General features: G+C 33.6%; 2 protein-coding genes and 4 pseudogenes across 6 annotated transcripts; 3 read left to right on the forward strand and 3 right to left on the reverse strand.

The window, feature by feature from the left end:
• Positions 1-461: 461 nt before the first annotated feature.
• Positions 462-147,304, reverse strand: Rap1gds1 (Rap1 GTPase-GDP dissociation stimulator 1). Of its 5 annotated transcripts, none has more exons than XM_076863795.2 (15): positions 147,143-147,304; positions 118,968-119,075; positions 95,197-95,319; positions 90,106-90,231; positions 56,580-56,726; positions 41,611-41,739; positions 36,590-36,715; positions 28,324-28,467; positions 27,725-27,856; positions 25,150-25,284; positions 24,185-24,310; positions 23,199-23,335; positions 9,607-9,733; positions 6,397-6,525; positions 462-2,245 (listed from the first exon to the last, which is right to left on the reverse strand). In XM_076863795.2, the coding sequence occupies exons 1-15, from the start codon at positions 147,144-147,146 to the stop codon at positions 2,118-2,120; spliced, it is 1,821 nt and encodes a 606-aa protein (XP_076719910.1). In that variant the 5' UTR covers positions 147,147-147,304; the 3' UTR covers positions 462-2,117. The 5 variants fall into 5 exon arrangements, with proteins under 5 accessions (XP_076719910.1, XP_076719909.1, XP_076719912.1 ...); XM_076863794.2 differs by having other exon boundaries at positions 23,199-23,338; XM_076863797.2 differs by lacking the exon at positions 56,580-56,726.
• On the forward strand, positions 13,085-14,069 carry LOC143406397 (ferrochelatase, mitochondrial pseudogene; annotated as a pseudogene).
• LOC143406605 (small nucleolar RNA U13) lies at positions 133,126-133,221 on the forward strand (annotated as a pseudogene).
• Positions 147,305-242,519: 95,215 nt separating the features above from the next.
• LOC143405756 (ADP-ribosylation factor-like protein 2-binding protein pseudogene) lies at positions 242,520-255,784 on the reverse strand (annotated as a pseudogene).
• A 35,850-nt stretch (positions 255,785-291,634) lies between these two features.
• On the forward strand, positions 291,635-813,262 carry Stpg2 (sperm tail PG-rich repeat containing 2). Its single transcript, XM_076864073.1, has 13 exons — positions 291,635-291,743; positions 301,117-301,229; positions 302,587-302,730; positions 314,612-314,776; positions 323,099-323,211; positions 328,403-328,514; positions 416,069-416,176; positions 420,613-420,772; positions 429,560-429,711; positions 440,099-440,191; positions 527,534-527,693; positions 607,017-607,132; positions 813,092-813,262. Exons 1-13 carry the CDS (start codon positions 291,635-291,637, stop codon positions 813,260-813,262), a joined length of 1,716 nt encoding a protein of 571 aa, XP_076720188.1.
• Positions 813,263-1,037,619: 224,357 nt separating this feature from the next.
• Positions 1,037,620-1,038,796, reverse strand: LOC143405758 (poly(rC)-binding protein 2 pseudogene; annotated as a pseudogene).
• Between the last annotated feature and the right edge of the window lie 114,637 nt (positions 1,038,797-1,153,433).

The following is a 1,153,433-nucleotide window of genomic DNA, read 5'->3' on the forward strand; positions in this document are numbered from 1 at the left end:
GTAATAGCAGATGAGGAATGGAACAGTCTGTGTTCTCCCAGAAACTGCTGTGGTTTAGTGTACTAACTGCTGACCCTGTCATCCTATGGCACAGCCTTCTGGTCCTCCTGTAGAATTGGTGATTTGACCTGCACTTGGTTTTGCTGGAGCTGGGGCACTAGAGTTATTAGTGAATTGATTGGCAGCTAGCCCAAATGGTGACTTCTCTCAATTCTATGATTTTAGGATGTTTCTGTTTTGAGGCTTGCCTTATAATGCTTTTCAATAAGGACAGATCACTTATCAATCAAGTCTATCTGGAATGAGTTCAGGCATTCTGGAAACTTCATAAGTAGGAATTCATTCATTTCACCAATACTTATTGAGTACCCACAATGAGCAAATACATGTAAAATACACAAATAAACCAAATGATACTATTATAGTTTGATACACTATTTATTAAGTTATTAATATGGATAGTCTATTATGTAACATTACAGATGTCTTTCAAAACCTAACAAAATAGAGTCCACTATCCAGCCCAGGAGAACAACAATAAATACAAGATCATTCTTACAGAAAGTGTAGCATAAGCACTCACAATAGTCCCTTAGTTAGATATCAAAGGGAACAATCAAAAGGTTCTTCATTTGGGTTTTAACTTTCTTGAATTACAGCTGTATGAGTCAAAAGTCCAACTTAGATCACACAGAGATGGGCATCTCAGGTAGACAGGAAGGAACTCCTGTCCCCTCCTTGGCAGCCCTTTTCTGCTGCCTTGCAATCCTGGAGTGAAGCCCAGCCTCCCTTGTAGGCCAGTAGTGGTCAAACCTGGGTATGGGGAGAAGGCAGATGGGTCACAGGGACATTCTGATTAATTTACAAAGATCGTGTGTCAAAGCTCTAAAAACCCATAGTGTATTGGCAGTGAAGAGTACACTATATTTTGCCAAGGGGTTCTTCTCAAGTCTTGGCTTTCTTACAGCCTATAAGATTACTGTAGTTCTCAGTGGGAAAGTGGAGTGGGAAACCCGAATAGTGATTGGTATGAGGCCACCTGCAGGATGTACTGGACTGACTACTATGGCTTTTATAACCTGCCTTCCTTTCTTTAGTCTAGACAAGCTTATTTCTTCATCTTTCCTCCTATGTCTCACTATAAGGCTTAAAAAGGACTATGAAAGATGAACTTCTTGCTTTCAACCTGAATGATGAGACAGAAAAAATACATTCTTAAATGTGCTATACTCAATTTTCCTCAGTTGAAAACAAATGCCAATGGCTTTTAAAGACAAATGTTAACAATGCCGATTAAGTGATGGAAGGAGTTCTGAGATGAAACTACACATATATCAGAATCTAAGGTACCACAGGCAAAACTCAAAAAAGTTTAATAGGGATTCTTTAACCTCTTAGTGCTAACCACACTGAAAACTACAACTGTTTTCAATATTAGGCTATTGATGACCGTCAATTAAATATGGAATCAATCAGAAACCTCAAAAGTCTTGCCAAGGTTATGGCAGTTTTCAGTAGTCTACACAATTAGGAACAGGAAAAATCATAGGGTAAAGAGTGAGCACTGGAATTTGATTTAACTCTAGGTACCATGGAATTGACATTAGTAGGTAGGACTAATGAAGGAGTAGCCATACAGTTTGTTTTGGTCATTGTGCTTTCCAATCACCCCCCCCCCCAAAAAAAAAGAGAAATGGAGCTACTTTTTTTACTATTCAATTTCATCTTCAAGCTAGACAGATCCTGCTGCATTCTTTGTTTCTAATTTACCAGTACGTTATTATGTGGTTTACTGCATGTGAGGAGCAAGTCATTATGTTGTACCAAGTTTACATCATCATAGGACTACAACATGCACATTCTACTTAATGTAGCTCAAGCAACAGGAATACAAGAGAACAGTTATGGGTGGAGACTTGTTTTGACAGTCATGTTCACACTAACTATGGGTTTAGAAATCTTATTAGGCAGGTACCTACAGCAGTTCTTCAATTGATATTGGAACATTACACGCATGCACAAGTGACGTGGTAGAGAATGAAGTGGAAGAGGCAGCTGGATGGAGGACAAAGGGGAAATTAGATGGGATGGTGCCGTGTGTCAGGGAGAGGCAGTTCTCAGCTTTCCACTGTGAGTCTCTGCTCTGTTAAGGAGGCCTGTTGGGCAACACTTTTGTTCTCATGACTGCGAAGTTTGGATACAACATCTAGAAAGGCCAAATCCTGCACTTCCTTGTGTAGAGATTCTGGAAGGCAAAAACAAGATGGCAGATGTACTTCTGTTAGGTAGTTCTAATATCACTATATAAACTAGGAACAATTCTAGGCATAGAAATGTAATAAATCAGAAACTATATTTGAAACATTTTTATAAAGAAATCATGCCAAGGTCTATAGTCTAAGGTCAATTAGGATAATGAGTTATAATTAAATACAGTTCATTGTATGATCTCAAAGTTTAGTTACAACTGAACCCTATCACCAGTTCAAACATGAAGTCCAATGATTTAATAATGAAACCCTTAGAATCTGTTTCAAATTAATCTGGTGGCAAATGAAGTTTATACTTCACATTATTCCAACAAATTTCTGTGACACTGGGCTCCCTTTCAGATTTCCTATTCTCCTGTTTCTGGCTCTGTTTAACCTTAATTATAGGAAAATATCAGATTCCTTTTAAGACTGTGAGAGTCTACTATGGAAGGGGGAAACCTGATAAATTAAATCAACACTCCTAAAGTTCATATATTTATTTTGATAGGACTGACATCTAATACTAGAATCAGTATTTTTAGTAAAAATGGAAACGATTCAAGGAAAAAATCTACAAAACAATCCTGAAAAAGAACAAAATTGGAGGTCACCACTTCAAAACTTGATATAAAGCCACAATAATCAAAACATCATGGTGCTGGTACACAGACACACATAACAGACTAATAGAAAGGAGCTCAGAAATAAACCTTCACATGTGTGGTCAAATGATTTTTGGCAAAGGTGCTAAGACAATTTAATGAGAAAAGGACAGTCTTCTCAATGAATGGTGCTGAAGAAACTGAATACCACATACCAAAAAATGAAGTTGAATCTTTATCATATACAAAAATAAGCTCAAAATAGAGCAAAGAGCTAAAAGTTAGTGTTTAGAAGAAAACAATGAAAAAACTTCATGACCTTGGATTTAGCAATGAGTATTGGACATGACATCAAAAATACAGGCAACAAAAGAAAAAAATAGATGAACTGGATTTCATCAAAATAAACCCTTTGCGCAACAAAGGACATTATCATGAAGTAAAAAAGCAAGCCACAGAATGGGAGAACATTTGTAAATCATATCTAATAAGAGATTAATATCCAGAACATAAAGAACTCTTACAACTCAACCCACAAAACAATTTTAAAAATAGACAAGGGACTTGAATAGACATTTTTCAAAGAAGATTTATAAAAGAGCACATGAAAAGATCTCCAATATCCCTACTCATTAGGAAATGCAAATCAAAATCACAAAAAAAGATAGCACCACACACTCATTAAAATGGCTATTACAGAAACAAGAGAAAATAAATATTGGTGAGGATGTTGGGAAACTGGAGTCCATATGTTTTACCTGTGGAAAAGTTAAATGGCCCAACCACTATGGAAAACAGTTATGGCAGCTTCTTAAAAAATTAAACAGAATTATCAGCAATTCCACCTCTGCATATACACCAAAAAAGAACTGAAAATAAGGATTCATAGAGATAATTTTATATTTATCTTCCCAGCAGCATTATTCACAAGAGCCAAAGATGGAAATAATCTAAATGTCCATTAATAGAGGGATAGACAAAAAAATTTCAACCTTAAAAAGGAATGAAATTCTGATACAACATTGATGAGCCTTAAAGATGTATGCTAAGTTAAATAAAATATCTGTCATTTTGCGTTTTATCTTTTCACTTATATGAGGTGCTAAGAGCAGTGAAATTCATAAACGCAGACGGTAGGAGTACATGGGGAGTTGTGGTTTAATGTGTACAGAGTTTCACTTTGGGAGGATGGAAGATGGTATGGAGATGAATGGTACACAGCTGTAACTATATTTAATGTATTTAATGCCACTGTGTACTTAGAAATGGTTAAGATAGAATTTTGTCTTGTATATTTTACTGCAATTAAAAGTAGCTCAATAATTATGAACATGCTTAAAACAAATTTTTTAAAAAGTCTTATCAAGGAAATAGAAGATATAAAGAAGAAGCAAATGGTATGATTTTAGTATGATTTTTAGAACCATAACTAAAAAAAAAAAAAACCTGACAGGATTAACACTGGAATGTAGGGAACAGAAAAAATAATCAGTGAACTTTAAGACAGAACAGAAGCTGGGCACAGTGGCACACACCTATAATTCCAGGAGAGGCTGAGGCAGGAGGAGGTAGGTTTGGGCCCAGCCTCAGCAATTTACTAGGGATGTAGCTCAGTGGTAAAGCATTCCAGGTTTCAATCCCCAGTACCACTAAACAAAACAAAACAAAAATTGCTCACTTTAAACACCAGAAGAAAAAAAAGAAAAAAACTAAATTCTCAGGAGCTTTAACACTATAACTAAATCTGTCATCAGATACCTGGAATGAGACAACAGGTCAGAGCTGCATAGTACTTGAATAAATAGTGGTAAAAGACATGACCTATAGATGCAAAAAGATGAGCAAACTTCACATATGATAAACCCATGTCATAAATGATATGTCTAAAATGAAAAAAAATTTGGGAGACAGAAATGACATTTTACTTGGGCAGGGGGAAATGAAGTACAATGGCTGTCTCATCAGAAGCCATGGATACCAGAAGAGTCTAGAAGAAAGTGGCATAGCATTTGTTCAAGTACAAAAAACAAAACTAGAAACCCAGAATAGTCTATCCAGAGAAGATATTTTTTAGGAATGAAGGAGAAATAAGGAAGGAAAAACTATAAGAAGCTGTTAGTAGATTACTTAACCTAAAAAAAATGGTTAAGGGAGTTTTCTGATTCAAAGGAAATGATTAAGAAAAGGTGAGGGCGGGGGTTAAATACAAGGGTAAATACAGTAGATTTTCCCTAAGAATTTTTTTGTATTACATTCAATTAGTGAAGCAAAAATTACGAGAGTCTAGTTTTAAATGTATATAGAGAAAATATTAATGACAAATTATAAATACGAAGAGTACAGGAACTAGAACTTGTTCAAGCAACCTACAGAAGGTCTTAAAAAAAAAAAAAGAAAAATGGAATGGCACACCATAGGAGATTGGTCGTGGGCTGGGGATATAGCTCAGGTGGTGCTTGCCTCACATGCACAAGGCCCTGCATTCAATCCCCAGCACCACACACAATAAAAGATATCAGTCATTACATTAAATGTAAATATTCATACCAATCAAAAGGCATTGGCAGAGTGGATTATAAAGCATGACTCCACTAAATTATCTACAAGACACTTCAAATATTGACGATACAGATGGAAACTGGAAAAGTGGAGGGAGATAATATGAATATAATTCAAAAGAAAGCAGGAGCAGGGCTGAGGCTATGGCTCAGTGGCAGAGCGCTTGCCTAGCATGTATGAGGCACTGGGTTTGATTCTCAGTACCACATAGCAATAAATAAAATAAAGGTCCATTGACAACTAAAATTATATATATATAAATAATTCTTTTTTTAAGAAAAAAAGAAAGTAGGAGCAGCTATGTTACTGTCAGATAAAGTAGAATTCAGTGCAAGAAAAAATGGAGAGGTATATTACATAGTTACAAAAAAGTCAATCTATAAAGCACAGCAATCTTAAATCCACACAAATAGAGTTAAAAAATATAGGAAGAAAAAACTGACAGAACTTTGGGGTTGGGCATATAGCTCAGGTGGTAGAGTGCTTGCCTCACATGGACAAGGCCATGGGTTCAATTCCCAGCACCAAAAAAAAAAAAAAAAAAAAAAAAAAAAAAATCAAGGAAACAATTACATTTGAAGATTTCAACACTCTTCTCTCAACAATTGATAGAATAATTAGTCAGAAACCCAAATCTAGAGTAGAACACTCTATCCAACAACAGTAGAATACACATTCTTTTCAAGTGTCTATGGTACAAATACCAAAGATTTCTTGAACAATTCCTTAGGGAGTAGCTTAGCATACGAAATCAGAACTTCTTTTTTTATAAGTTTCATTAACCCTAAAATGTTGTTTTATATAATTAACTTGTTTTTTGCTTTTATTTATTATATGATACTTTTCATTATAAAAAATCTTTTGGGAGAATTTTCAGTGTAAAAGCAACCTATAATCTCCATAAACTAATTTCTAATGCTATTTACACACAAAGTCAGCATATATACTTTATATTTGATGTCAACCCTAGAAGAAATATTTACCAGATCCCATGAGAGCACAGATCAAGACCATTGAATTATATTTGATTTCAGGAGCACTTCTCTCATCTGCTAGCAGTCTGTGTAAAATCTGTACAAGCTTAGCACTTTCTAGATCTTTTTCAGCAGTTCCTAGAATAGCAAACAATTAAAATGTAAGTTATATCCACTGTGTATGAACCAAGTACCCTTAGCTAACCACTGCTTCTTCTTCTAGAAACTAACCATGTGAACCTTTCCAAAAGGTAAAATATTAAATTCAGACCTTGTGAAAATAGTAAACAATACTAGATTTCAGGAGTTTCGGCTTATGATTCATCATTAAAACATTCCTCTTAATAAAAGGCAATTTAGAAAATAAGACAGACATGCTTATACTAAAAGTTACATGGAAAAACCATAGGCCCTAGAATAACTAAAACTACTTGATGTTGAAGAATTTCTCCTATATTATTATTATTTATGATATTAAGGCATATAGTGTAGCTACAGTATCAAAACAGGTGGAGTGATTGGTGAAGGGATAGACAGATACACAGATCAAAGGAACTGAATAGAGGACACTCTGGGTTCCCACACATATATTATCAACTGGTACTTGACAGTGGTACAAAATCAATTCAGTGGAGGAAAGTTTTCTCAATGGTGGGAGAGCAATTTGAGGTACAACAAAAAACAACTCTGAACTAAACCTCTTACCTTATACATATATTAACTCAACATGGAGCACAGGCTTACATGTAAAACGAAAACCATGAATCTTTTAGAATAAAGAACTTCCAAACTTCCATAGGTGAAAAATATTAGAAATGGGCAAAAGAAATAAAATACGGATTTCACCGAAGAATATATAAAGATGGCAAATAAGGATATGAAAAGATGTTCAGTATTGTTAATTAAGGAAATAGTAATTAAAACTAGAGATATCACAATATAGCTGTCAGCATGGCTAAAATAAAAAAAATAGTGATGAGATCAAATGCTGGTGAAGATTCAGAGAGAATTAGATCACTTATGTAGTGCTATTGAGAACGTAAGGTGGGACAGTCACTTTAGAAAAGAGTTTCAAAGTTTCTTTAAAAACTAAACATGAAGCTATCATATAACCCAACAGTGTACTCAGAGACATTTATCTGGAAAAATGAAAACTTACATTCATACAAAAATCTGTATGTAAACATATTTATAGCAGCTTTATTTTTTAAAGCCACAAGCTGGAATCAGCCTAAATATCCTTAACAGAGAACTGGGTAAACAAGCTGGTACATACATACCATGGAATTCTATTCAGCAGTACAAAAGCATGAACATGAACATGTACCATTGATAACAGATGAGTCTTAGGAATTATGCTAAGCAAACAAACAGACAAAAGAAGCCAAGCCCCCAGAATGACATACTTCATGATCTAATTTATGTAACATTTTGAAATGATAGGTATAGAAATGAAAGACAGTTTTCAAGGGGTTAGGGACAAGGTGGATGATAAGGAAATAGGTACTGTTATAAATGATTCACTCTATATTACTACTTGTGATATATGTGAATATAATTAATTATCTTTATAGGTACTGTTATAAATGATTCACTCTATTACTATTTGCGATGTATGTGAATATAATTATCTTTAAAAAAGAGACGAAGATTCTTAAAATTCTATTATTCCTATTATATAAAAATTTATAGTGATAATTCCTTAACATAGATATTCTATAAGGACACAAGACTGGAGAAATATGCTTTTCAAAGCATGTTATACATCAAAAAGGTAGAATGACCTTATTTTTGTATTTTAGGCTTAAGAAGCCTAGGAAACACTAGGTTTCAATAAAAATATGCATTTGTATTGTCATTTTATATAGTTCTATGTAAGGTGACCAGACTCAAAAACAAATTATCAGCTATCAAGAAGTTCATGAAACTACCTTGTTTGGAAGATACAATATATGTAGGACATAAAACCAGCTTCACCTTAGGCTGGGAGATCAAAATATTCTTTAATTGCTCCCTCCCTGAGCCATTTAAAATTAGACCAGCAAAGATGGTTTGATACCACATGTCTTGATTCTCAAGGCCTCCGCACTTAGAGTGTGTGGACTTCTAGAGAGACTCTTATAATCTACTTAAACAGTGGGAGACTAAGCAAGGACCTCCAAAGCATCTCTAACCATCCGCCAAAGTCATTCTCAGTCTTTTTATCTTTCAAATTGAAGCATTTTTACATTCTACTTATAGTATAAGTTTTATAATTATTTAAATTAAGATGACAAAAATTCACATCTTATTTATAAATCTGGTAAATCTTACTCTAGAGGAAGATATGCCATATTTCTCTTTTGCCTTCTCAAGTTGATGGGTCTACTTGCCTCTGTGTGAGAATTATGGATGTACTTTATCAGTAGGAATGAGAGATGCGTTAATAGTGTTTACAAATATGGCTTAGAACTGGACAGGACATGCCTACCAGTGTATAGTTCTTCATGTAAAGCAGCCTTAGGCCTTAATCACAGGCTGTATGACATTGATACACAGTTCATGAATGATTGTATCAGTCCATTGGTTCCTGAGCCAAAGGTTGCTTCCCATATGGTAGGTGTGCATGAGTTAGCTTGGGTGGAATACTGCCCACAGGGATGATGGGGAAACTAATGGAATAATTTGGACTGCTTTTTGGAAGTTTTGAACACAAAATATGCAGAAGAGTGACAGAAGATAAGAATTTAGAGAAGGCAATGCTACAAAGCAATGGAAACCATGGTGATAGAGAAGATGAGCAAGAGAGAACTCTAATAGAATTAGAAGGGATGGAAGAGAATCTCTGGGTCACAAGAAGAATGACAGATTCTTCACTTGCTGTGGCATTCTAAGCATTATTTCATTTTTATGTAAAGCCTACCAAAAATGTTTTCTATATTCTCTAAGTGGCTATAAACTGAGATATTACCTAAAAAGTTAAACTTAAAGCATTTCCCTAAAAATGTTACCAAAAACACAACCAAAGGAAACAGCTATGGAAACAAACTATGTAATATGATTTCATTTACTCAGATACAAGGACACATACACACACTGGCAAAATGCTTCCAATTAAGGTTTTATATGACTTTTTAAAAAATCTGTTTTAAGGTTTTATCTGACTTTTATTCCACTCCTGTACTTCCTTTTATCCAAGATAAAAATAGGAGAAAATAAGTTTGTCACTGAAGTACTTACCCAATTCTAAAGCTGCTATTAATGCCAAAGCAACAAGGGCTTCATTCTGCATTATTACATGTTCACTAGTTGCCATGGTAACTAGATGCTTGATGCCACCACTCTGTACAATGGCTTTAATTACATCCTAAAATAAATAAATAGAATTATAAACTTTAATTCTAAACATAAAAAACAATCATGTTACAATCAGTTAATTCAGATTCATTGTTGAGTGTTTTTTGGACAGAGTCCTGTATGAATCATTACATTTTAACCATAATTTTTTTTCTTCATGGAAGAAAAGGAAAAAGCTTTTAGCTTTAAATAAATTCATCAAAAGATGACAAATTGCTTGAGAGAAAAAGACCACTGCACTTCATATGATAGAATAGAGGCCTAGAAGCCATCAAAGTAAAAGAAATAAAAGCTCTAATGTCCCCAAATGTTGAACTACCTTAGGATCAACAAAAGAGAAATAAAACTTGGAATTAAAAAACAAAATAAAACTTCTCCTTTTTAAATTTTTATGATAGTGCCAGGTAGTGGCTCTCTTGGCTCTAGGTAAAGCTTTTATATGAAAACATTTTTTTTTTAAAGTACCTTTTACCCCTTGACTCAATCTGATGGAATATGAGAACTGAATGACATGCCAAAGGACTGAACAGAATTTTAATCAAAATTCTTTCTGCCCTCATTTCTCATGGGGCCTAGAGCTCTGCCCTTCTACAAGGGAGACGAAGCAGTGAGCTCTGGATTTAATAAATCCCAGTGCCAACACTGAGTCTGAGCCAACTACCAAGCCTCTCCCATCCCAGAGACTTCATCTTATGATGCTGGGATGATAAGTGTATCTCTCACACAATTTTGTAATAATTACAAAGTTATAACATGAAAACACATATAAGGATATCTGGCAAAAATCAGATGGAAAAAAATAATCACACTTATTTCTAGTAACCATTTAGTCTTCATTCCAGTGAGGGTTTTGTTTTAGAATTCTTAGACTAAATATGATTTAGTGGGAAGTCTCAATTTTAGAATATTTCAAAAGTTGCTTTCTTTGCTAGTTTTCACTATTTTTAGTAATATGAAGTAATCTTTGTATTTTTTTAAAAAGTAAACTGTCAAAGTTAGCTTCAGTGTTATAAAACTAACTTTAATTACAGATATTTTTTCAAATTGCTGAAATAAGGTTTCCTTTATCCTTCCATCTTATTTTAAAATTGTAAGACAACTATTTATCAAAAATATCTTTGTTCTGTGCCTAAACTTATTTAGTGATAAAACATTCTACCATCAATGAAGTCTAAGAAATGAATTTTTATGGTAGCTATTTATATTCTGGCATCCTGTAAGTCTTATCCTATTAACTTCTTTTAGAAAAGCAAGAAACTACCCTTTAAAATCTTTTCTAACCTTCCAATTTACTGCTTACTAGGTGACAGTTTATTTGAATCTGATACATAATTATTAAAATTAGCATTTTACAAAAATGTTTATGAATTTTAAAAAATTTTATAAGTTTCACACAGAAGCTGACTGATTAAAGATCACAAAACATTCATAGATACATATGCAGTCACCTCAGGAAGGTCCTTGGACTGTCATTTCATTCTCTATCTTTCGAATCACCCTGAAAAGTCTGCAGTGGTAGAACAGCAGGGATTAAACAAGGGAAGTTTATGCATCAGAAATGAATAGTCCTCCCTTAAGTCCAAATACAGCTGCTGCTTCATCTTTTCTACAAGGAAAAGCTATTTCCTTTTAAAATACCTCCTTATCTCTAACTACTTTAACAAATGTTTATTGACTAGCTACTCCGTGGGGTTGCTTTGCCTGATAGAATGTGGGATAAAAGAAATAAGGCATTGTACTTGAGTTGTATGACAGAAAAGACAGTAAAATTGATGGCTAATCTTTAGGAGCAATGATTTTATGCTGGACACTTAAGTGAGTAGCTTATGGATAATAGTTCCTTTCTATCCTGCAGAAAATTCCATGAATTACATATTATCTCCAGCTTACACATGAAGAAATTGAAGCTCAGATTAAGTTATAATGTTTGCCCAAGGTTAGACAGTGATTTCTGATACAGCCCAGGCTTGAATCCAGAGTTTGGTTGGCAGATTCTCGTTCTTAACCACTCATGGCCAAAAATGTATAAATATATGTAGTAAATTCATAGTGCCACACAGAGGTGGTCACTTAATGTGATTTGAAAAGGCTCTATGAAGGTATTTCAAAGTTACATTTTAATTTCAAGATATTTTTCCAAAAGGGAAGATTAGCAAACTTCCCTTAGAGCAAGAAGGTTTATCTGGAGAATGACCAATATTTTAAACGACAAACCTCAAAAATGAATCCAGAAATTATCAAACTGTTTCATTTGTAACAAATAAATTATATACATAATGAAACAGTTCCCTAGGGAGTCCTTCTGAGTAAGCTCTAGATGTCTCTGAAAAAAGTCTCTAGAAATTCTGGAAGGGTTTTGTGGAGTTTGAAACAAAGTTTTATTTTATCGTTTGATTTCTCAAGATTTCTTATTGAAAACTAAACCATATGGGTTACACTAACATTTTCACCTTCATATTAGCATTTATAGTCTCTTTTCTTTATTATTTTTTTGCTAGGGGATACCAGGAATTGAATTCAGGGGTACTTGGCCACTGAGCCACATCCCCAGCCCTGTCTTGTATTTTATTTAGATAGGGTATCACTGAGTTGCTTAGCACCTTGCTTTTGCTGAGGCTGGCTTTGAACTCAAGATTGTTCTACCTCAGCATCCCGAGCTGCTGAGATTATAGGCATGCGCCACTGCATCCGACTGCCTTTGATTATTGAAACAAACTTAAATTCAAGACTTTGGGGAAAACTGTATAAAAAATTGATTCTAACAGAGTGTTGTTAGATAAGTTTAGATTTCAGATCATCATTTAATAAGATTGCAGGTTGGTGTAACCACTGAGTCACTTAACAACAATTTTCTTTTTCTACATCATACTGTCAAAGCCTTCTCAGTATGGGATTTAAATAAGTATTTTTTTGGATGAATGACCAAATGACTAAATACATTTATTTAAACAGGTTTATAGCTTAATAACTGATGAATGTTAGGCTCTCAAAGGGTAAAAAAAAAAAGTGCCTACTTCAATAGGCTTTTAAAAAATAGATTTTATAGGATTGCGAGTTCAAAGCCAGCCTCAGCAAGTGTAAAGGCCAACTGTATTTCTTTTCCTGTTTTAAAATATCTGCAGTTGGAAGGTCTAGCTAGTTGGTTAGGAGCTCTAGTATAAGACACTCTTTCAAGTGAAGGTGTGAACTTACCTATGGGCATAAGCACAAAAATACATTGCATATGGCTCAGATGAGTTAGTACAGACTTTTGGAAGACTAAATTTTTAAGAATTCAGGGTTATTTGAAAGAAAGTATAATCTTCAAAGTTTAGAATTAAACACACAGGTCAGCACACACATGGCTGATGTCTTGTGAGACATGGTGTCCTGCTTTGCAGTGGGTTAGTACTTGGCAATTCAAAGGCCTCTCAGTCATGGAAATGCAAGTTGAACATAACAGCAGTGGCAGTTCACACAGGAAAAGTCTAATTTGTCAAAAATAAAAATCCACAAGTTCAACTGGAAAAGAAGAACCCCAGAATTGGAATATTAATGCTAAACACAGGAATTTAAAATCCTTAGAGAAATTCATAACTTCCCAAGATTCCTTTTGGACTCATAATATCATGATATTTCCTATTTAGAATAAACTAGCAACATTCATCACCAAATGCCAAAACCCTCAAGTTCAAGGGCAGTACTACAGGATTAGAGGTGGATTCCTTAAGATTTGGACTCCCAGGCAAGTTCTTGAAGGCATAGTGAAGTTGCTGGAATAGTTGTTTCCCCACATAGTCCCTTCACAAATACTAAACTGGATTCTGATAGGCTCATCCTTTAACAGAAGAGACATCTGAAGAAATGAAGAGAGATGGACTAGAAAGGGATATTCCTTTTATGCAATACCCACAGTACAGTGATTCTACCACAGTTTAAATGCCATTAGATACTACAAAGAGGTGGGGAAAAAGCAGATGTTGAAGTGGAACTCTAGACAGGTTACTCATCCAGTACTTTGTAGACCACCTTCAAAAAGAACTGCACCATTTTCCACTTGAGAATGAGGTGGTCAACAAAGGGGACTCCTATTCTCAGTGTCCACAATCATGAAAGATTGAATTATTCCAATGCTCACCAACTGGTTTGGCAGTCCACAGTTGGTCTGATGAACTGGCTAGGCCCCCAAATAGATGAGACTACAAAGGACTTTGGAGAGGGGGAGAAGGAATATCCTTTTTGTCCAAATGGTACTGGTATGTACCAGTGATTGCAACGAAACACTTCTTGAATTGCACATCAAGTATTCTCAAGTTTTAGCTAATAGGTATGAAGTTGAAAACAACAAAAGAGGGGAGTCTCACTAGGTATGGTGGCCTACACCTGGAATTCCAGTTGTTTAGAAGGCTGATTCAGGAGGATTGCGAGTTTAAAGCCAGCCTCAGCAATCTAGTAAGGCCCTAAGCAACTTAGTGAGACCCTGTCTCAAAATAAAATATAAAAAAAGGGATAGGGATGTAGTTTAGTGGTTAAGGCATGCCCCAGGGTACAAGACCCAGTACAAACAAACAAGAAAGAGTCTTTTAATGGAAATCCATTGTTCTTTAAGGCCTTGGCCAATTAAATTCTGTCAGTAGGAAGACTAAATCCTTGTCACAAGTCAGTAGCAGTCACCCATCCAATAAAATAACTATTCCAAGCAGTACTGGTTTGTCCAATCTATGAAAATTCTCTCAGTAGGAAGACTAAATCCTGGTTACAAATCAGTAGCAGTGAGCCCCACCCAAGGAACTCATGTAATTAGATACATGCTCAATACTTCTGATGTGGAGGAGGACAGTAGAGACCAAGGAACTCAGCCACATTATTATAGACATAGCCTTTGAGCAGAGACTGGTTTCTTCACAGAACTAGAAATTAATATGGAAGCACAGGAGACCCCAAAGCAATGTCGAGCAAAAAAGAAAAGAGCTGGAAGTGCCACACTACCCTCATTAAAAATACACTTGAGGGCTGGGGATGTGGCTCAAGTGGTAGCGCGCTCGCCTGGCATGCGTGCGGCCCAGGTTCGATTCTCAGCACCACGTACAAACAAAGATGTTGTGTCCGCCGATAACTAAAAAATAAATATTAAAAAATTCTCTCTCTCTCTCTCCTCTCTCACTCTCTCTTTAAAAAAAAAAAATACACTTGACAAAGGTGCCAAAAACATACACTAGAGAAAGGACAGTCTCTTCAATAAACAGTGTTGGGAAGACCAGATATCCACATGTAGAAGACTGACCTTGACCCCCATCTTTCCCTATACAGAAATCAAATTAAAATGGATTCAAACATAAATATAACAAATTATGAACTATTAGAAGAAAATATGGGGAAACACTTTTAAAACGCTGGGATAGACAATATTTTCCCCGTCAAGACCCTAAAAAGCATAAGAAACAAGCAAAAATAGACAAAAGAGACTATATTGCATCTGCACAACAAAGGGAAAAGAGTAGAGAATCTACGGAATGGAAAAAATTGTCAAAAAAGATTATTATTCAGAATATATATGGAACTTAAACAAAACCCAAAATAATCTAATTTAAAAATGGAAAAAAGATATAAAAATAGACACATTTCAAAAGAAATTCAAATGTCCAATACATTTGTGGGTAAAAAAAAGTTTAATTTCATTAGCCACAGGGACATGCATGTCAAAACTACAATAAGGTATCACCTCACCCCAGTTTGAATGGCTAATATTAAAGAGACAAAAATAATAAATGCTGGCAAGAATATAGAAAAAAGGGAACTCTAAATATATCACTTATAGAAATATAAATTCATGCAGTCATATATGAAGAACAGTATGGGGGTTTCTTAAAAAACAGATCTACCAAATGATCCAGACATCTCACTTCTGGATATATACATATACAAAGGAAATAATAACAGCATATCAAAGAGACCCCTATATACCCTTGTTTGTTGCTGCACTACCGACAAAAGCAAGATATGAAATAGACCTTAGATGATAAAGAATATGTGGTGGCTGGGTGTGGTAGCACATGCTTGTAATCCCAGCTACTCAGAAGGCTGAAACAGGAGGATCCCTAGTTTGAGACCAGCCTAGGCAACTTAATAAGACACTATCTGAAAAAAGAAAAAGGGGGTTGGGGCTGTAGCTCAGAGGCAGAGCACTTGCCTAGCATTTGTGAGGCACTGGGTTCGATCCTCAGCACCACATAAAAATAAACAAATAAAGGCATTTTGTTCATTTATAACTATAAAAAAATTTTTTTAAATGATAAAAAAAAGAAAGAAAAAGGACTGGGGATGCTGCTCAGTGATAATCAAGTGCCCCTGTGTTTAATTACTAGTATGAAAAAAATGTGTGTATATGTATGTATAATTACAATAGAATAAATTATTGTTCTATCATGAAAATAATGATATCCTGTTATTTGTAGCAAAATGGATGGAACTGAAGATCATTATGTTAGTGAAATAAGTCAGACATAGAAAGACAAATACTGCAATGTCTTCTACCATGTGAGGATGACAAAAAGGTCAATCAGAATGTTACTAGAGACTGGGAAGAGAGAGGTGGGGGCATAGGAAGAACTTGGGGAGGTTGGAAAATAAGGTACCCAAACACAGAGATAGAAATACCAAGTCCTGGTGTTCTTATGGCACAGTGGGGGGAATTATAGCTTATAATAACCTATTATATATAAGTGAGGAGGTTGAAGGCTCCAAACACAAAGTAATGATAAGATGAAAACACTAATTACCCTTGTTTGAACAGTACATATTGTACACATGTATTGAAATATCACACTGTACCCCATAAATATGTGTGATTATTAATAAAATATTTTAAATGTTTAAAAGAGATGGAAATGTTTTGTTTATCCTGATTTGATCATTATGTACTCTACATGTATTGAATTATCACGCTATACTTCATAAAAATTTGAATAACTAAAATAACACAAAAGGTTCAAAATGCACATCACATTGCTGTTAAGTAGTGATGCAAGGATTCAAAGTAGTATTCTGACAAAGTCATAATGTTATGTAAAAAAAAATCTGGCCAGGTGCCTGGCTTGTGAGGTGGAAGCTTCTTGCAGATGGAAGCTGCCATAGGACAACATGATTCCATTATGTCAGTTAGCTTGTAACCTGACATCCAGACTGACTATGGGCCTTTGTATGAGACACTTTACCCTTCCATTTCCTTATCTGTGTAATAATTTGGATGAGAACGTTATAATACCTTCCAGGTCTGAACTGTGACTTTAAATCCATTCCCACTAATGGAATGGTTAAATGGATGGTTAAATTATTGTATTATGTTGGTTGGTCAATGACCCAAAGGGGGCTGGGGAAAGTGAGAGGTCAGATGAGGGAAAGGGAAATCTGTGATAAATGTAATTCAGAGAAGTACTTTAAAATTCTCAAATTTCAACTTAGTATTATAAGCATTTGAATCATTTAGGCTCCTAAATATGGCTGTTTAAGAGTTGAGATAAATTTTTTGTCCACCCATGTTCTGGTTGTATTAATACTATTGCTTAATACTGAACTGATGCTTCATTATGAATTAATAGTGGCTTTGTTGGCCTTTCTACTTCACGTAACAGGAATTTATCTAAGAGTTTATTTATTTATTTTTTCTTTGGTATTCTGATACTTTTTGTCATGAGGCTTAGTGAGGTTGCTTAGTTCAGCAGTTTGTGGACAGGCTGGGCAACACAATGAGACCCATTAAACATTAAAAATACTTTCTATGTAGGGCTGGGGTGGCTCAGTGGTAGAGCACTTGCGAGGCACTGGGTTTGATCCTCAGCACCACTTAAAAGTAGATAAATAAAGGCATTGTGTTCATTTGGGAAAAAAAAAATCTTCTATGTACCTGAAGTGACCCTGATTTCAGTGAGTCATCCAAGTGCAGATCCAGATATAGGTGAGGAGTCACAGGCCTCAGGTCACTAACAGTCTCACAGTGGATGCAACCAGGGCATTCTAAGTCAACTTTGGCTGTTACCAACATGAATGGGCTTATAAACACAAAATGCCATAAGGATGACAATCACCAGCAGAGTGCTGAAAATGTTCCTCTTAACACCAGGTTCTGCCTGCATAGTACTGCATATTGGGCTCTGCTTCCATGTCTCCACCAGCATGGAGCCTCCACCTGCCCCACCAGGAGGTTACCCAGGTCCAGTTATAGTCAAAGGCACACTGTGCAGCTCTTTCTCAGGTCACTACTGGAAAGAGGCAACCAAAACACCTGTCTCAGTGTTCTAAATTCAGATACAGGAAACATGTCTCTGTTGCTTAATCTACTTAAGAGAATGGTAGTTTGACTTACTCTAAACTATTAGTAAGAATTCTCATGGAATGAAGCAGAGGATAAATGGTAAATAAACTCTCAAAGTACTGGAAAGTGGGTTGGGAATAAGCAAGTGAGGGAGTGTTATCTGAACCTCTTCTTTTTGTGACTTTTGATGAATAGCACAACCTAGCTGGTACCAAACCCCAAATTTGGAAGTACCTTTAAAACCACCTTTTCCAAACTGAAGACCTAAAAAATGGAAAGATCTCCCATGCTCTTGGATAGGCAGAATTAATATTGTCAAAATGGCCATACTACCAAAAGCACTATGCAGATTTAATGCAATTCCCATTAAAATTCCAATGACATTGTTCATAGAAATAGAAAAGTCAGTCATGGAATTCACTTGGAAAAATAAGAGACCCAGAATAAACAAAACAATCCTTAGCAAGAAAAGTAATGTAGGAGGTATCACAATACCAGACCTTAAATTATACTACACAGCAACAAAAACAACATGGTATTAATTCCAAGACAGATATGAAGACCAATGATACAGAATAGAAGACACAGAGACAAACCCCAAATAAATACAGTTATCTCATACTAGGCAAAGACACCATAAACATACATTGGAGAAAAGATAGCCTCCTCAACAAATGGTGCTGGGAAACCTGGAAATCATATGTAGCTGAATGAAATTAAACCCTTATCAGAACTAACATCATCAAAATGGCGATATTACCCAAAGTTCTCCTGAATCCCTTTCTCTCGCCATGCACAAAAGTTAACTCAAAATGGATCAAGGAGCTTGATATCAAATCAGAGACACGGCGTCTGATAGAAGAAAAAGTTGGCTACGATCTACATACGGTGGGGTCAGGCTCCAAATTCCTCAATAGGACACCCATAGCACAAGAGTTAATAACTAGAATCAACAAATGGGACTTACTCAAACTAAAAAGTCTTTTCTCAGCAAAAGAAACAATAAGAGAGGTAAATAGGGAGCCTACATCCTGGGAATAAATCTTTACTCCTCACACTTCAGATAGAGCCCTAATATCCAGAGTATACAAAGAACTCAAAAAATTAGACAACAAGATAACAAATAACCCAATCAACAAATGGGCCAAGGACCTGAACAGACACTTCTCAGAGGAGGACATAAAACCAATCAACAAGTACATGAAAAAATGCTCACCATCTCTAGCAGTCAGAGAAATGCAAATCAAAACCACCCTAAGATACCATCTCACTCCAGTAAGACTGGCAGCCATTAGGAAGTCAAACAACAACAAGTGCTGGTGAGGACGTGGGGAAAAGGGTACACTTGTTCATTGTTGGTGGGACTGCAAATTGGTGCAGCCAATCTGGAAAGCAGTATGGAGATTTCTTGGAAAGCTGGGAATGGAACCACCATTTGACCCAGCTATTCCCCTTCTCGGTCTATTCCCTAAAGACCTAAAAAGAGCATGCTACAGGGACACTGCTACATCGATGTTCATAGCAGCACAATTCACAACAGCAAGACTGTGGAACCAACCCAGATGCCCTTCAATAGACGAATGGATAAAAGAAATGTGGCATTTATACACAATGGAGTATTACTCTGCATTAAAAAATGACAAAATCATAGAATTTGGAGGGAAATGGATGGCATTAGAGCAGATTATGCTAAGTGAAGCCAGCCAATCCCTAAAAAACAAATGCCAAATGTCTTCTTTGATATAAGGAGAGTAACTAAGAACAGAGTAGGGACGAAGAGCATGAGAAGAAGATTAACATTAAACAGGGATGAGAGGTGGGAGGGAAAAGGAGGGAGAAGGGAAATTGCATGGAAATGGAAGGAGACCCTCAGGGTTATACAAAATTACATACAAGAGGAAGCGAGGGGAAAGGGAAAAATAATACAAGGGGGAGATATGAACTGCAGTAGAGTGGGTAGAGAGAGAAGAGGGGAGGGGAGGGGAGGGGAGGGGAGGGGAGGGGAGGGGGGATAGTAAAGGATAGGAAAGGCAGCAGAATACAACAGACACTAGTATGGCAATATATAAATCAATGGAAGTGTAACTGATGTGATTCTGCAATCTGTATACGGGGTAAAAATGGGAGTTCATTACCCACTTGAATCAAAGTGTGAAATATGATATATCAAGAACTATGTAATGTTTTGAACAACCAACAATAATAAAAAAAAAAAACCCTTATCTCTCACCCTATGCAAAACTCAACTCAAAGTTGATTAAGGACCTGGGCATTAGACCAGAGACCCTGTGCCTACTAGAAGAAAAAAAACAGGCCCAACTCTCCACCACGTTAGCTCAGAAATAGACTTCCTCAATAATACTTCTAAAGTGCAAGAAAAAAAAATCAAGGATCAATAAGTAGGACAGCATCAAACTAAAAAGCTTCTTCACAGCAATGTATGAGAGCGCCTACAGAATGGGAGAAAATCTTTGCCACCTGCACCTCTGATAGAGTGTTAATATCCAGGATATACAAAGAACTCAAAAAACAACCCAATCAACAAATGGGCAAAGGAACTGAACAGGAACAGAAGAAGAAATATGATTGGTCAACAAATATGTAAAAACAAATGTTCAACATCTCTAGCAATTATAGAAATGCAAATTAAAACTACACTAAGATTTCATCTCACTCCAGTCAGAATGGCAATTATCAAGAATACAACTAACACTAAATGTTGGTGAGGATGTGGGGAAAAGGTACATTACTGGTGGGACTGCAAATTGGTGCAACCACTCTGGAAAGAAGTATGGAGATTCCTAGAAAACTTGGAATGGAACCACCATATGACACAGCTATTTCACTCCTTGGTTTATACCCAAAGGACTTAAAATCAGCATATTACAGTGAAGCAGCCACATCAATATTTTTAGCAGCTGAATTCACAATAGCCAAGCTATGGAACCAACCTAGGTGCCCTTCAACAGATGAATGAATAAAGAAAATATGGTATATATATACAATGGAATATCATTAAGCCATAAAGAACAATGAAATAATGGCATTTGCCATTAAATGGATGGAACTGGAGAATACCCTGCTAAGTGAAATAAGCCAGTCCCCAAAGATCAAAGGCTGAATGTTCTCTCTGATATGTGGATGTTAACTCATTACAAGGGAGGTGGGAAGTACAGAAGTTCATTGGATTAGACAAAGGGGAATGAAGGGAATCCAGGGGGCATGAGAATAAGAGACAGTAGAATGAATTGGACATAGCTTCCCTATGCTCATATATGAATACACAACTGGTGAAATTCCACATCATGTTCAACCATAAGAATGGAATCCTAATTGGAATTGGCTGCAATCCATGTATGTATAATATGTCAAAATATACCCTACTGTCATGTATATCTAAAAACAACAAATTAAAAAAAAACCCTCTTCCTGTAACCACTTTTACTTCTCAAATTTTCTCAAGTCCTTTTCTTTTCCACCTTTACTACTACTAGTCAGATGAACCATTAAATGAAACAATTACATTTTTTTCTTTGTGACAAAAATGATTCATTAGCAATTTCAAACTGTTCAACCCCAAACCTTCACTCAGGTCTTCATAATCTCTCATATATATTTTTGTAGTAACTTTTAAACTGTTCTTCCTGCCTCCATTAAATCTTACACTCATCTTTCTAAAGGAAAACCAAATAATGGCACTTTTGGTTAAGAGCTCCCTAATGCTCTAGGGAAATCAAACTCATATACTTTAATTTGGCCTATAATTCATATTAATTCCTAATTCTCATCCTTTCTAGCCACTTTCTCTATACAGTCCATACTCCAGCAATACTGCATTTGCAGTTTTCCTCTAAAACTATGCCATTTTACAACACCCCTTTTGTACTATATTCTATGCCTGAAAAGTCACTCCCTTACCTTCTTTTTCCTTTCTCCTGAGAGACTCCCAGTAAACTGTAAAACACCATTCCTTCTGTGATACCACCCTAGACCAGACACCTGTGGCTGTTCTTTCCTCACTGAATGGAGTGTGCAGCTTTATGATGTACTCAGTTGTTTTCAGATCTGTACCTCACTAGACAGTTTACTCCCTTAAAGTAACAATTACATTTTACAACAATGCAAGCATTCAAATATTATCTGTTCAACAGGTCTAAGAGACAGTATGACAGAGCAGGATGAAGCGGGTATCAAAGGAGGCCATTTTCCCATTAGTTCTTTACGTTTTCCATCTACTTAGTTCTGTGTTGGTAGCAATGACAATGAACGAACTCCTGGCTTGTCTGGGAGGAGGTAACAGGAAGGCCCTGTTACTGAGCTCTTTCCTTTAGCTTTAAGGCCCCAGGTTGTAATGTGTCTTTCCCTAGGCTGTCTCCATATGTCACACCTGATGGGAAACACTCCTGTGTGAAAGAGATTTATGTGAAAGAGATTTCCAAAAATGAAAGGATGTATTTATTTTTTTTCTCTTGTAGTCTTCTGTGTGTACTATAAATAAATGGAAATGGCTAGTGAATTTGAATTCTAAACTACCTTTCTTCTCATACATAGCCACTATTGCAGTTGTATCATGAAAAAAAGGGCTCACCTTAGAAAAGAATATTTAAAAAGATATTAAAGCAGCCACTACATTGCTAGACTGGGTTCCCATCATTGTGACCTTTAAATTAGTTCATTTTTTCAGTCATATAGCTACTAGGTTGGACACTGCCATAAGTATAGACTGGGCATCATATACCATCTAGATATCCATTAATTTCTCAGTAATAGTACCTGGCTTAGGCCAGTGCCCACTACACAGAAGATATTCAACACCAATGCTGGTGATGGTAAAAATAATAGTAACAATAGCAGAAGCAACAGCAACCTCCATTTACCGGGTGCTTCCTATGTCCCAGGTATAAGTTGGGTTCTTTGTATGCATAATCCTTACAACAGTTTTAGATAGGTGTTATCTCAGTTTTTATGAAATACCTACATGTGAAGAAACTTGATTATTTAAATGAAAGACTCCTTCTATTTGGATAGATAAAAAAACTCAATCTTCATTTTTCTCTAGTATACTCATGTAAATGTATACGTAAAATGCATAAAAATACAAGCTCATGATATAGGATCTACAATGGTGGTTTCCTAAAAGGCCACTCTGACATTTTTTAGGTGAAATGTATTCTCTGGAACTTACTTTTGATTTACTGTGGCGTATGAGGGCAGAGAGCAGTCTGTTCGACTCTCCCATCACACCAGCATGATCTTTGGCTTCACACCATTCTACCAAACGTTCCACTAGCTTAACATTTCTTCCCAGTTGTTCAGCAGCTTCTGCTATAGGAAAGAAGACAAACCCAAAAGGAAAGAATCACTGAAGGGCAATCAGCTGAAATAACTGGAAAAGATATGAGTGTGGGCTGGGGTTGTAACTCAGTGGTAGAGTGCTTGCGTAGCACATATGACAAACTGGGTTAGATTCTCAGTACTACAGATAAATAAATAGAATAAAGGTATTGTGTCCATCTTCAACTAAAAAAATATTTCTTTTTTTAAAAAAGATGTGAGTTTGAAGGAAAATTATATGTCTAAAAACACAGCTCAATAAACTTTAAGAACTACAAATACTCCTCACCTGATGGGTTTTTTCTATAAATTTCTATAAATTGTGAACTTTTATAACAAAACACAAAAATAAATGACTTCACACCTTTTTGGTTAAGCTTGGTTGTGTGGTAGACTGTAATAAAGGGTTTTCTCTATGCAATTAATATAGAGAAGGGCTTAAATTGAAAAATAAATAAATAAACATAATTCATTTTTAGGAGTGGTTTTCATTACTGTTTTTGCAAATAGAAAAATTCTCTCCATGTTTGCAAAAGAAAAATTTAAAAAGTTTGATTTTGAAGACAAAGTAAAACATATGAAATGTCAAAACACCTCAGGAACTGATAACCAACATAAAACCAGGATTATATAAATAAAGAAAAATAATGTAATTTCCATCTAAAGTCAGCTATAATAAGCATGAAAATTAATAAATGAGATTCCTAAACCAATCTCTTCTTAACTTTTATTTGCTATTTGCTTTTATGATAATATAATAGTGAAAGCTAAAAAAAAAGTCATTTTTCAATGAGGGGCACACTAAAAATGTAACGCTTGGGATAGCATTTCTCTTACCTTGTGCATCTATTAACATTCTTAATGTTCCCAGAAGTTTGAACTGAACTGGGGGCATTTCAGATTTAAGGAATTTCAAAACTGTCTCTGTGACTCCAGCTGATAACATCTTTGCTTTATTTACCACTGAAAAACAGAGAGTATGGTTAAAATGGAGTAGCATTCTTAATAATAAATATTCAATTCAATAACATTTACTGAGCTCTTTCCTTTAGCTTTAAGGCCCCAGGTTGTATTTTGCTATTTAGAAACAATCCTGTCCATAAATTTTAAGAATGGTGTGTGTAAGTATCCTGTTTATAGGAACAAAACAATACAAAACATACTGGTTTTTTAAGTCCAATCTCTAGTGTTTATCTTTGTCTTTGACCCAATTATTAATAAGTGATCAACATTTCAATATATTAAAATAAACTAGTAATGTACATGTGAACAAAACCAAATGCATATGGATTAGATCTTCAAAGAACCACACAACTTTACCTTACCAGAAATTTACTTTTGAAAAATAGAATAAAATAATAATTTTAATTATTTTCTGTATTATTTCATGGCCCAACAGTTCCTAATCCAAAGACACAGTAAGGCTATTTTTAAAAAATTACATGTCTGCTTGTAGGAAAAGACAAAAACCTGACTAAGTCTTTCTTCAGGAGACTTTGTTAATTGATGTCATTATCTTAACTTCAACAGAAGATACTTTAAAAAGCTTAACTGTACAAATATAATGAAAATGTAAGAGTTTTCAAAAGGTAATAGAATCTCTGATCTTAAAAGCAAATATTTTTGTTTTGTTTCAGAAAACTCATTTAACATGATTTTCATTTATTAGTAACAAAAATGTCAACAATTTGAAGACTATTTTTCTTTTCTCAGGGAAGATCCACAAATCACATACAGTAAAAGTCTTTCAAAAATGATGTATTTTATTTTCTACATAGCTGTCTCCTATTTTTAAGTCTTACCTGGAATAGCCAGATTTCTGAGGGCACTTAGTGCTGCATGCTGTACAGTGACATTTCCATCTTCTACATGTCTGTCCAGTAAATCCATAAGTTTTTCTACAATTCCATTGTCTACCATATGAATACAATTTCCATCTGGTAAAAATGAAAGCAATTTTCTTCCTTTAAAAAATGTTTATGAGGGCTGGGGACATAGCTCAGTTAGGTAGAGTGCTTGCCTTGCATGCACAAGGCTCTGGGTTTAATCCCCAGCACCATTAAAAAAAAAAGTTTATGAATATTTTGAGATGCTGTTGCCTGCTTATTACCTACTTTAGAGAAAATGAAGCTACAACAAAATGAATTCCTAATTTTTTCCCCATCAGATTTATAGATTTTTCTATTTCTAGAATGAGATGTCTGATTATAAAGATGCTTAATTTTTTTTAAATCAGAAAAATCGCTATTTTAGAATCTTATAATTTATCAATATATGCTCAAATCATCCCATCCACCAATAATTTTTGTGTTAGTTTTAGCAGTCAACTTTTATCATGGCTGATATTTACATTATTTTTTAGTGAATTTTTCAAATTTTCCACATTTAGCTTTAATACTTATCAATATTTTTGCCAATCTTCTTAACTCCATCATTAAAGAGTTATTCTCAAAAACAAGAATAAATAGTAAGATGTCTGCCACTATACTAACATGGTATTCCCCCATCCAAAAATTCAAAATCGGAACTGCTCCAAAAACCAAGTTTGGGGGTACTATCATAACATTATTTGTAGAATGCAAAATTCTACATAGACCTCAGGTGATAGATCACAGTCAAAACACAAATGCATTAAAAATATTGTTATGAAATTTCTTTTAGGCTATGTGTATAAGGTCTGTAGGAAATATAAATAAATTTCATGTGTAGACTTGAGCCCTGTCATCAAGATATGTCATTACATATGCAATATTCAAAAATCTGAAAAAATCCAAAATAGGAAACACTTTGGATACCGGATACTCAACCTGTATTGTATAATAATAGTTCACACTGGAATAAAATCAAACTAAAAATCAGCATTTCCTAGACAAAGTACAAGTTTCTAGAATGAATGAACAGTAAAATAAATATTCTACACTAAATCAGGATAATTCATACTAAAGTTTTATGGGCCTAAGAGTATAAATTAGGGCCCAATAACCCTAGGATGAATACTCAGTCCAAAATAAAATCACCAAGCACAAAAGCATATCAGATGTACACCAGAATGGGACTCAAGTTTACTAATCTCTGACAAAGTATTCAAAAGAAGCACTGCATGATTATTGTTTGTGATATTTTAACTATTAGAAATTAGTTGAATTACATAAAATATGTAATTTGTTATGAAAGTCACTATAAGTATTTGACTTCTGAAGAATTAAGAAAGCAACACACAAATTTCTGAGCTGTTAGTTTTAGTGCATGTGACAGTTCAGCAAAAATTTTAAAAATGTAGAACATCTCAACATCTCTAGCAATTATAGAAATGCAAATTAAAACTACACTAAGATTTCATCTCACTCTAGTCAGAATGGCAATTATCAAGAATTCAACTAACACTAAACGTTGGCAAGGATGTGGGGAAAAAGGTACATTGCTGGTGGGACTGCAAATTGGTGCAACCACTCTGGAAAAAAGTATGGAGATTCCTCAGAAAACGTGGAATGGAACCACTATATGACACAGCTATCTCACTCCTTGGTTTATACCCAAAGGACTTAAAACTAGCATATTACAGTGATGCAGCCATATCAATGTTTATAGCACAGCAGCTCAATTCACAAAGCCAAGCTATGGAACCAACCTAAGTGCCCTTCAACAGATGAATGAATACAGAAAATATGGTATATATACATAATGGAATATCATTCATCCATAAAGACCAATGAAATGATGGCATTTGCCAGTAAGTGGATGGAACTGAACAATACCATGCTAGGTGAAATAAGCCAGTCCTAAAAGAACAAAGGCTGAATAGTCTCTCTGATACGTGTATGCTAACTCACAATAAGTAGAGGGTGGGGAATAGGAAAGACAGTAAAATGAATTGGAGATAACTTTCCTATGTTCTTATATGAATACATGACATGTAACTCCATATCATATACAACCACAAAAATGGCAAGTTATATTCCATGTATGTATGTCAAAATACATTGTACTGTCATTTTTTATTAGTTGCTCAAGACAATACAATGATCTTGACATATCATACATTTGATTCAAATAGGGTATGAATTCTCATTTTTCCACGTGTTCAGATTGCAGGATCACAGTGGTTATACATCCATGTGTATACATACAGCAATCCTAGTGTCAGTTGTATTCTGCTGCCCTCCCTATCCCTCCTCCCCTCCCATCACTATTCTCTACCCATTCTACTGTGACATTTCTCTCTCTCTCTTTTTTTCTTCCCTTCCCCCTCACACCATTGTACATATATTTTTTAACTAAAAAGAATAAAAAATTTAAATGAATAAAAATAAACATTTTTTTCATAACTAAAAAAAATGTAGAACATCTGATTTACAAAGGAAGAACTAGTATGTTTACCATTTCTGGCAAAATTTGCAATTGCCAATGCTCCAGCAAGCTGTAGCTGGTGGTTATTCGATGGAATCCAAGAAAGCACCCTTTGGAACACATTGCCTTTTCCTCCTTCAAATAGTTTCTGCATGGATTCATCTGGGCATAAGTAAAATAAATAATTAAAAAAAGAGAAATATAATTAGGAGTAACAAATCCATATCCCTAAGTAAATATCTAATTGCGACATTACATACCTCATGAACTATTAAATTCATAATGGAAAAAGCAGTGTCTATTTTTAATAAGCTTTTAGTAGGGGTTAGACCATAAGAGTTTAGAATTTTCCTGGAGTAAGTTTTGTAGCCATAAACTTTCATTTCTTTGGTGCCACAGCTATCTCTTCCTTATGACAGCTTTTCATATACTGGAACACGACAAAGATTCCTCTTTTTCTGGTCCATCATCTCTAGTACTTTCCATGAGGTATTAGGTTTCAAAATCATCACTTCAACAGGAAGTGAGATAAGAAAATGAGGAAATACCTAATAATTATATCTACAGAAAAAACTTAATATATTTAAAAATTCTGACAACCATATTCTTTGACATAAATTATAACTCACCTCCAAGAAGTAATAACACCATTAGATCTGAAGCAGTCTTGAGCTCAGCAATGTCATCCTCCTTGTCACTATCCACCTTCTGCTGCACAATCTCTAGGAGGCACTCAACAAGGCCTGCTTCGACCAGTTGTAGTTTAATAGCATCTAAAGAACAATGAAAACAAAGCCACCACAATTTCAGAAGAAACAGAGGTCTAGTACAGGTGATCCATTATAAAGAACTGTAGCAACCCAGGGAAATGCAGAATTTAGATAAAACACCTTTCCAGATTTGAGTTTCACAATGAAACATTTGAAAACACAGTTTAATTACACAAAAACTTTACCTCATTTTTCTATTTGAAATTGTTTATCCTTTCACAATGTCTCCCAGAACCTAAATGAATCAATTCTCAGCTCTGAAGGCAATATCATTCTACTATTATTTTAGATATTATATTTTAAAAGGCGACACTATAAGTTACATATTTCATATGCCTATATACACACACCTGTTATATAAACTTAAAATTCCTTCCCCGACGGAATGTTAAAACAAAGCTATTGAAAAATAAAGAAATATTAATAAATTTTAACCTATGTAACAAGTATATTTCCTGTTTGTATATTTCTAGGGCAATCAATCTATATTTTAATGACTTTTAAAGTCATATTTTTAAAAGGACTTAAGATTTTCATTACTTTAAAACTTTTTTGGGTCATGAATATATGGTGACTCATTATACTAAATTTTATTTCAGAATGTATTTTAAAATGTTCATAATAAAAGTTAAAAGAAAATATAACTTTAAGCTCTCTAATGGTTAACCAAAAAAATATTTTAGAACTATACACTAATTACACTAAAAAATTCTTCATAGAAAAATCAAAATTTTTACATTCCTGTTATTTTTTTTCTTTTCTTTAGATCTTATAATCACACACAGAAGTTGGGTTTGTCCTGACAAATTCATACATACATGGAGAAAGATTTCAGTTCATGTTCCCCACTTTTTTCTCCCTTCTTCCATTCTCCCTCCTCTCCTTGATTTCCTTTTTCTCTTCTTTTATATTTGACTGGTTCTTCATAATATCCTGCCCTTCTCTCCCCATTTCCTTTATTTTATTATATATTCTGCATTTTCTTTATTTTATTATATATTCTGCATAAGAGAAAAAAATTTGACCTTTGAGTTTCTGAGTTTGAATAATTTCACGTAGCACAACGTTCTCCATTTCCATCCATTTACCAGCAAATGCCATAATTTCATTCTTTTTTATGGCTGAGTAGAACTCCATTGTATACCACAATTTCTTAATCTGAATGGATTTCTTAATGCCATCTATTGATGAGCATAGGGGTTGATTCATAATTCAGCTCTTGTGAATTGTGCTGCTATAAACACTGAGATGGCTCTATCGCTATAGTATGTAAACTTTTTACATCCCTAATGCTTTAAATATCCTTTCCTTATAGCATTTTTACTTCATTAAAGATTTTGTATTTGGATCCATATCCATCTCCTGTTAAGAACAGATACAGCTTATTAATCTTTATTTTTAACCTAAACTGGCTTATCTAAATGCTTTGAATTTGACACTTTAACCCATCAAATCCCAAGTTTTAAATTCTGCAAATATAATAAAATTTCAAATATTAAAGTTATCACTAGTTGGTATATTTCTTGTCCAATTTAAGTTTTAGCTGGGCCTGTTAGTGCATGCCTGTAATAATCCCAGCTACTTGGGAGGCTGAGGCAGGATGATCGCAAGTTTGAGGCTAGCTTGGTCAGCTGAGCAAGAACCTGTCTCAAAAAAATATAAAGGGTTGAGGATGAAGCCCAGTGGTACAGAGCCCCTAGGTTCAATCCCCAGTAACAAAAAACAAAACAAAACAACAACAACAACAAAAAACCCCACCAATAAAAAACCCCAATCCAAAAAACAACCAACCACACCCCCAAACCCTCAGAAACTCTCAAACAATATCAATTTAAGTTTTTATAGGTGTTGCACATCTAGGACAATGGGACAAAATGAATTAAAAAATACATTTATAAAGATTCTTAAATTTAAATTTTATTTTTTGATCATTTATTTCCCTAAGCTGTATATGCACACATATATAGCAATCATAGTTTCAGATTCTCATTTGGAAGAAACAAAGACATAAACATATATTAGATACTTAAGACACATATACTTAAGACTTTGATTGCTAGGCAATTTTAAAGTATAAAAATATAGCTTTTTACTATTACCAGGAAGATAATTCTCTCTTGAATATTGTCTCAGAATACACAGAATATGCATCTTGGAATACTTTTATAAAGGTATGCTTGTACTGTGCCTTGGAAAAAGTAGGGCGTTTCCTTGGTTACACAATGCTAGGGCTAGAAATGTGTAGCAAACAGAATTGAAAACCATCATAGAAAAAAAAAAAGATTTAAAAATACTACATACCTTGAACTATATAAATTCCGACATAAAATTACTCTTCTTTTTATACCAAGAAAACCACAATGATATGCAAAGGTTTATCCAGAAACGAGTTTTCAAAGCTATCCCTTCACCCACTGGAGTGGAGGTAGAGGTAGAGAAGAAAACAAACAAACAAAACCCTCTGATTCCTATGCATGTCCAAGTTTGTCAGGATGAAACCAACTACTATGTAAAACCATAAAAATCTAATAAAAAAATAAAAACATTGTCATTCTCAAATACTGCAAGGAAAATAACAGGTAATTCTCTGGTATAAAATTCTCAGTTTTATGCCAGAGAATTACCTGTAGTTTTCTGTAATCCCAGCAATTTAGAAGGATTTCAAGTTCAGGAAGATTTCAAGTTCAAGACTAGCTTCAGCAACCAAGCGAGGCCTTAAGCAATTCAGGAACCCTGTCTCAAAATAAAAAAATGAAAAGGACTGGGAATGTGGCTCCCTGGTGCCAGCAAACAAACAAAAAGATCATGATTAAGTTTTCACTTTCTAGAACCATCAAATGAGATGAAAAACAAATTTATTCCTAAAGAAAAAGATCTAAGGCAATTAGAAAATGTAAAATTTGTCAAGATTAAAGATCATAGATCTTTATTCTTACAGTTTGACTGTAATCACAAATATATTTAGGAGGCTTAAACTAAATTAATTAGGACTAGCAGGGCATTCTGGCAAAGTAAAAAGCCAGCATATTTATCATTACCATTCTGTCCAAGAATACCTGTTTGCTTATATATGTAAAAAATGCATACATACATATATGTATCATATGTATGTATGTGTATTAAATGACTTTTTAAATTGTGAAAAAAACCATAAATACATAAGAGTGCATAAAATGTAAATGTTAAGCATAATAAATCATTAGAAAGAGAATTACCATGCATCTATCATCTAAATCAAGAAATTAATTGCCAACAATCCAGGAAGCCCCTCTGCGCTTTTCCCTTTCTGATCATGAGCACCTCTCTTCATTCTTCTCAAAGCACTACCTGGGTTGATATCGTAATCACTTCTATATTTTTACTGGTTTATCAAATAAAGAATCATTTCTGAAAACTGGTTTTGTTGCACCTTATGTTGAATTTCACATAAGCCAAATAGTACTTTTTCAGCATTGGTTTTCGCCTTTCAGTATTATGAGATTCACATACATTAATGGTTCTAGCTATCTTCATTCCTTTTCATAATGATTTTTTCCATTATTTGAATATACCATATTTTACCGATCATTCTCCCTTTAATGGATATGTGTTGGTTCCAATTATTTTGTTATTATAAATAATGCTGCCTTGAACATCCTGGTGCGTATATACACAGGTTTCTTGGTGTATTTCTTTTTTGGCGGGGGTATACTGAGGATTGAACTCAGGGGCACTCCACTACTGAGCCACATCCCCAAGCCTATTTTGTATTTTATTTAGAGACAGAGTTTCACTGAGTTGCTTAGCACCTCACTTTTGCTGAGGATGGCTTTGAACACGTGATCCTCCTGTCTCAGCCTCCTGAGTCGCAGGGATTACAGGCGTGCACCACCTACCTGGCTTAGAGGTCTATTTCTAAGAGTGGAATTGCTGGGTCATAGGTCATTCAACTTCAGTAGGTATGAATTTCTGAACTGCACTATTTATACTCTCTCTGGCACTTACTGGTTGATCCCACTGCTCCACACCCTCACCAATACCTAGAATACCAAACTTCCCAGTAGCTAGATAGTGGTATTTTACAGTGGTTTGGTTTTACATTTTCTGATTGTTGTGAGATTTGGGCATATTTTCCCTCAGTTTTCTATATCTTTCTTAATGATCTGTGGGAATTTTTAATACAGTTAAAATAAAATTTTGCTATTGTTATCTAGTAAAACCACTTCTGCCAACACATTCTCTTCCAGTAATCTTGGCTATTCCTGACCTTTGGAAAATTTTAATTACAACCGCACTGAGTTCACAAATTGACAGAGAGATATGATATCATTAGAACAATGAGGCTTCCAATCTATGAAAGTGTTACAATTTTCCACTCATTTAGCTCTTTAATTTATCTCAATGTTTTCTTACAGTTTCCTCCCAGAGATATTGGCAAGTCTTTGATCAATTCATTCTTAAGTGCTTTATTTTTCATACTATGATAAACAGTTCATTTTAAACATTCTATTTTCTGGGTTTTTCTGGCATATAGAAATACACTTTATTTTTGCTTCTCCTTTTTAGATAAGAAAATTTATCTAAATTCTGATTTACAGAATTGACCAATATATTCTTTTGAATTGAACACTCATAATATTATCTTTGAATAATGACAGTTTTATTTCGCTCTCTTCCTTCATTGGGTAGTTCTTCAACACAAGATTGAATAGAAGAAGTGGGGCTGGTCCTCCTTACTTCCAATCTCAAAGGGAATGTTTTTTATTTAATTATTGAGTGTTATATTTTCCGTAAGTTTCTTGTAGAGATTCTTTTTAGATTGAAGAAGTCCTTTGCTAGTACTGGTTTGTTAAGAGTTTTTAAAAATTGTGAAGAGATAATGTTAGCAAATTTTTCTTTTGAATCGGAGATAATATAATTTCTCCACTATAATTAAGCTGAATTATACTGACTGAATTTTGAATATCAAATTGCTTTACATTTTCAGAACCAATGCAATTTGGCATGATTAACTTTTAAATATATTCTGATTTGCTACAGTTTCAAAAAGAATTTTGGATGTCTATTTAGGATGAGACTGGCCTTTAATTTTCCTTCTTACATTATCTTTATTGGGATTTGGCGAAAGGACTCACTAGCCTCACTAAAGTAAACTTGGTAAGTATAGTTGCTTTGTTCACTGTCTGGTAGAATTTAAAATAAAATTATTCAGTTTTTCTATTTTGTATTTGTGTTATCCAAACTTTAAAATGTACTGGATCAAATTTTTCACAATACCCATTTAATATCTGCAAAATCTGGGGCCTGGGGTTGTGGGTCAGCGGTAGAACACTTGCCTAGCATGTGTGATAACCTGGGTTCGATTCTCAGCACCATATAAAAATAAATAAACATAACAAAGGTACTGTGTTCAACTACAACTAAAAAATAAATATTAAAAAAATCTGGGGCTGGGGATGTGGCTCAAGCGGTAATATGCTCGCCTGGCATGCGCAGGGTGCTGGGTTCAATCCTCAGCTCCATATGAAATAAAAAATAAAGATGTTGTGTCCACCGAAAACTGAAAAATAAATATTAAAAAATTCTCTCCCTCTTTCTCCCCTTCCTTCTCAAAAAAAAAAAAAATCTGCAAAATCTGTATCCTTTTTAATTCTTGATTTTGGTTATTTGTGATTTCTCTTTATTTCCTCACTGCTTGTATTGTAGGGCTTTACCAATTTATTAAGTCTTTCTAGACTCAACTTTTGGCAATTTGATGCTTGTGGTACATTGCATGTTTTCTTATTTATTAAATTTAGCTCTTTATATTCCCTTCCTTTTGCTATCTTGGGTTTATTTTCCTTTAAAAGCATAAAATGGATAGTAAGCTCACTGATTTTAGTTTTCCTCCTTTTCTAACATGCATTTGTTTATTTATTTTAATTATTTTTTTAGTTTTATATGGACACAATACCTTTATTTATTATTTTTATGTAGTGCTGAGATTCAAATGCAGTGCCTCACCTGTGCTAGGCAAGCGCTCTACCATTGAGCTCAACCCCAGCTTTATCTAATATGCAAAACATTTCTAACTTAAATTTCCAAGAATAGCTTTATGGGCATCACATCAGATTTGAGACACATGGTATTTTAATTTTCATTATTAGAAAAATTTTTGATTTCTATTATGATTCTTCTTTGACCTCTGAAGTAATGAAAGTATACTTCTTAATATTAGTGCAGATACTTCCTACACACTTAGGTCACAGAACTTCCATGCATCCTTTTATTAGATAAGTAGTTACATATTATTTTTAAAAACTATTTTGGTAGTTACCTTAAAAACTGAAATCATGGAATAATGAAAGTCATAACAGTATCTTCTGGACAATGCATGGGTCTTAGATTCTAATTCCTTTTACTTCTCACCTGATTTATATGCTTATTCTGTGGTATATTTTAAATTAAGTACTATCCATTTTAAACCTCACAATTAAATTAGTTGCTTTTTTTCCCCTTTTACTTTTGGTCTTCATTCTCCTGCATCTATATCATTTTCCTTTTATCTAATGGATCAGCTTTATAATTTTCTTCAATGAGGGTACATTGGTAAACTGAATCTTTAAATTTGAACACCTTTATATTGCCTTCATTTTTGGAGAGTACTTTCATTTAGAATTCTAGGTTGGTTCTTTTGCTACATAGAACATGGTGTCCCAATGTCATCTTGCACAGCTGTTGTTGAGAAGTTAACTGTCAAACTGTTGTTTCTTTTAAGGTAAACTGTTTACTTTTTTTTCCTGGTTTAAGATTTTGTCCTTTTTTTTTTTTTTTCCTGCATTTTCAGTTTGATATAACCTAGACATGAATTCTTTTTTGTTTCTTGCTTTGGTTTGAATGTCCCCACCAAAACTCCTTTTGAAATTTAATCCCTATTGTGAGGTATTAAGAGAGCAGAGACTTAAACTGACTGTGGCATTTGAAGGTAGAATCCTTAGGCGGTAATTAAGGTTAAATAAAGCCATAAGGATGGGGACATAATCAAACAGGACTGTGGTTTTATAAGAACAAGAGTGTTTTTCCTTGCCATGTGTTGATGCCCTACAGAAAATTCTCACTAGCAACAACTTCTCCAGATACATCTGCCCAATCTTCAACTTTCCAGCCTTCAGAACTGTGAGCTGAATAAACTTTTATTCTTTATAAATTACAGTTTGTTTTCTGTTGCTATGATTAAGTACCACAGACTAAGATTATTTTCATGTCTTAGTTTCATTGGGCTTTTTGAGTCTTTGATATCTTTCATAATTTCTGATTAAGCTTCTGCCAAAATTTCTTTAAATGTTGCCTCTCTCTGCACACCTCACCCTCAAATTCTACACTCCTTCTGAGACTCTATCTCTTCTTTTATGTAAATTGGATCTGCTTTTCTTTACATTTCATTCTGAATTCCTTTCTAATCTACCTTAATTCGATGATTCTCTATCAACTGTATCTAATCTGCTGGTAAAACCACCAATTAGGTTCTTAATTTTGGTAGGATTTTTCAATTCAGCAATTTTTATTTGTTTTTAAAATCTACCATGTCATGTTTTTAATTTTCCAGTTTCCTTCTTTTAAACTTTTAAGCTTGTTTTCAGTTCCTTGTGTTAGCTCTTGTGTATAGTGCTATCTCCTTACGTGCCTGGTCCTCTTTGATTTTGTGTTAGACATTGTATTTGAAAAGTTATTAAAGGCATGGTTTCCTTCCTCTGATTCACTTTTCCTTCTATAGTGCATTACAAAAGATATTTTGTGCTCAAAAAAGGGAGTGGTTTACTAATATTCTCATTGTTGGCCAGCCTGGGACTTTAACTTTTATCCTCTTTGCCATACAAGGGTACAGATATGGAGTTTGGCTTTTCAGCTGCCTTTTCCAAATTGGAACAAGAAAGTGTTAGCTACAAAAGCCTCTTTACTCTTTAAAAATCAAAGGATCTTGGAAAATAGCTTTCATCATATAGATATAGTTACGGAGTAGAAAATGTAGCTGAAGTTAGAGATACCAAAATAAAACTTAATATTTATCAATAATAATATAGGGAAGGGTTTTGAGTTAAAGAACTAGCAACTAAAACCTGAAAAATTTTACATGATCAAAAGTCAAGAGGTACATCTATTTTCTTACCATTTTCTGCCAATGGAGCAAGAACTTCAAAAATCATTTCTCTCTTATCATGTTCTATTTGTTTCTTGAAGAGTTTTACTAGCTCTTCAGCAATATTGGTACTAGCAAACTGTTCTTTACTTGACTCTGAAAAATAAAGAAAAAAAATTTCTAAATTTTTTTAAAGAAAGTAAAACCCAGAAATTTGTTTCCTGTTAATACTTAGTCATTTTGTACTAATACTAAATATAAGCACACTTCAAATACAGGAACAATCAAACTAAGGCCCTTGAAAAAGAAAAATGTCTAAGGCTCTAGAGAAAATATTCTGGCTCAATTATATTTGAGGTTGTAAGAAATGTTCGCTAGCATGATACATAAGTCATACAACAACAATAAAAATTAATAGGTCATAAAATTCACAGTATCAAGTCTTTTAGTTGAAGAAAAACTGTTTAAAACAGATTATATGTCATAGAATAAAGGATGACACCATCTTATCTTTAATGTTATTAAAGTGGTATGTTTCTGTACTGGTCCTGACATAAGTATAACTTTTTGTTGTTTTCTTTTGGCGGTGCAGGAAGGTTTGCAGTGCTGAGAATGGGCCTTGCAATGCCATGTAAGGCATTCGATGACTACTTCTTAAAGGCCAATTCTTCACAAGTACTGGGGAAGGGGGATCTCATTCCTCATTCCCTCTCTGGTATGTCTAACCTAGAGCCCTTACTCTGGAGCTTCGCCATCAATCAGTATTTAAATATGTAAATTCCTCACATAGAAAAATTAAAAACACCTTCCTTTCCTCTACCCTCACTTTATTCATCAACTATATCCAATAAGAAATATTTTAAAAGTAAATCTCATTCACTTTTGCAAACAAGTTTGATACCATTGTCTACATATATTGCTTCTAATTTCTTAACTCACATGCATTCCTAAGTGCTAGAGTCACTTTTTGTCAAAAACATTTCTAATAAAAATGATAAACCACAGAAACTTGTATGGTTTTGCTCACTAATAATATATAGTAGCTTAAAGATAAAACAAAAAATAACTGACAAGTGAAATTTTTTCACAACTGAAGGGAGAAAAGAAAAATGCAACTCTGCCTTATTAAGCCTCATAAATTTTGTGGGATTAAAGATGTTTCCATTTGGGGACCTACAAAAAAGAATGCATCATCAGAGATTGCGTCTGATGCTACAGAAGGAAAGTAGATTGTATCGGGTCAGTGAGAACCAGGAATGTAAGAAAGCAAAGAACCAAGTCTCAAGGAACAGGAACTTATAGAGGTTTGGTGGAAAAGAAGGAGCAAGCATAAGAGACTGCAAAGTGCTGAGTGGGCCACAACCCGCTTACATGGATTTAGATATATCTGCCCAGTATAGTAGGGACAACAGCAAGGCAGGCAAAGTTGTCTTTACAAATGTATACTTACCTGTTACTTCCCCTGCCAGGGCAGCCCAATGGATGCTGGGCAAGCACACTATCATTAAGCTATATTGCCAGCTCCTGTGCTGTTTTGGGGAGCCCAGATTATTTTTTCCTTAATAATTTGTTCAATCAAAACTTCCATTCCCCTGTTGCTTCTAACATTATTATAATGTATTTATGTACTCATTCATGTTATCATTTGGTTAATAAATAATACATGCTAAGCACTATCCAGTAAGGTATACAAAATAAGACTGGAGAATAATTTATAAGAGGTGGATAGAAAATTAAAAATACAATAAATTTGGCTACCTCAAACAGTATTAATATCTAAAAACGTTGGTAAACAAATGAAATACGGGGCAAATATTTTTCCTGTTTCTGGGCTTTTTGCTTTTGGCAAATCTTTTACACTTTTCTAAAAAATAAGATGACTGGATTCAATACTGAGTCATTCCCCTCCTTTTAGTCTTCTAATACCATTTTTGTAGCAATCTCTGAAATTCACAGAGCTCAGTAAAAACACTGCTTACAAAACACAGGCTGCTGGCATAATACAGATTACAGAACTTTAAACTATCAATTTGCAAGTATGTATTAACAAAATTTTCATAAATTCTTAAACTTGATAAAAATCTTTTTACATATCAATAAAATTCTAAATAACTAATTATTTTCAGCCTAAATAAAGCAAATGTTTTAGTAAAATCTTAACAGATAAGCTATACATATTATACATACAGTAAAAATAATTATAAATATTCAAAGGAGAAGAGAGTATTTGAAGTGTCACTTAAAGATATCTTGTGTGAGAATTCAAGTTTTTTTATTTTTTTATTTTTTTTATTTTTTATTTTTTTTACATTAATTTTTATTGTTGGTTGTTCAAAACATTACATAGTTCTTGATATATCATATTTCACACTTTGATTCAAGTGGGATATGAACTCCCATTTTCACCCCGTATACAGATTGCAGAATCACATCAGTTGCACAACCATTGATTTACATATTGCCATTCTGGTGTCTGTTGTATTCTGCTGCCTTTCCTATCCTCTACTATCCCCCCTCCCCTCCCCTCTTCTCTCTCTACCCGCTCTACTGTAATTCATTTCTCCCCCTTATATTTTTCCCCCTTTCCCCTCACTTCCTCTTGTATGTAATTTTGTATACCCCTGAGGGTCTCCTTCCATTTACATGCAATTTCCCTTCTCTCTCCCTTTCCCTCCCACCTCTCATCCCTGTTTAATGTTAATCTTCTTCTCATGCTCTTCGTCCCTACTCTTTTCTTAGTTACTCTCCTTATATCAAAGAAGACATTTGGCATTTGTTTATAAAAGACCATACATCTAGAGTACCAGAGTTAAAAAAAAAAAACTGTTGTTCAAATGATTTCACATAATAGGAATGCTATATTTTTCAATTGCCAAATTGTAATCCACTAAGTTATAATAATCAATTTAGGTTTGTGAACCAATACACTAAAAAACAGAAAATAAACTATCAAAATGCACCGAATATGGTGAAGATAAGTAATATTTAGTTTCAGGTGTGTTTATGTAACAAGTGGTGATACAAAATGCATTTCTTATTGTGGGCCACAATCCAAAAACTAAAAAATATTGCCCTAATATAAGCAATTTACAATATGGGTTTCTGTGATGTGCTTTTGGAGAAATGTTAATATTTTATATTTGTATTATAATGTCTTAACACAGTAAGAGCTATATCAATATTTCTATATTGAATGATTAAGGTTCAAATATGCAAGAGATTTGTGTAATTTCAATAAATTAAAAACACTAATTGCCTTTTATAAAATTTCTCTCCCAGAAGGAAGTTCTCTACTATATAAGCATGAATTCATAGTACTAATCAGTATGACTAATTACTAGTAAGTCACATATTAAATACATCATTGGGTTGAATTAACTGTAAAAATTAGGCCCTATTTATTTCACAGGGCCACTATAAAGGAGAAAGAGGTTTAATACAGATTCAGGACCCTCCTTTATATAAAGTGCAGGACTCTTACAATGAATTTTCTCAAGTCCCACCCTCTTCCATGGTAATATATTCATTTCGCTAGAGGAGATATAGTAATCAGTAAATGCTTCTTCTTGGCTCTTACAGGAATAAAACAGTTACTGGAATATAGTGAACCAACAACCTAACTCCCTTCGATGAGATTAAGCTGGAGGTCTGCATAGTTCCTGAAGTTAAAACTTTTACAAAATTCAGACACATGACCGTAAAAAGAATAAAATAATCCTCAGTGAGCAACTAGAATTATATAAGCTCTAATATAATTTATCCAAGGATTGCAATCATTTCCTTAATTGGTACTAACTTTTTCCTAAGGTTAGGAGAGATAAATTCATCAGTCTTTGCTTTCCTCCATGTATTCCTAAAACCTTAAAAGGAAAGGGAACTTCACAGGGTGAAGGATGACTTTGTTGTATTTTCTAGAGCATCACTGTCCAAAAGACATATAATCCATTTTTAAAATGTAACCACAAATGGCTGGGCACAGTGGCGCATACCTGTAATCCTAGTGGCTTGGGAAGGCTGAGACAGGAGAATCTCGAGTTCAAAGCCAGCCCCGGCAACCACTAAGTAACTTAAGTGAGACCCTGTCTCTAAATAAAATACAAAATAGGGCTGGGGATGTGGCTCAGTGGCTGACTACCCCTGAGTTCAAACCCCAGTGCCCCAGTGTAACCACATATGCTAATTAAAATTTCCTTATAGATACAGTAAAAAAGTACATGAATATAGGCAAGATTAGTGGCTATTATGCAGGTCAATGCCATTCTAGAAACTACTCATCCTGAAATATAAAAGTAAAGGACCTCCAGTCTTTGAATATGATGAAACTGAAGGTAAATTAAGAGAGATACTTATATTTCTGGTACAAAGATTGACAGACACTATTGGTATGGGATTACAGCATGATTTCTGATTTATTTCTACCAACTACATTGGACACACCCTACAATCCATTTAAATGATGCAAATTAAGTGTGAAACACTGAATGAATGTTCTTTCCTTTTTTGGTCTTATTTGAATGGTAGGGGGAAAAGTGTTAATCAGGCTAATATGAGAAAGAAGAAAAAAACAGAGAAGAAAAAATATTCATAAATATTCAGATATGACCACTGAATAAAAATGATTTAAAAAAATCTGATAAATAATTCCTATTTTTTAAAGTTTGACACCAAAGCAAACATATAGTACTAAAATGGAGATTTCAATGTGTAGTGTCATGAGTTTTGAGTTAGAAAAATTAACAGAGTGTTGCTACTAATTCAAACTAAGATTTGTCTTTTTTTTTTTTTTTTTTTTTGGCCAAGTTGTGGGAAGGAAGGAGAAACGGAAGGGAGAGGAAGCAAACAAAGAAGGAGGGAAAAAAATACATAAACAATACCATCCATCATAAGATCTAATTGGATCTTTTAAAAAAAATTTAAACAAGTATTTCTAAATGGAAATACTTGTTTAAAACAATATAATCTAAATGGATTTGTGGCTTTTCACATTTAAATAAACATGTATAACTGCATTAATAAGTTCATGACATTTGTGGTTCATGACTTGGACTTACCAAGTTCTGCTAAATTACCAAATGCAACAAGACACATTTCTGTAAGAGCCGCATTGTGGCAGTGGATGCCCAGTAATTTCACTAAGGTAGGGATAACACCCATATTGATAAGCTGAGCTTGAAGGGAATCTGTAAAAAAGAAAAAAGAAAGAAAAAAAAGGAAGAAAACTGTTCACATATCAATGAAGATTAGTAAGAAGAAAATATCTGTTATTCTCCCTAAACTCAATGCAATTGCAATTACAGTAAAGGAAAATGAAGTCCATTCATATGGTTGACTAGAACATTTAAAAGCCAGTTCAGAACAGAAGGGTTGAATTTTTAATCTTTTCAATGACCAAAAGAAATTTAGAAATGAAAATAATTTAAAGAATATGTAATTCACTTTTTAAAAAAAGAGGGTCTTATACCTTTAATGATCAGGATTTTATGAAGTATAAGTAAACATTACCATTGACTTTTAAATGAAAAGGTTAGACAAAGTAGCATTACAGGAAATCACAGAATATATGAAAATCCTAAGGAAAATAGTAAGTTTAGTAAAGACCAAGAAAGGAGATAAAAAATCTTTAGCATCCTTTAACTGTATTTCTTTATAGTAAAAAAAGAAAATTATATAATACATAAATGATTAAGTATATGCAAGCAGAATGTTCCTTGATGACTGCTAGGAAGAAATGTAGTTTTAACAAGGCAAAAATGTTTTTCTTTTCAAAGCTTTATCTAATTATAATAACAGATCATCTCAGTCAAAGAGATGGTTTGAGAAGTGATGAGAAACAGGTCAACACGACCTTGTCATTAATTTGCCTGCATTTTCTAAGCAGCAAATTGGTTTTAAGGTACTAAACATGCCCTGGATTTCCACAATAGTTCTTCGTGGACTTACAGAATACCTGCAGCAAGCTTGAAGGTACATTAGCCAAAATGAAAAGCAAAAGTACTGCCTCTTAGGATAAGCTAAGAAAGATATGCAAACATTTGTGTTTTTATGCAAAACACTATATTAACATCAATAACTGGTTCATCCAAAGATACAGTAATACTCTTTCAAAGTTTTCTTTTTCTTTCTAAAATAACATGCCATTTTCATTCTAATAATTTTCTCCAATTTTTTTAAGTTACCTATTTGGAATCTAAAGATAACACTGTTTTCTACAAAACACATTTTCCTCATAGTACAAATCCTTGACTGGGTATGCTTGCTAATCTCTATTATTTTCTATAGTTCTTGACCTGTAGATAAGGAAGGGGGTAGATGATTATCAGAACACAAAGGCCAGTTTGAGCTGTCTCACATGCCAGTTGATTACTTGTCTGGTGGACTTTGTTGTTAATTCTTCCTGGCTTTTAGACTGAGGTATGAAGAGATAGCCAATAGAAGCTTGCTGCCCCTGAAAACTGATGAGTGGGTAGTAATCACAGATAATTATCTGGTTTGGTTATGGGGACCCATCTATACTATAAAGGAGCTTATTACCAAAGCAAGAATAGAAGATAAAACTGAGAAAAAGGGAAGGTTACATTTAAAGTTCAAATAATGTAATAAAATAATTCTAAATTTTGTAATGAAATTATGAATTTTATTCTAAATGGAGATTGAAAAAGGCTATCTACTTAACTAAATGATTTATTTTTATACTTTTGATATAATTTTTTCCTTAAATATACAATACAGAAATCAATAGATGGTTCACAACACTTACAGACAAAATACTTATGTTATAAGTTATAGTGTTATACCTCCATGTCATATGGGGAGAATACTTGGCATTATGATTATAATTTTATAATGGTCATGCAGCAAGGAGCTTTCCAAGTTAGAAATTATTTTGATTACTTACCAGTAGAGTTCTTTATTAGAGGATCACCTCTGCATATCCTTGTTCTTTAGCAGTGTATTTATTTTTTATTTCATTTTGACTAGCTTTTCAAATACTGCAGAGCTGCTGAATTATTAAAATTTCAGGTATGTAAGCGTGAGCACTAGCGCATGCATTGAGTGTGAGTCAAACTCTGCTCTATGTCTGCATATATGTAAGCATCACACACCCCCTCAGTACTGTTGGTACAATCTATAAAAATCCAACAGTCCAGGGACATCAGAGGAGTAACACGTTTTCTGAAGGAGATAAGAGGAGAATGCCACTTAGAAGATGATGTTCTTCATGTTTTCCTAACTTGGCATCTCTATAACTTTCTTGGACTGCTTTTAAAATGCTGTAAATTTTGGTTCCAGGAAAAAGGGGGGCAAAATTTACGAAATGTTGCAGAGCTTAACAAAGTCTTTAGCATACAAATTGCACCAGTAATATCTGAAATTATAGATCAGGAGAAGTAGCACAGTCAAATGGCAAATGACGTGAATTGCCATAATTCATGAAAATCACATTACTTCTTGAAAAGAAATTTTAAAATTAATCAGGAGCTAAATTAAGTATATGCTCACATACAACACACATACCACACACAAGGGAAAAATATATATAGTCATCCAATTGGACAGACTCTTTTTGGACCAACTGGGTGCTTTCTTTTATATCTATTTCCATAATGATAACTAAAACAATAATTCTACTCAAATAACTCTAAAATTTGTCCAAACTGCACTCAAGAAATTCTTCTTGGATAATGAAGACCCACAGGAGAGGGAGAAAAAGACCTTTACTCAAACAGGTTTATATAAATTTTCATTTTATGTTAAAAAAAAGCATCCTAAAACATGGTTCTCAAAGCAGGACTCCTGAAACCTCTTAAAGGATCACAAAGTCCAAATTTTTTAAATAAAATTACCAGGACATTGCCTTTTTCACTATGTTGACATATGCATTGACAGGGTAAAAAGAATGGGTAGATAAAACTGCTTGCACTTTAGCCTGAACCCAGGCAGTGACACCTCATTGTGTAAATAGCTATCAGATTCTTCACCATGACACACTGTAGAAAAAGATGCTTTTCTCAGAAATTTTGTTTTTGAAAATGTTTTTAATAAAACATTATGTATGTTAATATAATGAGCTTACTGTTATTTAAAAATATAATACAAGTACTTTAAATTTTCTCTATTCTAATTTCTACTGCAGTAAATGTTGTTAGATATTACCCATATAAATTTCTTTGAAAGCTTCAAAAATTTTTAGGTGTTTAAAAGGATCCAGAGACCAACCGTTTAAGAACCACTGTAAAAGGATTAGCTAATTTTTACGAGAAATAGAAGAAGGGAAGAAAACATGGAAAAGACATTCTTAAGTTCAAAGATGTGCCTGGCAGATGTGAGAAAAGAAAAAAAAAAAGGAATAAAAGTTTAAAGCATGTAGAATCCCAAATTTTGGTGCTTAGGTATTTTGAGAGAAATTACTTTAATAAAGCACCTGAATTTCTCATTTGAATTTCTCTTGTTTATTTGAACAGGAGGTCTACCTAAGTGTAGGAGAATATTCCAGATTTAGTCTGTTTACTTATTTCAGTTATAACAATGTTACCATGAAGTAGGTTTTGTTTTGAATTACGTAGGCGGGCTGGGGTCCTATTGGTGTGGACAAGTTAATTATTAATTCTTATCAACAGAAGCAAATGACTAGTTGATCACTTTTTAAAAACTTGTCCAATGAAAGCTTATGAATGTTCTTCAAAGAATAACTGCTGACACCCATACTAACATGAATAAAATCAGGAATATGACTTCTAGTTGAAAAACCAACAGAAGAAATTCTTAGAACCAGAAATAATTCACATTCTCTAGATATAATGGAGGGAGTATGTGAAACAATTGCAAGACTAAAACTTTTGCATCCCTCAAGAAACACCAGCAACTCCAGGAAAATGTTTATCAGAGCTCAAAAAACACAGCAATTCACAAAAATGCAACCCAGGCCCATACATAGCAAACACTTATGTGTGAAAGACAGTCTTTAGACAACACAATGTCATAAACGTCTGAAGGCTTTTAAAAAAATTGCTCCTGACAAACATCACACACAAATATTGACCAAAATACAGATTTACAAAACTACATAATATCAAGATGACACAGGCCCTACATGATCTATGGGGAGGAAGAGGAAGAAAGGCACTGAGGGGGTGCAATACAGATGCATATACAAAGAGATATAAGGCAATCAACGCATGCGCTGGTGTGAACACTTACCTACCTACATTTGAATTTCAATGGTTCCAAGTTCTTCAGGTCACACTCATGGAAACTCCAAAGAATGGAGATCTGGAGAGAAGATCTTAAGTTGAAGAACCTTTATCCCCCTGAGTTTTAAGTTTAATGTTTAAAACATTGGTATAGACTAGGTTATAGATCCAGAAAAGTATGCTGTGAATTCCAGCAACTCAACTGTAAGTTATGTTGACCAATTACTAAAAATAAGTTTCTTAAAAAGATTATAACACGTTTACCTTATTCCTAAGGCCCTTATAAACAATGTCATAATATTATTTTTAACTTATTGGTAAATAGGACTTAAGAAATTGTGTCAAAATAAAATACAATTCAAAATATAGTCTCTACATCAGTATGTACATTATTCATAGTATAAAGTTATGATATTGTTATCTATAAAGTCTTTAAAAAAACTCATTCTATAGTCAATGAATTATACATAACAGTTGAGACAGTAAAAACAAGAAAATATGTCTTGGTGAAAAATTCCAATATAATTGGCTTTAAAAAAAAAAAAAAAAGCCTGCCTTTGACTAAATCGAACATCTGTATTTCCAAAACCAAAATATAAAAATTGAAGATAAAAACTGATGTAAGAGTGAAGTGACACACTGGATGTTAAGCAGGTTTCAGTTCTGTAACAATAAAAAGGAAACTGACATACAGCCACCAACAGAATGAGTAGTGTTAAAAACTTCACACACAAATGTTCAGGTACAAGTACAGACTTCGTTGTCAGTTTCATATTCTGTATCCTTTAGCTGATTGATCAGGAATGTGGAGTTTTATTCTAATCTAGTGTTGAGGATGTAAGACTCATTAGATTATTTACATGTGTTCAAAATCAACTTCAAATCAAATAAAGCCTTTTTTACACAAAACATGCACGTGTGTTTTGCACAAAGATTACCCTTTAATTCTCACACAGAAACAGAGATTTCAAAAAGAAAGAAAAAAAAGGAATAATAAAGATCTTTTAGTATTTAGAACATTGGAGGTTCAAAACAACACATTTATTCAAAAAGTTCATTAAAAAAAGAATTCAGGGGCTGGGGCTGTAGCTCAGTGGTAGAGGGCTCACCTAGCACATGCGATGCCCTGGGTTTGATCCTCAGCACCATATAAATATAAATAAATAAAATAAACGCATTTTGTCCAACTACACCTAAAAAATAATTTAAAAAAAATTCAAAAACGTTTTCTGGATTCTGAAAATAAACTCTCTGCACTGCAAAACTTCCAATTGGTAACAGTTCTAAAGACTGATGACAAAATTACATGCATGAGAATAATGAAAAATAGCAGCAACAACCAAAACCTCCAAAGCACAAGATGTAAAAAATGCTTTTTTATTTTTCTTAGGAGATCTAACACAATACACTTTCTGTTCTCAATCCAAAATGATACCTAGTGAGTATGTCTTAATTTAGTAGGTAATTTTCCCCTACTTACTAAAGGTTAAATTATTTACTGCAGATCAACTCTTGTTATAATGAATAATGCTGCAAATGACATTTCTTCACACACATCTACTCTGATTTTAAACTCAATGCTTTCGCCTCAGGAAGAAAATGGTCTTTATAGTACTAGTCCTTTTTTCCATTCTCCCAAAAGGGCTACTAATAGTTGTTGCTTAAATAAATACCTTTTATTAGGAATACCAGTTTGCTCTAATAGGGCACGAATAAAATAATGTACACAAGTTTAAGTATACACCTGAATTTTTGTATAGTGAACTAAGCTAAATGCCAGGTTAATTTATATCCCAACACGCATTCTATAAACATGTATTTTAAAACATAAATAGTCCTTAATTTTAAAATGATTATTGGCTTCTAAAATAAAAAATTCTAGTGACTCTGGACCATTTTATGATTTGGTTTTTACATTTTTAAAATCACATTGTTATTTACAATATATGAATTACGTTAAGAAGACACATGTGCATAGCCAAAAAACTTTAAATTTCCTGTCAATATCCTTGTTTTTCAAATAGTATTTGACTTTTTTTTCCCCAGTAAATGAAACAATATAGGAAGTTCAGTGTTAGACTTTATTTGTTGTTAAAAATCAGGATTGCTGATTTTTTATAAAGTTCATTTACACAATGATAACTTTCTGGCTTCAGTTTCTCTCTGAATGGACTTTTAAAGTGTACTAATTAGAGATGCATTGGTATTTGATCAAAATCTATTATTCACCTTTGGCTTTTAGCCTCAGCACTTGAAAGGCCAAATGGCGGAACACTTATTTCACTGCCATTCCTGAAACCTAGAGATTTGTGTATAATCAATGGTCATGTGCTTGATAATAATCATATTTCAACTAGTATAGCAACATAAATAATAAAAATAAGACCTAGTCTTTAAGATTTATTGTTATATTAATATTCATTTCCAAACAAAAGTAAGCATTCCATGTACAGAAAAAATTTTCCCTATGTGCTTTATATATTGAAAATTATTAAATCAAATAAAATATAAAGGTATATTATTTGAATATTAAAATGCTGCAATAATTAATGATAGATAAACTATAAAATATAAAAACCAAATCAAGCAGAATAGAATATTGTCTTCAGAATTTACAACATAAATTGTTAGGAACTGGTTTTGATTTTAAATAAATTCCATCCAAACAATAAGTCTTTTTTTTTTTTTTTAATTTTTTTAATTAATTTTTATTGTAGGTTGTTCAAAACATTACATAGTTCTTGATATATCATATTTCACACTTTGATTCAAGTGGGATATGAGCTCCCATTTTTACCCCATATACAGATTGCAGAATCACTTCAGTTGCACAACCATTGATTTACATATTGCCATTCTGGAGTCTGTTGTATTCTGCTGCCTTTCCTATCCTCTACTATCCCCCCTCCCCCCTCCCCTCCCCTCTTCTCTCTCTACCCCCTCTACTGTAATTCATTTCTCCCCCTTATATTTTCCCTCCTTTCCCCTCACTTCCTCTTGTATGTAATTTTGTATACCCCTGAGGGTCTCCTTCCATTTACATGCAATTTCCCTTCTCTCTCCCTTTCCCTCCCACCTCTCATCCCTGTTTAATGTTAATCTTCTTCTCATGCTCTTCTTCCCTACTCTGTTCTTAGTTACTCTCCTTATATCAAAGAAGACATTTGGCATTTGTTTTTAAGGGATTGGCTAGCTTCACTTAGCATAATCTGCTCTAATGCCATCCATTTCCCTCCAAATTCTATGATTTTGTCATTTCTTAATGCAGAGTAATACTCCATTGTGTATAAATGCCACATTTTTTTTATCCATTCGTCTATTGAAGGGCATCTAGGTTGGTTCCACAGTCTTGCTATTGTGAATTGTGCTGCTATGAACATGGATGTAGCAGTGTCCCTATAGTGTGCTCTTTTTAGGTCTTTAGGGAATAGACCGAGTAGTGGAATAGCTGGATCAAATGGTGGTTCCATTCCGAACTTTCCAAGAAATCTCCATACTGCTTTCCAAATTGGCCGCACCAATTTGCAGTCCCACCAGCAATGTACAAGAGTACCCTTTTCCCCACATCCTCGCCAGCACTTGTTGCTGTTTGACTTCCTAATGGCTGCCAATCTTACTGGAGTGAGATGGTATCTTAGGGTGGTTTTGATTTGCATTTCTCTGACTGCTAGAGATGGTGAGCATTTTTTCATATACTTGTTGAATGATTGTATGTCCTCCTCTGAGAAATTTCTGTTCAGGTCCTTGGCCCATTTGTTGATTGGGTTATTCGTTATCTCATTGTTTAATTTTTTTAGTTCTTTGTATATTCTGGATATTAGGGCTCTGTCTGAAGTGTGAGGAGTAAAGATTTGTTCCCAGGACGTAGGCTCCCTATTTACCTCTCTTATTGTTTCTTTTGCTGAGAAAAAACTTTTTAGTTTGAGTAAGTCCCATTTGTTGATTCTAGTTATTAACTGTTGTGCTATGGGTGTCCTATTGAGGAATTTGGAGCCCAACCCCACAGTATGTAGATCATAGGCAACTTTTTCTTCTATCAGACGCCATGTCTCTGATTTGATATCAAGTTCCTTGATCCACTTTGAGTTAACTTTTGTGCATGGCGAGAGAAAGGGATTCAGTTTCATTTTGTTGCATATGGATTTCCAGTTTTCCCAACACCATTTGTTGAAGATGCTATCCTTCTTCCATTGCATGCTTTTAGCCCCTTTATCAAATATAAGATAGTTGTAGTTTTGTGGATTGGTTTCTGTGTCCTCTATTCTGTACCATTGGTCCACCTGCCTGTTTTGGTACCAGTACCATGCTGTTTTTGTTACTATTGCTCTGTAGTATAGTTTGAGGTCTGGTATAGCTATACCGCCTGATTCACATTTCCTGCTTAGAATTGTTTTTGCTATTCTGGGTCTTTTATTTTTCCATATGAATTTCATGATTGCTTTCTCTATTTCTACAAGAAATGCCGTTGGGATTTTGATTGGCATTGCATTAAACCTATAGAGAACTTTTGGTAATATCGCCATTTTGATGATGTTACTTCTACCTATCCATGAACAGGGTATATTTTTCCATCTTCTTTAATTAAAATGTCCAATTTGGAAACTCTTTATATTTTGTCAAGTAAAAAAATAAAAATCAGAAAACCAACTTTGTACCTCAAATTTTCACAATGAGGAAAATCTTTAAAATAATAACATCTATGATTAATCATCATCAATCCAGACATAAATCAAGTACAGGAAAGAAAACCATGTTAGAGAATGAGGAACCCCAACTATAGTTTGCTCCTCCACTTCCCTGGGTTAAAGATGCCATCTATGTAGTACTACAATGCCAAATGTGCTACCACTGCAGGAGCAATCTAGAGGATGACAATGCCAAGAAAGTACTGCTCCTGTGATTATGTAAGGCCAAACTTAAGTAGTAGGCTACGAAAAGTACTGACAAAATAACTACAATAACCATTTCATTTTTATGAGATAAAATTTTAGATTTCTGCATTTAGAAGTTTATTCTATAACAGCTAAAGCTGAATATTAAAGCCAATATTTGAACATGTAGAATTATACCAAAATGTGCATTTGATACACTTCTGCTAATAAACATGTTCTCAAGCTGTCCCTTAAAAGTATTGTTGTAGCAATAGTTTAGAAGCGTTGTGACTAAAAGCTAACCTAGTCTGACTGGTTAAACTTAGTAGGCAAAATTACCAAGAGGCACCAGAGTAACTGCTTTCAGTGAAACTACTTTTTAACTATAACAGAACTTTAAGAACGCAACCTGCTTCAGTCAACTGATTAGAAAGCTTTGTTGGAGACAAAGTGAAAATTAAGAAATTTATTGACTAGCTTGTCTTTTTTTGTACAAAAGTAAATAAAGAACAAAAGTAAATAAAAAATAAAAAAAGTCTAACTTAAGTGCACAGTAAAATATTTAATGCACTTAAGTAAATTAACATACTAGAGTATTTTAATTTGATAAGCTGGGCTCTAAAAGATGTGAACTTAATATTAAGTACACCCCCCATGACTGTATAATCAGAAAAAAGACAGAAAATCCATTAAAAATAGTATCCTAGAAAATATCATTTAAAAAAGATGATTGCAAAGATACAATGTTACATTTTTAATTTTTCCCCCTTAGAGTATGACAAAAAATTCTAATATTTATGAAATCCATGAAGTATCAGTTGGCTTGTACTCACAGTAAGTAAATTTTGGAAATAGTTCCTCACTCATGCAAATCAAATCATCTTTCTAAACATCTAACATTAGAGATGTTCCTGCTTACTTGCAATAAAGCTATATCAAAAATATAAAGAGAAATGTGTAGTTCAGGTCAAAGTGCTTTTTAGTTTTAAATCAATATAATTTCTTATTCATTTCTACTCCTTCAATTTTTCAAGTATGAAGAAAGTTAAATTAACCCAAGTTACTGTACTGGGTTCACTAGGAACATTAATAGTATGATTAAACATGTAAAATTATTGAAACAGCTGTCAAAATCAACTATGCATTAAATGATCTTCAAATTGGATACTTCACAGACCTAAATAACTGAATTTAAGTACTAAGTTTAATACTAAATATAAGTTGTTATCCTTCAATAACATACCCCATGAGTTACATTTCCTACATCACATAGATGGCTTCCCTTCAACTACATTTTTGTTACCATAAGTCCATGCAGTTAATAAATGTGAAAACTACCATGAACTACCATGAAGATATCTTAGAGAAATTTCAGGAAACCATAAAAACAACAACAAAAAAAGGGGAAAAAAATAGAAATTAGTTTTTTAAACACAGGGTGTTAAGATAGTAGAGAAAAATTAGTTCAATTTGTAGAAACCATATATATGTATAAAATATAAATATATTATATATATATATATCATATACCCATATATAAAAATACAAGTCAGACGAAGAAGCCATAGAGTATGAATATTATGTTAATATAGAAGGGATTCACTCTTCTTTTGAGATATCACATTTACTACTTCTACTTTTTTCTTATTGTACAGCTTATGTAAAACAATTAAGTTCAGTATTTATTGTTTATCATCATTTAAAACTTCCTTTAGATTCATAAAATCCTTTCTTCCTATTTTGTGTCTCTAGCATAACTGTTATTAACAAAAAATTACACTATCAATTACAGAGTTTTCCATTATTATTAATCATGGCCACCTGTAATATAACAATGCTTGACCATGAACAGAGGAAACCAGAACAAGGTATTATTCTGGTCTCCATGTGCTCTGCTTAAGATTACATGCTTGTTTCTACTCAAACTTGTTAACACATTTCAAGTGTACATATGTAGACTTATCAAGTTTGTGAATCACCTATATAAAATTTTTAACTGCAGTTTTGGAACTTGCTACCTGTTTTCAATGTTCCTTTCTGCTACTGGCATGAATCTGGATAGGAAATATAACTCTAATATACTGGGAAAGAATTTATAAAGCTTCTAACTTATTTAATGAAGAAAATGCTTTCCAATAACATATTTCTCTTCCAAGCCCTGATTTTGTTAATCAAAGTTTTAGACAACACTAAGTATTCAGAAAATTCAACCAAGAAATATTTTCCAAACTATGTTCTAAAAGAATATATAGATAAGTCCCTAACTTATGAAGGCTGGACTTGAGGTATTTTTGTTTTTGTTTTTTTTTTTGCTTTATGATGGTGTAAATATAGCACAGTGAATCCCAACATCAGGAGTATGTATGTGTACACACACACACACACACACACACACGACACTAATAAGAAAAACTATAAATAAGTAGCAGAAAGGTCAGTAGAATAAAAGGGAGCAGGGATAATAGGAGAAGGAGGGAAGTGCTGGGGACTGAATTAGAGCAAATTATATTCCATACTTTTGTGATTCTGACAAAATGTATCCTAATGTTTTATATAACTAAAAAGAATCAATTAAAAAAAAAAAGAAGTACATTGTTGGAAGAAAGGAGCTTGAAAGTTTTCATCATAAAGAAATGATAAACAAGGGGATAGATATGTTTAACCTGATTTAAATACTGCACAATGTACATATGTATGAAAACATCACATCATACTCATAAATATGTACAATTTTAATGTTTTTATGCACCAGTTATTTTTTTTAAAAAAGGTTAAAATCATTAAAAAAATACACGAATTCAGTGTGAGGCTATGAGAAAATATAAATTTTCATAGAACAGTTCTGGATAAGTAGTGGGTAGAAGCGAAGGAAAAAAATCACTGTTGGGTGTGGACAAAATGGAAAAGGAAACTTAAGTATAAAATAATTTGGTGCTCTGCCAAAGTGCTACTTTTCAGGAGGAAAAATTCTTCATGAAACATTCTTTTTGAGGTGTGATTAGTAAAGATTACTTATTTGGCACAAAGTGGACACTGAATAATATCTGTTTAATCATAAAACATCAAAATAAAAATAGTTCAAACTTTTGAATATCTCCTGGGGGCAGTGGCTAATCCCTGTAATCCCAGGGACCAAGGGAATCTGAGGCAGGAAGTTCAAAGGTTTGAGGTTCACCTCAGCAACTTAGTGACATACTGTCTCCAAATAAAATAAAAAGGGCTGGGGATATAGCTCAGTTGTGAAGTGCCCCTGTGAAATGACAATTCACACTAGTGCAAAAAAAAAAAAAAAATCAAATAGTACAAAAATGAATAGTGTTTTCATAATATACCTGCCTTATCTGTGTTCAGTAAATTTGTTTTACTCTCTATTCAAAGGATTTAAAAAGTGGATGTGTTCAGAGTTTCATTGTAAATATTCTAAGTATCTGTCTACTTGAGGACTAATCAACTATCTGAAAATGTTTTCTTCAGGGAAAATGTTAGTGGAACTTTGTGAGTAGTTTCAGTACTATCTTATCTTTATGTTTAACCAATTTTATCCATGGAGCTAGAAACTCCCTAACTATGGACAAGGGTTAGGTTATTGGGCCCAAAGACACAGTTAATTTTTCTGTGGTAGTAGAAAGGAGGTATTTAACACTCATATAATATACAGATGAATAGCAGTGGCTGTGTACTGAAATTTAATGGTAAATCACATAAAAAGGAACTTCATGTGCCAGTGCTAATAAAAGTCCTCCTGAGATTCATAAAGCTCCATTTTTTGGAGGGGTATGTCAGTGACTCACCTAGGTGAACAGGATTAATATCAGATGTTTAAGGAAGGCCTAAAAGTTAAGTCTTTAAAAACAAATTTTGGTGAAAAAAGTAAGTAAATAATAAATACAACAATAAAGGTGTTTAGCAGTCATGTAAAGTAAACTAAACAAGACATAAGTTAAAGCATTAAAAAGAAAATGATTCAGTTCACAAACTAAGAAGCTCATGACAAAACAGAAAAAGGAGACAGGGAAGACAACAGTTAAAAGTTTGGTGTTTGTTTCTTAAAAATACTAAAAATAATTTCTGTTTTATCTACTAAATTTTAAAAGGTAAATTCAATGTGCAATGCTTGTAACAAAAACACCACTTGCCCCATAATAATATGAGGAAAGTTAATATACCTTTCCAAAACATCCAGGTTATTTCTTGGGAATACCTGAACACTAGAACAAAGGCAACTCTTAAAAAAAATTATACACACACACACACACACACACACACACACACACTATTCAAAGTCTGCATACTTTACATGTTGTTAATCATCACCTTCTCAGTACACTTTCCTATACACTGAAATTCTATTACAGGACATTCTACCACTTAGCACTTTTTCTACTTTTTCAAGTATCTAAGCTCAAATGAAGTTAAAAGGTAAGAAAGCAAGGTGAATGACTGTCCAATGATTTCTTAATGCAATTCAGGTAGCTGTATACTAGGGTCAAATTTCATTTACCTAGGAGCTAGCTATTCATTTTGTAGATTACCTGAACTTTGTCCTTTCAGTTTCTCCTGTTCACAGTTAAGGTATTTTCTCTTCAAAAAGGATTCACCAGAGAGGAAGAAAAATAGAAGTAATTGACCATATAAAGTTCACCAAATGTTATTAGTTCAAGTTTAATATGGTGGCCATTTCATTAACAAAAACTATTTTGTATTTTAGAATGGATAATTTTAAAATTTAGAGGTTTAAAACTGGTTGCCTTGAGCAGGATGAGACTTAAATATAATTTCTATTTAGCCTGTACAATTAAAAAAAAAAAAGAAAACCAACATTTGAAATTCATCTGTTGTATAAGAAATCCAGATTTTTCAGCTTCCTTCCTCCCCAAATAAAAATATTTGACATTATTTGGCTAAACTGCAACACATTAACAGCTAACTAAATAGTAGTAGCTTTTCCCTTTAAATAAGACAAGGGCTCTTCCATCTGCCACAGTCCCCACAGCTCACTGTCAATAACAACTAATGTTATATGTCAGTAGTCATTTCTCAAAGTTTAACTTTTTTCTTTTTAGTTATTGAGAATACTTCTTTAGAGCCAAAAGTACCAAAAGTTAAAAAAAAAAAAGAAAAGAAAAATATGCTGAGGGCCATGTACTTGTAGAACACATGAAAGTATAGTATCACACATTCATTAGGCAAACAAAATGTCTCTATAGAAGGACAACAATGTAAAATGCCATTATGAAACCAACCACAGAAAGACCTTATTTGGCTTACATGCCAAGAACATACTAGAATTTGAGTGTTTGATCCACACAGTATTTCATATAAGACGATAAAAAATGAATGATATTTTTGACATAAAAATGTTATTAATTTTTAATATCATTTTAATATTCATCTAATTAATCAAATAGGCCATCTTAAAATGGGTAAAAAGCTTTTAAAACTTGTTTACAAAGAAGAAACTGCTGTTTAAAAATACTTTATCCAATTTCTAAAATGAGCTAGCTGTAATTACTTTGAACTTTATTTTTCTAAAGCCAGATTTTATTAAAGATTCTTTTTTCTTTGAAATAATTATCTAGAATAAAATAATTTTACTTATAAAGACAATTTTATGTCTTAAAGCTACTTCTGGCAGTAATAAAAGTAATAAACTTTTTAATATTGCTTATTTTAAAAACGTTCGTAGCAAGAAAGCTTAAACCAACCACAGCATTTTTTTTTTTTTTTAAAGGTTTGGGACTGATTAATAGCAGCCACCATTCAAATACTAGTCCCATTTGGTGAATGAGACCATTTTGTAATTTTCAAACAATTTAACTTAATGTGAATTAATTATTAATTTTATATGCCCTTATGAATTCTTTGTTCATCATTTTTCAAAAATATTTGTTGTGATTATAATAAAAATGATTTTGAATTTTTCCCCCAGAGATAAAGCAAGTTTTCAGTTTTGTTTACCATTCTCATTGCTATAGTTCATCAGCATGCCACAAAAGACAGTCAAGAGCTTCTCATTGGCGGGATCTGTTATACTGCACAGTGACCTTAAATGGTCAATTACAATCTGTGCACCACCTGCTTGGTCAACTGCACTTCTGCCCTCATCTGTAAAACAAAGAGTTAAATTAAAAATAAAACAAAAAAAGAAATGTACCTTATAATTTCAAATACAAATCATAACAGTGTTTGTTATTCCTTATTTAGTGAGTAAGGAGAAAATAAACATAGGTGGGACACTAAATATGTCTTTTTTTGGGGAAAAAAAAGAACAAATATACATGGAAATGGGTGTGGGATGGGAAAAAGAGACAATTACTTTTTATTCCAAGAGAAAAAGATTATCCTTATTGTCATCATAAAGGAGCTTAAGGCATCTGTCCTGAAGTTTATGCTGTGAAACTTATCACCCCCACCATCATTACAAAAGACAATTCTGTGTAAGAAAAAAAAAAGGAACTAAGTGATGTTCTTTGGTAGAAGTTTTTGTTCTCAGCTTGGAAATCATTAACTAAATCTTCTTATAAGTGGTGTTATATAGGACACAGTATAATTCAAGATCACAACATGTAATTTCTAAGTATTAGTACCAGGGTCTTTTAAATGGCATTTTCTATTGTCCAGAAGCATATTCTCTCTCTTTGTTTTTCATTCTTGGTTTGTATTTCAATATTATTTATTTCCCCTATTCCAGCTCATACCAAATATATTTCAGTATCACAATTAATGTTCAAGCAATGGTCAAATATTCTCCATTATGTATACATCTACATTTCATAGAACAAATGTCATTTAACTGTTAGAACATATGAATAGCTTTGGAATATCTTCTAACCACTGAACGCTGAAATGGAAAGAGATAAAAGAAAGATGTCATCTTTCTAAATCTGACCTCCTTATATAAAATATGATAGTCTCTAGAACAGTGCTGTCCAACAGAAATAAGTGAGCTAAATGTGTAATCTAAACTTATCAGTAGCCAAATTAAGAGTAAAAGAAAAAGGTTAGAAATTAATTTTTAATAAAATTCTATTCAATTTGATATATCTAAAATATCAACATGCAATGAATATATACATTATTAATAAAATATTTTATATTCTCTTCTTTGTAACAAATCTTCAATATCCATGTGTATTTTACTCTGATCTCAATTTAGACTAACTACTTCAGTTGCTCAATAGCCAAATTTTATGACTGGCTACCATAATGGACAGTTCAGCTATAGAAAGGTAACAAAAGAATTAGTACAATAGCTCACAAGGTAGTTATAACTATGAAGTCAGTAAACAAAAGATTTTCATTTTCCTAATAAAAGGAATAATATTAAGATCATATCTTTATAAGTCATGCTGAATATCACTGAATTAGACAACAAAATTATAAATGATTTGTTATGGTATACACATGCTAATATTTCTCAGGGAAGTAATTTTGCAAAGTTTTAAGGAAATTATCCTAAAATAATAAACAAAATAGTTTTGTCTATTCAATTTCATACCATGTCTACTTAGTTTTATTGTACTGCTATAGATGCAGAACAGGACCCTATGCTCATTAGCTAATTAGATTACAGAAAATTCTTATATTACCAAGGTAACTAGTTAATGAACCAGCCCAAATGTCATTTAAATCTCACTTAGAAATCAGATTTTCAAAGTTTAATTTTCCAATAAAATAAATAAAATTATCTAAGTTATTAGGCAATTTGGACATAGATGATGTCTCAGGAATGGGATTACCAATCTACACCCTTGACATTTAATAATATGAATGTATACAATCTCCCAATCTTAAACTGCAAGCTCCAATAGTGTTTGATTCTAATTGCTAAGGAATATGGGCTTTCAAAATATAAACTGCATATGCTTAGGAAGAAATTTCAGAAAATAGCTAATTATTTTGTGAACCTAAAACAAAGTTTAGAAACAAAGTGGAGCCTATTTGATGTAAAATTTAAAAGCTAAACTAACTTCCTATCAACACTAAGGCAGTCAATACTCCAAAATTCAATAATTTAATCAATTTTAAAACAAATTTACTCAACAAATTTGTAACGCAATAAATATGATCCTAACTACAATCAGAAGGTAAATTGCTTATTTGTGTTTCAGAGTCACAATGCTTTTCCTCTCCCCTTCTCCTTCCATTATAAAGTACTATAATATAGTACTTTATTCATGAGTCACTGAGAGTTGGTTGCACAATATAAGTCTAACCTCTACATTAGGGAAATTATTACCAAATTGGAAAAGAAAAAGAAAACAAAGTACATATTACAATAGTTATCTGAGTTCATGAAATATTAACCACCACTGCAGGAATGTTTACACAGTTTCTTGGTTATTATCTTTTTTGACAAAACAGGGAAATAAAGTGAAAGAGGATTTTAGTAAAATAATTAATACACTCTAAGGATTCAAAGGAATTTATAAATAATGCTGTGTTCTTTTACCAAAATCATGACAGAATTTTAAATACATACCAGAACAACTGTCATTACACAGGTCCATATTACACTGTCATTACACTGGTTATCTATAGTCAAGGTAACTCCATATACCATAGTTATACTACCATATTATTACTGATTACTTAAAAATAATTTCTGAAAAGTTCGTTATCATAAACTTTCATATTCCTGAATGAAGGTTCACTTTTGGGTTTTTTATAAGTAACATCAAACTTGTGAAGCATCCTGAGCCTACTATATGGTATAGATTGATCTTAATATTGGATATCCTAAACAGAATTTTTTGAGAAAGATACCAAAGAATTTTTCAGAAATGAGTCTTTAAAAGTAGATTCTCAGTTAAGGCTCAGAAAGTGTTATTATCATGCTAACTAAATGGAAAAAGCAATAGACCTTTTAAAAAGAATTTTTAAAATTTTGTTGTTGATGGACCTTTATTTTATTTATTTATTTATATGTGGTGCTGGCTATTAACAATACATTTTCCACCTTAATTTTCCATAATTATGAGGTACTGAAGAACAGCCTGCTACAGGTCATGCTATATTCTTTAAGAGGGAGGACCTGTCAGAGAAAGAAGTTTCCAGCATAAGTATGCTCTTTTTTCAAACCAGATAACAGCAGAACTCCACACTTCCATTATCTTTCTGTAACCAAAAGCGAGAAACAATAAAATTTAAGTATTAAGGTTATGTCTTATGAATGAAGGGGAAAAGTATTACTAGTTGGTATTCTATTATCAGGTACTAACTATACAATAAGGGTGAGGAAAAGTCCTAAAAAGCAACCACTGGGTATAACTTTTATGTTATAGTGTATCCTGCTTTGGATTTACTTCCCTGAATATGCTGTCCTTATTCATGGACAGCAAATGCCTAATATGTAGTGGGCATTAGATATTATTTGAATGAATGGGATTATTTGGCTAGATTTTGGTTAATTTACCACTGATCTTGAGGGCATGTGTATATGTTAGTGTGTAGGAGAAAACAGAGGGGTGAAGAAGAAGAATAAAAATCATTTACTTGTTTTACTCTGCTTTAAGTACCACTTGTTCTCTATATATTTAACTCTGCTTGTTTCCTGAACTCTATGGATGGAATTAAATATGGAATGAAATAAAATAGATTCATGTATTTACTGTTTTGTACCTAGCTTTTTCACTCAATATTATGTTTGTGAAATCCATCTGCTTTTTAAATGTTTCCTTGTTGAATAAAATTCACTATATAAATATAGCACAATATTTGTCAATTCTTTAGATTTTTATTTGGGTTGTTCCTAGATTGGAGCCATTACTTGCAATGCATAGACAGTAATGTTGGATCACAGTCTGTATGTCTTCCATGATGTGAATAATGACAAGTGAGTTTCCAAAGACAAGTGTACTCCTCCTTCAGCAATGTAAGAGTTCTAGTAGCTCCACCCATTCACTACCCCTTAGTGTTCATTATTGAATTTTTAAAGCTTAGGCAATTTGATGGGTAAGGTTTAACCAAGCCCAGAACATACAGGTGCAAAGACTGGATGTCAGTTCCTTATTCTTTATTTTTAATAGGGCAGTAAATTTAATGTCAAGAGTAAACAATATGCATATATATTTTAAAAAGCAGTTTAAAAGTTGAGGAGGAAGAAGGCAGAGAGATAAACAGAAACACAGATACATAGGTATTAAAATCAAAAGAAAAAAAAATGAAAAGGAAGCCAAGTAGCTGGAGGAAACTGACTAACAAGTCTTTGTATCATTAGACAGAAATAACTGTGGAACTTTCAATACCCATGCTTATAGAAAAGTATTTATTACATCAGCAAATATTCTGTGTGTTTTATAATTTCTATCAATATTGTTTTCTAAAAAGAGACATTAGAAGGCTCTAATCTTTGAAAGACTGAGGAGGAAAACTGAGGAGGAAGCACTCTTTGAAAATCTTAGCTCTACCACTTCCCAGCTGGGTGACTTTGGACAATTAGCTACTGAAAGTCTCTGACTTTCTATTTTCTCAGTTATAAATGAGGTGTAGTAAGACTTATATGAGATAAAACATAAAGGCCCTAATACAGTGTTTGGCATTTAGAAAGAACCAGATTATCAGTTCCCTTCCACCTCTCAGTCTAAGTCAGTCACTTTTGCCTCAATTGTCTACCAATAAGATGAGAGTAAGTTCCAGAAGAATGTTTTTGATATAAAACAAATCTGTAACCTGAAATAGCATATTTTCATCTGAAATTAATTTTTCAGAATATTAATGTTTTTATAATTTAAAAATCTATATAATTTTCAGGCTGGCATCAAATACAAACAATGCATTATACCTATACACAACTGATATTAGTTTTCCTTCCCTTTAATTATTTGTATAATAAATGGGGATGGATGTGTTGGGGCACTCCTATAATCCCTGCAACACAGGAAAATGATGAAGGAGATCACAAAGTCTGAGGGCAGCCCAGCAACTTAGCGAAACTCTGTCTCAAAATAAAACAAAAAGGGCTGAGGATATATCTCAGTCATAGAGCTATAATAATGAGTTCAATCTCCAGTAACAAAAAATAAAACAAAAACAAAACTGTAATAGGATCCTGGTTTCTTAAATGACTTACTTCCAACCAGAAGTTAAGATCCTTCCTGACACCAGGAAAAGTTACTGGAGTGATGATTATGATGGACAACCACAGAAAATCACAAGTGCATGAGATTAGGAAACAGCAACAGCTGATCACACTGAAAAAAATTTTTATCTAAATTTTGTTAAAAATTAAAATGAAGAAAGGTGAGAAAATTTTGTATGGATGAAGATACTACTGAATAAATTACCTTTTGTTTTTAAACAAGTTTTAGCTTTTACTTCTAACATTCTAGAGTGTCCTTGTTTTTGTGCACTGGATCCTTCTCTCTGGATTTTATAAAAGTATTCTGCATATAATACTCTCCAAATGTTAACAAAACTCCCTGTGCATATACACACACACACACTACAGTAAGCACTTGGTGTCCTACACAATTAAAGGCAATACATAGCTACAAATGCTTTTTAAAGTTATTGACGGCCAGAAGAATGAAAGTTAAGGTACTGAGGAGCTAGACTGTTAATTATTATTATTTTTTTGCAGGACTAGGGTCTGAACCCAGATCCTGCACCTGCTAATCAAGTGCTTTACAGTGAGCCACATCCCCAGTCCTACAAATAACTTTTATTGGAAATATAGTGTAGGGGTAACCACATGGTGATTGGGGAGTTAAGAAGATAAATTAGAAATTACGCTTTTTTTCTTATATTTTAACTTGGATTTTGCTTAAAGAAATCATAGTCAAGTATCAGCACTATGAAGTGGAGAGCCTGAACTCTAACTCAATGCTCCCTCAATGAACACTTTAAAAAAAAAAAAATCTTTATTTTTTTAAATTGGCGATTGTAACTATACCTAATAGTGGGATTCACTGTGCCATATCTGTACATGCACATAATCTTCTCAATCTAAACACTATTTTAAAAAGGTCTATTGCCAGGCTGGGGTTGTGGCTCAGTGGTACAGCACTTGCCTAGCATGTGTGATGCACTGGGTTCGATTCTCAGAAGCACATATAAATAAATAAAACAAAAGTCTATCAACAACAACAACAAAATTTTTTTTTAAAACATTCTTTTTAAAAGGTCTATTGCCTTTTCCATTTAGTTAGCATGATAATAACACTTTCTGAGCCTTAACTGAGAATCTACTTTTAAAGACTCATTTCTGAAAAATTCTTTGGTACCTTTCTCAAAAAATTCTGTTTAGGATACTCAATATTAAGACCAATTTATACCATACAATAGCTCTCTAAAATGCATACTCAACAGAAGGAAGTTGTCTGACAGAATGCATTTCACATCTAAACATTTCAGAGTTTGATGAAGTAAAATACAACACAATTTTCATATCCATATGTCAATAGCCAGGCCTAGTGGTGTGTGCATATAGTCTCAGTTACTCAGGAAGTTAAGATAGGAAGATTAAAAATTGTGCCCTATAAGTGTAATAAGAATTGTAATGCTTTCCACTGCTGTTGTGTATTAAAAAAAAAAAAAATAGAGAGAAAGATCACTTGAACTCAGGAGCTGAGACCAGCCTATATAAAACAGTGAAACCCTATCTCAAAACAAAATACAAACAAACATATCAAAACTCACAGAAAGTCATAAATCCATTCATTGAGATCTGTAAAACTCCTAGAGAATATGCTTTAGTGACAACATTTAGAAATGTAGCAAAATATGAACCAATTATATAATCTTTAACTTTTTAAACTTAAATGCTTAAAAACATGAATAACCCCTTAACTGCTCTATACAGTCAATTCACACGTCCCTGTCACATTAGTCATCGTCTATCCAAACTCACAGGTTTCTAAAGCTCCCTACCTTTCCCAATTTCTGTATTCTTAATAGAAATCATGTTTTCTACTTCATGGAAAAATCAGAAAATATCAGGTTTAATCTTCTTCACTTTTTCACTCTCTTTACTATTAGACATGGAATCACATGCATTTTCCCCAATTTCTTTAGTTCAGTTATTGTTAATTAACAGTAAAGAAATTAACGTTATTCACAATAGCCTAAAAAAATTGTTAATGAATCTAACAAAAGAGGTGAAAGGCCGCTACAATGAAAACTACAGAGCACTAAAGAAAGAAATTGAATGAGACCTTAGAAGATGAAAAGATCTCCCATGCTCATGGATAGGCAAAATTAATATTGTCAGAATAGCCATATTATCAAAAGCACTATACAGATTCAATGCAATTCCTATTAAAATCCCAATGACATTCTTCATAGAAATAGAAAAAGCAGTGGTGAAATTCATTTGGAAAAATAAAGACTCAGAATAGCCAAAATAATCCTTAGCAAGAAAAGTAAACCAGGAGGCGTCACAATACCAACCTTAAATTATACTACAGAGCTATAGTAACAAAAATAGCATGGTATTGGCACCAAAACAGACACATAGACCAATGGTACAGGACAAAAAACAGAGACACACATAAATACAGTTATACTAGACAAAGGTGTCAAAAACATACACTGGAGAAAAGATAGCCTCTTCAACAAATGGTGCTGGGCAAACTGGAAATTCATATGTAGTTGAATGAAATTAAACCCCTCTCACCTGTGCAAACTCAACTCAAAGCCAATCAAGGATGTAGGCATTAGAGTAGAGACCCTGTGCCTAAAACAAGAAAAAGTAGGCCTAAATCTACATCCTGTCAGCTTAGGAATTAACTTCCTTAACAAGATTCCTAAAGTGCAACAAATGGGATGGAATCAAACTAAAACCTTCTTCACAGCAAAGGAAACAATCAAAAATGTGAACAGGGAGCCTTCAGAATAGGAGAAAAATCTTTACCACATTCACCTCAGATAGAGCATTAATCTCCAGGATACACAAAGAACTCAAAAAACTCACCACCAAAAGCAAATAATCCAATCAATAAATGGATAAAAGAAACAAACTAAAGAAGAAAAATCAAATGATCAACAAATAAATGAAAAAAATGTTCAACATCTCTAGCAATTAGAGAAATGGAAATCAAAACTACACGAAGATTGCATCTCACTTCAGTCAGAATGGAAATTATGAAGAATACAATCAACAAGAAGTGTTAGACAAAATGTGGGGGAGAAGGTACACTCATACACTGCTGATATGACTGCAAACTGGTGCAACCACTCTGGAAAGCAGTATGAAGATTCCTCAGAAAACTTGGAATGGAACCTCCATTCGACCCAGTTATTCCACTCCTCAGTTTATACCCAAAGGACTTAAAATCAGCATACTACTATGATGCAGTCACATCAATGTTTACAGCAGCTCAATTCACAACAGCTAAACTATAGAGCCAACCTAGATGCTTTTCAACAGATGAATGGATAAATAAAATGTGGTATATATACATATGATGGAATATTACTCAGCCATAAAGAAGAATGAATATGGCATTTGTTGGTAAATGGATGGAACTGGAGACTATCATGCTAAATGAAATAAGCCAATCCCCAAAATACCAAAAGCTGAATGTTTTCTCTGATATGCGGATGCTAACTCACAATGGGTTGCGGTTGGGGGTGTGGAAAAAATAGAAGTGTTTGGGCTTAAACAAAGGGAAATGAAGGGAAGGAAGGGGGAATAAGAATAGGCAAGATAGTAGAATGAACCAGACATTACTATCCTGTGTGCATATATGATTACATGACCAATGTAATCTATATCTTGTATAACTGGAAGAATGAGAAGTTATACTCCATGTATGTATAATATGTCAAAATACATTCTACTATCATGCCCAACTAATTAAAACAAATAAAAAATATTTTAACAAAATTGGCAAGAAGGAATAACCCATGGTTTTATTCTGGGTCAAGGCACCCTCAACATCATTCCATTTATTTTCTTCTTTAAAATGAGTGTGATTTTTATTGTTCTTTTTTTTAAATTAGTTAAAAATATCTGTTTTCAAAAAAATGCACATACCTGTATTCATTATTTTTAAAAAATCAAATGACAGAAGTTCAAAGAACAAAATATATGCTAGTTGAAATAAACAATTTAGAGATACCACTTTTAAAAAAAAGAACAGAAAGTGAACTGATTTACTTTAAAGAAAAGGCAAAACTTTCAACTTAGATTTTTTTTTCTTAATATGCGGGATTGAACTCAGTGGTAATTTACTACTGAGCGACATCCCCAGTCTTTTCTTTGAGGCAGGGTCTCACTAAATTGCTGAAGCTGGCCTTAAACTTGTGATCCTCCTGTCTTAGTTCCCAAGTCACTGAGATTATAGGCATGTGTCACTGTGATTGGCAAGACTTTTCAAGTAAAGAAAACTGTACACATTCATAGGCTAAGGTTTGTAAGAAACTGAGTGGAAAGAGTACTTGATGAAATTCTGGGATGAGTCCTGGATGTCCAAAGGAATTTTAATTTCTTTGCTATCTAAGATTTGAAATATTAACTAAAAAATATCAGTAAGGTAGAAATATTAGTAATATTTTATTTAATATTAGTAAAGTTGTTTTGCCATTGAAGTAATGACTTAAAAAATAATGATAAGGTCTCTAACTTCTGGATTTTGACAAGTTAGACTATAAAAAACCTTTTAATATTTTTCAATTTCCTGATCTTGGAAAGGGGGAAGCAGAAGCAGTTGACTGATGAGTTCTTTTTAGCTCTACGGCTCTCATATCTGTCTTCTGTCTGATACCATTTTGTGCATACAGAAAATATTTACTATATATAGCCAGTGGTTTGCTTTAGTGGAAACCTTCAAATATTGGTATTTAAGCTTCCCAATTATTAATCATTATAATTCATACTTATTTTTATGTTTTCCAATTATTACTAGAAACCATAAGGTCTTGTGGCAAAGTAAGCAGAAATTCTTTCTTCAAGGTAAGCTAGTAAGCTGGATTTAAAAATTTTCCCTGGCGAGTCATGAAAAATTATACTGTCCAGAATAATTTTTATGTGTTCTTTGTTATCTTTAAAAAAAACCTGACATTTAATTTTTAATTTTTTTATGGTGCTAGGAATGGAACCCAGGGCCTTGTGCATTCCAGTGGACAAATATTTTACCACTGAGCCACGTCCCAAGCCCTGAAGTATTCTTTCTTAGTAAGAATACATGCTTAAAGTCAAAGTGTTACAATTTATGTCCTAATCATCTACTAGCATTAGATTTTAAAAGTGATAGACACTATAAAGATGCCATAAAATTTATTTTGAGTTCCTCATGCTTTGCCTTCAGACTCCATTGTTGTGCCACCTTTTAACCTCTAAGAATAGTTTATTTTGACAGATTTTAAACATGTATAATATATATTCTATATAAGAACTTCAAAACAATAGACACAAATTATACTTATTTTCAATAGAAGGACACAAATACTACTTAGTTTTTCAAAGTCAATACCAGTCAATTTTTAAAACTGAGATTGGAATCCTAGATTTTTAACTTCAAAGAGTCTATTAGTTCTTAGCGCACAGAAGCCACGTTACAAAATTCAGAGGTCTTAAAAAGCTAAATAAAAAATATTATTAAAAATCCCCAAACTATGTCATCATGATTTAAGAGAATGGTTAAATTATTTAATTTCACCAAAATTCTGTGTGCCAAATATTACAAATAAGAGGCAAATGAGATGGGATTGGTAAATGTTTTCCTTAAAATGTGATTTTAAATTTAGACTATTAGTTGCTATCTTTAAATTTACCTGAATTAAAAAGGAATCAATTATCAAAATTCTTCCTAAAACATTAAAATAAAAATGTACAACACAGAGATTTATTCATGAGTATATCTTCTTAACATGACTTTTTAGATTTGGTACTTTAATATTTTTATCTGTATAACATATTGCTACTAAAATGAGACAGACATCATTCCTACTCCTTATAGATCAAACTGTGTTGCTCAAGAATATATTTTTAAGTCCTACCTGCTAGTACCTCCTTAGAATGTGATATAATTTGGACACAAGGTTACTACAGATGTAATAATTTAAGATGAGGTCATACTCGAGTAGGGTAGGTCCTTAATCCAATATGATTGATGTCCTTGTAACAAGAGGAGAGAGATGCAAAAGGAAGCCCATGTGACAGAGGCAGAGATTAGGCAGAGACTAGGGTCATGCTTCCATAAGCCAAGGAACACCTGTGGCCATCAGAAACTAAGACCAGGGAAAAAAGCCTCTTCTACAGGTTTCAGAGGGAGCAAGATTCTGAAAACATCTTGATTTTGGACTTATTGCCTCTGGTGCTTGTAAAACAATACATTTCTCCCCTTTTAAGCCAATCAATTTGTAGTACTTGGTTAAATACAGGAGCCCTAGGAAACTAATATAGTGCTCTATATAAACAACATGAAATATTCAAACTTCACATTTTTTAAATGCGTATTGTTTAGAAATCTTTTTTTTTACTCTGCAGGTTCACAGGAATAGTGATGGATGCTCTGTATAGAAATAAAAAATAAGATGGCTGCAGTTTAGTCAAGAGACAGAGAGCAAAACCACTTCTCCAAGCCTCAGAAATCACATTTGACAGGGTACAGTTTACTTCATAGATTCAAATTCCTCAATCTAACTTCAGATAAAGAATGTTGTTTGGGAAAAAAAAAAAAAAAAAAAAAACTGTGCTTACAAGACCTCAGATTGTGACAGCTGTCTATCCTGGGCTGTCTATTTGCTTACTTTCGATTTCTAAAGACTCACTGCTTATTGACAACCCCCTGGGGACAGCCTCCTACAATCAATGATGTGTAGTTTAAAGTATGAACAGACCTTCAGCACCAAACTACATCCATTCCAAACTCTGTGATAAACAGAACCAACCAAAAATTATTTAAAACAAGTTACTTCACCTCACTCCATTGTCTCTTTTTTTCCCCTTGAAAAACACAGTCCTTTTGACCCTTGATGGAACATTTGTTTCTTTTCCATCTGAATCTGTCTTCAGATTTGAAACTACATTCAATGTATCCTGTGTTTGTTTTTATTTTAACACCATTTATGATGTCTTGATTATATTTGCCTGGTTCTTGTAAAGAGCAGTCCACCAAGGGGAAAGGAGCAAAAACAAAGGAGCACCTGTGGTTGCAGGCGTACATGAATGGCTAACTGCTGAAGGGAAAGCAGGAACTAAGAAAGAGGACCTAAGTACAAGGTAAGAGTGGCCCTGTAGCAAAGGAATTTGAAGAAGATACCACACTGACGTAGAGTTAATTACAACAAAATGTGGATTAAATATTTTTATTCTTAAACCAGTGCTCAAGTTTGAAACCTGGGGTGTTTTACCACTGAGCTGCATACCTACCCCTATTTAATTTTTTATTTTGAGACAGGGTCTTGCTAAATTGCTGAGGTTGGCCACAAATTTGTGATCCTCTTGCCTCAGCCTCCCAAATTGCTGGGATTAAGGTATGTGCCACTATGGCTGTCTCTAACTCAACTCTTGACTAGACTGGCTTGACCTTTACCCCACATAAAGAGCCAAACATCAAAGAAATGGTGATCATTTCCAGAGATTATATACAGTTAATCTCAATCTATATTGCTTTTCTACATAGAATATTCAGCATCCAATAAGAAGTTGAGATTTGTTTTTAAAAGAGAAGGTAAAATCCCACAGTCAAAAGATGAAACAACTAACAAAACCAAATTCAAAGGTGAGCCATATGTTAAAATTATCAGACAGGGCCTTATAATCAATATATTTAAGAATCTACTAGGAGAAGTGAATAACATCCACAAATAGATGTTGGATGCTAGAGAAAAATGGAGATTCTGTCAGAGTTAAATGGAAATATTTGCAAAAAACACAATATCAAAGATAAAGAATTACTCCAATGGGCTGAATGGGAGGGTCAGAAAAAGGAAAGAATCAATGAATTTGTAGAATAAGAGAAATAATTCACTGGGCACAGTGGTACAGGCCTGTAATCCCAGCTACTTGGGAGTGTAAGGCAGGAGAATCACAAGTTCAAGTCCACACTCAGCAACTCAGTGAGACTCTGTCTTAAGATAAAATAAAATGGGCTGGGGATATAGCTCAGTGTATAGGACTTGCCTAGCATGTGCAAGGCACTAAATTTAATCTCTGAGAGTAGGGATTGGAGGGGGAGAGAGAGATTGATTATACAAGCTAAAACATGAAGACACAAAAACAATGGGGCAAGGGGACCTAGAGCACCCATGAGATGAAGGAACATAGTGAATAATGTAGACATAAATTAGACTGCAGAAGTGATTGGGGATAGAAGAAATATATGCAGATTTAACCACTGAAAATTTTCAAATATAGTGAAAGACATCATCCAGAGAACCCCAAGCAAAGCCAATAAGACAATTAGACATATCTACACATATCACAGCCAAGGTGCTAAAAACCAAAAGGAGAATTTCTTGAAGGCAAACCACAGGAAAAAAGAAACATTTATTATAGAAGAACAAAAACAAGAAATACAGTAGATTTCTCATATGGAATTATGCAAGATTGAAATTAATGGAATAGCATGTAACTTACAACCCAGAATTATATACCCAGTGGGGGAAAAAATCTTTAAATAATAAGATGAAGTAAAACTTTCTTTCTCTTTCACCTACCCCACTTTCATCTTCATTTTTAGGGCCTTGCTAACTTGCTGAGGATGACTTTGAACTTGTGATCCTCCTACCTCACCCTCCAGAGTCACTGGGATTACAGGTGTACACAACTATGCCTGGCTTGAAGTAAAAACTTTTCAATTACAAAAAAGCTGAGAGAAGTCACTGCTGATAAACTTATTATGCATAATTTATTAATGTAAGATTTTCAGGCAAAAGACTTACAATATTAGACAAAAAATGTGGATCTACCCAAAGACTAAAAATACACTGAAAATAATTAAAATGAAAATAACTATAAAGAGAGTTTTCCTCTTAAAGACTATACAAAGTAAAAATATCAATGTATTAGGTTTCTAATATATATGAAAATAACAACACAAAGCATGGGACAGTAGAACTGGAATTACAATTATAAGGTTTTTAAACTACATGTGATGTGACAATATTTGATGATAAGCTGAAATAATTTAAAGATATATTTTGCAAACCACACGGAAACTAGTACAAAATTAGAAGGAGTTTAATAAGCCAATAATGGAGATAAATAGGGAAAAAAATCCAAAAGAAGACAGAAAAAGAGGGGGAAAGGAACAAAGAGTAGTTTTGACTATCAGGAAACAACTAGAAGGTAGTAGATTTCAAATCTAAACCTCTCTCTTAAGAGGTAGAGATAGAAAAACAAAGAAAGGGGGGCGAAAGGGTAGCAATATTCAGATAGGATTTTACAAAAAAAGGATCCAATCATGCTGTCCACATTAAAAATAAAAGGACATATCACGCAAAAGTAAAAAGATGTATCACGCAAACTCAAATCAAAGGAAAACTGGTATATCTGTGTTGTCAGATGTAGTAGTTATCAGAACCGGCAATATTACTAGGGATAAGAGTGACTTTATACATGATATGTGGTTAATTTAGAAAAAAAAGAATATGACAATTCTAAATATATATTCATCCATAAATACAAAATATATGAAACAGATCCTAGGCTGACATGGTGAAGATTTGGTCCTATTTTTTTCTTCAAATGGATTTCTAGATTTGCCAGCATCATTTGTTGAATAGGCTATCTTTTCTCCAGTGAATGTTTTTGGCACCCTTGTCTGGTAAGAGATAACTGTATTTATGTGGGTTTATCTCTGTCTGTGTCCTCTTTCTGTACCATTGGCCCACAAGTCTATTTTGGTGCCAATTTTGGTGCCATTTTTGTTACTATAGCTCTATAGTATAGTTTAAGGTCTGGTATTGTGATGCCTCCTGCTTCACTTTTTCTTGTTAAGGATTGCTTTAGCTATTCTGGTCTCTTATTTTTCCAAATAAATTTCATGATTGCTTTTTCTATTTCTGTTTAGAATGTCATTGGGATTTTAATAGAAATTGCATTAAATCTATATAGTGCTTTTGGTAGTGTGGCCATTTTGACAATATTAATTCTGCCTGTCTAGGAGCATAGGAGCATGAGAGATCTTTCTATCTTCTGAGGTTTTTTTCAATTTCTTTCTTTAGCGTTCTATAGTTTTCATCATAGAGGTCTTTCACCTCCTTTGTTAGATTGATTCCCTGGTATTTTATGTTTTTTGAGGCTATTGTGAATGGAGCATTTTTCCTAATTTCTCTTTCAGTGGATTCACTGCTTATGTATAGAAATGTGTTTGATTTATGGGTGTTGATCTTATATCCTGCTACTTGCTGAATTCACTTATTAGTTTTAGAAGTTTTCTGGTGGAATTTTTGGGGTCTTCTAGATATAGAATCATGTCATCAGAAAATAGTGATAGTTTGAGTTCTTTACCTATTTGTATCCCTTTAATTTCTTTCTTTTGTCTAATTGCTTTGGCTAGAGTTTCAAGGATGATGTTGAATAGAAGTGGTAAAAGAGGACATCCTTTTCTTGTTCCAGTTTTAAGCCAGAATGCTATCAATTTTTCTCCATTTAGAATGATGCTGGTCTTGGGTTTAGCATATATAACTTTTAGAATGTTGAGGTATGTTCCTACTATTCCTAGTTTTTCTAGTGTTTTGAACATGAAGGTGTGCTATATTTTGTCAAATGCTTTATCTGCATCTATTGAGATGATCATATGAATCTTGTTTTTAAGTCTATTAATACAATGAATTATGTTTATGGATTTCCGTATGTTGAACCAACCCTGCATCCCTGGAATAAATCCACTTGATTGTGGGGCACTATCTTTTTAATACGTTTTTATAGGCGATTTGCCAGAATTTTATTGAGAATTTTTGCATCTATGTTCATTAGAGATATTGGTCTGAAGTTTTCTTTCCTTGATGTGTCTTTGTCTGGTTTTGATATTAGGGTGATATTAGCCTCATAGAATGAGTTTAGAAGGGTTCCCTCCTTTTCTATTTCATGAAATACTTTGAAGACTTCCTTAACAAGACTCCTAAAGCACAAGAAGTAAAATCAAGAATCAATAAATGGGATGGATTCAAATTAAAAAGCTTCTTCTCAGCAAAGGAAACAATAATGTGAGGAGAAAAATCTTTACCACATGCACTTCTGATAAAGCATTAATCTCTAGAATACATAAAGAACTCTAAAAACTTAACACCAAAAAACAAATAACCCAATCAATAAATGAACTAAGGAACTGAACAGACACTTCACAGAAGAAGAAATACAATTGATCAACAAATATATGAAAAAATGTTCGCCATCTCTAGCAATTAGAGAAATGCAAATCAAAACTACTCTAAGAGGGCTGGGGTTGTAGCTCATTGGTAGACCGTTAGCCTGGCACGTGCAAGGCCCCGGGGTTCAATCTTCAGCACCACATAAAAATAAATAAACAAAATAAAGGTTAAAAACAAAACAAAACAACTACTCTAAGAGTTTATCTCACTCCTGTCAGAATAGCAATCATCAAGAATACAGGCACCGATAAATGTTGGCGAGGATGTAGTGAAAAATGTACACTCATACACTGCTGTGGGACTGCAAATTGGTGCAACCATTATGGAAAGCAGTATGGCGATTCCTCGGAAAATTGGGAATGAAACCACCATTTGACCTAGCTGTCCCACTCTAGGTTTTACCCAAAGGACTTAAAATCAGCATACTATAGTGACACAGCCACATCAATGTTTACAGCAGCTCAATTCACAATAGCTAGACTATGGAACCAACCTAGGTGTCCCTCAATAGATGAATGGATAAAGAATATGTGGTATATATACTCAATGGACTATTACTCAGTTTAAAGAAGAGTGAAATTATGGCATTTGCCAGTAAATGGTTGGAGTTGGAGAATATCATGCTAAGCAAAATAAGACAATCCATAAACCAAAGGCCAAATGTTTTCTCTTACTATGTGGATGCTAATTCACAATAAGGAGTGGGGCACTAGGGAAGAATAGTATTAGCTTAGATTAGGTAGAGGGAAATGATGGGAGGGGAGGGGATGTGAGGATAGGAAAGACATTATTACTGTATATATATATATGTGTGTGTGACTACATGACCAATATGATTCTGTAACACGGATACTCACAAAAATGAGAAATTATATCCCAATTATGTATATCAAAGTGCATAAATTGAATCAAATTTAAAAAATTAAAAAATATATATGAAACAAAACCTGACAAAATTCAGAAGAAATGGATATATCAACAATTATAGAATAGGTCCTTATTAAATATTAACCCTTGAGTCAGGTACAACAGACATAAACAAGAACATAAAAAGGCTTTACTTTCTATTCTAACAAGGAAGACAATAGTAAACAATAAAAGCTTCAAGACATTTTTTTTATGCAGTGTCATAGAAGCAGAGAAAAAAAATACAAACCTTTTCCGGATTTAAAAAAAAAAAAAGGAAAAAGGAGTTTTACATAAAATTTCACAGAAGTAAAATGTTCATAACAACATAAATATATTGCCTAATATTTATAAATAGCGAATACTAATAACAAGTTAAATTAAAGTGTTTCCTCAAGCTCACCTATAATCTAAGTTAAATACTACTTAATAGGAGTATTATTTCCTTGTTTAAAGTACTGACTGCCAATATATATTGCATAGTCAGTTTATTAAAGGTATCCCCAAATCTGTGACCAAATTAATATTCATTCTCCTTCATTTACTAAATATTTTTTGGAAAATGTGCTATGTTTCATACACTAAATAAGATGGGAATACAAGTATAACTAATTTTCAGTATTATTTGAGTAAGGGGAAGAAGTAGGAAGCAAAAAAGGGAGCATAAAACTGACGCCATGAACACAAAAAAGGGTTCATAGTATAATGGAAGCACAAATAAGGAAATGAATTGGAGGGGTCAGAGAGATTCATGGTCATGTTTCTCAAAATGTCATTAAAGTCTTTAATGTAATTTATTAAATTGTTATATTGTGTTTTTTAAAAATTCTCATAGGACTCCTTCCCTTTTTTTATTAACTCTGCTGAATAAAATAACAGGATAAATTATGTAGAGGCAACATATAAAACTGATGGGTTTTAATAGTTGCAAATACCCTAGAAACCAAAGGTCACAATCAAGATATTGAACATTTTTATCACAACCAAAAATTCCCGCATGTTCCTTTGCAGGTCATCTTCTCTGACTCTGGGCTTGGTTAACCACAGTTTTCTGTCACTATAGATGTTTGCCTTTTATATAAATGAATTATGTATGTCCAGTTTCTTTCAGTCTAATGATTTCAAGATTTTTCCATAATGTCACTGCCTTAGTTTATTTTCTACTGCTGTAAGAGAATTCCTGAGACTGGGTAATCTATAAGGAGCTGATTTTAGCTCATGGTTCTGGAAGTCCAAAGAGCATGGTACCAACATCTGCTTGGGGTCTGGTGAAGGATGCATGCAGCTCTGTGCATGGTGGAAAGCAGAAAAGCAAGTAGACACATGCAAAGAGATCCATAACAACAGAGGAAAAGTGCCGAGTGGATGCAAGTAGGGGAACAAGATGCTTTGTAACAACTTGCCCTTGATGAATCACTCTGGATTTCTCTTTCCCTTACTTTTCAAATTCTTCTGATTCTCTCTATTCCTCACTACCATAAACTTAATCGAAGCCACCACTTTGTCTTGCCTGGACTATGAAAGGTCTTCCCATTGGTCTTCCATAATTCTGTCCTGAACTCTTAATTTCCATTCTTCTCAACCTAACTTCCAGGCAGCTGCAAGGGTGATGTTTTAAAATCAGATCATGTCACTCCCTTGCATCCCCTAACTTATTATTTCAGGATTATTTACCAGGCTTCCCGTGACCCTAAGTCTTCTTTATTTATTGAATATTACAGCACAATATTCTCCCTGTTCACTGCATACCAGATAACCTGGTCTCTTTTTTGTTTTCTTCTTTCAGCTTTGCAATGGCGACATTTTTATATGCAATATTCTTCCCCTTCTCTATCAATAACTCAGTTATTTTAATTTTTCAAATCTCAGCTTAATATAATCCTCAGAACTTTCTTCACTCTCAGATGCTCTCAATTATCTCACCTTATTAATTACCTTGATATCAACAATCACAATCTGTAAGTGCCCTCTTTTTGTAATTTTTAGTTTTATTATCTATCTTCTATGTAAGACTCACAAGAATACAGATTTCTTGCTTGTATTTTCTCCTGTAATCCTGATAACCTGGCACAGTGCCTTGAATACAGTGGGTTCAATCAACATTTGTGGGCTAAACAATTTGGTATATACATCAAAGGACAAAAAGGTATAAAGTAAGAGTTTCCTGGCATTTATTCATCATTATATGACCCATGGTCCAGATCACAAGATGTTCTATAGGCAGGAACACAAAGAGATATCTTCAATAATAAAAGGTGTGTTTTTAATTTTAATCTCAATTTAGTCACATAATACTATATTCAGATTTAAATGTTGCTTTTATATAGGAAATTTTTAAGAATTTATATATTTATATATGTAATACCAAATCAAGAGAAGAAGAGAAGAAACAAACTCATTTCCCAAAGCACTAGTACCATAAATGCAGTTTAAAATTAGGTCATGGCACAGCACTTGATGGATATATCTAGTGATGCATTTTTTTTTCCTATGTCATACAGAAGGCTTCCTAAAAAGAGAAAGATTTAAAAGTTTAAATCTTTGTTTATTTTTCTACTATGGTAGCATCTCTCTTCTGATCTTGAGTTGCATTCCTCAGCATAATTCTATGGTTAGACTTAAGTTAAATATTTTACAAACAACAAAGGACTATCTTCCAATAGAGAAATTCTAGACTCTGAATCTACACAGTATTAATGAATTTTCTCAATACATAAATTTTATAAGTACAATCATTGTTATGTGACCAATATCCTCAAAGAGGGAAAGAGAACAAAAATTTGATGTCAAAAAGGGGGCTTTCGTATCCAGAGGTTGGCAGCCAATGACCTAAATATAAGAGTAATTCCATATTTTGTAATTCAGATATATTGGCTAATTTGACCTGTATGATTGCTTATATAGGATTTTTTTTTGTTACTCTCAAATATACTACAATTTAATTTTGTCAACTACAAAAACAAATACTATTTTTCTGGAGCAGAGTAATGGTAACACACCTATAACATTTTTAAAGATAAAATCAAAAGATATTTATAAATTCTACTAGGGAAGAAAATTAATTTCTGATGCTTATATTTCCTCCTATCATTTAGCCAAAACAGTGAATTTTTACTGTGTGCTTAAAGACATATTCAAATATATTTTAAGCATTCAAATGAAAAACCTAAACCCATCAACATCTTTTGGAATTTTTTTTATGTTCCAAGTGCAGGTAAAACACACACACACACACACACACACACACACACACACAAAACTAGATACAAATCAGAAGCTATAAATATTACATCAGTGAAATTACCCAAATGAGTCATGAGGAAAAAGTCACTATAATTATTAAATACTCATGTATCAAAAAAAGCACAATATTTGCAATTTCGTGACATAATACTATATTCAGATTTAAATGTTGCTTCTATAAGGGGACATTTTTAAGTATTTATGTATTTACTTGTGTAAGACCAGACCAAGAGGAGAAGAAAAGAAACAATCTCATTTCCCAAAGCATCAGTGTCACAGATGCAGTTTAAAATTAGGTCATGGCAAAGCAATTGGTGGACCCACGTAAGCTGTGCTTGCTGAAATTAGTATTAATTTCTGTTCTCCAATAGATTTCTCAGATCAGTTAAAACTGTTTTGATAATTCTATTTTTTTCAGAAATCTCTTATATAATAGAAGGTCCATTAATAGTACAACATTTGCTAAAGAAATTACTCGTGTTTCTTTGCTCCCTGTATTTTCATGTCTATGTTATTTTATTGGCAAGTCACTATCTATTCATAGTCATTTTGTTAAACTCAAGAATTTAACCTGAGTTGATCATAGTTCTGTTTCTCAAAAGTGACAAATATCTATTCTACTCAGTGGGGAAAATGTAAATTATTCACCTTTACATAGTATTATTTTTTTTATTCCCTCTTAGCCAAGGGACATGCTTGTAACTTGAGGAAGAGACAACTCTGATCAAAAGCAGAGAATGTTTTCAGTAGTTCAGTTTGGTTAAAAAGAAAAACAGAAGAGAAAAAATAAAACATTATTTAAAAAACAGAGGACAATATGTACCATTAGAGTTTCAACAGGCAGACTAGAAATTTTCTGTTTTCTAACTCCAAACTTCACCTTTAACAGGTGAAATAGGGTAGTAAAAGAAAACAGATTTAAACCACACTCACAACAAAAACAAACACCTTTTCTTGCAGAGCTTTATGAATTAGACTTTTCCTACCTAGCTAAGACTTGTTAATCAGGAAGGAAAATTACAACAGTCATTCAGGAGGTAACTGGGTATCTCAGATATCAAAATAATTAATGTAGTGAACATACATGATTTCTTATTGAACTCAAGTAATACCATCTATTTTTGTCCTGTACAACATTCTCACGCTACTTACACTCTCATAGCTATAAAATTAATAACAATTACTAAAAGAGCAATACTCTATGTATGTTTTCCCTACAGTGTTACCTTTCTAATAATATAGCACTACTTAGAAACTAATCAATCATTGGAGAAAAAGTGATATAATTTATTCTTTGTCTACAATTATTTAATATAAAAATTTATAAAATCTTAAATTTCTTAAATCCACTTTAATAATAAACAAACTTGATATCAAACACAAAAATGGAAAGATCATAGTTCATCAAAATGTAAACTATCCTAAGGGTTACCTAAGTATTTAACATTGCTTAAAGCTGGTGCAGGACTAAACAAGAACCAACTAAACTGGTAATAAACAACTCAATCTGAGGACTATCTCTCACTTCAGATTTCAATTTCATTTTCTTGCCTCATTATATCTGGCCCACTATAGTATTTACTACATCACACCTGGCCTACTATAAAAACTTCCTGCTATCTCTGCCTCACATCTCTTCCCATTTCAATGTAAACTACATGATGGCACAAAACTGAAACTATCAATTTCTGTTACTTTTAGTAGCTCTTTCCTGTCCACACATCAAAATACAAAATAGTTCCTTAGCTTATACTACACACATTTTAAATTGGCAACACACATTAGTAAGTGGACGTAAAATCAACATCTAACCACGGAAGGCCCACACATTACCATTTGTTTGTTTTTCTATTCTATATTTAAAAGACGAAAAAATCATATGTTCATGACTGTTTATAACATGTCCCACACATCCCAAATTCTGAACTCTCCCCACCCTGCCATACACCCAAATTTCAAACTATCACCTTGATACTATTATGAGCTTAATTTCTCATTTACGGGGAGGGTAAAGGTCATGCCAGGAACACTATAATCACTGCCCTCTTTACTAGTTTAATTTGTAAAAATATCCTCACATATCTTCTCTCATTTTTCTCTAAGGCAGAAATGTCCTTTCTAGATGGGAAAAAACATCGCTCATATGGAGCTCCAAACAGGCAGGGGTTTCTACTCTCAAATCAGATAAAGTGGACTTCAAACCAAAGTTAATCACAAGAGACAATGAAGGCCATTTCATACTGCTTAAGGGAATCAAACAACAAGAAATAACTGTCATAAATATTTATGCTGTAAATACTGGAGCACCCATGTACATCACACAAACCCTCCTCCAAAATCAAGAATCAAATAGATCACAATACAGTAGGTGACTTTAAAACACCTCCCTCAAAACTAGATAGATCATTCAAATAAAAACTAAGTAAAGAAGCTACAGAACTAAAAAAATACAATTAATAATCTAGACTTAACAGCATATAGAATGTTCCATCAATCAACGCCTGAACACACTTTCTTCTTAGCAGTACATGGGATCCTTCTCTAAAATAGACGAAAAACCAAGTCTTAGCAAATACAAACAAAGAGAGATAACACCCTGTATTCTATCAGACCATAATGGATTGAAATTAGAAATCAATGATAAGACAAAAAGTACAAACTACTCTAACACTTGGAGACTAATTAATTAACTACTGAATGATGAATGGAAAGCAGAAGAAATCAGGGGTGAAATAAAAAAAAATACTTAGAAGTAAATGAGAATACAACATCAAAATCTCTGGGACACTGTGAAGGCAGTCCTAGGAGGAAAGTTCATAGCATTGAGCTCATTCATTTAAAGAGTAGAAAGATATCAAACAAATAATCGAACATGGTCTCTCAAGACACTGGAAAATCAATCAATCAATCAACACAAAAATCAACAGAAGACAGGAATTAATTAAAATCAGAGCAAAACTCAATGAAATTGAGATTAAAAAAAATTTTTAAATCAATGAAACAGAAATTGGTGTTTTGAAAGAATAAACAAGATTGATAAACCCTTAGACAAGCTAACCAAAAGAAAGAGAGAAAAGCCTCAAATAGTTAAAATCCATGATGGAAATGGCAATGTAGTGGCAGCACTACTGAAATACAGAAGATAATCAGAAACTACTCTGAAGATTTACACTTCAATAAACAAGAAAATCTTGAAGATATCAACAAATTTTTAGGTACATATGACCCACCCAATTTGAAACCGGATATAGAAAATTTAAACAGATCAATTTCAAAAAATGAAATTAAAGAAGAATCAAAAGCATACCAACAAAGAAAAATCCAGGGCCAGAGGGATTCTCAGCCAAATTCTACTAGGCCTTTAAAGAAGAACGAATACCAATCATCCTCAAATTAGCCCACAAAATAGAAGGAGGGAACTCTTCCAAACACATTCTATGAAGCTAGTATCACCTTGATACCAAAACCATACAAAGATACATCAAAGAAAGAAAACTTCAGACCAATCTTAAACAACATGTGTGCAAAAATTCTTTTTTTAAAAAATTATTTTTCAGTTGTTGATGGACCTTTACTTTATTTATTTACCCATTCATTTATCTATCTATCTATTTATTTATATGTGGTGTGTGAATTGAACCCAGTGACTCACAAATGCTAGGCAAGAGCTCTTCCACTGAGCTACAACCCAAAAATTCTTAATAAAATACTAGCAAATTACATATTAAAACATGATAAAAAGATATAGTGTACCATGATCAAGTGGGGTTCATCCCAGGGATGCAAGGTTGGTTCAACATACAGAAGTCAATAAATATATCACATAAATAAACTTAAAGACTAGAATCACATGATTATCTTGATAGATGGAGAAAAAACATTTGACAAAACACAGCATTCATTCATGTTCAGAACACTGGAAAAACTAAGAATAGATGGAATATACCTCAACATTCTAAGAGCTACATACAATAAAACCAAAGCCAACATTATTCTAAACAGAGAAAAATTAAACTATTCCCTCTAAAAACAGAAACAAAACAGGAATGCCCACTTTCACCACTTTCATTCAATAGTCTTTGAAACTCTAGTCAGAGCAATTAGGCAAAAGAAAGAAATGAAAGGGATACGAACAGGAAAAGAAGAGCTCAAACTATCTATTTTTGCCAATGACATGATTCTATATTTAAAAGACCCCAAAACTCCAAGCTTCTAGAACTCATCAACAAATTCATCAAGTAGCAGAATACAAAATCAACACCCATAATTCAATTGTATTCCTACAATCCAATAATGAGTCAGCTAAAAGAGAAATTAGGAAAACCATCCCATTCACAATAGCCTCAAAAATAAAATAAAATACTTAGAAATCAATCTAACAAAAGAGGTAAAGGACCTCTACAATGAAAACTACAGAACACTAAAGAAACTGAGGAAGACCTAAGAAAATGCAAAGACCTCTCATGTTCTTTGATATTGATATTATACAAGTGATATTGTCAATGGCCAGAGTACCAAAATCACTATGCAGATTTCATCTCACTCCAGTCAGAATGGCAACTATCAAGAGTATAATTAACAACAAATGTTGTCGAGGATGTGGGGGGAAAGAGTATGCTCATATATTGCTGGTGAAACTGCAAATTGGTGCAACCACTCTAGAAAGCAGTATGGAGATTCCTCAAAAACCTAGGAATGAAACTATTCTTTGACCCAGTTATCCTACTTCTCAGCACCTATCCAAAGGACTTAGAATCAGCATACTACAGTAATGCAGTCACATCAATGTTTACAGCAGCACAATTCACAATAGCTAAGCTACTGAGCCAACCTAAGTGCCCACCAACAGTTGAATGGATGAAGAAATTGTGGTACATATATACAATGGAATATTATTCAGCCATAAAGAAGAATAACTTGATGGTATTTGCCAGTAAATGGATGGAACCAGAGAATACCATGCTAAGTGAAATAAACCAATTCCAAAAAATCAAAGGTCGAATGTTTTCTCTGATCTGTGAAAGCTAAGCCACAATAGGGAGAGAAGGGGAGAAGTTCAGTGGATTAGTCAAAGGAGAGTAAAGGGAAGTGAGGAGGGATATGAATACAACAGCAGAATGAACTCAATATACACACACACACACACACACACACACACACATACATACATATATAAAAATAGCTAAGTGAATCCCACTATCATATACAACCACAAGAAGGGGGTTCTAATTAGAATAAGATAAAATTCCATGTCTGTATAATTATATCATAATGAATTCTACTGTGATATATAAATTTTGTAAAAATTTAAAAAAAAAATTCACAAGACAAAGAGTCAATTTTTGGAATGGAGAAAATACTTGCAAATCATGGATCCAAGAAGGGTTAATATTCCAAATATATAAAATATGCATGTAAGATAAGAGCAAAGAAGCTCTTTAGCCCTGTTAAAAATGAATAAAATATGAATAGATTTTTTCCTAAAATATAAAAATAGCAACAGGCCCATAAAAAGTTAATTAATATCATTAATCATCAGAAAAATGCAAATCAAAACCACAAAGAGATATCACTTTATATCCATCATGATGGCTATCAAAAACACAAGTATTGGCAAAGGTATATAAAAAAAGAGCCCTTGTACAGTTTGTATAAATGTAAACTGGATAGCCATTGAGAAAAACAGTCAGAAGTTACCAGTGAATTAAAATACAGAACTATAATATGATCCATAATCCCACTTCTCTGTAGAGGAAACGAAATCAGGATATCCAAGAAATATTTCCAAACCCAGATTCGGTGGAATATTATTTACAATTGTCAAGAAATGAAAACAACCTAAGTGTCCACTGATGGGCAAGAAGACCAAGATACCATGACCATTTATACACCCATACATACACATACTGAAATAGCATTCAGTCATGATAAAGGAAATTCTGCCATTTGCAATAATACTGATGAGTTTGAAGGACATTATGCTAAATGAAACAAGCCAGATACAGAAAGAAAAATACTCTTACATGTGGACTCTTAACTAGTCAGACTGATTGAAAAACAGAGTAGAATTGTGGTTGTCAGGGGTTGGTAGGTGGTGAATGGGGGAAATGTAGAGATATTAGTCAAAGGGTATAAACTTTCAATTATAATATGAATACATTCTGGGGATTTATGTACAGCATGGAGGTTACATTTAATGACAATGCAATGCATATTTAAAATTTACAAAAAGGATCGCTCTTATGTGTTCTTACTACATGCATATATACACATTGGTAACTATGTGAAATGAAAATGTTTTAACTTGATTGTGGCGATTATTTCACAATGTATGTGTACCACATTATCAATTGTACGCCTTAAATATATACAATTTTGTTTGTCAAGTATACATCAATAAAGGTGGAGAACAAATAAAAATGTTTTTAAATACCACAGTATCTTTAATTAAGCAATATTTTCTGTCTTCATGTTAATCTTAACTGATAAAACACCTAAAGAGCTAAAATTCATCTACCTTCACTTTCCATTCAGGAAGAAAAAAAAAGGCACTTTCTTGTTCTCATTCCAATTATACCTTCTGTCAGAAATTCACTTTGTCCTTATCCAATGGATCCTATCCCAATAATATGAATTTTCTCTACCTACATCTTATTTTGGGATTGACTTTTTAAATAATTTTTTTTCCTAATTTTTGGAGGGGAGGAAATAATAGTACAGGCAACTTTACACTTTACTTTAACTGTAAAATTAAAAAATTTTAATTTTAGTAAAAACAAAAGAAAGCATATTTTGGATTATGCTTTAAAATTATGGGTTTTTTGGGGGGAGGAGGGGAGGTACACACCATTCCCCTCCCCAAGAAAGGATAATAGAAACAAGTTGATTTTATATGTATAAATCCTGGATATAGGGAGTTTTGGAAATTTTTATTTTGAAATAATTAGTGGCTCAGAGAAGTTACCAAAGAAGAAAAAACAAACCAAAAACGATCCAAAAAGCACAAGACGGACATGTGTAGTTGTGCATGGTAGAGTAGGCCTTTATTTCTATGAGTAGGGAGGATGAGACAAGAGAATTTCAAGTTCCAGGCCAGTCTGGAAACTTGGTGAGACACTATCAAAATACAAAAGGGCTGGGGATATAGCTCAATGGTGAGAGCCCTGGGTTCAACCCCTCAGTACCACAAAGGAAAAGAAAGAGATAGAGGAAAGAAAGAAAGAAAAGATCTTGTATGTATTTCATTCAGATTCCTACAATGGTAACATCAAACAAACTCAAGGACAATAGCCCAACCAGGAAACTGGTTGGTATCATCTACAGACCCTATTCAGATTTCATCAATGTTTAAAGGCACTAGTGTATGTGTGTGAACATGTATGGTTCTAAGCAATCTTATTATAGATATAGGTTGATATAATGTTAGCAGTGTGGTATTTTAAACACTTTCATGAAAACTGGACTTTCATCAAACTGACAATAAACTTAACAACAAAGATAAACACATTTTTTCATCTTAGATAATACAACTTGTATATGTTTTATGAAAGGAAGAAAATGACCAGAGATAACAAATGAAAAGTAGAATTCTATTTTTACTTCACACTCAACTATGCAACACATTATTATCAAAACTTCTTCAAATTTTAAGGTTGTATGCCTGAACCAAGTTCAAACCATCCAAAGCTAACATGTTTGGGCTATGTTTCACAAATAAAACTGTTCTCACTAACAAATCATTATTTCTTAGATTCTATTGAAGATTAATACAAGAAACAATCACTTGGAGAACACCTGGGCAAGATTTGCAGAACTATTTTTGAACACTCTATACGAGTCAATATCCTTTACAAGTTTTAACTACGTACATACAAAGAATCACTGGTGAACGAAGGATATCCTATGGATAAATTCCTTCTAGCATTTTGTCTGTTTATTTAAGAAATGGAATATTTCTTTTCAGCATGAGATAAAAATTACACAGGAAATCAAATTTTCACTTTGGCTACCAAGAAGCTCAAGCTTTCTCTGTAATTACATATCTTACATGTAATTACGTATATTATCCCTATTCCTCCCAGCTTTATCTTTGCCTCCTTTTCTGGCTTTCATGTCTTCATTGTAAATATTTTTGAGTGTGTATTTGTGTACAAATTACATTAGGCTACAGCACATTTTTTAGAAACAATCATCACAGTATTTGCTTTCATAGTAATTCATGATCTGTATGATACTTTTATATATAAACCTTATTTAATCCACATAATAAACCCAGTTTACCAATGAGAAAACTAAAATCAGAAAGAGTAAATAAAAAATTTAGTAAGTGCAGAGCTGGAAATCATATCCATTTATGTCTGCCTTCTGAGGGCATAGTAAGATTTTAAACATTTATATTTATATTAATTTTTATACCATAATTATATTAATTTCCTAAGCAATAGACGATTTGATCAGTTTCTTAAAAAAACAGCTGCAATTAGTACTCTCATCATCTGTTTATTTTATTCTGCCAAGCCCACGTATTTAATGTGTACTCTAACTACCCTCAAACTATGTTCCTTTGTTCACATTATTTTTTCTACCACATTAAAAGCTTTTGTGCATGAACCTTTTAGAGTTTCAGATAGGGTTACAAAATAGTATCTACTTTATATACTTATGGCATCTTTACAATGAAGCATTTTCATGTGATTATAATTACAAATTATAATTTCTCTAAAAATAACAGCACCATATAGTTGTTTATTCTTGAATATATAATGCACTTTGATAACAGACTCAAAATATAAACTGGTCAGTTAAGAATCTGATTTTTATGTTACGTACTGGTTGACAATTTCTACTTTATTCTAAAACTAAATAATGGAAAAATTGGCAATAGACCTACAAAAACTTTTACTAACATATCAAATAATCTAATGAATATCATTGAAATAAATATTTATTTTTAAATGCCAGTCAAAAATAGTTCCCTGTTAACTACAACAGTTGCAAATATACTTCGATTACATGGGCAATTTCAAAGCATGTCTGTACTATACTAATACATAGTTATCTGATCAACTTATTTTACAAAATAGTGTAGAAACACTATTAATTGTTTTCATCATTTGCAGTCATAACCATACATTCTCTCTTCTTCCTTTACATAAAAATAGTGTAGCACAGTAAGAATCACTAATATACAAATGGGTACATGCATATATTTGAGCATCATTTTTACTTATATTTGAAGTCAATTAAATAATATTTATTTTATTTAATAAACACTGTTTTTGGCAAGTCTGATTACTAACTCCTTCTGAATATTTACTCTTCAGTAATTAAGAATATAATTTTGTCTCTTCTACCATGTGAAACAGCCTACCATATAACCTTTCTTCTTTAAGTGTACATATGTTTCCAATCATGGAACTAATTATATAATATTAATTTTATTTCTGTAAAGAGGAATATTTAATTTTAAAATGTTCATGTGATTTTTCCCTTTGAATAAAAAAGACAAATATTTAATTTTATGTAAGCATTTTCTCCTGCCTCTATTAATATTTTTTTAACTAATGCATCAAACACTCAGTTATTTCCTGACCTCAGGCAAAAATATTCACAAACATGGAAAACTCAATCTCCAGACACCAAATTATTCCCTGAAATTATAAATACAGGATGGGAACTTGAGGCTTTTCAAAATTACAAGACCATTTAACTATTTCAATTTAAAATGTGCACAGCTGTATAAAATAAACCAATGAAAGAATTGAATGCCACAAAGATGGCCATATAGGAAGAAAGCAACACTCATTTTTTTTATATCACCTTTGAGAAGAATGTGTGATTAATAGGCCAAACAATGTATTTCTGAAATATGATACTGTTTCTCTTTATTTAAAACCACATTCCTGAGCATTTCCTTCTAAATTGAAATACAATTTTTCTCTCTTCTTTCATATAAAAGATGTCAAACCTCTCATAAAAAGAGTTATTTTGACAAAGTTAAAGAGCAAAAGTTTTAAAATGTTGTTTATATCAAAGTCTATTTGGATACTTCAAAACAGAAACTCATAAATGAAGATTCTTAGAAGCTATTTGGGAGAAAAAAAAATTGAGCAGGCATTTTAAATGAAAAATGTTCCCAATCACTGATTCTTTCATCTCTATATGTAAGAGGGGGATTGGGATTCAAAAAGTTCATCAGCAACAAAGCCTTACTCTGTCCCATTTAGTAGTTATGTCAGCCTGTTACTTGCTGTTAAGATTATATAAGACCGTTTTCTTCCATTAGGAAGAGTTCCTAAAATGGGAGCTGTCAAAGCTGTTAAAACTGAAATCTGACCTACTTCTTTTCTAAAGATTTCCATGAATTTTATGATATTTCTTTCTACAGAGGGAGCTTTTCCTCCTTTCAGATAAACTATATTAACTGTAATATGTCAGCATATGCTTTATTTTGTAGGTGTCAAAATAAAAACCTATAACACACAAGCAAATTTCTTGATTTTTTTTCCTCCAATAGTGAATTGCTTAGAGTACTTTCTGTATACATCAGTTCTAGTATCTTCTGCAACCTACTATCATTCTGAATAAAATCACACTAAAAAGTTGTTCATTTGGAGTAAATAAGTAAAATGTTAAGTCAACCACTTAACTTGACAAGTAAGTTTGATGAAATGTCAATGTGAATTTTAAAACATACTATATTTGGAAGAAAAAACTTCCATGTATTTACAAGGCTCTCACATATAGTTTTCAATTTTTCTTCAAAAATGAAGCATTACCTTTTTGAGAGGGAAGAAGGTTGATGAATTAATAAGAATGAAAGCCATTAAAAACTTAAAAAAGAGAAACTTATCTTTTAGGTTTCTTAAAAGAAAATAAATAAGAAACACATTTCAGGTAAATTCATAAGTAACCATACAAGCATCACATTTACAGACTTTTATATTATTCTTGAAATTTGAATACAGACTCTTATGTTACTATAATAATTCTGAAGAAATCATTAAGTCCACAAAACCTTAATTTAAAATTAAAAGGTAATAAGAAAGCATGCAGTCTTATAGAAATTATATGCATAAGACAGCACAGCATGATGAACACATTCTCATCATATGACTTACAGCAATAAATCAGTTCTTATATATACTCATTTTTAAGAAAGCCAACTTCATTTTCCTTAACCAAGGCCTAAAAGCATAAAACTATGGCTTGTATTCACTATTCTTAATTACTCATTTAAGCAGAATTTCCATTGAACTAAATGAGGATGAAGTAGTTATAAATAAGTGAAACAAAAAAATTAACTTCATAACTTAAAGAATATCCACTAAGCTTTACACTGTGTTTCTCATAAGATATAAAAAATGGATTTGGTAAGCACGATAATAATAAGACTTCAGCTTCACCAAAATGTTAGTCTTATTAACTGGAAACTTATTACTCTAAATTCAAGGATTCTTAGAGTACACAGGAAATAAATTACTCTGTGTCCACAAAATATACTGCAGTTTTAGATGAAAGATCACTCACTGGTTTTCTATTTTGCCGATACTAAGTAAAATTCCAGGACAAATGTCCTCAAAACAGATAATACTCCCTATGTTTAAACAATGTACAATTCAAGAATAACTATGCTGAACAAGGCTTAAAGAATTCTTCAGGTAGCCTTAACTTCTAGGAAAAAATAGGATAAGAATAAAAACAGTAATAGTTAGTACTCTCCAACTACATATCATTAATCCTTGCTTATTATTGTGTAGAGGTCTTTTTAACATTATATTGCTAAAAATAAATCAGAAATGTATAATGGTTCATTCTTGAAAGTTGTGATTATAAGGTAGAGTGTTTAATAAAATTCACAAACATGAAAATACAAAATTATAAACATAAAGCACTAGCATTTTGTGAATAAAGCTAATGCTCTAAGATAAAACAAACAGGAGCAAAGAAGCAGATAGGTAAATTTATAGGCAGCACTGGAGACTAGAAACTGTAAGTTAAAATTGATGTAAAGACCTTCACATCCTTAGACATGTTACTGATATTTCAAACTTAAGGCTCATAACACAATACAGAAAACAGAAGGAGAGGAGAACAAATGAGGCTAGCCTTACCAGTCTATTATAACAACTACAGTTTCATTTTTTCCTCTCTTTCTTTTATCATAAATTAATGTTCATACTCTTACTTTCCACCTGGCTCTTAAGCATGAATCACAATTTTTTAAGCACTGATAAAAGGGTCACACATTTTGTGCTTATAATAAAAACTCACTTAAGATATTAACAAGGAATTTAAGCATTAAAAGTTATACTAGTTACATAAATAAGACTATATTTTCCAGGAGGCTTTAAAAGTGAATGATAAATATGTGATTTGGGCTTAGAAAAGTCTAAGGAAAATCAGGTTAAGTCTAATTAAATTGGTTACAACTGAGGGTTTTCTGTACTTTGTTTATATATAGGAAGGAACAATAGAAATCATAACACTTTTGCAATACACACATACCCAAATTCTTGTTTCTCTTTGTCCAGAACAATGTGTTATAGAAGGTGTTGAAGATGACAATGGCATAATGACAAGTAGCAATGGAGTCAATGTGAATGCCAATCTAGCTTTTGAGAAGATAATGGGTTTTCTGAATATTTTCAGGGTTTTCTGAATATTTTCACTAAATAGAAAGCAATTAAAATTTTATTTGGACAGACTCAGAAACTTTAAAAACTGTCCATAAGCATTCTCATTTGACATACATCTTCAATAAACCGTAAGGTTAATGTATGTAATCTTGCTTAATTTAAAAGCCCTAATTTTAGAAACATGCTTATTTTTGTCAGAAAATATCTCTTGTGGTAACAGAGGAAGATAATTAATTTCCTGTCACTTCTTAGTTATGAGCATGATGGCTTGCAGGCCACAGTTGTTCTGCTACATGAGCAGAGATAAATCATGCTAGCCCATGTTAATGTATTGGTCAGCCTAGAAAAGCCAGTCCTAACACGAAAATGCAATTAATCTGAAAATCACAATTCTTAAACATTTACAAATGTATTACTGACAACTCAACACTTACGGCTATCGTAACATATGTTTCCTAGAGCCCTGCCAGTTTGCAGCAGTACTTCCTGGTCTTTGCTATTTAGCAGCTGTACCAATGGTGAAATCAATCCAGCATCCACACATGGAATTCGCATGAATTCTGAAAATAAAAGGCATATTTAATTAAAATTCTACAATTTACATAAACAATTCCCATAGTAAAATAAGTATCTACTATTAATTTTTTTAAGGGGACTTACTATTTGAAAAGTACATTTCTGTTCTGTTATGACCCTACTAAACAGTTCATGAAATAAGTAACAAAAATGAGAGGGTCATAGTTTTCTTTGTTGATAATTTCTGCCATAAACCAAAAGGATTTTTAATTAACTTCCATTACAACTAATTTATCACTATCTTCTTAGAATAGCTGGATGTGCTTTGGAAGCAGCATGTAATGATGGCAATGTTCTTTCTATGAGCCTGGTAATTAAAGTACCACAGTTATAAACTAATCTATCACATGGCCTAATTCTTCACTATATGATCTCTAACCAGCCAAAATAACAAATTTATTTAAAAAGCACTCCAGTGAATCATTATAAATAATAGTCCTTTTCAATTGGTAAGTCCTCGTGAAATCATGTACTCCATTTCTGCATTCCTATTCTTTATTAAAAATCCATTTTTATGGATCACTTATAACTGCTGCTGTACCCAAGCACTTATAGGTCTAAAGCAGCAAATGTTAAGTTTTCTTATACTGCAAAATCATTTTCCCCTTATCTTTATAGTATATCATTTTCTACTAATTGGCTCCCAATCGTACCACCATGGTCATGATTGGAAATAACTATTTTATAGTGCTTCATGATGGGCCACAACAAAATTTAAGGATAATGAAGATATGCAATTGAAAAAAGTTCTCCAATAACCATATTAGAAAAGTCATTTTGGACATCGAAACTTACCAACAGGATGTTCTGGTCAATAAAGTTCATCAACACAGAGCTAATTTCTTAACCTAGAATTTTTACTACTAAAAAAATAACTATCTTCTCACTCTCACTTTCAAGGAGATCCACTCCTTTGTTTTTGTTTCACCTGTATTCTTCTAAGCGATAATCCCCCTCTTCCTTCATTTTCAAATTAGAGCATAACACAGTGAGCTGTGATGTGAACTGTCACCTCTAAAACATCTTCTTATTGGGGGTAGTGGGGATGTGGCTCAGCAGTACAGTGTTTGCCTAGCATGCCTGAGGCTATGGGTTCAATCCCAGTACTGAAAACCTAACCTAAAAATCTTCCTGTCCCCCTAAAATAGCTAGTCACAGGATATTCCACTCTCTCAAAAAGCAATGGATTTCATTCCTATCCTTTCTTTTATCACTGAAAACTTTCTGTGATTTAAAATTCCAATATTAAAATTAATTCCTATTTTAAAAATAACCTTAAGTTAAACCTTTAAGTTTACCACTAATATTAAAACATCAATAATAAGAAAGCTTAACAATTGTTATCTATCAAGTGAGATGTTAAAAACCTTGCAGTAGTAGGAGGTACTCTACCACTTGTCAGAAAAACAAATTATGCTACACATGGCCATACATTCTGTGATCATCTATAGGAAATGACACATTAATTTACTTATCTACCTCTTACATTAACTGTTACTTTAGAAATTTTTATAGATTTCAAATGTAAATTAATGTGTCACCAACTCAAATTAAAGACTGATGTTCATTATCCTCTTCACCAAGCTATATCTAGCTCCAACAGTTAAGATCATCTCATTTCATTGACAACTCTTAAGAAATTTAGCAATAATATGATTTGCACTCATTTCATAAACAGAACCTATTGTTACACATTATTTTATTTGTTTTATTGTTACTATTCCCCAAGCAAAGGAAACATAGAGGTATTACTATCCTTTGCTATTATGTTCTAATTACCTATATACCAATTTCTCAAAACTGATTCCACAAACAAAAGCTTCAGGTGTTCTTAAAATTATTTAAGTTAAATAATATAGGAAAACGATGGCATCAAATAAAACTGCACGACTGAATTTTATTCAGAAACATAAAAAGATAGAACAAGGCTATGACAGTCCTCAGCCTTACAGTCAATGTAAAGGCAACACTACCAGCCTCTGAAGAAAGTAACATCCTTTAAAAACAATTTTTAACTAAGAGCAGCAGCCCTCCTTAGCTAGTTTAAAAACCATGCTTCAGATAGATATATTTTAAAAATATATTAGATTATCAGAATACGTTTAAAATACTATATCATATTGAGAGGCTTCAGAATGGCTGTGACAGTCATCCTTACTCAAAGGGGTTATTGTTGTATACGTGCCTGTGTTCCCAACAATGAGTCTGCTCCCTCATCACAGCTGGCTGGATTCTAACTCACATCAGCCTATGTAGGGCTGGTCAATAGCCTAAAAAGATGGTTTACGCTTCAAGATCTGCTAAACAGAGCAATGGTGATGAACTGAAGAAAAATCAAATTCTCACTCTTGGCAATTTGAACTCCAGAGAACTGAAAAAAAACTTCTTGGGAAGGGAAAGGCTGGGGAGTACTCTAAGGGGAGGCTAAAATAAAAATGCATACAGATTAATAATGAATAGATATCAAAGTCAGTGAAGCCATTAGGCTACAGAAAGCAGAAATCCTTAAATTTTTGTATGTATGTATATCTATGTGACACAGAATTCTTTTTTATTTTTTGCATAATGTGTGAACTTCAATGCAGAAATCGAATTCATAGGTTTTAAGGAATAGGCATCATACTACCATAATGACAATAAAGTTTAATAACAAAGTTGATTCCTATCTAAGAAAACAGATTATTAAAGAATTTGAAATTATGTACATAATACTTGGCACAATGAAGGCACATAATAGTAGTATTAAAAATTATTATTAGTTACTTTCAGAATCCAATTATGAAAAGGAAGAAGTATTCATAGAGTCTTCCTATCTTGTTTATTATTCCACTGCCCCATATCAGTCTTAAGTTTTTTATAAAAGGGAATAATTTATTTTAAAAGGTCTAAAAATCTTTTACTATGATTTATGGTCATAGCTATCCTCCCACATTAAACTTGTGCATGTAATATCTTATTACTCCTCTGAAGTGTTAATGTCAGCACAGTCAGCTTTGTTAATTTTTAGAGCTTCTTTTTGTATGCAAACATTCAAACAGACTTTGTTTATTCTGAAACTATGAAGTATATGCTAATTTTCTCCTGTGTATTACATAATAATAAGTACTGTAAGATAAACAAATAAACTTCCAACCTCATTTTTCTCTGGTTCATATAATGTTTGTTCATTGTAAAGTTTCTAACAAGAATAAATACAAGTATAATTAATATACTCTGTTGTATCACGTTGCATTTCTGAAGATATGTATTTGTGTTAAAAAAAAAAAAAGATTCTGGTCTACTTTCTCAGTTGGTCACTTCAAAAAAAGCGTCATGGTCATTAAGCAATAAACATCCAAATGTATACCCTTTATTTTTAACTAGTAGAGGCTAACAATACGCCCTTTTCATTAGTCTTTGATTTAAACTATACATGCTAAAAATTGTATTGTCTTTAGAACACACTCATGTCTTTTAGAGCATTACTAAAAGAATCTCTAGTAACAGAGTTGTCATGAAACCGTGACAAAGCATTATGAGCAATGATATTAAGAGCATATAATTTCGGAATTTATACAACAGTATTTGTGCCCATTTTTAAGAAAGAGTGTTTTAACATAAAAATTGTACCTCTACCTCAATTCCTGGAAATCCACAGTATGATTCTAATAAGGCTAAAATTTAACTACCTATCTTAAAAAACAAGATGCTTTGTATCTAAGAAGATTTTGATAGGGTTGGTCTAGGCTATAAACAATGCCTAGAGAGGTTCCATCTAGGCAAATCACATCTAGATTTGACTCTTAGATGTGACATTCAAGTAACAACAACAAAATATACAGTGTAACTGAAGCCTAAAGGCATGGTGATAACCTTTAAATAAAAAAGTTATGTGGCTATTTTCTTTCCAAGAACTCACATAAGAACATGCTTTTACAGTCACAAGCAATACATAGTAGTACTTTACAAAGCCACCTGGCATAATGATTAAACAAATGAATCCAGCATTTAAAATTTTTTTCTTTAAAGCATAAAATGCAACATAATAAAGTGTGCAACAAACTAAAATAAAAGGCCTAAAAATAATATCAAACTTTGACAAATTGAGGCACACAACAGTATTATTACATATACTATGGCTTTCCCTCATGCTTAAAAAAGTACTTTAAGAATTCAGTGTTTTCTGGGGCTAAGGCTGGGGTTGTGACTCAGTGGTAGAGCACTTGCCTTGCAGATCTGAGGCACTGATTTCAATTCTCAGCACACCATAAAAATAAATAAAGGTATTGTGCCCATCTACAACTAAAAAAACGTTTTAAAAAAATTAAATTTCCTCAAACTGACTGAATTAAAACCATGTGCAAACATTTCTGCTGTAATTCTTCTAAAAATCTCTCACTGGAGGTTCCATAAACAATGAATTAAGTATTATATAATCTAACTTTGCTGTTGTTGCTTTTTCAAGGTATTCTTACAGGACATTTTTTTAAAAAAGCAGATGTTTTCCAGGAAGTCAAGTGAAGAAAACAGAACATACATTTCAACTGCATTATTGATGTCAAATGCCAATGTCAGAAGGATAGGCAAGACTGGGGAAGAAAAAAAAAAGCAAGCCAATCTGGCTATAACACAAATCAACAGAAAAGGTAACCTCTCCTATGACAATGAAGATGAATGACTTACTGACAAGCTCAAGAATCATATATGCAAAGTAATAAATGATGCAAATATAGGTAAGACTAGCAGTTCTTTCCCTTAGTTCGTCTCTGAAAGAATGAAACAGCAAATGAGAAATGTATGAATTAAATGACTAGAACCGTAGTCATTTCAAACAATTAGATGAAAAAATGTCAAAGAAAGGAGAATAGAAAAAAATCTAATCTATAAAATTAAAACATATAAACATACTGACAAGTAAGGTGTAAAACTGAAGATGTTCCCAGCAGAAAAGTTCTTGAGGAAAACCTCACCATTTTTGGCTACTTCTGCTATGATGTTAGCTACTTTGGCTGTGCAGGAAGACTGTGGAGTCAAAAGACTTGCAAATACTTGAAGTATTCCACTTCCTTGCATTTTTTCACTTGTTTCCATATCTGAAAGAAATAATACAAAGAAAATCGTTAATACAAACACTGACAACTTAATCTATAATAAATTCTTCAAGAATCTTCCTATTCATAATATAGTTTCAACATATATTCAAATGTTTATTTATATAAATTTTCTTCTATGCCATGAACTGCCTTGATCTTAAGTTTTAATCACACAAAACACTTTACAATATTTTGTCTATCCACAATCAGACTATTAAAAGAATTCTTTCTGAAAATATCATGTGCATAGAAAACTTACTTTTAATGTTGGTTTCAAGCCTGTCTATTTAGAACAGGAATGCTTTCTCTGTGTCTCTTTTGAATTTTTACTGCTATAACAGTATATTATTTTATATAAACTCTATGGTTCCTTATAATGATATTGCAACTTAAAAAACTGCAATTACAGGACTGGAGATGTAACTCGGTGAGAGAGCAATTGCTTAGCATGTGCAAGGCCCTAGGTTTAATCTTTAGCACTGCAATAAATTTTAAAAAGTTGGAAATAATAATGAACAAACTCCCGACTTCATATCATTTTATATAGAATGAATGATAGTGGACATAGTTCCATATGACTACTATGTTTTTTCATATAACTCATTCTAACCACCACTAATAAAGAAAGGAAATAGTAAACAGTAAAATCCATAACATAGAGAATTCTATTTGGTGATACAGAAAGTCAGGAGGTTTCCAACTTCTTTCCTTAAAGAGCCTATGAAACCAAGCTATTTCATGTATCTGTCTTTGAAAAAAGGGTCTATTAAAATAAAAGATAACAGGAATGATGATGGAAATAAAAGTTCAAGGAAATAAATTTACTCTTTATAAACAATAAAGAGAAATGGTATGTGTTTAAAGATAATATTCATTAGAGCATTCAATTTAAATTTGTTTCATTAAAATAACTATCTTCAGTTAAATACCAACAGGAAGTGTAGCTTTAGATCTTTGGATATACATACAAATAATGGAAAACACTATAAAATTCTTGTTAAGTAAATGGAGGCTAATATGATTCAAAAGAGCAGGAAAACCATTTTTAATAGGATAATTTGAGAAAGCCCATAAAAATATATTTTTATAGTAAGTGCCAACTTTTTGTACAGCGTTTTTCAAACTGTGGATCCCAATTCATTAGTGAGCTCTGAAATTTTATTTGGTGAATGCTTACCAGCAATTTCTTAAAAAGAGAGAATTAATACCACCAACAAGAAAAAAGTTGGAAAATAACTGCATACTGTAAGTTTAAACAATGAAATTTTGGGTTGTTATGTATACACACATACAAATGTGACTGTATGTATGTGTGTGTGTGTATAAATATATATATACACACACACATATATATTTAAATATATAATATAAAATGTATTTCTAATTGTGAGTTCTGATAAATTAAAAGCTGCTATCTCATGCACCTCTCTGGTGCCCGAGATCTGTGTGAAAATAACATATCACTACCAGTATATGCTTTTATATCTTAGACTAATAAGTTTTTAAGTTACCACTTGAAAACTCTAACACCTATCATTCAGTAATTAATTTTTTTTAAAGCAAGAAGTCAAAAATAACTGAACTCAATTTTCCATGTTTAAAAAATCCTTCCTTTTCTGACCACTACTACCAGAGAATGTATCACCTGCAACACTGGGTCAAGCTGCCCCAGGGGTCTAGCCCCACCATCTGCTGATGCTGGGATGGCTGCAAGAGTCTGGCATAAGGCATGAATCATGATTAGATGTGGAGCTGAGGCATTTGTACGTGTGAAGGCAAGCTAATTACACCCATGCATTCCTCATTTTAACTGAAAGAATGGCTGAATATCAGAGCTGAATGTCAGGGGCAAGGGGAAAATAATGCAGACAACTAGCCCTCTGGTAAGACTTTCCACAAATTACAATCAAAGCAATTTCAGCTATGCTAAAACAGAAATCAAAAATTTGAAAATAGTATTACCTGCCAGCATATGAATTTCTGTAAAGGTTTACAATCTAAGCATCAGGAATTACCCTTTTCTCTTTGTTGTAAAAACATAAAAAGCAAAATACTACTCTATCACTAAAACATCACTGTTCAATAAATAACTAAAAAGTTTTAACCTTATTTTAGAATACTTTCTGCACTGACATTCTACTGTATCTCAAACTGTATATTTACATTCAAACTCATAGATGTTCTCAGATATTTGTGAGCACCCTTGAAATGATTATAAAAGGCACTGAGGTTGATATTTGCAGGTCCCAATGAATAGCTACCTGTTGAAAAAAATAAAAATTTTAACAAGGCACTGTGATCAAGTGTTCTTTTAAAGAAAGGCAGATTTTTCATTATCTTTAGCCAGATTACTATTGGCATTTTTAACTACACTCCTTTGACATGTTTCTAAGAATCAATTCAATATCTTTCTCCTCCTTCATTCATACTTAGGTGCAGTCATAAAAAATGTGTGAGTATGTCTACAAATTACAAGCACCTAGAGCACCCTTTGAATTATGCAGGACCCATATATGAAGGGCAATTACTATTCTAATAGAAGATATGTAGAAGCTAATGTAGGAGTCATGCCCAGTAGCCCTTGCAGTCCTTGAAAGCTCTACCTCCACACCCTACCTGGCCTCCTGAAGACAAGAGGCAGCCCAGTTATGACACTTAAAACTGGATGTTTAAGCCAGAAAAACTGAAGAAGCCAGGTTACACTGCTGTATGGAGAAAAGTTAAAGCACAATGCTTACAACTCCTCAAGGACAATAACTGGGCAGGACAAAGGATGGAGAAGGTGGAATAGGCAGGAACTATGTAATTTAAGATTATGGTTTGAGAAAAGGTAAAGTTCCTAATAATGCTAACCAAGTAAATACATTAAACTAATTATCTTCAGTTAAATACCAACAGGAAGTTTTCAAGTACGCTACCACAATAAGCTGAAATTATTACATTATCATATAGTCTTCATGAACACAAATAAATAGCATTTGATAACTAAATAGCAACTCCACGTTAGAAAAACAAAAATACTGACTGCTACTACTATGATTCTATTTGGTTAAAAACGTATTTAAATTAGATTGGTAATATAGCTTTAACATAAGAAAAGATATTTTAAGTTTTGCTTAGTTTAGAGAATAATATTTTGATATTACATGTCCTATGGATCTTAAAGGCAGACTTTGTGGAGAAGACATATTTTCAGTGAGGACTCAGGTTTGGAATTGACTAAAAGGACCAGTAATATGACTCAAAGGACCATGGATATCCTGGTTTCTGAGGAAATGTACATTCCGCAAGGGGGAGATTTTAAAAATAGGGGTAACAAAGAAATCTGAATGCCTAGGCATTCTGATTCAAATCCAATACTTCATTTACTACCAAGTCCCAAATCCTCTCTTATCAAATAGAAAACAAAATATTTGCACTGGGAGATATTATAAATATCTCACATTTAACATCCCAAATCCAATTTACTTTTTGCTTTAAATTCATTCTGATTTTCATCTCAGTAAATAGTAGGGAATCTAAGCCAGAAACCTTAGATCAATTATAAATTTCTCTTTTAGTAAATGGCTTCCTACCACCCACATTTAATAAGAACATAGGTTCCAAAGATTTCCATCTCACTACTATCTTTTGTACCTATTGTTTCCTTTATACATTCCTGCCATTTCAAGTTCTCAGTTCTGACCTTATTCAATCCAACAGCTTTAAAAGTCTCCCTAACTCCATTTTGGCTTCTTCCACCCAATCTGTCATCTATGATAATACAGAATAAACTTCTAGAAATGCAAATTTTGCCACTTCCCTAAATCTTAATGATCCTCCACAACTTTTAGATAAACATTCAAAGGCATTCATATTTTCCGATTGTATCTCTTATCTCCAACCACACTAAATGACTGAAGAGTAACCCAAACCAATCCTTCTATTTCATAACTCCTCTCAGCAAGTGATGTTCCCTCTCTAAAATGCTATTCCCAAGCCAGGAATGGTGGTGCCTTGCTACAATCCCTTGGGAGGCTGAGGCAGGAGGATCACAGGTTTGAAACCAGCCTTAGCCACTTGGTGAGGCCTTATGCAACTTAATGAGATCCTGTCTCAAAATAAGTAAGTAAGTAAAAATAAATAAATACACTAGGGATGTGGCTCAGTGGTTAAGTGCCCTTGGGTTCAATTCCTGGTATCAAAAATAATACTAGTAGTACATAAAATAAAATGCCAGCCCCACTCACCCTACCATTTTAGATAATTCTTACTCAGACTTACATTGCCCTCATTCAAAGTTACCTATCAAAAGCCATTCATTCTTATGGGCCCAGCTTTATCTCTTTGTTTTTAAAACAGTCATGTGAGATAGGCATGAATTGTCGTGTTTTTTATATTAAATAAGTAAGACCATATGGTACAATTATATTGGAAAAAAACAAGAAACCAGTATTTCTGATTCCTAGCTGGTACTCTGTCCACCCCAACTGTCATCTGGAATATACATATTGTTGACAATACCTTGACTAGACTTGCCAAATTATGAAAAATATTTCTTTCTTAACATATTTTACAGGAATAGGAACTAAAGTAAGATAACTAAATAAGAAAGGAATGTATAGTATTTTGGAATAGCTAAACTGAGGCTGTGATAAGAAAAGAAAGGTAACTAGTCTATAAAGAATAAAGTGGGTTTAAAACACATAAGAGGAATATGCTGACTATAAGTAAACTCATGGACCAACAAATGAGAAATTAAAGTTTTCAAAAGAAAATGGAAGCACATGAAGTGTGTGGGGGTGTATGTGTGAATAAAATGACATTTCTCTCATGACGAAAACCTTTTTTTCCCCAGAGAGATCTTAACCACACAAAAGGAACAGAGATGCAAAAAAAGAAAAGAATGTATGCAGTCGTGAAAAGAAGGAACGGAACAAACCCCATTTATACAATGACTCATCATCAGAAATAGGTCTTACTAAAAGATTAAGTTGTGAGACTCATTTTGTAAAATTACAATAAATGATTTTGATAGTCTTACAGTCATTTAAATTCCAGGGATAATGTAAGTTGTGGGAGTAGAAGTTGTGTTTAGAAATCATCAACAGAACAAGCAGGAAGACGTGCTAGTTTGACTTTTTCTTTAAAATTACCACTAACTAGGTCATAAAGCAGTTGCTAAAAAACTAAAAATTGTACTATTAAAAAATAAAAGAGATTTACTGAGAAAGTAAACACCAAAAGGACTGTGTTAATGACTAAGGTAGAAGCAGAGAATGCAACTAGAATTATTCACCTAGAAGATGAAAATCATTCCTGAAGATTCATTTCCTGTGGAAGTGTGGACTTTCACTTTTCAGACCAAGAGAATGGGTGTGTAACAAAACACAGTGAACAAATATTTTCAATTAAGGATCCATTTTCATTCTATTGTCAAATACCCTGGAGGAATATATCAAGTAAATAAAGCTGAACAGATCTGGCATCTGCAGAATTTTATGAAGTCCTTAATTTCCTAATGTTTACTGTGAGCCTACGGGATTACATACCGCTTTTCAAATAAATCATTTCTTAATGAGACATCTAAAAGAATGAGTGATTTGATGGGTTCCTTTAATGCTAACTATAAATTATACTAACTACAAGTCAATGTGAAATAAAATTTACTCTACTTTTCCAAGAAAACAAAACAAACAAGAAGGGACACAGAAAAGTAAAAAAAAAAAAAGTTAAGAAGTCACTTAAAATTGACATTATAGTAACCACAGTGTAAGGAAAAAAACACCTGAATGGATCATTATGTCATCTTAAAATGTACCTGAGAGATGTTCAATAGATAACTACTACTGTTGTCTAGCCATCTAAAAAGCACATTCTATAATCATTTTCAACATTTGAAAAGAATATTTAATATCATGACTGATCAAAGATATGCTGTTTTTAAAAAAGAAAGTTATTTATAAGGTATGATTCAAATTTTGAAAAAATAAAAAAAATTATTTTTCTATATTTCCTAAATTCTATATAATATAGTCATCCACATATTTTATAAACAAAAAATATTTTAAACTTTGTGTATTAAGAATACTGCAAGTAACAAAGTACTGTATAATACATCAATGAGGAATTTACTAGCTCATAGATGACACAGTCTAGAAGATTCTAGAGGTGAAAGTCATCTCACTCAAATCCCATGAGCCTCCCCAAAGGAGGACAGTTGTGAAATAGAAAAGGGGAGAAGAGAGTTGGGATAGGGAGAGGGAAAGAATCTCAAGTGACAGTAAAGAAAAAGAAAAATGTAGAACTATAAGACATAAAAGAGGCAAAGAAGAGATATAGTGATTTATTTTTACTTTATTAAAAAAACTCAATGAAAGGGAAAACAAACCCAAATTGAATCATGTTGGCTTAAGTAGAACTGAAATGTTTTTAAAGCTTTATGGAAATAAATTATAATTTCAACTAAAATTGTAGAGAGAATAAAAATTCAGTTAGCAAAATGAAGCTCAAGGAAAGGGCTAAGAATAAAAGGAAAAAAGAAAGAAAATAAAGCAAAAATGAAGGTATCGTTGGCCAAGCATGAATTTGATGTTAATTTCCAAAGGTTAAATAAATTTTCAGAACAGATGACCCAATGCTGACATAATAAACAATCAAAAATTTTATGTAACCTTTTGGTAGAGGATTTTAAGTTTTTAGGGAGAATGGCTAAGATATAGGCTGTGACAGCAGAGTCTTTGACTACAGGATATTTTGAATAAATTCAGTATTTTTAAAAGTGCATGTCTGAAAGAAGGAAGAAGAATGAAGTCTTATTCTGAGAAGTAAATGGAAGGAATATCAAATCTCAAGAAAATTAACATATAAGACTATCAGATGAAATTGTGACAGTCACTGATAAATCAATGTGAGACCTTAAGGGAGGATAATCGATTAAAAGAGTATTGCTAATATTGAATAATAAAATATTTGTCACAGAAAAAGACATGAAGAATATGGCTAAAGAGAGCTGCGGTTGTGGCTCAGTGGTGGAGCACTTGCCTCACATTTATGAGGCACTGGGTTCAATCCTCAACACCACATAAAAACAAATAAAGGTACTATGTCCATCTACAACTAAAAATACTTTAAAAATGGCACTATGGCTAAAGAACCAGTTGGGAAAATGCCAACAAGTCTATGTAAAATATATTAGCACTACAACTGCACTGAGTCATTCTGAAAAGAGAATGAAATTAAGTAAATTTTTCTTTTTCAGTGCTGGGAATTGAACTCAAGGCCTTGAGGATGGTAGGTAAGAACCCTACCACTGAGATGCAGCCCCAGTACAAAAGATACTTTTTTCAAGTATCTCTTCTTAATATAGTTTGGCTACAACAACAAAATCCATCAACGTTAAACTGAAAACAAAAACATACTTTAGGTCACCATATCTACCAAGGAAAGAGAATAAATGCATTTATCAGGTTTAAATATCCCTTCAAACCTAGTTTTGAAAACGTTTTATTGTTCCCTCTTGGACTCCTTAAGGACTATAAGTGGAATCCAAATACTCCTCAAACTCTCCCTCCTCCCTTTCACTTTAGAGCTCTCTCTGGAAATTTCCTTTGAAGTATTCCCTAGGAGATTCCTTAACTGCGGTTTACTCAACTTCCTAGCTCAAAAGAATTTGAGGTAGTTGTCTTCTGGCGTCATTAAAAAACAATTTTCTCTCTTTTCAGCTACTACCATCTGTTACGGTTATACTATTCTTGTTATTAGTATTCTAACCATCAGGTTCACTATAGTTTACTTTCATTTTTCTCCCCCCTCCTCCAATTTTTGCAACCATCTCAAACTCTAAGATGGTTAATAACTTTGCCTCACTTTCCCTGACTTTAACAAATGACCCAATTCCCATTGCTCTTTAACAATCAACAGCAGAATCATACTCAGGGTCTCATGATCATGTAGAACTGCTCCATGTTTGAAAGCTTAAATTTGGAAATCAATTTCTGATACCATGTCTTTTATTTCCTTGTTAATTTTTTAACCTTATTTCTGTAATTCTAGTATTAACTAAATTCCCTAAAAACCCACATCACCTTACTTCTAAATCTTCTGATACTAAATGATTCTAACTATGTACTATTTCATGTTCCCCACTTTAAAAATAGTTGCTATATTATTAAATATGTAAACTGGTGTCACTACAAATCCAAATTTCATAATCTTATTGGACTTTCAACATTGCTCAATAATCATTTTATTCTGTAGTCATTTCCCTTCATATTTCTTAAGCCAGTAAATCAAAACATTTAGTATCTCCCCATCACTATCAAAGATAATCTTTCTTGGTAATTCAGAGTGTAAATATTTTGTTCCTTCACACCTAAACCAGCCTATGATATTAACTGATATTAGTCTATGATCCTTAACTCTTGTCTCAGAAAAACATGTCCTCCTCTTCATGGATATTCTCTAGTCTATCTTTCAGACAACCACCACAATTTTTAGTGTTTTTCACTTGCTTTTCTATGATATTAGGATAGCATAAAAAGTCCTTTCATAATTTGATCTCTAATGCTTTCAAGTTTTCATCTCTTGACCCGCTCCTGCTAGCAACATCAAAGTTTTGAGTTACTTACTGGAATACGTTTTTTTCCTACCTCAGGAATTTTCCACACAAGTCCTCACATTTATGTAGTTCAAGTACACTGTACTTTCAAAATTCAGCACTCCTTGTTTAGGCTTATCCAAATACACACCTCAATGTAACTGTCTCCCAATTGTCAGAACATACTTAGTAGTGAAGGACACAGGAGTGGATGAGATCACCTAAGGAAAGTGTGTTTTTACTGAGTCCCTATAGAAACTGTAAGATACAGGATGCAAATCATCTTCAGTAAACTATCTATTAAGAAAAAGAGTGAGATTAATAAATTATCACAATTAAATGTTATTGATACAGTTGTATAAACATGGAAATACAAATAAGGTAACATGAGCTGAGCTTTTAAGGACAATAAAATATACTCTCAGCAAAAAAGGAAAAAGATACATTTCACAAAGAAGGAATATGTAAAAGCATTAAAGAAATACCAGCTGAAGCTAGAGGCCTTAAATTTGTAATAGCAACATTCTATATAACAGGGCAATTCTGGGGAGGTGGGCAGCAGCCAAATGCTACCAGTGTTAGGAAGCTGTAAACTGTCTCAGATTTGAAGAAAAGCCAGGTAGAAGGAGAAAGACAAGAGTATGCTATACAATACATATCTAGTGATTAAGACTCAGAAGACAGGTCATTCTCTGTGATATTCTGAATCTTATAACCATGAATGGATCCAGTTCTCTATTGCTACAACACTTTGTAATTGGCTCCATTATACAACATATTATACTGTATTAAAACTTACCTATTATTTATCTATGTAAACCACTAAAATCTCTAGGGCAATTAGCAACTAATGCACAGTGGTACCCAATTAATGGTAGGCGAAGAGTGCATCTCTGCCCTTTCAAAATTTATAACTGAAGAAATGAAAAAGGCATACACAAACAATAAACATATATTGATATAAGCTTAAATAGAAGAATATACAAACTGCTATGGGAATATTAAAGATAAAGAAACTGAATTATATTTATTGATGTTGTTGTAACTGTAATTGCTTTTAAAATAAAAGAGGATCAAGGTTATGAAGAGATTGCCTTATATTTTAGGAATTCTCATCAAAAATTTTAAAGTCAAGAATATATTTTTGTAGAATTACAATCAGGAGTTCATGCAAGGACTAAACTTTTCACTTTGCATTAAGCTAATCAGGTTTTAGATTATATTTTTTAAAAGCAAACATATGCAAAAATGTTCTTTAAGCCTTCAAAAATCATTGTAGAAAATTACCTTGCTTTTATATTATCACTCCCACATGCACATCAGAAAGAAAAGATGATCAATCCATAACTAAGTTATTATGAGCCAAATGAAAACATTCTGTTTGCTCCTTTAGTACAATAAAAAGATATGTAACAACACTTAACTAGGGGAAGAGAAAATTATAAGGATCTAAAATGAAAATTTGCCTCAAAGAACATTGTGTGCTAAAATCTTGGACTTTGAATCCATATGCCCCTATCAAAAAAAATTTTAAAAAGATTCTGCTTTTTATAGCCTCATTTTGGCATTTATTACAATAAATATTAAAAAGTAGGTCATGAAAAAAATCTCAATAAAACCAATTATAGACTTTTGTGCAGAAAATTCTAATTCCAATGGCCCTTTTCACTAGCAGTTATCCTAACATCTAACTACTGTACCATACTATTCATTTTGATATTTCAATAGGAATGTATATTCTATTTGCCATAGTCAAATCTGTGTCAATTTGGCTGGGCTGTGGTATCCAGGTATTTGGTCAAACATTTGTTCTGGATGTTTCTATGACAGGGTTTTTGGATGAGATTCACATTTCAGTCAGTGTTTTGTCGTTGTTTTTTATTTTATTTTTGTTTCTGTAGTCGTAGATGGACAGCATGCCTTTATTTTATTTTTATGTGGTGCTAAGGATCAAACCCAGAGTCTCACACATGCTAGGCAAGCCCTGTGCCACTGAGCTACAAACCCAGCCCTCAGTCAATGCATTTTGAGTAAAGCAGATTTGCCCTCTACAGGTGAGTGGGCTTCATCCAATCAGCTAAAGACCTAGTAGAATAAAAGACTGGCAAGTTAAGAGGGAACTCTTGAACTGCAACACTGCTTCCTCCCTGAGTCTCTAACCTGTTGGTCCACTCTGCAGATCTGGGCTTCCAGCCCCCATAATTGCATGAGCCAGATCCTTAAAATAAATATTTATCCAATAAAAACAAAACTGGTAAATTAAAAAAAAAAATTTATTACACACAACCTACTGGTTATGCTTCTCTTGTGAACCTGACCAATACACCACGGTTCCTACAGGGGAGAATCATCTTAGCCCTTCCAGCAGATTAATATTCCAGTAAGAACACAAACATGCCACAAAGATTTTAGGAAAGCATACTATCATACTTTGCTCTACCATCTTATAACAGCACTCAAATGTCTCTTTGTCATGATATGAGGGTCAATGAAGGAAATAAGAGAGCCATAATTCCAATAAGATTTTTCAGGAATGTGACAAAGTGTTACTAGAAGTTTTGATGTAATAAATCCACGAGAATTAAACAAAAAATTTTCAAGACAGATAAATAATGGGAAACTTACACCACAAGTGACCATAACTGAAACAGCATGGTGATAGCACAATAAATAATAGATTAATGGGACAGAATAAAACCCAGATACTGATGCAATTATATGAAACTATGTTAGCCTCACTAACTAACAAAGAATACATTTTAAAACACATGATACTGGGGCTGGGGTTATGGCTCAGCGGTAGAGCGCTTGCCTAGCATGTGTGAGGCCCTGGGTTCGATCCTCAACAACACATAAAATAAAGTAAATGTATTAAAAAAAACACATGATATTAAGAAAATTGAATGTCTAGGGGAAAAAATAGATCCTTAACTCATACCATATCAAAATAAACTTTTTGAACATAAGTAAATAAATAACAAGAACATGTATACTTTATAAGGAAGCTTCCATTAAGAAAATTTATTCAATAAATTTTATTATTTCCCCAAATAGCTCATTTGTAAATTCCAAAGTCTACTTAATGATAAAACTTTGTTTTACAATGACAAAAGGGTACTCAGGAAATCTGAAATTTAAAAGGTAAAGAGGAAGGTATTAGACTATGTAAGAAAAGCATTCTGGAGAAAATACAACTCATTTGGACTTTCAAGTACAATACTAAGTAAAAAGTAGCCTAATACTACTCTTACCTTCAGGTTCAAACACCAATAATCATTAGAGAAATGTAAATTAAAACTACACTGAGATTGCATCTCACTCTAGTCAGAATGGCAATTATCAAGAATACAAGCAAAAACAAATGTCAGCAACAATGTGGGGAAAAAAGTATACTCATACATTGCTGGTGGGACTGCAAACTGGTACAATTACTCTGGAAAGCACTATGGACATTCCTCAGAAAACTTGGAATGGAACCACCATTTGCCCCAGCTATCCCACTCCTTGGCATATACCCAGAGGACTTAAAATCAGCATACTATAGTGTACAGCCACATCAATTGTTCATAGCAGTTCAATTCACAAGAGCTGAGCTATGGAACCAACCTAGGTGCCCTTCAACAGATGAATGGATAAAGAAAATATGGTTTATATACACAATGAATTATTACTCAGTCATAAAGAAGAATGAAATTATGGCACTTGCTGGTAAATGGATGGAACTGGAGACTATCATGCTAGGTGAAATAAGCCAATTCCAAAAAATCAAAGGCCGAATGTTCTCTCTGGTGTGGATGCTAACTCACAATGGGGGGGTTCACTGGATTGGACAGGGTGGAGTGGGGGGGAAGGGAGGGAGGATGAGAATAGGCAAGACAGTAGAATGTATCAGACATAATTTTCCTATGTTCATATATGAATACATGACCACTGTAGCTCCACATCATGTACAACCCAAAAATGGGAAGTCATTTTTCATATATGCACGATATATCAAAATACACTCTACTGTCATGTGTAACTAAAAAGAACAAATAAAAAGGAGTAAAAGAAAACAAAGAATTACAATAAAGACACTGAAAACAGTTCAACTTAATCTACATATTACTTCACTATCTTAAAGCATCAAATTATAAGTTTCTGTTGAGAAATTTATTATTCAAATATTAACTCATTTCTCATTCATCATACCAAAAGGTCAATTTACATATTTCATATTCTTTAACACATTCCAATACATACTGGGTGCTGTAATTTGAATACTGTGTTTCATGATTTAAGTGTATCCCCCAAAGGTTCATGTGTTCAAATATAGTCCTCATGATGAGGTATTAAGAAAGAGGAAACTTAATCCACCTATAGTGTGTAGAATTAAGGCCTTTGGGAAGTAATTAGAACTGGATAAAGTTATTAGGGTGGAGCCCCAATAGTTGAATCCTAGTGGCTTTATAAGGAGGAGAGACATGAAAAGATACACATAAACATATGCATGCTCCCTGACTCTTGGCCACGTGGTACCAAACCACCTTAGGACTCTGTCACCAAAGCTATCCCCAGATGCAGCCTCTTGGCCTTGGTCCTCTAACAGCCAAAATAAACCTCTTTGTTTTCATAAAGTAGCCTGCCTCAGGTATTTTATTAATGAAAAATGAACTAACATATTATATCCTACCCAAAATCCAAGTGCTGAAACTTAATCCCCCAAATGATAGTTTTAAGAGATAGGGATTTTGGGGAAGTGAGTAGATTCATGCCATTATAAAAGAGACTTCTTAGTCTGTTTCTGTACCTTTATTTTTCTGTTCTACCTCCCATCATGTGAGGATACCACAATCCGAGACCATCAATGAAACATGTACCTCACCAGACTTTATACCTGATAGTGCCTTGATCCTAGACTTCTCAGCCTCCAGAATAAGGAGTAAATTTCTATTATTTATAAATTACTTAATCTGTAGTATTCTGCTATAACAAAATGAATTGGGTTAGTATTTATATTAGTTTCCCCTTACCAAGAGGGGATATGTTCTAACATCCCTACTGGATGCGTAAATTATGAATACTAGCAATCCCAACATATATGCACATATGCCTCCCCAAAACATAGGGATCTAGGATGAAGTTTAAGCTATAAATTTGGTACAGTAAGAGACTGACAATAAAATAATAAAATAGAATAATTATAACAATATGCTATAATAAATTATGTAAATGTGGTCTGTCTCTCAAAGCATCTTATTGTTTTAGACTAACTCTTCTTCTTATAATGAAGTGACATGACATGTAGTATATAGTTAGATGAGTTTCTGCTCATGTTTTCCACTCATAAAACTAATGCCTTTGCCATCTTAATTAAGCACTTATGCACAGTGGCCAAAACTTAGTGTGTCCAGTACAACAGCAAAACTAGCACAAATTTCTTTTTCCATCTGCACAATTTTATGGACAGATTTGTTCTTACCATGAACACTAGCAATCTCAGCATGTTTTTTTTTCCTTGAGAATTTTTGCCTTTTCACTTAAATGAAGCATTTGTACCTTCTACTTTGCATATTCAAATTGCCCAAAATCACTAGTTTTGCACTTTGGGGCCATTAAGTAAAATAAGGGTTATGTGAACAATAAGTACTGCAGTGCCACAACAGTCAATGTGATAGACAGTTGATCTGATAACAGAGACAGCTAGCAGGTGGCTATCAGGTGGGTACATGTACATCATAGATATGCTGGACAAAGGAATGACTCCATCTGTGGCAGGATGCTGTAAGACTTCATGCTTTTCTAAGTGTTGTAAAATATGAAACTTATTTCTGAAATTTTTCATTTAAGATATTTGTATTGCAGTTAACCACTGGTAAAGATGGGAGGGGGACTGCTGTACTTAATTAGAGAAGTCAGTTAACTTCAATCAGTAAATCAATATGTAGCCACACTTTATTATAATAAGATGCACCAATGAAATAATACATACGTAAATGAAAGGAAGATAAGATATGAAGAGAAAGGCGCATAGAGGGAGGAAGGTAGGGAGGAGAAGAGGAACTATTAGGAAATGAAATCAGAGTCAACCATGTTATGTGCCCCTATGAATGTCACATGAACCCCACTATTACATATAATTATAATACATTAATAAAAAACATTAAAAATAAAAGGAGAGGGCTGGGGTTGTGGCTCAGTGGCAGAGCTCTTGGCTTGCACATGTGAAATACTGGGTTCTAGCCTCAGCACCACATAAAAACAAACAAACAAAATAAAGGTATGATATTCATCTGTAACTAAAAAATTTAAAATAAAATGGAAAAGAGGTTTGAAGCCATAGCTATCTGTAGATGCAGAGTTATAAGGAACTCTAATGACACAATGTTAGGAAGACACAGCAGCACAAACCCATCATTTCTTCCCTAGAATAGTTTAAAATGTACTCCTTAGAGATAGTAAATGAAAGCTGGAATTATAAATACTGAGAATGACAATTTTTTTCAGTGTATATGTGGTGTATAACATCATTTCAAATCACAATTTTTCTCTTATACATTTAATCTGTGTTGAGAACCATCTTCCATTTTACACTGCTACAACAGAAGATCTGAGACTGGATAATTTACAAAGAATTCTGGAGCCTGAGAAGGATGTAGGACCCTCATATGTCAGAAGTTTTCTTGCTACATCATCCCAGAGCAAAACACAAAAGCGCAACAGAACACATACAAGAGAAAAAAAGGGGCCAAACTCATCCTTTTATCAGGAAACCATCTCATGATGAACTTCGGGAAACATGTTCAAATTATAGCAGGAACACAAGCAGTTTTGCAAATTTAGTAATTTAGACAGCAAAAATTACACTCATTAGCTAAAATTAGCAAATTTAGATCCTCTATCAAGTCTACAATCACTAACCATGAACACCAGTGGAGGCTTGCCTATTAGAGACTGCACATAATAAGATCCTTTTTTCCTCTCATGAAGTATATGCTTTCAAAGCATTATCAGCACGTAGTATCTCAGTTATTTCTTGCTTTTACTATTAATCTCATAACCTGTAAGAATTTCAAGATGGTCTTCCTCATTATCCCAATCAGATTCAAGCCTTTCCCTGCTACCTTTTCAACAAATTCCCAGATATATATTTGGATATACAGTCTTCTCTTTTCTGCTTCAGACTAAGCATACAAAACATAACTTGGATGCTCTATACTGCCTCTTCCTTAAAATCTAACCCTAGAATAATGAATTTAAGGTTCTTTCAAAAATATTCTCTTTTGATGAACAAGCCAATTATATTGTATATAAATACAATTATTATAATTATTTTGCTTGTAAGTTGCATTTTTTAACACATCATTCTGGCTGGGTCTACTTTTAAACCACTCTGTTCAGCCACTACCTATAATCTAGAAAATGCTGTCCTTTAAAGTGTCAATTAGAAACAAAGCATTTACTGAATTTCACTGAATTTTAAACAAGAGATTCAACATAGAAGCAATATTACAAAAAACTATTAATGAGATCATTTACATTTTTTTTATACTTTTTGAAATGTGGCACCTAGTTTAAACTTACATCTCTCCAAATTCACACTAACCTTACTTCAAATGTTCAATAGTCATGTTGGAGCATGCCTACTATAGTAGACAGAATAAGCATGGATAATTCTTCTGGAAGACTACAGTATTCCCTGGGTTCTTCTATGTTTAATAGTGTTTTTCTATAGCCTTAATATTTATTGAGTTGCTTGGTTCATTATAAAATTCCTGTTCCTTGAGTTACCTGAAAATTCTGCTAACACATCACTATGAAGAAGTCTGATGCCAATCTAATTTTCTTTTCTCATTTAAATAATTTGACCTTTTTGCATAGAGGCCCTGAGGGTTTTTTTCCCATTAAATTATTGTTATTTTTAAAGTCAGCTTTCACAAGTATCCTTTCAATACATAGATTCAGATCTCCATTTACTTCCAAGAAATTTAATTTGGGGATTTGTTTTGTTTTGTTTTGTTTTGTTTTTCAGGTAAAGGGATGGAGCTGGAGAATATTATGCTAAGTGAAGTAAGCCAATCCCAAAAAACTAAAGGCCAAATGTTTTCTCTGATTTGTGGATGCTGATCTGTGATGGGGGTTGGGGGGGCATGGGAAGAATGGAGGAACTTTGGTTGGGCAAAGGGGAGGGTGGGTTGGTTTATGAGGATAGATAGGCAAGCTGGTGGAATGAGATGGACATTATTATCCTAGGTACATGTATGATTGCCAAATGGGGCATCTCTATGCCATGCACAATCAGATAATTGAAATGTTGCACTCTATTTGTGTACAATAAATTGAAATACATTCTGCTGTTATGTGCAATTAAGTAGAACAAATAAAAATTTTTGAAAAAGTTAGTTTTAAATATTACCTATATGTCATTGTTTTATCTGTCTTCTTAAGGACTCCAATTGCAAGTATGTTACATCTTTTTGACTGTCTTCTATATTGATCATCTCTTATCTTTTTTTTCATTTATCTACAAGGTTCTGATTTTTTAGTTTCTGATTTAAGGGTTTTTATTTTTCATATCTGTGAAGACTTGTTTAAGGATGATGTTTAAAAGAGGTCATGATGTTCTGTTATTGATAACTGCTTCACAGATGATTCACCTTAGAAGTAAAATTTTAATGGCTAAAATGTTTTGATTCTTTTCCTTCTTTTATTCTCCATTTTTCCTCAGAACATCTTTGATGTATCTCATCTCAAATTTTCCATTCAGTATATAATTTTAATTTTCCTTAACTGTAAAACAAGTTATATGCAGTAAGAATAAAGATTTGAGATGAATATCTAGGGTTTTTGTTTGTTTCAGTTCAAAAGCTCCCATTTCTAAACTGAAACCCAATGGAGTAATGAGTGTCTTCTGATTTAATGGTTCTTAATTCTTCAGAACATGTAACCTCCCCTTCTTGCTTTTTGTCACCAAGTACACAATAAGGAATGACTCCTATCCCCCAATCTGATATTCTCCTGACCTGGCATATGGGGTCCTATGTACCTTAGGTAGCTAATACCCTAAACTGGCATTTGGGGTCGTATGTACTTTCGGTGGCTAATACCTTAAACTAATCTAAGGCTAGATCTTAGAATTTCTCTACCAGGGTAGAAGCTTATCTGTCTAAAGGCAATTTTAATTTTTCCTGAACTTCTGAATCTCCATTCCTCCTCCTTTTTTTCCATGTTGTCATTGTAGTTTTGACAGAATTTTTCTGGAATGATTTTTAAAGCTGAGTAAGCTAGATTTGAATATTTTTTTAATTCTGACTTCATCATCTGAGGCTTGTTTATTAGTTATAGTGAAGGCATAGACTATGCTTACTTGGGTTTATTTGGCTGCTTTGTTGATCTGTTTGTATTTTGAGAGAACGTGGAAAAATTCAGATTTAGGGGGCTATCACTATTACCTGGCAAACCAGGAGTCTCAATTTATCAAGAACTGTCAATGTATTTTAGTTAATGGCTTTAGTTGAGAGTCTTATATATTCTTACAACATTATTTTTGTTTGGTAAAAACTGAATCCTTGGTAATGTATCACCAGCACTAGTGATTAGCCTTCATGAACAATGAACACAAAGACTAAAAGAGGCCTACAATACCAGAAAAATGTAAAGCAGGTAAACAACATAATGAATTTGGCCTGCAAAGGAAATACAGCACTTCTTGTGATGCATTTGATAACTTTAGGAAAGAAAAATCCATTCCATATATCACTATGAAAAAACAAAGTGAAATATAATATTTCATTTCTCCAAACAGCAGCAATATTCCACAATCAGTAACTGCAAATTTAGCATGGCTATTGAAAAACAGTTCACAAATTTCAAAGTTCCTTACTTAGGAAGAAATAGCAGCTACCTGGAGATAAATCTTCCAAAGATATTAAAGGCATAAAGCAGACTAAAAGAAAATGATGATGGTTAGAAAAGATACATGGAGTAGTCCACAGGAGCAGCCCATGTAAACAGTTATGATGCTTAGGGCTGCAACCTAGGTGGGAGCAAAAGTCAATACAACAAATAAAATAAAGACTAAAGACTAGGAAACAACTTAAGGGCTAGAAAGTAAATTAAGAATTCTACAGCTATGTAAATACTATAAAGTGAGGAATGTGAACTAGAAATTAAGCTCTTTTTTCTTTAAAGAGAAGTAAAATTATAAAGAGAAGTAACACTGTATCACAAAGTTGTTCTACAAAAAATAAACAATTACATGATTCTTGAATGAACTAGGAATTGTCATCAGGTGAGACCTAAAAAAAGTTAAGAAGTTGTATGTTAACTTGTTAACTATGTTAACAGGAAAATATGACTAAGGAAGACAATCTATTCTTCAGGAAGAATTTAAAGCTGTCCATGATCATGATGTCACTGCTTTATAGTTCCCCCAGCAAAGGGAATTTGGTCTCCATGCTTTAAAATGGAGTAAAATTAACAGAATTTTCCTTATGAATAGAGCATTAACTTTTCTTGCCTTTGGGACTTTAATGTAAGCTACTAATTTGCTCACAGGGTGACTAAGATTCCTACTTCTAAGGCTAACCCCTTTCTAAATGCTTAGGGAAGACAATAGGTGGCCTATTGTTTAAATTTTCTAAGCATGAGATAGTGTAACCATGCTACCATTTAACAAGCATTTACTGGGAATCTTCTAACTATAATCTGAATCAAGAGAGACTAGAATAATTTCTTTCTTATTCTGTATGTTGGAAATTGCATGTAAATGGAAGGAGACCCTCAGGGGTATACAAAATTACATACAAGAGGAAGTGAGGGGAAAGGAGGGAAAATATAAGGGGGAGAAATGAATTACTGTAGAGGGGGTAGAGAGAGAAGAGGGGAGGGGAGGGGGGAGGGGGGATAGTAGAGGATAGGAAAGGCAGCAGAATACAACAGACTCCAGAATGGCAATATGTAAATCAATGGTTGTGCAACTGAAGTGATTCTGCAATCTGTATATGGGGTAAAAATGGGAGTTCATATCCCACTTGAATCAAAGTGTGAAATATGATATATCAAGAACTATGTAATGTTTTGAACAACCTACAATAAAAATTAATTAAAAAAAAAAAAAGAGACTAGAATAAACAGGCTGATTTCTTGGCTGATGGCCCTCATATATTTACTAAAAACATGTTCAAAGTGAGATGTGAAGTATTTATATGAGTGAATGTATGCCTCATATTAATTTAGATCAGAGATTTATACAAAATGCTTGCTTAAATAAATATTGTCCACAAAATCTAGTAAGTATTCAAATCTTCTAACTTTTGTGTCTTATGATATAGATACTATATTTAATGAGAAGGAGGGAAAGCAAGGAGGAGGGAGAGAAGAAAATCACTGTGAAATCATATATCAAAGTGAAATTTATAATTTCAGACTATGTTCATTTATAATACACAATTCAAACACACTAAATTCACATGTAGATACTTGAAAATTGTTTTTCTTTCAGAATTATCCTTTCCAATGACAAGTTAGATTATTAAATAAAATAAAATTTGAAGTTTAGATTTATATTACACATATATTACCATTTTATATTTGTACAAAATGGAGAAATTTTTTGATCAGGTGCAATTCTGATGCAAACAGTGATATTTTTAGTCAAAACACCTGGCACTAGGAAGAAATATGAAACTAGATCACTGTAAAAAGGCAATATAGCTTCATCTAAGTTAAATCTGAATGTTTTATAATTTTACATTTAAGAAGATTGAGTGGCAATGGACCAATCATTTTACTAAAGAACAACTGCAGAGAAAGAAACACCTTACTAGTAAAGCCTTACCTTTTATGGTTTAAAAGCCAGATGCTAATTTTATAAAATATATCAAATAAATATATCAGTCTATATGTCAAGGGAAGAAAAGGCTTATCGTTTTCTATTTTTAAATTTTTTTTTTAGTTGTAGAGGGACACCATATCTTTATTTTCATTTATTTATCAAACTACAGGGCCTCGTGCATGTGAGGTGAGCGCTCTACCACTGAGCTACAACCTCAGTCCTCATACTCTTCTTTAATAACAAAACTCTGAAACCATGTTAAAGAAAAAGCAAAATTTAAGACATAATAACACTGAGCTCCTTAGAGTAACTTCTTATTCTATAAATTCAGAAAAAAAGCCTCACTTTACTCAGTATAATTTTTGTTAACTAAGAGTTTAAATTCAAACTATGGATTCTGCCACAGCAAGCCAAATAACTTTAAATCTGTTTCTTCTTAAACTATGACAATAGCACCTACCTCTTGAGACTACAGGAAAGATTAGATAACAGAGACCCTATCCCAGGGCCACACACAGTAGGTGCTTTAGTGACAGATTCAACTCTTGTCAAAGATTGAAGATCTGCACAAACTTCCTCCTCTATCTCATTCTTCTGCAACAGTAGTCTCAGACATAAGAACATTTATAAATTTTGTTTCCTATTAAGAAGATGTTTCTTTTGCTCTCTCTCTGGGAAGTCATTAGTTGAACCAGTAGTTTTGTTTTTATTAACACCTTATGGTTAGATGGCCTTAATATTTGTGATATACCGTTTTAGGATCATTTTCAAAAATGGAGGTTCAATGCATAAGCCTACAGTAAGCCTGAAATTCAATCAAACACTTACACACTTCTCAATTGTTCTTGAATCTGTTCTTTAAAAAGCTATAAACTTTTCCTTCCTTTTTTTCCTTCATTTTCCTTTTCATCTCTCTGCCTTCTGATCTCCTCAAAGGAGAAACAGCAACCTTCCATATATGACCAAGATCACTTAATTTCCTTCAGCTTCTAAAGCAAATGATCCATTTATAATCTTCTTTTTCCCTAACATACAGAAAAAAAAATAGGCACTGAAAACATGAAGTTATTAAAAAAAAAATCCTCTTCAAAAGAAAAAATTTGAATTACTTAATTTTCTTAGGCTCGTTGTTACTATGTAAAGTTGCCTACATAGGCACGTGTAAAACTTGTTATGTGATATATCATATCTACATCAAGACTATTCAAAGGAACTTTCTATGAAAAATAATGTTTGTTTGTTTTTGTGGTATTATAGATTGAATACAGGGGTGCTTCAACCCTGAGCTATTTCCTTAGCCCTCTTTATTCTTTATTTTGAGACAGGGTCTTGCTAAGTTGTCCAGGCTGGCCTTAAGTTTGCGAGCCTCCTGCCTCAGCCTCCTGAGTAGCTGGGATTAAAAGTATGCACTACTACACATGGCAAAGGAACCTCATTTTTAATTTTATTAGACATAAATAGTCACATTTTTACTATAATGGACAACCAGCCTTAAGACACTCCTTTCCTTTTTTCTTAACTTTCTCCAACCTTATCTACATGCTGTTATTGCACTTGATCTTAGCCAAAAGGCCGAGAAGCGATCTACATGCTGTATTGAACTGTTTCAAACTCTTTATCTAAGATTAAATAGCTTGACAGTTACAATCTCAAAATCAAAGAGAATTACTAAAAAGCAGTTTTCAAAGTTAGTTTTAAAGTATATTTCTTTATAAAGAGTACTATAATCAATCAATTTAGATTTTCTAGTCATAGTTTACTAAAAAATAAAAAAAAAAAAAAAGAAATAACACACATGTCTGAGTCCCTGAAATTGAAACCTAACAATATATACTCTCCCCTGGATTCTTTTTCAGCTACATATTAGTGCCAGAATAACAGAATGGCATAATTAAATACCAGTACAACTAAGCAGAATTAAGGGAACAAATGTTTCATTTTATACCTATCCTATTCACTGTGAAACAAAAATTAGTGAACAAAAATATAAGTCAAAAGTAATAATTCGGGCTGGGGATGTGGCTCAAGCGGTAGCGCACTCGCCTGGCATGCATGCGGCCCAGGTTCGATCCTCAGCACCACATACAAACAAAGATGTTGTGTCCACCGAGAACTAAAAAATAAATATTAAAAAATTCTCTCTCTCTTTCTCCCTCCCCCACTCTCTCTCTCTCCCACTCTCTCTTTAAAAAAAAAAAAAAAAAAAAGTAATAATTCAATATGTTAGTCAATGAAGAATTATGTGATTTCTATCTCTAGTATTATTTACCTCAACACCAAACACCAAGCCTTACTTTAAAAGTTTTAAGGGTTGGTTGGTTGGTTGGTCTGCTTATTTCGTACTGAGTATTGAAACCAGGAATACTTTACCTCTGAGCTACATTCCCAGTCTCTGTCTTTCTTTAAAATTTTTTTATTTTGAGACATGGTCTTTTTAAGTTGCTTAGGGTGTCACTGAGTTGCTGAGGGTTGCCTTCCAGATCATCACTAGGATTATAGACATGTGCCACCACATCTGGCTCAAGGGATTTTTGGATGACTGCTGGTGGTTCTTTCCAATTAAATCTATGCATACCTATTGTTGTTGTTATTGTTAGGTACCAAGGATTGAACCCAAGCATGCTCAAACACTGAGCCACATTCCCAGCCCTTTTTAATTTTTATTTTAAGACGGGGTCTCACTAAGTGGCTTAGGGCCTTGCTAAGTGCTCAGGCTGGCCTTGAAATTATGATCCTCTTGAACCACTGAGATTACAGACAAGGGCCACCATGCCTGGCTACATACATGTTATTTTAAAATAAAATTATTCTAAAAGGTAGACTATAAGATCTCAGGAAAAAAACTGTTAAGTGTTTTAAGTTCTCCTTTCTGATTCTCCTTTCTCTCCCTACATATAACAAAGTCTTTTTTAAAAAGCGCAAATGCAGGTGTTAAAAAAAAGAAAACAAAAACAATTATGATGCTTATCTGTTGGGAATAAAATAATAGCCTCACTCTGAGACTGGCATAAATGTCATTACTACCAAATCAATTCCTCTTTCTCTGCCTATCAGTTTGGCTTTGAGCAAACTGGGGGTGGGGGGTAGGTAGGAGGAGGAAATATTTAAAACAATCTCAGTATTCAGGGATAGAATTCAAAAGAATTCAAGTTATGTGAAAACAAGTTATGTGCTTAACTACATACCAATTTTTGAACCAATGCTGATGTGATTTTTGTTGTTGTTTGAAACTTGAGTAAGCATAATGAAACTTACTGTTTTGAGCCAGGGCTTGAAGCAGACAATCCAAGCATCCTTCCAAACTATCTTCAGTCCTGTCAACAGCTGTTATCTTCAATTTCTTTAAGGTATCACTGAGATTATCTGTTTATAGAAAAAAAATACAAGTACATTTCACTAACCTTATGACCACCATGCTACCTAAGATTCCTATTTGAACAAATATATCAAATTATGGATTGACGCCAAAACATGTGCATTTTGCATTATAAAGTTGCATTCTTCTTCTAAATTATATGTTGGTTCCTCTAACCAGATTCTCAAAACCCCTTTACATTATTAAAAATTACTGAGGATCCCAACAATATTTCATTTACATTATTTCTATTGATGTTTAAATTATTTTAAAAAATCAAAACTTTCAAAGATTTACAAACTAATCCATTTAAATATAAAATTATAAACCTTATTTCATGCTAACACAATTAGCATTTTAAATGAAAAACAACTGTATTTCCAAAACAAAAAAGAATTTAGTAAGAGCGATAATGTTTTAAAAGTTTACAAATTTCTCACATGTGGTTCAATAGAAAATAACTGAATTCTCCTATCTGCTTCTATATTCAATCTTTTATAATGTGTTATTTTGATTGAATAGATGAAAAAATTCCCTTAGTTTCACAAACATGCACAGTTGGAAAACAGGACATTATTTGATAGCCCTTTCAGGTAATTATGGATATTCTTTGATATTATACCAAAACTTGATAGGTGCTAGTTTTTTAAAAGTTAGTTGCCATGTGAAATCACAAACAATATCCACAAACATTTTCAACTGTTAGAATAAAATCCATTGTCTCTTACGTTTAGAATCTTTTATACGTAAAAGACAATATATTATCATGCATTAGTCCTTTAGAAAATTGAGTTACACATCTTCTAAATACTGACATGTTTGTCTCATTGTACTATCTCAAAATCTCACACTTGTTGATATTAACACTACTCTATTTCTAAAACAACCTTAAGTATTGAAAAGATGTCAAGCTTAAGGTGATGCAAGTTTTCCAAAATTCTAGTTTTCTCCTGAAAACTTCAGTTTAACACCAGCAACAAATACTATCAAGGTTTTCTTCCTTAAATGACAAACTGAATTTATTTATTTGTGAAAAAAATGTCTGCCAAGCCAAAAACCAATTTGTCAATTCTCTCACATAAAAAATGATATTCTATGGGGAAAAAAGTACTTCAATCAGTTCACAATTCAAAAACAGCACAAGTGATTTTCTTCACAACTGTCAGTTTTCACAATGCAAAGATTATGCACCCTTCCAATTTTATCCCACAGAATATTTTTAAAATGCATCCTCAAAAGGTTTTGAGGTTTTAAAATATATTTTTTCCTACCCTATCAGGGATATTCTTCAAGTAAAACTAGTATTTTTCTTTTAATTTTAAGTTTATAATAGAAAAGAATATAGTAACTACCAGTACAATCTGGTGTTGCTACCCTGATTGATGCATACTAAAGCATCAGCAATTTTTTAAATCCATAATTGTTTTTGTACCATTGTCAGTGCAAATATCAACACAGTGAAAAAGACAAATAATGTTCTAAGCAAATAGTTCTGACCTCAAGGGTCTCAAAATAGGATACCCAAGAACCCCGGGTTTGCTGTTTTCACACATCTCTAAGTAAGGTACACATTTTATTTATTTATTTATTTATTTATTTATTTGTATTTTTTTATTGTTTGTTCAAAATACTACAAAGCTCTTGACATATCATATTTCACACAGTAGAGTCAAGTGGATTATGAACTCCCATTTTTACCCCAAATATAGATTGCAGAATCACATCGGTTACATTTTAATAGATTTCTGTAAATTGATAGCTCATGACAATTTTAAAAATTTCATGACAATTTTAAAAATTTGATGGAATTCTATTATAAAGGAAGAGATAATTTTTGAATCTGCTTTTTGCCCCTGGGAAAAAAACAGATTTAAAAATTCACATCAAATAATACTAACATCCTCTAGTTATGTCTAGTAAAGTCTCTAATGTAGCAATCCTAAACTGACTCTTACTTAAAAACCTCATGCTATCATTCACAACCAAGATTAGTATGTTATTTCCTTAAAAGGACCAGACAGTTTTGAGAAACTGATCTTTTTCTAAAGAAAAAGAAAATTATATCCACATATATCTCTTATCGCTTATAAGCTAAAAGAAGTTGAAGGACATCATATTTCAAGTATACTTGTTCACTAGTATTAAGTAGATATAAAGTTGATTTTTAAATGTATAATACATAAGTTCATATTTTAAAAATCAAAAAAGTAATTATCACAACACCGATGAAAACTAAGACAATGTAGCCAAATGATAGCAATTTATCAAAACTATCAGTCAAGAAGTTATAAAATCAAGACTTATTGATGGGCTACAGATTAGCTGATTGGTAGTGTGCTTGCCTTCACGCATGAGGTCCTAGTTTCATTCCTGAGCAGTACAAAATGAACCAAACAAACAAATACACAAAAAGTCTATTGAATATTTTTCTATGCTTTAAATGTACTGTTTTACCTGGTTTGCACCATAAGCCTAAAGTAGAATATAAGTGTATCCTTATACTCATTTTACTTGTCTAAGCACTGCTTATTTGATCTGTACAAAACCCTAAGGTAGACTGTACTAGTATTTGACTCCTTTTACTCTTATACAGTTTATAAAGGGAGACATAGGAAGAGAGATAATTTCTCCCCCAAATCACACAGTTAGTAGAAAGCGAAGATTCAAGGCAAATCAAAGCACTGACTGCAGGGTACATTCTCTTAACCCATATGCCCTACTGTTTCCCTTATGTACTTACCAAGTACCAATTTGTAAATTACCATATTAGATTCTACCAGAGAATATTTTGAAAATAAATATCTAAATGTAACATGTTACATTTATGAAGAAAAATCAATAAGAACAGTTTTAAAGAAACAATTTAAATTTGCAAAATACCGAGTAATGTAATATGTTAGAGTCATTCAATAAACATGAATTCACTGATTTAAAATGCTCAGTTTCCATGGGAAAAAGATTACCTTTAGATAGAGAAGAGAGGTGGGCAGGAAAAAGGAGACCCTCATCATTATACAAAATACATGTATGAAGATGTGAATTTGGTGTCAACATATCTTGTATACAGAGATATGATAAATTGTGGTATAAAGGTGTATTAAGAATTGTAAGGCAATAATAATAATAATAATAATAGAGCTCATGTAAAAAAATGAAAAAAGAAAATGCTCAGTTTCGAACATAACCTTTGATCCTGTTTTCTCTCTGATATCTCCTACTAAGTAAAAATGTCTCCTTAGATATTTCATCACCATGACAAACTGAGAAGGTCCCATATTAAATTTATCATCTTATAATTTCTTCTCCCAAGTTGCTTTCTAATTTATCATAAGTACCTCCATGCCCCACCTTGCAGACAACCTATATGTTGGCACCTGGTGTCTTTAATTCATCCCATCCCCAATGCTCTGAGCTTGATATCCCTATCATCAAGTTTCAGTCTACCTGTCATCAACTCAGAGACTACCCAAGCACATTCCACCTGTAGTCTTCTCCCTTTTTGTTAACCCTTCAGGGTCACTCCTAACATATGCACCTAACCTTCACAATACTATTCACGACTTGTAATTTTTAAATATTAATTGTTAATATATATTCCCCTACTATAATGTATGGGCAGTTCTTTATCATAGTCACTGCACTACACCTATCACTGAGCACACCTAAGGTGTCCACTAAACATTCATTACATGAATTGAGTGACTAAGGAGATAAACTCATTTTCAGAAAGGGTCTAGTTACTATCCTCTGTATCACATTCTCAAGAGCCAAAGTATTCCAATAGGGCAAGAATGGCAAATGTTACTTGTTAGTACTTACTGTGCACTCCATGGTATTAAAAATAGTCTTAGATTTTAGGATAGGAAGAGATCACTAAAGTCAATTTGGGCATTTAGGAATATAAAATATTATAATTAAAATCTACATAAAAATATTCATTTAAAAAAAATTCCTAATCAGTAAAAATGTAATCTAAGGAAATAATTATTCACGTATTAGTCATATGGAAACTTTTTAGGGATAGTTCATTAAATTCCTCATTAGACAACCAAAGCCATCAACAGAACAAATTTAATATAGTATTCTGCTGCCTTCAGTCACCAGAATGGCAATATGTAAATCAATGGTTGTGCAACTGATGTGATTCTGCAATCTGTATATGGGGTAAAAATGGGAGCTCATATCCCACTTGAATCAAAGTGTGAAATATGATATATCAAGAACTATGTAATGTTTTGAACAACCTACAATAAAAATTAATTTAAAAAAAATTTAATATAGTAGTTTAAATGAACTAACAGGTCAGTACCTAAAAGAAATTTTACCATGAATCTATTTATTAAATAGTGTTAGAATGTTCCATATCTTGATTACAAGAGTAAATTTGTCAAAAGTCATCCAGTAGTACATTTAAAATCTATGCATTTTAGTATATGTGACTTATATCTCAATTTTAAAATAGCATATTAGAAAATAAAATGAATAGGGGACAAATTATTTCTCACTGGCCTTAAGCTTCCCCATGGAGAAATTTCTGTCAGTGACATTCCCAGCCTTTTCTTCCTCCTTACTTGACAAATTGCTCCTCCTGCCCCCTTCCTCAGAAGAGGAATAACTTATGGGATTAAAAAATTAAGAAGAAGGTCGATGATGTAATATGCACCTGTAGTCTCTGCTACTCAGGAGCTTGAGGCAGGAGGATCACTTGAGCCCAGGAGTTTCAGACCAGTCTGGGCAACACAGTAAGATCCCATCTCAAAAAGTAAATAGATGGATAGACAGATGAAGGATGAAGAGACGACATGAAAAGCTCAGTTCCTTCTGGATTGTATTCTTTCAAAAGGAGCAAGAATTTCTGTTCCTCCCTACCTTTGGCTGTCCAGATGTGCCAGTGACAAAACTGGTAAATATGTAATTCAGCAGTGATCAGCAATTCTATATGACATACTAATATATGATATGTATCCATTTTAAAGCAGATATTCTAAATTCTAGCAAATGATTCCTTTGCTTATAATTCCAGTGTTCTGAACTTGGGTAAGGAAAAAAAGGCATTTCCCCCCCTTTTTATGGAATAACTTTAGAACTCCTCCAAACCATGACAGTAAATTTGTCATGAATCCGTACCATTCAAATTATTTTTCACCTAAATCTGTATTTTGCATTTGCTTAATTTAAGATACTAGAACTGTTCTAATGAAAATTTCTCCAGCCTCTAGCTATCAGTGAGGCAGTAAGTAGAGAAAGAAAAGGATAATGTCCATGGAAGGTTTCAACATAAAGTGCTTTCCCCCTCTTTTAATTTTTGTAGGGCTTTTCGTTTGCATTTGCAATGCTGGGGCCTTGTGCATGCTAGGCAAGTGTAGCTCAATCACTGAGCTACACCCCCAGTTAAAGAAGTATTAATAACAAAAACATATTATGTTTTCTTAAAGTATCTCTTTCCAGGACAACATAAGACTTGATTTCAAGCAAAGCTGACTTGGTCATTAATTCCAAGTCCCCTACTTCTTAATTGATTAATTGCTTCTAAAGTCACAATCTAATCAAGTCCTCTGAAACTCTCACGATTTCTCTAGTCAAAGTCTAAAATGATCTACACACAAAAACCAATAGATTTTCCTCAATCATTTTATTTGGTATTTTTACAGCAATTGTGATCCTCCTTTCCATTTTTGAAGCACTTTTAACTTCACAAATGCCAGTCTCTGAACACTTTTGTTCTTGGACATCTTCACCAGCTTCCCTTCTCTTTCTTTCCCTTTAATGTTAGGCAGAACTGAGCGTACATCAGAGCGATGATATATTTCCTTCTGTCCCTCCTTCCTATATCCAGCTGGACAGACTACTTGCTTTTATCTACTCATTAATATAACGAATAGCCACAGTTTAGGCCTTGTTACATTTGGCTAAAATCTGACTGCTGGTAACTTCTAATAAACCTGGTTAAGTGTTTTCCAGAAATCCCTGTTAAAGTCACAGCTATACTTTTCTACTAGAAATTTCAAAGAACCCTTCCCAAGCCTTCTTCCCTTTCATAATACTGTATGACATTAAGCACCAGAGTCTTTTTATCTTCCAAACTCTCTTGTCTCTAAACCAGAAACTGAAAATTATTCATTAGTCAGTGTGTGTTTATTACCATCAAAGGGTTTTAATAAGACCTAAATTTCTACAGTTATCAATTCCTCTCTTAATATCAATCTAAAAAAAACTGATTGAAAAATCAGGCTATTTTAATATTTAATAACTTAACTGTAAGTAAGAGCATCAAATGAACTTGATCATCACCATCATCAAATGAACTTGATTATAAGCAAAAGACTGTTCTAAAGGACCAGTTTCAATATAAGGTAGTGTCATGGTAAGTTAATAAATCTTTTAATTCTTTATGTTATCTGTGTATTTTCTACTTTATCTTCTTGACATCAACCAGAAATGATAGCTGTATTTTCAAAGTTGTTCGATCTACAATATAATGTTTTAAAATGTTAATAAACTCTTATCATTTTATTACATGCTAGGTGAATGGATGGATGGAAAGGTGTGTGTCATCTTTGGACAACTACTTTATATTTAATGATTAAAAACGCACAGGAGCTGGGCTCAGTGGCACATGCCTGTAAATCCCAGTGGTTTGGGAAGCTAAGGCAGGAGAGCCACAAGTTCAAGGGCAGCCTCAGCAACTTAGTGAGATCCTGTCTCAAAATAAAAAATAAAAAGGGCTAGGGGATATGGTTTTGTGGCTTAAGGGTTAAGTGCCCCAGGTTCAATCCCCAGTACAAAACAAAAACAAAAACAAACAAACAAACAAAAAAACTACCAAAGCTAGCAAATACAGGACAAGAACTGCAAACTGAGCTTGTGAAAGTTCAAGGCCTATTTAATTCCCTCTTCAAATATCACCATTCCCCACCTAAATCTATAGCCATTCACTAATAGCAATATACTTTAAAAAGAGATTAAAGATTTCTTACTGTTGAAGCTAATATAATTTTTATGTAACTATCTAGTAACAAACCTTTCCTGACATCATTATCCACATCAAATGTAAAATAAAAATTATTGCTGTACTAATGTGGTTTTCAAACACCTAGAATGTAATCAATACATTAATGAAGTAATTTCAAAGTGAATGACATTAAGTCAATTTGGGGCACCTGGCTTAAGGAGATAGAAATAATAACAACTTCCCATGAATATTATATTTCACTTATCTAAAGGGTTTGATATCTGACAGAGTGAAGCTATTTTAAAAACCTTGTCTTGTGATGTAGGAAAAAATAATTGTTTTTGTAAGCAAGACAAGTAGAAAACACTGTATTTAAATATTGTGAAATATTCAGTTTAATTATGCTATAATTCAGTTTCTATTTATTTTTGTTTAATATATGTTTACAGAGATGGTCCTAAATCAGTCTGAGCCAAAAATCTTTTAATAAATTAACCTAACTTCTCTTCCATTAAACTGTACTACATGTAAGGGAAAACAACTTTTATTTCTTTCCTTTAGGGAACTTCTCCTAGCTGAGGAAGTTAAAGACCAAGAATGGATTTAAGTCTTCCCTGATTATTACATCCTCCCCCCGTTTTAATATAAATTTTAAATTCTCTAAGTTACCTTTTAAAGTTAGAATGAGTACATGAATAAAGAATAACTCAGAACCTTTGTCTACCTTCCCAACTTCTTCTACCCATCCAGGCTAGAACTTCAGAAACATGTCCTTGCCAGAACATATCACTACTCTTTCAAAATCTACAGTGGTTTACTACTGCTTAATGCAAACTGTGTTTGCATAAAAACCAAGAGCCTCAACTAATATTATACCCTCATCTCTCTTTGTCACACATTATGCACATCAGTACCACTAGGTGTTTTCCCAGGCACCCCTCCATTTTTACAAATGTGCAAATTAATTTCTTTCTGTTTAAAAAGTCTTTCTATGCATTCTCCTCCTAATAGAATAACTATTACTCTGCAAAGTCAGCCAATAAACACAAATTCTTACATGAAACCCTCTGTTATTCTTGCAGTCTGATCATACCCTTTCTTTTCCCATATTTTGTTTATATCTCAATTATAACACTGATTTCACTGTTTTCTACATTACTGCAAGCATTCAAGTCAGGGTTCACTATAACCAAACAACTCACAGACAGAAAATGTAGCAAATTTTAGAGGTTAAAAATGCAGTCCCCGATAGTCCATCTGGGCTTAAGTTCTGGCTCCACATTTAACCTGTATAAGTTTAGGCCGGTTTATTTTGTCTCCCCACAGGTAAAATGCAGACGACAATTCCATGTATTACATATAGTACATTCTATAAATATAAATTTAAGGCTTATTAACAAAAGTGGAATTCATGGTACGCTGTCCCAACAAATGTTAATGATTATAATCAGTAAGAACTTGAACTGGATTTGTATCTGATTTTCATGTGTGAATGAGGCCTATGATATAAAGAAATACAATCAAGAAGATAACTTTGTGTTGCCCCCTTTGTCCCACTAAGCAGTAATAAAATTTGTTCTGAAGTTCAAAACAAAATAAACAATGCAGATAATATCTACCTTGTCAAGTTGTTGTGAGGATTAACTGGGCTTATACATATAATGTTCTCAGAACAGACTCTAGTGCATACAGTAAGCTATTAACCAATGCTGATGACTATTGATATAATATTAATAACTGCATCACTGTATTACTCACTACCTCCCTATTGTGTTGTCTTCTAAACAGCAGGCATTCAATAAATGATTATTGAATTAAATGGTGACCCAAATTGTACATTTAAATGAGAAAAATTTAACAAGATGTCTATTACCAATTTTCTTTTTTTTAATGTTATTTAATTTCTTTTATACATATACATGAAACAAAATTAAAATGCATTAATGTGATATTTTTTCCCCTTTTTGTCTGGTCTTCTTTCCTGCTTTCTCCTTTTTACCTTCACTAACTTCTCCACTCACATGTCAATGAACTAATGTTTTCAAGCCTTGATGCTTTTTTTCTTCTTCTGATAATCATGTGTAGATATACAGGACTTTGGGGGAGTTTTGGATCCTATTATACATCTTTTCTATATCTTCATTTTTTCCCTCAATAATAACTCTTGTAAATTACTCCAATGTAATCTATACAGCTCTAACTCATTCTTTTCAGTTATTTGAACCATATTCCATGGTTGTAGGTAGCACAGTTTATTCAGCCCTTTACATATGTAGTTTTTCACTTTCTTTTGTGGCATTTTGTTTTGATCATTGATCTGGGTCTAAATATTTTTAATTTTGCCTGATCACTTTCCCAAAAGGCTGAATATTTAATTTTCCTTTCAGCTACGCATTAAAAGTATTTTTTTCTAAATCTTGAGTATCAATGAATATTACAGATTTCCACTTCTTGACAGTCTGATGGGTTTAGACTGCTATGTAATTTTTATTTTAACTTCTACTTCTTTAACCATTATAAATGTCAGTATCATCTCGTATTCATTAGCTTTTTGAATTAGCTTTATTTAAAAGTGTTCATTCACACCCTTTGCCTAGTGCTCAGATAGGTTTGTCTGTTTCGTTCTTATTGTACAGTATAGTTATCAACCTTGTCTGTTATCTATGTAACTTTTTTTTTCTAAGATCTATCATTAATCTATTAGTTTCATTATTCCTCTTTCCCTGCAATTTTCTTTTATAGCATCTGGGTTTCCAGCTACAGTTAAGAAAAGTCTTTTGGATTCCCAGCAAATTGCTTGATTATCTTTCAATATTATGATTCTTTTACTTTTTATGTCTTTGATTCACTGGAATTCATTTTTACATATGGCCTAAGACTGGGGTATAATTTTATTTTCTGTGTCAAGAGGTTTTAATACTCCATCCTTTTCTTACTAAATTAAACTACTACCTTTGCCTCTTATATATAGAAAAATATTTCTGAAGTCTCTTCATTCCAATGATCTATACCCATTCTTATGCTAATATCATATTGACATAATTACACTGGCCCTATTTCATGTTCTAGTATCTGATAAAACTAGTCCTGACACCACTTTCTCAGCTTTCTTTGCTATTCAGATTTTTTTCTCCAAAATCTTGCTGATGAATCACTTTAGATCATTTAGATCATTTCATCTTGGCACTCCAGAGTGAACAGTAAATGAATGACTAAAATACCAAATGAACAAATAAATACTCTCTTGGATTACATTAATTTTGTATTTTAAGTTTGAGATCATTTGGATTTTTCACTGTTAATCTTCCTCTCTTCCACATGGATGCATTTAATTTTGTTCAGATCTTGTTTGGGATCTCTTAATAATCGGAGTCTTTCAGTAAAATTGTCTTCTTGCATACAGTTCCTGTAACTTCACTGTTTATTCCAACATATTTTAGAATTTTGCTATGGTGAGAATTATGAAATTTTCCCATTATGCTGGGCATGGTATCATACCCCTATAATCCCAGCAACTCAGGAGGCTGGAACAGGAGGATTGCAAGTTCAAAGCCAGACTCAGCAACTTAGCAAAAACCTAAGCAATTTAGAAAGACGGTGTCTCAAAATTAGATAAAAATAAAAAGGGCTGGGGATGTGGCTTAGTGGTTAAGCATCCCTGGCTTCAATTCCCAGTACCAAAAAAAAAGAAAGAAAGAAAGAAAAAATTTTCCCATTTCTTTGTGTAGGTAGACATGCCTAGAATAAAAAAGAGCAACTGTGTACAATGATGACATATTCAACCAATAACCAAATTATCTTATAAATATGAATCGGTTTGTTTTAAAGTCTGCTAAATTTCCTGTGCATACAATTATCTGATCAACAAATACAGATCACACTATCACTTATATTAGATATATGCTTATATTAAATAGGACTATATTTAATAAAGAAAACCTTCACTTCTGTTCTTAATACCACTGCAACTCTCCATGCATTTCTGAGGATTAGGTAAAATAATCAAATGCACACAACAAAATTGGAAGAAATGAGTTTTTCTTAGCAGCTAAAAAAGGTAGAAAAATCATGTCTCTTTTATTTGCTACTGCACTGTAGATGCTTGCTGTCAAAATATCAACCAGGAAAAAAAAAAAAAAAAAAACACGAAAGCTCAGAAACAGTACTTAGAATTTAATAATTTATTACTACCTTCAAAAACTGTGGCTTGTCACTGAATAAAACCTTGACTATTAAAGATTGAGTATGAAGCTAATGTGGATGGGCCATTTTCTTTCATTAGTTGCCATAATTAAATTTCACAGAAGCACAACCTAACATAAATACTAAATATGTTCAGTGAACACACACACACACTTTGGCAAAAATGTATTATTCAAAGTAGTAAATGCAATGTTTATTTTGTAAGACAATTCAAGCAGTTCTTGATGAATTAGGAACTATTAGTAATATTTGAAGAGAAAATTCAGGGCTAGAAATTGTTCTATTTCATGAAAACTCCAACTTATAAAATTTCATTAATCTAACATTCTTCACTTTTATCTCAAAGTGTTTAGTTATCAATGACTTTAACATGATGTAGTGATACTTATGTAGAAGCCTTGCTTTTGATGACATTTTAACTCCGTGGCCATTCCTGTTATGCACTGGGTACTTCTTTTTCATTCCACAAGCTAATTATAAATGAACATACCACATTACTTACTTCTCTTCAGACAAGAAGACTAACAAGACTTCATAAAATATAAGGGCTTAGATGAATTTAATTGACCTCTCCTAATAAGCAAAGCAGTATGAATTCTATGTCAAGTGACTGTATTCCAAAACTTAACTTCATAAATAAGTCCATAAATTTAACTTAGAAATGATTTTTAGTCTGAATTTTCTATACTTTTCATTTTGGTGGTTTTATAGTTCTAGGCATATACAGTAATACTGTTAGTATATTATAACTATTAGATGGGAAATTCTTCCAGGATACCCACACAATTCTCTATAGTAAAGCAAAATAAATCCTTATGGCCTTACATCAATTTCTCAGTTACCATTCTTGCATATTCTATTAAAAATTATGATACAAATTGCTGTGATTGAGAAATATTTTAGGGGTGGAGATGTAAGTCAGTGTTAGAACACCTGCCCTGTATGTACAAAGCTCTGAGTTCAATCCACAGCACTACAATAATAATAATAAAAAAGAAAAGAAACATTTTATTAATATGGCCTATACTAAAAATAATGACTTATTTCATTATAAAGTTTCTTCTCTAATTATTTCAGAAGTCTGATAAAAACTTTCTTAGCAGTAATTTTTCATTTATTCTTAAATGGAGTTAAAACTATTTTGGTTTAAATCAGAAACACTGTATGGTATTACTTGTCATGTTTGATTAGAGGGTCAAAAGTCTGATAGAAGATCTTCACAACTACAGTACTAAACCGTAATTCCATAAGAGCAAGATACAGTTTGTTAAATTTTATTCTACATAGTACCAAAAGATCTTTTCATTTGGAGCTCAAGAATTATTTCACTGTTTTATAGCTGTTATAGTTCTAGCATTCAACATAACACAAATTACTAAGAAATTAATACACTATCATATTTCTTAATCACACAGTGATTCACAATGAAATTCAGGTTTAATTAACTATTTGTCTGAAAAATGACCGAGAAAAATATTTAGATGATTTCTTTTCCTCAACAGTATCCTAAATGGAAAGATTTAGTATACACTCACATCAAACAGTGGTCAACACCTAGGATTTTATAAGCCAACTTAGAAAATCAATATAGAAAAATCTACAAAGCTCGATATAATATTGAATGATTTTAAAGGAGACTAAGAAATATACTGGAACAATGTTGGTAAAAATGTAACCTGACGATTACTAACAATTTTTGTGTTGAAGAATTGTTGAAATGACCTATATATAGAAGACTAATTTTAGAAGAAGCTGGAAAATGGAAAGCATATACTTTCAAACTTCACTTATTTGCCTGCCTCCTTTATTGTATACTCAAAAAAGGAGAAATTCTTTAAACAAAAAATGAAAATAACTGCTTGAAATATATTTGCCCTGCTCTAGCTCCTTAAACCTATAATGTGCCTATAAGCCAACCTAAATAAAATCTTGCCACTATCAGTACTCTATTATCAGAATTATTTCAGAAAAATGGCTTTTTTGCTTATTTGATTATCCTTGTTTCTGAATCCCCCAGGCCCATTTTATTTATTTCTTAGCTTCACTTAGTTCCTTAGATTAGTATATTGTTCTTGGACTATCTTAGCTGTGAGCTTCTACTCCTTCACGATACTACTTAAGCATTTACCATGCAATGGTTCCTGACACTTGGATTCAAGGATAAAAGATATCCTATCTCCAAGTTCTACCCCGAACTCTAGGATATGCCTGGCAGCATAGGAAAACCAGACAAGTGACAGATAAAACAATTTCAGTAAGAGGAAATTTTGCCTGAAAATGTTATAGGAATATTTACAGGCTAGATAAGTTAGTTAAACTAAAGTGGGATTATCCATTTTGACTTCCAAACAGTCTTGAGTAAGAGTCTTTCCAAAACATATTCAAAGTTGTGACTAACTATATATAGTAATGAGGAAAGAAAGTAAAGACCCTACTTTATAATATTTTGCTGGAGAGAAAATTTAATACTGACATACAAAGCCAAGATAAAGCGACTTTCTTTAGCTGGAAAAATACAGAAAAGTATTTCATTAAGATTGGTAAGAAAGTCTCACTTGGTAATCTAATAAATAACAGAGAAGAGATAATATACACTAAAATTTAGAGTTTAGGAAACACCAACTTTTCTGAGTAATCAAATGTTACTGAAGAAAAATGATATGCACAAGCAGTTCTAAATTACATGCAAAAATAGTTAAATATATTCCTTAATACAGGTGAATCTGTAAGTTTTTTTAATATATTACTTAATATAAGCATATATTAATACTAAGCAATGCATTAAGAACTTTTATAAATCTAATAAAATAATAACTCTCTGAACTATATCATTTATGAATTCAGGAAGGAAATATAATACTAAAATATTGCTACAGAAAGTAAAAAGAAATGTTAGGGTCAAGATCCTTTTTTGTTCATCAGCATGATGACTGGGTGTTCACACTGCTGTATGAGAGGTGTCTCCCTTGTTATAGCACTGGCATATGACTTGTCTGATGTGAAAAGAAGAATGAATAATATTTTAGGGTAGAAATAAAAAAGAATTCACACAAAAATAAATATAACAAAGGATAATTAACATCCTTACTTAAAGCTATCATGTACCAGATTAAGTTTAAAAAGAATAAAATTCAATCAATAGATTCAACCAATGTCAGTTATCAATTTCTTTCTTTCTCAGATCCAAATTCACCCTTCAAGCCTGTTCTATAAAAACAATGCTGGGCCCTTAATGTATTTTAACTTTGCCAGATGGCATGATAATAAGCTTTGTCTACAGTGGACAATAGATAGGAAGGCTCTCTCCTTCTTGTTCAGGCTACATGGTTTTCTTCAGGGCCAAATGCCTACAAGCCATGGCTGTCAACACCTATTTTTTCCACTTTTCAACGCAGGTAGTGGTTCTGAATAAGAGAGCTCCAGACAGCTCAGGTCTGCACCTCAGCCCAGGTCACTGCTTCCTGTACCATCTCTACATCCTTATAAGTACACATGCTGTAAGACCTGTGGACCAGGTCACCCGGAGTTGCTCTGACCCAAACCTGTTCATAGAAGTATGCTGGGTTCCTGGTGCCTTAACTTCTGCATGTCCAACTCTCAGTGTGCTACTCATCAACTTTAGTATACTTATTCTCCAAAGAGATGTTTCTGTAGGTCAGATGCCTGTGGACCAGCTTTGGCCTAGTAACCTAATGGACTTCTATGCCATCTAGAGGGTTGGAACTGTATCTTTTAATGAAAAATCTGCCCTTCCAAGAAAAAGTTAGTTTCCCCTTCCTTAGATAAAACTCTCTCAGGCTTAGATTACCTTTAGAGTTTGCTGTCTTTTATAGTTACTCTTATTATTGCATAATAAGTTTATAAATATACCCTGTTTAAATGATTGTGTATTGGGAAACAATTTTTCTCTGGATTTCTTGGCATGCCTGCATGGTTGGGGCTTTCTGAGCAAAGGAAAATGATAAGCTATACTAATGATAAGTCTACCTCTCTGGAGATATTCCAAAATAACTTAAAAAAAAAAGCCTCTGTTCTTCCTAGAAACTTGCTTTTAGTTTACTTTTAGGGTAATAAATTTAAAGATGCCATTTTCCTCCCCAGGGAGGATTTGTTAATCACCGAATAAGACAAGGATTGTGTTGTTTTTTTCTTGGCTGGGCAGAAGTGCCAGCAACCCAACATAAGCTTCCAATGTCATAAATTTAGGGTCCTTCTCCTGTTACCCTGGTACATATACAGGGTAACTCCAGGTTCTTAACACACTGCCAAATATTGAGATTGAATGTTGGGGAAATAGCATTAAAATGCTCTGTTCTCTGACATGTAAACCTTGTGTTTCCTGTCAGATTATTTTTATATATATATATATACATACACACACACACACACACATAAATCTAACACTGTGTATTTTGCCTTCTAATTGGACCTAGACAGATAGAGATCTATAAAAAGCCATCCTAGAAAAATGAATTATGTGAGAAAGACTAAGAATGTTATGAATAAAGTGATTAATAAATTGAAAAGATAATCCCAAACTTCTACTCATCTAACAGTATGAGCTATATGCCTACCAAGCATCAAATATTGCCCTCAGTGTTAAGATGCAAAGGTAAATGAGAATTACTTTCACATATCCCTGATCATTCCCAGAAATAAAGAGCATTGAGTTTTTCCTGCATCCTTCCAGAGGCATGCTGTGTGTATGTGATGTTTATATTTATAGACTTATACAAAAACCTCAACACATGAACAATCCCAATGTTATTACAACCCTACTACCTTTTTCTCATGGTGATGATCTTCATTTAGATCACCTATCATTAGATTTATTATTTGAGAAATCATAATATAACTGAAATCCCTTTGTAATTTTATGACAAAGCATTATTTCACTCGGTGGTAATCAACACAGAAAACCCACTGTCTTCCAAGAAAGTGATAGGAAAGCTACGATTTAAAACAATTTTGCCAAAATGCTATTATTCTAAGATGTAAACATTAAAATCAACTCAAGGATAACTAAATTTTCAGTCAGAGAGATCAGCATAGATATTCCCTTGTTCCTAAGAAGATTTATTGGGCTCTTGTATTTCAATAAAAAGTATATAAATTTAATGATAACTATTTTTATTAATTTAAAATTGCAAATGAAACTTTTCTTCATTAGAAAAACTGGTAAAATTTATCAGAAAGCTATGGTGAAACCTACAGTGATGTTCAAACAGTTCATTCCCTGGCTGCTAACTGAGTCAAATACTCCTTAATGGGAATTATTGTCACACTAAAGAACAAGTAAAGAAACCATAGGGAAATACTTACTAGGCAAACTTCTCTATTAGGCTATTTTCCTTTGAAACCAAAGAAAAACTCAACATTTATTCAGCAGGTAGTTCTCACTTTGATGAATTTAATAGCAATCTGTTTCTTACTGAGAAAATGTTATCTTTTAGGTTTTATAACTGTTCCAACTATTCTTACGTAACAAATCACCCCAAACTTATGGGCATAAAACAGAAGCCAAATTATTATGCTCGCAGGCTCTATGAACCAGGAATTCACAGGGAGCACATTGAGGATAGCTTATTTCTAATCTTCAAGGTCTGGGTCCTCAAAGCAAGAGTCTCTAAGGATGACTCTGGGAGCTGGGGTTGAGGCATCACCTGAATCATCCCACAGTTCATTCACTCAGATGTCTGGTGACTGACCTTGGAAGGATTTGAAGACTAGGATTGCTAATCTGACACTTGACACTTATCTACAAGGCTTGGCTTCCTAACAATAAGGCATCCTCAGAATACTGAGACTGCTCAGGGCTCTAAGCAGGCCAGTGTTCAATAAACAAGGCAGAAGTAAGCATTGCCTTTTATGACCTATATTAGGAGAAAGTCACATAGCATCACACTGAGGCATTCTGCTGAATAGAAGTAAGTAAAAAGTGTGTTCACATTCAATAGGAGAGTTTGAACCTAACTCTCAATGGGAGGGTGGCAAGCTCCAGATTATGTGGAACAAGAGATTGCTGTGGCCACCTTTGGAAAATCTAATCTGCTATAATAACTTAATATTCACTAAATGATTTGTTTAAAACAGTACAATAAAACCAGCTGTGGTGGCATACACACCCAGCAACTTGGGAGAGCAAGGTAGGAAGACAGCAAGTTCAATACCAGCCTCAGTAACTTAGCAAGACCCTCAGCAACTAAGCTAGACCTTGTCTCAAAATGAAAAATTAAAGAACTGGGGATGTAATACAGTGACAAAGAACCCCTGCATTTAATCCCTAGTATTGAAAAAAATAGTACAATAAACAGCATTATATTATTTAATTGGATTTATTTCTGGACACTAGTTTTCCAAAATTGATTATATTACAGCTTCAGAAACAGAAATGAAAACTCAGTAGATATTATTTTATGCAATATCTACTACTTTCCTGTGAAAATAGGTGTTACTATTATTATCATCATCTGCATTTTAACTGATGAGAGTTGAATTCAGAAGCTGAATAATTTGCCCAGAATAAGTGCTAAAATTGTGATAAATCCAGACATGTGTTTTCAAAGTCCTGGCTCTTTCCACTGTACAGGCAGTCAGCACTTCACATTAAATGAAGCTCATACAGATCTTGTATAGATCAGAACTGTGCACTGCAAGGACTGCCTGTATCTTGCTTTATATAGATATAAGCTTTTCAAGAATGAATTTGTTAGCTGTCCTAGGTAAGAACTGTCTATATATCTGAATATGTGACCTAAATATATAACAAATATATTTGAGAGCAATCTCTGCATAAAAGTAATACAATGCTGGATATCTATATTCTTGCTTTCAGTAAGTGTTTAACTTAAGAATAAAATCTACGGGAAAAAATTCCAGATCATTGTAAATAATGAGCACTTGTATATACTGGAGGAGTTTTGTTAGTTGCTTAAAAAAAAAAAAAAAAAAGTAAATATGATCCTCTTATTTAAATTCTTAAGGGTCTGTATTTTCTCTTTTGTGAATAGAAATGATATTTATCTTTTTCTGGTATTCATTTCTTTTATATTACTCTTCATATTATGATATAATATTTATATAATTACATATTACATACTTTATATCATTTCTTTTATACTACTTTACAGTTCTTCAAAATTGGAAAATGTGACTTCTTGTACTACATTTATTTTGTCACCTTCTGCAATGACTAATATGTTAGAGTCTTGTGTTTCTGATTTAAATGACAGCTAACATGAACTAGATAGAAGCCACAATGGACAGTTATACCTTCTTTGGAGCTTAACACCGTACCATGCTTCCCCTAAACTCATTTTTGTAATTAAAAGGAAATCAATCAACTCATATGTTTTTTTAAAAAAACCTAATGTTATAATTTTAAAGAAAAAAATCAATGTTTCAATGAAGCATATGATACATGTGTGTATATACAGATATAGATCAACATAAATTTTGCTCTTTTATAATGATCAGTTCCAGCTCTGATATTGGGATTATCTGAGAAATCTTCAAACAGGAATATTTTCAAAAGGGTGAAAGAAAACAGTTTCTAAAACATAACAAATTTGTTTAAAAATAATACTTTAAGAGGATATGGGTTGGCAGGGGACAGTGGCCCATGCCTGTAATGCCAGTGGCTCAAGAGGCTGAGGCAAGAGGATCTTGAGTTCAAAGCCAGCCAGCAAAAGCGAGGCACTAAGCAACTAAGTGAGACCCTGTCTCTAAATAAAATACAAAATAGAACTGGGGATATGGCTCAGTGGTTGAGTGCCCCTGAGTTCAATCCCAAGTATACCATGCCCACCCCACAAAAAAGATGGTATGGGTTTTCCACAGCTTTAAAAGCAATTTTTTTGTGTGTGAAAGTACACTGATTCCTGGGATTTTTTTCCCCTCTTATGAAAGATATCACAAATTAAGGGAATCTTCTAGTTATCTGAAATTATTTTAGATAATTTTATATAATTCTTATGTAATTCTTACAGGTTAGTAAATTCTTTCTAATTTAAAAGAAAATAATCCTCCTTAGAAACAATCCAGCAGTTCTACTGTACTCTCATGATCTTTTAAAATGCCATGCCATTACTTCTCCTAGGAAAATGTTTATGCTCAAGAGCCAAAACTAAGAAAAGAAAAAATACAACAGATCTTAATTTGAAGTGGTGAAGTTCTTATTAGATAATGGAGCTTGAAGTTTTCCATATTATAATTTATATTATTTTCCTATGAGATTAGCTCCCCCATCCTTTCCTTTTTATTTGGAATATGTTCTTTGGTTCTTATTCAATAAGATAATATTTTAAGGATACATATGAAATGAGGATATAAAGAGCTTAAGTAACATGCCAAACTACACAGTTTATGGAAAGAGCAGATACTCTTTTATCTCTCTGAACTTCTAGATAATTCTTGAACCATTCTGGTCATCTAAAAATAAAGTTTAACCATGACTGATGAATGAATGAATAAATGAGTGTATATGTGTGTGTGTACATATACATATAAAATAGGTAGTTGTGATGACTAGTTATACAATTTTTCACAACCTCTTAATTTTAAAATAAATTTATTTTCTAACACAGTGCTGAATAAAAGTGGTTCAAGAGCAGACATCTGCCTTGTTTTCAATGTGTAGGGAAGCAGTCAGCTTTTTACCCTATGGATGATGTGAATTTTGCAGCTACCCTTTCTCAGTCTGAAAAAGTGCTCTTCTGATCCCACTTAGCTGTGAATTTTTGCCATAAATCTTGAATTCTGTCAAATAAAAAAGTAATTTTCAAAAAGTGATAAGTTCCAACTTTACCACAATTTTTTAATTGGTTTTTTAAAAAATAAATGACAGCAGAATGCATTACAATTATTATTACACATATATAGCACAATTTTTAATATAATTAAATCTTTGGCAATTCAGAAACAATAACAGAAATCTCATATTTCTGTATATTCAAATACTTCCATGAATCAGAGAAACAGTATTAATGAGTTGATTTTGCAGGTTATAGGAAGTATTAGTGTGGGCTGAGGTTGTACTCAGTGGTAAAGCACTTGCTTCACATATGTGAAACACTGGGTTCAATCCTCAACACCACATAAAAATAAATAAATGAAAATAAAGATATTGTGTCCATCTACAACTCAAATTAAAAAAATGTTAGTGTACAGAGTTTTCTATTAACCCACTTACTGGAATGAATCCTTGGTATTAGTGAGTTCTTGTTTGTGATTGTGTGTGTGCATGCACTTGCCCAGGGATTCCCTACTCAACTCCAATCAGCTTTGCCACACAGGAATAAATCCTAGGAAGCCATATTTGGAGCTATTCAAAAAAGTCAGAAACTAGATTTTTTCCCAAAATCTTCAGATCACTGCTTTTTTGGACTTTAAAGACAGTGAATGAGTCAGGGCCTCAAATAATGACATCATGACTCTGTTTTTGTCTAGATTAGGGAACTGGGGGCCAGTGAGTTTAAGAGACATCCCTGAGTTCACACATTTAGTTAGAGGCAGTATCAGGCCCAGAATCTTAATCTTTATCTCTCAACTGCTATACTAGTGTTCTTTTTATTATACTAGGTTAGTTCAAATTTGTTAATTTTAAAAAAGCAAGTGTCATTTTTCAGAACATTCATTTACATAAAAACAGGGTAAAAAAATCTTAGAGAAAGGGAAGCAGCATAGCATTACTTTATAACGGGCTGGCAAACTACATAACCTGTTTTTATAAACTGGTGGATAAAAATGTCTTTTACATTAATAAATGGTTGAATAAAATTAAAAGGTGGCATCATTATGTGCAATTATATGAAATTCCAATTTCAGTGTCTTAACAGTTTTATTAGAATACAGATTATTCCTTTGTGCATTATTGATAGTATTCAACTTATAAATGGCAGGGTAGACTAGTTGTGCCAGAAAAATAATTTTACATACTTTTTGATGCACTACAAATTGCAGTGACATAGCTAGAATTTGCCAAAATTTCAAGTACCATCTATATTGTCATACCACACATTCATTTTGACCATCATATCAAAACTAAAAGACTTCAGATCGTCTCCAATTTAAATCTTCAACTTTATAATTGTGCAAAAACAATATGCACTTAATAGAAACCATACTTTGAATTTTAATCTTTTCCCAGGCTAGTTAACACTGTCTCAATGCTGGGCAGTAGCAGTGAGCAGTAGTTTTAGTCAGTTACTCTATCGTAAGGATAAAGAGAGATTTTAAGTGTGTTGCTATGATATTCAGTAGGTTAGTTAAACCTATTTTCAATTTACTATGGGGTTACCTCTCAGTAAACCATTGTAACCCCATCATAAGGTAAGGAATATCTTTACTTCAAATATCAAGCTTCAAAGACATTTAAAATGGTGTCTGGATTATTTTGCTATTGGGTTGGATGGCAAGCCAATCTATTATGCAACGACACTGTAGTTACTGTAGCTATACTGGGAAAATGCAATATACATCATTTTTAACTAGATTAAGTATTGATCACATTCCCTACACACAGGAAAGCAGTCATAAGAGAAATGAGGAAATACAAAACAAAGTATCTCATCACAGCAAAATTTCTTTACAAAACTGAATAATGAACAAGTATGGTGGCACATGCTTTTAATCCCAGCAACTGGAGAAGCTGAGGCAGGAGGATTACAAAATCAGGAACTTAGTGAGACCCTAAGCAACTTAGTGAGACCTTGTTTCAAAAAATAAAAAGGGTTGGGAATGTGACTCAGTGGTAAAGCACCCCTGGATTAAATCCCCAGTACAAAAACAAAACAAAACAAAACTGAAAAATGAAAATGAAGCTATGAAGTTTCAGAGTGTCTCATTTATTATCCTAGCAATGGAACTTTTCATTATGATGAGTTAATTAAATTATACTTGACTACAGCAAACAAATATTTCTAGAGAAAATAAACTTTTTAAAGAATGCTTTTCAGGAAGACTAACTACCTAAGGTGAGGACACCAGAAACAATATCAACATGTAACTATAAAAACAAGGCAAAATATTTCAAGAGGTTTTCCCTGACTCCTTGTGAGTTGACAGATACTAGTGATATTAGCTATATTTTCAAGAAGTCAATTCCAAGCAACTGAAGAAATTGGCTCCATGGAGAGTATACACAGAATATTAACAGGAAAAAATATTTCAAAGTTCAGCAAATACTAATTCAGTTTAACCTGAAGTGGAATCCACTAAGATGTGTTACAACTGATAACGGCAAAAATATGTGAGAAACAGAGAGAGGCTAGCTAAATAAATTTACAGTTGGTGAAAATGTTAGGTGTTTAAAATCTATGGTTCTTCATTCAATAACTCATCAATATACTTGTTATTGGGAAAATATTTTAATCTATCACGTATCATTGAACTAGTACTATCACCAATGAACTTTACTTGTCCACACAGACTTAACTGCAGTCAGTTCTATGCATAATTATCAGAAATAGAAACTGAATATCCTGACCTGCTTTATCATGTAATGGCCTAACACTTAGTAGTTATAGAGCTTTACTGTGATTTTCTGAGCTTATATACAAACAAAATTTTCTGAACAAAAAGAAATGCCTTCAACCACTAGTATCAAACAATAAATATATTTGAAGATTAGATATTGCTACAGATTTGATAATGTTTCCTAATGAACTGGACCTAAGGTCAAGGAGAAATCCTGCTTATATATAAGAACTATATACCCTGATAGTCATTTTGATAACACTGTTCAAACTGTAAGTAACAATTTGTCTGTTTTGTCATGCATACACAAAGTTTCAATGGATATACTTAGCAAGCTTAAATTACAGTTCCAGGATTCCTTTTCAAACCTCACTACAAGTACAAAGGAAATATACATATTTCAAAATCCATTTAACATTCCAATTGAGGAGCTCCCACCTAGTCTTCAATTAGAAGTGGTTAATCGGCATATTATATAGCAAATATCAAGAATCTAAAAGAATTCGATAAATGCCTTCTATGGAATGAATATGCTCATGAATATGTAGGTCTGGTGATGTAGCTCAGTAGTAAAGCTTACCTAGCAGGTTCAAGCCCTCAGCTCACCACACATACACAATAAATAAATAAATTAGTTAATTAATTAAATGTAATTGCAGTATCAGTGAAAAAATGCTTCAAAGACAAAATTCATAAAATTGAATTATAAACCTTCATTAACAAATGACTACCTTCTGATGATATCTTTGAATCACAATAAGTGAAATGTTATCCTCCCCCAAAGGCATTCTAGTCTTTTCATTTTATATTATAATAAACTAAACTTTGTTCAATTAATACTATCATTTTTGTATTTGGTCAAATATTTGTGGATATTTGTTTTCTCTCACCATATATTTTCTCTCTTTTTGTATAATACCCTTGATTTTTGCTTCTTGGCCTACAAAGCCTAAAAACTTACCATCTGGCCCTCTGTGGAAAAAGTGTGACAGCAGTTGCCTGGTAGGTTACTATTATTCCTGGTGCAACACCACCTGAGAACCTCCTAATAATGCAAATTCTTAGCCTATCCCACACATATTGAATCCAAGTTTTTGAGGATAGACCCCATAATTTTTTTTTAATAAGCTTTCCAGGTGATTTTTATATAAGCTAAAACTTGAAAAAGAGTATTAGGTTTTTGAGGATTTATCCCCTTGGAAAAATATTTGCCTTCTTTGAATCAGTAAAGTAGGGAGAGTCACTCAATTCATAAAACTGTTAAAAAGATTAAAATTAAATTTGGAGCATGATAACTGATATTAATAATTCTTAATAAATGGTAATTACTAACTCAATGGTGTACTGGCACCTCCTGCACTAGCCCATGAGATAATGATTACTAAATTTTTAGGAATTTTATGAGATAGTTATTAAAAGTTATTATTAAAAATTGTATACTTTAAATGAGTTACATTAAAACAGGTTATATTCAAAACCATCATTACTTAATTACTTTACATTTTGCTATTATCTACTCTCATTAGATTATATCTATACAGAAGACATACTACATAATGATGTGCTGCATCTGATCTCTTCCCAATTCTATACTTGTTGACACCATTTTGGTAGCTTGAAATCTGCAATGGTGGGAATATTTACAACACAGGAAATTCACAGCCACCATAAATTTGGTGTTTCTGGAGAAGGGCTTTTGGTTAAACATTTACCAGCACACCTCTGGTTATCATTATTTAAAATTATACAATTAATACATGCAGAGATGTCTAATAATTTGCTAAGTAAAACGAATAGCCCAGATACATACATACATACATTCCATTCCCTATAATCACTCTGTGAAAAACTGAAAAAAATCATCAGAAGGACTTTGGAATTTACAAGTACAGCTAATCATAGCTACCAGCTCAATTTAACCACCTCCTTTTATCACTACAGTCCTTGGTTTTAACTCCTGGAATGCTTGTAGTAACAACTGTATAAATAGATGCACTGGAAGAAATTGTATTACACTGCAGTTTGAATCCAGCATCTGTATCTTAACCAGCAGAGTAAATGACTTTTTGGGCATTTATTTAGACAAAGCTAACAAATTATCTTAAACCCTTACACTGCAGCATCAAGTAAATTAGCATTTGAACAATAAAGAGAAAAAAAAAACAAGTTATATTGAGATGGATATAAGACATCAATGATACTAAGTATATTTCAAACTTTAGTTTCAAACAGTCATAGAATTTTAGAATCAAAATAATACTTTGTAATTGCAATGGTTTGAATGTTTTTTGCTCCCTCCAAAACTTAAACTGGAAAATAATTCCCAATGACATATATTATTAAAAAGAGAAAAAAAATGTACTATGCTAAGTTATAAAGACCTAAGTAGAATGTCAAAGAATTAAGTGTACAGCACTACAGTGAAATTACAAAGTATTCTCAGGCAAGAAAAAAGTATATACTACTCCCTATAAAGTGCAACATTTTACTGCATAAAAATGTTTTAAGTCCAAACTCTTCTTCAGTTTGGCCTTTAAGATCTCATATTATCTGGCTGTTATATATTAATATTTTTCCATCTCTGTTAACCATTATTTCCTTATATTTTCTTCTAGCCAAACATAGCTATTTAATAATATCCCAGAAATTCCTCAAATGTTTCCTTATGTTCATGTTATTTCTCTCCCCTCTCCATCCCAATTAACAGACTCGTATCTACTTTTCAGAAATGTAACTGATCTTTGGTTAAAATAATATTTCTCTAAGACCTCTTCTCTATCCCTCAAATCTGTAATTTATGCGAAGGCCTTTTATATCACTCATACCTTTATTCGTTATTATAATTATTTGTGTATTTGTCATATTGTTCCTGTTAGGATTATAAGAAACCTGAAACATGAATGTCCTTTTCATTTTTGTCCTCTTACAAAACACTGCATACAATTTATATTTAATAAATAATATGTTAAACTTATAATAAAATGTATACAAAAAATAGCTGTGGTCCACAAGTTTATACAGAAATTTTCCTTTACTTTCCTGTGGAGAAAATCACTGCCATAAGAATCTTTTTTAAAAAACTTCACTTTCTTTGAGAAGATGACTAAAAAGCAATTTTCCCCCTATCATTAACCAGTTATCTTATGGATTATTTTAACAACTTCCTTGGCTCAGATATAAAATTGCTTTCCAAGATTCCAATTTTATTATATTGTATGTGCCACTGATCATACACCAAACCACATTACCACTGAAAATGGTAGTTTAGAAGGAGATGGTTGCCTGAGGTTAATCCAAAGCCTGTAATACAACCCAACCTTTTTATCTGGAGAGGCCACACTACAATGATATTTCTAAATACCTGTTTCTTCTATACCTTCATAATATCTACCAACCCAAATGTTTGTTGCCAGCCTATACTTTCAGGTTTAAAAGTTAGAAATAATAGGTGGTTTTAAGAACTAATTTGCCAAAGATTTACTGAATACCTACTAAGTGAAAAGCACTGTAGGAGACACAAAAATTAAAAAGATATTATTTTCATATTCTGGAACTCAAGACTAAATGCATAACACACACACCCATAACTCCATTTCCAGGTAGATTATGTAAGTACTAAAAATTTTCTAACAAGGTACAGATACTATGAGGAATGAGATTAATCTAACCAATGCTTCAAAATAAGAGATGGATTTCTATTTGGCCCTTTATTATTTTAAAATAAACAACAGTATTCAACAATTTCAAGATTACTTTAAAGTAGATAATTTCATTTGTTTCATGTATTTTTATCCACCAGTTCTGCAACAAAATCAGATATTTTTCCCACCAAAAAGTAATGTTCCAACATTTATCTTTTAATTAAATGGATTTTTAAAGCTCACTTTAGAATATGGAAAAATTTTACAGGCAAAACTTGTGTCCTGTATGTTTAAAAGAAAAACATAGTATGTTCAATAATCTGATTTGATATTCATTAAAAATTCTGCTCCTGGAAAAAAGACAGGCATGTATAAATGGGCCATCACATTTTTACTGAAATCTGTTCAGCATATTAATAATACATTAAAAGGAAAACTGAAAATAAAACTCAGGGTTTTAGAGCATTTTTCATTCATACCCCCTCCTGCAACACTGTCTCCTTCCCACTCTATGGCCAAAGGTCTGAATCAGAGCTTGGACCACTTGCTTTTCCAGGAAGCTCCAGGACACCATTTCTAGATTTTTAGAGACTTCCTTGAAGGTTCTGAGTTGTCATGACTTAACTCTGGACATGTTGAGCACTGTATTGACAGGTGAAAGGGCCACACTCATCTCAAACCTAAAATATAAGGAAGGAGTGGGAAAAGTCCAAGTGGATTGATGCCATTGGAGCAAATTTTAAAAAGAGGAAATTATGATAGACAGGAGTGGAAGCAAGCTGGAGAACACGTAGAAGCAAGGTATTCCAAGTTCCTACTATTAAAAGAAACTTTCAGCTCTTAATTACATTGCAGAATGCATCAGACGTTTCTGTAATTACCGAACAGTCAAGCAATACATGATGAAAATTTTTTGTGTTAAATTATGTATACTTTTATAAAACATATTTGCTTTGAAATATCTCGTCCAAACCAATCTCTTTGAGATTAACTATAAATATAAAGGAACTAAAATCAGATTATGCAGATTTGGGCAGGGGAAGCTGGGAACGAATAACTAGCATGTAAATTCGGTAACAATATGTTACAGGGCGCAGTTTCCTGCTACAGTAGACAGACTAAGAAACCAAGAAAACGGCTCCAGGAGAGAAAGATTGAACATTGTAGTCATCTAACACTAATTCAACAGCTAGCGCCTCTACCCTGCCTCACCTTCCTCATGGCCTCTGACAAGTCATCATTTCAAACTATGAAGCTGTCCGCTCTCCCCCAAGGAAAATATTTTCTGAGCAGGTTGTAAATTCATCCCTAAACTACTTGCTTCCACTTCCCCGCCCCGGGAGGAGCACTTCCCAAGATGGGGAGAGGTCGCACTGACAGGAAAGGAAGTTACACCAAGTGGTCTTTTCTCGCGGTCCGACAGGAGCCTCGAGCCGGGCCGACGCGGGAGCAAGGAAGCGGGCGGCCTCCGGAGCAACCGGGCTGGGGCAGAGGATGTGAGCCCGTTAAGCAGCTCCTTCGTGCCGGCACCGGCAGGAAGAATGGAGGAGGGGAGGCAAGGAGCGAGTGCCGGGAGCCGGGCGGCGGTCCGGCCCCGCAGCCGACCCCACCCCGGCTCGGGACCCTCCCTGTCCAGCAGCCGGCGTGCGTTCCGCGTGCGCCGACTCTCCCCAGGGGAAGAGCCACCGCCTCGCAACCGTGGAATTGAGAAATTCGGCAACTTTGCGCGAGAAATGCTTCCCACCCTGCAGCATACTGAGAAAGAGAAAAATGTCAGGCGATGACGGGGGAAAGGATGACTTACCCATGTTCCTACCAGAGGGTGAGGACCGACAGGGCGAGGCGAAGGTCTCTGGTGCGGGCGGCACGGCAGTGTCCTCCCTCTATCTCCGAGTCTCCCGCAGCCAGGGAGGGACCCGCGGGGGGCAGCCGCCAGGGAGGAGCAGCTGCTGCTGCTGCTGCAGGCGGCGCGGCCGCGGCGGGGACGAGCGGCGGGGGGCGGGGCGGGGCGGGGCAGCAGGGCGCAGCCTGCGGCGGGCGCGGCTCCGAGCGGGCGGGCGGGCGGCGGAGGCGCCGAGCCGTCCTGAGGAGCGCCGGCCCAGACGCGCGGCCCGGAGAGCCCCGCCCTCCCCACTGAGCATGCTCAGTGCCGCTTTTTCCCCCCTCCTTCGCGCCGCTAGTGAGCCCGAGCGCGCGGGTGGGCGTGTTTGCGCACCGGCTACAGCCGCAGCGAAGCTTGATGGCGGCCGTCTGAGGGGCTGAAGCTGGTAGGCCCGCAGAAGGCAGGGCATGGGGATACTGAGTTCGAACTGCTACTAGCTGATTTACCCCAGGCTGGCGTTCTCACCTATACCTCACACTCGGAATTCGGGGGGGCCGCATTCGTTATAGGACGACAGGCTGTTCTAGCCAGAGTTCCCCTGAGAAGAGGCTGAGCCAGCCGCCTCAGACTCGGGAGGGGTAGTGGAAAGCAAAGCGGACGCTGAAAGGGAGCTGGAACGCACGTGTAGGCGGATGAGGCCGTCTCTTATAGGGATACCCCAGGACGCCCGTGGGCACGCAGCGGGGGCGGGCGCTGGGCAGGTACTTAATATCAGCTGGCATGGCACTGGGACAGTTGAGATTGCCCTAGCTGTGGCTAGCCAAAAAAACGGGTTCTGGCAGCTGAGTACGCTGACCAGAGAGCATATCGCTCTCCCTCTCCGAACATCGCGGCCTCCACTCCCCGAAAGGCTCTTGTAGGGCCCTCAAACCGGGGTGCCGTCGGGCTCCACCCCTCCGGGAAGTGCCAGCTCCGCCCCGCTCGTTTTGAGCGGGAGGAAGAACATTCTCAGGCCTGAAAATAAGCTAAGCTAACCCACGGATGCTCAGTTGTCCTGGACGCCGCCGCCGCCGGTTCCTGATATCCCCTGGGTGCGGGGAGGCCTTGAGCAGGAACGCTCCCCTTGGAGGGCGCCCTCGAGACCAGGCATGCGCACAGTTTTTGGGTCTGCTGCCCTGGAAGGTGGAGGCCAAAAGAAACCTTTGATTTCTTTTCCCCGTGGTCTTGCTCTGATCTCCCCGGGTGACTGGGAAGACGAATCTGGACGCTATCCCTAGGCTGTAGCGACCGCAGTCTTGCAGGGCAAAGGGACAGTCAGCTCTACAACCTGTGGGAGAACAACTGAGTCTAGATTTCTTTCTCCTTTCAACTTTTACCCCTTCAATCAGATGTTGAAAAGGGTTTTTCGTCGTTATCGGCTCACCCTTGTATGTTATTGCTTGTATGACTTATATTACAAGCTTACAAATCAGAGGGGGCCCTTTATCTGCTAAGTAGGGAGATTTTATGTGATTTTTCTAAAGCAAAAAATTGCAACATGATAATTATAGAGAAATATTGGTAAAACTGCGAAATACAATTTGCAGAAGTCAAAGAATTGGATTTTTCTGATGTGTAAGTCAGGCACTTCACTCTTAGGATTCGAGAATGCTCTTCCTGTTTGCCTCAAAATCATCTTACACGCTTAATTAGTTTCCTGGGACTGCTGTAACAACCACAGTAGTGGTTTAAAACAACGGAAATTATTGTCTGAAGTTCTGGATGCAAGAAGTCAAAGTGTGAGTAGGGGGTGCTCCCTCTGAAGGCATTTGGGAAGGTTCTCTTCCAGGGCTCTTCTAGCTTGTGGTAGTTCTTTGACTTCTGGCAGCATAACCACAAGTTTCACAGGATGTTCTCCCTGTTTGTGTTCAAATTTCTCTTTCTTATAAGAACACTACTTATTGAAGGGGGGGCACCCTACTCTAGTATGACCTCGTTGTTCTTAATTGTACCTGCAGTGACCCTATTTGCACTGGCCACCTTCTGAGATAGTGCTAGTGCTGAGATGGGAAGAGTGCAGGACACAATTCAATATGTAGGGCACCAAGGCAAGTACCTTACCACGCTTGCATGCTTGCACACATACCTGCCTAGTTCCACAATCATTATTTTATGTCCAAAAGACAACTCTGGGCCTTTGTATTGTTGCTTTTTTTTTTCTTTCACTAATCGCTTTCTAATTTTCAAGTTCATTTGCTTTATTTTTTTTCTGCCGCATCCTTTTCTAATTATATTTTATACTAATTTTATAAAGCATCTTCTATCATTTGGACAAATCAGAAGGGGCCCTTCATCTGCTAAGTAGGGAGATTTTATGTGATTTTTCTAAAACAAAAAATTGCAATGAGTTGAAATTAGAAAAAGTGGCTTTGTGACCTCCCACTAACATTAGTTCAAGCACCTTTTTGTTTTGGCTTGAATCCACAGCCATCCTTTCAACCTTCTTACGATTAAAAACGGCTGCTGCGGTGGGGCACAGTGACCGATGAGTGTGATCCCAGCTATTGGAAAGGTTGAGACAGGAGGAGTGCAAGTTTGAGGCCAATCAAGACAGCTTAGTGAGGCCCTGTCTCAAAAAATATAAAGTGGTAGACATGTAGCTCAGTAGTAGAGGGCCCCTGGGTTCAATTCCCAGTCCTGCAAGCACACAAAAACCAGGGGGCTATTCAGACATGATTCAGAACCCCAGGGACTGGAGCATAATCATAGAGAGACCCAATAGTGATTGCTATGTGCAGAAGTGGATCACTGCTTCCACATACAACACTACCTGCCTCTCCTGTCATATTCATTACCTCTATGAGACCTTTCCTGTTTGTCTTACCTAAAATGTCAATACTTTCCCACTTTATATCCCTATCTATACTTATTTCATTAACACCAGTATGATGATTATATATTATATCTATATGTGTGATATAGCTCCTTTTGTCTATCCCATTTAAATGTAAGTTCCCTAAGGGCAGGAGTTTCTGTTTTTGCCTTATTTGCCATTATATGCTGAGACCAGTACTACTACAAAGCAATGTTTAATAAAAATTTGCTGTATGAATAAATCTCTTTTTTTCCTTTTTAAATGATATTTTATCCAGAAAGAGCAAGAATGGTATTGATTCTCTTTATAATATTTCGCCAAGTAAAATTAGTTATTCAATAAATAATTATAATGTTGATAATAACTACTGTCTCTGCTGTTTCTATCTTAAACTGTGAGGTACCCTACTGTGCAGACTCCTTATACTAATTAATTCACTCATTCTGTTCATAGAGATTTGTGAATATCTACTATGTACCAGATACTATGATAAGCACTTAGGATGTAAAATCAGATAAATTATGGTCCCTGCCCTCAAACAGGTCATATGCTAGAAAAATTGTTTTGATAATACTTCCGGTTATTGATTACAGAAATAGCTAGAAAATATTCTCCTGATACCCTGCGACTTTTCCAGGAATCTTTCTACTAGTGCCCATGCTGCAGGTTAGGCAATGGCCAGAATTTGATTAGGCTGCTACAAAATAAAAGAGGAAATTCTGGCCTCATTTAGTGGTTTTCAACTTTTAGCCATGAAGTATGATATTCATAAAATACAATGTATTTATTTGAAAAACAAGTTCTTTTAAAAAATAGTCTTATGTTTTGCTAACTAACTCTTATTTTGGGGGGAAAGTATCAAAGAAAATGTCTATTAGAAAAGATCAGAAATAGTACATTTTGGCAATCCTTGTAATATACCTCATTGATACATGTAACTAATCTTAAAGAAGTTAAAAGGTGATATAAATTCTTTAAAGGAAATATGCTGGGAGGGACAGTGGGAAAAGAAGTAGAGGAAAGAATGTCTTTAAAAGAATAATAGAGAACTGATTGCCTCTTCTTTGCCATCGTGTTCTGAATATCATTTAAAGGAATCTCACTGGAGTAGGTTAACTGAACTTTGCAGTAATACAAAATAATTTGGGAGTGAACAGTCTTTGTACCTAAACTGTTTTAAAAAGCCCTCATTGGTTAAGTTAGATAAATTCAGGTTGAACAACTGAGATGTCTTAACCTTGTTGTAACACCACCTCATTTACTTAATATATTAACCATTTTCTAAATCTTATGAAATTTGAATTTTCTTTTTTTCCTATTCTGTCATCTCAAACTAATGTCTACATATTTCTAACAACTACAGTTCTTTATTTTTTACATATATGTATTTATATTAGATGGGACATAATATTTCAAAATCAATTGACTAGTTGTTGAGCATCTCTTCTAAACTTGGTACTGTGCTAGAAATAACTACAAGTACATATCATGCAAAACAAGAGAGTAAGACCAGTCTATTTTAAAGTCTCTTCTTATTTGAAAAATCTAAATTTGTGAAGGCAAAACATGTAAAGAAATGTAGCAAAGAAGTCAAAGATGGTTTCATAAGAAGATATTTAAAGGATGGTTAAGTATTTTTTAGAAATCATAAGGGGAAAGGAATCTATGCCAAGAGAAGGAAACACAATGAGCCAAGGCACAGGTGTATTTATCAGACCATTAAAAAAGGGCATATACTGGGGAATATTTGGGTAATAAGACTGAGGGACAGATTGTGAGAGACTGAAAAAGCCAGGCAGAGGAATTTAAACTTTATAAAGTAGGAAATAGGGAACCATTGAAAGTTTCAGAGAAATGGAATAGCATAGTTAAAACTATTGAGGGAGAAAGAGTGCATTAAAGAAAGTAATATGTATTGTCATTTAAGTAATATTGTAATTTAAATAACATTAAGAATATGTGTCATTCTTTCTAGGAATAAGGTACACAGGGTGAACAAGACAGTTTTGTCTCAAGGATTATAGTGATAGAGACAGACAAGTATGTGGTTAAAATAGAGTGCCATTACAACCACAGTGGGGTAGTGAGGAAAAATTGGTTAGAATATTTAATCCTATCAGAGAAAGCATGCTGGAGAAGATGCTACTTAAGCAGAGATCTGAAGGATGAATAGAAGTCAAGGAGGCAGAAAACTATATGGGCACAGGCCTAGAAGCAAGAGTGAATTTTTGAAGAATCTGCATGCAGTTCCTCATGGCTAGAGTGGGGCATGCAGAGATGTGGGGAAAGGGAGAGCAGGGACAAGAGTGGACAGGTAAGAGGGATCAAATCTTGTAGGGATTTGATGGCTGAGATTGGTATTGGATACTAACCTGAGGGTAGCCAAGAGACACTAGAGGGCTTTAAGTTTGAAAATGACAACATTAAGGTTATATTTTAGTAGTTGCAAAGTAGAAAATGACTAAGAATGGGTTATATACCGGAAGCTAGGGGACTGTTGGAAAACTCTCGGAACATTGTGAGCTGAAAGAAAAGTGGGGTTAAAGAATAATGGACAGTCTTGAGAAATACTAAGTATGATGTGATTGATTAGAGGTTGTATGGTATTTATTTTTAATAATACTGCATGGGAAGTATTATCTCAGCTTTACAAATGATAAGACATGTTCAGAAGTTAAATCACTTAGCTTAGAATTTATAACTTATAAGTAAGGGACGTCAAAATGTCATCTAAGCAGTTCTGACTTAAATCCTCACTGCAATTATATGTGTTGAGGGAAAATGCCCTATATTTTTTGTGACCTCAACTGGTTTTAAAAATACAATGTTATAAAACATTTCTATTAGAAGCAAAAGTTTCATATCTTCAAAATATTGTTTTTTGCTCCTGTTTCTCTGAAATTTACAAATAGGTGAAATCTCTGCATTACTATCATAATTTATTTATGCCGTTTAACAGAGCTTCTCTTGATTAAGACATAGGTTCAGTTATTGTGGAAATAACAGAAAAGGCTTACAAAATTATGTTACCTCATTTTATCTTCTGAATTTCATTGTAACAAGAAAGTTCTGCCAAAGTAAAATAAATAAGTAGCTTGAGAACATTACCATAGAGGGAAAGAGTTCAAGAGACAGGAATGGTGAGTCTCGTTCCACTACCAACCACTTCCGTGGCTATTAGTTTTGTCTTTCTGAGCAGTTTATCTCTGACTTTAAAATTTCCTCGTAAAAATTTTGAATTATCTCTCTTTCAAGGAGACAACCCATGAACTGTCTTTTAAATGTAAGGAGTATTTTTTCTCATGGAGTTTGGTTCTGCTAGAGGCATTTAGCTCTACCACCTAAAATTATCTTCATTCCCCACCCCACCCACCCACAAGTATACATCCTCACAGACTCACACTAAAGAAATCTTCCAAGTCTTAAAAAAATTTCTTCCCAAGGCAAAATTGGGAAGTAATTAAAATTACTCTTTGATGCTTTGGGATTATTTATGTGTCAAAAATCTCGTGTAATGCTTGCCATATAAATTAGATATTTTACAAATAAGGAAGTGAAGAACAAACATTTTTGTTGTCACATGATCAATAAATGTAAAGTTGGAATTTAAACTGGACCTGTTTCATGTCAAAATTTGTTCCTTCCCTTTCAACACACTGCTTCATATAAATTATTTTCCTCACCACTAATCTCACCTCCACTATTACATTCCAGGAGAAAGAGACACTTATATTTTATTGTACTTACTTCTCTACATTGGTTTGGTTTCAATCTAGGAATCCTCTCCTTTCCAAAGAAATAGGAAGCTAATCAATAATCAGTTCCAATAGACTCATATAAACATATTTTCCAAAATCTTGTGGATTATTCTATTTTTCCAGAGTCTTTAGATAAAAATAAAATAATTCAAAACATTGTTCTGATAATGCTTGCTTCCTTTATAAACATATGTAGTTCTAGTCACCAGTAGTTGCCCATTCTCCCTACTCTTATATTTATAGTTCTTCTTCTTGAAGTCTCTTCTGTTTCCTTTGTAAGAGTTCTCTGCTATCTTTGAAAGTTCAGCTAACAACTCACTTCCTTTAGGAAACATTTCCTAATTTAATCTTATTTTGTCCTGATTAGTACTTATGCAGCTTCTGTAATAACAATTCAGCCTTCTGAATAACCTCATTAACCAGCATGTCTGTTTACTTACAGTTCACTAATAATCATGATGACCCTGAGGGGTTTCAAGATTCTGAAGTACTAAATGCCAAATAAAGCTTGCTTAAAGTAATCGTATTAGTTTCCAATGGCTGCTATAACAATTTACCCCAAAGTTAGTCTTAAAATGACACATATTTATTGTCTTAACAGTTGTGGAGGTCAGAAGTCCAAAATAGTCTCATTGGGTTAAAAGCAAAAAGTGGTGTGGATAGGGCTGAATTCCTTTCTGAAGGTTCTTAGGGATAGTCTGTTTTCTCCTCTTTTCCAGCTTATAGTAGGTATCCACATTCTTTGGCTATGTCTGCCCTCTAGCCAGAGATCATATCACTCACTGTCATTACATCTCCTCTCATTCTCCTGCCTCCTTCTTTCACTTTGTGAGAATATTGAGTCCACCCAAATAATCCAGAATAATCTTCCCATCTCATGATATTTAATTTAGTCATATCTACAAAATCCATTTTACTATGTAAGTTACCACATTTACAAATTCTAGGGCTTAGGATATGGATAGGGATATTTTTAAAAAAATTTTTTCTTTTAGTTGTAGTTGGACACAATACGTTTATTTTATCTATTTATTAATGTGGTGCTGAGGATTGAACTCGGCGCCCCGCACATGCTAGGTGTGCGCTCAACCACTGAGCCACACCTGGTGTCCTGGATAGGGACATCTTATGGGACATACCTCCCTCCGTAGCTTATGTTAGGTTTATTTTGTTCCATTAAATTTTTTTTTTTAACCTAGGGAATGAATGCAGGGGTATTTAACCACTAAGCCACAACCCTATTCCTTTTTAATTTTAAATTTTGAAACAGGTCTCGCTAAGCTGCTTAGGGCCTCACTAAATTGCTGAGGCTGGCTTTGAACTTGTGATCCTCCTGCCTCAGGCTCCCAAGTTTTGGGGATTTCAGGTGGGTGCCACTGCACCTGGATAGTTTCATTAAATTTTTGAAAATTAGTAAGAACCTACATGTATGTGCACATGCAAGTATGATGATGCTTATGTGATATGTGTATGTAAATTTACTTGATAAACTGATTAGTTCTCTAATGCTGGAAAACAAACTTACTTTTAGTTTTATATATGTGCTTTGGTTATTTCATCGGTATACATTTTCATCTTTTCAGATCCACCATAAATTCCTTTTTCATGTTCTTTTTTCCTCTATGAAAGTTATAATAAAAAGTTCTAAATGTAAACATTTTCAACAAGTATCATTAAATATTCTTTTTTTTTTTTTTTTTTTTTTGGTACTGAGGATTGAACTCAGGGGCATTCAACCACTGAGCCCCATCCCCAGCCCTATTTTGTATTTTATTTAGAAACAGGGTCTTAATGAGTTGCTTAGTGCCTCGCCATTGCTGAGGCTGACTTTGAATTTGTAATCCTCCTGCCTCAGCCTCCCAAGCCGCTGGGATTACAGGCATGCGCCATGGCACCCCATTTCATTAAGTATTCTTGAATATCTCTTTGAGATATTTGCATTTTTGGAACTTGGTTTTATGGCAAAAAAAAAAATCTGCTTTTGTGGTAACAGATCAATTATAGGAATGTCAAAATTTCATGTGGAAATTAATTGAAATAAAAACTTTGTAATTATCAAGCTGGCAAAACAGATATTAATTATGTTTTAAGTTGCTAGTTCCAAGTAATCACTTATTCAATGACTATTACTTGCCTACTATGACTTAAGCATTGAGGATACAATGGTAAACAAGAAAGACACATGTCTTTATTAGGTACATTCAACTGAGGATGACAAACAATGAGTAAATAAATAACACATGAAGAAGTGATGTTTACTTTGAGAGATGCAGATAAGGAGCTGTGACAGAACAAAATTGCAGTGGACACTCTTTTTTTTTTTTTGCAGTGCTGGGAATCAAACCTAGGACCTCCCACATGCTAGGCAAGTACTGTACCACTGAGCAACATCCCCAGCCCTAGGGAAGCAATTTTATGTAACATTGTGTGGGAAGGCTACTCTTAGAATGTGATAATTAATCTAAATCCTGAAGATAAGAAAGAGCCAATCATGTAAAAAGCCCGAGGAGCAAATTTTCAGACAGAGATGCAAGTATGAAGTGCAGCAAGAAAATTATGGCTCTTTTAGGAAATGGAAGAAGGCCAGAGTGATTGAAGCCTCCTCAACAGGGAATAGTAGCAAAAATGAAGTTGCAGAATTAGTGAGAGTTTAATAATGTAGAAGTTGGGACTTTAGTGAGTGCCAATAAATAAAAGCCCTCTACGTTACTTCAGAATTTAGAACCAAGTGGGTGATGGGATTCAGGAGTCAGTAGACAGAGATCAAAATAGCAGCTTCGTTACTGATTCTGCTGACTGGAGAACTGCAGCCAAATGGCCTTCCCAGTACCTCCCCCCACTTGCATAACCCTGATACATTTACTTCCTCTAGTGTCCCAGGCAGAAATGAACTTCAGGCTTTCACCCCAGGGACAGGCGAGTTACTGAGTAGCCTAGGAGAATTAAGTCTTTTGAAAGAACCCACAAATCCTGTGAGCCACACATGCTCAGTTTCTCTTCCTGTTTCTCCAATGAGAGAATTCTCTCTCCCCTCCTCAGGGGAAGAGAGGAGTACTGAGGAATGAGAGTAGAGGAGGCAGATGCTGAGAGAGGAGAATTTCTATGATTTTCTTCCTGTGGAGAGAATGTTCTCTCCTCTCTATGACGTGTGGAGTGGGGGGATAAATATTACCCTGACACTCCCATCAGATGGATCTTATAGGCTCTGAGACACAGTTTGAATTTCATTCTAAGTACAAACAGGAAGCACTGAGAGATTCTCAGCAGTGGAGCTTCATAGGCTGATTGATGATTTGGAAAGATCACTCTGGCTGCTTCAGAAACAAGTGGGGAAAAGTGACTTCTAGGAGTCTGTTGCAGTGGCTAGGATGAGATATGCTGCAGGGAGATGTGGTGTTATGGTTTGGATGTAAACCCCCTCACCCCTACCCAGAAGCTTCTGTGTTAAGGTAGAAATGTTCAGAGGTGAAATGATTGGATTGTGAAAGCTGTAACCCAATTAATCCATTTTAGTTTGAACAGACTATCTGGGTAGTAATGGTAGGCAGGTGGGGTGTGGTTAGAAGGGGTGGGTCAGTGGGGGCATGCCCTGGAAGAGTGCATCTTCCCTGTAGCACTGTGGAGAGGAGAGCAGGTTGTACCTTGCTCAGAGTTACAGCATGATGTATAGAACAGCAATCTTCAGGTTATGCCAGTACCTGTATTACGCCATTTTGTAAAGCAGTAATTTGCCATAGGCTACTCCATTTTGAGTTTAAGCACTGAAGTGGGGTGACTCTATCTAGTTTGTACAAGTAAACAAACACCATCTGCCTGGCACAACCATAAGGCACAAATTGATAAATAAATTAATATGCTAATAAAAATGACCACCTGTGGACTTATTGAATCAATCAGAAGTATGTGAATGCATGGCAAATCAACTCATATTAGAAAAGCCAGGCCCATAAGCTTATTGAACACACTAAACCACTGGATGAATCAACCCCTTTAAAAAAAGAAGCACCAAAAGACTGGACTTGGTAGTACCCTGATCCTTTCACCTGGTCACTCCTTATGAGCCTTCCCCAGGAAAATTGCCAAAGCAATGAACTTCTGATTTTCTTTCCCACTGGACTTTAGCAGAGTGCAGTTTCTCCTGTCTATAATGACTAGTCATGGCCCACTCCAACTGACATCTCAAGGTGATACTCCAAGCTAATGCTCTGAAACTGTCAGCACCTTTGGCAACTCTATGCCTCTTTGGTTGGTTTATAATCTTATCTGACTCCCACAGTGACTCTTTGCCTTTGTTCTCAGTTCAGCCTTCTGAACCCCTGGGGCTTCCCTTAGCCTCTCTGTTACATGTATATGTATGCGTACACATACACACACACACAGAAAGAGAGAGAGAGAGAGAGAGGTGTAAAGTGTGATGTGTGACTTGAGTGTTACAGGCATCAGAAATTAAGATTAGAATAAAAGAACTTGAGTTTGCCTGGCTTGTTACTACCAGGTGGCCCACAAGTATTTGGTGAACTGCCAGTGATAAAAGTGGTGTAGCATGTGAATTTATTGTTATTCAGTAAGTTCTAAAATTGTGGAAAGATACACACATGTTTGGTCCATGTTAATGGTATAGATCATTTATGACAGGCTCTTTTCCTTCTCTGTCTCTCTCTTCCTCTCTCCATCTCCCTCTCCCTCTCTCTCTGCACCTCTCCCTCTCCCTCTCTTTGCTTCCTGGCTGCCATAAATTGAGTATCACTCCTCCACTGATGTTCTGCTTCACCTTAGGCTCACAGCAATGGAGCCAGCACATTGTGGACTAAATCTTTGAAACCATGAGTCAAAATAAACCTTTCCTTCTGTAAGTTGTTCTTTTTGAGTATTTTAGTCACAGTGACAAAAAACTAACACATTATGGAAATGAAGAAAAGCAAAAGGTGGAGAGGCCTAGAGGAGATGGCTGGGATTTGCTGACAAATTGGATTTAGGGAAGCACATCAAGGAGGAATTCAGAATTAGGAATATGGGACTTCTGGTGGCCTAATGCCATGTATTGAAATGAAGAGAACTGAGAGAAAAATAAAATGGTAACACTCCTTAGATTTGGGGACATGAAGATTGTTGGTGATTCAGCAAGAAGAGTTTTGGGGAAGGGAAGGGAAGCCACATTTAGAATTTGAAGAAGGACCAATAGGTGATTGCTTTTTTTTTTTTTTTTTTGGTGTTGGGGATTGAACCCACGGCCTTGTACATGCAAGGCAAGTACTCTACCAAATGAACTATATCCCCAGCCCCAGGTGTTTGCTTCTATTCATATTTAAAAGAAATTTTTCTGTGGAAATAAGCAAAGAAATGGCATGATAAACCACTTTAAATCTTTAAATGTTTGTTTTGTTTTTCCATTGAATGGAGAAAAGAAAGTGATACATTGATTAAAACAAAACAAAACAAAAAAAAGGTAGACAAAATAACTGGAGGTACAAAACTTTTGGACAGGCCAGAAGGGATGTGACCTAAGCTCCTAGTGTGAAGGGCCTGAGAGAAGGAATCTTGATGTGAGTTTTTGTCACAGGAGAGAAGGTTAAACAGCTACAAATGGGCTGGTAGATTTGATGATAAGAGAGAATTGAAAGTCCCCACTGAATAGCATCTTCTTTATTTCTGAAGCTTGAGGGACTATCATTCATGGAAGTAAAAAAAAAAAAAAAAAAAGGTGAGGGAGAAAGGAGATTTGAAGAGAGAAGAGAGCATGAAGTAGTCATGTTTAAAAATATGAAGGTAAAACTAAAGTAGAAATTAAGTACTATCACTGGGCTGCGTTTGAGATTTGTATCTCTTTCTCTTTTTCTTTCTTTTTTTAGTACAGAGGATTGAACTCAGGGGTACTCTGCCCCTGAATTACACTCCAGCCTTTTTTACTTTTTTATTTTTTAAATTTTTTTTAATATTCATTTTTTTGTTGTTTTAGGTGGACACAATATCTTTATTTATTTTTATGTGGTGCTGAGTATCAAACCCAGTGCCTCGAGCATGCCAAGCCAGTGCGCTACCACTATGCCACATCCCCAGCCCCTTTATTTTTTATTTTGAGACAGGACTCACTATGTTGCTTAGGGCCTTGCAAAGCTTCCAAGGCTGGCCTAGAACTTGAGATCCTCCTGCCTCAGGCTCCCAATTCACTGAGATTACAGGCATATGCCACTGTGCCCAGCTGAGGTTTGTAATTATTGATGAGAAAAGTGTAATGTATCAGTCTGATTGTGTTTTCTTCAAAGATATTTTATTGCTTGTTGGAAATCCTGATGGGATCCAAGAATTTTGGCAATGCAGGTAATAGCAATATGTCAAGAAAGGATGAAAGGTTTAACATTTGTATTTTGGAGGTGGATCAATGTATACTTTCTAGGGTATGACTGCAAAAGCAGGTGGCTTAAGAGAGCAGAGCAGCACTTAAGAAGTCAAGGAACCCAAAGAAAGGGTATAGGCTGAGTCATCCACATGAAATGTTGAAATCACAGAGTGTGATGAAAAAGGTAGGAATGGAACATGAGCCAGGACTAGGCTATCTGTGAGCAAAGTGGAGTGGCCAAGAGATCAACTGATGGCAGCAACAAGAGTTAGAGAAAGAGGTAGTCAGATGGTGTGAATTTCAAAAATGCAGAGGTCTCTGCAAGAAGACAATGGGGAACAAGGAGGAAACCTACTCTCTTCACTGTAATAGGTGGTCTGTGAGGGAGAAAAGGAGATAGATATTACTTAAGAGAGCTATAAAATATTGTTCTCCAGTGAAAGTTACTTTACAGTCAAAAGCTGGGAGGGCAACTTCCAAAAGGTTTTGTTATTTATTGATTTTCAAAACTCGATGTCTTAACAATTTTTATTATCTTTCAAAATACCATAGATTGACTGGGTCCAACTGGGTGATTCTTCTGATTCACAGGATACCAGATGGGACTGACATCATCTGGGGCTTTGAATGGGTTGGAACATTCAAGGTGACTCATTTCCATATCTGGTGTCCTTGTGGAGGTGGCTGGAAAGCTGGGTTCAGCCAGCAGGGCTAGGTCAGTCTGTCTGTCTGTCTGTCTGTCTGTCTCTCTCTCTCTCTCTCTCTCTCACACACACACACACACACACACACCCTGTTTTTCCCTCCTTTCTCAGGGTTTCTCCCTCTCCACATGAACTTTCCTGAACTGTAGCTGGAATTTTCATATGGCAGTTCAGGATTCCTAAAAGTGCAAAAGTGGAAGCTGCCAGGACTTCTTGAGGCTTAGACCTAGAATTGGCACAGTATGGCTTTTGCTGCATTCTCTTTATTAAAGTAGGTTACAGGGCCAGTCCAGATGCAAGGGAGGGGACTCACAATGATCTCCATGCCTGTAGGTGTGAATCATGGGAAACATCTAAGGAGATCAAAACAAACAAAAGTTTATTGATACCAGATTCAGAACTTTTTGAGGATAGAGAAGAAAGGTTGACTTGGGAGTGGAGATTCAGTCAGTTTAAATTACAGAGCATATGGAAATGGAAGAGCAGGTGAAATAGATAACAAGAGGGACTTGTACTTCCAAAGATGACTTCAGTAAGCAAGAATATGAGGCAAGTTTGGACTGGTTCTACTAAAACATCAATCTTCGAATTTCTTTGTGATCATGCACCCCTAACTAAAAACTTGTGAACATTCCTCAAGTTTAATAACTACATAATTATTAATTCTATATTTAATAATGCTCCACTATAATACATACCCTGTAAAACAAATATAAAAATAAAGGCTAAAGAGGATGAGATAAAATTTAAATAATGATCTTTAAATTGTTTTATTTTATCAATAGTTTAATGATCTTTTTGTTCTGATTAGAACAATTTGGTTAAAAATGACTCACCAGTTTAAAAATCTTGGTTTAAAACCTTGTGATATAAGGCACAGAGGTCTGGTTCTAAGTTCAGTGTATTCCCATGTCTGTTTTAAGGGCTGTTTCAGCTCAAAGAAAGATCTCACAAAAATAAGTACAGCCAGATGGAAGAAGTGCACCATTGATTGTGCTTGCTAAATCATAACACTCCATTTTCAATCCCATCCCCAATTATGCAAAGGACTTCATTGAAATTCTGCTGGCAAATATAAACCACTCCCAATATCAGTTGTACTTGCAAACTTTCAGAAATTTTTGCATTTTAAAGAAATGTCTTCAAAGCACACTGAAATTACTTCCTTGAAAGATTTCTTGAAACATTTTTAAAACTCTATTTCCATGTTTTTAAGTGGGCAGATATTAAGAGTTTTTACTTTTAAATTGTTTTCAGTAACAAAATTACATAATAATGGAACATTTCCAAGTATCTATTTTTAATATGCTCTTTATGTAGCACAAATGTCCCGAAGAATAGTCAATTTCTTCTTCATTATTAGAAATATTACTTTTACCTTGAAGGAAAGATAACAGTATTATTTTTTCTTAATCTGATAATCACTTGTATTCATAGAAATGGTCAGCACATTGGAAACATCTGTCAATTTATTAAAAAGATAAGTGTTACCCAGCTTTTAGTTTGCAAATTCTTTCCATAAGACCAACAGTGAATGGGTCAATATAGACCTCCATGGACAGCCCTTGTCTTATTGCAAAGACTCTGTTATTATTTTGAAAATCTTGTTTTAAAAAACCAACTACATGGACAACATCCTACAGCACATAAACTATGGTACAATGGAGTACAGAAAAAAGGACTGAATTTAGGAGGGTCTCACTGCCAAGCCCTACTGGGGCTTGTTTACAAGTTTGAATGTGGGAGCAAGTAAAGACAGCAGTGTTAGCACATCAAATAGTATTAGAACCACATCACTGTATTTATTTATTTACTTCTAGTGCCAGGGATCGAACCCAACAACACTTAACCCCTGAAACATATCCCCAGTCCTGTTTTTTGTTTTTTCTTTTTCTTTTTTTTAGACAGTGTCTCATTAAGTTGCTTAAGGCCTTACTAAGTTGCTGAGGCTGCCTCAAACTTGTGATCATCCTGCCTCAGCCTCTCAAATGGCGGGGATTAAAGGTGTGCACTACCATGCCCAGCTCTTTTCATATTTTTAAACACAAAATGGATATAAGTGTGAAATCTATTACTTTTCTCTGATTGCTGTTGTTTTGTTTTGCACACTGCCCTTTGGAGCCATCCATGTTCCTGGAGGAGGATGAGGAAGGAGTGGGACACTTTGCTCCAGGAACATGTCTCTGAGTAAAACAGCAAAACAGAAACTTCAGGGTACCCTCTGGAAATATCTAGAGTAAAGGATTCATGCCAAAAAGTGTCATTGCAGCACAATTATTAGGTTCCAACTATATGCAGACAAAGGTTTTAGCAGTGTGTTACATTGAGAGAAAGGACTCGGGAGGAGTAAGAAGGATGAATAGATTAATACTAGTAGCTTCTTTTTTTCACACAAAATTCTTAACTACCAAATCAGAGAGAAGAAAACCCAATAATGTTGGACCAGACTCCAGATGATAAAGAGATCTGATACAACCTATAGCCTTTGGGAACATATCAAATACATTTATGAATGCACTCATGCACTTAACAATTTTTTTGGAACTTTTGACATACATTTTAGATGCAAGGAAAATGGGTTCCACACATTATTGGCTAGTAGTAAACACTGAGCTAAGTGCCCAGGTTTTCTATCTAAAACATTCTTCTCAACACTTCAGTTACTGAGATAGAATTTAATCAGGCATGAAATGCTAAAAACAAAAAGAAAAAACATACATCTCTCCCGAAACAAAGGGCACAGCAGGACTTATGCCATCAGAGAAAAGCATGAACATCCAGATGCTGACGTCAGATAACAGTATGCTGAGTTCAGAAATGACTGGTGGGTGGTTCACTGGACAAGAAGTACCAGTCAAAGAAGGAAGTGGTTAGAAACATTTGTCTTTTTAAGACAAATAAGCACATTGGACCAGTGGCTCTCAGGCAAATCCTGAGTAATATAGGAAAAGAAGATTTTTGCTGGCTGTTTCAGAAGGATCATGAAGTGGGCAATGGATGCAGCAGTCCAGCTCAGTGGAGAAGAATTTGTACTTGGCATCTCCTCATAGCTCAGAGGCTTCTCCTCTGCTGACCTCTAAATAACTGTTTTAGATGCTCCCCCACACTTTTTTTTTTCCTTTTCTCTCCTCTACACTCTCTCCCTGAGTGTCTTTATTTACTCCCAAGACTATAAGTCATGTTTGGTCCAGATGTGTGTATCAGCTACTATAACTACAACTACTAATATAACTCAGGGGCACTCAACCACTGAGCCACATCCCCAGTGCTTTTTTCTATTTTATTTATAGACAGGGTTTCACTGAGTTGCTTAGTGTCTTGCTTTTGCTGAAGCTGGCTTTGAACTTATGATCTTCCTGCTTCAGCCTCCCAGCTGATGGGATTACAGTCATGTACCACCACGCCTGACACAAAATGAATTCTGATTGTGTTTCCATCCCCAGGCTCCTTTCCCAGTCTTTACTATCTCTTCATTTTGTTTAAACCAAACATCTGGAAGTCATGTTGGTTCTTTTCTTTGCCTGTCACCTCCATCCTACCCCTGCATCCTGTCCATCTATGTCTTCCTTCTTTCAACACATTTTTTACACCTGTCCACTTCTATAGCTATACCACCCTTGTCCAAGCCACCATCATCTCATTCTAGACTTCTTCAAGATTGTCCTAGCTGTTAGGCCCTAATTTCTCACTTGCTCCTTTATAATTTAATCTCCACACAACATCCAGAATCATTACAAAATGTAAATCAGACACACCACTCTTGTGCTTAAAAACTTCCAGATATTTCCTGCTTCACTTAGAAGGAAACCAAAACTCCTTACCCTGCTTATAAGCCCTCAAGTGATCTATCCCCCTTGCATTTACTCCATCTTTTTAAACCTTTTCTCTCTTATATTGCTTTTCTTTCTGTTTCCTGCACATGTCAAATTCATTCCTGCTTTACAGCCACTAAAATCGTTGTTCCTTCAGCTGGGAATGCTCTTTCCTCAGATATTTCCATAACAACCTCCTTGTCATTCAGGTCACAGATGGAGTATCTCAGAAGAACTAAGTTGCCTCACTTTTGTAATGTACACAAATAAATCTAAAATACTCACTCTACCACAGCACTCTGTTTTATTATTTTTTCCCCATAGCTTCACTGTTACCTGATATTTTCTTGTTCTATTTATTTGTTTTCTCCCTGTACTGGATGTAACAACAATGAGAACAAGGATTTTTTGTCTTTCTTGTTAACTAGTCTTGTAAGGACAGTCTCTGGCATGATTTTCTTTTAAAAAGCCATTGCATATCCAAATTGACTGCTGTGGAGGAGAGAGCTTTAAAGATAGAATAGCATGAGCCTCATTAAAATGTGTCATATCTAATACTATTTAATGGGTGAAGGGGTCATGTCCAACAACGGTTTTGTTTTGTTTTTGTTGACACAAGAGATGTCTAACAGAATAACCATTTCCTAGAGAGTCTTAATTAGCTTTAGACTTCTGATCAGGGAATGAATGAATAGGTTCAAGGAGCTCTTCTGAACATGTGCTATGCTGGTGACAGTGATAGAATTATATAGGAGATAAGATTGGGGAAGGGTGCCAACTCATTTGTTCAGCTGGTTGTACTGTGAGGGGTTGGGAGAATAGAATGAGAGAGAGCAATAATAGGAGAAGTGGAGGATAAAGCTGGGTAGAATTAAAATCATTTGCATAAACAGAGATCAGTTACTGGAATATGATCATGCTTTCAAGGAAATTTGCAATATAAAGGTGGAGGCAAACATATACATAGTTAAATGGAATCCAATTCTTAAATTCACTTCATATACACCTTTGGGCCAGATCATTCAATTTTATCCCTTACATAAATCTAACTCTGAGAGTATTGCTGAGAAATATAGACTTATAAAGGTTTAAGTGGAAAACAGAGGAAGGAGTCATTTTAAAAAATAGCCTAGAACTCTGTTCTGTCTGCGAAGTTTCTCCTCACATAAATTGTTTTATTCCTTCTGGTTCTTGCTCAGAATATCCTCAGAAGGTTTTCTAACTATGCTGTTTAGGTCCCCTTTTCAAAAGCCAGTCACCTTGCATGAGTTTCTCTGCAAAGCCAGGTCTCATCTTCTGCCAAACTGTGACCATTTATTGTCCCTCCAGTGCATCATAGGATGGACAGCATAGTGGTGTGGGTGGGGAAAATAACTCAACTATTCTGCCACAAATGTGTTGGAAAATAGAAAACAATCCAATTTATTAGAGTTTCAGTTTCATGATGGGGTTTTAGTTGAGAAAAATCTGAACAGGTAGCTCAGGCATAATTAAATTTGAATGCTACTCCTAACATTTTTGTTTTGCAGGTCTTGAAGATTTTCGAGGATTAATGTTTAATGATCAGATTTGTGTTATAGGAAGATAACTCTGAGGACAACATGAGAGCTAAATTAGAGAAATAACCAATTAAGATCAGAACACAGATGCCAGGCATTTTAAAGGTATTCAGTGATAAGGATTTAAAATAGTGTATTGGAAATGAAATGGCAGAGGTAATTTCTAAATATAGTGCAAACTCAACTCAAGCATATTCAGAATTTTAAGTTTGGTTGAATGTAGATGGTGAGAGTTTCCCTCGTTTCTGGCTTTAGCAACCAGTGGGGGAGTAATACAATTAACAGAGTTAGGAATGTAAACAATGAATAGCTGAGCTATTTTAGTGCACATTTTATGATTTGGTTTTGTGGGCAGAAAAAACGATTTAGATGTCAAACCAGACAAGTGTGAGTAGGAATATAACAAGCCCACATGAAGACGTACAGTATTTGGAAATGCAGGTATGGGGTTTTAAAAAGGTTAAAGCAAAAGGGAATTAGTTGCACAGAATGATGGTGAAAATTTTGGAAGCAGATAAATGATGCATGAATAAGTTTGAGCCATAAGAAAATATTGCTTATATCAGGTACACTTTTTTATTTAAGAAAATTGTGGGAAAAAAAAGAGCAGAGAAGCAGATCAACCATGCGTTGTCAGAAGAAGGGTTATCAAGAAAAAAGAGACCATTATTTTTGAAAAAGTGAGAACTATGTGAGAATTTAGGAAAAATAATTGGGATAAGTTACAAGTGGATATGGAATTTCAACATGCTATAGGTTGTCAATCACAAAGTTTAATTACCATAAACTGTTCATCATAAGTCCTGATTACAGTGAAATTGTGGGAGGGCAGGAAGATAAGGGAGACTTTTTAGCTCTGAGAGTGGGAAAGAAAGAACAAAATAATTCCTATTTTGGAACCTTTTTGTACAAGTCTAGCCATCTAAATTAGACCTTTCTGCTTTCTCTGTATCTGCTTGGCTAGGAGTCAGCAAACTCTTTATGTGAAGAGTCATACTAAATATTTTCGGCTCTTTGTGTCTGTGTCTCTGCTATTCAACTCTGCCTTTGTAGAGCAAAAGCAGCCATAGATGTTACAGATGGGCACAGCTGTGTTCCAATAATACTGTATTTATAAAAACAGATGATGGGCTGGGGTGGTGGCTCAGAGGTAGAGTGCTCACCTGACATGCGTGGGGCACTGGGTTCGATCCTCAGCACCACATAAAAATAAAATAAAGGTATTGTGTCCACCTACAATTAAAAGAAAATGCTTTTAAAAAAAGATGATGGGCTAGATTTGGTCCACTGGCTGAAGATCTGTGACCCTGTTCTGTGAGACAGCTATCTGACCAGGTAGAAGCATATTTGATCTTGATATAAATATTATTTAACTATAAATCTCCTGCAGAGCTGAGTCAGTTTTGTCCAGGTGAAACTCACTTTTATAATTTCAGATTCTGATCTAGGTATGGTAAACATTAAGCTGGTGAACCTTGATGGTACAAAAAAGTGAGACGATACTGTTAAACCAACAAGGGGACTTTTAATGTTGTTGAGGTAAAGACTGGTACAGTTAACTGAATATACACAGGACTTTCAGTGTTATTTGGGCTGTTGACAGCTACATGCAGTTTCTAGCTCCTTCATTATCTTTTTATCCTCTAATTTAATAGATAAATCAAAATGTTAACAAACAGGTCAATCCCATTGATGTGTTTAAGTTATAAAACAATTAGTTGTCTTATTTGTATGCAGTAATCAATATGATTTGCTTATATGCATGCCATTATTAATTATTATAATTAAAATAGGCTCATAACACTCAACTGGATTATTGTCACTTTTTCATTATTCAACTAATATTTCCTGTGTGCTTTATTCAATTAAGCTTTCTTCTTTAGTCATAATTAAAAATACAAATGTATTAATTCATTTATTCATTGAAATCTCATTGAGTGCCATGTCTTAGGCAAAATGCAATGTAATAATAAAAAGACAACCTGCTCAATTTTTGCCCTTAAGATGTTCTCCAATGTCATATATGGCAGAAAGTTTAACCTTGGGAAGTGGACAGAGGTCATTAGATTTAGCAGGAAGAAAATCAGGAGGGGAACTCAGAGAGAGCAGTTTCAGTATAAGTGGGCATAACTCTTTGATTTTTCACACTTTCCATAATGGCACCCTGTTGAGATTCCCAACAGTACATACAGCACAAGGGCATAGTCTTTGTTTCTTCACAGAGCTTCTATGTTGAACTCTTTCTTTACTTTCCTGGTGGGTTGGACCTCAGAGCTTTCTCAGTTAAAGACTTTTATTTGTAACCAATAGAAACCAGCTCTGCTAAGCATAAGCTGAAACAGAATTTAGTAAAGGATATTGGCTAGTTCTCAGAATCTCAAGAAGGACATTGGACCTTAGCTTGGAAGCTACATGGATAACTGAATTTGAACTTGGAAGCCAACCTAGACCCATGATGTCACCATTGCCCACACATTGCATCTTGAATAGCTGTCAACACTGATAAGAAATGTTAGATATGGTAACAGGACTACTATCACTAAGGCTTCTGGGTTATACGCTACACAGTCCCTGCTTCCTTATGTTACTAACTCCTGAATCAAGTGAAGCCTGGTACATTTTATCCTACCTGTAAAGGAGACTAGAAAGGAGAGCACCCAGCTTCTACATTGGGCAGGGAGGCGTGTTCTCCCTATCAAGATTTATAAAGAGTAGAATTCCCCAAATCCAGGAAAGGGCTCAAATGCTGAGCAGACAAAAGAAGTACCTACAAAAATTTAGAGAGGCACATCCTGGTATCCTTACTTCTTTGATTTAAACCTAAATTAAGTCTAAGTTTCAGAATCAATCCTGAACAATTAGTTCTCTACTTTTTCCATCCTTGCATCTTTAAGAAAACAGAATTCTTCAGTTCAAAAGATACAAAATAGCCACCAAGTCTCAAAGGTCCAAAAAGACTCAAAAGTCCAAAGGATAAAACCCTAAAAGCACACAGATTAAATGATTAAAAGATACAAAAGTGAAAAGATTAAAAAAAAATCCCTTGCTTCTTCAGTCTCCTTTAATTCTCCTATAAATGTGTTATTGTTTGGATCTTGAATGTCCCCCAAAGTCCCTTGTGTTGAAGATTTGGTTTCCAGCCCATGGTGCCATTAAGAGATTAGAACCTTTAGGAGGTGGGGTCTAATAGAAAGGAGTTAGGTCACTGGGGGCATCCCCTTGGAGAGGATATTAAGACCTTGGCCCCTTCCTGTCTTCTGTTTTTGCTTCCCAACTGCTTTGAGGTCAACAGACCTCATCAGTCACATACTGCCCATCATGATATACTGTGCTGCCACAGGCCCAAAGCAACAGGGCCAACCAACCAAGAACTGAAACTTCTAAAGCCATGAGCCAAAATAAACCTTTTATCTTTTAAACTTGATTTTCTCAAGTATTTTGTCATAGTAAAAGAGCTGATTAACATAAAAGTTTTAATATAGTCATATATTTTATTTATGTTCCAGAGATATAAAGGGAGAGGAAAAAAAAATCTTCTTTTCTCTCGTTCTCTTCCTTCTTCCTGTACCCTGAAAGAAGAGTAGCTTGCATATGGGTCAAGGATAAAAACAGCACTGGATTGAAGCCTATCTCTCAGCTCTCTCCTGCATCTTCTACCCCCCTGGCTCCTCCTTTGTGCCTACCTTTCTTCCTGTCATATCATTGGAATGTATTCACCCCCATCTTTTTAGAATATTTCCCTGTTTTTAAAACTTCACTTTTAGCATTGTTCCAGGTTTGGAATATTTTTATGATAGCTCCATGTTCTTCTCTTCATACCTTCTCCTACTGTGTATTTGTAATACCTCTTTTCTTCATCTTTCTCTGAAGTTAATGCAAGAGGGTCAGGATGTGGAATGAATAGCAACCATGATTTTTTTTTTTAAATATTTTTATTATTTTTTTTTTAGTTCTCGGCGGACACAACATCTTTGTTTGTATGTGGTGCTGAGGATCGAACCCGGGCCGCACACATGCCAGACGAGCGTGCTACCGCTTGAGCCACATCCCCAGCCCGCAACCATGATTTTTAACAACACCAATATTTATGTTTTTTGAAAAAGGTAGATAGCATTTATTTTCCCCAATCCTCATCCACTTGTGGTACCAAGTGAATTAGATTGGGTTGATAGGATCTTTTCCTTTGTTTCATGTTGTACATAGCTAATCTGTAGATAGGAGTTCGTCATTGCTTTGTATAAATAGGTTCCAAAATTACATTCCTTGGGTCAAATTCTGCCTGCAGATTTGTTTTGCACAGCACACATGGTTTTTAACATTTTAAAATTTGAATACTCTCATTCTCTGCAGGCTGCACCATTCTCTACTATTTATATGCTTATATTTTCTGACTTGATCTTTGAAAACATTTGCATTGAGTCCCTTGCTAATGCTAATCTACACTGATCAGATCTTACTTCCACATTTTTGCAGTTAGATTCAATTGCCTTTAGATGTTAGTCTATAGCCAACTTAATTTTTTTCATTACCCTTCTCCTCCTTGGAATAATTTGGCAATGAGTATATATAGCTGTTATTTTTTTTTTTAACTAACAGTTGATTAACTTTGGATTTTTTATTCCCTTTACATTGAATCCCAACAGTGCCAACTCTGAATTGTATAAAAATTCTTTTTATTTGTTCTAATTGCTTATCTCTTCCTTTCTGTCTGGTAGCTATTTCTATCCCTAGATGAATTGCAGATAATGTGATGTATCAGTTGCTATCAATTCCTCCTGTAGAACAGGGAGAGGCCCAGACCCATCCGAACAGAGGATCCACCTGTTTCTAGAGCCTGTGCTTCTTCCACACCTCTGCTTCCTGCAGGCATCTTGTGAGCACTTGTGATCACATCTGCCAGCTTTGCCACCTATCTTTAGATTTCCAATGAATTCTTCCTGTTGGCAAGAATCAAATAAGCTGTTCAGAAAGCCTTCTTAAAATGTAGATAATCTATGGTTATTTTAATTGATTTCAGAGAAGATATTTTGGGAGTAAATATATTTTGTCTTTACTAATGATTCAAACAAATCGTATTCTTCTTTTTTCCTTGTCTCCTCGATGGGGAGGAGCTTGCGTACAGGTAAAGGATATAAACAAGCCTGGATTGGAGCCCCTCTTGTCCCGTCTATTTTCTGCATCTTCTACCCTCCGGCTCTCCTTTGTGCCTACCTTTATTACTGTCAAGTCACTGGAGTAGTAAGGTGGAGGCTGGAGGAATTTTCAGACCTCCCTTACCTTGGGAAGCTATGTGGACCAGATGGTGGCCTAACACTGATATAGGCCTTAAGATAAAGGGGTCAAAAAGTCCTTGAGGCTTTTGTGTGTGTCCAGACAGATTCACAGTTTTATCAGAGTGAGAAACAAAATAGTAAACACAGCAGAGAGTGCTTTTGCCTGAAATACACCTTGTGATTTGAACATGGCAGCTGGCTAGGAAACAGGGCTCAGAATGCTGACCATATGTCTTTCTTCAGAGACGCATTAAAAACATACTCTACTTTCTGGACTTTAAGTCACGGTTGATTTGCTTGCTATAAAAGACTCATTTTGTCCTATTATTTTAGATTTTCTACTCTGCATTTCTAATTTCTATTATCAAATGATAAGTTAACTTCACTTTAATTCTCATAGCGTCCTATGTTATTCAGCATAATTTTCAGATCTGCTATGCTGGCCTTGCTCCAAGCTCCCAGAGAGGTATAGAATATTACTTTTATTTTCCCTTTGTTGCCATTGCCTACATTTTTTTTTCTTTTTTAAAATTGTAAAAGTAAAACATGCTATTAACATTTTTTTAAGCATATTACTATAATTTCTCTCTCAATATTAGACTTTGAATTTCCTTCCAATGCATGTTTTATGATAATCCGTCTCTATGAAATCTAGGATAGAGTTCTTTTCACTTCCTTATTTGACTAGCAATTGTATATGAAGCAATTTGGTTTTGGAAATAATTATTAGATACATATAACTAGATTTTTCTTATTGTAGAAGACTCCTGGTTTTCTTTACTTTCTTTTTTCACTTTAAATTCTTCAAAGATAAGAGTCCCCATGGGACTGGGGAAACTATAATAGCACCATCTAATAGAAGTTTTTACAGCGATCAAAATGTTCTATGGTTATGTTGTCAAACGTAATAAACACCAGCCACCAGGCTATTGAGCATTAAGATGTGGTCAGTGCAACTAAATAACTAAAAATTTAATTTAATTTGAATTTCAATAGTCATATCTAGCTAGTGGCTTATTACTGGATAGCACTAACTAGAATATATTTTCTAAAATTAGTTTGTTTAGTATATGCCATCTCTTTCACTCCTTAACATTTCAGACTTGATGTATCAACAACATATTAACATTTTATTACCCTTGAGTCTGTGTAGACAATGAAAGCAAAGCTCTAAGATACTTTGAGATTAAAGACTATAGTGTAAAAGAAAAAGTTCAAGTCTGAATAGATTCTTCTGTTTCTCTGTATCCTCGGGAACATTCAGCTCCAATTGAATTCAAAAGCATGAATAACCTCATTTCAAAGTTGAGTGATACAATCATGGTTTCAATTTTCCTATCAAACCAGCATATATTTCACTCTTGTGCATGAGGTAGTGGAAAGAATACTGGTTTAGCATTATAAAATTCATGTTCTACTTAAAGCTCTGCTATCTAGTAAATGAAAGGCTTTGGCCAGATCACTCACTCAACTGAGTTTCAGTTTTCTTATCTGTAGCATGAGGATAATGATCCTTTTCTGCCACAATTAGAAGCTTGGTGAACTATTAAATGCTAAATAAATATAAAATATTATAAACACTCTTTATCATTACTTTTCTAGTTATCATTAAATAAATAAGTCTAGGAATTTGGGGGCTCTTAATTCATAGTTACTGGATTTTTTTGGCTATTAACTGTGGGGAAACCAGGTTTTTGTTGTTGTTGTTTGCATGGGGGATTGAACCCACGGGCCTTTTACCACTGCGCTATATTCTCAGTTGTTTTTATTTTTTCATTTTATATTGAGACAGGGTTTTGCTGAATTGCTGAGGCTGACCTGTAATGTGTGATCCTCCTGCATAGTCTCCCGAGTTGCTGGGATTATAGTTATGCATTACCTCTCCTAGCAACAACCAGGATTTTCAAGCAGTTGTGGACCAGTTGAAACACAACAGAAATGGACTGCCAGAGAAGATAATAAACATGATGTTTCTTTTTAAATTCTGTAGACAAAAAATTATGGTCAAATGCTATAAAAGATTCCTAAGGTATATTCTTGATTCCTGAACTTAAGAAACCACAGATCACAAACAGTTTTTGAATTAGTCCCAGTCTTTAGAAATTTGAGCAGAACTGTCCTAAGCAATCCAGAGCTACATAACTAATAAGATATTTAATATAATATTTGCATTAAATAACCCACTACACTTAAGATACCATATTAATAACTTAGTAAAACAAGTAAATAAGTGAATTAAGAATTTTCAACATTTTCCTATAAAAATCAACTTCTTTTTCTTTTTTTCTTTTCAGTGTTGGGAATTGAATCCACGGCCTTGTGCATGCTAAACACATGTTGGCCCAGAGTCTTAATGATTTATTTGTATGGAATTTGTCATTGAAATAGGACCATATGCATTCTTATGTAAAATGAAGAAAAATGAAATCAATAGAACTATTGAAGCATATAGATACTAAATATATGGTCTACCTGTCAACTATTTATTTAAAATCACACAATTAATCATACTATATTCAATACTATGCTTAGTTACACAGATCTTTATATGCTCAATTCATAAGTATGGGCAATTGTTTGTGGAATAGTGCTTAACACAGATTCTGTTGGTTTATTAAACAGGTTTAGGAAATTCTAACAATTTAGCAGATATGTATTCATTATTTTTTAAACATTACATTTAAAGCTTCCTGTGTATCCTTCTTCATCTCTTTTCCTTCTCTTTTTTCCTAGAGATAAACACTTTATTTTTCCATTATAGCTCTATTTTGGCAGAGATAGCTTATGGGGTCCCAGTACATTATTTACTCTAACAGTTCATCCTATCTGGGCATGTGGCCACATAAATGAACCACATTTCCAAGCCTCTCATGCAGTAAGGCATGACTGAATTAGGGACAGTTGCAACTTTCAGGTAAATTCCTTAAAGACGCTTGCCCTCTAACTTTTCCTCCTTCCCACTGGCTGGAAATGTGGTAACTGAAACAACTTTGGCGCACACAATCTAAGAAGCCAGAGCTACCCTGCTTATTGGCATTCTTGGAGGAACCTCATGAAGCAAAGCATCTACCTATCCTTGAAGGTTGTGTAGACAGAAATAATCCTTAGTTGTCTTCTTGAGGACACTCAGTTTCTAAAATGTTTATTATCTGCAAACTGATATATTTATATGGATTTATGTAACACAGCCAATGCATCACATTTATAATGGTGGTCCCATAAAATTACAATGGTACTGAACAATCCCTATTGCCTGTGAACACATAGCTGAAAAAGAGGAAAGAGAAAAGGAAACTGCAGGAGAAGAAAAAGAAGAACCCTAAGAAAATACACAAGGGAAGGTTTAACAGTACGTTTTGCTGATCTCAATGACCTGCACCTAATGCCAAAAGGTTCTCATTAATAGAGAGACACGTTTATGGTACATTATCTTCTCATAAGCAAATTTATGATAAAAAAGAAGAAAGAAATCAAGGAGAGAATCATGGATATATTTCTACAAAGAGCAATACTTCCTCCGGAAGATCCTTAGGAGGTATTACAGATGAGACACTGTTCTCATGGGAGACAACAGTTCTTCAATAACAGTGTGTTATTGAAGAACTTCCAGTGGGACAAGATGTGGAGATGGAAGACATTGATATACTGATGATCCTGACCCTGGGTAGACCTAGGCTAATGTGTGCTTATTTGTTTTTTTTTTTTTTTTTTTTTTAGCAAAAAAGCTTAAAAATAAATTTTAAAAATAGGAAAAACAGAATAAGGATGTAAAGATTTTTCTTTAGTGGAGCTGTGCAATATATTTGTGATTTAACCTAAATATTACAAAAGAGTAAAAAAGTTAAAATTTTTTAAAGTTTATAAAGTAAAAAAAAAAGATATAGTAAGGTGAATTTATTATTGATGGAAGAAATTTTTAGAATAAATTTAATGTAGCCTAAATGTACAATGTTTAGAAGGTTTATAGTAGTGGATGGTAATATTCTAAGCTTTACATTAACTCACCATTCACTGAGTCACCCCAAACAACTTGCATTCCTACATGGTAAGTGCCTTCTATGGAATGCCAATTTTTAAAAGCTTTTAGACCATATTTTTACTGTACCTTTCTATGTTTATATACTCAGATATTTACCAGTGTGTAACAACTGTATGCAGTATTCAGCATGGGAATATGCTAAACAGGACCGTAGACTAAGAGCAGTGGGCTACACCCTATTGCCTGGGTGTGCAGTAGACTACACCATCTAGGTTTATATAAGCACAATCTATGATGTTAGCACAGTGAATGAAATTGTTTAACAATGCAGCTGTCAGAATGTATTCTGTTGTTAACCATTATATGACTTTATACGTATGATTATATATATGTGTCCATAAGCAATGTTATATAAATATTTTTCATATTTAAAACTTTATGTAAATTGTTTCTTTAGTGCTATTCTGAATTTTTCACCCCACAATAGATTTTTAAAAATATTTATTTACAATTTTTTTACATGTCAGTAGAGTATATTTTGAGATATTATACATACATAGAATAAGTATAACTTATTCGAATTAGGTTCCCATTATTGTGGTTATACATGATGTGGAATTACATTGGTGTGTAATCATATATGTGGATAGCTATTTCCAGTTCATTCTACTGTCTTTTCTATTCCCAACCCTGCTCCCTTTCCTAGTTCAATGAATTCCTAATCTTCTCCTACCTTGTTGTGGGTTAGCCTCCACATATCAGAGCAAACATTCTGCCTTTGGTTTTTGGGGACTGTCTTATTTAATTTAGTATAATTTCTACAGTTCCATACATTTACTGGCAAATGCCATACTTTCATTCTTCCTTAAGACTGAGTATTCCCCTCTCTCTATTTATACCAGAGTTTCTTTATCCATTCACCTGTTGAAAGGCATCTAGGTTGGTTCCATAGCTTGGCTCTTGTGAATTGAGCTGCTATAAACATGGAAGTGGCTGTGTGATAGTATGCTGATTGTAAGTCCTTTGGATATAAACCAAGGAGTGGGATAAGTGGGTCAAATGGTGGTTCTATACTGCTTCCCATAGTGGTTACACCAACTTGCAATCCCACCAACAATGTATGAGGGAATCTTTTCCCCCACATCCTTGTCAGCATTTATTATTGCTCATATTCTTGATAATTGCCATACTTCTAACTGCAGTGAGATGGAATCTCAGTGTAATTTTAATTTGCATTTCTCTAATTGCTAGAGATGTTGAACATTTTTTTCATGTATTTGTTGACCGATCTCATTTCTTCTTTTGTAAAGTGCCTGTTCAGTTCCTTAGCCCATTTATTGACTATGTTATTTGTTTTTGTTTGTTTGGTGTTAAGTTTTTTGAGTTCTTTATAACTTCTGGAGATTAATGCTCTGTTTGAGGTGCCGGTAGTAAAGATTTTCTCCCATGCTGTAGGCTCTCTCTTCACATTCTTGATTGTTTCTTTGCTGTTAAGAAGCTTTTTAGTTTGATGCCACCCCATTTGATTCTTGGTTTTACTTCTTGAGCTTTAGGAGTCTTGTTGAGGAAGTCAGTTCCTCAGCTGACACAGTGGAAAGTTGGGCCTACTTTTTCTTCTAGTAGGTGCACTATCTGTTCTAATGCCTAAATCCTTGATCCACTTTAAGTTGAATTTTGTGCAGAGTGAGAGTTAAAAAGGTTTAGATTTTTAAAAGTTACCTATGTTAACTTATGTAACTTTAGTCATTCAACTTGACATGGTATTACATTATTAAGATATGCATTTGATGTTTTTATTTTGCTTTTCTGGCTATACTTCTGTGCTCATCCCTGTGTATCTGATGGTTTTGTGGTTGTCTCAGCCCAAATTCCCTGGATCCAAGGGAAAAATCAGGTTTTATCATATTATTTGGAATCCTTGCTAAATGCTGAATTAACAATAGTGCAGATCAAGCCAACTGGTACTTCATAGTCAAAGACTTGTACCTATTTTCTTCCTGTCTAAGCCTGAAGCTTCATGTGCACTGGGGCCAGAGCAGCAGATATAATAATTTTTGTTGTTTGTTTTATTTTAGGAGGTGAGTTCCCCCTCAGGCCCTAGCTCTGCATGGTGGTTGTCGTTTCAGTCCTCCACCTTGAGTGGTATGTTTTCTGTCCCAGTTAGTCTTTAGAAAATGAATTTCAGCCGTCAGTATTTATTTTTGGATTTAAAGTCCAGCAAAGCTTGTGGCATTTCTCATCTTCTTCCTATCCCTGGGTATGTACCTCTTTGAGTCTGACTAGGTCTTTTTGGTTTTCTTTCTTAATGTTTTTATCTATTACTGTTACATCTTTGGTTCTGTGTGAATACATGAAAGTCTAAATTTACAGTGCCATCTTCACTATAAATCTCTCAACAGTCTTCTCAGGGCTAATACTTCATATTTCCTCTGTACCAGATGAGATGAGAAAGACAGAACATTTAGAAAGAATCTCTTTGCTTACACTACAGAAACTACAAAAACTATGCTTTTTGTTGGTATGTGAGCTTACTTTGCCCAACCTTCATGTGGAAGGGAAATTATACTTTCGTTAAAAGATAAAATTATATAATCTACTCTCATAGCTTCTCATGAGTAAAAGTTTATTTTAGTGTAATATTTTTGTGACCACTCATTTGTGTGGCCCCAGAAATTCTAAAAATGTCAGATACACCCATATGCCACTATATTCTGACTATCTAATCTTTAAAATAATCTACTATAACTCTCCAAAATACTGTGGGATTCCATAGTAGTTGCCTCCTATCTTTTAATAATTATTTATAGTTTAATTATTTATGTTATTTTTTGAAGTTTACCTTTGTACCCATTCCTTTATTGTATTTTGTCATTTATAAATTAAGAGGCTTAACTATATATAAATACATAAATTTAAGGGTAAAGTTCTCTTCAGATTAGCCAAAATTTGCCATTAATCAGGAAATTGATGTCACTTTAACTTGATATTTCTTTGTATATGAAAGAAGGCTTTCAATTGCTCCCATAACAAACTATCACAAACTTTCTGGCTTACGCCAATACAAACCTGTTATCTTACAGTTCTGGAGGACAGAAGACCAAAACAGTTCTCAGCCAAAATTGAGATATTGGCAATAGTGTGTTCCTTCTGGAAGTCTAGGGGAGAACCTCTCCTTTTCCAGCTTCTTGAGGCTTCTGGGGGTTGTAGCCCCTCCTCTGCCTTCAAAACCAGGTGCAGAGCATCTTCAAATTTCTCACTGGCTCTGATTTTTTTTCCTCTTCTGCTTATAAGCACACTTGTGATTTTACTGGGCCCACCTGGATAATCCAGGGTCCGCTTCACATCACAAGTCCATTTGATAAGGAGGTTGTAATTTCATCTACAACCTCAATTTGCTTTTGTTATGTCACCCAACGTATTCACACATCCTGGGAATCAGGACATGGACATCTGTGAAGGAATCCTAATTCTATCTACCATAGAGATATTAGCATCTTATGTCAGAGGGGAAAAAATAAATATAAATGATAGTGAAAAAAGCAGCTAGCCACTTGGAAAATTAAAAATAGAAGTATCTACCTTAATCTCAATAACATAGCCAAAATAGTTGAATTAAACAAAATCATAAATATATAAGAAGGAAAATTCAAAGATGGCCAAAGAGAGGTGTCCAGCACTCATCTCCTCCTCCACAAGGAAGAGTGAGAGCAACAGGTAAATAGCTGTATTTTGAGGTAAAGGACCATGATAGAACACTGGAATTTATCAAGGGAGAGACTGGAACCAAGACTTGGAGACTTGAAATGGCAGCATAGAAAGAGGAATAAGATACAAAGGCAACTATTATCTCAGTTCTCCAGCTACAAAGGAGAGACTTTTCTTTGCAGGGGAAAGGGTAAGAGGAGGCGTCCCAGCAAACCTTATCAGTACAGATGCTGGCAATTCTAGCTACTGGAAAGTTTCATAATCATCACAGGCTTGCAGCCCAGGTAGGGGAGCAACTTGGAGTCTGCGTACCAGCCTTGCTTTGGAGAAGGAATTACCTTATTCCCCCATCAACCTCAGATGCCAGGCTGCTGTAGCTTGATGCCTTCTTGAGAAAGGAGCTATTGACTGAATTCATACTCTCTCAAGGGTCAGAAAGGTCCATATATCCCAATCCCTGGGACCCCACAGATATTTCACCACACTAACACAGAGGACTGTGCCTCACAAGCCCAACTTGATCCAGCAAAGTAACTGTGACCCCAATGCCCAAGCCTGTGCAATGCCCTACAAGAGATATGTGTTTTATCACAGAAGGGGATGACAGTGCCACTCTCAAGAAGTGAGAAATGAAATGCTTGTCCTCTGGGACCTAAGGTGTGGCAGCCCATGGACTGAAAGCGAGCATGATCAATGTTCCTTGCTGCTGTCTACCCCTGGAGTTGGCTGGATGGGGCCTGTTCCACTACCAGGTCTGGGACTGAGACAGTGTTTAGTGCCAAGGACGTCTGATAATGCCTCCCTTCACACACATGTAAAGAAAGAAAGTAAGACAGAAGTCAGCCTCTGGGACTGTTGGCACATGATTAAAAAAACAATTACTCTTGTTTTGGGAGTACCTGAAGGGGAAGGAAAGGGAAGACAGAGAAAACCTATTCAATGACATGTTATCTGCAAACTTACCCAACCTTAAGAAAGATATGGACATCCAGGTACAGGAGGCTCATAGGCCTCAAATAAATATGACTAAAGTAAGAGTGGTAAGGGTGGACATACTTTATCATATCATGCTCTAGATCTTAGAAGGAAAGTGAAACCTTTAGCTTTATGATATGATGCTGGCTGTGAGTTTGAAATATATGTATATAATGTTGAGGTATGTTCCTTCTAAATTTCATTTGTTCAGATTTTTTTTGGGGGGGTGGGGTTACTGGGGATTGAATTCAGGAATGCTTTACCACTGAGATACCTTTTTATTTTGAGACAAGGTCTTCCTAAGTTTCGAAGCCTGGCCTCCAACTTGCTATCCTACTGCCTCAGCCTCCCAAGTCACTGTGATTATTGCCATGTGCTACTGCCTGACCAGAATTTGTATCAAAAAGGGATGTTGGATTTTTTTTAACCAAATGCTTTATTCTGCACCCATTTCTAAAATTTCTTTTGTTGTTTATTTCTAATTTTATTCTATTATGGTCAGAAAAGCACAATTAGGCAAGAAAAATAAAAGGCATGCAAATAGTAAAGGGAGGAGTCAAATTATCCCTGTTTGCAGTGATATGATTCTATACACAGAAAGTCTAAAGACATCTTCAAAAGTCTATTAGAACTGATAATGAATTCAGTAAATTTGCACAAAATCAACATAAAAATGAGTAGAAATTTTGTACATTAATTATGTGACTTCTGAGATAGAAATCATGAAAGGAATTCTATTCAAAATAACTAACAAAAATAAAATAAAATCCCTAGAATAAATTTAACCAGGAATATGAAAGAAAAATCTCTAAAACAACAACAAAAACTATAAATATCTCCCATGTTCATGGAGTAGAAGAATTAATATTATTAAAATGTCCATAATAACCAGAACAATCTACAGGTTTAATTCAATCCTCATAAAAATATCAATGACCTTCTTTAGATAACTAGGGAAAAAATCCTAAAATTCACACGGAAGCACAAAAGACCCCAAAATAGCCAAAGTGATCTTCAGCAGAAAGAGCAAAGCTAAAAATACCAATCTCTTCACTTCAAAACATACTACAAAGCAAGAGTCACAAAAAAAAAAAAAAAAACAGCACTGGATTGGCATAAAACAGACACAAAGACCCGTGGAATAAAATAATTCCTAGTGGCTTTGAACGTAGGTCAACAGTAGAGTACTTACTTAGCAATATACAAGGCTAATGGGTTCAATTCCAGTCACTAATGCACAAACTCACACACACACACACACACACACAGAAAATAGAATGCTAGAAAATAACCCCATACATCACAGTCAAAATTATACATAGGAGAATAGTTGCTTCAATAAATGGTGCTGGGAAAACTGGTTATCCCACATTCAGAAGACTGAACTTGACTCCTCTCTCTCACCCTGTACAAAAATCAACTCAAAATGATCAAAGACCTAAATGTAAGACCTGAACTACTAAAATAAAATACAGGGGAAACACTTGAAAATATCAGCATTTGCAATCAATTTTTTTTTGGATAAGATCCCAAAGCACAGAAACAAAAGCTAAAATAGACAAATAGGATTATATCAAATTAAGAACAATTAATAGAGTGAAGATACAACCTAAAAAATTGCAAATGATTCATCTGATAAAAAAATAATATCCACAATACACAAGGAATGTAAAAAATTCAATAACAAAACCCAAATAATCCAGTGTAAAATGGTCCAAGCGCAGTGGCATACACCTGTAATCCCAGTGGCTTGGGAGGCTGAGGCAGGAGGATCATGAGTTCAAAGCCAGTATCAGCAAAAATGAGGTGCTAAGCAACTCAGTGAGACCCTGTTTCTAAATAAAATACAAAAAAGGACTGGGGGTGTGGCTCAGTGATAGAGTGCTCCTGAGTTAAATCCCCTGTTCCCCCACTCCAAAAAAGAAGAAATTCAAATGGCCAAACATTTTTGAAAAAAATGCTCAACTTTGGTTAAAGTCACAATGAGTTATCACTTCATCCTAGTTAGAATGGCTATTATTGAAAAATGAAAAAATAAATGCTACCAAGGGTGTGGAGAAAAGGCAACCCTTCTACACTGTTGATGAGAATGCAAATTAGTATACCTATTATAGAGAACACTATGGAGATTCTTCAAAAAAATGAAAAATAGAACTATCACATGATCTAGCTATTCCTATGGATACATATCCACAGGAAAAGAAATCAACATATGAAAGAAACTTGTACACCATGATTTTTATAGCACTATTAACAAAAGTTAATAGATGTCCATCATTGGGTGCATGGATAAAGACAATGTAGCATATTACACAATGGAATACTATTCAGCCATAGAAAAGAATAATATCCTATCATTTGCCACAAAACAAATGGAACTAGAGGTCATTATGTTTAGTGAAATAAATTAGATAGTTGTTGCAAAGATAACTATTGCAATTTCTCTCTCTTATGTGGATGTTTAAAAATTGATTAGAATATATACCATAGTAATTACTAGGGGTTAAGAAGTGTGAGGGGGTGAGGAGACAGGGAGATTAGATAATAGGTACCAAGACAGAGAAATAATAAGTTCTACAGCAGAGTAGGGTGTCTATAGTTCACAATATTATATATTTTATTAATAACTAGAAGAGAGAGCCTTGAAGACTCCAAATATAAAGTAATGATAAGGAGACAAAACTATTAATTGCTTGGATTTGAAATATTAATTATCAGATTACAGTACATATTCTATACACGTATTGAAATATCACAGTATACTTCATAAATATGTATAGTTATTATATATTAATCAAAAATTTAAAAAATGTTTTCAAAGATGAAAAATGTTAACTACTTTAATTTGTTTTATTATACACTATATAAACATATCAAATGGACAGTGTACCCAAACATTTGTACAATTAAAATTTTAAAATTCAATGTATGAGACGAAAATGTCAGTAAATAAAGTTGATATTTAAAAGAATATCATGAAAATTAGAAGTCATTAAATAATTCTGAAGTCAGTATAAAAAAAGTTATATGTAAAAATCAGCTGAAGTATAGCAAACAGGAATCAACAAACCACAAACTAGAAAAAAATTTGCCACACAGTTGTTAAACAAATGACTTATATCTATAATAAACAAAGAGCTCTTAAAATCAATAGGAAATGAAATTATGGTATTTGCCTGTAAATGGATGGAACTGGGGACTATAATTCTAAGTGAAATAAGCAATCCCCCAAAACCAAAGGCCAAATAGACTCCTCGATATATGGATGTGCTAACACACAATAAGGGGAGGAGATGGATAGAAGTTCATTGGATTAGACAAAGGGAAATGAAGGGAAGGGAGGAGGGAGGTGAATAGGAAAGACAGTGGAATGAATCAGACATAACTTTCCTATGTTCGCATATGAATACACGACCAATGTAACGCCACATCATGTACAACCATAAGAATGGGAAGTTAGGGGCTGGGGTTGTGGCTCAGTGGTAGAAGGCTTGCCTAGCAAGTGTGAGGCACTGGGTTCGATTCTCAGCACCACATATGAATAAATAAAATAAAGGTCCATTGACAACTAAAAAATATTTTTAAGAAGAATGGAAAGTTATATGTATAATATACCAAAATACATTTTACTTTCATGTATAAAAAGAACAAAAAAATCAGTAGGAAAGAGGCAAATAACTCAATAGAAAAATAAAGGTGTACAAAGACTATCAAAGAAGTCTGAATGGGCACCAACCATATAATACTTTTACTTTTAGCATGGTAGATTTCATATTTCAGAACAAATGTAGATTTAATGGGAAGTATCTTAAGAGTCCTTCCTGTTGTGGCAAGGCTTCTAAATTTTTTAAGTACTCTGTGAGATTGCTATTTGTATCAATGTAAGAAGACAGTATATTAGTACTGAATTATGCATAAGGTTTTAACTACAGAAATCATCACAAGTTTTTACATCTTGCTAAATTCATAGAGCTAAATTTTTTATTTGGTACTTTAAAATTAAAAAACAAATATCAGAGAGATTATTTGTACTCATAATTCAGAAGATAATCTAATTATTGCATATTAACATTTTAAACTGTAAACTAAAGTTAAGGGTATAATTCTTTATACTTCTGGAAAACTACTTAAATTTAAAAATTAAAAACATTTTTTTTCCATGTTAACTAGTCAATGAGAACATTATCATAATGGTTTGGTTGGTATTCAAGAATTACAATTTGGTGAAATGTTTTAAATTATCTCTACCTTATTTACAATTTTGAGTTGTGTTTTATGCAGTGACAAAATGTAAATGTGTTATAAAAACTTAATATTCAAACTCATAAAAATATTCTCACATCCTGTGGGATTTATTATGAACATTAATCTTGCCTTAATCTTTTTAGATGTCTGCATCCAAAATGGGAGTTATTTAAATAGTATCAAAGTTTTTGGTGATTTTTTCATTTTACTGCTTTTATTATGCCAAAAGCTATCATAAAAACAGTACTATTTTTTTAAACTAAGGTAGACAAAAAAAAAAATATACTACAGCTTTCAAGTTTCAGATAAGAGTTGTATTCTTGTAATTACTCTAAACAGAGAGGATGATTTAACGTGATAATGTGAAATAATTTTACTTTTATAATCTAGTATTGCTTTTAGCTTTAACATTTTGGTTTAAATTCTTGAACACAATTCATTTGATATGCTTGTTTTGTAGATGTTCTTTTCCCTAGAGGATTTTTCAGAATATTGCATCAGCTTATGCTGCCCAATTCCTCTATCTGAGAATTTGAATAAAACCTTCCAAAGAGATTATAGCTAAGGGGGACCTCATTATCTAAGTACATTTGGTTTGAATATAGGCCCTAGGTTTGAATCAATTTATTGTCATCCCTTTTCTGACCCCAATTATCAAGGTAGTTTTATACTTTTCACAGTCACCATTTTTGTAATAGAAATAATATTTTTTAAAACAACACACCTATCATACCAGAAATGCAATTAATTCTAATTTCATTGTAATTGTAATTGAAATAGAATAATGGCAACTTGTGCTTATTTATTTGTACAATCAAATATACATTATACTATTAACTAAAAACACTTGCACTTTGGTGGGTACAGTTGCACACAACTGTAATCCCAGTGATTTGGGAGGCAAAAGCAGGAGGATTGAAAACTCAAGGCCAGCCTCAGCAACTTAGTGAGATCCTGCCTCAAAATTAAAAATAAAAGCTGGGGATGTAGCTTAGTGGTAAAACACCCCTGGGTTTGATTCATAATATCACTGCTTATAAGAAATGCTCAGAATTGGATGTGGTGGCAAATGCCTGTGATCTTAGCAATTTGGGAAGCTAAGGCGTGAAGCATGCAAGTTTCAGGCCAGTTTGAGCAATTTAGTGAGACCCCGTCTCAAAATAAAACAACAACAAAAACAAAAAAGGTGTGTGTGTGGCGGGGCCACTGGGGATGTACCTCAGGGGTAAAGCAATTTCCTACCATGTGTGAAGCTCTGGGTTCAATTCCCAGTACCACTAAAACCAAAACAAACAAAAAATGTTTTGGAGTATTTTAATATATAATTTCCACTATTTTCTAATTAGACATCAAAACAAATTAAGTACTCCAATTCTTTAGGTATTTGATAGGTACATCGGCTGTAGGAAGAGATGCAGGTATCTTTAGTTTTCAAATGGTCAATGATGATAGGAAAATATTACAAATGCAAAACAGTTCTCTTATTCTCTGGGAGGATCCTTATTCAAGATTCCAAAACCTTTTAATCACTTAGGTTTTCTTAACAGAACTACCATATGTTTATAGGATGGTTGTTGGCTTTATTAATTTATGATCTTTTAGCTCTAAAAAGATGTTTTTAAAAGGTGATAGATGTTAACCTTTTAATTTCTACTTTAGCTTAAATTAAATTTTATATATATTTTTTCTATTAAGTAAAATATGGTGTATGTGTTAGCTACAGTCTGGGTCTATGGGAAACATTCAGAAGTTCATACAAATGTTGTTTGTTTCAAACTGAGAAAGCAGTAGTAACCTATTTATTAAATTATGTTTAAAGTACAGTTTTGCAGTGAAAATCACATTTCTCCTTATGTCGATACTATGATTCTTGTCCAGTTCAATATTGAATGATTTAAAAATAGATAATGTTAACATTAGTTTGCCAGATTATAAGAAGAGAAACTTCGTTTATCCACAGAGTCTTCTAACTCCTTAAAGTCCACTTTATGCAGTGCTCTCCCTTTTGTTCCAAAAATATTTGACTTTATTTTTGAGAAATTGCTACACCAGCTTTTCTTCACAAGGTTTAAGTGAGGAGGGAGGAATTCCCTTGGGATACAACCTCCTTTGGGGCCTTGGGGAGTATTAGGTAATCGAAAGAATTCTAGCTAAGGACCTGCTAATTTTACTGGAAATGTTTTGCAATTTTATTATACTGGCCTGTCTGGTTTTCCAATCTTATAAATATTGCTGTTCTCATACAATTTCTGAAAGAACCAGTTTCTCATTGGCTGCCTATATTAATCAGGAAAATAGAGTTTACGGGGATAGTGGGAGATGTGTCATTCAGATGCAGGTCCTAACAATTCTCTGGCATAGGGAAACAGGTATGTGGAGCCGGTTCCAGGGTTGGACCTGAAACTTAAAAAGGTCACTTTCCTTCATGACCCCCATAAAGAGTTAGGGGTGTTTTGTAATAAAACATTTGAATTTCAAGAGGAAAAAAATATTGTTTTACTCCCCCAACCCCCATAGTGAGTTTAAGTTGTGTCTACTATGCAGTTATAGAATAGGTAGCAACTTCCTTCTCACATGAAAGAACTAATGGATCATAATGTTACGGGCCTGGGTCAGAGGCCACAAGACAATAGCTGAGGATATATCATGTTTTTTCAACCAGTGTCATACCATACCAGTAAAGTGGGACATAAAGAAATGTGGTTGAGAGATTGGAAAGCATAAAAGTTGCTGGCACCTGCCAGGCAGAGATCATTTCTTTACTGCCCACACTCATTAGTTCAGCCTTCCAATGGACGTCTATCTCTTTATTGCACCCATCACAAGTCCACTGTAAGTATGTGCACAATTAGTTGGAAATCTTTCTCTCTCATTAGAGAGAAAGGTAGGGAGCATGACTCTCCTATGCTCTGCTACAGTGTTGGTACCAGGGAAATAGCTAGTAATAAATAGTTTTTGAATGAATTAATGGTAGTAAATTGGGTAAATGCAAAATTAACCTGTAATTCTTTCAAGCTATATATGCATGAGATTGAATTTAACTTATCTTCTACCTCCTTGTCTTTCAAATCTGCTTTTCTTCCTCTAGTCATTAATATTATTAATTTATCATTGGCATTATCATTTATCTGGTCTCCCAAATTAGAAAGCTCAGAGCCATCCTGAATTCCTGTCTCCTCTCCAATCTATGTCTAATGGTCTGGAAATTTTTTCATTTTGCTTCACATTGTCTCTAGGTTTTGATTCTTCTCTCTCTTTATAATGACATGATTTTAATCTAGCTATTATTATCTATCATCTGAAACATTGCAACAGCCACTGAATGGGATTGTAATTTCTACTCATTTCAATCTATGTGCACAATTGGTTACACATTCCAAAGCGATGATATATTGGCAACTTTCTGCTTATCATTTTATTCCATTGACTTCCTGTTAACTAAAAAAGAGTCTTACATCACTTAAAGAGTGGGCCTCAACAGAATTGGTGCTGTTCCTTAGGGAACATATGCAAATTTGTGGATGCACTTTATCACAGAGATGGACAGTATTACTGGCTCTTATTGGGCAGGGTACTGGGGAATTAGAAGTCCTACAATATGTGGGCAGTCTGTCTCAATGAAAAATTGATTCATATCATGCACAACTTTCAAATATCTCCTCATAAATTAATGTAAGTGATAAACTTGTTTGAGCACTTAAATACAGTTTTCCAGGAATGGAAGTATTGTGTAAATTGAGGGGAGCTGTACCTCATTTTTTTTTTCAGAATGGTACAAAAGTTGTTTGCCATTTTGGGAAACCATGTCACTGATGGTATATCCTACTTGGGGTATTTGAGTTGCCAAAAATATATCTACATTTGTGGCTGACACATTCTGGTGAGTTTATATATAGATGCAGGCATCTGACTACTTCATATTTCCCAGTGTAGTTGTACTCAAGCAGTGATATATTGAAATGTACATTATTTTATTGTAAATTACTTTTCTTTCTTATATATGACATTAAGTATTACATTGATTGTTTTTAAAACCACATTAGGTCATTATTATCTATAAATTTCATTTCAGGAGAGTAATAGAAGCAAATATTTAATAACAGTAAGGATTGCTGGGCTTAAAATAATATATATAAGACCGGCATATATTCAGGTAAGCAAAGAAAATGAAATTCTTTTATTTTCTCTAGGGCTGACTTGGTATTTCCCATAAGTCCTCATTTATTATGTAGTGAATAAAATAAAACCTAATTTTTATCCATATCTGAAGACATAGTCCAATAAGATAATTTAAAATATCCCTTTGGCTATATGTGTAGTCACTTGAGGTATAGGGTTCAGTTCCTCAGGTTTCTTTTCCCCCCACTATTCCCAAAAGTCTCTGAAGTGGGAGGAGAAGGTTGTGCTGCTCACACAATCTCATTCCCCCATCAAGATTATCAAAATTATCTCGTCAGAAGTGACATTTGGCATTAAGTAAGATCTTTATTCTACAGATGACCTAAAACTAATTTCATATCTCCAACACTCAGTTCTCCTTCTCTGAACTTGTACATCTATGTCCAACTTGATATATCTACTTGGATATCTAATTCGTACTTCAAACTTGATATGATCAAAACAGAACACTTGATTCTACTTCTTCCCCAATCCATTCGTCTCCCACCAAACCTTCCCCATGTCAGGAAAGTCACTATACCCCATTGTTCATACCAACACCTAAATTCAACATTATCTATTCCTCTTTTACCTCACACCCCAATCAGATCCATCAGTAAGAACTACTGGCTGTCTTTGAGAATATATATGCAATTCCAACAGCATTCACTATCTCCACTGTTACAACTTGTTCTAAGCCTCCATTATCCCTCATTTAGAGCACTACAGTAGCTTCCTAATTGGCCTCCCTCTTTTCACATTTGTCTCTTACAATCTATCCTTCACACAGCACCCAAAATTATCTTGACTATGTCATTCCCCTTCAGAAAACTCCTCATTGACTCCTATTGTAATCAGAATAAAATACAAACCCTTTACCATGGTTCACAAGGCCTTATGTCTTCCAGGCACTGCCTACCTCTCTCACTTCATCGTGGGTCACTATCCTCATGCACAATGCTCTATTCCACTCCAGATCTTTCCCCAGTTCTTCACGTGTTGACTGTTTATGGGACGCAACTAAATAATCACTTCATCAGAAAGCTCTGCCTGTTTTGTTCATCTCTAATATTTCCGTATCACATTATCTGGTCTCAGCTGGCCAGATCTTCTGTTGTAAAAATGATGGATGAATGTGTACACTCCTCAGATTGGTGACCATCAGCAATTTTGGTGGTGATACAGTGATGCCTTTTGCTTAAGCCTGGCCATTTGCTGTGAACCTTACAGTACTCTCATAGACTGTCCTTTTGAGTAACCCCAGGCTATCCTGGCCTGCTAGCACTCTCAGACAGGTTCCCTTCCTAAAGCATTCGGGAGCTTCTGGGATCCCTATAGGATGTTCATTAGCCATGAAGGGCCAGGAGCTATGCCTCAGGTAGCCTCCATACCTTGATTCCCAAGCCACTTTGGACACTGCACTGAGAAAACAGGTATCTTTTGGCCTGAGGCCTCTCCAAAACTGCTCCTAAGGAGTGAGTCCCTATATTCATAGTCCTTGGTCTTTGTCATTTTTGTTTTGATTTTTCCAAGTCCCCTTTTCTTTCACACTTAACCCTCCACTTCCAGTCCTTCTCTGTCTCAAAGCACAAACTGGGAGGAAAGAGGAGACAGGTTCCTGATGTTTGCCCTCTTCTCTCTTCCTGTTTCTTTTCCTTCTACTTCAACCCACAAAGATCAAAAGAGGAAGTTTTCTCCAATTTAACTTTCCTGCCTAGATCTCCCTTACAAAAACTATATAGGCTAGCTTTTGAAATATTAAGGGGAGAGATCAAGGAATTTCATAAATCCTTTAATCTCTCTTATGGAACTTGGATGTCTCAACTACTATCTTCCTAATGAGGTAGAAAAGTCTGCTTTGAGATTCAAAGCTACTCAAAAGTTGCTCTATATCTTATAGTATTTTACCTTCCCTGGGAAGATAAACCCGATAGCTTGACTTTGGAAGTGGAAGAATGCAAAGAAACACATTTAAACAGAGACTTACAAAGCATTAGTTTAGTGTTTGAAAAGTATTATCCTGCTATTTATACAAAGCACATCATAACCTGATTTCAATCTACCTTACCATCTTATACTCAGTTCATACTATGTTCCATCTGTGGTACAAGCCCTATTCTTTAGGTACAATAAATTTCTTACATTTTCTGAACAGAGCATGAGTCCATGAATTAACACAGCTGTTTGTTTTGCCTAGAATATCCTTTTCCCACTTATCCTTTGCTTGGCGAAGCCTGTCTTATCCTTTCAGATTTAGCTCAAATGTCACTTCCCAGTGAAGCCTTCCTCAACCAACTTGTCTCCTATAATGTCATAGCAATATATAAATAGAACCATCGTGGCATGGATCACATTATGCTCTTTGTAATTATTTGTTTATCACTAGTTTGTTCAGCACTTTAACAGCAGGGACCAAGTTTTACCCATCTTTTTACCATTAGACCCAGAATTCTAGATAAACATGTCTTCTCTGTTCTTATTATTTAACTCTGACAGTGGAACAAATTTGATCTTACTTAAGAAAAGTTTACTGAATTTCTACGATGATGTAATTCTTCTTTTTATTTGCTACATAAAAATGTGAAAGCAACAAAGAGTAAGAAGGTAGGTTTATAAATCTAAAATCCTTTCTCCTATTAACTCTGTTCTTATGCAAAGGATAAAGAATTCATGTTAGGAAAATATTGTGATGAATTTTTTAAAACCCACCATTTTATATAAACTTCAAAAAGAATTATAAACTAATATTTTAAAAGTCCCACACATTCCAGTCTACATTAATAAACAATCAGAATGTTTCAGATAAAATAAAATATTTCAATCAAGCCTGAATATGCTAAACTAGAAAAAGAAGATCAAGATAATAACTAATTGTACAATTTTAAACATCAATTAACAACAAAATAAAAGGTTTTTGTTTTATGAAAAGAGTTAACATGCTTGTGGAATTGTAGCCTATCTTTTTTCTTTTTATTCTTTCATAATGAAATAAAAGCAGAACTCGTCTATCACAAGTAGGCAAAGGCATGTAAGAAGAATGCGTGTACCAGGTATTACTCAAGGGAAGACGGCGTTCTCAAGAGGTTAAAGGAGGAGAAATCGAAGACCTTGATTGTTCTTTAATGCCCTGTGCTGCTCTGCCCCTGTTTTGGCCTTGTGGCTGTTATTTTCCTATTTGAGCTTCAGAATCAGAACACATTGCTTCTTTACCTTTGCAAGACTCAGCCACTATAAATTTATAGCATTTGCTTTGAGAGACATGACAGCCTGGATGTGAAATCTTGAGGTTTTTCACATAGATATACATAATGGATTGGGTGGTGTTCCCAACATAAACCCATGCCCACCTGGAATATCCTAATGTAGTCTCATTGGAAATAGTCTTTGCAGATGCAATTAGTAAAGGAGGTTGAGATAGATTCATTCTGGATTCTGGTAGGCCCTGTGTACAATGACAGGTTTTTCACAAGAAGAGGAGATACGCAGAGAGACACAGAGAAGAAGACTATGTAAAGATGGAGTCAGAGACTGGAACAGTACAGGACAAGCCAAGGAATATCATGGATTGCTGAAAAGCATCAAAACTGGGAGAGGAGAGCAGTGATTATTTGTTTCTATATTTTTTCTTGTACATAATGGTGGGATTTGTTGCTACATATTCACACATGTACACGATATAACAATATAATTTGGTCAATGTCACTCCCCAGTATTTCCTGTTTCCCTCTTCTTCTTCCTCTCCCTAGTTACTTTCCTGTACTTACTGATCTCTCTTGGATTTTCATGAGATCCTCCTCCCACATCTTCCCCCATCTTTTACTTTTTCCTCTCCAGCTTCTACATGAGAGTAAACATATGACCCTTGACTTTCCTAACTTGGCTTATTTTTGTTTAATGTAAAGTTCTCAAGTTCTATTCATTTTTCTGCAAATGACATACTATCATTCTTTGTGGTTGAATAAAACTCCACCGTGTCTATATATTACATTTTCTTTATCTGTTCATCCATTCTAGGCTGATTCTATAGTTGAACTATTGTGAACTATATGGCTATAAATATGGGTATGCATGTATCACTGTAGTATGAGGACTTTAATCTTTAAGATAAATAGATTAAAGAAATGGTACATCTAGGTCACATGGTTGTTCCATGCCTAGTCCTTTGAGGAATGTCTATATTGATTTCCATAGTGGTTGCAATAATCTACAACCCCACCAACAAATGGAAAATTATTTCTTTTTCTCCACATCTTCTTCAGAATTTATTGTTTTCTTTATGACTGCCATTCTGACTTAAGTGAGATAATATCTTAATATAGTATTAATTTGCATTTCCCTAGTTGCTAAAGTTGTTGGATTTTTTAAAATATATTTTTTGGCCATTTGTATTTCTACTTTTGAGAATTGTCATATTAGCTTATTTTCCCATTATTAATTGTGTTATTTGGTCTTTGTAGGTGTTAAGTTTTTGAGTTCTTTATATATTCTGGATATTAATCTTTTGTCAGAAGAATAACTAGCAAATATTTTCTTCTATTCTGTAGTTCTTTCTTTATATTCCTTGCTATGCAGAAGCTTTTTAACTTGGCACCATCCCATTTGTTAATTCTTGGCATTATTTCCTGATTTTTAGGGGTCCTATTGAGAAAGTTGTTGCCTCTACTTATATGTTGGAATGTTGACCCTATGTTTTCTTCTAGAAGTTGCATAGTTTCTGGTCTAATTCCTAGGTCTTTGATCCATTGGGGGTTGACTTTTGTGAAGGGTGTGAGATAGGAATTTAGTCTCACTCTTCCACCTATGGACAACCAGTTTCCCCAGCACTGCTTGTTAAAAAGACTATCTTTCCTCCAAGGTATGCTTTGACATCTTTGTTAAGAATCAGATAACTGTATCTGTGTGGGTTTATCTCTGTATATTCTATTCTGTACCATTGGTCTATGTGTTAGTTTTTATGCCTGAACCAAGTAATTTTTGTTACTATAAGTTTGTAGTATAAGTTGAAGTCAGTCAGGTATTATGATACCTCCAACAATGCTTTTTTGGCTTAGAATTGCTTTGACTATTCTGAGTCTTTTGTTTTTTCAAATGAATTTTAGGATTCTTTTTAAAAAGTGCTAAGAATGTCACTGGTATTTTGATGGGAGAGTGCATTTAATCTGTATATTACTTTTGATAGTTTACCATTTTAACAATATGAACTCTGCCTATTCATGAGCATCTAAGTTCATCAGAGATATTGATTTGTCGTTCTTTTGATGTGTCCTTACCTGGTTTGGGTATGAATGTGATATTGGTTCATAGAATGAATTTGGAAGTAATTCATCCCTTTTTATTTCATGGAATAATTTGAGTAGCATTGACATTAGTTTTTCTTTAAAGATATGGCAAAATTAAGCTGAAAATCAATCTGGTCCTAAGCTTTTCTTTCTTGGAAGCCTTTTTTTTTTTAAATTAGTGCTTATATCTCATTACTAGTTATTGGTCTGTTTGTGTTTTCTATGTCCTCTTGATTCAACTTTGGGGGGTTGTATGTATCTAGAAATATATCTATTTCTTCTAGATTTTCCAATTTATTGGAGTGTAAGTTTTCAAAATAGTCCCTAATGATCCTCTGGGTTTGTGATAACTGTGATGATTTCTCCTTTTTCATTTCTAATTTTATTAATTTGGGTCTTCTCTCTTCTTCTTTTGGTTAGTGATACTAAGGGCTTATTAATGTCATTATCTTTTCAAAGAACCAGCTCTTCATTTCATTGATCCTCTGTATTTTTTTTAATCTTCAATTTCATTGATTTTGGCTCTGATCTTAATTATTTTCTTCTTTCTACTAGTTTTTAAATTGGTTTTTCCTTCTTTTTCAAAGGCCTTGAGATACATCATTAAGTTGTTTATTTAGGATCTTTCTGATATTCTTATGTAGGCACTTACAGCTGCAAATTTAGAACTGCCTTCATTGTTGTCCCACACATTCTGGCGTGGTGTCTCATTATTCTTGTTTGATTCTAAGAATTTTTAAATTTCTCTCCTGATTTCTTCTACCACCCATTTGTCATTCTAAAGTGTATTGTTAAAACTCCATATATTTATATATTGTCTGTAGGGTTTTTGTCCTTGCCTTCTAATTTCATTCCCTTATAACCTGATAAGACATAAGAAATTATGCCTTTTTTTCGCATTTGCTAAGAGTTACTTTGTTTCATAAAATGTGGTCTATTTTTGAGAAGGTTCTATGAGCCCCCAAGAAGACAGTATATTTAGATGTTGTTAGATGAAATATTTATAGATGACTGTTAAGTTCATTTGATATAGTATTTTTCAAGTGCAAATATTCTTCACTGAGTTTATGTCTGGATGGCCTATCTATTGGTGAGAGAGGCATGTTGAAATCACCAGTATTATTGTACTGAGGTCAATCTGAGGTTTTAATTAAAGTAGTGTCTTTTTCATGTAATTGGATGCATCAATATTTGAGGTATGAATATTTACTATTGTTATAGCTTCTTGTTGGGTTGTTCTGTTTTTTTTATGAAGTGAATTTCTTTGTCTCTTCTGATTAATTTTGGTTTGAAATGTGCTTTGTTGAATATGAGAGTAGCTATCCTTGCTTCTTTGGGGGTTCATTTGCAGGATATATAAATTTCCATCTTTTTACTTTCAGTCTGTGGCCATCTGTGACTATAGGGTGAATCTTTTGCAAACAATATAGTTTTTTTTTAATCTATTCTGTCAGCCTATGGCTTTTAACTGGAGAGGTGAGGCTATTTACATTCAATGTTATTATGGAGAGATGTTTACAAATTCCTGCCATTTTGATTTATATCTAATGTTTAATTTGGTCCTATTTCTCATTTGCTTAGATACTCTTTAAATGAGATTTGTTCGTTAGTGAGCTTTGGAGTTTGTTTTTTATTTCTTCTGTGTGAAGTATTTCTTTGAGTAAATTCTGTAGTGCTAACTAAGTAGTCTTATCTGAAGGTTTTTAAAATTTCTTATTGATTTTGAAGGATAGCTTTTCTGAATATAACAGTCTTGGTTGACAGTCATTTTCTTTCAGGATTTGGAACACATCATTCCAAGTCATCCTGGCTTGTAGAATTTGTGCTAAGAAATCATAAAGTGATTCTGATAGGCTTGCCTCTAAATGTGATCTGATGTTTTTCCTCTTGAGTTTTTTAATTTGATTTTTTTTTAGTTGTAGATGGACACAATACCTTTGTTTTATTTATTTGTTTTTATGTGGTGCTGAGGATCGAACCCAGTTCCTTATACATGCTAAGCAAGTGCTCTACCTCTGAGCTACAATCGCAGTCCTTCTCTTGAAGTTTTAAAAAGTCTATCTTTGTTCTGTATGTTAGGCATTTTAATTATAATGTGTTCTGGAGTGTTTTTCTTTTGATCTTGTGTATTTGGATTCTGAATGTCTCCTGTGTCTGGATGTCCATCTTATTCCCAATGTTTGGAATTTTTTTCCTGTTTTTATTTCCCTGAAGAGATTATCCATTCCATTAACCTCCATCTCACAACCCTCCTTAATTACAATAATTCTTAATATTTGGTCTCAAAATATCTCAGAGTTCTTATATATTCTGATCATGAATATTTCTTTTCTTTTCTTTAATATTGTTGAATATTTAATGCTGACCACTTTTGTCTTCCAACTTTGAGATTCTGTCTTCAGTATGGTCTACCACATTAAAGAGACTTTCATTAAAGAGAAAGAGGATTTTATTTGATTGTTGTGTCTTTCATTTCCAAAATTTCTATTTGGTTATTTTTCAATATCTTTATCTCCTTATTGAAGTTCTTATTTGTATCCTATACTCACTTCCTTATTGGAATTCATCGATTTATATAATCATCCTTTTGAATTCTTTATCTGGCATTTCATCCATTTCAATATCTTTGAAATCAGTTGCTGGTGAAATATGAACTTTTTAAAATATATTTTTAAACATTTATTTTTTAGAAGTAGTTGGACACAATATTTTATTTTATTTATTTATTTTTATTTGGTGATGAGGATTGAAACTAGGACCTCACACGTGTTAGACAAGTGCTCTACCACTGAGCCACAATCCCAGCCCTGGTGAAATATGAACTTTAAGAGGCATTGTGTTAACTTGGTTTTTCATATTTCGTGTATTCATGTGTTCGGTTTTAGGAATTTATTGAGATGGATTTATCTTCTACTCTTGTATATGGGCCATTTTAGGGCATAACATTCGCTTGCGAAAGTATCTTTGAATGACCTAGATTGAGATACTCTTGTAGGTGTAGTATCCATAGGCATTGTTTTAATTCTTTCTATTTTTATTGTAGGAGTGGATATCTGTGAATGGGACCTGAGAGCCCATACCTAGTCATTCCTATTTGGGACCTGGTCATTAATTTGAGTTTGTGTCTCTTCTATACTTTCTATTAAAGTATAGCTGAAGTTTGAGTGTCATTAACTTGTACATGGAGCAAGGTGTACTGTCTTTTGGCTGGATTTAATTCAGTAGCAGAATCGCTACCCTTTGAACTTGTAGTGTACCTGTTTATCCAGCATCTCACAGAAAATGGGGAAATAAACAATTGCAACAACTGAAGCAAACAATATATAGCATTAAAATAAATACCTGCTCCCTAATATTACATCTACAACACTAATTACCACAAAAACAGGGATGGTAGGGTCAGCAATTGGCAACAACAACAAAAAAATAAATAACTGTGAGGTGGATTTGGTGTTAAAGTAAACAGTAGGTATCAACTATGTCACCCACAGCACTAATAACTGCAACACTATGAATGGGGGGGCGGGAGTTATATAAACTAAATAGTTGTACAAGATGGTAAAAATACACTTCATTAAGAGAACAGAAAATGGAAGGTAGAAGAAAGTTTAGAATGTTCAAAATGTGAACAGAGAAAGCAGAAGAGATGTAGCAAGTGATGGTTATAAAGAAGGAGGATTAAAAGTAGGAAAACCAAAGTAAAGGGAAAGAGAGAGAACAAGAGAATTTGATTGTTAGGAGAAGAAAGCAGAGAAAGAGAAACAAACAAAACCAAAATAAACAAACCCCAAACCCTATCCCTCAAAAGATGAGACAAGGTAAAATAATGATAAAAATGCTAAAATGAGGGAGAATATCTATATATGTTCATGAACCAATCAGCACAGCAAGAAGCTATCCCTCTCCACCCTCCCCCCAAAAAGAGAAAAAAATAGATTATTAATGAAAATGAATGAATTGTTTTCACCGAGGTGGTCAGAACAGTTGACAAGAATGAATGGTCATTGCCTCTGCCCAACTGTCCTTCCTTCTGTTTCAGAGAGAGAGAGAGAGACGTGCCACATGCGCAAGGACTGGAGATTGTGAACTCCTTCTCCTTTTGTTTTGCTCACCAAGCTGCCAGTTAGTTGGTGGTCTAAAACTAAAATTAGTTGAAATTGCTCTTAGCTTCCCTTTTCACCAGCATAAGGTGGGATAAAATGGGAAGTACAGCCAAAATGGAGTTTTATCTGCACAATTTTGATCAATCCTCTACCAGAGTGGGGCTGCTGCAGAGTTCTAGGAGCATTCTAGTGGCTGGGGCTTATGTCTAATAAGGCCATAGGGACTTTGCTCAGTGGTTTCTGCTCTGAAGAGGTTAGATCAGCACACCATAAGACCAGGCAGATGCTAGTCTCTGCTGGGAGTCTGGATCTCAGGAGCCTCCAAAGAATTCTGAGTAGGAAAGGGAAGCCAATCCTTCACACACTCTGCTGCCTAAAAATACAGCCTTTCCAGGCTTAGTCCCTGAGTGTATTCACACCTGCCTGTATGTCAGATTCCTTACCCTCTTCAGTGGTTGTATGAGCTGCTAGACTCAAAGGGAAAACAGTTGGACTCCTCTTCATTTTTCTGTCTTGAATTCCCCTGGATAAAATCTCTGTGCTTATTTCACTCACGTTCTGTAAAGTACACCCTAGGCCACATGTTAGGTGCTTTCCATGGCAGTAGGACAATGTATGCTAGGATCTCCTGGGCTCCCACAGCAGCAAGAGGCAGCCTGGAATCTTCAAGATGGCTACTGCCTCAGATCTCCACTTGACAGTTGAGAAATACTGAACACTTTCAACCACCAGTTTGCTATGCAGTCTCTGGATTCGCTAAATTCAGGCTGCTTTTCTGATGTACAAGTTTTTCCATGCCAAATATGTCCATTGTGTTTCTCTGTGTTATCCTTCCACTCTGTGGTGAACCAACACCACAGTTTCTGCCACAACTGGCTTGGCTCCAATGTACTCTTTCTTGTTCTTTATTAAATGCACCCAAATTTCTGGATCTCCAAGACACACTGACTGATCAATATTGAATTTTAGTTAAATCCCTCTTTGACACTGAGAAACAGTACTCCTGCTGCTTGAATACTGAGCCATGAAGTAACTAGAAATGTAGCCTTCCTTTAATACACCATCTTCTACCTCTCAGGTTAGTAATGATCCTTCTTAAAGCCATCAGAGAAGCCATGGCCTTATTGACATCTTAAATTTGGACTGTAGACTTCAAAATTGTGAGTAAATAAATTTCTGTTGTTTTAACAGACCAGGTTTTTGATAATTTGTTATAGCAGCCCTAGGAAACTAACAGTAAAATTATTCCTTCTATAATCATTCTCATCACTGTTCACAGCAATATCATATTTTTCCTCCTCTTATTGGTATGGATGACTATTCCCTGGGAAATGAGAGTCCTTGCATATCATCCCTGGAGGCATTTTGAATGTGATAGTATTTGAGAACTGAATAAATGGAGTTTCCTTAACTGTTTCCAAAGGTATGTAGAAGCTATAGTCATGGCCACTTTGTACAGTTGGATATGTTATGCACTGTAGAACTCCAAGGGTAGCTTTAATATGAATGTCAATATGTAGAAGAGTCAATGCCCAATGTAAACAGACCTATAGTTGTGGTACATAAAATAGAATTTCACTTAAAGGCATTATTGAATTAAAGACAGTCATTTGTTTTGTATTTGTCTCCATTATTGGATTTTTAAATTACAAATGCTATTTTCAAGGAAACTATGACTTTCTTCAAAACATGTCTTTACACACACACACACACACACACAAAATATTGTTAACTTTGCTGTACTAATAATGCCAGAGACTAGAAGTCTCTTATTTTTCCTTCTTATTTGTGACCCATACCAATCAGTCCCAAAGCATGGTCCATTCCTCCTCCTCCTCCTTCTCTTCTTTTTTTTTCTTTTAGAGGAGGAAAAGCCTATTTTGGCTCACAGTTTCAGATGTTCAGTCTATGGTCAGATGTTTCCATAGCTCCAGGTTCAAAGCAAGGCAGACCATCTGCTAGAAGGGCATGGTGGAAGAAAGTTGCTCAGTTCATAATATCCAGGAAGCAAAGAGAAATGAGGGGGGGTAGTGCTTGAAAGTGTTCTACTCATTAGGAATAAAGCCATAATTACCTGCCTACAATTACCACCCAGTTAGTCCATATCAGTGGATCAATTCACCAATTAGGTTTATGACTCTTATAATTTAATCATCTCACCTCTGAACAATCTTGCACTGTCTCACACATGAGCTTTTGGGGGACATCTTATTTCTATACCACAATAGTCTTCCTCTGGACCCCCAAAGCCATGCCCATCTCATAATGCAAAATATATTTAATCAATTTCCAAAAGTTCCCATAGTCATAATAGTTCCAGCATTGCCCAAAAATCAAGTCCAAAATCTCATCTGAGACTCAAAGCAAACTCTGGGATGTTTTCCCCTGTAAAGATCAAAACCAAGTTACATATATCCAATATATAAGAACACAGAGCAAACATATCCATTCCAAAAAGGGGCATAGAAAGACAGCATGGAACCAAAGCAAGACTAAAATCCTGCTGGTCAAACAAGTTCTATAGCTTTAAATCCAGCATCTGGGGCACATGGCATTGTGATGTCCTCTCCAAAAGGTTCATGTAATTCTACCCCTAATGTCCTTGCTAGTATCAGTCTATATTGCCTGTCTCTTGGCTTGTTCCTGCTCAATTTATGCACCTTTCCTCAGCAGATGTCCCACAGTACTGGCATCTCTTAATTTTAGGGGTCTGTACTACAGCTTTTGCTTCCTTCTCATTTCTTCATATATTACCTTCTCAGGGTCTGCCTGCCAGAACTCTGACCCTGAACATTTTGCCTGGCCCCTTCCCCCAGGCCTTCCTTTGAAATCTCAATGGAAGCCTACATGATCTCCTAACTCTAGGATCCTACAATCCTGTAGAATGAACACCACATCATCTCAAGCAGTACCCAGTCCTCCTGCAGCAGCCTCTGAGTTCCAGTCAGCTGAGCACAGCAAAATAACTTTCTAGGCTCCCCCCTGTGCAAGCAGAGTGCCCCATTATCTTTTTTCAAAGAAACTTTTACCTTGACACTTTTGATCTTGAGATGGATGTGGTCTTGCTAATTCCTAAAATGACCTCTAGCCAACTTTCCTACTGCTCCTGGCTAAGTATTTAGCATCTCTTTAGTGGTTATACTCTGTTATACTACAACTTTCTTAGCCTCTATTTTACTTGCAGTTTTCTGGCCCTACTGCTCCTGGCTAAGTATTTAGCATCTCTTTAGTGGTTATACTCTGTTATACTACAACTTTCTTAGCCTCTATTTTACTTGCAGTTTTCTGGCCCAAGTGCAAGTTTTACAAATATTTCTACTCTGCTTTTTTGCTCCCGATTATCACAGTAACTTGGTTTAAAGCTGCCAGTAATATTCATGTCACTTACTGACTGCTTTGCTGCCTTGAAATGTTATCTACCAGATTAATTAGTCCATCACCTTTAAATTCAGTCTCACACAAAGTCTTAGGACATGAGCACAATGTAGACAACTTCTTTGACAGAATGTAACATGAAAGGCCTCTGAAACCTTATAAGCCAGTCTTTACTGTGCATAGCCCTATTGACATTCTGATCTTCTGAACTCCCCCCAGAATCACCCATTAGCCTCTGTTATAACATTCAAAAGCTTTTCCAGCTTGCTTTTCTTTTCTTCTTTTTTTTTTTTTTAAATTTTATAACCAATATGATCCTGCAATCTGTACACGTGGTAAAAATAAGAATTCATAACCCACTTGAATCAAATGTATGAAATATGATATGTCAAGATCATTGTAATATTTTGAGCATCCAGCTTGCTTTTCTAATCTTCAAAACTTCTTCAGAAACTACTCCAAAGACTTTAGAACTACATGGTCAGTTTAATCTCAGCAATGGCTCTACTTCTCAGTACCAAATTCTGTTTTAGTCAGTTTTTGTGCCACTGGGACAAAACAAACAAACAAAAACCAAAAAAAAAAAAAAAACAAACAAAAACAAAAACAAAACCAAAAAACACCTGTTAAGAACAACTTAGAGGAGGAAAAATTTATTTTGGCTCCTGGTTTCAGAGGTTCAGTCAATGGTTGGCCAACTAACAGTTCCAGACTCAAGGTGAAGCAAAATATCATGGCAGGCAGAGGAACATCATTTCTTGTGGTGGGGGAAAGCTGCTCAGTTCATGACAGCCAGAAAGCAGAGCCCATTTCTTAAATACTATTTGCCTTGTTTATTATAACCACTTTAGTCCCAGCATTCAGGACTTGTGGCTACAGTGATTTTAACCAGATTCCTATACATTTGGTTTCCTATCTCCTGACTTCTATGTGTGACAGAGTTGCAGATTAATTTTTGCAAAACAAACTTCTTATTATGTCAATTCCCTGATGAGGAACTTATTTACTTTCTTTCACATGTAAAATTCAATCCAAGTTCCTCAATCTTTCATTCAAACCTGTTTACTTATTCTATCCAATCTTTTTTCCTCACTACTTCCTATGACTATCCTTTTGAAGTTGGTGAATTCACTTTACAACACCAAAGTTGCAGCAGCAAAATTTTGATTCCCCCTCCTATTGCTTATCATTTCTATCTTTTGGCCTGTCACCACTTCAAAGGGATTTCTAGAAAGATACATGAAGCATATAGAGGAAGAAGATCTGGTTTAAATTATTTATTCACTGATAAGCTTTAGATATTCTTCTTTATAAAGGCATTTGAAAAGAAAAGCCAAATGTAACTGGTTGTTCTTAGAAATGTTAAGGTCATATAGCTAGTAAAGAAGCAAAAAGTTGACATTTATTAGTAATTATCAATTATTATATTTGATCATAAAAATACAGCTAACAAATCAGTTAATTAAAAATGAATTTCAAAGGGGCAGAGCCGCCGGGCGCCTGCAAGTTAGGCAGACCTGCGACTCACCAGCAGATCAGGCCCAGCAACCGCGGAGCGGCAGAGCCACCCCCGGGCCTGCAAGGTAGGCACATTTGCCACCCACCGGCAGGTCAGGCCCAACAAACTGCGGAGGGGCACAGCTGCCACACGAGCCTGGTAGGTAGGCAGAACCCTGACCACCGACAAAACAGGCCCAGAGGCCCACCAAACACATCGCCCCGGTTGGGGAAGGGGCAGAGCCGCCGGGCGCCTGCAAGGTATGCGGACCCGCGACCCACCAGCAGAACAGGCACAGCAATCCACAGAGCGGCAGAGCCACCCCCCGAGCCTGCAAGGTAGGCAGACCTGCGACCCACCGGCAGGTCAGGCCCAACAACCTGTGGAGGGGCAAAGCTGCCCCACGCGCCTGCTAGGTAGGCAGAACCGTGACCACCAACAGAACAGGCCCAGCGGCCGGCCAGACACATCGCCCCGCCCTGGTTGGGGGAGGGGCAGAGCCGCCAGGCGCCTGCAAGGTAGGCGGACCCGCGATCCACCAGCAGAACAGGCACAGCAATCCGCAGAGCGGCAGAGCCACCCCCCGAGCCTGCAAGGTAGGCAGACCTGCGACCCACCGGCAGGTCAGGCCCAACAACCTGTGGAGGGGCACAGCTGCCCCACGAGCCTGCTAGGTAGGCAGAACCCTGACCACCGACAGAACAGGCCCAGCGGCCGGCCAGACACATCGCCCTGCCCCGGTTGGGGGAGGGGCAGAGCCGCCGGGCGCCTGCAAGGTAGGCAGACCTGCGACTCACCAGCATATCAGGCCCACCAACCCGCGGAGTGGCAGAGCCACCCCCGGGCCTGCAAGGTAGGTGCACTTGCCACCCACCGGCAGGTCAGGCCCAGCAACTCTCGGAGGGACACAGCTGCTCCACGCACGTGCAAGGTAGGCGGAACCGTGACCACCCACAAAACAGGCCCAGTGGCCCGCCAGACACATCGCCCCGGTTGGGGGAGGGGCAGAGCCGCCACCAGCGCTTTTTAGGTAGACAGACCTGCAACCGACAGACAGAACAGGCCTAGCGGCCAGTGGAGGGGCAGAGCCACTGCTCACGCCTGCAAGGTAGGCGGACCTGTGACCACCGAAAGAACAGGCCCACCGAAAGTACAGGCACAGCGGCCTCCCAGCGTGGTAGGCACATTGCCTCAATTGGAGGAGGGGAAGAACCACCGCCAAAGCCTGCGAGGGAGACTTTGCAACTATACAAGAGCAATATAAATATATAGGGGGAAAAATCAATAACACAACAGTTTCACCAAGCAGAAAGAAACACGATCAGTATGAAAAGACAAGGAAAGAAAGGACCACAAGCAATGCAGGTCAACTCAACTTTAGAAGAGGTAATATCTGCAGCAGATGGAATGTCAGATAAAGAATTCAGGATATACATGCTTCAGATGATCTGGAGTCTCAAGGAAGACATTAGACAGCAAAATCGGACAATGAAAGACCCCTTCGACCACTTCGACAATGAATTACATAAACAAATCCAAGAAGCAAAAATTCAATTATACAGGGAGATAGAGGTTATAAAAAACAAACAAACAGAAATCCTGGAAAAGCAGGAAACAATAAACCAACTTAAAAACTCAATTGAGAATACTACCAGCAGAGTAGAACACTTAGAAGATAGAACATCAGACAATGAAGACAAAGTATTTCAACTGGAGAAGAATATACACAGCTCAGCAAAGCTGTTAAGAAACCATGAGGAGAACATTCAAGAAATATGGGATAACATAAAGAGACCAAACTTAAGAGTCATTGGGATACAGGAAGGTATTGAGGTCCAAACCAAAGGAATGAGCAATCTATTCAACAAAATAATACGAGAAAACTTCCCAGACTTGAAGAATGAGACAGAATCCCAAATCCTAGAAGCCTACAGGACGCCGAATGTGCAAAATCATAAGAGATCCACACCTAGACACATTATAACAAAGATGCCCAACATACAGAATAAGGAGAGAATTTTAAAAGCTACAAGAGAAAGGAAGCAGATTACATTTAGGGGTAAACGAATCAGGATAACAGCTGATCTTTCAACACAGACTCTGAAAGCTAGAAGATCCTGGAATAACGTATTTCAAACACTGAAAGAAAATGGGTTCCAACCAAGAATTGTGTATCCCGCGAAATTAAGCTTCAGGATGGAAGATGAAATTAAAACCTTCCATGATAAACAAAAGTTAAAAGAATTTGCAGCTAGAAAACCATCTCTTCAAAACATCCTCGGCAAAATATTACAGGAAGAGGAAATGGAAAATATCAATGAAAACCAACAGCGGGAGGTAGTACAGTAAAGGGGGGGGATAATCAAAGAGGAAAACAAACCATGTTTAGTAACATAAATAAACAAATATGGCTGGAAGAACAACCCATATCTCAATAATAACCCTAAATGTTAATGGCTTAAACTCACCAATTAAGAGACACAGACTAGTAGAATGGATCACAAAACAAGACCCAACAATATGCTGCCTTCAGGAGACGCATTTGATAGGAAAAGACATACATAGACTGAAGGTGAAAGGTTGGGAAAAATCATATCACTCATATGGACTTCGGAAACAAGCAGGAGTGTCCATACTCATATCAAATAAAATAGATTTCAAGCCAAAGTTAATCAAAAGGGATGAAGAGGGACACTACATACTTCTCAAGGGAACCATACACCAACAAGACATAACAATCATAAATATATATGCCCCAAACAATGGTGCAGCTATGTTCATCAAACAAACTCTTCTCAAGTTCAAGAGTCTAATAGACCACCATACAATAATCATGGGAAACTTCAACACACCTCTCTCACCACTGGACAGATCTTCCAAACAAAAGTTGAATAAGGAAACTATAGAGCTCAATAACACAATTAATAACCTAGACTTAATTGACATATGTAGAATATACCACCCAACATCAAGCAGTTACACTTTTTTCTCAGCAGCACATGGATCCTTCTCAAAAATAGATCATATATTATGTCACAGGGCAACTATTAGACAATATAAACGAGTAGAGATAATACCATGCATCTTATCTGATCATAATGGAATGAAATTGAAAATTAATGATAAAAGAAGTAAGGAAAAATCATGCATCACTTGGAGAATGAACAATAGGTTACTGAATGATCAATGGGTTATAGAAGACATCAAGGAGGAAATTAAAAAATTCTTAGAGATAAATGAAAACACAAACACAACATATCGGAATCTATGGGACACATTGAAAGCAGTTCTAAGAGGAAAATTTATTGCTTGGAGTTCATTCCTTAAAAAAAGAAAAAAACCAACAAATAAATGATCTAATACTTCAACTCAAAATCCTAGAAAAAGAAGAGCAAAACAACAGCAAAAGAAGTAGAAGACAAGAAATAATTAAAATCAGAGCTGAAATTAATGAAATCGAAATGAAAGAAACAATTGAAAAAATTGACAAAACTAAAAGTTGGTTCTTGAAAAAATAAATAAAATCGACAGACCCTTAGCCACGCTAACGAAGAGAAGAAGAGAGAGAACTCAAATTACCAGCATACGGGATGAAAAAGGCAATATCACAAAAGACACTTCAGAAATACAGAAGATTATCAGAAATTATTTTGAATCCTTATACTCCAATAAAATAGAAGATAGTGAAGGCATCGATTAATTTCTTAAGTCATATGATTTGCCCAGATTGAGTCAGGAGGATATTGACAACTTAAACAGACCAATATCAATTGAGGAAATAGAAGAAACCATCAAAAGACTACCAACTAAGAAAAGCCCAGGACCGGATGGGTATACAGCAGAGTTTTACAAAACCTTTAAAGTGGAACTAATACCAATACTTTTCAAGCTATTTCAGGAAATAGACAAAGACGGAGAACTTCCAAATTCATTCTATGAGGCCAACATCACCCTGATTCCTAAACCAGACAAAGACACTTCAAAGAAAGAAAACTACAGACCAATATCTCTAATGAACCTAGATGCAAAAATCCTCAATAAACTTCTGGCGAACCGGATACAAAAACATATCAAAAAAATTGTGCACCATGATCAGGTAGGATTTATCCCTGGGATGCAAGGTTGGTTCAATATACGGAAATCAATAAATGTTATTCACCACATCAATAGGCTTAAAAATAAGAACCATATGATCATCTCGATAGATGCGGAAAAAGCATTCGACAAAGTACAGCATCCCTTTATGTTCAAAACTCTAGAAAAACTAGGGATAACAGGAACATACCTCAATATTGTAAAAGCAATCTATGCTAAGCCTCAGGCTAGCATCATTCTGAATGGAGATAAACTGAAGGCATTCCCTCTAAAATCTGGAACAAGACAGGGATGCCCTCTCTCACCACTTCTGTTCAACATAGTTCTCGAATCACTGGCCAGAGCAATTAGACAGATGAAAGAAATTAAAGGCATAAAAATAGGAAAAGAAGAACTCAAATTATCACTATTTGCAGATGACATGATTCTATACCTAGCAGACCCAAAAGGGTCTACAAAGAAACTATTAGAGCTAATAAATGAATTCAGCAAAGTGGCAGGCTATAAAATCAACATGCATAAATCAAAGGCATTCCTGTATATCAGCGACAAATCCTCTGAAATGGAAATGAGGACAACCACCCCATTCACAATATCCTCAAAAAGAATAAAATACTTGGGAAGCAACCTAACAAAAGAGGTGAAAGACTTATACAATGAAAACTACAGAACCCTAAAGAGAGAAATAGAAGAAGATCTTAGAAGATGGAAAAATATACCCTGTTCATGGATAGGTAGAACTAACATCATCAAAATGGTGATATTACCAAAAGTTCTCTATAGGTTTAATGCAATGCCAATCAAAATCCCAACGGCATTTCTTGTAGAAATAGAGAAAGCAATCATGAAATTCATATGGAAAAATAAAAGACCCAGAATAGCAAAAACAATGCTAAGCAGGAAGTGTGAATCAGGCGGTATAGCTATACCAGACTTCAAACTATACTACAGAGCAATAGTAACAAAAACAGCATGGTACTGGTACCAAAACAGGCGGGTGGACCAATGGTACAGAATAGAGGACACAGAAACCAATCCACAAAACTACAACTATCTTATATTTGATAAAGGGGCTAAAAGCATGCAATGGAAGAAGGATAGCATCTTCATCAAATGGTGTTGGGAAAACTGGAAATCCATATGCAACAAAATGAAACTGAATCCCTTTCTCTCGCCATGCACAAAAGTTAACTCAAAGTGGATCAAGGAACTTGATATCAAATCAGAGACATGGCGTCTGATAGAAGAAAAAGTTGGCTATGATCTACATACTGTGGGGTCGGGCTCCAAATTCCTCAATAGGACACCCATAGCACAACAGTTAATAACTAGAATCAACAAATGGGACTTACTCAAACTAAAAAGTTTTTTCTCAGCAAAAGAAACAATAAGAGAGGTAAATAGGGAGCCTACATCCTGGGAACAAATCTTTACTCCTCACACTTCAGACAGAGCCCTAATATCCAGAATATACAAAGAACTAAAAAAATTAGACAATGAGATAACAAATAACCCAATCAACAAATGGGCCAAGGACCTGAACAGAAATTTCTCAGAGGAGGACATACAATCAATCAACAAGTATATGAAAAAATGCTCACTATCTCTAGCAGTCAGAGAAGGTCAAATCAAAACCACCCTAAGATACCATCTCACTCCAGTAAGATTGGCAGCCATTAGGAAGTCAAACAACAACAAGTGCTGGCGAGGATGTGGGGAAAAGGGTACTTTTGTACATTGCTGGTGGGACTGCAAATTGGTGCGGCCAATTTGGAAAGCAGTATGGAGATTTCTTGGAACACTTGGAATGGAACCACCATTTGATCCAGCTATTCCACTACTTGGTCTATTCCCTAAAGACCTAAAAAGAGCACACTATAGGGACACTGCTACATCCATGTTCATAGCAGCACAATTCACAATAGCAAGACTGTGGAAACAACCTAGATGCCCTTCAATAGACGAATGGATAAAAAAAATGTGGCATTTATACACAATGGAGTATTACTCTGCATTAAGAAATGACAAAATCATAGAATTTGGAGGGAAATGGATGGCATTAGAGCAGATTATGCTAAGTGAAGCTAGCCAATCCCTTAAGAACAAATGCCAAATGTCTTCTTTGATATAAGGAGAGTAACTAAGAACAGAGTAGGGACAAAGAGCATGAGAAGAAGATTAACATTAAACAGGGATGAGAGGTGGGAGGGAAAGGGAGAGAGAAGGGAAATTGCATGTAAATGGAAGGAGACCCTCAGGGGTATACAAAATTACATACAAGAGGAAGTGAGGGGAAAGGAGGAAAAATATAAGGGGGAGAAATGAATTACAGTAGAGGGGGTAGAGAGAGAAGAGGGGAGGGGAGGGGAAAGGGGGGATAGTAGAGGATAGGAAAGGCAGCAGAATACAACAGACACCAGAATGGCAATATGTAAATCAATGGATGTGCAACTGATGTGATTCTGCAATCTGTATGTGGGGTAAAAATGGGAGCTCATATCCCACTTGAATCAAAGTGTGAAATATGATATATCAAGAACTATGTAATGTTTTGAACAACCTACAATAAAAATTATTTAAAAAAAAATTAAAAAAAATGAATTTCAAGAAACTGTCTATCTATATTGAGATGCATTTTTCTCAACTTTAAGTACCTATTTTTTAAAATAATATAAGCATTTTAATTTGTTATTCGATCATATTTTAAAAAAACTTTAGAAAGACAACGGCATTGTTATCACTTCCCAATATTATACTAATGTGAAATTGTCAATCTTTTCCTTTTATATCTCAGATAAAATAGATCTTCACATCAAAATTAATAGTAAAAAAGAATAAAAGCCATCATCCTATACTGATACATGCATACCTATGTTTATCACAGTATAATTCACAGTAGCCAAGTTATAAAATCAGCCTAGGTACCCATCATCAGATGAATGGATAAAGATAATAACCTGGTGTGTGTGTGTGTGTGTGTGTGTGTGTGTGTGTGTATTAGAGAACTGAAGACTATAATTTTAAGCAAAATAGATCAGAATCAGAGAGAAAAATTTTGTGATGTGTTCTCTCTAATATGTGGAAGCTAAGGGGTGGGGGAAACAATAACAGAAAAAAAAAACGGACTCCATGAAAGTAGGGAGACCATTAGGGTAGAGAGGAAAGAAGTTTAGGGGATGGGGCGGGTAGAAGGGTGCAACTGATCAGATTATGTTTTTATGTATATGCAACAATTAAACCTAACATTCTGTATAAATAATATGTACCAAAAAATAAGTAAAATGGCTTTAAAACAGAAACACATTAAAAATAAACAAACAATGATAGCATCCCTTCTAACACTAGGTTGAATGTTAAAGTTCTCTTGCTAATATTTCATACTTTACATATTAATAGGTTTGTCATATGTGAAATGTTATTTATAGTAGATGTCATTCATTTCTTAATATATAAAACTCCAAATTTGCAAAGTTGATAAAATAGGGAACTAACAGATTGTAGGAGGGTAAGAAATTTTCCAATACAATCACCTTTCTATTCATGCCTATTAGTATATTTTGAAAGTGTAGGAGATAGAAGGAGAATTTTATGTAGAATCTGAATGTACTCAGGCAACACAGAGATTCCTAGGGTTTTTTCAATGAAAGATAATAATGAAAAGGTAGATCATGAAGTAGGGAAGGCATTGCTAAGATCTTTCCAAATGTTCAAAAACTGAAGGCAAAATTGCTGATCCCTAGGTGTAATGGCGATCTGGAAAGCTTTTATCTGACAACACCCAACAAATCACAATAATGATCACTATAGCAATAGTTTCTTTCTGAAAGGTGTTGACTCAACCAATTGCAAAATTTGTTTGCCATGGCAATATCTTGCCTATTCTATAATTAAGATATGAAATAGGATTTCATCAAATTAACTTTTCAGACAGTTTCATAGGATCCCATTAGTCCTTAAATAATAGGGTACCGAGTGCTATTTTTGATACTCTCTTAATATAATTAGCAAAACAATAACTGTGTTTTGGCAGCAGCAATCCACATTTATTAATTGGAGCTTCAATTCTACTACTGACATTGGCAGAATAGATGAAAAAATATGCTATTTAGATTGGTTCTGAGTATCTGGTTTTTCCTCTTTAGTGTTTATTCACTTTGAGCTGAAGAAACTATAAAGGCCAAATGGTAATCTGACAGTTACTCTGCCAGGAGATGCCAACAAATCAGTTTTTTTTTTTTAAATCTAGAAAATTACTCAGAAAAGGATGTTAGAAATAAAGGCAAAAAATAAAGGTTAGAAAAACATGAAGCGTGGTTGAACATCAAAAAATTGACAGGTACACCTATGTACATTGTTTTATTCCTTGTGAAAATGTCAGGAATGCCATCATTTATTATTGGCTACATGTTAACAACTCAGGGTGACCTATCACAGTAGCAGAGATGAAAAATACTCAGCTGAGACTTGGGAGGTGGGTGTATTGGACAGGAAAGTGGTATTTAAGAAGAAGCCAACCAGTGGGTAGCTTAGAATAGGAAATTCTTCCTTGAAAACTATATATGGCCAGAGATCAATTTGAAACAATATTCTAATAGATTCTCTGACCCACGTGGCACAAAAATGGGCCCATTGAAGGCCAGTAACAAAAATATTACCAACTTCATCTACTATTTTTCAGTTATGTTTGTTGTATGTCATGAGTGAAGATGAAAGACTTAAGCATGCATCTTCTTGCACAGATCTCAACCATTATAAAATCCACAATAAATATATAATTTTACAATTAAAACATGAGGGTTACCACCAGTTTTTATCTTTAACTCTAAATAGGATGCAATACAATTATTGAACATCTTAATGAAGTCTATTTCTATTAAACACTACAATAACATTGCCTACATGATAGCATTACTTACCTATAATTGTCAATTTTATGAACTTTCCCCTTTACCCCTCTTGTAGAAGACCAGATTGGGGGTTAGGTAGGAGATGGACCATAGGTTGATTACATGAGGTGGTTACCTGGAATACTAAGAAGAATAGGGGCCTATGTGAATGCAGATGGAGTTTTAGAAAATTAAGAATAAAAATTGAGAAAACCAAATGTCTTCCCAAGAAGTAATCCTGCCAGGAATAGGAAACAGGCCAAGAGGATAGGAATTTAGAACAATTGGTTTAGGTACTGCTTATGGAATGGCACTGGATATTTAAAAAGATTCTCATTTTAACTTAAATTACTAATATAATGAAAAGTAGACACATGATAAAAAAATCAAACAATAACATAAAGGTATAAAATGAAATGTAAAATCTCATAGCACCCCTTGCTTCTAATTCCACTCTCCAGAGAAAACCATTCTTAACAGTTTCTTATACATATTTCCAAGAATTTTCTATCCATATAGAAACATAGAATTTTTACTTTAAAATTATCTTTATTTAAAATTATACTAAAATATGAGGTATTTTGTAATACCTCACAAAAGCAGAATTTTCAGATGTAAATCCACAAAATAAGCAAAGTTCTAAAAATCAAACATCTAAGCAAAAGAAACCATTCATTAGTAAGCACATTTTAAAATTATATTCAATGAAAATTATAGGGAACAACCAGTTAATTGGAACCAGATACAAAGAAAATGAATATCCTGAAGGCAATGTGCCTTTCAAATTCTTTTTAAAATGATGGAATTATATGAAGAGTTTTTTTTGTTATTGTTTGTTTGTACTTAGATTTATTTTTCTTAGACAATATTTTTGGAGATATTGCCATATTGATCTACCTTAATTTTTTTTATTACTGTGCAGTTACTATTATTGGATTTGCTGTAATTTTTATAACTAGCCCAATATTAGTGAACCTATAAGTGTCAGTTTTATGAACTTTTCCCTTTACCCCTCTTGTAGAAGACCAGGTTGGGGGTTAGGTAGGCAGATGGACTATAGGTTGATTACATGAGGTGGTTACCTGGAATACTAAGAAGAATAGGAGCCTATGTGAATGCAAATGGAGTTTTAGAGAATTAAGAATAAAAATTGAGAAAACCAAATGTCTTCCCAAGAAATAATCCTGCAAAATAGTGTTTTTCTTATTTCAAACAATACTGCAATAATAATTTTCATATGTTTTTACACATATGTGTGTAGATCTATATGTTAAGTTCCTTTCAACCATAATTACTACATCAATTTTTAAATTTTAATAGATGTTGACAAATTGTCCTCCAAAGAAGTTGTGCCATTTTACATCCATTAAAAGCAGAGGAATGTGCCTATCTCTCCAGAGATTCACTATCACTGTATATTTCAATTTTCTAATCTTTGCTAAAGTCCCAAGTGAAAAAAGAGGTATATCAATTTTTTAAAGTCTTTTGAATTAATTACAACTGAAGTTGATTATTTTTTCATAAGAATCTTAACTATTTTTGTTCCTTTTCTTTATTCTGTTAACATCAGTCTTTTCTCAAAAACCTCCTAAGGGTTTTTAATTTTATCTAAAATAATACTCAAAAGTTCTTACTGTGGTGTGTAAGACTCAAAAAGATCTAGCTCCTGGTTTCCTCTCTGACCTTATTTATAATCCTTTTCTTTCTCTCTCTGCTCCAAAATACTGGTTTTCTCACTAATCCTCGAGCTTGCCAGATATACTCATTTTTCAGGGTCTTTGTTCTTGTGTTTTCTTTATATAGAATTCTGTGTCCTTCAAAGCAGCATTACTCATACATTTGCCTTTGCAGAGAGCTGTTACCTTACCACTGAACTGAAGGTAGTACATGCCTCCCTCCATTCTCCCTCTCCTCATCCAATTTTATTTTTCCTTTTACACTCCATAACATTCCACCACAAGTATATAAATAAATAAATATCTCAGTAATTGTCAACAGAGGGGCAGATATTTGGCAAGGTCTAGAAACATTTTTGATTGTCATGATTCGGGAGGGAGGATTGCTTCTAGTGGGTAGAGGTCAGACATTCTGTTAATCATTCTACAGTATTCCAGGAAGCTCCCCACAAAAATAATTATCTGGTCCAGAATGTCAATTCTGCAGAGATGATAAACTATAATGCCATTCAGTCAATCTTGTGACTGAATGGCATCATAGTTAGCCAAGTCCCTAGTATTCAGCTGAACACTTTAATATTTTTTAAAAAGCTATTTTTATTAAAAATATCATTTTCTTTTTAAATTTGGTAATACTTAAACATTTTGAGTGATGCAATTTAAAAATAATTTTATCAACTATATTTTTCTGCTTAATTTTTACATTCCCATTAGAACTGTGGCCTAAGTTTTACAATCTGTGCCTTATACTCACGGACGTAATCTATGTAGCTTATACACAGAGACATGGGAGAAGAGGGGAGCTGCCAAAACACTAAAAGTGAGCAGAGTTGGAAACCACAATTTACTTTATTGGCTTGGCATGTGTCTATAAGCAACCTCCTTCTCATATTTGCAGCAATGCTAATATCTGTCTTTTGTGGTCTCCCCACATGTATAGTCTACAATGGTCAGTTCAGCTTCCAAAAAGAAGGGAGGAGAGAGAGTTAGTATGTCTGTAGAACCCTTTGGCATGAGAGATGTTCTGCCGTTGCCCTTGATGTCTCTATTGGACAGTCATTCTACCTAAGGAACAACTATTTAATATTGCTGCAAATATCCTTTATTGTACAGATGTCTCTAGCACTAGAGAGTTATACCACAGTTAGGCTTCAAGTTTATGCTTATACAAACACCCAGATATTGGCTCCCCAGCTGACAAGATGCTTGGTGGTTAGGAGCTGAAGTAGCATCCTATTTCTCACATGTACTTTCACCAAAGTTGTTTCTGGAGGCTAGATTCTTGAATTGGCTACATCTGAAGCCTACATCCCTAAGGAAGAAGTCTACTTCATAACTCTTGGTTCTATTTTCTAATTAAAAATCTTGGCAAGGGGCTGGGGTTGTGGCTCAGTGGTAGAGCACTTGCCTAGCACATGCGAGGCCCTGGGTTTGATCCTGAGCACCACATAAAAATAAATAAAATAAAGATATTGTGTCCAACTACAACTAAAAAATGAATATTTAAAAAACAAATGTTGGGCAAAACCATTTCAAATCATTAGATTTTCTTTTTTTAAACAATGTTAAACCTCAAGAAGTTGTTTAGGTCCTGATTCATTTTTTCCCTAAGAGACTGCTTCATTAGTATGCAAATTTCCCCTCACCTTACCCCAGAGGCAAGCTCTGTGTACAAAGACTTGAGGAAAAACATCAGGCTATGAGACTTTTGCCCCAAGAGAACAGGTGCCTGAAAATCTTACACAACCAAGAGCAAAACAGAGATCTTCAAGAGAACCAAAATGGGGAGACCGGTACCTAAACCAAGAAGTACTGCCAGCTTATCACTCATGTTCTAAATTCAGCTTCACCAGGAACTCTGTTACACATGCATGCATCAAAAATGAAAGCAGGGCAGAAGGGGGTGTGAGAGTTAAGGGAAAAAGAAGTGTGAAGGTAGGAGGTAATTGTCTAAAACTTGAAAACTTCTCTTGGTGCTTTCAGTGTGACTTCATGGTATGTGGGTGGATTAGCCAGGTGTTAAAGACTATAGACAGAAGAGACACTATATAAATCTGAGTGTAGTATGGAAGTTGTTAAAACAGTCCACACGAGCTCTGTTATGATTAGAATACAAATATCATCTCTCTTAAACATTAACAAAATTATATTCTATCCCCATACATAGCTTTAGGCTTCTCATTTACCAATACACTTGGACATCAGACAGGCATAAATTCAAGTAAATAATTTATAGTGCATAAAAATCACAGAAATGCTTATTGATTCCTAAATTAGGATAATATATTTTAGCTGGTGCAGTCTTTTATCAATAAATCTTAATTGAATTTTCAGTTAGAGCCTGCAGGGAAAATGTACTCTAGTTTTTTGGTTTTTTTTTTTTAAGTTTCCCAAATGCTGTGAATATTCCCTGACTAAATGTAACTAGATCACTTTGCAACAAAGATGAGTCAATTCTCTTAATTTTCTCAAATGAAAATCATTCACATATTCTAGGCATAAGGTTTTCATCTACTCTGTAAAAGTAATTAGGTTTTCTTGTAAACTACATTCCAAGCACTAGAATATTATTAAATCTTCTTCCTTTAAAAGCATTCTGAAATTTCACCACTATTTTCAGTGCAGTCACACATTAAAACTTTACCTCTGGGATAAACAAAAAAAGATGAATTGATATATTAAAAAGACAATTTCCTTTAGGGAATTTTGCCAACTTTTTTTGGAAATAAATAATGTATGTCAAATACATTAATGGCATAGGAAATCATGGGAATAATTCCACAATTTAAAATATAATATTTAGTATTTTAGCACTTTGACTTTAAGAAAGCAATGGTTGAAACATTGCTTTGGAATTTTAGTTTTAAATGGGTCTTCTTGTGGGAAATGTTCAAAGTTAATGTGTACTATTGTCTTAAAATTGAGCTTCCATCAATATGGTATGTCTTTACCAGGCTCCCTTAGGAGCAGATGTAGTTAGTGTATTTAGAAGAAGATCCTATGTAGCAGGCAAGTAGAGGAAGCCAAATTGAGATAGGAAAAGAAGAAAGTCAATAAAGATAGCATTAATGAGCAAAGTGTAGCAGCAGGCTACTGGGAATTAATTATATTGGGACTCCCAGAGACATTGTGTCTGCCATGTTTGGAAATAAATGAAGACAAACCAAAGGAGAGCAGACAAAGGTTACATTCAGAGCTTACCATAGCAACAGACTCAGGCATCCTCACTTGGTTTTGGTAGACTCATCACTTATAGCTGGAAAAGGCAGGCAGAGGAGTGGGAAAACTTTATACTGGGAAAAAGGGGGAAGTTTCAGATATGCTCTGATTGGGGGTTGTTGGTAAGTGGAGGCTGTAGGATGTAGCTGAGGCATCTGTGTGATTGGTTAGTGGTGTACATTTGGCTATCTCTGGTTGGAAGCGGGGAATAAAACTTAAGAAATTTGTCAATTATTATCCTGGTCATTTTGGGCTAATTGTTATAGGAATTATTGTTTGACTTTGTGGATTGTTTGATAGGGCTAGTAGTCTGACTTCTTACAAGTCTGACTTACAGAGAGTAGTCCAGCTTTCCATAGGCAATGGGTTGGTTTCCTGGGCTGTTTGCTGCATATTGTAGGTCAGAGTTCTATTTTTATATATGTTCTAGTCACTGTCTATATGTTCAGTGTCTTACATGCTATAGAATTATCTTGCTGGGGGCTAGGAAGCTTGGGAGCACTTATCTACCTATTTCTAGCAGTCATTGGTATTGCTTTAAATGATTTAAGTAGAAAGAACCCTCAGTCTAAGAGAAAATACTCAGGCAAGGAAGAGATACATGTGCTTGAGGTGGGACACTGTCAGGGTGTTGGAACTGTCTTCTGCAGTTGGCCTCATTATAACATGATTACATCCAACCCTATTTTCAAGTAAGAAAATATTCTGAAATCCCAGGTAGAAATGGATTTGGGGGAGACACTATTCAATCCATTCTAAGAGGTAAGGACGAGCTTGCCTAAAATGGATTCTCTGCAGACAAGTTACAAGAAAAAGGAGTTGGCTTTCTGCAGAACTCCATAGAAACAGGCCACAACCAAATCCTAAGATAGTCAATCCTGGTCAACTATAAGGTCTTCACTTGAGCTCCTGATCATATCAGGTCAAAGGCTCATGGTATCTATAAATATAAAACCTGGGCTCAGAGAATAGGGCTGGAGTCAATAATTTGCTTTGCCATCTTGTTACAGCATTCTGTTCCCTGACCACCTGCTTCCTTGATAATGGATTTTAAAAATCCATAAATAAAGGGTAGGGTGTCCCCCTCCTAGCACTCTTTCCTTATTTACAATGCAACAGGTTTCTTGCATGCCTGTTACTGCTCCTGTCTCTACAAATTTTCCCCAACAAACTTCACTTTAGCAGATCTTGAATGTATGCTGATTGGCCATTAGCCCTTTTTTGAGGGGGGCAGGTAGTAGGGATTGAACTCAAGTGTCGATAACCACTAAGCAATAACCCCAACCCTTTTTTTTTATTTTTTATTTTGAGATAGGGTCTCCCTAAGTTGCTTAGGGATTCACTAGATTGCTGAGACTGACATTGTGATCTCCTGCCTCAGTCTCCTGGAATTACAGGTGTACACCACTATGCTCAGTTCCATTAATACTTTTTTTCAGGACAATATAACATTTTATTGAATTCTAACACCAACTCTCTAAGGTAGATATGTAGTCATTGCCTGTCATTTCAAGCAACTGAACATAACTCTCTTTAGCGAATTAAGCAGAAAAGGGATTTTTTTTTTTAAGCACATTGATTAGCTCACAGGAATGTTTGGAATCCTGGACAAACAGACTTGAAATTAAGCTCCTGGGAATAACCCTGAAACCATATGGCAGAGTTGCCCAAAGGGGAAATTGTCCTACAGAGCACTAGGGTAGGCAGTGCCAACTCCCAGCTCCCTACCTTGGCCACTTCTGTGCCAGGAACTTGGCCTTGAAACCACTGAGAAAATGCATACCCCATCGCAGCTCCTACTAAAGGAAGCAGTATTGCTGCCCAGCCCCCATCATGCCAGAAAATGGATTCTGAGTGGGGCCTCCTTTCTCTTGTTGCCCATTTACTGCTCAAACTTTCATGCTTAAGAGTCTGATTGGAAAAGCCAAAGCCTGGTTGCAAGAGAGACTGCAAACTTGGTTTCTCTGCATTGTCCTCTGTGGAAGCAAGACTCTCAAGGCTGGGAATTTTCCAACAGAGTAACAATGTTTTGAAACATGCTGGGTAGTAACCAGCATGACAAATATCCACCACGGCTACTGTGGTAAACAACCTTATCCTATCAATGAGGAAACTGAAAATCAGGAAATTTCAATAATACGAGATTTTTGTATTCTGGCTATTCTGACTGTCACTGTACTGTCAGAAGGGGTAGAATCATTCCATAAAATGCAAGTCTGTCTGATTTTACATCTTACACCCTATTCATTGCTTATTTTTTTTTTGTCAAAAATAAAAAAACAGAAACAAGTACATACTATAATGGGGAGTTCTTAAAGAAGAACAGTCCTGTTTATGATCACTGAAGAATGTCAACAGCACAATTCAAATGGGCATCTCTCCTGTTTTCGCATTTTGTTGTTGTTGTTGCTGCTGTTTTCTTCTGCTCCTATAGTAACAACTCTTCCTCTGGATACCTATCCCTCTCCACACAAATATGGACCTGTTGGGAACATTGTCATAATTTTCTTTTCCATCTCTGAGGAGTGGGCATGAAGATTTGTCTGATGAATCCTTGACCTCATGCCTTTGGCCATAGTGGTTGGATTGGGGATATGTCTGTTACCCAAGCTGGATGTTTAAGAGATTTTCCCAGGAGACCTATGCTGGAGCTCAGGCCCTGGGCCCAGGACTGCCCCTGCCACCTCTGGGGAGCCCAGGCCCAAGGTAGGCCCAGGTCAGTGCCCCATCCACTCCTCTTGGAGTCCAGGCCTCCATAATGGGACACCCACCTCCATAATGAGATACTTCAGCCATCACCATAGCCCTCCCCATGCAGTAGCTTTCACCTTGCACCCAAAGACAGGGCCTGGAAGCAGTTGCATCTTGTTACAGGCATCCCACAGCCAGTGTAAGGCCTACCCTTTCAGCTCCATCTCTGAAAGAGGTTGCATCCATCTTGGGTAACTCCCACTGCTATTTCGAGTCACCTCCACTATTGCCGCTGCCACCTATAGTTGCACTAGCATCCATCACAGGACACTGGCAGGGTTTGGAAGCCCAACACTAAGGTGAGGCACAGATAATCTGTACAGGTACTATAAGATTTTGGGGTAGAAACTGAAATACCTCAGATCCACACTGCAAGAAAGAAAGACACATAGACAACATGAAAAAACAACAGAAGAAAGTGCCTCAAACAAACCAGGATACTATAGTAACAGAACCCATGAACAGCACATTCGATGAAATGTCAGAGAAAGAGTTCAGAATGTACATAATTAAAATGATTTGTGAATTGAAGAATGACCTAAATGATCAAATACATGTAACCATTGATCACATCAATCAAGAAATAGAGAGCAAATATAGGTAGCTAAAGATTACTTAAAGAAAGAGATAGAGATTCTGAAAAAAAATCAGAAATCCTTGAAATAAAGGAAATAATAAACCAAATAAAAAACTCAGTAGAAAGCATCACCAACAGACTAGATCACTTGGAAGACAGAACGTCAGATAATGAAGAAAAAGTATAATATCTGGAAAATAAAGCTGACTACACAGTGATGATAGTAAGAAACCAGGAACAGAACATCCAAGAATTATGGGATAGCATCAAAAGACCAAATCTAAGAGTTATTGGGATAGAGGAAGGCATAGAGACTCAAACCAAAGGAATGCACAATCTCTTCAATGAAATAATTTCAGAAAATTTCCCAAACATGAAGAATGAATTGGAAAATCAAATACAAGAGGCTTACAGGACACCAAATATAGAAAATACAACAAATCTACCCAAGGTACATTATAATGAAAATACTTAGCATATAAAATAAGGATAGAATCTTAAAGGCCACAAGAGAGAGGAATCAAATAACATATAGGGGGAGACCAATTCATATCTCAGCAGATATTTCAACCCAGACCCTCAAAGCCAGGAGATCATGGAACAACATATACCAAGCTCTGAAAGAAAATAGATGACAACCAAGAATCTTATACAAACAAAATTAAGCTTCAGAATTGATGATGATAAGCAAAAGTTAAAATAATTTACAGTAAGAAAACCCCCATTACAGAGCATTCTCAGCAAATTATTTCAGGAGGAGGAAATGAAAAACAACAATGAAAATTAGCAAAGGTAAGAACTACACCAAAGAAAAGGCCAATCAAAGGAGAAACCAAGTCACATTAAAAACCAAAAGTAAACGAAAATGTCCAGGAATATAAATCACATTTCAACAATAACCCTGAATGTGACTGGCCTAAATTCGTCAATTAAAAGACATAGACTGACAGATTGGCTTTAAAAAAAAAAAAAGACCCAAAAGGGTCAATAATTTGGACTTAATACACATATATAGAATATTCCATCCATCAATGAGCAAATATACTTTCTTATCAGCAGCACATGTGTACTTCTCCAAAATAGATTATATGTTATGCCACAAAGCAAGTCATAGCAAATACCAATAAATAGATAAATAAATAAAATAAAGAGATATACTACCATGCATTCTTTTTTTTTAATCTGACCTTAATGGAATGAAATTAGAATTCAATGATAAAATTAAAAAGAGACGTTACTGCAACAACTGGAGACAAAACAATATGCTATTGAATGATGCATGGATAACAGAAGACAGCAGGGAGGAGACAAAAAAAATCTTAGAGGTAAATGAGAACTCAGATACAGCTTATCAAAATCTCTGGGACACTATGAAGGCAGTGCTAAGAGGAAAGTTCATGGCACGGAGTTCATTCCTTAAAAGAAGAAAAAGTCAACAAATAAATGACCTGACATTACAGCTTAAAGCCCTAGATAAAGAAGAACTGACATTACAGCTCAAAGCCCTAGAAAAAGAAGAACAAATCAACACCCAAAGCAGCAGAAGACAGGAAATAATTAAAATCAGAGCTGAAATCAATGAAGTTGAAACTAAAGAAACAATTGAAAAACTTGACAAAACACAAAGCTGGTTCTTTGAAAAACTAAATAAAATTGACAAATCCACTCAAATTACTAAAGTTTGTGATAAAAAAGGAAATATCACAACAGACACTATTGAAATACAGAAGACAATTAGAAACTATTTTGAAATTTATACTCCAGTAAAATAGAAAACCTCAAAGACACCGACAAATTTCTAGAGGCATTTAATCAACCCAAACTGAGTCAAGAGGACATTCACAATTTAAACAGATCAGTTTCAAGCAAGGAAATAGAAGACACCATCAAAAGACTGCCAACAAAGAAAAGCCCTGGACCAGACAGATTCACAGCTGAATTCTACAAGACCTACAAAGAAGAGTTAATACCAATACTCCTCAAATTATTCCATGAAATAGAAAAGGAAGGAAGCCTTCCAAACTCATTATATGAAGCTAGTATCATCCTAATACCCAAACCAGGCACAGACCCATTAAAGAAAGGAAATTTCAGACCAATATCCCTGATGAACATTGATGCAAAAATTCTCAATAAAATTCTGGCAAATTGCATACAAAAACATATTTAAAAAATGTTAAACCATGATCAAGTGGGGTTCATTCCAGGGATGCAAGGTTGGTTCAACATACAGAAATTAATAAATATAATTCATCACATCAGTAGACTTAAAGATAAGAATCATACTATTATATCAACTGATGCAGAGAAATCATTTGACAAAATACAGCACACTTTCATGTTCAAAACACTAGAAAAACTGGGAATAGTAGGAATATACCCCAACATCGTAAAACCTATCTATGCTAAACCCAAAGCCAACATCATTCTAAATGGAGAAAAATTGGAAGCATTCCCTCTAAAACCAGAAAAAGACAAGGATGCTCTCTTTCTCCACTTCTAGTCAACATAGTCCTTGAAACTCTAGCCAAAGCAATTAGACAAACAAAAGAAATGAAAGGGATTCAGATATGAAAAGAAGAACTCAAACTATCATTATTTGCTGACAACATGATTCTATACTTACAGGATCCAAAAAACTCCATCAGAAAACTTCTAGAATTAAATAATGAATTCAGCAAAGTAGCAGGATATAAAATCAATACCCATAAATCAAATGCATTTCTATACATTAGTGATGAATCTTCTGAAAGTGAAATTAGGAAAACTACTCCATTCACAGTAGCCTCGATCAATCAATCAATCAATCAATCAATCAATCAAACACTTGGGAATCAACTTAACAAAAGAGTTGAAAGATCTCTACAATGAAAACTACAGAACACTAAAGAAAGAAATTGAAGAAGACCTTAGAAGATGGAAAGATCTCCCATGCTCTTGGATAAGCAAAATTAATATTGTCAAAATGGCCATACTACCCAAAGAGCTAAGCAGATTAAAATCCCAACATTATTCCTTATAGAAACAGAAAAAGCAATCATGAAATTCATTTGGAAAAATAAGAGATCCAAAATAGCCAAAGTAGGGACTGGGGATGTGGCTCAAGCGGTAGCACGCTTGCCTGGCATGCGTGCGGCCCAGGTTTGATCCTCAGCACCACATGCAAACAAAGATGTTGTGTCTGCCGAAAACTAAAAAAATAAATATTAAAAAATTCTCTCTCTCTCTCAAAAAAAAAAAAAAAAAAAGCCAAAGCAATTCTTGGCAAGAAGAGTGAAGCAAAAGACCTTAAACTATACTACAAAGCTATACTCACAAAACAGCATGGTATTGGCACCAAAATAGACATGTAGACCAATGCTACAGAATAGAAGACACAGAGATAAACCCACATAAATACAGTTACCTCATACTAGACAAAGATGCCAAAAACATACATTGGAGAAAAGATGGCCTCTTCAACAAATGGTGCAGGAAAACAGGAAATCCATATGCAACAAAATGAAATTAAACCCCTATCTCTCACCATGCACAAAACTCAACTCAAAGTGGATCAAGGAATTAGGAATTAAACCAGAGACCCTGTGCCAAATAGAGAAAAAATTAGGCCCAAACCTTCATCACATTGGACTAGGCCCTGACTTCCTTAACCAGACTCCTAAAGCACAAGAAATAAAACCAAGAATTAATAAGTGGGATGTACTCAAACTAAAAAGCTTCTTTTCAGCAAAAGAAACAATCAATTAGGTGAACAGACAGCTTACATTTTGAGAGCAAATTTTTACTCCTCACACATCAGATAGAGCACTAATTTCCAGGATATATAAAGAACTCAAAAAACTTAATACCAAAAACAAAACAAACAAACAAAAAAACCCAAAAAACCCAAACAACTCAATCAATAAATGGGCTAAGGAGCTGAACAGACACATCTCAGAAGATATACATTTAATCAACAAATACATGGAAAAAATGTTCAACATCACTAGCAATTAGAGACATGCAAATCAAAACTACTCTAAGATTTCATCTAACACCAGTCAGAATGGCAGTTATCAAGAATAGACAACAATAAGTGTTGGCAAGGATGTGGTGGAAAAGGCACACTCATACATTGCTGGCAGGACTGCAAATTGGTGCAACCAATCCGGAAAGCAGTGTGGAGATTCCTTAGAAAACTTGGAATGGAATCACCATTTGACCCAGCTATCTCAGTCCTTGGTCTATACCCAAAGGACTTAAAATCAGTATACTCTAGTAATGCAGCCACATCAATGTTCATAGCAGCTCAATTACAATAGCTAAACTGTGTAAGCAAGCTAGATACCCTTCAACAGATGAATGGATAAAGAAATGTGGTATATATACAAATGGAATATTACTTAGCATTAAAAGAGACTAAAATTATGGCATTTGCAGGTAAGTGGATGGAGTTGGAGAGTATCATACTAAGTGAAATAAGCCAGTTCCAAAATACCAAAGGCCGATTGTTCTCTCTGATAAGTTGATGTTTATCCATAATAGGGATGCGGGAATCATGAGGAAAATGGAGGAACTGTGATTGGGCAAAGGGGAGGGAGGGAAGGTGGGGAGGTGCATGGGGGCAGGAAAGATGGTGGAATGAGATGAATATCATTACCCTAGGTACATGTATAACTGCACATATGGTGTGATTCTATGTCATGCAAACTAGAGAAATGAAAAGTTGTGCTGCAATTGTGTACAATGAATCAAAATGTATTCTGGTGTCTTATATTCCTAATTAAAATAAATAAATTAATAAAATTTTGCCTAATACATTTTTCTATAGTTAGAGTAAGAGACACCATCTGTGCTTGACTGATAATGGAACCCCAAAGATGTTGACATCAGAATCTCTAGAATGGTGAATGAATGGTACCTTATACCATAGAAGAGATTTGGTAGAAAGGATCAAATTGAGGATCTTGAGATGAAAAGCCTATCCTGGATTATCTAGCAATTTCATTTTAGGAGAACTTGATGTAATCTTAAGACTTACTTGAAGAGGTATTCAAGAAAACAGAAAGAGTATAAGGCAATGTGACTGTGGAAGCAGAGATTGTAATCATGTATCCACAAGCCAAGGAATTCTGGTAGCTTCTAGAAGCTGGAATAGACATGGAACAAACTCTCCCCTGAAAACTTTAGAAGAAAGCTTTGCCCCCATCTTCAGTGTTAGCCCTAGAAGATGCATTTTGAACTTCTGACTTACAGAACTTCAAAAGAATAAATTTGTATTGTTTTAAGCCGCTAAAGTTGTGTGCCGCAGTCTGGCTGGGCACAATTCAGGAGCCACTTGTCAAAAGAAACTAACTTTATTTTTAGAACCACACACGATAAACAAAACAGCTCCTCAGGAAAAAACCCTCAGAGCCCAACTGCCACCACCGGCTTCCCACAAGCCACACACCTGAATTGTGCCCAGCCAGACTGCAGCATTTGGTGGCTCGCACGGGGAGCGACTGAGGGTAAGTAAACCGCTCGCCCCTGAGGGCAGGGTGAGAGGATGGGGAGCCATTTTAAGATTCCTCTTTTGTTTTGCTTCATTTTTGTTTTAAGTTGCCTGTCCCTGGAGATAAGTGAGACGGAAGAAAAACCGCTCACTTCTGAGGAAAAACTATTTACGTCTGAGGAACAGATAGGGAGAAAGGACGGATGCACATGTAAGGAGGATAGAAAGGCTATAATGAATTTTTGTTGTTCCATTTTTATTTCATTCTGTCTCGGTTTTGTTTGGTGATATCTTGTTGGGTTGTATTATAGTAGAAATATGGGATCAGAAACTAGTAAAAAACAAACTGAAAGAGTGTTAAGTAAATTGTTAGAGGAAGAAGGCATCTCAGTAAAATCAAGAACAGTCAGGGCATATGTTGATACAATGCAAAAATGTAGCCCATGGCTTTTTAAGGAGGAGTTGTTAAATATATCACAATGGAACTATCATGGTGAAGATTTAAAAAGAATAGAAAAGAACAGCCCAGGAACTCTGCCAGCTGGCACATTGGCATTGTGGGCATTGGTATCTGGTTTTCTTAGTCCAAATCCTTCAATTCAGACAAAGGTAGAGGAAGGAGAAGACATATTGATTCAAGTAAAAGAGGAGGTCTCTCAAGTTAGTCAGAAAGAGGAAAAGATTCAAGTAAAGGAGAAGGTCTTTCGAGCTAATCAGACAGAGAAAGAAAGTTTAGAGCAGAAAAAGCCATCAGGGGGAAAGTTACAAAAGGAGACTGCTACTAAAACCTTTCTATCACCAGAGGGCTTAAATGTCCAACCAACAGCACCACCTCTACAGGAGACTGCTACTAACACCTTTCTATCACCAGAGGACGTAAGTGTCCAACTGACAAGGCCACTTCCATATGCTGAGAGGCCCCCAACCCCCGCAGTGGATAGTTCAGATCCTGAGACAGGATCTCAAGTATTAACATGCCCTGTATTTGAGGTAGGAGGGCAGCGAATTTACCATACTTTAAATTTCAAAACAGTGAAGCAGCTAAAAGAGGCTGTAACAACCTATGGTCCTCAAGCACCCTTCACTGTAAGCTTGGTCGAATCCATTACCAACTTGAACATGACGCCAGCAGATTGATCTAATATGTGTAAAACTGTGCTAAATGGAGGACAATACCTGTTATGGAAGGTTGCCAATGAGGAATTTTGCAAGGAGACGGCTAGGCGAAATGCAGCAGCTGGTTATCCTCAGAGAAATCTAGATATGTTGTTAGGAAAGGGACCTTATGAGGATCAGCAGCAACAAATTGCATATGATCCTGGTGTATATTTACAAATTGCTGTAGATGCAGTTAAGGCATGGAAGACTTTACAAGGACATGGAGGTTTACAAGGTCAATTATCTAAGATAATACAAGGAACTAATGAATCTTATGCTGAATTTGTAGATAGGCTTATTCAAACAGCTACCAGAGTTTTTGGGAATACAGAACAAGCAATGCCATTAATAAAACAACTAGCTTATGACCAAGCGAATCGTTGGTGCAGAGATATCATTAGACCATGGAAACATGAAGATTTAAACACATATATTAAATTATGTAGAGACATTAATGAACAAGAGCAAGTCATGGCAGCTGCAGTAAAACAGGCTTTAGATGCCAGAGACATTAATGAACAAGGGAAAATTGTGGCAGCTGCAGTAAAACAGGCTTTAGATGCCAGAGACATTAATGAACAAGGGCAAATTGTGGCAGCTGCAGTAAAACAGGCTTTAGATTCCAGGCCAAGAACATGCTACAATTGTGAACCAACAGGACATTTTAAAAGGAATTGCCCCATAGGAGGAGGGTTTAACAAAACTTGGTATCAAAGGAGTAGAATACCGGGTATTTGCCCACGATGCCGTAGAGGGAGACATTGGGCTAATGAATGCCGTTCTCAAACCACCATAGAGGGTACTCCATTATCAAAAAACGAACAAGGACCAAGTGTTTATCCACGATATCGTGGAGAAAGGCATTGGGCTCCATTGCCAAAAAATGGACAGGGGGGCCCAATGCTCCGGGGCCCAAAACCACAAATATACGGAGCACTGGAGGAACCCAGCAACCCCATCAGGGTAGTGCCCAGGACACATTGTCCATCAGATCCCTCATCAGACAAACCAGAGGGAGCGCAGGGTTGGACATCTGCGCCTCTGCCAGATCAGTACTAACTCCAGAGATGGGAGTTCAAATCATTCCCACAGGGGTGAAAGGACCTCTTCCCAAAGGAACAGTAGGCTTATTATTGGGACGCAGCTCTTCTACTCTAAAAGGACTTATGGTAAGTCCTGGGGTAATTGATCCCGATTATGAAGGTGAAATAAAAATTATAGCCAGTTCTCCAAATGGTATATCAGTAATTTCACCAGGAGATAGAATAGCACAGTTACTAATAATACCAAGCCTACATGATAAATTTTCCAGTCGTGCTATAGAAAGAGGTTCCAAGGGATTAGGCTCCACAGGTGTAGATTGGGCTATGCTGTCTTTAAATTTAGCTTCTCGCCCCATGCTAAAACTAAATATTCAAGGACATGAATTTAATGGGCTACTGGATACAGGTGCAGACCTTAGCATCATCTCTCGTCAAGAATGGCCAAAACATTGGCCATTACAACAAGCCACTCAAACGCTTCGAGGCCTAGGAGTGGCGACTAATCCCCATAGAAGTGCAATGGTATTAGATTGGAAGGATCCTGAAGGATGTGAAGGAACTATACAGCCATATGTATTGGATTATCTTCCTATAAATTTATGGGGACGAGATGTCCTAGATCAATTAGGTTTGACATTAACAAATAACATCAACCAAAATGCACCCACTATTATGACTAGACAAGATTTTAGGAAAGGAAAAAGATTAGGAAAACAAGAACAAGATATAGCAGCACCAATACAAATAGATCAAGGAACAGACAGACATGGGTTGGATTTTCAGAAAGGGCCACTGAGACAATAAAAATTACTTGGAAATCAGAAAGACCAGTATGGGTTCCTCAGTGGCCCCTGACTAAAGAAAAGATACTAGCAGCCCATGATCTGGTCAAACAACAATTAGCAGAAGGACATATACAACCTTCTGTATCTCCCCGTACGGGCCACCAAATGCTGCAGTCTGGCTGGGCACAATTCAGGAGCCACTTGTCAAAAGAAACTAACTTTATTTTTAGAACCACACACGATAAACAAAACAGCTCCTCAGGAAAAAACCCTCAGAGCCCAACTGCCACCACCGGCTTCCCACAAGCCACACACCCCAACAACCTCTTCCTCCCACAATCCTCCTGCTCTTGAGGCCGATTGGCTGGGTCGCATGGGCGGAGCCAAAAAAGTCCCCCAATGAGCAGCTCCGTGGTCTGAAAGGGCAGGGAAACAGCCCAATGAGCATCACCGCAGAGGAGCCAATCAGCTAGATGTTGCTGGGGCCGCTGTGAGCCAATCATCAGCTGGCAGTCTGAAAGTTTGCTGGGGCCCCTTCAGCTCATCAGCTGGCAGTCTGAAAGTTTGCTGGGGCCCCTTCGGCTGTGGCTCTCAACAGTTGTGGCCATTTGTTAAAGCAACAAGAAGGGAACCAATGGCTCCTCTTTCCAGAGAAATAAAAGAGAAGAATGAGAGACACAGAAAGAACTATGAAGTAAAGATGGTAGTGATTAGGTAGTTTGGTTCAGCTGTGTCTAAGCACCATCTCTGCACATTGCAATTACTTGGCAATTCAAGATTTTGAGGCCCAGATAATTTATATTGCATTTTTACTACCTCTAACTGAAAGATACTTTAATGACACAGGATAGTTGTCTCATTTTAAAATTTTCCAATTTGTAAAAGATAAGGAAAGTGAGAGTATAAAGCAAAAAAATTCCTTTTTTCTCATGCACATTGGTAAAATGGGTTAGCTGAACAAAGAAGAATGTTTTTAGAACAACCAGTAATAGAATTGCTCCCGTGAGCAAGTGAAAACACATGTCTTAGAATTCCAACTAACAAAAGGATCCTTAAAAGTGAAAATAAAGTAAATCATAAACTTAATTGTGAAAGTTAAAATGATAAAATTTCTGGACTAAGTAATAATAAGAAACTTTTGTAATGGTCTCAGGGTAAACAATTATTTTTTAAACAAAACATTATAACAATAACAGATAATATTGAAAATTTAGACTTGATTAAATTAAGAATGTATGTTCATCAAAAGACACATTAGGGGCTGGGGTTATAGCTCAGTTCATAGAGTGCTTGCGTTGAATGCACAATGCCCTGGGTTCAATCCCCAGCTCACAAGAAAAAAAAAAAAAAAGACAGTATTAAGGAGAAAAAAGGAAATCAAAGATCAGAAGAATGAAATTGCTGGTTTACATAGTAAACTCTTTGATATATAGGGCCACACAAATATCCAAATTGGTTGTACCCGCTAATATAAACATTAACAAAACTACTTTAATATATTTCACAAGATGTAGATCCCCCAAAAGACTGTTATCCACCAGACAGGCTAAGAGTAAAAGACCCACTATAGCAAAGTTAGAATGTGGAGAAACTGAAACTCTCATACATTGATAATGAGAATGTTAATTTGTATAACCACTTTGAAAATTTATTTGGCAGTATATATTTAAAGGATTTACCATAATGAATGCTAATTTTACCATATGTATTTAAAAGAATGTCCATAGCAAGTTTATTCATAATTTCAAACATTTGGAAACAACCCAAACTTATGTCAACATAATAATGGAGAAACTAACTGTAGTAAATTGATACCATGTAATATTCAGAAAAGTGCTCTGAGCAACAAAGTGAATTACTCTCACAAACACAATGTTGCACAAAATAAACTAGGGACAAACAGAATCAATTTATATGAAGAACAAGAGGAGGCAAATCTAATTTATGGTTATAGAGTAAGAATAGTTTTAAGTTTGATGAGGAGAGGCAAAACGGAGTGCTAGAAATGTTTGGAGTGCTAGAAATGTTTCATCACTCGATCCGGTTGTGATTACAAGTATATTTACAAATACAAGTATTTGTGTTAGTCAGCTTTCCATTTCTGTGACAAAATACCTGAGATAAATGACTTAAAAGAAGAAAGGTTTATTTTGCCTAATGGTTTAAGAGGTTTCAGCCCAAGGTCAAATGGCTCTGATACTTTTGGGTCTGTGGCAAGGCAGTGCATCATGGCAGGTAGTGCATGGTGGCCAAAGCTGCTAACCTCATGGTGGCTGGGAAACAAACAGAGAGAGGAAGGGGCTGAGGTTCCAATATCACATTCCAGGGCATGCCTCCATGACATAACTTCCTTCCACTAGACCCCACTTCCTAAAGATTGCACAGCCTCCTAATAGTGTCATCAGCTGGGGACTGAATCTTTAACACACACGCCTTTGAGGGAGACTTAAAATCCAAACCTTACCAGTATTTGTATGTAAAAATATATTCAATTATAGAAGAAAGTCTTTCAGAAGAGCAAAAATTAATCTTTTAGTAGACATGCACTAAAAGAAATAACAGAATAAGTTATTTAGTGAGAAATAAAATGATTCCATGGAAATGCAGGAGCAACAGAAAAGGTCAAATGTGGGCAAAATTAGCTGTATAAAATAACAATAGTAATCTCAAGTAATGTTTATTAAAATACTTGGCAACAGCAACACAATAATGGAAAGAGTAATTAATAGTAGTTAAAGTGTTCTGAAGATCTGTTTATTTTTTTAAAAATTATATCCAGTCTTTACAATCTGGCAACTATTTACCCTTTATAGCATAAATCCATTTACACTAGCTACATTTCAAGTGCTCACAAGTGGCTACTATCTAATAATGCACTGGATATCCCAGCTCTTGAGTAGGGTTCTCATGAAGGAGGATTTTTGCCTTAAGGGAATATTTGGCAATATATGAGGACATTTTGATTGTCACAACTCAGGAAGCAAGGATGGTGCTAGTGGTATCTGACAAGTAGAGATATTACTATCTCTGTTGTAGGTGCTGCTGAATATCCATATATATATATATATATATATATATATATATATATATATATATATATATACACATACATATACATATATATACACACACACGCACACACATATGTATGTGTGTATATATATATATATATATATACACATAAATATACACACATATCAATAATTGCCTTCCTCAATTCCAATAAAGCATTACTAAATCCAAAATATCAATTGTAACACATTTGAGAGAGTTTGCTATAGAGTAATCCCTAAAATAATAGTTAAAATTACATACATAATAAGCAAATGGTTGGAAAGGGAAGTATAAATAGTAAAAATAATTTGACTAACAAAAAAGAGCAAAATCATGGAAAGAAAACAACATAGGATAGATGGGACAAATAAAACAAAAAGTAATCTAGTGAAATTACATTAAATATTAGTGGATAAATATTCCAATTAAAAAACAAAGTTGTCAGAGAAAAAGTCTCCAACTGTATGTTGCAAAGGAAACATTTTAAATATAAGGCTACTGAAAAGTTGAAAGTAAATGATTAAAAAGTCCAGAACATATAAACTCTAACCAAAATAAGACTGGTATAGCTATCTTAATATCAAAATGGATTTTAATGCAAGCTGTATTACTACCAGGGAGATATTTTATATCAATACAAGGGTCTTTCATCAATGTGATAAAAGTGGTTGACTTAAAATGCCAGATGACCATATTACTTTGCTGATGTAAATCTTTCAGTGTCTTCTGTTGACCTTGGATAAAGCTCAAATTGCAATTATGGCAGACAAGATTCTTCATGAATTACTTTCTTTACTTCTAACATCTCGTGGCTTTTCTTTCCTCAAAATTCGAGTGCTGAAGAATATGCAATTACTCAAAATCATCCAATTGTTTTATACTCTGTGATTTTGTTCCCATTAGCCCCTCTGCCTGGAATGCTTTTCTTTGTAGAAATCATTTATCTTTTAAAGTTGTATTCTACTATATCCTACTTAAAGTTTTTTTTTATTTACCTCCACAGATAATCCTTCACTCCTCTGTATATCTCAACCCTCATAAACACTTTCAAAGAATCACTTTTTGTACCAAATTTATTTCTAAATTCTGTCTTTTCAGCTAACCAGTTGGTAGATGTCAGGCATTCTTTAGCTTTTACTGAAATTCATTTATTTGTGTTGGTAAATGCAAATGGTTAGAGAGATACTTGCTATAAAGTAGCCTAAATTTTTTGCTAGTATATTTTCCCAATATATTCCTTTTATGTTCAATTAACTTATAAATTATTTATATGATTTTAATTACCATTTTCAAAACTAAAATCTTATTATTATCTCCTCATTTTATTAACTGTATACTTGTGAATGGATTCATGGGAACAATTACATCATTGGTTAGGCTAGTACAATATCTGAGAAAGAGTACCTACTTATATTGCTTTCAAGCTACAGGTTACTTGATTTTTTTCATAGCATTGTTAGTTTTCTAGGCTAACCTAAGCAAATTATAATCAATCATAAATTAACTTGAAAACACTTCATTTTTATAAAATTATCAATCCATATTTTTTGAAAATTTAGAGTAGAATTTCCAGAAATTGTTCAACACAGGGTGCTGTTATTAGGGAAATCTGCAATAACAATATTTGAATTTCTGGATGTGATTCAAAAGGTATTCAGCTCATTCTATAGTTCTTTTTTCTAGACTTGCAAATAATCAAAAGTAATTTACATTGAACCTATTTGCAACTGGGTTTATGATGCTTTCATAATTTCAATAAAGGCATTTCATGTTTGGGCTATAATATACTGGCTAAAAATTAAAAACTTTAGGTCAAATTGCCTGTATCAGAATTCAAGCTTTGTTGCACATTACTATATAATTTTGGACAATTTTCCTAATTTCCCTAAGCCTCCATTTTTTTCATCTGTAAAATCCAGATAGTAATATAATCTATTTCATAGATTATTTTAAGCTTTAAATGACTTATTATAGATTAGATACCCAGTATAGTTCTGTTATGTAGCAAATGCTCAATAAAAGTGAGCCAAAATAAGAAACAGTGTTAGGTAAAATTCATAAATCATATAGTTAATTAAAAGGACTATTTCATTGGGTGCAGTGGTGCACACCTGTAATCCCAGTGGCTCTGGAGGCTGAGGCAGGAGGATCACAAATTCAAGGCCGCCTCAGCAAAAAAATGAGGCGCTAAGCAACTCAGTGAGATCCTGTCTCTAAATAAAATACAGAATAGGGCTGGGGATGTGGCTCAGTGGTGTAGTGCCCCTGAGTTCAATCCCGGGTATGCCCACCCCAAATTAAAGGTCTATTTCACATGTTCCATGTATCTATGTACTACTAATAACAGTTCCCATTTAGTGAGCAGTGTGCTAAATATTTTTTTATACATTGTTTTATTTAAGGTAACCTCATTTTTAATACCTTTGGGAGTTAGGTATAATGTCCTTATTTTGCATATACAAGTTAACTGAGGCTCAGAGAGTTTGCACCCGAAGTTATATATTCATAAGAATATTTGACATGATCATTTGAAGCAGACTTTTAATGTCAATAATATTTTGGTGAAACCTATAAAAGCAAATCTGCAAACTTTCTGTTTTCCTCTGCAAAGTAAAAATAGTTTTATTATGCTCTTTTCAACTTAAAAAAAGGGTTAAAAACAATTCAAGAAGACATAAGAATCATTCAATTTCACCACTCAAAGGCAGCCAATGTTAATGTATTTGGTAAACCTAAGCAGCAGACCTTGCTAATTGTCTAACAAATAGCCATTGTCACCCTTTTTCTTATTAGCAGATTCAAAGTTTTGTTGGGATCAAGTTAAAGTACTCAATTCCCTAGATAAACAGTAGCCCTCTTCACTAGCTCCAGTCAAAGATTTGTCAGCATAGATAGGTAATCAGGCATTGTTGGAGAGGTGGCAGTCTTGTTTGGTAATCGCCTTCTGCCTTTCCCGGTTTCCTTCTGTTACCTACATGGAGTACAAATGTGCTAGGTGTGAAGCAGCCACTGTGTGGCTCAAAGGAAGAAAACTGCACAGAGTCTGGCATAAAGAACCCTGGGTCCCTGGTGGCTTCATGGGTCATTTGGTTGGTTCTGAACTGCCTACTTTTGTGCATTTTTGTCATAAGGGGGAAACTAAAAACTCTGTGATCAATCATAGATTAAAATGCCTTATTTCTGTTATATATAACTAAATGCAACCTTAATTGATGTACTATTTTTTTCTGAAATAAAAGTAACCTTATTGTAACCTTATTATAGTGCTTACTGTAAAATGGTAACCTTATCATATAATTATAATTTTGTAGTAAACTATTTAATTAACTATATGTCATCCAGGTGGGCATGATTAGCTCCATACCCAACCATTTCTTCTAATTCTTTAACAGAGTTCCGATTTTGTTTAGATGGCACTTTGTCCAGTCCCTAGGATGAATCTTGATTGGTGGATATGTTAATGTTAGCTATCTATTCTCTTTGTCCATAACTTGCCTAGAAATGAAAATGCAATGCCATTCTGGCTATTTTAGTCAGATTTTTTTGCTACTCTGATCAAAAGAACTGACAAGCACAATTAGGGGAGGAAAGGTTAATTAGGAGAGGAAAGGTTTATTTGGGGGCTCATGGTTTCAGAGGTCTCAGTGCACAGACAGCCAGCTCCATTTCTTGGGACTTGAGGTGAGGCAGAACATCATGAAGAAAAGTGTGACCGAGGGAAGCAGCTCAAGACATTACACCAGGAAGCAGAGAGAGAACTTTTCTTAACAAGGATAAAATATATACCCCAAAGGCAGCCCCCTGGGGGCCCACCTCCTCCAGCCACAGTTACCACCCAGTCAATCCCTATCGGGGGATTAATTCACTGGTTGGGTTAAGGATCTCATGACCCAACCATTTTACCCAACCATTGTCTCACACATGAGCTTTTGGGAACCATAATACTGACCAATGAGACCTAAGACTAGGTCTACTCTAACATCCTGAAAAGAGACATGTGAGAAGACACTTTTCCTCTACTTCACAGTTTCTTCTATTGCAGATTCTATTGTATGAAAGCAACGTGTCTGGCACTGTAACAGCCACTTGCAAAACTAAGGGGATATATCCCTGGAACTCCCATGAAGAAACAATGCAGAACATCTTTGATACTAACCAGGTTTTCTTACAACAAACCATAAGTGTATATGTTTTAAGGTTATTTTTTTATTCATAGATTCAAGCATTCCTAATGATGTATCTATTTAAAAACATTATTATGCTCCTTCTGTATGTTAGGTGCTGCACTGGGAAAGTACTGGCAAACAAAACAGATTCTTTTCCCTTCAGAGCTTACCTTTGGAAATAAATATATGAAAATAAATAAATTATACCATAAGTAATTAAGTTATATTGTATATTAGAAAGCAATCCAGGCTAAGGAAAATGATAAAACAGGAAAGGTACTAAGGAGTGTGAGAATATTGGGTAGTCAGGGAAGGTTCATTGAGAAAGACACATCTGAGCAAATACCCAGAGTTAAAAAGAGAATGAGCTTTGTGGATTTCAAGAGAGTTTCATGCATAGAGAATGGCAAATGCAAAGTCCTTATGGTAGGGCAGTGCCTGGGATAGTCAAAGAGTGCCAAACAGGCCCCTCTGGATAGAAGAGAGTGAATGGGAAGAGAGATTGGGTTAAAGAGATAAGGGAGGACAAGGTTGTATAGATCCATGTTAAGATCTGAGCTTTTGCTCTGAATGAGTTGAATTCATTTGAGGATTTTGTAGAAAGAAATAACATGATCCAACTGACATCTTTTCAGGAGGCTGAGAGGATAGTTCAGTGGTGAAGCACATGCTTAGTATGCGTGAGGTCCTGGGTTCAATCCCTAGCACCACTAAAGGGAAGAAAAAAGAAAGAATTTTGTGGTCTGCTGTTTTGATTTCTCCATGAAGGAGAATGTAGTAGTTATGGTAAAGGATTAGCTGCTCAAAGACAAATATAGAATATTAAATGAGGTTTATGGAGGTAGTTGTACATGGCTGTGTTCCATGTGCTCAATCAGAAAACACAGTCCATTTATTTTGTTTACCCTCATAGTTAGACATTGTCCAAATCTTGCTTGTGTTTACAGGATCATGATATCTTACAGAATGGGAAAAGAGAGTTTCTAGGGCAAATTTCTTGCTGTTTAATAGATGAACCCAAGATCAACACAATGTCTAATTACTTCCTTAAGCTACAGTCTCAATACAAAAATTGCTGCCCAATTTCAGTCTGATATATAATACTGATCTACTACCCACAATATTGCAATATTTAGCCTTTAAAATTTTTACCTAGTGGGTAAAAAATGGAATATTTTTGTTGTTTTAATTCCTAGTTTAAAATTTTTATTTGAAATCTTTTTCTTATGTTTATTAATCATTTATTTATTTTTAGCAAAGAAACATACTTTTTTCGTTTATGTTGTATTCAAAACTATAATTAAAAACTTTAATCCTTCTATGTAGTCTAATTTTTTTCCTTAAATCTATTTAAGGGCCCCAAAACAAAGTCAGAAGTCATTGAATTCTTTAAAATATGCCCCCCCCCCTTTTTGTCTATGTCTTTTTCATTTAAGAAGTGAATGGTAGAGATTCAAGATAAGGGAGAAATTTAGAATCTTCTTGTTAACTTTGTGTTGAAGAGAGAAAAGCTACACATTGATTTCTCTTGCTACTGTGCAGAGACCCACCATGAAACTGAGGCAGTGTGGAGACCCTCTCTTCAGACTTTGATTCTTTCTATCATGCCAGAGATTTCAGGTCTCACTTAGAGCAACAGGCATAAGTTTATTAGAAGGGTAGGAAAAGTAGAAGGGGGTACTCTCAAGGGAGAGAGTGGGTCTTCTCAGATAAGAGAGGGGCAATGCCTCTCTCCTGCTTCTGCCCCCAGAAGTTCCCAGAAATGTTTTCAGAAAGTCCCACCCAGGTTCATATCTTGACTTTTAACTGACAGCAGAATGACATCAGACTTTGAAGTCCCCACTGCCACAACTCTAGGTCACTTGGGCCCTTGCTGAGCAGTTCTAATTGGAACCTATTCTTAAGAGATTTTATGGTTAGGGGAAATTATCCTTACAAACTGCATTCTGGGATCTGGTCTGTGTAAAGGTCACAAAGTCCTCTCCTCCTTCAGAGTAATTTGTTCGGTTTTTATTAGCGTTTTGGATCTGTATTTCTCTGCATATAATAGGCAGTTTGCTGAGGAATTTAACATACCCTGTTGACTTAAGCCAGGCAGGGCTGCAGGTAAACTGATTTTTTAAAAAAGAAAACATGGGGTTCAGCGCAATGGGCCCAGTTTATGGAATTATTCTCTTAACCTCATGTACCCACCACTCTGTTCCCTATCAGACTTGAACAATTTTCTGTGCATCTGGACAGTTGAAAAGGCTTGGGCATGTTTTTTCAAAATTCCAAGTGAAAGAGGCAATGGAAATGCTTCATCTTGGGGCAGTTTCCTAAAATTTTATTGCTCCAATAGTTGCAAAGTGGAAAGTAATATACAGAAGTTTGAATTATTTGTTCCAGTTTTTAAAGTCCTTGCTCATGGTGAGAGGATTAGTCTGATCTATTGAGAATCCTCAGTTCTTCAACATGTTTTCCCTTCCTCAATTCTCCCAAATAAAAATGGAGAACATAACAACAACAATAAATGGGCAGGACTCAGAGTGAGCGGGCTCAAATCCTTTCTCGGGAATCTCTTTCTGAGTCCTTTTTCTGATTTGGCTTGCTTTATTGAGGCGGAAGTTTGTTCTCTGCCTAGCCTTTGCTTGCTCTTGTTTTACCTGGACAGTTTATTTCTCAGTGACAACCTCCTACCCATCCCCAAAGTCCAGACTCCTAACTGTTCCTGGCTGTAAAAGAAAAAAACTTTTTTTCCACCTCTTCTAAGAACTGCCTTTTAAGCCTTTTGTTTGTTTGTTTGTTTGTCATGAAGTTCTGTTTCTAGGAAAATTAACACTGGCAACATGATGCAGTCTCATCAAAGTAAACCCCATCCTCTAAGATGTGGTCTTATCCTTTGGTTCTCCCAAATAGGAATGCTCTGTGGTACACAAGGCAGTGCATGTCCTAAATTTGGCTTATTCAGTCTTTACAAATGCCAGGTGTGGGTTGCAAAATACATGACACTGATAGAGGTCAAGCCCAATCTGGCTGCCTTACAACCACTTGGTGTAAACCTACCTGCACAAATGGCCAATTCTTGCTTTGTCTTCCTGCTTTATTTGAGCAACATAAGCTCACACACACATGCACACACACACACACACACACACACACCACTAGCAATAATATCCTGTGTATAACTTTATCTCATTGGAAACTTAATTTGTGGTAGACATAGATTTGGTAAAATATATACCTCGGTTACATTTTAAACAGAACTTCTAATATCTCAGTATGAGGAGTTTAACTATCTACCTTTTAGTAGGTGGAAACTTGTAAGTTTAAGAGTAAGAGAGAAATACTGGAGAATAATGTTGAAAATTTTATATTGTTAAATCATGTGAGTATATGAATATGTAACAACAAACCCCACAGTTATGTATAATTATAAGGCACCAATAAAAATATGGAAAATACAATAAAATTCAAACCATTCAGATATTAAGAAGAGAAAGAAACTTGTAAGTTGCAATGCAGCAGTTCTCAAAGGGGACTCTCCTAGAAAGGGTTTGGAATTTGTGAGGTGCTTTTTTGTCACAGTGATTGGGTTGCACTATTGGAATTCAGTGATTGGGAGCAAGGCATGTTGGATATGCTGAACTATGAAAGACAGTCTCATATAACAAAGAACTGCCCTGTCTTTTGCATCACTTTTAAATGTTCCACTGCATATTCATGAGTTGGAAAGCCTGCTTATAATTTTCTGAGCCTGAAATCCAATACCTTTTTACATATAAACAAAAGTCTTTTCAGAGGTTTTTATACTTGGATTTTTTTTCAGGAATGCAACTACTGGGCAAATTGAGGGAAAACTACATTTTTTCTCCCTTGTAAACCTCACCCAGAATTGTTTATTATTGTGGAAAATCATGTCACTGACATCCCATACTCTTCATGCATTTAAATTGCTAGTATAACTTACTCTGATAGGTTTGCATTTGTTCTTTCCATGGTGATTTCAAATGTCAAGCAAAAATAAAGAAAGGCGTCAACAGTATTCTTCTGAATATTTCTTTTTGTCTTTTAATGGTAAATTATTCAGTGTAAGTAGGTACAAGCATTTACCTACATTCCATGTATTCTTGTCTAGTTGCGTTCATACATTTATAACAGTAAAGCATGCATTATTTTTAATTAAATTCCTTTTACTGCTTTCTTGGTGAAATGATATATTTGTTGGTTATGCAACCAATGGATTGCATTTCAGATGATGATAAAGTGTTTATTTCAAAGTATTTTTTCATAAGAAAGTCTGTTTGTTCTGACAGGCCTAATGAGTTCTGAATCACTGACTTGAGGTTTTAGCTGAATGGTACAGTGCTAATCTAGCATGCATGAGGACCCTGGGTTCCATGCATAGCATTGCAAAAAAAAAAAAAAAAAAAAACTTCTAAATAGTCTAGATATCCATTCTCAGTTTAGGATTACTTCATCACAATGTATATAAAGCATCTTAAGAAACTTGCAATCTAGTTGGGTGATAAAATAAATACATAGGAATATCGGAGAACAATGAAGTACTCATTGATACTGACCAATGCTTTCTCCAGATTTTTATTTCAGAACTACAGGAGATGACTATGCAATATGACCAAAAAGAATTCTTGACAACTAAGTTTTCTGAACTAAGCCCCCATGGAATTTACAAAGGTAAATTTGGCTCAGACTTCATCATAATGTATAATTGTTATTGCCCGAGAATGATAATTAGGAATCATGGTAAGCAATTTTTAAAAAGCTGACTGTAATTATATTACTGTTACAGAGTCAAACTATTTTTTCCCTCTCTCCATTTTTTTTCATGGTACAAATTATTTAAAGACCCACATCTGTACATAAAAACACATAGCTTGTAGCTTATGCTTTATAACCAGAATAGCCAAGTGAAAGTCAATACAGATTATTTTTACTTAAGAAAAAGAAAACATATACATTGGAATTGAAAAACTGTGCTATGCTTTTTTCCTTCTTTTTAGAAATGTGACTTATACATGTTTTCTGGTCAGTAATATTTTACCAAACATTGATCCTAAACCATGAAACAGACAAATGACCAATAAAACTTTTCACTAGCTTCTACTCATGCTGAGCTACCCCAGGGGAATTCCATTTTGGCAGAGATTTTTTGTAGGAAAAAGAAATTATAGACTCCTTACCTATCCTAATGGAAAATCAAATAAACTGTTTCATACAAAGTGGATCTTAAGCAAATGTGCACAAACACACTTAATATGCTATGAGAGCTGGACAGCTTTCAGTCTGTGTCTAGGCCATAATATAGCATAGCACTAATAACTAAAAAGCACACAACATATAATACTTTTATTTTTAAGTGGCATGTTCATTTTCCATATTTAGTAGAACTAATACCTGAGATAACAAACTTATAAAAAGAAAAGATTTGTTTTGGCTCACATTTTTGCAGATTTCAGCCCATAATCAGTTGTTGCTGTTGCTTTTGGGACCTGTGCTGAGGAACATCATGATGGGGAGCTCATGGCAGAGCAAAACCACTCACCTCATGACTGGGAAGCAAAGAAAGGAAGAGAAATGGACTGAGGTGCCACAATTTTCTTCACAGGGTGCCCACAGTGACTTCAACACCTCCTACTAGACTCCACTTCTTAAAGGTTCCACTGTTTCCCTACAGTATCACCTTAGGGTCAAGCCTTTAGCAAAGGCTTTGGGGGCACATTTAAGTTCTGACTATAGCAAATGGGTGATCATGAAAGTTCTAAGATCATATTACCAAGTTAGCCTGAGTATCATATAATATAAACATATATATGTACATGTATATACATATTTTAATAAGGCTTAAAGCTGAGCACAGTGGCACATGTCTGCAATCCCAGCTAATAGAGATTCTGAGGCAGGAGGATGACAAAATCAAGGCCAGCCTTAACAACTTAATGAGACCCAGTCTCTAAATAAAATAAAAAGGCCTGGTGATGTAGCTCAGTGGTAGAGTGCTTGCCTAACGTTGAGATCCTGGGTTCAATCCCTAGTAACACACACACACACACACACACACACACACACGATTAAAGAGATTTCTAGAAATAGTAGGACTACATCAAGACCAGCAGAAGATACAGTGATATAAGAACTGTGGTTGTAAGACTAAGAGATAATTTTCAAATTTAGCTTTTAGGTAATAGACATCTCTCTCTTTCAGTTGATTCCTACAGCTAAGAGAAGCTATGATTATAGGAGATTCAGAAATCTTAGGATAAGCATCCACTTTGAGTGAGTGACTCCCTAGATAAATACTCACAACACAAACCCCATTGAGGTTGATAAAATAAAACTCTAACCCAGATATAAAAGGAGCTGTGAATTTCAAAAGATTCATACAGAGCCAATGGGAAAAAGAGGGATTATGGTGGTGGGTTATTCTATATTGTTGATGCTCTAATGTGTACACTGGGGGAAAGGAACCCAGGTAGAATGCTTGACCCGGTTTTCTCCAGAGGAGTCTGCCTCAGAGTCCCTATTTAGGGAGGAGAGGAACACTGGGATTACTTATACAAGAAGGTGTTTCAGGAAAAACAGTTCTAGGGAATCCAGGTCATTTTGGTTCAGGCCTATCAATATTTAACATGAAGGGCTGATGATGTAATTCGGTGACAGAGCACTTGCCTACCATGTGCAAGGTCTTGGGTTCAATCTCCAGCACTACAAAGTTAAAATCAAACTTCATGTGAATGAAGAGTTGTAGAACAGAGTCAGTCTTTTCAAGATGTGTTCTCTCATTAGCTGAAGCCTCTCTGAGCCTACTTGGATGGTAACATTCAAAATGATTCTATTCATTGCTTGGAGGTGGGACCTAGTGTCACAGATAGTTCTGGGAAGCTGGTATAAAAGATGATTTGCACAATGAGATCACTAGTAAACCACCGCTAAAGCCCAGTCCCCAGTCTTATTTTTCTGCCCTGAAGTCCAGAAACTTTTCTTTAAAAGCCAGAAAATCTATAGATGTGAGCAGCTTGTCAAATATGTCTTCAGCTATCTACCTCATCTTTCTGGTGTTGTAATGTTGCTGTGAAAGCCACCATGTTAAATCTGGAAATCCACTCAAGGTTTCCAATGTACTTTTCTACCAAAAATACATATCGGTTAAAAATAGGCTTGTAGGGGTGGGGGTAGGGGGTCTGGCCTAGCATACATGAGCTCCCGGGTTTCCACTCCAAGCACCAGATTTAAAAAAAAAAAAAAAAAAAATTGGGTGGGGCGGGGGGCATGTAGGTGACTTTATTAAATTCTGTGTCTTCAAAATCCTGAGAATACTTGTCCATTAAATTTATTTTTTATACCTAGAATTTGTTATGCACGACAAGGTCTCCTATATATCTAACCAAATTCTGCATCAGAGGCGGAGGACAGACAGAAGCTCTCTCCCTCGGAGTCTTCTAATGCAGCCTGCCACTTCCACAGAGCGGGCTAGCTGGTGAGGGGACCTTCTACCCTGCCGGTAGCCCCTCCCAGTTAGCTATGGTCAGCAAGCCCCCATCCTCATGCAGGCAACCAAGGTCGATTGACTGACGTTCAGGCTTGGAGGTGACCTCGCCACGCAGCTGTGTCAGCGAATATGAAATCTGGCTCAGGCTGAGGCCTCCAGGTGCTGCCCAGCTGCCTCGTGTCAGTGGCTGCAGCCCCTGCCATTACCATCAGGGATCCAAACGTTGGTTTCCCTCTCTTTTAAAATCAATTCTCCTGAGATTTTTGAATAAAAATGATAAGTATTAAAAGTTTACCTGGCCCTATAAGTGATTTAAACTTGATCACACTCACACTAATATTTCAAAATCTAAGATCTTGGATTCCTAATTTACAGACTATGAGCATTAAATGGGCCAACATCTCATCAGTTTTAGAGTCATGTCTCAGGGCAGGCAAAATGACATTGCTCTTACGTGTATCTGCCGATATAGGTGACCTCTTCACATAAAGAAGAGGAATGGATGAAAAGAATAGCTCCCAGGGAAAGACCAGGGTTGGGATACAAAGCATCAGGATTTTCATTCATCCTTTCATTCACAAATATTTGTGGGCCCTTCTTAGTGCTAGTGTTCAAGCATTTGGACATGTATATTCTTTCTTTCCTACAAAGCAGCACAGATGGGTAGCGGAAGCTGTGGATATACACCCAGAGTTAAAATATAGGTCTTACTCAACTTTTCAAAAATACAAGTGCCAGCTATTTTTTTTTTTTTTTTTGGCTGCCAAGTACATTGACCAAACCACTGGCCAACTCCAGATCTTTCTCTGGGGATTTGGCTTGGACTAGATTAATGAGGATACTTTTTCCTCTGGTGAGGTAGGTCATGTGCCCCTATTCACATTATTTCATCAGGATTGTTATAGAGGGAGCTAGCAAGGAGGGCCTTGCTTCGAATACCAGAATTAGAAGTTTATGATAAATAGATGCTGGTGGTCCTATGGAGAATGCTTGTTTGCAGTAGGAGATAATAAAGCTACCAGAGATGGCAGAGATTAGAGAAGAGAGGTGTTAGAGGCTGTTTCCAGGTCTCAGGTTCTAAAAGCTAACAACATTCCTCAGGAGTGTTAGTTGATGAAAGATTCTGGGCAGAGGAAGCTGCCTCCTCAACTCTGCATGACACTTCACCATCTGGAGCTCAAAGCAGCATTGTTCCTGCCCAGGGCTCAGAATGTGTCTTATATAAAAGTTCCTTCAACCTCAGGTCCCAGGTCCTTATCTTCTACCAGCCATGTCCTTAACACACCTCCTGAGAAAAGCAACTATATTCAGGCATAGAGAGTCTTAATCTCTGGGGAGATGTTCCCTCAAAGGAACCAAATCTGTGGAAATGTGACTCTTGCTTACAAAGTAAATAACCTTTTATATCATTAAACAAAACCATTGTTCTTTTTCTAACTATAATTTTTCTGTATGTTTACATAACAACAACATAAGAGGTTTAATCAGAACAAGGAGTCATTTGTCCCAAATCTGTTTCCATGTTTTTGTGGGGAAAAAAAAGAAAAGAAAACCAAAACTGTTGACAGCTTTGCCACTTGACTGAATTTTTTCAGCTCCCACTCTTCTAAACCTGGGTGCAAGGATTCAGTGCAAGCTCAAGCTCAAGGTACCCTGTACCTTCCTTCCTCCTACTACTCTGTGTGAAAAGCTCTTCACAGTTAATTCCCCACAAATGGGAACTGAGCCCACAGGGATGGCAGTGCAGGTGACTTTCTTTTCCATTTTGATCCAGATATCACCATAGTATTTCTGGGAGGATCATAAATATCTGAGTGGAGTTATTGTGTGAGTAATTAGAAATGTAAGACTGAAACTAGTGAAATGCCAAGGAAAGAAACAGAAATTTAGGAGCACCTCCAGTGGAGTTAAGAGTTGAGTTAATCTTTCATGTGGTAGGTTCAGAATACTCTGACTTCAAGTACAATTGTGGCATGTTCTTGAGGGTAGGGCCAGAAGCCTTCAAAAGGGACCAAGTTAGAGTCTACTGCAGTCAAAATAGCTCTATTTGATTATACCTCAAATTCCTTGCCCACCTCTTCACTTCATTGCTAAATAACAGCTGCAATGTCCATCAGCCCCCTTCAACTTGAGTTTTCATTATAGCCCTCTCCTTAGTGACAGTGTTTTTGCCACTTGACGGGATTCCTGAACTGACCTTACTCTTTGTTCTGCTTTTGGTATCAATAGAATAAAGGGACTTTGACTTAATATATGACAAGATAAATGACTTGAGACAGTTTAAATTTGTTTCTGTGGTAAAAGTGGCTGGGCATTTTAAAAGAAAGTTCCATAATAACTACAATTAAGATTGGATTGGAAAGTTACTTAGTTACTTAATGGGAAGCTTGGCTGCAATTGGAGAGTGAGAATGGTCAGATTGGCTTCAGTCTTCCTCGGTATGGTGGTGGTGTTCAGTAAAAGGCTAGAAACTCACACTCGGGAAGTCTCAGAGTTGGGTGGATAGCAGAGGTGCCTTGCGTGGTTAGTAGAATCTAGGGTGTTGAACTGTTAGAGATGGCTATATTCAGTATTGTCATTTGGGATTCTAGCTGTATCAGATAATATTTTCGGCTCACATAATACCCATTCTATTCTCTCCACTCACCATCTGCATTTGTTCTTTACCTATTATTGTGGCTGGAAACCTAAAAACCTTTTTCCTAGCCTCTTAAAGTTAAGGTAGCCATGTGATATGATCCAGGGCAAGAAAGTATGAGCAGATGTGATTTGGTGCCACTTCTTCCTCTTCTTTTTGCCTGGTTTGTGGTTTTGAGTACTAGAGACATTGATGCCATTTGATTCCATATTAGTTGGTACCAGGTAAGAAAACAAGTGAGAGTAGGATAAAGATGGCAGACCAAAAAGGTAGAAAGTGTCCAGGTGCCCAGTGGCATTTTAAGGGCCAACTCAGGACGGCCTTAACGTGGACCTATGAAAGATGAGGACCTCAAGTCCTTTAAGCCAGTGCTTCTGGTCCTTTTCCAAGTTCCAGCACATGTATTCACATGTTGTACTGCAGATAATCTCCCACAACTCAAGTGGTTTCCCCCAGGACTACATGATCAATGTCTAAGCTTTTAATCACTTGCAGCACTCAGATAATTCTGACTTAAGCTACTTTAAAAAATTATTTGTTCTTTTTTAGTTATACATGACAGTAGAATGTATTTTGACATACATGGAGTATAACTTCCTGTTTTTGTGGTTGTTCATGATGTGGAGTTAACGCTGGTCATGTATTCATATAAAAACCTATGAAAGTTATGTTCAATTTATTCTACAGACTTTTCTATTTTCATTCCTCCTTTTCCTCCCTTTATTCTCCTTTCTCTAATCCAGTGAACTGCTACTCTATCTTCCCCCAACCCCCAAATGCCTTATTGTGAGTTAGCATCCACTTATCAGAGAAAACATTCAGCATTTGGTTCTTCAGGTTTCAGTTTATTTCACTTAGCATGATAGTCTCCAGGTATATCCACTTACCAGCAAATTGCATAATTTCATTCTTCTTTATGGCTGAGTAATATTCCACTGTGCATATAAACCACATTTTCTTTATCCACTCATCTGTTGAAGGACATCTAGGTTGCTTCCACAGTTTAGCTATTGTGAATTGAGCTGCTATAAACATTAATGTGGCTGTATCATTATAGTATGCTGATTTTAAGTCCTCTGGGTATATACCGAGGAGTGGCATAATTGGGTCAAATGGTGGTTCCATTCCAAGTTTTATGAGGACTTTCCATACTGCTTTCCAGAGTGATTGCACCAACTTGCAGTCAAACCCACCAGGAATGTATGAATGTATCTTTTACCACATGTCCTTGCCAACATTTATTGTGACTTATATTCTTGTTAATAGCCATCTGACTGGGGTGAGATGAAACCTCGGTGTAGTTTTAATTTGCATTTCTCTAATTGCTAGAAATATTGACATTTTTTTATATATATATTTGTTGACCGATCGTGTTTCTTTTTCTGTGAAGTGTCCATTCAGTTCCTTTGCACATTTGTTGATTGGATTATTTGTTTTTTGGTGTTATGTTTTTGGGTTGATTTTATAACCTGGAGATTAATGCTGGGAGTGCAGTTGGCAAAGATATTCTCCCATTCTGTAGGATCTCTCTTCAAATTCTTTTTTTCACTTCTTAAAATTTATTTTATATGATAGCAGAATGAATTACAATTCATATTACACACATAGAGCACATTTTTTATATCTGTGGTTGTACACAAAGTGGAGTCACACCATTTGTGTCTTAATACATATACTCAGGGTAATGATGTCCATCTCATTCCACCATTGTTACTAACCCGTGCCCCCTCCCTTCTCCTTCCTCCCATTTTCCCCTTTGCCCATCTAATTCATTAGATGAATTAGAGTTCATCTAATCTTTCCTTGCCTCTCCCTACCACATTATGAATCAGCAGCCTTAAATCAGAGAAATTTGGCATTTGGTTTTGTGTATGTGTGTGTGTGCTTTTATTTTTTAAATTTTTTATTTATATATGACAACAGAATGCATTACAATTCTTATTACACACATAGAGCACAATTTTTCATATCTCTGGTTGTACACATAGTATATTCACACCAACTCATGTCTTCATACATGTACTTTGGATAGTAATGATCATCACATTCCACCATCAATAATTACCCCATGCTCCCTCCCTTCCCCTCTCACCCCTCTGACCTATGTAGAGTTAGTCTATTCCTCCCATGCTCCTGCTCCCTATCCCACTCTGAATCAGTCTCCTTATATAAAAGAAAACATTCGGCATTTGTTTTTTGGGGATTGGCTAACTTCACTTAACATTATCTTCTCTAACTCCTCCATTTACCTGCAAATGCCATGATTTTTTCTCTTTTAATGCTAATAAAAAAATTCCATTGTGTGTGTGTGTGTGTGTGTGTGTGTGTGTGTGTATATATATATATATATATATATATATATATATATATATCACATTTTCTTTATTCATTCATCTACTGAAGGGCATCTAGGTTGGCTCCACAGTTTAGCTATTGTGAATTGTGCTGCTGTAAACATTGATGTGGCTGTGTAATATACTATTTTTAAGTCCTTTGGGCATAGACTGAAGAGTGGGATAGCTGGGTCAAATGGCAGTTCCACCCCCAGTTTTCCAAGGATTCTCCATACTGCTTTCTATTTTGGCTGCACCAATTTACAGTCCTACCAGCAATGTATGAGTGTGCCTTTTCTCCACATTCTTGCCAACATTTATTGTTGTTTGTATTCATAATAGCTGCCATTCTGACTGGAGTGAGATGAAATCTGAGAGTAGTTTTGATTTGCATTTCTCTAACTGCTAGCAATGATGAACATTTTTTCATATATCTGTTGATTGAGTGTATATCCTGTTCTGAGAAGTGTCTGTTCAGTTCCTTGGCCCATTTATTGATTAGTTTTTTTTTGGGGGGGTGTTAAGATTTTTGAGTTCTCTATATGTCCTAGAGATTAGTGCTTTATCTGTTGTGCATGTGGTAAAAATTTGTTCCCAAATTATAGGCTTTCTCTTCACCTATCTGATTGTTTCTTTTGCTGAAAAGAAGCTTTTTAGTTTGAATTCATCCCATTTATTGATTCTTGATATTAATTATTGCACTATAGGAGTCTTATTAAGGAAGTTGGGGCATAATCTGACATGATAGAGATTTGGGCCTACTTTTTCTTCTAGTAGACACAGGTTTAATTCCTAGGTCCTTGATCCACTTTGAGTTTTGTGCATGGTGAGGGAGATGGGTTTAATTTTATTTTGTTGCATATGGATTTCCAGTTTTCCCAGCATCATTTGTTGAAGTGGTTATCTTTTCTCCAATATATGTTTTTGGTGCCTTTGTCTAATATAACTGTAATGATGTAGGTTATTCTCTGTGTCCTCTATTCTGTACCATTGGTCTACCAGTCTATTTCAGTGCCAATACCATGCTGTTATTGTTACTATTGCTCTGTAGTACAGTTTAAGGTCTGGTACAGTGATGCCAGTTACTTCTCTCTTCCTGCTAAGGATTGCTTTAGGTATTTTTGGCTCTCTTATGTTCTCAGATGAATTTAACTTCATACCTGCTTTTTCTATTTGTATAAGGAATATCACTGGGATTTTGATTGGAATTGCATTAAATCTGTATAGTGCTTTTGGTAGTATGGTTATTTTGACAATATTAATTCTGCCTATCAAAGAACAAGGGAGATCTTTCCATCTTCTAAGGTCTTCTTTGATTTCTTTCTTTAGGGTTCTGTAGATTTCATTGTATAGATCTTTCATCTCTTTCATTGATTCCCAAGTATTTTATTTTTTTGAGGCTATTTTAAATGAGTTAGTTTTCCTCATTTCCCTTTCTGAGGATTTTTCACTGATTTACAGAAATGCTTTTGATTTATGGGTGTTGATTTTGTATCCTGCTACTTTGCTGAATTCATTTACTAGTTCTAGAAGTTGTCTGGTAGAACTTTTTGGGTCTTTTAGGTTTAGAATCATATCATCAACAAATAGTGCTAATTTGAGTTCTTCTTTTCCTATCTGTGTATCTTTAATTTCTTTCCTCTAATTTTCTGGCTAGTATTTAAGAACTATGTTAAATAGAAGTGGTGAAAGAGGGCATCCCTATCTTGTTCCAGTTTTTAGAGGGAATGTCTTCAATTTTTCTCCATTTAGAATGATGTTGGCCTGGGGCTTAGCATAGATAGCCTTAACAATGTTGAGATATGTTCCTGTTATCCCTAATGTCTCTAATGTTTTGAACATGAAGAGGTGCTGTATTTTGTCAAATGCTTTTTCTGCATCTATTGAGATGATCATGGGATTCTTATCTTTCAGTCTATTGATGTGATGAATTACATTTATTGATTTCTGTATGTTGAACCAAACTTGCATCCCTGGGATTAATCTCACTTGATCATGTTGCACTCTCTTTTTGATATGTTTGTATTGGATTTGCCAGAATTTTATTGAGAATTTTTGCATCTATGTTCATTAGAGATATTGGTCTGAAGCTCTCTTTCTTTGATATGTCTTTGCATGGTTTTGAAATCAGGTGATATTAGCCTCATAGAATGAGTTTGGAAGTGCTCCCTCTTTTTCTATTTCCTGAAATAAATTGAACAGTATTAGTATTAGTTCTTCTTTAAAGGTCTTGTAGAACTTGGCTGTGTATCCCTCTGGTCCAGGGCTTTTTATGGTTCCTATGCTTCTGATAGCATCTTCTATTTCATCACTTGATATTGGTCTATTTAAATTGTGTATATCATCCTGATTCAATTTGGGCAAATCATATAATTTAAGAAATTTGTCAATGCCTTCAATATTTTCTACTTTATTGGAGTACAAGTTTTCAAAATAATTTCTAATTATCTTCTGCATTTCTGTAGTGTTCATTGTGATAGTTCCTTTTTCATCACGTATGTTAGTAAATTGAATTTTCTCTCCTTCTCTTTGTTATCATGACTAAGGATTTGTCAGTTTTATTTATTTGTTCAAAGAACCAAATTTTTGTTTTGTTAATTTTTTGAATTGTTTCTTTTGTTTTGATTCCATTGATTTCAGCTCTGATTTAAATTATTTTCTGTCTTCTACTGCTTTTGTTGTTGATTTGTTCTTCCTTTTCTTGGCCTTTGAGATGTAATGTTAAGTCATTTATTTGTTGACTTTTTCTTCTTTTAAGGAATGAAGTCCATGCAATGAACTTTCCTCATAGTACTGCCTTCATAGTGTCCCAGAGATTTCTATATGTTGTATCTGTGTTCTCATTCACCTCTCAGAATTTTTTAATCTCTTCCTTGATGTCTTTTGCAACCCATTGTTCATTAATTAGCCTATTGTTTAGTGTCCAGGTGTTGGAGTAGTTTTATTTCTAATTTTATCATTGATTTGTAATTTTATTCCATTATGATCTGATAGAATGCAGGGTAGTATCTCCACTTTTGTGAATTTGCTAAGAGTTGCTTTGGGAGACCAACCTCACAAGTGACTGATTTAACTCCCCTGCTGGGCCATGGGGCGTCAGGCACCCATGCTGCTAGACTGCCCCGCTCTTCTAGGGTTCAAGTGACTGTGTCTTTGTGCCCAGGCGTGTCTTGCTACAGCCCCATGGGTGGAGCTACGCTCACCTGTAGAGAAGGGGACACACACAAGGAAGTGCCTTGTGTGTGTCCCCTTCTCTTACTGTGACCTTGGGTGTGGCCTACCTAGATATCAGTCAACCTTTTGACAGTGGACATCATGAAGATAGACTTAGCCCCTTGAAATCTGACCCCTTGCCTCATTTGAGTAGCTTCTCCTCAGTAAAAGGGGTCAGGGCATGCTTTCTCTCTCTCTCTCTCTTCCTTCGGACCCTTAAGGTCAGAGTGACCCCAAAGAAAAAGGTATTTGTGTATCTTCTGTGGTTATTTTGCACAGCCCAGTTAGCCCAGTTCAACTGGAGTGACTCCTGAGCATTTTAGTTGTGAACAGAAACCCAGCAAGTTGCTTTGTGGCATAATATATGGTCTATTTTAGAGAAGGATCCATGTGCTGCTGAGAAGAAAGTGTATTCATTCATTGAAGGATGAAATATCCTATATATGTCAGTTAAGTCTAAGTATTATTGAGTTCTATAGTTTCTTTGTTCAGCTTTTGTTTGGAAGATCTATCCAATGGTGAAAGAGGTGTGTTAACGTCATCTAGCATTATTGTGTTGTGTCTATTTGACTCTTGAACTTGAGAAGAGTTTGTTTGATGAATGTAGATGCTCCATTGTTTGGGGCATATCAATTTATTATTGTTATGTCTTGTTGATGAATGGTTCCCTTAAGCAGTATGAAGTGTCCTTCTTTATCCTTTTTGTTTAACTTTGGCTTGGAGTCTACTTTATTTGATATGAAGATGGAAACCCCTGCTTGCTTTCACAGTCCATGGGAATGGTGCGATTTTTCCCAACCTTTCTCCCTTAGTCTGTGAATGTCTTTTCATTTGAGACGAGTCTCTTGGAGGCAGCATATTGTTGCATCTTTTTTTAAATGCAATCTGCCAGTCCATGTCTTTTGATTGGTGAGTTTAGGCCATTAACATTCGGGGTTATTAATGAGACATGATTTGTATTCCCAGTCATATTTATTTATTTTTGGTATTTAACTTGATTTGGCTTATTCTTTGGGTTTTCCTTTAGTGTAATATCTTCCTTTGCTGATCTTCATTGTTGTTTTTTTGTTTTCTCCTCATGGAATATTTGGCCAAGGATGTTCTGTAGTGCAGGCTTTCTAGTTGTAAATTCTTTTAACTTTTGTCTATCCTGGAAGTTTTTTATTTCATCATCAAATTTAAAGTTTAATTTGGCTGCATATAAGGTTCTTTGTTGGCATCCATTTTCTTTCAGAGCTTGGTATATGTTATTCTAGGATCTTCTAACTTTCATGGTCTGGGTTGAAAAATATGCAGATATCCTAATTGGTTCCCCCCTTTATGTAATCTGATTTCTTTCTCTTGTGGCTTTTAAAATTCTCTCCTAATTCTGTATGCTAGACATTTTCATTATAATGTTCTTTGGTGTGGAGCTGTTATGATTTTGTACATTTGGTGTCCTGTAAGCCTCTTGTGTTTAATTTTCTAATTCATTTTTCATTTTTGGGAAATTTTCTGATATTATCTCATTGAACAGATTGTGCATTCCTTTGGCTTGAAACTCTGTGCCTTCCTCTATTGCAATAACTCTTATATTTGGTCTTTTGATGTTATCCCATAATTCTTGGATGTTCTGCTCATGGTTTCTTACAATCTTTACCGTGTGGTCTACTTTATTTTTCAGATTGTACACTTTGGCTTCATTATCTGATGTTCTGTCTTCCAAGGGATCCAATCTGTTGGTGATGCTTTCTACTGAGTTTTTTTTTTTATTTGGTTTTTTGTTTCCTTCATTTCAAGGATTTCTGATTGTTTTTTAGTTTTTCCCCAGAATCTCTATCTCTTTCTCGAAGTAATTCTTTGCTACCTGTATTTGCTCTCTTAATTCTTGGTTAATGTGATCAATGGTTGCATGTATTTGCTCATATAGGTCATTCTTTAATTCACAGATCATTGAAATTATGTACATTCTGAACTACTTCTCTGACATTTCATCAACTGTGCTGTCCATGAGTTCTGTTATTATGGTATCCTGGTTTGTTTGGGGCACTTTCATCCCTTGTGTTTTCATGTTGTCTATGTGATTTTCTTTTTTGCAGTGTGGATCTGCAGTATTACAGTTTCTACCCTATAATCTTGTAGTATCTGTGTAGATTATCTGTATGTCACCTTAGTGTTGGGCTTGCAGACCCTTCTGTGTCTCATGATGGATGCTCCTGCAACTATAGGATGTCATGGCAATAGCAGAAGATAATTCCAGTTAACAGTGGAGATGCCCCAAAATGGACGCAACGTCTTTCAGAGATGGGGCTGAATGTGTAGGCCTTACACTGTTTGGGGTGCCTGCTCCAAGATGCAGCTGATTCTAGGTTGTGTCTGTTGGTGCAAGGTGGAGGCTACTGCATGGGGAGGGCTATGGAGATGGCTGTAATGTCTCAAGATGGAAGCAGGTTAGACCTGGGCTCCCAGATGGTGGGGGGAAGGGGCAGACCCAAGCTTAAGCTGGGCCCTGGCTCTTGCACAGTTCAGTGAGGCAGGTCTGGGCAGGGCCTGAGCTCTGCTAGGTGTCTGCAGGTGGCTGGATGGACTTGGGCCTACCTTGGGTGCTGACTTCCACACAGGTCAGCAAGGCAGGTCTGGGCCAACCCTGACTCTGCTGGGTGTCTGCCGGTGGGCAGAGGCCATCCTAGGCAGAGCCTGAGCTCCAGTCTCTTCCTCCACATTCTTGATTGCTTCCTTTGCTGTGAAGAAGACTTTAAGTTTGATGTCTTTCCATTTATTGATTCTTGATTTCACTTCTTGTGCTGTAGGGGGTCTTCTTGAGGTATTTAGTTCCTAAGCTGTCATGATGGAGATTTGGGCCTACTTTTTCGAATAGGAGGTGCAGGGACTCTCGTCTAATTTAAGCCATCTTTAGTTATGGTTTCTCTTCTGTGAGGTTGAACATCTCATGAACCCTTTGGAGTTTGAACAGAGTCTTGGGAGGCAAGGAAGTAACAACCTGAAAAAGAGAAAATGATCTGGAAACTGAAAGTCACAATAAAAGCACAAAGCAAGTCAGTCTTTGTGAGATTAAAGTGGGAAATGTGGCAATTAAAAAAGAAATTTTGTTAAAGCAGGGGTTTCCAAGTTAAAAAAATCTGAGAATTGAGCATTATGATGAGAAGATCTAAAGGCTCTGCAGGGACCTAGCTAATGGAATGGATAGGGAGGCCTACAGTCAAGGAAGGAAAGCAACATGAACTAAAGGACGTGGAGCTGTGAAATTCTCTAAGCATGTAGATGGTGTGTCAGCTTTTGTCACTTGTGACAAATGCCTGAGAAGAATAACTTAGAGAAGGAAAGATGTATTTTGGTTTACTCTTTAGGAGGTTTCAGGGCATGGTGTAGGAAAGCTGCTCCCTTCGTGGCAGATGGAAGGATGAGGAGAAAGAATAAGAAATACCTTTCCAAGTCATGCCCACAGTGACCTACTTCTTCCAACCAGGCTCTAGCTCCAAAAGTTTTCACCACCTCCCACTAATTTCATCCAACTATTAATCCACTTATGGACTTATATATTCATGAGGTCAGAGCCCCCAGGGTCCAATTATTTTCCAAAAGCCCGTTTCTGAACATTGCTGTATCGAGGACCAACGCTTCAACACATGTACCTTTGGAGGATAATCCAGATTCAAAAAATAAGAGGCATTGGTGTACAGAAAAAATGTTCTATTGTAATTTGAAGGTATTAAGGGAGAAGAAATTGGCTTCTACTAGATGAGAACTACAACACTGTGAAGTGGAGGAAAGGATTTAGACTAAGGATGTACAGTTCAAATGATGAGACTTGAAGGGAGGTTGCTAGCTGTATTCTCTATAAGCAGCATTGCACGTCTAGAATAAAACAGTTTTGAGGAATGGATCAGATTTTTTTGCCTTTTCTCACCCTTATTATATCTCTAGTTCTTCTCTCATCCTTGTTATGTCCCTAGTCCTTCCCACTTGTCATTTTCTGGCTCCTTCTTCTCTGATCAGATTATAGCACTACAAACAAAATTGAATACAGCTAAAATAAAATACTCTATAAAATATATAGAATATCCCACATCTCTGAAACATTTTCCCTGATTACAAATTAATAAAAATTTAAAATAAGAATTATTGCTTTAAAGTATAATATAGATATATTATATAAGTATTATATATAATATATTATGCAATACACAGATAATATAGGTCTCTTCCAGAGGCGAGGGGTCCACTTTCTTTCCATTCTTATTTGGGGCTGATTTCAAATGGGGTCAGTAATGGACTGGATCAAGATAGTATTGGCAGGCCAGAATTTTAATAGGGCCATAGATTACCGGAAGATGGTATTGAGTCTGGGATGAATAGCAAGTCCACATAGGATCCTTTATGGCTGAAATTGGTTTTTTCAGGGTCCATTCTGCATCTGGTTTCACGAACACCTCAGAGGTCCCAGATCTCTGCATGACTAGCTAGATGGGGGTCTAGTATGGAACAGAACATTGCTTGGCAGAAAGGATTGTTTTTCAGGATTTGAGAGTGCATTTGCCTGGTGACACAGATAATTACATTGTTGAATACATAATAGGTTTCTGACACCATCCAAAGTGTTAAACGTGTATTAACTCATTTAATCCTCACAAAAACCCAATCAATTTTGCATTAAAGAGGCATCAAGTATTATAATTTGTTGTGTGAAGGACAAAATGCTCTGGACAATTGAAATGATTGTATTTGGGCATTTGCAATGGGAAAAATTATTAATGAGGAATGTCAAACAGCTCAAAGAATAGAGAGGAGCTGTGGGCTTATAGTGGCAGATAAAGAAAAGAGCCATGGGGGGCGGTGGGCGGTGGGAAATATGGAGCCACCTTGGAACATTGGAGGTCAGATGGTGCTTTGCAATTAGCCATTTCCCTGAACACAAAAGATTACAGGAATTTCTTAACAATTGGTTCTCAGAACACAGGGATAAGATAAAAGTTTAACACTGTCAGGCCACAGAGGACTGAGAGGAGCATGACAACTTTCAAAATATGTACCCCTAATTCAAACCTTTGACATGAATGAAGTGCAAGGTCTATTATTCTACAAGTCATCTAAAGTTTTCTACTATTAAATTTCTGGGAACTGAAAACTTAAGATCATCCTCAGTGCTCTTTCTCTTTCTTTCTTTCTTCCCTTTTGCAGTACTGGGGATCGAACCCAGAGCCTCCAACCACGCTAAGCACTCACTGTACCACTGGGTTACATATGCCCAGCCTTTCGTGCTACCTTTGAAGAAATGTCAAGTATTTGATAGATAATTGAAAAGTGATTATTTATGATACAAAGTGATTGAAGTTATGAGAAAGCCTCCCACTGATATATTTTTTGTGTCAACAGTGAGAGGCCACCAAGAACTTAACAACAAGAAAATAAACATTGTACCAGGTGCAGTGGCACACGCCTGTAATCCCAGTGGCTCAGGACGCTGAGGCAGGAGGATCACGAATTCAAAGCCAGCCTCAGCAAAAAGGCAAGACACTAAGCAACTCAGTGAGACCCTGTCTCTAAATAAAATACAGACTAGGACTGGGGATGTGGCTCAGTGGTTGAGAGGCCCTGAGTTCAATCCCTGGTAAGCCCCACCCCACTCCCAAGTCCCCCCAAAAGAAAAGAAACGTTGCCCTCAGGGAAAGCTACTCTCTCTTTCTGATTTTATGGTACTGCGGATTCTGGGGTACTTTTACTAAGACACCCAGGCTTCCCCCAGACTTGTCATCCTCTTGCCTCAGCCTCCCAAATTGCTGGAAATACAAGCATGTGTCAGAGTGCTAGTTAAAAACCATTCTTAATAGCTTAAAACAACAACAATGAGAGACAAGAACTGTGCCTGCCTAGGTCATAGGTTATATCCTGAGCAACAAATCATGCTTCATATAGAATAGGTAATCAACTATTTGTTTAAATTAGTGACTTTGCTGAAACTTGGAGACTGCATAGAACAGCAGGACGAAAGTAATTCAGAATATCCTGAATTTCATTCAAAATAACTTGAGTGTAGGCAGGTCTGAAATGTGATCACAATTTAATAAGTAAAGCTCCATGCAGTGGTTTTGTGCCTTAGTTAGAAAGACTATGTAAACAAAAAGGTAAGTTCTATTCAGAGTACAGAAAATGGAAACCCAAAATGAACAGTTGTTAACAGCCCTCCAAGGATTGTCAAGGTAAGAATATTCAGACAGATGAAAATGGCCTGGGGAGGTGAAAGCTCCCAGCCTTAACCTGATTCCATTAACCATTTGAATTGTATAACTAATGTTCCTATTCTAATTCCATGCTTATTAAGCATTATTGTAATTCTAATTCAGCTTCCTGTGGATGTCAGAGGAACAAATCTTGGACGTAGTGAGATTTGTATTGTCTGTACTAACCATAGCAGAATTGAGCTGCAACCATGCATTTAGCTATTTCTTTACAGATATATCATTAACTACTCTACCTTGGAAACTGAGCAGGTGAGAAACCCAAGTGGTAATTTGACTAGAATTGTATTTTAGAAATATATCACAGGCTTTAGTGTGAAGACAGGATTTAAGAAATACAGGACTGGAATCAGGCAAACAAGGTAGAAGTGAATTGCTGAGATTGTCCAGGCAGGAGATAATGAGGACCTGAATTAGGGGTGTATAGGGCTGTAAGAATGTGGAATAGAAATAGGAAACATTTCTCTGCACCCTTACCAGAACTGGGTATTGTTTTTTAAATCTTCATCTTATAGGTGAACAATGTAATATCATTGAGATCTTAATATCTCTCATTACTAAAAGATGATGAAAATGTATTATTTCATTAATTCTTTGTTTAACTATTATTTATATTATTATTATTTCTGTGTGTGTGTGTGTGTGTGAGAGAGAGAGAGAGAGAGAGAGAGAGAGAGAGACACTAGGGATTGAACCCTGAGCTTCACATGTTAAGCACATGTTCTTTCACTGAATTATATCCCCAGGCCCCTGTTTAATTTTTTGAATTTAAATTTTATTTCATTAACTTTTTAGACCTTAAATTTATAAGAGGTTGAAAGTACCAAGAATAATCAGTACTGGCAATAGCAGCATTTAAACATGCAAAAACAAATAGAGCAAATTGAAATTCAAAACAATTCTATTTTACTATAATATAATGCATTAACTTTGGTGTGACCTTCAGCTTTGATTTACACAAAGTTGCCAGGGAGACAGAATTTACTAACTCAGCATACAGTAAAGGACTTGTGTTGTAAGAGTCCAAAAAAAAAAAAATAATAATTCTAAGGAATGGAGTATGTTCTTCCATACAGTTTTAAAGCCCAGGGGAAAAAATTATCCAATGAGACTAGAAGAGCAATCCATAAGCGAATTCCAATGTAATATTATTCTTCCTGGTATTTATTTATTGCAAACATATTAGCAATACTCAAAGCAAAGATAATAGCAATAAAGGGCTTTTTTTGACAAAAAAGTTAAATCATCCACAATCCCATAACCATAATGCATTGTTCATTTTAACTTTCTTATATTGTAGCTTTTGTGTTTGTGTAGTTGGTGTGAGTTTGAGACCTTTAACAGTGTTTGAGAGTTCCCTCAAATGGATTTCTTCCCTCTTAAATGCCTCCTAAATGCCTACCTCTACAGAAGCTGCTGAGTTTTCTGGAGCAATTATACCCCCTATTCCATTATAACTATAATGGTATGCTGAACAATTTCTTTCCATGGACCAAAGATTTTTACAACCCGAATTTAAATTTGAAAGATGTGCAAATAACATCTTTTAATCACATTACAAATCGTTTTGCCCTTAGTCATTTCCTTTTCTTCTGTAGCTCTCAATACTTGTTATCATGAAAGTAATGGAGTAAGCACTATAACACTATAGCACTGTGAAAGTGTTGCAGAGGAGACCTGTCTGCAGAGGCAAAGCAACCATGGGGATCCACAGTCACCGGTCCTCAGGATCCTTCCTGCAGGAAGAATCCCAAACAAGTCACAGAGTATATATAGGAAGAAGAGTTTCCGACAAATGAGAAATGAGGATAACATACAGTATAGGCACTGCACAGACTGCTGATGGAAATATTGGTAAGGCTCTTACAGAGTCTGGGGTTTTATAAGGATTTTGGGTCCCTTGGTTCTTGTCATATTGTCTCATACACCCTTAAGTTTCTTACCCCTTTATTTAGAGGGTCATGGTAACCTAGTCACAAGGGATGGATGTGAATGGTTTCAATGACCACCCTTTACAAGAGAGAGACTGTGAAAACATGGTCACAAGGGATGGGAATGACATGAATTCCCTTAAGGGTTATAATTAACTATGGCTGGGAAAGGTTTAACACATCAGTTCCCATTTTCCAGATGTTCTTCTGTTTCAATGAGGTTCCCTATGACTCCCAGTCCTGTGACCTGTGGGCACTCTTTGATGAATATGTCTGATGTTCTTTGATGAATATGTCCAGTAAGTTACTGCCTTCATTGTCCTTCCTCCACCCATTTGCTCATGGCTGGCTTACCTAACAAAATGTACTCTGGTATCAGATCTTAACCACAGGATTTATAAAGCACACACTTGGAGCAATATTTTTAACTTGTTTTCTCTTCAATTAATAAAAAATTTTGCAAGATTTTTCTGAGGATTAGATACTGCCAAAGGATAGATTATATACTTAGTGAGCTTTAATTTACTTTTAATTATGAGTTATTTTAAAATATGATGCTCTTTGATACTGTATTATGAATAGACTTTATGGGTGTAGTCAAAAAAGATCAATGAAGAAAAATCCATGCATATTTTGGCTTTCCTGATTACATGTAAGAGTGGTCTTTGATTAATGGCTATATTGATATCTGAAATACTTTTACCTAATTTTTCAGTACTGCCTCCAATTCTTAAGATTCCTTGATCAACTGCAAATACAAAAAAAAAAATACAAAACAAATTTAAGGCCTATAACAAAAAGAAATTTATGAAATTATAAAAATTCTTGAAAATTATGAATACAATATTGATTATATTTAAAATTTCTTAAAGTCTTCTCATTTATGTCATATTTGTTGTAAATATTACTCCTCCACCCTGCTTTGGTACTAGGGATTAATCCCAGGGGCACTTTACCACTGAGCTACATCCCCAGTTCTTCATTTTATTTTATTTTTAAGATAGGATCTTGCTAAGTATAGGGTATTGATTTAACATCTGAGAAACCATCTTAAATGTTAGCTGCCATCTTATGAGATAAGTTTCACTTTCCTGTACTGCCTCTTACTTGCACTTCCCCCACCCCTATTAATGACCTACTTCATGGTACCATACCCTAAGCCAATCCCATGAGGATAGGACCCCTTGACTCTGGAAAGCCCCATGGTGCCATAGACCTAAGCCAATCCCTTGCTATTCCTACCCGCCTAGCTCTGATGAAAGCACCCTGAGCCTATCCCACAACTCCACAGCTTCAACTCCAAACCCCTACCCTACAAAAGCTCAACACCCCAGTATCTCGGGGCCACTCTACACTCTATAGAGAGATGGCCTTTATTTGTCAACTTTGACAAATAAACCTTTGTGTGGGTCTTTGCCTGGTCTCCGCCCTTCATTTCTCGCTTGCCCATCTCTCTCTTTCTCAATTTCCTTTCACTATGTTGCTTAGGGTCTTGCTAAATTGCTGAGACTGGCCTCAAACTTGTGATCTTCCTGCCTCAGTCTCCTGAGTTGCTGGAATTACAGGCATGTGCCACTGTGTCCAGTCATAGTGGATATAGCTTGAAGGAGCCCCATATATATGCTGTATGCTGCCCATCTTATGGAGGGAAAGGGAAATAAACATCAAGCATTATCTGTAAAACTAGATTCTGGTAAGCTGAGATGGATTTTGGTTCTTATGCCTTGTCCCTTGCAAACATTCTCTTTTCTTTTCTTTTCTTCATTTTTGTAAATTTTAATTTGTTATATATGAAAGCAGAATGCATTATAATTCATATTACACATATAGGACACAATTTTTCATATCTCTGGTTGTATACAAGGTAAAGTCACACCATTTGTGTCTTCATACATGTACTTAGGGTAATGATGTCCATCTCATTCCACCATCTTTCCTATCCTCACGTCCCCTTCTTCTCCTCTCCCCCCATCCTACAAAAATATCAGTGTCATGAAAGGTTAATGAATTTTTCTAGATTAAAGATGGAAAAAGAGACATAAAAATCAAACATAGAGTATAACCTAGGGCTGAACATATGTCTCAGTGGTGTTCTTGCCTAGCATGTAGAAGGCCCTGGATGTAGATCCCCATCCCAGAAAAAAAAAAAATTAGACACAATAAAATAAACATGCACACATACACATGTGGAAAAGCATTTAGCAGTAAAGGGACATGCTGTCTACACCCTTCTCTCAGGAAGACGGGTGTATATATGTATATATGTTTATATATATATATGTTGAGAAAGCAAATATGTCAAAATATTAAAAATTATATATCTGAGTAAAGATTATATGTGAGATTTTTGTAGTGCTAATAACTTTTCTTTATATTTAATATTTTCTAAAAACTTAAAAATATTTTACTAATGCTTAATAATATTAATATTTTAAAAAATAAAATAACAAATAATTTCCATTATGTAAGCATGGAAGGTATTAAACCAGGAATGAGCAGCTTTGTGTGTGTGTGTGTGTGTGTGTGTGTGTGTGTGTGTGTGAAAAGCTAAATAGTATATTTTAGACTTTGCAGGCACTGTCATCAAATGGATTTGTCCCAATGTCTGCTATTTGCCTACCCCTGTACTATACTATAATATCTTTGACACTATCATTGCTTCTTCAGTGCCCTACTAAGACCTAGCACTCAGGAAGTCCTCAATAAGTTTGTCAGTTAAATGAAGATTGTCCCTCTCTATCTTAGTTCCAGGTCTTTGATTCTCACAGATAGTAAGACCTTATTCAAATTGCTTTCTTTTTATGACTGAAAGATCTTACCCTTAAGTATGACAGAAATGAAGTAGGATAGAAGAAATATAAGATAGGTAGAAAAAAGATATACAGGAACTGGGGATATAGCTCAGTTGGTAGAATGCTTACCTTACATGTCCAAGGTCCTGGGTTCACTCCCCAGCACCATCACCAAAAAAAAAAAAAAAAAAAGACAGGAAAATAGGATTTTTTTTTGTTGTCGTTGGGGGGGTACTCAGAAGCATTTGACCACTGAGCCACATCACCAGCCTTATTTTGTATTTTATTTACAGACAGGGTCTCACAGAGTTGCTTAGGACCTCACTTTTGCTGAAGCTGGTTTTGAACTCACAATTCTCCTGCCTCAGGCCCCCATGCTGCTGTGATTATAGGCGTGTGCCACTGTGCCTGGCAAGAAAATAGGATTTTGTTTTGTTCTGTTTTTAGGTGGACACAATATCTTTATTATTATTATTTTTTAATGTGATGCCTGAGGATAGAACCCAGTGCCCTATGCATGCTAGGTGAGGGCTCTACCTCTGAGCCACAACCTCAGCCCGAAAATAGGATTTTTTAATTCTGAAGTTCCACACACTTTTCCAGGCTTCTCACTCTCTGTCTGTTTGCTTTCTGGGCCTTCTATTTCCAAATTTGAGGTAAATCTATAAATCTACCTATGCACTGTTTACTAAACCCCCAATAAATTAAGTAAAGAAATTTGCAATATTTTTGAGAAACTTATAATCTAGGAGATGTTTCAGTGTGATATATTGATCAGAAAATGAAGATCCCATCAGCCTGAGGATCCAGAGATTATCCAAACCACCAGAAACCATCTTGAGAACACAAGATTTCTATTCTTACATACCTTCCCACATCTACCTCTCACCAAGTTTCCTTTAAAAGAAAAGCAGAGAATCCCCCAAAACACATCTCTCACTCTGGAGATGACTAGGATTCCCCCTTGAATGCATATCCCTTGCTTTACCCTCATAGGCATATCTCTCTCTCTCTCTCTCTCTCTCTCTCTCTCTCTCTCTCTCTCTCCCTCTCTCTCTCTCTCTCTCTCACCAGTATTCTCCCTTCACTAAATAAACATCTCAATTGTTGCCTGCTGAGATTCTTTTTCATCACTTAGCAAAGGACCCTGCTGGTCCTGGGTTGAGTTTCCCCTTTTCTCCAGAAACTCCTTGGACCTTTCTCTGAAGACACTTCTCTCATGACTATAATATGGTATCAACTGTGTCTACCTTTAAGGCTGCTGGAAGAAAACAGTATACTATTCTTGTGAAGGAACAAATTGATCATGGGAACGGGTATATTCCACCTATTTGCTGGTAAACCTCTTGGAGTTGAGTTGTAATCCCACTTCAGAGCAAGTGATGTTGAGATTTTCTTTTTCTTTATAATGTTACTATGGGTTCCTTACCAGAAAGAATTTGGTAATCTTGTTGGAGAACAAAATACAGATAGAGATGAAAACATTATGGAGCAGTAGGAAATTCTTCCAAATACCTGATTTTAATATTCTTCCTTCTTGCCGCAAGGTTAATATGTTATTGACTATTTAGAAGTCATTTCCATTTTATCTTAATAGTACTCATTTTCTATGGATTGAATTGTGTTTTTTCAAAATTCATAAATTAAAATCCTAATTTCTAATGTGCTTGTGTTTGGAGACAGGACTTTTAGGTAGTAATAAATGTTAAATGAGGCCTTAAGTAATTCAGTGAGACCCTGTCTCTAAATAAAATATAAAAAGGGCTGGGATGTTTTCCTCCTTGACCTTCAATTTATAAGGATGCAGTGAAAAGGTGACTGTCTACAAGATGAAACAAGAGCCTTCCTCACCAAGAACAGGATCAGCTGGCACATTTTTTGTTTTTGTTTTCCCTTTTTGCAGTACTAGGGTTGAACCTAGGGGTGCTCTTCCACTGAACTACATCCTCAGACCTTCTTATTTTTTATTTTAAGATAGTCTCATTAAGTTGTCTAGTCAGACCTTGAACTTGTGATTCTCTTGCTTCAGCCTCTTGAGTTGCTGGGATTAAAGGTGTGTGCCCAGTTGGCACCTTGTTCTAGACTTTCCAGTGTTTAGAACAGTGAAAAAATTTCCCACTGAGTTTAAGATATTTTGTTATGGCATTCTGAGCAGAATAATACATCTGTCTATACCTTGAGTTATATAGTTGTCCTCCTTTATCCAGAGGAATTAGTTCTAAGACCCTCAGTAGATACCTGAAACTGCAGATTGTACTATACTCTATACATACTGTTTTTTCCCCTATACATACATACTTATAATAAAGTTTAACTTATAAATTAGACACAATAAGAGATTAACAACTAATAATTTGAACAATTATTACAATGTTCTGTAATAAAATATATGTGAATGTGGGCACTCTGTCTCTCTCTGTAATTTTCCATTTAATAATTTTAGATTATAGTTGACCTCAGGTAACTGAAACAGAAGGAAGTATAACCTTGGGGATTACTCTAATAATTTTTGTGCACATATGTTCTCTGTTGATTCTTGTGATAATTTTATGTGTCAGCTTACTTATGCCATGGTAACCAGATATTTGATCCAATATTATTCTAGATGCTTCTAAAAAGATTAGACTAACATTAAATCAGTAGACTTTGAGTTAAGCAGATTACCGCATAATGTGAATGGGCCTCATTCAATCCATTTCAGGCTTTAAGAGAAAAATTCTATGGTCCCCTGAAGAGGGAATTTTGCCAGCAGATTCAAACCTTTTTCCCACGGTCTGTGTTTTAGTCAGCTTTTTCGCTGCTCTGGCTAAAAGACTTGACAACAACAACTTTAGAGGAGGAAAAATTTATCAGAGGTCTCAGTACATAGACCGCTGGCTCCATTCCTCAGCCTTGAATGAGGCAGAACATCATGGTGGAAGAGTGTGGTGGAAGGAAGCAGCTCACATGTTGATCAGGAAACAGGGAGAGACTCCACTATCCAGATACAAAATATATACCCCAAAGGCACAGCCCCAATGCCCACCTTCTTCACCCTACCAGCCTTCAGTCACCACTCAGTTAATCCCATCAAAGGATTAATTCACTAATTGGGTTAAGATTCTCATAACCCAATAACTTCTCTAAACTTTCTTGTATTGTCTCACACATGAGGTTTTGGGGGACATCTCACATCTAAACCATAACCATCTGTGATCTCTCTGGCAGATGTTGGACATGCCTGACCACACAATTTCTTAAAACAAATCTCTATGTACAGATCTTGTTGGTTTTCTTTCTCTGGAGACACTAATATAGTTCTTTTAACTAGCAGAACAGGTATACTTACCCTTGTGTGTGGGTGGGCTTTCCCAAGTGATTTTTTTTTCACTCTACCTCTATAGCAAATCAACACCTTTTTCTTCTTTTTATGGATACATTTGATCATTGCTTATGCTAATATATACAATAATGTACAGTAAGATCTTGCTGACCTGACTTGGCAAGAACTCTGTTTTTCAAGCAACTTTGCCAATAAATCAATCACATATATGAAAGTACACAGTTTAAATTTTGGAGGACAATCTTATTTACCCAATATTCACATTCTTGTGAAACCACCCACTGCATCTCTCTGTACTGACAAATGTATAAAGTAAATTAATGTTTACTTATAGCAGCACTTGAAGTTTGGGAATCAGCCATTTCCTGGACATCAACAGCTATTCTGATTGTGTAAGATAGTGTTTTAGGAAATCTCTTATGCATTGTTCTTCCTTATAATTATTTCACTTGAGCTTAGGTACCCTGCTGTTGTATTATTTCCATGTGCCCACATTTGCATATTTCCATTGTGATAAACATCTGCATGCATCCTTACTTCCTTCTTTCCTGTCTCATAAGATGAAGTGTCCCTCCTACTGCTCAACCCACTGCAATCTGGCTTTTGCCTATTCCCCACCTGCTTCACCCTAAGACTGAAATTATCTTTACTGAAATAAAATAATACATTATGCTGGCCAAATTCAGTACAGCCATTTAAAAGCTTTGTCTTACCGAATCACTCTTCTGCTTCTGATTGTTGGATAAGCATTTCTCAAAATTCTATCTTCTCTACTCTTGGCTTCCCTGATATTATTTATTTTAATTCTAATCACATATGTCCATATCCTAACCAATTTTATTTTTTCCTACATAGGCTCCTCCTCTTTTGCCTACAAATATTTAATCTTGGTTTGTTTTTGTCTTCAGGCTTTGCTTTTTCTTTCATTATCTCCTCATGTTGAGTGATCACTGAAATGGTTTTACTACCTTTTGTATGCTGAATTCCAATATTTCCTGTACTCTGCCTTAGATTCCTAACCAGAGTCAAATTCCTAGTATGGATAATAGAAATGAGGTCATTGTGTTGCATTTTCTCCTTGTGTCCCAGGTTTTATTGGGGTAGGAGGAAGAGTTTTAGAAGATCCAATCCAAGTATCATCTCTTGGTTCTATATTGACAGACTACAAAAGCTAATAATCTAAGCACAACTTTTGGTTATCTTGGCTTGGTTGACAGGTCCTAATTGGAATTGGTTTTATAGAATTTATGATCAGTCATCTCCAGTCTAAATCATCCTGCTTTACTAGTCTGGGAATCTGATCCGTATTATTTGTGAGGGTTTTGTTTAAGACATCTTAGCATATTAGCCAGGTATGGTAGTCAGGCTTCTAATCCTAGCAATTTGGGAGGCTGAGGTAGGAAGATTACGAATTTGAGACAAGTCTTAGCAATTTAGTGAGGCCCTAAGTAACTTAATGAGATCCTTTGTCAAAAAAAAAAAAAAAAAAAAAGATTAAAGAGGGTAGTAGGCAATGCATTTTAGTTGTAAAGCGTCCCTGGGTTCAAACCTCAGTACAAACAAACAAACAAACAAACAAAAAAGGTGTTTTTGCAATTAGGCCCTTCAGAGTACCTTAGTACTCCCTTAAACTTGCATATCTTTCTCCTATTGTGGAGAGGACTAGTTTATAGGACTGAGATCAGGCAAGGGTCCTGAAATAGCTATCTTGTCAGACCTGGATATACTACTGAGGCAGGGCTGTTCATTACTGATTTACTCTGTATTAAGGATTTTCTCCTGACCCATTGCTCATGTCTAATGGCTACATAACAATATTGGCAATATTTTGATATTTCATACTATAATAATAACATATCACTTAAAAATATTTTTGTAGTTGTAGATGGACACAATGCCTTTATTTTATTTATTTATTTTTATGTGGTGCTGAGGATCAAACCCAGTGCCTCACATGCATGAGGCAGGCGCTCTGCCACCGAGACACAATCCCAGCCCCAACATACCACTTTTGTTGAAAAAAATTTTAAATTTTCAACCATATGCATTGACAATAGGTAGAAATTTTTCATGTCATCATAGAGCTATCTTCTATATAACTTATTTTGATTTTGTTCAATTTATTTAGGTATGTGGATTGAAAAGGAAAGAAAAAGAGATACTTTCTTTTTTTTCAGTACTGGGGATTAAATCCAGTGGTGCTCTGAGCTACATCCCCAATCCTTTCTAATTTTATTTTTTAGGAAGGGTCTCACTATGTTATTGCAACTTCCCAAGTAACTGGGATTGTAGTGTGCACCACCATGCCTCGTCTAGATGTTTTCTTAAATTTGTGAGAAATAAAATATATAACCATGGTTGGATGTATTTAGATTAAAAACAATTACCAAGATAAAATGAATAATAATTTAATTCAAGCATATACTGAGACTTATGTTTAAGTTTATTATTTTTGGAAAGTATCAATCTGATAGTGTACCAAACACACCAGAGAATATAATTGATGAAATGTGATTACTTAACATTGTCATTATTACAAAAGCAACTTTTTGTTTTCTCTTAAATGGAATGTTTATTAAATATAAGAAATAGAATAAATTTATATAACTTTTTTTATAATTTTATAATAATTTATATTCTCTGCTTAAGGGCAGAGTATGTGTCTTCAAAAGTGTTACGTGTTGAGTTGTGTACTTCTCAATTTTGTACATTGAATTCTTCACCTTCAGTACTTCAAAATGTGACTTTATTTGGAGAAAGGACCATTATAGAGGTAAATAAGTTATAATAAGGTCATTAGGGTGATCCCTAATTCAATAATTGTGGTAGTTATAAGAAAAGTAACTTTGGATACACAGAAGAAAGATGATGTGAAGAACCCTATGAAGAAGATGACCATTCCTAAATGAAGGACAGAGGACTGGACAATGGCCTTTCCTCATAGACCTCAGAAGGAATCAACCTTTCTGGGTCCTTGATTTTGGACTTTAAGCCTCCAGAACTGTGAAACAATACATTTCTGTTGCCTAAGTCACCCAGTTGTGGTAATTTGTTATAGTATTCCTAGGAAAGTAAACAGTTGGGGTATCTACTGACTGGATTTGGTTCTTGAAGCATAATTGCTCCAAAACTGGTTATTTTAAAGTTGAAACATCTCATTTTGGTCTCCAAACAACCAATGGCTTCTTTAAAAATTTAAGTAAAGCGGGCTGGGGATGTGGCTCAAGTGGTAGCGCGCGCGCATGCGTGCGGCCCGGGTTCGTACAAACAACCACATACAAACAAAGATGTTGTGTCCGCTGAAAACTAAAAAATAAATATTAAAATTCTCTCTCTCTCTCTTTAAATAAAATAAAAATTTAAGTAAAGCAATCAGACAAGATAATGAAGAAAAATAATCTGTCAGTATAATTTTTTTGATACTATATATTTAAGCTGGGGTCAGGGGGCTTTACCACTGAGCTACATTCCCAGCCCTTTAAATTTTTTTTTTTAATTTCCATATAGAGTCTTACAAGGTTGCTTAGGGCATCATTATGTTTCTGAGGCTGGCCTGAAACTTGTGATCCTCCTGCCTTAGCCCACCGAGTAACTGGGATGACAGACATGCACCACTATGCCCAGCTGAATATATTCTATCAGTTGCTTTGATCGCAAGCTCAATTTTTGACTTAGGAAATTATTTTATCTTTCTCTTAACATTGAAATTTGGTTCCTAACATAGCTAAGGCATAATACTTAAAACAATTCTCTTTTTGACAGTTTTGTGTACTTTAAAGTTGAACCATTTTCGCTAGTAATGTAACAATACAATTCTATTATTTGGTTCTAATATTCAACATTTTCAACACTTATTCTTTACTATACCTTTAAAAAAAGCTTTCCATTTTTCTTGATTAACAATTTTCTTCCTGAACTTTGCTTCTTTGCTTTTTATTTTATTTGAGGGTAATGTTCTCTTATTGAATAATTATTATATCTCATATACTATGTAATTTGTAGTATAATTTCACATTTTGCATCATATTTAGTCTTTACAATAATCCAGTATTATTATGGTTATTAGTACTTATAACATTTAATTGAGGAATTAGAGGCAATGCTCAAATATTGAGCTATATACACGATTGTTATTTCTAATCTCTCATTCACTATCTAGTGTTCTTTCAACTAAAATGTGTATCTAGATATAATTTACTAGTTTTATATAAAAAGGTCCATAAGTTAAAACATTTTACCTATAAATAACAGCAACTCTAACTCAAACCGGTTTAGAAATAAAGACAGTTATCATCTCACTTATCAGTAATTCTACAGGTAGGCTGGACTTCAGAATTAATTTCTTCATTGACTTATGAGCATGTGTATTTGCTCTAATGTTTAATAGCTCCAACTTTTTTTTAAGAGAGAGAGTTTTTAAAATATTTATTTATTTATTTTTTTAGTTTTTTGGTGGACGCAACATCTTTATTTTATTTTTATGTGGTGCTGAGGATTGAACCCAGCGCCCTGCGCATGCTAGGCGAGCGCGCTACCGCTTGAACCACATCCCCAGCCCAAAGCTCCAACTTTTAATTTATATATATCCCAAACATTATTACCATGTAGGTTTTATTTTATGATTTGTAAAGGTGATCTAGTTTCCAAAAATTCATCAACATAATCCCTTACATTATAAGTCAGCTCTAGCCATAAAATCCAAACACAGCAACACCAAAGAGAGAAGAGATACCATTTTATGCTGGGGCTCTTTCTCATAATTAAGAAAAATTTCCCCATAATCTCTAGCAGATTACATATTGTATTTTATTTTATTTTTAAGTCGTTCTGATTAATTTATCTATGACAGTAGAATGCATTTTAACACATTGTACACAAATTCAGCACAACTTCTCCTTCCTCTAGCTGAACATGGTGTAGAATTGCACCAGTTGTGTAATCATACATGTATATAGGGTAATAATGTATTTAGTTCCACTGTCCTTCTCATCCCCACAACCCCTCTCCTCCCTTCACTCCTCTCTGCACAATCCAAAGTTCCTTCATTATCCCTCTCCCTCATTATGAATCAGCTTCCACTTATCAGAGAAAACATTTGGCCTTTGTTATTTTGGGTTGGGCCTATTTCATTTAGCATGATATTCTCCAGCTCCATCCATTTTCCTGCAAATGCAATCATTTCATTTTTCTTTATGTCTGAGTAATATTCTGTTGTGTGTGTGTGTGTGTGTGTGTGTGTGTGTGTATCAGATTTTCTTTATCCATTCATCTGTTGAAGGGCACTTAGATTAGTTCCATAGTTTAGCTATTGTGAATTGAGGTAGCAGATTATATTTTGCAACTTTTTGGTCACTGTATTAGTATCAGTTTCCTATTGCTGACATAACAAATTGTCACAGGTTTAGTAATTTAAAATAATACATATCTTATTTCACAGTTACTGTAGGTTGGAAGTGCATAAGGCTCCCTTGGGTTCTTTTCACAAGGCTGAAGTCAAAGTAGAAGTGAGACTGGCCTGGATTTCTATTTGCAGGATTTGAGGAAGAATCTACTTCCTAGTTCAATCAGGTCATTGACAAAATCAAGTTCCGGGTGTTTTTAAGACCAATAGTGTCCCTGTTTTCTTGTTGACTATCAGTCCGGTGTTACTGGAGGTAACTGCACAGGGCTGCCTACATTCCTCATCAAATGGTCCCCTTGAATCCTTCTTGTGCTCACATCTCTCTGGATTTACCTTACTTCTGCGTTTAGTTAAAGAAATCTCTGCTTTCTAGTGCATGTGTGATCAGATTAACCCACTCAGACATTCTCCCTGTTTTAAGATAAACTGTTCCTTTTAACATAATCTAATTATGGGAATGACATCTCTTTGATGACAGTTTTCAAGGATTAGTGTGTGATGGGGGGGGCATGACATGCATTGTAGAATTATCCCTACCACAGCTGCAGTTGGATTACATGTCCTTTTCTGAACTAATCGCTGGCAAGGGGAATGAATTATTGTAATTTGCTCAGATAGTCTTCTGGAATGGAATGGAAACACTGAGGAATAAGCCACAATGTTCATTATGTATCCACATTAAAATGCTTCTCTTAAAGAATTCTGGCTTCTGGATATAGAATACTATTTTCCCATTATGTTTATAATGCATAGTACATGTTGCTTAGGGTATTGGTTAACCATTATTCTAGGGGAGACATTAAAGACTTTTGATGTTAAACCTAGTGTTTTAGAATTAAAAGTATTTTTTTCTATCCTATCCTGGTCAATTATCTTACAAAGAGGGAGAGTTGATTAATTGTTGTGGCTACAATTTAAGTTTTCTTACAGGTCTTAAAACTTGTAGTAGAATTATGGCAGATATAGAGCATATTGGTCCAGATGTTATATGGGTCAGATACATGGTAAGGAGATATATAGTAAGGAGATGTCTGGAAACCACTTCCAATAAGAAACCACTGTCTACTTAGCATTTCTAGAGAAGCATTTACAGACTGATTAACCTTCCATGGTCTCCAGTACTGATTTCAGAGTTCCTCTGTCATTCACCACCCTGCTATGTCTAGCTTGTTGAAGTGTAAGGAAAATAAGGCTGTATCATGTCACTCTCAGTGTGGCTTGGGAAGTATAGCTACCAAGGAAGATGTCATTTTTCCTATTCCTCTCTTCATATGTTCCTTTGCCTGAGATGATGACTTTCTTCATCAGCCCAGAGTTATCAGGCAAGACTCTCTAAGCTTGGGCATTTCCCTCTAGAATATAGTTCTACCACTGTTTTTTTCCCCTTACCACTGTTAATTGTACCAACTGACAGAAGAGTCCACCAAAAATGGTTAGGCAGGACAGCTTTGAGATTCTGAACCAAGGGCAGAATTTAGTACAGGTGAAGTGTACATTCTGCTTGTTGTGTTGATGTGGTATGACTTATGCCAAAAGGTTGCTCAAGGGCTGATAAACATTTTTTGTTTGTTTGGTTCAGGGATTGAACTCAGGGGTACTTGACCACTGAGCCATATCCACAGCCCTGTTTTTTTTATTTAGAGACAGGGTCTCACTGAGTTGCTTAGTGCCTTGCTGAGGCTGGCTTTGAACTCTGGGTCCTCCTGCCTCAGCCTCCCGAGCCCCTGGGATTAAAGGTGTGTGCCACTATGCCAGCATAAACTTTTTGAAGTATGAGTAATTCCAGGATATTATGTGAAAATGAAAAAATTAGAAAGATCTGGAACTTTGGCTATAATCATGGGACTTTTAACAAATAAAAAGGGTTAACTGAATGCTAAATCTGGTAGATCATCATCATTTCCTATTGTTTTTAGATTTTTTCATTTAAGTTTTTGATTTGGGTTATTTAAATTATTCACCCAGTGTTGGAACTGTCATTACTCTATTTGCAAATAAGGACATAAAAGATAGTATATTAGAAATATTACATTCTAGCTGGGTGCTGTCGTGCACCTGTAATCCCAGTGACTCAGGAAGCTGAGGCAGGGTGATGGCAAGTTAGAGACCAGCTTCAGCAATTTAGAGAGAATCTCAGCAACTTAGTGAGACCCTGTGTTAAAATAAATAGTCAGCTGGGCGTGGTGGTGCACATATGTAATCCCAGTGGCACAGGAGGGTGAGGCAGGAGGATTTTGTGTTCAAAGCCAGCATTTGCAAATGTGAGGTGCTAAGCAACTCAGTGAGACCCTGTCTCTAAATAAAATACAAAATAGGGTTGGGGATGTGTCTCAATTGTTGAGTGCCCCTGAGTTTAATTCCCAGTACAATAAATAAATAAATAAATAAAATTTAAAAATGATTGTGGATGTAGCTCAGTGATAAAGTACCCTGGGTTCAATCCCTAGTACTAAACAAACACACACAAGAAAAGGGAGAGGAGAGAGAGAGAGAGAGAGAGAGAGAGAGAGAGAGAGAGAGAGAGAGAATATATTCTAAAGAATGCTTCTATTTATTGTTATGTAGGATTACTGTTGAATTTTTTAGCTGTAAGTATAAGGCTAAATTATTTTTTATGTGAAGTAATAGGAGGATGAATATACTTTATTAGCATAAATTGGTGAAATTGTGCCATCTAGTGCCCTTACTAAAACAAGTATTTTCTTAAGATTTGTTTTTCCGTTGCTAGAATCTTAAACATAACAGATTAAAATGTGTCTAGAAATCTATTTGTTTGATACCTAATGTTATAGATAAAGAATATGAGTACAAAAATGAAAATAAAATTAGGTCATACATTTCTGGAAGAGTATATTCCAGGGACAGGAGAAAATCCAGCCAATCCCTGAGAATTAATGTGGTCATTCTAAAGCACTTACCAAGATTTGTTTACCATCGAGTATAACATTCTCTGTGGATTGTTTGTGTTAGGAGTGAGAAGATGTGATGAGACTGGATAATGAGATTCACCGTGGTTGGTGGTAGAAAGGAAGGAAGATCTCCTGGAGGCTGAGGTTTCTTCTCCCTTCCTCACCTTTCCTCTGACAAGTGTGTTGCCACTCAAGCTCTATCCTGAGATCTAGGGAAAATAGAGTTGTGCTGGGTTTTGATAGGAGGAGAAAGAGAGGAGTTACAGGCTGCATTAGTATAAATGGGGGAATGTGAGGAAGAGTGTGGATAAAAATGCTTTTTTTTTTTTTTTTTTTTTTTTGCGCTGGTAGCTGCAGTTGCTTGATACAACTTTATTCATTTATCCAGGTTTGGCTTTGTGTGAATTTGAAATTACCTAATTACTTTTGGAGACCTATTTTAATTTATGTGTTAACAAAAAATCTATGTGGAAGATAAAAGGGTAAATCTGGTACCTTATGAAATAATTATGCATAGGGCTGGGGTTGTGGCTCATAGGTAGAGTGTTTGCCTAGCATGCATGAGGCACTGACTTCGATCCTCAGCACCACATAAAAATGAAGATATTGTGTCTAATTATAACTAAAAATTAATATTTAAAAAATAGTTGTATATAAACAGAATGAATTCTTTGTAACCATAAATGTGTTAAAAATTCCTGGAGCTAACTACCTTTCTATATAGGATATATGAACATCATTTCTGTTAGCCATTGTGCCTGTTCAGTTAGGCTGATTAGGTTATTGAGTAATCTTCACTTAAAAATTAATCATATATTGTGACTTGCTATTTTTTAACATTGAATTATATAACATGTTTTGGGGATTTGCATCAAAAATTATATATTCATATCTCCAGATCTAGAAAAATGTTTTCAATGTCTTGTTGATAGTAGGTAAGTGATAAATACCTGCTATTTACTGGATTTCAGTAGAATTTGCCTTTATCTATCTGTGATAGATTGTCAACAAATGCTTTACATTATAATCATGAAAAGAAAGTATGCTTTGTGTCAAACACCTCTGAGATTTCACATAGCACTCATGTGATTTAAAGTAATTTTTAATTGTAATAGAAAACACAACACAAAATTTAATGTGTTAATCTTTTTAAGTATACAGCCCAGTGGTTCAGCATATTTACATGGCAGTGACTCTCCAGAACCTTTTCATCTTGCAAAACTGAAACTCTATTCTCCTCAAACAGCTAGTCTCCATTTTCTTCTCCTCAGTCCTTGGCAACCACAATTCTACTTTCTGTTTTTATGAATTTGACTCCATTGGATACCTCATATAATACAGTCCTTGTCTTTTTGTGACTTATTTAATTTAGTTTGATTTTCTTAGGATTTGTTCATGTTATATTTTGTGACAAGATTTCCTTCCCTTGTAAAGCTGAATAATACTCAGGCAATTCTTTTTAAGGTACTGAAGTTGCAGTTGGAAGACTTATTTAATCAATGAGAACTATAAATCAATTTAACATTGTGCACATACATAACAGAAAAATACAGCTACCTTTATTTACTAGAACTTAGCACAAAGCTGAGATAGAATTCCAAAAACTGATAATCTAAAACTGTAATAAGCTCCTTTGGGACCATTATGCAAGACAATCATTTTTTAAATGCTGTGAAAATATGTTGTTAAAATTTTTATTAACACTTTTTAATCTATAAAATTGGAGTCACATGAGATTTGTTCTCAATACCCATGTAGTATCCAATTCACCAATTTTTTAAGTTTTTAAAAGTACATGACATATTTTCAAAAGTGCTTTCTTTGTATAACACCTTAGAAGGAAAATTAAAATGATGTACACTTTCAAAAAGAATTTTACTTTACCAATATATTGCATTTTATAATGTAATACCAATACATTTTGTATTGCAATACCAATACTTTTGATATTGCTTCCCTTATATTCATATCATAAAAAGTAAATTACTAGTAAACTATGAATTAGAATTACCCATCTTAGGAAGACCTAATCCATGAGAAGGACAGAAAGTGCAACCAGTGGATAAAGCTGTGCATTTGCCTTGATTTCAAACCCAGTTTCCACAGGGCACCAGAAGAACAGCAGTTGCCATTTCTCTCAGGTAGATGATTTACTATCTGCATTGATTTTGATGAGTTAGTAAAAGAAACATTAGATCTGGCCTTTTCTGAGGTCCTCCTAAGTGTATAAATTTCAGTAAACTTACTGTTTCATAACTTCTGTTATTCACTTCTTGACCCTACACTTTGTAGCAAAAGCTCTCCCAACTGCCTCTCCACATCTTCTGCCATGATGGATTACGTGTGGTTTTGCCTACAATTACTGTTTTTTTTTTTTTATTTGACATTGATTTTTTTTTCTCACTGTAGTGTCACTTGACTCAGTGTGAGACCTTATTTCCCAAATCAACCCATATGTGTTTATATGGTACAACATTTATTGCAAACTCTACCTGATTTAACTCTTGCTGTGTTCTTGCTTTATCTCACTCATGGCAAGGAATTAACATTTCATAGCTATACCTGCTTTCTTTTCCTGTATTGTCCCTTTAAACCAAGGTTACACACATTATATTTTATTAATCATAAAAGATTTTTATAAACAGCATGTAAATGTGATTATTTATTCTTTCCTCAGTGTGTCTTCCCCACCTCTACCCACTGTTTATGCATGCATTCTGTACTTTTTTCCATTCTTCCTATTAATAACTATATATGTATAATACATTTGACATGTGGGGTTTGCTTTCTTTGTAATTCCTTGATTCTAAAATACTGTATCATATACACTTTTCTGAATCTTGCTTTTCTCAACCATACCTCATAGAAATCATGCTCATTAACTGGAATGATGAATCTTTAAAATGTCTAGGACTACCTAGACATTTTTGTGTTGAGTCATTCCCCTTATAGGCAATTCATTTGTTTCTCTCTCTTTTTTTTCTGGGTAATTTTATTTTATTTTAATTTTTTAATTCTAATTTGTTATATATGACAGCAGAATGCATTACAATTAATATTACACATATAGAGCACATTTTTCATATTTCTGGTTGTACACAAACTAGAGTCACACCATTCATGTCTTCATACATGTACTTAGGGTAATGATGTCCATCTCATTCCATCATCTTTACTACTTCCATGCCCCCTCCATTCCCCTTTCTCCCATTGTTTTCTTTGCCCTCTCTAGAGTTTATCTAATCCTCCCATGCACTCCCACTACCACATTATGAATCAGCAAACTTAAATCAGAGAAAACATTTGGCATTTGGTTTTTTGGGGATTGGCTAATTTCACTTAGCATTATATTTTCCAGCTTCTTCTATTTACCTGCAAATGCCAAGATTTTATTCTCTTTTAAAGCTGAATAAATTTCATTGTGTATATAAGCCACATTTTCTTCATCCATTCATCCATTGAAGGGCATCAAGTTTGGTTCCACAGATTAGCTATTGTGAATTATGCTGCTATAAACATTGATGTGGCTGTGTCCCAGTAATATGCCATTTTTAAGTCCTTTGAGCATAGACCAGGGAGTAAGATAGCTGGGTCAAATGGCAGTTCCAGTCCCAGTTTTGCAAGGATTCTCTATATTGCTTTCCATATTGGCTGCACCAATTTATAGTCCCACCAGCAATGTATGAGTATGCCTTTTCCCCCATATTCTTGCCAACACTTATTGTTGTTTTTATTCTTAATAGGTGCCATTCTGACTGGAGTGAGATAAAATTTTAGAGTAGTTTTGATTTGCATTTCTCTAATTGCTAGCAATGATGACATTTTTTCATATATTTGTTGATTGATTGTTTATGCTCTTCTAAGAAGTGTCTTTTAAGGTCCTTGGCCCATTTATTGATTGGATTATTTGTTCTTTTGGTGTTAAGATTTTTGAGTTCTTTATATGTCCTAGAGATTACTGTTGTATCTGTTATGCATGTGGTAAAAATTTGTTCCCAAATTGTAGAATTTCTCTTCACCTTGCTGATTGTTTCTTTTGCTGAAAAGAAGCTTTTTAGTTTGAATCCATCCCATTTATTGATTCTTGATATTAATTCTTGCACTACAGGAGTCTCAAAGGAAGTTGGGGCGTAATCTGAACATGATGGAGATTTGGGCCTATTTTTTCTTCTAGTAGACACAGGGTCTCTGGTTTAATTCCTAGGCCCTTGATCCACTTTGAATTGATTTTTGTGTGCATGGTGAGAGAAAAGGGTTTAATTTTATTTTGTTGCATATGGATTTCCAGTTCTCCCAGCACCATTTGTTGAAGAGGCTATCTTTTCTTCAATGTATATATTTCTGGTGCCTTTGTCTAATATAAGATAACTGTAATGATGTAGGTTATTCTCTGTCATCTATTCTGTACCATTGGTCTACATGACTATTTTGGTGCCAATACCATGCTGTTTTTGTTACTATTGCTCTGTAGTAAAGTTTAAGGTGTGGTACAGTGATGCCATTTGCTTCACTCTTTCTGCTAAGGATTGTTTTAGCTATTTTGGCTCTCTTATTTTTCAAGATGAATTTCATTTTATGACTGCCTTTTCTATTTCTATAAGGAATGTCATTGGGATTTTGATTGGAATTGCATTAATTCTGTATAGTGCTTTTGATATTTTGACAATATTAATTCTGCCTATCCAAGAACAAGGGAGATCTTTCCATCTTCTAAGGTCTTCTTTGATTTCTTTCTTTAGGGTTCTGTAGTTTTCACTGTATAGATCTTTCACCTCTTTCATTGATTCCCAAGTATTTTATTTTATTTTCTGAGGCTATTTTAAATGGGTTAGTTTTCCTCATTTCCCTTTCTGATATACAGAAATGCTTTTGATTTATGGGTGTTGATTTTGTATCCTACTACTTTTCTGAATTCATTTACTAGTTCTAGAAGTTTTCTGGTGGAACTTTTGGATCTTCTAGGTATAGAATCATGTCATCAGCAAATAGTGCTAATTTGAGTTCTTCTTTTCCTATCTCTGTCCCTTTAATTTCTTTAGTCTAATTGCTTTGGCCAGTGTTTCAAGAACTGTGTTAAATAGAAGTGGTGAAAGAGGGCATCCCTGTATTATCCCAGTTTTTAGAGGGAATACTTTCAATTTTTCTCCATTTAGAATGATGTTAGTTTGGGCATAGCATAGATAGCCTTTACAATGTTGAGATATGTTCCTGTTATCCCTAATTTTTCTAGTGATTTGAACATGAAGGAGTGCTGTATTTTGTCAAACGCTTTTTCTGTGTCTATTAAGATGATCATATAGTTCTTAGCTTTAAGTCTATTGATGTCATGATTTACATTTGTTGATTTCTGTATGTTGAACCAACTTTGCATTCCTTGGATGAACCCCACTTGATTGTGGTGCATGATCTTTTTGATATGTGTTTGTACTAGATTGGCCAGAATTTTATTGAGGATTTTTAATCTATGTTTATTAGGGATATTGATGTAAAGTTTTCTTTCTTTGATGTGTCTTTGCCTGGTTTTTGTATCAGAGTGATATTGACCTCATAGAATGAGTTTGGAAGTGCTGTCTCTTTTTCTATTTTCTGAAATATATTGAAGAGTATTGGTATTAATTCTTCTTTAAAGGTCTTGTAGAACTTGGCTGTGTATCCATCTGGTCCTGGGCTTTTCTTGGTTGGTAGGCTTCTGATGGCATCTTCTATTTCACTGCTTGATATTGATCTGTTTAACTTGTGTGATCATGCTGATTCAATTTGGGCAAATCATATGACTTAAGAAATTTGTCAATGCCTTCAACATTTTTTATTTTATTGGAGTAAAAGTTTTCAAAATAATTTCTAATTATCTTCTGTATTTCTGTAGTGTCTGTTTTGATATTTCCTTTTAATCACGTATGTTAGTAATATGAATTTTCTCTCTCCTTTTCTTCATTAGCATGGTTAAGGGTCTGTCAATTTTATTTATTTTTTTCAAAGAATCAACTTTTTGTTCTGTCAATTTTTTCAATTGTTTCTTTTGTTTTGATTTCATGGATTTCAGCTCTGATTTTAATTATTTCCTGTCTTCTACTGCTTTTGGTGTTGATTTGTTCTTCCTTTTCTAGGACTTTGAGATGTTATGTTAAGTCATTTATTTGTTGACGTTTTCTTCTTTTAAGGAATGAAGTCCATGCAATGAACTTTCCTCCTAGTACTGCCTTCATAGTGTCCCAGAGATTTTGATATGTTGTATCTGTGTTCTCATTCACCTCTCAGAATTTTTTAATCTCCCCTGTCTTTTGCACTCATTGATCATTCATTAGCCTATTATTTAGTGTCCAGGTGTTGTAGTAGCTTTTATTTTTTATTTTATCATTGATTTGAAATTTCATTTCATTATGATCTGATAGAATGCACAGTAGTATCTCTACTTTTGTGTATCTGCTAAGAGTTGCTTTGTGGCATAATATATGGTCTATTTTAGAGAAGGATCCATGTGCTGCGTATTCATTCACTGAAGGATAAAATATTCTTTATATTTCAGTTAAGTCTAAGTTACTGATTGCATTATTGAGTTTTATAGTTTCTTTGTTCAGCTTTTGTTTGGATGATCCATCCAATGGTGTAAGAAGTGTGGTTAAAGCCACCCAGAATTATTATGGTGTGGTCTATTTGACTCTTGTACTTGAGAAGTTTGTTTGATGAATGTAGACGCTCCATGTTTGGGGCATATAAATTTATTATTGTTATGCCTTGTTGATGAATGGTTCCCTTAAGCAGTATGAAATGTCCTTCTTTATCCTTTTGTTTGACTTTGGCTTGAAGTCTATTTTATTTAATATGAGGATGGAAACTCCTGCTTGCTTCCACTGTCCATGGGAGTGGTATGATTTTTCCCAAACTTTCACCTTCATTCTGTGGATGTGTTTTCATATGAGATGAGTCTCTTGGAGGCAGCATATTGTTGGATCTTTTTTTTTTTTAACCCAATATACCAGTCTATGTCTTTTGACTGGTAAGTTTAGGCCATTAACATTCATGGTTATTATTGAGCCATTTTTGTTTATTTTTGGTATTTAACTTGACTTTTTTTCTCCTTTGATTAGTCTTTTGTTTAGTGTCATACCTCCCTTTGCTGATTTTCATTGTTATTTTTTAATTTTTATTCATATAATATTTTGCCAAGGATGTTATGTAGTGCAGGCTTTTGAGTTGTACATTCTTTTAACTTTTGTTTATCATGAAAAATTTTTATTTCATCACCAATCTAAAGCTTTATTTTGCTTGATATAATATTATTGGTTGGCATACATTTTCTTTCAGAGCTTGGTGTATGTCATTTCTAGGATCTTCTAGCTTTCAGGGTCTGGGATAAAAAATATGCACATAATCTAATTGGTTTCCCCTAATGGTAATCTGATTCCTTTCTCTCATGGATTTTAATATTCTCTCCTTATTCTGTATGTTAGGCATTTTCAGTACAATGTGCCTTGGTGTAGATCTGTTGTGATTTTGTACATTTGGTGTCCTATAAGCCTCTTGAATTTGTTTTTCCAATTCATTCTTCATGTTTGGAAAATTTTCTGATATTATTTCATTGAATAGATTGCTCATTCCTTTTGTTTCAAATTCTATTCCTTACTCTATCCTAATAACTCTTAAATTTGGTCTTTTTATGCTCTCTCATATTTCTTGAATGTTCTGTTCATGGTTTTTTTTTTTTTTACCATTTTCACTGTGTTGTCTATATACTCTTTAAGATTATATATTTTGTCTTCATTGTCTGCTGTTTTCCAAGTAATTAGTCTAATCTGTTGGTGATGCTTTCAATTGAACTTTTAATTTGGTTTATTGTTTCTTTCATTTCAAGGATTTCTGTTTTTTTTTTAGAACCTCTATCTCCCTATTGAAATAATCTATTATTTCCTGTGTTTGTTTTTGTAGTTCTTTGTCAAAATGATCTTTTGCTGTCTCTTTTGTCACTTATATTTTCCTTTAATTCATAGAACATTTTAATCACGTACATCCTGAACTCCTTCTCTGTAATTGCTTCTGCTGTTGTGGCCATGGATTCTAATAATGTTCTATCTTGATATGTTTGCGGAACTTTCTTCCCTTGACTTTTCATATTGCCTTTTTGTCTTCCCTTATAGCACTGTGGATCCAAGGTACTGCCGTTTTTACCTTATAGGCTTATAGTGCCCCTGTTCGGATCCAATACTACTCCTTTGAAGTGAAGGACAATGTTATCAGATCCCATTATAAACAGTATACACCCTAATATACTATTCAGATGTCCCAGTCCTCAAAATCCTAATTCATGCAAAGTACTTGGTTTCACATATGTTGGGAATGTGAGGGTGGGAGAATGGAGAGTGAGAGGGAAAGAAAAAATCTTGAAGGAAGAAACAGGATTGTTTTTGATGGAGATCAGTATTGTTCCTGCTTTCCTTCTCATCCAATAGGTGGGGTTATCTTGTTAGCTGGTATCTCCACCCTGAAGATGGTGAAGGTAACCAGGGTGTCACTGTGCCAGGGTAGCGGCTACTTCGAAGAGGGGGGAGTTAGAAACTGGGTAACAGGCCAGATGGAGTTCCAAACTGGGTGTTGCCCCCCACTGAAGATGGTGATGAAGGTGACCCAAGATGGATGTGCCCTCTTTCAGTGGTGGCCTGTCCGATTGTGTGGGGGGAGCCAAGTGATGGCATTGGATGATGAGTTCAGAGATGGGCTCTGTGACATGCAGTGTGTGGCTATTGGCTGGCCTCAGAGCCTGTGTAAAGTTCTCAGGTGCAGACAGGCCACTGAGCACAGTATCTCTGCTGCTGCTGAGTCCCAAGATGGTGCCAATGGGGGAGCCCCAAGTTGGGAGCTGGAGGTCAACATGGGAATGGAGGCTGGAATTCTGCATGTTGGGAAACTGCTAGGTGTCCTTCATGGGAGCGGTGTTGGTGATTTCTGCTCAAGTGGGTGGCCAAAATTTCCGTGCGGGTGCTCCTGGTTCTGCTCAGATACCTGATAGTCCTGCATGAGCACCTGATAGTCCTATGTGGGTGAGTAGTTGGGAGACCTATTCTGATGCTGAGGCCTGAAGCCTTGGATAGTCACGGGACTATGATTCCTGTGTGGGAGCAGGAATATCATTGGCAGAGAATCAGAATTCTCACTACTTGAGCCCCAGGTCATGAACAGAATGCTGCCTCACTCTGGCCCACCATCTTGGATTCATCTCTCATTTATTTCTCTTTTTGACATTTGACATGAGAAGAAATTAAAAATTATGTTTAAATATATGTGTATTTATACCACTGTATGATAGAGCCCTATTAATATGTGTGTGTGTGTGTGTGTGTGTGTGTGTGTATGTGGGTGTACACACACACACACACATATATACTTTAAGAGTATCTCTATTAATCTATATATCTATATAGATATATATCACATATAACTTTCAAAACTGAAAGCAAATAAAAGGGAAAATAAAAGAAATGGAGACAAATCTCAATGGATCAGCGATGCTTTATTAAGCAGCAGAGGGGCACATTTTCAAGAGGAAAATGGCAACTCGTTACAGTAGGGGCCTGAGTTTTATAGGGTTCAGTGAAACTGGGTCATAGCAGAATGCATTGGTTGGGCAGATAGGGGGAATGATTGTAGAAACAGGAAATTGTTAAAGTTCAGAGCCAATTGTTTTTCTTTTCTCCTTGGGGGTTGTTGTTTTTCATATCATTCAAAAACAGTAATAATTCATGTTTCTGTCATGTATAACTATGAAATTATAATTTCCTGTGTTCTCCCCAGAAAACAGATTTTATTGGTATTTTAAATCTTTGCAATTTTGTTGGATAAAAAAGTGATATTTCATTGTGACCCAGATAGAAATTTCCTCACTACTAGTGGGTCAAATATATATTTTAGGTTATTTCACTTAGATCCTCTGTAAATACCTCTGTATATCCTTTTCCATTTCTCTACTGGGTTTTCTTTCTTTTTCTCATACTTTGTGAGAACTGTGTGATTACCATGGCTTGTATGTGATTTGAGTTCATGCTCAAAGATACATGTACTGAAAGATTGGCCCCCAGTATGGCAGTGTTGAGGTGGCAGAACCTTTAAGAAGGTGGGGCTGAGTGGGAGGTCTAACCAGACCACTGGGGACTAGCCTTGAAAGGAATTAATAGTTAATAGTTAATAATTAATAGTTCTAATAGGATCCTAGCTAGTTTCTGCAAGTGTGGATTGTTATAAAAAGAGCAAGTCCAGCCCCTGTTTCCTTTTTGCTTTCTGTCTTTGCATGTGACTGCTTTATTCTTGCATGCATTCTCACTATGGTGTCATATACCATGTTGTGACAGTCAAGAAGATGTATGATTGGGAACCTGCTTTTAAATATCTAGAATTGAGAGCTAATGAAATATCTTATCTTTATAAAGTACTGACCTTTATAAAGTATTTTGCTCTAACAATAGAAAACAGATTAAGACAATGATAGTACAAATATTAAACCTCTTTCTGCACACTGCATTGTACATAATTTTTCCAAACTTGCTGTTTATCTATTGATGTTCATTTATAGCATTTACATAATGTAAGATTTAAAATTTTTGATATCGTCATACCTTTTTTTCTTGAAGCTTCTAAGTTTTAAGAGTTAAGAAGCCCTTCCTTGCCCATACATATGATTTTCTAGATTTATTTTTGTGTGTGTTGTTGAGAGCCATAGCCGAGTTGGGATGGCACCTGGCATTACCAGGAGTGGTTGAGAGGTGACACCAGTGAGCCACTAAGATGATGATAATTAAGTGAAGCTGTGTATAATTGCTGTGACTGGATGATGCTGGATTGAAACAGACTGTGTATTCAGTTGTATAAGGACCCCTGCTGTCCGGCAATAGGGTGGCTCCTGCTGCCTTGGGCACCTGGCTACTTTTGAGTTCTCACAGAGTTTCCCCATTGAGTTCCCATTGAGTTCTCATGGGGTTCCTGTAGAGTTCTCACAGAGCCCTGTGGAGAGCTGAAGAAGATTATGCTAATAGTCTTCTAAAATGTAGTCCTTCTAATTAAAGAATATGACTGTTTAATTTTAATGTATTATACTATAAAAGCATTGTTGGATTGTTTGCTATTATTTCATTAGAATTTTTCCATATGTACTTATGATAGTTTTTCATACTTTGCATGTTTTAGATGATCTTGACAGTTTTGAGGAATACTGCTCAGATATTTTGTAGGATGCCCTTCAATTTACAAATATCTAATGAGTTCTTCGTGATCAGATGTGTTAATAGATTCTGGGGAAGAAGATCTAGGGGTAAAGTGCCATTTTCCATCATTTCATGTGAATGGCACATTCTATCAAAATAACTTATCACTTTGATGTTAATCTTGATCAACCACAGTTGTACCAGGCTTATCAAGTTTTCTACTATAAAGTTACTTTTTTCCTATTTCAAAAATGTATTCTTTGGGAGTAAGTCACTTTGTACAACTGAACTTATGCAAAGGAGAACTATTCTTTCTTCCTTTATGGAGTGTGACTACCTAAATTATTTGGTGTTTGTAATAATTTTATGTTTTAAAATTTCTTAAAGTTTCTTTATGATCAATGAAAAATTTTAAGTATAAAGTTTAATAATTTTATTATTTAATAGTTATTTTCATTCTATCTGATCTATCAGTTCTGGCAGAAGTACACTGAAATATCCAGAAATATCTATTATATTTGCCTTTTAATCAAGTTTTTGTATTTGTATTAGACTTTGCTTTATGTATTCATTTGTTTTGTCATTTGATGCATAAAATTTTATCATTGTTTTATCATCTTTATAAACTTGACTTGTATACGACTAGGTATCTCTCTTACTCTTGCTTACTTCTTTTTCCTTAAATTCCCTATTGTCTTCTATCTTGTTTCAATTTTGTTGGCATTTTCCTGATATAATTTGGTCTGATCCTTTATTTTCAACTGTCATCACATTATTTTAGTGACTGTTGTGAAGAGCATCTAAGATTTTAAAAAGAACTCAGTCCGGTAATCTTAGGCTTTACTAGTAATTATTATTAATTCTATTTTTTCTCCTTGTCAATGTAGAAGTTTTACTCTAAGGTTTTTATTCTATGGGTTACTTCTTTTCCTGTGCTTAAAATCAGAAACATATTTCTTTACTATTACTTGAAACTAAGACATTATTTCTCTTAATAAGAATTTTATTTCCTACTTAATCTTCTAAGCGTCTTTAGAATATTTTCATTTTCTGCATTCTTATCTCTTCCTTATCAGCCATTATGTTTGGGACATGCTGTGTCATATCTTTCTGCAACTCCTCAATTCCTAGTTTTTATCCAATATTATTTATTATATTATTATTAATTTTTTAATTAGTTCTTTATAGACTATAATTTTTTCACGTCTTTTAAGTTTTTTGAATCCTTACTTAGACATATTTATATAGTTTTGGTCCATCTGTTATCATATATTTGTATTTAAATATTTAGTAATCTGTAATCTGTAGATGTCATTCCTTTGCCTACTATAGGGTTGAAGTTGAGAACTCTGATTTCATTCTGATCTTTTCACTTTATAGGTAACTTATTCTGTCAGCTTCTATATAAATTTTTCAGATATGTTCAATGTATGTCACCTCTCAATAATCTCAACTCAATCTTGGTCACTTTAGCCTGAAGTTATAGATTTTGCTCTCCAAGGCGATTTTTTTCCTTCCTTCCTTCCTTCCTTCCTTCCTTCTTTCCTTCATTCCTTCCTTCTTTCCTTCATTCTTTCCTTCCTTCCTTCCTTCCCTCCTTCCCTCCTTTCCCTCTGCCTGTTTATATTTTCTGCTTTTATCTTGCCTATTATTTGCATATTACTTCTTCTGGACCCATCTGCCAAGTCTGCTATTTCGTCCTTTAGATTTCTGTGTTTTTATATTTATTGCTCTCCATTTTGACATATTCCTTTTATTTGGTCTTCCAACATAATGTGGGTCACAACAATAACTAATCTTCCTTCTTGACTAACTTGCCTTCACTTAATCTACATAGTTGTTTATCTGGGGAATCATGTTTAGCTCTAGAATCTCTTTCCTGTATTGCACTAAATTTCTTTTTCTTTTCTTTCTACCAGTGATTGAACCTTGGGGCACTTAACCACTGAGCCACATCCCCACCCTTTTTTATTTTATATTTTGAGACAGGGTCTCACTAAATTACTTCAGACTTTACTAAGTTTCTGAGGCTGACTTTGAACTTGTGATCCTCCTGCCTCAGCCTTCCAAGTTGCTAGAATTACAGGAGTGTGCCACTGTGCCTGGCCAGCTGCACTGAAATTTCTTAAGTGCTCTTCTTATTTTGCTAGTTGCCATCTATCTCCTCTAGCAACTTAATTTCATGTTCTGAATTTTATTTGACAAAAATCTTCCTCTCTTTGGAAATGACTTTTATTTATTAGCAATGGAGTCAGACATGCTTGTTGACACTCTCAGTGGCAATAGTTTTGAAAATGGTGGAAAGTAAGTATCCCATGTGAAAGGGAGCCTTTCTTTCATTGCATCTATTGGAACATTTTGAGAACTTAAGGCTTCATGGCTTCAAAAGGCCTTAGAAACAGTTTCAGATACATTAAAGTTGGTAGTGGAGGGGAGAGAAGGCACATTTAGATTATTATATTCCCAGATTCCCTGTGTAAAACTCACTTTTTCAATTACTTTTTAAACCATAGGATTTCAGAAATTCAATTTAATAAACATTTATTAAGCTTTCTATTACACTTGTAAGACTCATAATGATAGCATGATAAGGTAAATTGGTATCATTATCTGATTCTCTAATACATTTTTACTTAGACTTATGACCTTATATATCTTCTTATTAATAATCAGTAGTTAACTGGTACATATGTACTTATTAGTATAGACATATTTGATGTGGCTGGACAAGTAGAAAACTGATTCTTCATGCTATTTATAAAAATCTGGCTTCCTAAATTCCCAAACTTTTCTTCTTGGCCTCTTTGTTTTTTTTCATCTAACAGAACAGTATTTTTAAAAAAGCTATCAGAAAACATGGATGATTATGAAGACTTTCGGGAGATGAATTAATTAATGTAATTATAATTTATTTTATTTTTGAAGGAATAGCTACTTATTTGATTGTTCTATAACATTTTCCCTTTTATTCTGCAGTGCTGGAGCAATAGAACCCAGGCCATGGCCTTGTGCATAAAACACAAACACTCTACCATCGAATTACATTTCCAGGTCTGTTTCATACTATTTTAAAGAATTTTCTACTCTCATAACATTTAAACTACTAAACTGGCATCAAAAGTAATATTATTTGGCTTATATTTCATTATATATTTTGCTGTGCTTCTAATCATAAGTTCAATAAACATAACAATATACTCTTTAAAATGTGCTATGCTAAATGCTGTAAGGAATCCAAAAAATAAATATTCTACACAGTTTAGCATTAATAGCTGAAGAAGAAAAAACCAGTATTTTCAAGCAGAGATAAGCCTTGGACAAAAGTACCTGTATGGGAAATGCAAGGTTTACTTGACCAATATGTAACTTGTGAGACAGTGGTATAGTGAAAAATACAGAACAGAATGTATATTGGCTTACTTGATAAACTTACTTAGTGAGCAACAGGAGATTTGGTTGACCCTAGTACCTCCTTTTCCTCAACAAATGTTCATTCTGAAGAGAACCAGCAGGTAGAAATGAAAATAACTCCAATTTTGAAGTCAAATAAAATCTTAGTTCAAATTTAAGTTACATCTCTTATTAATACTGTAGAAATGGTCAGCTAATGTGTGGCTAATTAGCATTAAACATGTTTTGCAGGAATTATGAAGTAGTGAGCCAAAATCTTTGTGTTTGTAGATAATCATAATTTTGTGCTAATGTATTTATTTTGTTTTTTAGCATACTCATTCCAGACTATCCAAGAGATGTTTACCACAATGTAAGACAATGGACATTATTTACTTTTCTCATTTAAAAATATTTGCCAAACCTGAAACATGTGTATCATTCTGGTTGCTGAGCCATAAGAAAGAAATAACAACTGGGAAATATGAAGAAGAGCAACCACAGTAATAAGTAAGTAGTTGTTTTCATACTATAAAATATATATGTATTTCATACTAAATATATATAAATATATATTATATATACATATTTTATATCTACCAATCTATCTATCGATATATATATATATCAATAGATAGATTGGGGATTGAAACCAGGTCTTGCTAAATTGTTAAAATGTGGAGGCTGGCTTTGAACTTGTAATCCTCTGCTTTGGCCTCCCAAGTCACTCAGATTATAGGCATGTGCCACCATGCCTGGCTTTCAATTTTTTTAAAAGACTTTTTGTTAAAATTCTTAGAATTCTATACTCTTAAGAGACTCTGATTGATCAAGTATTACAAATTAGATGTGTCTGCAGGTGGTATAATACTTCAGTGGTGTGATATTCAGATAGAATTTGCCTTGGGAATCCAAAATCACTGAAGTTCTGCCATTGGTAAATTACGCATTCCTGTGAAGTCCTTGAGGAAAGAACATTGACCCAGGAGGCAGTAAGATGTAAAGAATCACTGTATTTCCAGTTGGCACGTCAGACACAATTTCCTTTTAGAGGTCTATGAATGAGCTAGGAGAGACTCTATAAAGAACTTCCTTTGTCTAAGTTAGTTTAGACTCAATGGCCCAAAAAAACCAAATTAGACAGAAAGCAGATAACGTATTACAACTACCATTTCAAATTTTAAACCTAAATATATCAAAGGGAAGAGTAGTCTAGGTTGCTGAGCAGCCAGAGAAGGGTATGAGTCTGCACCAGTGTTTATAGCAATTGTCTTGACATGCATTTGCTCTCTGAGTTAACAGTCTGGTTTGAGTCATCAAGGGTAAATGAGGTCCTAAGGAATGTCTGATAGTATTAAAACAAGCACCAGTGGATCATCCTCTGAAGCATATGGATTTTTCTCCTTTAACCTCTGTGACATTTTTCCTCATATATCATAGTAAATACTAGATTTTCTCAGTGGGAATCTGGGGCAGCTTGGGAAAATAAGTTTAAAATAACATGCAGAGAACTATGAGGGTTTCTGTAAGAATGAAAGAAGAACCAAAGTCAGTCACAAAGGATTACTGATCATTACCTATTCTTTAATAGGAAGAGGTTTCTAAAATACTGCAATACTGGATCTCTTACTATTTTATATACCTCGCTTGTTACCTGGTCTTTAGGATTATTTCATGGGGTTTTCCTCATATGAGAACGTCTGAGGACAAGGACTTTCCTATGTCTTTGTGACCCTATAACTTAGCAGGGTATTGAACTTATGGAATACACCAAGCATTTTAAAATGAGTAAATAAATTACTCAGGTAGCTACTGATTAGGAAAAAAAGGGAGTAAGAGACACATCATTTAGAAGCACATAGCCTTATATATATTCTAATATAGAAAGAATATTCTATATAATTGTGGCACAATAAAGCTAAAGTAAATAGTGCACAGAATTGAGAAGTGAATTAGGTATCACTGAGTATAAATGCATTAAAATTTGTAGTAGGGACAAATTCAAATACTATAGCTCTTTAGTTGGCATGGCATGGTCAAGGCAGGATTTGTCTAAACCTTTAAGGATCTTTAGAATCTAAATAAGATTATTTATTTTTTTTTTTTTTTGACGGGCAAACTGTTTGAGACAAGCAGAACTGGATTCTGACATTGACTTCTTAAGGCCTTTGCAGAAACCAGATTAGTTTTGCTTATGGTTGGGTGATTCATCAGTTTAGTGCGGGTGGACTGGGATTTTTCTCATGGCTTCGCTTTCCTTTACAAACAGAGATAAATCAATGTTGCTGTTGCCTGGCATTTGACAGTAGAAACAACTTTCAGTCACTTGCACTTGCCTTGGTTCAGTTGGTGAACTTTTCTTCTGGTTCCTGATTTCTTGTCATCTCACTTCCCCGCTCGACCCCCGATGGGTTTCTCTTAGCAGTTTGAATTACCTAAGGGTCAAGATCAGAGGTGATCTTTCTCGGTGGATGCGAGTTAGCTATGGTAAGAGTGGAGGGCAAGCTTGGGGAACCCAGACTCTGCTCTGCGCTACTCTTTTTTCTATCATAATTTTTGCTGAGTCTCTTCCCAGCCAACCTGATTTATAGGAGAAACAGATGAGGGGCAACTCAACTCCCTTCTAACGTGTTTTCCAGGGCTTTTCTGTACATTGAGAACACCGGGACACACAGCACTAACGGTTGCGAGAAAAGCTCCAAAGCTACATTTCCACATCCTCGCAGAAACAGAAGGTGGAGGCAGGGCGTGAGGGAACATTCAATGCGCATGCTCCGAGGGAAAGTAGTGCCACAGGGTCCGCCCCTAAACTTCCGGGCCAGAGAGAAGTGGGCGAGGCCAAGTCCGGAAGCTCCTGGGAGCTGTTCCTCGGAGGAGTGTCTGAGTTCTTAGCTGGTTAACATGATGGTGTGGGAAGTGTAATCTGTGGTTGCTCTCCCTTCAACTTGACCATGGAGCTAGAAATCCACTTTGGGGAAATCTGACACCAATAAGCGGGTCTGGAGATAGTTCCTTTGCTAGCTTCTGGGTTTGAGTGATTTCTCCGCGGGCTTCAGATTAGTGTTTGCCTCCATTTGCTCCACACACCTTTAGCCAACTTGTTTTCACCTTCCACGGTCCTGTCCACCCTCGTTATGTATGACCGGGCTCCCCGTTTGCTCAGATTGGCTGAAGGTGGCAGCACTGAGGAGCATGTGGGTCCTGGATCCTACCAGGTACTTTCTTTGAAGCGGCAGGCAACAGGTAAGATATAGGAAAGGCCAGTTTTCCTGCGTCAAACAACTAACAGCCTGCTCGGCTTCTGTGTGCTTGGGGAGTTAAATAAAGTGAAATGATGCTACTTAATAAATGGAAGAAAACTTAAAGTAATTAGGGAAAATACTACATCTAGAAGATTAGTTTCCTGTCTCTGTTGACTATATAATCCAAATCCTGTGTACTCTTGTCTCTCTGTCTCTCTCAGTCTGTCTCTTGTTTTTTGTAGTCCTGTGTGCCTCACACTTTCTCTTCAATTAATCAGATATTTATTTATAAAGATGTAACTTTTATATTCTTATTTCACAGTATCACTTAAAGATAGTCCTATCAATTTTTTTTTTTCAGACAAATTATCTGACCATCCTCTCTTGAAACACGTTTCACTAGAGGGTCTTTTCCTGCATTCTGTAAAGAAGTTACATCCTCTAGAGTGGAATGGGGCTGGATAATTTAAATAGCTACTTGTTTGCAGTTAGTGACTTAGGCCAAACTTTTAACAAATATTTCCAACTTGCTTTCTACTTTTTCTATTCTGATGATTTTCGGGAGCCTAATACCATCCAAATAATTTTTTCCTTGGTTGACCGACATTTTCCCCTAGAAATTCACTACATCTGTATTCTTAAACAGATGTCAGAATCATTTTTTCTGTTAACATGAGTTGATCAGCTTTGGGTTGGTTTAGGTTTCTTTGGGTGCAGTAAAACTTGTCGGCTGTCGATATTTTAAATCTTGAAATTTTCTGCTTCTTACTACCCAATTTCAGTATTTTGGAAGTTTGTTATGCATATATTTTAATGCAGTTGAAGTATTAGAAACATTTACTCCCCAACAACCTACTGGTAACTAATAACTGCCCCAAATGCTCACAGCTATGATACTTTGTGATCCTAATTGATACAATTGACCATTTTCTTCCTAGAAACACTTCTTCCCAGGTATCTTTTAACAGCATCATTTCTCTTGCTCTCCGTGCCCCACATTTTTTTTTTTTTTTTTTTTTACTGTGCCAATAATTAACTTACTGTCCCTTGGCTTTAAATCTGTGATTCATTACTTTGCTTGTAATAATGATGCTGGACCCTGTAAACATTTCTCCTTTGCCAGTTGTAGGAGGTTCCACTTAGTAGAAGTTCCTGGAGGAAGGGTCTTTTCCTCCTGGTTCCAGTGTGCTTTCTATTTTCTTGCTTCCAAGGTGCTCTTATGCAAAGAACACCCAACAATGCTCACCCCAACAAGTTTTAGTGGATACTCCACTGGGCACCTTCCCAGACAAGGTCTTGCTGTGCCCCCACATGGATTGCTGGTAACTTAGTAGCATCTCTATACATGGCTTCCTGTTTGTGTACCTCGACCTGCAGCGACTTGCCAAACATCTTCAGCATTCAGTGGAGACCTCTGTGTCATTCCCTTTTATTTTATGGTCACCATTGGCTAGCACAGTCAGTTTAGAAGATGGAGTACCTTCAACCTGGGTGGTATCTGAGCACAGTTTCTTTTTTGACTCAGAATTCCCAGTTTTATCATCCACATCTAGGAGAAAAATATAGTCTGTTTTTCTAACAGTTTTCTCCACACCATTATCAAAGTCCTTTGCCTCCAGTATGGTAATGAAGTCTCACATTATTTCTTCCTTAATTTCTGGAATTGGCTCTTATTGCAAGACTGAGGTGAGCCATTCTATACTGTTGCAACTGCCCAAGATAAGTTACTACTGTTCACTTTTTTTTTCTTCACATTTCTGGGAAGGATTTGTCCTTTGTATTAATAAGTAAGATTAAGTATAGAAAATTATCGTCTTATTCAAAGTTACAGCTGATAAGATTCAAATTGAGATTTTTTGATTTCAAGCCATACACTCTTTTAACTATCCCATACATTTTAATTTTCAGATCATGTCCCAGAATAATTTTTGAAAGAATATATTAAAAGAGGTCAGAATAATTCCCATAAAAGATATTATTATCAGGTAAATGAAATCACCTGACTGAAGATTGAGTACTGCTTCCATCAATCACTTAGAAATAGCTCTGTCAACCAAACTACAACATTTAGCACTGCTGGCATGAAAAATACAGACATATTCCCTGAATTAGGTAGGGAAGGTGGCCACATGGATTCCCATATTTACAGAATACCACACTCTTAATTTTAAACATAATCTGAAGTTAAGAAGTGTAACTGACTATAGGCAAAACTACTGGTGACTAGCCTAGAAAATATAAAAATCATGTGAAAGGAGCCAACAGGCCCACAATAAACTAAATGTCTACTACTTGGAGAATCTAAAAGTGTTCAGAGTACTAACCCTGCTTTCAAAGAGTTTAATAGAAACTCCAAGACACTCATAAGAATAAGTTGACATATGAGCTACTCTGTTGGCTAGGTAAATGTAAGTCAAACATCAATCCTTTGTTGCATTGTGTAGCTTCCTTTATTGTTTTGGAAAAGTATCTAACACATGGTTAAACAGTGAATCAGGAAATCTTTTTCCCGCTCTTGTACCAATCCTTCACAGTCTTCTTTAAAGATTTTATTTTTTCTAAATACCTTTAAAATATTTATATACTGGGCATTCCATCTTTTGCTTGTTGCTTTTCTCATATCTAGAAACTCAACTGCTTCTAGAAACTCAACTGCTGAATGATTCTGATCATTCAGGTGAAAATTGAAATTTAGATCTCCAAGATGAGCTTTCTTTTGATATTAAGGCCTTTAGCATTGTTAGTTACTTTTTAGGACATATAAATCTGGATGGTCTCTGGCACCTGAAATTCCAAGTGTTTGAAATCATTGTTTTCCCCACCAATAGTGGCCCCTTTAAAAAAGTTCCCTATCTATTCATCTGTTGTACACTTCAAGCTTTGGAACCATTCCAGCCTCCTTCTCTGCCTAATCATTCCTGTTGATCATTAAGACCTATCCATTCTATTTTCACAGTCTTTCTGAAATTGGTTCCCTCTTTCCATTTAACTGACTCTTAGTTCAAGTCCTCATTATTTTATTTTGAACCAAACCAATAAAATATTACGTATTTTCTTTTATTTCAGTCTCCAGTCCATCTTCTTGTTGTGGCTAGAATGATCTTTCTATGATATACTTATTTATTTGTTAAAAAGAAAACAACTTTTGAAACACCAAGTTTAAAAATATAAACTCTTTAATATGATAAATAATGTTCTTCATGTTCTTATTCCTAAATTGGTCTCCCACTTAACCTGATATTTCCAGGCATCCACAATTCCTCCTACACTTGAATTACATTTCAGCAGTTCCAACTTTGCAATTTTCATAAGTTCATGCATGCTCACTTTTGTGTTTTTGTACCTGTTAATACATATTCTCAGTATACTCTGTCTTCTTCACCTGGCTAATTCCTATTATTATCATTGTAAACATTTCAATATTCTTTTATTTTACTTGTGCTCAGTATTTCATATGTACTTTCAGTTTATTGACAGAAGTCTATGTAATTAATTTTGTAATACTTGAATGAGAGTGTTATGAATGTTGGCTTTATTGATTCTTTGTTTCCCACTTATGTATATAGAGTATATTTATTTTGCCATCGACATAATATATTGGATACATGAGGTTGTGTGCTTGCTTTTTACATTTTTAAATGAATTTTAGTACTTTCCCATTATTTTTACAATTATTGGGTAGATTCAGTTAGGTGCTCTGCCATGTTCTGATGACAACTGCCTCAGAAGTAGCCTTGAATTTAGCTTTCTTAGTTTTCATATTTGTTTATCTTATACTACAATACTGAATGTATGAACTTAAAAATACACCTTTGTGAGGTATAATAATGTTTGTATAGAAATTTGCACAAAATATAAATATAGAGGATTTTTTGGTGAAAGGTCAACTCAAGAAATGGAACATTGCCAAACTTTCCTTTTTAGTCATAATCCTTTTACCTGCAGGTAAGCACTATTCCACAGATAAGCACTTCAGGTAAGCACTATCTTGATTTTTATAGTATTGCTTCCTTGCTTTTCTTTACAAATTATTAAACCCTTTTATTATTATTAATCATTTTTCTTTTTCCTGATACTCCTTGTTCTAAAATCTGCTTTGTTGAGTTTTAATATAGTCACTCTAGCTTTCATTGAGTGTTGATTGCATGATGCATCTTTCCCATTATTTTATTATTTAATTTTAATTTTATTTTTGAAGTACTGGTTATTGAGCATAGGGCCTTGTACATGCTAGGTAAGTGCTCTTCCACCAAGCTACATTCTACTCCCCATGTCTAAATTTTATTTTGAGATGAGAGCTTGCTAAGTAGGCAGGCTGGCCTTGAATTTGATATTCTTCTGCTTTAGCCTCTTGAATAGCTGAGATCACAGGTGTGTGCCACCACACCTGGCTTTCATCCTTTTATATTTTAAGAAACTCTGTGTCTTTATGTTTTGAAAGGGTTTCTTAATTAACATTATCTAGCAGATAATGTTAGGTCTTGGTTATCCTATGTGATAATCTCTGCCTCTCAATTTAAGTGTTTAGAACTTTTACCTTTAATTTCATTATCAATATCACTGGGTTTACATTAACTCTTTTGCTATTTGTTTTCTTATTTATTTCATTTGTTCTTTTTCTACCTTTGTTCTATGAATTGAGTTTTTAAACAAGTGATTCTCTTCTTACTCCATTATTGGCTTATTTGCTACCTTTTTCTTTCTTTATTTGTTTTAAAGTGGATAATATATTTCAATTCACCCATTTCAATCAAAGGAAGGAAACATCCATAATTGAATTAATGATCAATGAACATATAGTAACCAAGTTTTATTTGTAGAAAAAATTTCATTCAGTTTATGTGCACACAACACAAACATATTTTTAGAGATATTTTTGAGGTGCCTTTCCCCCATTAGTTCACTTTGCTTTATATTTAAGTGGTTGCCTAGGGTTTACAATATATGTTTTTTATTCCATCTTCAAATAATGTTTCACTGCTTTGCACACAGCACATGAGCTTTTCAACAATACACTTCCCTTTTCTCCATCTCATCCTTTGGACTATTGTGATTGTACATTTTACTTTTACATACACTATAATATATATGTAATAATATGTGTATGTGAAATTCAGATTATTTTAGTTTTAAACATTTATTTTCAAAGTGATTAAAGGACCGAGAAAAACATTGCTAACCTACCTAAAATTTTTTGTTAATCTCCAGTGTATGTTTCACTTCAGAAGTGTGATGAGTCCTTTTTATATCTTTTCATTGTGTTTCTCTTTCCTCTGCCTTGTTGAATATATGAAGCGTATTTATAATAGAAACTTTTTTGTCTTCTAATTCCACCTTCAATTTTTGAATCTATTTTATTAACTTTTCTTGTGTATGGGTCATATTTTCTTGGAAGCTGATAGTTTGTATGATTCACTTTATATAATCTGTTTTGGTTTGTGGGTACATAAGTGTGTATTTATGTGTGCATATTGGAATGAAATCTGTATCTTGACCTCTGATTATTTACCCTGACTTGGAATGTTCCACTAGTATGCTGGGGTTCTCAGCTCTACCAGAAATTGGTGGCCTTTTCAAAATGAACCTTGGCTTACTTTAAATAATTTTTGTTCTTGTGGTCTTTGTTACTTAAGTATCTTTTTGCCTCCACTCTCTTATTCTTTCTTTCATCTTCTTCCTTTTCTGCTGCTTTGGGACAGTCAACACCCAGAGGGTTTTATGTACATGTGTGTGTGCTTGTGTGCTTGTGCTGAGATTTGAAACTAAAGGCCTTACATACCCTTAGTACATGCTGTACTACTGAGCTACACATTTGGCCTTAAATTAACACTTGAATTTTTTTCCCTCTTCCCTTCAATATTGAGGATTAAACCCAGACCCTGTGCAGGCTAAGCAACCTCTCTATCATTGTGGTATATCCCCAGCCCTGTTTATTTTGTTTTATTTTATTTTATTTTGTTTTGAGACAGTATCTAACTGAGTTGCTTAGGCTGTATGCTAACTTGTGATCTTCCTGCCTCAGTCTCCTCAATATCTGGGTTTACAGGCGTGTACCACTGACCCAGGCAACACCCACTATCATTGTTCATGAAACTTTCTTAATCACCTCAATGTGGACAAAGAATTCCCTTCTTTTTAAGTTTCTGGGAATATGTTTTGTGATGCTTATCTTTGTTTTAAGTTATTTTAATATTTTTTTAATGCTTGCAAGAAATTATTATTTTTTTTAAAGTAATGATGTCTGTAGAGTAGAGGAAGGGGACTAGTGAAAAGGAGGAAGTGAGGGATTTAGGGGAAGTAGTAGGAATTAAAATGGAGCAAATTATGTTAGATGCATTTATAAATATGTCAAAATGATTTCCACTATTATGTATAGCTGTATTACACTAATTAAAACATAAAAAAGATAAAAAGAAGACATCTGTACTTTTCTTTCATCTTTTATACTGTAACAATATGATCTTTTATGCCAACAGTATGATTCTATACCTAGAAAACCCAAAAAATTCCACCAGAAAACTTCTAGAACTAGTAAATTAATTAAGAAAATTAGCACAATACAAAATCAACACCCATAAATCAAAAGCATTTCCGTATACCGGTGACAAATCCTCTGAAAGGGAAATGAGGAAAACAAACTACCGCATTTACAATAGCCTCAAAAAAAAAAAATCAATGAAAGAGGTGAAAGACCTCTACAATGAAAACTACAGAATGCTAAAGAAAGAAATTAAAGAAGACCTCAGAAGATGGAAAGATCTCCATTGTTCTTAGATAGGCAGAACTAATATTGTCAAAATGACCATACTACCAAAAGCACTATGTAGATTTAATGCCAATCAAAATCCCAATGACATTCCTCATAGAAATAGAAAAAGCAGTCATAAAATGAAATTCATTTGGGAAAATAAGAGACCCAGAATAGCTAAAGCAATTCTTAGTAGGAAGAGTGAAGCAGGTAGCATCACTATTTCAGATCTTAAACTATACTATAGAGCAATAGTAACAAAAACAGCATGGTATTGGCACCAAAATAGACTGGTAGACCAATGGTACAGAATAGAGGACACAGAGAATTATCTACATCATTACAGTTATCTTATATTAGATAAAGGTACCAAAAACATGCATTGGAGAAAAGATAGCCTCTTCAACAAGTGGTGCTGGGAAAACTGAAAATCCATATACAACAAAATGAAATTAAACCCTATCTCTCACCATGCACAAAACTCAACTCAAAGTGGATCAAGGACCTAGGAATTAAACCAGAGACTCTGCATCTACTAGAAGACAAAGTAGGGCCAAATCTCCATCATGTTGGAATAGGCTCCTACTTCCTTAATAATACTCCTATAGTGCCAGAATTAATATCAAGAATCAATAAATGGGATGGTTTCAAACTAAAAAGTTTCTTAGCAAAAGAAACAATCAGTGAGGTGAATAGAGACCCTACAATTTGGGAACAAATTTTTACCACATGTGTGTAAGAGCACTAATCTCTAGGATATATAAAGAACTCAAAATTCTTAACACCAAAAAACCAAACAACCCAATCAATAAATGGGTCAAGAAACTGAACTCTTCTTAGAAGTTATACAATTAATCGATCAAATATATGAAAAAAATGTTCTACATCTCTAGCAATTAGAGAAATGCAAATCAAAACTACTCTAAGATTTCATCTCACTCCAGTCAGAATGGCAGCTATTAAGAATACAAACAACAATAAGTGTTGGTGAGAATGTGGGAAAAAAGGCACACTCATACAGTGCTGGTGGGATTAAAAATGGTGTAGCCAATATGGGAAGCAGTATGGAGAATCCTTGGAAAATAGGGAATGGAACCACCATTTGACCTAGCTATCCTACTCCTCGGTCTATATTCAAAGGGCTTTAAATAGCATACTACAGGGACATAGCCACATCAATGTTTATAGCAGCACAATTCACCATAGCTAAACTGTGAAACGAACCTAGATGCCCTTCAATAGATGAATGGATAAAGAAAATGTGGTGTATATATACACATGGAATATTACTCAACTTTAAAAGAGACTAAAATGATAGCATTTGCAGGCAAATGGATAGAGATGGAGAATATAATGCTAAATGAAATTACCCCATCCCAAAAAACCAAATGCTAAATGTTTTCTCTGATTTAAGGCTGCTGATTCATAATGTGGTGGTGGAGGTGCATGGGAGCATTAGATGAACTTTAGATATGGCAAAGGGGAAAATGGGAGGGGGGTTCATGGGGGTAGGAAAGACAGTGGAATGAGATAGACATCATTACCCTAAGTACATGTATGAATGGTGTGACTCTAGTTTGTGTACAATTGGAGATATGAAAAATTGTGCTGTATATGTGTAATATGAATTGTAATACATTTTGCTGTCACATATAACAAATTAAAATTAAAAATGAAAAAAGCAAACAAACCCCCTAAAATTAACAAATAATTCTTGATTCATTTGCATCTCAATACATGTGGGCCTCAAAAAATGTATAAAATAAGGTATCATCTACTATTAATTGAGAGTAGTAAGATTTTATATAACTAATTATCATGATAAATTCTTACTGTAGCACACATGTTTCTTTAGGGTACCAGATTTCGTGTTCAAGTTATGAGTGCTCACTGTTAAATATAGCTGTTCTATTCTTTCCCATCTGTTTCAATGTACATATTGCTTAAGTGATATTAGTTCTCTATATAGTTTATAAATTTTTTATAAATTAGTTTTTCAGTAGACTACACAAATTTGTCTGATTTTATGATTCTTTGTTCCAATGATTTTTGCATCTTGGGTTTGTAAATCTTTGTTTAAAGTCCAGTAATCAAGAAATATTTACTGAGTACCAACTAGGTGCTAAGGCAAGGAGACAATATCAGTGCATGTGTTGAAATTCTGCTGTACATCTACTTGAAATTCTCTTTGCATAGGCTGTTTATATATGTTTATGAATATATAAGTTTATATATGCTATATATATGTTTATATATGCTATTTTATATGAATAATATATTCTATTTCAAATAGTAAAGCAATGGTCTTCTGAGGGTAAAAATGTTTTATCAGTTAAATATAAATACCACTTTCATGCCAAACAAATATGATTAGATGACAAAAGTCTTTTGTATTTTATTTTCTTTAGGCATTTTTTTCTGTTGTCCAGTAATTCCACTGTTTTAGGTTTTTATTTTAATATATTAATAAAATCTGATATTATAATAATAACTTCTGTGGTAGCCATTAATTCTAAAAATATAGTCTTAATGTTAAGAGTACTAAATGATTATATGCTTTTGTTTTTTTCTCCAAAATCTTTGGAATCCTATTGAATCGGCCAGTGATGCAATTTTTTTTTAATAGGTGGCTGTGCACCATTTCTTTCTTCAAGTACCAGAGAAAGTACTTTTACTATTGCTTCTGACACTGAAAAAGCTGTTCCAGGTCCAGGGCACTATAATGTTTCAGAAGCTCAGGTACATTTATATTGTTATTGTCTTGGTTAATAAAGGCTCATGATTTTTTCCTCTGGTAGTCTAAAATATCATTGACATATTTTATCCTTATAATAATCTTATTTTTCTTTTCAATCTATATTTTATAATTAAGAGAAAATAAAATAAATGCATTTGATGTTGATTGCCTGATTGGGTAGTATTCATTGTTCCATGTCTTCTATAAGACACAAAACATTATATGCTATGTGGTCCATGAGATTAGGAGATTAAGAGTCTTGAGTGGATTATGGTTCCTTGACAATATCCTGGTCAGGCTCTTGAGATTTTACAGAAACAAGAGACAGATGAGACAATGGCAATGACTTTAGCTTTGGAGTATGATACAAAAATCAATTTTTGGTCAAGTCACGTAGAAGAGGGATGGCAGTAGAGTGAAGAGGTTAGTTTTAGTGCCATATTCTAAAGCTATAGTCATTGCCATTGTCTCATCTGTCTTCTGTTTTTTACAGTCTTGAGTCTATGATCAGAATATCTTCAAGGGTCTCCATTCATGTTCATAAGTGGTGGCTATAACTCCAGTATCCTCATAATCATGAATATCAACTTTTACCCTTTTGAAATTTTATTTGAATTAGATGGCTATTAGTTGATAATTTTCTAATTCTGGAGAATGCACATATGCTCCATAATGAACTATGTAAGATTCCTTCAGTGTTCTATGCATTAAACAATGTAATAATTACAATTTAATTACATTAAACAATGTAATAAAACTAATGTAAGCATAAAATAAAACTTTGCCAATAAGTGACATAAATCTTGCTGGAAATTATCAATATGTTATTTATGAAAATAACTGATCCTAAGCAAACTTGAAAGGTTTGCTTTTTCACTGCAATATGAATGCCAACATTTAAAAAGCTCATTTCAGAAAAATGTTTTCCAATAGCCTGGAAAGCATATACTCTATTCCTTCTTCACAACTTTGGAAATTCCTCTTTGATTTCTGTTTTTAAACTGCATTTTCTTGTATTGTCTTAGAGTGCTCTAAGTGCAGTATATTTTAGTTTGAGATCAAAGTTAAAACTTGACAACTCATTGTCCTCTTTTACTAGAACTGTGTTTTTAATCAAAGGTCTTAACTTTCTGAGGTTGGGTTTTTTTTTTTTTTTTTTTTGTGCTACTAGGGATTGAACTCAGGGCTTTGCACATGCTAGGTAAGCACTCTACCTCTGACCTATATCCCCAGGCTCTCCCCTTTTTTTCAGATTGTGTTTAAAGCTGTTTGTTTATAATATTTAATACTTGTCAAATAGAAATTAATTATAAAACACTTTTTTAAATTATTCAATAAATAATTTTCTTTCCAAATTAGTATAATATAAAAGGAGGCCGTAGTCTACAAAACCGAGAGAAACGTTTTAAGAAGTTTATTTCAGACAATCCGGGACCTGCAAGCTATGATCAGTCTTATCCTAGAATGTTAAAGATCCTGAACAGAAAAGGACTAGAAACTAAAGTGAGTCTTCAATCAGTATGTTGCTGTTTTATATTATGCTTCTAATGACATTTCTTTTATTTAAAATGAAATAGAAAAGGTTTAAGTGATGTTAAGTACACTTAACATGACATAATATAACCAGGGGCAGTAACTCACGCTTGTATCCCAGTGGCTTAGGAGGCTGAGACAGGAGGATCCTGAGTTCAAAAAGAGCCTCAGCAAAAGCAAGGCACTAAGAAACTCAGTGAGACCCTGTCTGTAAAATATAAAATACGGCTGGGGATGTGGCTCAGTGGTCGAGTGCCTCTGAGTTCAATCCCCTGTAACAAAAACAAAAAAGACATTATAAAAATTAGTAAATTTGCTAATATCCATATTATAGTTTATAATTTAATGTTCAATGATGTTTATAAAGTTCAGTTTTTAAGAGTTTTATCATCTGACTTCATTTTTGCTCTTGATAAATCTGTAATCACTTCCAATGTCTTTGTTGAATTAGTAAGGTAATATTAAATACCATCTGTTTAACTATATATAGAGTATTTATATAGAAAGTATTTACCTGTATATAAGGAGACTGTGTTCAAAGTACTGTTAATAATACAGAGAAATTAAGAACATCATTTCTGAATTAAAAAACCTTCAGGTTTAGATGGGTAGCTTTTAATTCAAGGCTAAATGAATGATCATGTCAGTAAATGTCATAGGAATTTAGAGAAGGGAGGGAATAGGAAAAGAATGGAAACTGACTTTAAAGAATGATTCACTAAGGGACATAAGACCTGCCCAAATTGAACCAGGATGATGTAGAAAATTTAAACAGATGAATTTTCTGTAATTAAATTGAAGATGCCATCAAAAGCCTTCCAACAAAGAAAAGCCCAGGATCAGATGGATTCTCAGCCAAGTTCTACCAGACCTATAGAGAAGAACTAACACCACTAATACCATTCTTCTTCAAATTATTCCATTAAATAGAAAAGGAGGGAACCATTCCAAACTCATTCTATGAAGCTAGTATTACCCTGGTACCAACACCAGACAAAGATACATCAAGCAAAAAACTTCAGACCAATATTCTTGATAAACATAGATACAAAATTCTTAATAAAATATTAGCAATACCAAAACACATTAAAAAGATAGTGCACCATGATCAAGTGGGTTTTATCACAGGAATGCAAGTTTGGTTCAACATATGGAAATCAACAAATGTAATTCACCACACAAATAGATTTGAAGACAAAAATTCATGGTTATCCCAATAGATGCAGAAAAAGCATTTGACAAAATATAGCATCCATTTATGTTTAAGACACAAGAAAAACTAGGGATGGTAAGAACATACCTCAATATTGTAAAAGTTGCATATGACAAACCAAAGGCCAACATCATTTAAAAGGAAAAAAAATGAAAGCATTCCGTCTAAAAACTGGAATAAGACAGGGATACCCACTTTCACCACTTCTATTCAACATAGTCCTTGAAAATCTAGCCAAAACAATTAAAATGAAAGAAATTAAAGGGATACAAATAGGAAAAGAAGAGCTCAAACTATCTGTTTGCTAATGACATGATCCTATATTTAGAAGACCAACAACAACAACAACAACAAACTTCACTATAAAATTTCTAGAACTCATAAATGAATTTAGCAAATTAGGATACAAAATTAACACCCATAAATCATTGATGATGAATACCAATGATGAATCAGCTGAAAGAGAAATTAGTAAAACTATCCCATTCACAATAGCCTCAACAAAACAAAACAAAACTTGGGAATCAATTTAACAAACGAGGTAAAAGACCACTACAATGAAAACTACAGGCCACTAAAGAAACAAATTGAAGAAGACCTTAGAAGAAGGAAAGATCTCCCATGTTCTTGGATAGGCTGAGTTAATATTGTCAAAATGGCCATACTAACTAACAAAAGTGTTATACAGATTTAATGCAATTCCTATTAAAATTCCAATGACATTCTTTATAGAAATAGAAAAAGCAGTCATAAAATTTATTTGGAAAAAATAAGAGGCCCAGAATAGGCAAAAAAATGAAGCAAGAGGCATCACAATACTAGACCTTAAATTATGCTACAGAGCTATAGTATTTGCACCAAAACAGGCATGAAGACCAATGCAATAGAACAGCCACAAAAATACAGTTATCTCATACTAGACAAAAGTGCCAAAAACATACACTGGATAAAAAATAGCCTTTTTAATAAATGGTGCTGGGAAAACTGAGATTCCATATGTAGTAGAATGAAATTTAATCCCTATTTCTCACCCTGCACAAAACTCAAAGTGGATCAAAGACTTTGGTATTAGATCAGAAACCCTGCACCTACAGATTATATATACCTAACACTCCAATATGTTGGCTTAGGAACTGACTTCCTTAATTGGATTCCTAAAGCATGAGAAGTAAAATAAAAAAATCAGTAATTGGAATGGCATCAAACTAAAAAGCTTCTTTCTAGCAAAGGATACAAGAGCAGGAAGAAAGAGCCTACAGAATGGGGGAAAACCTTTGCTACTTGCACCACAGATAGAGCATTAATATCCAGGATATATAAAGAACTCAAAAAACTTAACACCAAAAATAAATAAAACAATAAATGAGCAAAGGAACTAAACAGACACTTCTCAAAAGAAGAAATATGAATGGTCAACAAATATATAAAAAAGTTAAACATCTCTAGCAATTAGAGAAATGTAAATTAAAACTACACTGAGATTTCATGTCACTCCAACCAGAATGGCAGTTATCAAGAATACAAGTTATAATATATGTTGGTGAGGATGTAGGGAAAATTGCTGGTGGGGCTGCAAATTGGTGCAACTCTGGAAACAATATGGAGATTTCTCAAAAAAACCAAAAAACAAAAAAACTAGGAATGAAACCACCATTTGACTCAGTTATCCCATTACTTGGTGTATATCCAAAGGAGTTAAAATGTGCATACTACAGTGACAGAGCCACATCAGTGTTTATAGCAGCATAGTTCACAATAGGTAATATATGGAACCATCCTAGATGCCCATCAACAGATGAATGGATAAAGAAATTGTGGTATATATACACAATGAATATTACTATTTTGCCGCAGTCTCTCGGCTGGGCACAAATCACGAGTCTCCACACCGCTTGTAGATTCAAACAGCAATTCTTTATTCCCGAACTCACACCGGCCGTCTACAAACACGCTCTGGGGGAATCCACGTTCTCTGCCCAAATCCAATCCGCCCAAATCCACTCCTGCCTAAATCCACACCGCATGGGCTTCTGTCTCTCAAAAAAATACTGTCTGACCCTAAGCACTCAAGAGGAACTCAGCAGCAGGATACGCCCTATTCCAAAAGAGGAACACCCTAATCTCCTATTACTAAACCACCCTATTCTAAAGGGGAAACACCCTACTCTCCTATTATGCTAAACTGCCCTATTCTAAAGGGGGAACACCCTAAACACGGATCCTGCCCTGGTCCTTGAGCAAGGTCACCTTTCAGAAGTCCTTCCACTAGACAGCATGGGAGTAAGCTGGCAAGGAATTTGTCATACCTACTTGGCTGATGGCTCCCAGCATCTCCCCCCTTCTGATTAATTAAACAACAAGTAATGTGGCTTAAGGACCGTGCCTGGTAGGTTGTCCAGTTCAACATATGGCTCTTACCCGTCATTGGAAAACTGACCTTTAGGCGTCAGCCTCCTGTCTTAGGTTGATACCAATGCAACTGGATCATACCCGTCACTGACTACCGGTCCAGCATACAGCCATACTTGTGGATAGGTCTATGCACCAGTGGGGGGGTGAGGTTCTTTGCCTCACCTCTGTTGGCCCCCAAATTTGGCCTTGGTGCCAGTGGGGGAGTGAGGTTAATGTGGCTTAAGGACCGCGCCTGGTAGGTTGTCCAATTCAACATATGGTTCTTACCCGTCATGGGAAAACTGACCTTTAGGCAACTGACCTTTAGGCGTCAGCCTCCTGTCTTAGGTTGATACCATTGCAATTGGATCATACCCGTCACTGACTGCCGGTCCAGCATATAGCCATTGGCCCCCAAATTTAGACCATCACTAGCAGAAGGGAGGAGGATACAGAAATGCCACGACACCAAGCCAATTGACAGTTCCTTTGGAAAAATTGCATCATTGGTGACACCATCAGCAAAGATCACTGGTGACACCATCAGCAAAGATATGCCAGCATTACCACAATTTGCTGCACTAAACGTAGTTACATAGTCCAGGCAAGTTCTGTAAGCAGTTCAAAGGGGAGGAATCTATCAATCTGTCCGTCTCCTCCCAAAGTCCGTTGCCTCCCAAAGTAAATTGGCTCCTTGATTGAGCATACTTGTTGAGTTATATTCATTGGGATGAAGATAGGAATTCTGGCAATGATGCTAAAAAGACATTAACCTGAAAAGAATTATTAAATATAATGAAAAGGAAAGGTGAAAGTAAACAAACAGATCTGTTAACCTCCTTAAAAAACAATCCTTAACAGCTGTTTACCTGATTTAAATTAGTAAACAAGCAGATATGTTAAGCACCTTTAAAAACAATCTTTAACAGCTGTTTACCTAATTTAAATTAAGCCATTTAAATCACGTGAATAAAAAAAAAATTCGGATCCATTTTCTCATGAGCGCTCCTCATATATAAAATACGCACACACAGACATACAACACAAAACACAAATGTGCAAACAAACGTACAACATATAAGATAATAATAAAGGCCTTGTAGCTTTACCTAGGTGAAATCTCCATTGCAATGTTTAAAAACTCTATAGTCAAAAAAAAATAAAACTGATCAGAAAAACATTAACCTAGGTTTGTGTGAGCTCAAAAAATAAAAATAGAACCTTATGATGTGGGAAAAATGCAATAATAAAATAGATATTGAAAAAAGCATCCTTGTTAATCACTGTTGCAGATGTAAGAATGGCCAAGCTGGAGTTCTGGATATCAGCTGTTATGGATTTGAGTCAAATCATCTTCTTTTCGATCTGTAGAAATTGTTTTAGTTAGTCTTTCTGGAATCCAAATCGGTTGCTGTTCTCCCTGTGGAAAAACAAAAAGAACCCCAACTCCAGAAAATCACTGGGTCAGGATCTTTCCATTGTCCTGTTAGAATATTTTTCCAAAGTACTTTAGTCTTATGTACATTTTTTGGATACATACGTCTTTCCGCAGCACTAAGTCCTGATGAATCCAAATTTAAAAAGTTTAGAGTAAAAAGTGTTATTTTAAGTTTATCTTTGGGGGATATATACCCCTTTCCAATTCCCTCTTTTTGTTTTAGTAAGTACGTTTTAATAGTTTGATGAGCTCTTTCAACTATGCCTTGTCCCTGTGGATTGTATGGAATTCCTGTTATATGAGTAATACCAAATGATGAGCAAAATTGTTTAAAAGAGGTAGAGGTATAGCCAGGACCGTTATCAGTTTTTAACTGTTTAGGAACACCCACAGTGGCAAAATTTTGTAAGCAATGAGCTATAACATCTTTAGTTTTTTCTCCGGCATGAAGGGAGCCCATCAAAAATCCGGAAGAAGTATCAATTGTAACATGTAAATATTTTAATTTTCCAAATTCTGGCAAGTGTGTGACGTCCATCTGCCAAATATGGTTAGGTATCAGTCCTCTAGGATTGACTCCAAGATTAACTTGTGGTAAAAAGGTCACACAATTTTGACATTGTTTTATTATATGTCTGGCTTGTTCCTTAGTTATTTTAAAACGCTTTTGTAAAGTATTAGCATTAACATGGAATTTTTTATGAAAATTCGTAGCTTCTTCTAGTGTAGAGAAAATATGTATGTCATGTGTAGTTTTATCTGCTAAATCATTGCCCAAACTAAGGGCTCCAGGCAATCCTGTATGTGCTCTAATATGTCCTATAAAGAATGGATCTTTTCTGTCCCAGATTAGACTTTGTATAGTGGAAAACAAAGAGAAAACAGTAGAAGAAGGGGAAATCCTACCAGCATCTTCAAGAGATACTATAGCATTAACTACATACTGACTATCAGAAAATAAATTAAATACAGAATCTTTAAACATTAAAAAGGCTTGTAATACTGCATTAAGCTCTACCTTTTGAGCTGATTGTTTGGGTACTAAAAATGTAAAAGTTTGATCAGGGGTAACTACTGCTGCTGTACCATTATTTGACCCATCAGTGAATATATTTGGAGCATTCATGATAGGGGTTTTTCTTGTCATTTTTGGAAAAACTACAGGATGCTTAGACCAAAAAGACAACAAAGGATTAGATGGTAAGTGATTATCAAATGAAACATTAGATTTACACATGATTATTGCCCAAGTATTTAACTCATTAGCTAACTCATCAATTTGATCCATAGTATATGGAGTAATAATTTTATTGGGAGAAATTCCAAACACTCCCTTCGCTGCTTTTATTCCTTTGAGTATTAATTGTCCTACAGCCTCAGGATACCTAGTAAGAATAGTGTTAGGAGAATAAGATAAATGTATCCACAATAATGGACCTTCTTGCCAAAATACTCCTGTAGGAATATTTTTTGTTGGTAGTACAATAAATAATAAAGGCAAACTTATATCAATTCTATCCAAATGTATATTTTCCATATATGTTTCAATAATTTTCAATGCCTTTCTTGCTTCAGGAGTTAACATGCGAGGTGAGTTTGGATCTGATGGACCTTTTAGAATATCAAATAAAGGTCCCAACTCTCCTGTTGGTATGCCTAGATAAGGCCTTATCCAATTTATGTCTCCCAATAACTTTTGAAAGTCGTTAAGTGACTTGAGTTGATCTACTCGTATTTGAATTTTTGGTGGACGGACCATGGTTGAGGATAATAGAACTCCTAAATAATTAATTGGAAAATTTAATTGTACTTTATCTATTGCTATCTCTAGATTATAATTTTTTAATAAGTTTGTAAGTGTGGCATAACATTCCAGCAATATGTTTTTATCTTTATGTGCCAATAATACATCATCCATATAGTGAAATATTTGTAGTTCAGGATTTTGATTTCTAAGTGGCTGGATTGCTTTATTAACATATATTTGACACATAGTTGGACTGTTAGCCATCCCTTGAGGGAGTACTTTCCATTCATATCTCTGATCAGGACCTTCATGATTTAATGCAGGGATAGTAAATGCAAAACGTGGACTATCCTCGGGATGAATTGGAATTGAAAAAAAACAATCTTTAATATCTATGGCTAAAACATGCCAGGTTTTTGGCAAAGCAGACAATTGAGGAATCCCTGATTGAGCAGGTCCCATAATAACCATCTCATTATTAATGGCTCTTAAATCTTGCAATAATCTCCATTTACCAGATTTCTTTTTAATGACAAAAATGGGAGTATTATGGGGAGATATGGAAGGTTGTATATGTCCTTCCGCTAATTGTTGTTTGACCAGATCATGGGCTACTTGTATCTTTTCTTTAGTCAGGGGCCACTGAGGAACCCACACTGGTCTTTCTGATTTCCAAGTAATTTTGATTGTCTCAGTGGCCCTTTCTGAAAATCCAACCCATGTCTGTCTGTTCCTTGATCTATTTGAATTGGTGCTGCTATACCTTGTCCTTGTTTTCCTAATCTTTTTTCTTTCCTAAAACCTTGTCTAGCCCTAGTAGTGGGCGCATTAGGATTGATGTTATTTGTTAATGTCAAACCTAATTGATCTAGGACATCTCGTCCCCATAAATTTATAGGAAGATGATCCAATACATAGGGCTGTATAGTTCCCTCACAACCTTCAGGATCCTTCCAATCTAATATCATTGCACTTCTATGGGGATTAGTAGCCACTCCTAGGCCTCGAAGCGTTTGAGTGGCTTGTTGTAATGGCCAATGTTTTGGCCATTCCTTACTAGATATGATGCTAAGGTCTGCACCTGTGTCCAGTAGCCCATTAAAGTCGTGTCCTTGAATATTTAGTTTTAACATTGGGCGAGAATCTAAATTTAAAGACAACATAGCCCAATCTACACCTGTGGAGCCTAATCCCCTGGAACCTCTTTTTACACTATGACTAGGAAATTTATTATGTAGGCTGGGTATTATTAACAACTGTGCTATTCTGTCTCCAGGTGAAATTACTGATATACCTCTTGGAGAACTAGCTATAATTTTTATTTCACCTACATAATCGGGATCAATTACCCCGGGACTTATCATAAGTCCTTTTAATGTAGATGAACTACGTCCCAATAATAAGCCTACTGTCCCTTGGGGAAGAGGTCCTTTTATTCCTGTGGGAATGATTTGAATTCCCATCTCTGGAGTTAGTACTTCTCTGGCAGAGGCGCAGATGTCCAACCCTGCGCTCCCTCGGGTTTGTCTGATGAGGGATTTAATGGACAATGTGTCCTGGGCACTACTCTGATGGTGTTGCTGGGTTCCTCCACTGCCCCGTATATTTGTGGTTGTGGGCCCCGGAGCATTGGGCCCGGCTGTCCGTTTTTTGGCAACGGAGCCTGATGCCTTTCTCCACGGTATCGTGGGTAAATACCTGGTCCTTTTCCGTTTTTTGGTAAGGGAGTACCCTCTATGGTAGTTTGAGAACGGCATTCATTAGCCCAATGTCTCCCTCTACGGCATCGTGGGCAAATACCCGGTATTCTATTTCTTTGATACCTAGTTTTGTTAAATCCTCCTCCTATGGGGCAACTCCTTTTAAAATGTCCTGTTTGTTCACAATCATAGCATGTTTTTGGCCTGGTATCTAAAGCCTGTTGTACTGCAGCTGCCAAGACTTGCCCTTGTTCATTAATATCTCTACATAATTTAATATATGTGTTTAAATCTTCATGTCTCCATGGTCTAATAACCTCTCTGCAGCAACGATTTGCTTGGTCATAAGCCAGTTGTTTTATTAATGGCATTGCTTGTTCCGTATCCCCAAAAATTTTGGCAGCCGTTTGAATTAGCCTATCTACAAAGTCAGCGTAAGGTTCATTAGCTCTCTGTATTACCTTAGATAGCTGACCTTGTAAATCTCCATGTCCTTGTAAAGTCTTCCATGCCCTAACTGCGTCTGCAGCAATTTGTGCATATATAGCAGGATCATATTCAATTTGTTGCCGCTGACCCTCATAAGGTCCTTTTCCTAGCAACATTTCTAAATTTCTTTGAGGGTAACCGGCTGCTGCATTTCTCCTAGCTGTCTCTGCACAAAATTCCTCATTGGCAACCTTCCATAACAAATATTGTCCTCCATTTAGCACAGATTTACACATGCTAGCCCAATCTGCTGGCGTCATGTCCAAGTTAGTAATGGACTCGACCATGCTCACCGTGAAGGGAGCTTGGGGACCATAGGTTGTTACAGCCTCCTTTAACTGCTTCACTGTTTTAAAATCTAAAGCACGGTGAATTCGCTGCCCTCCTGCCTGCTCAAGTACAGGGCATGCTAATCTTCGAGGTCCTGTCTCAGGATCCCAATTATCAACTACGGGGTTTGAGGGCCACTCAGCTGTCTCTATCGGTGGGGCTGTTGGTTGAATTAAAGCCTCTTGTGATAAAACGGAGTTAGTAACAGCCTCCTGTTGTGGCCTTTTTTCTAACAACCCCTTTTCCTTTAAATTTTCTTCCTCTGTCTGACTAGCTGGAGAGACCTTCTCTTTTGCTTGATCTAAAATGTCTTTCACCATATTCTGAACCTCTAACAATTTACTTAACATCTTTTCAGTTTGTTTTAATCTACTATAAAGATAACGCAACCCAATAAGATAACACAAAACAAAACCGAAACTGAATGAAGCAAAAACAGAATAAAAAATCGTTGTATCAATTTTCTCTTCCTCAGGGCCGACAAACTTCAAACCTTTAGTCAACCATTTTTTCCAGTTTGCCTGAGAAATTTCTAGGGATAGGCAGCTTGAAAGAAAAACAAAATAAATCAAAAGAAGAACACATTGTTTTCTGAAATGGTCACCCATTCTCTCGCCTTCCCTCAGGGGCGAGCAATTTCACTTACCTTCAAGTTTCAGACGTTCCCCGTACGGGCCACCAGATGCCGCAGTCTCTCGGCTGGGCACAAATCACGAGTCTCCACACCGCTTGTAGATTCAAACAGCAATTCTTTATTCCCGAACTCACACCGGCCGTCTACAAACACGCTCTGGGGGAATCCACGTTCTCTGCCCAAATCCAATCCGCCCAAATCCACTCCTGCCTAAATCCACACCGCATGGGCTTCTGTCTCTCAAAAAAATACTGTCTGACCCTAAGCACTCAAGAGGAACTCAGCAGCAGGATACGCCCTATTCCAAAAGAGGAACACCCTAATCTCCTATTACTAAACCACCCTATTCTAAAGGGGAAACACCCTACTCTCCTATTATGCTAAACTGCCCTATTCTAAAGGGGGAACACCCTAAACACGGATCCTGCCCTGGTCCTTGAGCAAGGTCACCTTTCAGAAGTCCTTCCACTAGACAGCATGGGAGTAAGCTGGCAAGGAATTTGTCATACCTACTTGGCTGATGGCTCCCAGCACTATTTCATAAAGAAGAATGAGCTCATGCAGTGGTGCACACTTTTAATCCCAGTGGCTTAGGACACTGAGGCAGGAGGATTGCGAGTTTAAAGCCAGCCTCAGCAACTTAGTCCCTAAGCAACTTACCAAGACCCTCTTTAAATAAAATGTAAAAATGGCTGGGGATGTGGCCCAATGGTTAAGTGTACCTGAGTTCAATCCCTGGTGTTAAAATAAATAAATAAATAAAAGAAGGAAATTTTATGACATTTTCTGGTAAATGGAAGGATTTGGAAACTACTGTGCTAAGTGAAATAAGCTAATCCAAAACAAACAAACAAACAAATAAATAAATAGCAAATATTTTCTCTGATAGAGCAACTAAACCAAAGGGGAAGAATAGAAGTTCATTAGATTAGACCAAGGGGAATGAATGGAAGAGAGGGGGGATAGGAATAAAATATTCAATGAAAAGAATCTGACCTAATTTTCCTATGTACATATATGAATATACCACAATCAATCTTACCATTGTGTGCATCCACAGGAATAGGGCCCTAATTAGAATAAGATATATTGCATGCATTTATAATTTTATCAAAATGGATTCTACTGTCATGTATAACTAAAAAGAACCAGTAAAAGAAAAAAGGAAAAGGAAGAAAGCATGATTCACCAAGTAGTTAACATTAAGATTGATAAATCCACATGAATGAAGATATTGAGGTGTTTAGTAGCATGATATGTTCAGAGCAGTACAGAGTTCTTTGGAATATTTGTAGTACAGGATTTAAGGGAAAGCAGCAGGAGGATGGGATGAGGAAGGAGATAAGGGCTGTACTTTGGAAAGCCTTGACATGTCAAAAACACCATTTGAAAGTACAACTTGGTAATTAATCTCAAACTATCATTAAAATCATTTTTTGTTTCTATTTCCATGCAACATTATATTGTAGACATTTTCCTGCTATGTAGCCTTCATAATTAGTGTATTTGTACAAGACAATAGTAATATGGAGATAAATCAGGAGTTTCAAGGAATGAAGTCAGGAAATATTATTGAAAAATAAAAAGTTTGTTTTTCTATGGCAGGTACTATAATAGTGTTTGTGTGGCATTTTTTTCTTTTTGAATTAATAATTTTTGCTTTACTAAGCAAGTTGCAAATGAGAGAGAATCCTCTTATGACAGCTTCAATAATAATAGTATATATTCTCATTGTTTATAATGGAGACTTGAATTCACTCCTTTAAGTTACTTTTACTAAGCAAACATTTTTGGATTTATTTATTTATTAGGTCAATATTTAATAGTTGCCTTTTTAGAAATTTAATATATTTTTTATTCCCTTTGTGCTTGCCTTTGAATGAAAAATCATAAAATGTTTTCCTTAAAGAAAATTTCAAGAGCACCTACAATTAACAGAAGTGTTGATGTTCCTTCAATTCCTTCTTGTGGACAGTCATATGGTTATAATATTAATGAGGATGGAAGTATTATAAAACGTTTTCCACCTGCTAGTGACCCCACACTTGGGCCAGCGTACTACAAACCTCAATTTGTAAGTATAATGCATTTCAGAATGAAAGTTTGGAAATTAGTTTATAATTGTATATGTTTCAATTCATGTAACACTAACTCCAGTAGAAATAGACTTCAAATTTCAGTGGCTTCATACAGTTGAATTTCTTTTTCTCATGCATATGGGAATCTACATTCATCTGGCAGAAGTGAATGAAGGATTATGAGTGAGAGGTTTCTGTAAGCAAGGCTAAAGCTCAGTCACATGGCTTTATTTTACTAACAAAGAGACTAACATAATCTCACTGTGGCAGAACACTTGCCTAGCATGTGTAAGGCACTGGGTTCGATCCTCAGCACCACATAAAAATAAACAGATAAGTTTTGGGGTATGATATCCTTCAAATTGTTAGCAGCTTTTTTCTTAAAATATTTTTATTGTAATTTATGTAATATATGAAAAACAGATGATGCAACAAAAAATGGCATCAATGGGTACATGTAGCAGAGAATACAGAATTTAGAGAAGGAGTACAGGCAAAACATTAAAACAAGCAACAAACTCTCAGGAAGGATGGATTTCTGATTTTCATAGTTGACACATTATATTATAAAACATGACTGTTTTCAACAAAAATTTTTGAAACACTGAGATTTAAAACATGGCTTATATACCGTAAGAGAAACTGTAATTGAGGAGGCCAGGACATTGGACTTACTAAACCAAGTCTTTAAATCAGCTATTTAAAATATGTTCAAAGAACTAAAAGAAGCTATGTCTAAAGAACTAAACAAAAGTGTAAAAACAGTATATACCAAATAGTATCATTAAAGAAGAGATTGACATTATAGAGAAAGAAAACAAGTAGAAATTTTAGAATTGAAAAGATCATAATGGAAATGAAAAATTTGATACAGGAATCCAACAGCAGATTTGAACTAGTAGAGGAAATAATCAATCAACTTGAAGACAAGTAAGTTGATATTATGCAATTTGATGAACAGAAAGAAAATAGGATGAAGAAGAATATACATAGTTTTAGAGACCTGTGGTTGACGTCGAACATATCAACATAGGCAATAATGGGAATTTTAAGGAGAGGAGAAAGAGAGGAAAGGGAATAAAGAATATTGAAAAAATAATGCTTGAAAGCATTTCCAATATGATGAAAAACATTAATCTACTCATACAAGAAACTCAATAAACTCCTACTAAGATAAATACAAAGAGATGTGATTAGTGATTAACATTGGGAGCTACTGATGGCTGTAGTGTGTTATCTTTTTGTGACTGTGAATAAAATACTTGACAAAGAACAACTTAGAGGTGAAAAATTTTATTTTGAGTTCTCTGTTTCAGTGGTTCAATCCATGGTCAGTCATCTCCATTATGCTGGGCTTGAGGTGGTGCAGAACATCCTGGCAGAAGGGAAATGCTGGAGGAAAACTATTCACCCCATGGTAGCCAGGAAGCAGAGAAAAGGAGGAGCTGGGGATAAGAAATAATCCTCAAGGGATTATTGACCCTCATTGACCCACTTCCTTCAGGCATGCCCCACCTGCATGCAGTTACCACACAGTAAAGTAGTCCTTTCAAATGTTTAATCAACCAAATGGTTTAATCCACTGATTAGGTTATAGCTCTCATAATCTAATCATTTCTTGCTGAACATTCTTGCATTAACACAGGAGCTTTTGGGGACACCTCATATCCAGACTACAACATGTGGGATGATATAATCAAAGTGAGGGAAAATATTGTCAATCATGAATTTTATTATAAGTAAAACTATTCTATGAAAATTAATGAAAACTAAGACATTCCCAAATAAGTGGAAATGGAAAGAATTTTTTATTTATAAGAAATACTAAAAAGTTTAGGCTGAATGAAATGTTATTAGCTAGTAACTCAAATTCACACAAAGAATTAAAGAATGGTAAGATAAATACATAAGACAATATTATTTAACTTTTGTAATGCTTTGATTCCTATTATGTAAAAAATTAGAAATGATATATTTTTTGTTCAAATATAGGTAGTAGGAGAATATTTTAAGACCTAGTGAACTTTCTACACTATGAAACTTTTGAAGAAACGGGTTACTTCTGGTAAAATAAAGTAAGGGACCTTATAAATTGTATAATAATTTTTTTTCTTCCACCTGAGAGTTTCTACTCCTTTCTGATAATGAGACTTTAGTCTCAAGAATATTTCACATTCCCTTTCTATGTCAGGCATGTTCTTTCAGGCCTTGATAAGCCTATCACCTGTTAATAATAACTAATTATTAGTTCTCATCAATAGACAGTGGCAAGTATCTTAGATGTTTGATTAAGATATGCCTAAGAGAACAACAGAGATCATTTTTGTAAAAATAACAGTGAACTCAATAAAAGTGCAGTGGTCCTGATATCAGGATATTCTCTACAAGGTAAAAGACAAGTTATGAGCAGCAGTGTAATGGAGCCAGGCTGCCTATGTTTGTTTCTTGATTCCATTACCTAATAGTTAATGGCTCATTGTCAAATTATTTAGTCTCTTTTTGCTTAATTGCCTTATCAGAAATATTCTTGAGAAAAACTGTAGTCTGATATACTCAAATTAGTATTTAGTTTTCACAATAGCCATAAATATTTGGCTTTAACTTAAGTAATTCCCTGATTCCTCTTAACTTAAATATCAAAATATAGTTCTTGCTCTAAAATTATATTTTCTATATAAGTGATTTCTTTGATTTGGAATAATGTATCATTAATTAGAAGGCCTAAATAGTGCCTCCAAGCTTCTTTAGATATATAAAAACTTTTCCCCGTATGACTAAGCATTACTTTGATATATAAACTTGATTTCTTTCTGGACGAATTATTCAGACAGAAAGAAGAAGAAAATTTATTACATAACATTAATATTAATAGGGCCAATTTATTAGATAACCTGTTTTAGTAATTTTGCGTCAATCTAGCTTATACTTCCTAGAATAAGAATCCAAATTTAATTTAAAAAAAACACATAAAACATAGATTAACATAGGAATTAAAGGCAGTTTTTAATATTCAGGAAGATTCAGTAAAGTTTAATTGGAATTGAACTTTGATGTTTTGTGAAATCCCCATCTTGAACTTGAGAGAGAAATAAGAGGGTGGGTGGTGAAACTTAGTGGCTAACAGCTTTATTTTCTTCTGTTTCTCCTGCAGAATAACAGTTTTTCACAGACTACTGCAAAAGTAATACTTTAGTAATGTTAAATCAAATCTTATTCACATTTCTGATAATTCTGTGGAGCCCTTTATGTGCATTTTGAGGTAATACTATATGTGGGCTCGGTTTCCAGATGTAAATTATTAGTAGAAAATAAAGAAAATAATCTAAAAGATGAGTATTTATTGTGGTTCTTCTTTAACTGGTGAGTAACATCTACTGAAGGAGTCTGATGAATCTTAAATATAGAATCAAGTGTTTTACAAAAACTTTAGCAAAATTTAATTTGTAAAGATACATTGTCTTGTATAATATTTTAAGTGATAAAATCTAGTTTTTATCATTTTTCAGAAAAACTCAGGAAACTGTTAGATGTAAATTTTTTCAGGGGTGGATTTCACAAGCAAGGTTGGCAGTTAGAATTATGATACTGACATTTAGTAATGATAGCATGCTGTGAGCTACCTGTGCACAGCCTAACTGAAAAGCAGTCCATTAGTGTTTAAATTGATGCTCTTTGGGAATTCTAATTTTTCACAAATCCTACTTTCATATTTAATTATGAAAGGATTGGGGGTAAAAGTTACAAAGTCCCTTCTTTATTCATTTAATTGTCAATGAGAGTGGCAGTTAGTAATTCTTCTTCAAATTTTATTATAGCGTTCGTTTAAAATAATGCAACTCCATGCTGAGTTTGCTTCAATTAAGTCATATTTTATTTGCTAATGACTTTCCAAGTTGACAGTGACCTTGAAGTGAGCACTGTCAACACTTCTTGACGTAATAGAGGGTGTGATTTAGAATTGAGTGTATCAATTTGTTCTGCAGTTTTGTCTATATTTTTAAGAAGTTTTTAAATTAAATTTCATTTACTTGAGTACTATAGAGGTTAGTGAGTTAAGTAGTCATCAGCTCACATGGTTTAAATGAGATTAATTTTATTGTATGCAAAGAAAGGATTTTGCTAAAGTCTTGAGTTTTTATGTGTTTATTTATGCACATATGCATATATGCGTACATATGTGATCTTTCCTTTGACTCTAATGTAAATTTAACTGTAAAAAAGCTTCTCTGACACAATTCTCCTCAAGGTCCTGAATTGCTGTGTTAAAATAGTTACTATAAAAGCTTACCATGGGCCTGGGGGTATAGTTCAGTGTTAGAGTACTTGCTTAGCATGAAGAAAGCCTTTGATTTGATCCTTAGCACTGGGGGAAAATAGGCTTAACTTGATGTTTTAGGCTAAAAAAAAAAAAAGATAGAAAAGGTGACTTAACACAATGCTCTTTTAAAATACTGACTTTTTTGACAAATCTGTAGACTACAGTAAATATATTAGGTATGTAGAACAATTAATGAAATTCTGCTTTATTTCTAAGTAAAAATAAAGTACAATATAAATGGCAAAAATTTTCTTTCTATCATCAAAATATCCTGTGTAGTTTTAGCAAAAAGAAAGGGTTGTGTGGTGAGGTACTGTGTCTTCAAGTTCTATTGAATGTAATAGTCTGAACGCACCTCTGACCTTATAGCAATAAGCTGCTTTTCAGCTGCTCCAGTGGATGCCCTGGTTTGTGTTACTATATGTCTACTAGTATCTGCTTCTGTGCTGAATATGTCAGGCTCTGCCACTTTTGTGTGCCATTCAGCTATGTGTTACAGCATTTGCGTCTGCAACCCTAGACCTTTTGGATGTTCATCTAATTTCATTCATCATGGTTATTATTAGGATTCCCAAAACTGTGGTGTGTGTGTGTGTGTGTGTGTGTGTGTGGGTGTGTGTGTGTGTTTATAAATGTCTTACAGAGTTTGGTGGGATAGTTCTTTGAATTATTCAAGTTTTTATTCATAGCCATGGTCTTTCAAGGATCTGACAGGGAAGGGGTTAAGCTTCAGAATCATGTATTAATTAGAATCCCTACTTACAATAATAATAACAACAGCAATATCTTACTTTGATATAGTGATTTATAGGACTAAATAATCCATCACTCATGGTATTAAAACTAAATGTCTGTAGTAAGGAGGGAAAAATACCTCTCTGTTCTTTATGTTATAATGCAGTAGAAGAAATCTGTAGGTAATAATCTAAGCACACTGAGCCATGTACAATGCTGGAAATATTTCTAAAAGAAATAAGGATTCATCCTTTTTATTTATATAAAACATCTTTCATGCTTCATTGGATTACAAGTAATGAAGAAAATAATAACAACAAACAATAATGTTTGTTTATTGGTCAAGCATCAGGTTTTTAATTTTTTTTTGTATCTACTTACCAATGTAGAGGACCTCAAGCCTTCCACACAGTTCCCTTTCCCAAGTATTTCTAGAAGTCCTCAGGGGCTGTCCCAGCCATGCTCTTGAATAAGTCTGTTTGCACTGAGTACAGCGGTAGCTCCACCAGGCTTTTCAGTCTCTTGCTAGATGGTGCTCTCTGCTGGGCATTTCCATCAGTGTTCTCTAGTACAGCTAAAACTGCAGGATGAGCTGGGGTGAAGTAAGGAGGATAATACCCTTTTTTCCTTATACTCTAATAGAAGGGTTTAAAAGTAGCAATGCTTTTAATGAAACAGTTCTTTTAGATTTTTCTTCATAGCATAATTGCATACTGCAAAAATACAGGCATAAATCCAGTCTGTGTGAGGAGGTAAATTCAGTCAACAGAAAATTCTTAGTGTTTGGTGTTGCCACTCTTTTGACACAAATATTTTCTCACTGGGTGAAAGTCATCATGATTAACAGTGGATTAGTTTTCACATTCACCTTCTGATTGGTTTGCTTTTAGTTCCAAAACATCCCAATATATGTCTGAATCCTACCTGGACATAGCTGGTGACTCTGTGTTTCTTTACCTTTAGCTCTAACATCCAGCTATGCCAGCTTCTGTTTGTATTTTGTTGTTGAATCCCATAGCCTTTACAGTGGTGTCTCTCTAACTAGAGATTGCTACCTACTCATAGTCCAGGAGTCTGTCATTTTCTCCAGTTTCTGTCTTTCTGGGGATGTTAATAAGAGTTCCACTGAAGTTCGTTTCACATGTAGTAGATTCCTTTTCTGGTTCCAGTCTCTATTGTTCTGCATCTTATAGAAATTCCTCAAAGTGTCTCTCATGTGAATGATATTTTCTATTTTTTAATTGATTTTATTTTTTTAAATACATGACAGCAGAATGTATTACAATTTTTATTACATATGTAGAGCACAGTTTTTCATATCTTTGTATAAAGTATGTTCATGCCAATTCATGTATTTATATATGTACTTGTTTTTTTGCATTACAATTCTTATTACACATATATACCACAATTTTTTATATCTCTGTTTGTATATAAAGTAGCTTGACACCCAATTATTGTCTTCATACATGTACTTTGGATAATGATGTCCATCACATTCTACCATCCTTGCTAATCCCCTGCCTTCTTCCTTTCCTTCCCTCCCCTCTTCCCTATCTAGAATTCATCTTTTCCTCCCATGTTCCCCCTCCCTACCCCACTATGAGTCAGTTTCCTTATATCAGAGAACACATTCAGCATTTTTTTTTTGGATTGGCTATCTTCACTTTCCATTATCTTCTCCAATGCCATCCATTAAACTGCAGATACCATGATTTTATTCTCTTTTATTGCTGAGTAAAATTTCATTGTGTATATATGCCACATTTTTTTAATCCATTCATCCGCTGAAGGGCATCTAGGTTGGCTCCACAGTTTAGCTATTGTGAATTGTGCTGCTATAAGCATTGATGTGGCTGTGTCCCTGTAGTATGCTGTTTTTAAGCCCTTTGGGTATAGTTCGAAGAGATGGATAGCTGGGTCAAATGGTGGTTTTATTCCCCGATTTCCAAGGAATCTCCGTAGTGCTTCCATATTGGCTGCACCAATTTGCAGTCCCACCAGCAATGTATGAGTGTACCTTTTTTCCCACATCCTCACCAACACTTATTGTTGTTTGTCTTCATAATAGCTGCCATTCTGAACAACTGTATGAAAAAAAATGTTCATCATCTCTAGCAATAAGAGAAATGCAAATCAATACTACTCTATGATATTTTCTATTTTTAAGCCTGATAATTTGTGCTTACTTTATGTACTTTTGAAATTTTGGGTTTAGGTGAAGGGGTATGAGTTTGAACTGAATTTATGCTTTTTATCACTAATATTTGCCATTTACTTCATTAATATTATTTATATTGATAATTGACAGAAGTTGATTCTACTGCATTAAAATAATCAACCAGAATACTTGACACTATACATTATGTTAATTTTATGCAATATATACTGTTTTACTAATCCAAGCTTGTTTTAATGCTGTATTTTTATAAACATAGTTTTTTAAATGCATTGAAAAAAATAAACTAGAGTTTCTTCTACTATTAGTTAAAAATTAGTTTTTTTTTTAAAATTCTTATGGTTGCTTAATGAAGTATTAGTTCAAGAGAAAATTCCTTCAAGAGATGCTACTATTATTACATTGTGATTCATTATTTTAGTTTCTGTAGAAACCAGGTACTTTAATTTTTATGGTTCATGCATAATTTTGGCATTTATTATAGTGGAAGTAAAGGAAAAATAATGGTTGATTTCTCATGTTACAAATTATTTGGTATTAAAAAGACGGATTCTGTCCTCAAACATTAGTATAAAATGAACTAGTTATTATTTTAACTTATTGTTTACTATTTGTTACTCTTTGAAAAGTTTACTTGAACATATTTTAAAATACCAGGTAGTCAGAAATTGTCAAATATCTGTTGGTAATGTTTGCATTTTCTCAGTTTAATTAAAGTAATTTTCAATAGGCTTTTTCTTTCTCTAAATAATACAATTCTTTCCCTTCCTTTTATTAAAGATGGGAAGCTAATTTCATTGACCTCTATTATTTAGAGAATTGACTCTACTGCCAAGAGCACAGCTATTCAAATTGGTTGAGGATATATGTTTGAGGTATTTCTCTGAGAATTCTGGCTGATGCAGGAATAGAATGGGGCACCTTAGTGACAACTTAGCTTGGGATCTGTCAAAGAACATAGCATTTACCAATGGAACCCTTTTGACCAAGGCTACCCTTGCTTTAGATTTGGACTTAAGTAAAATTTGAACCTTGTTTGAGAACATATTTAAACTATGTCTCATCTTTACTTTTGTTTTTTTTTAGGGTGTTTCCAATGCAACTTTGAAATACAAAGGCATACATTTTGGCAACTCTACAGGAAGACTAGAGTTACCTAAAGTGTCTGGTCCTGGCCCTGGAGAGTATGATATAATCCAGTAAGTATATGTGTGAAAAAAGTGTGTCTTTAATGTAGTTCTTGAGTATAAATTGATCTAATTTAGACTAGGCTATTTGGTTTAGAAAGGTAAATTAATATGAAGAACTCAAAGAAATATTATATTTTGGAATAACCTATTTAAAACTATTGATTTGTTTTAATGAGTCAGATCCTGTGCCACTTATTTTATGTGTGTTACCTCATTTAATCTTAACAAGTCTCTGTGGTTACTATTGTTATATGTATATTTTGTCAGTGAAAAATCCAGGGATCAGAGAGGATAAATAACATATTCAAGATCATGTGGCCATTTACATGATAGAGCTGGACTTAAGTGAGGCCAGTTTGATTACACAGCTCATGTCATATCTAAGTACTAACATATACTGTGCTTAATTTTAAATTAGATGAAAAGTCAGATGATGACCCAGGGATTCCCCAGGTTATCCCTGGCTCTGATCTTCATTCTTTTGACTATTATATGGTTTTAAAAAGCATTTTCATTCACTGTGAATCAGATCTATAACATTAAGTTCAGGGTTTACAAAGATTAATTACTAAATTTCTGGTAAAATAACTTTATCTTTGTTTTATACTACTATGGAAGGCAAAATGATCAACCATCATGTTGTTCTCATATTCTGTTATTTCTTCCTGTGATTAATTTTTAAAACAGATTCCAACTTAATTTTTCCTTACTTCTTTTTCTGAGAGCACAAGTTTTCTCCTGAAAAGACCCATATTGATTACCTATTCAATTGCTTTGCTTGAAACAGTCAGACATCTCTGTGTCCCAGCAATGGACATAGCTATTTCTTTAGACTTTCCTACTATAGTTCATTCACTGAACAAACATAGTTTGAATATTTATTGTGCATCATACTGAACCTAATAATTAAGAATAAAAGGAATAAAACAACGCCTTTGTTTTTGGGAATTTATACTCTAGCCCATTGTCCTTTTGAGTTTTTTACTTTCCTAACATAAATGGTACGTGTGTATTTTTTATTTATTTATTTTTTAGTAATAACACTGGAAACTGCTTCATCCTTTTTGCTAAGGATTGCTTTAGCTATTCTGGGTCTCTTATTTTTTCAGATGAATTTCATGATTGCTTTTTCTATTTCTTTGAAGAATGCCATTGGTATTTTGATTGGAATTGCATTAAATCTGTATAATGCTTTAGGAAGTATGGTCATTTTGATAATATTAATTCTGCCTATCCAAGAGCAACATAGATCTTTCCATCTTCTAAGGTCTTCTTTGACTTCTTTCTTTAGAGTTCTGTAATTTTCATTATATAGATATTTCACTTCTTTTGTTAAGTTGATTCCAAAGTATTTTTTGAGGCTATTTTAAATATTTTAAATGGGGTAGTTTTCCTTTCTGAGGATTTATCACTGATATACAGAAATGCTTTTGATTTATAGGTGTTGATCTTATATCCTGCTACTTTGCTGTATTCATTTACTAGTTCTAGAAGTTTTCTGGTGGAACTTTTAGGGTCTTCTAGGTATAGAATCATATTATCAGCAAATAGTACCAATTTGATTTCCTCTTTTTCTATGTGTATCTCTTTCATTTCTTTCATCTGTCTAATTGCTCTGGCCAGTGTTTTAAGAACTATGTTAAATAGAAGTGGTGAAAGAGGGCATCCCTGTATTATTCCAGTTTTTAACAGGAATACTTTAAATTTTTCTCCATTTAGAATGATGTTGGCCTGGGGCTTAGCATAGATAGCCTTTATGATGTTGAGATATGTTCCTGTTATCCCTATTTTTTCTAGTGCTTTGAACATAATGGGATACTGTATTTTGTCAAATGCTTTTTCTGCATCTATTGATATGATCATATGATTCTTATCTTTAAGTTTATTGATACTACAGAGCAATAGTAACAAAAACAGCATGGTATTGGTACCAAAACAAACTGGTAAACCAATGGTACAGAATAGAGGACACAAAGAATAACCCACAAAATTACAATTATCTTATATTAGACAAATGTGCCAAAAACATACATTGGAGAAAAGATAAGCCTCTCAACAAATGGTGCTGGGAAACCTGGAAATCCATATGCAACAAAATGAAATTAAACCCCTATCTCTCACAATGCACAAAACTCAAAATGGATCAAGGACTTAGGAATAAAACTAGAGACCCTGTGTCTAATAGAAGAAAAAGTAGACCCTAATCTTCATCATGTGGGATCAGGCCCCAACTTCCTTAATAAGACTCCTTTGATGCAAGAATTAAAATGAAGAATTAATAAATGGAATGGACTCAAACTAAAAAGTTTCTTCTCAGCAAAAGAAACAATATGTGAGGTGAATAGAGAGCCTACATCTTGGGAGCAAATTTTTACACCTCACACATCAGATAGAGCACTAATCTCTAGGGTATATAAAGAACTCAAAAAGCTAAGCACCACAAAAACAAATAACTCAATGAATAAATGGGCCAAGGACCTGAACAGACACTTCTCAGAAGATGATATACAATCAATCAACAAACATATGAAAACATGTTCCTCATCACTAGCAATTAGAGAAATGAAAATCAAAACCACTCAAAGATTTCATTTCACTCCAATCAGAATGGTAGCTATTATGAAGACAAACAACAATAAGTGTTAGTGAGGATGTGGGGAAAAAGGTACACTTATACACTGCTGATGGGACTGCAAATTGGTGCAGCCAATATGGAAATCAGTATGGAGATTTCTTGGAAAATTGGGAATGGAACCACCATTTGACCCAGCTATCCCTTTCCTTGGTCTATACCCAAAGGACTTAAAAACCGCATACTACAGGGAGACAGTTACATCCATGTTTATAGCAGCACAATTCACAATAGCTAAACTTTGGAACCAACCTAGATGCTTTTATCCTTAGATATATGGATAAAAAGTGGCATATATATATAGAATGGAATATTACTCAGAAATAAAAGAGAATAAAATCATGGCATTTGCAGGTAAATGGATGGAGTTAGAGAAGATAATGCTAAGTTAGCCAATCCCAAAAAACCAAATGCCCAATGTTTATTTTTTTTTTAATATAAGGAGGTTTATTCATAGTGGGATAGGGAGTGGGAGCATGGGAAGAATAGAGAAACACTACCCAGGGCAGAGGGGTTGGAGAGGAAGTTAGGGGGCATGGGGTTAGAAATGATGGTGGCGTGTGATGATTATTATTATCCAAAGTACATGTATGAAGACAGGAATTGGTGTGAATATACTTTGTATACAACCAGAGATATGAAATATTGTGCCCTATATGTGTAATAAGAATTGTAACACATTCTGCTGCCATATATAAATTAAAAAAATAAAAATTAAAAAAAACCCACTGGAAACTAAGCATGCATATTTGGCCTACTGTAGTTTAACTTTATTTTCATTCTTCTAAACAAGATTAGGTCTACAGACTATTCTAACTCTGATCATTCCATTTTTAACATAAACTTTTGTTGTTGGATATTTTCATCATATCCTTTTCTTCTCCCAGATTGGCTGGTTTGCCCTTTCTTCCTTCCCTGCTCTCTCATTGAGGTTTAAAGCAACACTAAAAACTGTATTAAATATTTCTGCTTGAACACTTCTTGTTATAAGGAACTCAACTACTTCTAAGTTTTTTTTTGTTGTTGTTGTTTCAGTAGTAGACAACTCTTTTTTCTTAAAATGTCCTTCTTAAATGGACCTTTGCTTAAAAGTTTTCCCTGCCCGTTCTTTTCCCCAAACTTGTCCCATTTCTGTTCTCCCTGTTTTGTGATATTTCTTTCTTTGATATTTTTTTCTCTATTTCTCCTCTTCTTTCATTTGTGTTTTTTTTACTTTTGCTTACATGCATGAATTCTTGTACATTGCATTCCTACTGCTTCAGTTATTTCATTATTTTCATAATTTGCTTGCCTTCACTGTATCTTTTTATTTGGAGTTGTCTTTGTTCCATTCTGGCAATTGACATTTTCTACTTTTTTTTTTTACTTTTTGTTTTTTTTGGTTGAGTCAGAATTATTATGAAATTCTTGATAGAGAACCAAAGAGGAAATAATAAGGAGATAATAAGGAGTCACCTAAATGGAAAGATAAGCCTATAGGTTTCATTTTGGGAAACACACAGACCTAAATGGTATCTGACAATTCTGATATCTCAAGTTTATATTTGTGATTGATAAACACACTTGAGGTTTTGAAAACAAGTTCATTTGTTGAATTTTGAGCAAATAAATTCATTGAAAAAGTGAGTATTTAATAGTGAGCTGGGTTGGTAAATGAACATTTAAATTAACACTACTGAACAAAGAAAATAATGACAAATATTATGAAATTTTAACTTTTTTATGTTTTTCTGTTATCTAATTTCAATCTTTATATGTTTAGTATAGTTTGTTAGAAATTTTGGATATCATATTCTTTTAAAATTCTATTTAAGAAATAGAAAAACCAGTATAGTCAGTATAGCCTGTTTTAATATAACTTTTGAAACAATTATAGCTGGCAGTTATTGTGGGCTTATTATGGACAATGTGTGGCACTAAGCATTTTACATATATTTTCTATTTTAATCCTTTCATTCATGAGAATTGGCTATTAGTATTTCAAATTAAAGATGAAGAATATGAAGCTTAGAAAAGTTAGGTGATTTACATAGGTAATACAGCTAATAGGTGGCAATGCTAGGATTTCTATCAGGCTGTCAGTCTCCAAGGCTTGAACTATTATTAATCACTCCTTAGTCCATTCTTGAGGTTGTTTAATTTTCAATGAAAATAAACTTCCATTTCATTCTCAAAGGTCTTTAAGTCACTTTCTAGATTGTTGTATGATATAAATATTATTTTATAAGTAATTGAAATCCCTAGGAATTTGGAATTTTAAAGACTTTTTATGATAAATAGAATATAGGCAACTTTTGTTGATAGCTTTGTATTTTAAGTCATGATGCAACTCACATCTCATTTTGTTTTTGGAATCATTGAAACAGGTTTATAATAATGTTTTGAATTGGAAAAAGCAGAACAAATAAAAAAAATTTTTACAAAATTTCAAATATGTTAGTCTAATTTAACCTATTGGTCTTATCACATACTTCTAACCTAGGAAATGTTACTGTATTCTTTTTGCTTATATAAATGTTTATATGTTTAAAACTGAGAATTATAATTTGCTATCTGAATTTTCCAAAGGGAAAAGACATTATATTGTGAAAATATTAATATCAAGAAAGATCAACAGGAAAATTATTGTTCATTTATCCCAAGATTTTATGAAATAATAATGTTGCAGGAGGAAAAAAAGGTAAGTTGAAAAGTGGCTATTTTATCTCTTTTCCAGGTTTTAATGTCACTGAACCCATTGTTGTAAGGTTAAAGTTCTCTTAGATCTACTGTGTCCTATAGCTTTATTGCTGAGTGAATATTGTAGAAAAAAGTGCATTAGATATTTCTGCTTGAACACTTCTTGTTATGAGGAACTCAACTACTGCTAAGTTTTTTTTTGTTTGTTTCAGTAGTAGACAACTCTTTTTTCTTAAAATGTCCTTCTTAAATGAACCTAAAATGTCCTACCTTCTGCCTACTTACTATTTTCCCTTTTACTATGATTTCTTTTTATTTTTTCTTTCTTTTCTTGTAAGGATGAATGTTCTAGGTGTGTTTGAATTTTATTTACCTTCATGGTTACTACTGTCCTTTGAAGTTACATAGGAACTACCTTCTATTTGTGAATTTATTTCATAGTATTTGTTTTTGTATCCAAAGCTAAACATACTATTCTGCTTGTAGACTTTATAGTATATAGTTAAATTTTTATCTTCTTTGTTCTGGATAGTGTGTACTTATTAACACAAGCCCATTTAGATGTACATTCCATTTTTATAGCTATAATTCAGTTTATTAATTTGAAACTTGTAGTAAAATAAATCTCTGGATTTTTTCAATTTACAATTAAAGTTTAAAGATTATAGTATAAAATATTAAAAATGGATACATTTAGACTAAAGATAAATGACTCTCTTGAAAAATCAGTAATTATTTTTATAAGAAATTTCTTCAAAATTTCCTTGGTCTTCTCTTGAATTTTAATCAGTAATGAGAAATATTGTGTATCAGAAACGAGACATAATACTAGAAAAAATTTATCAACAAAGTAGCAATGTAATCATTTTTATAAAATCATTTTTATAAAATAACAATTGTAAATTTCAAAGCAGATAAAATATCAGTTTTAACTCAGTAGAATTCAATGATCATAATAAAAAAGGAAAAGGTGAAAAAGGTTTTGGTTTCACATTAGGATTTTATTCCTAAATAGAACTTATGTGTAATAAGCTTTGAATATCAGTAAAATGTCAGTAAAAATACACAAAAATTAAAGTAAAAAAATTGTTTTCTGTTATAAATTGATGTTTAATGGAAACCTTATTTATTTAGATATCTTACTGTTATATTTTTTAAGAGCCTTCTTTCATAGTGGTACCCTGCATTTTTTGTAAGGAGGAGTTTTTATTAGATTTCAAATTAATATTAGTATGCTCATACCATTGTAACCATTGCATTGTTTACTGTATTGTTAGATTTCTATAGTCTGAGATAATTTTCTTTTGAAATTGTAGAATGGTAATTTTAAACATGAAGAATTATAATTGGTAAAAATGAAGTAAACTGGACTTATTTTTAAATATTAGCATCTCTGTGTTTTTTCTCATTCTTTTTATATTAACTGTAAAATCTCTACTTCATTACATTTCCTGAGCAGGGAGATTTTGCTTTTATTGTTTAGCATAGTACCTAGAACATGAAAAGGGCTTAATCAGTATTTAATAAATGCATCATTTTTCAAACACTAACATTGTTTTATATTTAATAGTAACAAATGTTTTTAAAACATAAATATTATTTTCTGTAATTGTATAAAGATTTTTAATGTCTTAATCTTTTAGTTCATTTTCAAAAAAGGAATCTCTGAATTTGATAGTCCTTTCTCATATTCAGGGACTACTCCCACTACCATTTTACTTTCCTTTTGAATTCTTTTCCATTTATAATTATTGTTAAGTCAGGTCAAATATTATCTCATTATTATCCTAGTGTATATCATTGTTATTTGCTACACATGGTAAAATGCTAGAAGATAGGGATGGTAATACTTGGTTTGTTGGGTGAATGGGTGTGAGAAGATGTGAATATTCTAAAATTAAGATTTTATTGCTTCTTGTTGTGTTCTTTTCTATTGAGATCTAACATACAGCTAGATTTGACTATATTTAAGGGTAATTTACCTCCAATTATTTGTATTGAAATACATTTTTTTAAAAATGTGACTTTTCCCAGGGGTTTATGTATCTTTTTTAATTATATGTAATGTGTCTCTTATTCTAAAGAATCAAATCTGTGGAAATAATTCTGACAAAATCAGAATGTTGAGGTACTAAAAGGTGTTTGCAATTAAAACAGACATATAAAGTATTATTATTTTCTGCATATTTGATATAAAACTAATAAATGTTTTATTCAAGATGATTTGTACAACCACTTTTTTTTTTAAAAAAAGAACGTCCTGAAACTAAGAAAATAAAATAGAAAGAATCACTTTTTCTATAATTCCAGCTAGTCAGGATGTTGAGGCAGGATGATTACAAGTTAGAGGCTAGCCAGGGCAACTTAGTGAGACCCTGGCTCAAACTAAAAATAAAAAAAATAAATAGACATAGGGTCTCTGGTTTAATTCCTAGGTCCTTGATCCACTTTAAGTTAAGTTTTGTGCATGATGAGAGATAGGGGTTTAATTTCATTTTGTTGCATATGGATTTCTAGTTCTCCCAGAACCATTTGTTGAAGAGGCTGTCTTTTTTCCCAATGTATGTTTTTGGCGCCTTTGTCTAATATAAGATTACTGAAATTATGTGGGTTAGTCTCTGAGTCCTCTGTTCTGTACCATTGTCCTACCAGTTTATTTTGGTGCCAATACCGTGCTGTTTTGTTACTATTGCTATGTAATATAGTTTAAAGTCTGGTATAGTAATGCCACCTACTTCACTCTTCTTGCTAAGAATTGCTTTAGCTATTCCTGGTCTCTTATTTTTCCAGATGAATTTCATTTCATGACTGCTTTTTCTATTTCTGTGAGGAATGCCATCGGGATTTTGATTGGCATTGCATTAAATCTGTATAGTGCTTTTGGTAGTGCATTTTGGCACTATTAATTCTGCCTATCCAAGACCAATGGATATATTTCCATCTTCTAAGATCTTCTTTAATTTATTTCTCTAGTGTTCTTTAGTTTTTGCTACAAAGATCTTTCACCTTCATTGTATCAGATTAGGCCACTACTTCCTTAATAAGACTCCTATAGTGCAAGATTTAAAATAAAGAATTAATAAATGGGATGGATTCAAACTAAAAAGCTTCTTTTCAGCAAAATAAATAGTCAGTGAGGTGAATAGAGAGCCTACAAATTTTTGCCACTTGCACATCAGATAGAGAACTAATCTCTAGGGTATATAAAGAACTAAAAAAGCTAAACACCAAAATAACAAATAACCCAATCAATAAATGGGTTAAGGAACTGAACAGACACTTCTAAGAAGAGGATACACAATCAATCGACAAATATATGAAAAAATGCTCATCATCTCTAGCAATCAGAGAAATGCAAATCAAAACCACTCTCAGATACCATCTCACTCCAGTTAGAATGGCAGCTATTAGGAAGACAAACCACAAGTGTTGGCGAGGATGTGGGGAAAAAGGCACACTCATACAATGCTTGTGGGACTGCAAAATGGTGCAGCCAATATGGAAAGCAGTATGGAGATTCCTTGGAAAACTGGAAATGGAACCACCATTTGACCTAGGTACCCCACCCCTTGGTCTATACCCAATGGACTTAAAAACAGCATATTATGGGAGCACAGCCACATCAATGTTTATAGCAACACAATTCACCATAGCTAAACTGTGGAACCAACCTAGATGCCCTTCAATAGATGAATGGATAAAAAATGTTGCATATTTACACAATGGAATATTGCTCAGCAATAAAAGATAATAAAATCATGGCATTTTCAGGTAAATGGATGGAGTTGGAGAAGATAATTCTAAATGTAGTTAGCCAATCCCCAAAATACAAATGCTGAATATTTTCTCTGATATAAGGAGACTGACTCACAGTGGGGTAGGGAGGTGGAGCATGGGAGGAATAGACAAACTCTAGATAGGGCAGAGGGGTGGGAGGGAAGAGAAGGGGAACGTGTGGTTAGAAATGATGGTGGAATATGATGGACATCATTATCCAAAGTACCTGTGTGAAGACATGAATTGGTATGAATATACTTTATATACAACCAGAGATATGAAAAAATGAGCTCTATATGTGTAATATGAATAGTAATGCATTTTGCTGTCATATATTAAAAAATCAATAATTAAAATAAAGAAAAAAAGATGGTGGAATGAGATGGACGTCATTATCCTAAGTACATGTATGAAGACATGAATGATGTGAATATACTTTGTATACAACCAGAGATATGAAAAATTGTGCTCTTTCTATATAATATGAATTGTAATGCCTTCTGCTGTCTTATATAACAAATTAGAATAAATAAGCAAATAAATAAGTAAATAAATAAATAAATAAAAATTAATGAATTAAAAGAGCTGGGCATCTAGCTCAGTGGTACAGTTCTTGCCTAGCAGGTCCAATGGCCTGGATTCAATCCATAGTACATGAAAAAAAAAGCAAATACCCTTTTATTTCTTTGCCCTATAAGTATTAAAAAGAACAAGAATTTGAGTGAGGTACTTGAAATAATAGGGATTTTAATGTATGTGTCATTTCTGAATGTTTTATTGTCATTCAGAAATCACAATCTGTAAATTTGGATTTGAATTTTAAGGTAATGAGGGAACATGAACTCTGCTTTTTCATAAACTACAGATTTCTTGGCTCATATAATGCAAAATGAATGGTGTTTTTTTTTCTCCCAATGATTATTAATGACATGGGATTACTAAACTTTCTGTTATTTTGTTATGTTCACAACCAAATTCTGACTCTGTATTTTTAAGTGTAAGTAAGCAAGTAGGAAAAATCTGCTTACTAGAGATGACTTACAAGTGTTGAGTTTGAATGACTGTTGTCATTATCGGAAGTGGTTATCACAGACGCTGCTCACTCTGATGAGCAGATGATGAGTTCAGTTTTAGACAGTTGAATTTGGAGAAAAATTACTAATAGTGTCAATTTTAAAATAGAATTTATAATACAAATTAGGAATAGAGATACACATTTTTCAGTCTGTCCCATGAAGGTGATAATTGAAGTGATGAAATGGCTACAGATGAGAATGCATAGATGAGAGGAAATTTCAGAACGAACCTTTGAGGAACAATCACATAAGGGAGTGAGTGAGGCATGATAGATGTGCCAGAGGAGAAATAATTATTGAAGTAGGAAGTGAGTTGGGGAATTTAGATACAAAATGATAGAGTTTCAAAAAAGAGAGGGTATAGAAATATATTTATTTTTATAGGACAATGATCCTGGTAAATCATTAAACAAAAAAGCAGATTATAAAATGGTATACATATTGTCATTTTTAAAATTTTATGAATATATTTCCTTGCATTCATAGTCAAATATTTGTATTGATTAACTCAGAGTGCTGAGGTTATGATTGATTTTTTTGGTCAACTTTTATTTTCCTCTATTATTTAGTTTTGTTTTTGGTGCTGGTAGTGATCAAAATCAGGGCCTTGTGCCTACAAGTGCTATACCAATAAACTATACCCCTAGCTTTATGATTGATTTTAATTTACCCTCCTTGCATGGTTGAATTTTCTATTGTTCTAAAGGCACATGTAATATAATTTAAAAGAGATAATGAAGCTGCAAGAAAGGTTTTAAGAGGAAGAAATAGATGCTGGAGAAGGTGCAGGTCAAGAACAGGCTTTGTTAATAAAAGGAATTTGGAGAGTAAATATTTTAAGGATTGTTGAGTATTGAGAGAGAAGTTCTGATGGCAGATGCAAGTTAGATTCTGTGCAATGAGTTAAATGGGGTCAGGCATTAGAAGCACTGAATATATATTAATACTATACTTTCCAGAATTTTGTTGTTAAAGAGAAGAAGAAAAACTGGAGTAGATTAAGAAGATAGCACAATAGGGGACAATTTATTTTTAGATGGATGTATATTCTTATAATAGTTGAAGGATACTGTAGAAATAGAGGAGTGGCAAAAATACATAGATGAGATAATTAGTATAGTAAGGTTCTATACAGAAACAGATAATAAGCAAAGGAATTCAATGCATAAACAGTTGGTTTACATTAGAGAGGAAGAGAAACCTCTTTATGAAAAAGGAGAAAGAAAGAATGATGAAATAAGTAAGGGGTCAGGCATCTTTTTCTATAAAGGGCCAGATAGTAAATATTTAGTTAGGACTATATAGTCTCTTTCACGCATATTCAACTCTGTTGTTGTAGTATGAAAGGAGCCATAGACAATGTATAAATCAATTATGTCCCAGTAAAATTTTCACTTATAAAAGCAGACAGTAGATTAGATTTGACTCATAGGATATAGTTTGCTGACCCCTGAAAGAGACATATTGATGTGTATAGGAGATACATTGGCTTATGTTATTTTGTTGACATAGACATCAAGGTCTTCTTGAGGGCACCTGGAGATCCAGGTCCATTAAGAGGAGCAGAATTAGTTACTGCTTAGGAAGTATGAGCTGGTAAATTTGGTGTGGGGAGGCTGAATATCTTTGCTTTTGTTCTTGGTTTTTAAGATTCAGGTGATGCACTGACTTCTACAATAGATGACATATAAAAATTAGTTATAGGCAGTGATTTCTTGAAATTGTCTTATATCAAGCCTGTTGCTTTTTCCTTATTTTCCAGAATCTCAGATTTCCGACTTGTATTTGCCCTTTTATTCCTCCTTTGGGGCTTAGAAAGTTTCTCTTTCTCTTGGTAACTCAGAACTTTCTGGGCTTGGCAAATCCAGGGTATTTGTGTCTTACTGTCTGTAAATGGGAAATAACTACATGGTAGAAGAGGGAATTTAGTTTTTTCAAATTCTTTTCTTAACATGTTTATCTTTGTTTCCTATATCTTTACAAGTTTTCCTTAAAATTAATTTCTTTTTAAATTTAGAAATTTGTTTTACTTTTTAAAAAATAGCTTTATTGACATCTACTTCACATATCATACAGTTTATTCAATTAAAGTATACAATTCAATGGTTTAATATATTTATAAAATTGTGTAGCCATCATCATAATCAATTGCACAATGTTTAATTTACTCTAATTGCAAGTCATTCCTTGTTCTCCTCAACCTTGCTAACTATAAGCAATCACCAGTTTACTTTCTATCTTTGTAGATTTTCCTATTCTAGACGTTTCAAAAACAGAATTGTGCTATATTTGTGCTTTTTGACTGGCTTCTTTCACTTGTCATAATGTTTTCTATGTTTTACCGTGTATAAGTTAATAATTCATTTCTTTATATGACTGACTAGTATTCATTCTGTGGCTATGCTGTATCTTGTTTATCCATTCATCAGGTGATGAACATTTGGGCTATTTCTACTTTATGAGCAAGAACAAAAATAGTAAGTGTAATTACTAAATGAAAGTATAATAATAATACACATAAAACTAAAGCTGCTGTAAACATTTGTGTACAAGTCTTTGGCTGTAGGTTTTAATTTACCTCGAATCTGTACCTATAGATGGAATTGTTAGATAATACGTGTTTCTAGGGCTGGGGTTGTGGCTCAGTCGTAGAGTGCTTAGCCTAGCACTTGTGAGGCCCTGGGTTGGACCTTCAGCAGCACATAAAAATAAATAAATAAAATAAAGTTATTGTGTCCAACTACAACTAAAAAATAAATATTTAAAAAATATTGTGGTTCTATGTTTATCTTTTTGTGGAACTGTCTTATAAATCGGTAGCATTTGCATCATGTTCAGCAAAGTATGAAAGTTACAATTTCTTTAATACTTGCTATTATTGTTTTGTATTTTTATTATAGCCATCCAAGGGTACATGAATAGTGTCTCATTGTGGTTTCAATTTTCATTTTCCTAAGGACTGATGATATTAAATATCTTCCATGTATTTGCTTGACATATTTATATCTTCTTAAGAAAAATATATAGTTAGATCTTTGCCCATTTTTACATTGAATTATTGTCCTTTTATTATTAATTTAAGAGTTCTATTGGTTTGCTTTTGTCTGAATTTACAATTAATAATATTGAATAACATTTCTTGTAAATGTAATCTTTTATATATGTTTATGTTCCCAATTCAAACATAGTTGTTAGAGTGCAAAATTCTTGCATTATATTTGTATACCTATAGTTAGCAAAATACATACATTTAATAATCCTTTCTTGAATGAATTTATTGCAGTTCTGAAAAATGGGCATATTTATTTTCAAGTTAGAATTAGGGAAAGAATTCTTAGGATTTCTCTTTCCTCCCATTTATACTATTTACTTAGCAATGTAGGTGTTAAATCAATAAGATGATTTTAAAAGTTCTGTTTTATCTTTGGATTTAAACATTTTTCTGATTTTACAACATAAAATAATAAGAATATAATTTAATGAATGTGTTTTTTTAATCATCATAACTATCTTTAAGATCTATTTTACTCTGTTACATACACAATGTTTTTTCAACACATATTTTGAAAATATATGGTATTCTGATCCTCCAAGAATTTCTGTTAAAAACACAAATATTAACTTTCATTCAACCTGAATATTTTCTTTAGGAGTTTGTTTTGCCTTTGGTAATAAAAAAATCATCTTAATATTTTAATTAATATAAATCTCTAAGAAAATTCTCTACTTTGCAAAATACTTAACAGTTGCATCTATTGAAGTGCTTTGATTTGGTAATACAAAGTGCATGAAGTTGTATTGACTTTTAATGAAAAAATTTCAAAAAACAGTAAAATTTCACTAGGTGGCGCCAATACTTTGGATCTTTACTAATATAAAACCTTATTTATTCATTAATTTCTCATATTTATTAAAACAAACATTTAAAAATGACATGGCAAGGGCTGGGGTTGTGGTTCAGTGGTAGAGCGCTCGCCTAGCACTACAGTGTGTTGGCACTGGGTTCAATCCTCAGAACCACGTAAAAATGAAATAAAGATATTGTATGTCCACCTACAGCTAAAAAATATTAAAATAAATAGATAAAATGATATGGAAAGATATAAAACTTTCCCTTGTAATTCATTTGAGCAAATTTATATTGGAAATTTTAGCTATTTTGTTAATTCTGTCTCATGGAAATAACCCAGATTATTCATTTAAAATTTTTATTAATATTCCATGTTACAGTTTAGATGTGAGGTAACCCCCAAAAGCTCATGTTGATATAATTCAAGAAAATTTAAAGATGAAATGATTGAGTTATGAGAACCTTACCTATCAGTGCATTAATCCATGGATATGGATTACTGTAGTGGTTACTGTATATAGGTAGGTTGTAATTGGAGGTGGTGGGTCATTGGGACTGTGACTTTGGGGTATATATTTTGTCCTTGATGAGGGAGTGTCTCTCTCTGTTTCCTGGTTCCATGTTCTGGGCTGCTTTCTTTCACAGCGCTCTTCCAGCATGATGTGGTGCCTTATCTTGGGCCCAGAGCAAAGGAGCTGGACATCTATGGACTGAGACCTCTGAAATTATGATCTCCCCCAAAAACTTTTTTTCCTCTAGTGTTCTTGTCAGGTCTTTTGGTCACAGCAGCAAGAAAGCTTACTAAAATATTCTACTTGCAAATAAACTTTTTCCTACTTATATTTTGTAAAAATTTATAAAAATTGTTAGAGTTTTAAAAGCTTTATTTTAAGATGTAATTAATAACCTAGTGTTTTCCTAGGATTAGTATAAGATAACCTAAAAATAATTTATTAATAGTAAGTAGATCTTAGGAAGTTGTAATTCTAAATGATTTTAAATTATGATTTTTTTAAAAAAACTTTAGTCATAAGGACATAAAAGGCAGAGTAGCCTTTTTGATATTTTTGGTTTATATTATAAGTGGATTATGCCATTATTAATGATGTGAAATTTTTACTTTTTTGGTTATCATTATTAGTCTTTAATACTTATTGAATTACCTGATTGCTTGGCTTTATAATAGGCACTTAGCAATTTATTGCAGTTAGAAGTAGTGATGGCCTTGATAGAGCTTGTTTTGAGAATGAACAGAGATTTAAGAAGACTTGCACACAATTAACTATATTTTCCTCCCAACACATATTAGTTGTTCATGTTAGAGTTACTGCCTCCAAAAGCTTTGAGTGTTTACTTTTCTCATTATCTAAGAAAACTTTTATAGTGTATAAGTTGGATTTCAAAAAGGAAAAAAGAGATGGGACTAAAGATTCGAATCATTGAAAGAAAAAGGGACAAAATTATGAGTGGGCAAAAGAATGAAGAAAAGATTAAAAATATTTAGTTATTGATTAAACAGATATTCAATACCCTTTGTAAGAATACCTGATGTCTTTTAAGTCTAACTGTAAAATAGTTTGTATTGTCACTGATGAATTTAACACACTGAGGTCATATTCATTCATGGTAAAATGTTAGGCGCTATATAAAATAAGTAAAGCTTTGGACTTATGTTTTAGTGGTGAACAGTTCAGGTTTTAGAATCACATAACATTCAATTACTTCCTCTGTTACACACTAGCTGGGTAACTAGCCATTCCTGCCATTCTGAGCCTCAATATTTTCCTTTCAAATCTCTACATGTAAGTAATAATATATATGAAGAAGTTATTGTGAGAATTCACTGAACTGTGATTACATACAAACACACACATAGGCACATATACTCATACTGCCTAATAGTATCTGAGTTATTAAAGCTAAGTAAATGATATAAATTTCCATTTAATGAACAATGGATTAAGCATTTACTGTGTACTGTAGATAGGAAGATGATGAATAGGGCAAAGTTTCTTTTTTTCTTTTTTTGATGGGCAAAGCTTCTTGAATTGAAGAATTCATATTCTTTGTTGGAAGATAGAATTTTGTAAACAATTAGCAATGAAATCCAAATAAGTTTCAGTGGGACTTTTAGGGTAGAACCAGTTTGATCCTGCTTGAGGGATGACAGAAGTCAACAAAGAATTCCAAAGTATGTTTGGGTTATATTTTGAAGGACAAGTAGGGATTTATCATATGGTGTGTAACTTTCCAGGCAATGAGGATGTGTAAAGCCATGAAAGTGTGAGAAGGCAATTTTAAGTTTTACTTATAGATGGTGATGATCCAGTAAATGTTTTAAGCAGGTGATTCATGAACAGATTTGTAATTTCAGAAAGAGGACAATCAACTGGATGGGATTTTGGGAAATGGGACAGAGAGCTCATGACATGAAGAACAGAGGTTCACATTGTGGATGGCTGTACTAACAGTGAAATGAGGGAGAAGTGACACAAATTTTGTTGTTAGTATTGATTTTATCTAATGATTAATCTATGTCTGAGGATGAATGAAAAGGAAGTATTAATGATTTCTTATGGATTTTTCACTTAGAATACTGGGTGAGTGGTGTTGTGAAGAATTGGAGAGAGAGAATATAGAAAGTATATCATATTGTGTGCATATGTGTGTGTACACTACTGGGGAATCAATATTTTAAGCATCTTTTTGTTATATAGGCAGAAATGTCAGGAAGGCAATTAGAAAACTGGAAAAATCTGGACAAGAGGTTTATGAAATCAGTCTTTGCAATAAATTATATAATCCATAGGGAGTGAGTATTCAATATAGGTGAAAGAAGGTTAAGCTAAGAAAGAAGTGAAGGATAATATTATGGCAGGATTAGAATGAGGAGGTATAATCTCACAGGAGCCAGAGGAGGACTGAATTTTAAGAAAGTCGTTGCCACCTGTATTATATACTTTGGGTTGGTTAATAAGAATGAGAGTTGAAAATTATCCAATGAGTTTTGAAGAATTAAAAATTTTTCTTAGTTATAGATGGATACAATATCCTTATTTATTTATTTTTTTATGGTGCTGAGGATAGAACCTAGTGCCTCACGCATGTGAGGCAAGCATTCTACCACTGAGCTACAGCTCCAGCCCCAATTTTGAAGAATTTTGGGATCATTGGTTACTTTAGCAAAGTACATCTGATGGCCAGATGGAAGTAGACTGAAGAAAGAATGAATGATAACAAAGATAATTCTAGGAATATAGATGTATATTCATATATTTCAGAGATCTCTCCTGGAATGAAAGCAGGGAATAAGCTCTTAAATGTCTAGTCATCAGTCCTTCTCCTGGAACACCCATTTCCGATCATGTGGCTGACTCCCATTCATCCTTTGAGATTCCATTTTCTGGTGATCAATGTATACTTCAGTTGTGGCATTTATAATGTTGTAATATTATCATCTATTTCTTTGTTCCTGCCAACAGACCATTGCCATTCTTGAGGTCAGAGATTGTGTTTTAACTGATTATTAATCCTTAACATATGGTGGATTAAAAGAATTTTTGAATGAAGGAGTAAAATTATATTGAGCTGATTTTTAAGGGAAGTATCGGATTGGTGGAAAGTAGATAAGGAAATTTTGAGTAGAAGTTGAAAACAAAAGATATGTATAGCTAGCAGACTAATGACTTGGTGAGTGTGAATAATGTAAGCTGGAGAGGTCCAGAGTACATATAAATTATATTAGTCATTCTTAAGCAGAAAGATATGAAGAAGTTATTCATGTTGTTTATTGTGATAAGGTTTGCTTTAAAAAACTTCTTTATATCTAACTCATTCCTGAAGATATGTTGGAAAGCAAATATTGGGGTAGCAGGACCCTGTATTATATTGAAAAAACAATAATATATCTGGCCCATGCAAAATTCTAGATGAATTTCTCAAATAAAATATCTATGCTCATCTATATTACAGTTGCCCAAAGATTTCTTCTAAGTATATAAAATATTATTTACTTAATTTTTAAGGAAACCTCTAGAGCTCACTTGTATGTGTGTAGAACTGTGATATTGTTCTAAATCAGATATTACTTTTTAATTTGCAAAAAACATGTCCTGTAATATAAATAAACAACGAAATAGAATGCTATAGATTCTAAAAGTATGCAAAGTGTCCCAGTTGCTTCTTTCCTCAGCCACCTGGAAGAAGCAAAAACTGAGACCAGTGAAGTGCTAAATCTGGAGCAGATGAGAATGGGAGGAGTTGGGAGATGATAATTGCAGCAATGTGTACTGTACTTTAAACAAAACCATACAGTAGTGCTTTTATCAGGAAAAAGGCCAAGATGAGGCTTCAAACCACTCTATATCCCTTGTAAACCACATATATCCTTATTTATGTAAGGTCAGTGTTTTTCTGGCATGAGTCTATAGATTCATTATAGTATATTGAATTTTGGGTAAGTTTGGCAAGTTATTATTTAAATATTTGGATTCAGGTAGTGATAGTTTGAGTAATGATGGAAATCTATATTTAACTATGTTATTTTAAAAATAAAATGAAATGCTTTTTTTTTGGTGAAATTGTGTTTTTTTTAAATTGCCAAATCTTATTATTCTGAAAATATAAAAAGGCAGAGTTATTTCTTACTATTGTGTATTTTTAAAAATTATTTTTATGCCTCTTTTTGATATAAAGTCATAAATAATGAAAAATTATAGCATGAACTTTTTGGAAGTTAGATTTCAGTGTGAGTTTTACTCTAATGTTTGGTAGTCACGGGCCCCTGTACAAATTACTTAATTTTTTTTTTTTTAAATCAGGGAATGAATCCAGGGGCCCTTAACCACTGAGCCACTTTCCCATATCTTTTTATTTTGAGAGAGAGTCTCAATGAGAGTCTCCATAAGTTGCTTAGGGTCTCACTAAATTGTGGGGGTGGCGTTGAACTTGAGATCATTCTACCTCAGCCTTCTGAGCTACTGGGCTACTGGTATTACAGGTTTGTGCCATCATGTCTACCAAATTACTTCACTTTTTTTTTTTTTTTAGAGAGAGAGAGAGAGAGAGAGAGAGAGAGAAGAGGAGAGAGAGAGAGAATTTTAAAAAATATTTATTTTTCAGTTTTTGGTGGACACAAAATCTTTTTTTTAATTTTATGTGGTGCTGAGGATCAAACCCAGCGCCCTGCGCATGCCAGGCAAGCGCGTTACCACTTAAGCTACATTCCTAGCCCCAAATTGCTTCACTTTTGTAAGGCTTTCCTGTAACATGTAGAATAGCTTATAACTTGTTAAGAGAATTTAAGAATGCAGGGAGATGTACATACAGTAGTGCTTATTTTAGTGATAAATATGCTGCTAAAATTTTATTGTTTTCTATAATACCAAAATATAGTGAGTTTAAAGACAGAATGTGTCAAATTTTATTTTGGATTGTACCTACTGATATGCATTCATTTAATTTAATTGAATCAAGGTAGTATACTTGTTTTTTTTTGTTTTCAGTTTTTAATTTTTTTTTCTGTGTTCATCTGGTCTATTGCCTAATCCTGACATAAATCTGTTATATTTTTATGCTGGAACAAAACATTTATAAAAGGAAGATAAGAACTGTGATGCCCCTGATCATTCCACACACAACAATTATTTGTAAATTAATCATAGACCAAAATGTAAAAACTAAATTATAGAACTTCTGGAAGGAAAAATATGGGAATAATCTTTATAGCTTTTGAGAAGAAATATATTTTTAGACCACACAGAAAGCATAAAAGGAAAAACTGATAAATGGACTTCAAAATTAAATACTTTCGCTCATTGAGTCACTGTCAGAATAATGGAAAGACTGGTTGAGAGTGGGAGAAAGTATTTGAAAAACATCTATCTGACAAAATAATTGTACCTAGAATAAAAAAGAACTCTTACAACTCAATAGTACTAAGACCAAAGACTCATTAAAATATCAGCAAAAGATTTGCACAGAAGAATGTCAAATAAGCACAAGAAAAGTTGCTCTGAATTATTAGTTACTAGGGAAATGCAAATTAAAACCACAATGACATGCCAAATGCCCCCTTATTTGAATGGCTATAATTAAAAACACTGGCAATGTCAAGTGCTTATGCCTAATATGCAACTGGAAATCTTCATACATTGCTGTGGGAATATAGAATAATAAGCCTACTTTGGACAATATTTGACAGTTTCTTAAAAGTTAAAATATACATACTCTTATGGTGTAGCTACTCCATTCCTAAATATTTATGTAACAAATGAAAACAAAAATTCACCAAATACTTGTATAGGTATTTTTATGGCAACCTTTATTTGTTAATATGGATGTTTTAGAAAACTGGAAACAACTCAAATGTCATCACTAGGTGAATGGATAAATAATTTGTGTGATATTCATACAATGTAATGCTATTAGGCACCGGAAAGAACTAGCCATAGAGTCACTCATTCACAAAACCATATGGTCAATCTCAAGAACATCCTCCCAAGGAAAAGAAACCAGATATATAAAAAAACCACTTTATATCCATTTATGTAAAACTCTAGAAAAAAAAATCTATAGGGCTGGGGATGTGGCTCAAGTGGCATGCGCGGGGCGCTGGGTTTGATCCTCAGCATCACATAAAAATAAAATAAAGATGTTGTGTCCACTGAAAACTAAAATAAGTAAGTAAATAAATAAATAGACATTAAAAAATTTTCTCTCTCTCTCCCTCTCTCTTTAAAAGAAAAACATAACTAATCTATAATAACAGAAAACAATTTAACTGTTGCCTGTGGTTTATGTGAAAGAATTATTTGAAAAGTAGCACAAGCAAACTTTTTGGGGTAGTGGAAACTTTCTATGTCTTGGTTTTGATGGTGGTTACCAAAGCTATGGATTTGTCAAAATTCTATATATTGTTTTTAGTTACATCATTGGGTATGCAAATTGTATGATATATACGGTTTACTAGAATGTAAGCTGTGAGAGGGCATAGATTTCTATATTTTTAATTCACTGTTGTATCCTTACTTCCCAGACTAGTCATTCTGTGCTTACCATAGTTTATATATGAAGAATGAATTGGTAAAATCGATAGTATTTGACTTGATTAACCTATAAACACTTATTTTTCAGTACTATTTTTGTATGATCTTTTTAACTTGTCAATCTTGCATATTTTTCCCATTAGGAAAAGCTATTATTATTTATATACTAAAAATTATTTTTGATGTGGTAGTTAATACTTTATAAGAATTCCTATGAATAAAAGAGTTAAACTTCCCTAATGATTTGCTTGGCCTATTCACACTAAAAGGAAATTGGTATCATTGTGATATTTATATCAATTTTTTGGAAAGGAATAATTCTGATATTCTTAAATACTTATTTAATAGTGAATTATAAAGTTATCTTTTCACCATAATTTAAATTCACAGGAGATTTACTATTTATTTTTCAGAATTTTAGCTTAAGGACCATTATTGAATGTGTGGGTTTCTGAGATGGGGATGTGAAGGATTAAAAGACCAGTGGGACTGGTGTTCAGTGAGGAAGTGGAATGGTATAGGATGACACAGGTAGGGAGAGGCCAAATTAGGCAGGTTTTATTGGCCTTGGTAAGAAGTTTTAATTTTATTCTTAGGGTAATAAAATGTTTTGCATAGGGGAATAACATGACCTTTCTGCTATAGGGATACTAGAATGGAAGGGATAGAAGTAGAAAGAAAATTATGGCAATAGTGGCACTAGAGGTGAATAGATTTATTCAGGGTACAATGTGAATTGTGATAAGGGCTTTGTATGCCAATGTAAGGACTTTGCAATTTATTGTATTGTCAAAAGGGAGTCAGTGAAGAGTTTATCAAGGGAGTGACATGATTAGATTTGTCTAAAGTGAACTTGCATAGGGATGAGATGGGGAGAAGGAAGGCCAGGTACAAATTTCTTTTAGTCCATATAAGAAATATTGTACCTCTGAAGTCTTAGGTATGAAAGTAGTTCTGATCTTTTCATAAGAATAAATCAGGTCTGAAGGCATTTATCTGTGCAGTGGTTACAAAGTGGGTAGGACCTAACTGAGACTAACCCTGTTTCTAATGCTATGATGGGAGTAGGTATCCCTTATATATTAAGTAGATTCAAAATAAATGATAGAAAGTAGAAGCTGGAGGAATTCCCTGAGGCACTAGAGTAGGATATAGTTATATACTTGCATTGTGTTCAGTGGCCTCATTGGTAAGTGAGAAGTGTGCTGGTAAGGATAGCTCAACTGTCTTCATAAATTTTTCATAATCTTACTTCCTCCTACTTGATAGAGCTTCACAGTTCTTAATGCTTGACTATGTCTCTCAGTAATGGCTTATAGTACTTAGTATACTTAAACTTTTATCATAGCCTCTATTGAACTAAACTATTTAGGATGAATCTTGTTTTAGCTTTCTGTGCTGTTTCTATAAAGATCAAGTTTTGATTTTGGCCTCCTATATTTTTATTCTGCATTGGAAGATTTGGCAGCATGCTAGCTATTCTCAAGATTGAAATATTTTCAAGGATTGGAAATAGTGACTTCAGGACAGAGAATCTAGACTTTCTGGCAAAGATACAGGGGAACTTGACCTATGAATATAAGCCATGCCTCTAGAAAAAATTGCTTAACCAAATCTCTAACTTTTAATAAAATTTGATGCTTTATCAGAATAGTAGAATCAAGGGGATCCAGAAATTCTTATTATTTTGAGATTCTTGGAATGATGGTCCTTTTTTAGTTTTTTTTTTTTTAGACTTTAATTTTGAAGAAAAATTGATCATGATCTGTTTTAGTTAGCTTTTTTTTTTTTTTCTGCTAAGACCTGACCAGAATAATTATAGAGGATGAAAAGTTTATTTGGAGGTTCTTGGGTCTCAATTCAGCTGGCTCCATTCCCTGGGGCTCAGGGTGAGGCAGAACTTCTCAGAGAAGACATGGCAGAGGGAAATAGTTCACATAATTATCAGGAAGCAGAGAGAGACTCCACTCCCCACATACCAAATATATACTCCAAAGGCATTGCCCCCTAGGGACTTACCTGCTCCAGCCACACCCTACCTGCCTTCAGTTAGCACTCAGAATTCATCCACTGATTGGGTAAAGCTCTTAGGACCCAATCATTTCTCCTCTGAACCTTCTTGCATTGTCTCACACAGGAGATTTTGGGGAACATCTCACATCCAAATCATAACATGATCTCATAAATTACTTGATTACTTTGTAACTCTTGTTTTACCTTGCCCCAGGTATCCAGGAAGGGGAAGGTCAATGGACAATGACTACCTTGTGTTGGGGAAAAAAAAATAAAGGCACATTTTCTGACTTTGAAGAAACTGTAGTTTCATGAGGTGGTTCAGTACCCATTGATATTCAAATCTGATGTCACAGATAAAAGGATTGACAAGAGAATTAGACTTTGAGCAGTATGGTAGTTCCTTTTTTAAAACTTTGATGCTTTCAGCTTTTATTGTAGAACCCCTAATTCCAAGCTGTCTCAGCTTATAGAGTACTCTGACTTTCACAGAACACCACTCCTTTCAATGGATACTCTGATCTGAGAACTTGGCTTATTTGGTATAGCTCTCAGAGCTAAAGGGATATGGCAGAGGGCAGCATTTCTTTGAAAGCCAGGGCAAAGGCATTAACATAGCAAAGGTAGCATCTAAAATATAGATATGGAGGGAACGGAAAGTCCAAAGTATACTACTGGTTCTGACAAATGAAATTAGATTAGAAGTAGATAGGTAAGTATCTAGTAATTTAGTATCTTTTGAAGATCAATAATTAGTTGGTAAACATAGTATTTTATGATAAATTAGGTGGTAAACATAGAGATGTTTTAGGTAGAGTCAGAATAGAGAACATAAATAATATAAATGTTACCACTGTTTACTGGTGACAAGTTCTTGCTTCCTCAAATGCTGAATTATAACACCAGAGAAGCACACTGAGGCAAGTGTAGAGTGGAAAGTGGAAGGCTTCATTAAAGGATCACAGAAAAGATACCCCCACCCAGGAAGGAAAAGGTGGAATCAGTAGAAAGGGAAGGTGTTCCCTTTTTTATCTCTAAGGTCTTCTTTTAGTTCTCCCACATTCCTTGTCCTTTGTTTTCCTCTATCCAGCAGTGATAAAATGCGGGGTGGGGTGGTGGTGGGGGGGTGGTGGTGTGTGGAGACCAAAAGGTGGGAAATAGGTAGACCTATGGGGCAGGGAGGAGTAATCTGGGCAGGAAGGGCCTGGGGTGGTTTGATTAGCACCTCCCTGTTTGCTGAGAACTATTTCATTAATAATTCTTTGGGATGGGCCTTGGGAGCATTAACATTTAATTTCCCCAGGTATTGTTCTGATTTCCCAGGCTCAGATCAGACTCCATCTTCTTTATGGACTCCATTCTCTATATTGTCTCCATTTTCTTTATCATACTGGATATTAGACCTGATTTACCTAACTACACTAACTACCTGTCTTTAAATCTGGTTTCATAAACATTGTGAGGTGCATTTTAGTGCAGTACTGGCTCTATGTTTTGAAGATTGGGAAATTGCCTTAAAGGCTACAATAGAAATCATTCCATTGAGCTTGTACTATACCTTCTCCTTTCCAAAAGCATGAACACACCAATCTGTTTTCCAGTGTTTTCACCTTAGTTTATTATTTGTAATGGGTCTTCTTTGTTGATAGCCTGCTATATGTACATGAACCCCAGTACTTATAATTGATCTATGCCATGCTATATACTTTTTACTAGAAGATATTGAACACTTTCAAGGTGTCTTGAACTTTAATAGTCTCCAATTTTCAGTAAAAAATTATCTTTAAATAATTATTTTGACTTGAGCCTAGGAAGAATGCTGGTTTCAATTGTCTTGACATTATAAAAGCTAAATGAAAATTTCTGCAACTCTTCTGTGTTCTAAAACTAATGGCTTTCTTTCACCAGTGTCAAGAAAGTATACTTTCTTGGCCAGAGAATTCATCAAGGAGTCTATAACCTTAAGTCAACTACAGAAGTAATAAAACAGAATATTTAATCTTTTGTTTCTCTACCCTTAGGACCTTGCTCCTTCTCCATATTAATTTAATGAGATCTTTAGAAAGGACCTGTTGAACAATTTGGTTCCTGTTGATGCTTATCTCAAGGAATGTCATTTATTACTAAGACAAAATTCATGAATTTAACTTCATTAGCTGTCCTTCCTTCCTTTCTCCCCTTTCTTTTTTTCTCCTTCTATCCTTCTTCAAATTGACAAATAATGATATCTATAATGATATCTATCTCTCTATATATAAAATATATGTGGAACACCATATATATTTTATATGTATATACACATACATACAAATATCAATTAAGAAATGTTTTATCTCATATACCTTTTTTATTGGTATATTTAGCAATTTCAAGTACATAATGTATTGTTATTAACCAAAGTCACCATGCTCTACAATTCAGCTTATGAACTATTTCTTTTGTCCAGCTAAAATGTTTTATCCTTTGACCAACATTGTTTCCCAACTCCATATTACCTCTAGTAACCAATGTTCTATTTTCTGCTTCTGTGAATTTCATTTTTAGATTACACATAAAAGTAAGGCCATGTGCTATTTGTCTCTCTGTACCTGACTAGTTTCACTTAACATAATATCTTCCAAGTTTATCCATGTTGTTGTGAATGACACGGTTTCCTCCTTTTTTATCTCATCTTAATTAAATGGGAATTCCACATACATTAGGAGGGACCTTTATTACTTGAAAGTCTCTGACATTGTAGGCACATTCTCTGAAAGTCCAAGAAATTCAAACCTAGTTAGAGAAGAGGGCAGGGGTTGTGGCACAGGGGGCATAGTCAAATACTAGGAGGCACAGTCAAATATTAGGAAGCACCATAAAGAAACTACAGAACAAAAGCCATGTCAAGCCTAGGTGGACAATTTAAAGCAGCTTTGAACCAGAAAGAGATTCTTAGAAGAATTAGATTGCTCTTAGAAGAATTAGATTGCTCTGAGATCTGTTCTTTTGTAATTATCTCCCATTGCTTTGACTGACAGTTTCTGGTACCATGCTCTCTCTATACTTTCTTTACCTGCCCACATCATAACCTTGTCTATATATTACACACTGAATCTGCTATTAAAATTTTAATCTTTAGTAGAGACCCTACAGTCTCTTTTTTTCATTTTTGGAAGAATTATATGTGGGCTTGGAATACTAAAACTTTGTGAGATTTGGAAATACAATATAAGCAAATATGATTTGAATGAAAATTGTTGGTATTTAACTGAAAAATAAATAAAACCTTATTTTTTTGCCTATCAGATATTTCTTATACTTACTCAGAGTTGTTTTGCTCTTTGTCTGATATTTGGACTGTTTCATGTATAAAAATAACAGAATAAATGGCCATTAAGTAAGTAAAGTGTTGCTGTAAAACAAGGCACAATTATGGTATAAATCAAATGGATCTCACATGGTGATTATAAATTAGAAAAAAATTTGCTTCATTTCTGATTTATAGGTATGAATGTTGAAAAGTAACTTATTTTCTCTGAGTTTCTTAAATTTATAAAATGGGAGTTATGATACTTTTTTTCTTTTTAAAAATCTTTTAATTGACTTTTTAAAAATAAATGACAGCAGAATGCATTATAATTCTTATTACACATATACAGCACAGTTTTTCATATCTCTGGTTGTATATAAAGTAAGTTGCTTCCTACTTCACAGGATTATGAAAAATGAGATAAAGCATATGAAATCACTCATTGTAGTTAAGGCATTATGTGGATCTTAATTTTTGCTATTTGGAAAAAATCCATGTCTACTATTCTAACTGTAATATCCTAGTGTTATTTGAGTGACATGAGTAGTCTTGTATAATTTATCTTTGTTCATTATTTTTAAAGATAGAAGTTGTGAGAGCAACATAATTGCCTTTATACGAATAATGATGTTACTACTGCATTTCATAATGTTATTATTTTGTTGCTGTGTTTAGGATGATACTTCGAATTTGCCAGACTTTAAATTGAGTGGTCTAATTCTTTTTTCCTCTTCAGAATATTTACATTCAGTTTCTTTATTGAGTAGTTTAGATTTATTAGCCTAAAGGATACCTTTCTCTCTAAAAATAATTTGTGTCTATGTGTGTCTCTCTGTGTGTGCATCTTTTCATATGAATTGTTACTGTTAAGGATTGTAAAATAATCTCAGTGTAGTTTAGTAAGTTACCCACTCTAGTAAACTGATTTGCTATAAGAATAAATCACCTGTTTGTGACAAGCAAAAGTTAACCTTAAATCTCTGTATAGAAAGTTAAATTTGTAGCAATATAGTTTAGAAACTCCTTCAAACTTAAAAACCATTAAGCAATATTTCTCATAGTTTTATTTATACATAAAATATGCATATATTTTAAAATATACATTTTCTTTTTTTGATAATATATTTTTACTTTTCATATATAGTAATTTTTCTAAGAACTAGTTTTAATAGGGTCATATTTTCTTTAAGAACTTTGGTATAATGTAATACAGATTTTATTCTGAAAAATAACTGCATAGTTTTTATAACTATGAAAATATTTCATAAATTGGTTCCTGTAAGTGAATTTTCTTTTTGGAATCTGGAATGAATTGATAACTATTTCAAAGAAGCTAGTGACATTTAATAATATTTCAATAGTAACACTTTAGAGAAATTGATATTATAAAATGACATGTAAGTGTACCTAAGAGTTTTATGACAAGAAAATATTACCTTTTGTGTTTCATATATATAGTACTGCTGTATCATAATATGTAATTCATAGTTTGTGAGTTAGTCCATGGAGAAATTTAGGAGAAATTAGTTTCTCAAAAGTGCTAGCAAGGTTATTTTAAAATACTTAGTCTAATAATATTTTTCTAAGGATTGATAAAGACAGGTAGTGTAGAGTGAGTATGCAAGAGAAAGTGAGAACAGTGTCATGGTAAGACTAATGAGTGCCTGAAATACTCGTCTTTGCTTTTCAAACTAAACCTTTTAGGCCATCAATCAGTCAAGAGTGGCAGATAGTGACCATTAGGTGGATTCATTAACACCCTGCAGTCTGTTTGTATGGGGTGACCCACATCTGTCTTCATTAGAAGTTTTCTAGTTGCCAGCAGTGAACAGATGGGTCATTATTGCCAACACTGCCCTCTGGGCCTACCTGGAGGACATGCAAAGTCATCCCATCCAGAACACATATCCACATTTACCTACTCTGATGTGAGAACAATATTTTGAGTACTGGTGATTAAGATATTTTAGTTCTTAGGCTGCTTATGTAGATTCATATTTGTAAATAGTTTGTAAAAATATTATTTTGGAGGAGAGGGAAATTATTTGATGTATATTATATATTATAGATATTCAGAAAAGCTAGGCTGTACTTGAATTGTAAATTGGGAGTACTTTGATTATATATTTTTATTTATATTTCTTGAATTTAATAATAAAATTGAAAGACTTTAGTAGAGACCAAATATATAATGAATATGCTTTTTGTTGGTGACATGTCTACATCAAAAATACCTTGTATTTCATGATTTCCTTCAATGATCTAATGGACTTTAAGTAGGACTATACCATTTAATGTGATAAAAATTTAAAATTCACGCTCTTAAAAGCATATATATATATATATATATATATATATATATATATATATATAACTAGTCGGTTTTAAATAAAAGGCAAATCATGCTTATAGCCTTAAAACATGCACTTTTAGCATTGAATTATATCTTCTTTTTAAGAAAGAGAGAGAATTTTTTAATATTTGTATTTTTTTTTTTTTTTTTAGTTTTTATTTTACCTTTATGTGGTGCTGAGGATCAAACCCAGCACCCCGCGCATGCCAGGAGAGCACACTACCGCTTGAGCCACTTCCCCAGCCCTTGAATTATATCTTTAAAAAGACTCTCAGTGATAGCAAGCACTTTTGTAAGAATAGATTAAGTATAGTCATTGTAACATCCTGAGTGTAAATGATGAGAAGATATTGACTGTGCACATTTATCATTGGACTCCTGCTTCTCTCTCTCTCTCTCTTTTAATCTGATGGATTTTGTTCTTTAATCCTCAGGGTCACCACAAGTGCAGTATATACTTAGAACACTGAACAATGAAATGGTGTCACTCTTCTCAGTACTGTAGAGCAGTGTTTTAAATCTAGTATTCTTTATTTAGAAATTTGGAGGCTAGGGTTCTGGGAAATTGTGGTATTAAGAAATATTAGAAATTTTTAGAAAAGATATGACTAGTGATTTTATTTTCTTTCATGTAGATTCTGAGAGAAATATATCATGTCTCTCAAATAATAATAATAATACCAAAAGGCTAGATTAGCCTTTCTATTTTCTTAGGTGCAGGTATTCTTTGCCCAAGGAGTGTAATAAAGAAAATTATGTCCCCTTTTTGTTAAAATGTATTTTTTGTAGTGATGAACTCATGTTAGAATAGGAAGAGAAACGAAGATTTTTAAGAATCATAACATTCAAATTCTGTGGTGATTTCATGCATTGATTTTCAAGTTATGGAAAAAAGCAAAGAAAATAAAAGAATAGGAACGTGTATGGGGCACTTGCACAATACTTTACTTATACCATCAGGATTCTCACTGAAGCAACTGAAAATGACAAAAGATCATATCAATCACATGAAAATATTTCATTCTGAGAGTAGGAATTTCAATATTGGTGAACTTTGCTTTTTGATTTACCTTATTATATTTTATTGGTATTTGATTTTTAGGATTTATCATTACATGTGACATATGACAGTCTTTTACTGTTTTTTATCTTGTGTGATATTTAAAATAGTACCATACATAGTAACATTTCTTTGTTTTATCATTTTATCTCTTAATTTATCTTACATTTTGGCCTCAAGATCTCTTTATACTCTTAAAAACATTAAGAACACAAAATAACTTTTATGTTAGTTATATCTATTGATACTCATTATTAGAAATTAAAACTGAAAAAAACTTAAAACACAAGAAGAGTACTCAAGTATCTCTAAGAGGACAAAATTCAAATAGATAAATAGTCTTAATATTATGAAAATAATCTTGGTCTTGAGAGTTCTCTGAAGGGATAGCAGAAACTCCCCAGGGGCCACTGTAGCAAACTTTGATAATCATGACTGTAATATGTTTGAAGTTGGAGGTAGCATCATTTTTTTTGTTTATTGACTAAATGCCTATACTACAGGAGAGTCCTCAATGTGTATATTAGCTAATAGAAGCACAGATTATATTACCACATATATATTAAATTGTGTTTTAATATATATAGTTTTTAATAGAACTATTTTTTAGTTTAAAAGTAAAATTGTATCTTTTCCCCAAATATACAGTGAAAGTGTAATTTAGAATGAGTATGTTTCCTAACTATACCTGTTGGAATTATAGTGACCTTTAGATATATTGCTGACATTTGCAACTCTTATATCAAATGTCTTCTAACATTATATTGTCAGCAGGTAATATGAGAATTGATAGTTTGAAATGGCAGACTTAGGGAAAGTCATAAACTTTGAAACACCCATAACTACTTTTAATGTCAAAAATCACATATGGTCAACTTCAATATTTATTTTAGTTCTTCTAATATCTCTACAAAATTTCAAAATTATTACTTTAAAGAGTAATGTCTTTTTTTCTGTTAATTTATTTAAAATTGGCATATAAAATTGTACCTATTTAAAAAACAATATCCTGAAGAGAGAGAGAGAGAGAGAGAGAGAGAGAGAGAGAGTGTGTGTGTGTGTGTGTGTGCGCGCATATATATACATATACACATATATATTTATATTTATATCTTGTACAGTGGTTAAATATAAATAATTAATAATTACATCACCTTGTAGTTATTATTTTGAGGACAAAAACTTAATATCCACTCTCTTGGCATTTTTCAAGAATATATTGTTATTAACTATAGTCACTACACTTTACAAAAGATTTCTTGAAGGCACTCATCCTATCTAATTGAAAACACATCTTTTGACTAATATCCTCCCACCCTGAACACCTTTGATAACTACTGTTATGCACTCTTTTATTTGTCATCTTTTTAGATTCTCACATGAGTGAGATCATCCAGTATTTGTCCTTTGTGTCTGGCTTATTTCACTTAACAATGTTGTCCAGGTTCATCTATTATTGTAAACAACAGCATTTCATTCTTTTTAATGGCTAAATAACATTCCATTTACTTACACAATTCTTCTTTAGAAGAATCCTTGTGCAAAGTGCCTATTAATGTCTGCATGTATTTGGAAATGTGAGAGATTTGTGGAGAATTGCTTTGTTCTCCAAATACCAAATTTTTTTAGCCACCAAATTTCATTCTAGAAAACATGACAAGTTATTCTTCTTCTTTAGACATCTGTTAACAAACTTTCTATTATGAAAGCCCACAGAAAATTGAGAGCTGACTAGGGGCACACTGACCACTACAGGTTGTGATTATGGATAGGGAGAAGGTAAAACTTTATAAATGACATGCAAGAATTAAAAATAACTTATCAAAAGAGTGTCTCTTTAACAATTGGTGCTGGATAAACTGGAAATCCATATGTAGGCAAAATGAAATTAATCCCCTACCTCTCACTCTGCATAAACCTCAACTCAAAGTGTGGGTCAAGGACTTAGACACTAGAACAGAGACTGTGTGCCTAATTTAAGAAAAAGTGGGCCCAAATATTTAGCATGCCAGCTTGGGAAATGACTTTCTTAACAAGATCCCTAAAGCACAAAAAGTAAAACCAAGAATTGATAAATGGGATGGTATCAAATTAAAAAGGTTCTTCAGAGAAAGGAAACAATAACGGGAAGAGAAAGACTATAGAATGGGAGAAAATCTTTACCACCTGCACCTCAGAGCATTAATCTCCAGGATATATAAAGAACTCTAAAAACTTAACACCAACAAATAACCTAATCAATAAATGGGCTAAGGAACTGGACTCTTCAGAGATGAAGAAATACAAATATATGAAAAAAATGTTCATCTCTAGTAATCAGAGGAATGCAAATTAAAACTACACTGAGATTTCATCTCACTCCAGTCAGAATGGCAATTACCATGAATATAAGTAACAATAAATGTGGGTGAGGATGTGGGAAAAAATACATTGAAAGCAGTATGGAGATTATTCAGAAAACTTGGGATGGAGCTACCATTTTACTCAGTTATCTCACTTCTCAGTTTATACCCAAAGGACTAAAAATCAGCATACTACAGAGACAAAGCCACATCAATGTTTATAGCAGCTCAATTCACCATAGGTAAGTAATGGAACCAACCTACGTGCCCTTCAACAGATGAATGGATAAAGAAAATATGATACATATACACAATGAAATAGTACTCAGCCTTAAAGAAGATTGAAATCATGACATTGGCTGGAATATCATACTAAGCAAAATAAACCAATTCAAAGAACCAGAAGTCAAATGTTTTCTTTGATAGGTGGATTCTAATTCACAATAAAGGAGGTGGCTAGGGATGAATAGAGGTACTTTGGATTAGACAGAGAGGAGTGAGGGAAGAGGAGGAAGTATGGGAGTAGGAAGGCTAGGTTAATGAATTGGACATTATTAACCTATGTGCATATATGAATTCATGACTGGTGTAACTACAAGGAGAAGAATGAGAAGCTATACTGCATTTAGGTATGATGTATCAAAATACATTGTACTGTCATGTATAACTATTTAGAACAAATAAAAAATAATATAAAAATAAATAAAAAATAACTTTTCAGAGCTATTTATTGTGGTGTTGGGCTCATATACCAGTCATTTATATGATATTTACTGACCAATATTTATAACTACTTAAGTAAAAATGTCAATTATTTTAAGATTACTTTTTAATTATCTAGAAAATATAAGTGAGTGGAATACCAAATTATCCAGTGATGAAAAGTAAAGTATATGTTACAGTGCAAATGTTTTCAAAAAATGGTGATAAATACACTTACAAATGTTCAATTAGAGTAAAATGAACAAACATTCATATCTTTGAACATAATTTCAAAAAAATTCAAAGATGTTTGGTGCTCATCCATATTCAGAAAAACAGTAGTATATAGTGGTTGTCACTTAACACAATTTTTGGAACTAATTGTGAGTCCAGACTCAGAAAGCCTATAAACTTAGATAGTTTTTTTTTTAACCTTGATTTTGGTTCATTTTAATATTTTCATGAAACTTGGAAGCCATTTAGATTGGTGGCCACTTTCAAATATTTGTGCTTCATTCACAGATTTATTAAACAGATATTGAATAAGTTTTTACTAAATTCCAGGTACTGAGCTAACCTGCATAGATACAATGGTGAGCAAAAAAGCATGTGTAGTCTCTGTCCTCCAAGATTTTATAGTCAGTTTAGCAAAAAAGCAAGTTTTTGTGGAAACAAATCTAAGGAGAAAAGGTACCTAGCATTTTGAGAGTTTAGCTAAAGAAATTTGGTCTAGTCATGGATATGAGCATACAAATTGCTGTCCATTAGAAGTGAGGTTTAGAGCTTTGATTTGGGAGAACATAAAATGAAGAAGAGGTAAGGAAAGTATATTTCAGGCAGAGGAAACATCAAAGTCCCCAAGGTGGCAAAAAAGCATAGGATAGTTAAAGGAACACAGTCTCTGTGTTTCTTGGTATACATAATAAGATATTCAATATCAATAAGATATCCTGCATGGATAGGGGGTAGGTAACCCTTGGAGTTGTGGGCAGGCTAGAAATAAAAGCTAGAAAAGCAGTATTAAGAAATAAACACAAAAGATGAGAAATATATTATTCAAAGGGGGGTGGGGAGTGCATTTACCTATGGAAGAGACCTGATGGGTCTGGTCCTATCAAAGGGAAAAGCCTGAGAATTCTTTATTTATATGAAACACATCAAAGCAATTCCATGAGGAGCTTCTTCAGGAAAACAGGGTGAAAATGAGGAAAACAAGTTGTTTGGGGCTTCTCAGGTTATGCCATCTCTGGGCAGATGCATTTGAACCTAGGACTGTGAGCTAAGGCAGGGCACCAGCATCATCTGGGCTTTCTCAGACTAGGGAATTTCACCCAGGAGTTCCTAGAAAAGCAACCTCCCTGCCTTATGATGGCTCAAACAAACCCATAATTCAAACATGACTTCCAACAATGCATTACTTGTGAAAGCAACACTTTGCAAAATAACAGGGTTAGGCAATATGGATCTTCTTGAGCACATCTTGGATAAAACTTATCAGAGAAGTGAACAGAACAAAACAAAACAAAAACCCTGTCTTTGTTTTCTTCTAACAAATGACTGATGAGATTCTGGATGATGATAGGGAAAAAATATGGGTTTAAGAAGAAAAAGATTCTTATACATAATAACCAACAAACTGTAATAATAGCAAAGGTTTAAGTATCAAAACTAAGTTGAATGTGCTCATTGTTAAAAACCTTTCTAAAATGCATTAGCCTTACTCTCCATCTGTTTTTAAGTATATATCTAATAATTTAGTAAAAATAATTATTTGAGTGTGGATTCTTTATATAAAATGAGATATCAGACATACTCTACTCTACTCATATTTATCTTCTTTTCTGCTCCAAAAACTTTGCGAAGGTGAAATCTTTTTGATATTATTGGCTTGAATACTATAAAGACAACCTATTTTAATATCAGAAGCATAGGCTTTCTGGCTTCTCGATGTATAATAATAAGCAATAGCATTAAAAATGATGGATCAAATGTTTATTTTTAATAGCTAGATAACCCTAATTGGCTCATTGGATTTATTTTTTTAATTGCATATTATAGGATCTATATTAATAATTCTTTCAGGCTCATGTAATTTCTGTGGTTGTATGGTTGTATGCATTGTAGAATTTCAACCTTTTATCAAGCACTTATTTCAAAGAACAGTTTCAGAATTGCTTTCTGTTAAAAGCACCTTCCCCTGATAATCAAATGTATAATTTTGTCTCCCATTGTATAATTATTTTCACCTGAGGAGAATGATCACCTCTTTGTGAACTAGACTGATTGCTTAGATTCCTTAAAAGGAGAGAGGTGAGGAGGAAACATTTCATTAATGCCTTATTAATATATTGTTATAATTAATGAGGCTATGTTTGAATATTGAATCTTTTGACATCCATAAATGCTAACCTTTTAGAAAATGTAGTGGATCTCTTCATGTTTCTGAATGTATATTACATTTAATAAAAAAGAACTATACTCATATTGATTGTCAGAAATAATAAACTTGTGAATAAATAAAGAAGTCATTTATGCTTACAGGTATAGAGAATGAGTTAGGTGATTTGAGAACATGGGATACACTTAATGCTGAAAGTGATTTATGGATATTACATCTTCCTGACTCATGGATGGAAACATTAATAGTTGGTCTGGTAGAAAAAAGTGTATATTTGCTGCCATTTCTGCTGTCTCTTATCAGTATTCCTACAGATGAAGATATATTTTTCTTGTTAGATATGGGTAAGTGAATGTGATATCACATTTTCCCCAAATGGAGTAAATATTAAATCATAATTTTCTCTATAGATTTTTGACAAGTAACTTCTACATTAATGCATACTGTATGCCATACTAGATTTGCCCTTTCTCAAGAGTCATATTGGGTTGTATTTTCCACCAAATGTGCAATTTTGTAAAATCTTTACCCAGTAAAGTAATTTACATATTTAAGTTTACATATTTAGGTAGATTACATATTTAAATATAAACATTGTACTTTTGACATGTGAAATAAACTTCTCACTGCTTTGATGTGTTCTGATTCATATTTTTTTGCTTCAAAAAATCTGAACTCTGATGCATCAGATTTTTTTTTTTTTTATTGAGCGACATCTCTAGCCCTTTTTAATATTTATTTAGAGATAGAGTCTCACTGAGTTACTTAGGGCATTGCTAAATTACTGAGGCTGCCTTTGAACTTGTGGTCCTCCTGCCTCAGCCTCTCAAGTTTTGGGGATTACAGGTGGGTGCAACTGCACCCAAATCTAATGCATCAGATTATTGAGTTATGTTCAAGTCAGCACAATCCAATAAAAGACATTAAATAAAATTTAAAAATATTAATTTCTAGTCTTTGCTCATTACTGAACTGCAGAGAGATATACAGATTGAATATTGGTACATACATTAGCAAAGTTATTTCTACCAAGTAAGTCGTAGTCATAAAAACATGCAATTTAAAACACTGTCATCATCATAATTAAAAGTGACCTTCTCAATGCATTCCTTGCCTTAGTTGTTATGATTAAATACCAGAAACAGGCTAGAGATGGGGGCAGTTATTTAAGCAAAGTAGCTCTGTGTTTTTGAAATTAAGTATTGGTGGTAAGAGAATTCCTAATTTATCTATATTATTGGATAGAATTACTCAAATATGTAATTTCTACTTTACATCTTCCTATAAATATATACTTTTCTTGGTAGGTATATTAAGTGACAGTAACTCACTTACTGACCGAGTGAACTCAGTTTCTTAAATAGAAAGGGAATTTATTGGTAAGGTTTAGAATTGGGTTGGCTGTGGCGTTGTTTCAGCCCCCAGTGATGTCATCAGGATCTGGTTTCTTATTTTCACTTCTGGAAATCACTTCTATGGTTTTATTCACAGATAGGATTTCCCTTTATAGTTGCATATTTTTATAGCCTCGTTTTCCCTTTATAGTGGGAAAATAGTGACTTTAACTTCTGGGTAAATAAAACAAAAGTTCATTTTGAATAATCTCATATCCCATGGGTTTATGATATTGATTTTTCATATGTTAGATTCTTATATAAATAGGAACCATTTTCCATGCTATTTAGATTATTCACATAGGAAAAAATATTTTTTAATTTTTTTAACTGTTAGAATTTCTAGCTGGAATAAATGGTATAGAAAAAATATTTATTTTATATAGTTATCCAGTAATTAGACTGTGCACAACTCTTAATTTTGAGAGATTTTCAAGTTAGATTTTCTATATATGTTGCCCCTATTTGAGTTAGTATTATTTTTGGTTTTCTAGGGAAGAAGTTGTAAGACAATGTTAAATTATGGTAATGTCTAATATTTATTCTGTGTTTAATTAGAATTCCTTTAGTTTCCTGCATTAAGCATAAGATAGACTTCTAGTTTAAGATGAATATCATGTATCAATTGGAAATATCTTTTATTCTTGGTTTTATAAGATTTTTCAATTTGGAGCATGTTTGTGGTGCTTTTTTCCCCCTTTTAAGTCTAAAAATGTTGTCATGTGGTGAATCTCACTAAACCTACTAATATAATAGATATGTTTAGAGATTTTCTGATATTGAGCCATTCTTGAATTCCTGAAATAAGATAGACAATTCTCTAAATATACTTCTTGCTGAATAAGTTTTGCATGCATGCAGCTGCCTCTAAGAAGATCTTCTAGGTAAACATTTTCACAGTAGAAAAAGCCTATTTCTTATGAATATACTAATGTCATAGAATATATAGCCTTCAAATCCAATTGAGTAGTTTAAGCAAGAAATATACAAAGAAAGTCTGGAAGTACATTCTAAATATAATTTTGGTAGAAAAGCAAATTCATCTATAGTGATTTCGAAAAGTGAGCTGAGTTATTGGAGCAGTTGTGACAGAAAAGAAGCCTGTATTATATGAAATGGTTTGATATTTCTCATCACTTGAATTCTATATACACATTACTTTTCTATATCCAGGAGTGTAAGAATCCTCATTATTTGTTCTCCAAGGTCATTTCCTTATGGGATTTCTTTTTGGAAAACGTTGTGACCCCATGATCTACCATTCCTCTTTAGCAAGCAAAGGAGTGAGGGAAGACTGGTGGTGATGGTATTTACTGCTTAATGTAGCCACTTGTAATTCTCAGCCACTTGACATCTGAGCCAGTGTTTTCTGACCTATATCATGATACTGTCATAGAAAACAATCTGATCTATTTCAAAATACCTACTGTGAGAAGCTAAGGTGTTTCATTATTTTCTCTAAGTACAGATGATGCATTTTACTCATCAGAGTTCATTTTACTTTAATTAATCTTGCCCAATAAACTACTAAGCATTTTCTCTTTTCAGATTATCATGGAAATAAAGCTAGCAAAGGTGAAAAGGTATTTTTAATTTTTTTTTTTGCCCACAGTTTGTTCCCTATCCTTTAGTGAACAATTTTCACAAAGAAGAAGAAAATCAGCAATTTTATGATCAGCAGTATTTCTTTTTTTATTTTATTATTTATTTATTTTTATGTGGTGCTGAGGATTGAACCCAGTGCCTCACATGTATGAGGCAAGTGCTCTATCACTGAGCTATAGCCCCAGCCCCACCAGTATTTCTTTCTTTATAATCACCTCATTTCTTTATTCAATGAGGCATTAGTGTTAGCTCTCTACCCTAATCAATTGAATTAGTCTTTTGGCCAATTGATTTTATGGATCCCAACATATATTTTTATTTTGTGGATCATAGGTAAATTTATAATAGGAAACAATACATAATAAGGTTTAGTAAAACAAAGTGGCATAATGATTTAAAAATATTATTTTTTCAAAAATTTCTATTTCAATGTTTATGCCATTTTTGGTAAAGTATTTCAAAAAGATCAGTACATCTGAGAGTCTAGGTAGTCTGAGATAATAGTCAAAGTTTTACTTAATTTTTCTTTGCCTGGGCTTTTAAAACACTGTACAAGTTACTTTATGAAATTTCTTTATTTTTATTGATATCACAGCAAGCAGCACTGGATATTGATCAACTAAGTGTGCCTTGTGTTCCTGTCTGGCTTTGTTGGCTGATATACATGGAGGCATAAGGGGTCACCAACTAGTGACCCACACCCCTAGTGGGTTACAAATATGGATTCTACAGACTTGTGTGCTTACTTTTACTCTTAAGCCAGGTGTCATTAAACCCAGCTAGAGTTTAATTTGGTCATTAGTCATCATTCCTACCACTGAACCTATGTCTGGATTCTTGACTAGATACATCTCACAGATCTCTGTAGGAGGGAGGAGGGAGTTTTTCTTTTTGGCACAAGTTCAGACTCCAACCTTTAATTGTTCCTACAAGCAGATAAATTATCTTCTATTATGTGTCATAGAACTTTTGTTATCACTAAGAATAAATGAGATTCTCCCACCCAGACACCAATATTAGCATCTCCTTCCTTATTTACAAAAACAAAAACAAAAACAACTCTTCTCCTTCCCAATCTTTTTTTCTCTCATATTTGCCTTGGACATTTGGATCCAAGGTCTGAAAGTCTACTCCATATTGTCATGCCTTAAACTAGTCTACTCAGAAGAATGTAGCACAGAAACCTTAGCTTGGCAGCAGGGCATCATGAGACCTTTGTCTTCTTAGAGAATTACAGTCTCACGGCAATACAATGCAGGTGCAAGAAAAACAAATCTACATTGCATGGGTATAGGAGTTCTGACTTAAAGGGCTTATGTCCAGTTGAAGCCAGTATCTCTTGAACAACTTCATAGGCATGGCTTCTGAGATCATCATAAGGGACATATCACTCATAAGAATTATCATACTCTGGGAAGACCAAAACAATGGAATCCCCATTAAGTATTTGTAATTCTCATTCCAGATACAATGTATATCAGGTATCATTTTTACTCCAGGTATTATTGCCTGAAACACAGTTGACTAATTATTCTTATTACATTACCCATGCATCAGAGCCTGACTTCTGCCATATTTGCACTTACCAATAATCCTATGGGATATTTCGTTTATCCTAAAATTCCAGAATTCATTATACTACTTGTCATGAAATAAGTACCTATATTAATTTAAGTATAATTAAATTTTAAAGAGGATTTCCTGGACCTTCTCAATCACAGTAATAATTATGCATTATATTACCATTTCTTTTGTCTCTTCAGTCATTCATTTCACTCTTTATTTTTGTGTTCAGCTTGTTTTGAAATGCCTTTTCTATACACTAGAACATTTCATAGTAAAGATCTTATTCATTTTCATGGATTTAGATATTTATATATATATAAATGTTTAATCTGCAATTATATATATATATATATATATAATTGCAGATTAAACATCTCTGCTTGGATAGACATACCATATCATCCATGTCCAAAGTAGAATTCTTTTCCTTGTATCTGTCTTTCTTACCCAATTCTGCAAGTCTGTCATTAAATAATACTAATATATTTTTCTAAAACACTTAAGAGTTTTAATTGGTCTCTCGCTATAGAATCTGTTACTGTATTCTTTCAACCTCTTTGTTTTTTTAATATACCTTTAACATGCTCTTATCAATTTTATAACTGTTATCCTGGTTGAAATCATATAATCATTTCTTTTTCAGATAGGCTTATAAATTGCCCCCACTTCCACACTATACCCTCTTATGTATTCTACATAGAGCATTTAGAGATCTTTTAAAAAACATCACATCATGTGTTTTCCTTACTCTATAACCTCTTAATTCTTAAGATAAAGTCCATATATTTTATTATGTTTATTAGGTTTTCAGTTTCATTATTTGCTACTTTTCTCCTACTTCTTATGTATTCCACTGAGCTTTTTTTCATTTTCTTTGAATATGGCAAGCTGATTCCTGTTTCCAGCTATTTTGAATTTATTATTTCTTCTGATGGAGTGCCTTTGCGTTGAAAGGTTTACCCCTGATTTTATTCAGATTTATGCTGAAATATTATTCCTTTTGACAGGCCTTCTCTGACCATTCACTCTAGTCACCCATCACTATGTAACATTTTCCATTATTCAACATTATATGTACTATTATGCATTATATATTCATATGTTTGTTTAAAATTCCAGTTCCAAGAAAGAAGATAGTTTACTTTGTTAATTTTATTTAGAGACCTTAGGAAAGAGCTTGGCCTATAGTAGATTTTTAAGTAAGATTTGTTAAATGAATCAAACAATGATCAAGGATAGGGGTTGAGTTATACTGTAAGATGCCTGGAGTCCTTGTGGCACTGAAACCAATTTTACTGGATAACATAGTAAGGGGAGAGGAGTGGAGTATGGTAGTATTAGGTATTTCATAAGGTAAGGGTATGGTAGGTGATCTTTGCTGTATATCTAGTAATTTTTTAAATGCAGGGTTTTAATACTCTCTAGCTCTACAGATTTAGTTTTGAGCTACTTAATGAGCCCTGCTGCGCTGTTATGGTTTTCATTTGGAATGTCTTCCAAAGTTTCATGTGTTGAAAGCTTGGTCCCCAATACAGCAGTATTTAGAGGTGGGACTTTTGGGAAGTGATTGGATCCTGAGGACTCTGATCTGATCAGTGGATTATTCTGTTGATAGCTGAGTGGACTACAGGGAGGTGGTGGAAACTGTATGTGGTTGGGCATGATTGGAACAAGTAGGTTACAGGGGATGTGTCCTGGAAAGGGATTTCTTTTCTCTGGCTCCTTCCTTTCTCTGTCTCTGCTTCCTAGCTCATGAGCTAATCAGGTTTCTCTGCCTTGATATTTCTTTGTTGGAACCAGTCTACTATGGATTGAAACCTGTGAAGCTATGAGCCCAAATAAAATCTTCATCCTTTAAATTATCTATGCCAGGTATTTTGGTCCTAGTGATGAAAAGCTAATACATATGTATAATAAACTCTTCATTCTCCTATTCATAGGCTTAGCATGTCTCTTTTTTAAAAATTTTTTTTTAGTTGTAAAAAAAAATTATTTATTTATATGCGGTGCTGATATTTGAACCCAGTGCCTCACACGTGCTGGGCAAGTGCTCTACCACTGAGCTACCACCCAACCCCTACCATGTCTCTTTATGCTCAGAAAAAACTTCATGAGTGTCAACCAGTGTGGTTGCACAGAGCCCCATATTGAGAAGGGTACCATATGTGGTTTAATTCTCTACTAGTGCTGCCTTGAAATGATTTTTGAACAAAAATCTCACATTTTCATTTTTCAACTTATTAAGATTGGTTAAAAATTTAATGTTACATTAAGACTTTTTTAGGGAAATAAAATAGATCATTTGCCAAGGAATTCTGAACTTCAGATATCTAGAGAGGACACATTAAATACCCCTTAACAAAAGACACCTTTTCTGTAAGATTTCTTTTGCTCATAGTAATACAAAGATTATTTTCCCTCACATTCATAATTGTTTAAGGTATTTCTTTTAAATAAAAACTTTTCTCATTTATATTTTGGTTCTTTGGAGTAAATTATAAAAAAACATGGAGTATGAAATTAAATATTATATGGAGTAACATCTGTGCTTTTTGTACCCTATTCCATGGGGTTATGCATTTTAATTTGATTTCTTGCTAAATATCAGCTGTTTTACATGAAAGTTATGAAAATATAATGATCATGAAAGGATGGTGAAAAGCAATAATTAGGACACAGTCTAATCTGTATCTTTAAAGATTTATGTTCTGGAACTATAATATTTCTCCCCTATATTATACAATTTTAGTTTGTTTATAAGGAATATATCTTACAGAGATCAGAGAAAGAATTTGGCTACATTTTAGAGGCTTTAGGATAAACTAAACAAGTAGATAATAAATTTGATGTGAATCATGATCAAAGCCCCAAATTGAAGACTAATTAAAAAATCATTAATACTTCATATATTGGAAGCATATCATCCAACAAATGAATTTTCAGATTAAAGAATCTGAAAAATCAGATATATATATCTATCCTTTCTTATTTTTAAAAATAAGATATATGTGTAGGTTTTATAGATCTTTAGCACTCATGGAAATGCACAAAATATTTCTCTCATAATGATGTCAAAAGAAGCTAATCAATACCTTTATAATTATGTCTCAAGATAATTTATATGTTTTGTGAAGGACAGACAAAAGTATTTATTTGCCATCTAAGGTGATATAAGAATAAAATTGGAGAATGAAGTTCATTATGACACTGGTACTTAAATTCTAAAGTCAGGAACTATATTTACTTTTACTACAATTTTTATTTTTTTATTATATGCTTATACAGGTATTTGGGGATTGATTTTTAAAGATTTTATATGTTTAATTTGTGGCTCTTTCACAATTGGTACCTGCTAAATGTTTCTACAGAAACCAGAATGTTAAAAAGATATGAGATGCTGTGTACCTGTACTTTAAGCAAGGGTTTACCAAAGTATGATCAACAAGAGATGGGTTCTTATAAAGTTGATCTCCAATTACCTGTTCTCTTTTTGGTTCTTATCAAAATCAATGATGTTCTAGAGAGCCATATGATATTGTAGGGAAGGAGGTTAATTGAAAATACATCCTATTCTATGGTCAACAAATATATGAAAAAAAAAGTTCAACATCAGTAATAAGTAGAAATACAAATTAAAACTACACTGAGATTCCATCTTGTTCCAACCAGAATGGCAATTATCAAGAATACAAGTAATAATAAATATTGGTGAGGGTGTGGGGAAAAAGGTACACTCAAACATTACTAGTGGGACTACAAATTGGGGCAACCACTCTGGAAAGCAGTATGGAGATTCCTTGGAAAACTAGGAATGGAGCCACCATTTGACCCAGTTATCCTACTTCTTTGCATATATCCAAAGGACTTAAAATCAGCATTTTATAGTGATGTGGCTGCATCAAAGTAGCTAAACCATGGAACTAACCTAGGTTTCCTTCCATAGATGAATGGATAAAGAAAATATATACACAGTGGAATATTAGTCATAAAGAAGAATGAAATTATTTTTTGGTAGATGGGTGGAACTGGAGACTATCATGCTAAGTGAAATATACCAATCCCCCCAAATCAAAGGCCAGATATTCTCTCTGATAGGCAGATGTTGACTCACAATAGGCTGTGGAGAAGTAGGTTTGTAGGTTCACTGGATTGTACAGGGGGCAAAGGGGGAAATGGAAGGGGGAGGGGAATGAGAAAGACAGTAGAATGAATTGGACTTAACTTTCCTATGTTCATATATGACTATATGACCAGTGTGACTCCATATCATGTTCAACCACAAGAATGAGAAGTTTTACTGCATGTATGTATGATTTGTCAATACATTCTATTGTCATGTATAACTAAAAAGAACAAATAAATTAAAAGAAGAATCTATTTTGCATAAATTTGGTGATTTTTCTCTTTATATAAAAATTTAGAGTAAGGTGAATAATGAGGACAATGTATTTTCATTTTCTTTTTAGTTACACACATCATTAGGATTCATTTTGACAAAATTATAAAAGCAAGTAATATAATTTGTTCTAATTCAAAAAGTACTTCCTGTTTGCCTCCCCTACTACCTCCCCCTGTTTCCTTCCCTCTACTCTACTAATCTTAGTTTTTTTAAATATCCATTTATTTTTGTCTTCACAGATTTATCTCTACTGGTACTTTCTTCTCATCATAATAAATATTTAATACTCTTCCTTTTAACACACAACCAACCCCAAACCTTTTGACCCTTTAACAGTCCAATGTTTCTGCTTTCCTTTTCTACATTTTGCATACCAAAGATATACCTGTATGAAAGTATCTTTCTGAATGTCCTGTGATCATTGATTTTTCCCTTATTAGACTCTTAGCTTCATTAAATCTTAGTTACCATAGAATAATGTTTGGAATATGGTAGATAGCCATTAAAAGTTATTAAGTTGAATTAATGAATGAATGGATGTTTTGTATTAGAGTCAATAAAATTCTAGGTTAAAGAAGATAAATAAACATGCCACTACTAAATTAAAAAATTGTATTCTGATATTCTTAGATTTTTCTATTACTTATTTTTTCCAGTTATTTGTAATCACTTTGTTATAAGAAATTGGGAATGTTTAGTTTAAGTGGGCCTTAGATCTTTTATCGAGCTTAACAAACTGTTAAGGAAACTAATCAACCAAAAAAAAAAAAAAAAAAAAGAAAAGAAAAAAACCTTTGAAAACTGCTGTCTTTGATGTTGCATTAGTCCTTATGTTTTCCCAAAACTGAGGAGGTAAAGTATACCTTGAAATATTTTCTTTCTGAGAAAAACATTATGTTATCCCTTCTTCATTGAGGATATGAATGGAAAGGATTGGATTTAGTTCCTGAATTTACTAGCTACCTCTTAGTAGGTGATGCCTTTAAATGAATGTATAGCTCTTCTTGATTCTTTTCCAGAATGAGTCATTAGTTCAATGTCTACTAAGTGATAACCTCTGTGTTACGCATTTAAAATATGTGATCTTATTTAATTATTTGAGATATCACCTCTATTAATTATCTTAATTACAATGTAAGGTATTTATTGTTAGCCTTTCTTATTTCCACTATCCATATATCTTTTTATTAAATGAAGTCAAGAACATAGTATTAAATTTTTAAATGGGCAAAGAAACTAAACAGACATTTCTCAAAAGAAGACATATGAATGGTCAACAAATATATAAAAAAAGTTTAACATCTCTACCAGTAAGAGAAATGCAAATTAAAACTACAATGAGATTCCATCTCACTTCAACCAGAATGGCAATTATGAAGAACACAAGTTACAATAAATGTTGGTGAGGATGTGGGGAAAAAGGTATACTCATACATTACTGGTGGGGCTGTAAATTGCTGCAACCACTCCTCATAAAACTAGGAATGGACTCACCATTTGACCCAGTTATCCCACAACTTGGTATATATCCAAAGGAGTTAAAATATGCATACTATAGTGATGTAGCCACATCAATGTTTATAGTGGCATAATTCACAATAGTTAAGCTATGGAACCAACCTAGATACCCATCAACGCATGGATGGATAAAGAAAATGTGGACTATATACATAATAGAATATTATTCAGCCATATAAATGGATAGATTTGTGGACAGTCACACAAAGTAAAATAGACCAATTCCTAAAACCACTGTCAAATTTTTTAATATGTGGATGCTAATCCACAATAAGGATTGGGGAGAGGAAGAACAGAATTTCAGTGGATTAGCCAAAGGGGAATGAAGGGAAGGGAGGGGGGATAGAAATAGGAAAGACAGTGTAATGAATTTGATGTAACTTTCCTATATACATATATGAATACATCACAGTGAATCTAACCATTGTGTACATCCATGAGAGTTAGAATAAGATATTCCAAGCTTCTATAAATATATCAAAACAGATTCTACTGTCATGTGTAACTAAGAAGAACCAATAAAAAAGAACATAGTATTGAGTTTTAAAAAAGTTATAATAGAGCAAAACTATTTGATTAAAAACTCATTTATATTTATATGTATGTATATGCCTATATAAACACACACATACAAACACATATGTGTTTAGATAGAGGTCTGGAAGGATATTTACTAAAATGCTAACTGTTAACAATGGTAAGTTATTTGTGATGGGGTGGTGGAAGGTATGGGAATTCAATGAACTGTTAATATTAAGAAAAAACTAATAAGCAATTTTAATTTTAATACAAAAGATTATGGCCAGTGAACCCAAGTTTTATTTGAGAAGTTCAAGGATATTTAAATTCTTTCTCATATCAAGAGATAAATAATAGGAGCAAAAGGAAAATTTTCTCCAAAAAATACATCAAGCATAAGTTACATGTACATCCAAAAAGAAGAGCTGCCAGAGAAGAGAGGATCTTTATCAGTTTATTCTCTTTTACCCAAGGAATTTTAGGAAGAGGGTAGATTTTATACACCATTTTATAGTTAATTGTGAATTTGTTTCTCTTTTATATATAACAAAGAGCTCCTGTACCTCTATGATGGTATAAAGCCATTTCTTCTCTATTCTACTCCTTAATATCTTCACAATCTCCAAAACCATTGTCTTGCATTTACTTTTCTTACATTATAAATTTTTTTTCTAAAGAAAGATAAAGTGACATCTATATAGAAGGTCATTTAGACTACAGTTTTGAAAGAATCATCTTTAAATTTGATAGAATGCCTTTTAACTTTGTCAGGTTAGAGAACTTTCTCAACATCTTAGCCATCTAACTATGGTTGGATATGTCATATTAGTAAATGATAGACTTGAACAGAATTCAGTAGTTGTTTGAATCTTTTAAGAATCTTCACAATCAATATCTATTCTTTTGCATTGTCTAAAGAAAGACCTGAAGGAGGTTTGTATAAGAAGGAGGACATGGGACCAACATTTTGCATGGGCCAAATGGTCAGTAATTATTACTGGTTAGTAATAATTCATGTTCCATTGCCTTGCAGTATAGTACATTGTAAACTTGGCACTAACAGAGATGTTTTTTTTTTCAGCCCTGGTAAGTCTTAACTAAACTATATTCATCTTTGATGAAATCCTTTCTAACTAGTTGCCTGTATTGTATATTACAGTTATTGGTTAATGTTTGCAGGCTTTACACTTGCGAATTTTATAGGCCATCTTTAGCAGGTGGCAAACTATTGCCCATGGACCAAACCATGGCCCATGGGTCTGCTCTTTGTTCAAGTCTGTAAACTAACAATTAATTTTATTATTTATCTAGGGTTGTAAAATAATACAGAAGACTATTCAACAGAGGCATTCAAAGCCTTAAATACTTTTTGGTCATTTACAGAAAAGTTTTTCCCATTTCTGATCCATGTAGTAGGACCCTGGTTATACATCTCTGAGAATGATACATATGGTTCTCAGGACACTTAAAATGTTTCCTGTTCTGAATGGTCTTGAATGTTTCAGTCCAATCTTTTCTTCTTTTTCTTCTCCCTTTTCTCCTCCTCCTCCTTCTTCAACAGTATATAAGATGAGCTTCTTACACGGAATGATGGCCACAAAATGTTGATACTAGATTTATTTTCTGTCAGCTCCACCTTGTCAAATATTTTTGTCTGTTATTTTAGCATAGTAAACTCATTGTCAATGCTAAATTGTCTTTCTACTTGTCTTAGTCTGTATTCTCTGCTATAGCAGGATGTCACATACTAGATAAGTTATAAATAATAGTAGTTTGTTTGGCTCACAGTTTCTGGAGGCTGGGAAGTTGGGGTGGTACCTTCCTGCTGATGGTGACAGAACTTGTAAGAGCAAGAAAATGAGGGCTAAGTTTATTGTTTTATCACAAACTCATTCCTATGATAACTAATCTACTCTTATCAAAACAGCTCTGGGGTGTGTGTGGAGAAGATGGCAGAATGGAGGGAGGCAGTGATTCCCAACCTTCTCACAACATAGAAAGGAGGCAATGAAGGAAAAGAATTGAGAGATGGGTGACAAAACAAATGCTCTAAGACTCAATATTATAAAGTTTGATATCTAGAGAGACTTGAAGATTGGTTATCATAGTAGAAAATAAGTGTTGAGTTCCCTAACCCTGAATTCAAGCCAGGGTGGGGGAAGTGGGGAGGAGAAACAGAGAGAGAGAAAGAGGAGTGGAAAAACTCTAAAGTTCACCTACTTAAAAACATTTGGTTTTATTTCTTGTGCTTTAGTAGTCTTGTTAAGGAAGTCAGGGTCTAATCTGGCATGATGAGGATTTGGGCCTACTTTTTCTTCTATTAGGTGCAGGGTCTCTAGTCTAATTCCTAGGTCCTTGATCCACTTTGAATTGAGTCTTGTACATGATGAGAGATATGGGTTTAGTTTTCTTTTGCTGCATATGGATTTCCAGTTTTCCCAGCACAATTTGTTGAAGAGGCCATATTTGCTCCAATATATGTTTTTGGTACCTTTGTCTAGTATGAGATAACTGTATTTATGTGGGTTTGTCTCTGTGTCTTCTATTCTGTACCATTAATCTACATGAGTATTTTGGTATTAGTACTATGCTGTTTTTGATACTATAGTTTTGTAGTAATAGTTTAAGTTCTGATATTTTGATGCCTCCTGTTTCACTCTTCTTGCTAAGGATTGTTTTGGCTATTCTGGGTTTCTTATTTTTCCAGATGAATTTCATGATTGCTTTTTCTATTTCTATAAGGAATGATGTTGAGATTTTAATTGGAATCACATTGAATCTGTAAATTGCTTTGGGTAGTATGGCCATTTTGAAAATATTAATTTTGCCTTTCCAAGAGCATGGGAGATATTTCCATTTTCTACTTCACAATAGTTAGACTGTGGAATTAACCTAGATGCCCTTCAATAGATGAATGGATAAAGAAACTGGTATATAGATACAAAAGAGTATTACTCAGCATTAAAAGAGAATAAAATTATGGCATTAGCAGGAAAATGGATGGAATTGGAGGATATCATGCTAAGTGAAGTAAACCAATCCCCTAAACCAAAGGCTAAATGTTCTCTCTGATAAGTGGATGGTGATCCATATGGAGAAGCATGGGAAAAATGGAGAAAGTTTGATTGGGCAAAGGGGAGGGAGTGGAAAGGAGGAGCATGGGGACAGGAAAGATGGTGGAGTGAGATGGACATGATTACCCTAGGTACATGTATGACTGCACACATGGTGTGACTGTACATCATGTATAACCAGAGAAATGAAAAGTTGTACTGCAGCTGTGTACAATAAATCAAAATGCATTCTGTCATCATATATACCTAATTAAAATAAATAAATTAATTTAAAAATAAAAAATTAAAAAAAAGAAAATTAAAAAAGAAAGGCATTTGGGAAGGCAGACAGAAGTAAAGTGTGAATTGAACAGCACTTGCTTTGAGGCAGAGCAGTTTAAAACCAAATCATGAATAGAAAGCTGTGCTGGGGACTACAGCCATTTTCTGGAATCCTCTGCCAATTAGTCACCCCTTATATCAACATGGCATCTTCCCATGCTCACAAAGTGCAAATTAAACCAGAGGAATGTTCCCTGCAGTGAGATCTCTTAAGAATCTGGCTAGAAAGAACTTCTAGAGGGATTAGTTAGCTGGAAATTGCTGAAACCCCTTCCCCTGAATAAGGGGAGTGGATGGAGCAGACCTATGCAGGTAAGTATAGCAACCCAGGCAGAGGCACAGTGTTCAGTGCAGCCACCCTGGACCCATGCAGAGGTGGAGTGGCAAGGCAGCTTTAGCTCTGAGCAGAGGAAAGCAGGACCACACTAGCCCTGACCACTGACATTGGGGGAAGACACCATGCAAAATAAGTCCTAATTCTGAATCCTAAGAAGCCTAGAGGGACTGTCCTCTTGATCGTGGGGCCCATACCATAGGGAAGCTGCCTGAATATACAGTGACATAGAGGTCCAGTTCCCAGATGGTGGCAGCCAGCAGAAGATGGCTAGGACAAGTTGCTGGAGTACCCAAGGAAGTTTAAGGGAAAGGCACCTAGATTGCTACTATAGCCAGAGGAAGGTCTGTCAAGGTGGAAAGTTACCTCGTCCAAGGTAGCAGTGAGTGACTGCTCCCAGCCTGATGCATGGTCACAACTGGTGAGTGAAAGGTCTTGAATGACATCAGTCAAAACCAACAGAGGAAATTGGCACATGCCATTCACAACCTGATCTTGTCAGTAGAAATTAGAACTCAAGTGAACCACCTGAGTTCATATACTAAGTAGTCTAGAGAGTGGCATTGGCTAGGGAAACACTTCTGCACTATAGAACACCTGTGGAAAATTCACAACCAGAGGATCTGTGCTTATAGACCCCACCAGACTCTACATCACCATGGAAAGAGTCCTGTAGAGCACAACAGATAAATGGTGACTCACATCAATTGTAGGGACACTCCAGAACCCTGCATCCTGAACTCCTATACACAATAGAAATAATCAAGACACAACACTGCCCACTTGGAGCAGTCAGCCACAGGCTCCTGAGCTGACATGCCAGAACTGACAAGTGGATCATCCTTAGCAGCTAGGGAAAGTGGCTCCTGTGTTCTAGTAACTCTGGAGAGATCCATAGCCAAAGAAGATGAACTTCTGCTAAATATCCCAAACACTAATGAAATCCAAACCAAGATTAAACAAGAATTTTCTTCACCCTGGCATGATTTACTATAAATAACTCTAACATCAATGTTGATCATAAAAATCACTCTTTGACTTGATTGATAGTTGTTACCCTAATAGCCAATATTAGTGTATCTTCAATATTCCAAGGGTTTAAAACATTAATTGGAATAATTTTTTCCTACTACTTTTACCCCTTGTTTACCATCTTACATTATCTGCTACTACCCAAAATATCCACCATCCTTTTCTTATTTCTTGGTGCATATTATTCTTTTCTCTCTCTCTTTTACCCAATATTTCTTCTTCTCCCCTTTAGCTCTTTTTTAATATTATAGCAAGTTTACTAATTTTTTGACATATTCTAAAATGTTGCTACAAGCTTATACCTGGATTTAAAGAACTGTGTAGAACAATATCAGCAGGTTTTTTTGTTTTTCATAAGGTCGAATAGTTGAGGTTTGGCTCTGAAGTAATTCTAGTGAACAAGGTTGGAACTCTCAAAGTGGTGCTGTTACAGGGATTAGCAGAGGACACACATTAAGTTAGAGTATCAGTATCTGGATATTTGCCCAACACATAGGGCTCTTAGGAGAAAGCAATTTGCAAAATACTCCCTTCCATAAAAGAAGAAGTGATACTTATCCTAATAGATGGGTAGACACATAAATAATGAAAAATCAAGGGAACAAAGAACCCTAAACAGCTTATAATACTTTAATAACTGACTTCATTGACACTACAGTTGAAGAAGTGTCAGAAAATTTAGAAAGTTGAAAGTTACAATATTCTAAGAACAAAACAGATGCAAGGAGTGAAATTACAGAGAAAGTACAGGAGGTGAAATATAACTTTAATAAAGAGATTGAGATTCTGAAAAAGAACAAAGCAGAAATTTTCAAAATGAAAGTCTCAGTAAACCAAATTAAAAATTCAATGGGAAGCGTCACCAATAGATTAGACTATGTTGAAGGTAGATATTCATGCCTTCATGAAATAGTATATAATCTTGAAAATAAAGTTGACCATAAAGAAAAGATGTTAAAAACACCACAAACAGAATATTCAAGAAATCTGAGATAACTTCAAGAGACAAAATCTAGAAATCATTGGGGTAGGTGAAGAAACTGACATAAAAACTAAATGGATGAACAGTATTTTCAATGAAATAACATTAGAAAAATGTTCATATCTTAGAAATGAGGTGGAAATTCAAATATTAGAGGTCTATAGGACCCTAAATAGAATAAAAGCAGATCTATTCCAAGACCCATTATAATGAAAATGCCTAACATACAGAATAAGGATAGAATTTAAAAAACTGCAAGGGGAAAATAACTGGTCACATTTAGAGGCAAACCAATCTGGATTTCAACTGATTTCTCAACCCAGATACTAAAATACAGGAGGACTTGGAATAATATATACCAAGCACTGAAAGAAAATGGATACCAACTAAGATTACTGTACCCAGCAAGATGAAGCTTTAAAATTGAAAACAAAATAAAAAATTTCCAGGATAAACAGAAGCTAAAAAGAAATTCATAACCAGAAAGCTTGCACTACAAACATACTTAAAAATATTTAATGCAAAGGAAATGAAAAATAAAAATGAAAACCAGCATAGGAATGAATTTTTCTAGCACTCTACCAACTGAGCTATATCCCCAGCCCAAGGAGAAGCAAGTCTGATTTACACATTAGGCATACATCAAAATGGCACAACATAAGGAGCGTCTCTCTATAATAAGATTCAATGGAAATCATCTAAACACTTTAATAAAAAGACATATGTTGATAGGTTGGAAGATTGGATTATAAAAACCTAATAATATATGGTCTGCAAGAGACTTACCTCACAGGTGAAAATATCCACAGACTGAAGATGAAAGGATGGGGATGCCATACAATGCAAATGTTACTGGTAAGAAGCAGGGAAAGCTATTTTTGTATCAGGTAAAGTGGAGTTCAAACCAAAATTAATCAGAAGAGAAAAGGAGGTCACTTCATACTGATTAAGGGAACCATGCAATGAGAAGATATAAATATTATAAATATTTATGCCCCAAACAGTGGGTCACCTATGTACATAAAAAAACCCTTCTCAATATTAAGAATCAAATAGACCACAGTGCAATAATACTGGGTGACTTTAATATACCACTCACAACTAGATAGTTTATCCAGACATAAACTAAGTGAAGCTTCTACAGAACTAAAAAATACAATTAATACTATGGACCTAACAGATGTTATAAAGTATTCATCCATTAATGGCTGAATTTACTTTCTTGTCAGTAGCACATGGAACATTTTCAAAAACAGACCATATATTATGTCTCAAAGGAAATATTAGCAAACACAAAAAATAGAGATAACAGCTTGCATTCTATCAGTTCACAATAAAATAGAATTAGAAATCAACAATAAGAAAAAAACAGAAACCAACACCTGAAGATTAAATAATAACACTTTTTATTGATGAGTGGATATCAGAAGAAAACAGGGGACAAATTTAAAAAAAACTACTTAAAGATAAATGAGAATAATGATACAATATACTAAAATCTCTGGGACAGTATGAAGACGTTCTGAGAGGAAACTTTATACCACTAAATTCATACATTAAAGAAAAGATTCAAAATAAATAATCTATTCAAATTATAACTCAAGACCCTATAAAAAGAACAACAAATGAATACTGAAATCAGTGAAATTCAGGAAATAATTAAAATTGAGTCAAAGTCAATGAAATTGAGATAAAAAATACCAAAGATCAACAAAACAAAGATTTTGGTTTTTGAAAGGATAAAGGAGATTGAGAACCTGTTAGCCAAATTAAGCAAATGAAAGAGTACACTCAAATAAACAAAATTAGAGATGCAAAAGGAAATATCAATAAGGATAGAATTTTAAAAGCTGCAAGATAGAGAAATCAGATTACATACAGGGGGAAACCAATTTGTATCTCAGCAGATTTTTCAACCCAGACCCTCAAAGCCAGGAGATTGTAGAACAACATATACCAAACTCTGAAACAAAATGGATGCCAACCAAGAATCTTATATTCACTAAAACTCAGCTTTAGATTTGAGATAAAATAAAAACCTTCCAATATAAATAAAAGTCAAAAGAATTTACAACTAGAAATCCTGCACTACAGAACATCTTCAGCAAACTATGCCAAGAAGAGAAAATGAAAAACAATGATGAAAATCAGCAGAGGGAGGTATTATACTAAAGGAAAATCTAGTCAGAGGAGAAACCAAGTCACATTAAAATACCAAAAATAAACAAAAATGGTTGGGAATACAAATTATGTCTCAATAATCCTGAATGTTAATGGCCTAAAACTCACCACTCAAAAAACATAGAGTAGCAGATTGGATTAAAAAAAAAAAAAACAATATGCTGCCTCCAAGAGACTCATCTCATAGGAAAAGACATCCACACTGAAGGTGAAATATTGGGAAAAAACATACCACTCACATGGACTGCAGAAGCAAGCAGGGGTTTCCATACTCATATCAAATAAAGTAGACTTCAAACTAAAGTCAATCAAAAAGGATAAAGAAGGACACTACATACTGCTCAAGGGAAACATACACCAACAAGACTTAAAAATTATAAATATATGTGCCCCAAACAATGAAGCATCTACATACATCAAACAAACTCTTCTCAAGTTCAAGAGTCAAATAGAGCACAAAACAATAATTTGGGGTGACTCTACCATACCTCTTTCATCACTAGATCGATCTTCCATACAAAAGCTGAACAAAAGAACTATACAAATCAATAATACAATCAATAACTTAGACATAACTGACATATATAGAATATTTTATTCTTCAATGAGAGAACACATTTTCTTCTCATCAGCACATGGATTCTTCTCTAAAATAGACCATATACTATGCCACAAAGCAACTCAGCAAATATAAAAAAATAGAGATACTACCCTGCATTCTATCAGATCATAATGGAATGAAATTACAAATCAATGATAAAATAAGAAATAAAGTTCATTCCAACACTTGAAGACTACATAATATGCTACTGAATGAACAATGGGTTGCAGAAGACATCAAGGAGGAGATTAAAAAATTTTTAGACGTGAATGAGAACACAGATAAATCATATCAAAACTCTGGGACACTATGAAGGCAGTGCTAAGAGGAAAGTTCATTGAATGGAGTTTATTCCTTAAAATAAGACAAAGTCAACAAATAAATGACTTAACATTACAGAAAAAGAACAAATCAATGCCAAAAGCAGCAAAGACAGGAAATAATTAAAATCAGAGCTGAAATCAATAAAATTGAAACAAAATAAACAAGTGAAAAAATAGAACAAAAAGTTGGTTCTTTGAAAAAATAAATAAAATTGATAGACCCTAAGCCATGCTAACAAAGAGAAGAAGAAATAAAACTTGAATCATTAACATATGTGATGAAAAGGAAATATCAAAACAGACACTACAGATATACAGAAGATAATTAGAAATTATTTTGAAAACTTGTACTTCAATAAAATAGAAAATATTGAAGGCATTGACAAATTTCTAGAGTTATATAATTTGCCCCAATTGAATCAGGATGCTATACACAATTTAAACAGATCAATTTCAAGTGACAAAATAGCAGATGCCAGATAGATAAACAACTGAGTTCTACAATACCTTTAAAGATGAACTAATACCAATACTCTTCAATTTATTTCATGAAATAAAAAAGAGGCAACAGTTCCAAACTCATTCTTTGAGGCCAATATCATTCTGCTCCCAAAACCAGGCAAAGACACATAAAAAAAAAAGAAAAGAAAACTTCAGACCAATATCTTTAATGAACATAGATGCAGAAATTCTCAATAAAATTCTGGCAAATCAAATACAAAAACATATCAAAAAGATCATGCACCTTGATCAAGTAGGATTCATCCCAGGGATGCAAGGTTGGTTCAACCTACAGAAATCAATAAATGTAATTCATCATATCAATAGACTGAAAGATAAGAATCATATGATCATTTCAATAGATGCAAAAAAAGCATTTGACAAAATACAGCACCCCTTTATGTTCAAAACACTAGAAAAACTATGAATAACAGGAACATATCTCAACATCATAAAGGCTATCTATGCTAAGCCCCAGGCCAACATCATTCTAAATGGAGAAAAATTGAAGACATTTCCTCTAAAAACTGGAATAAGACAGGAATGTTCTCTTTTACCATTTCTATTTAACATAATTTTTGAAACACTGGCTGAGCAATTAGATGAAAGAAATGAAAGGGATACATATAGGAAAAGAAGAACTCAAATTTGCACTATTTACTGATGGTATGATTCTATACCTAGAAGACCCTAAAAGTTCCACCAGAAAACTTCTAGAACTAGTAAATGAATTTATCAAAGTAGCAGGATATAAAATCAATGCCCATAAATCAAAGACATTTCTGTAAATCAGTGACAAATCCTCAGAAGGGGAAACAAGGAAAACTACCCCATTTACAATAGCCTCAAAAAAAAAAATACTTGGGAATCAACTTAATGAAAGAGGTGAAAGATCTATATAATGAAAATTACAGAAACCTAAAGAAAGAAGTCAAAGAAGACCTTAGAAGATGGAAAGATATACCTTGCTCTTGGAAAGGCAGAGGTAATATTTTCAAAATGAACACACTTCCAAAAGTACTATACAGATTTAATACAATTCCAATCAAAATTCCAATGTCATTCCTCATGGAAATAGAAAAAGTAGTCATGAAATTCATCTGGAAAAATAAGAGACCCAGAATAGCTAAATGAATCCTTAGCAGGAAGACTGAAGCAGACCTTAAACTATGTTACAGAGCAATAGTAACAAAACCAGCATGGTTTGGCACCAAAACAGACTGGTAGACCAATGGTACAGAATAGAGGACACAGAGACTAACCCACAAAATTACAATTATCTTATATTAGACAAAGTAGCCAAAAATATGTATTGGAGAAAAGATAGCCTCTTCAACAAATGGTGCTGGGAAAACTAGAAATCCATATGCAACAAAATAAAATTAAACCCCTATCTCTTACCATGCACAAATCTCAACTCAAAATGGACCAAGAGCTAGGAATAAAACCAGAGACCATGTGTATAATAGAAGAAAAGTAGGCCCTAATCTCCATCATGTGGGATGAGGCCCCAACTTTCTTAATAAGACTCCTGTGGTGCAATAATTAAAATCAAGAATGAATAATTGGGATGGGCTCAAACTAAAAAGTTTCTTCTCAGCAAAAGAAACAATCTGTGAGGTAAATAGAGAGCCTACATCTCAGAAGCATATCTTTATCCCTCATACATCAGATAGAGCACTAATCTCTAGGGTATATGAAGAACACAAAAAGCTAAGCACCACAAAAATGAATAAATGAATAAATGGGCGAAGGACCTGAACAGACACTCCTCAGAATATGATATTGTATTCACTCAATCAACAAATATATGAAAAAATGTTCATCATCACTAGCAATTAGAAAAATGTAAATCAAAATCACTCTAAGATTTCATTTCACTCCAGTCAGAATGGCAGCTATTATGAAGACAAACAACAATAAATGTTGGCGAGGATGTGGAGAAAACGGTATACTCATACACTGGTAGTGGTACTGCAAATTGGTGCAGCCAATATGGAAAGCAGTATGAAGATATCTTGGAAAATTGGGAATGAAACCACCATTAGACCCAGCTATCCCTCTCCTCAGTCTATACCCAAAGGATTTAAAAACAGCATACTACAAGGACACAACCACAACTATGTTTATAGAAGCACAATTCACAATAGCTAAACTGTGGAACCAACCTACATGCCCTTCAATAGATGAATGGATCTAAAATATGTGGCATTTATCATAATGGAATGTTACTGGGCAATAAAAGAGAATAAAATCATGGCATTTGCAGGTAAATGGATGGAGTTAGAGAAGATAATGCTAAGTGAAGTTAGCCAATCCCCAAAAACCAAATGCTGAATGTTTTCTTTGGTATAAGGAGGTTGATTCATAGTGGGATAGGGAGAGGAAGCATGGGAGGAATAGATGAACTCTAGAAGGTCACAGGGGTTGGAGGGGAAGGGAGGGAACATGGTGTTATAAATCATAGTGGAATGTGATGATCATTTATTGTCTAAAGTACATGTATGAAGACATGAATTGGTGTGAATATACTTTGCATACAACCAGAGATATGAAAAATTTTGCTGTACATGTATCACAAGAATTTTAATGCAAAAAAAATTTAAAAAGGAAATATTTCCACAGGTACTATTGAAATCCATAGGGTCATCAGAAAGTATTTTGAAAATTTATACTCCAAATAAGGTAGAAAATCTTAAAGATATTGATAAATTCCTAGAGATATATGCCTACCCAAATTGAACCATGAGAATATATAACATGTATACAAATCAATATCAATATCATTAAATAAATTTCAGCACCTATCAAAAAACTTCTAACACTGAAAATCCCAGGACTGGAAAGATTCTCAGCAAAGTTCTCCCGACCTTTAAAGAAGAACTGATAACAATCTCTTCAAATTATTCTACGAAATAGAAAAGGAGGGAACACTGCCAAACTCATTCTACTAAGCCAGGATTCCCTGATACCAATGCAGACAAAGGCGTATCAAGGAAAGAAAATTTCAGTCCAGTATTTTTGATGAACAAAGAAAAGTCTGAATAAAATATTTGCAAACCACATACTAAAACACATTAAAAAGATTGCACATCATGAATGAGTAGATTTTAATTTATTTATTTATTCTAATTTGTTATACATGATAGCAGAATGCATTTCAATTTATAGTGTACATATAGACACAATTCTCTATATCTCTGGTTATTCACAAACTAGAGTCACATTATTTGTTTCTTCATACATTTACTAAGGGTAATGATAGCCATCTCATTCCACCATCTTAAGTAAATGAATGTCATGATTTTATTCCCTTTTAACGCTGAGTAATATTCAATTGTGTATATATACCACAGTGTCTTTATCCATTTATCTACTGAAGGGCATGCAGTTTGGTTTCACAATTTAGCTATTGTGAATTGTGCTGCTATAAACATTGATGTGGCTGTGTCCCTGTAGTATAGTGTTATGACTTAACATTACATCTCAAAGCCCTAGAAAAAGAAGAACAAATCCACACCAACTATTTAATAAAATTATTTCAGAAGTATTGGTATTAGTTCTTCTTTGAAGGTGTTTTAGAACTCAGCTGTGTATCCATCTCTGATGCTGGGCTTTTCTTCGTAGGCTTCTGATGGCATCTTCTATTTCATTGCTTGAAATTGTTCTGTTTAACTTGTAAATATCATCCTTATTCAGTTTGGGAAAATCATTGACTCTAGAAATTTGTCAATGCCATTGATATTTTCTATTTTATTGGAATACAAATTTTCAAAATAATTTCTATTTCTCTTCTGTATTTCTGTAGTGTCCATTGTGATATTGTCTTTTTCATCATGTATGTTAGTTATTTGAGTTTCTTTCTTGTTCTTTTTGTTAATATGGCTAAAGGTTTATCAATTTTATTTATTTTTCAAAGAAATAATTTTTTGTTTTGTCAATCTTTTCAATTGTTTCTTTTGTTTCAATTTCATTGATTTCAGCCCTGATTTTAGTTATTTCTTGTTTTCTACTGCTTTTGGTGTTGATTTGTTCTTCTTTTTCTAGCGCTTTGAGATGTAATGTTTAGCCATTTATTTGTTGACTCTTTTTTTATTTCTTTTTTTTCTTTTTTTTATTGGTTGTTCAAAACATTACAAAGCTCATGATATATCATCTTTCATACATTTGACTCAATTGGGTTATGAACTCCCATTTTTACCCCAAATACATGTTGCAGAATCACATCGGTTACACACTCACCTTTTTACATAATGGCATATTAGTGACTGTTGTATTCTGCTACCTTTCCTATCCCTTACTATCCCCCTCCCCCCGCATCTTCCCTCTCTACCTCTTGTGCTGTTGTTCAATTCTCTCCCTTGTTTCCCCCCCTTTCCCCTCACAACCTCTTCTATGTATTTTGTGTAACATTGAGGGTCTCCTACTATTTCCATATGTTTTCCCTTCTCTCTCCCTTTCTCTCCCCACAATCGTCTTTGTTTAATGTTAATCTTTTCCTCATGCTCTTCCTCCCTGTTTTGTTCTTAGCTGCTCTCTTTATATCAAAGAAGACATTTGGCATTTGTTTTTTAAGAATTGGCTAGCTTTGCTTAGCATAATCTGCTCTAATGCCATCCATTTCCCTGCAAATTCTATGATTTTATCATTTTTTAGTGCTGTGTAGTACTCCATTGTGTATAGATGCCACATTTTTTTTATCCACTCATCTATTGAAGGGCATCTAGGCTGGTTCCACAGTCTAGCTATTGTGAATTGTGCTGCTATGATCATTGATGTGGCAGTATCCCTATAGTACGTTCTTTTAAGATCCTCAGGGAATAGTCCGAGGAGGGCGATAGCTGGGTCAAATGGTGGATCCATTCCCAGCTTTCCCAGGTATCTCCATACTGCTTTCCATATTGGCCTTACCAATTATGATAGAAGAAAAAGTTGGCTACGATCTACATACTGTGGGGTCGGGCCCCAAATTCCTTAATAGGACGCCCATAGCCCAAGAGTTAATAACAAGAATAAATAAATGGGACTTACTTAAATTAAAAAGTTTTTTCTCTGCAAGAGAAACAATAAGAGAGGTAAATAGAGAGCCTACATCCTGGGAACAAATTTTTACCCCTCACACTTCAGATAGAGCCCTAATATCCAGAATATACAAAGAGCTCAAAAAATTAAACAATAAGATAACAAATAACCCAATCAACAAATGGGCCAAGGACCTGAACAGACAATTCACAGAGGAGGACATACAATCAATCAACAAGTACATGAAAAAATGCTCACCATCTCTAGCAGTCAGAGAAATGCAAATCAAAACCACCCTAAGATACCGTCTCACTCCAGTAAGAGTGGCAGCCATTATGAAGTCAAACAACAATAAGTGCTGGCAAGGATGTGGGGAAAAGGGTACACTTGTACACTGCTGGTTGACTCTTTTTTTAACGAATGAATTTTTGCATGCAATGAACTTTTCTCTTTGTACTGCTTTCATAGTTTCTGAGAGATTTTGATATGTTGTATCATTGTACCATTTGTTGAAGAGGCTTTTTAAAAATATCCTTTTTGATGTGTTTTGCAACACATTGTTCATTTAATAGCATATTATTTAGTCTTCAGATGTTGGTGTAGCTTCTATTTATTATTTTCTCATTTTTAATTTTATCCCATTACGATCTGATAGAATGCAGAGTAGTATCTATATTTTTTTTTTGTATTTGCTAAAAGTTGCTTTGTAGCATAATATGGTCTATTTTATTTTTTAAAAATATCAGCACCACATGGAAGTGAAATAAAGATATTGTGTCCACTTACAACTAAAAATAAATAAATAAATAAAAATAAATTATCTTAGATTCTACCGCAAAAACAAAAAAGAAGAGCAAATTCCAAGTAGAAGAAAGGAAATGATAAAAATCAGAGTAGAAATCAATGAAATAAGAAACAGAGAAACAATAGAGATGTTCATTAAAACCAAAACCTGGTTTGTTAAAAAAGATAAAATTGAAAAACAAAACAAAACAAACAAACAAAAAACAACTCAGCTTGGTACAGTGGCACATACCTTTAATTCCAGTGACTTTGGAGGCTGAGGAAGGAGGATTTCAAGTTTGAGGCCAGCCTCCCAACTTAGTGTGACTCTGTTTCAAAATTTAAAAAAATAATAAAAGGGCTGGGGGTGTAGCTCAGTAGTAAAGTCCTCCTGGGTTCAAGCTCCCATATCAAAAAAAAAATAAAAATAAAAATTGAAAAATCTCTAGACAGAATAATCAGGAAAAAGAAGACAGTGTTAATATTAGCAATGAAAGAGGTAATACCACTACAGATTATGGTTACTAAAAGCATAAAGAGAAAATGTTATGAACAGCCTTAATTTATTCTTTAAATCTTTGAACATAGTTATAATAGCTGATTAAAAATATTTGCATTTTTTATTTCCATAATCTTAGTCATTTCTGTTGAATTTGTTTTTTCTTGTTCTGGGTCACACTATCTTGTTCTCATTCTCCTGCTTCTTTTTGAATGTTACATCATTCAATATCTAGACAAGGATGATCTCCTTTAAAGAGTACAACATCTCTAGCAATTAGAGAAATGCAAATTAAAACAACTCTAAGATTAGTTTAGAATGACTGTTCTATTAAGAATACAAACAACAATAAGTGTTGGGAGGATGTGGGGAAAAGGGTACACTCATACATTGCTGGTGGGACTGCAAATTGGTGTAGTCAATCTGGAAGGCAGTATGGAGATTCCTTAGAAAACTTGCAATGGAACCACCATTTGACCCAGCTATCCCTCTCCTTGGTCTATACCCAAAGGAATTAAAAACAGTGTACTACAGGGTCACAACCACATCAATGTTTATGGCAGCACAATTCACAATAGCTAAATTGTGGAACCAACCTAGATGCCCTTCAGTAGACGAATGGATAAAGAAACTGTGGTACATATACACAATGGAACATTACCCAGCATTAAAAGAGAATAAAATCATGGCATTTGCAGGTAAATGGATGAAGTTGGAGAATATAATGCTAAGTGAAGTTAGCCAATCCCAAAAAACCAAAGGTCAAATGTTTTCTTTGATATGAGGATGCTGACTCATAATGGTGATGGGAGGGAGCATGGGAGGAATGGAGGAACTTTAGATAGGGCAAAGGGGAGGGAGGGGAAGGAAGCGGGTAAGGGGGTAGGAAAGATTGTGGAATGAGTTAGACATCATTACCCTGAGTACATGTATGAAGACAAGAATTGTGTGAAAATACTTTTTGTACAGTGACTTGAAAAATTGTATGTGTAACATGAAATGAATTGCATTCTGCCATTATGTAAATTAGAATAATTAAATTAAATAATTTAATTTTTTTTTAAAAAATATTTTTTTTAAAGATAGAGTGAGAGAGAGAGAGGGGGAGAGAGAGAGAGAGAGAGAGAGAGAGAGAGAGAGAGAGAGAGAGAATTTTAATATTTATTTTTTAGTTTTTGGTGGACACAACATCTTTGTTTGTATGTGGTGCTGAGGATCGAACCCGGGCCACACACATGCCAGGCGAGCGCGCTACCGCTTGAGCCATGTCCCCAGCCCCAAATATGGTCTATTTTAGAGAAGTGTTCATGTGCTGCTGAAAAGAAAGTGTATTCATTTATTGATGGATGAAATATTCTATCTATGTCTGTTAAGTCTAATTATTGATTGTATTTTTAAGTGCTGTAGTTTCTTTGTTTAGCTTTTATTTGGAAGATTTATCCAGTAGTGAAAGAGGTATGTTAAGCTCACCTAGAATTATTGTGTTGTGGTCTGTTTGACTCTTGAACTTGAGAAGAGATTGTTTGATGAATGTATATGCATCCAAGTGGGGCATATATATTTATAATTGTTATGTCTTGTTGATGTGTATTTTCCATAAGCAGAATGAAGTGTTCTTCTTTATCCCTTTTGATTAACTTTTGCTTGAGTATGGAAACCCCTGCTTGCTTCTGCAGTCCATGTGAGTGGTGTGTTTTTTCCCAACCTTTCACCTTCAGTCTGTGGATATCTGTTCCTATGAGATGAGTCTCTCGAAGGCAGCATATTGTTGCATCTTTTTTTTTTTAACCCAATCTGCCAGTCTATGTCTTTTGATTTTGAGTTTACGCTAGTAACATTCAGGGTTATTATTGAGACATGATTTGTATTCCCAGTCATATTTGTTTATTTTTGATAGTTAACTTGACTTGGTTTCTTCTTTGGTTTTTCCTTTAGTGTAGTACCTCTCTTTGCTGATTTTTATTGTTTTTTTCTCCTCATGGAGTATTTTGCAAAGGATGTTCTGTAGTGCAGGCTTTCTAGTTGTAAATTCTTTTAATGTTTATTTATCATGTAAGGTTTTTATTTCATCATCAAATCTGAAGCTTAATTTTGCTGTATATAGGATTCTTGGTTGGAATCCATTTGTTTTCAGAGCATGGTATATGTTGTTCTAGGATCTTCTAGCTTTTAGGGTCTGGGTTGAAAAACCTGCAGATATAGTAATTTGTTTCCCCCTATATGTAATCTGATTCCTTTTCTTCTGGCTTTTAAAATTCTGTCCTTATCCTGTATGGTAGGCATTTTCATTATAATGTTTCTTGGTTTGAATCTGTTGTGATTTTGTATATTTGGTATCCCGTGGGCCTCTTTTATTTATTTGATTTTCCGATTCATTCTTCATATTTGGAAATTTTTCTGTTATTATGTCATTGAATAGATTGTTTATTTCTTTGGTTTGGAACTCCATGCCTTCCTCTAATCCAATGATTCTTATATTTGGTCTTTTTACAGTATCACATAATTCTTGAATGTTTGCTCTTGGTTTCTTACAATCTTCACTGTGTGGGCAACATCCTTTTCAAGATTATATATTTTGTCTTAATTGTCTGAGGTCATGTCTTCCAAGTGATCTAATTTGTTGGTGACACTTTCTAATGAGTTTTTAATTTGGTTTATTGTTTCCTTCATTTCAATGATTTCTATTTGTTTATTTTCTTTTTTATTCAGAATCTCTATCTCTTTATTGAAGTAATCTTTTGCTTCCTATATTTGCTTATGTAGCTCTTTATCAAAATGATCTTTTGCTACCACGATTTGCTCTCTTATATCATTCTTTAATTCACGTAACATTTTAATTATGTCCATCCTGAACTCCTTCTCTGTCATTTCTTCTATTATGCTAGCCATGGATTCTAATAATGTAGTATCCTGGTTTGTTTGGGGTACTTTCTCACCTTGTTTTTTGTTGTTCTTGATATTGCTTCTAAGCCCCAGCTGGTGTTCCAAGCTGAGGGTTGCCCCCACTAGAAATGGATATGAAGGTGTCCCAAGATGGAGGCAGATGCTTTCAGTGATGGGGTGTTGGGTCGGGTGGGGTTGGGTGGTGTCCCAGATGGTGGACATTGTGTTTCAGAGATATAGCTCTGTGGTGTGTTGTGTGTTGCTGGTGGCTGTCTCCAGACCCTGTGTGGTGTCCCCAGGTACAGGTTACCATGTATAGTGGATAATGGAAGTGGTTGCAGTGTCCAAAGATGGAAGCAACCTGGGAAGTCCCACATTGGTAGATGGGGGTCCACATGGGTGTGGTGGCTGGAGATCTTGTGCATGGGTAGCAGCCAGGAATACTGCATGTGTGCTGATGCTGGTGGTCCTGCGAAGGGACCCAGAGGCCCTGTGTGTGTGAGTGCCCTGAGTTTTGTGCTTAAGCTGAGGTCTGGAGACCTGTGTGGGCATTGTGGTCCTGATTCCTGCATGGCAGCAGCTGTCAGGGGTCCTCTGATAACTCACAGAGAAACAGTGTTTACTACTTGAATCCCAGGTCATGGAGCAACACGGAATGCAGCCTCCCTCTAGCCTATCATCTTGGATCTCTCTAGAGTGGGTTTCATCCTAGGGATGCAAGGTTGGTTCAATATACAAAAAACAATAAATGTAATTCACTACTTTAAACAGACTTAAGGACAAGAACATCTCAATAGATGCAGAAAAAAGCATTTGATGAAATGCAACACATTTATATTTAAAACAGTTGAGAAATTAGTATATATAGTTTAAAAAATCAATAAAAACAAACAGCTGTACCCTCATAACCTAATCACCTTTTAAAAGCCCCACCTCCTCAGACTGTTACAATGGCAGTTATATTTTGAAATGAATTTTGGAGGGGACACTCAAAGTATAATGATATTTCCCTGAAACCCTACCCCCCATTTTTTAAAAATAAAATCTTTGGTATGGATTTTTTTTTGTTTCATTAGCATCATGTTGTGATGATTATCTTTTATCTGTGCTGTCTCAAGGTGTAAACCTTATAGATGGACTTCTACAGGAACCTAGACTCATCCTTGAGTTGGTCATCTGTCAACTGCCCTGAGAATGGTAGAGGATGCAAGGAGTCCTCTGATGGGTGCTTTTTCATTGGCAAGACTTGCTGGGGGGTGGGTGTGGGGATCAGGTCTAGATCCCTATTTCTAAAAATGTAATTTTTTAAAATTATATGTATTGAATGTACATAGTAATAGGATTCAAGGTGATATTTTAAAACATGAATACAGCATGCATTGATCAAACCAGTGTAATTAGCATTTGTCTCTTCTTTTCATTTTTTTTATGTTTGTAGCCTTCCAGCTGCTGTTTTCCAGATCTTTAATTAATATCTATATATATGTATACATATTATATATGTTGCATTATTAATCATATACATATTATACATATATATATTATGTATAATTTATATATGTGTGTGTGTACAGTTATTTTTTTAATCATATTTATATATAACAGGTGAACTATGGTCATCTTATTGTGCTGTGGAACACAAGAAGTTGTTCCTTTTATCTCACTGTGTTTTAGAATCTGTTAAATGATGTCCCTGTTTTAGTCAAACTCTTCTTTGATGTGACCAAAAATATGACAAGAAAAATGTAGAGAAGAAAAAGCTTATTTTGGCTCATGTTTCAAAGGTTTAGTGCATGGTTGACTGACTCTGTGTCTCTGTCCCCAAGATGAGGCAGAATATCATGGCAGAAGTGTATGGTGGGATCAATGCTAATAGTAGTTCAATTCATCACAGCTAAACTATGCAACCAACCTAGGTGCCTTTCAACAAATCACTGGATAAAGGAAGTGTGGTGTATATGCATAATAGAATATTAGTCTTAAAGAATGTAGCTGGCATTTGCTTGTAAATGAATGGAACTGGTGAATATTATGCTAAGTGAAATAAGCCAATCCCAAAGAAGCTAAGGCTGAATGTTTTCTTCATAATGTGAATTACGCAGATGTTAATTCACAATAAAGGGTGGAGGAGAATAGAAGTACTTTGGATTAGACAGAGGGGAGTGAAGGGAGGAGAGGGAGTAAGGGGATAGGACTAATAATAGGATGCATCAGACATTAATACCCTATGTGCATATATGATTGCATGACCAGTGTAATTCTACATCATGTACAACCAGAAGAATGAGAAGTTATACTCCATTTATGTATGATGTGTCAAAATACATTCTACTATCATGTATTAGAACAAATAAAATTAGAACAAATTTAAAAAAAAGATTGCATGGTGGAGGAAAGCAAGTAGCTCAGGATATGGCAACCAGCAAGGAGAGAGAGAGGGAGAGGGCTCCACTCACCAGTGAAAAATTGTAACTCACAAAAGTATACCCCCAGTGACTTACCTCCTTCAGCCCCTCACACATGTCAACAGTTACCACTCAATTAATCCATATGAGTGGATTTATCCATTGATTATGTTGCAGCTCTCACAATCCAACCATTTGACCTCTAAACATTTCTACATTGTCTCACAGGTGAGCTTTTGGGGACATATCATTCCAACTCATAACACCTCTTAACCTGATCCTTATTTTTTATTAAAAATCTTAATGTGAATGATACAAGTATACAAAAGTGTGGAGACAAAAATAATGAATATTTCATGTATCCATTACTGAGAAAATTTCAAATTATGGTTAATCATATTTTATTTATTCTCCCTTCTGAATTATTTTGATGTAGATACTAGATATCATATTATCAATATGTAAACATTTCAATATGTATATCTGAAATATTGCAATTCCACTATCACAGCTACAAAATGAAAATAATATTCTCAGCTAGGCATTGGTGTTTACATTTTCCAAATTGTCTCATATTTTTAAAAAGTTTGTTTCAATCATAATTCAAATAATATCTATGCATTGTAATTGGTTGATATGTTTCTTTCATTTCTTTTAATATATAGGGTTCCTATCCATCTTAATATATTTATAGAAAAAAACCAAGTTGTTCTTTTTTTTGAATTTCCCACAATCTGGCTTTGATGAGTTTAAATACTCATCAAAATGATGGGTCTGATATTTTGATCCATACCCAATGTATTCCCAAACTTTATGTATTCATTACAGACTTTTGTAGCTCCCACATCAATTTATTCTTGTTTAACTAATTTAAGTTTTGAAAAATTGCACTTTAACATAGAAAGTAAGTTGAAACTTTTTACATGTACTTTCTTTTGCTTTATATACCAAAAGCTTACATACAAATTGCCTGCTCTTTCAATTTTTAGTTTAATATAAACTTTGTTATTCAGGCAGGATAAATTGCTTTGCTGCTATCTCTAATTACACCAACTCTTATCCAGGATAGTGTCTTTTTATTTTTGAGAATCTAGAGTTTCTCTGTACACTCTTGTACCTATTTTATCTTGTGGGTTAAAATAGAAAGCCAAGAGAAATGGGGCCAGAATATAATATATTGTTTCATCCTTTCTAGCCTTGAAAATTATTCCTTCTGCCTCCTTGCTCTGTACATTCTTATGTGCCCTTGTTGTTTTATACAGGGGAAGTGCGTTAGAATAATACTTTTCAACAACTATATATGCTTTTGTCACTAGCTTCTGGATCGGTAGGATTGGTAGATGGACTTGTGTAATTTTAGAGAATTTTTCTGGTGACACTGATAACCATATTTAATTGAGAACTAATGTTGAAGGGGCTTTGTAATATTTATGAGAGTTTCTTCCTCACCAGGAATAATTTTTAAGCTACAATTATATATCACATATCCATTCACCTTTGAGATCATGCTTAAAACATACTTCATTAATATTTTAAATTCTCAGAATAATTTTTTTGAAATACTTTTATAATGCAGAAAAATATAAAGAATAATGTAACAAAATCTATGTAGTCAAAATACAGAATTTTTCTTTGGTTATTTTTCAAAAAACAAGTAATAACTTCTATCCCTGGCTGGTTTCAGTAATAAAACTGGGATTCCAGTTTCTCCCTGAAAGGAGTTTGTTTCCATATCAAATACTGCCACTTTTATAGCCCCTACCTGAATGACTGGCTCCTAAATCATGTAGATTTGGAATCTGAAAAGATGCAGAGAACAATTAGGTGTGTTTAAACAGGGTTATGAGCACTTTCAGCAGCTATTCCCCAGGTACACAGCACATACAGTGAACAAACATAAACTCCCAGATCCTGATTTCTCTCTGGAAAGGATTTGTCTGCACACTTCCCTAGTTGCTGCCCAAGGGTTGGACTTCTTAACTAGCCTACATCTGGGAGGTGATGGAGGTAATGAGTAGAGCACTAGGATGCATAAATTGATGTGTAGGTACTTCTTATTTCATCTACTCCCAGTTTCCTCCAGTGATAAAATCAGGCCTACAGTTTCTCCCTGGAAAGAGTTTATTCATACAAGAGTACTCTGGCTAGTACTTTTAGATCTCCTGAGTACTTTCAGACCTCCCGTGTAAGGTCTGGCTCCTGAAGAAGCTAGCCTGATGAACAAAATGAGGCTTGGCATTCATGAATCCCGTGTAACCAAGGAGAACGAGGAGGAAGGTTTAAACTGGTATATGATCACTTCCAGTAGCTATTTCCCTAGCTTAGCACAGAAAAACAAACAAAACAACAAGCAAACAAAAAACAGGAAAACTCCTTGGAGGGGGCTTGACTACACATCTAATGTTCTGATAACCCCAGCTGCTTCTGTTGATTCAGCATTTAATTTGGCAGCTGGCAGGGCAGTCAATCAATACTTCTTTCAGAGCCCAGATGTGTGTGTGGGTATTACCTATAGCTTTATCCCTGGCTTACTCCAGATATAGAAACAAACCTTTTAGTTAACCCATCTGTCTCCCAAGTGCTGATGCAATCTGAGTGGTGATAAGAGAATAGAAGCTTGGCTGTGGCAAAGAAAAAAGCAACAGATTGAAAGAATGTGAGTTCTGAATCAGATTGCAGGGTCTTTCACAGATTCCTTCTCCAGTATAGTGCAGAATGACTGGAAGATAAACCAGCTACTGCTTTTCCCTGAGAAGAGAAGGAACTGAGGTACAAATCTAATACCTTTTCCAGCTGCATCTTGAGGACCTGGCTTCTATCTTGCCTGTTTTGGGCAGTGATAGTATTCATCACACCCTACTCTCCTGGGTCCACTAAGAATAGACTCAACAGTTTAGACAAACACTAAGATTTGAGAGGCACTCAGAATCTCTGGTCAGGCTAATTGGTGATGTTCATCTCCTACACACTTCCAGTAAGATAAAACTGAGATTGTGGCTATCTAATCTGATAGGTAGAAATCAACAAAAAGAGACAAAGAGGATGAAGAAAAAGGGAAATATGTTTCTGGTAAAAGAACAGGACAAGTCTCCAGAAACTGGCCCTAATGAAATTGAGATAAGTGATTTACTTGACAAAGAATTTATTAGTCATCAAGATACTCAGGTCAGGAGGGCATTGCAAAGTTAAAATTTCAGCAGAGATAGAAAAAATAAAGAACCAAAGAGAAACCACAGAGCTGAGGAATATAATAATTAAACTGAAAAATTCAATAAAGGGGTTCAGCAGCAGGCTAACCCAAGCAGAAGAAATGATCAGCAAACTCAAAGACATATCATTGGAAAGTGTCCAGTCAAGGAAGCAAAGAAAATAATGAATGAAAAAAGAGTGAAGATTGCTTCAAGGACTGTGATACCATAAAGAGAATCCATATACACGGTGGAACTTTAGAAGAAGAAGGATTAAGGGACAAAAACTTACCCAAAGAAATAATGGCTGAAAACTTTTCAAAGCTGAGGAAGGAAATGGAAATCTAGATCCAGGAAGACCAAATTACAACAATTAAAATGAATTTAAGGAGACCCACACTGTAAAACATTTTCATAAAATGGACAAAAGTTAAAAACAATTCTGAAAGCAGTAAGAGAAAAGCAACTTGTTTAAAAGGTTATTTATCTGAATACAGATGACTCTCAGTGGGTTTTTCAGCAGAAAAATTTTGCCTAAGTAATATTCAGAAAGAAGAACAAAGTCATAGGTTTCACATTTTTCTGATTTCAAATTATACTACAAAGATGTGATAGTTCAAAATGGTATGGTACTGGCATAAAAATGGAAATATAGTCCAGTGGAACAGAATGGAGAGTCTAGAAATCAACTGAAGCATATAGTCAGCTAATTTTCAACAAAGGAACTAAGAGGTCTTGATGGTGCTGGGAAATCATGAATCTACTTGCAGAAGAATAATATTGGATGCTCATTTTACATAGTATACAAGCATTAATCCCCTAAGTAAGTTAAAGGCTTACACAGGCCCCAAACTCTCAAACCCTTAAAAGAAAACATAGGGGTAAATCTCCTTGACATTGACTTTGGCAATAATGTTTTGGATATGATCCCCAAAGATGGGGCAACAAAAGCTAAAGTAAACAAATCAGACTGTAACACATTAAAAAAGTTCTTTCACAGCAAAGGAAACAACAGGAAGACAAAGCAAACTATGGATGGGGATAAAATATTTACAAGCCATATATCTGATAAGACAATAATGTTCAAGTATATAAAAAGCTCATAAAATTCAATAGTAAAAAGCAACTTGATTAAAAAATGGACAAAGGATCTGACTGGACATTTTTCTAAAGAAGACATGCAAATATCAATGGGTATGTGAGATGATGCACAACATCATTAGTAATTAGGGGAATACAAATTTTAAAAAATGAACTATCTGTTATAATGGTAGTTATTAAAAAGATAATAGATAAGTGTTGGCAAGTATGCAGAGAAAAGAGAAAACTTGAATACTATTGGTTGGATTGTAAATTCATGCAACCATATAGAAAACAGTTTTGAAGGTCTTAAAAATTAAAAATGCAACATTCTGAAAGGATCAAATAGCATGATCATGTGGGACTTATCTTGGAATGTAACAATACTTCAGTATATCAAATCAATAAATGTGGTACTATATTACCAGAACAAAAGATTAAAACCACCTCAAAAGATGCAGAAAAAGCATTTTTTTTACAAAATTCAACATCAATTGATTAAAAACCCTAAATTAAGTATGGAAGAAGTGAACCTCAGCTTAATAAAAACCATGAATGGCAAGTGTATAGCTAACATCAAAGTTAGTGGTGAATATTGCTAAAACTTTTTCTTTTAAGATCAGGAGCAAGGCAAAGATGCCCACTCTCCTACTTCTGTTCAATATAAGCATTTAAAGAGTATGGAAAAAGAATAAATGAGTAATTGACAACATAGTTTGACCACATTAATAAAAGAAATTTTGATGAAGAGCAGATGATCAGATGAGCTATTGGAATTACGCATAAAGCCAATGCCAATAAAGGTCATTACAATTTCTTGTGGTCTTTTCATATGATGTATTAGTGTCTTTAGTGGCCTGAACTAATTGCCTGGGTTTTAATATTGAAGATATTAAACAACTGGGTTTTAATATTGAAGATATTTTCTCAACATTTTTGAAGATAATCAAACGGCACTCCAACTAGCTTGCATCTGAAATTTGGATTTTTTCTTACTTCAATGTCTTCTTGGGTCTTTGAAAAAAGAAACTGATGATGTATTATTTAATTAACATATTCGTGACTTCCAAATGTTGCAACAGAGCATGAGGAAATAATTTCCATTACTGAAAGCCATTTAAGAGTGGATTAGAAATCCACTCAATTGTTGTTTTACAAGTTGAAATACCCACCCTTCCAACTTTTGCTTATAAAATGTTATGACTTATTATCTGTTAGAGTGCTGACAGTAGTCTTCAGTGAGCCATCTCTCCATAATTTCTGGCCTATTTGTGTTTAATATGAATATTGAGACATATCTGACAGCCACTAAACTCTTTGTACAATTTATAATGATATATAATTGTGAATCTAAAATTTCAGATTTAATAGAAGCTAGAATAATAAATCAACTGAAAATATAATCTAAATTATGAATTAGGCTATCCATCATCGTGTTGCATACAGCCTTGAAGAAAGAGTGCAAATAATATTATCCCTCACATTGAAATAAAACATTTCATTACTAATTTTAAAAATGTATGCTTGATTTTTACAATCAAGAAAATTAAAAATATATTTTAAAAACATTACCTAAAATTGATGACATTAATGTGCACTGATTGATCATTAAGGAATGTGAAGGTTCGAAACTTCAAGAAGCATTATTACTGAAGGTATAGACAAGGAATTTCCACATCTTAAATATTAAATGCCATCTTAGTTCATTTTCTTTTGCATAAATAGTACATAAGTTTGGATAATTTATAAAGAAAGGAGGTTTTTTGTTTTGGCACATAGTTAAAGAGACTGGAGAGTCCAAGACTCAGCAACCACATCTGGTAAGGACTTCAGAGTGCTTCAACTCATAGCAGAAAGTGAAAGGGCAAGTGTCCATGTGCAGAAGAGAGAAACAGGGCCAAATTCCCATGATAGCTAACTCCTTCCAGTGAGAAAGACATCCTGAAGGGATCCTCACCCAGGATCTCCACCCTCCAACCCAGTAGACACTACCTCCTAACATTGCTGCATTGAGGAATTTAAATTCTAATACATGAACTTTTGGGGTACACTCTCAAATCATAGCAAATAGCTTATTTGTTTCAATGATCTTAAATAATTATATGTAGCCTCAGTTTAGGAAATGAGAATTTTCTTAACATCTTTTTGATTCTACATTCAGAGGAAATTGATGTGGAGATTTCACCAGAGTCAGAAAGTTCTTATTCTGGTGTGTTCATGACTTTATGACTTGATCTGCTATCTTATTCATCTAGTAAATAAATCTGGTCATCTGAGCCTACATTCATACTACATTTTTTGATTGACACCAACCATTCCTTCATAATTTCTGAGGACTGGAGCACAGGAAATTCTAATTTACTGATTCACTAACTTGTGCATATAATAGGAAGTTCTATATTCTGTCTCATAATGATGAGAATTATGAAGACAAAATCATTCCTTTTATACAACCAGGAAATGTTTGATGTGACTCAGTAGTCTTATCACTGCACAATAATCTAGTGAAAGTAAACATTAGTAATTGGATCCCTTTCTTTCACAGTTTCAGAGATTATTTCAGCCCTAGACAATCCTAGTTATAATAACTATCAGTATCTATAAAGATCATGAGTCCTTGCTGACCACTTATAATTATAAACATTATAATTTCACTGATAATACTACAGGCATAAAAATTGAAATTCATTTGTCAAACCTCTTTTAGATTTTGATTTTGCAAAATCTAGAGCTATATGAAGGAACTTATATTTAATTTAGACATATTTAGAGATATATTTTTGAAGTATTTTACTTAAATATTAAAAAGAAGAATGTGGTGGAACTTTTACAGTCTTCTAGGTAGAGAATCATATTATCAGCAAATAGTGCCAATTTGAGTTCTTCTTTTTCTATGTATATCCCTTTCATTTCTTTCATCTATCTGATTGCTTAGCCAGTGTTTCAAGAACTATGTTAAATAAAAGTGGTGAAAGAGGGCATCCCTGTTTTGTTCCAGTTTTTAGGGGGAATGCCTTCATTATTTCTACATCTAGAATAATGTTGGCCTGGGACATAGCATAGATACCCTTTATGATGTTGGGATATGTTCCTGTTATCCCTAATTTTTCTAGTGTTTTGAACATAAAGGGTGCTGTATTTGTCAAATGCTTTTTCTGCATCTATTGAGATGATCATATGATTCTTATCTTTCAGTATATTGATGTAATTAATTACATTTATTGATTTCTGTGTGTTGAACCAACCTTGAATCCCTGGGATGAATCCCACTTGATTAAGGTCCTTGATCTTTTTGATATGTTTTTGTATTTGATTTACTAGAATTTTATTGAGAATTTTTGCATCTACGTTCATTAAAGATATTGGTTTGAAGTCTTCTTTTTCTTTTTTTTTTTTTTGATGTGTCTTTGCCTGGTTTTGGGATCAGGGTGATATTAGCCTCATAGAATGAGTTTGGAAGTGTTCCCTCTTTTTTATTTCATGAAATAAATTGAAGAGTATTGGTATTAGTTTTTCTTTAAAGGTCTTGTAGAACTTGGCTGTGTATCCATCTGGTCCTGGGCTTTTCTTGGTTGCTAAACTTTTGATGGCTTCTGCTATCTCATCACTTGAAATTGATCTGTTTATGAATTAAGCAAAGTAGCAGGATATAAAATAAACACCATAAATCAAAGGCATTTCTGTATATCAGTGATAAATCCTCAGAAATGGAAATGAGGAAAAATACCCCATTTACAATAGCCTCAAAAAATTAAAATACTCAGGAATCAACTTAACAAAAAGGTGAAAGATCTATATAATGAAAATTACAGAATCCTAAAGAAAGAAGTCAAAGAAGATCTTAGAAGATGGAAAGATATACCTTGTTCTTGGAGAGGCAGAAGTAATATTCTCAAAATGAACATGCCAAAAGCACTATACAGATTCAATGAAATTCTGATCAAAATTCCAATGGCATTCCTCATAGAAATAGAAAAAGCAATCATGAAATTCATCTGGAAAAATAAGAGACCCAGAATACCTAAATGAATCCTTAGCAGGAAGATTGAAGCAGGTGGCATCACTATACCAGACCTCAAACTATACTACAGAGGAATAGTAACAAAAACAGCATGGTATTGGCACCAAAACAGACTGGTAGACCAATGATATAGAATAGAGGATACAGAGACTAACCCACAAAATTATACTTATCTTATATTAGACAAAGGGGAGCCAAAAACGTGCAATAGAGAAAAGATAGAGTCTTCAACAAATGGTGCTGGGAAAACTGGAAATCCATATGCAACAAAATAAAATTAAACCCCTATCTCTTACCATGCACAAATCTCAACTCAAAATGGACGAGAGCTAGGAATAAAACCGAGACCCTGTGTATAATAGAAGAAAAGTAGGCCCTAATCTCCATCATGTGGGATGAGGCCCCAACTTTTTTAATAAGACTCCTGTGGTGCAATAATTAAAATCAAGAATGAATAAATGGAATGGGATCAAACTAAAAAGTTTCTTCTCAGCAAAAGAAACAATCTGTGAGGTAAATAGAGAGCCTACATCTCAGAAGCAAATTTTTACCCCTCACACATCAGATAGAGCACTAATCTCTAGGGTATATAAAGAACTCAAAAAAGCTAAGCACCACAAAAACAAATAACCCAATGAATAAATGGGTGAAGGACCTGAACAGACACTTCTCAGAAGATGATATACATTCAATCAACAAATATATGAAAAATGTTCATCATCACTAGCAATTAGAGAAATGCAAATCAAAACTACTCTAAGATTTCATTTCACTCCAATCAGAATGGCAGCTATTATGAAGACAAACAACAATAAATGTTGGTGAGGATGTGGGGAAAATAGTACACTCATACACTGGTTGTGGGACTGCAAATTGGTGCAGCCAATATGGAAAGCAGTATGGAGATTCCTTGGAAATCTGGAATAGAATCCCCATTTGACCCAGCTATTCCTCTCCTCGTTCTGTACCCAAAGGACTTAAAAACAGCATGCTACAGGGACACAGCCACATCCATGTTTATAGCAGCACAATTAACAATAGCTAAACTGTGAAACCAACCTATATGCCCTTCAATAGATGGATGGATAAAAAAATATCGCATATATACATAATGGAATATTACTTAGCACTAAAAGACAATAAAATCATGGAATTTGTAAGTAAACGGATGGAGTTAGAGAAGACAATTCTAAATAAAGTTAGCCAATCCCCCCAAACCAAATGCTGAATGTTTTCTTTGATATAAGGAGGCTGATTCATAGTGGGATAGGGAGAGGGAGCATGGAAGGAATAGATGAACTCTAGATAGGGCAGAGGGGTTGAAAGGGAAGGGAGAGAGCATGGTGTTATAAATGATGGCAGAATGTGATGATCATTGCCATATATTTTGTTTAAAGTACAGGTATGAAGACACGAATTGGTGTGAATATACTTTGTATACAACCGGAGATATGAAAATTGTGCTCTATATGTGTAATAAGAATTTTAATGCATCCTGCTATCATATATAAATAAAAAAAGAGAGAAGAATGTGGAATCCATTGGCCTACGAACTGAATTTAATTCATAGGTGTATTTTATGGACAATTTATAATTTTTAAAAATTGAGTGAAGTTGGCAACACTTGTGGCTTCTGGTATTTCCTATACAAATCCAGATTTTCACTTTTTTTTTCCATGAAAAAAATTAACAACATTCAATTGGGGTTGATTAAATGCTGCCCTTGGGGATAAAGATGAATGGTATGATTTTCACTATACCATTTTCCATTCAATACTTGTTTACCATCCTGGCCCTAGTAGGCATTTGAATTCTCTTTGTGACTATAATATTAATTAATCTTATATTGCTTCTCCAATTTCAAGACTTATAACACTTAATTATTTCATTTAGATGTATTCACTTGTCTGCACATATTAATTAAATGTTAGCATTACTCTCCCCTTAAAAAGAAGAATTTGGGTTATTTATCTTTGTGGTATAAGGGATTGAAATCAGGGGAATCGACCACTGAGGTACTCCCAGTCCTTTTTTGTTTATTTTGAGACAGGTTCTTGATAAGTTGCTGAGGGTCTCACTGAGTTTTTGAGGGTCTCACTGAGTTTCTGAGGCTGGCCTTATTCTCATGCCTTAGCCTCCTGAATTGCCTGGATTATAGTCATGCGCTTACTATGCCTGGTAGAATTCAGGTTTTGAAAAGCAGATTATGCTCACACATGGATGTTCTTGTTTCACTGTATAGTAATAAATGTTAATGAACTGTAAATATTTACTTAGCACTAATTTACCAAAATAGATGTTATAAATATTGACCACTACTAGAAAACCCACCACATTTGTGATATAATAATTACAGCAAAAATATTTGTATATGGTTTTTCTTGGTAAAAAAAAGATAGCACAAAAAACTTCTGTAATTTTTTAATGTTATAATGAGATATCCAGGATGGCCACATCTACTCATATTTACTTCATCTTAGAACTTGGTAGTATGGCTTCAGACTTGCTGTATTAAATATTTCACTCAGTCAAATTGCTAATATGGCTGTTGACATGGCTGTTATTATGTAATCTAAATAACTTTTCATCAGCATTATTTGATTTCTTTTTTATTTGGTTGTTACTTCCTATTACAGCTCTCTATTCCAAACAATAATACATAGTCAAACTTACATAGTAAGCTTACATTTGAATTTTGACTCTTCTAATTTACTTGCCTAGATTTACATAGAAAAGCTACTTCCTGCAATCTGTACACATGGAAAAATAAGATTACGTACCCCATTTGAATCAAATGTATGATATGTCAAGATCATTGTAATGTTTTGAGCAACTAATAAAAAAATTTTAAAAAAGCTACTTTTGTTTTCTATTTCTGTTGCTGAACATATGTTCAGATAACTAGTATGTTAGCTGAACAAAGCACTTCCTGTCACCAATTTTTTGATTTGAATGATATATACTTGTTTTAGTGAATTTATGCGAACACATGTAGTAGACACATGTTCTTTTCTTTAGTCTCAGATCAAAGTTATTTATTACTGTTTAATAATGACGAGGGTTGGGGTCACTTAAAATTGTCAACTATACATGGGGCATATTTTTAAAATATATTTCATTTACAATTACAAGGCTGTTTTTTATGAATGTAATATTGAGAATCATATAAATATGACATAATATTCTTAGCCTTTTTCTCTTTATGTTGTTTCCACAGAAACCATATTTAGTTTCATGGTTTCACATGCTATTTATATATACTTACCACTTCCAAACACAAAGATCACTTCCAATGTGTATTTTACAGCCCTGACTGTCCACTGAGACTTAGTCCTCTATGAATTATTGTCTGTATGATATTTCCACTTTGATGTTTTACAGGAACTACAAAACTGACATTTTGAAATTGAACTAATCTTCCATCAGCTTTTCTCATGCCTCTAGTTTCTCCACCTGAAATTAGCTTACGATTGTTAGGGCGTTTTCACACAGTCACCCCTACTGGAAGTTGCCCAGGAAAAGGAAAATGGGGAATTGGGATGGTGCTGGTAACTAGTAATATCTGGCTCAACCACTTAAAAGCTATGATACTTTTGGAAAAATTTAATGTCTTTGTGTCATGTTTTTCTTATCTGTGAATCAAAATAGTGCCTACAAATAGTAGGTGCTTAGTAAATATTAGTGATTGTTTTTTTGCTACATAGCCAGAAACTCCAAAACATAGTGCCTTAAAATAACAATCTGTCATTTTTCAGGATTACACTAGTATTGGCAGACAAGGTTTTGTTACTAAAGCAAAATGACAATCTGAATATCTGTAGTTCATTGCAGAAAAAATAATCAAATAGCAACAGCATTAATTAAATTAATTAATTAAAAGCTATTCTTTATAGTCAAAGGCTGCAAAGGTTCCAGAGAGGACAGGAGTGATTTCTAGTTGTCTTCCCTTTTCTGAGTATACCAGGACTTTCTTTTGCATCAGAAATGACAGATATGTGCATAGAACACCTTAGAACTAAGAAGTACAAAGTGGAGTCTTGCCAAAATTTCTTATATTGTAGGCATATCGTTAGAAAACCGGCACCAACAGTAAAAACCTTCTTGAGTCTTACTAACAGCTTATATAAATCATCCATTTCACTGTTGTCAATTAACAATGCTTATAAATGGATACAAACCACTCCAAAACTTACTGGACTCACAATTACAAAACAAGGCTGTTAATAATTTCATGCCTTAACCAGGGATCAATATTTTGTAGATAGTTTTACTAATTCCAAGCCAACTGGACTTTCACAATAAACTGATTCTCTGGGTCCACTGGGCTCAGTTAGGTAGTTTTGTAATCATGTGGTATCAGCTGGAGCGACTCATTTGACATTCATTTGGGGTTAAAGTGGAATATCCAAGATATTTACATGTATAGCACCTCAGATGGGTTTACTGTAGCGACTGGGAGCTGACTGGGCTTTTGTTTCCTTCCAGGTAGTTGGACTTACTAGATGGAGGCTCAGGGCTCTGAGAATATGAATGTGGAATATATAATGCCTATTAAGCCCTAAGCTCAAAAGAGGGACTGTAATTTCCAATGTATTGTCCATTATGTCAAGTCATAAACCTGCTTCAATTCAAAGCGAAATGGACACCATCTTTTTATGGGATATGTCATGGGGATATGTCATGAAATTACAAGGTTATAAGGAATTTTGGGTGGCCATCTTTGTAGACAATCTATCATGACTTCTTGTTGTTATAATTATTGTTTTATCCTCACTACAACTACTCTATAGTCAAATAATTTAGTGCCCCTTTCCTGGATTTTTGAAGTATCCTTTTAATTGGTATCTCTACTTCCAATCTTACTCCATTATTCTTCATAGGTATTAAGATTTATCTTCTTAAAATGAAGCCTGACCACTCCTCCCACAAATAGGCAAAGAATGTGAATCAGTATTCTTTAAGGAAGTATGCAAATGGCCAATAAACACATGAAAATATTCCTCAAATCATTTATCATTGGGGAAATGAAAATAAAACTCATGGTGAGATATTATCTTACATCTACTAAGATGGTATTGTTGGTCAGCTTTTCAGAGCTCTGACAAAAAAAAAAAAAAACCCTGAGATAATCAACTTATATGGACAAAAGGTTTATTTTGGTTCATGATCTCAGAGGTTCTCATGGTTCTTTGCCCTATTGCTTTGGACCTGTGGTAGCCTTGTACATCATGGGTAGGAATATGTGGTCAAGGAGGCCTGTTACCTCATGGTAGAAGGGAAGCAAAGAGAGAAGAGACAGAAAGGGTCAGGGTCCTACTATCCCCTTTAGAGTTATATCTCCCATGACCTTTTCCCACTAGGCTCTATATCCTAAAGGTTCCAACAACCCCCAATAGTGTCCCAGGGTGGCAAAAAAGCCATTGACATGTGGGTCTTTAAGGGACATATAAAATCTGACTTATAGCAAATGGCTTTAACAAAAAAATTTTTAAAATGGAAAATAGCAAGTGTTGGTGAGGATGTGGAGAAACTGGAATCTTCATTCCATTGGAATTTATATTGCTGGTGGGAATGTAAAATGGTGTAATCTGTATGGAAAACAAAAGGTTACTTTAAAAAAATTTTTTTTGATGGTTCTTCAGGTAGCTAAGTGTAGAATTATTATATGACTCGGTAATTTTACTCCTAGGCATAAACCTCTTCTTCAGGGCCTTTGTACATTCTTTTTATTTTTGGCACTAGGGATTGAACCCATGGGGGCTTTGCTAGTAAGCTATATCCCCAGGCTTTTTTATTTTTTAAATTTTGAGATAAAACGTCACTAAGTTGCTGAGGCTGGCCTGGAACTTGCGATACATTTGCTTCAACTTCCCAAGTGACTGAGATTATAAGTGCATGCCACCATGCCTGGCTGCACATGCACATGCTTTTTATTCTACCAGGAATGTGATTCTGACCAATTTTCCCATGGCCTTTGCATATACTTCCATAATTTTTTTTTTTGCATAATTTTTTTGCATAATCCTTCCATTCATTTTTAGAGAATCTCCTCGTGTTTTGGTTTCAGCATAAATCATCTTTCCTGTCCATCTTCTAGTATTATTTTCTATTTCAGCAATTTATATCCTTTGTGGCACTAATTACAGTTTGTAATTTGTTATTTATGTGATTAGTTATTATTTGTCTGTCTTTTTACCTGGAATTTTCATTTTGTGAAGGCAGATATCTATCTTGTTACCCATCTAAAGCTAGCTTGTGCCTGACATATTAGAGAGTTCAATAAATACCTTAAAAAGAATAAATATACAACCAAAGAAATTTTGCTCTGAAATATAAAGCAGGATGTATTTTTATTAATAGGCCAATGAACATTTAATATATTTTTTAGTTAGTCTTTTCATAATTTCTGTAGTATTGCACTTTTGTAATACTCATTGAAAAAGAGGAGGGGCTTGATAATTAGTCAGATCTTAGTTTGATTTCTGTCCCTACTGATTGTGTATAAGTTACTTAATTTCTAGTAATCTTATTTTTTCCACTGGGAAAAGTTATGACTAGTATTGTCTACCTTGCACGATTTTTAAGGATAAAATATCACATAAGAATTGTATCAAGTATAGTGCAGGCCACAGGGTGGTGCTCAGTAACTACAGGGAATAATGTTTCTACATCTCATTTGACAGAAGGATCATCAATAGGAAGAACTAAAAACATTATCTAAGTGTTGATTGCAGAGAATTTTATAGACCAATAGAAAACTCTAAGCTAAAACAAAACCTTTTTTTGGTAACACCTAGATTGATAAAAATAAAACTTGATTTTCCTTTTCTGTGCCCTTTCTGTAACATTATTCCATTATACTTTGGATATCAGTTAAATTATACTTGAGACATCCACAAATTAGATACAAAACTATAACATGTAGAAATAAATGAAAATCTTAAAATTAGAATTCCTTCTGTATCTTTCTGCACCAAATCACATTTGGCAATTATTATAGTTTCCTTAGTTTTAATATTTTTTATTTAGTTCAGTATTTGAATAATCATAGGTAAAGTTTACTGCATAGTTTTAGGTGCTATATAATTTTATGATGTTCCTGTGCAAATATCAAATCTTGAAAAGTATCTTCTGTATTTGAAATAGAGAAGCAGAAAAGTCAAGAGTTATGGAGCTAGAGAGCCATGGTATAGGTTCAGTCTGAGTCGGAAGACCTGAGAACTTGGAGTATAAGGACAAAAGATTGATGTTCCAGCTTTAGCAGTCCAAAGGGAGACAGAGATAATGCACAAGCACCTTTCTTTATTCCACCTTTGCCTTTTAAATGACTATCTTGAAATCTCTAACTCTACTCGAAAACAAAAAAGTATGAAAGACTACTGAGATCATTTGAAAAGAATTGAGACATATTAAAATATTTATTCACTGGTCAAAATGGGATAATGTTAGCATCAATGAGCAACACAACTCCAATAGATTAATTAAAATATTGAAATCCATGAGTTTAAAATTTAAAAATTTAAAATACTCACTTATGAGTATTGGAGAATGCAAATGAGAAAAAGCATTTATTTTACTTTTTCTATATGAACTGCTCCTTGAGGTAAATAGAATTGATGAAGTAAGTCAATCTTTATAAAAGTATTTCACCCAACAGATGAGAAGTTATAATGGAATTATAAGTTCTCCATTTTGTAACCCAAAAGTGATTGTACTGAGTGAGGACAGCAGTTTTAAGTCTCAATCCTGGTTGTGCATTAGAATCAACTGGGGAGCGCTTTCCCCCAGATAACTCTTGTGCAAAGGGTGGATTGAAAACCAGTAATTTAGTGTAAGCTTTTTAAAAGCATAGCTCATGCTTTATTTATTAATTTATACCAGTGCTTTACACAAAGTAAGGTTTTTAGTATTTTAAAGGCTGAAAATCATAATCATCACTGATGATGGTTCCATGTTAGAGGAATAAAGGTAAAGCCATATGGGGCTTTCCCTACTCCCAGATTGCCAGCACAACATCTGATCCAATGGACAATTATGCTTCAGATTTTAAAGAAAGAAGGCCATTCTTATTTTATTGCAGATGAAAAATGTCATAAACTTGTTTCCATAATTTTAACCCTGTGTTTCCATGGCAAATACTCTTAAGATCTGGGCCTTCTTTGGAAATGATGCTGTGGTATCAACTCCTTTTGGGCTTGGCTATGATTCTTTATTGTGCACAAGAATCAACTGTGGGGCTTATTTAAAGTAGATTCATAGGCATAATAAAATTCTGATTCACCAGGTCTCAGGGTGATGGGGGCCAATGTCCTAAATAGGTCAATTTCAATTCAGGTGATTTATTGATCACAGTTTGAAAAAGCAGGGTAAGCTCCCCAGCATTTTCAGCCTGTGCCAAGGGCTTCGTCTTCTCAAGGTCTTGATGCCTTCTTTATAATGGTGTACAGAGACCTACCCTTCAGTGGTCAGTTTTCACAAAGCCTATTTTGGAGCTTGTGTCAGATTTTCTTATTAAATTCTAAAGTCAAACTGTTTTGAAGAAAATACCTAATTATATTGTTCTATCTTATTTTAACAAAGCAAAGTTCAGTAACTTCAGCAACTTCATGAAAAAGCAGAAGACAAGGAAAAGGAAATATTTGTTGAAGGATTCATGATTTCATTTGTTCAATCCCCAGGACCACCAAAAAAGAAAAAAGCTGGGGGCAGGCGGTGGGGGCCTGGCTTAGTTGGTAGAGTACTTGCGTCTCATTTTTACTTTTATGTGAAATATTTTCCCTAAGACTAACTATAGTCACTTATCCTAATATTAAATTTTAATATTTTCTTTATGATTCATAGTAATGACCACTTACACAACTGTTGAAGACAGTGGGAACATAATCTTTGTTTATTTGTTTCTGATTATTTGTAACCATACCTGTCTGCATAGGTAAAAGACAGCTATTCCATATGTGTAGTATTCCACAAAAATAAGTTAACAGTGTATATTTTAAGTTATGCTCTTTATATTTCTATTTTTGATGCATATTTAATAGGTTTATATATAATAAAATTATTTTTCTACATAGAATTATGTAGAATTTTCTTCCAAACTTACTTTATTAAAAGTTGATAGGTAAAACTATACAAATTTGTTTAACCAAGGCAAGGCAAAGAAGCCTGTCACTATACCAACTGTTATCAAAGCAAAAACCTCCCCCTTCAACCTTGGTAAAGGGCCAGTATAGCCAACCTGCCATTGTGTTAAGTGGATGCGTGTACTCATTACCTGGCCATCTGTGGATCCAAGGCATTGGGGGTGTGGATACTCCAGAGTACAAGCCACACATGCCTAGTAGGCCTCTCCCGGGGCCTCTATGTTAAAGGTATACCCCATTGTTTGACTATATTCCACATAGGTTTCACATATGCATGCTATAGGCAATGGTGCAACCAAGTCACCAGGTCAGTGGGAGATGTCTGCTTTAACCACCCCTTTCTAGCCAAACATCTGCTTTGTCATTCACTGGGGTAGTCATCTGGCCCCTGCCAACTTCTAGCACATTTTTTTTTTTTCTTTCTAGTCATGGCCAGTAACATGCCCTATAGTTGTCACTCGTTGCTGGTGGCCTAGCACCCAGAACTCTTACTAAAGAACTTGCCCCGAATACATCACAAACTGTTGTACATATCACTGTGGGGGTTACTTAATTTGATTTCATTTCCAGACAATGTATAGCTCAGCAATTTTGTCTTGTAAAAATACCAAACCAGACAGTGTCTAACTGTGACTCCACAGTTACCCCTGTCTACATATGTGGTTGTTCATGGCTGGAGACTTTAGTGTACCAAACACTAAACAGAATAGGTGTCTTACCTTCAAGGTATAGGCTTGTTTCTGGTTTTCCTACATAGGTAACAAGTCCTACAACCTCCTGAAGTGTCTTGTACCTGTTGACTTGGCCCTTGCCAATTCCTAGCACATTTGGGCGTTCCTTTGGCCTTTGCCCAGATCCTGGAACACTTGGGCTCTCTCTGTTGGCTTGTGCTGGCTTCTAGCATATCTGAGTTTTCTTGGCTCTTGTTGATTCCTAGTACATCTAAGTCACATGGTTGTACAGGACCAATAACATAAAGCACATGGGGCTCCCAGAAGCCTTGACTTTTACAGGCATAATAAGAAAGCAGTTGGGAGCTTTGTTGGCCTCTGTCCAAATTATTTTCCCAAGTCTACTAACTCTGCTTGACAGGTAGAAAGTGATGAACTTGATTACCTGGGCTGGCCCTGTCAGTAGCTGCCTATTGGAGCCATAAGTTGCTGCTCTTTCATTTTATGTATTACCATTGGCCAGGATTGTAGGTGTTATTCTTCCTTGTCCTTTTCAGATTCCATAAGCACTATGAGGGAGGCCAAGGGACATTTTCAAGGCATAAAGATCCTCCTCTAGCAACCATATGCTGCCTTCCAAGGTCTCTTTTTTATCTTGCCACTCCTTCATCTTGGCAGTCTCTGGTTAAGCTACATCAGTTTTTGCTCTCAAAACTGAAAGAATCATTTAAGTCAGGCCCCAATGGCCATGCATGCTGCACATCAGTCCATCTCCATCTTGTCTGCACTGCTGTTGTGAAGTGTCTATCTGTGACACAGATGTGTGGAGAGCTGTGACAGAGAATGGGAGAGCAGTGTCTGAGATTGGGGTCTCTGATGATCTCATGGATATGGCATGCTTGGTGCCTGGGGATATTTCTGTGCAAAGGTGCAGGCTGCCTAGCTGCTGTGGTAATGCCCAGCATGAGGAGACTCTGTGCTAGAGTCCTATTAGCCTGGATCTTGATCTTAGGCACATAGCTCCTGGGAATAGAGAAACTCTCCTGCTAGACAACCACAATGTTTCACAAGTTCTGCTATTCCTGAAACTGCTCCCCTAACAGTAACTTTAAACAATGGACTTTCTTTAGAACTACACAAAACTTCTAACATTGCACAACACAACTGTAGAATATAACTGCAGAATAAGCTGCATAATGGTGCTAGCCCTGAAACTTTTCCTGAATACAAAGAATAATGCATAGTCTTTAATCTGTTAATGAGACATATATAAATAAAGATTGCTGGCATAACTCTTTCCACATGCTTCTCCATCAGCTCCACCTGACCACAGCTGTATCTTCAAAAGCATCTATACGTGTGTGAGTCTTTATTTTTCTTATCCCCCTTCGCCTCTTGCTGGAACCTGCTTGATTGACTACGCTGGTCACCGCACTCATCTTTCTCCTTCACTCCAGGCCACTGCTTGGGATCTGCCACTCTATTTACAGTCTGATTTGTTGATTCCTTGTTCACTTTCAGGGCAATCAGAGGTCCTCTCTATGCTCACAGGGAATCCATCCATTATATCCCAACTCTCCAGAGGAGTATATGCTAATAGGACCTCCATAGCGAAGTGTTTATGTTGGTTGGTGGCCATAGGTCTCTCCTGTCTGCCAGGGTTGAGGTATTGCTCACCCTTATGGGATTCAGCCAACTACAACAATTGTCAGGGAACAGATTCAGGATCCCAGGAGGTGGAAGAAGATGCAAGGTGCAGTTGAGAGAGTAGATGTTCTTTATTTAAAGGTGGCAGCGACCCCTAGTCTCCAGCTCTATCTTTATTTAGCCCCAGCCAGTTTCATTTAACCCCCTGAACCATTTAATAGTTTTTTAATATGCAAGCCATATGAAGAAGGCATATTGCCAACAGCTGCATGCTCAAAAGCAAATGTTTATGACGTTGAGTACATATACTGAATCAGGGTGTTCATGACCTTGGCTGTAGACTAAAAACATAACCTGTTGGAAACCTTAGGGATCCTAAATATAGCCATTTTGGGATGCCCTACACTGCACTTTCCAATTGCTCTATGGTTTGGATTCAAGCAGTCAGAGTACTGCTTCTTAGTGAGGTGGTGACAGAGTAACTTCACTGCAATTCAATATTGGACAATTAGAGAATCATAAAGACACAGAAATCTGGGTTCTTTGAACATAGGACTCTGGAACCAAGCTGGTGGTAGCAGTAGTGTAACACAAACTGAAATAGAAAAACAGTGGACAAATTTGGTATGGGGAAAACCTATAGAACACAAGAATAATTGGAACTTAGTTTAACTAGAGGCTGCATAGAGAACTGATATTCAAAAATTGCTCTGTGTTTCTGAATTGGCAAGCAGAGAGCTAAAGTTTGGAACTATTTTGAGTCCACACTACAGCTTGCTACTGCAGGAGCCCAGAAGATTATGGCAAATACTGCTATACTTTCCAGGCAGTTGCATATCAGGTGGCCTACTGCTTACCTAGCAGAACATGGTGGAAACAGGTACTAAGAAAATTGTACCCAGAGGGATTCAGGTCAGAGATATGTAGGGGAGTGCCACTCTCTTTCCCTCTGCAATTTGCAGCTCACATGACCAGCTGAAGAAGGTCCAGAAACTGAAAAGGTGGTTGCGATTACACTTAGAGTCTATTCCTGGGAAAACTAGATTTATGGTGGATTGTACATGAATGGTGGAGGGTTAATTTTGCCCTATAACTAGAGTTCTTGCAGTGAGGTGAGGCACTGAGGTCCACCAGAGATTGGAATCTGTGCAGCCCTACGGATATGTTGATCTATTCTCTCTGTAGCAGATACAACCCAACAAAGTTCCAAAGGTCTGACCAGAGCCAAATCCTAGCTGCCAGAGGTTCTCATTTAGAATTCTGTAACAGAGATCATCAATTTAGTCTCTGGTCAAAACTCCAAATGTCAATTCTTCCCATTATATCATACCTGTTCTGCTGAAGAGAGAAACTGAGAGCTATCTCAACCAGCTTCTGTTCCAGGGCACTCCAGGTGGCAGCTCAATGAGCAACACAAAAAGCAGAAGAGTTTCTCATCCCCAGTCCTTGCTCTTTCTAAGGAGTAAATAGCCCAAGAAGAAATGAAAAGAAGAGCAGTCTGTCAAAGGCAATGAATATCCAAAGGTTTTGACTACCTCAGTAGAGACGATCCTTAATTTTGCATTAAGAATCGCCTCTTTTTTTTTTTTTTTTTTTGGTGTTCTTGTACTGATTGTTTTATAGTTATACATGCATAGAACTTGTTTCCTTTTCATTACCTTTATTTATTTTGCTTTTTTTAAACTATTTTTCTCCTCCTTTATAGCTGTCACCTGCTACCTATACTCTTCTATTTGTATTTTGAATATTCCAAACTTTCTTTTGTCTTCCAACTCCTTTTCTTTTCCCTTAGTGAACTATAATTTTATAATCTTTCAGAACTATTCCTGTCCTCACCATTTATGTTGTTGTAGTTATTAGTACTATGGAAGGCATAGTTGATACCTGCTGTATTAGTATTGTGGGTGTAGTAATTAACACGTGATGTTCACTTCAGTGGATCTAATTCATAGCTATTTATTGTTGCTACTGTTAATTTCTGACACTTTCATTTCACTTTTTTTATGGTAACTAGTGTTGTAGATCTGATAGTAGGCACTGGTATTTACTTTACTGTTTTATATTATTCATTTATCTTGTTTGTTACCTGTTTTCCTGAGAGGTGCTAGGGATGTACTGGGTTATATTAGTCAGCTTTTTATTGCTGTGACCAAAATACTTTAAGAAATTCAGAAATTTAAGACCTCGAAAAACATGAGAAAACAGGCAAACAAGCCTCCACCCCAATCCAAATTTACAGTACTACAAAAAGAATCCACAGATATTGAAGGGAATGAAATTCCTGAGAAAGACTACAAAAATTGATTATTAAAATAATTAACTAAAAGGTTATCTGAGCAATGAATTAAGGGTGAAAATATAGGAGGTGAAAGACTATTTCAACATAGATATTCTGAATAGAAATTAGAACTCTTGGATATGAAAGACACAATAAATAAAGTTAAAAAATTAGTTGAAAGCATTAACAAGAGATTAGATTTTTCCGAAAAGAGAACTGCAGTCCTCAAAGGGTCTATGAACTTGAGCACTCTGTAAACGGTAAAGAAAAACTAATAAAAGACTATGATAAGAATATACAAGAACCATGGGAAAACATTAAGAGACCAACTTTAAGAGTCATTAGGATTGAAGAGGGCATGGAGATACACAGTCATGAAATTAAGAATCTTTTCAGTGATGTAAAAGGCAAATTTCCAAAGCTTAGGAATGAGATGGACATCCACCTACAGGAATGGAATAGAACCCCACATAGATAAGATTAAAAAACCTCTCTAAGACACATTATAATCAAAATGTCTAAAAGAGAATAAGGATAGAATATTAAAAGCTGCAAGAGAAAAATATCAGGTCACATTTAGAGGTAACCAATCAGGTTATATTTAGAATTTCAGTTCTGACTCTGAAATCCAGGAGGGTTTTCAGTGAGATAATCCAAACTCTGAAAGAAAACAATTGCCAGCCAAGGTTGCTGTATTCCAAAAGCTATCATTTAGAATCAAAGAAGAAATAAATATTTTCCAAGATAAAGATGAATAAAAAGAATTTCTAACCAATAAGCCAGCACTACAGAAAATTCTTAAAAGAAACCCCAAAGCTTCAGAAATAATGAAGCTTACTAGAACAATTTAAAAAATGAAAATTGAGATCACATTAAATATATGAAGGAAGTAAAAATGGCCAGTAATAAAATATCTCTTCATAATAACTCTGAATGAAAATGATTTCAACTCTCCAATTAAAAGACATAGAGTGGCAGAGTGATTAAAAACATGACTTGGCTGTGTGTGGTGATACATACTTGAAATCCCAGATACTTAAGAGACTAAGTCATGAGTATTTCAAGTTTGAGGTCAGCTGGTACAACTTAGGAAGACTGTCTTGTAAAATAAGGGCTGAGGATGTAGCTCAGTGGTAGAGCACCCCTGGGTTCAATCCATAGTACCACAAATAAAATAAAACACACATCAAAAACAACAAAAAACAATGACCCAACCCTATGCTGTTTGCAAGAGATTGATAGGCAAATAAATTTACAGACTGAAAGTAAACAGGTAGAAAAATATATTTTATGCAAATAGAGTCAGAAAATAAGCAGGAATAGCTATTGTTATACCAGACAATGCATGCAGATTTCAAGCAAAAAACAATCAGAAGAGACAAGAAATGTCATAATACTGGTAAAGGGAACAATTCAACAAGAAGATGTAATGATAGTAAATATTTATTTCCCAAGTATTGGTTCACCTCACTACATAAGACAATACTTCCTAATACATACCCTTTTCTCATCCTGCACAAAAATCAATTCAAAGTGTTTCAAGGACCTAGAAGTTAGAGCAAAAACACTGCAACTGCCCATAGAAAATGCAGAGTTAACACTTTAACATATTTCTGCAAGCTGACTTTCTTAATAAGATTCTCAAAGCTCAAGAAGTAAAGTCAAGAATCTATGAGTGGGACAGAATCAAATTAAAAAATGTCTGAGCAGCAAAAGGAACAAGTACAAGCATTAAAAGAATGCCTGCATTCTTTAATGGAATAAATCTTTGCTAGATACTCCTTTACAGGGTATTAATATCCAGAACTCAAAAAACTTGACATGTGCATGCGCGCGCACACACACACACACACACACAAAACAAAACAACAAAAAATGAAACCAAAACAATGACCTATTTAATAAATGGACAAATTAAACACTTATTTTTCAAAAGAAGAAATACAATTGGCCAATAAATATATGAAAAATTCAACATCCTTAGCAATCAGGGAAATGTAAATCAAAACTATAGAGATTTAATTTCACTCCAGTTACATGGCAAACATCAAGAATACAGATAACAATAATTGCTGGCAAGATATGCGCAAAAGAGTACACTAATACTTAGTGGTGGGACTGCAAATTAGTACAAGCATTTTGGAAAGCAGTATGGAGATTCCTCCAAAGACTAGGAATGGAATCACCATATGATCTATCTATCTCACTTCTTGGTATTTATCCAGAAGTACTAAAGTCAGAATACTTTAATGATACATGCCTACCAGTATTTATAGCAGTTCAATTTACAATAGCCAAGTTATGCAACCACTCTAGGTTCCTGTCAACAGAAGAATGAAAAAAGAATGTGGAATATATAAACAATGGAGTTTTACCCAAACATGAAGAAGAATGAATTCTGTCATTTGTTGTTGATTATTGAAACCCAAGAAAATCATGCTAAGTAAAATAAGCCAAATCAAAAAATTCAAGGATTGAATGTGCTCTTTGGTGGAAGCTAGTGAAAGAAAAAATAAATAAAAAGGAATTAAAAAAGGGGATCTCATGAAAATAGAAAGGAGATATCAAAGGGAAGAGGGCAGGTCATAGGGAATATTAGGGAAAAAAATTTACTAAATTTTGTTACGTTTTGTTATGTTCATTTAAGAATATGCCCCAATGAATCTCATATATATATATATACATATATATATATATATATATATATATATATATATCATACACATATATATATACACACACACATGTATATATACATATATATACATATACATATACACACATGTATATATATATATACATATACACACATATATACATATATATACATATACATACATATATATACACACGTATACATGTATATATATATATATATATATATATATAGTATAATAATAATAAAAGGGAGATCTGTAGAGTTGAGTAAGTGGGCCAGGAAGAAGATAGGGATTGGAAGGGAAAGAATGGTACTGGGGATTGAGATTGATCAAATTATGTGTATGTATGAATATGGCATAGCGAATTCTATAATTATAATGCACCAATAAAAAAATAAGAAATAATAAAGAACTTAGTCTCAGGATTTACAGAATTAATTGTTCATCTATTTTAGCTAAAAGCTTAATGTGGTACATCAAACATTTGTGCTTAAAATGTTTCATAAAGCTAATGTGTTGGAAAAAACTGCAGGCTATAGATTAATGGAAATTGAAAAGAGCAAAATTTTTGTTGTTGTTGAGGATTGAACCCAGGGCCTTGGACATGCTGAGCAGGAACTCTACACTTAGCCCTAACCAGACAGTAAATTTTTTATGAGAAATCTAATTGTGTACTTTTACGTGGAAGAATTATAGAAGTCATGTAAAAATATTTCTTCATTTTAATATTTAATCATGTAAAGAGGTGAATGATTTTTTCTGAGATTTATCAGTAGAGGGCAGCAAAGTTTCAGGTAGTGTTTCAGATTTAAGGGTAGCTTTGCTAAGAAAAATTTTCTTTTTTGTTGCTCTTAAGAAGTTTGTTCTGGCTTAGCTTTTAATGAAGTGCTTTGGTAATATCATATAGGAATTTGCTTAAAAACTCTGTTGCTTTGGTTCAGATATTTATTCAACTCTTCCCTTAGGTTCTATATAGATCCTTTCTTAATGAGAACATGTATTTCTTTCTTTCTGTAATTTAGGGAGTACCAGGGCCTGGAAGATATGACATTAAAAGTCAATTTGAGAAGACTGAAAGTGTGACACCGAATGTAAATGATACATCCCCTGCTTTTCTTTCTCAATCTCAGGTAATGGTCTGTAGCCATTTTCATATATAGAGTCTAATAGGCATAATGTGAGGCAAGCAACAAATTCAGTGGTGTTTAAGAAGATTATGAAAGTAAAAGTGGTCTTTAAGCAAATTGGAAGTGGACATGGTCTGGGCAAAACATAATGCCTAAAAACATGGGTAAAATGAAGTAAAATAAGATTAGAAGGTGAATATTTGAATTAAGCAAATTTGCATATGTAAGCATTCAATTCAGATTATAAGAAAGGTCTATTTTACTCTGAATTTTAAAATGTACTTTGCTGATGAATATGTAACCTATGAGGTCATGCATATTTTTCAGAGTAAGTTCTGTGGAGCCTGGCCATAGGTCATATCTACAACTGCCTCTGGGACCTCCTTAATGATGCTGCAGTTATATCATATATTCTGCAGTAACCATTTTATATTCTCCAAGGAATATACTAAGGGATCTTGAAGGTTGATAAGATATTTCTTAGGCAAGACTGTTAAAATACTGGCAACATTTTAAATGTAGCAGCCTTTAGACCAAGGTAATTGTGATACTTATATCTGTATAGAGTTCTGATTATGTTATTTAACTTGAGAAGGTTATTAACCTTCAGCTGAGTATAGATGACTGCTTTGGTTTTATTTTACTTAAGAGACATCTCCTGGGAGACAAGTATATGGATTGCAGGTATATTTTGTAGATATAATTAAGATGTCTTTTTAATGGGTTAGATGTTATAGTGAGGGACAGGGAAGAATCAAGAATGAACATTAGGTTTCTGCCTTGAGCAACTTAATGGTACTTAAGGCATTACACACGATGGGTCTGTGGGGGACAGGGTTTTTTTTTGTTGTTGTTATTGTTGTTTCTGTGTGTATATGTGTTCTTGATTTTTTTAAAATAAATATAGTTTTGTAGCTAGCACTCTCTATTTAAGTTATTTTTGTTTATTACATATATCCCTAATTTTTTATCAATTGGCAACTATCATATTTTAAATATATTTTCAGAAATGGAAAAGAAAAAAATGATATCAGTATTGTTTAAGAAGATATGTAGAAACAAATAATGGTTAGGTGAAAGATGTGGAGAAGTTAATACCAATCATGACTATCTGATAGAGATAACCTTAGTGTTTAATTGAACATGAGCAGCTAAATAATGCCATTAACAATGTAGACTTAGGACACAGAATTTCTGATTATAGGAATAAAGACAGATATGTTTCTGGGACAATTTAATAATTGATTAAGGAATTTGTTCAGTATTTTACATGAATGTACTAGATTACATTACTTCTTCAAGTATTAATTTTTCAAACATACTTTTATAACACTGGTTCTCAGCTCTGGATGTGCATTAGAAATACCTGGGGAGATTTTAATACATTCACATGCCCAGGTGCTAACCTGCCTTTCTACTCTTTCTCACAAAGAATGATTCAGTTGGTCTAGGATAGGGCCCAGGTACCAATATTTAATACCTCAAGTGATTCTAGTATGCATCTGGGGTTTGGGATGATTATTTTTAAACATTATATTTGACATATGAATAATAAGATGGTATTTAGAAAAAATTTAAATAGCTCTTTTTGATACTTACAGTAATAAATTATTTTTGATAATGTTAATATTTACTTGCTTTACAAAGTAAAAAAGAGCACATTTGAAATACTTACCTTGTGTAAGTAAGAAGGAAGAATAGGAAGGCATACAAATAACCGATTTTCTTTATATATATACAATAATAATAAATCAGAAAGCATTGACAATGATTACTTATAAGGGGTGGTAAGGAGATATAGTGGAAACACTGGTGTACTGTAGCTTACTTGTACTGTTTCAGAAGCCAATGGTTAATTTTCTATGATTTTGTAAATTGATTGCTTTTATGTTGGTAGTATGAAATTAGCCATTGCTTTGGGCATATTTACTTCATGGAAATCAGAAAATGTTACAAATTGAGGCACTTTTTTTTTGTCAGTAGTTCAGCATCCCATGGGACAGAATATAAATGGAAGAAAGCAATACTTCTTTTTCATATTTTTATTTTTTATGAATATATATTTTGTCTTTTGGAGGCATGTCAATGTTTCATACATTAAAAAATGAAAATGAATCAGTAAGAATAGACAAGGATAAAAAAACACCTCTGGAACTGAAAGAAAATGGAAGTAAATGAGTGATTGTATTCCAAATGAATTCCTTTAACCAGATTGAAAAAGGGGAGGGTTGGGGGAAGAAGGAATAATCCAGCTATCCACAGTATGTGACTATATCAGTCTTGGATGGGATTGGAGGAATGGGTAGTTAGTTTAGCATTGAAGACAAATTCTGAACTATTTTCAGTAGGTTGGTATATTGGAATGGTATGGATAAAACAATCATTATAGAGGTAGCACAGTTTTAAGCAAAATAATTGTTATTGTGAACTTTTAATGCAGAAAAGGTGTGTACAAATATGGATTGGGGGATGTGGAAAAAGAACCTGTGGGATAGATATGAATGGAAGATTTTGATGTGAATTTATGATTTCTAATATATATGTACATATATATATGCATGCACTTATATGTGTATGTATGTATCTATGTGTACGTGTATATATAGGTATCTATATTTTTGTAGCTTGGTCTGATAAATGAATCAAGGAACAGAGACACCCCAGTATCAAGGAGAATTTCTAATACCTGGATCTTGGTCACTAATTTTATTCCCCATTAAACAGAATAGGATTCTTCTGAAAAATGACTGATTTTAATGTAGAAAGAAGGTGAATCTGTAATATCTTATTGTATCAGAAAGTGAGTTTTAAGAAACAAATAAAAAATGAGAGTATATCATAGGTACAAAGGAACTAACTTGAAACCTTCCTCATCCCCACCACTGTTCCAAAGTTCAGCAATGAGTTATAAATCATTAGAATGGCATCCTTGAGACGATTTGGACAATAAAAAGATAAGTAAATAGATTAAATAATGAAAAAATAATTGGAGAAGAAGGCAGATCTCTTGCTTACAGTAGACTACTGAGTGCTTGCTGATAAATGTAGAGGGAGTATTGGATTTGATCAAAACTAAAATCAATGGTGAGGATAAGAGACTATCATGTATCTCCAAATAAGATAGCCTTAGAAAGCAATATCATCTATTTCCTGTTCTTCTCAATAATACATAATATGGATATAATCATGGGGAACCCTAGGATAAATTCCAAATAAGAAAGGTTTATTGTACCAAAGGGGGGAACACAATGTTCTCCCAAGATGTTAAAAGTCTCAAAACACAAAGAAAAGCTTTGGAAATATCTTTGCATTAAAGGAGGCTAAAAAGACATGATGTCTAAGAGCAATATCTGATCCCATATGAGATCATGTATATCATGGTTAAAATCAGTATAGGCATTTTGGACCAGTTTGGATTATGAATGGTAGATCAGATGTATTATATCATTGATATGTTTATTGAATTTAATAACTGTACTATAATATATAAGGAAACATTCCTATTTTTCATATATATATGTGTGTGTGTGTGTGTGTGTGTGTGTGTGTGTGTGTGTGTGTTTAGAGGTGAAGGATCAATGCATATATATTTTTTCATGTATGTGAATATACACACATACGTGTGTGTATGTGTATATATATGTATATATATATGTGTGTGTGCATATATATATATATAGAGAGAGAGAGAGAGAGAGAGGGGGGGGAAGCTGGTAGACAAAAAGAGAGAGGATACATAAATAAAAAAACCAAATGGTGTAACAAGTTAGAATTAGGTGAAACAAGGTAAACTTCCTATAGTTATTTTCTGTATTTTTAAATTTTTAAAACCTTTTTGTGAAACTCAAAGTTATTTTAAAATAAAAAGTTAAAAAGTAATATACTTTTTATGAGTATTTTATGAGTTCATAGTTACACACATATGTATATATTTAATGTTAGTAAATTTATTAGTTAAGCTGAATTTATAAGCCACTTGAATATAAGATTTTATTTTTCTTAAGATGCTTAATAATATTGTTGTATTAATTGAATATGTGTGTTGAGAAACATTGATAATATAGTGTAATTTGTTCACTTAAAGCAATCATATTAGATCATATAGTTTTTATTTATGATCTTAATTTTCAGAATTTTTAAATGTTGAAATTGTTCATATACTATCATTTAGAATATCATATTGAGATTATTCCTTTCTAGAAGTTTATATGCCTTGGTAAGGCATTTAATATATTACTATATTAGTATATAGGAATTTGATTAAAAGCTATATATTTTGTTTTGATGTGTGTAAGATCTTAATTCATCTACATTTTCTTCACTCCATTAATAAATAAATTAAACTCTGATGTTATATACTCAGTAGCTTAGCTTTTAACTTGTGAAGTATCAAAATGTTCTATAGTTTCTCAATGGCATATTTTCCTGTTCTTCACTAGAGATTTGTACCTATTAAATCAATCACCCCAGCTCCTGGCACATATAATGAAATTAGAACAGCTCTCAAGTACTCAAAGAAAACATCAGGACAGAAAAATACCCCATTTGGTCAAAGAGCCGCCCGATTCATAGAGGACTGCAAGGCAGCGGAAATGCCAGGTTAGTAATTAATCCATATATTTCTACTCTTTACTTTTATGTAGCTCAATATTCTTAACAAGATGGAAGCACCAGAGAGTACAATTGGTGATTATCATTTTAAGTTAACATTTTTTTAAGCATCAACTATGCACTAAACACATATAAGTCAAAATAAAGTACAGTTTTATTTAGATTTCACTTTTAATATGTCACACACCTTAATTGTAATTTGAAACTGTTTTTCTTTACTCAGTAAATCTCCTAATTTCATCTTGGTGGATTAATAGATATAGATATAAATATAATTCATAATATTCATTTTTGTTAAAACATTTATTTATATCAAATCACATTTTCTGATATTTTCTTTTTTATTGATTTTTTAAAAAATAAATGACAGTGGAATGCATTACAATTCTTGTTACACATAATGAGCACAATTTTTCATATCTCTGGTTGTATATAAAGTATGTTCACCAATACATGTACTTTGGATAATGATGTTCATCACATTCCACCATCCTTGCTAACCCCCAGCCCCCTCCCCTCCCCTTCCAACCCTTTACCCTATGTAGAGTTCATCTATTCCTCCCGTGCTCACCCTCCCTACTCCACTATAAGTCAGTCACCTTATATAAGATAAAACATTCAGCATTTGTTTTTTTGGGGGGGATTGGCTAACTTCACATAGCATTATCTTCTCCAATGCCAACCTTTACCTGAAAATGCCATGATTTTATTCTCTTTTATTGCTGAGTAATATTTTATTGTGTATATATGCCACATTTTTTTAATCCATTCATCTACTGAAGGGCATCTAGGTTGGTTCCACAGTTTAGCTGTTGTGAATTGTGCTGCTATAAACATTGATGTGGCTGTGTCCCTGTAGTATGCTGTTTTTAAGTTCTTTGGGTATAGACCAAGGAGACGGATAGCTGGGTCAAATGGTGGTTTTATTACCAGATTTCCAAGGAATCTCCATACTGCTTTCCATATTGGCCGCACCAATTTGCAGTCCCACCAGCACTGTATGAATGTACCTTATTCCCCACATCCTCTCCAACACTTATTGTTGTTTGTCTTCATAATAGCTGCCATTCTGACTGGAGTGAGATGATATCTTAGAGTAGTTTTGATTCACATTTCTTTAATTGCTAGAGATGATGAACATTTTTTCATATATTTGTTGATTGAATGTATATCATCTTCTGGGAAGTCTCTGTTCAGGTCTTGTCTCATTTATTGATTCTATTATTTGTTTTGTTGGTATTTGGCTTTAAATTCATATGGAAAAATAAGAGACCCAGAATAGCTAAAGCAATCCTTAGCAGGAAGAGTGAAGCAGGTGGCATCACTATACCAGATCTTAAACTATACTTAAAAGCAATAGTAACAAAAACAGCATGGTATTGGCACCAAAACAGACTAGTAGACCAATGGTACAGAATAGAGGACACCAGAGACTAACCCACAAAATTCAATTATCTTATGTTAGACAAAGGAGCCAAAAACATGCATTGGAGAAAAGATAGCCTCTTCAACAAATGGTGCTGGGAAAACTGAAAATCCATATGCCACAAAATGAAATTAAATCCCTATCTCTCACCATGCACAAAACTCAACTCAAAGTAGATCAATGACTTAGGAATTAAACCAGAGACTCTGCGTCTAATAGAAGAAAAAGTAGGCCCTAATCTTCATCATCCACATGATCAGGCCCTAACTTCTTAAATAAGACACCTCTAGTGCAAGAATTAAAACCAAGAATCAATAAATGGGTGGGATCAAACTAAAAAGTTTCTTCTCAGCAAAAGAAACAATCAATGAGGCGAATAGAGAGCCTACATTTTGGGAGCAAATTTTTACCCCTCACACACATCAGATAGAGCACATTTTCTGATATTTTCAATGGTTATTCTAGTATATAGAGCTAAGAATATAGAACTAACATAATATGTACAATTTTTATCCTATAGTTCTAATTATCTACTGCTGTATTAAAGAATAGCTTAAAAATAAAACATTTGTATTATATCTCATTTTTTGAGAAGACGAGAATGCAGGTCTCCAGTGGGACTGTCATAGCTTCATCATGTCTGACTTTTCAATGGTGTCATGGCCCCACAATACATGGCTAGAGCCAGGCATTGTGGCACATGCCTGTAATCCCAGTGATTCAGGAGTATGAGGCTGGAGGATGACAATTTTGGGGCTAGCCGTAGCAACTTGGTCAATAAGTAGCTTAGTAAGATCCTGTCTCAAAATTAAAATTATATATATATATATATATATATATATATATATATATATATATATATATATATATATATATATATAAAGGCCTGAGGATGTAGCTCAGTGATAAAGTACCCCCTAAGTTCACCTGAGTGAATCCTCCTCCCCCCAAAATGCCTTGGCTAGATGCTGCAAGGCTTTTATTGACTCAACCATAGCACACCCATGATATCCCCTCTTCTGCATTCTATCAGTCAATCATATCACTCAGTGCAGCACATACTAAAGGCAAAGATGTGAAACTTTATCTCTCAGTGATAGGAGTAGCAAACAATTTATAGCTATATTTAATCTACTATATAGTCTACTCTCTGACCACAAAGTATGTGAATTCTTCCTATATGCGTCCATCCCTTCTTCTCAAGGACTCTAAAGCCCTATGCGATTATGGCCTGATCTTGGATTCTGGGATCTTGTCATCTAAATCAGGTGTAGGTGAGGATCTTGATTATAGCTTAATATGCCTCATTTTGAGGATGACTCCTCTCTGTCAGAAGAGTTATAAAACAAGAAATGTGTTGTTTCATCTAACATACAAGGGTGAGGGGGAGAGAGAGAGAGAGAGAGAGAGAGAGAGAGAGAAATTGTTCTAGATACACCTATGTAAAAAGGAGAAAACTGTAAGTCCACAGCAGTCACATCATAATTCTGAAATATAACCAGATACAGATTGCTATTTTCTTCATTTGAGCTGAGTTAGACCAGAGAGGAATGGTTTTCCATGGTTTCTAGTTTTACCTTTTGGGCTCTTGTTTGTATCCCCTAATTCATCCTTCCTTTCTATGAGAAATAGGCTGTATTCACAGCTAGAACTTTCTCAGTCTTCTTCCTACCTGTAGATGAATAAGCTACTTTTCATTTTGTCCAGTTAATATATCTTTCTTAACCTTGGTTAAATTGCTTATAAAAATTTTGTGAGTTTTTTATTGTATTAAATTATAATAAAATCTATTAGACAAAGTCACATATATTTTATGGTAAAAGTCTTTTTCTACTTTGAGGCAGCTTGTTTGAACATCCTTAAATTCTTAGAAGCTCTATTGTCATAGTCAAGTGGATCTAAGATTCTCATAAACTCTTTTATTTAGTTGAATGATTCTATAAAGCACCACCCTAAATCTTTCTGAAACTTTAACAAAGAGTTTTACAGACTGCTGAGAGCCATAGCCAAGTAAGAATAATGCATGGCATTTTTTATTTGAAAGGTGTCCCTGCTCAGGGATTAGGGTGTCTCCAGGTTTAGGGTGGATCCTGCTGGATTAGGGTGGCTCCAGGTTTAGGGTGGATCCTGATGGGTTAGGGCGGTTCCAGGATTAGGGTGGATCCTGCTGGGAATAGGGCGTATTCTGCTGCCTCAGGCGCCCACTCCTTGAGTTCCCATTGAGTTCTCCTGGGGTTCTGAGAGTATTGGTACGGAGAGCCCGGTGGAGGGAGTGTATTTTCCCAGAACATGCATGGGAATAAAGAGTTGCTGTTGGAATCTACAAGTTTTTGTGGTGGCTCAGTTATTTTGTGCCTAGCCAGACTGGGGCAACAGACAAATCTTGCTTTTGGTCTTTTCCCTCAAGCCACTTGTTCCTTTAAGAGATTTTTGTTGTCTAGAGAGGCTAGGAATGAAAAACATTATTTTAAAATTCAGAAAATCCTTATTCCTTTTTATTTTCTATAAATTCTGCTTGAAAAGTAAAAAGTTAAAGTGTTTAACTTTAAATTCAATTTGTTCTATCCATGTCTTCTCATATGTGGATAAAAGCAACTACTAACATATTGACATTCAGCCTGGAAATTTTTTTAGTTAGAATTTACTTGTTCTTTGGTATTTTCTTTATTAAATCAAATATGAGTTTTGCTAAATTTCTACTGTTATATGAGCAATTTTTTCTTCAGCCTCCCATAACATTTTTGTCAAGTCATCAACATCAGTATCCTCAAGTCCATTTTGAGAAGTCTTGAGGTTGCTCTGGCTTTGCATCCATTGTCAGGTTGTAAAGTCATTGCTACTATTATTTTTGGCTTTGTTATGGCATTACTCTATTTCTTGTTTAACTATTATTCATTTCATTGAGAAGTTGAATCTCACTCTTCACCCTTTCAATCCTGGCTAGCCTTGGTGACTTTCTTGACCAGTGCAAAGTGATATATAATATATATATATCAGTGGAAGTGATATTCTAAATTTCCTGCAATTCTGATCAAAATCCCAATGGAATTCCTCATAGAAATAGAAAAAGCAATCATGAAATTTATCTGGAAAAATAAGACACCCAGAATAGCCAAAGCAATGCTTAGCAAGAAGAGTGAAATAGGAGGCATCACAATACCAGACCTTAAACTATACTACAGAGCAATAGTAATAAAAATGTCATGATATTGACACCAAAATAGAAATGTAGACCAGTGATACAGAATTGAAGACACAGAGATAAACCCACATAAATAGAGTTATCTCACACTAGACAAAGGCGCCAAAAACACATATTGGAGGAAATTGGAGAAAAGATAGCCTCTTCACCGAATGGTGCTGGGAAAACTGGAAATCCATATGCAACAAAATGAAATTAAACTCCTGTCTCTGACCATGCACAGAACTCAACTCAAAGTGGATCAAGGATCTAGGAATTAGAAGAAACCCTGCACCTAATATAAGAAAAAGTAGGCCCAAATCTATATCATGGTGGATTAGGTCCTGACTTCCTCAACCAAACTCTTAAAGCTAGTGAAATAAAATCAAGAATTAACAAATGGGATGGATTCAAACTAAAAAGCTTCTTCTCAGCAAAGGAAACAATCAATAATGTGAAGAGAGAGCCCACAAGTGGGAGAACATCTTCATTTCATGCACATCAGATAGAGCACTAATTTCCAGGATATATAAAGAACTCAAAAAGCTAACAGCAAAAAAAAAATAATAATAATCCAATCAATAAATGAGCTAGGGAACTGAACAGACACTTCTCAGAAGAAGATATACAATTCAATCAACAAATATATGAAAAAATGTTCAACATCTCTAGCAATTAGAGAAATGCAAATCAAAACTAAGATTTCACCTCACTCTAGTCAGAATAGCAGTTATCAAGAATACTAGCAATAATAAGTATTGGCAATGATGTGTGGAAAAGGGTAAACTCATGCATTGCTGGTGGGATTATAAATTGGTGCAACCACTATGGAAAGCAGTATGGAGATTCCTTAGAAAACTTGGAATGGAACCAGTATTTGAACAGCTATCCCACTTCTCCATCTATACCCAAAGGAGTTAAAATCAGCATAGTATAGTTAGTTACTCAGCCACATCAGTGTTCATAGCAGCTCAATTCACAATAGCTAAATTGTGGCACCAACCTAGATGCCCTTAAACAGATGAATGGATAAAGAAACTGTGGTATATGTACACAATAGAATATCATTCAGCATTAAAAGAGAATAAAATTATGGCATTTGCAGGTAAAGGGATAGAGTTGGAGAATATTGTGCTAAGTGAAGTTACTCAATGCCAAAATACAAAGGCTGAATATTCTCTCTGATAAGTGGATGCTGATCCATAATGATGGGGTATTGTGGGGAGATTGAAGGAACTTTGATTGCAAAGGGGAGGGAACATAGGTGAGTAGGAAAAATGATGAAATGAGATGGGCATCATTACCCTAGGAACAGATCGTGCGATTCTACATCATGTACAATCAGAGAATGAAAAGTTGTGCTCGATTTGTGTATAATGAATCAAAATGCATTCTGCAGTCATGTATAACTAATTAAAACAAATAAAAAATGAGCATATGGAAATTTGGTTTCTTTCAATGTAGCTATTAGAGTACAGTAATGCATTGGACCTGTCAAGAAGTTATGGGGCAGATTTGACTACTTATTGGATAGCTGCAATTTACTGCTAGAAGTCCTCCCCTAAACTTTCTAACTCTCCATTAGCAGATATGATCAAGGATTCCTGGGCATTTCCTTACTTAATGATTAGAAAATGAATATGTAAAACTTTGATATGAGTGAATCATATAATCATAATGACTTTTTATGCCAGAAGCTTAAAAATATAGTACCTGTGATGTATAGGCCATGGATATCCTGAGTCCTGAGGTCAGGCTATGGTAAATTACTTAAGCTTACCTACAGAATGTTATGTTGTGCTTTTGCACCAGAGTGATTATAGATCTGACATACTTTTCTTTTATGTACCTTAAATGGTTTTACAAATAATTTTTATTATACTTTGTTTTTATCTTCCTAAATATTACTAGTAGAAGAAATATTGGAAGACACCAAGAATAATATAATTGGCACTTAGGTTTTCTAAGAATTAATACAACAGAATTTTGGTAGGGGCATTTGGTGTATAGATTTTGAAATTAGAATATTTTAAAAATTGGGGAGTTTGCTGCTTCAGACAAACTTGAATGTATCAAGAATATGAAATATTTGCTTATATGGGATGATTTGATCACTTTAACATCTAGAATTAACCAAAGGATCATTTAGCAACTCAGAGACTCCTTTGTCTATTGTTTGTTTCTTGCCCATGATAAGAAAGGAGATTACACAAGAGTATATAGCAATGCAATGATTTCTTCATCAAGGAGTTGTTGCAGAGTGCTTGGTGAAATGGTAAATTTGCAATTAGTTGTAAACTCTTTATCTTGTAGATTCATTTTGGAGAGTCAGTAGTCCACAGATCAGATTTTGAATAGTTTGATTTAGTCAATCCCTATTATTTCTAGATAATGAACTTGAAGCCCAGAAAAGTAAGATTTAAGTGTGGTCTCATACCTGTCAATTTGCAGAGCTAATTTAGTAAAATCAACATGAGTACAACCAAGTTTAGTGTTGACTTTCAAGTATATCATATTGTATATAGCAGATATTACTGTTCACTGCAATAACTTTTTTTAAGGGGAGGAAGGGGCAAGGGAGGGGGGCATAGGGTTAGTGAGAAATGATGGTGGAATGTGATGGATATTATTATCCAAAGTGCATGTATAAAGACATGAATGGTGTGACTGTACTTTGTGAAGACAAGAGACATGAAAAAAATGTGCTCTATATGTGTGCTATGAATTGAAATGCATTCTGCTGTCATGTATAATAAATTAGAATAAATAAAATAAAAACAAGAAAAATTGAATTATAAAGAACAAACTCAAATATTTGCTTAAAATATTTGTATTAATAAAATTCTTTGATAGCAAAGAATGTTGTTTGTATTTTTTGAATGAAAAATATTATGAAGCTTTATTCATACTGTCACTGTAGAAAATATTACAGTTTATAATTATGTGCTCTAAGGTAAAGGGCAAAAATTAAAATAACTGCCATGATAAGGAGATCAGACGATAATGATTTTAATTTTTATTGTTTTCATGAAATTCACTTTACTTGCTATGTCAACCTTTGAACACTTTTCAGCTTTGAGATTTTTTTCCTTTTTTTCTGTTCTATTAAAATATAATTTACACACAATAAAGACTATTCATTTTGAGAGTACAGTTTGATGATTTTTTAGTAAATGTTTGTAGTCAACTATCATCCAAAGAGACTCAAATGCTATGTTAAGCAAAAAGACATTTATATGAAATCTTAAATAGAAATTCAGGGAATACAGATTCTAGTAAAGACCAGGGTGTGTTTCATTAGGTATAGTGTTAGAGGATTCTTTTGACGATAAAGAGATATTTTAAGTGGGTGACTTAAGTTGCTTGTCAGGAATTTATGACTGGGATAAATTTACTTCTATTGCTCATTGTTCTAGCACAGAGCAGCTCAGAGGATATCATTGTTATTGGGGAAGAGTTCATTTTATACAATTATTAGGATCTTCCTTTTCAGCAAATAATTTTATTTTGGCATATTCAACAAGTTGACAGAGTAGTTGGCATAGCATTATGGGTGTATGGTCACAAAAATGGAGTCATAGGTGTCAACTTTCTTTTAGACAGGCAGCCACCATTACAGTCAAGTTTTTAGAACATTTACATAATTTCTAAAAAGTTCCCTCATGCCTCTTTGTATGATTTCTACCCTTACTCCTGACCTCAGGCAACTGTTTCTGATTCTGTGAATTTTGTCTTTATAAAATTTTATATAAGTGGAATAATGTATTATCCAGGAGTTTGTGACTGCCTTCTTTTACTTGGACATCAAATGTTTTTGAGATTCATTCCCATCATTGCATTTATCTTTTATTTTTTATTGCTGAGCAATATTTCATTATTTGAGTATAGTATTCCTATTCCATTGTTTTCTTTACCTATTCATCAGCTGATGGACATTAGGTTGTTTTATTTTTTGGAAATGCCTAGGAGTAAAATTTCTGGGTCATATGGTAAGGATATTTTTAACTGTATATGAACTTGACAAATATTTTAAAAGGGTTTATACCATTTTTTCATACCAATCAAAATATGAGAGCTTTTTCTAAAAAAAAGTTTCTATATTTATTCAATTTGAAAAAGTAATTACCTGTATACTTATTCTTATGTATAATATTCTTTATAATTTTAGGTCCTGGGTTTTATAATATCCTAAACAAAACTGTCATCACCAATGTCAGCTTAGAGAAAAAAAAGAAAATTGCATTTGGTTCTTCTGTCCCTAGAACCTCGTTCCTGGTTCAGGAAGATGCTTGCACTACTCCTGGGCCTTCTCATTACCAGGTAACATGTTAATAAAAAAATAATATTTTTATATCTAATGTCAAGCCCTTAGTGGTCTCTTAAAATTATGTCTGATAATAGAACTTGTAGATAGGACATTAATTATTATGACTATATTCCATATGTTAAGTAAAGATTGAGCATATTTTAGGAAAATGGCAGAAATAAGAAGATACAAATTTAGATGTATCTAGAGATGACAAATATAACATTTGAAAAAATGTGCACTGGGGATGTGTTCAAGTAAGAATGAGCAGAATGGTGAAGACCTACAAATTCAAACCAAGAAGTGAAGATATTTAATATAAACTGGTGAAAGTGAAGACCTAGGAGCTGCATTTTTTTTTTTTTTTTTGCATTACTAGAGGTTGGACTCAGGAATGCTTTATCATTGAGCTACAACTCTAGTCCTTTTTATTTTGAGACAGGGTCTAAGTTGTCAAGGCTGGCCTCCAGTTGATCTTCCTGCCTCAGCCTCCTGTGTAGTTGGAATTACAAGCATGTGCCAACATGTCTGGCCAGATAGCTGGTTTTAAAATGTTAGATTTTCTAATATGGAAAAGGTTCTGTGTGATATACACCAGTAGATGAGAGTGAAGAGTGATTGTTTCAGATTTCAATGCAGTGGAAGTAATGACTGGATTTTGATTTAGTACAGTTTTAAGATGTATGATATGATTTTTAGATGAGACCACCAGAAACAATAATGAAAACAAAAGAAAACAAACTAGAAAATAGGAATTTTTATGTAGTAGTTTGAAATATGATGTCCCAAATTACTGATACATGAACTATTTTATGTTTTATTATAAAAAAGTTATTTTGTGAGTTTAAATTTTATATTTTTAGATCTTTTTCAGGTTTCTAGCTTTTATTGAAGTTTATTTTTCAGAGATTTATTTTCTATATAAACATCACACCCAAAAATTTGTTTTCTTTTTTTTATTGGTTGTTCAAAACATTACAATGCTCTTGACATATCATATTTCATACATTTGATTCAAGTGGGTTATGAACTCCCATTTTTACCCCAAATACAGATTGCAGAATCACATTGGTTACACATCCACATTTTTACATACTGCCATACTAGTGACTGTTGTATTCTGCTACCTTTCCTATCCTCTACTATCCCCCCTCCCCTCCCCTCCCATCTTCTCTCTCTACCCCATCTGCTGTAATTCAATTCTCTTCCTTGTTCTTTTTTATTTTAGAGAGAGAGAGAGAGAGAGAGAGAGAGAGAGAGAGAGAGAGAGAGAGAGAGAATTTTAATATTTATTTTTTAGTTATCCGCGGACACAACATCTTTGTTTGTATGTGGTGCTGAGGATCGAACCCGGCCCGCACGCATGCCAGGCGAGTGTGCTACCACTTGAGCCACATCCCCAGCCCTCCCTTGTTTTTTTCCCCTTTCCCTTCACAACCTCTTATATATGATTTTGTGTAACAATGAGGGTCTCCTTCCATTTCCATGCAATTGCCCTTCTGTCTCCCTTTCCCTCCCACCTCTCGTCTCTGTTTAATGTTAATCTTTTCCTCATGCTCTTCCTCCCTGCTCTGTTCTTAGTTGATCTCCTTATATCAAAGAAGACATTTGGCGTTTGTTTTTTAGGGATTGGCTAGCTTCACTTAGCATAATCTGCTCTAATGCCATCCATTTCCCTGCAAATTCCATGATTTTGTCATTTTTAGTGCTGCGTAATACTCCATTGAGTATAAATGCCACATTTTTTTTTTTATCCATTCATCTATTGAAGGGCATCTAGGTTGGTTCCACAGTCTAGCTATTGTGAATTGTGCTGCTATGAACATCGATGTAGCAGTATCCCTATAGTACGCTCTTTTAAGGTCTTCAGGGAATAGTCCGAGAAGGGCAATAGCTGGGTCAAATGGTGGTTCCATTCCCAGCTTTCCCAGGAATCTCCATACTGCTTTACAAATTGGCCACACCAGTTTGCAGTCCCACCAGCAATGTACAAGAGTACCCTTTTCCCCACATCCTCGCCAGCACTTGTTGTTGTTTGACTTCATAATGGCTGCCAATCTTACTGGAGTGAGATGGTATCTTAGGGTGGTTTTGATTTGCATTTCTCTGACTGCTAGAGATGGTGAGCATTTTTTCATGTACTTGTTGATTGATTGTATGTCCTCCTCTGAGAAGTGTCTGTTCAGATCCTTGTCCCATTTGTTGATTGGGTAATTTGTTATCTTATTGTTTAGTTTTTTGAGTTCTTTGTATACTCTGGATATTAGGGCTCTATCTGAAGTGTGAGGAGTAAATATTTGTTCCCAGGATGTAGGCTTCCTATTTACCTCTCTTATTGTTTCTCTTGCTGAGAAAAAACTTTTTAGTTTAAGTAAGTCCCATTTGTTTATTCTTATTATTAACTCTTGTGCTATGGGTGTCCTATTAAGGAATTTGGAGCCTGACCCCACAATATGTAGATCGGAGCCAACTTTTTCTTCTATCAGATGCAGAGTCTCTGATTTGATATCAAGCTCTTTGATCCATTTTGAGTTAACTTTTGTGCATGGCGAGAGAAAGGGATTTAGTTTCATTTTGTTGCATATGGATTTCCAGTTTTCCCAGCACCATTTGTTAAAGATGCTACCCTTCCTCCATTGCATGCTTTTAGCCCCTTTATCAAATATAAGAAAGTTGTAATTTTGTGGATTGGTCTCTGTGTCCTCTATTCTGTACCATTGGTCCACCCGCCTGTTTTGGTACCAGTACCATGCTGTTTTTGTTACTATTGCTCTGTAGTATAGTTTGAAATCTGGTATCGCTATACTGCCTGATTCACACTTCCTGCTTAGAATTGCTTTTGCTATTCTGGGTCTTTTGTTTTTCCATATGAATTTCATGATTGCTTTATCTATTTCAACAAGAAATGCCCTTGGGATTTTGATTGGCATTGCATTAAACCTATAGAGAACTTTGTGTAATATCGCCATTTTGATGATGTTAGTTCTGCCTATCCATGAACAGGGTATATTTTTCCATCTTCTAAGATCTTCTTCTATTTCTCTCTTTAGGGTTTTCCATAAAAATATCTATTTTTATTGTTTTTATAAGACACAATTCTCTGTATTTTGTTTTCTGCACAATTTTTTTTTGTTGTTGTTCAGAACTACCTTTTCAAGGATGATTATATACCAAATATCTTTCAAGGATTTAGTATCTCTCTCCCAAGCAAAGAATATTGTTCTTACCCATTATAAAAGATATTTTTTTGTAATGCTGGGTGGGGATTGAACTGAGGGCCTTGTTCATGTGAGGCAAGCACTCTACCAACTGAGTCATATCCCTAGTCCCATAGGTATCCATTTTTACCATCTATCTTGCCTTCATTAGGGTTTGAGGGTAAGGAGGACTGTCTAAGTATGCTGATGGTCATGCAGTTTGTCATGCTATGAGTGAAAGTGAAGACCTAGGAGCTGCCTTTGTCTTTGACTAAACAGTTTGGTATCTTCTGCCAGCACCCATAAAACTGGAAGTATTTTATAATTTGAGGTAGGGTGAAAATTTCTTGACATCTGTAGACATTAATCTTTTCATTTTTAACTTAATTTCATTAATTTATTTATATGTGGTGCTGAGAATCAAACCTAGGGCCTCACACATGTTAGGCAAGTGCTCTACCACTGAGCCACAACCCCATCCCCTAGACAGTAATCTTTAGACATTTTTCTTTTATTATTTTTTGTCCTATAGGACCAGTAATATATCTGACAGCTTCTTCAAAACAACTCTTTGGTTTCTGAGTGTTTAATTTATTTTCTATGAAACTTTCCAGTTTATTATTGAGATGATAAAATAAGAACAATTTTAACATGCCTACATATAATCAAAGTATTTATTCAGATTGCTAGATTTTGTAGATTCTTGACTCTTAATTTTGAACTTCTTTTTTTATCAATCTTTGATGTCTTTTATTTAACATTTATAGTTCAGTTTGACATATATACACATACATATGTCAAACTGAACTATAAATTCATATATATAAATGTACATATAAATGAATACATATACAGTAGATATATAAATTGTGATAGAAAACACATAATATTAAATTTACCATATTAACAATTTTAAATGCTTGTATAGGTGAATTTTAAATACATAATGTTAGTCATTTTGGGGACATTTTTTGCCATGTTTTGTGTAAAATGTACTAATTATTCATTATTTTTAGTAATTGGACATAAAAATAATTATTAAATTATAAGCTGAAACAAATGAAAAAAGAACCCTTTATTTATAGTAAAATAGAGATCATAATAGTATATACCTCAAAATTTTATTGTGAATACTAAATAAACCATATAAAACACTTCACATATAAAACACTTTGAATAACTTTTAGTGCATAGTAAGGACTCAAGTTCTTCTGGTTTTTACATGTTTAAATAATTTTTAGCAATAGTATTCACTACATGGATGTACCACTTTTTCTTTATCTAGTCACACTGAGCAGTATTTGAACTGTTTCCAGCTTTTGACTACTATGAATAAAGCTCCTATGAACACTCACATACATGTTAATATAGGAAAACAGGGTTCATTTCTCTGGGATAAGTATATAGGAGTGGGACTGCTGGGATATATCATAAGTGTATGTTTAATTTTATAAGAAACTGTCAAACCTAAGAAGCAACTAAACTGTTTTGGAGGCAGTAACATTTTACATTCCCACCAACTATGTTAAAGTGATCCACTTTTTGTGCATCCTTAGCATTTTAATTACTGCAATGTTTCACTTATTGTTTTCCATTTTTTAACTTGTAAATGGATACAATGTCTTTATTTTTATTTATTTATTTATTTATTTATTTAATATGGTGCTGAGTATCGAGCCCAGGGCCTAATGCATGTGAGGCAAGTGCTCTACCACTGAGCTACAACCCCAGCCCTCATTTATTCTTTTTTTTAATTTATTTTTTTAGTTGTAGTTGTACACAATACCTTTATTCCATTCATTTATTTTTATGTGGTGCTGAGGATCGAACTCAGGGTCCCATGCATGCTAGGCAAGCCCTCTACTGCTGAGCCACAATCCCAGCCCACATTTATTGTTTTTTTAATATTATGTTTTAAATGTCTGTATTAGTGCTTTATAATTGTACATAATCATGAGGTTCTTTGTGATATAATCATATGTGCATACAACATAATTTGTTCTATTTTAGTCCCTAGTACTACTTCTTTTCCTTTCTTCTTCCCTCCTCCCATTCCTAGTATTCTACTGATATTCCTTCTATTGGTTATTTTTTAAATTGGTGCTTTATAGATATACATATAGGTGAAATTCACCATGGTACATTCAAATATTTATCTAGCATAATTTGCTCAAATTCATTCTGCATTTCCTTCCTTTTCCTCTCTCTCCTCACTCTTCTCAATCCCCTTATATTTCACTAATCTTCCTTCTATTTTCATAAGTTCATCCCCTTTTCTCCCCCCCCCTTATTTTGCTGTAGCTTCTGCATATGAGAGAAGACATTCAACTCTTGACAAAACTGAGTCTGTCTTATTTCACTTGACATGATGTTCTCCAGTTCCATCAATTTATCAGCAAATGCAATAATTTTATTCTTCTTTATGGCTGAGTGAAACTCCTTTGAATATACATACCACATTTTCTTTATCTGTTCATCTGTTTACAGGCACCTAAATTGATTCCATATTGTGGCTACTGTGAATTGTGCTGCTACAAAAATTGATGTACTTATATCACTATAATTTTCTGACTTTAGGAACTAAATACCAAGGAGTGGGATAACTGGGTCATATTGGAATTCTCTTCCTTGTCTTTTGAGGAATTTTAGTACTGCTTTCCAAAGTTGTTGTACTAATTTTCAGTCCCACCACCAATGTGTGAGTGGACCCTTTCCTCCATTTCCTCACCCATTTATTATTATTTGTATTCCTGATAATTGCCATTCTGAGTGGAGTAAGATGAAATTTCAGTATAGTTTTGATTTGTAGTTCCCTGATTTCTAGGGATATTAAACATTTTTTCATATATTTATTGGCCATTGTATTTCATCTTTTGAGAAATGACTATTTAGTTCTTTTGCCCATTTATTGATTGGGTTATTTGAATTTTTGATGTTAAGTTGTTTGAATTCTTTGTATATTCTAGCCATCAATCCAGTGTCAGAGGGCAGCTGGCAAAGATTTTCTTTCATTCTGTAGGCTCTCTTTATGTTTCCTTTGCTGTGCAGAAGTTTTTAATTTGATGCTGTGCCATTCATTGATTCTTGGTTTCATTTTTTTAGCACTAGGGATCTGGTTAAGAAAGTCAGTTCCAATGCCAATATGTTGTAATGTTGAGCCTATGTTTTCTTCCAACATATGCTAAGTTTCTGGTCTAAATAAGAGGTTTTTGATCCACTTTGACTTGATTTTTGTGCAAGGCCAAAGACAGGGATGTAGCTTCATTCTTCTACTTATGGATATGTACTTTCCTAATACCATTTGTTAAAAAGTATATCTTCTGTAATGTATGTTTTTGCACCCTTTTCAAGTATCAGATGACTGCCTGTATATAAACGGGTTTCTTTCTGTGTCTTTTGTTCTAATTCACTGGTCTTTATGTCTATTTCGGTGCTATTATCATGCTGCTTTTTGTTACTGTAGCTTTGTAGTATTTGGCATCCAGTATTGTGATGCCTATTTTTATTGAAGTACCTATAGTTGTAACTCAGACTCTGGTAGATTACAGAAAATTTGACAAACTTTATAGTCAAGAGTGAAAGATCATAAACATGTCTAAATTTAAAAAATTCAGTCTGATATCTTTGTGTTTAGTTGTAATATTAATCCATTTATGCTTAATTTGATTATTTTTTATTAGTATTGTATATACACAGACACCTCCCCTCACCCCATATTAAGGAGATACCATATAGGCCAGTTTATTTTGACATACTGCTCTAGAAATTTATTTTGTTCTATTATGGCTACCTCTATTACATTTTTAGTTATGCATTGTTTTACTATTTTTAATGCTTGTCATTAAACTATGAGGCATCCTTTAATTACTGCAGTTCGATGAAAAGGATAAGTTTTACCACTTCCTCAATAATGCTTAGAACATTTTAACTCCATTTTCCTATATCCTGTTTTTGTTTAATTATTGTCATACATTTTAAATTTATATTTTAAAAGCCATTTGAATATTATTGTTTTGTTTTCATTTATATGTATCCACATGTTTACACTTTGTGTTGTGCTTCATTGTTTTCTGCATTTCCATGTTTTAATGTGGAATCATTGATCTTCTGTCTGAAAACTCCCTATACTGTTGGTTCAGGTCTGCTGTTGCTGAATTATTGTTAAGTTTGGTTTGTATGACAATGTCATTATTTTGCAATTTTTGAATGATTTTCTTTGATATAGACTTTTTAGGTAATTTCTTCCAGCCCTTTAATGGTGTCATTCCATTTTTTTTTTGGCTTTTATTTCCATTGAGAAGTAAATTATTGGGTATAATTTTCTTCTCTGAAAGAAATTGACTTTTGTTTTTGATCTTTGTCTTTGATATGTTTTATTTTTAATACATTTACCTGATGTTTACAGACACTTTAAGTCTCTGGGTTGATGTCTTTTATCAGTTTGGAAGAATTCTTGACTGTTACTTCATACTTTTTTGTCTTATTCTTTGTTACTGTCTTTCTGTATATGTTAGACCTACACAGCATGCCCCAAACATATCTTAGAATGACTCTGTATTAAGCCTTCTTTTTCCTCTTCATGCTTTGGTTTAGATATTTTCTACAGGATTAGCTTTCAATTTACTAATCTTTTATTCAACTGTGTTTCAGCTGCTGTTTAGTCACTCTATTGAATTTTAATCTCAGATAGTCTATTTTTTAGTTCTAGCATTATTTATTAATGGGTTCAATTCTCAGGTAAAATTCTCCATGTTTTTAACAAGTCTTTTTATCTATTTTCCCTTTGTTTTGTTGAACACAGATTAATCATAGTTATTTAAAAATTATATATATATACACATATATATGTGTGTGTGTGTGTGTGTGTGTGTGTGTGTGTGTATATATATATATATATATATATATATATATATATATATACCAGGATTGAACCCAGAGGTGCTTAATTACTGAGCCACATCCCAAACACTTTTTATTTTATGTTTTTTATTTTGAGACAGGATCTCCTTGCTTCGTGTCTTGCTAAGTTGCTGAGGTTGGCTTTGATCTTGTGATCCTCCTGCCTCAGGCTCCCAAACTGATGGGATTATAGGCATGTGCCTCCATGCCTGCGCAATCATAGTTATTTTAAAGTCCTTGTTTAGTATTATAGCTGTGTCACCTTATTGGTTTATTGTTGTATTCTGTTAATTGTTTTCTGTTGATATTTAATCATACATTATAACTTTTGGAATGCCCTGTACTTTTTAATATAATGACATGTATTATGTATAAAACATAGTCCAGATTCTAAATTGTGTTTTTATCTATTCAATAGGCTTTATGCTTTCCTCTGTAAGGCATATAAGGGTGAGAGATCAGCTTAATACATGTGTAGTATTGATTACATTTTTGCAAGTGCTTTGTTTACCTCTGGTTGTTTCATTTTCTTAAGTATAATCCCTCTGGGACCTCCAAGGTGAACCTGATGTATTTAGGACCCTTCTTTCTGGCAGGTCCTGAACTACATCTTGGATGCTTTTGTGTTTCAGTATTTTGGCTTACATTTTTAACTTTGCCCTGCTTTTACCTCTCACAGATATTCTGATGAGAAAACAGACCAGGTGTTTTTAGGTACTTCAAGTCTGCAATTTTGTCATTTTGTCCCAATAAAAGACAATAAGATAATTTCTCAGTTCCTTAGCAGCAGTAGCCTTGTGCTAGGCCTAAGCCCAGATTCCTATTGTATTATCTAGTATATTATCAGCAAATGCTCCAGTGAGAAAGCACCTGCTGGTTGACGGTTCACCACTCAGAGGCTCTACCCTTTTTAGAATTTTAGCCCTCTGATCTGTGTTACTTCTATAACTCTATGAGGCCTTTCAAAATAAGACTTTGTTATATTTTATCTGGATTAATTTTAAATTGTTCATGGTTGGAAATGTGGTGTGCTACAAACTACTTATTCCCTTTAAAATCAAAATCATCCAAAGAGGAATTCACTTATTATTATTTAAGCTTGGATACTTCTACTCCTTAAATAGTAAAAATTGCAGAATGCTTTAGAAATTTCTTATAGCATAACTTCTAGTATCACATACATGACATTGATAAAAAATTATTTTTCAATTGAAAAAATTTAAAAGCTACACAATAATGATACTAGCTTATATATTCTTTATTTGAAGGCGTTTGCATTTTTAAAAGATGTGACTGTGATTGTTCTGTTTTCTTTTGAGTGACTACATAGAAATACCATGAAAAAACGAGTGGAAAATTTACATTTTAGCATTTACGCTAAAGAACTGATAGTGTCACAGTTATAGTATATGGGGATGGACTTTTTTCCCCCCCTGTATTAATGTTAAAAATGTGAAAAGTGGAAGAGAGAAACCTCTAACTATTTTCTACTATGTGTCAAAATCTGAAATATTAAAGATGAATAAAAAAGTATGAATACACAAAAACATTGTGAATATACAAAAACAAATATGAGAATGGAAAATAAATCCTATCCCTTTTGTATAAACAAATAATGTTGTTACTATTATACAGTTTAAATTATTAAATGAATGCAAATGAATAAATTATGGTAAGTCAGAGAAAGTATAAGATCACAAAGGTTAATTAATTGCTAATTAAAGTTTTAGATTACCAGCTTCCTCTAGCCTATTAATTTATATCTTCAATGCCTATGAGGGATTATGATATTTAAGAGCATTGATTACTTTGCATAGGAAATGTATTAATACATTACCACATAATTTAGTTGTAGCTAATACATTTTATTTTACGTATTAATAATAAATCATTAACAGATAATACTACATGATTGTATAAATACATTATACTCATATATTATTGAGATTAAAACCCTCTGGTTGTAAAATGGAACAAGAATTGATGTCTGAATTAGATATCAGAATATATCTAGAAATTCACCCCTAATATTTTTAAATAATGTATACACATCCATCATACTTACCTACAGGTTCATATAATCAACTGTTTCCATTGTAATATTTCACTGAATTAAATCTTTTTAAATTCTATATCCTCTTTAAAATTATAGTTTTTTATGAGTATATGTCTATTTCTATTTAGTCACAAAGCATTATTGATGATCTTCTTTGCAAACAATTTTTAGAGTGCTACATATATTGATAAAAATAAATGGTATACTAGTTTTAACCACTTCTTTCAACATGTCTTTTTGAATTCATAGGTTTGTGGACTTTTTGATGCATTACCTAACTTGACTAGCCAATATGCTGCCTTCTTATCAAGAACAGAAAGAACTACTAAAGTATTAGATATGGTAAGCAGACTTTTATAATTAAACTTATTTGTAATATAATAAACAAGGAGGAGACTGCATAACATAAATATTATATTATGAATTGATAGAGGTACCTGATCACCTGTTGTGAAATCTTTGCTAACCTGATAATTCCATATTTTTAAAATTGAACAAAATTCTTGAAACTCAGTCAGAGTACATTGTTTTTCTATGAGGGAATCACTTGTAGTTGAGGTCTTACCAGAAATGTCTTCTTTGATATAGTGAGAGCAACTAAGAACAGAGCAGGGAGGAAGAGCAGGAAGAAAAGATTAACATTAATCAGAGACATGAGGTGGGAGGGAAAGGGAGAGAAAAGGGAAATTGCATGGAAATAGAGGGAGACCCTCAATGTTATACAAAATTACATATAAGAAGTTGTGAGGGGAATGGGAATATAAACAAGGAGGGAAATGAATTACAGTAGATGGGGGTAGAGAGAGAAGATAGGAGAGGAGGGGAGGGGAGGGGGGATAGTAGAGGATAGGAAAGGTAGCAGAATACAACAGTTACTAATAGGGCATTATGTAAAAATGTGGATGTGTAACCGATGTGATTCTGCAATCTGTATTTGGGGTAAAAATGGGAGTTCATAATCCACTTGAATCTAATATATGTAATATAAGATGTCAAGAGCTTTGTAATATTTTGAACAACCAATAAAAAAAAGAAATTTTATTCTTAGAATAGATGTGAAAGTTGAACTTAAGTGTGTTGAATATGGAATAGAAAGTTTCGCTTTAGGTTCTACTCAGTTTACCCATAGTATAATTTATTTCCCTCTTCAGTTTAAATTCATCTTGAACCCTAAACCTCTTCAGTTATTTTTCACTCCTGTTAACTACATTATAAACTCTGTTTATATGATTTTTTAAACTGAAGTATCATTATTTTACAAATAGTTAAAATTGAGTAGATTGAAAATTATAAAGCAGACTAAATTTAAAAATGAATAATGACTATTTCAGATTGAATTTGCAAGAAGATCAAGGTAAAATTTATAGTTAAAAAGTTATATCCACAGATAATGCTACTATAGTTTGAATGTTTACCTCATTATCCCTAATTCATATGTTGAAATTAATACCCAAGGTGATAGTATTAGGAGGTAAGACCTTCTGGGAAGTAATTAGATCATGAGGACAGATCTCTTTCAAATAGGATTAGTGGCCTTCTGAAATAGGCCCAAGGGAGCTGCTCCGTGTGAGGTCATAGGGAAAAGGAAGGAGACACTGAATCTGCTTGTTCTTTGATCTTAAACTTTCTAGCCTCCAGAACTATGAGAAATAAATTTTTGTCATTAATAAGCTACCTAGTTTATGTTATTTCATTATAGTGGCCAAAACAAATTAAGACAAATGTCACAGTTTAGTCCTGTATTTATAAAGTACCAGACTATCTTTACAAGATATTATTAATAACAAATGATCAAGACAGGATCATTAAACAGAGTTTAAAATGCAGCTAAACATCTATATCAGAGCATTGCTTAGTAAAATAAATACTGCTAAATGAGACAATGCCAAGAATTTATTTATAATGTTTTTAATAGTAAAATCAGCAGTATGAAATCAGGGTGCACTGATTTAAGAAAATGATAAATGTACTGCTAATTAATATAACTATATGAAATGTAAGGGATTAGATTAATTTAGTGAGGCATTCAGGAATGGATTTGTTTTTTTATGAGGCACTAACTAACTGAATTTGAGATAGGGTCAAAATTAGTATCAGATTCTATGAGTCTTTTTTTTTTTTTTTGCTTTGTTTATTTTGTAGCTCTTAATTCAAAAGACAGATTAAAATCATCTAGCAGTCTTTCTTTCTTTCCTTCCTTCCTTCCTTTCCCCTTCCTTCCTTCCTTCCTTCCTTCCTTCCTTCCTTCCTTCCTTCCTTCCTTCCTTCCTTTTTTTCCTTGGGATTGAATCCAGGGGCACTTAACTGAGCCACATCCCCAGTCCTTCTTTTTTTTGTTTGTTTAATTTTAGCCTGGTGCAGTGGTACATGCCTTTAATTCCAGTGGCTTGGGCTGAGAAAGGAGGATCACAAGTTCAAAGCCAGCCTCAGCAATAGCAAGGCACGAAGCAACTCAGGGAAACCTTGTTTCTAAATAAAAATACAAAATAGGGCTGAGACCAGTGGCTGAGTGCCCCCAAGTTCAATCCCCAGCAGCCACCTCTAAATAAAAATAAAATAAATTTTTATTTAGAGACAGGGTCTTGCTATGTTGCTTAGGGCCTTCTAAATTGCTAAGGCTGGCTTTGTATTTGTGATCCTCCTACTTAGCCTCTCCCGCTGCTGGATTACAGGCATGTGCCACTGCTCTTGGCATCTAGCAATATTCTTGACATATAATATTGTTAAATAAGTGTGCTATTTCAGTAAATTATTTTTTCATGCCAGGGAATTTTGGATTTGGTTGTATGTCTGATTTACATATCTCAGGGTCTGTGACATAAATCATTAAGTGCTTTAATACTAATAAAATTATTTTAAATTTGTGAATATTTAGATTACATTCAAAGTCTTTTTTTTAAAAGAGAGAGAGAGAGAAAGAGAGAGAAAATTTTTTTAATATCTATTTTTTAGTTTCGGTGGACACAACATCTTTATTTTATTTGTATGTGGTGCTGAGGATCAAACCCAGCACCCTGCGCATGCCAGGCAAGTGTGCTACTGCATGAGCCAAATCCCCAGCCCTCAAAGTCATTTTTATCATAAAATTATGGGTACTAGGAAAGAAAAATGGAAATCTCTGATGGCATCTAGAGGAGTACATATGTATATTATACTTTATATTTATAGTAGAAAAAGATAGTATAGATTTATTTAAAAGGAAGAGTTGTTCCACCAATTTCTTTGACCTAATTTAAATTTTTTATCTTGCAACTTAATCTGTCTTTGGATATGCAATCTACTTTTTGGTGATCTCTCTCTTTTCACAAAAACATTTGCAATTAAAACTATTGGGTAGGAATCTGATTTCCCAAGAAGCAAAATAGTTTAATCATATAGAAAACCTGGGTTTTTGAATCCCTTCTGCAAATGAAAATGCTATTTGAGTAGGTAAGTGTACATGTAGATGATGAAAAATCCAAATGATGACCTCAAAACAAAATTGAAATAATGTTTCAAATAATGGAATTTTATAAGTTTCATTTAACATGAAACTACTATAAAATTTATGTCCTAGATATTTTAGGTATTCCATATATGTGGATATGTATACTGCAACCTTAAAGGTGGTTATACTATTCAAATTATTAAGTTGTATTTTTATATAAAAACATAAAAATCTCTTTGACCTCTGGTTTAATATGAGCCAATTGGTATACCCCTCTTCCTTTTTAAGGTCCCAATATAATATTTTTTATTTCAAAGAAACTAAAACATAAGCATTAGTTGAATAAAAATCGAAAATATAAAAAATGGAGGATGGATACAAAACAATTATCTATTTATTAGGTGCTCTAGAAGCAGAATGTTGAGAAAATCGTTGGGAGTATTGGATATAAAAACCAATCATCCTAAGTTGAGCAAAGACATTAGTTTGATTTAAGGAGCTCCACAAAATACCAAGGAGAATGAATTTTAAGAGTTATACATTTTTTTCACATTCTTTTACATTTTCAGAAGACCATAAATAAGGAGAATATTCTTGAAGCTTCCACAGAGAAATGTAAATAGGTATCCTACAAATGGAGGACAAATATAAGTAATATCAGCCACTTGCTTAGCAGCATTACCAATAGTTAAGAGCTAGGAGGTAATGGAATATTATTTTCTCAAATTTCTCAGAGGAAATAATTTTTGATGTAGAATTCTCTCTGTGTCCCAAAATGAATCAAGAAATTTTTGACATGCAAGAGCTCAGAATGTTTCATAAGTTTACATCCCCATGTAAAGAATTGCTTTAGCAAAGTAAATAAATACAAATAACAAGAGGACACTGAAGAATGCTGACATAAATACAGAGAATAGAAACTTAGTATTTCCTGTTTGAAATAACAAAAAGTAAAAAAATTAATAAGGAAGGTAGTTCAGCTCATGCTTGAAGTATGCAAGAGGCAGGGATTTGGTAACAGAATATCATTTATTTTTCTCTGTGTTTGGTTATATTATGTGGTTATATAGTGAATAATAATGATAATTTAAATATCTTTTATAATTAAAACAACATAAAATAATCTTGTTTATAATTAAAACAACATATAAAAATCCTAAGAGGTCTTATTATAAAAAAGACTTTAATTATTAGTAATAATAAAAAATAAAATCAAGAGGTTAAGAGGTGGTATGTGTGCCAAATTTCACATTTCATAGTTAACAGATATAAATAAAACCCTGAAAGATCAGTATTACTCCTTATATTAAATTTGTGATGGTAAATACAACAAACACACAAAAAGAAAGGTGGGACATGTCTGTAATCTCAGCTATTCGGGAGGCTAAGGCAGGAGGATTGCAAGTTGGATCCACCCTGAGCAACTTAGTAAGACCTTGTCTCAAAATTAAAACAAGCAAACAAACAAAATAGGCTGGGGATGTGGTTCAGTGTTAGAACACTTGCCTAGTATGCATGGAAGCCCTGGGTTTAATCTCTGATACTGAAAAAGAAAAAGAAACAAAAAGATTCTGTCATTTGTTTAAAGGAATTATTTCCTAGAATGGAACCAGGGAAAGGTTAAAGGTAGATAATTGTTCTGTTTATTTTAAAACACTGAATATGATTTGATTTTTATTTGTGAAGTGAAGATATTTTAAAAGTAAAAAATAGTACTTAAATTATTTAATATGCATTATGATAAACCTATGCTTGTACTGACCAACTCTCTGAAAATAATAAAAATTTCAGATAAAATAAAACAAATTTTTTAAAAAACATATTCATGAATATTTTTGAGTATAGATTTCCACAGTACACAGACTAAAGGCTGAAGGAAGGAGAGTTCCACTAGAGTGGCAAGTAGAATGCTGAAGCGAATTTTCTCCTTAAGGGTGTTTGCCAACCATTTGAGTTTGAGTTAATTTTTATACCTTCAGAAACCTCCTGGAGGTGAGATAAAGCCTAAGATTTTCTCACAGTAGGTAGTCCTAAAGAAAAAATGTTAAAACTAAAGAAAAAAATGTTAAAACTCTAATGGACAAACTACACAGATTAAGAGTAAAATGCAAAAAAAAAAAAAAAAATTACCTTCCCTATATCACCAGAGGATTTAATGGAATATTGCCTGTGAATTTTGGTTTTGAACCTGTGAGAAGGAAATTACCCCTGAGTATATGTCATATTTCACCTTCATTTAATGAGATGAATTATTAGAAACCACAAAACACTTCTATAGACATTAATGAAATTAATTTTATTAATATACATAAGAGCCAGTGCTTTTATAGCGCTTATTCTATGCCAGGTACTATTTCAAATGCATATTAACTCATTTGAGTACCATAATTATGATTATTTTTAAATTTTTTAAAAATACACAACAATAGTGGAATGCATTACACTCATTATTATACATAAACAGCACAATTTTTCATAACTCTGTATATAAAGTATGTTCACACCAAATTATGCCATTATACATATACTCTTTTTTTGCATTACAATTCTTAATACACATATATACCACAATTTTTCCATATCTCTGTATATAAGGTATGTTGACAGCAAATTCAAATCTTCATACATGTATTTTGTATAATGATGACCATCACATTCCATCATCCGTGCTAATCCTCTTCCCCCTCTCTTTCCCTCCCACCCCTCTTCCCTATCTAGAAATAATCTTCCTCCCATGCTCTCCCTCTCTACCCTACTTTGAGTCACCCCCCCTTATATCAGAGAAAACATTCGGCATTTTTTTTTTCAGATTGGAAAACTTCACTTAGCGTTATCTTTTCTAACGCCATCCATTTACCTGCAAATGCCATGATTTTGTTCTTTTTTTAGCGCTGAGTAATATTCCAATGTGTATAAATGCCACATTTTTTTTTTTTTATCCACTGAAGGATATCTAGGTTGGCTCCACAATTTATCTATTGAGGAAATTAAAGCATAGAATTTGAGGCTTAAAGGGCAGAGCCAGCATTCAACTGAGGCAGTGCAGCAATAGAAGCTACTCTTAAGCATATTTTTATGGCATTCCTCTCTGGCTTGAAAAATTTGGCTCAACTAAAATAAATATTATAGTATAATCACTGATTTTTTTTGTAATTTAAAATAAAAAATAAATGAATGTAAAGGTCTTAGACATTTTATAAGTTACAGAACTTTTTTTTTTTTTTCTAAATTGCTGTCATTTAGCAGAAACAGAGAGGATTCAGTATTAGGAATAACATTGTTGAAAGTTAATTTTCTTCCAGTTATTGAGAGATTAAAATTAAGTAATGGCTATGACTTTAAAGGGGAAGTCATTGGAAGACTTTGATATACTTTCTTAGGTTAATTAAGGGTTCATAAAAGGCCATCATTTGGCTAGTGCCAACTGGTATCTAAACATATTACAAAAAATTGTGCTTTCTATTGAGTTTTTTATTTGGTTTATTGTTTCCTTCATTTCAAGGATTTCTGACTGGATTTTTTTTGGAGTCTCTCTTTCTTGAAGTAATCTTTTGGTACCTGTATTTGCTGTCTTATCTCTTTGTTGGAGTGATCAATTTTTGCCTGTATTCGCTCTTTTAGGTCATTCTTTAATTTGCAGATCATTTTGATTATGAATCTTCTGAACTCCTTTTCTGACATTTCATCAACTTTACTGTCCATGGGTTCTATTATTGTAGTATCCTTGTTGGTTTGGGGCACTTTCCTCCCTTGTTTTTTTCATGTTGTCTATGTGTCTTCCTTTCTTGCAGTGTTGATCTTTGGTATTACACTTTCTTATAATATCTGTGTAGATTGTCTGTATCTCACCTTGATGTTGGGCTTCCAGACTCTGCTGATGTTCCTCCATCTATGCTACTGCAACTAAAGGTGGTGGCAGCAATAGCCAAGGTAACTCTAGATATTAGTGGATGTGCTCCAAGATGAATGCAATATCTTACAGGATAGGGCTGAAAGGGTGGACCTTACACTGTTCTGGGGATGCCTGCTCTGAGATGCAGCTGCTTCTAGGCCATGTCTGTTGTCAAAAGGTAGGGGCTACTGCATGGGGAAGGCTATGGCGATGTCTGCAGTGTCCCAAGATGGAAGCGGGTTAGGCTTGGGCTCCCAGGTGGTGGGGGAGTGGCGGACTTGAGCATACCCTGAGCCTGTATCCTGCTTATGTCAGTGTGGGCTGGGCCTGAGCTCCCAAGGTGGTCTGTTGATCAGAAGAGGCAGTCCTGTGCCTGAGCATGAGCTCTGGTGGGTGTCTGCCGGTTGTAGGATGGACCCGGGCCTACTGTTGAGGCTCCTGTCTTATAGATTGGGATAGTAATGTCAGAAATGCAAAGGAATGGAAAGAAAACATTTTCAGTTTTGATTTTGGAAATCTTGATGCCATTGCAGAGATGGGAGTTTTGGGTGTGTGTGTGTGTGTGAGATATTGGACCTTTATGTAAAGAGTAGAAAGGGTTTTCTAATTTCCAAAAGTTTTCTTTCATATTCTCAAACTAGAGTTTGTCTAAAAATTCCAACTTCTGTGTTAAATTATCTATTTCTGAAAAGTGAACAAACTCAAACACTTAGTGTCACACAACAAAAAGATATTTACTATTTACTCAAGTTTGCAGATCAACAGGAGACTCTCATTATATTAGGTTGCAGCTTTGCTATGGAAGTTCTGCTTCATATTGCTCTTTGACTGGGTGGGCTCTTGAGACTAGCAGGATAACTGAGACATGTTCTTCTCACGGTAATGGCAGAAAACAACAGCTTTACTATAAGAAAGAAAGTAGGGAAATTTCACAATAGAGGAAGTCTCCTGTCACACTGAAAGAAAGTCATTCCTGAACTGAAAAGACAGTGATGGAGGGGGCAGAAGAATAAGGGCTTTTGAGATCTAAGTATGAGGACTGGTGCATTTTCTCCTACCTTGTGGGCAACTCTGGTTAAGATTGAGGCTTTGGTGGTAGTGGTAGCTATAATCAGAGACTCTGGTGTAGAAATCCTAAGAATTTCTATAGTATCCCTCCATTTCATATGATGTATGAACTCCATTTCATATTTGACAGTCTAGGAGAATATTAGAGTAATATCCTCCTTCCCTCATAATGATGACTCCTACAGATAGAAATGCTATAATGGTAATTTTAGGCAGAGAGGGCCTGTATCAGTCAGGGAATAGTTATAAGACAGAACTTTAGAAGTTATTTGAGATAAAGTAATATAGGGAGTGATAGATAGAGAACTGAAAAGGCAAAGAGGAACCACTAAGATATCAAGGAGACAGTAACCAGAAGATAGTGCCATTGCTAGGCTTTGGGGGAGCCAAAGGAATAGGTTAGAATTATGAAAGCTTGGAGAGAATTTATGGAGGTGAGATTTGCAGTTAAGGCTTCTGAAGAGGGGTCACAGCTTGTAATAGTGTCTCAGGAGCTCAAAATAAAGACCCCCTGGGCAGATTGTTAGGATCTTGAGGACAGTGCAAATATATTAGGAATGATTTCAGTTGAATTGTAAGAATCCAAGTTACTCTGTTTAAAAACTACATTCTATTGCTCTCTTTCTTCCATTATACCTTCTTGCTAGTATGTTTACGTATAATTATTTGATTTTGGCATAGTTTTTAAAGTTTCCTTTACTGCTTGGTTAGTTTGTTGGTATCTTATATATCTATTCTTTGGTGGAGAACATATTACAAAAAGTTTTGTTACTGTCTGATTGTTAATGCAAGTAAAGGATTTTAGGTAAACAATTTTTTACATTGAAGAGTAAATTGGCCTGCATTTCCATTATACTTTAAAGCCTATAAATTTTTCATTTAATTATCTAACTTTATTAGTTCAGAAAATAACTTTGATGAGCAAACAACAAGAAAAATTGTTGGTGGTTGGTCTGTTCATCAAGGAGAAATAGTATGAAGACAATTGAGGGGCAGGATACACTGGGATAAATCAGATTCTAACAGCATAATATTCAAATGGGCATTATTGGCCATTCAGTAGATAAATAGATTGTGAAAAGAATGAAATTCTTTCCTAGGTTAGTGATCTGAACTGTATTTTTAGTTATTTTTATCCTACGTGAATTTCAGAAATAAATAATTTTCATAAAGAAATGGTTATATTCTTAGCCCTTGGTTGATAAAAACCTTTATAGTTTCATGTTTTTTTTGTTGTTGTTGTTATTGTTTGTTTCATGCCAGGGATTGAATCCAGGGTTGCTTAATCACTGAGCCACATCCCCAGCCTTTTTTATTTTTATTTTGAGACAGGGTCTCAGTAAGTTGGTTGGGGGCCTTACTAAGTTGCTGAGCCTGGCTTTGAATTTGTGATCCTCCTTCTTCAGCTTCCCTAGTTGCTGGAATTGTAGGCATGTATCACCATTCTCAGCCACTTTAACGTGTTTTTAGAATGAAATCTGTTCTCATTTTGAAGGTGACATACTAATTCAAAATGAACAAAAGCAAAAGGATTTATTCTCCACATGCTATCTGAGGCTTAAATTATGCTGCATTTATGGCATCCATCCCAATCTGGCTCCTACATCTTATACTAACCATCTGTTGTTTTGTAGAACATGTGGAAGTTAAAAGAAGAACAGTATGTTAAAAATGATTTGGAGATGATTAGTTAAGACCTTTGACTTAATCATTTAAGTTCCTTGATGCCAACATGTTTATATTTGTCACCCTTCCATATTATATAAGATGGTATTAATACTATTAAAACCTCTTTATAAAAAATTCATGACTGATGAAATATGACATTTAAAAATTGACTTAAAATGCTTAATTACTTAAGATGAACACATTTATGAGGAGTGAACTTTGTTTCAGTATATTTAAATATTTGGGATTTCATATATCTTTCTGAAATTACCTCTACTGTGGAACAAAGCTGTTGTCTGCAATGCTGGATGTGTGTACAGCAACCTGGCCCCTGAAATGGTTAACACTACCATTTTTTTTTAAAACAATTCAGGCCATAAAACTTTGGACATTATATATAAAGTATGTGCTAATAACCTTTCTGTTTAGAGTTTTTAAGAGCAATACATTGTATTGTTACAACATGTCTAGGGGAAGAGACATTTTTTTTCCATTAAATATTTTGAAATGTTTGTACTAAGTAGCATTGTATTAGTATTACTAACACAAGTATACAGGAAACAAATGTGAAAACTAACAGTTTAAAATGATACTGGCAGAAAAAGAAAATGACATAGGTAGAGAAAAGAGAGGAAGGTTAAAGGCCAGGAATGTGACAAGGAGTATAAAGAAGGGAAATAATAAGTCTTATTAGAAAGTTTGAGAGGGAAAATAATGATGTAAGAAAACATGCAGAAGAATTTTGGAAAAACTTCATATGGATTGGGAAAAATTACAACTATGGGAAGGAAATACTGCTTCTGGAATAAAGAAGTTGGAAAGAGGGAAGCCCCTTTTTTCTCTAGCCTTGCATATATACTCTCTAGCACCTCCTACTGGCAGGGCTCAACAAGGATCCCTCTGGCAAAGTGGAAATTTGTTTGGAGCTGAGAAATAGTAGTTTAAAATCTAGCATATTTCCTTCTTTCTATATATATATTTGGATTTCCACGTAGCATTGTAAGCAATTTGGTGTATGCCTAACAAATGTAACCTTCCTTTTTACAATAAAAGTACTCTCATTCTCTAAAATGAAGAGAGACATGTTTTCACCAATTATTTTGTTTATCTCTTGAATAAATTATAAATTATAAAATTTAATTGTTGCCTAAATACTAAATTAGTTTGTTCTGTGCTATTATATAAGAATACTAATACTGGGTAATTTAAAAAGAACAAGGGATTTATTTATTATGGTTCTTGGAGACTCAGAATTTCAAGATTGAGAATATCACATCTGGCAAGAATTTTTCTGCAGTGCCATCATGTGCTAAAGGCAGAAAGGCAAGAGGACATGCACATGAGAGAGTGGGAAGGGGTCCAAATTAATCAGAAATCTACTCCAGAGAACTAATGCATTCTTGTGATAACAGAATTAATTCATTCTTAAATTAAAAGGTTTTTACCTCTCAAATGGTTGCATGAGGGATTAACTTTTTAACACATGAATTTTGGGGGATATGCAAATTGTACCATGTACATTATTAATATATTTCCCTCAGCTTCATTAAGGTATAATTTATAAAGTACTATATATTTACAGTTATAATATGTTTTGATAAATATAAATATTGTGAAACCATTACATCAAGCTAATTGACATTTATCATTTCACATTTTTTGGTGTTGAGAATATTTAAGATCTACTCTCTTAGCAAATATAGTATATAATATATTATTGTAAAGTATAGTCACATGCTGAACAATAAATCTCTAGAAGCCATTCATCTTGTCTAACACAAATTTTGTACACTTTCCCTCACATTTCTTCATTTCATTTCTGCCCCACATCTGCTATTTTCCTGCAACTACTAGTTTCTTCTTTGAATTTTATGAGTTCAGCTTCTACATATGAGACTATGTAGTAATTGCCTGTCTGTGACTTGTTTATTTTTATATATTTATTTAATTTTATTGGTTCTCTTATTTATATATGACAGTAGAATGCATTTTGATATAATTATAGAAGCAAGGACTACATCTTATTCTAATTAGGTTCCCATGCTTGTGGATATATATGATGGTGGGATTCACTCTGCTGTATTCATATATGTACATAAGAAGGTTATTTCAGATTAATTCCACTATTTTTGCTTTTTCTATCTCCCCTCCTTTCCTTTCAGTCCCCTTTGTCTACTCTATTGAATTTCTATTCTTTCCCTCTCCTTATTTATTGTGGCTTAGCTTCCACATATTAGCAAAATCATTTGACCTTTGGCTTTTGGGACTGGCTTCTTTTACTTAGCATAATAGTCTCAAGATCCATTCCTTTACTGGAAAATTGTTCTAAAGTCATTATTTTTTAGTGGTTGACTAATATTCAATTTATTTAACATAATATTCTGCAGTTTTTTCCATCTTTTTGCAAATGACAATTTCCTTGTTTTTATTTTAAGGTTGAATAGTATTCCATGGTATGTACATATACTGTATTTTCTTTATTAAATAATTTGTCATTAGATAGGTTGTTTATATACCTTAGCTATTGTAAATAATGTGCATGAACATGAGAGATTAGATTTTTCTTTGATATGCTGATTTTATTATATAAATTATATATTTTAATTTAATTATATATAGTTATATATTTAATTATAAATTATAAATTTTTGATTTATAATTGTTGCTTAAATACTAAATTAGTTTGTTCTGTGCTACTATAGCAGAATACCTAATCCTGGGTAATTTATAAAGAACAAGAGAAGAGATATATAAAGAGAAGACATATACATACATACACACTCAGGAGTGGGATTGCTAGATCCCATAGTAGTTCTAGTTTTAAGTTTTAAAAACTTTTAAAATTTTTATTTATTAATTTTTATTGGTGCTTATTAATTCTACAGAATGGCAGATTTTATCATAGCATATTCCTACATGCATAACAGATTGATTAAATGCATTTCCTATATCCTCCCCTTCCTCTATACTAATAGTCTCCCTTTTATATTCATGATGCTCTCCACTTTTCTTTCTCTAGATTTCTCATGAGAAAAACATGATACTTGTTTGAGATTGATTTATTTTGCTTAACATGATATGGTGTTCTCATGTTCCATGCATTTTCCTCTGAATGACATGGTTTTATTCTTAGCTGAATAAAGCTAAATATGTATATATGTGTATATGTACCACATTTTTTATACATTCATCTGTAGGGGAGCACCTAAGGTGACTATATAACAAGGCTGTTGCAAATTGTGCTGGGATAAATGTGGTGATACATGTATCACTAAAAAATGCTCACTTTAATTCTTCTGGGTGAATACCAAGGAGTGCAGTTGCTCAAATATATTTTAGTTCTACTTTTTTTTTTAAGGATCTCCATTTACTTATTTCCAAAGTGACTGTACTAATTTACATTCCAATCAATGTATAAGAGTTCCTTTCTCTCTGCATCCTTTTAAGAATTGGTTGTTATTTGTGTTCCTGATAATTATGATGATTATCATTCTGATTGGAATGAGATAGAACCTTGGATTTCCCTGGTGGCTACATGTTGAACATTGGTACTTCTTTTTAGAAGTGTCTTTTCATTTCATCTGCCCATTTTATTGAATGTATTATTTTTTAAATTGGTGTTGAGTTTTTTGAGTTCTTTATATATTCTGGATAATAGTTCTCTGTCAAAGAGTAGCTGGCAACTACTTTTTTCCCCATTATGTAGTGTACTGTTAATTATTTCCTTGACAGTGTGGAAGATTTTAAATTTGATGTCATCTCATTTATTGAGTTTTGCTATTCATCCCTAGGAGACCTATTTAGGAAATTGTTTTCTCTGCCTGTACATTGAAGTGTTTTCCCTATGTAGTCTTCTAGCAATTGCAAAGTTTTCAGTCTTACACCTTTGTCTTTGTGACCCAAAGATGCATGAAATTATGTCTTTTTTTTCTTTCTTTTATATTTTGCCAAGATACACTTCATGTCCTAATATATGATTAATTTTGGAAAAAGCACCATGAGTGGCTAAGAAGAAACTGAACTTAGCTTCTGTTAGATGAATACTCTGTAGATGTCTGTTAAGTCCAGTTGATCTATAGTATAGATTAAATTGTTTTTGCTGAATTTTTTTTTTGCCTGATTATTTGTCTGTTAATTAGAGTGGCATATTGAAATTCTTTACTCTTACTGTGTTGATGCCTATTTCTCCCTTTAGGTCAAGTAATATTTGTCTTATGAAATCGGATATATCAATATTTGTGGCATACATGTTTATAATTGTTATATTTTTTTGTTAGATTATTCCATTACCTCTATGTAACTATCTTTTTTTTTGTCTGTTCTGGATGATTTTGGCTTGAATTGTGTTTTGTAAGATATGAGAGTAGCTACTTCTATTTGCTGTTGGATTCCATTTGCATGGAAAATAATTTTCCTTCCTTTTGTTTTTAGTCTGTGAACGTCTCCCTGTGTGGTATGTTTCCTAGTGGCAATACACAGCATCATCTTGTGTTCAATCCAATCTGCCAGTTTGTATCTTTTAACTGGAAAATGAAGACCTTTTAAATTCATTGTTTTTATAGAGAAGTATGCATTACTTCCTATTATTTTGTTTTATTTCTAATATTTGACTTGTTGCTATTTCTCATATGCTTATGCATTCTTCTAATGAGATTCTAATACTTTCTTGATGATTTTTATCTTCTGTTTTTGGAATTTCTTTAAGTATCTTATGCAGTGGTAGATTTGTGTTCATGAATTTGTTTAGTTTACCTTTGGAGATTTTTATTTATTTTTGATTCTGAAGGATAGCTTTTTTGGATATAGTAGACTAGGTTTACTATGAGTGTCTTTCAGGGCTTCAAATATATCATTCCATGCCTTCCTGGCTTTTAGAGGTTCTGTGGAAAACTCTACTGTTATTCTGATAGGTGTGCCTTTATATGTGACCCGGAATCTAATTTATGACTCATAAAATTTCTTATTTGTTTTGAAATTTTGGCATTTTAAATATAATATGTTATTGAGGGATTTCTTTTCTGATCCTGTCTTCAGAGTTTGAAATGCTTCCAGTACCTGCATATGTGTCTCTTTCTTAAGAATGGGATTTTTTTTTTTTGCTATTATTTCCTTTAATGAATTTTCTCTTCCATTTTTTTTTGTATCTCTTCTTCTTTAAGACCTATGAATTAATCCCCCCACCCCTCTCTTTTGTACTGCAGTTTGGATCCAGGGGAACATAATCACTAAGTCACATCCTCAACCCTTTTATTTTTATTTTGAGGCAAGGGGCAGGGCCTTGTTGAGTTTTTTAGGGCCTCACTAAGTTGCTGAGGCTGGCTTCAAACTTGTAATCTTCCTGCCTCAGCTTCAAGAGTTCCTGGGATTCCAGGTATGTGCCACCACACCTTCTGAGACAAATTAAGTTTGTTCTCTTAATGTCATCCTGGAGCTCTTATATGTTCTGTTCATAGTTTTGTTATTTTTTCTTTACTATTGTCTGGATGTTCCATTACCCACCTTGTCTTTGAACCCTGATATTCTTTCTTCTGCTTTATCTAGTTTATTGCTGAGACTCTTGATTTTAAAATAGTTTCCTGATTGTTTTCCTGATTTCCTTCTCAGAAGATTTATTACTGAAATATAGGAAAAGTTTTGGCTTTTGTATGTTGATCTTTTGTCCTGATGCTTTGTTGAATTTGCTTGTCTGCTTTAGAACTCTTCTGATGGAGTTTTTTGGGGATTCTAGGATCATGTCAATAGCAAACAGAGATAAGATGACTTCTTTTCCTATTTGTATCCCTTTAATTTCCTTTTCTTGCCTGCTTGCTCTGCCTAGTTTCAATAACTTTGCTGAATTGAAGTGGTGAAATTGGACATCTTGTCTTGTTCCTGATTTTAGAGGATATGCTTACAGTCTTTCTCTGTTTAGTATGATATTGGGTTTGGGTTTGTCATATATAGCCTTTATAATGTTGAAGTAATTTCCTTCTAGTACTAGTTTCTCTAGCATTTTTAACATGAATGTGTGCTCTTTCATTAAAGTTTTTTTTTTAAATTTTTTTCTACATCTATTGAGATGATCATGTGATTCTTGTCCTTAATTCTATTTATGTGGTAAATTGTATTGATTTGTAAATGTGGAACCAACCCTGCATTACTGGGATGAAACCTGCTCGATCATGGCGTATTGTCTTCTTAATGTGTTTTCAAATGTGTTTTTACGATATTTTACTAAAATTTTTGCATATGTGTTTATCAGGGACATTGATATGTAGGTTTCTTTCCTTAATGTATCTTTATCTGGTTTAGATATCAAGGTAAAACTGGCTTTATAGAGTGAATTTGGGAGTGTTTTATTTCTTTCTATTTTATGGGAAAATTTGAGTAGGATTGGCATTATTTCATTGAAAGTCCAACCTCTATAGAATATTTTACCCATCAATAACTGAATTATTTTCTTATTAGTGGCACATGGGACCTACTTTAAAATAGACCAAGTCTGACACAAAACAAGTATTACTAAATACAAAATAGATATAATATCTTGCATCCTATCAGATAATAGTGGGATGAAACTAGAAATCAAGATTAAAAAAATAAATAATTTTAACATCTGGAAATCAAATAATATAGTTTCAACAAGGATTGGATCATGGGAGAAAAGGGGAGAAATAAATTCAGAAACAAATGAGAACAGAGAATAAAATCTCTGGGACAATATGGACACATTTCTAAGAGGAAAGTTTACAGTATTGATTGCCTCCCATGAGAAAAATAGAAAGATCTCAAATAAATAATCTGATGTTAACCTCAATGCCCTAGACAAAGAAGAACAAACTAATTCCAAATTCAGAAGAAGACAGGAAATAAATTGAATTAGAGTCAAAATAAATGAAATCGAGAATAAAAAATATAAAGAGTCAAAGGAACAAAGAATTCTTAGAAAAGACAGACAAGATTGATAAACTCTTAGCCAAAGTAACCAAAAAAAAAACAAAAAACAAAAAAACAAAAAACAAAATCAAACCCAAAAAATTAGAGATGAAAAAGGAGATATCATCGCAGACACTTCTGAAATCCAGAGGATCATTAGAAACTACTTTGGTAATTTATACTCCAGTAAACTGGAACATCTAGAACACACTGACAAATTTCTAGATACATGTGACCTTCCCCAATTGAACCTTGAGGATATAAAAAATATAAATAGAGCAATATTAAGCAAGAAGAATGAAGTAATAATTAAAAGTCTTAAAATAAAGAAAAATTCAGAATGGATTCTCAGCTGAGTTATTTTGCAAAATTTTGTAGTGAGGGAAGGCCATTATTACAGTTTTTCTAATTAGGCTTTATAGATTAGTTGTTAGCTTTCAAAGGAATTTCCAGGAATTTATACTTAGTATCAGTTTAATTGAGATAAGAATTTGCTCTCAATGATTAGCCTTTATAGAGGAAAGCTTTAAAGAAAGAGGTATGTTTTATTTTGGTTTTTGTTTTTGTCAGTAGCAAACATTATGTATATCCAGTTCAGATAATTCATTTCAAAGATTTGATTATCTTGCATGTGTCATGTGTATGTCTGTATTTCATAACATTTATTTTAGAAATTTTATGCTAGTATCTTGTTTTAAAAGTACAGCTTTGATTTGAACTTGGATGTTCTCAGGATTTGCAATTATAATTTTGTTATTTCTGATTAAAATAAACACTCAAAATCTGGAAATAACCTAAAAATCATATCATTGTAAATGTTAAAATTTTTCTTTAACTAACTCATTTTAATTTCCTTATTAAATTTAAAATATTCACACTTCAGTTTTAAATTTAGCATCAAAGTTTATAGAACATTTTAGGGTTTATGTATGTAATAGGAAATTTTGATTTTGAAACCCTTTGATTCTGTATGTCACTTGTTATATTTAGCAAGGTGATGAAACACTTATGTAGAATAAGGTATTATTTATTACATCATATTTAGGTGGAAGTTGCAATATTAATGACTTTTGGCAATATTGCAAAATTTGGAATTATTTATCACCATGTTATATTAGTTGAAAATTCAAAACTATACTTTCATCATTACATCCAGAAGAATTAGGAGATTTTTCTATACAAGAACTCATTAGATCAACCCTTGACTTTATATACATATGTCCAACTGCCTATTTGACATTTGTACCTGGATTTCTAATTTGTTATGTCTAATTTTAATGCATCTCAAACCAGGAGTTACATATTTTAGCTCTTGTAACTTCTGAATTTTTTCTAATTCCAGAAAAGTAGCATATAATTATTGTAAAACACAACTCAAATTATAGGTTTATGCAGAGGAAGTTTTTGAATGAAGTGAACTTTAAGATGATTCTTAGAGTTAATACAGGTTGATCATCCTAATCTGAAAATCTGAAATCTGAAATGCTCCCAAATTATAACTCTTTGAATGTTAACACATTTTCCCAAGTGGGAAATTCAACACCTGATCTCATGTGGTGGGTTTTGGTCAAAATACAGGTGTGGTAAAAATATCATATGAAATTACCTTCAGGCTATGTAAGTAGATTGTAAATGAAACATAAATATTTATTTTTGTATAAACTTGAGTCTCATCCTCAGTATAGCTTATCATATATACCTAAATAATCTGAAACCTCAAAAACTTCTGTTCCCAATCATTTTACATAATGGATACTCCACTTTTATAATCATTGATAGAGATGAAGAAAACTAGAATCATTTGTTTACTTACAAGGGCAGGTATTTATTCTCCCTTTCTTGTTCCTGTTTCTTTCAAGACTGTCTAGGTTTTCCTTGAATCTTAAATTGTAAAAATTTCCTTCAAGATGAAGCCATTTTAGCAAAATTATAACACATGTGTTGTAATTTCAGTATTCCTAGAATACTAATACCAGTATTAATTTATTTTGCTAATTTGCAGGTAAATAGATGCAGTTGGAGAAGATAATGCTAAGTGAAGTTAGCCAGTCCCCCCCCCCCCAAAAAAAAACAAATGGTGAATGTTTTCTCTGATATAAGGTGACTGACTCATATTGGGGTAGGGAGATGGAACATGGGAGGAATAGACAAACTCTAGATAGGGAAGAAGGGTAGGAGGGGATGGGAGAGGTCAGGGGGTTAGTAATGATGGTGGAATGTGATGAACATCATTATCCAAAGTACGTGTATGAAGGCATGAATTGGTATGAACATACTTTATATACAAACAGAGATGAAAAATTGTGCTCTATATGTGTAATAAGAATTGTGATGCATTCCACTGTCATGTGTTTAAAAAATAAAAACAATTAAAAAGCAAAACAAAAAAAGTTTATTTTTTAAAAGAGATTTTTACCAGGTATTATCAACTCATTCCAAACTTCATAATAAAGGCACCCCTGTTCTCATTAGAATTGTATTATTAGATCACTATTAGAACTAGTTTCTCCATTTGATGGTAGAGAAAACAGTGTTTCTCACTACTGCCTTAAAATGTTTCTTAGAACCTTTTATGGAGTTCTGTATCATACCAGTGCCAAGTGTCTCACTCTAGATATTGTGAATTAATTGTTGTGGGATATGGATCTAAATATTTATATTTTTAAAGCTCTCAGAATTGCCTCTAAGGCAGGTACATATTGAAAATTACTGTCAGAATATGCTATAATTTACAGTAAATTTCATTGAATGTTAGCCATCTCCTCTATTAGCCTCTGATTAATTTTAAATATTGCTCCATTTATTCATTTTATTAATTCATCATTCAGTAGGTACCTGTTGAAAGTTAACTATGAGTAATTCTAAGTATTAGGAAAGTGAAAGTGAATAAAACATATATTTGCCCTCATAGAACTATCTTTTTAATGGAGAGGGGAAAGGAGACCACAAATGAAAAACAAAATAAAATAGGGAATTTAAAAATTTTTTTGGTGTTAAAAGTCAGGAAAAAAATTAAGGAGTTCTGAAAGCAATGGGTGACAGATATATGGATTGGATTGATAGTTTTGAAGGGAAATTCAGTAAGTTTTCTCAAAGAAATAATGTTTGAGTTAAAATCTGAAGAAACAGCACCAACGATGAGAAGAAAATATGAAAATTGATCCAGCTGTGAAGAGCATGTACCATCAGAGCCCTGAAGAGGAAAAAACATATTAGAAACCAAATGAAAAATTTAAGTTGAGAAAAAAAAAAATCAGTTCTCATTTGAAATGCTGTTTCCCTAAATGTAATGTGTTATTTTTTTCTGGTTGTTTTGAAGATTATTTTGGGACTTTAGCTTTCATAAAATTTCTTTTGAAATATGGATTTATTAGGTTTTAATTTTTAAAATGTATTCTAATTTGTTCTATATGAGAGCAGAATGCATTTCAACTCATAGTAGACTTATAGAGCACAATTTTTCATATCTCTGGTTGTACACAATCTAGTGTTACACCATTTGTGTCTTCATACATGTACTTAGGGTAATGCTGTCCATCTCATTCCACCATCTTTCCTACTCCACCCCATCCCTTCCCCTTCCTCCCCTTTGCCCTATCCAAATTTTGTCCATTCCTCCAGTGCTTCCCCCCATCACCATTATGGATCAGCATCCTCATGTTAGAGAAAACATTTGGCATTTGGTTTTGGGGATTGGCTTACTTCACTTAGCATAATATTTTCTAACTCCATGCACTTACCTGCAAATGCCATGATTTTATTATATTTTAATGCTGAGTGATATTCCATTGTACATATATACCACAGTTTCTTTATCCATTCATCTATTTCAGGGCATCTAGGTTGGTTCTACAGTTTAGCTATTGTGAATTGTTCTTCTAAAAACATTCATGTGGCTGTGTCCCTATAGAATGATGTTTTTTGTCCTTTGGGTATAGACCGAGGAGTGGGATAGTTGGGGCAAATCATGGTTCCATTTCCAGTTTTCCAAGGATTCTCCATACCATTTTCCATATTGGCTGTACCAATTTGCAGTCCCACCAGAAATATATGAATGTGCCTTTTCCCCCACATCCTCCCCAATACTTATTGTTGTTTGTATTCTTAATAGCTGCCATTCTGACTGGAATGATATGAAATCTTAGAGTAGTTTTGATTTGCATTTCTCTAATTACTAGAGATATTGAACTTTTTAATATATTTATTTATTGATGTGTCTCATCTTCTGAGAAGTGTCTGTTCATTTCCTTGGCCTATTTATTGATTGGGTCATTTTTTTGGTGTTAAGATTTTTGAATTCTTTATATAACCTATAGATTAGTGCTCTATCTGTTGTGCACGTGATAAAAATTTGCTCCCATTCTGTAGGCTCTCTATTCACCTCACTGATTGTTTCCTTTGTTGAGAAGAAACTTTTTAGTTTGAATCCATCCCATTTATTCATTCTTAATTTTATTTCTTGTGCTATAGGAGTCTTATTAAGGAGGTGGGGGCCTAATTCAACATGATGAAGATTGGGACCTACTTTTTATTTTATTAGGTACAGGGTCTCTGGTATAATTCTTAGGTCCTTGATTCACTTTGAGTTGAGTTTTGTGCATGGTGAGAGATAGGAGCTTAATTTCATTTTGTTGTATATGGATTTCCAGTTTTCCCAGCACCATTTGTTGAAGAGGCTATCTTTTCTCCACTATATGTTTTTGGCCCTTTTGTCTAATATAAGATAACTGTATTTATGTAGGTTAGTCTCTTGTGTCCTCTATTCTGTACCATTGGTCTGCATCTCTATTTTGGTGCCAATACCATACTATTTTGTTACTATTGCTCTGTAATATAGTTTAAAATCTGGTGTTGTGATGCCACCTGCTTCACTCTTCTTTTTAAGGATCACTTAACTATTCTGGTTCTCTTATTTTTCCAGATGAATTTCATGACTGCTTTGTCTATTTCTATGAGGAGTGTCATTGGGATTTTGATTGGAATTGCATTAAATTTGTGTAATGGCCATTTTGACTATATTAATCCTGCTTACCCAAGAACAAAATAGATCTTTCCATCTTCGAAGGTTGTCTTTAATTTCTTTATTTAGTGTTGTGTAATTTTCATTGTAGAGGTCTTTCACCTCTTTCGTTAAGTTTATTTCCAAGGATTTTTTTTTTTTTTTTTGGCTATTGTAAATGGGGTAGTGGGGTAGTTTTTCTAGTTTCTCCTTCAGAGGATTTGTCATTGATGTACAGAAATGTCTTTGATTTATAGGTGTTGAATTTATAACCAGCTACTTTGCTGAATTTATTAGTTTTAGAAGTTTTCTGGTAGAATTTTTTGGATCTTCTAGGTATAGAATCATATTGTTGGCACATAGTGATCATTTGAGTTCTTTCTTTTTTTGTCTAATTGTTCTGGCTAGAATTTCAAGAACTATGTTAAATAGCAGTGGTGAAAGAGGGCATCCTTGTCTTGATGCAGTTTTTAGAGGGAATGCTTTCAGTTTTTCTCCATTCAGAATGTTGGCCTTGTGTCTAGCATAGATAGCTTTTACAATGTTAAGATGTTCCTGTTATCCCTAGTTTTTCTAGTGTTTTGAACATAAAGGGTTGCTGTATTTTGTTGAGAGCTTTTAACCCATCTATTGAGATGATTATACTATTCTTATCTTTAAGTCTATTTATGTAATGTATTACATTTATTGATTTCTGTATGTTGAACCAAATTTGCATTTGAGATAAACCTCACTTGATCATGGTACACTATCTTTTTGATATGTTTTTGTATTTGATTTATCAGAATTTTATTGAGAATTTTTGCATATTTGTTCATTAGAGATATTGGTCTGAGGTTTTCTTCTTTGATGTGTCTTTGTCTGGTTTTGGAATCAGGGTGATATTGGCCTCATAGAATGAGTTTGGAAGTGTTCCCTCTTTTTATATTTTATGAAATAATTTGAGGAGTACTGGTATTAGTTCTTCTTTGAAAGTCTTGTAGAACTCAGTTGTGTATCCATCTGGTCCTGTGCTTTTCTTGGTTGGTAGGATTCTGATGGTTTCTTCTATTTCTTGCTTGACATTGATCTGTTTAACTTGTGTATATCATCTTGATTCAATTTTGTCAAATATATGACTCTAGAAATTTGTTGATGCCTTCAATATTTTCTATTTTATTGGAGTAAAAATTTTCAAAATAATTTCTAATTTTCTTCTGTATTTCTGCAGTGTCCATCAGATTTATCCAGTGGCGAAAGAGGTATGCTAAAGTCACCCAGAATTATTGTGCTGTGGTCTATTTGACTCTTGAACTTGCGAAGAGTTTGTTTGATGACATATATGCTCCATTGTTTGGGGCACATATATTTATAATTATGTCTTGTTGATGTATGGTTCCCTTAATCAGTATGAAATGTCCTTTTTCATCCCTTTTGATTAACTTTGATTTGAAGTCTACTTTATTTGATATGAAGATGGAAGCCCCTGGTCTTTTCCACAGTACACATGAGTAGTATGTTTTTTCTCAAACTTTTATCTTCCGTCTGTGGATATCTTTTCCTAGGAGATGAGTCTCTTGAAAGCAGCATATTGCTGGGTCTCCTCTTCCTCCTCCTCCTCCTCCTCATCCTCCTCCTTCTTCTCCCTCCTCCTCCTCTTTCCCCCTCCCCCTCCTCCTCCTCCTCTTCTCCTTCACCCTCCTCCTCCCCCTCCTCCTCCTCCTCCTCCTTTTCTCCTTCTCTTCCTCCTCCTCCTCCTCCTCCTTCTCCTTCATCAAATCTACCAGTCTATGTTTTTTGATTTTAAGTTTAGGCCATTATATTCAGGATTATTATTGAGACATGATTTGTATTTCCAGTCATGTTTGTTTATTTTTGGTATTTAACTTGACTTGGTTTTTCCTTTGGTTTGTCTTTTAGTGTAATACCTCCTTTTGTTGATTTTCATTGTTGTTTTTCATTTTCTCCTCCCTGGAATATTTTACCAAGGATGTTCTGTAGTGCAGACTTTCTAGTTGTAAATTCTTTTAGTGTTTGTTTGTCATGGAAGGCTTTTACTTTGTCGTCAAATATAAAGTTTAATTTTGCTGGATATAAGATTCTTGGTCAGCATCCATTTTCTTTCAGAGCTTCGTATATGTTGTTCCAGGATTTTCTAGCTTTCAACGTCTGGGTTGAAAAGTCTGCAGATATCCTAATTGGTTTCCCCCTATATGTGGTTTCCTTTCTTTGTGGGTTTCAAAATATCGCTCCTTAAAATGCTAGGCATTTTTATTATAAAGAGCCTTTGTGTGGTTTCTGTTGTGATTTTGTACATTTGGTGTCCTATAAGCCTCTTGTGTTTGATTTTCCAATTCATTCTTCATGTTTGGAAAATTTTCTTATATCATTGAATAGATTGTTCATTCCTTTGATTTGGAATTCTGTTTTCCTCTATCCTCATAATTCTTAAATTTGGTCTTTTTATGGTATCCCATCATTCTTGAATGTTCTGCTCATGGTTGTTTACCATCTATACTGTGTGGTCAACATTCTTTTCAAGATTATATATTTTGTGTTTATTGTCTGAGATCATGTCTTTTAAGTGATATAATCTTTTGTTGATGCTTTCTATTGAGCTTTTAATTTGTTTTTTTGTTTCTTTCATTTCAAAGTTTTCTGTTTTTTTTTCCAGAACCTCCATCTCCTTATTGAAGTAATCTTTTGTTTCCTGTATTTGCTTATGTAGCTATTTATTGAAATGATCTTTTTCTGCCTGTATTTACTCTCTTATATCATCCTTTAATTCACAGAAGAATATTTTAATTATGTACACACTGAACTCCTTCTCTGTCATTTCTTCTGTTGTGCTGGTAATGGATTTTAATAATGTAATATACTTGTTTGTTGGGGGCACTTTTTTCCCTTGTTTTTTCATGTTGTTCTTGTGTCTTCCTTTCTAGCACTGTGGATTTAAGGTGTTATAGTTTTTACCCTATAGGCTTATAGTGTCCTTGTAGTTTTCCAATATCTCTCTTTTAAGGGGAAAATAATGTGAACAGATCCCAATACAAACAACATACAAACTTAAATGAAATAGTTACTAATAAGATATTTATGGTTTTGTCAGAATATATAGACATGGTAATTTCAATTATTATCTACAATATAAACAGTAGATTTGCTAAAGGGCCTACAGTTTCTGATGGTGGACAAAGAATAAGGGGCGAGGTATAGGATGACATGTTAAGGTGGTAGGAGGTGAGGATATAGAGTTATTAATTCTTAGAAAGTGTAAAAGAGGAAACTAAAGAGGTTGGTTAGTAGCAGGAGAAGAGAGAGAAAGTGATATGGGGGTGACAAGTAAGTGGGAAGACAGTAGAGTATAAAGAACAAACATAAATATTAAGAAAAAGAAAAACTGGGCCAAGGATCTGAACAGACACTTCTCAGAGGAGGATATACAATCAGTCAACAATTACACAAAATAGATGAATTAAGGGGAAGATGGCCGCTGCGTACAGAGGTTGCTGAAGTGCTGAGCGTGGTGATCAGAGCAGCGGCTTTAATGGAGATTTCGCGCAGCTTGTTAGATCTCCTTTCACCGTTAATCTGTAGTGGACCACTTTGCTAAGCAGCAAGAAGAACAAAGAGATCGAAAAAGAGCCGCTTGGCTCCCGGACACTTGGCTGCTCAGAGCTGCAGGCGCTTTCGCTTTGCCCCGGGCAGAGAAGCTGAATGTGTAATCAGCAGTGGATTGTAAGTACCCGAGGCAAAGAAAGCTTAGTGCGACCCGCCCTTTTTTTTTTTTTTTTGAATAATTTTTATACAGGGAGAGTTTGTGGATTGGGATTGTGGGCTGGGCTGTGGTTTCAGTGCTGAAAATCCACTCCGCGGGAGCCGCCATTTGCTTTCGGATCGCGGTCTGATGGCTCTGTATACATTGTCTGGCAGCCGCATCTAGAGGTTGGAGCTGGGCTGCCTGCCGAGTCCTGTTCTCCGTGTGCGCCTCGGTCGCCTGTTCGCCGCTGCACCTTTGGGCAGAGCCTGCACTGGTGTCGTTCTGCACCCCCCTGCGAGGGGCCCAGTGCTCCGGATAACATAAAAAAACCAAACATAAGAGTCATTGGGATAGAAGAAGGTACAGAGATTCACACCAAGGGAATGAGTAACCTGCTGAATGAAATAATTACAGAAAACTTTCCAGAAATAAAAAAGGAAACGGATATACAAATTGTAGATGCATACAGGACACCGAGCACACAAAATCACAGTAGATCAACGCCAAGACACATTGTTATGAAGATATCCAATATACAGAACAAGGAGAAAATATTAAAAGCTTCAAGAGAAAGGAGGCAGATTACATTCAGGGGTAAACCAATAAGGTTAACAATGGATTTTTCATCACAGACACTGAAAGCAAGAAGATCCTGGAACAACGTATTTCAAACACTGAAAGACAATGGATGCCAACCAAGAATTCTGTATCCAGCAAAATTAAGCTTCAGGTATGACAACGGAATAAAAATCTTTCATGATAAACAAAAGCTAAAAGAATTTGCAGCCAGAAAACCAGCATTGCAAAGCATCTTGAGCAAAACACTACACAAGGAAGAAATGAAAAACAATAACCAAAACCATCAGTGGGAAGTGCCTCTATAAAGACAGAGGGCAGGAGGAAAGCTAACCATGGAGAAACAAACTAAATTAAAAAAAAAGATGATAAATAAACAAACATGGCTGGTAGTACAAACCATATATCAATAGTAACTCTAAACGTTAATGGCTTAAACTCTCCAATAAAGTGACATAGGCTGGTAACATGGATTAAAAAAACAAATCCAACAATATGCTGCCTCCGGGAGACACATCTGATTGGAAAAGACATACACAGGCTGAAGGTGAAAGGTTGGGAAAAAATATACCACACACACGGTCCTCGTAAGCAAACAGGGGTGGCCATCCTCATATCGAATAAAATTCACTTCAAGACTAAGTTAATCCAAAGGGATAAGGAAGGAAATTATATACTGTTAAAAGGAACCATTCACCAACAAGACATAACAATTATCAATATCTATGCACCAAATAATGGTGCTGCGACATTCATAAAACAAATTCTCCTCAAGTTCAAGAATCAAATAGACCACAACACAATAATTATGGGTGACTTCAACACACCTCTCTCACCATTGGACAGATCCTCCAAACAAAAGTTGAATAAAGAAACTATAGAACTCAATATCACAATCAACAACCTAGACCTAACTGACATATATAGAATATATTAACCATCATCAAGTGGATATACTTTTTTCTCAGGAGCACATGGATCCTTCTCAAAAATAGACCATATATTATGCCATAGGGAAACCCTCAGTAAATATACAGGGGTGGAGATAATACCATGCAGTTTATCTGATCATAATGGAATGAAACTGGAAATCAATGATAAAAGAAGGAAGGAAAAATCCTACATCACATGGAAAATGAACAATATGTTACTGAATGATCAATGGGTTACAGAAGACATAAAGGAGGAAATCAAAAAATTCTTAGAGATAAATGAAAATACAGACACAACATATCGGAATTTATGGGACACAATGAAAGCAGTTTTAAGAGGGAAATTCATCGCATGAAGGCCATTCCTCAAAAAAAAGAAAAACCAACAAATAAATGAGCTCACACTTCATCTCAAATCCCTAGAAAGGAAAGAACAAAACAACAGCAAAAGTAGCAGAAGGCAAGAAATAATTAAAATCAGAGCGGAAATCAATGAAATTGAAACATAAGAGACTATTGAAAAAATTAACAAAACTAAAAGTTGGTTCTTTGAAAAAATAAATAAGATCAACAGACCCTTAGCCATGCTAATGAAGAGAAGAAGAGAGAGAACTCAAATTACTAACTTATGGGATGAAAAAGGCAATATCACAACAGAGGCTACAGAAATACAGAAGACAATTAGAAATTATTTTGAAAACCTATATTCCAATAAAATAGAAGATAGTGAAGACATCGATAAATTCCTTAAATCATATGATTTGCCCAGACTGAGTCAGGAGGATATTCACAACTTAAACAGACCAATATCAATAGATGAAATAGAAGAAGCAATCAAATGACTTCCAACCAAGAAAAGCCCAGGACCGGATGGGTATACAGCGGAGTTTTACAAAACCTTTAAGGAAGAATTAATACCAATACTTTTCAAGTTATTTCAGGAAATAGAAAAAGAGGGAGCTCTTCCAAATTCATACTATGAGGCCAACATCACCCTGATTCTGAAACCAGACAAAGACACCTCAAAGAAAGAAAACTACAGACCAATATCTCTGACGAACCTAGATGCAAAAATCCTCAATAAAATTCTGGCGAATCGGATACAAAGGCACATCAAAAAAATTGTGCACCATGATCAAGTAGGATTCATCCCTGGGATGCAAGGATGGTTCAATATACGGAAATCTATAAATGTTATTCACCACATCAATAGACTTAAAGATAAGAATCATATGATCATTTCAATAGATGCAGAAAAAGCATTCGACAAAGTACAGCATCCCTTTATGTTCAAAACATTAGAAAAATTAGGGATAACAGGAACTTTCCTCGACATTGTAAAAGCTATCTATGCTAAGCCTCAGGCTAGCATCATTCTCAATGGAGAAAAATTGAAGGCATTCCCCCTAAAATCTGGAACAAGACAGGGATGCCTCTATCACCACTTCTATTCAATATAGTTCTCGAAATACTGGCCAAAGCAATTAGACAGATGAAAGAAATTAAAGGCATAAAAATAGGAAAGGAAGAACTTAAATTATCACTATTTGCAGATGACATGATTCTATACCTAGAAGACCCAAAAGTATCTACAAAAAAACTACTAGAACTAATAAATGAATTCAGCAAAGTGGCAGGATATAAAATCAACACGCATAAATCAAAGGCATTTCTGTATATCAGCGACAAAACTTCTGAAACAGAAATGAGGAAAAACACTCCATTCACAATATCCTCAAAAAAAATAAAATACTTGGGAATCAACCTAACAAAAGAGGTGAAAGATTTATACAATGAAAACTACAAAACCCTAAAAAGAGAAGTAGAAGAAGATCTTAGAAGATGGAAAAATATACCCTGTTCATGGATAGGCAGAACTAACATCATCAAAATGGCGATATTACCAAAAGTTCTCTATAGGTTTAATGCAATGCCAATCAAAATCCCAACGGCATTTCTTGTAGAAATAGATAAAGCAATCATGAAATTCATATGGAAAAATAAAAGACCCAGAATAGCAAAAGCAATTCTAAGCAGGAAGTGTGAATCAGGCAGTATAGCGATCCCAGACTTCAAACTATACTACAGAGCAATAGTAACAAAAACAGCATGGTACTGGTACCAAAACAGGCGGGTGGACCAATGGTACAGAATAGAGGACACAGAGACTAATCCACAAAGCTACAACTATCTTATATTTGATAAAGGATCTAAAAGCATGCAATGGAGGGAGGATAGCATCTTCAACAAATGGTGTTGGGAAAACTGGAGATCCATATGCAACAAAATGAAACTGAATCCCCTCCTCTCGCCATGCACAAAAGTTAACTTAAAGTGGATCAAGGAGCTAGATATCAAATCAGAGACTCTGCGTCTGATAGAAGAAAAAGTTGGCTCTGATCTACATATTGTGGGGTTGGGCTCCAAATTCCTTAATAGGACACCCATAGCACAAAAGTTAATAACAAGAATCAACAAATGGGACTTACTTAAACTGAAAAGTTTTCTCTCAGCAAGAGAAACAATAAGAGAGGTAAATAGGGAGCCTACAACATGGGAACAAATATTTACTCCTCACACTTCAGATAGAGCCCTAATATCCAGAGTATACAAAGAACTCAGAAAATTAAACAATAAGAAAACAAATAACCCAATCAACAAATGGGCCAAAGACCTGAACAGACACTTCTCAGAGGAGGACATACAATCAATCAACAAGTACATGAAAAAATGCTCACCATCTCTGGCAGTCAGAGAAATGCAAATCAAAACCACCCTAAGATACCATCTCACTCCAGTAAGATTGGCAGCCATTCTGAAGTCAAACAACAACAAGTGCTGGCAAGGATGTGGGGAAAAGGGTACTCTTGTACATTGCTGGTGGGACTGCAAACTGGTACGGCCAATCTGGAAAGCAGTATGGAGATTCCTGGGAAAGCTGGGAATGAAACCACCATTTGACCCAGCTATTGCCCTTCTCGAACTATTCCCTGAAGACCTTAAAAGAGCGTGCTACAGGGATACTGCTACATCGATGTTCATAGCAGCACAATTCACAATTGCTAGACTGTGGAACCAACCTAGTTGCCCTTCAATAGATGAATGGATAAAAAAAATGTGGCATTTATACACCATGGAGTATTACGCAGCACTAAAAAATGACAAAATCATGGAATTTGCAGGGAAATGGATGGCACTAGAGCAGATTATGCTTAGTGAAGCTAGCCAATCCCTAAAAAACAAATACCAAATGTCTTCTTTGATATAATGAGAACAACTAAGAACAGAGCAGGGAGGAAGAGCAGGAAGGAAAGATTACCACTAAACAGATACATGAGGTGGGAGGGAAAGGGAGAAGAAAAGGAAATTGCATGGTAATGGAGGGAGACCCTCATTGTTATACAAAATTACATGTAAGAGGTTGTAGGGGAATGGGAAAATTAACAAGGAGAGAAATGAATTATAGTAGATGGGGTTGGGAGAGAAGATGGGAGTGGAGGGGAGGGGGGATAGTAGAGGATAGGAAAGGTAGCAGAATACAACAATCACTAATAGGGCATTATGTAAAAATGTGGATGTGTAACCTATGTGATTCTGCAATCTGTATTTGGGGTAAAATTGGGAGTTCATAACCATCTTGAATCTAATGTATGAAATATGATATGTCAAGAGCTTTATAATATTTTGAACAACCAATAAAAAATAATAGTATTAAATATTTAAAAAGAACAACAATTACACAAAAAAATGCTCACCATCCCTAGCAGTCAGAGAAATGCAAATTAAAACCACTTCAAGATACCATCTCACTCCAGTAAGAGTGGCAGCCATTATGAAGTCAAACAATAACAAGTGCTGGTGAGGATGTGGGGAAAAAGGTACACTTGTACATTGCTGGTGGGACTGCAAATTGATGCAGCCAATTTTGAGGGCAGTAAGGAGATTCCTTGGAAAGCTGGGAATGGAACCACCATTTGACCCAGCTATTCCCCTTCTTAGAATATATCCAAAATACCTAAAAAGAGAATACTACAGGGACACAGCTCCATCAATGTTTATAGCAGCACAATTCACGATAACTAGACTGTGGAACCAACCTAGATTCCCTTCAATAGATAAATGGATTAAAAAAATGTGGCATTTATACACAATGGAATATTATGCAGCACTAAAAATAACAAGATCATGGCATTTGCAGGGAAATGGATGGCATTAGATTGTGGATTGGCAGATTATGCTAAGCGAAGTTAGCTAATCCCTAAAAGACAAATGCCGAATGTCTTCTCTGATATAAGGGAGGTGACTCAAAACAGAGTAGGGAGGAAGAGCATGAGAAAAAGATTACCACTAAACTAGGAAGAGAGGTGGGAGGGAATGGGAGGGAAAAGGGGAATTGCACGGAAGATGGAAGGAGACCCTAATTGTTACACAGAATACATACATGACGGTGTGAGGGGGAAGGGAAAAAGAGAGAGAGAGAGAAAAGAGTCACAGTAGATTAAGTTATGGGAGGGGAGGGGAGGTGATAGGAGGGGAGGGGAGTATAGGGAGGGCAGCAGAATACAACTGACACTAGTATTGCCGTATGTATATACATGACTGTATAACCAATGTGATCCTGCAATCTGTACATGTGGAAAAATGAGAATTCATACCCTATTTGAATCAAATGTTTGATATGTCAAGATCATTGTATTGTCTTGAGCAACTAATTAAAAAAATAAATATTTTTCTTTATAAATTACTCAATCTCTGTTATCCTGTTATAGAAACACAAAATAGACTTAGGCACATTCTAACAGGTGTGAAGTGATGTGTCATTGTGGTTTTAATCTTCATTTTTCTGATGATTAGAGATATTGAATATTTTTTTATGTATCCATTGACCATTTGCTCATTTTTCAATCAAGTTATTCATATTCTTGTCATTAAGAACTTTGTTTCTGATAGTGATTTCTTAGGGAAGATGGGTAGGAGAAAGGGGTAGGAATGGAGAAAGGGAAGCTATTGATCAAATAATATAAATTTTCAGTTAGACTAAAGAAACAAGTTTTAATGATCTAAACTGCATCTTGTTGATTATAGTTCATAGTAATGCGTTGTATGTTACAAAATTTCTAAAAAATAGACTTTTAACATTCTCACCACAAAATTAGGTTGGTAAAGTGATAGATATGTTTATTAGTTTGTTTGAAACTTTTTATGTACACATGTTGATCAAAACATTACCTCTTTCTCCAATAATATGCATAATTGTTACTTGTCAATTAGAAACAAATAAAAAGATCTTTCATGAAACATTTTATTGTTTTATTATTTACTTTTTATCTGTTCTTTTTACATGTATATACATGATAGTAGAGTGTATCTTAATGTATTATACATTAATAGAATATAACTATTCTAAGTAGGATCACATTTTTGTGATTGTATATTATGTGAATTTCACTGGCGTCATATTAATATATGAACATAGGAACGTTATGTCCAATCCATTGTATTGTCTTTCCCATTCCTATCTCTCCTCCCTTCCTTTAATTCCCCTTTGTCTAATCCACTAAACTTTTATTCTTTCCTTCTCCCCCATTGTGTGTTAGCATCATCATATTAGAGAAAATATTCAACCTTTGGTTTTGGGGATTGGCTTATTTCACTTAGCATGACTATCTCTGGATCCATCCATTTACCGGCAGAAGTAAAAAATAATTTTTTTTGATGGCTAATACTCCATTGTGTACATATACACATTTTATTTATTGATCTGTTGAGAGACCCTAAGTTGCTTCCATACCTTAGCTATTGTGAATTGAGGGGCTATAAACATTAATGTGGCTGCATCATGGTATTATGCTGATTTTAAGTCCTTTGGGTATATACTGAGGAATGGGATTGCTGGGTATAATGGTGGTTCCTTTCCTAGTTTTCTGAGGATCTCCATACTGCCTTCCAGAGTGGTGCACCAATTTTCAGTGCCCTTAGCAATGTACACTTCTCCCACATCCTTGCCAACATTTATTGTTACTTGTATTCTTGATAATTGCCATTCTGGCTGGAGTGAGGTAGAATCTTGGTGTAGGGTTTTTTAAAATAGTTTTTAGTTGTTGATGGACATTTATTTAATTAATTGGTTGATACATATGCGGTGCTGAAACTTGAACCCAGTGCTTCACACATGCTAGGCAAGTGCTCTGCCACTGAGCCACAACCTCAGCCCTAGGTATAGTTTTCATTTGCATTTCCCTAATTGCTAGAGTTCTTGAACGTTTTTTCATATGCTTTTTGGTCATTTATATTTCTTCTCCTGTGAAGTGCCTGTTTATTTACTTTGCCCATTTATTTATTGGCTTTTTTTTTTTGGTGTTTTTTGAGTTCTCTATATATCCTAGAGATGAATGCTCTATCTTATGTGCACATTTTCTCTCATTCTATAGATGAACATTTTCTCTTATTCTATAGGCTCTCTTCTCATGTTCTTGATTGTTTCCTTTGCTATGAAGAAAATTTTTACTTTTATACCACCCCATTTATTGAGTCATGAAATATTTTATACCTATTTTAAATTCTGGTGTGTCTTAGTCCAAAATTTTCTGTTCTTTTTTTCTTGCTTATTTCTAGACTAAGAACAGTTATTTTTTTTACAAAAAATAATTTGGAATTCTTGTTTATATAAAATGCAAACTTTTATGAAATCTTGTTTATATAGTAATAATAAAAGGAAAAATATATTTTATGATTTTTATTCTATTTTATGTTTCCTTAAATACTTTCAAAAATACTTTTAAAACAGCATTTTAAAATTTATATATTAAACTATTCTCAACTTACTAATTTATATTATGATTATTATGGAAAGATGTTCAAATAAAAGTAAAGCAGGTCCCTAACCACTAGAAAACAAAGGAAACATCATGTAGATAGATAGATCTCTCAGAAGGCTTTCTAATTACCTTCTAATACAGCATTTATATTTAGAAAATTAATTTATCCATTTTTATGGTCCCACATTCAATTCCAGAAATATGATTTTAAGACACTATTGCTTAGTTGTAAAAGAAACATTAACAGAATAGATTTTGAAAACCTGAATTTGCATATTTGAGCCTTTCCAGTAGGGTTTAAGACATTTTCTAGACTTTGATTTGCTGTATATAAAAAAATTATATATACATATTTCTCAAATATTATGCATTTGCCAACAATTTGCTAATGTGCATTGTAAGTGACATGATTACATCTGTTTCTTCATATGAGTCTCATAGTGCACACTTAGGGGGCTTTTCTTCTACTGATATTCAGTTAATTTAATTAAGCAAGTCCTACTAATGTGCTAATTGGAAGACAGACTTTTTAGCATTCACTTGAGATTAGATCCCACTCATGGAATCATAATTATTTTGATGGCTTGCCACAGTGAAATAGATGAACTGTGTACCAGCTAAATTTTAATGAAGTTAACCTTTCAATTTCATTCCTATGTAATTTCTCTTTCTATCTTGCATTCAGGGTTGTTTTTCAAAGTGTCCTTTGTTTTTAATTTTCATTCAGTTATTGGTGTTCTAATATTTCATTTCTCAAATAGTTAATAATAAGAATAAGAAATGAATAAAGACAATGTTGATGCAAAGACTGAACATTGAGAAATTGCAGTATAAAACTATATTGGAACCTGATTATGGAATAAAATATTTCACCTTAAAATTTTATGTACATACTGATTTTATAATTTATGTTTACTTAACCTTTATATTAGTATATTTAATATTATGTATATTTAATATTCCACAAAAACACTGTTATGACCTTTCTATGTTCTAATCACTGTGATAACATTTGGGATACAGAGGTAACTGTAATCTATTCTCTGGAAGAACTTCAGACAAAAATGAAGTTAGTATCTTAAACGAAAGATTCTTTGTAACATTAAAATTTTTTTTACAGTATCTAGGATTATTATTTTTTCAATTATATGTAGATTCTACTTATAAAGTCACAATGAATTAACAATGACTTTCATCTATTTTTTTCTTAAAAGTCATTAAATTCTAATTTTTTTCTCATCTGAACATTGGACCTCTAGAGAAAAATACATAAAAATATTGATGTAATTAAATAAAAATATAATCCTGTACAACCATATTGGAAAAATTTTTCCCCCAAATCTAATAGTTAATTCACCTATTATAGACCTAGATATTCTAGTCCTAGGACATTACTCAAGAGACATAAAAGTAAGTATTCATTCAAAGAGATGGATATAAATGTTTATGGCATCATTATTAACTTAAACCTTTCCTATTTTTTGTGGGGTGTGTGTGTACTGGGGATTGAGCTCAGGTACACTTGAACACCGATTCACATCCCCAGATCTATTTTGTTTTTTATTTAGAGACAGGGTCTCACTGAATTGCTTAGCACATATCTGTTGCTGAGACTGGTTTGAACTCTTGCCTCTGACTCTGGAGCTGCTGGGATTACAAGAGTGTACCATGACACCCAGCAACTCAAACCATTATTAAATTCAAACTAGAAACAACCCAAATGTTCCTTAGCTAGTGAATGAACAACAAACTAGTTTATTAACATTATGGAATATTTCTCAATAATTAAAACCAATGAAATGCAGTGCCTTAAATCAGGCCACTATAACAAATTGTCATAGATTATGTGGCTTAATCATTAGGCATTTATTTCTCAATAGGTTTAGAGGATGAGAAGTCCAATGTTAAGGTGTCTTCTTGATATATCCATACGTAAGATCTCTCTCAGTTTACTTCTTTTAAGGTGTCACTAATCCTGTTGTGAGAGGCCCAACTTTGTGACATAATTATCTCCTAAAATCCCAACTTCAAGAACCATCACATCAAGAATTAAGTCTAAATAGAATAAGATATATTCCATGCTTGTATAATTATATCAAAATGGATTCTACTATCCTGTGTACTAAAAAGAATCAATAAAATACAAAAAAGAATTATGGCTACAACATATGAATTTGGGGGGGCACATTGCTCTAGCATGTGGATATACATAAAGACATAGATGAATCTGAAAATCAAGTGAAGGAATCTAGAAACAGAATATTACTTTAATATATGATTCCATTTATATAAAACTCCATAAAATTGAAACTATGTAGAATTTGGGAGATCAGATCAGTTTTACATCTGATAATCTGTGGTGGGTAGAATGGCTTATAAAGGAATTCAAAAACTAAAATTATATAAAAATGTTTATTATCTTGATTATTGTGAATGTTTTTTGCATATGACATTTCAAAACTAAACAAATTATACACTTTAAATATGTGATGTTTATTACCAGTCAATTATACATGAACAAAGTTTCAAAATCTTCTTAGTGTGATAAGACAAATTGGTATGTCATAAAAGGGAAAACTTCATCAATGGCAAACAAAAAACAAGTCATTAAGACGATCATGGACATGAATTGGCAACTGCAGGAAATAATGGATTCCATAAAGTGCTTCCAGCAGAGTTTTAAATGACTAATTTCCCTTTCAAAATTTCAAAGTTATAAAATTACCCTTCATTTTGATTTATAAGAAAATAGAATTTACTTTTGTTATTCTGCTCTTATTCTTTTTTGTTCTGATGTAAAGTTGTACACAAGAGATGGATTAAGCTCGTTTTTATTATTTCAATTTCTGCTTATCCATTATTTCAACTACATAATTTGATGAAAATATAAGAAATACTCCCCTCACTTTTAAATTTTTTTTTCACAATTTTATGAGTATGCTATAGAACAAAAATTTTCAAAGGCACTTTTAATTTAATAGAACCCAATCAATTCTAAGGGTAAATATGTGTAATAGAATTAATATATTAAGCTACTATCTTAATTATTTTATTTTAAAAGAAATGAAACATCTCTAATTCAAGCATGGTAATGGTACTCAAGTAGAATGATTTAACTTTTTTGTTCTCTCCTTGGCAAAATAAGTTGAATATAAGGATCTTGGTAATAGGATACTTTTGAATAGTTTGAAATGAAATTATATGACATATTGTGCCTTTTGTATGGCATGAAATTTCTGTAGTGCTGTGTAACACCACTCCTTAAAATTAGAAGATACGGATGAGAAATCTTTTAAGAGTGCTATTGTAATTACCTGCGATTTAACACATATTATAAATAAGAATCTGTGTAAGGTTTAAATACAATGCTTTGACTATAGACAAAAGGAACTGTAAAAAATATTCAATTGTATTTAGTAGGTCTGGTTTCACAGTGTCTTAAGTTAACAAATTTTTAACTACATTTTTTTGTGGGAGCATATTGAAAATAATGGAAACTAACATTCTTACTGTTGGAGAAGGAATTTATAAACATGGAAAGTAGAAAGTCCAAAATTAATGCTGTGGAATTAATTTGAAGTTGGTGGCTTCATGTATATATGAATGTGTATATTCTTTTCCTCATTATCTTAGCTAACAGGGCCCTGGTAGAAATGAGCATCCTAGTTTTCTAAAAACTATGTATCACTGAAAGGTTTCAGAAGTCTATAAAGAAATCACAACTTCCAGGGCACAGACATGGATATTTTGCTGAATTAATAATTAACACACACTGCCAGAGTCTGGCTGGGCACAAAATCACAAGCCACTCACAGCTTTGTAGATTCAAACAGCAATTCTTTACTCCCGATCTCACACCGGCCCTCTACAAACACGTTCTGGGGAAATCCACGTTCTCTATCCCAAATACTCTCTGAATCCTGGGAGAACTCAACAGGAACTACAGGAGCGGGCACCGCCCTAAACCCAAGGACAGCCCCAAACCCTGATCTGCCCTAAACCTGGATCCGCCCTGGTCCTTGAGCAAGGTCACCTTACATGCAATGTCACTGCAGATGTCCAAGGCAAGTCCATTTCCACGAGTCCTTCCTCTAAGCAACATGGGGTACGCTGGCAAGGAAATTCTCATACCTACTTGGCTAATGGCTCTCAGCAACACACTATAAAACAAATGGAACATGACAGAATAGGAACTAGCTTGAAGGTTTTCTCACTGGCTAAATCTAGAATAATTTGAGCATCAAAATTAAGTAATTATAGTAATGCTTTATAATACTTAGAATAAAAAGAGAATATAGAGTCAGCCTATCTAAATTCATAAAAATTTTTGTGGTTTTTTCATTACATTCACAAATTAACTTAAGGATATCTGTGATCTTTACAGTGTTGATCATTTTATATAGATGAGAGATATCTTTTCATATTTTGAAATTTGATTTTATAACATCCAGAGTGTTTTAAGTGTTTTTTCATGTTTTGCATATTTTTGTTGAGTTTATTTTTAACATTTTTTCCTTTTTACTATTGTAAATAGGGGTTTTCTCTACATACTATGTCTTCTAAATGGTAATTGCTTGGATATTTGAGCCATATTGATTTCTGTTTTTGTATCCTCTACCTTACTACCATGTTTTATTCCTGTTGAGTCTCTGGGATTTTCTATTTTATTCTAATACTTGAAAATAGAGATAATTTTGCTTCTTAAACATTTTTATTTCTCTAGTTGTTTCTCTTGTTGTTATCGAATAGCCTGGTATTTTTAGTACAATATTTAATATTAGTGGAGATGATTCTTGCCTTTCCCCCATGATGTTAGTAGAAATACCATTAATGTTTCCTGAGAAAGTGGAATGGGTAATGTAAAATTAAAAAAAAAATTATTATTGCTGCAACCTGCATGCAAGTGAATAATTCTTTGAACACAGGCAGTTGGTGGATTGGGAAAATAAAATGTTATTTGAAATAATGGCAAAGACTCAATTATAGGGAAAATGTGGGACTTGATGGGTGAATCAGCCCTGGTGGGATCTGATCCAACAATGAGTGAGACTCCCCCTGTGTATTATATAGGTTTTAAACATCAAAGAGCTTCACTGTAAAAAAGTCTTCTTGAAATAAACAAAAGGAAGTTAGCAAAACAGCTTAGTTGGGGGTTATCAGTTTAGGCCCTTCTCTTCTTCTCTTCTACCTTAGGGAATTGGGATTTGAATTCAAGGCCTTTGAACTAGTATATTTGATGACAGGCATGGAATTTTCTCTATCAATAGGAGTCACCTGCAAATGGGTGTTTTCCTTAGGTGCCCTCTTGGGAAGTATTCTCAGGAGAAGTATATCACTGTCTAGTGTTACATAGTTCAAAGCAATGATTCATTTGCAGCTGCTGGTATTTATAATATAAAAAAGTACCTATTAATTTTTATTTATTGGGTGCCTTAAAAAGTGTGAGATCTTCTTGTTCTCTTAGATATATTAATATTATTTTATTTTATTTTAATTTGTTATATATGACAGCAGAATGCATTACAATTCATATTACATATATAGAGCACAATATTTCATATCTCTTGTATACAAAGTAGAGTCACACCATTCGTGTCTTCATACATGTACTTAGGGTAATGATGTCCATCTCATTCCACTGTCTTTCCTACCCCCATTCCCCCTCTCTTTTCCTGCCTCCCCTTTGTCCTATCTAAACTTCATCTAATCCTGCTCCCCCCACTCCCAACCACATTATGAATCAGGATCCTTAAATCAGAAAACATTTGCCTTTGGTCTTTTGGGATTGTCTAACTTTACTAGCATTATATTCTCCAACTCCATTAATTAACCTGCAAATACAATGATTTATTCTCTTTTAATGCTGGATAATATTCCTTTGTGCATATATGCCACATTTATGTATCACAATTAACTTCCTAATCAGGAACAAATATTACATTCCTAGAATACATCCTATTTCTTCATGATGTAATATTTCATTAATATGATTTGGGATTCTGTTCACCATTATTTTATTTAGTATTTTTGCAAAATTTTCTCAAGAATGATTGATCCATAATTTTCTTTTTAATAGTATCCTCATCAGATTTAAGAATGTTATACTTTTGTGAAAATAATTTGAAAGTTTGTTCTTCATTTTTATGTTCTAAAACAATTTTGAAACTAGGTTGAACAACTTTGTAGTTAGAATTCCTCTATGAAATCTGGGCATGATTTTGATTATTATGTTAGCTTTTAATTTTCTACAAAAATTACCATATTTAGTTTTGCATTTCTAACACCATTGATTTCAGTAAAGTATTTTTAAAAGAGCTTACCCATTTTATTGAAATTTTCAGATTTGAATAGAGGTCTGAAAGTAGACTAGTATTATTTCTTCTGATTTAATGATTGTTTCTCTTATCGGTTTCCTATTTTTTTAAAAACAATTTTCTAGTTGTTGATGTACCTTTATTATTTATTTATTTATATGTGGTGCTGAGGATTGAACCTGGTGCCTCACACATATTAGGCAAGTGCTTTGCCACTGAGCCATAACACCAGCCCTAGTTTTCAATTTTTAGTTAAAAAAGTTTGTTTCACTTATTTTGTTGATATATTAATTACTGGGTGCAAGTATTTTGTTAGTTCTTTCAAAGAATCAAAAGTATGATAGTTTTAAAATTAGATTTATTATTTTCCTATTCTCTACCTTCTAAGTTCCTGATTTTTCATTGATGTTTTCTTTATTGTTTGCTCTTTCTTTCTTTGGTGGTTGTTTTCCTAGGTCCTTTATGTGGGAATTTAGCTTATTTTTATGATTTCACATTCACATTGGGTGATTAAGATACAATCATTTCTTTTAGCATACTTGTCCTTATTATTTTCAGAAACTCTGTAATTCAAGATATTTTTTGGTCTGGGGACTAAAACTAGGGTCTTGCCCACACTAAGGACATTCTCTACCCACTGAGCTTTTCTTCTGCCTATTTTGCACTTAAGAAATGTTCACTAGGAAGTTCTTTACATTTTGTATAGAAAGGTTTTATTTTATTTTTTCTATTTTGCAACTTCTTCTTTTATTTGGTTGTGATTAGGGAGTATTTCCAGTAATATTTATATTTCATGAACTTTATTGTCACATTCTTTATGACATAAAATATTATGATTTTGGGTGGAATGAATTTTCCATGTGGTATTTGAGAAGTTGTATTTGTCATTATTAGTTTGTAAAAATCAATGTATATCTTAAGATTCATATTACTAAGATTTATATTATTAATTATATTGTTTAGGTCTCCTACATTTTTCTTTGTTTTCTATTTATATGAACTATCTTGAACTGACATTGATATTTTAATGTTTGTTATTAGTGTGCTTCCACTTATTTATTTTCATGTTTCTTGTAGTTTTTGCTTCATAATTATTATTATTTTGTTATTTATTGCACAGATAGTCATGACTTTTATATCTTCAAATAAATCTTGTCCTTTGCCACTAAAAGTGATCTTCATTATAATTAATACTGTTTGGCTTCAATTATAATTTTTCTGGTATTGTGATCAGAACTTTATAATTTTGTTTAATTTGTGTGGTATATCTCCATCTTTCCAATCCTTTTATTTTTTTGCCTTTTGAATAACTTTATTTCATATTTGATTCTTATAGTTTCTTCCATATAGTTGTTTGTTGGTCATTTTTTAACCCAGTTTAAAAATCATTTTATTTTACTAAGTACATTAATATTTGTTACTACGAACAACATATATAGATTCGATTTTGTTCTAATATATAATTATTTATATATTATATACAATATATTATATATTATGTGTATATATATTGTGCATATATATTATATATAATATATTATATATTATGTATTATGTGTGTGTGTGTGTGTGTATATATATATATATATATATATATATATATATTTTTTTTTTTTTTTTTTTTTTTTTTTTTTTTTTTTGTACTGGGGATTGATCTCAGGGGGAATGGACCACTGAACCACATCCCCAGACCTATTTGGTATTTTGTTTAGAGACAGGGTCTTGCTGAGTTGCTTAGCGATGTGCTGAGTTGCTTAGCGACCTGCTAAGTTGCTGAGGTTTGCTTTGAACTTGCCATATCCTGCCTCAGCTGCCTGAGCCGCTGGGTGTTATAATATTTTTTATAATTAGTACATATTACATTTATTGAAGTTTTTTTTATCAATATTACATTTTTTCTTATGGTTTTTAATGATTTTGTTTATTGAAAAATATTTCTTTTTTGCATTTGTTACTTTTGTACTTAGACCTTTTGAATTCTTAGTTCCACTATTTTATTAATTTTTTTAGGATCTAGTTTGTCATTTTTAACAGTATCCATTGACTACCTACCATCTATAGCCTGTATAGCAATCAAGTGATTCTTCTGTTTTATCCCTGTCACTTTTTATTATTTTTCATTTTGCAATATTTCTACATTTTGTCAACTATTGCTAATATTAAATATGCTTTTAAGTCATTTTTCCAATGTTTTGCCTGTTGTTTCTGGAATGACTGAAATTATTATCTTGCAGATTTCTCAACAATGCAATATTACTTGAGTTCTCATGTTTAGTATTGGTTTTCTATGATATTGATACTTTAAGGACAGCTTGGTTTGATATGTTGATAAATTCTCTCTCTCTCTGTGTGTGTGTGTGTGTGTGTGTGTGTGTGTTTATGGAACATACTACTCAGTATTACATTGATACATTATTCTTGAGAAATCTGCAGCCAGCCTAATTTTATTATCTTTGTAAGTTTTAGGTCCTTGGTACTTTGCTTAAAGATCTTAAGAGATTTTTCTTTAAATAATTAAAGTGTAGTAGATTTATTTGTATGTTTCCAGTATGTAATTTGGTTCCCTTTCAATGAGTATATTCAAACAATTTTTTAATCTTGAGAGATTTCCCCCTTCATTATAGTTTTAAACATTAGGTTCTTAAATTTATTTTTAATTTTCAGGGACTATTTACACTTACATTGGATCTTCTCTGCCTATCTTCTATTTCAAACTACTTTCTTCTGTCTTTATCCTAAATCTTGTTCTTGATTTCCTAATATACTTCAATACTTCTTATGAAATTTGTATGTGAACCCATTTTTATTTCCTGAGAATTAGATTGTATAACTAATTTAGTTCGTCATTAGCTTGTCTTTTGAAAACCATTTTCTCTTCTATACTTAGTTATATAGATGAAGAATGATCTTATGTTTTAATTTTGTGGTTAAATCTATCTCAGAAGGAATAAAAATGGTTTATGCTGTACACATTAGTCTTTTTTTCTTCATTTAATGCATATGAGTCTCATTTTTTTAAAAAAAATGAGTAGGAAAGAATTTATTGTTTTCTTGTCAATGTCAATTGATTTAGTTACACAGTGAGCTATAAGCATTTAAACAATGATATACACATTAAGCTTTCTGGAGGAATTCATTCTAATCTTTTGGGATATGAAATAATGATCTTAAAAGAGAGCATTTTGCAGAAGATATTGTGCACAGTGATCAGAAATTATTGCATGCTGGTTGAATAAAATACCTGAACAGTGTTTCAAATGATTGAGAAAGATGTAATTTATCGGGCACTGAATTACAAATGGAAGACTTGAGTTGTTGTCTTGACTTTGCCAAGCAGTGATATGAAACAAAGTCATATTATTGGTAGACAGAATGGTCTACAACTTGGAGATAAATATTTAAGGCCTTTATCCATTCATAGACATGAAAATAAATTCTCTGAAATTCTTTTAGGAAATTACGGAAATACTACTTGATTAGCTTCTGGAATTAGATGGCAGGGCAATACTTTTAAGGGTTGTGTTTGAGTAATAATAGAAAGTAAGTGATAGAACTGCATTCTAAAGTGGCAGCATATGCTTAATGATAGGAGTTTGGCTGCTGAGTGGATTTGTGCAAATTTAGGACCACAGATATGTTATTCTGTATGAAAAGGAATGACTGAATAGCACTAATACAGTGCTATCTAATCCTTGCATACCGTGTTCAATCCCTCATATAAATAAATATTTTTAAAGTATCCAAATGATTTAAAAATATCAAAAGCTTATCTGTTTAGAAGTGTATTCAGGGGTTACTAAATAGTCTATGTGGGCTTTGTGCAATTCTCAGACTAGTTATGATCTGGAACAAATAATTTAACCTTTTACTCTTAGTTTTAATGCTAGGCAAATTAGAGCTAATTTTAGTTTTAAGATCCTACACTAATTTAATAAGAGAATTTGATTGTTCAGCCTATCCTAATTTACTACCCATCAAAATTTTGAAAATAGTACCAAGGTGTTTTTATTTATAAACTGAGAGTATCTAGGACTCAGCAATTTAACTAAACAAATAATTAAACAGAACTCTTTATGCTGTTTTGTTTCCTATTCATTAGATTTTTCTCATCATAGTCATATTTTTCAAAATAATCATGTGGTTAAGAAAAAAAATCCCAAAGCTAACATTGTAAACTTTATCAAAGTACTTCTAGTTCTGTAATAATATTAGATTCTGTAACTCAAAAATGCTCTTACCACAAATGTTTTGAAATGCTAGGTAAATTATAAGAAACAACTTAGGTATGATCTTTTAAGAAAATGAGGGTGCTTACAGGGATCAGAAAGAATAGGTAACTAAAATCTGATTGATAAACATATAATTTTATAGTTTGTATATTCTGGTCTTTGGAGAGGGTAGGAGAGTTATTCAGTACATATCTCATATGCATTTCAATATCTGTATGGGGGGAAATAATGTGGACTAAGAGCTGTATGAGATGGGAAATTTTAAGTGTCATAGAACCAAATCAGATAATTTAAAGGAAAACACTCTATGTGAAAGTGGATCCAGAGAATTTACTAGCGTACACCAAAATTTGACAAGAAAGGTTTTTCCTGGCATTTAAGCTCTAAGAATTAAAAAATTAAAATTACATAAACTTCCTTGAGAATTCTAATAATTGTGGGTCTATGTATAACACAGGTTTGTGGTCCTAATTTCTACTATTACCAATGTCTGGGAATTTCTATTCAAAGAAATTGACATAAAAATTCCCCTGTAATGGAGTTTTTTGAGAAAAATATAAATTATTCTGAAAGGATATGACCGCAGGACTGGATGTCCAAAATATCCACAAATAAACCTTTGACAAAAATGAACTACAAGCCAAAATTACAGTGTCAGTTAGGGAATAATCCAGGATGAATGTGATTCAGACAGTACAACAAATTTCAGGCACAGGCACCAGTGAACTTCGATAGTAGAAGAATCGGATAAAAACTGTAGAAAACTTTTGAATGGGTAATAACATAAATGAAGAAATTAAAACATAAGGTAATAGACTGAAAAAATGGGTATATGAAAAGTAATCAAATAGAATTTGAGAACTAAATTATATAGAAATTAGAATAATATTTTTTAAAAGTTAGAAGCTCAAGGGATGTGTGTGGCAGGAACGTAAGTTACTTTCTCAATATCCATTTCACCCTTTCTTCTTTATTTATTGAGAATAATTTACATTTAATAAGATATACAAATCCTTAGTGTACTGCTATAGAACTTTGGCCTATGTCTGTAACCTGGTAACTATTACCCATTCGGAGATACAGAATGTTTCAGCAATCTTGAAGGTTACCTCAGGCCCCTTGTCAGTTGATACCCCCATGAATATTCTTCAACTTTTCATTTCTTTTTCAAACTATTTGTAATAAAATACATAAAAAATAAAAAAATAAACAAAAGAATACCCACGTAATTTGCTTTTTTGAAAAAAAAAATTGACAACTGTACATAATATGGGGCACAGTGTGATAATTAGACAATGTATACATTATATAATGATCAAATCAGAATAATTATAATTTTTGTTGCCTCAAACTTTAAAAATTTCTTTGAGTTGAGAAGTTTTGAACACGTCTTTTCTAGTTATTTTTAAAATAAAATACATAATAAACTAGTATAAACTATAGTCACCCCCCTATTCCTGGCTATAGAATACTAGAACTTATTCCTCCTACATGAGTATAATTTAGTGTTCATTATCTAACCTCACTCTGTACCTCATTCCTAACTTTTAGCTAGCACTGTAATACTATCTACTTCTACAAAATCAACTTTTTTAGGCTTCACATGAGTGAGAACATGTGGCGTATGTCTTTCTGTATTATTTCACTTAGCATAATGTCCTCTTGTTCCATCCAGTTGCTGACAATGACAGGATTTCATGTTTTTTTTTAATGGCTGATTAATATTTTATTCTTTCTCTCCCCCCATATATTTCTACCTATATTTCTCTATCTATTTATCTATCTAATAATGCTGCAAGAAACATAGGTGTGCAGTTCTCTTTGATATAATTCTTTGATTTTCTTTGGATATAATTCAGTAGTGGGATAACTGTATCAGGAAATAGTTTCAGTTTTAATTTTCTAAGCAACCACTATACTTTTTTTTTCTTTCTCAACCTCCTTGCCAGCATTTGTCATTTTTATTATTATCATTTTAACTGGGGTGAGTGATATCTCATATGGTTTTGGTTTGTATTTCCCTGAAGTTTACTAATTTTAAGCATTTTTTCATATAAATATTGTTCTTTTGTATACCTTCTTTTGTGAAATATTTATCCAAATAATTTATTTATTTTAAAATTGGATTAATTGGATGTTCACTTTTTTATTTGAATTCGCTTTTCATTCTAAATATTAATCACTTGTTGAACGAATAGTTTGCAAATATTTTCTTTAAATATTTAGATTGTTTCTTTGTTGATTGTTTCATTTACTCTGCAGAAGCTCCTTAGTTTAACCCTATTCGTTTGTTTTTGGTTTTGTTGTCTTTACTTGTGGGTTTTATCAAAAATAGCATTGTCTGTACAGATGTCTTTAAGTATTTCCTTGTGTTTTATTTTAGTACTTTAATAAGAGTTTCAGGGCTTACATTTAGGTTTTTGCTCCATTTTAAGTTAGGATTTTTTTTTTTTTGTGTGTGTGTGTGTGTGATAACAGCTAGGGATTAGTTTCTTTCTTCTGCATATGGATATCCAGTTTCCTAAGAACCACTTATTAAAAGACTTTCCTTTCTCCAATGTAGGTTTTTCACATCTTTTTTGAAGATTAATTGACTCTAGAAGAATGGATTTATAGATCTCTATTCTCTTCCACTGTACTTTGGGTCACTTTTAAATCCCAGTATCACGCTGTTTTAGAGACTACAGTTTTGTAGTCAGATATTGTGATGCCTTCAACTCTATTATTGTTGGTTAAGAATTCTTTGGCTATTTGGGGGCCTTTTGTGGTTCCAAATGAATTTCAATTTTTTTTCAACTTTTACAAAGAATGCCATTTGTATTTTGATGGGAATTGTATTGAATCTATAGTGCTTTTCTCTTCCAGATGATACCTTTGTTCTTATTGATGTCTGTGTAAGAGAATCCAATGCTGACTTGATAGTTGAAGTTTTGTCAATTTTATTTGTCTTTCCAAATCAATCAATCATCTCCATTTTGTTGATCTTTTGCATTTTTTTAGTTTCTCTTTTGTCTATGTCTGCTCTGTTCTGTGTTGCCTCTTTTTGTTCTACTAATTTTGGTTTCCTTTTGATTTTTCTTTTACTTGACTTGTGTCTTTGGATTATTTAAATGAAATTTTTCTTTCTTTCTTTCTTTTTGATGTAGGAACTTATTGTGATAATCTTCCCCGTTAATTATGCTTTTGTATTTGTATGTTGTATTTCCATTTTCAGTTGTTTCAATACATTTAAAAATTTCTCTTTTGATTTCTTCACTGACTGAAGGATATTGGATAGGGCTATCTGTGTGCTTCTGAGACTACAGGTGTGTAGGTAGCTCTTCCCAGATGCATCCCAGTGCCTGGGCAGGCTGATCTGATCTGGGTACCCTGTAGAGTTGCTTCTTCAAGTGAAGGGTGAGTTGATAGGTCCACCCAGCTATTTCTAATGGCTTTGGCCTGCCAAAGCACTGAGGGTGAGATACTTAGTACTCTGTGGGGCCTTGCTGGTTGGGCCTGAGTAGATTCCTACCTGTTTCTCAGAGCTAAGAGTAGGTTGTCAATGACATCTGGCAGCCTCCTATAGTCTCACTGGGATAATCTACTCTTCACAGACTCCTGGCTGCTTCCAAGGGCTGTAAGAGGGTAGATGAGACCACCAGGCATTGCATGGGGCTATGGGAGAGTGAGCAGGACCACCTAATAGTTTTGCATGGTGATGAAACAAATTGGCTTGTTCTGAAAGTCTAATGGCTAAGCTGCTGGAGGTAGCCACTTGGATGCTTCCCAGGAATGTAGATGGGCAGGTCTTAAGATGGCTCTGTGAAGCAGAAGCCTGGGTGAGGGTAGCAGATAAGTAGGGTTATTTTTCTAGGGTAATACAGCAATGTAGATTACTCAGCTGTTCTTCAAACTGGACTATTAAGGTCTGTCAAGCAGACTTCTCCAGCAACAAATAATTCAGTGTCCATTTTAGTATGGTCTCCTGGATGTTTTTGCTTATTCTTTCCCTGCTATACTCAGAGTCCCTCTTGGTTTAGGTTTGATCTTGATTGAAGAGGTGGGTTAGTAGAAGCTTTGTATTTAGTAGCCCTCTTTTTCTTTTTATGGTGTCAGGGCTGCTTTATCCCTGAGATTCATCCTAAGTACATTTTTTTTTTTTAATCCTTAGACAGGGTCTCACCAAGTTGTCAAGGCTGGTCACAAAGTTGCAGAGGCTGGCCTCAAACTATTGATTCTCTTGCCTCTGCCTCCTGAGTCACTGGGATTATAGGCACTGTGCCCAGCAAGTTTCCTTTTTTATGACTGTTCTGTCTCCATGGTATGCAACATCTCTGTCATATCCTCACTGTATGCACTCTGGTGTTCTACCTCAAACACTCCACTGGAATAGTAATTCCTTTTCTTTGTTTTTGGGGAGGGAAGTGTGTCATAAACTTCTAGTCAGCCATCTTGTTGACATTACTCCCTTTCTTCTTAGTAAAATGCCTCATTTTGCTTGAGTTGGCAATGTAATCCTTATTAAAAAATACTACATTTCTCAGCATTCTTGTAGTCATGGATAAATCATGTGATATTGTTCTGGCCAAAGAGCTATTGGTGATTCTTTGCCTCTTTGTCATTTTCTTCTTTTTTCCTGAAAAGCAAAGAGAATGAATGAAATGAAGTTTTCCTTTTTCCATTATGAGGCAATTATAACGATAAATCACATGTTAGGGTTCGAAGAATAGAAAATAGTAAATGTTGTACCAAGATCCTCAAATAACTCTTAGACCACACAGTCTCATTCCAATTAAGCCTTTATTGCTGCCCAGCGGCAGACACTTTGCTCTCTAAAGAACAAGATGGTCAGAGTAGCGCACCCGCCTTTATTTGACCCCATATTTAAGCCCCCAAAAACCACAAAAGGGACATTTAGGGGTTCAGCCAATGCAAGCAAGGCAGGTTACAGAAGCAGGATTTGTGGTGAGATAGTTCCATGTTCTTGGGGGATTTCCATGAACAAAAGAAGAAAAACTTGCCCCAGCCATGATCTTTCTGTCTGTCATGGTGGAGTTCATAAAATGGAGTCACTGTACAAATTGGAGTTACTATAGTTAAGATTTCTGTCATATCACAGAAGAGCTTGGGCATTGATGTTATAGTGGAGCTGCTGCATCAATCCTGAGCCCAATTTTCAGAAGTAATGTTATATGTTAAACATGTTCAGATGTCACATTACATGTTAATAGCTAAACTGGTAAAGTAAAGAGTTTAGGAGAAAATTATTATACTGGAACATAAGTCTGAAAAAATTTCTCAAAATGTGTTAAGTTGTTGATTGGGTTATTTGTGGTTTTGTGCTTAGCTTTTTGAGTTCTTTAACCTAGAGTTAGTTAGTACTATATTTGATGTGTGAGGGGTAAAACTTTGCGCCCAGGATGTAGTCTCTCTGTTCACCTCACAGATTGTTTCTTTTGCTGAGAAGAAATTTTTTAGTTTGATTTCATTTCATTTATTGATTCTTGGTTTTAATTCTTGTGCTATAGGTGTCTTATTAAAGAAGCTTGGGCCTAATCCCACATGATAGAGATTAGGGCCTACTTTTTCTTCTATTAGACGCAGAGTCTCTGGTTTAATTCCTAGGTCCTTGATCCACTTTGAGTTGAGTTTTGTGCATGGTGAGAGATAGGGACTTTTTTTTTTTTCATTTTGTTGCATATGGATTTCCAGTTTTCTTAGCACCATTTGTTGAAGATGCTATCCACTATTATGAAGACAAACAACAATAAGTGTTGGTGAGGATGTGGGGTAAAAGATACACTCATACATTGCTGGTGGGAGTGGAAATTGGTGCAGCGGATATGGAAAGCAGTATGGAGATTCCTTGGAAATCTGGGAATGGAATCACCATTTGACCCAGATATCCCTGTCCTCGGTTTATACCCAAAGGACTTAAAAACAGCATACTACAGGGACACAGCCACATCAATATTTATAGCAGCAAAATTCACAATAGCTAAACTGTAGAGCCAACCTAGATGCCCTTCAGTGGATGAATGAATAAACAAAATATGGTATATATACACAATGGAATATTAATGAGCAATAAAAGAGAATAAAATCATGGCACTTGCAGGTAAAGGATGGCATTGGAGTAGATAATGCTAAATGAAATTAGCCAATTCCCCAAAAAACAAATGCCAAATGTTTTCTCTGATAGAAAGAGGCTGACTCATAGTAGGGTAAGGAGGGGGAGCATGGGAGGAATAGATGAATGCTAAATAGGGCAGAGGGCTAAGAGGGAAGAGAAAGGGAGGGGACAGGGGATTAGCAAGAATGGTGGAATGTGATAGACATCATTTTCCAAAGTACATGTATGAAGACATGAATTGGTGTCAACATATTTTATATGCAACCAGATATGAAAAATTGTGGTGTATATGTGTAACAAGAATTGTAATGCATACCGCTGTCATTTATTTTTTTAAAAAATCAGTAAAAAAAGAAATAAACACACACACACACACATACATACACACACACACACACACACAGATAACCAGTTAGAAAATTCAATACAGATACTAGGAGAAAAGAATGGGAATTGCTAGAATGTATCTGATAGTAATTCTACAAGTAGTTCATTGAGAGAATTTGGTAGGTAGAAAAAAAAGAGAGGTCATGACTGAGAATTTTTTTAATATAATTGAAAATTTGAATCCACAGATTTATGCAACTTTTCAGTTCTAAGGTTAGATGAAAAATAAGTACATATCTAGATGTATCATAGCAGGATACCAAAAGTAAAGAAGATTGTCAAAAAATAAAAAAGCAGTTTAGATAAAAGGTAATAAATAATTTTAGATTTAATATTAAATTCTAGAAGGTTTAAACAAAAATTGTTTTATTACAGCATGTTAGTAGCATATTTCAAAAGTAAACAGAACTTGGACTAACTTGTAGGATTGTACCCAAAGTTATAACTGAGCACAGCTACCATGGAAACTATTTGTTGCTCTTGTGCATTAGGAACTTACCTGTCTAAATGTGAAGTTGCCACTGTAGCTGCTGGCTCCAGAATTTTTCCACTGCTACTTGATTAGAAAGAAAGCTGCATGAAAAAGTTATTTTATCTTGTCAGTTTGAGTCCCATTGTATTTTCCTCAGAAAGGATTTACTCATGGCTTTCCTCCTCTTTCATAACTCAGTTCTAAATTTAAACTTACACAAATATATTTGAGAAAATACAGTTATCAGTTTTATAGTTTCTAAAATACAGCAAGATAGAGTAGAAGGAAGTTGAAAAAGATGCTAACAAGCCAATCCATAGTTAATGTTATTTATATGAAAGAAAGATAGCCAGTCAACAGCATAATTATTAGTATCAAAATCAAGCCAGAAAACAATGGGATAATACCCTCAAAGTGCTGAATAACACAAGTAGATTTTTTAAAAATAAGGAATTTAACTAAAGAGTTTCTTTCTGGAAGAGCTATGAAACAGTGTCTTTTACTAAGTTAAGAATATATTAATCCTAGAGGAAAGGAATAATATGCAAGGATAAATGATTTTCTTTGATAAGTTCATTTCACTTTTTAGTATTTATTTTTTAGTTGTAGTTGGACACAATACCTTTATTTATTTATTTTTATGTGATGCTGAGGATTGAACCCAGGGCCTCACACATGCTAGTCAAGTGCTCTGCTGATGAGCCATAACCCCAGCCCTCATTTTACTTTTATCATAAGAAAATATTACCCTTAAAATAAACATCAAAGTAGGAAATTCATTTCATTTAGTAGTTGAAGGAAATAATGCCGATATTCAAAAAGAACCATACATGAGGTCTCCTTTTAATTTTAATGTAATTGTAACTTGGTAGATTTTGTAAACCTATTTCCCCAGGTCCCAGAACAAACAGATCTACCATCATTGCATATATACTTAGGAAAAATGGAAAGTAGGCTTGTAGATGCTCTACATTTTTACCCAAGAACTGATGGTAAACAATATTTTTATAATTTCAAATCTCTTCATGCCCATGAATATAAGAATGACAATAGCATAATTTTACATGATAATAGGTTTTCAATGAATACTTTGTTAAACTACTAGAAACATAAAATACTATCTGCATGTTAATAAGCCCATTATTAAGTGGCAGACTTAACATAGTTTTAGCTCAATTTTTCAACATTTAATTTTTCTAGCTCTAGGGCTCAAGATATATTGACTATTAACAGTGGTTGTTGTGGGTTGTTCTCATTTTGTAAGCAATCCTTTATTTGTGAAATAATAAAACTTTATTTGTTAGTGATGGCAGGCAGAATTTCTAAAATGTCTCCCAAAGATAATGCATCCTAATTCCTAGAATATGAATATGGTGAGTTGTTCTTCTATGATTAAATCATGATACATGATTATTTTGAATTATCTGGATAAGCCCATTATAATCTCATAACTCATTAGAAACAGGTCTTTCTCCAGTGGGGGCAGTAGACAGATATATTAGGATTATGAGAACTCAAGAAGTTGTATATATATTTAATATGACATTTATTCTAAGAAGAATAAGTAAATTACTACAAGGCAGATCCAGTAAGTGCATTGTAAAGTCTAGAATGTCCCAGGATAAAACACCTGGATGCAGTTCAGTGAAGCTTTACTTTCCCATCCTAGATCCAATTACTATTATTTATTTATTTAATTTAAATTTTTTTTTATTAGCTACACATGACATTACAATGATCTTGGCAATTCATACATTTGAATCAATTGGGGTATAATTTCTCATTTTTCTGATTGTATAAGTTGCAGAATCACACTGGTCATACAATCACCTATATACATACAGCAGTCATAATGTCTATTCTATTCTGCTGCTCTTCCTATCCCCCCTTCCCCTCCCCTCCCCTCCCATCACTTCTCTCTATCCAATCCAATGTGATACTTTTTTTTCTTTTTCTCCTCACAACATCATACATGTATTCTGTATAACCATGAGTGTCTCCTTCCATCTTCCGTGCAACTCCCCTTCTTCCTCCTTTTCCCTCCCACCTCTCTTCCCTATTTAGTGGTAATCTTCTTATGCTCTTCCTCCCTATCCCATTTTGAGTCAACCCCTTATATCAGAGAAGACATTCGGCATTTGTTTTTTAGGGACTGACTAACTTCACTTAGCATAATTTGCTCTAATATGCCATCCATTTCCCTGCAAATGCCATGATCTTATTATTTTTTAGTGCTGAGTAATATACCATTGTGTATAAATGCCACATTTTTTTTTAAATCCATTCATCTATTGAAGGGCATCTAGGTTGGTTCCACAGTCTAGTTATTGTGAATTGTGCTGCTATAAACATTGATGTGGCTGTGTCCCTGTAGTATGCTGTTTTCAGGTCTTTTGGGTATAATCCAAGAAGGGGAATAGCTGGGTCAAATGGTGGTTCCATTCCCAGCTTTCAAAGGAATCTCCATACTGCTTTCCAAATTGGCTGCACCAATTTGCATTCCCACCAGCAATGTATGAGTGTACCTTTTTCCCGGAGAATCCTTGCCAGCACTTATTGTTGTTTGACTTCATAATGGCTGCCATTCTTATTGGAGGGAAATGGTATCCTAGAGTAGTTTTAATTTGCATTTCTCTGATTGCTAGAGATGGTGAGCATTTTTTCATGTATTTGTTGATTGATTGTATATCCTCTTCTGAGAAGTGTCTGTTTAGGTCCTTGGCCCATTTGTTGATTGGGTTATTTTGTTGTTGTTGTTGTTTGAATTCTTTGTATACTCTAGAGATTAGAGCTCTATCTGATATTTGAGGGGTAAAAAATTGTTCCCAGGATGTAGGCTCCCTATTCACCTCACATATTATTTCTCTTGCTGAGAAAAAACATTTTAGTTTGAATTTGTCCAATTTGTTGATTCTTGGTTTTAACTCTTGTGCTATAGGTGTCTTATTAAGGAATTTGGGGCCTACCCGCAAGTGATGAAGATTAGGGCCAACTTTATCTTCTATTAGCTGCAGAGTCTCTGGTTTGATTCCTAGCTCCTTTATCCATTTTGAGTTGATTTTTGTGCATGGTGAGAGAAAGGGATTCAATTTCATTTTGTTGCATATGGATTTCCAGTTTTCCCAACACTATTTGTTGAAGATGCTATCCTTTCTCCATTGCATGTTTTTAGCACCTTTGTCTAATATAAGGTAATTGTAATTTTGTGGATTTGTCTCTGTGTCCTCTATTCTGTACCATTGGTCTACCAGTCTGTTTTGGTGCCAGTACCATGCTGTTTTTGTTACTGTTGCTTTATAGTATAGTTTAAAATCTGGAATTGTGATAACACCCGTTTCACTCTTCCTGTTTAGAATTACTTTAGCTATTCTGGGTCTCTTATTTTTCCAGATGAATTTCATGATAGATTTTTCTATTTCTATGAGGAATGCCATTGGGATTTTGATGGGGATTGCATTGAATCTGCAAAGTGCTTTTGGTAATATGGCCATTTTAATAATATTAATTCTATCTACCCGTGAGCAAAGTATATCCTTCCATCTTCTAAGGTCTTCCTCTATTTCTGTCTTTAGGGTTCTGTAGTTTTCATTGTATAGATCTTTCACCTCTTTTGTTAGGTTGATTCCCAGGTATTTTTTTTTTTGAGGATATTGTGAATGGGGTAGTTGTCCTCATTTCCATTTCAGAGAATTTGTCACTGATATACAGGAATGCCTTTGATTTATGGCATTCCTGTATATTGCTTCCAAGGTCCATTTTATATCCTGCCATCTTGCTGAATTCATTTACTAGTTCTAGAAGTTTCTTGGTTGAAATTTTGGGGTCTGCTAGAAATAGGATCATGTCATCAGCAAATAGTGCTAATTTAAATTCTTCTTTTCCTATATTTATGCCTTTAATTTCTTTTGTCTGTCTAATTGCTCTGGCTAGTGTTTCAAGAACTATGTTGAATAGAAGTGGTGAGAGAGAGCATCCCTGTCTTGTTCCAGATTTTAGAGGGAATGCCGTCGATTTTTCTCCATTTAGAATGATGCTGGCCTGAGGCTTAGCATATATAGCTTTTACCACGTTGAGGTAATTTCCTGTTATCCCTAATTTTTCTAGTGTTTTGAACATAAAGAGATGCAGTATTTTGTTGAATGCTTTTTCAGCATCTATCGAGATGATCATATGTTTCTTATCTTTAAGTCTATTGATGTGGTGAATTACATTTATTGATTTCCATATATTGAATCAGCCTTGCATCCTGGGGATGAATCCCACTTGGTCATGGTGCACGATCTTTTTGATATGTTTTTGTATCCGATTTGCCAGAATTTTATTGAGGATTTTTGCATCTATATTCATTAGGGATATTGGTCTGAAGTTTTCTTTCTTTGAAGTGTCTTTGTCTGGTTTTGGAATCAGGGTGATGTTGGCCTCGTAGAATTAATTTGGAAGTACTCCCTCTTTTTCTATTTCCTGAAATAGGTTGAAGAATATTGGTATTAGTTCTTCTTTAAAGTTTTTGTAAAACTCTGCTGTATATCTGTCTAGTCCTGGTCTTTTCTTGATTGGTAATCTTTTGATGGCTTCTTCTATTTCCTCAGTTGATATTGGCCTGTTTAGGTTGTTTATATCATTCTGACTCAATCTGGGTGGCTCATATGCCTTAAGGAATTTATTGATGCCTTCACTATCCTCTATTTTATTAGAGTATAGGGTTTCAAAATTATTTCTAATTATCTTCTGTATTTCTGAAGTGTCTGTTGTGATGTTGCCTTTTTCATCCCATAAGCTAGTAATTTGAGTTCTCTCTCTTCTTCTCTTTGTTAGAATGGCTAATGGTCTAACCAATCTTGTTTATTTTTTCAAAGAAACAACTTTTAATTTTGTCAATTTTTTTGATTGTTTCTTTTGTTTCAATTTCATTGATTTCAGCTCCAATTTTAATTATTTCTTGCCTTCTACTGTATTTGCTGCTGATTTGTTGTTCTTTTTCTAGGGCTTCGAGATATAGTGTGAGGTCATTTATTTGTTGGCTTTTCCTTCTTTTAAGGAATGAACTCCATGAAATGAATTTTCCTCTTAGTACTGCTTTCATAGTGTCCCAGAGATTTCAATATGTTGTGTCTGAGTTTTCATTTACCTCTAAGAATTTTTAAATTTCCTCCCTTTGTTCATTCAGCAGCATATCGTTTATTCTCCATGTAATGTAGGATTTTTTCGTCCTTATTTTATCATTGATTTCCAATTTCATTGCATTATGATCAGATAAAATGCATGGTAGTATCTCTACTCCTTTGTATTTGCTAAGATTTGCCCTGTGACATAATATATGGTCTATTTTTAAGAAGGATCCATGTGCTGCTGATGTTGGGTGGTATATTCTGTAAATACCAATTAAGTCTAAGTTATTAATTGTATTATTGAGCTCTATAGTTTCTTTATTCCTCTTTTGTTTGGAAGATCCCTCCAGTGGTGAGAGAAGTGTGTTAAAATCTCCCATAATTATTGTGTTGTGGTCTATTTGACTCTTGAACTTGAGAAGAGTTTGTTTGATGAATGTAGCTGCACCATTGTTTGGGGCATATATATTAATGATCATTAAGTCTTGTTGGTGTATGATTCTCTTGAGATGTATGTAGTATCCTTCTTTATCCCTTTTGATTAACTTTGGCTTGAAGTCTATTTTATTTGATATGAGTATGGACACCCCTGCTTGCTTCCAAGGTCCATATGCGTGGTATGATTTTTTCCAACCTTTCACCTTCAGTCTGTGTATGTATTTTCCTATCAGATGAGTCTCCTGTAGGTAGCATATTGTTGGATCTTTTTTTTTAATCCAGTCTACTAGCCTATGTCTTTTGATTGGTGCTTTTAAGCCATTAACATTTAGGGTTACTATTGAGATATTGTTTGTACTTCCAGCCATATTTGTTTATTTATGTTACTTAACATGATTTGTTTTTCCTGTTTGATTAGTTTTTCCTTTACTGTACTACTTTCCACTGTTGGTTTTCATTGTTATTTTTCATTTCCTCTTCCTGTAATGTTTTGCCAAGGATGTTTTGAAGTGCTGGTTTTCTAGTTGCAAATTCCTTTAACTTTTGTTTATCATGGAAGATTTTTATTTCATCTTCAATCCTGAAGCTTAATTTCACTGGGCACCCGATTCTTGGTTGGAACCTATTTTCTTTCAGCGTTTGAAATATGTTGTTCTAGGATCTTCTAGCTTTCAGAGTCTGTGTTGAAAGATCAGCCATTATCCTGATTGGTTTACCCCTAAATATAATATTTTTCCTTTCTCTTGTGGATTTTAAGAGTCTCTCCTTATTCTGTATGTAGGGCATCTTCATTATAATGTGTCTTGGAGTGTATCTCTTATGATTTTGACATTCAGCGTCCTGTAGGCTTCTAGGATTTGGATTTCTGTTTCATTCTTCAAGTCTGGGAAGTTTTCTAGTATTATTTCATTGAACAGCATGCTCATTCCTTTGGTTTGGACCTCTATACCCTCCTGTATCCCAATAACTCTTAAGTTTGGTCTCTTTATGTTATCCCACATTTCTTGGATGTTCTGCTTATGGTTTCTTAACATTCTTGCTGAGCTGTATACGTTCTTTTCAAGTTGAAATACTTTGTCTTCATTGTCTGATATTCTATTCTCTAAGTGTTCTTCCTCCTCTGGTAATACTCTCATTTGAGTTTTTAATTTGGTTTATTGTTTCCTTCATTTCCAGGATTTCTGTTTGTTTTTTTATAACCTCTATCTCCCTGTAGAGTTGATCTTTTGCTTCTTGGATTTGTTTATGTAATTCATTGTCAAAGTGATCTTTCATTGTCTGATTTTGCTGTCTAATGTCTTCCTTGAGACTCCAGATCATCTGAAGCATGTATATCCTGAACTCTTTATCTGACATTCCATCTGCTGCAGATATTACCCTCTTCTAATATTGAATTGACCTGTATTATTTATGGTCCTTTCTTTCCTTGTCTTTTCATACTGCTCATGTTTCTTTCCAGCTTTGTGAAACTGTTGTTTTTTTTTTTTAAAGAGAGAGTGAGAGAGGGAGGGAGAGAGAGAGAGAGAGAGAGAGAGAGAGAGAGAGAGAAGTTTAATATTTATTTTTTAGTTATTGGCGGACACAACATATTTGTTTGTATGTGGTGCTGAGGATCAAACCCGGGCCGCACGCATGCCAGGCGAGCGTGCTACCGCTTGAGCCACATCCCCAGCCCCCAAAACTGTTGTGTTAATGATTTTCCCCTTATATATTTATATTGCTCTTGTATAGCTCCAAAATCTCTCTTTTGTGGAGAAAGAAATGTTAACAGTTCCCAATATCAATAGTAGATCATCTAAACACAAATTTTCATTATTAATACATTTATAGTTAGACTCTAAGTCTGCAAATATTGGCTTCAATTATTATTTAAAAATATAGTCATTAGTTTCATAAAAGGCATACCATTTCTGGTGGCATATAGAAAACTGAATTTCAGACAAAGGATGTTATGATTAGGGGGAAAGGAGTGAGGGTATGAGATTAATCTAATTTAGCATCTATGGAGAACTCTAACCAATAGACTGGTAATTTATGGAAGAATGTATAGATTCAACCTCCTATCTGTATTTAGACAGTTACCCTACATATAGATAGTAAAAGTTAGGGGGTTGAAAGTGGGATAGAGGAAGTAAGAATGAAGAAAAAAATAACAAGGAAAAAAAGAGAAAAAAGAGAGAGGGAAAAAGTAAATAAGGAAGAAAAAAAGGGGGGGAGGTGGGGTATATGCAATTCCTCTATATTATATTATTTTGGTGATTCAGTTGTTAAAGTCCTATTTCATGCACAGTTCTTTGTTTCAAATATGTTGAGGTTGTGAAAGGGAGAGAAGAAAAGATAGCAAAAAAAAAAAAAAGTCTCTTAGAACTCTGTTTTCCTTTCTCCAGTAGGTGGCGTTGTGTATTCCTAGCTTGAGCCCACAGGGTGGTGGATGTAGTCAGAGTGAAAGGACATGAGCTTCCACCTGTATCCTCCCTACTCTAGTCTCTGAGGTGGAAACCAGGTGCCTGTACAGTTGTTGTTTTGCATTGATAGCTACACCCCCCAAAAGCTTGTGTGAAAAATTTTGAGTTATTGCAGCTAAGGGTGGGGGAGTTGGTAGCCACACCCCGGTTAATGGGTTTTAAAGGTTGATGGGCTTCCTCCCGTCTGGCTCGAGGGGGCCGGGCTTCCTCCCCAAGTCTGGCACAGTGGGGGCCGGGCCAGGCTTCCTCCTCTGGTCTGGCCAAGAAGTTGCTTCTTTAAAGATGAAGAGAATTATGTGAAAAGAAACATGAGCTTCTAGGAATAGAGAGCAGTCTCAGCGAATAGAATGGAAATATAGACTTTGGACCTATAACCCAAATATTCCTGTATGAAGAATTTCCCCTGAGTTTCCAGGTTAAGAGTAAGCTTAGCTGACAACTTGATTTTGTGCTTAGAGTAGAACCCATATATGCCTACCCAGATTTCTGTCTATAGGACTGTGATCTAAAAATAAACAGACATCATTTTAAGGCACAAAGTTTGTTGGTATTTTGTTATAAAGCACCAGTCCACTAAATGAAACATATAACCCTTATTTTTTTCATATTAAATTATTTTAATGTACTTAAAAAATAAATTGACTTGATCTGTTCAAATATGTTTGAAATCTAATAAGAGAACAGGAGCATGTGTTTTGATTCTAATTCAGACTTATAATTCCCTACTCATCTAAAATATCCTTTAATTTTTTTTTATATTTTATATGTTGAAAAATATCACTGCATAATTGTATCTTGGATATTTTTGATACTTAGGAACATCATTAAAAGATGATGTAATCACTGATTAATATGACAATACCATTTGAACTAGATGAGTGCTAAAAGTGCAGAAATTATAAGGAAATGCAGATACTGAGATATAGATGTCTCTATTAACCTTATTCATTGTATACCAGAAGCATTTTTAATAATATTTTTGAAATCTAATTAGAGAACAGGAGCATGTGTTAAAAAATAGCACGTGTTCCAAATGTATTCAAAAACTCAGGGGAAATTCTTCATATTGGCATATTTCAGATATAGTCCAAAGTCCATGTTTCTATTCTATTAGTTGGGACTGCTTTCTATTCCTAGAAGCTCATGTTTCTTTTGAAAATAATAAAACATATTCACCAAATCAAGGATAGGGAATATAATGTATTATTAGCTTTTCATCATTTACAAGTAATATATAAGAATGCCACATTGTGCTATTGTTTGCTTAGAACTTTTCTACATTTTCAAGTGGCACTGTATACTAATTTATATAGTATAGGTTTTAATGTTATACTTTGAAAATAATTGGTATGAAAATATTATTTGTCTTCAAATAATCAAATTTTCAGAGATCCTAGGTAATATATAGTTTGGCTTAAAACCTTTTGAGTGTAATGTTTTATTATTAGATAAAATTTTTTCTTGGAAAAAGGGAGAGGTATACACAGTTATTTTGCTACCTTTTGGAAGGGAGTCAAGATGAATGAAGGAATAATGGAATACTAAGAATATTAAAAATTGGGCTGGGGATGTGGCTCAAGCGGTAGCATGCTCGCCTGGCATGCGTGTGGCCTGGGTTCGATCCTCAGCACCACATACAAACAAAGATGTTGTATGTGCCAAATACTAAAAAATAAATATTAAAATTCTCTCTCTCCCTCTCTCTTTAAAAATATTTATAAAAAATAATATTAAAAATTATGCCACTTCTTTTTATTTTGAAAAACATAATCATTTTGGTTTGCTAAAATTAAGCCTTTAGAAATGTTTTGAAAACCTAATCCTGAAATCCAGTGTCTAATTTGTAAATATATTAGGAATAATCAAGTACTGAATGGAATCAGAATTATACTTGAAGATTTTAAAATTCCATATATGTTTTTTAATTAATTATTTTATATTTTCTAATTAGGTATATGTGACAACAGAATAAATTTTGATTCATTGTAAACAATTGCAGCACAACTTTTCATTTCTCTGGTTGTACATAATGTAATGTTGCACCATATGTGCAGTCATATATGTACTAGAGTGATGATGTGGATCTAATTCTACCATCTTTCCTGCCCCTATGTCCCCTCCCCTCCCATTTCCCCCTTTGCCAAGTCACAGTTCATTAGTTTTTTTAGTAATGCATTCTGACAATAGATTGACCAGGAATTTTAGAGTATATAATTTTTATTTTGAAGTGATAATAATTTCTAAAAAGAATGAATCAGTTTTTTCTTATTTAATGAAATAAGAGAGGCAAAACAATGCTTTGTTTATTCATACCTCAGGAATATATTTTAACTAGAATTCTTTGCTTTTAGAATTTATATTTATCTAATAATCAGAAACATGTCAAATGTAGATTATTATGATAATCTGTTTATCCACCAAACCTCTGAAATGGCAGTAAATTTTTTTTTAAGGAAAACTTTGGAAGAATTTAAAGGACTCAAAGGAAATGAAGAAATGAAAAAGTGTTTATGAATATGTGTGTGTGTGTATGTGTGTGTGTGTGTGTATCTATCTGCCTCCTTGGAAATTATAAACTGAAAACATTGTGCAAATACACTCTATGCATAGAATATATCTTTTTCATTGTTTGGTATTGTCAGAAATTCTGATGATATATAATAACTTGCTAACTATTTGTGGGCTGTTTTCATAAACTAAAGATCACCACTCTCCAGCCTCCCTGACTAACCCTACCCCCACCCCCACTAAGCTTCTATAGTCATTCTCTTTTTAATCTGTGATCCTCCTCTTCTCACAGTTTTATTTTGGGGATCTTATTACAACCTTTGGATTTTTTTACTGTTTACTTTAGTTGTATTATTTGAAGGAGAGAGCATATCCAGATAGCACGAATCTTACTGCTCTGATAGTAACATACTAATTTTCTTCATGAGTTTATATTATTATAAATATCTAGTACATATTATTATTTTTGGTACAAAGTTGATTTTATTAGAGCATTACAATTACATATAGTATTTGTATTCATTTTGAAAAACTTATACATAAAAGGAACTTAATTTTGGTCCCCATTTACCCCATTTCCTCTGCTTCTCCCTCCTGTATTCTACTGATCTTCCGTTTTCTTCTATTTACCTTTAACTGGTACTTCCTACATAAACATAAAGGTGAAATACCCTTTGGTACATTTAAATACATATATATAACATGATCTTGTAAAATTCATTCCTTATTTTTTTCCCTTTCCCTTCCTTCTGCCCTCCCTCTCCTTCACCTATTTCTTCTTCACCAATCTTCCCTATATCTTTATGATATCTAATCTCCTCCCCCATCATCTTCTCTAGCATCCACATACACATAACAGAGAACATTTGAAACTTCTCTTTCTGTCTGGCTTAACATGTTTTTTTCATTTCTATTGATTTACAAGTAAACACCACTTTACAAGCAAACATTTCTTTATGGCTTTATTTCTTTATGGCTAAGTAAAACTCCATTGTATATATATATATATATATATATATATATATATATATATATATATACTACATTTTCCCACTGTCTTTTCTATTCCATTCTCCCTCCCTTCCCTTTGTCTAATCCGCTGCTGAACTTCTATTCTCCCCCACTCCTTGTTGGGTGTTAGCATCCAAATAGAACATTTGACCTTTGTTTTTCTTTCTTTGGAAGTGGCTTATTATACTTAGTCTGATAGTCTCCAGATCCATCCATTTACTCGCAAATGTCACCAGGTTTTTTTTTTTTTTTTTAGGAATCTTTATTCTACTTTCCAGAGTAGTTGCACCAATTTGCAGTCCCACTAGCAATGTTTGTGTTTTTTTTCCCCATATCCTCACCAACATTTATTATTACTAGTATTCTTGATAATTCCCATTCAGACTGGAGTGAAGTGAAATCTCAGTGTAGTTTTAGTTTGCATTTCTGTAATTGATAGAGATGTTGAACATTTTTTAAATATATTTGTTGACTATTTGCATTTCTCCTTCTGTGAAGTGCCTGTTCGGTTTCTTTACCAATTTATTGATTTTTTTTTTTTTTTTTGTGATTTTGGTGTTTTTTGAGTTCTTCTAGATCTCTTCATCTGTTGACGGACATCTGGGTTGATTCCATAATTTTACTATTGTGAATTGAGCTACTATAAACATTTTAGTGGCTGTATTAGTATAGTAGGATAATTTTAGATCATTGGATAAATACCAAGTCATGAGATAGGAGAGTCATATGGTGGTTCCATTACCAGTTTTTTGAGGAATCTCCACACTGCTTTCCAAAGTGATTGTACTAATTTGCAGTTCTACCAACAATGTGTGAGTATTTGGTTCAAAGTTTTGAATACTCCTAAATACAATGTTGAATACATACATACCCCTAAATTCAGGGAAAAGGTTGAATCTAGGGGCAAAGAGTTTAAAAAAATGGTCATGGAAAGAGGTTTTGGAGGCAAAAATAATGAGGGCCAAAGGAAAGGAGAGATCTGTGGTCTTTTTTGGTATCAATGTTAGTCAGTTCTTATTTAACCTCAAAATAGGGGAGTGGGAGAATGATGAAGAATTAAGAACCACTAAAATAATTTTTAACATCTTATTCTCCTCCTGTTAAATCATTTTTAGATTGAGTAAGTAGATTGACACATTGAAATATTATTTTGCTTTGTGTCTCTGGTAGAATGTGTAGAAGATGTTAAGATTTTCTCCATTTTCTTTTCATTAGATTATACTAAATAAAAACATAAACCTTGTAGTCTAATAGCAAAGGGAGTCTAATGAACCCAGTAAATGTAATATGTGTGTGTGTGTGTGATGTGATATAATATATACCTTGTGTTAATTTATGTTGAAATTTAGCAAAAGGGAAAGATTAATATATTTGCTTCATCTACAATACTTCATTGAGGAATAAGCATTAAATAAACTGTAAAGTGTAAGATTGAATGGTACAAGAGGGGTTAGGGGGTTGTTCTGTAGATGAAGAGAAATATCACTGTGCTTAAAAGTACAGGAATGAACTTGACATGGATGAGAGAAAGACTAGAGTCCAACCTAATTAGATAAGGAGACCATAGAGAATGGGGCAAGTTTATAGAAGTCCTTCAACTTCAAACTGACCCTTTTAGATGTTATTTCTTCTGAATGATATTTTAGCCTGACGAAATAAAGTGGAAAGTGTAACATTTTGAAATAAGAATATGTTTATCTAAAAATAGGACTGGCTAAAATGGGCTAAACACCCTCTTAGAAAAGCTCCACATTCCTGTGTTACTAATGAAGTCATTAAGATGCAGACTGTGGAATAGGCAGTCTGGTTCTTAACACTTGTTGTGACAGGTACTCCCTAGGTGACTTTAAACAACATAGTTAATCTCTCTATGCTTCTGTTCCTTTTATTTTTGTAAAAAAGGTATAATGATTTTATTTAGAGCTGATAGAATTAAATGACTTTACAGTTGCAAATATTTAGAAAAACCCCAAAGAGAATAAGCACTCATAAATACTAACCATTATTATTGTATATATAAAAACATGCATTTGCACCCATATAAACTTATGTGCACAGACATCTAAAAAACTGAATTTTCTATTTTTAATTTTTTGGCTTGTGACAGTAAATACATGAAGAAAATTTTTATAATTCAGCAATTCTTAATATTGCTTCTGAATGATGACTTGATATAGAAATTTAGGATATGAAAATTTGAACTTTTAAGATATAGTACTTATTACTAAAGGGTCTATAGTTCTCTATGAAAGTATAAGTGTAATAATATTGTTTCAACTTTTATTATTTTTATTCTTAATTGTTTTAAGTAAACAATTTTATTTGTTTTGAAAATTACTCATTCATGTCATCTTCCATTAATCTATTGCAAAGCATAGGTTTCCTTGAGGTTTTCATTTATTACAGAGAAAAAAAAACATTAACCACAACTATAACTAATAATAATAGCTATTAATTGACATTTTTTGTCTTCAATTTATTTTTTAATGTTGTTGGCATGTAAAAGAAAGTCTTATGTTTTTATTTAGACATTCATTGATTTTTTTCCCTTTAGGTTTATTCTATTTGTTTTGCATTTACAGGGAGCTTTTTGTCTTGAAATTAGCTAAGTAAATGTTTGCATTAGTTTTTATTTTGTCCCCTTTTCACCACCTTTTTAAATATGGGTTAGGAAATATTCCAGACATATGAAAAAATACAGAATAACTTAATAAAGACTTTCACAGTCAGCCTCCTGCTTCATCTAACTTTTGTACATTGCCATGCATTTTAATCACCCTCAGCCAGTAATGGTGGCATACTCATGTAATCCTAGTAACTTTGGAGGCTGTGGCAGGAGGATCACAACTTTGAGGCCAGCTTCAGCAATTTAGTGAGACCCTTAGCAATTAGCAAGGTCCTGTCTCAAAATTAAAAAAAAAAATTAAAAAAATGGCTGGCGATATAGTTTGGTGGTAAAGTATCCCTGGGTTTAATAACCAGCACCAAATTGGGGGAAAAATCATCATCAGCAACAACAACTGTCCACTGAGTATAAAGCAATCTAAACCCATTATCTGTCCACCTTTCTTTTCTAACCCTTCTTACTATGGGCATAACTACGAAATATTATGGGTTCAGCTCCAGAGTAAATGCCAAAATAAAGTTATGAATATTAACTTTTTGGTTTTCTAGTTCATATAAAAATTATATTTATACTATACTGTAGTCTGTTAAGCGTGTAATAGGATTATGTAAAAAAACAATATATATACCTTAACTAAAAATTGCTTATTGCTCAAAAATGCTAACAATCATCTGAATCATTAGTGAATTGTAATATTTGATGGTATAGAGTCTTGTCTAGACATTAATAGTTGAGCTGATTAGGGCACGGGTTGCTGAAAGTTGGGGTGGCTCTGGCAATTTTGATGAATAAGACAACAGTGGAGTTTTCCATGGCCACTGGATTGCCTCTTCCTTTTGTGAAATTTTTCTATGTAGCATGCATTTTTGTTTGATAGCATTTTACCCACAGTAGAATACTTTCAAAATTGAAGTCAATTTGAACTGTATTCACAGTATCCTGACCAGGATTAGGTCACATCTCAAATAATGATGTTCATTGCTCATCCAGAAGAAATAATTTCACATCTGTTAGTGTTTACCATGAGATTTCAGAAATTCAGCCCCATCTTTAGGCTTCACTTTTAATTCTAGTTCTCTTGCAATTCCCACCAGATTTGCAATTACTTCACCCACTCAAGTCTTAAACCTCTTTAAGTCATCCATTGAGGTCTGAATCAACTTCTTTCAAACTCCTGTCAGGGTTAATATTTTTACTTTTCATGAACTACAAACATTCTTAATGTCATTATCATGGGAATGTTAGGAATAGTGAGAATGGATATATTATAAAAGTGTGTTGGGTCCTCTCTTGCTTGCTAACTCTTGCCTTTTCTTTCCCTTCTGCCTTTCACCATGGGTTAATGCAGAAAAAGTCTCTCTCCAGAAGCAGACCCTTGATTTTGAACTTCCTAGATAGCAGAAGCACAAGCCAAATAAATTTATGTCCACAATAAAATATTTAAGTATTCTATTATAGCAGCAGAAAATAGAGTAAAACAATAATATAGTGATATCAGCAAGATGATGGGCTAGGAAAACCTCCCATCATATCCTCCCACAGCAACAATAATTTGGCAGCTTTCCATAGGCTTGCTTTAAGTCTTGTTCATCCAAGGACCCAGAAATGACCATCCATGCTCCTGTTGCCCAGCCTACTGACTGTAGTCCTGGCTGTGGACTCTCAAATCTATGCCAGTTTTGTACCCAATAGACTGTAGCGACCCTGAGACTCAATGTTTTAGCTATAAACCAAATACATTCTTGCTGTCCAGTGGGGAATATGCACATCTGAACTCAGTGATAAGCTTGTTCTTTCCAAGGTGTAGACACCAAAGTAACCATATAATCCATTCCAGCACTTCTCTTCTATGGTTCTAGAAATAATCCTGCCCATTTGGTGACCTGCACAGTGATATAAAAATGAACCCATTCAGGCATCTGACAAAGATATATTCTCTGTTCTTGATAATAGACCTCTTGTATGCTAATTTATTGTCTGTGGACCTATAAGCAGACATATGACCTGACTCTGGTCCTCTTTGACCATAGTCCAGGAGCCAATCCCATATGCCTGAAGAGTTCAGCAGGAATCACACCTGCCCATGTTCTCAATAAAAAGCCTTCCAACTATGCACCCAGTTGTGCAGTTGGCAATAATCACATGACTAGGCTTCAGCTCTGTTTGACTTCATAAGAGAGAAAGTTCTATTGGTGTAGGAACACAGCAGGGAAAGATCTTAGTTTGATGAAATCAATTTATAAAGATCAGAAGGGATATTTGCTCCTGTCAAATATTTAGACATTAACCAAGGTAAGATAGATCAGAAGGAATCAAGCAAACCTGAGACAATCAAATAAAACTAGTAAAGCTCTAATAACTGATGCCAAAGAAATGGACATCTAGAAATAGTCTGACAAATGATTCAAAGTAATTTTAAGGATGCCCAGAAGGCTATCAGAGAACACAGAAAAACAACTCAATGAAATCAGGTAATAATATAGGAACAAAATAAAAAGGTCATTAAGAAGATAAAAATTATAATAATAAAGGAACCAAACAAAAATTTTGGAGCTGAAGAATATAGTGAAAGATATGAAAAATGAAATAGAGAATGGACAGCAGACTTGACCAAGAAGAAGGAAGAATCTGTGAACTCAAATACAGGTAATTGGAAATTATACAATCTGTTTTAGTCAGCTATTTTGCTGCTGTGACTAAAGGATCTGACCATAACAACTATAGAGGAGAAAGAGTTTATTAAGTCATCCATTAAGATCTGAATCAACTTTTTCAAACTCCTGTCAGGGTTAATATTTTTATCTTTCATGAACTACAATGTCATTATCATGGGAATGGTTAGGAATAGTGAGAATGGATATATTATAAAATTGTGTTGGGTCCTCTCTTGCTTGCTTACTTTTGCCTTTTCTTGCCCTTCTGCCTTTCACGGTTTTAGATGTCTTAGTCCATAGAAGGAAGCTTCTTTTCTCAGGGCTCAAGATGAGGCTGAACATTATGGTAAAGTTTGTGGCAGAGGGAAGCAGCTCACATCATGGTATCAAGAAGCAGAGAGAGAGACTCTAATCTCCAGAAACAAAATATATACACCAAAGCCACACCCCAATTCCCACCTTTTCCAGCCATACCCTACCACTTTATTAATCCCAGCAGGGATTAACTCACTGATTAGGCTAAGGCCTAATCAATAATTTCTCCTCCAAACCTTCTTGCATCGTCTCACATGTGAGCTTTCGGGGGACAACACTGTAGGAATTCTGTGTTTGGGATTGGGTTCTACAAACTTCGTGATTGTGACATGCTTGGTGACTAGGAAATTTCTGTGCAAAGATACAGAATATCTGGATGCTAGGTAATACCTGGCCACTCAGAAACTCCTGTGCAAAAGCACAAAATGCCTGGATATCATAGCATTGTCCTTCACAAGTTTACCCTGCTTCCCAGACCTTGGATGCCCATCCTCTTCCCTCTGAGCTAATAAGACAACTATGCAGACACTATCCAGTCTCCATGGTAATGTCCCAGAGAATAGGGGCCCCATGTTTATTCTAACCTGAACCTTATCTCAGTTAGCTAGCACTCAGTTACAGAAATATTAATTAGAATATAGTCATGGTAATGGGAGGTATATGTTCTTTGAGTTAATAAACTCCCAGGCAGGGAGGAGTGCACACTCTACTTTCTGCACTTCTTCTTCACCACTTTACTTCATTCCTCTCCTCTCCATCCTGTCTGTCTGCTTTGTACTTTGTGTCTGTTCTTTGTGTGCCTCCTCACAGGTATTCCTCCACAGATATTCCTTTACACATTGCATCTAAACCATAACACAGTCAGAAGAGAAAAAAGGACAGACAAATGAAAAGAAATTAAGAAAACCCATGGAAATTTATGAAATACTAGGAAGAGAATAAATATGTTCATTATGGAAATAAAAAAAGAAGAAAGAAAAGAATAGAAAGCTTATTTATAGAAATATTGGTTGAAAAAAAAACCCTCAAATCTTGGGAAAGAAAGAGAAATCTAGGTAAACAAACTCAGTGGCTCCAAAAAATATTCAACTCAAAGAGAACTTTTTGAATACAAAGATAATTTTGAAAACAATAATATGAATATTCATACACAAGGGAACTTTGCAGACCCGGAGAGTGGGATATATATTTATATTAAAATGCTTTAAAAAATGACTCCGTCAAACAAGAATACTTTATCCAGCAAATCTACATCAGAAATGAAGAAGAGATGAAGAGCTTTCAGATAAACAAAACTGAGGAATTTCATTACAAAATATGTTAAAGGAAATTCTTCAAGCTGGAACAGAAGAAATATAATAATATGAAAACATGTGAGCATATAAAACTCACTGGTAAATATGTAGCGAAATGTGAAGTACATTAATAGTGGAAGGGTGATATATAAATTCCTTTTGACTCTTTACAAAGTTCAAAATATAAAAACATTAAAAATGATGATAGCTCTTGACATATCATATTACATACGTTAGATTCAAGTAGGTTATGAACTCCCATTTTTGTAATGTTTTGAACAACCAATAAAAAAATAAATAAGTAAAAAATAAAAAGTGAAAAATAAATAAATAAATAAATAAAATAAACAAATGATGATAGCTGAAATAATTTTACACAATATTACACACTATTTGAAGATAAAATTTTTAAATAAACAATATAGAAGAAGGAATGAAAGTGTACAGTTTTTGTATATATGATATGTGGAAGCTAATCCAAAATAAGGGATGGTTAAAAAAAGATAATAGAATAGAAGAAAGATCATGTACCACAGTGAATCTCATCATTATGTACATTCAGAAGACACTAATTTAAACAATCAAACTATAAGTAAATAGCAGAAAGATCAGTAGAGTAGAAGGAAGGGAACAGGGATAGAGAGAAGAGAAATTACTGGGGACTGAAGTAGAACAAATTATATTCTATGTTTTCATAATTATGTCCAAATGAATTCTATTGTAATGGATGACTAAAAAGAACCAATAAAAATAAAAATATTAAATATGTGGGAATAAATTTAACCAAGGAAGGGAAATATTTGTGTACTGTAAAATGTGAATTATAGATAAAAGAAATTGAAGAAGACAAAAATAAGTGGAAAATTATTTCTTGTTGTAGATTTAAAGAATTTTTTTATTGTTAAAATGTCTATATTACTCAACCTCCAGATTCAATATCATACCTATCAAATGTCCATTAACAGTTTTTCATCAAAATAGAGAAGAAAAATTCTAATATTTGTATTAAATGACAAAAATCCTGGAAGAGCAAGATCCATTTTGAGCCACATGAACAAATATGGAGGTCACATAATTCTTGTTTTCAAATTTTATTGCAAATTGATAGTAATTAAAACAGTATAAAACTGTCATACAAATAGACATGTGATAAATGGAACCAAGTAAAAAGTCCAGAAATTAATTTCAGTCTACTAATATTTGAAAAAGTTTGCAAATTGTGTCGAGAATATAAACTTGGGAAAGGAAAGTATTTTTAATAAATGTTGGGAAAAACGAATATCCACATACAAAAAAACAAAAACAAAAACACAGAAAATAGGACCCTTATTTAACACCATACGCAAAAATAAAATTAAATGGGTTAAAATTTAAATGAAATTCTGGAATTCATAGAATTACTAGAAGAAAGCATGGGGGAAAATCTCTATGATGTTAATTTTAGCAATGAGTTTTTGGATATGAAACCCCAAATACCGGTATCAAAAGCAAAATAAACACATGTGACTACCCAAATCTGTTTTTCAAAGCACTTAATCAACAAAAGAAAAGGTAATCATATGGAATGGAAGAAAATATATACAAACCATATATCTCATATGGGGTTAATATAAAAATGTGAGTCAATACAAGTCAATAGTGAAACAAAACACCCAAATCCACCACCAACAAGTCAAGACACCCGAAAAACAAAGATAATCTGATTGAGAAATGGGCAAAGGAGCTGATCAAGCATTTTTTTTTTCCAAAAGGGGCATACAAATGACCAACAGATAGATGAACAGGTACTCAAAATCACTAATTATCAGGAAAATGCAGATCATAAGATGTTGCCTCAGACCTGTTAGAATAGGCTATTATTTAAAAAAGAAGATAACAGGATCTTGAGAAAAAAAGATCCTTATACATAGTTAGCTGAAATGTAAATTGATACAGCCATAATGGAAAACAGTATGAAGTTTTCTTAAAAAAATTAAAAATAGTTTTCTCAGGTGTTGGGGTTCGAGTGTGCAGAGTTAGCTCCCTCAGGCCTGACAGTGTGCAAGAGCTGTGGCTGTGATTTAGGTCAGCTGAGGCAAACCTCAGTTAGGAGGAGGAAACGTTCTCTTCCCCTTATCGCAAGTCACAAGTTCTGCATGGTTTGGCCAAGAGGAAGAAGCTTCCTGCATACTTGTCCTAGGAACAGTACATTCTAAAGAAACAAATGCATCCTCAGGGGAGTAGATAATGTCTACAAAGAACTTTAGGAGGGTACTTATCAAATAAGCAGGAACGATCTGAAGTTAGCTCTGTGTATCCGCTGAGGCATGTTATCTGGGCAATGTGGGCAAAGTGTTATTGAAGAATTGCTTGCTTTGTTAGAAGAAGAATATAAAAGGAACTTGCAAATAAACCTCAGCATGCAGTTGCAGTTGCTGCCTTTGCTCTGCATCCCCTGTGTCCCGGTTATTTCGTGACCCTTACCCAGGGACCCAAACGCACTAGATGTTCACACTCAGGGACTGGGGCTGTATAGCTCAGTGGCACAGTACTTGTCTAGGATGCATGAGACACTGGGTTCGATTCTCAGCACCACATAACAATAAACACATAAAATAAAGGCATTCTGTCCATCTATACCTTCAAAAAAATACAAGTATCATATTATCATGCAATCCTACTTCTGGGTATATATCCAAAGTAACTAAAATAACTATTTAGAAGAGATATCTTCACTTTCAGGCTCAATGAAATATAATAGCCAAGATATGAAAACAACCTACATGTCTCACAGGATGAGTGAATAAAGACAATATAGGGTGTGTGTGTTGTGGGGGTTGGGTATATGCATACAACATTTTTAGTCTTAAAAAATAAGGAAATTCTGTCATCTGTGACATCATGAATGACTCTGGAGGATATAGTGCTAAGTATAATAAGTAAGCCAGTAACAGAAAGATAAATACTGGCCTTATTTATATGTGAAATCTAAAAACGTTGAACTCAGAAACAGAATGTAGAATAATGGTTACCTGGTACTGGGGAATGGTGGAAATGACAAGATGTTGGTCAAAAGTTATATAGTTTTAGTTATAAGACACATAAGATGCATAAGTTCTGAATACCTAATTTATAGCATGTGACTATAGTTAATAGTTTATATATTGTAGTTTTGAAATTTGCTAGGGGAATAACTTTGAAGTGTTTCTACTACATACCTCATAAAATAATTATGTGAGGTAATGGAAGTAAGGCTAATAATGGTAATTTTTTTTCACAATGTTTATAAATATCAATACATTAAATTGTATGCCTTAACTATGTACAGTTTATATCAATCATAGTACAAAAAGGTAGAAAAGAAAGAATGATTTGGCAACTAATAATGTGAATTTATTTTTCAAATTCTGAGAATATTATTTAAAATGCAGTAGTATAGTGATGGGAAGAAAAAATATAACAATTCTTGATTTTATCAATAATCATCTGTATAATGACAGCATCTAATAATTTGTGTGATATATATCTTGATTCTTTGAGACAGAACATCTAATAATTTGTATCATTAAGAAAGTGCTGGTAAATTTGACTCTCATTATATAAGCTAATTTGCATGATTTTTAAATATCCACAAGCATTATAAATCTAATGGAACATGGGAGTGTATAAATATATTTAATTCACCAGTAAAGATTTTTATAGGAACATTAAAGGAAAATAAGTTCCCTACACTTCAAAAGTACTTTTTTCTATTGAGATCTGCAATCTATGTAGATCTAATAACATGGAAAACAGTCATTTTGGGTTGTGGTTAATGTTTTCAGAGTTCTCTCTCTGGATAATATTCCATTTCTGTTATTTCATACCTCTTTTTTGTCTTAATCACTTTTCTTTCTCTCTCTCTTTTTGATTAGTCATATATTCTTCCCTGTCACCATCTTTACTTTCATAGTTATTTTTAAGTAGGTAATGGGATTATAAATTATTTATGGCTCACAAAGAGCAATACTCAATTATCCTGCCCACTTTTAGCCTTACTGTGGTGGAGGTAGCTTCCAAATATGAATTGTTCTACAACTGCTACCACTGACAGTCTCTTAGGAAGAATATAGAGAAATATCTCCTGCATATTGACCTTTAGCATCCATCAATAGCCAGAAGAGGAAAGATAAGTAAATGGGTGACATTTCTGATGGCCTTTTAAAGGCTTAATTAATAAGATTGTGAATAAATCACAGAGATTTTTACTTCAAGTTCTGTGGTATGTTAGTAAAATTACTTTGAAATGATCTTTCTCTATATATAATGGGTAGCTTTGACATGTTGAACATAAGTAGATAACAATAGGATTCATTTGAGTTTTAGAAAATTTGAACATAACAGACTCCTTAGAATCTTACTTTTAAATATTTCTCTAGGGTTATTGAACAGTTTTCCCAACTCTAGTATTTAAATTCACATGTCCCTTACAGCTCACATTCAAGATTTACCTCTTCTAAATGTATCAAGATGATTTTTAATGCCTTATCCAAATCTGTTCAAGTGGTTCTGAGAGCAGTTATGTCATTTTTTAAGAGTAATTTTATTCTGTTCATACTCAGTACTACAAAAGAGGTAACTTTTGGCTTAAAATTAAAACTGAAAAAATTATGTCAATTGCAGCTATTGTTAATTGGTGATAATCTATGTTATTTTTTCTTGCCTTAGTAGCATTAGCTTTTGCTGGAAGACAAAAGTTATATACACCATTTCTGTTTACATGTTTTACTTTAATCTCAGATACACCCTTTTTCTATAAAACCAGTGTCATTGGTAGTCATGAAAATTCAAACATCAAAAATAAAAGTCTACTTTTTGATAGCAAAGAGAAGGAAATGCATCTCACATCAAATGTTAATCAAATTACAATGATTTTACAAAAGTTAGTCATTGATCAAAATTTGAATGGATATATTCATATTTCTGCATCATTGCTGAGATTATAAATTATTTCCATCTTTATTGGAAATATTTATAGGTGCATCTTTAGGGAAAGAGTATTTGAACAATTTTTGCCCAACACACATTTATTATAGAACTGTTTATAGGCAAATTTAAGCATGTATGGATTGAAAACACTTTCAAGGCATGCAGACAAACCTACTGTTATGGTGCAACTCAATGAGAAGGCTAACCATGGAAAGAAAGGCCAGATGATTCGTTTATTTACTCACCTATATATATACTCGTTGGTTAAAAAATATTCATTGATCACTTACTGTGTGCCATCACTGAAGATATAGTAATGAGCAAAACAGGCTTTCAGGACACTCAAAAGAATTTACACATTTCTATGGAGATGTATGATATTTAATAAATAATTTAAGAGTTGTTAATTCCAAGTGTAACAATTGATGCAAAGGTAAAGAAATTCTGAGAACATATCATAGGAAATCTTACAGAACTAATAGATTTGAAGATTTGATACCTGAAGGATGAGCAAAAGTTGAAGAATAAATTTAAGCCTTGAATCAAAAGCTTTTATAGAGATGATTGTATATCCTGTATGGTATCTGAATTGGGTTAATTTTATAGTTATAATGTCTGCAATAGAGCTATTATGATGAACATTATCAGTCACCTACCCCATATTTATTCTGTTTTCCATGCTAACAGAACCTGATTTTCTTAGGATAATAATGTACCCAGGTAAAACAACTGCTCTTTTTCATGTTCCTTTGTACAATGATTATTTGACATAGTTTTAACCAAGAAAGCAGTCGTTACTAAATTAGAATCAATACAAATAAAGCAGAAATTACTAGACTAGATTTCCAGAAAAGTTCCACAGAAAAGGTTGTTTCAGGCATTAAAGGAATTTTTTTAATATTTATTTTTTTAGGTGTAGATGAACACAACACAATGCCTTTATTTTTATGTGGTGCTGAGGATTGAACCCAGGTCCCGCCTGTGCTAGTTGAGCGCTCTACCACTGAGCCACAGACCCAGCCCCATAGGCAATTTTTGGTTTTTGCTATTTATTTTCTTCATTTACAAAATGAGAATATTAGCACAGGAAATATGGTAAAATATATGATGAAATATATATCTTAAGAATATAATCATGAGAAACACAACTAAATATGGTTTATCAAAAAACACTGGAAAGCCTAAAGTCCTAATGATATTATGGAGCCCCTAACCTCTTTGATTCCTACTGTCAATTTTTATTAATTTGAGAGAATAAGAGAAAAATTAATCTGTAAATTAATCTGTGGTGTTGAGAATTGAATCCAATACGTCACACATGCTAGGCGAGCACTCTACCACTGAGCCCCAGCCCCAGCCCTAATCTGCAAATTTATAAGATAAACATAATCCCCTCTGAGAAAACTTTGTATTCTTATCAGACAGCTTATCTTCTTCCTGCCTTTAGGTTAGAAATAAAGTAATAAATTTTTGAAGAATTAAATGTAGTATTTATATATGTGTGTTTATATAAACAATAATTAAAGAATAAAAAAGTGAGAGACATCACTTTCAGCTAGTGATCAAGAATGCTTCATGCAAGAGGTTCTATTTGGTCTGGGTTTTACAATTGTAAATTTCCCTTTAAATTGAAGAAAGCACTGAGTGAGAGTTTTCTGAAAATTTTCCCATAGTAACTGGAGAATCATTGAGGATTCCAGCTCAGCTGATTTTGTGTCCTGTTTTTAGTATAATACCATATTGTCTACTGGCATGCATATGTTTGGGGACTAAAAGACCTAAAAGTGAAATATGTAGTTGTCAAGTATAAGTATTTTAGATGCCAATCCTAGAATATCTTGATAGAAAGAAAGGTTTAAGGTAAGAGAGTTACAATGGATATAATCTTGGTAATTTGAGAAGTTGAAGAAAAGTAAAAGCCAGTTTTTTGTTGTTAATCCTGGGTAAATAAGGAATTATTGTAAGCAACTGGGAAAGGATAGATGGTTGGGTGGTTGGGGATAACAGAAGATAATGAGCTTGATTTTGAGGTTGTTAGGATAATGAAATTGAAATGTCTAGTAAACAACTGGAAATTTGTGACTTGAATGTGACATGTAAAATGTTATATGGGAGAAATTAGGTGAATTTGGTGGTTTTGTTGCTCAACATGATTTTGTCCATAAGCTCCTTTTGTTATTGTTTACTGAGTCTTGAAGCATCAAGATGTAGATAATTCTAGTTCCTTTTATGAAACAGCATTAATATAAAATGTATTTTCTATTGTGCCAGCAGTGTGCAAAATAAAATCAATATTTTCTTTATTTTGCTTGTCACTTATAATTAACTATATAATTTTATATCTGAATTAATGTATTTTTTCTTATAAAATATGACTTCTTATTTTCTAAGTCATATATTTTAAGAGGCATGTGTTTATAATGATGAATATTAGGGATGCTGAAAAATGGCAAGGACAACATGTTCCTAATTATACTTTGCAGTATGCAAAACAAAGATAATTTGATTATCATCTAAAATGTCTTTCTTATTTATTAAGACAAAATTAAACAACTTGGATAAGCATATTGGAAAATTGCTTTAATCAAAGTTTTCTGTACTTTCAGAAAAACTTCACCATATACATGGCTTATAATTTTTATTTTACCATATATATTTCATGAAAGATTTTGACTTAAAGCTTTAACTAAAAGTTTAATTGAAGTCTTAAGTTGCTTCACTGATACAAGAAGTTTCATTATAAAAGAAATTCTAAGTGATTTTTGTAATTACATATTTGCGATATTAAGATGAAATTTTAGACCTGAATACCTTAGCTATGAAATAACAGCTAAAACATGTTACAAGTTACCCCAAAGCACAATTAACATTAGTTTAAATGCAAATCATTTAGTGAGTGATTTTATTATAAAGCATATATGTAATATACATCAGAAGAAATATAAATGGAGAAAGATTATTTCAGAACTTGAAAGAGGAAGTAGTTCTTAAAGTCCAGGATTTTAACTCTCTTGCATCATATGAATTCTGTCACTTAGTGCTATTAAACCTGTTGTGTACTGTTGCAGGCTGTTTCTCTAGTGAGAGGTTTGTTCCTAGGCACAGGATTGAGAGATTCTACTGTGTCTTTGTGACCCTACACTCTCTCTCTCCCTTTCATGACCTTGTTTTCTGTTCAAGACCAAGATGTCTCTCTCTTCTCTGCAAATCCTACTCTTCAGATGTTTTTAACTTCACTTATCTTCCCACTTCATTCATGTTAAAAATATGACAACTATCTTGAGGAAGAAGCTTATATTTATGCCAGTCCTTGTTCTGGTGTTCTTAGGTAGTGGTAATGAGCAGTGAAATGTGAACCACTAACATAGCAGGATCATAAGGTTTCTTTGAATTGTTTTTCATAAGTAATTAAGTAATTTGTAGAACCACAGGTGTACTAACCCTGAGATTAAACAGAAGGAAACAAAGTGATTCAATTAAGAAATACATCAAGAAGGAAAGATCAATGATGACAATTCCTGGCAGAATTTGGGAGGTAAATTCCTCATTTCCATTAAGAATTTGGTACGTAAAATCCTCTTGCTTCTACATGTCTTTGATATTTTTGAAACTATTATTTAAAAATTTATAAATTTTTAAAGATGATGCTTATGTAATAATTTTAAGACAAAAATAATTTTAAGAGATAAATAGTCTCTGTCAGTATTTTTCTTTGGAGGTCATTATAAAGTAAGGATTTATGGCCATAGGTTTCTCAGTGTATTTCAGAAAGGAAATTTTATTAATAGTGCAGTCCCACTAAAATAAAGTCTTCCTGTTCATTTACTCCAGCACCTGCTTTAACAAGATTGACATACAGGTGAAGCCCCAGTGGGATAGACACCATGCCAGTTTTGGAGAGGATCAATTAGGGTCAAAAACTCCCTTCCCTAAGTGAAGCAGGAGATAAACATCTGAAAGACTGTAGAAGGTGAAACCCAGTTCTTCTGGCAAACATTGAACAGCAATAAATTTGGGAGTAGCATTATTTCCTTTGTCATTCTGTTCTGAGAGATGGCCCACTCTCTTGAGAGTGTTCTTTGCTTGAGTCTTACTTTACTTTCACACATAATAAAATTCTCTTGGTTGGATCTTAATATCTGAATTTAAATTTTCTTTTCTTGGAACACAAGAACTGAGATTTGAAGCTTTAGATCCCTACTCTCCTATGCTAGTGGGGTTCCTAAACATCACTAGACTATGCAAGAATATATTCCCTCTTTCCATCCCAGACTCATATAATTTTGCTTACTCTAGCATTCATGAAATACTCTGTAATAAGGAATAGATGATGAGTTTTGTATCCCCTTAGTTTTTGATCTCTCATGCTAGATTATGTGACTTTAAAAATCTCTATTAATTATTTTTTCCCCTTAGAATAATTTCTGACAAGCCCATTCAGAATTTTGTACATATACTTCTCTTACTTCCACAGATCTCTGATATTCTTAAAAGTATAATTTAAACCAGTTTTGAAAGTTGATGCTTAGGCAATAATGTTAAGACAAAAAATAGTTAAGAAATAAACAGTCACTGTAAATATTTTTCAAAGGATAAATTTATCAGAATAATATAATTTTAAATTTATATACCCAGCTCTCAATTATTTAAAGTGAACGTTATATTAATAATAGTAATTATAGTTTAGGAATACAGGCAGTTTCATGTATCTGAGGTCAGAGTATACATGAAATTTTACATGTCAGTGGGGAGGGAACATTGGAATTGAAAAAAATATCTGAATTTGGATGAAATGAATTTCTGATCTCTGGGGCTACATACAAGTCAGCCAGGCTTGGGTTGTAAGTGTGTTAATGCAGTGGTACTAAGCATGGGGAATTTTTCAGAAATTTGACTTGACAGGTTAAATAAAATGAAGTATATCACATGGTTGTGGCAAAATGCAAATAGGCTCAACTAACTCCTGGGTAGTTCATTGGAACCAGTGAATTTATTTTTGAACTGCCTGGGACACAATCTTTGTTTTTTATTTAATTGATTTTTTATTTTTTAAAATAAAAATCAACTGAGGAATGCATTACAATTCTTATTACACATATAAAGTATGATTTTTCATATCTTTGTATATAAAATATCTTCACACCAATTCATGTCTTTATACATGACTTTGGGTTTTTTTGCATTACAATTCTTATTATACATATAAACCACAAATTTTCATATCTCTGTATATAAAGTATGTTGACACCCAATTTGTGTCTTCATACATGTACTTTGGATAATGATGTCCATCACATTCCACCACTCTTGCTAATCCCCTGCCCCACTTCCCTCCAACTCGTCTTCCCTACCTAGAATTCATCTATTCCTCCCATGTTCCCCCTTCCACTCCACTATGAGTCAGCCTCCTTATATTCTGAGAAAACATTCAGCATTTTTTTTTGGAGGGGGGATTGGCTAACTTCACTTAGCATTATCTTCTCCAGTGCCATCCATTTATCTCAAATGCCATGATTTTATTATTTTTTATTTCTGAGTAAATTTCCATTGTGTATATATGCCACATTTTTTTATCCATTCATCCACTGAAGGGCATCTAGGTTGGCTCCACAGTTTAGCTATTGTGAATTGTGCTGCTATAAACATTGATATGGCTGTGTGGGACAATCTTTATGTGAGCCATGTCAACTATTTAAAAAATTTTTTTTTCTGTTTGCTTTGGGCTTAAGAATACAATAGTACTAGAGGCTTTTCCTTTAAAAGTCCAGTTACCATCTCTGTTCAGGCAAGGCAGAAAACATTGAGGATAGCATACAGTTCCATCCACATTAATGATAATAATTCTAACGACAAAGATGGTATCAATGAAAGCAAACAGTAGGGTGTCTTATGTGTTCAGAACACCATTCTAAGAATTTTACAAATATTAATTATTTAAAATATGTGATTCTTATGTCATTTTGGGGTAGGGCCTCACTTTTCCATATGAGGAATTCTGGACACCTTCAACTTACCTTCAATTTGCACTGAGGCATATATTTTATTTGTCATATATTTTATGACTTTTTTACTTTCATGTTTGCCTCTTTCAGTTTTTCCTCCCATTGTTGTCTCTGGGAAGATAATGGCTGGTAGCACTGCCAGTCTCCTCACTAGAATGAATATTTTATTGTCCTGTTTCTTTGAATAACTGGCTGCCAATTCAAAGGCTAGTGCTTAAGCTCATGACCTAGATTCATGTCCTAGCTGGGAAAAAATGAGGCCATGAAGATGAGTATCATATTTTTTTTTAAAAAATAATTTTTTCTTTTTTCTTTTTAGATATACATGACAGTAGAGTGTATTTTGACATATTATACACACATGGAATATAACTTATTTTAATTAGGATCCCATTCTTGTGGTTATACATGACATTGGGTTTCACTTCTGGTGTATTCATCTATGAACACAGAAAAGTTACATCCTGAGAATCAGATACTCTAAGCTTTTGTGTCAGGACCCAGATTCTGCTGCTTAATATGTGAAATTTTCTAAACATAGGAACAGAATTCAAATATTGAGCACAAGGGGAAATATAGACATGAGAAATGTCTAAATTGTGTGTTTCCTATCTTCTGTGATACATGATTAACAACAGAGATTTGATGATCTTATTTATACCTACTATTTTTTCCTGACATGATGTCCATATCTTTTAGGGTACTATCTATATATATTGCTTAAGTTATTGCTACTAGACAAAGTTTCATATTATTCTTACTAATCATGAATCTAGGATATTTACTTAAAATATTAAACTTTTGGTCAGATAAAAGGCAAAGTAAAGATAAGTAAGAAGAAGAGTAGCATAAATAAATAGAAAAACAGGAAATAAGTTTTCAGGGAAATATAAATTTATTATAGAGAGAGGTGATCATGAAAAGGGTAGTGTACACTTAATAGATAGAGCCATGGATCTATTAGAATTTAAGGTAACTAGATTGATAACTCTTCTAGATAGAGCAAATTATTGTTGAAGAAAACTGATCACTGATGTAGCTTCTTGCTTTTGCTTCAAAACATTAAAAAAAGGTTCTTGTGTAGCAGAGCATCAGTCATATCTTGTCTGAAAGAAGGAATAGATAGTGACACCAGAGTGTTAAGTGAAGCCAAAAAAAATGAAACCTTAAAAAATATGAAGGCTTTATAAGAATCTGAAAATATATAGTAAGCACAACCAATATCCCCCAGAACTTGCCTTAATACTCGGGGTATATTGTATACTCCTGCTTTCTTTGTACTTTTGCACTCTTCTTCCTCTTTTCATATAACACAGAAGCAATACAAAAAGATAAAAAGTCATTTATGGAATATTCTTATGATTGCTTATTCTTAGCAATATTTATTATATATGCTGTTGAGTCAGGCAAGAAGAAATAGTGCTGACATTTCTTACATTCCTTGCTTTTTATGACATCAGATTTTGACACTGGACTCAATAAAGAAATGTAAATTTTCATATATGAATCTTGTCATGGTCAGTATTCTTACCTTATCTAGTGATTTTTCTTATTTTTTAAATAATTTACTTATTTATTCTAATTTGTTGTATAGGACAACAAATTCAATTCACAGTACACATATAGAGCAAAATTTTTGATATCTCTGATTGTATACAAAGTAGAGTCACACAATTCGGGTTTTCATACATGTCTTTATTGTAATGATGACCATTGCATTCCACCTTCTTTCCATCCCCTCATGCCCCCTCCTTTCCCCTCCATCCCCTTTGCCCTATCTAAAGTTCCTGCATTCCTCCCATGCTGCCCTCAAAACCCCCATTATGGATCAGCAGCCACATATCAGAGAAAACATTCAGCCTTTGGTTTTCTGGGATTGGCTTACTTAATGTAGTATGATGTGCTCCAATTCAATGCATTTACCTGCAAATGACATGATTTTATTCCTTTTAATGCCGAGTAATATTCCATTGTGTATATATACCACAGTTTCTTTATCCATTCATCTATTGAGGGCATTAAGTTGATCCCACAATTTAGCTATTGTGAATTGTGCTGCTATAAACATTGATGTGGCTGTCTCCCTATAGTATGCTGTTTCTAAGTCTTTTGGGTATAGAGACTGAGGAGTGGGATAGATGGGTCAAATTGTTGTTCCATCCCCAGTTTTCCAAGGAATCTCCATACTGCTTTCCATATTGCCTGCACCAATTTGTAGTCTCACTAGCAATGAGCATGCCTTTCCCCCCACATCCTCAGCAACACTTATTGTTGTTTGTTTGCTAAATAGCTGCCATTCTATCTGGAATGAGATGAATCTTAGAGTAGTTTTGATTTGCATTTCTCTAATTGCTAGCGATGTTGAACTTTTAAAAATATATTCTGAGAAGTGTCTATTCAGTTCCTTGGTCCATTTATTGATTGGGTTATTTTTTTTTTGATACTTACCTTTTTGAGTTTTCTATATATCCTAGAGATTAGTGCTCTATCTGATGTGTGAGGGGTAAAGATTTGCTCCCAAGATGTAGGCTCTCTACTCACATCACAGATTATTTTTCTGAGAAGAAACTTTTTAGTTTGAGTCCATCCCATTTATTGATTCTTGACTTTAATTCTTATACCAGAAGAGTCTTATGAAGGAAATTGGGGACTAATCTGACATGATGAAGATTGGAGCCTACATTTTATTTTATTAGGTACAGAAACTCTGGTTAAATTCCTAGGCCCTTGATCCACTTTGAATTGAATTTTGTGCATGGTGAGAGATAGGGACTTAATTTCATTTTGTTGCATATGAATTTCTAGTTTTCCCAGCACCATTTGTTGAAGAGGTTATTCTTTCTCCAATTTATATTTTTGTTGCCTTTGTCTAATATGAGATAACTGTATATAATTGTTTGTCTGTGTGTCTTCTGTTCTGTACCATTGGTTTACATGTCTATTTTGGTGCCAATACCATGCTCTTTTTGTTACTATTGCTCTATAGTATAGTTTAAGGTCTGATATAGTGAGGCCAGTTGCTTCATTCCTATTTCTAAGGATTTCTTAAGCAATTCTGGTTCTCTTATTTTTCCAGATTAATTTCATGACAGCTTTTTCTATTTCTATGATGAGTGTCATTGGAATTTTGATTGGAATTGAATTACATCTGTATAATGATTTTGGTAGTATGGTCATTTCAAGAATATTATTTCTGTCTCTCCAAGAGCGAGGTAGATCCTTCTACCATCTTCTTGGGTATTCTTTAATTTCTTTTCTTTAGTGTTCTGTACTTTTCATTGTAGAGGTCATTCACCTCTTTCATTTAGTTGATTCCCTAGTATGTTATTTATTTATTTATTTATTTTAAGGCTATCGTAAAGGGGGTAGTTTTCCTCATTTCCCTTTTAGTGGATTTGCCACTGATGTATGGAATACCTTTGATTTATGGGTGTTGATTTTATATTCTGCTACTTTCCTAAATTCATTTATTAGTTTTAGAAGTTTTCTGGTGGAATTTTTTGGATCATCTATGTATAGAATCATGTTGTCAGCAAAGAGTGATAATTTGAGTTCTTTTGTCTGTCTAATTGCTCTGGCTAGAGTTTCAAGAACTGTGTTAAATAATAGTGGTGAAAGAGGGCATCCCTGTGTAGACCCAGTTTTTAGAGGGGATGCTTTCCATTTTTTTCCATTTAGACTGATGTTCTCCTGGGGCTTAGCATAGATAGCTTTTACAATATTGAGGTATGTTCCTGTTATCCCTAATTTTTCTAGTGTTTTGAACATAAAGGGGTGCTGTATTTTTAAATGCTTTTTCTCATCTATTGAGATTATTATATGATTCTTATCTTTAAGTCTATTGATGTGATAAATTATATTTATTGATTTCTTTATGTTGAACCAACCTTCCATCCTGGGGATGAGCCCCATTTGATCATGGTGCACTATCTTTTTGATGTTTTTGTATTTGATTTGCCAGAATTTTATTGAGAATTTTTGTATCTATGTTCATTAAATATATTGATCTGAAGTTTTCTTTCTTTGATGTGTCTTTGCCTGGTTTTGGAATCAAGGTGATATGGGCCTCATAGAATTAGTTTGGAAGTGCTCGTTTCTTTTCTATTTCATGAAATAATTTGAGGAGTGGTATTAGTTCTTCTTTGAAAGTCTTGTAGAACTCAGCTGTGTATCCATCTGGTCCTGGGCTTTTCTTGATTGTTAGGCTTCTGATGGAGTCTTCTGTTTCAGTTCTTGACATTGATCTGTTTAACTTGTGTATATCATCTTGATTCATTTTGGGGCAAATCATATGACTATAGAAATTTGTTGATGCCTTCAATATTTTCTATTTTATTGGAGTACAAATTTTCAAAATAATTTCTAATTATCTTCTGTATTTCTGTAGTGAATGTTGTGATATTTCCTTTTTCATCAAGGATGTTAGTAATCTTTTTTAAATATTTATTTTTTAGTTTTAGGTGGACACAATATCTTTATTTTATTTTTATATGGTGCTGAGGATCAAACCCAGTGCCTCACACATGCCAGGCGAGTGCACTACTACTTGAGCCATATCCCCAGCCCCAAGGATGTTAGTAATTTAAGTTTTTTCTTTCCTTCTCTTTGTTAGCATGGCTAAGGATATAGCCAACTTTTGTTTTGTCAATTTTTTCAATTGTTTCTTTTTTTCAGTTTCATTGATTTCAGCCCCTGTTTTATTTATTTTGTGTCTTCTACTGCTTTTGATATTGATTTGTTCTTCTTTTTCTAGGCCTTTGAGATATAATGTTGGGTCATTTATTTGTTGACTTTTAAGGAATGAACTCCATGCAATGAACTTTCCTCTTAGTACTGCCTTATAATTTCTCACAAATTTTGATATGTTGTATCAGTGTTCTCATTTAACTCTAAGAATTTTTTAAAAAATACTTTTTTAGTTGTCAGTGGACCTTTGTTTAATTAATGTATTTATATATAGTGTTGAGAATTGAACCCAGTGCCTCACACATGCTACGCAAGTGCTCTACCACTGAGCTAAAACACCAGCCTTAAGAATGTTTAATCTCTTTTTAAATGTTTTCTATAATTCATTGTTCATTGAATAGCATATTATTTAGTCTCCAGGTGTTGGAGTAGCTTCTATTTTTTATTTTATCATTGATTTCTAATTTCATTCCATTATTATCTGATAGAATGCAGGGCAGTATCTCTACTTTTTTTATTTGCTAAGAGTTGCTTTGTACATGATATATGGTATATTTTAGAGAAGGATTCATGTGCTGCTGAGAAGAAACTGTATTTTTTTTATTCACTCATTGATGGATGAGATATTCAGTATATTCTGTTAAGTCTAATTACTGATTGTATTATTGCATTCTATTGTTTCTTTGTTTAGCTTTTGTTTGGAAGATTTATCCAGTGGTTAAAGAGTTGTGGTAAAGTCACCCAGAATTATTGTGTTGTGGCCATTTTGACAGTTGAACTTGAGAAGGATTATTTTGAGGAACGTAGATGTTCTTATGTAATAATTCTATGCAAATGAAAGACAATGTTGGTTTGTGCTTGAGGTTGATAATATGGATGTAAGAAGACATAGTATGTTTTATAAAGTATGCCTTCCAAAATACTTTATGAAGAGAGACTTCAACAGTATGCTTTCTCAGTACCCAAATTTGTTTGACTTGAAACTTTAAAACACTTCTCTATTTGCCTAAACTCTGTTTAACCTTTTTTTTTTACATTGAAATTAGCTTTTCTAGAGTAACAAGATTAGCTTAACATTTATATTGATCAGGTATCAATCTAAGTGTTTTACATTTTAATTCATTTAATCCTCACAGTAACCTTGTAACACAAATATTGTTTTTCCTTCTAGATGAGGAAACTGAGGATTACAAAAGTTAAGTGGTTTGCCTCAGGTCTTGAACATAGTTAGTAATTAGTGAATATTTGGTAACCTGGAAATATAATGGTAGGGTCCTTAGACTCAGCCACAATATTTTCCTGTCTGCCAAGGAAATCATGAAAACTTAAAAAATGTTGACTTTTATACATAATATAGGTGAACAGATTTTAAAATAATATTCTATTTTAAAATAATTTGAGGAAAAATTAGTTTTAAAAAGTTTTCATTGAAATAATTAGCTAATGGTTTAAGGTATTAAATGTTCAACAAATATATAACATATGTATATATTTGCTAATTTATTTTAATATTATAATTAATATCTATGTTGGTTTACATTGATTAAAATATTAATGTAACTGCAGATCATATGAAGAAGAATAAGTGATAAAATGGGAAGCCTTTTAATTTGAAATACATTAAAAATAAAATAAGTTTTCTCATTGTTTAGAATATGTTCACATAGAACAGTAAAGCAGAAATAGTTTTGCTGGTTATGAAAACATATAATCAATGTTCTTATTTTTGTCTGAAATTTTATTTTTTTTATTAAATTTGAATGAGAGTTTGATCAATATCACTTTGGTTATTTTTATAAAAGAATTTGTCCCTAAATTTCACAATTATTTTTATTTTACCATAATTACTGACAAGTGAGTTTACACATTTTATTATGAGATTTGGGAATCCTCTTTAGCATTTTTATTTTAATGATTAATTAAAGAAATTAATACCATTGCTTGAATATCTATTTGGATATATTTATATAAAGTATATATCAAATAAATGATATACCTTATTAATGGATTATATGAAGTAAATATAAAGAATGGTTATTTATATTTCATGTCAAGTACATAAAGTATTAATATTTTTCTAGGTTATTCCAGCACCAGGCAGCTATGATGTTCAAAAATCATATGAGATGTCTCAACTTAAGCATAAATACATGCCACCTCGTAATTTGGTGGCTAAAAGAAAACATGCCTCATTTCTTAGTGCAACTCCTCGGTGCCTGGATAAAACAATTGATGGTCCAGGTAAGTCTAGATTATTCTTTTAAGGTTTTGGGGATAATTCTAAGGCTTCCACTAGAATAGATGATTGTAAACCCACATTTATATCTATCATGCCTCTTTTAAGCTTGTAAAGAAATTAAATACCAAAAGCCAAAATACTTAATGAAAGATTTAAGCCTTTTTTCTCAAATATAAGAAGACTAATCTGGGGCTTTATATTTATTAATTTTATCAAGAATAATTTTACTAACTAAAGCTGGTAAAATCATGTAGCATTTTATTACATGAAAAGTGTGAAACTTCTATGAGAAAGGTGTTAAAAGAGAAAGACATGTTACCCAGGTTTGGAAAATCAGTACTATATGAGAAACACATTAACAGTTAACAGAATTAAGTTGATGTTTGTCAAATATCACTAAAGAAGATAATATAAAAAGATAAATATTTGAGAGTTTAAAATTCCAAAAATAATTTTAATTTTAAAATTGGAATTGATTCAGCTATTAGTAATAGTATTCTTATTCTGAAAGTTAATGTAATAACTTTCTCTGTTAATAGAGATAAATCACTATGATATTTTATATAAGAAAACTAGATAGAAAATAGGAACAATAGGTTTCAATAATAATTTACTAAGGTATTATCACTAAACAAGCAAATTGTTGTAATGAATTATTATGAGAATATGAAGAAATGAAGTAAAAAGGATGAATAAAACATTTTCCCCCCAGAAGTTTAAATGAAAATCTAAAGCAGGAATATAACTTGCTAGGTAAATAAGAATCTTTGGAGAGCCTGAGATCCATGCAGACTTCCTTTGCATTTTATTGTCTTAAGAATCAGTCATATTGCCAGCTTGAAGATCCATTTTAAGTTGAAATTAAACTATGTTTGTTTTCTCTTTCTTCTCTTGAGTTATTTATTGCACCACTATTGATTTATCAAGTTTTGGCTTTGATAGAGAGAAGAATTCAAAGTCTTTTAGTGTATTATTGACTACACTTAATATGTGGTCACCAAGAAATGATGCAGAGAAATGAGTTCTTTGAAGTTCTAGTACTGTCACTATCATCAAGCACAATCAAATAACAAATACATATCCATATCAAGGTCTCTTGAAGAAGTCTTTTAATCTTCATAGTTCTTAAAGTTTTTTCTTTATGCTTTTATTCTTTTTCACATAAAAAATTTGTGTAGATATAATACATAATAAAAGTTTAAGTGCCAGAGTTGGTGCTACTTTTCATTGCTTCAGTATTTAGCTTATGGTAAGTAAATTTGCTAATGCTTTCAAGAGTTTGTGTTTTCCAAAGTTGAGATAATATTTTGTGTCTACTTACTTATCATAAGAATACAAAAAATTAATAACTGTATGTCAAAATTACTTTCAGAACCTCTGAAACTCTTTAGTAATATAAAATCTTATAATATAAAACATGTTTTTTCTTCATGTTAAGACAATACTAGCTTTAAAAGACTTTGATGTATTGGGGGAATGTTTTTATTGAAGACAGTATTGTTGAAAGTCAAAGACCTAATGACTGTCAAAGTCACTATGCAACTGCAGAGTATCCAGCCTTCTAAATGAAGAGATAATAATATTGATTATTAACAGTAATTCATCAAATTTGCCAGCATATGAACAAATCTCAAAATTGAAATATAGGAAACACGGGAACACAATGTAATAAGATACCTTCAATAGTTCATAAATTTTGAATAACTGAACCCATAGATATAAATGTGGCAGAAATGTGAACAAAACATTCACAAGTTGATTGTTGATTAATGAATTAAAAGAAGATCTAAGGAGTGAACTGAGGAAGAAAATACAGGATATGCAAGAACATTTCAATGCAGAAATAATGATTCTGAAAGAACCAAACAGAAATCTTGGAAAGGAAAAACTCAGTCAAATAAAAAGCTCAATGGAAAGTTGCATTAATGAGATAAATATACGGAAGGCTAGCAGAGTTCAAAGTCAAGATGGACAAATTAGGATATTCTGACAGTAATAAAGGGAAAAAACGTTATGAACAGCATATACAAGTGTTTTGGGAGAAAATTAAAAGACCAAAGTTAAGACTCATAAGTCTTGAAGAAGGAGGGGAAATGCAGACTAACAGCATAGAAGACATTAAATGAAAGAGTAGCAGAAAAATTTCTTTAATTTTGGGAATGAGGTGGACATATAGGTATTGGTTGCTTTTAGTACTCCAGATAGATTTGACCAACAAAGAAATTCTTCATGTTATAATTCAAATGCAAATATTTAAAATATGGAAATAATATTAAAATCTGCAAAAGAGAAGCTTCAAGTCAATTATAAAGGGAAACCTATCAGAATAAAAGCAGAATTCTCAGCAGAAACTCTAAAGGACAGGATGGCATGGAATAATGTATTTTAAGCTCAAAATACAGTAACTGCCAACCTAGATTACCACATGCAGAACTATTATAATTAAAGATCAAAGGAGAAATTAAACTTCCCAAGAAAAGCATAAACCAAAGGAATATATGGGCATTAAGACAAGATTGTATAAAATGCAAGATTGTATAAAATCCGAAACACAGGAGGAAAGTAAAAGAGTATGAGAAAGAGTAAAACATAAAATATTAGAAGAATAGATTAGCAAATGTGAATTAGAGTGACTAAAACTTTAGAAGTAAAACAAAATGGTATACTTCTCTATAATAACATTGAGTATAAATGGTCTTAATTTTCTAATTAAAAGATACAGTGGCTGATTGAAGTGAAAAAGAAGAGCCAACTCTATGTTGTTTCCAAGAAACATACCCATAGGCAAAGTTGTTCACAGATTGAAAGTAAAAGGGTGGAAAATAATTTTTCTTGCAAATAGAATATGAAAGTGAGCAAGGGTAGAATTTCTCATAACAGATAAAGTAGACTTCAAGCCAAAATTAGAACTGACAAAGGAAATTGCATATTAGTAAGTGGAATAATCAAACAGAAGATATAATAATTGTAAATATGCCTCAAATATGTGAACCATTTTCATAAAACAAACTTTATTCAACGTAAGTGGACTGACAGGATCCAATGTAGTAATAGTAGAGGACTTCAAATATTACTCTCACTAGCAGACAGGTCATCAAGACAGAAAATCAAAAACACACAAGATATAAACAGTATAGTGGACACCTACAGATTATTATTGTCCAATAACAGCTGAATATACTTAACTTTTCAGTCAAACTTAATCATATATTAGGTCACAAAGCCAGTCTTAGCTAATTCAAAATAATTGATAAGATCTCATGCATCTTTTCACATCATAATGGAATGAAACTATCTCTGAAGAACGAGAAAAACTATGGAAACTCTACAAACACATGGGGAATAAATAATATACTTTTGAATGATGATCATTTCATTGAAGAAATCAGGAAGGAAATAAAAATTTCTTAGAAGAATTGAAAATGAAATAGTACAACAAACCTGGGATGCTGTAAAAGAGCTATGAGTGATACATAAAACAAACAAAACAGAGGTCTCAAAAACAAACCAATTTTAAAACTAGTAGTATCAAAGAAATTATAAAGATCAGAGGCAAAATTAATGAAATAGAAACTAAAGAAGTCATAAAATTTATCAGTGAAACAAAGAGTTTTTTCTTTGAAAAAAGAAATGAGACTGATTAACTCTAGAATAAACCAATCAAAGCAGAGAGAATACTCAGATTAATAAAAGTAAAAACAAAAAATGGGAATATTACAAGAGGCACAACTCCAATCCATAGAATCATTAGGAGCTATTTCACAAACTTAAATTCCAATATATTGGGAAATTGAAAAATCAATGTAAAGTCTCACCAACAAGTCAAATTAAGCAGAAGTAAAAATTTTAAGAGAAATTCTCAATAGAATGGATGAATTTGTAGACACAAGTGTCCTACCAACATTGAACCAAGAAAACCTAAACAGATCAATAGCAACCAATGAGATTGAAGTAGTAATTGAAAATCTCCCAAAAACAACAATAATAACAACAAAAATATCCCAGAATCAGGTGAATTCACAGCTGAATTTTATCGATCTTTAAAGAAGAACTAATCCCTATGCTCCTCAAATTAGGAATGGAGGAAACAATATTGAACTTATTCTACAAAGTATTATCATGATACCAAAACTGGATTAGGAACTTCAAGGAAAGAAAACTAAAGATCAATAGCTTTGTTGAATAGATGTAAAATCCTTAATAAAATCAGAGCAAATCTATTCAACAACACATTCAAAATATCATACACTAAATTCAATTTTGTTTCATTCTAAGGATTCAAAGATGATTCTATATATGCAAATTAGCTAATGCATATAAGTAGTACCAAGGACAAATATCAAATGATCATCTCAATATACATGGAGAAAACATTTGAACAAATTCAACACAGCTTCATGATAGCAACTCTGAAGACAGTCAATATAGAAGGAACTTATCTCAACATCATAAAGATTGTATATGACAAAGTCTATGTCAACCTCATATTTAATGGAGAAAGAAGAGAATGATGTCCACTCTCACCACTCCTATTCAGTATACTCCTGAAAACGTAGCCAGAGCAATTAGGCAAGGGAAGGAAATTAAAGGGGGATAAAGAAAAAGCCAAATTATTACTATTTTCAGGTAATATGATCTTATACTTAGAAACCAGTAAAAGTTCCAGAAGATGGATTCTAGAACTGATAAATTCAGCAGAGTTGCAGAGTAGAAAATCAACATATAAAAATCAGTAATTTTCTATACACAAATGAAAGAAATAAGGACAACAATTTCATTCACGATAGCATGTGCCACCATGCCATATTAAAATTTATCATTCTGCAAAATTAGTATGAATACATAAATAAACAAATAACATTTATAGAGTGTGATGTGCCTATTTGTTACTTGGGTTATGGCATTACTAAGAAATGAGTATTTTGCCTTAGAAATTAAAGAAAATTCATGTTATTATTTTTCTATATATAAATAAATGAATAGCCCAATTAAAATTAATTACTGGATATCTTAAATTTATAGATAAAATTGTTAAGAACAGAAGTTGGTATATGAGTAACCTTCTCAAGGAATTTACAAACTTATAGGAAATTTATTTAGTCAATCAACATTTTTAGTCAAGTATTTATTTTAAATTACTTTAGAACTTTTATTAACAAATTTGGAAGTGGTTTTGTTTTATTTATAAATGAAGACTTTTCTTTGCAAATATTGAAGAAAGATAAAACTAATTTTCATTAGTCAAAATTAAAGAGGGAAACAGCATATTTGCCATCAGCATGCTATATAATATTCAATGTTGTGTAACCAATAAAAACACATTAGAATCATTTAATGAAAAAATTATTAAATGAGGTGTATCACATTATAAAGCAATCTCCTGTTATTATACTAAGTTTTAATTCTTGGTTACATAAATGATTTTGTGATTAATCCAACTCAGGTAAAGTACTTAAATATTACTTTATCTCTTATATTGACCTATTAGGGGGCATTTAAAGAGAGAAAATTTAAAAAGAAAATAGGTGAAATAATTATTGAGATTATGGAAAACTGGGAACAATTGTAAACTGAGCTTTAACTGTAAATTTCTTTTTTTAAAGAGAGAGAGAGGAGAGAGAGAGAGAGAGAGAGAGAGAGAGAGAGAGAGAGAGAGAGAGAATTTTTTAACATTTATTTTTCAGTTTTTGGTGGACACAACTTCTTTATTTTATTTTATGTGGTGCTGAGGATCGAACCCAGTTCCCCTCACATGTCAGGCGAGCGCGTTACTGCTTGAGCCACATCCTCAGCCCTGGAACTGTAAATTTCTATCAATGTTTTTCAGGGGCATGTTTGCAGAATATTTCAAATATCATGCCAGTTCACCCCAAAATTCTATTTATGGGATTACTCTAAGGAATTACTTAATGATCTGCTCAAAATTTAAGCATCAATGATATTCATAATAAAAGAGTAATAATGAAAGTCTAAGATATCCTCAGTGATAATAAAAAATGGGCTTAGTTAATTTTTACACATCAGCTTCAATAGGGTCCTAGGAAAATTTTAGCCATGGTATATATTTTATAAACCTGGACAATCTTGGTGAAAAGACAGGATTTATTCATTCAATCATTTCACAGATATGTACTAAGATTCTCTTATGTATCAAGTTCTTCTCTAGGGATTTTTTTACAGTAGTGAACAAAATTTATTCCTGTTCTTCAGAGCTTAATTTCAGGTGTAAGAGACACTTAATAAATGGAAGAAGAACTAGATGGGAATATTGCGAGATGAAAAACAGGGAAAAAAGGAACCAAGGCAGGAAATCAGATGTTTATAAATGCTGTAGGAAGAAATTAGAGAAGGAAGGGTGGATCTTTAGAATAAGTTGTGCATCAATTTCAAATGATATTATTAATGAAGGACTACTAAATATTTTTGTGTAACAAACTTTGGCTTATTAAAGAGTTCATTTTTGTTTTACTTTTCAACTTTAAATTGTTTTATCTATGTGAACATATGCTGGTTTTTAGTAAATAAAAATGCATTTTAAAATAAACACTTTTATTTTTAAATAGAATTTTAAAAATATAAATTATTTTAATTTCAAAGTAAAATATTAAAATTTAAAAGTTCTAATTATTTTAAAATTTTTAAATGAAGAAAAACAATGAAAGTTTACAGCACAATTTTTATTAGAAACCAAATGCTTAAATGATGATAGATTCAGCAATGTAACATATTAATATAACATTGATAGACTGAATTTCCCAGGTACTGAGACTTACTTCACTCAGCAAGTATAGCTCATGTCTTATGAAATTAACATTGTGATTTCTGCATCACATTCCCATAGGAAATTATTTTAGGAAACAAATATAATTTATCTTAGAAGTTAATTGAACATATCCCATGAAGGTAGTTTTGTTCACTTTTTTAATAAACATAAGTAATACCTTAGATATAAAAATCACTGTAGTGTGAAAACTAATTATTTCTTCTATTTTCTCAGTGACTTGTAATATTCTAGCTTCAGAAGTACTATAAAGCTTATCAAAATGCAGTTCATCTCTCTTGTTGAGTGCTGTTAACTGATTGCAATAAATGTGTATTTTTTTTCTTTATCTTCCAGAAATGTTTCTGAACTATTAAAATGCAAGATAACTTTGAAAGGCAAAATTGATCAGATCAGTTGGGGATTTGTTGATTCTATATCTTTATTCAACATAATTGAAATTTTTATCATTGAAAATGAGTTAATTTTATTAGTTTTTGGTTTCAAGTTGTTTGTTTCTTTGGATGCCTCTGAATATTTTTCAGTAAAAGCTAATTTTTTATATCTATTCTAAGAATGATCATATTTGTTAATTAATGTGTATCATAGATAAAATTTATTCTGTATAGTAATACAGATTGCTTGTTTTCTGTATTATAATAAAATAATTCACTTTTTGAATACTAAAGAATCTTGGAAGATTTTGAGAAAAACTTCATTGAGAAGGAGAGATTGAATATTCATGGGGTGGAAGAGAGAACTGAGGTAGCAATATTTTAGAACATAAAGGGTAATAGAATCTGTCTAAAGTAGAATGGTTAGCTGTAAAGCAGAAAGCTGACTTTATTTATTGAAAACATAGATTTTATATATATAAATAGATTATATATATATAAACATAGATTTATATATATATATATATATATATATATATATAGAGAGAGAGAGAGAGAGAGAGAGAGAGAGAGAGAGGAGGGAACACCTTAAATATTTTGTGTGTATGAGCCTTTGAATAATTGAGAGATGTAAAAGTTGATGCCACAAAGCTTTTATAGTTTCCATAATGATTATTTTAGCTTGACCAAAAGGAAAAGACATCTAAAGTGAAAAGAGGCCTTTAGACTCTCCAATTTATACACACTGGAAGTTGAGTAAAAAAAGTTTTTAACTGCTAACATGAGTTTCTTTTTATGGAAAAGAAAGAGTGTCTTTAGAGGTCAGAACAATAGGGTGGACTCATAAAACATCTTGAAAAAGTACCAGGAAGTACAACTGAACCTTACCTATGAATTGGCAACATGTGCCTAGCTGGATTTGAGTTGCTATGACCCTGTGACTGCTATATCTTTCTTGCTTTTCTCCTTTTGGACATTGGTTATGTTAGTCATCTCTGCCTAACCATGACCAAAACACTTAGAGTCAACAACTTAGATGAGGGAAAGTATATTTTGGCTCATGGTTTCAAAAATATAGTCCATGGTCAACTGACTCCATTCCTCTGGGACCAAGGTGAGACAGAACACCATGGCAGAAGGGTGGTGGAGGAAAACTACTCAACTCACAGCAGCCTGGAAGTATAGAGAGAGAAGGGAAGAGGCTGCGTGGGAAGATAAATTCTTCCAGAGCATGACCCCAGTGACCCAGATCCTCCAGCCTGCTTTTGGTAACCACCCAGTTAGTTCATTGAAGCTAGGATCTGCAGATTAGGTTACAGCTCTCATAATCCAATAATTTCATTTTTGAAAATTCCTGCCTTACTACAGGAGATTTGTGGTGGGGGAGACACCTCATATCCAAACCATAATATAGATATTCATAGCATTTTTACTATGTGCCTATCATTATGTTTTTAAAAATATTTATGGGGTAGATAATATGTATATCTTTAGTTAAGGTTTTAGATGGAGAGGAATGTTAGTAAAGAGCTGTGATAGAAGAACCACAACAGGGGAGTCTCATTCACATATGAACCTGATTTAGATGACAAAATCCTGGACTTTTAGTTAATGACATAATTGGGTAAAACTTGGGGATCCTTATAGTGGAGGTGCTTGTATTTTTGCAGTAGGAAGAAATGTGAAATATTGTAGCCAGAGAATGGACTGTAGTATATTGTATTTTTTTAAAATAATGTATGTTCTTCACACAATGCAATGTTGACAATATTATCATCAAGGAGCAAAATATGTTTATAGTTCCCTGTTTGGACCTATGGTATTGCCTCTACCAACAGAAAACATGGCAAAAGAGTTGCTATATGACTTTAAAAACTAGATCATAAAAAAAGTCTACTCTTTAATTGGACCATCATGTTGTGCAAAAGACAAGCAGTCTTGGCAAGGACTATGTGAGGAAGAATTGAGGTCCTAGGCCTCAGACTTGGCTGAAATTCCAGCCAACAGCTGGTATGTACTTGCCAGCCATGTGAGTGAGGTACTTGGAAAAGTAACTTCCACCATCCAGTTAAGGTGTCTTAGCTTATGCCATGTAGAGCAGGTCTGTGCCTTCCTCCCAGTGATTCATGATTAAAAATGCAGATTTATGAACACAATAAATGATTATTGTTGAAAGCCATTAGTTATTTTGTTTGGGAAGTTAGTTCTTTATATGGTAATAAATGAATAGAACAAATTCTGAGCAGAGAAAGGAGAAAAGTAAAGGTTAATGAGCTCATATTAAAAATATGGAATAACTGTGTGGGTAAAACAAAGCTGAAATATATATCTTTAGAAGTAATGTGGTCAAGGAACCTGAAGTTAATATACTATGTAATGAATAAATTGAAGGCACAGTTTATGCCTATAATTTCAAGGGAATCATTGTTAAGGTCAAACACAGGCTTAGAAGGGCTATTAACAATAATAGTGAACTATCCACGAATAATGTTTGATAGAGGGGTGTAATAAAATTATTAATATATTGTTTTTCTTTTTGAACAGATAATATGAACCAGGCATTATGCTATGAATATATTTAAAACAACTCAGTCCTTTTCTTGAGTATCTTATATATGGGCAAGAGATAATTATGAATATGCACAAATAATTTTAAAATATAATTAATAGCTTTTCCTTTATCATGTTAATTTAAAAATCTTGCATATTGTCTTGGGGCAAGAATTCTTTAAAATATGTACCTATTCATTATTGAACTTTATTTTTTGAAATATTTTTATACCTTTATTTTATTTATTTATTTTTATGTGGTGCTAAGGATTGAACCCAGTACCTCACACATGCTAGGGAGTGCTCTACCACTATGTCACAATCCCAGCCCCTCATTATTCAACTTTTAATTTTGTTTTTCTTCATTTGTTTTTAGTGAACTATATTTTTGGTGAAAAATACAAACAAAAATTATATACACATTTAGTGGCAAATGGAGCAGTTGTTAACATAAACTTCTTCAACACAGAAAATAAGGTCACAAAACTTTATGTAACTTATAGTATTTTAACAATCTAGGAAGATAGATAGTAACAAATCCTCATAGAATTCTAATGTAATTATAACAAATATGAATTTCCATTATTTTATTTGTATATAATTATTTAGTAGTAAAAAATATATTATTTAAAATTTAGATTTTATTTATATCATAAAGATAATGTATTTTGCTTATTATAGTTTATGGCATCTCAAAAAGAAAATAACTGTCTTATGAAAATATATGTATATAAAATAATCCTTGGTAGAGCTAATGAATAAGTAGACTTTTAGCTCTTAGTTTTGGTACTGATTTTCAAATCTAAATGAAGCTGATTGAGTTCTAGGGAAAATGAGGGAAATTTTTAGGGAAATACAAGTAAATTTTAAATAGGCTTGTCTTTCTATGGAAGAAATTGCCTCAATGGTTTGGAGGTTTCTGATCAGTGTAGCAAGTTGTGTCACTCCCATTTCCACCCCTTGATTCTTGAACCTGTGAAAACTGCTATGGTTGAAACAGTAACCTGTATTTGACACTGGTTAAGCGTATATACAATCTTATAGAGAACCTTTTCCCAAACGTACAAGGTAATATCACATAGCTGGTTTTGTAATTGGGCTTTGAAAGGACATTTCACTATTCTGTCAAACAAACTGCTTCAGGATGTTGGGAAACATGAGAAGGAAGGATAGATAATTCCATGTGAGGGCCCATTGCCATCCTTATTCACTGTGAATGGAATTTCTTTATCAGAAACAATGCTGCATGGAATAATTTCATCACAGATATTATATTTTACAAGTCCATGGATGGTAGTTTTGACAGTAGCATTACATACCTGGAAGATAAATCCCTATCCCTGGTAAGCATCTATTCCAGTAGAAACAAAATTTCACTCTTTCAATGGCAGAAGCAGTCCAAAGTTGACAACATTACATGAGACATTGGCCAATAATCCAGGGAATGTTGCTATATTGGGGACTCTGCCAGTATCCGTATGTTGGACATGGGTGCATATCAGATACCAGGAGATGTGACAGTTTGCTTAAGCCAGATGAAATCACATCTGATATAGCAGTTATATTGAACTCACTCCCTTGTTAGGCTTAAGAAAACCCATCATTTTCCCCAAATCCACCTGTCTATTGCATAGGCCAGGTAGGCAAGTTGAATGTATATGTGACTATCACCACTCTGTATAATTTAAGTCATTGATGGTGGCACTGGATTTTACAATTCCTCTTTAATATAGTATGCTTTTGATTTAATTTTTCCCCAGGTATAGGAAGTTCTCATGACTCACCCTTGATCTTTGCCACAATAACTCTTATTCCATAAGCCAGGGAACAAACATGAGAATTCTGTAAGCCATTATTTCTATTCCAATAATGCATTTCAGAATTAAACACCATAATCAATTAGCACCATAGCCAATTCACCCAAGTTAGGTATTCCGATTACTGCTTTGGACAGTAGTTCAGTATGAAAACTATGTTTATGTTGCCTTTAGTGGTTAAATGCTGTCACTTAGCCCCTGCCATCAAAGAATCCATGTACTCCCATTGCATTTAGATTTCCAATTCAATGGTTGAAGTGTGTATTGTGAAATCTGACATAGAGAGAAGAGCAATCATTTTGCTCTTCAAGTCAGCTTAGGGTTCCTTTCACAGGTTTATTTCTCATAGTATTGATGAAATATTTTGGAACCTCTCATTGTGGGTGAGAAGGTATTAAATTACATATACACTATAATATTCTAGTTTCTTTAAACCTTTGAATGCCTTCCTCTACAATAAACCAATGCAGGATCAGAAATTTCTAATTTTCTCACCATGGGAAATATTTTGGTCAATATTTCATCCATACAACCACAGAACCTTATCCTTTTCTAACTCTCCAAAGTGCTACATTGATGAAGAATGCCATCTTAGCTCATATCAATAAATTTGTCATGATCCAACTTTATGGTTTTCAATCATTTTCCCATACCCTTAATATCTACTCCCATCCCTATTCCTTGCATTTCTGTCTGTATCAATTAGAAAACTCAGTTCTTTTGCAGTGAAAATGAGCCCACTCATGGTTATACTTTGTACCTCACCTTTTGACATAGAAAAAATGTTAACATACTCCCTACTTTTAATTAAATAGGCATTTAATTAATAAATTCTTTCATAACGAGTTTGTTAGCATAAATCTTTTCTTGTTCCTTGGAATGTCTATATTAATAAGTAAATGATACAATTGATGTTATTTCAGAGCCTGTATAGCTGGATTAGTCACAAGATAGAGACTTCATCTAGAATAATTGTTGGGTCAACTCAAAGACAAAATTTTAACTTTACCTTGTATAGAAGGAGAAAGTCAATGAAGCAGTTATCAACATAGACCTTTTCATAATTTCCTGGCATTTTTTTCGTATTATTTTGTGTGCAGGGGTAATTTGTTTGTAACTGAAGGATAGAGGAAGAATTGAGGGCTCTTTTTATCAGAAGAGTAGAAGAGAATGGAATGAATGACAGACCTTTTATTTAATCTCAGATGTGCTTCTTGTGTAAGGTTGAAGCTACAATGGTTAAATGAGCAATAACTAGAAAGGTATTAAATTACATATACACTATAATATTCTAGTTTAAGACAGAAATGCAAGGAATAGGTATGGGAGTAGATACTAAGGGTGTGGGATAATGATTGAAAAGCATTGAAAGATTTGATAAATTGGATAAATGGTGAAAGCCAGAAGTTTCAGACTATTTAAAAGCAACTCTGTGAGACTGGATTCAAATAGTATTTCTTCAGGGTTCAAATGTGATGCAATGCTGTAGACACTGTTCTACAGGGAATAATTTATTAGGATGGAAATTGAGGCAGTATCTACATTTTTTAAAAAATCCTCAGTTGTTTCAGACACAAATGAAACCGAATCTACTTTCACAATGTGGTCACAGAGGTCATCTGATAGGGAATTACCTCTCATGGTCTTTAAAGCTCTTCATGATTTTGAGTTATTCTGTAATTAATGAATATGGAATTCTGACTAGTGTAGGTTCCAGCACAAGCTAACAAAATGAGAGCTTGTATTTATTCCATTTATGTTTCTATACCCTGCTCTCTCTTGAGCCTTGAGAAAAATTAAAGAAACACCAAAAAGCTTAGTGTTAAGTTAGGTTCCCCAGAAGCAGACCCTGGGTAAAGAATCCATGTGCAAATGATTATTAGGAAAGTATTTCTATGGAAAACTTGTATCAAATTTGGAAAAAACAGCAACAGGAAGGACAGGAAGCCCAGCAAAAGTATAGTTTGAGGCATAATACTGCAGAGGTTAGCTTAGCTTCAGCCTGATCTTATAGGATATCTCTCTAGTATAAGTAATATGTTGAAGTTATTCTGTTGTCCCATCACCAGGTAATATATCTGTAGCTTTTATACTCCTATTTCCATCAATTATGGATTAAAGATTGTTCTTGGGGGCAAAAGAATTCTCACACACATATTGATTTATGTGTTTGTAGGCATGCTAGTTTCTTTAAAAGAGGTGGATACTGATGGGAGAAGCATACATAGCTGTATGTAAGTAATTGTGTAAAAGGGATATCAGAAACCTGGGGGGAGCCCTGACATTACCAATTAACTTAAACTTAAAATAAACAAATATTAAGATTCTACTATGTCTCTATAATATGCAGGGTACAATATTTTAGGAAATTCCAAAGGAAATTCAATTCAATTTAGTTAAACATCTGTAAGATTAATCAATCTATCTACCTATCTACCTATTTTGTAGTGAATCTTGAAAGAAATTTTACAAAATACACCTTAGAAAGACCTAAATTTGATAACAGCCAGAATAATTCATAAGTTAGTATTTAAGATAAATTCACCCAAAAAAGAATTATTTTTGATTCTATCTCATCATACCAATGTAAGGAATGAAAATTATAACAGCCAGAATAATTCATAAGTTAACATTGAAGATAAATGTACTCAAAAAAGGATTTTTTGATGATTCTATCTCATCATATCAATGTAATAAATGAAAATAAAATACTAAAATATATCTAAAAAATACAAGACTAAACATATGGGTTGTAAATATTGATAATGTTTGTTTAGAGTAGCTGTTAGGTCTAGTTACTTTTTGAATCCTGTGTGCTTTCCTATTTGTATGTTAAAATATCTTAATGTTATGAATATATGCAGTTTTTCTAGAACAGATAATATTAAAAGCAACTTGGTGTACTTGACTAAAATAGGCTCTGGCTTCCTATAAATACATTGCAATTGTGGTTACTGGGCAAGTATCTCAATTTACATAGATATTGTTTATCATAAAAGACTATATAGATTAATATAAATTTCATAAAATTGTAAAGTTTAAAGTATACTTATTTTTTAAAATATTGACAAAATCATATGTACTTATTGTGTACAAGTTGTTTTGAAATCTGAGCTAATTATCCTATGCATTACTTGTATACTTACTTTTTGTGGTAAGGATAAAATGTATTAAAATTTTCTCATGTAAGAGAAAGAAAAGAAACGAGTACCAAAAGCAGTAGAAGATGGGAAATAATAAAAATCAGAAGTGAAATTAAGGAAATTGAAACCAAAAAAATCAAAAAATCAATGAAACAAAAAGTTGATTTTTTTGAAAAAAATGTACAAAATTTATATACTTTTAGCCGAGCTAACAAAAAAAAAGAGAAAGAGAATACCCAAATTACTAAAATTTGTGATAAAAAGGAAATATCACTACAGATATCATTGAAATACAGATGATAATCAGAAGTTTCTTTGAAAATCTATACTTCAATAAGTAAGAAAAATCTGAAGACATCAACAAATTTCTAGAGACATTGACCTATACAAATTCAATCAAGGGGTCATAGAAAATATAAACAGATCAAGTTCAAGCAATGATTGAAGACACCATCAGAAGCCTACCAACAAAGAAAAGCCCAGGACCAGATGAAGTCTCAAAGGAGTTCTACAAGAAGAACTTACACCAATACTCCTCAAATTATTCCATGAAGTAGAAAAGGAAGAACTCTTTAAAACTCATTTTTTTGAAGCTAGTAACATCCTGATGCCAAAACATTACAAAGACACATCAAGGAAAAAAATCAAAACAATATCCCTTATGAACATTTATGCAAAAATTCTCAAAATAGCAATAAGATACATACAGAAACATGAAAAGTGCACCATGATCAAGTGGGTTCCTCCCGAATGCAAAGTTGATTCAACATATGGAAATCAATAAGTGTAATTTACCCCAGCAATAGACTAGAATTACATGATTATGTCAATAAATTCAGAAACAGTGTTTGATAAAATTTAGCATCCATTCATACTCCAAACACTAGAAAATCTAGGGATAGTAGGAACATAGCTCAATGTTGTAAATGCTAGCTATGTTAAACCCAAAGCCACCATCATTCTAAATGGAGAAAAATTGAAAGCATTCCCTCTAAAAACTGGAACATGACAGGGATGCCCTCTTCCACCACTTCTATGCAACATAGTCCTGGAAACTCTAGCCAATCAATTAAACAGATGAAAGAAAATAAAGGGATACAAATTGGAAAAGAAGAACTAAAACTATTCTTATTTGCATGATTCTATATTTGGAAGACCCACAAAACTCCATCAGAGAACTTCTAGAACTCATAAATGAATTCAGAAAAGTAGCAGGATATAAAATCAACATAAAAATTGCATTTGTATACAGTAATCATATATAAGCTAAAAGAGAAGTCAGGAAAACTATCTCTTTTAAAATACCCTCAAAGAATATAAGATATTTGGGGATCAACCAAACAAAGAGGTAAAATAACTCTATAATGGAAACTATAGAACACTCAAGAAGACCTCAGAAAATTGAAAGACCTCCTATGTTCCTGGATAGGCAGAATTAATATTGTCAAAATGTCTATATTACCAAAAGCGTTACACAGATTTTATGTAATTCTTATTAAGATCCCAGTGATGTTCTTCATAGAAATAGAAAAAGCAATCATGAAATTCATTGGGAAAAATAAGAGGCCCAGAATAGACAAAGCAATCCTTAGCATGAAAGTGATGCAGGAGGCATCACAATACCAGACCTTAAATTGTACTACAGAGCTATAACAAAAACAGCATGGTATTGGCACCAACACAAACATGAAGACAAGTGGTACAGAATAGAACAGATAGAAACCGTCATACATACAGTTATTGCATCCTAGACAAAGGTACCATAAACATACATTGGAGAAAAGATAGCCTCTTCAACAAATGGTGCTGGGAATAGAATGAAATTGAACCCCTGTCTCTCATCCTGCACAAAACTCAACTCTCGGCCTTAGACCAGAGACCCTGATCTTACTAGAAGAAAAAGTAGGCTCAACTTTTTTATAATGTTGGCTTAGGAACCAATTTCCTCAAGAAGACTATGAAAGCACAAGAAATAAAATCAAGAATCAATAAATGGGATGGTAAGACCCAGAAAGCACAACAAATAAAATCAAGAGTCAATCAATAGGATGGTATCAAACTAAAAAGTTTCTTCACAGCAAAGGAAACAATCAAGATTGTGAACAGAGATCCTAGAGTATGGGAGAAAATTTTCACCATATGAACCTCAGATAAGGCATTAATTTCTATGATATACAAAGGATTAAAAAAACTTAACACCAGAAAAATAAATAACCCAATCAGTAAGTGGGCAAAGGAACTGAATAGACACTTTACAGAAAAAGAAATATGAATGGTCAAAAATGTATGAAAAAAATTTCAACATCTCTAGCAATTAGAGAAATGTGAATTAAAATTACACTGAGAGATTCCATGGCAAAGATAAAGAATATAAGTAACAATAAAGGTTGGTGAGGATATGGGGAGAAATGTACTCTCATGCATCGTTGGTGGGACTGCCAATTGGTACAACATCTATGGAAATCAGTATGGAGGTTCCTTAGAAAACTTCAAATGTAATCACATTTGACCTAGTTATCCCACTCTTTGGTCTAAACCCAATAGACATAAAATCAGCATATTACAGAGAAGTAGCCACATCAGTTAGCAGTTCAGCTCACAATGGATGAATGGATAAAGAAAGTGTGATTTATATACAAAATAGAATATTATTAAGCTATAAAGATGAATGAAATTATGGAATTTGCTGGTAAATGGATGGAACTGGAGAATAGCCTGCTAAATGAAATAAGACAGTTTCCCCCAAAGAAACAAAGGCTCAATATTCTCTCTAATTTGTGGATGCTAACCCAAAACAAATGTGGTTTGGGAGTGGAATATTAGAAATTCATTGAATTAGACAATGGGAAATAAATGGATGAGAGGGAGAAGCAGAATAAGAAAGACTGTTGATTTAATCAGACATAACTTTCCTAGCCTTTTATTTGAATTCTCGACCAGGGTAACTCCACATCATGTACAACCACAAGAGTGGGAGCCTACATAGAAGAAATTATACTCTATGTATGTATAATCTTCCAAAATATATTCTACTGTCATGTATAATTAAAATGAACAAATAAAAAATGGAAAGAAAAAAAGTAAAAATACAAAAACTGGGGATGTTGCTCTGTGGTTAAGCACCTCTGGGTTCAATCCCTGGTTAGACTGATCTATGATTTGAGGATTCAGGTTAGTAATTACCTTTATGGGAATAAGACTGAAAAGAAGTACAAGAGAGGCTTCTTTGTTGATAGGAATGCTCTGTTTCTTGATCTGGTTACTGGTTACATGTCCACTTTGTAAAAATTAATTTAGGCTGTACACTTATAATGTGACCTCTTCCATATGCATACTTTCAATAAAATTTACATTAAAATTAAGGAAAAATTTCTAGGATAGTATTTATAATTCAGTAATTGCTTAATTAATGCTAATTTCTCCTCAACTTTAAAAAATTTTCCTTCAACCCTGTCATTATATAGCATGTTATTCAAGAAAAGATGTTAGAATTGAGACATAGAGGATTAAATGCAAGCAGTAGGATAGAGACTAGTGCAGGAGAGCAGAGAACTTGGAAATAATGGTGAAATCATTAATATTGGGATGCACTTGACAGTAGAGATAACAGAAGTTTCAAAAAGATTGTATATGGTGATGAAGAAAAGATGACTCCAAGGTTTTATACTTGAACAACTGATATTACTATTTTAAATAGTGACAGTTATGGGAGGATGCTTTAAGAGTGAAGTAGGGTAAGAAATATATTCTGTTTTGGACATGTTATATGTGAGATTCTATGAGGTGAATAGAGAGCCTACATCTTGGGAGCAAATCTTTAGCCCTCACACATAAGATAGAGCTTTAATCTCTAGGGTATATAAAGAACTCAAAAAGTTAAGTAAATAACCTAATCAATAAATGGGTCAAGGACCTGAACAGACCCGTCTCAGAAGAAGATGCACAATCAACAAATATATAAAAAAAATGTTTATCATCTTTAGCAATTAGAGAAATGCAAATCAAAACTACTCCAAGATTTCATCTTGCTCCAGTCAGAATGGCAACTATTATGAAAACAAACAACAATAAGTGTTGGCGAGGATGAGGGGAAAAAGGTACACTCATACACTGCTGGTGGGACTGCAAATTGGTGCAGCCATTATGGAAAGCAGTATGGAGATTTCTTGGAAAATTGGAAATGGACCCACCATTTGACCCAGCTATCCCTCTCCTCAGTCTATACCCAAAGAACTTAAAAACAACATACTACAGGTTCACAACCACATCAATGTTTATAGCAGCACAATTCACAATAGCTAAATTGTGGAACCAACCTAGATGTTCTTCAGTAGATGAATGGTTAAAAAGAAAACCTGGCATATATACACAATGGGATATTATTCAGCAATAAAAGAGAGTAAAATTATGGCATTTGCAGGTAGAGAAGATAATGCTAAGTGAAGTTTCCAATCTCCAAAAACCAAATGCTGACTGTTTTATTTGATAAGGAGGCAGATTCATAGTGGGGTAGGGAGAAGGAGCATGGGAGGAATAGACAAACTCTAGATAGGGCAGAGGGGGTGGAGGGCATGGGAGGGGCATGGGGTTACTTAAAAATGATGGTGGAACATGATGGACATCATTATCCAAAGTACGTGTATGAAGACACGAATTGGTGTGAATATACTATGTATACGACCAGAGATATAAACAATTGTGCTCCCTCTATACAATATGAATTGTTATATTATATCTGCTGTCATGTATAAATAAAAAAAAGAAAGAAGTTAGTTTTTAAATCTTTTCACACTACATTCAACTATTTAGGACTGTGATATTTCTTGGTTGTGTTTTTAAATTTTTTATTAATTTTCCATATTACTAAATTATATTTACATTTGTTACTCCTTAAAAAAGGTATGGTTTTAAAGAAGGGAACAAATGAATATATAAACTGATATTTTCCCTCATAACCCTTGTACTTAGAAAAAAATTAGCATTTTATACCACCCTTTAATAAAATTTGGAAAATTTGTTGGTGATGCATAGTCTTTTATAATGATTTTATTTTTTAATTTTTTAAAATATTTTTAGTTGTCAATGGAACTTTATTTATTTATTTATATGCAATGATGAGAATCGAACCCAGTGCCTCACACATGCTAGGCAAGCGCTCTACCACTAAGCTGCCCCCCCCAGCCCCTTGAAATGATTTTAAATATTTTTAAGCAATTAAATTATTTTCTTTTCCTACAATAATTTTTATAAATAATACCTTTTTGTCACATTTTATTTAAATATAAAATAATAGCATAACATTCAAAGTATTGTATTTCTCAGAGTTTATTTTTATTATGAGATATATGCCTGCTTTCCAGTTATACTTTACTTAAAATTCATTAGCTTAACACAGAGTTATTGAATAACTGACAGTGTATAAACACTGTGAGCTTCTTGAAGGTAGGGTCTGTGTCTGTTCCTCTTTGTATCCAAAAGTCCAGCATATGGAGTAGGAGGGCTTTAAGAAATATTAAATGTGTATAAAAGTGAATATTCAAAATTTTTCCTATTCATTTAATATTAATTGAACTTATTATTCTTGTAACTATATTTTTGTACATAGTAGTGGGATTCCTTATGTCATAATTGTTCATGCATCTAATTTGATCATTCTCATTTTCCAATACCTTTTCCTTCCTCCTCATTCCATTTGCTTGCTCTACTTTAGTGATCTTTCTTTTATTATTATTATTTAAACTAGACTGACTTTTTAAAAGCCATTTTTTAATGGAATGGAGCAGTATTGGTTAAGGCTATGGTTATTAAATCTTTTAATTTTAGAAATGTCTATTTCAATTCAATATTTCTCATAAACATCTTTATTTTTACTGGAAGAATTTGAAAAACAGATTTTCAGGAACACACTTGTGTGGTTATAGCAAAATCACCTTACCTTAATAAAACCAATGAAGTATATGTATGTTGAGGATAGCATATTAGATAAAGAAAGCAGGTATAAAATTATTTTTACATCATGATGATAATAACCTGTCCAATTTATATTTTAGTCATATAGACAAGGAACCGAAAATAAAGGCAAAAATAAAAATGCTAACATTATTGATTTTTAATACTGTCATTATTGTTATTGTGTTAGAGCTAAGCATTACAGGTTGGAGACTCTTTTCTATAGTATAGAGTTTTTTCTAGAAAGCATCATTTCACCAGTGACCACATTTTTAAAAACTCCTTGCTTAGGTTGCATATTGTGATTCATTCTTTTCCACAGAGAAATAATGTGATAAGTGACTTTTGAGCTGAGGTGATTAAGAAGTGGGTATTCTTCCTCCAGTCTTTCTCCATCTGTCAGTTTGATCCAGGAAAACTTGGAAAATCTCTTGTAAAATGTGGCAGGTCTGGAGCTGGGGTTATAGCTAAGCAGTAGAACACTTGCCTCACACATGTGAGACACTGGGTTCTATCCTCAGCACCATATAAAAATAAATACAGTAAATATGTTAAAATAAAAAGGTGGCAGGACCACTGACAGCCTGGGTTCTTGAATACCTGGTGATAAACCTTTCCCACCTCTATCTCTGCCCTCACTGACATGTAGTCATGTATATGAGAAACATTTATTGGATTTTTTCTCTCTCTTTCTTTCATTCTTTTTTCCTTAGATCTCACATGTACAATTATCTTATTTCTAAAAGCATGAACTTTTATTTATTATTTGCAATACATGATTCTAATATTTGGATATGGTTTGAGTATATCCCTCAAGGATTCATGTATAGGAAGCTTGATCAACAGTATGTCAATGCTAAAAGATAGTAGGACCTTTAAGAGGTGAGTCTAGGGAGAGGGAACTACTGGTGATGTGACCTCTCCCTCTTATTCCAGGCACAATTTGAAAACAGAGACAAGAGCAGCAGTATTATTATTATTATTATTATTATTCTCCTCCTCATTATCATTGGATGGGGGAGCAAATTAGGTGGTTAATTGAAAAGTGTGAGTGAAACTCATTGTAACATGTGGCATTGCAAATTATGAGGGAATTCACAATAACTGGTTTAATCTTTTTTAGTTTGAACATATTGCTGTTATTTATAATATATGTTGATGGTAAAAGCATACAGATATGGTATTGTGTGTGTGAACATGTACATGTGGTTCAATATTTTCTAGATAAAACTAGAAAAAAAGGAATGTTTATAACTCATGTTATCAGTATGGAATAAACACTGAAGGTGAACTATAATAGAACCCTAGTCAGAACCTTGGTGTCATCCGCAGTCATCAAGAATATTATTGAAAACTTAAGAAATTATTTTACATCAATTAATTTAAATATGCAGAAATGAACCTGAGGCAAAACCATACCGTTTAAAGCCTTTCTGAAATTATAGTGGCTTGTCTATCTAAAATTTGAGAAGAGTGTGCTCTTACAGAGAGATGGGTCCAAGGATAGGGCACAAGAAGAAAGCATACCTGGAATTTCGTTCATGATGGCACTTTTCCCTTGAAATAAAACAGTGTTTCTCTCATTGTGGTTCTTGGATTAACACTATCAGCATCACCTCAATTTAATTAGAAGCGCAAATTCTCAGACTCTAACCAGTAGGCCAATTCAAGTATTTCAAATTCAAATTCAATGATCTTTTTTTTTTTTTTGAACAAGCCCTCTGGTGGATCTGATGCATGCTAATATTGAGAATCACTGACTAAAGTTTAATTTTTTATATATATTTAAATAAAGTTAAAATGTTTCTTTTCCTGTATTGCAATTCCTGTTTGTTATGCTAATTCTTTATTAAAGTTTGAAATGCCTGTTCAATCCACATTGATAGCATTGCAGAGAATAAATAGGACAGGAAAGAGGATCATTGTAAAAGAGAGAGTGGATGAGGGACCCTTGAAAAAGAGAATGGATGATTGACTCCCATATTTTGGAGAAAGTAAAGAAAAGGATGAGGCAACTTCAATACTTCCCTCTCCAATACATATTATGAGGAAGAAGAAAGAAAAAGAAACAAAATTGTTATCGGGTTTGAATATGATTTACTTTCTGTTATTTTAATTTTAATTCTGAATGGCACCCACCTATGTCACTGGCCAAATGCTACAGTAGATTTGTGTTTGGCTTGAATATTTACCATAGCTTCTATACTGTTGGTCAAAGGGAATCAAGTCATGCTAGTCTTTGAAATACCACTCCAGAATGAAAGGTTGTTTTTGTTTTTATTTTTAAATAGAGTGGCATTAGCATTAGGAAGCAAGGATAAGAAAGAAAGAAGGAAGGAGATAAATTATCTTGAGTTAGCTGAATAATAAAGACAGTGTATTAATGTGTGCATTTGGAGAGGGAAGCCCATGGAATACAATTGTAGAAATTAGGAGAATCAAAGGAGGACGTGTTATTAACTAAATGTCAAAAATGTTTAAGGAAATAGAGAAGAGGAAAACTGAAGAATGTGATATTCTTGAAGTGGTTTTACTTTTTATGCATAATTAGTACAATTTTTGCAGTCAGAAATTATCATTTTTGAAACTGTTAATTTTACACTCCAGGAATTAGAAAACCTGGATTCTAATTTAAGTTTATAATTTTCATGTAATGTACTGTTATAGTTGGATATATAAAAATATATTTTAGTCAGATAAAATATTCTTTTCAAGCAAACCCTGTCTAATTTTGTTAGAGCAGGTCCTCTTTGGAAATGCTATATTCTTGTTCTAAAATGAAATTAAAGATCATACTGTTGGAACACAGAAAAACAACTACTTTTATATTTGAAGACATAAAAAGGTTTTAACATAGTGCAGGACAATTGTTATATACAATGCTGCAAATGTATTGAAACTGAACACTACATGTTATGATAGTTATGTATGGTAACTTTATAGGAAGCTCATATCATTCAATTTGTTAGACTTATTGGAGTAGCATTTCAATTAAAACACTCTGAAATTTCCTTATTCTTTTTGAAACATTTTGAAACCCATTAGTGTGTCAGTGACTTGGCATTACTCTCTAATTGCAATAGATTTCAAGTGATAAAAATTGATTTTAGTAGCCTACTTTGTAGAGTCAGCATTGGTTACCTGAATACATTACAGTACCCTGTAACTTAAGACATCATTCTATGTTAGAAGCTTTCATTGTCTGAACTTGAGATTGTGTGGACAGTTTATTCTTCATTAAGATAGATATTTGCATTTAGAGGAAGTGTAATGAAATGTGAAATTCTAAGAAATGTTAAGATATTAAAGATACATTTTAAAGGCCTTCTTTTTATACATAAAGCTAAATTATGTTAACATAGTTTTTAATGTCTCCATCTTTTAAAAACTGTAGCATTCTGGGAAACATATATATAGCTTTTTAATATAAGTATATTACCAAGCAGTAGCAGAAATGATAAAATTTTATATTTCTATACAACCATGTAGCTCTACCTCTTAATTATAATCAACAACCTCCAAACCATACATGTTTTAAAATAAAAGTATCACATTCAAATATGTATGGAGAAGTAGATATATCATTGGTGTACATCTCAATGCATTTCTTTTGGTGAACCATCCATGTAACCACATCAAGACAAGGAAACAGACAATTATAAATATCCCCAGTCCCAGATCCTCCCCTAACTCTCTTCAAGTTAATTGCCACAGTTCCAAACTAGGTATAATTCTAGCTTCTGTCACCATTGGTTACTTTTGGCTGTTTTCAATTTATGTATAAATCAAATAACATGGAGTGCACAGTTTTCTGAAATTTCTTGTGTCCCACTCCAGCTTGTAATTTGTGGGCTATAATTCATATTATTGCAGGAAACAATAATAGTTGGTTCTCAATATAATAATATATTGTAATTTCCTTATCCATTTTACTTCGGATGGAATTTGGTTCATTTCCAGTTTGTTACTTTTACTAATACTGTCACAGTGAACATTCTTGTATGTATTTCTTGGTACACTTAAGTATACTTTACTTTTCATTGTATACCCTGGAATGGATTTCTGTGTCATGGGGTTCGTAAATGTTTCATCTTAATGACTCTCAGTTTTTCCAAGGGAAGATAGTGATTTATATTTCCACACTTTATGTATGAGATTTCCAGATGCTCCAAAATTTCATCAAGTGATATTGATATTCTCTTTAATTTTGTCCATTTAGATCTAGGAGTATTTCATCAAGGCTCAAATACACATTTTCTTATGACTAACAAAATCTAATTTTTCTTTTCTTTCTTTCTTTTTTGTCATTTGGATATCCTCTTGTGAAGTGCCTCTTCTAGTCTCCTGCCTTCTAATTAGACCACTTTCGTTATTGATCTGTAATAGTTCTTTATATGTTATGATTATACTTGACAGTTGTACATATTGTAAGTATTGTATTCTCTGTAATATGTCTTTTACTTTCTTAATAATTTATATTGATGACCATAACTTCTTAATTTTAATATGATCTAATTTCTTTGTCTTTCTCTTATAGTTATAGCTTTTAGCACCTTGTTTAGGAAGACTTTGCTTATCAAAGTTCATAAGCATTTTTAATATAAACTTTCTTGTTTTGCTTTTCACAACTAGACACAATATTATCTCAAGGAATATTGCACATGTACATGAATGATACTAGCATGTAATATTTCTCTGTTGAATTTTCCTTGTCAGTCTTAGTTATCGAATTTTGTTTGTTCCTTTCTAGCTTTAAGAAAAAAAAAACTTGGGACGTTTTTAACCACCTCTTGCTCTGTTTTCAATAAACAATTACAAACCCTTCATGATGAAAAATATGGCATTTATTTTTTAATTTTAACTACTTCTATGTTTCTCTTATAGTGTTTACAGTATCATTGACCTATACATCATTTAAAATTGTGTTTAAAATTTGTATGTTTTCAGCTTTATTTTTAAAAGGATAGTATTTTGATAACTGATTATTAACTAAAAAGAATAAATTTCTTTATTTATTATATTATGAATATAATAATTTATTATATTATAAATATATAAAATATTTATTATATTATAAATAATATAATAATATTTATTATATTATTAATATATATAAAAAGTATATATATTATAAAGAAATAAATAAATTTCTTTATTTATTAAATAAAGAAATGTGATCTAGTCACTGTCCAGTATCTGAAATTTTTTAATATTTGATTTATACCATAATTCTTAATATTTTTGTAAATTCTTTATTTGTTTGTTAAAATAATGTATATTGGGCAGCAGTAAGATATAATGTTCTATAGATATCACCTAAATCAAGCTTATCAATCAAAATTTTCATATCTTATTTATCTGCTTAATGTGTTACTTTCAGTAGTATGTTTTAAATTCCTGCTATGACATATTTTAGCATTACTCCTTTTGCTTAATAGTTTTGAATCAATATTATTATTTGCCTATAAATTATAGCTTCCAGGTACTTTTTATCATGTTAAAATGATTCTTTTTATCTCTGCTTATATTTTTTTTTCTGTATTTGCTTTTTTCTTGTATTGTTTTTATATGGATTTTTGTCTGATTTAAGAGTTTTCATCCTTTCATTTTTAACTATGCTCTGACCATATGTTTTGAATTGGGTTCTTTCTGTTTCTAACACATTAAAAAAATGGTGGATTTTTTTTAACCAGGTTACAAAATCTGCTTTCTATTTTTTCACGTATTCTCTCTCTTCCTTCCTCTCTTTTCTTTCCTTTCTCCCTCTCTCCCTTCTTCCCTCCTCTTTTTTTTTTGTCCTCACTCTCATATACTCCTGCCCCTATTTCTTCTTTATTAGTTTAGAACACATATACTTATGCTTTAGGTTTACTCTTTTAGCAAATACCCTTGATGTTGCTGTATGCAGGTGTAATAAAATTTATATTTCATCAATATCCTTGCTCTCCTCCTTAATAATGCTTTAACTTTACTTTTTTAAAAATTACATTGTCTTATATAATAATTTTTGTATTCACCTGCATTTATTATTCTTCATTTATCAGATAATTATTACTTTTTTGTATTTTAGATCTTTTTTAGGATCCTTTTCCTTCTTGAATAGATAATAAATTTATTGCTTATAAATTCTTAGGTATCTTTTAGAAATCCCTTTGGTAATGGACTTTTAGTAATAAGTACTCTCAGTCGTTCATTCAAATCAGTATGTATTGTGCATTGGATATTAATTAATATATGTATAAAATCAGTATTTTATATAACTAAAATATGAGATAGGTAACAAACAGAATAAAATTAACATATATAGTCTGTACTATGTTATATACTTGTAGTAGAAAAAAATAAAGTTTGAAGATGTGATATGAGATTTTAGATAAGCTATTCAAAGTAGGCCTTATATGAGAGGGTGACTTCTTGATACAGTCCAGAAAGTCTAGTGGGATTGAGGGAATTTATCACAGATAAAGAGAACAGATACTACAAGAAAACCTGGAAACTTCGATATAAAGATAGGAAGCCAATAAGTCTACTGCAAAAAGAAAATTTGGAGATTACTCCATGTATCCAGAGATGTAATGTTCACCTAGATGATACATGGCTTGGTAGGTCATGCTTCATAGTGAGATGGAACGCCATTAGAGGGTTTTGAATAGATAATTGATATAACCTGACATGTTTCCAGTCCCTTCTATAGAAACTTCACTCTAATTCTATCTGGAAGGGATCAAGTGTGGAAACAACCAATAGTCTATTGTCACAATATGATTCAGTGAGAGATGACAGTGGCTTGGAGTGGATGTAAGCAGTGAGGGAAGTGTTATAGTCTAGATATATTTGGAAGGCAAAGCTGATAGTATATGCCTGTGGTTCTGATCTAGTTTGTGAGTAAAAGGAGACGTCGAAAGGAAGAAGTCAAAGATGACTTTAAGGTATTAGTGCTGAATAGCAGTGGGGATTTTCCATTAACAGAGATGAAGATGAATTTAAAAAGTGCTGATTTTGAAAGGAGTACCAGAAGTTCAGTTTTGGACAATTTTAAATTTGAGATGCATAAAATTATATAGTATATACTACATATATAGTTGTTTTTTAAACATAAAAGTCTTAAGTTATAAGTTATTCATTTGCAAATCTATATTCATTTTGCTATTTGAACCAGAATTAAGTCATATTTCTATTCTTGCAGTTTATTTTTGCTGGCTTATATCACTGTATTTTTTTGGGGAGAATATGTTCCAGCTTCAGTATTTTGTATGTGGACATCCAGTTTTACAGACATTATTTGTAAATAATATTCATTTTTTCCCTATGATGGTCTTGATGCAAAACAAGCCTCAGCAACTTAGTGAGACATTAAGCAACTCAGTGAGACCCTGTCTCTAAATAAAACACAAAATAGAGCTGCCAATGTCGCTCAGTGGTTGTGTGACCCTGAGTTCAATCTCTGGTACCCACCTCCCCGCAAAAAAGAATAGCTATCCAGTACATATAGTAGAGCTTATACCTTAAACCTGATAGTCACTAAATTCATGTTACTATTGTTTAGGAGATATTTCCAGCTATTTAGTACCCTATTGATTTTGGAGTAGATATCATGTTCTTATTTACTATGGTAAAACTGGGAGCTATGCATTCTTGATTATGACATTAAATATTGTGGACTAGTTGAATTTTATGATATATATACTTTACTCAGCAAAGTGAGATAGTGATCTGTTGGCTGGGGATGTGCCTTAGTGGTATAATGCTTGCCTAGCATGCATGATGCCCTGAATTTGATCCTCAGCACCACATATACACACACAAAATATTGATCTGCAATATGAAAGTTTTATTTTTAAGGATTAGTGCTGGTAAACAAATTATGCAGGTCTATTTATTTTAAAAAATCATAAATCTCAGCTTTAACTTGCAATAAGATATATCAATACATAAATATATACATTTTTATATAAATATATATGTAGTATTTTGTATATATATTTGCAGGAAAAATGGACTGTTGTAAATTGAAGTTACCTTGCAAAATAGGTTCTTATATGATCGCTATCTCTATAAATTTGCAACAGTTTTATTTATGTGATTCATAATTATGATCAAAGTCAAGGTTTTGAAGTTTGCCTAATCTTTGTTAATTGAAATTGAACATAGCAAGATAAATAAGATTGTTATATTTCCAAAACTTTGAAAGAAAAGCTATCAGCTTGAGACTTAATGTGATATACACTATGTTTCACAGAGATTATTTGTATTCTAAACTTTTTTTGACATTGACAACTTTAAAATTGCATTTCATGCTAGTCAGAAAAATGGTATTACATAAAATCATAACACCAGTGTAGTATATGAAGAAGAGATTACAGTTTTTCTCTTAGCCATTTTATTTTGCCATAAATGAAATTCATTGTTCAGCATGGCCTCCTGAACTGTGTTTTCCAGTCAAGTTATTTTGTAAAGATTAAATTTAATTCATTGCAGGGTACATGTTTTCAGGACTATAACAGTTCCTATCTGTTTGAACTATACAATGAACTTTTTTTTTAGTGTGGGAAAGACAGTTTGCCATCTCATTGCACCTTTTCAAAACAGTTCTCATACCTCAACCATAAGGTTTTATTAAATATAAATTGAAGTGAACCTATGTCAGCAAGAATTCATGAAAACCTACCTTCAAACATCTGCTTTGCTTTTTCAGAGTAGGAGCATAAAGTATACCTCCAGGTTTGAGGAATATGTGAAAGTTTGGTAGAATTTGAGTAACTGGTATATTTAGAATATTCTGAATGTTAACTAACTGTTGTAAATCATTTGTTTTATAGAGGGAATTATGACCTCTCACCAGATCTACTCCTTAAGCTCTGGAACCCTTTAATGTGTTGTGACCTGGCAAAGGGATTTTTGAAGATGGAATTAAAGCCTGCTAATTTAGGGGCCATTAAAATAAGGGTATTAACCTGGATTATTCAGGTGGGCCTGGTCTAATCACATGGACCCTTAAAATAGAAAGAAGAAGGCAGCAGACTCAGTGGGAGAGGTGCAGCAGAACGTCAACTTTCTTTTACTGGTCTTAGTGTCTTAGTGTATCTAAGTTCAGTATCTTAGCATGATGAGTGTATGTCTAAGCTGGTTTGGTTCAGATAGCCAGATTGGCTAGTGTTTTTGATATTAATCTTCATTAGTAGGAGTTTAAATAAGAAACACATTAGGAAATTATGAAATTTAAGTCTTTCTGAAAATTTCTGTAAAAATTTTAATTCAGTCACCAGAAAACTATGAGACTTAACTTTAGTCATTACATAAGTAGTTCTAATTTAATCATTCATATTTCAGAATTTGAAAGTTAATTATTTTGACTATATTTATTTGAATCTCATAATGCAAATAACAAGCTATCTATACCTGTTTTTTTTAAAATCCTTTAGTTAAATTAATTTATGTGAAAGGTATTATCTTCTCTATTTTATTGATGAAGAAAGGAATAAAATAGTAACATATCTAGAAATAAGCAATATCAAAATTGGAGCACAGATAAATCTCAATGTAAACATTGATGATTTTTCCCATATACTATATTGTAAATCAAGAGTCTTAATATTTATATTAGAAAAGAAAAATTATTTGAAAGTCAGTTGAACAAAAAATGAAACCTGAAAAGTAAAACCAACTTTTTATTTTAAAGAGTGAGATTAATAACCATATCAGTAGACTCATTAAGGTAAGGAAGATATACTAAAAAGATAATGGGATATATAAATTAAAATTCAACAATATTTCTGTATACTAACAATAAGTATTTTTTAATTGAATTAACAAGAAAATATATAATATCAGAAATTAAAGAGTGGATATAGTGAATAGCTTTCATATTCTCTACATACAATAATAATGAAATATTAGGAATAATTATATGCCAATAACTACTTGACAAAGAATTTGACAACTTAGATGAAATGGACAAATTTTAAAAGTTTGTTCATTATAGTTAAATGTAATATTGGTGTTCATTTTGACACAATTACACAAAGGTTTTAGTCAGCTTTTTTGCTGCTGTGACCAAAAGATCTGAAAAACAATTACAAAAGGAAAAAATTATTTTGGAGTTTATGGTTTCAGAGGTCTCTATACATAGATGGCCAGTTCCATTGCTCTGGGCACATCATGGCAGAATGATGTGATAGAGGAAAGTAACTCAGGATATGAGATCAGGATGCCGAAAGAGCTCCTGCTAACCAAGGACAAAGTGTAGCCCATCACCCAATTACCCACTACCTTCATCCATACCCTACTTACTTACCGTTACCATCCTATTGGTGCATTAATACGCTGATTAGGTTAAAGCTCTCACAAACCAATCATTTCTTCTCTAAACTTTCGTGCATTATCTCACACATGAGCTTTTGGGGAACATCTAATATTTGAATTATAATAACAAGCATCAAATATAATTTGCTCCAATTCAGTCCCCAGTATTTTCATTTTCTGCTCTTCCTCCTACCACTTGTTCCATTTCATCTACTCTACTGAGATTTCTCCCATTTATTTAGATTTTTTTTTTACTTAGTACATCATGGATTTACATAAAAGTGAAATTTACTGTGGTATATTCACATATGTACATAAGAAGGTTCAATCACATTCATTCCATTGTTCTTTCCTTTTCCTGTCCCTCCTTTCAGTCATTAATCCTCTTTCTCTACTCCACTGATCTGTCTTCTATTTTCATGGAATTTTTCTCTTACCCCTTTTCTCCCACTCCCCCTTATTTTGGTCTAGTTTCCATTTGTGAGAGAAAACATTGGATCTCTGGGTTTCTGGGTCTGAATTACTTCACTTAGATAATAGATACATCCATTTACCAGAAAATGCCACAATTTCATTTTTCCTTATGACTTAGAAAATGCTTTTGTGTGTGTGTGTGTATTTTATATATATGTATATATAAAATATTTTCTTTATTCATTCGTCTATTGATGGGCACCTAGGCTAGTTTCATAGAGTAGCTGTTGTGAATTTCACTGCTCTAAAATTTAATGTGGCTGCATCCCTATAGTGTGCTCATTTTAGATCGTTTGTACATATATGAAGGAGTGGGTCATATGTGCTTTCATTCCTAGTTTTTTGAAGAATCTTCATACCGCTTTCCAGAGTGGTTGCACAAATCTGTAGATCCATCAACAGTGTGAGTGTACATTTTCCCCCACATCCTCACCAGCATTTATTATTATTTATGTTTTTGGTAATTGCCATTCTGACCAGAGTGAGATGATATTTGAATGTAGTTTTGATTTGCACATCCCTGATTAGAGAGGTTAATATTTTTTCATATATTTACTGGCCATTTTTATTCTTTTGAGAAATGTCTATTTTTAGTTATTTTTCCAAAATGGACAAAATTTTCAAAGACATAAATTACTAAATTGTCTCAAGAAGAAATACAAAATATCCATAGTTCAATTTTATATTTTTTAAAGAAATTTAATTCTTTAGGTATTTAGATCTTGGGTTCCTTTAAACAAGAAAATATTAGGTTCAAATATTTAAGCAACAAAGGATAGTGATCTTACTCAAACTTTTCTAGAAAATTGAAAAGGTGTGAATATTACCTACCCTTTCTGGGTCTGACTTACTTCACTTAGCATAATGTTTCTTGAATAACAAACCATATATATTGATTACAATATTAAAAAAACTTAAAAATTAGTGTTTTTCATGAACACAACACAAAATCCATAAATTAAACATTATTAAATAGAATTCGACCAATTATAAAAAGAATAATAGAACTTCACCAAAATCATAGATTCCTGAAATGTAAGCTTGGAAAAAAATGAATGCAATTTGCCATGTTGGTAAAATAAATAGAAAACAAAACAAAACACTATAATCTCAATATGTACTCCAAAAGCATCTGACAAAATTAAATCCCCATTTATGTTAAAAATTCTCAGAAAACTAGGAATATAAGTGGCCTTCCTCAATATGATAGAGGGCATCTTTGGAAAACCTATAGCTATTGCCATGCTTAGTGGTTAAAAACTGAATATTTTACCCCTAAAATTGGGACCGTTACAAGAATGCCCACTGTCAACATTTTTATCTACAGTTTTATGTAAGATATATTTATTTATCCTTTTTTTCTAGCTTCAGCATTCAAGCAAAAATAAATTAAAATTTCATAGGATGAGTATACTATTTGCAGCTGACATCTCATTTGTATATCATCATAAATGATCTACAAAAAAGTTTCTATAAATAATAAGTAAATGTAGTAAGGTCATAGAACAAAAGGTCAGTATAAAATGAATGATATTTAAATTCACTAGCAATGCAACAGCTGAAAGTTGAAGTAAAAATATTTATAATTGCATAAAAATGTAAAATATTTAGAGAATTTTACAAAAATGCACAAAACCTGAGCCCTAAAACTAAAAAATATTGAGAAAAAATATTTAAAAAATAAATAGGTATACTGTGTTCATACATCAGAAAATATATTTCTATGATGTAAATTGTTTCACATATTCAAAGCAACTTGAATCAAAAATCCCTATAATATTAATTTTGATTATTGACAAACTTGTGTATGTGAGAAACAGGTGTTTGGCCAGAGAGTAATATAAAGAAAATTCTGAGATGATACAAATATTCTATATGTTGATTATAATATATAAGTTTGTCAAAGTTGTTTAAGCTATCCTAGTCCCTTTTCCTTTCCATGTAAAATTTAGAATAATCTTCTCTGTATCTACAAAAAGTATCTCTGGGAGTTTGGTAGGAACAGGATTAAACCTATGTGTCAATTTAGCCCAGAACTGACATCTTTACTATGTTGAATATGGTTTGTCTGAATCATGAACATGGAATGTTTCTTTAGGTATTTAGATCTTGATTCCTTTTACAAATATTTTGTAGTTTTCAGCATTTTACAAAGATCTGTGGATAGTTTCATAGTTTACACCTAAGTATTTTATCTTTTAGTGAGCAATTGCAAGGTCATTTTTTAAGTTTTGGTGTTCATGTATTCACTGCTTGAATACAGAAATATAATTTTTTGTGTAAAAGAATTTATTGAAATTTCATAATTAGTTATATTTAGCTTATGCCCCAAAGTTAATTTTTAAATATTAAATATTAGATGCCTGAATTTCTAAATGTTCTTTTGTTCTTTTGCCACATCCACTGTAGCAGCTCCCACTGTACACCATGTTGAGTAGCTCCTTTCTTGGTCCTTCCCTTCTTCCTGATTATTATCAAAAGATATGCCCATTGAAATTTCTGTTCTCAACTCTCACAGTTAATCAAGGCAGTTCTCTAAACTACAATGTCTTCTTAAGAGAAAGTCTGAAAAAATGTTCAATATCACTAGCAATTAGAGAGAATGCAGATTAAAACTACACTGAGTCAGAATGGCAAGTAACATTAAGAATTAAGAATACATGTAACAGTAAATGTTGTGAAGGATGTGGGGAAAATGTTGCATTCATACCTTGTGTGTGTGTGGGGGGGGTGGGACTGCAAATTGGTGCAACCACTCTGGAAAGCAGTATGTTGATTCATCAGAAAACTAGAAATGGAACCTCAATATGACCCAGCTATTCCACTGGATATATATCCAAAGAATTTTAACTCAGCATACTACAGTGACACAGGCACATCAGTGTTTATAGCAGCACAATTCACAATAGCCAAGCTATGAAAAGAAGCTAGGTGCCCTTCAACAGATAAGGATTAAGAAAATGAATAAAGAAAATGTGGTTTATATACACAAAGAAATATTACTCAGCCAAAAACAAGAATTACTTCATGGCATTTGCAGGTAAATGGATAGTACTAGACACGATATTTCTAAGTGAAATAAGCAAGTTGCTAAAAGTAAAAGGTAGAATGTTTGCTCTGATATGTGGAAGCTAATCCAAATAAGGGATGAGGAAAGAATAGAAGAAGGACCAGTGTATTAGACAAAGGGCAATGAAGGGCAGGGTGGGAGGGATGGAAAAAGAAAAATGAATCTGACCAAGCTTTCCCATATACATATGTGAATATACCACAGTATATCTCAATATCATGTATATCCAGAAGATACTAATTAAAAAAAAACTATGAGTAAATAGAAAAAAAATCAGTAGAGTAGAGGGAAGGGAAGAGGGTTTGGAAGAAGGGAGGAGAAAGAGAAGTACTAAATTAGAACAAATTACATTACATGCTTTTAGAATTATGTCAAAATGAATTACATTCCATTACTAAAAAGAATCAATTAAAAAAGAGAGGAAGAAAGTGTTGTGCCATATGGTGAAAATAAATATTTTTTTGTTTTTGCTTTCTTCTTTAATTAAAAAAACAAGGGGGTACATATTTTGGTTCTGCCCTCCTGGCTTTTTTTTTTCTTCACATTTATTTTTGTCTTAACCATTATAACATTTGAACACAAATTTTAATCATTCTTATATCAGTCATCAACTTCCTCACTTGTATGAATACAAATGTGAAAAAATTATATCTTATTACAAATTTTAATCTAACTTGAAGTAGAAAATGCTTAGGAAACTCCTAAATGGCTTAAAATTATTCTTTTCATGGTGAGGGGAAACTATTGTAGAATAGGTAATAACATAGTTTTATGATATACCTCACCTTTTAATTATAATAAATAAGTCATCTGGAAGTATTATTAACTTTCATAATACATTCTGCCAAGGTTCTCTGTACTTCTTAATGAGAAATTTTAAAATTTATGCCAAATTTTGTTTCCATCTAATTTCCATTAATTAAATGATTCTTTTATAGAAAAATATTATATGATTTAAGTACTAGTAAAATTATACTGCTTGCATTTATATTTTTTGTAAAAGAAAGTTACAGAAAATTATAAGAACTTTGTAGTGCTTTTAATTTTTTTCTCATGCAGAATATTTTCTTTGATCATAAAACTCAAAAGCATCTCTGGCAGAATTCTTTTAAAACATTTTATAACTGATCTTTCTTTTGAAGAAGTACAGGAAGATTGAATTAGAATAAATTTTGTGAGTAATTATGGATGCAATTAGCATTAGACTTCTCATGCATTTTGTTGTTTAGCAATGCTAAATAAATTTTGAAATATAACATCCTCTATAATAATGTCATCTTATGCTTTAGTAGTTCTTTTAAACTATTGAATGAAATGACACAATAAAGGGTGAAATTTCCAATCTTTCTTTTTCTCTCTGTTTTCTGTTTATTAAGCCTAATACTATGAATATCATCACTGTGCTATCCCAATTGTTTTCTGTGTTACAGAGCAAAGTTCAACCATAAGAATCTAGGGAGAAAATGTTACTCATTCACATTTGGAAAATGGTTTTCAAATAAGCTAATGATGAAAATTTGATTGTATACATTCCTTCAAATGTGTTATTCAAAATATTAGCAAAATTAATTCACACCTTATAGGACAGTCTTGCCAAGGCAATATGTTATTGAGATTAAAGTTGTAAGCAGAAATGAGGTGGAATAAACACTAATAAAATTTTTATTCACCAGTACTTTATGGTCGTTAAGAATGTGAATGGTGCACTTTTAAATCAGAAATTATATTTGATAGGCATTAAGGTTAGAGTTGATAGAATGCTTTGTCACAATGAAGAATTTAACAAATTGTTTTTATCAGTTTTACTCATCTTTGATCAAAATGAGAAAAAGATGACTCTGAAGTTTTTCTAAGTAGCATAAAGGATTTGGACACGTCTTAAATTATAGTTGATGGAATTGCAAGTTTCTTAAGGTAGACAAAATTGTATATATGTCTTGATCCATTCTCTGATTATCATTCAGGAATACAGAGCACAGCAGTTAAGGGATATGCAAACCATCACATAGCATTTGAGGAACAGGGTTAAGAATGAAATCTAGGTTTCTTAATATTTAGTATAATAACTGTTCCCCCACTATAGATATTCTCAGAGAAATTATGCAAACCTACATATATTATACATATATGTGTTTATGCAAATTATTTGTGATTAAATAAATATGCCAATAAAACAAGTAACAAGGGATCATTCAATATCACAACATTATGTTAGTAAGATAAACGTCAGTATTTATATCTCTTTTGGTGAAACATTATTATCATACGTGATTTGCAAAGGCAATTTAAAAGAATATTTAGTTCAGAAAAAAAGTAGCAAATAGTCCTTTAGTTAAAAAGAAATTTCTGAGATTTGGAAAATTGTGTACACTGTGGTGCCATTTTTACCAGTTAGACCTAATTTTATGCATTAAATCTAATTCTACAGGCAAGAAATTGGCCATAGATGGAACAGATAGATATACCAATCAGCTTTCTGTCATTGTAACCAAAATATGTGACAAGACTGTTTAGAAAGGAAAAATGTCCTTATGTTTTCATAGGTTCAGCCCATTGTTAGCCAACTCCATTCCTCTGGGCCCGAGGTAAGGCAGACAGCATTATGGCAGAAGGGCCTAGCAGGGAAAAGGTTTCTGAGCTCATGGCAACAAGGAAGCAAAGAGAGTGATCAAGGATCCAGGGACAAAATATAATCTCGAAAGGCATGTGACCAGTAACCTACTTCCTCCTTCCACACCCTACCTGCCTACAGTCACTATCCATAGAGTAATTTTTTCAAGTTATTAATTCATCAAGTAGATCAGTCCACTGACTAAGTTATAGCTCTCACAGTCTAATAATTTCACCTCTTCATATTTGAGCATTGTCTTTCACATGAGTTTTCAGGGGACATCTCATATCCAAACCATAATAGCATATAATTTTCATCTTGGCCTGATGGTCTGTAAAAGCAGAAATTTGATAGGTTGTAAATATATATTCTATGTTGAGACTCTACCAGAGATAATAATATGAGGAATAAAGAAGAATGGTTAATTCTTTATGAAATGAACAACTGAGAGATAATTTTTATTCCACTTAAAGGAAGTATTATAGCTCAGAGTTTTTAATCTAAAATAGTGAAATGTAGAGTACAGAAGTTAGCTAATTTTATCTTTTCATTTAGCAAAAAGAAGGGGTTAAAAATAGTTTTTACATTTAACTGTAAAATCAAATAATAGACAGCTTTTAAATGCAAAATGAAAAAAACTGAAATCTTTATATTCATTTTTTAATCCTGTATTTTTAAAATTCTTATCATTTATTACACCAGCTATAGCAACATGGCTGAGAAAATCTTAAGCTGGACCAGGAAACTGTATTATTTTTCTTACAGCACAGAGTTCATATGGGATATCTCAGGTAGAATTTGGAATTTTTGGCACATTATTATTATTATTTTGCTGCCTGGGAATAATGAATCAATTACCCTTTTACTCAATTCCAAATAAAAATTCATAAGGGAAAAAGTGACAAAGCCATATAAGCTATTGTTGGTATAATTCAAGTATAAGCTATAATCTGAAGGATTGTATTATTTCACCTAAATAGAAACATTGGTTACTGCATTTTTATAGAGTTACTCTTGAATTCACTGGTCTAGTGTGAAGTACATTGTGACCATTCTCATGTATAATGATGGTGATTAATCATTATGACCTAATCTTTTATTTGTACTACAATTAATAATTTTCAAAGTGTTTAAATTTTTTCTTTCAATTTTTAATACAGATTTATGATGTTGGCAGCATGGATTGACATAATTACTCTCCTGTTACTCCTAAAATTAGTGAACAAGATTACCTGCATAAAATTCTAAGATTTTTGGCATGGACTACAGTGTTCTTTTAGTATCATGGTGTTGTTTCCACAAATCCCACTATAGTGAAAATGGCAACAATGATAATAAAGAATATTATCTTTAGGATGTAGTTCAGAGATTATTTTTCTATGATTGATCATTTAATTTTGTTAAAATGATAGATATTAATGATCTAAATGATATTAAAATAGCCTTCTTTCCTCTAGGTCTCATTTCCTATTGAAATCTTACCAATCATTCCAGAACATAATAAATGTCACTTCCTCCAAACACTTGACAGATTTCAACAAAATGAAATTTGTTTACCTTATTATTTCTCTATCTAAACCATTCAGTTGTCTTCAATTTTTTATTTTTAGAATGCTACTTTACAGTTTCTGAGGTTAAAAAAATTTAATAGTATCAAAATTAAAATTAATTAGAGTGGAAAATAACATTAAGGAGACTGAATAAACAAAACAGGGAAAGTTTAATGGATTGGATAAGAGTATAGACTTTGGAATCAGACTCTCAGAATTGAACTTCAGCTATGCCCTTTATGAATCTATACATACATACACATGTATAAAATGAAAATTCTTGGTTTTTGCTAAATTAAAGTAATAAAAAAATTCTAAAAATTAAAACATCAATGATGTTTTGCATATTTTAAAATAGTAATAATCAATAATGAGTTCTTTATTTTATTGCATTTGTTAGTAATTTTAAAGAGTCTTTTCTTGTTAATATTTTAGTATGATTTTGAGTGTTTCTTTTGTTCTTGGAGATATTAAAATATTAAGGGACATTTTACTCTGTGGCTGGTTCTTCAAACAATTATTTATAATCACTGTGTTTTTATCACTCTCTAAGTATTAGAATATGAATTCCATGAAGACAAGGGTTGTATCTCTTGTTTCCCATGGTATATTCAGTAAACTAGTTTCATGCTTAGTAAATAGTAGGTGAATAAATAAATGATTGCTTTTTGTTTTTATCTTATCCTCTTCACCTTTATTCCTTAGTCAATTTCTCTTTTCATTGAATTGCTGTTCCTCTCTCCAAGGACACTATTTACTTACATTTATCTCTTTTTATTGTTCCCAATAATCTTCTACTATTTCTCTTTCATAATGTTTTGCATCCATTATCTACTTATTAGCCTTGTACCATAAGAGGATGGTAGATAGAATGGACTAATTACATTTCAGTTTTCCTTAGTCAGAATCTAATTCTATTCAGAGCATTGTATATCCAGCTAAAAGACTGTAAGTCTAGTAGGTCATCACAGCTGGATGTAACCATGGTTGATGTCTGGATATCATTGTATGGGACATATGAGAAGACTCCTTAAATGTGAAGACAAACATCTGGTTGATGACATTCTTCATCCCTTCTACCTCATCTTCTTTTTATTCTCCCTGGAGCTCCAGTAGTGATTTTTGGAGTTTGATGTGATTTTGAGTTTAAAAGGAATGTTCCAATAAATATGTTAGGAGAGGAAAATATGAAAGAGTTGGTTTCTTCACTTGTGTGGAATTAACACTCTGATCCCCCTATTTTTGGTGAGAAAGAGATAAAACTCTAATCATAAGTGCTAGAGTAAGCAAAGAAACTGAAAGAGAAAGTCAATGGGAAGAATAAGATGGTGGACAATATCAGACACCCTGATTTCAAACTTATCTCTCATTATAAATGTAATTTTTTTCACCAAGAATAGAATGATGCTATGTGTGATGTGAGTGAATTCTAAAGTATTTGTTGGTGTGGTTTGATGAAGTCTAGTAGTGAGGATGGGGGAATTAAATGGTTCTCTAGGCCATACATACAGAGTAAGAGAATCATAAGGAAGTTCAGAGATATATTTTCTGAAGTGGTAGAAAGGTCCTATACCCCAGTGGTTGCACCATATGATTTTGTGCCAAATTTACTTGAAACTCAAAAGGATTGGTGGACTACAAAGAGATATGAAAGTAACAAATTATTGTCAGAATAATTTAAAGTAAGTGTTTCATACACTTACTGTTTCATAGATAATAAAAAAAATTTGAGTACTGCTGAAAAGTGCTACATAATTAAAATTTTATTTTGATAGAGATTTGTATAAATAAAACATGAACTTGTTTAAAGGGGAAGAATATGATCACTGAAACTCAAGTTATTATATTTACAATATACCTTGAATTTTTAAAAGAAAATGTCAATTTAAAAATAATTATCTAATAAAATATGGATTTTATGTTAATATTTATGGATGTTATGATATCAAATTCTGGTAGTTAATTATATTCATTAATTTTCTTGAGTGTTGAGATCTTAAAGACACAGTTAAAGGATGATTTGATTTCTTTTTTTTATTGATGTTTTTTAAAAAAATGAAAGCAGAATGCATTATAATTCTTATTACACATATACAGCATAATTTTTCATATCTCTGGTTGCATATAAAGTATGTTGACACCCAATTCATGTCTTCATACATGTATTTGGATAATGATGTCTATCATATTCCACCATCCTACTAATCCCCTGCAGCCCCCTTCCCTCCCATCTCTCTGCCTTATCTAGAATTCATGTATTTCTCCCATGCTCCCCCTCCCTACCCCACTATGAGTCAGCCTCCTTATGTCAGAAAAAATATCTGGCATTTGTTTTTTTGGGATTGGCTAACTTCACTTAACATTATCATCTCCAACGCCATCCATTTACCTGCAAATGCCATTGATTTTATTCTCTTTTATTGCTGAGTAATATTCCATTGGGTATATATGCCACATTTTTTTATCCATTCACCTACTGAAGGGCATAAAGGTTGGCTCCACAGTTTAGCTATTGTGAATTTTGCTGCTATAAACATTGATGTGGCTGTGTCCCTGTAGTATTCTGTTTTTAAGTCTTTGGGGCATAGACCCAGGAGAGGGATAGCTAGGTCAAATGGTGGTTTCATTCCAAGATTTCCAAGGAATCTTCATTTCTTTTCATATTGGCTGCACCAATCTGCAGTCCTACCAGAAATGTATGAGTGTACCTTTTACCCACATCTTCCCCAACACTTATTGTTGTTGGTCTTCATAATAGGTGCCATTCTCTTTGGAGTGAGATGGTATCTTAGAGTAGTTTTGATTTGCATTTATTAGATTGCTAGATATGGTGAGCATTTTTTCATATATTTGTTGATTGATTGTATATCCTCTTCTGAGAAGTGTCTTTTCAGGTCCTTGGCCCATTTATTGATTGGGTTATTTATTTTTTCAGTGCTTAGCTTTTTGAGTTCTTTATATGCCCTAGAGATTAGTGCTTTACCTGATGTGTGAGGAGTAAAAATTTGCTCCCAGGATGTAGGCTCTCAATTCACCTCACAGATTGTTTCTTTTGTTGAGAAGAAACTTTTTAGTTTGAGACCATGCCATTTATTGATTCTTGACTTTAATTCTTGTGCTATACGAGTCTTATTAAAAAAGTTGGAGTCTAATCCCACATGATGGAGATTAGACCTACTTTTTCTTCTATTAGACACAGAGTTTCTGGTTGTATTCCGAGGTCCTTGATCCACTTTGAGTTGAGTTTTGTGCATGGTGAGAGATAGGGTTTCAATTTCATTTTGTTGTATATGGATTTCCAGTTTACCCAGCACCATTTGTTGAAAAGGCTATCTTTTCTCCAATGCATGTTTTTGGCACCTTTTTAAATATAGGATAATTGTGATTTTGTGGGTTAGTCTCTGTGTCCTCTATTCTGTACCATTGATCTACCAGTCTATTTTGGTTCCAATACCATGCTGTTTTTGTTAGTATTACTCTGTAGTATAGTTTAAGGTCTGGTATAGTGATGCCACCTGCTTCACTCTTCTTGCTAAGGATTGCGTTAGCTATTCTGGGTCTCTTATTTTTCCAGATGAAATTCATGATTGCTTTTTCTATTTCTATGAGGAATGCCATTGGAATTTTGTGGTCTATATGTGTAATAAGAATTGTAATTCATTCTGCTGTCGTGTATTTAAAAATATAAAATCAATTAATTAAAAAAAATTAAAAAAACTTTTCACCTGTTTCATTAGCATATAAAACTTAAAAAAAAGAATTTCTTCCTTACAGTGCATTTGATGCTTAGGTTTTGTAGTAGAGGATGCTGAAGGAACACTGCAGGAGGAAGGGGCTCTCCTGTTTCTGCTTTAGTGCTATGGTTGGAAAGACATCTGGTAATGCCATCCACCCACAATGTACAGGTTCTCAGCAACTGAGAAGCCCTTGACTCTCCTGGTAATAACTTTCCTCTTCATCTTTCAAAAAGACACCACATGGTCAACCCTCCTGCCCAAACTCTCAGCCCTATCCATTCATTCTCTTGCCCCTACCCTAAGTTTGTTTTCTATGGTCCTTCTTATGCCATGGACCTCGCCAATGTTAACATTCTTTGCTCCAAGTTTCCTGCCATGCCAAGGCTCCTGTTCCCTCTGAAAATCTACATTTGCATCCTACCTGCTGTGTGGTTAGGTTAGTCTGTGCCTTAACTCTCTATTCTCTCTGAATTGACCCTGTGTACTGAAAGTTCTTTGCTACCTCAGAACCCCCATTGCCTCTGCATGCTCAAATGCCTGACTATCCTCATGTACATCTAACCTGTGTCTCCCTTTTGTCCTTTCTGTACTTCAGAAGGATTCTTCCTATTTGTCTATCAACTACAGACCAGCCCTGGACTAAGAAATTCAGAAAACCTCTTTGTCTCCATTAAGCTAAACTTCTCTAAATAGTATAAACTCCAACTTTAGGAAGAAGGGTTGCCTTCCAACTTTGCCCTTACTTATGTACTCTCCCTTTTCTCTAGGGCATGATGTATAGTATTTTTATATCCTAGAGTTAGTCTTTTATCAAAATGATTTTTTATGTTAAATTTTCCCTTGTTTCCAATCATTCCTGATTGGTCCAACATCGATATAGTTAATGTGCCTTGTTTTTATTATAGTTGTTAGGCTGATAGAATCTGATAGCATTCATGATCATAAGCACCAGTAATAATGCCAGCATTCATTGTATTCACTTTTTTTGTAGTTAAATTACAGAATTTTCCTTAAAATGAAAGCTGAAACTAAATCAGGGTTCTCCTGCTATTAGCTTTCAACTTCGAAATTTATATATACAGCCTATGTTTCTTTCTTGAACTCCAGACTTAAATATCCATGTGCCCTTAAACATTTTATTTGCTGGTTAATGGACCTCTCAAAACAAATCAAAACACAGACATAAAGAAAAAGTATACTTGTCCAAAGAACTTTTGTATTTCAACCTTACCTCCTACATTCTGATCTTTGTCTTTGCCATCTCAATAATGGCAGTTTCATTCTTCACGTTTCTTAGATCAAAACCTTCATGGTTGGTTTCTCTGATTCTCTCAATTACTAATCAAATCCATCTGCAAATCCTATAGGCTTTATCTTAAAAATACATCCAGATTATAAGAGTACTTTCCAGATCTCAAATGTTAACTCTTTGGCCCAATCTGCTGTCTTAGCTAGATCTTTCCAAGTGTTTACTAACAAGTCTCCTTGTTTCTTGCCTTTACTGACCATTCTCCTGTCAATCTTCTGGTCAGAACCTATAACTGCTTCCAGTGTAATTTAGATTAAAAAACAAAATTCTCATGTGGCCAACATTGAAGAAGAGTCTTTCCTGACAATTCCACAATCAGTACTCATAAGTTGCCTTTATCCTGCTTATTTTGTCTGTGGTACTTTTTTTTTCATAGCTCTAATTTAATATTTCATTTTAATTTATAGATTATCAGTCTACTATTCCCGAATGTCAGGTGCATAAGGAAAAGACCATGTCTAATTAATTCACTGCAGAATCTTATGATGCTTGGGATGAGGTGTGGTAGATGCTCAAAAATTTTTTTGAATGAATGAAATAATGACTGAATTGGTTGTCTGTAATATTTTATTTAAGTGTCAGTATTTATTTTATAAAGTAATTTATTTTATAAAGTATCCCAACTAATAAACAGGAAACTAGTAGAGAAAGATTTTCTCATGGCAATAATAAATGAGCAACTGATAATAATTTTTAAATATTAGTGATGAATAACAGGCAAAATTTGAATTCAGGCCAATCTATAACCAAAGTTCATAAATGATTTTAAACAAAATCATACTTTCCTCAGAATTCCTAATGCATATATGAATAGCTATTTCAAATCAATTAATAAGCATGCATGTGTATATATATGTATATATGAATTTGTGTTTTTAATAATTTTAATATATCCATAAATGCATTAGTAATAATTAATTGAAATGAAGGATTGTCTTTATAACTTATTTTGTAAAAATAGTCTCTTCTAATGTTTAAGTGTTATATTACATATATTTTATTCTAGTTAGTATACCAGTTATACTTTTTAAATGTCCAAAAATTGTATCTGATAATAGCAAATATGGTACTATTTTTATTTTTACTCTATGACAAATACCATAAAGTTCTGTGGCATATATGTTTATTGTTCATTTGAAGGAGAAAAGCAGGGTGTGATGAAGAGGCTTATCATGACTAGCTAGAATTTCTCAAATGTCCAGGATCAGCTGAACATTGACCAATCTAGGCTGGCCATTGTTGGGACATTTCGGGCAATTTAGATCTCCTCTATATGGTTTTCATTCTTTAGCAAGTTAACATGGGTACGTTCTGTTATCTGTCTCCTAGCTTAGACAAAATATAACATTTTATGGTAATATAGCTTCTAAAGTTGCAGGTTTATAAATGCTAAATATGAATAACTACACAGTTATGTAACTATGTAATATTTATTTCCTTATTTCTATTTGTATTCAAATATACAAATGCTGGAAAATTTCAACTCTAATGCAAATTAATTTATGATTAAATCATATTGTCACATTTTATTGTCAGATATTCAGCCTCTTCTAAAATGATTGTTTCATACCATATGAAATTGATTTCATTGGATATAATTAGTAAAACTGTAAAAAATTAACTATGAGAAATTAAAATAAAATCAAACTTTCCCAGGTGTAGTTCTGTATTCCTTTTTGTTTTATTTTATTTTTTTATAAAAGGAAGAGCTGATGAAAAGAATACATTATTTTTGGTATTTAGCCAACAATTTAGTATTAGGAAAAGCAATTTAATTAGTAAGAAACACTATAAAACTTCCTTTTCAAATTATAAACAGCTGAGCTTAATTTGCCTTTAGTATATAAAATCATTGAGCTAAATTTGAGGTTAATTTTTTTGAGTGTCATAAATGTATTAGTTATTCATGATGAATATGTTGAAGTTTTAGATGATACCTAGGTCTTCTTCATATTTTTAAGATCTTTTTGATTATTATTTAAAGTTTATAAATATTTATTTGTTGTAAATTACTTCCTTGAAAAAGGAAATTGTAGTGGGTGATAAAATTGAATGTATTATGCCTATAATAACTAAAAATTAAAATATAGCAAATAATTAGAAGAGGTGGAAGAAACAATGATTGTAGCTAAAATTTTGCATGTTGATTATTTAAGATGATATGAACTTTATTTGCTTGACAAAAACAGGTACCAAAACCTTGTTAAACACTTCTTATTTTCCTGATAAAAGGTATTATGGAAATTCTTCTGAAGATGGATTCATTAATTTTTTATTTAAAAAGTTGGCTCATCTTGATATTAAGATTCTTTAGTTTGACAATTCCTATATTAGATGGAAAAATTAACATTACTCAAATAACATATTTGTTGTATTCTAAGGCCTGCAAATATACTTAGATTCACAAATAAAGCAGAAATCCTATTCTTCTAGCAGAAAATGAAGGATTATTTTGCAAATTTTCCATGATTTTCAGTAGGATTATTTAACACTAGAATGATATTTAGAGTCAAAGGATTTTTAATCTTTTTATATCTGATTTTATTTAAGATATGTAATTGAAATCTTTGTGAATAAAATGTTTGTCATATTTGACTTCTCCACCCAGTCTGAGACTTACTTTTGCATATGACTTCTTAAAAAGAAATTCTTTCCTCTTTGTCAGTCACTGTTCATAATAGTTGAACAAGAAAACCAGGTCATAATGGGTCTTTCACAGTCTTTTCTTAGATCATATCAGTGCTTCCTGAATCTCAATTTTAAACTGCATTACTTTTCTGGGTTATATGACATCCAAAGCAGAAGACTTGAATTGTTTTTATGTTTGGATTTCTAAGGTGATAGGTACATTCCCATTTGGATCTTTATTTCTCTTCCTATCAGCCTTTACCTGCCCTTTTCAATTTATTAAAAGTATGTCAAACTGATGATGAGAAAACCAGCTTTTTATTGGAGCCTATGTAGAGCAGAGGACTTTGATACCTCTAAATTGATAATATACTATCAATAAATCATTGATTGTCAATAATAGATCTTTCTTTTCTAGATTTTTTAATACTTTAAATTGTAAAATAATTTTTTGAAGATCAGCTCATTTGGGGTTTGTTTTTTGATTTAGTTCTTTTGGATTGAATAACTATGTAAAATTTTCGTCCATAAGGAATATATATATAGAGAGAGAAAGGAACTCTGTTAATATTGGTAAACAAGTCTTTAAAAAAGACTTTACTGGAAAAACTAGAACATTTTATCACCTACTTGTAGATTTTATGTTTATCTTTAGTTTTGTGTTATCTTTCATAAAGCTTTGGGCTGAAATCCAGTAAACTAAATAATAGAATCATGTTGAATGAACTGCCATTTAAATTCTATCTGTTGTATTTAAATTTCCTGTTTCATAGAATTTTGGCTTGTCTTTTTATATTCTTTTATTTCTCTCTTATTTTCTAGAATCCAAGGTGCAGATGATGAGGGCACCATGTTTAAATTGACCACTTGTTACTTATATGTTATACATTTAAGTATTTCTATAATATTTCTATATTATATAGAAATCTATATGCTACTTTGTTTTCTTCCTGGAATCTGTGGAGGGCTCTTATGGTTTCTAGAGTTAATATTTGTGTCAAAAATATAACATTATTGTATTCTCAAGGTCAAATTGAGAGAACATTAGCAAGGTTTATTTAGAAAGCTTTAAATATTAGAGAAAGGAAATAAACATTATATGAATAAATATCTTTTCATAATTTAATGATAGCTATGGAAATGAAAATATTCCTGAAGAATTTGAAGAGTTCTTGAGTTAGCTTTTTTTTTTTAAAATCTTGAGGCACTTTTTGTTTTGTTTTGTTTTCAATTTGGAATATTTCAACTATGTAGTTAGTCTTGGATTTAATGTAAAATATTTTTCAAATAGGAGAAAGTCAATAGCTTTGATTTCCTTTTCCATTCCTATTATAAAGTAAGATTTTCTTTTATACTTTTTTCCCTGAGGCATTTTAGCTACATGTTCTTATTAATCAAAGTAAGCATGTGTGTGTGTGTGTGTGTGTGTGTGTGTGTGTGTGTATAAATGGTGTGCACATGTATGAGGTAAATGGAACCCTTTTTCATAGATTAAAATCTTTCTTTTATGCTAAAAACTCTTATTCTTTTAGGTATTTCCATTCACATTTTTCTGTCCCTTCCATTTTTAGCTACTACTGTGGGCAAAACAGATTTAATGTTCCTAAAATAATTAGTCACTATGGAACAGGGTAGAATGTGTCTTATCTCTAAATACCAATGTATTAATCCTACTTTGTTAAAAAAGAAAAAGATAAATCTGACAAACTAAAAAAAAAAAATTGGGTGGAGGGAAACAGTCATTTTACTCCTGTGGGGTTAAAAGATCTTTGGAAATATATATTTCCAGGAAGGAAGGAAGGAAGGAAGAAAGGGAGGGAGGGAAGGAGGGAGGGAGGGAGGGAGGAGGGAAGGAAGGAGGAAGGAAGGAAGGAAAGAGGAAGGAAGGAAGGGAAATAAAAGTTTTGTTAGGTATTAGTTGTGTTAAACAAAGATTTAAGTATGTCTTTAAAACCTCCAAAAAGTAAAATTATAATTATCTTTTCTCTTTTGTTAATTCAAGGACACTGGGTTGGCAGATTTTTTTTTCTTTCCCTTCTCCTTAGACTCTGTCATTGAGACTCGTTATACTTCAAATGTGAATTTTCTATTTAAGTTGGGTGTTTGTCTAATCTGAACTTAAAATAGCAACATATAGAATATAAGCACTTATTTAATCTAATAATAAAATCAACCAAATGTAGCCATTGAAAATTGTTGCTAAGTGATCTGGAATACTTAATAGAAGTGCTAGGAAGATGAAAGTCTCTATGTAAATCAGAAGGAAAAAATAGATCATCATTGTTCTTTTTAACTAGAGGGTGTTATAGTTTCAATATGAGGTGTATCCCAAAAGTTCCCGTGTTAATGCAGGAATATTCAAAGGTGAAATTATTAGATTATGAGAGCTGTGGCTTAACCGGTTCATTCTGGTTTGAGTGGACTTACTGGGATGTAGTGCTGTAGGCATGGATGGAGGAGGTAGGTCACTGGGAGTGTGCCGTGGAAGGTTTCTTCTTCCCTGTAAACCCTTCCCCCATCTCTCTGCTATTTGTCCTCAATGGGTATTTGTCCTCTACCATAACACCCTTCTGCCATGATGTTCTACATCACTTTTGGGGCCTATAGCAATAAAGTTGGATGATGGCAGACTGAACCTCTGAAACAGTGATCCAAAATAAACTTTCTCTTCTAAGTTGTTAAGAATTTTGGTCACAGTGATGAAAAACTAACACAGAGGGCAAATATCTTCTATTTTTATCAATTCCCTATAGACCCGGAGGCAGAATATCTCCCAACCCTAAGAGATGCTCATATTCTGATTTTCAACCTGTAAATACATTTTGTTACATGATGCATTAGTTTTCTAGAACTGCTGTAACAAAGTATCACAATCTGGGGGAATTTATATTAACAGAACTTTACTGTCTCAAAATTTTAAGAGTCAAGAAGTACACACAGTGTCAGAAGTGCAGAAGGGCAATGCTTCCTCTGAAAGTTGTAGGGGGCATTCCTTCCTTGTCTCTTCTATCTTCTGGTTTTTGCTGATTATCCTGGCATTCCTTGTCTTGTAATGCATTACTCCGTTGTCATATGACCATCTTCCTTCTCTGTGTCTGTGTCTCCTTTTATTTAAGCACTCCAGTCATGTTGGATTAAGGACCCACCCTATTCCAGCATAAACTTGTTTTAAACATTTACAAGTGGAATAAACTTGTTTCCAAATAAGGTCACATTATGAAGTCATCCAGACTGTCAATGTATCATATTTTAGGACACAATTTAGCCCATAGTACATGCAAGCGGCAATTAAAGTTGCAGGTTGCTAATCAGATGACTATGAGATGGAAAGATTATCTTGGATTATTTCCATGGGTTCAATGTAGTTATAAGAGTTCTTTTAAATAAAAAGAAGAAAGCAGAGAAGTCAGAACCAAAATGTTGCTTTGTGAGAAAGACTTAATCTGTTAATTCTGGCTTTGAAAATTGAGGGGATGAGGAGCCAAGGAATGGGAATGAGCTCTAGAAACTGGAAAAGGCAAGCAAAATGGATTCTCTCCTAGAGCCTCTAGAAAGCATTGTAGCCCTATAGACAACTTGATTTTAGCCTAATATGATCCATTTCAATTTCTGATCTCCAGAGTTATAGTGCAATAAATTTATGTTAAGCCACTGAATTTGCAGTAATTTGTTACAACAGCAAGAGGAAACTAATACACTGATTTTTCTAATGAGGTATACACATAGAAAGTGATTATCTGGTTTAGAATATCTTTCTAGTATGAGCTTCTATTGATTCTTTGTGTTATATTTGCTTTCTGATTCTCTTTGGTGTCCATTCCAACTTAATTAATAAAATTAATGAATAATAAATTAATAATCATAAGATTATTGACTAGTAGAGTTGTGGGGAACTTTAAACATTATGTAGTTTAACTCATTATTTCAAGCTGATATCCTTTCTCTATAATCCTTGAGAGGTTATCATATTTTAATATTTATGCTGTATAAAATGAAATTTACATGAATACATGTATTACTTCCTAAGTAATACATGTATTCATACATTGCTATGCCTTGACTCATATACAGAGTAGAGGTACTTACAACACCTTGGCTTATTCATTCAAAAACATTTACTGAACTTCTACCTAGAGCTGGGTTCTTAGAAAGCCATAGACCATAATTTGGGTACATAAAATTGAAACTATAGTTCTAGTCTTGAGTTCTTAGTCTGTTGGGGTATTCTGAACTTCAGCAGCTAGGACTCTATTGTGATGAGTTTGTTAATAGAATACATTGTGAAAAAAATTATATTCTATTTTAGTGTATGAAGTACAGTAGATGAACATCAGAACATTAAATGATCAAAACACTGGAGGGATAGTGGATAATTTAATGTTGCAGGTGTTGGTGAGACTGTTGGAAGATGAGACTGTAGCTATGTTGGACTAAATCATGAATGATCTTCTTGTACCATCAGAGGGTATAAGTAAAATGATGACATGGATTCATACTTGAGAATATTTATGCTTGTTTTGAGAATGAATGGGAAAAATTACCAGTAGATTAACACATTAGGAGGTTCTTAGGATAATTCAGTTTTCTCTAATCCCTGGAATCATCCAGCATCTCCCAAACCCTCTGGCTTTTTATCTAGATATAGAAAGAAATCCAGCATCCTTCCTTGGAGTTTACCATTTGATTCCATCTGAAATTCAAGCAAACAAGTTCCTAAAACTCCAGCAAACAATTATTTTCCTGACCCTCTTAAATATTTTTATATTTCATATGGTTATTTGATCTTTTCTAGTGAATCTGTTTCCCAAATATTAACAATATGACATTGTTAAATACTCCAACCTTCTTTTACACATACTGTGAAAAATCCATCCCTATATTCCCTGTCTATTATATTGCTACACACTTGTGATGGGTTACATTGTTTTTGACTACCTCTTATATTAATTGCCTCTCTTCACTCAATCCTTCACTCAAGTCTTATTATCTGTATTCCTTTCTTTTTTTATATTCTTTAATCCATATTCTGAAATATAAAATGCAACTTTCTTTTCTTTTACTTTCCCCCCAATACACTAAAACCTTTATTAAAGGTAAGTGGCAAAGAAGAGGGATCATTTGAAAGAATAGTAACAATGTCGACTCTTTTCTGAACTCTGTACTCTGAGAAAGCAGAAAAGGTTAAGAGATTCCCCACATTTTTGTGTTCAGGATAAAGGATAATGGCAGAGGACATCCCTGATCTCACAGACCAACATTTATCCTTTCTAATAACTTCAGTAAGACTATAAGATGTTTGTTTTCCTGCCTATATAACACTTTAGGCCCTTTCTTGTATTTGAGACTTTCCTCATTAATTCTTTGCAATAGCTTAAATAGAGTATCTCCTTATTTTGACCAGTGTATTTTGTCTTCTCATCAGCAAATAATTAAAAATAAATATATTATGTCCATTTTTTTCTGAATGCTTTTTGCAGTGCATTGAACTTGACTGTTACATTTATTAGCTCAGCTTCCTGCTAACTTGTTAAATTCTTTTTTTCTCTTCCACTTAAAACTTCATGATCTTTTTATTGAGTTCACCTCTTTCATTCCTGAAATGCCAGAGGTAATCCACTCTCATTTGTGTGCATCTGTGATAATAAGGGACAAGACTATATATATATATGCAGATGCTGGCAGTTGGGCAAATGGATCTCTTCCTAATGCTTTAATTTTCTCAGTAAGTAGTAGGAAGTACTGTCATTGGCTGAGGTCTTCAGGGAATAGTCCGAGAAGGGCAATAGCTGGATCAAATGGTGGTTCCATTCCCAGCTTTCCCAGGAATCTCCATACTGCTTTCCAAATTGGCCGCACCAATTTGCAGTCCCACCAGCAATGTACAAGTGTACCCTTTTCCCCACATCCTCACCAGCACTTGTTGTTGTTTGACTTCATAATGGCTGCCAATCTTACTGGAGTGAGATGGTATCTTAGGGTGGTTTTGATTTGCATTTCTCTGACTGCTAGAGATGGTGAGCATTTTTTCATGTACTTGTTGATTGATTGTATGTCCTCCTCTGAGAAGTTTCTGTTCAGGTCCTTGGCCCATTTGTTGATTGGGTTATTTGTTATCTTATTGTCTAATTTTTTGAGTTCTTTGTATATTCTGGATATTAGGGCTCTATCTGAAGTGTGAGGAGTAAATATTTGTTCCCATGTTGTAGGCTCCCTATTTACCTCTCTTATTGTTTCTCTTGCTGTGAAAAAACTTTTTACTTTAAGTAAGTCCCATTTATTGATTCTTGCTATTAACTCTTGTGCTATGGGTGTCCTATTAAGGAATTTGGAGCCCGACCCCACTATATGTAGATCGGAGCCAACTTTTTCTTCTATCAGATGCAGAGTCTCTGATTTGATATCAAGGTCCTTGATCCATTTTGAATTAACTTTTGTGCATGGTGAGAGGAGGGGGTTCAGTTTCATTTTGTTGCATATGGATTTCCAGTTTTCCCAACACCATTTGTTGAAGATGCTATCCTTCCTCCATTGCATGCTTTTAGCCCCTTTTTCAAATATAAGATAGTTGTAACTTTGTGGATTGGTCTCTGTGTCCTCTATTCTGTACCATTGGTCCACCCGCCTGTTTTGGTACTAGTACCATGCTGTTTTTGTTACTATTGCTCTGTAGTATAGTTTGAAATCTGGTATCGCTATACTGCCTGATTCACACTTCCTGCTTAGAATTGCTTTTGCTATTCTGGGTCTTTTGTTTTTCCATATGAATTTCATGATTGCTTTATCTATTTCTATAAGTAATGCCTTTGGGATTTTGATTGGCATTGCATTAAACCTATAGAGGACTTTTGGTAATATCGCCATTTTGATGATGTTAGTTCTGCCTATCCATGAACAGGGTATATTTTTCCATCTTCTTAGATTTTCTTCTACTTCTCTCTTTAGGGTTCGGTAGTTTTCATTGTATAAATCTTTCACCTCTTTTGTTAGGTTGATTCCCAAGTATTTTTTTTTTTTTGAGGATATTGTGAATGGGGTGTTTTTCCTCATTTTTGTTTCAGAAGTTTTGTTGCTGATGTACAGGAATGCCTTTGATTTATGCGTGTTGATTTTATATCCTGCCACTTTGCTGAATTCATTTATTAGTTCTAGTAGTTTTTTTGTAGATCCTTTTGGGTCTTCTAGGTATAGAATCATGTCATCCGCAAATAGTGATAGTTTAAGTTCTTCTTTTCCAATTTTTATGCCTTTAATTTCTTTCGTCTGTATAATTGCTCTGGCCAGTGTTTCGAGAACTATATTGAATAGAAGTGGTGATAGAGAGCATCCCTGTCTTGTTCCAGATTTTAGAGGGAATGCCTTCAATTTTTCTCCATTCAGAATGATGCTAGCCTGAGGCTTAGCATAGATAGCTTTTACAATGTCAAGGTAATTTCCTGTTATCCCTAGTTTTTCTAATGTTTTGAACATAAAGGGATGCTGTACTTTGTCGAATGCTTTTTCTGCGTCTATCGAGATGATCATATGGTTCTTATCTTTAAGTCTATTGATGTGGTGAATAACATTTATTGATTTCCGTATATTGAACCAGCCTTGCATCCCAGGGATGAATCCTACTTGATCATGGTGCACAATCTTTTTGATGTGCCTTTGTATCCGGTTCGCCAGAATTTTATTGAGGATTTTTGCATCTAGGTTCATTAGGGATATTGGTCTGTAGTTTTCTTTCTTTGAGGTGTCTTTGTCTGGTTTCGGAATCAATGTGATGTTGGCCTCATAGAATGAATTTGGAAGAGCTCCCTCTTTTTCTATTTCCTGAAATAACTTGAAAAGTATTGGTATTAATTCTTCTTTAAAGGTTTTGTAAAACTCCGCTGTATACCCATCTGGTCCTGGGCTTTTCTTGGTTGGTAGTCTTTTGATTGCTTCTTCAATTTCATCCATTGATATTGGTCTGTTCAAATTGTGTGTATCCTCTTGACTCAGTCTGGGCAAATCATATGTCTTAAGAAATTTATCGATGTCTTCACTATCTTCTGTTTTATTGGAGTATAGGTTTTCAAAATAATTTCTAATTGTCTTCTGTATTTCTGTAGCGTCTGTTGTGATATTACCTTTTTCATCCCGTATGTTAGTAATTTGAGTTCTCTCTCTTCTTCTCTTCGTTAGCATGGCTAAGGGTCTGTCAATCTTATTTATTTTATCGAAGAACCAACTTTTAGTTTAGTTAATTTTTTCAATGGTTTCTTTTGTTTCAATTTCGTTGATTTCCGCTCTGATTTTAATTATTTCTTGCCTTCTGCTGCATTTGCACTTGTTTTGTTCTTCCTTTTCTAGGGCTTTGAGATGAAGTGTGAGCTCATTTATTTGTTGGTTTTTCTTTTTTTTTTTTTCAGGAATGACCTCCAGGCGATGAATTTCCCTCTTAAAGCTGCTTTCATTGTGTCCCATAGATTCCAATATGTTGTGTCTGTATTTTCATTTATCTCTAAGAATTTTTTGATTTCCTCCTTTATGTCTTCTGTAACCCCTTGATCATTTAGTAACATATTGTTCATTTTCCATGTGATATAGGATTTTCCCATCCTTCTTATATCATTGATTTCCAGTTTCATTCCATTATGATCAGATAAACTGCATGGTACTATCTCCACCCCTTTATATTTACTGAGGGTTGCCCTATGGCATAATATATGGTCTATTTTTGAGAAGGATCCATGTGCTGCTGAAAAAAAGTATATCCACTTGATGATGGTTGATATATTCTATGTATGTCAGTTAAGTCTAGGTTATTGATTGTGATATTGAGATCTATAGTTTCTTTATTCAACTTTTGTTTGGAGGATCTGTCCAATGGTGAGAGAGGTGTGTTGAAGTCACCCATAATTATTGTGTTGTGGTCTATTTGATTCTTGAACTTGAGGAGAATTTGTTTTATGAATGTCGCAGCACCATTATTTGGTGCAAAAATATTGATAATTGTTATATCTTGTTGGTGAATGGTTCCTTTTAACAGAATATAATGTCCTTCCTTATCCCTTTGGATTAACTTAGTCTTGAAGTCGATTTTATTCGATATGAGGATGGCCACCCCTGCTTGCTTGCGAGGACCGTGTGCGTGGTATATTTTTTCCCAACCTTTCACCTTCAGCCTGTGTATGTCTTTTCCAGTCAGATGTGTCTCCTGGAGGCAGCATATTGTTGGATTTGTTTTTTTAATCCATGTTACCAGTCTATGTCGCTTTATTGGAGAGTTTAAACCATTAACATTTAGAGTTACTATTGCTGTATGGTTTGTACTTCCAGCCATGTTTGATTATTTGTCTCTCTTTTTTTAAAATTTAGTTTGTTTCTACATGATTAGCTTTCCCCCCTCTGTCTGTCTTTCCTGAGGTACTTCCCATTGTTGGCTTTGGTTATTGTTTTTCATTTCTTCCTCGTGTAGTGTTTTGCTCAAGATGCTTTGCAATGCTGGTTTTCTGGCTGCAAATTCTTTTAGCTTTTGTTTATCATGAAAGATTTTTATTTCGTTGTCATACCTGAAGCTTAATTTTGCTGGATACAGAATTCTTGGTTGGCATCCATTGTCTTTCAGTGTTTGAAATACGTTGTTCCAGGATCTTCTCGCTTTCAGCGTCTGCGATGAAAAATCCATTGTTAACCTTATTGGTTTACCCCTGAATGTAATCTGCCTCCTTTCTCTTGTAGCTTTTAATATTTTCTCTTTGTTCTGTATATTGGATATCTTCATAACAATGTGTCTTGGCATTGGTCTACTTTGATTTTGTATGCTCGGTGTCCTGTATGCATCTACAATTTGTATATCTGTTTCCTTTTTTATTTCTGGAAAGTTTTCTGTAATTATTTCATGTAGCAGGTTACTCATTCCCTTGGTTTGAATCTTTGTACCTTCTTCTATCCTGATGACTCTTAAATTTGTTTTTTTAATGTTATCACATATCTCTTGGATGTTTCTCTCGTGATTTTTAACCAGCCTATCAGAGTTGGCTAGACTCTTTTCAAGATGATGTATTTTGTCTTCATTATCTGACGTTCTGGCTTCTACTTGCTCCACTCTATTAGTGATGCTCTCGTTTGAGTTTTTAATTTGGTTTATGATTTCCTTCATTTCTAGGATTATTGTTTGATTCTTTTTTAATAATCTCTATCTCCTGATAAAGATGCTTAACTTCTTCTTTGATCTGTTTTTGTAGTTCATTCTCAATGTGTTCTTTCGCTGCTCGAATTTGCTGTCTCGTATCCTCTTTAAGATTCCATTCCATCTGTCTAAGGTATTCCTTGAGTTCTTTATATGACCATTTTTCTGATGAATCTATATCCTCCTGAATATTTAGACTGTCCTGCATTGTTTGTACACCTTTTCTTCCTTGCTTTTTCATGTTGCTCATATTGCTTCTTGTTCTGTTTGACTGCTGGGTTACTGTTTACTCCTATAAATTTATTTGATGTTTGGGAGGAAAGGTATTATAGGGGAAGGGAAGAAGTCACCAAAGAGAATGAGAGTGAGCAGTTAGAATTCAAGGGAAGGGGGAATACGAGAATCGAAAAGAAATGAAAAGACAGAAGAAAAGAAGAAGCAGAGAAAAGAAACAGAAAATTAAAAAGAATTAAAAAGAAATCATAATAGCAATAATAAAAATGAAAATTAGTATTAAAAAATAAAATAAAATAAAATGAATTTAAAAAAAATTTTTTAAGAAAACAACAACAACAACAAAACAAAACAAAACAAAACAACAACAACAAAAATAATTTATAAATGCAGTTTTAGAGTTTGAGTCACTATTCTTCTAGTAGGTGGAGCTGTGCCCACCGGGCCAAGCTTCTCCTCTCAGTAGGTGGGAGCCAGTCACTGTGCAGCAGCTCTTCCTCTCAGACTGGGCGGGTCTCCAATCCTGAGTGCACCGGTGACGCTCACCACAATATTGGCTACACGTCAAGTCTGCTGCTCCTGTGAGCCCTGTTTTCATGAAAGCCTGGGCACATTCTCCCTGTCTGCCATTCCCTTGGACCCTAAGTTTGTAGAGCTTGAGGCTGAGAACCCCCAGTGAATTTGCTTGCCCTCTGGTAGCCACGTCCCTGGAAGCTGGTGCAAGAGACCTCAGTTGTCAGCACTGGTGGTAGCGGTAGCCAGGATTTCCGCGCGGCGGGTCCTGCGCCACTCCTGATTCCCCCATGCGGGCAGGGCTGTTCGAGGAACCGGGCGGGCGGGGTCTTTCACAGAGCTGGCTGGCGGGAGCTGTCCACAGGAGCGTGGGGTGGGGGGGTGGGGTGGTCGTTTGGTTCACATTGCAGGGCAGGCAGGGCTCAGCCAGGCAGCAGTCTTTCGTATGCTTGCTCCAATGTGTGAGCAGCTGCAGTTCGATGGCGGCCGGCGGGACTGTGTCCCCGTGGGAGCTGTTCACAGGAGCGTGGGGTGGGGGGGGTGGGGTGGTCGTTTACAGCGCCGAACCGCCAGAGGCGGTTCACAGGGCCAGGCAGGCAGGGCTCATCCAGGCAGTGGCCTTTCATATGCTTGCTGCAATGTGTGAGCAGCTGCAGTTCGATGGCGGCCGGCGGGACTGTGTCTCCAGGGAGCTGTTCACAGGAGCGCGGGGTGGGGGGGTGGGGTGGTTGTTTACTGAGCCGAACTGCCAGAGGCGGTTCACAGGGCCAGGCAGGCAGGGCTCATCCAGGCAGTGGCCTTTCGTATGCTTGCTGCAATGTGTGAGCAGCTGCAGTTCGATGGCAGCAGGCGGAACTGTGTCTCCGCGGGAGCTGTTCACAGGAGCGCCGGGGTGGGGGGGTTGGGGTGGTCGTTTGAAGCCCCGAAACGCCAAAGGCGGTTCACAGGGCCGGGCAGGCAAGGCTCAGCCAGGCAGCGACCTTTCGTATGCTTGCTGCAATGTGTGAGCAGCAGAAGTTCCATGGCGGCCGGCGGGACTGTGGCCCCGTGGGAGCTGTTCACACAAGCACGGGGGTGGGGGGGGTGGGGGTTGTCGTTCACAGCTCCAAGCCAGCGGGGGGGGGGGTGGGGGGGGACGGGATGGTGGAGGGCCCAAGCAGGCTGTAGCTGTTTGTAAGTTCGCTGCAATGTGTGGGCAGCGGGAGTTCGGCGTTGGCCGGCGGGATCCGCGTTGCCGAGATTCACTCGTCTGGGACAACCTGATCCCTCCAATATACTTACTAATTCCCGGCAGGTCTCCTTTCAGCGGAATTTTGCTAGAAGTCCCTCTGCAGGTCGCATGTAGGAGTATTAATGGGCCTCTCTGCTCCCGTTACTGTGGAGGCATTGAAAGTGCTGCCTCCTCGCCGGCCGCCATGTTGGGTCCCCCTGAAATTATTGTTTAATGGGTATATATATATATATATATATATATATTTTTTTTTTTTTTTTTTTCCTGGGGAAGATGGCTAGTATAGAGATAGTGGTGATGGTAACATACTTTGTAAATTAATTCTGTTAACATTGGCTGTCCCAATGTTTTGGCTCTTTTCTTCAGGTGCCTAATTTATCTGCTGGACTTTTTTATCTCTATTCTATTCATGGGAGAAATTTCTTGTAGAAATGTGTTCAATTTGACCTTTATTTTCTCTTGTATTGTGTAACTATCAATAGTGCTCCATTTCACTCCAAAAATATATCTATTTGGAAAATGAATTACACTTTCACCATAACTTTAGGAAACATAAGATGCTCTTTTGTATTTGTCGCAGGGTCCCTAAGACTGCTCTCAGGGTTAATGACTAAATTAGGGCTCCCAGACTCAGAACAGCTATTATCCTCAAATTAATACTCAGTATAACAAGAGGATACAGAATAAAATCAAGAAAGGGAAAAGGTACATGGGGAAAAGTCCTGGAGAAACAAGGTCCCATGTTGCTTCTTTCAGTGCAGTTGCATGGGTGTCCTTAGTTTCCTAGTATTATGTGAACACAGATGAGAAATGTCAAGAAGCCTACCTGTATGGTAACCATACAATTTATTTTCCACATGGGTATACTTCTCAAAATGAAATGGGACACTTTCAATAATTATACACAGGACAAGTGTTCTAATTTGATGCTGGCCTTGGCCAATGGTAAAGTATGGTCATTGTATCTAAAATATATTACCCAAAGTTTCTTAGTTAGGCTTACCTTTGATAGATTAATAAGAGACATTCATGTAAATTATTTGATTTAGTTTATAATTTTTACTAATTTAGATTGAAGTATTTCTTATTTTAACTTGGTAAGTTCTTACTATGCTGCTATTACTTGTTTGGCATAGGTGCTTTTTCTAAGCTGACTATTTACTACAAAATACCAAATAAAATGGTGAATAATGGATGAATAGAATCTACTCATATAGTGATATTGAATAAGCAAAAAAAGTAGTGGAAACATACTCTGTAATCAGCATAACAAATAAAGATATCAGGTATATTAGGGTCTTAAGATTATAGATTTGAATTAAGAAACATAAAAGTTAGTAGGGCTAAGAAGAATGGAAGATCTCTTACATTTTCCCTAGGTAACTGTTAATCAATTTATCTAACTTGTCCATTATTTGATATATACATTAATTTAAAGTTCCTTGTAATAATTCTCCTGAAACTGAGAACAGCTACTATATTGAGTCTTCCCTATAGAATAGACACCCAAAGCAGACTTTCTCCCAGCCCTGTAGGGGTATTACACTTCTTTTCATGAAGGTGGGAAAGTAGGAGCAAACAAATCATACTACTAGAATTCTTCTCATACAGGCTTGCACACCAAATTTGGCTATTTTAATCCAAGTTTAAGATATTTTAAACAGAACAAATAAAATTAAGAATACTATTTTGCATAAAATTATATGAAATTTCAGTTCTAGTGTCAACAAATAAAAGGTTTTATTGGAATATAGCCATGGTCATTCATTAAAACATTTTCTACTTTGTGCTACAACATCAGAGATGAGCAGCAGGATCATATGGTCCACAAAACCTAAAATATTTTCTCTCTGACCCTTTGCACAAAAAGCTTGTTGACTCCTGATCTGTTCAATCAGGAAAATAATGTTTCCTCCCCTTTTTACTCTATGACTTTTATAATTGGAAATTTTCAAGATCAGAAGTGAAATTACTCTTGTGAGAAGAGCATTAGGTTAGTATTATAAGTCACTGAGCAATTCAATTTCCTTTCAATAAACTAACCTTTCTGTATTTCTAACTTATATTTCAAATATCTGGCATGTGCAGTGTACTTTAGTAAGATTGAGTTTTCACTAAATCATTGGAACAATGACAAAACAATAACCTATATCACATTAAAACTGCCAAATTTTAATATTTCATATTTATTAAAAGTTTATATTTCCACATAGAAATAATACTCTGGTCTGGGGCTTCTAGTTTCAGGTAATTCAGTGGTAGAAATTAAGGATGAAGGTGCTCTTTTGCTTTCTGGTCTATAAACCTCAGAGTACTTCTTTTTATCCTTTCATTGATGGTAGCAAGGAGTTTAAGCAGCTCTAAACATGACATAGGAATGGGAGGACTTTTTTTGTGTAACTCTTTTGCAAAGGCTAAAACTTGCCCAATCCAGCCAGAAGGCATCCTTTTAGGTATTATTAACCATGGTTTTAAAATATTTCTATAGCTAATTTTGCTTGGAAACAAAAAATAAAACTAATTAAAGTTCACTCTCTTGGGGTGTGTTCTAGTCAGGTTTTATATACCACTGTGATCAAAAGACCTAACAAGAACAATTTTAGAAAAGGAAAAGTTTATTTGGTCCTCATAGTTTCAGAGGTCTCAGTCCACAGATGGCCAACTTCATACCTCTGGGCCCAAGGTGAGGCAGAGCTTCATTATGGAAGAGTGTGGAGTAGGAAAGCAGTTCAGGACATGGCAACAAGAAGCAGAGAGAACTGTGCTCACTAAGGACAAAATATAAACCCCCAAAACATGCCCCCTGTCTCCTTCAGCCACACCCTACCTGCCTCCCATTATCACCCAGTTAATCCCTATCAGTGGATTAATTACAACCTCATAATCTAATCATTTACTTGTGAACATTCTTGCATTGTCTCGCACATGAGATATTGGGGGATATCACATATCCAAAACATACCAGAGTATTGAAAAGATATTCAAACATCTCAATAAAATCAATAATCTGTAACCAATGATGAAACTATCAATGGTTATGGAACAAGCAACCAACAATATCTGTTCCAACTTCTAAATTTATATTTCCATTTTTGTAAATTTCCATGTGAAATTTAGACAGCATTTAAATTAAGAAAATATAAGTTTCATGAAATTCTAAAAGAGAAAATGTCTCTTTGAGAGTAAAAATATTTCCAAAAATATATAAATAAGAAAATGAGAGTGATTTCAGAAAGGAAGTAAAGGAATGGTAATTTTAACATATTAATATGCCAATGGAATTGGCAAAGAAGCTCTTCAAATTTGTAAAACGTTCAATTACAAAGGATGTAAAAGAACTCACATAACCAAGAAAATTTGGGTTTAAATTAAATTGTATGCCCTGTGCTGAACTCTTTAATCTTCTTAATTGAGTACACTGGTTGACGATAAGGAATTAGGAATTTGATAGAATGGATTAAAACCCTGGCATTGCCATATATGTGGGACTGCTATGAATTTCATGTGGTTTGTGTCCCCTAAAATGTTCATGGAGGTTTGGTCCCTTGGGTGGTGCCACTGGGAGGTGGTAGAAAATTAAAGAAGTAAGGCCTATTGGGAGATACTTAGGTCATTGTGGGTAGGCTCTTAGAAGGTGGTTCTAATTGAGTTCTCCTAAGAAAGTTGTTACAACAGGAGGAAGCCTGGTCTTTCTTATTCTCTCAGCTCTTGGTTCCATATATAATCACTTATTTGCCCCCATACATACTTCTGCCATTGCCATTCATGCTGTGAGATGATACAGCTTTGCCCTTGCCATAGAACCTCCATTATATCCTTTGGACTTTGAACTTCCAGAACTATGAGTTAAGTAAACCTCTTTTCTTTATAAGTAACTGTGTCAGGCATTTCATTAGAGTAACAGATTTAATAAAAATATGTACTATGAGGTTTTAAAACTTTACTAAATAATATATTGCAGTGGTTGAAGATGCTGTTGGTTGGCCAATATCACACTTCTTTACAATGTCCTTTATTTCTTATTCTCTCTGTTATGAAGACTGGAAAGCTAAATATTCTCTTTTTTATCCTTTCTTATATCTTGGGTTGATTATGTAACCCTATGATAATTAAGGTTTTTGAGAACTTTTTTAAAAAATATATTTTTTCCATTGATGGGGATCAAATCAGGGGCCTTGTGCACGCTAATTGGTGTTCTACCACTGAACCCAAGCCCATGTTGTACTTTTTACACACAGAGATGCTTCATGTTATCCTTCTCCCATTTTTCTTAACCTCATATTGATTCATTCATATATTTAACATTTGTTTGTTGAGTACCTCTAATGAGACATACACAGGTTTAGGTAATATAAACAGTAATCAGAAGATGTGATAGGGTACTTTAGGAGTTTTTGAGTTTCTTATTACTGTGATAATTGGTAGGGTACCTTAGATTTGCTGGATAGTTGAATTTTCTATGCCCTTTGCAAAGTTAATTAAAGAAAGTAAAATAAGATAGTAATATTGTGGTCAGTATAATAGTTAAGCCTTTATAAAATCCTCTTTTCTATCATACTGATAGTCATTGATACATTTATGATTTCACCGATTAGATTTTGGATACGTTCTCATCTCTTAGTTTTTATTCACTCTATATTAAATTCTGACAAACCACAACCCAGGAATTGAGCACTTTGCATATAGTCTAAGGTTGAAATTAAAGTAACTTGTCTTTCTGTTTTCTAGCAATAGAAGAAACTATGGGGGAAGTTCATTGTCAAGTTGGATAGTCACATTATGAGCATATTGCAGAGGAAATCCCATTGGGTAAAGCTGGTGAATAAGTTATGTTTCTGAACTTTTAACTTTAAAATATATGAACTTACATATTAATGTCATTTCAGGAAGTTTATATATAAGTTGTATTTTTAAACTTTTGATGGTGGCCTTTAAAACTTAAATCAATGTTTTTTTAATTGATTTTATTTTTTTAAATACATGACAGTGGAATGCATTACAATTCTTATTATATATATAGAGCACAATTTTTCATATCTTTGTATATAAAGTATGTTCACACCAATTCTTGTCTTGAATTGGGTGTCAACATACCTTATATACAAACAGAGATATGAAAAATTGTGGTATATATGTGTATTAAGAATTGTAATGCAAAAAAGTACATGTATAATGGCATAAATTGACATGAACATACTTTATATACAGAGATACGAAAAATTGCATTCTATATGTGTAATAAGGATTGTAATGCATTCCACTGTTGTCATGTATTTAAAAAAATAATAAAATCAATTAAAAAAATGCAGACAATTTATGTCTTTATACATGTACTTTTTTGCATTACAATTCTTATTACACATATATACCACATTTTTTCATATCTCTGTTTGTATATAAAGTATGTTGACACCCAATTTATGTCTTCATACATGTACTTTGGATAATGATATTCATCATATTCCACCATCCTTGCTAACCCCCGGTCCCCTCTCTTTCCTTCCCACCCCTCTGCCCTATCTGGAATTTATCTATTCCTCCCATGTTCCCCCTCCCTAACCCACTATGAGTCAGCCTCCTTATATCAGAGAAAACATTAGGCATTTGTTTTTTGGGGACTGGCTAACTTCACTTAGAATTATCTTCTCCAGCGCCATCCATTTACCTGCAAATATTCTCTTTTATTGCTGAGTAATATTCCGTTGTGTATCTATGCCACATTTTGTTTTCATCCATTCATCCACTGAAGGACATCTAGGTTGGCTCCACGGTTTAGTTACTGTGAATTGTGCTGCTATAAACATTGATGTGGCTGTGTCCCTATAGTATGCTGATTTTAAGTCTTTTGGGTTCCATTCCCAGATTTCCCAGATTTCCTGGGACTCTCCATACTGCTTTCCATATTGGCTGCACCAATTTGCAGTCCTACCAGCAATGTATGAGTGTACCTTTTTCCCCACATCCTCGCCAACATTTATTGTTGTTTGTCTTCATAATAGCTGCCATTCTGACTGGAGTGAGATGAAATCTTAGAGTAGTTTTGATTTGTACTTCTCAGATTGCTAGAGATTATGAGCATTTTTTCATATATTTGGAGACTGATTGTATATCCTCTTCTGAGAAGTGTCTATTCAGGTCTTTGGTCCATTTGTTGATTGGGTTATTTGTTTTTTTGGTGCTTTAGCATTTTGAGTTCTTTATATATCCTAGAGATTAGAGCTCTATTTGATGTGTGAGGGGTAAAAATTTGCTCCAAGGATGTAGGCTCTCTGTTAAAACAATTGACAAAAAAATAAGTTGTTTCTTTGAAATATTAAATAAAATTCATAGACCTTTAGCATCACTAATGAAGAGAAGGAGAGAGAAAACTCAAATTACCAGCACATGTGATGAAAAAGGTAATATCACAACAGACACTACAGAAATACAGAAGATAATTAGAAATTATTTTGAAAACTTATACTTCAATAAAATAGAAGACACTGAAGGCATCGACAAATTTCTTAAGTCATACAATTTGCCCAGATTGAATCAGGGAGACAACACAACTTAAACAGACTAATCTTGAGTGATGAAATAGTAGATGCCATCAGAAGCTTACCAACCAAGAAAATCCCAGGACCAGATGGATACACAGCTGAGTTCTACAAGACCTTTAAAGAAGAACTAATACCAATACTCTACAATTTATTTCAGGAAATAGAAAAAGAGGCAGCACTTCCAAACTCATTCTATGAGGCCAATATTACCCTGATCCCAAAACCAGGCAAAGACACATCAAAGAAAGAAAACTTCAGAATAATATTTCTTATGAGCAGATTTTCTTTCAACCTAAAAGCAAATAATTTTCACTTATTTAGAAGAATTTTATTTCTTGCCTCATTAGAAATTTTAAAAATACCCAAAGCATTAAAAAATGTCATTAATGTTATAAAAGATCTTTATAAACCACTATTTAGAATTAAATGAACTTCTGGACATACTTTTCATGTATTTCATTTTTCTGATTACCCATATTTGCCTTTAGTATTTTATCATGAGAGTTTCACACTTATCACAGATACTGTGCTGTTGAGATTTTTTTTTTATTAGAAGATAGACTGAAGAGAATATAAAGGAATAAGGTCGTTGCAGCTGTGACCAACTATAGATAATACTATTCACTACTGATGAAATTTTTTTTGGTTCATATTTTATGGTCACCTGAAGATATTACATGCTGAACTGATGAAGCTACTGTTTGACTAGATAATATGCAGTTGCTAAAATGATTAATGCTACAAATTAAAGAATATATAGTTTCATAATATCCCAAACCAAAAATTATATAAATGGCTGTTTGATGTGAAGTATTTGGCTTTAATTTACTTTGTATTTGAGCTTTTTACCAGTATTATAACTAAGACTTTAATTTAAATTTTAGAATTGCTATGTTGAAAATAACACTAGAAATTGAGTAACTTATGTGCCTTTCCTGGAATCAATAATTCCTAAAGTTTTTTTACACAAATCCTAGTTTTTTTTAGAAGATTGTTAAAAAAGAAACAAACAAAAAACAAAGACAAAAACAAAAAAACATCAAAAAGCAGAAAGAAAAGCAGTCCATGATCAAAAGTCTTGGAAATTCACACCAGTGTACTTGTTCTTTATGTATGAATTACCATATCAGAGATTCTTATATGAACTACAGTGAAGAAACTTATTTTTAACCATATTTAATCTAAATTTATCTGACCACAGAACACTTTACCATTTTTGATAGCAACTAACATTCTGTGAAAATCTTCATCTGTAGCAAAGACCTGGGGGAATAATGCTTCAGGGCTTAGAAAGACTTGATTGAAGTTGTGTCTGATAAATGATTGGCATTGCCATCTTCACCTGTCTTTAGACTATTTATATAGCAAACATTTTATTGAATTACAACAAAACTCATGCTGAAAAATTAAGTATACATGATCATATAAATGATTAAATATAAATGACAGTTTATTTTAATTTTTAAATAGTTTTATTGAGAAATATAAATAAAAAGGTAAATATAAAGTTAATTTGTAATCATGAAGTGATGTTATTATTTTCAAGGAATATATATGCACACACATAGTATATGACTAAAATATATATAATTTTACCTTTTTAATGATATATTACTATAGATATTAAACTATGAATAATTATGTATCTAATTTTCACCCACTCTTTCTGATGCCTCTATGAATTTTGAATACATTTAAAGACTCAGATATTTCAGTTCAAAGCATATCCCTTATTTTCAAAACTGTTTCTATCTCTTTAAAATTCAGTTTTAGAAACCAACCACAAAGACTAAAATAGCATATAACTAGGATTTCATTTTCAGTATGCATGTTTTTTTTACAATTTTCTTCCAAACAAGAAACATCATAGCAGATTGAATGAAAGGAATAAGTTGGAGGAGGCATCTGGGAACTTGGTTGTATTGTATACATTTCAACATGTATATATTGTGGTGTGTGTGTATATGATACATTCATACAGTAACAAACCAAAATGTATAGAGGAATTTCGAAAAAAGCAATAGATTGTTTTTTGCCTTATTTCTTCAAACTACCAAACATTTGAAATTACTCAATGGTGAGGCAAGTAGAATGCAAGTATTAATTTTCTTTCTGTGGCTTCAGAGTCATGACATTTTATTTTCTCAAAGTAGAATATTAATGGCATAGAATATCATTTGTATTTTCTCTTCTGTAACTAACGGAACCAGTTGTTTAGATTTTTATGTATTAATTTTTTTTTAGTTGTTGATAGATCTTTATTTTATTTATTTATGTGTGGTGGTGAGAATTGAACCCAGTGCCTCATGCATGCCAGGGAAGTTCGCTACTGCTGAGCCACAGCCCCTACCCAAAATTTTTCTGCACTTTTATTAGTATCATATATGCACCATTGTGTTCTTATTCAGTTATCTATAACTTAAAATTATCTTCTAAAAAAGTGTGGTAAAATACACATAATATAAAGTTTACTATCTTAGCCATTTTAAACCATGCAATTCAGTGGCATTAAATACATTCATATCATGAGCTATCATTATCATCATCTCCCCATAGAAACTTTTTCATCTTGCAAAACACGAAATTTTTGTCACCTTGTTGAAAAACAGTTTTGACTTGCAAATCTATGTTGGTTAGCAGAGGCAAGGATATATTGATTTGTGGACTTTGCTTTAGGAGAAATACGTACCTGTTTGTCTTTCTGCCATAATTCCTTATCCTCACTTCCCTATTCTCTTTCTTCTGAAGAGCCAGCATGAAGCATAGTGAGGAATGATAGGTAGAAGAATGTTGCATCCCAAACTGCTTAATCTCCTAAGGGAAAAGATGAACCAACAGGTTAGAGTAAAGAACACTTTGGCTAGCAGCACATTCTACCGTGTTTTTGTTTTTCTGTACTGTCCGTTTTAAGGAAGGACTTTAATAAATAACTACAGACAATCTTTTAATTACATTAATTTATTTGTGATAAAAGCACACACACACACACACAAAAAAAAAAAAACTCAAGAAAACTGTGAACACAAGTTTCTAAACTTGCCAAAGGCTATAAGCCTAAGACCTACACAATTTTTCTTAAAGGAAGGAAGATACCCACAATTACCATACCTTCTCAACTAAGTAGGTTGTTCATATCAATACCTAAGGATAGTGTACCTTAAGAATGCAAAAGAAAATTCAAGATGGGAAGAAAAGAGTTAAAACTACCTTAAATTGAAGATTATATCATTTTATAGCCTTTTTTTTTTTTTTTTTTTTTTTTTGTAATGGGAACTGAATGCAGGCCTCGCTGAGTTGCTTAGGGCCTCACGACATTGTTTTGAACTCCCTATCCTTCTGCCTCAGTCCTCAAACCGCTGGGATCACAGTTGCGCACCACCACACTCAGTTTTAATAAATTTTTTTTATAAATCCCAGAAACCACTAGAAGTAATTAGAATACTCTTCACAATTTGCTGGAATAGTTTCTAGAAATTAACTAGATTCTATTAATGGACATAAATAATGATCTGTTTAATTGAAGAATATCCTACACTTTTGAATAGGATATAATTTAATAAAGATTTCAATTTTCTCTGTCTTAATGTATAAATATAATTGCACATAAGATTCCCCTGGACTTTTTGAAGAAATTGATAAACACACTCCAATGTATGTAAGGATAAAGGTATGTGAAAAGCTAAGAAAAAGAAGAGTTATGAAGGGAAGGAATTCTTATATCATTTACTAAAACACATAACAAATCTATATTGATAAAATCATTTTTATATAAATAATAAAATAATTGCTTGACACAAAAGCAAGACAAATGAATTATGAAACAGAAATAATATCCTCAGAGATAGATGCATGCATATATGTAGATAATTTATTGTAAATATGTCATCATGAATCAGTGGGTAAAGAAAAATTATTTAGTAGGACATACCGGGAACACTGACACACTTACTGAAGAAGGTAAGATTAGTTCTTTACAAAATACCATATACAAAGATGGAATACAGATGGATGAAACACATAAATAAAAAGTTAAAACTATAAATATAATAGGGAAAAAATCTTAGAGAATGTCATTGCAATCTAAGAAGTGAAGGAAGACTTCTTACTAAAAATCTCAAAAGTAAACACCATAAGACAAAATAAGAATGATCTTGATTTTATCAGAATGAGGGATTTCAGTTCAGCATTGGACATCTGCAAAGATAAGCAGATGTCAGAAAGAAGAATTATCTTCAGAAAAATAAGTTCAAATATGGTCAAACAAAGAATTTATGAACTAAAGAACAAAGCAAGAAACTCAAAAAGAAAATGGATAAGGCATTAGAAATTACTTTATAGATCTATTGATTATGGCTTACTTTATTCTTCTCATGGATATCCATCTTATATCAGAAAGGCTCATGCTTTTTCTTAAAACTCACCTATTTGTACATTATTATTAAAGTATAAAAACGGTTGATATTTTAGATCCCAAGAAATAACAATTGTAACAGAACAAAAATACCTCCTCCTCAAAGTCTGGCAATTAGGGAAAAAACACAGAGGACTTGGATTTCAATGATAAAGTTCTCTAAAAAGACTCACTGGAATTACATTTATCATTTCTAAGGAAAGGATAAATGCATTTTATAAAACAAATTGGCATGGGAAATAATTTAGTATCAGGTTTCATCTAAGTGTAGAACTCACTATTTCCCCTGGAGACTTAAACAAATATTACATGAGTGAGGGCTCTTGTAAAATGTTATGTTTTGAAATAGATTTCATTAATGGCTTCTAGTGATAATTTATTTCTCCCTTTATGCACAAGTCTCTTCTCATACTAATAATGGATATCTTATTTGCATATAAATAGATTTCAGCATTTGCTGAATCAAAGAACAAATATGACCCTCCCTCACCACATTGTTTAAAAAAAAAGAGGGGAAGAAGATTTTGCAATAATTAGCAATCAGGGTTTATAATATGTTTGTAGACAACTTTAATATTTTTATTGGTGTATTTCAAGTCAAAGTCTTTATTTCTAGTAAAATCATAAAGAGAAGGAATCTGCAGTTATCTCATGCTTTTTGGTATACATCTGCTTAAAAAAAATACATCTTGATGTTGGTTATTAAAAGGTTTACTATCACCCTCTGGGTATCTTGTCCTAATTAGTTCTTACTGTTTCTGATAAGGAAGCATATTCCATTTTAGAGAAAGTAAATGTCAGATTTGTGACTATATTGCTTAATTAAATAAATCCTTTATTTATGAGACATAACAAGTCACATGGTTATGATGGAGAGATTTGTTCCTTTTAGTTAAAAGTATACCAATGCTAATCTTCCATTTGTTACATGGTTAAAAATATTTAAAATAATAAAATGTTTTATTATAAAATATATTTCCTTCCTAGGTAATTATTATAATAAGATAATATTATAATAATGCCCACATTCATTTCAACTAAAATTGGTTATTAGTGCCCACATTCATTTCAACTAAAATTGGTTATTAGTGGAGAACAATATTAACTTATTTTTTAAAGATGTTAATTTGATATTTGCTTCTTGACTTTTATTCCCTGAAATGTGTATTCCTGTATTATTCTGCAGTAAATGAATAACAGGCATCATCTTATGACACACATATAAATGAGTAATTCAGAAATTAAGGTCACAACTGCTTCTTGGTAGGTGTGCAGTCTATTAATTGTATCTTTCTGACCAGCAGAGGTCACTCAGTGTAAAGTGAATAATGGCTTCAGTTTTCAAAACAGACAGCGCACATGACCATTTTATTTGAGCAATTCTATTTTGCTTTATTTCCGTTACTTACAGAAAGAATATTGTTTTTACCTAAGTCAGTGAGGCTGTTCCTTGGGGTCCCAAGATCTCTTTAAACATGAAGCAAAAAACAGATCCTGAAAGAAGCAGTAAAAATAGTGTATTTAAATCTATATATTTTTAGTTTCATGCAGATCTTTTCTAGTAAAAAAAAAAAAAAAAAAAAAGAGAAAATTATACCTTAGAGAACATGACACATTGCATTCTGCCACAGAGAGGCAGCCTCCACCAGAAGATGGGATGTAGTACTATTGTATTCTAGACTATTATATTCTAAGAAAATAACATTTAAGCTTAGATTTTTTTTAAAAAAATAGTTTTTTAGAACAAGCTTAGGAAGTAGCAGTGTGCAAAAACCTTGACACCTAACAGTATAGCAATATGGAGACTTGAAGATACCTTGATTTTTATGATTGTAACATATGTGTTTCCCTTATATGTGTTTATATTTATTATCACTTAGAACATAGATTTAAAAGAAAAATTAAATCTACTTTTGGTTATGCTAATGAGTTAATAATCTAGGGACAAAATCCCTGAATTTATCAACTAGACTTCAGTCTATTCCACCTCCTATACCCAATTTACCTGTTAGGGAAATGTCATGTTCAGATAGAATCCTAATATTCTCATTTAATTAATCTGATATTTGTTTGGTGTATTTGATTTTTTTGGAGGTGGTAAAGATTAAATGGCACTGTGAATTAGTGAAAAGTGCTGTTAAAAATCACAGTCAAAACTCTGCTATTTAAAAACTTAGTTTCCTGTAAAATTTAAATAATCATTTCCACCATCCTCATTTTAGGGATGTTTCAAGGATTAAAAACACTTGAATGATTTTTTTTCCTTATTATGTAACTTAGCAAACTTGCTTAACTTCTCTAGGCTATTTTATTCCTCTTTTCAAAGGAGGAAACTAAAGCTTAACTAGGTTTAGAGAATTTATCAAGGTCATATCACATGTATAGTGAAAAGAAAGCTTGAATTTAAATTTAAGTTTGAGATTTAGTCTGGAAAATATGTATGTTCTTGAAAAATTTACATCTTCCATGATCATGAAATAAGTTTTATAAAATTGGTCCAAGATTAAAATAGGACAAAATTTATACTATATTAAAGGATATACACTAAAAAGTAAGTCTCTTTCTTATCTTATACCAATCTCCCATTAATTAGTCTTTCTTCTCAAGTAACCATTGTTCTACACATATTTGAAAACATTTGTGCTATATCACCTATTACTAAAAATAATTTACAATGAAAGAGGAAGGGCTAACACGTTTAAAATTACATGAATGAATTCAAGGTGATTCTTAAATTGACTCTTCCAGGATTCATCTCATTTCAGCATTTGTTGTTGTGATAGGTAGGCACAGAGACATGAGAGTTTCTGATAACATTCCAGATTAAATTACAGTCTCATCAAGTATTTTAGGATTACTAGTTCTTGAAATTATTAGAAAAGAAAAAAGAATTTAATATTTAAATATACTTGAGAATAGCAACATACTAAATTTTTGTAGTTTAGAAGTCTAAAGCAATGAGTTTTATTGAACTTGTATTTTTTGGTCCAATTTTCAGAGAATATTATTTATTAATTTTGGCATGAACCTAAAGAATCTACATCTTAATACTTATTGGGATGATTCTGATGCCTTTGGCTCATAAGTCATACTTGAAAGAAGATTAGTTTGAAATATGTGGTGGTACATATAATCTTCTTTTTTCCCCTTACATTTCAAACCATGTAACACAGACAGAGGTCAGAGACTAACATGTTCAAAGTTATTTAAGGGTAATGAAGGAGCTCTATGAAGCCAGATGTCCTTAACTATTTGCAAGTAGTCATTAATATAAAAAAATTCAATCTTATTAGTGTTGGTTAAACTTAACCAGTGGTAGACTATGAGAAGCCTTGAAAGAGAGGAATCCTTCTGAATTCATAGTCTGTTGTATATTATTCCAAGTATTCATGATAACAGTATTAGAAAATATTTACATTATATGTCCATAGGATCAGAGTAAAAAGAAAGCACAGTTAGAGTGAAAGAAAAAATCTTAGATTTATATGTGTAAATAGATTTAGGTCTATTAAATAGAGTTACCTTAAATTAAGTAGAGGAGAATGAAGGGAAGGGAGGGTATATGGGGACAGGAAGAATAGAAGAATGAAACAGACATTATTACCTTATGTACATATATTACTGCATGACCAGTGTGATTCTACAACATGTACAATCAGAAAAATGAGAAATTATACCCTATCTATTTGTGATATATAAAGTGCATAAATGCATTCTATTTTCATGTATCACTAATTAAAAAATTAAGAAATTTAAAAAATGTTAAAAAAAGAAACACAAAGCTTGCTAAGATATTCAGTGGTTAACCTATTCTTTAATCTCTGATAAATGCAAACATCTAGTAAACGATGACATCAAATTATGAAAACCATACCAAAGTATAAAAATAAATTCTTTCATTTATAAAATGTATTTGTTTTAAGATGCAGAATCTGTTAATTTAAGTTAGAGATGATATCTTAACCTTGGCTTATCACTAAATAAATTATATAGGCTCTTTTTTCAGATTAACTGTAAACTCTGTAAGTCTAGCTTTATTCTGTCAAGGTTATTCAAATAAAGATGGTAGCAGCATATTCAAATCCAAACATACTTGGGAGATTACAGTTTTTTAGCAAGTTGAGAAATGTCAAGTAGTCATAATTTAAATAGTAAAAATTAGTCATTTACTTTAATATTTGCTTTAAATTATAGCTCATTTACTGTAACTTTCTTAAAAAATTTAGTTTGATTTAATATTAATCAAACGTTTTGATTATTTAAAAATAAATTAAGTATTTCTATTAGGTAGCTTGATCTGTGATATGACTGTCTTACAAAGACATATATCATCACCCTGATTTTTACATATAATATTTCCAGAGATAAGTGCCTGTAAAGGAATGCTTTATTAATTGAGTCTGAAATGAGTGCTAAAATAATGATGGTGATCTAAGAGAACTTTGAATGTGTATTGGGACTTATTTGAGTTTTTTGTTTAAATAATTTTCTTGGCATACAGGTTCAAAATTATAAAATGTAAATAATAGAATATAAAACTGAAGTGATATTTCAGTTATGAAATAAAAATTTTCTACTGATATTTCAAGCTAATTGTGTGATTTTATTTGATTTGAAGACAGTTTTAGCTTATTTGATAACTTTGTTCATTCATTTATAAAAATCATTCATGTGTTGCTTATTTTTATACTGTAATACAAATTGGTTTTAGGTTATTATTCTTCTAGTAGTTCTTTTATAATTTATATAAAACCATGTTATACCTACATTTTTAAGACTAGTGAGATTCATTCAAATTTACTTATAATACACTCATGTTATTAGAGAGTAAAATTATCTTTTTATAGCAGCAGTTCAAAGAGTTAAAAGACTTCATTGACAGGGCTATGGATGCACATTTTTGATAATTATGTACTTAAAACTACACAGATAAACAGACATTGCTATCTGAAGAGATAATTATGTCAAGTCAAATGTATGTGATTTTGTATATATGATTTTTGTTTTGTTTTGTTTTAGTGCTTTGATTTTATTTTTATTCATCATCTATCTAGAAACTAGGTTGTTTCACCTTACACATTGGAACATATATCCATAAATTGAAGCACTGTGGCCATCCCAGGTAACTGTAGAATTAGAACACAGTCAGTCAGTTACAGTAGTTGGACTAAGATATTACACAGATAATTGTGTAACTTTAGAACTTATTTGAATTGTTAACACTGTATGATACTCTATAAAATATATGACTAGATCTAAGTTTCCCAGAAACCATTGAGAAGCAAGTAACTTAAATAATTATTTAATGTTCTGCAGAAATTCAGATCAAGTATGTGGGAACAGCCTTATTGCTGAATCAATGCTAGAAACACACATCTTAACAAGTGCATGAATTAGATAGACTTCAACAGTTGCATTTCTCAGTCTGCTTGGTTTAGAATGTATTATAATATTCCATTTCTTAAGGATGGTATTGGTAACAATTCCTGGATATTCTGTAGTAACTTTAAGATATCATTCTTAAATAGTTAAAGAAGGAGTTAAAGTTTTTTATTATTTAAAATATATCATTTTGGTTTTTGACAGATAAGTTAATGGGATGGTAAATATATTAAAAAATTATTTAAAAATTATGCAATATTGGAATTTATTTTTTTCTTATTACCTACAATCTCAATTTCATAGACTCTGTAAATCAGTGGTCATAATCTGAAGTTCCATTTAATCAAACCTAGTCTTAGAAGCAGTAGAAGACCTTTAATCTAAAGTCTCTGACTTTTGTAACACTTCTTTGTATATTAACCTTTTGTCTTTGCTGTTACTTTATTTGTAAAGCTGAAAAATAAAATCAGTGAGAGAAAATGTGTCCTATAAGAATTTAATCTATTTACATAGCATTTCAAAGCCATGCCATTTCAACAATTTTCTAAATGTTTTTTAATTCATAGACAGTCACATATGGAATATTCACTTTCAGTCAATTTCTGTCACCATCACATGAAAAGTGAGCTCAGTATTCATAAGTATAATGAATGCATGATTTAAAAATCTTAGCTCATGATGACAGTGATTTTTTTTTTTAAATTTGAGATTTTGAAGTTTTATAGAAGTTATTTTAGAGTCCACTATATTGTACCAAAGTGGTCATATTGAAGGGCCAGGAGCATAGATTTTTATTTTAAATTACTCATTGTTCCTGTTACCTTCCGTTTTTGCCCTGTAGTATTGGTTGACATTTCATAAAGACTGAGTTGGCATAGGGCTGGAAAAGATGTAATTATAAGAATCACCTGCTCTTGAGTTTCCTATTATATACTAGTCATGATTCAGGCAGACTTTTCATAGGTGCTTGGTTTAGAATGAGAAGTTTTCTTCTTCCATGACCTGTGATTAAAAGGTTGGTATTTTGATATATAAATAGAAGATAGATTCTGCATAATCCAGCTGTGAATCAGAGCTGGTGAAGCAATGTAAGTCTTTGACCTGTATCACATAAGCAGTAGAATATGTAATTGAAAATATATTTTAAGATTAAGTGAAATAAACCTTTTTAAATACTCTGTAGCTTAAAGCAGGCTAAGTGCTAAAATGTACCAAGATGAATATTAAAGGAAGTTTTGCTTCACTTAATGCTCCTCAAAGGAATTCAAATACAAAAAAAAATTCTACTATGATAACATTTGAATAATTTCTTTGGTTTTAATAAGTTATAGCCATGAATGTACACATTTATCAGTTGCTGTAGCATGCTGGGAAGAGCAGAAGGTAGACTATATTTCTTCACAATTGAAAATGAAACTTACTTTTACAATAGTGTTTGCATAACAGACTTACCTGTTGCACTAATCTTTATAAATTATTTCAGTTATTATTGAAAGTTTGAATTAACTGACTGTGGAATTATACATTGAGTTCCTGATGACAGTTTGTGTCTTTTCTAGGTACTCAGTAATGGATAAATTTTTCCATACATAATTAATTTGTGGATGGTAATCTATCTGTAAAGATATTTTGTATAAATAAACACACAAAAATATATTTACAGATATATCAAAACACATTAGCTTTTTACAAAGATTTTATACCTTTGTATATCTAAACCATTAATTTAATTTATATTAGAAAGATTAGACTATAGTGTCAATGTTATCTTCTATTTAAAATTTTGAAATGTTCTATATTAATAAAACAAAACCCTTAGGTTGATCCATATGAACCATCTAATTTTAAAATATTTTTGACTTTATGTAGCAACAGGAATGTATTCTTAGAGTAGGTATCTTTTAATTGCATGCTATTTAGAGAGATAGAGAGGCATTCATTTGTATTCCATTAATATCATTATATCTACTCTGTTGTTTCACTGTGTTCATTATCAATATTCTGTGCCCAAAGTTTTTATTTTCTCTTCACATAGTGTCTCTTGAATTTCCCTTAATTATATTCATCAATACTATTCTGTAGTTATATACCCTATGTATTTCACCATGTTATCATTGCAGATATTATGCCAACTTTTTTTTTCTTTTTTTTTTTGCAAAAAAAAAAAGTGGGATGCCACCATTATGTGAAGTTTATTTTTTAAAACTGTGCTGGTATTACTTTAATATAATTTATTATGAAACAGTCTTTGGCACAAGATTAGATGCATGGAATACTTTTAAATGTACATTAAAATGAGGTAGTCCAAATTGATGCACATCATTTCTTTGTGACAGTTTAGCAAGGATTTTTCCCATATGAGATAAAAGTTAACACATTAGTTGTTATTGATTTGTGAATTTTGGCCAAAATATTACACTTAAGGAAATTTACTATACTATAGTTTTACAAAGTATGAACTTACAAAATTTAATCTTCTGTGTCTGAAGATCCTGTTCCACTATCATTAGTTTCATTACCTGATGTAGCATCCTCAGTGCCACTTATAAAAGACGTGTTTACTGTTGGTACTTCAGTGCTCCAAACAAACCATTCAAGTTGGCTTTTTGAAATATGCTGACAGTGCACATGCACTGAGAATTCTAGGCACCTAGTGGGTAAAAAGACAAATGTGCTTCCATGTGCTACTGGTAAATACATCACTGTTCTGTTTATCTTTTAACAGCATGAGGTTCAGAATTATACCATGAGACAAATATGCAATGAAAGGTTATAAGCCAATTTTTGGACTGAAAAATAGGGTGTTGCAATTATGTGGCAGCAACAATTATGTGGTGAAATTTTGTATTCCATATGCTCTGTAGTGAAAAAAAGTCTTCCTATGAAGTCTTTTCTCTTGAAACATTTAGTTTGGTAGACCTCTCACTCTTTCTCAAAATACCAGGTTTGGAATATGATAGTCACTCAATGAATGTTGGTTAAACTATGAATGGAAAAAAACCTAAATTTTCCATATCTTGTTTCAGTGAGGTTGTACTAGCCAGATTCTATTCACTGCTTTATCTTCCTCTTTGACTCCTCTCATTCTTTCTTTTTAAAATATTTTTTATTTGTAGATGGACACAATGCCTTTATTTTATTTGTTTATTTTTTTTATGTGGTGCTGAGTTTCAAACCTAGTGTCTCACATGTGCTAGGCAAGTGCTTAATCACTGAGCCACAAACCCAGCCCGCTCTCTCCTCCTTTCTTATATATAGCCCTGAAAGTTTTAGTCTTTATTTATTTGTTTTTTTTCCTTTCATTACTCTTTCATTTACTGAAACTTTAAACGTTATCTAAGCAACTAGCTGCATTCTTTTCTTCCAGACCATCTTTTCTGCAAAGCTTTTCAAACAATCTCCAATAGTCTTCTGAATATTACTATTTGGGGTATCATGTCATTATTATTTTTTTCCAAAATAATTGAAACCCAACTCATAATATTCCTACAGTACTTTATTCTTTTAAACAGTACCATTTTCTTATGGTTGTCACAGTATTACTCTTTTAATAGCCACTGCTCATTTTTATCCTTTTTGAATCATTATTCATACTAAATGTCTGTTCTCTTAGACAATTTGAGTTTTCTTCCATTCTCTTACCAATGTTTGTAAATATATTATTAGTGTTCTTGAAACTAGTCATCTTGAAATCATATCCTATGAAGTACTGCTTGATTTTACTTCTTAAACTAATACTTTCTTCATGAATCTCTTTTCATCTAAAACTTTTAAGAACTGTCCACTGTCAATGGAAGTGATTCTCAAAAGTTATTTGTTTGTTTGTGTGTGTGTGTGTGTGTGATTGTTTTGTTTTTTTTTTACTAGAAATCTTTTGTTAAATCTTACATGAGTTGTACACAAGAAAACATTAACTCTAGAGATGTTTTGAATAAAAGTAGTTCAAACCTTTTTACTTGGGCTTCACCTGCAAAACCTGCTCTGGTCACTTTCAAAGAATTTTGGGGCATTATAGAATACAATTTGAAACCCATTGTTTTATGTATAAAAATCTTATTTAGGGTTAGACTCTGTTCCACTCAATGTGTTCACTACATCCAGTTTTCCACTGAATTTTCATCTTTGTGTCTTGGTTCCTATTATGTTTAAATTTCAAGAGTGTTGTTAAATCACCTTTCTGCCTTAAAAAATTCTATTCATATTTCCAAATGAAACTCAAAAAACTACCTCCTCATGGAAAAAGTAAATGAACATTTGGGAAATAAAAGAGTTATGTGTTATTTTAATGATATATATGTATCTTGTGGAAGTATTATTTTCTACTTCTTGGAAATTGCTGCTGTATTACATTTAGTTACATTTAATTAGATGTCACCATTTTATGCTTTATGTTTCAAAACCCTGAACTGAATGATTTTAAGTATTCAGAAAGAATGGGCTCAACATTGTTTGTTCCTAACTTTATGTATTAAGAGTACCAACCTAAGAATAACATACATATGACTCAAATCAATAATTTTATAATACATACTTTATTATGATTTTTATGTTTCCTTTTCTCCAGGGCCTGCAGCATACAATCCTGTTTTAAGGAAATCTTGCCCCATACCCTTATTTGTTAAAGCATCAAAGAGGTTTGAAGATACCAAGGAGATTACTCCTGGCCCAGCATCATATGAGGTTTGTCAATGATATCGTACTATTAGCAGTGACACAAGAATAGAATGATTTCCAGAGAGTTCTGAAAATGTATATATTATGTTATTCTCATAGTTTTTTCATATTAGTGGCTAATAAAATTGTTTTACTCAAGGAAGATTTATCAAGATATATTTGACATTTTAAAAAGAATTATTAGAGAATTATTTGAGTTCAATAATATGTACCAACGAATGTCCTCTATAGCATTTAGATATAATTTATTTATATTTCTCCAAGTTTTAAAATTGGTTATAGTCTTGTATTATAACCCCCTAATATTTATTAAAATCGAGTGCTATTAAAAGGCTTAGAAGAAAGCCTAGGGGATTGAATAAAGTTGAGTATTGATATTTTATTATATTTTAATAAATGTGAATACTGCACTTTAGACTGTAATAAATAAGGATCTCTTAAGTAATGAGCCTTTTAATTATAAGAAGGAAGTCTGTTTAAACTTGCAGAATTTTAGAATATGTTTTTGCAATAGGTCTTTATTGTTTTTATGAGAGTTAGGATGAAATAGCTCCTTCATTTTTGCCATACTAACTATTGAGAATTAAATATTTAACAGTGTTTTTTAAAAGTCAATTCTGAGTGCAAAATAGATGTTCCTTTTGGAGTTAATGACAAGCCTATTTTATTGAATATATATTTTCAATTTATTTTAATTTCATAATCTAAGTCATTTTTCAGTGTCTGTCACAGGTAGGTTTATAACATAATATGAGGAAACAAAATAAAAATATGTGAATAATCAAAAAGTTGATGTTTTAATTGTTGGCTATTGATTCCTCCAAATAATGGTCTAATACTTGATAATTAAACAAACTGATTGAATAGACTTAACTTCAGAAAGTGAGAATCTGCTAGAATCTTTCAAGTATTCCAGAAGGCAGAAGTCAACGGAGGATATTTATAAGGTTTAGGGAGTAGACTGGATAAACAAAGGCAAATCCTGCAAATGGAGAACTGGTTGGGACTGGACAAAGTTTATGACATATCAGATCTTTAGCTGAATACTTTTCTTTTCTTTTAATAACCGTTTTAATACTATTCACAAATAATAAATGCCAGAAAATCTAAATTTATAATTTTTCATTTTGTGATGTGTACTTCATAATTGATACTCTCATTAGTGTTTATAAATCTAATATGATATTTATAGATATCCTTCATCATAGTCTTTATTATGTAAAATCATTTTCAATGTTATTAGAAAACATCTATAGATTTAACAATGTTTACTCAAATATTGCCTGAAATTTCACCCTAATACATACAATCTGCATTACAAAGTAACTTTTATGTTCAGAACTGAGTCTATAATTATTTTTTTGTCTTCTTAATGTGATAATTGAAAAGTTTTTGAACAAACATTTGTCTTTCATACTTTTCCTTTTTTAAAGTTGCTTCTGAACTTATAGGCTGATAAATTACTAGTCTTTTTATTATGATTTGATCTTATGTATTTTTTATACCCTTATGACTTCAGTAAGTTTAAATTGCACTTTTTGGAGAACATGCTTCTTTTACCATTGTAAATTTTTTGTGAAAAAGGAGAATTCTAATATTTCTTTAAATATAAATGTACTTTTAGTTGTAGGAAGACACAATCTTGTACTTTGGAGTATTCTTAAGGAAGTTGGGGCCTAATCCCACATGATGGAGATTAGAGCCTTCTTTTCTTCTATTAGATGCGGAGTCTCTGGTTGTATTCCTAGGTCCTTGGTCCACTTTGAGTTGAGTTTTGTGCATGGTGAGAGATAGGGGTTTAATTTCATTTTGTTGCATATGGATTTCCAGTTTTCCCAGCACCATTTGTTGAAGAGGCTATCTTTTCTCCAATGCATGTTTTTGGCACCTTTGTCTAATATAAGATAATTGTAATTTTGTGGGTTATTCTTTTTGTCCTCTATTCTGTACCATTGGTCTACCAGTCTGTTTTGGTGCCAATACCATGCTGTTTTTCTTACTATTGCTCTGTAATATAGTTTAAGGTCTGGTATGGTGATGCCACCTGCTTCATTCTTCCTGCTAAGGACTGCTTTAGCTATTCTGGGTCTCTCATTTTTCCAGATGAATTTCATGATTTCTTTTTCTATTTCTATGAGGAATGTCATTGGAATTTTGATTGGAATTGCATTAAATCTGTATAGTGCTTTTGGCAGTATGGTCATTTGGATAATATTAATTCTGACTATCCAAGAGCAAGGTAGATCCATGTGCTTATGAAAAGAATCTGTATTCTGTACCTGGTGGATAAAATGTCCTTTAAATTTCTCTTAGTTTTATTTGGTCTACCCTATCATTTAAATATGATTTTTTGTTGATTTTTCTGATTATATAATCTTCCCATTGATGAAAATGAGGTGTTGAAATCCTCAACTATCACTGTGTTGGGTTTTATCACTAATGTTTTTTTTTTACATGATTGAGTATTCAATGGTTGTGTTCATATATAGTTACAATTGTTATGTTTTCTTTTGTCTTGATCTCTTTATTATTAAAAGTGATTTCATCTGTCTCTGCTTACAGTGTTTTTTCTTATGATGCTGAGTGCTGAACCCAGGAACCGAAGCATGCTAAAAAAGTGCTCTACTCTTGAGCTATACCACTAACCCCATCTTTGTACCTTTTTAAACTTACAGTTTAATTTATCTGATATAGGCATAGTTATTCCTTCTTGATTTTGGTTTCTATTTGTGTGAAATATTTGTTTCCACTTCTTCACTTTCATTCTGTGAGTCTTTACTGTTTAAATGTGTTTCTTGGGAATAACATATTATTTGTTCTCATGTTTTTATTCTTTTAGTCAGTTTAAAACTTGACATTGGGGATTTTAATCCATTTACATTCAAAGCTAGTATTGATAGGTAAGAACTCCTGTCATTTCATTATTATTTTTTTCTTGTTGTTTTGTATAGCCTTTGTTCTCTTTGTGGTTTGATGATGTTCCATATTGATAAGGTTTGATTCTTTTGTCTTTCTCAGTGTATCAGCTATACTGTTGAATTTTATATTTTCAAATGTTTCCATAGGGTCGTTCCTTTCCTTTTGCTTCTCGATGTGGAGATTCTTTAAGCATTTCTTTTATGGATGGTCTGGTGGTAGTATTTTATTATCTTGTAAAGACTATTTCTTTTTTATTTCTGAATCATGGACTTTCTGGTTATAGTATTGTTGGTTGGAAGTTTTTTCTTTTAAACTTGAATACATCATCCTGACCTGTAATGTTTCTGCTGAGAAATTTCTTTGTCCAATTGTGATTCTCTTATATTTGACTTGATGTTTGTTGTTGTTGTTGTTTGCTGTTTTTAGAATATCTTTTTTGTTGTACTTTTACCAGTTTGACTATCATATGTCAAACAGAACCTGTTTTTTTGTCTGAATTCAGTTGCGGTTCTTTGAGCTTCATGGATGTTTGTATTTTCCCTATGATTTGGAATATTTTCACTGACTATTTCATTAAATAGGTTTTTCTATGCCTTCCTTTCTTTTCTCTTTCTGGAAAACTAATACTTAAAATATGTTTAATTGTATTTCATAAAGCTTTCTTCATTATTTTTTTTGTCTGATATGGTTATTTCAAAAATCCATGTTGCTTTTTGAGTCCTTTGGTTGATTAGGAGAGCCAGTAAGCAGCTTTCCAGAGACCTGGGAAGTGGGTGGGTACAATAAGCATCTTCCCAGGCTGGAATGGTAATCAAAGCCACTTTATGAGACTGAGGATGGTTATGGTTTGAAGATCGCACTGTGCAACAGAAGCCAGGGTGGCATATGGCCCAGCATGGGCTGGTTCTTTTACTGTGTTAATACATTGGCATATATTCCTGGTTTCTCTCCAAACTGGATCAGGGATAGTGATGGACATAGGCTACTCTAGCAACACATTTTTTTTTTTGGTGTACATAGGGTTAGTAAAGGTTGGTGCACTCACCAGGGACAAAATATGAACCCCAATGGCACACAACTGGTTACTCACCTCCTCCAGCCACTCCCACTTACCTAGTTACTACCCAGGTAATCCACCCAAGTGGGTTAATGCACCAATTAGGTTAAGGCTGTCATAACTCAGTCATTTCACCTCTAAATTTTCTTGTATTGTCTTAAACATGCACTTTGGGGAGATATCACCTACCTAAACCATAACAGGATCTGAGAATTCAAAAATGAAACTAAGTACATCCAAATATGTACCAATCTAATAATAAAAATTAATATAAATATTTTAATTTATTAAGATTATTGTACTGGGAATAGATGAAAGGTACCAAGATATATGGATTAAGGAATCCCTAAGTTAGTCAAAGGGCACCAGAAAAACTTCACAATGTCTTTGTTTTAAAATACAGTAGAATAATAGGACTTTTATCTTTAGATATGTCAAACGAGCATGTTCCAGGCACAGAAGACAATATATGCAAAATAAGAGAGGCACTGAGGAATAGAATATTCTTGGAAAACTTTTATTATCAGTAATGCTTAAATATAAAATAGTTTGATAGTAGATATTTACAGAGTATGAAATCACAGTTTTTATTATTCTGCTGAACTTTAGGTAGACATTGAGAATTTCTAAGTAGAATTATGTTATATATTTATGTAAATAAATCTAAACTCAATTTTATTTTTTAATATTTAAACATTTATTTTTCTTAATTATCTTGACAAATTGCTAATAAAGAATGATAAGAGGATTATTTAAATATATATTGTTTGATACTTGGTGAAGGTTAGTTCCAAAGTCCATTTCCAAATGTTTATATTATTTTTGTAGAAAACATTTTGTTTAGTTATTGTATATTTGTTTTAAAATATGACTTACATGTCTGATTTTAAAAATTCAATTTTATTCCTTAGTTTTAAAGTTTGTGGCACAGTATTTCATATCATTCAGAAATGTAACTTAAACTTTTGCTTTTAGAAATTGGTTTTACACTTCAATTGTAAAGGTCATAGCATATTACTTAATACCTCAAAGTGAATGCTTAAAAGCTACCTGTCATTTGCCATTCTAAAAAAGAAGATCTTTGATTCTCCATGGGCTATAGTCTCAACTTTAATTCTCCTCCTTCATTTCTGCTTGCAGAAATCTTGATATTCCCTTAAACTTCCTAAGCTACTAAGTTTGGGGGAGATTTGTTAAGTTCTGTCCTGGAAAAATCTGTCTTCAGCCTATGTATTAGGCCTTGGGAGGTCTGTATCATATGCTCTGTGTTGTGTTGAGAGGATTCCCATTTCATCATATATTCAGCTATTGTATTAGAATGAAGATTGATCTTTGGACATTAAGAATAGATTTCAATTTATATAATGTTTGGGTGATTATATATTACAGATCATTTTTAAGGAGTACATAAACTCTTTCACGGATACAAAATATATATTGCTCATTTATGTGTGTTTTTCTGAGATAGTTTTCATAACAATCTCAAAAGGAGATGTAAATCCCACTACTCATCCTCTGTGCCAAAAAATAATAATAATAAAATAAAAAAATTAAAAGTTTAAGAATCACTTCTTGTTACCAAAAGGTCACCTCTTGGTACTTCCTAACTCAGAGCAAGAACAGAGAATCACAATTCCTATGCCACATACTATCAAGCAATGCTGTCAATAAGGAAAACAAAGCTTTGGGTATGCCAGGTGTCATAATTTCAACTTCTTTAGGCAATAACCATTGCTTTCCTGTATATGTATACTTGATTTAAGATCCCATAATTATTTATGGAATTACGTGACATAACTTTACAACTGGGAAAATTACACATGTTATTTTACATACACAATGGAGTACTGTGGTTAAAGAGATGGATGAAATATACAATTTTTGCATTGCCATTGGATGAAGATTTGAATGTAGAATTCCAAAAATAGGGAGACTGTTAAGGAAACAGTTTCGTATCTCTCTAACTCAGTTTTACTTTGAATAAGTATTATTTTAGTGCAATACATTAAAACATATCTATCCTTCTTTGTATTTTAGTATGCTACAAAATGATATCTAAATCATTACTATTTTTATTACCAAAAAGTACTTTTGTCTAAGACATATTGTCAGTTTAATCGATGAAGGGAAAAAATAATTATCCAAATGAGAATTGTTTTTATACTCTGTTTCTAGTTGCAAACATGTAAATATTATTATTTGTGCAAAATAGCATTTTAGCTTCAACTTTCTGACTAAAGATCTATGTTTATAGCCATGGAAAGAATATTTTGTGAAGAGTTATCAAATTTTTATCTCTGGTTTTCATAATAACTCACATTTTTCTTTTAAAATATAAACTTAAGTTTAAAAGGCCACAATATCTTATTTTTAAGTTAAACAATGTGAATTAGAATCACTGTTAGAGGGACTGGGGATGTGGCTCAAGTGGTAGTGTGCTCGCCTAGCATGCATGAGACACTGGGTTTGATTCTCAGCACCACATAAAAATAAAATAAAGATATTGTGTCCACCTAAAACTAAAAAATAAATATTTTTTTTTAAAAAAGAATCACTGTTAGAAGATTGTCAATAATAATAAATGTAGCAAATGTAGCAAGGAAAGCAGGCTTTGTTATGAATTCTCAACAGTAAAGTCATTGGGACTATAAGCAGTTTTCTTCTCCAAAAAGTCTGAAATGTGTTCATGTTCTTTTTGACAGTCAAAAAGTAATTTGCTGAAAAATACCAAAACATACACCCTCTAGGCTTCTCTCTCCTGAAACCTCTCAGTTGCAAGCATGATGCACCTCAAGGTTTGGTGGGTTCTTCCTCTTTCCCTTACTGAACTAATTGCATTCTTATTGGTTATTGGCACTGGGTGCAGTAATGTTTCATCTTCACCGATTCTGTCACTGATTTTGACCTAGTCATTCCTAGGGCAATTGATATTGACCTATTTACAGGTAACAATTCAAACTTTTCAGAACAAGAAATGTAGTTTGGGTGGAATATATACTTAAGACTCATTTCAGTTTTTCATAGTCTCAAGTTTAGTTATTTACCTGGTCTTTTCTTTTCTTCTCAGCTTTTCATTCTTTGCTATAGAGAAGTTAGAAGACAGAATTATTAGTGAAATCATATAAATTAACAGTCTCAGAGAGAAGCTGATGCAACCCATGGTCATTCGGGGTTATTTAAATAAGCTTGAGCACTGAAACTCACTCTCTTCCTTTAGAGCAAGTTCTCTGCTTATCATATATGTTAGGGAGAGAGCTGTAGGGACTGTTTTCCTTAATGCTGATTAAGAATATTGGAGTAGATCTTCCCCTATCAGTTTGTATAACCATTACACATCTGGAATGGTTTTTAGTTATATATATATCCACCTATTAACTACTTTTGATGGTCTTAGATTAGTCCTAACTTAGCAAATAGATTGAAATTTTTGCCTTGAATTTGGGAATAGTTCATCTCTGGCTACTTTCTATGCAAGTGGTATTATGATCTTCTAAGATAGTCCATTTTGTGTCCTAGAAAACATTTATTTCTTGATAATTAACTCTGATAGGCTAATTTGAACTTAGTTATCATAAACCAGACATGTAATTTTGAATAGCTGTTGTCAGTAAAATGTAAAAAAAAAAAAAAAAAGGCAATCACTCTAATTTACTAAGAAAATGGGGATGATAGCATTCACCTTGTATAAGTCAAGTGCTACTTTTTATTTCTATTTATTAGAAGGTGCATTTTAAAAGTGCTGGTCTAGATAAAGTGATATTCCTTCATTAACTGATTTATTGATTTAAATATCTTTGAAATATAAATAGTCTTAAGCCTCTCAAACTCTAAAATATTAGTGATGATTTTTGAGAAATTATAAGACAAAAGTAAAGTTAAAAATTCCTTTTAAGGATGGTTGTAAGAACATAACATCACACGAGAAGGTATACATAGTTTTAGAGTTTTCTTTCCTAGTTTATTTTTTTTTAAGTATTTTTAGTTGTAGATGGACACAAGACCTTTATTTTTATTTATTTTTATGTGGTGCTGAGGATCAAACCCAGTGCCTCATACATGTGAGGCAAGCACTCCACCCCTGAGCTACAACCCCAACCCTCTCCTAATAAAATTTTAAGATGATAAACTGAATTCTCCTTTTAACTTATATTCATGAAGATTCAAAAATTCAAAGTAAGACTTTCTTTTGAGAGACTTGTGTCTTAAATGGAATTAAGTGGTTCAAAACTAAACACAGTATATTAGGATTATTTTTTAGTAGTAGGATACTATTGTTATAAATATTTCTATTGTCAGATTTATGTTATCATTCATTTGATCTCTCTACTGTGGTTTGTATTATTAAATTTTCATTAACTTTTTTTTCTTCCAGAAGAAGTAAAGTCTTTGTGCACTTTCTAACAAATACACTGTTTAATACTCAAATAAAATATCAATCTGCTTTCTTATTTGAAAGCTACTCATAATTATTTTTAATGTATCAACTAGCCATTATTGCAACCATTATGTGTTTTTGTGACATTTTCTCTTTAATAATAAACATTTGCCCTTGAAAAAGAGAAAAAAGAGAAGTAAATCTCTTAAATATACTTCTTCATTTGTAGACACTATACTTTTTTCTATATGTGACATATTATATTTGGTTAAAATATATGTGCTTATTATAATTAATATCAAAATATTTATAATGTTTATTAGTTTTTTGAGAATGACAAGGAAGATGAGATCTAATTTTTTTGGAATATCAAGAACTTCATGCCATTTATTTTAAAGCCAATCATTTTTGGGGGGGCGAGGGGGTTACTAGGGATTAAACTCCAGGGCACTCAACCACTGAGCCACATCCCTAGCCTATTTTATATTTTATTAAGAGACAGGTTCTCACCAAGTTAATTAATGAGTGCATTGCAGTTGTTGAGGCTAGCTCTGAATTTGCGATTCTCCTGCCTCAGCCTCCCAAGCCACCGGGATTACAGGCGTGTGCCCACCATGCCAGGCCAGTTTCAATTTTGTATTAGTTTTTGTGTGGTAGTCAAAAGTTTGACTACAAAAGTAAAACGAGCATCGGTCAGCATGTTCTATTGCATGTAAATACTATTTGGCTCTTTTTTTAATACAGTATATTGGTGGTATGGAGGAAATATGTAGCTAGGCTTTAAAATTTCTTCCTACAGAAAATAGATCCATTGCTAAGTTTGAAGTGTTATTTCATTTTTATGAGTCCCTAAATATTGGGTATATATTTATTTATGGTCTCTGTCTAGAGTGAGGGAAAGACTTTAGATTAGATTTCCTGGTATGGCAAATAAAAAATTATGATTTGTTGAATGAGTGCCAGTTTATCCCGTAATAGTAAATTTTTGTTTTCTTCTTTATCCTGGAAGATTCTTCTTTCATTTCTCTATGTCCAGTAATTTCCTTTGACTGCTGAAAGATCAAAGACATATGTGGCCTGTACTTTTTTAAAAAAACTGTACTTTTTAAAAAACTCTAAACCTACTGTTTCAGTCAGTTTTTGGTCATTGCTTTGACCAAAAATCCTGAAAAGAACAATTTAAGAGGAGTTACAATTTATTTGTAACTCAGAGGTCTCAGTCACAGACAGTTGCATTGCTCTGCATCCAAGATGAGGCAGAACATCATGGCAAAAGAGTGTGGTGGAGGAAAGCAGTGCTCAGGACTTGGCAGTGAGGAAGCAGAGAACACACTATGCTCAACAGGGATAAAATATATACTCCAAAGACATGCTCTGTGACCAATACAACTTCCAGCTACAACCTAATTGCCTATAGTTACCACCCAATAATCCAGTCAAGTGGATTAATGCAGTGATTGATCAAAACTCTTGTAACCCAATCATTTTGCCTCTAAACTTTCTTGCATTGTTTCACAGATGAGATTTTGAGGGACAATACTTATCTAAACCACAATCTCTACTGACAATAACTAAGACCTTGTATTGTGTTATTAGAAACCTTGTTATTATTATCATTTTTAAGAAAATCTAAATTGTTTTATTAGAGAGCTAGTATTTTGGCATGTATGCATCTATTTTTTAATGTGTATTTGCCTTAATTGAGGAAAATTTATAATTTCACTTATATTTCATATAATTTCTTAATAACTTGGTAAAAATAGTAGACAAGAAAGTAGATTTTTCAGAATTTTTCATATCATGATTAAGCTTAATGATATATTTAAGGAATTCATTAAAATTTTTTATTTGAGTTTTAAATAAGTACTTGTTTAAATTATAGCCTAATATCCGATTAAATATTACAATTAAAATACAACTAGATTACTAGTCTGAATAACTTCTTAGTCATACATATCAAATGAAGGTTGCTTTTAGATCATAAAATTTGGGAGTTGACAACTTGGGACATTACCTAATTCCTTTTATACTCTAATTCTATTATTCTATTAACATCTCAGCATGCAGATAACTAAAATAGGCACTGCAGGGGAGACAGATTAGTACATTTAGAACAAATTACAAATTCTTTTCATGTTATATACAAATTATCATATATTGAAAGATCACTTTTTAGTATTTACTATGGCATTGTTAATTTTTAAAGAAGCAGATCATCCTCAAGTCTCTCAATCCACAGTCAGGTAGAAGGAAAAGTTGAGAATCATATGATTCAATGCACAAATTTTACTTATTCCCTTTATTCTGGATTTAAATTAGAGAACATATTACAAAATTCAGCTTATAATTTGACAGAAAAAGAAAAATTACATTTAGGAAATTTGTTACATAAAATAATAAGTTTAGAGAAAAAAATATATCAATTTATAACACTAAATACAGTGCATGTCCTCTAATATATTTTATCTAGTGTGGTGGAAAGATCTTTTGCTAATTAAAAAATGATCTAAAATTACAAATTAAAAATCACCAAGAAAATGAAAATATTTTCCAGTCAATGAATTTAACATTCTCAAAATTAAAAAGGTATAGGTAATATACAAAAAAAATGGAGAGTAAGTAAATGAATATGTGATACAACTTGAGAATAACAGTCTTCTTCTGTTTTACTCTTAGAAGGCTAGCATCCAGGATTCCACCTTCAAGGTGGAAAATGGAGGATTCTTCTTTAAGGATATAATTGGTCTTAAAGAATAAAAACAACATGAAGTTAAGACATTATATCCATGACATATCTACTCAATAGACTTGTTTTGTAACAAATGCTTGGGAGGACTGACTGTTCTTACCTAAAATAAGTAACATGCTTTTCCCACTCTTTTTCTTTAACAGTCCACATTTTCTGACTCCATCTATAGTTCAGTTTCAACGATATAAAATTATGAAGTTTGCGGGCCAACAATGGTAAAATATTGGCAATTTTGTCCTAACACTGTTCTTCATTTTTATGTTACACACTGTCAGCCAGACCACTTTCCCTGCCTTTTTACAAAAATAGATATTACTTTTTAGAGCAGTATAGGTCTACAGAAAAAAATTGTGCTGAAGTAGAGCTCTCAATTACCCTTTCTTTAAGCTCTGCTGTTATTAAACATCTTGCATTAGTTTGGTACTTTTATTACAGATGCTGAAACAATACTCAGACCTCATTATTAAATAAAGTTCTTAATTTACATTAGTGTTTACTCCTTGTATTTTATAATTTTGTGGATTTTAAAAACTGCAATGTCCTGTATCAGCCATTACATTATCAGAGACAGTGGTTTACTACTTTTTAAAGGCCCTGTACTCCACCAATACATCTCTTTTCCCCTTCCTCTGACCTCTGAGAAATCACTGATCTTTTTACTGACTTTATAGTTCTGCTTTTTTGAGAATATCATATACTTGGAATCACATGGTATGTCACTGCTTCAGTCTGCCTTCTTTCACTTAATAGACATGTAAGGCTCTTCTATATCTTTTCATAGCTTCGTAGTACATTTCTTTCTTTCACTGAACAGTATTTCATTGTATGAATGTTCCATAGTTTATTCATTCACCTTCTGAAGCACAGCGAAGTTGTTTCTAATTCTGACAATAAAATTTCTATAAAGTTTTATATATTCACATGCAAGTTTTTTGTGTGGATATTAATTTTCAGTTCAATTGAGCAAATAGATATATGATTACTGGATCATATGGCAAGACTATATTTAACTTTGTAAGAAATTGCTACACTGTCTTTCAAAGTGGCAGAAGCATTTTGCATTCCTACCAAGGATGAATGACTTCATTTTGTTCTGCATCCTCAGCATTTTGTGTTGTCAGTATTGGAGATTTTAGCCATCCTAGTAGGTATGTAGTGTTATTTTCTGGTTTTAATTTGGCAATCTTCTAATGAAATTATTTTGAACATTTTTTTCATACACTTGATACCTGTTTATCTTCTTTGGTGAGGTGTCTGGATTTTTAGTCAATTTTTTATAATTTAAAAAAATACTGTTGATTCTCTCCCCGCTACCACATATAGTATACACACACACAAACACACACACACATATATTTGTGTATATATACATGTACATATACAAACACATATATAACTATATGCATAGACAAACATACAAATCAGGGGTGCTTTACCACCAAGATACATTCTCAGCCCTTTTTTATTTTATTTTTTAAATTTTGAGACAGTATGTCACTAAGTTTCTGAGACCCATCTTGAACGTGTTCTCCTACTGCCTCCATCTCCCATTAGATGTATGTCCAAAAGCCAAATGTTTTCTCTGATAAGTGGATGCTGATCCATAATGGGGGGGCATGGGAAAAATGGAGGAACTGTGATTGGGCAAAGCAGAGGGAGGGTTGCGGAGGGGGAATGGGGGCAGAAAAGATGGAATGAGTTGTACATCATTACCCTAGGTGCATTTATGATTGCACATATGGTGCGATGCTACGTTGTGTTCAACCAGAGAAATGAAAAGTTGTGCTGCAATTGTGTAGAATGAATCAAACTGCATTCTGCTATCATATATACCTAATTAAAATGAATAAATTAATTGATTTAAAAAAAGAAATACTTGCTACTGTGTCTAGCTCTGAGTCTCTGTATATTTTAGGTAAAAGTCCATTATTAGATGCTTGGTTTTTTTTTTGCTATTTATCCCAGTATGTGGCTTGGCTTTTCATACCCCCAATAATGTCTTTCTCAGAGTAGTTTTTCATTTAATGAAGTATAACTTACCAATTGGGGTTGTCTCATGGATCTTTCTTTCAGTATTTTATCTAAAAGTTATTGTAAATGCAAGGTCACTTAGATTTTCTCCTGTATTATCTTATGAAGATGTTTAGTTTTGCACTTTGCCTTTAGGTTTCTGATCCATTTGAGATATTTTTTGTAAAATATGAACATACCTATGTCTGGATTTTTTTCTTTGTTTTTTTTTTTGCCTCTGAATGTACACTCATTCTAGCTCTATTTGTTGAAAAGACTTTCTTTATTCCACAAAATTATCTTTGTTTCCTTGCCAAAGATAAGTTAAATAAATTTGTATCATTCTATTTCTGGGATCTATTTGGTTCCATTCATCTATTTGTCTCTTCTTTAGTCAATACCACACTCTCTTGATGACTATAACTTTACAGCTGTCTTGAAGTCAGTGTTAATGCTCTGATTTTGTTCTATTTAGTATTATACTGTGTTGGCTATTCTGCATGTGGTTTTCTAGCTATATTTTATAATCAGTTTGTTGATATCCACAAAATAACTTTCTGGAATTTTTATTGGGAATACATTGACTCTATGAATGAATTTGGGGATATCTGACATCTTATTAAATTTTTCTATCCATGAACTTAGAATAGTTCTTCTTTGTTTATTGTATATTTATTTCTTCACAATAATATATAATTTCCTTCTATAGACCTTGTACATATATTGTCAGTTTGACCTAAGATTTTCATTTTTTGTGGTGATGATATAAATGACATTTCATTTTTAATCTCTATGTACAGTTCTTCACCTACATGTAAAGGAAAGCAACAGGTCATTGCATATATATTTTATATCCTGCAACCTTGAATTATTTATTATGTTCAGAAGGCTTTTCCTGATTCATTGAGTTTTTTTATAGACAATCATATCATCTCTCATAAGGACAATTATATTTCTTCCTTCCCAATCCACCAATCCACATACCTTTATTTACTTTTGTTTGTTTTATTGCATAAGTCAGATTTCCACTAAAACTCTGATTAGAAATGGTGAGTGGTTACAGATATCCCTTTTTTTGTGGTCTTATTATGAACTATGATGTTACCTATAGATTTTTTTGTAGATGTTCTTCATTTAGTTGAGAAGCTTCTCATTTATTCCTATTTTGCTGAAAGTTTTTTGTTATGAATAGATTTTGGATTTTGTTAAATGCTTTTCTACTTATTGATATGACTACATGATGATTCTTCTGGTCATATGTCTTTATAAACACATAGATAGCAGACATCTTGCAGTCACACTAGTGGTATTACTAGTTCAGGTCCTTATCTATGAAATGCTTTTATAGCAAAATGTATCTGGTCTGTGTTTCTAATTATAAATAAATCCATTATTTATTGATTTATGAAGCATGACTAGGAAAATATCCCTCATTTGATGCAATGATAGGAGTATAAAATTGACATCTTTAATGACTGACTAACTTTATTTCCTGTAAGTAAATGCATCATTTAGCAAACACACATGTTAAATCTGGGTCATGGCTCATCATAGTGTGGCAAGAAAGAAACGGATACAAATGTGTTAATGATCATGCTGCTTGCTATGCTTTGAGTAGCAAAAATCTTAGTATCTAACCAAGGTACCTCATTTCTTTTGCCAAGATTATGGACTAGTAACTGGATAACACATTTCTGCATAACAAAAGTTGGTTGGAGCTGCCTAGTACCTACTCCTTTTAATGAATCATTCAATTTCCAGTTTGCTTTTGTCCTCACAACTCTATTCCACCATCAATCACTTTATTTTACAATTCAGTATTTTATTTTCTTACCTTAACGTTAAGGCATATAGAATAATGGTTAGCACCAAGGGCACAACTAAGATGACTGAATCATATCTGAGTTTTATTACATATTGCAGATGAATAATTTAAGGTTAATTTCCTCTGATTCTCTAACTTATAATGATGATGGGGACAATAGTGTTTTCTTCACAGTTGCTGAAATTCACTAAGTTAATATGCTTAAAGTGCTTAGAATAGTGCTGGGCATAGTGTAAATTTTAGTTACTACTACTAAAAAGTACGTCCCTATTTAAAAAAAAAAGAAAAGAAAGAGATATTTGGTCAAAAAAGTAAGAACAAGATATTATCTGTGGAATAGTTCTGTGTGCATGTGCAAAGTGTTTCTTCATTGGAGAATTAATTTAGTCATATGTCAGGTGATTATAGGCAGCTAGAATGATACCTTTATATGATTATTTTTGTGATCTGATTTTTCTAATTATTATTTACCTTTATGTAAACTTATATCAGAGACCTAAAATGTGAAAAAAACTTTACATAACAGAAACCTAGGTATAATTTCAACAATGAGAGAGAAGTATCATGTAGAACACTCAAGCTTTAACAATGTAAAAGAATACCACAAAATATCATCAGAATGCTTGTTGATAAATTATGCTATTGATATTTTCAGTGGTAACATAGTCTTATGGTTAGAAGTTTACCTTTTCTAATAAGAAAGATACAGGAACTACACCTGCTCCTTTGCTTCACCCTCTATTCTACTTATATCTAGAGAATTTGAAAACTAAGGTAAGAATTTTCATCTTTAAGATGAGCATGATAACGGTAACTTATAGGACATTGCAAGCACTTTGAACAAATTATGCTTCCTGGCACATTTAACACTTTTTAAGAATCATTGGTGGGTCCTATCTCTCTCTCTCTATCTATCCATTCATATTTTTCTAAATATACATATATATGTACATATATATGAATATACATTTATCCTAATCTGTTAGTTAAGTAATTTATATTATATATTGACTTTATTAATTTTAAATGAGTCTTTCTTCAGTTTTTCTTTTGTATGTCAGCAGAAAAACCTTTTATTGAATAACCATTATTTAGCTATATATGCTCACTAATGGCATGATCTTATAATGATTCCAATTAGAAAACAGAAAAGTTACTCTGAGTTCCAAATTATGTATTAAGATTATGTATGATTAATACAAAACTTTGGATGTTTTTGTTGAGGTATATACTTTCTGCAATATCTAGCATTTCTTATTTTTTGTCCTAGAATATTTGTGCATATAAATCTAATATCTACAAGATATTTAAAGAAATAGTTACATAACCTTTTTTCAAGGAATAATATGTAATAATATATATATGTATGTATATATATACATACATATATATATGTATATATAATGTTTTTTATGGTTTTTAAAGAAAAACTTTTGTGCAATTTGGATGAGAATTGAGAATTAAAACAGTCTCCTAATCTTAAAGATGCCTATGATGATTAAGAATAGGCTCAGTTGCATGTAAAATAAAATGCAAAATAACTACAGAAATTTCTTCCTCTCATCCAAAAGAGGCTGGCAATGTAGGACTCATATGGAGGCTCCATGAAATCAACAGGATCATGGGCTTAAGCCAGCCTACCACTTAGCAAACTGGCTGTGTGGCCTTCATCCTTGTTGTCTAAGTGACCTATTCTAGACATCGAATCGTAGGTCCGTGTGTCAGAAAGGAGCAAAAGGAAAGTATGTCCTTTCTCCTTTTGAAGGCAATAACCCCAATTTTGCCAAATTGTTGCTTTTGTATTATGATAACTATTTTCTTTGCTAATCAGTACTAACTGCCTCTAGTTATTAAGGGTCTAGTTAAAACTTGGGATATTAAAAATCACTTGGTAGTCTCTGCCACATATCTTTTAAAAAATACGACTGAAAAGAGTTAAGGACAACTGTTAAATCTGGCTTGATAAACTATAGAAAATTGGTCAGACTATTACATCCTCCTTGTCATTTGTTTTTCATGATTAAATTATTATAATAGCTATAATTAGTTCTACATCATCTACTAAGAAAATAGAAGGGTTATTATAAAACAAAATTCCATGTCATGCTAATCAACTGTTCAGTACATCAAACCATTTTAGTGTTCCTTTAAAGCATTTTTATAGAATAGGGGACAACCTTTGTTGCAAAGACATTTTTATGGTTTATTAGCTGAGAGTGTCTGACCATCCATTAAGAATATTGCTTTAGGACAATATTCATATTGTCATATGGTTCAGAAATTGACTTTAAAGGATTTTTTTTACCTCATAGTTTTTGTTTTGAAAAAAATAAAATCTAAAAAAGTGTACTAGTCTAAATTTGCTAAGTATTTAAATAGAAATAGCTAACTCAGAAAGTTGTTTATATGAGCAATTCTCTGCTTATTCTTACTCTGTGATGAAAGTACTAAGAGAGAAGTCATAAGAAAATTTAAAATGCCTTTTTTTCCTGTTGTGGTTAAGGGTAAAAAAGTCCTTTGCCTTAGGATTTAAGAACCTGTGGCAGTATAGTTTAAGATTTAAATTTAATTTATTTATCAACGCACCTAATTTTACAATTTGTGGAAATCTTCAAGGATATATCCTGTAATACTGACACTTTATGGTTGAAGCACTGGGGTCTGGAAACTTTGTGACTGGTAAGGTCACATTAATGAATTAGTGGTGGTGCTGAAATCTGGATAAGAATTGCCTTTAACCTAGTGCATTCTTTACCTTTCTCTCTCTCCACTCCATTCCTTATACTTGTCTCTAAACTGTCTTATGTGTTTTAATAATATTAACATTAAATGTTTGTATATCATTCATGTTTCAAATGCAGAAAGAGTAAGTCAACTTCTTTTGGCAAAAATCAATTTAATACAGGGAATATGGTATAATACATGGTGCAATATAATATTGTTGAAAAGTTAGTGTAAGGAAATCCATGGTGGGCTTCCAGAAATAACTAGCAGAGCACCATGATATTGTCTAGCAGAGGAACTGAGACTGTGAGACTGCTGCTACACATTTCTCTCCATGTCCTCAAAATCACTGATTGGAATCTGAAATATTGGCAGGTAACCAGTTGTCTCAAACTTCATAATTGCCACTTGACATGCAAGGCTACTGAATGGACCCTGGAATATTGTAGCAGGAAACTCTATGTATCAACTATGTCTGTCAGTAGAACTAGGGGAAAATAAATAAATAATAAACAAACAAACAAATAAATAAACAAAATAATGGCCTTCACTTCAATACTTCTAATATTCTATTCATGTGCATTTAATTGTTGGAATCCCAAATTTACATCCAGAATCAAAAGTGTGAGGAAATTGGACGAATGTCTTCTTAAGTTGGCATCTTTTATAGTGAAGGGGTTTATAGAAGGAAACTGGCTTTATATGTAAAACACACACACATATATAAACAAAAAAACCACACAAGAGAGAAAATAGAGCCAAGAAGAAAATACTGCTGTGACTACAGCTGGAGAGCCTTCTTTTGTTCTTTGCATACAAAATGAGATACCACTTTAAAAGCAGCACAAGTCAGCACATCCAAATATAGAATGTGTTGTTCCAAAATCCATAGAGGATGAACAAAAAGTCTATGATAGGAAGTAGATTTTTTGGTTTTGTTTTCCTTTTTCCTTTTTACCATGTCAGTGGAGCCCCAGAGTGTCCATAAAGGTGACAAGGTGACAAGTATTGAATTTTCATGAAGTTTCTTCTAAACTCACAAATATAATGATTCATAAAGTCATAGAAACTTAGTTAGACTTCATAGAAACCTTGAAGTAAGTGTATTTTCTTGCTATCAATATGTACTTGAGACAGTTGAGGTCTAAAGAGGTTGAGTGGCTTTACTTTAGGTCATAAAGAGTAGTTGATCACAGTGCTAAGGGGGAAAACTGGAGATTTCTACCCCCTGTAATTTTTTTATTATACAATTTCCCATAAATGTATTATTATCACTCATGTTTTGAGAATTTTATTTTTTATAACACTTAAATTGCAGAATTTAGATCAAAATTACTGGGAAAATATATGAATATATGTGAGATGAATGAATATCAGCATTGATTAATCTCTTTAAAACTGTTCATATTGTTATCAATAACAATGCAATGCTTTGTGGTTTAAGGCAAATTATGTCAGAATGATAAAAATGATCACATGAAGCTAGGGGAATTTGAACATTCATTCACTGTAAAACTCTGGACATATATAAAGGAGTCACCACCATCTTTTTATTATACTGCTCTGTTTAGTAGTGAGAAAAACTCACTTGGGGATCAGGAAAATTATACATGGGATAAACCTATTTATGTGGCCATTGCTTTAGCAGTTTGAAGTATTTTATTTTTATTATTTTTTTCACTAGTCTGATGCTCAATCATATCAGGTCTCCAAATAATCATTGAAAATCCTATATTCCCATGTCCTGAATACTACAAATCACGTTTTGAATTTTCAGTATCCCTGTAAAAATTCATTTTCTAATTTTGTTTTTCTCTTCTTCCTTCTCTACTTTCTTGCCTCTTTCATTGCCAACAGTGCATATAATTTTATGAACTTTTGTTATGCTAATGACCTATTACTATCTTTTACTGGGGTTGTGAAAAAGTAAGGCATTCTTGTCTTTTAAAAGATTTTCACTCTAATTAGAGAGGTAGAAACTATCCTTGCAAAAAGGAGTTTAAAAAATGGCTTGAATGATAAGCACTAGAGAAAGTCAGAAAAGGGAAATATCACTGGTGAGTAGTTAAGCCAAGTTACAGACTTTTTTCAGAGAAGAATATCTGTTTTAATCTAGATTTGAAATACTTAATCAGGATATATTATAAAATGCATAGATTCTGTTAAATCTCTTGAGTCAATGTTAGATCCTGATGGGCACTTCGAGTAAATTTGTGATAATCTACTTGACATTTAAATTTATGATGAAATAAATTATATTTTAAAGAAAATGTAAAATTAAAACATAACATGAGAAACTTTCATTCAAATGATATAAACTATTTACAAAAGGATACCTTTAAAATATGTGTGTATATATTACAAAATGCCAGAAATATTTTATAAATTAAAGAGATAGGATGTGACAGAAGAAGCATGTGTATTTCTGCATTTCCATTCATCTCATACTTAATTATGGAACTCTGCCAACATGGAATGAAAAACAATATAAAGACCTGTATTCTCTAATAAAATCCTCATAGAAAATATAACTGAAGCCAGAGGCTACAAGCCTCAGTTAACAGTTTAAAATAGATTTGAAAGAATGAGAGAATATGGATGCTTTGGGAAGAGAAGCTGGTTAGTCATTATATCTGTTTATACAATGAAAATACTAGTGAATATTTATATATCAGAAATATTTAAGTTTAATGTGTGTTTATTTTATGTCTAGTTATGAGTTTGAATTTTTATTGTTTTTTTTTAAATAAATGACAGCGGAATGCTTTACAATTCTTATTACACATACAAAGCACAATTTTTCATATCTCCAGTTGTATATAAAGTATATTGACACCAATTTCTGTCTTCATACATGTACTTCAGATAATATCTATCACATTCCACCATCCTTGCTAACCCCCTGCCCTCTCCCTTTCCCTCTCACCCCTCTGCCTTATCTAGAATTCATCTATTCCTCCCATGCTCCCCTCCCTACCCCACTATGAGTCAGCCTCCTTATATCAGAGAGAACATTTGGCATTTGTTTTTTGGGGATTGGCTAACTTCACTTAGCATTATCTTCTCCAACACCATCCATTTACCTGAAAATGCCATGATTTTATTCTCTTTTATTGCTGAATAAAATTCCATTGTGTATAAATGCCACATTTTTAATCTATTCATCTACTGAAGAGCATCTATAAACATTGATGCTATAAACATTGATGTGGCTGAGTCCCTATACTATGCTGATTTTAAGTTATTTGGGTATAGACCCAGGAGAGAGATAGCTGGGTCAAATGGTAGTTCCATTCCCAGATTTCCAAGGAATCTCCATACTGATTTCCATACTGACTGCACCAAATTGCAGTCCCACCAGGAATGCATGAGTGTATGTTTTTCCCCACATCCTTGCCAACACTTATTGTCATTTGTATTCTTGATAGTTGCCATTTTGACTGGAGAGAGATGAAATCTTAGAGAAGTTATGATTTGCATTTCTATAATTGCTAGAGATGATGAACATTTTTTTTCATATATTTGGAGATTGATTGTATCATCTGAGAAGTGACTGTTCAGGTCCTTGGCCCATTAATTGATTTGGTTATTTATTTATTTATTTATTTGTGTGTGTGTGTGTGTGTGTGTGTGTGTGTGTGTGTGTTTGGTGTTTAGCTTTTTTTTCTTTATATACCCTAGAGATTAGTGGTCTATCTGATGTGTGAGGGGTAAAAATTTGTTCCCAGGATGTAGGCTCTCTGTTCACCTCACAGATTGTTTCTTTTGCTGAAAAGAAATTCTTTAGTTTGAATCTATCCCATTTATTGATTCTTGGTTTTAATTCTTATACTTTGGAGTCTTATTAAGGAAGTTGGGGCCTAATTCCTCATGATGAAGAATAGAGCCTACTTTTTCTTCTATTGGACACAGAGTCTCTGGTTGTATTCCTAGGTCCTTGATCCACTTTGAGTTGAGTTTTGTGCATGGTGAGAGATAGGGGTTTAATTTCATTTTGTTGCATATGGATTTCTTATTTATTGAAGAGGCTATCTTTTCTCCAAAGCATGTTTTGTCTAATATAAGATAATTGGAATTTTTTCTAATATAAGATAATTGTAATTTTATGGGCTAGTCTCTGTGTCCTCTATTTAGTACCATTGGTCTACCAGTCTGTTTTGGTACCAATACCATGTCTTTTTTGTTACTATTGCTCTATTGTATAGTTTAAGTTTTAGTATAGTGATGCCACCTGCTTCACTCTTTTTGCTAAGGATTGCTTTAGCTATTCTGGTTCTCTTATTTTTCCAGATGAATTTCATGATTGCTTTTTCTAGTTCTAGGAGGAATGCCATTGGGATTTTGATCAGAATTGCATTAAATCTGTACAGTGCTTTTGGTAGTATGGTCATTTTGATAATATTAATACTGCCTATCCAAGAACAAGGTAGATATTTTCATCTTCTGAGGTCTTCTTTGATTTCTTTCTTTAGGGTTCTGTAGTTTTCATTGTATAGATCTATCACCTCCCTTCTACTCCATTTTCAGTAACCTCAAAAGAGTTTGAATTTTTTTTAAAGTCTCAATGGCTATTGACTTGTGACTGTGAAACCATACATATTCTTTATAGAAGACTATATGCTAAAATATTTGTTGTGAAACTACCTTTTCACTTTAAATTGTATATTCTATTGTTGACTGAATGCTGATTTTACCTATCACACTGTAACATCAACCATGAAACCACTGACATTTTTTTCTTGTAAGTTTATTAGCATATAAGTGACTTGAGTTTGTTTGTTACATTACATCAGGGTTTTCTCCCTACAGGCTTACTTATAATAAACCTAATGGCATCTAAAGCATTAATTTTTGGAAAGCATCAAAAGTTTGAGTTTTTCCTCACACCTTATCATATACTACAGTCAGGTGGGTCATTACTCAGGTTCAGGTTCAAAGATTGCTGTTAATGGTAGAGGTAACTGGAGAATTTTAAAAGGCAGTGCTTATTTGGATTTAAGAAACAGCACATAGAAATCAGAAACAAGCAACCTCTAACTGCCTGTATCTTCCTCCCACTAATGGATTTTAGCATGATTTTTATAGTCTGCTGTCATCTTGCATTCACTGTCATCATGTGCCTTCCTATGACTTCAAAAGATAACTACCTCCCTCCTCCAAACATTCAAATACATGCTGACTTCCTTAGGAGAAACTTGGTTATGTTCTCCTAAATTCTACCCGTAAAATTCCTTTTCTTTGACTTTATGTGTCTTTGCAACCCTGTTAAAATTGTAGTTCCTTGAGTATCTTTGACACTAAATACAAAATGTTACAAAATCTGAAACTTTGAGCTTCCACATGATGCTGAATACTTGACCTTATCTGACCAGTCAAAATGCAGGTGCACCAAAATATTCTATAATATTACCTTCAAGCAATGTGAAAAAGGTTTATATGAAACATAAATTAATTTCATGTTTAGACTTGCATTTCATCCCCAAGATATCTCATTATGGGCATGCAGGTATGCCAAAATCTAGAAAAAAACATGAAGTAGTAAACACTCTTGTCCCAAGATTTTTGGATTAAAGGATACTCAAACTTTTTATGACCACCTTATGTCCCATCTCTATTTTTGGACATATTTTACATTGTTTATACTTCTTACTATATTGTACGGTTCTTAATTGGTAGAAAATACATTGCACTGTATTTTATATCCCCTAGAATTCTTAATTCTAAGTAAAGACATTAGAATTCCTAGTTGTGCAAATAATTTAACCTGTTTGACATTTATTTTCTTACTATATAAAATGAAAGGAACAACAATCTACTGGTAAGTTGTTTGTGGCAATCCAAATTATTGAAAGTTCCTTTACAGTGCCTGTTGTATAATACATCAGCCAAAGCAGAAGCAATTAAAAAAGTGATAGTAATGGAATAATGGTAGTAGTAGTGGTGGATACTACTAAAGACTGCTGTATGTAGTTTTCACTTTTTAATGTTAAAAAAATATATAAATGTTATATTTTTGACTGTAGTTTTTAAGAATATAACAATAATTTTAAAAGATTGTTGAAGAGCTTTCTTTGGTCTTGGCCACTGTTTTGGGTGCTCTTCAAAACAATACTATGTAAAAAGATTCATCATTACATTCTTTTAAAGATGTGGAACCTGAAAAAGAGGATGAAGTAATTTTTCTATGTCTGTTTAGGTGATAAGTGACAAAGTAAGGCTTCAACTTTAAGTAGCCCAATTTCTTTGTAGGCCATCTGTCACCTGATAGATACTTAATAGGTATTTGTTGAATGGTTGATTTCTGTATGATGTCAAAATATCTATTTGACTACTTTTTTACATTCTTTCTGTATGAATATTTTTGCAGTCTCATATTATAAATTCAATTGTTTTGTGAAGAATTAGTACAATGGGAGTTGCATAGTTGATTTCTAAAAGGCATTGATGCTTTATTATGGGAAATCTTGTTAGCAGGAAATTTCAAAATAAAAAAGTGCTATTGGTAAATACAGGCCTGCATGTGTAAGTTGTAAATATGTAGAGTATATGCTTTCCACTTATTGCTCTCATTTGGATAATCCACACAGACTTGGTCCTGTTACTTTTCACTCACATCTCCTATCAAAATATTGGTAGATTTTTATGACATAAAATAGGGGAGCAAAATGTGTGAGATGGTATAAAAATATTATTTGCCTTTCTGATGAAATCCTTTGATCTTTTTTTTGGTCTCAATTGAGCCCAATTTTAGAGAAGCTGAATATAAGAGCTTGAGGTATAGTATCTATTGTTTGGTCTTATTACAGTCATTAACTGCAGTCAAGGTGCCTTTCAGGAAGAAAGGATGATAGATAGGCTGCATTCTCAGGATCACATTCACTGTCATGGAAAACAAAAGTCAGGGAGGCAGGAGGTAGCAGAAGATAGAGTGCAGTGGGATACAGGTGCACCTTTTCCAGAGAAGAACAAGATGAATGTTCCCATTGTCACTGCTCCTTGCATTTCCTTAGTCATTAGTGTGACAGGTCTATAATTGATGACATGACATGAGACCTGTTGTGAAGCTTCTTTCTCCTCCTTTGAAGCTACTTCTGTGTCCTTTAAACAGTATATGGTTATCTAATGTGTCAGTACATCTGCTTTCATATCTCAATCTAAGCTATTTTGGTAATGACAGAAAATCATACCACTTGTAAAAAGGGAAGATGATATTAAAGTTTCAGAGCTGTGTTAACTGCAGTTCTCAGCAGTGTTTTTTTTTTATGTAATAATAGGCAAGGTCAAGAATAAATTTATAAAAGTAAGAGAAAATAGTATAATTTGAGCTCTCAATCTGCTGCAAAAGAATGCTTTGTAGTCTTAATGCTCATCCTTTTACTTCTATGCTTTCTTCAGTTGCACTATTTAAGGTTTCAAATTTTCTTTTAAAAATACATTATATTGATTATTTGAATAGATTAATTTAAATACTGAGAATAAGAATTGAATGTCCAAATTATGATTAATCATTTTTAATTTTGTTTTAATAATTGTTTGAAATTGTTGAATCTTTGGGGAATTATGAAAAAATATTTAATGATATATTTAAGCTTATTATGTGATTATTTTAATTAATAATTATTATCCATCTGGGAATTTTATTGAAAAAAATAACTAAAAGAAACCACAGAGGTACAATGTATGGGTTATTGTTTGAATAAATGTCAAAATTTTGTAATATGAATCCTGAATATTGGAACTTTATTACTCATCTTGAGATATTACCAACCATTTATAATAAAGTCTGTTTTTCTTGAGTAAGGTTTTTAAAAACATGTCATAATGTGTCAGGTAAGGTGGGGCACACCTGTAATTCCAGCAACTCAAGAGACTCAGGCAAGAAGATAGAAGTTTGGGCCAGTCTCAGCAACTTAGAGAGACTCTATCTCAGAATAAAAAATAAGATGTGCTAGGGATGTTGTTCAGTGGTAAAGCACCCCTGGGTTCAACCCCCAGTACCACACACACAAAAAAAGTTTATGTACACAGATATGTTTACCTTTTTTCTCTTTTAGTTGTTCAGAATGTGCCAATAAGAAAAAAAATAGTGTTCTTTTTAGTGCAGTTATCTCTAATGAAAAGTGTTCCACATTGGGAAGAAATCCAATTTGTTATATATTAAATTTGGCTGCTACACATGTAGAGTTGCTTTACTATAACTCTTTTAATATGTGTAATTTTATTAGCATTATAAATGACTTCATGCTAAAACTTGTCACAATAAGTTTCCAATGGAATGTTCAATTAAAAAAAATAACATCAGTGTGATGCAAGGTTTGTCTTATTAGTGTATTTCTGGTTTCCTTATCATTTTCTAAACTGTACTCCCATATCTGATTCTACAAGATTATATTTTTCATGAAACAGTATCAGTCACTTCCTTCAGATATGTACCAAAGTATTAATATACTTGGTATGAGACTGGAACATATGATGTCTAGGTGACCTTAAGAGTCATAAAAGTAATAACTGTGTGTGTGTGTGTGTGTGTGTGTGTGTGAGCGCATGCACTAGTTACATCAGAGTTTGTGAAGTATTGCCTTACCTTAGCAAACATTTCAAAAAATTTTGGAATGATCCTTCAAACACATTTGGTCAGTCTTTTTTTTATTGCCAAGTACACATTTTCTCTCTCTGAAACAAGATTTCCTCCTGGCTTTTGCTCACCTCTCTGATCTTTCTCCATAATCTCCCTCTCTTTTATTAGTTCTTTTTAGTTACATATGACAATACAATCCATTTGACATGATTATAAAAGCATATAATATTACTTGTTCTAATTCAGTCCCTAGTACTTTCCCTCCCTCCACTGCCTTCTCCCTTCCCTCTACTATACTGATGTTCCTGCCATTTAACTATAGTTTTTAAAAATTAATTTCTTATGTTCACAATGGAGAGATTTACTGTAGTATATTCATATATGTACATAGGAAAGTTATTTCAGATTTAATTTGCTGTTTTTCCTTTTTCTATTCTTCTTTCCTTACTTGCATTCCCCTTTTTCTACACTACTGAACTTTCATTTTTTAACTGCTCCCCCAACACACATTGTGGATTAGCTTCCACTTGTCAGAGAACATTTGACCTTTGACATTTTGGGACTGGCTTATTTCACTTAGCATGATAGTCTTCAGATCCATTCATTTACTGGCAAATGTCATAAAGTCATTCTTCTTTGTGGCTGAGTAATTTTCCATTGTGTATATATACCATATTTTCTTTATCCATTCATCTGTTGAAGGGCACCTTGGTTGGCTCCATAGCTTACTATTGTGAATTGTGCTGTATAAACACTGATGTGGCTGCATCACTGTAATATGCTGAGTTTAAATCCTCTGGTTATATACAGAAGAGTGGGGTATGATAACTGGGTCAAATTGTGATTCCATTCCTAGTTTTCTGAAGAATTTCCATACTGCTTTCCAGAGTGGTTGCATTAATTTGCAGTTCTAACAACATAAGAATATACCCTTTTTCCCATATCCTCATCAACATTTATTGTTACTTGTATTCTTGATAATTGCTATTCTGACTGGAGTGACATAAAATTTCAGTGTAGTTTTAATTTGCATTTCTCTAGTAGCTGGAAATATTGAACATTTTTTTTCATATATTTGTTGATTATTTATATTTCTTCTTTTCAGAAGTATCAGTTTAGTTCCTTTGTCCGTGATTGGGTTATTTGTGGTTTTGGTGTTCAGTTTTTTGTGTTCTTTGTATATCCTGGATATTAATGCCCTATTTGAGCAGCAGGTGGCAAAAACTTTTCCCTCTTTAAACTCATACTTTTTTCTTTAAATATTTATTTTTTAGTTTTTTGTGTGGAAACAATATCTTTATTTTATTTTTATGTGTTGCTGAGGATCGAAACCAGTGCTCTACCACTTGAGCTACAACCCCAGCCCATACTCTTGATAGTATTATTTGCTGTGAAAAAACTTTTTAAATTTTATGTCATCTCATTTACTGTTTCTTTTTATTTACTTCTTGTGTTTTAGGAGTTTTGTTAAGGAAGTGTGCTCCATGATATCTTCTTCCTTTGTCTGAAATTTAAATGCCAGTCTATAGATGTTCCTCAGAGTTCTGTCTTGTCCTGTTTTCTTCTCAGGTGCCGTAAGTTCATTTTTAGGTTTTCATTACTTGATGCAGACTTTTAAAATAACCCCTCTGTTGTTTTTCTTTTGAGCATTTGATAAATGTTTCTAATCTTCTACTAAGATCTGTTCCTGAAAGACTTGCTGATAATGCAAATTCAGCTTTCTCTTCAAACATACACATCTTGCCACCCATTATTTTAAATTAGAAATTTTGTTGTCATCCTCAATTTCTTCTTTCATTCTTTTTCATTCTTCAATTTTGGTGACTGTGAAGCTCTGTAAATTATATCTGCACAACTACTCTTGAATTCATTCTATTTTTCCTCCTTTTAGAATTACTTATTTTCTTTTGCTTGGTATTGCAACAACCTCTGTAGGTTCTGTAACAATCTCTCCATCTGAAAGTCACAGTTATCTTCCTGTGTTATATATCTGATTATTTAGTTTTCCTATTAAATCACTTTTTGACATCAGTTTGAGTATGGTAAAATTCAGATGTCTTGGCACAGCCATCAAGATGTTTCAGTCTACTTACTTTTTATATTCTTCTACTGAGGTAAAAATAGGTTGTTATTACCTTTTCTCTCTCTCGTTTTTTTTTATATAAAGAATGCTGTAGTGAACAATCTTATTGTGTCTTTGAGCATATGTGCACAATTCATTAAGTAATTAATGAATTAGTTTCAAATGGCTAATCTGGGGACTTGTGGAGAGTAATGAGAGGATGGTGAAATGTAGACACCTGCCATCATTTTCCAAATATTCTTCACTTGAAATGTCCTTGTATGAAGTATGATAGTGTCAAAATACCCATGATATGCTTGGTTTGGCATGTAGTTATATCATGCAAATAAGTGTAAGGAATGGGAAGTGTGAAAATAAATCTATTAATGTGGGGTTTTTTTGTTTTGTTTTCTGTGCCATGTCAAGGCATGATGTCATTTTACCTACTTAGGCTGTCATTAGCATTACCTACAGATACAAATTCAAATTTGAAAAGTAAATATATATTGCTAAATATATATTTCATGCTAAATTATGGAAATAAATTAGAGTTTTTATTGATTTTCATTCTGAAATCTTACATATACTTGCCTGAAAAATTGTGCTAGGTCATACTGTTCCAAATGCCACAAAATGCAAAAAGATTATCAATTGCATCAGTACTTAAAATATTATGCAATTTACTCTGCTTTATTTGTGGCCTTTAAAATGTTTTTGTTGAAATATTTTAATAATTGAAACATTCCCATATATACTGAAACCCTACTGCATATTATAGTGGTCTTTTCACTTTATTCTGTGTAAAAATTGTCTGTGGAGTGTGTTAATGTATAAATTTGTAGTTGTCATTCTGTAAGATTCCGTGTTAGCTGTTTTAGGGGTTTTATTTTATGTTTTTTATTCATTGTACTTACCATATCAACCACTACCCTACTTTTGCTCTAGGAACTGCTTCAGAAACATATATTGAGGGTAGGAGTGAAGTGGTGATGAAGGTCATGATAGTAGAGACCATTTTGATGGTGGTAATGATAGTGGATCGGGTTTTTATTTTGGTTCTGATGATGATTTTGGAAGTGGCATTGTGGTGATGATCATAGAATAGAACTGGAGTAGGTCAGGCTTTTGGAATCAAAGAGTCCTGTGTTTGAATCTCAGTTCTAATATTCTCCTTGTGATGTTGTTCAGATTAGTTAACTCTCTAAACTTTGGTGTTCTTCTCTATAACATGGAGGTAATAAGTCACACAATTCACGTGGCTTAACAACATTCCTGTCATGTAGTAAGCACATAATAAATGTCGATTGTTAAATATTCCTAAAGTGATTTATTTTAAAATAACAATTTGAGGCTTGTCACAAGCCATCCATGGGCTGTGTGTGGACTGTTGCTCTTAGTAGCTTCCTGATGGGATAAGTCTGGCATTGGGAACACCCCATGGCACCCCCCACTGAGACTGACCACCTGATGCAGGTGAACTTCCCCCTCAAGCTCTGCCAAAGATCCCACACAGCACCTGAGATGGGTGTGACCTGCCAAGATGTCAGTCAATCTGTTGACTACAAGATATCAAAAAGCAAGACTCCACCCTTGAAACCTTATCCCTGCCTTTAATGTACCCCCTTAAATAAACCACCTGAGCCATTTTGTCTTTTGTCTAGTTCCAGAACCCATGTGGACTAGATCTACCAGAGGCTTTGAATTCTGTAAATATATTTCTGAATATTTGAGCTTTGTTATTTACTAATTATTTGAGACTGTAAGTCTTAGGGTGGCTTGGGTTATCCTGGGCTGGAAGCAGGACCCCTTAATGAGATGCTGGCCATCATCCCTTTGATAGAGGCTGAATTGTTTTAGTGAAAGAATGGGAATAAATCTGCAAGGGATATTTTAGCATCTTATTGTCCTTATCTGTAAATATTACTGATTGTTTAATATCAGAAAATATCAAAGACATTTCTTTAGGAAATATTGTTGAAGTGTATATTTTTCATTATAAATATGAAAGAATAAGTCACATGTTACCTTGCATGTTCTGAGGATTAAATTTCACCCTTTTCTCCCAGTCCATGAGCATCCTATATTCCATTAGGAGATATTCAGTTGAAACACCTGAAAGTTTTTCTTCAATATACCCACACACACTATTGGAAACTTTGGAATACTGCACAGGGAAAGTTGTTAAAAGCTCCTTTCCCAGACTTTGGGTGGGGCTCAGTGGTAGAGAACTTTCCTAGTAGTGAGGTACTGAGTTCAAGTCTCAGCACCATATATAAATAAATAAAATAAAGGTCCACTGACAACTTAAAAAAATTCCTTTCCCTAGATATATACAACTTCTTTCTCTGAAATTAATACTCAAGAATTGGACTTTTAAAAATAGTATATGGTAAATTTGTGGTCTATAAACCATACATTGAAAAAACTGTGGCAGTAGAGAAAGAACTATAACTTTAGTACTAACAAGTAATAACTTCTGTGAATTTGTTCATCTGTAAAATGAGAAATACATGGAGTTCCTGACATATATTAGACTGACATTAATTTCATTCACTTTATGGAAGGCAGAATGCATATTAGAATCAGACAGACTCAAGCTTAAATCCTAGTGCTGCCACTGCTGAGCTAAGTGACTTTAAATAATAAAGTTCCCTGTGTACATATTTTTTATTTATGAAATGGAATAATATTTGCAACTGCATTATAGGATTTTTCTGAAGATTAAGTGAGAGAAAAGATGCAAAACCACTGAACAAAGGACTGCAATATAGTAGAATTTAATAAATTGTATTTATCTAAGAATAATAAAGATTATTATTATGTCCCATTTTTCTATCTGAATATACTATGCCATTTATGTATGTGTATATATATATATATATATATATATATATATATACACATGTATACACACACACATACACATAGTCTCATTAAGTATATTCACACATAAATGTATACTCATGATATAATAATTTAATACCAACATAAGGAGTTTTTTCATGTAGTATATCATCATGATGTAGTATATCATCAATAATATAAAGTAAACATTAACATGTAATTAATATTATTTTTTAAGAATAAAACTTCATTGTATTTCAAGGAGTTTATTACTATTTTGTATCTTTTGGCTACTGTTTGAAATAGCATCAAATGATACGTTCTATGAATCATTATTTTCAAGAGTTTTAAATTCATCTGTAAAGATCATTAGACATTACAGTGTCACTAATTTCATTGGTTTGAAATGGATTAGAGAAGAAATAAATTTCAAAAGACTTTATATGTAAGAAAAAGTTATTTATGGTTATAAAATATGATATTTAAAATTATGATTATTGGTTATTTCCTTTTGTAAGCAAATTTTATGATGTTTATCACATTGAATTAATGATTTAAGCTATATTACTTTAAATTTGTTTATTGATAACTATATAATATATAACTATATAATATATAACATTGTATCTTTTAAAAATTATTTTACTTTTGCTAATTTCCTTTTCTTTGGTGTATCACCTCAGATTTTAAAGAATGGGTTTATTTTTCCAGAATGAGCTCATAATAACATTTACAATGATGATAATAATGGCTGACATATAGTGAATGTTAAATATGTGTAGACATTAGGCTAAGGACTTCATCTACATTCTTTTAATTTATTTTCCCCATAATACTATAAGGTAGACACATTCATGATGCTATTTGTTTTGATTTACAATGCATTTGTATGAATGCATTATTAAAAATGGCAACATGAAGCATTGGTAAACTCAGTTACATTCATTTTTCTGAGGACTTGCATGAATTCTAATATCTTTAGATCTAAGTTTCTATTTTTCTAAATCCAAAGTAACAATTCATGATTTAAATGTTAAATAATTTTTAAATTAAACAGAGGGAATTTTAGTTGTAACTTTATCAGGGATTCTTAATTAACAATCTGGGAATTTTTAGGAGATGATGAAATTGAATGTGAAATATTGAAAGTTTGAATTATGAATGTAGACTTTACCAGGCTCTCAAACAAACCTATGAACATAAAATTCTTAAATGAAATTAATATATTCTGGTAAATTTTGCAGATTTTTATAAAATGAAAATGAATAAAATCCCTATGTCCAATATTAGTTTTAGACAACTTGATCCTATGATTTGTCCTATGAATTGATTTTTATTTACTTTCGCTCTCGTGACAATTTAAAACCATTTTTTTATTCTTTGTTAATTTATTTTTTTCTGATTTATTGCCTTCTCAGGTAATAATGAGAAATTTGTGTGATAGCTAATTCTTCATTGTTGGCTAATTATTTTTTTCATATTTTAATGGTTACTCTGTAATAAAAACTAGGCTCTGGAATTTTGTAAACCAAGTGTTAAGAAACATTTAATAAGAAATGTTCAAAAATTAGGGAAGTCCTTAGGGTGAGAAAGCATACTATAGGACAATGTTTTTCAAAATGTACTGTGGGAACCTACACTGTGTCAGTCAGCTTTTCATTACTGTCACCAAAATACCTGGCCAGAACAAGTTAGAGGAGGAAAAGTTTACTTGGGACTCATGATTTTAGAGGTCTCTGTTGATAGATGGCAGACTCCATTGATTTGGGCCCAAGTTGAGGAACATAATAGCTGAAAGGCAAGGTGGAGGGGCACTGCTCTGCTTATGGCAGCCTGGAAGCAGAGGGAAAGAGAGAAGAGGGAAGGGCCAAAGGACTGGTGAATCCTTCCAGGACATGTCCCTAACCTCCTCTAGCCACACCCCACCTGCCTATAGTTACCACCAAGTCAGTCCATTCAAAGTAGGATGAATTGCTTAGGTTACAGCTCAACAACTAAATTCACATCACCTCTAAGCATCCCTGCATTAACACAAGCTTTGGGAGGATAACTCATATTCAAACCATAAAAGAATCCACTTAGGTGCATGAATTCTATTACCAATCCATAACTAGATGATAGCAGAAATTGAGCTTTCATAGAAAGTTTCATAGAAATTTGGCATTGTTTGGAATTCAAGTGCAGGACCATTTTTTGTATTACCTGTAATGTTATTATATAAGAATTTTGATCTATAATGTAGATTAGAACTTTTAAAACATAACTCTTCATCCACAGATACTTTAAGAATCATTGGTGTAAAACTCTTGACTTATAAGCTACTTTTGTTCTAATGTAACTGTAAACAGAAAAAAAAAAAGAAAAATCATAATTTCTACCAGAATTTTATATTTCAACTTTAGAAAACACGGAATGATATTTTTACATTTTCCCACATGTAAATGTATTTTGAATTATAGTAGTACTTTGCTAATAAGCTGTTAAATTGCTAGTGTTTACATAGAGGAAATATTTATCAAGTATCTCATTTTAAAAATTAAGAAAATATCTTATTAAAAATATAAACTGTTATGAAGGATTTTAGAGAGGTAGAGTGAGTTGTAAGTACAGAGGTGATAGCTAATATTTTTGTTTGTTTGTTTTTGAGAACATTAAAAAAAAGGAAAGTAGTGAGGGCAGAGAGCTGAGCATTCAGCCTTAGCATGCAAATCTTTTAAGGGTCACTAGTATAATGATGGGTAAATTTAGAAGGTCAGCCAGGAAATATGTGAGTTCTATAAACTTATTAAATATCATCTAAATATTATTTATTAATTATATATAATAATATCGATGAAAGGCTATTATGTTAATATTTGTTAATAGAATTCTGAGAAGAAAAATAATGATTAAGATGATCAGGTAGTGACGAAGGAAATCAATTTGGGCAAATGGTTTTAATTCATAGTAGAAAGGAGTCAGTCAAGTTGGAAGTGACAAGAAACATTTTGGTCAAGTAACGATTTTTTAAGGGAGAAAAAACATATAAAGATGACAGAAATGGGGCTTAAATGCTTAAATTACTTCAAAAGAAGTAGTATTTGCCTGAGGAAGAAGTAGATTTGAACAACAAATCTTGAAAAAACTGCTACTTTGTACACTGTGAACATTAAGAAGAATTGCCATGAATTCTACGAAACTTCTCCAGTTGATAGGTGGGGGTCTAGGTACTTTTCCCATTTTGGGTGGGCTTGCAAATTATTACCAATAAAATATGGCAGGAGCAACACTGCATAATTTCAGAAATTGTACCATAAATAAATAAATAAATAAATAAATAAATAAATAAATAGTAAATAATAAATAAATAAATAATCATGCAGCTTCTACCTTATTCTGTGGAATATTTGTTTTGGAGGGCAGAGATTAAATGTAAGAAGTTTGACTTCCTCGAGATCAGCGTGTGGGGAGGAAGTCAGGTCACATCTATATAGATGCTCCAAGTAGTCACATCTTTGAGTTACTCTGACCTAGGCATCAGACATGCAAGTAAGTAAGAGTAAAGGAACACCTATGTGGGGAGACTTGTGGAACAGTTGCACAAAGGACAGGTACAGACACACAGGGAAAGTACAGATAGACAGAAGGATGGCAGACAAAAGGAATGTCTACCACTCTCTGCTGTCATCTTCAATAACTCATAAAGTTACATATTACCCACCACTAGTGACTACACTCACTGACCAGTATTCCTTTAACCCTGAGTGCTAGCTAACTGAGAGAAGGTCCAGGTTAATGCAAACACAGAGCCTCTCTCCTTCAAAGGATGTCACTATGGAAACCAGGTAATGCATCCACATAGTTATCTTAACAGCCTCAGCAGGGAATAGCTGGGCATTCCAATAGTGGGAATCAGGGCACCAGTTACACCTGGGAGTTTGCTCTCCCTGTCTATTTCTTGGGTCTCAGAGTGAGAATCAATATGATTCCAGCCCTCAGATGGCAAATTAGCCTTACCTTCAAATCTTTCTAGTTGAGGTATAATACAGAAAGATTCTTTCTGACATGCCTGTAGTTTGGATACATAGAATCCATGGATTCAATAAATATTATGTTAAGCCACTAAATTTTGCGTTACTTTGTTACATAGTAGCAGAAATGGAAATTGATGTTAATTACATTGTTTCCAACTTTTGAGCTAAGATTGTGACAAGTGTGTTTTAAAGATAATCATGCACTTGATTATTTATCAAATCATATATATATATATATATATATATACATTTAAATATTATATATATTTTAAAATATAACAGGTAGAGCATACTATAGGATGGGATATTATATGCTAATATTCAGAGCCTATTAGTATAAATGCTTTTGCAAGAGCACTACTGTGTTAAATTTTGTTTTTACTTATGGATTTGTTACATTGCATTCATAGATCGTAATTTATTAGCTCTTAAGAGATAACCACCTTAAAATCACAAAGAAACTATGCCTTCAATTACAAATCCTTAAATTTTTCTACTTAAGGTTTCTACTATTTTGCTTTTTACTACACTAAAACTGCACTTTTATCAGAAATTGTTTCCCTAAACTATCAAGAATGACACCATGTTACCCATGGATTTATTGCTATATTCATGGTAGCTACAAGTGGCTTTCATCTGTTATTTCTTTCATCATTTTAACAAGTTTGGCACTCAAGACATTTGTGCCTTCATAGAAATATTTGTGAATTCCAGTATTATAAAATAAACTTTCCATCCCAAAGTACATGTTTTTGTTTATTTTAGTGGTATAGGAAGTGTGCTTCATTCGTATCAGGATTGTGAATTCCTAATTCAAATAGATCTCATTAGTCTGATTATAGCTAACATAATTATATATGTGTGTGTATACATTAATTTCAGATACATCAATTTCATATACATATTTTACACACATATATATGGAATGATTGTAATTGAAACATTCATCAATATAACTTCTTTCAATTTGCTAATATTTGACTGAGGGCAATTTATTTAACATTTAGAGCCTCAATTTTCTCATCTATAAGATGAGGGTGATGACAGTAACCCATTTCTGTGATTTCTGTGGATCATATGAGATAATACATATAAATCCCTTGTGTAATCTCTGACCCAGAATAGAGTACTCAATAAACCTTCCAACAAGACCTGTGCTGTATGTGGACTTAACAATTTTAGCAGTATTTCCAGATCTGGAAATATTGCCATATTTAGTAGATGTATTTCATTTAAGAGCTATGAATAAAGAATTCACTCTATTTCATCCCTTCTTGGAGATAAGAGATCCCTCACATTATGTGTCACAGTCTGTCTTTGATTTTGAGAAAATCATTGTAGTATGCTGATCCTGGTACTTGTATGTGATAAAGAATACAATAATTATTGTCAAAAAATGTGTGTGTGTGTGTGTGTGTGTGTGTGTGTGTGTGTGTGTAGTAGATCAATTGCTTAGCACCTACCAGGAAAAGCCTAATTTAACAGATCCACAATAAAATATAAAGCTTCATCTACAAATGTCTCTCTCCCTCAGGAGAATCATGTCCAAATTACTGGTCAAAGGCTGAAAGGAACCCTATTGTGATGAATTGTTGTTGAGATGATAGATGTGTTCTGTCTCAACTTAACAGAACATACACTAGAGTGCTACAGCTTACTTCCTCCTGTCTTTTAAATTTGTGTCCACTAGGTCAGCAGGGCTTTAGCAACTCAACTTTTTCCCACCATTTATTTTTTAACAAAAAGGGGGTCATGTTCAGTATTCTAGGTAAAACTGTTCAGAACCTAACATATTCATTATTATATCACTGAACTGACACTGAAACCTGTAAGTATCTGTAGTAGGACAAAGTACTTTTATTTGCTCTCCTCATTGTTCAGATAAAGCTTTATCTGGAATAGATACTTCAAATATAAAAAGGTCATTTGTTCCCCAGCTTTCCAGCAAGTTTCATGAGCTGACAGAAAGTCTGAGAGTGTATGAGAATATGAGAGTCTTCCTAGAAAAGAAAACTTTCCTTCTTTTTATAAAGTAGATTCCTCTCCAATTTTGTAGGGATCTAATATGTATTTTTATAAATGAAATGGAAGACTATTGAATTAAGCTGTAACTCTGTCTTTAATGGTTTGTAGTAGTTAATCCAGAGCCTGCATATACTCAATTCAAGCCAAATAACAATTAAAATACTATAATATACTGAAGTTATTTTGTTGTTTGTTATAAATATATAATAGTTAATAGATTTATATATTTTGAGGGGTGATATCTAACAGGCCCTCTTCCATTCCACCCAAGTAAAGTTATGGAACCATCTTGATTTTTGAAGAAGTGATTAAAACTATATCATTTTTGTTTTCAAGATCATTTACATCAAAGGTCTTTCCTTTGATAATTCAAGAATGCATTTCTAGGAACTGTCCTTTCCGTCCATGTCACATTTCCCTGCAGCATACATACCAGGTCATGCCTGTCTCTATATCAGTGTATAACAATATTTTTGCATATGGGTTCCATTTTGCAAAAGTTTTCAATTGAATACATTTTAAGCTAGAAATATAAAGCATTTAATGATTGATATACTTGTAGACAATGGATGAAACTTGTTGTATTTTTCCTAAAGAACAAAATCTTAAATATTAAGACTATAAGAATATATCATATTTAAAAATTATAGCATTTGCAGGTAAATAGATGGAGTTGGAGAATATAGTTCTAAACAAGGCAAGCCAATCCCCTAAAAACAAAGGCTAAATGTTTTCTCTGATAAGTGGATGCTGATCCACAATGTGGGGGCGGGGGGCATGGGAAAAATGGAGGAAGTTTGGGCAAAGGAGAGGAAGGAGAGTAGAGGGGAGGGAGCATGGGGGCAGGAAAGAAAGTAGAAAAGATGGTGGAATGAGATGAATATAATTACATAATTACCCTAGGTACATGTATGACTGCACATATAGTATGATGGTACATCATGCACAATCAGAGAAATGAAAAGTTGTGCTGCAGTTGTGTACAATGAATCAAAATACATTATGCTATCATATATACCTAACTGAAATAAATAATTTTTTAAAAAAATATATCATTTTTAATAGTGCCACAGAAATTAGAGCACATGATCACAAATTTCTTTGATTTGTCATCTTGAAAATTTGACATTCTAATTGATAGAAAGTATGCCTGTGCATAGGATAAAGGAAATGATAAAATCTGGATATTTTAGAATAAGCCAGTATCATGGAATTCTCCATCTAGGTAGGTAACTAATAAGTACATATATTGTTGCTGGAGAGTTTCATCATTTTGTGCAAATTATATTTCCTTATGAATAAATAATCTTGACCATTTCTCATATAATGTCTATGCTTGGCTATGCAAATCAAACTGAAACTAATGTGTGTTCATAGATGTATTACATAGATGGAGCTTTCTTTATTTTAGTTGGTTTTAAAATTATATCATTACATAAAATTCTACTTACATATAATCTAGTTTGTTGAGTTTTAGCTATAACTCAGAGAATTCATGGCATACCATGACAATAATTTACAAACTGCATAGTGTGGAAAAAGTGACCCTCTACCTTCTAAGAGTTCAATAATGGAGTCTATAAAATGTACCAACAGTGGACAGATTAACAAGATAAAAGGTATATGTGGTAGTTCATTTTTCTTCACTGCGATCAAAATAGCCAACAAGATATTTTGAGTTTATGGTTTCAAAGGTTTTGTCCATGGTCATCCAAGTTCATTAATGTAGGCTCCAGGTGAAGCAGAGCATCATGGCCAAAAGATAAGGGGGTGCATGGGTTAGGTGCAGAAGGCGGTGGGTTGGGCGGCTACCCAGCTCATGGCAGCTGGGAAGCAGAGAAAGAGACAGAGGAGCCAGGGGGACAGGCTATAATCCCCAAGACCATGCCCCTAGTGACCTAACTTCCTTCAGTTGTACCCCACCTGCCATTCAAATTAGGATGGACCAAATAAGTTATGACTGTTATTATCTATCATTTCCCCTCTGGGATCAATACACGACCTTTTGGGGGATACCTGATATCCAAACTATAACAACATACATATTACTTGTATGGAGGCATCATATGAAAATAAATGGTTATCCCAATGTCTAGAAGCTTATATGAAATCTAGAAGCTCATATTCGCTTTATTTTTTTGTATTGGGGATTGAATCCAAGGGTGCTTAACTGTCGGGGTTTTTAGCCACCCCCCTCCTCCTGACCAGTGGGAGAAGCAGGGAAAGCATGCCCCAACCAGGACAAGCCAAGAAAGGTAAAGGTCGACTGGCGGCCCGCCTTCACAGGAGGACAATCAGACGCGCCAGGGAGACGAGTCAAAGCAGGATCTCATTTATTGAGGAAGTACACACAGCTTATATACTGCACAGGAACCAATCAGGATACAGGTCAGAGGGGTGGAATGAGTTCACTTGTACATCTATCCCATAGTCTGTAAGGGAAGGCACGAGCTGTCCACGAGGGTGGAAGAGTCCTGGACCTATCCTGGAGGTGGTCTACCTTTTCCATCACCATCCACATCCTGCCTGATCACTAGGCGCCATCCCAGCCACATGTGCGGCCCCAAGACCAGGAAGCGGGCAGCAAGTCATGCCCTACACTTAACCAGTGGGTCATATTCCCGGACCTCTTTATTTTTATTTTGAGACAAAGTCTCACTAATTTGCTTGGGGCCTGGAATTACATGTGTGGGCCACCATACCCAGCTTGTGGATTCTTTTATGTGGTAGAAGGAAAGAGGAGATGTAGACAACTAGGGGAGAATAAACAGTTTGGGAGAAAGATGAATGAGACCTCAGAAGAATAAGTGATACCCTGTGACAAAATGTCTATGCATGGTGTCAACTTTGTCTTCTCTCCTGTGATTATAGTTAATCTCCCCTGGTTGATAAGATTCCTGGAAGGGGATTCATGACAATTGAGTTCCCTTTAGAGAATCCACTTGTAAGTAGATAAGGGGAACACAGAAGTTTCTGTCTGTACCTGTCAAAGTATGGAATATTTTATGGTGGATTTTCTAAACTTTCTCAACTAGATTGGCTGAAGAGATATTTTGAGTTCACTGTGGTAAAGCTAAAATATTTTGAATACTGTGGTAAAGCTAAAGTCTAAAATAAACCACTGTAGTGATTTCTTATTTGAAGATTAGATATATAGGTTGAATCTTGAATGAATTCAGAATGAAGTGAAGAAGCCTAATGGAGTTTACCAGTTGAGCCCAAGATCTGAAAGCTCACTCATTGGGGAACTAAAAATGGAGGTTCACAATTCTTACTTCTAAATATTTAAAGTTCTACATCAAGCTAAAAACTTTTAAATACAATATGTTCTACCATTGTACCTTAACAGATATACATTCATAATCATCAAATTAAGAAAAAATGCATAAACTAAAATTTTATATTTTGGAGTTTGTTTTATAGCAAAATTGATGGAATTTAATAATACTTGCCTATCTGATCTGCTGATTGGTCAACAGTGTTTATCTAAATAGTGATGATGTACATAAATCATGTCTCCCAGCCATGATGACTCTGCACACTTAGTGTTTCAGCTCTGAACTAGCAAAGAGTGTTAGCAATTCTCAGCATTTAGTGTCACTCTATGCCCAGCAGCTGGTGTTGATAGCTGTCCAGCTGTTCTTGACTATTCCTAAGCAGCCAGAGACTGCTCCTGGCAACTCTCTGAAGATCCTCTAGCAGCCAGGGCTGACAGTTTCCAGCAGCTCTTCCACAGCTCTCTGCAGCTCCCAATTCTGCTGCACTTAAGTCTGCATCAGCTCTTGGCTGTTTTCTGGAGCTTTTAGAAGTCCTTTGCTGAACACCCTTGCTGGGTGTTTTCAGGGTTAGCAAAACTTAGAATTAACAGCTCTTTTGGCAAGTATTTCTTACAACTTTACTGAGGTAGTAATCACATGTAGGCAACAAAATCTTCCCAACAAGGCTTTACTTGGGCTATTGCAGCATGGGGGAAGAGGCCAGTGTACAGGATGGAATTCACAGACTGACCTACCGTCGGAGAGTGAGAGTAAGGCTGCTTATATATCCAAAGAAGGGTGGTGCCACCCATGCCCACGGTCTCTTGCCTGGTAACCACAGACTTTCTTTCTTAGTCATGCCAGCCTGAACAGGTACAGTGGACCCACTTATCTTGACTATCAAAGGTGAGGGAGGTGATCCTCAATCAATGAAATAGGGACAGCTGAAGGTGGTGAAACTAGTGTAAATATCCCAAGCAGCTGCAAGATGGGGTCATTGGTAGTCTTCCTGAGTGATTACAGTGCATTTCTTGCTAAAGCAGAGTCTCCTGTTACGGGTATATCAAGCATCATTATATTAAATTCAGACAAGTCCTCTTTTAGCACCCAATAAATCATACCATGTGATGATCATTTTTGTCCATGTTGGTTTAAGAATTACTTAGTAATATCAATAATCTAAGTTGTCGAATATTATATTTAGTTAGGACTGATCTCAGTTTTTTGCACATTTTATTGTCTTCAAAAGTTCTCATCCTCTCATGAAACTTCATTTTTGTGTTTTTATGCTTTGGATGTGAAGTCTCTCCCAAAAGCTCACATGTGAGACAATGCAAGAAAGTTCAGAGGAGAAATGACTGGGTTCTAAGAGGCTTAACACAAGCAGTGAATTAATTCTGTGATGGCAATTAAGTGGTAACTGAAGTGGTAGGGTGTGGCTTGGTGGTTGGAATTGGGGGCATGGCTTTGGGGTGCATATTTGTATCTTGCAAATGGAGACCTCTCTCTGCTTTCTGATCATCATGTGAGATGCTTCCCTCTGCCACACTCTTCTGCCTGATATTAACATCAGAGTATCAATTTTTCTATTTAAGGTTATATATTTGTTTTTAGTGTATGACAACCAGTACAATTCACAATGGTCAGGAATGCAGGCAGCCTTCTATGGACTAAGACTTATGAAAACGTGATCCCCTAAATAAATAGTTTCTCCTTTACAGTTATTCTGTTTGGGTCCTTTAGTCACAACAGGCAAAAACTGACTAAAACATGCAAATAAGTTTTCATTAAGGTTTTGATGGTGGAAGAATTTCTGTTATATTTTACTATTTTATATGTATATGCATTATCTCTCTTATGGCTTTCTACTATCTTTTAGGACAGATATTTAATTTTATTTTCAATTACCTTCCCCATGTACACTGCAGAGAATTAGGTAGATATATTATTTCATAATTTTTAGATAAAAATTGTAAGTATAAAAGGTTTAAAATCATGTTTAATGTTATAAAATATCATTTATTGTAACATAAAAAACTTATGGATAAATGTAATATTGTATTTGTTCCCTGTAGGAATATGTCCTTATAACAGTTTTCCAGTACTTTTCTGTTAATCTTTTAAGTCATGAAGAGAATATTCAGTGGTCAGAGACAAAACCAGACAGATTACAAATATTTACTCTACAAAAAAAAAATTCTTGATTTTGTTTATGTTTGTCAACATTTCAGTTTTCTCCTCATAAGTTATAAACAGTTATAGAATGGAATGTATATGTTGGACATGGTAGAAGACACACTAGCAATTTTAACAATATTTTGTATGCTTTGCTTTCTTTATTACAATAAGCAAATCAGATTATTTGTCAGAAACCTTATAAAACTTTCATCATAAGTGATATCTCAAGGTCTTTAGATAAAAATTTGGACTTAGGCAAGTCTGTAATGGTAATATAAACATGAGTATCAATTTTTCTATTTAAGATTATATACTTATTCTTACTGTATGTCAACCAGTACAACTCAAAATAATCAGAATTACTAAAAAATTCACTCAAGATATTTTCAGCATAACTACATTCACAAAATATGAGCTCTTCCTATGGAAAGAATCATTTCCTTTGAATTTACTGAGAGTCAGTGAAGAAACTTCAAGTGTGCAACAAATTTTGTAGAAATGTGGGAAATTCTTTTGAACAAAGTGTATCTGTTTTTCATTTCTTCTTATTGCACTTGAGCTACTTCTTTTTCTAAATTGATTTTTTAAAACACAAATGACATCAGGTGCATTACAATTTTTATTACACATATATACCACAATTTTTCATATCTCTGTTTGTATATAAAGTATGTTGACACTCAATTTGTGTCTTCAACATATACTTTGGATAATGATGTCCATCACATTCTACCATCCTTGTTAATCCCCTGCCCCCTCCTTTCTCTCCCACCCCTCTGCCCTATCTAGAATTCATCTATTTTTCCCATGCTCCCCCTCTCTACCCCACTATGAATCAGCCTCCTTATATCAGAGAAAATATTCGGCATTTGTTTTTGGGGAATTGGCTAACTTCACTTAGCATTATCTTTTCTAACTCTGTCCATTTGCCTGCAAATGCCATTATTTTATTCTCTTTTTTGCTGAATAAATTTCAACTGTGTATATATGCCACATTTTTTTTTTATCCATTCATTCACAGAAGGGCATCTAGGTTGTGCTGCAATAAACATTGATGTGGCTGTATCCCTGTTTTTAAGTCTTTGGGGCATAGACTGAGGAGAGGGATAGCTGGGTCAAATGGTGGTTTCATTCCCAGATTTCCAAGGAATCTCCATACTGCTTTCCATATTGGCTGCACCATTTTGCAGTCCCACCAGCAATGTATGAGTGTACATTTTCTTCAACATCCTTGCCAACACTTATTGTTGTTTGTCTTCATTCACAATAGCTGCCATTCTGACTGGAGTGAGAAGATATCTTAGAGTAATTTTGATTTGCATTTCTCTAATTGCTAGAGATGATGAACATTTTTTCATATATTTGTTGATTGATTATATATCCTCCTCTGAGAAGTGGCTGTTCATGTCCTTGACCCATTTATTGATTGGGTTATTTTATTTTATTTTTTATTTTTTTTGTGTGTGTGCTTAGCTTTTTAAGTTCTTTACATATCCTACAGATTAGTGTTCTATATGATTTGTGAGGAGTAAAAATTTGCTCCCAGATGTAGGCTCTCTATTCACCTCACAGATTGTTTCTTTTGCTGAGAACATCAGCTGGCACATTAGTTTGAGTCCATCCCATTTATTGATTCTTGGTTTTAATTATTGTGCTATAGGAGTCTTATTAAGGAAGGTGGGCCTAATCCCACATGATGAAGATTAGGGCCTACTTTTTCTTCTATTAGACACAGAATCTCTCATTGTATTCCTAGGTCCTTGATCCACTTTGACTTGAGTTTTGTGCAAGGTGAGAGATAGGGGTTTAATTTCATTTTGTTGCATATGGATTTCCAGTTTTTATAGCACCATTTGTTGAAAAGGCTATCTTTTCTCCAATGCATGTTTTGGGCACCTTTGTCTAATCTAAGATAATTGTAGTTTTGTGGGTTAATCTCTTTTGTGGTATTCCTCTATTCTGTACCATTGGTCTACCACTCTATTTTGGTGCCAATACCATGCTGTTTTTGTTACTATTGCTCTGTAGTATAGTTTAAGATCTGTTATAGTGATGCCACCTGCTTCACTCTTCCTGCTAAGGATTCATTTAGCTATTCTGGGTCTCTTATTTTTCTAGATAAATTTCATGATTGCTTTTTCTATTTCTATGAGGAATACCATTGTGATTTTGATCAGAATTGCATTAAATCTGTACAGTGCTTTTGGTAGTATGTTCATTTTGATAATATTAATTTTGCCTATCCAAGAAGAAGACCTTAGAAGATAAAAAGATCAAACTACTTCTTTATGTTGTTGTCCACAGAACTTTCATCAGTTTATTCCTAATTGTTTCTCATCTTTCACTATTCTATCACATATCTTGTTTGCTTGTATCTGTTGTCCAAAAATGATAAAAGACATGAAGTTGTGCTTTTTCTTTGTTGGACAATAAAGAATTATATATAATGAAGTTTAAAATGTAGTTTACTTGATCAAAATATATATTACTTGGTTCTTTAAATTTTCTTTTTTAAACATTTATCTGCTCTATATAGGTTTCATACTCAATTCAAATTCTAACTTGGTGATATTAATTTTAAATGTTTTATATATTTTAATTAGTGATATAAATTTTAGCATTATAATTCTTTTAAAACTTTCCTCATGATTTTAATTTTGGACCTATTTTACACTGAATATTGATATATATAATAGTGATTTAAATAGTTGGTATTCAGATGACAAGTATTCATGACAATGTGTTCTTTTTCAACTGATAGTTTTCTTCATATTTTTAGATTTTTGAAATATTTTCTTTTGCACATAAAGATAAACAATTTTATCTCCTTCCTACTGAGAAAAGCACTTATCTAACAAGAATCATGTTATATTGGAAAGTTATTTACATGTACAATATTTTGAAAACGTAATGATTTTAAAGGGTAGGTGATTTTAGTTTAATTGCTAGGAAGCAACAGTAAGCTCATCTTGAGGTTTTTTACTGTCTTTTGCATATATACACCATACACTTTTGCATATATTCTCTTTGGTTCTCTAGAAGAAGCAAATGCCACTGAGGTATAATTGGGACAAATTCTTAATAATTATTTTTAATTTCAGATGGTTTTCTTGGTTGAATCCCTATCTCATTACAAATGTAAATGTCTGCTTCAAGATATGTACTAAAATCATCTGCTTTAGCTTTCTTCACCCACCAATGAGTAGCCCATTCCTTTGCAGGCAAAGCCCCGTGAATCCCTCTGCTGTTTTTTACCTCTACTGGCTAGAGACTATTCTTCTAGTTTTGGTAACATGCCCCGATTACATATTCCTAAAGTCCTCAACAAAATCAACAAAATAAAAAATAAAAATCTTATAAACTATTCTTTTTCCAAAAAATATCCCACAGTTAAAACCATTTCAAATTAAAGCCTGTTCAAAATCTAAAGAAGTAGTGTTCCATAAAGAGTATTTTAGAACACTTATTTCTCCAGTTCAACATTAGTCCAATTTCAGAAACAAAATAACCTTTACCTGAGATTTTAAACTGAACTCTGGGTCCACAGGTCTGCTGAGTGAAAAAATAAATTACCTGACTTCTAGAAAAATACTACCTGTAATTAATATGTTATTATTCTGTTTTGATAAAAATCATCAGGATGTCTGCAGATCCGGACAGTGTATATCAGAAAGCATTATTTTTCTTTTCTTTCTTTCTTTCCTCAAAATATTTTCTGACAATTGGTAGGGAGTTCTTCAATTACATCTTGTTTTAGTGAGCAAGAAGGAGTCAAGCACCATGTTCTGAATTATCATTAGATAAGCAGATTTAAGTTCTAGGGTTCTAGATATGCAAAAACTTAAAACCTAAATGCATATGATAGAAATCAAAACTAGCATTTAGCTAATTGAAACAATGAGAGAGTGACCTGACAACATTTTATTTTCCCAGATAAAGGAATACTGACAGTCTAATGCATTCTATTGATGACATGGCGAATAATATAACATCAATAACAAGTTCAGATATTTAAGTACATTTCTGAATCTTCTAATAGTAGACATAATTACCTGTAATAATGAGAAAATTAGTTTTATTGATTCACAGATTCACAGAGTAGAAATGATTTCCTTGAACACTAAAGATGGTAGAAACAATATTAAGATCTGAATTATGATGTATTTTACTTTAAAGTTTATGCTTATTCCTCAATTTTCATTTTCACTTTTGATAAGAGGGTGTTCAAACATTTCAAGCACTAGATCTTTTTGAGAAACTACAAATGCCAATAGTAAATGGTCAAACTTTTCAGGAAGGTAAAGCAGGAGACTCTTTCTTTCTATAGGCACATTTATTCACCTGGTCACTCATTTGGCAAATATCTGTTGAGTACCATTTGTGTACCAAGCAATACTTAAAGACAGATGGATGCCAGCATTGTGGTTCTTTGAGGGATGCATTTTGTAACTATATCAGTCAGCTCTTTATGACTGTGACTAAAATCCCTGACAAGAACAACTTAAAAGAAGGAAAGTTTATTTGGGCTCAGGATTTCAGAGGTTCACTATGTGACATTGAGCCTGAAGTGAGTCAGAATATCATGGTGAAAGGAAAACTGCTCACCTCATGACAGCCAAGCAACAAACAGAGAAAGAGAGAGCCAGGAACAGACTACAAACCCCAAAGGCACACTTCCAGATACCTACTTCATCCAGCCATGCCCCACCAGCCTACATTTAGCACCAGTAGTTCATTTCAGATTATTAATGCATCATATGAATTAATCATCCAGTTAGGTATGTCATAATATAATAATTTCATCTCTGAACATTCCTGCATTAACAAAGGAGCTCTAGGGGTAAATCTCATATACAAACCATAACAGTAGCTTAGTACTATTCTATGCCTGAGGAATGGGGGTATGGTGAAAAGTTCATGCATAGTCTAGATCAGAGTGATCTTTAACCAACACACAATGGGATAGCTCTTTCTTTTGTTGAAATATGTCCATAGTTGCTAATAGTCTTTGTCTTATGTTCCCTTTACCTAAAGCCTTTGCTGCGCTTTTGACACTGCTCCCTTAAGACTACTTCAGACCTATACAGCAACTACATAGTTAATGTCTATCTTAATGGGGGCATTTAGAACCCTGCTTTTTCTCTAAGACTTTTACCTGTTATAATTGGTTAGTTCCCTTCCTGGACAAGCTCTTGGATGACATCTTAGGTAACAACATGTGCTTCCCCTCCTAGTAATACCCAAGGTCTTATGTTTAATCCATGTCCTGTGTTCTGGAATCCTCATATGACTCACTGTAGCTTTTGGACTGGCCCAGCCATTTTTGTTTCTTTTTGCCCAGAGCAAACCCAAAGAGCAAAAGGAAATATGGTATCCTTCCTATCTTGGAGGACTAAGCATTTTAGTGTCATTCTTCCCCCATGAAATTGTTCTGGTCCTGCTATGGGTACCCTTAAGTTCTTGGGTAGACAGTAGCATCCATAGGACTTTGAGGAAGCAGGCAGAGATGGAGTAAGCTGGTAGATAGAAGGTGATGAGACTAGCCTTAGGCAAAGACCAGGGGCTGCTGGCCATCCTGGCAGAATGGGCGTTCTCACAAAGAAGGAAAAAGCAGAGGATGAGGGAGGCCCATGGGAGTAATATGAGACCAGGAGGTACTAGGAGTGGAATACTCATTTTCAATTAAATATCACTTCTATTTAATTCTCTGCATGAGAACTAGTTACAGAAATTAACAGCATTAACATTAAAAATAAATGAAAGCCAGATACCATTCCAAGACATTTGAGTCCTCCTCACTCAATAAGCAAGGAAACAGAAAAACCAGAATTTAAAATTTGAATGTCACAGCCAGTGTTATAATTTGGGGAGCTTGGCAACATGTCCTTGCTCTCAACCTTCACTTTATGCCACTTTTAACCTTACCTGAATGATTAATTTAATCCTATTAAATATGAGATTCAGATTTTTTATTGTTATATTTTAGTTGATAATAGAAAATTAAATATAAAAATGTGTCTCAAACCAAAGCTAGAGAATAATTAAATGCCTTTGCTATAAATTAAGTGGAATCTGCAAGAGAAGTCAGCACTAACAATGTTGTTGATCTGCAGAGTAATTCTCTACTGATCGAGACAGCTAATGACTATCATAATAATATCTAATACCCATCAATTGAATGGGAGAAATTGTTAGAAAGTTTCTGCTTCAAATCATGGATTGGTACTCAGTGTTTGTCATATCAAACAGATTGTATCAAACATTTCTAAAAATCAACAAGTGGGTTTGAAATTATTAGAATAAATTTCAAATAATTTGCATTATGATTTGTATCACTTATTGAGAATTTGTATTATCTGTATGATCCTATTTGTTTATAGAACAAAAGTAAATTTATTTTAAGTTTTACATTCATGTATTGGTTTTACATGAAGCAAAAAATATTTTGGTGAGTGCTTAGAGTGGATAAATAGGGAAATGATGATATGAATTGAAAGTATGAGTGTATATGCATATGGAACTTTTTCATAGTTCCTTATGTCTTGATTTCCATTATAGAGCTACATTTAATTAGTATTAATCTATAAATCAAGTTTTATGTGAATTTTATATGCTTTTCCAAATAATACTTATTACTGATTTCCTCCATGAAATGAAACAGAAGGTGGCCAAAAAAAGAATAAAAATAAATAAATAAATGGGTCCTTTGGAACTTCAATGAGGCTAATAATGAGATTATAATATAAACATTCATTAATATACAAATGGTGGGTAAAGAGGTAATTTTATTATAAATCTAACTCTTTACCTTGAAGCATGTGCAGATAAAATTTGTTTCTCATCAAAATTCAAAATTGCTACATGTCATAGAACTTCAAGGACTCTCAAATCTTCACAACCATACATTTTAACTTGTGAAAGCCAAGCAAGGATTTACTTAAAACAAAACAAAACAAAACAAACAAACAAACAAAAAACATAAAGTTTGTGATTGATCACACATAAGAAAACTTAAAGAACCATGGATTTTCCAAATAGGAATAATCAGATCATTAAACTCAATTTATTCATTTTTACCATTCTCTTTCTTTTTCAAGTTCTGGGGATTGAACCCAGGGTCTTGTACATGCTAAGCACATGCTTATCACTGGGTTGTATCCCAGCCCTACCATTCTTTGAAAATAACTGAGACCCAGAAGCAGAGACTAAAGCAACTGTGATCAAGAGAAAGTGATCCCAAAATCAAGAGGTGTGTTGATGTCAGAGTTTGAAATGAAATTTGTATATAATGGCAATACTTTCTCCAATATCTATGTTGCCTTTTCACCAGGCTATACTATTTACTTTATATCTATGTGGCTATAACAAGTAAAGTAAAACCATAACTGAATGAACTAAGGCAGGAGCCATGAAGTTTGCCTAAAAGGATTTGAAAGTGTCCTGAAAAGACTATCTTCCACATTGCAATTTGCTAGTAAGACATACCATCTGGCCAAATTCTCAGAGTCTGGAATAAAAGTAACAAAGGATTGCTAACCCCCCATGATCATAAATGAGAGTCACTGACAATGCCTATTAATTATACCATAAAACTCACTAAACAAGCCGCATGTACCTGCCATATTTGAAATGCAGCCAATGAACTCCAAAGGATTCTTGAGTATTTAAAAGTCTTATTACTGCAATCTTATTGAATATCAGTGACTAAATAAAAAGAGTTCTTGGTATGATTTTATGAACTCTATCTTTAAAATCCTAACCTGAAGTCCTCCATCTAAGGAAGAGTGTAAAGCTTAGCTATCACATTGCTGAACTGCTGCTTCCTTTGTTTTCTCAGCAAGATGCTTTGTGACCTTCTATTCAGCAGCTGCCATGTAACAGAGGTTTTTCTGTATGAGTGAGGATTTTTTTTAAAAACCATAGCTATGAAAAACAAAAGGCTACACTCAGTTCTCCATCTGTCATTTATGTTCCTCTGCATGACTTAAAGAGGCAATGGTTTATTTATTACCTACAAATTATACTCTAAATAATATTTGATGAAGGCTTACTTTGAGTTATCAGAGAAATTTCATACTTGTACCTTTAGGACAGGAGAAAAATCACATTGCAATGTCCTGTGACTTTCTCAATATTGCTGAGCCATGCAGCTTGCTTGTTTACTTTATCCAATTTTGAACATGACATTGTGGGAAACAAAAGATGACAGCAGTTCATCCAAATTCTAGTGTTATTACTGACAAAAGCATTATATTTCTTAAATCCATGCTTGAGGTGAGGAATCAGAATAATCTTACCTGTCTTTACCAAAAGTTCAAAATAAAGAAGCATTGCACTCTTCCCAAGTGAAATCTGCTTAATTGAAAAATAGATTATATTTTGTTCAGGGATTCCAAATTCTTGAGTGTCAGATTTAACCTAGGAGTTCCCATGAATAATTGTAACCATGTGATGTTCACTTTCCTTCATTCAATTTGGACTTAAAAGTTAGGATACACCAAATATTTGATTAAGTAATACATATTCCTGCAGTATAATGTCCAGTTTGTCGCAGAAAAGGATCCATTTGCAGAGTGTTTATTTGCCCCTTTTAAGGTGCTTATTTGTTTGACTTGGGACTAACAAAAGAAAATTTATTTGTCAAAAGGAGTGACACTAGAGAGAGCAAATGCTTATTTTCTCATGAGTTCTTGTGATAATTTTTGTTTTATTTTTTTAAAAGTTGAAGGACCTAATGTATCCTATGCCCTGTGTGTATGAGATGCTTTATAAACATTTTGTCATTTTATTGTCAAAATAAATATGTGAAACAGGTATTTCTCTTAAATAAGGTATAAGTATGCCCATATTAAAATGAGAGATTTTACTAAAGTTATATTTTTATTTCATAGATTTTTGAAAATAAAAAGACCAAAAGTTATATCAAATAAAGCATTATATCCTCTTTCAGTTTTACTCTCTTAAATCACAAAGTGGCAAGACATGAACTTTACCATATCAATTCAAATCTTGACCTTCAGAATTTAAAATCCTTGAAACTGGAATGATTGGAAAACACTTTTAAAATATACTTATCTCTATTATTTGAGGTAAATTCCATATACCTTATTTCCTGGCGATTCCAGTTTGTGTGTCTTGGTTTTTCTCCTGTAAGTATTATCAGAAAAGTAAATATTCTGGCAATAATCTGAGTTTTATCAAAATTATCTTTGTAGTAAAGGACGTAGTCGCACATTCTTTTATAAATTCAGACACTCTTAAAATTAAAAGTCTTATTTGGAAAAGAAACCTTAATCTAATATCAAGCTCTGCTGGATATATATGTTAATAGAACTCAACTGAGCATTCCTTAAACAAAGAATCAAAAAAATTAACGAAATCAAAGAAATTTAACATTTAATATGTTAGACTGTTAACATTTAAATTATGTTTAGTATGTTAAATTGTTAAATTTAACATTTAGTATGTCTGTATAATCCCCAAACTGTATGTTTAGTGTTGCTGAAAACAGTCATTTAAAGTAATTTAAAGAAATAAATAATCAAGTGGTTATGTTGTAGACATTACTTGTATAAAATACAGAATGAATGAAAGAAAAACATTGTACAATAATATACAGATAAATACATATAATCTGGTATAAAATTTTCCATGAAATTGTTTTTTAAAAAAATGCAGTACCTTAAACAACTTAGATAGAAATGAGGAAATTATACACTAAAGTAAACTTGATATGATTAGATATGTGACTGTACCATGATAAAACTAATGCCTAAACTGTATATAAAGAGTCTTAATGAAATAGTTTTACTGGCTTGGCGGCGTGGTGCATGTCTGTAATCCCAGCAGTTTGGGATACTGAGGCAGGCCAGCCTTGGCAACTTAAGAAGACCCTGTCTCAAAAATAAAATAAAATAATGCTGGGGATGTAAATCAGATGTAGAGTCCCTAGGGTTCAGTCCCCACCAATACACACACACACACACACACACACACACACACATACCAATGAAAACAACAATGAAAAAACATTTTTTTATTAAATGTAAAAACAGAAAAAAAGAAATTCTCCATTAATAATTTAATAGGTTGAGCAGGGAATTGAGATTATTTTATCAATATCTTTTAAAGATTCTGTATTTAAATTCAACAGCATGCTCTTTTAACACTGTCATTACAATTTCTACTGGACTATAAACTCTGTGATGTCACATTTCTGGAACATAGTAGACATTCAGTGAATAACAAATAACACGTTATTTTTATTCATTCCAATGAAAAATAGGTTCAGTTTCATGATTTGATTGGTTCATCTATTTATCATATACTCCTATTGGGATCCAAGCATTTTTCAAAGTGCTAAGTAATATTGCCTTAATTCTGAAAAGTTCTCTTGTTTAATTCTGAAAAAGTCTCTTGTTCAACTCTTTTGTATTAATTTGATAGATGTTCTCCAAAGTTTAATTTCCTGTTTCTCATCTTGATTATTTTATTCTTTGCTGACATTTCAATTAATATATTTCATTGCAACTTGAGGTGTATATGTATTATTTATGTATATCATAAGGAAGTTTCAGATATAACAGAAATTTTCTTATATTTCATTGACTTATTTTTTAAAATTTCTTCAATTCAGAAATGAAAATCTGAAGATGTATCACATTCTATTCATAAAAAATGTTTCAGTAAAATAATTTAAATTTTACCATAATCATCTCCATGAGAATATGTTATATACTGCTTTGATTTTTTTTTAGAAAATAATTTAACATTATACCTAATGACATGGACATAAAATATTTTCACATTAAGAAATTAAAATAATTTTCCCTGTGGTCTTTGTTATAAATAGTATTTATAGATTAAGATTTATCATGATGTATGTTTTATATATTTTTTCAAATGCTATTTATCATTAATCTTAATTATGGTATTTGTCAAGTCAAATATATCAATTTATTTATCACAAATTATGTGATACAAGGATATTAATGGGGATGGGGTCCTGGCTCAGTGATAGAGTGCTTGCCTGGAATGTGTGAGGTCCTGGGATTGATCCTCAGCACCACATATAAATAAGTAAATCAACTAAAAAATCCATTGACAACTAAAAAATATTTTTAAAAGATATTAATGTATTCTAATGTGCATTATAATGGTGTTTCCTGGGTATTTAATATATGATTATATGGTTTATTGAGATAATGCAGAGAAAATAACATATTATATGATAACATCTGATTCTTTTTATCCTGATTTGCAGTTTACATTTTCCTAAAAATATCCTATAAGTAGGTACTAATTTATTTTTTAGTAATCAATTTATTTTTAGTAGTAAGTCACAGACAAGTCACTTTCAATTGTCATAATTGCCAACAAAATCATTTGGGAAAGAAAACAAGTTTATAGTATTATTGGTTAGAGCATAAATTAGGTAAATGCCAAATATATTGAGAAAAAATAAATTAATATTATTATTTTATGAATGTAATCATGCTTTTTTCAAACAGACTATACCTGTAATTTTTTGTCATGTTCACTCCTACATCTTGATAAAAATGAACTATTAAATAAAGAGATTAAAAAGAACTTTGTTTAGTAGGTACTATTGCTTCTTTTAGCAAATATTGCACATTTAGGAAAAAATAAAACATAATGAATTGTTTAAAAGACTTAATATATAATATTTATATGTGTAATCAAATTTTTTTCATTTTGCTCGTTTGGAAATTTAAAAGTTAAAAGAAGTAACCTCTAGATTTTTAAGAGGCTTCTTGTATAACTGCTATGCTGTCATGATCTATGAAGAGATGAAATAAATAATAGTAAAAGCTATAAAGTTATGTTGTAATCAAGATATAATATAAACATTTAAATATATAACTGTTGATTGATTATATAAATATATGATTATTCATATATATTTGTGTGTGTATGTGCAAACATGTGCTATAATTCTTAATGAATTTTGAAGGATTGATTCCTGTGGTTAATTCTAATTATAAATAAAATTATTTTTAATTACTTGCTGATAAATTATTTTTGTATGTTGATTTGAGTCTTATAAATTTACCCAATGAACTTATTAGTTTTAGTATTTGCATTGATAATCCTTAGGGTTTTTTTTAACCTTGATAATGATAGTGTATGCTAAAAAGAGAAGTATTACTTTAAAAATTGTATGCTTATTTATTTTTTCTTCTTTTATTTTATTGGATATTACCTCCAGTATAGCATCAAGTAGAAATGATAAATAATGTCTTTAACTTTTTCTCAATTTTAGAGGTAAAGTCACCAGTGTTTTACTTTATTTATAAGGTTTTATAAATGTGTGTTTCACATAAATGTTCTATATTCATGACACAATTATTTCTTAAATGAAATTGAGTGTTTTGTCCTTTCCAATGCTTTTGAGATTACATGCTACTTTGTATGATACTATGTTTTTCCCTTTTATTTTCATTTTATTTATTCATTTATTTATTTCATAATAACTTTAAACTATTATCATCGCTATACCTTGGCCCATCTTTTGCTATTTATTCTCATTTTTGTTTGATTTACATACTTATTTTGAAGCACATCCAAATATTTGACGTACCTTATGAAATTTTAATAGTTACACATGTATTCTTTAATATGATATTTAGAATTTTATATTAGTATTTTTAATTCTTTCTGTTTTGATTTTTAAATTTAGTGTTTGTTTATCTCTTTTATCTTCAAAGAGCTTGAAAGCCATATGGCCTGTTTTTCATCCTACTAGTTTTAATACTAAATGTTTGTAGCATAAAAATATTTGAACTGATATTTATCAAATTATCATTATGAAGAATAAAATTTTATTTTAGGTAAAAATATTGGTTTATTCATTAAATATTTATCAGGTAATTACTTCATGTTCATCTTCCTTTTATCATTTTTGGCTTTCTAATTAAACAGATTGTTTCAAAAATTTTTAAAAGTATTATGCCTCACTTCTTTTAATAATATGTTTTAACTTTAATATTTAGTTTTGCAACTATAAATCTAAATCTAAAAATCTAAAAAAAACCCAAAACACTAAAGATATTTAGCTTTAACTTTGAGGATTTCAAACACTCATCTTGTGTCAGGGTTTTTAAACACCACCCCCCACCCCCCACCCCAGTTTCCTCCTGTCCTGCTGGAGAGATGGGGAGAGCACAACCTGACAAGGATGAGCCAAGAAAGGAGAGGGCCAACTGATGGCCCACACCCAGCCCTCCCTCACCAGAGGACAATCAGATGCATCAAGAAGACCAGTCAAAGCAGGATCTCCTTTATTGAGAAAACACACACAGCTAATATAATGTACAGGAGCCAATCAGGATAAAGGTCAGCAGGGTGGGGACAGTTCATGTGTACACCCGTCCTACAGGAAGTAATGGGAGACAAGAGCTGTCCATGAGGGCGGAAGGGTTCTGAGCCTATCCTAGAGGTCATCTGATTTTTCGTCACCACCCACAGCACCACCTCCTGGCTGATGGTCAGGCGCTATCTTAGCCACATGTGGCCCTAGGACTGGGAAGTGGATAGCAAGTTAGGTTTTCCTCTTTTATGATGCAACATGCCCCACATGTTACATTATGCCCTACAATCATGGTTCCTTTGAAGCCACCATTTCAACCCGATTTCCTCTCTTGTTAAAGTGTTCATTGGTTAATATATTTTGGGGGCATATTGTGTATGAATATGATTTTGTACTGTTGGCATATCAATGGCAAGCTAACCTTTAGATTTCCTGCTGAGCTCATTGTGTGGAGCCTAAATAACTCATATTTTCCATGTTAATAATATATTTACATGTTTCTTTTTCTATACAAATAATATATTACAAAAATTGTCCTTATGTGGTTGTTATAAAAGTTAATTGAGTTAGTATATGTAAATAAGATTCTGACTTATAGTAAATGCTAAAAGTGATTAGTTCATATTATTATTATAATCATTGCTATGATTACTTATTGTTATTTTTAGTTGTATGTCAATTATTATTATCATTGTTATTCCCAAGTAATCATACTTTAATTTGTTTTTTTAAGAATTATTGATACATACTGAAAAATTACTATAAATAAAGATGTGTAAAATCACTGAAATTCATATTTTACCAAATTTGCTCTCATAAAAGAAACCATTTAAAACCTGGAAAACTTGGAATAATTGTGTTAAATATTATATATTTTTAAAATGTTTATATCATTTTCAACTACGATACATAGCTAAGTTTTGTTTTGACTATTGTAGTTCACTAAATATTAAAGGATTCAACATATTGTCATAGGATTTTTAATTTCTTACAATGAAATCATTTTTTTAAAATTTTATGTGTACATTTGCGTATAATATTGTTATTTTGAAAAATTGTTTCACTTGAATTGCCACATAAAAGTAAAAATATAATTTTCTTTTGGGAGATTATATTTGTATCAAACAATATTCCAAAGTTTTAGTTCATATCCAGAATTAAGGCAATAAAAGTTAAAAAAAAAAAAAGAACATTCATGTTTTATTTTGAAAATGTAGAAATATCACAGTTTTAATTATCTAAAAGTTTATCATTATATAAATCTTAGATTAATTTAACTGTTACATGATTATAATAATGTATTGGTGCTAGAGAGTTATTGATAATGTCTATAGGCCATATTTAATAAAACATCCAGTTATAGTATATAAACTACTTTGCCTTCTGATAACTCTTGCATTTTATCATTCTATTATTGATATAGGAATTAATTGTTCCTTTTTTTACATTCTTTACTAAACTTCAGCACATTGGCACCAGTTCTATACTTCGCTGTATTCTTATATTATCATTCTTTTTTTTATACCTTTATTTTATTTATTTTTTTATGTGGTGCTGAGGATTGAACCCAGGGCCTCACATGTACTAGGCGAGCACTCTACCCACTAAGCCACAATCCCAGCCCTATATTATCACTCTTTGTCACAGTGACTAATATAGCATTCTTTTTTGTTCTCTCATATTAATTGTGACTTTCAAAAAGATATTGGTTCCTATAAACTAGTAAATGTGTTACATTTTTGTCCTGGAGTAGTGAATTTTGTGGATGTGTACTTTGTATTTCAGAGCAAGGACTTAAGATCATAACAAAGTCATTTTTTGACACATAAAGTGTAGAGTAACATTGGATAATCAGATTTCCCTCCCAAATAAATAGCAAATATCAACATTAATTTATGAGTTTATCAAAATTCTTACTGTTATTCTGAGTCTTAACTGGTATTTAGCCTTAAAAAAAAAAATGGTGATGGGCATTGTACCTAGCGCCTGATGTATGGTTGACAAGTGCTCTACCACTGAGCTACATCCCTAACTCTGGTATTTGGTCTTTATTATCTTAATACTAAATATTTCCAGAATATAGCTTTCATCTAACTATTTTAATTTTCTCATTCCAATAGTAAACTAAGACATAAAAAACCCCAATAAGCATGTTAAAATTTCTGTGGAATTTTAGTAAGCTAAAAAGTACAATAAAACAAAATACTATTATTACTTATGTATTTTAAGCTTTAATAGTGATTTTTAGGAATATAATTTATTCTCCTAAAAAGGACAACTTATTTTTAATTTTAAACATTTTTGATAGTAATATAAGTCAGTATCAAAAGGGAAAGAGATTTTGTTGTTCTTAAATGTCTGTTAAAGTAAGGAATGTTTTCATGTATCTCTTAAATATAGACTAATGTGATATACTTTGTTAATGTATTATAATTTGAGAATGAATACTTACATAAATTAAAAATCTATTATTCAAGAGAGGATTATTCTTATCATTTATGTCATTCATTAAAATATTTCATCTATCTTTCCTTTTTTTCTATTATAAATTGAAAGATAACAAAGAAAAAAAAAAACAGTCTACTTTTCTCACAGCCACAGCCTTGCACTGTCAAAAATGTCACAGGTGAATGGTAGGACTCAGCTCCATTTATCTTATTCTGACAACTCAACCAACCTAGCACAATCTAACAGAAACATCCTTCCTAGACCAGGTAACATTCTTGGCCTTTGTTCCTTTAATATGGTGACTGTGAGAGCATTAGTGTAGAATAACTTTGTACAGAAACTTTTTGCTTTAAGAATTTCTTCATTTTTCTTCATGAATTTCCATTAAAGGCAAGAGATTTTAGGATTTCAAAACTCACTGATAAAATATAAATTAACAGACTTCTATTTTACTTTCTACTGGCCTGCAGATTATCTAAAAACTGTAAAATTTTATAATTTGGTAGATGTAGAAAAATTATAAAATATATTTTTATTTTTAAAAATTTAAATTTTTGAATTTTTTTCTTGACATTTTTAATTGATGCATTATAGTTGTACATGATGGCAAAATTTGTTATTATGTATTAGTACATATACAAAACATAACACTGTAGAATATTCACTAATTTGCTGATTGCTTAAACTTAATTATTTCTAATGTCAAAAGAAGCTAATTTTACTATTAGCTTTGATATGAAGTCTTATAAACATTATCCAGGTCACTTGGTAAACAAATCTGAGTATCAGAGTCATATTTTTTCACTGTATTGATGAGAATTTGAACAAGTTATAACACTTGAATATTTTAAAATCCATTTATTTGTTCTGAATTTTATACTGAATGTTATCTTATTTCTCTGTCAGTCAAATAATTACATTAAAATAGTTGACTGTAATAATTTTCTATTTTTATTTGCTCAGATTTGGTAAAATATTTTTTATTATAATAGAAAATGAGTATTAAAAATGTAAGCAATATTTTGATTTTACAAATGATATTTGAATATATATGTATAATTTTTTCTATCATTTTCTCTATAGCTTTTATATTTTTAAATACAAATTTTATTTGATAAAGTATTTGCCTCTTGTTTCATCACAGAATCATAAACATGTTATTATATTCTGCATTTATATTTTTATGTAAACAGTGTTATAAATGATTTTGTATAGTGTATTAACTGAATAAATTGCATTTTGTTCAATGTCACCTTATTTTTTCTCATATTTTGTAGGATTTTTTAGGATAAATAAGACAAAATGACAAGCTACTTTTAAGTTTGAATGCCTCCTTCAATAAAGCATTCATGTTTTTGGATAGGGAATATTAATGTGGTCAAAATGGCCATATTACCAAAAGTACTATTCAGATTTAATACAATTCCTGTTAAGATTCCAATCCATTCTTCATAGAAATAAAAAAAGCAGTCATGAAATTCCTTTGAATAAGAGGCTCAGACTAGCCAAAACAATCCTTAGTGAGAAAAGTGAAACAAGATTCATCACAATATCAGACCTTGAATAATACTACAGTCCTATAGTGACAAAAATAAGATGGTATTGCCACCAAAACAGACACAAAGAGCCATGAAATAGAATTATTTTAATATTTAACTATTTTCATATGTCTGATTTCAATCCAATTAGTTTTTTGCATAAAGCTATATTTATTTTTGGTGGGTAACAAATGTATTTTTATGTCTTTTTAATTTGAATTTTAGATTAATGTTATGATAAGATGTGTAAAATACAGTTGTGATTTATTTTTTAGTATTTTTTTAGTTGTAGATGGACACAATATCTTTATTTTATTTATTTATTTTTATGTGGTGCTGAGGATCCAATCCAGTGTCTCATGCATGCGAAGCAAGCACTCTACCACTGAGCTACAACTCCAACTGCAGTTGTGATTTAAATGTATACATGATAATAGCAGATGTTAGACAGTTATTTCCTATATTTCACAATGAAAAATCATAATAATAAAACATCAGGCCAAGAAGCAGAGTCAAATTTCAATATATTTTACAATTTTTTTTAAATGAAAGAACTGATTTATTCCATACTAAATTGTAGTAAATTCTGCTTTTTTAACATAAATGAAATTGTAAGATAATTACTACAATATCTTCAGGTATATTCTTAAAGCAGATTTTTATGTTGAAAATAACCACATTTATTTTATTTTAGGATTACTAGTAACTCTAAAGAATTAACCAATCAAATGGAGTCCTTGAATTTTTATGTTTTTGGTGGATATAAGCATTACTTTGCAGCTCTGCCTCAAAATTTCCATATCTTACTTCATTATCATTTTGTTTTTAAAATTAGACAGTAATTCCTATTATTTTTTTTTTCACTGATAAATTGAATTAGTTTAAATTGGAAAAAATTCATATGTTTATATGGATTATGACCTAACAGCTGATGATAAATATATAGATAATTATTAGTCTATTTCACAGCAACTCCATGTTGGAAAGATTGATTTACTCTCTGGTTAGCAGATTGATATTATCTCTTAATTAATAGTATATTAGCTTCACATTGAACTTTTCAAAGTTTGTTTGCCTTTGAAAATTCTGTTTTACTTACAATATTTCCTTTTTCTTGGCCATGTTAATGACTATTCCCATTTTCTTTATTCTCCAGTACTAATTCCTCATTCCAGTTTTTTTATTCCATTACTCTTCTCATATTTCAAAAAGCTCCTACTATTTCAAGTCTTTGTAGATACAATTATGTTGTTGCCCAAAAATATATACATTTTTCAAGTTTCGTTGTCTTTACAACCTTAACATTGTTTCAGATGTTCAATGCAATAATAGTTGTTGAATACCTACCTGGTGCAAATTGATGTTCTCATAAATACATTGTAATTGCTTAAATCATTTTTAGAATGTCTTCTATTATTTAATATGAGTTTTGGCATTCTTAAAGTATGTGTCCAGTATTGACAACTGAGTAAGTGTTGGAAAAAAGCCACCATTCCCTATCTATTTATCTTGCTGTGTTTTTAAGGGACTTCCCATCTGTTTATCAAACTTTCTATAGTATATTTGTGATTGTGTGTCCTGAATCCAAATTTTTATCCAAACATTTACCAGCAATATATTCATGTATCAAAGTATTCAAAATGTATTTTTGTATTATTAATGAAAGTTGTTGATTATATAAGCCCTTTTTATATATATGACTTGTTACTAATGTAGCTTTATAATGTGCTTTCTTATATAATGTTTACATTTGAAATGATTATCTGAGTACTTCAATAGCTCATGTTGTTGGTGTTTTTCAAGGCCTATCTATGACTAATATTACTGGAAATTTCTAACTCTAAATTCTTTTTTTTAGTCCCCTCCCACCCAGTATTATATGTAACATATATAATGTGGTTACTTTACTGATTTAAAGTTTATACACATATGAATAAATATGAGAGACTCAAATCAGATAACATTGTTATATTTAAAGACCTAAATGTCTAGGTAGAAACAAAATATGCTTCTAATTTTTCTTTTGAAGAGTTTGGTTATGAGACTTTGTCTTTAAGAAAGATGAGCCATTGGGATTGCTATCCTTCATTATGTATACAGATTCTGTTTTTCAGCAAAACTTTAATGTTGCAACAGTGTGATTATGGTTGAGAATATTATAAAATTCACCATTAATTTATGCATAACTAAGAAGAAAATATATAATAGCTCTTTATTTCTGGTCCTTATGTACTTTTTTTGACTGAGCTGATGATTTCTGATACTGGCATGTCAAACAGTGATTTTTAAGACATATTCCAGTTTAGAGGTTTAAAATTTGAAAACAAAATTCCTAAGAATTGTTGAAACTTAGTAATGAATATTAAATTCTAAGAATAATGCCTGATATAAAATAAATATATAACAAATATTAGAGTAATGTTATTGAAAACAAGGAAACACAAATTTGTAATATATTTGTTTTCCATTGCTTATGTACTATATGTTTGTTTTGGTAATACAGTGTTTTCAAAAATTTAGGCTTGCCAATTAGAACTATGTAGTTTAAATTATTTCCTCTGGTTCAGCTTTATTTATTCATTTATTTTTGTGGTATTGGGGATATAACCCAAGACCTTGAACATGGTATGCAAGTGCTCTGCCACTGAGTCATATCCCTAGTCCAGCTTTACCTATGAGTAACTTAAATGTTATTGAGAAATAGATTCACTTAACAATTTATCATCCAACTTAAGAAGGATTTTAATGTCATATTTGATCTTACAGGAGTCTTGATAAATAACCTTTGGAAAATAAGAACCAATAACTTAACTGAAAGTTTTCAAAGAATAGTGTTTCTCTGACTATACTATATAGCTGTATAGAATACAAAATTATGATGGTTAATTTCACTGAATTGACTGAAACATGGTATACTTCAATTAATATAAAAATTCTCTATACACTTATTTTTTAAAAATTTATTTACAGTAGAATGCATTTTGACATATTGTACACAAAATGGAGAATTAGTTCTCATTCCTCTGGCTGTACATGGTGCAGAGTCACTCTACTGGTGTAATTATACTTGTATATAGGGTAATAATGTCTTTCTCATTCTAACTTCTTTCCCATCCCCACAACCCCATCTTTATGTACTTATAAGCAATTATATTAATTAAACATTTCATTATGGAACATAAAACAGAGAGAAAACCCATTTTGTAACTGTTTGTGTAATTATATAACTTCCCTCCATAAACACATATAACAGAACCCATCAAGATACTCAATATTATATTTTTTTCTGTATCATACATGAAAGTTTCAGAAATGGATAGTTTTCCTTAGACCAGTATTTTTCTTTTAAATTCAGCTTAAGTAAGTTAATTATCCTAGTTTCAATATCTTGGTTTTAGCATAGAAAATTTATTTTATAATGACATTTTGAAAAATCAACTCAAGAACATTAGCTACCATAAAAAAATATTTTCTGTATTTTTAGAATCATATACTCAGCTGTGCAATGAATCACAAGGAGATGAAAACTTAAATCCCTAGAATATCAGTGTATACTTTATATATTTTGACTGAATAGGTAAAAATGTCTTTTATGTTGTGAAAATTTCCAAATATGGACTCTTTCAATTTACCAAGTAATCATGTTTTTCATTGAAAATGTGCTGAATTGAAAACCATCAGGTGAAATAAAGTGAAAAAAAGAGAGTAGGAAGAGAAGGAGGAGAAGGAGAAAAAGAAAAGATGGAGGAAAGAGAAGGGAGAAAAAATCCAATATTTTTAATTAAAGATAATAAATATATTTGAAAATAAACTCCCAAAGAATTTTAGAAGATTTTGGAATATTCCAATTTCCACTGGGAATAAGACATACATTGCCCTAGAAAGGGTCATAGTTTAAAAGGAGACTAATTACCAGCATAAATTATAATAAGGAAAGGTATCCATAAGGAGTACATGTGTTCTCAGAAATGGAAGCCAGAAACCAGCAATTCTATTCATGTGAGAATAGGATAGATTTGAAGATGTCTTCACAAAAGAGGTAATACTTTTTCCGAGTTATATAGAATAAATAGTTGTTTATAATAGTGATAAAGGAAGAGAATATATTTGAGATAAAACACTGAGCAGTAGCTGAGTATGTAATGTTCTGAATATATTATGAGTACCTGTATATATTATCTGAGTATTTTATAGTGTAAAGTATGAAAGAGCATGGCATACATTGGGGACTGAACCCCAGGATCATTATAACATATATGGGTCATTTTATGCAAAGATTTCTATAAAAGATAGATTATGATAAGTTTTATTATAATAATACAAAACATTATTTTATATTAAGACAAAGAAAGAAGTGGAGTATAGTATTTGTAGAGCATGTAGCTTTCACAAGGCCCAAGGTGTAGCTTTCACAAGGCCCTGGGTTCAATTCATGCCACACACACCAAAACAAAAAAACCCACAAAACCTAAAATCAAACATCATGACAAAGGCAAACATATTATTGAGTAGAGAATAATATTTATGTGAATTCAAATAAATTTTGTACTTGTAAATGACCTCTTTGCTCATAAGATTAGCCTCAAACCTTTTGTTAAAATAAACTTTTCTTTGTAGTTATGGAAACTTTGTCATAAAACTTTAAGAGGCTCAAATGTAGGTGGGAAAAGTCAGTGTCCAAATATTAGAGAAATCACTATTTCACCCAGGATCAGTAATACTCATGGGCCAGAATGTGGTCAAGATATATAAAAGGTGTCCACAAAAAGCTTAAAATTTTCATGCTTGGGGAAGGTTTGCTCCATGGAGTCACAGTGTATTCTCATTTTAATTATCTCCACATTAACTAGAGGAAAGGGTAAATAAATATATATTCAGAGATTATTTCTCAGCTGATATTTCACTGTAGCTAGTATACACACATAGACTATTTATCCACAAAAAAAAAGCCTTTTAATTGCAAGGTCCTTATGCCTCAAAAGAAAGAAAGAATAGAGGTTTGGTAGATACCTTACATTTATCCACCTCTAATTGATGCAATGACAAAAATTCCTACCTGGATTATTTTACTTTAAGTATAAGTAGCCCTATTTGTTGTAGCCAGATTTATTCAAGTATGTATATCAGAATTGTCATCACTTTCTATTGAAAGATATAGAGCTGATTTTCTAAGATGCTTATTATATTCATCTGTTTGGCTGCCATAACAAAATACTTCAGACTATGTAGCTTAAACAACAGAAATTTATTTTCTCACAGTTTTTGACATGAAAAGTTCAAGATCGAGGTTCTGTAAATTTGATTTCTGGCAGAGACTTTCTCTATGGCTAGCAAATGGTTGCCTTCTCAACTAAGGCCTCACAAGACCTTGCCTTATACATGTGCAAGGGAAGAGAGTGAGAGTGATATCTCTGTATTAGTTGTCTTACAAAGACATCAGTCCTATCAGATTGGGGTTCTATAATCTCATTTAACTGTAGTTACCTTCTGTAGACCCTGTTTCTAAATGTTGTTATGTTGGGGGTTAGGGTTTCAATATATGAATTTTAAGGTGGCATAGGTCATTCCATATATAATTCATTGTTTTTACCCACAGAACGGACTTCTCCCCTACTTTTCATAATTGTTCTAATAACAGTTTTAAAATTCCATTTTATGTAGAAAGAACGTTTATACTTGGTCACTGTAAGTAATTCATGAGACCAGAAAGGACATATTTTAAGTCTTAAACTAAGCCAACTACATATGAAGAGGCTTTTTGGAGTTAGAATGTGAAAAAAAATATTAAAGACTTGTCTTTTTTCACTTATTAAATTTTTATAGCAGTGCATAATTATAGATTAGTACTCAAAAATAATGTTTTTGAAAAATCAAACATATCACAAATAAGGAATTTTTCTTGCAATACCTACTACTCTAATCAAGCAATATTTATTAAGATTTCATGTGTGATAATTATTGTTCACAGCATTAAGAATACAACTTCAAACCTATCTTCATGGAACTTTAATTATTGTGCATAAAATGGTATGTGAACAGGAAATTACAAAATGTAATGAAAACTGTCTGTGAAAAGTATAAGGCATTTTAGCAGTACACAGGAAGGGAAAAAGACCTGAACTTTAAGGCATGTGGAGGAAATGCTTCTTGAAATGGTTCACACCTTGTAAAGGGAAAATATTTAGTCTGGATACCATGTATGTTGGGTGTGGGGGTATGCAGTTTGTGCCTTGGGAAAAAGAGATCAGAGTACATCATTCCTGTCAGAGAAACAGCAAGTCTTGGTGGTGAGAAAAAACACAAAAACATGGAAAATATGTTAAAATATCTTCCTGCCAACCCTGAAACCATATACTAGCCCCATAGTAATTATCATATCATGTATAAATTTTTCAAAAATTTTAGAACCTCTTTATGTTAGGAACTATAAAGAGTTTGATATTTTACTTGGAAACTAACTAATTAGCCTGCTACAATTCTATACATGTTGGTGAAAGATTCAAAATACCTTAATTGAAGACTTAAGACCATTTATTACTCACAACAATAGCAGTAGCAGTAGCAAGAGTGTAAGTATTTTCATCATTTCCTACAGATAGTTCCGTAGGGTGGTATAAAGAAGGTCAGGTGATGACTGCATATAGTTAGTTTCATTACAGAAGAGGAGTATCAAAATAATGGAATTTGAATATTTTATAAAGTATAATATATTTACCTGGACTTTGCTTCAGATGTAGACATTATTTTTATTCCACTAAACAGTAAACAAATTTTACCTTTGCTTTTGATGGGTATACTAAATCTGTCAAGGCTATTGATTCTATAAACATCTTTAAAAAATTAGTATACAAACAATAATTGCCTCTGCTTGCAAGAAGTGAAAGAGTCCCATGGAAACGTATTGACAATTTTAAGGCCAACTATAACCATTTTTTTCTCTGAACATGCAATTTATTTATTTATTTTTCCCAAGAAGAGTTCAATTTTAGCTTGGTGTCCTTGTCTAGAACACATCTCACCTTTCTCCTTGCTAACCTACACCCCTACTAAAATAAGTTTGAAGAAAGCTTTTTTTCTGTGTTAGGAATTATGTAGAGCTGGAGACTTTCCTTACTTTCAAGATGATATTTCAGTCTATTAACTATTTCATTTATACTGAGAAAAGACATGACACTCCTCATCAGAGACAAAGGACAATATTAGTTTCAGCAAAAGCAGTCAGAACTTCATGTTTGTTTTCATGGTTCTCATGCTTCTCATATTCCTTGGACATACACTTAATAAAAAACATAAGATACTCAATTAAATTTGAATTTTAGTTAAATATTTTCTCATTATTTACATAATCCATGCAATATTTAAAACATAATAAAAATTACTTTTTATCTGCAATTCAAATTTAACTTGACATCTTATATTTTGTCTGGTAACCATACATGAGGCTATGAAGACTTTAGTATAGAAGCGTAAACACTCAATGGGCTATGTCACAGGAGAGAAAACCTGAGCTTTGGAGTTTGATTGCTTTTATAAGAAAGGTTACTCTTGTGAAGAAATGTTACTTCAGTGTTGCTCACTGCAAACAAAACCCTAAAAGATTATCAGGTAAAGAGTGGTCAGGGCCTTGAATTTTTCACATACCAGAACAAATATGCAGGAATTGTAGTTTATGGTGGAGTTTTTCTACCAGTATTCTGGTAATTTAAATCACTACTCTGTTGATGATTGTCAAGTAATAACACATAACAATGAAAGACTTACTATTAATGGATACCATTGCTTTAGTTCTACTTACCTGACAACAAATAAGAATATAAAATATACAGTAAAACAGCCACCATAGAATGAGTCCCACAATTGATTCTAGCAGGTAAACTCCTTACAGTGAATGAACCACTTGATTAATAAGAAAATAGCATTCTATTGAAAAACATAGTGCATCATGTATTTATATACAGGTCACTCATTCATGATATTAAAATTTTATGAATGAGCTGCACTCTGAATGAGCTGGAGCCATGAATGAATTCATTTATTCAATGTTTTATCATTCCCTGAAATTCTTTACATTCTTAATGAGTTAAAAGCACTTCATTCCCATATCTGTTATTTATTGCTATTTTATCCAGCTACTCAAATGGTTAGTAGCTTTGAAACATTTTTTTCTTTCTCATGATCCTGTGATCATGAGATCTATTTGAGCTGGAATGTTTTTCACTGGTGTCTCCCATTGAGTTGCACTAGGATGTTAGCTATATCTGCCATAATCTAAAAGCCTGATGGAGCTGACTGTCCAGGAAGGATCACTCTCACTACAAGAAGTTGACACTGGCTCCTTATAGCATGGCAGCTGAGTTCCCAGAGGAAGTTTTCTAAAAAGAAGAATTCTAAGAAACTTAGGAAAAGCTGGATGATTCTTAGACCCTAGCTTTGTAAATTTCAAAATATTTCTACTGCCATGTTCTGTAGGTAATGCAAGTCATGAAAGCCAATCCTGACTCAAGGACAAATGAAAAAAGTTCCAATTCTTGTTGGAAGAGTAGCAAGGCTATACTGCAGAAGAGCATGTTGGATAATACAGCCTCTTATGTAGGGTTACTCACTTTCACTTAATAATCTAAGTCTAGATTTTTATAGTAAAGATTACTTGCTACCAGAAGCAAGTTGAACCTTACAGTCTAAAGGAGGGATTAAGTTTATATATATATGATATGTTTAAATTAATATATATTTAAGATCTATATTTTCAAACTAAACAAGCTGTTTTATCCTTCACCTTCTTCTTCAGAGGGAACAGATAGGGAAAAATTTGAATAGTAAGTTTTATAAACCAATATATTTAAACAACATGGTATTCAAAAAACTTTTAAAACCTGAGAAAATTTAGTAGAGTTATTAATTGTATTTATAATGTTTTAAATCTTCATGTATTTAATGTAATGTGTCCTTTTGCTTCCTGCAAATTAAAATCATTCTTACCTCTTGATTATTTTATAATCTAGTAAGAGTCTTTAGAGGAAAAATATAAATTGGTATGCACTGGTCATATTTTGCTAAGAAATAAGTCTCTAAAATGTAATCTTTCTCATTATACAAATGCAAATCACTCAAGGACGATGGGAATTTAGAGGTAACACATAGTTGAGCCTAAGTTAGCAAATGCTATTCCTCAAGCCATACTGATATGTTTTTGACAAAAACAAATTAAACAATTAGTCCTCATTCAGTTCTGTGCTCAGGAATAAATAGAGTAGAAAAAAATCAATAATGCCAAATAGAAAAAGACAAAAACAATAATAAAATAAAAATAATTTCCTAGTCTCCTGAGAATGTTACAAATACTGGAAAGAAGACTCATATGTGTAACTCCAAAGCATTCTCTTTCTAGATAGGTGGAAAATCATTTTCTTTTTCAAAATTTTTATGGATGTTTACTTTTCTGTTGCTACTCTGCCTGTGAAAATAGGACTATAAAAATCAAAGCCTTAGTGAGACGAGAAAATGAAAAGTTAGGATAGTATTGATCCATTTCTTTCCTTACTAATTAAGGTTGTATTGCTTAATATTTTTTTCTTCCTGATCTCACTAAAAGGATGTAGAAAATAATATGGAATGTTTCCAGAACCAAAGCATTAACTGAGTATTTTAATCATCATGACTTTTTAAGAAACCTTCATATTTCTCTGTGGTTTTCCAAATGATCTCATCTTTATATCATCTTCTACTAAAAGTACTCATAAAATGGGTTGATTTTGTCTTACTATTGAAGGATATTAAAAATCCTTTTTATGCCAGCTCAATAATACAAAGCATGTCATTTTATAATTCACTACCTATGCCAACATTTCTTAACATATGAGCAAAAACCTTGAGATATCAATATAAATATGCAGTTTGTCTACCACCTGGTATACTATGGTAATGTTGAGAATTTAAAAGATACTATGAGTGAGTTAAACAGTGAATAACAACAATTTAAAATAATATAATTTTATTATACCAAAGGAATTTTCAATATATTGTCAAATCAAGGATTAGTCCTTATATAAAAATATGTTTACATCCAGTACACGCTCATTTCAAGGTGATAAATTATCATTGATGTAGCATTTTCTGTCATGATAATCATCAGCAACAAGCCTTTATTAGTGGTAGCTGTAAATGAAGGCAGGCTAAGGCACAGATCTTGTTTCCCACATTCCATTTTTCAATAAAGTAAACCAGACCTCCTTGGAATAATTGATTATACGAGCATGACAAGATTAAACTAAATGGGCTGGGAGCAGTGCTACATGCCTGTAATCCCAGCTGCTTAGGAGGCTGAGTCAGGAGGATCAAGATTTTAAAGCCAGCCTCAGCAACTTGGTGAGACCCTATCTTGAAATAAAAAAAAAAAAATGAAAAAGGGCTGGGGATGTGCCTTAATGGTTAAGTGCCACTGGGTGCAATTCTCAGTACAGGGGGAAAATAAAGGAGTAAAGGAATAAACTTACATGCATGTAGGACAGCTTATATTACCAGAAAATAAAAGAATGCTGAAAAAGTCCAAAGGATGAAAGCATCCCAATGGCCCCAAATGAGCAATTTGAGGAACAAAACAAAGATGATTGGGTTGTATTAGATTAAAATCCACAGTATAAAATGAATATATATCAGTCCAGACTGACAAGATTTAATGATTGAATAAATGAGAGATAAGGGATAAACCTTCCTTAGAATCATGCTTAAATATTCTCATATAGGTACTCCCCCTCCAGGAGATAGATTATAAACTGATTACTTTCAATGCTACAACACATGCACACACATATGCATGCACGCCATCAGGCACAACCAAACACATGTGCTTTGCCTGAACTTAGTGACTCCTTTCCAAACAGTGAAGTATGGAAAGGGGAAAAAAAAGTAGTTTAACCAAGTTATGAAGGTTATTATCAGTATTGGTTGGGTTATGTTAATATCATGTGCTTTCTTACGCATTGTGATAGGAAGGACGTTTTGCCTTTTTGCTATCCTTTCTGTAAACTCGTAATCTCAGTTTAATCATGAGAATAGCATCACACAATCACATTACTAAAGGAGATTCTACAAAGAAACCTGACAGGTACTATTCAAAACTCTCCATGATATGAAAAACAAGGGAGGACTGAGAAACTGTGACAGACCAGAGGAAATTAAGGAAACATTACTAAGTACCCTGAATTCATGTATTAGAACAGAAAAAGAACATTAGTGGCAAAACTGGTGGGGAAAAAGTCTGGAGTTCAGTTTAGTGATGTACTAAAGTTGATGTTTTTTATTTGTTAATAGTTATATAAAATGCTAACAGTAGGAGAAACTAGGTAAAGCATACATAGGAGCTGTCTGTATACCTTTGCAATTTGCATGCAAATGTAAAATTAGTCCCAAATAAAACACTTATTTAAAAATAGGCATCGAAAAATCCCTTAGTGTTTATTATTAGATAAAAAATTTAAATCATGAAAATAAATAACTGATACAGTTTGTTATGCCAATATCATGACACAATTTATTTTTGTTGCTTTGGAGTCCTCCACACCATTATCTATTTACAACTATACTTTGCTATTGTAATTGGGAAAAATGATGTGGCAGTTTTTTCTTTGTGTTAACTAAAATCTGTTTGATTCACTATGTCAAACATGTCAAACCATTTCCAGTCTTGTATTTTACAATTATTGCATCCTTTCTTCCATTTTTAATATTTTTATTTTTACATTTTAAATTGTAAATCATCTAAAAATTTTACTAATGTGAGGTAAAGATTTAGTTTTCTTTTTGGTCCTAAATAACTAAGAGTCTCATAACTAATTATTGACCAATACTTTCCTCACTAATTATAATGTCATTTCTGTTGTATATTATATTAGATCTATGTTTTTTAATCTTTTTATTTATTTATTTTTATGTGGTATTGAAGATTGAATCCAGTGGCTCACATGTGCTAGGCAAGTGCCCTAACACTTAGCCACAACTCCAGCCCCTGGATCTATATTTTAAAATGCTCAGTTCTTACATTATTATATTTAACCCATTTTACAAAAATTATCATCCATTTTAGTCATTGATTTTGTGTCTTTACTTTTGCCAAATGTAACATTATGCAATCTATTTAACTAAATACATGGACTGGTCTAATTATGTTATATATATATATATATATATATATATATATATATATATATATATATATATATATATATATATTAATATATTTTCTAAAATCTTTCCAAGACATTAATGTTGAAATAAACCAAACTTGCTCATGGGTTATTCTTTTATTATTATAAGCCTACACATTTTTTACTAGCATTTTAGTCCTCAAATTAGCACCTTTAATAAAATTAGTTATACATGGGCACAATATCTTTATTTTGTTTATTTATTTTTATGTGGTGCTGAACCCAGGGTCTCACACGTGCGAGGCGAGCACTCTACCACTGAGCCACAACCCCAGTCCCAAATTAGCACCTTTTTAAAAGCTGAGTTTTATTTCTTTTCTGTGTATGTGTTACTGTTACAAGGTTTTTATATCATGGTTATACTAGTGAAGAAATTTGAAGTATACCATCTTTATCCATACTGTGGATTTGTGGTCTCTTTGCACACTACATTGTAAGCTCCATGAGTATGGGGACCATGATTTTCTTCCCATCACCTTATTCTTGGTGCTTATCAGCACCTATTATGTAAAACTATATGACTGAATTTACTAAGTGTATACTTTACCTATAATTTGGAGATTAAAAATATTCATGGTTAAAATTCTTTTGAGATAAGAACATTTGAAGGCAGGAATTCTGTGGCATTTAACAAAGAAATCATCATGAATTTTTAAATTTCATTTCACAATTTCATTATTTTCCTAGAATATATTATTTAATTCAAATTTTAAATAGATTAGTACTGATTTATAACACAGTATTATATATGTAGAAGTATTAACTGATTTCTAAAATTATCTTTATTTGCTATAGTTCATATTATTCAAGAATAATATTCTAATTCCTTCAACTCAGTTGCATTATTCTTCATTTGTATTGTAACTGTCATATTATTTTGAATTGAATGAAAACAATCATATTTTCCAATCACCACATACATTAGTTTTACTTGCTCTACTTCACTAATATCTAGTGCTGACAAAAATCTTCCTGCCAAATCTAACATTAAAAGTTTCACTCTTTAGTCATTAATGTAATGAATTTTTCTGGAATGGGCTGGATCTTTTGTTTCCATTGCCTAATTGGCTATGTGAAAACTGTATCCATGGGCATATACTCTTCACATGTCTATTCTGGCCTTCATATCCCTGCTACTGACTTCTCTCTGTACGATGGCTTGTTTTTTTCCAATCCAATTCTATTATGATTTCTGCTGACTATTGGATATGTAGTCTCAGTTGTAGTAATGGATAATAGCATGAAATGTCTTTGAGTTGCTTAGAACATTTGTTCCTACTCAAAAATTATCATTTTTTTCCTGAATTCAGTGATGGTACCATATTCTGGTGGTAAGAATGTGAATAAATATTTGATGGACATAATCTATTTCCTTCTTCCTAAACTATCTCAATGTCTTTATCTAACCTTTATTTATTAGAAATTCTCTCTGAAGTCTGTTAGAGATGCCTGATTATTTATCCTGATTTTCACTATATAGGTAGTTTTGCTTTCTTTCTTAGTTTTCAATATATTTATATGGTAAAATTCAGGAAGAAAAATTAGGATCTACTAACTAGCCAATATTTATATCTGAGCCTCCTCAGAAAAGTTTTTCTTTTTTCAATTAAGGAAAAATTTTTTAAATAGTGCTGTATGTATATACACATTTATAATATACAAATGTATGCATATGTTTTGCATATAACTTTTAACTCATTTTTAAGTCATGACAAATAAAGATATAAAAATTATATATGATTTTCAATATAAGCCCACTTAGGGATAGAGGACACTTGGTTATGAAATTAATTAAATATGTAAACAATTTTTTTAGAAAGAATTTTTTTTAATATTTATTTTTTAGTTTTAAGTGGACACAACATCTTTATTTTTATTTTTATGTGGTGCTGAGGATCGAACCCAGCGCCCCATGCATGCCAGGCAAGTGCGTTACCACTTGAGCCACATCCCCAGCCCCTGTAAATAATTTAATTCTAATATAAATTCTATTATGATATAGTATGAATTATACTTATGATCCTCTAAATTTTATTGATCTCTTGCTTGAAGAGAAATTTTAAATTTAATTAAGCAGTATATGGAAATTATAAGTGATTTTATTAACTACACTCTTAATAAGGCAATAGAGACATTTCTTAGATGCCATGTAAATGAAAGACTATAGAAACTAGGTATAAAAATGCCCTTTTCTTTTTTATGATGAAGATTTCTGAACTTTTAGTTATTCACTGATACACTTAGGGTATTATGATGATATTGTTCCTTCTGTTCATTTGCTGTTTTTGTCTTTCACTTCCTCTACCTTTCTTATGACAATAGAGTTCCTTTTGCTGAACGAATAGGAAACTAATCCATCCTTGATCAGAGTACACATCTCTGGCTAGAGCAATTGAGTTGAGGATGATCAAAAGATTTGTAAGGTCTTATCATACATCACACTGAAATTTTTCAAGGTAGTAAGGAATATCACATATTTTCATTAAGGTGGAAGGTAAACTAAGATGTTCATATGATTAGTATGCTAAATAAGCATAATGTGTGCATTTCTTTTCTTTTAACCTTCTTTAAACTTTAATCAAGAATGATATTCCCTGGCCTTTGCTTAAAAAAAAAAAAATTAACAAGTTCCATGGCTAAGTGCTAAAACTTGGTTTTGAAATCACATTAAGGGCTGGGGTTGTGGCTTAGTGGTAGAATGTTTGCTTCAAATATGCAGCCAATATGGAAAGCAATGTGGAGATTCCTTGGAAATCTGGGAATGGAACTACCATTTGACCCAGCTATCCCTCTCCTCGGACTATACCCAAAGGGCTTGAAAATAGCATACTACAGGGACACAGCCACATCAATGCTTATAGCAGCACAATTCACAATAGCTAAACTGTGGAACCAACCTAGATGCCCTTCAGTGAATGAATTGATAAAAATAATGTGGCATATATACACAATGGAATATTACTCAGCACTAAAAAAGAATAAGATCATGGCATTTGAGGTAAATGGATGGTGTTGGAGAAAATAATGCTAAGTGAAGTTATCCAATCCCCCCCCAAAAATGCCAAATATTTTCTCTGATATAAGGAGACTGACTCATAGTGGGGTAGGGAGGGGAAGCATGGGAGGAATAGACAAACTCTAGATAGGGCAGAGGGGTAGGAGGGAAAGGGAGGGGGCAGGGGATTAGCAAGGATGGTGGAATGTAATAGACATCATTATCCAAAGTACATGTATGAAGACACAAATTGGGTGTCAGCATATTTTATATACAAACAGAGATATGAAAAATGTGGCATATATGTATAATAAGAATTGTAATGCAAAAAAAACCCCAAAGTACATGTATAAAGACATTAATTGGCATGAATATACTTTATATACAAAGATATGAAAATTGTGCTCTCTATATGTGTAATAGAATTGTAATGCATTCTGCTGTCATGTATTTAAAAAAATAAAATCAATTAAAAAAAATACATCTGAGGCACTGGGTTTGATCCTCAGCACCATATAAAAATAAAATAAAGATATTGTATCCATGTTTAACTAAAAGAAGTTAAAAAAAAAAGAAATCACATTAAAATATATTTGTAAACATATAGATTTGGAAAGAAAAATGTTCTTTTTTAACTATAGTGATTGAATTTTTGGAGATAAAAAGAATGCGTTAAATTCTATTCCATTGAAAATGTTAATAATGCTGTATTGTTCTCATGAAACAAAAATTTTGCTGTAATTTTTAGGGATTTTTATCCATTTCAGGTAAAGTATTCTGTTAAACTGAAAGTCATGAGAACCATATAGCCAAAGTAGTAATGAACAATTAAAAAATATAAAATAAACACATGTCAGCAATTTAAAACACTGATTAATAAGGGAACCAGTAGATGTTAAGATAAGTTCACAGGAGAATTTTAAGAACAGATAGATGTTTTTTAATCAGGTTTTTCATTGATGTGACCAACAGACATGACAAGAACAATTTTAGAGGAGGAAAAGTTTATTTGGCGGTTAACAGTTTCAGAGGTCTCAATCCATAGACAGCAGTCTCCATTCCTTAGGGTGTGAGGTGAGGCTGAATGTCATGGTGGAAAAGTGTGGTGAAGGAAAGAAAGTCAGGACATGACCACCAAGAAGTAGATAGACTACTCACAGATATAAAAATATATACTGCAAAGGCATGTATGTCCCTAGTGATTCACCTCCTCCATCCGCACTACCTGAGTTCAGTTGCCACTCATAAACCAATAATTTCACCTATAAACCTTCTAGCATTGTCTCATACATGAGTTTTTGGGGGACACCTCACATCCAAACCATAATACATGTATCTGCTTATTACTTTGTCTATATATCTATCTTTCAAAATCAGAAGTACTGAAATAAATGTGCCCATGTATACAAAGTGTTTAGTATACTAAAAGGAAATACAATGATTTTGTGCATATTAGGTGTGTAAAATAGTTAGATTGCTACCAGACAAAATTAATTTGCTGTGGAGTGATTACATCATTGTGTGGTTTTTGCCAGTTAATTCCTAACTATAGAGCAATGAAATAATCTGGTCAGCAGGTTCTCAGACTTTTCATTCTCAAGAATATTTGACCTTGTCAGAAATTGAAGATACTAAAGAGATTTGTTTGTTTGTGTACTGTATTTATCATATTAGAATTCACAAACTTTAAAACTATTCACTTATTCATTTAAAGATATCAGTAGTGAAACTTACATTGTCCTCTGAGTGATGACTTCATTAGAAATAGTGAAGCTTCTGGAAAATTCTGTATATTTTTTTGAGAGAATGAAAATGAAAATGTCAATAGCATCATGCAATAAAATTATTTGAACTCACAAGCACACTGAAATTGTCTGTGACTCTCCAACACCTGTAGACTACTGGAGTAATTAAAAATTTAAAAAGTTAAAGTCAGTCTCTGAAAGGCCTATTGTACCACACACAGCACTCCCTTGGAAGGGTGCCTGTTAGTGTCCTTTGCCCTCTTCCAAATCTGGGTTTTTATTCTTTAACAGAAGTCGCTTTTCTGAGAAGTGTTGTCTTGCCCAGTATGGGGGATTTTCAAGGTCATTTTGAAACTAACTCAGAAATTCATTTTATAAAAATTTTGATTATAAAATTAATATAGGCTAAGGAAAAAGTGAAAATATAGGAATGTGTGTAGAAACAGAGAAAAAATCTTATGAAGTTTTAATAATACTTTTGATTGTACATTATCTAAATTTTTTTGCATCTTTCCTCCTACCAAATGTTGCCTTAAGCATGTTTCATGTTGCCAAAATGCTTAATAAACTTCTTAGATGACTGTATTCATTTCCTTTTTGGGCATGGTACAGGGTAATCATTTTCCTAATGTTTTTCTTCTAAAATTATTGTGAAAATTTTTTAAGTTCTAGATTTTTTTTTTCAGAATAAATTCTTTAAAATAAAATAAAAGGGGGGCTGGGATTGTGGCTCAGCAGTCGAGTGCTCGCCTAGCATGTGTAAGGCCCTGGGTTCGATCCTCAGCACCACATAAAAATAAATAAATAAATAAAATAAATATATTGTGTTCAATGACAACTAAAAAATAAGTATTTAAAAACATAAATAAAATAAAAGAGACAATAGGTATGTAATTTGGGGGAACAAAAGCCTTTTAGAACATATATTTTACATTTTTATTAGCGCCTTATCACTACACATAATATTGTGGCATATTTGACATAATTATACAAGTATAGAATTTAATTTGCTCTAATTAAGACTTCAGTACTTTCCCTTTCTCTTCTCTCTTCCCTCCCCAAATTCCCTTTACTCTGCTGCTTTTTCTCCTATTTATTTATAGTTCTTTAAAACAATTAGGGCATTATGGATTCACACACACACACACACACACACACACATACACACACACACACACACACACACATATATAGGCATTTATATTCAATATAAATGATTATAATCTACACATGTGTATTTATGCATTAATTTGCTGTGGAATGGAGTTATTACATCATTGTGTGTTTTTTTGCCAGTTAATTCCTAACTATAGAGCAGTGAAATAATCTGGTCAGCAGGTTCTCAGACTTTTCATTCTCAAGAATATTTGACCCTGCCAGAAATATATATATACATATATATATGTATAGATTACAATATAATCAATAAAAGAGAACATATAATATATTATAATATAATCAAATAAAAGAGAAATAATTTTGCATTCCCTCCATTCAAAGGGAAAGATATTGCATGTTTGTATTTTAAATGATAACAACAAATACAAATCACCAAGACCTTTTATTATTTTCTTGACTCATAGCCTTCTCCAGTCACTGGGTAAACCTTATCCTAATTTTGCTGATATCCCCTCACTATTGTAGATAACACTCAACAGAAATTTCATTTGTAGTTTACTTTTTTTCTAATACAGTCCAAATTTATGAGAATAATTTGTGTATTTCTAGCCTATTTAAAGTCTGGCTGTACAGATCAATCCCAACATCCTACAAAGGAGTCTAATAGGAGTCTAGTAGGAGTCTTCCTACACAGGGAAGACTTTTCAAAAATATGAGTGATTATTTGTTTTTGATTTTCTTTCTTGGTGGGGAGCCCCTGGGTATGGAACCCATGGCAATGCAAATGCTAGGCAAGTGTTTGCTTATTACTCAGCTACATCTCCAGCCCTTCTGAGTGTTTTTCTTTTTAAAGCTTATTTTTTTCTAGTTTTCTTAAAAGGATACACCCCTCATACATCCTCTAAATGTGTGGAGTGTGGGAATCACAGCATAGTGCTAGCCTTTACCATCAATATTTTATTCTCCTTCTTTGTCTTTAATTGAGGCATTGAATCCAAGAACTATGGAACAAGTTTGCTCTTACAAATTCTTCATATCCACAATACGGTACCCAGAAAAGCTTTAAGTCTGGGCTGCTGTGAAAGAGAGGCATTTAGATTCAATATAAATGATTAAAATCTATATTTTAAATAACATAATAGTGTATAATGGTATATTGTGATTTAAAGGGTATCTTTTGCCAAGTGCATGCCTATAATCCAGGCAGCTTGGGAGGCTGAGATAGGAGGAATGTGAGTTCAAAGCCAGCTCAGAAAAAGTGAGACACTAAGCAACTCAGTGAAAGCCTGTCTCTAAATAAAATACAAAATAGGCTGGGGTGTGGCTCAGTGGCCAAGTGCCCTTGAGTTCATTCCCCATTACCCCTATATCCCCCCACCCCAAATTGAATATCTTTCACAAAAATTGCTATGCTAGGAAAAATACTGATAGTTCATGAATCAAAATTTTCTTGTTGAAGCATATCTATAAGAGAAAATGACTATAGAATTTGTATCTCTGAACTTGATTAATATGTTTATGTGTATTTATGGGGCATTTTGCCTTTATCCAATAAAATGTTTTAAAATAACTCATCTATATTTGGCATAATGCAGTTCACTGCTAAGACAGTGTTACTTATGTGATTTGCAGAAAATGTACAGTCTAGAACAGCCTCACTGGTTATGTTAATATATAGTAAGGGCATCAGTTAAGTATTAATATTATTTTGAAATAGGAATATTTAAACAAATTTTGAATTAGAAAATAACATCCATCTAGAAAGTTTTCCTTCTCTTAGGAATACATACCATGATGTGATTGCAAAGGCCATGTAATAAAATCACAGTCAGAAGACCAAAATGCCTCATATGATGGGAAGTGCAAACATTTAAATATAGACATCATCAACATTCTATATTCTGGAAGATCCTAGACCATTTCAAATCATCCTGAATAAGGTGAATAGAGCTGAGCTGCTGCTTAAAAGTAATTTGTCTTTTAGTTCTTATCTAGGAATGAAAATTAGATCTAAAAATTCTATAGCAATAGGCTTTATGACACATATAAAACTCATAGCAGTAAAATTGCCACGGCTTTCAACTAGTTTTTCAAATGATTCTTTGTAGAATATTTTGAGATGAGACTGAGGAAACTTTACTTTCTTTTTTCCATTCTTGTTTTTAACACAATTTATTTTTTCATTTTTTTTAGAAATGCAAACAAAATTGTAATACCTGAATTGCCTCCAATGAATGTCGGAATTAGCTACTAAATATTGAATTTCTCTTAATTTATAAGTATAGTTTCTCATTGTAAAGTAGGAATCATGATGATTCTATTCTTACACATTTTGATTGCTAAATTTTCATTGAAACTATTAAAAGCAATACCTCTAGGCAAAACTTCCATCATTCATTTCCAAAATATTAATTTAATTATGAAACAATATTAGTGATTGTGAAAATATTTTATTCAATACAAAAAATGTGGGTTTGAAAGCATTAATTGGATTTTAGTCCCAGGTTCATTAATTAATAATTTTGCACTTTTTGACAGTTGACAGAAGGTTGTTAGACCTCTGATATTTACTTCTTAAAATGTTTCTGGGAGATGCTTAAATTTAATGAAATAGTTTGTATATTGAAGAGACATTCTAAATTCTAATCTAAATGTTTTCAGCTCTATCAGCTATATTGTTTATTGAAGTATTTTGTATATATTTTTGACTGGGTTGAAATTTTCTTATGTTTACTTTTAAAAAGTGTATTTGAGAACCATGCCAGAGCTCAGGTCCTGACCCAGGAGAGCCCCTGTAGACCTGCATGGGAGCTCATGGGGGCCCAGGCCTAATTCACCTCCATCTTTGGATGGTGCAGTTATTGCCATAGTCCTCCCCACACAGTAGCTTCCACCTTGCCACAGGATCTAGAAACAGTTGCATCTCCGAACAGGCAGCTCAAAGCCATTGTAAGACCCACCCTTTCAGCCTCATCTGTGAAAGAGGTTGCCTCCATCTCAGGAAATCCCCACTGCTATCTCAAGTCACCTCCTATTGCAACCACCACCTATAGTTGCAATAGCATCCATCATGAGTCACCAGCAGTGTCTGGAAGCCCAACATCAAGGTGAAGTACAGATAATCTGCAGAGAATATATAAGATTATAAGGTAGAAATTATAATACCCGTGATCCATACTGCAAGAAAGGAAGACACATAGACAACATGAAAAAACAAGGGAGGAAAGTGCTCCAAACAAACCAAGATACTACAATAACAGAATCCTTTTTTTTTTTAACACAATTTATTTTTTGATGAAATGTTTGAGAAGGAGTTCAGAATGTACATAATTAAAATGATCTGTTAATTAAAGAATGACCTAAGTGAGCAAATAGAGGCAATAATTTATCACTCCAACAAAGAGACAAGAGAGCAAATACAAGTAGCAAAAGATTACTTCAAGAAAGAGAGATTCTGGGAAAAAAATCAGACATCCTTGGAGTGAAGGAAGTAATAAACCAAATAAAAAACTCAATAGAAAGAATCACCAACAGACTATATCACTTGGAAGACAGAACACCAGATAATAAAGGCAAAGTATATAATCTGGAAAATAAAATTGACCACAAAGTGAAGATGGTAAGAATATAAACAGAATATCCAAGAATTATGGAATAACATCAAAAGGCCAAATATAAGAGTTACTAGGATAGAGGAAGGCACAGAGTTTCAAACCAAATGAATGAACAATCTCTTCAATGAGAAAATTTCAGAAAATTTCCCAAACATGAAAAATGGAATGGAAAACCAAACACAAGAGGCATATAGAACACAAAATTACAGCAGTTCTATATCTAGGCACATTATAATGAAAATGCCTAGCATACAGAATAAGGTTAGAATCTTAAAGGCCACAGGGAGAGGAATCAGATCACATGTAGGGGGAGACCACTTCTCATCTCACCAGATTTTTCAACCCAGACCCACAAAGTCAGAAGATCCTGGAACAACATATACCAAACTCTGAAAGAAAATGGATGCTAACCAAGAATCTTATATCCAGAAAAATTAAGCTTCATATTTGATGATGAAATAAAAACCTTTCATGATAAACAAAAATGAAAAGATTTTACAGTGACAAAGCCCACTCTACAAACCATCCTCAGCAAAATATTCCAGGAGGAGGAAATGAAAAACAATAATGAAAATCAGCAAAGGGTTGAAATACACTAAAGGAAAGTCTCATCAAAGGAGAAACCAAGTAACGTTAAATACCCCAAATCAACAAAAATGGCTGGGAATACAAATCATATTTCAATAATAACCCTGATTCTGAATGGCCTAAACTCATCAATCAAGACACCAACTGACCGATTGGATTAAAAAAAGAAAAAAGATCCAACTATACGCTGCTCTCAAGAGACTCATCTCACAGGAAAAGACATCCACAGACTGAAGGTTAAATGGTGGGTAAAAGGTGGTAACTCACATGGACCATGTAAACAAGCAGGGGTTTCCATCCTCATATCAGATAAAGTGAACTTTAAACCAAAGTTAGATAAATAGGGATAAAAACAACATTTCATACTGCTTAAGGGATTCAAACATCAACAAGACATAACAATCATACATATCTGTGCCCCAAACAATGGGGCATCTAGGTATGTCAAACAAACCCTTCTCAGAGACAAGATCCAAATAAACCATAACACAATAATACAGGGTGACTTTAATACACCTCTCTTCCAAATAAAAACTAAACAAAGAAACTATAGAACTCAATAATACAATCAATAATTTGGACTTTATATATATAATATTTCATCCAACAAAAAGTGAATACACTTTCTTCTCGGCAGCTCATGCACCCTTCTCTAAAATAGACCATATGTTATGCCCAAAACAAGTCTTATCAAATACAAAAAAAAAAAAATAGAGATTCTATTTTTTATTCTATCTGACCATAATGAAATGAAATTAGAAATCAATGATAAAAATAAAAAAGAAGGTATTCTAACACCTGGAGACTCAACAATATGATATTGAATAATGCATGGATAACAGAAGACATTAGGGATGAGAAAAAATTCTGAGGGGTAAAAGAGAACTTTGGGATAGTATGAAGTCAGTGCTAAGAGGAAAGTTCATTGCATGGAGTTCATTCATTAAAAGAAGAAAATGTCTGACATTATAGCTCTAAGCCCTAGAAAAAAAAGAACAAATAAACACCAAAAGTAGTGAAAGATAGGAAATAATTAAAATCAGGACACAATTCAAAAAAATGACAAAACAAAAAGGTGGTTCTTTGCAAAAATAAATGAAATTGACAAACCCTTAGCCAATCTAATAAGAAGAAAGAGGGAGAAAACTTGAGTTACTAAAATTTGTGATGAAAAAGAAAATATAACAACAGACACTATTGAAATATAGAAGACAATTCGGAGCTATTTTGAAAATTTATATTCCAATAAAATAGATAACCTCGAAGACATAAAAAATTTTCTAGAGGCATATGATCAACCCAAACTGAGTCAAGAGGATATACAAAATTTAAACAGATCAATTTTAAGCAAGGAAATAGAAGACATCCTTAAAAGCCTTCCAACCAAGGAAAGACAGAATCAGATGGATTCACAGCTGAGTTCTACAAAACCTACAAAAAAGATTAATACCAATACTCCTCAAATTATTCCATGAATTGAAAAGGAAGGAAGCATTCCAAACTTATTCTATGAAGCTAGTATCCTGATACCAAAACAAGGCAGAGACACATCAAGGAAAGAAAATTTCAGATCAATATCCCCTATGAACATTGATGCAAAAGTTCTCAATAAAATTTTGTCAAATTGCATACAAAAACATAGTTAAAAAATAGTGCACCGAGATCAAATGGGGTTCATTTCTGTGATTCAAGTTTCGTTCAACATATGGAAATCAAAAAATATAATTCATCACATCAATAGACTTAAAGATAAGAATCATGATTATATCAATTGATACAGAGAAAGAATTTGACAAAATATAACACCCTTTTATGTTCAAAACACTAGAAAAACTAGGGATAGTAGGAAAATACCCCATTGTAATAGCTATCTATGCTAAACCCAAGGCCAACATCATTCTAAATGGAGAGAAATTGGAAACATTTCTTCTAAAAACTGCAACGAGACAGGATGCCCTCTTTCTCCACTTCTATTCAACATAGTCCTTGAAACTCTAGCCAGAGCAATTAGACAGACAAAAGAAATTAAAGTGATTCAGATAGGAAAAGAAGAACTCAAGTTCTCATTATTTGATGATGAAATGATTCTATATTTACAGGAATCCAAAAAAAAACTCCACCAGAAGCTTCTAGAATTAATTAATGAATTCAACAAAGTAGCAGGATATAAAATCAATGCCTATAAGTAAAATGCATTTCTATACACCAGTGATGAATCCTCCGAAAGAGAAATTAGGAAACTACCCCATTCACAGTAGCCTCAAATAAAATAAAATACTTGGGAATCAACAAAAGAGGTGGAAGACCTCTACTTTGTAAACTACAGAACACTAAAGAAAGAAATTGAAGAAGACTTTAGAAGATGGAAAGATCTCCCATGCTCTTGGATAGGCAAAATTAATATTGTCAAAATGGCCATACTACCCAAAGTGCTATACATATTCAATGCAATTCCAATTAAAATCCCAATGTCATTCCTTATAGAAATAGAAAAAGCAATTATGAAATTCATTTAGAAAAATAACATACCTAGATTAACCAAAGCAATCCTTAACAAGAAGAGTGAAGTAGATGGCATCACAATACCAGACCTTGAACTATACTACAAAGCTATAGTAATGAAAATGGCATGGTATTGGCACCAAAATAGACATGTAGAACAGTGTTATACAATAGAAGACACAGAGACAAACCCACATAAATACAGTTATCTCATACTAGTAAAGGTGCCAAAAACATACATTGGAGAAAACACAGCCTCTTCATCAAATGGTGCTGAGAGAACTGGAAATCAATATGCAGTAGAATGAAAATAAACCCTATCTCTCATCATGCACAAAACCCAACTCAAAGTGAATTAAGTACGTAGGAATTATTCCAGAGACCCTGTGCCTAATAGAGGGAAATGTAGGCCCAAATCTTCACCACATCAGATTAGGCCCCAACTTCCTTAACGAGATTCCTAAAGCTCAATATGTAAAATCCAGAATTTTTCAATGGGATGGATTCAAACTAAAAAGCTTCTTCTCAGCAACATAAACAATGAGGTAAACAGAGAGCCTACATTTTGAGAGCAAATGTCAGATAGCACACTATTCTCCAGGATATATAAAGAATTCAAAAACCTTAACACCAAGGAAATAAACAGACACTATACAGAAGAAGATATACATTTGGCCAACAAATATATGAAAAAACTGTTCAACATTTTTAGTAACTAGAGAAATGCAAATCAAAACTACTTGAAGATTTCATCTCATGCCAGTCAGAATGCAGTTATCAAAAATACAGACAACAAAAAGAGTTGACGAGGATATGGAGGAAAAGTCACACTCATACATTGCTGGTAGGACTGCAAATTGGTACAAAACCAATCTGGAAAGCAGTGTGGAGATACCTTAGAAAACTTGGAATGGAACCACCATTTGACCCAGCAATCCCACTCCTTGGACTTAAAATCAGCATCCTATAATAACACAGCCACATCAAATGTATATTGCAGCTTGGTTTACAATAGCTGAACTGTGGAAGAAACCTACATGCCCTTCAATCAATGGATAAAGAAACTGTGGCATATATACAATGGAATATTACTCAGCATTAAAAGAGAATAAAATTATGGCATTTTCAGGTAAATGGATGGAGATGGAGAATATCATGCTAAGCAAAGTAGGCCAATCCCCCAAAACAAAAGGTTGAATGTTTTCTCTGATAAGTGGATGCTGATCCATAACAGGGAGGGAAAAGTGGGAAACTTTGGACAAAGGGAAGGGAGGGTTAGGGAGGGTACATGGGGGCAGGAAAGATGGTGAATGAGGTGGACATTATTACCCTAGGTGCATGTATGACTGCACATGGTGTGATGCTACATTGTGTACAAGGATAGAAATGTAAAGTTGTGCTGCAATTGTATACAATGAATCAAAATGCATTCTGCTGTCGTATATACCCAATTAAAATAAATAAATTAAAAAAAATTAAAAAGCCAAAAAAGAAAGTTTATTTGATGTGGAAGTTCCCTTCATAGTGTCTCTATTAGTACTAAAGCCTATAAAGGTAATAGAATATTATAGTGTAGAACTGGATGATTTATTTATTTATTTATCAAGAAATAAAGAACTCTTGGTATAACTTTAGAGCTAGTTTATTAACATACATCATAAAGTTGTGAATAGCTATTAAAGAGTTATTTTTCTTCTTATAAGCAGTATAAATGTTAATGTAAGGTCAGTATAAATGGCTTTGGTTTATTTTTTGGAAAGAAGTTTGGAAAGAAGCAATATATTCCTAAATTTTGCTTTTTTTTTTTCAATCTTTCCTCAAGAAAAGAATGAAAAAGTTAAGAATATGTGCTTTCTGGAGTATTTCTTAAAGATATTATAGAGGTTATCTTGCCTTTAAAATGAAGAAGGGAAAGACATATTAAATATGGTTATTTTCAGATATATTGTCTGTTTGGTTTAGAATATAACATAAAAATTCAGAAGTAACTTTTACTTGATGTCCTGATTTGGCCATTAAAGTATTTCAGTTGTCTAGGTATTGAAAAGTTGTTTCCTCTTCCATGCTAAAGTATATCCCTTTGAATGGATCTTGAAAAAAATGAGTCAATTAATGATGAGCATCCAAATATGAACATCTACTTTTGGCAAGAACTGGTGAAGGTCTGGATTAGCAGAAGGATAGGGTCTCTCTGAGATTTAGCACATTCAGATGGTATTTGGACTCTCTACAACTAAGTTTTTATTGGCTCTTTTTATTTATATATGACAGAATTCATTTTGATATCAATATAAAAGCATGGAATATATCTTGTTCTAATTCAGTTCTCAGTACCTTTCCTTCCCTTTCCCTCTCACCAGCCCCTACTTCTTTCCCTCTCTTGTTCTTTCTATCATTTACCCATAGGGTTTTTTTAAATTAATTTCTTATGGATATACACAATGGTGAGATTCAGTGTGGTATATTTATATACAGGCAAGTAATTGTTAAAGAGGGACAATATGTTATTCAACACTCACATTCCTTCTTAGAGAGTGCTTAGTCTGTCTTTAAACTAGTGATTTGATACTAAAAACCTAAATTACTAGGCCACTACATCTTTGTCTTTCTAGAATAAATAATATTTATTTTAATTTATTTTCCCTTTTAAATATCTTTTGTCAAGAATCTTCATTTCAATGTGGATCTGTCATAAAAATTTTTCAAATATTCTATTTTTGATTAGCATGTGTCCATTATACCTATTAATGACATTCTATGTAATATATCAACATATGCATACAACATGCACTGATCAAATTGAACCTCCTATTATTTGCCCTCCTCCTACCCTTCACAGACTACTAATCATGAGTTTTTTGATATGTCATTTTTCTCTGGCCAAATTTTTCTTGAAAACTCAGAGGACTTGCAAGATACAGGGCTATTCTTCCAGAATATGGATTATTAGGTCACCATTGAGACCACAGAGGTACTCTAAAGTAAAATTGAGTCCGAAGATCAGTGTAAGAACGTACTCAAATTCCCAGCTTCCACACTTGAGTCTTTTCTACTATGAAAAGTATTTTCCCGTGTGAAGTGCTCATAAACAATAGTGTAAAATTAATTATTTATATTTTTAATTGTGGCAAAAAATACATTAGTAAAATTTACCATCTTAGACCCATTTTGAAATGTGTATTTTAATAATGTTAAGTACACTCACATTGTTATGCAACCAATCTCCAGAACAATTTTCATTTTGCAAAATTGACATTCTGTAACTATTCAACAATTCACTATTCTTTCATCTAGTCAGTCCATGGTAATCACCAGTCTATCCTACCTACCTTGTCTCTGGGGATTGAACTCAGGGGCAATGACCACTGAGCAACACCCCCAACCCTGTTTTGTATTTTATTTAGAGACAGAGTCTCACTGAGTTGCTTATCACCTCACTTTTGGTGAGGCTGGCTTTGAACTTGTGATCCTCCTGTCTTAGCCTCCTGAGTTGCTGGGATTACAGGCATGTGCCACTGCGCCCGACACAATATTGCTTTCTTGTGGCTTACTTGTTTAACTTAGCATGAAGCCTTCAAGGTTCATGTTGACATAATGTATGTTATAATTTTCTTCCTGAATAAAATTGTATAATATGTATGTAACACTTTGTTTATCCATTTATTTGTTGATGAATATTTGTGTTAGTTTCATATTTTAGCTATTGTAAATAATGCTGCAACGGGTGTATTGATAACTCTTCAAAGAATCTACCTTCTTTTATTTGGGCTGTATAGTCAGAAGTAACATTACTGGATCATATAGTTCTGCTTTTTATATTTTAAGAAGTGGCCATACTATTTGGCTCCATCATACTTTCCTACCAACAATATAAAAGTTTTCCAGTTTCCAGTTCTTTGACATCACTTATTATTTTCTATTTTTGTGGGGGGGAGGAAGGTAGCAGCCATTCTCTTGAATCTGAGGTGCCATTTTGTTGTGATTTTAATGTTTATTTCCTTGATGATTAGTAACAAGGAGTATCTTTTCATGTGTTCTTTGGTCTTTTATATTTTGTTCTTTTATATAAATTATTTGAAGAAATATTTAGTTTAATTCTTTGAATATTTTTGACCTAGGTTGTTTGGCATTTTTGTTGTTGTCAAGTTGTAGGATTTTTTTTTCAGTGTCAGAGATTGAAACCAGGCCCTTGTACATGCTGGAAAAGTGCTCTACAGCCCAGCCTATAGAAGTCATTCATATATTATGGATATTAACCCTTTATCAGATATATGATATGCAAATATTTTCTCCTATTCCATAGATTACTTTTTCACTGTGTTAATTGTATTCTTTGATGTACCTTTTAAGATTAATTTAAAATAAACTCTTTTTTTCCCCCTTGCAGTTCTGAGACTAGAACCAAAGGGCACTTTACCAATGAGCTATATCCTCAAGTCGTTATTTTTTTATTTTTATTTTTTAAGAGAGAGAGAGAGAGAGAGAGAATTTTAATATTTATTTTTTAGTTTTTTGGCTGACACAACATCTTTGTTTGTATGAGGTGCCGAGAATCGAACCCAGGCCGCACGAATGCCATGCGAGCTCGCTACCGCTTGAGCCACATCCCCAGCCCTCAAGTCGTTTTATTTTACATTTTGAAACAGGTTCTCACTGAGTTGCTGAGGCTGACCTTGAATTTGTATTCCTCCTGCCTCAGCCTCCTAAGTAGCTGGGATTACAAGTGTGTTACACTTAAACTCTTCAAATAACTGTAGCAAAATTCATTATGTCAGTAAAGTTATGTATTTGTCATTTTTCCCCCTGTATTATTCACATTTTCAGAAATTTCAAAACCACTCATACTTTTTTTACTTAATACATTGTAAATATTTTTCTATAACATCATCTACTCAGTTATTTAAAATTATATATCTCTATATAATAAATGTAGACACACACACACACATATATATTTACAGAATCAATATTTGAAATTTAATTAATCATTTTCTTATTTTTGGTCATTCACATTGCCTCCATAATTTTGTTATCATCACCCATGTTCCTTATATACCCAAGTTATGTGCTGGAGTTTTATCTTTCTTCAAATTTTTTTTTTTTTTTAGTTGTAGATGGACATAATACCTTTGTTTCTTTATGTTTATATGGTGCTGGGGATCGAACCCAGTGCCTCACACATGCAAGGCAAGCTCTCTACCACTGAGCCACAACTTTAGTCCCTAGAGTTTTATCTTAATGGGTTAATATCTTAAAAGTAGAACATTGATTCAAAGTGTATGTACTTTTTTTTATTTCAATAGAAATGGCTATATTAGTTTCCAAACAAGTGGTATGAATTTATATATGTCCACCAGAAATGTATGAAAGTGCCCATTTTCCCATAATATTACTGGCATTAAATGTTATCAATTTAAAAAATTTTCCTAGTCAAATGAACAATGAAAATACGTTGTTTTAATCACAATTTTCTGAAATTTTGTATCTTTTAAAAATATATATTATTTCTTCGTAATTTCTTCTATAAAGTTACACAAATATGTTTGCCCCTTTTATTTTCTTGCTTTTTGGGTAGTACAAATGATAAAGAGCTCATCATATATTAAAGATAAAACATTGATTATATTTACTGAATACTAAATGATTCTTTTCTTCTTTTTTATTTTAGAGTCTATTGACATTAAGAATTTTTAATTCTTATGTTTAAATCTAGATCTGTTACTTCATATTTCCTGAGTTTATTCTCTTTTTAAGAATGACTCTTTCATTCCAAAAGTATGAAAATATTTTTCTAATTTTTTAAAAGTTATCAGATTGTCATATCTTTGCTATTATAAGAAGGAAGTTCATTTTTGTGTGTGGCTTAAGGTCAAAATATTTTTTATTTGAAATATATAAGCAGTTATGCCAAGAGCATTATTACATAACCTTTCTCTTTATGTTTTTTCATCTTATTTGATTATTATATCTAATATAGTCTATTTCTGAAACCTATTCTATACCTCCAAATTATTTCCAGTTTATGTCAGAGTATAGTCCTCTATTCACTCAGATAACTTTCTTTAGGTAGGAATGTGACATAGAGATTTGACCTTTCTCAAAAGAAATAGTAAAATTAAAGGGGGCAGGTAAGGGGAGGAAAAATAAGGAAAAATGAATACTTTTGCCTTATCTTCCCTACCATTTTCCTTGCTTTTTCAGATTTTGCAGTGTATTTACTGTCACGAGAAGTAGACATATGTCATTCAACCTTTCACATACTTTGGTGAACATGTGGCATTTTTTTTTTAAATCCAGGGAAACAAACTATGATATGACTGTCTTGAAGCTCTGTTGCTTTTTCCTCCATTTGTCCTTTGCTTATTCATTTATATCAGTTTTGTTCCTTTGTCCCTCATGTATGGTAATTCCTATTACGGAGCAAAAATAACAAGATATTTAATTTATATGCTATACAAGAACTTTTGATGTAATGTCTATGACCCCTATACAGGAATATATGAATGTTATTGTAACACTTTAATAATATGGCTGCTTCTGTGTTTTTTTTATGTAGAGAAGGTGGAATATTAATTTTTAAAATATTTTTAGTTGTAGATGGACACAATAGCTGTATTTATTTTCATATGGTGCTGAGGATTGAACCCAGCTTCACACATCCTAGGCAAGCCCTCTACCACTCACTGAGCTATAACCTCAACCCGAGAAGCTAGATTATTATTTTGATATTCAAATTTTGGTATTCAAATCATTCAGATATCCTTAGGTTAGAACCCTTATTTGTCCTATCTTTAATAGACAGGAAGAATCTCTTATCTTTAGGTCCTTCGAAAGATTATCCCACACCACATAGCATGTTTTATATTTTCAGGTTATAAAAAAAACCCCAAAACTTTAGTTGGTTCTGCATGGATCAATGTTATCCAGGAAATTTTCTCCCCTAAGAATTGAATGGACATGATTATTTCATCATTTAAAAACTTAACTGTGCTGCACTCAACATTGTCTTTATTTTCAGGTTTTTTTTGGCCATGATACCTTTAATAAAGAACTTTGTAAAGTTTTTCTTTTTCTTACCCTAGAGGCCAAAGTCCAAATGATATTACACCAAAAGTTCATTTTATATTATTTTACTCATTTTTTTTGTGTGTGTTCAGGGTTTCAAAGTTATTTCAAAGTTATTGCTAAGATATCTGAAGCTTTTTGTTAAACGTTCCTGGAAACCAATTGTCATTTCATAGTCAAGTGTTAATTCATTTCAAGTGCATGACAAGTTTGGTAAGTTATGGATAACCTACGGATAACCTACTGGAAAACCTTGATTCTATTCCATCTAATGAAAGTATAATAACAAATTAGTCACCATTAATGATTAGAGTGGAATAAGTCACTTTTATTATTTAAAAATTTAAAGATAGAGGCCATCTCATAAGGCCTTTTATTGTTAGCTCTTCAGACATTTCCTAATAAAATGCCTTCCCATGAAGCAAGCCTGGTAATTTAGATGTATACTAATAATCTTTACATATCAATTTATGTTGCTCATATAAACTGTTGAAATGTAAATGCTGTTGCATTCTGAAACCACAAATAGTTTTGCTTAGTACAGTCTGAGACATACTGTCTTAAGTTTTCTTTTTGAAGAGAAAAATAGTATATACTTTACATGGACATTTTAAAATGGGAAAATAATATAGAAAAAAATAAGTCATCCATTATCTAATCTCTCAGAATCAATGCTTATTTATATTTCACTGTATGTTCCTTTCTCCTTTTTTTTCTAAAATGTTTTTATGCAGTAAAGAGCATATTTTTTCATTAAAAATTTTCAGATATTTTATTATTAAAAATAATAGCACCGATCTTCCATTTAATTGTGAAGACTTCATGATGTGAGTAAATTTATTTTTCTTTAGGCTCAATAAGAAATTATGTTCAAACATCATTAAATAAATTACACTAGTCAATATTATAAATTTTTTAAATTTACTGCTTATATATTACTTTCCATAATGTTGAACATTTACTTCATTGATAATATTTGTTATTAGTAATAGCACTGCATTGAAGATCATTGTGCATAAAACTTTTCCTATCATTGAAATTGATTGTTTTGTTCAATTTTTAGTATTACAATGCCTGGCTTAGGCCTATATCATTAAGTTGATTTTTAAAAAACTGTTATCAATTTATGTTCCCACTCATAGTATGAAAAATAATATAACATCAATATATCATCTAATGTTTAAAAAAGAATATTTCTGATTTTATAAATCAAAATCTTTTTAAACAATTTTAATATTAATTTAGTATACACTTTAAAAAGTAGCTTCATAGTTAATCTTTTTACTTAATGTTTGCTTGTCTCACATAAACTATCCGTACCTGTCAAGTATAGATTTTTTTATCAAGGTCTTAGTCTTTTCCTAATGTTATTACTGAGTCTTCATCATTTTATAAATATCCCTATATTTTTGATTGAAAATAGCAAATTGATCATATGCACTTTAATTTATCTAACTTTCAAAAATTTGCTAAGTAATAGAGGAATAAAAACTTATATCTGTAATGATTAAGGTAGAGAATTATAAAATACATGAGTGTAATTAATATGTCAACAGATAAAAGGAGGGAATTGTACAATAATATCATTAGGTACAAATAAATATACAATGAGAAAAAGTACTCCAAAATACTCTATATATATATATAAAAAAAAAACACTCTCAAAAACAAACATAAAACTCCTAGCAATTCAAAAAAAGGAAGAAGCTTCGTAATGTGATTAAGAATATTACCCCAAATATGGGGATAAGCATATATTCAGTGTTATCATCTTAGAAGCATTTCATTTAAAATAAGGGAAAAGTTAAGAAAACTCCTATTTAAGTAATGGAGGCATGTTTGGAACAATAAGAAAAGGGAAACAGTGTGGATAAATATTAGTATAGAATGGGTCTATCAAAGCCAGATGTGGTGGCATACAACTGTAATCCCAGCAGCTCAGGATGCTGAAGCCAGAGGATGTAAGTTCGAAGCCAACTTCAGAAACTTAGCAAGGCCCTAAGCAACTGAGTGAGACCCTGTCTCTAAATAAAATACAAAAAAGAAAAACGGGCTGTAGATGTGGCTCAGTGGTTAAGTGCCTCTGGGTTCAATCTCTGGTACCAAAAAAAAAAAAAAAAAAAAAAAAAAGGATCAATCAAGATTTTAGGAGGATGGATGGAATTTTAATGAACAGTGAACATGATTGACAGTTATAAGATGCATTTTAGAATTCATAGGCATAGGACTTGGTGGAAAATGTGGGAAACAGTGATAGATACATAGTGAGTAAAATGAAAAAATAAGTCAACAACTGGAATTATTTGAATATATTAGTACTATAAGGGAGGAAAAAGAATTTATGTATAAATAATATTTAGATAATCTCCCATAATAATATCATATAAAAGTTTCATTTCTGTATCATACTATTATTTAGAAAATGTAAAATTATTTAAAAATTACTATATTATTCTATTTTGTTATTGTAACAAAAATAATGGATACTGGTATTTTAAAAAGAAATGAAATTCTTTTAGCTCACTGCTTTGGAGGTTAAAAGTACAAGATCAGGGAGCCACTTTGGTGTGGCTTCTAGTGAGAGCATTCTAGTCACATTACTACATGGTAGATGGCATTATGGTAGAAGTATCCTCAAGAGGGAAGGGTCACATGGGAAGACAAGAACTAAGAAGAATTCAGTAGCCAGGCTTGCTTTTTGTATAACAACTCACTCTTGTAGGAACTAACTGGATTCCCATGAAAACTACATCAATCCCTCCAGAGTGACATCCCCACAGTGTTCTGATCATTTTCTGCTAGGCCCCACCTCATAAAGGTTTCATAACCTTTCAACATTATCACACTTGGGATCAAATTTTCAGCACGCGAACCTGTTGGGAGCATACTCAAATCACATCCAAACCTTAGCAGTTACTATGTAAAGTAATTGGAAAGACATTAAAATGACCTAAATAGATGAGAAATTGTACTATGTTCACAAATAGGAAAAGTCCCAAGTTTCAGTTCTCCCAAACTGATCTATAAATTTAGAAATCATTTTTTTCTCAAAGAACTTGCCAAGATATTTAAAATTTACTTAAAATTTATTTAAAATTTACTTAAAATACTCCTGAGGAAGGTCATTTTGAGGGAATCCTGTACCATATAACAAGATTTTATAGTGCAATGGTAATTAAGTCAGTGTAATATGGGTGTGGTGATAAACACACAGGTCAATGAGACAATATCATACCTCAAAATCCAGGTATGTGTATTTGTACACTTGACATGTAAGAGAGGTGGCCTTCCAGGTCACTCAGATTGACTTTTTGAGGCAGAAAAAAAATTAATTATTACTATTGTGAAAAAGGAAACTGGATTTATATAACATTCAAAAGTCAATTCTGGTTGAATATTAACTTAAAAAGCATAATAACTTTTTTCTTTTTTTAATTGATTTTATTTTTTAAATACACAATATGTTTACACCAATTCATATCTTCATACATGTACTCTGTTTTTTTTTATTTTTTTCCATTACAATTCTTATTACTCATAGAGTGATAGGAGTGGGAGCATGGGAGGAATAGATGAATTCTAGATAGGGCAGAGGGTGGGAGGGAAAGGGAGGGGGCAGGGGATTAGCAAGGATGGTGGAATGTGATGGACTTCATTATCCAAAGTACATGTATGAAGACATGAATTGGGTGTCAACATACTTTATATACAAACTTTATTTCAAAAATATATAGAAACCACATTTTGTGTGTGCATGTGTATGTGTATGTTTTCTTTTTAAACAATTTATAAAAAGCACTTATAAAGAAATCTGGGATGCCAAATGTGTAATTAATAGGAGTTTCAGAAAGAGAGAACAGAGCAAATGAAGGTCAAGAATTTATTAAAGAATATATATGAAAAAAATCTCCATGAATTTAAAGGCATGATGTTTTAGAGTAAAAGGGTCCACTAGTCACTTGCTATAATGAAGAAGCACATGAAAACAAGTACACAAACATAATGGCATATTATTTTGAAGTTCCCAGGACAACTAGAATAATGAAATTATAAAAAATCTTAAGGTCAATTGTGACTTTATCTCATTCAGCCCATTCCCATCCTTAATCAACATAGCTGCTCAGTGTTCTAGGTTCTACTTTTATCATATTTTTCACAACATTTCTTTCCGTCTATTCTTTGTATGCCATGTTGTTCAATTTTGTATCCTCACTTACTAGGCTATTTCAATAATGTCCAAATGAATCTTTTCCTAAATTCTCTTTGAATTCTAATCTATCAGTCCTGTGCATCTAAATATTCAGATTAACTCCAATTACTGGAAAAATTTTGATTAATTTACTCATGTTATTTCATCCACATAGAGTATCCTGTTTATATATTGCACTTGGAAGACCTCCTATCTACTCTTCAAAGCCCTATTCAAATGCTATTTCCTTTATGAAATCCTTTCTGAAGCTACACCAATGTGGCATAGGCCATTATTTTTAGAGATCCATATTTATTTGAACACTTTGAAAACATTTACTTTTTTTTGCTTTATGACTATTTAAACATTTGTATAATTGACTGTATTAGTTTTTAAGCCCTTTGAAGAAAGGACTTTATCTTACACATTTATATGTCAGTACCTAGCGTGTGTCTGAACAATGGGAGCATTTGATAAACATGTTTTCTATTAAATTAAGTTTTTAACTTTGTTCAATTACACATTTAATATCAAAAATATAAATTTAATTTAAAATCCCAAAATAAAGTAAACTTATATGTGTGAATTAATTTCTTGAGCTTATTGAATTGATATTGCATAGGCATGAACCGAAGTATTAAATATGTGTATAATCATTGCATTATCCTATTATTTAGCTTTAATGAAGAAACTTTCAAAATGAGCATTATAATATTTTTTTTCATTGATTATATTTTAAAATTGGATAACTATATTGTCTTATATAATGAAACATACTGCTGATATTAGTTTAGGTTCTGAAGTCCCTGTCTGGTTATTTTACCAATATTTTATGTTATTACTTAAGGTTTAATTGTATTTATTGTAATGATTATTTTTGTTGCCCTTTCCAGTTACTAATTCTTCTGAATTTTATTGAATGCAATTACTTATTAAGACAGTATATTTTTATATGTTTCCATTGGTACTATTCAATTGCTTGAATTTTATTTTTTTTTTATTTTTTTTTATGACTGAATAATAGTCTTTATTTCTTTATCAATCGTCCATTGATGGGCACTCAGGTAGATTCCCTATCTTAGCTGTTGTAAATAATGCCACAATAAATATGATGTGCAGAATTTCTTTTGTATGCTGATTTAATTTCCTTTGCATATACACCCAGAAGTGGGATATATGAATCATGTGGTAGATCTGTTTTTAGTTTTTTGAGTATGTTTAATGCTGTTTTCCATAATTTACATTCCTACCAACAGTGTATGAGATTTCCTTTTTCTGTTCATCCTTGCCAGAATTTGTTATTTATTGATTGATGGATAATAGCCATTCTGACTGGAGTGAAATGATATCTCATTGTTGTTTTGATTTGTGTTGCACTGATGGCTAGTAATACTGAGCAGTTTTTCCCCATAGATTTCTACTTTGCCTCCTCATTTGGCAGGGGGTGGAGGAGGGGAGTACTGGGGATCAAACCCAGTTCAATAAACAATTTTAAGGCACTAGGGTAGTTTTTTAAATTTTTCATCAAAAGGGTAGTACACTCAGGAGATTATTTAAAAGTACAGGTATATATCACGTAGTTAAGAGGATATTTTCAAGCATTTGTTAAGATTTACAACAAATTTTACACTGGAAATCTTAATATACACCCTATAAGAAGGAAATATGGATTAACCTTAAGAATCCTGACTGATGACATTCACGGGTTTAATGAGAAGTTTACTGTACACCTTCTGAAAAAAACATGATTTGGATATTGATATAAGAAGAAAAAACCAATTTGGTTGCAGTGAACCATGGCAGACTGGGATACAACATGTGCTTTCAAGAAGTAAAAGGTACATTGTTCAGAATTTTATCCCCTTATCTCTTATTTCACATCAATTTTTCATCTTCAAGTGTGATGATCTGTGGAAGAATCGGGGTTATCCCAAAAGTGTACCATTTATTTATAACTACAAAAATTTTTCAAACTGCTAAAACTTTCTTTCCCTTAGTTTAAAAAAATCAAGCAAGTCATTTATGGTCTGACTTTCATGGGATAATTTAACTTTTTTTTTTATTGTAAACAGGTTAATGTTAGAGAAAATGGAAGAGCAAATTTTCATCTATTATTGCCAAAGTTGTATCACTTCTGTTATGTGTTCAGCCACTTTTTTTCTTGTTTGCTAGTGGAAATTAATTTATAGGATATAAATGTTACAATTTTATTTAAATTCTTTAAACATTTCTGATAAATAGATTTGCTTTCTTTAGTTTTAAAATGCTTTGTTGTTAGACAGCTGTTCCTTAACTGATCTTTATTACTTCAACAGCTAAAATCTGTCTTTGAACATTTTTATTGTTGTTCTGTGAACGATTTGCAGTATTATTCTCTATGCTTCTGACACTGAGGTATGCACTTGAAATAAATATTCCAAATATTCAGGTGAGGATAATTCTCAAGGTAATTCTTTAGTGAAGAGTTTTACCTTCTAGTTTGATGTGTGATGTCTTGCATTTATCCCAAAATAGCAATGGCCTATTCTGTGATTCATTTTTATTTACAATCAAACAGAAATTAATTTGCTTTTCACTTCTGTCTCCTATTTCTTTGTGCAAAATCTGACAGAAAAGCTTCATCGTATTTTCTAAATGCTAAGTTATTTAGTATCCCTTAAGTACATTATGATTGATATCATAGAATTTTTCTTTTTACATCTTCATCTTATTATACTTAAATCAGGTATAACTTTGTTGGCTCTTTCACTGTGTGTGTGTGTGTGTGTGTGTGTGCGCGCAATTCATATATGAATTGTATAGGCAGTTTTACATTACAAATATACATATTTCTGGCATCATAGGCTAAAGATTCTTATACAGACTAAATATTGCTACCTGAGATAGGAGATGGCTGTTAGTGGCCCCTGAGCTTCATCTCATCTGATGCCTATTTTTGTAGACAAATTTAATTAAAACAGTCATAGTCATTTCTTATATATATTATCTGTGGTGCATTTGTACTACAAAGACAGAGTTCAATAGTTGTGACTAAGACCATATGACCCATGGACCTGAAATATTTGTTAGCTAGCCTTTTACAGAAGAAGTTTGTTAACTCCAATCTTAGAAAATGGTTATATGGTTAAGTACTTAACAAATAAGTAAAAGATGCTTAAATTAATGTATCAATGAATATATTTAGTCATTGTTAGTGTAAAAATTACTGATTCATATTTTACTATTTACTTTGCTTTTATTGCTTTAAAATATAACATGTATCTTTAATACATAAAAGTACAAAGATATTGATAAAATAGGATATGATCTTTCCCATTTAATGTCTATTTATATTGCAAAATAAAATTGATACACATAAAATTTAATAACTGGATACCTGTTAAATTCTTTTTGTGATTTTTGACAGAACATACAGTCCTTCTATAAAATACATACACAAACACACATGAGAATATATCTTTCACTACATTTTACATCTTGTTTTTCTTCTTGGAAATTTTTCTATATAAATACATATATATCTATTTTCTACCAATTTAACTATGTAGATTTTAATTGAGTTGATACTCTGGAATCAGATCACAGGATTTTTTTTTAACCTTCCATCTCTACCACTTCATAGTTGTAGAAGCTTGGGCAAGACTTCCTCATGTTTGTGTTTTTCATCTTTAGGGAGATACTACCACTTTTTTGTGTGTGCTTTTGATAAAATCATACAAATTAAGTGCTTCGGTGCATATGTAACAGAAAATGCTGTTAGATATTTCATTTTTTTCATTTTTCCCAGAATTATAGATGCTTTAGTTGTTCCCAGTATTTTGTCATTAGAGTTTTACAAAGGATGTATTTGAAATAATATTTTGGAAAATATTGATAGTCATATCTATAAGGTAAATTAAGTTATGGGTTTTCTGAGTCAAACGGGTGTTCATTTCAATTTTTATAAAATAGTATAAGATTATTTTTTGGAAATGGTTCTCCAATTAATAGTTTCACCAATAGCATGAGCTTTCCCCACACTTGTCTGCAGTTGATATCATTAATCTTTTAAATTTGCCAGTGAAATTAATGAAAATGATACCTTTTAAATTTCCTTATTGTAATGAAGGTGAATATCTCTTTCTCATATTCATTATTGAGGTATATAAGTCTACAAAATACCTATTTGTTGGGAGCGGTGAATGAATTATGGATCTTTGAACTGCCCAGAGACAGAGGCTGACACCTCCCTTGGAAATCTCTCCATGTAAAGGTGCCAAGAAATCCACCCAGTTGTATGGTGATGCCCTGTTCAAAGGCTATTCTGTGGTTGCCATGGAGTTTATCAATTCTTATCTATGGTTCAATTGCCAGCTGCCCTGGGAGAGAACTGTGGATGTAAGCTGATGAGTATAATTGGGCTGTTCAAACTTCTGACCTAGGTTCTGTTTTAAAGAAACTTTCTCACAATCTATCCTTTTGATGTAAAAACCTATTTAATAAACGTGCAGAGCCTGCACATTATCAATCTCTACCAGAGGCAGGCTGAAGGCCAGGTCCCGCTTTCTCTATTTTTGTGTTTGTTTGTCTTTTTTCCAATCCCCTCATCATCCCGGTTCGGAGAAACTGAGTAAATTGTCACGCTGGTAGTGACACCTATTCATATTCTGTATTCAATTTCCATTATGATAGCTTTCCTCCTTCATATCGGATATATGAGCTCTTTTATATGTTAACCAAAATACTCATGTCTGTCATGTATAATATAAATGTGTTTTCCTTGGATACTGTATGTTTTTCAGTTGTAGTCAATGTACTTTTTTTTTTATACTAGAGACTTTAAATTTTCATCAAATTTATCAAGTTTGTGGAAAACTGGCCCTTATTTACTTCTTACATATGTTCCTTTTTTGTTGTGTTATTGTTCACAACATTATTCACTTGAAACTTGGCTTGAGGAAGAAAAATTTTTTCTGTAAAAAAAATTATGAAAATTTTTTTTCATAATTATCCTTAAGAATTTCATATTTTTATATTATTACAAGTTATATTGTTGAAAACAATTTTTTGTTCTTTACCTTCATATAGAAATGCAATTGATTTTTATAAGTCAATATTATATGTTGATATTATAATCTATAATTCTGAAGAATAATTTATAGTAATAGCTTTTCTTACAGATTTTACAAGATTTTCTACTTAAATTATCATGCCTAGTAAAAATTAGTTTTACTATTTTTTCACTATGGGTTGTTATTGTCTGGATATGAGATCTCCCCCAAAGGATTACATATTGAAGACTTGTGCATCAGTGTTCAAAGATGGGGCTTTGGGAAGTGTCTATATCATGAAGGTTCTGACTTTATCAGTGGATTAATCCATTAATAGCTGAATAGGCTACTGAGAGGTGGTGGAAACTATAGGCAGGTGATCCATGGTTGGAGGAAATAGGTCACTGGGGTATACCCTTGGAGAATGAATCTTGTCCCTGGTCTCTTTCTGTTTCCTGGCTACCATAGCTGAACAGTTTTCTTAGCCATGCCTTTTCACCTTAATGTTCTGCCTAGGATTAGGCCCAAAGTAATGGACTTGGCCAAATCATGGTCTTTTTCTTTTTCTTTTTCTTTTTTTTTTAAGAGAGAGAGAGAGAATTTTTTTTTAATATTTATTATTTAGTTTTTGGCGGACACAACATCTTTGTTTGTATGTGGTGCTGAGGATTGAACCCAGGCCGTACGCATGCCAGGCGAGCACGCTACCGCTTGAGTCACATCCCCAGCCCCCAAATCATGGTCTTAAATCTCTGAAGCCAAAATAATATTTTTCTCTTTCCTCATCTCAGTTGTTTTTCTCAAATATTTGTTTGCAGCAACAAAAATCTGACTGACACATGGATTCTGTTTATTTATTTCTCTTGCCTTATTATATTACCTAAACTTCTAGTAAAATGTTGACTAGAAAAGGTGCTTTTTCCTGATCTCAGAGGAAAGTGTTTTGGATTTTGCTTTTCTAATTATTCTTTTAGAATTCATGCTTTTATTTATTTTTTTCCAATGAAATAGTCCTAATTGATCCTCTTTACTGAATAAAGTTCTTCCTATACTTTAGCTTTGGAATTCTACATTGGTTTCCTACTGGTTTATGTGAAACTAGCAGAAACTCTTTGATTAAAAAAAAAAATTATCCTTCAAGCAAACTTTTGCCCAGTTGAGTTGGCTTGTTTTGTTTAAACAAAAATATTTTTCTAACTTGTAAAATTAAAGCTCAGTATTATTATTTTAAAAATAATTCCTGTCAATAGTCTCTTTGAATACATGCATCTTGATTAGATTCATTCTCTACTTCACTCCAGCACTCTAATGGACCTATTATTTGAGCAATAAGATATAGTTGTTATTCTTTCACCTTGTTCCAGGTTATCTTAGATAGGCTCTTTCTGTCAGCACTTTACTGTTTTTGTAGCTCATACTAGGATGGAACAGATAGCTGGTCTCTGTAAAAGTGGTGTTCTGGACATTAAATCTTTTCTTCCAGTGGTAGAACTTCCCTGTAATTTTCTTGGTAGGCTTGGCAAGCAAACATGACAACTGAGATCTTAAAGTCTAAATTTGTTTATAAGTCTGCAAATGATAAGGACTTAAAAAGGAGCATTACAGTGATAATAAAAGAAAATTTCATCAGTAATATCAAATTATAGATTTGTGTCGAAAATATATCCTCAGCTTATTTCACTGATAAGCATACTACAGTATCTAAAAAAAATTAAGGGGACTGTCATATTCTTGTTATGATTTTGCACTTTGTAGACCTCCTTTTCTCCCAGTTTATGTGGCATTTCAGATAAGCATGACCTCATTTATTTTCATGCTACAACATAAATAATGCAAAACTTGCTAGTGAGTCAGTTAACCTAAAATTTGTTTTCGGGTCACTTTTAAGGTTATTGTTGGCATTTTGATCGACTTAGCAAAAAGTTAAAAGTATATTTGTGCCAGCAGTTTATTATTCTAAACTATATCTTTTAGTCAATTATACATACTATCTTTTGATTTAGGCTTTTTCTTTACCTAAAAAACATATCTCAAAAACATCCTTTTCTAAAACATTGTAAGAGGTTTAACTTTTTTCCCCCCTAGTATTGGGAATCAGTCCCAGGGCTGTTTTGCATGATAAGCAAGTGCTCTACCATTAAGCTATACCCCTAGTCCCCAGATTAAGTATTCATTAGAGAAAAAGATTTATTGAGGGTTGAGAACATAAATTAATGACATTCATAATTATAATTAACAGATACAAGAAAAAGAATTATGGGCAAGTAAATTTTAATTAGTAAAACAATATATTTATTATTGGATTGGCTCACTTTTTTCTTTGTTCCCTATCATTCATTTACCATAAGATTTGTAATTAAAAATATTTTTGTGTATTGCATTCTCATGTTTACTGTATTTTCAAGGTTATTTTTCACTAAATTGATTTTTTAAATTTCTAATCTAATTCAACCTAAAAATTGACAGATGCACTGAAATAGGCACATGCATATTCTACAGATCTGTGTATTTTGTGACTTAGAAAATTTTGGAAGAATTTCTTGTTCAAAATTCAATGTTTGGGACTGGGGACATGGCTCAATTGGTAGAGTGCTTGCCTTGCATGTGCAAGGCCCTGGGTTCAATCCCCAGCATGGCTCATCCCCCCAAAAAGTCAGTGTTTGACTTCTTGTACAGTTAGAAGGAATCTGGTAGCAGAAGTGGGAGCTAGGGTAGAGGGGTTAGGATTCTAGGACCTAATGATTAATGTAACTGCAGAGCCCAGGCAAAATAAAATTATTTTAAGATTCTACTTAAAACAGATCTCAAATAATAAATAAGTAGGAACAGAATAAGTGGGATAATTATCTTTCCATATTGAAAACTAAAAAGATTTTTAGAGTTATTCCTAGAGTTATTAGATATAGGGAATAGGAATTTATGGACCAACTGAAAGGGTAATGTGAAGAATTCCGGATTAGGTCAATGACTTTAACTGATTTAACAATTTTTTTATAAGATGATATAATTTTCTAAACATTTTCCAAGCACATTAGAGTTATTTTCAAAAGAATTACAAGAATTTGGTTTTAGGGTATATAATTTTTTCCACATTTACTTTTGCCCATGATAATAAAATAATAATTTTCCACTCGGTGATCTGCAAAATGAGATAAAAATCCAATTTATGAGTTAAATTATAAATATTCTGATAAGATACTACATATTTAGACATTAGAGTAGGGTCAAATTATTTTGTTTATTTCTCTAGTACTAGGGATTAAACACAAAGGGATTTTACAACTGAGTTATATCCCCAGTCATTATAATTTTTAAATTTGAAAGTCTCACTAAATTGCTGTAGTTGGCCTTAAACTTGCAAGATTCGAATTCTTCAGCCTCCCTTGTAACTAGGACTATGGGCATGTGCTGAAGTGCCCACCTTCCAAATACTTTTGAAAGTAAGCTGAATCCGGACTAAACATGAAACTATCATCTTTATTACTTAAGGATAAATTAATCTAAGTTTGCATAGCCTGATCTGCTTTTAAAATATTTCTGCATTGGTCTTTAGTTACTAACTTGAACAAAATATGACATTTAAAGCATTGTTTTATCACTAGCAACTATAGCATTATCCAAGGTATTTTGGTTAATAGGTACTACTAATTTTCATTGAGTGGAATAAGCAGAGACTCTAAAAACAAAACTGGGGTTGATTCTTGGCTGCTGTTTTACCTAAGGATTCTAATTGCCTAACCCTTCTGATCTTTTTGTCTTTACTCTTTGTGGCACTTGTAGAGAAGCACTGCTCAAAAGTACTTTCTGAGATAATGAAAATGTTCCACCTTATCTGTAAGCTGAACAACTAAAAATGTAGTAAGAATGAGAAAGGAAATAAGTTTTTAATTTAATTCTAATTAATATGAATTTAAAAGGCCATTCATGGCTATTGGCTACTTTAATACCACTGCTTTAGAGTATAAAAGTAAAAAAATAATGACCATTACAATCTCCTCAAAATAAGTAAAATGAAAGGTGAAAAAAATCTTAACTGTAATTAGAACTGTTTATAATTCTATTTTTTTCTGATTCTGAAAATCTATGATATTCCTAATAAGTAAGTGCTAAGGAAAGCCTATTTTTATATTGTAATCTTGAAAATGAGCTTTAATGCTTATTTGAAGTAATCATGATTCCCTGAAAATTAAATTATATTTCACATAATGAATCAGATCCTCCTTCAACATATCTGAAGAATTAATAGGAATAAACTATTTCATTAAATGATCCATCCCACAATAATTGTGATTGTCTTACACTTAAATATTGACATAGTATAATATAGGATTACATTGTTAGATTTCCCTTTTTCTTTAAAGCATTTTATAATTACCTGGATACTGAAGCATTTATTCTTGATTAGGAACTGAAAAAGAATTTTATTGAGAAATTTAAATGACTTTGTCTGTCTGTCTCTCTCTCTCTCTCTCTCTCTCTCTCTCTCTGTGTGTGAGTGACAGTGTCAGAGATTTTTATTATAGCTTCTAATTGTCTACGTAGAAAATTATCAATAACTGGTATTTTTTAAACAGACAAGTAGCAGGAGAATCCTGTCAATTTCGTTTAGGGATAGGTACCCAATATTTATTCTAAGTAATGGACTATCAGTTAATCTGTATGACTCATCCTATGATAGTAATTATCAATGATTATATCAGATAATTATAAATTACATGTGTGTCTTACCTGGTGATTCTTTATAGATATAATGAATGAGTTAATGCTGTCTGGGGACTTCAGAATAATAGTTAATAAGTGCCTTCTTTCTGACCACTGCTAAAGAGTTGCATAATTCCTATATTATGGTTTAGTAACTACCTAGGTGGAATGATATTAGTGTTGTTTTACTACAAACTAGTGTATTAAATACCTATTGAAAAAGTTAACTTACCAGAGTGAAGAAGGTTGAGTATGCCCTTCATTCAAACTTGCTTTCACTATTTCCATTTGTTCAGTGAATAGGACATTTATAATTGGTGATTAAAATAACTGCTCATATTGTAAACTGTATTTTGATGGCTGCACATGTATAAATATATAACTTATGAGGAACAGTGATTTTAAGAAAATTTTCGTTAATTATGAAACATAATATTTTCAATTATGCAGTTTACCCAGTTGCTCTATAAAATTGTATAAATCTGGTTAAATGAGAGAAAATCAAACTTCATTATTAAGACCAAAACGTGAGTTTCATGTAGATTTCCTTAGTTTGGTATACTTTAAAGCACAGCCAGAGTGATTTGTACAAGTAAATAGAGTGAACTAAAATTATTTTAATTTTTTTTTTCTTTTATGAAGGTGGCAACAGTTGTCAAGTTTCTACTTAGGAAATGAAGGACCATAATTTTGAAGTTTTCCCACACATATTTCATTTTAATCCCTTACCCTGGGATTATTTTAAAATGGGTTTGAACATAAACAGTGCTTGTAAAGTGAAGCAACAATCTAAGTAGCAAAGAAATATTTTAAGCAAAAGATAAATATTTACATTTTATTTAAAATCAAACTATTATTTAAACATATGTTGAATCCTTTTTCTAAGGAATTAAATCTGAAAACTTTCCCCCCAATCCCAATTTAACATTTTACTTTGAATTTTCAAGAGAAAGTAATCAGGGCCTAAAAGAAAAAAACAATTATTATTTGTTATTTTTCCTTCTGTTTTCCAGAATAGAATAATTAGTAAAAGTAGTTAATATTTTAACTCATGTAGGAAATGTTTTGTGTTTTCAGGGTGTGGCATGTATGTGCATGTATTTATTTAATATGATAATACTGAATATCTTTAGTTGTTGTTGTTTTGATGTTGGGAATAAACTCAAAGTCTTGTTCATGCTAAAATAAGCACTCAACCCCTGAGCTGCATCTCTAGTTTAGTATCTTAATATGTATACTTTTATTAGTAGGAAAGCAACTTTGAAACATGCAAATATTTCATAGTAGTAAGGATGATTATTATAAACTTATTAAAATGCATACAAGTTTTTTCAGAGAAGTAGGTAATTAGTTTGTTTAGAAGTCAGTTGCATCTTAAAGAGTGTATTTTTAGAAGTCATTTGCATCTTAAAGATAGTGTGTATTTTCTTCTTTTCTCACTTAATCCTGGGTTTTTACCTAAAAACAGATTGGTATTTTATTTTTTAGATAATTTATTATATATTTGTTATTATATATTTGATACTAAACAAATAAGAATCTTCCAAATTCTTAAATTTTTACTAATTCTTTCCCTCGGACTTTTAGATGTTTTAGTTTCTAGGCAGAAGAGGCCATCCATGGCTATGCTTTAGCTCTGAACCTAATATTTACATAGGGAGGTGCTTAATATAGATAAATTCAACTTTGGGTTGAAGTCATACTTCTTCACACCTGTCTATAAAAATAGTTTTTCTGTGTCTTTTGGTCTTCATTTCTCAAGACTTTGTGTTACATAAAACTTATATTAAATAAACATGCATGCTTTTCTCTTGTTAATGAAAGAAGGGATCCTCTCATTATTAGAATTTATAATTAAATAAATGTTTATTAAAAACTGTTTTAAACTTTGTTGTAAATTGCAAGGAAATTGGTTTTCTATTATCTAGATAAAAGGAAAATCAACACACACAATTTGTTTTTTTTTCCCTCTACTGAATTCATATCAATAATTTTGACCAAAAAATGTTGTTTGCTTGTTTTTTACACCAAGAAATTCTCTAAATCTCCATAGACACCAGCTAGGTATACAATATAATTCAATTTCGATACCGTCTGCATGGAGTTACTTTAAGATTCTACCACATGAAGGTTCAATTCCAAAGGAGTGCTCCCTACTTCAGATGCCAATAGCAAGTGGTTGATATCCAGATTACCCACAAATTAGAGGTTCCCATGACCTCCTTAAAGCTTGATAATTCTCTCTCTCTCTCTCTCTCTCTCTCTCACACACACACACACACACACACACAGCTCAGCAAATGAACCTATAGAGTTTACATTACATTTCTACTGACTAGTGGTCATAAGATCATACACATTTACAAAAGTATAATATTATTAGCTCAAGCAAAGCATGCTATTTGCTTTTATGTAAATATCCAAAGATTCATTTTTAAATATACATAAACCTACAAGATGTATTTTAGAAAATGCTTTATATTTTGAAGTATAACATAATATGCTTTGGAAACTTTTTATATGAGATGTTCAATTAAGATATAATATTAGCTATTGCATGTTACCTGAAAGAGAAAATCATGTTACATTCAATGTAACAGGAATAACCAACAAGCAGTGGCTGCTAGAGAAAAAAAAAAATTTTCTTTGTGGAAACTGCTGAAGAAATAACTATGAGTCCCTAGAATATGCTACTCCAAAATATATTTCTTTGATTTTGACGGATTTTGAGATAGTTATTCAGAGAAAACTACAGAAACAATTAGCTCTGAAAGGATGTTCTTTTGTAAAAGGAAATTTATAACCATTTACATTAGTGAGGTAAACAGCAGATATAAACAGGTTTTCTTTTTCAGAGTTCTTTCTTTTGTAGAAACAATCCCTAACACAAGAAGAAAGAGATCAGAGCTAATATAGGGCTCAGAGATTTCCTCTGTTGTTTAAGAGATTTTTTTAGTGCATAATAAGACAACATTTTTGTTTGTCTAAACATTCCTCTCTTCAGCCTTTAAGAGATTGTAGTCTCTTTTCCACCAAAACCCCAATTTGAAATTTATTTATTTTCTGTAACTCAGAATCCCATAGTAGTTTTATCCATCTTAATTTTTGAATCTCATATTTTGTGTATGGCTCCATTTCTACATGTTAATAAATTTATGCATATTCTCCTGTAAATCTGTCAGTTATCAGATCATTTCATAGACTAAAGTTATCAGGACTTTCATAAAGAAAAACGTAAATTTAAAATGTTCCTTATAACCACTGGTTATGCCTTAATAGTGCAGGTTATTTCTTACATGATTAATCCTTCCCAAATTCTCCTATCATTTGAATCCATAGTCATACTTAAAATGTACATAAAATAAAAACTAAAATGGGAACAAGCGATCATGTTAAAAAGAAGCTAACACATATAAAAGTATTAGAAATAAAATAAAGCATCAAAAATTCCTTTGTAGAAAACCTCCACTGAATAGTGAAAAAGTATAAGGAATATATGATAGGGATTCAGTGATCAACAGAAGATAAAAGAATGCATGTAATTAATGAAAATATCTGTAAAATAAGGAATCTAAGAGCTCCTTGAAATGCATCTGGACATAATGTAATTATCAGGTCATTCCAGTTGTTCCAGATTGTTATAGTAAAAGGGTGAAGGTAATCAAAAGTTCATATTACTTAGGCAATAGCTTGAGACATTTATAAGTCTTATTCTCTTAATGCATTTTGATTTCACTTTGAAAAGCTCTCTCAATGTTGTTTTCATTGTGTTTTCCTTCTATTTCATATCTATTACCTAAATTTGTGAAATAGAAGGAAAGCTCAATGAAAATTTTCACTCACAGCTGATATTAGTAAGAAATGATTGTCCCCATACTTTTATGTCAAAATTTTTTATAATTACTACTAATAGTGTTAGTAAATTTTTTAAATAAATAAAATGGGTTTAATTGCATTTCACATATATTATACCATATGTGTATTCACTGTTACATTAAACATCTTAACCTTTAATTCGAAATATTGTTACACATACAGAAAAATTACAAGGAAAGTACAAGTGTTACCAGAGTCCTAGGATAATCCATGGTCCAGGCTCTGGGAATCACAACAGAACAGGCTTGACCACTCTAATAGAGGAGGAGCAGTGTTGAAGGGTAGGAAAGAAGCTTTATCAGCATGGCCATGCTGGGAAGAACACCTATAGGGGTACAATGACTGAATATCTCTCTTCAAGGGGTTGGTAGAAACCTTAAGGTTTTATTATTGGGAGTTTTCATGCCTGGGGTTTTACACAGATAGCTGTAGGTCATCTTGGTACCATAGTTTGGTTAATCATCTCAGAACAAGTTCTGGGAAGTTCTGGGAAGGTCATCAGTACTTGAGGGGGAATCCAGTTCCCATCATGAGATGATTACTCCTTCTTAGAGGAGCAGCCTTGATTTTATCATGAGGTAATTGCTCTCATTTAGGGGAATATTTCGTCATGGGGTTGTTTGTTCTGTGAGGCTTGTCTTTGCTCTTTGGTAGTTTTGTTTCTCTATTAGAAAGATGCTTTTGAATCACATTTGTTTTTCCTGACACCCAAGGTAACTGCAGAAGAAAGTGGCTTAGAAGGGTGGGGTGAGAGAGGGAGAACAGAAGCAAATGGAGTCAAAAAAGGAACAAAATGGAGTTAATTCAGTAACTGCACCCTCCTTCACAAAGTTTTCTGGATCATTTGAAAATAGATTGTACAACAGAAGAATGATCGCCATGGTGTTTTAATGGACCCCTCTAATAAAAGACATTATAGCAAGAGGAAAACAGAAGTTTAATTAACATTTGTGAGATATATTGACATATACTTGGCAGATACCCAGGAAATGAATAGTTCCCAAGAAGGTCGCTCTAAATTTCAGTTTATATAACATTATCAGAAAAGAATAGCAAACACTTAAACAACAAGACAAAGGTAAATAACTTTAGGTTTGTAGCAACAAAAATGGGAAAAGGCAAACAAATGGCAAACAAAGAGTAGTCACTAAATTTATTTTAATGTAGATTTTCTGGTAGAAGTTCCAGGCCCATACATTTCCAAAGTTGTCCTTAGATGTTAATTTTTTTCTCCTATAGAAGGGATTTGGGTGTGGGTAGGATACTTTGTGTCCTATAAATCTATATACTGCTTTTAGGCCCTTAGAGAGAAGGCAGAGAGCTTTTATATATCTGCTTCTTAATTTTTCTCAGCTTTACAAACCTTCATATTTTGGAAATGCATGTCCTTGTTTTCCAAATTGTATACACCATTCCTTATAACTTATAATTTTAGTGTGCATTTCCAAAGAATAAGAATATTATTTAGATAATGCAGTTTTTATGGTTTGGATCTGGACTACTCCCCCCAAAGCTCAGGTGTTAAAAGCATGGTATCCAGTGAAGTAAGGTTCTTTTAGGCAATGATTGGGTCATGAGGGCTTTGACCTCATCAGTGGATTAATCCATTGATAACTGAATGGGATATTGATCACTCAGTTATCAATGGATTACGTTTTATCAAAAGATCACATGGGACTTAGTTGGATAAAGTAGGTTAATTGGGACTTGCCCTGGAAGGGTCTCTTTTCCCTGGGCCCACTCTCTACTTCTTATATGCCATGAAGTGAGCAGCTTTCCTCTGCCATGTCTTTCCTTTTGTCATGATATTTCTGCAAGAAGGTCAGTTGATTATGGGTCTAACCAGTGCTAAAATAAATCTTTCTTCCTCCTAGTCATTCTTATTGGGTAGCTTGGTCACAGCAATGAAAAACTAACACATCAGTATAGTTATTAAGTTAAGGAAATTTAACACTGATACAATAACTTTATCTTATTGTAAGTATGGACTAATGAATTTTTATTATATTCAGTTAATTCTAATTCATTACTCTATTTTTTGATGCTTATTCATATATGTCCAGTGCCTGCCCTTTCAAACAACTCCTAAGATATTTTGACATGTCTTTTACAAGCACTCTTAGACACTTAGTTTTGGTCTAACAAATGCTCTGGAATCATTTTATACCTACTTTACTCAAATTCCAGATTCAGAAATTTATCTAAACTCTGGTTTCTTTTAGTGGGTATTAGTGGATACTAGTGGGCATTAGTGATAATATAGTATATATTTAGAAACTAATATCTGGACACCACATGTGCTCATTGCTATTGGGGTATGGGTTTGGTAACTATTTCAGCAGAAGGGGAGGGGTGAAGGTAAGAGAGAGAGGTTTGTTTGTAAATTGTAAGTCTATACTCACTTCCAATTTCAGTCACATGATCACTCACCATAGTGTTCCTCTTTGCCTTTCTCCATTGCTCTATTCCAGTCATAACTTTCTATTTTGAATCTGAGAAGCAGTAGCAACATATTTACTGATTTTCTTAATCATCTCTTAACATCAACACATGTACTTACTTGCCCAATAATACTGTCTTGATCTGTTTTTTCTTGCTACAACAAAATACCTGACACTGAAGATTACATAAAGAAAAGATGTTTATTTTGCTCATGATTCTGATGGTTAGAAAGTACAAACCGCATGGTACCAGCATCTGGTGGAGGCCCCCAGATGCATTACAGTATGGCATATGGTATCATTTAGTGGGAGTACATGGGAAAAGATCACATGGAAAGAGATAGGCAAAACCCCAAGGGGAGCCAGGCTCACACTTTTATAACCACCCATTCTCATAGGAAGTAATCCACTCCTAAAGATCTTTATGAGGACAGTCATGGCCCAATCACCTGCCCCTAAGCTTCACTTCCTAAAGATCCCACTGCCTTACAACGCCATTATATTGGGAATACTAAATTTCCAGTACATGAACATTTGAAGGACAAAGCATGTCCAAACCATAGAAAGTACCATGAACAATAACAACAAAAAAAGTTTCAGAATTGTAATACACATATCACTGTTACAACAACAACAAACCTATTTTTAAAAAAAGTTTGTAGTTCAAAATTTGTAGTTTTCTTTTTCTTTTGAGTAAATAAAATATATATATATATATATATATATATATATATATATATATATATATATAAATATGTATGCTCAAGACACTATGGATTAGGTTTTCTCCTCCCCAATAGAGTTATGTCATTGGTTTTAAATAGAGTTGGAGTCATTTGTTTCTGTTTATATTTCGTATTTTTTAAATATGAAGAAAATTGATATGCTTCTAAAAGACAAACCTGTGTAATAATAATATGTACTTATAGAATTAAGACTCCCCTCAACCTTTTCCAGTACATTTAGCAGGACCTCTACTCTATTTTTTAAAAATATTTGTTTTGTTGTATATGAACACAATATCTTTATTTATTTATTTTTATGTGGTGCTGAGGACCGAACCCAGTGCCTCACATGTACACGGCAAGTGCTCTACAACTGAGCTACAGCCCCAGTCTAGGACCTTTACACTTTATAGGTAATTAATTTCATTGACTTTTAGTTTATTATTCTCACCTTCCTTTTTCATAGCAAGCATGTACATTTATATTTTTATTTGTATTTTTTTACACAAAATCAATATAATACATGCTGTATATACACAATATATGTATTTTATCCTTTATCCACATACAATGTAAAATATGCCTTTTGTTCTTTGGTTTTAAAAGTTAGTGAAGATCACTCCATCCATATCAATTCATAGAAATCTTCATTTTTATAGCTATGTGAAAGTTTATGGATCTAACATAGTTAACCCAGCCAATTTTGCAACTATAAAAAATTTTAAAATTAATAATCTTGTATAAATATCTTTTCTTATTGTTAGCCAAATATCTTGAGATTTATGGGAGAAGAGGAAAATCTATATGTAGTTTTATTAAATATTATTAAATTCCTCAATTTGGAAATTACAGCAATTTCTGTTCTCATCACAAACCAGCATAATATATTGTCTGTTTTGAATTTTTCAATCTGATGATTGAGAAATGGTTTCTTAGTATAGTTTTAATTAAATGGATATTTATATTTGGCATAGCTATTACAATCTTAAAGTAAAGCTACTATTGTCTTGGGGTTTGAGGAATAAAAAAATAAAAATAAAAAAATAATAATAGTATAAATTCCAGCATGACAACTACATAAGGATTGGCTTAATTTTATAAAATTTCAGGGGAGACATTTATATTTATATTCCTTTTAATGATAAGAATGAGTGAAATATTTCCTAATAGTCTTGTCTTCTGCCTCCCCCAGGCGTTCTTTCCCTATTTATTGTCCTCTTCTGTGAATACTGGTCTTGGGGTAGGAGTCTCCGATATTTTCTGTCTTGTGTGGGCTCTTCTAAAGCCTCTTCTAGACTATCAGAGGTTCTCTCTCTCTCTGGATTTATGCTTTTTTTAAATTTTGCTTTGAGTATTTACTATGGCAAATTTTTATTCTTTTCTTATAGATGGAAAAACTGGTTGTTTAGAGCTATGATTCTAATAATACATACTCATCCCTTAATCCAGAGTTAGATTAAAGAGGGACATATTTTCTATAACTATAGCATCTTGGATGCCTTCTCTTCTTTTTTATTTCCAAAAAAACAACCAGTCCTTCCACTCTCTTAAAGAACATGGAGCTAAGTCTTCAACAATCATGTCCTTCACTTTTTCCTTGTGTATATACTACTAGTACTGTAAGAAGAAAAGGAAGGAAGTCTTTTTGTCATTACAAAAATTTTTGATATGTAATGATGAAAGAATCTATCTTTGTTTTCAGACTCTCCAGTAATAAGTCTGTTGAGTATTACTTCCTAATTAGGAAACTTGAGTAATTTTCCCCAAGATCTCATAGTTGCAAAATGTTGGAGTTAGAATTTTAACTCAGACTAATCTGCCTCCAAGATCAGTTTCCACTGTAGTGTACTGTTTTGGAAAACAAATTACTCTAGAAATCAGCCACAGAATCAGAAGTCTGGTAGGACATCATCTGTTAAGACCTAGCCAATAGGAATTAACACTGTCTAAATATTATTCCCCTACAATTCAGATTTTTCTGGTGAGGAAATATTTGGAATTGTGGAGTGGGTATTATTTAGGTCAACTAAGGGATCTTGCAAAAAGAAGAGCAAAGAAATTAGGGAAATGTTTTGTATATAATAAACTCTTATACTATGTGTGCATCAAGTATTTATTGTGAAATTAATATTTGATTGATTTTCCCCTTTTTGTTGAAACTGCATTAGTTATGGGAAGTAGCATAGGATACTTATAAGGTAAGATTATTCAAGGAGGAGCTGAAACTGTACCATCAAAACTCCAGACTGAAGCTAGGAGATTGATGTTGAAGTATACTGTACTAAATGCAAAATAAGTAAAATTCAGGAAATCAGAAAATCAGGACAAAGGTCTATGAGATCATGCCTTAATTTGCTCAAAGAAGTCAGAAAGTTAGTTGATATGTACTGGCTATTGGAGATTTCAGGGGACAAATAAAGAACAAACAGTGATTGTAGAAAGGCAGTAGTTTGAAGAAAATTTCAACAGTGAGTAGAAACACCAGGTAAGTGTATCTTACCACAGTAGGCTAACCCGAGTCCCACTCATATTATCCTTTCTGCTACCTGTGTATGAGCATAGGCCACAGGTTATTGAAAGTGAATAAAATGAATGTACACCATCCCTAACTTGAATGAAAAAATTTTAAAAAATATTGGACTTGGAAATAAAATAATTTTTAAAATACTTATAATGACCATAAATTTATTTCTCATAGTTCTTGAAGCTGAGCAAAATAAAATGTTGATTGTATTTTAAAAACATATAATTAAATTTTGAATCAAGAAATACAACAGGTTCTCTTATTTTAAAAATGTTGTTTTATTTCATATATTTAATCTCAATTTTATATAAATTATTAGTCTTTAGTAATTTTAAAAAATAGATATTAGATTAAATTTCTGGTTGTTTTTTCCTTCTGAGAAAAACAAAGAAAATCTCACTGGTAAAGTGACCACTCATAATGTATCACAAAATTATAGCAAACAACCCCAGTTTTTTTGGAGTTCTGTTGTTTGTTTCTCTTATTAGAGTTTATTATAAAGATAGCAGTAATTAATATATATTTTTACTTGTTCATTCATTTATTTAGACTTTATGATCATGTAACATAATCACAGAGAAATAAACCTGATTGAGATAAAATATTTTAAAGAATGATATTATAGTATTTATCTATCATTGTTTAACACTTTACCCAAGTGTTAGTGGTATCAAACAAGTTTTGTCAACTCACAGAATATTTTGTTTACAAATATGGGCATGGTTTAGCTGATCCTCTGGCTCTAATTCTATAGTCCACATGTCTCCTATGCTGTAGTACCAATGAGGTATGACTGGGAAGGAACCATTTCCTATTGGTAGGATTTACTTCCTCATGGGCTGATAGACTAAGGCCTCAATTTCTATCTTGCTGTTGGCTGGATACAACAAGACTGCTGGACTCCCTCTTGGGAGGTGAGCCAAGAAGAGCCAGATACAGTGTAGGCAAGATGCATGATACAGCCTTTTGTAACATATTCTCAGAAGTGATTTCCCATCACTATCTTCCTTAGAGAAGAGTCACCAGTCCCAGCCCACACACCAGGAGGCGATTATACAAGGTTCAGTATATGGATAGGTGACAATCCTTGTGGCCATCTTAGAAGGCTACCTATTGTATGTTTCCTGTACCACACTCACCCCTATTATAAGATTTAGACTAATTATAAGGTAGGATTTACATGATCCACAAAGAATAAGTAATATTTTCCTTACTATTACATTAATTATCAACTTTATTAATTAATAGAACATAAATATTTGTTGACAATATCTGAACTCATACCATGGAATGACACTGTATATGACATTGTATGGATTTTATCATATAGATTTATATATATAATAGTATATGGATTTATTAGAAATGTATACCTAAAACCACTCTAAAAGATATATCCTATAGAGTTCTAATATAAAGTTACAACCATTCCTTGTTTAAAATTACAAGAAAGGATAGTTTGACTTTGGAAGTAATCTGTGTTGTGCTTTAATCTGGATTCCTCATTTGTGTCTCCTTTCTATGTCTTTCTTATTTGTGTTGATGTTTCTTGTATCAGAATCCTTATTCTATTTGCAAGAAATTCTCAGTCCCTGCTAATGCAATTGCTCAAAGGTCACTTTAAGTACAGTGTTTATAAATTGATTCCTGCAGAGTCTTTGCTTCTTTTGCTCCAATATGCCCTGCAAAATGGTTGCTGCCTGCGTTAGTTGTTAACCTCAGGAATGACTTTTGTCTGTTTGCTTGGCCCCATGGCTGCTTCTCTTGCCTGAGAAATCTGTGTCTGCCCTTATGTCTTTTCTGCCATTTTATTTCTCTTTCTGATGCTAAGGTTAAAAGAATGTTTTACATTCTATTCCCTTTGGCACAATGAAGCAGTTTTTGGGTGTCTGAGTTGAAATGTGACCCTGCCATGTTTGCAGTACCAGGACACCAGAAGAATATCAAGAGATCCTCTTTACAGCATTTTGTAGTCACTGTTTTTGTATGTCACTTGTGATGATGATAAGATAGAAATAAATGATAGTCTGCTGATTTCATTTGACATATTGTGAAAAATTTTTATTATCATAATGGCAAGTGCTTCATTTGACTCTCTTTCTTCCAATCTCTGATAGCTGACTAGGGAATTACAAATGAAGAAGCCTTCTTTATAAGTCTTGTTTTCTAAAAGAGGAACCATATTCAGTTTATACAATGTAGTTTTATACTGGCACAAACTTCCTAAAGGATATGAGGTTTTTTGTGGTTATTTGTTTTTTTTTTTAAATAAATGAATGTACTCTATTGGAATGTAAATCTTTTCTCTTTGGTCCTGTTATTTAGTAAACTTTAATTTTTTAAAAAAGATGGACTTAATAAAATAAATATATACATGATTTTAAGTTCTTGTTTTAGTCTTTTTATTTTTTCAGGCATACTAAAAAATAACTAGAGATAGGGGGAAGGGACATGTAATATTATTCCAAGACAGAGAGAAATGGTTATAGTGTTTTTAAAGTTACTGTTTGTTTCTCAAATAGTGCTAGATGTCTTATCTTTCTGTTTTAGTTCAATGTAGAAAAATCTTTTAAGATAGTGTTCTGGCTTATTAAAGATTTGAATTTTTGTTGAGGGAACTGCATAAAAATATGCAGATTGTGTGAATTCAGGTGTGTGATGTTTTCAACAGCCTACAAATCATAAATGCAATTTTCCCCTTTTAGTGCCAAGTTCATGATACTAAATGGCTTAGAAAATTGTATTAGGTAATTTTCTCTAGTGCATTTGATGCAAATTGCACTAATATTATGAAGTGCCTTTGTTTAACACATTTTCTTTTAAGTTAGATAAATTAAAATTTCTAAAAGATAGAATTAGATCAAGATGATTATGATTAGGAAGATGGCATATTCCTCTCCAGTAACATTAAATATGGTTAATTCCATGCATTCCTGATGTAAACCTAAGTAACTTCACCATTTACTCTAATGACTACTTTCTTGCATCTCTATTAGTAAATGAAGAATGCTTTGTCTAATATTTATGTAATAAAGCCTCCTTATTTCTTAGGATATATGTAGGAAATGTTACCAGTAGTTTCCATATACATGATTTTCAACGTGTTATTTTCAGAGATACCTAATAATGATGCCATCCTTTTTAGGGGTTTCAAAAAAATACACTGGAATATGAAGCAAAATAAAATGCTTATACCTTATTATACTGAGAAAAAAAGATGTATTTTATGTTGAAAATTTTATGGAGATAAATATCTTTGTGAAATGATATGAAATGATGGAATGATATAGGCAGAAAATAATAACTTACCCATAGCAGGACTTTGTCTTTGTTGTCTTCTATCTATAAAGATATCTATCTTGGGGCTAGGGTTGTAGCTCAGTGGTAGAGTGTTCACCTCACATGTGGGAGGCACTGGGTTCAATCCTCAGCACCACATAAAAATATAAAATAATAAAGGTATTGTGTCTATCTACAAATAAAAATATGTTTAAAAAATATATGATATATCTTATCATATATTTCTAGAAGACTATTTTGTTCATGCTGTTCTAAATCTGTTCTATGCTCCAATTTGGGGGGTTCTACTTTGGTAGGACCTAGCATATGTTGAATGCTTAACATACTGTGAATATTCAATTAATAAATGTGGGTTTTTCAAATTAATCTCTGAAAGTATCATCCTCCCTTAGTCTTATGATAGCATAACTGTAAATAATTGTTCTTGTTAATTTTTAGGTTAAAATGACAGATAAGGTGTTATCTACCTCCCTTCTCATCATTATATTTTCCACAGTACTTTTACATGAATGAAAACCTATCATGGTAATTAACATTATAGTAATTTCAGCAGTTTTGACAGTCTAAGATTCAGGGAGATCCTACTACTATCCTCAGTATCACATTACCAAATGTAGGGAAAGAAAAATAAAACTTCCTCCATCCTTCATAAGTTTTTAGCTGGGATTCACAGTTGTTATGGTTTAGAGTCACCATTCATAGAACTAATTGTGTAGCCTATATCTCAGTTTCACCTGAAGAAATTTTGAAATATTTCATAATGTTACAAATGGGATGAATTGCCTTCACTGTATCTATAATAGTCTAGTGATTATATTTTGAGTATTTATAGCAACATATTTTACATTAAACAAATGAATTAGCCATGATATACCAATATGGTAGAAAGCAGAAGAAAATGACAACAATTTTGTTTTCTGTCATGACTAGGAATGCTTCCAAGAAAACAATTCATTTCAGATTGAGTCACTTTCTCACAGACCCTTGCTGTTAACATTTATGCTATAATGAAATAGAATGTAAACTATTAACTACATCTGTAATAGAGAAAATTAGCGGTGTACTCAAGAACTGTAGAGAGGAACACTGCTGCCTAATTCGATAATGGGGCTAGATTACCCACAAAAAAGCTTCATTGAAAAGAGTCTTGTGATTGCAGGTTATTACTCTAATAGGTAGTCTTGATATGATTTGGTTTGCTTTAGAACATAACTTGGTATGACTTGATTTTTCTTAAGACTTAGGGCCCAGTTATCAGTAGTGTCAAATAAACTAATTTTGCTGAACTGCTGCTATCATGATGGAAAGTAACTACTTGTATGTTTTTGAGAACTTGAAACAATACTTTTTATATTTACTCCACCATTTGTATTCAAATCTGACAGCTCAGGATCTTCCATTTTTTCTTCCTTAATGTTTTCTCCCAAAGTATAAAGGTTTAATGTATAGTTTTCATGGATTTTAAATATACAAATTCTAAAAATATTCCAAACTGCAACAGGTATCTTTTTGTTTCCCCTAGTCTATAATTAAATTCATTTTGTATATTTTCTAATTTTGAAAAGAATTCAATTGCAGAAAAACCATGTTTTGATAACTTAAGGCTAATCTTTCCTTTGATATGATATTTTATATATGATATTCAATCAGAGAAAGGAGGATATCTAAGAAATCAGAATCAAAGCAGGTCAAAACGTAGAAGAAAAAGAAGTAAATACCAATTGGCTAGGAAAATCACTGTCTTTTACATTTCTAACCCCACAATGGCTCTAATTGAAAACAAAACCCTATTACATAATCATATCTATCTTCCAAATTTAAAGAAATATTAAGAATGTGGATAATACCATATGACATTAATTAGACATCTGAGGTTTTTGTCTTCTCTTAAATTTATTTAATGAGCATAAAAAGAGCTACTTCAACTTGAAACTGACAGTGAAAGTACCTATAAGCAAAAACTAGGGTATGAGAGACACACCAATCCTAAGTACAGCCTTGAATTCTTCCATAAATAAATATCTACATGTTTGAAAACTGTCAAAGACATCTAGTAAAATAATTTTATAGTAGTATTATTTTATCAGAGTATATGATTAAGAGTTCATCATTTTGAAGTTAAAATTTGCATAGTAATAACTATAATCACATAGTCATTCATGAGGGAGCAGAGAGAAGAATTTAGGTCTCCTATGGAGACATTCAATGGAGACTGAAATTTGTTTTGTCCTAATGCAAATTGAAAAATCAACAGCAGATGCTAAAAAAGGTGATTACAGAACCACATTTTAAGAAGAAATTATAAGTAAAAACTCAGAAATGGCATAGTGTGGTGTTTACTTGTAGCAATGGTCTGAGCAAATTGAGAGCCTTCTTTTATGTAGCAAAGTGATTCTGTTTCAAAATTACTCTATTTACTACATTTATTGTACAGTCATAGAAACCTTTGTTAATAACATAGGTAATTTTGACTATTCATTTTGTAACATTGTGTACATGGTGGCAAATAGAGAACTATTGCAAGTTTTCCCTAAACAAAACATTTTTACTAAACAGAACTTCCAAACCCAAAGCATTCTTCTCTGTAATCCTATCACTCCAAATATGCCCTGGATTTATTTGTAATATATAAACTATCTTGTTCTAAATAATAATAATGCATTTTATTCTTTTCTTTGCTTATTTCTTAGGCATATGAGATCTGTCCCTCACTATATTACAAACATTAAAGCACTATTCTTTCTTTTTTTATATCTTTCTACCCCCAAACAATTATTAAAGACATCATACCACAGATTAGAAAGCATCATAAATCTTTAAGAATGAGTAGCAGTCAAAATACTTTTATATACATCATTTCATTTAATCAGTGCATCAACCCTATGTCTCTATGTGACAGGATATAATTTTAGTACTTTATTGAGAAGGAAATTGAAGTTCATATAGGTTAAATTGTAGGTCAAAGTCATAAATATACCATTTTATTTTCTTAGGGATGCCACAATAAATTACCACTAACTTGGTAGCTTAAAACAATAGGAATTTATTCTTTCATAGTTCTAGAAGCCAGAAGTCTGATATCAAGAAGTCAGCAGGTCCACATTCCCACTCAGAGCTTTGAAGAACTTTTTCTTCCTCTTCTGCTTCCTTGACTCTTCCAGCTTCTAGTGGCTTTGGAATTCTTTGACTTGAAGAATCTTAATTCCAAACTCCTTCTCCATCTTCACATACATAGCCTTCTTCTCTGTTGGTCTGTACATGGCCTTGTTTTCTTATTAATATCATCCTAATCTAAGATTATTTTTACATTCCTAATTTCATCTGCAAAGAACCTTTTTCCACATAAGGTCTGTTCCTAGGTTCTGGTTGGACATTGTGCCCACAATTCAACCCACTCCATCTTCATATACTAATGAGTCATGCTAGGTCTTAAACATATGTATCCATACTCCAAAGTCAATAATATTTCTTTATATCTAGGGTCTTAAGAGATATTTATTATAAGATAAAAAAGGATATTTTGAGTTACTTTCATTTACTTCGATATAGTCAAGTTTTAATTTTAGCAAAATATTCACATTTTTGTTCTTGCCTTATTTACTTTTAACTAGCTCTACACATTGTGCTATTGAACTAAATATATATAGGAAATATAATATTTCATTTAATTCTCATAACAATGGCGACACACACACATATTCTTATACTTTACAGATAGACATTGTGATTGAGGTTGGCTAAATAACATACAAAAGTCACAGTTGAAAAATAGCAGTGATTGATTAAACTTATATCCTGATCTCTTCACCATAAAAGTCATCTATGATACCATATTTGAACATATTTTATTTTATTTCATATCCTGATTAAAGTCATATGGTAGATGTCTTATAACCTCTCAATTCAGTTTGTCCAGAGTGATGATCTCTTTAAGCCAACTCAGAGTCTTCTAGTGGTTCCTAGCTCACTCTTCATTCATCCTTGTGTTTTCTGCATTCCATTTCTACAGTTCCCTTTTAGTTTTTTGAGCATATCATGTCCCTCTTACAACAGGTCCTTTTTACCTGATATACATTTCCCTGACGCTCTTTTGTATTCTGTTTTTAAGAATTTAAGGTCTAAATAATAATGTAAATTATATATTCAAAATGGAGGAAAGACAAATTAAAAAGAGTTTGTTCTTTAATACCTCATTGTTTATTCTTTTTGGTTCAAACTATTGGGAAGATAGCAGTGAACCAAACAAACTAGATAACTGCTTAATGGAGCCAGTAGTATGGTGAAAAATCATAAATTTCTCTATCACTGTGGCCATGGTGATGTTCCCTCATTTTCATTTTTTTGTCTTTTGCTTCCATCACATCAATATCATGTTCTAATAATTTTTCTCTTATCTGGCTATTTTTTTCTACTCTATGCTTTAAAGACTTTTCTAATCTACTTTCTTATCTCATTTTGAAAAATTTCCTGAGGATATTTTATACATATTTCTCATGCTTAATTATGGAATGAAATCTCCTTGACTTATAGTATCATATATTTAACTGCCCACTAACATCTCTCTTGGGAGTACTTGCTGGAAACTCTAACTCAATATATCTCTGTACCTTTTCTCTCCCCCAATTTTGTCCTCCACTTTGATTTTCTATTTGAGCAAATGATATCAAATTTAAAACTAGAAGTTATTTGTCCTTTTTGTTCATTATCTACTCTACTATTCAATCAATGAAACTTGATGGTTTTACTTACTAAATGTTTCTCTAAGTTTCTTTATTCACGCTGATAATCAACTCTACTCATGATCATTTATCTCACAGAAACTGTACAAACTCCCAGGCTTCAGTCTTTCTCCTCATTTCTATCCCCAGTCTATGTCCTTTTATAGCCAAAGGACTTTCTATAATTAAGATCTATATGTGTATATGTGAGTATGTGTTTTTCAAGACCCTTTATATTAGGAAATGGGTTTTCCAGAAAGTTTTATATGATACCCTAAGTTTGTTATCTTTTCTATGTGTTCTTATAGTGCTATATACTTATATACCTTGTTGTTTCATTTAGAACTTTGTAGTATAACTGCCTATGGGGTTGGTTTAATGACATCAGGGATGATGTCTTTTCTGTTCATTAGTTTATTTCTAGCACAAACTCAAGTACTGGCACATTAGTTTATTTCTAGCACAAACTCAAGTACTGGCACATAATTCAATGAGTGCTTATAAATTCTTAGGCTTTTTCAATAATATCTACTTAATTTTAACTTATATTTCCTTTATAATACATGGTAAATGAGTCTTTAAAAGGTATTATGCTTTTGGACTATATGATGTAAAGAATTAGATAGACCCTACTTGTCATATTGAATACACCAAACATTTCCCCTTCATCATCTATTCTATATGGCAAAATGTAGGAACAGTCAAGAAAAAATATATTCCTACTTGTAACTGATCATATTATTTAATGTACTTCATATCATCTTCTGATATACCTATAGGTCATTATTTTTAAACTGCTAATTTTTTTCTGTCATTTTATTTATAATACCACTTATGAAGGGAGTTATAGATTATTACAGTACCCTTTACAATGAAATGTTCATAGAAAGACATTAATAATCAATACACATTTTATCTCTAATATTTGTCTACCCTCTAATATAATTGGATTATATTTTTTCTATTACCACAAGATGGTCTTTAGAAATATAGGTAGAGTACCCAATTGGTTTTGTTATTGGTATTCATTATCTTATATACTATTAAATATCATTTTAATTTTTCCCTTTCTCTATTAAATGTGTCCTTTAACCTTTTATTATAAAGACTGCCTCATTTTCCTTATGAGTGTAATGATTTCTCATTGCTTTGCTTCTTCTGTTTTTCCATATAGCTTCAAAACGGTGAGCTAAGATAACTACTATAGTACCATAGTTAAAATAAAAAGATATTATTGATTTAGAATTTGAGGTATTATACTACGTGTGTCCTATTTCTGGCCTCTTTTAATATGGTTTAATATCTCATTCCATTTTTATTGCCTCTAGGTAGTGAATGAATGTCTTCATTGAATTGTACAAAGAGATACATAAATCTTATTCCTGAGAAAATTACATTTAGTTCAGAGCTCAGCAATGTGTATGAGTAATTTGAATTTATTTTTAAAAAGTATTTTGACTTTACATATTTTAAATGGATTTTTATCAACCTTTGTATTTCTTAATTCTCTCATATTGTTAGAACTTTTTGGAATTCAACCAATTTCCCTAATCTTAAGAAAATTAAAATGAATTTTTTTCCTGCAAATTTTAAACTTCACCTTTTTTTTTTTTCCAGATCATTAACAAAAGTGTTGAATAAAAGACACGGGATTCTGGATCCTAGACTAACTCTGCTAATTAACCTCTTTGCTTCCTGAGGATTTGAAACTTATTTCCACTCAATTTCTACCACTTAACTTGTTTTTAATGGTTTAGGGCCAACCCTAGGGGGTAGAGGGCCCTGAGTAAATCATTTTGCAATATCACTGCTACATTTCTAATTTTATGAAATTCTGTGAAAGTTAACATCAAGGACATCCTTAAAGTGTAAAATGCCTAGGAATTATGTGTAAAAAGAGCTATTGCTTATTGGTGGTAATTCTCTTCCCCAACCCTCCTCTGGTACTTCTCAAATTTTAGAATTCATGGAGAATCACCTGGGGAGAATGTTAAAAATGTAGATTTGTATGCCTTCCCTTAAATGTACTGATTCATAGTTTGGTTTACTCTAACTTAGGATAAAAAAAGAGTCTCAAATTCCATTTGTCTAAGCTTTTGCTCAAAATGCAGTCTAAGAATCAAAAGAATCAGCATCACTTGGGATTTTGTTTTTTAGAAACAATCTCAGGATCTTCCCCAGGCCACTGAATTAGAAGTCAATTTTTTTTTCACAATGCATTTAGTTGAATGTTTGCCCATGAAGATTTGAGAAGCACTCTATAGACCACACTTTAAGTAAGTACTGTATAAGAAAACTCATGTCAATTATGTAAGTTTGCATTGCCAGTTATAAATTCCATTTCTCCCTCAACTCCCTTCTATCCTCCAATATTTACCACTTTATCTAAAGACCTAGGTCCTGGCATTATGTATGGTATGACTGCTTTCTCTTGGATACTGAACTATAGACTGATCATAAGTATTTTCTGCCTTTTAGAAGTTACCACCTAGGACATTATGTTAATTTCCTGTTACGATTTTAAAAAAATAAATAAGGATTAAACATGATGTGTCCTTTATCCTGGCATTACCTATATATTTTATAGCTTTCAATATATTAGCAAGTGTAAAAAGCTATGCTAATTTCCTGCTTTTATAATATTCTGACTGCCTCGAAGTCACCTTATCCTCATCTTTCTTGTAAATATTTTTATATAATGATGTTTTACAATTCTAATTGCTTCAGGCTATTTATTTTACACAATTCTCCTCCCCCCAACATTCTATTTTTCTAGTTCTATGGAGCAGTTCATTTGGTTTCTGCATTTTTCCCAGAGAATATCCCATGAATATTTGAAGATAACTAGCTATTCCCATTATCTTTTTTAAAATTACTAATCCATTTAGCTTGACTTTCTTTCAATACATGAATCCCACAGTAAATGCTGGAGCATAGAAATATAATCTACAAAACCCAAAGAATTTATGGCACTGTTATCTGAATCTGAGCTCTGTACTTTTATGGAGATTTTCATAGATTCCATTAACTTGGAGATCATGTACTCTGATATACTGAAATGTGTTTTAATTAATTGATATTATATCCTTATCATTTTGTATGCATAACACTCTTTTTAAAAATTTGTTTCCTGTTGTATGCAGTGGTTCACACGTATAATCCCAGCAGTTTGGGAGGCTGAGGCAGAAAAACAAATGGGGCAGGGGATGTAGCTCAGTGGTTAAGACCTGAAGGATCAATCCCTGGTATGCATAGATAGATAGACAAATATTTTTTTCCAATGAAATAAGTGTATTTGGTTATTTAACTTTATCAAACTTCCCATGACTTCTTTGTAGAATTTCCTTTCTGATAAATTATATTATGGGAAACCACTCCTGAGCTATTTAGCATCTTCACTTGGCCTTGAGCAAGAAGATTTGGTCTAGCATTGCACACTATTTTGTGGTCCCTTCCACTTTTCCACTTGATGGATTACACAATGCGTATGACTTCAGTCTTAGCTGACCTGGAAAGACTGGCACTGATCTCCTAGCTCCGGCGTTGGCTGTGACCCAATGGGAACTGGACAGCCCACCTCCTACCTCAACTGGCTAAGAACATTCTAAAGAAAACCCTTTGGAGTTCCCCCATATAAATAAAACAAACAGGGTCTCTGGCTCTTTCCAGCATGGAACTCTACCCTTAAGGTCAAAGAGACATCCTGTCCCTGCTCTTCAAAACTATTTTCTGTGTTATGTGATTTTTTGCCATATTTCTCAACCATCACGGGCTGCACGGACTACAGACGAGATCACATTATATTATGATGGGGTGGGGAGTAAGTTCTAAACCTTTTTGGGTGATATCCATTGTAGTGCACGTATATGTGGACAGTAAGTCACATATATCAAGGGACAATTAATAACAAATATTTGAGCCCTAACAGAATCTATGCCTAGCATGTTTACTTATTAATAATTAAGACAATATAGTTCTAATATTTATTTAAGTTTATCATATTAATACTACATTTAACCTCTATTATCAGAATTAAAGCAGAAGCTACCTTAGATAAGAAAACTGACTATATACTTATATGCTTTCTCTTTTTATAAATGTATTTTTCAGCTATTCAGTCCCTTTCTTTAATAAGTCAGAAAGATTGATTTGTTTTTTTTTTTTCTACAAGTTCCTGCCAAAGGGATTTTTTCTTTATACATTAAGTTTCTGTTTCACTCCCTAGGAACTGAGTCTTCTGTTGTATTTGCCTGGAATAGTAGTGATTAAGTTCAGAAATAAATAATTATTTTTTGATTGTTTTCTTTTATCTGAGTAATCTAGAAAAGCAAGAGTAGTACTATACTGAGTTCATATTTGTGGAAAGAATATGCTTTATATCACTAATATAAAAGTCAATACATAGGTAAATGTCTTAAGTCTTTTAAGGAATTTTTAAAATAATCACAATAAAGTGGCACTCTAAAATCAGTCGGTATCTAACATTAATTTATGTGTCTGTAGGTATAGTTCAATGATTCAGGTACATGTGTATGAGAGAGAGAGAGAGAGAGAGAGAGAGAGAGAGAGAGAGAGAGAAATGGATGGGGAGAGAGAGAGAAAGAAGAGGGGAGAAGAGGGAAGGCCCCAGTTGGTAGATAAAGAGAATCATTTATTGAAGTATACTTTTACCCTCTCAGTCTTGAGCCAGAAATAACAAAGATCTAAGAATAATTTATAGAATTTTATTTGCTAGGAAATATTATCTAGCTATTTCCTAATAATTTTATAGGTAGTTTTAGCATAAAATTTCTAGCACTCAGATTAGAAAGACATATCATTTAATCCAGTAGTAATATGATTATTTTAGTAGAAATATTTTTGAATTTTAGTGAGTCAAAATGAAAATGCACTTCAAGAAAATATATTTTATAAATTTCAGATTTCTTAAAATTTCAGTGTGTCTACAATTGCAGTCAAAATATTCATATAACATAAAAACATGAAATATATTAGTTTCTTTGATTTATTTTACTATCAACAAAATCATCATTGTATATGTTCTAGTTTAAAAAAATTTTTGTAGGGTTTTAAAATAGCATGATTGTATCCTTTCAAGGAAAATAAAATAGAAGGGTTTTCTTTTACTTGATAGCATGACGCAGTATACAAAAGAAAATGAAATAATTATGTGTCTGTTATCAGACACATAACCAAAATAAAAGGTTGCTTTTCTCAAAATAAGAAAACCAGGTGGACAGAGCACGTTGTGTAACACATGATGAAATAAAATGTAGATTAATTATATTAATTACAGTGTAGGAGGGAAATATAATGTGTCTTAAAGGGGTGATAGAAATGATTTCTTCAGTGAAATAAGCTTGTGCTAGGTTAAATTTGATTGAATATACTTACTACAAAAGTGAATAAGAAAACAAGTTCAATTTTTTAGAGATGATAAGCATTAAAAACTCATGTTAGTAATAAAAGTATGTGTGACACAGTTGTGACAACTGCTTAGAAATACCTGTTATACTTAGCATATTTTCTTATAGAATATAGGAATTTAGAGATACAGATAATCAAAATAAAGAGTCACAAAAATGCATGTTAGGGATTCACAACACTATTCAGAGAATGCATAAATTCAATAGTGGGAAACAAATTCATGTGTTCACTTTAATATCTATAGCCTCCTGGAATATTCAATTTGTTTTTGAACAAAAATGTATTTTAAAACTTGTTGCATTAATTTTTTTACTGTTTTTTTCTTTTTTCTTAGTGAATTTTATTTAAGTATCTACAAAGTTGACTCATTGATTTTTATAAATGATTGTGAATATATGGTATTTGTCTTTCTGTGTTTTTTTAATTAATTTTTAAAATTTTTATATGATAGCAGAATGCATTATAATTCTTATTACACGTAAACAGCAAAATTTTTCATATCTTTGGTTGTATACAAAGTATATTCACACCAATTTGTGTCTTCATACGTGTACTTTGGACAGTAATTTCCATCACATTCCACCATCATTTCTAACCCCATGCCTCCTCCCTTCCCTTCCCACCCCTCTGTCCTATCTAGAATCTGTCTATTCCTCCCATGCTCCCCCTTCTTACCCACTATAAATCAGCCTCCTTATATCAGAAAAAAACATTCAGCATTTGATGTTTTGGATTGGCTAACTTCACTTAGCATTACCTTCTCTAACTCCCTCCATTTACCTGCAAATGCCATGATTTTATTTTCTTTTATTGCTGAGTAATATTCCATTGTGTATATATGCCACATTTTTTAAATCCATTCATCTATTAAAGGGCATCTAGGTTGGTTCTAGAGTTTAGCTATTGTAAATTGTGTAACTGTAAACATTGTTGTGGCTATGTCCCTGTAGTATGAGATTTTTAAGTCCTTTGGGTATAAACCAAGGAGAGGGATAGCTGGGTCAAATGGCACTTCCATTCCCAATTTTCCAAGAAATCTCCATACTGCTTTCCATATTGGCTGCACCAATTTGCAGTCCCATCAGAAGTGTTTACCTTTTCCCCCACATCCTCACCAACACTTATTGTTTATTATCTTCATAATAGCTGCCATTCTTACTGCAGTGAGATGAAATCTTAGAGTGGTTTTGATTTGCATTTCTCTAATTGCTAGCCATGATGAACGTGTTTTCATACATTTGTTGATTGACTGTACATCATCTTCTGAGAAGTGTCTGTTCAGGTCCTTGGCCCATTTATTGATTGGGTTATTTGTTTTTTTGGTGCTTAGCTTTTCGAGTTCTTTATATAGCCTACTAGAGGTTAGTGCTCTATCTGATGTGTGAGAGGTAAAAATTTGCTCCAAAGATGTAGGCTCGCTATTCACCTCACAGATTGTTTCTTTTGCTGAAAAAAAAAAAAACAAAAAACTTTTTAGCTTGAGTCTATCCCATCTATTTGTTCTTGATTTTAATTCTTGTGCCAAAGGAGTCTTATTAAGGAAGTTGGGGCCTAATCCACATGATGGAGATTAGGGCCTACTTTTTCTTCTATTAGATGCAGAGTCTCTGGTTTAATTCCTAGATCCTTCGTCCATTTTGAGTTGAGTGTTGTGCATGGTGAGAGATAGGGGTTTAATTTCATTTTGTTGCATATGGATTTCCAGTTTTCCCAGAACCATTTTTTGAAGGTTATCTTTTCTCCCATGCACGTTTTTGGCACCTTTGTCTAATATAGGATAATTGTAATTTTGTGGGTTAGTCTCTGTGTCCTCTATTCTGCACCATTGGTTTACCAGTCTGTTTTGGTGCCAATACCATGCTGTTTTTGTTACTATTGCTCTGTAGTACGGTTTAAACGTCTGGTATAGTGATGCCACCTGCTTCACTCTTCCTGCTACGGATTGCTTTAGCTATACTAGGTCTCTTATTTTTCCAGATGAATTTTATGACTGCTTTTCTGTTTCTATGAGGAATGTCCTTGGTATTTTGGTCATTTTGATAATATGAGTTCTGCCTATCCAAGAGAAAGATAGAACTTTCCATCTTCTAAGGTCTTCTTTGACTTCTTTCTTTAGGGTTCTGTAATTTTCATTATATAGATCATTCACCTCTTTCATTAAATTGATTCCCAAGTATTTTATTTTATTTTAGTTGAGACTATTGTAAATAGGGTAGTTTTTCTTGTTTCCCTTTTAGAGGATTTGTCACTGATATACAGTAATGCCTTTGATTTATGGATATTGATTTTGTATCCTGCTACTTTGCTGAATTCATTTACTAGTTCTAGAAGTTTTCTGGTGGAACTTTTAGAGTCTTCTAGGTATAGAATCATGTCATCAGCAAATAGTGCCAATTTGAGTTCTTCTTTTCCTATGTGTATCCCTTTCATTTCTTTCATCTGTCTAATTGCTCTGGCCAGTATTTCAAGAACTTTGTTAAATAGAAGTGGTGAAAGAGGGCATCCCTTTCTTCTTCAGTTTTCAGAGGGAATGCTTTCAATTTTTCTCCATTTAGAGTGATGTTGGCCTGGCGCTTAGCATAATAGCCTTTATGATGTTGAGGTATGTTCCTGTTATTCCTGTTTTTCCTAGTGTTTTGGACATGAAGGGGTGCTGTATTTTGTCAACTTCTTTTTCTGTGTCTATCGAGATGGCCATATGATTCTTCTCTTTAAGTCTATTGCTGTGATGAATTACATTTATTGATTTCGACATGTTGAACCAACCTTGTATCCCTGGGATGAACCCCACTTGATCATGGTGCATGATATTTTTGATATGTTTTGTATTAAATTTGCAGAATTTTATTGAGAATTTTTGCATCTATGTCCTTCTGTGATATTGGTCTGAAGTTTTCTTTCTTTGATGGTCTTTGCCTGGTTTTGGAATCAGGGTGATATTGGCCTCATAAAATGAGTTTTGAAGTATTTTCTCTTTTTCTATTTCCTGAAATAAATTGAAGAGTATTGATATTAGTTCTTCCTTAAAGTTCTTGTAGAACTTGGTTGTGTATCCATTCAGTCCTGGGCTTTTCTTGGTTGGTAGACTTTTGATGACATCTTCAGTTTCATTGCTTAAAATTTATCTGTTTAAATTATTTATATCATCATGAGTCAACTCGGGAAAATTATATGACTAGAAATATGTCAATGCCTTCAATTTTTTTTTATTTTATTGGAGTACAAGTTTTGAAACTAATTTCTATTTATCATCTGTATTTCTGTAATTACTGTTGTGATATTTCCTTTTTCATCATATATGTTAGTAATTTGAATTTTCTCTCTCCTTCTCTTTGTCAGCATGGCTAAGGGTCTGTCAATTTTATTTATTTTTTCAAAGAACCAACTTTTTGTTTTATCAATTTTTTCAATTGTCTCTTTTGTTTCAATTTTATTGATTTCAGTTCTGATTTTAATTATTTTATGTTTTCTGCTTTTGGTGTTGATTTGTTCTTCTTTTTCTAGGCCTTTGAGATGTAATGTTAAATCATTTATTTGTTGACTTTTTCTTCTTTTAAGGAATGAACTCCATGCAATGAACTTTCCTCTTAAAACTGCTTTCATAGTGTTCCAGAGATTTCTATATGTTGAGCTGGGGTTGTGGCTCAGTGGTAGAGCACCTGCCTGGCATTTGTGAGGCACTGGGTTCAATTCTCAGCATCACATATAAACAAATAAATAAATAAATAATAAAAATATTTTTTCAAAAAGAGAGATTTTCATATGATGTATCTGTGTTCTCATTCACCTCTAAATTTTTTTAATCTCATCCTTGATGTCTTTTTCAACCCATTGTTCATTTAGTAGCATATTATTTATTTTCCAGGTATTGGAGTAGCTTTTATTTCTTATTTTATCATTTATTTCTAATTTCATTCCATTATGATTTAATAGAATATAGGGTGGTATCTTTACTTTTTTATTTGCTAAGAGTTACTTTGTGGCATAGTATATGACCTGTTTTAGAGAAGGATCCATGTGCTGCTGAGAAGAAGGTATATTCTCTCATTGAAAAATGAAATATTCTATATATGTCAATTAAATCTAAGTTATTGATTATATTATCGAGTTCTATAGTTTCTTTGTTCAACTTTTCTTTAGAAGATCTATCTAGTGATAAAAGAGGTGTGTTAAAGTCACCCAAAATTATTGTGTTGTGGTCTATTTGACTCTTGAACTTGAGAAGAGTTTGTTTGGTGAACATAGATGCTCCATTGTTTGGGGGCATATATATTTATATTTGTTAAGTCTTGTTGGTATTTGGGTCCCTTGGGAAGTTCATAGTGTCCTTCTTTATCCTTTTTGATTGACTTTAGCTTGAAGTCTACTTTGTTTGATATGAGGTTGGAAACCCCTGCTTGCTTCCACAGTCCATGTAAGTGGTATGATTTTTCCCAACCCTTCACCTGCAATCTATGGATGTCTTTTCCTATGATATGAGTCTCTTGGAGGCAGCATATTGTTTGGTCTTTCTTTTTATATACAGTCTGATAGTCTGTGTCTTTTGAGTGGTGATTTTAGGCCATTAACTTTCAGGGTTATTATTGAGACATGTTTTGTAATTCCAGACATTTTGTTTATTTTGGGTATTTAATGTTACTTGGTTTCTCCTTTAAATAGATTTTCCTTTAGTGTAATACCTCCCTCTGCTGTTTTTCATAATTGTTTTTCATTTCCTTTTCATGGACTATTTTGTTGAGGATGTTCTTTAGTTCAGGCTTTCTAGTTGTAAATTCTTTTAACTTTTGTTTATCATGGAAGGCTTTTATTTCATCATCCTATCTAAAGTTTAGTTTTTCTGGGTATAAGATTCTTGGTTGGCATCCATTTTCTTTCTGAGCTTGGTATATGTTGTTCCATGATCTCCTGCTTTGAGGGTTTGGGTTGAAAAATCTGCTGAGATATGAATTGGTCTCCCCCTATATGTGATCTGATTCCTCTCCCTTGTGGCCTTTAAGATTGTGTTCTTATTCTGTATGGTAGGCATTTTTAATATAATGTGGTTTGATGTAGATCTCTTATAATTTTGTACATTTGGTGTCCTGTAAGCCTCTTGTATTTGGTTTTCCGGTTCGTTCTTCATGCTTGGGAAATATTCTGATATTATCTCATTGAAGAGATTGTGCATTTCTTTGGTTTGAATCTCTGTGCCCTCCTCTATCCCAATAACTCTTATATTTGGTCTTTTGATGCTGTGCCATAATTCTTGGATATTCTGTTCATGGTTTCTAACTTTCTTCACTGTGTGTTCAACTTTATTTTCCAGATTGTATACTTTGTCTTCATTATCTGACGTTCTTTCTTCCAAGTGATCTAGTCTGTTGGTGATGCTTTCTGTAGAGTTTTTTAATTTGGTTTATTGTATCCTTCATTTCAAGAACTTCTGACTTTTTTTTTCAGAGTCTCTACCTCTCTCTTGAAGTAATCTTTTGCTACCTATATTTTCCCTCTTATCTCTTTGTTGGAGTGATTAATTTTTGCCTGTATTTGCTCTTTTTGGGTCATTCTTTAATTAACAAATCATTTTAATTATGAATCTTCTGAACTCCTTCTCTGACATTTCATCAACTTCGCTGTCCATAGGTTCTGTTATTATAGTATCTGGGTTCATTTGGGGCACTTTCCTTCCTTGTTTTTTCATGTTGTTTATGTGTCTTTCTTTCTTGCATCATGGATCTGAGATATTATAATTTATTCCCTATATTCTTATAGTACCCATTCAGATTATCTGTACCTCACCTTGATGTTGGGCTTCCAGATTCTGCTGGTGTCCCTCAATGTATACTACTGGATCTAAAGGTGGTGGCAGCAATAGCCAAGTAACTCAAGATAGTAGTTGAGGTGCCCCAAGAAGGAAGCAATATCTTACAGAGATGGGGTGAAAGGGTAGACCTCATACTCTCTTTGGGATGCCTGCTCTGATATTCAGGTGCTTCTAGGCCCTGTCTACTGTCAAAAAGTTAGGGAGTACTGTGTAGGGAAGGCTATGGTGATGACGGTAGTGTCCCAAAATGGAAGTGGGTTAGACTTAGGCTCCCAGGTTGGGGGGTGGGGCAGACTCAGACCTACTCTGGCCCTGGGTCCTGCTCAAGTCAGTGTGTAGGCAGATCTGTTCCAAGTCTGGGCTTCTGCAGTAGTCTTCTGGTTGGAAGATGTGGTATTGTGCCTGACACTGAACCTGGTGGGTGTCTGCTTCACCAGTAAAGAGGTGAACCTGAGCTTACTGTGAGCCTGGGTCTTGTGCAGGCTGGTGTGTGCAGATTTGGGATGGACCTGGGTTCCTTCTGTGTTCATCTTATATCATTTAACATCGTGTTCTCCAGATTTAACTATGTTGCTGAAAATAACAGTATTTCATTATTTTCATGACAGAGTAGTATTCCCATTGGGTAAACATACCATTCTTTATTTGATTTCACACTAAAAGGCTTCTGGGCTAATTCCATAGATTTAGTATTGTGAATAGTGCTACAGCAATCATGAGGATAAAAATATCTTTTTAGTATGATTATTTTATCTCCTTTGGGTATATACTGCCTTGTGGAATTGTTAGATTATATGGTAGTTCTATTTTTATTTTTCATTTCTTCATGAAATATTTCACTGAGTATGTTTTATAGTGCAGCATTTCTGATTTTGAATTCCTTAAGCTTCTGTATATCATGGTAGGTTTTTATTTCATCCTCAATTCTGAATCTTAGTTTTCTGAGCATAGTATTCTTGTTTGGCATCCATTTTCTTTCAGAGCTTGGCATATATTATTTCAGGCCCTTCTCTCTTTTAAGGTCTAGGTTGAGATATCAGTTGAAATCCATATTGGCTTCAACATTGTAAAGGATATATATGACAACCCCCAGGCCAACATTTTACTGAATATAGAAAAGCCAAAAGCATTTCCTTTAAAAACAGGAGCAAGACAAGAATGTGTATTTTTACTATTTCTCTTCAACATAGTCCTTGAAACTCTAACCAGAGCTAGAGGAAGAAAATTAAACTGATACATATAAGGGAAAAAAAAGTTCGAACAATCTCTCTTTGCTTATGACATGATCCTATATTTAGATGACCAAAAACCTCCACCAGAAGACTTCTAGAGTTGATAAACAAATTCAGTAAAATAGCAGGACACAAGATCAACACTCATAAATTAATTACTTTTATACACTCCAATAATGAATCTGCTAAAAATGAAATTAGGAAAACTTTCCCATTCACAATAACCTAAAAAAAAAATCCCTTCAGAAGCAATCTAACAAAAGAGGTGAAGGACCTCTGCAATGGAAGCTATAGAACACTAAAAAAAGAAATTGAAGAAGACATTAGAAGATGGAAAGACCTCCCATATTCTTAGGCAGAATTAATGTTGTCAAAATGGCCATACACCTTGTTAAGTTGCCAAGTCTAGCTTTGAATTTGTGAAACATCTTCTGCAGCCTCCTAAGTTATTGAGATTACAAGCATGGGCCACCAAGCATAGGCTACAGTGCATTTTTTACCTATATTTACATTTTGTATGTAGTTTGTTACTAAATGAAAGTAAATGTTTGTTACATGTAAAAAAATGGACATACAATCATAAGTGCTGTACAGATTCAATACAATCTCCATCAAAATACCAATGATGTTCTTCACAGAACTAGAAAAAAACAGTGCTGAAATTTATTTGGAAAAATAAGAGACCCAGAATACCAAAGCAATCCATATCAAGAAGAGCTGAGCTGCAGGAATCACACTACTGGACCTCAAAGTATACTATAGAGCTTTAGGAACAAAAACAGAATGGTACTGGCACCAAAACGGAAATGAAGATGAATGGAATAAAATAGAAGACACAGAGACAAATCCACAAATACAGTTACCTGTTATTAGACAAAGGTGCCCACCCATGCATTGGAGAAAAGATAGCCTTTTAAACAAATGATGCTGAGGAAAAATGGAATCCATTTGTAGTAGAATGAAATTTAACCCCTCTCACTCTGCACAAAAGTCAACTCAACATAGATCAAATACATAAAAATTAGACCAGAAACTCTACAATTGCTAGAAGAAAATGTAAGACCAACACTCCAGCCTGTCAGTGCAGGGAATAAAATTTCCTTAAGATTCCTAAGGAATAAGAATTAAAATAAAAAATTGATAAATAGGATGGCATCAAATTTAAAAACTTCTGTATAGCAAAAGAATCAAGTGTGAGTAGAGAGCCTATACAATGGAAGGAGATCTTTGCCACCTGCTCCTCAGATAGGGCATTAATATCCAGGATATACAAAGAACTCAAAAAAATATAACACCAAAACAAAACCAAACAACACACACACACACACACACACACACACACACACACACACACAATTACCCAATCAATAAGTGGAGAAAAGAAACAGACACTTCTCAAAAGAAAAAAATAGAAATGGTTAATAAATATATGAAAAAAATGTTCAACATCTCTAGAAATTAGGGAAATGCAGATCAAAACAACTTTGAGATTTCATCTCACTCCATTCAGAATGGTAATTATCAAGGATACAAATAATAATAAATGTTGATGAGGATGGGAAAAGGTACCCTCACACATTGTTTGTAAGACAGCAAATGAGTGCAACCACTCTGGAAAGCACTATGGAGATTCCTCAAAAGTAGGAATGGAACCAGCATCTGACCCAGTTATCCCACTCTTCGATATATACCCAAAAGATTTAAAATCATCATACTACTGTAATGCAGGCACATCAATGTTTATAGCAGGAGAATTCACAAAAGCCAAGCTATGGAAACAACCTAGGGGCCCTTCAACAGATGAATAGATTAAAAAAAATGTCTTTTCTCTCTCTCTCTCTCTCTCTCTCTCTCTTTCTCTCTCTCTCTACACACACACACACACACACACACACACACACACACGAATTACTCAGCCATGGAGAAGAATGACTTTATGGCATTTGCCAGTAAATGGATGGAACTGGAGACTACCATGCTGAGTGAAATAAACTAGTTCCAAAAAATAGAATTTAAATGCTTTTACTGATATGCAGAGGTAATTTGAAATTATGCTGGGAAGGGCGGGGGGAGAAAGAGTAAGAGAAAGGAAAACAAAGGGGAGGGTATCTCATTAAAACAGAGGAAACCTCAGTGGAGTAGATGAAGGAGATTGAGGGGAAGGAAGGGTGGGCAGGTAAAGGGAAGAATAGTGAAATGAATCTCACTGAAACTTTGTATGTACATACATGAATATAGCATAGTGAATCTCAAACATCAAGTATTACTACAAGACACATCTTTTAAAAATTATAAAATATATAGAAAGATTAGAAAAGAGAGAGAGAGAGGAGCAGCAAGAGATTGGGTGAGTGGGTGAGTGCTGGGCATTGAATTAGAGCAAATTATATTCCATGCTTTGGTGATTATATCAAAATGTATCCAAAAGTTATATATAACTAAGAAGAATCAAATCTTTTAAAAAAATTAAAACTATAATAGCCTTTACTCTAAGGTTACTATTTCTACTACTGAAGTAGCACATCTCTTCTGCATATTACCAAGTTCCCCAGTTGTTCCACAAAGCCTCTATATCTGACTTTTTTGAACTTAAACTTCTCATAGTTCTTTATAAATTCTGGATACTGTTCAGATTATAGATTATAGAGGAATTTGCTGGTAGTTCCTTGCAAAAATGTATAGCATCTTTATAGGCATGCATAATTTACTGTTAAATAACAATGGATGGAACCTTTTTCCAAACTATTGGAGTTTTTCTCTTCACAGCTTTTGCTTCTCCTGTTCTATAATTCTCATTTTCTAGCTGCTTCAAATTCTCTAGCTGTACTGTGAATGTCCTCAGCTCAGTGAACCCTTAATGTTCTACTTGTATTTCTGTTTCTTGTACTTCAGGAAGAAATCCAGGTAATTACAAGGTTCACTTTGTTTCTCTTCTCTTGTGTGTCACCTTCCTGTTTGGGATTTTTTTCCAATGTCTCCAAACAGTAGTTTTATATTTTCTTCTCTTTTTCAGTTGTTTACATCAGTAGAATTAGAGTGGTATTGGTTGCTGGCAATTAATTTTTATCAAAATATGTCTATACAGGAATTTTAAGAAGTTTTGTTATATTTAGTATATTTTCTCTGTCACAAATCAAATATCAGTTTTATAATTCTTTTTTTTAAAAGATGGAGAGGAGAGGAGAGGAGAGAGAGAGAGAGAGAGAGAGAGAGAGAGAGAATTTTTTATTATTTATTTTTCAGTTTTCGGTGGACATAACATCTTTATTTTATTTTTATGAAATAAAAAGGATCAAACCCAGCGCCCTGCGCATGCCAGGCAAGCGCGTTACGGCTTGAGCCACATCCCCAGCCCTAATTCTTTTTTTTGCTATCATTATTTATACCCAAATCATAGTCTCCAAAATTTATACATTGTTCTTAAGCCAACATAAGCTTAAACATAATCATGGTATTGCAGGAAAAAAGGAGTTATAGATGAATTGGATGTTTGAAAGGCCATATTTGAATAACTTATACTAACCCTTGAAATAGACGCAAGTGATAATATTTTGACCCAAAGTATTTTCAATACTTTGTAATAGTGCAATTGCAGTTTCCTAAAAAAGCAGTGGAAATTGGATATTTTTAAGTAATAGTAAATTATACTAAATTTTAAAATATTCCATATAAAAACACAGATGAACTTAATGTTTATTATTTTCTCTAAAGCATGTAATAGTGAAATTAAATAAAAATGCTAATATAGTCCAAGTGTTCATCTTTCTATAAATCATATCTTCAAAGAATCACTCTTGTAATTTGAAGAAAAATGGATCTTTCAATAATGTGTTTTTACAGAATATAGGAAAATCTCTGATGAAATATAGTTTGCTTTTAATTGTTAAATAGTTCATTTTTATTCAACATGCAAGTTCTATATTAAGAGGTTTATAATTTAGAAGTCAACTTGTTATTTCACTGAGTTTGAATATTTAAAAAGGAAAATCAACAACATAGCCCTCTATGTAAGAAGAGCAAATCATTCCAAGTATAAAGAATCATTCTCAGAATATTAGCTGTTTCATATCAAAAGTCCAGTGATTGGTTATAGAAAACTTCTCAGAGAAAACCTGAGAAATGGAGATTAGGATGTCCTTCACTTGGAAAAAATTCAGATTATTCCCTGAAGGAGAGAATTGCTGCAGGATGAGGAATATGTTAGTCGCCCATTAAAGAAAATAATAATGGGCTGACTTCAATCCTAGAAGATTAAGAGGCCTACTATAACAGCATTGCTGATCTTTTGTATTTGAGCAAAATAAGATGTTAGTCATCATTAATATGAACAGAAACAATAAGAAATTACTGAAAGTGAAATGAGGAACTACCTGTATGTTGAGACAAAAAAGTATCATAACACCAAATGGATCTTGCTCATAAAAGAAATTTTAAAATGTTCTCTCAACAAAATCAGCTCTAAAAATTTTGTAAATTTTTTGTTTATTTACACTGTGCTGAAAAGGTCAGATTAACAACCAAACAAGGAACAAATCTAACACAAATATAATGATAAATTCAGAGATTAATTCAAACAGTTCTACCAGAGAGACAGACAGTGTTTAAATTAAGCATATTAGTAGAGTAGAGGGAAGAGAATAGGGAGAGGGAAGAGGGGAAGGAAAGGGGAAGTACTGGAGACTGAATTAGAACAAATTATATTCCATGTCTTTATAATTATGTCAAAATGAATCCTATTGTCATGTGTAACTAAAAAGAACTATTAAAAAAAGTTGTTCTCTCAAAAAACTACATCAACAACAACACATTAAACAGTATTAGCCAAATTTATCTTAATTTCTTTTGTTTTATATTTTTCTGGCTTTCCTAATGTTGAAAATTAAACTTCTTAATATTTTGCCATAGTTCAAGTTTACTAGTATGCTGTATCTCCATTGCTTATGCCTATCACGAAAACTTTATCACTTTGTTAAATGCCTATTCAGAAAGGTCTCTTTTTTTCAGAAAGCTTTCCATTTCTACTGAACCCAGGTCTGATTCCTCTGCTAGATATTTAGATTTCTTACCTGTGGCTTTGATCATGTACTCACAATTATGATTATTTTAATCTTCACCATCTTTCTCACTTTGTTAAAAATCCCGTGCCCCCTTAGAATCTGTATTTATATTACTGATTTGCCAACATTGAATTGAATATAGTGTCTAACATAACAGACACAAATAAATGAATGGTAAATGATTGACCATACTTTGTTACTGGATGAAATAAGATAATTAATTTAACCTAGAGAGGACATACTCACTACCCAATTTTTTTTCTCTGATGTTAAGCATTTTTTTCTGCACTCTAGTTTAATAATATGACCTGGTGGAAAACAAATAATTACATAGGGAACTATATTGTTATCTAATAAACATTTCTTTCTAATAACTCTTCTTTTGAAGAGTGTTGAATCTAATAATGTTTTGAGTATCCATTCTCCCTTTACTGCAACTAGTTTGCTGATAGTTGCATATTTAATTTTACATATTCTTGCCTTCAGAGGACATGGAAAATGTAGCAGAATAAGAGAAATAATACATTTTGAGCATTATTTTGTGCTTACTAGGTTTTTATATAATAATATTTTACTTACTTATTAAAACTACCCTAGAACTTATAGATATGGTATTTATTTTTATAGATCACTAAAGGAGACTAAATATTTAAAACATCTATCTAGCTTATAAATAGAAGAGGCCTATCTTGTAATATCAATCTATCCACTACCAAAACTGCTGAATGCTCTGTCCACTCTTCTAGCATAGTGAAAAATTTTTGTATTGAAAATTTCAGGTTGTGTATCTAAATCCATAAAATAGTAGGAAAATGTCAAATAACACATGCATTTATACAGTGGATGAAAATGCTTTTAATTACATTAAAGTTGTAACTTTAAAGCAGCATGACATTTTAAATTGTTTGAGTAGCTGGCTTCTTTAAAGAGCTACTTCACTGTAGTGGAGGAAATGCCTTCATTTACCTGTGGTACACATTCTTGTACCACATCTTAGGTGGCAGAAGAATACATGATATTTCAATAATTAAATTATAATATCATAGATGAGAGGACTTATGAATGATTAGTCTCTTCAAACCTGTGCCTTGAGACACAAGATTAAGTTATTCAGTATAGAAGGTGAAACATTGTCCTTAATTTACAATATCCCCAGGTCATGTCGGTATTTAATCTATTCTTCATCTGTCCAATCACAACTTCTGACAGTCTACTATAAACCTTTTCTTTGTCCATATATGGCACAACTTCCTAAAATTTTTATATGTATGTGTTTAAACTCCATTCTCTGAGCTAAGACTATTTCTTAAGATGAGACAAAGACCAAGCATCTATCTTCTACAGGATAGTTTGTCAGGTATGTCTAGTAAAATTTGTGTTATAATGGAAAATTCATGTTTCTAAAGTGATTCCTTAAAAATGTATATTACCATATTGAATTCAAATAGCTATGTGAATCTTACTTGTGTCATATAATTCTAACAGTTTACAATGATTTCATATTCTACCAAACTTCATTGTAAAACACTGAGGAAATTATTTTGCTCCTTAAAATTATAAAAGTCAAAAACTTATAAAATAAATATCCAAAAATCCACACTAAAATACAACTAGTAATAGTTATGTCAAAATGGCAACCTTTTCTTCTTATTACTAGAAAAATATGGAAATTATAGTACCATAGTTCTGTTAGTATGTTTTTTTCCTGTTTTATTAGCAGCATTAAAGTACTAAATAATAGCATACTAGTGATTTGCATGTTATTCAATTAATTAGATATTATTTTAATTTGGGTTTTTTTTATAGTTAAATATGGACACAATATATTTATTTTGTTTTGTTTTCCATTTTTATGTGATGCTGAGGATCAAACCCAGTGCCTCACATTGCTAGGCAAGTGCTCTGCCACTGAGCCATAACCTTAGCCTCAACTAATTAGATACTTAATTATTAGGTTTTGCTATCCTGTCCCCCCACCATGGATGTTGGTAGTCATGTCTGAAATATAATGTATCCTTTGATTATAGGAGATAGCTAAATTCAGGTTTTTGTTTGAAAAGATCTTTGTCCCAGTGTTTATTAGTACTGGTAGATATACCATTACAGTGAATATTTTAAATAAAATACAATTAGATTGGATATCTTTTTGGTGATAAATTATACTTAGATATGAATAATACTTTCCTATAATGATAATTTCAGTTCATCCTGTTTTTCATTTTAGGTTTCTGCTCTTGACTGCTCATACATGCATGCTAATATTAGTTCAATTCTTAAACATAATTTTTGGTGTAAACTTTATCCAAGAAATTGAATCAAACCTGTGTTTCTATTGAAAAAGAGATCCTAGTTTAATTTTTAAAAAACTTTATAGACAGAAAGAAATAATATAAAATAAATAACGAGTCTCTGTTGTTAATAATCATTTCATCATCATATTCATGTCATGGTGTCAAAAGTACAATTGTGAATATTGACTTACTAATTTGTCAGTTCTAGATAATGTTTCCAAGGAGTGTACAAATGAACACTGCTCTAGGCATTAGAAACCATTACTTATAATATTAGCTCTGTCTCCATCTCAAACTGGATAATGAATTTAAAAATATATGGAAGGCTTCCAATCTACTAAATTAGTATATTGGCCTAACCAATTTATCAAGTTTCCTTAAACTCTACACTTCTTTGACTCACTGTTATTGATCTGTTGTCCCTGTATGAAACCACTCATTATTTGTTTGGGCAAATGCTATTCTCATTGTGGAATACAAGGTGAAATGGTATATTTAGTATTATTTTTTTCCTATGTACAGGTTAATAGTGTACAATAATAATAGTAAACCAACAATTTGAGTGTAAAAATCACATCACATGAAATTAAAAAAAAAACTTTAACAACATAAACATCAAAAGCCTATAATATTCAGAAATTGTAGCTGATTATTTAAAAAGCGAACACTATGCTTGTCTTTTCAAACCAAGAACCATCTTATTATTTCTTTTGTTTCATAATTGCTCATACTCTGCAAAAAAAAACAACCCTACAAACTTTGTTGTTTTAAATTAAAGTTTACCCTTTAAATTCTAATACATCTGATTTATTACTAGCTTTCTTCTCTGTGTAGGATAACTTCTTAAAATAAAAAGAATATTTGTGCTTCTTCTAAATGCTATAAAGATTAATTAAATTTTACAATAGATCTGTGAAGTGGAAATTAATGAAATCAGTTTTTCTGAAATATTGGCTTGTCCAGAACACAAAGCTAAAACTTTCTTGGCAAGTTGTATAGCATTCCTTAATATCAAAATGAGGAATTTTAAAGGATTCTCTGTTCAATATATACACAGAATAAATTTGCAAGAGTTTAACTGAATTATATGTGAGTAAATATTATGGTAAAATCTCAACATATAGTTTTTAAATTTTTTAAGTGAGGGATACAAAGGTGATTAGAATTTGAATTTTTCCAACTTGCTCATTTAGTCATGCAGAGTTTTCAAATCGTGATTGATACAACAAGTTGTACTATTGACTTGTGGATTAGTCAAGGTTAGTAAATAGTGCACAATTTAGGGACTTAATATAGACTTATTTTAAATATTTATATAAATGCAAAAATATCTTCAGTATTAAACAAAATGTTTCTTTTATTTTTCTTTCTTTTAATCTATGTAAATCATTATTTGTGGGTATATAATTTTCACAATGTTATCTTCCTACTATTTTTTCTGATTTAGAACTCTAATGATAAACTCCTTTCAATTCCAAGTACCTGTATCCTTATCAATATTTTATCATATTATTATGAAAATGTATGTGTACCTTACAAATGTCTGCCTCCTGTTCTCAATATAACTTTGTAGGATACTCTTCCAAAATCTAGTGATTTTTAAAAAAAAAAATTCCTCAAATTTGAAAGTCTTCATTAACATCTTACTGTCCATATGTGCATGTACTGATCACACACCTACTTGGCATGGAGAATGTACTAGGCATTGAGAATCAACTAGGCATGTATAGGTGCATGTACTTGCACCTCTCCATATGGAATATAGTATCTAGACCTAAGCCTTTGCCTGCCCTTTTGTACTCAGATTTCCTTCTAGTGCTCATACTCAGCTTGTTTCCTTGTCATTATAATTATTCCATTTCAATCAACCCTCTTCTTGGCTGGAAACACTATGATCATTTAAATGGCCTTGAACAGAATGTCCTCTCCACTTGCTCAAAAGTATTACCATTCTTATTTTTAAACTCTTCAAATGCATTGATTCTTTTAATTTTATAGCATCTCTATGAAGTAGATACTATTTTTTTAAAGATAAAGACATCGAAACAGACTATTAGGTAACTTGTTGAATGTTACACAGCAAATAAGAAAGACTAGAAATTGAACTTTGACATTCTGACTCAACAGAATGCGTTTTCAACTAGTCTACTTCAGTATTTACCCATCCCTCTTCCACTCTTCCCTTTTATTCTTATCTACCTCTTGTCCCCCGCCCTTTTTTTTCCTTCCCCCCCCTTTTTTTTCTGGAACTCACTTAAGTATCTAGATGTGTTGTATCCTGTCCACAGATACAAAGTAGTGTTTGCTTTACTGCCATCTTCTGTTCAGAGCTATCATTTACTGGGCTAGTACATTTTTAACTGGAGTCATCTATCCAAGATAGCATTTGCAGAAGTGTCTGCATCATTTGATACTACTTTCCTCTGCAGCATTTCTCCTATGATAAGGACCCCTCAATGTCTGATGGATCTATGTTTCCTTTCTCCTCCTCCTCCTCCTCCTCCTCCTCCTCTTCCTCTCCTTTTAAAATTCTCAGAATAGGGCCATTCCCAGAGGCACTCATCTGTAATCCCAGCAGCTTAGAAGGCTGTGTCAGGAGGACTGCAAGTTTGAAGCCAGCCTCAGCAACTTAATGGGTCCCTAAGCAACTTAGTGAGTCCCTGTCTCAAAATAAATAATAATAATGGCTTGGGATATAGTTCAGTGATAATACTCTCTGGGTTCAATCCCCAGTACTAAATAAATACATAATAAAAAAATTTGAAATCCTCAAAATAGAGACCATTTAGCAACCTTCCATATCACACTGGAGTTCTGAGCATCTCAATGAACTTGCGTATATCATCTCTCCACATAGCTATTTCAGCTCTGTTTTCCTATTACATGAAATTCTGGAAAATTTTCTGGTCTTGATGCCTCACAAGACAAGAAGATTGGAAAGAGTACTGATATTCTTCACTCTGGATCCTCACAGTTATCAGAGATGGTAAGGACTCTTCCCCACCATCTTTGAAGGCTTTCCTACAGTAGTGAAAAGCAGTGCAGTGTCCTTGTCAGTTTCAAACCCTTTAATTTCTCTAATATTTCTATGCTCTACATCCTCATTTCTTATCTCTTCTTCATTACAAACTCTTTAAAATTGTTGTTTTAAATATCTGTCTTAAAGCACTGATTTTTGTTAGCCTGTCATTTGAAAGTTTTCAAAGCCAAGATTTAATATCTCTGTTTTGGGTCCACTGTTTCTTTGAGTACCAAAGATCTACAAATAACTGGGTCATTTACAGGATATGAAGAAAGTAGGAATGAAAAATACTTCTATGAAATGATTATGATGTCATTCCCTCACATTTACTTCAGATTAGAAGCAAAATTAGTGTTGCTGGGATTTAGCTAGTAAGGATCCAATATGGCAGAATATTGTTTGAAAGTGAGAAGGTAGATAATAGGAAGGCTTTTAATATTTTTTATAAAAGTAAGATTAACAGGAAGTTTACTTGGAGAAATTTTGTGCATTTAGCCTGAGACAGGATAAAATGAAGGAGGAAGGCTAGAGATAAGAGATTATTAAGTACCTTTGTGCCAATAGCCAATTTTTCCTCAGAAGTGTCTCATATTTATTAATTTATATTAATATTTCAGTTTTTCACAGAATAGTGTCTTCTCACTCAAGTTGAAATGATTTTTAAAGATGATTCCACTTTTACAATATTATATACTTCTTAAGTATATACTCATTTATAAAATTGCTAATAACTTATAGGATTTTAATATGTGATTTGTGTTGTCATGTCATAACTTTTAACCTTATTTTATAAAAAGAAAATGAATACTTGAATGTGCCTTTTCTAAGTGACTGTCTCTTTTATTCATGGTTTATTTCCTCTGACTAGGTTCTTAACAGACGTTTTTATCTTGATGTTTTTATAGTTTCCTAATTATTCACTGTCATTTTTAAATGGATGCTTTAGGAATACTGGAGTATTTACATACTCTTTGTCACCTTTCTTAACTTTGCATGTCTCATAGAAGGGTCCTGATAATTATTGTAATAGAACTTGAGAGAAGTTATGTCAGCCTGCCCATACCATTAGTGCATTAATGTGTCAAAATAGCAGTGAATGACACAGCTCTAGGCAGTCTTAAAAGCTACTAATGGCAGACCAACTCTAAGAAATTGATTTGTAAGCAATACTAAAGCTATAAAACTTTCTCCGTGATATATAGTTTCAGAAAGCCTTGTTCTATTATTCACCTTATTTTTAGTAGATGAGTAATAGCTATTTGAATAAGTGAACAATCTATAAAGACAACATAGTTGATGTTCTTTTTGTTAAAGTAGCTATAGAAAACTTCAAATAGGAAAACTAACAAGGTGGCAGCATATTAAAGTTAATTCAGTTGTTAACATTTAAATTGTAATTTAATCGTGGTTTGAATCTTTTGATTATTGTTTTGTGGTTAATAGAAATATATTTGGTAATGCAGTTTGTCAAACTAATAGCTTTTTGACACTTAGAATTATTGAAGAGAAAAATACTTGAAAAGTTAAGTAAATTTCATAGGTAGGAATTTATGATAAATAATAAAATAAATATAAATGTAGTATATATATGACTTTAAAACTGAAAAAAAATTAAAACTAAGACCATATAAATTTCAAAAACCAAATGAACTGACATAGTTGATGTTGAGTTTTAGGTAAAAACTTACTGGGTATTACTTTTCATACAGAAATCAGAGCTTCTTAGGACACTACAGTGTTGTTGTTGGGTCCAAGTGGTCTCTCTCCAAGGAAGTTCCATTAACTCTAGATAAAAACACTATAAAAAGACAAATTTGTTGACCATCATGCTTGCCATTGTAGCTTCCAGGCCTAAGCACACTGTCTACAACAAAGTAAGAATTCAAGAACATTTTTAAATAAATAAAGATGTGTGCTTTTAAGGGCCAATTATATCATTTTAGTAAAAGGCAAATTTTAAATAAATGGCACAAAGGAAAATGCAAACTCAAGGAACATTGTTTCATATCTCCTTAAATTCATTCCAAGCAGACAGTTGTTGAAAGAAAAGAAAGTGTTATTGAATACAGCATGCCATTACAATGGCCATTCAAATTAGACAAAAAAAAATGGGTGAGATTAGATTAGTTGAAAGGGTCATTTCAGCCCTAAAATTTGCAGCTCTAATTTAGATATGAGTTCATGGTTAAAGTTAATAAAAATGAATAAAATAAAAGCTACTGCAAAACACATGATATTTTGAATGATTCTAGAAATAAATTTTCTAGAGCTCAGAATCAGGCAGTTTCATAGCACAGGGATTTTATTCCATTATTGAGTGGCAAGAAGGAGTAATATTAAGGAGGCCTAAAAGAACTTTGAAGCTTCACAGAGTGCCCTGGGAGACAGTGTTGGCCAAAAACAGCTGACTTGCATAATTTAATTTTATTTCAATCTTTCATTTTTATTTCTGTGTTCTGATTTCATGGTTTTTTTGGTAGGTGTTGAAAATACAGTGACTTTTTAAAGCAATTCTTTAATCAAGTTGAAAATATAGTATCAATGTAACAATATTATGTAAGAAATATTTACCACAACATTTAACATTTTCATGTCAATAACAAATTGTGTTTTGGTGTTTATTAAGTTTGTCTATATAAGGGAAGTAAAAATACATTTCCAACATATTATCCTAACAGGTTGAATTCATAGGGAATGTTACACTCAATACTATAGAATTTAAAAGAAGTAGAATAAAATGACATAATTTCAAAAATTTTCGTATCTTATAATTGCTTTAAAATTCTTTATTCCAACTTTACAATATTTTAACTTTAAAAACTATGCATTCTATTCTAGCTTCCTATTATAAATTGTTCCCTGAACTTATAGTTTACTACTCTAGAGACTGTAGATGACTTTTTATGAGGTGATTATTTTCTAGTTGTTTCTTCTTTCAATTCCCTTTTCTCCTTTTCCCTTCTAAGCACCTACAAACACATGTATGGGTCTTTTCTCATTTACTTAATATGCAGTGTTTACAATGAGGCTGTCTTTCTGTGAAAATGAAATTTTATATCTTGTTAAAAATTCCAGAATGCTTAGTCCCAAATGCATATATATTTCTGTATACAAGACCTTAAATCTGGAAAGCCAGAAGGACAAATGGCTTGTTTGTAATATCCATGATTACTTATAATAATGCACCACGCTTACAGATTTATTTACTAAGGACAATGATTTACAGACATGTAAATTCCTATAAGTAAGGTTTTCATCTCTGAAAGTGTTCTACACCACCACAAAACAGATTTGTTGTTCACTTAATTTTAACTGTGTATCTTCATAGCGTTTACTAGTCATGTCTTATATTCACCTTAGGGAGATCATGTTTCAGATAAATTTTTGATTTTGTGCAAAGATATGATTATTTTGCACTTGGAGTGATTTCACTGAGTCCTTGGGCTTAAAAGCCCATGAATGTTTTTAAAAATTTAATCTCTAAACTCACTTTCCATTTCTTTGAAGTTAGATGATTATCGCCTAATTCATAAGGTTGCTAGGATTGAATTTTTGAAAGAAATATTAAAATGCCTTGTGATATTGTGATTTCTAGTAAGTTTTACAAATACATGTAAACATACATATATATATATATGAATGAGAGAGAGAGAGAGAGAGAGAGAGAGAGAGAGAGAGAGAGGAGAAAGAGGAGAGAAATCTCATCCTTGTTATCTTTGTCCTGTTTCCTGGCCCATAACTTGGAATTTCCCAAGTGGCAAGAATGCTTTGCTATATTTATGAGATAACTGGGGACTGGGGACCCCAAAATAACATCAGGATGGGATCTGTTCACTTGAGAAACTGAAATATGACTATAGGGTTGAACTTTTTGTTTCACCCCATAATCTCCGGAGATAGAGGAACCACTGTTTACTGAGTTGATCACTAGTGACCAGTGAGTTAATTAATCATGATTAGATAATAAAGCTGCACTAAACCCCCAAAAGGACAGAATTTGGATGGGTTTTTGGATAGTTGAACTTACAGAGGCTCATGGTGGGTGTCATGCCCAGAAAGGGCATGAAAACTTTTTGCCCCCTTTTCTCTTTCTTTCCTTGCCCTCTGCATCTCTTCCATCTGGCTACTCATATGTATTTCTTTGTCATATCCTTTATTATAGTTAGATAAATAGAAGTTACCTGATCTGTAATCTACTATAACAAATTAATTTTAACACATTAAGGAAAGGGTCATGTTAATCCTGATTTATACTCAGTCAGATACAACTGGCATCTGAAATGGGGATCATTTTTGTGGGATTGAGCCTTCAACCTTTGGGATTTGAAGGTATCACAATTTAATCAAATTAGAGGACACCAAGTTGGTGTTGTGGAGAATCATCTGCAAAATTGGTTAGTATGAGTGAGGGCCTTTTCTGGGGACATGGAAGTGTTCTGTGTTGTGAGTTTAGCAGGAGAAAACACACTTATTTTCTATATCCTAGCACTCTAGTGCATGCTTAGTGCTTAATAAGTGGTAGCAATTAGTTTTTTAAACCATGAGGACACTCTACCCAACCCCCAAGTCTGTCCTTCCCTTCTTTCCTCTTTCACTTCTATTCCTTCCCTTTTTTTTCCTGCCTTTCCCTCTCTCTGCTTTTCAGTTCTACTCTCTCCTGACTTGTATTCTCTCTTCTCAGTCATCTTCTGTCTTTAGCACCTTCCTGTCCTTCAGTCATGATCATTGTTTTAGCTACTGATAAATCCCGAATCTTTTGGTCATCTTTTCCATGTCCATTCTTGCTTCTCCAGTTCATACTCTTATTATTCTTCACCTAGATTACTACAATGGCTTATTATATAGCTTTCCTACTGACAGTCTTGCACACTTTTTTATATTTCTTTTTTGATAGCAGCAATTGAACCCAGGTACAAAACTTGAAAGTGCAAGTCTAATTTTTCTATATTATCTGATTAATTTTTTGATTGAACCTTATACAATTTCAGAATTTAAAACAAACAAATGAATAAATAAACTCTTCCAAACTTAGCAAGGCATTCAGGGACTTTTATAATGTAATGACTGCTCAGAATTTGACCCTCATCTCTTACCATCTTCCACATGTAACTGCTCAATGCCAATGCCAATGAAGGACTTGCAGTTCTCAAAATATAGCTCCCTTTTCGCACATTTGCCTCTATGCCATGAATGAATGTTCTTTTTTTTTTTTTTTTACCAGTCTGTGGACATTATTTTTTCAATGTTGGAAAATAATCACATTAATCAATTGTTTGTTTTCTCTCTCCCTTTCCTTCCACTTCTCTCTGCCCCCGCATCTCTCCATGTATATATTTGATGGTTACTATTTGTGGTGATTGTCTAGTGATAAATTTTGGTAATAAATCTACATGTGCTTGAAAATATTTTCATCTGCAAGTATTATGTGTAATGTTTTATATATGCCAATTAAATCAAGTTCTTTGTCAGATTGTTTAGATCTTCTATAATGTTACTGTTTTTAAATCTGTTTATTATACCAGTTACTGAAAGGGGTTCATTAAAATCTATGTTTGCATATATACATATTTCTACTTATACCTCTGTTAACATTTTCTTTATATATTTTACTGTGAGCTACATCAAAACTAAAGATTATTTTACATTCTTGCTAAAAATTATTTTACCAATATTAATTATCCTGCTTTTTAACCCTAGAAATTTTTGTTACCTTAAATTCTCCTTAGTCAGATTTTAATATAGCCATATCTTTTTCTTTTAATTGGTATTTTATGGCATGTCTTTTTTCATTTTAATTTCATTTTCTGGGTCCTCATATTTCAAGTGTATTTTTTATTAAGAACATGTAGTTTGGTCTTTAGTAATATTCATTTTATGTAACTAATAATAAGGTGTTTAAATCTATTTCGCTATGTATTTTCCATATCTTCCACATACTTTTTGTTATTATTTCCCCTTCTCTTTCTTATGTTTAATTTCATATTTTTATTCCATGTTTTGTGCTCTGTTTACATTAATTATATATTGTTGTAGTTTTTATTTCTTTTTGTATTCCTTTTCAGGAATTATATTTGAAATTTCAATATTCATTCTTGACTTCTTATAATCTACCTAAGGTAGTTCAATTAAAATTATTTACTAAACAATGTTAAAGCCATATAGCTGGCTTAGCTTCTATTTTCCTCCTATCTTTTTACATGATGGTTTTTATACATTTTTCTTCTACCCTTGTTGTATGTCCACAAAATGCAAATAATATTGTTCTTCTAAGCATTCATTTTTTTCCTAATTATCTTCATATTTGCCTTTTCTAGTTACTTTTTCTTGTTCTTATTCCCTTTTGCAGGTTTATCTTTCTGTTTGGAATTGTTTTTCTTTTAGCCCCAAAACTTCCTGTAATATTGGTCACTTAAAAAAACAATTATCTCAGCTGTTGACTAATTCTTTTATATTTTTGCCCCCAAAATATTTTTATTGCATACTTTGAAGAATATTTTCACTAGGTTAAAATCTACAGTTTTCTACTGTTTGGAAGTTCTTCAATATCTTTCAGAGCTCAGCACATTTTGTATTGACTTCCATATTTCTATTAATAAGCCAGCCATCAGTTTTACTGTTATTTCTTTGTATTTTAACAGCTTAACCTTAATGCGATTAGGTGTGGTCTTCATTTATCCTTCTTGCTGTTCTCTGATCTTCTAGAATACATGGAAAATTGAAAAATTCTTTATTATTGTCTATTCTTCTTTTACCAAAATCTCCTATTATTTCCTTTGGGTAATCTAATTACAACTATGTTAGACTTTCCTGTGTTCTATAGATTTCTTGCACTATATTTTGCTCTTTCTATGATTTTTGTCTTTTTATGTTTCATTTTATAATAGGTTTCAATTTTGTGTGTGTGTGTGCGTGTGTGTGTGTGTTACTGGGGATTACACCTAGGGATGCTCTGTCACTGACTTACATCCCAGCCCTTTTTAATTTTGATACAGGGTCTTGATGTATTGCCCAGGCTGGCCTTGAACTTGTGATCCTCTTGCCTCAGGCTCTAGAGAACCTGAAATTAGAATTACTGAGATTCCAGATCTGCTCTACCAAGCCTTGCTCAGTTTAGAGTTATTTTTTTATTGACTAGTTTTTTTTTAGTTTAACAAACCTGTTTTCTTTTCTGTTCTGTTTACTCTTAAACTCATTCCAATAAAATTCACTGGAATGTAAAATTCACATTTTAAATATTATGTTTTTAAAAATGTAAATGTCCATTTGATACTTATTTTATAGATTCCAATTTCTTATAGAAAGTTTTTATCTTTCATCAGTTTTGTCAGTATTTAAATTTTAATAACATATTGATCTCAGTTATTTTAGTTTTCTTCTTGGATAACCCTACTATTTGGGTCATTGGTTCATGTGCTTCTATTGCTTCCTTCTTGTCTTGATTGATGGTCACATTTTCCTGTCTCTTTGCATGAGTAGTAACTTTTGATTGTATGTCAGACCTTGTATATAAAATAATTATAAAAGCTTTAGATTTATAATTTATTGGTAATGGGGAGGGTTTCCCCAGGAGAGGCTAATCCCTTCATCCCAATCCAGAAAAGAGCTGTTTCCAATCTTGGTTACAACTAAATTCCCCTTTGGTCTATTCGTGTTCCTTGGACCTGACCATTGTGACATCTTGATTGAAAGTCTGTGAGATTTATGTTTCATTACCCATGAAAGACAGTAGGAGATTTAACTTTGACTTTTTGCCCTATAATGTTTCAAAATATGCCAGATATATGTGTTAATGTGAAGGACTCTTCCCTTAGCAGCACTTTGCTTCACAAACACAGCCATAAGCAAAAGATTTCACTCTTTCAGGCTCAGTATCATTCTTGTCTGCTTAGCCACATAAAGTTGACCAATTTAAAACTGACGACATTTTAATGGCTTTTCTCACTTCCAAACTTATCACCTTGGATGCATGTACTCACCAAATTTTCTGTTGCTTTCTCCTTCTTTCAGGTAAGTCTGTTTGTGTGATTGTACTCTGATTTTCAGAACACACACAGAATCTAATGTTCCTAGTAAGGAAATCAGATAGTGATTATCAGATCACCCAGAAAAAGCTCATGCCTCTGGAATTTTAACTTATCTATTTTAACTTATTATTGCTTAAACATTCCAGTATCTTAAAAATAGGCAACTTTTTCAAATTATCCATTTTATTAATTGTTGCAGTATATTAGCTTTCTGAAGCTTATTAAACCTATCCAGAAATGGAAATTCATCATCAACATTTTCCTGAAATCTCCTGTTTGGATGTTCCTAGAATTCCTATAACACTGTAATAATCTATTCTTCTCTTTGTCATAAAATTTTCTCATTGATAATAATTACTGTGTGTGTATATATGTATGTGTGTGTGCAGGGAACAGGGGCTATTGGTTGTGTATGATAGCTGTATTTATTTGTCTCTGCATGTAGACTGTAGAGTTTCCAGGGTAAGTATTACTATCCTTGTGTCTTGATGCACAGAAGGTCAAGCATATGGAATGAATCACTGATTGGCAGTTATCTATATACTAGCACACAGAGAATTGAAATTTAGAATCGTGTGTTCCATGCTTTTATTCCTTTCAGTCTCCATGGTCTCAATACAAGCCTTTATCAGTTTTTTTGTCTAAAATATTTTAAATGTCTCATTGCAAAGATTTTTAATAAACATTCTTTTTCCATGTCATCATATACTTTAGTGCCCAAATGCAATTTTGACTTTGGCAAGAGTTTATCAACTTACCATGATAATGATAACACCTCCAATTTGTATGGTTACAGCACTATAGCAGAATGCTCTGTTCTTGGTAGGTACTTGATTGTATATGTAAAGCAATCATTATGGTTTCAATGTTCTTAAAATTTTCAATTATAATTCTAATAGCCATTGAATAACATTTGTTCCCTGAACTACCTGATTATTATGTCATTTATAATTCTGAGTTACTATTTACTGTTTTTCCCCATCATTTCTCATCTCTTGATAGTGTGACAAAAATGGGGAAAACAGTTGCAATGTAATATATTTTGTGTACTCTTATATCGCAATGTTAAAAGTGCAGATTTATCTTCATTTAAAGTCAAATTCTATGAGTAACTTTTCGGTGTTAACACTTAAGAAAGGCTTTGTTTTAATTTTTTATATTATATACTACAAATCCTCATTAAGTTATTCTTTATCACATTTTTCTTTCTTATTTGTAATTTCCCTATGATTCCCTGAACAATGTGCTAATGAAATTTCACTGTTCTTTTTTTTTTTTAAGGCAAGACACTATTGCAATTTCTTGTAAGATTTTTCTGAACTTAATTAAAATTTAGAACATCAATCTTCATTTTTAGATTGGATTCTAAAGCTCATAAGAATGAAAGAAGTTTCATCTTGAAAACTTAAATAGAAACTTCTGCTGTATTATGTAAATTTATTCCTGAAGCTGCTTCAAATTTTCTCAAGAATTAGAATTAATTGGTAAATTGTTTTTGGTTTCATATCCTGATGTAGTCAAAGTATACATAATGTCTTAACATTTTTGCTGCTGTGACCAAAAGACCTGACAAGAACAATTAGAGGGGGCAAAGTTTATTTGGGGGCTCGCAGTGTCTAAGATCTTAATCTAAAGACAGCTGCTCCATTTCTCAGGACTCAAGATGAGGCTGAACATCATGGTGGAAGGGTGTGGTGGAGGAAAGTGACTCAGAAATCACATATGACATGGGGAAGCAGATGGAGAGAACCACCACTTACTAGGTACACAACATAAACCCCAAAGGCACGCCCGCAGTGACTTTCCTCTTTGAGCCATGTTCACTTACCACTCATTTAATTTAACTTCAGTTACCACTCATTTATTCCCTATCAGGGGACTGAGGGATTGACTAGGTTAAGAGTCTCATAACCCAATCATTTCACCTCTAAGTTTTCTTGAATTGTCTCACATATAAGCTTTGGGTGACACCTCATATTCAAACTATAACACTTTGTAAACTTTTTTCAACTAAAATTCTTTTGTTAATTTAAATATTAAGAACTTCTCACTAGTTATTTAGGAAAAGAAAACAAATCGCACTGGTTAAGTGATTAATAATGGGATATTACAAATCTATGAGAAGCTGGGTTCCCAGGGCCTTCTTTTAAGCTTCCTGCCTTCTTCTTATGCAAATGTTACCTTATTTCAATGTAAATAATATTAATAGCCTATAAAATATCATTTTAATTTTTATGATAAATTGAAGATAAATGACTTCACAAAAGTACATCACAATAAAATCTTAATTCTTGAAGGATGCAATGGATTAAATTTTTCATTGTGTACACAGAAATATTGATAAATGATTTCTTTCTATCTTCCAAAGTAAACAGCTCACTTCATCAGAAACCTTCCATTGTTTTTTAGACAATTTTAGATGCTGCTATTTCTCTCTATTGATTCTGATACTTTTACTGCTCTACTTCCACAGGAAAGTAGCAGGTATTTTTAATTGCTTTGTTCTTTGTACATATTTCTCTTATTTCAATTTTTACATAAAATTATATTTATTTGCCTCTGTCTCCTATAGATACCATTAAGAATATGGATCATTTGTTTTTCGTTCCAACCTTCATACCCTTTCCTTTGCCCTGGTCAAGACACACACACACACACACACACACACACACACACATGCTTTTATGTCACAAACTCACAAGGAAAACTAAAGCCATTTTAAGGTTTATATTTCCAGAATGTACAGCAAAGATATCATCATCTCACTCTATTCTCCACAAACTTCTTATTACTCTGTCACACTGACATCTTAAAATTTCTTGGAAAAAGCATCTTTTTCCTCCTTTGGGAAACAGCTATAGATTCTAAGAACTGTAAAGACAGAGGCTAGCGAGGTTCTTGTTTGAACATAGGAATGTGATAAGCCCATAGACTTAGACTGGGTCTAGTTGGCTTCAGAGTAAAGATTATGGTATAGAGTCTAAATTTTTTTCTAAGTACATTGGTAACTTGTTGAAGAGTTTTAAATGTACAACAATAGGAAAATGGTTAATTAATTATAGTTAATTTACTGAGAAGAATATTATGCAGACTTTAAAAAGCAAATGAAAATAGAAGAGCAATATGAAGAATCCTTATGATAAAAATGGATAGAGTATTTTGCTTCTCTACAGTCACAATAATTTGACTCTCTCTTATAATCTATGCGTGCGCGCACATGCACACACACACACACACACACATACACACACACAAACACACATACCAGAAATTGAACTCAGAGGTACTTAACCACTGAACCATATCCCCAGTGCATGCGTGTGTGTGTGTGTGTGTGTGTGTGTGTATGTATGTGTGTGTTGGCTTTGAACTCATGATCCTCCTGACTCAGCCCCCTGAGCCTTGGGATTACAGGTGTGTGCCACAGCATCTGGCTTTGTGAATTGATAATTAAAATAAAATAAATTTAGTTTATAATGCTGTATTCAAATTTTACATTTTTAATATTTTTGAAATGTGAGGTATGTCATGGACCATCATCTATAAAAGACCAGCAATGGCTGACTCTGATGAATATCCTATGTGTGTTTGAAAATACTAGGTATATTTTATATTTTTAATTTTTTTGAGATGGATTCCATATTATCAAAATATCAATTATATCAATTTCTTAAATCATGCTTAGATTTTATATGCCCTTACTAATATATTTTCTCTATTGATTACTGTGGTATAATAGCTTGGTCTTTGTCCCAGGTTCTTGGCATAGAGCTTCAAAAAAGCCTTTGGAATTTTCTGAGTTAGAGTAACAAAGTGACTCATGGTGGACTCTTAAGATAGGTTCAAGATGGGACTTGGTCACTAGAAATAAAAACCATATGACTAGAGGGTGAGACTTTGAGAATATGACCTCCAGAGCAAGGAGGGGAACTGAAGACCTGGTTTAATCACTTGATCAATAATTTAATCAATCATCCCTACATAAAGAAACCCCAATAAAATCTCAGACACTGAAGCTTATTTAAATTTCCTGTTGACAAATACATTGATATATAGAAAAGATGATATGTCCTGACCCTTAAGGGAAAGGACATGGATGCTTTACATTCAAGACCTTGCAAGACTTTACCTTAAGCCCACACTCATACACACTCACATACATATATATATATGTATATATACACACACACACTCACATACATATATATGCATGTGAGATATTTTTATATGATATATCATATGCTTAACATAAGGACTTATGAAGTATTGAAAGTAAAGCATCTGTGTCCTTTTGTTTGAATATATGCATGTGTATATATATGTACACACATACAAATATATATATACATATACACACATACACATATTCATATACCTACATATAGGTGAGTGTGTGTGTGTGTGTGTGTGTGTGTGTATATATATATATATATATATATATATGCATGTATATATATATATACACACATACACATTCATAAACTATAATAATAGGTTTAGCAGTTTTCTCAGTTTTAGCCACATATCAAATTTGAGAATGTTGTGGGAATCCCCAATATAGTGGTTGGCTACAATACAGATGGCATCAGGATCCATTGGGACTTCCAGCCGGTATCTGAAGTAAGTTTAGTCTCATGGAGGATTTTGCCCGTAAGATATGGGGTGTGAACTAACTGGCTAGTTGGTGTGAGAATTGTATGGTACTATGTCCATGTCCAGTAGGGTTTATAATGGAATAGTTACTGAGAAAGATTTGTTAAAAGCTACAACTTATTGTGGACTTGTTTCTTTAGTTCTTATAACTTGTTCTTTGCACATTGTAAAGCTATGTCATATCTATACAAATTTAGAATTGTTTTATCTTCTTTAAGAAGTGATTCCTTGGTAATTAAGTAAAATTACTGTTCATCACTAATGATAATTCTGGTTTTAAAGTCATATTGATATTTTGGTTTGTGTTCACGTGGTTTAACTTTACTTTCTTTCTTTTTTTTTTTTAATTTCAGCTATGTGTACTTATCTCCTCTGTGTATATGCATGTACTTGCATTTGTACACATGTGGTACTGGGAATTTGACTCAGAGGCATTTTACCACTGAGCTAAACCACCGGCTCTTTTTTCAATTTATTTTTGAAATTTTGAGTCAGTGTCTTGCCAAGTTGCCCAGGCTGGCCTTGAATTTGTGATCCTTCTAATTCAGTTTACCTGGTTCCTGGGATTACAAATGTACACCACATTGTCCAGCTCTGTATCCTTGTCTTTAAAATTTATCTCTGGTTAGCATCATGTAGTCAATTGGACTTTTTTTTTAAACTCCAGTCTGGTGAGTTTTTAATATTTGGATAATTATAGCCTATTAATTATTAATATAATCACTGTTATATTTGCATTTATATTCCCCTTGCTATTTATAGATCTGTTATTCTCTCAGCTTCATTTTCATTTCCCTGTTTCTTGTGTTTGAGGTAAACAGTTTTTAAAAACTATTTTGTTTTTTCTGTCTATTCACTTATTAGTAATACATTTTTTACACTTTTTTAGTGATTTATAAATCACAACAAAGCTTTGAACTTATTCAAATTTAATATACTTAGCATTTTTACCTCTTTTTGGAAAAATGTGGAGAACTTAGAATATTTTATTCTCTGCTAAGATTTCCATTTTTTTTGTCAGGCATTCTAATTTCCACATACATTAGTATTTTGTATAGTCATTATTTATTTAAGTTTAACTACATATATACTCTTTCATCTGTGTTTTTAACTAAGATTTTATTTTTATGCCTCAATAATTTCTTTCAATTTTTCATTTAGTCAGTTGACATAAAATTTTCCGTTTTTATTTTCCTGGAATTGTTTTTATTCTATCTTCATTTTTGAAATATATTTTCTTAATGTGTACAGTTTTCTAAGTAGAAAGTTTCTTGACTTTGTTTTCTATTGTCTCTGGCCTCCTCAGGATGTTAATTTTTAGTGTGCTGCTAATTTAAAAAGAATATGCTTGTATTCTAACTGTTTTTTTTTTTTTTAAATAAACATTTTTGAGACAAACTCCAGAGCTCCGGCTCAGGCACAGGACCAACTTTTCCAACCAGCAGACCCCCACTGGAGCTCAGGTCAGGCCCAAATCCACATACACTGACCTGCATGGGACCCAGGCCCAGTGGAGGGCTGGGTGCATCCTGCCACTGGTAGACACCTGCCAGAGCTCAGGCTCCAGCACAAGACTGCCTCCTCTGACCAGAAGACCCCGCCCCAGGCCCAGGGTAGGTCTGAGTCAGCCATCCCCTCCCACCTGGGAGCACTGGCCTAACTCACTTCTATCTTGGTACATGCAGATATCTTCATAGTCTTCACCATGCAGTAGCCTCTATCTTTCAATAACAGACAGGGCCCAGAAGCAACTGTATCTTGGAACAGGCAACCCAAAGACAATGTAAGGCCCACCTTTTCAGCCCCATCTCTGAAAGCCATTTCATCCATCTTAGGGCACCTCCACTGCTATCTCGAGTTACCTGTTATTGACAACACCACCTTAGATGCAGTAGCATACATTGAGGGACACCTGCATGGTCTGGAAGCCCAACATCAAGGTGAGGTACAGATAATCTGTAGGGATAATATAAGATTACAGGGTAGAAATGGTAATATCTCAGATCCACACTGCAAGAAAGGAAGACATATCTCCAAAATGAAAAAACAAGGGAGGAAAGTGCCCCAAACAAACCAGGACACTATAATAACAGAATGTATGGACAGTAAAGTTGATGAAATGTCAGAGAAGGAGTTCAGAAGGTTCATAATTAGAATGATTTGTGAATTAAAGGTTGACCTAAATGAGCAAATACATGCAAAAATTTATCACTCCAACAAAGAGATAAGAGAGCAAATACAGGGCCGGGGATGTGGCTCAAGCAGTAGCGTGCTCGCCTGGAATGCGCGCGACCCTGGGTTCGATCCTCAGCACCATGTACAAATAAAGATGTTGTGTCCGCCGAAAACTAAAAAAATAAATATTATAAAAAAAATCTCTATCTCTCTAAAAAAAAAGAGAGCAAATACAGGTGGCAAATGATTACTTCAAGAGAGAGATAGAGACTCTGAAAAAAATATTTGAAATTCCTTAAATGAAGGAAACAATAAACCAAATAAAAAACTCAATAGAAATCATCACCAACAGACTAGATCACTTGGAAGGCAGAACATCAGATAATGAAGACAAAGTATACCATCTGGAAAATAAAGTTGGCCACACAGTGAAGATTCATCATCACTAGCAATTAGAGAAATGCAAATCAAAACTACTCTAAGATTTCATCTCACTCCAGTCAGAATGGCAACTATTAAGAATACAAACAATAAGTGTTGGTGATGATGTGGGGAAAAAGGTACACTCATACACTGCTAGTGGGACTGCAAATTGGTGCAGTCAATATGAAAAGCAGTATGGAGATTCCTTGGAAAACTGGGAATGGAGCCACCTTTTGACCCACCTATCCCATTCCTCGGTTTATACCTAAAGGACTTAAAAACAGCATACTACAGGGACACAGCCACATCAATAGCAGCACAATTCACAATAGCTATACTGTGGAACCAGTGTAGATGTCCAATAGATGAATGGATACAGAAAATGTGGTATATATACACGTGGAATAATATTTAGTGGAATAATATTTAGCATTAAAAGAGAATAAAATGATGGCATTTGCAGGTAAATGGATGGAGTTGGAGAATATAATGCTAAGTGAAGTTAGCCAATCCCAAAAACCAAATGCTGAATGTTTTCTATGATATAAGGAGGCTGATTCATAATGGGCTTGGGGGGAGGATCATGGCAGGATTAGACAAACTCTAGATAGAGCAAGGGGAAAGGAGGGTAATTGAGCGGGCCTGGGGTAGGAAAGATGGTGGAATGAGATGGACATCAATACTCTAATACATGTATGAAGACACAAATATTGTGACTCTACTTTGTGTACAACTAGATATATGAAAAAGTGTGCTGTATATGTATAATATGGACTGTAATGCATTCTGCTGTCAGACATAACAAATTAGAATTTAAAAACAGAAAAAAGCTTTAAAAAAAAGAAAAGAAAAACAGTTGGCCATAAAAAGAAAAAAAATGAAATAAAATAAACATTTTATTTTCATTTTGTCTTGATCAGACTTATGATGATGTGTCTGGGTTTTCTTCATATGTCTACCACTTAGTGGTCAATGTGCTTCATCAATTGCTGATTTAGTGGTAGGAACATTCTTGGCCAATATAATTTCAAATATTGCTTTAGTCCCACTTTAACTCTTCATCCAAACTCCTATTCCAGTTACATATATTAGATCTTTCACTACATTCCATGTGTCCCTTATGTCCTTTTGCATTTTCTAAACTTATTGTTTGTCATGCTTTAGTTTGTGCATTTTCTACTCATCCATTTTACATTTCTCCAGTGTACTTTTCATGTATTTCCAGGCATCTTTTAAACCCATTCATTCAGTTCTTAATTTCAGTAATTTTATTTTTTCAGTTCTAGATTTTCCATATTACTTTTTATATATTCTACTCCTTTGGTATAAATCTCCATCTTGTCATTTTTTTTTTCTTGGAAATCTTGAGCATCATTTATCTTAACACTCCTGTGTCATTCATTACCTCTATATCCTGGTCAGTTGTAAGTCTGTCTCCATTGTTCCTTTTTCTGTTGAACCTTTTTTCTTGTTCTAACTGGATTTTTTATTAAGATTAGAAATTACACATAAAAGATTATAGTGTCTCTGGCTAAAAATTTTATTTCTCCAGAAAAGATTTACCCTAATTGCAAGCAGCTGAAGTAAGTGTATTAACTTAATACAATCAATAACTGTCTCTAGACTTTGTAAACAAGGCTATGCGTGGTTCACAGCCACTCCTACTTTTCTGCAGGTCTAACTTAGAGCCTGAAATATTTTCTTTGTTCCCCCTTTTGTTGCTGTTCTTAAAATCTTGATGACTTTAAGATCAGGAGAGAGTTGGCTGAGACTATTCTTTGTACTATAGCTGCTTTCTACTTACTTCATGGTTCATTATTCTGAAGAGCTTTAAAATTTATGAATTGTCACAGAGCAAAACTGTCAGATACTAGTGTAAATGTTTTTGGCCTTTGGTCTCTCAGGAATTTTGACTCTTTGAGCGCTGGTTATCTTTTTAACCTTATTTATTATTTTTCTTTCCTAGATTTATCTTTGAGAGATTGCAGAAAGCTGTCTTCTTGTCTCTTAGCAGCTGTCTTCTTCTGGGTTTCTTAGCTTTTTTTGTGTGTGTGTGCTAAGAAAAAGCAAAATACTTTGAAAGGGAAAAGCAGTCAGGAGAATGCTGGGCTCATTTTAGCTAGGTTCTTAGTTTTGGGATATTTTCTCCTTAAGTCTTTGCTACCTCATTCATTCTCTCTCTCTCTCTCTCTCTCTCTCTCTCTCTCTCTCTCTCTCTCTCTTCCTCTTCTTTTTTAGTTACATATAACATTGACTTGTCTGACTTTTCTAACTGCTTTTTGTAAAAGTTGTGATGTGCCATAACAGGAAGTAAAAAGTTCTGATTGTTTTAAAATAACTACTTGATATAATTTTTAGGAACAAGCTTTTCATTTAATATCTTTAGAGATGTTTTTATAACTAAATTAGGATATATATATATATATATATATATATATATATATATATATATATACATATATGTAACTCTAGTTTACTTATAGTGTAGAATAATTTTGATACTATAGAATAATTTTGATACTATCATTAATTCAGTCATTTGTTTATTATTAGATGTTTAGGTTGTTTTCTTTTTTTGTTTTACAATTATAAGCATTGCCTCATAAAACATAAACATTTATGTTTATGTAAATCATTAAGACATAACTGCAAGTGAAATTACTAGATCAGAGGGTTTGCAAATTTAAAATATTGTTAAATACAAATTATTCTCTACAATTCTTTAATATTTTACTAGTTTTCAATAAACAGTAAATTTCAATACCCTGAGGTTTTGCTATATAATGAGCAAAATATGATGCTTACTTTTTATTTAGCATTTTCCTAATTACAAATGAAATTGAACATCTATTTACATGTTATCATTTTTTTTTATTTTGAAAATCGCCTGATATATGCTTTTCCCAATTTTCCAATGTGCTGTTTTTTTTTTTTTCAAATTGACTTGTGGGCATTATTTACATATTTTAAATATTACTGCTTTCTTTGTTATGCATAGTAAAAATATTTTCTCCTTGTATATTCTCTTAATTTTCTCTTTTAGTATCTTTTAGTGTTTCTTGGTCACATCAATCTTTTTGTGTTGATTCACAATTTATTTCATTATGTTAAATATTATAGCCCATATGAATGCTTCTTTCTTATTTGCAAATTATTAAGATTTTTATGTGTAATGTATATGTATTGTTGATGTTATGAGTTTTCAATGGTTGTATAAAAAGAATGTGTTTTCTTCTGTTTGCTGATAATGTTAAAAAGTTTTCTACAACTACAGTAAAATGCTGGATAAAATTAAATAATGAAAAGATTTACTTTACTTTATGGTTTGGGAGGTTCCAGACCATGACTGAGTGGCCTCAAATGCTTTGGGCCTCTGGTAAGGCAGCACATCATGGGAACATGAAATAGAACAAAGCTTCCGAGGCCAGTGTTCCACAATCCTTAGAGGGCATACTGCAACACCCTAGGGATCTCTCACTGGGCCCATCTTCTAAAGATTCTACCATCTGCCAATGGCAACTTGCTGGAGAAAAAGACTTTAACATGTGGACCTTTGGGGGACACTACACATATTCAAATTATACCAGTTGAGAACAGAAAAGAAAATAAAATTCTTTATTCATCTGCAGTCTTTCTTCTTACTCTGCCTCTGCTTCTAACTGTCTTCTTGGTAATTGCTTTGCACTACCTCTCTCCCAATATTTGCTGTGAGTATATATGCATGTTAAAATTGCATGGGAGCCATACATTAGATCAAATTGACTTCTTATTATAACCCAGAAGATTTACTCAAAATGTCCCTTTACTGTCTCTTGATACACAAAGCCTATATATGTGTTAGCATTCTTAACAGATATCATCTATATCTTCCTAAATGTGTTTTGTTGTCTGCTTTTAGAAGATGGTGTGAAGTATGAGAGTAGACATTCACATTTCTCCATATATTTCTTTTTCTTTTTTTTTTAAAGAGAGAGAGAGAGTTTTTTAATATTTATTTTTCTTTAGTTTTCAGCAGACACAACATCTTTATTTGTATGTGGTGCTGAGGATCGAACCCAGCGCTGCATGCATGCCAGGGAAGCGCGCTACTGCTTGAGCCACATCCCCAGCCTTTCTCCAAATATTTCTAAAAATTTTTCTTCTGCATATACTTTCAAACACAATTGTTAGGCAAATACAGCTTAATGTATTTCATGATTGTTGATTCACGCTTTGATAAAAAGCAATACATAACATCAGCTTGATGCATGATGCCTTGTATTTTGACTGATATTAATATTATAATTTTTTTACCTATTTTGTTTCCTTCTTTTTGGTTTACCTTTAAGCAGTGCTTCATATAAATAGTATTTATCTAATTTTAACATAAACTGAAATATCTTTATCAAGAAAGATTGTATTGACAATACAATTCTCATATTTACTTGGCTTTAAAAAATACAATTTGTATCTTATACATTTTTGATGTCTGTAACAGGTTAGGAGAAATGACCTGTTCTTGAGATTATTCAGGTGCCAGACTATAGGGACCTATCATCTTGAGTATTGACAATTACCTGCTAAAAGTAAACAATACTCTGGTGGTCCTTACATCAGACATTATCACTCAAAACAAGTCACTTACACTCATTAGCAAGAACCTATATGATTCTGCCAGTCCAAGATGAGGTGAGGAAGGCATATTATTAAATCCTACTGTGTGTTGGTAGATAGAGACCTAGAAGGATTAGGTTATTTGAGTAAAGGTGTATCAAAAAAATATACATTTTATTAGAAAATCTTGGCACATTCACCTTGGTTATTAATAGTATTTTTAGAGCTCGTCAAGTAGCATGATTTAATATTTACTCTCCACATAAGATTTCTTTCACCTCTGTATCTCCCACTTGATAAATTAAATTGCTATAATAACTACAGGAGAAAAACAGACCTAGAATTTTAGATGTGTTGACTCATGAAATATATCTAATTTTTATTAATCCAATTTTATTCATTTTAATTGAGATTTAAATATATTTAGAACTTTGTGATGTTTTGATAGTGCATATGTTGTGAAATTATTATAACAATCAACCTAATTAACATATATATCATCTCACATAGTTACTTTGATATGTAGCAAGAAATCTGCCCTTTTAGAAGTTTTAAAGGATGTATCATTATTAATGATTGTTATAATGATTTATATATTGCAGTACATTCTTACAGCTCCAAAAATTATTAATCTTATAACAGAAGGTTTTTACACGTGGGCCAATGCTTCCCCTGTTTCCCCATTCCCAAACCACTGTCTGCTTCTATAAATTCAACATTTTTGGGATTTCACATTTAAGTGAAGTCATGACTTATATCACATTGCATATTGTACTCAAATTTTGTTGCTGTTGTCACAATAATAGGATTTTCTTCTTATTTAAAGCTAAATAATATTTCATTATAATGTTCTATTTTCTTTATCAACTGAAATGTTGACAAACACTTAGGTTGCAGCCAAATAATTCTGCAATAAATATGGAATTGCACACATTTTTTTGAGAGACTGATTTTACTTTCTTTGGATATATACTGAGAAATGAGAGAGACTGATCATATGGTAGTTCTGTTGTTAATTGTTAGGAACCTCCATACTGTTTTCCATAATGGTTTATCAATTTACATTCTATGTTCACACCAACACAAATCTGAACTGTTTGATAATTGTCTTATGGGTATAAGGTAATATCTTATAGTAGTTTTGATTTGCATTTCCCTGATGATTATTATAATAGTGTTCTCTAGAGACATCAGAATCGATTGGCTGTATGAATTGTTATGTAGGTAGGAGAGAAAAGATTTTTAGAAGAATTAGCTCACACATTTATGAATTCTACAAGGTAAAGAAACAGGAAGTCCTCCAGTGTAGAAAAGTATGTAACTCTGAGTTTAAATTTGAAAGCTGGTGAGACTGGGAGACAGATTGTACTGGTCTAAGAGTTCAGAAATTGGAGGACCTGGATTTGTGCTGTCCAAAGACAGAAGAATATCAAAGCTCCTGAAGCAAGAGAGGGGGTTTGTTTGTTCTCTTTCTTTTAGCTGTATTTGGGCTCTAGGCCAATTTGATTTGGTGTCCACCTGTACTGCATGAGGGAAATTCTTCCTTATTTAGCCCACTTATTCAAATATAAACACCCCCACAGACATACCCAGAAATAAAGCTTTACCAGCTATATGGAAATCCTTTAGTTTAGTTAAGGTGACACCTAAAATTAACCATGACAATTAATGATGTTAAAAATATGTACCCATATAATTGCTGGCTGTTTGTATGTATTTTTTTGGGGGGGGGGGATGTCTATTTAGTTACTTTGCCTAATTTTAAACTTGTGTGTTTTTGTTTTCTATTTTTGCTATTGAGTTGTATGAGTTCCTTATATATTTTTGTTTTCAACCCTTTCCTGGAAATATGGTTTTCAACTGTGTTCTTCCATTCTGTAAGTTACCTTAGCATTTGGGGGTTTTTGTTTTGTTTTGTTTTGTTTTTGTTTGCTTTGCAGAGGGATAATTTTTAGTTGATATAGTCCTACTTATTTGATTTTTATTTTGTTGTCTGTGCTTTGCAATGACCAATGTCAAGGAGTTTTCCCCATTATTTCATAATTTTATCTTATTTTGGCCTAAGGATTGTAAGTAGTAGTAGGGTGGGAAGAGGCAAATGGCTGAACCTGTTTTAGTATGAGGTTATTCTAATGAAATATATTAATATTTAAGGTGAAATACTTCAAATTGTTTTAAACTATGATTTTATATACATGAATTGAAATTGGTACAGAATTTTTAGAATTTAACCAGATATTTTTATTTGCTTATAATAAAATCTATAATTGGTTTGACTAAAGATAGATGTAGGTTACCTATGGAAGCCTGGAAGGACAACTCCCCAAAATTTTAAAATATGGCACAACCTTTGGAAATTTATCATTACTCAGGTCCTGAGTCTCAAACATTCTATCTTGGAAATCCTACTTTTCAGTACACCAATAACAGATAAAAATCATGGACAGTCATGTAGTCAAGCTCAGGAGATTGATATATAACACCCGAATGTCAATTTGCAAGAACAAACTTAATTACTAAAGATACCAAATAAGGCAAACTATGGAGGAAGTCTAATTATAATCAAGGTGCTATTTTATAAATTTACAATGAGAAATGTAAATATTAAGGAGACTAAACTCTTGAGTCTTCAAATAAGCACATTCTCCCTAGGTACAGTGTGAGAAACTACACTAAATCAAAAGATGGTTTGCTGAGCATATAATAAGAAGAAGGCAAATTAGTTATGTGATTTGAAGTTTGATAGCCTCAAGTTGAGTTCCTTCTCAAGGACAGTGAGGGTGCTCTTCATTTTTTATCCTGATTGCATGGAACATGCTAGGGTTTAAAAAAGACCAGTGAATCAATGAACACTCTATAAAAAATAAATATATACATATATGTCAGGTGCTAAAAATAATGTTTGCTACATCAAAGATTTTGCCTTTAAAAATATATTATTGCTAGCAAAGAGAAAGTATCTATGCAAATAATATTTAATTTTAAATAAAAAACCTCTTTAAAGTGAACATAAATATCTACTGCAAAACTAAATATCTATAGTAAATTAATTAGCACCTAATAAGTGTGCTAAAAATATATGTTGATTGCACAATTCCAGGAGTACCACTTAGCATACCATGAGCCCTCTGGAGTTGCAAAATATAGTAATCTGTAGTTAGGTTGGTTTTATGTTTTGAAAAGAGGAATAAGAAAAGTAGAGTGAATTATTTGAAATATTAACTGTTACACCTCAGGTTTTGAGATTACATATGCACAGTAGATAATTCACTAAGGCACTATCAGTACACAATTTCAGTACATAGCAGTCAAAATAATGCCATTGAGTATTCAGAACCTTGGCATTCTCCAGCAATTAAATTGAATTTTTCACTGCACATTCTTTTGTGCCTGAATTATTTTTTGCTATTTTGTCATTTGCTTTTCTTACCAACTATCATTCTTTCAATAACCAATGTCCCTAGAAATGTATTGTCAATTTTCTATTTTCATCTTCTGATTAAGAAAACTAAATTACTTGAAGATTATGTATTAGTGATATTATTCATTTAGGGGAGGTAGTAAGACAAGAGCATCTGAGGTTAATAATTATTATAGTTGCAAGATCACAGTTTGGGGAAAATGGAATCATTTAAAGTACAAGATTTTTTCTTAAGGGTTAAAAAAAGAGAGAGAGAGAAAAATTAAAATTTTAGACCCTTTACATGTCTCCCAGCCCATCTTTTTTTTTTAAAAAATTATTTATTTATTCTAATCAGTTATATATGGCAACAGAATCTTCTTAGATTCATTGTATACAAATGGGGCACAATTTTTTCACTCCTCCGTATATGAAGTAGAGTCACACCATTTGTGCAATCATACATGTACCTAGAGTAATCTTATTCCACCATCTTTCCTACCCTATGCCCCATCCCTTTCCCTCCCACTCCTTTGCCCTATCCAGAGTTCCACCATTCATCCAATGCTCCTCCCCATTAAGGATCAGCATCCACTTATCAGGGAGAATATTTCAGCCTTTGTTTTTGGGGGGATTGGTTTACTTTTCTTAGCATGATATTTACCTGAAAATGTCATAATTTTATTCTCTTTTAGTGCTGAGTAATATTCCATTGTGTATATATACTATAGGTTTTTTTTTTTTATCCATTGATCTATTCAAGGACATCTAGGTTGGTTCCATAGTTTACTATTGTGAATTGAGCTGCTATAAACAATGAGGCTGTGTCCCTGTAGTATCCTGTTTTTAAGTTCTTTGGGTATAAACTGAGGAGTGGGATAGCTGGGTCAAATGGTGATTCCATTCCAAGTGTTCAAAGGAATCCCCATAGTACATTCCAGTTTGGTTGTACCATTTTGCAGTCCCATCAGCAATGTATGAGTGTTCCTTTTCCCCCACATCCTGGCCAACAATTATTGTTGCTTGTATTCTTGATAATTGCCATTCTGACTGGAATGGAGATGAAACCATAGTGTTTAATTTTCATTTCTCTAATTGATAGTGATGTTGAACATTTTTTAATATATTTGTTGAAAATTCATATTTCTTCTACTGTAAATTATCTGTTCTGTTCATTAGCCCATTTATTGCTTGTTTTTTGTTTGTTTGTTTGTTTGTTTGTTTTGGTGTTAAGTTTTTTCAGTTCTGGTGATTAGTGCTCTATCTGATGTGCATGTGGTAAAAATTTGCTTCCATTCTGTAGGCTTGCTCTTTACCTCATTTGATTATTTCTTTTGCTGAGAAGAAGCTTTTCGGTATGAATCCATCCCATTTATTGATTCTTGATTTTATTTCTTGTGCTATAGAAGTTTTATTATGGAAGTTGGGGCCTAATCTGACATGATGAAGATTTGGGCCTACTTTTCCTCTATTAGGCATAGGGTCTCTGGTTTAATTCCTAGGTCCTTGATCCACTTTGAGTTGAGTTTTGTGCATGGTGAGAGATAGGGGTTTAATTTTATTTTTCTGCATATGGATTTCCAGTTTTCCCAGTACCATTTGTTGAAGAGGCTATCTTTTCACGAATGTATGATTTTGGTACCTTTGTTTAATAGAAGATAGCTGTATAAATGCCCCAGCTTATCTTGAGTAAATGCTTTGACATTTAGTTGGATTGGTACTTGAGTACAGTCTTATTTATTTATTTGAGATTTTTTGGGGACTAAGTATCTGACTCATATTTTCTAAATGAAGGTATAATCTCTGACTGAACTAGACTACCATTGTGATTGTCCTTGGATCTCAGACTTTCCCTTTTTACCTCTTTTATTTTGGGCAAGCCTAATGCCTATAAATGTCAGTCTTGCCCTGTCTATAATAAGATGATAACAATTACTTTCTTTCAGAATTGTAAAAAGCAAAATATATTCCATTAGATCAGAGTTACCACTGAATAGTCACTGGGACAAAGTAGGTTTTTCTTTTGACATTCAACTATTTATAAATTAAAAGGAATTCTTTTAATTAAAATGCTAATAACATTTCTTTCTACTTTGAGTTTTAACAATCCCATAGGAAATTCCAAATTAATACTTTATCAACCTACATCATTGTAATTTTAATATTTCAAATATATAGTTAAAATAGAATATGCAGACATTTAGGTTTTAGAGTAGAAAGTTTACATATATATGTATATATGATGTAATATGTATATATAATGTAATAATTGTTCTATGGAACATAGCTTAGAATTTTAAATATATGAAAGGTGTTATTTTTCTCATATTATTTCCCATGGGTGTGATTTATTTTTTTCATCATCTAGTTCTATTCTCCCTGCCCCCCATATCCTTTCCCTGCCCCCAACTACTATAAAGTTCATTTAAATGCAGAAATGTAACTTTGATGTCAAAACTAGAATTAGTTGAGCAGTTTTAGCTAGACAAGTTTCAACTATTTAGACACATAGCAGCAATCTTTTGGATTATTTTTCCGGGTGGGGGGGGTGGGGGTGGCATATCCTGGAGATTGAACCCAGGGGCATTTAACCACTGAGCTACATCTCCAGGCTCCACCCACTTTTTAAAATATACTTTATTTACAGACAGGGTTTTGCTGAGTTGCTTATAGCCTTGCTGGACTCATTAAGTTGCTTTGAACTCTCGATCCTCTTGCCTTAGCTTCACAAGCCACTGGGATTACAGGCATGTGCTACTACACCTGGCAGCAATCTTAAAGTTAATATTTCCTTCCCATATAATCTAAAACCCTGAATACATTTTAAAGAAACAACCATAAAATAGCAGGAATAAGCATAATTGTGAATATTTTGGAAATTTTTAAATATTCCTTAAAATCTGGAAGATTGATATACTGTTATTTTCATATAGTGGAGTAGCTTATTAAAAGGTTGCTATTAAATAAATGTAGGAATACATTTTAAAGAAACAACCATAAAATAGCAGGAATAAGCATAATTGTGAATATTTTGGAAATTTTTAAATATTCCTTAAATCTGGAAGATTGATATACTGTTATTTTCATATAGTGGAGTAGCTTATTAAAAGGTTGCTATTGAATAAATGTAGGAAGATATGTATATTAAAGTGCAAACCATGAAAAACAGAATTAAAATTTTTATTTGAATTTTTATAAACATATATATTAAAATCTTATAGAGAAATACAACAAAATATTAGCAGCAATTATAATTAGTTGTTATATTTTGAAATATATTTATTTTTTTCTACTTTTAAAATATTTTTTCCAATGTGCATTCTTTTTAAGAATAGCTTTGTTCAGGTCTTTTATTTGCTCTGACTTCATGTGATTAACTTATCCTTGACACATTTTCCACCTTTTCAGAAATTTTTTCTACATTATTGTATTTAAAGGCTAAATATTCTGATCCACACATTTTGTCTAGCTTGCATTTTTGGTACTGTTCATGAACATTTCCTGTACCTCCCTCCCTGAGAGCTCATCTCTAGTGATATACTAAGTTGGGTCCCTCCTCTTTTAAAGTCATCTCTTCAGAAATTCCCTTCCCACCTTTTATCATCAGTATTTTCCTTCTTTACCTTGAGTCTAGTAGCTTGCTTTCCCTTTCTACACTGCACAGAAACTGCTTTTGTCATGGCTAACACTAATTACCATGTGGCTAAATCCAGGGTTCTTTTCTCCCTCCTCATCTAATCTGTAGCATTTAGCATAGCAGTCGACACTCATTCTTGCTTGAAATTTTTGAGCTTGTTATCAAGGAGACCATTGTTTCTCACAGAACACTCATTTTCAATTTTTTTTTTCTGATTTCCTCTGATTTTTTTCAACTTATTAAAGTTGCAGTGTGCTTTGGTTCTACATTTTATCTTCTTTTCGAACAGCCTTGGTAATAGCTTTAAATGTTGTGTTGACAAGATCTTACTTTTTTCTTTAGTCCAGATCTCTTTACAAAACTCCAAATATTGAATCTTCATGGGATGTTAAGTGGGCATTTCAAAATTTAAATATCCAAAGCCAAACTCCTGCTTTTCACAAGACCTACTTTTCCCATATTCTTTCATACCTCAACAGCAACTTTATCCTTTTGGTTTTCAGGACACAACTTTCCAGACAAAATTGACCCGTCTCTTTCACACCCTCATCCAAAGTCAGAAAATCCTATTAGCTGCATGCTCCAGGTATAAACAAATTTCAGTTCTTTTTACAACTTCAACTGCTACTATTGTTATCATTTTTTCTCTGAATTATAGATAGAGTTTCATAAACTGTTCCCGGTGCTTCTATACTTGTTGCTTATATTGTCTGTTTTTGTGAAAAGTATGTCCCAATTAAAATTTATGCATGGTTTGAGATATCACACTCTATCCCATTAATATGTATTATTATTACATGTTAAATAATTTTTAAAAAAGTTAGATCAAGTCCTCAGCTCAAAACTCTCCATAGCTTTACTTTTCATTCCACGTAAAAGTCCAAATACAGAATGACAGTATGCCCATGTAGTGTTTCTATCTCTAGCTCTACCCCCATTTTTTTTATTTCTATTTTTTATCTTTTCCCTTACTTGCCTCCACCTAGCTCACTCTGTGTAAGTGGCACTATCTAGTTACCTGTTTCTCATTCCTGCCTTTGTACCAGCCATTTTTGCTGCCTGGAATCTTCTCCAACTACTAGTGTAGATTATTCCTTTCCAGTCTGCTCATGTATTACTCTCACCTTCCCTGACTATGTGTTAGTTTTCCATTACTGTGAAAAAATACTGGATAAATCCACTTAAAAAAGGAAAGGGCTTTTTGTTTGTTTGTTTGTTTGTTTGTTTGTTTCATAATTTCAGAGGTTTCAGTCCAAGGTAGATTAGCTCCATTGCTTTGGACCTGAAGTGAGGCAGAATATCATGATGGTAGAAGCATACAGCAGAGGAGGCTGCTTACCTCATGGCAGCTAGGAAGACAGAGTTGGGGAGTCCAGAGATAAAATATGCTCTTCAGAGTCATGCCCCCAGTGACCCATCTCTTTCAACTATGTCCCACCTCCTAAAGAGTTCACTCCCTCCCAATAGTGCCACCATATGGAGGCCAAGTCTTTAACACATTTGCCTATGGGGAATATTCCATATCCAAACTTTAACACCAGCCTATTAAAATTGGAATCTTTCTCCTAAGACCTCTTTTTCCTGTCTTTTTTACTCTTTCTTTTCATACCATTTATCATATTAAAAGGTAAACTGTAGATTTATTTGGTTTGCTTTTTAATATCTTCTTCTAACTATTACAGTGTAAATTGTGTAAAACTAGAGGTTTCAGTCTGGTTTGTTTACTGCTATTTCCTCAGTGTCTGGAATGATGCTAAATATATAAGAGATTCTCAATAAAGAATGGTTGATTAAATAAATAAATAAATAAGTGTACAAATTAATTGTGGAAAGACTTGGCCTCAGCTGCATGTGGTTGTCATCTATGCTATGTTACATGGACTCTATTCCATATTGTTCCATTAATTGCCATGTTGGGGCACACTGCTCCCACTTAAAGGTATGGCACTACTTAAGTATTTTTGTTCTTTTGTTTAACTCAGTGTAGTGCACCAGACAATAGAAACCCCTCATGACATTTTCGTATGCTTCCTGAATCGTGGAAGTTATTTGTACTTCTTGGATTTATCCTGATTTTCCTGACCGATCACTCCCTCAGGCAGCTTTACTCAAAATTAGAAAGTATTGATGAAAATTTGTAGAATTTTCTTGACTAATCATCCCCTGAATATTGTTTTAAGGAGATATAGGACAAGGAGTGATACAGATTTTTACCGAGATTATCTGTTTTCTTGCCTTTTTCAGATTGTACATTCCATTGTACCCATTTCTCAAGAATAGGTTCTGCTGGTAAGGTTCTTTTTTTTCCCTTTGGTACTGAGAAGTGAATTCAGGGGTGCTTAACCACTGAGCCACATCCCCAGCCCTTTTTTGTGTCTAATTTAGAGACAGGGTCTCACTGAGTTACTTAAAGCTTCGCTAAGTTGCTGAGGATGGCTTTGAATTTGTGATTCCCCTGTCTCAACCTCCTGAGCCCCTGGGATTACAGGCATGCACCACCATGCCTGGCTCTACTGATGAATTTTGCTGGTTATCTTTTTTACTGTTTTTCTTTATGTTTTTAAATATGAAAGAAGAGAAATTTTCAACCTTGTCTCCGTTCTCTGCCTTTGCAAGATGTCCATATATTATTAATTTTAAAAACTGAAAGAACATGTAAAACTTACTCAGTACTCTGTGCTATTAACATATTGTTTCTTATGTCTGTTCAAATGTGAAACTTTTTATTATTAGGTATTTTTAAATGAAAATTTCTAGGTAACATCTTTCTAAACCATGATTATACATTTTCTTTTGTTGGACTTGGGTTTTGATTTATAAAAGCATTTATAATTTAATAACAGCAATATTAAATAATAGTATGTAAAATCAAGAACAAAATAGTCTTCTCAAATATTAAAGCAAATCCTTAAGAAAGGTTTTTTCTTAACCTTAGACTTAGTAAAAGTTGAACATGAACCTTTTATTAATAACTTACATGGAAATGGCATATACCATTAAGAATACTTTAGTCTCTTAAGCAAATTGTGCCTTGTGAGTATATCCTTTGCTATTTAAAGATAGTCAATATGGTTTGCTTCAGAAATGACAACTGAGTCATGATTTGACATTTTGCCTAACCCACAACGGACTGACTTAAGATTAGTCTTTTCCTTAAATTCCTTCATTTTGTTAAACATATGTCTTATTCATATACTACCATTATTTTTTTTTAACAAAAGACAAGGTCTGGAAGATCTGAATTCTGATCTTTCATTAGGGCTCACTTAGTAATGATTGCCTATAATTACATCATTCTACTCTACTTCCTATACACATTCAAAAGAACTGGTTCTGGGTCTGTCAGCATTAAAATTTGTTAAGCCTCAGCATCAGTAAAATTCTATTGAGTCAAGAAAAGAAAAGGAATAAATAACAAAAAAACAGGGTTAATAAAAAAATGAAGGAATCAGAATATATAAGTGAATGCAAAAATCATAGACATTTATAGTGATAATTTATGAATTTGTCTTTCCTTATCAATATTTAGAAATCAAATGCATTTTACCTGACAGATATACTCTAGCATGTCTCTCTAAGATATAGAAAAAAGAAGGCAAACTAATGTCATATGGACAGTGGGAGTATTATTACTGACATTACTGAATTTCAAAAATTCTAACTCAGTTTATCAATCCTCTAATTATAGTTTCTAAGTAATTATTTTGGATTAAATGTAAGATAACTGAAGTTAATTTAACTGAACATAAATTGTCAGAAATATATATTTATTTAAGCTGAAGGCTTTAAATGAAATACCTTCTCTATTAATTTGAAAATTTCTATTGGTAGATGATGCCTCGAAAGTTTAAAATTAATTTGGGAAAAATATGATGGGGCAAAAAGTTTTTGCCTTTTCTTGTCACATTAAGAAATGAACTGGAGTGTTTTTTATAAATGTTACATAATTTGTTTATTAACCTAATCAATATGGTTAAATTTTTGACCTTATTAAATTTCTATTTCCCTTAAACACAACAGTAAGATGATTATAATTGGGAATGGAGTAAAGAATGTATTCATCAACAGTTTTCTATAATTAATTTCTAGCTTTCCTTAAAACAAATTGGCAAGAAATCAAAATTTTTTGTGTTGCCTGCACATGTTGCTTCTGATTTGGTTCTCTTTACTACTTGATGAGTAATAGAAGTAAAAAAAATTTCAAAATTTTATCCTTATTTTTACTTTAAATAATGCTTATTTATCCTATACAACTCATCTTGAATAATACTTTTTTGTCCTGTGTTAAATGGTCACAGAAATATTTGGTTTAAAAGGTGGAATTAAGCATGAAAAATTTGCTTAATTATTTTTTGTAGGACTTAATTTTTATTATTACTATCTTTCCTTTCATGGAGTTATAAACTTCTACCTGAAGTAAAAAAGCAGTAAAACAACTCCTGAAGAAATATGTGGTAATATGTGGTAGACAAAATGAATGCCCCATGGTGAGTCTCACCTTTTCCGAAAATCAAACAACCAAAGGTATATTTGTAAGAGATTATTAGATAAGAGAAATGATTCACATACTGCTGGGCGACACAGACTTCTCTGTGGGAACTTCCTTTAGACTTAGAATGCTTCAGAGAGAAAGTGCTAAACTGTACAGATGCCTACACAAGCATAGGGGGCATGCCCATGACTTTCCAACAGAAGATCATTTTATTTTCTTGCTACTGCCTAGATTATGCAATCTATTTTACTGGGAAACCATGGCAGTGCAGTAATTCTCAGGTTAAAGTTTTTCATGAAACAAAGCTTACATTTTTTCTAACAGCAAGAAGCATTTGACTGAAAAGCAAATTACAGTCTTTTGAGACTAGATGCATGCTGTGTAATTCTGAGTTCAGCATGTGTCTTGGGGGCATGTTTAATAATTTTTTTTTTCCCCAGGAAGGTATGTTTTGTTTGACTAGAGATACAAAAGACATTCTGTTTGACTGTAAAAACTCCATATTGATCTAGGCAAGAACTTATAATTGTTTAAGTCAAATGAAAAGTTGTAAAATTTTCTACTCTCTTTACAATATATTTTGATTGAAAAGACTTTCGTCTTTTTTAAATACGTAAGTAGGTTCTTCTAAGATATTTTCAAGTTTAGGGTAATAGAATTAAAGTAAAAAATGATAATAATAATTTTTTTTATCTTTTTAATGTTAGTTGTCTGTAATTTATAAAACATGTTTGTTCTTTCTCATTTTTCAACATATGTATGCATATTTTTGAGTATTTATTTAACGTGTCCATGAAATCTGAGGCACACAAAAAACTATTCTTTCCTCTCATGAAAAGAACCTTGAGGAAAAAATACCATAAATATTTAGGCTCATTTAGATAATTTTCACTTACTGACATATATATATATATATTAATTAAACTCAATAAAGTAAATAATTTCAGCATTTTTAAAACAAACTCTTGATAGAATTCAATGGAAACTTGCTTATAAATTTTGTTTATAATTCCCTTGTTTCCCTCAATATTACTTTATTGAACAATAATTTTATAGTATTGGGTAAAAATGATTTTTTATTTATTTTAAAGTAAAGCAGCTTAATTGCTGAGAGGCTCTTTCCTTTGAACATTGTAAATAAAGATAATTAATACAGTGTCTACCTGTGTTTATGACATTTTTGGGATCTAAATTATATTTCAAACCGAACTTCATAATATATCACTCTCAAAGAAAGGATATTGCTTTACTGAATTTAAACACTAAATACAGAGTTGGAAAGTAAATTCAAAAAATGATATCTTGTCCAATATGATGTATTAATGCACAAAATTTGTGTGACTTGTTTTAAGGTTAATATTTAAATCCTAATATTTAATTTGAGATTTTAGCATTAAAAACTGATGTTTTGGGTTTATGTGTCAGATTTTATGTCATATTTTAGGCTAGTAAGAATAATGGAAAACATGGAGACAAGAAGATAAGAAAAAATAGAAGAACATAAATCAAATTTGTGATTTAAAAAAAGGAAATACAGAGAAAAAATTATATAGGATAAATGAGAGAAAAATATAATTCAGAATAAGAAATATTTTCTGTATAAAAGAAAAAGTATTCAACTAGAAGAAGCATATGATATTTAAAAATTTTTTTGCCATTTAAAATGCTTATTATATACATGTATGTTTTCATTTGTTACCAACACAAAAATATGAATTCTAAAATTATAGAGATTAACTGCATTATAGAGATTAACTGAAACACTGTCCTTCATTAATTATTTTAGAAACATTTGTTAATTGTTTTGTATCCTCTTTTTTTCTCATACATTCTATCAATAATGGGGATGATTTAGGATTAGGAATAAGTTAGTATACAGTATATATATATATATATATATATATATATATATATATATACTTGATTTTGCATCATTTAATACATTTAATTATTATGATAGGAGAATGGTATTGTCACAAAATCTCGAGGACTTGGAGAGTTTGTTGAAGCTATCCTTTGAAAATACAGTTTAACAGTGTCTTTTCTGGCCATAAATGTTCAAATCCTTCCCACATTGGCAAGCTTTATTTTACCCCAAGACACAAATCCTGTTATTTCAAGCATTAGCCTGAAGTCTATCATCTCATCATCTATGTCATATCAATTTGTGGATATGATGTCATATAGATAGTGCAGCTCCTTGGCTATAGCTTTTTTTAATGCAAAGATTCACAAACTAAAAGGACAATTTATTTGCTTTCCATTCATCCAGCATATAATAGGGAAACAAAACAAGTTAGCATTAGTAGATCCACATAAGGGAAAGAAAGGATGGAAGAATATAGAAAACACTGGTTCGTAGCAGTTTGAAAATTCAGCTAGTAGTTCTTTAATAGACAAATTTTGAGAGTTCTTTGTTTAGGGCAGTTTTGTTGTCTGGGAATACTTCTTGGTTACTCTTCATTCTGTCCACTGAGTGAGTCTTCCTTTAATGTCAAGAAGGCATTTATTTGAAGTAAAAAAAGCTTAGTTAGCTTGAAGGAGTTTAAGAAGTCATACACACATGTATTTCAGCATCTCAGCTCATGTATGTACATTAATACATCACTGAACTATGAGAATAAGTTATGAAAAATGCATCATTAGGTGATTTCATCTTTGTGAAAACATCATAGAGCATATGTATATAAACCTATATTTTATAGCCTACTAAACATCTAGGCTAGCTGGTGTAGCCTCTTGCTCCTAGGCTACAAATCTGAGTTGAATACTGCAGACAGGTGTAACACAATGTCAAATATCTGACTAAACATATCTAACAGGTTTGTTTACACTAGCATTACCACAAATGTGTGAATAATATATTGTACTATGAGGTTACAATCACTATGACATCACTAAGGTATAAGAAATTTTTAATTTCATTATAATCTTATGGTACCATTGTCATATATGCAGTCCACTTGTTGATGGGAATGTTTTTATGTAGTGTGTTACTATGTGAATTCTCTTAAGATGTGTGGGTTTCCCATGTTTCAAAATATAAATTCACTCCATTTAACATAGGAAATAAAGAAAATTTTTTATCATTGAATGAGCATTAAGCCAGACTATGATACACACCACAGACAATCCCTAAAGATATTGCAAAGAATAAAAGGAATCAAACCTGTTAATTTTATGCAGGTACATGCAAATTATTGCATACATTTAAAATGCTTTTACCCAAGCTAAAAATAAAACTTGCATGTTTTCAAAAAGTAGGAAGTTACATCTTGAAGTTCAGTATCTAGGCTAAAACTTCCAAGGAGATTGAAAGAAAGGGCATTCCATTTCTTAATGTTCACATTTCAAAAAAGATGGCTTCAGAATTTCCCTGTAAGATATTCCTGGAATGCAAAACTGGCAAGAGACTCATTAAGTTTTTAAAAAAAAGACCAACATATATCCCAAAGAAATAGATATTTCACAATTTCAAGTGTTCAAAAAGAAACAGGGAGTAGTTCTTTAATGAGCGAGAAAGGAGTTCTTTTTCTTTTTAGCATAAGGAAAAATTTCAAATGTAATTATTTTTAGATTTTATTTACACTTACATTCCTACTATTCTTATGAGATAGTTATCTAGGCATACACTCAGTGCTTTTAAAAAGAAGATTGCTATGGCATTATAAATTGTGCCATTGTTAGATACTAATCACAGGAAAGTATTCTTTACATTAAATAGAAAAGTTATATCAACTTTTATGCATTTATCATTTATTTCCTTCCTTATCTACTTGCTTTCTAATTGCTTGCTTACATTATTGTTTCCTATCAAATTTATCTTCTTCGCTGCAACTCTAGAATTCTTTGCAAATCTGATCATGTCTCTACCCTTCTCAACTTGTCTATCAGGTCTTCAGTGCTTTCAGAATAAACTCCACACTTCTTTATTTATCACACAAGGACCTTTGTGAGTTTTTCTTTGCCTACTTCCTCACACTTGTGCAATTCTTTGGTTATAAATTAAAATCTTCGGTTCCTCAAGGGTCTCATGCCTTCTTACATTTTTGTGCACTTTCATATACTCTTAGTTTCACACTAAGTATCCCCTTATCCCTTTTCCATTTATCTAATGGCTGTTTATCATTAAAAGATTCAAATGATGCTTTATCTCCTCTAACAGGCCATATTCTTACATCTCTAGTTTATATTTAATGACATAATCCCCTATATTTTTCCCATGTCTTCTGAATCTCTGTAACTCTGGCACCAAGAAAAGCATTTGGTGCACAGATTTACCAAATAAATGTTTGATAACTTAATAAAGAAATAAGTTATTTGAGGTAGGTATTCTGATTCTGCTGGGTGCTGAGATAAGAAGTTATAAATTTATTAGAGGTATTTTTTAGATTTTAGAGACAGAAATGAAAAATATGAGAACAGTTTATTTCTTCTGGAAAGGGTAAGATCATGATTGCCAATATTAGGGCTTTATGGGAAGAAAATACTTACTAGCATAGTTTTAGATTGGTTCATGAAAGACAAATGTCTGCCGGATATTGAAATGATGGACTTCAAACTCATCCCAGGGAGGTTAATACGCCTCCATAGTTAGACTATATTAGGAAGATGATAACCTTAAGTATCAAAGTTAAGGAACAAAAAGAACTTAAATATTTACAAGTTAGTAAATCAGAAAGGGAATAAGTAATGCATTTTCCAAGCCAGTTGAGATCAAATTAGCTAAATCCCCCATTCCAAAATGGGATATAGCCACACATTTGCTTGCTTTTTAGTTTTGAGTTTTGACTCATATAAGGGCACGTTTCTGTCACCTCTGTACTTTTAAGTTTTCTTTGCAGAGTCCCTTACCTGTAGCAGCCACTATTTTTTTTCTGAAATTATTTCCTTTCCTAGAAATTAATATAAATGTTATAACACCAAATTTTATCTAGTTTATATTACTTAGTATAATGGTTTTCAGATCAATCTATGTTGTTGCATGAATAGTTTGTTCTTTTTATTGCTCAATAATTTTCTATTGTGTAGTTATATGGTATTGTGTTAATCCATTCACCAACTGATTAGGCATTAGATTTGCTTTTAGTTTTGAATCATTATGACTGAAGCAGTTATGAATATATATGAGGATAAGTCTTTATATAAACATATGTTTTTATTTCTCTTGTGCAAATGAGGAGTGGGGCTGGTGAGTGAATATGTACTTATCAAACAACTGCCAAATTTTCAACAGTGGTTGAAAAATTGTATATTATTACTAGAAGAGTATGTGAATATCAATTGTTTCTTGTCATCAATACTAGATTTTGCCTTTTTTATTTAAACTGTCATGGTAGGTATGTAATATAGTAGTTTCTGTCTTTCTTTCTTTCATCCTTTTGGCACCAGGCTCTTTTCATATTTTGAGAATGGGTCTCAATAAGTTACATAGGGCCCCACTAAATTGCTGAGGCTGGCTTGGAACTTGCTATTTGATTCTCCTGCTTCAGCCTCTGAGGCTGAATAGAATATATACCACATTTTCTTGTTGAAGGGCAAGTAGGTTGGTTCCATAATTTAGCTATTTTGAATTGTGCTGCTATAAATATTGATGTTGCTGTGTCCCTGTAGTATGCTGATTTTAATTCCTTTGGGAATAAACTGAGGAGTGGGATAACTGAGTCAAATGGTGGTTCCATTCCAAGTTTTCTTAGGAATCTCTATACTGTTTTCCAGAGTGGTTGCACCAATTTGCAATTGTACCTGCAATGTCTGTACCTTTTTTCTCCACATCCTCACCAACATTTATTACTGCTTATACTTTTGCTAAATGCCATTCTGACTGGAGTGAGATGAAATTTCAGCATAGTTTTATTTTGCAATTCTTTACTTGCCAAAGATGTTGATAATTTTTTCACATATTTATTGATCAATCATATTTCTTCTGTGAAATTTCTGTTCAATTTTTTTGAACATGTATTGATGATGATGATGATGATGATGATGATTTTGGTGTTAAGTTTCTTGAGTTCTTTATATATCCTGGAGATTAATGCTCTATCTGAGGTGCAGGTAGCAAAGATTTTCTTCCATTCTGTAGGCTTTCTCTTCATGTTCTTGACTATTTTCTTTTTTGTGAAGAAACTTTTCAGTTTAAAATCATCCCATTTATTGATTCTTGATTTTACTTCTTGTGCTTTAGGGGTCTTATTGAGGAAGTCAGTTTCTAAGCCAACATGATATAGATTTGGGCCTACTTTCTTTTCTAGTAGTCTCTGATCTAATGCCTAGGTCCTTGATCCACTTTGAGTTGAGTTTTGTGCAGGGTGAGAGATAGGGGTTTAATTTCATTTTGCTACATATGGATTTCCAATTTTCCCAGGACCATTTGTCAAACAGACTATTTTTCCTCCAATGTATATTTTTGGCACTTTTACTGTGAGATAACTGTATTTAGTGTGGGTTTATCTCTGTGTCTTCTGTTCTGTACCATTGGTCTTCATGTCTATTTTTGTGCCAATACCATGCTGTTTCTGTTACTATAGCTCTATAGTATAATTTAAATTCTGGCATTGTGATACCTCTTGGTTTTGTTTTCTCACTGAGGTTTGCTTTGGCTATTCTGAGCCTCTTATTTTTCCAAATGAATTTCATGACTGCTTTTTTTTTATTTCTCTGAAGAATATCATTGGAATTTTTATCGGAATTGCATTAAATCTGTATACTGCTTTTGGTAGTATGGCCATTTTGACAATTTTAATTTTGCCTATCCAAAAACATGGGAAATCTATTCATTTTCTGAGATCTTCTTCAATTTCTTTCTTTAGTGTTCTGTAGTTTTTAATGTAGAGTTCTTTCACATCTTTTGTTAGATTGATTCCCAAGTAGTTTAGTTTATTTGAGGCAATCAATAATGGGATAATTTTTTTGAATTTCTCTTTCAGTTGATTCATCATTAATGTATAGGAACCCAATTGATTTATAGGTGTTAATGTTATATCCTGCTACTTTTCTCTCTGCTACTAATTCTCGGTTTACATCTTATTTTAGCTTCCATGAGTCCTTCCACTAAAGAAACATGGGGGTACGCTGGCAAGGAAATTGTCATACCTACTTGGCTGATGGCTCCCAGCATTCAACTATGAACTTTCTAATTTTTTTCTCTGACATTTCCTCCACTGTGTATCTATGAAGTCAGTTGTTGAAGTGTTATGGGCTGTTTGGGATATTTTTTTTTCCATTACTTTTTAATACTACTTGTGTGTTACTCATCTATTGGATGATTTATTGCTTATTCTTTTATGCAAGGGACTATTTAGTGATCTTCTTTCCCTTAAGAGCCCCTGGATAGGTGGTGTTAAAGTAAGCTATTCTCAGTATTAGTGCTACTTTGAGAGAAGCCACTAAACTGTATTTACTACAGTCACTTCAGAGCAAAGTCATGCATTATTCAATTTTATGAAACACAAAATACTTGTTGATATTCTATTCCACAGTTCTTCTAATCCAAGTATAAACTTGAAATAAAGTTCTGGATAGGTGTAAAAATCAGGTACTATATACAGTTAACTTGTTATTATACAGGGGTTAAAGGAGGAGGAGAGAAAACTTTAAAAAATATATTTTTAAAAGAATAATACACAGCAAAATGAAAAGGAGGAAAAGATGAATGAGGGAGGATTTTAGGCAGTACAGGTAATGTAAGATGGAAAAGATGGGGTAAGTTGAGCAAGTGTAAACCTGAGCTAAGAAAACAAGGATAGAGAGAATGATTCCAATTAATACTTTAAAACATAAGAAATGCAATCAATGGTTGAGGGCATAGTGTTGGCTATTAGAGTAACAACTATCATATCAAAATTAGGAATGATATGTATGTGTGTGTGTATATGTGTGTGTGTGTTTGTATGTGTGTGTATATATATAACTTGATGTATATCAATCTTGATCATATGTAAATATATGATCAAGACTAATGTAAGAGCTATTTCTAATAAACCATGCCAAGATGAGGAAAATTGTTATTGAATCTTAGTTTAGATTTCATCAGGATTTGAGACTTTAAGAAGATGCCAATCATTCTTTGGCTCTGGATCCCTCCAGAGTTGCTGGGGCACAGGAGCCACTCCCCTAGTTTTGTTTCACTACTCAACCCCACTAGGTGGTTCTTGTTTTTCAGTCTTATAGGCTGAGGCTAATCTCAGAGGGTGCAGTGTTTTATTTGTTGGTTGATTCTATCATGTGCAGATAGATGCTTAGGATTCAGGGCTCTAGGCTGCTGCCCTGATTGGTACTACTCACCATGCACATGCTCTCCTTCACAGGATCTTTTCCAAAGTGGCCTAGAGCCTGTGGCTCTCTGCAAGCATGGGTCCTGTGGGCTCTCACTGGATGTTCTATGGTGCAGAAGTGTTCCCTGATAAACCTATCTTGATAAGATACTATCCCTACTACTGGGTAAAGAGACTCAGATGGTTCATCTGAGTTCTAACTTCCACTGCCCAAGGTTGTTATTGTGAGCATGCTATGTCATTAACACAGACAAAGCACATTTGTGTCTTTGTGTCTTTCCACAATGTCAGAATGCATTGAATAAAAATAAATTCATAGGCCACACCACTTTCATTAGTGGTAGTTCACTGAATATTTGTGGGTCACAGAAAGATAGTCATAAGCTCGACAAATACAATTTCTTTTATTCCAATATTAATTTTAAATATCTATAACAAGTCACCCATACTTTACACAATCATACATAAATAGTTCACAGAAAGATTAAGAAAGATTAAGCAGCCACAGGGTGACAGGGTTCTTTGCCAAGAGCATAGCCAGACAGAGATATGAATGCAGAGGTCAGATATGAATTTTTAAGGAACAAATTCGACAGAGTTGTCAAAGCAGAGGGTCCAGACAGAAAGCGGTTTCAATTTCAGAGTGTCATCTCGAGGTGTCAACTTAGAACAGGCCATGAAAAGTCATCACAGGCAGGAGAAACTGCCCTTGACAGGGATAGAAAATCAGAGGTTCATTGTAGTGGTGATTTTCCTGATGAGGGTTATGTTGAGAAATGAGGTGACAGGATTGGGGTGCCAACATGGTCAGTCTTGGGGGCTCCTCTTTTCATGGTTATCAAGTGAGAGGTTCTCATCAGGTGAGGTTGATAAGTCCCTATATCTGGTATTCCTAATATGATTTGGGATGTCTTCCTGTCCAAGTATTTCCCGATTTAATTTGATGTGCCTTATGGTGGTGGTAGGCAGATGGTGAATATTTACTTGTACAAACAAGGTGTGGAGTACCTTGGCACTTATACTCAAAGTGGAGTAGCTCATGTCAAATTATTCCTTTACAAAAATGGAGTAAGTAAGGTTTAGGCATAGCCTGAAAACTATTGTTTTCTACATCCAAGCGAAATTCAGAGCTGGGCATGGCCTCCCCACCACAGTTGTTAACCATGGACACAGTTTTCCCCCACTGACTAGTACAAAGCCAGCATCCTGCCCATGTCTAAGCTACCCATAGCTGTGGCTGTGGTCCAGGGACCTTCCCTCTTTGCTGCTGGGACAAGACTGCCTTCCCACCTGGATCTGGGCTCTCATTTCCCATTGTGATGAATCTTCAATGTCTTTTCTGTCTCTGCCCAGGCTTCTGTGGAGGTTGTGTGCTGTGCAGAGCACTAGGTTAAGTTAGCAATTCCTAGGGTAGGTCTACTCCACCTTTATCCCCTTGTTTTCAAAATGTGGGAGGTGTTTTAGCAAATTTCATCTAGTAGTGATTCCTTTACAAGTTCTTTCTAGACATATTATTGAGACTGGAGGTGGGGAGATCCCCTGTTGATTTAATTTCTTCTAGGGCATTTGGTCTGCTGGGGGCTACACCAAATGGCTACCGTGACTACCATGACTTTCTTTCCATTATTTGGTTAAACTTCTTGATCTTCAATGACCCTGATGCTCTTATCACATTTTAATTTGGTCTGTTTTTCTTTCCAGCTGTTGTTAAGGAAATGAGCTTATATGCCTTTCATCTCTCCCTCTTTCTTTCTCTGTTGCCACTCCTCCTGCCCCCACCCTAGACCAGGTTTAGGTTTTGAGGAACTCTGTCCACTTTCTGCTCTGGTAACAAACATCAAGTCTTTCTAGGTATCAGACTAATATTTAGTCTTAGAACATTTATTCCATCACCCACCCCTCCAGTTTGCTGTTCCATTACTGCCTCCTTTCCATGCTGTGGTAAGATCTGGTATCACCATTTAGCTCAACTCTTCCAAAGTCCTCTGTATAAATTTTAGAATCAACTCGTCTGTTTTTATAAAGAGGACTCCTGGCATTTCTAGTCTGTTCCATCTACAGATGAATTCAGGGAGAATTAACATTTCATCTTCCACACTATAAATAAAGTATAAATATTTTTTAGGACTTTTAAAGTTTTTCTCATTGTAGTATACATGTTTTGTACACCTTGTTAATTTATCCCTAACTGTTTTATATATTTTAATGCTAATATTGATGATATTATTTCATCATCAAATATTTCCTGGATAGTGTTGAGAGACACAATTGATTTTTGTGTATCAACCTTCTATCCTGTAACATTAATAAACTTATCTATTAATTTTGGTGTTCTTTTAATTATTCTGCATGAACTTTCATTTTTGTTTATGAAAAATATTTTAGTTATTAATTTTAAGTCAGCATGTTTATTTTTTCTTGCCTTATTGCAGTGTCTAGGAATTCCAGTGCTGTATTCAATAGAAGACATCCTTATCTTGCTCCTTATTTGGGAGAAAAACCCACAAAAGATGATGAATTTGGATGACTAGTCAAAAGAGAATTCATGTAGGGCCATATACACATGTATGTGTTAGATTGTATTAAGATTTTTTTCTAATATCATTTTGTTTAAGCAGTGAAAATCTCTAGTATAAAAAATTCTCAAAACATCTAATATACACTTATATGATTTACTGGAAGAAGATTAAATGAGCATAATCATAACTTCAAATTCCTTAACAGATAAATATAAATCAAAACAAAAGTCTATTATTTTCATCAGAGTTTGGCAAAATGACAAATAATACAAGCATTCAGTATAATAATATTTTTGGAGAAACTATATATTTTCTTCAACAAAACCTGTTTTAGAAAGTATCCCAAGAAACACATTGTATGTAAGGATTATTTGAAAGACTTTTTAAAATATTTTTGTAAAGCAACACAAAATAGCCTATACATCTACCCATTGGTACAATATATACCTATCCATTTGCTTAAATGGACAGTAATGTATGTATACTAAGAATATACTTTAAAAATGAAGAAATAGATTAAGAAAATTAATTGGTGCTTTATGAAATGACATGCTGAGGGGTCTATTAACAAATCTAAGTTAACAAATTATGTATAATTTATAATGAGATATATATCTCATTATAGATGTCCATCTATTTGAGCAAGAGAAAAAACTAAGGGTAGATCCTCATGAAAAATTTATTATGTGCTACCTGCTAGAGAAGAGTTAGCTATTAAAGAATATTCAGTGATTAATTATTTTTTATAATGCGAACTTGTTTTATTTTACTTGTTCCAATGATTGCTTAATATTTTATAAAAATTTAATAAATGAAAGTAAAGAGGAACATAATGACATCAAGGCCTTTTATCTTTAACAGTCATAAAAGGCTCTGGGTAAGCTTCATATTTCCATTACCCTGATGTATATAGTACGAGGTGTTGTGAAGTTGCCCTACTTGGAAGTAATAAGGAAGTATATTATAGAAAAATAAAATAAAATAATTATCTAATCCAGTAAAAGTCAGTGAATTTTTTTCATCACCATGTGTTGGCAATTCTGTACCATAAAGTGATACAATGTGCACTGTCCTCTCCTAAACCCCACCATCACCAATTTTCCATGTTCTCATTTCTGCCTTGATAACTGCTTTTAAGAATGGAATCGAAACGAAAGAAAACCTTCTTAATCTGAATTTTCTATAGCAGTTTTAGATTCATAGCAGAATTGCGCAGAAAATACAGAGCTCTCATATACCCACCATGTTCTCACAAACATAAAACCTCCTGGTTAACATCTTACACTGTAGTGGTACATTTGTTATAATAAGTAAACTTACATTGAGATATCAATATCATCTCAAGTCCAAAGTTGACATTGGGTTTACTTTCAGTATTGTACATCCATAAATGTTAACAAATGTATAATGACATGTATCAATTATTGTACTATCACATAAAGCAGTTTTATTGACCAAAAATTCCTTTGTGCTCCACCTATTCATCACTCCCTGCTTTCTAATGTCTGGAAACCACTTATCCTTTTATTGCTTCCATAGTTTTGCATTTTCCAGAGTGTCATATGGGTCAAATAGTTGTTGATTTTTCAGTTTTCTACTTGATAGTATGAAGTAGTGACTTCTAAGCTTCTTATTTATATATTCGCAACATATACATAAATGTTCTCCAGTAAATCAGCCATTATAACATTTTGTATGAAGTATATTTTATGATTATCTAACTTGAGAGCTCAAGAGAAAGAAAAAATAGTTTTATTTACCTTTAAGAGCCCTTTGTCTGTAAAAGCAAATGTTTGCTTCTATAAAAACTTTTGTTTGTGTCATATGTTAAATTAAAAAAATAACCTCACTCAGGTAAATCAATAAACACTCAAAAATGTTTTGTTCAAATTCTAATGATATTATATTTAACATATTAAACCTTAACCGACATGAACATCTTCTTAGAATATTAGTTATCATTTTTCCCAATGATATTTTAATAAGATTCCAAATAGGATAAAAAGATACAATTGCAGTTGTTCTGAGAGAAAGTTGAGTGCTGATCTGAATGTCACACTTCTTTTCAGTTACCCCATGCAAGATCATCCTTAAAGTAGCTTCTCAAATTTATGATGGATCCCCAGAGCATTCTTTTAGTATTTCTCTGTGGATGAAATGTGATTCCTATGCAGGAATCACTTCAATGACTGGAATTATCCTGAGGATTTTTTTAAAAAATGAAAATAATAGGAGTGGCATTATTCTAATATGAATATGACTCTGCATCATTTCAATGAGAGACTATGATCAGGATACTTTCACTCAGATAAATGACATTAATGTTTTACCTATGGGATAATTTACATATTTTATATTATATAATTGTATATAATAATTCTATAAAGATGCACTGTGTACCATAAATCAATTATATTAAGAATTAGATATTTCTTAGTATATATTATAAAACAATATAATTAAGTTATGTAACATACAAATTCTCCTTTGCAAAATAATATATTTTTCTCTGACATTGTATTCCACAGAACATGTTTAATGAAAAACTTTGACAAAGTAGCACAAATAAGAAAAGCAAATGGGCCTTAGGTCTCAGTCTATCCTCTGTATTTTAAAATTACCTAGCTTTAATTAATTATAATTTTCATTAATTAAAATTTTAAAATTATAATTTTTCCATAATCTTCTTACACCATATTTTGTTGCATTATTAATTATTTATCCCCTAAGGGAAAATATAAGTTAACAAATTATGTATAATTTATAATGAGATATCTCATTGTAGATATCCATTTATCTGAGCAAGAGAAAAAACTAAGGGTAGGTCCTCATGAAAAATTTCAAAATAATTTCAAAGCGTGATCCAAAATCACAAAATAATTATATTAAATTTTATTTCATTTTATTTTATGATATTAAAACATGTGATTTTATAAGTATAAAGCATTCTCAATCATAGCTTATTGTATACAGTGGTTCCTGTAGTATCTGATGCTATAATAGGTATTTGTTATCCAGATGTCAAATTCTTTTTCTGTATAGACTGACCATGGCCTAGAAATATGACATTCTAGAACCTCCTTAATTATGTAATTTTTTTATTGTTATTGGTTCTTTAAATTCTGTCAGATGATTCTTGTATGGTTCTCTGACCTGCATTTAAAAGTAGACAATGATTAACAAAACCTGTTTTAAGTACTTTTGCTGGAACCTGACTTCCTGACATAGAGATCTCTGCCTCTCTGTTTTAACCTCTGTATCTATGTCTTTCTGTGGCATTTCCTCAGATTTCCTTTTTGGCACTTTGAAATTGGTTTAATTGATTTCGTTTGGGTCTCTGACATTTCATCTTTCTTGCAAGCACAAATCATAAACAACTATTTCACCTCTCCTGAATTCTAAAGTGAAATGTATAACTGCTACTGTCTTCCTTGTTCTAGTTCTCCTCCAGACATTTCATACTCAAGATGTCTAGAACTGAATCTAGTCTCCTCCTGATTTTGCTCTCTATTGTACTTTCTCTATTAGTGAATTGTAGCAACATGTTATGAGTTATATTTGGTTCCTTTCTTTATATAATTGCTATATGTAATTGGACAACTGAATTTTTCTGTCAAGCCTGTTCCCATCATTCTCTTCTATCTGTTACAGATTATCTTGATCATTGTTACATCATTTCAGGTTTTGGTCCATTTTATCCCATAATAAGTGGGAAATGACCTCAGTTATTCCAAATCAAATTCTTTAGAGTAAACTCAGTTCCTTGATATAATATAGTAATATTTTTATAAATGCTAATAAGTTGATATTACAGAAAACTGAAGAGTCATTTAAGCCAATAAACACACAGACTTTTAATAGAACTGTTGGAATATCATGCTGATATATGTTTGCCTGGGTTTTAAAAAATATATACAAAAATATTTTCAACATATTTTTATGACACATATTGCCTAGAAAGGTGGAAGCTAATTCAGTTGCTTGACCCATGTATTATAATATTTTGAAGGTACTAAATGTTGGTTATGTGTGGTCTTTCTTTTGATTCTATTATAGTTTTTGTTAATGTATAGAAAGAGAAGCCAAATAATAGAGAGAAGGAAGTTTGTGGTTTCTACTTATCTGTGAGAAACCTGAAAGTACCTTGACTAAACAAAATATTTTTCTCAAATATCTTTTTCTTCATTCCCCCGTTCCACTGAACAGGCCAAATTACTACAAGTCTATTTGATATATGGAAGAGCTTTCTCTGCCTAAGGGGAAGGAAACAGGAATCAATTGGACTAGGATGGAGTTGATTTGCTGCCTTATAGTGTTTTTAGGGCAGAGGGCAGAGGAAAAAAAATGATCAGTCTAGGGATAATGTGTATAATGACTACCTCCATAGAAACTGTTTGAACTATTATTACCACTTTTATGTATCTTTTCTTCTGAAGAACTTGAAGGTAAGAGATATAGAACTTTACATAGTAGTGCATGCTATACATTTAGAAATTTGAGACAGAAAAATGGCATAAAGCGTGAAAAAAGACATGCATCTAGGGAACTCTTATTCTAGATGATGTCATTGATAGCAAATTATCCAACTACATTCTCATTTCCAGATAATACAGGAGTCACGGGAGTTTTTCTTTCTTCTTAGTCCCTTATTGTCAATTATAAAAGAGGGGGGGTGCTTAACATTGATAAAATAAACAAATAAAAAACCTGGTAGGATATAAATATGAATTTTAAAAACCCAAAGAAATAACTTTTCATTATTGTTTTCAAATATTTTTTTTTAATTTTTTATTAATTTTCACAAGTTTGTCCCTACCAGAAATTTTTAAAGAAATCATTAAATCAGAAAAAAGTTTGACAGAAATATTTTATATTTTGTGGAATAACCTCTTAAAGTCTTATAAAAATTTATCTAGAAGTTTTTCCTTTCAGTCTTCATTGGTTATACAAGAAATCAGTAACAGGTAGTTATTGTATAATTTGATCACATGATTAATCTTAAAGAAAATATATAGTAAAATCATTTAAACATGCTACTGTCTTTTGCCTATTATTTTATTCCAGTTTTATGGATAATATAGTGCTCACTCTCTGTAGTGTATAGCATTTCATGTAGATGCCTTATAGATGCTGTATTAAGTAGAAAATCCATTCATCTGGAAGTAAATGGAGTCCTGTCTTTAAAAACCAATTACAAAAGCAGTTTCAACAACTCCATCAGCCATATTCTGACTCAAACTGTGGGCTGACTTTTATTTAGTCTGGATTTCCTGGCAGTGTTCCTTTCTCACAATTTAATTATTTTGCATTAGTCTATTCTGAGTTTGCATTTATCTCCTGACCCAGTCAACAAATAGTCTAAAAATTTTAACCTATTTGCCTGCTTTTTTCATTATTTTTTTCTCTAATTCTATTTTTTGTATAATCAGTTAACAGACTGAAATCCTTTAATAGGTTTTTCAAAAATCACTTTATTATTAATATGCTTAGTGGTTCATATAACATGAATACTGTATGAATGTAAGATGAAATCTTGAACTCATTATACATGTAATTTATTTTCAAGTTGAAAACTTCTTGTGAGTCATCATATGGTTATTCTGTTTTACTTTTGCCATTAGAATTGAATGATGATGCTTTTGGATATTTTTAAATAAGAATAAAGGAAGAAGTGTATTCAATTATGATAATATACAATTAAGAATTTATATGCTTTTATCTCATTTAAAATATTAAAACCATCAAAGTAAAATCTTATACTGTTAACATTTTAAAGAAATGAAGAAAACCTCTTACATTTGCCATAAAAACTAAAAATGATCATATTGTAAGATTTTGACTGTAAGCAATGAATCTGGCTCATATCCTGCACCTGTAATAATGTCAAAGTAGGGTCTGATAATTTCTTCCCTGGAAGATCAGGTTAAATTCAGTGGCTAGGCAAATCTTATGACCTTTTTCAGATGCTGGAGATAACTTAGTCATTTTCTATTTCTCAGCTATAGTATTTCCTTTGAATGTTGTGAACTTTTAAAAAATGTCACTAAAATGTTAACTATTTTTTTTTCTTCACACATTTGTGGGTTTTAACTATACTAGTATGAGTACCAGAAAGTCTATTGCAAATATCTTTAGCAAACTCTATAACTATTACTGAACTTACAGGTAATCCTATTTCACACTTGAATGCATGATTTATGCCATAAAACCATCTATCATGTAGTCTTCTGAAAAGACATGAAAAATGATCACCAGTTTCCTTTTTATATTTATTAACTTAACATCTTTATTTTAAGTACATCATTGTTTATTCTAACATTTTTACTATATTTATATATTTTGTATGGTTTGATAAAATAAATCCTGGAAGAATATAAAATATAATGATAAATGCAATGGAAAAATTGAACAGAGAAATATACTTATCTAGCTAAAAAGTAAAATCTTTTGAATAAAGAATAAGCAAATACACTTAAATAGAAAGAAATAGAAAACTATCATTAGCAAGTTCTACTGATAATAGATATAGATCTCTTACCATGTTCTAAGTTCTTTCCTAAGAACTCATTCCCATTATTAGAAAATTAAAATGAGCACCTAGAATCATTTGCAAAACCATTAAGAGGTGGACCTTGCCTCCAAAAATAGCCAGCACAACTCCAGAAAAACACTCTTCTTAACCACTCCAGTAAGAGTCAAAATAGTTTACAATGATTTCCGTGACTATTAAACTAAACAAGTTATTTAAAAGTACTAGATAACACTGCATTTTAATCAAGTTAGTAAAAAATATTTTCAAAAAGATACATAGTAACAAGAAGTATAAAAAAACAACAGTGTGAATCAGGTCTTCTAACAAATTCAAAATATTCACTCTGATTGAATAATTCTTTGTTCTATGATCTATCTTAAAAGGGAAAAACTGAAAACAATATAAATCATATTAGGTAATAGTTGAAGTAAAATATGATATGACCACACAGTGGCATATTATGCAATCCTAAAATATGTTTCTGAAGGGTTTGAAGAGCCTTGCGGAAAACCTTGCATTGTACATATGTACAGTATAATCATTATCATATAACACAAAAAATAAACAAGGAACAGTAACAAAAATCCATAAAGTAATGCACAGAATAATAATTAGGGAAGATCTGTATGTTAACAAATTAAACTGATACAGATGAATCTTAACATCTATCAACTATACTACTCAGTAAGGCTCTAAAAGAAATGTTTTATCACAGACATAGCCTCTATGGCCTGGCTGCTGGAGACTATATATAGTTGGGTATTTATCAGAAGGAATTGATGTGATAGTACTAAATCATAGGTTTGGATACAGTTTTTATTACATTTTGGTATAATAATGAATAGATATGACTATTTTAAAACCCTGAAATCTTATAGAATAAAACAATGCTTTTTTGTAGGACTACTTTCAATTTTGAACAGTCTTTTCTTCTGTAACCATTGTTGAAAATAAACTAACAATAAAAAAATTCACAAACTTCTCTGAAGGAAAATAAATATACATAAACACTTTGAGAATCAACACTCAAGACAGTATGTAACAAAATGATCTGATAAAAGACTAAAATTTTCATGATTTATATGATTAAATGAGATAATAGAACTCAAGATAAAAAGCCTAGAAAACATCCACCCATTCAAAAAGAGCAGAATTTTTAAATAAGTAAATAGATGTTTGCCTTCAGCTATAATGTGTGGAAAGCCTAGAAGCTGTCTTTGTTGCCTTTACAAGAAAAAGTTGGACAAACTGAAAACTAATGACTTTTCTTGAACCCATCTAAAAATTAACGTTATAGTGATATATACCATTTTTAAATGTGGAGAGAGAGGCAAATGCACAGTTATCCAAGTGAGAACTGGAGCTGGAGTCAGTGGAGTAAAACTGGAAGGAGTATTTATACGGTAATTTTGACAAATTATTGGTGGTTGAGTATGGACTAGCCTAAAATGAGAAAGTCCTAGAGGCCGCACACTTAGTGGGTCCCCACACATCCAAGTGTTCTCTCTCCAGTAGCTGAATATGAGGTTCTCCTACTGAGAATACCAGAAGTATCACTTTAAAGAACCTGCCTGGTGAGAACAATTATCATTGTAATTCCCATAGTCTTCTCAATAATAAAAGTCTACTCTCTAGGAGAAAGAACATTGCTAAAATGATTCTGAAACTTCATACCAGGTGAAGAAAACTGAAGCACCAGAAAATTAAGTGATTTTTAAGGATGTGTTAAACTCACAGTTATTTGAATTGACCTAGATATAGTAAATATGCCTTTTTTGATTATTGTTATATAACTATAAAATAATGTGTTTAGGTTTCTTTCAAATATTCTGTTAAAAACTTAAGTTTACCCACTGTTTATTACCACTTGTACATGATAACAAAAACTAGGCAAATATACATTTCAAAAAAGATTAACATTATTATTAGAATATGCAAATTAAAACAGTGATAAGATTCTACTGCATATCAATGAAAATCACTAAGAACCTAAGAACCTATGATACAGATTGCTGGTGAGAATGCACAGCAACAAATACAGGAACTCATTCTTGTTAGGAGTCCACACCACTACAGCTAGTTTGGAAAATCACATTTAGATATAATCATACCATAAAGTCTGGCAATCACGCCTACAGATATTTACCCAACTGATCTGATCCCATAAAGAATCTTCAAGCAAATATTATAGCAGCTTTTTGCTTAATGACCAAAGAGTAGACTGGAAGAAAATATGTATGAACAATTAAGATATTGTTCAGCAGGAAATAGAATAACAAATTGTGTCACATCTATGTAATGGAGTAATATATAGTAATAAATAGGAATGAAGTATGAAGCTACACAAAAATATAGCTATGAAATGTCTTATGATATCAAGATGAGACCCTGAAATAGAAAAGGATATTAGGTTAAAAATGAAGAAAATCTGAATAAAATATTGAATTTGTCAAAAATAATGCATATGTTATGATTTGGATAAGTGTCTCCCAAAGGCCCATGTGGTGAATATTTGGTTTCTAGCCTGTGGTGCTCTTATGAGGTGGTAGATCTCTTAGGAGGTGGGATCTAGTGGAAGGAAGTTAGGCCACTGGGGACATGCCCTAGAAAGGGGTATTGTTCTCCCAGCCCCTGATTTCCTTCTCTCTTTGTTTCCCAGCTGTGGTGTACTGCCTTGCTATAGATTCAAAGCAATGGGAACTGTCAGTCACGGACTAAAATCTCTGAAACTATAAGACAAAATAGACCTATCCTATTTTTAAGTTGAGTATCTCAGGAATTTTGTTTCAGGAATGGAAATCTGACTAATTGCATTAATATTGATATATTAATTACAACAACAATACTGTAATATTAAAAATATTAATAATGAAGAAGGTAGGGGTTTTGTATATGGGAACTCTAGGTAACATCTTTGCAATTTTTCAGTAAACCTAAAACTATACTTAAACAAACTATTTATTTAAAAGACAATACAACTTCTGGAACTTATATACACATATATGAAAAAGTGTACTTAAATAAAAAATTATGAAGGCTATGTACAATTGAGGGATGAATTGAAGCTACATGTGAGGAATCAGAATATAATTTAAAGAGGCAAAGAATGAAAAGTATAAAAGACTCCTTGAAAACATGAAGAAAAATAAGGGTAACAAAAAATATTCAAAATCATAATTTACCACATTTATAAATTGAATAAAGATGAAAAACTATGTGTTCATTTCAATAGATGGGGGGGGGAGATAAAATTCATGCTCACTCTTCTAGTTTAGATTTTAAATGCCCCCAAAAGCCAAATGTTGAAGATTTGGCTTCCAACCTGTGCCACTATTAGCAGGTAGAAGATGGAGCTTAGTGAAAGGAAGTTAGGTGATTGGGGACATGCCATTGAAGAGGATGTTGGGACCCAGGTCCCCTTCTCTCTTTGAGGTGAACAGGCTTCCTCATCCTTGCACTATTGCCATGATATATTGCCTCACCATGAGCCCAGAAGGAATGAGATTAAGCAGTATAGACAGAAACTTTGAATCTGTAAGCCTAAATAAATCTTTTCTCCTTTTAAAGTGCTTTTCTTGGTACTTTATCTCAGTGATAGAAAGCTGACTAATGCATCCACTCATTAAAAAAACAAACATCTTAACAAAATAAGAGATAGAAAGGCACTTCCACACATTAGATAAAGAATATTTTTTTTAAAAAAACACAGTGGTAAATTATTAAAAGATTTTCCACCCCTGATTGGTAATTAATCAAAATGTTAGTTAAAACCTCTGTTATTTAATCTTAACCTGGAAGTTTCAGTGCAACAAATAAAAAATACAGAAATTTTAAAAATATAGAAATTATAAATATAAATATTGGAAAAGAAGAATTTAAATTGCAATAATTTTCAGAAAACACACTATGAATGCAATTTAAAATGTTATAAAGATAAGTCACATAAGTAAATGAAATCAGCAAAATCATTGAAAACAATATAATTTTTAGATATTAGCAACAAATGATTGGAAATAAAATGTTAAGGTACCATTTCAATAGAATAAGACATATAAGATACAAGAAACAATCTAAAGTGAGTTAGATAAGACCTCTAAACTGGTAACACTAAAAATTACTGACAAAAATTATGACTGACTGAAATAAATGGAATAATATGCTATGTTTATAGCCTGGAAATCTCAACACTTTAAGAATATGACCTTTAAATTTACTTTTATAATCAATGCAATCCCAATTAAAAATTTCAGCAGTTTGTATATGGAAATTGACATTCTGACTTTAAAATTTATATGGAGCTAAATGGCCAAAGCAAGTATGAATAAGAACACAGAGAATTTATATAGGAAATAACAAAGTTTATATAAAAATATTGTAGATGAGGGAATGTGGAATTGATATAAAATTAAACAAGGAGAAAAATGAAATAGATGAATACATTTAAAAAATATACCCATAGATATTTCATGAAAATGTAGTATATTTTGAAAGTTAATTTTACCAATAAATTTGTACATTCAACTGAATTTTCATATGGGAAAAAAGGGGGTGCTATCTTATACTACAAAGAAAATAAATTCTATATATGTAATAGGTCTAAGCATGAAAAATAAAAAGTAAAGATTCTAGAAAAGAAGAAATAGAATATTTTCATGACTTGAGCTAGTCAAATGCTTTTCAATGGGACATAAAAATGCTAATAATGACAAATTGAAAAACTGGATGATATAAAACTAAGAACTTCTATTGATTGAAAAATGTCATGAAAATGCAAATCACAGAAAAGGGTGAAGATATTTGCAATACATGTATCTAAAAGTAAATTCCTAAAAATATGTTAAAAAGGGGCATGAGTGAGTCCTGGTGAGGGCCCTCTTCTATGTTGTAGACTGCCAACTTCTTACATACTTACATGACAGAAAGAGAACTGCCTACTTCTCTGGTATCATCTCATAAAGGCCCTGCTAATCCCATTTGTAAGGGTTATACCTCTATGACCATATATCTCTTATTGGCCTCAGGACCTAAATACCATTATATTGAGGGTTAGAATTTCAACATGTGAATTTGGGAGGGACATAACCATTCTGGTCACAGCAGTTTTATACTTCTACATTCCAATTAACATGGCTAGAATGTGTGTGGGGTGTGTGTGTGTGTGTGTGTGTGTGTGTGTGTGTGTGTGTGTATGGTATGTGAATGAGAGAGAAGGAGACTGCAAGCACACCACATTTGGAAAAGATGTGAAGAAAAACAAAATTCAAATATGCTTTGGGAAGGTGCTTGGTAGGTTCTGTAAAACAAAATATGGATAGTTTATGACCCAGTAGTTACACTTCCAGGTATGTAATCAACAGAAATGTGTACATGAAAATGCCAAAATACATGTACTATGATGGACAGCAGCACTACCTTTAATTATTATAAATATAATGGTCATCAGAAGTAGAATAGGTAAAGTACATTGTAGTGTATTTATAAAATGGAAAAAGAAACATAAAAGAAAACTAAGAATTAATGTTATACACAACCACATGGACCCATATCATAAGCATGATGTTGAATACATGAAGACAGACACAAAAGGAAATGCACTGTGCGATTCCATTACTGAAAGCCCCAAATCAGGAAAACTAATAACAGTGGGAGAAGGCAGTACTGGTGACTCTTGCAGGCTCCGAAATAGATATGGGGGTTTGTGCTTGAGTGGGTGTACATAGGAACCTTCTGGAAGACTGGTGAACTTTTGGTTCTTGACATGAGTTCTGCTTACACAAGAGTGTTCACTTTTTGAAAATTTATTATGTCATATTTGCATACTTTTCTATAATGTATATTATAATTTGAATAAATATTTACTTAAATAAATGATTAATTTTAGAAGGTTAAATATGTAATAGCAGCTGCTGGGAGAAATGGTACATGCTTGTAATCCCAGTGACCCAGGAGGCTAAGGCAGGAGAATCTGGTTCAAGTCTTTCCCTGGAAACCCCATTAAAGATTTTCAGATTGCTCTCCAAATCCAGCTTGTAATATCTTCCTTCTCTAACTTTTCTACTTATTATGAACTTGTGTACTATGTATTGGGTTATTTTTAAATAATATTAATTATATAAATAAAATTAATAATATTAAATATTATTATTAAAATATTAATAATTATAATTATTAATATTTTAATAATAATAAAAAATATTATATTTTTTATTTTGCTTTATTTCTCCTCTAATGAACCAGAAGCTCCTTTATTCTATTCTATATTACTTAGAACTATGCCTAATGTAGACATATGACTCTATTTTTCCTTTAAATGGAGCACTTTGGCCTTAATTCATTTCTAGAAAATTCTCAGTTAAGATCATTTTGTGTAATACTTATCCATTTTCTTTATTTCTTTCTAATTATTTTAAAGACTGAAATGTCAGAGGAAGATATTATATAACAACACAAGGAAAAAAAAATAGAACATGTGTCCCTTCAGTACCTGTAAGAGAGTGTTGGGTAGAATTTTTCCAAATAGGCTAGATAAATGGAAAGACCCAAACAGCTCAATAATACAAATTTTATAAAACATTAGGTGAAAAATAAATTTGAAGCTCTTTAACATCAAGGCTAACATTGTTGGGAGTGCAGTATAGTTCAGTGATATAGCATGTGCTTAGCATGCATGAGACCCTGGGTTAAAGTCCCAGAATTCTTTTTAAAAGCCTGACTTCTTTGTTTTTAAAGAGGCTTACATTTCATTGCTTGGTGCTAGACTGAGTAGAGGAATTTTTTCAGGGGAAGATGATTTGCAACCATAGAAGTGAAAGGGCAGTTTAACACATGATAGTCATAGAGAAGAGTCTTAATTTTGAGGTTACATTTCATTTCAACATTTATTTTGAAAAAAATTCAAATGTTGAATTTCACTTTTAAACACTGCAGTTTTTTACCTAACAATGAAGATATTCTCTTGTGTAACCAAAAGCTATTATTAAATACAAGAAATTTTAAATTGTTACAATACTATTATTGATCTTTCTAATATGCATTCAGAATCATCCATTACATTCAATTACTTTTAATCTCCTTTAACCTAGGACAAGTCTTCAGTCTTTGTTTTTTATTATAGTGACTTTTAAAAAACTATCTGGTAAGCTTTGTTTTAATATTTATTTATACTGTCTTCTAAAATTTGTACTTCTAATCACTAGGACAAAAGTTAACAGGTCACTGTCCTCTCATTTTTCTCAGGGAACATGCTTTGAATTATTTTTTTCCTTACTATACTTTGAAAAGGCATTCATCACCCCACAGTTATCAGGGGGGAGTGGGGAATATATATGGTTTTATCCTAAAAACATAGAAATAAAAAATACCCTAATAACCTGTGACTAGAATGTTTTAAGTAGTGTAATTTACTGCACATAAAGATATACACTATGCTATAATTTCAGTGAAAACTATAAATGATGGCAAATTCGAATATATTCTAATATATTTCATTATGAGTTTGAGCCAGAAACATAGCTTTTAACATTGTATTGATTTTACCTCAATTGTAATTCATATTTCAAACACATTTATCATAATTTCAATGAAATGGCATATATAAATTGTTCTTTAGCTCTGATTAATTTTAAATCAGTTTTGCAAACCATAGAACACAGAATATAAAAAGCCTAAGTGGACATTAGACTGCTCTTTGCTGCAGTCAAGTACTTTTAGATACTTTGGTATTCTGAAAGCTACAATCTGAACATGATTTCAATGCACATCAAATACACTGAAGACCCATCTCATATTCATTCCTATCTTCAGGTGGAAAATGCTTTGAATTTAAAATAACTATTTTCATCTGTCTAGTAAGAATGCCACTCTTTTTACTTCTGCCACTTGTATATGATTTCAGAGGAAGCAAGTTGTTAATTAGATGTTTTGCATAGTTAAGAACTTATGATTATGTGCTGTCATCCATATCACTTCATTTTTTTTCACTCAATGTAATAATCTTAAAGTTTAGCTTTTTGGTCATTGCCACATATTCATCATGGTTATTTATGTCATTAAATATTAATTCTGCCTAGCTTCCTGTTGATATTGCCTAAAGACTATCTTTATGCTCTAATTATTGCCTCTGCTCCTTTGTCAAAGGTCAGTTGAATATATTTGGGTAAGTATATTCCTGGGCTCTGTGTTCTGTTTCATTGATCTATTTGTTGTTCTTTCACCAATACCATAGTGTCTTAATTGCTTTAGCTTTATCATAAGTCTTGAATTAGAGCACATAAATTTTGATATTAAATAGTAGCCTTGTTTTCAAATCAGATATTGTAACTGTATAAAATAGCTTCATATTTTAGGAATAATTTCTAAAACATTGTCAAAAGTTCTTTTTTAGAAAATTTGAAAGACTTTACTAGAGTTCTTATTATGTAAAAGGAGCAATATAATAAATACTATTTCAGGTACCTTCCAGAGAAGAATCAAAATAATTTCCTAAAATAAATTCTAAATCAAATATGCATTAGCATTTTCTTCTAGGTATTCTAATATTCCACTTTTCAAACATTTAAACATTTACATTTGCACGAGCCTTTAATGTCTAGAAATAATAATCATTTATTTCTTTAGAAATATGAAACTGATCATTCCAGTACTTGTGACCTTTGAATATATCCTTTCCAGTTGATTGAAATATCAATTTTATTATACACTAAATGCCTACATGCATATTACCCTAGAAAACTACTTTCTACTTAATTTACCACCTGTTTGGGGGATTTAGCCACATTTTTTAAAAAATTTAAAATATATGATACCATCTTAGTCTTCTAATCTTTCTCATATGAACTTTCAATATCAGGCCTCTTTAGAGCTAGGAGCCTTTGGGGAAGGATATAGAAAGAACTCATGTGGTGCATAGCCACAGGAATAATTTAATTTCTTGCCTCTACTATAGATGAAACCTCACACTTCCGTTCTACTTCAATTTCCCTGGTGTCCAGCTTCAGACATGCTAGTATCTCAGCTTGATCTTGATCCTATGCCAGAAACAAAGTTGACTATGCTTATTTCTATGATTGTGCAGAGTGTTGAGTCAGGACTTAAAGTTGCAGCCTCTCAATATTATATTAACTCTGATATTTCACTCCCAATGACATTACTTGATTTCTTCATTTCTGAAGAACAACCAATTTTCAACTTTCTGAAGTCAGCATTTCTGCTTGGAAGAAAGTTGGTTGGGAATGGTAGATAGGAGTGCTGAATTGGTTCTCTAACTCTCCCTTCAGGACATTGCTATCTTCATTACATCTTTCAGTAATTCTTTAAAAATCTCAATTGATCCGTATTCTATCCCTGTTTTTCAAATTAGGATTTTCCCTAATACATATTTCTTGGGTCATTTATTTCTATGATAATTTGAGTGAAAAAGAAAAACAAACAAGAAGACAAAATGGAAATTCCCTCAGTATCTTTTATTTATTTCAAAACATAATGGTTTTATCCTATAATCCTTTCAACAAAAGACAACACTTTTTAACAATGTCAATACCTCCAAATATCTTATGCTGTTGGAAATAATATTCTTTCTAATTTTACTTTAAGGGTATTCTTGGGTAATCTATCTCAATGAACATTCAGTATTGTGTACACTGCTGAGCTCAGGTCTCATTTTACCTTGCCAGTTATTTTTCTCTATCTACAAGAATGAATTTTTTTTTAAATAACTTAATGCAAATATTTACTCTCAGGAGGCTACTATGCAAGATATTAATAGTTGCATAACAGTTTTGGTACAATAGATTTATATGCTTTACACTTATTTGCTTGTTTGTTTATTTTTGGTACCAGGGAATCCCTAGAGGCTTTATTTATTTATTTATTTTTGATATCTTTGAACCCCTAGGGGGCTAGCCAATGAACCACATCACCAGCCCTTCATATTTTTTATTTTGAGACAGAGTCTCTAAGTTGCTTAGGGCCTTGCTAAATTGCAGAGGTTGGCTTTGAACTTTCAATCCTCTTGCCTTGGCCCCCTGAGCCTCTGGGGTCACAGGTATGTGCCACTATGCTGGGCTCACATACTCACACATTGAATCCTTATAACAATACTAAAAGATAGGTATTATTTTATCATTCTTATTTCCAAACAAAACACAGAGAGGTTAAGAGGTTACTCATGAAGACACAGAAAAATTTCAAGCTGTTATCTACTAAACCATATTGTTTCTAAACCCAGGAATACTTTATATATTTTAATTCAATTAGTATACCTACAAAACATATATAAAGTAGGTAGCATTGAGTCCTTTTGAAAAATGAGGACATTGAAGTTCAGGAAGTGGTGGCAACCTTCCTGAGGTCACAGATAATTGGAAGTATCCAAGAGTCTAAATTTGTACTGAGAGCTGTTAATTTTACTTCTTCAAAAAACTGACTTTAAACCTGTAGCTATCATCTTATAACATGCAGGCAACAGTGGAAAACTATAAACCTAACAGGTACTTGGAAACTTAATCTCAGTTCTCAACTTCTTCATGTATCCTACTGTATATGTTCTTGGGGAAGGGAGTGTGAATCAGAGAGAAAAGTTGTTGTCCTCAGAGATATTTATAAGTGCACCGTTTAATTTTGATGTAGTTGAGAAGTGGGGATGGGATTCTGTATTTCTTAAGGTGATTGATTTCTAAGGTAATAAATCCATGCAGGTAACACAGTCTGTTAAAAAAGTAAAAAAAAAAAAACCTTTTCATATTGATTGTATTAGTTACATATATGTCAAAACTCATCAAATTGCATGGTTCAAATATGTGCATTTTATTGTAAACAAAATGTATTTTAAGAATAGCAATTGTTGATATTAATATATACAAAAATGCACATTTAAAAAAATATTATAGGTTTCACCAAATTCCTAAAATATTATTATGGCTTTTGTTAAGAATATTATACTTTAGCTAAATTATGGCTAATAACATTTTATATTTTCAAATGTATTTACAACTATTAACCCTAGGAATCTATATGTAAGATATTAATGAGTGGTGTTGATAAGTTAGTTTACATTAATGAGCTCATTATTCATTATGAAAAACAATTTTTCAGAGTTTATGAGTTGTATGATTAAAATATGCTTTTGTTGTGTTTGAATATCCACAGCTCAGTCCATTTATAAGACATTCTGTCCTGAAGAGAACATTCAATATTACTCTGCTAAATTCTTTCCTGACTAAGAGAGAAAATTCTCCTACTACAGAACAAAAAGCCAAAAAAAGAACAACCAGGAGGCAAATAGAAGCTTCTAATGGTGAGTGTGCCTATACTCACTGAATCATATAGTTGCTATGTATTTACAATGCTAAATTAACTGTCATACTTATTCATATAATTTTTCTGTTTTCCAAATAGTATATTTACATCCCTATTCGAGAAATTGGTCATGTTTATGACCCTGAGAAGTAACTAACACATTTTAACAAAGGATAATTTACATAATTCTAGAAATAAGTGCTGATCTGACATTTATAAAGTCTGTTTTTCATTTTGCCTTTGATCCCAAGATGGAAGAGTTACCTTAACGAGGTGTGACAGCCTTTTAATCAACATACTTTTTGAATATAAACAAATAAAAAACTTGTTATGCTTTCATTAATTATTCTGGAATTGCATCACATTGTAATATTTAGGCACTTTTTTTTGCCAAATTATTCAATCAAGAAAATTTGGACTAAGGGTAGATATTTTCATATAAAGAACTAATAGATACTGAACTATGAGTTAAACATTAAGTATATCATAATGACTTTAGGCTTTGATTTTTTTTTTGGAAGATGGTATGGAACTTAAACAATATGATGCTATTGTATTCCAGAGATTCCTTCTCAGTTCAGTTATCTAATCAATGAAATAGTATTAAATTTTTGTAATCTACCATGATTAGATTAATTACTAGAGAACTAGATTCTAAACAAAATTATACATTAAAGCAATAAAATATGTTTTGTATCTTATATAGCATTAAACTATTTATTGGAATAATAGATCAACTTTATATACTGGAGATGCCATCTAAGTTTATTCTTGCTACAGATAAGAACCACTGTTATTAACAATAGTAGTCTCTAGCCATGTAAGTCCACTGAGTAATTAAAATGTGAGTATATTTCAAATTGACATATGCTCTAAGTCACCAGGTTATGAAGATGGAGTTTTATAAAAAGATATAAAATATCTTATTAGTAATATTTTGTATTTATTACATGTTAAAAAATATTTCTGATATACTGGGTTAAATAATTTTTTTATTAAGATTATATACATTTACCTGGGCATGGTAGCACGTGCCTGGAATCCCAGCTGCTCAGGAGGCTGAGTCAGGAGAATTTCAAATTCAAAACCAGTCTCAGCAATTTAGCAAGACCCTTAGCAACTTAGTGAGAACCCTGTCCCAAAATTTTAAAAAATAAAATAGAAAGGAGGGAGGCTCTAGGGATATAGCTCAGTGATTAAGCATCCCTTGGTTTAATCCCTGGTACCAAAAAAATAAATAAATAAAAGTTTATATATACTTTTTATTCTATATAATCATTAGAAAGCATAACATTTTTCTATGGCTAAAATCATATTTTGTTAGTCAGTGACAGTCTAGAACTACCAAGTTTAGGAGTAGTGAATTTATCAATAAATTCGATAGAAAAACAATGTCTTTCTTTCCTTTCCTTCCCTTCCTTCCTTCCTTCCTTCCTTCCTTCCTTCCTTCCTTCCTTCCTTCCTTCCTTCCTTCCTTTCTTTCTTTCTTTCTGGATATTTTTGCTAGATAAATAATTCCAGGTTGGCACCAATTGTCTTTCAGCATTTTTTAGATATTAGTGTATTATGTTCTGCTTTCTGATGAAATATTTTTTCTTTAAAGATTGTGTTTTTATTATCTGACTGTTTGTATAACTTTTCTTTATAAATTAAAAAATCAGTTTGCACTAATGTTTTAGGTTTTTGCCTTCCGTCTCAGTGTTCCCCAATGTTTGTTAATATTCTGACTCATGTGAGTTGATGTCTTTTTATCAGTCATGGAAAATTCTCACTTATTTTCTTTTAAAACTTTTTTTTTTATAATACTCTTCCCTCCTAGTTTGAAAATGCAGTTACAGGTTCTAAATCCTTTACCATGTCCAATGTATCTCATGTTCTTTTGTATATTGTCACTCTACTTTTCTCTTTGTATTTCAAGCTTTTTATTATCCTCCTGACATGCCTAATAAATTTGATCAAATGTTGCACATTGCTTATGAAAAATTACAATTTGATTCTTTGCCTCATACTGCCTCCAGACAGGATATCCTTTTGCTGTCTCTCAGGTACCTTAAATGTGACAGATCAATTTTTCTAGAGTTGGATTGTGTTTACTGAGAGCTAGATTTCCCATTTTTTTTAGAGCTGATGTAATTCTCATTACCTCTATTCCTAGGTTGTAATCTTTGTAGATTATATCAAAAAGTCAGGGATAGTCACTAGATCATCTCTTGCAATTTCTTTTTCCTCACCCTCTGAAACTCTAAGTACTCTGTCAGGCTGCCCAAATCTTTAGCTGCCACTTACAATGCTACAAGTTAGCTTTTTGACCTCATACCAAATAACATTTGGCAAATACCTTGAGGATCCCAAATGATACAATGTCAGGTTCCCTCCATGTTTTCCCCTTCTCTGTAATCTGGCCTGTTCAAATCTTACTTTCTTTTTGTCTCTATTCATCCTGAGCTTGACAAAATGTCAAGTTAGATTCCTACCAACTTTGTGTTTGTCTCATACTTTTCATATTGTACTATTTAGGAAGTTATTCCTCAAGCACAAAATAAGGCTCACTTCAGTGTTGTTCCCTCCTCACCTTTCTCACCAGGATCCTGACCTTTCAAGACCAGGCATGCTGATGACATGCTGAAACACCCATTCACTTAAATAGATTTAGGCAGAAATCATTTCTCTAATTTTTCTCAGTAATATACTCTGCAATATATTACCCTCTGCTACATCTGAAATTCCCTCTTTACCACAATTTATCAAACTCTTTTCTTTTATCTATCAAATAATTCCTAAAAATCTTATATCTTCAGTGAACATTTTCAACTGGAGCAGAATATCTTCTAGATAATGTATCCTGACACATAACCACTTACTCATCATCCCACTGAAAGCACTTGTCCTTTTTATAAGTGCTACTGGGAATGGAATCCAGGGCCTCATGCATACTAGAGCAAGCACATGTACTTCATAAGGAAATACATTTACTTATTAAATTTATTTGCATATTTATTAGTTTTAAGAATTATTGTCACATTATAAACCAAAGCAATACATCAAGGCTATGTGTTTAATTATTTGACTATTTTTACATGGTGTTATACGAAAACAGTTCCTTCCAAAAGGGTTTAGCATTACAGATATGCCCACATTCTGAACTCTCTGTGAAGGAAGGCTTCAGAAGGCAAAGCCCCCTATTTAATCTTTCCATTATACATGACAGAGACACCTTTCTATCTTTTCTGTTTGTACACATGCCTATCATTACAATTGGAGACTCAAAAAAAAAAACTACTAGATTTGCATTCAGAATTGTTCTGCATTTCAGTAAATATAGTGCCGTTTTTGAGGCTCCCTTCTTTAATTAATTTTCATGAGAAATAATTTTATTCCACAATTATCAGTTTAATGCTTGGCTGAGCTACTATACTAACTCAAAAGAAAAGTAAATGAGTTGACATGTTCAGATGACTGCTATCAGCTTAACTCGAGTTTTCATGAATGAAGAGGGAAAAAGTTAGATAACAGAAGAGTGTGTGTTGCATGATTGAAAATGGGGAGAATCACCATCTGAATAGGAAAATCATGTCAGATAGCAACAGTGATGTCACCAGAACAAATTCTCTGGACTATGTAGGTTTACCTTGTGTCAAGTCAAATTTTCTTCAATGTTCCTAGTCACAGAAGAAACCAGCATAAACTATTTTTTTCATATGCATGAAGCTTGGTGAAATCAATTTTTTTTTCACCAAGCTAAGGTAGAAAATAGTAGAGCCTCTTATATGTTACAAGTGCATCTTATAAGTAATTTCATTATAAAAAGAGCCTCATTCCTAAAATATTTTATCAATGATCAGGTCAATGTATTAATTTATGTTCTGACAGATTTAATAGCTCATTTTGTTGGTACTTTTTTTTTGATCTCTCAGTCAACACATCATCTTATTAGGTACCCTACTATCATGATATAATGTCTACACAATTTCAGATATAATTGTAGGTATTACTTTAGCATTCATTTTTAACAAGCTCAAGTCCCCAGCACAGTCATTAAAACAAACTAAATGGCAGGATTATGACATAGTATGAGTTACCTGATTATGCTTAATTAACTTACTTAGTAGAAAGGGGCATTTTATAAAATGTGCCTTTTAATTCAGGTAATTAACCAGAGGAGAACTCTGAAAGAATATTTTGTCTTTGGTAGATAAGTACAATAGAAATACTATTTACTAAAAACCTTTTCTTTCCCTACAGATATATTATGAAGGTAATATCTATTAATATAAAGGTAAGCTGACAGTTCTCTTACAAAAAAATACTTCCAGTTTGATGATGTCCTCCATCACTTGCTCAAAGGGACATTATTGCTCTTCTAACCTCTAGAGATAGAAAAATCTGTTCTTATAAGATTTAATTCTTTTTCCCCTCAAAAATTTTCCTGCTATAAAGGCATTATATATATTCATTGCCTTTTTTCTAAAAACAAACTACTGATATTTCAGTATTAAATACAGTGCTAAATAAAGACATGTGATGAAAAAATTTTCAGTTTTAGAATTTCATTCTCTAAGCAGAGAATGAAGTTACTTTCCAAATTCCAGGCATGCTGAAACAAAGTAAACTATGCTATTATGTGTATGGGCCTTTCACCTGACTTATTTTCTTATGCTTTCTTTCTGAAAACTTTAAAACTAGATTATTCAATTATGAAAAGAATATTCAATATGTTTTATTTATGTAAATTTTATGTGCAAATAACATTACAAGGAAAATGAGATTTATATGAAACAACAATGAATTTTCTTTAATAACCTACATATTTGGTGTATAAAAATGCTACTTTTTTAATATGTATCCTATTACTTCTGAATTTGTTCAGCAGTTTAAACAGCTTTTTTGTAGAGTATTTAGATTTTTATATGTATAAAGTCATGTCTTCTGCAAACAAGGATACTTTAGTTTCTTCCTTTCCAACTTTGATGGCTTTTATTTCTCTCTTGTCTGATTTTTCTTGCTAAGACATCCATTGTTATATTAAATAGAAGTAGTGAAAGTGGACATCTTAGTCTTATTCCTGGTCTTAGGGGAAATATTTTCAGTTTTCCCAGTGCAGTATGATATTGGCTATGGGTTTTTCATATATACACATTTGTATTTGGAGTTTTATTCCTTTTACATCTAATTGTTGAGTTTTTATTATGAAGATATACTGAATCTATCAAATGCTTTTGTTGCACCTATTGAAATGACCAGGATTTATCCTTCATTCTGTGAATGTGTTTGTCACATTTATTGATTTGTGTTTGTTGAATCATCCTTTTATCCCTGGAATAAATCCCATATTATCATGGTATATGATATTTTTTATGTGATGCTGAATTTGTTTGTAGTTTTTATTGGAAATTTGTGCATCTATGGACACCTATGATATGGATATTTCATTTTTTTAGTTGTATTTTTGTCTGATTTTGGTATCAGAGTACCACTGACCTCATAAAGAGTTTGGCAGAGTTCCTTCCATTTCAACTTTTGGAACAGTTTAAGAAGAATTGGAATTAGAAATTCTGTAATGTTTTATAAAATTCATCAGTAAATTCTTCAGGTCTGGACTTTTTTTTGATGGAAGACTTTGAATTACTGCTTTATTTTCATTGCTCATTATTGGTCTGTTTAGATCTTCTATTTCTTCTTAATTCAGTTTTGGTAAGTTGTGTATTTTCAGAAATTTATTAATTTCTTGTAGGTTTTCTAAGTTTTTAGCATGTAATTGTTCATAATAGTTTCTTATGATCCTTTGTATTTCTTTTTATTTTCAGTTCAAAGTCCTTTATTTTCTACTGGTAAACTAATAGCTAAAAATATGATGTTTAACATGTCAATTGTTATTCTGAATGCTTTTCATTATTAACTACTTTATCCCCACAATGACCTAAGGCAGAAGTAACATTGACACATAATTTTACAGAATGTATTATATTTTTATGCCCAAGACCCATGACATAAAATAAACAAATAGTAAAAAGAGACTACTTACAGTAAAATGATTCCAGTAATGAACAATTTCCTCAACATTTCTGACAGGTTTAAATAGGAAATGCTTCTTCCATTCATCCCAGTCCACTGTCATTGATCCATCATGATCTGTGCTGTACATTTTTTAAAACAGAATATGCTCAAATAGAAATTGTGCTTCATAAGTTTCAAAAGCATCAAAATGAAATTAAGTCAGAAAATCTGTATTATAGTAAATTTCTGTCCATTGTTACTTTTGTGATATGGAGGCCACCTAACAGCCCTGAACTCCAATTTGTGCGGGAATAATTCCTACAATAAGGAACTATTCAGAGTATTAAATGAGATGATATATACAATGTCCCCCCATAAATTATAAAGAATTTCAGGAAGTGATCCTTTGTATTTCTGTACTATCAGTTGTAGTCTTTTCTTTTTCATCCCTAGTTTTTATTTTGGGTCTTCTTTACTTTTTTCATGGTTAGTCTAGCTAAAGCTTTGTGAATTTTATCCCTCTCAAAAAAATAACTATCGATTTCATTGATCTTTATAGTGCTTTTTCAGATTCAGTTTATTTCAGTTTTGATCTGCTATTATTTCTTTCCTTATATCAACTTGGGTTTTGATTTGTTCTTGCAGTTCTCAGTCCTTGAAGTGTATTATTAGATCTGTTATCTGAGACTAATTTTTGTTGTATTTGTTGATATAAATTACTATATCTGTGTTGCTTTTATTGTATTCTGCAAAATTTGTTGCTGTTTTGTCATTTTTCTTTATTTCTACATTTTTTACTTCCCTTTTGATTTCTTCTGTTACCCATTGGTCATTTAGGATTATGTTATTCAATTTCCATATATTCCTATACTTTCCATTCTTTTTGTCATTGATTTATAGTTTTGTTCCATTTTGGTCTGAGAAGATAAATAGTATGATTTCAATTTTCAATTTTAAAAATTTGTTGAGAATATTATAGCATAATAAATGATCTATGCTGGAGAATGTTATATGAACTGATGAAAAAAATTCTCATGTATTCTGCTACTGTTGGATGAAATGTTTCTTAAGTATCTATTAGGTTCATTGGCTCTACAGTATGGTTCAACTCAGGTGTTTCTTTGTTGATTTTCTGTCAGGACAATTTGTTGAGGAAAGTGGGGTATTATTTTGGTGAAGTCCATATCTCCCTTTAAATCTAATATTATTTGTCTTCCATATTTGTGTTCCATGTTTGGGGCATATTTATAATTGTTATATCCTTTGTTGAATTGAACTTTTATCAATATATATGATCTTTTTGGTCTCCTTCTGTTTTTAATTTGAAGTCTGCTCATTTTCTGTTTCCAATTGCATGATATATATTTTTCCAACTCTTCACTCTTAGACTCTGGGTGACTTTTTCAGTAAAAGGAGTTTCTTTCAGGTAGTATATAGTTTGGTATTTAAAGAAAAAATCTTATCAGCCTATATCCTTTGATTGAATTTAATTTATTTATAGTCAAGTGTATTATAGATAGGTATAAACTTCCTCCATTCATTTTGTTAATTATTTTTCCTTGATTTTAACATTTTTGTTTCTTTCTACCCTTCTCATGTTTTTTTATGATTTTTGATAGGTTTGATTCTCTTTATTTTCTCTTTGGAGTATCTATTTTTCTAGTTTGTTCTATATATTTATGTCTGTTCATAATGATAGTAATTATCCTTCTATCTCTAGGACTCTGTTAAGTATTTCTTATAGGTCTTATCTGATGGTGACGTATTTTCTCAGTTTCAGCTTATCTGGGAAAGACTATTTCCCCTTTATTGTTTTGAAAAGTAGTTTTGCTGGGTATAATATTCTTAGATGGCAGGGTTTTTATTTTTTTTTCCTTTTATTACTTTGAAGAGATCATCCAGTTTTTTTTCTGGTCAGTAAAGATAGGCTGAGATTTCTGCTGTATGTCTAATGGGTACCCTCTTATATGTGGCTTGACACATTTCTCTTGCTATTTTTAGGATTCTCTCTTTGTCTAGTACTTTGGATATTTTGACTATGATACGCCTTGATGAAGGTTTATTTTGGTTAAATATGATTGGGATTCTTTGACATTCATGTATATGGACATCCATATCTCTGAAAATTTGGGAGGTTTTCAGTTATTATTTCATGAAGTAGGTTTTCAGTGCCTTTCTCTTCATGTTCTGAAATCTCTATAGTGCAAACATTTGTTTAGTTAGTGTTTCATAAATCTCATAGGCCTTATTCATTCTTTTAAATTATCTTCCCCTCCTCTTCCTTCTTTTTCTCCTCTTCTTCTTCCCCTCCTTCTTCTCATTTTCCTTCTTCTTCTTTCTGACTGAGTTAATTCTAAAATCTGTCTTCAAGTGCAGAAATGTATTATTATACTTAGTCTAATCTTTTTTGAAAGCTCATCATCATATTTTTCTTGTTATTGATTTAAGTTTCAACTCCATGTTTTTATATACTTTTTAATGATTTCTATTTCTTAGTGAATTTCTCATTCACATTTTGAATTTTTTTTCTTATTTCTTAGTATAGCATTCTCTTGTATCTTACTTAGTTTCCTTGAGATTAATATTTTGAATTTTTCAGGCATTTCATAGATTTCCTTCAAATTATGATCTATTCCTGCAGAATTATTGCTCTTCATTGGAGGTGTCATTTCCTTTCATGTCTCTTGTGCTCCTATATTGATGTATGAACATCTGTCATAACATCTGCCTTTTCTAGTGTTATGGAGTAACTTTTGTAAGACAAAATTTATTTATTTATTCATTTATTTATTTATTCCTTTGTAACTAATACTTTAGTTACAAAGGAACTCAAAAGTGTAGTATGTATGTGATTTATTCATCTTTATTGTTGTCATTGGTGTATATGTATACCTCAGTGATCTAGTGCAGCAGTGCATGAAGGTAGTTGTACAACTCTGCAGTGGTGTAGACTTGCAAAGGTGCTTGTCCTCAGCTTCCACAGAGTAAAGCAGTGATGGCACTTGAACTTGCGTAGCATTTCTCATAGTCTAATTAGTGAATATTATGGAGAGAGCTGTTTTCAGGAAAAGTTGATGCCAGGATTGTGGCACAATCAGCCACAGTTTTGAAGCCATAGAATGACATGGGACATTCCTCATGTTCCACAGGATGAGAACAGGTAATGTTGAAGTCTATGGTATCAAAAACTTTAGATTTGAGGTTGTAGATCAAAAAGATAATATACTTTTTGATCTGTGTATTCTATACTGTGGGTCCAGTGACATTGATGTTGATCACACTATAAGTTGATTTTTTGGAGTTGTGGTATACAAATGATTATCAGTACTGTCAGGGCTTTTTATACCAGAAAGTGTGGTTTGAAGTCCGAGAGCTGTGAAGGAAGCCTTTCCTACTTTCCCAGGGCATGCACAGGTAGTGTTTGGACTTGCAGCACTGGCACTGATATCCATGATCCTGAAAGTGTAGGATGTGAAGGAGACCTTCCCTAGATCCCTCAAGTCAAGTTCTGAAGCACTGATATTTGCAGTTCTGGATCTGAAGGATATGGATGGGAATATCCCTAGGTAACACAGGCAAGCTCCAGTAGGAATAAGGTTTGTGGCATTGGTAGTCTGTCTTAGGGTGTCAGGATATGTATGGGACCTTTCATTGAGCTCCAGTGACACCTTGGGTGATGCCATGGCTTTTTGCACAAGCATCTTTAGTTTTAAGGTCATGCAATGAGAAGGATGAGAAGGAGACTTTCCCTAGCTCCCACTAAGATGAGCACAGGTGGTACAGAAGTTGGGGCCACTAGTAGCCATGATTTTGGAGCCGCAGGATGCTGCTGGAACACTTCTAATCTCCTGATGCCTGAGCATGGCAGGAGTCTGCAACAGTAGCCACAATAGCAAGGCTGTGGGTTAGGGAGGAACATTTCCCTGGTTGTCAAAATGTGACAATGTGGATAGAACTCAGATTTGTGGCTTTGGTAACTGCTGGTTCTGAAGCTATGGGACACTGAGGTGAGTTGTCTTATGCCTAGTAAGGCATACACCAGCCCAAGGCTTCTGGCAACACTGGGGCTAACTGCTGGCTCTCTAGGCAAAATGGCAACTAGCAATGGATTTTGTAGCAGCTTGGGTTCTGGGGTTGAGTTAGTTCTTTCTTTGAAGGACAACAGTCATTCTCAGATCATCTAGCTCCTAAAAGTGGATTTAAAGCATGTGAAGAATGTAGAATTCTGCAGTTAGGACTGCTGGTCTATCGCTATGACTGGGGTTGTAGCCAGTTTCTCACTGACCTTGAAAGCCCCAGCAGTGTGGGGTGGCTCCTTTCTCCCTGGATAGGGGAGTGGAAGTTACAATTTGCTTTCTTTTTTTCTCTATCTAGGTTGCCTTTCTGGCTCTCCTTGCTGGTTTAGGTTTCTGTCATTTTCTTGCTGATTTCTAGGGCTCTCCCTCATTCACTCTCCTTGAAATTCATTTTTCCCCTGTGTTGTCCTTGTTCTTCTTTGTGACAGATTCATGTTCAGGGAATTTTTATGCAGTCACTTTCGCCACAGTAAGTTTAGAAATTAAATATGAAAACTTAAGTGTTAATGCTCTTCTTCTATTTTGGCTTCAAAAGACAAATCCATCACAGATAAGGATTTAGATCATTGGTTCCTGTTTTAGGAGGGTCATAGCCTCTTCAAAATTCTGACAAAACCTATGGAAAATTTATTGATGAAAATAGATTGGTACAAATAATCTAAAATTATCATAATCTCAAAAGATTTAAGTACTCCAGAAATCTTTCAATGTATTCTGATTTTAGAAAACTTGATTTAAAATATCTCCATTAATGTACTTAAAATTAATCATCAAAGATTATAACAAACCCCAGAGTAAATGGTCAGTGAATACTCACTTGTCCATTGGACTGAATAAATTGAACAGAATTAATTCAGAAAACAACACAGATCTGTTGGGTGGTGGATATTGAGCTCCTGTCCTAGCTATAGAATCCTGAGTAAATTACTTAATTAAATAGTTCTTTGCTCTATTGCTATAAAATAAATCAGTGTTATATGTCAATCATTTTCAAACACATAGGCTGTTTCACATTCACTAAGTGATTTGGTTAAACAGCTTTCCAACCTCTCTAATCCCTTACTTACTATGGTGTGTATCCTGGGATTGGTCACAAAATCATGTTTTTTCCTCTGGATATTCACATGTATGATTAAGCTCTAGCTACTTCATTAATAAGGTTTCTCTCAATCTTATGGTTTTTCTTTCAGAATTAGCTATTTTTATGTCATGTGGACCATGTAAAGCACATTTCTTTTTACAAAACCTTCAAACAACCAAGAATATTTGAAATACATTATATAAATTTTTAACACCTTTGCATCTATTTTTTTAAAAATTTTTAAAGTCAAACTTTATAGAATGATTTTGTTATCTTTTTCTTAATTCTATTCCTTTATATTGAATCATATAACATGCACATCTATTCATAAATGAATAGAAAAGTGAAAATCCTAAATGGGGGAGAACATTGCCAGTCAAGTTTTAAGGTAATGTTTTAATTGTTCAAAGGATATGTTTTATGTCCATAATATCATTTAAAAATTTTTTAGACCAGACACACATCCTACTACCATAACAAAACAATATAAACCTCTTGTCACCTAAAAGCAAATAAAGTTGAGAATAAAATATATAAATATTTCATGTGAAGCATCAGTATTGTGTCTTCAAAGCATCAATTGTGTCTTCAAATTGCTAGCCTTTTAAAACTCTTTCAAAATAATAACATTGAGAGGACCTCAGAAGAGATAAGCAGAAAATGTAGAATAGTAAAATAGAACAGGCATAGGTACACACACGTGTCTTTAGAAAAGTGTAAAAATGTCAACATCAAACAACATTGGACATTATGAAGAAGTTATGTATCATTAAAAATGTAAATAAAACAGAAGGTCTTGGAAAATTTATCTTCCTCAGAAACTTACTGTAAGAACTAAGGAATTATTCAGAAATATAGATGATTCTTGACTTACAGTAGTTCAGTTTACCACAAAAAAATGGGTTTGTTGGAGGAATTAAATGAATTTTGACAGTATATTTTAACATAATGTGTTTATTGGGAAGTAACCTCACTGCAAGTCAAGGAGCATCTGATATCTGCTTTGAGGCTCTAAAATTTTTGAAGAATTTTCTTCTATTAAAGAAAAGTAAGCAGTTTTCGAGATGGTACAAGCTAAAGTGAAGTAAAAACTCAAGATAGTCAGAATAAACACAACATTATGGACAAGGCATTTAGCAATTCAAAAAATTAAATTAATACTGGAAAGTTCAGCTTTAAGACAGGTGTTATGGAGTACAACCATAGTTCCAGCTACTTGGGAGGCTGAGGCAAGAAAATTGCTCAAGCCTGAGAGTTGGGGGCCAGACTGGGAATATAGTGAGGCCCTGTCTCTAAAAAGCAAGTAAATAGATGGATAAAATTCATTTCAATAGTGCTTACTATATTCACAGGAAAACAGTAATAAAAATAATGAGTAAAAGGTTGCTTAGGGGATCCCAAGTCTGCCTCCTTCAGCATTCTTAACCATTTCAGTGGTTATTAACTCTAGGGAAATAGATTTTCTTTTTCAAAAGTTTAGACCAGAAATATCAAGAGGAAAATATTTAGAGCATTTTCTGAGAATGTATTATGCAGAAAACAGCAAATGTTTCAAATTAAAAAGGTCAAAAGGAATGGCTAATCTCTATAGCTTTGACTAAAAATGTATATATTAGAAAACAAAACAGCTGTTTTTTTTTAGCCCCAATATCAACACAGCTGGAGTATCATACTGATTGATCAATATCTTTCACATCCAGCTTTTAAAAGTATGTGTAAGTACTCATTTTCTCATTTACAGCTATAGTAAGATGAACAGCTAGGCTACTTCCTATGTAAGTGATTGTATGAATAAATATTGAATATTTTCAAGAAGGATGTTACTGTATGTGGTTTAGTTTATAAAGTTTTATGACTGTAGAAAGTTTTATATTCTCCTTATGATACCACCTGGCTCTTGTTAATCAGATCAGTTTCTCTTTTTACCTGATAATTATCTGCAGAAACATGACTGAACTGTGGCCAATGAACTATGGAAAGAAATGACAGATACACCACTTCCAACTTTAGACCATAAACAACTTCTCAGTTAAGGCTTCCTTTCCTCTCTTCCACCTGGAGGCAAAGGAATTCATGGAGAGCAACAAGGAAGCAATGAGAAGAAAGAAGAGGAAAGGAGGGTGGATCATGAGTGACTATCTGGATTACCCACAGTGGACTTTACAAGAATAAGAAATAAAGTTGCTGAGTTACTAAGATTTCAGGATTTTTTGGTTATAGCCTTACCTTAATTAATGTACTCTTGTCCCATACACACATATATAACAGAATAGATCTCTCCACAGTTAGGGCATCAAGCTTAGATGGTGACCACTATCCACAGGAATCAAATAAAATAAATATAGGGACAGTTTTCCAGAAGAGTAGACACCAAATTTAATCATTAGTTCAGAATCCTTTGCCTTAGAGCCAGGTATTGGATTTGAAATTTTCTATTTCCAAGTACCTTATATAGGTTATGATACCCTCTATTCTTAAAAAAAAAAATGCTTATAGGTCACACAAATTTTAATTTCCTATAATTGTCATGATTGAAATCAGCTGTCAGAATTGTATCTTATCTCAAAGAGGAAGTTTACCAAAAATTAATAATAATAGTAAAATATTTATAAAATGAAATTTAAATTGTTGATCAAATTGATCATTTTGTGGAGTTTTACTAGTTTCCACTTACACATTCCTTTCATTTTAAATAACTGAGTAGTTGGTTAGTCTCAAATATGTGAATGCTGTCAATTCTCCCAAAATGAAGCCATATGTTAGGAAACCACGTGGGTCTAAGATTTTAAATTATGTTCACACTTGTATTTGTTGTTTGGATCAAAATTTATTCTATGCTATATTTTCTACTGAATTTATATTTACTTAAAAATTATCTATATGTATTTAAATATTTCTGATATATTACATATAAATATATAATATATAAATATTTATATGTTATATATTATTTATATTATATAGTTTGCTTTGTAAGTGAAAGATTATTTATTGTTGCTATTGGTTTTGACTAGTCAACACACCCTTATGCTTACCCCACCTCCTCTTGCCTTTATTCTCTTCTTTTACACATATGTTTGTGTGTACACACCCACGTGTGTGCATATACAGGTACTCTGGGAAAGGGTTTCCCCCATTATCACAGGCCCAAACAAAGCAGATGGCATATGATTTAAGCCTTTCAGCTTAAAAATATCTAAGACCTTATATAAAGTGGATGATCCAGAAAAAATCAAATTTATTATTTTCTCAGGGACTTATTTTTATTCTATTGGAAGAATGTAATTTTGAGTCTGCTAGCAACCATCTTTTGGTTGGAGATTATTCCTAGCAAAATGAGGGAAACCATCAAGAGGCAGGGAGGGAAGGAGGAAGTAAGGGAGAAAGGGCTGTGGGAAAGAAACAGAAAATTGATGGGAGCCTTTTCTCATTCTCAAGAGATTCTTTCTAATAATGTCCTCTAAGTAATCTCTAATTTATTTTAGTCTGTTTTCCTTTCTTTCAACTTAATTAATACTATCATATAACATTAGATGTTCTTTTAAAAATGCATCTTTTTTGATAATTATGGAGCTCATTTTGATGGGGCAGCTCTATTGTCAAGTAATATACTTTTTTTCTTCTGTGCTGTTTTTTTCTTTTTTTCTGTAATCCCCTTGGAGGTAAAATTGATAAATACTGATTGTGGTCTATGTTTATGAAGTGCAATGCAATGTTTTGATTATATTATTACATTGTAAAATTATTAATATGATCAAGTCAATTTACATATCATTCATTTCACATAACTAACTTTATGTGTGTGTGGAGAGAAACTTAGATTCCAATCTTTGCAATATTCAAGTAACATTGTTAAGTATAGTCACCATCTTGTACAATTGATCTCTGAAATTTATTACTTTGACTAATTTAAACTCTGTTCTTTTTGCTCAACTTATCTTCATTCCTATTCCACTGACCAACCCCTGACAATCAACCATTCTTTTTTTTTTAAAGCATTTAGCCAGGGCTGGGGATGTGGCTCAAGCGGTAGCGTGCTCGCCTGGCATGCGTGCAGCCCGGGTTTGATCCTCAGCACCACATACAAAGAAAGATGTTGTGTCCGCCGAAAACGAAAAAATAAATATTAAAAAAATTCTCTCTCTCTATCTCTAAAAAAAAAAAAAATAAGCACTTAGTCAATTAAATTGACAAAAAATATCTATATTTATTATGGTCAACACGATATTTTGAAATAAATATAACTAATTAACATATCTTTTCTTGGGGTGAAACACTTAAACCTGCTCTTTCAGTGATTTTTAGGAAGACAAAGCATTGTTATTAACTATAGTCACCACGTTGTATAGATATCTTGAACTAATTCCTCCCTGAATAAAATTTGTATGCTTTAACCCACATCTCCCCAAGACAACCTGATCTCAGCCCCTGATAACTAACAGTCTCTGAGGTTTGTTTTTTTTTTACATAACTGAGATTATATAGTATGTCTTTGTATGACTGATTTATTTCATTTGATGTCATGTCTTTGTGTTAGTCAACTTTCTGTTTCTCTAAAAAATGAGGTAATCAACTGATAAAGAAAAAGTTTATCTTAGCTCACATAGGAGAAGTCCATGATCAATTGGCTCCATTGTTTTGGGGCCTGTGGCAAGGCAGTGCATCATGGTGGGAGTGTGTGATGAAAAAAAAAAGCCTTACCTCTGGCTCAGAAGTGAAAAGGGAGAAAGAGGAAGGGGCTAGGGTCTCACTCTCCCTTTCAAGGGCATATTCCTAATAACTGGAAGAACTCCCAAAGGGGTCCACCTCTTAAATTTCCCACCATACCTCTGAAAAATATGGGAGTTTGGGAAATGTTTCACAGCCAAATTGTAGCAGTTCTCTAGATTCGCCCTGTTGGCATAAATGACAAGATTTTATTTTGTAAGGCTGAATATTATTCCACTGTATGTGTGTATATATAGAGAGACATACAAACATACACAAATAAATGTGTATGTAATGTGTGTGTGTGTATGTGTATATATATATATAATTTTCTTTATCTTTTCATCCATTTATGGACACTTAGGTTGCTTCCACCTCTTGGCTATTGTGATTAATACTACAATGAACATGAGAGTGCAAACCTCTCTTCAACAAACTGGTTTCATTTTCTCTGAATATAAACTCAGTAGGAGATCTTATGGTAGTTCTGTATTTAATTTTTTGGGAACTCTCCATACTGTTTTTCATAATGGCTGAACCAATATACATTACCACTGAGAGTGGGAAGAGAGTCCCTTTTCCATATTTTCATTATCAACACTCATTTTTTAAAAAATAATAGCTATTATAACAGGTATGCAGTGATATCTCATTATGGTTTTAATTTTCATTTACTTGATAATTCATGCTATGGTCTGAATGTGGTTTGTCTTTTCTGAAATTCAAGTTAAAATTTAATACCCATATGAATTCAAACTAAAAAGCTTCTTCTCAGCAAAATGAACAATCAGTGAGGTAAACAGAGAACCAGCTTGGGAGCAAATTTTTACCACTTGCACATCAGATACAGCACTAATTTCTAGGGCATATAAAGAACTCAAAAAGCTAAACTCCAAAAAAACAAACAGCACAATAAATGGGCCAAAGACCGAACAGACACTTCTCAAAAGGTGATACACAATCAATCAATAAATATATGAAAAAATGTTCACATCTCTACCAATTAGAGAAATGCAAATCAAAACTATTATAAGATTTCATCTCACTCCAGTCAGAATGACAGCTATTAAGAATAAAAAACAATAAGTGTTGATGAGAAAGTAGGGGAAAAGGCACACTCACACATTGCTGGTGGGTCTGCAAAATAGTGCAGCCAAGACAGAAAGCAGTATGGAGATTCCTTGGAAAACTGGGAATGGAACCACTTTTTGACCCAGTTATCCCACTCATCAATCTATACCCAAAGAATTTAAAAACAGCATACTACAGGGACAACACAATTCACAATAGCTAAACTGTGGAACCATCCTAGATGCCCTTCAGTAGATGAATGGATAATGAAAATGAGATATATACACACACACACACACAATTGAATATTTCTCATAAGACTAATTTCTATGCGAGAAACATTAGCAAGAGTTACATAACATAAACTGGAGGATCAAAGAAAGTCCCTTTAAGGAAATGTAATATAAGTTGAAATTTTAAAAAATAAATTGTCAATTGTTTTTCTCCTCTTAAAAAAAAATCCCCATTGTGAGCGATAAAGAGTTGGGACCTTTAAATAGTGATTAGGACCTTTAAATAGTGATTAGATTTCCTATCTGCCCTAGTAAATACATTGATACATCCCTTCAGTTAATTAATTAATTTATTAATAAGTTCTCTAAAGAGTGTGTCTGTTATAAAAGCCAGATTGACTAGATCTCTCTAATTCTCCCCATCTCTCACCATGTGACGTCCTGCCCTGTCTCAGTGTGCTAGCAAGAACGCCATCACCAAATTTGGCCCATTGACCTTGATCCAGAAATGTGAGCAAAAATAAAAATCTCTTCTTATAACTTAGCTAGTTTGCGGTATTGTGTTATTAGCAGTGGAATATGGGCCAAAGAAATTAGTGATGTTGAACATTTTTTTTTTCATGTACCTGTTACCCATTTATATGACTTCTTTTGAGAAATGTCTATTCAGGTTCTTTAACCAGTTTTTAGTCTAGTTGTTTTTCTTTCTTGCTGTTGAGTTGTTTGAATAGGTATATTTCTAATCATATCTTATCCATTAATGTTGTTGACCAATAATCTTTTCTTAATGTGTTATTGTTTGAACACTGTTATTATGAAAGGGATTTCATGAGCAGGAGAATCCATCAGGCATGTAGTATCAAGATTCATGTTGTTAATTGGTACACTATTAGGCTTTCCCCATGTTGCCAGGGTTGTATCAAACATGTAACAAATAAATGTGTGCTCTTACACTTGAGTATGTTACCCAGAAATTCCTTTATGAGACAGTTAAATTGACAACAGGACCTACAATTTTAATAATCTTCTCTAGTGACTTCTATTTCCAATTTTAAACACACTGTGTATTTTCCCATTCTATGGCATATTAATTGTAGTGATAAGTGTCCCTCCTCCTTTTCCATACATCCTCACCAACACTTTTTTTCATCATTTTAATAATAGTTATTTTAATAAGAAATGAGATAATATCTCATTATGGTTTTAATTTGAATTTACCTGATAATTAATGCTATTTAAAACTAGTACTGTACCTCAGTTTTAGCAGTTATAAAAATGACTCCCTATCTCTTTCAGAGGTAGCCAAGGTTGATTAATGTGTGTGTGTGTGTGTGTGTATGTGTGTGTGTGTGTGTGTGTTGTGTGTGTGCATGCGCACGCTGATGGGAATTGAACCCAGGGACCTGTACATGGGAGGCAAGCACTCTACCAACTGAGCTATATCCCCAGCCCAATCAAAGTATATTTTATATGTCCCATTTTCCATTGTTTTAAATCAGGCCTTCTCAATGATTACTGCTAAATTTGGAGGAAAATCCATTGAGTGGTTTTCATGGGAATTGGTAATAAACCCCCAGAAATTAAAAATATATCTATGGGATGATTTTGTTCCCCAGGCTAAAATAAGTGTTCTGAACACGTTTAAGGGAAGATAGGCTAAACCATGATATCCAGCAGATTAAGTATATTAAATGTATTTTTGACTTAAGGTGTTTTATTTCACAATGGAACATAAAACATCAGTTGTAAAGCATCTGTATATTCTATATATTCATCTTTTCATAGATATATGCTTTTCAAATATTTTATCCTATTCTGTGACCTGTCTTTTACTTTGTTAGTGTTATTTGATTCATGAAATTTTAACATTTTCATGAAGTCAATTGTTTTAGTCAGATTTTTCGCTGCTGCAACTTAAAGATCTGCCCAGAACAGTTTTAAGGAAGGAAAAAGTTTATTTGGGGAGTCACCGTTTCAGAGGTCTCAATCCATAGACATCTGGCACCATTTCTCAGGTCTCCAGGTGAGGCTGAACATCATGGCAGGAGAGTATAGCAGAGGAAAGTGGCTCGTGTGATGATAAGGAAGCAGAGAGAGAGAGCAACTCCACTCTCCAGATACAAAGTATATACCCCAAAACCATTCCCCCAAGGAACCAATTCCCCCAGCCACACCCCTACCTGCCTCCAGCTACCACCCAGTTAATCCCATCAGGGATAAATTTGTTGATTGGATTAATGCTACAGCCCAATCATTTTTCCTCCAAACCTTCTGGTATCATCTCACACAAGAGCTTTGGGAGAGGGGGGGACACTTCACATCCAAACCATAACATCAGTTTACCTAATATTTTTGGATGTTGGTGCCATTGGTGGGATATCAAAAAATCATTGCCAAATATGAAACATTTGTCCTATTAAAACATTTGGAGTCTTCTCTCTAGAATTTTGTCATGCATATACATACACAAACACAGAATAGAATTTATAGCAAGCTATTTCTAATTTTTTAAAACTACTTGAAAAGTGAGAAATATATTTATGTGATATTGAAAGCAAGGTAATTCATAGAGAAGAAAGAATAAAAGTTTTTCAGAGTGCTTTGTTGGAGATGTTCAAAACTTTGAATGATGGTGATGAACTAGGGAAGAATAAGTTTTTCTGGACAATATAAAAGTCACATAAGAGAAGATAAATCCCATCAACTCATGCTTTATCAATTAAAATTGGTGTGTTTTTTTTTCACAAGGCATCTTTTGTTGTGAAACAGCAGATAATTTAAAAAGCAAATTGACATCAAGAAAGCAAAATTTAGAACCTACATCTTGGTCACAGACCTCTCAGAATTAAATGTCTTCATTACATATCCTAAACTTATGTTTTCTTATATTAAATAACAAATGTTACATAAGGATGATTGAGATGTCAAGAAAGTTTTATTAGACTCTACTTAATATGGTAGTGAAAGAGCACAATATATTTATGACAAGTAGCCATTAAAAACAATGAAAAATTTTAATAGTAGCTATAGCTCTATCTATATAATTTGTATATCCAGAATGATATATACTTTAAGGATTTTGATTTAACTTCATGTGAGGTGGGTCTTACTAATCAACTATCTTCATTCACTTTGGTGCCAATACATATTATTTTCTCTATAGTCAAATAATAAAAGATCTGAAGTTTTGTTTAACACCATTCTTGGCAGATGATTTCACAGGAGATAGGTAAGTTCATTGCTGAAGTTTATCTTCCTTTTCCTGGGTGTTGTAGCAAAAATTATTTATAAAAGAAAGTCCTATATTTCAAAATACAAATTGTTTCAATTTAAATTTAATCTTATAAATGGCTTCAGAAGTAAAAAGAGAATTGTGTGCAACTTGACTTTTAAACCCATTTTTTTACTTGCCTCATTTCCTATTATTTTTTAAATAATAGTAAGATAAGTAAATCAGAGGTAACATTAGTTATGTTTTTTTAATATACAAATAATAATGTGTTGCCTATTGTTTTGCTAAATGGCCACAGAGCACAGTTTTAGCAGAGGAAAGATGACTTTCCCAGATCTTCTACCCAAAGTTGTTGCCCTCACTAAAGCCATGAAATTAATACCTAAGGTTAATTTCTTATATTAGTCAAATAAATATAAACTGCCAATATTAAAGCAACAAGGAATTCTATCAGTTCAAAATTTTGTGCATTAGATCATTATTTTGTCCAACAACAAAAATGCTTTAAATTTTCTTTAATGATTGATATGTTCTTGTTCTATTTTAATCATTCCCAACATAATTTTTAAAATTTACAGAATTTCAAGATTCAAGTACTTTTTAACAATTTCCAGAGTTCAGAGTAAAACCCAAATAAAACAATGATGAAATATGTGCACAACTGAAGAACTATATAATATTTTTCTTAAACTATAAAGAGTAAATTTTATTTTCTTTGTGGTATTTTTACAAACACAAGAATATAAACTTTCAAAATCATCAATTTGTATGTCTTCACATCACCCAAAATACATAGAAAAATATTTTGTATGTAACAGGCAATCAATTATATGTTGACATACTAAAATAAATTCTGCCCATGCCAGATATGCCAGATATATACTAACAGCTGTTACAGCAATGTGATCAGAAGGATTAGGATACCCACAATGTACATGTCTTCCTAGAACTTGTAGTTTTTCCATATGAAAATGAATCTTTTTAAGCATGTGTGGTTTGAATGGTGAATCTAAAAAAAAAAAAAAAAAAAAAAAAAATGACTTCCAGTATCAATGAATGTGAACTTCAGGGGGGAAAACAGAAGATGTTTGCAGATAATTAAATATGTGATCATTAGGGTGACTGTGTAAGGGCTCAGTATAGCTGTGTCCATATGACAGGGGGAAATGTGGACACAGAAATATAAACTCAGAGAGAACACTATGAAAATGAAACTGATGCAACAGAAGCTAAGGAATGCCACATATTGCTTGCCACCAGAAAAGAGACAGAGGCATGGAACAGGTTCTGCTTCCCCACCAGTAAGAATCCAGTCCTGCCTGTAATTTCACTATAATTCAGACTTCTGGCCTCCAGAACCATAAGACAATAAACTTCTCTTGTTTACGTCTCTCAGTTTGTGACAATTCTCCATATGTACAAATCATGAAGAACTAAAACTTTAGATACAGCTAACTGAGGCTTTCTTAGAATGAATTCAGTAATTAGCTTTTACAATGGGTTTCTTGAGGCAAGAGAGACCATTTGTGACTCAAAATCAACCAAAATCTTTTTGCAACACCATATTTAAAAAAAAAAAAATTGTATAGACCAGTGTTGGAAGTAAAAATCGAAAAGAGCCATAGATTAACTAGTACTGTAAATTGATCAGTGAATTCATCCCTTTTTTCCATTCCATTTTTTTTCCTCTTTAAAAGTTTGTTAATATTTCTTATTTTGTATATCAACAATAAAGGATAAGCAAATTCTATTTCCTTATTCATGGTAGAGTAGAAGAGAATTGTCTTTTTACTTTCAGTAATATTCATGTTAAAAGTTGAAAGGCATATTATTCAAAGTATATTCCCATATATTTCCTTTAACCACTATATTTAAATATCCTGAACCTTAACTCTCTATTGCATATTATCTAAGTCTTTAAAATTTTTAAAAATCATTTCCCCTCGACCTGTATTTTCTTCTATGTGTTTTTCATAATGTTATACGTTAGACTTCTTGGAAAATAGTCTCATATGTGGAATTTAACATGGTGAAAGCTTTTTAAGCATCTTTGGAATCTACACTGATGTAGGGAGGAAGAGGAAGGGGATGGGTCAGAGGGAGAAGTGGGGCTGCCATCCAAACTCTGCAGTAGCCATAGTCAACTCCCCAGAGTGCTCTGGAGGTAGAATGGACCTTCAGTGCTGTATTAAATTGGGTTAACAGGCTGACCTTAATATCCCAGCATGGATTATTCCTAGATATGGGTTACCTCGGGAACAAGTGTGACCTTATACGAGGTGACTTTCTGGCTGAGTCAATTCTTTGAAAGGTTTATGATTCAAACTGTCTGGTAACTAAACAGCTGACGTAGTAAGTCCTTCACTGAAAGGAACCTGAGTACTAAATTACAACATCTACTACATAGAAGACCAAGTATCCCTAGGAGTTTATCTTACCTTAGTATAAAATTTTTTACTCTATAGTAATTGACTTTTTTAAAAGGTTGAAATCTTTTTTTTTTTTTTTTTGGTACCAGGGATTGAACCACTCAACTGCTGAGCCACATCCCAGCCCTTTTTTAGTATTTTATTTAGAGACAGGGTCTCACTGAGTTGCTTAGGGTCTCACTAATTTGCTGAGACTGGCTTTGAACTTGCAATCCCCATGCCTCAACCTCCTGAGCCACTGGGATTACAGGTGAGCTCCACTGTGCCCAGCTAAAGGTTTGAAATCTTTTTGATTACTAGATGTTTATGAATGAACATCTATTTATTTCATGAAGGGTATCCCATCCACAAATCTTCATTTTTAGTTTTAAGTTGACTAGTATATTCAAACATTGATCTTGCTGGAGGCCAAGATTACCTGTATGTACAAATTCTCTATTAAATTTTGAGAGCCAAGTTACTCCATACATTGATAGATGCTGACGTGAACTTTCAAATGCTACTAAATTCACATGATTAAATATGCTTAGAGCAACTCCTAGAATAGTTCCCCCTGTTATTTTGCCACCAGTCACCTGTTACTACTATTGTTCAAGGGAATATAGGATACATCCTTAACAAGAAGTTATTTTAAGTAACATGCTATTTTTTAATATTTTTTATTCTAATTTGTAAATATGACAACAGAATACATTACAATTAATATAATATCTAGAACACAATGTTTTATAATTCTGGTTGTTTACAAAGTATATTCATGGACTGGGTTGTGGCTCAGCAGTAGAGCACTCGCCTAGCACATTCGAGGTGCTGGGTTCAATCCTCAGCACCATTTAAAAATTAATAAATAAAATAAAGGTATTGTGTCCAACTACAACTTAAAAAATATTTTAACAAACCAAAGTATATTCACACCATTCATGACTTCATACATGTACTTAGAGTAATGATGCCATCTTATTCCACCATCTTTTCTACCCTCATGCCTCCTTCTTTCCCTATCTAGAGTTTGTCTAATTCTCCCATGATCCCCCTCCCAACCCCACTATAAGTCAGTCTCCTTATATCAGAAAAAAACATTCAGCATTTGGTTTTGGGGGATTGGCTTACTTCCCTTAGTATTATATTCTCCAACTCTATCCATTTACTTAAAAATGCCATGATTTTATTCTCTTTAATTGCCAAGTAATATTCCATTATGTATATATTCCACATTTTCTTTATCCATTTATCTACTCAGGGGCATCTAGGTTGGCTCCACAGTTTAGTTATTGTGAATTGTGCTGCTATGAACATTGATGTGGCTGTGTCCCTGTAATATGCTATTTTTAAGTCTTTCGGGTATACACTGAGGAGTGGGGTAGCTGGGTTAAAAAAAAACTGGTTCCATTCTCAGTTTTCCAAGGAATCTCCATATTGCTTTCCATATGGGCTTCACCAATTTGCAGTCCTACTAGCAATGTGTGAGTGTGCCTTTTTCCCCACATTCTCACCAACACTTGTTATTGTTTGTATTCTTAATAGTTGCATTCTGATTGGAGTGAGATGAAATTTTAGAGTAATTTTGATTTGCATTTCTCTAATTGCTAGAGATGTTGAACATTTTTTCATATATTTATTGCTTTTTTGAGTTTAGCTTTTTGAGTTTTTTATATACCCTAGAGATTAGTGCTCTATCTGATGTGCAAGTGGTAAAAATTTGCTCCCAAAATGTAGGCTCTCTATTTACCTCACTGTTTCTTTTGCTGAGAAAAAGCTTTTTGTTTGAATCCATCCCATTTATTGATTTTTATTATAATTCTTGCACTACAGGAACTTATTTATTTATCCCTGAACTTATTTATGCCTTGAGCTCTTACTAAGGAAGTCGAGGCCTAATCCGACATGTTGGAAATTTGAGCCTACTTTTTTTTTCTATTAGACGCAGGGTCTCTGGTTTAATTCCTGGGTCCTTGATCCACTTTGAGTTGAGTTTTGTGCATGGTGAGAGATAGGAGTTTAATTTCATTTTGTTTCATATGGAAATTTCCAGCTTTCCCAGCACAATTTGTTGAAGAGGCTATCTTTTCTCCAATGTATGTTTTTGGTGCCTCTATCTAATATAAGATAACTGTAGTTATGTGGTTAGTCTCTGTGTCCTCTATTCTGTATTATTTGTCTACAAGTCTATTTTGGTGTCAATACTATGCTGTTTTTGTTACTATTGCTCTGTGCTACTTTAAGGTCTGGTATGGTGATGCCACCTGCTTCACTCTTCTTGCTAAGGATTGCTTTAGCTATTCTGGGTCTCATTTTTCCAGATGAATTTCATGACTTCTTTTACTATTTCTATGAGGATTATCATTAGGATTTTGATTGGAATTGCATTAAATCTGTATAGTTCTTTTAGTAGTATGGTCATTTTGAGAATATTAATTCTGCCTATCCAAGAACAAAGGAAATCTTTTAATCTTCTAACATCTTCTTTAATTTCTTTCTTTATTGAGTAACATGCTATTGTCCATATAAACTTTGTTCATTTTACTCTACTGTCTTTAAAGTATTTTTAGCCAATTGCTTCACACTTCAGCCTAGAGACCTCAAGTACTAGAAGTTTGATAGACAGGTGTATTATAGGTTCATAATTATATTGCTAAAGCTCTCTATACATTGTTTACTTAGTTCATGGAAATCTGATTGAACTTACAGTTCTTCCTCAGATTTTTATCTCCTGTATTTGTCCACGAGTCATCTAGCTCCATCAGTTTTTCCTTGTTATCAGTCTCATCTCTGAACTTATTTATGCCTTGAGCTCTTTATTTATTGCTATAAAATTAGATTCTTACTTGTACCCTTTCTGGTAATAAACTTATCTCAGAGTTAGATTCTTGCCATAGCATTAAGTCTTTTCTCTTTTGTCATCTTTAAGCTTTTAAATGTTTATAAATCCTTCTTGCTTACTGATTAAATTTGCTTAACCCTTTATAACATGAATTTGGGGTATTTATTTTATGTGTAGTCGTAGATTTTCTGGTGGTCTGGTTTAAATTAGTCTGTTGTAAGTACTATGATTTTTTTAAACCAATAAATGCAAACATAGGAGTTATGGTCCCATCATATCTGAAGTGCCATTTAAGATAAATTTTCCCAAGAAATAGCTACCAGTCTGAGAGGATTATAGTAGCATTTCTTTGTATTCAAATGTATTTTGCTAAACTACAAGTTTCTTTTTATTTCTCCAAATGTTCATAAATCTTGACCTAGCAGGCTTATTATTTACAAACAATATTTTGCAACCATAAATAATAGTCATTCTGAAAGTCAGCTTACATTATGATTCTTTTGGTTACAGGTCAGAAGGGTTTATCTTAGATCCATTCCTATTTTACAGATGAAGTATATTATGACAACCATTGCTAACTTCTGGATCTTGAATGTACCCTAAGGCCTATGTGTTCAAAGCTTGATTACAAGCTTGGTGGTATTGGGAGGTGATGGAAACTTAAGAGATGGGATCTAGGGAGAGGTTTTATGTCACTGGGGCTGTGCCCTCAAAGGAGATTGTGGGATGCCCTTTGTCTTTCTCTTTTTCTCTCTTTGCTTCCTGACTGCCATGAAGTGAACAACTTATTTCACCTTATACTCTGGAAGGAATGGGCCAAGAAAACAAGCAAATGAAACTTCTGCAACAGAATAAAACTTTCATCCTCAGACGCTAATTATGTCAGGTATTTGTTACAGTAACAGCCAACTAGCATACTCATATCATCAATTAAATAGAATCATTGAAAGAAAATATCTCTTTTTTAAAAGAATTTTTTTCTTTAATAGTTTGCTGTCCTCAAGTTATGAAGCTATTCTCTGTTTTTTTTTTTGTTACTGTAACAAAAATTGATTGATAAAATGAATTAAAGTTGTAGGATATAAGATCACCATGCAAAACTGAGTTTTATTTCTATATTCTAGCAATTGGCAATGATGTGGAGAAATTCAAACTCTAATACATGGATTGCTGATATGAATGTAAAATGGTGCGACTACTATGGAAAACATTTTGGTGGTTAAATATAAATGACTATTTGGATCCAGCTATTCTACTTCTAAGTATATCCTCCAAACAATTAAAAACTCAAACATAATTCTGTTCGTGAGTGTTCATAGCAGCATATTCATATTTAGTCAAAAGAGAAAATATCTCCAATATCAATGAAGGTTGAATACATAAGCAAAATATGTTACATCCATACAGTAGTTTATTTTCTACCCATAAAAAGGAATAAAGCATTGGCACATGCCATAGCATGCTTGCTGGGTATGAGATTTCCTTTTGAGATGATATAAGTGTTCAGAAACCAATTAATGATGACTGTTGAGCAGCATTGTAAATACTCTAAATGTCACTGAATTGTATGTTTTAAAATAGTTATGATGATGAGTAATTCAACATTTTAGTCTCTACTGGGATTGTGGGCATTAGGCTACGAGGTCAAGGTGACTGGCTGATACAAATTTTGCCACAATTAAAAAAAAAATGTTTAATGAAAAAAGGTCTTACCATTTAAATGGATTATTTACATTCTTTTGAAATTTAGTTTCTCCTTAAAATAGGAACTTCTTTTCAAATATTTGTAAGGTGTAGGATTTTGTCTGTAATCCAAGTGAAAGAATATTTGAGGACTCTTCCCCATTTATTGTATATAATATCCTTTAAGGTAATCAATCTACTTGTTCTATCAGAAAGTTATTTAGCTCAGTAGATACTATGAGCCACCACCAAACCAGATACCGTATACATTAAAAGAATGATTTTTATCATACAATTAACTCTAAATATGTGTTCTTTGTACTAAATTCTAAGTTAACTAAAAGAAAGTGTGTATTCTGTATCATAGATTTGTGGCAATTTTTTTCTCTACTTGTTACTAACCAAACTATAACTTCAATATCTAAGTATGTATGCTAATAGACCCTTCAACCTGAGTGTCATAATTATAAATAGATTATTAAATTGATTCTCAACTGTACTGCATCTTTGTGGTAGAAAATTGAAACAAATTTAGAAAGACCACATTTACCCAGCAGCTTGTTTGTGTTTTTATACTTTATTCAAATTTGTTATATAGGACATAATATGAATTGAAATGCATTCAACAGCTTGTTTTGAAAGAACAATCATGCTTTCTAAGCATGGGCAGCATAATCATTGATTTTAGATTCAGTGAGACATCAGGGCTAACAACCAGTCTCTGACTGGCAGAATGAAAATGGGTTAGAACATTTCAAACTATATTAAAGAAAAGCAAGTAAACATTATGTTACATAAAATTATATCTATTGTGTCTGCTTATATCTTAGGCTTTACATTGAAATATACATGATATGTTCAACATTCATCTTTAGAAATTAGAAATTCAGTCATCTGCCTTGACCTTAGAGCCTAATGCCTAAGATTCCAGTTGAGACTCAATTCTTGATTTATTCTTTCAGATATCTCACTTGAAATTTTTATCAGTTTTTGAAGATCTGGAATATTAGAATGTAGGCTTGAATATGAATTTTCCCCCAAAACATTCACAACAAAAATTCAGCATTGTTTTATAAGTAATAACCTCACAAATGCTGAGTTTATATGCTACAAAAAAACAGGTCAGAATTGCTTGTTTGAATAAACATCAAGTCATAGATCTCACAAGTAAGTGACAAAGTAAAAATAGTGATTCTTTTTCAAATTTATATGTATTTTTAGATAAAATTATATGGAGTAATGCAAAAATTTGTTGTTTTATCTTTTTTCCTAAGCATCTCTTTGTCCTCTACATTTCCTTGTTCTGATGCTTTTAACTAGATTCAGTTGTAAAAATAATGACCAATGGGAAAATATATTTGTCCTTAGTCCTCCTTATATAGTTTTAGAGAGTCAACACTAAGTTATCATGCATTTCATTTTAATTTTGCAGGCATTTTTGATCTTGAATATCTAAAATTCCAACACACTGTACATGATTTGTTCTTAACTTTCTTTGTACCTTTAGTGTTTGACAGATGGCTGCTGCCAAAAATCAGCTTGGGTGGGGAGCTACAGTTCCAAGAAACACAAGAATTTGTATGCATAGCTAATATCCCTTAGGTTTATTCCTGCACTTCACATGATAAACAGAGACCTGAGCCAGAGTTCCTGCCTGCTGGGATGGCCCTTGCCAATGATGGCTTTGTCTCTTGTTTGAGTCCCAGTTCCCAAGACTGTAAATCAGACATAATTGTGTTTGTCATCCCCTTTACTTCACTGGGGGATTTTAAGGATTGCAAAAACACATAGCACTTGACAATATAAAATACTAAGGTAATGGTTAAAATGAAGAATGACCTTGTCCTGCCAATGAGCAATCTACTCCCAGGGAGGAAGTTAGGCATCTGGGATATGAATTAACTCTCTGGCCATCAGGGCACCATTTTTAGCAGAGTGCTAGAGGGCATGAAAGAATATACTATTTCCATGTGAATTCAGAGTAATTCTGCCTTCCCACTATGCCTGTATTTTTAAAGTAACTAAAAATATACAAGGAGATATTAGATGATCTTAGGAAATTCTAAAATTTAAATCTGAAAAATTATTCTCTTCATAATTATTAAAGTAATTAACCTCCAATGATTCTCCCTTTAAAATAAAGAACTAAAATCTTAGCCTTCTTTCTATCAAGTTCTCCCTGAAATCAGTTTCAGCCTAGAAGCATGAACAATATTGCAATTGTCCTTCACAGCTCATCATAGCTTTATGATTTATACATTTTCACAAACTTCTTTTTATTCTATTGATGAATTATTATCACTCTGCGGTAATATGTATTTTTAAGTTTATAACTTATTTTTGAAGTTAACAATCAATTTATATTAATCTGCTAGTTTATTATAATAAAGAACCACAAGGTAGGCAGTTTGAACAAAATAATATATGGTTCTGGAGACTATAAAACAGTTAAGTAGCTGGCAGAATTGTTTCCTTCTGAGGGCTGCTTGATATCTATTCCATGCCTCTCCTACGTTTTGGTCCTTTACCTACAGTCTCTGGAGTTCCCAAATTTCTGCTGCACCACCCTGAACTCTGCCTTCATCTTCACATTGTGTTTTTTGTACAAGTCTGTTTCAGATTTCCCTTTCGTAAAGATACCCATTCCAGTGTGTTAGGAGCCTACCGTACTCCAATATGACCTCATTTTAAATTAGCTAATTACCTCTGTAATAACCTTATTTTCAAATAAGGCTGTCTTTTGAGGCACTAGAGGTTAGAACCTCAACTTCTGAATTTGGCAGGGTTGGGGAGCAGATATAATTCATCCCATAACAATTTTATTAAATCTACATTAAGCAATAAGAATCAGTAACTCACTAATGTCTATACTTGAGGCCATGTATTTTTTCATATACTTTATTAATTTTGAGATTTCAGTAATATTTCCCTTCAGTTTTTATTTTCCATCTTTATAGCATTCCAAATGGTTTCACTCAGGAAACTTACAGATACACCTTCCTACCCTTCCTAGAGTCATTTCTGCAGTAATAGGGCCCTCAGATCTGTTACCATTGTTTGCATTAGCCCTTTTAGTACATGTGTTAAGTATGATCTATGCATTGTGAAATTCATAAATGCTTGAAAGCAGGCACTTGAAACCCAGGTTTTAATTTGTTTGGTAATAGATATATAACCTTGAGGAAGTAAGTTTCATTACCTGTGAAGGAATTAATAATATTTTAAGTAGAATGTTAGAGAGGACTAAATAAGGTACTGAAAAATGCAGTAAAAAACACTCTTAGCATAATGCTTAGTAAATTCTCATGTAATTTACTTATTTTGTGTTCAAAATTGCTTAGTTTTATCTGAATATTAAAAGGAAAACTATGCAGCTCATTCTGTAGAACATTCAACAAAATTTACATAAGACTGTGTCAGCTTTTGGCAATGTTAGGTTGCCATGAACCTCCCCAACTGGACTCAAGTAACTTGTAAGAACAGTGGTTATTGGTTTTGTCTTTTAGGCCCTTGTTCATGTTCTGTATTAGCTGTTTGACAGTAGTAGTTCTACTTCTGCCCCACATTGCTTCCTTTTTCCAGAATCCAGGATGAAAATAGAGCCTGGAGGCCCCAAATCAGATATGCTGTTCTTATATCAGAATAAAAGATACCAAACCAAAGAATGCAATGTTCCTTAAGCCTTTTGCTCACAATTGACATATTGTCATGTTTACTCGAATTCCATTGACCAAAGCAAATCATTTGGATAAGCATGGGACCATGGAGATTGGCAAGTATTCCCATTCCATAGGAAGACACTGCAAGTCACAGATGAAAGGTAGGAACATATAATCTTTCAACAGAGAAGGATGGAGAAAATAATTTGAAACATAATACCTGAAAGACATCATCAGTATTTTTCTCTTCAGTGGTATACTCTTTAATTTCTATATTAGTTCGCCCTTATCTTCAGCTTCACTTTCTGTGGTATAAGTTACCTTTTGGTCAACCATGGTCTAAAATATTAAGTGGAAAATTCCAGAAGTAATTCATAAGTTTTATATTATGTTATTTTCTGCACAGCATGATGAAATCTCACACTCTCTTGCTCTATCCCCATCTGCGTCCAGCATATCCACACTGTACTTGCTATCCACCCATTTTGGTTATCATACCAACTCCATGTGCTTATGTTCAATAACCTTTATCTCACTAAGTAATGGCCTCCAAGCACAAGAGTAGTGATGTTGACAATTTGAATATACGAAAGAGTAACCATAAAGTGCTTCTTTTAAGTGGAAAGGTGGAAGTATGATAAGTAAGATATCTTGAAAGAGAAAAAGAGACCACATCATACAACTTTTATTACTATGTATTATTATAGTTATATTTTATTAATAGTTATTGCTATGAATCTCTTAGTGTGCTAGTTTATAAATTAACGTTATTATTGGTATTTATTATGTACAGTTTACATGGGAGTTGGTATAATTCTCACTCTCAGGCATTCACTGGAGATCTTAGAAACAATGACCCTCAGATAAAGAAAGAAATAATATATCTATGTTTTATTTATTATTGTTTCTTATCTCCTAGAAAATGCAGTAATTATAATCTTTGAGATGATTAATATAGTTCTCATCAAAGATTTTTTGAAGATCATCTAATAATCATACTTTCATTCAAACACATTTTATCTTCAAATCCTCAAAACCAACATAGTGTTTCTTTACGTGGAGATTATTTGTATTGCCATTTTCATAATTCATATCCAAATATTTAGAGGTCTATTACACATTCTGATTTTCCTACTCAGGAAAATTTCCTCTCTTTTCGTAATAGTATCCAATTTTATTTTGGAAAAATTCCCTCTTAATCACTTTCAATCCCCATATCTCATTTGAGTATTCTGCATGTTAAAGTGTCACAATGATTGGTTATTCAGTGGGCATGTGACTTAAACTGGGCCAATCAGAAAAAAAAAAGGTCTGAGTCTGATAATTTTTATGGGAACTATGGGAATAGATAATCTCTGTTTTTATGGGGTTCATGAACTACTAATATTCATTCCTCGAGCTAGTGGAGACTTAGCATATAGAGCTTATATGAAAATTCTCCACATCAGAGGCAGGAAACAATTATAGAATTGCTAGCATCTGAAGATAAAATACAAATATTAGCAGTATTGTTTAAATACCCAGATACTCCTGAAGTGAAGCTCAACCCTCTCCACTGGTTTGAGTTGTTGTTATTGTTTTCTTCAAGCTAGTTTGAGTTAAATTTTCTGTTATTTGCAACCAAAATAGTCTTGCCTCACATATGTGATTTTATATCATTTTCTGAATCAGCAGTGATGTGAACATGCTTTCTTTCTGTTTTCTTTCCAATTTCCTTTCTTCTGTAAAATTTTTGATTTGGTCAGAGTTGTACAGAACCATATTCTTTTTTTACCCATTTGACATCAGATTCAAATAATCAAAAACTAATAAATAAGTTTACTCTATGATAAGAGAATATTATTGTTGAGTTCCAGGGTGGCAGAAAACAAAAAATGTTTTAACAACAAATGAATTTCTAGATATTATTTTTAAGATTCAAGAAAGGCACTGGACAATATGATGTCAAGGAAAAGAATAGAACTGGGAATTAGTGGACCCGAGTTGGAAAGCTGTCTCTGCTACAGACTAGAAGTGACGATGGAAAATCATTTAAAATTCATACATATCCTTCTTTATTTTTAAAATGGGGACAATACTAGAAATCTAATAGAGGTATTCTAGGGATCAAACTAAATCATATTTGTCAAAAGCATATGTAAAAATTTATAGAAATTGCCAATATTTTTACTATTGTGTAAAAGTATAGTACCAGGATTATCAGTCTTTGCTTCACCCAAGAGCTTTAAAAAAAAAAAAAAAAATACTGATTCTCAGTCCTACTGAGTAAGAATTTGTAAGAGTGAGGCCCAGGAACATATGCTTTAAGAAGGCCTCCAGGGGATAATTGTGATAGCTGTAGATTGAAAACTATAACTTTAAAATTACTGAAAACAAGAGAGGCAAGTAGCCTGGATGTCTAGATATCTGAGTGAGCTGGATTTGGTGAGCTATAAGAAGTCCATGTACTGATAAGTTTCTGATCTAGCCATAAAATGGGTGCTGATTTAATGATCATAAAATAATGGTAAGAGAGATATCTAATAAGGCACTACACTTGTAAAAGGAATGTGTGTTAGTCAGCTTTTTTTTTTTTTCCACTGTGACAAAAATACCTGAAAAGAACAACTTAGATCAGGAACTGTTCACTTTGGCTCATGGTTTCAGAGGTCTCAATCCATTGTCTACTGAACTCATTGATTTGGGCCTGAGAGGAGGCAGAACATGATGATGGGAGAATGTAGCAGAAGAAAGCTGCTCAACTAATGGCAGCTGGGAAGAGAGAGAGAGAGAGAGAGAGAGAGGATCAGGGACAGATTTAGTTCAAGGCTACACACCCTGTGACCTGCCTATTCTCTCCTGCCAAGCTCCATCTACCTGCAACTACCACCCCCTTGTCCATTCAGCTATCAGTGGACTAATCCATTGATGAAGTCTAAGCCCTAATCATCATCGCCTGAAAGCTCCACCTCTGAACTTTGCTGTCATGGGGATCATGCTTTCAACACATGAGCTTTCTGGGGGATGTTCCAGATCCAAATCACAAAAGAATGATATACAATAGGGTGACATAGCATTAAAAAGAAAGGATTCTTGTATTCTACACTTAGAGGAAAAGATATTTTGAGAATAAATTCTCCGGAATATTAAAAGAATTTGGGTAAGTTAAGTGAATAGGAAGAATTCCAGATGAAATAGTTATGGTGGAAAATAAGATGGGCAAGATCAGGAATAAGTTCAGTACAAATGGAGTGCAGACTGCTTTGAGGGAGAAAAAGAAAAAATATGAAAAAGGAGCTTGGGACTGTAAAGAAACACCTGTGAGGAGGTGCACAAAGAGCAGACACAGACACAGAAAGTGCAAGCAGAGACAGACAGAGGAGCAGAAAGGAGTGAAGTGAAGTGGTGAAGAAGAGGAGTTTATTAACTCAAAGAACACATACCTCCCGTTACCATGACAATATTCTAATTAGTATTTCTGTAACCCAAGTGCTAGCTAGCTGAGATAAGGTCCAGGTTAATACAAACACAGAGCCCCTTTTCTCCAAGGACATTGCTAAGGGAACCAGATAGTGGCTGCATAGTTGTCAAATTAACTCAGAGGGAGGAGGCTGATCATTCCAATCCTGGGAATCAGGTCACCAGTCCACCCCTACCCCCTGGAGTTTGCTCACAGGGGGAATGTTTTCCTGTCTATTTCCATGGTCAGAATACCTACACAGGACAAAATAAAAATGATTTTGGTGACAAGCAAAGGGAATTGGACTTCTTATTGGTAGGATTTGTATGGGGGAAATTGAGTAGAGAATTAAAAGAATGATCTTAGTTCTGTCTGAATTGAATCCTAAAGTTCTACTTACAACCTAGATAAATTTAAGAGCAATTTAACTACTCTGGCTCAGATACATGGATATGTATTTAGTCCTCAGCAGTTAGCAAAATACACTTTGCCTGGTTTATTATTATTATTATTTATTATTATTATTATTATTATTATTTAATTTATATATGACAATGGAATGCATTATAATTTTATTACACATATAGAGCACAATTTTTCATATCTCTGGTTGTTTACAAAGTATATTCACACCAACTCATGTCTTCATACATGTACTTTGGATAATAATGATCATCACATTCCGCCATCATTTATAACCACATGCCCCCTCCTTCCCCTCCAATCCCTCTGTCCTATCTAGAGTTCGTCTATTCCTCCCATACTCCCTCTTCCTACCCAACTATGAATCAGCCTCCTATGTCAAAGAAAACATTCGACACTTGGTTTTTTTGGGAATTGGCTAACTTCACTTAGCATTATCTTCTCTAACTCCATCCATTTACCTGCAAATGCTATGATTTCATTTTCTTTTATTGCTGAGTAATATTCCATTGTGTATATATGCCACATTTTTTGCGCCTATATCTTGGGAACAAATCTTTACCCCTCACACATCAGATAGCACACTATCTCTAGGGTATATAAAGAACTCAAAAAGCTAAACAGCAAAAAAAAAACAAGAACAACAAAAAAATACAAATAACCCAATCAATAAATGGGCCAAGAACCACAACAGACACTTCTCAGAAGATGATATACAATCAATCAACAAATATATGAAAACATGTTCATTATTACTAGCAATCAGAGAAATGCAAATCAAAGCCACTCTAAGATTTTTATCTCAATCCAATCAGAATGGAGCTATTATGAAGACAAACAACAATAAGTGTTGGTGAGGATGTGGGGAAAAAGGTACACTCATACACTGCTGGTAGGACTGCAAATTGGTGCAGCCAATATGGAAAGCAGTATGGAGATTTCTTGGAAAATTGGGACTGGAACCACCATTTGACCCAGCTATCCCTTTCCTTTGTCTATACTCAAAGGACTTAAAAATAGCATACTACAGGGACACAGCCACATCCATGTTTATAGCAGCACAATTCACAATAGCTAACCTGTAGAACCAACTTAGATGCCCTTCATTAGATGAATGGATTAAAAAATGTGGCATATATACACTTTGCCTAATTTAAGCATGGCAAGAGTTACCATAGAATCTTAAATGATCTTAGGAAGCATTGACTGGATGGAAGAAAATAGTTTTAATACTGAAATTTTTAAATAATGTCCAAAGCCACACCACAGAACCAGACCCCCATGAAAACATCTGCTCCTGTCACAATCAGGATGTTCCTACCAAAAGTCACCATTATATCATTTCATCCAGAATCACAGAAACTTTTCTATAGTTTACAACAGAAATATAGGTACTTCCATTTAGCATCTTTCTAGACTTTATTCAGTTCTGGTTATTTTGCATAAAGCATGTAGACAATGCACTGAATAATGTCTGAAATTTTAGTTGGATTCTAATCTGAGGGATGTGGCATATGGATTGTCTATCTGCAAACCCTGAAATGCATACAAAGAAGAATGAATAAAGGGTAAAAGAGTCATCTAAATTATCACCTCTTAACTCTCAACATGACTAAGGATTAGATGATATTTTCACCTAATTCAAAATGATGGTGTCTAGCATGTAGTAAATCCTCAACAAATGGTACTTTAAGGATCATGGATTTGAATAAAGAGAAAAAAGAAGAAAATGGAGCCATTTGTGAAACAATTTCTATAGTTTCGAATAAAAGAAATAATGTCACAAAATGAAAATAAAAGTTTTAAATATAAACAAATGAATAGGTATCTATGTTATGTCAGAGATATCATGGACAGGAATCAATGATAGAAAATGATAGTGTCAAAGTTAGTTTTTCAGATAGTTCATGATTTTCAATGTAACACTACTTGTTTTATTTCAAGAAGTATACTAGAAAGGAAAGCAAATCAGTTTCAGATAGTAAAATTGATTATGCATAGGTTTTTTGTGTTATTAGACTCAAATATTTTTGGCACAGACATCTGAAAAGTTTGTGGTAATTTATTCTCTCACAAAGAGTAAATCTTAATAAACATATTAATGATGTCAATGGTAGATGTATGGAATATCTAGGATCTACTAGGAAGAACCTAGAAAGATGTTTACCTGGAATCAGAAATGAAATTAACATACTGTTTTCTTATTTCATAAATTCAAAATATTTTAAGGTAGAAACTATTTGCACAAAGTACTTTGAGCTATTTTAAACCCCAATAAATTATTTCTTTGAAAAATGATTCTTCAAAGACCAAAGAACGTATTGAATCCAAATGCTCAGTAGGATGTCTAGTTTAACTATAAAGCCAGTGGCAGATTTTGTAGTAATTTCTTACAGTTTGGAAGGGAAACCTATCATTCACTTAGCACCTTTTTCATGTACTTAGAACTTGAATAGTGGCCTTTTTCTCTGATCTCTTGTCAGGGCCTTTGGCTCTCAACCTTCTGCTAGCTTCTGTTCCTGGCCCTCCTCCTCCACCTTTCTTCTGTTTACTTGAAAGCAAAGCAGACTAGATAACTTAACTAATGCCTTTTTATCGATCACTATTTTGTCTGCTTCACTGGTTTGTTTAGCTAGTGCAAAGTGACACAGTGTTTTGAGTTACCCTGATTAATCCTCTGAGGGATGCTGATTTTTCAAGTAATGAACTCAAGATTTACTTAATATTGTTCTAATCTCTAAGCCCTGATATTATGGCAGATTAGAGGAATATTGCAACTTTTCTCTTCAGAACATTCACTGTTAATTTTCCTACGTACAGGAAGAAAATGCACAAGTTTAATGATGAAAAGTTTAGATATGATGTGATTAGAACATGTTTATAGTGCATAAGTAGATCATTATTCAATGTAGTTATAGAAAAAATATAATACAAACCAGAAAAATGAACATTTATTGAACATCTCTTCTATACCCTTTATTGAGAGGAACACTTTATATATATTCTTCTAATTATTCCTTTGAAAAATATACGTGTTAAAGACTAGTATGGCCATTTTACAGATGGCAAACTGAAACTTGGAGGGATCAAGACTCACCCAATGTCACACCCATACAGTTAGGAAAGAGCAGTGAAGGTATTCAAATCAAACAGCCTGATTCCAGGGGAAGTGTGTGTGTGTGTGTATGTGTGTGTGTGTGTGTGTGTGTGTGTGTGTGTGTACCCGTGCGCACACGTAAGAGTATAAAGTGAACTAAGATCTTAATTTCTTAATGCTAATATGAAATTGATTCACTAAGCAGTTTCTCAGGGAAAGCAAAAAGCAAATACTAAATGTCACAACAGATGGAGAGCTCATTTGTTGTCTTATTCTACCCTTTGGATGTTTCATACTGCTGCTTCCTCCTTCAAAATTTCAGAGAGGAAAGTCAAAATTAGGAAAAGTAGATAAGAAAGAATAGAACCATAAGGGACCAATCTATCAGAAAAACACATTCAGGAAGTTCTTCAATAAGGAAATGAAAACAGAATACTGCTTATTTCTAAAATCCTTTTTAAAGAACAAGAGTTTTAGGGAAAATTTTAGAGGAACAACAAGGAAATGAAATTTTATGTTAAAAGTTCCACATACTTTTCCAGGCCTGCACTCCCTAAACCAGTCTCTTTCCCAGGCCTGTTACTTAAAAGTCTGTGGGAATCTATAAATCTACCTCTGAACTGTTAATTAAAACCCAATAAATAAATTACATGAAAAGATGTATGATCTCCAGGAGCCTATAATTTTAGGGACTTTCTAGCATTATCTTGATCAGATAATGAAGACCACATCAGTCTAAGGATCCTGAGATTGACCAGACTACTAGAAACTATCTTGAGATCACCAGACTGTTTTGAGAGCCTACATACTTTCCTATATCCACCCTTCACCAAGTTACACATTCCCCTTGAATGTGTAACCGCTTTCCTAAATCATCTTCTTTGTATCCACCTGATGTATCCGCCTGATATGTGCTGAAATTCTTTTCCATCACGTGGGCCTAGGACCCCACTGTCCTGGATTTCCCCCTTCTCTCTAGGAATTCCCTGGACCAGGGTACTGAGAATTCGTTTTTTTTTTTTCTTTTTCTCCTGTGACTTGCTTTGCTTTACTTCTTTGAATATTTCATCACAAATAATGAGAAAGCTGTAATTGTAGCCAATGAAATGTCCATTCCAAAACCTCTGGACAAGCAGAGTGGTTTTCAGTATGTTTACTTCTCCTGAAAGTCATTTGGACACTTCAACTAAAGACACATGAGCTATTGGCCTGCATTTTAGGTTTCATCCCACCAAACTAATCTCATAAATCTAGTGGTCACTATCAGAGAAGGTGTTCATGCAATTTCCCTTTGATTTCTTACTATTTCCAGATTTTACAATAGCTGATGGCCGCTGAGCTAGCTAAAGGCTTTGTTTGATTAAATCCCAAGAATCTTTCTGTCTTTCTTTGGCCCAACTTATGACAGTGAAATCAGCCTGAAGGGCCTGGCCTGGCAAGGTGTATCCTCAGTGATTTATGTAATGTCACTGTCTTGATGATTAACCTGAATAAATCATGCTGGTATTTTCATCAGTGATATAGCCGCCCTTTATATTCTTATCAATTTTCAGAGCAAGAAGAAAATAGCCTGGTCCTCCCATTGATCTTTTGAGGAAAATTGTACTTCACAAAAGGGGTTCTACTGATAAACAATGAACTCTACAAATAACTCGCTGGTTTACTTTTAATCAATAAAATTTCTTGAGATGCATAATGCTAGTAATTGACTTAAATCATTGTGCCTATAACTGTTGTTTTTCAAAACCTTTTAATCTAATTGGAAAATCTTCCTTTGCACTAATAATAAACACTCACTAGACTGTCTGCACCTAATTGAGCTACAGTAATTTATGGGTGTTCCCCACTGTTGTTCCCCTCTTTAATCAGACAGACTGCTTTATGTCTTTACCTAATGAAACCTAAGAATCCACCTAGAAGATTTGATCAAATGTCACTAGTGAATAAATCTTCATTAACACTGGCAGGTTCCAAACCTGGTCTCCATACTGACTCAATTATGGTCTAACAACTGTACTTTTGTCAGATGTCAAACACTTTTTCCCCATTTTTTTCAAATAGCGCCTTCATCTGGAAGCAAAAGTCTGTGATGGCCTGATGACTGGAAGCAGAGACTATTAGCTTGTATGATCAAGCCCATGGCACCTGACTGTGGTCATCGTAATTGCTCTTTCCACTTGCTGTGCGACTATTCTGCTTCTGACCTTTGCCAATGCAAAAACATACTTCTACCAATTCACTATAAGTGAAATGGCAAACAAATGTTTGCTACCCAAATTTACAAAAGAACAATATATATACCAAAATACTATTAGGTGAAAGAATATCCCACAGTTGGTTCTTATCCCAGTAGGAAAGTTTCTTGGAATATCAGGTTGATTTCTTAAATGTGTCTGTGTAATCTAAGATCAGTGCAAATGGAGTTAGATAGTACTAAGCTTGGGATAGTTATAAAACTGGCATCTGCCTGTGATCAAGTATGCCCCCTTGGAGAACTTAATTAACTATATTCTTCTAGTGGTCACTAGATAGAATAAAGAAGGAATACAGGAGACACTTGCTATAATTTCTACTTATTTTTCCTACACTGTTCTCAGAAATACTGATAGATGAAATTAATTTTGAGGGTTCCTTTTTATCCCCCCTACTTCATTTTGAAATATGCCCTTATTCATATCATTCATATATTTCCAAAGAACTATCTACTCACTAATGACTTAGGTACATACAATTAATAAAAAGAAATACACACAGACAAGCAGGAACTGTATCCTAACATAATACAATAATATTAGCTATGAAAATGAATTTAATTTTTATTTAACAATTGCTTTCATAGTATTTACTGTGTTCCAGATACTGTTCTAAATACTTCACAAATTTTATTCTTCAAAATAATGCTAAGAGATTGCTCTTCTTTAAAAACCACATTTTCCAATCATGGGAGCAGAGACACAGAGCATTCACTTTGTTGCTAGAGTCCCATAACTAAAAAGTGGTAGAACTGAGATTGGAGTCCAGATAGACAGGTTTTGGAGCTATTGCCTTTTCTCCTACATTATGCTCTCTCTTTGCACAAGTGAATAGTTGACTTGATTTTGATTTCTAATATATAGGAAAAAAATATAATGATACCTCAGGATATCTGATATTTAATTATACTTATTCCAGAAAACCCTTGTGCTATGATTTAGATGCCTTTTGTCCCTGTAAAGTTTCATGTATTTATAGGTTTGCTCCCCAGAGTGTTGGTGTTTGGAGATGTTAGATAATTTTAAGAGGATTAGCCTAGTAAGAAGTCCTTTGGTCATTGCGGGATGTGCTCCCTGAAGCAATTAAGGAATTTTTTTTTTTAACACTGGTTAGTTCTTATGAGAGGGTTGATACAAAAGCCTGATCCCAGGCCCAGACTCTTGGATTTCTTGTCTGACGAATGATCATCTGCTCTGACATACTCTTCTGATGTTGCCATCAATCATGGAGTGATACAGTCAACAGGGTTGTCATCAGAGCTGAAAAGATATTTGTGCCATAATGTTAAATCTTCATTTATAGCAACCAAAACTGGATTAATATATCTAGTCTCTCATAATGATCATCTATAAAAGATGCCATGAATTTATTGAACATTTCTTCTATTATAACTCCCTTGGAAATTCACAAAGCGAGTTAAAGTATTTGAGAAGATGTATAATGAAAACATAAATATACGGAGGTGTAATCTAGTTTTTGCAGACCTATTTAACAGATCCACATTTTCTTCAAGATTTACTATGATCTTGTAGAACTTGTGTCTCACCATGAATCCTATTTATGAAAAAGTCTATTACTTTCTTGTTTCATGTGGGTTCTTTGAGGGACACTGAATAATACATTCAACATTTGCTTTATACAACTCCAAAAATCAAATGCCAAACATCCCCCCACCTCTACATGTGGCCTAGCTATCTTCAACTTCCCACCTTCCTTGACTTAAGTTTTTGGCACCAAAATACAAGGGGTTTATAAGTATCGCACGCTAACCGATTGCGCCACTGGAGCTCCAAAATACAAGGTGTTAAAGATGGCACTAAAGGGAAGCTAAACTACATGTACTCTTCTAGTGGTCACTAGATAGAATAAAGAAGGAATACAGGAGCCACTTGCTACAATTTGTAAGATTATGGATGATAAATTTATGTGCCAGATTACTTGCTTTCCAACTGAAATTTTGGAATGTACTTGTTAACATAATCTTAAATCATGTTTTAAAATGGGGTACACTTTCTTTATTCCACAGTGTAGAAGTTCTTGTTTCCATATAGAGGTCATTTTTTCTCAGTATTAACTCTCAGACCCTTGCTTTTTTTTTTTTTTTTTTTTTTTTGCAAAGATTCTATAACCTTCTTTGAGTTAATAGTTGACTTTTCTATTATCCCTACTGTGTATCCTTACAAAATTAGGGAAGTTCTTCTTCTCCTTTTTTTTTATTAAATATTCTTCAGTGGTTAAAAGTATTGAGTGTCACACTGGTCAGAATGGAATTGGAAACCCAGTTTCTGTTTGTCATCTCAGTGACTTTGACCAAGTTATTTGGTATGGACAAATATCTGATTTTTGACCTATACAATAGAGATAATAATAAAGCTTTTTTTGGCATGGTTATTCTGATGATTAACTAACACAATGCTTGTGGAAGATCTAGTATATAGATATATATGTATATTTATATATATATATATATATATAGTTCATGACATGATCCAGTAACTGCTATAAATTTCTAATATCATTACTAAACTTCAGTTTTCATAAGAAATATTTGATGCTTATTAAAACACAAATTTTTAACACCTGTACCCATAGTTTCTGATTCAGTGGATCTGGAGTGAGGCCTGAGAATCTGCATTTCTAATAACTTTGTGGGTTGTGCTAAAGCTGCTGTTTTGGGGTTACATGATGAAAATTACTGCTGTGAGTAACTGACAGATGCTTTATACAAGAGAAGCTATCAAAGTCATCAATTTGTATCAGGGATATTTTTCAGGGGTTTTGATCAGATGTGTATTTCAGAGGCATTTAAGAGAATTTTAGAAATAATTATTATCTTCCCTAGAGCTGGCTGAGTATGTCTAGTGAAGAGGTACAAAAACAAAAACAAAAAACCTTCATTGCTCAGCACTTGTCTTACACTGGCCTGGGTTGGTGTCCTTCTTCCAAATAGCATGGCATTCAAGATGGATACTTAGCAGTAGTATTTTGCTTCATTGTTGTTTTGCATCAAATTGCCTTGCTATGACATAATGGTCATCTGACATTTTAGAGCCCATTTTTCTTTCTCCCAGGTCTGTCTCATTTGCTTAGTTAGGATGACTGTCTCCTAAAAGTTATCCAACAAGAAGTAGGATTCATGAGTCACTGGGGGCCCCTGAGTGTGCAACCTGGACTAGAATCATAGAATAGTTCATCTTTTCATCTTAGAACAGATGGAAGCAGCTTGAGTAAATGATAGACAGAAGGGGAACAGACTTCATTATACCCTCTGAGTTAATATTGACCTGGGAAAAATATGATGATTTCGAAGTTTGTCCTGATAGCTGAGAAAGTCTTCTTAATTAGAAGTAATGTTGAAAAGGTGGCTATTCCCAAAAATTCCCGCTCACCTGCCATCTGCTGCTAATAAAGATATGTCAATTAAGGAATGTTAAGAATAAGTTCTAATTACCTTCCTACTCTTGTATTGGTTCCCTTGATGCTCTTTGATGGCCTTAATTGAAGTCACATGTGAATCACATCTTCTGCTACATGCCAACTCCCACCTGGATATGCAGAAATCATCATAAATCGAGTTGCCCTCTGCTAAATGTCTGATATTTTAAGAACATAGTCTTAGATTTCTCCTTTTATGGCTACTTATCATATTTTACCTGAATTATTCTAAATAATGTAATGTTGATAACAGTTCAAATCGAATGTCCTAGGAATGACACTCATCAGTTGTCCTAAATCTCTTTGGTGAACATGATGACACAGTAGAAGTGGCAGCCTTTCTCACCAATCCATACATATTGAGGTTTGTGTGGTCACATATTATTGGTATCAATTCTTGTTTCAAAAGTCACTGAAACAAATTAGAGAATCTCCATTTTCACAGAGAAACTTTGCTTTCTGTACTTTGAGAACAGCCAAAAAAGAACAGAGAAAAGAGCAACAATATTTTGGAAGTAATTTAAGGCCGCTGAGTCTCTGGTTGTATAGGAAAAAAGCTTATTTGTTCCCCTAGTTCCAGATAAAAATGATGACATTCTGATTCTGTGTTGTTTTGGAGTTTGGGGGAGATATTCACCTCATTGCACTGACCTGGAAAAGTAAAAAACAATTGTTTGACTGAGGCATTCATGAACATTTCTCCAAAGTGGTGCCTAGAATCCATAGAAAATCTCTAAATATCTGAGTTTATAAAATTTATCTATATTGAGCATCTGTTCAATTTTTTCAGTAATTATTTTAATAAGAGCTGGGGAGCCAGATTCTGATAGTTTTCCACTTTATCACACAATCAAAAAACATGCAGCAACATGCAGGCAGTTATTTTTCACAGAGCACTTATAGAAGCAAAACCATATGCTGTACTTGTTTGGGATAATTGTAAATCTTTAAAAATCTAAATGTCGTTGTCTTTAAAATGTTGTTAACTCCAAAACAAACAATTTAATGTGAACAACTCAACACCTAGAATGTCATTGTGCAACCAGTTAATTAGGTTTATGCATGTATTAATGCAGACAAGTACAAATGGCTTTTATGTGCTTGCATAAATAATTATGGTAGGGCAATAAATTAATACATTTAAAATTTCCACCAGAACTTTAAGTCATTAAATTTTAGAATTAAGCCTTCAAGATTATCTAGTTCAGTTGTTGTCAAGATTGACAAGGCATTATAGACTTTTGAGTTAATTTTGCATATACCTCAGCCCCACATTTGAGACTCTTATTCATTAAGTCTTTTCAATAGGAATTTTGTAGACATGGATATTTTTAGATGTAGGTCATCTGTTGGAACCTGTAATTTCCTAGAGTTACCATTACAAATTACCACAAGCTGTGTGGATTGAAAAAAAAAGTTATTTTCTCACAGTTCTGAATGCTAGAAGTCCATAATCAAGGCTCTGTCAGAGTCATACTCCTTCTGAAAGCATTAGAAGATATTTTTTTTTCCTTGGTTCTTCCTAGTCCCTCTAGTTGCTGCCAATCCTTGGCATTAGTTGACTTACAGCTGTGTAAGTCCCATCCTGTCCCTGACTTTGTTGTCTCGTGGCCTTCCTCCCTGTGCACTTCTGTCTCTACATCTCTCTTTACATGTACATTTTCATTATATTTAGAGATGAACCTGATCCAGAATGATTTCATATAAATTTGTCAATATTTCCAAAAAAGGTCACATTCCTATTTACTAAGGGCTAGCAATTGAACTTATTTCTGTGGTAGGGATGGAGTGACACAATTCAATCCAAAGTGAAAATGGCATCCAAAGCAAAACAATTGGTGATTCAAATTCTTTGTAACTCACTGGTATTATTGAGTTTGAAATAGAGAAGTTAAGCAACTTAGTTCTCTGTTAACCACAAGTGTCACCCAAGTTAAAATAATAGTTTTCTTGTCCGGTGATTCCTGAGGAGCAGCTTAGTTGGGTGATTCATAGCTCTGGTTCTCTCATAAGTTTACCTGGAAAGTCTTTGAATGGCATTGGAGGATCCACTTTCAATCTAACTTTGTTCCTCATCCTCAGTTGGCAATAGTCCTCAGTTGATTATCATGTTGGTGTCTTCATGGGAATGTTACTTATATGACTGTTAGCGTCCACCAGAGTATGTTATCTGAAACAGAAAAAGAGATTAAGAAAGGCAAAAACCACAGTATACTTGGTAACCCAATCTTGGATGTGACATACCATCACTTCTGCCAAATTTGCTTAATCATACAGAATAACTATGGTGCAGTACTTGTTTATATATAATATAAACAATGGGTCAATGGAGCCATCCTGGGATTTAGCCACCATAATAAGAAGGGCTAGGATAATAAACCATTATTACTCAAAATATAATCCAAAGGTGGACATAACTTGTAAGCTCCATAGAAATGCAAAATCTCAGGCCTCACTCCACACTTCTTGAATCAGAACCTATACTTTTAATAATAATAGGGGATGTGTATACATGTTGTATTTTCAGAAGCATGAGACCATAATAAGTTGCTGATTATATTGTTCTTTTCAAAGTAATTGCCTTAGGTGGCAGCACCTAGTCCAAAGAGACTTGTCATTGCTTAAAATCCACCATGAACTTTGATTCATATCATGACACATGAGGAAATCAGTATCTTTCCATTGTGTCCATTCTACTTTACTATACTGGTAGTAGTATTTCTTATCTATTGTATTAACTTTAACATAGTTGACACAAAAGGTTTTCTTATTTTTAAAACACCTTTAGTACATGTGAAGAGTAAGAATTCATTCTACAATAAGAATGTTAAAAGTATATTGCATCTTCAGAGCTCTTCTACAAATCATAATGCTATTTTCATAAACAACACCATGCATTTATAGCCCTTCAGTTTATTCTGAAAGAAAGATTATAATCAGCTTGCCCTCAAATAACTTGAAGCAAGTGGTTAATTGAATCTAATTAGAAGTACAATAAAACTCATACCCAAATAAAATGCAAGTTATATTAACTCAGGCCACTATTCTAGCAACCTAGTGGAAAAAAGAAATAAGCTTTTCTGAGTGAAAAATAATATTTACTTAATTTCATATTGTTTTTGAGTGAATTTACATACAACAACTATCATATGATCAAAATTTCTATGACATTTTAAGAAGGAGAACAAAGACATATAGTTAAAATAGTAAAGTGTCAATGAAAATTTAGAGATGACCCAGATATTGACACTTTTAGTTAGTATTTAAAATAACTATTAGAAATATATAACATCTTCTAGAGAAAAGTTTAAAAACATATGATATCAGCAAGAAAGAGAAAAAGTAAGGGAATTCCTAAGGGGGGCGAAAAAGATCTAAAACTTAAAGAATTTAGTTGATGACTTAGTGTAATATAGGTGCAAATAGGAAAGAGTCAGTACACATAAACTGATATCAGTAGAACATATCAAATCTGAAAACTGAACCTAGACACAAATTTTTCAACAAAATATTAGCAAAGAAAATTAGGCAATATATAAGAAGGATAATACATCATAATCAAGCAGAGTTTATCTCAGGAATACTAAATTTGTCCAGCACTAAAATATTTATCAATTTTATTCACCATGTTAAGAAGAAAATATAAAATAACTTAAATAGTATCAGAATAACTCAGCACCCATCTTAATAAGAACTTTCAGAAAATGAGAGATAAAATTCCTTACTTCCGTTGATGTAGAGCATCTATGATAACCCTATAGCCAACATCATAGTTAATGATGATACCAGGAACAATGCAAGGATGTCAACTCTGATCATAAGGTGATAGAATAATGCAGTTAATATATTGTAACCACAGGTTCTCACCAAGTAGTATTACATATTCTTATTCAGGGAGGTCTTGTCCTATAGTTAGTTGTTCCTCCTCTCCCAACTTAGCAATTTGAGGATAAGTATAGTATAATGATAATCTCAATCTTTGAGGTCTCAATACTTCATTCATTTTATTAATTCATAATTCACTATTTAGCAGACACTGTGCAAGGAGGCAATAAACAAGAATTCATAGTATAGGTTGCATGCTACTAGAGAGACAAGCAGAGGCTACCAAGTAGCACAAAGAAAGTGGAAAGGGCGCGGGGAAAGGAAAGAACGTCTTCTATGACTGGGTGAATATTAATCTTGATTTGGCCTCCAGCTAGCAGTTTCCTGCTGTAAGATCCAAATCACAAGCACCAAACCCAGTATAACCAGAATATTTTCCCAGAGACCCTATGTGCACTTAGTCTTCTTCATTGGCCATAAGCCAGAGACAATATGGGAAATATATTAGTTTATCCCCACTTGAGAGCAAGGGAACTAAGCCCAGCAAGACTCAATGGTACAGTAAAACAGACTGTCAGATTTTCTCTCAAACCTGGGTATTGTATGTGACTACTCATGCTGATCAGATCTTCCTTGTGATGATACTATTCCTTCCTTGTCTGGAACCATCTAACTTACTCATATTTTCTGTTTTCATTCTGCCCAATTCATGCACATTTATATGTTTCCACAGAAGAAAGGGGGAAGTCAAGAGGTAATATTGACAGAAGGAATCACAAGGGCAAAGTTTTGGAGTTAAAAAAGAGGATGGCTCTTTCCGAAGACTGTACATGCTTCACAGTAGCTTGAATTAAGTAATAAATGCAGGAGGCAAGCAAAAGAGGTGGGGTGGAGCTGGAGAGGGTAGCAGGAGCTGGGTCATAAAAGGGCATGGATTTCACACTAGGGAGTTTACACTTTTATTTCCCTGAGGCCAATGGGCAGCTATTGAAGGGCTTTAAGAAGGGAATTGTGTCACTGTATGATTCACTTTCATTTTAAGAAATATTACTCTAGTGACAATGTCAAAAGTGAACTTAAGGGGCAAGATAGGAGTCTTGGAAACCATTTAGGAAATTGTTACCATGGTGGACTGCAAAATGATGATGGCATAATTCAAGGTGCTGGGGCTCTGGTGGAGAAAAAGGGACAGATTCAGAGATTGAATAGATGGCACTTAGTGGTTAATTGGACATGAGAAGTGACATGGGATAATTGTGTTTTAGCCCTTCCTCCCTCATCATTCATCAAAGGACATTTTTGTAATGCTGTATGTAACCCTCCTACATTTTATACTTCTTCCCGAAAGGATGCATTTCTTCTCAATTACCTTGTTAAAAGCCTGAAAATGTTCATCCATTTATAATGTTTTTTATTGTCAGTTCTTCAGAGAGCAAAAATAAAATGTATCTTCGAACAAACTATCATACCACTTTCAGCACAAAACCTTGAATGTAATATTCAAGAATTCATAAGTTAAATAAAAGAAGCAATTTTCATCTACTGTGAGACAGCTTTACATGTTTATTTCAGTGGAACTTGAACTAAAATAAGTATAAGGAAAGAGATATTTCAAATTATTTCCCGGTAAGCCTAAATCACCTAGCATTCTCTCTTTACATTAATATCTATTATTGAAAATCTTTAAAAAATTAAGTTGTTGTTCCCTGCCTTACTAATTATACCATACCAAACATAATCTAATTTACAATGAGTCAAAGATATTTTCAGACTCTTAAATCATTATTATAAATATCAATGATTAATCACCCTTCAACCCACTTTATATTCAATAATGACTTGATCCATTAAGCATACCAAAGGAAGAGTGATACAAAATTTTTTTAAGAAACTAATGACATTGTATGACATAGTACAGAACATAACATAATTTCAAGGGAGAATTTTAGATTTACCTTTCAGGATCACTGCTGAATGCAGACAGTGTGTGTTGGGGGAGAGAAGGGAACATTTGAATTATGGGACTAGTGTAAACAGTAGTATAAAGGCCTAAGGAAAGAGCATGCCTGTTGTGTTCCAGGGATAGCAAGGAGGTAAGTAGGACCTGATTGAGCAAGGAGAAGAAAAGGAAATAAGGTCTGAGAAGTAACCAGTTGCAGTGCTTTTAAAATGTGACTCCCAAGTTATTTGACACTTTTCCATTTGAGAAAGAAGGCTCAGAACCTGTTCCTTAGAAAAGACTCAGTGGCTGACAAGTACTGTAGGGCAGGAATGGTGCCCTACCATTGTGCAGGTCTAGAACCAGGGAAAATGGCACCTTTTTCTTTCTACACCTTGAGATGCTTGCTCTTGAAACATAGCAGCCAGGCTATTGGGAGTGCAGTCCACCTGGAGAGGCTACCTGTGGGTAGTGTCTAACAACTGATAGCCAGCATCAATTGTTAGACTTGTAATTAAGCAAACCTCCCAGGTGATTCCAGCCCCACCAGCCACCATCAGATGAAATGCAAGAGAAAACCTGAGTGGAAATCACCTAACTGCACTCAATCAACTCCAGAATCCCGAAGTGAAATAATAAAGTATTGCTGAAGCTTTCGTCCATTGGGGTGATTTGTCACACAGCAAGAGATGACTAATTACAATAGACAGATCTACACATAGCAAGGATCTACACATAGCAAGTCAAGGCCATTGTGAGGCCTTGACTTTGACTTTGAGTGAAAGACTGTCAAGTTTGAGCTGAAAATTGCTTGAATTTGATTTATATTTTAAAAGAAAACTATAATGCTGATATGACAAAAACACTTTGCGAGTAATATGTGGAAGAAAAGAAAATTAGTCCATGGATGTAACTGAGATGTAAATTCAGTGTTATGGACCAAAGTGGTGAACACTAGTCACCACCAAGATATATTTAAAGGAGGATTTAACAAGATTTCCTGAAAATATTGATGTGAGTGTATCCCATTTGTGTATCTGTGGTCTCCTGGAAGTGATCTTTATTTGTAAACATTCTCTCTTTGCACAGAGTATATGCTCACATTTATGGCTTTTGTCTTTCATTTTATTTGCGTTTTTAAGGGGTATGTTGTTGTTCAAGAACTTGCTTTTTCTATATATTCTGTGGAACCTATTTTACCTGATCCCTGGTGCCCACTTTTATAGCTTTCTATAAACTTTTACAAATAACTAGTCCCTCTTCCCTCTTTGCTTAAAGTAAGACAAATTAAAACTAGAGAAAGAGTGGACTAGATGCTACCTGGAGCCCACCTAAATGTTTCCACCTGATATCTAGCACCTAGGGGAGAGTTTTAATTAGATGGCTACTATTCTCACAATAACACTGGGAAATTTTTATTTGAGCAGATCACTTTGTTCAATAAAAAAGAAATATATAATTAAGGCCTCTGGGAAACTATGCACATTTGATAGGAGTTTCCATATTTGTTACACTCCTATAAAAATGCAGCAGGTCAATGCAACTGCATTAAATTATAGTTTTGCTTCTATGAGTACTTTGTTCAAAAATGGAAAATAGAATGAGTAAGAGCAGGGCCTAGGAGGTAAAAAAAAAACAACAAAACAAAAGAAGTAGTAGTAAAATGAATGTAAAAGTAATAAAGAAAACAGAAAGGAAAGATTCTGTGATTTCACATACAGAAAGAAGGGCTAATAAAAATATGAGCTGTCATCACAAAGACAAGTAAACTCTCTGAGATGAGATGCTCACAAGCTTTTCTGTGACACTGAAAGGTGAGCATACAGCTTGAGATATGTGTCATATCAAATCAGAGCCTGATTATCGAATCACATCAATCATCATTTACAGGAATTTCAAGCACAACTTCTCAACCAGGAGAACAACCAGTCCACCAAGTAATGCTTAATTTTGCTAGATGAGATTTCAAAATTCAATCTATGAGTCGTGAAATGAGAGATCCAATACTTGAATCTGAAAATATTTATTATGGAAAATGGAAAAGTAATATTTTTACTTTGACTTTGCATTTAAAGATAAGATGACTAAGTCAGAATTTCTATAAAATGGTAAAAAAGAAAAATTTGATGTCTGGTTAAAACAGCTGAGGGACCATGTGGAGAGGCATGTAGGAAACGTAGCATGAAAATATAGTAGAGTCACCATCCAAGAGCCACTTGAAGAACCTTTTGAAATTATAACCTAATTAGGCCTCTGGGAAGAGACTGCCTTGCCAAATGCAGGTATTCATTTATCACATTCTGAAATATCATTTTCTTCTCTTCATTATTCAAATGTATGTATTGAGAATAAGTGTTGGAATACTTACTGTCAATTAGGAAAAAAAAGTGAAGCACCATATGGTGAGAAGAATTTTTAGAGTTCTAGACCTTCCTTTGTAATTAACATAAAAACCTGGGCTATTCATGACCTGTCTGGTTGCAGTTTTCCCCACTTCAGTTTAAACACCTTTTCCCATATTTCTCCCCAGCACCCTGTTTGTTGAGGCTGGACTGTGGTGGGGGAAATGTGAATGTTGGACCTTGACTGATGTGACTTGCACAATACCCAGCCAGCATCTCTGGGCCTCCACTTGACAATGCTGGCCACCTTGCAGACTCCTCTCTGTCATACAGCCTGCTATCAAGGAGTTACTGCAAAACTTCAGGTAAACCGCCTTCGTTCCTCTTTGTTATTTATGTCCTTCAAATAAAATCAAGACCAGAAGGGAGCAGAGTCAAAGAACTGTTTCACTGAAGAACTGGGGTACATTGAAAGGGTAATTACTATAAAGGAGGGCAAAAGTAAATATTATTCATTCTATAATATCTTTTCCAGAGTAAGTACTGCTCAGGGAGAAAATATAGCCATCCCTCACCCACCGTCCATGTTTTCACCTTCCACAGTTTCAGTCAATTACAGTCTAAAAATATTAAATAGAAATTTCCAGAAATAAACAATTCATAAATTTCAAATTGTTTGAGGTGGGAGTAATGTTAAATCCCATGACAGCCCATTCTGTCTTGCCTGGGACTAGAATCATTTCTTTTCCAGTATATCCATTCTGTTGATGTTACCTTATCGTGAGATGGCCAGCACCTTGCTCAGAAGGAGATGAGTTACCTGAGAAAAATAAAGTCTGAGATAGTTAGTGAAGAATTAAGAGACAGAACCAAAAATTAGTTTTAAAAGCAGAGCGCCTGATAGTTTCTTCCAGCCCATACAGGAACTGGGATAGAACAGCCAAAAAATGGCTCTAGTTCTTTATTTAAAGGAGTACATCAAAGGCAGGGATAAGGTTTCAGTGGATGGAATCTTGCTTCAGTGGGTGGAATCTTGCTTCATGATGTGTTGCAGTCAATAGGTTGATTGGCATCTTACAAGCCACACCTATCTCTAAGAGGCTGTGTGTCTATGTGGCTACAGCAGTCACCCCATCTCCAACTTGCATGGGAACTTTGACGGAGCTGGGTGGGCATTCACATGTATTTGGACCATCTCACCAGTAGGAGTACTGCTGTGAATTCCTAGATCCTAGACTTTCCTACTCAATGGCTTCTATGCCGATCTGATTCACACACATTTCGTGGATGGCTATTGACACTACCTGCCTGTGAGTCACCTAATAGCTGCCTGATTATCATCTCAATATGAGCAGGCTCAGCTGTGCATTAGCCCATGTGCATTAGACTAACAGGACATGTGCACCATCTACCTCACTTCATCTCATCATGTAGGCATTGTAGAATCTCACATGGTCACAGACAGAAGAGTGTGTACAGTAAGATATTTTAAAAGAGAGACTCCACATACACATACTTTTATTACATTATACTATTATAATTGCTCTATTTTATAATTAGTTACTATTGTTAATCTCTTCCTGTGCCTAATCTATGAATTAGATTTTTATCATAGGTATATATGTAAAGGGCAAAACAGTATATGTAGTGTTCAGAACTATCTTCAGTTTCAGGTATCTACTGGGGGTCTTAGAAAGTAATCAGGGGGTTACAATAACACTCAGGAGTGCACTTTTTTTCTTTAGCCTGGCTTCACAGCTCTTGGGCTCCTTAGGACATTGGATGTGTGGTAGCCAGGAAAGTGTCTGAACATTAGGTCCTTTCAGCAGGTGTAGAAATGCCTCTTTCAGGTTCTGATGCTTTTTGTAGTGGTGTAAACTACAGTAACAGCCATCTCTGGAGTTTTTACTTTTAAATTACTAATGGTTACATTGTGTGTGATTATCACATCTACTCACATCTCCCCCAAACAAGTTTTGTTTATTCGTTTATCCATTCATTCATCAAATATTGCATGAGAGCCTACTCTCTGCCAGGTTAATAGGGAAATGGAGACAAGTCATTTAAGCAAGGTAATTATTGCTTTTGATTAGTGCTCTTTAAGATATTAAGCAGAGCAGTGAAAGTTGCATAGAGATGCTATTTTAGGTAAGATGATTAAGAATGATCTCTCTGAGAAAATGATATCTGATATAAAATTTTGTCCATAAATTCAGGATAATAATATTATCTTCCTTGAAGATTTGGTGAGTATTAAATGACATAATGTGTGCAAAGTGATAACTGCTATGTGACTCATAGCACTCAATAAATACCACCATTATGCATAATATTATCATTAGTCTCCATAACTTCCTGGCAAGACAGGCAGAGAAGAAATTATTGATTCTATTTTATAGATGAGGAAACTCTAACTCAGAGAAGTTAAAAGACTTTCTGTGTCTGCACCAATAGTAAATGTAAAGCCAGGACTTAAATCCCAGTCTTTTGTTTATTATCCCAATACTCTTTCAGCACATGAACTCCAATCCCTTGGAAGCAACCTTAATCTATCTATCCATCTCCCCATCCACATTCATTCACCTTTCTGTCCATCTATCTAACATGTATTTTTAAAAATTGACTAGCACAACTACGGGGCTAGCAAGTCTGAAATTTGTAAGGCATGCTGGGAGGAGGCTGGGTATGAGTTCATGTCATGGTCTTCAGTCCAAAGTTTGTCAGGGTTGCCCTCTTTTACAGGGGATCTCAATCTTTCAGTTTAAGGTCTGCTATGGCTTGAATGTTTGTGTCCCTTGCAAATTCATACCTTGAAATCTAGTCCTCAATGTGATGGCATTAGAAGGTGGGCTCAGAGAAGAAATTATCAGGCTGTGAGAGTCTTAATCCAATCAGTGAACTGATTTCTTGATGGGATTAATGGGGTTGTGGCTGAAGTAGTTAGGTGTGGCTGAAGGAGGTTAGGATATGACTTTGGGGTATATATTTGCATCTGACAAATGGAGGTCTCTCTGTTTTCTGATCACCATGTGAACTGTTTCTATCTGCTACACTCTTCCACCATGGTATTCTGCCTCAACCTGGAAACCTGAGGAATAAAGCTGGCTGTCTATGGTTTGAGACCTCTGACACCATGTGCCTTTAAATGAACTTCTTTTTCTCTGCAGTTGTTCTGGTCAGGTCTTTAAGTCACAGCACTGAAAAAGCTGACTAAAATATTGCCCTTATAAAAACAAAAAGATCACAGAGAATTAGTTAATATTTTTGCCACATGAGGACATTACCAGACAGTGTCATTTATGTGAAAGAGGATCTTCATCAGATAGAATCTGCCAACATTATGATCTTCAACTTCTCAGAACTATGTGAAATAAACTTATGTTCTTATAAGCTACCCAATCTAAGGTATTTTGTTCTATTAGCACAAAAAGGCCACAAGGCCTTCAATTGATGGATAAGCCTGACCATATTATGGAGGGTAATCTGCTCACTTAGTCTATGAATTTCAAAATGTTGTGTCTAAAAAACCTTCACAAAAACATCTAGATTGTTCTTTGACTAAGCAACTGGACAACCTTAGCCTAGCTAACTTTATACAGAAGATTAAATCACTCTCTCTACCTATTAATCAATAAAATCAATCAATGGCTCCATTATCAATGCATATTGCACTTTGTCATGGAATTTACATTAAACTTTTGGATAAAAGGAAACTTGCTTTAGTTTCAGCTTTGGGTTTAGGAGGCAGAAGCACTCAGATTTCTGACAATGCTTCTTCCACGGATGCTTCTTGACCGAATGTACTTTTTGTTCTAAATGCTATCATAAATCATATTTTATTTTAGCTGTATGCATCACTGTGGATATGCACCACTGTTTCAGGTATCTACTCTGATTCTGTTTCTTCAGCTCAATTGAACAAAAGAAGTGCTTTCACAAAATGATTTTTTCACCAACTTGATCTAACATTATAATACCAAAGAGACTCCCCAAAGAGAAAACTAGCCTTCCTTTTCTATGTAAGGTGGTAATGGTTTGCTTCTTATCCATTCATTATATTATATAAAACAATGTTTTGGGGGGTTGTTAAAGAAGTTAGTTGTTAAAATAAAATAAAACATCAAATGCATTAATTGATACTATAGTATAATTCATAGAACCTTATTATAAGATAATAAGATGAAATAATATGATGATTTAAGCACATACATAGTATTTAGAAGTTGAAAATAAATACAAACTGAATATTTAATAATTGGAAAATGGCTAAATATATTAGAATATGTTTTAAAGCTCCAGTATATTTTATGAGACTCTCAAGGATATGGAAATTTCTTATACATTTATGCAATTAAAGAGAATTCTCTCTATATTTTTCTAAGTGTAATATTTCAGTTGTGTAAAAAGTGCATAGACTAGAAGGAATTTTACCCCCTGAAAACTATGATCTATAGTGACTTTTATCTTTGTATGAAGTAGTGTGAATGACTATTTTTTAAAAAATAAGAATTACAACATAATAGCCGGCATGCATGAGGTAGAAGAGTCTGTCTAGCTGTGTTCCCATTACTGTCATATTTGTATATTCTGAGACTGCTACATATGTATAAAACAGTGAGAATTTGATTAAATTGTTAATTCTTTAGCCCATCCAAAAAATAATTTTTATACCATATATGTTTGCTTCTATAACAATTAAAAGTAAAGATAAAGTTAGCCTATAATTAAAAATAAAAGTAAATTAAATAAACTTAGTTATCTTTGTGTGGTGGGTTTCAGTGGCATAGTTTGTGGCATGTGTTCTTCCCTTTTTGATTCTGTTTTATAGAATAATAAAAGAAGAACAACATGGCAAAGTGCCATAGTCCATTCCATTGTCTATCTAACTCTTATATGTTAATTTAACTTAGTTTAAAACTCTTATAGATAAATTCTAGAAAAAATGGAATCATTTCTCAGTTGCTGTTTGTACCTCCACATCCTCACTTGAAGTTTCACTGAAAATTGATGAGCAGCTATGTGACTGTCTTGCGTTGGTTCCCTGCCTGGAATTGAGCATTGTACTCTGACTCCTATGAACTTGATCTTCCTTCAAGGTTCTGAACAAGACTTGATACCTCTAAAAATGCTCTTAGATTCCTCTAGTAATCTTTCTTTTTCACATTCAGCACATCATGTGTTCACCTAAATTTTGAGACTCTGTACTTGAGCCCTTGATTCCATCTCGACTCCTTCATGTGTTGTCCTTTATTTCCATTAATATGTCCTTATATTTCTTAAAAGTTGGGCCCTTTTCTGTAATTCAGACTTGAAGCTTCTCATCCAGTGACCTTTCAGCAAGCAGTCCTGCTTCTCCTGGTCTTCTCAGCCAGGCCAGACCATGGTGCTACTATTACTCCATCTTCAAGTCATAGAGGCAGGTTTTGACATCATGATGTGGCTACCCAAACCTTCTAATTCTTAAATCAATTGGCAATTTTCAGTATGTCCTATATGACTTTTAATTTATATTGTCATTTACTACATTGTGCACAGTCTTTTATTTGACTGCTGCCCTACACTTCCTTCTACTATTTAGGTATACTTTATAAATCTTCTTCACTGGATTCTCTCTTCCTTCTCATTTAAAGCTACATTTCCTTGGGAGTATAGGTTTTTTTTTTTTAGTCCTATTTTTGATAATTATCACTGTTCTTCTTGACTCAGGCTCCAAGATTAAGTTCCAGTTTCTCAGAAGGGCAAAGGAGAACTTTCTTGATTGAACTTCTTCAAACTCTATTGGGTTTAACTCTTGCTTTATGATTAGATACTGCCCTGCTAGTTCCTCTATTTGTTTTATTTTGTTTCAATCTGCTTCTGTTCTTGAAACATAACATACTTTGTTACAAATATACTGCCATGATTTGCCTATAAACTCACTAAGTATTTCCTTCTTGAAAATGATCTATGGAAAAAAAATCTTTCTTGAAATACTTGTTCATTAAGAACTAGTGAATCTCAGGTGTTTCTGTATCTGCTCATTTTCTTCATCTTTTATATCTGAATGAAATTATATATATTTATATTCCATTTATATATGTATATAATATATATATATATATATATATATATATATATATATTCTACCTAAATTTATCTTTATTACTAAAATGTGAAAATGTATATTAAAATACATAATGCAATTATTATAAGCATAATTATATATAATTATAAACATAATTGTAAGATTCATGAAGATAGTCTGATTCTCATTTTTCTTTTGAATACCTTATCAAATTTAGTACAAGTGAGAAACACAGATACTGCTCAGTGAATATTCAATACCTGAATTTAACAACTCAGAAAAGTCCCTTCAGTTTTTCACATGAATTTGTTTCACAGTTATTCAGTTAATGTGTCTATAATTCAACAAGGACATATAGGAGTAAATAAAGTTCATTGGGTTTCACCGCTGGCCTGCAGCTTGAGAAAGCCCTGCTATTTTCATGTTGTCTGTCTTAAGAGGAATGAGTTTAAGAAGACTTTTTAAAAAAAGAAACAAATATGCATTGAATCTTTTAGGGATTTTGAGACTACCTATTCTTATTTCAAAATGCATGGTTACCTTCAGGCAAACTGATTAAGTTGGTGATTTGCCCTGTTTTGTACTCTCACTGTGTTCTTTTAACATTTTGTCCCATCTTTCTACAATCTCATTTTTTTATTTAGAACTCCAGAATATATGATGCCTTCTAGCATCATGAAAACCCAAATCTGAAAATTTTCTGTGTACTATCCTTTCTTGAAACTATTCTTCACATTGTGATTACAAGTTGCTTTTATTCATCTTACAGAATAAACAACCTATACATAGGTAATTAACAACACTATGATGTGTTTCCAATCACAGATATATTTGGATTTTAAAAGACATATCTGAAGATACAGGGCTTTCAATTGCATCTCTGTTGGTGTAATTTCAGTTGCTTGACTTGTGGGGTTGAGGCACCAGGAAATTCTGGCCTCTGATTACCTGGTTATTTCCTTTGTTATACAGTATTTGAATAGGTACCAGGATCTGTCATGTTATGGTTTGAATGTGAGGTGTCCCCCAAAATCTCATATGTGAGACAATGCAAGAAAGTTCAGAGAAGAAATGATCGATTTGTGAGAGTCTTAACTCATCAGGGAATTAATCCTGATGAGATTAACTGATTAGGGGCTGTGGTTGTGGCTCAGTGGTAGAGTGCTTGCCTAGCATGCATGAGGCACTGGGTTCAATCCTTGGCACCACATAAAATAAAATAAAGGTATTGTGTCCTTCTACAAGTAAAATAATAATAATAATAAAGAGATAAACTGAATGATAATTGAAGTGGTAGGGTGTGGCTGGAGGAGGTGGGAATTGGGGCATGGCTTGGGGGTATATATTTGTATCTGGCAAGTAGACGTCTGTTTCTGTTTTCTGATCATGATGTAGGTTGCTTCTCTCTGCCACACTTTCCCACCATGATGTTCAGCCTCACCTTGAGCCCTGAGAAATAGAGCTGGCCTTCTATAGACCCAGGCCTCTGAAATCACGAACCCTTAAATAAACATATTTTCCTCTATTGGGTCCTTTAGTCACAGCAGTGAAAAAAGCTAAAACATGATGAAACTAGAATAGAAGGGCACCAACCTCCACCATACCACCCTTACTTCAGATATTGGCTACATGTTGGAGGATTCTGAGAGCCACCTTCAATTCTGACCCACTGTTTCTGGGGTTCCCATGACTGCTTTTAGTTAAATAATTTATGGAAAAGGCTTACAGAACTTACTGACAACCCCATACATGTGGTTATAGGTTTAATGTTGAAACAGAATACCAACTAGAACCAACCAGAAGAAGAGATGCATAGGGTTTGGGAGAGTTTCAAATGCAAAGCTTCTACTGTCCTCAGAAATGTTTTATCCTTTCAGTATTAAGATATGATGTTTCTTGACTTATGATGGAGTTACATTGAAATAAAGTCATCATAAATCATAAGGATCATAAGTAAAAAATGCATTTAACACAACTTATCAACCCCGCACCACAATTTGGCCTAGTCTACCTTAAACATGCTCAGAAATTTACATTAGCCTACATTTGCCCCCTACTTGGGCAAAAATCATCTAAAACGGGGCTGGGGATATAGCTCATTTGAAAGTGCTTGCCTCCCAGGTGCAAGGTTCAATCCCCAGCACCACAAAAAAAAAAAAAAAAAAAATCATCTAACAAAAATTTTTTCATGACAAAGTGTTAAATACTCATGTAATTTATTGAATACTGTACTTAAAATGAAAAACAGAGTGGTTATATAATTATGCTTTCAAACTACTGTAAAGTTGAAAACTCATTAAGTAGAACTTTTATTAGGTTGAGGAATGTCTGTGTAAACAATCAAGTTTCAGTGTACAGTTATTTTGGGCTTCATTATGTAGACATTTTTCACTGAAAATTTGATCATGTGGTTGAACTCAATTTCAGGTCTCCCTCCTCTTCCTTTGTGTAGGACTAATATCTTGTGGTTCAAAGCCCAACCCCCTAATTACAAGGTTAGTTTCTATGACAAGACCAGCTCCCATCCTGAGTCATCTCATTAGCATACAGTATCAATGGGTGATCCATTAGTCACTCCATTAGCACAAACTATAAAATGTAATCCAGAGGCCCTCTATAGATAACAAAAAAAAAAAAAAAAAGAAAGAAAGAAAACTTGTTACACAAATTCCAATTCTTAAAAGATCACTGTTATGGTTTGGATGAGTGTTCCCCCAAAATCCATGTGATAAAGGCTTAGTTTTCTGAGTAGTGCTGTTGGAATGTGGTGAAAACTTTCAGATGTGGGACCTAGCGGGAGGTCCTTAGGTCACTCCCCTCAGGATTACTGTGGAAACTCGAACTCTTCCACTCTTTTCTTTGCTTCCTGGATCATGAGGTGAGATATTTGCTCCACCATGCATTCCTTCTACGATGTCCTACCATCACCAGAAGCCCAAAGCAATGGGGCCACTCCATCTTGGACTAGAAACTCTACTACCAAAATAATTCTTTTCTCTTTATAAGTTAGTTGCTTCACATTATTTCATTATTGTAATTGGAAACTGACTGATACAGTTACCTTGGATGTGAGGTCAGATAATTTTTTTTTTTTTTGTACTGAGGATTGAACTCAGGGGGACTCAACCACTGAACCAAATTCCCAGTCCTATTTTGTATTTTATTTAGAGACAGGATCTCACTGAGTTGCTTAGAACCTCACTTTTGCTGAGGCTGGATTTGAACTCAAGATCCTACTGCCTTGGCCTCTCCAGCTGCTCTGATTACAGGCGTGCACTACTATGCCCAAATTTCCTATTAAGCAGAAGAAAATTTAGCTCCCTAGAGTTCTCTTTATGTATCTTGAAACCATACAAGGAAAAGTCAGGCGGCTATAATTTATAAATTGTCAATATCTTCATTCTGTACTACTTTTATTAAAATAAATAAAACACAATACCAAGTAACAAAATATTATTTGTTCCATAGATTTCCTTTTGAAACAGAAGAAGGGGGATTTCTTTCTTGTGACAGTCTATTACAAATAATAATAATGTGAACACTTTTTTATCTGAATTGAAATATTAAAATATGGAACAGTAAACTGTTTTAGTCAGCTATTTCACCACTGCGACTAAAAGACCAAACCAGACCAACTATAGAGGAGGAAAAGTTTATTTGAGGACTTGTGTTTTCAGAGGTTATCCATAGAAGACCAGCTCCATTCATCAGGGCTCAAGGTGAAACAGAACATTATGGTGAAAGAGTGTGGTAGAGGGAAGTGGTTCACATGATGATCAAGAAGCAGAGAGAGAGAGGTTCCCACTTATCAGATACAAATATATACGACAAAGCCATGTCCCAATTCCCACCTCCTCCAGCCACACCCTATCACTTCAGTTATCACTGGGTTAATTCCCATAAGGGGATTAATGTGCTGATTATTTTAAGACTCTCACAACTCAATCATTTCTCCTCTGAACCTCTGGCATTTTCTCACACATGAGATTTGGGGGACAATTTCACATCTCTACCATAGCATAAACTGTAAGCTTGGTAGTCATGAAAACTCAAAATATATCAAAGACTTAAATTATAGAATTGAAACTATAAAACTTGTAGGAAAACAAAAAGAGAGATAATTAATCTTCACGTCCTTGAATGTGGCAATAGTTTTTCAAATATGGCACCAGGAATGTGCACACAAATGAAAAACTAGATAAATTGGACTTCTTCTAAATCAAAGACATTTGCATATCAGAGGACATTATGAAGAGAAAGATAACTCAGAGTAGAAAAAATGTTTTCAAGTAATATATATGCATAGGTTTAATATTAAGAATAGATGAAGAACTCCTAGAATTCAACAAAATAAAAATAGTATAAGCAACAGTATAAGCAAAATAAAAATAGTAAAAAATATAAGCAAAGGACTTGAATAGGTATTTTTCTAAAGAAAATATCCAGAGAGAAAATAAACACATAAAAAGACATTCAACAATTCAACACCACTAATTATCTCATTCTTTTCAGTCTGCTGTAACAAAATACCTTAGGCTACATAATCTATAAATGATTTTTTTTCTCCCACTTGTGGAGATTGAGAGGTCCAAGATTAAGGCATCAGCAAATCCAGTTGCTGATGGAAGTGCTTATGGGAGCTCTCTACTTCATATATGGTACTTTCTGTGTGTTCTTTGAAAGTGCAGGACCAAACAGGCTCTTTGGTCCTCTCCTTGTGGTCACTTATCCCATTTATAAGGGTGAAGCCCTTACAATTTAATCATCCCATTAAAGCCTACTTCTTAATAATATCATATTTTTGATATGGTTTCAATTCATGAATTTTGGGATATATTCAGTATATAGCACTAATAATTAGGCAAATGCAAATCAAAAGCACTGAAATATATCATTTCACCCTGTAGCAAACTTCAGTTAAGTTGAGAATATCTGTGTTAACTATTCAACAACAACAAAAAAGTATGAGATAACAAGTGTTCAAATACTGGCAAGGATGTGGAGAAATTGGAATCCTTGCTTATTGGTGGTGAAAATGTAGGAAGGTCCATTCTAAGGGTGGGAAAAATAGTTCCTTAGAAAATAAAAAATAAAATTTACCACATTATCCAGAAAGTTTACTTCTGCTTGTATACTTCCAGAAAATAAATCAGGGTCTCAAAGATCTGTTTGAACACTCATGTTTGTAGCATTATTCACTATAAAGAAAAGGCTAAATTGATCCAAGTATTTACAGACAAATGATCAAGAAAATGTTGTATAAACATACAATGAATTTTTATTTCGCAATGAAAAGAAATTAAGTTCAACAATAGCAATGGATCTTGAAAACATTATACTAACCAAAATATCCAAAAACCAAAGCAAAATTATTGCATGATTCCACTTAAAGAGGTTTCTAAAAGGGAAAATTTTTGAGACATATGGTTACTAGAGTTGAAGAATAGGAGTGGAAATTGGGATAGTTTTTTTTCCAACTTTTCTTTAATCAGCAGCCAATCTCTGTCAGCTCCTCTTCTATTCTTCATGTGAATTTTTTACTTCTAGTTTCTCTCTTCCTCCCTCATATACTAGACTACCTCTATTCTCTCATCCACCAGTTGAAATTATGAACCGTTTTAACAAATTTTCTGTTTATACTATAAATAGCTATTGAACTCATCATTTTGGTTTAATACAAAAAAGGAGTACATGCCTTAGTGGGAACTATTAGGTTTAAAGCTATATAGTGTGTACACTGGGTGCTATTGATATTGGTCTCACCATTAAAGGTGAGATGCTGGAAATATTCAGGGACACTATAGATCTACAGGGTAGAATTTATGCTGTCTTAGATCCATATTTCTAGATGGGAAAACACACTAACAACATGAAAAACCAAGGGAATAAATCACCCCAAACAAACCAAGATGCTTCAACAACATAAGCCACTGATAAAACAATAGAAGAAATGTACAAGGAGGAGTTTATATTGTACACAAATTGATATGTGAAGTAAAGGATAGTATAAGGAGTGAAATCAAATAAAAAATACAGGAAGTGAAAGATCACTTCAATAAAGAGTTAGAGATTATGAAAACAAACAAACAAACAGAAATCCTTGAAATGAAGGATCAATAAACCAAATTATAAATTCAATAGAATCACAAATTCACTAGACCACTTGGAAGATAGAACCTCAAACAATGAAGAAAAAATATACAATCTTGAAAGTAGAGTTGATCATGTAGAGAAGATGATAAGAAACCATGAACAGAACATTCAAGAATTATGGGATAACATGAAAAGTCCAAATTTAAGAGTTATCAGAATAAATGAAGGAGCAGAAATACAAACCAAATGAATGCACAACCTTTTCAATGATATAATAGCATAAAATTTCCCAAACCTAATGAAGGGAATGGTAAATCAAATACAAGAAGCTTACAGGACCCCAAATGCACAAAATTACAGCAGACCCACATCAAGACACATTATAATGAGAATAAATTACACATAGAATAAAGATAAAATCTTAAAGACTGGGTGAGAGAAAAAAATCAAATTATGTATCAGGGGAAACTAATTCAGATCGCAACTCATTTCTCAACCCAGACCCTCAAAGCCAGGAGGTCCTGGAATAATATATTTCAAACTCTGAAAGAAAATGATGCCAACCAAGAATTTTATATCCAGCAAAATTAAGTTTCAGATTTGAAGATGAAATTAAAACCTTCCATGATAAACAAAAAATAAAAGAATTCACAACTAGAAAACCTCCTTAACAAAGCATTATTAACAAAATATTTCATGAGGATGAAGTGAAAAAGAAAAGTGAAAACCGGCAAAGGAAGGATCTACACTAAAAGGACATTCAACTAAATGAGAAATAAAGACAAATCAAAAACCAGAAATGAATCAAAATGACAGGGAATACAAAACATATCTCAATAATAACCTTGAATGTTAATGGCCTGAACTTTTCAATCAAGACATAGATTGGCAGATTGGATTAAAAAGCAAGAGCCAACAATATGCTGTCTTCAAAAGACTCACCTCGTGGGCAAAAACATCCACAGACTGAAGGTGAATGGATGGGAAAAAACTTATCACTTGTGTGAACTTGTGTGAACAAGCAGGGGTTTTCATTCTCATCTCAGATAAAGTAGACTTCAAACCAAAGTTAATCAGAAGAGACAAAGAAAAACACTTTATACTTCATAAGAGAAGTATATATAAGCAGGACATAACAGTTACAAATATTTATGCCCCAACCAATGAAGCATCTATGTACATCAAACAAACCCTTCTCAATTGAAGAGTCAAGTAGACCATAATACAATAATACTGGGTGACTTTAACACAACTCTCATATTACTGGACAGATCTTCCAAACAAAAACTAAATAAGAAAACTATAGAACTAAATAACACAATCAGTAATTTAAACTTAACAGACATATATAGAATGTTTCATCCATCAATGAGCAAATATACTTTCTTCTTAGCAGCACATGGCTCCTTCTCTAAAATAGACCATATCTTACACCACAAAGCAACTCTTAGTAAATACAAAAAATAGAAATAATACCCTGTATTCTATCAGACCACAATGAATAAAGTTAGAAATCAATGATATAGAGAGCCGCCGCCCCCGCCTGCAAGGTAGGCAGACCTGCGACTGACTGGCAGAACAGGCCCAGTGGCCTGCCGGCATGGTAGACAATCACCCCAATTGGAGGAAGGGCAGAGCAGAGCCGCGGCCCACGCCTGCAAGGGAGGCAGACCTGCAACCCACCGTCAGAACAGGCCCAGCGGCCCGCTGGTGTGGTAGACACATCACCCCAATAGGAGGAAGGGCCCAGCTGCCACCCACAAGGTAGGCAGATCGCGTATCCCGGAGAAGGAGCCCAGCGGCCAGCCGGCCTAGTTGAAAGATCACCCCAATTGGAGGAGGGGCACAGCTGCTGCCCACGCCTGCAAGGTAGGCAGACCTGCAACCTGGAGAACAGGCCCAGCAGCCCATCAGCTTGGTAGACAGATCACCCCTATTTGAGGAGGGGACCAGTCGTTGCCCGCAAGGTAGGCAGACCACGCGACCTGGAGAAGGGGCCCAGTGGCCCGCCGGTGTGATAGATAGATCACCAAAATTGGAGGAGGAGCACAGCCGCCACCCGCCCCTGCAAGGGAGACTTTGCAACTATAAAAGAAAAATATAAATATATAGGGGGAAAATTCAATAACACAACAGTTTCACCAAGCAGAAAGAAACGCGAGCAGTATGAAAAGACAAGAAAAGAAAAAGGACCACAAGCAATGCAGGTCAACTCAACTTTAGAAGAAGTAATAGCTGCAGCAGATGGAATGTCAGATAAAGAATTCAGGATTTACATGCTTCAGATGATCTGAAGTCTCGAGGAGGAAGACATTAGACAACAAAATCAGACAATGAAAGATAACTTCGACAATGAATTACATACACAAATCCAAGAAGCAGAAGATCAACTATACAGGGAAATAGAGGTTATAAAAAACAAACAAACAAAAATGCTAGAAATGCAGGAAGCAATAAACCAACTTAAAAACTCAAATGAGAATACTACCAGCAGAGTAGAACACTTAGAAGATAGAACATCAGACAAGGAAGACAAAGTATTTCAAATTGAAATGAACATAAACAGCTCAGCGAGACTCTTAAGAAACCATGAACAGAACATCCAAGAAATATGGGATAACATAAAGTGACCAAACTTAAGAGTCATTGGGATAAAGGAAGGTATAGAGGTCCAAACCAAAGGAATGAGCAATCTGTTCAATGAAATAATATGAGAAAACTTCCCAGACTTGAAGAATGAGACAGAATCCCAAATCCTAGAAACCTACAGGACGCTGAATGTGCAAAATCATAAGAGATCCACACCTAGAAACATTATAATGAAGATGCCCAACATACAGAATAAGGAGAGAATTTTAAAAGCTTCAAGAGATAGGAAGCAGAATACACTTAGGGGTAAAACCAATCAGGATAACAGCTGATCTTTCAACACAGACTCTGAAAGCTAGAAGATCCTGTAACAACATATTTCAAACGCTGAAAGAAAATGGGTTCCAACAAATAATTGTGTATCCAGTGAAATTAAGCTTCAGGATGGAAGATGAAATTAAAACCTTCCACGATAAACAAAAGTTAAAAGAATTTGCAGCTAGAAAACCATCTCTTCAAAACATCCTCAGCAAAACACTACAGGAAGAGGAAATGGGAAATAACAATGAAAACCAACAGTGGGAGGTAATACAGTAAAGGGAAAAAATAATCAAAGAGGAAAAACAAGCCATGTTAAGTAACATAAATAAACAAATATGGCTGGAAGAACAATCCATATCTCAATGATAACCCTGGATGTTAATGGCTTAAACTCACCAATTAAGAGACACAGGCTAGTAGAATGGATCAAAAAAAAAAAAGGTCCAACAATATGCTGCCTACAGGAGACACATTTGATAGGAAAAGACATACATAGACTGAAGGTGAAAGGTTGGGAAAAATCATATCACTCATATGGACATCAGAAACAACCAGGACTGTCCATACTCATATCAAATAAAATAGATTTCAAGCCAAAGTTAATCAAAAAGGATAAAGAGGGACACTACATACTGCTCAAGGGAACCATACACCAACAAGACATAACAATCATAAATATATATGCTCCAAACAATGGTGCAGCTATGTTCATCAAACAAACTCTTCTCAAGTTCAAGAATCCAATAGACCACCATACAATAATTATGGGAGACTTCAACACACATCTCTCACCACTGGACAGATCTTCCAAACAAAAGTTGAATAAAGAAACTAGAGAACTCAATAATACAATTAATAACCTAGACTTAATTGACATATATAGAATGTACCACCCAATATCAAGCAGTTACACTTTTTTCTCAGCAGCACATGGATCCTTCTCAAAAATAGATCATATATTATGTCACAGGGCAACTCTTAGACATTATAAAGGAGTAGAGATAATACCATGCATCCTATCTGATCATAATGGAATGAAACTGGAAATCAACGATAAAAGAAGGAAGGAAAAATCATGCATCACTTGGAGAATGAACAATAGGTTACTGAATGATCAATGGGTTATAGAAGACAAAATGGAGGAAATTAAAAAATTCTTAGAGATAAATGAAAACACAGACACAACATATTGGAATCTATGGGACACAATGAAAGCAGTTCTAAGAGGAAAATTCATTGCCTGGAGTTCATTCCTTAAAAAAAGGAAAAACCAACAAATAAATGATCTCACACTTCATCTCAAAATCCTAAAAAAAGAAGAGCAAAACAACAGCAAAAGAAGTAGAAGGCAAGAAATAATTAAAATCAGAGCTGAAATTAATGAAATCAAAACAAAAGAAACAATTCAAAAAATTGACAAAACTAAAAGTTGGTTCTTTGAAAAAATAAATAAGATCGACAGACCCTTAGCCATGCTAACGAAGAGAAGAAGAGAGAGAACTCAAATTACTAGCATACGGGACGAAAAAGGAAATATCGCCACAGACACTTCAGAAATACAGAAGATAATTAGAAATTATTTTGAATCTTATCCTCCAATAAAATAGAAGATAGTGAAGGCATCAATAAATTTCTTAAGTCATATGATCTACCCAGATTGAGTCAGGAGGATATAGACAACCTAAACAGACCAATATCAATTGAGGAAATAGAAGAAGCCATCAAAAGACTACCAACTAAGAAAAGCCCAGGCCCGGATGGGTATACATCAGAGTTTTACAAAACCTTTAAAGAAGAACTAATACCAATACTTTTCAAGCTATTCCAGGAAATAGAAAAAGAGGGAGAACTTCCAAATTCATTCTACAAGGCCAACATCACCCTGATTCCTAAACCAGACAAAGACACTTCAAAGAAAGAAAACTACAGACCAATATCTCTAATGAATCTAGATGAAAAAATCCTCAATAAAATTCTGGCGAATCGGATACAAAAACATATCAAAAAAATTGTGCACCATGATCAAGTAAGATTCATCCCTGGGATGCAAGGCTGGTTCAATATATGGAAATCAATAAATGTTATTCACCACATCAATAGAATTAAAGATAAGAACTATATGATCATCTCGATAGATGCAGAAAAAGCATTCAACAAAGTACAGCATCCCTTTATGTTCAAAACTCTAGAAAAACTAGGGATAACAGGAACATACCTCAATATTGTAAAAGCTATCTATGCTAAGCCTCAGGCTAGCATCATTCTGAACGGAGAAAAATTGAAGGCATTCCCTCTAAAATCTGGAACAAGACAGGGATGCCCTCTCTCACCACTTCTGTTCAACATAGTTCTCGAAACACTGGCCAGAGCAATTAGACAGAAGAAAGAAATTAAAGGCATAAAAATAGGAAAAGAAGAACTTAAATTATCACTATTTGCAGATGACATGATTCTATACCTAGCAGACCCAAAAAGGTCTACAAAGAAACTATTAATAAATGAATTCAGCAAAGTGGCAGGATATAAAATCAACACGCATAAATCAAAGGCATTCCTGTATATCAGTGATAAATCCTCTGAAATGGAAATGAGGACAACTACTCCATTCACAATATCCTCAAAAAAAATAAAATACTTGGGAATCAACCTAACAAAAGAGGTGAAAGAATTATACAATGAAAACTACAGAAGCCTAAAGAGAGAAATAGAAGATCTTAGAAGATAGAAAAATATACGCTATTAATGGATAGGCAGAACTAACATCATCAAAATGGCGATATTACCAAAAGTTCTCTATAGGTTTAATGCAATGCCAATCAAAATCCCAATGGCATTTCTTGTAGAAATAGATAAAGCAATCATGAAATTCATATGGAAAAATAAAAGACCCAGAATAGCAAAAACAACTCTAAGCAGGAAGTGTGAATCAGGCGGTATAGCGATACCAGACTTCAAACTATATTACAGAGCAATAGTAACAAAAACAGCATGGTACTGTGTCGGAGACCAGCTCCAGCAGGGGGTCTCAGGAGACGAACGGATGGTGAGGAGTCGGCGAAAGAGGGGTGGAGAAACAACACAGACACCAAAGTGCAGGTGTTGATCCCAATTTTTACTTGTGAAGTTGATCATATATACTTTTCATTTTGGCAGGCTCACAGTACTTTGTGGTTACAAAACAGGAATCATTATTTAAAGAAACAAAATATTACCTAGCTACAATCAGAATAGAAGAATGTATCTTGGCTTATGCATAAGCAAACATTTGTACTTTCAGTTCGTGTTTTGCTTTGAGCTGTTTCTGCTTAGTTAACTTTTCATAATAATTACAAATGTCCCAAACTATTGGCCTATACCTTGACTATTCTTTCTTGACTTACTGACTGGAACCAGTGCCATGGTTATGGCAAGTGGTTGACTTGTTATTAATTTTAATCAAACAACAGTAAGAGCACAAACCATTGTGCACAGGAACAAGAACAAGTTGCCCAGTACTAAGCACTAATCTGTCTTCTTAACATTAATTTTTCTTCTCTAGATTTTAATTTAATTTCTCAAAAACTTCCTTGACAGGAATACAGGGAGTTTTTCATTAGACATTAACAATTTACACTCCACAGCTGAATCATTGCATTTAGAGCAAACAGATCCATTCTTTAGAAGTAGTTGCATTAATTGGGAAAGTCATGTTTTTTCCTTCATACTTAATGGTCATATGAGAAGTCACAAGTATACTTATTAAAGGAATACAAAAACAAATCAGCCCATTCCCAGAAACATACTGCGCTCCTCCAGAGGATGGACGCCTTGCGCCATCCACCTCAGTAGGGCCTTGCCATTGCCTGAGTCAGGGGAGGGGCGCAGCAGTACTGGTACCAAAACAGGCGGGTGGACCAATGGTACAGAATAGAGGACACAGAAACCAATCCACAAAACTACAACTATCTTATATTTGATAAAGGGGCTAAAAGCATGCAATGGAGGAAGGATAGCATCTTCAACAAATGGTGCTAGGAAAACTGGAAATACATATGCAACAAAATGAAACTGAATCCCTTTCTCTCGCCATGCACAAAAGTTAATTCAAATAGGATCAAGGAGCTTGATATCAAATCAGAGACATGGCGTCTGATAGAAGAAAAAGTTGGCTAGGATCTACATACTGTGGGGTTGGGCTCCAAATTCCTCAATAGGACACCCATAGCACAAGAGTTAATAACTAGAATCAACAAATGGGACTTACTCAAACTAAAAAGTTTTTTATCAGCAAAAGAAACAATAAGGGAAGTAAATAGGGAGCCTTCATCCTGGGAACAAATCTTTACTCCTCACACTTCAGATAAAGCCCTAATATCCATAGTATACAAAGAAATCAAAAAATTAAACAATATGATAACAAATAACCCAATCAACAAATGGGTCAAGGACCTGAACAGACACTTCTCAGAGGAGGACATACAATCAATCAACAAGTACATGAAAAAATCCTCACCATCTCTAGCAGTCAGAGAAATGCAAATCAAAACCCCCCTAAGATACCATCTCATTCCAGTAAGATTGTCAGCCATTATGAAGTCAAACAACAACAAGTACTGGCGAGGATGTGGGGAAAAGGGTACACTTGTACATTGCTGGTGGGACTGCAAATTGGTGCGGCCAATTTGGAAAGAAGTATGGAGATTTCTTGGAAATCTGGGAATGGAACCACCATTTGACCCAGCTATTCCCCTTCTCGGTCTATTCCCTAAAGACCTAAAAAGAGCATACTACAGGGACACTGCTACATCGATGTTCATAGCAGCACAATTCACAATAGCAAGACTGTGGAACCAACCTAGATGCCCTTCAATAGAAGAATGGATAAAAAAAAATGTGGCATTTATACACAATGGAGTATTACTCTGCATTAAAAAATGACAAAATCATAGAATTTGGAGGGAAATGGATGGCATTAGAGCAGATTATGCTAAGTGAAGCTAGCCAATCCCTCAAAAACAAATGCCAAATGTCTTCTTTGATATAAGGAGAGTAACTAAGAACAGAGTAGGGATGAAGAGCATGAGAAGAAGATTAACATTAAACAGGAATTAGAGGTGGGAGGAAAAGGGAGAGAGAAGGGAAATTGCATGGAAATGGAAGGAGACCCTCAGGGGTATACAAAATTACATACAAGAGGAAGTGAGGGGAAAGGGGGAAAAAAAAGAAAACCAAGGGGGAGAAATGAATTACAGTAGATGGGGTAGAGAGAGAAGAGGGGAGGGGAGGGGAGGGGAGTGGAGGGCAAGGGGGTTAGCAGAGGATAGGAAAGGCAGCAGAATACAACAGACACTAGTATGGCTATATGTAAATCAGTGGATGTGTAACAGATGTGATTCTGCTATCTGTATACGGGGTAAAAATGGGAGTTCATAACCCACTTGAATCAAAGGGTGAAATATGATATATGAAGAACTATGTAATGTTTTGAACAACCGACAATAAAAATTAAAAAAAGAAATCAATGATATAATAAAAAATACAAGCTATTATAACAAATTGAAACTAAATAACACACTATTGAATGATGATTGGATAGTAGAAGAAGTCAAGAATGAAATAAAAAAAAATCTTAGAGTTAAGTGATAATGAGAACACTGCTACAACATGTCAAAATCTCTGGGACACTTTGAAGGCAGTACTAAGAGAAAAGTTTATTGCATTGAGCACATTTATGAAAATAATAAAAACTCAACAAATAAATGACCTAACATTACATCTCAAAGCCCTAGAAAAAGAAGAAAAAATCAACACCAAAAGCAGTAGAAGACAGGAAATAATTAAAATCAGAGCTGAAATCAATAAAATTGAAACAAAAGAAACAATTGAAAAAATTTACAAAACAAAAAGTTAGTTCCTTGAAAAAATAATTAAAATAGATAAAACCCTGGTCATGTTAACAAAGAGAAAAAGAGACAAAACTCAAATTATTAAAATATAAGATAAGAAGGAAATATCACAACAGACATGTCTGAAATACAGAAGATAATTAGAAATTATTTTATATTTATATTTATATTACAATAAAATATAAAATATGAAGACATTGACAAATTTCTAGACATAGGACCTACCCAAACTGAATGAGGAGGTCACACATGATTTAAACAGATCAATTTCAAGTAACTAAATAGAAAATGTCATCAAAAGCTTACCAACCAAGAAAAGCCCAGGACCAGATGAATTCTCAGCCAAGTTTTACAAGAATTTCAAAGAAGAATTAACACCAATACTTCTCAAAGTATTCCCTGAAATAGAAAAGGAAGGAACTCTTCCAAACTCATTCTATGAGATTAACATCACTCTGATACCAAAACCAGACAAAGAAACATCAAGGAAAGAAAACTTCAGGCTAATATTCCTAATGAACATAGATGCAAAAATTCTCAATATAATTCTGGCAAATCACATACAGAAGCATATTGAAAAGCTAGTACACCACGATCAATTGGGGTTCATACCAGAAATGCAGGGTTGGTTCAACATATGGAAATCAATAAACATAATTCATCATATTAATAGACTTAAAAATAAGAATCATATGATCATCTCAAAAGATGCAAAAAAAGCATTTGACAAAATACAGCAATTCTTCATGAAGACTCATTTTAAAACAAAAAAATCATATGGTTTTCTGCTATGAATTTTTGTTATTTTGTGTAATCAAAATTGTCTGCCCTACTCAAGACTGACTTCATCAATTCTAGATCAAGATTAGGAAGTGTGCACCCAGTACTCCTTTGAGATACAATTTTCTCCAATTTAAAGAGGTTTCTGGATTTATATGGATTTCTATAATTTATGTTGCCAAGTTAAATCTCAATTTACCTGAAGAATAATAAGGTAGACAGAATAATGGTCCTCCAAAGGTGTCCACTCTCTGATTCACCAAACCTGTGAACCTGCTGTTTATGTTGCAGATATTAGTCAAGTTCCAGTGCTTCAGAAGGGAAAGTAATCATGGTATATCAGGTATACACAATGTGATCATCTGAGCACATTGTGTATACCTGATATACCATGACTATATCCAGAGAGATGCAGCAGAAGAGAATGCCAAGGAAGAGGTGAAACAGAGGGATTGGAACTGTGAGAAGGGCTTGAGCCATCTTGCTAACTTTGAAGATAGAGGGCAGTGTTCCCGAGTCAGGAAATACAGTTAGCTGCTAGACTGAAAACTGCATTCTCATTCAACAGCCAGCAAGGAAAGGGAAGCCTGTGTAGGACAATCCTGAAGGACTGAATTCTGCCAATGGGTGGGATTCTAAATAGACCAGGAAATAGTTTCTCCAAAGGATTTCCAGGGAAAACAGCCTTGATGACACCCTGATTTGGCTTTGTGGGACTCAGAACAAAAGCCTACTGGATTTCTTACCTACAGCAGTGTGATAATAAATTTGTGATGTTTTAAGGTTCTAGCTTTCTGGTTTATTATGGCAGTGATAGAAACAGCACAGATAATAAATCAGGAAACACTACATTGCCAGTCTGTACATCTGGCTAAATTTCTTTGAAACACTATTCACAATTTAGCAACCAAAGAAATATAATTTTCTAATGTTTTTAAACTTCCTATCAGATAATTCTCTGACATTTAATAGTCTTTGAAATTAAGTATTATGAGTCTAAAGTCTCTGATATTCAGTTCATTTTCCCTTGGTATGTCTTGACTTTTTATAAAGGGCACCCAAGAAAATCAAGGGAAAATAATAAAAATAAAAGAATATTGTTATTTTTTTCTAATGAGCTGGCAAAATCTCAGTTCAAATATTGCATATTTGATGTTGAATAATAATGACTCAGGAGATGATTTCTCATTTTCAGAATAAAAAAAATACTTTGGAGAAAAAGAAAACTTCTACATTCTATCCATGATGGTACCTTGGGTACTATTCATTTTGGAATTTGCTCCAAACCTCAAGGCCAAAACTGTTATGGTAACCCCAGAAGTCTAGAGTAAATTTCTCAGGATGGAGAAAGTACCCAAATATGATTCAGATGCAGAAATCTGAAATAGAGATGTCTTCTTTTCCTTCTGAAATGTTCCTGCTAATTCTGTTTCCCATCCAGAAAATTAGTTTTATATTACTTCATAGCAAATTAATATAAATGGTTAAAACCAAAGATATTTATTTCCTCATACTCTTGATAGGGCAGGAGTCCCAACTCAGACATATGGGTTCAACAGGCTCTAGTCAAGGCATTCACTGAATACCTTTCATCTGCTCAAGTGGGAAAATATCTGCTTTTAAGCTCAGACAAGTTGCAGAATTCATTTCCTTGTGACTGTGTGACTGAAGGCCCCAACTTTTTCTGGCTGTCAACTATCAATGTAGACTGCCCTCAGATCCTATAGGCCATCAGCTTGGCCTTGTATCCTTCCCAATATGACCACTTCATTGATCCAGCCAGCAGCTGATCTAAAAAAAGTTAGCTAGTTTATATAATGTGATTCATCCTAAGGGGAACATTTCATCACTTTTTCCATATACTATTAGTTGAAACAAGTGCAGGTCCCACCCACACTCAAGGGGAGGGGATTATGCAAAGTTCATATACCAACAGGCAGGAATTTTACAGTAAGGGTAGAGTCACCAGTGGAGTCCATCTGTCAGACAAATGTCATGATTCTCTGTTGCTTTCTATGCTTAAAAAATAGACTTGGGTTGCTTAAAAACAAAAACAACAATAAGAACAAGAAATATATATATATATATATATATATATATATATATATATATATATATGTATATATACACATATACTCATTTAGAAAAAAATATAGCGATATAGCAAGCATTGGTTAGGAGTACTGTTGTTGAACTATTTACATAAACCTGGGATCAATCACCAATTCTAATGTGGGATTTGGGACTAGTTTAATTAATCTAAATGTTGACTTACTTGTATGGAAAGTGCAGATAAATTATCTATTTAATAGGTGTTTTGATGAGAATTATATGATAGAGTACATGTAACATATTTAGTAAAGTGAGAAAATAAAAAATTATTTTATATGTTTTCTTTTCATAAAAAATGATTTCCTCCTGATTCTTAGGCAAGGATCAAAATTAGTAAAATGACACATGTTTTGCATAGTATCTGTAGCATAATCCAGTCTGTCAATAAGGATGAAATATGTGCTATGTTAAAAGATTTTATTGAGTATATACTGAATTTTAAGTCATTTTTACTCATTAATATAAGGTTTTGGAAATTTGAATTTCATAAATTTCTATCTTAAAAAATACCAAAACTCAAACTTACATTTTAAATGATGTCATTTCTAAAATTGGTTTGAAATTAAATGACTTAATATTTATTTAGTAGATGTACAAAATAATTGAACTTTGAAGCAGTTTTATTGTTCTTTCTTCATTAACCCCTTCACTTTAAGTAATGAGTTTGTTTGCATAAATTATGAAATCATACAAATCCTTAAATATACAAATCAAGTGACAGGGATGGGTACAATTTTCCTAAAATCCACTGTTTCATTGTGCCATGTGGGTCCCATTCAGTTTCACATAAATTGTTGAAGTATAAAGCTTGGTTCATGGTATGAGTTCATGTGCCAGCTGAATTTATTTTTGTCAATTAACAGCTGCATATGCTGATGAGATTTTTTGGCAAATATACTGCATTTTGTTTTTATTACAGCATCCAAATCACATCACACCAGGCTAAGGCTGTCTTACAGAGAAAAAAGTTTATTGTATTCATTTTTGTGGTCAGGGAATATTTCCTTTTAGCTTTTGATTCTTGTGCTGTGCTCAAGGTAGATATAGAGATAACTAGACAGGTAGATAGGCACATAGATGTTTCTCATGAGTAATTCATACTGGATCCTTTACATACTTGAGCAATATTAAAAGTTCTCTACTGACAAAATTTATTGCAATAAATTTTTATAAATCAGAAAAATTATATGTTAGAATTAGGAAAGAAAGTCATTTCCTGATTTGTTGATTAGGTACCTTATTGTCTATGCTTCAACCACCTTTTTCTTATGATTCTTTGTCCATCATGAAAAAGAAGCAAACATGAAATTCAAGATTTAGATATGCAGTTCAAAGACCTGGTACTGGGTCTCACATTTAATAACTCATTCTTCTATGGTAACCACCAAATTCATTTTCACTTCCTCTCTCTAAAAACGGGATTGCTAAATCTGCCCTAACTACCACACAGTCTTAGAATGATTAAAGTGATATAAATAACACACTTAGTGGATCACATGGTTTTCTACTTTAGTATGTCTCAAGCTTCTATGGATGTAGACATGTCATTCCAGGAGTGGATGGCTAAGTCTGAATCAGTCACACAAATACAACACTTCTTTATTTTTTTATGAAAAATAGGTATAACTTTTTAATTCTACCACCTATTACACTGCATTGCATTGCTTTAATAAAAATGTTTTCTATTCACTTCTGAGTAAAATTGAAGTTATGCAAAGAGGTGCTTTGACTTTAAGAATGTTCTGACATATGGTTGCTTTGTAAATATAATTGCTTTATAAATTATAAATATTTTACATATCTGAATTATTATTATAGATAAAGGAAGATGGATATCACAGACTTTCTCTGAGAAATAAGATAATGCTAATTTTATCTCTCTAATAAAATAATGTGTATGGGTGAAATTTAGGAAGACCAAAATATGCAATAAAGGGATAAATATGAATATTCTATAATGGTTACTAAAAGCACACTCAAAGTAGTTATTCACAGCCGATGGAACATCTTAAAATTGTAAGTCAGATCTTAGAAGATAAATATCTTTTAAGCAAGATAATACTAAATGCTTCCTACATCTCTTTGTGCAATAGCATTAGACACCATCTTATGAAGTGTAGTGAGCCTTTCACTGATCATGACAAAGTAATTGAAAGGGGCAATTTAGTGTCAGTTTAAGTAATTCAGTCTTATCAACAGTTACAATGGCTATTTCTAAGGCCAGTGGGTATATTAACCACCTTAATTTGACACTCAAGATGAAGAATGGGTTCAAGGTACAATGTGACTGACTTTTGTTTGGGAGTCCACCACATTATTCGTGACTCATACTGGCAGCCCTGTGAAATAGTTAGGGCTATATTGCTTTCTAAATGTGTACATTTTCCAGACTCCTTCTTTACCCAAGAAAAATCTTAGGTTAGAGAACATTTAAAAGTCATCATTTGACTGATGTCCAAAGGGCTTCTTTGCATTTCAAAATGATGGAAGAATCATGGAAGGCCATCTGGAGCATATATGAGGTCATGTATTCTTACATTCCTCCTCTAGAGTTACATAGCTGTATCACTGGCACTATGCTTATAAAAATGGGTTTCCAAGGAAGCAGAATCATTTGATATATGGTACAATAAATAGAGGAGAGAGCATAAATATGAAATCGAGAAAATTTACAAGGTGACTAAAGTCTTTCAATTTTTATGCTTCTACATTATATCATTACAATTCTGTTCAGCTGTTCATTCTTTTAAAGTTGGTTAAACTGCCCCATTTAAAGATTTATGTACTAGATTTCTTACAAATATGGAACATAATTGTCTGTGAGTTATATTCTGAATATGGCACTTCTGAATCATTGTCACTTAGGCCTCAGAGAAAGAAATAGAAGGTCATATTTATGTTTGCTTGAGATTACTACAGCTAACAGATGATTCTTATTAAACATGCCTTAAAAAATCCTATCAGGTGATCCTGTTGAAATACAAAACTAATTCTAACTTTTAATACCTCATTCTCTAATTATTCATCCCCATTTTACAGCCTCAAACTGGATACACACAGTATTTTCCAAAAGAATTTCCAGCTAGTTAAAAGAATTGCAAATGTAAATGCTCTGATGATTGTGTTTATCATCTTCAATATATTAACTCCTTTAAGGTAAATTCTGACACTGAAAAGTACACCCCTCATTTCTAGATATTGTTGGAAAGTCTCCTTTCTAATTCATTCATTATCTGGGAGGAGGGTGCTATAAGAACATTTTGGTTGTAGAAAAACTACCAGAAGCTACCAGTACAAAGCAATTCAGTCTCTAAAGACTTGGCTGGTAAGTAGAGCAGATAAATGTAAAATTGGTTAATAGTAATTTATTTCAGCACCCATTAAGCCATTTGATGGGAAAAAATTATACCATATTCTCCAGATGTTCTTAACAAGCTCTTTTGCTTCCTACATTCCTTCCTTTCTTTCTCTCACCTTCCCTCCCTCTTTGCATGATATTCAGATTCCCATCCAGGTTACCATCATCATTTCATGTGTCATTTTTTAATTCAACAAATATTTGTTGTATATAAACTATGTGTCAGCCATCTCTATTATGCATTTGGGGTGTGGCAATAAACCAAACAAGTGAAAATAAGCTGCCTTCATGATGCTTATCTGGGTGGGGTGAGGTATTAGGTATAAAAATAATAATAGTTGCTAGAAGAAAAGCAGAGCTGAGAAGATGGTTAGGAAATTTCGGTGTGGGGTAGGGATTGTGATGTGGGACAGGGTATTCAGGGATGGTCTCACTAAGATGAAGGTGTTTGAGGGAAAATAGAAAGGAATAGTAGGGGTGAGACATGTGATGATTAGAAATGAACCTTGGGCACAGTACAAATACCCTTTGAAGTCAGAGTCTGCTGTTGAAAAGAATTACGATTATAGCAGCAAACCAGACCAGAGTGAACTAGCAAGAAGAGGAAATCGGAGAGGTCATGGGAAAGGCAAATCACAGGAAGAGTTGAATGGCATTGTCAGGGCTTCAACTTTTGCTCAGAGTGATGTAGAAAACCAGTGAAGAATGTTGCACAATGATGAGACATTTGACTTATGTTTTAAAATGATCACTCTGATTTGAGAAGAGAACAAGGATAGGCTAAATGGAAACCACATTTTAAGTGAGAGATAACAGCAGAGGAGATAGAACTGGTCAGATTCAGGACACATTTTAAAGGTAGATCCAATAGGATTTGCTAACATATTAGGTATGAATGGGAAGGACACACACACACACACACACACACACACACACACTCAAATAAAAAGAGAAAATAGAAGTGAATCTTAGGATATGGACCTGAGCCTTTGGGATAATAGAATTAAAGTGTATGAGAGAAATAGATCTTGGGAAAACTTCCAGGAGATCAGTTTTGGACTTGATGGGTTTAGATGGCTATTAGACATTCAAGTGAAGAGAATAAAGAACTAGTTGAATATTGGCTGGTGGTATAGGTTGGTGGTAGAGAACTTACCTAGCATTTAATGACCTGGGTTCCATCCTCAGCAAAGCAAAACAACAACAATAACAACACAATTTGAATATATGTTTGGAATTCCAGGGAGTGATCTAGACTAACCACAGAATACTTGAAAATGTGACCCTAAAGATGGTAGGAAATCCACTGAACTGCAGAAGATCACCTAAAGAGGGAGTGTAGAAAGTGAGGAAATGATCTAGATATCAAAGTTTCAGATTAATTTTTGGTTTGTTGGCTTTGTTTTTCTGAAATGCGTTGTATTTTTTGGTTTGACAACTTATTTGGTGGGGAAATAACAAAATCCTGCTTTTGTTACTTATTTGTATGCTGATTTACTTGTAAAATATCATTTGGAACTTCAATATAAAAATATATTTTATTGAGTTTTATATATGCATATTTTAGTCTCCAATGTATTTAAAAAGACAGTAAATAAGATCTTAGCAGTCCAGTTAAAATTCCCATAGCAATTAATGATTACTTGTCATATGATAAAGTCATTTTTCACTATCAAAAGTAACAAAGGAGTATAATTTCTCATTCTTCTGGTTGTACAAAATGTAGGTTCACACCAGTCATATAGTTATATATGTACATGGTATAATAATGTCTGATTCATTCTACTATCATTCCTAACCCCAAATCCCCTACCCTCCTTTCATTCCTCTCTACCTAATCTATTACTCTTCCCTAGCTCCCTCTCCATTGTGAGTTAGCATCCACATATCAGAGAAAACATTCAGCTTTTGTTTTTTTGGGATTGGCTTATTTCACTTAGCATGATATTCTCCAGCTCCATTCATTTACCTGAAAATGCCACATTTCATTCTTCTTTAAGGCTGAGTAATATATATGATGTATCAAAGCACATTCTACTGTCATGTATAACTAATCAAAACAAATTAAAAATTTTTAAATGAAGTAAAAAAGGAGATATTTATGATTCTAGGTCTGGTGTTCTGAATAACATCTATCACATTACATTGTCTTATATGTAGAATGTGCTTATTGCATGTTAATTGAATGAACATCTATGTGTATGCTAAATTAATTTGTACATGAGATATTTGAAGAAGAAATTTTATTAATAGAATTGAAAAAGATAGCTTCCCAATTATTCCTTATGGTAAGACTATTAAAGCTCTTTTTAATTTTGAAAGTTATGTAATTATAAAAGTATGGTTAAAACCATATGTAAAAAAAGAAAAAGAAAAAAATAAACCCAGTCTCAAGAATACTACACCACTACTATTATCATTCTGCTACATTATTTTCTACATATGCTTTTAAAATTAGTTATGATTTTTGATATATAATTCATTTAGTATTTACTACTTTAGCAACATAATAACTTAAAATGTTTTCTGATTATTTTTTAAGGCTATAGTGATTTCATTAAACCATTACTCTCTTTTAAGGATACTACTGATAGTTCTAATTTTTCATTACAAAAATCAATGCTCAATGAATATCTTTCCATATAAATTTCTTTCCTGAAATAAAAATTATTTCCTTGAGCTGTGGTTGTAGCTCAGTGGAAGAGCACTTGCCTAGCATGTGTGAGGCACTGGGTTCAATTTCCAGCACCCCATATAAATAAAAAAATAAAGGTCCAAAAACAACTAAAAAATATATTAAAAATATTTTCTTAGGAGATATTCTAGACTTAGAATATAATAAAATTTAAAAGGTATTTTAAACTATTTTAGAGTCTCAATATCAGGATCTATCTGTTCATACAGTGTATGTCATATTGTAATATTCCTCAAAAATAAAGTCTTATATTCTGATTGAATGTTTAAACTTATATGTTGAATGTATCCATGCCTATATTTCTCTGTACTATCTATAATTTGATATATGTGCAAGGTAGCACAAACATGTTAATGCTTTAAAGAGAAAGTGATAAGTAAGATATTGTGCCAGGTGCACTGGTGCAAACTAGTGATCGTAGAGACATGGGAGACTAAGCAGGAGGATCATAAGTTCACAGTCAGCCTCAGCAACTTTGAGAGATCCTCAACAATTTAGCAAGACCCTATATCAAAATAAAAAAGACTGTGGTGTAGCTCAGTGGTAAAGCACCTCTGGGAACAATCCCCAGTACCAAAATATAAAAAATAAATAAATAAAAATAAAACAAAAGATATTTTAAAATAAGTAATGATTTAAAATACCATAGAAATCTTGGGTACTTGTTGAAGTAATCACTCTTCGTGATAGTCAGAAATCAGATGAATAAAACATAACTGTCCTTGTGAAGAAGACTAGAAAGAAAGAAATACTAATAGAGTATTATAACTCCTGAGGTATTGCTGATGTGCCCATAACTCCTGAGGTATTGCTGATGTGCACTTACAGGATCACATTTAGAGAATGTGATACCATTGTTCAATGACCTATGGAAGTAAAACGAACTTTCATGTATAAACATATATCCTGAAGAATCCAGGCCTACACATCTCAAATGCCCCATTCATCCACCATAACTGATTCGGAAACTCATACCCCCAATCATTCTTTCCATTTCGAGTTTTCTTCTTCTCAGTTTCTCCCATTACTCCGTTGATTTAGCCCTTGTAATCAAGTTTTCCATCTTGCCTTCATTCTCTCTTGGAATCTTGTTCCTTCAGTTCAGAATTATCCAAGAAGTTTTATTTTTCCCTTGGGAAAGGGGGAAATAAAGCAGACCATGGAGCAGAAACATTCATATGGTAATAAGTCTAGTTCCTGTCTCATGTTTCTTCCATCATTATTTGAAATTTATATAAAAAGGCTTGGTATTTAATTGTGCCACTAAAAGCACAAGTCCTTTTTTTCTAGAGTAAATGGAATTTCACACAGTCATTTCTGGAGGTGCCACCAAGCTTGATCTATTTGTGGCAGTCAAGATTCTTTCTCTGGGGTTTTGGAGATGGGTGTCAGGTGGGAAGGGAGAGGAACCCAGTTATCAGGATTTGAGAATAGGAGTTCTTCAGGAGAGTGATCTATCCTTAGAGATCCCTCCTGGTTAAAATCAAATACACACAACTTTGGGGGTGTGGATTTGGATATTTTATATACCTATCCCCAAAAGGAGACTTCTTTCCTAAGCCACACTAATACATGGGAAGCAAATGAACTGCAAGTGGCTGACCCTGAGAACCCCCGGTTGGGCTTCCTTCTTTTTATCACCCATATGCACCTTAACAAAAGTCCAACCTCGTATCCTAAATCTGAACTGTATAAGAATCCTATATACCAGCAGATTCTGTCTCCAATTACTAGCATTCAGATAAATTATTGGTAGAACAAAACTGAATAAAAAAATTCTTGAATTCCTGCTTTTTGGTTTTTTATCATAAGTATTTTTCCTACTGGTTAAATTCTAGATGCTTAGATTTTATGCATATTAAAGCAACCATATGAAAATTTCAAGAGTGAATTTAAAGAGGCCAAAAAGAGACAGAGAGGTGTGAAAAATTGTAGAATATTTGTGAAAAGTGAAAAGGAAATTCAGGAATTAAAAAATGGAAATGGGAAGATAATTGATAGACCCATTGGGTTTTGACCATGTGAGGAGATATTAAATAGCTTGCTCTGGAATTCAATGCATATTACTTTAGTAAATGAACCAATCTCCTGTCAAAACTTTAAACAAAAAATCTTAGTTTAGAGATTTATATCAATAGAAACGTCAAATCCTCTGTGAAGAATTTGATATATTTTTTCCTGATGGGAAAAAAAATAATAAAAAACTCATCCTAAAGTCTCCTTCAGCCTCATGATTTTATGTATAACTTCATCTTTCTTTCTTTATTAGCATGTCTGAGTAACTTTCTAGGAGCAGATGTTGATTTGTCAGAATTTTTTTTAAGTCTCAAAATAATTTGCAAAGTTGATTCCCATTTGCATTTGTTATCAACTATGAATTTTTCATATTTGTTTTTAATGTACAATTTTATAAAAAAATAGGTTGTTTCAAAATAATAACAAAAATAATAGTTATGAGCACATAGAAATAACTTTCATTTTCTTTCTGTATCATTTCTCTAAGAATTAACAGGATTTAAAAACTTTTTTTTTCAGATGTTGATGGACCTTTATTTTATTCATTTATTTATATGGGGTGCTGAGAATTGAACCCAGTGCCTCACACATGCTAGGCAAGCACTCTACCACTGAGCCACAACCCCAGTCCCAGGATTTTAATATTGATAAATATCTCAGAATCCTGTCCAATCATATACAGCAGTGCAAAAGCTGGAAATGCTGTTAATTGTTACACATACAGGCCATCATGAATTGATTACCCTAGTACCAAGATTTGATATCCAGAGAGTGTTCAATAAACATTTGTGAATTTAAGTGAATTGACTCAATAAACTTGAATTGAGCCTACTGTGGTTTGTTCATTTCTTTCCATAATTCTGAATTTTATAAAGAAAGCCACCAATTCACTAAGGAAAGAGGATGGTATTTTCTCATGTTATTGGAGTCACATATAACACCTCTTGGAAAGGTATTGTAAGATACACACACACACAAATATGTGTGTGTATACATATATTTTTAAAATCATCTAGGATTCAATAAGAATGATGATACTATAATAATTCCATTTTGCTTTCCTTACTTTCTTTCTATTCTGTATATGAGTAATGGAAATGCTATCATTGTAAACTTTTTAACAATATTTAAATTAAATCTAGTAGTCACAAGATTATTAGTTGAAAATGAAGAATAAAAGAGAAAAAGAAAAAAATGCCACTAAATGAGTTTAAAGTTATATGATCCCTAGATAAAAATATTTTTTATCTTCAAGTTGCTTACTGCATAGTATCTTATAATAATAAGAGAGAAAAATAATGGAATTAGCATTTTTTTCTTTACCAAGTTCTTTTGATCATTGGTAAGAGTTACTTTTAGACATCAACTTATATTATAGTTATCTTTTACATTTAGGCTTCACTTTTGGGTTTGTGCCTGATACAGTAGATGCTTCACCAACATTTGACAATAAATGGAAATGTGAGTTAGCATTAATTTTATTATTCACTTATTTAGTTTGCTATTTGATGAAAAAAACAAGGTAGAAAATTTTAACAAAATAATTGAGGTAAGCTTTTACTGTTTGCAGCCTAATGATATGTCTTGAAACACTCTACAAAACATAAGGAATTTGCAGAATAATCTTAAAGGGTAGAGTTAGAAGAGACTTCAGATTTCAGAAACAGTTTTTTCCTTCATTGCTCACCCTATCCATGACAGGGAGAATAGAACTTAAGAACTTACTCAGAGGGCTAGATGTATAACTCAGTGGTAGAGTGTGCTCAGCTTCCACAGGGCTCTGGCTTCTGTTCCTAGCAACACACACATGCTCACACAAACTTACAAAGAAATAAATAGTTTAGTAAGATTTAATTTGCCTGTCAGGGAATTATATGACCCATGTAAATAGTATAGGGAAATGCACTTTCCCTCTGGAGACTTGATAATTGAGTCTCTGAAACAAACTGAAAATAGATTAGCAGGAGAAAAGACATACAAATTTATTAACGTACACGGGAGCCACCTAAAATATGAAACTCAAAGAAGAGTATGTTATCTTTTCATTGCCATGACAAAATGCCTAAGATAAACAACTTAATGGAATAAAGTTTTATTTTGGCCCATAATTTCAGAAGTTTCAGTCCCTGGTTGCTTGGTTTCATTGCTTTGGGGCTGTGGCAGCACAATAAATCCTAGTAGAAGTGTATGGCAGAGGAAACTGTTCACCTCATGGTTGAGATGCAGGGAAAGAAAGAGGAAGAGACAGGCATCCCCAAATCCCTCTGAAGGCTTGCCCACAATGACCTAACTTCCTTCAAATATGCCCCACCTCTTAAAGGTTCTACCCTTTCCCAAAATTCCACAGGCTGGTGACCCAGCCTTTAACACACAGGCCTTTAGGGAACATCTTAGATCAAAATTAGAGCAAAGAGTCAAATGGTTGTGGTTTAAATAATCTTTTTGTAGGGAAGAGGGACATGGGGAATTTGGGCTACTTTAGAGGGTTAGTGAATGATTTTAGAGGACATGAATGGGTCCAATGTACAGACATTTGCCTTAGACAATATGACTCTAGGGTATAGGTGTGATGTTTGATTTTTAGTGTCTTCCTCTCTGACATGAATATAATCTTTCTTGGTTAATGAAACTACAGTAAGAAGACTGAATAAATTGTGTTTCTCTATGGTGAATCCTGTCTTTAATTAGATAAGGGAACTTCAGATAAAGGCTTTATCCAGCATCTTCTGAACCCCTAATCACCTTTAAAATAATCAGCATACCAAGATGCTATATTTGGGGTGTTGTTCTCTGACTTCCAACAATATGCATTAACATGTACCCTTTGACATGGTGAAAGGTGTTATTTTTATAATCAGGAGATATATACAGATGCTCCTTGACTTATGATGAGGTTATGTTTTGATAAACCCATTCAGGTTGACAATATCACAGGTTGGCAGTGCATGAATACACCTACACTTCCAAACAATGGTGGCTGAGCAACATAATACGCTATGGAATATCAGTTGTTTACTCTAATGATTGTGTGGCTAACAGAGACCTGTGGCTCTCTGCCACTGCCTCCCATCCCACCATTGCAAGAAAGGATAATATCACACACATATCACTAGCCTGGAAACAATCGAAATTCAAAATTTGAAGTCTGATTTCTACTGAATATGCATTGTTTCCCTGATTCAAGGACTTTTTGTATGATGTGGAATGTTTATTTCTTCCTCAAGATCATGCAAACATTGAGTAGAATCTTTTAAATCTTTGACTTAATAATAACTGAAATTATCATTGTTATTTTAATGATCATGTTTACAGTAGCTAGCAGTTTTTGAATTCTGGCCATGTGTCAGCTAACAATGTATTCATCTAGTGATTCTCAGAGAACCCTATGAGGTACGAACTAACACTGGTTTTCTTTTATGAGAGAGAGAGAGAGAGAGAGAGAGAGAGAGAGAGAGAGAGAGAGAGAGAGAGAGACTCTGAATGCCTTATGTCTCTTGCTGTGGACTTTGCTCATTCTAGAGCTGTGCTCTCAACACGAAGCCATCAGCCTCTCCTCCTGAAAATAAACATTTACAAACTTCATGTCCTTGTTGCTGGTATATTATAATACCTGTTTCTTATTTCCTCTGAATTGTCTATAAATTTTCTTGCTGATTTGAAAGATATTTAAATCTAAGGCAATAATTCTGTCCTACCATATTTTGGTTTGCTTTTGGATCTTATTCACCATTAGGCAATAATTCCGTATATCCAAAGGATTCTGCAAGATTTCCATACATTAGAAATAACTGATATAATTGTTCAGAATTTGTGACTTCAGATGAAGTAAAACACAGCTTGAGTTGAAATGGTTTAACATAAATTCCTTCTAAAGAATTTCAACTATCATCTATTTTTTAATTTGTTTCAATTAGATACATGTGACAGAACAATGATCTTGACATATCATACATTTGAATCAGATGGTATCATCTATTTTTAAGGATATTCCAAATTATAATCCAGGCATTAAACAACTAAATTTATCTTCCATAGTGTTCCTTCTATGAATGGTAAAGTTCATGACTGGCTTCTTAAATCTTTCCAGATAAAATGTATGCTATTCTTTAAAGTGCTAACACAACAACCACCATCATCAGTAAGTAAGGGTAACATTTAGTTTTAAAAATGTCTTTGTAAGGCATCATTTTAGATAGAGAAATTATCATCATCTTTAAATTAAATGGAAAAATGGACCATTGATATATATATATATATATATATATATATATATATATATATATATATATATGTCAATGTGTGTATACACACACACACACACATATATATTTAGCAAGTAAAGAGATTATAAGTTGCGCTGATGAAATGGCTCACATGAAGGGCGAATGCTTGACAGCAAGTATCTTAAAAACTGCTTAGCCTCCCTGTGAGTTTTTGAATGCAATTTCTAGATAGAATTAAGTTTTTTTTCCATGATGGAGTACTACCTTAAATTTATTCGAAAGCTTCCTGAAGTTATTCAGCAGGAGTTCTATAAAATGTATCTTTAATCCCATTTTTCCTTCTTTTCTCTCATCTAAAAACAGCTTGAGGATACTTGCCCAGTTGGTTGTTGCTTTGAGAGGGTCCTTTAGTAAACATGTGCTGTGCAGGAACTCTGACTCTGTGCAGAGACAGCTGGCTCTTATTAACAAACTTTGCATTACAAAAACAGGCAAGCATATCACACTTGGGGGCTCAGGCATCTATTTTTCTTGCATCCCAGGCAGGTGTTCTTCCCACAGAGGCCAACTTCCAGGCACTTTCATTTTAACTACAGATGAGTTATAGGGAGCATGTGCTCTCCTTTTGACAGTACTGGGTAGCCCAGAAACATAGTTACCTATCTTATACCTTAGAGGTGGAATGATAGTCCCCCAGAGCAAAGATAAAATAGGACTCAATATTCTTGGAAAAGAAAAAAAAAGCTAATAAACTATATAAAAAGATGTAACAAAACAATAATAAAAGAAATAGTTTGAGGGGTTTTGTGAAGTTTTTAAAATTTTATTTATTTATTTGCAAAAATTATTGGTAAGAGCATATAAGAAGAAATATTCTCATGTGTATTTGCAAGATTTTTATTTGCAAAGGTCACTAAGTGACAGTACAAAGAAATTATATAATTGAAAAAAATTTTTTTTTACTCATATTTCCTAGAGAGAAAGGGAGATACCATTCATGTCATAGAGGGTCATTGAGAAAACAATAGAAGACTGGTGCCAGCAGAAGGAGTAGAGCAGAACCTTTCTTGAGTTTTCCAGACAAGGTGGGCGGGGGGTGGAAGGACATTCCAGGATAGTCTAGTTTAAATAATTCTAGAAAGATTTGGAATATGGTTGTGATTCTTAGTTGCCTGGTATCCAGCCCTGGCATGGATGATCTAGAATAAGGGATATACTAGCTTAGTGTTTGAGAAGCACGATAAGTGTGTGAGAGTTGGGGCTATAGAGTCCTCAAAGTTTGATTTGCAAATAAAAGACATTCTCCCAGTAAATTGTTTACTATCTTTAGTAAACGTCATCCTTCCCTTCCTCCTCCACCTTCAAGACCACTGTGGACAGGGACTTTCCACCTGGCTGAGGAGACGCAAAATGGTCAATCAGAAACTGACATGGCAACAGAGCCCAACCACCACAGGTTCCCAAGCTGAAGCAATCCCCCTGTCATCTCACATCAGCCCTGAACAACCCGCAACAGACACCATCCCCCTAAACTTGGCCTAGGCCCTCCTACCTCCAGTTTCCCTTATTAGCATTGTTCTTGCCTTTCCTGCCTGTGACTTCCCTGGCCTTCACCCTTTGAGATCTGGTGAAATCCCTCCCCCACTCTGAATGCCTCCCAATAAACCTTCTTTTGGTGCCTCATTCTTATTCCTTGGTTCCTGATCTCCCGCACCCCTTTCTGCTTTACATTTAGGAATTGGGATATCCTTGATACCACCTGTCATGGGTGATGAGTCCTGCTTCCCCACATGTTGAAGTCTGAACATTAGAGAAGCATGCTGAGGCAAACATATAAAGCAGGGTTTATTAAAAAACACGTAACATAGATTTCTCCCAGGAGGGAGAAGGGGGCTATAGCTTGCATTCTGGTATTCCAAGAAGCCAGGTGTTCTGCCCTATTTATATGTCCTAGGCTTCCTTTTCTCTCCTGCCTTCTTATCTTTCTCCTTCTTGAGTACTGACTAGGCCCAGGAACACTAGGAGGGATGGCCAAAAGGTGGGAAGCAGGTGGGCTGAAGGGGGAAGGGCAGGATGGAGCAGCCAAGGACACATTAATTAACAACCTTATAGCTTCCTGTAGGGAGGAGCAATTCTTGGGACAGGTTACCTTAGCAACAGTTTGGAGCAGGGGCAGGTTCTTGGTAAGGGTGGAGGAATAAGGGAATTCACATTTCAATCTCTCAGGGGACTGTCTCTAACTTGCTGGACTCACTCAGAATTGGCTTCCTTGATCTGACCTGACTCGATTTACCCCTCTATACTGACTGCCTGTCTAATTCTGACTTCATCCTTAGGAATTAGCTAATCCTGATGGTCTTTCCTAGGTCTATAAGGTTCCCAAATGCCATAGAACAAAAAATGCTTACTGCAACATTTACCATCATAATAAAACTAGCTTAAATGATCATTCTTGTGGGATTAATTAAAGAGGTCAAATCACATTTCCTAGCTGATGTTAAAGAGGTTGAGGGCCTCAGTTAGTGATGTAACCTTAGACAATTTTCCTGACCTCTTTGCACTTCATTTTTCTCATGTGCAAACAAAGATAATACTTGTATCTAACACAGTGGTTATTGTAAAAATAAAATCAGTTAATTTCTGTCAAGGACTGAGAAAGATGTCCAACATATAGCTTTTATAAATGCCAGATTTTATTATCTGTGATATATTTTAAAATATAGTTGCATTGTGCAGTTGGTACTGTGGATAAATCACAGTACAGGACAGACTATGATTGTATATGCATACACATGTATAATTACATGCATGCACAATGAATATTTTATACACATATGCAAATATAAGTCCTTTTTAATTTATATACATAAACAAAACTGAATAGATATTTGCTGACTCTTAAATGCAATGGTCTCTAGGATGATTTAAGGAGCAAATTCAGTTTCTCTTTTACACATTTTTTTCAGTTTAGAAATTTCCATATATGATCTTTAGTAAGTTTTTAATAAACAAAACGAGGTCATTTTGACAATAGACTATAGTCTGGAGAGCAAAAACATCTTCCAAATATGGGATAAAATTAAATCTTGCAAAAATAGGCCCAATATTTACTAGTAATTTAAAAGAAAATAATATTTGTGGTAAGATGTTATTCTGTAGACTCAAGTATTATGATAAGATATACAGTCTTTTCATTTTTATATACTTTACTAATTTCCATCAAGTATTCTTTTCTTTTTTTAATTTATTCTAATTAGTTACACATAGCAGTGGAATGCACTATGATACCTCATACATAAATGGAGTATAATTTCTCATTCTTCTGGGTGTACATGATATAGAATTCCACTGGTTTTGTAGTTATATGTGTACATAGGGCAATAATGTCTGATTTGTTCTTCTGTTCTTCCTACTCTCGTACTTCCTCCCTTCACTTCACTCCCCTCTACCCAATCTCAAGGAACTCTATTCTTCCCTAGTCCCCCCACCCCCTTAGTGTAAGTTATTATCCACACATCAGAGAGGACATTTGGCATTTGGTTTTTGGGGAATGGCTTATTTTGCTTAGCATGATATTCTCCAGCTCCTTCCATTTACCAACAAATGCCATAATTTTATTCTTCTTTAAGGCTGAGTAATATTCCATTGGGTATTTATCTATACCACATTTTCTTAATCCATTTTTCTATTGAAGGGTAGCTACGTTGGTTCTATGGTTTAGCTATCATGAGTTGAGCTGCTATAAACATTGATGTAGCTGCATCACTGTAGTATGCTGCTTTTAAATCCTTTGGGTATTAAATGAGCAGCAGGGTAGCTAGGTCAAATGGTAGTTCCATTTCAAGTTTTCTAAGGACTCTCCATACTGCTTTCCATAATGTACCAATTTGCAGTCCCACTAGCAACCTATGAGTGTACCTTTTTCACCACAACCTTGCCAATACTTATTATTGCTCCATCAAATATTCATATGGAAGTCAAAGTGAAATATTTTATACACATTTGTTTCATAAGCAATTCATCTTGGGTTTTATGATTAGTCCACTTAGTTTAGTTTAATGCATTTATGATTATGGTTATCATCTTCAAGTTTGTTTTATTTTTGTCCTATTTGGTTTTGTAACTTCTTTTTTTTTTGTCTTCCTTAATATTAGTTAAATATTTTTTATTATGCCATTTTATCATCTTCATCAGCATTATATATACAACTTCATATGTTAAAATATGTATCTTTAATTTACCACAGAATATCTTCAAATATTTTGCAATTTCATTAGCAATGTAAAAATATATAACAGTATACTATGCTGTTATTGTCATATATTTTACATCTATATAATATGTATATGTATATATAATATTATAAACATGATATTATAAACATGCTATTATATACATGATATTTCTTTTTTGGTACTGGGGATTGAACTCAGGAGCACTCAACCACTGAGCCATACCCCTATCTCTATTTTTTATTTTATTTAGAGTTAGGGTCTCATTGAGTTGCTTAGTGGCTCACCGTTGCTGAGGCTGGCTTTGAACTTGAAATTTTCCAGCCTCAGCCTCCCGAACCACTGGAACTACAGGTGTGCACCACCACACCTGGCTTAATATGCTCTTACTATCATATATTTTCTTCTATATGTGATACAAAATTATTTAATGTCAATAAATTTTAAAAATACTTAAAAATAAAATTGTATTTTGTAAAATAAAACAGAAGTTTATTTTACATTTATTCCTATATTTACCCTATCTGGTCCCTTTATGTATTTGTTCATTTACTCTGGCCAAATGCTGTCAATTTCTGAAGAATATTTTTTAGAATTACATATAATGCATGCCTGTTAGAGACAGATTTTCTCAGTTTATACTGGTCTGAAAAAGTTCTCTTTTGCTTATATTTTTTGAAGACTTTTCACTTGGTATGGAATTCCAATTTGACAGTTCTTTTTTTTTTTTTTCCTATCAGCACTTTAAAAATGTCATCCAGTTGTACTTAGTCTTCATTATTTCTGGTGAGAAGTCAGCCTCAAATTCAGCTCTACATGAGTATTCTATTTTCTTTAGCTGTTTCTGATTTTTTTTTCTGTCTGTTTAGTTTTAACCAGTTTAATTATAATGAAACAAGTTAGGATTTTCTTTTACTTATGCTGATTGGGGATTATTGAGTTTTTTTCTGGATTATATGTTAATATGGTTTATCATTTTGGAGAAAAACCTCAATCATACTGTCTTCAAATATATCTGGCCCATTTTTTTATTTTCTATCCATCTGGAATCTCAGTGACCCATATATCATTTGATACTGTTCCATGGTTTTCACTCAGGTGTTATAGTCCTTTGTAATTTTTTCTTTCTTTCTTGGGTTTACTCTTTGGACAATGTCTCTTGATAATGCCCTTCGAAGTCACTGAGTCTTCTGTTGCTTTCGACTGATCTGTTGTTAATTTCATGGAAAAATTTAATACTGTATTTTTCCTTTCTAGATTTTCCATTTTGTTTGTTTTCATGGTGTCCACATCTCTGCTGAAATTCTCCATCTGTGCATGCAAGTTGTCCTTCTCTTTCAGGCATTTTCCTTCTGTTTAAGTCCTTATCTGATAATTCTAGCATCAGAGCCAAGTTACTTGTTTCCCATTGATTATTTCCTCTCTTCCCCAAAGGTCACATTGCTTGTTTCTTTTTCTCTCATCATTATTTTTAAATGACAGACATTGTATTGTAAGTAAGAGACCAAATAAATAACAGTTGTTTCCAGAAAGTTTCTTTTTTAGTCCTTAGTGATATGACTAAATTGGTGTACTCTGTATTTGACCTCCATCTGGACTTTCTTGCAGCTTTAGTTAAATTCAGTTCATCAACTGGCTTAAAATATGTTGAGGAACCAACTTCAGATGCCTTCCTCTGGCAAGGCTCCAAATGACCACTGGCAAGAGGCTGGTAATCTCCTTCCAGCTGTCTGGTCACAGGGAAGATCTCTTTGTGGTCCAGTCCTGCTCACTGGGAGAGCTTTCTCCATCCAGCAGTTCAGCTTCCAGATTTGGGAGGCCTGCTGCTGTACCCTTGTTGAAAGTCCAGAATTTCTCAAAGGGACTTCCTTCTGTTCTATGGCCTTGTCGTAAGCCTTTGGCATGCTATAGTGCAGTCAGCAAAATTCCAGACATGCTATAAATTTTACTTCTTGTGGCCAGATATACTTTCAGGGGTACTGCTTTGCACTTGGAAAAGTCCCATACACTTTTGAGGGTATCTCTCTCAGTTATCTTCGGTCCCCAGGCTTGGACATAACCTATTTTAGTGAATACATGAACCAAGATTTGGCAAGTAGGTACAAAGTGTGGCTGAAATTCCACATGATTCTCATCAGTCATAGCTGTCTAACTGCTGCTGTGACAGTTCAATAATGATTAGTCAAGCATCTGTATACCTTACTCTTATCTCTGCAACATTCCTCTTCTTTTTATCCCTCTGTCAGTGGTGAAAGCAGCTGCCCAGATGTTCTTAACTTTCTGGATCTTAATTCATTTTAATTTCTTTGCATGCTCAATCCTATGATACTTGTTAAACTATGATTTTTTAGCTTACCTGGTTGTTCTAGTTGTTTTATCATCTAGGGAAATAATATTCGCTTGTGAATAATATTCACTTGTGATTTTCTACATTCTAACAGTTGATGATTTTAGGGGATCGAACCTTAAAAAGTAGTATTAATTTGAAAACTGTTACTCTGTAACACTGTGAAATTCACAGACAACCTTGGGAAAATATCAAACATACAAATTTGTCTATTCCTTATCTCTTCCTTTGTCTTGCTTCAGGTTCCTGTTTTATACTCAGTGTTTGCTCTGATGAATTCCAGTTCATTTCTTCAGTATTTTGCTTTGTGTTGACTTCCTCAATTGATTTGAATTCAGTTTCTTTCTTTAAGGCAATATATATATATATATATATATATATATATATATATATATATAAGATTTTCTTCTCTTTAGCCCCCTTCCCATCTCTTAGTGACTTCATGTAATTAGACATTCAGCAGACTTACTATTCATATTTTTTGTATATTATGCTTTAAATAAAGAATGCCCCTATGAATCTATCATATAAGTGTGCTGCTATGCTTAATTCACAATATTTTCTCAATTGTTTTTACCTGATTTAGTTCTATTTGTTAAGAATCATAATAAATAGGGTGATCCGTTCTATGAAATTTCTATTTCTTTTCTTTTTTTTTAAGATATTTTTTAAAGTTTATTTATTTATTTTTTTATGTAGTGCTAAGAATCAAACCCAATGCCTTACACATACTAGGTAAACACTCTACCACTGAGCCAGAACCCCAGGCCTGGAATTTCTTTATATCTACTGTTATATTTTTATATATTCCTAAATTTCATAAATATGTGATATGGATGAGCACAGATTATTTGATGATTTATAAACACATTTTTTATTTTCAAAATTATTGAAGTAATTGAACATTTGCTTCAACTCTATGTAAGTGCAGATGTTTATTTCAACTACTATAGTTAAATTAAGGGTAGATTTATGAAAACTAATATGAAAAAATGAATTCTTCTTTTCATTAAAGTTAAACTGTTATGCTGGAGTGTTTACTCCACCATATGGAAAAATCCAGTTTCTAAAATATAGTGGGAAGATTTACAGATTAAACTGCATATAGTCAGTAATGCTACCTAAATATGTGATGTACTTAGACAATTTTAAGTTTAAAAAATTGGCTTTGATTAGGAAATAAAAATCTATATAATTTCATTGACTAAAACATCACTTAGCTAATTCTGCCTCTAATTAAATGTTGAAATTCATGTGTTCAGTTCTTCTGTAAATCCCATTATTACACATTTGCCCAAGGCAGATAATCCAAACTGGATATATTTAAATTTGAAAAACATTTGGTAAAAATTTGAAATTTGACTGAAGTCCAGATGTTTGAGTTTCCCTGATTACTATTCAAATAGGCATTTGAATGTCTATATATGTTTTAGTCACATTATGATCCTGAGCTAATCAGAGTGGGATGTCTTGTATAGTTGCTGTAACACTTCCAATTCCTCAATTTTCAGAGGAAGGGAGAAAACTGTCATTCTTTTGTATTGATTAGACTATTTTGAGATAAAAATCTTCTTAATGAAGACTGGAATGAGAGTTTCTTTGCATTATCATCTAGAGAAATGTCCTAGCTAGAAAATAGAAGTTGTAGAAACATCTGGATTGGATTTTTGGCATAAGAAACCAAACATTGTGCTCATGAGGAACAAACCTTCCCAAAGAAAACACCACTGAAGCTGTCTGCTTTTATTAATGTGCCTCACTGGTGAATCTCCGGTGGTGACGGATCACCCTCATTTAAGGAATGATGTGCTGGAAAAATGCATTATTTTCAAGAGTAAGAGAGTGGATTAATGCAAGTGTGTACGGAAAAAGAAACTCAAGACTCTCATGATATGTGCTGATTTTTGGGTGTTTCCCATTTGCACGGCTGTTTAAGCAAGCACTCTAAATGGAAATGCACTTGACATTTTTGCAACTGTATCTGATCAAACAACATTAGAATTTAGCTGATTTTTCAGAAAATGATTAAACCAATTTCTTCCTCATTTTCAATACTTTCAAGGGAAAATAGATGAATGAAAGAAATATTAATAAAATAGACCTTATAAATGAAAAACTGCCTGGAAACATGTAAGGTTTGATATCTTTTTTTGCCCCCCATACCCTCCCTTCCTTCTTCTGTCACAATAGTCCTGGGCTGCATGCATCATCAGAGGAAAATGTTGATCACCTGTTTCCAGGCCTTGGTAAAGCAATTCAGGATAAATGTTCCATAAGGTACCTTGAGACTGAATTATGCTTTCCATTAATGTTTATGTCACAAGGACTTGTTAATACAGAAATATTCTTAAGCATTTTATAATAAATGATTTTGGCCTTGCAGTGCCACAGAGTAGACAACTGAGCATTAAATTCTGCCAGGGAAGTAAGAGAGAACACAATAAGATCACTTTGTCTGCCACACAAGACAACCAGTCATAACTGCTTATTCAAGGACCCAGTACAACAATGTAAGTTGGCTTCTGAAGCAGGAGGATAAGGGTAAGCATGATTGTTAAGCCTCTTTGTAGCTTTTACCTACAAAAGGATTCTTGTTGCATTGAAATGCAAGTGGTCAAATTACTGCTTAGTTGTTCATTGCTGCATAAAAAATGATCACAAATGCAGTGGCTTAACCAACACATATTTATTACCTAGCTGTTACGGTGATCAGGAATCAGGGCTTGGTTTATCTGGGGCCTCTGTTTTAGGTTCTCTCTCTAGGCTGCGGTCAAGGTGTCCATCTTGCTGGGAATGGGATTTTAGCAGAGATTTGACTGAGGAAAGATCCTCACGCAAGCTCATATAGTTGTTGGAAGGATTCAGTCACTTTCTGGCTGCTGGTTAAAGGTCTCCTTCACTTCCTTTCCATGTAGCCTTTCCATATGGCAGTTTGTTCCATTAATGCCAGCAAGAAAGAGAGCCAATAATAAAAGCCTGCCAGAAAATGGAAATTATAGTCTCATGTAATGTAATAATGGACTTGACATCTATCATCTTTGCTGTATTTGTTGGACAGAAGCAAGTCATAGGTCCTTTCCAAACTCAAAGGAAAGGGCTCAGACAAGGCAGGGAACATTGGGAAGCATCTTAGGATCTGCCCACCCCAATTACTAAGCCCTGAAGTATTTCTCTATTTTTGGAATCCAATTATGTATAAATAACTTCATATTCCTACAAAGTTTTATATAAATATTTCTGTGAAAAAAGAATTTGTAGGCTTGAGGAATTCTAAGTGATGTATTACTAAAACAGTCTAGAAATCAGAGTTCATAGTGTTTTGAACAAATAAGTTGCCTATAATTGTAATATATATGCACAGGTAATCTACATTTCAGAAGTTTCACTAGTCTGAGACCTCATGTACAGTAATGATTGGAAGCAATTTTGAATTATATCTCACAAGATCACACCCCCTCTAGAAAATTTCCCTCTTGAGTTTTTCTGTGCATTTTCACTTCTCATATTCTCATAAACATTCTCAGTCAGTTGTCAAAAGCCATCTACTGTTCCTCCCATCCTGGCCTCCTCTTTGGGATCCTGGGCAGCTTCTAGGTCCATTGTCTTCCCTAGGAACCATCCTTGGAGTTTCAGAAGGTGCAGAATTGTAAGCTGTGGATTTATGCACTTTGCCCCCCCCCATTCAAAAATAGACACAGGTGTTTGGTATAGACTAGCATATCAACTCTATTGTCAAGCTATGTTTAGCAATCTATCTCGGGTTGTGATGGTACAGGGACTTCCTCATAGCCTTTGCCTGAGTTGTAATATTGGAAAACCCTCTTCAGTGATACAGGGTAGGCAGGTTGTTTACACAGATAGGGTATAAGGGGAAATCACATTCTTATACCCAGCGAGTCCTGGGGCAGAGCGAGTAGGGTCTTAGGACAAAGGCCTTGCTAACCAGTTGAGGATCATGAATTCAGTACTGTCAGATCCTCCTCATCTCACTGATCAAGTCAGTCAATCTTTTTCTGTGCAGAGAAGCAACTAAAGGAAGGACAGATTGTCTGGACAAGGAAACTCATGTAAAGTTGGGTTAGCACATCCCTTAATGCTAGGAAGTGCTCTAGGTAAAGGTGGAGGCTGATTAGTCTCCCCTTGCATTTGGTTGCCCTAAGATAGAAGGTACTAATAGTGCTACTCTTGTCCTGGTGAGGAGTCTGAGAGGCGTGAGCCAGCCAGGGTCTAGCTCTGCTACCCAAATGTAATAGAATTGAAACATTTCCAGTATGTCCCAGGCTCTTTACTTACTCTCTGTGAAATGGACCAGGCCCTGGACTAAAATTAAACCAAATGGTAGCATGGTGCAGCAACAGCAGCAAGTCTTTCTAACACAGATCTCCTCTTGTTGATTGTTTTTATAAGTCAACACCTCAATCGATTGAAAGTCAGTGGTCACAGTTAACTGAAAACCTGAATCCAATAATACATGGTATGGTGCTGTTAAGTGGAAGTAATATTCTTCTTTTATTATCTAAGTTGTAAGTGGTTTAACATGCCTTTCAAGAAGTTTTGGAAAATCATAGTAGAACAAAGAAGAACAAGTCCTAAGAAAGGTGAGATGGTTTTGCAAGCCATTTTCAAAATACCAGGTCTGACTCAGTGGAAAAGAATAAGTGAATTCATTTTTAAACAATGTAAAGAAGAAAATCAATTTAGTTTCCCCCCTTTAGTGTACACGGAATGGAAAAATATATTAAAGCTGTTTGAAGAAGCATCAAATAAAATCAGTCCAGGGAACTCATAGTCTTACTTTGGTCTCACTGTGTCTTATCATCTTATCAAGTTCTTAGACAAGCAGATTTTTTGGCTTTTATTTTCTGGACATTCAACTTAACCTCATATCCATTGGGTAATCTCAGTAACTGCCTCTTTTTGCTCTTTCCCTTCAAAGAATAGCACTTGTCTCTAAGCCTGAATTATTTCCAAGAAAATTTTTGGTGGTTTTACTGCTCTTCAAGTTTCCTAGTTATGACCAAGAATTTTAACAGCTTGTGTTCAATCCAGAATTTCTGCTATTTCCATATTACTCTACCTATTTCTAATAATAATTGGGAATATGATGGTAGACACAAAACTGGAATTAGGAGACAGGAAAAAATGTGCTTACTCAGCAATTTTTCTATCAATGGGAGTGAGGTTCTGTCATTTTGATTAGATAAATTTCTCAAACTCTGAATGTAAGCAAGTTGGGATCACCATATGCTAAGAGTTTGTCATAACTTGGCATATTTACAGCCTGTGATTTCTGGCCCTGTGTGTTTTGTTCCATAGTTACACAATGGCTGCACAAAGCCAAAGGTGGAGTCTAATGCAGCATTTTTCGCTCCTTGGTTCAGGGTGATCTTGCCTTTGAGATTTAAAATGCATTATATTGCAGGTGTTGACCCAACCCTTGCTAATGTAGAGGAAAGTGCACCCCCATGACAGGAAAGGGAACTAAAAATGTTTCCTGCTGTGCTTATAGCTCTGTCATCACTGTCCATTAGTCTTTGTAGATGGTTTTATTGGCTGCTTTGCCCCATAACTCTTCCACTAAGCAGTTCTTATCTCAAAAACAACTCAATCATCCACCTGTCCATCACCCATCATGAGGCCCATTGTGTCATGACTAAATGGAAAATTGCTGAATAAAGTACCTCACTTTTAATATAGAACCAGAGCAAGACTAAAGATTGTGTTTTGATCTTTGCATAAAACGGATAGAGCCTCTAAGAATGGATGTTGCCACAGCTAAGCATATTTATGTTCATAGTATAGCTCTTCAGATTGGAGCCCTAATTTATACCTCTTCCCCAAATGCTGGCAGGGCATTAACAAGAGGAAGGTCATTCATAGATTGAAGAGAATGTCTTGTCTTAGGGTTTCAGAGTTTTGATTTGTTTCTTATCACCTAAAGTTACTTGGTGTTTTGTCACATAAAATGACGTGAGCCAGGAGGGTTTGTAAGAGATTTTGTTAAATATCATGTTTTATAAAATCAGTCATGTGATTTTATTTTTGATTAAACAAGTGTATTTTGGACATTTAAATGAAATTGCTGAAAAAGAAAGAAGTAAATTTTCAATAATACCGAAAAACGAGTAAAAAACGAACCACCCATTCATTCTAATTTTTTTTTCCAGATTTCAAGTCAGATAATTATATTTGTGTGCTATATACTCTTCTTTTGCAATGGTTTATTTCCTGTAAAGGACTCAAATTAAAACCAGGCAGAGTTGTAGAAGTTGGGACAGCAGCCAGGGTGTCCACGCCCCCTCAATTCTTATGTTAATGTTAGTCATTTACGGTTTTTTTTTTTTTTTTCATTGAGGTTGAAACTGTGGAGATATGTTAGATAACGTACTCAGAGCACAACACTGATTAGTTATAGGCTCTAAATTTATTTGTTCAAACTAGAGAGAATACTTTGACTGAAATGGGCCTATAAATCCTAAACCACAGAATCTTATAACTGATCATAATTTCTTTGTTACCACTTGGAAACAGAAAGACACTTCTGAAAAGTTCTGTGTTGTGTTTTTTCAGATTCAAAGTAGCCTGACTTTATTGTGTATTTGTGTGTGTGTTGTGTTTGCCCCCACCCCACATATGTATTTTGCATGTTTTGCATATTAGAAATGTGTTTTGTATTAAACTGGACAATTATTAATTTATTAATTGGCTAATTAATTTAGGACTGGAGTCACACCAACAGCGTAAATCACCCTCCCAGTTAGATTAAGTCTTTGTTTCACTGCCTTGTTTGAAATCTCCTGATAGATGGTGCTGGTGCTTTATTTTGTCATGCTAAAAAAGGATCAGATATTTCTTTGTTTTTTCTTTTCTTCCCCACTCCAAATCTCATGGGTTTGATTTTGTTTAATAGATTCTTTCAAAAAGGTGGGATCTTGCCCTTGGTTTCTAAGGAAGCCTTTTGTTAAGTTCAAGCCCAGTAATCACAGACAATGTAGAAAGTAATGGAGTGTGGTAGACATAGTTTGCTCTCCTAAGGATTTCAACTGCACTTCGGTTTTTATATTCAGCAAATGAGAATGCCTTTAAAACCTCTCATCTGTATATAAAAGTGAGTAAAAAATGAAAAAATTAGGCAGTTTGGCCACGGAATTTGTGAAAGAAATACAGAAAGCATTGATCCATGAAAGAAAGAGAACAGCATCTTTAATATTTTCATAAGCAAGAAACGTCTCTGGATTACAATTTGCATCGCATGTTTAATATAGTTAATTTAAGTGATGTTTGAGAGTGGTGATATCATAATCAGCTTCTGCTTGGGCAGAAGAAGGGGAGGAAACAATCTGTGCAGACACTCATTCCTTCACCCTCCACTACCCTACATCAGGTAGCCTGCCACCGTCTGAGGTCCCTCCATCCTCCAGCACCCAAAGCACAGACAGTTCTCTTCAGCTGGGTGTTGTATATTCAGGCACTCTGTTTGACTAACCTGGGCTTATTGCTCACACATGGATAGTTTCCTCCTACCATACAAGGGCTATATTGGGTACGTAGGTTTCAAAGTTCTGGTTAAACTCCTCTCCTTTTTTGCGTCCTTCCTCTGTCTCTCTCTTTCTCTTTTTTCCCTTCCCTTTTCTTCCTCCCTTCCTTCTTTCTTCCCTTCCTCCCTCCCTCCATCCCTTTCTTACTCTTTCCCTTCCCACCTTCCCCGGCTTCATGATGGCTATTGTTTAGTGCCTTGTGCACACTAAACCTGTACTCTATGCCTGAACTACACCCTAAGCTCAACTGCAGATTTTTTTCCCTAAACTACAAAGCTCATTAGAAAATAACTGAGGCAAATAAAATTTGAGCTAATTTAAACTATTTTCATTCTTCCTTCTGAAAAGCAAAGAGAAATCAAGAGGAGGACAAGCATAGAGCTACTAGCCTGTTATTTCCCACCTTAAGACTTGAAGGTGAAACCTATCTGTGCTTCAGTTCTTCACTGAATGTGGCAGCCACCTATTGCGAAGTGTGCTCATGAGATAATTCCATGTAGCTGTAGGGTGCTAGACACAAAGTGAAGGTCTTATTGCCTGTTTTTCTGTTGAACCCTGTACCCATCCTTTTCTGTTGAACTCTGTACCTCTAGGTTAAAGGGATCTAGAGTTTGACACTGTGGCATAAAAGTTATTTTGAGCCGAAGGCATTTGATTCCTGAAATCCCCTATCTGTCCAAAAGCAAAGTCCCTCAAAAGAATATAAGAGATTCAACTATCATAAATTCCTTTCCCTGATAGCAGCCAGGGAAGATAGACTCTAGTCATGAAAGACCATCAGAAGTTGGCATGTCAATTTTCAAAGTGTAATTTGTTTTCCCATAGGTGTGCCCATTTTCCCTGCTTCTCACCTTATTTGAAGTCATTTGTTTTTTTCAGAAGTGCCCTTCACATACTAAGAGGGTATATAAACCCTGAACTCTAACCACCCAGGCTGAGTCACATTTCTTTGTAAACTCTCTTATGTACATGTATGGTCAAATGTACATGTATGGTCAAACTCTTGTTTTTTCTCTTACTAATCTGTTCTTTTGTCAGTTTAATGCACAGGCCCCCAATTTAAGAATCTGAGAGTATAGAGAAAAGTATTTTCTTCCTTACAGGTCTTCTTATTTACATCTAACAATTTTAGCAAAATTTTCTTTGTCAATTTTTTAATTGGTTTCATAAATTCATACATATATATACATATTCACATATATGCTTAATTCCCAGATGTATATATACATATATATAAAGTTATTCCATGTATGAATATAGGAATGCATACATTTATTTTATAAAGTTTTCACAAATATCCACTCATATAAAACTCATTCTGATGTAACCTTGAAACAAAAGGCAGATCATAAAATCAATGTTCTTATTGGAAACTGTGCTCTTCTTGTTAATGAAGATTTTCTTCAAATCATTTTTTACTATAGAGCCCAGTGATTCAAAAGGAGATCATTTTATTTCAAATGCATAGAAACTTTAAATTTGAGCTTATGTTAATAAAGAATATTTGAGGGGCTGTGGCTGTGGCTCAGTGGTAGAGCACTTGCCTAGCACGTGCAAGACGCTGGTTTGAACCTCAGCACCACATAAAAATAAATAAATAAAATAAAGGTATTGTGTCCGACTACAACTAAAAAAAATTCAAAAATTTTTTTTTAAAAAGAATATTTGATACTTTCCCTTTCTACTTTTTTACAGTTGGATGCGCATAGGAAGGATAGAAACGTGGCTCTCCTTATTTGTTTGCTATCACTTGTTTAGTGGCTAAATTATGGATGGTGATAAAAAGCAGAACATGGAAGTAATGCCTTTCAAAGGACATATGGATATGGATGCATGAAAATATGGACTTAAAATGAGAAAATGATTGGCACTGCCCTGTCTGAAGTACTCTCCATTCTTTGATAATGTGCTCTACAGGAATCTTTATTCTTTTACTAATAATGTCTAATCATTTCACTTCCCTGTGTACTTGTCTTTATGGTATTTCCATGTCACTTAACATGGTCTTCAGGCTTAATTGTTTCTCTTCCTCTGCTCATTAATAGCGCCATCGTAGTAGTTATCACATTCTATTATGATTATCTGCTTACTTTTCTGTTTTCCTTGCTAAATTAATATTCCATCAAGACAGGAGCATACAATGTCTGTATCCCCAGACACCAACACAAATTATATCTGTATGCCAGCTCCTAACTCTTATGTTTAGCACACAGCAGGTGCCCAATATATGCGTGTTAAATGGACTTGTATTTGGAATGTCTCATCTGATCTTTCTGCCTGGATACTCTTATACTCCATCAGAATTAAGTTCAAAATTGTCTTGTAATGCTTTGTGCCTTCTCACTGGCTGAATTAATCACACTTTAATCTGTACTCCCAGGGCATTTGCTTTTACCACTAGTATCACACTTGAAGGTGATATTTCAATGCATTTGTTTCCATATCTCCTTATAGGTAAGAAATAGGACCAGTTTATTTATTTTTTTCACTCATATTATAGTATTGTGTCTAAAAAGTGTTACTAAATAAACGACTTCAAAATAAATAAAGGAGCAACCTCCAATGGCAGGAAGTTTAGAAGATTTTATTTCCCTAGTATATGAGTTGAATTGTGTCCCCCAAATAATATTTTGAAATTCTGAGTCCCAGTACCTCAGAATGCAATCTTATTTGGAAATAAGGTTTTCGCAAGTATAATTTGTTTAAATGAGATCATGATGTAAGGGTGTGAGCTCATAATTATATTTCACTGGTATCCTTACAAGAAATGAGAGATAGACATAAAGATGGTCAGTGGAAAAGAGATAAAGATCAGAATTATACTACCGCATGCCAAGGAATACCTGGGACTACCAGGAGCTAGAAAAGGCCAGAAAGGGCTTCTGGGCCTATAGAGGGAGGAAGGCCTTGCCAATATCTTGACTTCAGACTTAAGGTTTCCAGAACTGTGAATGAATACATTTGTGTTTTCTAAAACTTCCTAATTTCTTAATTTCTGGGGCTTTTAAAAGGCAGTATTAGGAAACTAACACAGGTAGTATATTGAAAGCATCTTACTTTTATTACTCAGGGTTATCTCTAAATTAAAACTGATTGAAGCAAGAGAATAAAAGAAAATGTCATATTCAAGGATTGTCCATGATCTGAAAGGTGTCCAGTGGTGTGATTGGTCCCTAAATATGGTGTCCATTTGGAAGACAAGTTCTTTGAAGTGAACAAACGAATGAACTCAAAAGTATACAACGTGTAGCATGTGATGACCTTTGATTCCACATGTGTCAAAACTTTCTTTAGAACTATGAAAATGTGAGGATTCTTAAGTGCATTTTTACTTGAATTCTACAGTAAAGGGGAAAAACAAAAGTGGGGATAATATATTCATCTACCCAACTATATTCATCTATTTGTTCATTCACCTCTGTTTCAGGGTGATAACAATGAAAAAAAGAGTCAAGATCTCTTCTCGCGGAGATTCCATCCCATTGAAATAGAGCTGAAAAACAACAACACACAATCCTTGGGACAGATTGCAGGATGTTGTAAAAAAAAAATAAAATAGGATAAGAAGATGAAGAATATTTGAGGTGGGTTATACTTTTACTTGGGATTGTCATATGAGGTGTAATTCATAAGGTGGCATTTGAATATAGTGAGGGAATGAACCCTATATATGTATGTATCTGCCTATCTATCTATCATTTATGTATCACCTACTAGGGATTCAGATCACACCACCCCAAAATATGACACTTTGACATATTGATTATTTTAGATTAAAGGCACTTAAACAGCACATGCAAGAGTTTTCTGGCTTCCCTATTTCTTCCTAAGATTAGGTGATGAAACTCCCACATGAGAAGTTCTCTCCTGGTACCAGAAGGAAAGAAGACATCCTTAATATTAAAGATGAGGAGCACAGCCTGGGAAACATCTTTACAAGCAAATTTTGTCACATTAACTCTGACTTTCCTTGTCCCTTTTCCACAAATAATTGCCTTAGCCCAAACCTTTTATTTTGTCATGTTTCTACAATTTACTACTCTTTGTCCAACCTAGTGTTAAGATTTCAGATCCAACTACATCTTTGGATCCTCATTGTTTTTTTTTCCAGAAAGCTCCCATCCCAAGTACATAAAAGTCTTCTTTTAGAAGGCACATACACTTTTTTTTTTCTTTTTTTCCTGTTAACCTGTCTTATGTCAGTTTAATTCTTAGGCCTTGTGAAAGGATACAGGAGAAATTTTATCTTCCCTAGAATATATAGTTAAGTCTATCAATATATGTATACATGAGCTATAAGCTATATAGGTAGGGGTAGGGGTTTGGAGATAGAGTGGGCAGAGGGGGAAAGTGCTAAGGCATAATTGTGTTGCTGGAAGAGCAAAGGAACCAATATTGCAGATGTAATATGAAGGCTGAGAAGAAGTGTGACATGAGACCAGAAAGGTAATTGGGCATCAGATCATGTGGACTGTGTAGACTTTGTAAGGATTTAGATTTTGAGCTCAATGATTGGTTATAAGCAGAGAAGAATAGCAGTCTCCACTTGTCTGTAGTTTTGCCTCCTATGGTTTTAGTTACGCATGGTCAATTGTGGTTTAAAATATTAAACAAAAAATTCCAGAAATAAACAATTCATTAAGTTTTAAATTACATGCTGTTCTGAGCAGCATCATGAAATTTCACTCTGTTCTAGGACATGAATCATGCCAGAGTCTGGCATATCTATGCTGCATATGCCAACTCTCTGGTAGCATCTTAACAGCCATCTTTGTCATCAGGTTAACTGTCATAATATTGTATTTACATTTCAGTAACCTTTATTTTACTTCATAATGGCCATAAAGTTAAAAACAAAACAAAATAAAACAAACAAACAAAAAAACCCAAACCTAATGATGCTGGCAATTTCTCCATGTGCAAGAGAAACCACACAATGCTTCTTTTAAGTGAAAAGGTAAAACCATAATAAGATATTTTGAGAGAAAGAGAGCAAGCTCATTCATATAATTTTATTAGAGTGTGTTGTTTTATTATAACATGTTGTTTTATTATAATATTTTGTTTTAATTGTCCTATTTTATACTTTGTTAACATCATTAATCTCTTTCTATGCCTTATTTATAAATTGAACTTTATCATTGGTATATATGTATAGTAAAAAATACAGTATATATTGGATTTGATACTATCTGCAGTTTCAAGCATCCACTTCAGTTCTTGGAGTATGTCTTCCATGGATAAAGGGAGACTACTGTAATCTGACATAGGACTTTTAAGGGCTCTTCTAGCTGCTGCATGTGGGAGGAATACATGTGGGGCTGATCAAGGAGAGAAGTCAATGGAATAACTAGGTAAATATTACAGTAATTTCATTTGAAAGTTCATGGTGACTTCAATTCAGCTGTTAGAAGAGTTGGTGAGGAAATGGTTGAAGTCTGAATGTGCTCTGAACGTGGAGTCTGTAAGGTTGGTGTATGGTGCATGGGGATAGACACCAGCGGAGTTTGGGCAGATAATTAAACATCATGATGAAGGTGGGATTGAAAATGAAAAACATTCTACACATGTTAGAAGGCACAGATGATTACACAGAGAGCTATGCTTGAAGAATTAGAAATTCTTCAAGCGTTAGAGATGAGAAGAAGTTGGTATGCTGGTACCTATAATTCCAGCTACTTGGGAGCCGAAGCAGGAGGACAGGAAGTTCAAAGTGTATCTCAGCAATTTAGCCAGGTGCTGTCTCAAAATAAAACATAAAAAAGGTTGGGAATATGGCTCAATGGTTAAGTGCCCTTTGGTTAAATCCCTGGTACACACCCCCACCCTCCAAAAAAAGAGAGAGAGAAAAAAGGAAAAAGAAATGATAAATGGAGTAAGGTAGCATCATGTTTATATTTTGTGATATTCATGATGATAGTCGAATGTAGAATTATCTTGAGAAAATGAAGAATGTAAGGTTAGAGACTGGGTTGAAGACTTACAGTTGTTTATCTGAAAGATAATAGGTGGCAACAGCATTTGAATTAGAGAAGAATGTATAGATAAAATATATTTAATGAGGAGAAATGGCTAGACTTAATCTTATGTTGAGTATAGGTTATTAAGTCAGAAAAATGGTAAAGAAAATACCAAATATTACAACTTGGGTAATTGAGTTGTGGTGGGCCATGGCTAGGATTGTCCATAAATAGCTCTTAAGAGCACATAAATGGTACATAAATTGTAACAGAGACATAGAATAAGGAATATAGCTGAAGTGCTGGTACAATAATAATATCAAATCTGGGGGTTACACAGGAACCTTATGTGATAATTTTTATCAGGGTGCTGATGTAGCAATAGTGAAGAGCTCGTGAGCCCAGGGCTTTATTATTTTCTTACCTGGCTATTATCTCTCTCCTTGTGGGTTAATAAGAACATCAAATTTTGAACAATTTTTCTCTTAAGAAAAGGGAAGCTAGGGAGCATATCTACCATTTTTATCCTTTTTATTTCTTATTATCACTTCATGAATAGACAGAGAAAAGTACACTAGAGCCAAGGCCAAGTCATTACTATGTCTAGTCTTTCAGTGTAACCAGACTTTAGTATGCCCAATCTCCTGGGTGGATAAAGATGCTATTAATCACAGTTGTGACTATTAAAGAAGGAACATGCTAGTTTGTAAGCATGGAAGGTTGGGGGGAGAGAGGACAGGATATTCACAGAGATTTCCCAGGTGTGTCATTCAAGTGGAAAACCTGTGGACCTTGAAGCTAGGACCTCAAAGGTGAGTCCTAGCTTCAAGAATGATGGGATACCATTAGGGGATATGGAGAGAGACCCCAAAGAGGTTAACATTAGGAGAAAAAAAAATCAAGGATTAATTTTAGGAAAAAACAGAATTCAAGCTTTCAAGGCAGAAAGAACATTCTAGAAGAAGCGACAAAGATGAAATGACTATCAAGAAAAGGAAGCAAAGAGAGAGTGAATCTTGGCACCCAAAGGGACAAGAAATATGTGTGAAGTTGCAAACACTAACTGAGGTAAAGAGTGAAGACTCTCCATCTCCATAGATGATGTTAGGTATAGAAAGTGAGGCACGAGACACAAAAATCAGAGTTCCATAAGTACATTATAGGGCAGGTGAAGTCCCGGAGACAGTGTGTACTACTGTTCCTGAGATACAGGCTTTGAAAAGAAAGAAGAGATTAAATGATGGTAACATGAGGTCAAAGATTTATCAGAAATGGTAAAAACTGGAGAGTGTTTATATGTTCAAAGAAGCAAGTCTTAAGTGTGTATAGAGGCATCATTTGAAGATGCAACAGATGGGATGAGCTATAGAATGAAGTAATGGAGAATGCAGATAGTTATATTGTTTTGAGATTTGGGTTTGCCTGTGATTTTGATGAGAAAATATTTGTATTGTGTGTTAGAGATGTGGAAGAAGAAGAGGTGAGAGGTTGAGATCTGTTTTTTTTATTTTTTATTTTTTTTCACGGAATACCAAATTTCTGCAAGTTAGAACTAAAACGTGACCTCCGTGTTGTCAATGCTACTTGGTGACTAATAAAGAGGATTAACTAAAGTCATCCTTTCATCCAACATATACTGGGAGGCTATAGTTGAAAAACAATATTATGGCACATAGTATGCTTTTAATTAATATACTTTTCTTTTATGAATATTCAGAATAGATAAAAGAACAGGAGATGCCAAAAGGTGTTAAAATTAGAGCTCATTATGAACTCCAAGCAAACTGTCTTAAATCAGATGCTGTAGAAATAGGACAGAGGAGACTTAACAAAGGCAAATCAGTTATGCACAGCCCAGTCATGAACCTTAATGAAGCTAAATGCTTGAGGAAATCCAAGCTAAAATGTCACATGATTCAGACAGCTTATCAAGAGTTTATAAAATGCTGCATTTGTGAGTCCTCTTCCAGTAGATACTATAAATGCTAGATTCTTAGGAGAAGAAGAAGTGCTAGAAATATATCAAGTAATCTCTGAGAGAAATGGGGCAGAGAAACTCTGTGACTGATTTAGGCCTATTTCCATCTCAAGGTAGACGCCACTAAGTGTGGACCCATTTGCAGTTGAACTTTTCTCATCATGTATGCATTTTAAAATAGACTTTTCTTTTTTTGTTCATCTTTACATCTCATACTTTCATTTTTTTTTTCTTTGCCTTTTCCTAAGAGGCTTTGAAGAAAGAGTCTTTGCTGAAAGAACCTAGATTTCAAATCACCCATCTCTCTTCTCCAGTTTGGTATTTCTTTCCCTTCATTGTCCCTTCCTAGTTTTTTAATGACTTCCTCAGGTCAGTCAATGAACCTTGCTCTTTGCACTTCTCAGGGCATCATCAGTTCTTTCAAAATATTACATAGAAATGATAAAAGAAACAGTCATTTGAAGGATTTGAGGCTCTTTGTTATTATTATTTTGACGGTTGGTAATGAAGACTTCAAAAAGACTTCATTGAGATCTAAGAAAGGATAGTGGGAAAGTTAATTACCTGGAGCCCAAAATCCTATTTTCACTTTAACAACCCAGGGCTGCAGTTTAAAGGCAATCAAATGCAGTGCTGTTTGGCAAATAGTCAGCCTTCTTGACATGCTGAGTGTAATTAGATGCTCTCTTGTCTGTCATTAAAGACAAATTGTTTGTAAATGGTTAACATTTGAGTACTGCTCTGTGTCTTCAACCTTTATCATAATTATATTTCCAATATTGAACGGGATATTCTAAACTAAGAAATGGGAGCTTATTACAAGGCTAATTGCTTGATAATGAATTAGTGCTGCTCTTAAGAAAACTCGCACTATTTATGTATTATTTTGGCTTCGGTTGTCTTTAGGGATTTTGACATTTGCAATTCAAATACACTCAGAAGAAGTCTTCTGTGACAAGAATCATCCATCCTGTGATAGTGGCTAATTTTGTTCCTAATTGGGGCTATGAACCATTCAAAGACAAAACTCTCAAGCCTGTCCAAAAGCCACTGACTTGAAAGAAACCCAGATGTCATTAGGGTTGTCAATGCTCCTTGGTGACAGATAAAGAGGGATAAAGCAGTTTTGACTTTTAGGGAATGTTTTGAGACTGTGATGTCATCATCAGCTTCTCCCATGCTTCATGGCAATTTATTTCATTACATTATGACCTAATTATTTTAGTGCACATGATTCAGTTAGTAGTCACCCTACATAGAGCTAGGAAGTCCAAACAAAAGGACACTAGATCACATCTCCTGATCATACTATGGTTATTCAAAAGTAAACTCTGCTGTATCTTTCTAATGACAGCTTTCCAACAGCTATTTGTGCCTATTTCATCTTACTTACTACAGAATGATGAACAGAATAGGAAGGACCTGCTCCTAGTTATAGAATATATTGTCTAAATTCTTAGCCTCACCTATTGTCTTCAAGTATGGTTATCATTAAAACAGTCTGTTCTAAGGTGCAAGTCTATTACAGGGACATTAGAGCCTAAATTCATACTTATCCATTGTCTGAACTTTAAAAGTATTTCATAAAAATAAAGTGTAAACAATAATTTATTCATTAATGATTTAGTAGTTACTAATGCTAGAAAATATGTTAACTACTTTTATTTGTTTCCCATTACTTTTCACAGTGACTATATGAAGTAGATTTTTTTTTAATATAATTAACAAAGAAAGTGAACTCTGGAGACATTATTTCCCCTGTAATTGTAGAGAGTAGGTGGTTTCCAGCAATGAGAGCCCAGAGACCTATATCTTGTCTAAAGGAAGTATATCACTGTTGCAAAAGTTCCTTCTGCCAAATGTGCCTAATTCAAATTCCAATCTGATCTACAGTGTGTATATAACACAATAAATAGTTAGTGGTTTGTGTTGAAAAATCACTATATTCTATACTTTAATTTAGTTCATTTAATGCTTAGTCAAGCATGCTTCCTCATCCATTAATGTTCTGGTCAATGACATATGCACAGGTAAATATTTATTTTACTATTGAATGCTCCTTTTGTATAAAAAATTTATTTTTTTAAACTAATAACATCTGTGTTTCCATATGTATGTATAAATATTTATTTAGATATTTGTGCATTTAGAAATACTTAGCCTATCCTATAATTTTTTGTTATATTTTCTTATGATATATTTGAAATTTTTCAATTAGTTCTTTATTAGTACATATAGAATTGATGCAGGAATTTGTTAAGTAGTATAAGCTAATCCACATGTACACACATATCTTATCTTCCTTCCTTTCTAACAACTACCACACCACCACAAAATAGCTAACCATGTGCCATTGATGAAATGTGTTGAGGACTGGAGAGTTGGCAGAAATTCTAAGGAGAAGATGAGAGGAAATAGAGGGTTCAGTGAATTTTGAAGAAAGCAGTAGGTCAATGTGATGCTATTTTCTTCACCTTTTGCAGAACGTATCAGATGCTTAAAGTCACTGATTTTATTATTTTGCAAATCAATTCAGGCCTCATAATGTGACATCTAAATATAAGAGATAATGAAAATCAACAAAAGTGGTGGAAAAACAAGATCTCATCTCGTACTTCTGGGTCATTGGAGTAGAAAAACAATGAATAGTGTCCTCAGTTTTTGTTTTGCTTTTTACATCTCAGACTTGGAGCAGAAGAGGTTGTCAACCCAGAAATATCTGGACCAAAAAACAAAACTTAACACACTTGAAATAACTAAATTTATACAGTGTGTATTTTATGACCGCTATAAAAACAAACTAGAAATCAATAAGAAAAAGATAAAGAGAACAATCTCCAAACACTTGGAAACTAGACAACACACTTCAAAGAAACCCATAGGTCAATACATATATGGAAATTAAAATGAAATGTTAAAATTAGTATGATATAGCTGAAGCAGTGTAGTCATATAACCAAAAGGCACATATAATTCAACATTGAAAAATTCCCCCCAAAGAAATTTATATGTCTAGATGGTTTCATTGGAGAATTCTATAAAAGTTTAAAGAAGAATTAACATCAGTTCCATACAACTTCTTCCAGAAAATACTAAAGGAAGTAACACTTCATTTTTACGAAGATAGTATTTTCCTGATACCAAAACCAGATAATAACAATATTTTTAAAAATTTCCCAAACAGAAAAAGAAAGAAAACTGTAGGTAAATATTCCTCATGAAAACAAATAAAAAAATCTTTTAAAATATTTTCAAATAAAATCTAAAAATGTAAAACATATACATCATGACCAACTGAAGCTTATTCTAGGAATAAAACAATTGTTCAATATAGAGAATGCAATATTATCCACTAACTTGAGAAATTTAAAAAGAAAAATAAATCATTAGATAAAATGCAAGCCTATTCATGATTAAAAACTTCTTAAGAGTAAGTAAATAGGGAAACTTTCTTAACTTGATAATAACTATCTATGAAACAAACAAACAAAAATTTCCTATACTACCCTTATACTGAATGCTTTTGCTCAGAGATCAGGAATAAGGGAAAGAGGCCTGCTTTTTGCTTTTATTTAATATAGTGTTTGAAGTGCTAGTATAAAAAAGTATGAAAAGAAAACAATAAAGATTGGAATGGAAGAAACAAAACTGTTCTATTTTCAGATGACATGATTGTCTATATAGAAAACTCCAAGTAATCTACCAAAAAACTCCTAGAAATAATAAATGATTTAAGTAAGGTCAAAAGAAAAAAGATGAACAAAGTTCACTAGTTCCTTCATTTATCAGTACATAGATTTCAAAATTAATAAAATATTACCATTAGCAATCACTCAAAAAAATTAAATTCTTAGGTGTGAATCTAGAAAATCTTGTGCAGTACCTGAATGCTGAAGACTATACAAGATTGATGAAAGAAATCAAGGTAAATCTAAATATATAAGTGAATGACTACATTCAGTTCATGGATTGGAAGACTCAACACAGTAATATGTCAATTCTTCCCAAATTAATTTCCAGATTTAATGTAATTTCTATCCAAATTCTGACAAGTTTATTTTTTGTACACAATGGCAAGATTGTTCTAAATATATATATGAAAAGGTAAAGACATTATAATAAAGCAATTTTGAAAAAGAGGAATAAAGTGAGTGGTATTGACTTACTTAATTTCAAGGTACTATATGGCTGCAGTAATCAAGACTGCATGGTATTGTCAGAGATCAATAGGAAAGACAAGAGAACCAAGAAATAACCCTTCATAAACATGCTTATGATATTGTAATATAGATCTCTGTCCTTGGTTCCTGGCATACAGTTCCTAAATCCCTTAGAATTTACTGGGTGATGTAAATTTTTTTTTGTTCTAATAAAGTGACTCTTGGTGGGCTTCTAGATGGTTCCAGGATGAGGGCTAGCTACCACAAGACCCACCCATGTTGTTAGAGCATTACAACTTCAGCTCCACTTTTGATCTTTGAAGAGAGGAGAGGAACTGAGGTTGAATAGAGGTGAAAAATGCTTTGATATTTTTTTTATTCTGAAATGCCAAGTGACATTTGACAATTTTGCAAGAATAATCCATTGGAGCAAAAATACGGCATGTAAAAAAATGGTGCTGTGGTAATTGGACGTTCATAGATGCATGCAGAGCAATCAGCACAACAAAAACGCCTCAACCCAAGTTTCACACCTCATGCAAAAAATGAACTCAAAATGCATCATGGACCTAAATGTGAAACCTGAAACTATTTTTAAGAAAGTCTGGGACTAGGTAAAGAGTTCTTAGTTTTGACACCAAAAGCATAACCCGTATAGAAAAAAAAAATGAACTTCATCTAAATTAAGTGAACAAGTGATCTTTGTTCATCTTTTGTCTTTTGACCTTACTTACATCATTTATTATTTCTAGGAGTTATTTTTTTTTTTAAGATTACTTGGAGTTTTCTATATAGATAACCATGTCATCTCCACGGAAGACCCTTTTGACTGGATGAAATGACAAGATTCAGACTTGGTAAAAATATTTGCAAACCATATATTGTCAAAGGACTAGTATACAGAACACATAAGACTGTCTGAAATCTCAAAACTGAAAACAACAGAAAATTTTTAAAAAGGGAAAGGAACACTCCAATTTCAAAATTAGCCAAAGACATAAGATACATTTCATCAGAGGATATACAAATGACACATAAGAAGAGCAAAAGCTGTTGGACCATAGATAATCATTAGGGAGATACATATTACATATTACAGTGAGATACAATAATATATGTCAGAAAGGCTAAAAGAATGATAATTTTAAAAGTGAAAACATACTGGCAAGGAGGTGGGAAAACTGGATCATTCATATTTGTTGATGGGAAAACAAAATAGTATAGACTTATTTAAAGCAATTTATAAATTTCTTAATAAATAAAATGTATAATTACTATGTGATACTAATATGGTCACTAATCTCAGAGAAATGAAGACTTACGTGCAGGCAAAGAACTAAACACAAATATTTACAGCACTGTTATTCATAATATCCCTGAACTGGAAACAACCCAGTTGAATTCATTAAATAAATAATTAAGAACCTGAGGTAAATGCATGCTATAGCATGTTATTCAAAAATGGAACACATCTTTGAAACACACAACAACCTAGATGAATTCCTGAAAATGATTCTGAGTTAAAAAAAGAAAAGCCAGTTCAGGTATATAACTGAATGTGTTCTATTTATATAACACCTTTGAAAGACAAACTTCTAGAAATGATAGTAGAATACTCGTTGCTAGGGAATGTGAACACAAAATTGTACTATAGGTGCTTGCAATCTATGGCGAGAGACAGAGTTGTGCAGGAATAATTATTCTAAGGCAAATAATGGCAAATGTAGTGGTTGAAATCTGAGGAAAAACAAAATGTCATGAGAAGGATAGATAAGCCACATTTGAGAGAAATGACATAGGAATTGGGTATAGAAGAGAGTAGATGGTATGATCTGAACAGGTTTCTGATGATAGGCATGATTTCCTTAATAGATTACACAAATATTTGCATTTCCTTTAACTGGCTAATATAGATGCTTCAAGAAAATCTGGATTGTGCTGAAATTCTGTGATGCTTGTTTACCAATTTCTCTTCAGTGCAACAGCAAACGTGGTGATGATAGTGTATTCTAATTCTCCTTTAAATGTTTGCAGAAAGAAGGCTGCATCCTCTTTTCAACTTTTAGGATAAATTCAATGTACAAAAGCCACATCAGTGGCTGTTGTGATTTCGGGTATCCCTGTAGTCACTGATGAGCCAAACTGAAATTAATGATCACATCTTTATTCACTTACTGCAATAATGGGAACAAAAGGCAAGAAGGATACATAGATCAAAACATCACATTGTACGCCATAAACTTACAGTTATAATTTGTCAATTAAAACTGAATTTAAAAAAGGAGAGAGGCCCTGGTTCCCTATTGTTTTTTTTTTCTCCACAAGAAGGGCTCAGGGTGAGTGTCAGGTGGATGCGGCACAGACAGAGGGAATCATCTTACACCTGAGCATCCCCAAAGGAGTTTCCTTCCTTCTGATGGACTTGTGGGCCCAGTGACAGAAACAGGGAAGATCTAGAAGTGAAAGAGTATTGAGTCAAATGGATAAACTAATCTCAGCGGGAGGCCCCCGAAGGAAGGACCTGGTTAGGATGCTGATATGGCTGTGAGAGTCTAAGTGTGCCTGGCTTAGGAAGGTGGGCTGGGCTCAGACCTTGACTATAACTCCCTCCATAACACTGCAGTGCTCTGGTTGTGGTGCAGGGTGGACAGTTTCCTCCTATTTGGCCTACCAGACAAAACCTTGAAATCGCCTAAATCTGAAGAATCACATGTAAGTTTTTGGCTTAGAGCTCAACTTCCTCAAAGCCAAGCAATGTTTTGACTTTGGAAAAATATCCTGTAGTCACATCTGTACGTTTTTAGTGAATCTTTCATCAGAAACATATTTTTTTTTTTTTGTTTCTTGTGTAAAGTATTAAGCTAGTTTTGCGAATGATTAAGAATTTAGCAATACTATGGGATCATTCATTTACTTTCTTTTCTTATCAACGTATTAAGTAATATAGAATTTGATTTTCATAAATAGGAGAGCTTTGGATTATATCAGAAACTCTAACTTAACAAACTATCCTGACAGAATTACAATGAACATCAGAAGTTGCCACATTGAGTAACATCAAAGGTGCCTCCTATCCTAATTTCGACACTTTCAATTCTTTGTTGTACCCTGGGCACTTCTAATATGGACACTTTCAATATGGCCAACCAATAATTGTGGATTATGTATATTTCATTAGTGCTGTTTTATAAGAATGTAAATCTATATTAGGAATATATATATACATGTACATATATATGTGTGACACACATATACATGTATAAAGCTATATCAATACATAGGTAGATATATCACATGCTTGTCTCTTAATAAATATGGTTTTAAAGAGCTTGACAGTTGAAAGACTACTCCTTTGGCACATTCGTGCTGGACTTTCTGCTTTTTTAACTGTTGTACTCCTTGTCCAGTCTTGGGTGTCTGTGCTGTCAGACTTCATACTGGCTTCAGATGATGCATGCCTTCTGACAGCAGAAACCGAGGAAATAAATTCATGGATGAGCACACATGAAGGAAATGGTACAAGTACAATCAATCACTTGGATTTGCATAGTCCTACCTCCCAAGTATATAATAAAGACTCAGAGGACAGTAAAGATAATTAAAGAAACTTTATAATAGTTTTATTTCGATGTATTTGGTTTTAAATTTTTGTTTTGTATTTTATTTTGTTTTTTATTTTACAACTATGGAATACTTAGAAAATCAACAGACAATAGTATAAGCATCATAGGAAAAGTTGATAAATAAAATGAGTCATTCTAAATTCAAAGAATTCTCATAAGAAAATACATTGTAATGAGTCAAAGCAGTTTTCTGAGTTTAATGAGATTAAATTTATATTTAAAATTTCTAATATTGTCCTACAAGTATCAATAGTTATCTCATTTATTATAAGATAATTATAACATTAGTTTATTTCCTCATGAAACCAGAAAATTTTAAGAGTGAATGGTTAAGTTATATGCAATTATGTCTGGGCAACATGCACACGGCTCCAGTCAAATGAATATATATCGTCATGCCCTGATGGTGTTCTATAACTATGAGATTAATTACAGAATTCAACCCACATTTCAAGGCTTTGTGGGCTTGTTTTCCTTGATTTCCTCTTATTTGTTCTTGTCTTTCCTGTGGCTTGGAGTGTGTGTTCCCTCATATCTTCATATGATGACTCTTTATTATTCAAATTCGTTTCTAGAGAGCATTTTCCTAGATCCCTTTACTTAAAGACATTCTCTCCCTTGCCTACCTAGATGACTCTGTCATTCCATTGCTGTCTTTATTTCATAGTTTCAGTCATGATCTGAAGTTATTTGATTTATTTAGTTAGTTGTTAGTTCTTTTGCAAATGCAACCTCCATGAAAAGGGGATTTCTCTCATACATCTTTAGAACATGGGAGAACTTCTGACTCAATGAAAATATGTCCAGTTCAAGAGCAAAGGACAAAGCAGCATAACTAATTTATATGGTGTTTAGATCTGGAACTAGGAAGATTGAGAAATAACTTGAATCGATTGTATAGATGACTTGAGGTTTGTATACCATTTGATTGTGGTTTTGAAAAATTTCAATTTGTTTCTATATTAACAGGATCTGAAGTTCAAATTAATCTGAATGAAAGACACAGGTTTTGGTTTGGAATAGAACATAATGATGTTATTTTCAATCTGTTCAGATTATAATTTACCTTTATGGAAGATGTAAATAACACATGAAGTATTCCAGGAATGAATGTCTACAACATGGAAATTTTGATAATAAATCAAAGTCATTTCATGTTGTTAGAAGGGTGTAGAAATAACTAAATAAATGCTGAATCAAGGGGAAGATTTAACATTTACTTGAAAACTCCAGGATATTTCTAAGTTAGTATATTAATATGCAATTACAACCCAAAAGTCATCTATTGTCTATGTTAGGAAAAACAACTTGAAATCCTCAGTAGTATATTCTGCTGTCTTCTTGGACATGGGACATTCTAACTTTTCAAAACTGCTCCTATTATCTTAATATCAATTAAATCAAAATTCCTTGATGAGCACATTACATGCCATTGAATGAAAGGGAAAAATTTCTGAAATTTTCTGGTGACTTTAATTTTTTTTCTAATTAAGTAACTTGTTAAAATAATAAATTCATAAATAATACTTAAAAGTTGAGGAACACAATTGTGATTCTTCAAATTTTACAGGTTTTAAGATTCTTAAAATAAAGATAATTGAAAATTAACTTCATCTTTATAAAACACAATTGTCTAGCTGAGTCTAAATCCAGTAACAGTACTAGACACTGCATAAATAGAGCCAGCAGCACTCTACGTCTTAAGGGCATTGGAAGGGCAAGCTGTCTAAAAATCTCTTAAGTGTTATTGTCCTTATCCCCCCTGCCCTTTTTTTGTTTTGCTCTTAAAATATTACCTCAAGTTAAGATTTTTATCTACAATGTCTTTGATAAGACATTGTCTTTTTGTTCTTTTTCACTGTGTTTTTCTCTCAGATCTTTCCATCTCACATTTTCTTACGTTATTAATAAGAGTATTTTAAGTTGTAAATCTGCCATGAATCCCTGGTGACATCTTTGTAAACAATATTTTAAAGGTTATTTCTAGATCTTAGCTAAATGTTGCCAAGCCTTTAGGGAAAGTGACAAGCATACTTAGTGATACAGAGTAAGAAACTTTCAAATATGATGAAATTTCCAGTAACAGTTAATAGGAAAAACTGCTTCTGATTCCTGACAATTTGAACTAGATTGACAGCTGGCTTGCTCCTCAAAAATAATACCAGAAATAGAAAAGAGAATGACACTGATAATTCCATGACCCAATACAAATGGTAAGAAATCCCTGGGAACGGAAAACATCTGGGACTCCATCTGCAATGGGAACATCTGGAGTTGAGATCGGAGGAGAATTAGAGACTACAAACTGGATGAGAAATGTACAATTGTTGTCTTTTCCTCTCCTCCACTTACACATGGGGGATAGTTGCCTACATCTATACCACTGTGGTCATAAAAGCCAGAGATAGCAGAGCAAAGCCAGCCAGTGAGGGCACTGGTCGGGTCCAGCTGAGGTAGTGAGAGGATAATATTGAAAGCCCCAAACTTGGCTATGCCCTGAGAATTTTCTTCTCATTCTTTGTCTATGTGATTTTAATTGAGAGTAGTAACTCGGGGAAAAGAACAAATATCTGATAGAAAAAAGGTAACAGGAAAATACCAACTTAAAGGAAATTTGTGAATTGATTTTATACTTAATCAAAATAGAATTTAAAAGAGAATCATCACACTAGCAAAAGTATAGGAATTTTGGGTTGAGGTAAGGTAATCTTGTAGGGGTGAAGTCTGGGCAGTTATTGGGTTAGAATGATTGAGAAGGTTAATATCAGAGATTTTTTTTTTTTTTTTCTGAGTTGTGTCCATATATTCACACCCTGAATCACCAAAGGGGCAGAATCTCCCTGTGATGTTTTGTTCTTCCCCTGGGTGGCTAATAACCAATCAATGTAGCTTGTATGCCCAGAAAAATACAGGATCACAAGAAAAATAAACTTATAAATGAAGAAATTATTAATTGAAGCAAATAAATAACCAGAAAGACTCATGATTTAATTTATTTATTCTATTTCTTTATATATGAATATATACATTCATTTTTATCATGTTACAAATACAACATCAAAAAACTGAGATGACATTTCAGATGATGAAGAAAATATTCATAAAATATCTGATTATTAAATAGCATATGTAATAGAATATGTAAAGAACTCTTGACTAAATAATAAAAGACAACCCAATTTAAAAATGGGTAAAGAATCTGAGTAAAATATATAGGAACCACCAATATGCATATGGAAAAAAGTTTAATATCATTAGACTTTGGAGAAATGCAAATTAAACCCACCAGGAGATACTACTTTCACATGTGCCAGGATGGCTATAACCAAAAACAAAGTAAAACTAAAAAGTGAAAAGGAATGATGAGGATGTAGAAAGCCACAGACAAGTCAAGATGGTGCCTGGCACTTTGCCAAGAGGAGTGGTTTGAGAAGCAATGCCAGCAAGCCATTAAGATGAGAGAGATTCCTTAATGACTGATTGCTGTCTAATGATGTTAAGCTGTGTATAATTATTATGATGATGAGGATTGCTGTAACTGGATGTTGCTAAATTGAAACAAGCTGTGTATTCAGTTATGTATATATACCCCTGCAGTCCTACAATAAATGGCTTCCACTGTATCAACCTTCACAAGTTCTTTGTCACTCGCCCCACGGTTATTTTGCCCAGCCAGCCAGGCTGTGGCAGATGGTGGCCTGTCGGGGGAACCCCAGAACACTCGGGGGTAAGTGATGAAGAAAAGCTGCCCGTCCCTAGATAGGGCTAGAGGAAATATGGCCATTTCGAGAAAATGGAGAGGATTGATACAGTATGTTTGTGTCTTGTTTTGTCTCAGTGTATTGTATTGTCTTTGTGATGAAAATATGGAAGGGGTGAGAAGTAAATGACTAAGGGAAGGAGGCACCCCAGTGGAACCAAGAAGAGTTAGGGCATGTGTTAATAAGGGCCCAGGAAGAGGAAAAAAGTTCAGAGGAGGAAGGATTATGAAGGAAAAAATTGCAGAAAAAGGCTACTACTAAATACTTTTCGTCATTGGAGGGTGCGTGAATTGGCAAGGCGACTGCTGCGAGCATGAGCCAGTCACGGGCACAGCAAAGACTTTCCAAGTGGCAGCAGCCGGCTCTTCCCCGCCCCCTGCCTGGGGAGCGGGATGCCACTGCTGAGAGCCCAAACCCAGACCTGACCTGGAGGCACGGTTTCACAGGCTCTTGCTCCCTGTGCCCGGTGGCTGTTTGAGTCCGGGACACTCCCCATCTGGGGCTGCCTGAGGCTGCAGCCTGGAGAGGATCATTAAAGGTCCTGACCCAGTGATTGTCTGAGTCGGGGTTCTGTTTGTGTGCTTCCACAGGGAGAACAGTAGCTGATTTTGATTCCAGAGAGACTAGCTAAAGCGATTTCTATAGACCAAAAAGATCCTTACATCTTCGATAATGGTTCTCCCACACCTGGAGGCTAATGAGCAAGGAGCACTATTAAGGCTTATTTCAAATGTAAAATACCTTGAGATAATGTTCTAAATTGTTCAGAAGGTTGTTTTCTTAGTGGAATGCTACAGGATTTTCTTTAGCCAGCATTGCCAGAGTTCCTGCCTTCATCCCAGTGCCGATGAGGACAAGGGTGAAGAGAATTTCCAGTGTTGCTAAGAACCGGTCGAGACTTTGGATCATCATAGCTGATTGCTGTTTCTGCTGCTACAACTTAAGCTAGCTGCCTGCAGAACTTACCTGGACTGTGAACTTACCTGGACTGTGATTTACCTGGACTGTGAGTTAATCTATTGACACTGCTTTACCTGGACTGAGACAAGAAACTGTAATCTACAACAAATTGTAACTCGGTATCTTTGCTAATGGTGTCATTGCTGGTGTAATTTTTCCAAAGGCTTCTTACTTGGAGCCATCAATTGGCTTGGTGTCCTGGCATTTTGTATCCTCCCTTTCTGTTTTTAGCAGGTTATTTATGGTTTATGGTGTAAAAACCACTATGGTCATTATCCACAAGTGTGGCTAACTGTGTTGGGCCGGTAGTCAATGACGGGTAAGATCCAATTACAATGTTACCAACCTAAAAACAGGAGGCTGACGATTTGAGGTCAGACCATCCAAAGACGGGTAAGGACCATATGTAGTATTGGACAACCTAAAACAGGCAAGGTCCCTAAGCCACATACTTTTTCTTTAAAAATAAAAGGGGGGAAATGTAGAGAGCCACAGACAAGTCAAGATGGCGTCTGGCACTTTGCCAAGAGGAGTGGTTTGAGAAGCAATGCCAGTAAGCCATTAAGATGATAGATTCCTTAATGACTAACTGCTATGTCTAGATTATGTCAATTAAGTTAAGCTGTGTGTAATCATTAAGATGATGATTCCTTATTGGTTGACTGCTGTATCTAGTTTATGTTAACTGAATACACAGCTTAACTTAATTATGTATACATACCCCTCCTGTCCTACAATAAATGGCTCCCACTCCTGCTCTATCTACACAAGTTGCTCGTCACCCCCCAGCTAGTTTGCTGCAGCCAGACTGCAGCATGAGGATGTGGCAGACTGTATAAAATTGGTTAAAAATGGAGTTTGTATATAACCCAACAGCTCCACTCCTAGGTATGTATCCAAGGATATAAAAAAACACAATGATCATAGAAAACTTTGTACATTAATGTTAGTGGTAGCACTATTCCTAATAGCAAAAAGTAGATATAACTGAGTATTGATCAACTGAAGGAAAAATAAATAAAACATGCAATACTTGTACAATGGAATATTATTCAAAAATTCTAAAAAGGAAAAGAAATGAAGTACTGATACACAGTACAACATGTTTGAACCTTGGAAACAGTATGCCAAAAAAAAAAAAAAGAATCCAGTCACATTAGACTGCATATAGTATGACTCTATTTAAAGGAAATGTTAGGATAAACAAATCTTTAGAGGCAGAAAGTATATTAGAATTGCTTAAGTTTGAGGGGGCTGCAAAGAAATTGGGAGTGAGAAATGGATATAAGGACTTCTTAGGATAACAAAAATGTTCAAACATGAATTGTGGTGATTCTGCAACTGTGAACATAATAAAAATACTGTTGAGTGCTATTCCTTAAATGGTGAATTATGTGGTATGTGCATTATATCTCAAAAATTGTTTTTTTTTAAAGTGCAAAAAAGAGTGGATATAGCAAAAAAAAAAAGTTAGTAACTGAGCACTTTAGGTTGAGAAATTATCATAGAAGGTATCAGGAACATTAAGAATAGATTAAAAATGTGGGAATTATGAAAAGCCTGGAGGATAGACGTCACAGGATCAATATCCAGCTATTGGAGTTGTAGAAGAGAGAAAAAAATTTGGAGGGTATTTATGGACACAAGAAGGTAGAAACACAGGAGTCGAAGAATCTGCAAAGATACTTGTTTTGTTTAAAGAAACAGCTTGACAAAGGGGACATATAGATACGTGTATTATTAAGTTATCTCTACAACCCCAAGAATGAAAATCCAATGTATAATTAAAACTGTCAGTTAAAAATGATACCTGTAAAGGGAGGAAGAAAAAGAAAATTAGAAATAAAAACTGCAGCGATATATGAAATGTGAAATAAGATGTCAAAAAGAAATCCATATGAAATAATAATTATAATGAATGAATATAGATTAGACTCAACAATTAAAACAACCCACACAGTCTCACATTGTGTGAAGTAAAAAACATGATCCTGCAATATGTTTATCAGGAAAGACATCCTATAATTTAGAATTATAGAATGAAAAGGTTTAGAAATGAAGGATGTACTTGCTCAGCTTTAGCACCTATTCTTTTTTCAAAATCTATTTAATATTTGGTTTTATCTAAGACACTGGAAGGGCAGTAGCTGACTGCTCACTTGAATATTATTCTGCCATCCCATCTTGATTTATATTCATATAAGATTTCAAACAAGATGAAATATGGGTTTTACACATCTAAAAGACTGCTTGAGGGAAATATATTCTTTAATACTAACTTAACGGAACTTATTAACAATGATCTGTGGCTTGTATATAAAGTAGGCTGATTGTTTGTACCTGATGAAATTTCTTTGCCTAATTGCTCAAATATTTCTTCATGAGTCTAATCAGCTGTTGTTGGTACAGATTCAGACTCACATCTCTCAATCACGTGTGTGTGTGTGTATGTGTGTGTTTGTATTATGCACTCATTTTAAACATATATTTAAAAATATTTGTAAATCTTACAAGAATACACAAGCCTTGGCAGGAATGCACAAATTATACTGCACTACAACCCTGTTTAAATCTGGATTTGAAAGAGTGACAAATTTTTAATCTGATGAAAAATAACTTGTTGGCTGTATGAACACCTACACCCAAGGAAGCTGTTATTAGATACGTTTGTTTTTCTACCAGCCTCAGTGGGCAGTGGGCATCTATTTCATTTATCCAAGAACATCTCGACTGCAGGGACAGGACAACAGCCAACAGTGCTGACAATTATTTTCTGCCTTAAAATTCAAACTATTCAATTTTGACCACTAAATAAAATTGTTCTAATAGAATTATAAATTTTAGGCAAAGGAACAGATTATCGCTTTTATTATTGATGTTTGACTTTTGCTTCAATCTTGGACAAATATTAAATTTCACATCTGGCTATTTTTTTTGTATGGTAAAATAATGTGTTGAGAAATGTGTGGAAAAAGACAAATGAGGCAATTGTCATTCAAAAGAAAATCTCAGGTAGAAATTATAAAATCAAGCTAATAAAAACTTTATAGCCAGTAAATAATATTTCAGGCACACATGGCCTAGCCAAAAACATGACCATGCAAAGAAGTCTCAAAAAATGAAAAACAAAATCTCAAAAAATGAAAAACAAATTCATAGTTTTTAAATTTATTATGCAATAAAATTTGAAATATAAAGTGATAGCTAAGAAAATGTAATATACCTAAAAACTGAAAAAATTAATAATATTGGAGTTTAATCAAATGGAAAATTAAAATTATTAATATTGAATAATGTGAAAACATTATCAAATGTTAGGACACACAAATGAAATGGTATGTAGGAAAATTTGTATCTTCAGCTTTGCAAATATTGAAAACAAAAGAGCCAAATGGTTACCCCAGAAATAAAAAAATAACAACCAAATAAACTCTCAAAATAAAATAGAACAAATATAAGAAATTTTAAAATAGACTTTATATTTTGTCCCGCTGGGATTGAAAACAGTACCTCATTTTTGCTCAGTGAGTGCTCTACCCTGAGCTGCTTTTCCAGTCCTAAAAATAGTTGTATTGGAAAGATTATTAGGCAATGTGTAGCAAGACAGATAATAATTTTAAAAATATATATAAACAGATTACAGATGGTAAAAATGTAAGAATATAAGGTCCAGATATTTTTACATGTTATATATAACTAACATGTAATAACAACCACACTTTTCTATGCCAACTCATCTCTATTTTTGATTAGCTGTTCCATAAAAAGTGGAAAGCTCTTGACTTTATAATTCTAATAAAACTTCGATTCCAAACTGATGAAAGACAATAGTAGGAGTGTTTTTAGCTTCACATAGATAAAAATTAATTTAAAATGGTTTAAATAAATATTTTTTTCTTCAAAAGAAGATATCACGAGGTATATTATTTTTTAGCTACATAATAATAAAATAAGCAAAGCTGGCACATTGTAATCTCTTCACTCATGTAACCAGTTGTTTGACTTTCACCCTCAGTCTGGTAATCTCATAGTTTAAGGGGGCAATTAAAACTCTCATATCATGACCACCTTTCAGACAAGAAAGGAGGAGCCAGGAAGTCAGGCAAATTCTCCCTTTTATCACTGAAGTAAGAGTTCTTCCAGAAACCTTCCCACTTGGTTTCTGCCTAAGTCCCATTGGTTACAGTTATATCCCAGAGTATACCAGGTTTAAGAAGATTTGAAAACTAGGGACATGACTATTTTGATTTAGTTTCATCAGTACCTCTCAAAGTGTGATCTGGGGACTTCTCATTTTCAAAGGATTTGCAAGGTCAAAACAACTTTCATAATTAAATATTTAGAAGTTATTTTGCCCTATTGCAAGTGTACAGTGGCATTTCCAGAGACTATGTAATATGTGATAATGTCATTGCCCTAATGATTATGAAATGTAATGCTTATGCATTTTTACACTGCAAATATCTATCAGTTTTCATTTTTAGTACAATAACTATTAATAGACTTAACCCACATAATAAGAGCTTTTGGGGTCCTCCAGACTTAAAAAATGTAAAGGCATTCTGTGAAAAAAGGTTTGAATATTGCTGGCTTAGACTGATCAATTTCCACAAGCTGTCAAGATGATCACTATGCTGAACAAATTAGTTTTATTAATAGTGAAGACATGAGGGTTTGATATTGAGTAGGGACTAATGAAGGCTGACCAGTCCATATAAAAAAAATTATAGTACTACTCAACCACAAGTATAGACAATTATTAAATTAATTGTTTGAAAAATGACTATGATTACATGTAAAAATTAATATATATGACCAAGTAGACTTATTTCTGTAATGGATAAATGGATCATTATAAAAAACTGTATTAATATAATTCAACATATACATAGTCTAAATTATTAAAATCATATGACTACCTCAATGTATGAGTTGAAGTTCAAAATAAATTTTATAATACAAATTATTAGAAAATTATGAACAAAAGGAACATTTCATTGAATAAGGAATATTTACCAAAGCATTTTAATCAAACACCATATTAAATGCATTTTAAAGGATCAGAAACTAGACAGCGATGTGATTTATCACTATTGCTATATAATATATGTTTGGAGAACCTGGCTAAAATATATATAGATATACATATATATTTTTTCTTTTTTTAGTTGATATTATTATCATCCAAAATCCAACAGAATCAACAAGTTATTCAAGCTAAAATTAGAGTATGCCAAATACAAAATAATCTCATAAACATCATTTGATTTCTTCTATTTTAGCAATTATCAACTAAAAATTAAAATTGACAACATAGAAACTGATTGATGTAAATAGAGGAACTTAGGCCTTTGGTCTCTTGTTGGATTTTAAGAGAGAGCAAATATATCATTTAATTAAAATTTATTGACAAGCAAATAACTGGTTTTGGCTCAAGGTGTAGAAAACAATACACTTGTTTTCCTCTTGCAAACACTAGTAATTTATTTTAAAATATGTATCCAATTCTCTGCCATCAATTAAACTTAAACTGTAATTATACAGCAGGTAGTACATGCAGGTCTTTTAGACAGAAAATAAAAAATATGATTCTTTACTGTGAGGCCCTTAGAAACTAGCCAAGGAATTAGAATGTGGGCATGTGAAACAACTTGGTAGCAATTACAACACAACTATCGCCTGTGCAGGAAAGTCTCCATAATGAGAGCTCAGTAGAAATAATCCAGGCTAAATCAGTTGAGTATATATTTTCTTCTTTCAATGTACATAACAACTCACACTAGGCTAAATAATGCTCCATAAATTAAAGTGTGCTAAATAATTATGCAGGAATAGGAGTGATTTAATTTCAAAGTATTAATTCACATGACTGAATATGTTTTCCAAATTCCAAAACTATGTCTATCTCTGGTTAAATATTCAAAAATTATCTTTTTTATTTTGATACTGGGTGTTGAACCCAGTGGTATTTAGCCATTGAGCCATATCCACAGTCGTCATTGTTGTTTTTATTATTATTATTATTATTATTAACTTTGAGACAGGATCTCCCTAAATTTTTTTTAGGGCCTTGCTAACTTGCTGAGGCTGGCCTTGAACTTGCAATCCTCCTGCCTCAGCCTCCCTAGTCACTGGAATTATATGTGTGTAACACCACACCTGGTTTAAAAACTGATCTTTATGTGAATGAGGTGATTAAGTGTTGGCTCCTTAAAAACAACCTATTTTCAACCACTTTCATATCCCTTATCGATGTGCATTCCTATTTCTCTAGTAGTTGTTTCCAAGAAAAAAAAAAGTAAACAGTAGTCTCAAATTTTTCTCAACCATAATTTACATATGGTGGTAAAATCCAACTAAAAGCAGTTTCACTTTTGTACAAAATAGAATCACTGACTCTTTAAATAACATTTCCAGTTGTTTTTATGTATAATTGTACAGTAACCTTGATTAAAAAATAATCTCTAATTTCACATAGATCTATTGAGCAAGCAAAACTAGTTATTAAAGTATTCTCTTGGTGACATGCTGGTTAAGTGTTTGGGGTGGGTAGATAGTCATGTCCTAATATAGTTTGCTGATTTCCCTGGTGTAAATGCCCACACTGTGGAAAATTTCAAACTACCAATTCCTTAATATTTATAAAATTTTCTCAATAATCCCAACCCAGCAAATCACAGCTTATATTTTAAAAGCATACTCTTTTATCATTTCTTAAAGTTACTGGTGCCCTTGCCACTGATTATCAGAGAGAGGTGGGGAAATATATTCTTTATGGACAGGGAAAGTGTCAAAATGTCTTATTTTTCATGTATTTTGTCAGGAAAAAATATCTGCAAATGTCATCTTAGATATTTTAAATCTCACAATCTATGAAATCATACCCTTAACCACTGTTTATATTTAAAACACTTTAAATTTGTGACAACATATAGAAATAGTTTTTTGTATTTGTAATGATACATTTTCTGCTTTTCACTAATACTATTTTCCTACTTCAGGGAGTTGCCTCATCTGAGAGACTTCATCTTCTCAGTATCCTCCAGCCAAATTCATTTTTCTCAAATGTTCTTTTTCAGATTAGCTTTAAAAACTCTTTCAGTGTTTCATAAAAACTGAAGCACTTGGTTGTTATAAAACATCTCAGGCTTGGTTTATCTGAGGTAGCACAATAGTGTGGGTTGTGATAGGAATGTTAGTGTTAGAGCTCCATACTATTCTTTGTGACAGTTGTTTCCTTGATGTGTTTTCATTAGGCTTGGGCAAAGCTGCCAGTTCTCTGGAGCCCTTTGGTGTCACTGTGTTAGTACCACAAGCAAATGGTGGTGTCACTGGCTTTGAGCTTGGGGCTTATTCAAGTAAGGGGAAATCATAGACAGTTTGACTGCTTGATATTCTAGCTGTCTACCTCCTGTGTACATAGAGAAACAAGGTTGACACCCAGATTATTTTAGTTTCCAGGAAATACTATGGGAGTTGCATTCTTTTAAACTGCCAAAACAGTTTCACATCAATCGTTTACTAAGGTCTTTACAGTTTAGTATCCATAAATCTTGATAGGCCACTTAGAGAAATAAGAGTATGACATACTACAATATAATGTGTGCAGGGGTAAAGATGAGATTTTAGATGACAAGGAGGAAGGAAAATGTATTGAAAATACATTTATATAAAAAAAGATTTAAACTGCCATGTTTTGATAAAAAAAGTTAAAAAAAACCTCATTTTTATCCAGGGCCATGGGCAGGTACATATATGTAACATATATTGAAATCTCAGAAAAACAGTACCCTGCAGGAAATTTTATTTCAAATTTCATTGTCATATAATCTAAGTCAAGGTGATGAGGGAGGGCACAATCTTAGGTTTGAAAGCGTGTGTAAAGATGTTTATATGTTCAAAAATATGATTTAATAGAGGTTGGTGTTTATTAGATGGTAATTTCAATTTGAATTGTACAATTATTTTTGATTATGCAATACATGCAGTTTACCCTTATAGATTGGTGACCACGGGTTTGAAAAAAACTGAACGTTCTTAACTATTAAGAACTTATAAATTAGCAGAGGAAATAAAATCCATATAATTAGTTTTACTATGTAACCACCAGTGACAAGAGCTCTGTAGTGGTACAAATAGGCCATGAGAATTAAAAAAAAAAAATAGAACATAATTCTGGACAGAGAGTACCTAGCAAAATATTGGTGAATTCTAGCTTTGAAATGAACGAGATATCTAGGGATCAAGGACATCAAACTATAGACCTTCTCTTTTTATTGTTCATTTATTAATCAAACTTAATTAATGGATCTTTTAGGTGTTCACCTGGTCTGTTTGATGTCAGGGGAAGGATGAATAGGGCATGATCTCTGACCTCTGAGAAATAACAATGACTGTTCACGTTATGAAACAACTTATTTTCCCCCCTTTCCCTTTATATAATATAATATATTGATACCATTTTTTTTTACAATGAATTTAACCCAGTCAGTTAGGGTTATAAATGGAGAATAGAGAGAGAACATAGATAGGAAATTAATATATCACAGAAGATGGCATGTAAATGGGATAGAATAAGGAAGGGCTTGAGAGTATGCTGTTCAGTGCCACCAGAATCATTGAACTTTAGATCCAGCGCTGTAATAGATTGAGAATATTTGACATCTTCTTTAACACTCTTGTGACAAAAATTATTTTGTGTAGTAGTTATATTTAGAAATAATCATTTTGTTGATTCATTCTTTATTAATAAACAATGAACAATTTGAAAGAAGATTATTTTCAATTTTAAAGCTATTCTAAAAGGAAACTAGTGCAGTCAGTTTACACCAACCAATTGCATTTGTTCCCTATTGTTGTTGTTACAGATTCCCACACACTTAACAACTTAAGCGACACAAATTTACTACCTTATGCTGGAGACCAGAAGTATTAAGCAAGTCTCAGTGGGGTGACATCAAGCTGTTCAGAGCTGTGTGCCTTCTGGAGCCTGTAGAGGAGAGTCCCTTTCCCTACCTTTTCCTGCTTCTGTGGTCACCTTCCTTCTCAAAATTCAGCCATTGCCTCACCCCATCCCCTCCTTCCTTGATTACTTCTCCCACTCTCTTGATGTTCTCTTTCACTTATAAAGACCTTGTGATTACATTGGGTCCACTTGGATAATCCACCATACTCTCCCTGTTGAGGTCCTTAACTGAATCACAGACTCAAGGTCTCCTTTGCCATGTAAAGTGATATATTCACAGGGATTAGAGCAAGGGTATCATTGGAGGGTGTGTCATTACTTATTATTTTGTCATCCATTCCAATCAAAATTATTATGTCATATAATTCACCTCTTGTTTCACTAATCTACAAGTTTTACACAAATAAAAACTCCCGGATCCTCACATGGGCTGACAGAATTAAAGGAACTTCAGATCTTCTTCTTCTTCTTTTTTGTCTTCATAATCGTTTCACTCTATTTCTAATCTATAAATTAAATATGTATATTTAATTCTACAAATTAAATATAAGATATTCTACAAATTAATTCTACAAATTAAATACAAATTAAATTAAGAATAGAATATGTATATTTCTAAGCTAACTAAAAACAGAGGTTTTAGAGATATGAAGCACACCAAAAATTAGTTTGAAGAATTCTGAGCTGCTATGAGTTTATACTTGTAATGAATTTACATAATTAAGTTCATGTGCTTCGTGCCAATTATGTAAGTGAAATTTGCCAAAAATCACTTTAGTATAGAAAATTATCTTTATTAAAAGATAAGCAAAAAATGTGCTAATGCTCAACTTATTGGTAGATTAATAAAACTACAGTAACTGCAACAATTGTTTAAAATTTAGGCTACAGAATAATTTTTTATGGGAGATAATTTACCACTCAACATATTTTGCTTAGAATTATTGGTGTATGGTGATAATTCAAAACAGAATGATATACCTCCTCTTTTGCAGGTACCCAAGGGCAACTATTCCTGCTGCTCTATCCTTGATTTACCACTGAACCAATTATATTCTTTCCAGGTATACATTTTTTAAAACTCTTGTTTATTAAAGTTGTTAGCCAGATTTTCATTGCTGCAACCAAAATAGATAACACAAACAATATAAAGGTGGAATAACTTTTTTTAGCTTACAGTTTTAGACTTTTCAGTGCGTTTTTGGCTGGTCCTTTTGCTGAGGGCCTGGCATGAAGCAAAACATTATGGTAGAAGAGCAGAGAGGAAAGCTGCTCAGCTCATGGCAGTTAAATCAGAGAGAAAGAAAAGCATCACGGCCAAGATTAAGACCCCAAGAGCATACCCTAGTGACCTACTTCCTCCAACCATGCTCCACCTGCCTACAGTTTCCGCCATCTCAATAGTCTAATCAGATTAATCCACTGATTATAAACCCTCATTATTCAATTATTGAGAACAAAGACTTCAACACATGAGTGTTTGGGGAACACTTCAGATCCAAACAATAACAAAAATCTATTTTGGTTATTTGTGTACAAAAAGTGCTGGTATAAAAAGAAATCTGCATTCTGAAAAATTACTATGTAAATATCCACAATAAAATTCTTAAGTATTATGAGGAAAATGAGATTGGAGGCACAATATTCAAAAAACTTCTTAAGTTATAAGTAAAAAAGAACGAACTCTAATATACATGAAACCATAACTTACACATTTAAGATGTATAAGAGATAGATAAATAATTCATGTGGTACTTTACCTTGACATAGACCTGAAGTTTACTTGGGAGTTGTCCTTGGAAGGGTGACAGCCTGAGGGTTGCTGAGAAATGGTGCAGGGAGGGCTGTCTGAGACCAGTCAGAAAGCAGAAACACCAGATATGGACATCCAGGTGTGGCTTGACAAACACTTGTGAACTTAGATAATGGGCAGGTGTTTCAGGAATGTGTGTGTGTGTTTCAGGAATTTGTGTATGTGTATGTGTGTGTGTGTGTGTGTGTGTGTGTGTGAGAGAGAGAGAGAGAGAGAGAGAGAGAGAGAGAGAGCACATGTGTATGAATTTTATTTTTTATTTTAAATTTATTTTTTATTCTAATTTGTTATACATGACAGAAGAATGCATTTCCATTCATAGTACACAATTTTTCATGTCTCTGGTTGTTCACAAAGTAGAGTCACACCATTTATGTGTTCATACATATACTTAGGGTAATGATGTTCATCTCATTCCACCATATTTCCTACCCACAACCTCCCTCCCTTCCCCTTCCTCACCTTTGCCTTATCTAAAGTTCCCCCATTCCTCCCATGACTTCCCCATTATGGATCAGCATCCATATATCAGAGAAAACATCCAGCCTTTGTTTATTTTATTATTTTTTGGATTGGCTTATTTCACTTAGCATTATATTATTATAGCAATAAATAATAAATTATTGCTGCTGATTTGTTCTTCTTTTTCTAGGGCTTTGAGATATAGTGTGAGGTCATTTATTTGTTGACTTTTTCTTTTTTTCAGAAATGAACTCCATGCAATGAATTTTCCTCTTAGTACTGCTTTCATAGTGCCCCAGAGATTTCGGTATGTAGTGTCTGTGTCCTCATTTACCTCTAAGAATTCTTTAATCTCCTCCTTTATGTCTTCTGTAACCCATTATTCATTCAGTAGCATATTGTTTAGTCTCCATGTGATGCATACATTTTTATTTATTTTTTTATTTGTCATTAATTTCCAATTTCATTCCATTATGATCTGATAAAATACATGGTAGTATCTCTACTTTTTTGTATTTGCTCAGAGTTGCTTTGTGGCATAGTATATGGTCTATTTTAGAGAAGGATTCATGTGCTGCTGAGAAGAAAATGTATCCACTTGATGCCAGTTGAAATATTCTATATATATCAGCTAAGTCTAAGTTATTAATTGTGTTATTGAGCTCTATAGTTTCTTTATTCAGCTTTTGTTTGGATTATCTATCCAGTGGTGAGAGAGGTGTGTTAAAGTCACCCATGATTATTGTGTTGTGGTCAATTTGACTCTTAAACTTGAGAAGACTTTGTTTGATGAACATAGCTGCACCATTGTTTGGGGCATATATATTTATGATTGTTATGTCTTGTTGGTGTATGGTTCCCTTGAGCAATATGTAATGTCCATCTTTATCCCTTTGGATTAACTTTGGCTTAAAGTCTTCTTTATTTGATATGAGTATGAAAACCCCTGCTTGCTTCTATAGTCCATGTGAGTGGTATGATTTTTCTAAACCTTTCACCTTCAGTCTATGTATGCCTATTCTTAGCAGATGAGTCTCCTGTAGGCAGCATATTGTTGGATTATTTTTTAATCCAATCTGCTAGCCTATGTCTTTTGATTGGTCAGTTTAAGCCATTAATATTTAGGGTTACTATGGAGACATGGTTTGTATTTCCAGCCATACTTGTTTATTTTCGTTATTTAATTTAATTTGACTTGGTTTTCCTCTTTGATTAGTTTTTCCTTTAGTGTTCTACCTCCCTCTGCTGGTTTTCATCGTTGTTTTTCGTTTCCTCTTCATGAAATATTTTTCCATGGATGTTTTGTAGTGCCAGTTTTCTAGCTATAAATTCTTTTAACTTTTGTTCATCATGGAAGATTTTTATTTCGTCTTCAAATTTGAAGCTTAATTTTGCTGGATACAAGATTCTTAGTTGGCACCCATTATCTTTCAGAGCTTGAAATATGTTGCTCCAGGATTTTCTAGCTTTCAGGGTCTGTGTTGAAAAAACTGCCGTTATCCTAATTGGTTTACCCCTATATGTATTCTGATTTCTTTCTCTTGTGTCTTTTAAAAGTCTCTCATTATTATGTATGTTGGTCATTTTCATTATAATGTGTCTTGGTATGGATCTATTGTGATTTTACACATTCGTCATCCTGTAGGCTTCTTGGATATGGATTTCTGTTACATTCTTCATGTCTGGAAAGTTTTCTGATATTATTTAATTGAACAGATTGCTCATTCCTTTGGTTTGGATCTCTATGTCTTCCTCTATCCCAATAATTCTTAAATTTTTTTATGGTATCCCATATTTCTTAGATGTTCTGCTTGTGGTTTCTTATCATTTTCACTATGCGGTCTACATTGTTTTCAAGATGATATAATTTATCTTTATTGTCTTATGTCCTATCTTCTAAGTGGTCTACTCTATTGGTGATGCTCTTGTTTGAGTTTTTAATTTGGTTTATTATTTCCTTCATTTCAAGGGTTTCTGGGTTTTTTTTGTTTGTTTGTTTTGTATAACCTCTATCTCCCTGTTGAGTTGATCTTTTGCTTCTTGGATTTGTTTATGTAGTTCATTGCCAAAGTGATCTTTTGCTACCTGTATTTGTTGTATAATGTCTTCTTTGAGATCCCAAAGCATTTTTTTCATGTATATCCTGAAGTCTTTCTCTGTCATTCTTTCTGCCGTAGCTGCCAATTCTTCTAATGATGTGTTGTCTTGAATTATTTGTGGTACTTTCTTCCCTTGTCTTTTCATGTTGCTCATGTTTCTTTTTTTTCCCTGCTCTATGGGACTTGTGTGTTATTGTTTTTACCCTATACATTCGTGGTGCTCCTGTATGGTTCCAAGATCCCTCCTTTGTGGGGAAGCACAATGTTAACAGACCCTAATATCAATAATACATCACCTATGAACAAATTATTGTTATTAAGGTATTTATATTTAGACTCAATGTCCAAAAATGTTGGATTCAATTATTATTTAAAATATAATCAGTAGTTTTATAAAAGATGTACAGTTTCTGGTGGCAGACAGTGATGGGCGTAGGACAATATGCTAAGGGGGAAAAATGTGAGGGTATGGGGTTAATTTACCTTAGGAAATTTGAAGAACTCTAATGAAGGGGGATAGAAGCAGGAGAATAGACAGGAGGTAATTTAGAGTAGACAAGTACATGGGAGGACAGTAAAGTACATAAAAACAGATGCACATATGTATTTAGAAAATTATAGGCTGTTAAAATAGAAAAGTTTGGAGGTTGCAAGAAGAAAAAAGAAGAACAAAAAGGGAAAGAAAGAAAGGAAAAAGAGAAGAAAGAGAAAAAAAGAAAGAAAAGAGAATTAAAAACAACAACAACAACAACAACACCAACAACAAACAAAACTCTTAGAATTCCGTTTCCTTTCTGCTTCTCTTCTCTTCCAGTAGGTAGAGTTGTCTTAACCAGGGTTAGAGGACTTGAGCCCCTGGTATCGTCTCCCTCTCCTGCCTGGAGCTTCCCAATCCTGGTTTCTCTGATTTGCTTCAGGTTTTTCACTCTTACATTACTAGACCTCCTCCCTGCCATTGCTTATCAGGTCTAAACTTCAGTGCCTCTCACTCTTGGGCACGTGCCATGTGGGCAGTACCCTGGTCACACTGTGCTACTGCTCCCATTCAGCTGAGAGCAGTTTTTGTGCTGGGTAGTCAGTGTGCCGAGTAATTGCAGCTGGGGAAGAGCCAGGGGGAGGAAGTTGAGAACCAGGTACCTGTTCAAACGGAGGTCCACCCTGATAGCCACGCCCACCAAAAAAATGGTGTGAGGGGTTTTCCAAGATGGAGACGATCTGTTTACAGTGCCCTGGTGTCTGGTGAGGTAGAGGGAGCTGGGATGGCTTTGTGCAATGGCTAGATAGCAGCTCCCTGTGTGGGAGCGGGCGCAGCTGATTAGGTGATTCTGTTCTGCAGCTTGAGTGCCATGTGTGCTAGAACTGCAGGCTTTTGGTCCAGAGTCCTCAGTCTTACTGGAAGGCAGAGGCTCTGATTTTTGTGCAGATGGTCGCAGGTCTGATGGTTTCTGCAAAAATCCGCTGTGTAGGGGTCCTATAAATGCTCTGAGAAGTTGAATTCCGTCTAGGTGAGAACTTATGGAGACAACACCTGACTGTTTTCTTGTTTTAATTCCACAGAGCAGCCAGAAACAGTGCCTTGTCTTCTGCCATCTTGGATTCCCCAACATTTTCTATTCCATTGCTTGAAATTGATCTGTTTAACTTGTGTATATCATCCTGATGCAGTTTGGACAGATCATATGACTGTAGAAATTTGTTGATTCATTCAATGTTTTCTATTTTATTGGCGTAAAAATTTTCAAAATAATTTCTAATTATCCTCAATATTTCTGTAGTGTCTGTCGTGGTATTTCCTTTTTCATTATGGATGTTAGTAATTTGATTTTTCTCTCTTCTTCTCTTTGTTAGCATGGCTAAGGGTGTTCCAAGATGGATGCAATCACTTTCAGAGATGGGGCTGAAAGGGTGGGATACCTATTGGGAGATGCAGCTGCCTTCAGGCCCTATATGTTGTACCAAGGTGTAGGCTAGTTTATGGGGATGACTATAGTGATGGCTGCAGTGTCCCAAGATGGAGGTGGGGTGGTCCTAAGCCTGGGGTTTGGTAGGGGTCAGTCCTGGGCTGGGGCCTGGGCCTTGGCTCCCACACGGATAGGCAGGACAATCCTGGGCCCGGGCCTGGTTCCAGTGTGTTCTACTGATTGACTGGGTCGTCTTGGGGCTAATCTTGGCCTTGGCTTCTGTGCTAGTTGGTGGGACAGTCCTGGGCCTGTGCTCTGGTATGGGTCTGCTGGTTGGCAGGTGGTCCTAGGCCTGGGCCTTGGTTCCCGCATGGGTTGGTGGGGCAGTCTTCTAAGTATGCATTTTATAGATGCCTATGTGTCTTGTTTCAATAAGTTACAATTTTCTGCCTTCACCTAGCTTTTCTCATGGATTAAATTCTGGATAAGTATGTGTGAAACTACATTACGCTCAAGTTGTTCCTTAACATATCAATCTCATTGGATGAAATTTGTGTTTTCAAAGCAAGTATTAAAACTGAACCCTCTGAATGTCACCTTCACTATGAGTGGCCGCATAAAGAAATCCAAAACCCTGTTTTCCAACATATAGATTAAAGGCCATGCCTGGTACTAGGAAACCCAATAATGTCAAATCAACAACACAGCACATGTGACAAAACTCCCCCTCCACTAACATACAGATCCTTTTCCCCAAGAGGGAAAAGAATCCTGACTTTAGAATCCTTTCAAAGACAATTTCCTGGAAAACCCCTTAGAGTTGGCATCCTTGATAATAAAAGGAGAAGTTTTGACATCACTGAGATATTGGTTCAAATCTTGTCCCTTGCCTCTTCCTTCTAAGTATGAGTCTTGAGGTGTTCCCTAAACTCTCTTGGCCTTTAGTCTCTGAACTATAAAACTAAGCTAATACTTCATACTTGAAATGGTTGTTGTAAAAATAAAATAGGACTCTATGGATGAAGTATCTGGTAGAGTGCCTATTTCCATTTGCCTTCGGGTAATATCCTTAACTTCCTTTTGACCACAGAGGCAGAGAAATGTAGTTTGGGCACTGGTTTGGAGGTAATGTTTAAGATTGAGGCATGTCCAGAAACACAAGTCAATATGACCGTTGTTCTTTCAGGGTGTATGCCTGTCTTATCCTTTCATAAAGACAGACCAAACTGTATAATGTCACTCATCAAACCATAAACCCATGAACTATGTGTTCTTGGTTCACATAGCAGTCCTGGGTGAAATATTTCTTTCTTTTTCTTGTACTGGGGATTGATTGAACCCAGGGTGAACTCAGGGGTCCTTAATCACTGACCCACATCACCTAGCACTTTTATTTTATTTTTTAAAATTTTGAAACAGGGTCTCACTAAGTTACTTAGGGCCTCGCTAAATTGCTGAGGTTAGCTTTGAACTTGCAATCCTCCTGCTTCAGCCTTCCGAACCACTGGGATTAAAGGCATGCACCACTGGGTATGGCTGCAATCTTTCTTATCACTTCTTGTCATCTACCTTAGACACCAGACAATGCTCTACAGAACTTGAATTTGAACAAAATATATTGGTTGCTCTTTACAGTAGGCCAATATATTTAAAATACATGACATGGATTTTAAAGCTAACCCAAAGCAAAGATGCCAATGTCAAATGCTTGGTTCATTTCTCTCTAAAAATGTTGATGATTTGCTATGTGAAATAAGGCACTTTGTATTGAAGATGAAAGGTCACACTCATTACTTAATGACATCACAGAAAATTAAGTACAGGAAGCAGGGGTGTGCTAATTTTATTCAAAGAATAATGAAACAGTGAGACATTTAAATAATTTTAAAAGATGCTATTGAAAGAATATCTGTATGTTTCTTTCAGCTGGAAAAATAGAGACCATTTTAAAACTGATTACAATCTGGCTAAAAGGTAAGTTACTCTTGCTCTGGGATGTAAATTGCCCAGCTACAATTTTTGCTATCAAAGGCACTCTGTGTTCTGAAAGCTTTAGTTTTTCTTTCAGAGGCAGCAACCTATTTCTTTTATACTGTAGTCTTTATATAAGAAAATTCATGCCTATAAACATATGCACGATCATAAAACTGCCCAGGAAATATGCAATGGGATGTTGGCAGAGCACCGAGTTGCATCTGCCATGCCAGTTACGTGATGCCTACTGGAATCGTTGGCTTAGACATTATTTCAATTCAAAGGAACTGAATACCAGGGAGGGCTCTTGCTCGTGTATAAAAATGGCAGTACTGAGCTAAACTTAAATAAATGTCAGAGCTCCAGGAAAGTATAAGGGGAAATCATTTCTGCTTCAAGTTAATGGTAAGGTTGTACAAGTTCTTGTCAAATTTAGTCTGAGTTTAAACTAAAAGTGTCAGGCATGTTTTCATTTGCCATGAGTATAATACTGATGAGGAATTTTATTTCTTATTACTTTGATTATTTCACTGAAAATGAAATAATGCCCTTGAAAGTGATGACTTTCAATTATTTGAGGTAGCTATTCTTCATGGGGGAAAGAGAAATGCTGTATCACTCAGTTTTTTTTTTCAGTTTTTATGAAAAGCTGTAGATTGTTTGTCTGATGCTATAGAGAAGATACAATCTAGTCTGTTAAACCAATAGTTTTTCCAGAGTGTGGAATAGAATTATACTCACTTCTCTGTTTGAACATTAAAAGGCAGAAATTCACCTGGAAGCTAGAATGTTTTTTCATAAGTCTCCAGGTGTACACTGTTTGAATAGCCCAATGACTGCCCCAGATTCTTTATTTCCATGTGTCAGCAGCAACAGGTCTGATGGAAAGCAGCAGACAGCCTGGTGGTGGTCAAGGTGGCACCAATGTCCAATGAAATTGACTTCCTGCTGGAAGATGTCACTTAATATGGCATTATCTAGACTACCTACCTAAACCCAGTTGACTTGCCATCTGCTCCAAAGTGGAACTGGCACAGTCTCTGTGAGGAAACATACTGCCATCCTATATAATGGCCTTTGGGATGGAAAGCCAATTGACCATGATAAGTTATGTTGATTAATTGTTGATGTTAAAATCAAGATTGCAAGCCAATAAGGGAAAATAATTATTAAGAATCTTGTTTGTTCTGAATTTATTTTCTCATTATAAATGTTTATGCTGAAAATTATTTCAGGTTATCTGCTAAGGTACCACATTCTTAAAATTCACATTAACAATAAAGTACTTTTATCTATAGATTCTTGCAACTAATAAATCAAGTTTACGACATCATAATTACATGCTTCCTGGTCTTGAGACAGAATACTGACTTTGTAGTTATCTACACATTGCACATATATACAGACAAGAGCACATGGACGCATGTTTGTGTTTGGACTTACCAAACCATGACTTAACATTCAAAGATATCATCCCAATAGGCAATTATTCCACTGCTGAGAGAAAATGACCTCTGTGGCCATGCCCCTTGATTTCCATCATTGTACACTCAATACTATTCCCTTACAGAGGAATTACCATGTTGGAACTAGCATAGCATTATGAACACAGAATGAGCTTTGTAATATTTGTTGGATACTAACAAAATGATCTCTGTGAATTCCTCAGGCTATAGTTTGATAGCTCTTGGATTCTGAAGCCACCAGAGTTTGGATTTTTCTTAGTGTGTGTTCCATAACCATCTCACCAGGATCCCCTGTTGCACTGAAGTTTGTATTCATTCTATAGTTTATGGTCAGGATTAGTATCCTATGTAAAAAGATGTCCATCTTGTAGTTTAAGTTTATGCCTTTTTATGGTTTAAATATCTGCTCTTATTACAGTTTAACTCGTTGTGTTCCTTTTGTTTGTATGACATTTACATTTTATTCTATTAGTTTCTTTATGAAGTTTCTAATGGATCCATGTTTCATCACAATGATAGGTGAACCCATCTTTGGTACTGGAGGCAACTCTATCTGCAAGAGCAGTAGAGAGACAGTAACAAATCTGAATGGCCCTTGGTTACACATGGGCAGGTGCACCAATCAACCCCACAGTGAGAAAGCCATAATGATGAGATATGTTATGGACTTGTTGGCTTTGACTCCATCAATTGTGGGAAACACTGAGAGCAATTAGATTTGACATTGATAGACCTTCATACTCAAAACTTAGGGGGAGGGATGCCCCCTGCCACTGCTTTGCAAACAGGATCCTTAACTGTTTGTCTAAAATATCTGGCTCCTTAAAGAGTGAAGTTATCCAAATTAAGCATAAGCAAGGGGCTGTATTACTTTTGAATGTAGCTTTATTTTAGGTACGAAGACAAGTGGAAAAGATTGTAAGATGACCCTTGAAAATGCTTCTGTGCTTTGTCATTCCAGTATGTAGAGAGAAATTTATAAAACATCAAGGAGGAAAATTGTGTTGGCAATTTACCAAATTGCTTTTCTGGTTTTATCAGTACCTTTGAACTTTACTTTCCTGCATCCCATGAAGTATAAAATCTTCTATGAATGTTTTATATTTATAAATGCACAACTGGTGTTTTCTTTTTGTTACAGAAGATTTGACTAATACATATTTAGAATATTCACTTATGTATAATATAGATGTGCTATGGGATGAAGACAAAACAAGCAGGAAAACATCTTTAGTAAATTTATACACAGAGTAAGTATTTCAGTTTTGTCATTACTGTGAAGATAATGTGAAGTATATTGCACATTTCAAAGTTCAGTGGATTAGACAAAAGGAAATGAAGGGAAGGGAGGGGTATAGGACTAGGAAAGATGGTGGAATGAGTCAGACATAACTTTATTATATTCATATATTAGTACACCAACCAGAGAAATGCCACATCATGCCCAACCACAAGAATGGGATCCTAATTAGCTATATTCCATGAATATATAGCATGTCAAATATACTATACTGTCATGCATATCTAAAATTAACAAATTAAAACTAAGGAAAATAAATAAATACAATATACTTAATAATTTTGGCTGTTAAACATTTAAGGAATGTTTCTTCTAAGAAGCAAATTTTTAAAAATTCTAAGAATTAGTTCATGTTACTTTTTGCTTAAGATTCCCCACCTAAGATAAATCATAATGTGTCAATAATTGAAAGATGATATAATTGTTTTTAATATGCAACTTCATTAATAAGCTTTTTTAAAGAAATTGCTTTGTTATTTCTGTTGGCTGAATTTTTGGAATATTTGATTTCACCTCACCTATATATTTTTAATTCCCTATATGGTTCCATTTTGTAAGTAATATTCTATTTAAATGTATTTATAGATTTTTTTGAACAAAGCACACAAGGATTAAATTATTTATGACCACTTGATCTTCATAGCAAAATTGATGTGTGAAATTGGCCTCTATTTTATCAATTAAAAAAAACCAATTCAATCCAAATTATTGTACCTTTGAGATCATCTTAGGAAATAACATCAAGAAAAGAAGTAATATTCTTGCCCCTTTTCTAGTGTGGAATTCCTGGTAGTAGATATAGTCTTTTTCATATTTCCACCAACGAAGCCAATATAAAGAAAAATTTTCATTTTATGTCTCAGACAGCAAGACTTCCTCTCCCTATCTCTACCTGTGTTTATTATAGACATTAATTTAGGTTTGGCTGCCTATTTTTAAATGGTAGAACTATGTGTGAAATAGGAGTTTATTACTTTCTATCACAGTTTGAATCTTAAAATTGCTCCAAGGGCCCATAAACTAAAAGTTTGATTGCCAGCATGTGGAGCTATTGGGGGGTAGTAGAACTTTTAGGAGGCTAGGCCTAATGGAAGGAAGTTAGGCCACAGGGGGAGAATCATGCCCTGAAAGGGGATATTGGTACCTTAATCCCTTCCTTCTCTATCCTTTGCTTTTTGGCTTCCATTGTATTCTCCATTGAGTCTTTACTAGAATGCTTACAGAAATGCTCATTTTTAGGGGACTATGACTAAATAGTCATTTTGTTGTTGTTGTTATTGTTGTTTTGTAATACATTTACACTTTTGTTATATAGGATGTAAATTATTTCATTCCAAAACAACAGGTCAATCCTTTTCAAGGTTTCCCCACACTATCCCATTCCTTATTCTGTAAGAGTCAATGTTGAGAGAATCCCTCCTGGTAAACTCAAGAGGGAGTACCATGTTTGCTGACTCACTATTCTGGCAATCTGACTGTTTCTAGCATTAAAAAAACATATCTCACATGATGCTGGTGGAACTAAAATTCTGTTTAACTAGGAGTTCTTACAAATGAATGTAGTCCCCATCACCAGCTTACTGCTAAAATTTGAAGTAGAAACAGTGTCAACATATTTCTGTTTTCAACTTGAAAATCCTGTAGTGGGTTTTGGGCTCTGAGAACATACCCAAATCTAAGTTTGATGTAGTTTACTTTCTTTGAGAAGCAGAGTGTATGAGGAGAAATTTACAAAAGGACCAAGACTAATATTTGTTTATGAAACTCTAAGATGTGTTGGTCTGACTAAAATCTCAAAGTGTTTTATGACAACAGCACTCCTTCATTTAATCCCAATACACCACTTTTCTGTTATAGTGCTCTATTTTTGTGAATGCACCTGTTCCCCATTTGACTAGAGGGAAACTGACAGGGACACCAGGTCCTGTTTTATCTAAGCCAATAAATTCATGACTCTGCCTGGTGGCATTATTTATCCAGAAGTGAACATATGAACTGAATTTGTCTAATTATAGTCATAATTGGAAGGATGTTTCTCTGTTTTCTTCAAAAGATATGAACAAAGATGGACAATAATTCACTTGAAACTGTCAATACTGTTGGGACTCTGAGATCTACACAAATAAAATGCTGATTAAGGATGACAAACAGATTTAAAAATATTTATTTATTTAGTTAGTTTTTTAGTTTTAGATGGACACAATATCTTTATTTTTTATTTTTATTTTTATGTGGTGCTGAGAATCACACCCAGTGGTTCATGCATGCTAGGCAAGTGCACCACCACTTGAGCCATGTCCCCAGCTCAACAAACAGATTTTTAAAAACCTGTGCTGTCAATTATATCACTGGGATAGTGAATCTATAACCTGGGCACGAACATTCCCTAATTCTGAGCTTCTTCTTGCAGGAGATGATAAATACACTCAATATTTAAGTAAGTGTGAATAAATGCCCTTACTTATAGTCAAAGTAATTATTTCTTATAAAACAATGTTATGAATAGATGTTTATGTTAATCACATGAGAAAACACTGGAAAGTAAATAGAAAAAAGTTTATAAGAGATGCCATTCTTATATTTAATTGAAGTTTTTCTAGTTCCTTGCATGAAAACACCATACTTCATATGATGCTGGTAGAACTAAAATCTTGTTGAACTAGGAGTTCTTACAAATGAACCAGTCCCTGCTACCAATAAATAATTTTATTGGTTTAGATCTCAGAGTCCCAACAGTATTGACAGTATCAAGTGAATTATTGTCCATTCTTGCATGTGCAGGCTATATTTTTTGTAAATGTGACTTGAAAGGCTATCTTATGTATACACACACACACACATATATACACATACACACACACACATATATATATAATATTCATTTAATAAATATTTATGAATCACCTACAATGTACTAGACACATACTGGACCTGAGAGTACATTAGTAAGTAAAAACAGGTAATGCCTTAACTTCCTAGAGCTTCATTGAGCGCAAAGTCCAGGGAAGAGCCATGTTTATAAAATAATCATTAAAATGCATTGTCCCAAATAAATTGTTGTAGGGTAAGGTACATGATGTTACAAGTGCCACTGACAAGGAAACACAACCTACTAATTAGTCATGGAAAGATTTGGTGAAGTTAACTCATGAGCCAAGCTTTGAAGAATGATTCAAAGAGCAGGTGAGCTTGAGTATGCTCTAATTTCTGTAGATGGAAGATTTGTGGTACCTTTGAACAATTGGAATGAGGTCACTACTATTGGATCACAAGGAAGAAGGCTATACCAGAGGAAAAAAAGGAAGATTTGATCATACAGCATTTAGAAGAAAGCTTGTCTGTATTAAATGATCAGTGGAGAACCACTGAAAGATTGAGGATAGGGGTAAGGGCAGGGATATGATTGTTTAAAAGATATTAATTCTGGCTTCAGTATGGAAGCTGTATTGCAGGAAGAAAAGTACAGGTGGGAATAAAACTGATGTTGAAAAGAAATGGGATTGATAAAAAATTGGGGTTATAGTTCGTGCTAAATTGGTGCAAAGGAATAATGGTGCATTTTCTTGTGCTCTTTTCCTTTTTTATGTTTTTACATTACTTCTATGCTTCCTAAATCTAATAACATGGCTCTCATCCTATATGCTCTTATTGCATGAAATTTTCATTTATAAAATCTTAAATCTTTAATATATTTCAAAATTACTCAGAGGTAAGGCTGTAATTTAAAAAATGAAATTCATTGCAGTTGTGTCTGATTATGTTAATTGTAGAAGATTTTTAAATTATAAAAATATTAAAATGGTTAATATTAACATAATATTATTATTAACAATTACAATCACACTGCTTTTTCAGACCTATTTCTACTATGTAGACTAATTTTTAGAAACTTAAAACCATGAAAGATAGTGTTTACTATTTTATTTTCACTTATGTTATGATCAGTTTTCCAGTGCATTTCTCTTTAATGTTTTGATTATTATTTTATACTTCCCTTGTAAGAACATATTATAAATTATTACTTTTCTTAGACATTGCTACTAAATAATGTTGCCATGAATATCTTTACATAACAGTATCTGATACTTATTTTGACAAATTTTTGGAGTTACTGGGCTTAGAAGAGTTTTATGATCCATGAATAAAATGTTGATTTATATATCTTAAAATATAGATTTTTTTATGCCTTATCACTAAGGTAGAATAAAAAACCAGGCACTTAGTATTATGTAAATTTAACAGGACACTTATTGCATTTTTGAATATAATCAGTATAGAGAGTCAAAACTTTATATGGTGTTTGTCGTTTGTCTTAAATTCAATGCATAACTTGTCTGTGAACAATTTATGACTTGATTCCTTCTCTTGGGAACACCAAAGTCTCAGAGGCTTAAACAATAGAAATGTACTTTCTCACAGGTCTGTGGCTCAGAAGACCAAGATGAAGTTTCTTGCAAGGTGGGTTTCATTCTGAGATCTGTTCTCTTGTCTTTAGGAATCTGCTACCCCCCTGGGGTTGCTCACCTGGCCTTTCCTTGGTGTGTGGAAATAGAGAGAAAGGAAGAGATAGCAGCCTCTGTAGGGTATTATTCCTTTTTAGTGTCTATTCTTGTAGGATATGAATTCTGCAGATTAGGGCTCCAACTCTATGCTTTCTTTAACCTTAATTGCTTCCTTAGAAGCCCCATCTACAAGTATAGTCACATTGGGGGTTAGGGCTTCAACGTAGGAATTTGGGGGAACTACAAAATTTCAGTCTATAACACTAAGAAAATATTTTCTCTGTTAGCATATGTCTTGTACCATAATATGGATATAGAAAAAATAATAGGGATTCATTATAGACGATATGGAAAATAAAACAATGAATAAAAACAAATTTTAAAAAAGTGAATCTAAAATTCTTCAAGATTCTTCTGTTGACAGGTAGATGTAATTTCTTTAAGTCTTTTCCCATAGGAAATTTATTTTGAGTTTTTCCTTTCCAAAGTATAATTATGTACTATAAGTTATATTTTACATACATATTGAATTTTACTTTTATGTAATACCATTGATTTGCATTGTTGTTATTGATGATGTTAAAAACATAGCCTTATGTTGATACCACATATAATTTGTATTCACCCTTCATTCAGCTAATGTTTATTGGACATTTAGCATGCACCTGTTCTAGTGGGGTAGACAGATAAATAATAAATACATAAAATAGTAATCCCACTGGTATTTGCATCTTAAGGTAAACCAAGGATGGGAATTACTTGATATGCAGTGGAGGAGGGAAGATCATTTTCCACAGGGAGATCAGGAAAACTTCTCTAAGGAGTATCATTTGAGCAGAAATATGAATGAAGAGAGAGAACAAAACAACATGAAAATATAAAGGGATTTTCAGGCAGAAGAACATCAAGTTCAAAAACTTGAGGGTTATAAAAGTATCTTAAGTCTTAGGAGCAGCACAGGAGAATGAAAGCAAAGGAGATTAAGAGATGAAATCAAGGACATAATTTCAGGCTCACTCATGTAATATATTTTAAGGTGTGATAATGGCTTTATAATTTACCCTAAGTGTACAGGAAGCTGTTGACAAATTTTGAGCAAAGGAATGATGTAAAAGGCTAAATGTTTTTAAAAAGATATTTGAAATAAATGGTAAATATTTGTAATATGCTGTGTGCTATAGCTTCTACTTGTAATTCAGCTCTTCAGGAAGCTGAAACAGGAGGGTCATAAATTTGAGGGTAGGCTTTGCAACTTAGTGAGACCCTGTATTAAGATAAATTTAAAAACAGCTCAGTAGTAGAGTGCACTTGTGTTCAATCTCCAGTACTGAAAAAAAATGCCTTTTTACTACCTATGAATATTCTTTTTCTTTTTGTCATGATAATGTGATTAATTGTAGAGATAATTTTTTTAAAACCATTGACATTCCTGGAGTAAACTGTGATTGATCATATGTATACCATATGCAATATAAAGCTTCTTTCACCAACATCAATTGTTTTTAGAATCTCACAACATTTTTATAATAAACACTCTGTGAAGCTTGCTATTCTAAGGTTTTAAGAGAGGCATTATATTAAAGTGGCTAAGAACATGCAGAATGTTGAAATAAAAATTCCATCTTTACTTCTTATCAAATGTGTAATTTCTGGTAAATTAAGTATTTCCCCACCCAATTCCATTTTTTCTAAGACAGAGATAAATATATCACGGTTTCATTGTGTTACTTGAAGTAAGGCATTTAGAATAACTTCTATAATATAACATGTGTTCAATAAATATTAGCTTACAAGGGTATTAAAGGGCAGTTCGAATTGTATGAAGTAGATCTAGCCTAAAACTGAGACAGAAGTTGTCTTGGTTAGTATTCTTTCCATTACAGAAATCGAAGGAAAATATAATCATGAAGGGCATACTAAATAATTTGCTCTATCAGCTCAATGTTCTCATGTAAAGAGAAAATGAATGTTTAGCACTATGCACAGTAACTGGCACACAAGTGTTATGGTTATTATAAGTGCATTTAGCTAAATTAAGGACCTAATTATTTTAAAGCTAAAACATTTATATAAATACAGCAGGTTGTTAGAACATAGAAAACTATCCCCTAGTCAGAGATTTTGCTACTTGTCTCTACTGACTACAGACAGTTCTTTTCAAAGCACAGCTTGTTCTATCTTCTAAAAGCCATTCAACCCAGTTTTCCTCTAGGTGCCCATATGGATGATGGTATTTTGCAATGTTACTCATTTGATCAGGAAACAATGTCATTTTCAGATACTGGTGATCACTATGTGATCTAGCCAAGGTTGTTTGTTGTTCCCCTACATTCATCAGTAAGCATAGCAAGAGGGAATTCTGCATGCACTGGCACCTGTGTATTCAAAAGCTTTTACTCCCCTTTGCTCAGAATTTGGAAGCTTGTCCAGGTTCTGAAAGTCACATAACAGCTGGGTAGGAGGAGAAGATAAAAGTCAATCTAGAAAAATTCATCCCTGACCACCTGAAGATGGATTTCTAAACATAACTCTTAACCTGAAATGTTCTTCCTGAAATAAATGCATGTACTTACTAACAGGAATGAATGTACAACACAGAATATTTTTTTTCATAGTGTAATAAAATTAGATGAAATATTTGAATAATGAGTCCTGCTTATGCTATTATCGCCAATATTTGGCAGTGATAATTATAGTGTAACTAAAATTTGACATTTGGGAAGTTCTTTGTAAATCTGTGTATGTGTATATACATGTATGTGTGTGTGTTCTTATATTTGTGGTCAAATAGACACATATTTTACCCAAATATATGTTTTCCAGAGGTCGCCTCTCCTTTTTGGGGAAGTAGAGAAAGATAGCATTTCACTTTGATTCTTTATTTTGGAATTGAAGTATTGTCTTTTATGGTAAATTCTTTTTGGTGTATTTTGGATACAGTGTTAATAATAAATGAATATACTTAAATTAATAAATATGTAAGCACAAACAGGAAAGAGCTATTGGTTTAGTATTTAAAACTATAAATATGTGCTAACATTTCTTAGAATTCACATTCTCTTGAAGTACTTCTTCTATAATACCTTCCTGTTACTCATTCTTCTGTGTGGAAAAATAAGTTATCCAGTATATCCTTCTGCAAATATAAAGTCGGGCTCAACTTTGTGAGCTTGCTTTTAAATTTAGTTATTTCTTGTGCTCTTTTAAATGAATCTTGTTAATACAGTTTTAATCATAAGGAAATTAGGCGAACCCATGACGAAAGCTCTTTAGAGAGTAGTCTGAAAAGTCTGGCATCATATTTCCCCAGCAATCTTTCTGCCTTGGAAAATGATTTATTAACCAGAGTTCAGTTGCCTTTTGCTTTTGTGGTCGGTGACAAAAGACATGTTTAAGCATGTTAAATTGGCTTAACAGAGTGGACAGAAATGATGGTTTCCTGTAGCAGAATTTGCTGCCAATGCATATTTCTTCTTTGTGTTGCATATAAGGAATAGTTAATCTGACCTCAAAGAAAAGAAACATGTGCTCCCCCAGATAAGGTTCTAGAGATGAATGAGTCTGTCTGCTATACAGCATTTGTTGGTCTGGGAGAAGAAGGAAAAAGGAAGGTGGGAAATAAGCGAAAAATGACTTACTGAAAGCCTGATTCCAAAGGGAAAAAAATGAAGTAAAATAGAAAAATGGCACATAAAACAGATCGGAAGTAGAGGGGAATAGAGGGGGAATGTAAAATAAAGCACAGGTATATTGGCAGTCAGCAGTCTCTTGGGGATCATGTTTGTTATTTGTCCCTTAGCAAATGGTTCTGGAATGTTAAACAGTCAATGTGCTTGCTCTAATGAATTAGGCTGTCAAAAATAAATAAATAAGCTCAATTTGGGGACTATGATCCATCAATTATATAATTCCGACAGGCACAAGCACCGTCCAGGTTCTATTTAGGGCTCTGCTTACATGTACCAAATGAACTCGTTTAAGACTGCAGACTTCTTGGTCCACTTTGGTGTGGTTCATGTGGAAGCTGAGAGTGATGATTTCACCTCTGCACAGCATTAAAACAAGTTAGGATGGCCCTATTGCAATCACACACCTGCTTTAGCTTTAATGACATTGTCTCATTGAAAGTCTGCATCTCTTACTACTCTTTTCCAATTTTCTTCCATTCTACCATACTTTTCTGAACTGGTTATATCAATTTTGTTAGAAATACTTAAGAACGTCGAATCCTCCTTGATCTTTCTACATTACTCAAATTCATTAAACACACTTTAAAATCGGACCTTTCAAATTCAAGATTTTTTCTTACTTATTTTTGTTCCCTTTTTACTTTTCTGATCACTTTTTGTTTAGTTTACGTTCTTCCTCTTTAAATGCTCGTAAACTGGTGATGGCTAATGAGAAAAATGGTTTTTGATCAAGTAACTTCTTGAGGACTTACCATAAAATATTAAGATTTTTCCAACTCTGAGAATAATTAAACCTGCTTAAATGTGTTTAACCCAACTTCTAGCACTATTTTAAACATTCTTCTTGGTTCTCATCTGCTGCTATGCTTCCAAATATCATTTGTTTGCAATGGACTCTATATAATGGACTCTAGTTTCCAAATCAAGCATCAATTAAACATTTCCAGTTGCCTATTGGACATATTGTTCCAAATCTTGGGCCAGAAATTTGAATTCAGTATTTTCAAATAAAGACTCACCATTTTCCCCCTTAATGAGAACAATTACCAATATGCTTTGATAAGCCACGCCCAGCTGTGTGCTAAGGATAAAAGAAGATATTGTGTGTGAAGATAAGCAAACCAAAAACAATGTGAGGGTTGAGAAACTGGAGAGCTAAATCAAGATTAAATCATGGAAAGCACTGAAAGTCTTTCTAAGAGTTGGAAGTTTTCCTTGATAGCAAATGGAGCCCTTGAAGGGTTTTAAAGTAAGCAATGATCTGATTTGCAGATTTTAAGACCATTCTGACTCCAGGATGAGGTATACATTAGAGCAAGGCAAGACAAGGGATTATGAAATCAGTTACCATAAGTCAGTGAGCTGATAACTTTATGGAATTTACCAGAATATGTCTTGTATTATTCTTTGATATGAGTACTTTTCTATTTTATTCTACCAAATATGAAATACTTACGGACATTAACTTTATCGTGTTTATCCTCTACTGGCCTATCCTTAACATATCTTTTTTGCACACTTTAGATGTCTCTTAATGTTTCTTGGTGAGCAAATAAATATGAACTTGTTATTGTTTAAAATATTTTATGGATTATTTTTGTCTTGATAAACAAAAAGATACAAAGAAAATAGTAAGAACCAACAGCCATAGAAAATTAGTGATAGGTAAAATACCATCATAACCAAAGAAAATAAAATTTGATGACAGAAATTGCATATTTAGGAGACACAGGAGTTGAAAGGATTGGCAATTTAATACAAAGACTTCTAAGTCACAGAAGCCCAGTCCTCCAATGACGATAATAGCTAGTAGCTAATTTTGTTCGTTATGTTTGATAAATATGCTGGCCACACCCTTAGTTAATGCTTTATGTCTTCTGATAGATCACTTAAAAATTCTCTTATTTTTAGCTTTTTAAATATGGTCTTGGCCTCTCAGTGAATAAAATGGTACTGAGATTGGTTTTGTACCCTGTGCTTAAAAGGAAACAAATGCACTGTTTTAAAGTATCAGGTGGGTTGTGTGCAAAGACTGTGATTACTCTGATAAAGAGTAGAGGTGTCTCGCAGTCTCAGGTTGGCTCATCTAGTATCACAACCAGTGCTCTGAGAAAATATATGCTTTTCTATTCTGTGGGCAAGAAATAGCTATGTCATATTTTAAATGAAACCATTGATCCTGGATCCTTTTTCAACCTTGAAATACATAATAGAGTGAGGAAAAGAGAAAAGAAAGTTGTTCTGGTTATTTTCCATGAAACATGGGGTGGAAAGGCCTAGGTCTAATAGGCAGGTTGTTTTGGAAAAGCTATGACTGTCTCAATTTCAAAGTAGTGTGAATAGATGTGCAACCTTGAACAGTATGAATGAAACACTGCAGAACTCCTAGATGCCCAGGGAGCACCTGCAGAAGACGATGAACAAAGCCTTTCAGGTAGCTCATACATTTTTTCTTAAGTTTTCTGTTGAAGCCGAGGGCTGAGGTAGAATAAAAATAGACAATTCTCACCTTTGTGACATTTACTGACAGCAAAAAAAAAAAAAAAAATGATATTTTGAGTAGAGTTCATTCTAGGAACTATCAGGCACCAAGCCTTTTACTCCTGGAAATATTTGTATAGACAGAGGTTATGTTGTATAAATACATTGAGCAAGGACTCTATCCCTTTTATAATACTATCCTGCTCAGAATAGTTCCTTTGTAGAGGTGGTTTTGAGAGTTTTGCTTATTTAAGCCATAAAAGTTTCTACCTTTAACCCTGTTCAGTAAAGTTTTATCTTCTTTTTAATGAAGAATCAGGAATTTTTGTTTCCACGATTAAAGGAATAGCTTAAGTAGCTATAGAAGCATCACTAATTTATATTAAAAAAACCAATTTGTATTAAATTGATCCATTTTGCTTTGTTGATTAAGAGAGACAAGTAAGAAAAGACCTCTGTCTTCCTGGAGTTCAGATGCTGAATGGAAAAGATAACATGTAGGCAGAAGCATAAGGAAAAATGTTAGTTACTTGGTAAGGGGCAATACACACTTTTGTAATGCTTGCAGAGGCATTTCTCATGGAGAGTCCTACTTATATGTTGAGTTCAGGACCCCTGAATGGATGAGCTAAAGGAAGAACCGAAGTTCAAAAACTCATTTCACTTGACTCTCACAAAAATCAGGATTTCTTCTTAGAATGAGGATATATTTTAATAATATCAAAACTGTAGAAATAAGATTATGTCAGTTTATCACCTAGGCAGACATTTTCCCACGACAATATTAACAGGTAGTACTCCCTAAAGAAGGGGACTAATGCTAATAGCCAAGTGGGAACACATACACCCACCCCATACCCAAATATAGATTACTGCAGAAGCCTCTGAGGAAAATGTCCATCTCCCTAGTAGTGTTCAATCAGAATGCAGTGGGAAAGCAATACATCTATTATGCTTTAAGAAACTTCCTAATACCAGATGACCTAAAACGGTTTGAGCTTTAAGAAAATATACCAGTCTAATAATTTGCTTCTCATGTTACTATTAAGGTAGAAAAAAATGACCTTTTAATTTTTATTTTAAAAGCAATTACAAAAGTTATTTGCTAAGACTGGCTTAACACCTTATTGTATTCAAAAGTGAACATTGATCTTGTCTATATAATTTGCTGGCTAATATTTTGGAAAGGTTATCTGTAATTGAATAAATTGGTTCTCAGAAAAATAATACATGTTTTTAACCTCTAAGTTGCCACTCTCTGAAGCCTTTGGCTCATAGGTTTCCAGCTGGTGCATCTGGCTCCATGACAGGATGTGTCACATTGTATCAATCTTGATACTCCACATGACATCACGGATCAGACAATGAAAGGCATTGGTGTCACTTCACAATATGAGATCTCAGCTGGAGAAAGTCTCAGAATCTTCCAATCTATTATTAAAAGGAATACAAATTGGAAATGAAAAGTCCAGTTTGCTTGGCTCCTTGAACTCATTTGATTCAAAATTTTACCTCAAAAAAATTTTTTTTTTGAGAATGCCTGGAGTAAACAAATATTTCCCAATTGGGTTCAGAGATGTCAATTAGTTTGGAGCTGGATTATAGAATTCTCCCATTAACTCAGCCTAGGTTTCACCTCATGGAATACTTGCTGAATTCTTTAACTTATCTAAACATTATTATAAAATATATATGTCAAGTTAGGTAGGTAAATCTATTTTGATGATAAAATCTATTCGGGTATTACTTAAATTGAAACAGTACTTATTACCCTTCAGGAACAAACACTTGGTTTAGCATTTTTAAATTTTTATTGTTAGTGCCAAATATCCCCTATGATCTTCAGGATGACTGAGTTTATGAAATCTCCTCTCCATGGAAGAAATTGAGATCTGCCTTGGTCAAGAATAAGATCCAGATTTAAAAGAAGAGAGATCTTGTTAGTAAGGGTAGGTATGAAACTATAGAATGTTAGAATTGGAAATTTTTTTAAACATCATCTGATTTCTAAGTTTTATAGACTTAGTTTACTATTAACACAAGATGTTCTGTTGAATCAAAGAAATATGAGTAGTGACTCTTTCTCTTCCTCTTGTGGAGAGACTCATTGTATTAAAGAGACTTTTTTTTTTTTAAAGTCCAAACTTCTAAAGTAAAGACTTTTAAACTAATTTATTCAGAGTTTTTCCAAGATACTGCAGTCTAGTGGTGACACTTCAAATAGATTTGGTTCACAATCCTAATTTTATTATTCATTAACTTTATTTATTTGTATTTATATGGCAAATCAATTTATAACCCTCAATCTCAATTTCCTCAACTATTCATGAAAATGCTGTATAAACCAGAAAGCTATCTTCAAATATTAATTAACATGGCCAGTTAATGCTATTGACCACCATAGGGTTTCTGTGTAATTAACTAAATATGTATCTGATTATGATGTCTTGAAATTTTGTTGTAGGAAAAAAGAGAATAGACTCTTAAAAAGTTTAAAAGTCTATTTTAATAACACATCCAAGAATCCAGGTTCATCTGGTTCTGTGTTTCACTGGGATTGTGATCTGTAGCTCAAAACTTTTTTTTTTTTTTTTTATTGGTTATTCAAAACATTACAAAGATTGCAGAATCACATCGGTTACACATCCACATTTTTAAGGGTACCTTTTTTAAGCAACTGTGGACATGGACTTGTCATAAAATATGTGAAAGGACCCACTAAAATTTCAAACATATTAGTATTCCAATATTTTCTTATGAGGGAGCTATAGTTCAGACAAACCAACCAGGTTTGTGGAACCAAGACATGAATACAGTATTTAAATTCAAAATGTAAGTTATCTTCAAATGTGTTTGAATTATGAAGGAGAAAAAAAATTAGCAGATAATTTTTTAGAACTCAGTCTTTATTATATCAATTTTATTTAAGTGTTAAGCTAATTTACTTTAAATATGATCCCTGGGCATATATTGTGGTTTAAAATTTATATAAATTTAATTCTTTTATATTTATAACTAGTTACCAAACTTGTTTGGGAAATGCTCATCTTCACATTTTTTGAGAACAAGAATTATAAACCATCTAAACTATCTTTGTACAGATAGAATATATGCTGGTTAAATCTTTGTTCAACTCTCAGGCTACATTTTTTTTTTTAAGTGTTTTATTTTAGGCCAATTTTTGGCCCATATCCCAACCAGAGATTTTCCATGTACCCACCGCTAGCATACATACATAGCCTCCCACATTACCAACATCCTATAGCATAGTGATAAATTTATCACAACAGATGAGCCTACATTGACATATCATCTAGCATATTATCATCCAAAGTTCATGGTTTACATTGTGATTCACTCTTTGAGTTGTACATTTTATGGGTTTGGACAAATGTATAATGACATATTTTTAATCATTACAGAATCATACAGAATAGTTTCACTACCCTAAGATCCTAAAATTTATTTGTGCTCCACCAACTCACCTCTTTTTCACCCCAAATCTTTTCATTTGTCTATTTGTCTCTTTTTCTACCCAGGATGTCGATTACTACAACTTAATAGTAAATCTTGAAATCAGGGAGTCAGGCCTCCAATTTTGTTTTTTTTACTATTGTGTTAGATATTCTGGGTTTTTTGTTTCTTTGTTTAAACCTGAAAATCAGCTTTTCAGCATCCACATAGTAAACTGCTGAGATTTTTTTTTTTTAAAGAGAGATGAGATGAGATGAGAGAGAGAGAGAGAGAGAGAGAGAGAGAGAGAGAGAGAGAGAGAGAGGGAGGGAGGATTTTTTTAATATTTATTTTTTAGTTTTCGGCGGACACAACATCTTTGTTTGTATGTGGTGCTGAGGATCGAACCCTGGCCGCACAAACGCCAGGCGAGCACGCTACCACTTGAGCCACATCCCCAGCCCCAACTGCTGAGATTTTTGAGACTGCATAGAATTCAGAGATCAAGTTGGAAAGAAGTGACATTTTGATAATATTAAGTTTTCCTGATCATAAACATGGAATGTCTCCCTATTTATGTAGTCTTCAATTTATCATATTTTATAGATTTTCCTTATATAAATTATGTAAATATATGTATACATACAAAATATTTTATTTTGATAGCGATGTAAATGGAAATATTTTTAATTTAAAATTCCTTGTGTTAATTATTTCTGGTGTATATGAAAGCAATTATCATTTGTATATTAATCTTCTATCCTGCAACCTTGCTATAGTTACTTATTAGTTTCAGGAGTATTTTTGTTGATTTTATCTGATTTTTTACATAAGTTTCATATCATCTGCAACCAAAATAAGTTTAGTTTTCTACTTTATAACTTTACTTACTCATTTTTCCCAATTTTCTTCTCTTTTCTTGCCTTATTGCATTCGCAAGGACTTCCAGAATAATATTTAAAAGCACTGGTAGGAGGAATAACTTTGACTCAATTCTGATTTTAGCAGGAAACTTCTAGTTTTCCACCATTAAATATGATTTTAGCTGTAGGTTTTTATAAAGTTGAGAAAGTTCTATTTCTAATGAGCTTTATTGAATGGAAATTTTCAAGTGTTATTTCTGTATCAATTAAGATGATCAAGTGGTTTCTTGTTTAACCTGTTGATCTGCTGGATTATATTGATTTATTTTTAACTGTTGAAACAACCTGGCATACTTGGCATAACGCGCACTTGGTTGTGGTGTATAATTATATCTATACATTAATGGATTCGACTTGTGAATATTTTGCTCAGAACATTTGCATCTATTTTATGAGTGATATCATTTCATACTCTTATTTTCTTTCTTGTAATTTTTATTTTTGGTTATGGCATTAAAGAAATGAGGCTGGCCTCATAGAGTTAGTTGGAAAGAATTCCTTCTCTTTCTATCTTCTGAAAGAGATTAGAGAATTGGTATTATTTCTTCCTTTACATGGTTGGTATGATTCATTTGTGAACCCATTTTGCTGGTGCTTTTTAAAAAAGATGATTAATTATTTAATCCAACATCTTAACAGATATAAAACTATTTAAATTATCTATTTCTTCTTGTGTAAAGTTTGGCAGGTTGCTTCTTTTAAGATGTTATTCCATTTTATCTAGGCCTTCAAATTTATGGGGCTATCAAATGTTCCCTCCCTTCCAAATTCATATGTTGAAATTTTAATCTCCATAATGATAGCATTAGAAAGTGGGGGACAATTATATAATGAGAGTAAAGCCTTCCTGATTGGGATTCATGCCTCCATAAAAGAGAATGAAGTGAAAGTAATTTAGCCCCTCTCACCCTGTGAGGAAGTTGAGTAGGTGCTAGGAAATGGGTCTTGCCTAGACACTGAATCTGCTAGTGACTTGATCTTGGATTTGCCAGGTTTAAAAACCATGAAAAATTTATTGATGTTGTTTATAAATCATCTAGTTAGTGGAATTTCATTGTAGAAACCTGAATGGACTAAGATGGTGGGCATAGAGTTACTCACAACATTTCCCTTTTAATGTCCATGATATTTGAAGTTTAGTTTCATTTTCTTTCTGATTTGGATAATTTGTATCTTCTTTTTTTTTTCCCTCTGTTAGCCTGACTGGAAGCTTATCAATTTTATTGTTCTTTTCAAACAACAAGCTTTTGGGTTTGATTTTCTTTATTGATATCTTGTTTTCAATTTTACTAAATCTACTCTAATTTTTATTATTTCTTTTTCTGCGTTGTTTGCACTAGATTAAATTTGTGGTTTTTTCCTATTTAAGGTGAAAGCATAGATGGTCGATTTTATAATTGTTATTTTTAAATACATGCATTCAATATTATGAAATTCCTCTAAGCACTGTTTTCACTATACCCTGCTGCAGTCCGGCTGCAGCAAAATAACAACTTGTGTAGATTGCTACAGCAGGAGTAGGAGCCATTTATTATACAAGTCAGGCGCCATGCTGACTTGTTTACAGACTCTAACAATACCCCACACATTTAGATAACATACAGTTTCTTTTCACTTTGTCCAAACATTTAGAATTTCGGTTTAAAGATTTTTACTTGGCCTGAAACTGCATACTACAGGGACATAGCTGCATCAATGTTTATAACAGCACAATTCACAATAACTAAACTGTGGAGCCAACCTACATGACTTTCAGTGGATGAATGGATAAAGAAAAATGTGGCATATATACACAATGAATAGTACTCAGCACTAAAAAAAAATAAGATCATGGCATTTGCAAGGAAATTGATCGCATTAGGGAAGATTATGCTAAGTGAAGTTAGCCAATCCCAAAAAACAAATGCCAAATGTTTTCTCTGATGTATGGGGGTGATTCAAAGTGGAGTAGGGAGGGAGTAGTAGTATGGGAGGAAGATTATCTCTAGATAGGGAATAGGGGTGGGAGGGAAAAGGAGGGAGAAGGGGAATAGCAAGGATGGTGAAAGGAGACGATCATCATTATACAAAATACATGTATGAAGATGTGAATTTGGTGTCAAATTCACATCTTCATACGTGCATACAAACAGAGATATGATAAATTTTGGTATAAAGGTGTATTAAGAATTGTAATACAAAAAAAAAAAAAAAGAGAGAGAGAGCTCATGTATAATGGCATAATTTGACATGAACATATTTTATATACAAAGTTACAAAAAATTGTGCTGGGAATGGATAATTATGAATGTAATTCCACTATTGTCAAGTATGTAAGAAATAAATTAAAGAAAAAGATTTTTACTTGGACCTAGGTGCTCTTTAGAAATAAATCTCTGATTATTTTTTCTAGCGACGTGTTATTGGTTTCTCATTTACTTTCATTGTGTCCTTAAAGGAATCATTTTATGATTTCTCGTTAAAACTTTTAAAGCTATATTTTTTTTTTCTCAGAATGCACAGAATACGTTCGTTTGTTTGGTACTGGGGATTGGGAATTGAACTCAAGGGTACTTTACCACTGAACTACATCCCCAGAACTTTTCATTTTTTTAATCTGAGAGAGATTTCACTAAATTGATCAGGTTAGTCTCAAGTAGCAAAGCTCCTGCTTTAGCCTCCTGAGTTGCTCAGATTATAGGAGTGCACCACAGTGGAGCTTGAGAAGAATACATATTCTGCTGTTGTTGGATGAACTTGTCTAGGCATCACTTATATTCAGTCAACTAGTGGTGTTTCTCATTTCTACTCTGTCCTTACTGATTTTCTGCTTGCTCAATCTGTTCATTTCTCATAGAGAGGTATGTCAATGATACCTTTCTAACTATGCTAATAGACTGATTTACTTTTCCAGGTAGAGCTACAATTTTTTTAAAAAACTATGTTTTTATTTGATACATGAAACGATAAAAATTGTGCATATTAATGAAGTTTGATGCATCTGTATGTTCTATAATACTTCAATCAAGTTAAACATACATATCTTCTCCAGTTTTTCTTAAAGGTAAAAACTTTTAAAATCTTTTCTTCTAGCTTTTTAAAGTCTGTAGTATAGTGTTGCTCTCTTTTGTCCAATAGCGCACCCTATTATCCAATAGCACACCAAAATTTCTTGTTCCTATAACACACTGTGAAGTATTATCATTTTTTGCCTCACAAATTTTGATACTCTGTCATTAGGTGTGCAGATTTTAAAAACTGTGATATCTTCTTGCAGACTTGACCCCTTTATCATTATGTAATTCCAAATTATTTCTCACTCCTATTTTTTGTGCATCAACTGTCATTCACTTTGCTTAAGCATAAGCACACAAAATAATATAAGCATACTGAATGTTGTTGCTATTTTTTTATTTTTTGAACAAATATTAACTTTTAAATCAATTAAAAATAAGAAAAAACCAAGTTTTTAATTTAGTTTCACTTTCTTCTTCTCCAATGCTCTTTCATTCCTTATGTGTCTATGAACTTTTGACCTATATCATTTCCTTCTCTTTAAAATGCTTCTTTTAGCATCACTTTGAGTGCACTGACAATGAATTCCTTCAATTTTAGCTTGTCTGAGAAAGTATTTTTTCATAATTTTTAAAGCTCTGACACAGTGCTTTTGATTTTCATCATTTCTACTAGTTATTTCCTTAATTTTGAAGGAATTCTGGACTCTGCTTTTTTTCCCTCTCTTTAACATTTTTCATATTTGACCCCACTGTCCTGCTGGTTTATGTGGTTTCTTTTATAGTTCATAAATTGAATGTACCACAAAAGTGCATGTGTTGAAGGCTTGGATTCCAGTCTATGGTGTTAATGGGAGATGGCGGAACACTTTTAGGAAGTGAGCCTAGTGAAAGAAGTTAGGTCACGGGGGGCATGCCCTTGAAGAGGATAAGAATCAGACCACAACCCCTCCTTTTCCATTTTCTTTTTGCTTCCCAGATGCTATGAGGCAAGCAGCTTCCTCTGCCACGTGCTCTAAACATGAGATATGTCTCTCCACAGGACCAAAAAGAATAGGACAATGGGCCATGGGTTGAAACTTTCAAAACTGTGAGCCAAAATAAACCTTTTCTCTTTTTCATTGATTATCCCTGATATTTTGTTATAGTAATGGAAAGCTGTCTGATAGTTTCTGAGGAGAAGTTAGGTAGAGTTCTTAATATTACTCCTTCATCTGTAAGCCTTTTATATTTCTTTATCATCTTTTAGAATTTTTTCATTTTTTTTTATTTTCTGCTGTTTGAAAATGATATTCATAGGAAAAACTTTTGGGTATTGAATAAATAGTTGTTGTTTTCTGAATTTCCTGATGTGTGGTTTTTGTGTCTGACAGTAATTGGGAGGAAATTCTTAGTAGTTGTCATTACAAAGTTTTCTCTGTTCTTTTACCTCTTTCTAGTATTCTCACTATGTGTATAGTTTCCACCTTTTATAGTTGTGCCATGTTTCTTAGCTATTTGTCTCTTTGGGGGTCTTTTTTCACTATGACTTTCAGTTTTGAAATTTTCTATTAAGATGTTCTCAAACTCAGAGATTCTTTCTTTAGCTGTTTCCAGTCTACTAATGTACAATAAAGGTCCTTCATCTCTGATGCAGTGCCTTTGATTTTCAACATTTCTAGTTAGTTCTTTCTTAGACTATTATCTCTGTGTTCACATTGCCCAACTTCTTGTATGCTGTCTACTTTACCCATGAGAGCTCTTATCATAGCAATCGCAGTTTTGCAAAATAATTTCACCATCTGAGTGAAATTATACTGCCATATCTGACTGGTTTGGATATGATGCTTGTTCTATCTCTCAACCCACATTTATTTATTTTTTGCCTTATAGTATTTTTTCTTGATAGCTAGACACATAATACTGAGCAAAAGGAGCTGCTGTAAGTGTTTGGTTATGTGGTGGTAAAGTTCAGGGGGAGAAGGAATGCATTGTGTGGTGCCATGATTGGGTCTCTCAGTGTTTCAGTGAGGCTCACTAAACTTCACAAGTAACCTTCACAAGGGCTTTTCATTCTTCCTTGGGTAGAATGGGATATTTGAGAGTTCAATGGTAAGGTGCTTTCCTTCCTCAAGTAGCTTTGGCTATGATAAAGCCTTAGCAGCTTAGGGTTTGGCTAGTTTCTTCTGAAGGTAGAATTTGTTAAGAAGAACAGAATGTTCTGGCTTATTTGAAATAGTTCCCTTTGCCCTTCCTAGATAGAAGAACAAAGGGATTTTTCTTTGATCTTCCCTGTAAGAACCTGGTAGAGCTCAAGAAGGTAAAACATACAAGTGTGGAAACACCCTACGGCTGGTTTCTCTTGGAGTTTTGAATTGGATTCACACTGGGCCTCCAGTAATTTATCAATTATATTTAAAGATTTTTTTTTTCCCTTTAGACTTGGTTTCTTCTTCAGGTTTCTGTTTGTGTTTTTCTGTTCTTAGGCCTTTTAAATTATCAGGGACTTTATAACAGTGATGCATATCTAACAAGTTACTGATAAATTGGCTCCTCCTATCAGGACTATTCCTGGGAAGGAATATCCTTGGGAAGTTTTTCGAGATAAACAAATCACAGTAAAAAGAGCCAATGCTTGCACGATTTGCAATTGATTTGTACTTCTTCTTTTGCAGCACTCCCTTTAACCTTCGCTTACTTTTGATTATTCATTGTCTCTCACCCTGAATATGAGTTTCAGAAGGGTCATGGTCATCTTGTTGCAGACTGAGGAGCCATTTCCCCTGAGTTCCCCAGCACCTGCAGCACTGAGTTAACACTGATTTGGATTAGCTCTGGGTCAGTTGTGCTGCAAGAAGAGGGTTTTAACCCCTTGTGGACTTGGTTTCTTTCTTGGAGTGAGTCAAGAAAACCTATTCACGGGGCTCCCCTCTCCCTGATGTTTCCAGCTTGCTCCCTGTCCCCTCTCCTGAGCAGGCCATATTTCCCCTCCTCAGCCTGCAAGCTTCTGTTTTCTGCCTGGCTGCTCACCGCCTTCCTATGGCACCTCAGGGAATTGCCCTCTTATTACCACAATTACAATCTGTACACATTTCATTAAACTAATATCGCTTTGCACAGGCTTTCTCCACAGAACTGCACAGCTGGAGGCCCATTTCTTTTCCTCAGCTTAAACACTTTGACAGGTTAAGAAAGCTATTATGGCTGAATAACAGGTGTTGCAAAACAATGTGCATTTGATGTTTAAATGAGAGAGCTTCTTTATTGACTGCCTTTATTGCAGCTAAGGCTCTCCTTTTTCACGATGACTGGATTTTTATTGTTTTTACTGCTTTTTAAAGTGTATTCTGTTGTTTCAGAATAGGTCCGAAGTGATCGTGTGTGGTTATTTGTTATTCTGCTGTCCTTTCCTTTTTTTTTATTATTATTTGTGCTGCCTGCTTTCCTTTCCAGGTGAAGAATAGTTGCAAAAATAGGATTTTATTTTTGCAACTCTTTCTCTCTTTTTTTCTGATAAAAGCACACTCACTTCATGAACAACTCCCCCAGGGCCTCTGAGCGGCTTCTTCTCCATATTTTGCCTTTGTTTATATTGTCTTCCTAGTCCACACATCTACCTTCCAGTGACCCAGTGAACTGACTCCCAAATGAGAAATGATAAAATACAGAGGGATGGTTTATGGTAGGAGTTTCCTTATCTGAATATTCTATCTTGTTCTCTGTTCAGAACCTCAGAGCATGGAACACTTACACAGACTGAGGCACAGTATTTGGTATTTATCCTTTATCTCATGACATTTTGTTTTTCTTTCCACTCATCAACATTAAGCAAGTCTTTATTCCTTTTCTCTAGTTCCTCACAGAATATCATGCTCAGCAGGATGTAGTCTGTTTTATTATTTCAATAAGATGACTTTTGCTGAAGAGACAGTCAAGTGTTAAAATACCATTTTTCAAAGGCAAGTGTTCAGTGAGAGAGAACATACGATTATGAAAGCATAGAAATGGATGGAAATAAAAGATGGCTTTGAAATATTTAGATTTGTGCTTTGGAAATGTCTACAGTAGTGCTCTTCATATTATAGGCACTCAAAAATGCTTATTAACTTTGACTATAGGCATAACATACTTTTCTAAAGCAAAATTTAGATTTCATGCTTACTTACATTTTATGCTAGTAAAAAGCAACAAGAAAGAGAAAAAAAACAAAGGAAAAGAAAAAGCTAATTGTGTTTATTAGGTGAATATTTACTGTATTCAAAATTGTACTGAATTTAATCACTTGCTGTTCATTTTTGTGAGAGCAAATAAAGTCATTTATATGAGGAGGTGTGATCCTTGTTTTCCCCAGTACATGTACCTTACCTGCCACAATTGAGACAGCGCCTATTTTTTTGCATGTCCTCATTATCAAGAGCCTTTCTTAGAACACTTTAAGGTCTCAGTAAATGGTTATTGACAAAATTAATCATATGCACTTCGGACATGAAGAATTCTTCATGTAGATTTCAAATAAGTTGAAGACCTCTTGACATTCTAAGTACAATTTTGTGTATACACCCAGAAGTAACGGCAGTGAGAAATCTTGGTTTTCATTTGCTTCTCAGAGAAATCTATGGCTCAAAAAATTTTCTGAACACCTACTTTAGAAAGAAATGCTGTGAAGGATAATTTGATGAACATTTGGTTAATAAAATAATTACTTGTTGAGCCAATAGCTTAAGTAATTTTTCCATTATAAAGTTATACCAAGTTGTATATGGGATTTAGTAAACCTGGTAAGCTTTACTGGATTTTATAAAAATATATTCTTACGTTGGTGAATGGTTTGTCCCCAGAGCTAGAAACTAGCATCTCCAATCTACAATTGTGACATAGATGCATATTTTTAATAATAATGCCAATACTTGTACTCTCTATAAGCTTATTATAGTTCAAAAAGTGCTTTCTAATTTTAAAGATTATCAAAATCCATCCCACTAGAGTACAGATTCACCAACATTCTGGGAACAAGGGAAGCCAGTTCTACTTCCAGGAATTTCTAAGTATAGTGTGTCTAAATCCCTGTGGTGTCTGACTCAATTATTTTAAAAAAATGTTACTACCTTACAGTTTAGTTATGAGGCACATTTCTCCTAAGAATTTTAATAAACTTCATAATATAGAGCAGGACTGTTATTCTCCTCACTTAACAGGTATGGAAATTAAAATGCAGATAGTGCTCAGTGATTTTTCTCATGGCTATTTGGGCTAACAGTAGAGATGCAAATCAAAAATATTAGCCCTGAATTTTTAGCTGCTTGGTTGCTTCTACAATAATAAGTTTAGAAAAATTTTAAAATATATATTTATAGCTTTAAGAATATCTTTGAAAAAACATCCCCTAAAACTTATTTCTCCTGTAGGGCTCAAACTGAAGGAAAAGTAAATTTACCTTAGGAAATTGGTTATAAAATGAAAGAAAAGTATTTTTATATGTTTAAGCCAATAAAGCTCAAAAAAATGTTGCAAATACTTATCAATATATAAAGTGCAATAAAATAGTTTATGATACAGTAAGTGTTCATTGTAAGTGTCAAGAATTAACTGCTTTTTCATATAATTCCTTAGATATGTAAGTAATGCATGGACTTTCAGGAAGAAGTCTTGTTTTAATGAAAGATGGTTATCAGATTGAGAGAATTTGATTTTTCCCCTTTAAGTTTCAATTAAGATAATTAAATGCTTCATCAAGACATGGATTCCATTTATCAGATTTATACTTTGGGCCATTTTGAAATGTTTCATCTTTATATATTCATGTGAAAGAGTATGAAAAAGTTAAATTTAAAAAAAATCACTTTTGCCTCTGTACCTCCCTTTTGAATACTATTACAAGGCATGCCTGTTTGAACAGATTCTCTGATTCAGCCTACTGAAAATAATAGAATCAGTTGCCCATAACTGTCTGCCAGTTAAGATTGTATTTGTGCTGTCTTCTTCTTGTCCTAGAAATTCATCATCTTGAAAGCATTTGTATTATTGAAAGCAACAGAGCCTGGTTATGCTGCCCATTACCTTTACTTCATTTGCATTTTTTGCCCAATATTTTTCCCGAGTTCCTTTCTCTCCCCCGAAGTCTCCATCACTCCATTGCATCTCATCAAGTGCCATCTCAGCCACACAGTGGCAGCTTGCTGTGCGAAAATGAACTGGGTACAAAACACAGGTTCCCAGGAGTCTGGGGCTTCCCAGCCTTGTCCCTAAGCCAGCAGCAGCTGAGGTGACCCAGATACAGGAACTGCTTTCCCCTCCCTGCGTTTTACCATTTCCAGGAATGACCACTGTTGCATTACCACTAGAATTTGAAAACACAGCATGATTTCTGTGGGTGGTACAATTTCCTCTGCTGGAAGAATGAAGGCACAACGGGAAACTTAAAGCCCTAAAGAGGGAAGGGGTGAGTGTAACAAAGCAGAAAATATTTGCCCAGTGTTCCATTGTGCCAGCAAGTGTTCTTCCTGTATGTGTGGGAATAGTAAAGAGAATTACACACTCACCTGCCTGGTTGTGGGCAACAGGCGTGAAGATTCAACGCAGCTTTCAAATATAATGAGAAAATGAAGAATTTATTCAGTCTGGGAGTTAAGTCTAAGCAGAAAATGAAATGTCACAAAGAAAAAGAAATAATGATTTAATTATGTATATAATAATATGATTCTTTTTTTTACCTAATAATTTCTAAATAGCATTTAAAAATACAATCCCTGAATCCCTAGTCATAGAACATAACTATTAATCAATACCCCTAAGAGACTGTATTTATTTAATTCATTGGTTCTAAAACTCAGGCACATATTAAAATCACTGGGGAAATTGATGAAACTACACAGACTCAATGCTGTCCTGCACCAGTGGGCCTGGGCTTATGCATGCTCTGTTAGATTTCCAGATGATTCTGCTATACACTTACACTTACAAAACTGATTTACACTCTGATTTATTTTTTTTTAACTTATATCATTTTAATTCATGCAATTTAGTGATAACATGGAGATATCTCTGACTCTTACTTTCATATTCTACATCCAATCCCTTCTCTTGGCTTCTCATTTTATTATAAATTGACAAGCTGTAATTAGATGTATTAATAGGGTACACAATGATGTTAAGATATTTGTATATAATGCGTAATGATAAAATCGAGCTAACTTATCCATCACTTCTTTGGTGGTAAGAATATATGAAATATACTCTCAGCAATTTTGAAATATAGAATATATTTCTGTTAACTTTAGTTACCATGCTGTATAATCAACTTCAAAAAAAAAAAAATACTCCTCTTGTTTAGCTGAAATTTCCTACCTTTCAGCTCATGTTTTCCCATTCCTCTCAGCCCCCCAGCCTCTAGTGAACACAATCCTACTCTCTACTGAATCCAGTTGTTTTAAGCTCTACATGCAACTAAGATCATGTGGTATTTGTCTTTTTGTGCTTGGCTTTTTCACTTAGCATGCTGTCCTGTAGGTTCATCCTGTTGTCACAAACTACAGGATTCTTTTTCTTTATACAGTTGGTATTTCATTGTGTACATATAATAATCTATTATGAGAATATATAACACATTTTCTTTATCTATTCATCCATTAATGAATATGGTTTGATCAAATATCTTGGCTATTGTGAATAATGCCAGAATGAACGTAAGTACATGGATAACTCTTTGATATTCTGATTTTTATCCTTTGGATACCTAGGACATATCCCATAGAAGGGGAATTTGTTGGATCATATGTTAATTCTATTTTTAGTGTTTTGAGGAAACTTCATACAGTTTTCCATAATGGCTAAACTAATTTACATTCCCACTACTAGTGGACACGGGTTACTTTTTTTTTTTTTTTTGGTTACCGGATGGGAGTTAAACTCAGGAGCACTTGGCCACTGAGCCACATCCCCAGCCCTATTTCATATTTTATTTAGAGACAGGGTCTCATTGAGTTGCTTAGTGCCTCAGTTTTGCTGAGGCTGTCTTTGAACTCTTGATCCTCCTGCCTCAGCCTCCCACACTGATAGGATTACAACATGTGCCACCATGCCTATCCAGGGCTTACTTTTTTATACATGCTCACCTATACTTGTTACTATTTATCTTCTTGATTATAGTCATTCTGACACATATGAGGTGATATCTCATTATGATTTTAATTTGCATTTCCCTGATGATTAATGATATTAAACATTTGCTTATATATTTGATCATTTGTATGTCTTCTTTTGAGAAATGTCTATAAATGTCCTTCGCCAATTTGTAAATTGGGTTGTTTTCTTATGTATTTTAGATTTTAACTCTTTATCAGATATTTACTTTGCAAATATTTTCTCCTACTCTGAGTGTTAAGACTTTAGGTAAAGCTTATTAGTTTGAAGTGATGCCACCTGTCTAATTTTGATGGGTCTTACAGAAAATTTTGAGGACAAATAGAAAAATAATCATTGCCCAGACTCATGTTGTGTGGTTTTTGACCCATATTCCTTTTGGTAGTTTTATATTTTAATGTCTTAAATTTAAGTCAGTAATCCATTTTTGAATAGTTTTTTTTTTTTTTTTGTAGGTGGTATAAGAGTCCATTTCCCTTCTTGGGCATATGAATACCTACTTTTCCTAATATTCATTATTAAAGAGACTGTCTTTATCCTATTTTGTTTTCTTTGGCAACTTTGTTGAATCCAATTGGCTATAAATGCATAAATTCTTTTCTGGGGTCTCTAGTATTCTAATCCATAAATCAACTTCTCTATTTTACATTAGTATTATGTACTAGCTGTATTACAACTTTGTAATATAGTTTGAAATCAGCATGATGACTCTAGACTTGTTATTTTTGCTCAGGATTGCCTAAGTTATTCAGCATTATTGTGAATCCATATGAACTTTATGATTTTTTTCTGTTTTTGTGAAAAATTAAATTTTTATAGATATTATATTGAATCTTCATATCACCTGGGACACCATTTTATTTTATTTTACTGTACCTATCATAAATGAGTGTTTTCTTAACTTCCTTATTGTGTAGTTTGTTGTTGGTGTATAACACCATTACTAATTTCCATGCATTGATTTTATATTCTGCAAATTGACCATATTCATTTGTCAGTTCTAGTGGCTTTAGGGTGGAGTTTTAGTGTTTACTCTGTATAAAATCATGTCAGACACCTGGAAATTTTGCTTATTCCTTTTCTATTTAGGTGGCTCTTATTTCTTGCCTAGTTGTTCTGGGAAGAAATTAGAGTACTGTCTTGAATAGATCTGGTAAGAGTAGTCATCCTTGTCTTGTCCCTGTTCCTAAAGGAACAAGGGGCAATATTCACCAATGAATGTAACATTAGCTGGCTTTAATAGTGTTGAGGTAAATTTCTTCTATATACAATCTACTGAGAGTTTTTATCATAGAAAGACATTGAGTTTGTTAAATGATCTTTCTATTTCTTATGAAATCATGTTTCTTGTTCTTTCTGTAAACATGATATATCATATTTCTTAATTTGTGTATGTTGAGCCATTCTTACATCCCACTTGATCATGGTGATTCATCTTTTGATGTGCTGTTGAATTTGTTTCTAGTACTTTGTTGAAGACTTGGTTCTTTCTTTGATGTAGACCAAATTTGACAATTTTCCACTATCTTCATTTCTATGCAGTGTCCACCAAGGCTATCACAGTAGAACAATTTTCTTAGTCCCTCACCCAGAGTCATTCTTTCACTTAGCAGCCTAAGTGAACCTGATAACCTTAATGTAAACCATATTCTTCCCTTTTAAGAGACACACATGACTTGCAGTGTAATCAGAGTAAAATCTCATGTATTCTGGATTCCAATACTTCTCTTTCCCTGCAACTTTCTCCTCTTAGTTATGCTATCTTCCTTATGTTTGAACATGCCACTCTTATTTCTAGTATTTTGGAACACCTTCATTTACCTGAATTACTCTAACTCAGGGAAATCACCTCAATCAATAGCTTGCTTCCTTGAAACCACTTCACAGTTCACTCTTTGCCAGAGGAGATTTCTGACAATCCTTTGTAGGATAGAACCCATGTTCAAACTAACTTCATTTTCTGTGTGTGTGTGTGTGTATGTGTGTGTATGTGTGTGTTTACATTTATTGTCATATGGTATAGTATATTTTTATCACTCTGTTACCCATGATAGAATGTTAACTTTCAGGTCTAAGTCATATCACATATTATCTCATTTGGACTTTACATTTAAATTTGAGATGACTTGTGAAATTTAATTATACATGTTAATAAGATCTGGAATTTGGTAGTCATTCTGTAGGCTTGCAAAAATGTATTTAGTTGCTTAAAAATACTTGGTTCCCAAAAATGTATTTAATTGCTTAAAACTTATTGGAGAGTGTGAAACTTAAACTAATTTATTAAGAATTCAAATCAATGCATGTTCTCAGGAAAAATGTGTAAATAAGAGTGATTAACTTACATCATTCATGCACCTCTATCTCTGCTTCTTCATCTATGAATTATGGTCATCACGACTCATGACTCATCATCCATACAAATCTCTATTTGTCCCTATATAATATCCCAGTTCTCCAAGCTCATTGTTTTACAGTCAGGAAAAAAATCTAACTTCACATAAGATACTAATAACCGAAATAGGTTTTAACATAATAACCAAGGGTCAAATTCTTTTCTGAACCCAATACCAGAGCCTATTGTTTGACAAATAATTTTTGTGTTACCATTGTGCATAAAAGGTACTTTGCATCTTTGATTTTTTAGTATGTTTATTTAATTATAAGGATAACACAGCAGAATGAGACGTGGACACTTTTGGATAATATATGTTACATGAAAATGACCCTCAAAGTATTTTATTTTTCATGATTTAATACTTGTAGAATTTTAGATTGTCACCATTGGAGAGAATATTTACAGGTAGAGACAGTATAAAATGCCACAGATACTTATGATACTAAATGAAAGCAGTAAAAAAAAATACTAAGTAAGTATGTTAGTAATGTATTTACATTTATTAAATATAAAAGTAGATTAATATGCAATTTACCAATGTCAATTGACTGGGTGCATAATAGTATGTTTTTTTTTTTCTTCTGAAAGAGGATTTTCACCTGATGGTATACTTTACAAGAGTCTATTCATAACACTTAAGGTTATATTATATTGAATATTTTTGGAATTGAGAAAACTAGATTATAGACTTCAAGCTGCTGTGTGACACGAGAAAGACAGGTGAGGAGATGGAGTGGAAGTTGCATCACTCATATAAACATTTGGATTGAGATTTCTAGAACAACTTGCCCATCTGCTAAGAAAGTCAGAAGTGGTTTCAACAAGCCTCATGTCACTACTTTCCTCTTCCATAAGTCCTAGTTTTAAGGCACAGGGAACTCAGAGAAAAACTACAGACATATTTTCAGAATTAGAGTTCAACAAATTTCCTCCAAATAAGATTAATATAAAAAGTATTTTCTCTATACTAATAACAGTTATAAAAAGGCAATTTATATTAAAAATAACAAATGCTATAAAATACTGAAGAAAAATCTACCTGAAGATATGCACAAAATGATAACAGATTTTTGCTTTATGGCCTGATACTAATTTTCCTATTTTTTATATGTGCTTATAAGAAGTATGTTTCTGTAATGATTAGAGACATGGATATGTCCATTTCCATTACTGTAAGTTTATCAAGTATGCTGTTTCAATGTTTTGTATCTTCACTATTTTTTACATAATGTATTTTATCTGAGAAGAATTATTTTTGGTGAACATTGTTTTTTAAGTATCACGAATATAGTGCAATGGATACTGTAGAGGAAACACAATTGTGAATAGAGTGTAATTGTCTTTGAAATCATAACCTAAGATGAATCAAAATATGAATGCCACCACCCATAAATGCTATCACTTGGAGGAAAGCAAACAGGCAGAAACAAATGAACAAAGGAAAAAAAACAACTACTATTTTCATATGCATAACTAATAAAACCTTAATATAATTGTACATTGGCATTTTCCCATTTGCTAGGAAAAAAATGGAGCTTTGAAACAAAGAACTTTCTTTATTGCTCCTTGTGCTTCCAATGTATGACTTTAATTGTGTCTCAGTCTTGCCTAAGTTATTTACTGGTCTGAGGTTTTAGCAGCAAGGAAAAAAAAAACATGAAAGGCAAGTATAAAATAGGTCACATTTGTTTTTCATTACAATTGCAATTTTTAACTACTTGTACATATCAATGCATAGAGTGGTGCTTTTGATAATAGGTATTTACTTTAGATAATAAGTTTTAGGCATTTTAACAAGCCTAGTAATTCAAAAATTGGTTTACCTTTTAAAAGAGAAATAAGTAAAGATGACAATGAGTCCTCTGGTTATCCAAGATAGCTGTGTTAAAGTAAGATAAGTAGGTAAAGGAATTAAGTTTAAATAATTTTTGTCAAATTGACAAAATTAATGTTTTTTGCCATATATTTTTAGGATAAAGGTATAGCATATTGCATTTTTAAAAGGGAGTATATGTTAATATTTCTGTTCCATATGTTTTTCCAGATTTGTCACTTCCTCAATGAAGAGATAGAAACTTTAAGCCCTCTTAAAGTTGGTCAGGACTTTGTGACTGACTGCTTTGTCAAATGGAATGAAGTAGAAGCAATGCTATAAAAATATCAAGGGAAAGTCACAAAAATGATAAGCTTCTCTCAATCTTTCTCTCAGAATGTTCACATTTGGTACGCAACTAAATGTCATGAAGAATTTGATGCACATTTAGTTGTCCTAATATCCCCAGTTAAGGTTTCAAATGATTGACAGCACCAGCTTCAAGACACTTGAGGTATCAAGCCTTCAGATGATTATAACTTCCAGCTTTTGAGCCACTCTACATGGTAAAGAATAGAGTGGATGAGACAAGTTATTTCGGCTAAGCTGTGTTGAAACTGCATATTCAAGAAAGAAATTAAAAAATGTATGGTGCTAATACTTGATATAGTTTGTTGAATAAAATTAAGTAACTGAAAAAAGAAGAAATAAGAATTTAATATCATAAAACAAAATTATAAACTCTTCACTATTTTTCATACATTAACAATATCAATTGAATTTTTTATTTCTCCTAGTTCTGTTAACTTTTGTTTAATATATTTTGGAATTATGTTACTAGGTACATGCATGTTTAGAATCATATTCCTGGGAATTCAATTAATATTTATTATATCAAAAGCATTTTATTCATAATAGGTTATTTTTAAATCTTAGAGCATCAGTTAGTTAATTTTTATATAGTCAGACCAGTTGTGTATTAGAGAGTATACAAATAGTCTATTTTATCCATTCTTCTTTTTTTCCCAAAACTTCCTTTTTGTTTTTATGATTTAGGCATATTTATTTTAAAAAGTATAACATTGGATTGTTTGAAAAATGTTAATCTTTGAATTATAACTGGTAAATTTAATCCATTTATACTTATTGTGATTATCAACATATTTTATTTATTATATCATTTTTCTACCATCTTTTCATCCAGGTATTTCCATGTTTCTTCCCACTCTTTCTTGCTATCATTTTATGTACTTTATTGATTTCTTCTCTTTTGGTTTAGAAATTATACATTATTTCTCTATTTTATTAGTGAATATTCAATTTTTAGGTTTCATTTATAACAACATCTGAAATGAATCCATATCGAAACACAACTGCAGAATAATGCAAGGAACTTAAAAGGGTTTTAACCTTTCTCATCTCTTGATATTTTTTCATGTCATTGCTTTTCTATTTTAATCCCATCTAGTTAAGACTAGTCAGATTTTGTCATTGCTTTATGTTGTAAATATTTACCACATGCTAGACATTTTTCTTCTTATAACAGTCCAGATGTTGAGATTCAATTTTCATTTTCCTAAGATGGAGATCTTTTTATTTTTACATTTTTTAAAACATGATTTCAGTTTTATACAACAATATCAAAGCCCAGTTATGAATAATGGCAACCTATTCAATAATTCACAGCTTATTTGCTCTCTCTTCCTCTCTGTTTCATTTCTGTGTTCTCTTGCCACAGCTCCCTAGGATCATGTGCCAAATATACTGGTAGCACTCAGATGATTTTCTCAAAATTTTTCTTTTGGGGAAAACCCAACTTAAGAGAGTCTGATCTCATATGATTCTTTTGATAATATAGTAGTAACCACTGCAAGACAAAAATCTGATTTTTAATAGCCAGCCACATTATTCTATCTCAAATCTCTGTGTGGTGGATATCTCAGCCATGGCCTACTTTGACAGATATATTTTTTCTTTCTTCCTATATATATTCTTGTAAAACATTTCTGTAAATTTGAACCCCCAATCATCTTTCACTCTAGTCATTGTAACCCCTTTACTATTTTTGCCTATTTTATGTTCATTTATAAGTTAGTACACCTTTTTAAAAAAGTTTCTCTTAAACTTAAAATGTGTTTTCATTATTAAAGTCTCAACCCATAAGATGCACAATATATTGCTAAAGAATCAGTATTGATAGGTTGTGTTTTCACAATTTCAATGAACTCCATTTTATGCAACAGCTCAGGTTTATTTACATTGGATAAATTTGGTGATTTTACAAAATGAAGAGTCGTAAGAAAAAGATCTTTCATTCAAGAATATGTAAAACCTTCCTTTCTTTTTCTTCTTCTTCTTCTTTTTTTTAATCAATTCTTCTTAGCAATGTATTCCATGATGCATTTCCCAGTTATCTCTTTCAGGCTGAAAGATATATTTCCCCAGTTACTGAGACTGAGTCTGGTTTATAGCACTCATCTTCAAACCCTCTCTGTATTTGCCCTCAGATGAAGAGAGCTGCTTCAACCAGGTTATGTTCCTTTCTCAGGGGTAAACTACACTCAATGATTGATTGATAAGGAGGTATAAAGGTCTGGCCTCCATTCCACAAGATGGTTAAGTCTAAAGGTTATTCTAGCTCTACAGTTCTGCCTAGGGTCATCTAAGTCTTGTGTGGATTATATAACAACTTAACTTCCCCCTTGCTCTGTCCTACTTCCTTCCTTTTCCTGGATTGGGTGTTGACTCCAAGAGCACTTTCTAATAGACATTTTGAATATTAATGTTCATCTCTTGATCTCTTTCCCAAACCCAACCTGCACTATTTGATTCAATAAGATGTTTTAAGGACTATGTTAGAAAGAAAATGTTAGAGATAGGATTCTGGAGAAGATCTTCCTAAACTCTCTGGCACCGAGGACTTGTCCTCTAGCAGTAGGTGGAACCCACAGGGATGATGGCATAGGTAGTAATGGAATCTTAAAACTCTCACTAATGGTGAGCTAGGAAATATGACTGGGGATGTGGTGGTATTGATGAGGATATATGTTAGGTATTTAAGAACGATGGAGAAAGTGATTTTAAGTAGTGGAGTTGGATGTCTGTTGCACAGTATACTCTGAAAAAAGAAACCAAAAAGGTGGGAGGATTAACTGGGATTCAAAACTAAACATGAAAACCTGCGAGGATCTGAGCATCTTACTTCTTTAAGCTTAAGGGATATAAAATGTGTAGATCAGGTCTAGGACTTAAGCATAATCATAGCAAAGTTCCAACAAGGTTTCCATGCAAACAAAGATCAGGACCCAGAGTTATGGAATGGGGCACTCAAATATTGAATCCTCAACTATTCCTGAACACCCAAGGCTTGGTGAATTGGACACTCCTTAGTAAGAGTTAATGATTCCCCTGGTTTGAAGAAAATACAAATGGCTCTATAGTAAGGAAACAATACTTATGACTCCTCCAATCCTTCTTAATCTTCACAACCTCCACTCAAGGGCAATTAGACAACACTAAAGGCTGAATCCTAAAATAATTTGGCTAGGGAATTACTGTACTTGCTAAAAGAAGAAAAGAACTATAGCACCAAGGAAGTAGAGAACCCAGGCAACATGTGCAAGTATGCTGGGAGGACATTCAGAGAATCGAATTCTGAGAGTGGTACATCAATAGAGGGAAAGAACACAAAGTTGGATAAGTTAACAATATGGGTGCTCTTTCCTAGGATATAGGATTTAACACTCTAATACATAGGGATAGTACAAAGTGAGGTGAAAATGTCATAGCAGACAGAGAAGAAGGGATTTAAAACCTCACAACATGGGGTATATTGGAATGATTATACCATGTGAAACCTGAAATATCACCACAGATTATGTTCCATGGGAGTACCAGAGGATTGTTTAGCAAAGCAATTAGGGATGTGTTTGTGATAAGGGAACCAGTAACATTAAGCAGCTCAGCTGTACCTCTTCTCTGAAATGCCAAGGCTATGCCTTTAAAGAACTGCATTCTCTAGAGCAATGGAGAGGCAGAGCTCCCTAACAATAGAAGACAGGTGTGGAGGCTTAACCAACAGAATCCAGGTGGATGCAATTACTGTAATTAGTGGCAAAGCCATGGTGAGGAAGGAAAAGGATGTTTTGACACACACAGAGTTATGGAGATGGTTAATGGAACATGGATCCCTTAGGAACAAGACAGATGGTAGCTAATAATCATATGACTCAGTCTGAATAACCACAAGTAATCAAGGATGATGATCAGGAGGTTGAGGGCAGTTGTCCCAATAAAATTTCATGATGCCTTGCCCAGTTTTCACAACAGGAACCCACTGCCTGTACATATCATATGCCACACCATCCAGAAACTTTCAGCCAGATAGAGTGATGGACTAATCTACTAAAGGCATCTAAGCGTCCCAGCATATAGATAATAACTTAAGATCATGGGGTGCTATTCTTCAGGATTCTACATTAACTGAATGATCTGTATCTCCAATAGGTCAGATATCTATATCTATGTCTATGTCTATATCTTTCTCATCTTTAATTACATCTACATTTATCCAGAAACCAAAGGGTAGAAGGAGGAATGGTTTTACCTCCCATCACCTCCAGTAACTCGCTTAGGAAATTTATCTTTATCATTCCATCAGCTTTAGTCTTTTTAGAATTAAAGGTTCTAATTCCCAAAGGGAGACTGCCTCTGCTTTGCACATACTAAAGTCCCATTGAACCACATGTTATGACTGTTATCTGAGGATCTGTGGATTTGGATCCTTGTGATGAAAGACCAGAGGACAAGTAAAGGAATCACATCCTGGCAAGGGTAGTTGACTGATATTGTAACAGAGGGCAGGTAGGAAAGATTTGGCACCAGTGATTCACTTTAGTACCTATTATTACTCCCTTGCTCCATTTGATAGTAAATGGACTAGTGCATACAGAGATCATGGTCAAAGAAGACATGCTCATGTCCCATAGGTGTCAGTGTCATGGCCACATTACTTAGTAACTCACCTAGACTAGCTGAAGTGAGATATATATATATATGAATCTAGACTATGAGGAAAATCATGAGTTATCAGCTGTGGTCCCTGAAACCTACTGCAGTAATGGGGCTGTAGTTTGTCTCATCAATCTTTTCTCCTACATTTTCCTAAGCAAAATAAATACACCAATGACCTCAAGAATTTGCTCTAAGGTTTTATGCTAAAAACTAGATCTAAGAAATACAAGGAGTGTAGTGTAGCATATGCCATAATATTGGCTGTTTTCCAAGGACAGAATCTCTTGGCTACCAGCCAGCTGCCCGGCTTCTCTGGAAATTGTCCTTCCTTCCTAGGGGAATTTTGCATTCAATGTTTGGGTGAGCAAAACTCTATAGAGACTAAGTCCACATTCTGCTGAAGTTCATCCCAGCTTTTGCATTTCCTCTAGGATTAAGTGAGGCTTTGTTGAGCTTGGAGCTTGCCTTCTCTCTCTGCTCAATCCTATTGCTCTTTCTTTGGGGCCCGGGATGTTGATCCTGAGAGAAACCCTTAATTTCTCTCTTGAATGCTAATTTTCATCTCTGCTTTTAAGATCTTCTTCCTAGGGCACCCAGCACCCTTTAATTCTCTTTCTTCTTCAATCAATCTTATTCCAGTACAATTAATTTGTTTCCTGCTGTAAAAATGTGCTATGCTAAACTAATTCATATCGTTTGCTTAGAATGGCTGGACCCAGTGTCTCAGTTCACCCTGCATTTCCATGTCTTGATTATCTGCAAAGTTATTTGGAATCTGCCATTTCAGCTAAGTATGAGTTTAAGAGTCTTCGCTGATGAACATGAGGGGCATTACCTGCAATTTGAGAGTAATTTTTAAAAAACTTTTCTGGAGCTCTCTAATGACTCCTGTGTAAAACTACACAAATTATGAAAAGGCAAGAAGTTATTTGTTGATGATCTAAAGGAACACAGTCTACTTCTCTTCCTCTTAGCTCACTGAATTTGAATCTTATCTTTAAGTTCTCTAAAGCATCCTCCCCACCATCCATCTCTAGCATCAATTAGCAAATCACTTATGGTTTTTTAATAAATTTTCAAAAATTAGCATCTGGATGAAAAAAAAATGATCAACTAGATTATGTCAAATTTCCCTAGACGTAGAATCCACAGATTGAGTTCTAATTTATGGATTCTTTAAAAATATCTATATACCTCCTGAACCCTCCTTACCGCTCCACAAATTTATCAACATCCTCACATCTTGTCTATGGCCATATAGATAAAGGATCTGATGCACTGGTAAGGAGACTAGTAAAATAGAAGGAAGCCAAGTCTTATCCAGGCCTGCCGTATAGTATTTCCTAGCTTTACATGATGCTGGGAATCTGCTTGTTCTCCATCCTAGTCTACTGGGTAATTAAGGGCTGTAGTCGTGGCCTTAACTTCAGTCAGTGCCTGAGGCCTGAATACAAGAACCTGCTTACTTTCTTTTCCTATACCTAAAACTGCTTGGCTTGACTGGCCTACATTAGAAGGTCCTTCTTTTCATGGATAAAAGCCTGAAACAGTGCAGCACTCCTTGTTTAAAAGTTAATTTAGCACTTAATCTCCCTATTTTGCCACATGACGGATGCAGATTGGGATGCTGGGTATGTAATATTGCCCAAGTTTATACTTCTTGGAACAGGGCTTCAAATGCAAACTTACTCTCTTCTCCTCTTTCCTAGTTCCACATGGGGTGGAAGAAACATAAATACAAATATCACTGCCTCATTTTCCACCCTGGATTCCATTGCCTTGATGGTTAATGGGCCTTAGTCTTTCCTAGTATTTTAGTTTGCTAGGGATGCCAAAGTACACTGGGTGGCTTAAAGAACAGAAATTTATTTTCTTACAGTTCTGGAGGTTAGAAATTCAAGATCAAGGTTCTGGCTGTAGGACAGTTTCTTCTGAGGCTTCTCTCCTTGGCTTGCAGATGGCTGCCTTTTTGCTCTGTCCTCATGTGGTCTTTCCTGTGTGGGTGCATCCCTGCTGTCTCTTTTTGTGATTTAATCTTTCCCTTAAAGGACATGCCAGTTTGGATCTGGGCTCATCTTAATAGTTTCTTTTTAACTTAATTATATCTTTAAAATCTGTCCAAAAATAGTCACATTCTGAGGTACAATTTGTTAGGACATCAACATGGATTTTTGAGGGGACACAATTCAGGCCCTGACACTTAGCATGCATGTTACCCTGTGTTCCTGAGTTCTTAGAAGTCCTTACATTCAAGCTATCCCAAATGTCAACAATTAATGTCTTCCAAAGCAGCTCATTGCTACTGAAAAATGAACTAAATAGCTTTCTCAAATGCTTTCAGGGAATTGCTACTTTTAATCCAGTATTGGTTTTATAAATAAATCAGATTAATTTGGTTTGTCAAATAAAAGTTGTTAACAATTAAAAAATACAACACTCTTGGTCCCTTAAGATTATAACTATTTTTGTACATACCAAGGAAAAATATTATATATTTTATGTATTTTTCATAATATATATGTGTTTTATTATATAAATACATATTTCAAAGATAGTAAACTTTAACTGTTTAAATTTGGAGATTTTCCTTCTTCCACTTCAGTTATTTTCTGTTTAAAATTAGTTTTATTCATTCTTATTATAATCTATCTGGCATATTATGCTCTTCTGGATGAGTAAATCAAAATTTTATTGTTTAAATAGTCAAAATATGTATAAGAGATTTCTAAAAACCACAATGAGTATCTGAGAGAATGTGGAGATCCTGAAAATTTGGAAACATTAGTGTAAGATATCATATGTTCATACATTCTCTCATAAACTTATCAAATCTATGGCTACATCTCAATCCTAGAGTACTTCGATACGGACATAGGTAAGGAGATAAGAATACAGAGCTACCATAGGATATGTAAAGATTGTCTCTTTGTTACAATGCTAAGGAAGTACTAGGATTTGTGCTATTTTATTGCTGCCTGGAGACTGACTATTGCTGATGGTAAATCTTAGATGATAGATTTGTCAGGAAATTAAAATACCCAGGAGTGGATATCAAGGGCTGGCTGAAGAACCCCCATTATTGACATCAGAGAAAAGAAAACTTGCAATGATACATAATTTTAATTGGATTCTGTTATGTCAGGCTGACCATTTGCCAATGGTTATCCTAAGGAAAAAAAATAACATTTGGGGCTATAAAATATATTTTGTATCTTTCCATGTTGCTTAGAACAGTTGTGACAGTTTTCAGTTTGTTTAGAATGTACTTTGTCCTAGGATTTCATTTAAAAAATTTCTTTGACAAAAAAGTAATTGAGGGAGGCTCTGTCTAATCAGTGTGAGATTGTCTAATGAGGAACCTGTATATTTGATTTCATTTGGGTAATGGAAACTGACCTCAGTCTGTGTACTGTAAAAGCCTGTTTTCTCATTTCACATTTTAATATGTGTCAAAAAAAGAAAATATTTTAAAATCTCTCCTAGAACTTGTTATTTTAGAGGATTAGAAGTTAAATAAGACACTGGGTTTACATTGATAATATTGATTTGGGGCCCTACTGGCCCTCAACTTAGGTAAATTTAATTATTTATTTTTCTGGTAGTTCCTGGGGAACAGAGATAGTTCTCCTGGTCTCAGAGCTATGGGTTTTGGCCCTCTAATGTTGGATCTTGTAGAATTTTTGAAAATAAGATTTTAGCCAACTATTTTCAGATGGAATAGTTTTTTTCTTGTCAAAGAAAATTACCAGATTTGATTATATCTCTGTCTTATTTGAACATCACTTGTGAATACATCACCATTGAGTTTATCCTTAGAGTATTAAAGGTAGACTGAGTTTTGATTTGCTTTTTTAACTATAAATTTTATTTCCTAACTCTAAAAAATGTTACTCATAATCAAATTTTGAGTTTTAATTCTGTTTACTTCTCCAAAATATGGTTATAAGCGAAAGGAAAGATGATACTTGTAACCTTTGCCTTAAGATCCTCCAAAAGATATACCTGAGATCATGCAGCATTAAGGGAAACTTAAAGTCATTAAATATATGGGTTTGATCATCCTGTTATTTTTTCCTTTTCATTTTGAGCTATTATTGAGCACCTGGACTGAGGTCACAATTGTGTAGTGGCTTTGGGTGACAAAAAGGGTATATAGAAATATTTTTAAATAGGGATATAAAAGCTTTTAAGAGTAATAACAAATGTACAAATGGAAAGGTACTAAAATAACATAAGAACTTGCATATTTAGAAACCGAAACAAATTGTACAGATAATGTTAGAAGCTTGGGAAAGTTCAGTGTCAATCCAAAGCAGAGTGAATGGAAAAAACATTAAGGAAGGAATGATTCATAAATTGCGTATGATAGGCCTCTGGTCTCAAAAACAAAAATAGGAAAGAGTATTCAAAATAGTGAAAATGTGGAAGCTCTGCAGCAGAAATCTGTCATTGTGTTATTGAAATATTCATAAAAAAACTGAAGAAGTCTAGCCAATCCCTTAAAACCCATCTTAAGCAGCTATGATGGGATGGATATGATATGATGTGATATGATGAAATAAAGGATATATTATAGAGTGTACTAATGTTCCTTTCTTACTCTCTGACACCCAGACTTCAGGATCAAGGAAAATAAATTATTTTCTTACAAAATATTCAGGCTAGATGACAAAAAATTCAATGGACATACACATGTCACTAATGTTGCACACACATTCATTCAATAACAAGAAGACTTATGCTTGTCTTGAACACTTACACTATTGTGTAGATGAGATAAAACTCATATACATGTTAAAGTTCTTTTTATATCAAGACAGATATGTGTTTATTACCATAAGACATTTAAGTACAAGCCATAAAGAAGTGTGGCCATGCTATGCATCGTGGCAGAGTTATCAAAATGCAAAAGGTGTTTCCTAATCAGGATTTAAACCAGGGAATAAGGTTGCATATGACATATTGAGATGTATTCTATGCAAGGTAAATGGACAAAGTCAGAGAGGTTCAATGGTTGTAAAGTTAAAGGGACCAGAGGTGTTTTGATCTTGAACTTGGAAAATGATAGAAGGGTAGTACTAAGAAGTAGTCAGAGACCTGATCATTATGTAGTCATAGTTTCATTCTCTAGGCCAGGGAGAGCCACTTAAGTATTTAAACTGGGAAGAAACATGATCAGATTTCCATGTTAAAAAGATCATTCTGGGATTGAAGTTCTGTTTGGGGGAAGAGTCTCTGTGCTGTATAGGTACTAACAAAGGACACCCAGAAGGACATTCAATTCCCAAAGCAGCAGCCAAGGAGATATATCTGTGGAGAAAGTCACATAGAAAATGAAATAAAATACAGGGATTTAATCAGATGAAGAGAATATGAATACAGAATAATGTACAAGAAAATAATCAACAGATTGGTTGTTTCTGATGCTCACTGAAACCTGGGAATTCAGAGCAGTGTCTTCATTTCTACTTGGACTTGACTCACTGATGCATTGTTGTTTAGCTTTTGATTTAGCACACTTATCTAATGAATGCAGCTATATACATATGACTCCATTTTATTTCATTTTCCAAACAAAGTATCTATTAATAATTTGTATAAAGAATATTTTTTTAATTATATAGCTTTTAATTTAATTTTATTGTATTATGTAATCTGACACAAAATGAAAGTTTAAATTGCTTCCCCAAACCACGTTGTTAATTAAAGGAGCAAGGAAAATAAAAAGGTTTGTTAAAAATGCAGATTTCTAGAACCCTGTAAAGACCTGGTTAAATAAGTTCCTTGGAAACCACAAAAAGAAAAGAAAAAAGGAAGAGGCCAAAAATTCTAGTAGGTTGTCACTGCAAGAATCCAAGTAGACATTATTGAGGGCTTAATCCAAAGCACATCAGTGAGTGTGGAGAGAAAGATGTGCATCTGAGACCTACTTAGAAAACTAAATTTACACAACCTGGTTAATTAGTAATTATAATAATAGTGATCATGATGATCATAACAATTGGTAACATTTATTGAAGGCTTAGTTTAGGCCACACTTCACTGAATGCTTTCATTTTTATATTAAACCTAAGAGATTAATACTTTTAATGCCCCTAAAAATTATTCCCCTTAATGTGTACTGGCTTAGTAATTGGGCCCACCTTTCACCTAAAAGCTTAGGATAAATGTCATCACCCTGGAACATCTTTCTTTTTGGTCTCCATCCAAATCATCAGCAAAGAACATGATCACTTCTTAGTTCCCCCTTGACAACTGTTCAGTCCACTCTCATCTTTCTCCAGGATTACTTGAAATTGCCCCTTCCTGGTTTCCTTGCCCCTGCCTTGTTTCCCTACCCCTTACTCTTCCTATGACCTGTTAGTTTCCCCTGCTTCTCTCCTGCTCTCAGCGCTCCTCTTTGCTCTTCCTTGAACACACAGAGATGTGTTTCTGCATCAGGGCTATTGTGTTTATGATTCCCTGGCCTGAAATTGTCTTCACAAGATTTCCTTTCACAATCAGGTTCAAATGTCATTTCCAAAAAAGATGCTATCTTGATCATTGTTATCTAAAAGAACACTATTCTCCCTGCTCCACCATCACTCTGTAAACTCAACCAATGTCCACCCCCCCTTTTTTTTACAATAATTTCTACTGAACAACTGTAATTATTATTTATTCATTAATCAACTGACTTCCCTGGTAACATAAGTGGGGATTATATTTGGCTTCTTTTCTGTTGCATTTCTAGGCCTGAGGGCAGTATCTCATACTATTGCTATATAGTACTTGCATAATGTATATATGAAAGAATTCATGGACCCCCTTTAATAGATGAAGAAACTGAAGTACAGAGAAATGAGTAACTTTCCTAAGTTATACAGCTACTAGATGTCAGGAGCTAGGTTTCAATCCCAGCAGTGTACCATGGAACAAGCATGTTCAACCACTATAAATAGCTTTATGTACCTAGTAACTCAAAAGGAAACCACTGTTTACAAAAGAAGGTATTAAGGGAAGCATAACAAATTTCTCCTATAATAGTTAAAACTTTAAAACTAGATATTATTTTATAAAGCATCTTTAGTGTAACAAAAATAGAGGAGGGAGTCAGTCCTTGTGGTGTGTTCAAAAATGAGAACTTTGAGTCAAAATGTTGCTTCCAAATTTATCTGGACCACATGGGTGGCCTCACTCCTCCTGTATATAAAGTGGGTAAGGATAATTCTGACCTTAAATATTATGAGGTCAAATGGGTTAATAAGCAAGATAGTTTATAAAAATTAACATGGCAATTTTCCTATTCATTGTAATGAGGGCATGATCTTATGTAGATATATACAATAACTGTGGGTGAGAGCATATAACATAGTTGTTTAGTCGAATGTGCCATGGTGTCTACTGTATAGATGTGGTAGATGACCAAACACTTGTTTAGATTCTTCTGGCTCTTGCAGACTCAGTCACTCTCCTGAGGAACCACATACATACTGTGGAAATTTGGCTCAATATGTGCTAACTACATGATGTAATTGACCTTCTGTCTTATACTGTATAATTGCAGTCCTTGTATCAGTACTTGCTAACAGTGAGATCCACAAAGAATTTCAGAGACAAACTAACCCTTTTCACTGTTTTCCCCATTTTATTGAATTCATTGCAAATCGTTGTAGCTAGATAATTTAAATAAGCTCTTATGTGCATAAAAGACATGAAGAGCAATGTGGTATCTGTAGAATTGTTCAATGTTTATTCAAATCAGAGGTTTTTAAAGGACTTGTTTCGTGAGGAGCAAAGGGAAAAGTTTAAAAGCTTAGCTGTGGCAATTACAGGGAACATGTTTTCTGTCTCTTCTTGTAGAAACGCATGCATCTTATCCACAGTGGCTGCCAGCCTTCTTGTCAGACCAATTACTTTAAAACAATTGTTTCATTTGGAATAGATGCCACAGCCCAAGTGATTGTCCCTTGTCAGTGACACATTCAATTAAAACAGTTCTGAATAGGAATTCTGGAGGGCCTACTGTGCCTTGTCCAATCTTATCAGTCAACAAAGAACAACCTCAGAGACTTCAGCACTGACTGGTTCCACTGTCAGGTGGTTTGAACATGTTGCACCTTCCCAGGGTTCCTCAGAGTCTTTCGTCCCTGTGCCTTTTGCAGCCAATGACAGGCGCCATCTCAGCAGTGTCTGGGTCCACAATGCCAAGAAAGCTTATGGCAGTAAATAAGATGGCAGCTGTGACAGTCCTGACAGCTGGCTAGAGCTCAGGGTGGCAGGCTGAACCGGACTGTGAGCAGTTGGAGTAGCAGTGAGGTATGACCACCATTACTGGTTGGCAGATGTCAGTTTCCACACTACTAGTTACAACATGATGTGACGGACACACACATCGTTACATAGGCAGGCAGAACTTTAAACAAACTCCTGGCACCTAGCAGGTTTTATATCTTCTTTTGAGTGCAGGAAAATTTGAATATTCTCACATAAAAATTCTTCACCTCTGTCATACTTGTGCAACTGGAGAACAATTTTAGGAAGTAGCAATAGGAGAGAACTGACTCTTCCAGGTAAGAGTGGCATCAAAAGCAAAACTGATTTCAAAGAATGTTTTCTTGTGTAGTTCATCATTTTAGAAGCACTACTCTAGGTGCAGATTTACACACCAGAGGATCCCTATGTGGAGAAATTATACGTGACCCATTCCTTTGAATATCCTCCTGTATCTTTTTTTCTTATGCAAATTCCCAGCACTTCTGACTCCTAATTAACTTTCCTATTTTCTGAATAGTTTATGATAAAATGATTCCTTATTAGAGGAGAGAGGTGTTTAAAATATACAGGATCAAAACAGGTAAAATGCAAGGAAATAGTTATATTAAATAGTGTGTAAAAGACATTTCCATGGGCTCCTCAAGTCTATGCAGAACAGATTCTCACTATTTCATCCTAGGGTCAACCAAGGCGGGCAAGCATGCGCCAAGTCTGGAAATTTGTGATAGATCTCAGGTTGAAAGCTGTCACAGGGAATCTGGCAGCAGAGCTGAACCTAGTCATAGATAGAAGTCAGCAAAATGACACGGGTACATAGTGATGGCGCTGTTTTCACACTCAATTCTTTAAGAGATTTGAGGTCAGTCACCTAAAACTAATTCTCCTAATGTCCAATCCCCAGGAATACCCATTAGCCTAATAATCATGCTCCTAAGACAAATCTATCTTTGATATTTCATATATAATAAGATGCCATTCTAAGCATTTTTAGATAAGTTGTTTTGTGTTTTAAAGTGTGTTTTATAATACTTTAAATATTCAGCCTTAAATGGGTGAGATGCCTTAGAAGCCCTCAAAGGAAGGCAAAACAGTCACTATGAAAGTTTTCACAGATGCCTGTAAGCTAACACTATTTTAGCACAAATGAAAAGTATATTTGATAAATGGGCTTTTAAAATAAATATATCATTAGGAAAATTGATAATTATGCCAATTGATTTTAAGTAAATTGGTCTTAGGCAATTTGACATTCTTCCCCAAAAGGTGCCTTCCTACTCTGAAATTCTAGGATTCCTGACACATGCAACAAACTCACTGCCTAAGATTGGATGTGCTAAAAATGAGTATCAACTTTTGCCTCACATGAGGCCCAAAGTTTCTAATATAAAGTAATAATGATAAAAAAATAACAAAATAACCACATTTACTGTTGACTTCTTTCATCCAATATGTACATATTGAATATCTACTATATGCTAGGTAGTGTTCTGAATCAACTCATGTCATCCTCCCAATGACCCTGTAAATCATCCCCAATACAACTGGACATAGATATGGTAGTTGAAGCAAAGAGAAGTTAAATAATTGCCTAATTAAGTGGTAGAGGTGGGCTTTGAACCCAGGCAGCTTGGGTCAGTGCTTTACTGCATCAGCAGAGAGGCTCTGCTAAGTCATTAACTACGCTGCTCTAGGTGATTTTTCAAACTGGTCAAAACACAAGGGCAGGTTGTGGGAATGCAGATGATATTCCCTGAATGGTTCACAACAAAAGTAAGGACTCTGCCTTCTCAGTGATGGTTTTTCTGGAAGATCAGAAATCATTGCTTAAGAATGGTTCACATTCTCTCTGCGTATTTCTGAGAATCTGAGGTGAAAGAAATTGCCTATCAAAAGGAGAAGGTGATGTGCAAGAAATTCTAGACAAATCCTATTAACAGAGCAACAACATGACATGCTGGAGGGGTGTGTGTGTGTGTGTGTGTGTGTGTGTGTGTGTGTGTGTGTCTTCTTTTTCCTGGTTAGTTGTTTATGGAGACCTGAACTCCATTTCCTCATTTCTTTACCTTAATATCTCTGCAATATAAATGAGTTGAATGTTGGGAGACTGCTACTTCAAGAAGGACTTCTGTGCTGGCCCTGTGGGCAGTGTGCATCAGCAGAAGCTGGTGTGGGGCCTTATATCTGTATCTTTTATGCTGTTGAACTAGTGAGTGACCAGAACTATCAGAAGTCCATTATCTAGCTTTTGGTGCTAAACATCGGACACAATTCTAAACAATAGAAACTGTTTAGCTCCTATATTACTATGACAATAACATTATGTGTTATTCAAACAAATGTTCCATTATTAAATGACAATAATGAAAATACTACTATATATTTCACATGTAAATTTTTAGTAAACAAAGAGGATGCACACAGTGACACATGCCTGTAATTCCAGCAATGTGGAAGCTGAGGCAGAAGGATAACAATTTTGAGGCTGGCCTGAACAATTTAGGGACACCCTGTTTCAAAATAAAATTTTAAAAAAGGGATAAAAGTATATTTCAGTGGTAGAGGGTCCCTGGGTTTAATCCAAGTACCCCTAAAACTTAATAAACAACCACAACCACAACAAATACAATAAAATAAAAATAGACTACTAATTGGAAATTTAGGAAACAATTTTTTAAAATTTAGAGAAACAGGTAAACATCAGATAGGATTTAAAAATTACAAATAACTTTATAGTATTGCTGAATGATTTGAGAAATTTGCAAAATGAAGAAAAAAGACTCAAAGACACTCTGGTATGGTGAAGAATATTTGCAAGACATGAAACGTACCTGCAATGTCACTGACCCACTGGGACCAGTCTTTCCACAGAAGCAAAATGTCTTCTAGAGCTCAGCTGGTGATCGGTTTATGCCCTGAAGCATGATTATAATGTTAACCTTGAAAGGTCCTAATGAAATGAGTTTGGTGGTCTCAGCCTATATATTTTTATATGCACTGGTGCATGCCTTGGAACATATCTTGATGGACTGTCTGCGGAATAGCACAGCATGTTTCTGAGATTACGGCGTGACCTACAGTCTCCACACCATAACTCCTATTTTTCCCACATGATGCACCTTTCAAAATTCAGCCCAGAAGGGAGAAATGACTTCTTAATGACAGTCTGTACATTATTGATGGGGCAATAGCATGGTAAAGAGATAACCCTAGGTGTCTTGTTTGCCAGTTGATTAACCAGAGTGAGTGCATTCCCTAGGGAAAACATGCTTTGCAGAAAGCCAGTTATCCATTTTGTCTCACTAATAACAATATTGTGAAATTTGAGATGTGCTCCCCACCTGTGTTCCTCAAAATCTTCGTGGAGTCAGACTCTTTAAGGGTTACACATTAAGATATAACATTGAGATGTATATATACCATTTGGGTCAATAGAGTACTATTACAAATGTAGGTTGAGGTAAATGACAGAACTCTATTATATGCCCTTCATAGGGAGATGACAGGTCTCCCAAGTGATCTTCCTAATTTTTTAAGACAAGAAATCTATATATACCTGGAAGGGAGAGGAGGTTGCTATGTCTATTACATTGGATTGAAATAAAATATTTAAAAGTGAAGTAATCCCTTGAGGACATTATAAGTCAAGGCTTTAGAATTAAGGGATTGTCTAGTGAAGTTCTAATGTGACCATGTTATTCTTTCATAAAAACAGAGGAAGTCTAGCTGTAGCTATCCAGTCTTCCTATCAATTTTGGAATCAGTGCAGCAATGTCAGCAGTTTATTCTCTCTCCTGGTGGAAGAGATATTAACTTCTCTTGTTTTCACTGCTTTATGACATAAACCAGCCCAGGATGGCCCTTCTGTTATATTACATGGGACTCAAATGTTGGGTAAAATTCTGTAGCAAAACTTTTGCACAGCTTAGAACTTTGTGTGTCTTGCTTCTTTAAACGTGAATGTCAGGCTGATAAATAGCTTGCATTCTTTGTATTTAAGTTCCCTGAATGGAATTCAAGATTTTTTTTCTCGGAGGCCATTAGGAATTTATGAACCATTTTTCTTTTCTCTAGTCTTCAGAGAAGACTCCACTTTTACAGAGAAGACTCCAAGGCATTTGTCATTTTATAGAGTGAACCTACTTAGTGGGTATTAAACAGGAAAATTTTTGGAGTTGTGACAAGCTATAAAACAGGGCCACATATATTTAAGGAATATTGACTAAGCACCAAAACCTTTTATTCTCCCTCATTGAGCATCATATTTTTTCTGTGTTTTACAGGGAAATAAAATTGTAAGATTATTCAGATATTAGCAATTTTTAGATGATTTCTACTAGTTATCCTGTATTAATAGTGATATCTCCACATATCACTTCTGTTTTTTCATTATTCTTAATATACTTAAGGAGTGTTAGGTTAAAATCCTCTGTGACTACAGTGTTTCTTCTCCTGGCTAATTCGAGAAACCCAGATAAGACTGAAGCAGAAAAGGGAGATGAATTATTTAGCCTGCAGAAGAGAAGTCTAAGTGGGTTTGAGGATCATGAAGAAGATTTAATAATAGTCTTTGTGTAAGAAACAGATATAGTACAAAGATTGATGGCTAGGCAGTCTTTACATTTACTGAGATCATAATAAGAGGAAATAAGATAGGAAGGACCTAGAGTAGCAATGAGGAAGCATTTCCTGATGTCAAAGTTTGTTGGTTATGAATGGGTTCAGTTCATCATTCAATATTTATTAAGTTTCTATTATACGAGGTCATACTTACTCAGGGTTGAATGGTTTACTTGGAGGTCTTTTTTAGAATATATTTACATTTGAAATGATTCAGATGGTCTTATTTAGAGATAGAGAAACAGATCAGAGGCTTTATGATTTTTGTGATTCCTTTAAAGATACAGAAGAAAAAGTGTGATGCTGAATCAAATCAAATGTCACACTATGGTTTTCCCCTATGTTCATCTTCAGAAGCATGAAAACTAAAGCATACTAGAATTGTCACTATAGATAAACTGTGTAGTCAACTTACAAGTCAGTCTCTGGCAGTGAACTACTGCACATGTTATAAGGGCATGGAATTACAAGGTTGTAGATTGCAAGTTTAATTTGCACAGAATTCAGTAGCTCATTGAGACTAAGGGATTCTTTACACACACACATACAGAGAGAGAGAGAGAGAGAGTTTTCGAGAAACTAGAGGCCTTGAGATGTGGCATAAACCACTGTGGGAGAAGTTCAATATAGAATTAAAAAAAAAAAAAAGAAAAGCTAAAGAGTGTTTTTTAAATTTCACATTATTATGTAAATCACCTGGGTTTATTAGAGAATTTCTAGAAAGCTGCAAATGAGCTGAACTCCTTGTTGACTGTGGTCAGTACAGCCTGGTTAATAAATTATATAGCTGTGTATAAATAAGAACTCATCTGTTCTCATCCTTTACTGCAGCTTGGAGAAGCCCCAACACCACCCTCATCCCCTAACTATTTGGGAAACTGGAGTGTTCTAGGCTGCCTGTGGTGTTACTTACCTTCTGCCTTTGATCTCTCTGTCACCCAGGAAGCAGGAGGAGGACTTCAAGACAGCAGAGTCTGTTACAGTGTGAATATACTGTTCCAAAAAGGATGGGCTTGAGGCTGAGGGTGCATGTGAACTCTGCATGGCTAACCTTCCCTTATGGGTGTATTCACTGCTTGGAGGATGGGCTGAGGGAAGGTTTTACTCACAGCCAGTTTCCACAAATAGAATCATCTACCTACTGGGTTACTTTGGTGATTGAAGCAGGTGACTTAAATTGCATTCTCATTGACTGTCTTGTGAGAGTGAACATTGACCAAGGATTGTGTTCTTAAGTGTTGTGGTTTCTGGAATAGTCTTTCAGTGACTACTTTGGAATTTATGGATGTATTAAATAGTATGGCCTGGAAGGAAAACATTACTTCATTTGTTTGTATTTAGGCTGAAAGCAATAAAATTAGCACTCCTTTATATTTGAATGAAGGTGACTTTCTCTGACACCCAGGGCCTCCCTGCACACTTGGAATTGATTTAATCAACTGCTTGTTTAACTTCTATATTCAACAATTTTTCTCCGAGGTAATATTTCTATATAGCTAACTCACCATGTCTTCATCATGTCAAGCCACCATTCAACCCCCAAATCCTGTCATTTATTTTTGTTGTTTCCTATTATTACCCCTTGAAATTAGTAATGCTATAGATGAATATATCTCTATTTCCCAGAAAAGTTCCTGGCATCTTGTTCATGCTAAATAATATATTTTGTAACTAAACAACAAATATATAGAGAAAAGAGTCTTCATTGATTTTTTTTAAAAAGAATTGCATATTATTCCAATAGTATTTTAAGATTTATCAAAAACTTGATCATGCACTGGCATTAAACATATAAACACTAATTTATTTCCTTTGATTCATCTCAACATAATTTATGATCAAGCACATTGGAACATTAAAATGGGTTGTGCATAATATCATCACTTTTTCTTTGAGTATGTATAACTAATTTTTTTAGATATTAACAAAGGATATATATACATCTATTTTTTCCTCTAGATATTCTATCTTCATTAGTTTTTATGGATGCTGTTTTTTTATTACTTTTGTGGATCAAGTGCATTCTACTGTCATATATAACTAATAAAACAAAAATAAAAATAAAAAATTTTAAGGGCTGGGGATGTGGCTCAAGTGGTAGCACGCTTGCCTGGCATGTGCAGAGTGCTGGGTTCAATCCTCAACACCACATAAAAATAAAATAAAGACATTGTGTCCACCTAAAAAAAAAAAACCTAAAAAATAAATATTAAAAAAATGTAATTTTAAGCTACTTATGACAGAATTTGGGGGTTTGGTTAATATTTTACAATCCAGTAATTAGTAAAAACCTAGAAGATCTGATGGTTTTCTAGTCCCAGATTTGAGAAAGTAGTCCACCTGAAATTCTTTTGCTAAGTGAGGATTTAAAACAACCCCTTCACACCACAACATCTCTATTGTATTTTGGAACAGTGAAACTGATCATTTTTAGGACATATTCTCTGACAATTTTCAGCTGTCTTGATTCCTTCCTCTCTTTGTCAACAACCATATATTATTTGTGCACATTTCTGCCTTTCTTTGAAGGTAGAACATTTCTTTTCCTATCCAATAACAAAGAGTGTTCTGTGAAAAATGGATACAGAATTAATTTGTTTAAATTGCAGATAATTTGTAAAGTGAGTAAAATTAACATTGTACTGTTTCTACTAAAATTTATAATTCTTCAGCATTCTGCCAAAGGGCTAAGAGTATTCTTCATTGATTTCCTGTCAATCATTAAATTCATATTTTACTGTTCTATTTTACTCCATTGTTCGGAATTACCCATTTCAGCCTAATTTATTACTTACTCTGTGCTATTTAGGTCTGCATGCTGGTTTTGAATGACCAAAATATCGTTTTACAGATATAATTCACATGAGATAGAAAGCTTAATATAGATCCTCAACATTTGATCACTTCATAATGTCATGTTTTTGGATTAATGGTATATTGTATCCTATTTCACTAAGTTAAAATAAGAGTCTAATAAAAATTATGGTGGCTAAAAAGTAAAATTTAGTATATAAAATAACCTAGGTGATATATATCCTTTTTCCCTTAATTGATCACCATAGGAATATTCTGATGGAACTGTTGCTAAAATTATGTCATTGTCAGAGAACATGATTTAATAGAACATTGAAGAACTTATGGGAAGATATAAATTGAAACTGACTTTTTTAGAATCTTCCTGTCTTTCCTTTATTCCATCACAAATATATATATATATGTATATACACACCCCTAATTTTAGTTTTCATTATCTTATAAACTTTTTGCATGTAAGACTAAAACTTTTGGCTGAGAACACTATATGGAATCACTTTTAAAAAATTTTTGGTCAATTCATTTGCTACAATACAATATAAATTTCAAATTGAATCTAATGCTAGTTATTTTATTCTTATGAACAGAAGCTCAATAAATATTAAGCCAATAAAAGTGTAGTTCTTGTGAGAAGAAATATTTTAGATAAAATAATTATGAAAAAAATATGAGATCATAGAAGTAAGAGTTTAATGGCATGAGAAAATGTCTCATGGATTGGTGAAAAGAAAGATGAGTGTCATGTGTAACAAACCAATGAACTTTCATCAAGCAAGAGAGTCAATGTGTTCCTGACAGAGGAATAATTTGTAGATTAGGCATAATTTGTAGATTAAAAAGCCTCTTTGACATACTACCACATTATAGAAATATGAAGTTATCAAATTATGTATGGAGAAATTATATATTGAATGAAAAAAGTTCATAGTGTTGAAGAACATTGACAGGCATTTTGTGTTAGGACAAAGATCTAAATAGAAGGAGGGGGCTGCAGATGTGCCTACATGCCATCCTTGCCCAGACAATTAAAGGGAAAAAATTGAAAGGAGTAATTAGCATTGTCAATCAATAGTAATGTCAAATAAATGATGATCAAATTGGATGTTTTATTAGAAATTTATTTCATTGCCTTTCCTTAGAAAATGTGAAAGACCTTTACTTCAAGTTAACTATATCTTCCAAGCCAAATGTATTTCACACTAATAGATGTTTAGAAAGTTCTGCCCAAGGATACACACAAATGATTCTAGGTCAGATCTTTACTATATGCCTTCAGTAAAGAATCATATATTTATATAGATTTTTTTCATATATTTCTGTCATGAATTTATATATATTTTCTCTTTCTTTTTCACTTCATGTTTTTCCAGACCTACAAGCCCAGTATAGAACAGCACAACATTCTGTCTTAACAATTTGTATTAGCAAACTCCAATGGAGTCATATTTTTCACGTTGGTATTGGAATAGATTACAATATTGTTGTACTTCAAATATTTTAATAAATTTCCAATGCAAGCTCACTCCAGTTGCATTGGAGCTATAATTTATGTAACTCCAAGATTATTTCCTTTTTCTGTAATTCCAAACTAGATTAGTGGTATTATCCTCTAGAATGTTATTTTTTATACCACCCTCTCCTTTACCAACCTGAGGCTTCCTTAATCTGTCAAACTTTATTTTTCTCCATTATCCACAAAATAATTAATACCTCCAATCTTTCTAGCCAGTATTATTGCAATCAGTAATAACAGCTTCTAATTATATGTATAGTTTTTGAAACATGCATTTTGCTAGTTATTGTACAAACAATATTTTCCATAATTTTTATAATGCTACATCAAGAAAAGTATTACTATGCTTGCTTTACAAATGAAGTACAAAATTCAGAAAGGCTAATATATGTACAATTAATAAGAGAAGGAGTCAAGATTCTGGACTCTGATGCTCTAATGCTTTGATTTGGTAGTATTTCTCCTATTTTGTTTGTTGTCTTTGATTTATATAGTGGATCCTTAATAATATTACCTTTTCCCCATGTGTTGGGTATTGAGCCCAGGACTTTGCACATGCTGGGCAAGTACTCTATCACTGGTTAAATCCTCAGTCCCCAAAATACTTAAAATGGGATGAGTAAATTAAAATTTAAATTCCGTCAGTGCAGCCCACTGTTTCATATATATTGCCTTCTAGATAAATATAAGGTCCTTAACATATCATATCAAGCTCTCCACGCTCTAGCTTAGTTGGCCTTGTCTCTCCCCTTAACCCTTCAAACAACTCCAGCCTTACTGGAATATCAACTTTCTTTATGTCAGAGTCTTCTGATCTTCATAGTGTTATTGCTCTCTTGAACTCTTCTCCTTCATTGTCCACTAAGAAATGTATCACAATATCATCTTCTCCATCATATTCCAATGTTTGTCTATAAGTTTCTTTCAGGGGAAGGTTCTGCCTATTTCTGTGACCCCAATGTCCAGAACATTGACTTTAACATAAGAGATGATAAGTAAGAGACTTCTGATTGAATACATGGATATGCTCTTGTGATTTTCTTTTGTCTTAAGTATATAAATTTTGAAAAATTTTAACTTATATTTCTACTTTGAACTTTTAAAAGATTATGGTTTTGTTGCCTGTCTTTATGTACACACTTTTATGTGTGTTGCATTTTTCAATATTATGCATTTTTCATAAGTTAGTTTAGGCAGATGCATAGTTACCTCTAGTCAATCTGCTTGACTATTTCTTTGTTGTTAAATTGTTAACCAATTAACATTTCTTCCCAGTTGGATAGCATTTCAATGAATACTAAGGAGTTAATGTTTCTTAAAAATTATTCTTGGAAATACATTGCTTAGGTCACAACTGGCAACAGGATTAGTAGATCTAATTACTAATTAATTAGACATTAATTTACACTTTACACCAGAAAAGGGAGTTAACAAACTACAGTGCACAGACTACTACTTGTTTTTATAAATAAAGTTTTATTGTAGTACAGCTAGACTTTTTCATTTGTATACTGGCTATGGCTGTTTTCAAAGGGAAGAGTTGAATAGTTTAGCTTACAAAGCTGAAAATATATGCTATCAGGCTCTTCATAGAAAAATTTTCTAACCCCCAAGTAACAACATAGTGTTTGGCTTATTTCTATGATGCATTTTTCACTTCAAACAAGAAAGTTAAGGAGTGACGGATTTCATGATACTGTTGTTGGTGATGGGAATCATGATTGTATGTATGATATATATGAATTGTCTTTTCTCAGTGATAATCTCACAACTTTTCCCTGAGAGGTGAAGTGAGAGATAGACTCTTTTTTTTTTTTTTTACTTTTGTCATCTATTCTCTTTTTTTTTTTAATTAATTTTTATTGTAGGTTGTTCAAAACATTACATAGTTCTTGATATATCATATTTCACACTTTGATTCAAGTGGGATATGAGCTCCCATTTTTACCCCATATACAGATTGCAGAATCACTTCAGTTGCACAACCATTGATTTACATATTGCCATTCTGGTGTCTGTTGTATTCTGCTGCCTTTCCTATCCTCTACTATCCCCCCTCCCCCCTCCCCTAACCTAGATGCCCTTCAATAGACGAATGGATAAAAAAAATGTGGCATTTATACACAATGGAGTATTACTCTGCATTAAGAAATGACAAAATCATAGAATTTGGAGGGAAATGGATAGCATTAGAGCAGATTATGCTAAGTGAAGCTAGCCAATCCCTTAAAAACAAATACCAAATGTCTTCTTTGATATAAGGAGAGTAACTAAGAACAGAGTAGGGAAGAAGAGCATGAGAAGAAGATTAACATTAAACAGGGATGAGAGGTGGGAGGGAAAGGGAGAGAGAAGGGAAATTGCATGTAAATGGAAGGAGACCCTCAGGGGTATACAAAATTACATACAAGAGGAAGTGAGGGGAAAGGAGGAAAAATATAAGGGGGAGAAATGAATTACAGTAGAGGGGGTAGAGAGAGAAGAGAGATAGACTCTTACTAGAGAAATCTGTAGCATGGGAAACTGGCAGCTTACAAAACTTCCCTGGAGTTTGGTCATGTGTGCTTCCAAACAAAGTATGTAGCTTTTGGAGTTACCATTAGTATTTTGGTGATTGCCAGATGCTTACCATCTCTAGCTAATGAGTCATGTGAAAATCACACCCTCAACTAGTTTACAATGCTAACAAATCCAAGAGAAATATAAAAGCTCTATCCACCAGCTTTGTTATCTGCTTTAGCACATTGAATTGCAGATGTTTTGTCTTCCAATAGCACAGTTTAATATAAACAAAAGTGCCTTAAAGCAAAATTTACCTTATTGCATAAAGGTCTGCTAACTTGCTCCAGCATGGAATTATGCTGAGATGGCATGCCAGGTGCAGAGGGGCTATCACGTCTCATCATTTCTGTGTTACAAAATCAAGCAACATAGGCATGTTATAGGCCAGATTATTTTCTTGTAATACAGTGTGACCCAATTTGCCAAATAAAAATGAAATGAAAGCAGCAGCTTGTAGTGACACTTAAAATATCTTTTGAGTCATTATCTCTTTAATGAAAGGCAGCACTGGACAATTTCAACACAAATTGTAGTTTAGCATCTCATTAACTGAATAATGACTTATACCCACCATGCATTTCTAAGTACCTTAAATGTTATAAAAATGTAGTTCAAAATGAATCAATAGTTCATTCTTCTTTCCATGCTCAGATAACAATTAAAATCTTTTTGTCCTTCAGTATAATAATTTTGTTTCTTTCATAATTTTTTTCTTTTATCTTCATCAGCTGTTAAGTAGATCAGAATGAGATTTCCAAGCAGCCTATTTACTACATTCCTAGGTATTTGAATAATTTGTTGCATTGTGGGTTATATGACTATTTGATTCTGATTTGTCACTTGACTGATATTTTTTTTTCCTTGGGAGACTGAAATAAATAAAATAAATAAAGAAGGAATGGACTTTGTATAAGAAAGACATCCCAGCACATAAATCACTACTGGGCATCCCCTAGTGCTAGTAAAACAAATCTTGCAACTTTTTAATTGAAGCCTACTGAGAGCAGAATGTTTTTCTTTCTTAGTTCATTTAGAACATTCCTCTCCATAAGTGATATTTTCCTTTCAGTAATCAAGTAATTACTAAGCTGATATCACTTCTTTTGTACAAACTTTGCCTTGTGTTCATCAGCTTGGATCTTTCACCCTGATAAACCTGGGCATTTTGGGTTGGAATGGCTGATCCCTACCAGGCTTGAATATCTGCAGGCATTTTGCTCCAGTTTCACACTGAGATAGCAATCAATCCCATCTGTTCTTTATCATTAGGAATTCACAGTGTACCCAAAGCCATTCTTCAAGTAAGGATGCAAACTTTCAAGAGAGTTTTCTAGGTACACACACACACACACACACACACACACACACACACATCATCATCATCATCATCTAGATATATATTCACGTGACTTTTTATACTCTAAAATTCTAATATAAAATTTGAATAAGAAGAATATATAGGCATCTAAAAATGAGTATTAGTGAATAAACCTCATTTGTATATATTGATAGTCTTGATGAGAAAAAAATATTGTGTTCTATCCACATTATTGTTTTCCATGAAACAGTATCAGATGACTAATTGTGTCATGTACCATGCTTATGCTGTTAGTAAAAGGGGGAAAGTTGCTTTTCAAAACACTTATGAATTTAGGCCAGATCATCAATCAGACATTAACATTCTTTGATTTTTGCTTTAAGCAACTGATCATTGACTTAGACAGTATTCTTGTTTGATAGGTTGTCAAAGTCAAGAATGATCAGTATTAAATTCTTCACACTTCATTCACTTAGTATGTCTAAAATAATAATAAATTATAAAATTATAATATTAATATTAAAATATGTCAGCATATTATTTAGCTACTATGTTTTTTTTTTCAAAAAAGTACAAGAAACCATGAAATTTACGAGTCCTGTTGTACAGTCTTCCTGCATTATAGTATAATTGAAAGTAAAATCCCTTAAAATTTACTTTATAGACTAAATTGAGTTAATATGAATTCTTCTAAGTATGAAGTGTGTGTGTGGTATGAAGGCATTTTAATCTAATACCTTGCTTGATCCAGTGAATCCTTCCTACTTTTACAGGCTAGTACACATTTTGAATAAATAAAGTCATTTAATCTCTTTAACATATCTCAAAGAATACCTAATACTTGATAATCTTAAAGCCATCTTCAAAGTCTTTAAAACTACTTAAGCGTTGGTCAAAATATTAGATGTTTCTGTAAGAGATTTAATAACACTTCTGTTGAAGATATCACTTATTTTAATTTTTTCAATAAAACTAAAGCTATAAAAATTAATCATACCACTTACAAAAGCATAACACAATGTCCTATGTTTTAAAAAATCATTTCAAAAAACTCCTTGAAACCACAAACAAAAACAAGGGAAAATCCAAAGAATGAAAAAGTATCCACTCCATACAAATTATATTTTCTATTACTTACCAAGATATTCCTTACTCTCTAAGTGGATGTAAAATACACTCATTTTAAAACATCATGTTTGAACTACAACTTTTGTACAAAACCTGGGAATTTACTAAATGAACTTCCCTTAGCAGTTGCTAATATGCAGCTCTCAAATATGTCTCAGTAAAGAGAGAACAAATGTAAAAGCCTTTGAAATAAGGTCTAGGAACTTTTAAAAGCATGTCTTTTGTATAATGTTCATTAAACCATAATAATTGAAACCCCCTAAATTCAATTTACCTAAATGAAAAATTATGAAAGCATGAACAGAAAATTTTAATTTTGAAATTTCTAAGGTCTGCATTGGTGATTTAGCTCCAGGGAACAAAGCAGACTTGTGTATATTTTCTTTGATGTTTCATATTTCTTTCCATTATATAAATTTTGGGGCATTTTTTTTTCTTCACTGATCTTTTAGTTACTTTAAAATATTAAGCTTGTGAATATGTGATCTGAAAGTACAGTGGGATCTGTGACAAAAGTGTCAATTAGAAGCAGTTAGCACTACAATTTGCCTCATAATTCCATCAGAAACTGAACAGACCAGAGAAGAACAGAAGGGAATATGGGGGAAGCATAGCAGGAGGCTATAAGCTTGTCTCTTTATTTTTTTATTTGTTTTAATTAGTTACACATGACAGTACAATGATCTTGACATATCATACATTTGAATCAGATGGGGTATAATTTCTCATTTTTCTGAGTGTACAGGTTGAAGAATTACATTGGTCATGCAGTCACGTATATACCCACAGCAATAATAATGTCTGGGGATATAGCTCAGCTGGTAGAATGCTTGCCTCCAGTGCATATGGAATCCCCAGCCCCATCAAAGGAAAAAAAAAAAAACCTTCTCTCTTTGTGTGCTTTTGTTTCCATACCTGAAGAGAGGAGAAAAATAAATAGAGTCTATTTCTCCTGTTTATTTTTAAGACCCAATGAGGGAGACAACATATTACAAATAATTTTTCTTTCTGGCTTATTAAATTTTGGTTAGCCATATTTATTGAAAAATTCTTACTTCTCAGTCTTCATTCAAATGAGTCTTCCAAGTCTCCAAATTTTAAATGATATGTTACTCATCTCACCCTATTTTTTAAAGATTCAGCAACGCATCCAATTTTATCAATTTTTATTTCAAGATATCTTCTATCCAGAGTAATTTCACTTTATTTTCATTGTAGTATCCCAATTCATAATATCATCACCTCACAAGAGATCAATCAAAGAACTTCACAGGTATTCTAATTCCATTTGGTCTCTTTGGTCTGGACCATTGTACATGCAACTGAGAGATGAAAACTAACTTAAATACTTAAAAAATGTTATCTACTCACTCTTCACAACCAGTGTCAAAAGTACATTCCATATTTTCTTTCCTAGCACACATTCATATGTCATATGATTTCTCAAATGTGACTTTAGCTTAGGATACCTCAGCCCCTACACTTCAGGGTTTAATATTGCCTAGACTTTGTTTGGATTTTGTGTTTTAATTAACTTTTAAAACAGAATGTAATTCCATTCCTAGAAAATAAGCAGATAATTTAAGCTGATATTTACTTAATAGTTATCTTGGCTGCACTGATTCTTCCCACCACTGTGATCTAGCTTTTGATTTAACACTAATAACTTATTATTCATCTATTTCTCATCCAGCAATTTTCAAGGTACACATACGTTTTAGACAATATTGGGAGGCACCAAATTAGAGATGGTAAAATGATCACAAATAGGTCTAAATACAAGAATATTTTCCCCATTGTTATGCAAATGTTAAGCTCTCTTTATCTTTTTTTTTTTTTTTTTAGGTTGTAAGACAAAGTTAAACACCTATTTCCTAAGGTCTGGAATAGAGGAAGTCTGGATCATTATACTTCAGATTTTTCTAGTTAAGCAAATCATGATGGATACTCTTTCTCTGAAACTCTAAGAAAGATATTCAATGAATTGAGATGAAAATGTCACTGTGCATAATCAAGTGTTCATTTTGTTGAAAATCAACCTAAGTATATAAAATAGATTTTTGTTGTGTGTTGAATGGTGTCCACCAAAAAGATATATTGAACCCTAATCTCCATTCTTGTGGTGTTATTTGGAAATTGAGTATTTGCAGCTGTGACCCAGTTAAGATTATATTGATTTGGGTGGGCCCTGGCCCAGTCAGATGACTTGTAAAAGGGGAACTAGGACATAGTGTAAACAAACACACAGGGAACAAAACCGTGTGGCAATAAAGATAGAGATGGCAGCCAGGCATCCGCCAGCATGCATACATCCTTCATTGTCATCTATCAACCTACTGAAATTTCATCTACCCATCTATTTATTTATTTATCCTAATAAAAAAGCACCAATATTAGTCAAAGTCAAGTTGCAGAATTTTATTGAGTTTTTAATTTTTCAAAGCCTGTTTCCTCCTATGAAACATGAATGACTTTTAGGATTAAATAATATAGAATTTAGAATAGTGCCAAAAACATTAGTCAGAGATCAATAATTTCACACGTGCATGCGTGTGCACACACACGCAACGTGGTTTTGTAGCAGCTGCTGGGTGCTCATATTTATGTCCCCTTTATTCATTAGCAATACCTGTCTAGGAAACTATGTGTGTATTACCTACATGTCCATCTATGTATACAAATGTTTAAGTGACTTTACAGCAGAAAATACTAATTTTCCTCAATATCGATTTTCTACTCACAGATTCACTTTGAGTAGATAAAAATCAGTAATAGAAATTACATTTTTCATCTGCTCAAACTCACAATTTGTGACCATAGAATTGCATTTGGCCACTGGAATATGTGTGGATATGTTGCGTTACTGTCACTGTATTTAAAGGAGACAGTGCACTCTTCCTTGTCATGTTGGATTCCGTTTTCTGGTACAGCAGGAGCTCAAGTGGTCTTCTTGACTATCAGGTAGGTATTCCTTTCTCTATTTAGAGTGGTAGAACAAAAGGTAGAAGGAAGAGTGCTCAGTTACAGTTTTTGTAGGAGTTAATTGATTGTAACTGATGTCTATGCACTAATAACTTGAGAATAATAACACTTCAATCCCTAGCAGTTAGAGAAATGCAAATTAAAACTATACAGAGATTTCATATCACTCCAGTCAGAATGGCAGTTATCAGGAATATAAGGATGTTCATGAGGATGTGGAGAAAAGGGTACCCTCAAACATTGCTGGTGGAACTGCAAATTGATACAACTCCTCTGGAAAGCAGTATGGAAATTCCTCAAAAATAGTGGAATGGAACCACTATTTGACTCAGTTACCCCAGTTCTTTGTATGTATCTAAAGGACTTAAAATCAGCATACTACAGTGACACAGCCACATCAATGTTAATAGCAATATAATTCACAATACCTAAGCTATGTAACCAATCTAGGTGCCCTTCAATAGATGAATGGATAAAGAATTGTGGTTTATATACACAATGGAGTATTACTCAGCCATAAAGAAGAATGATATTATGACATTTGCAGGTAAATGAGTGGATATGGAGACAATCATGCTAAATGAAATAAGTCAGTGCCAAAAACCACAGGTCAAATTTTCTGTCTAATATGTGGATACTAATACACAACAAGGGAGGAGAATAGAAGTTAGACAAAGGGTAATAAAAGGAAGAGAGGGGATGGGAATATGAAAGACAATGCAATGAATATAGCACAAATTTCATATGTGTGTGTGTGTGTGTGTGTGTGTGTGTGTATGTCACAGTGAATCTCAACATCATGTACATCCATAAGACTAGGATCTTAATTAGAATGATATACTCCATATTTGTATAAATGTATCAAAATGGATTCTGCTGTCACATATAACTTAAAAGAAAATATAAAAATTTGAAAAAGTATAAATTAGAAACTAGAAATAGCAAAAAAAAATTCCATATAAACAATAAAACATAAATATGAATGGGTTGAATACAGGGACATTCTGCAAGTGCACTCATTCATAACCAAGTTCTTCACATTTATAATTAGGTTCCTGATGAATATGGAATTGTCAAACTATTCCCAAACTGCAAACAAGTCCTCATTTTGTAGGAAAGAAATTTTTTCTTATTTAGAAAAAATGTTGACTGTTGCACTACTCTCTGTAATTTCTCTCTTAGTATTAATATTTATAAGCTCTAATATCTATACTTGCTTAAGATTATTCTTAAATAGTGTATATAAGAGGAAAAATATGCAGTTAATTTTTTGACCCTTCTCAAATTTCTTTGGCCAGGGCTCTCCGTAGCAGAACTACAGGCCCTTTAGTTTCTAGAATAGAGCAAGCTTCAGCAATCCTAGAACTGGATCTTTTTCACTTTGATTTGTTACATGTTGTCTTGCATTTTATTTTAATTTTTTAGTCTCATGCTGATTTTTGAATAATTGACAGCACCTCTGACTTTCTCTGCTTTGATGGTTGTTATAGAATTTTGGAATTATCTATTGTAAGTACATAGAAGTAATTTTGGCTTTTTCCTGTTGTTTTCTGTCTCTGTGCTCATCTCCCCCACACCCCACCCTCTCTCTCCTTCCCTCTCTTAGAAGGGTAGTAATTAGCTGGAAGAACCTATTCGTTGACTACAGAGATTTTTTATAAGAGAAGAATAACTTGTGAGAAGTTTTCTAGGAATATCCTGTTTCAAATGCATTTTCTATATTGTGCTTTATTATTATTTTTCAGACAACAATAGAGAAAAAACAAAATTAAGACCAAAAGTTATTATCTGCTCTTGGTCTGGAGCATGACCAGAGCCCCTATCCACAGGCATGTTGACTATCTGCTCCATCCATTCACATGTGCTCATGTTTAGCCATGTGCTGGGCTCTGTTAGGCCATGAGATGACCAGTGTGCTTTGATTAATGTAAATTTCAGGAGTTTGCCTTTGAACATAGTTGTTTATTATATGCAAATGAGAAAAAAAATGTATCCCTGTGACTGGATAATAAACATAGTAAATAAATTTAGCTTAAATAGAAAGGCAATTAATTGACTATAAAATGCCAATCAATAAACTGTGGTCACCAATTATTCCTGCATATTCTTCAAATAAAAAAGAAACCACAGAACATTTCTTTGAATTGACTGGATCTTAGAAAAACAATGACAAATTAATAAGCATGATAACTATAAATTATGTTACATTGAGATTCTTATTTTGAATTGTAATTTCTATGTATTAAATCAATCTAAAACCAGAAATTCATTTTTATTTTATATCCTTAAGAATTACTCCTTTTATGAAACAATTATGTGAGAGTACCTTAAAACTAGTACCTTAAAACCTTATTAGTTCCTTAAAACTAGACAGTGCTCCACAAATCTATTATTATATTTATCATTTAATTATGTATATTAAATAGATATGTATACACAATTATATCATACATCACATATTTTATAGATATATAACAATAATACCTTTTATGTTAATCAATATTTCATTAATATTAATGTTAATTAATAGTTCATTACTGATTATATTTGGCTATATAATTTGGCTTAATATTGAGAAAAATAAATCCAGAAATAAGTACTTCTGATAGTAAGAAAAGTTAAAAAAAAAACCCATCAAACATGGGAGAAATAATGAGGAAATTTGGGTTATAGTGAGAAATGCAACCCTTAAAGCCAAATCTCCCATTTGCTCCTGATTTCCTCATGGTGCTTGTCTGTTTGAGAACTCTGTTCCAGCAATCATACTGCCCTTTTTTGATACATCTTAATATTTTTCCCTTTGTAGTGAACATTTTGTATTTGGAAATTTTTCATTAAAAATGAAAAATAAACTTCCCTGACCCTATGTTCCAGCCAAACAACTTTCCATCTTCCCACTCTCTTTTACAGTAAAACTTCATAAAAGTGTTAGTTCTCAAAAGGGATCTGAACTACCATCAGCATCTGACCTGTGTTCTCTCTTCTACTACCTGGCAGCAGGCACGTCTCTTGCCACTGCACATAAAAGACTTCTGTTATGAAATCCAGTGATGTTTGTTTTGCCAAATCCTACATTTCATCCTTTGTTCTCATCTTAGTCTCTCAGTAATTTTCAGCATCATTGGTGTACTGCTTGACTTTCACATCACAATCAGAGTTCCTCCTGTCTCATGTGATGTTAGGTCTTAATCTTCTTGGCTTGTTTCTTTCTGTGAGTGTCATCTGAGTCTTGGAGGCCCCAGGTTTGACTACTGATTCATGTCATTCCTGAACATACATTGACTTCTTGATGATCTAGCAGTATTTTGACTTCATAAACCCCTGGCATTCTTTTGCTTCCCACCCTTACATTTCAATCCCATGGTATCATTCATTATTCAACTGCCTACCAGGGATCGCCACTTGAATATCTACTAAGTTGCAAACTTAGCATGATCTTCTCTTTCTTACATCCATTTCTGGACATTGCTTTTCATCAGTATTCTGTATCTCAATAAATACTACAGACAGCCATTCACATCTGATGAGGTCCAAATTCTAGAAGTCATTCTTCTTCCTCTCCTTGTTTTTCCAATCACTTGCAAATACAACTCATCCACAAGACCTGTTGGCTTCACTTGAACTTATCTTGAATTTGTATTTCCCATTGTCTCTGCTTTTATCACCTTTTTCCAGTATTCTATCATCTCTTTTCCAACTCATTGTACTTGTCCCAAGATGATCATGCTGCTTTCACTTTCGTATTTTACTGTGGTCTATCATGTTATGGTAACTTGAATCTTCTTTTGTAAATAATGGATCAATAGCTTGCTGATAGGGCACTTGTCAAGCATGAGTGAAACCATGGGTTCCATCCCTAGAACAAATATTAAACAAACAATCATATGTATAAATAATGGGCCAAAGGATATGTTAATGGCTTTCACTGAACCCACATCAAACCTCCTAAAATTTGTGATCACTTTCTTGGTCTGACCTAGTTTTGTCCTTGATACATATAATAAAATAAAATATCTTCCTTACAATATATATATATATATATATATATATATATATATATATATATATATTCAATGAAAATGAATTATTTTCATTTATTAAGTATAAAAATGTCATGTCATATTGCTTTTTAAAAGAGAACACTGTATCTAAATTTGTACTCCTTCAAATACACACATTTAAATCACTGTACTAACAGTCTATGTGAATACTATGCATTATATTTTATAGACAGTATTTCTATAGTGGTTAAAATTATCATATGCATATATGCATATACATGTGCATAAGTATATATATGCTTATTTTCTATTATCCATAACTGGAATACAAGCATCATGAGAATAGAAGCTTATCTATATATTTTATCTCTGTATCAAAGTTTCTAAAATAGTTTCTTATATACATATGTGCTTGGTATATATTTGATGAAGAAATAAACTCAAAACCAATGCTTACAAGAAATACATAAGAGTTCTAGGAATAGTTAACCAATACAAAGGACTCAGGTAATACATGTGAGTATTTGTTATTAAAATAATTGGAAAAGACTCAGAAGATGACTTAACAGAGCTAGGCAGCAACTCTTGATTCCTACGCAGTCCATAAATAAAGCAGTGAATGAACATTTGACAAGAGCGATGAGTGACAGAATAAACACTGTGCAAAAGTCAAATGGGTTGTTTGGAAGTTTTTTGGAGACAAATCTAAATGACCACAAGCAGGATTACTGTAGAGAGGATTTAGGCTTCTGATAGACAGTATGCCTATATTTTATATAAGACCCTTCCTTCTTATACATAAAGCCTTTCTCCCTATTAGTTATCATAACCAAGTGTAATATCAAGTCCCACTGATGTAACATAACTAATCTAATTAAATAGAATTTATTTTCTTTATCAAGTCAATGAGCTGTTTTGAATGGGATTATCATGTTTCATATCTACCTCAACAGAGTATCAAGACCTATGTATGTTACGAGAAATCCAGCTCCTCACAAAAGTTTTTTTTTTTTTTTAATAATGTAGTCCCATTTTTCTTTCCCTTCTTAATTCACCATCAAAATTGTGGCATTATTTTTTGAGGACTCTGGGAGAAATATTATTAAGAGAGGCAGTATAAATCAGCTTACTCCTGGAGCCATTACTTGTCCCCCAAGAAGAGTCTTTCCATCTTTTTCTTATGGATGCCTATAGGGAATATAGGATCTAATGGGCATTTTTGCCCTTTGGTGTTAATCATAATCGGTATTGTATGGAAGGAAAGATATTCCTTCTTCCCTCAATAGCTAAATTCAATAGCTGAAACTATAAAATAATCTGATCACACAGAAGATTAACAAGACAATATGTATACTAATGTGTTAATTCTTAATAATTAAAACATGGGGGAATCACAAGAAAATATTTGAACCCAACAACAAAGTGTTGGGTTTTGAGAGCTTGTATATTATCTTAATTAGAGACAGGAAGGAGATGTAGGGCAATTGAAGAGAGCAAATGATTCTGAGGAAACAAAAAGGACCCTAAGAATAAATAGATGGGAGATATGAAAATTTATAACAAACTTTGTCTGGGTGTGGTGTTGACTTGCAGGCAACACTTTTAAAAGTTTATTTCACTTTTTATTTGTTCTTTTAGATATACATGACAGTAGAGTGTATTTCGACATACTATACATCCATGGAGTATAATTTATGAGATCCTGATTAGGATCTCATTCTTGTGGTTGTACATGATATGGAATTTCATGGGTTGTGTATTACTACATGAACTTAGGAAAGTTATGTCTAAATTAATTCTACTGTCTTTCCTATTCCCATTTCATCTCCCTTCTCTTTATTCCTATGTCTAACCTACTGAACTTCTATTCTCCCCTCACCACCTTGTTTTATTGTGTATTAGCATCCACATATCAGAGAGAACATTTGGCCTTTTTGGGGGACTAACATTTTGCTCAGCATGATACTCTCCAGTTTCATCCATTTATTAGCAAATGCCATAATTTCATTCTTCTTTATGACTTTTTTTCCATTCATACTATTGAAGGGCACCTAGATTGGTTCCATAGTTTAGCTATTGTGAATTGTGTGGCTATAAAAACTGATGTGGCTGTGTCACTGTAGCATGCTGTTTTTAAGTCCATTGTGTATAGACCCAGGAGTGGGATAACAGCATCAAATTGTAGTTCTATTCAAATTTTCTGAAGAATCTCCATACTGCTTTATACAGTGGTTGCACCAATCTGCAGTCCCACCAGCAATGTAAGCGTGAACTTTTTTCCCTACATCCTCATGAACATTTGTTATTAATTGTATTTTTGATAATTGCCATTCTGACTGGAGTTAGATAGAATCTCAGTATAGTTTTAATTTGCATTTCTCTAATTGCTAGAGATGTTGAACATTTTTTTCCAATACATTTGTTGACTATTTAATATTTCTTCTGTGAAGTGTCTGTTCCATTCCTTTGCCCATTTATTGATTGGTTTAAATTTTTTGTTTTGTTTTGTTTTTTTGTTTTTTGGTGTTAAGTTTTTGAGTTCTTTGTGTATCCTGCAGATTAATGTTCTATCTGAGGTGCAGGTGGCAAAAATTTTCTCCCATTCTATAGGCTCTATCTTCTATGTTTCCTTTGCTATAAAGAAGCTTTTTAGTTTGATACCATCCCATTTATTGCTTCATGATTTTACTTCTTGTGCTTTAGGAATATTATTGAGGAGGTTGGTTCCTAAGCTCACCTGATGGATATTTGGGCCTACTTTCTGTTCTAGTAGGTGCAGGGTCTCTGGCCTAATGTCCAGGCATCTCTTTTGAGGTAACATTTAATCTTCCCTGGCTGATGAAACTTCCAGGTAGAGGATGTATGACAATTGAATTCCTTTTGGGGACTCTGTCTTTAGGTAGTGTACTAATCATCTTTGTTTTGCATACCAAAATACTTGACAGGAGCAACTTAGAGGAGGGGAAGTTTATTTTGGCTCATGGTTTCAGAGATTTAGACCAGGGAGAGCCTATTCCATTTCTCTAGGCCCAAAGTAAGGCTGAACATCATGACAGAAGGGCCTGGTGGAGGGAAGCTGTTCTGGTCATGTTGGTCAGGAAGGAGAGACATGGGGGAGGTAGCTTAAGGGAAAATAAAAACTACCAGAGCAAGCTCTGAGTGACCCACCTCTTTCAGCAACACCTCACCTGCCTGGAGTTAGCAGTGTATTAGTCCATTCAAACTAGGATGGACTGATTAATTACACCACTCACAATGCAATCATTTTACCTCTGAATATTCCTGCATTAACACAGTAATTTTGGGGGGACTCCTTTCATCAAAACAATGATAGGTTGATAAAGGTAGAGAAAGTGACTGCCTGTTTTTCAAGTGTTTTTATCTTAAAATAACCAATATGCCAAAGTGTCATATTCTGGTCTTCAACAGTGTTAATTACCCCAAAATCAAATAGCTAGCATAGCATGGAGTCTGTATAATATATTAACTGAGGAAGATCAAAAGTCTAGAAAACTTCCCAATGCATAACACAGTCCAAGCATCGAGGATAAAGAACTTCAAGCTGAAGTACTGTAATTGTGCTGAGTGCACAGTGACAAGGAACAGAAATACCAGCTTCTCTCTCAATTACACTGAAACCAATTTAACTAGTGAGGAAAGTTGCTTGGGATCGGAGGTCACCCAACAGGCTGGAATCTCTGTGTTCTCACTTAACTAGCTGCAAGAATTTAGGCAAGTGACTCCTCTCATTTATTGCACCTAATGGTGGCACTCACGTAGTATGGAGGAACAAATAAAGTTTCATGTAAAATACTTATCAAGGTGCTAGATGTATCATAAATGGCCCTCAAATAATATTATCTGCTTTGCATGCTTTTTTCGAAGACTTTCCTAATCCTGCTTCCTTTATCCTTTCACTTGGTGAATATTTCTTATCATGTTGGGAATAAAGAGAAAATGGTGACATTAAACATCAAAAAAAAATTAGGATAGATAAAGAAAAAAGAAAAAGAGAATGATGATTCAGGATAACAGAGTATAAGTAATGAGGTTGACAATTTTCTTCCACAGTAAATTGTAAAGGCAAATTCTTAAGAGGAGTTTCATTCTGAAAATGCTCTGAGCAAAGACAGTGAAATAGAATAAATTCTGTCCCCCTAAAGGGATCCTTTGAAGTAGAATAGTCATTTCAGTTATGTTGTCTGTAAAATGTCCTAAAAAAGCCCACTTGCCTTGTAATTTTATTGACAAACTAATCATTAAAATTGCATTAGAATCTTTTGCAAATAAAAGACATATATATATGTGCATGCACATACCACACACACACACACACACACACATACACACACACACACACACACCACTTTTCTACAGTAATTGCAGAAATTCCTATCATAAGGCAGAGATCAAAGTGTAGATGGAAATACATTTGATGTTATGAATCGGGAGCAAATTACACTGCAGTCTTTTCAGCTTGGTCAGATTCAAACAACTGCTTTGATATTTCAACAAACATTTATTGAGTTTTTATTCTATTCAGGTATTGAAGTAGGTGCAGAGGGATATTAAACAACAAAAACCTATTCTGATATAGTTCTTCTATGATCCAGTGGGTGATTCAGAGACATAAACAACTAAAACTGTTGCTGAGGGCTCTTTTGATAGAAACGGGAAATGTGTAATAAGACGGTACATGGACAAGGACAACAGTCAGGACAGTAAAAGGGGATTTGAGGTTTTCCTGCAACAGGTGTAGCTTGACCTATGACTTGAAGAATGGATGGAACTCTGTTAGGTAGAAAAAGTGAGAGAAGCTGAGGATTTGAAAGAAATAAACAAGTTTCCTTGAAGTCATTGTCCCTTAACCATCTTTAACTTTGATGTCTTCTGATGCTAATCGCAGATGTTAGATGTCCTGTAGTCCTGATTCCAGCAAAGGACACCATAGCCATCTACACCACTCCTACATAGCCTGTTAGTCTTGGGATATTTTCAAATGATGGAATTGGCAGATAAGGTGGTTGGAGACCATTTGGAGAGGCAGATTTTCAGCTCTGAAGAAACTCTGTATCTGATATGAGCAAAAATACCTATAAAAGATGCTGGCAAGAGTCCTCCCAGATCATGGGAAACATAGATCTGTGTATCATCTCACATTTTCATCACCAGCCAGAAAATTCCTATTAATACTTTTCTTCAGAGCCTGGATGCTGAGTTATCAATTACTGTCTAAGCCAAGCAAGGGACTGCAAAGCAATTTGCTGATTCTCTGCCATAATCCTAAACTGAGCACCAGCTCTGCTCAATGCATATGCTATTTTTTTTCTTTTGCCATGCTTCATTTTAATTAAAAGTCATAAATATCTTATATTTAATGGCAGGTCATTTTGTTTATTTTTTGCTTCAGGTGAACAATACAGAAGAAAGCCTATGTGGACTGAAGACTCAAATATGGTGCATGGAGGTGTTAAGGCCCACTTGTTTCTTTAGGAATATCTAGAAAGAACAGAAAAGCTCAGACTAAGAGTTGGATTTAAAAGGAAAACCCAGTGCTCTACCAGTGAGGGAGAAATTTGTCATTCAAATGCACCTAATAAGAAAAGTAGTGCAGAGAATGATGTGACAAAATTAAACAATAAGATAGTGTTTAAGAGGGACAGAGAAAAAGTGATAACAGTTTCATTATGATGCAAGAAAGATTCCACAAACTCATCCAAGAAAGTAACCAACTTTTTCTTAGTCTCCATATTAGCTTAACAATTTAAAATAAAAACAATTAATTACTCTGCTTTCATATGTCTCATCTGGCTAAATATTTAAGTAGGGAATAGTTTAATTAGCAAATTCATATTTTGGATTTCTATTTGTAACATGTTACAATAATTTCTTCAGTTAAACTTCATGTCTTTGGAAATGTCTTTAAGTGAATATACTGACCAGAAATGGGTAATTTGGGAATGATGTAGAAAGGTGGATAATTGAGAAAAGTCTTAATAATGGCTGAATTTGCATAATTCATATGTACAATGAAAATAGGAATATAACCCATATTAATTCTTAATAATGCTTTTATTTTTGAAGATAAAAATAAGATTATCTCTAGAGACACATGTACAAGGGGGGAAATGTTTTTCTGAGTATGCTTGTGGAACTTCCTCAAAGTTCAGTTTCCAAGCTTGCTTTTATTTTATTTATTATTTGCTATCTATACTTAATACACATGACAATCTTGTAGATAATGAGAAGTTATTTTAACAAAGGGAATAACCACTTTGAGTTAAATCTTAAACTAACAATGAGTATCTTCGGCATTTTTAAGGTAAGAAATAGTGTTGGGAATAAGAAATGAGATAAGTGATGGAGTGAGGAATCAGAATGAGGCTGAGCAAAAGGGAATAAATGGATAAGGCTTCCAGGATGGAGTTGACCAAATGACACAGGGCTAGGACACCTGACTCCTGACCTAACTATTTACATATAATCAATGTTTATATTTTAGCACAGAAATTATATATGTATCCACTTATTTCAGGTAGGACAATGTTTATGAATTCTGTCACACTCTTTTTTTGAGGGGGAGGAATTCTAAATTATCATTGTTTTATTCTTCTGGGTTATAATGGAATTAAACATTTGAGCTGTGTTGGGTAGATTTTCTTTAAAAATAAATGGTCTTATGCTGTCATTTTCTTCTCAGCATTTAAACCTGCAGTGTTTTGTTCTTTCTTGATGTCAAGCTGACAGGAGTCATCCTGTGGTTAGTACACCTGCCACAGAAGTCACCTCTTGTCTTCCCAGGGGAAACAGGACAGTATACTTACAGTGAAAACAGAATTAACCTCAGAATTGGACACACCATAGCTCCAGATCTCTTCTAGTGGACAGGTTACTTCAAATGAGGCTCATTCTTTATCTACAAAATGAGGAACTCACATTCTTTTTATGTGAATTAAATGAATAAAATCTATGAAATTTGTAATACAATTCCTGATACATAAAAAGCACTCAATACTTTTGTCCCCACATATCTTCCCATACAAGTGACAGTGCTACTGTTGGAGAACACTAAGCTAGCTCCATTAACTCCTGCCTGAAAGAGTGAATTGCCTGTGATTGAATGCATGCGAGACTGAATATACATTTGTCTATTTTGATTACTTATTTCTAGGTTTTTGGCTATATTCCAAAGAATTGAGATTATTTGAATAAGTGAACTGTCACAATACTATTTTGCAATTGCAAAATCTTAACATTCAATGTTCTTCATGTTCCTATATTAAGACAAAATGTTTATGCACTAAATTGAGAATCTGAGTTTCCCCGTTCACCTATACCATAAGAAAATTAGTGAAAAGTAAAATGTACCAGTTTTTTTTATTATAGAGACCATAAAATTTTCCATATTGCTTATTGTATTAAATATTTTTTTCTCAAAAACATTTTAATTTAAACTGTTTTAGTCTATATGTTACTAGGTATGCCTCAGATGATAGCAGTCTAACATTTCTAATTTCTTTTTTATAGACAATAATAATAACATTTAAATTGTTATTGAGTTCTATGTTTTCAATAAATTAAAAAAAAATTGAGCTGGGCCTGGTGGACTACATCTCTAATCCTTGCTATCTGGGAGACAGAGGCAGAAAGATCATAAGATTGAGGCCAACTTGGGCAATTTAGCAAGACCCTGTCTCAAAATAAAATAAAAGGGCTGAGGTATATCTCAGCAGTAGAATGGTGCTTATTTTTCTCAACATACACACAAAAACAAACAAACAAACAAACAAAAAAACGCGCACACATACAATCTGAAAAATAAAATCCCCACAACATGAGTTCCAAAATAATTTGTTTTAATGAATGAGAGCTCATTTTAAGGGTTTTAACATTTTAAATATAAAATATCCTCCAAGATCAATGTGTTGGTTCCAAATCATGGTGAGGTTGGGAGGAAGTGAAACCTTTAGGAGATGGGATCTAGTGAAAGGAAATTGGGTCACTAGGGGTGTGTCCTTGAAGTGGCTATTGAGACCCTGGCCCCTCCTCTCTCCCTCTTTACTCCTGGCAACCATGAGGTGAAGTTTTCTCTCCCAGATTCTTACCACCATAACATTCTGCCTTACCACAAGCCCAAAACAAAGAAGTTAACTGCCCATCAACTGAAACTTCTGAAACCATAAGCCAAGACTTTATTTATAATCTGGCATTTTACAATTTGGTAATTTACAGTAATAATAGGATACTTATGTGTAAGAATGCACAAACAGCAATAAAAAAAGCTTAAATTCCATCTGTTAATATGTGGATCTCTCTCCCACCCCCTTTTTTATTTGGGATCAATAAACATTTTCTGTTCTCCTAATAGTTAAAAAATTATCTTCTTTTAACATTTTGTTTAACTTTTTCTCTTTTTTTTCTATTATGGTTTTAGTTATTTCTACACAAAATTGACAAAAATTATATGAGTGTTTGATATTAAATTATTTCAAATATTGAAGCAAAAAGGCATGTGGAAATCACACAACAAAGATATAAAATGTACAAAATGAAAATTGAAAATAGACATTAAACAGAGAAGAAAACTTTTAATTGATTTTGCTTATATCTAGATTTTATCTTTCTCATGATTTACTCAAGTGATTGACTCTAAGAAAATTACTTCTTTCAAATATACAGTGTTTATTGAAATTTCACAAAGGTTGTCTTGTGTAAGAATCTTTTTCTTCTTCAGAAACACATGTCAAGAAAGAAAATTGGAAGAATAAATATCTATGGATTTTTTTAAACTAGTTTCTCTTGAATCTCATAGATCTAGGACCAAGGCTACGAATGAGATTATTTTAACAGCATAGACAATAATATTTTGCAAAAATAACCACAAAATTCTCTCCCATTACACATTTTTCTTCATATAATATGATTTGAACTTTCTTCCATCAAGATTCAATGTCCATTTTCCCTCTCTTTGCATCTGGATGTGATTATGTCTATAGCTGAAGTGAGGCTATGTGACTTCTGAGTCCACATAATAAACAGTGACAAAACTTCTGAATAATATTCTTGAATTCTAACTCACAGCCACTATGCTGTGGGTAAAAACAAGCAGCAAGTAGAAATGTGCACAGGTAGAAAAAACAAGACCTCCTGGGCTACAGCTGAGCTCCTGGTTAACCGCCACCATTGACTTTGCAGTCAGGTGCATAAGCAGTCTAGAAAGTGGATTCTACAACTTTAAACTTAGGGAATCCCTGCTGTTCTGATTGAGAACAGTGATAGACTGTCCCTCTGAAACCTGTTCTAAGTGCAGATTTGTGAGCAAATTAAATGGTTGCTGTTATTTTAAGCCACTAAGTTTTAATATAACTGTCACATATGATTTCCTTAAATGATACCTAATATTTTGACTATTAACTTTGTATGAGTTAAGAAGAGTAAGCACTGGCCAGTTTCCCAGCTGTGAGTCAAGCAATTTGTCTTTATAACCTTTAAGTGTTTTTCTACGATTGACATATAGTCTTCCATGATGACATGCCATTTAAATATGTCAGTGTTAAAAAGGTGTTTTTTTATTTACTTGCAGAAAATTCTAATAAAGCCCCTTCACCTATCTGAATAACATTTTTACTTTAAATTGTCTAGCTGATCTCACTGTTATGTAAGAACTGTCAACACCATGGAGTTATCTTTTAGCTCCATTTGAAAAGTATAGACTCTAGAATTTTCTATCCTCAAGAATGTGTCTCCTATGTGCCTTCAATACGACTAAACAGCAACAAACGTAAAGGTAACTTTATCAATAAAGAGTGTTTGTCATCAGTAAAATAGCCTACCTCTTCTCTAACCAAAGAAACTTTATTAAATTATAGATCAAATAGAATCACTTTCTAATAGGGTAAGGTGCCTCTACTTAGTGGCATTTTCTCCATTATAGTGGGTTCAACAAATGTCAAAACTCAGACAATTCCAAATACTATTATTATTCATTATCTTATCTTTCTCAGGCAGCTGAAAGGGAGAATGGATTGAATAAAGCCACAAAATCCTCCCTGTATATCCGAAATTTTAGAGACGGTTTTAAATTGAACTCAGGGAAAAACACAGAAAGAGATTAAAAATAGAATCTACATGTAGTTTGGGGATCATACAAAGGCCAAAAGAGTGATGTTCCAATTCAAATATGAAAAAATATACACAACTCTCTATAAAAAGCAAGTTGTAATTAGCAAAGCAAGGTGATGCCAAATAAAGACTATAATCTCAAAAGTGATATATATGCAAAGAAACATAATTGCTTTGAATGTCATGGAAATTAAGGGATTTATTTATTATAATAATAAGTAAGAGATTATAGATGAGATTACATAATAGTTACATAAAGTGATTTGGCAAATTAAGAAAATATTTCAGAGTAAAAATAGTGATAATTTAGAATAATTTTAAAAATAGGAATTAAACTGATATGTAAAGAAAGAATTCATAAAAACTATCAACATACAGACAAACCATTAGTAGAAATAATAAATACATATGCAAAAAGGGCAATATGCACTGGGTTTTAGTTACCTTGATTAAGAAAAAGTTGAATAAATGATACCAAAGATGCAAATATGAACAGATAAAAATCACAAATATACATGGTTAATAAATGGTAAATATTTTAAACTCATAAAAACAAATGCATGTTTAAAAATTGTAAGTTTATATTTTGTATTCTAAAATGATAGTTATTAAGCATATGAATAATACCAAGTTTGACAAGATCGTGAGGAATATGTTAACTCTCATACAATGCTGATAAAAAGACAATCTAGATATTCCTTTTTGTAATCTTTATTTATTTATTATTAATTTTTTAATTTATATATGACAGCAGAATGCATTACAATTCTTATTCCACGATGGTGAAATGTGATGGACAATATTATCCAAAGTCCATGTATAAAGACATGAATTGGTGTGAATATACTTTCTATACAACCAGAGATATGAAAATTCTAGTATATTTCTAATGAATAATACAGTTCTTGTTAAAGTACTATGATGTAAAACTTTGATAGAGATGGCTATGTGTTCAAAAAACCCTGTTTCCCTCTTCTTTCTGGGAACCATAGCTAGATAAAGATTTTTGTGAGATGGTAGACTGCTATTAGATAGTAATATGGTTAAGATTTGTCCAATGGAATGTGGCTAGAAATGCTTTATACCACATTAAACTCTGACCACTAAAAACTATCTTTCATGTTGGGTGTGGTCACACACACCTTTAATCCTGGTGACATAGGAGCCTGAGGCAGGAGAGTTGCAAGTTCAAGGCCAGCCTCAGAAATTTGGTGAAGCTCCAAACAATTTTGGAAGACTGTCTGAAAATTAAAAACATAAAGGTCTATGGATGTACCTCAGTGGTAAAGTGACTCTGGGTTCAATCCTCAGTACCCCCACCACACACACACACACAAAAATCTCACATGGTCCATTATGTATACTCTCTCTTTTCTGTCTATTATCAGTTAAATTATGACAATCCAGCAAAATATTTGATGGTAGAAAATGGAGAAATGAGTTGGAGGGTGTCTGCGTGCCTGATTCACCCTCTGTGGAAGAGAACTACTCAGGGCAGCCAGACAACAACAAAAATCATATGTTCCAGGATTGCATGATTAAAAATAAATACTTGTATTAATTCATTAAAATTTGGGGCTTGTTTGTAACAAACACTGACTTATACAAAAATTGCTCCCTTAAAAATGTGGTGCTGCCATGAAAAAAATCTAGTAGAGAAGGTATCGATTGGGTAAAGTGTCATTAAGGAAACTTAAATCAGAGGCTGAGAAGAGGGCATTCCAATGGTGAAGATGTTAATACACTTCTAGAAAATTTCAACAGTGAAATATTTGGTAAAATTCTTGCCTATGGTAACTTGGAAAGCAGACCATATGTCTTTTTTTTTGGAGGGGAGGGGTACAGGGAATTGAACTCAGAGGTCCTTTACCACTTAGCTAAGGCCCCCAGCCCTTTTTATTTTTTTAATTTTGAGATAGGGTCTCACTAAGTTGCGTAGGGTATTGCTAAGTTGCTGAGGCTGCCTTCAAACTTGAGATGCTCCTACGCAGCCTCCTGAGCCACTGGGATTACAGGTGTGCACCAAGGTTCCCAGCCAGACCCCATGTCTTACAGATCTTTTAGTTTTAGAGATAGTGATTGGAGAAATGAATGTTTGTTTGTGTTGGTTATTATTGCCTGCCTTTGGCAAACTACAAAAAAGAGATGTGCTCAAGAAAATCTGAGGTGTTTTATAGTCGAAAGTAAAAAGGAATGTAGAGTGTACAGAGATTTGGAACAATACAGAGATTTGTAAAACCATGTTTCCTAGACCTAAGTTGTGAAAAGGCAAGATTAATCAAACTGTCAAGCACCAAAGATCTTAAAGCTTCTAAGCTGAAAAGAATGAATCATTTCTGTGGCAAATACCAGATTAAGCATAGGGACTTCCAATCTCTTGTTTATGTTGGCCAAAGCAATGTTCAGTGTGCTGAAGCTACTATGTGGCTGCGGTCACATTCCCCGTACTTATGCAGACACTTGTCACTTGATGAACTTCCTTCACTTTCAAAATATTAAACAACCTATTCTGACTATAGCCTAATTTGTTTCCTTTTCACTGTTTTCCACTGTGTCTTCTATTTTTGTCACTCTTTGGGGCTTCCAGTTCATTGATCCTCCTAATTCCCCTGATCATACGTTTTCTGTTCATATTTCTATCCAGTCTCAATTCTGTGGTCTGTCTTTACCTTGCCCTGCCTTACCTCTGTCTTTGTGTGACACACATCTATTATAACCCCAAATTTTGAATGAATTCAACTATACCCCTGTGCTTATATCTGGGATTTTCAGTCTTTGTGCACAATAACTTGCAGAATCATTTTTTTGTTATTATTGTGAAACTGGCATAAAATATAAATTGTCATTTAAACACTCCCTAATAATTATGCTCTATACCTTACTTATATAGGACCCTTCCTCATTTTATTCACTTATGACTAAATTCTGCTATAATTTTTTTTTTTTATCTCAGCAGATGATCCTTGGCCTATAGACTGCTTTTGGAAATGTTCTGTCCCATGGCTTTTATGATTTTTTCCTGGGCACTCTTCCTCTGAGGTTGGTGTATATGTAAACCCCAAGATGCTTTCTATACCTATTCAAACCTGTTCTTATTCTGTACACACACTACCAAAGCAATACTATCCACTTCCATGGTTTTAACTAAAATTTATGTGTTGAAGAATTTCTATTTTTTATCTCCAACTATGTGTATTTTCTAAGCATCAGGGCTACATATCAAATGATCTACTGGATGTATTTTCTTGGTCTTAAGGATATATCAACTATAATACATTTTATAATTATCTCCTTGCTTCTACAAATAAAACTGTTTTATGTGTTGTAGAATCATGTCAATGTTAATCCTCATAATCCAAATGAAAAGGCTTAATCTTATATTTGCCTTCTTCAAACACCAAACTTTGTCATGTGGTTATTTCAAAATACTTGAAATACTTGAACACCTACAGTATTTCAGACAATGTGTTGGACGCTGGGTCAACTATGAGCAGGAATAGGTGTGATTCCATCCCCAATGGAGTTCTCATTCTGTTGTTGGACATAAATCATAAATATTAGTCTGATAAACAAATATATAAAGTATAACAATTGTTATTAGTTTTATGAATGAGATGGACATGGCATTAACATAAAAATTTAACTTAGGGATGTCAGGGAAAGATATGCTTGGAAAGTAAAGATTGGTTAAGGTGTGAAATAAGAGTAAGTTGTAAAGGGAAGAAGAGAAGGAACATTAGCAAAGGCCCTGTGGCAAAGGAAGTATCAGGACAAGACTTGTAAACCAGGAGAGTGGTGTGAGATGAGATTCACAAGGTAGAGCAAAGTCTGAACAGCGTCTTGTTGGGTCTTGTTCAATGAATTTTCTTTCAAAGAGGTGAAAAGTTTTGAGGCATTTTAAGCATGGACTGTGATAGGATTACATTTTATCTCAGAATGATAATTATATCTGCAGTGAGGAGACTAGGTCATAGAAGGCCAAAGTAGCCCCGTTAGGAGGCTATCATCACTGTCCAGAAAAGAGATGATGGTAACTTGGACCAGAGTGATATCATTGGGACATGGAGCAAAGAAGACAGATATAATGAATTTTTATGAAGTAAAATTGACAAGATCTATTGGTGGTCTATACTTGGTGAGGGGAGGTAGGAAAAGATGTCAAAAAGAATCTGAAGTTGATGGTTGGCATAAGAAGTAGGATAACAAGGTGTGTGTGTGTGTGTGTGTGTGTGTGTGTGTGTGTGTGTGTGTGTGTGTGTATCAAGTTAGGCTCAGAAAAAGGCATGGAAAATCTGCAGAATATTATTAGATAACATGAGTGCATGTTTTTTCCAAGATGATAGTTGGCATTTTTCCTCTGCAATTACATTTGTTCCAAACATTGCCATAGTGTCTAAATATATCTGCATACAAAAACAAAAAAGAAATTTGGTTCAGGATATAGTACAAGAATAAATGAGTGAAGCTCATATGAAAATCATAGGAGGGAAAATAGAAAGATAAATTAAGGATCTATGGATAGAATTCAAATTTGTTTGTGCCCTAGGCATAAATAAAAGTAGTATGAGGAGTTATGTCTCTAACTTTTATTGAAGAGGGTACTTGATGGAGACACTGAGAATGTTTGAGAGCGATTTTCATTTGTTGTATGTGTCAAAGTTTATGTTTTAGAGCTATTTTTTTCAGACTATATAAAAAGGGTAGAAGGAGTTATTGGATGATATCTTTTTCTATTGGAATTTGTTTTTTTAACCTATCTGTAGTTATAAATGTCAATTATGTGCAAATATTATATAATAGGGATAGGCTTGTTAATATAAGCTGTAACTACAGTAATCATTATTCTAATTAGTTATTTTGCAAACACTAATGGAATGAGTATTTAAATGATTAGGAGTTTCTTGTAGGATGTGTTAAGTCTTAGATGAGTATTAGGTATTCAAATGCAAATATCAAGAAATTATTTTTGTATAAAAGTATGAAATTTGGAGAAGAGATCTGGCCTTATAAATTTGGAAGTCATCATCCAATATAATAGATGGTGTTTAACACCATGAAACAGTAAGGGGAACTTCAAAGGAGGGGAATGTAGAACTGCACTGTCTAGTATGGTACCACACACATGTTTCTAATGGACTCTTGAAATGTAGCCAAGCTACTTCCAATTAAGATGTTCTGTTAAGTATGAAATATAAATCAGATCGCAAAGATTTATTATGCAAAATTAGAATGAAATGTAATTTTTACTAACATGTCTACAATATTAAATATTGAAATATTTAATATTTCTACAATACAATATTGAAATTATAGGTAGACATATTGGAGTAAGCATATTATTAAAATTGCTTTCAAGTCTTTATTTTTACTTTCTAGTGTAGCAACTAGAACATTTAAAATTACACATATGGCTCATTTTTGTGGTTCATATTTCAATTGGAGAATGAAGATATTGAGAAAAATAAATCCATAGATTAAGCCCTGTACAATTCCTAGATTAAGATATTCAGGAGATGAAGGAGAACATTAAGATGGAGCAGCTAGTGATGTGGGAAAGATGGCAGAAGATGGTTTTATCCAGAATGTCAAATGAAGAAAGTGTCTCAAGAAAGAAGGGGTGATCTATCATAATAAGTTTTTAATTGACTTTGATGCTCCAAATAAATTTGGGGTTGAGGTTTAACAATTGGATGAGCACCAATAAGATCATTGGTATTGGGAAAAGAGAAGTATCTGTGGATCTGAAGAATAAAAACCCAGTTTAAAGGTTTATTAGACAGAATTAGAGGAAAGAGATTGGAGAAAATTGTTTAAAAAACTATTTAAAGTGTATTGTGGCAAAGGAGAGGATATAAATACAGTGATAATTGAAGGTGTCAGGGCAGTGAAATTGAGAAATAATGGTTTTAAGAGGGTTGCTTTTAGTAAAAAAATGGCAGATTTTTTTAAAAAAACTAATGTGAGGGATACAGGACAGAGGAAGTACCTGTTCATGAAGGCCTATCAGTTTGGTGAATTCCTGGTTAATCTACAGGGATTGAAATTGAGAGCAAATACAGACCAGTATGATGAACTGATTTTCTCACAGTAGGGGTTGTGAAAAAGCAAATCAGCAATTTTCTACTTAAGGATAAAAGCAAGCTAAGAATGAGAGTGTGTGGTTCTCCGTTTAAAATGTGAAGAGATGAGATATGGAAGGGAGGTAGTTGAATAGTCATAAAATTAAAAACCTTAATGTGAAAATCTGCCTTTAATAAACAACAACAGAAATTATTCTTGAGAAATAACAGATTAGTGTGTTCCAAAACATTATTTATTTTATTTGAACAAGTGATGAATTGTAAGGGAGTAAAGAGAACAATTACGTTTCATTTCAATGATTATTGATAACACTGTGGCTTTTCCTTGCTTTACTTCCATGAGTACATTTTGAAGATTTTGTTTTTTACTATTTATTGGAATTATATAAACTAATTAATAATGAATATATTTTGACATTAAAACCAACATAAAAACCATGGATGCTTGAAGATGAAGGAAAATTAATAGGCTGAATCATGAAAAAAGCCTTTTAACTTTTATATAAAGAAATAAATGCAGAAAGTCCAGATTCTGCTTTTGCAATGCCTATTAAAATAACTAAGAATCCAAAGTGCCATATGTGTTTGAATACTTGTTTTTAAAAGAAATAATTCTAATACTTATTTTCTGTTGCTTAAATAATTTTTAATTGCAAATAAGGCTTCGATTCACAACCCAATCATGGTTTGGTAAGGGATATAATGCACAAAAGCAACAGGAAGAAAACAGGAATAAACCCCATATGAATCACTTGGCAGGCAGTTTCCATTAACAAGGAAAAGCTCCCGTCCATCTTTTAATTTTTTTTTTTTTTTTAATTCCTACCATCACGGGGCTGGGGATGTGGCTCAAGCGGTAGCGCGCTCGCCTGGCATGTGTGCGGCCCGGGTTCGATCCTCAGCACCACATACAAACAAAGATGTTGTGTCCGCCTAAAAATAAATAAATAAATATTAAAAAAATTCCTACCATCACAAAAGTAAACTGAATTGTATTAATCTTCCACTTTTACATTTTCTTAACAAGCAGAAAAAAATCAGGAGTCAACAAAACAAAAACATGGGGATACTTACAAAACTAAATATGGATTTCAGCATTAACAGCTAAACAAAAAAGGGACTAAATTCTTTAATTAAAAAAATTACATGTAGATGATAAAGTATAGAAACTGAAAATTTGCAAACTATTTAAAACCTGGAATCACTGACTGACTGAAGACTACTCAGATGGATCATGGGTGGTAGTGAACAGCAGAACAAAATTATGCATGAATCTGTATTGCTCTCTCTGATTCCCATGCCACCCACCTTTGAGATGAGCCTGATGTTGATTAGAGATTGAGCCAACCCAATGCTGGCAACAGATCCAGTGATGGTAATCTACCTATCAGTACATCCTTCCACTGTAATTTGACCTGCTCCCCAAACACTGGATGGATCTCATTGATTTTGGCACCTTAATGCTCAATGATACAGCCAGTTAAATCATCTGGAATGGTGACTTCTTGAGAAATAGTCTGAGCAGATGCATCCAAATCCCAATAGCCTCTCACCTCTTGAGAGCTGAATTCAATGTCACTGAATGCATTGTTGTCACATGCCACAGGAAAATCAGACTATTGCATTGCCAACTGAATGTGGAGGGTCATACTGTCCTTGAATGGTGTAGGCCTCCTGAGATGTTCCTCCAGGTCAGGGCTGAGGAACATGGATGGGGTGATATGGGGAAACTCCTCCCTGTCACTGCCTGTGCTGTGCCCATCCTGACCACTTGTAAAGATGACTGGAGAACTTAAAGGCTTGGAATGGTCACACCCTTCATGGGGGACACCAGCACGACCACTCAGATCTGTTTGGCACACTCAGTGATGGATTGTGGAATGCCAGCAACAGAGACAGCCCTCTCAGTTGAATTGGGGAGCATATTCTCTGCCACCTGAACTTGAGCTTCTGGACTCTCTCCTATTTCCTTGATCTTGCAACCACCTTTTCCAGTGAGGGAACCACCTAGACTAAGAGGGACCACTAGGCTCAGAATGATCAGTGTTCCACTGACAGCTGTGCTGTTTCTCATGGAGTTGATGATGTCCTTTTCCAGTCTGTCAACAGTAGTAAATCAAAGTCTTTGAAGATAGGATCAGTGGGTCCAACCAAAGTGATAATTCTCTCAGGACAATTCTCTTCTTAGATGTCGACATATACACCACTCTCCTTGAACATCATGTTAACTGACTCTCTTGTTTTTCCCCCCAATGATACTGCCAACTTCATTTTCATGCATGAATAGCCAAATGGTGAGGATGACATTTAATCTGCCTTTAATCACACCTATGCCCATGTTGAGCAGTGTTATGGGGAAGTGGACTTTGAGTCATCAGGTCTTTGGTCATTGGTTGGGGTGAATGTTAAAAACTGCAGGCAGAAGTTGATTGAGGGGAAAAAAGGGAGTCAGAAGGAAGGAGAAGAAAACATCTGTGGGTAGGTGAAAGAGGAAGGAAAGAAAGGAGAAAAAGAGACCTCAATGTGGGTGGAGGATGGCATAAGTCAGGCAGGCAGGAAAGAATCATGCTCCAGCTGCTCCAATTGCTGCCTCTGCCAGTCTCTGCTTAAGTATTTTAAGTTCGACATTTATTATTGAATACCATATGCCAACTGATGAGATTCAAGTGTAGATGAAGACATTCTTTGTTTTTAAGAATCTAATACCTAAGAAGAGTGATTCCTATTAACAAATACTATGCTACCAATAATATTAAGCATCTATTACTTGTGAGGCATGGTTCTTACAGCAACCCTGCAACATAGATATTACATTTAATCAGTAAGGAAACTAATTTGTCCAAATCTACTATGTTAACAATATAGCAGCAGAAGAATTTAGTTCAGTTTGGTTTAGTTCCAAATCTTGTATTATTTCCTTTAATCCACATTCCTCTTGATAAGCCTCAAAACTTAATAGACTTAAAAACAGTAAAATTTATTATCTCGAGTTCTCATGGGTCAGGGATCTGGAAGTGGTTTTTCTGGGTCCTCATTCTGGTCCTTCACAGACTTTACAAGAGAGTGGACTCATGCTGTGGCCTTCTCAAGGCTTCATTGGAGGGAGGCCAATTTCAGGCTCACCCATGTGGTGTTAACACAATTCAGTTCTTCTTGGATTGCTGGGTTGAGGATATTGTTCAACAGAGTCCTACCTTAGTTCTTTTTCTCCTGCACCTCTCCATTGAGCATTTCACAGTATAATGGATTTCTTCATCAAAATGAGCAAATGAGAGAGAAAGCAAGACTGAGCAATAGCAAAGTTGGAGTCTTTTTGTAACTAACGTTAGACGTGATGTTTCATTGCTTTAGCTGTTTTATCTTATTCATTAGAAACAAATAAATAGGTTCAGCTCACTCCCAAAGGGAGGAAATTACATAAGAATACCAATACTAAGAATCAGGCATCATGTGGAAACACTTTAGATGCAGTTTACCAAAGGAAAATACAAAATATGGTAATGACTCAGATGAGAAGTCAGTAAATCTGTTGGAGTGAGAAGCATTGAAAATAAACAGTACCTAAATTGTAGGCGGGAGATTATATAGAAGTTAATAAGTAATTTTGTTTTAAGAATTTATTTTTTGTCTGGCGAGGAGATAGAAGTAAAACATAAAATAGGAGGGGAAAGTCACTCCTGGAACCTTGAACAATATGAGAAAACTTGTTGAGTCACAGCCATGGAGGCAAAGTTGGATTTGAAATTGCAGAACCACAGACATTAGAATATGGAGAGGATGTTAATCTACTTGAATAGTTGATGAAAAATATGATACTGTTCTCAGAAGGAAAGTGTACATAAATACATTTGCTGCTTTTCTGAGATTCTCTATGGACTCCATTTTAAAACAAAAATCTTGTGGTTAATTAAGCCTGCAGAAAATTTTGAAGACTAAGTAATTAGAATTTTATGCACAAAGCAGTGATCGGTTTCCAAAAAACTTCAAGGAGGAGAGTCATTAACAATGAATGCAATAACACTAACTGATTAGGGCAAAAGGATCCATATATGAAGCTATTACAGTAACCAAGACAATAAGATAAAAAGATCTGAATAGGGCAAGGGATTGGGAGAGATATAGCTGATCACTTAGAGGTATAAGAAATTGAACTTGCTTAGTTAATATAGAAAGAAATGACTAGCTTTCTAGTTTTAGAAAGATATTTTTAGAGATATAATACGTGGGGGATAAGAAGACAAAATTTAGCAACATATTGTGTGTGTACAATATTGTTAGAAATAAAATAATAAAAGTAATATCAATAAAAATAATTTTATATTAAGTATTTACAAGTCACTAGGTACTACATTTGCTTGCAATAAAAATGGAACTCATACACTATAATGGTACCTGTAGGAAATTAAAATAGACAGGAACTGTTGACCATAGAAATTAGAAATAAAAATGCTGAGCTGTTCATTAGCTCTGTTAGAATACTGTAGTCTAGATTAATTCATGGAATTGCACTTCTTTATGTAATTAATGACGTTTGAGCCAGAAAGTGCTTCTCACTCTGCTATTACTCTGACAGTTCATTGACTTACATACACCAAAGAATATTCCAACTCACCTTTGGCTCATGGTCATTCCCCTTATTTCATCATTTGCTTCTTGTTCCTCCTCTTCCTATCCTCTTGAGAAGCCCTGCATTAGCTATGGTAGAAAGGAAGGACAGGTAGTAATGTAAATATGAATTGATTTCTTTCTCTTGGCGATGATAAACAGGTGATATTTTGAAAATCATGGCCAGGGGAATGACCAGAAAGATCCAAGTTTTGGAAAGCAATTCCATGTCCTTCTGTTCTCCAGCCACTTCCTTTACCACTGCAGATTTAGAGGCTATAATTTAGAGAGCAGTACATTGACCCTTATAGAAGCATGTCACTGTGACAAAATGCCTTATGAATTCTGATGTTCTCTTATTTGAACTTTGGCCTGATGATGACTTCAATTTAATTCACTAAGAATATTAAGGCCATTTGGCTGAACTATCAACAATAAAACTTATGTTTACAGAGTTGTTGTGTTGGAATACAGGAATGAACTTAACATATTTATTAGCTATGACCACCCTCTTCCAGGACTATAAACCTAGTAAGAGGTCATAAGAGTACATAAACAACATGAAAAACGTTATAATGATAATATTTTTATTATGAAGTATTATGGAGGTCCAGAAAAAAAAGAGACATAATCCCTGTCATTAGGAATCAAAAGAGTCTAATTTAGCTTCGTTCGGTGGCACACGCCTGTAATCACAGCAGCTTGGGAGGCTGAGGCAGGAGGATCTAGAGTTCAAAGCCAGCCTCAGCAAAAGAGAGAAGCTAAGCAACTCAATGTGATCCTGTCTCTAAATAAAACACACAATAGGGCTGGAGATGCGGCTAGTGGTCAAGTGCCCCTGAGTTCAATCCCCATAAATAAATAAATAAATAAATCTAAAATTTCTGGAAAAAATCATAGGTGAAAGTTTTTATGATCTTGGGTTAGGATGAGTACTTACATAAAACACCAGAAATATGATAGAGAAAACAATAATTTATAAATTAGATTTTATCAAAATTAATACTTTGTCCCTTGAAAGAACTAGTAAGAAAATGAAAAGATCAACCATAGAGCTGAATAATGTGTTTGCAGATCACATTTCTGTCAAAGGACTTGTATCTAGAATTCCAAATATCTAAAAAAAAAAAAAAAAATAGGATAATAAACCAATCTAACAAAGGAGCAAGAAGAGATGACATACATGAGCATATAAAAAGATACTTAACAAAATTACTGATTAGATAAATGCAAATTAAAACAACATAAAATGCTGTTGTACACTAATTAGCATAGCTAAAACAAAAGCAGAAACAAAGATACAAAATCTCAAGTCCTGGTGAAGATGTGAAACGTCTGAACATCTTTGCTGGTGGGAAAATTGAAATGACACAACTGCAATAGAAAGCAGCTTGGCCATTCTTGCAATGTTCAACACTTGCCATATGACCTTGAACTCCCCCAAGATTTTTTCTTAGAAGAAAACATAATCATAGAACTTTTTACTATGTTCCAAGGCAATTCAATGGAGAAATGAATTTTAATTTAATTTCACAAAACTTGTTTCTGAATATATAGCAGTTTTATTCTTAAATTTGAAAACACCATAACTGTAACTTATTTCAATAGTTCTTTCACAGGAATAAGGTCTTAATTTTGATAAAACCTAATTTATAAATTATTGTCTTCTGTCTTCATGCTTCTGGTGTCTTATGTAAGTAGTTGGTATAACTCAAGATCATAAAGATTTGCACCTATATTTTTTCTAAAAGTATTAGAGTTTTACATTTTAGTTTTGAATTTCAATAATTAAACAAATTGCAGTACATCAATATGTGTAACAATGAAAGGTACAAAATATTGATTCATGAAATGATAAACACAAAGCTCAAATGCATTTTGCTGAGTAGAAAAAGTTAAACCTCTACAGGTTACATATTTTGTGATTCCATTTTTATAACATTCTGGAAAATGCAAATCATTGCAATGAGATCGTATCAGTGTTTTCCAAAGATTTGGGACAGGGAAGGCAGGTAGGCCATAAAAGAGAATTTTTAGGGTAATGTCACCATTCAATGTTATGACTGTGTTGGTGAACATACAGCTCTACCCATTTGTTAAAAGCTACCAAAGTTTATAGTAGAGATAAGTAATTTTACTATATGTAAAGTGAAATTTAATAATTCAAAAATAAAAAAAATGTAAGAACAAAGAATCCCATAGTTTCAACTTTCCTGGTTCTAGAAAACCTATTACATTTCTATAAACCCAATTCATAGATAATATTAATACATTCTAATTGACAAAACAATTAACAACAAAGTGCATTTTTGGGTCTACACATTCTCCTTTCCAAGATAGGTTAAGGATGTCAATAAACAAAAAGATATGGAAAATAGACTGCTTGACTGGGAGTTGCAAGATGTCAAATAAGAACTCTGTCCTAAAATTTCATCTACATGTAACCTTGAGCTACAATCTCAAGCTTGTTTTACTACCTATAAAATGAGGTAATAGAATCCTCAGAACTTTCCTGAAGATTGGATTCATCTATTTAAATGCAGGTGTTTGGGAGAGTGCCTGGCATATGAAACTTGTCAATCAATGTTTGGCGAATCTAAATCTGAGAGTGTTTGTGAATGATACCATCTGTGGTAACATAACCTCTAAAGGAGAGATTCATTGTAAACTTAAATCTATTCAATCTGCATGACAGAGACTTCTATGATTAAAAAAGATTTGTCTCTCCTAAAAAAAAAAAAAACCTTTTTGACTTTTTCTACTGTCTTAGCTCAGGAATCTGTAACAAAGTACCATAGACTGGGTGGCTTAAACAATGGACATTCATTTCTCACAGTTCTGGAGTTTGGGAAGTCCATGATCAAAGTGCTGGGAATTCTAGTTCTTGGTGAGAGATGTCCTTCTCTTTGTGAATGGCTACCATATCCCTGTGTGCTTACATGGTATTTCCTCAATGTGTACTAGGGTGGTTGAATTTGTGGAGGGCCCCACTATCAGAACCTCATCTAAACCTAATTGTCTTCCAAGGACTTTCCTCCAAATAGTATTACATTGGAGGTTAGATCTTCAACATACAACTTTTAGGGAAATAAAAACATTCAGTCTCTAACACCCTCTATGAATTGCTCTGGTCTTTGACTATAAATGCTATCAGAAAGAGTTCCAACATGTGTGACAAAACAAAACAGAATAAAAAAAAACACCCAGAAAATTTAACATTAGTCAGGTTTGAAGTTTAACTCTATGTTGAGCACCTATTAGCTTTGTCAATTTAAGTTAGGAAATCAGTATTAACCTGAAGATCCTTATTTATATGATGGACATAATAATAGCTACATTAAAATTTTGCTTTAAGGATTAAATGAGAAATGGTAATTAAAGTACACCATTCAAGTACATTAAAGATAAAAGTAACTTTATTATTATAATTTTTATTAATAGTATTTTCATATTCTTGAGTTTATGAAATACAATTTTTTCTAAATCATACACAATAATGTTGAGAAAAAATTTTTAAAGAATGTTTCTATAGTTTTCAAAATATTAAATGTGTTTCAATTAATTTCTTTTTTTTATTAGTTGCTCAAAACATTACAATGATCTTGACATATCATATATCATACATTTGATTCAAATGGTGTATGAATTCTTATGTTTCCTACGTGTATAAATTGCAGGATCACATTGGTTACACAGCCATGTTTATACATACTGCCATCACCTCAATTTGTCAAAGATGAGTTTGCAAGTAGAAAATAAGTGGATAGTAAGATAGTTTATATGCATTTGGTGAAGGAACTTCTGTGTATGAATTAACCATAAGATTGTGAGTTTGGAATGCTGTACCCTTGGTAATAATAGCAATTCTCTTATTTAGCATTATATATTATTGCAATTGGACTTTTTTCAGTATATTTATTTGAGCATTGTGCCTGATTACATTTTTAGAACGGTTGGTGGTGATATATGTGCTATCCAACTCTTCAAATGATACCGTGGTGCCTTTATAAATAGCAAACTAAACAAAGAAGTAAAATTATCTAAAATAATAGCTAAGCTTATTAATCAAATTCTCTCTGGGACACATTTGTCTTTCTCTTCTTAAGAGGAATATCTATGTATTTTAAATGTATTTCCAGGAAAAACACTTTAGTATTAATTTCCATGCATAATTCAACAAGGTCAATTCTGACATTTAAAAAATCTGACAGTAGGTGCTAAAAAAAGAGTTCAGGAATCATATTATCAGATATAGGAAAGCCATGGTCATCACTTACTATTAGAAATTTTGCATGTTACACATTTTACCCAAGCACATGATATGCAAACGAACAAGAAATCACGTATTTTGCAGTTTCTGATTTTACTACTCTCATTCATGGATTCATCGATTTCTTTCACTCTGTCGAAACACTTAAATAGAAAATATTTTTAAAGTTATCTTTTTAAACTTGTAGTCCTATATATGGTCTTTAATTGAAAGAAAAAACAACGGAGGAGGAAGGGGAGGTGTGGTAAGTAGGAAGGAGGAGGAAATGAAAGAAACCTAAATGAAACTTTAACATTCAATTTTAAGTTGAGTTTTGATTTAACCTACTAACATCTTGATTGAAACTAAAATGCCCATCACAAATATGAATGTCTTTTGTTCCCAACAATTTACAGCATTTTATGGCCTATTTCATTGCATCATAAATGTCATAATGACCAAATGTTCCATGAAATGTCATAAAATGACATGAATTACAGCTCTCATCTAGATCTATGCCTAGAAAACCGAGTTTCTGGCTCATGCTCAGGTAACATTCTACTTTTTGTATTTCAAAAATCTCTGTGTAATGTGACACTGAGTTAATTAATTTTACTTCATCATCCAGATGTACTGTGGTTCTCTCTGAAAAAGTAATTCATTAGTCTGAAGAGTACATACGTAACTGCATTAGGCATCTTCCAAATATAAGCTATTATTTTTTTTAACATCAGCTAAAGATTCTTAAAATCTTGTCTAAAGAATTCTGTCATGATAGTACCTTACAAGTACTGTTTCATTTTTAATATTAGAACATGTGCTGCTCTGGGACTTATTAAGGTGTATGAGGCTTCATCAAACTGTTCCAATTCAGTAATGAATGCCATGTTCTTTGGCTACCCCATTCTCCCATTATCCTGTATGAGCCAGAATGTAATTTGATGGTTTCCTAAATGCAAGCAAGGAAAGAAGGGAAAGAATCATAATGATGCTATTCACACAATGATGCTGCTTATGCTTGCATCACTAAACCTATTTTCACAGGTTAGTTTTACTACATAGCTTTGATCCAGCTGAAAATTTAGCTTGCTAGATAAGAAACAGTTTTTAAAATATTAATTTTCAACTTATGTCAACACTTCGAAAGCATTGGCTTATCTTTTTTCTTAATTCAAACAAGGAAATGATGCAGTTCATAGACTGGGTTTTAACGCATCTATTCATTTATTCAACAAGCATTTATCAAGCCCCTACTGAATCTGCACATTGTGGTTTGGAGGAGGAAATAGGCACAGCAATTTTTGTTTTTCCTTCATGACACTTATCCAGAAACTCAGAAAACAAACATGTATTCATAAGTCCAGTTCCAAGCATCTGGCTTTGGTTAAGTAGGGCATTTTCTACAGAATACCATTTTCTAAATCTGCAGAGGAATAAAAATTTTAATACTTGAGCCAGCATTTCATTTTTTATTCTGAAGGCTATTATTATTCTTTTCTACTTTCTGCTGAATTTTCCCCATTCTTTATCATTGAATAAATTATAGGCAAACTAACTCAATCCTTCCTTCCCAGTAGGAGTTCATGCTATGGAGAACCAATATAAATGTAATAATGGAAACTTTGGTACTCTTGATTTTTCCCATCTCACTTAGTATATTCTGGAGGAAGAAACAGAGACACCAACAATGATCTGAACTAATAGGGTTAACTAAGTCCTCCCTAGTTTTTTTTTTTTTTTTTAACCATTCCATCATACCTTTTTGCCCTCCAATCAGACTTCAAAGCATGACTATCCATAAAAAGTTTTCTCTGTCTCTTTAGGCATTCATTTCTAAGGGCTCCTGGGTCATGTAAAATTTATATGAAATAAATTTGTATGCAATTCTCTTGTTAGTTTGCTTTTTTGTTATAGGGGACTCATCTATGAACTTTTTGATGGAGAAGATGTTGGTTTTACTCCCCTATGCCTTTATGTAGGAAAATTACAAAATGATTTTTTGACATTTTATTAGAATTAGAGAAAAGAATCTAAAATAATGAGAGTTTTTATATTGTTGAATAATGAGTTTTAAAACAAATAAAAATGCTTAGCTTATTATAATTCCCCAAGAGAAAAGTCTAAAGCCCAACTCAGCAAAAATAGTCAGGTATATGTAATTTATATATTCAGAGGTGGGGTGGTATTTACTACAGAGCTTGGGGCACTTTATAATGTGGAAGAATACAGTGAGAATACTTGTCAAACCAATATTTCAAATTACTAAGTACATATGTGAATAATTCCCTTGACTTCACTTTCTAAAAAATGAATCTAATCACCAAGGGGGAAGATTGGGGGGAAAATGTCTATTTAAAGATTTTGTAAAATTTTGAAACTTCCCATCTGTGTCCATTTGCCTAAAATGTGTCTGTCATGCCAATATAGGTTTCAATTTTCTTCTTAACCTTGCGTTTTTTATCCTTAACATATCATATTTTTTTTTTACAAATGAGGAGACTACATAATCTTAAGCCTGAATTCTATTTTTTATGATTAGTAATTCCAATTGTAATAACTTTTGATTCAGAATAATACAAACAAACAAAAACCCCTGTAGAAACATTTAAGTCTTTGAAGAAAAGGCCAATTTTAAATGAGGTATTTAGGCTTGTATGACCAAGCCAATGGGGAACATGTACATTATATATAGAGAGAGATATTAAATTTTGTAAGTCATGTTTCCCATATGGTTTGTGAAAGTCTTTTGAATCATAGAACATTTCTATTTAATGTAATCTCTTGATGTTATTGTTTTGACACTTTTACATTTGTGAAAATTTTTAAAAAGAAAATTCAACTACGTTTACAGGATGCTTTGCTTGTAAATGATATTATGCTATGCTTACTAAAGAATATGAAGATAAAAGAGACATAGTCTATCCCATGGAAGAGTTTAAGGAGTCTATACAGAGAAATGAGCTGAGTATACTTAAAAGAAGAAAAATGTATAGGGAAATATGGTAGGAAAATGTTGCGAATATTAAAGACTTTTCTCAGGTTTTTACTTTCAAGTGTATGCTAAATTCTTCAGTTGTTAATAACAGAGGAAAAAATCCATTAAGAGTTCATCTCCAAAACATGAGCAACAAATATATGTGCATTCATTATAGTCTCAGTCTTTTTTAGTTCTTTTGTTTTGAAGGAGCAGAATATAGGTAGAGATTTTCAGGCCTTTGAAAACATTTCACACCTTTATTTATTTTATCTTAATGTTTCCTGTGGAAACCTGTCATTTCTTAAAAGACAGAATTAACATTTTAAGGTTTAATGTGGGATAGTCAAGACTTGTGAAAACTAATTGAAGTCAAATTGAAAAGATGATCAGGAAGCTGTGGAATTTGAACTTTGAACTAAAACACTGTTGTTTGTATGCTATATTTTAACCTCTTTTTGTTAACTATTTAGCATGAAAAACAAAATATGTTATTCTGGTCTTCATTGTTTCCATAAGATGAGTGACGTTATTGACTTGCTGTGATAATAGAATGTGACTGCTTACAGGGCAAAGTGAGCTAACTTTTTATTATCCCTCATTTTCACTGTAGAAAGCAGTCTGAAACAGCCCACTTTTGAACTCTGGTTTTCAATTTGAAGTCGTTCAGATCCCAATCTGTGCTTATTCTTTGTGTGACAATAAAGTTTAACATTTCCTTTACTAATTTAATTTGATTTTTATTTTCGACATACTTTCCTTTCATTATTAACAGGTTAAAAAGGAAACAATAGTATCATTTAGTTGATAGATATTTAATGTTGTATAATATATTTTAGGACCAATCACTGAAATCTCTCTCTTTTTTTTTTTTTTTTTAAACAAAGAATGGGATATTCTAGCCTGGCACAGTGGCACATGCTTATAATCCCAGCGGCTTGGGAGGCTGAGGCAGGAGGATCCTGAGTTCAAAGCCAGCCTCAGCAAAAGCAAGGTGATAAGCAGTGAGACTGTGTCTCTAAATAAAATACAAAATAGGGCTGGAGATGTGACTCAGTGGTCAAGTGCCCCTGAGCTTAATCCCTGGTACTAAAAAGAAAAAAGAATTTTCTGTTGATACCTTAAGTCTCTCCTTGCAGGGAAGAACATGCCTCCATTCACATGTCTTCATTTTGCACTGAAGAATATGCTAAAACTTAAATAAATTTGCTTGATAAGTTAACTCCTCCCAAAGTTGCTGTGTAAACCTTTATTTTTCTTTAACAATTCATTATGTAGTGTTTTAAAAATATATTCATTTATTTTTTTAGGTGTAGATGAACACAACACAATGCCTTTTATTTATTTATTTTTAATGTGGTGCTGAGGATCAAACCCGGGTACCGCCTGCGCTAGGTGAGCGCTCTACTGCTGAGCCACAATCCTAGCCTCCCATTATATATCCTTCATCCTTGAATTATTGGAGTTATTTGGACCTCCTTTATGATTATGTATGATTAGATTGAATTATTTTTCTGAAATTAACCTCAATTAAAGGTGTTTGCAATCCAACAGACTTGATTAGTTCTTTGATATTTAGAGTGCATTTTTTTTTTGTAGAAAATAATGTTTCTAGACTGGCACATGAATGTTATTAATACTGTAAAATGGACTTGATGAGATAAAAATAATTGATACATTCAATGTAAGTGAAAAGCAGGAGTGATACTGAAATAGTGAACTAAAATACTTTTGTTACCATTAGTAAATTATAGATGTAAAGCATATAATGGAAAGTTTAACTATATGGAGCCTTGCTACAAGGTTTTGATAATTGCATTAAGTGAATGGAATATAACCACCTAAAAATAAAATTTATAAATTAGTATTCTGTAGCTAAATTTACTTGTATGTTCACCAGCTTTAGTTTAACCAGAAAACATGAGAACACAATGATAATTTGTTGTTTTGTAGAAAAATCTAGCAATATATTTCATCCTTCCTCTGAATTAAATACTATGACAACTACTGCTAATTGTCGTCATCATCATCATCATCATCATCATCAAGGCTTGTGGTATGAGTAAAAAACAACAACAAAAAAATGACCATAGGGTACTTGAGCAAAGTGGCCAATAGCATGAATTGTGGTTGGAGCCAAATCATGCTTTCACCTTATTCTGAATATAAACAGGAGGCTAAGGGTATGATGATATTATAGCCATGATGTACATTTTCTCTCTTTCTAGTTTGAGGGATCAAATAACCAGATAATAAATTAAATAAAGGGTTCTCAATGTTACCTCAGGGTGATTAGTCCAAGAAATGGAGCTGAAAGGTGAGATAGACCTGTGCCCAGGTAACTACAACTCCAGAATCTGCCACTGAGAATGACCGAAGCACAACAAAGGAGTTTATGGATACTTGTAATAGAAAAGGCAGTGGGCATTCCAGCTGTAGTCACAGCTGGATACATGTGCTCAAAGGATGGCTGCAGAAAGCTATTGTTGGGGCTTGGAAAATGATGCCCCAAAATCTTGTGCTTTGAATGTCAAAGTGAGAACACCTGGGGAAGAGCAAATGCAGGGAAGGGATGTCTCTGAAGCTCCCTTATCTACCTAAAGACTGGATCTGCCAAACAGGAACATAATTGCCTTCAATCTTCTTACTGAAATACCATTAACCAAGGACGATTCAACTCATATCACAGAGGAAGAGACTGAAATTTAAATCCCAGGGGAATTTTGTCCCAGCCCATTGTCTGTTCTATGGGTCCATTCATCTCCTCTAAAAATCATTTACTCCCTCTCTAGAAGGGGCTTTGAAAAGGGTATCTAAGCCTAAAACATCTGGTCCCTTTTGAGTCTCTTATTTTGTGCGGCTACCCTGAACAACTGCATGTTAATAAATCTGTATGCCTTTTCTCCTGCTAATCTTTTGTTAGGTTATTGCAGCAAGCTCAATGACCAAACCCTCAAAAAGAAAGTTTAAACTCCCTAGACTGTATTTCACTGTCTCTGAACTCTGTTTTTATGTATGTGATTTTATTTTTCATAAGGAGTGATGCAGATGGGCAATAGCATCTCCAAAGTCATATTTTTCCAGTTAAATGAATCCAAGAAGATAGTGCTTCTTCTTCAATTATTCTCACAATAAAAAGCCTCCTTGGATTTCAGATCAACTACCCATTCTTGAACCAATCACTATCAGCTGGGAAATAGAATACCCTTTCCTGTGCAGGCCTGTAACACGCCCAGCCCTCAAGTAGGTATAAGGTTGGCTTCTTCTGAATCACATTGTCTCAACACAACAGGTTTCAGAGGTGTTCATCAAAGGCAAAACCAGGAGATATTATTGGAAAATGTAAAAATGGGTTAATGCTGGATGACAGATGAGAAAGCAGAAAATTATAGACAATCAAAATACTGAGAATCTGAGAAAGGGCTGTAAGAAATTAAAGGATGGGAGACGGGTTCCAATGGAAATTCTAAAGCAAGTCCAAGAATAGCATACAAGTTCATATTCCAGATCTCTACTCAAGATCCAGAGAATCAGTTTCTCTGGGGTGTAGCATGTTGGTGTGCATTTAAAAATAAGAACCCGGTGATTCTTCAGTACTCTAACGTTTGAGAGCCACTGGATAAAATGATAACCATTTGAATTATAACCAAGGGAAGGCTTGAGGCTTTCATTAATTTCAGTGGCTATAATGTCTCTGTTCTGTGAATTTATATGATTTGTATGTTGCTTATTATCTGAAGGAAGACAATAACTAGATAGAGAAAATAGACATCTATCACATAATACTGAAATAATAAATGAAGGTATTTTAATTAGTTTGTATGTACAAGTAGATATATTTAAGATCAATTAAGATTTTTTGGTGATTTTGCTTTGGCCCTCAACCTCCCAGATTTTCTCAACTTAGTAAATTATAACTGATGAATTGAGTTCTTAAAAACTCCTTTTTCAAGTTTTCAGATGTGAAAACTTAAAAATGAATATCCAAGAATGTCTTTGAGCATGAAAAAAATTATATAATTTACTTTGACTGAATTTCTTACCCCCTTAGACCGGAGTAAAGTGTCTAGTGTTCCCTCAGGTGTGTTGCAAACTCTGGATCTTTCTGGAGGGCAGTGTGGGATAGGGTTGGGGAGATGCTCTTCTTTATTTATTGCAAAGACTGTTGAGATTTGGCCACAAGGTGTCAGTAAGACTTGAAAAACAATAGAGTTTTGCAAAGTCCAGTAATTTTTTCATTTGGTTTCTAGAAGCAAATTAATATAGTCTTTGGATATATATATATAGTTCTAGGGAAAGAGAGGCAATTCATTGACAGACCCATTGAAGAACACAGAATTTGAATCCTTTTTTTTTTTTTTTTTCAAATCTTTCTCTGTGCCAAAGCTTTGCTTCACCACACTTATAGAATATGGGCTTGTATTTAATTTCTAAAATTTGAGTACCTCAAGATTCATAGTACAACGAGACAGTTTAACACCCCCAGAAGGGATATGGTACATCTGAAGCAGGTGATCAGCAGGCAGGGTACCTTACCAATTACATATAAATTGTCATGCAAAATGGATTAACAAGGGAATAGTAGAAAAGGCAACCATTCCTATTCAGTGTATAATATAAGAAGCCAATATCCTTTGGCAGTTTCAAAACTCAAATGAAATTTCTTTTTCTTATTAACCATCTAGGTGTCTGTGTTAGCATTTGAGAATAGTGAGCTATTACTGTCTCTACTTTTTCCCTCTGCTGTTGTTATAAGACTTGAACATTAATCCATTTGACCTTGCACCAAATCACTTAAATACTTTGAGTTTATTTTACCTGTCTAAATAAACCTTAAGTTAAAACTTGAAACTAAATATCCTAGTATATCCACAATATCACGATCAAAATTTATTTTATTATCTATTGTTCTGGGTCCCAGAAGAGATTTGTGTGGTGTTCTGAGAAATCATTTGCTTTAATCCAGCTTCACTCTCCGTTCCTTCTGAGGCAGATATTTCAAGTGCTTGTTGCAACAGCCTATCTAGTCAAAGTCTGAGCAAGGTCACAAAGTCTGTTGACTCATGTGGCAATTCTTGTGTAGAACACAAAATTCTACATCATCTTTGAATCAAATCCAATAGAGCAAGATCCCAGCTGTCCTAGTATCTGCTGAAAACATAAGATTGACCTAGTTTAAATTGGTTCTCAGCATTATTTTAGAAAGCATAATTTTTCAAGACTGCAAGGATAATACAAGTTTATTTTAGAAAATTTGAAAAAGACCAAGAAAAGAGATAGCAGCTATTAATGTGTTACCCAATAATCCTCAAGATTTTGTTTTGTTTTTTTACTTGTTTCAGTGTTCACATTTTTTAAAAAGAAGAAGCAATGGGTACTGCTAATTTTGAAACAGAAATTACTTACTTGTGAATCAAAGGAAAGTCTTTATAGAGCTTTCTTCCCATGATAATACACAGAAAGCTACAGTGGAAAGATTGCATTGTTCCCACTCCTCAGCAAGACTCAATCCCTTACAGCTGTTGCCAGAAAAAAAAAAAAAAAAAAACACTAACATACATTTTGTTCTCTTCCTTCAAATACAGCATGTTTCTAGAAATTGAAGTAGAAAAGAAATAGTGTACAAAGAGAGACAGGGGGTGGGGGAAGGGTTAAAACAGATTTGGATGCTAGTTCTGGATGTGAGGTCCACTGTTATAAGGGAGTGGCTTATTTCCCTCTGTCATAAAATTTTCTGGGACTTGGGGGCAGGTGTGGTGTGCTGGTGAGTGCTTACAGAAGTAGTGAATGAACAGAAATGTATCCTGATGTTTCTTTGTCTGCACCTGCTGTTTTGCCTCAAGGCTTCATCAAAACTTTGGTTAGTGAACCTTATATTGGTATTTGACAGATTTTTAAAAATAATTTTTATTTTCAGTGTCATTGAAACTTTCATATTACTTATTGTTTTGTGTTGGTTTTTTTGGAGATGTGAAGAAGGGTCAACCAGGCACATCTAACTTTCTGCTCTTTAACTCAGAAGGTCTTTATCATGGTTGCTATGGATATTCTTATTCTGAATAATTAGTGAGCACTTTCCCATTTATGGCTTTTCAGTATATTTTCAATGCCCAATAGTGCCCAGGACATAGTAGGCGCTGAAAATACATGAAAAGTGCCAGTAAATTAAAATTTTATTGTATTGGAGATAGTGATCTATTGCTAGGTATTAATAATATAAGATAGATCTATTTTTCATTTTGTCATATGTAATCAATTTAGTTGTGGCCTCAGTAGACAGAGTCCATGCAGACACTGTTCCTATATATAAGTGGCAGAGGGCACAGGCATATTTGAATAAGAAACATCAGACAAAATTATAAAAACAGAATATTGGAATTTAGATTATATACAATGTAAGTACAGTTATTTTGGGGGGGGCAATGAAAGACAAAGGAACTAGTGTAATTCAGGGTTTTTTTTTAGGAGTAAGTGGAACCCCCATTAACAAAAAGTTATACTGTCAAGAAGGAAACCATACTTTGGTAGTATGTAGGAGAGAAATTGGATCGCAAATTGAACTTTGGTTATACTCAAACTGTGAAGTTGGAACATGACCTGAGAATATCACTAGATTTATCACTTTTGATGGTTTTCAGATTGCTTAGGCAGCCAGGATGCCCTTTTAAACTCTCCATCTGACTGACTGTCTGCATCCTTTCCTACAGAGCCCAGGACTCTGCTACAGTGAGCCCTACATTTATCATGTTCAGATGTGTCTATTGCAATGTGTTTTTCTGAAACTGGAGCAGAAAACCATGTGGAGATTGCAGCTGGTACCAAATGCAGTGCCTTGTTCATGGTATAAGACATTCTTCCAGAAAACATTACTCAGACTTCCGTGTACACAAAGAGAAAGTATCCCCCAGGGAGGATTATATAGCTCACTGCATGAATATGCTAGTTGAAGATTTTTCCAAAGTAATAGGAAACTTCCAAAAAGCCGCACAGATATCTTAAAAATATTACTAACAATACCCAAGTACTTTCAAGACAACTTGTATCTTCCCAAGAAATGCCATAATTAAAACATATAAAGTTGAAATATTTAGGAAGGAATGATCAGTTTTGATATTAACATCTTCCTCCAGAGTGGGCACAGTCCTTTTTATTTTAAGTATTTCAGTTCTAATATGCATTAGTGATTTTGACTTCACAGAATAAGAACATACATAGACTTACTCTTTGTTTGTTCAATAAATATTTACTCAGCACCTCTGCCTTTAGACAAGTTGGGTATACCCTAAGGGAGATATAAAAATGTTTAACACATAAAAATAAGTAGATCCTCCAGGAAATTATAGGCCAGGTCTGAAAATGAGAAAATCACACAAATCTCTATAATACAAGATATAAAGTAGTAAGCTACATGGAAAGGTGTAAATTGGTCATTTTCAGTTGGGCCATAGGGGGATAGTGGGATTTTCCACAGTTTTTTTTTGGCGGGGGGGTGAGTATTAAAATCATATGTTGAATTTTTAAAATGTGATAAATTTGAAATCAAGCCAGTAATTAATTGAAGTTGAAACTAGTAAGTATAACAGTCCTGGGAAGTCAGGCTTATGTGTTTATATTTAATTGGCAAAAGTTACCTGATTGCAAACCTGTCAACAAGGCAATGTGAATGGCTAACTCCATCACCTGAGTGACTGATGCAGTGAAAACATTGTTATTAAAGTAACTGGGAAAACTGTTTGCTATAAAAAAACCAATTAGTTATCTGTCTCAAAGTTATGTATCAGATAGGAATCTCTGTTTAACCAAAAGTTTGTTTATTTTCTATTACTCAATTACATTTTTGCTAGAATGACAGAAACACAACTTTATTCAAGGTATACCAACCTCTCCATTTTTCCTGAAATGGTACTGTTTTATAAAATTTTCCATAAAGGAAGACATTGGAGGGGCTCACTGAGTCTTCAATCTTCCTTTTATATGGGCAAAATCCATTGTTTTGTCGGAGCTTTTACCAACCCGTATACCACTAAATAGCCACATAGGTCATCTCATTCCTCCCTGGCTTTTCCAGTGGCTCCCCTTCCTCCACTTCCATGAAACATTCATAGATACACAATTATCCTGTTATTTCTCTGCTAAAGTAGGGCACAGAAATCCCTGGAAGTCTAAGTGTCTGTCTTTTCTCTTAGTGTTTGTGGTACCACCTGGGAAGTAAGTATCCGGCTTCACTGGGGAGGAAACCACATATTTTAATATCCCATCCTGAGCACACAACTAACTTTCCATTTCTCACTTACCTCTTTTCCAAGGGAAAACATTCTGCTTTGTATAACAGTGGAGATTTCCCTTTTAAATATTTATTATAGACATAGTATTTATCTATTTATGAAGAAACTCACCTATTGCAAAATAAGAGGAAGAGAAAGTTTTCTTTCCACCTTGTTTTATTTCTCCCATGAGGTATTGAGTAACAAAAGGTCTAGCTGCTTGAAACAGAACATAACAAAAAGAAAAAAGAGGATATCCAAGAAAAATATTACAATAGGCTTTACAAATATGGCTCTTTCTACATTTGGGTGTGTAATTATCACCTTATGTGTTTTTTATCCCCCCCAAAATCAAATGTAATAAATGAAGCTATAAAATGGAATAACATTTTGGAGCATGTATTGATTATTTCAATATCAATCCTTGAATAGACATTTGGACACTGTCTCTAGGTGTTCAAGATGCAAAACAAAATAGGTCATAGGCTTCATTTCAGAAGCCTATGACCTATTTGGGTGTGATAGCACATATGTAAGTCCCAGAAAAATATCACAAATGATGAAGACATGTAGAAAGTAGGCTTTGGATAAAATTCTAGAAGTGGTCAATTCTGTTTGGCTGGGGAATAATTAGAAAGTCTACACAGAAGACTAACCTTGAGTTGAGTATTGAGAGATAGCTAGATGTCTTCAGCTGGTCAGAAATGTAAAGATCTTGCAGGGATAACAGAAATAGAAAAAAAAAAAAGCAGCAGCCAGCATAACCAGGTAAAGTGTAGACCAGAGTGAGGAAATCTGACAATTACAGGCAACCTAAGCAGTTTCACAAAGCAATAGCTCAAGGTAGGTTAGGTTAGGAGAAAAGATGACTGACTGATGATAGGAATTCTGAAGGACTTTGCATGCCATTCTTCAGGAATGCATATGCTATTTTAAAGGCTGGGTATTTAGTACAAAGATATTGAGAAACAATGGTTTTAGAGGAGTTGTATTGGTAAGACTAAACTTGAACTTAGAGATATGTTGATTTCAATCTTGGAGGAAAGACATGAGAGACTCACAGAAGATGCAGAGAGACAATATTGAAGAATATTACAGAAGTATAGGCTAGCCGTCCTTAAAAGGAATTTGAAAAGTTGGGAAAACTGAATTCTCAGTGTTGTAAAGAGGTTGAGTTAAAATAAAAAAAAACAACACCTTGAGATCTAAAACATATATAGAGGTTAACCGAGAAGTGAAACCCTGGAATGACTCTAGATCTTTGGCTTGGGTCTCTGATGTAAGGCAGTACTTTTCACAAAGAAAATAAAAAGAAAGAAACAAGTCTATTTGGGGAAAGAAATAGTTCAGTGTATAAATAAAATCTAGATTAATAATGTGAAGTTGACCTTTTTAATGCTGAGAAAGATTTTTTTTCATATCCTACAATAAATGGTTTTGAAATGCTAAATTTAGAGCACATATTCCCAAACTGACCATATATTACTCTTCTCAATGATCCATTGTGCATAGTTTCAGTATTTTATGTTAAATTCTAACTGCCACTTAGAGGTTATAGATCTAGGGTGACCTCAACATCTAATACAATTATTCTCCTCATAACATAATATACCAGTGAATATTTTTGTGTAAGTATGAAGAAAATATTTCAGATTTACTAAAATTGACCTGCTTTTAAAGATTTATTTGCTTTGTAAAAGTCTTTATTTCACCTGGCCAGTTGGACTGTGTCATTTTCTGTGTTATGTTCCTCATATTATGCCCCATTAACATCATGCCAAAGCTGCCAACAGCACCAACAATACCACCTTATAAGAGAAAGCTGTAAAATCTTTGAGGGATACAATTATGTTTATGCATATAATACAGTGCTATTATATATTTCTCTCTGTGTGTGTATCTGTATTTTTTCCCCCAATACTAAAGATGAAACCCAGGGCTGCTCTAATACCAAGCTACATCTTTAATCCTTTTTATTTTTGTGTTGAGACAAGGTCTTGCCAAATTTCCAAGGCTAGCCTTGAACTTGTGATCCTCCTACCTTGGCCTCCTGTGTCACTGAGATTATAGGTTCATGCCAACATGTCCAGTTCTATAATATTTTAAAATTAATAAAACTTAATCTTAACCCACCCACTAAACAGATAGCATTAGCAGGGACATCTTTTAAGTAAATAAGATAATTTTTTATCTCAAACTTACAATTAGCCAGAGCATTTATGGGAGATTTCTGACTCTAGACCTGTTAAATGTAAATGGTGTTAGCTCATGGAGTAAATGTCAGTTTGCTTTATCTGCACCTTAATATTAAGACAGATTTTACTTTCTGACAAAAGGGTGGGAGGAAAAAGCAGCAGCTCTTCATACTCTCTCTTTATCCTTAACATTCTCTCCTGTGTTTGTTCTTTCTGATGGTTGTCACTGTCCAGCAATCTCCACTCTAAAGGAAAACAATCTGATGACTGTTTATTTATTTTGTTTATTAAACAAGCATCACTGAGCCAGTGAATAAACATGAAAAAAGGAAATATAAGTTGTTTCATAAACTATAAGGACTCTGACAAAGGACCAAAAAGTAAGAACCTCGTGCTGGCCATTGCATTTGACTAACAGACTGGATTGGATAGTGTTAGGTTATGTGAGTGTGGCTCCATGTGTGGGTATGTGTCTGTGCATGCACATGCACTTCTAAGAAAGAATAAACCACGGAATTAGACTGGTAGCCATGTATCTACTTTTTCTGAGTGCATTGTGTGTAGTGAGTAATGTAACTGCTTTAATGGACAGTCTTGGGAGTCATGATCATTATCCAGTGCAGAATTGTATATGATAAAACCAAGCAAGGAGCTCATACTTAGACTACATCACTTGCTCTTTGGGGAAGAAAAGGTACTATATGTCCATCTTGAGAAAGAATACTCAGTCTGTGGAAATATTGCAGCTTAAACCATAGATAAAAGTAGGAGAAAGTTGATGGGTGCCAATATACCACTATTATGTTGCCATTACAGACTATATATGCCTCTCACCATTTGCACTAATTATCTATGGCTGCATAGCAAATTATTATAAATTTAGTGCCAAAAATGGCACATATTTATTATTTCACAGTTTGTGTCAGGGATCCTGCTATAGGTAGAGGGTCTTCTGTTTCAGGGCTTCTAACAAAGTTGCAATCAAAGAATTGGCCAGAGTGGGAAACTCATATCAGGTTCAAATGGTTATTAGCAGTCTCAGAACCTTGTTGACGGTCAGTCCCTTTCTGATTGTTGGTCCCAGGCCATTCTCAGTTCCTTGTCATGTGGGCCTTTCCATTAGCTAGTTTAATTCATGAAAGCCGGCAAGAGGGAGAGAAAATAAAGCATCTCTTTGCAGGATGGAAAGTACAATCCTATGAAATGTAATCATGGAAGTGCTTTCTAAGCCTTTGCTACATTTTATTGGTTAAAAGTAACTAATAGGTCCCTTCCACATTCAAAAGAAATCAATGTATTGACTACAACCCCACTTGGACACAACTGTGACCTGAAGGTACTGCTTAGACCTGGCTCTAACCACTGTCCATCATCATAATACCCCTCTCACTTCTCTCCCTCTCCCCAGCAAATGACCTCTTACTTCTCCAAAGAAGCCAGATTCTTTCTTGCCCAGGAACCTTACAGGTGCTCTTTCTTCCAATTAAAACACACTTTACATAATGAGATTCTACGATGGCATGAATGGTAAAGAGTGGATACAATTTGGGGTCACCATAGAGTCTGCTTGGGACACTACTTATCTTTTTCATTAGAAAATACTGCAAATTACAAGCAGCGTTGTACAGACATCAGTGATGTGTCTAGAAACATAAACTTTGGAGACAGACAACCTGTGTTCAAACCCATCTCTGCTAATCACTGGTTGCGTACTTGACATTGGGTTAGTTACTTCTTTTTGCCTCATTTTCTCTACGGAAGATAAGTAAAATAATCATGCTCACTACTTGGCGTCTGGATGGCGCCTGGCAAAATGCCAGGGGGAGTGGTTTGTGAAGTAATGCCAGCGAGCCATTAAGTGTGGAGATTTCTTATTGGTTGACTGCTGTATCTATTTTATGCTAATTAAGATAAGCTGTGTGGAATGTATAAATACCACTGGGGTCCTTCCACTCCTGCTGTATCAACGTACACAAGTTGTTCGTCACCCCCCAGTTAGTTTGCTGCAGCCAGACTGCGGCAGTTTAGGAGGGCTCTGTCTCTGTGCTTCTCAGTTATCATGTCCTGAGCCACATTCCTGCACTGCACTCTTCCACCATGATGTTCTGCCTCACTTTGGGTCCTGTGGAATGGAGTTTGCTCTAGCCATCTATGGACTGAAATGGTGAGTCCCTAAATAAATGTTTCCTATTCTAGTTGTTCTTGTTAGGTCTCTTGGTTACAGCAGTGCAAAAGCTGACTAAAACACCAAGTAAAGTGATCGGAATCCTTATACTATGTTTTCCTTCTGAGAAGTAGAAATTCTTTTTTTGTTGAGTTACAAGGAACATAAATCAATGTATTGACTATAACTTGGACACCTCTGTGACCTGAGGTACTGCTTAAACCTGGCTGTAGCCGCTGTCCATCATCACAATACCCCTCTCATTCTCCCCAGCAAATGACCTCTTGCTTCCCCAAAGAAGCCAGGATCTTTGTTGCCTAGGAACTTTGCAGGTGCTCCTTCTTCCAATTAAAACACACTGTCCACATCTCTTCTCACTGTCACAGAATGGCTCCAGCTTCAATGTTCAACTTCAATGGCTTCAACTTCTCTTGGAGATCCTGCCATGAGAGGAGTTTTACCTCTTCCAGAAAGCTTCCTAGCCCATGTCTCTTTCTTCCCTACTTGCTTTACTTTCTCCCCTTATTAGAATGTGAGCTACATGAGTGCCAAGCTCTTTTCTATTGGTTTCTGCAGTTTGGGAAACATTTACATGTTTCTGGTAACAAATATCATTGATGAATAAATGAATGCTTGAATGGAGTTGACTATATCATTACAAAGGTTGGAGGGGGGCTGTTTAAACATTTTAAACTTTGAAAAGTTTCACATAAAATACACTCAATAAAATGTTCATACAAAGTTAGAATTTATTATTTTTTTCCTCTAACATGATCTAATGTTCTGTTTTACTTTTCACATGAGCATTTTAATAAGGGATAAGGTAGTTAATTTGATAATTTTATTCAAGAGCTTAGAAACAATGATTTATCAATTCTTACATTCATTTAAAATAGTAGCCAGGAGGCTGGATTTAACATTAGCTATTAGTCATGTGTTGATTGGCTTTGTAACAACTAGTTGTTTGATCTGGAATATCTATCGGGGGTACCACATTCTGCATGTCCAATATTGGACAGCCAATAGAAATCGCATTTCCATATTATGAAAAATTTTCTCTCAATATGTTGTTAAAAAGAAAGAGTAACATAAAATTTCTATTTATGATGTGGCCTCAAGTATTTAAGAAATATTGTCTAGAAATATAAACAGTTCTTAAAAGTGTCTCTTTTTGGGGGGGAGGGGTACCAGGGATTAAACTCAGGGACACTCAACCACTGAGCCACAATCCAAGCCCTATTTTATATTTTAATTTAGAGACAGGTTCTCACTGAGTTGCTTAGCACCTCACTGTTGCTGAGGCTGGCTTTGAAACTGAAATCCTGTCTCAACCTCCAGAGCCACTGGGATTATAGGCATGTGTCACTGTGCCTGGCAAAAGTGTCTATTTGTATGGGTTCTTTGACTTTAGGGTGATTTTGGTTTTATTTAATTTGTTTTATTTTCCCAAAGTATTTCTACTGCATAATTATTAATAAGGGAATTTTCTAATGAAACTACAAAAATTATTTCTCTGTGTGAATATCTTCCTAGTTGAAAAAAAAAGTCAATGAGTAGTTGTGACCAATGTGGATTTAGGTCCTTTTAAATGAGAAGGGGATACAAACCAGCTATATTAATTAGCACCCTAGGGCAGGGACAAATAGACTAGCAATGGTTAAACAAAGTTTGGACAGAAATCTCAAGGAAGCATTTCAAGCAGTGGGTGGTGTCTGTGTAAGAAACACCCTGCCAAGAGAAGCAGTGGAGCAGTCCCCTGATGCCACTTCAGGAGAACAGAAAGAGCACTTAGCAGGAAAAACCCCTGAGGACTGTTGGTATATTAATGACTACTTACTACAGAAGTCAGGTAGGAAGTTGCAAGGGTTCTGCCAAGTCTTGGTGCTTGATGTACCTGTGTTTAGACAAAAATGACATATTTTCTAGAAAATATACAGGCCAAGTTCACAATTCAGTGGATTGTTTTTTCTAAAAGATTTGTCCATTCCCAAGACAGTTCTGCACATCCATTTGAAATTATTTCTGAACCTTCTTATTTGCTAATTAATTCTCTAAGTAACACAAAGGAAGGGGAAAAAACTTTTAGAAAAAATATATATAAATATATATCATTCATTTTTTACATTTCTTTTTCTACTCTACCCCTTCTCCACTAACACAAAGATTCTGTCAATTTCCTATAGCTGTAAAACCCAGCAGGCTTCTTTCTTAATCAGTGTTGTCTAAGGTTCATTGCCTGAAGGCCCAGGTTGTTAGTAATAAAGGTCATTAGTTGATGTTTCCAACATACAGAGACTGTCAAATGATCCCCTCATTTAATCTCCCCATGATTAGAAACAGGCCCACGCTTGTAGTATTTAGTAATCTTATTTTCTTGTTGTGGGAGAGGTAAAAGGCTACCTCCTGGAAACGAAAGCTTTTAAAACTAATAGCTGCTTCACAGTAGACTTGAAGGAATAGAGACTATATAAAGACATTCAAAGCCAAAGGAAGGGAGAAAATGCAAGGAGCTAGCATCTACTGCACCCCGGGTTTCTTCAAGGAGTTGAATTAAACGTGAAAGGAATCTTTCCATGGAGCCCTAGGCAGCCCTAACTTGCCTGCCCTCGTTACCTTACATCTTCCCACTGTCTGATTTCCAGCATTCTAATTGAAAAGGCACTTTGTAGTAAAAAGCTCTGTTTGAGTCACTTTGAAATCGTGATCCTCAGGTTTTCTTTCTGGCAAATGTTTCTTAGAGATCACTGAGCTTATTATAAACAATTCTCTGTTCAGAAGCTTCTAATGTCAGAACAGGCTTAATCCAGAGACCTTGGTACAGGAAAAATAGCAGTCAATTACCCGTGGGCTCTTTCGAAAAGGGGCGTGTGCAGGTCTCCCTGCCTTGACATGTTTCTTGGGGACCTCAGTGCTATGAACACAGGAAGCACGGGTGTCTAAGGTGTTAGATCATAAGTACATAGACCAATCCCTTTTCTCTAGGAATCGTCTTATTTCTTCCATGCAGCCTTAGGAAGAAGGGGAACTTATAGAACATTAAAAACTTTGTAAGGGAGAAAAAAAAAAATGGTTGCATTGCCTGGAATTTAAATAATCTTTAGGGAGATAAAGTGCTTATGAAGTCTGGACCTAACAAATTTCTTTTTGCAATTCATTTTCATATGTTGAAAATAAGATTAATGAATGTAATTATAGGTTTGTTTCCCTATTCTTCTAACACTTTCTTCAGCATTGTTATGCAATGAATTTTGTTGTATAATAATTGTCCTAAGAAAGTGATTTTTAATGAAAAGTCTTTGTTTACATAAATCTTTTGCAGTACAGAAAAATGGCCTATTTGATTTTTTAAAGTTTCTTGAGACAGGACAATATGTTAGCCAATTAAAAAGAAAATGGTGAGCTTAAAGAATTTAAAGTGCAGCCTAATAAAAAGCACAGTTTCATCAAAGGTGACTGCCATTGAACAAATACTCAGCTGACTTAGCTGCTCTGGGGAATTCGCTCTGGTATGTTTAGTCAGCACATCTTTGAGCTTTCTGGGCTTCACTAACTTGAAAGTAAGGAAGAGAATTACAGTCACCTGCTTGTTGCTATACATACCCTGTGATGGTTAATTTTATGCATCCACTTGGCTGGGATAAGGCATAGCTGGAAAACATTGTATCTGAGGGAGACTTGAAGGTGTTTCCAGAAGAGAGAAACATTTAAATCAGTAAATGAGTAAAAAAGATCTGCCCTCACTAATATCATGCAATCCATTGAGGGCCCACTACAACAAAAAGGTGAAGGAGAGGCAAATTTGCTTTTGCTCTCTGCTTCAGAGAGTAAATCCATCTTTTCTCATCCTTAGATATCAGCACTCCTAGCTCTTGGGCGCTGGGACTTGGATCTGGACTTACATCAGCAGCCACCCAAGCCTTTCACTCAGGCTGATGACACCAATGGCTTTTTTTTTTTTTTTTTTAATTCTCTGGCTTTTAGACATATCTTAGAAGTTATTGGGCTCTATATCTCATAATGTCTCGTGAGTCAATTTGGATATTCTCTCTCTCTCTCTCTCTCTCTCTCTCTCTCTCTCTCTCTTTCTGTCATTTTTGTCTAAACACAGACACACAGACACAGACACACACACACACACACATATACACACTACTAATCTTTAGTGAATATGGTAGAAAAGAAAATGAAGAAAAAATAATACACTTAATTTCTATGTGCCAGGAACTTTTCCTACTTTATCTTTTTAGTCTTAATGAGGGTTAAACCCAGGACACCCATCATTTTTCTCACTTTACAAGTAAAGATAGTGAGACTGTGAATTTTTTTACTTTCCCAGGGCCCAAAGCTGGATAAGAAAGGGAAACAGATTTCAACCCTACATTTTTCTGATTTTTAATTTCATAGTCTCTTTTCAATTCCATGTTGTTAAAACAACAGGCTTTGAAAAGTTACATCTATGACATTTATTCCCCTCTGCTAGAGAGTTGGCAGCAATAAAGATTGTGATTGGTGAAAGTCAGAGTCTAAGGGAGGAAAACGTGCTTTTAAGCACAATGGAGACCCCTTGGCAAAGTTTTTCAGTCTTCGACAGAAGGGCAGGTATGAGTAAAAAAACTAGAACCTATTTTATTCTTTTAACTGTCACTAGTCAGCACAAGGTCATGGTCTTAAGTCATGATTGTGCTTTTCTATTTATAGATAAAGCAAAACTTCCCTAATCTCCTGAGTATTCTTAGTCCTTTATGCTGACTCTTCACTTCTGACTAGGTGATATCTTGATTGGTGAGTGAACTATTTAATAGTTGATCATGGTACTATCAATTAGGACACCTCTGACTAGAGACTAGAAAACTATGAAACAGAAAATTCTAATCTATTTTTAAAATTATAAGGCTGGGGTTGTGCTGAGTGGTAGAGTGCTTGTTTAGCAATATACAAGGCTCTGGGTTTGAGCACCAGCACCGCTCTACTCTTTCCTATTTAATGTCTAAACAATCATGTTGTGGATTATATAGAACTGATAATCAAATTTCTGGTTATATGAAACCATTTGAAATAATCAGAAATTCATGAGTCTTTTGGCAGACTTTGAACTAATGTTTGATATTATGATATATGACAATTCAATAAAATAGATGGTAAGTTTGTATACATGTCTCTGTGTATATATATATATATATATATATATAGAGAGAGAGAGAGAGAGAGAGAGAGAGAGAGTGTGTGTGTGTGTATATATATATGTGTGTGTGTGTGTGTGTGTGTGTATAAAATGCCTAATATTTATCTCAATGTTAATATGTTAAAACGTAAGCTCTTGATTATCTTCTCTAAAAGATAGTTTATTTATGATCATCTCTCAGTTAAGGCAACTCCATTCTTGCAAATTTTTCAACTAAGAAACTTGATATTTGGAAAATCCTATCAGTAAAGTTATATTTTCAAATAAGTTCAGAATCTTACCGCTTTTTGAGGGTTTCAAGTTTGGTATTAGTTCTCAAAAAGAATGAGGCAAAATAATATGGAAAGATCAGTTTATATGTTAAGTATAATCATCAATTTACAAATTAATTAAATTTGCTGTCATTTGTGTTTTATAAATTCTCAATATCTATAATAATTTATAGATAATACTTGAATATGAATTTGTTTTGCTTATACAAAAATAGATAAAAAATACCTTTGGAAGATTTCTAGAGAAATTGGAGTAATGAGTTGCTTGGGAATAAAGTGTGTAAAAGACTTTTCTTTTAATTGTATAACATCTTGTACTATCCAAAATTGCACCAAGTGAATATTTTTCCAACTTTTAAAGATGAAATTTAAGAGAATATAATTATCCAAGAAAACATTGTGTTTATCTTTCTCTCAAAAGGTACTTTAACTATATGGTACTTTTGAAAGGTAACTGTCTCAAGATATAGTTCCATTTGCACAATGTAATTGGTGAAAAAAAATTTGGTGTTATGTGGTATAGATAAAATTACACTATGATCATTTTATGTCACTATCTTATGTAGTGAAAGTAGTTGTTAGAAAATGGAGAGAAATTACTTAGGCTATTATGAGGTCTCATATCTAGTGAAAATGAGTTCAAATTAAGAAAATGGAATGTCTGTTTTGTGTATAAAAGGAAAAAATCATAAAAATCCATTAAATTAATAATGGGTCAAATGATGTTTCAGGGAAAATGATAGAAATCAAGTCTCTGGAGACAATTGTAACTGAAATGGACAATGTGCTAGAAATGTCCTTTGGGGAATAATCCTGCTATCAGCAGGGAAAATACGTGGCTTCAGAGAATGATTTTTTCCTTCTTTCCTAATGATCCAATACTATGGTTATGAACAGTAATTAACTTTAAACCAACAGAGAAGTTGGATGGAAAGAACCATCCCTAAAATGTAGGATAATTAAAGAGAATGGAACAGGAAGCATCCACTGGGGACATAAAATGTGCTACTCTCATAGAGCTATTAACTATTGCATTAGAGCCCCTAAATCACATGCGATTTTTACCAGTGACTTAGGTCAATCTGGATCTTTCTATGAAAGAAGTCAAAGAGCTTAATGTTTCAGCTACTTGATGCCAATGGGAAAGAGACCTTAAGATAAACTTTTAGGGAGATGTATGATAAGGTGGCATATGCTTTTCTCCATTAGTGTAATAGGTCAAAATATCATTTAATTTATTTCTGAAAGTGTTTTTTATGGTAACACATACTGTTCATCATTCGACTCAGTTCACCACACATTATACACTAATGTTTCATTATCATTTTAGGAATAAAAAGGGAAGGCCTTCTAGGCCTTTGATTCATATTTGAAAAGGCCCATCATTGCTTCAGAATTCCTAAAATGATAAACATAGGTTTGAATGGAGAACATATGAATGCTCCAATTAAAGCTTTCTGTTGCCGTTTTAAGCACATGTTGTACAATAAATAAGAATCCACAGAAAACATTTTTCAATTTCAGAGAGGATAATAAAATAGAATCAGTGCCACCATTGAATGCCAAAGGGAGGTAATAATAATGGCATCAGATATCAGAAATACACTATTACTAATATGATATTGCTAAATATTGTCTAATTTTTAAAGTATCTGTGTACATAATTCATATTTTCTCATGCCACAGATTACTTGTTTGAATAGAACCAATGACCCAGATGATACACTTGGTTTCATATAAGAGAAAAAATTGAGGGTACAATTTTGCAGTTTTATTCTTTTTATACTTTAATAACAGATAACATAGATACTATTTTATTTGTTTTTTGTCCTAAAACAACAAGAAGTTTGGGGACATAGATGAAGCAAAAAACATGATTTGAGTGAAATAGGGAATAAAGTAGTTATGTTGTGAATCTAAAAAATAAAATGAGCAGTTAAATACTTTGACATGGTGTTGTATATACATGGCAGTTATTGAATAACAATGCAGTATTTTTGGATGCAGTTTTTCATAAGAACATCTGGATTAGAATCAGAAAATTTTGGTTCATATCTTGCTGATATTATTTTCTTACTTTGGAAATTTAACATGTTATTAAAATATCACTTTGTCTCTACTTATAAGGAAGTTAAAATAATAATAGTTGTAATAATTTCTACCTGATAGGTATATTACAGATGTTAATTTGATAGACATTATTTAGAATAAAATAAGTGCTGAACACCATTTTTTTTCTATGAGAATTTTGCTGTATTATGAATCTCTTGAAAGGGCTGAGGCTGGGGCTCAGTGGTAGAGCACCTGCCTAGCATGCATGAGGCACTGGGTTCGATCCTCAGCACCACATAAAAATAAACAAATAAAATAAAGGCATTGTGTCCATCACAACTACAAAATAAATAAATAAAATAAATAAAATAACTATTACATTTTAAGAGATTTTTTAACATACTTTGTTTTGGTAATAACCTAATTATAACTACTAATCAGGTATCAGCTTGTTAATGTATATGTATGAAATAAGTTTGTCTTTAAAAATTAGAGCTTTAGATTTGGCGCCAAACTGAGGTTGACCCACTTTCCTCCATCATTCATTTTCAAGGGATTTGTAGTTTCAACTTATAGATGAACTCTGGAGCCCTTTAGATGTTCTCATCAAGCTACGGGCCTAGGAGGTGGCAAGATCCTAGAGGAAGATTTGAATAAAGAGGATCCTGAGTCCCAGAGGACTTGAAATCTTCTAAGATTGCAAAGAAACCAACTAAATCAATAATGAAAGGATCATATATTGCTTTAAAAGTTTCTGACATATCCACCCCCAGTGACTTCCTCATGAAAGTACACATTCATACCACACCAAATAAAACACACAGTAATTTGCTGCAAACTTCCTTTGGAGAATAGTGACTCAGAAATAACCTGGGTTTAGTATCAGAACATTAATTTGATTTCTGCCTCAATTGCTGCTCCACTTTTCATGGTTCTTAACTGGTGCAAACCAAAGATAACCAAAGGTGAATTAGCAAGAGAAAAGAAAACAGAAATTCATTAACAAATAAGTTTCAAATACATGGAAGATTCACAGGGAATGAGTGTCAAAAACTGCCTTAAACATCTGATTTATGCAGTTTCTTCCACAGTGAAAACAATAAACTTTTAGAGAAATGAATAGACAAGGCAAAAAAAGACTTTGAGTCTCTGGGAGCAGTAACTTTGGAGAAGACAAATAAATTGAAATTTGTTATGTAAGTTCATTTGGCACTGCATAGGCTGATAAAGGTCACAATCATCCTCAGTGATCAGCCTTCCTGGTAGAAAGGAGAGGAAGTTGCTGGGGGTTTCTTTCTAAATGTGTCCTGTTTTAATCAAATGGAGGAAAACAGAAAGCTACTCTTGGTTTTACTGCTTCTCAATTGCTCTCAGCTCAAAATTGCCTTGTGCCAAAGTGGCCTATTTGGTGTAGTGTATTCTGATGTCCTATATTATTATACTTCTTCAATCAAAACTTAGTGTATCTTTCCCCTAATTTTTTCTTGATTATTCTTATAACCATAACTTTGTTGATTGAGTGGGAGAATCTGATGACCCAAGCACATGAGCAATGCCTGATCCTTGCCTACTTCCCTGTCTCTGCCTGTACTGCACTGTATCACCATGGTCTTTGATAAATTTCCTCTCCCCCATGAACTAGAGTCACCACACTTAGGTCATAGCCCCTAGTATAGCTACAGTCAAACTGAGTAATAGAACAGTTGTTTTCCTACCATTCATGATAGTTACATATTATTAAAGCAAACAAGAAAAGTACAGTTTTGAAAAATGTTCATTGGAACAGCTACCAGTTAGATGTGGTTATCCCATTCTTCCAGCCCGTTATAGTAAACTGTTACATTATTTTCCCAAATGTTTATGTAGTACACTGTAAGCACCAGTTTAATGAACCTTCATAAAGTAAACAAAATACTTCCTTCGGGCCAGCAGAACCCTGTCTAGTGCACATATAATTAGCCATGTGCATTTTCTGAATCCAATTACCTTTTAAGCAAGAATTCATTTCTCTTTGTCTCACTTTTTGTTTGAACAAACAAACAAACAAACAAAAAACAGTGATATTCCAGGAAAATGTATTTGTCTTAAAGATTTTCAAGTCAGCTATAACTGCTTTTACACAGACGAACATATAGCTTACATTAGATTAAGTGCAATATGAAATTATTATTTTTTTCCTTTCTTATAATTTACCTTGAGTGAAAGAATTGTCTTCAGCACATCTGGTTGCAACAGAGAACAATACAATATTCATAACAAATAATGTTGCATAATGAAGCATTTCAGGTATATGAAAAGTGAATCTTCATAGTGATTAGAGTGGTAATTTATATTTGGTTCTGAGGATGAACACCTGTAATTGTCATTTCCCCCCATGGTAACTATCTTCATAAAATTAAAAGTGATTCAGATTTATATTTGAAGATTAATCTGTATTAAAGTTGAGTTTTAGGGAAATTTCAAACAAGTGAAAAATGTTTTTTTCCCTGTATAACAAAAACAAATATTGTGAGGGTACAAGACTGTGTTTAAAAATGAAATGGTAATTTTTAGAAAAGTGGCATCCGTCTCTGGCTACAAATGTTCTCTTTGAATGTCCAAATGGCTATTAAGAAAAGAGGCAAGGTTATTTGTTATTAACATCTCACTGTATCTTAATTGAATCAGATGCTTTTTTTCCTGAACATCTAATTGAGATGATGTGGTAGAATGTTGGTGAAATATTCTTTTTTAAAAATAATATTTCTCTTTAAGGCAATACCCAATGTATAACTGTATACTAATTCTCTCCTTGCATTGAAACATACTTGACCTTTGATTAATATAAAAGAAAAATATTGGGGCTATTACTAAATATAAATAGGTGAATACAAATCAATGTGGTATCTATTGTATTTGAGAAATTAAATAATTCAAAAGAATTTATTATGGATTCTTAATTTGACCACACAACACTGTATATAACCACTTGAAAGCATAGTGATTATGAGCATTAGGTCTAGAACCTGCTCATCTGTATTTAAATCTAGTCTACTCTTGTTCTTAGCTCTTTCACCCAGTGCTGATGCTTAACTTCTCAAAAATCTCAGTTTCCCCCTTTCTGAAACAGGGATAATGAGAGCTTCCACATAATGAGGTCAAGGTTGGAATTCAGTATATTAGCACACATAAAGGCCTCAAAACAATGCCCAGCACATGGTAGCAACTATTAAGTCATAGTTATCACGATTATTATAAGGGCTTATGAACACAATCCTCCAAAGTTGACACCTTGGCATGCTGAGTATTTTATGCTGAAAGAAATTGGGAAAAGCACAGAAGCATGAAGGTCTCTCTGACCTTTTCCCACCGCCTCGCTCCCTGAAGCAGGCTAAAGAAAGACACTTTCTGACCTTCTCTCTCTCTCCTCTCTCCCCTTAAGACTTTCACGTGGCAGGTGTTCTGCCCTATATCCAGAGGGAAGAAATGTCACACAGGGACACCAAAAAGAATCTGAATAAAAGTCCTTGCTGGTTCCTCCAGTCTGTTGCTATTAGATCATACCTTCTGCCCTCTAATCACACTTAGGCCGGACTCTCTAGAAAATGTAAACTATTTCCCCTGAGTCTTGTTGTAACGTAACACAATGGTTTCAACCCGAATCAGTGGAAATCCTATAAACACAACTGGAAGATAGAAGAATAAAGAAATGTTTATTACTTGCAGTAATTAAGGAGAGCACTGGGAATAATTCCCAAAGATATCTCTCCAAACAAAGAGAGCCAGAGACTTTTGTTGGGGAAACATACATATTCATGTAAGAAAGACTTGTCATAACACGCAGAGGTGAGCATGTCCTTGAGCATGCTCAGTTTAACATCACACAGCACATGTTTAAAAAGATGGCTGCCAGGAATGCCTGTGGGCAGGGAATTGAGTGTTAAAATGAGCAAAGTGTACACTAAGTCACCTAAAGAGTGAGTCAAAGTAACTTGGAGATTTGTCTGGTTCCCTGTACATTTTTGTGGAGGGCCTTAAGTGGAACAAAAGAATAATTTTGAAGGAATATTAACAATCTTTGAAAGAAGTAGTAGCTCTTCTTCTTTACCTTTATGCAAGCATAAAAGTACCTACAATACCCAAAGTACCTGCCTAGTGTTTATGTTTGGGTTTTCATTTATGGTTCATCTTGTATCACATAAAACTTATGCTAAATTAATTGGATTTTTTTCTCTTATTAATCTGTCTTTTGTTATAAAGGTGTAAGTCATGAACCTTTAAGCAGTGGAGGAAATTATTAATTTTTTCTTCCCTACATTATCATTTGAAGTGACAGCATATAGGAAATAATATAATGATATGTCATATTTTTATCTTAAGTAAATTAATTTGCAAGTAAGGACAATCAGGACTTCATCCTTAAGGTGCTACAGATGTTTTAAAGTTCTAGATCTAGGGCTGGGGATGTGGCTCAAGTGGTAACGCGCATGCGCGGGGCACTGGGTTTGCTCCTCAGCACCACATACAAATTAAATAAAGATGTTGTGTCCACTGAAAAACTAAAAATAAATATTAAAAAATTCTCTCTCTCTCTCTCTCTCTCTCTCTCTCTCTCTCTCTCCTCTTTCTCTTTTTTTTAAAAATAAATTTCCAGATCTAGATCTTGACATAAGACTGAACACAAATATCTGCTTTATACTGTATAAAACAATTCTATAGTCATTGTGTCTTTCAACATTGTTTGTTATAATACTCAAATTTTTAAAGAAAATAACAGGTACCCAAGCAAGTAATTAAACAACACTGAAGGCATTAACTACAATAATGGGTGAATAATAAAGTTACCATATTATCTTGGAATTTAAAGTAGGCATATATAAATGAACTTATATTCAGATATTCAATTCAGATTTTAAGAAAACTTGCCTCAAAAGCTTTAAGAAAATAGAGGTGTGATCTCAGAGCAGGATATTCTCAAAGGAGATGGCATAGGAAGGATGGATAGGAATATAAAAATAAAATTCTTAAAATCTAATTATAAATAATTATAAAGATAAGCATGAAAGTGTTTTTCTAATTATTGTCATGTACTATGTGTATCAAAATCACACGGGACATTGAATTAAAATGTGCTGAGTCAAATTATCTGAAGCTAGGTTTGAAATTGATAACATTTTCTTAACAGCTTATTGGGTGATCTTCATACAGACCAAACTTTGATCTAAGGAATGTGTGGAGTACACTGCAAGTAATGTAGAGTACACTGGTGAGAGGTGTCCATCCCTTCAAGCTCAGAAGCTACAAGTTGAAGAACTTTATTGGGTGTCTCGGGAATTGCTAACTGTGGTAAGGGGTTCAGAGAGCCCTAAATTAGTGTTCTGAGGAAGACAGGAACAGTGGGAACTTGTATAGGCTATTGAATGTTAAAAAGGCACAGTGCTTCCTATATAAGGAACATGACGAATGAATGTATAAACATAATGGTAATGTTCATAAAGCAAGAGCCCAGTAGCCTGTTAACTGCCTCTTGAGCCTCTGGGTCCAATGTAATGGATTGTTCAGCTTGTTCTGGATACCACTGCCCCAGGGTAGAGGTGACCAAAGATCACATGCAGGCAGCAGCTGGCATGGTGCTTGATCTCTGTTTCCTAATGGCTTCCCTGACTTCATTCTGAAAGACCCTTTTAATGTTGCTTTCATTGTTTAATTTTCCTTTTATTTTCATAAAGCCAAAACAGGAACCAACCTTTTCAATCAAATGATGTTTAAGGTAAAAGAATAAATAAAACTGAATTAAGAAAAAAAACTTCAGCAGTGAATTATTAAATATTAACTGATTGATAATATAAGTTCAAACTTCTTGCCAAGATTATATTCAAGAAATAAGAAAGAACGTCATGTGTGCATTCAATACCCACTTTGGGTGATAACTGAAGAATTACATATAATTTGAAAGATTGGAATGAAGTTGTCTTTTCTTCCTATTTTCTTCCTTCCTTCCTTCCTATAGAGGTTTGGTGTGTTAAATACATAGACAAGTGAATTCATCAACAATAAACAAGATGACACAAAATCATGTTCGGACTTAGCAAAGAAAGTATTGATACTTAGGACTTTGATGATCATTAAGAATAAAATTAAATCTCCTAATTTTTATTCTGTTTTAAATAGAATTATTTAACTGGGAGTGTCATAGACATCTAGATTCAATAAGTCTTCTGAAAAGTTTTCTCATTATGTTTTTCAGAAACTTGCTTAAATGAATTTCAAATATGATTTACTTAGTGATATTAAATGACTATAAACTAGTACTAAGATATCAGTATCTATGGTGCAAATAAGAAAAAAAATATATTTTAGGAAGCATTATTAGAATTGCAGTGTTTCAAGCAAGAGATTGTTATGGGAGATGTCAGATCCAAGGGAGTTTGGGTTTGAAATGTTCCCTGAAGTCTTAGGTGTTTAAGGCTTTATCTTCATTGCAGCAATGTCAAAAGGTAGGGCTTTGGGGAAATGATTGGATTGTGAGGGTTCTGATATCATCAATGGATGAATCTATTTGGTGGAGTCATAAATGAATAAAGTATTAGGTGATAGTGGAAACTGTAGGATTAGGTCACTGAAGGTGTATCACAGAAAGATATATTCTGATTAGACCTTGTCTCTCTCTCTCTCTCCATCTTAGCTGCCAGGAAATGAGCATTTTTTGCTCCACCACATGCTCCCTGCCATTATATTCTGCCTCATCATGAGCCTAGAAACAAAGAATTCAAGTCATCTTGGACTGAAACCTCTGAAACTATGAGACAAAATAAATGTTTCCTCTTTTAATTGGATGTTCTCAGGTATTTTGTCACAGTGACAGCACATTTAGTACCACTGAAGTAAAAATTCTCTGTGTAAGGGAAATCAGGCCATATGTTGATTCTTTTGTTTGTATAAAACATACTTTAATTAGAATTTTTTTCCTAAATTCTGAGGTTTATGCAAACTAGATAATGATCTGTTAAAGTGATACAGAGGAATTTTTTATTGAATTTCAAATAAGAATTATTTGAATATTTGTTAAAAACACACACAAACAACAAAATATTTCACATAGCTCACAATTATTACAGTATTGATGCTTAGTTTACTAACACTTATTCTAATTATTAAAGAGAATGCCATTCACCTGAATATATTACCTGATTATTTTAGATTATCTACAACTATGATTAGGTTTTTAATGATCTCATATTTCACACATGAATTTAATTCTTTGTGGTTTTTAAGAAGTTATTATTTGCATTATGTTATATTTAGTGAATTGAAATAATTATACTATCAAATGTAAAGTCACTTTTTAAATGAAGAATCATAACCGATGTGATTCTGCAATCTGTATTTGGGGTAAAAATGGGAGTTCATAACACACTTGAATCTAATGTATGAAATATGATATGTCAAGAGCTTTGTAATGTTTTGAACAACCAAAAAAAAAAAAAAAGAATAAACAGATATCTCATTTACTCATCGCTGAAACTGAACCAAAACCCCAATTATTTTCCCCATGATGCATAATATGTTTTTCAGGTTTTAACTCTTATGATATCCATTTCTTAATAATCTGAAACATTATTATTTCCTCAACAAAGTTTTTGCTTTCTGCCTATTTCACTGAGTGAAAAGAAGTTTATAGAGTTTATAGCATTCCTTTAAATTATTTTAATATGATGTTGTCAAATAAATTAAACTTGCCTCCATTCATTTTCAAAATAAATAAATAAATAAATAAATAAATAAATAAACAGGTAACACTTTCCTGAGCACATCACTGAGTCTATATTTCATATTCCATAAACTATGTTGACCATGAGAATGCAGAGTTAGGAAACAGTATAATTCAAAACATGAAGTCATAAAATTAATAATTGAATAGAACATAATAAGTGAATAGAACACTTGATAAATTGTAGGCCCGAAACTGCTATTTACCCTTAATATTCTTTGTCCCCTTTCTTAGAAGAAATACTATGATTTTATTCAGCTGGCACCATGTACAGCTAAGAGACTAAAAACTCCCTTCTTTTCTAATTATGGCGTCTAAGTCAGTCCTGAAAAAGGTAGTGTGCACACAAGCTGTTGTTGGTACTTCTGGAAAGACCTTAAATGCAGTTCGTTAGCTGGAAAGAGTCCTTTTGCCCCTGTCCTTTCTTTTTTTCTTGTCTTTCTTCATGAAGCAACATGCACATGATATTTGGAGTCCTGATGCCATCTTCTCCTGTGGATAGACAGAGGGATTTGTAGCAGAAGAATGCAAGGAGCCTGAATGCTTGATGATGTCATACATCCACCTTGCCAACCTGTCATGTCTACTGCTGTTCTTTTGTGAGGTGATAAACATTAATTTATTTCTGGTGCTGCCATCTTACCTATGAGTGATCAAGCACAGCACCTGATACTGACACTCAGTGTAGTAACAGGGGGTGAACATAACTTTCAGGTCTCTAGTGGTGGTGAAGGGATTTAATTTACATTGCTCAAAAGATCACAATGCAGAAAACCTTAGGAGTAAATAAAGGACTGCGCACACACACACACACACACACACACACACACACACAAATCACTTTAATGTGATCTAATAGAACAATTGTGATAAAACAATATAAAAACTCTGTGATTTAATAATTTTTTTCTTAACTAAAACATCTGCCATGGGTCAAATTAGAAACGTCTGGGTCAAGCTGGGCATGGTGGTGCATGACTGTAATCCCAACTGCTCTGGAGGCAGAGACAGGAGGATCTTGAGTTCAAAGCCAACCTCAGCAAAAGCCAGGTGCTAAGCAACTCAGTGAGACCCTGTTTCTAAATAAAATGCAAAATAGGGCTGAGATGTGGCTCAGTGGCTGAGCAACCCTGGGTTCAATAATCCCTGGTACCAGAAAACCAAACAAGAACAACAACAAAAATCTGGGTCAGAAATAAGTTTCTAGAGTACCCATCCATGAACAGGTTCTCAAATATTTCTGCCAAGAAAATATAGAGAGGGAAGACTTCCCACAGAGTAGAGATGACAATGGATTACTACACAGAAACATAGACATAGTGTTGGAAAACTGAATAGCATGTTACCCAAAACAGGATCCAATCTACAGCATTGTCTGGAATGGATTATCTGTTGCTTTTTGGCATAAGAATTGATTAGTCTCGGATAGTAATAATAAATATTCAACAAAATATGAGGTCATTGGAGAACAACTTTTTCTAATTAAATATTTGCCACAGTAAAAATACCTTATGATACTTGATTAAAGATAAAATGTAATAATTCAGTGATTTCTGTTACTACACACAGTATCCCCATATCTTTTTCTCCTTAAGATAAAAGAAAAATAATTGATTAAAAAAACTGATTTTAAGAAATTTACCAATTTATGTTCATTCCTTGAAGCAGTAATTCTTGAATTTTGATACCTTGATACACATTTGGCCCTTTCTCTTTATTATTTATCAAGCTTCTAGATGTTTTGCCCATAAAAGATATGAAGCCAGGAAAGGTTTAGTCAGTGTGGGTTGTATTTGTTGGTAGGGACCAGAAGAACTAAGTGGTGAGTTCTCAGGTTCCTCTTATTAGGACACTTCTTCATGGTGTCATGTTCAGGTTCTGTGTCATGTACAAGAGCGCCACATTGTGGGCCTTCTCCTGGCACTGTGTGAGCTGGCTCATCATTGAGGGAGTCATTTAGGCAAGATTGAGGGAAAATGCAAGGTAACAGTAACTTATTCAATCAATTAGAATATCATCTATTTGTCAACAACGGTGTGCAGAATTCTGAAGAATAGGAAAGAAGCATAAGACACAGTACCTGACCCTAAGGAATTAATTATTTTGTTAGGCAATTTTTTACACATGTGGGATGTGTGTGTGTGTGTGTGTGTGTGTGTGTGTCTGCACGTGTATGCATGTACAAGCATGTGCATGTGTGTGTTTTTGAATAGATCAGTTACTCTATAGAATTTAAACAAAATTTCATTGTAATTCATGAAAAGGAGGAAGAAAATTATATTCTTTCACTTATCAATGAAAAATGGGAGAGAAGAAGGAGGCTCAGGTTAAGGGGAAGAGGGAAAAGTGGTTGAGAAATTCAATCTTTGGACTTTGAAGCTGTCCACAGGTTGGTGCATCAATGGCTGTTTAAAGTCTCTTGGCCAAACTCCTGGAGAGAAGAAGCTTAGAATTTGGCAAGAAAGATGGGCCACATGGGGGTAAAGTGATTTGATATAAAAAGAGAAATGAAAAGAAAGCAAGCACAAATGGAACCAGGAGCTTAGAATGTTCTAATGACTCTATTTCCTGAAATTTGACTCAAAAAATTTCCTTACAAAAATTTAGATTTATGACACCTTTCCTTAACTTGCATAGAGCATTTAAGTAATTTTCAAATATTTTTAGGAAGTCATAATAAATAAATATAAATTACCTATGAGAGTATATAGCAGATTATATAGTACACACAAATATATATATTATATATAATATGATCTATATATTATTATGATGTTAAAATATAAGTTTTTGGTGCCCAGAATTTACACAGTTAAAGTTACAAAAAGAAAAATTCAAAACTGCTGTACTTTTCAATGTGTTGTGCAATGAAAAACATTGAGTGGCATTTTGGAGCTGAAACCTTTGGTCCCATTTCTTTCACCAAGTGTCCAGTTGCCCTTGGATAAGATAAAGGTTTGGAAGCCTCAATTTTCTTTTCTGATGATCAGGGAGAAGATGGGTGATTTCAAAGATGTTTTCTAGCTTTAAGTTTATATAAATCTAAGGATCAATCGAAGGTCTACCAGTATCTATAAGATGTGTCCTGTGAAAGCTTTCATTCATAAACCTGTGTGACTTAGAAATAAGAGAAAAAATGTTTTGTTTTGTTTTTTTTCTCAGTGTGGACTCCTTTTTCATATCAGCTTCCCAGCTTTGTACTGCATGTGTAAACTCATTTCAGAGACTTCCAAATAATTATCACTGATTAGGGAAAAAGGGAAATTTAGTTTCTACATCATATCATGGGGGATGAATATGCTTGTTTTCCTTGGCATTAACAGGATCTTAATTCCATCTGAAAAGCTGACTTAACACAAGTTTAATCTTGTATATGTGTTATTATTGAGAATGAATCTGCTTTTACATTTGATAGAAAATATGATTGTGTTCTGATGAGAGTGACATTTAAAATTGGTTTCCTAGACCCGATGTGCCCACAGAAACCTCATAGATGGAAGAGGAGAAAAATGTCAGAGGAGCTCATACATTTGGATTTGTTTCTGCCTACACTTTTCTCCTGATACCTGCTTCTTGGCATTGCCTCTAGTGCCTCAAAAGGAAAACATGTTGCGAAATGATATATTATAGCATTGTACAATATGTTAATACATTTTAAAAAGGAACAGCTTTCTCTGCTCTCCTATCTCATCTTTTTCCCTTCCCTGGATTCTTCAGGACACTATTCTGTTTTCCCGGGGGACAAAAGCAAAAGGAAACTTAGTGCTTTAACGAGCCTTAGATCCTGCAGGCAATTCCCATTTCTCACCTTGCACCTTTCAACAGCAGTTCAAGAACTTACTGTTACAGAGACTAATGTATATATTTTGAACAAAAACGAAGAGGGGAAAAACAAGAAGTTGAGGTCTTTTCTATATGTCACAGTGTTTTTTAAATTGCCCAATCACTTGATAACATATCTTCCTCTCTGAGGCAAAAGTTTAAGGTTCCACTTCTAGGATAAGCCTGACAAGTGACTTCTATGGTTCTAGTGGTTAGAATTGTTAAAACCTGTAAGTCACGTGGCATGAGGAGAAAAAAAATTCTGACCCAGAAGCAAAAGGTTATTTTATTTATTAGATAACCTCTATTGAAAGAAATAAATTCAAAATGGAACAAATTGATTTAATCTAGCAAAATTACAGTACATTTTGAATTCATGTATTCCTCAGTAATGACTTTATGCTTCCTTTTGTATTCCTTATCATTCTATTTTCTGGGTCTTGGATATGAAATCCATATGTATTTATCTGTTCTCAGTGACATCGCTCTAAACAAATTTCATGTTAAATTTCTGTGGAATACTAATCTCATCCAAATATCCTAAAAGAAACAATTGTCAATATTAAAATTCCAATCTTTCTCTGCAATAGAAAAATGTTTAAGTGCAGTTTAGTAAAAATGCAAATGTGCTTTCCCTAGTCAATTTTCCAAATGTGCATCCTTCTCATTGTGACTTAGCCAGACGGACTGAAACTATGTTGGTTTTCATAACAGCTTTGGAGCTAAATGCCTTAAGTAACAGAAATCAGAGGCAAAGGATCAGAGTGACCCTGTCCCTTAACAAACCTGTGACACTCAACAGGAGAGAACTCCAGGCTGGTCACTGAAACTGAAGAGAAAACATCATTGTTATGATCATGAAACAGGTGGAGATGAGGGATTACAAGTTAAATGAGGTTTTTCCTTCAAGAAATGAAAAGCAAGTTAATCCAAATGACAAATTGGATGGACAATCTTACAAAATTGTGGGCTCCCCATTACTGGAAGTGTTCAGAGAACAGATGGCCACTAATCCATGGGAATCCTGCACTGGGTGGAAGTTACACCAGGTGAGCTCTAAGCCCTGTCTGAGGCTGAGATTCTGTGGTTCTAGGAACCATATGGTGAGGGTATTAAAACAGGACTGAGAGAAAAGAGTCAATGTTAATCCTCCAGTTTTCTTCCAATTTTTCTCCACTTACTGGGATTTGGAAAGGCAATTATATTTGCAACAGAGATGGTAAATCTAACTGGTATTTCTAACTTTATCTATAATGAGCTAGCCAATATTCTAAGTTTGTTTCTATATGATTATAGTCATCATTAAAAAGACATTAATAATTGTGTCTGTTAACTACATTTCCAAATGTTCTGAAGCATGGTCTCAGAGATGAGTCATGTGAGGTGGCTGAAGCTTAGAATGAAGAAGAATATGAATAGTAGTCCATTTGTAGCAGAAGGGAAAGCACAGGAGATTATTCCCCAGTTCACTTGATTTTTACCTGATGATTTACAAGGTATGTAAATTAGGAGACAACCACAGAAGGTACATTTAATGACATCTTAATGCATCATGGAATTTACGACAAGGCATGAATAGCTTGTGCACTCAACCATTGGAAGCAGATGCTGCAATAATTCTACTTAATACTTAGAAGCAAAGTAAAGCATATTGTTTTTTGTACAAATGTTTATGAAACATTAATAAGAATAATATGCACCATTCAATGTTGAACATATAATCTGAAATCCTTTCCTATAAATATTTATAAAGGAGACAGTTTTGGTCTAACATAAATTGATTTCAAGCCCAGATTCTAAGATGCTGCATGATTTTCTTTCTCTTGGTATACATTTAACTAGAGTAAGACTAACTGACTCATAGGGTAGCATCACATTTAACTGTACCTACTTAGCAAAACCCTAAAGGATTTGCTTTGAATCAATTCATAAAATAGAGTCTCAACAACAATAGCTCAGTTAGTGGCTTGGAAATGGAACTTTTACTATTGTGTTAGCTAGTAACTGCTGTATTTGGAAGAAATAATGAGCTTCATTAAGCTCAAGGAAGTACACAGTTTCTAAATCATGTGGTAATAGTTGAAATTTAAGATATAAATAATTTTAAAAATGGCTTTTTTCATCAATGTCTAAAATGTTGGCTTGGTTATTCACAATGACCAATTATGGATATGAAAAGGGGGAGAATATATTTGCGAAAAATCTCTACATTCCAATATTACAGTAAATTTGATTTACTGTTCAGAGTGCTGTAGTTCTTCCCTGCTAACAGCAGCGGCAGGGCTCTTAGTCACACAATTTTCTTTCTGGCAGTATCTTTTCTATTTCCAGTTGTATCAAGTTTCTCTTAATGACGATTACTAGCCAATGTCAGGGTTCCCCCCTCTTTAATGGAGAAACTGTTTTAGAGAAATAGGATACTCTTAACTGTGACTTTCTGCCAGTTAAAATGGTCCTAATTGCTAATTGCTCTTCAACATTGTGGCACTGTCTATTCTTAGCTTTCTGAGTTTGGTTGAAAATGGTCAAGATTATGAAATTAATCATTTTTATAACTTTATTTGTGTAAGTATTTAAATATGGAGTAAGGGTAACATGGCAATACAGTGGATTTTGAAAAGCATCAGATGTAATGTGAGTCTTGGGAAAAGTGAAAAGGCTTTATGTTCTAAAGACTATCTCATAGCAATGAAGGAGAGAAAAGACAGATTGAAGGTATTCAGAGCTACAAACAGAAGTGATTTTAAAAGTGATGCTGTCCTGGCATGGTGGTGCATGCCTGTAATCCCAGTAGCTCAGGAGGATGAGACAGGAGGATTAGCAATTCAAAGCAAGTCTCAGCATTAGCAACATGCTAAACAACATGCTAAACCACTCACTCTATGAGACCCTGTCTCTAAATAAAATACAAAATAGGGCTGGGGATGTGGCTCAGTGTTTGAGTGCCCCTGAATTGAATCCCCAGTACCAATAAATAAAAAAATAAATAGTGATGCTTATTAGAACCTGTTAAATCTATCCAACCCATCTGAACACAATGTAATTGATTATTTAAATCAGTCTTGAGACATTTTATCCTAACATAATGATGTCTACAATTTTCTAATTCATTGCCTCATGTCTCATCACTTAAAAATGCTGACATTTGTAATATCTTCTCTGAATTTTGTGTTTATATTAGATTTTCAAATATTGCTAAGCATATGAAATATCCAAATCTAAAGAGATCTCTAATCACGTCTTAGAAAATTATTCCACCTCTTAGAACATTTAAAAAGCTTTTTTTGACCTACCCTTGTCATACTAACTGCCAGAAACTGAGAAATTATGAAACAGAATTGATGAGTTTTCTTCTTTTCCATCATGTGGATCTACTCCATATTATAGACTTGTTTAACATAATGACATTTTTAACAAGTTTACCTCAACTGCATCTAGTCTATCCCTGTGAAATAAATTGTAGCACCAAAGTAAATGTTCACAAAATAGTACTAAAAATGATGTAGTTTTTAGATGTATATTTGTTTTAAATGGTATGAAGTAGGATAAGTTGGATTCATATTAGAAAAGAACAGTGGTTATTGTAAGATAAAGGATTAAAAATATTTAAATTTTCTCAGTATCATTGCAAACTTTGTTTTGCAATGGGAAGAAAAAATTGCAAATAATGAATATGTACTACAGCCCACTAAGACGGGAGAGAGGCAGAAATGATGATTTAAACAAGTTTTCAAGTGAACATAGGATAGTAATATTTCAGAGCCCAATTGTGTTCTAATTCTACATAAATGTGTTTCTTCTAAGGCTATGCTCTGTATTCCTTCATTAAACTCATTCCCATTAACAACCTTATAGGTCTTGAGCCCCATGCCAGCCCTAGTTAGTTACACATACTGGATCATATGACTCCAACAGTCACTGAAGTGTTATCCCCCTCTTCTTTATGATCATTAGGACCATTTATTATCTGAGGTTAGAGAACCCACCGTCTGCTTGTCCTTGTCCCAAATCCTTCTTGAGCATGTCCTTCATCTGCTGCTCCAACTGGGGTTGGAAGATACCAGAATGGAAATATTAGTAGGAGAAAGAATAAGAAATTTTATGTATTCTATTGAATTTAATGCTCACTGAAAACACATATTAGAGATGAAAGAAAATGCATGGGAAAGTTAAGTACCTGTACAAAGTCACACAATTATGACATGATTAAGCTGGTGTTGGGACAAGTTTCTGAGTCAAAGTCTATGTTTTCTCATTGGATTACAGTGGTGGCAGAATGAAGGTACAGTGGAGATGCCCTCATACATGTTACCCTGTGAACGTATTCATAAGGCCATTGCAATGTCTACTATGATTTCTGCCTCCATCCAGGATAGATCAACAATGATCAGGACGTCATACCATTTAATTTGATAAACTAACCGGAAATCTTACCTTAGTATGGGAAGTCAACCAATAGAAAATATAAGTATTTCTCACAGAGAGTTTCCACTTGGTAGTTTTGAAGTGTGAAAACTAATAATCAAGTTTCTGTAGCCTAAAGTTTCTAATCAATTACTTCTATAAGAGTTTATCTTTTGTGAGAAGTTACCCTTACATTTGACATTTGGCATATGAATAGAAGTTTGAAAAAAAAAGGATGAGCTGGGGGTAACAAAGGAATAAATGATTCTAGGAAAAAGCTCGAGGAAATGTCAAACTGAGATTTTAGATTGCTGGACCTGCCCTTGTAATAACTTATTTTTCTGGATATTCCCTTTGACATGCCTTCATAAATATTGTCTTTGTCTCTTCAATTGAAGTTCAAATTCCTGAAGCTTAGAGGGCAAGTGAAGTGTTTTGTTAACACTGTATCTCCAATGTCTCTCCTATAGTTACTACTTATGTATTCTTTAAATATTAATGAACAAATGAATATGAATAGAAAAGTAAACTTTAGCTCTTGTATATGGTATATTATTACAACATATTTGCTTAATGGGGAACTGTCCTTTAAACATGAGTATAAAGAAATATAATAAAATCTATGGAGCAAAGGTATATTAATCAGAACAGTCTTTCAAAATATTGAAATTTTGTGTATATGTATGCAAGAATATGTACATGTATGTTGCAAGTAGGTGTGAAGGATAGTGTTTTTCATGATTTGGTTACAAAATGTCCCTTTAAACAGTGCACAAGTTTTCATAGGTAAAATGATTACAGTATGAGACCTATAATCTAATCAGCGGATTGATCCGCTTGACAGATTGGTAATTTGAAAGCAATATTGTATTGGATGACAACTGTAGGCAAGTAGGGTGTGACTGGAGGAAGTAGATTTCTGGGGACATGCCTTCTATTATATTTTTTCTCTGGCACCTCACTATAATTCCTCCTGCCATGGACTAAGCTTCTTTCTTCTGCCACGCTTTTCTCTCATGATGTTCTGCTCACTTCAGGCCCAGAGCAATGGAGTCGGTCAGATTGAACCTCCAAAACCATGACCCACAATAAATCTTTCTTCCTCTAAGTTGTTCTTGTCAGGTGTTTTGGACACAGTTATGCAAAGCTAACACAGTATTTATAGGCATATTGTCTACATGGAAGGTTTTTTGGTGCTCATTATTTGTAACATTTGATTGAACAAAATATTCACATTATGCTTTTACTGTCAGCTACAATGTATAGGCAATCTAGAACCAGCTAACCAGCTCTTTACCTTAGGGAGTAGAGAAGAAAGCTCCTGGATGCTATTTCATCATACCAATGCTGATAGCAATGATAAAGGTGAAGGAAGGTGTCGGTGTCGGAAACCCTGGGCTCTCATATTGCTTCTGATGATAAAAAATATTAAGGCCATTAGTGTTGAACAGGAGCTGGAACCATTAAATGATGGATTTGTTCAGGGATCCTGAATTTTATTCTTTACTTGTATCACAGTTAAAGGTTTATTATTAAACTTCTAATTAATAATTACTATTTATTTTGTAAAGCTATTTTTAAAATTTTTGATAAATTATTATCTAATAGAAATGCATTATACTTTCAATATCAGTGAAATCTAGGGATTTTTGATGTGAATGTAGATGTAATAGATTCATTTCTTCTTGTTCCTGAGAAGTGCAGCTAAAAACCCTGAAGATTATATACAAATCAAACATAAGGAACCTCTGAAAGAAGAGAAGAGGACAGATAGCTATGGACCTTGGGCCAAGGAATAACACAGAGAAAGTTCACATTTTTTTGTTGTTGTTGTTGTTCCTTTATGTCTCATATATTCCTTATATGTCCAGAGCTGGACACTGAAGAAGACAGAAACTTTGAAAAATCAAAAGAAGCATACTAAAAACAAACTTACAATTTTTTTTTTTTAAATTTGAAGCCTTTTACTTTAGCCAAAGCATCAGAAAAGGTCCATCTGCAAGAAAGAAAACTTGACTATAACTCTCCTCTCCAAGCCAAACACCATAGCAAAAAGCCCAGATCTGACCCACCTCTATTCATAAAAGCTGACCAGGGATTATAGACTTATAGCACTACTGTCCATAATGAGTGCACCTCCCCACCAACAGTCTTGTTCTGGATTTCCAGAAGAAGAGAAAAAGAGCATGACTAAAAATTATTCAAATAAATGATGGTCAAATCTTTTCTAAATTGGCAAAAGACATACGTCTACAGATTGAGTAAGCTCTTAACATCAAAAACCCAAAGAAAGCCATGACAAAAGAAATCATAATTCAATTTCTGAAAAACAAAGAGATGCAAAAGAAAAAGAACCCTTTTCCCTACAGGTGAAAACCAAGGCAAATGCCCCAGTCTTCTATCTTCATTCCTGAAATACCCTTCAGGAATGGAAGGGAGATCAAGAAATCCTCAAGTGCAATAAGCCAATCCCCAAATACTCAAGGCCAAATGTTCTCTCTGATATGTGGATGCTAACACACAATAAGGGTTGGGGGAAGAATAGAAGTTCATTGCATTATAAAAAGGGTAATGGAGGAAAAGAACGAGGTGGGAATAGGAAAGACAGTAGAATGAATTGGACATAATTTTCCTTTGTTCATATAAGAATATGAGACCAATGTAACTCCATATCATATACAACCACAAAAATAGGAAGTTTGACTCCATGAATATATAATATGTCAGAACTCACTTTACTGCATGTATGTCTAAAAAGAACAAATAAAAAATAAATAAAACAAAGAAAAGGAAATTCTCAAGTAAAGGAAACTATGAGAATTTGTCACTGATACATTCACTCTGAAAGAATGGATATAATAAATTTTGAAACAAAATAAGCATAAAAAGAAAATCGTGGAACATTTAGATAAAGAGAAGACAACTGAAAAAATTAAAAATATCAGCAAATACATACTTTCTAAAGTTTGCTGAATGAAGCAAAATTATAACATTTGTTTGATATTGTTCTCTTTACATGCAGAGGGAATATTTAAGACGATTCTATTCCCAACTAAAAATGGAAAAGAAACTCAAAAAAAAAAAAAAAGGTAAGAGGATTTCTGTGACTACAAAAGAGTTACTTTTCATATTAATTACACAAATTTGATAAAATGGCATGAAACTATACACCAACCTATTAATTTCCTGTTTTTGACATTTTGCTATACTTTGGTAAATATAACCACAGGAGGAAACTGGGTAATGGGTAAGCCAGATCTCTCTGATATTTTTGTAAATTCCTCTAAATCTCTAGTTATTACAAAGTAGTATTTAAAAGATAAGTTTTGTGATATGTATGCTTGTTATATAGTTTCTTCTTTGAAATTCACTTGCTACACACAAAGAACTGCTCTAGGTTGTTCATTTTGACTTGTGTGCAGATTGGGTCCTGACTCATCATTTCATTTATGGAGATCACAGGCTGGAGATATGTTGTAGGATATGTTTAGGTTCCATTCAACCTGATCTTTACAAACACAAGAGGTCAGGATGAAATGGAATTATCAAGTAAAATTTTGAAATGAGAATGATAATTTCCTAGCCAACATTTAATCAACTGAACTATCTCTTTGTAGCTTCACACAAATAATTAACTCAGTTAACTTTACTATGTTATATATATAATCAAGCTATTAGATATAAAAGGGAGTGCCATGGAAATATATAATTAAGATACCTCCTAATAATAATAATAATTTTTGAATGCTATTATGTGCATTGAGCTTTAAATATATTATCATTAAAGTTTGCAACAGTTCTGCAATGTAGATATCATTTTTTCTGTTTTCTTATCAGAGATAAAGATGACACTAAGAAAATTCAAATAATGTATTTAGGATTATCTATTCATCATTTTAGTGGGTGGCCGAAGGCAATGTTTAAACTCAAGTTTCTTTCAGTCAGCTTACAAACAGGAAAACACAACCATGGTAGGTATTTCAAATAGAAAAAGTTTAACACAAGGAATTGGTTTTGTGGGGTTTTTGAATATGGAAAAAAACAAAAATTGCAGTGTGGGGCTGGGGCCATAGCTCAGTGGTAGAGCTCTTGCCTAGCATGTGTGAGGCACTGGGTTTGATTCTAAGCACCACATATAAATAAACAAAATAAAGGTACATTGACAACTAAAAAAAAAAATAACAAAAATTGCAGTATGAGTTTCAGACATTAGAAACTAAGAAGCAGTCCTCTCTGAAGGGCCTAGAGTATAGTGAAGGAGTGTTAGTACCAGAACCTTGGAGCCCAGAGGACAGGCCCTGATCTTTGGTGGTCAATGCTCTAGAAGCAACGTCATAATAAGAGAATTAGAGGGAGAATAAGACTAGAGCAGGAGGAAGAGAGATGACTGTGTCTGTTCCTCTCCTCTTGATTGTCTCATCTCCCAGTAGTGTATCTTATGAAATTATTCTCAAAGAGTTAGTTGATAGAAAAATACTCTGGAAATGTGAGTTTTCAGCCGCCTACCCCCACAACAAAGATAGGAGTGGGATTAATAAACACAAAAACTGGTACAGATTTTTTTAAGCCATAATATTTACATGTTATCATGCTTTCTTTTAATTAGGGTTTGTGCCCTAATACTTAAACCCTGAAATCTACAGACAGAAATTACTTCATTACATTACTTCCTTCTAAGAATTCTAAAACTAGGTAATATATACTTCAGACATTTTTTTTCTCCTTTTCCCATCAGCCTTCCATAAATGCATAGATATACAATTTTACTTTTATATTTAAACAATAGTATACAAACCTTTAACATTACGAAATAGTTCTAACCTGTGACATGGTCCAAAAGACAAAAAACTATTGTGCTGACCTGCTTCACTTTCTTTCCATAGATCATTGGTTAGCACTCAAGGTACTGAAGAGGCCGAATTTTCAGGCCCATATCCTTAATGGGCCAGTTAACATCAGTGCCCTCCTGGTTCACAGGTGACTTTCCTAAACTTAGACATGTTAGCAGAGTCTGATGCTCACCGGAAATGCCTGAGATGTTGACTGGTCAGTGCAAAACTCCCTGGTGTTTTTGGTAGATATATTTGGGCCTTAAAATTAATAATCATCTAAACATCTAGGAAGTAGGGTTAGTGTATTAAAATTCAAAGGGAAAAATAATTCTAGTTATCTTTGGAATAATAACATTATTTTTTAAACTCGATCTCAGAAAGATGTCAGTGCATTTGACCCAGTGGATTCCTTCTGTCTCTTTTTTCTCTACATATTTTGTTCTCTTTTGGATCAACATTAGATAAAGGTAAAATTCCTTTCTATTTTCTGAACTTCTTATGTAAAAAGTCAATGCTATCAGTTTATAATTTGTATTCTGTAGGAAAATGAGTAAGGTATACTAGAAGCTGCTGAATTTTATCCCTGGGAAGTGTACAATTATTATTTATATGGATAATGAAGAGGCAGAAATTGCATGGACAAGAATGCAGTTGCATTTTCAGTGGCTGAAAGGAGAGCGAAAAAGATGAGATGTTCATTTCACCACCTAGGAGGCTTATCATTATTAATGCTAAATTATGGTATGTAATAAATAAGATAATTTGATGGAAGAAAAAGCTTTTCTCTCACTTGAGCTTTTAAAACTATCTTACTTAGATGTCCATGAAAGCACAATGTAATGGGAGATTGTTTCTAACTGTATCTCTACACTCTGACTCAATCTCGTGAATATGATTACTTATGAGAGAGAACTTGAGCAACTCAGAGTGGGTAAGTGGTTTCCAAACAGACAGTCAATATCAATTAGTGGGACATGAAATCAATTTAATGATTCAGTAGATCTTGACCATCATTTTTGAAAATGAAATGGAATATAATAAGATAAAAATCAGATAGAAGACAGACTGTACTAGACTAGAATAGGATAGAATCAGAATAGATCAGGGGTGTATGGGTGTAATGTTTAGTGAAGTGCTTATTTAAGTTGTATGTGTGCATGTGTATGTGTTTTGAGTCTTGATATAAAATGTGCTTCTCACTATATTTTGTGACTTAAAAATAGTTTGAATTTAAAAAATGCAATGAAAGAAACCTAAAAACTATAAACCTACGTGCTATCTGTCTAAGTCAAACCACTCTGGTTAATTTTTTACTCTTAGCTGAACAGAAATATGAATAAACTTGATGTCTTAAAATGCTTACTACTTATAAAAATATTTATTTTGGCCTGGCTGTATTCTTTCATCTTCACTTTATTCTTGATTAAAGTAAGAATCAAAGCCTTTTTCAAAGTCAGAATTTTTCATCACCCTGTAGGATTATCTCCATGCCAAATCATTTGGATGGATGTATCTTGTTGATTTTAAACCTCTTTTATTTGGAGGCTAGTTCTTTATGCTGTGTTTATTTCATAATCATAGAATAGAATGTACACATTTCTGATTATTCAGCATGGCAAGGGTATGGAGAGCAGTTGTCATTGCTCCAAAAATCAGATTACTGTATAATAGAGATGTAGTTTGTGAGCTATCAAGTTTTTTCCATTTGATTGTAGTAGACAACCGTAAGAAAACCCCCAAATATATCCCACCTTTTAGTATTCCTGGCTTTAGATAATCTCCTCAACTTGAGCAACATGGTTCTTACTGATAGAATACAGCAACAGTGAGGGGAAGACACTTAAAGTACAAAAGATTGTGACTTCTGTCTCGCTTGTCCGATCCCTAGCTATTGATAACTAATGCATTGAGGAGTGCTTCCATTCTCAGAGAACATTTGAGACACATTGCCTGCTCAACTTGCACAACTTGATGATGAATGTGCCCATGTGGGAAAAGTCCACATGGAAAGAAACTAGGGGTGGCCTCCAGTCTACACCCATTAGGGACCTGAGCCCCTCAATGGCCACAGGAACAGCTCTGCAAGAACTGAATGCTGCCAAATTGAATGAGCTCAGAAGTAGATCTTTTTCCACCTGAGCCTTCAGGTGAGTCCCCAGATCTGCCCAACAATTCGGTTGAATCTTGAGACCTACCTATGTGACCTACCTATGACAGCCAAATTCTTAATTCATAGAAATTAGGTGATAATAAATGGGTCTTCTTTTAAGCAGCTAAACTTGGGTGTCATTTGTTATATAGCTATTGATAATTAATGCATTGGTGTGTACTCCAATTCTCAAGCAGAGGACATTTGGGAATTTGTAATTATTTGCAAATGTTTTTGTTTTTCACAAAGGTCAGAGATGCTACTAAACATCACAGAGCACATCAGACAGCCTCCCAATGCCAAAGAATTTTCTAACCCAAATATCAACAGTCTAGAATCTAGAGTGAATTTCTACACCTTTAGATAAGTGATTCTAGATCTCATATTCCTCACCCTTTTCCTAGAGTCTACTACTGAAAGAAAATTCCTTGTAAGTACATTTCTGGGAAAACTATTGTAGAATCAATGGAATTTTGGTAATGTTTCAAGGTATCACTGTATTTTTTTCCTTTAAAAATATACCAGAAAGGAAAGTGTGAAATGTGTCTCAATTAAAATGCAAAGTTTATTAATTCCACAGATCTGTCCATTCTGAAATATATGGGTGAGCTAGAAGTTGACAATAAAATGCCCAGATGAGCTAGAGAACTTTTACATATTAATCCCTCTATGGTAACACCTGAGCAGCCAAATTTATCTTTCTCTATATTTGGCAAGTTAGGCTCCCCCCTCAGGCTAAGTCTCATTATGCCAAGTTCTATCTTATACTGAAATGGTTGATATACAATGAAAGGAGCTCCTAAAATTCTGGTGGGTGTTTCTATAACTTTTCACACTCAGGCTAAAATGCTTCATGAATAAATCAATGCAGTTGTCACAGAGAGAAGGCATACGGTCTTCCACAAATTAAACTGTAAGCAACCAGTTCACATTGGGAACAGCCAGTATGTTTCATTTATGACCTGTCCTGTCAGAGAAACAGCATAATCTGTATCACTCACCAATTGATACATTTCCAGTACATAAAAACAATCTAAATGGTAAGGAAATAAATTCTGATATGTTTGTGCTTTCTGTCTTCTTCAGAGCAATACTATAATTACCAATTATTGTTATTATTATTTTGTTTTTGTAAGGAAACAGGAGTGGTTGCAGATATTCCATCGAAGAAATAGATTCTCAAGCCAAAGTCAAGAATTGTTATACTCAAGTTACCATAAACACACAGACTCAGCATTGCCACAAGCCAGTCTCCCTCATCAAATAAGCTAGGTAGCCCTGAGTCTAGACTGCATATGATAGCACTTCACTTTATTCCCCCCACACTAGGAAATGTTGGTTAACAGTATAACTGCCAGTGTCTGTTACCTTGCATGAACATTTCTTGCTTAATTTATTCTATAGACTACAGACAGGTGAAAGGTTGAGACCACATTATGGCTTTGCTTTGACCATGATCATGAGTAATTGTGATTGACAGCACAGATTCTAAAAGAGATCAAATTGCACAATGTTAAGTTAAAAAAAAAGTTAAAAAAAGGTACTTTAATTTCTTCTCTCTTATTTACTCTTCAGAAACTTCAATGGCTCCTTATTCCCTATAAACATTTTAATCTTGGCCTAAAATTTAGTGATTTTACTCTGATAACTTACTTAAAATGAATGTTACTTAGTACTTTCTCCCTTCAGTCCTTTAATTTAGTCCAATTCAACCAGACTCTTTTCTTCTTCTTAGGTCTGTCTCACGGCTCATGGGGTTCCCTACACCTGAACTAACCTTTTCTCTTCCTGTGCAAATCTTAACCATCTTCAAATGTTGAGTTAATATTTCTCCCTCTAATGATTCCATCTTAAATCTCTGGCAGGTTTATAGTTTTCTCCCCTAAAATCACATGTATTTTGTATTGTATTGCAGATCTGAATTGTTTTTGCATTTCTCAAGTAAAAAAAAAATACATGCAAAACACTTAACAAAATTTTCAAATGTAGATTTTTGTTGCTCAGTTATCACATCTATATTTCTTATTTGACTGGTTAGACTCAATTATTCCTTGAGTATATCATTCACAGTATAAAAATCAAATAAGGCTAACAGCAGCACTTATATGATAATTAACTAAATGTGGCCTAAAGAAGCACCTTCCTATCATGTATCAACCTTAAATCTGGCATCATCTAAATAACATGCTGATCTTCATTATTTCTTTTATTGGTCATAAAATATGACTAATTCATCTCAAAGAGTACCAGGGTTGACTTTGAAAGTCTAAAACTGTTAGATTGCCTGAAAGAGGTTTTCTTTCCGAGGACAGGAAAGGAAATGTGGTTAGTGTGCAATTGCTGTTATATGGGGGGAAACACAATTAAATTTAATTAAGCAGCTTTAATGACCAAATTGTTAATACTGCTCTAGTTTTAATATCCAGTCTGAAGGTGTGTTTTTTCTGATGAATTCATAGTGCTGCTCAACCTTTATTTGGCTCTGTTGCCTGTCAAAGAAGGAAGTTGAATGGTTCAGAGGAAAGAACAAACAATTCTCCTTCTTGTATAAAGTGTTAATTTATTGCATATTTGGCTTATGGTAAAATAGAAGAGTTAGGAAGAAAGCATTAATCCTAAAAAATAAGACATAAAGAAGCTCAAAATGAAAATGAAGGAAGAGAATATAAACATGAATCAGATAATTATGCTTCCTCTCATTAACTCTCATTGCAATCCTGTAAATGGAAGTAAATACCCTGGCATGCTTAGAGAACTGAACATAGTCCATTACCAGGATTTACCTGCTAATGAAATGAAAATATTCTATTTTATAGATAGAAATGTAGGTTTATTCTTATTGCCTTGCCATCTTATCCTAATGATACCAGGCAATTAATACTTACTAATCGCATCAGGAGAACTAGTATAAGATCATAAATGTTTTATAAATTGCAGTGGTAGGTATTTTTTCTGTAAGTGTTTTGTGCATTTGCCTCTTACAATTAAATATGTGACTCTCTAATGAGAATTATACAGTGAGTCTTCTTTTGACTTCAGGAGAAATATCCAATAAACATGATAGAAAAAAAGAAAATTTGTTGTATTTTTTTTTTGCGTGTGGGACAAAGGTTTTTTGAAATATATAACCCTTCACTTAAATGAATAACTCACTTTAAATACAATCCATTCAGTACTATTTTCTCTTTTGGAATTTATACATACATGGTTGATTAAAAAAACTAGATAGAGGGCAATCAGAGAGAGAATTTTTTTTACTTGCTTCATGTAATATTATATGTACTAAATGTATATAGTGGTTAAAAAAAAGAGAGAGAGAGAGAGAGAGATTTGGTTTTTGGAGAGTGGTTAGATGATGAGGAGTCCAGGAAAGAGCCTGGAAGAAGGGACCTGGAGGAAGAAGTACAGAAAGAACTTGACCTAGAGGAGCACTTTCCAACAGTGGCTCTCACTCTGCCTGCACTAAGATTATATGCGATGCCTAACAAATACATCAATTTCAGGGCTATTCAAAACACACTGGGTCAAAAATCTTTCAGGACTTGACAGCTGTATCCAAACATACAACAGATACATTTGATGATCTGAGAAAATTAAAATTGAAACTGAAAGTATACATCTTTTTATCTTTATAAGTATAATAAGAATGTGTTTTAAAGCACCAGGGAACTCATCATCAGGTCTTTATTCATCTCTTCTTAACTTTTAATTCATCATGTCTGCTTCATGGATCTCCTCACTCTGCCTTCATCTGCTAGAGAGTTTACCAGGTAGAAGATGGTCACATGACAAGTTCATATTTTTACATCTCTGTTGAAGAGATCAGACATCTCTGAGATGACATGCACTTAACTTGAACTTCAGATTCCTAGGGAAGGGATTCATATGGGCTAATGTTGAACTAAGTGCTCATCCATCCCTGGTTTAATTAGTTATGGCCAGCAAGACAAAGTCATGAAATAAAACATGCTTAAAATTTTCTCAGAAATAATTCAAAAAGATATTGAACATATACTGTTTAACAAATACAGGACACAGCATCAGAAATAAAATTGTGAACAATTAGGGATGAGGAAAGAATGTTCTCAAAGATGGTACATCAGTGTTGCTGGGACATAAAACTGAAAACCTGTTGGCCAAAATCAGGAAATGGTAAGAGTATTATGTCCTATAAGAAGTCTTAGTTAAAGGATACATCTGTGAAAGAGAACATAAAACAATTCTGTCTTCAAATAATATTAAGAATGAGTGAAAACTGCTTAAGATATATTATGACACTGAAAGTATGCACAAATTGTAAAATGTATGCCTTATGATTCTATTTAAAATCACACAAGAACTGAAAAGACATAGAAAGATGCCAAAGTGACATGATGTATGTCATGTAACTGGATTTCAGGTGTTCTTCTCTTCTCCAAATTTCACATTTTTACAAATTTATACAATCAATACATATTATTTTTATAATTAATAGGAAATAAGAGGAAGAAATGAAATTTACTGTGCAGCTTGCTGGTCATCAGGCACTCATTAAACAAGACACTTCTGTTAGGACTAACAGCCACCAAAAATGCAATACTTGCTTTCAGTGTTTGCAGAGCCACAGATCATTGACTTACTGAATATATCTCTTCCAGAAGCCAATCATGGGCATAGAACAGAACTTGCAATTTCTGCAGGACATAGGCTAACCATTGAGATTACAATAGAATAAATACACCTCAAAAATTCTTCCTCAAGATGCTTGTGAAACTGCAGGTCTTTTTCCTGAATCAATGTGGGTTGATATCCATATAAAAATTACCTCTATTTAACTGAACACATAAAAATATATCAACTATAGCTTACAAATTATTTATGCATTTATTAGTTGGCCATCTATCATTTGTTTATTCTTTTTATTTTGAGAAAATTGCAAGATAGTTGGTTAGTATTTTTCTTTCTCTCATCACAAAGCTAAAATGGAATAAATATTTTTTTTTTCCTGCCATTGCAGAGAAAGCTATCATGTCGACCTGAGGCATTAGTGTATACAAATACATGTTCCTATTCAGGATAATTGCACAATGATGCAAGGAATTTTCAGCCACTTCCTTGCCTTTTGTAGGTGTGAGTGGCATTTGGAGACTCTCTGATGGCAATGACATAAAAGCTGTACTGCCCGCAGTTATTTGGGACACCTTATTTCTACTTCCCTTTACTGGATCAATTCGGTTAGCCAGTCTTCTTGAGGGTTCTGTGGAGTAAACATTGTTATTCTACGAAGCACAATTGGTACCCAAGGTCATTTAGTTCTGTATTAATATTAAATTAAATTCAATGACTGCCAGAATTAATTTTCATAGTTATATTTCTAACTTCCAATAAAGTCTTTCTAACAGTTTTCTAGCTCATCTTGGGATCTTAATGATCACAAGAGCTTTTTTTTTTTTTTTTTTTTTACTTATGTGTAGTAAAACATGAGTTGTGATATTCAAAATTATAATTTACACATGGTATAAAAGATTCAGAAGGTATGTGAAGAAAAGTATGAAGATTTGCAGAAGGACTTAAAAGAAATTCCAGATAAATAAATAGGAAGAATTATGTGAAGTTCAGTACACCTCAATTCAAAATCATGAAAGGATTTTATGATAAAAATTGGTCAATTGATTCTACATTCAAAAGAAGAAAAACAGCTTTTTATGTTAAGGCAATTATGAAATTAAAAAAAAATCAAGGCATGAATCTTATAATTAGAGGTGATTATACTTCCTAAGCAAATGAACAATATCATAATAATTTAAAGTGTGGCATAAAGATAATCAAAGAAATATAACATAAAGCCTAGATCCATATCTACAAAAGGGAAAAATTTACTATAGGGAAACTTTATGCAATGTATAAATCTGTACAAAGATAGACTGGTTATTAGTTTTATTTGATAAAGAAGAGATACATTCCTACCACATCATACTCTAAGAATCTAAGCAAAATAAATATCTAAAATTGAAAATAATATTAAAACTTTATAAAATGCATAATATAATTCTGAAAGAAATGTACCAACAAATAATTTAATTTAATAGTATCAAAATTATTAAAAAATTAATTTCTATATTAAAGATAGCCCTAATGATAAAGAGCAGATTAAAAGAATATATTCATAAGTTATATAATAAGGCAAATAATTAATATCCAAAACTTATAAAGGCTTTAGACACTGAATTTTAAGAGTAGAAAAATGGATAATTATAACAATAGTTAACTCTTAAAAATGAAAAACTTGGCTAGTGTTGTGAATCACCAGTAATCCAGTAATAATAATTAGTTCTATATTGTATTATTTTATATTCATTGAGCTCTGAAAATTTCTGTTTTCTACTTTAGAGGTAATAGATTATATATGTATATATGTATGTATGTGTGTGCTAGTACTATATATATATAGTACTAGCCTAGCACATGTGAGACACTGGGTTTGATTCTCAGCACCACATAAAATAAATGAATAAATAAGTAAATAAAGATATTGTGTCCATCCACAACTAAATATATTTTAAAAATGAAAACCAAAATTGCTGATGAACATAAGAATATATTCTCAAATGCAGAAAAATTCATCAAATACCATTCCATTCTCACATGGTAACAGTAAATATTAATGAAAATGGCAAGTGTTAATGAGAATGTGGGGAAATGGTAACTCTCATACTCTGTTTCTGGAAGTGTCAATTAGTACCACCAATTTGAAGATAAGTTTGCTAATATCTAATAATGTTGAGGATGTGAGGATTTTGTACCCTAGCACATTCCTCTCTAAAATAGTGCTTCTTATAAGTTTTTTATTTCAACTCACAGTAAGAAATTCATTCTAATTGGCATTTAGAATATGTATTTGTATAATGTGCATAGACACATATATACACAAATTCATAAGACAGTGGGTGCTTTTATTCTGTGATGCACTTTGATATTCTACTTAAAAATCTATAATTATTACCTCTTGTCTTAGTTTTCTGTCACTATAACAAACACTGCAGATAATCAACTCATAAAGAGAAAAGGTTTATTTTGGTTCACAGTTTTGGGGTCACCTATTGGTCCTGCTATTTTTGGTTCCGAGGTGAGGCATCACTTTATGGCAGCAATGAAGTGATGAAGCAGAACCAAAAACCTTATGAACAGGAAGAGAAAGAGGGAAAGAAGAAAGGACGTGTCTTTCTCTCTCCATCTAGGAAATGTCTTTGATGACCTGAAGACCTCCTACTCAGCCCAACTTCCCTATAGCATCACACTTAATACTAAGTCTTTACCACATGAAATTTTAGAGGATACTTAAGATCCAAAGCATCTGCCCTAGCCCACAATAGTTCAGACCCATTACACAATGCAAAATACATTCAGTTTTTCTCAAGTTGTCACAGTCTTAACTGTTCCAACCTTGCTCAAGAGTCCAAGTTCAAAAGCTCCACTAAGACGCAAGGCAAACCTCTAGCTATGAGTTTGTTAAAATCAAGAAATTACATACTTCCAAGATACAATGGTGGGACAGTCCCTGGATATACATTCCCATTACATAAGTGAGGAATACAGCAATAGAAAGAAACTGGCCCAAATCCAGACCAAAATTCCGCAGGGCAAACATTAAGTCCCCAAACTCTGGCATATGGGGCACACTGTAGCAGGATGTAGACTCTCAAGGGCTTGGACAACCTCAGCTCTAAGGCCTTACTGGTTGTATCCCACACGGTCACTTTCGCAGACTGGCTTTGCATGATGCCTGTAGTTTCCCTTGGCAGGAGTTCCCTGGACTCTTTTTCTTCCTGGGGTCTCCATTGCAGCTTGGATGTCACTTTCATACCTGTGCCACATTTGACCCCACTGTAGACTGCTTGTAAGGATTCCAGTGTTGCAACAACTGTCCAATTTGTTTCATGAGGCATATTTTGAAAAATGCAGAAATTTATCTCTAAATATAAACATGCACAGCAGGCAGAGAACTATTCCCTTAAATATGTTTGGATCCTAATTCTGTGATCATGGTAACTTAGATGGCAAAGGAACTATGTAGATATCACTTGGAAGCTTGCAGGTTCCTGAATTATCCAGATGTGACCAGTAAAATTATATGAATCCAAAAATATTAAGAAAAACATAGAGATGGCAGCTTGAGAAGGATTTGATCCTTTATTTCTGGTTTTGAAAGGGGAGAAAGTCAAGCAGGCTTCTTGAGGCTGAAAAAAAGCCATGAAACACTTCCTTTCCAAGAACTTCCAAAGGTAACCAGTCTATGGACACCTTGAATTTAGTCCAGAGAGACCCACATTGGATTTCTGAACTCCAGAAATATAAGGCAATATGTTTGTTGTTTTAAGACACTAAATCTGTTGTTAAAAAAAGAATAGATAGATAATATCAATAGTTATAATGCAATTATCATAAGTACGTCTAATCATTTTATACTATTTAAACTTCAATTTAAATGTGAACTATAAGGGAATAAGTGAATGATAATATATTTATGCTCAATATGCTATATATCAATTAAAACAGAATGAGTCAATTGTACCAACATATTAAGATCCCCCCAAACATCCTCTTAAATAATCATAACAACATATAATAGCAAATTTATTTCCATAACATGTTTGAAATTAGTATGTTAAAATTAAAAACACCATAATTACATATGGATATTTTACATTTAGTAGAATACACTGAAAAATTCATTGGAAAAATAAATTTATTATAGTTGTTGCTACTGTGAAGATAGGACAAGAAGTGGGTATGAAGAGGATCACAAAAATAATTTCAGGGGCTGGGGATGTGGCTCAATCGGTAGTGTGCTCGTCTGGCATGCGTGCGGCCCGGGTTCAATCCTCAGCACCACATACAAACAAAGATGTTGTGTCTGCCAAAAACTAAAAAATAAATATTAAAATTCCCTCTCTCTCTCTCTAAAAAAATAATTTCAAATGTATCTGAAATAGCTCAAGTTTTTAATTTTTAGAATCTTAAAAAATATGAAAAAAATAGAAAAAAAGGAAGGAAGTGTTGGAACAAATATTTTGAGACCAAGGGCCCTAAGATTAAGCTAACATGTACTGTGGTTATGAAAACTTGGTAAAATTATGGGAGTTATCTGAATTTTAGTTTCCATGCCTGTAAAACAAAGATGTAATAATTTCAATTCAGGCTTTTGGAAGAATTAGAAGAGATCATTTATGTAATGTAGATAATAAAAATTAAATCATGGTATATGTTATACTTAACTGATATTAGTTGCTTTGTCTTTCCCCAATTTTGTACCTAATATCTCTAGGTATCTCTTTGTCAGAGATAGTGGGAGGAATGGACTCTAAATAAAACTCATTCAAGAACTAGTTAACCTGACTCACAGAGACATGTGGATAACTGACCTATAAGAATATATTCAGGCAGTATTTGGCCAAAGCTGTAAAAATTTGGGGAGACTGAGTGTGAAGAATGACAAATTTCTTCAGAGATGAGATATAGCCTCCAGGAATGTAATGATATTAGTTGGGCTTTTGGGATAGAAGATTCTTTTATATTGTACTTGACCATGAAAGAATAAAATTATGATATTTATGGTAGCCATATAGCATTTAAAAGGAGTTTTGAATTTAGACAAAATGTGGGGGGAAAAGTCAACCAGTAGCAATACACACATTCTGAAAAATTTAACCCTCCATATCAAGCTAAAATTGATCGGATCTTTTCCTTGCATGCTTAGTTATATAAAAACCATTATAGAAAGCAGTATGAAGGTTCCTCAGAAATCTTGGAATGGAACCACTATTGGACCCAGGTATCCCATTCCTTGGATTATACCCAAAGGAATTAAAATCAGCATACTACAGTGATGCAGCCACATCAGTATTTATAGCAGCTCAATTCACAATAACCAAACTATAGAACCAAACTAGATGGCTTTTAACAGATGAATGGATGAAGAAAATGTGGTATGTTCACACAATGGGATATTACACAACCTTAAAGAAGAATAAAATTATGGAGTTTGCAGATAAATGGATGGACTTGGAGAACATCATGCTAAGTGAAATAAGCGAATCCCCCAAAACCAAAGGCTGGATGTTTTCTCTGATATGTGGGTGCTAATTCACCATAAGGGGGCAGGGGTAGGAAAATAGTACTTTGGTTTAGGCAGAGGAGAGTGAATGGGGGAGGGTGAATGGAGGTAGGAAGGATAATAGAATGAATTGGACATTATAGCCCTGTGTACTTATATGATTACACAACTGGCATAATTCTATATCATGTACAACCAGAAGAATAAGAAGTTATAGTCCACCTACATATGATGTGTTGAAATGCATTCTCCTGTCATGTGTAACTAATTAGAACAAATAAAAATACAATATCATTTTTACTTTGGACTGTTTAAATAGGGTGTGTGTGCATGGGTGTCTTTAAAATAAACTTGGGCCTCTTTTATTATGGAATATGACAATCAAAGGATTTTATCTGGTAGCTTCATGTATTTGTTTTCTGTTGCTATAACAGAATATCTCAGACAGAGACATTTATAAAGAGCAAATAATTATTTCTTACAGTTCTGGAGGCCAGGGACTCCAATATTAAGGTGCTAGCATCTGGAGAGGGTTTTGCAGCTGTGTCATGAGATGATGGGAGTCATCACATGGTGTCATAGCAAGCATACTAGCCCAAGATTCTCTTCCTCTTCTCATAAATGACTAATTTCACCATGGGTTCCCCATCTTTATGACCTCATTTAACCCTAATTACCTCCCAAAAGCCTTACCTCCAAACACTATCAACATATGAATCTAGACATTAAGTTTCTAACACACAAATTTTGGTGGAAACATTTAAATCATAGCACTACAGTTCATAAAATCTTTTTGGGCCTGTGGATTTATTCTAGTAAAATTGAGTGATGTTTGATTGATATTTGAGCTCTCATTTAGGATTTAATTGTGCGTCCTATCTTCGCTTACTCCATCCCTTCTTTCTTCTCTGGGTTTTCATCTTGTTTTCTATAAACACAAATTCTTCAAGAGGTAGAAGTGGAGCCTTGACAAATATATTCAGTTAAATTTTGTCTCCAAATCAACAGCCTAGTAGGATTCGTTAGTGATGTGTTATGCTTCACGTATTTAACTTTCTGGTACTTCTGACTGCCTAAAGTTTTCCTGAGAATATTTCCCTAATCTATTTGTTTATTATTCTGGAAGTAATAGACTTACTTGTAGAAATTTGGGGATATTTCTGGACAGTTGAAAATAGTGGCTTTGAAAATTATTTAGTCTAAAAGGGGATGAACTTAGAAACAACAGATGTTTCAGGGAAAAATGTAGGGACTGAGAACAAGCTACAGAGGGTAACAAAACTAGTTCCCTGAAACATGGCCAAAAGGAAACTAAAGGTTAAATAGTTGTGGAAGCAGCTGACTTCAGAGGGAAGAGCCAAAGAACAAAAATTGGCCAAAGCCAATGGAGAACCTACAAGGATAAAAGGACCCAAATAATTTAATCAAGAATATCTGCCATAATCATAAGGAATAAAGCAAGCAAATATACTTGTTGCTATTTCTGACACTCTTCTTACAGCTTCTTTCATGTGTGCAAATTTGAATGGCTTTCACATGGACTCCCCACCCTCTGAGGAAGGACGCTTTTCTATACCCTAATCAGCATGTGGTTTTTATGTATCTCCTACCAATCGCATGTTGCATTTCTCAATCACTGCTTTGTCCATATTTGAACTTCCTACTTCTAGTATGGCCTAATGTACTTTGGTTTCAGAGAAGAATGGAATGTTTTCTTCTCCCTTTTCCTGAGGCCGGAACTAGGTCTTTTTCCAACGATTTTCTGACACAAACTGGGGTGTTCAACTATTCAATTAAATGCCGACAGAGTCTGAAGTTAGTACAGATCCCCACGGGATAAGGAATCCAGGTGTCCAAGATTGCCTCCACTTCAGATGCCAGCCTCAAATGGGGTCACTAGGATTCGAGCACTTCTTGGCTCCCTAAATATTTAGGAATTACCACAGTGTTCCTCTCAGATTCAGTAATTCATTGGAATAACCCATGTAACTCAGTGAAGTGCTATATTTATGCTTACGGTTTTATCATAAAGGAAACAACTCAGGAGTAACCAAGCGAAAGGGCTGGGTATGGGGTGTGGTGGTATTCCATACCCTCTTCAGGTGCAGAGCTCTCTCAGAATCTCCATGTGTTCACCAGCCCAGAAGTGTCCCCTGCCCCCCCAAACCTCATCGTTCTCAGTTTTTAGAAAGGATTTTATTAGAGAATAATGATTGGTTAAGTCATTGGCTATTGATGAATGAACTCAATCTCCACTCCTATTTCCTGGTACCTGAGGTGGTGGTGTTAAAAGTTGCAACCCTCTGATCAAATGATTGATTCCTTCAGTGACCAGTCCCCATTCTGAAACTATCCAGGGCTCCTTCTTGAGTCAGTTTATTAACATGATCTCAGACATGGGTCAAAGGTGTTTCTTATGAATATTGGAAAACACTCAGTTATCAGTTATATGGGCTCTGCACCATAAATCTGGAACAAAGAACAACTATATTTTCTATTATACTGCGAGGTCTTTCCCTGAAGTTCTAGAGGAGACATGTAGACCAATCAGACTCTCCATTTCACCCTCATGCATGCTTCTTTTTGTTTGCACATTCATTCTTTTCTGGACAGGTCTGAAAATTATTCAATGTTGCATGGAATGTTTACTCATTTTCAATGGAAAACATTTACGCAAAATCATTATGCAAAATTGAGATGTAAAAGTCTTCCCAATCTTCCCGATCTTTTTCTCTAACCACTATATTGAAAAAGACTATACATAAGCCTGAAGGATTGCCCCCAGTCACTTTGCCTTGGTCCCATTTGTTCCTGCCTCTCCTCTTTGTATATTATTTGCCTGTTATGGTTTCACTTGTTCAGTTTGTGTTTCCATAGTTACTGTGATAATGCATAACACCTTTAGTTCCAAACGTTGATTATTGACTTGTATTATTCAAGATGTTAGGTGGTAATAAACAATCACAAAACTCGGCAGCTTAATAGAACTAAATGCTGTCTCTACCTCTTGCTTCATGTCTGAAAGACCAGCAGAGACCTCTCCTCACTACAGTCACAGGGAACCTAGGCCTTCAGCGTGTCATCCTGGCACCTGTTTCTCAAGTTGCCCTGGCAGAGGGAATAGAAACTGGCAATTCATGTGTTGGCTTTAAGAGCTCTGCCCAGAACTAATGGGTCTCATCTGCTCACATTTTACTGACTAAAGCCCCATGAATCTCTCTTGATTTAATTGCAGGTACCATGATCCTATCAGGTTTTGGTAGGAAATCCAAACATTTAATTTATTTTCCTGGAGAGATTTTGACCAATTTAAAGGATTTTTTTTTTTTCCATGTGCAGCTCGAAACCATTCAGAGTTTTTAATAATGAGCTTAATGGCCATACCCTTGGTTTGATGCTTGCCAAGACCCTGAGTTTTAATTGGTATTTTTAATGCAAAGTATTTCTCCATTTTATTTTTTACTGTTTGGAGTGGAGAAGCAGTTTTGCTTCCAATTCAACAAATCCCTGGATTTGTGGACTCTTCCTGTTTTCTTTAAAATTTATTTTCCTGAGCTTATCTTTTTCCTCTGATACTTGCCAAATACAGTCAATAACAATTCTTATAACGCTAATAGTCTATTTTTTTTTCCATTTCTTTTCCTATGACTGCATGAGCTGGCTTTCAGGCAAAGGAAAATATATTTACAAAATGTTTGACCCTGGGTAACAACAGACCATCCTTTCAGACTCCTCCATTAGCCCATCAGCTATCTCCATCCTTGCCACCAGTCCTTATGCATGGATATGTTTCATCTCTGTTGTTAGCACCATTGCATCAGTTTCTCTATGAATTATGATTGTCACTGTGGTAGGAGTGAAGGGCTTGATATTATATGCATCAATGGATTTCTTTATCTCTGAGCTTCTAAGAGTGTTCATGAGACTGGAGGATAAAAGGATAATAGGATTTAGAGCACTTCTCTCTAGATCACTGCAGGTTGAGTGGATGCTCCGCATAACTACCATCCAAATTCTAGTAATGAACACTCCTTTTTCTTGCTCTTTCAGGTCTAGTGGTAATAATATCTCTCTGGTATTAGAACCCCAGCATCGTCTCTAAATTTGGATGTCCTAAATTTGGATGTCCCCAACTTTGTAAATACTTCCTTCTTGTAAGTCTTTTCAATCACGTCTGGACTAGAGATGGTTTGAGAAATCTCCTTTTAGCACTCCAACTGATTAGGTCATGTTTATGTAGTATATATTCTCCATATCTTTGTGGCTTAGCACAAGAAAAGTTTATTTTCTTTCTGGGCCATCTACCATCATGTGTGAATAGGAAGCTCTGTTCCCCCAAGTCATTCAGTATCGTAGGCTTCAGCCTGGCTCCTCCTTCTGTGGAGGATCTATGATGACCTATATATGTTCGTTTCTCTTTGCCTGTATGTGATACATGCCACTTTGGCTTATATTTCTAACCTCAACAGAGCACCAGGAACAATCTAACATGCAACCCAAAGGAAGAGAACAGAGGCAACTGAATAATTACACATTGTTCAAATATGATTTTTCTGGAGCATGAAGTTTTGATTAAATTAAGACAAGCAGAACTCCTCTCAACTTCATATATGCTAATCATAAGAAAGATTACAGTGCAAACATGGAATATGATTCTATTTGTGTTCAATAAACATCTGCTAATATCAGAATGCTGTACAATTAGTCAAAAAGAAAAACAACTGATCACCAATAGCTGACAGTTGAGTTCTATTCATCTCAGTTTACGAGTCTTTCACATCTGCTCAGCTGTATCTCAGTCCTTGGCCAGGGACTGTCCATTATCTGTGCTTCACACCCAGAGCAGCCCCAGTGATTGAATTCACTCTTTCCAGGGTTTAAAACCCCACTTGAATCATCACTGCATTTATTTCCATTTTAACATTTCAGATTGTCTTATCACACCAAGAATGAGACAGGAGGTTCAACATTTATTCTCATGGTATGAGATGAAGCAGTTCTAGCTTTTCATTGAGAACCAAAATGACCCATTGGACTCATGGAAATACTAGTTTCCCTCAAAGATCACCCCAGGAGGCAGTGGACAAAATGTAGAAAAAGTGAGAGAGGAAACAGCACATGAAATGATCTTTGACAAAACAAAGACCAAAAATCATTTTTTCTTCCTATCCTGGTAATTTGGGGATGGAATCAGCCTCCTTACTGACTTTCTCTAAGACTGCACTTCCTGTGAACCCAATGCTGTTTGGTAGCACATGACTACAAATCTGCTTTTCCTTCACTGTCTCAGTTTCCTCTACCTTCATCCTTAATTCCTCATTATTGTACTGCCTCTCTCAATGAATTTATACTGAAGCTTTACCTCGGGACTTGTTTACTCAGAAACCTAAGGTCAGAAGACTAGGACTAAAGATGGTCACAGACAGAAGATGTTCAGGAAGAAAATTGGGAGTTGAATTTCTAAAAGGAATAAATACCTGGTTGTGTGGGTATTAGGTAGAGTGATAAAAGTCACTGGAATGCAATAGCAGCACAATTATTAACAATTGTAGCAGTGATTAATAGGAGTTAGGTAAATATGACTTGTTTTTCATTGTTCTATTTTCAGTTTATTTTCAACCTATCTTACAATTTTGCCATTAGAATTCCTTTCTTTTTCTCTGACACCTATATTTTCATGTGGGTCTACAAAAATCCCTCCTCAGATTCTTTTGATGACAGATTTATACACTCTTCATTAGAAGGCACAAAAAATGTTGGAATACTGCAATATCTATAGATGAGTCCTCATTTAATCACATTCCAAGAGAGAATATCATTTGTTAACAGATTGGCTCCAAAAAAGAAATTGAATTTTGTTTTAAATTAATCACTATTTCATGTTCATTTTGCTACCGTCAATTGTAATTGCTGACCCAAATCTGGCTGTTTTATCTCATGTGGATAGACAAGTAGCATATTGGTCTAGATTTTGGTGATAAGATTATTCTAATGCCTATATTCTGAATCAGGTCAAACTCATTTGGGAGAAAAATAAAAAGAGGGTTCTAGGTACTAACTGAAATTAAATTGATTTTAGATGGATGAAAAAGTAGGAATTATTTATTTCTCATTAAAATCTGGAGATAAATGGTTACTGGTGTTGGTTTTCATACTCTGGCCCTTGATATTTCTCTGCTGGATTGTCCTTCACATCCTGACTTGAGAGACCACCCTTCCTCCCTCATGTAGCTGACCCATTTAGAGCCATTGACTTGACTGTCATTGATTGCAAGAGAGGCTGGACAAGGGACAGGACTTTTCAGTATCTACAGTTAAGAAGACAAAGGAGAAGATGATTAAATCTGAGTTTTGGGTCACTTAATCTACAAAGTATGTTGCAGATAATTTCATAGAATATTTAAACCCTGTCATACTCTTTATTTTAAGGGTTTACTTTTACTCATTTAATTCTCAGAAGAATTAAAGGAGATAGAGATTATTTTTGTCTTCATTCTGCACAGGGAGAATTTCAGACATTGAAAAAATTAAGTGATTTGCTGAAGGTCAATGAGCAGAGCTCTGTTGATTGTACTCTATTTCTGATATTTATTTTAAAGGATGTTAAGAATATATCAGATGAAAACAATAATCTTTCCTGATGTCTGAACTCCTGTCTCTGGAAATTACCTATTACTGTATTACTTTAAAAAAATATATAAATACTTTTAAATAATGATGGGAGTAAGTATTATCTACTGAAATGGCAAATTCAGAAGAATCTGGATATGTTCCATCAACACATCAAATGCCTTAGTTTCCCTAAGACTGGCCATTTTCTCCACTCATGCTTTCTCTTGCTCTGTGATATACTGTTACTTTAGCTCTCAAACCACTTGAATACTAGATTATAGAAATTGTTTTTGGTTCTTCTGAGCAATGAAATATAGAGACTTTGTCTTAATATAGCAACCACCTCTTGTTTCATCTGTTTATAGTTATTATTTTTGTATTTTGTTTTATTTTTATCCAAACTTAACTTGTTTTCTATTTAGTCCTTTGTTATAAGATATAATTGAAGGAAATATATTCACTAACTGAGGTTTTTACTTTAATTTTCCAGTGACATACATTTGAGAGTTAGTGAAATCCCAATTTACTTTATTTTATGCTGGTTGGAAGTAGAGGCTGCCAAGGTGTCATGAGCAAAAACTGAATTTGAAGAATACACTGGAGAAACAAAAGAAAGGAGAATTTGTCTTTGTTTTCTTGTCCAACATCAATTACTGAATGTCTATGTAGCCCTGGCAATTACACTGAATCAAATTCTATGCTTTACTAAGTCAGCAAATCCACAATCCTAGAAATGCCAGTCATTTTAATTCAAGTGTCCATTGTGTATAAACCATTGTGACTCAAATAACTGGATTTTTCTTTGGAGTCAAAGATATAATGCTGTAACCTGTAAATGTCTATGGGTAGGTTCTTTGTCTCACAAAGTCAAAGAATAAAATACAGGAACACATGGATGAGAGTAAAGTGACGGGATTTAATAGTGTAGTAGAAAGAAAGCAGAGCTTCCCAAAAGGGAGGATCCCAAGAATAGGTTAACAACAAATGTCTGTTTTCTAGGGTTTATTAAAGGCCATTCTAATGGCCTAATGCAAGTGACTGGTGAAGCCTATATAAATGAGGGATGCTGGCATGGACCAATCGAGTTCTCCAAGCTATGGGTTTAACAGGCCAATCAGAAGTATATACATTCAATCCCTTATTTACATAATCAAAAGAATGGGCTCAACCTTGTGTTTTGGCACAACTATTGGTGAAAAGAAGTACTTTAGGTAAAGGTAGATTTTGTTGTTGGCTCTTGCTAGGGGTTTGGTAGGAGTAACTAAGGTAGAGCCATTGCAACAGAATGCTCCCCAGGCCCAATGTCTCCTTCCAGGTTGCATAATCTTCTTCCCTCTTTCCCTTCTTTGATGCCCTTATCCTATCTGAGTATGGGTGGTCTACCTTCTAGCCTCAGTGTTAGCAAGCTTTTAAATCTAGATTTTAGAGCTTGCTCCCACATAAAACTCATTTTCAGTTTCCTTATCTGAGTATTTTGTACAATTCAATTTTTTTTTTATTTCCAGTTGGTGTACAAAGCTTTCATGACTTTCTCACCATTTATGCTAATTGAAGTTTTACAAAATGAATAAAGTATAAAATATTTTATCAAGAATTATCAAGATCCCTGGTAACTTGCAAGGATGTGCTCTTTTAATTGTTATTATGCTATTATTTCCATGTTACCTTGACTCAGTAGCACATAGTTTTTATGTTGCTTGTGATAAAGTATGATTTCTATTAAAATTGTAATTGATTCTGTGTAATAGCTACATTTTGAAACAAATCATCTCAGCTTTCTCTCTGCAAAGACTGTTTATATTTTAGAGTCTAAATGGACTTAGTGTTTGAATTCAGTTTTTATTATATTTTAATTTCCCCAATACTGTGATGGTGTAAATTAACATCTGACATGTTTCAGGCTTGCTATTGAGACTTGACAAACAAAACTTTCTTATGTCTGTGATGGTTGCAAAATTCTAGCTCTTTTCATGTTCAGCAATGCAAAGTTGGGGGTTTCAGTGTCGTTCTGAGACTTAAATTTCTCATATCTAAAACTATAATGTCTGTCCCTGGCATGGCTTTCACTGAGTGGCTGTCAAGGTTGAATAAAATGGGGTTAAGTCTTGGCTTCTTAAGACAGAAAGCAGGGAGTCCCAAGAAGAAACAAAGGTAAGCCAGTAACTTAGCTAGAATTCTGAGGAAAAGAGGTACATTTTTCAACAGCAAGGATTTTACTGAAAAATTTTGGGGAGAAAAATAAAATAATTTAAATTAAAAGTAATATAAATGTATTGTGGCATTTAATTCAAAACTTAAGGGAATTTTTAAGATGAACTACTAAAAAGTAAAAATGAGGAAAACCCTGCATGGGCACTAAAACTCCCTTTTGTCACTTGACTCTCTTTCTCTTAACCCCTTATACTTCTACAAAACTTGTGTATTTGTTTTTCTCTATGTCTTTGGGGACTTGACTTGAGAAATATGCATAAAATGTGCTTCTATATGCATAATATAACATTCAAATATGACATTAATGTTACCTTTGATCTTTCTGAAATTGTCTGCACTATATTACAAACCCTTCCACATTTCTGCAGTTTACTACCTAATTGCCAACTTGCAGAGTTTACTACCTAATTGCCAACTTGCCATCATCTCCCTTATAAGTCACTGTAACTGCCTTTCAAATGAATTTTAAGGAAAATTCTAATACAGTTGTGGCAACTTCCCACTTAAAATCCAGCAGTGGCTTTTCATTTCTCATGGGATGAAGGTGAAAGTCTTTTAACACATCTTCCTGGGCCCACCACAGCCCATTCCCCATTTCTCCCACTGAAATGTCTTTCCTCCCTTCCTCACCCAATGGCTCCTCTCCTTGCTTAATATCTTACATGAAAAAGTAAATAAATTTTTAAAATAAACATTTCCCTGCCCTCTACAGTTAGGTAAAACAACACCAATAAGGCCCGTAACACCTCTTAGAGCTCTTGGCAGCCCTTACCACAGTTGTAACCAATCATCATTTATATCATAATTTCATTAAGATTTTCCTTTATTGCTACCTTACTTAGACTCCATAAGTCAATCTGGTTTCATGACAATGCATAATGAATCTGCTATGTATATGTAATGAATAAATGAGGGAGGGAATACAACTATACTTTGCACAACAATGTTTACCACTGCCATTTTTCTCATCATCTTCCAATAGGAAGAACTTTACTGGAAGCTTTTTGGGAGAAAAATAAAATAGCTTAAATGAAAACCAATACATATTTGAATACTAGAAAAATAAAGATATATAAATTAGAATTATAATATTTTCCCTGACTAGTAATATTATCATATTACATATTCATTTAGATCAAATTTTATTGCTGGCATAACATTGCATATATTGGAAAATATGAATTTTTAGGAAAATGTATTCAATGATATAATTTATAAGGAAATGAGTGGCTTTATATTTGATTTTAATTTTTTTATTGAGATATTCATTTTTAAAGTTAGAACTATGTATATCCCACTCAGAAAGAGTATGTCACATTTTCATGTAACTTCTGTTTACTGTCATATAGAAATCAAAAACAAGTCTACATGGAACTATCAATGATTTGTGAAAATGTAAAAAAAGTTATGTTATTAATACCAGATGAGTAATTACCTTTCCAAGAAAATTAGACATACATATTTGAAAAGCTGGATTGCCAATATGATTATTTAGTTATGTGCGTGTTAAACATCTATTTAAGAAATAGTGATAGGCATTGTAGTGAAAACAAGATAAATAAGGGATTTTTGTGTGCAAGATTAGGAACTTAGAGATACACCAATGTGATAAGTGCTATAGAATAATGTTAGGGCTGAATGGTGTCCCTTCCCTCCCTGCGATTTATATGTGGAGGTCCTTACTTCAAATATCTCATAATGTGACTGTATTTTGACATAAGGACCCATAAAGTGTAAATAAGGTAGAATGAAGTGTTATGGGTAGGCCTTAATCCAATATGATTGGTGTCCTTAAAAAAAAGAAAGAGAAAGAAAACCCTGTGAAAATACTAGAAGAAGACAAGTCTAGGAGGAGATTCATGAAAACACATCAGCCCTGTCAAAACCTTATCTTGGGCTTACCATTCTCCAGAATGGTGAAGGAATCAATTTCCTTTTTTTTTTTTTTTTTTTTTTTTACTGTTTAATACTTTTTAACTTTATTTTTAATCAAAACATAGAAATATAAAAATTGAACACACTAATGACACACCTGATATGTTTTGATACATGTGTAAAAAAAGAGAGCTTATATATAATGGTATAATTTGGCATGAACATACTTTATATATAGAGGGAATCAATTTCTATTGTTGGAGTCACCCAATCTGTAGTGCTTTGTTATGTTAGTCCTAGAAAAATGACACACACAATTATAATAAAAATGTTTTGGGAGAACAGAGAAGAAAAAAATTTGGTTTTACTAATGCTTTATAGTGGAGGTAGTCTCTCTCTTTATTTACTGAATTGTGAGGACCTTCACAACAAGATAAGGTTGTTTTCTGTTTCCATAAATCACTTATTAAATATATCAAATTCAAATCTTGGAATTTAACTGTAATTTTGGTAACATACCTGCTAAACCTAGGAGCTGCAAGTCCTCTGTATCACTTTCTTAAGATTGCTATGATAATTTACAACACACTTAGTGACCTAACACAATACAAATTTCTTCTCTTATGGTTATGGAGGTCAGAAGTCTAAAATTAGTCTCCCAGTGCTAAATCGAGATGTCAAGCAGCCTTGTTCCTTCTGAAGTCTCTAGAGGAGAATTCCATTACCTGTCTCTTCAGTTTTTAGAGAATGCCTGCATTTCTCATGTCCTCTTCTTCACATTCTCCAACTACTAGCTTCCTTCTGCACACCTGCTACTGCCTTTGATCTTTTCTTCCTTTTAGGATTTTACTTAGTAGAATACTAAACACTAGTGCATATATTATTTCTTTTGCACCCCCACCAGCCCTGAATTTAGGTGTAATTATTATCCCTGTTATTGCTCTAGACTTTTGAGTTTTTGTAGAGTACTTAAGTGTTTTGCCCAAGGCCACGCCAATCCAGGATTTATTCTCAGATCTGTGGGACCCAACATTTGACTAAAAGCTGTGTTCTGTTAGCTCCTTTGCAAATTTATTGCATTAATTGCAAGGCTACTTACGCTATACTATAGATCACATACTCTGTAGGGAATAAGCAATTTCTGTGGAACAATTTATGTCAGATTGTTAAGTCAAATTATTTTCCTTTGTCTGATTGCCAAACTTGTGTCTTACTAGGAATGGTATATGAAAAGCAATTGCTATTAGTTAAAGTATGTGCTTTCTTATGTAAATTGAGGTCCTAGAAACCTCACATAGGTAAATGTAATCTCCTATCTCACTAATACCTTTGATATTCCTGGTGAGTGGGCAAATGCTACCATAAGAATTTATAATACCCTCATACTCTTCTTTGTGTAAATCATATAAGTTTGTTTAGAAATAGTTAAGATTAGAAATACCCCATAGGTCTAATTCTGATACAGAGAATGAGTCAAAATTATAGTACTAACAGTTAGGATTATTTTCCCCTCATTTTTATCTTTTTACTTTTAATCTCATTAAACATCTGCAATTTGATATACAAAACACAGTGCCATTTCTGAAAGTTTCCTGTGTATAAAAAATATTTCTAATCAGCACACCAGATTAAAGATTTTAAATCCTCCATCTGTGATATCTTAGTCTGGCTGATGCTAATCTTGCAAGTTGCATTACTGCACATTTAAGTTTGTTTTTTTTTTTTTTAAAAAAAAAAGAAGTCATCACCTTGCAAATTATCTTCTCATTTACAGCCCATGGAGGGGCATCAGGAGATGGACTGCCAGCCTTTGAGTGTTCCTCCAAGGATAAAGATTACCAATTATATTCTAACTCACAGCACTGAGCACAACAGACAATAGAATGCAGAGCACTACCTCTCTGCCAACACACACCAATTTTTAACAAATCCTGCTACAATTGGCTTTTATGGGTAACATTTCCCAAAAGATCTGGAGTTTAAAATTTCCTAAAGCCAAGCCCACTGTGTATCTACTTCAATATCTGACAGACTTGACTGGGGATCTAAGCAATAAAACCTAAACCAAATGGCATTATATTAGAAGCCATATATCAGATGTATAACTATGTTCCTCTCATCCTGAAAATGAATAAATGAAAATCCATGGCTACATGGTTGACTAACAAAACATTACTGCCTTATTCATGCTTATAATTAAATGTTGATAGTTTAGAAAGCTTGAAAAAAATCTCTTAATAATCTTGGAAACCATGTCTTTTAAATTGAATATGTGGATGTACTATGGCTTGTCCCAAATTTGTTTCAAAGATCTTCATAAGTTACCTTGAAAGTTAAACTGATATATTACGTATCCTCATTCCTGAAACATCCTTCCTTTATTTTCTTCACTGAATATAATGTCTCATATTCATTAGAAAAAAAGCAACAGAGTTCCAGGTAGAACATTTTACTGAAATGCATAGAAAATTGACATAGCACACATATTTGAGCATGTATTGAAAGAAGAGTTTGTAAGAGCATTGTTTTTAATAAATCAAAGAATGAGAAACCATGAAGAACTATAGCAAGATTTTATGTTTAAAAAACCATACATTATAGAGGCAAGTTTTATGTGTAACTAAAGGAAATGAAAAGTTAGGTTGGAATAATAATATAACAGTAACTTCTTTCATAGATTTAGACAAATTGCCTGAGTTAGTGTCCAAGAGTGTTCTATTTATTTTTAAATTATTGCCCTTGTCATTCTCCCCAGATTGTGCACTGTGAATGCTTAGATGTTCTTACCCATACAATCTACACTTTGGTAAGGGCCTGAACTGCTTTGAGGACTTTATAAGAATATTTATACATCATTACCCTAAGCACATGTATGAAGACATGAATGGTATAACTCTACTTTGTGTACAACTAGAAGCATGAAAAATTGTGCTCTTTATGTGTATTATGAATCAAAATGCATTCTGCTCTCATGTGTAACAAATTAGAATAAATTAATTTAAAAAAGAATATTTACAAAGTAATGAAAAATTCCAATTGCTAAATATTAAAAGGAAATGTCAGCATGGCTTAGTAGAAGAATCACAAGAACAAGAGGCATCAGGTTTAGATAACACAAGTTATCTTATATCGTATGCAAGTACTTACCTTTTTAGAGCTAAAGCTGATGATCATATTTAGTTTATATATTAAATTAATGATTCAATTTTGTGTTTTTTTATAGCATATCATCTATATCTGTCTACATATTATTCCTTCATATCCTATTACCCAGGAAATCCAGATTAAAAAGTATTTATTTTATTTTACATTTGGTTCACACTATAGTTCCCCAAAACTAATCATATTCTTAAGGAAATTGGAAGTGTGATTAAGAAAAGACTCCAGATTGATGAAAATATATCCAAAATTATAATATATTATGTGATTTAAAATATGCCAAATTGAGACAGTTGTTTAAGATAACAAGTTTGATAACAGGCAGAACAACTGTTTATAAATTTAATGGGCTTAACATAGAGCAAAGGCAAAGGATTAACATAGTAGATACAGAGAGTTCAGAGACTGAATAGATTAACTTAAGAAATGATGGCACATTAAGAAAAAAAATTTAGAGCTTAGGGGGTTTATCTGCTTAAAAATAAATCGCCTAGAATCCCTTCTCTTGCCTTTTTTTTATGAAAACTTATTGTTCTATGACTTGTGTACATTGATAGGGTAAGAAGAATAGAATATTTTATTTTTTATCTATTGTATTTACTACAGTAAACATTCTAATACTCATATCTCTACCTACCAAGTTCTTTTTTTTTTTAAAGACTCCAACAAGAAAAAAATTGATAGGGCAATAAAAGAAACAAGATGCATATGTGATAGCAGCAAAGGGATTATTTTGAGGAGTTTTTTTAAGTTGCCCTGCTTATGTTTTTGAGATAAGCTTTCAAATATGTATCTTCAGATCTTTACAAGCTTTTTTTGATAAATTATAAAAGTGAAGAAAAATGGTAAAGAAAACAGCCAATGGGGAAATGGTAGGTCTCTAGATATGAGCAGAAAATCCGACACATGCAGCAATATTAACCGCTTCCACGCTGCAGTGGGAGGCCATCGAGATAGTCATTTGAGCCTCGAACTGAAAAGTGGCTGCTGCTCTTGTATACGGATCATCGTGTATGCTCTTTGCCTTGTGGAAATAACACCTTTGTTCTCTTTTGGGGAGTCTCTGCTTTTATTTTCACTATCTGCATCCATAGTCATCCTCCAAATTGAAATTATTCTTCAATAAAACATGGCTAAGAGGGATCATTTTTTATCATCTTTGAATAACCTAAAATGAAATCATCTTTGAAGAAATAAAAGAAAGGGACTATTTTTGAAATTACCACTAATGTGATAAAAACTTACTGCATTAGCTGCCATGAGGAAGACTTTATGTCGACTCTCGAGATCTGTTACAGTTGTTAAAAGTGTAAATATGATTTTTTTTTTAAGCCAGGAAACTGGAAGAAACTTTGCAAATATGGTATTAAAATTTCCTTGGTGAATCTTACTTCTTTTTCTTTTGGAATTCTTATTAGTTACTGGTATTTATTTATTTACTTATTTTAGAGAGAGAGAAAGAGAGGGAGAATTTTAATATTTATTTATTTTTTTTTAGTTTTTGGCAGACACAACATCTTTGTTTGTATGTGGTGCTAAGGCTCGAACCTAGGCCGCATGCATGCCAGGCGAGTGCGCTACTGCTTGAGCCACATCCCCAGCCCAGTTACTGGTATTTATAAACCAGCAAGAACATGCCAGAATCTTTATATATGTTACTTATTCAAGGTTTGCAGTATGCACTCCATTGTTTGATAAGGAAGTCAAGAATCCATAATGTTGAACAATTTGCTTGAGATCACATTGTGGATGACAGATTCTAGGGTGGCTTCCTCTGATTGCTACCTCCTAGTATTCAGACCTTTATTAATCCCTTTACCTTGAGAATGATCAGAAGCTATTACATTTTTCTAACTAATAGAATATGCCAAATATGGCATGCTATCACTTCTTCACTTATGGTTTATTGTGCAAAACTCAGTATTGCCAGTGCATTTCTTCTATGGACTCATCTTGCTGGGCTGATGAAATGAGCAGCCATGTTGGAGAAGTCAAAGTATCAGGGAACTGTGGGCAACTCTGGAAACTGTGGACAGACTTTAGCAGTGGCCTCTGCTAAATTTCTCAATCAAAACACTAAAAGGTAATGATTTCCTTGAATCAATTTAAGGATCTTGAAACTGATCATTCTTCGGTTGAGCCTCCATATCAGAATCTAGTGATGGTTAATACCTTGTCTTTAGTGTCCCATACAAACTATGTTCTTAATGATGACTCACACAATCTCTGATAGATGTGCATTTTTTTTACATTGCTAGAGTATATTTTCACTTGTGTTATCATGCAAAAATGAATAAATAAATAAAATATACTTATATTATGGTTTCAAATAAAATGGGAAAAATTGAGTAGGAGATATTTGAGTCATTAGTAGCTTAAGACATTGTGAACAAATCTTGATAGCTTAAACACGCTTTTAAACATTGGTAATTATTCCTTTTGAAATATCTATCTTAAATCAAATTTTACCTGTTACGCAATAATAAGAATGACTAAGGTTTATGGGCATCACATTGAGAAATTTGTCAGACATGTTTTGAACTCAACATTAACCCAGACCTGCATGGAATATTGGTGATTACTAGGCAATTCAAGGAGTTACCTCACTTTCAGAGTCACTTATATAAATTTCATGTGTAGATTCAGAGTTGCAATGACATCTTTCTTTAAAGTTCAATTCAATGTGTTAGACAAAAACATGATGTTCATCTCTAGTGTATGTACCCATAAGTCCTGTGCTTGCTTACACAAAGGGAATAGATACATATTTTTCAATGACCGACTATAAAAGAGCAAACTTATAAGTTTACCTTTTTTTAAGAAATGATTTCTCAAGACAGAAATTTTTAACCTGAATTACAGGTATATTGATACAAAAACAGGGCCAAGTGAGGCTAGAGGACCCACATAAATAGCATTATCTTTTGACTTCATTGTGCCTCTTACTACTAATTGTGTGTGTTGTGACCTTATGCAGAATGGGAGAGATTTATTATTAGGGTCTATAAAACACAAAGGAAAAAAATTCAACAAACTTTTTCTGAAAGAGCATTATAAAAATTATAAAGCCTAACTGCTTCAATTGTCCTTATTGATTTAATTCCTGAGTGTGGCAGGCCAGTATCCCAGAAATGTTACTAAAATGGTTTTGCAAAACAAGGAGATAAAAATCACCCTCCCTCGGTCCAGAAGGTGTTAGTTTAAGAATTAAGAGATTCCTGTACTAAGACTATAATATCATAACATGTTAGTCTGTAAAAAATCTCTTTTATTTTTTTCTCATAAAAGACAAATCTAAGAGAGAGAGAGAGAGAGAGAGAGAGAGAGAGAGAGAGAGAGAGACACTAATCTTAGCTCAAAAGAGTTAAGAAACATGTTCAATTCAAGAGGCTATTTTATAATCTTCTGATATTCATCTTTAATGCTGACTTTAAGTTTCAAACAAAACAAACCTTAAAGATATTGGAAATTAAAGAATAGACCAGTTGGACTGTGATAGCACTTAGAAAACAATGAAAAATCAGTTCCTCATTACGGAGAAATTCACAATCTATCAAGGGAGATATATATGTAAACAAATAGAAAACTATAAACTAAGAGGCATTAGCATTTCAATAGCTTCTCTATGCAGTGTTCTCCATGAAAGTCAAATGCCACTTCAAAGTCTCTGTATGTACAAACATATAAATGGTAAGTTTTTCTCTTTCAACTGTTATATGTACACACACACACACACTATACCTCTCTAGTGGTGGGGCAATTACTATTCCATTATTATATGCACATAGAAGACTCCACTTCTTGGGTCTTCTTGAAATTAGACCCACCAAGTAACGTAATTTGAGTAAAAGTGAGATCAGATACCAGTATATGTGCTTCCTAAAGGACTTCATTCTCTTGGCTTAGATCTTTAAAGATGTCTTCTTACATCAATTGACCACAGCAAAAATTGGTGGAAAAATGATTTTAAGTAAAACAGCCTGGAATGCTGAGCAAACACATGGAGAAATTTGACCTGAAGGGAGTAAGAGAGTACAAAATATGCAGAATCATAAATATGATGAATGAGAAATGTATTATGTATTGTTGAATCACTGATAATTTGAGATTATATGTTACTACAGCACAATGATATCCAATCTGACCGAAATATGAATTAAAAATAAATATTAATCCTTAAAGAGAAATTAATCTTAATGTAGAAGTAAACTGTTAATCTGTCTTATTATTTTCAGTGTTAATTTTGTCTCGAGATTTAAAAAAAGGTGTAAATTTTATTATATAGGTCTACAATTTTATTTATAGTCTGGTTGTATTCTTTCATTATTTCTGGTCCCACCCTTATTGCACTTTCAATTCATATCTCTTGATACAGTTTTAGGATAAGGTAATAGAACATTTTAATTTTAACTTGTTCTTTATTTATAAAATCCAACCTACATTTTGAAATTATTCTTGATTAAAATAGACTTACATAGCTCCTAAAAGAATGCTGTTCACTAAATTTATATATTACAATGGTATGAGAAATAATGGTTCATTTTTTTCAAGTCTCATGTATAAATTTGACAAAATTCAACAAATAACAACTGTAAGTTAAATTATACAAAATGATAATAAAATGAAAAGAAGGAACAATTAAATTTGTCTCAGTGGGGTGGGGAAAACTTTCTGTAGTTAACATAGAACTTAAAGTAAAGGTACAATGGAAAATGGATACGTAAAGAATTATATACATGGTTGTTATAACAAATATGTACTGTATATATATAAACTATACATGTATATAATATGTTTATAGTATCAACGAGTACAAATGCACACATATACACCATGGACAGCTACACATCAATTTGAGGCAACAGGCCTCTTGTACACTCAGTGGTGAAGATTTCTTAAAAATGTAACACTGACTGAAAGGAGTAAGGAACAATACCATCAAAGTAACATGCAATTTATAAAAATACATACAATCAAAAGTTACATATCAAGCAATAGAATGGTTATCTGTGATGGTTATCTGTGACAGGGAAATAAAATAATGAATGGGGATAAAAAGAAGAAAAATAGAGTGGGCAGAAGGAATCTCTAAAGATAAGGAATGATGTTGTATCATCAACTAAATATTTTGATGAACTAACCCCCACCCTGCAACTTGTAGCTAGCTGCCCAAGCCCTATAAAAATGTATAGAAAATGTGTTGCTTTGGTAAATGTTCCCCATTTAAGATCAAAGGTACATGATTAATTATGGAATGAAAGGACTGGTTGCAAGAAAACCTATAGAGAGCATTGAGAATACGGGAAAGATCAAGAAAAGCTTCTCATATGCAGGAGAAAAGAATGTAAAAAAGAACTGAGTCTACTGGACAGATTCTGTTGCTAATAGAATTCATCAAATGGGTAGAAGAAGGAGTGCTGAATCATGAAGCATATTATGGCTACTAGATTCTTACATTGGGTTAATCACCACACATATTTATGAAATTCTAAAAGGCAATGATCCTCACATCTCACTATCTGTAGTATGAAAATATAAGAAAGATTACATGATCATCTTTGTGTGTGGAAACAAAAAATGAAATTCTGGGCAATTGAAGAAACATTATGAAAAATAAAGAGGAAAGGGAAGATTTTCTTAAAACTAAGAAATAAAAATAAAAATAAAATTCAAGTTGACATTTATTTTTGTCTATATAAAACTCTTGCATTTATATATTAATAACATTGATTAAATTATGATTTTATGTTTTTAATACTAAATTGGAAATAGATGATACCTAACCTCCTTGGAACTATGCATCAAATACTAACAGTCTTCAAATTTCTACTCAGTTTCATAAAATCTATTGAAGTATTAAGATACAAAAATGTTGATAAAAAATACTACTAACATAGTATAATACTTTACTAGACCTATAACATAAATAAAATCTGGTTTTGAGTCTTTCTGATAACATTTGTTTTTGCTTTTATTGGCCTCTGAACAGGCATTTACCTCAAGTTTACATTTTCTAAATACTACAAATTTTGTGTTTCAGGAAAGAGAGAACAAAGTGAGAAACAAAAATACATGAATTATATTATTTTCTACACTGACTGTAGGAAATTCCCATTGCTACTTCCTCTGAAGGTTGCAACTGAAAATAAAACAATATTTCACCAGATTTTATTAGTGATATAAATTGTCTTTAATGTTAACATAAGAAATGGAAACTTGGAATCTGCTTATGTTATATAGGACTGGAGAAAAAGAAATTGTTTATTTTAAGAGGTATATTTTGCTTATTTATTGAAATAGCATTTCCTCACAAAAATATGTATCTTTCACTTGTTCACAAATTTTGAGGTCCATTTATTACCTACTTAATACTAACAAGATGATAATATATAGCTTTTACTGAGCTCAAGCACTTACTGCATACCAAACACTCCTCTAAGCAATTGGCACATTTTAAATCACTCAATTTTTATTATGACTCTACAAAATATTTACTGTTAGAAAGAAATTGAAGCACTTCAGGGTCCTGCTTCTCAGAGTGAGTTAAGGACTGAATTGGGTCCAACATGTGATCTGGTTTCAGAATCTAAACCCTAATCACCTGCCATCTTTCTTCTTCAAGAGTTACAGTGATGGCTCTTCTCATCTGGCATAAGGGAACCTTTCTAGAATTCTTCATACTTATTATTCTGCTATGTTTCCTCAAATCCTGTGGTTATACTGCCTTTCCTTTTTTAATGCTTGACCCACTTTTAATAGCCAAGTCAAAAGTCACTTATGGTTTCTCTTGCTAGTTCTGTTACTCAGAATGGATTCCACCTTCCTCTTTCATCCCACTTGCCTGATACTTAGCTAAAGCCACTCCTAGATCTTTTCCCATGTATTACTTTTTACTTTGTTTTTTGATTGTATGTACACATTTTTATGTCTCTAAATAATCTTACAGTGTTTGAAGTTTTTTTTTCTTTTTTCTTTTTAATCAGTATATCTTCTAGTTTCACCCTTGAAAGCATATCTCTTGAATGAATAGATAAATGATTTTAATAAAAGAGATGGAAAGAACTGAATTAAATCAATCTTATAGAAGTAATTAAGGTATTTACTTTTGGACAGTGCATTATCTGTTTTTTTTTCAGATCACAGAGTATTTTATAGATAAATTTGAATGACAGTTAAAAACTCTTTTCCATATGAGGAAACAATGTATTTTTTTTAATATTGTAAGATTCTGAGTAAAAAAAAATGCCAAAATAAGATATAAGACATCCAAACTTGATGTTCTAGACATTTTATGTTCTGCCTGATTATAGAAGTTTTATGATTTTCTATACAATTACAGAAATTTATAGTACATATCCTTAGAAAGTGATAAAAATATCCCAGCTAAATGTAAAAGTGTATGAACAAAAAATAATAATAAGAAGAAAACTTCAATAATTAACTAAAGCATACAAATGTGCTTAACTTTGAACCTAGAAAAATGTATTCCTTAGTTAGAGAAATAAGAAAGTTTACTGTTACAGAAAGAACTTGCACTCTTTCTGTTTATCCAAGATGTTATTAATGTGAACAGTTGACATTTGTGGTATAAAACCAAAAGACTGAACAGGCAGGCTAATGTATCAAACAAGGACTTGTTATACTTACCTGATAATTTATGTTTGATTCTGATTCTTCAGGGCATTAACATTCACCATTTTCTCCAATAAATAGTTATTATAGGTAGCTGTCCATTGGAAGGACAAGTTAAAAATGTAATTCCTAAATAAATAAATAACCTGCTCATGGTAAAAAATTATCCAAAATTCAAAAATAATAGCCAGCAGAAAAAAATAATGAACAGAATTAGCAGTTTAGAAAGGTCAAACATTGGTATTATTAGACACTAAACAAATATAAAATGTGTATTTGAACAAATGTCAAATTGAGATCAAATATTTTTAAAAAGGAGAAAAACTATGCAACTAAAGACGGGAATAAGAGTAAAGTAAATGGAATGGAAAGTATGATACTAGCATAGACACAGTTAAAGAGAGATTAGTAAGCAGGAAAACATCACCAAATAAATATTGAGAATGTAGTACGGAAAATCAAAATATATGCAAAATATGAAAAATGTCAATAAAAGAACTGGAGGATTAAAAGAAGTTAGGGTTAGTTTGAATTGATCTGAAAGTAAAATCTCAAGCAATAAGTTAGGTTACATTTATTTATGAGTAATTTGATATTGACATGGCTTTCCAGCTGCCAAAGCATGTAACCAGCCAGTTATCTAGGCTGAGAAGCTGTGGTGGCTCAGGTGGGCTGAAAGCAGCATGGACCCCTGTAGTTGAGCCCGCCATACCAGTTTGGTCCTGAGGTGGCCTCATGCCAGCATCAAGGCAAACCAGGGCAGGCCAGCCTGTTGCCCTGGGGAGCAAGCCTGGGCCTGTTGTGAAAATCTGCTCCATGCAGCATTGAAGGTTTGGACCCCTGAGCATGCATTACCTGCTGACCTCAACTTCCTGGGAAGCTGGGATTGCAGATGAGCTACAGGAAAATGGAAGTGGGGCAGACCTGAAAGGATTATGAGGCTAACCAAAAGCTTTGGTACTTTTCCAAACCCTGATTAGCATAAATATGGACCAACAGCCCTGACCCAAGTGCAATATAAGCCCCTACCTAACACCCTCAAGTGGCAACCCCTCTGTGTCCCCTCTTGCCTAGCAGGAGTTCTGTTTCTATTCACACTTGAAAAAATCCTACTCTTACACATACTTATCCTGATCTATGGGATTTCATTCTTTGAATTTACAAAATAAGAGCCCAGAACAAAGAAATTGGTAGAGTTGTGCTGGAGTCTGATGCAATGCTGGAGCGCATAGTTCACCATGAAGAGCTCCTTGGTTGCAGAACCCTGTAGCCTATGTAAGTTACTTCTTCCGGAAAGTGGAAAAACTCCAGCAGAAGTGGAAAAACTCCCGTGGTAATATTAAGGAACAGAAATGAAAAAATAGAGTGCAGGAAAAGAGAGAAAAATTGTGATTTACTATTAAATTACTCTTATAGACAACAGGGATATAATTTCATTGTGTATCCTCTAGGTACCATGTCACATAAGAAATACTTCAGAACTGAACTTCTGAAGTATGGAAAGTCCGGGAGTTTTTAACAGGTCTTCAATCCCTTTAAGGAAGAACTATTCCTGAAAGTATTAAATTCCCTGACATCACAAATGTATTATATATAAACTGACCATCATTCCATAGCTAAGGAAATGCTGTGCAATGGAAAGCAAAGAGATACTACTATTATGTGTACTCTGTGTACTATTATGTGTACTCTGATTGGCAATGTGCAAGGAAGTCACTGCTCTGCTGAAGTGAGGTCAGCCAAAAGGATGTGTGGTGCAATGCAACAAAAATGTATGTCCTAGCTGTCATAACCATAATAAGAGCTACAAAGAGAACATGAGAAGAAAGAAATCAGTATTCAAGATATAAAAAACAAAAGGCACCAGGTATTGAAAAAAATAAACAAAACCAACACAAAGATATGAAAAGCAGTAAAAATATGTAGGTGGAGAACAAAAAAGTATCTTGTACAGAATAGAAGACACAGAGACTAACCCACACAAATACAATTATCTTAAACTAGACAAAGGGGCCCAAAACATACATTGGAGTAAAGATAGCCCCTTCAACAAATGGTGCTGGGAAAACTGGAAATACATATGCAGCAAAATAAAATTAAAATCCCTATCTGTCAAGATGCACAGAAATCAACTCAAAGTGGATCGAGGACTTAGCACTATAACAGAGACCCTGCACCTAATAGAAGAAAAAATAGGCCTAAATCTACATCATGTTGGTTTAGGACCTGATTTCCTTAATAAGACTCTTAAAACACAAGAAGTGAAATCAAGAATCAATAAATGGAATGGAGTCAAACTAAAAATCTTCTTTTTTTAAAATTTATTTTTATTGGTTGTTCAAAATATTACAAAGCTCTTGACATATCATATATTAGATTCAAGTGGATTATGAACTCCCATTTTTACCCCAAATACAGATTGCAGAATCACATCAGTTACACATCCACATTTTTACATAATGCCCTATTAGTAACTGTTGTATTCTGCTACCTTTCCTATCCTCTACTATCCTCCCTCCCCTCCCCTCCCCTCCCATCTTCTCTCTCTACCCCATCTACTGTGATTCATTTCCCTCCTTGTTTATTTTCCCCTTCCCCTCACAACCTCTTATATGTAATTTTGTATAACATTGAGGGTCTCCCTCCATTTCCATGCAATTTCCCTTTTCTCTCCCTTTCCCTCCCACCTCATGTCTCTGTTTAATGTGAATCTTTTCTTCCTGCTCTTCCTCCCTGCTTTATTCTTAGTTGCTCTCATTATATCAAAGATGACATTTGGTATTTGTTTTTTAGGGATTGGCTAGCTTCACTAAGCATAATCTGCTCTAGTGCCATCCATTTCCCTGCAAATTCCATGATTTTTTAGTGCTGCGTAATACTCCATGGTGTATAAATGCCATATTTTTTTTTTTATCCATTCATCTATTGAAGGGCATCTGGGTTGGTTCCATGGTCTAGCAATTGTGAATTGTGCTGCTATGAACATCGATGTGGCAGTATCTCTGTAGTAAGCTCTTTTAAGGTCTTCAGGGAATAGTCTGAGAAGGGCAATGGCTGGGTCAAATGGTGGTTCCATTCCCAGCTTTCCCAGGAATCTCCATACTGCTTTCCAAATTGGCCCTAAAAATCTTCTTTACAGTGAAGGAAACAATCAGGAATGTGAATAAATGTGAAGAGAGAGAGACTACAAAATGGGAGAAAATCTTTATCATATGCACCTCAGATAGAGCATTAATTTCCAGGATATATTAAGAACTTAAAAAACTTAATAACAAAAAAAAACCCAAATAACCCAATCAATAACAGATGCTTCACATAAGAATAAATACAATTGATCAACAAATATATAAAACATTTTTAATGTCTCTAGCAATTAGAGAAATGCAAATCAAAACTACACTGAGATAATTGCCATCTCACTCTGTCAGAATGTCAATTATAAGAACACAAGGAACAATAAATGTTGGAGAAGATGTGAGAAAAAAAGATACACTCATACACTTCCAGTGGGACTTCAGATTGGTGCAACAACTCTGGAAAGCAGTATAGAGCTTTCTTAAAAAACTTAAAATGGCGCCACCATTTGACCCAGTTATCCCACTCCTCGATTTATACCCAAAGGACTTAAAATCTGCATACTACAGATGCAGCCACATCATTGTTTAGCTGCTCAATTCACAATAGCTAAAATATGTAGCCAACCTAAGTGCCCTTCAACAGATGAATGGATAAGGAAAATGTAGTATATATACACAATGAAATATCACTCAGTCTTAAAGAAGAATTAAATTATGGCATTTGCTAACAAATGGGTGGAACTGTAGAATATCATGCTAAGCAAAATAAGCCAATTCCAAAGAACCAAAGGCCAAATGTGGATGCTAATTTACAATAAGATGGGGGAGTTAATAGAGGTACTTTGGATTAGACAGAGGGGATTGAAGGGAGGGGAGGGGGTATGGGGATAGGAATGATAGTAGAATAAATCAAACATTATTACTTTATATGCATATATGATTACCCAACCTGTGTAACTCTACATTACTTACAATCAGAAGAATGAGAAATTATACTCCATTTATGTATGATGTGCCAAAATGCATTCTACTATCATGTGCATCTAATTTAAACAGATTTTTAAAAATTTAAAAATTACCTTGTAAAACCCTAAAGTGATTTATCAATAGCAAGAAATGAAGTGAGATAAAATCTCAGTGCAGTTTTAATTTGCATTTTTCTAGTTGCTAGAGACGTTTAACTTTTATTTTTTTTACTTATTTGTTATTTATTGATTAAGCATATTTCTTCTGTGAAGTGTCTGTTCAGTTCCTTTGCCCATTTATTGATTGGGTAATTTGTTTTTTTGATGTTAAGTTTTTTGAGTTCTTAATATAACTGGGAGATTAATACTCTATGTAAGGTGCAGATGGCAAAGATTTACTCCCATTCTGCAGGCTCTCTTTTCACATTCTTGATTGTTTCCTTTGCTGTGAAGAAGCTTTTTAGTTCGATTCCAGACCATTTGTTGATTATTGATTTTACTTCTTGTGCTTTAGGAGTCTTTGTTAGGAAAGTCAGTTTCTAAGCCAACATGATATAGCTTTGGGCTATATCTGTTAGATGCAGGGTCTCTCATCTAATTCCTAATCCTTGATCCACTTTGAGTTTAGTTTTGTGCAGGGTGAGAGATAGGGGTTTAATTTCATTTTACTACATATGTATTTCCAGTTTTCCCAGCACCATTTATTGAATAGGCTGCCTTTTCTCAAGGGAATGTTTTTGGCACCATTGTCTAATATGAGATAATAACAATAATAATAACTGTATTTATGCGGGTTTGTCCCTGTGTTTTCTATTCTGTGCTATTGGTCTACATGTCTGTTTTGGTGCCAATAGCATGGTCTTTTTGTTACTATAACTCTGTAGTATAATTTAAGGTCTGCTATTTTAATGCTTCCTGCCACTTTTCTTGCTAATGATTGTTTTGGCTATTCTGGGTCTCTTATTTATTCCAAATGAATTTCATTGAGATTTCATCTCACTCCAATCAATTATCAAGAATACAAGTAACAATAAATGTTGATAAGGATGTAGGAAAAAGGTACATTCCTACATTGCTAGTGAGACTGCAAATCGATACAACCACTTTGAAAAGCAGTATGGATATAAATGGATAAATAAAATGTGGTATATATGCATAATGGAATATTACTCAGCCATAAAGATAACTGAAAGTATAGTTTGTAGCTACTTTTGGTTACTTCAACAACTTTATGAATGTTGGATCCACCCTGCTTATTTTGAAATTTGTAACTGTTATTGGTAATTTCTGGGTATCCATCACCTACATGTTTGTCCAAGTGGTGCATCCATGAGGATTTCTCCATTTTACCTATATCCTCCTTTCACGTTAACTCAGTTACACTGAAATTACCAAACAAGAATACTTCCCACATGGCATTAGCTACCCTACCTATAACCTTTTATAAAGGCATGGGCCTATTGATCTTTGCCCTATTTTCTCCCAGGCTGCTATAAACAAACCTCAGGCTGACAGTTGATTTTTATATTTCTCTGGGTGTGCATGTCTCCCTCCCTAGGACCTGTGAGTGAAATCAATCCTTTAATTTTGAATGCTTCTCAGTGTAATTTACACAGCTATGTTGGATTATCCTTACAGACCCCATCAGGAGTCATTTACAAAACATGTACTCTTAAAGTAAGTATGTACATGTATTGATCAAAAGGTGACTAGCAGAATTGTCAGAGAAGGAATATTTCTAGCAGCTAAACACTGGAAATTACCAACATGTTTGTGAATGTTGTAATGGTTAATTATGCTATAGTGTACAATCAAGTATATAAAACTGTAAATATAAATCAGCTACAACTATATACTATAGCTTGAATGAATTTTACAAATAAAAAAAATATAGGGGAAAAGAGCCTCCAAAAAGGGGGGGGGGGTGGGCGTGTCATGTATAATCCAGCCTTACTACAAACAAAAGCATAGCGCCAGAAATGAGAATTTGCTACTTTTGATTGTAGTAGTATCTAAAGTGAGGCATCTAGGTTTCTGGTGATGCTGTATTTCTTGAACTGAATGCTTGTTATATGGGTATATTCAGTTAGTGAATGGCCATTGAGTTGTACACTAGATCTGTACCACTTTATATGGATGCTACTTTTTAAGATCATAAAGTTATCAAGTCTGTTTTATAATCTAAGAATAAGTTACAATAAATATTTTAAAATTGTTAGAGTAAAACCAAAACATATTACATGCATCAGAGCTCTTTTTAAAGCATACTTTACAACAGTAGAGATATTCATTTTAGAAAAAAAGCACACACTAAAATTTATTCAAATAAGTAGAAAATTAATATGTGAGAATATAGCAACATAATAAATGTAAACAAAGTAAGAAGAAATACAAAAAATAAAAAAATACTAAAAAATAGATTAGATTAAAAAGAAGAATGAATTTTAAAATCCCCCCTCGTTTTTTAAAGATCAAATTTATAAATTTGCAGCAGTCCTCAAATGATACAAACTTGTTGCAAATAAAATATTAAATAATTTTTGGAATGGAAAGTAATGCATCAAGTGGTAGATATTAAAAATATAATGAAATGCCATAGTCAGAAACTTAATGATAACAAATATGTTATAGTAATTAAAAGCTGACTAATACCTGCACTGGTTATTAAGTCTTCATTCTTAAAAAGAGGTACTTTTATTCATGTAAAAATTTGAAGCACAATTCATAGAGTTATTCTTATCTACTTTCTTTCTCTTGTACCCTCTATCTGATTCAGAGCAAATTTCACTATTTTTATACCTTGAAAGTACATTCAAAGCCCAGTTGCTACTGGGAAACTCCAGAATAACCACTCTACCCAAGACACCACTATCCATCCAAAGAACTATTTAAATAGCACCCCTGGCTTGTCCTCTTACTTCTATGCCTTTCCAACTACTCCTGAATTACCTGAATGATATCCTGTTTTGTTTTGTTTTTTATCACACATGTGATAGTCAAAATATAACTACTATCACATGTGTCTCAATCAAAGCCCTCCATTATTTACTCATTATACTATAATAAAATCTAATCTTCATGTGACAGCTTATAAGTGCCTGTATATTTTTCCAATGACTACATTTTTAAAAAATTTCACTTTCAAACACTTTTCTAATCTTCAATTTCCATCAGATTGAACTCTTGTTTCTTTTTTTTAATACATTTCACCAGTTTAGAGATAATCTAAAACAAACAAACAAAAAAAACACACAGGAAAACAAAAATTTAAATAAGTTGTGAAACAGAATGTAAAATTTGATAACATCAAATTAAAAACTTAATTGATATAGAGCAAGGGGTGCATATGTGATGAGGCAAAGCCCCTTTGTATTTGACAAGTAGTATCATTTTTAACAAATATCATTTATGGGAGCAAGCTACTATAATAAAGCAGAAAATAATCTTCACATAAAATTATATAGATTTTCTATTTATGTGTTATATATAAATATATCTGTATACAGATGAATGGGCAGTAAGACATCATCCAGGCCCAGTCAGCATGACCGCAGATCTTAAAACTGAGGATATCAGACTACAGGACATTCCAGCTGACCTATGGACTTATAATGAACAGTAAATGATTGTTTTAAATCCACTAAACCTTAGGAATATGTGTCATATAATATTAGTTCACTAATATAGTGGCTTAAAGATACTTGCAATTAAAAAATCTTAATGGTGGTGAATTAGAAAATTGGTAATAAGGAAAAATGGATATAACTGTATATAACTATTGAAAATAAAAACAAAATACTATAGAGAGTACTAGTAAATAAGGGCTGAATTCATGGCTGAAAGGGTGGGTGAGCATATGAGAGTCAGGATTCTTAGATCAACTTGTTGCTTTTGTACAATATAATTTCAGTGTCTATAGTGGAATGATGAATTGCTTTTCTTTATTGAATAATGACTAGATAAATGAAGCAGTAAAGTATAATTAAGCAATGCTTTTGTTTTGCCTTTTATAACTCTCATATCTTCCTGCCTGCCCCCAGTTGGTCTTCAAGTAACAGGAACATTAATGAAGGCAGAATTTACTACAGACTTTCATTCTATAATGTGCACTCTCAAATTAATTCTGGATCAGTACTTTTTGATTAGACATAGATAAACTGAGTCATATTGGCTTACATGATGGGAAGGAAATACTTGAAATACCTGAATGCAGCACATAACTAGATATCATCCAGATGAGCAAGGGAACTGATTTTACCAACCAAATAAAAATGCATTAACAGAAAAGAAAAATGAAAGGCATGTTCTGCAGAAATTCAAATACACACACACACACACACACACACACACACACAGACAGACACACACACTGTTTTCTATTCAGAACTGGATAATTCAGAAATAGGTCCCTGGAAACCATCATTGTCAAATTATCTATAGTGAGTTAAAGGTTATACAAAAATAAATGATAGCATTTTGAAAAATATCACCAAAACAGGAAAATGCTAGATTTGCATCATAAAAGATGCACACCTTGCTGAGCTTTGAGCAGGACAGAAGAAATGCATTTACATGAAGAACAGGAAGATACTGTGTCAATATGTGATGTGGAAAGTTGGAATAATTATCTGGATAATTCAGGCCAAATATGCTAATAAAGTTAAAGAGTTCTTTACAACTTGATTTATCCACATTACCTGTCTACATTTATTAAATTAACTAGACAATTATTAAAGTCCCCATTTTTCCAAGCTTGAGTAGACTTTAGTATTGATTTTTTATTTTCAGGCTGAGGCAGAAAAACCTTGGTGCATTATTGATATTTCCACATTGGTTACAGTTAACATTCATTTTTAATCTCACTAATCACTAAATTATAGTTTAATAGATTGGCACCTCACATGTAAATATTCATGCCACTTTAAAAAGTTTATTAAATATCAGTATCTAACTTAGATTCATATTAAATCATTTCCCCAAGCACAGAGCAAGCTGAGCTCCAATTGAATGGCTGAAAGCCACCAGATAGTTTTTCTAAGTGTTGTAAATCCTTGACAAATTCATTTAAGATAGGGTTTTGCAAATAACTGTTTGAATCTAGTGTTTTGATTCAATTAGTCATAGTAGCATCACTTCAATGATTACATTTATCTTTCTAAACAATCCAAATGTTGAGAAAAATTTCCTTTGACAATTGTTATTTAGGAATAAATGGAATATAATATGTGGCTTCCACAGATAAGTGGAAAAAAAGAATGAAACAGAAAACTATAATACTATTTGGAAAGAGCCACTTAATATGCAACAATTTCAAGCATTATATTACAAGTAACAATTAAGCATATATTTTATTTTAAATACTAATGCCCTGAAGCTGGAAGATACGTCTTAAACTCAAATTTATAAAGACCTCATGACTTGGTAAGTTCAATCAGGCTGCGAAAGATTCCTTATGAGCCTGTTTATACAATTAAGACAAAAAAAAAAAAAATACTTTCCAAGATTTTATGACTTAACGGATACTACAAAACAATTACATGTTTTGAAAGATCACCTCTAAAGAGTTCTTATCTAAGGCATGGTCTACATATCTTATTATAAATGTGAAATTTGGAAAAAAATGTATATGATGCTTATGAATATAAATAAACCCCTTGATCAGGGTTTTTCAGCTTTGGTAGTATTGACATTTGTTGTAAGGGTCCGTCCTTTGCATTGTAGAATATTTAATAGTAGTGTGCCTGGTGTACCCCCAATTGAATACTGGTAGTACCATTCCCATAAAATGTGACAACTAAAGAGTCTCTGGATATTGACAAATGTCCCCTGGGAGGCAAAATCAACCTGACTGATAACAGGGGTGCACTTGGTAGTAATCTCAGCACCACTAGCCCTGTGTAATTGTCCTAGGAATTCCAGTCAAATCTCAGATTGCAACTTTTCTGCTTTATCCTAGATAGAGGATAGATTTGGAGACTGAAAGGAAAATGTGGCTTAATGATGATTTCACAATAAAGAATCTAACTTGAACACCCCATAAGCAAAGCATAGTCATAGCCCTTTAATTGTCTTAAGCTCCTGGAGAACTCCCAAGGAAAACAATGAAGCCCACCCTGGGTATTTGGGCTCACAGCCATTCTTTGTGAAATAAGCCCTCCTGCTGGGAGAGCTCTGGTCAAATTGGGAATATTGCATTAATTAGGGCTCTACAAATAGTGTGCCTTCCTGCCCACACTTGAATTTTCCCATCAAGATCAAAAGCCTGAACTCTAAAATCCTTAAAAAGGAAATTACCAGAGACCTGTGCAAAGTCCATATAGAGTCATTAGGGATGCCTGATTTCCTTCAATTCCTGTCATCCCTTGCTAGTGGTGTTGATTTTCTCAATAACAAAAGTTTGTGAAAACCCTAACTGTTTAAAGTGTTTCACTTATAGCTGGCTCAAAACATTTGTTTCCCTGGATCCACTGAAATAATGTTTCTGTTTGAAAATATCTGGTAGTGAAGCAAGGGTTTCGCTTTTAATTATCTATGCTTTTGCTATTAGAAGACTGAGAATTCTTGTTGGTAAAAAACTGTCTTTGTTATTTATATTGTCCATATTAAATAATACTAATCAAAACTTTGTTTCTTTTGATTAGTTAGATTAGTGGAAAATTATTTCTAAAGTGTCTGATACCTGGGGAGAAAAATGTTCCATATTGAACAGCCTCCTCAACCTGAGTAATGTTGATATTTTGGACCTTGTAATTATTATAGGTAGAGGCTATTTTATCCACTGTAAAACATGTAGCATTTTCACAACTTCAACCCACTATATGTTAGTTGCACTGTCAACATTCCTTCTTCTCAATTTCCTTGTTAACATCTTTCAGCACCCTACAAAGTGTGGTACATGTGTTACAGTTGATGAATATAAATAAATATGTATATATACACATGCATATATTTTCAATTATTATTGACTAAAATTCATAGTTCATGCAAGTCTCAATATTTGGGTTGATTCTATGGATTTTACTAAAAGGATAAATATTACATATTCATCATTATGGTATAGGACAGCATCGTTTCAATACCCTAAAAAATCCATCTTCTTTTCTTATTCATCCACACTCCTCCCTCTACATCCATGGAGATCACTGATCTTTTTTCATTGTCTTTATAGTTCTGCCTTTTCTTAAATGTCATGTATTTTGAATCATATAGTGAATAACCTTTTAAAGTTGGTTTCTTCCACTTAGCAATATGCTTTTTAAGGTTCAACCATTTCTTTTTGTGGCTTAATAACATTTATGTTTGCCATGGAATTATATTCCTTTGTAAAGGTCATGGTCTATCCATTCATACATTGAAGGGCATCATGTTTGCTTTCAAGGATTAATGATTATATATAAAACTGCTGATCATATTCATGTGTTAGTCTTTCTGTGCATGTGTGATTCAGTTTTGTGTTGATGTGACCAAAATTCTTGACATAAACAAGTTCAAGAAGTAAAGGTTTATTTTGGGTTGGTTTCAGAGGTTTTAGTCCATAGTTGGCTGACACTGTTGCTTTGTGCCTGAGACAAGGTAAAACATGGTGGAAGGGCATGGTGGAGGAAAAGTTCTCAGCTCATGGTGGGAGGGACGGAGGGAGGAAGAGAGAGAGAGGGAGAGGGAGAGAGAGAGAGATAGAGAGAGAGAGAGAGAGAGAGAGAGAGAGAGAGATATCGATTTTCAGGGGACAATAATTATTTCTTGTCCTTACAGTGCACACTCCCAGTGACACACCCTTCAACCATGTCCCACCATCTACAGTTTCCACTTAATCCATCAAGAGATTAATCCAGTGATGAGGTCTGACCCACAAAATCCAACCACTTCCTCCAAACCCCACCTCTGAACATTAGTTCATTGGGGACCAAACCTTCAATACATGGAACTTGGGTGAGATTCCAGATCCAAATTATAAAATATGGATGTAATTTTTCAAATCATTTGGGTAAATACCAAGGAATGTTTGCTGAATCATATAGTAAGGGTATGTAAAATTTCATAAGAAACCTGTCTTCTAAAGTAGTTGTATTGTTTTCCATTCCAACCTACAATGAATGAAAATTCCTGGTGCTTCATATCCTCCCAGCATTTGGTGTTAGTGTTCGGGACCCAGGCAACTTATTTAGGTATGTAGAGCTATTTCATTGTTTTAACTTTCAATTTTCTATTGATATATGATCAGAACATATTTTCTTGTGCTTAGTTGTAATCTATATATCTTCTTTGGTGAGGTTTGGACTCAAACTTTTGCCCACACTTTAATTTTCTTGTTGAGTTTTAGGAGTTCTTTGCATATTTTGGATACTAGTTCTTTATCAGATCTTATTTTTTTTTTTTGCCAAAAATATTCTCCCACTCTCATTTTCATCTCTTAATGTTATTATAGAGCAGAAGCTTATAGTTTTAATGAAGTTCAATTTATCAGTTCTTTTCAGTAACAGATTGTGATTTTGCTATTATATCTAAGATGCAATTGCCAAATTCAGATCACCTGGATTTTCCCCTGTTTTTATCCAAAAGCTTTATAGTTTTATTATAGTTTTGATGATAGTTGCAAAGAACTTTAAAGTAATATGTGAAAAATAATGCTATCTCTTGTTATTGAAAACTAATAAATTCATTACAAATTTCAAAGTTGTTCTCCATCAGTAGCTTCTAGTTGAAATTATTTTACCTGCTTTCAGTTTTTAATCTTTATTTATAATTGACTACCCTAAATTATAAAATATAACATTGTGTGAATATTTTTTGTCCCCCTGCAACTTAAGTTGTCAATGATGATGGACACATTTATTATGATTGCTATAATCTCCAAAATACCTGCACTAAATATGCACAAGTTACTTTTTTTATTGGAAAAATTGTTATATTTTAATGAAAAAAATTTTGATCATTTTAATAAGAAATGATGTGAATTCATATAAAAATCTTGGGAAATACAGAAACTATATAAAAAGAAATACTTTATAAAATTATTAAAACTTTGTATGAGTATTTTTTAATATGTTCTCATTAGTTATACATGATAGTAGAATGTATTTTAACATATTATACATATAAGGAATATAACTTCCCATTCTGGTTTGTACATTGGGCATGTATTCATATATGCACATAGGAAAGTAATGTCCAATTCATTTTACTTTCTCTCCTATTCCCATTTCTCCTCCCTTCCCTTCATTTGTCTTTGTCTAACCAAGGTACTTTCTTCTCTGTGAGAAGAAAAGTACCCTTCATTCTGATTTAGCATCTGCATATCAGAGAAAACATTCTGCCTTTGGTTTTGGGGATTGGCTTATTTCACTTTGCATGATAGTCTCCAGTGCCGTCCATTTACAGGCAAATGCCATAATTTCATTTCTCTTTTTTTTTTGTAGTTTTTTTTTCATCTTTCATACATTTGATTCAAGTGAGTTATGCATTTCCATTTTTACCCCAAATACAAATTGCAGAATCACATCAGTTACACATTCACAATGTTTACATAATGCCATATTAGTGACAGTTGTATTCTGCTGACTTTCCTATCCCCTACTATCCCCCCTCCCCTCCCCTCCCATATTCCCTCTCTACCTCATCTGTTGTTGTTCCGTTCTCTCCCTTCCCCCCCCTTTCCCCTCACAACCTCATATATGTGATTTCGTATAATGATGAGGGTTTCCTTCCGTTTCCATGCAATTTCCCTTCTCTCTCCCTTTCCCTCCCATCACTCGTCTCAGTTTAATGTTAATCTTTTCCTCATGCTCTTTCCCCCTGTTCAATTCTTAGTTGCTCTCCTTAAATCAAAGAAGACATTTGGCATTTGTTTTTTAAGGATTAGCTAGCTTCACTTAGCATAATCTACTCTAATGCCATCCATTTCCCTGCAAATTCCATGATTTTGTCATTTTTTAGTGCTGCATAATACTCCATTGTGTATAGATGCCACATTTTTTTTTTATCCATTCATCTATTGAAGGGCATCTAGGTTGGTTCCACAGTCTAGCTATTGTGAATTGTGCTGCTATGATCATTGATGTGGCAGTATCCCTATAGTATGCTCTTTTAAGGTCCTCAGGGAATAGTCCGAGGAGGGCGATAGCTGGGTCAAATGGTGGTTCCATTCCCAGCTTTCCCAGGAATCTCCATGCTGCTTTCCATATTGGCCGCGCCAATTTGCTGTCCCACCAGCAATGTACAAGTGTACCCTATTCCCCACATCCTCGCCAGCACTTATTGTTGTTTGACTTCCTAATGGCTGCCAATCTTACTGGAGTGAGATGGTATCTTAGGGTGGTTTTGATTTGCATTTCTCTGACTGCTAGAGATGGTGAGCATTTTTTCATGTACTTATTAATTGATTGTATGTCCTCCTCTGAGAAGTGTCTGTTCAGGTCCTTGGCCCATTTGTTGATTGGGTTATTTGTTATCTTATTGTTTAATTTTTTGAGTTCTTTGTATATTCTGGAAATTAGGGCTCTATCTGAAGTGTGAGGAGTAAGATTTGTTCCCAGGATGTAGGCTCCCTATTTACTTCTCTTATTGTTTCTCTTGCTGTGAAAAAACTTTTTAGTTTAAGTAAGTCCCATTTGTTTATTCTTGTTATTAACTCTTGGGCTGTGGGCGTCCTATTAAGGAATTTGGAGCCTGACCCCATAATATGTAGATCGGAGCCAACTTTTTCTTCTATCAGGTGCAGGGTCTCTGCTTTCATATCAAGCTCCTTGATCCATTTTGAGTTAACTTTTGTGCATGGCGAGAGAAAGGGATTCAGTTTCATTTTGTTGCATATGGATTTCCAATTTTCCCAGCACCATTTGTTGAAGATGCTATCCTTCCTCCATTGCATGTTTTTAGCCCCTTTATCAAATATAAGAAATTTGTAATTTTGTGGATTGGTTTCTGTGTCCTCTGTTCTGTACCATTGATCCACCTGCCTGTTTTGGTACCAGTACCACGCTGTTTTTGTTACTATTGCTCTGTAGTACAGTTTGAACTCTGGTATCGCTATACCTCCAGATTCACACTTCCTGCTTAGAATTGTTTTTGCTATTCTGGGTCTTTTGTTATTCCATATGAATTTCATGATTGCTTTATCTATTTCTACAAGAAATGCCGTTGGGATTTTGATTGGTATTGCATTAAACCTGTAGAGAACTTTGGGTAATATCGCCATTTTGATAATGTTAGTTCTGCCTATCCATGAGCAGGGTACATTTTTCCATCTTCTAAGATCTTCTTCTATCTCTCTCTTTAGGGTTCTGTAGTTTTCATTGTATAAATCTTTCACCTCTTTTGTTAGGTTGATTCCCAAGTATTTTATTTTTTTTTGAGGATATTGTGAATGGAATGGTTTTCCTCATTTCCATATATAGCTTTTACAATGTTGAGGTAAGTTCCTGTTATCCCTAGTTTTTCTAGTGTTTTGAACATAAAGGGATGCTGTACTTTGTCAAATGCTTTTTCTGCATCTGTCAAGATGATCATATAGTTCTTATCTTTAAGTCTATTGATATGGTGAATAACATTTATTGATTTCCGTATATTGAACCAGCCTTGCATCCCAGGGATGAATCCTACTTGATCATGGGGCACAATTTTTTTGATATGCTTTTGCATTCGATTCGCCAGGATTTTATTGAGAATTTTTGCATCTAAGTTCATTAGAGATATTGGTCTATAGTTTTCTTTCTTTGAAGTGTCTTTGTCTGGTTTTGGGATCAGGGTTATGTTGGCCTCATAGAATGAATTTCGAAGAGCTCCTTCTTTTTCTATTTCTTGAAATAGCTTGAAAAGTATTGGCATTAATTCTTCTTTGAAGGTTTTGTAAAACTCTGCTGTATACCCATCCGGTCCCAGGCTTTTCTTAGTTGGTAGTCTTTTGATGGCCTCTTCAATTTCTTCTTTTGTTATTGGTCTGTTTAAATTGTGTGTGTCTTCCTGACTCAATCTGGGCAGATCATATGACTTAAGAAATTTATCGATATCTTCACTATCTTCTATTTTATTGGAATATAGGGTTTCAAAATACTTTTTAATTATCTTCTGTATTTCTGTAGTGTCTGTTGTGATATTGCCTTTTTCATCCCGTATGTTAGTAATTTGTGTTCTCTCTCTTCTTCTCTTCGTTAGCATGGCTAAGGGTCTGTCGATCTTATTTATTTTTTCAAAGAACCAACTTTTAGTTTTATCAATTTTTTCAATGGTTTTTTTTGTTTCAATTTCGTTGATTTCCGCTCTGATTTTAATTATTTCTTGTCTTCTGCTATATTTGCTGTTGTTTTGTTCTTCCTTTTCTAAGGTTTTAAGATGTAGTGTGAGTTCATTTATTTGTTGGTTTTTTCTTTTTTTGAGGAATGAACTCCAGGAAATGAATTTCCCTCTTAAAACTGCTTTCATTGTGTCCCATAGATTCCGGTATGTTGTGTCTGTATTGTCGTTTATCTCTAGGAATTTTTTGATTTCCTCCTTTATGTCTTCTGTAACCCATTGATCATTCAGTAACATATTGTTCATTTTCCAGGTGATGCAGGATTTTTCCTTCCTTCTTTTATCATTGATTTCCAGTTTCATTCCATTATGGTCAGATATGGTGCATGGTATTATCTCCACACCTTTATATTTACTGAGAGTCGCCCTATGGCATAATATATGGTCTATCTTTGAGTAGGATCCATGTTCTGCTGAGAAGAATGTGTATCCACTTGATGATGGTTGATGTATTCTATATATGTCAGTTAAGTCTAGGTTATTGATTGCGTTATTGAGTTTTATAGTTTCTTTGTTCAGCTTTTGTCTAGAGGATCTGTCCAATGGTGACAGTGGTGTGTTGAAGTCCCCCATAATCATTGTGTTGTGGTCTATTTGACTCTTGAACTTGAGGAGAGTTTGTTTTATGAACGTTGCAGCACCATTGTTTGGTGCATACAAATTGATAATTGTTATGTCTTGATGGTGAATGGTTCCTTTTAACAGTATATAGTGTCCTTCTTTATCCCTTTTGATTACCTTAGGTTTGAAGTTGACTTTATTCAATATGAGAATGGCCACGCTTGCTTGCTTCCGATGACCATGTGAGTGGTATGATTTTTCCCAACCTTTCACCTTCAGTCTGTGTATGTCTTTTGCTATCATATGAGTCTCCTGAAGGCAGCATATTGTTGGATTTGTTTTTTTAATCCAGGTTACTAGCCTATGTCTCTTCATTGGTGAATTTAAGCCATTAACATTTAAGGTTACAATTGAAATATGGTTTGTACTTCCAGTCATGTTTATTTATTTATTTATTTTAGATTGGCTAGTTTTCCCTCTTTGGTTATTTTTCTTCCCCTTTACTGAGATACCTCCCACTGTTAGTTTTGGGCGCTATTTTTCAATTCCTCTTCTTGTAATATTTTGCTCAAAATGCTTTGCAGTGCTGGTTTTCTGGCTGCGAATTCTTTTAGCTTTTGTTTATTGTGAAATATTTTAATTTCATTGTCAAATCTGAAGCTTGGTTTTGCTGGATACAGTATTCTTGGTTGGAATTCATTATTTTTCAGTGTTTGAAATACGTTGTTCCAGGATCTTCTTGCTTTCAAAGTCTGTGATGAAAAATCAGTTGTTAACCTAATTGGTTTACCCCTAATTGTAATCTGCCTCCTTTCTCTCGTAGCTTTTAGTATTCTCTGCTTGTCCTGTATGTTAGCTATCTTCATAATTATGTGTCTTGGAGTTGGTCTATTATGGTTTTGGATGTTTGGGGTCCTGTAAGCTCCCAGGATTTGGCAATCCATTCCATCTTTCATCTCTGGGAAGTTTTCTAGTATTATCTCATTTAGTAAGCTATCCATTCCTTTGGACTGATTCTCTGTGCCTTCTTCTATCCCAATTACTCTCAAATTTGGTCTTTTGATGAGATCCCATATCTCTTGGATAGATTGCTCGTGAGATTTCAGCATCTTTTCTGTGTTGACTATATTCTTTTCAAGTTGATAAACTTTGTCTTCATTATCTGATGTTCTGACTTCTACTTGATCTAGTCTGTTTGTAATATTCTCATTAGCGCTTTTAATCTGATTTATGGTTTCTTGCATTTCTGTGATTACAACTTGATTTTTTTTTTTAACACCTCTATCTCCTGATAAAGCTCATTCTTTGCGGATTGAATTTGTGTGGTTAGTTCCTCTTCAAAATATACTTTCAATGCTTGGATTTGCTGTCTCATGTCTTCTCTAATATTCCGTTCCATCTGAATTAGATATGCCTTGATTTCTTTCCCTGTCCATGTTTCTGATTCTTCTAGGTCCTCCTGTATATTTAGATTGTCCTGCATTGTTTGTAACCCTTTTTTCACTTGTTTTTTCATATTGTTCACGTTACTTTCCAGCTCTGTTTGACTGCTTTGTAACTGCTTTCTCCTATACATTTGTTTTGGCTTTGTATATCTCTGTTGTCTCTCTTTTGTGATGGGAGATTATGCCTAGAAATGTTGGGCTTTGTTGTACTTTAAAGCTGATTCATTCAATTCATATAAGGCTTCTAGGTTCTGTATGCATATAATGATTTGCTGTTTGTTCTTAGGACTATATGTTTAGGTTGGGTGCTCTGGTGGTACGATGGTTAGTATGTCTTGGCTACTTTAGAAGATTACTCCACTGAAGGTGGATACTACCAGGCAATTGGATCAGGGTGTTGGTAGTAGCTAGGTATTTCGGAGTCTTATAGACAGCCTCGAGACATTCACCTATTTGCATCTAGACAATTACACGCAATGGAAGACGTAATGCTTGGGATGAGAGTTGGGGGGTAGGGGAATGAAGGTGCTGTTAAAAATAAAAAAGGATAGAGGGAGAGATAGATTAGAGGGGAATGAAAAGAACAATAGAACTTGAAATGGGATAGAAAGAGAGAAGGAAAAGGATGGAAAGGAACAGGGAGAGAAGAAGGAGAGAAGAAAAAAAATATCGACAACAGCAACAACAACAACAAAAAAATTAAAGTCTTAGAGATCCACCTTCTTCTCTTCCAGTAGGCGGAGCTGTGCCCTCCAAGCGGAGCGTCTGCTCTCTACCTGCCGAGAGCTATCTCTGTAGGGCGTCTCCTGGGGGTCTCTCAGACTTGTCAGTCCAGAGCCGTTTCACTTCTCCAGGCCTTAACCCCCTTCCTCCAGTCAGCCTGCCAGCCAGGTCCTGTTCCCCAGAAGTGATTCCCCAGAGATCTAGTTACACTTGCAGCCCCACCGCGTGTCCCTTTTAAGCCCCAGTGCTGTGGTAAATTGGCGGCTAAGACCTTGGGGGTCACCGCTGGTGATATGGGGGCCTTGGGGTCTGGGATCCCCTCTGCTTCCCTACGGACACGACCCCTGAGAAGTCAATGAAGTTTCCTGGCTGCTTGTATCAGTATGGGAAGTCACGCACCTGCTAAAGTGGATTCTGCTGGGAAGGAATTCCGCTGGCCGAATTCCAATGACGTCACCTCTCTGCTATGGCGGGCCCCAGGCTCCTTGCCGGAGTGTCCAAGGGGAGGGGTGGGACTGGTCCGGCCCGGTTCGCCTCAGCTCCTGGCTCGTGGAGGCTTGGCTAAAGACTTCTTCCTGTCAAGCTGTGTCTCAGCGTCTAGCAGGACCCAGTCACTTTGGCTGCGGGCGGGTGGACGGATCTGCAGCTGTGCCCGCGGTGCGTGGACTGTGGAAGGTGAATCTGGAACTCCGCGTCTAGTGGCATGGTCCCGCTCGTCCGGGTCACACAGACGCTTCAAAAAAATCCTAGTAGCTCCCAGGCGGTCTCTCTTCAGTGGAATTTTGCTAGGAGAATCTCCGTTGGTAGAATCCAAGAGTTATCCTTGCGACTTTATGACCCCATCACTGGGAGTGCATTAAAAGCGCAGCCTCTCTGCCCGCCGCCATGTTGGATCCCCACAAGTTACTTTTAATCACACACTCCCAAAATAACAAAACCAAAACCTTTTTGTATACTTTGGTAAATATAAAAGGATATATAGGAATATTTACATATTTTTATATTTATTATATACTTTGAAAGTTGTCTTCTGTCACAGAAAAGTAACAGAGGACAACATAGCCCATGTTTGTTACCAAAGTTCCACTTACTTAGTTGCCTTTTAAAATGAGGAGATTCATTATGTGATCCCTTCTAGCAGTTAGCTACTCATGACATACATACTTTTGTTGTGGTCAGAAAAATTTCATTCATATATCATATTTAATTTTAGCAGAAAACTTACTTGTTTATCAACTTGTGAGTATACAGATGAGATGAGGTTGTGGAGGCAAGACTTCACGATATGAAGATAGATTGATGAAAAGACACTTTTGTCTAGAAATGCCTCTGTGTACACAAACCTTCAGAAACATTAGAATGCCAATATCAGCCAATCTCTGAGGAGACCAATTACATAATGGACTGTTCAGGTGTCTAAGGCATGAGCAGATGTGGCAAATCTTTATGAAATAATGCTGAAATAATGTGATTTCATTATTTGCTTTTATTTAAGATATTTTAAAAGTCAAGCATGTCTTTGAGGGCATTATTTAAAAAAAATAGACAAGTAATCCTCTTTTTGAAATCAACATGGTTTTTTTTTTTTTTTGGTCAGGAAAAGATTTAGCAATAAATCATTATGATGCTAAGGGACCAAAGTAATGTATTAAATTCTAGAAAACCTAATAATTTTATTAAACCTATGATTACAAAATCAAAAAGTACATTTTATATAAGCCAAAGTTCAAAGAAACATAAACTAGGAGTTTATATCCCATATAGGTAAATTTCTACTAGAGGTAGGGATAGAATATGACCTTGATGCAGAATTATGAAAGATGGAAAGGTGGTAAGTTCATAGTTCCTTTATATAAAGCAGCAGGTTCTATTCCAGTCTTAATTGCTAAATTGCTAAAATGAGTTGAGTAGTCTATTGACTTTATCTATACTCACACTTAGTCTTTGCTTATGTGCTTTCTGAAAATCTACCCACCCTTAAATAGCCTTTGAAGAATTGACTTCAGCAGTATATAGAATGCAGAAGTGTTTGATCTTTCTGGGATCCTTATCACTATGTTTTCTCTGTGAATTCATTTTTGTCTGCAGACTTTAGCATGCTAATTATTGATTTGTGTTGATGATATAGGGGAACACTTTGAACTGGATTTCTATTTGTAAATCTTTCTATAGATAGAGACCTTAGATGCCTTAGTTTGGCATTTCTTGTATAGGAAAGGAACATCAAATAGGAATAGCAGCAGTTTGGGTCAAACCATATTCAATATCTCTTCAGCAACATGAGCAAATTGTTCCGACTTAGGCATAACTAGATGGGACTTAGATAATGGGACCAAATAGGTGGGATTTAAGTAACTGTGACTGATATGAGGGATTCTGAGGTCTGGGGTTGCATGATTATTGTGGAATTGTATATAGAAAGAAATTATTAAACATTAAGTTCTAAGAGAAATGCCACCTTCAGAGAGGTGGCACCCAAATCCTCTGTTTAGACAAGCAAAGATTCAGTCAGCACTCTGGATTAGTCCTCAGTGGCAGTAGTTGGTTGAAACAGCCATAGATGGAGACCACTGAAGATTTAGAGGAGTAGGTAGCCACCTTTCAGGCAATGGACTGAGTCCCTCAATTTTCTATGTGCTTACTACTGTAGGTGCTCAGTGCCAGACACCACACTAGGGATGCAAAGTAGAGCTGTGAAAAGGTAGACCTGCTAGTTCCCCTCACAGAGCCAATGGTTTAGTAGAGAGATGAAGAAAGATAAATTTACATATGCAATTATATAACTATAATCAGCGCAAGAGTATTTTGAATTCATGCCATACTGTGCTCGGAGACCATATGGCAAGAAAATATAACCTAGTCAACAGAATTATGGAAGGTTTCCCTGCGGAGGTGATATTTAAGCAGACTCCAAACTGTAGAAAAGAGGCTGTCAAGAATACGACAGGGACAATTCCACAGAGATTGAGCTACTAGGTCATTGCTAAGACACAGCCTCAGGATTGGGATGGGAAGAAGCCAAGTTTTTAAAAATCGAAGCAGAAGGACGAAGTCAGTACAGCTGTAAGAGTGATTTGATGCCAAACCAGAGCAAGGTTAGTACAATTTAGATTACTTTGTCCTTACTCTCCTGCCTTTATATGGTCACACATCTCTAACCAGCTTAGGCTGAGGATTGATCTCAGGCACTAAAAGAACTATATGAATTAAATGGTTTCAACTACAGGAAAAGAGAGCTGCAAGGGCCTTGGATCATCTGGGATCTGAGAAGAATTTCTTTTTAACGTAAAAGATATTATATCTCCACAATCCATAGAATGAGGAGACATTGAGGGTGTCTCACTATACCAAACAGATTTTTAACTATCAATAAATGTTTATTGGGTGGCCATCACATGTGTGACATGGTGCTATTCATTGGGGACATTGTAGGGAACAGGATCAGTTTTTATATTGAGATGTTCATCATACAATACAGGAAACTATAATTACAGTTGAAATGGATATGTAACATTACCAGGTTGGGTTTTAAAAGATTACACAAAAGGACAAATAATCTAAACTCAGAGAGTCCAGAAGAATTTTCTGGAGAAAGTGGTGTTCAAATTGATCTAATTGATGAATTAAAAAACATACATGATTATGGAAACTACAAGATCACCCAGAAGAATGTATAATGTATGGCATGAAAAGGAAACAGGATGAAGGAGAATTAGCAAAAAAAAAAAAGACAAAAAGAAAAAAATGGCTTTTAGAAAATGAGTATAGTGAAGAAAGCTAAAAGTTGTCTGTAAAGGATCCTCATAGATAAGAGAAAAAATTGGACACACAGTACACAAGCACACTCACACAGAGAGTCACAGAACCCAAGGCAAGAAAGATTTCAAGAAGAAAGGAACTAGAAACTATTACACAGTAGCAAATTCAAATAAATCCCTGAACAATAAATTTTATTCAGTTTTAGCAGCAAAAGGATAAGTGGTCATTTAGGCTAAAGCTGTTTTGATGATAGGTGTAAGTCAGAATCCAAACTGTAGTTTACCAAGTATTCTTTAGGATGGAAGAACATAGAGATTTTAAAAATGTGAGTTTTGAGGTTGTGGCTCAGAGGTAGAGTTCTTCCCTAGCATGTGTGAGGTACTGGGTTTGATCCTCAGCATCACATAAAAATAAAATAACGGTATCGTGTCCATCTACAATTAAAAACTAAATATTAAAAAAAAATTGTGGCTGGTATTGGTGGTGTATGTCTGTATTCCTACCTCCTTGGGAGGCTGGGGCAGGAGCCAGCCTCTGTAATTTAGTGAGACTCTGTCCAATAAATAAGTAAATAAATAAACAAAATAATAAATAAATGGGCTTGCAATGTAACTCAGTGGTAAAGCACCCCTGGGTTTACTCTCCAGTTCAGGGAGAGAAAAAAAGGTGAGGTAGGGAGCAAGCTTCCTGGGTCTCTCTGGGTCTCTGCAGTACATTTGGAGAAGGGCTATTTAATTTTCTACATTGGTCACAGTTAATGTACTCAGTGTCTGAACTACCTTAGCCTTAAGAAAGCAATTGCCAAGCTCAGGTGTTATTGACTTGCAGCCTTGTGACATTTGCTTTCTGTTGTCAGCCTCCCTGAAGACAGCACATGTTCATTCTCTATGTCAGTCTTGCCATTCCCAGCCTCTGAAGGGACTCATACAACCCTTGTGCCTTTCACAGCTGAGAAAGGAGATTCTCACAACATCTCACCATCTCCCATCTAGTAACTGTGGCTTTCTCTATTCTTATTCTTCTGAGACAATTTCATAAAATCCCATAACTCTTAACAACAAAACCTGGGAGAGGACTTACCTGCTTGAGTCTGGGACTCTTTCTTTGGATCTAACTAATCCAAAGTTCCTGTTTATATAGCATTGACCATCTTGGAATCTGAAGGGAAAATATTCATAGCAATCCAAGCAAAACCCAAGCTAATGTCTCAGTACATCACCTACCATACTTGTCATCCTTTGTGCAAATCTGATGCCTTCTCTATAGTTTACACTGTTGACCTTTGTTTATTGTTTGGTTTTGTTTCTGTATGTGAGTTTGTGTGTATTTTTCTGGGATTTAGAGACAGTTTATTATTTTTATTAAACTACATTAAATATATTAAAGACCATATGACCCTTCTAATCTTATACTTTCAAAGTCCAACCCCTTTGAGTTTACATTACTTTAGTAACATGTGCTTTAGTATGAAAAATCTCCCTAAGTTTTTCTTCTCTTAAACATAGATGTACATAGTTTCCATGCACTGAGTGCACTATCTTGTTTAAGGAATCAATGCATAGATTCAGCCCAGTTTTATTTTCACCCAAATTAGTTAACCGTGCCAACATTTTGAATTAAAAGAACATAGATACTTGGTATTTTTAACTATAATGGAAGAAGCAGCTGCCACTACCTTAGGAAATTCATTTAAATGCAATCTCTGAGGGAGTTAGACCTAGTCATTATCATAAGGAAGACTTTTCTTATTGTACTGACATCCTTAAAGATAGAAATCTCTCATGAACTTTCTGACCCTTTATTTGTTTACACTGCCCTCTCACCTATTGGTAAGTTTATGGAAGATGGTGTTTCTGGAATAAACAACTTGCCTTTTTCTATTGGGGTTCATGAACCTGATAAGAAGTTGTAGAGTTCATTGGCTGTCTCTTCACCTAGAATATCCTGTTCAATTTCTTCTAGTTTATAAGAATATAATATTAAGTAAACTCATTCTGTATAATTTCTATTTACTTCAAAAAAGTTTTCAAAAACACACCTTATAATTCAAAGAACATTTATTTATAGCAATTAAAAGGCAGACATACACTATAGAGAGACTTAGTTTGACTTGCATACTTTTTAAAATTAATTAATTAATTAATTTATCCTTTGCAAGTATTGCAAATTCAAGATTTTATGTGAAAACATATGAAGTCTTAGGCTATTATTTTAAAGTGAAATCTGCCACAGTGTTGTGACACATCTGGATCTGAGCATGTCTAGAGTGAATAGCCCCATCCAGACAGCACTTTCACGTTGTCTCTTCATAAAGTGGCCTGGCTACCATGGACCCTTGAATTCCCAATACTCATCTATGTAGTTGATTTCTGGCATAGAGCCTTTTACTTCCAAAGTAAAAGGCAGACTAATGTCTCTATTTTCTTAAAAAAATGAAAGCAAAAACAAGTTTTCACTTTGTCTACAGTGTGAGGTTTGAGTGTGTTTAATTTCACTTTTCATCTTCCTTTATAACCTTTCCTAAGCCTTTGATATTTCCCACTTGGTATCTTTATGTGTCAAAAAATATATACATATATAGTTGTTCATCAATATCTGTGGGGGGGGGGCGCTGGAGTTGTGACTCAGTGGTAGCGCTCGCCTAGCAAGTGTGAGGCCCTGGGTTCGATCCTCAGCACCACATACAAACAAATAAAGGTATTGTGCCCAACTACAACTAAAGAAAAAAAAAATCTGGGGGGATTGGTTCCAGGACTCCTGTAGTTACTCAAATCTGATGATACTCAAGTCCCTTATAAAAAATGGTGTAATGTTAATATTCTACCACATGCTCATGCATACTTTAAATTTTATTACTTATGATACCTAAAGCAAAGTAAATGCTACATAGAAACTGCATTATTTAGGGAACAATGGTAATGAAAAAGGTAATCTGTCCAGTGATCTGTCAGTAATACACATTTAAAAAGTATATATTTTCATCTCATAGTTGGTTAAATCCATGGATGCAGAACCTGTGGAGATGGTCTCTAGGTAGATAAAAATAAAATTGCCAGTTTGTATTTCACAATTCATTTGGAAAAACATTCAAGGATACTTGAGGCAAAGTTTTGTGCTGGTTGTATGCAAACTACATTTCTCCTAACATCCTATGTGTCTTAGCACATCAATAACGATATTCTCTTATGCTATAGTAGGAGCTTAAAGCTTTTTTGCTCTTTCTCACTTTATTTGGTTCTATAGTTAAACACTTGGAATGTTGACTTTTTAAAAAACATATTGAGCCAAGTTATGTCTAACAAGAAATAAAATATCTTCTTCTTTATTCATTTGTTAGGTAATGTGTCTCCTACCATTGACATGGCTCCCCCACTGCCAAGTTGCACAGCTGCCGCCTGCCCAGTAGCAGCAGCAGAGTGGTCAAGCAGTGGAGGCCCAGTTGGCAAGCACAGTCTCTGGAACTGGCCAGACAGCAAAGGTGTTCCTGTGGTCTGTCAGCCAAAGTGCACTTTCAGACCTGTCACCCTTCCATGGCTAGGTCTGGGAAAAGTAAGGATATTGGTTGTAGAACCCCACTCCAGGAAGAATCTGCTAGCATAAACCATCCCATGATCTCAACCTCTAGCTTCCTCACTAGGGATAAGGAAATCAAAGTGCAGCAGAGCTGAATGAAAGTTGGGATTCAAGAGTTGACCAACAGTGGTAGTACTTTCCCAAGTTTGGAACAACAGCAATGACCGAGGGCTATATAAACTCCTAGACTAGCACACTCAGATGGTGAAAACAACATGGGGTCCCCTCTTTCACTGCAAAAGTTCTGTTACTGTTTCTATTCTTCAGTAAATCCTCCCCCTACACTTATTCATCCTGGTTTGTGGATTTCATTCTTTGAATTTATGAGACAAGAACTCAGAAAGAAGAAATTGATAGTGAGTTGCTGGGGGCTGGCAACCTTACACAGGTCCCACCCAGCAACAGAATTGAGCAATGATTTTCACATCTAAACTTTGGTTTCACCATCACAATCAGACTTATCTCTTCCAGCTTAATGAGAATATGGTTCCATAATTCAAAATATGTGCTTGATCTAGTGTGGGTAAGAGAAATATATCCTATCCAAGGTCACTACAAAGAGTTTACACTGAAAATATGAACACATGAAAAATGAAAACCAACTTGCTGAATCTTTTAATGTCCTATGGTTTTGTCTGTCCATGATTCATGGTAATTTAAATTATATATTGGCATAGCGGTGACAAAGCCCTCAAATGTAAAACTTAATATTTTATCCAATTTTCTCTTTTAAAATTATTTTTCCTTATTTCTAATTGATATAACCTAGGCGAGATTTGCTTTTATGTTTGTATTCTGAGACTTTTAGAGAGATGGAGTTATGAAGAATCTAACAAACACATAAATATAGAACATAAAAATGTGCAGTTACCAGGTTTGGGCCTTTTTGTAAACTCACAATATCTAGAAATCCTTTTCTTCCTGCCTTTGGCCAAGAGAGCAGATGGATAATTATCCTCCTCAAAAGATAAATTAAAGGAAGAATTTGGACCAACTGGGTGAATGAAATATACTGCTAATGGAGGGTTGTGACGAAATGGCCAAATAAGAGTTGCAGATGACCTTATTTCCCTCCTGGTGACAGTGCTTTCCAGATTAAAAGCTGTTTTCTTTTATTGAAATAGAATAGTGCCAAACACTGAACCTGCTTTGTAAGACATACATCAAGAGGGAAAATATTTCACCACTATGACATGACCTGACATTTTAAAGCAGATAACAAATGACATCTTGTCAATGGCACCAATTTATTATTCCCTCTCTTGTACCTTGGTGCCACAGCAGGATACACATTCCTTTTAATCATGAGACTGTGTTAAACAAATTTTTACCAGCAGAGACTATAAAATGCCCCTCATCGTTTCCAAGTATCCTGACCTCTTGGCTGTCCCCACTGTAGCATATAAAGACAAAGGCTATGCTAAATTTTTCATCATTTTATTCAATTTCAGATCCAATTATGTGAGGGTCTTCCATCACTTACAGGGGAGTCTATGCTGTAGCATGAAGTGCCCCACATTAATCAGATTCTTTTTATCCTGCAGACACCAGTGCTAAATCACATTACTCCCCAAAAAGGAACATGAAATGGATGCAAATGTATGAGGAGGGTTCTCTCTGCAGTTATAATAGGAAGTGACTCCTGGGGCTGGCCTTCCCATCTCAAAGTGTCTGTTGTTTTTCATGTTTTCTACCACATTCCTCTCCAAAAGGACCCCTTCTCCCACTTGCTTTAATATCCCTCTGCCAGTTTATATCCTAGAGTCTACTACTTTGAACACTGCCCTGGGCAATGACTTTCTAGTTGAACTGTTGTAACTAATCAGTCTGCAAGCTGAAAAATGACCTGCTCCACACTCACTCATCGTTTTCAGCAATAAAAACTCCCCACTTTATTTCAACAGTCTTTGACAACCGTGCAGGACCAAGATCTTAGATGCTGCATATGCTTAACTGATAATATTAAAACCTTGGGTCTGAGGAAAGCAGAAAAATCTATGTTACTAAGTAATCTTAATGTTATTTGAAACTAGCTGCATTTTCTTAATGATATCTTAAAGTATTTTTAGATCGTCTTTTCACACCTTATCATGAAGATGTGTTGCTCATGGTTTCAAAAGAAATATAAAATACGTTGTAAAATTAAATAAATGTCATATAAAAATTGATAGAGCATTTTAGAAATGTTTTCTTTGTACAGTATAAGTTTAGTCATTCAGACAGACATAGGCTTAAATACTGCTAAGATAACTTTATAATTATGTGTGTTATGTAACCTTTTGAAGTCTCAATTTGTCCCTTTATAAAACAGGGACAACAGTGTCTGAGAGGGTTAAATGAGTTAATATGTCAGTATAGCAGACAGTGCTAAGCACCCAAGAACTATTTAATTTTCATTATTATTATCATGAAATCCTAAAATAGGCCTAGAAGAAAACAAAATGTACTTGTTAATTTGACTTCAGAGGACTCATTGAAAGGCATAATCCCCCTTGCTCTGAATTGAAGGTGTAAAAGTTTTGTCATAGAAAATATTTTAATTTTTAAGAAAGTTCTCCATAGAAAAGCTTAATAGCCTAAAAAACATAATAATTCCACAATATTAATGAATGGAATATTCAAGTCATATAGAAAATATTAAAAAGATTTTAGAAATCTATGTGCTTTTAGGAATATTGGTTGTGTCTTCTGACTTGAATTCTAAAAACACATAAGAAATGCACAGATCATACCTCGTGCTTAGCCTCACACTTCACATCACACCTGTCCTTCAGGAACAATTTGATCTGTGTGTTTCATTTATTTCAGATTTACCTAAAGGTCTGAAATAATTATAATTTTTGACTTTCAGTTACAATATACTTTCACACATTGAACAGATTTACAGAGAGGAAACACAGGTAAAGCAAAATAAGCAAAAAGAATCAGTGACTCTCAGGAAATAGTCACTTCCTAAATGTGCTTGACATATCTAGCCCACAAGAAATGAAGGAGTTCAGATTTACACTATGAATGTTTTTTTTTTTTGTATATGCAACATATACTCTTATCCTCATCCTTTACTCTTCAGAAAAATTAGAATAAGTTATACTCCATGTATGTATAACATATGAAAATACACTCTACTGTTATATATATCTAAAAAGAACAAATTTTAAAAGTCCATAAACCAAAAAATTGGGTAGCTGTGAACTAAAATAATTTTTTACCCTAAATTGTATAATTTAGATAAATGTGACCAGACATTAGTTAAATGTATGAAAACTTCTGTTTTAATTTGTGTCTTAGAATGTCTATTAACATACTGGAAAATTTTAAGTCTAAGTTATGCAAGGCATTCATAACATGTTATGAACTCAACTGATTCTTTCACTAGAAATATTTATAGCTATGTATGTATGTGGAACATTTCAGGGTGTTTTTACTGATTTCTATGAACTGTTCTTTTGGGTCTGTGAGCATCAGTTAACAGGACTGGTAACAGTATATACACAATTAGGAATTTAGACAAATGTTTAAGGAATAAGGATACTGTTGAATTTCAATTGAGGTGAAGTTTATGCATTTTATCACCTTGCATTTTGCTCAGAATAAAGAAGAAAATGGAATTACATTTTCTTAATGTATTTCCTATAATGATCATAGACATCCTTTATCTACTTCAGTAGTATGATCATAATTGCTTGTTAACAATCCTTTATAACTTAGATTTACGAATTTACTCATCTCTATTCCTTATTTACCTAATGTAGTTCTGTCTTTTTTATTTCTTCCTCTTCATTTTAATTCGTTCTGCAACAAAGAGAGTTCACTTCCTTAAATTCTTACCTTTTAGTTACTGCAATAACATCCTAGCTCCCTTTTCTTATTTGCCTTTTCACTTTGGACCAATATAACTTACTCTGCTCTCTTAGGTTTGCCTTCTTTCATACTGTTTAATTAGACTTAGATCCTATTTAATAAAAAGCTGACAAATAGGTTATTAAAATAACCATCATTGACAAATGCACATTATATTTTATTACAACAGCCTTTTCAATGAGGAGGAGAGTGAGAAAAAAAAACTTCTAAAATGAGGTGACTCTAAAATAAAACTAGAGACTTTGGTTTGGTGA

Source organism: Callospermophilus lateralis, chromosome 8 (assembly GCF_048772815.1).
Source record: "Callospermophilus lateralis isolate mCalLat2 chromosome 8, mCalLat2.hap1, whole genome shotgun sequence".
NCBI lineage: Eukaryota > Metazoa > Chordata > Mammalia > Rodentia > Sciuridae > Callospermophilus > Callospermophilus lateralis.

Excerpts from the sequence above, each read along its gene's own strand:
- Rap1gds1 (XM_076863794.2), bottom strand. Across the intron at positions 36,716-41,610 it reads TGGTAATTTAGCAGAACTTG|AGTCAAGTAAAGAACAGTTT; the intron begins GTAAGTCCAAGT and ends TTTATTTTTCAG. Across the intron at positions 6,526-9,606 it reads AATAGCAGCTTTAGAATTGG|GAACTGCTGAAAAAGATCTA; the intron begins GTAAGTACTTCA and ends TTGCTATTCTAG.
- Stpg2 (XM_076864073.1), top strand. The coding sequence starts at position 291,635 with ATGTATGACCGGGCTCCCCGTTTGCTCAGATTGGCTGAAGGTGGCAGC. Across the intron at positions 301,230-302,586 it reads ATAATGTTTCAGAAGCTCAG|TATAATATAAAAGGAGGCCG; the intron begins GTACATTTATAT and ends TTTCCAAATTAG. Across the intron at positions 429,712-440,098 it reads CTGGGCCTTCTCATTACCAG|GTTTGTGGACTTTTTGATGC; the intron begins GTAACATGTTAA and ends TTGAATTCATAG.